Below are 1,105,783 nucleotides of genomic sequence, written 5' to 3' on the forward strand. Positions count from 1 at the left end.
AATCCTGTGGGACTACCTACTCCCGAACATAGATATCATATAACTACATTTTGACGCAAAGGTAGACTGTCGTGCTAGTTGGATAAATATGCGTCCTTGCCAAGGATAGTTCCTCTAATTTGAACGTGGGTTTTTGCCAGACCTCGGCATTTTTAGGGGACAGAATATCCAAGAAAGAACCAGACATCATTTTCGCTTACTTGTGCAGTCTATGTCGTTGTTTAGGCTGAGCTTGTTTCCGGTTCTTTTTTGCAGCAACTACAGCTTGTGCGTTCGGCTGCAATGAGCCCTGCAGCTGCTTCGGCGTCGTTCGCAGCTTCCTTACAGCAATGGAGGGCACACGTGTGTCGGCTTTCGCTGTACGGCAGAGGCATTCCGGGGAGCACCAGGGAGTGCGACCAGCCCGAGACAAGGTCAGCGTCTGCGCATCTTTGTATCACATGCTGGAAGTCGTCAGCGACATCTCCAGCTGTTCTAGCGGGCCTTCACAAATTGCGTGAAAGTATACATTGCAGCTGAAAGTTGTTAGGTGATCCTCATTTCAAGGATTCGTTCATGCTAGAAGTTTCTTGGGTCCTGCGTGAGTAACTCGTTCATTCCTGCATTTATTCTTCATTTGCATTCTGGGAATTATAGTCCTTATGCTATCCTGTGTTAATCCCAAATACAAGTCCCAGAGTAGAAGGCAAAAGGCTGGACTAGACGAACTACCCACGTGTGGACAGTCCTTTAAATTGGAAAAAAGTGCAGGTACTCACCAAATTGTGCTATGACGGAGGGAGCGTGGATTGGAAGCGGGTTTAGAGGTGGGGCCAGGGTCGGGCTAATCATGGGAAACATTTACTGGGAATCAATATTTTCTTGGCTTGATGATTGATATGTTCTGCAGTCTGTGATTTGAGAAGCTGGTGCGGGAATGACTTTTAGGGTGGGTGTGCTGCAGTTATTGTTACATCTCTGAAGTTATAGGGATTGCGAAAAGTCGAAGCATCACACAAAAAAAAGAAATGGAGCAGATAAGACTTGTCCATCATGAAAGTGGTAGGGGTGTGGTATCTGACTGGTTGCGCATGGTGTGGTAGCACACTGTCATTTAGAGACAGCACATTTTCCTTTTACATGACATGACAGCTAAATTTGAACAGACATGCAGTTTTACTGATAAAACTATACAGCGCACCAATGATAATTTGTGGAATCGGATTCCCAACCAGTGGTGTAGATAGTGTGTCATGGTCCTGAGTTCAAGGAAGGAAACAGGCACATGTTTGATCTGTGAAATACTGAAATAATCTGGGTTCAGGGGTCCCTTCATGCCTCTGTGCCACTGCACCTGCTCCACCAATGGAAGATAGGCACCTGGTTCAAGAGACTATTTATTTTGTGGATCACCCAGTAAAACATCATGCTTTGGTCTGATCCTATTGGTCTTCCATGATCTTTCAGTATTACAAAATAACTGCTTCATTTCTCCTTTCCTACTAATTTTGAAATATTTGTACAGTTGATCGATGGGTTTTACTTTTTGTGGTGTGTTTGCACAAACCATGACATGACATCCTACAGAATTTCAAAAACTCCATGCTAAAAAGAATAAGCAGTAATTTTTCAGACGTATCGCTTGACATTCGACCTCTGTGGGGAGAGAAAAGGACATCACTTAAATGTGTCCTGTTGCTCTTTCACCTTCTTGGTTAGTTTAGGAGTCACCCATTTCTTCATATGCCTTTCCCTGATAGTTAACAACTCAACATAAATGTTAAACAAATTTAAAAAAATGAATAATAAGCCCGACAATAAAATGTGAGAATGTGCTAACTGAGCACCCGCATTGCCTTGTTGAAAGTGGAGAGTCTAACTTACTTTTGAAAATTCCCTGAAGATCTCTGCAGAAGATGCTGGATGGGTGAAGGGTCCAGCAGCTGCAAGAATCCAGTCCTGGGCCTCAATTACACTGCTTGGATGGCGGGCCCAGCTGCAGGAATGTGACTCTTGCTTGCTGGGTTCCGGATGGTGATGGACATAGGAATCTGGCCCAGGGTTCCTGGCTGGCAATGGAGGTAAACTTGCTCAGTAGGTGCTGCTCCTGGCTGCCCACCGACGACTATCCTCACTGCTGTATGGCAAAGCAGGAAGGGAAAGCCATCACAAACACTATTTTCAAAGGGCTTACCATACTTCCTGCCTCACAGCGACCTGTTAGGTGACTCGTCGCTGTCAGGGTAAAATGGTATTCATGTGAGCATACTCAACACAGTAGAAATGCTGTGTATGCTCATATGATCACTTTTTCTTTGGGAAATCCTCACATGCTGCAGGCAGTAGCTGTACTCTCCCTGGGCGTGGAGAAGTCCCGGTAAAAAAGAAGTGTGGCTACTCAGTGTCAGTGGGTGTAGTTCCATTTAAAGCACCGCGTGTGGGTCTAGAAAACTCGAGCGTATTGCACAAAATGTATTGCATGGGCTAGGGTTGCCATCTGGCAGGGACTGGCATGATGAGTATTTTTATGTCTAGGCCGGAAATCAATTTAGGATAATCTCCTTTTGACAGATGCCTAGAAAGCAAATATAAGAAATCCCTTGAATGTATTTAATAGCTATTTGCTTCTTGACTTAATTAAGGTAATTAGCTGCTAAATTGATGTCTAAAAAAATTAATAGAGTTTTTGTTTTTTTACATAAAGAGTTCCTTAATTGATTATGGCTCTTCCAGAATCTGAAAACAACAAATGGGCATCTTTTTCTCTGAGAAAGGTTAATGTCACCTGATTCTTAGGTAAAAAGCAAATGGTTTTTCACAGTGCCTAACATCCCACAATCCCCAGTTTCCCTATAGTTGTAGCAGTAATTGAGAATAAAAGCTTAGTTGTAGCGGTTGAAATGCATAAAAGCAAGATTTGGAACTCTAGGAGTACTGCGGCGGTGGTGTTAATGCAAGGGCACTTAGCTAAAAAAAAAAAAAAAATCTTTTGTTGGCCTTTCAGCTGCAGATAACCTTATAGTGTGCGCACAACGTGACCTTTCCTCCTCCCCAAATTCATTCACCTTACCGCCCAATAACTCTCGGAATCAGGGTCTGTTGTCCATGGCGTAGCCTTTTTATTTACATTACGCTAGTCAATTTACCACAGACCATTACCAAAGAAAGATCTGCTTCTTGTATATAAGAATTATTCACAGCATCACACTTAGCTGCATTACATTTCAACGGCAGTAAGGAAATTAGGTACAAGATCACACTTTAACTCGACCGTACACAGCTTGGCTGTACATTTAAACGTTACACTTTAACTTTTAGATTCGGCCGTACACTAGAACTTGGCCGTACATTTGAACTTGGCCCTCTCGGCCCCCAATGTCCTACTGTGCTGCGCACATTTCGCCGTCAGGCCCCAACGCTCTACAGCTAACTGTTACTTGACATCCAGGGCACTGCATACCGCACCGGCCCACCGGGGTACCTGAACACAGGCCACCTCCCCAAGATACTACTGAGTCCATACGTTGTGGGTTAGGTCAGTAGAGTCCAGGACCACCGTCAGGTCGGTCCCTCCTCCCCACTGACCCACTACACACATGGAATCTACCCCCTCCTGGGGTCCATGGAATGGTTGCACCTCCATTGTTGTGCATCCCTCTTTGTTGTTAACTGTCAGCGCTCCTCCTCCGTGAAGCCAAGCTCTTCTGCCGGGTGGGTGGGTGGTCAACGATGCTCCTGAAGCTCAGGCTGCAGCCTAAGGGGACAAAGAGAATGAAACACCCCAGGGCACAGCCTTAAATACTTGCTAAGTTTCGTTTCTTATAGGTTTCGTTTTCACAATACCTCCCTTCACGAAGACATCACCACTACCCCCCTTCTTTTTGTCCCGGGGCCCGGAGGAGGAGGCTCAGCCCTGTGGCGCAACTAAGGGCGCCCCTCCCCTAGCCGTGGGGGGCGCCTGTTCAGAAACTCTAGTGCACACCTTAACCTCATCACTGCGGCGGAATTCGCGCCACAGTGCTGAACATTCCGATCGCGGGCGTGGTCATGACGGCTCCCGGCCGTCATTAGCACACGCCCACCGTGACTCATGACGGCCGGGAGCTGTCATGAGCGTCGAAGCGGTTAAGTGAAAAACACATGCAAGTTAAACTAATCTGTGGAAATGCATTGTTTTGGTAGGAAAGTTCAGTTGTTCATGCCACCCCTTCAGTTTTTTGTGTTCAACCAAAGGGTCCATGATATGAATCCTGATTGGATTATTCGGGAATAAGGACATATACAGAACTATGAGGACTCAGTTGTGACAAAAAAGTACTGTCAATATGTACGTCATTATTGTAAAAAGCACATTGCACACAGTGTAAGATAAGCTACCATAGTTTTAAAAAGTAATTATGCGCTGTAATATGTAGGTACGCACAGCATAAGATAGGCTGCTGCAAAATGTCCAAAAATATTGAGTAAGTGCTTAGAGTGCTTTCAAACGTTATATTTTTAGTAATGTGCATAAGGGTGGCCTAGGGCAAACATTTTCTGTAGGTTTCCATTTAACCCCTTGCACGCTGATGACGGAACCGCTCCGTCATCTGCTGCGGGTGCGCTGTGCTGATGACGGAGCAGTTCCGTCATGGCCCGCTCGCCGCTCATGCGCGGCGCGAATTCTGCGCCTGCGCTGAGCGTTCTATTGAGCGGGGCGGGCCATGACGGAACCGCTCCGTCACAAGCACAGCCCAACCGCGGCTGGTGACGGAGCGTTTCCGTCACCAGCATGCGGCCGCCCCGCCCCTTAGTACTGCGGCAGAATAGCTGCCGCAGTGAAGGGGTTAAAGAACACTTTCCAGATCACTTAAGAGCCGTAGAGCACCTCTTAAAAAGAATACCTTTGTTACTATGAGGCTTCAAATGGTGCTATACGTTAAAATCTGTGCTGATTTCCAAGCAGCTTTTAGATATACTGATTAACCAATTGCAAACATTTACTTCTCTTCCAGCTAGTAGGGCACCCTGGAGAGAAGGCTTCGTTCTCCTTTGGTTGTCTGTCCCTTCTCTTGCTTCCCAGTGCAGGAGACCACTCCTCACTTCCCTTTCAGCCTGAGGCGACTCAAGGTAGCGTTAACTAGTGAGGAACAGTTGTTTTTAACAAAAAGTATGGGAACTGTTTTGATAAACTTAACAAAGATTGGAAACCACATTTGAAGAGATAACATCCACTTCAACCTCTGCTTGCTTGTAATGACTTTATAAGGGCATGCTCTGCTCTCCCACGGTGAGTGTTCCCTCAAGAGTATAGTGCTGCTTTCTTTCTTGCAGTGGTGCTGCATCTCGTCCTTGTTTTTAATAAACAGTAGTACACTGACATGAAGTTCTGTCTTTAATGCTTAGTACTCACTATTCTACTATCCCTCAAGAAGTCCTGCTGTGTGATTTTTTTCCAGTATGCAGCTCTGCCCATAATTATCAAGAGTTGCTCATTGGCAAATGAAACAAAGCATATATAGAGTCGCTCCAGTGTACATTGTGAGAGATAGACAGGCCTTTTATTTCACCTGCATTTTCCCGATTGGCTGGCATCCTTGGAGGGCGTGTTTGAATCCCAGGACGGATTCTGGTGCCTCTGTCACTTTTACAACCTACCCAAGGTTAACTGCAGCAGACAGGGAGGAGAAAGAGAGGATGAGTGGGACAAGTGGTATGGTGGGAGGAGATGAATGGAGCGGGGATGATTTGAAAATATTTTCCAAGCTGCTTTTGTTTCCCCAGTCCGACCCTGTACACAGTACAGAGTTGCAAAGTATACTCAGCAGCCTCCACACACAGTGCGGCATTTCAACATGCACTTCCACCATAGGCAGGCAGTGGTATTTCACCTAATGTGTTAAAATGCCCATTGCACCCAATGTTTTTTGGGTCTCGACCTACAGCTTTGCTTTAGCAATGCTTGTTTTTTGTCAAGATTATAGTGAGGCTTTCAAAAGTCTACCCAAACTGCTGCGGATTGGGTACAGTTCATGTGAGCCAGGTACGTGCACAAAGCACACCACAAGCCTCGGCATCAGACTTCAAAGGGATCCGTTCCCCTGCATCAGACTTCAAAGGAATGCGCTCCCCAGCCCCCGCCACAGCAATGCTGAGAGCTTCATCACACTCTCCTAACAAGTCTTCCTTCTCCCGCATGTGACCCTACTTGCACCCTCTCAGATCCATCTTCATTCTTTTTTGCTTTTTCCTGTTTCTGCCACTCACTCCACTCCTTCATGTCTCCTTTCTGGCCTCTTTCCTACTTAACTTTTCATTCTTTCTCCTTTAATCCCATTTCCACCTTCTCACAACCCCTTCGAGCACGGTTACCTTAACATTTGTGTTTCTCTCTGTCTTATAATGTCTGCCCTGCCACCATTTACTTCGGACCCTCACACCCTCACTCACCCTCACACCCTCACACACCCTCGCCCCCTCACACACCCTCACTCACCCTCCCTCACAACCCTCTCACCCTCACTCACTCACCCTCACACCCTCACACACCCTCACCCTCACACATCCTCACCCCCCCCTCACACCCCCTCCCCCTCACCCCCCCTCACACCCCCTCCCCCTCACATCCCCCTCCCCCTCACATCCCCTCCCCCTCACATCCCCTCCCCCTCACATCCCCTCCCCCTCACATACCCTCACCCTCTCATCCCCTCACCCTCTCATCCCCTCACCCTCTCACCCTCACATCCCCTCACCCTCACATCCCCTCACCCTCACATCCCCTCACCCTCACATCTCCTCTCACACCCACCCTCTCTCGCCCTCACCCTCTCTCGCCCTCACCCTCACACACCCTCACTCACCCTGACACTCTCACCCTCACAACCCTCTCACCCTCACACACCCTCACCATCACACACCCACCCTCACACACACCCACCCTCAGACCGCCTCCCATCCCCTCACCCCCTCCCATCCCCTCACCCTCCTCCCATCCCCTCACCCTCCTCCCATCCCCTCACCCTCCTCCCATCCCCTCACCCCCTCTCATACCCTTACACCCCTCACCCTTCACACCCTCACTCACCCTCACCCTCTCACACACACTCACTCACCCTCACACCCCCCACCCTCACACCCCCTCACCCCCCCACCCTCACACCCCCTCACCCTCACCCACCCTCACACCCCCTCACCCCCCTCACCTTCACTCCCCTCACCCTCACACCCCCTCACCCTGATATCCCCTCTCCCTCACTCCCCCTCACCTCACAGCCCCACACCCTTGCGCCCTCACACACCCTCACACCCCCTCACCCCCCTCTCACCCTCACAACCCTCTCACTCACCCTCACAACCCTCTCACTCACCCTCGCACATGCTCACACCCCCTCACCCTCACACCCTCACAAACCACCACTCTCACACACCCTCACACCCCCGCACCCTCACACCCTCTCACCTTCACCCCCCTCACCCCCCTCTCACCCTCACACCCCCCTCACCCTCACACACCCTCTCACCCTCACACACCGCCTCACCCCCACACACACAGCCTCACCCCCACACACACGCTCACCCTCACCCAAACCCTCACACACACCCTCACCCACCCCCTCACTCTCACACCCCCTCACTCTCACACCCCCTCACTCTCACACCCCCTCACTCTCACACCCCCTCACCCCCTCACTCTCACACCCCCTCACTCTCACACCCCCTCACTCTCACACCCCCCCTCTCTCACACCCCCTCTCTCACACCCCCTCTCTCACACCCCTTCTCTCACACCCCCCTCTCTCACACCCCCCTCTCTCACCCCCTCTCTCACCCCCCCTCTCTCACCCCCCCTCTCTCACCCCCCCTCTCTCACCCCCCCTCTCTCACACCCCCTCTCTCACACCCCCTCTCTCACACCCCCCTCTCTCACACCCCCCTCTCTCACACACCCCTCTCTCACACACCCCTCTCTCACACCCCCCTCTCTCAAACCCCCCTCTCTCACACCCCCCTCTCTCAAACCCCCCTCTCACAACCCCTCTCTCTCACACCCCCTCACCCTCACACCCCCTCACCCTCACATCCCCTCACATCCCCTCACATCCCCTCACCCCCTCACATCCCCTCACCTCCTCACACACGCCCCCACACCCTCTCACCTTCACCCCCTCACACACACACACCCCCACCCTCACACACCCCCACCCTCGCACCCCTTCACCCTCGCACCCCTTCACCCTCGCACCCCTTCACCCTCGCACCCCTTCACCCTCGCACCCCTTCACCCTCGCACCCCTTCACCCTCGCACCCCTTCACCCTCGCACCCCTTCACCCTCGCACCCCTTCTCCCTCGCACCCCTTCTCCCTCGCACCCCCTCTCCCTCGCACCCCCTCTCCCTCGCACCCCCTCTCCCTCGCACCCCCTCTCCCTCGCACCCCCTCTCCCTCGCACCCCCTCACCCTTGCACCCCCTCACTCACCCTCGCGCCCTCACTCACCCTCGCGCCCTCACTCACCCTCGCGCCCTCACTCACCCTCGCGCCCTCACTCACCCTCGCGCCCTCTCACCCTCGCGCCCTCACTCACCCTCGCGCCCTCACTCACCCTCACCTTCACCCCCCCTCACCCTCACACACCCTCACCTTCACACACCCTCACAACCCTCACTCACACCCCCTCACACCCCCTCACCCTCACACCCCCACACCATCACTCACCCCCACACCATCACTCACCCTCTCACCCTTACACACCCTCGCCCCCTCACCCTCACACACCCTCGCCCCCTCACCCTCACTCACCCTCGCGCCCTCACCCACCTTCACCCCCTCACCCTCACTCACCCTCACAACCCTCTCACACACCCCTACCCTCACACACCCCTACCCTCGCACACCCCTACCCTCACCCACTCTCACACTCCCTCCCCCTCACACCCCCTCGCACACCCACTCACACACCCCCTCACCCTCGCACACCCCCTCACCCTCGCACCCCCCTCACCCTCGCACACCCCCTCACCCTTGCGCACCCCCTCACCCTCACACACCTTCTCACCCTCACACACCTCACCCTCACACACCCTCTCACCCTCACCCCCTCACCTTTATACCCCCTCACCCTCACACCCTCTCACCCGCACACACCCCCTCACCCTCACACACCCCCTCACCTTCACACACCCCCTCAGCCCCCCTCTCCCTCACCCACCCCCTCACCCACCCCCACCCCCTCACCCCCACACCCCCTCACCCCCTCACCCCCACACCCCCTCACCCCCACCCCCTCACCGTCCCCCACCCACTCACCGTCCCCCCTCACCTCCCCACACACCCCCTCACCCCCACCCCCACCCACCCCCTCACCCCCACCCACCCCCTCACCCCCACCCACCCCCTCACCCTCACCCTCACACACACCCTCACCCTCACACACACCTTCTCACACCCCCTCACTCCCCTCACCCCCTCACTCCCCCTCACACACTCTCACACACCCTTACTCTCTCACCCTCACTCACCCTCACTCACCCTCACTCACCCTCTCTCACCCTCTCTCACCCTCTCTCACCCTCTCTCACCCTCTCTCACCCTCTCTCACCCTCTCTCACCCTCTCTCACCCTCTCTCACCCTCTCTCACCCCCTCTCACCCTCTCTCACCCTCACACCCCCGTCTCCCTCACACCCCCGTCTCCTTCACACCCCCGTCTCCTTCACACCCCCGTCTCCTTCACACCCCCGCCTCCCTCACACCCCCGCCTCCCTCACACCCCGCCTCCCTCACACCCCCGCCTCCCTCACACCCCCGCCTCCCTCACACCCCCGCCTCCCTCACACCCCCGTCTCCCTCACACCCCGTCTCCCTCACACCCCCGTCTCCCTCACACCCCCGTCTCCCTCACACCCCCGTCACCCTCTGTTAGAGTTGGGGGTCTCTGGTTGGCGCAGTGCAGCACTGGCGGCAAGCAGGGACCCTCTCCTCTAAGTCAGGGCAAAGGATTACTCACAGAAATAACCCCTGCTCACCCTCTAGGTAATGTGGCGCAAGCAGTCTAGGCTAATCTCTGGAGCACATATGATTAAACAATTGCAGTATCACACACAACAACCACCAACCCACCACACAAAGACACTAGACTGTAGGTTGTGTAAAAATATATCTCCTTCATATATATATATATATATATATATATATATATACATATATACATATATATATATATATATATACACTTTAAGCAGGCATGTCAATACAGGTATAGCAAATCCAGTTACTCTCAATAGGCCATATGTATACTCCTTCAAGCAGTGCCTTGTAAATACAGTCTTTTCACTTTCAAGAAATGGTTCCAGTTACTTGTTTAGAATGCCACAGTTCTTTATAGCAATATTTAGGGCCTTCTGCCCACTTCCCTGAAGGTATGGTGCTCCTTAGGGCCTCTGTGCACTTTATAGCGCTCCTGGCACGTTCCGTACGGCTTTCTGGACGGGCCCTACTAAACCTCACGCTTCTCGCGTGAAACGGCGTACGACGCGAACCCTGAGCTCAGCAGTACGACGCGTACCAGCCTCAGGAGAGCTACAAAGAGGTGCCCAGAGGCGTACCAGCCTCCGGGGAGCCCCAGTACGGTGCAAACAGGTGCCCAGTGCAGCGAGAGGCGTACCAGCCTCCGGGGAGCCCCAGTACGGTGCGCACTGAATGCGAAGCATTCCACGAGGCACTACAGTGAAGCGGGAGGCGTACCAGCCTCCAGCGAACAGGCGTAAGCGGCAAACAGTTTCAAAAGCGCACTATGAGGCGTACCAGCCTCGGGGACACAGCAAAACGCTGCGCATCCGTTCACAGCGCACAATACCTTGGCTGTTGATGTTGCTTCGTTGCGGACGGCTCTAGGCTGTCGTCCTGGAGGGCGGGGTGACGCGGGAGCCACGGGGTCGCTTTCCTTCAGGCTGGCGGTGCTCCGCGGGACACAGGCTCACAAGGACTGAGTCCTGGGGTTGCCTGGAGAGGGGTGAAGCGGATTCCGAGGTGTTCTGCAGGGCTTCTCCTCGGGAGGCGAACCAGTGCTGTTAGTCCGTCTCTTCTTCACTTTCCACGGCGCGGGGGCAGCAGAAGGCGGTGATCGGACCGGACAGGTCCTCTGCTTTGCGTTGTTTCTTCCGCTCGGTGAGCCAGTCACGGTGCTGGGGTCAGACAGCGCTGACCTTTGCGGTGCGAGCTGCGGCTCGGCGGCAGGAATTCACGGTGCTCGGCAGGACCGGGGTTAGCACAGGCTCTTTAGGGCAGCGATGCAGGGTCGACAATCCTCAGCAGTAGTTCCTCTTCCAGGGGGGGGGGTAGCGCCCACTGTTCCTGGGGCGCAGTTCAGGGGGCAAGTTCCACAGCAAGCCCTTGGAGATTGTCAGATGCACAAGTAGAATTTAAAAGTCTCTCAGTCTGTTTCTTCTTCTCTCCTTCTGCAGCAAGGCACCCACCACAGGCCAGTCTCTCAGGATTAGAGACAGTACTTCTCCATGCAGCTTTTCCAGGTCCTTCTCTTCGGGCAGAGTTTCTTCTTGGAGTCAACAGGATCTAGTTTCTTGGGAGCAGGGCTCCTATACTTATACTCAGTTTCTTTTGTTCTTTCAGGCCGGGGGGGCCTTTGCATAGCCTAATTCAGTTTTGAAGCACTCTGTTGTGCTGTTCCTGGCTTTTCCTTTCAGTGTGAGGGGCAGGCACATCAGATGCTCCGCAGGAGGTGGAGCCAGCATTGTGATGACAAGGGCATCCAGAAGTACTCTGTTGAAGGTCCTCCCTCTTCCTGGGCCAGGTGTCGGGCTGAGTCATCAGTCGCTCTCCAGGAGGTGGAGCCAGCATTGTGGTGGCAGAGCACAGCCCTATTCAGAGTCCAGGGGCACTCCCACCTCCCACCAAGGTGTAATCCTTGCATTCACCACCTGTCATCCCACCGCTGCCACCAATGTTAGAAATGGGATCCCTGGCTGGCCAGGGCTTGTGCCAAAGTCAGTCAGAGACCACCACTTCCACGTCAGGGCAAGGGAGTTACACGCCAAGATAATCCCTGCTCACCCCCTTGGTAACGTAGCACGAGCAGTAAGGCTAAACTTGGAGGCAATGTGAGTTAAGTGTTTGCGCACGCACCCCCAGCAACAACACCCAAGGCCCACCCCAAAGGAAACTCCACACAAGGTTATATATAAAAATAGCCTTTGTATTACACCAAAACACATTAGATAAAAACACACACTTTACAATGTGCCAACAGGCATGGGCAGAATTTACAGGGGATATGTACAAGACAGGGCCACCTGGACCACTGTCAGGAATCAGCACTTTTAGAACTAGCACTTGGTAAAGAAATAGCACTTTTAGAACTTAGAATACAATACTTGTAGGCCTAGAACTTAGAACATAGAGCCTATCGGACAGTACCTTCCGTCCTGGTTGCGCGGGATAATGCGAGTGATCTCCTCAATAGGCTTGAGCGGGCGTTCGGCTGGCTACCAGCGTTTGTCTGGGGCGACCAACGTGTGGGGCTCAGATGAGGAGGGGGCAGGGTGCGGGCGGCCCAGCGAAGCGGCCCGGCTCAGAGGAGAGCGGCGCGGCTCGAGGCTTGAGCGGGCGGCCGGGCACGAGCTGCCGAGGGGAGTGAGCGAGGCACACTTCAGGCGAGGCCCCAGTGGCCCAAGGAGATCAGACGAGTCCCAGCAATTTGTCAGGGAAGGCACAATAGAGTCCACTGGTCCTGGGACTCTGGTCAGGGGACGAGCTCAGTATCAAGCCCTTGGAGATAGTTTTAAGCACCAAATAGCAAGTGTAGCACACAACCAGTAATCACTGGTAACCAGTAGTACCACCTACGCAACCCTAACCACCTTAGGAAAGTGTTACGCAGGGAACCAGGACCTCACTAGCACCACCTGTACTAGCAAGAACAACCACCTAAGTATCACAATACCTGTAGGGGTATAAGCACATAACACATGATGCATAACATACATTCAGAGGTGTAGGGAAGGAAAACACATGATGCATAAACATACATTCAGAGGTGTAAGAACAAGGCACATGACGCATTAGAACACATTCAGAGGTGCAGCACAGGAGAACACATGTTGCATAAACAACACATTCAGAGGCGTATCAAAGAACACAATTGCGCAAAAATCACATTAGTCACCACCTGTGACTGTCCCTAGGCCAACTGGACTCTCTAGGGCTAGGACGCCCTGTGTCCCAAATGTCAGGGGCCTAAACGTGGCAGCTGCCCACGAAGTGCTGGGCAGCTGGAAATCTCCTCTGGGCTCCTAAAAGGAAAAATAGCGCAAAAACGATGTGGGAGCCTTGCAGGCTCTGAAACAATTTACTGGGCCCTCAGGAGCCTTGTGGGCTCTGAATAACAATGTGCCCCTTCGTTGGAGCCCCCCTCCTGGGGACTCGGAAAGAACCAACTGCCCCTGCAATCGTTGGAGTCTCTCACGGGAGACTCAACACAATCAACTGCCCCCACGAGCCTCGCAGGCTCTAAGATGGTGTGGCCAGACGTTGGAGTCCCTCTCTGGGGGACTCGAAATCAAAGAGGTGCCCCCTGAGCCTCGTGGGCTCGAACAAATGGGGCCCACAACGCTGGAGTCCCTCACTGGGGGTCTCGAGAAGAACCAAATGCCCCCGGAGCCTCAACAGGCTCTACACACTGAAGGGGGGGGCGGGCACCGGCAATGTGCCCCGACGTCCCCCCTCTCGCTAAGCTGCCTTGGACTCGGAGCTCCCGCCCAGCCGGCTTCACTTACCGGCACTTCTGCAGGCGGGGGCTCCTTCCGGCGGTCGCGGTCCTCTTTGCCGGGGACAGCGGGGCTCTCCTACACCACGGGAGCCTCGCTGCGGTACAGACGGCTCCTTCTTCTCACGCCGCGGCTGCGGGGCTTCCTCCTCTCCTCGTCTCACCGGAGCGCGGGGTGGGCTCCCATCCGCTTCCGGTTTTGAATAGAGCACTTCCGGCTGTCCCACGGTCCCGCCCCCGGCCTGCCTGACTTCCTGCTGTGGGCCGGGCGTCGGCGGGGACAATTTCGCGGGGCAATGCCGGATGGGCACCGGCTTTAAAGATAAATAATGCGCTCCCAAAGCACTAGTGAAAAATAAAGCGCTCCCTGCGCTTAGAGGCAACAAAAAGCGCACCCAGCGCCAGAGGAATATATCATGCGCTTCCAGGCGCTAGAGGGACCAGAAAAGCGCTAGAACAAAATAAAGCGCTCCTAAGCGCTAGGGCACAAAATACAGCGCTTGAAGGGTGAACAAAAAAAAGTCCAGCAACAAGGTCCTTCTTGCAGAGCAAGGCGGGGGGTGGCAAGGCTGGGCCAGGGGCCAGCTCACTGGGCCCTCCAGGCAGGAAGGCAGTCCCAAGTGGCGGTTCCTCCTAGCCTCCAGCAGCAGCAGCAGCCCCCCTCAGATAGGATCCTGGAAGAGAACAAATTGTAAGGGGACACAGCCCCTTCTTATACTGTAAATTCCTTTGTCTGAGGTGCAGGGTGGGGGAGAAACCAGTCGCAGCCTGTTTTGGAGCACCCTTGATGTGCTCAGCCCCTCACTCTATTCACTGTCAGGGCTAGGGTCATAAGACGCACCACAGGGGGCGGAGCCAGCATTGTGTGGGGAAAGCCCAGCCCTATTCAGGAACCAGGTGCAGCCCTCCCTCACATCACTCATGCTAATCTCTCCACTCACCACTGGGCAGACCCATCATGACTCATGGAGCCTGGCATCCCAGCCAGCCCCAGCCAATCACACGCCAGCACTCTACAGCACACGCACAGCCATGTCTGGAAGTGGCACTTCCACACTAGACACATACATGCCGCATACTTCATCTCGCAGCATTCAATCACACGAGTCCGCACATAACAGACTCGAGCCTGTACACCCCACGCATCAGGAACTACCAGGGACACATACATTCCCCATGCATTCCTATGGGAGGGCAGGCCAACCTTACTCCACGCACTCAGAGTGCGCACGCACTTTCCACTGGGACACAGTGAAAGTGCGCAGAAACCAAAAATCACTACTACTGGGTCACCATTAAAAGCAAAAAGTTTAGGGGTGAACCTGCCAGAAGGGGCAAGTCCAACACCCCCGTCACCCCCTCACCCTCACACCCCCTCACCCTCACACACCCCCTCACCCTCACACACCCCCTCACCCTCACACACCCCCTCACCCACCCCCTCACCCACCCCCTCACCCCCGTCACCCTCACCCCCGTCACCCTCACCCCAGTCACCCTCACCCCAGTCACCCTCACCCCAGTCACCCTCACCCCCGTCACCCTCACCCTCACAACCCCTCACCCTCACAACCCCTCACCCTCACAACCCCTCACCCTCACAACCCCTCACCCTAACAACCCCTCACCCTAACAACCCCTCACCCTAACAACCCCTCAAACCTCAAAAATAATTAGGCATTTGAGAACAGCCTGCATGAAAGTGGATTGGTGGCTTCCTTTGTCTTTAGATACAACAAACACAGTTGTGACAACAACGATGATTGTTCTGCCTAAATGTTTATATTGTTTAGCAAATGGAACTTTTAAACTACCAGTTTAATTCTTCTCTCGTTGCAAGGCTATGAATTAATCTCAATTGACAGGCACTTTGGATGGAAGAGACCTATAGGCACTAGAACACAAGGAGGCACAGCTATACCCTATTTGACACTGGATGCTTTTTCCTAAATCCTTACTCTCATGCTCCAGGGCCGCGGCATTCTGGGACTGGAAGTCCTTAAAGTAGTTCCCATGTGGGTTTCTGGAGTCTCAGTGCACAGTGATTTTAAAAACACGGTTCCCAGTCCTTCCACCATCCCAAACCTCCTGCTCCTTAACCCCTTGGCTGCGGGGTGGGGCAGCGTGCGGCGCCGCGGTGCTGTTGACGAGCTCAGCTCGTCATAAGGCACAGCAAAGCTGCCCTCGTGACGAGCGGAGCTCGTCACACCACACCCGTTTTTAGAACGTTCAGCATAGCGGGGAAATTATTCCCGCGTGCGAACGTTCCAACGGCTGTGACGAGCTCAGCTCATCATGAGGGCAGCTCAACCGTCCCTCATGACGAGCTGAGCTCCTCAACATCACACAAGGGGTTAAGCCGCTGTCACTACAACAGTAGCAGATCCGCAGTGGGGCGGTGCATCTCCCGACCTGGACTTGGCCGTAATATTTGAAAGAAAGAGTTGCCCCATGTTTGAGACGCACTCCCAGGAGGTTAACAAGCACAGGGACAGCTTCGTGGTTACCGCTGCTCCGGAGGTTGGGGACGGTGGAAGGACTGGGAACCGTGTTTTTAAAATCACTGTGCACTGAGACTCCAGCAACCCACATGGGAACCACTTTAAGGACTTCCAGTCCCAGAATGCCATAGTACTCACCTGAGCCCGTTTTTTAAATAAATAAAGGGAAGATACTGGGAGCCATGTTTGCTGGTGATTTTTGGTGTAGCACTCCTTTGAAGGGCGTCGGCCCGTAACGCGTATATATATATATATATATATATATATATATATATATATATATATATATATATATATATATATATATATATATATATATATATATACACATATATGATCTTTGTTTTCATTAAAAAGAAGTTCTTTAGGAAAAAACAAATGCCACATTGAGGTTATTGTTATATTTTGAATTGGATCAAAAACTAACTTTTATTAACCAAAATACCACTAAAATTTGTCAATTATAGTTCAGTGAACTAAATGTAACTAACACACATTTCACTGCTTATGACCTCATACATAACATCACTCGTGACATATTAAATTACATCAGTAATGGCATCATCCAACATACTGCTCTTCAGATTACTGAATAAACCCCTAGATCCTTTTAGAAACAATGTTGGTTGGTAAGGATGCACAGACATATACAACATAGATTGAGCATATATACATATGTGCATGTCCAAAATAGAAATTGTTTAGTACTGGAGGCAAGTCTGATTTACTATAGTTAAAGCTATCTGGTGTACAGTTTAACTACCAGTAAACTTTCAAGTGCTTCATTTAAACAAAGTTGAGACCGAGTGCAACTAGTGTGAGTTGCTGACCTATGTTATTAATTGGTTGACCCGTTTTAGCACCTAACCATATCACTTTAACCTTTGTTTATTTTCTGCTTGTAAATTTTGTGACTTATCTTGCACTATTTACACTTTGCATTAAAGAAAATTAAAAAATAAAAACCGCTACCTGATGCGAGTGTGTGTGTGTGTATATATATATATATATATATATATATATATATATAATATATATCAAATTCCGGTAAATCACCAGTCACGCTCATGGGTGGGTCGGAGTAGGGCTCCCGGTCACCCACTATATCCACCAAAGTACTCCATTCAATCGAATAGACGTCTCCGACACTCAGAAGTTGCTGTGTACGCAAATTTAATCAGCTGTCAGTTCCACACAATGACGAAGAGCAGACCCTTCAATAGCTGGTGCATGAAGTGCTTTTTTATTTTATTTCATTAATGCCAGCGCGTCCGCCATGCCGCGTTTCGCCTCGGGAAGAAGCTTGATCACATGACATACTGCTAACCAGGGAGGCAGACTTAAAGTGACCGTGCATGGCAATAGGTGGTAAACCTAGACAAAATACTGTGCAAAGTACGCAAATAAATAAATATTATATCATACGTAAATAAGCCAAATAGCAGCAAAAAATGGGACACAGTGAATATAAAACATCATTATTATATCCATAAATGAGCAATGTGTGGAAGATTAATAAAAGCCATAGTGGCTATTATCGAATTAAAACTTGCATTCCTGCCTACACATTTGTATATATGGGGTCTAAAAAACAATTCATTTTCATGACCTGACCTCTCTTGAATTTATGGGTCCAATTACATAAAGCTGCTGCACAGTTACCGTATCTATGTTAAATTTTATGCATCATGTTGTGGCTGCAAGACACCACTGTCACAGTTGTTTTACAATTGAATATATATATATTATATCCGTAAATCTAGAAAGAGATGCCTCTATAAGAAAAACATCCTACAGAATACACACATGCGAAAAGGGGCTTTTGGTCAGCCTCCTTCTGCCATTGTTCTGTTTGATTGTGATTCGTGTTCTGCTTTAGCATGGAGCAGGGTTTGCCAATCTTTTAATGAGCGCTACTTGTGTTAAAAAAATCATCATGAGCTATTAATAAATTTGATCGGTGTTGTAAAAGTGAACAGATCCGACAAGATAACATTAGTGACACTTTGTGCAGGATTACCAGTAGCGACCTTGGTGCATCAGCACTATTGTAAAAAAAAATTGCTTTGGAATTTAGAATGAATCCATATGAGTAGCACAACAGCCATAGCTGCAGTGCCTGTGGCATCAACTTAATAATATTAAGTCTCCCCAATTCAGCATGATTTATCATTCAAGTACCAACTTTAAAAATATTTTGGAAATTTAGCCATTTTTCTCCTAACATCTGGTAATGAATTCTGAAAAAACGTTCCTTTTTCAAATGTTGCATACATGTATCAATTCGACCAAGCAAAAGCTTCTAATTTAATAAGCTGGGCTGCATAGAGGGGAGCGCATGAGAGGAGCTACTTACTAGTAACTGGAGAGATACCTGTAGTTCACAAGCGTTTTGTTGGAGAAGCCTAGCATAAAGCATGGGGAATGCTTCAGCCTACTTTAGTTATTGGCTTTCTTGCCCTGCGAGTGACGGCATTTTACATGATCACATGCACTTTCATCTCAAAATGTGTGCGCTTCAAAGCTAGGTTAGTGGACCAGTCCTTTAGTTTTACTTTTTCTTCTTGTTTTAGGTCACCTCTTCCTTTCTTTTATTTATTTTGCTTTTAGACCATGCTTAACTTGAGCCAGTGATTTCCGTTACTCCCCACCAGCACTTAATTGTCAACTTCAGTACATATGACAGTCAGACACATGGTGTCTACCTTAGAGACGAGCACAACAGCAGATGTCTATTAATAATTATACATTAAAAACAACTAATACCTGCTGCCCAAGAGATTATTACAGCTTTGGGGGCCTGGAATAGTCTGACTTATCACACTTTTTTGTGGGAGAGTGATGGTTAATAGTTTTGTTTTGGCAGGGGCAATGGGTGTTGCCAGCTCTGGTGGCCTCCTACAAATTTGGCACACATTTTGTGGCGTCCTGCACCTCTCCGCATAGTGCTACCAGGCTGCTTCTTTGCTACTTATTTCATCTGCAGTCTTCAACATCCTGCTAAGCAGCAGCTGCTGAACAGGGCGGCCATTTTTAGAATGGTATTGGCCAAAGTATATCCTTGTTAAAGCATTGTTTCTGGGTTCACATTTAGAAGCATAAGGGCCATCTTGGATGGTAGGGTAAGTGCAAGATGACGATGGTGATGTTTAGGTCGGGGGTGTCTTGGAATGGTGTCCACCATATACCAATGTTTAAGAACCCAAGGATCGACAGCACTTTTTTTTTTTTTTTTACATAATGGCCATTTCCAAACTTTAAAATAATGATAAACTCTGGACAATACAGTTCAAAGATGTCCACCCACTTCTAGTTTTTTTTTATTTTTTTTTATTGCAAGCCATGTTTAAACGGCATGTTTTCATTTTTTTCTTTTTTCTACTTGTTTTAATTGATCCCGCATATGCTTCTTGAGTGTTTGTGTGCTTTTTTGGTAAATAAGTGGGCACATTAATGCAAGTCTGAGTCAGTGGGTGGATGCATGGATGCATGTTTGCAAGGACGAGTCACAAAATGCATGTCTTACGGAGTACCTAAACTCACCAGTGACTGAAAGGGCACCTTTAGTTACAGACCAGACATTGGTTGATTCTGGCAATGCGTGTTTCCACCTGGAAGTATTTGTAAAATTATAAGCAATATAACAAACCTTTCTTGTGTGCTTGCAGGTTGATAACCGTCCATTGTTTTCTATTCAAGGTCAACGGCATTGCCAAACGCAAGGCACGGCAGAGCAGAAGACGAAGAACAAAAAAACTAAAGCTTTTGCTGTCTAAGAAAGAGACTTGCCAAGCACCTGATCTTTTACCACATATTGTTAATGGCCCTGAACTAGAACATTCGGTCGAGGATGAAGTGGAGCAAGTCCCGAAATCCTTCATCGTTCCCTCAACCAGCTTAGCACGCTCATCGAAATCCAACAAGAAAGCAAGAATGAGGCAACTAAATCCTGCCTTATTTAAAAGCATGGAATTAAAGCAAGAGGTGAACGTAACACCTGAAGCTGCAGGCCACAGGTTAAAGGTAATACTACAAACGACATCTTAAAGTGTTCAAAATCTGTCACAGAAATGTTAGTCTGCATCAACCAAACGTAAGACTTGTATTGGGTTGTAAAACCTATTTTTGTGTCTCCAGTAACAAATGTAATTTGGAGTCTGGCATGTGAAAATTCACATTTTAGATATAGATCCCAGTCCCACAGGTTTGTGCAACATCTCCTATTTCAGCTGCCTGCATGTGTGCCCTCTCTGTTTTCCTTCTCCTCAGTTCATTGTCAGTTGCTGTCAGAAGGAGGGAGTTTGACTTACCAGACCTTACGGTCGTTTTGGGTAGTCTTAATAGAACTGGGATGCCAGTGGCTGGTTTAATTCTTTGGCAACGATGTGTTTGTCCAACAGGAAAGATGGTTGAATAGTTCTCAGAAGTCTAGTGTGGAAGAGGTCAGTTTCATGAATTGATGTGAAGTGTTTTGTCCAAGAGCATCAATAAACTCTACTTATTGTGATCTTTCCTAGATTTGTGAATACAATGGGGTACTTGCATGCTAATTAATAAGGTGAACACTTCTTGAAAAAACTGAGCGTGGGATCAAATTAACAATAACTAACTAAAGAGATATCTAATATCACTTTACATTTGCCATTGCAGTTGTTATATGTTCAGCCATAAGAGCAAGCTTTATTATTTAATTCTAAAACAACACCAGGAGGCAAAAATCTAGCCCTTATTGTAGAATTGTTGAGCCTGCGCAATTTGATGGAATTCATGTTACCACTTTCAAACAAGATATTATCTTACATTCTTGCAGAAACCTAGAGAGAGCGTGCAGAAGCATGTTGGTCCTTCCCTGGAAACGGTCTTCCAAGGTCTGGGAGCGATTCAGAACAGCAGAGAGCGTGCTGCTAAGCTCTTTGAGTGGATGATTTCCCCCATTTCACCCAAGGACTTCTTCAGGTAGGGCTCCTTGCGCACCACTAAAGAAAAGATTCAAAGAATCCTATTTACCGAAATCGGATGTATAACATAAAATAAGGTAAAGGGAACACCCTTATTTGTTTTTAACTTCGTTAAATAAGCTCCAGTGTTAAACATTATAGCTTTAAAAAAAGTAGAGGGAATACCCTAATTTTTTCAATTTTTCGTCACAAACGTCCTTTGTCCCATCTGGTTTTGAGCAACTTGCAGTAATTTATTGTTTTTTATAAAGCACCGTCAAGTCTCAAAACATTTTATCAGTTTATAGTATACCTTATGAATCTGTGGGGGTGCTCTTAAACCATATTAATTTAAAACGCTGTACTGTGTTGAAAAATAAGCAAATACAAAATTGCATTAGCGTTTCAGGCATTGGAAAGGGTATGAAAGAGTTCGAATATGATACTTGGCCCTGGCACCCACCAGGATAACAGTTATTTATTGCCCCTCCTTGATTTTTACGATTTAATCTTCACCATATTATTATTATTATTATTAAGGAATTTTATATAGCGCACAGATACCCCAACGGGGTGTCCCGGCGCTTCTGTGAGAACTGATGCTGTGTCTGACTCAGATGGTACTGACAGAAGAGAAAGGTTTTTAAAGCTCTCCGGAAGGGGAGTTCCTCCTGAATGGTCCGGATGGACATAGGTAGCTTGTTCCAGTGGGAAGAGGCACAGACTTGGAATGTTTTTCCCCCAGAACGAACTTTTTTAAATTTGGGGGTGGAAAGAAGATGTTTAGAGCTTGATCGGAGAAGTCTGGTCTTGCTGTATGGACGGAGGCAGGAGGATAAGTATGCAGAACCCTTTCCCTTGACAGCCCGGTGAGCTAGGGTGAGTGCCTTGACTTCCGCCCTTTTGTGAACGGGGAGCCAATGCAGCTTATGCCGGTGGGGAGTAATATGTTCACAAAGGGGGAGGCCACAGACCAGTCGAACTGCAGCATTCTGGACTGTCTGGAGACGCCGTTGGAGGCCCAAGGAGAGACCAAAGTACAGTCCATTAGCGTAATCCAGATGGGAGGTGATCAAGGCCTGCACAATGGTTTTCCTAGTCTGGCTGGGGAGGAAATTGATGAACTTTTTCATCATCCGCATCTTAGAAAAACAGGCCGCGGATACAGTCTGGATTTGTTTTTGAAAAGAGAGGTTGGTATCCCAAATTACCCCGAGATTTTTAACTGAGTCTTTGGGTGAGGGGGGTGTGCTCAATTCTAGAGGCCACCACAAGTTAGAGTCCAGGGGCTGGCGTTAAGCCGGAGGGAGTTGTTATCCATCCAGCTTGCGATGTTGCGAAGGCAGCTTTTCAATGGGTCAAAGGTGGATTGGGATGGGGAATCGTATGAAAACAATAGCTGTATATCATCAGCGTAAGAGGTGGCCTTGATACCGGATTGAGCAATGATCTCGGCCAAGGGGGAAAAATAAACATTGAATAGAAGGGGGCTCAGAGAGGAGCCCTGAGGGACTCCCCACCTGAGAGGGCGACTATCCGAGGTAAATAGGGGTGTGAATACTGCCTGTGTCCGATTGGACAGAAAGGAGGCAAGCCATTCCAAGGCCTTGCCTTGTATGCCTTTTGCCTGCAGACGGTCAAGGAGGACGGGGTGGGAGACGGTGTCGAATGCTGCCGACAAGTCGAGCAACACCAACACCGCTCTAGATCCCTCGTCCACCTTCCATCGGATGGCGTCGGCCATCTCAATGAGGGCGTACTCGGTGCTATATCCGGGCCTAAATCCGTGCTGTGAGTTGTGGAAGGCACCGTTGGTTTCCAAGAAGCTACCCAGTTGCCGTTGTACAAGTTTCTCAAGCACTTCGCTGGTGCCGGGAGCAGGGAGATGGGTCGGTAGTTAGCAGGTTCGGTAGGGTCTGCATTCGCTTTTTTGAGTATGGGAACCAATCTGGCGTGTTTCCAAGAGTCGGGGTAGATTCCTTTCTGGAGGGAATCGTTCCAGATATCATTTAAGATGGGATTTAGCAGGGGGGAAAGGGATTTATACTGTTTTGCCGGCACGGGGGTCCAGGGGGGAACCAGATTTGCATTTACGTAATTCTGCCAGCGAGTGTTCCGGGGTAATCACCACAAAATTAGAAAAAAACATGTGTGGGGTTAGAGCTGACTGTACCAGGGTCGAGATTGTCAGAATTAATCTTGCAGGGAAAGGAATTCTGAATAGTGGCAATCTTGTCTTCAAAGTAATTAGATAGACGGTCGCAAAGGAACTGGGACACCGGAGTTTGACTCTTGAGGGCAAGTGGGTCAGTGAAGGTTCGGACAGTATTGAAGATCTCTTTTGAGGACCCTTGTGCCCGGGATATTTTCTCCTCTAGATGGGTTCTTTTGTGAACTATGGTTTTCTTTCTGTACTCCTTAAGGGCGGCTTTATATATGAGTTTGCTGTTAGGAGAGTAAGATTGTCTCCAAATTCTCTCAAACTGTTTACAGGCCGATTTACATTTGCGGAGTTCATCCGAGTACCTCGGTGCAGAGGGAGTGGCTCTTGAGGATTTAATAGGTCTGATAGGGGCTAGGAGGTCAATAGCGGAGGTGATCCAAAGGTTGAAGTTAGTCAATCTGCTGTCTAGATCTGTGGCTTCCTCGGGGGCGGGTGAGGAGAGATGAGTGGCTACATTCCCAGGGGAGATCATCCTCGAGTTGCGGCCCAATGGATTGGACGGGGGGCTCGATCGATCCTGATGGTAGAAGGAGATGGTGAAAGGGATCACTTAGTGGTCGGACCAGGTTACAGGGATGGGACCACTTGTGGAGATATATGTTAAATTGGTGCAAATAAGGTCCAAAGTGTGTCCTGCCTTATGCGTGGGCCCGGAAATTATTTGGTTTAGCCCACCATCTGATAGAGTGGATAGGAAATTGGCGATGGTGGGGTCTTCACCATTATAAACGTGAAGGTTGAAATCCCCAATGAGGGAGAAATTGGCATAGCGGGAAGAGGCTTGTAAGGCATAATCAAGAAGGGCCGGAAGATGGGTAATTTTAGATTTGTGGGGCGGTAAACTAATAAACCGGAGTATGTACAGTTAGCAGCTAATTTGATACAGAAAGGTAATGCCTCGATACACTCTATTTGGGCATAGGAGAAGGAAGAGATGGACCAGATAGATCTATAGATAATGGCCACACCTCCACCGGGGTGGGTTTTCTGTCCGTTGGCACACACGATCTTGTACTCTGGCGGAATGGCAAGGCAGAGGGCAGGATTGGATTCTTCCCCTAGCCAGGTTTCAGTAAGAAAAAGAAGGTCCCACTGGTTGTCCTCTAACGATTAAGCTACATCTAGGGAGTGTTTCACCAGTGAGCGACAGTTAATCAATCCAGCTTTAATAATAATTTTCTTGGGGGCTGGAGAGTGTCGGGGGCAGACTGTAGGAAAAGGCATGGAGGAAGAGAGTTGTTGTCTCTGTTTTGTACACTACAGGGTTTATAGGGTAGTGACGAGGGGTCGGTAGAGGAGGTATGCGCGTACGAACAAGTTTTTAAGTCGAGATGAAGTAAAGCTTCCCTACTATAGGAGATGGTAGTAGAGGGGCAAAGTGGAACAGAGATCTGGCTCGTCGCGGCCGCGTCCTGGTCGCGGACGGGCGCAGACGGGCAGGACTCTGGCACGACTCCGGCGCGGGTCAGGCGCCCCCGCATTGCGCGTCTGCTGCGCGGAGGCATGGACATCCCCTTTTATGCGCAACTAGAGCGCTGTGAATCCCACCCACACACAAGATGGCCGCCGCTTTTCTATGCCCGGGACCGGCTCCACAGCGTCAATGCTCGGCTGGGAGTGGCCCGGGGCAGCGGGAAAGAGGGGGAACGAAGTGGGAGATTAAAGCTTATTAAATCAAGCTAATTGACTTAGCATTGCAGAGGAGTAAATAAAACGCCGATTTTGCAATTTTAAAACAGGTAAAAACAGAGCAACACTAGATAACACAGCCTCCCGGCTTCCGCCTCAGGAGGTGCTCAAGCAATCACATAATTTTAACTACCAAGAGTGTCATAGTTTTGGGAAGAACAGCTTTACATATAATAGTACACAAAGGGACCCATTATTAGTGGGTCAGAAAATGGTACGGTATCACTCCTGAGCTGTCATCCCCTTAAATATACTCTTACATGCATATCAGAAACTCTGGAAGTTGGCACTAACCCTGAGGAACGCCTAGAAAGTGGAGAATTTTCAGGCATTGAGGAAAACTTAATTTGGGTTGTACATCGGAACAACGCAGGGAAATACTTTGCATGACTTAACCCCACATTATAAATATATATGTCCAGTAACCTTCCCAAAAGAAAGTCTGAGGCCACTTAGGGGGAACACATCGGAGAATCTTTATTGCTGCAAAGCACAATGGCGCGGGCGGGCGTATGCATTTCAGCCATGTGGCCTCCTCAGCGCCCAGGTTGAAATACAGGAGATAAATGCGCCACTCAACAGGTCTGCCCCACCTCGTTCAGGTGAATGCTATGGTTAGCTCCTCCCCCTAGCCGTAATCAGTGTCACCTGCTCGGGTTCTCCATTGTGGTGATATATATATATATATATATATATATATATATATATATATATATATATATATATAGTGAATATATATATATATAGATATACAAACAAAGTCCTGTGAGACTGGCTCACCGCGCGTGTCTCTCCTCCAGGTACAGATCTCTCAACACCAAAATTCAGTGAGATAAAGTGCTTTATTTTCTCCTCACCATCAGCATGACGCGTTTCGGCTGTGAAACCACAGCCTTGATCACATATATAGATATATATATATAGATATATAGATATATATATATTTATATATATATATTAGTAGTTATAGTTAGGATTGATTTCCATAGGGAAATCGCAACATCCTATTGGGAATAACTTTGGCGCCGGTTGACGAATCTGCTTGAATTTTTCAGCAACTTTGCCTCGCGGCGCTCCGGTCCTTCTCTGAAAGTTTGGGGGGGGGGATTCGTCAAGCGGGGGCCGAGATAAAAGGGGGGTCCCAAAACGTGTTTCCCCCATGTTAATTTCCATAGGGCGGTCGGTCGCACTTTTAGCTCCAACGGCTGAATGGATTTTCACCAAACTTGGCAAAATTGTAGGGACTGGTAGCCCGATGTGCCTTTGCTATGTCTCAAGATATGTGCTCCAGAGTATTTTGAGTAATTTAGGTTCAAAAAAATTTATATATCTATAGCCGCGCCCCGGTACGCGCACCGGGGAGCGTTCCGGGCGCGCCACGCGACTTGCGCACGGGAAGCTGATTGGCTCTCGGGTGTCTGTAAACATTCGAAACAGTCCGCAGCGGCCGCCATCTTGTGTCTCGGTAGGATCGAGACACAAGAGGTGGTAAAAAACAAAGGGGGAAATGACCAAAAGGGGGCAGGGTAGACCCCCCTGACCTCCTAGGTTTGATGTGGGGGCCATAAAAGGGTCCCTCGGGTAAAAAAAAAAAAAATCGATTTTTGCGGGGGGAGCGCCCAGTACGCGCACCGGGGAGCGCACTTTGGTGAAAAAACAATAACAGACTTCTTTACAAATGTAGCATTTTTGAATACATTGGAGGTAGTTCTTTTTCATTTTTTTAAGAACACAGCTCTTTGATGAGAATTGGAGGTAGCTCTGAAAAGAACTTTTGTTTTTCTTCTTTTCTTTTAACAAAAACGAAAACAGGGAACTGGAAACAGCTCAACAGGAGCCAAAAAAAAAAAAAAAAATTAGTCCTGGGGATAGCAGCGGTGGTTCTCGAGAGCTCGAACCATGAGTGTGACACTTTGCTCCCCATAGCAAAGAAGATGGTCACATTTTCGGCATTTTAATATAGCCTGATTAAAAGCAGGCTGAATATTTGGTATCATCTTGTGGTAAATATTTTAGTAATTTACCTTGATCTGAATTTCTAGACAATATCAATAAGTTCAAGTATGAAGAGCAGAGTCCGTGGTGGTTCGAATTCAGGGTCTTTATTCAGTAACTCGAGTTAAGGGAGAGCTCCGTCATCTGAGGAGGATCGGAAGAATCTCTAACTTTATTCTCAGAACATACAGTATATATAACAGAAAAAGAGGAAGGAGCTTCCCTTCAATGCATGCCCGGATCGTATGTTGAAATAGAACAGAAGTCATGTAGGCCCGGATCATATGTGGCAATAAAACAGAAGTCATGACCATAAAAGGAGGCAACGTCGTGAAAAGGGGGCACATGGTAGAAGAAATAAGGCTGAGTCATGATTCAGAATGAGGAAGCACAAGAGAGGCAAAGGTGTGAAGAAATAACGCTAGGCTGGTTCCTTAGATAAGAGAGAGAGGGTTGTGACAGGATGTCTGTTTGTCGTGTTTCAGCATTCAGGAGCTCTTCTTCTCGGAATTGGTTGTCGTGGTTTAACAGAACGGGGGCTATTTCTCGGAATAGGTCTGATTATAGGGAAATAGTTACAGATGGGGGGTCTTGTTCTCGGCGTTGGCTTGACCACAGAAATGTACGGTTTAACTGAGAAAACTGGTTCTCGGAATCGCCCTGAGCATAAGGGTGTCATTTTGACCTTTTTGGGGAAGGAGAGTGCGTGTGCAACTTCGTGAGGTGCATGATCAGCGCGTGATCGGTTCGTGCTCGTGTGCTCGTGTTCTCGTGTGTTCGTGTTTTAGCAAGATGGGCTCGGGGACGTGACTGAAGAGGGTGTATGATGGGACATAACTGTACGATAAATAATCATTTTCCACATTCCCTCCTTGTCCCATAATATACCCTTCTAAAACTCTTTGCCTTTTCTAATCCACTTCTATACTCATTAGGCCGTTTACTTGTTCCTGCAACATGATTCTTTCCTTCTTTTTCTTTCTGGACTGGGTTTTTGGAATACAGGCAGTGGCACAGGAACCACAGAGTGCTGGACTGCACTGAATACAGAGGCAGCAGGTAAAGAGAATGGCTAGAGCGAGACCTATGACTGTAAGTGCCTTCCATCCCCATGAGGAAAGGAGGCCCCAGAGCCAACCTGTCCGGGACCAGGCACCAGTGTCTGCATCTAGTTTTCTGGAAAGTATATGAAGGCGGGAAATAGCAGAATACACTGATGGTGCATTGTCTGGGATAAATACACAGCAGCTGGACCCGATCAGTTCACATACACCACCACAGTTAGCCAGTATGATATCTAAGACCATACGGTTCTGTAACGTCATGAGTCTGTCGGCAGCCATCTCAGCAGTGATGTTACTTAATGCACCAGCTGTTACGTTTATGGCTCCCTGGACTACACGAGTCAGTTGTCTTATGTGGCGGCTATTGATCATAGGCCCCCAGAATGGGATGATTCCTTTAAAGAAGTCGCCGGCCTCTTGGTCCGCTGTATCTTCAGCATCTATGGCCCCCCTTCGCCGTCTATTAATCACGGACGGAGGGTCACTGAGATGATAATCTGCTGGGGCGGTGTAGGTAGGGGGAAGGAGAAATGCAATGTAGCATTTTCCGGACCAGCCTTGAGGTAGCCAAGTGCGTGCGTGAGGTCCACAGATAAAGTATGTGTTGGGGGCAGTGGTTATCGTTGGGAAATTAGGATCAGGTAAGGTGTACGTCTTGTTACATTCACTATCTCCCATTTTCTGACCCTTGCCCTTTCCTCTTATACAGAATAAGCCCTTATGGGACACGGCCCATCCTCCCTGGTCTGCCTGTCTCGTCTGGGCTGAGAATGTTTCCCTAAAGGAGGTAGTATCATTAAAGAGGGAATAACTGGTGTTTTCATTATTGTCTGCTCGTCCTCATGTAGTGGTAAGTGTTATCATTCTTCCTACGGCACGTGCTGTCTTTGTCTTTATCTCATTCCAGGTACTAGTGTTCTTGATCTGGGTCTCAGGAATGTTTCTAACAGAGGCGGAGAATATCATAGAGAGTGCATAGGTAGATCCAGCATAGCCGAAAGGGGGAGGAATAAAAGGCATTCCTCCATGTACGGAGTGTGGCATTAGGCCGCAGACCCAACAATTGGTCTTGTTAATTACTAGTTGATGTTGATGGAGTGCGGTGATGAACGTGTTATTGAAGAATTCATTTTGTCTGCTCTTGAGGTGTGGAGGAAGATCTATGTATGAATGCATAGCAGTGTTGTTCAAAGGCGTGGGGGAAGATGGTGGGAAAGCTAGATGAAGGAACCAACCTAGACAAGCCATGATGCAGAAAATGAGAATGAGGATGGAGAGGAGAAAAGAGATCTTGTTTTTAAACAAGTTTGCACAAAGAGTCTTTATCTTCATGATTTTGGCTGCTTAGTCTTTGAGAGGAAAAAATGCACCAGAATCAGGACTCTTCCCAGCAACCGCTTCACCAAGCGTCCGTCTTGGGCTTAAATAGCCACTGGCAGGCCGGATTCAGATGCAATGTCTCAAGTCAGTGGGGTAGGATCGCAGCCGCGATTTGTACTCTTCTTGGGGTAAAAGTTCAGGAAGGGGTAAAACAAAGTTTGTCGTTTCAGTGTCTTTAAAGTCTGTTTTTTCAGTGTCTCTGGTCTCAGGATCAGCAACAGTGTCCGGAGTTGGACCGTAGAAGGGTTTGCAGTGGGAGACGTGGAGCCAGCCTTTTCGTCCCTCGACCTTGATAGCGGTCCTCGTCGTCAGCAGCACCAGCTTGGGGGACGTCCACCTTTTCTCCAGAGGGCTGGTTCGATCAAAATTTCTGACGAGCACCCATTGACCAGGCTGAAGGGAGTGCTCGTCGGAGGTGGTCTTGTCTGGAAAAGCTGCAGCCACCTGTGAACGGCAAGAACGTAGTGCAGACATCAAAGAAGCCTAGTAATCTGTCAGTACATTTGCATCAATGTCAATTATCTTTTTAGGAGATGGTACACCCCAGATATTCGGAGGCCTTCCAAAGGTGACCTCGTAAGGGGACAGGCCTGTCCGGGAATGTGCCACCATTCGCATATAGAAGAGGGCAACCGGAAGGGCTGTTACCCAGTCTATTTACTTGTCAGCACAAATCTTCGCCAACTTCGTTTTTAATGTCTGGTTGTGTCGTTCAACTAAGCCTGCTGCTTGGGGATGCCTAACACAGTGGAACTTCCAAGTGTATCCTAGCAATAAGGAGACAGCCTCCATCAATTTGGAGGAGAATGGTTGTCCGTTGTCAGAGTATATAACTCTTGGCAACCCATATCGAGGGAAAAATTCCCTTACCAATTGCTTGGCAGTCATCTGGGCACCATAGTCTGGGACAGGGTATGCTTCGGTCCATCGGGTTAAGGTACAGACTACTACGAGGACATACTTATATCCCCGACATCTCTCCATCTGTATGTAGTTCATTTGTAGGACTTCGAAGGGGTGATCAGGAGGATGGAACCCTCCTTGTTCAACTGAGATACTTTTCCCTGGATTGAACTGACAGCAAATCATACAGGTTCGCACTTTTTGTTTGGCTGCTGCGCGCAGATGCTTGTTGTGCCATATCAAATTCAGACTGTCTAACATTCCTTTTTCTCCTAGATGGGCGGGACCATGGGCAGTTTCTATCATTACGGGAACCATTAGGTCAGGGAAGAACCATTTGGACTTATCCTTTGTAACCCAACCTTGATCTGTATGTGAACCTCCCTCCTCTTCCCATTTTTTCTTTTCGGTCTCTGTGGCTTGGTTTTGGATGTCCACTACATCTCTGGTGGGGTCGACAACTGGACAGATAGTTCTGGTGGTGGTTTCGGTGTTAAGTGTTTTTGTCTCAGCAGCATGTTTAGCTGTGGCATCTGCTAGAGCATTACCTCTGGTGATAGAATCTGTGACCTTGGTGTGTGCTTTACATTTCAGTATGGCTACTTCTGTGGGTCTGTGTATTGATTCTAGTAGCTGGAGAATAAGATCTCCATGTTGGATTTTTGTTCCATGAGAGGTTAGGAAACCTCTCTCTCTCCATAGGATGCCAAAATTATGAACTACCCCGAACGCATATTGTGAATCGGTGTAGATATTGACTCGTTTTCCTTTGGACCATTCACATGCTTGGGTAAGAGCTATTAGTTCTGCTGCTTGTGCTGAATGTGCAGATATTCTGGCGGCTAAAAGGACTGAATTTTCAGTAGTGACAGCATAGGCTGCTGGAAGTTCGCCTGATTGGAGGCGCATACAGGAACCGTCTACAAACAGTGTGTGTTCTGGTGTACTTAGAGGGACGTCTGTAAGATCAGACCAGGGTTTTGTGACTAGTTCGACTACCTCTAGGCAGTCATGAATCTGATTATCAACTGGGACAGCAGGTAGTAGCGGAGCTGGGTTGAGGATATTGCATCTTTTGATGATGATGTGGGGTTGGAACAGAGTGACTTCATAGCCTGTAAGGCGAGCTATGGTCAAGTGTTGTGCTTGTGTCCTATTCAAGAGTAATTCTACTGCATGGGGGACTTGTACTTCCAGAGAGTGTCCTAGTACTATGGAGTCACTTTGTCGTATTGCTAGAGCTGTAGCTGCGACAGATTTCAAACTGGCAGGCAAACCTTGTCCAACAGGGTGAAAAATAAGCACAGGGACGATGTTTGTTGGCTTGTGTTTGTGTGAGTACTGACAAGGCTGTACCTTCCCGTTCTGTGACAAAGAGGACAAAAGGTTTGGCATAATCAGGTGTAGCTAGGACAGGTGCAGAGCATAATGCTTGTTTGAGGGTGTCAAAAGCAAAAGTATGATCAGGTGTCCATGGCAGTGGGGAAGAGGTTGTGGTTGTTAGCTGTATCAGAGGTTTGGCCAAGTATGCAAACTGGGGAATCCATTGTCTACAGTAGGACGTGAGGCCAATAAAGGCACGGACTTCCTTCTGTGTCTTGGGTACAGGAATGTTAACAAGCATTAGAAATGCAATCGGGCTCGGATTTATTTGAGTTTGAGCTAATGGCATTGTAAATGCCAATGTATTGTTGCTATGTGTTATGGAGTGTGTTCATGTGGTGTGTACTGCCAGTGATCTCCTTGTGAGTGTGAGAATATTGCACCGTTACTGCCTGTGATGTCCTTCTTGTGAGTGTGAGAAGCTTGCACCTCAGCTGCCTGTGGTCTCCTTGTGAGTGTAAGAAGCTTGCACAGCTGCTGCCTGTGAGTATGAGAAGATTGCATTGTGCATCTCTGTGCTGTGCCTGTTCTTTGTAAGGGACTCTTGCTCTGTTGCTGCTGCTGCCTTGGCACAGTACCTGCTGTGAGTGTGTAAGGGAAGCTTGCACCTCTGCTGCCTGTGGTCTCCTTGTGAGTGTAAGAAGCTTGCACTGCTGCTGCCTGTGATGTCGTTCTTGTGAGTGTGAGAAGCTTGCACCACTTGCTGATGTAGACTGCCCCATACCTGTGTGAGTGATGCTTGCAGTGATGCAAACTGCCCTAAACCTGTGTGTGAGATGCTTGCAGTGATGCAGTCTGCTCGGTACCTGTTGTGTGAGAAGCTTGCACCAATGCATTCTGCTCTGTACCTGTGGTGTGTGAAGCTGATGCAGCCTGTCCTGTACCTGTTGTGTGTGAAGCTTGCACTGATGCAGTCTGCTCTGTACCTGTTGTGTGCGAAGCTGGCACTGATGCAGACAGCACTGTACCTGTTGTGTGCGAAGCTTGCTCTGATGCAGCCTGTCCTGTACCTGTTGTGTGTGAAGCTTGCACTGATGCAGCCTGTCCTGTACCTGTTGTGTGTGAAGCTTGCAGTGATGGATACTGCTCTGTACCTGTTGTGTGTGAAGCTTGCACTGATGTAGACTGCCCCATACCTGTGTGAGTGATGCTTGCAGTGATGCATTCTGTTCTGTACCTGTTCTGTGTGACGCTTGCACTGATGCACCCTGTGCTGTACTTGTGCCTGAAGCTTGCACTGATGCAGCCTCTACTGTACCTGTAGTATCTGAAGCTTGCACTGATGCAGTCTGCTCTGTACCTGTGGTATGTGAATCTTGCTCTGATGCAGCCTGTCCTGTACCTGTTGGGTGCGAAGCTTGCACTGATGCAGACTGCACTGTACCTGTTGTGTGCGAACCTTGCACTGATGCAGTCTGCTCTGTGCCTGTGGTATGTGAAGCTTGTACTGATGCAGACTCTGCTGTACCTGTTGTGTGCGAACCTTGCACTGATGCAGACAGCACTGTACCTGTTGTGTGCAAAGCTTGCACTGATGCAGACCACTGTACCTGTTGTGTGTGAAGCTTGCACTGATGCAGACAGCACTGTACCTGTTGTGTGCGAAGCTTGATCTGATGCAGTCTGCTCTGTGCCTGTGGTATGTGAAGCTTGCACTGATGCAGATAGCACTGTACCTGTTGTGTGTGAAGCTTGCACTGATGCAGACAGCACTGTACCTGTTGTGTGTGAAGCTTGCACTGATGCAGACTCTGCTGTACCTGTTGTGTGCGAACCTTGCACTGATGCAGACAGCACTGTACCTGTTGTGTGCGAAGCTTGCACTGATGCAGACAGCACTGTACCTGTTGTGTGCGAAGCTTGCACTGATGCAGTCTGCTCTGTGCCTGTGGTATGCGAAGCTTGCACTGATGCAGCCTGTCCTGTACCTGTTGTGTGCGAAGCTTGCACTGATGCAGACTGCGTCGTACCTGTTCAGTATGCGAGAGTGCGACTTGCGCTGCTGGGCCTCTGCGGTAGCTGTAGGTGTGTGTCAGTTGAATTGCTGCTGCCTGTGCAATACCTCACCTATGTGTGTTTGTATGTAACGTGTGCACTCGTCTCCGCTGCATATGGTGTTGCTCCTAGTTCATGCGAGGAACTATGCAATTCTGCCTGCCCCAGTTGTACCGCACCCCTGCTTTCAAGTGTAGTTGTGCTTAATTTCCTAACCAAGGAATCCTACTGCCGCCGTGTGGCAGGATGAGAAACTGTTTTCAAACAACAAAAGCGGTGTAGTGTTCATTCTGTGCTCCGTCAGCTGTTTGTGAAACCACGACCACGGAAGCCATGTTCTCCAATGTATTATTTGGCCATTCGTGGGCGCACGCGAGGAGCCTCGAGGTTGGGTTCGAAGCGCCTCCCTCCATTATCCGATGGCCTATTGAAAAGATGCGGACATGACATTGTGTTTAGATTGCACTTATATAGCGCTTTCTACCCCTGACGAGGCGTCAGTCACGCTCCCTGACCCGTGCACCATGCTTACACCACTCCGGTATTTTGTGCAGCGCTGTCCAACCAGCGCCAGGCACCCGAGATGCCCTCCCTTGTAACCAGCATTAAAACTGTTGGGATTCTATTTATAAATGTATGCAATGATCCTTATCAGATATAAACCACACATTCATGAGTATGAACTTGTACTTGTCACTGCACAGCATCGAGGCGATGCAGAGACCTACGTTAAAGAATGCATGTTTTTATAAATATTCAGCCCTACAGTGAAACGGACATAAGGGAACAGAAATGTTGCTTTAACGAGCTGTGCGCCACCAGTTCGTTAGTGAGCTGAACACTTTACATATGCCAATTGATAAAAAAAAATCAAACTATGACCGAATCAACAAGAATATTCAGCAAAATTAAGCACACTTCAAGAAAACATTCAACACTTCCTATAAAAAGCAAGAACTACAGTGTGGACGAGCATGTATGAGTCATCTTCTGTGAGCCTCGCCTGCTGCCTCTCGTCATTTAACATTGAACGCGCTCACCGCTGTGAACGCGTTCGCATCATCTGGCTTGCATTACACGGGCACTCTGACAGCTCGTAATTAAGATTAATCACTCTGCCATGCTCGTTCTCGCACACAAAATGCCACATCGGGCACGCGTACATTACTTACAGCCTATCACTTCAAGGCTACTACATACACAGCACAGGGAAGACGAATCACTGACCAGATGCCAGAAAACGCAAAGGAATGTGTGGAATTCCTCTCACCAAGGCCCTAAGGATACTTCTTCTTTTTTTTCTTATAACATTAGGATCTCGAAACTCCTCCCCCAGGGGGAGGAGTCCGAGCCCTAAAAATGAGTTGAATTCTTTTAGGTGTGAGTGCCCTACCCTCCTTTGACAGCAGGTGCCCTAGGTAGGCCACCTGCTGTAAACACAATTGTAATTTTGAGGGTGACACCTTGTGGCCATGCTGTGCAAGGAACATTAGGACAATTCGTGATGCTTGTTCACATTCCGGTTCGGAGCGTGCAGTGATCAGTAGGTCATCGACATATTGTAATAATGTAGTATTGGTGGGCAGAACAATGTCGTCTAACTGTCTTTTAAGTGCCTGACTGTAGATACTGGGGCTTTCTGTATATCCTTGGGGAGCTCTTGTGAAACAGAAGCTACGACCTTGTAAGGAGAATCCGAATAGGTACTGACTGTCTTGGTGGATCGGTACACTGAAGAAAGCATTCTTCAGGTCGATTACAGTGAAATGTGTAGCCTCAGGATCTATGGCTGTTAACAGAGTACTGATGTCTGAGACCACGGGGTATTGTGGTACTACACATTTGTTGAGTTCACGTAAGTCAACCACGAGTCTGTAGACTGGTGGCGCACCGTCATCAGCTTTCTTTCGGACTGGCAGAACTGGCGAGTTACATATGTTGGAAGGTACTTCTCTGACTACTCCTTTTTGTTTCAGGTCATCAATAATTTGGATAAGGGCTTGTTCTGCATCTGGAGGTAATTTGTACTGACAGACACGGGGTAGGACAACGCCTTCTTTCAATGTCACTAGGTGTGGTGTAATATCCATAAATCCTACGTCTGTTGGATCAGTAGCCCACAATGTGACGGGAATGTCTCTTAGTCTTACATCTAGTTCTCTTGTGGTGAAATGGCCTTTAAAATCTCGGAGGAATAGTCGGACTCCTTCCGGGGAACAACATATTATAGCACCTAGTTCTTTTAGTGTCTGAATGCCAAGGAGATTCTTGGGACAGGATTTTGTAAGCACTAAGTCGGTGGAAGTTTTAAGAGGACCAACTTGAAGTGATATTGGTTCAGAAACTTGATTGATGACAGGTGTACCTGAAAAACCCAAGGAAATACTATTTGAGCCAGAGAGGGGTACCTTAGGAACTTCATTGTGTTGCACTGTCGTCCTACTAGCCCCGGTGTCGATCAGAAATGTTGCTTCTTTACCTAGGAGTTTAGCATGTACATAGGAACCCTCTTGGTCAACCGGGACCGGGATCAGTGGACGACTATCGTGTTCCTCCCAGCTGTTTCATGAAATTGTGGGGAATTCAGGACAGGATGACACTGGATACTGATAGAGTTGGGTAGTAGGTTTTGTATCAGTTGGCGGAGCAGAAGGTCGAGGGGGATAGTTACGAGGTTATGTCTTCCCAGTGGCAATATTATGTTGTAATACTGGACAGTCACGCACAAAATGACCTGGCTTTTTGCAATAGTTACAAGTAACTTTTTCCTGCGATACTTGGGGTTGTTTAGGAGTCTGTTGGATCGTATTAGTCTGTGATACCAATACTTTCATTTTAGTATCCTTTGTCCTTTTCTTTTCTTGATCTTGTTCGTCTCTAATTCTATTTTGATGATATTGGAGCATCTGAAGGGCTTGTGAAGGAGAGCTTGCTTGCCAAGTACTCTCTACCTTCAGTACTTTCTAATCGTCGGTAAAGCATTTTCTACAAATTTGGAGACAAATAGTCGACACTAGGCGTCTCCACCTGAGGAGAGACCACTGTTGATTAGAAAACATTTCTCCAATCTGGTATAATAGTCCCCTATATCCTCGTCTGGTTTCTGTTTGCATGCAGAGATAGCGTCCCAATCTTCCTTCTTAGTGGTTAGTAACTGAGATAGTATTTTAGGGAGACAGCGAGGGAGTTCCTGAAATAGGGGTCCTAAGCCTTGTCCAGGATTGCTAGTAATGTCTTCTTTCTCTAATTCCGTCCATGTTACCTTTTTCCCTTCAATCTCCCAGTCCTTTCCCTTTAGTTTGTCATACGTTCCCTGTGGTAATAGGACCTTGAGTAGAATATTGAGGTCCTTGTAAGTAAAGGAACCCATTTGGAGGATATCCTTGAGTTCCCTATGGAAACCCGAGGGATCCTTTTCATGAGAAGGGACCATTTTCTTCATTTCTAGTATCTCTAGTTTTGTCAGAGGGGTGTAAACAAACGTTTGTTGTAACTTTCCTGCGGAGTCTGCTACGGGGTGTACTTCTCGGAGAGGGAACTGTCCTTGGTCATATTGATGGGCATTTATATCATAACTGTCTGTAAAGCACTGAACATATCGCTGTCGTAGGTCAAGGAAAATATTTAGAAACTCTTGTCCCCTGGCCAACCATCTCTCTTCTAAACAGTCCCGTAAGAGAGAGTGTAACTTTTTAGGCGGGCAACCAGTGTCTTCGTACATTGTAATGAGATGTTGAACCATATAGATGCTGGCTAGTCTTTGAGAAGTTAGAGGGATTGATAAAAACATTTGGGCAACTATATCAGGGCCATATATAGAGTATTGAGATACCCAATGTGTGCTTGATCTAGCGAGTTCTTTTTCTTGTGTGGTGAGTGGAGGCTCGTCGTCCATCCAATCATCTAGGGCTTCTTGTGTTCGTTGGAACAACTTATCTGTGGGGGCTGACAATTTCTTAGTTTTAAGTTTGAATTGTCCATTATGTTGAGAACGAGGGATACGGGTACGTACTGCACCGTGAAAAGAAGTTCCTTCTCCCCTGTCTTCGTTTGTACTTTCATTCTCTGTTTCCTGGGTATGGGCATCTTTTTGATGATAATCAGAAACCTTACTCGTGAAGAGAGGAATAAAGAGATCTATTTCTTTTATTTTATTATAATTTCCTGCGACTACTGCTTGATCTAGTTGTAACAAATCATCAGGAACTCCTTTTCCTACGCTAGCTATCATTCTGATAAAACAAGTGATCATGAATCGTGAGAGGCATTCTTTATGTGCTATGGGTCTATTTTTAATAGCTTCCTGTAAGGTTTCTAAGTTTTCTCCTGTTCGGAGAGCCTCGTAAATTTTATTTAGGCAATTTGTGACATTTGGCACTTCTTGTAGACCTTCTAGAGTCTCTCGTAGGCGAAGAGAGATGTTTGCTTGTGACCCTTCCCCTGGGGTTGGGTCATAATCGCACTCTAACATAGGTGGAGTTTCGCTTGAGGTGTCAGGAGTGGGTTCGGTCTGGGCGACTATTTGTCTGGCTATTATCTGATTGGTATAAGCAGGAGGAGGTTCCATTAAGTAAGTAGTAATAAAATCATCGGTACGGGAGAAACCTTAGGACGTGGAGGTGCTGTAGGGACACTAGAATCTGAGCTAACCTCGGACCCTATTTTCGGTGAGAGGACAGGGTATATACCTGTCGCAGAGGCCGAGGCCTCCCTTTTCTTTTGTTCAAAACTAATATCATCGTTCTGATCCTGTAACTTTTTCATCTTACTTTCTTCTGACATTCTCTTTGCTTTCTCAACTTTCCCTTGCTCTTTCTGTTCCCTTCGATGTGCTTCTTTTTGCCATATCTCAACGCTTTCTAACATCGAAGGTCTTGCCTTCTTTTCCCAACACCTTTTTTCAACCGCCATAATACAATTCAAATCCCATGTGCTACTCTTTGGCCATCTGATCGCAACGTCTAAATCTTTAGTATAACCTTCCCAAAGATCCAAATACAAGATGGCACCAATCCCATGTTTAGGATACATAAAGTAACCAGGAGTATCCTTCGGGGGGACTGGTACAGATTGTTCCAGTAACCCCTTCCGGGTACCCAGTTTACACAGTTTAGAGAACAAGGGCATTGTATCAAACACAAACAAAGATTTTATACTTGAAAAAAACTCGATATACTCTGAGTATCAGAGTACAAACATACCGTTTTCTAGAAACCTAGAACCCGTCTTTACCGTGCTCTGAAAAATCAGAACCCATCTTTACCGTGCTCTGAAAACTCAGAACCCGTCTTTACCATGCTCTGAAAACTCAGAACCCGTCTTTACCGTGCTCTGAAAAGATCCGAACCCGTCTTGATACACTCCCAGCAGTACTCACCGAGGTGCAGAGAACTTGAAGATCTGGACACTTGTTTACGCAGCGCTCGTGGACAGGGACTGGTCGGGTTTCAGACGACCTCGGACTCTGCAATCTTCACAGGTTTCGGGCTCTGGGTCGAGACTTCCGCTTTCGTCCTCACCGCCTCGTATGGATGTCTAGGCCGTGGCTCGGTCCCTCTTCGACACGAAGGAGTTCATGCAGGAACACCCTGCAGTGTGCACTTGGAAGTCCGTCGATTTTTTGAAGAGACCGGTCTAGGTCCGCATCACCGGCGTGTGGGGAGAAAGGGAAGTCCCTAATCGGGTGCCAATTTGCTGTGGTAAATATTTTAGTAATTTACCTTGATCTGAATTTCTAGACAATATCAATAAGTTCAAGTATGAAGAGCAGAGTCCGTGGTGGTTCGAATTTAGGGTCTTTATTCAGTAACTGGCGTTAAGGGAGAGCTCCGTCATCTGAGGAGGATCGGAAGAATTTTTAACTTTATTCTCAGAACATACAGTATATATAACAGAAAAAGAGGAAGGAGCTTCCCTTCAATGCATGCCCGGATCGTATGTTGAAATAGAACAGAAGTCATGTAGGCCCGGATCATATGTGGCAATAAAACAGAAGTCATGACCATAAAAGGAGGCAACGTCGTGAAAAGGGGGCACATGGTAGAAGAAATAAGGCTGAGTCATGATTCAGAATGAGGAAGCACAAGAGAGGCAAAGGTGTGAAGAAATAACGCTAGGCTGGTTCCTTAGATAAGAGATGGGGGTCGTGACAGGATGTCTGTTTGTCGTGTTTCAGCATTCGGGAGCTCTTCTTCTCGGAATTGGTTGTCGTGGTTTAACAGAACGGGGGCTATTTCTCGGAATAGGTCTGATTATAGGGAAATAGTTACAGATGGGGGGTCTTGTTCTCGGCGTTGGCTTGACCACAGAAATGTACGGTTTAACTGAGGAAACTGGTTCTCGGAATCGCCCTGAGCATAAGGGTGTAATTTTGACCTTTTTGGGGAAGGAGAGTGCGTGTGCAACTTCGTGAGGTGCATGATCAGCGCGTGATCGGTTCGTGCTCGTGTTCTCGTGTGTTCGTGTTTTAGCAAGATGGGCTCTGGGACGTGACTGAAGAGGGTGTATGATGGGACATAACTGTACGATAAATAATCATTTTCCACAATCTCCTGCTCACGCCGACGCACAGAAGGTGTTGCTCCACCGGTAGAAGTAGAGCCACCATCCCTGGGAGCCTCTCGTGCCAGAGCCCTGACACTCTCCCGTGCATAGTTCTGGGGATGTTTCCTTGACACGTGGCGTATCATCGTCCAGTTCCCGAAGCTGTATTTTTTTCTGGGATTTCCTCTCGATAAGATGGTGTGGCATATTTGACACTCCACCTTTGGAGCATTTACCTTCTTCTCCCCCTCTGGAATTTTGAAAAATTTCCAAATGAAATGTTCCTTCATAGTTCGGTCAGGAACCTCCTCATCAATGAAATCCTCAGTCTCATCACTGCTGCTGGATGGTCTTGCAGCCATGATAACAGAAGTAAATATGACACAGGTGCCAAAAGCAGGTCTTGCACTCACAAAAGTGAAACAAGAAGTGAAGGAAATGGGTGGGGAGTTCAGTCTTTGTAAAAAAAAAAAAAGTTAGGAACCAATGAAAAGTGTTATTTTCAAATCACATGATCTGGGATTTCATCATTTGGAAACCAAAACTGATCTGCACCAATGAAAAGTGTTATTTTCAGATCATATGACCCGACGCGCTTACGCTACGCGCCCCGGGGCGCGCAGCGTAAGCGCGTCAGGACGTTGCGTGATCGTATGCGCTCGCTTGCTTCCGGGTGCGCTTACGCAGTGCGTCATATGACGCATCACGCGTCTACGCCATACGTCACGATGTTGTTTTCGTTCGCGGGAATAGCGCTCCCGGGATGCTCCCCGGTACGCGCCCCGGGGCGTGCCGTAATATTGCGCTTACCCGTGCGTTCACCGGTACGCGCCCCGGGAGCGCCCGGGGTTAAAAATAAAAATAAATAAATAAATAAAATAACATATTTATACAATATAAAATTCGTTTTAAAATTTTTCACTTTCTATACCTATAAAGATTTGCTATTAAAAACCCATTGAAATTCACTGAAAAAACCAAAGGTTTCACACCAGTTATAGTTAGTAATTAGCATTAAAAAAACCTATTAAACTCACTGAAAAAACCATAGGTTTCACACCAGTTATAGTTAGCTGGAAGTTTTACTGGCATAAAACCAATGAAATTCCCACGTTATAGTTAGTTGGACTCACTATAACTTGCGCGTGCAATGCACTGCTGATGACGTCACATATTACATCACTCATGACATGGTCAGTGACATCACTCATGACATCACTGATGACACCATCCTTTTGACAGACTGACAGACCTCCTTTCACTGTAATGTAACCCTTGAAACACATATTCAAAAATAGAAACTAAAATTTAAAAAAAAATGGAGATACCAGTTACAACAACCAATTCAATAATTCCACCATCTATATACACATCCACTCATTCACCAACAGTTCTATATAGTCACTCATACATATACTCAATCATCATATGTACTGATACACCTATACATCCTGTTACACACCGACAGTCATCCAAAAGATACTCTCACACATACTCACACATGCAAATAAACTATTGAACATCCATTTATTTGCATATACAGCTATACACACACTACCACTTTACTTCTAAGGAAACTTACTCATACTTACTCTCTTAAACAATCACTTATAGAAACACATACTAATTTAAACAGGAACTCTTACAATCCCTCACTCTCACATATACTCACTTATATACATCAATATTCAAATATACTAGATTAAAACATATGTAGTTACTGATAAAGACACTAGTGAGACAGTCATTCACTCACTAACACACACATATATACACTCATCCACCCATACAGTCCTGCACATATGCTGTCTTCAAAACACATGCAAAGAGAGAGTCAGTCATTCATGCATCTATGTGCTAAGTAATACCCCCACCAAACCATACAAACACTCATACTGATACTAAGAACAACATCTAATAACCCATATACATACACATGTACCTACTCCCCAACCCATGCAGCCACTTATACACAAAGTGAAACACTAATCCATATATTTAAATATTTAAACATTACTCACTAATATATGTATTCACTAAGATATTCAATAACATATACATATATAACACATATTTATTTTTCAGAAAGACACACATTCACTGGATGGTGTCATCAGTGATGTCATGAGTGATGTCACTGACCATGTCATGAGTGATGTAATATGTGACGTCATCAGCAGTGCATTGCACGCGCAAGTTATAGTGAGTCCAACTAACTATAATGTGGGAATTTCATTGGTTTTATGCCAGTAAAACTTCCAGCTAACTATAACTGGTGTGAAACCTATGGTTTTTTCAGTGAATTTAATAGTTTTTTTTTAATGCTAATTCCTAACTATAACTGGTGTGAAACCTATGGTTTTTCCAGTGAATATATAGATATATATATATATATATATATTTCACTGAAAAACCATAGGTTTCACACCAGTTATAGTTAGCTGAACATTTTACTCATACAAAACCATTGAAATTCCCACGTTATAGTTAGTTGGACTCACTATAACTCGTGCGCCCGCAATCCACTGCTGATGATGTCACATATTACATCATTCATGACATGGTCAGTGACATCACTGATGACATCACTGATGACATCTCAAATCACAGGAAAGCACCCACGTACGTGCCGCGTAAGCACCCCGGAAGCGCTCCGGAGCGCGTAGCGTGAGCGCGTAGCGTAAGCGCGTCAAGCCATGTGACCTTAAAATAACACTTTTCATTGGTTCAGAACATTTTTTTTCCAAATATTGAGAACCCCACCCATTTATCTCACTATTGCTTTGTACTTGGAGAGAGCAAGAGGTGTTCTGTGCATTATCTGCTTCTCAAAGTTTTCTGATCTACAGCAATGGCTGCAAGGGAGTCATCCAGCAGTGATTCTGAAGGTTTTTTGCCCGAGGACCCTCCTCAGCCCAAAGTAAAGGACCACTTCATCTGGAATTTTTTTTCCATCCCTGAAGGAAAAAAAAAAGGTTAATGCTGCTAAGGTAACCTGCAAAATATGTGGCACTACTTTATCCAGAGGCAATCCTAACAGGAAATATAGCTTTGGAAATGCCACTTTAATTAGGCATGTCCAACGAAGACACCCAAATAATTTTGCCAGGGAGAGTGTCGGGGACCTGGCACGGAATGCACCAAGAGATGGCGGCAGCACCTCCACTGGTGCCTTTGCAAATGGTGAGAGGATGCCGGTTTTGTGGGGAACAATGGAAGCAGCGCGGGAGAGCGCCCTGCTGCACAACCCACTGGGGTGTAAATTTGAACATTGGAACTGCTACGTTGAGCACACTGGTGCAATACTGGAACCACGAGTACCATCAGGCCACTGAAGTGGCCACGCCCACATGGGCGGGATTCCATCAGGTGATAAGTGGTTCCAAAAATTAATCGTGCAATTTCCTGACAGTCCTATGCCTATGAGGAAGTGCTCATTGCACGAAACGCGTCAGGCAGGACAGACATTTGGTTGTATGCTGTGTCTTCGCTCACGCTGCTTGCCCCCTGAAATAAATGTGGCTGAATGGAAATCCTTTCGTGAGGCTCACTTCTTACACAGGCAACATTTGTGATATATATATATATATATATATCAAGATTCCTTCGTTTTATTTATTACCGAAGGTCCATAAACGACTGCACAGCTATATGCATGCACTTGTTTCTTTTCCCCTTTGTTAAAACATTACCATCTGATTGCAAAGACAGTGGACATTTCCTCCCGAAAATCAATTACCTCGCATTAAGTGATTCTTCTATCATGATAACTCTCGATGTCTCTGCCCTGTATACTTCGTTTGGCCATGATTTAGGGGTGCGAGCATGTGAGTACTATTTGAAAAAGAGACCAGCATGTTTTCTAGAACACACGGGAGTGCTGTTGTACATGATTCGAGTCTGATTGAAGGATAATATCTTCATATATGACGGAAGGTTGTACAAGCAGACCATGGGAATTGCTTTGGGCAGCTGCTTCACCCCCAGCTGTGCCAATTTGGTCATGGGCTGGTGGGAGAAGCAGGTGGCCTGGGCAGACGAAAATGCCAAATATGTACAACATACACTAGTCTGGACCTGTTATAGCGACGATTTATTTCTGTTTTGGAGCGGTTCCAGACATGAGGCTGAAGAGTATGTGAAGATCCTTAACGAGAACCCCCTACAACTTACATTTTACAGCGTAGATGAGGGTAAGAGAGATATCCTTTTTGGATATCTTGCTACAAGTAAAGGATGGTAAAATCAATACAACAGTATATCGCAAGACAACTGCTGGTAATAGTACTCTGCACTTTAAAAGCCAACATCCAACAAACTTCAAAGCTTACCGCCCCTGTGGGAAACACTAAGGTTTAAAAGAACTTGTAGCTATGAACAGGAATCGAAATTTGCCTAGCAGTTTGTAACTGTAAGTTTCAATTCTATGAAGGACACGGAGGCAAGGATTATGCTTATCCATTCTTCGCTGTTTATTACATAAAGCACACAGCAGCCAAAAAAACAATAACACAAGCCCTACCTCAGAACAAAGGATACGGGCTATAAACAGTAATGAAAAATTTGTTCATAAACTACAAGTCCCATGACAACCATTAGGATAGTCCTTTCTTAGTGTCCGTAGTCCCTAGGTAAGCCGTCCCTCCCATGACCACTTCCTCTTTCTTCGCGCGAGTCACGCCATGAGGTCACTGGTCCTGTTTGACGCCATCGTTTCCTAGGAGAAAAACACCACAGCGTCAGCGGCGATCGGCCAACCACTTCTCGAGCATGCAAATAACACCAGTTCCACAGTGTAAAACCTCTTAGCCACAGAAACTGGAAAACCTGAGTACTTACTGCAGTACAGGCGGGTTTGTCTCTGCAGGTGACCAGGGAGGGATAATCCTCGCCTCCGTGTCCTTAATAGAATTGAAACTTACCGTTACAAACTGCTAGGCAAATTTCGATTCTATGTCAGGACCGGAGGCTTCAGATTATGCTAGTTTAAAGCTTACTCACCACCAAATGTGCAATATCCACCACCGGTTTAAAATAAAACCGCTTGAAGGTGGAATCCGAGGACCAATCTGCAGCACGCATCAAGTCCTCTAACCTGGCTCCCAATGAGTGAGCCTTTGAAGCCATGGCCCCTCTCGCCAAGTGGGCACCGAACTGTTTGGTATCAATACCAGCTTCCTGCATGATCCACGGTACCCATCTGGCAATGGTGGGAGATGAGACAGCCTTGTGCGGCTTCCGCAGCGCAATAAGCAACTGTCGTTTGCCCGGTGGTCGAAGCTCCAGAGTCAAGTCCTCATAGGCCTTTAAACATTGAACCACACACAACTTAGGGGCATCCGCAAAATACGGATAGGAGATTGTCCTCGAGGCGCATTTAGTGCGTCGCCCTAACGTGACGATCACTCCCTCCGGGGAGAAGACCCTCGCCGAGACATCCAACGCACGGACGTCCGACACCCGTCTACAAGATACCAGGCACAAAAGCATTGCCAACTTCGCTGAAAGCTCTTTTAAAGACAGGTACCTGTTTTGTGGCCATGACAAGAAAAGGTTCAGGACTAGATTGTCATCCCAAAGAACCGAGTAACGCGGTTCCAGTGGCAAAGAGAGGCGAATTCCCCTCAAAAGCCGACAGACAAAAGGATGTTCTCCAATTGGCACGCTCGCCACGGTTGGTGGCCCGCCGAAATCGCTGAACGCATCGCGTTGATAGTCCGGTAGGCGAGGCCAGCCGAAGCTGATTCCGCTACGAAATTTAACACCGGAACGACGCTTGCGACCACGGGATCCATGTCCCGTCGAAGACACCAACGGGACCATTTATTCCAGGCGGAGCGATAACGCTTGGTCGTACTATAGGCCCAGGCTTTTGAGAGGAAACTCTCAGCTTGTCTCGAAAGGCCACGGAGCGACCAGCGTCACCCGAAAGCCTCCATGCCATGAGGCGGAGAGAGCCCTGCGTGATCAGATGATGTGGATCCCCGTCCGCGTTGAGAAGAAGACGTGGAAACCGGGGGAGTAGGATTGGAGAATCCCAAGAAAGTTCCAGAAGATCCGGAAACCAGACTTGAGATCTCCACCAGGGAGTCACCATGACCACATCCGTCTGCTGGCGACGAAGGTGGGCCGCCACCCTCACCACCATTCAAAATGGGGGGATAAGCGTACGATCTCTCCTGACTCCAGTCTTGCAGAAAGGCGTCCGTGGCCTCCGTCAGCAGGTCCGGCCTCCAGCTGAAGAAACGTGGGAGCTGATGGTCCAGGCGGAACGCAAAAAGGTCCACCGAGAACGGGCGCCCAGCCACTTGAAAACCTGCGGGTCCAGCTTCCACTGACTGGAGTCCCGCAAGTGTCGGGAGTGCCAGTCCGCCACTTGATTGTCCTGACCCGGAAAATATTCCGCTGTTACCGACACCCGATGTGCCAGGCATTAGTCCCAAAACTCCTTTGCCAGATCCGCTAGGGCTTTGGAACGAGGTCCGCCCAAATGGTTCACGTAACGAACTGCAGAGATGTTGTCCATTCGGAGCAGGACGCAGGAGCGAACAGTGTCCTTGATCCAACAGCGGACTGCGAAGGACCCCGCCAGCAGTTCTAAGCAGTTGATATGCAGACCCTGTTCCTCAGACGACCAGGCGCCGCCTGTGGAGAAATCGCCACAGCGGGCGCCCCAACCTGCCCTGCTGGCGTCGGACTCTATCACCATTCCGGGACTGGCCCAAAAATCGCCCGGCCGTTCCAGGCCTCCATGTGGGTGAGTCACCAGGCCATTTCCTCCTTCACCTCGGCCGACAGAGGGACCACCTGATCGTACGTCAGACCTCGACGGAGGTGGTGCGCTTTGAGACGCTGAAGGGCCCGGTAATGAAGGGGCCCCGGGAAGATCCCCTGGATGGAGGAAGACAGCAGTTCTACCACCCGCGCAATCTGGCGCAGAGACGTATGTAAGATCTCGAGATCATCTGGCGCAAAGTGTGGCGAATTTTCCCCAGTTTCCTGGACGGAAGGCTCAGGGAGCACTTCACTGAATTCACGGTAAAGCCGAGGAAGACTACTGACTGAGAAGGGATGAGAATCGACTTCTTGCTGTTGACCACGTACCCAAGCCCCTGGTGCAAGGATACCGTTTGCTGCAGCTAACGGTTCAACCTCTCGGGACACTGAGCCATCAGCAGGATGTCGTCTAAATAGACGATCATTCGCACCCCTTGACCCCGCAAGAGCTCCACGGCCGGATGTAGCAATTTGGTGAAACACCACGGCGCCGAAGAAAGCCCGAATGGAAGGGCGGTAAACTCGAAAACCTGGTCCCTCCATCTGAACTGTAGAAAACGGCGATGAGGAGGGTGAATAGGTACCACCAAGTACGCATCCTTGAGGTCCAACCGGACCATCCAGTCGTTCGGGAGCAGCACGTCCCGTAAAAGATGGATTCCTTCCATCTTGAAGTGCCGGTAAACCAACCAACGTTGAATTCTTTGAGGTTGATTACCGGACGCTTTCCCCCCATCCGCCTTGTCCACCAAAAAAAGATTGCTCAGAAACCCCGCAGGGTGCCGTGCCGATCGACAAATGGCGCCCTTGCGAAGTAAGTCGGAGACCTCTTGGTCGACTAGACGAGCATCTGCTTGAGAGAAAGCAATAGGGTGCGGCGGCCTGTTCTGACGGGGCTGGTCGTAAAAGTCTATGCGAAAACCTCAGACTGTCTGTAAGACCCAAGCGTCCAACGTGATCGCGGCCCATGCCTCTGGAAACCAGGCTAAACGCCCCCCAACGCGGACCTGGTCCGCCGATATGACACTCACCGTTTGAGCTGTTGCTGGCGGAGTTCTTGAAGCCGCCACGACCTCTGAAGCGCTGGCCTCTGGTAGGATAGAAGGTGTTATAATTTGCTGAGGCGTTGTACTGGCCGCGTCCGGAGCCCTGGTTTCTGTTGGTCGCTCGGCCCCCACCGCGACCGGCCCCCCTCTGGAGAAACGCTGTTGGAAAACTTTCTTAATGCTCGTTTGTGCCCTATCCAGGGACGTAAAGGTCGAGACAAACTTCCCTAATTCTTTGATAAAAGGGTCGCCGAAAAGGCCACCCTGGGCCAAAGCCCCCGCTTCTGAGGAGGCCAGGTCTCCCAGCTTTGGGTCCAACTTTATTAGGAGAGACCGTTGGCGCTCAGTTGACAAGGCGCAATTAGCGTTACCTAGAAAGACTTCCACTAGCTGGGCCCAGTTAGATAGGACCTCGGGGGAAATGGCGGCACCTGACTCTTTCGCCTCCTCAGCCATATCCAGGATCTTGGTTATAGGCCCTATGGCATCCAGGAGCTTGTCTTGGGAGGAGCGCCAAGAGCGGTCAATCCCTTTGCGAGGATCTTTAACGAACTTCGCCAAAAAAGTGGCCATCTTAGGGTCTAGTTCGGGAGTCAGGGCCACTTTGACCTCCAACGTAGGCCTAGGGCATTCCCCGCGCAGACAGCTTCTTGCTTCCTTCTTGAGGGGCTTGCGGAGGCGACCTGCGACTAACTTCGCCACCTTCTCCCCAGGGGTCCAGGCGGCCGACCGCGGATGCATGATTTCATCAGGGTCCAGCATACCCGAACTATCCTGGGGTAGCTCGGCGGCAGAGCCCGAAGGCCACCAAGAACGCACCGACCCGTCCTCATCATCAGTGTCTACCGGGGAAGCCCCGCCCGAGGACGAGGGGATCGTCCCCGTGGGCCCCGGCGCTAGTGGGAGCGCAGGTGTGGGTTCGGTCGCTTTGGCCAGGAATGCGTCACGCAAACGCTCAAAGGCGTCCCTGTCCACACCCTGCGCCACACTAGACACCCCTTCCTTGCAAGCTTTCTTAGGGGCCGGGGGTTCACTCCCTCCTGGCGCTGGCATAGTACTATGGACCCCCAAATGTGCTTGGGTCACCCTCTCGCACTCCTGGGTAATGCGTGCAGAGAGCCGCTCCTCCATAGGCCCTACAATCTCTTGCACACAGCGGTAAATTGAACTATCTACTGCACTATAAAACTCGTCATCAGTTAGATACCCCTGTGACTCCTCCTCTTCGTAATATTCCTCCTGGTTCAACATTATTAAAATGTATGCCCACAGTCACTGCACCCCTGACAGGGAAGGAGGGGGCAACACGGAAGAGCAGGAGGGCAGGCAGTAGCTTGTGCACTTATTTGGGAGCAGGTCAAAGCTGCTAAGATTGTGGCCCGGTAGCACCGTGTAGAGAGCCATCCGGGCTCTCCCAAACAATGTTTCCATCTGAGCATGCATCCACGCATACCCCGGGGCGGGCTCGCACCGGGGTATAAATAAAGAAAGCGGAAGACCGCTCGGGGTCTTTCCGGCAAACCAGTATCTGCAGTGTCCGTGTGAGTGTGCCCTGTAAATTAGCAGCCATGTGTCAGGCCCTGACCTGGCCCTCCACACTGGCGACGAAGCCGGTCTGAGCACACGCGTGCCTGGCTGCCCCCACCCTGCGGTGCCGCAGCGCATGGTTACAGCAGCGGAGCCCACCCGCATTAGCTCCAGTGCCTGGCTCCGGCTTGAGGCCCGCCCACGCGTCTCCCTGTCGGGAGCGCCTTTGGCTGGCGGGGCTCGCCGGGAGCACCTCTCGAGGCCGTCCGGCCGTCAGCTCTCACGGGTGAGTCATACCCAACCTCTACCCCGCCCGTGCAGCCTCGTGCGGCCTACCTGGCCCAGCATGCTCCCTCCGTGGTGCTCTCAGCAGTGAGGAGTCCCGCGAGTGCCGGCAGGGCCCCGCGGCTGAAAAGGAAGGCCCAGTCTGAACACACGCATCCAGCACAAGGGTTGCAAGGCCCGCAGCTTTCAATAAGCCTTGGCAAAGCCCAACAGGCGACACAGACATTACAAGCCCTGTCCTCAACAAGCATTGGTAACGCCAAGGACCAACACGGACATTCCAGGCCCTATCTGCGAAGACACCCAGTACACTACCCCCTCTCTGCCACTCAAATAAGCAGCGGACTGTCAGATAGTCACGGCGAAGGGGAGAAGCGTGCCAGGGCCACTCAAGCAAGTGCCGGACAACATTCACATAGCCTGAGTCATGTCTAATGCTGCGCCAGGAGCGGGCCAAGCTGGGGACGGACAGAATCCACCCCCGTCGCACCGCCACCACCGGGCCAGAACCAAGCCGTGGCTATCGCTCCGATACCACAAAACCACATGCACACAGGCGCAGCGCCGATTCCACCATTTAGCGAGGCGGCAGATCCTGCGACGGCGGCGCCGAGGTGGAAGGCATGGGTTGGAAGGCTAAATCTGTACTTCAAGGGCATCCGGGAGACTGATGGGGCGGTCAAGAGGTCGCTTCTCTTCCTATATGGAGGTCCGGAGATTTATGACCTGTTCGAAACACTCCCCAACACCGGACAAGACAACGACTACAACGCAGCGGTCGCTGCGCTCAACACCCATTTCGACCCCCAACTCAACAAAGACTTTGAAAAATTCAAATTCAAGAGGGCGTGGCAGACCGAGTCTGAATCGATGGATATGTTCTACGCACGGCTGCGCCGGCTGGCCAGCACCTGCCCGTTCAACAACCATCCGAGACCAGATCATAGTGGGATGTCGGCATCTCGTTGGATGAGATATTGGTTTTAGCCCGCTCTCATGAGCTTTCGGATGCAAGGGCAGAAGAAATGGAGGTCGCCCTAAGAACACCGGTGGTCGCACCATCCACAACAAGAACAATGCCGATCAAGGAAGAAAAAGTCGACGCCATCCAGAGGAGACCTCAGACAGTTCGCCCACGGGCCACAACCTCCCGAGGAAACCAATGTGGGTACTGTGGCGAAGACCACCCAGCGACGGCGACATGTGGGGCGAAAGGAAAGACGTGTTTAAAATGTGGCCGGCTAAACCACTTCGCCGCAGTGTGCCGAGGAGGCAAATACAGACCGGCAGGCCCGAGGTCCAGAAACGTGACGCAGCGCATTCGACAAATGTCGTTAGACCAGGAGCTACCTCCCCCCCGATGGCCAGGCCCAAGGAAGACGACCACGGTATGAAGACGATGAAGACGATGAGGTGTATGTCATCTACGTCAGCAGAGTGTCCACCAGGAGGAGGCCGCCACCCATGTGCTCCGTCTCCATAGAAGGCAAAGAGATAAGAGCTCTCATAGACACGGGGGCATCAGTGAATGTCATGGACTCAGACCAGTACGACAAGATGTCCCCCAAGCCCCCTCTTGCACCCTCCAATGCCAGGATTTACACATACGGTGGCACAGATCCGCTGCCGTTGTGAAGAGTGATTCAGCCGACCGTCGTAAATGGGGAATACTCCACAGAGACACGTTTCCACATCACAGAAGGAAAGAAAGGCACTCTGTTGAGCTGCCACACGGCAGAGGACCTAGGACTCGTATCCTTTGCAAACCAGGTACACCAGGCACATGCAGACACCCTCTTGGAGGAGTTTCCTGAACTGTTCCAAGGCCTAGGAAAACTGAAAGGAAAGAAGTTCAAGCTCCATATCGACACATCCGTGAAACCGGTGGCCCTCCGACACAGACGGGTACCGTTTAATCTGAGACCACAGGTGGAAGAAGAGCTCCAGAAGCTGGAGGACCTTGGAGTGATAGGAAAAGTGTCGGGCCCGACACCCTGGGTATCCCCGCTAGTAGTAGCGCCCAAGCCGAAACAACCAGGGGCGATCAGATTGTGCGTGGACATGAGGTTGCCCAACGTAGCCGTCAAAAGGGAGAGGCACATCACCCCTACCATGGACGACATAGTGGCCGACCTCAACGGGGCCAAATGGTTCTCGAAGCTGGACTTCAACTCGGGATACCATCAGCTGGAATTGGAACCCGCGAGTCGGTACATAACTACCTTCTCGACCCACATAGGGCTACGTCGATACCGGCGGCTGAGTTTGGGCGTATCCTCAGCTGCTGAGGTATTCCAAAAATCCAATCGTGAAGTGCTGTCCGGGCTGAGGGGAGTAATCAACCTCGGTGACGATATCTTGGTGTACTCTGCGACCCTTGAGGAACACCATGCACACCTGAGGGCACCCCTACGGAGACTGGTTGACAGTGGACTGACCCTCCACCGCTCGAAGTGCTCTTTTTACCAGGAGTCCATAGACTTCTTTGGATATACTTGCACGAGGGATGGTCTGAAAGTTGACCCCAAGAAGGCGGAAGCGATCAAGGCCGCTAGCACCCCAAGGAACCCCACTGAAGTGCGGAGCTTCCTGGGCATTTCCACATACTGTGGCAGGTTCATCCCTAACCTGGCAGCTCTAGCAGAACCACTAAGAGCCCTCACGCGACTGGACCACAATGGGAATGGACGGTATCGGAGAACAAAGCTTTTCAGGACATAAAAGCAAATCTCCTGGACACGACGGTGATGGCATACTTCCAACCCCGTCGCAAAACAGAGCTGATAGTTGATGCCAGCCCGGTGGGCCTGGGCGCAGTACTCCTGCAGGAGCATGGGCCGGAGGTATGGAAGCCAGTAGCGTACGCCAGCAAAGCCTTAACCGACACAGAAACCAGGTACGCCCAAATTGATTGCGAAGCACTGGCCATAAAGTGGGCGTGCCACCACTTCCACCTCTACCTGTGTGGTCAAGAATTCACGGTGGTGACGGACCATAAGCCACTGCTGCCATTGTTCGCGGGATCTTCCAGGCTGGCACCCCCACGGATAGAACGCTGGGCTGTCCAACTACAAGGGTACAACTTCAAGATTGTCTTCAGACCCGGAGCGCACAACCCGTCCGATTACCTGTCCCGACATCCCGACGTCACCTGTCCAATTCCCCCACAGGAAGACGGAACGGGAGCCGAATCATTCGTCCACATGATTTCGCAAGCAGCATGCCCCGAAACTATGACGCTGAAAGAGATAGGAGAAGCAACTGCGGAGGACGAGACGTTATCCAGAGTCCGCTATGCTCTTGAAGGAAACCGCTGGGCCCACTTCCTGGACGGAACACAAAGCCTTCGGCCGGAAATTAGCCACACGCGCCAACAATTGTGGCAAGTCAGGGGCGAGCTGAGTGTGGGGACGAAGGGGTCATCCTAAGAGGACATCTGATCGTCATACCCGAGAACCTTCAGTCTCGCATACTAGCGCTGGCCCACGTGGGTCATCAGGGGATGGCCAAAACGAAAGCCGCCCTGAGAAGCAAGGTCTGGTTCCCAGCCATGGACAACATGGTTGACGAGATGGTGCGCTCCTGCCATGCCTGTACTATCACCGGAAGTGATCCAGCGCCAGCACCGGTGATAACAGAAGAGGCCCCTCAGACGCCCTGGACAGACCTCAGCATTGATTTCAGGAGCTTCCCGGACGGCCGGCACACACTAGTCCTAGTCGATTCGTTCTCAAAGTTCCCGGTGGTGGAAGTAATGTCCTCGACGGCGTTTCCCCGGGTCAAGAAGGCCCTGAATCGCATCTTCGCCACCATGGGGCTCCCAGAAGAAATCAAGCCAGACAACGGACCACCTTTCCAAGACAGAGAATTTCAGAACTATCTCGAGAGTGTCCAGATGGCACACCGGAAGATTACCCCACTGTGGCCCCAGGCGAATGGAGAGGTCGAAAGACTGATGAGGACCCTCAATCGAGCCCTAAGGATTACTGTAGACAGCAGGAGGATCCTGAAGTTGCCCTCGATCAGTTTCTAGGGGCCTATCGGCAGACGCCACATAGCACCACCAAATGTGCCCCAGCACACATACTATTCAAGAGAGCACCCCGAGACTGCATCCCGACTGCCCACACATGGGTGCCTGAAGACAGAAACGACAAGGCCATTCAAGCTCGGAGGCGAGCCACAAATCGGAAAGCGAGTGAGGCACGACACGCTAAAGAGCCATCGCTGCAAGTAGGAGACACCGTGGTGGTCCGAGATCGACACCCAGGCTGGAAGTTCCGAGCACCCTATGAGTCGGAGGTGTGGATTGTAGACAGAGTTCAAGGGACCATGGTCACCGCCCGGCGAGACGGGCAGGTGGTAACCCGCAATGTATCTTGCTTCAAGAAGACGAGAGAACAGGCGACGGATCAAGAAACGACGGAGGATCAGGAGACGGGAGAAGATGTTGATCTGGACCTTGGGGCACCGTTCTCAGGGTCACCACTGGCAAGGCAAGAGGAAGAACATTCGCCTAGAACGGCGACTCAAGACACCAGAGTCAATTCCAGCAGACCGGGGCTCGATCCCGAGTGGTGCCAGTGCAGAGACAACCCCGGCTGGGGTTGTGGGGTCCCCATTTGCCCAAAGTCAGTGGTACAGGCTACGATCTAATCCAAGACCAAGCCAGAGGTTGAGAGACTTTGCCTGGATGTCTCCCTGAGGTGACGAGAGAGGTTTGAAAGAACGGACTAAATTGAAGGAGGGATGTAGAGAGCCATCCGGGCTCTCCCAAACAATGTTTCCATCTGAGCATGCATCCACGCATACCCCGGGGCGGGCTCGCACCGGGGTATAAATAAAGAAAGCGGAAGACCGCTCGGGGTCTTTCCGGCAAACCAGTATCTGCAGTGTCCGTGTGAGTGTGTCCTGGAAATTAGCAGCCACGTGTCAGGCCCTGACCTGGCCCTCCACACACTGGAATGTAGGGGGCACCCAACCCTTAGCGCGCAGGCCCTCCACAGACCGGGCCGTAGCTGCCTCCCTGCGCGCTAGCAATGGAATTACAATTTGCAGGAAAAACAAAGGTGCCCAAAAGATACGCCCGCAGGCGGCAACGCGGTCAGAGCCGCTGTACGGACCCTACACTGGGCGTTTTTATCAAGTAATGGGGCAAATACTGACTCGGGAGCTCCGAGCATAGAAGGTGAGGCAGTGGGGAAACACAGCGCCGGAACTTTCTCCTCAGCGCGGTCTCCCTGAAGAGAAAACCGCGCCGAGGAGAACGAGATGCTCTGGCTCCCCTAGCGGCCGGAGGAGACCGCAAACAACCAGGGAAATCACCGCGTAAGAGCAACGAGTGCTCCCGCTGCAATACGGGGCTCTGAAAAGCAAAAATACAGAGCACAGTACAATCTTCAATTACATTAACAAAACGGCCCCAAATAAGTCCTCAACAACTGCACAATGTACAAGCAAAGTGAGGAGAGAATAAAGAAACCACTTAACTGGGTGCGAAGCAGCGAAGAAAGAGGAGGTGGTCATAGGAGGGACGGCTTACCAAGGGACTATGGACACTTAGAAAGACTATGTTATGGACTATCCTAATGGTTGTCATGGGACTTGTAGTTTATGAACACATTTTTCATTACTGTTTATAGCCCGTATCCTTTGTTCTGCTTGTGTTATTGTTTTTTTGGCTGCTGTATGCTTTATGTAATAAACAGCGAAGAATGGATAAGCATAATCTGAAGCCTCCGGTCCTGACATAGAATTACAAGGACTGGTAAGAAAAATGAATGAGAGGTTCACTAAACATGGTTATCATTCCTAGATGTTGGCAGAGGCTAAATGCAAGTCAGAGAGTGTCACAAGAAATCAGTTGCTTTATCCGAATGCCAGAGCCTCCAAGGAAGGGACAGCGGCCAGGTTTATCACCTGTTTCAATCAAATATCTCCAAAAATATATCAGATCCTGAGAAGACACTGACAGCTAGTCAAAAGTGATGATGTAATTGGCAAAGTTTTACCTATGGCACCGCCAGTGACATACAGGAAAGGGAGGACATTGGGTGATAATCTGACAAATAGCAATTTTGATGGCATTCGTAAACCAGAGATATGGCTATCAACGATGAAGGGGTCTAGAAGTGTAATTGTAAGGCCTGTAGAATGGGGAAATATGTCCTCACCTTTAAATCCAGTGATGGACATTCAAAAAAGATAAATGGGTTCTACAACTGTAATATTGACCACTGCTTTTATGTACTTAGATGTCCTTGTCCCCGATGTACGTGGGAAGTACTATTTTCCCTTTATAAAAAACGCATGCTAGAACATCAGCGAGCAATTCGGAATCAGGATTTCACATATTCTGTGGCGAAACACTTTTGTGACAAACATGAAAGTAATCCTGGATTACTGATGATCTTTGCTGTTGATAGGGTTTCCCCGAACATCAGATAAAGCAATAGAACCATTCATTTAAGATGTCTGGAATCTATATATATCTTGGATTTGAACACTAAATTTCCAAATGGGTTGAACAGGGATGAGGAATTAGAAGTACATTTGGGGTGAGGGATTTCCCACCCGTCTCCCTGTTCCGCGCACAGTGTTCACCAATATGCCTTGTCTTTGGTAGAGTCCAAATGGGTTATTATACTGATAGGCCTTGCTTTTATCACTGCACTAGAGCACTTTAGATATTTGGACATCTGAGATCCATTGTAGGTGATATTTTGCACTCAGACACTTAATGCACAAAAATAGGTTTTGCACATATATGGTTATTTATTATATTTATAAGAATGATTGGATTGATAGTGTTATTTAGTGCTTTTGATATGGATTGATTTATATAGGATTTATACAATTACATATTTTTTGGGGATTGATCCATTGAGTATCATAACATAGTTGCTATTTATTTGTCTATTTAGTCCTATTCTCTCACTCTTAGCTTTATAATGTATTATGTCTGTAGAACATTTGAAATGATAAAAATACTTTGGTGATGGCAATGCCCAGTATATTGTAATCGTAGGTTTGACTCAAGAGATGAGGCATGATGCTTCCTGCTAAGTGTAGGCACTGGCCCAAGAGTATGCTCCCATGCTGCCTCCCGGATCTAAGTATGAATTATAGGAAATTATAATGTTAAGTTGGCTTGTTTTTATATAAACATTTTTCTTTAAAAATATGAAAAAGAGTATAAAATTAAAAACATAAAAATTATTTGGACATGAATGTATATCTAGCCAGTTTAATAGACAGCATGCATAATGATGAGGACATTTTAACAACCGATGTTGTTTCTTTTATGTCTATATGCACTGTACCTTTAAATTATAAAAAATTGAATGGTTACATGAGTTTGAGAAAGGCTGAGAAAAGCCAAAACGTGTCAGGACAGACTTCGTGCTGTGATAAAATAAATAAACTATTTGTGCCTACCTTTGCTCTTCTTTTGGGAGTTGTTTTGGAATATATATATAGACGAACTAGAAAGTGAAACGCACCAAGCATCGGAGGGCAGTACATCAGAAGACGTGGCGGCCGCCATGCGGCTTGATATCTGTGGGAGCACACGTACATCCTTCAAGCCCAAATCAGTCTTTTTACGGATGATGCAGAGGGACTCTTTGGACATATTCTCTGAAACGGTCATCTTCGAGTACGCACTGACCATGAAGAAAATAAAGGACAGAAAGGACATTGTGGTGCGATGGTCAGATAACGGAATTAACATTGTACTGAGGCACCTAGATATGTATAACAATGAAGCGAACTAACACTTCTGAATACTACATGCTATTGTAAAGTGAGTCCAACAGTCCTGGATAAAATCAAAGCAAAGTTCCATACTGAACTCTATAAATGGTAAGGCAGTGGCCTTTTATCCCAAGATGAACTGAGATATCTAAAAGTCAAACACCCTGTATCACCTATACTATATCTGATCCCCAAGGTGTATAAGTATGCTACTGTACCTCCAGAGCGACCTATCATTTCTGCAATTGGAGGGCTATTTGAGAACACATCAAGGTTCATAGATTTCTTCCTACAAAAACATGTTAAAGCACAAGCCTCATTTATTATGGACACAGGCGACTTTTTACAAAGAATCTATGATGTGATGTGGGATGACTCGTATGTCCTCATTACCATAGCCATCATGGCCTTATATACTAGTATAAGACACCCTGACTGGGTAAAGGGATTGTCATACTATCTAGGAAGGAGACACGTACATCTACACCAGTACACACATGCTAATAAGCATGGTAGAGTGGTGCCTCCATAACAATGCAGACATACAAGCAACTGCAGGGCACAGCTATGGCTACATGCTTCGCCCCAGCTATGCGATTTTGCATATGGGCTGGTGGGAGGAGCATGTACTGGAAGTAGACTTTTTAAAAGAATGGCCAGCAATTATCGTCTTGTGGACGAGATTCATAGACGATCTCTTCATACTGTGGAAAGGCTTACAAGAGTCAGCCAAACAATTTGCACAAAAACTCAGTGTGAATGACTTAAATCTTTCATTCACATATGACATTAGCAAAAGAGAGGTCCATTTCTTAGATCTGATAGTGTATGGGGAAGAGAATAGACTGCACACAAAAACATACAGCAAACCAACGGCTGGCAATTCCGTTCTGCATGCCAGCAGTTTTCATCCTAAAAAACTTAAACAGAGCATTCCCTATGCAGAGAATCTGCGTATGAAACGCAGTTGTAGCGGTGAGAACTCATTGAGAGGTCCAGATAGCTTTGTCCAACCGCATGGCCCAGCGTGGCTATGCAAATAACACACTGAAAACAGCCAGAGACAAAGTTGTCAACAAAAGAAGGGAAGATTTTCCCTTTGGGAGCAATAAGAGAAAGCGTAAAGAAACGGACTCAAGTCAGATACGTCTGATTACTGTTTTTTCGACTTATCATGCCAGACTCCGGAATATCCCTTACACACACAGGCGGCTGATAAAAAGTGATCCCATAATTGGACAGGACATACCAAGTGTGCCTCTCATCTCATACAGCAGGGCTAAATCCAACATAAATTAACTGGTCCAAAGTTCACCTAAGCCCACCAGTGGATCAGATTGGCTGACATACAATAAATACTTTAAGAAAATCTTTCAGGTGTAAAGCCTGTAAACATGGTAATAATTTGAAAACCATTCAAACACCTTTGAGAAACTCACCTGTTACCATCAAAGGCAGATATAATTGCAAAACAGATTTTGCAGTGTACTTATTTGAATGTACATGCCCCAAGCAATATGTAGGTAGTACCATACACATGGTCCACATCAGTATTCTGCAGCACCACAGGGCAATTGCCAACTATGATAAGAGCTACCCAGTAGCCAGACATATCCACGAGCACCACCAAGTTCTTTTCTGTGAAAGATCTGGCATACTATGTGGTTGACGCAATTCCCAAAAATCCCAGAGGAGGTAGTAGAGAGCAGCAATTGAGGCAGCTTGAATCCAGATGCATCATCATGCTTGATAGTAAAATCCCACATGGGTTAAACTCTGACAAAGAGTTAATCTCACACATATAACCCTGCTTAGCTATACACATTTCTTGCAGCCGTCCCAGTGCATTGTGTTGATGTTCTTTTACCTTCTTTGTGTGCCATGGATTAATAGCATTGGGTCGAACTGTGGAATTTGCATTGGGTTTGCAGAACAATGGTTGTGTATGTACGTAGCACATGGGTTTGAGGTTAAGGCCAGTTTGTAAAAGAGTACGTACTAAGTTTTAGACAAATAAGCCCACTAGGGCTGGTGTTGTAGACCTAATTCACTGTATTAACCTTTTAGTCCTCAAGTATTCACCATCGTGTCTGAACTGGGCAAATAAGTACACTATTTCACATATTGTGTATTGTAATATACAAGGAATGCGTAGGGCATCTCTTACCTCACCTGATCTATCTAGCCATGTGACATATAATGATTAACATGAGATGGGTACATGTTTAGAAGGTTGTTTAGTATTGTGCAGCCCGATCTGTAATCATTATTAACATGCCCAGTGCTATACTTTGATTAATGTATCTGTTTTTTTTATATTATTCAATTCTATTTTATTATCTGTTAAGTTTTATTTAATAACAATGTGTGTGACGGGTATTGTGCAGTTAACAGGCCTGCCTTAACAGAATATATGTATGTTCTTTATGTCCACGACATCATCATGTTTCTCATGGCAACGTTTTAAAAGTATTCACTTCATTGGCGCTGACCTGTGTGATCAAGGTGGTCCGTCCACTGAAACGCGTCTCAGAGCCTTTTGTGCAGTACATTCACTGTGATTTCACTTCAGCTTGTAGGTGCCTGTTTCTTTGATCAAGGCCTGGATTGTTGATATATATGACGCACAGAATCCAAAATAGTATGCACACTCGGAAATTACCAAGTAAAGAATTTAATCAGTACAGGTAACTCGTTTCGACAGACTCGCTGTTTTGATCACACAGTGAGTAAAAAGTGAAAGTTCATTATATAGCCTTATGTGAAACGTAGTAAGCAGATTCATCCATATGCATCAGTGATAATCACAAGTAAACATGGCGGCCATTTTGGAGAGATGAAAAAACCAAGACATAGCCACCAATTGTACAGTTGTATGTGAATAATCAAACACAAAGAATTCATTGATGTATATTAAAGTTAATGCTGCGAATACCTGAATTAAAAGGATATCATATGTCCATATCAATGTATATGCTGGACCTACTTATATATGTGCCGGATAGGTGCATAATGCTGTGTGGTCACTCTAAGAGGCATAGTGAGGGAACAAGGCGAATCAATGTCACTTCTTCAAAGTGAACAACTAGTCAATGCAAGAATGCATACATGTAGTGAATGGAGTAGTAGCAGCAGCAGTCAGCACGAATTATTCAGCTACGCAACAGGCCTCAATAAAGAAAGTGCTGTGCCACCAGTCCTGCAGTTACTGACCGACGACCGCAGTACATCGGTGACTTTTTGCACCTCGGACGCTTCGGACTTTAGGACTCACTGCTTGAACTCACCTGCACTGCCCAGCTTTCGTCTACTGTTCGCCGGACCCGCTCCGCGGGTCCCGAAGCACAAGAGCTTCACTAGGGTGTGTGTGGCAGCACTACAGGGCTGCGAGCGTATGGGCAGGGACTTCATCAACCAGGAGCCCCTGCGAGGCCAACAGCTGTCACCTGGCCCGCTCTCCCTGTAAGCCACGCCCTCAGCGAACCGGCCCGGCCAAAAGCAGCCCTCCTTGCCAGACCTGGTGGGATTCTCTTTCCTTTTTGCACCTCGGACGCATCGGACTTTAGGACTCACTGCTTGAACTCACCTGCACTGCCCAGCTTTCGTCTACTGTTCGCTGGACACGCTCCGCGGGTCCCGCAGCACAAGGGCTTCACTAGGGTGTGTGTGGCAGCACTACAGGGCTGCGAGCGTATGGGCAGGGACTTCATCAACCAGGAGCCCCTGCGAGGCCAACAGCTGTCACCTGGCCCGCTCTCCCTGTAAGCCACGCCCTCAGCGAACCGGCCCGGCCAAAAGCAGCCCTCCTTGCCGGACCTGGTGGGATTCTCTTTCCTTTTTGCACCTCGGACGCTTCGGATTTTAGGACTCGCTGCTTGAACTCACCTGCACTGCCCAGCTTTCGTCTACTGTTCGCCACAAGGGCTTCACTAGGGTGTGTGTGGCAGCACTACAGGGCTGCGAGCGTATGGGCAGCGACTTCATCAACCAGGAGCCAATGCGAGGCCAACAGCTGTCACCTGGCCCGCTCTCCCTGTAAGCCACGCCCACAGCGTTCACGTTCATAACCAACCCAACCCCCGCGCACGCGGAACGCGCGCGAAACAAAGCGCGGAGCGAAGCCCGGGCAAAGGGCGGGCCGTCTGTGGCCGTCAGAGGCTGAAGTAGGCTGGGCTGGGCCCCGTCCCTTTTGGTTTTTGTGTTTGATATTTCTTATTGATTTTATTCTCTCTCTAGTTAGAGTTTTATATTACTGCCTTGTATTTTAGTTGCCCCTCCTCTGCAGGATTTTCGTTTGCTTTAAATATGACGGCAAAAAAACTTCGCTCAGGTCGAGTATTAGTGGGGAGGACAGGTTCTAAAACGAAATCTAATCCCCTGCGGAACAAAATTAACTCTACTCTGCAATTGAAAGGTCAATGTCAACTGTTTAATTTATGGGAAAGGGGAAAGGATAAAATCTCATCAGATGCTTCAAACCCTGTCGATCTAAAGGGCGTAGTCTCAGAGGTAGTTCCTCTCCCTACTAAAGATATTATTAATTTGTCTGATCTACCATTATCACTTCATCTTGGCAACACCTCCCTTGAAACAGTGGGGGGTTCCCCCCTGCACAAAGGCAAATGGAGCTTCCTTTCGGGGCTTCTGGTTCTATTAATTTAAAATCCTGTAATGACTTATTTATAAAATCACCTGAGGTAACTGTAATTAATCCAACTCTTCCGATTAGAGAGGAATTAAAAGTCTCTGCTGGCCCTTCTCACTCTAAGTCAATTATGAAGGGTGACTTCACCTTACCTGATATTGACTTACAGGTGCAAAAGAGGTACTCGAAGTCCGCTCATGCTAAAGCCTCGGTCACGACAATCGATAATGAAGCCCCCATTGCCCCTAGGCTCCATCTCTACAGTAGTACCCCTTCTAATAAATCAGATTTCTCTTTAGGTTTAGCCATGGCACTAATCTGAATAACCTCCTTCCTACTTCTCCGATTGGCAATGATAATTTAATTTCTAAAACCATGTCTTCTTTGGAACATTTGTTATCTTCCATTCTCAGTTTATTGGAAAAATTTGTTGGAGGCTCAAATTGCGTCCTAGATACGGTTACCCAAATCCTTAGGGTTTTATTACATAAGAAAGGGGGGTCCATTCTTGAGTCACATCTTGAGTCTGACAACTTATTGTTGAATCCAAATAAAGACAAGAGGTTACTCAAGGAGATGGAAAATTTAGACCTAGCCCAAAAGGACATGAAGCCACTATCTGATGGGCGGATTGGAAATAAGCTAGCAAGTATTCCGGAGGATCTCAGTGTCCACAATGTAATGTCTGCCGGAAGCAATTGTATTGCCATCCTTGATGATGTGATAGAACCTATGGATGATTTAGTTAATACTCAGAATACAGAAATGCCCCCTGTATTTCCTATATTTACTCCACATTTAAAGATGGGAAAAGAGGCACCCATTGAACCTCCAATTAATGATGCCAAGGTAGCCCCTACAATGCAAAAAATAATAGAGCAAAAAAAAGGAAACCTGTTCGAAGATTTTATAAAAAAAGACAGAAGAAACTCAATTTTGAAAATAACTTAGAGACCTCTTTGGAAAATTTTTGCCAGAAAGCGCCATCTCCTAATTCTTTGAATGACTTAACTGGGGTATCCCAAGGGGACCAGGGGAATATTACTATTGCTTCCACAGGTCCTGTGAGAAATTCACAACCTGTTGAATCAAATTTTCCCGTAAATGTTTTACCTCTAATTCTTAATCGGAGCCTGTCCCCTCTTTGTCTACCCAGGAGAAAGAAAGTGTTGATACCGTCTTCTTGGATTTTATTCCTCTTTTTGATTCCGATCTTATTTAAAACAGATCGGCACTTATCAAGTGTTTCCAAGACATCGAAAGTCTAAAACTAATTCAAACCTCCGACTTGGTCTTGGTAACACTCATGAATTCCGCTATGGGGAAAACAGCCAGAGTTAAGTTTCACTCTAAATTGGTATTAAATCACATCCTACACTGGGCAGAGGAATTACAAATTAGAAGGATAGATGTTGCCCCTTTCTTCATGGAGGAACAGGGTAACAAATCGTCCACTAATTTGTTATCCATTCAAGGAGTTAAGTCGTTCACTTCAGACTGGTCTTCAGCTAAGACTAAAGATTTAAAAATTCATGTAGCAAATAACGAACGCCAAGTACTGTACAAAAATCCTCCTCCTCCGAAACCAGTGTTGATGAATGATTTATCTAAATGGAGTTGGTTGCCAGGTGTCCTCTCAAGCAAATCCACTTCTTCTCTCAAACCTCATTTACATTTTTAACATTGATTTGAAGATTATTCCTTGGAACATTGCGGGTTTGAAGAACAGCCCAGATAAAATGTTATTTCTACAATCCTTAGCAGCTGATATTATCTGCCTTCAGGAGACTTGGGTGGTTGGTAAACTGATGATGGAAAAAGACTATTTCGTTTTAGATGGTAGTGCACTGCCCTCCAGGAGAGGCCACGCGAAGGGCGGAATAGCATGTTTACTCTCCAATAAGATTAATTGGAATTTTTCCCATTTCCTAGACCCGAATAAATTGTTCCAGGCAATAACTCTGAAAAATCTGGTTAAAGACGGTTCAAATAAATCGTTTGTTTTGATAAATACCTATATTCCCCCTGATACCTGCTTCAATGTTGGCCTAAAGTCGCTTTTTTCTTTTATTTCTAAACTTATGGATGACCCTTCCCCCTCCTTATGTATTGTTATTAGGTGATTTTAACTGTAAAATTTCCAATTGTGGTCTCGATTTATTCAGGAACAAGTATAAGGAAGAATCTCTCCATATCCCACAAGCGCAATTCCCGGCGAATATTGGGTCCAACAAAAGAGGGAAACTACTTTTGGGAGGTCTTTCTAAGGTGGATTGTATAGTAATAAATGGTAGGCTCCCATCTGACACCCCCGCCGCTTTTACTCATAAATCAAAAAATGGAGAATCGATTATTGATTATGTGGTGGCTGTTGCCTCCTTTTTTCCATTTATGAAGGATGTACTGGTTGTCGACTCTGTATTAAGTTACCACAAGGTACTGTCTCTTACAGTCGATCTCAAACCTCCCCTGTCGGACTCTTGGCATATTGATTCTAATTTAGTGAGTTTTGGAGCTAAGTCAGGGAAAGGCTATTGGAATTGTGGGGTCATTAAGAATCTACTCTAGTCTTTTGGTATCTACTGTGGAGAATTTGTCCCATTGGAACGGGAGGGATCTTCTGGGCTTTTCAGATTTCTTGGATTCAGTAACCTTAACTGCTAGGAAAGTTCCTCCTATTAAAAAACCTTCAGTCCTACCCAAACCACTTCTGCAATTAAACATTGAAATAAATAAATTGATAAGGGGGCAATACTTACTATTTAACAAAGATCGGTATCATAAATTGGTCCTGTTAAAAAGAAGGAGATCGAGGTTGAGGGCTAGGTTAAAAAGAGACAAGGATGATTCTCTATTGATTAAACTCTGGGAATCCTCACATAAGGGCCATGCCAGGACATTCTGGTCTTTAATTGCCGAAGGTTGTGGCTCTAGATCCCGTCCCACGCCAATCTCCATTGAAGAGCAGATTTGGGTTCAATATATTAAGCAATTGTATAGCAGTAATGGCTTTCAACAGGATAATGATCCTTTGTATGAGGATCATCTCCCCTATGATCCCCCGTCCGAAAAGGATATCGAATTAGCTATTAGGGGCATGCGCTCTACTGGCGCGATGGGTCCAGATGAGATCCCGATTTCTGCTCTAAAACAACATTGCGAACTATGGAGTAAAATTCTCTATCCAGTGTTCAAGTTTTGTTTTATTAGCGGTAATGTTCCTACATCTTGGAAGGGGAGCATACTAGTTCCTCTTTTCAAGAAGGGAGCTAGAGATCTCCCTCGGAACTATCGCCAAATTGCACTTTTAGACGCTATTGGTAAGGTTTTTGCTAAATATCTCCTTAATCTAATTAACGATTGGGTGTCTCTGGCTGAAATCTTACCCTATGAACAAACTGGCTTTAGGAAGAGGCATGGTACCCTTGATAATTTGACCGCACTTATAGTTTTAACAGAGAAATATGTCAAGGTTCGTGGAGGGCGAGTTTATGGCGCCTTTGTCAATTTCTCCACAGCTTTTGATAAAGTGGATAGATCAGTACTGTGGGGAAAGCTATTCGATTTGGGGATGCCATCCTCTCTCATTAGATTGGTTTGTGCTTTGCATACGGATACCTGGTGTAGAGTGTTGTTGGGGGGGGAAAGAGGTCTGTCTAAAATTATTGCTACATCCAATGGGTTAAAGCAAGCTTGCTTGCTAGCTCCTTTGCTGTTCTCTTTATATGTAGCCGATTTACCCCAGGCTCTTTCTGCGAGTACCGGTATTGCTCCGAATTTGGGGGGTTCCCCAATTATATGTCTTATGTATGCTGACGACATTTTAATTCTTGATTTAACGCCTAAAGGGTTGTATAATCGACTGCATGCATTACACAAATATGCAGGAAAGCATCACTTGACAATAAACATCGCAAAAAGCAAAGTGATGTGTCTATCGGGCAGGAAAAACCCCAAATATGTGAACTTTCATTGGACTGTAGGGGGCCAAAAATTTTAAACAGTAAAATCTTATACCTTCCTTGGCAAAATTGTTATGAGCAATTTAAGTGAAAAACCCCACATAGCTAATAATATCCGGAAAGCTATTGTCCAAGGAAAGAGCTTGGTGTCCCTATATAAGGCCACAGGCAGAAGACATCTTGCGATATTGTTGGAGGTATTTAGAGCAAAAATACCCGTCTCCTTACTTTATGGAATCGAATTAATTGATATAAAATGTTGGAGTTTCTTAAACTCCTCTGAAGGTAAAATCCTACGTAGCCTTTTCTCTGTCAATACAGCCAGTTCAACAGCTGCTCTTAGACAGGAACTTGGTTTACGTAGCAGCTGGGTTCAAGGTTTAGCGGGGAGTGTTCGCTGGGCTCTTAGCCTGGCTAAGGGTGAACCTGGCACGTTACGATATCTTATTAAAACTGAGCTACGGGGGAATCTTAATGATCACTCCTTGATCCTAAAAAATCTTAGATATGCTGTGAACCATTTACAATTAGATGAAGAAGTTTTATTTTCTTTATCGTCATATCAGTTGAAATTCCTTCTGAAGTCTGCATCTTGGGAATTAGGGTTTAGATTAGACAGAGAGTTTCGCATTCAGAATAAGGGCACCACTCCAGTCATTGATTCCTGTATGATTAGGAAAGCGCAACCTTATGTTCATTGGAATATTCCTCATGGAGTTAGGCGCCTGGTGCTTTTATTAAGGCAGGATTTACTCCCTTTGAAATCACTCTTATCAAAATGGTATGGTTCATCAGCCATATGTGATTTTTGCAATATGAATAATCAGGATTTGCCTCATGTTATGTTTGTCTGCCCAGCTCTAATGTCGCACAGGCGCAAGTGGTTAAGACTGATTTGCCTCCAATTGAATATTTTATCAGCTACTGCTTTCATTGCGGCCATGAATAATCCCCCAAATGAAATGTTTTCTTTTAAATTGTTTAATTTCTTTAAATGTTTCTTGAATTTGTATTATGTTAAAGTTTTGATGTTCAGTTTTATTATGTATATCTTTATATTTTTATTTCCTGATGTATACACAATGTTCCTTTATGAAGCTTTTTTGGAATGTAATATTTTGTCTTTTATGTGAATCTCATGTGAGTTCCCTAATCATATAATAAATAAACTTGAAGCATACATGTAGTCACCTTAGTGGCGGGAAAAGCTACACAAGCCCCCTGGTAATGCCAGATGACTAAATTAATGAAGGTGCTGGTGCGCGTACGTTTAAATAGCCAAGTGGGAAAAGGCAATTGAGTGTAAAAGCCACAAGGGAGAGTTCCTCAGAATAAGGACACTCTACAAAGGGTTGCACTTATTATGTAAGGATATATTCGCCATAGAGGATAGCGAGCCAAGTTGCCGAGTAGAGGCACTGTGAAGTTTGCGTTTGTGGCGTGGCCGCATCACAACAAAGCGCAAGCTGCAAATGACTGATACCAGAGGGCTGTCCCTCCGTTCTAACAGGGTTGCGCGATGTGGGATCTCTATCCAACGTAAGTCTGTAGAAGTCGCTACAATGGTGTGTCACCGTAGTGGTGTGGCGCTTTCGAGGAATCTTGCCAAAAGAGGGTCAAAGCACCTGGCACATTTAAAAGCTGGCAGACCATAAAGAGGATACATTTGGCCTGGTAACACATGATAGCTGTGACAATGTAAGAATGATAAACAAATGGCCTAAGTTGTTAAGAAACACAAGGCAAAATATATAAGAAAACTTAATTCAACTAGAGAAGCAAGTGATACAGTGAAAGCAGTCATATTTCAGTGAAGAGAGCGCGTCATGTTATCAAGGCTCCTCGGGGCTGAAATGCGTAATGGCTACATGCTGCTAAAGAAAAATAAAAAGAACTTTCAGCACTCCATTGGTGTCCGTGCTCCAGTCTTTGTGATTAATCTGCAGAAGTGAGGAGGAGAAACTACCAGCCGACCTACTGCAGGTTATTTAATTGCTTTTAATGTACAGCAAATAAGGAAGCCTACTATAGGTGAAACACTGTAACTTACCTGACTGCAACTGCAAGTACCAGAATGCATGAGTGGCCAACAATGTGAGCCACGCCCACTGTGGTAAATAAATATCGAACTACTAACACAGGTGAGCCTTTCCTTATTGCTGCAAGCAGTCCATGATTAAGAGGCGGGGTCCTCGAAACGCGTCGGACATGACATGGCAATCACTGGAGGCTGCGAGAACGAGTGTCGCCTCGAGGAAAACACTGTAGGGGCATTGGGAGTGCCCGCCTGAGCGCAAGGGCGTTTGTGAGACATATATATATATATATATATATATATATAATCTATGTCCATCCGTCCATCCGTCCTTCCTTCCTACTGGTGGTCCCAGGATGCTTGTTTCCGGTCCAGGGAAGACATGGCTTGGCAGTTCGGGCTGGACTGTTCCCATGAGACACAGGGTCAGACTGATTTGCATATGGCCATGTCTGAACTGGGGTGGTGGAGTGAGCTAAGGAATGGTGATGGATTAAACCCAATCAGTTGACTGGGGGTGAGTGTTTGATTCGCTCAAACGTTCTGTCCATCATCCCCTTTGGTATCGCTTGGTTCAGAAAGCGACTTTTTTTAAAATGGTGTAAATCCGTTAAGTAGTTGCTCCCGACCACGAGCTTCACTGTGATTGGTTGCCAACACTCCCAAGCAGGAAGTGTTGGCAGCCATCTTATGACTCGGTAGAACCGAGTCACAAGAAGGATTAAAAAAGAAGAAAAGGGGGCAGAGTAGAAACACCCTGACCCCCTAGGCCTGCTCATGGGGTCCCACAAGGACCCGCAGGCCCAATAAGAAAAGAAAAAAAAAATTAAAGTCCGAATGCGCGCTGGGTGCGCAAATCAGGATGAATTTCTTTTTTTTATTTAAATGAATCGGGGGTACGCCACTACATTTAAATGAGCCAAAGGGTGGGCCAGGTCCCTGGAACAATCCTATAATTATATTGCAGGGAACTGCGGGGCCCTTGCAGCCCCGGGTACCGCCACCTCCCCGGGGCTTGTTTTTTAATTAGTGGGGGGCCTCCGAGGCCCTCCTAAGCCCCGGGGACCGCCACCCCCCGGGGCTGTAATTAAATATGCAGGGGGGGCCTTGCGGGCAGCCCCCCTCCTGGAGCCCTTGATGGCCCTGGGGACCGCCACCCCCCAGGGCCGGCTAATGCAATGGCCTGGGGTACCCACCCCTGTAAAATTGCTGTTTGGAATGGCAGGGCAGGAGCATGGCTCCCCACCCTGTCATAGCAAACCCTGCTTTGCTTCATTGACTCGAGAGCAGGACCACCCCCCCCCCAACCCCCCTCAACCAAAATTTATCAGCCTCCCCTGAAATTTGGCTCTAGTTGCGCTCCTGACTGGCATCCGCCGGGTCTGCCCACTCCGCTCACGCTTACAGAATTCCGTAGATTCTATCCGGTGTATGTCAATAATCAAGCTGTGGGGCAGGGAATATCTTGCAGACAGGATTCCGGGCCTTTTATTACCAGTGCACCACGGACCCAGCAGCTTGCTTTAGGGGATCCAGTGAAAGGGACTCCGGGAATCCAACAGTCAATTCCTTGATCCAGAGATTAACAACCTGGGAGGGTATCCACTGAATGAGAATGTAGTGTACCACAATGAGAATTCCAAGCTCATGGACTCGGTTTACCAGGCATCCTTGCGGTAGTCCCGCCAGCCAGTGGCCCAGATTTTAGTGGGCGGGAACCCAGGGTACTAGAGCAAAGGCTGTGGGGGATCCCATAGCAAAGAAGACTGGTGCCTCAGGAACTGGTGTGGTGCCTACTCACGCTCTGTGCGTGGCGTCTGCTCTCCGGAGGCTTGGTTTGCAATCCTGACGCTCCGCCGGGGTTGCCACTGGTTGGCATCCAATTAGAGCCAAGCTTGTGATCAGGGGTTAAGCTCCACCAACATATGTACTTATCCAATCACTTCGCCAATACCCATGCACTGATAAATTCACCATACACTCTCCTTGCAGTACTCTAATCATCCAGTTCCTACCCATGTACTCATAGAATGACCCAAAGTTACAAAACCAAGGTCTTCCCCACTGCAAGAGGTAACATGGTTGCATGCGCAGTCAACAGCACAATGTAATGTGGTAGGGCCTAGGGCCATCATGCATACATAATAAACACACGGACACAGTTAGATAGATAGTGGAACTGGCTACGGGCACGTGCTCTTGGACCCTTTTTATTACCAGGGTCACATGTCCAGTGACGTCTGTGCTGGATGCATGTGGGGTGAGTGTAAGCCAGCCCTCATGAAATGGTTGGTGCCGGCAACAACTACAGCAGTGCTCATCGGATCACACACAGATATTCAATCATAAAGGGTCCATGACTTGTGGTGCACTGAGGTAGGGGCACCAGAGGTGAGTGTCCTCATGTGAAGAAATTGTTAATGTTATTCCTGCTGCCTGAGGTGACATTGTTGCGTCCGGTGTCTACAGCACAAAAGTCAGTCATAAAGGGTCCATGAGTTGTGATGCACAGAGTTTTTTGTTTTTTGTTAAATAAAACCCGCCCCCCTCCCACCACCCAGCCTCATGGCAACCCCCAAGAGGCAAACCCAATGAACTACCATAGCATGACATCGTGAAGTGTATAACATCGGTATCATAAATACACAGTGATCAATACGATCAACAAGAACAAAATTCAAGCAATCAAAGGCGTCCGCCATGGGGGGTGGCGACGCCTCGACGGTCGGGCAAACCAACATATTCACCTACGAATGTGCTAGAAAAGCATTGCAAAGATACATAGTCCAACAAAGAGGATTAAGAATTATATAAAAGTCTATCAGCCAGTCACCGGGTCTGTGAACAGGTTTGCACTAGTCTGGGAATCATCATGAACCGGAGATGCCGGGTCAGAATTGCTGACCCTGCCCGACCCCTGTTTCTTGTAGTTCTGACAGAACTCCTGCGCCTCCGCGGGGGTGTCAAAAATGTGGAATCTGTCAGCCACGTCCACCTTTAACCGCGCTGGGTATAGCATACCATATTTGTGGCCCAAGTTTCTGAGCGCAACCTTGTCGCCGTTGTATGTACGTCTCGCCTCCTGCACCATGAGCGTGAAATCTGGAAAAAAGGATAAGGCGCTGCCCTGCCACTGGATCTCTCCTTTCTCTCGCGCCGCTCGGAGAGCTGCATCGCTGTCCCGGAAATTAATAAGCCTTGCAATGATGGGGCGTGAAGGCTGGCCAGGTCAAGGACGTGGGCCCAAAGATCTATGAGCTTGCTCCACTACAAACCCTTGTGTGAAGATTTCTCTGCCGAATAATTCCACGAGCAATTTTCCACGAAGGTATCCATGCCACCAGTCGATGTCGTCTCTGCCACACCAAGGATGCGAATGTTGTTGCGTCGGCTACGTGCCTCAAGGTCCTCCTTTTTAATGGCCACCTCCTTTAGGCTCTTTTCAACATGTTCCAGACGTTTCAGCGATTTCAATGCACCGTCTTCAATGTCAGAGACCCTTGACTCCACCACGTCTAGTCGTCGGTCGTGTGCCTGCACCTTGGTTCCTATGTCAGCTAGTTTTTGCTCAAGGTTGTCGAAGCGGCTGTCTAGCGATTTAAAACCGGCCCTCATCTCGTTCATCATGGTGGTTACCAGAGTCGTGGTGTCTTGACTGCCAGCAGCGCTCCCGTCGCCCATGGAGGAGCCGGGGGGCATCTGAGGGAACAAGGGAAGCCTTCTCAAAGCTGATTTTGCGCTTGTTCAGATCCTTCTTTCCCATGTTGCATAAGGGGGAGCAGCAGGCAGCTGTAGGCGTATACAAATGACAGTGACCGAGGCACCAGTGCTCGCGGCAATAGGTCGGACTCAGTAACCAACACGCCGGTGTCGCAATATTACCAGCAGAGTTAGTTCTAATGCCTGTTGTGATCCGAGGAGCAGAGCGAGAGCACTGGTACTGAGGCCGGAGTTGTTCAACACCGTATTTCAAGCACAATCCGCCATTTGCTTGCTAGCCAGACGCGGTACAAAGACACTGCCGACCCAGTAAGATGGCGTGGTAATGTGGCGGTAGGTTGTCTCTTGGATCCGCGCCGGAGGTTAATGCGCCCCCTCTACGTTCGGTCCAATCGACGAATGACCAGGGTGGGGGACCCAGGGAGCACAGAAGGCAGTGGCCCGCTGCTGGACTCGGGGCTGAAGGGCTCCGGTGGTAGGGTAAGGTGCAGGGCAGCCGAAGTCTGGGCTAGAGCAGCAGTTTCTGCAGGGGCGTCGGAGAATCGGCAGGGCCGCCAGAGGACAGGGGTGATACTCACCCCCGCAGGACCCGCCGTAGCGCCCCGCCGCGGCCCGCGAAGAACCCGCCCCACGCCCCAGGCCCAACTGGGAGGACCGCAAATCCTAATCCCCTGCTCGGTCCGCGCCACAGGCCGCGAATCGCGGGCGCTTCCCCGGAGCCGGGAACCGAGCAACCCAGCCCAGCAAGGGACAAGGGGGGAGAGGGGAGGCCCAACGATCGCCGCGTAGGTGGGCCAGCCGCATGCAGAAGACCCGCAGGCGCAAGACTCACTAGCCGGCCGAAGCGCAGATCGGATCACCAAGGGCGAAGGCCGCGAGGCCCCTAAGCCCCTCTGCCGTTCTCGGGTTACACACCTCCGCCAGACCTCGTTCGAGCGCCGTGGATCAGTCAAACGGACCAGCTGCAGGATGGATTTAAGTTGTTGGGCTTGGAATGGATTAAAGCATGTTTATGTGCATATTAGCAGGCCCGACCGACTGGGCTTCAATCCGATGCGGCCAGCTTGGACGCCTCCGTGGCCACGCCCCCTGTGATGCACAGAGTTGGTGGCACCTGAAGAGCTCAGCGTGTGCGCAGCCCGCGATGATGGCGTGTCCTTGCAAGACAGGATTGGATATGTGTGCGAACTGCTGACCGCAGTGTAGGCCAGAGTCAACAGTCCGCAAGGGCACACAACCACGTGGTGTACTGAGTTAGTGGCAACAGTGGCGCTCAGCGGGTGCGCAGCCAGCGATGATACTTGGTTCGGGCGGGCCACCCTGGGAGCAATGTCTGTTACCTACTGGACTTTGTCATCTGCAATCTGAATTGTGAGCCCTGCTGGCCGCAGTGTAGATGGAAGGCAGAAGTCAGCACAGACATCGAGGAATGCTTTTTGTCACAATCTGCAATTAATAAATCAAGGTTGAATTCAAATTGTGAGCCCTGCTGACCGCAGTGTAGGCGTATGGAACAAAAGATGAAATATGTATGGAATACATTGTTGAAATATGAGGTTTCAGGGCCGTTCTAATTAGTTGCCTACTGGACTCTGAAATGAATTCATCAACACTGAATTTGAATTGTGAGCCCTGCTGACGGCAGTGTAGGCCAGAGGCAGCGATCAGCAAGGGCCCACAGGCATGTGGCATTGAGTTGAGCTGCACAGTTAGTATCACCTGAAGCACTCAGCATGTGCACAGCCAGCGCTGATGTGTGGTCCGGCCGGGCCGCACAGGGAGCAATGTCTTTTGCCTACTGGACTCTGCAATTAATGAATCAAGACTCAATTGTGATTTGAGCTGCACAGATTGGGAGCATTTGGTCCAATTATACTCTCTTACACAATTTGCAATGGCATTAATCTTGAATTGTAAGCCCTGCTGACCGCAGTGTAGGCCGGAGGCAGTGGTCAGCAAGGGCCTACAGACATGTGGCGTTGACTTGAGCTGCACAGTATTAGTGGTACCTGAAGCACTCCGCGTGTGCACTGCCAGCGATGATGCGTGGTCCGGGCAGGCCGCACTGTGAGCAATGTCTTTTGCCTAATGAATTCTGCCTCAATAAGGCTACGTGGCAGTGACTTGTGGTGCACTGAGTTAGTGGCACCTGAAGCACTCGGCGTGTGCACAGCCAGCGGTGATGCGTGGTCTGGGAGGGCCGCACTTGTAGCAATGTCTGTTGCCTAGTGGACTGCATCATGTGCAATCGCGACTCGATCTGAATTGTGAGCCCCGCTACCCGCAGTGTACATCGAAGGCAGTAGTCTGTACAGACATAACTCTGCGGTGCCTTGCCGCTGGGTTCGCAGGGGGCCTGTGTTGAGGAGGCCGGCGGTCCCGGCGGCTGCCTCGTGGCAGGGTCAGGGCCGATACTCTAGCAGACGCGTTGGCCTTCCCAGAAGTGAACCACGCCCTGAGCCCCGGTCTATTTATTCACACTCCTACGCTGATGTGGCGTATGTTGGACAAGCCCACTCCTCTTACGCTTACAGGGGGGACGACACAGCTACATGACCTAGATCTTCCCCACTGCCTGAGGTAACATGGTTGTGTCCACTGTCCACAGCACTACAAGCATCAGCAGTATATGTACACATGCTCTGTGGCTGCTCTGCATAGTGAGATTTGTCCAGCACATCACCATTACACTTGGCATTATGTGCATTGTCATTGATGGGTGACTTGCCATCTTCACACATACTTGGTTCCCACCTCTCCCAACATTCAGCTATTGTGTGGCTGTGAGGCCATGCAGTTTTGGGAAGGTCCGCTGTCCTGTTCTGCGTTGCCTCGGTGGTAGTGGGGGGGCGGGGGTGGTCAGGGAGGGAGGTCCTGGGGGTGGTGGCGGTGGGTGTTGTGGCCTTCTTGGGTTTCGGAGCTGCATGATCAGTAGCTCTGACATGTGTTGGTCTTCAGATGGGGCTCTGGACTGGGCTCCCTTTCATACTGTAGGTAGTCATCCTGTTTTACACCAGTAAAATGCAGATGTTAAATTCTTACTGCTAACTTGGCTTATCGCCTCTTTTTGAATCACATCGCAGATTTGGAAGGTCGTTGAAAATATCAGGAAGTGGTGTTTTCGTGTTTTTTTGCACGGGAACGCCTACTCTGCATATCATTAGCTTTAGTTGTCGCTCTCATTCGTGGCGATGTTTTTTGCGGAAGCTATCGCTGGAAAACTGGCGATATCGGCAGTTTTCACCGGGTTGAGAAAGGGATGATAATTCTTTTGCCACTTTTTCTACGCTAAAGTGCAGATAAGTCGGCGATAAGTCCTTGAGAATACGTCCCATCGTTTTTTTAATTGTTTCGCCCGGATTCGTGCTCCCAGCCACTTTAAAAAAAAAAAACATAGTAATACTTTTTTGTCCCTGGGGGTTTTTGTGGGATCCCTGAGCAGTCCTAGAGGGTCAGGGAGTTTGTACCCTACCCACTTATTGTTTTTTCATCTTTTTTTCTTGTGATTTGCAAGTAGCTACAACAAAGTCTTAATAAACACAGGGGCTCGTTTTAGAGTCACCCTATAACACAACAGTGGGGACTTAACGCTGAGTTATCGGCACTTCAGCGCAGCAAAAGTGGTGAAAGAATATCACCCAATTCTCTAGTTGGTGCACACTGCCACATTGCCCACAGGCTGACTGTTCCAACACAGCGGACAATCAACATCCTTCCGCAGACAAAGCTGCTGGCTGTGCTGCACCTGTTGGCCTCTGGTACCTTCCAACTAACAACTGCGAGAGTCTGAGGAGTCTCACAGCCAGCCCTATTAAACTTCCGCACACGTCTTGGATGCATGTCCACAAAAGCAACCTAGAGCCCCTGTATCCGCACCACCCGCTCGTCCCAATTCATAGTATTCCTGCACAACCAACCCCAACCGTTGCTTGACGCCTCTGTGCTCCAGATCCATGATTGTAGTCTCTGAAATGGGGGTGCGCCAGGTCAGGAAGTCTAGTAGTCAACAATAGGGGAAAAACAGTACTTTATTAGAAAAACATAAATTAACCACATAAAAACATCAAACAACGAGTGACATTCCCAACGGGGAACATCAGCTTGTGGATCGAAATAATTGTAGATCGTCCTGGAAATCCCCAAACTCTGTATTCAGAAACCTGTTGAATAAATGAAGACAATGGTCAAGCGTTAGTATGGTCACAAACGTAATATGGTACAATGTATTGCACTCGGACAAACTGGAATGCTTACAGGTATGATCAATCCTGCACAAAATGACCATAATAGTTGTTTGTGTGGTCGTAACCTTTGCAGGAAAGAAACGAAACGTTACAACCACACAAACCTCTGTTACGGTTTCATTATGCAGGATTTATCATACCTGTAAGCATCACCTGCATGTTCATTCACCCACACTGTGCAGGAACAGCTGGGGACCAAGCAGAGGAACCATGCAATGGCAGGCTTCCTGCACGTGTTGGGGGCAATTGACTGCACACATGTACTACTTATGCCTCTTGCCGACACTGCACACAATCACCGCAACAGAAACCACACACATTCCAACAATGTGCAGGCAAAACTGGACCACTAATGTCATTGCAAACTTCTCAGGCAGTGTTCATGATTCCTACATCTTTCATCAGCATCCCAGCCCTGATCCCAACACCAGTCCGCCGCCCAGCGATGACTGCCAACCCTGCGCACCCAGACCTCAATGCTCACCTGCCGCCACCGGCGTGTCTCCAAGAGGACTCACCACGTGCCGGAGAAACCTACTCAGCCATCGCTGGATTCCGTTTAAGGAGGTACAAGGGGACCCAGTAGGTAGTTAAGGACCTTGGGTAGCAGTTTCAATAACAGTGGTCCTTAAAAAGAACTGTAGGAACATATAGATAACATATAGCCTCCAATGAGTCCTATATTCATTAGTGTCCAGCCTGACACAAATTTAATCAGTTAGGTAAATGTAACAAATAGTCAAAAAGCAAACAAACAATACTGTGGGACACGATCCTGCATTCGATTCACAAGAAAATCACACAAAAGGAAAAAATGTTTAGAGCAAACATAAAGTTTTTCAGGCAACAAGTGGACGGTAGCTTAGGTCAATGGTAATACATAAACAAGCTATCCCCGATAGTTAACACACTGGTAGAACACATTGGTTGACTGTGAGACTATACAAGTGGTCGACGGCGTTTCGATCCCTTAGAGCGTATAATGGGATCATCATCAGGACAGGCCCCCAGAGCATCCTGCTGCACCGTGCGAGGAGTCATGTCTGTACAGTCAGCTGCGTTTGGCGTACACACGGTCCAGCCGAGCTCACAATTCAAATCTGGTCTTGATTGCCAGGATGGTGTATCAAGGTCTACGCATCATTGCAGACTGCACACCTACTCAGCTCTGGTGGCAGTAATTCAGTGCATCTCAAGCCATCGCCACGTGGTGGGAGGCCCTTGTCGGCCAAAATGCCTCGGCTGCCACCAACTCGGTGCACCTCAAGTCATCGCCACGTGGCAGAAGGCCAGTGTGGGGCAAAGTGCTTTGGCTGCCACCAACTCTATGCACCTCAAGTCATCGCCACGTTTCGGGAGTCCCGTGTTGGCCTAAGTGCCTCGGCGGCCACCAACATAATAACCACTGGGATATACCCAGATAGAGAGTGGAAATGGCATCGAGCACGTGCGCCTGGCCCTTTTTATTGGCAGCGTCACATGTCCTGTGACTCCTTTGCTGCATAGGTGTGGTGTGGGTGTAAACCAGCCGTGAGGGAGTGGCTGTGGCATGCTGACAACTAAACCTGTGACCAGCGGGGCGCAAGTTATTGTTAGCTGAACTAACTATAACGGGGGAATTTCTATGGTTTTGTACGAGAGAATTGTCCAACTAACTAGAACGTCCCTGAAACCTAAGGTTTTCAGTGAATTTCCAAGTTTTTTAAAATGCTAATTTCTAACTATAACGTGCTAAAACATATGGTTTTTTCAGTGAGTGAAAAAAAAAGTATATATTTGTGGGGGAGGACCCCTGCAACCTCCCAATTTACCTTAAATGTGTGGTAAAAGCATCCATAGTAAAAAAATGCACGTTTTAAAGACATGCGTGCTTAAAAATGCGTGTTAAAGTCACAATGTGGTAAAAACCTTGTTGTAAAGGCTGTTTACCCTTATTTTGATCTTTGCACTTTTTTCCTATTTTTCTCCAGTTTTTCACCCGGACATTCTGACTACCTTCAGTAGTTGCATTTTCCACGTGTTTAATACCGGGCTCTTGGAGTTACTGTGGATTGTTTAATGCTGATGGAGTAGCAATTCCAGTTACTGTCCACTTTGTGATTGACCTGCGACTCGGATTGAGGCCCCAAGATCTACAGATGGATCCCGACAGATACAAGAAAGACAGTCACCCAGGCCCTCATCAGCAGCAGACTCGACTACGGAAACGCCCTCTACGCAGGAGCCCTGACCAAGCTCATCAAACTACTACAATGCATCCAAAACGCCTCGGCACGACTGATCCTCGACGTACCACGCCACGGCCACATCACCCCCCACCTGAGAAACCTGCACTGGCTCCCCGTCAACAAGAGGATATCCTTCAAGCTCCTCACCCATGCACACAAGGCACTCCACAAGACTGGCCCAACCTACCTCAACAGACGGCTCTCCTTCTACATCCCCAACCGCCAGCTACGCTCCGCCGACCTCTCACTCGCCACCGTCCCGCGCATCCGAAGAGCAACCACTGGTGGGAGATCCTTCTCCCACCTCGCCGCCAAGCAGTGCTTAATTTGTAAAATATGAAGTGCAGGTGCTGAAATGTTTGTCGGAGGCCACACCCACTTTTCCTGGTTCCGTCCACTCTCTCCACTGGCTCCGCCCACTTACTCTATTAGCTCCACCCACATCTTCAAGTGGCACTGCTAAAAGTCAAATATAATACCTGATCTGAATTGCAGAAAGGGAGCCTTTGTAAGATTTTGATAGGAGGTTCCCCGTTAACCATTTTGAAAAAGATTAAAGCAAATGTGCATTTAAAGCACACGTTAGGAATAAATTAGCTAAAACCACTAATGCGTTGAAATGGACAATTTCAGTGCTCTGTGTGCTGATTTGGGGAAAGGACAATACTGGGGGTAGGGCCGTGCAGACAGTGCTAGTGTTATGCAGCACCACTAACTAGGGGAATATACAACAGGGCACAGACATATGATTTGTAGCAAGAGGCAGATTGCACAGAACAAATAGTGTGCGTGCTTTTACAGTCTTTCACATACTCAAGATCACAGGAAAAGATTTGTGAGCTCAGCTGCCACAATTTTTTTACAATTATATTTTATTTATGGTTTAAAATAAACTGCATACACACACTGTACATACTTTGTATACACGGCAAACATGCACAGTTAGGTTTCAAAGAACAGGGTTACTCATACAGTCATAAAAATGAGAAATTACTTTCAGGGCAGAAATCCTAATGCAGAAATAACCTGTTCGATTAAAATATATCGACACATTTAATAACAAGCATTTGCAATGCAATAGGTCTCGCATTTACGCGAGTTTAAGCTATTTGCATTGTAAAGCCTTTTATTTAGGTTTTAAAAACAAAAATAAAAGGCATTGTCATTTGCAATGTCAATAGCTCAAACTCATATAAATGGGAGACCTATTGCATTGCAAATTCTTGTTTTTTGTATAGCTGCTTCCACCATGTTGACAGACCTCATGCATCATGTCCATATGGGTAAACCACAAACAACACCCTTTAAACCATGCACTACAAGGGGGGGGGCGGGACTATGCCTGATGCAAATTAAGGTACTTCACAACCTCCCTCAGGTTATGAAGAGCAATATAAATATTACATGTGAACCACGCAGAAAGCACTTCATCACAATACTTATGCATTGCATTCACCAATGGTTGTTACACTTTATATAAAGACGTATATTGAACATCTTCTGCCATCTTGTATACACCCTTGCTGGGAGTTTATAGACTTTCTACATAAGCGTTATTGCCTCGAATGCCTTTTTTTATAATGCCCCCTTGTGATCTTTATTCAGTAATACCGTCTAGTTCAGTTTGTTATTTTACCATTTGTTTCGCATTTACACAAAATCTTAGTAATACTTATTGAAATTAAAAAAGATACCAGTCAAACCTCAGGAGCTCCGCGGGAAGAAAGCGCTCTACAAATACTGTTCAACTAAGTTGTTGTGCAGTCACAGTGTCCTCCTGGGGCTTGGAACGGCAGGGCCCTGCGCTCCATATCTGTAAATAATGTAATTGGGATTAATTCTATATTGTAGTAGAAGCAAGCGAGCCTTAGAAAAAGGGACAATCGTGAGTGAGAAGAGGGGAGGAGGAGACAGTGTAAACTTATGGGATGACAATCAGGGAAAGAGCGCAAGAGGAGTAAAGTCATAAGGAAGGAGGGGCAAGAGCTTAAGAGCCCCACTCGTCCTCAACTGTAGTCAGTCCCGATCGGAGAGAGCCACAGCCACTGTGTATGGTGAAGGAAGCAGCTGAGCAGCGCTGCGTCTGTGGTTGCACGGGAAAGGTTCTGAGTCAGACTCTGACTGTGCATTTCTGATAGATATATATCATACAAGGCCTGCTGTGGAGGTTTAATAAAATTAGGTTTAATAAAAATGCATTTCCTGGGGGACTGTTTATAAAAGAGATACTGCTTTCATAGAGACTCAGTGCAGCTTTGAGGCATAGCCCTGCTTGGTGCATACACCGGTGGCCGCGTAACGCAAAAGGATTCCCCCCCCCCATCAATGTGGGTGTGCGGCGTGCTCGCAGCAGATTCATAGACCCGGCCCTGATATTTAAGTGCCGGTGCTAAGCACCGGCACAAATTAAGCACTGCCGCCAAGACATGGAACACCCTCCCACTGAGCCTACGACAGACCCAGGACCTACTGACCTTCAGGAGGATACTCAAGACCTAGCTGTTCGATCAGTTGCGCCTCCCCCTCAGCGCCTTGAGACCCTCGCGGGTATGTAGTGCGCTTTACAAATGATTGATTGATTGATTGATTGAAAGTGTATGAAAAACCTTCATCACATGGTCTTCAATACCAGTGTGAAAGATGGCTAATGACTTCAATTACCTTTAAGCAATTATTCTAGTTTATACTTGATGGTAGTGCAGGCAGCAACATGGGAAAACAGCACAAGGAGCAGGGTCAGATCTGATCTTCTTAAAGCAGAGCTCTATCTAGACTGGGTTGGTGTGCGAAAGAAAATGGGTTGGAATTCTACCCATAGCGCCTGCCTGTGGTTTAGGCCAGTTGCAATAATTTCTCCTATCACCTTTTGTGTCTTTGAAGTAACTCTCTAAGTTGCATGGGTATGCACAGAAGTAGGTCCCTTGCATGCTGTGTCACAGGATTCAGGCCGGTACCTCATTGGCTAGCTCTAATAAGGCAGAAACTGGTCAGGGATTGCTTGCATTTCTTTCTGAAGGATCCCTTGCCTGGCAGTTCGAGTTGGACTGTTCTGACGAAGCACATGTGCATATCTGATTTGTATAAGGCAGGTTTCTGTCTGGAGTGGCACAGTTGGTGAAAAACAATGGGTTAGACTGCTACAGAGAGCAATTCCCATTTGTTTAGACTATTTGCAGGCATTGCTCTCATCACCTTTTATGTTTTGGGCTTTTGATGTGAGCCAGTATGTCAAAATTATGTACTTTACATGTATGTGCCCTTGCAGTGTCTTAGTGAAAAACGGCATTGCACTCTTTAATGAAACATCCACTTGCTTTAAAAAATATCTATACAGAATGAGGCTTTTTCAGACTTTATGATGATATAGCTTAGATTAAAAGTCTACCAGATTCATAAATAGGGAGTTCTGTGGAGTGCTGGAATAAATGCACAGGTAAAAGTGGAGTAGTGGAGAATTAGAGCGAAATCAGAAATTCTTTTGGGAGAAATAACGTCTGCTCGTTCTGTGCTGAGGGAACCTTGTGACCATTGCAGTTCACGTGGACGTAATGGTATCTCATCCAAATTTGCCTGACATTAGCCATGTCCATCACGTGTTACCAGTCGTGTCAGCATACATCTGGAAATGTTGTAAACCTTCATCCTGAAAATGTTACTGCTGTTGGTACTAAATAATTGTGTCTAATATAATGTGTGCATGCAAGTACTGGTATAATTGGAAGTGCTTACATTATCAATGTCAGGAAGAGCTACCAAAAAAGCATCCTGCTCTATTCCCTGGTGGAAGTATGTCAGCTCGGACCTGGATTGGAATGATGTTTGGAGAAGGATGGCGTAAAGTGACTGGAGACGAATGACTGAACGTGCCTGGTGCGGCTAAGTAGGATAGAGTTCTCCTCCCTTTTGCCCCACTTTCTCCTGTTCACACTACTCCTGGGAGTAAAGTACTTGGCAGTTGCCTCCACATCATGCTCAGTTTGATTGCTGCCCACAGGAAGCAACAAAAAAGAACAGATGTGGGATGTCAGGGCAAAGAAATTGCAGCGGAAGGTCAGGCTCTGATCTTAGACTAAGCACATGAGTGTCTTCGTAAACCTCTACAGTCTTTGGGTTTCAGGAGGAATTTCGCCCAAGGCAACCTGGGTGGCTACAGTATTCATTTAAAAGGCATATCACTATTTGGGTTACATCACAAACGTAACAAAGTGGCATCACACAATCTTGTTGCATTTTAATTTTTGCAATTTTCTTCTTTTTTTTCTGTAGTGACATATGGGAGAAAAGAACTTCACTTATCCGTAGGCATAACCCAGATTACTACAAAGGCTTGTTTTCGACTGCTGAATTTGACAGAATTCTCAAAGAGGTAGGATGCTTTTTATTCAAATAAGTACGTTTTCTAGGTTCAGAAGGCATCATTTTTGGTGTTTGATTTATCTTTTGTGTTATAAAAATGGACATTTCATTGAAATATTTTAAGAACTTAATTTGAAGCGCAGAACTAGCAACCTCTATTTCGTGTCCTAAATTCTGAATTAAAGAATTTGCTTATTACATATGTCATATATGTTGTTGTTGTAATACTTTATTCGATAGACATTTATCATAAAAGTACAAACATACAAATATATAAAAACAATCCATCCAAAGTACTACAATTACATCCAGAACAGCAAATAGCAAAAAACATCAGTAAAAACAATCTAAAAACCGTTAAAAGGTAATTATACATGATCCAACAATCTAGAGCGTATTATCCAAGCACCCCCCCAGATATTTTGCCACCCCACAGATGATATACATTGAAACAGTGTTAGTTGTAATAATACGGAGAGCTGACCTATGATCTTTTACACCCAACTCTCTACATACAGGTTTCAACCATTTAGTCCTAGCAGATTTGTAAGCCGGACAGGCAAGCAAAAAATGGCCAAGGGTTTCTTCTGGGTATTGGCAACCAGGGCATTTTAATTCAATCGCCCCCTTAGACTTCCACTTTTTCAAAAAGTTTTTAAGGGGCAGTGTGCCATACCTTAATTTCAAGAACAAGGTTCTATCTCTTGCTACTTGTATAAAATCCATAAATGGTTCTAACTTCATAGAGGGTTTATGATTAAGAAAGTTCGTCGTTAAAGTCCCCAGATTTGAGTTGCAGTTGATCTTGGACTCAACCCAATCCCAATATAATTTCTTTACAATTTGCTTTGGAGGGGGGGCTTGTGACGCCCAAGACTCCCCCAAACCTATTGATTTTACTAACTTTTTAAGGTTGTTAAGCCACTTTATTTGGTGAGAAACATTAAGGTTTATTAGCTCGTCCAACACTCGGGCATACCCAGCTAGTTCCTCGGTTCTTCTAAGGCGTACCCAGAATAACAGTGGCCTTAGTTGAACTTTGTCCGAAATCGATTTTTTGCCCAAATAAAAAAATAAGGGTAGCAAAGGGGTAGAGGCTGAAAGTGAGACTAAATCTCTGAGAAACTTATTTTCCGCAATTGCCAGTGCGTTAGTGTTTTCAGCACCCCATAATTCGGAGCCATAAACTGCCGAGGTCAGGGCCTTCCCTTCATAGACTACCAAGGCAGGGGCCACCGGTCTACTAATCGAGAGGCGCTGGTTCTTCAATATTGCACCGGACACCTTTTTAAGATTTAGAACCATTTTTGAGATATGCGAATCCCAACTCATATTATTTGAAAGCCTCACCCCTAGATAATCAAATTCGTTAACAACCTCTAAAGGGGATCCACACAAAGTAAGATGAACCTTCCTAACCTTTCTGTTTGGGGTTAAAACCATTAGCTTTGTCTTCAGAGTGTTAACTGTTAGCCCACGATCGTTACAAAAGAGAGAAAAGCGGTCAAGCAATTTTTGGAGACCCTTAGGGGTCTTGGACATCAAGAGGGTATCGTCAGCAAAGAGAAGTGTCGGGGTTTTCTCACCGGCAAGGAGGGGGGCATCTGCCGGGTCCTACCTCAAAAGGGAGAACAATGTCGGCGCCATCACACATCCTTGCCGAACCCCCCTGCTGACTGGTACCCTCTCTGTCAATTGACCCTGGCGCCCCCATCGTATCCTAGCATAGTTATCCTCATGCAATTTGATAACCAGTTGCAACAAGGAGCTGGGGAACCCCATAGCTTGTAAAATCTCCCATAACTTGGCACGTGGGATAACGTCAAACGCGGTTTTCAGGTCAATGAAAGCCAGATACAAGCAGCCCTTGGTAATTGATACTGACTTCCAGTAGACCGCACAAAACCGGAAGACTTGGTCCATTGCCCCAACATTCCGCCTAAAACCCGCCTGGAAGTGGGTGAGAATATCATTATTCATTAGCCATGTCTCAACACGATTTATAATGACCCTGCCAACTACCTTTTGGATAGTATCAATTAAACTAATTGGTCTGTAGTTGGCAGGGTCCTCTCTATTGCCTTTTTTAAAAATCGTGATCACCTCCGCCCCTTTCCAAGATTCCGGGACGGGGTGGCCTAACTGGACAAGAGTCATTAAGTTTGCTATATACTCTGCCCAGATTATGGGATCATGTAATAAAAGATCACCGGCCAGACCATCTGGGCCGGCCGCTTTGCCTGGAAGTATATTTAAAATAGCGGCCTTAACTTCTTGGTGGGAAAATATCATTTCATTGCCTGACATCTCCATTTCATTGCCAGACAACTTCAAATCTAGATTGCTATTGCTACACTCTTTTGGGGGAAGCAGGGGAGTTTGATCGGTAACATCGCTATACAATTTTAAAAAATGAGCATGCCATTGTTGTTCTGTAATATGATTTAAAATAGGATCGGTACCTCTCCGATCTAACTTATTGATCAATTTCCAGAAAATAGTGGGATTCTTCCCACTGGCAGCAATTTTAAGCTGCTGCCGATGCTCTTCCTCCCAATTTTTCTTTGCTAGGGCAATAGAACCACGATACTCCTTTCTAGCTAACCTTACTGCCGTCCGGTCCTTTAGTTTTATCGCTGCACCAATGGCCTGTCTTTTGGCTCTGCATTCGGCTGTATACCACAAGTTCGCCCTCGGCGGTCTATTGGCCACCGATGAGTTCCTTGGGGTGTTTTTAAGGAAATACTCTCCTATTTTTTCTGTGAGTTTTTTATATTGTTTCAATAATATGTGCCCCACAGAAGAAACCTCTCCCCAATCCACCGCTGCGAGACTTGAGATTTCTACTTTAACTAAATCCCTAATATTATTGAGTTTCTCCTCTTCACATTTTACCACCTCGCACCTCAATTTCCGGTTACAATTGGAGGGGATAACTTCCTTCGTGACCATCTCTAAGCCCCCATTGTTACTAAACCCTTGTGCCCAATTAATTTCCATGCATAATGGGTTATGATCACTGTCTGAGGACTGCCTAACCTCCATATCTTTTAAACTAGCCCAAGAATGAATATCTAAAAATATATAATCAATTCGCGAAGGACAGCTTATTCTGTTATAGGTCATTGCCCCTTCCCGATCAGAGATAGTCCGCCCATTTAGTGCCTGTAAATTATGTTCCAAGGCTAATGCATTCAGCTGTATTGCTCTGGCAGTCCACTTTTTAATAGGGGCCAGCGCTAATGGGGGTATAGCCTGTCTCCAGTCTTCAGAATTCAAGCCCAAAACATCCTCATCATCTAGGGGCTCAAATGTACAATTAAAATCACCTCCCAGTAGGATTTTAGACCTAGGTGGGAGCTCTGACAGTTTTGTATCTAACAGCTCAATAGTTTCTGATCTTAAACCACCCTGAACCCCTCTTGCATAAACACAGAACACATGGACAATTTCCCCATTTCGGTTTTTCATAGAAATATGCAAAATGTCATTGGACTGTGTATTATGTGTGGTGACGATATAGTTCAGGTTTAACCTTACCCAAATGAGCAGGCCACCTGAAGGTCGGCCTTTTCCTATAGAAACTGCTGGGACAAAATATGTGGAATATCCGTTTTTATATTGAGGGGACAAACTCCAGGTTTCCTGGAACAAGCATATATGAAAAGGATCAATAAAGTCGTGCCAATCCGGATTGTCAAGATTTTTCCTTAATCCCGCAATATTCCATGAGATGATCTTAATTGGAGAAGGAGCAACATTTGTTACAGTAATTATAGATGATAACGGACAGTCCAATTCAGACTTTCTAGTGGTCACATTGACCTCAGGCACTTCAATCTTTCCTCCTGATGTGGATATATCCTGTGGAGGCCTTATCTCCTCCATCAAACCCTTTTGTCCGGAGGCATAGATTAAATGTCAATCAACTGCTTCCAGAGCACTAAAACGATTAAAACAGGGTAGTGAAGGAGGATTGTACTGGTGTCCGAACCATTCCCTCTGGGACTGGTTAAACCCAAAGGGGGGCCTACCTACTCTTGTTTGTACTGTACTCCATACTCTCTCCTCACCCCCATCCCAACAGTTCGCAATGTGATCCTGAGAAGGCTCTTCTCTCGACCCCCTTCTTATGTAATTAGAGGGCCTTAACCAACTCCACCTATTACTGTGGTGATCTGCAAGCATATAAAAATAGGAGAGGGGTTTGACTAGAATGGGTGAATTGATGTCACATGAAGGTCTAGCACAAATATACTCCACCGTACGTGGGTCCTCAAATGTGACGACTATACAGTCCCCCTGGACATTTTTGGGATTCTCACCCACCCAAGGTGCTCTCTCCAACATAAGTAGATTACTACGAATGTTGGGCGGGAGTGGGTAGTTTCTGTCTAACCAGTGGCAGACTTTGTTTTTAAGAGCCCAATACGATTCTGATGAAGAGGGGGGAAGCTCAGGGACTCCAATTAGGACAATTACATATGGATGGGCATCGGGGGGCAAATTAATATTCCGGCATAGTTTGTTATTCACTGGATGGGATGGGGGTGGTTTGGGCCCAGGAGTGGTGGGTGGTGTGGGGACAGCAGTAATGGGGCCATTTACTTTCTGGGGTACACTTGGCACAGTAGAGAGCAATGTATTGCTACTATTTGTATTAACCTTGATTGGTAGTTTTTTGGACGAGCACACTTTTGGGATAGGATTTTTCCCTACTGCTTGTATATTAGACAATGGTGGTCTAGCATCAACCGGTGGCAGTCCACCAGTTGTCTTTTTCCCAGGAACATTTGGTCTGGCTTTTAATTCCTGATTTAAGGCCTGCAATTTATCTTCAATACCTTGTAGTCTAGATTCCAAGGGGGATAATAAGGATTTAATCAGCTCAGCTATAGAGCTCATAAAAATACCTTTACTGTTTTCAGGCTCTTCAAAAGATTCATCGTGGCTACTCTCTTCAAGAAGGTCTGCCATGCTTGGGGTTGAGATTGTATCTTCAGGGATGCCCAATGGTAGGGGGTGTGAAACACGGCGACCATCTGTTTTGCCTTCACTATTTTCCAAAATGACCACAATTTCCCTCTCCACCTCCAATCCACCCGGTGTACTAATTGGGTTATTAGAACTTCCGATCCCGTCAACTATAACTATAGGATCTGCACTAACCTTGCTTGATGTTTGGGAACTTTTAGGGATAGCACCCTCCCTCAAGCCTTTTTGTGCGAGTGTTGTGACCTGATCATTTGTAGCGGTCGGAATAACCATTAAAGAAGTTGGCGGTGTTACTTGAGGGGGCATCACGGAAGTAGAATCCCTGGATACAGGTTGAGTAGTAGAAATAGAATGCGTTACAAGTGAAGGCTGAATAGAATCCAGTGTAGGGATACATTGAACTCTGATTGGTGTGTGGGCAGAAGCTATAAGGCCTAAGGATGATCTCCTCGCTGCAGCAAGATCCTGTGACACTCTTCTTTCCATGAGGGCTATTCCCTCATCGATTAGATTGTTTGTGCGCACAATAAAGTTATCTAAAGTGCCCGTTAGTTTAGAAGCACTAGCCGCAGCTTTACTACGGGTTTCCCGAGTGCACATCCCTGTATCAAGGGATCAAAATCCAACTAGTGCAAAATATACTATACGACAGTAATAGTCAAAACAGAACAGCCGATGATAATATATGGAAGTAGAAGAAAATTACTCACTAATTTAAACCCAAATAACTAAAATGAGAGCAGGTTTCAAATCCAAATACAGAGTCAAGAGTTGTGGCCGAGACCAGACTCTACAGGCCTCGGAGGGCCACAGAGGGCCCGGGCTTCTCCCGGGATGCTCCCGCGCGCTCCCGCGCCGCGGGAAGTAACGCTTGTAGATATAGGTGGGCAGTTAGGCTGTTGGTGGGGCGGGGCGAGCAGGGAGAGCGGCCAGGTCACAGGTGGCTCGGGTTACCGGGACTCCTGGGAGATGAAGTCCGGGTCCCGACGCTCGCAGCCCTGCGCGCGCACACACACCCACAGATGCAGTCCCGAGCCCAGGGAAGGCTGACACGGCGCTGCGGGACCCGCGGAGCGGGTTCCGTGAGTTGTGAAGGTGAGAGCTAGGTGAGCCAGCAACAGGAGCCGCAACAAGGTCCAATGGTGTAATATATGACATTTGGCATTGAACAGCAGAATACTTTTCCTGGTATGCCTTTACAAAATGTGTTTCAACTTTACAATGGTGGAAACAGAAGTGATGTTCCATTGATCTTTTCTGTTCTCATTTCATTGCATTTGTCTGCTCTGTGCTATTTGTTAAATTTGACTTTCGCACTGCTTGCTAATAATGCTCTTTTCCTTTTCTGTCAAAAAAAGAGGGTGATGTTATAGTCACAAGTTGTCCTTGTTTCTTTAAGGACAACTTGTCAGTTCCGCGCGCCTGCCCTCGTGCGCTATTGTTATTTGCTATGTCACTCATCCTGGAGTTCTCGTTCGAACCCTGCTGCTCTGTTGGTTTGGCAGTTACAGCGGGGATACCAGGATGAGCGGTTGTGGGTTGTGCTACATATCACGTATATAACTAATAAAGGTTTTCAAACTAAACCTTGCTTAAGAACCATCATTTCCACACAAGAACCCTCTTTCTACACCCACTCATCTCAACTGTTTGACTTTGGAAGATAATGGTTTTTGTCCATACAACCGTTCCCTTTCCCCCAGAAAAGATACCTACCAAGGGCCTGTCTGCCACACCCAGATGTTCCAGTCTCTGTAGCAAGATGCTGTGGTCCAACGTGTCAAATGCTGCTGACCGGTCCAACAGCACCAGTGCCACATTGAAACCAGCTTCCAAACTCAACTTAATAACTTCAGCGATTTCTAGCAGTACTGTCGCTGTGCTGTGTCTGGTCGGAAAGTCAGACTGGGAAGGGTGCAGCTTAATAACGACAAGAAATGTATTGAGCTGGTGGTTAATGCATTTTTCTAAGATTTTGGCAGCCGGAGGGAGCAATGAGACGGGAGGAAAATTAGCTGGTACTCATGTAACTGTATTAGCATTTTTGAAGAGTGGAACCACATTTGCTCTCTTCCAAGAATCTGGAATAGCTTCTGACTGGACTGAAACAGAAAACCAGTCCCGATAAGTTGGGGCAATATTATAAATGTGGGGAGGAAATGGGTCTTCAGGTGAACCTGACTTGCACATTGCCAACTTCTTCTTCAAGTTTTCTATTGTAGGAGGTACAGTGTCAGCTTATTTTTTGCAGTGGGTTAAATGATGTTATTGGGTGATGTGTCTCAGTCCAGGGAATTAGAACTCCCAATATGGGCTTCATTGTGAGGATCTTGTCGTCTAAGAAGTACCTTAATCTTGTGCAAATAGCTTGATTAGACACTGGGAAAGGTGCTTTTGTTTTAGGGTCCACAAAACTGAAGCCAATCTTAAAAAATCTCCTTGCCATCATTGTCGACCTCTCTAATGCATTGAGTGTAGAAAGAGCTACACTTTTTTTAATATTCTACCTGGGTAAATTGATGGCCAGTTTATAACAAAGGTTATCCTCCTCTAAGCAGTAGCCTCACCACCCTCTCTCTTTGGAACTTTTTACACGCAGTCTTCTCAAAAACCACTTCCTCCTTTGCCAGGTGATTTGTCAAGAAGCTGTGTTTCATTTCTTTCAGAGATTATTCCAGCACAGAATTGTTCTAATTTAAAGGGGGGTAGATTAGCTGTGTAAATGGATATATAAAAATGTTTGCAATTTTTTCCCATTCTGTACCCAGAATTCTGTACAGTTTGGAGTGAATCTGGATGTCACAAGCTACAGTGATGGAAAGCGGGAAACCCACAGTCCTCCTGGCCGAGCTCTGCCACTTGTCGTTTGGGACTACTTTAAGGTAAATAGGATGTTTTACACTTTGTGTTGTGACTCGGTTCTTGTTTTCTTCATCACAGGTATGTGGGTTCTTTTACATTTGCTGCGATTCAACATGGTCAAGGGGTTGCTCGATTGAGTGCCTGTTCTAGCTCCGGTGATCATGTGCTGTGCCACAGTTTGTCTAAAGAAAAATGCTTAGTTTCCTTTCATGCTCTTTTAAAGCCTGTATGACTTTGACAGTAGGACTAACATAGGATTCTTGGCTCCATTTACCTTGTGATTCAATAAGGTTTAGTTGTATAATACAAGCACTAAGACAAATCACAAGGAAGACTTCACATGACGCATTAAACCTTTTGTGAAATGCCTGTATTTATATTTAGATTTTTCACAGCAATGCAAATTGAATCATTCAAACTCTTGGCCCAAATACGTAATCAATTTTTCTTTTTCCATTTCAATATGTTGACAACAGACGTGAAAGTGTTCAATGGCAATTCATTATGAATGTGGAATGTATGTCAGATTATTTTATCCTTGACCTTTGACATAAATGTCAACATTTACACAAGTATTGTCCCATTTGATGTAGACTTACTATTATTAAACCCAGTGTGGTGATATTGTTTACATGATATTTGGGGCACAATATTTGCTAGATGATATGCTGATGGCATTGTGGTACCATCCTGAGTGTGCAGTAGTGTCTGTTACCTCTGTATGTTTAATTATATAATTGTGAGTGAAAAGTGAAGACATTGACAGTGCTAATTAGAGGGTAGTCTGTCCCTCAGTGGTGAGGCTAGTCCATTTAGCTATGAGAGTGTCTTGCTGACATACTGACAAATGTAAATTTGACAAATAAAGGATGTCAAAATGCTAACAGGAGGTGAAAAAAATGGTATGTCATTGAATTGTCAAGTGGACAAAAATGTTCTTTTTTATATCAAGTAAAGTAATTCTGTTAGAAGGAGGTCTCAGTATATTACTCTATTTTCCAGCTCACCATCTATCCATCCCAGCAGTTTGGTAAGTGCCAGTGGCGGCAATCAAGACCCAAAAGAAAATCTTCTTAGAATAAGATTGCTTTGAGAACCTTGTACCTCCTCCGTTGCAAGCCTCCCCTCCACTCGCAAACAATGCCCCTGTAATAGTGCCTCACCAACAGCCACATCGAGTTCTTGATCCCATATATCTAGCAGGATGCTGATATTGGCATCTTTGGTGGTCTCTTTTGAGAGAGTCACTCTGTTTTTCACAAATCGCCATCCCCTCCTTAAAATAATATTTTATCTTGCATTGAATTGTGAAGAAATTGATTTCCCCTGCATGGATAGCATTTACAAGGTGTTTAAAGAGATGCAGTGGGAGGAGAGTGGCCAAGATGGCGGCAGTGTAGCCCCGTTTTACCTGGGGCTCCGCTCACCAAGGCCGATATAAAGCATCCATTGGCAGTTTCGAGACCCAAGTGGGGCCCAAATGTGACCCCAAGCTGCACAGTGACGAGGAACAAGGCGGGCTGGTGAGCAGCGCCCGTCTCCTGCAGAATCTGGCTGCAACAGCTCAGACGCGGTGATTGGCCGCGTGGAAGGCGACAGTGCGGGGCTCGCCCTTTAGGACCCGGCGTGGTGGAGAAGGACCCGGTGGCTGTGACTCCTGCCGCACTCTGAGCTGGCGGAGCCCTGACTGCATTATGGAGTGAGGCGGCACGGGCGGTGACATTGAGGAGCCCGCTGCCTCCTGCGGAGCATTGTGAGAGCCCGTCTGAGGTCTGGGATTGGCGACCGCGAGACGGCCATATTTAGTGAGGCCTGGGGTTGAGGACGGGAGTCGACGGCGCGGCCCTCCCCTGGAGCTCCTAACTGCAGGACACTGACTGTTGTGGCCCTCTTGGCTCTGCGGGGCAGGAAAGAGACAGCGGCTAGGGTGCAGTCCCAAAGGACGGCGCCACACGTTGTAGCCCCATTGGGTGAGTGCACAGCCTGAACCGCGCGACGCAGCAAGTGCCAATCGGCGGTGTATGAGAATGCTGGAGGGTGAGGAACGGCAATGGGACATCAGTGGTGCCAGAGTGAGCGGCGGAGGCCCAACGCGACATAGACTGGTGTAGGCCCCTAGCTTTGCTTGACAGTGGCGTGAATTTGAGGGCCGGTCAGTGTACATGCTGAGATTTTGAGAGAAGGCCTGGATCCAGCCTCCGCTTTCTCCCTCAAGGGCGGTGGGGCCATACCTATGACTGCACCTGGGTCATTTTGGGATTAGAGAATGGGCCCTTTTTCATCCCTCTGTTGCTGGAGGCCCCGGCTGGGATATGGTCCCTCCGCTGTGACGGGCCAACCGAGGGGCTAACGACTGAGCACCGGCACCACTCAACTGCAATTGGGCCCACCTCACGGCTGGAGCTGGGGGTGCTCGGCGGCGGCGACTGTCGGTGGCCTGGGTAGTTTGTGGTGAGGCATCACAAGTAATGTCACACGCTTGGTGGAGAGGCGCTTACTTGCCACGACTGGGCCCTGCTCTTGCATCAATAACAATACTACAGCGAGGTGAGGCAAGGCGTGTGCTTGAGAAGAGCTTACACTACAGGTCCGGAGCTTATCGACATCCACGAACGGAACGACCAGCTGTACCTCAAACTGGAAGACCTAGAAAACCGCTCAAGGTGCTCTAATATTCGAATTAAGGGCGTGCCACTTCTGGAAGACGGTGGCAAGCTGGAAGAAAGGGTTCTTCACCTCTTTAAAGATATACCCCTGGAGTTGCGAGACATGGAGGGCATGTTGGATTGCACTCATCGGGCCGGGCGGCCCGATAACAGGCCCCGGCCATCCGCAGGACATCTGACTTGCCTGCATTCCTACCGGCAGAAGGAGATCATCATGGCTGCCACACTGGACTGACAGACGGTGGAATTCGAGGGCCTCCGGTGGGACTCTTTCAGGATCTCTCGCCCCTCACCCTGCAAAGTGCCGGGAACTGCGACCAGTCACATCCCTCCTTCGTGTGCAGGGGATCCGGTACCGGTGGGGCCCCCATTCAGCCTGTCCTTTGTCTGGAACAATGAAACTCATGGGGTGCGGACTGTACAGGAGGTGAAGGCCATACTGGGTGGCGGTCTCGGAGGACTCAGAGGCGGCCGAGGGAGGTCCACCAACCGGGAAGCTGCCGAGAGCAGGTAGGAGTCGGGGCCCTAGGAGAGGTGCCCAGACGAAGACGTCGGAGGAGGAGTGTCAGCAGGAACGGAACGCCCTGCTCGGTCAGCTGCAAAGCCGGGAGTGCTCCTGGGACTGAGACCACTGATGGTTCCTGGTGATGGATATCCTGAGTCCTGCTGTTTCCACGAAGGGTCCGAGACCAGTGACTTCTGACATCGGTCTTGGTGGGGAAGCCCCACCTTCTGGATGGTGATGACCGACCGCCAGTTACATGGACGCCTGCACGGTTGTGCGGTTTGTTCCTGTTGGAGGACGTCATTGATGTCTTTCAGTGATCTTCCTGTTTTCTCTCTGCTTCTTTCTTTCTTTTCTCGCTTTCCTTTTCCACCCACAAGGTTTTTGCAGCTTTTTCACGGCCAGGTATGGTGCATCTCCAACTTTGGTGGCCAGGGGAGGCCGGAACACCTGGGAGGGGGGTGGGGTGGTTGGGCTCATGGAAGGTGTGCTGCCTGTGTGTCTTTCCGGCGCTTTCCCATCCCTGGTGGCTAGATGATCTGCCAGATGACCTGGTCTACACACAGGGCAGGCCCCACCAGACTTGATGATATAGCGCTGCGAAGGGAGACGGGGGTGCTCGGCTGGAAGCCCGCTGGTGGGGGAGGGGGGAAGGGGGGGGGGGGGTCGGGGGAGGGGAGGCAGGGGGGTGTGAGCACCCAGCCATCCTTGTTTTTTTTTTCTTTTTCTTTTCTTGTTACAGACTGGGTTTGTGCACCGAATACACTTTGCTCCCCACCAAACAGCGCTACTAGGAGGGGGGGGACAAGGCGGGGAGACTCCTGGCGCACGCTCTTTGGGCTGAGACTACAGCACACCGAGTTGCGTTATTTACGAATGCCCAGGGTGAGACCCTGCGGGGGGACGCGGACATTGCGTCCGAGTTTGAGGCCTTGTATAATGCGTTATACTCCGCTGAAAGCCTGAATCCCACTACAGCTGAGGAGTACACGCAAGCGGCGCCAGTGACTCCGCTTCTGGATTTCATTGCGACTAATTTGGAGGCGGACATCGCCCGAGAAAGTCTTACGGGCTATTCAGGGACTTGCGGTGGGCAAGGCTCCAGGCAAAGACTGCTTCCCACTCGATTTTTATAAAGTTTTTGCATCAGATCTCGCGCCCCTCCTGGTGTGCCTATTCAACACTTTCAGCGGGACTGGGACACTTGCCCCGTCGATGTCCATGGCAGAGGTAGTGGTCATCCACAAACCTGGGAAGGACCCTTGGGAGTGCGCCTCATACCGCCCAATCTCCCTGCTCAACGTGGACCTGAAGATTTTTACCAGCATCTTGGCGGCCTGACTTGGCCCTCATATGCAAGGTCTGGTGGACCCGGACTAGTCGGGTTTTATTCCAGACCGCAATTGTGGAGATGGGACCCGGCGACTGTGGCACCTTTTGGATAAGACGCAACACACCCAGACCCCGGTGATACTCCTGTTGGTGGATGCCGAGAAGGCATTTGATCGGGTCCACTAGCCCTACCTGCAACAGGTCCGAAGCCGATTCGGAGAAATGGGTGAACTGTGTTTACCAAGGGCCGCAAGCCCGCATTCGGGTCAATGGAGTGGTCTCCCGGTTCTTCCAGATCGGGCGTGGCACGAGGCAGGGGTGTACGCTCTCCCTTCTCATTTTCACGCTCTACATGGAGCCGAAAGAGTCCGCCAACTCCCCGCGGTCACTGGGATCTGGATGGGAGATGGGGAGCACAAGGTTTCGTTGTACGCGGATGACGTGGTCCTTTTCCTGTCGCGTCCGTTGCTATCTCTTCCCTTCGTTGCTGGCGGAGATTGCCGCCTTTAGTGCGGTGTCAGGATTCAAAATTAACTTGAAGAAAACCCAGGAGCTGACTCTTACGATTCCAGCAGCGGACCGCCTCCAACTGTCGCAGCTCTTCCCATTCTCTTGGGCTGTCAGTGATAGCACATATTTGGGGCTTTGGGTCTTCTCAACTACCGCAAGAACAGCTCAGGTGAACTTCGCGGAGATGTTGACCAAGGTCCGCGAAGAGCTGAACACCTGGAAGAACATGTTCTTTCATGGGTGGGCAAGATAGCTGTTGTTAAAATGACGATTTTGCCACGTCTGCTTTACATAACGCAGACGCTCCCCTTATGTCTGCCGCCTACGATACTGGCCCAAATGCAGCAACTAATTAATGGCTTCATTTTTTGGGGGGGGGGGGGGGGGGGAACCGTGCATGGCTCGGCACCTCACGTGTTTGCGACAGGAAGACTGAGGCCTTGGGGTCCCCCACCTTCGCCGCTACTATGAGGCGGCGCAACTGCGCTCGATGGTGTAATGGTATCAACTAGAGTCTGAAAAGCACTGGTGCTTCATGGACAGGAGCGTGGCGGGGATTCATATTTGGAAGGTTCCCTGGTTCCCCCAGCGTCATCGCCCACCGGGCGTGTACCTCTCTCCGGTCCTGCGCGCTACCATGAAAGTATGGGACAAGGTCCAGGAGAAAGGCCAGCTGTCTACGGTTATGTCCCTCCTGACCCCCTTCATTGGGAACCCGGACCCCCCCCCCCCCCTTTCGCTCACAGGGAATGCCTACTTGAAATGGCAATAAGCAAACTGTAAACTTATTGGCGACATGTTTGCTGTACAGGGAATTATGGATTTTCCCCAATTGGTGACTCACTAAGGGATCCCCAAGAAGGCAAACTGACAGTACTTAGCATTGCGCCATTGGGTCACACAGCCCCAGGTCCGTAAACATGCAGGTCGGCTCCTTACAAAATTTGAGATCTGGTACATAACTCGCACTTGAAACAAGCGTCTCTTGTCAGACATTTATAACTTTCTCAACAAGGCTAAGAATCAAATTAAGTTCCCAACACAGCGAAGGTGAGAATCGGAGTTGAGTCGGGAATTATTCCGAAAGGAGTGGACGGACATTATCCACAGGGCCCGGGCATCATCGTGCTGCACTTCAGGGAAGTAGATGCTCCTAAAAATTGCGCCCTATTGATATTATAACCCCGCACGTGTTGCCAAGTGGAGGCCCCACAGCAGCGATCTTTGTTGGCGCCAATGCGCCAGGTGGGCACATTGTCCCACATTCTTTGGCTCTGCCCCAAGATACAGCCATTTTGGGACTCCATATTATCCTTAGTTGACCACCTATACCAGACAGAACTTCCCAGATTCCCTAGCTATATCTTGGTGAGACTCCCTAGCCCCCTCACATACCCTCTCCGCTCCTGTACCGGTAGGGCAATCACCCTAGCGCTGGGAGCACCTAAGCAGGTCCTCCATGCAAAATGGGGCACGGATGTCATCCCAACCAAACTAGACTGGCTGCACAGATTGTGGGAGGTGGTCGGAATGGAAAGTATATCTGCTGGGATTGAACCGCACATTGCCCAAGTTTGATAAGACCTGGGGGTCCACTGTGACATACCTATCCTCCGAGTTCATTGAGCTTACCTTTCCCCGCATCCCCACCTGCGCCCCCCCTCCTCTCCGAATAGGGCTCAGCCCTAGTTCCCTACCAGGCCCTATCTTGAGCAGTGGGTGGTTTTCTGTCTCTCTCTTCTCTCTTACTGATTTCATTCTCATCTTCGCTTTACTCTACTCTTCTTGGACTCTATCCTTTGTTTTCTTCTATTGTCTTAGTTTGTGTTTGAATAAGTAAAACTTGTATTTGACGGCAAAGTTCCCTGACGGCCAGGGGTTGTAGGTGGGTGTAACGTTCTCGTTTACAGCAATATCCAATTAAACGATTTAAACCATAAAGAGATGCAGTGTATGTGACTAGCACTTTTCGCCTGCTGATGGTCACAAGGCCCACTTCTCATGTTTGGGTATCCGACATCCATTTCCTTCTTATGTTTTCTGCACTGGAATTCATTTAAAGATGCTGAGAAGCGTTATGTTGATATCTGCAGAGGGCTTCTGATTTGAAAGGAAGATTAAAAAGAGAGGAAGTGTAGTGTTCATCATACTGATAGACTCTTGTATAAGTCATATTCTGATGTCATAATGTACTATTGAATTTTAGTTGGAATTTGTCTGGGAAATGATCTGTTGGTGTTGATGTTTAAGAGGTGAAGTCCCCATTCAGGGTGGAGGAATACATTTATCTTAAGGTCCGATTCTTGTGTGAGACTGATTATTCCTCGATCGGACAGGCAGATTGGCTATTGAAAAAGAGTAAATAATCTGTACCTAGATTGGTACCTGTGGTATCTTCTGCTGTAGAGGAACCCTGTTCTGTCCATGCACCCTATCCCCTGCTTCTTTTGTTATTGGTTTGTTCCACTATGACAGGCTGTACAATGTCAGTGGGGGAACGTTCTATGTTGAGCTCCCTGCGAGGAGCTGTTGACCGAGAGTTCGGACAACAGCTGTGGCTGGGGTCTTTCTGCCGCACATGAAGAAATAAACACATTCTTTTGTACTACTGCGTGTCCTGTTATCTTCAGAGAGAACTTTAATCTTAATTTCACACCGGCGACGGAGGATGGGATAAGAAGTTACCGGCTCATGTGGCAGGATCGGACCTCAACACCCTACTTAACAAAGCTTATGGTCTTCTGTGCTGTATCGTGAGTAACCCCATAGGGAAGAGGTGTGGCGCCGCGGCCAGGGCGACTGACTCCGGAATATGGGGATCACGGTTCGATCCCCGGCACCGGCGGCAGATTAGCCCAGCACCATGTGACTCTGGGTAATAGCTTGCTTAATCTTCCCGACGGCCCCCAGCGCCTAGAGACCCTAACGGGTGATTGTGCGCTTTACAAATGTGGATATTATTATTATTATTATTATTATTATTATTATTATTATTATTATTATTATTATTATGGAGTTTTCCGTTGATCGCTAAAGAACACTATTCCTTTTGTAAGCGCTGCGCGCAGACCTGTCACTGGAGCGGGCACTGCTTCTCTTCTCAAATAAGTTGGAGCTGTGTCCCACGCGTTCACCTGGTGACTTTATTTGGTGCTCTCTCCCAACCTCTCCTCACCGTTCCAGTGAGCGTTACAGATTAGGAAATGACCGGTTGCTCCCATCGGCTGCCTCTCTCTGATGTCCTCCTTCATGGAACTCTGTCAGCTGAGAGTACAGGTTTCCCTCAGTTTAGGAGAGCTTAGAGGCAAAGTGCATTTCCAGTCACGTTGACTGACACAGCTCGGGAGCAAGTTTTGTGTAAAGGACATTTGCGGGGAGGGAAACCGGCAGGAGACGTTCTGTGAGACTCGACGTGTCTCAGGGTTGTGCTTAGCGAGTGGTCACACTTGCGCTTATTTGGCACAGCTGTGGGAAATTCTGAGAGGAAGGAGACCGTCACATGCAAACCCCTGACGCGTGGGTCTAACCTACGTAATACTTGCCACTTGAGCACTTTTCGCCTCAGATCGCTTACTGGCAGTGTGGAGATTTTGCTAGTTAAAGGGGACCCAGCCAGTCACACCGACTGGCACAGCTTCACCATATTGAACATGGACATCGGGTATTTTTGTCCTGGGGTTATGCCAGGGAAAAGTAGCCAGTCACGCTGACTGGCACAGCTCGTAGCACACATACCTGTCAGAATTCCGAGCCTCTGTTTCGATATTTGATTAGTAGCGCAGTGGTAGAGTGCCGATCCCCTCACTCTTCAGTTTCACTAGCTGGTGTGTTCGGTGCAGAGTGACACAGCTGCTCAAGGAGGGCAGTTCCGGTTGGAGATCATCACATGTGTGTGCTGCTGAGGGGATACGAGTAGACCCACTTGAAGAGCAGACTGCGGGAGGACCTGTGCTTCCGTGGTGAACTGATCTCTGGACACACAGCGCCACTGTGAGAAAGTGCCATCTTTCTTACATGGTATGCCCCCACTTTTTTTATGAATTGATGATTTACTTTGACTGAGTGTCCCCTGGGCTCCTGACAATCAGATACCCAGGGCCTGTGTTCCTTCCCTAAAGCTGTATTGAAACTGAAACCCAATTGGCATCTCTGGCCACAGGGAAGCCCCTGGTAAATGTTATTTGGTGTTTAACTTGTGTTGCCTGTTGCAAAAACTGTATCTCTTGCTTTAAAAAAAGTCTATTGCTATTTGAAAGTATGAAATTGTAACATCTCATTCTGAGAAAGTATTTATGATACCTACCGTGGTTCTAAAATATAGTAACTATGTATTTTTATATACAAAACTATTGGCTTAGAGTTCAGTTCTTGAGTATGTGAGACCATTTGCTGAGTGTGTACAACAAATGCTTTACACTGTCCTCTGATACTGCCTCACTGCTCAACCAAGCTACCACTATAGACAGTAAGGTTATATCTAACTTTAGCCTCTGCCAAACGTCTGGGGACTGTGGACTCTGTGCACACTGTACCTTACTTTGGTCCAGTATATACAGAGCCACTTTTACAGCCGCCTAGTGGATTTTGATCACCTCTTTGTCTTTCAACTTTTCTCTCTGCTCTCATACCCGAGTTGAATACGACCTCTAATCCTACACTTTCCACTTTTTTTTCTTTGTTTTGGCAATATATATATATTCTCTGTTAGCCAACATGCAGAACTTCACTCCGCCACCGTTTTTTATGGATATTCCAGGAGAGCCAGTTTTAAAATGGAACAAATGGAAAAAGGTTTTCCAAAACTACACCGTGGTATGTGGTCCAAATTTGGGCCTCGTAAGAAAAGTGGCGTTACTGTTGCAATATCTGGGGGCGGAAGGGCAAGAGATCCTAGAACACCTTCCTGATTTAAACGCAAACGACGCAAGGGGTTTGAATGAATATGAAATGAGTCTGAAGAAATTAGATGTCCACTTCTTGCCCAAAATTAGCACAATTATGGAGCGATAGCATTTTGGAAAGAGAGGTCCGAAGGAGGGTGAGATAGTGGAAGGATTTGTCTCTGAGTTGCGCAAGTTAACAGCCTCATGCAAGTTTGGGGGAACTTGTGAGGAGCGGATACGTGATCAATTTCTATTAACGTGTAAGAATTAACGGATACGTAAGGAGTTGTGGTTGAAGGATGACCCCCCCCCCCCCCCTTGGAGATGTCCTGATTGTGGCCAAACAGGTAGAGCACATGATGCAATGTGTGAGCGAAATCAAACATGATTGCGAAGTAAAGGCCAAATTAAGTGAAGTCTCTGAGAGTGTGCTTGCAGTCAAAGTTACAAAAATGGATCATAAGGAAGTAAAAAGCAATTGGAGTTTTAAGGGTAGTTGTTACAGGTGTGGCAAACCAGACATTTAGCAAATAACAGGGAGTGCCCCGCTTTTAAACCTACATGCAATAAATGTGGCAGGAAAGGTAATTTTGAACAGTGTTGCAGAAGCAACTCTTATTACAAAAATAACAAGAGAGATGACCCCACACGTGTCTGCGTTCAAATAGTGTTGCGGATTGAAGAAGAGACTAAAAGTGATCCCAAGGACTTCATAGTTGTTGATGAGACAAGGATTGGGGCACTGTTTGATTCATATTCCAAACCCACAATTGTATCTGCAGAAGATTTTGGTAAAGTATCTAAGGCTACGGTGGGCAACCTATACAGATGAAGGGTTACTTCTGGGGCACTGTAGGCTACAAAGACAGACTTGCGTCACCAAGATATACGTGTCCAACAATGGGGACAACATATTAGGTTGGCAAGCGCAAAAGGACTTGGGGATTTACCTCAATCCAAACAAGAATCCCCAAATATTAGTACAAGAGGTAGGGAAAACACTGGAGGCGATAGAAGCAGAATTCATGGATGTATTCACCGATCATTTAGGCTGCTTCAGACATTATTCCCACAAGATTAAACTCAAAGAGAATTCCGAGCCAGTCACAGCCAAGGTGAGGAACCTACCAATTTCAATACAAGAGGCAGTGAGGGAGGATTTAGAAAAGTTGTGCAGGTTGGAAGTTATTGAACCAGTAGAGGCTGCCGAGTGGTTGGCACCCATCGTGGCAGCCAAGAAATGAGATGGCACGGTGCGCTTATGCATTGATCTGAGAGCGCTAAATAGGGAAATCATAGTCGACAAGTACCCTCTGCCCAACATTTCACAATTGATGAGCAGGGTAGTGGGGACGAAGGTATTCTCTACGCTTGATCTAACCTCTGCCTACTACAAAGTCAGGCTCCACCCTGATTCACAAGAACTCACAGCGTTCATCACACCCATGGGGGCTTACAAGTTCAGGCATATGCCTTTTGGCTTGGTGTCCGCTGCCGCGGTCTTTCAGAGGATCATGAGTAACCTCCTTAAGGGCATACCTGGGGTGCAGTGCTACCAGGACGATGTGTTAATCTTTGGGGAGGACATTTCTTAACACAACCTCCTTCTCAGGCAGGTGCTGAGGAGATTCCAAGAACAAGGACTCACGGTAAAGAAAAGTGCAAGATCGGGTGTGCTGAGATACAGTTCCTGGGACACAAGGTGACAACGGAGGGCATTTCCCCAAAAGCAGATCTGCAAAATACTATTCTTAACCTCACTCCACCCAAGAGTAAAGATGAAATCAAATCCTTTATGGGGATGATGGAATTCTACGGCAAATTTTTTCAGAACTTTGCTAAACGCACTTACACCATCCGAAACCTGCTAAGGAAAGGGGTAATATTCGACTGGTGTGAGACGTGCCAGAAGGAGTTTGAAAACACCATGAAGGCTTTAGCTGAAGCACCCAACCTCAAATCCTTCATACCTGGCCGGAAGACCGTGATAACTACTGATGCCAGCTCTAAAGGATTAGGAGCAGTTCTGATGCAGGTAGAAGAAGGAAGAGCGGAAACAATAGCGTTGGCATCACGCTCGCTATGCAAAGCAGAGTTCACCTACTCCGTGATCAAGAAAGAAGCCTTAGCGGCATATTGGGCCATCAACAAATTCAGAGACTTTGTATGGGGAATGAAGTTCAACCTGAGGACCGACCACAAGCCTCTTATCAAAGTCTTCACAAAGAAAGGGTTAGACTCCATTTCAAGTAGAATCCGGCTGTGGGTTGTGAGTCTTCAAGAGTACATGTTTGATGATGAATACGTACCTGGAGCGAAGAACCTTGCAGCCGACTGGCTCTCTCGCCTGGTGAGGGAGGAGCGTGATGAAGAGGTAGACGGAGAGGGAGAAACAGAGGTAGATAAGGAGATACAGGCAGAGAACGTGTGTGTCATCACCCAAGGAGCAGTAGAAGAAGAATGTTGGAAGGTGGCTTAGAGATGACATGCTATTACAGAGGGTGTGTGAGAAGATTAAATGTCATTGGATGAACCAAGACAAGCAGGAAGAGACTCTTAAACCATTCTGGATGCTCAGAGATGAACTATCCTTTACTGATGATTGCCTTTTCAGGGGTACGAGGCTGGTCCCTCCAGAGACTCTGAGAGAGAATCTGGTCAAGTTGGCTCACGAGGGGCACCTGGGGATCACCAAAACCAAACAGAGGTTGCTACTTGACTATTGGTGGCCCAGTATGGACCTCGAAATCGAGAGGAAGATAAGGGAATGTGTACCATGTTCCACCAGTGACAAGGTGCTAAAACAACACATGCCTCCCATGCATTGCAGGGCACCCTCCGTCGGCCCGTGGGCAGATGTGGCTTTTGACATAGTGGGTCCCCTGACAGGGGAACAAAGCACACCTTACATACTAATACTCCTAGATCTTTATTCCAGGTGGCCCCAAATAAAATGTGTGTCTGAAATCGTAACAAGAACAGTCCTAGACTTCCTACTAGAAGTATTTTTTAGGGAAAGTTTGCCGAACAGCTTACTGACATATAATAGAGTGCAACTCTGCTCAAGAGAAATTAAGGAATTTCTAGAGTGCAATGGGATAAAACACAAGCTATGTGCACTCTATCACCCAGAGACCAATGGGATGGGTGAACGATTCAACAAGACCATCAAAGAGGGTATCCAGCTAGCAAGGGCAGAGGGGCTGTGCTGGAAAGATGAGGTTGGTAAGCGCCTAGAAGCTTACAGACTTACCCCACATCAAACCACAGGCATTACACCTTTTGAATTGCTGAAAGTGAGAAAACCCAACTCTAGACTTGTACCAGGGTAGATGAAGTGGTACAAAGGATGGACAGGTCACTCTAAAGAGGCACAGTGGCTGGATACAGAACGTAAGGCCATGACAGATAGGAAAAGTAGGTTGACAGATTACACGCAGTCAAGGACATGGGTTTCCAAATGGGGGATGTGATCAAAGTCAAAGCACCTTCAGGTAAAGCGAATTGGTCTGAGTTTACTGATCCTACTAGAATTGTAAAGGTGTTCAGAAATGCTGTATAGACACAATAAGGAAAGATTTGGAACGTGGGGAGGGTGGTGAAGTACACAGCTCCAAATGTGGACACCTGCAACCCTTTGGACAAAGAGGGTGAAGCCCATAATGGTGCCAGAACCAGGGGGTTTCGGTCAAGCCGACCTTTTTCCCTGGAAAAGTTGCAGGAAGGTTTGCCGCCCAAAGTATTTAGAACTCTATGTTGGCAAATAGATTGTATCAATATTTCACCTTCACCTTATGTACGGCTTCCTTTTCCAAATGTGTAAAGGGGGGGATGTGTGGTATCTTCCGCTGTAGAGGAACCCTGTTTTGTCCAAGCACCCACTCCCCATCTTTTGTTATTGGTTTGTTCCACTATGACAGGCTGTAGAATGTCACAGTGGGGAACGTTCTAAGTTGATCTCCCTACGAGGAGCGGTTGACAGAGAGTTCGGACAACAGCTGTGGCTGGGGTTTTTCTGCCGCACATCAAGAAATAAACACATCTTTTTGTACTACTGCGTCTCCTGTGATCTTCAGAAAGTTTACTCTTAATTCCACAGTACCCATTTTTTGCATCCTCCTTGCTGTACTCGCAGTTGGGGTTCCTGAAGACCTTCTACTGCAGACTGTAAGCCAGCAAATAAAAACAATGTATCGCACCTCGTCACATGGCAGTAGGATTTCTAAAATGTAAGCTACATGGTAAGATGGGAGAGACCCCACAGCTTGGGCCGTAATGCTTGCGTTCTCCCTTAGGGCCGAATTCAAACAGAACATGGATACACAAGCATGTAACATGCGACACCAATTACACTAGATGTGACAAAGCCACAATGTAGGTACAGGAGAAGGCGAAGAGTCCCAGTTAAGTGAGCGTGTTGAATCGGAAGAAAGAAAGCACAAAGATGATGATGAATCATTCTTTAATTGAAGGGAGCCCACACACCCAGCGTGGGCCAGGTAAGCAGCTGTATCTCCAACTCCCACGGAACTCCTCAAATGAACAGTAAACAGTAGTGGAACATAGAACACAGAATACAGTGACTACATGTGGACACAAAGGCATCGAAGCGCATGTGGCAAACATAAATGCGTATTATTACATCGAGTGATCAGATCTTCATTCCCACAGACTACTATTCACCAGTAGCCTTTATTATGGGTGAAGGTTTGCTTGGGGTATGCTTCTCCTTTATTGTCAAACAGAGTCTTGTGCACTACATGGAGTAACAAAAAAAACATGGACTACCGTCAGAGGACTCGGAGATCGTGTAGTTAAAATAAAAACTGTGCAAGATGTCAATCCACTGTGGAGACTTTCATTCTTGACAGTTTGTAGGGACACATTCGCATTTCTGCTTGGACACTTTGTTTTGCATACACATTCATTATATATGCTGGTGTTGTGCAACACACCTTTCAATCTGCTGTGACAATTACATATATATATTATAAATGTATTGGAAAGCCAGAGCTGCCGACTTTAGAGCAGGGGAACCAGGTTAGAGGTCCCATTCCAGCTCAATATCCTGTGATTCTGGGCAAATCACCTAAACTCTCCATGCCTAAAAAAAATGGATATGATCTTGTGTAATGTAACGTGTTAAACATGTGAGAGTGCTTTATTGCCCTGGGGCCAAATTCGTGTTATAAAAACTGGCCCAAAAATTATATAATTAATAGATATGTATATATATTTTACTATTTTTAATTTTCCAGTTTTCCAGAACTCTAATTTGAATTTGTTGTTGGCTAATTATAAATGACTGAATTTTTTGTTTGTTTTTTCTTATTGATTATTTTTCACAGAATGGCTGTTCCTTAAGGATGTTGAACCCTCAGGCCTTCTCGGTTGCTTTGTGGAATTTTTTGTCTGTCCTGCAGGAGAATTTTGGGAGTATGTGTGGTGCCAACACGTAAGTGTTACTTAGTCCTGCCCAGTATACCGGTTATAAAACATTGACACCAAGACTTAAATAAATGTTTTGATTGGGTTCTGCAACAAGCTTCTGGGTCACATTTGGCTCTCCTTATGGTGGCCGTTTATAATTCAGAGGAACAAGTTGTAGCATAGTTACTATGTCTGTCTTCCTTTTTGAATGTCTGTCTTTATAGATTTGTTTAATGTTGTCTCGGATTTTTTTTATAACTGAATTAGCCAAAGCATTTTCTTTTTAATAAAAGTGTGTCTACTGTATTATACATACATACTTACAGGGGGTTTCAGTCACCATCTTCATCCCTTGGTCTGCTGTAGTGCCATTCACATTTTACTCACGCCCACCATAGCATTTAGCATGTGGGGCAGAGGATCAGTCCACTTCAGCCATTGACTTGCCGGACTGTGAGTGACAACATTCCGCTGTTCACAATGTACAGGTTATCACAAAAAGCAGTCCCTTTCAGTGCCAAGGTCTACTGGTGCTTTTACAGAAATAAAATAGATTGCGGCATTTAGACAATGCTTGTTTTCAAGAAATGTGTGCCTTATTCACAAAGTAAGTATTGGCAAAGCCAAATGGTCAGTAGCAAGTCCCAGCGCTATTGGCTTTGCCAGTGCTGGTTAGGATTTGTATTTTTGTTTCTTTGACTTTCGTTGGGGTATCTTACGCATATCTTAAAGGAAAAATAATGTAAAACAAATGAGGAAGGAGTAAGGGATTGTGGCGTGCACATGGAATTATAAAACAAAGATTTTAATTGTGCAGAATTCCATTCATATTAATAAATGTTATTGTGAAAGGGGAGCATGTTTTTTTTAATTGTATTTTTTTAGAGCTATGACATTTTGTCTTTGCCCTGCAAGGGCCTCTAAAGAAACTGGTGACAATTTCAAATTGTATTTTTCTATGTAACAGGTATTTAACCCCCGCTGGCACTCAGGGGTTTGCCCCTCATTATGACGACATTGAAGCCTTTGTAATCCAGCTCGAAGGGAAGAAGCACTGGCGGGTTTATGAGCCAAGGTATGTAAGAGCAGTAGTTCTTATGACAGCATTGTAAAGTCTTACTAATTTCCTCTTCAAATGAATGCATTTGATGTCCCCTCCCAGTAACTGTCAGTCAGTGCTGGTCCTATGAAATTAGCCCGGAGATTTGTATGTAAACCACAGCTTCAATACCTTAGCTAACATTAATGCATGCTAGGCGGGATCATCATGCCCCCCCACACCCAAACCACTCTGTTACTTTTAGATTGTTATACATTTTCTAATTAGGCATTTTATGGTATCTATATAGTAATTAATACAATGAATAAATAGTAGTAAACAGATACATTCTATGGCCGTTTGACATGCTTATAAATACAGGTTGTACAAGTGTGTAGATAAATCATTGAAACAACTGAGTTAACTATAAATTAAACAAGCATTTACAATGCAATGGTCTCTGCATCATTAAAGGTAGAGCTATTGGCATTGCTCATGACATTTCTTTAAATCATAAATAAATGGCATTGTCATTTACATTGCCAATAGATTAATCGTTAAATAAATGGCATTGTCATTTACAATGGGCAACTGCAAGACTTGGTTTGTAATGTAAGCCATGCTTTCGCAGTACTGTTGAATTTCATTATCCTCGCCTAGTGCTATTTTTCAGCAGTATATAGCGTGAGTTTTGTGGAGGTTCACCCTGCACGCTCACACACTGCTCACCCTACACACTCACACACTGCTCACCCTGCGTAATGCGAAAAGACCTAGCTCTGCCCTTTGGCCTGTGTTGTAATCGTGCAGTAGGTTGTGAGTAGCTGCGCTTGATTGGTTGAGGCATCCCCTCCTTGCTGCTCCCTTCACAGGGGGCCGGCTGCCTCAATGAAGCTCCCACGTGTTCAGCTGTTCTTTGTTTTAGCTCCTGTGTGTCAGTGCACCGTGTAAGCGCACAAGCATACCCTGCTCTCTCTGGAACAGGCACTCTGCACTCACCACTCTGCACTCACCACTCTGCACTCACCTCTCTGCACTCACCTCTCTGCACTCTGCACACTCACTCTACACACTCACTCTGCACACTCACTCTACACACTCACTCTGCACTGTGCACTCACTACTCTGCACTCACTACTCTGCACTCACTATTCTGCACTCACTACTCTGCACTCACTACTCTGCACTCACTACTCTGCACTCACTACTCTGCACTCACTACTCTGCACTCACACTCTGCACTCACTACCCTGGTTGAGCTCTAATATTGAATCTCTCCCCCAACCACTAGGAATTCGGCGCTCTAGAAACTCCCCTTCCTCTCCCTGGTATACGGAGCATTTAAAAATTTTAAAACTTGGCTGCAAGTCCAAGGAACGGGCCTGGCGACGGGACTATTGTCCCTTAGCCAAGATGGAACTCCGAGCAGCACAAAAAGAGTATTATGCTGCCATCAAGTCTGCCAAAGGTGATTTCTTTGCGGCTAGAATCTCCAAGGCTAAGAATAATAGCAGAGAAATCTTTGCAAGAGTATGGAGCTTTACATCCCCAGTGGCAGAAACCGCCTCGGCACCTTCTTCTCCTGGCTGGTGTGAAAAGTTGTCCACTTTCTTTATAGAAAAAATTTAAAACATTCAGGCCAGCCTTAAGCGACCCGCCCGGGCTTGGTCTTCTCCCACTCCTGCGGTCCAGGACTGCAATAACCCTTCCCAATTCCTAAACACCTTTGATCCAGTTGAGACGAAAGATATGCTGGCTATCTTAAAATCATTAAAATCTGGATCCCCTGGGGATCCCTGCCCAGCAAGGGTCCTTAGTGGAGTGGCGGAAGTTATTGCTCCTAAGGTGGCGGCCTTGGTCAACGATTCATTGCAATCAGGTGTGATGCCCCACCAATGGGAACAGGCTAAGCTCCTCCCCTTGATTAAGAAACCCTCGGCTCACCCGCTTCTCCCCTCCAATTACCGTCCTATTTCCTTGCTCCCAGCTCTGGCTAAGGTCTGCGAGAAGGCAGTTTTCAGACAGCTGGAGAAGTTCGTGGAGGGGGGCGTTACATCCCGCCCAATCTGGCTTCCGAACTTCGTTTAGCATGGAGACTGCACTTGTGGAAGTTACCGAGGCCATAAGGGTATGTCTGGATGGGGGCGGCAGGGCGACTCTAATTTTATTAGACCTCTCTGCCGCGTTCGACACGGTACCCCACAGACAGCTACTCTCGAGGCTGTCTGATATTGGCATCTCGGGCATGGCTTTATGCTGGGTTAAGTCATTTCTTATGGACCGCTTCCAGCAAGTATGGATGCCTCCTCACCACTCTTCAAACGTTTTAGTGGAAACAGGTGTCCCGCAGGGGTCGACTTTGTGCCCTCTGCTTTTTAATGTTTACATGACCCCACTTATCTATCTGGCAGAAGGTTTGGGTGCCAAAATAATGGCCTATGCCAATGACACCCAACTTCTCTTCACCTGGGAAGGCAGCGACTTTGGTACGGTCGGAGCCCAACAGTGCCTGTCCGCTGTCTTTGCCTGGCTGGCTCAGGCCAGCCTTAAGTACAACGAGGATAAGTACGAGATTCTCTTGTACGGACAATTCCCGGTGGACTTTAAGGATTCACTCTGGCCTAAAGATACACCTTGTCCTAAGGGAGATTGCGGGATAGCAAAAAACCTGGGGATCTGGTTTGGTGCGGATCTGTGCTTTCGCGACCAAATCATGAGGTTGGCGGGAACATGCTTTGACACACTGGCGACCCTCAGGAAGTTTTTTCCCCTTCTTCCCCAAGTTGCTAAGGAGGCAGTAGCCAGGGCACTTATTCTCTCACGCCCGGACTATTCAAATTCCCTATACATTGGCGCCCCTGACTTTCTGATACACAAACTGCAAGTAGTTCAGAACGCGGCAGTGAGACTCCTCTTTGATATACCTAGGAGGTTAAGTGTTCGTAAACAGCTGCGTGAGCTTCACTGGCTCTCCGTGGCCCAAAGAGTGCGTTTTAAGGCTCTGGTACTGACTCACAAAGCCTTACATGGCCCCTGTCCATCCTACCTGAGGGCCAGATTCACATTCTACCAGCCAACTCGTGAGCTTCGTTCAGCTACGCTCCGACGTCTAGTGGTCCCCAGATTTAAGAGTGTGCGCCTCGGGGGTCATTCACTGGCGGTTAGAGTGGCCACCATGTGGAATGATTTACCTGACCTACTCAGATACACTACAAACTTGAATAGGTTAAAAAAATTACTCAAAACGCATCTGTTTGAGGCATGTGGGCTGCTGAATTCACATCTTATGCATAGATCGCCGCCTAGTGTTGGGTCCGGATGATTGCACATTGTTGTCCTGAAAGAGTCTTCGAAGTATCACGAGATAGGTGGCTCCTCCCCTGGACTACAGTGCGCATGGGCATCCTTTCCATCCTCAGATTGTTTTTTTCCGCCATTGGGTTCGGATGTACTTTTCTTTACTCAAGTTCGGAAACTTTTCTACAAGGCCAAAAGGCCTTCGGGGTCGTCGGTATTGTTATTTCGATCGGTGCCGAGTTCTTGTTCCAGTTCTTTCGAAGCAGGACGTCGAAGAGAGCCGCGTGGCCTTTTCGACACCAGAGGCCTGATCGTCGATGGAACGGAGCCCGTTCAAACGATGCCCCCTTTGTAACTCTAAATACCCGCACATCGATGTACACCCGGTGTGCAACAAGTGCTTATCACCAGACCACAACGAGGACAACTGTCTAGCTTGTGCTCGATTCCGGTCGAAGAAGGCGCTTAGGCTCCGACGTGCAGCAAGACAAGCAATGACGAAGCCAGCGCCCGACCCGGTGAATATCTTCGATGAAGACGACGATGAGGTCGTCGAGACTGAGGATCCGGGACAGACGTCGGATCCAGGTTCGGAGCTCGACTCCAACTACTATGAAGACGACGAAGAACGCGTTGATGAAGAAGAAAACGTCGAAGAGGTAAGGGACGACGTGTCCCTCATCGGAGCCGTCGATGACGACTCGAGTGATGAACCAGGCCCAACAGTGTGTACTGGGCCCCAAAAGGACACTCAAAAAATTTCAAAGGCTCAGGTCGAGGCATCGCCAAAAGGCCTTAGCCAAGATCTTACCAAACATTCTATAGCCCCGCGTCTCGGCCCGGCTAAGAATACATCACACGAGCCATCGGTCGCCCTACAGAAAGCGAAACTGAAAGCTATCGAGGAAAAAACGAAACCGAAACTGCTGAAGACAGTCCTCGGATCGAAGAGTGCGACCACATCTGATTCGACGTCGAGGAAAAGTGTCGACGACCCTGCGGGGTCGACCACAAAGGGTGACGAGCCAAAGATTGGTGCGCTAAAGGCCATAGCTAAAGCCAAGTACGTCGAACCGACGAGGTCGGCGTCGACGGACAGAGACACAAACAAAGGACTCGAGTCTCGGAAGGCCCTCGAACCGAGGCACCGAGTCGAAAAACAGCTCGTCAAAGCCCTCGAGCCAAAAACAAAAGGCGCCTCGAAGGAGCAAGTCGATTCGAATAAAAAGAGCGCGCCTCCAACGCAACAAGCACAGAAGTCGACGCAAGGCCAAAAGCACGACGACCGGGCGAAGTCCGTCGGTCCGATATTGACGCCGGCCCCAAAGCCGCCGATAAAATTCGGACTGCCCCCGACAGCACGGCCTAAGGCAATCGATCCAACAACAAGGATCGAACCACCCAAAACTGTGTCACTTGGAAAAAGGAGTCATCCTCTAGAAGAGGACGTTATGTACCAGGAGCTCCATATAGACGCCAACACAGGCAAACTTACTGTTTATCACAGAAAGATCAGGTCAGAAAATCCGCTGGAATCATATAAAATCCCACTAAAGAAGAAAAGGGATTCTTCAACATCGCCTGTCCATTTTGAACCTGTAAGGTACCATGGCCAGGACACTTCTGCAGGCTCACCCACACGCTCACCCACAGGCTCTAATGAGGATATGGGGTATGACTATGATGAACAATATAGTTACCCTGCAGGAGATGATCAAGATGACCAGACTCAAGCCTGGACAGACACTATCAACCAGGGGGAGTCACAAACTATCCCTGATACTCCTTCTTATCCTGTAAAAACTTCGCCAACAGAGGATACAGCGGCGTTTAACGCATTAATAGAGAGGGCAGCACATAATCATGATGTGGACATGCATGCTTACCCAATTGAGGAGGATTTCTTGTTTGACACTTTCTCCACTTCTTTAAGGAAACCACAAGAGCAAGGGTTGTTAACCCCAGAATTGAAAGAAAATACAGACCGGCGCCTGTGGACCCTACATACAGTCGGGGACAGTTGCCGTTGGACTCTTTGGTGGTATCCAATGCTCGTAAACGTGCCAACTCCCAAACTACTGGTGATGCTCCTCCTCCAGACAAAGAGTATAAAGTATTAGAAGCTTCTGGAAAAAGGGTGGCTGCTCAAGCAGCTAACATCTGGAGAATTTCCAACACACAGGCCCTATTAGCCAGATACGATAGGGCACATTATGACACATTAGAGCAACTGCTACAACATTTGCCTGATGTCTACAAGGAAGGAGCAGAAACACTAATACAAGAAGGGAAACTGATATCCAACGCATCCATTAAATGTGCGCTAGATGTAGCAGACACTGCAGCCAGGGCCATCAACACAAGTGTCATGCTCAGAAGGCATGCTTGGTTGCGCATCTCAGGGTTCAAACAAGAGATTCAAACCACATTTTTAAATCAGCCTGTAAACCCTGATTTTTTTATTTGGTCCTGATGTGGACACAATCTTAGAAAAGATTAAAAAAGACACGGAGACAGCCAAATCTATGGGGGCCTTGCAGTCCCAACAATTCAGAGGAGGTTCCTTTCGTCGCTCCAGTAACAGAGGGGCTACTAGAGGCCAGGCGTCCCAGCAAACTCAATACAATAAAGGGAACACTCAAACCACCTATAATAAAACAAGCAGAGGTTGATGCCGTGGCAACAGCAGTAAAGGCAGAGGAAGAGAGAATAACAACACCAGATCCTCCGCCAATACTAAACAGTGACGCCTTGTCGCTGCCCCCGGACCATGTAACACCGGTCGGGGGCAGATTACAACAGTTCGTACCAGTCTGGGAAGGCATTACCACAGACAGGTGAGTGAGACAACTTATTCAGTACGGTTATTGTCTAGAGCTAACCTCAACTCCACCCAACATACCCGGAAAACACCGTCCTATGTCCGCAGAGCACAGACTTATTGCAGCAAGAAGTTATCAGCATGCTGCAAAAAGGGGCCATGGAACTCGTCCCTATGCAGGAACAGGGTACAGGGGTGTACTCTCTGTACTTCTTAATCCCCAAAAAGGACGGGTCTCTCAGGCCAATACTAGACCTCAGGCCCCTAAACCAATACATCTTGTCAGAACACTTTCACATGCTCACTTTACAGCAAGTCCTACCATTAGTCAGTCAGGGAGATTTCCTCGCAACACTAGACCTAAAGGATACGTATTTCCACATACCATTTGCAAACGCCGAGTGTGCTCACCGGCTGTTTGTCGGACCTTTGGGCGTTCGCACATCACTCCCTGGTATCGCTCTAGGGACTCGCTCTACCAGGAGTCCCTGCTCTCCCAGCAGACCTGACGCGTGCTGTCCTGCTGCCCCGCCCACAAGCCGCTTCACGGCGTTTAAATCGACGCCTCCTTCCGCTGTGCGGGAGCACGCCGGGAGAAGCCCGGGACAAGGGCGGGGCCATCTGTGGCCATCAGGGGCCATAAGAGGCCGGGACGGGCCACCCCTCTTGGTCGCAGGGACAAGGTTCCCTCTGTTGTATTGACCATGGCTTCAGGTACGCGATCGACCAAATCACGTAAAGTTAAAGGGGATTCAGTGACAGGAACTATGGAACAATATATCACTCGGGCGTTATCTATTGTGGAAAAGGAGATCGCCATTACAGATCACAGACTATCTAGAAACTCATTAGGCTTGCCAGAAAAACGTTCCTCTATGGGCAGCCTGGCTCTGGCCCCTTCTCCTGCCCACTCATCAATTCCTGTGCTCGTAGAAGAAGTACCACTTGATGATGAGATTGATGAGCGGGTCTCGAGGATCAGGGCTAGTCTTGATAGATTGTCGCCCACTGCTGCTGTTAATGATAAAACTCCACCACCTATTCCTGCCCCCCTGTTTTTTTGTAGCATAGCGCCCTCTACCCCTAGCAATATTAATGGGGTTGGTGTAGACTCCGTGGCAAATATAGGGACTGCGGTCAGGGTTGGTACTAATCTTGATACTAATCCTGACACTACTTTCCAGGACGTGGCAGTTTTTGGGAGATCCCCCTTTACAAATCCGTACAAAAGGAAACGTCCTCCTAGTCCACGAAAGGGCAATACTTCCAAACCCTGTTGTAAATTCAGAAGGAAAGCTGTAGCCAAGGGGGGCTTTTGTAACACTGCTAATAAACTAGGGAAAGATCTTTTTAAATCTCAGGTGGCAAGGGGGAAGAGTTTTTGTGCCCAGGATTTCACCTTTGGTTCCTCACAGAACACAGTGCCTCAGACCCCTCTGGGTGATCCCTCACCTTTGAACAGTATTGAGTGTTTACTCAAATCCCTGGTTTCACCTATTATGGATAAGATAGAGGGGCTCTCTAGACGGGTAGATTCCATAGAGCAAAATATGTTAGATGGCTTCTTTTCCATAAAATCACTGATTAAGCTCCACTCGAAACTCAGTGTAGAAGATAGGGCAGGAATGGAAGGAAGTGGCGCCATCCACAAGCCAGCAACCTCCACCCAGGTGCCCGTTGTAATCTTGGGCCGTCAAGATCATTCCCCTGGCTCCTTGCCTTCAATCTCTCCAGGCACTGGGAATCATGTGATTACAGCAGCTATAATCCACTCGCACCCTCAGACTGCGAGCCCTCTTGTCCGATCTCCCGGGAAGGCTGTATCTGGCAATAATCTCTCAACCCCCCCCCCCTCCGATTGTATCTAATAACCAGTCTGTGTTACCCAGTCCTCTAGCAGTTCCCCTAGTAGTAGCTCCCTCTGTAGTTGCGCCTACGGCGATTCCTGCAGTCAGGCCCCTAGCCCAGACACAAGTACGGAAAAACAAGCAGGTTCCCCCAGCAAGCCTCCCTCCGGGGTGTCAGCCATTTGTTGTTGTCTTAACAGGGGTCCCAGTTCTCAAAACAGGGGAAAATGAGTCTTTTGAGAATCTAAAAAATAAAACTTCCTTCTGGCTCAGGCAAAATAGACCCCTCTCAGACTATATTGATGGGAGGATCATTAATGTCAGACGGGTGGGGTGGGTTGGAAATAGGCACAAAAATCTCAAGGATGACTGTGTATTGGTGAATTTTAGGGACCCCAGAGCTGCAGGGCTGATTAACAGGCAAGCTAACCATTATGATTCCAATGGCATACAGACAAGGGACTTGGGATATTTGTATCGTCCCTCGACAACTATGTGGCCAAATCAGCTACCTATAGAAGGGGGAAGAGGGGTGTGGCACCCACGACACGCAACTCTAGGCACTGACAGAATGGCAGGGAACCACCCTCAAACCTTTAGTCCATATGGGTCAGGATATTGACTTACCAATCCAGTCTCTTTGGATTCCTTCCCCCATTCTCCTGTTCTAGCATACAATTGTTGCGATCCTGTGGGACCAGCAACTGCTGCAGGGGCCAATGTGGGAGCCCCTAATAGCCCCTTGAGTCTTGGCTTGGATGAACAAAGTAATGAAGTACCCTTGAGCAGAGGCATAGGTATCCATGATCCACAAACCCCTGTCTTGAAAATAGTAAGCTGGAATATTGCGGGACTGAGCCGCAACCTTGACCTTCCCGACTGGATCTCTTTCATGGAAGCCTTTTCTATCTGTGCATTCCAAGAAACGTGGTCATTAACCCCTCAGTATAGAGTAGGCTCTACCTCTCACTTTATACCTGCAAGTATCTCTGAATCAGGCAGAGACCGGCCATCGGGCGGGCTACTGATCTGGGTAGATATTGCGCTGGGTCTCCAAATCAAGGTCCATTGTCCGAAATCCCCCGATCTGCAGAGGCTTTCACTTAAGAGTTTAGGGAGTGGCATTAGCTTAGAGCTCTTTAATATCTATACCAGAGGGGTCTCAGGTAGTGCCATTTCCCCTACATTGCTTGTCCTAGAGTCAGAGCTAAGGGATTGCCCTGCCAACTCTCCCATTCTTTTAATGGGGGACTTCAACTGCACCTATGAGCCTCTGTCACGTGAGGATATCTTAGACCTCAGTGAGGAAGACTCTAGGAAAGGTATTCCCTCTCTTAACCTATCCCCCGTAAAAAGGTGGACACCAAGAGTAGTACAACTAAACGCCCTGGCACTTGAATTTGGGTTGAGAGCCAGCAATGGGAGAACAACCTCAGATCCCAATGGGGCTCACACTTTCAATAGGGTGGGATCCACCTCAAGAATTGACTACATACTTCTCAGTCTAAATTTATGGGCCCATCTTGTTGACATGAAAGTTGCTGCAACAACTGACAGCGACCATAATCCCCTGTGCCTGTCCCTTACCCCCGTATGGAAATCTAGGGGATGCCCTGCGAGAGTGTTTACTTCTTCAGCTGTGAGGGAAACCAATGAGGTAATCCCTGCTAATTCCCTGAGGCGCCTAAAGTGGGATAGTGTAGCGCTTGATCCCCTCAAGATTACTAACATTGGGGAGATTATGTCAAATGCCATCTTAGAGCTTGGACATGGCACACTAAACCCAGGGGATATCTCAACCCTATTCTGCAAAACCACTAGTCTAATAGGGGATTTGTTTACTGTAACTGGGAAAGTGAGACAGGCGAATGGGCAATCCCGTACAGCAAACAAAGAGGGCTGGTTTACACCGGCCTGTCGGGCGGCCAAAAAGCTGTTATTATTGCGGTCAAACTGGGGGAAGGGGTTACTATAACCTCAAAGCGGAAACTATATAAAGCAGCGTTAATTAAGGCGCGTAGGGATTGGGAGGATGCTTTCTGGGCCAAGTTAAAAATAGCTAGCGGGGAAAAGAATGCCAGAGGCTTTTGGCCCCTCATAAGGGAGAAATCGAGACCCACTGATTCCCTTATTACCTGTAACATTCCTGAAGAAGCCTGGTTTAGCCACTTCTCCAAGTTGTATAATGCCGAGGAAGGGCTTGAACCAGACACTGCAGGTAATGACTCCTCCCCTGACACAACCCAATGTGGCGAGACCCCTTTCACGCCCAGGGAAGTAGAAAGGGCTGTGACCAGTTTAGTCCCCTTTAAAGCCGCAGGTCCTGATGGCATACCGGGAGACTTGCTCCGGAAGAATCCTGTCGAATGGGGAATCCTAATCCTGCTTAATGCCTCTGCTGAAGGTGCCCCCTTACCTGACTCCTGGATGGGCACCGAGGTTGTCCCGATTTATAAAAAAGGTAGTCGAAGACCCTGCGAACTACCGGCCTATTAGTCTCATCGATTGCTCTCAAAGAGTGGCTGGAAAAGTCGTATTGGGCCGACTCCTGGACTGGATTGACGACAATAATATCCTGTCTGTCTTCCAAGCCGGGTTTAGGGCAGGCACAGGAACAATCGAACAGTCACTGCGCCTATTGATGTTGTATTGGAAGGTGGTAGTGCTAGGGAAGGGAAGCTTGTACCTAGCCTTCATTGACCTGCGCACTGCGTTCGATTTAGTTCCACGCCAGCAACTCTGGAGGGTATTACAAGAGCTGGGTATGCCTCACTACCTTCTGTCCCTTATAGTCAGGCTCCATACGTTCAATTTTGCACAGGTGCGTTGGGGGACACAGGGCCAGAGGACCGGGCGTATTGAGGTTGGCAGAGGAGTCCGCCAGGGTTGCGTACTTGCTCCCACTCTTTTCTCCCTCTATGTAAACGGGGTAGTTGACCATCTGCTGTCAGCTCCTGCTGACGCTCCCCGTTTAGCTGGGCAGCTTGTACCCACCCTTCTATTCGCGGACGCCACTCTGCTGATCTCAAAGTCACCCGTTGGTCTTCAGCGCTTGTTGTCTTATTCTTATTCTTATTATTCTTATTAAAATATTTCTAGAGCGCACTGTCACCGATTGGTTGCTTGTCCAGCTTTGAGCTTTTCTGTAACTTGAGGGGACTCAAAATAAACACTGATAAGACCAAATATCTCATCTCATCTTAAATCCCCCCAAAAAACTGGGTACACCACCATTGCTGGATAACGTCCCTCTGGAACGTACTAGGGAGGTTGACTATTTGGGGATTCGTCTGGTCGACTCCATGAAGTGGGATAGCCATTTAAACAAAATGCTCCTTAATCATAAGAGAATCGCTGGAACATTGCTGAAAGAGCAGAGGGCATCCTCAATGAAGCCTATAGGTACGGTCCTTGAGATTTATGCTGCAAGAGGGGTTAGCTCGGCGCTTTATGGTGCTGAACTTTGGGGAGCATTGAACATGAGTCAGCTCACCCTGTCAGAAAACAACTTCTTCAGAAATCTCATGAGCCTCCAAGCATCTGCCCCTACTATTCCGCTCCAATTGGACTTGGGTTGTCGTTCCATTGAGGACCAGGCAAGGCTTCGCCCCCTTCTTTTGTGGGCCCGCATCTGGAGGGTGAAGGCTCTCACCGGTTATGCAGAGGGCCTACGGGAAATTCTGGACTCACCGAGTTGGGCCAAAGTCAGGTGGCTCAGAGACATTAAAGCTCTCCTTTTGAACCTAGGATTGGGCGAGTCATGGGAACAGAGGTCCGCCCCACCCAAGTCAACACTTAAGAAAATGTACTGGTCCTGGATTACTGAGAAAAGGAACAGCAAAACAAACTTGTGTAGAGCTACCAGGTCCTTCTTGTTAATCAAGGATGTCCCACTACGCGAGATTTATCTGGACATTATTCTAATTCCCTGGGACAGAGCGTTATTTTTCAAATTTAGAACTGGTTCTTTGCCAACCAGGGAATTGACCTCCCGCTGGAAGCCGCCATACCAAACTGTTTTGTCTTGCCCTTTTTGCCCCACCAGGCCAGAATCCATTGGACATATGTTCTTCGAATGCCCCGCCTATAAATTGCCTCGTCGTAAATGGATCAAGCCAGTATGCTCGATACTGGGGGCTAGGCGGTGTGCTGATGCACTAAGGATTCTCCAGACTGATACCTGTGTTTTAAATGTTAGTGCTGTAGCCAAGTTACTAGGGTGGACTTGGCGCATACGGTCAAAGTGGCTTAAGCAAATTGTTTAATTGGGTCTCGTTGCAGAGACTGTCTTAGTTAACTTATTACCCAACCGTTAGGTAGCGTTTCTTTCAGATAAACATGCTCACGGGGGGGGTTTCTTAACTTCTTAACTTTTTAGCTTCTTATTATTCTAAACTGCAAGCTGTTTTAGATAAATGTCATTGCTTTTTTTACTCTGTCTGCTTTTAAAGATATAACTATATCGAAATAAAGCTCCTTTGACTTGACTTGACTTGTATTTCCACATACCAATACATCCAGCACACAGGAAGTATCTCAGGTTTACCATCCAAAATCAGCACTACCAGTTCAAGGTACTGCCTTTCGGGGTGACAACAGCCCCCAGGGTGTTTACCAAGTGCTTAGCGACAGTGGCTGCGCACCTACGGAGAAACCATATTCACGTCTACCCCTATCTGGACAACTGGCTCATCCAAGCAAAGTCAGCCCAGCAATGTGCCAGCCATGTGTCCCGCACTATTCACCTCCTACACAGCCTAGGATTCTCATTAAACTACCCAAAGTCTCATCTTCAGCCCGCCCATGTACAACAGTACCTGGGAGCAACAATAGACACTTTGGCGGCAAAGGCGCAGCCAAACTCAGCAAGAATCAACAGCATTCTGTTACTCATTCAAAAATTCACACCCCAACACTCGCTCCCAGCAAGAGTGTTTATGCAGTTGATAGGCATGATGGCCTCCTGCGTCTTCATAGTCCCTCACGCAAGACTACACATGCGTCCGCTTCAGGAGTGCTTAGCACGGCAGTGGAACCAGGCTCAGGGACAATTGAAAGACCTAGTGTTGGTAACCGGTCGCGCATACAGCTCTCTGCATTGGTGGAACCCACAAAACCTTTGCAGGGGACGACCGTTCCAGGAACCTGTACCACAAATAGTGCTAACGACGGACGCATCTCTCCTAGGATGGGGAGCGCATGTCCTCCATTACACAGTGCAAGGACTATGGACGACACAGAAAAGGATGCACATCAACCTGCTGGAACTGATGGCAATCTTTATGGCAATGAAAGCGTTCAAGGTACATTTGTGCAACAAGGTTGTGTTAATCCGGACGGACAACATGACTGCCATGTACTACATACAGAAGCAGGGGGGGACACACTCTCCACAGTTGTCCCATCTAGCGCAAAGCATGTGGAAGTGGGCCATTCAGAGAAACATCTTCCTCATGGCGGAACACCTCCCAGGCAAGGACAACCAGATGGCGGACCTGCTCAGCAGACACAGCCACCAGATGCACGAGTGGGAGACACATCCCTCAGTGTTGCAACCGTACTTCCAGCGGTGGGGTCACACAGAAATAGACCTGTTCGCCACAAGGGAAAACGCAAAATGCCAAAGCTTCGCCGCCAGGTTTCCTCATCCACAGTCTCAGGGCAATGCGATATGGATGAACTGGTCAGGCAAGTTTGCGTACGCTTTTCCCCCAGCCCCGCTCATACCACTAGTGGCACGCAAACTGCGATAACACTCAATGACACTGATCCTAGTTACTCCAACATGGGCGCGGCAACCATGGTACACCACGTTCCTAGAACTTTCCGTGGTTCCTCATCAAAGGCTGCGATTAACACCCAGTCTTTTAACGCAGAGCCATGGCGACATTCAGCACCCAGATCCGCAACAGTTGAACCTTGCGATCTGGCTCCTGAGGTCATATAGTTTGGTTACCTAAACTTGCCTCCCATCTGTATGAATATTATCAAGGAGGCAAGGAGGCCTACAACCAGAGCATGCTATGCGGCAAAGTGGAAATGATTTGTCATCTATTGTAACAATAATGACATAAATCCGCTAGATGCATCTACTCAAAACATCATATGTTACCTCTTACATTTACACAGATGCAATCTGGCTTACAGTTCCATACGGGTACATTTAGCTGCGGTGGCAGCTTATCTTCAGAACAGGCAGCACCTTTCACTCTTCAGAGTGCCTGCTATTAAAGCTTTCCTGGAGGGAATCAAACGAATCATTCCTCCAAGACACCCACCTTCCCCTGTCTGGAACCTCAACGTGGTTTTAACCAGACTAATGGGACCACCTTTTGAACCTCTACATTCCTGTGAGATACAATTCCTAACGTGGAAGGTGGCTTTTCTAGTGGCTATTACATCACTCAGAAGAGTTAGTGAGCTGCAAGCCCTAACTATTCAGGAGCCATTCATACAAATTCACGCTAATAGGGTAGGGCTGCGAACTAACCCTAAATTTATGCCAAAGGTGGTGTCCCAGTTTCACATCAATCAAGCTATAGAACTGCCAGTATTCTTCCCTAATCCAGATTCCGTGGCAGAAAGAGCTCTACATACCCTAGATATTGAAAGAGCTCTCCTGTACTACATAGACAGAACAAAACTTTTCAGAAAAACTAAGCAACTGTTTGTTGCCTTTTCACCACAGCACAAAGGCAACACCATTTCCAAATCAGGTATAGCCAGATGGATTGTTAAGTGCATACAAATCTGTTATCAAAAAGCTAAACGCACATTAACAGTTCCCCCAAGAGCGCATTCAACACACAAGTTAGGGGCATCCATGGCTTTCCTAGGAAACATTCCTCTAGAAGACATATGTAAGGCAGCCACATGGACTACCATACATACATTTACCAAACACTACTGCGTAGATGTACACTCCAAACAGCAAGCAGCTGTAGGGCAGGCTGTACTCAAAACTCTTTTTCAGGCTGCTGCAGCTGGCACGGGCAACCGCCGCTAGGAGGAAACTGCTATACATTCTATGCATAAGATGTGAATTCAGCAGCCCACATGCCTCGAACGGAATATGCTACTTACCAGTATGCATCTGTTCTTGGCATGTAGGGCTGCTGATATTCACATCGCCCTCCCTCCTCCCCGGTGCCTGTCGCAGCTGTAGCACTCAGAATTAATCTCTAGCATGGACATCACTTACTGTATCATACTCCATCCTTGCCACAATGGCGAAAAACAATCTTAGGATGGAAAGGATGCCCATGCGCACTGTAGTCCAGGGGAGGAGCCACCTATCTCGTGATACTTCGAAGACTCTTCCAGGACAACAATGTGCAATCATCCGGACCCAACACTAGACGGCGATCTATGCATAAGATGTGAATATCAGCAGCCCTACATGCCAAGAACAGATGCATACTGGTAAGTAGCATATTCCTTTCCAACAAGCGGCCTAGCTACCTTGTCTGTCTTACACGCATGTTGTTCCCCTACGCGCCAGGACAGTCTTGACTAACAGTGCGCGATACAAATCTAAATATAACATAACTCTGCACTCACTACTCTGCACTCACTACTCTGCACTCACTACTCTGCACTCACTACTCTGCACTCACTACTCTGCACTCACTACTCTGCACTCACTACTCTGCACTCACTACTCTGCACTCACTACTCTGCACTCACTACTCTGCACGCGCACTCGCACTCTGCACTCGCACTCTGCACTCGCACTCTGCACTCGCACTCTGCACACTCACTCTGCACACTCACTCTGCACTCACTCTGCACTCACTGCTCTACTCACTACTCTGCACTCATTACTCTGCACGCTGCACTCACAGTCTGCACTCAGTCTGCACTCAGTCTGCACTCAGTCTGCACTCAGTCTGCACTCAGTCTGCACTCACTACTCTGCACTCACTTCTCTGCACTCACTACTCTGCACTCACTACTCTGCACACTCACTGCTCTACTCACTACTCTGCACTCACTACTCTGCACTCACTACTCTGCACTCACTACTCTGCACACTCACTCTGCACACTCACTACTCTGCACTCACTACTCTGCACTCACTACTCTGCATTCACTACTCTGCACTCACTACTCTGCACTCACTACTCTGCACTCACTACTCTGCACTCACTACTCTGCACTCACTACTCTGCACTCACTACTCTGCACTCACTACTCTGCACTCACTACTCTGCACTCACTACTCTGCACTCACTACTCTGCACACTCACTCTGCACACTCACTACTCTGCACACTCACTCTGCACACTCTGCACACTCACTCTGCACACTCACTCTGCACACTCTGCACACTCACTCTGCACACTCACTCTGCACACTCACTCTGCACACTCACTCTGCACACTCACTCTGCACACTCACTCTGCACACTCACTCCTCTGCACACTCACTCTGCACACTCACTCCTCTGCACACTCACTCCTCTGCACACTCACTCCTCTGCACACTCACTACTCTGCACTCACTACTCTGCACTCACTACTCTGCACTCGTACTCACACTCTGCACTCACACTCTGCACTCACGCTCTGCAAAAATTCACAACAGTGGAACATTCAATTCGACGAAAAGTCCGCTATACTGAGGATATGATATGCAGTGTGAAATGCAGTTTCATGCAGTGAGACAATGCACTGCCATAGCTATCACTAGTGCTCACGCTACCTCTACACAGTGCCCCTCAGCCTATCATCACGTCAACCAGTGTGAAGACTTGTGTGGGCAAAGCATTCCACTACGACATGAAACGCTCGAAATCAGCCATCGTGGGAAATTTCGCGCTTGGACCAGATTTACGCGGCGTTTCGCGATCGCGGCCCCTTTGTGGTTTGTCAAATCGAGGAAGTTTGGTGATCATTTTTGCGTTTCATTCTTTTTAGGTGGCTCGTTTCATGGTATACCGTTGACAGTTTTTTAGTTTTCATCCCTGTTTCGCGAAACCGCAGCCCTTTGGTGAAAGTGTTCCTCGAAACAGAATAGTAGTTCTCCTAAGCCTAGCAATGAGCAGATGCATGACTGGGTATACACACTTGTTTTTTTAAGTCCTACACTGGATAGAAGGTGCCGTTGGTTCTCGTATTTGGCATCACTGGCAGTGGCCGGAAGTAGGGCAAGCAGCAGTGGCCTCCTCAGAAATATCTTGGGCCCTGGCACTTATTATGGCACAAATTAAGCACTGCTAACAAGTGATTTTACTTTCTAGCAACCACGTCACTGCCTCATTATTTACTGCTCTGTTTTCACTTATGTTCATGGACACATCATTGTTTTGTGCTTCCGCGCCAGTGGCGCTTTCCGTTAATGTACTTGCACGCAAACCGCAACCTGTTGCATAACTTGCAGATTTCAACAAAAAACATATTGTGCCTGACCCGGCAGACTCCCGAGCAGCCTTCGAGGCACGCACCTCTGCCGAGCCGAGGCCCAGGAGGAGAGGCTGGAGTGCACGCCATGGCTAAAGCAATTGTTGCTGAGGTATCAGTCCGCAAGATTCTTTCAACTTCACTTGCCCTTCTTGTGCCCAGGAGCTTGCAAATTGGTAACAGCCAGATAGGACGCGGGATAGCATACCCACCACAAACAAAGAGAAGGTGAGCCAAAGATTCCTTGCTAGACTTGCAAACTGGGCATACATCAGCAGTAGACTTATTCCATCTAGCAGTGAATGCACTTACTGGCAGTGTGCCTACCCTAAATTGGAAATAAAGTTTTCGATCTAGCGGTTTCGTAATGTGGTCCCAGAATGGCTTCAGCTTCGGGATGACTTTATGTTCCAGGAACAGGCAGGTTTGGGAAGATGGCTCGCTCAGTATAAGTGTTATACTGAGACCATTCCCAGTATTTGTCCTTCAGGATCTCCTTTGTGGGGAACTTAGAATTTACAGGATCGATCCATAGTGAAGTCATACCAATGCTCGACAAAGTGTCTCTAACCGCCCTCACCATTTTATACAATGCGAGGTATCAGCCTTTATTATAATGTAGGAAACCTGACACATAGCATGCGAGCTCCGGTGTAGTCCAAAGTCTCCGCCAATAAAGGAGGGGTCGAAGTTTGGCTATGGCTGCAATGGGTTTTCTCCCAAGGTCATATAGTAACAGGCACATTGGAGTACTTTGTGGAAGCCTAGTGATTTTCCTCAGCAACCTATTTTCTGATGTTGTAAGGGTAGATAAATTCTCACATCCCCAAAGTTCGGAACCGTATAGGGCCGAGCTGATGACTTTTTTACCATAAGTTTCTAGGGCAAGGCTAATGGGCTTAGTGTATGAGGAGCTATGTTCCGTTTGTCACACCCTGACAGTTGCCTATGTTTAAGGGATGCTAGTTCAATCTGGTGGACCCATTTCATGGTTTCCTGGAAGTGAACCCCCAAGTAGGAGAACTCCTTGACCTGTTCTAGAGGCCTGTTGTACATTTGGATGTCCCCCTTATAGCCCCTGTGCGAGTTAAATGCCATCAATTTTGTCTTTGACACATTGACCTCCAAGCCCCGCAGTAAGCAGAACTCCTCAAAGGTTTTTAAGGCTTCTGGAGTCCGCTTGGGGTCTTGGATATAATCGTGTCATCGGCAAACATTAGTCTTGGCATTTTCTCGCCTGCTAGTACTGGGGCATCCGAAGGGGTAGAACTCATGTAGTCTACTATTCCATTAATTTATAATGAGAATAGCATAGGGGCCATCACGCAGCCTTGGAGTACGCCTCTCAATGGGAAACGATTCGGTAACTTCCCCTTGTCCACACCATCTAATTTTTGCACTATTATCTTCATGTAGTCTGATGATGAGAGCGCGCAAGCAAGGTTGTACACAGTTCCCCTGGGGTAAAACAGGTAATAAGGTCTCTCTCCTGGTTAGCTGACAGTCAGCTAGAGGGTGTGGAATGCCAGATAATCAGCAAGTTCCTTAGCGGAACTAAGGAAGCCTCACACAACTGATGAGCTGGATGACATGTCTCATTCAGCCTACTTGAGATGTTGTTTATATCATCGGCTTCCTGCTCCTGCGACGGGCCGGCGCTGCAATGCCCGACGGGTAACAACGAGTGTCACTCTTTTGCGGAGGTCTTTTGTTCCTTGCCGTGATAAGTAGAAACTTGTGAGGCTTAAAAAAGTGGGGTAGTGAGCAAAAAGTGGATAATTTAAAAAAAGTTGGATAGTCCACGGGGAAGTCTTTATTCAGGTGGCTAGCCACTTTATTAAAAAGTGAAAGGAGGGGTACTGAGGACCAACGTAACTATTGGTGTGGCCTCATATCGACCCTCCACTTGGTCAACATGTTTCATGCCCAGCAGGGCAATTCTTCAGGACCGAAAAAAGTGCTCATATAAACCTAATGTGCCCAAAAGGTGAGCTACAGGCTATTGTTGATACAACTTGACAGGTATAGGTCTAAGGCTGGCGAGGGCCACTGCATCACCGTCAGACCTAGGGATACAGTAAACATAACAATTGCTACATTGTCATCATTGATTACACTGTTGTCAGTCTAGGCTGTGACTTCACCCCAAAAGTCAATCAAGCACCCAAGTATACATGTTATGCTAGGTGTCTATAAAAGGGGCAAGTGGAGTGCAACGTGGTGAGGGGAGAGAGACCATTATTACATGTATCCGAACATCGCCCCGCGGGTAGTCAGGGCGTGTGTGAGTACTACTCGTAGTAAGGGTGGTCAGTTGTGTGTTTTAACAATACAGCCACTAGAAATAAGAAGCAATATTCATAACATTTTGAATTAGAACACCACTCAGCCACATGGAGGGGGACAGGCACACTGAGGGATGGTTGTGGTATCATGTGTGTAACATACCATTGGGAGCCAATTGGCAGTCTGCGCGGCTAGTTCCTGTGGGGACTGCGCTAGGGATATAGCCCTAGGGGAGAAAAAGGGGGGAGAAAGCATATCAGCTTAGGGTCAGCACAGGAGATTGTGGTCAGGAATGTAGACCCGGTAATGTATGGGGCCAGCGGTCGCCCCGCCTCGCCGGGCTATCAAGTGCCAAGGATGCCGTGTGGGGCGAGCGGTCTGAGTGAACCCGCTCACGGACAACAGAGGAGATACCAATAGTTAAAAGCTGGCAGGCGGTGTAGCTTAAGAGGCAGCTAAATATTAGCTGGAGAAATAGCCAAAACAGCCCGGCGCCCTACGTGAGCCCTGTCCTGGGTGCCGTCATCATGGAGCGGCGGCCAGCGGAAAATCAGAATTGCAGGCTTACCTTAGCGGCGGGAGATTCACGCCGATAACACCTACCCCCACACCGTCGGCATGTGTTACACGCGGAACTGCCGGTCAAGAGTGAGGAGCACAGCCGCCATTAAGAGCGGGGCGTGCGAGTGCTGGGGGGAGGGGCCATGATGACAGGGAAGCTAGGGCGCCAATCAGAGGCCACTACGGGGTACTCATGGGAAGTGTAGTTTGTTTACCTAGTCAAAGGAGGCGCTAGGATGGGCGTGTAGGGGGGAGGGAAGGGAGGGATGACGGCGTGCAAAGGGGGAGGGAGGGAGGGAGGGATGACGCCATATCGCTCAAATGGTGCAGCGCGACTGCGCTGGAGCAGGTCCGCCAGGTGAGAAGCCGAATGCTCACATGTAAACAGTAAGACTACTGTCATAGTTCGTTACCAGGCACCAAGTGAAAAAGTCAATTAGTGGGCGGAACCACCCGTGTCAGGTGCGCCTGTGCAGTAGGGACTGCTAGCTGACTCAGACGCAAATGACCCAAGTGTTCAAAGGTAAACAGTGTGTATACTGTCAAAGTTCGTTAGCAGACACCATGTACAATAGTCAATTAGTGAGCGGAACCACCCGGGTGAGGTCCGCCTGTACAGTAGGGACTGCTGACTGACTCAGACGGACAATGGCCCAGCTGATAGTGTGACGAGGCTGGGGAGGATAGAGTGCCCCCAAACTGGTGCCTCAAAACTGGGCGGGGAAGGGGATGGCTCTGGGATTGGATGATATAGCAGTGTGCATGAAACTAGTGAACCTATGGATTAGGTAAATAGTCTAATAGCCATGCTTGAGTTAGGAACAGGGCCAAGTGGCGCAGGGTTACCCCGGGCGGTGTAGCTCAGGGGTGGGGGGTACCACGGACCCCCTGGTACTTAGAAACACCACGGGTTAGAAAATGCCCCTACAGCCGTGGGACTGGTGCGACGCTTAGGTGTGTGAGTGTTCACGAGGGAGGATTACCAGTCTCTACAGCACTAGGTGAATTTGTGGTGATCAGGAACCGGAATCATCTTGTTAGTTGGTTCCACGGGATGGAATCGTTCAAACCACAAGTGTCCAATTGAAGACGGTGCACCCATCTCTGTTCCAGTCTATATAGTGCTTTTTGGTTGATGGAAGGATGACATTCCAAAACTGTCCATTGAAGGTTGTCTGCTCTGTGTCCCGCTTCTTTACAGTGTTCATAGAGCCTGGTGTGGGTCTTAGTACAACGAATGTTACTGTTATGCTCAATGATCCGGGTTTTCACAGTCCGCATAGTCATGCCTATATATTTCAGCCCACAGGGGCATATAAGCATGTATATGCAGCGGCTACTGTTGCAATTGGTGTGTTTGTTCATGTGCCAGGTGAACGTTGCTGTCAGCTTGATCTCTTTGCTTTGTATAGTTTGTGGACAGGCGATGCAGCTGCCACACCTGTAGTGCCCAACCACTGGTGGCAGGTCCCACAAGGGATTCTCATGGTGGGTGCTTGACTTCTTGGGTCGGGTGTGGGTCAGGGTGTCCTTAAGGTTAGCAGTTCTTTTAAAAGCAAAGCGTGGGCGGGGAATATCCAGCCCAGCGGAGTTCAGAGTGCCCCAGTGTGAGTTGATTGTTTTCTTGATAAAAGTGGAGTTCCTGGTATAGGTTGTTACACAGGTAATGACATCAGTTGTGGGCTTGGGGTTTGACTCCAGCAAAGCTTCTCTGTTGTTGTTGCGTGCCCTTTTAAAGGATAGATTCAGAAGTCTGGTTGGATAGCCCTTATCCTGGAGTTTATGTTGGAGGGTAGAGGATTCACGTGCAAAATCGGTCAGTGATGTACAGTTTCTTCGTATTCGGAGAAATTGTCCGAAGGGGAGATTATCCCTCAGGGCTCGAGTGTGGTGGCTCTGGTAAGGGAGGAGACTGTTCCTGTCGGTTTCTTTCCTATAGAGAGTCGTAGTAATCTCTGAAGGATCCAGCCTGATAGTGAGATCAAGGAAGGGGAGAGAAATGGCGGAGATTGTACCCGTAAATTTTAGGTACGGGTTCTGCAGGTTAATCCAGGAGCAAAAAGCCTCACAGCTCGTCCTGTCCCCTTTCCAAAGGATCAAGATGTCGTCGATATAGCGACGCCAGAGGGAGAGATGTTCGAGAAAGGGATTGGTTGTAGCAGGGTAGATGACCTGTTCCTCAAAAGAGGCCATGTAAAGGCAAGCCAGGCTCGGCGCAAAGGTAGAACCCATGGATGCACCACGGATCTGATGGTATAATTGCGATTCATACCTGAAGAAATTTTCCGTCAGGGCTATGCTCGCAAGGGCCATGATGAAAGAGATGGGGGTGCTGGATGTCCACTCCTCAGATCTCAAGGCATTCTCCACTGCTTCCAAGGTTGCTTGTTGGGGGATGTTAGTGTAGAGTGCCTCTACGTCCAGGGTCACTATTAGGTCGACGTTCTCCCTCCCATCCATATCTTCAATAAGACGTAGGACATCTCTGGTATCTTGGAGGAAGGAAGGGATTTTCTTCACCAATGGCTGAAGAAATACGTCGCAGAATTGAGACAGGGGTTCCAAAAGGGATCCTATGCCTGACACGATGGGCCTTCCTGGTACAGGTGTGACCCCCTTGTGTATTTTGGGGAGGGTATAGAAGTAGGGCGTGACTGGTTCGGAGGTAATAAGAAAATCTGCTTCCTTGTTTGACAGCCATTCATTGGTTTCACCCTCTATCACGAGACTCATGATCGTGGTTGACAAGCGTTTGGTAGGATCTATAGTGAGGGGTCTGTAGTGGGAGCTGTTAGAAAGATGACGTCTACATTCCAGGTCATATGCTTCATAGTCTTGGATGACTGTAGCGCCCCCCTTGTCTGCTTGTTTAATAACAATCGTGTTATTATTCCCCAGGGCCTGGCAAGCCTGCTTCTCCAAGCTGGTTAAATTGTTGAATTGTTTGCATGGTGGTTTGTTATTGAGGGTGTTGAGGACTGCTCTCTCAAAGGTCAGAATTTCAGGGGGAACCATCCCATCTGTGGGTGTAAAGGTGGAAGGTTTCCGTAGACCTGAATCAGAATTATCCGGTTCTGGTTTGTCTAGGAAGAAAGCTTTCAAGCGTATCTTCCTGAACAGTTGTTTGAGCTCAATCATTTCTTGAAATGTATCAGGGATTGGTGTGGGGACAAAACCCAGTCTTTTTTCTAGGACTTGAGTCTCAATAGGGGTCAGAACCTTCTTCGATAGATTTACCGTCAAACTCTTCTCCCCCTGGTGGTGCTCCTGGTTTCCACCGATGTCTGTGGTGTTGGTTGGTCCTGCCACTGTACTCCTTTCTGTCCACCTCGCTTTCGCCCTCTTCCTCTGCCCCAGCCTCTGCCTTGAAAAGGTGGCGGATTTGAGGGGAAGAATTGTGGCGGACCCTGTTGATAGAAGGGGTATTGCCATGGGGGTGCCATATGCGGAGGGCCATGAAAGACCGGTCCTTGATGGTAACCTGATTGCCAATTAGGATGTTGTGGAGCCCGGTTGTTCCTGGAGTTGTACCCTCCACTGGAGTCACTACTAGTGGAGCCTCGCCGGCTGTTATCCGTATTTTCATCGGAGGAGTAGGATGTCTTCTTATTCTTGAAGCCATCCTTGAGGTAAGGGTAGACTTTCTCCTTCTCGAACTTGGCAATGTCTTTCTGTAATTTGGCAGTTTTTTGATTAAGGAGATATTCATGGTGATCAGCCATTTCTTGGTTGATCTCCGCTAGTTTGTTGGTAAAATTGGCCTTGGTGTTCTTATTGACCGTGCTTCTCATTGTGGCCTCTATGGCTGAGATTTTCTCTTGTAGGGCCTCTGCTAATCGTTTGGATGTTTGTACAATGAGGAAGAGCAGGTCTTTAGTGCATTTCCAGGAGACTTGTACCCACTCGACCTTGAACTGTTTATCTTCGAGAAAGAGTCTTGGTATAATATTCACGATGAGGCCCAATGGGGCAATTTTATTTCTCAGGTACTCGGTCATCATTATACCATGCATGGTGATCCTAATGAGTTCTTTCTTTAGGGCGGTGAGTATAGTCCAGTCATCATTTGTAGCACTCGAGGTAGCGTCTGATGATGAGAGGCAGTAGTTCGGATGGCATCCCTAGCTCTTGTAAGGTGGACCATAGCTTAGTGCAGTGGACAAGGTCGAATGCCGACTTAAGGTCTACAAAGGCGGCGTATAGGCTACTGCTGTCCAGTGTCACTATCTTCCAATAGATCAAAACAACCCTGAACGCTTGATCGTACTAGTGAAAGCTCGAAACCCAGCTTGCAGTGGGGACAGAACCATAAACTCCTAATTGCATTCTTGTACTCTATTAAGCATCAGCCTCCCCGTTATCTTTTGTAGACAGTCAATTAGGCTTATTGGCCCATAGTTACCTGGGCAAGATTTGTCCCCTTTCTTAAAAACAGGAATAATTTCTGGTCAACCATCCAATTATGATAGAATGGATTTCTTGTTTTGGATATCCCAGCCAAGTCACTGAGCTGAGTAGAATCCTTTGTCTCTAAGAAATGTCTTCTTCTCCCTCTCTTTCTTATTGACTTTAAGCCCTTTGGGTGTTGTGTGCATCCAGGTAACCCACCTGAGGGCTGCCTCCTTCAGTGTGTATGTTGCTGTCCTCATCAGGTATGAGCAAAAAGAGCAATTGATAAGCGGAATGCTGAAAAATGTCAAGCATTCACCCCAGTAGAGATCTGACCCTAAATTCATCGTTTTTTGTGCCCACCGTACCATTCTACTTTACACCCAGCCATATGCAAATCCGTCTTGACCTTGCTCCCCATGGGAACAGTCCAGCCCGAACTGCCAAGCCAGGTCCTCCTTTTACTGAAAACCAGCATCCTGGGACTGGTTTTGGGGTATTACCGCACATCAGCCAGGCTAGCTTGAATCCAGTGGTATGGTGAGCACGGGACCCAAGTTCTGGACATGCCCGTTCCACTTGGGCTGACTAATGCAAAAAGAACAATTGATGGACGGAATGCTGAACAATGTCAAGCATTCACCCCATTACAGTGATCTGGGCCTAAAGCTATTGATTTTTTTGCCCATTCCACTCCAGTTTAAACCCAGCCATATGCAAATCAATCTTGACCCTGCTCCCCATGGGAACAGTCTAGCCCGAACTGCCAAGCCAGGTCCTCCCTGGATGGGAAACATGCATCCTGGGACCGGTTGTTCTGGTCTGGTTCTGGGGATGAATATTTGATTTGTTCTGCATTCCTTCCATCATTTGTCTTGTGCCTGCTCATCAGGTATGAGGCTTACTTTTATGCAGATGACAGTTTTTTACATGATTAGATGGCCTCTCCTCCAGTATTCCAACTACTTTTAATTCCTGCCTTATATCAGTGGCACAATACATGCCACCTAATAATATATTGTTAAAATCAGTAAAACTGAAGTCTTGGTGTCTGGTGGCAAACTCCCATTCTGGACTTGTAGGTGTTGGCAGGGCAAGTGTGGCACTCCTTTGACACCGGAGTGCTCACAATTTGGGAGAGACTTTTTATTATTTGGGATTCTTTTACAGACCAGCAGACTACACCTCACATCTCAGTCAGAGGCAGGCCTAGGTCGCTTGACTATGATTTGGGACACACAGCAGGGCGCTTCTAGTGATATGGTGCTTTCTAACAGATTTGCCCTATTATCTTCTATTGACTGGTTGGGGATAATCATTAGATCGCGCAGGGGATGCTTCTCCAGCCCAGAGTTCTTCAGATGCTTTGGTTGTTTGATCTAAGGACTCTGAGGAGTGTAAAGCAATCAGTTGGAATATCAGTGGACTTTCTGGCAAGTTTTCTGACCCCAAGTGGAAGTGTTTTATCAAAGTCTGTGATGTGATCTGACTTCAGGAGTCTTGGGCCACCCATGACTGTTTCTTCTTGGATGGTTATAAGACTTTTTTTTATATCTGCCACCCCTTAATTGGGGCGGAGGGGAGTGTTGGTTATTTTTTGTATCCTTCGCTATCACATGTAGTTTCATTATTCATCCAACAGAAGTGCCCACCCTGCCAACTCTTGTATTTTCTACAGGCTCTAATAAGTTGCTTTTGTTGAATTTTTATAACCCTATCTCCTCCCCTCCGGGCATTAGTAATATTGATGTTTTGGCTCCTATTTAAGGAACTTGAAAGGTTTGAACTTGTCCACCACGAATGTAAAGGTGTCTGGTGATTTTAATGTCCATCTATGTGGGGACCCGAGGGTTGGAGGTGTAGAATCCCTAGGATGTTCCCTTATGACTAGAACGCACTTGGAACACACCTATCAGGGTACTTGTCTTAATGCCATATTGAATGAGTTTGATCTGGTTTCATCCATGGGAAAGCTGTCCCCTATGAGGAAGGACATTAACCCCACCTTTATAGGGCTAGGCATTCGTCAACTTTATTTTTGTTAACCATTTCTTTCTCCCTATATTTCTGATGTTATGATACCTTTGAGCCCTTTTAGTGGACATAACCCGGTTGATGTAACTTTGTTATTGGTCCAAGTTGGCTCAAATCCCTATGGTGGGTATAAAAGGAGTCACCAAGGCCACTGACTGGGGCAGGATGATTACGTGGTCACAGATAATTCCAGACTCGCTTTATAATTCTCTTTAAACCCAATGTAAGCAGGATTTTAAATTTTATATCTCCCAACTGAGTAGTCCAGTGTGAATTCTGGAGGTTTTTTCTGAGATTTTGGATACTATTTTAACCCTCATGAAAGCACCCGCATAATGGCAACAGGTTTTGTTGCCGGGTGGTTTGATTCAGGATGCTCTCGGGCATTGAAAAATGTCAAGTGTGCACTGTGTGTTAAACCCAGGGATTCTTCCTTAGTAAAGAATAGCCGTAGATTGTATAAACAAGAACTGACCAGACGCAAGACCATCTTAAAGTAGGAGCCCTGGTCAGATCGGAACAAGGCTAGTACTTTGCAAAGTAGTTCTACATTTTGGAATATCATCAGGAGCCCCTTTTTTGCAACTAAGGCTGCTTCCTCAATGAAGGCTCACAGCTCTGAAGAGAGTTGGATGGCCCACTTGAAGAAATCTACAACCCCCCATCACCCACATGGGGTGGGGGTGTGGGTGTGGTAGGAGAGAAAGCTGCTCTCATATTTTCTGTTAAGGAGGTTAGGAAGGGTATTCTGGGACTGTGTATGAATTAAGCCCCTGGCCCAGATTGGATACCACCCGACCTCTTTGTGCAAGACGTGGAGGTTTGGACTAGAATCTTGACCGGTCTTATCAATGTGGCAGTGATTGTTGGTCCCGCACTCCTCTTGGGCAACGTCCATCATTGTCCCTGTTTTTAAGTAGGGGGATAGGGACAGCACCCACTGTTACAGGCCCATCTTGTTGATTTATTCTGTGGTCAAGGTGGTGGGGCGTATTGTCTTGGAAAGGCTTTCTAACTGGACACTATTTAATCCTGTCCTGTGGTCAACAGTACATCTGTGTCTGAACGTATACCTAGTCCTTAGTAAATACACCATTGCTGTCCTGGTTCAATTTATTTCGCATTTATGGAACTTTCATCTGCGTTTGATCGCATCCTTTAGTTATAAGCTCTGGCAGATCATGCAATCTATGGGGGTGGATCGGGACATTGTTTTATTTTTGAGAGATCTTCATAAAAATACTGTGGCTGAGGTACGTTATTTTATAGATTTAAAGGTTACACAAAGTTTAAAAATCCAAAGAGGGTGCGCCCCCTTTCTTTTTAACCTATATATTAACAAACTAGGGCAAGTTTTAGTGGATCTTAAGGTCGATTGCCCACAGGTGGAGAAGCATTGTCTACCAGTCTTATTATACACAGACAATGTGGTTCTGATGGCAAGAACTGCTAGGTGTCCTCAGTCCTTGTTAAATTCCTTTGTCCACTTCATGGAGGAGTTAGATCTTTCAGAGAATGCTAAAAAAAAATCATACACAATGGTTTTTGGCCCGCTTTCTACTAATTCGTCTACATTTAAAGTTGGGTTGTCTCCTGTGCCACAGACTAGTGTGTTCTCTTATCTGGGCATGTTGTTCGATTCTGCCTCTGGTTGGCGCCCTTCCGGTTGGAAGAGGGTTTTTTTTAGGGCAAATGCTGCTGTTTTCAACTTTGCAGCACGGCCGGGCAGCAGACCCACTGGGGCTCTTGTACAGATTTATAGGGCTAAGTGTATCTCTAAAGCAGTATATGGGAGCGAGATCTGAGGATACATTCACCTGGATGAGCTGCAAATGGTTGGATGCCTTTTTTACCCCTTCGACGCTCATGACGAGCTGAGCTCGTCATGAGTTACGCTTCTCGTACAATAATGACGAGCTCAGCTCGTCATGTAAAGCGGGTTTTTAAAAACCGTCGCGCACTGCGGGAAAACCGCTAGCGCGCATGCGGTTAAGACACTATTTATCTGACTTCTGGTGGATATTTGGTCCCGACCTGGAATACACTTGAGCAAGGATATTATAAAAGATTGCCTGTCTCTTTACTACTTCCTTCATATCCCTTGGTTTAAATATATTCAAAACTCCTTATTGAGTCCAGGAATGGTGGAACTATTTAGTAATCCAGACGGGATCTGTAAAAAGGACTATAACCTGGTGAAAGACCCTGTCCTTAAATGGAGATAATCGGTTAGGGAGGAGGGCTTTTTTTTTGAAGCCCAGTGTTCGATATATCATGTTGAAAACTGTGCCCTGCACTGAGCCCTGCTTTTTGTTTATTAAAAGCCGGTATGACCGGTTTTTATGACCTATTGCCTTTTTTGTTAGCCTACCTTCGCTGTGAGAATTGGGGTTAAAAGCTTTTGTCCTGCAGCTGCAACAATAGGTCTCCGCAGGACACTTTACATTTTACTATGTTTTGTAGTTTTTACTCTGTTCCCAAGAATTTATATTTTCTCCCGGTATTGAAAAGGGCAAATTTTACTCCAGTTCGACCTGCCCTTATTTATGTGCAGATGTTTACAGGAGACATCATACTTAATGTTCCTAGTTTTTTTTAAAGTTGTTGGACATTTGAGGAAAAGCTGTAATTACATGTTTTGTATGGGATTGTTTGTAATGATTGTGGCCTCTATAAGCATTTTTGTATCTAGTATGTCTTTAGCTGGATTTTGTTGGATGTGCTATTTTATAGCTGTACTGCTTATATGTTTTTTTATTCTTAAAACCGAATAAAGCTTATATTGATAGACTTTTTATGCATCCCAGTCTTTTGCTCCCCTTCAAAAATATTCCTTCTACATAGTTTCTTCTACTTGGGACTCTTTAACCCACTTCGGCGCTGATGACAAAGCCAGCTCGTCATCAGCGTTACCTGCGCTGCGCGGATGACGAGCTGGCTTTGTCACAAACAAGCCATTTCTTTTTCAGCGCACAGCAGGAAAACGCGGTAGGGGTTAAGGAAAATGATTCACAGCTCAACACTTATAGTGGTTTACCTTCGGGCCTAGCTGAATATCTGCTACGTCGCTTTAAAGTCACCTAGAATGTACAGCACACCTTTTTAGAAACATATACTAATCTAACAATATCTCTTTTCACCTGTTTAAACTCAACTGACCTCCAATCAGAAAACATTTTATTTCAAGTCTCTCTTTATTGTACATTGTGTCCTGCAGAGAACAGATACTATGTTCCTTTGCAAGAGATTTTCTATTTATCCAGGAAAGTTTAGCTACTAGCAAATTTTCTAGTATCTCTGTTCTAGTGTTGTCTGTCTTGGTGGTCACTTCTATTCTTATGATGCAGAAGTTCCCTTGAAAAACACTGCTGTTCATATTCATCTCCTGCCTAACTCTGTGCCAATTCTACAAGGCTAGGAAAACATACCTATTCACAATGTAACTTATCAGAAGCACTTAGTGTCAAGCACCATAACATCTGTGGGTAGCAACCATGACCTATCCAATGGTTTGAATGAATCATTTTTAAGGGTGTCTGAATCATAGTGATAGGGTTTGAGATCCCCTTATAAAAAAAAAACTTCGAAACCTCCTGTGAACTTTGTCCATGGGGCACCATCAGTAGACCAGTATCAACCTTCCTAGCCTATCCGAAAAGGGTGCATTGCCACAGGGCCTGACTTCACCATAGCTCCTGGTATGTTCTCTGCTCAACTTCATAGTCCGTCGATGTCGAGGCCGCTTTAGAGGGAGCTGTTCTGAAAGAGCCAGGTTTTCTCTGCTTTCTGAAAAGGGAGTTCCTTTTGGACAGATCACAGAGAAAGAGGGATGCTGTTCCAAAATCTAACTGCATTATAGACAAAGGAGCGCCCTTCATATTTGACTTTTGAATCCGAGAAACTGTGGCCGAATGTGCATTAGAAGAGCGTAGAGTTCTGCTGGAAAGGTATGGCAATCCATGGAGCTAGATATCATGATTTCTTCATCAAGGATTGCCCTATGGATGATACACAATGGTTTAAATGTAATTCTCTCAGCCACCAGGAGCTAATGGAGGGTGCTCAAGGCTAGAAGGGGATTGGTGTCTCGGGAGGTTGTAGAGAATCCAAGCAGCAGAATTCTGTACCACATGCAGCTTCCTTATTGTAGCTTTTGGTGCTCCAAGATAGAGAGTTGCCGTAGTCCAGGCAGGAAAAGATGAGAACGTGGACCACCAGCCTCTTTGAAATGGAGGGAAGAAGAGGGAGAATATTTCGTAACATTCTAAGCATACCATAGCAGACAGCTGCTAGTTTTACTGCTTGAGCATCAAAGTTCAAAGTGTTGTCCAGCCACATTTCCAGACTCTTTATGGCTGTTTTTGGAGCAGGAAGATGACCCAAATAGCTTGGCCAACCAAACCTTATAGAGGAGTTAGGATTATTGCCAAGGATCATAAGCTCTGTTTTTCCTCCATTTAGCTTAAGGCAGGAGTTACTCATCCAATAAGCAGCATTCTCAAGGCAAGGAGCTAGCGACAAGGAGTGGAAGTTTTAAATCTGAGTGAGGGAGAAGACAAATTGAGTATCGTCTGCATAGGAAATCATTGAAATCCCGAAGGGCTGGATGATTTCAGTCTGTGGTCTCATATATACGTTAGAAAGGGTAGGGCCCTATCAGCAAGGAGAGACTGTAGCCAGTAAAGAGCGATACCCGAAATTCCCAAACTCTGATTTCTTTCAGTTATAATATCATGGTTTACTGTGTCAAAGCAAGAGCTGATATCCAGGAGAATAATGGCAGCGGATCCTCCCCAGTCTGTTACTGTTTGAGTACTTCATAATTACTTTATATGTTGTCTGTAAATTAAGCCTGTCAGCTTTGTGCCTTGGCTACCAGTGGGTTGAGCTCAAGTTAATTTAGTGGTTCACCCTGACAAGGGTTGTGGCTATTATTTTAGACTGGTTCTCACCCCCTTCAACAAACAACGCAATTACATGCTTCTATTACTCAGACTTTTCATTAGCCCTGCTATCTTTAATAATAATCTGAACTGAGCTATATTCCTTTGTGCCCCAATTTTTTTGAGCGAAAGTAATACATTGTGTATGGGCTATGTATTAAGATACGATTTTGAAGTTATGACATATCATTGCGAATTTAATTGATACTGTTCTATTTCATCGCAGTTTTCTAAAATTAAGTATATGGTTTAAAAAAAACACATGTTGATGTTCTAACACTATTGAGATATGACTTGTGATATTTGTTCATTGAGCTACTGTCAAGTATTGCCTTTTAGGAGCTGCTACACTTCAATTAGAGGAGTTAAGGGTACAACGTGGGTAACCCTAGTTTGCAATATTTGCCTATGGGTGTCTCCTCTTAGTTAGGTTCTGGAGTACTGGATTTTGAATTTCCTTGTTAATGTTTTTTACTTATTTACTTACAGGAAAAGCACAGAATTATTACCACAGTATTCAAGTAGTGAGTATTACTCTGAATCTTCATTTAGGTGATTTGTAAGTGTTCAAAGCAAGAGATGTCTGTCTTCATCTTTAAGAAAACTTCATTTACAGCCTCATGTGTCTTGTTGTCTTTTCAAGTCTATTTTCACATATATTAGAACTGTGGCAGGCAAAATGTTTTACTTTTTTTTTTTTTTTAAACTTGCATCTAGAATGTATTTTACAAAGCCATTGCACAATGTAGTTCACTTGTCTAAAACACATGTTAGTCCAATAGTGCTACCAGGTTGTCTAAAGAAATGAGCATGAATTCCTTTAAAATAAAAAATAGAGTGGCAATATGCCCCCTTTATTGTGAAATGTGAAAGCCAACATGTGTTTCATGATGTCTTAAATCCCTTCTTCAGGGCTACAACTCAGTACATACCATAGCTGACATCAAAAGGCAGCACTGCAAACAAATATTATTATTAATTCATAAAATGTAGCTTATTGTTCTTTTGGATAATGTGTTCTCGAAATCTGTACTCTATAGTATACCTTCAAAAATACTATTCAATATCAAACCTTCTGGTAGTGCAATGATGTTGTTACATCTCCATAGCTTCTTAATGTTTTGACCCGTCAAACGATCTAGGCCTGGGAACGGCCTGCGGAAGGAACTGGGAACTCCAATTTCAGCCTTTTAGAACCAGATTGGGCCCCAACAAGTGAGCAAGAGCAGCAGCAGGAACATTTGCAAGAGGAAAAGGACTTCTCCTTCCTGTGGAGTTTTTGTGGGAGGATCTCTTAGTGGATTGCTGCAGTCCTTGTTCTTACAGAAAATGCAGGAAAGACCCCATTTAATGATATGTAATTTTCTCCTCACAACCTCCTTCGGTCGCTAGATGTGGCAGTGTGTGCTCATCGTGTGCCCACAGTGATTCGTCACCAACATGCATTGGGTAGTTTTGCTAGCTGAATAAACTGCACTTCATAACACTATTACTGTGTACACCTTTCCTGTATACTGTGAGAAGCTGTTGATGGCATCACATCTGCCACTATAGCAAGCCTTCATTTTAGTTTTGGAGCAAATTCATTTGAATCCATATTAAGAGCCATTCCTGTTTGATCAGTATTCATCCTTTTCGTTTTTGTTCAGCAAATTTCAGCCAAGAAGAAATTGGAGAGCCCATTCTGGATACAGTACTTGAAGCTGGAGACTTGCTCTACTTTCCCCGAGGATTTATCCACCAAGGAGACTGTTTTCCTGATGCCCACTCTCTTCACATAACTGTTTCTTCTTACCAGAAGAACTCCTGGGGAGACCTCCTTGAAAAGGTATATTTTCTTTTTATATGTAGATCATCAGTGATCCATTGTCACAGCAATCAATTGTTTGTAGTGTAGACAATACAATACAGTGCGGACAAGAAGACACCTATTTACGGCTGCCTGCAGCATGTCTTTGTAACTGGCTCACCAAATGGAAGCCTGTCTGCACGCCAGCCATGCTGTTCGTATTGCAATTGACTTCAAGTCACATCTTGGAGAATGTAAAAATTGACATCTTGTTTATTCTTGCCGACATCAGTGAGTCATGAGTAGGCTCTGACCCTTTTCCCAAGCACCAACCCATCTCTGCAGTGATGAAAAAGCTACACTGGCTCACAATCCCCAACCGCATTAAATTCAAGGCACTATGCACAGCCTACAAAGCAATCCATCACTCAGGTCCTATCTATCTAAGGAGAGCCCTGTCCACCCACACCCCTTGCAGAAATCTACGATCTTCTTCTGCCAATCTCCTGACTGTCCCCCGAACATACAAGGTCTCTTGGAGAGACAAAAGATTCACTGATGCCACGGCAAAACTATGGAATTCCCTTCCCCCACAAATCAAAGCTTGCCCTATGTTGCTCTCTTTCAGGAATCTACTAAAGACCTGGCTATTCACTCAATCTGCAATCTGCGTTAATACCTTTATCCACGTCCTCAGCGCCAAGACACCCACGGGTATTTGTTGCGCTCTACAAATTGCTTAAATAAATGCTGTTGGTATTGCAATTGACTTCAAGTCCCATCTTGGAGAACGTAAAAATGGACATCTTGTTTATTCTTGTAAAACACTTAGTAAATATCAGTGAGTCATGAGTAGGCTCTGACCCTTTAAGTGATGCATGTTTTGGCTTGGGTAAACCACTGTGAGGTCAATATTGAGGAGTTAATCATCCACCCTCATTTGTACCATATTGCCCAGCCATCAGTGAAGCAGGGAACCAGCTTGTCTTGTGCTTTAAGTGTGCATTCTATAGTCAAGCAAAGGGTAGAAATATGAGGTGATTTTCATACATAAATAAATATGCTTTTTTGTTACTGAATGTTGGACTTTGCAGGATTCTGCACCTGATTTAGTTTTACAAACAAAGAGATCACAGACACAAGTTATACTACAATGAAGCACTGGCTTGTGGAATTTTGAACATCTGTAGATTCTTTTCTTTATTACTGAGTGTATCCAACAAACAGTTCGCAGCCAACGTGTTTCACCTACAAAGGGATCATCAGGGCACAGAAACTTTGATCCACTGAAAGTCACATGGATCTTCAAAATATAAGGCAATTTAAAGAGACGGGAACGTGACCACAATAGGCTTGGAAATCAGACCCTCAAAGTAGTCCGTGTAGTCTAATGCGTACAAAGAAAGTGAATTTGTCTTAGTCCAGAGTTCATGTCAAGATTGTATAGTACTAGCAGATTGGTATCCACTAATAGTATAGTTCAAGGTCCGAGACCCATCGATAAGTTACAAGAAGCATCCCGCTCCAAAGCTGATCGCGATCCAATGTGTGACATGTTAGGCACCTAAACGGTGTTAACATTCGTCCAGCATGTTTAGCTGCTGCCTGTCCCGATGGCTACAGTATTTTTAATTTACCCCTGCTCATTAGGAGTGGTGTAGGGCTAACTATTATCGTTAATGACAGTTTGAAAGTTCAGCCTCTAAAACATGTCTCTTTTCCCTTGGCAGAACTTCTGAAGTTTTCTATTTGGCTTTCCCACACAGCATCCACTGGTTGTATCTTTTGTTTTCAACCCCCTGGGGAATGTACTGGTTTTGCAGATGCAGGTGTGGACTTCCTAGCCCTATTATTAGTTATCCATATTGTTTTTTTCCTATTTGGTGATTTTAATGTGTGGGTTGAGATCCCTAATGCCATGATCATGCATTTTGTTTTGTTCTTTGTTAATTGACCTAGTAAGTGGTACCCTGGGTACCTAGGGCCTGGAGGCTGAAGAAGGACCCCTGGGACCATCTCACTAGGACCAGGCCACTCCCCCTGCTGCTGTCATAACCGTGTGAGGTGAAATAATAACCAAGTCTACATGGCACACTGCCTGTGTGACATGCCAGGTAGCACTGCCTAAGATATTGGTAAGTCAGCCCCCTAGCAGGACTTACGAGCCCTAAAGCAAGGTGCACTATATGCCAGGTGTGGGCATATCTTCATGAGCAGATATGCACTTACATGTAAGGGTCTATTCCTTAATATTGTATATGCCAGGGAAGCCATAGAGAGTACATGGGCTGGGAACTTGACAACTCGAGTTTCACAGCATCATGATGACTTCACTAAACCCAGGAGTGTTTGGTACCAAACAGCTCCTTGTAATAAAGCCACACTGGTGCCAGTGTGAGATTTATTAAAACTTACTCAAAGGGCACTTCAGAGGTGCCCCCTGAAAACCTACCAACCTAGGTGTGGTCTCTGACCGGCTGTAGGCAGCCAGACACCAACAGGCATGTTTCTGAACCCTGGGGTAGAGAGCCCCTGCTCTCTGGGACCAGAAGCAATGCACATCCTTGCCAGTGGTATCGTGCCTCCTCCCCAGAATGAGCCAGTGCACAAAGAGGGAAGCTTCAAAGGCGTGTCGCCTTCGTAATGCAACCCTCAGCCTCTGCTTCTAGCAACAGATGGCAGTCCCTGGTTTACACCCCCACTTTGAGCAGGAAAAGCAGCGGTAACATTAAAAAAGCTAGGAGGTGTGCTTGCCTCCGCCAACCCCACCCCTAAGATGGGGGGAAGCTTGTTAAAGCACTTTTTTAAGTGCCCGCCATCTTGAGGATGGGGGGACCCCTCCAATCGGGGCTAGAAAGGACTGGACTTTTTAACAGTACCAGCGGTGCCAGGGAACAACACCTATAACCTTCATGGGATACCTGTTTCGGCGCACAAACTACAGAGACACGGGACACTTCCTTCGGCGTCAAAGATTCAAGGTTTATTTACTGCAGGGAACACAGAAGTCACAACAAGTACAACACGTGCAACTTGGGGAGACTGCTTCAAATTGGTTCTGTGGATCGCTCCTTTTATACAAAATTAACTCATAGGACAACATGGTACACAAAAGTTTACAACCTGGTTCCCATAATTATCCCTCAGAGGGGTCGCTTTGGTCACTTTGGTACACATAAGGTCCGGAACATAAGTGCGGAAACATTTGGCGGTTCCCAACTGTAAAAACCCATCTTCCCAACATTAGTGAATTCCAATCGGCAGTAAAACAGATCGAAATAGGGACAAAGACAGGTGCAGAGGGAGATGGAGACAGTGGGGAAATCGAAAAGGGTGTAAAAGGGGAGGTATCGGGAAACACGAGATACAGGCATCAAAGGGACGTGCCTAATGAGATGCACGGCTGAGACAATAAACCGGACGGCAAGATGAGCCTCGAGCGGGGCCATCTGCCTTACAGTATCATCCCCCTCATCGTAAAAGATATTTACAAAGTACATGTGTCTTCCACAAATATCCTGAGAGTCCCAAGGTGACGAAGCGGACAGTGTCCGTTCGCTGGCTACTTGAGGGCAAGAGACAAAATGGATGCCGTATCTAAGATGGAACCCGTGGGTACAGATGAAAAACCCACATATCAAACGAACGGTTTAAGTTAGCACAGCGAAACTGCGCACACTTACTAAACTCGTCATTTGCGGTTCTTAGATACCAGACTCGACCATATTCGTGCGAGTCGAAAACATCACTTAAAATTGTCACGGAACCTCAGACGCTCCTTTTGCCCTCATGTAGGCAAGCACTAGTCGGAATCATATTCGATATTCATCAGACCCTCGAGATGTTGCTGTAGCATAGCTCTGTCCAACCGAGACCCTTTGGTAACAGGTGGCTGTCTCATACACGTTGTAGCACAGAGGCCACATAAGGCAGGACCGCACTGCACGCAAAGGCAACACGTGAACAGGAACACTACAACGACTCCAATGATCGTCAGAATTTTCCAACCCCAAGTCGACATCAGGCCCCAAAACCATCCAAGTAGCGTCCAATCCCCTACATCCACGTGTATGGATTCGGAGATCTTATGCAACTTCGAGATGGCTTGATAGACAGTCGGAGCGTTATCAGGAATGAAAATACAGCAGCTCGAATGGATCACCTTACATACCCCACCTCGATCTGCTAAGATCACATCTAAAACCATACGGTTTTGTAACGTCATAAGTCTATCCGCCTGAAGTTCTGTGGTGATATTACCAAGGGCACTGGCAGTAATATTAGCTGTCGATTCTACCACTCGAGTCAACTGTCTCAGGTTCCTACTATTAACCATAGGTCCCCAAAATGGGAGGAAACCCTTGAAAAAGTCTCCTGCCTCTTGACCGGCAGTATCCTCTTCGCTAATTACGCCTCTCACAACTCTAATTTTGTGATAATCTGCATCTACAGTAAATGTCGGAGGCAACAAGTTTGCGATAAAACATGAGCCCATGAAGTCAGAGGGCAACCATGCATACGCACGATCATGACAAATAAAGTATGTACCCTTGGCAGCCAAAAACACAGGGGACGAGACCATTGGCAAAATATAATTTTCAGTGCAAGCACTCTCTCCAAGTCGGGCTTTCGATCTACGGCCGCGACCTATTAAACAAAAATTGCCAGTGTGGGGTACGACCCATATCGGAGGCGAGCTTTTAAGCTGTTTTTCACCAGTGAACACACTATATTCGCCTCTACTTAGGACCCTATAGGCTTGTACCTCTTCTTCAGGGATAAGCGAGGGATCATAGATATCGCTATCTAAATCCTCTATTGCTATAGACAAAGATTTTTGGTACGAAGTAGGACCAGAGTAGGGGGAACGTGGTTCTCGAATGGGGTGGAAACCCAGTGCGCTTCGAAACATTGTTTGAAATGCTCGAGCAGACCCTTGGGAGCTATACGGTAACACCAGATATGGAATTCCCTTATCCGTAGTATGTGGCATCAACCCACACACCCAACAATTAGTAGTGTTAACCACTAACTGATGCTGATGAAGGAGCTGAATAAAGGAATTGTTGCGGAATTCTGCACGTCTAGCCTGCTCGTGTTCAGGTAAGATGTGAAAAGAATGAGGAGAAACAGTGGAGGTGAGTTTAAAGTCAGGGGTAGGAGTAGGTATGATAGAGGGCAAGAAGTAAGACATTGTGTAATACACTCCACCCGCCAATAACGCAGAAACAGTCACAAACAGTACGAATATTTGGAACACACAACATTTGGTACGACTGAGTTGCTGCAGCTTGAATCTCTGTGCTTGAGCTCTTTCCAAGTCCATCAGCTTCGAAAATGCCATTCCCTATGACCGTCCGCAACGTTTCTTGACGCACTTCGTTCTGTGTAGCAATAGTCAATTCCTAGGAGTTCCCAGGAACCGACGGTCTTTAACCTAGCGTCAAGACCTGCTAACCAGGAGGAAGTACACGCGCGGCCCTACGGCCTTTATTTCACAAATATATATATATATATATATAAAAGCAAATGTCTCTCAGCTGTGGAAACAAAAATGTAAGGAGCGAAGCTCAATGAATATATACAAAATAATTACAATAGTATGAGTGTTCAAACTGATCATGGAAAACGGGATAATGCACTTGTCAAGGGACAGAACGGGGTTTTTTTATTAGTCTTTAGTGCTGGATCTTAAAAAATATCGGGTTTTCCCAGGACGTGTCTGTTCGTTAAACAAAAGATCCGTTGAAGGGACAACGCCCTGTTGATCAGCTGAATGTTCTGGTCTTGAGTCTTCTGATGACAAGTGTTCAATAATGCCTTTTTGCTGCACTGAGGATTCTCCGACAGGTTGTGCGTCGCTGAAAGGTACAAACGCCGGCAATCCTTCGGTTTCAGTTGATGCAATGCCTTTCCTTACCCATAAGTCTGCTGGCAACGGAATGGGGACTTTCTTGGTATGGGTGGCATGCACCCAATTTTTCCGCCCCTCAAGACGAACTGCAGTTCTCGTGGCAAGGAGGACCTGATAGGGTCCAGTGAACCTGGGATCCAAATTGTTCTTGCGTGAAAAATTTCGCGTTACCACCCAATCTCCGGGCTGGAGCTGGTGGCCTGGACCCTCCGTCTGTGTCGGCAATGCTTCGTGAACCTGTTGGTGAATTAACCTCAGTTTAGCAGTCAAGTCATGAAGATAATCGATCAACATTGGATACTCAAGATCACAAAAGGCACCCGGTCTAGGGACCCCCCAAACATTGGCAGGACGACCGAACACTATTTCATAGGGACTGAGCCCTACTCGGGAGTGTACAGTTGCCCTTGTTGACAGTAATGCTAAGGGTAAAGCGTCAGGCCACGAAAGACCTGTCGTAGCCTGAATCTTTGCTAGTTTTAGTTTAAGGGTGCCATTGTACCCTTCAACCAAACCGGCTGACTGAGGATGATTGGCACTATGAAATTTCTGAACAATCCCTAACCCGCGACACACACTCTTCATCACGCTCCCAACAAACTCACTTCCGTTGTCTGACCACACAACCCGAGGCATTCCGTAGCGGGAAAAATACTCTTTGAGTAAAATTTTTGCCGTGGATAAAGCCGTATTATCCTTAAGGGGGTAGGCCTCGATCCACCTAGAAAATGCACACACCACAACCAGCACATACTTCAAATTATTACATCTCTCCATGTGGATAAAGTCCAACTGGATAACTTCGAAAGGGTACGCAGGAGGGGCAAAATGGCCAGGTGGAGTGGGAGTGCCCTTACCAGGATTGTGCATCAAACACACCATACAATTCTTAACCAAGCGTTCAGCACATTTCGTAATACCATCATTCTTCCACACAGGAAACAGCAATTTACAGATACCTTTCGCGCTAATATGTGCTAACCCATGTGTCATAGTCACAACAGCCAGCACATATGCATCAGGCAACATCCATATTTTCTGTTCCGATAAGTCAGTCCAACAACCATTCGCATCCAACTTTCCCGTACTTTCTTTCCACTTCGCCTTTTCAGTCTCGGTGGCCTCATTCTGAATTGCTTTCACACTTTCGATAGTGTTCTCACACATACTTGATTCTGCAGGCCACCTAACCGAACTCGTCACATACATTCGAGTGCTAAGGTTCCGGGCAGTCTCCTTAGCAGTCTCATCCGCAAACGCATTACCACGACCAACATCATCCGTCACCTTACGATGCGCACTACATTTAACAATTGCCACTTGCTTAGGCAACGTAAGTGCATCCAAAAGATCATTTACAAGCTGTCCATGTTGAATCTTCGTACCATGTGACGTAAGGAATCCTCTCTCTCTCCACAGTCGTCCAAAACTATGTGCCACACCAAACGCATACTGGCTATCTGTAAACACATTCACCCGTTTATCCTTAGACAACACACACGCTCTCGTCAAAGCAATTAACTCAGCAGCCTGAGCCGAATTCTGACTTAATCTTGCACTTTCCACAATTGTTCTCAATGTAACTACAGCATACGCAGTCGTCACATCACCGTTCGGTAATTTGAAACAAGAACCATCCACATACAAAGTACCATCGGGATCTGTCAATGGAGTATCTTTTAGGTCAATGCGACCCTTAGTTTCCTCTTCAGTTTTGAGATAGCAGTCATGTACTGCTTCACCACTTGATTCTGCGTCGATCGGCAGCAATGTTGCTGGATTCAACACATTACATCGTTTTATCCGTATATGACTGGCCAGCAACGTCAACTCATATCCAGACAATCTTGCGCTCGTCAGATGTTGAGTTTTCGTTCGGTTCAATAGAGTGTCGACTGCATGCGGAACCATTACCGTGAGCATATTATCCATGACTAGACCTGCGGACTGTCGAATGGACGCCGCAGCTGCCGCTGTTGCCCTTAAGCAACTTGGCAAAGCTCTTGCTACTGGGTCTAAAGTCGAAGAAAAATAGGCACATGGCGTTGCTTACCACCAAAAGACTGTGTCAAAACACTCAACGCGCAACCATCCCTCTCGTGAACGTATAGTGTAAACGGCTTACTGTAGTCAGGGGTACCCAACACAGGAGCCGAACACAACGCATCACGCAATTCCGAAAAACTTTTCTGACATTCTTCAGACCAGGGTACTGGGAATGAAACATCTTTACATGTAAGGGCTATCAATGGTTTCGCCAACAATGAAAAATTTGGAATCCATTGTCTGCAGTAGGACGTAATACCTAAAAAGGCACGAACATCTCTTTGGGTTTTTGGCACAGTCATTCGGGAAATCGCTGCAATTCTCTCTGGGGTCAACCTTCTCCCTTCTTTTGACAATAAGTGACCTAGATAGGTAACTTCTTGACAACAATACTGTAGCTTTGAAGGCGATACCTTGTGGTGCAAGTCATGTAGATAGTGCAATAATGATACTGTAGCCGTTTTGCAAATGGCCTCCGTATCAGCTGCCACTAAAAGATCGTCAACGTATTGAATCAAAGCTGCACCTTTAGGCAATACAAAGGCATCAAGCTGACCTTTAAGTGCTTGGCTGTAGATTGACGGACTCTCACAGTAGCCCTGTGGAGCGCGTTTTAGCCTAAAACTGCGACCTCCTAATGAGAATCCGAACAGGTCTCTGCTTTCCTCTGCAATCGGGATGCTAAAGAAAGCATTTTTTAGATCGATCACTGTGAACCAGGAGGCAGATGCTGGAATCATTGTTAATAAGGCTGTAATGTCAGGGACCACAGGAAATTGCGGAACCACTATTTTGTTTACCTCTCTCAAATCTATTACAAAACGATACACAGGAGGTTTAGTTGGGTCAGTTCGTTTCAGAATTGGTAATACAGGGCTATTGCACACGTTTCCACGCGTTTCTTCAACAACACCTTTTCCAATGAGATCATGAACGATTGCTAACAGCGCTCGTTCGCCCTCAAGAGAAATACGATATTGAGGTAAACGCGGTAATCGCGCATTTTGTTTCAATTGAATCTCATAGGGTGGAATGTCTAACAGGCCCACGTCATTGGGACCTGTGGCCCATAGAGACGCAGGGAGGGAACTCAATTCCGATGGGAATTTATCAACCGATAAATACATGGGAGAGATCACTCTCCGTCCCAATGTAAGTTCCACTCCTTCGGGGGAACAATACAATGTTGCATATAATCGTTTCAACAAATCCAGACCCAAAAGATTTTCACCACAACCTGTAGAGAGAATCAGTGGAGCGGTTAGCTCACGAGGTCCAATCATAAGAGGCAAAGGATTAGAGACTGGGTTACTAACAGGGGCGCCAGAGAATCCAACGGAAACATTCGTTAAGCCAGACAAAGGTGCGCCAGGGAGTTTTGAATGCATGATGGAACTTTTCGTCGCACCAGTGTCTAACAGAAAAGGCTCAACTACACCCGATGTAGTCACTGCAACGTAAGGCCCACTCTGGTCGACCGGAACTGACACTACTCCCTCTCTTTGTCGTTGGCTGTCCTAGTAGTGGTCATTTACAACAGTCTCGTGGTTTACATAATAATCATCCACATTATACTGTGCAGATCGAACTGACCCCGCATTTCGTTGGTCAAAGTAATTATTTGCATCTGATTGATTTTGATAACGATCACTCTGATTGTGGAATGAACCACGACCTCTACCACGTGGTGCCTGTTGAGGACCACCACCACGGTTTCCACGTGTCGACACACCATTCAGGCGGTCCCGTAAGGCAAGACAATCATATTTTAGGTGTCCCTCTTTCCTACAATATGCGCACTGATTATACCCAAGTGAAGATCTGGAATCAAAGTTGTCAGAGCGCGGCTGTGTCCTATCGGGCTGTGCTCGTGGTCGATACTGCTGTTGCGAATCATTTTGGTTTGATCGTGGAGGGTATGCTTGCTGCAACAAAACCTTTGTTTTGAGTTCTTTCGTTTTCTTTTCTACACGATCACTTTCTTCCTTTTCCCTATTCTCATAATACTGAGCCGTTGCTAGTATTTGCGCAGGGGTTGAAACTGCCCACGCACTTTCTGAATTCTTCAATTTGTTGCTTAGTTCAGGCAGCAAATTTGACACAAATTTGTCAACGAATAACCGCTGACCTCCCTCAGCGCCCATGTCCTGGCCGCTGTGGTCGACAAATGCTTCCTCAAACCTTGTAAAGAAATCCGAGACACTCTCGTCTTTCTTTTGCTTACAAGCTGATAACTTATCCCAGTTCACCTTCATCGCTGGCATGAGAGTTTTCATGAACGTAATGATTTTCTGAGGTAAATCCAAGATCAACTGTTCAGGTTTGGCCCCACCAACTTGTAATGCATCAGCTGCTAGTAGTGCAGCCCAATCACCCCCTAATTCAGCTGCGTGATTGGCTTGACGAATTTTAGCCCAAACTGGTTGCGGTACAACATTGCCAAACAACATGTCGATGTCGGCAATATTCATAATAGAAGCTTCTATCAGTTGTGATAACTCCTTATAATAACCAGCCGGATTTTTACGCGGATCGGGTAAGGATTGCTTCACTTGCAAAACTTCCGATCGTTTCCATGGAAGATGTATCCACACCCTTCGAAAATGTGGTAAAACCGCGGGGTTAGCTTGCGGATCTCCAGGCACCCACAGTGGCGGGACTTCTCTCATGGGATACTGACCAGGAACCGCTTTCCAGTTCTCAGTGGTATCATCTAATGTCACCCGAGAATGTGCTGTGGATCTGAATGCTAATAAGCGTTCCACTGCACGTCGTACATCGTCTCCTATAATCATACCGTTCGAAAAGTGACTTTGAAGTTCAATTATGTCGGACGGTACATCATCTACATCATTATTGTACCATTCTTCCCTCAAAAAGTTACACATTTCCTCGAATACGAATCTCTGTGTAGGCTCATTAAACTGAGTAAACGTATCAAAGACTACCCGCGGAGTGTAATTAGCAGGATGTCTTATCCACCTATGTGCCATTGTTACTAACGTCTCTTTCTCCCTACCACTAGGGATCTGACTCCGTCTCTGAGGAGTTTCAGAGGAATCAGATGAAAATAACGGACCAGAAAGAGGAGAATAAAGAGTAGCCACAGAGTTAGGAACACGCTTACGAACAGAAGGAGAAAGAAAAACAGGGGCAACAACACTAGAGGTGAAGGAAGGCATAGTAGGAACGGACAAGGTAGTTGTAGTAGCAGAAACAACAGTCTGCAAAGGTACAGGTACGGGAGCAGTAGGAACGAGGACAGGTGGTGGAACAAACGTAGGGTTAACAGCGGGCTGGCCCGCAGCCGCTGGAGCAACAAGAGGAACAACAGGAGGAGCTATAGGAGGAACTACAGGAGCAGTAGCACCCTGTACATAAGGAGGTGGTGATTTCATCAAGTATGATAACAAGGAATCCTCCTTCAAATCTTCTTCTTTCTTTTCTAGATTATTCGGTAAAACTGGGTAACATTTATCTATTTTCATGTGATGCAATCTAGTAGCGATTTCCATATCTTTTTCTTCTTTGTCTTGTCTACATTCTTTTATAGCTTGCATTACAGGAACGAACTCTTGCTTTTTATCTTTTTTAAGTTGTTTGATTTCTTTCTGTTTGGCCTCTTTACGCCATATCCGAAAGGAATCAAACATAGCTGGCCTAGCTTTCTTTAAAAATAATTTAGCCTCAAGATTATCTAAAATCGAAAGTTCAAAAGTTCCGTGTGGTGGCCATCTAAGGTCACTGTCTTTCTTTGTATAGCGGATCCAGTAATCATTATATATTATAGGACCCACCCCATGTCGACTATAAAGATCATGTATCGGAGTTCCAACTGGAGGTATCGGACATGAGTCCTCCAACCGGGAATCCATTGCGCAACATTTGAAAATACGAAACAAATCACTATGGCTAGGCATCGTGCACACTAACCTAGTATCAAACTTCATGGATTACCGAAGCAATAAAACCTCGTGTAAGTCAAAACCCTCGGTTTTTGGCAATTGCAACTGTCAAATAATACTAAGGACCAATACTAAGAACCACAAATGCAATGGAACCATGCAACACCACAAAGCCTTAAGGCTATTACAAAGCTCGGAGAGCTAACCACAAAGCCCGAGGAGGCTATTACAAAGCTCAGTGAGCTATTACCACAAAGCCTTAAAGGCTAACCACAAAGCTTTCAAAAAAGCTAGAACAACCACTAAGGACTGGGAGCGACCCACAAATACTTAACTCAGAACTTCAATGGCGTCACCAGGAAGGCCCGTCTATCGTCTCGCTTGTACATAAGGTCTACGCCGGGCGTCGAAGACAGGTCGACAGTCAGGGCATCGGTCCGTTGCAGCCGTCAGGAGGCGGGAATCTTCGCAGGGAAAAACTTCGGGCCACTTATTTCGACAACAGGATCGATGAAGCGGGGTGCACCTTCCCTCGGAGATTTCACACGAAGTTCCTCACGATCATCAGGCTTTGGACCGGACCGGTACCGCTGAAGTCGCCCCACGTTGGGCGCCAACTGAAGGACTGGACTTTTTAACAGTACCAGCGGTGCCAGGGAACAACACCTATAACCTTCATGGGATACCTGTTTCGGCGCACAAACTACAGAGACACGGGACACTTCCTTCGGCGTCAAAGATTCAAGGTTTATTTACTGCAGGGAACACAGAAGTCACAACAAGTACAACACGTGCAACTTGGGGAGACTGCTTCAAATTGGTTCTGTGGATCGCTCCTTTTATACAAAATTAACTCATAGGACAACATGGTACACAAAAGTTTACAACCTGGTTCCCATAATTATCCCTCAGAGGGGTCGCTTTGGTCACTTTGGTACACATAAGGTCCGGAACATAAGTGCGGAAACATTTGGCGGTTCCCAACTGTAAAAACCCATCTTCCCAACATTAGTGAATTCCAATCGGCAGTAAAACAGATCGAAATAGGGACAAAGACAGGTGCAGAGGGAGATGGAGACAGTGGGGAAATCGAAAAGGGTGTAAAAGGGGAGGTATCGGGAAACACGAGATACAGGCATCAAAGGGACGTGCCTAATGAGATGCACGGCTGAGACAATAAACCGGACGGCAAGATGAGCCTCGAGCGGGGCCATCTGCCTTACAGTATCATCCCCCTCATCGTAAAAGATATTTACAAAGTACATGTGTCTTCCACAAATATCCTGAGAGTCCCAAGGTGACGAAGCGGACAGTGTCCGTTCGCTGGCTACTTGAGGGCAAGAGACAAAATGGATGCCGTATCTAAGATGGAACCCGTGGGTACAGATGAAAAACCCACATATCAAACGAACGGTTTAAGTTAGCACAGCGAAACTGCGCACACTTACTAAACTCGTCATTTGCGGTTCTTAGATACCAGACTCGACCATATTCGTGCGAGTCGAAAACATCACTTAAAATTGTCACGGAACCTCACTAGGTCTATGCCCCTTCCCACAGGAGGGTGGCATAATAGAGGGTGTAGTCACCCCAGGTGGGGTGCCCATTGGCCCTATCTGGTATCCCCTCTAAAACTCCCCCTAAATTTAGTATTTAGGTGGCTCCCCAGACCTGGACCCCAGATCTTCGACGACCCAAGAAGAAAAGACACCCTGCAGCAGAAGGCAGAATACAACTGCCTTGGCCCCAGCCCTACCAGCCTGTCTCCAGTTTCGATGAAACCTACGACCGGTCTTGCACACGATTCTAAAACCCCTGGGAGGACTATTGCCTTCAATAAAGCGTACCTGCCCAGAAGAAATCGATTCCAAAGACTCCAAATTCCAGTAGATCCGCATCTCCAGCCCACTCTGCACTCATCGCCGATGCCTGATTCTGAGTGGCTCACCTGTGCAGTGAAGTCTCCCCAGTAATCCTGACCTCGTGTCCGGCGTTGACTGACCGCTCCTGCCCTTCACGCCGACGCCTGCATTATGAATTCAGGAGTTCCCCCCCACCATGACTGGCCTCGGTGAGAAGAGTCCGACGTCCAAAGGCGTCCCTGCACCCGAAGCCCCTGGTCCTTGGTGAGCTGAACCGATGGTGCCCCTACGACCACCTACATCCCAACTTACCTCTTTTGTCATTCGTCTTGCTCCTCCAGTCTCCAGCGCCACGCCTGCAGCCTCTTTGCCGTCAGAAAAATCCTCCTTGAAAAGCATTTGTCACCAGACATCGAATGTCCACCATGCACCAGGCCGTTCTTGTGCCGCTGGTAGTGTATGCTTGGTGCTGCTTTGTGGCCCCCCTGTGTTTGTGCTAACCCCCAAAGCTGGGGCTCGGTAACCAATGTACTTACCTGTAAGCAGTGTGGGTCCAGCCACCCCCTATCTTCATTGAAAAGCCTTGGGTCGAACTCAGGTTTTGTCCTCTGCACCCGGCCGCCCAGTGCTGCTAGTGATGCAGTCTTTGCACTTCCCTGATCCCTGGCCCTTGCTCACTTTTGGCTCCTAAGACTGAAATTGTACGTTTGATACTCATCTGGTTAACCGCAATATTGTTTCCCCCATAGGATAAGTTGGACAGTGTGAAACAGTTTCTAAGTGTCGATTTTTTTTTTTTTTGTTGATTTTTTTTTAAGTGAAAAGTATTTTTTATTAAAACGTACGCCTTATTATGAAGACCTAGGGCCAGATGTAGGTAAGTCTAATTTACCGATTCATAAATACCGAATTTTACCGATTCGGTATTTATGAATCGGTAAATTAGATGTAGATACAAAATCGGTCATTTTTACCGATTCGGTATTTACCGATTCTGTAATTACAGCATCTGTATTTGCCATTGATTCCTATGGGCCTTGAAGCCCATAGGATTCAATAGCAAATACCGATTCTGTAATTACAGAATCTGTAAAAATACCGAATTGCCAAGGGGGACAGGGTGTCACTTTGACACCCTGTTGCACCCCTGTAACTGGCTTGTGCGCCATGTGGCACACAGACATGCCCTTAGGGCATGTCTGTGTGCCACATGGCACAGGTGTACATGCACAGATGTGCATGTACACAGGGATTCGGTATTTACCATGCAATTCTATTCCATGGTAAATACCGAATCCTGAAAGGCCTGAAGCACTGTTCAAAGTGCTACCTACATCTGAAAATACAGATTCGGTAATTTTACCGAGTGGTAAATTTACCGAATCTGTAAAATTTACAGAATCGGTAAATTGACCGATTCTGTAATTTTACCGATTCAGTAAAATTACCGATTCAGTAAAATTACCGAATCTGTATGTTTTTTGAGCCCCTACATCTCCATAGCCCAATACCGGTCGGACACGGCCGAAAATCGGTATTTTCGGCCGTTTCCGACCGTTATTGGGCTACCTACATCTGGCCCCTAGGTCTTAAAATAAATTGTTGTATCCATCTGTAAAAATACCCAGCCACCAATAAAAAGATTTAGGGACTGCATGATAGCAGTCAGCTCATGGGTGATATTCCACTGCCTTAAGTTGAATTCAGGGAAGACCGAGGTAATACAGTTCGGTAATTACTCTACCTCCTGGTCTCAGATTTGGTGGTCGGATGTCCTGGTAACAGCACTGATCCCGGTCATAAAGCCAAAAATCTGTGTGTGATGATGGATACGAGACTGGACTTTGAAGCTCAAGTCAAGGCAGGTTTATCATCCAGCTTCTTTTATTCTCAAAGCGATTAAGAAAATCCTACCTCTGATTCCAACAGAAAGCAAGAAAACTGTAGTTACATCTGTATTCCTTTCCAAACTGGATTATTGCAATGGGCTATATCTCGGTATGCACATGAAGCAACTACACAGGCTTCAGATGATCCAAAATGCGACTGCAAGGCTCCTCTTAGGGATTCCAAATTTCAGTTAGTGGGAAAGCACCTTCAAAATCTGCATTGGCTACCGATCAAAAGTCGTATTAAGCTCAAGATCCCCGTGCATTAGATATAAGACACTACTCGGTACCGGTCCTCAGTTCCTGAAGCGGTCACTGTACTGGTACTCTCCAAACAGATGCCTTTCGTCACATGGGGCAAAATGTATACTTTCTCAGAGATTTTTTAAATCCAACTGGGACGGTAGAAGTTTTGTGGTGGAAGCTATGAGGCTCTGGAACACCCTCCCTCTTACCATCAGAAATGTTCCCTCCTTGACATTGTTCAGGGAAGCCATTAAGACCTTGTTGTTCGCTGAATAGTGCTCCAGCTCGCTTCTTGATTGCTAGCGCCAAGACACCCTTTGGTATTCGTGCGCTGTATAAATTTATAACATAACAAAGTACAACCACAGTATCATTTTATAAAATTCGTCTGGATCTCCTTCTTGAGTCGTGTGTCCTTTATTGATCATGTGCGCAATAAATGTCTTGCACTCTTTTGTATTAGGCCTAAGGCTGCTCGCCCACACTACCACGGAGTTTTGCATTGAGCCCTAGACACTTATGGGGAACCCCTCGACTGCACGAAATTACCAACTAGTGGCAATATCATAAACCAAGCCAGCTTCCTACTCAGATTTATGAGAATGCGCAGCAGCTGTACAACTTTAAAGATAAATGTTCTGAGCTCTTTTATAGTCTGGTAGCCCTGCCTAATGGCTACTGTTGTGTGGTCAGTACAATTAGCTTTGACATAGTGTCTTGTTTACATTATGAAGCAGAAATGCCTATATTGTCCAGGTAACCTATGAGTTGTTAATGGATTTGGCAATTTCAGTCCCATCCCGATCACCTCTGGAGCCGGTTCCCCCGTGGTTTGGAAAGTGGAGCTCCCTGTCTGGGAAGTCTTTTCCTAAACATCTGTAATTAATCCATCTCAGTGCAACAGTCCCAGAGGAATGAAAAACAGCCTTGCTTGTGCCACTGTTAAAGGAGGCCAATGATGAACCTGCCAGCTTAAGCAATTTATGCCCCATATTGCCAATGCCTTTTCCTGTATACATTTTAAGGACGTTCGTAAATGGGTAGATTTCTTGGTTTGTGGAACAGCATAACATCTTAGACCAGGTACAATTAGACTTTCGCCCTGTGCATGGGACAAACAAATCTTGTGTTTTTTCCCTTTCTCCATACAACACTTGGTCGTCCATTGGCCATTTTCAGTTCCCTGGATTATTGTATTTCTCCTCTGTTACTTCCCCACCTCTCCTATCATGATCTTTGCCATATGTTCTTTTTTAATAAATTGGGGTCTCGGTTACTGCAATTTCCTACAGGACGGTTCCTTTTATTTACAGCTCTGATTGGCTTCTGCCACCTTGGAATTGTAAATAAAAAAAATGTACATACTGGCTCCATCATGCCAAACAAGTGTGAGTGCATACATGATGATACCTGTGAGTGTGCCAGTCATCACGCTGGGCTGCTGTAGCATGATTCATGCACATCACCTTTTTCTTTTTCTTTTTTTTTTTTTTTGCAGGTGCTGAACAGCAGTATCAAAATGCATTTTTTCTCTTTTTGGCAATTCTCAATAGAATAGGTAAACAAAACAGTGGAAAACCAATAGGGCTACATTGACAGAAAAACATAGGACCTTCTTGGCTTTGCAGGTGCTTGGTAATTACACTAGCTTCATTATGCGCCTCCATTTCTCTGTTGTGTGTGCTACAGAGGAAGGCAGTTTTAAGAGGGTTTCTCTGTTCAGTCACAGAATAATTTAACTTCATATTGGTATTGGTATTAGATTTTTGCTTTCTCCCCCAACCCTCTTACAATTTGGCTTTGAGCTTATAATCCTGTAATGTGGTCTTCATAGATCTAATATCTTTTTAGAACTATTCCTTATTTCCTTATACATATTGACATTACATTTTAGGCAGGCTTTATTTCTTGCTTCCAGAGTGGCGCTAGGAGAAGTGTCAAAAGACATGGAACTTTTATAGTTTTGCAACAATTTCAGATAGTAATGGCTTTTTCATTTGTAAAATATACGCCTTACATTGAGAAGCATGTCTCCTTTTCAGACTTTTTATTGGCACATAGGAAAAAGAAGGTTCTGATTTTCCTTATGCTGGATTTTGTTTGCACTCCTGTTCATATTACTGCCTCTCATCCTAGGTCTTTAGGAGTGGTGACCACTGTACCTCCTCCCATCTTTTTGCCTCTCCTGGCACTCTTTGGAAGTCTGAATGCTTTAGATAGTCCCAGGAGGAAACTGGTTCCTAGAACTCTCTTCTCCAATGTAATGGTCGGTGTAGGAGAGTAGCCCTTTTTTAGGGCTCGCCTGAGCCAGCGCATGCGCTGCTCTCCGAGACATTTAGTAAGCGGCGTTTTCAGTGTGCTACCCCACGCTTTTGCTGGCCTAGCGCTTCAGTGCGTGCACGGGCGCAGCTACCAGCTTGCAGCGCCCAAGGTGCCTTCTGGAGCGCGAACTTCTGCACTTTCACGTTCTCACGCGCGCGCACTCAACTCACAGTCGCGTCTGCATGTTTTGCGACCAATGCTTGTTAAGAGCAAGCCGCACCGGCGTAACTCAGGTCACCGGGCAGCCTAGTGCACTTACTGCCTGTGCCTGCATGGCAGACCAGCAGTCGCCATTTCTTGGAATAATTATGCTTCACCAAGAATTCCATGGGCTTCAGTTGACCACAGTGCTGTATAAAGCTCAGCTGTCACTCCACGACATGTACCACCCCTCGGGTTCATTCCGCATGAGTGCCTCAATTTTCTGCTCCTGTTGCTGCCCTACTTGCATTACTTAGGCTGCGGCAGATCAGCAGCTTTCGGCCTACTGCAGCTCCTGGATTACAGCACGGAGCAAGCCATTATTTCTGCTGCCAGCCACAGCACAGCGTCCCTCGGCCTTCAAGCCACAACCCGTAAGCCGCTGAAGTGCACACAGCTCGTCCGTTCGTCTTCTATGTGACTGCACATCGCATCACTTCTGGTACCTCCAGGTAAGATTTCCCCTTATTTATTATGCAGCCACAAAGACACAGTTGAAACATCATTCAGGAAATCACCCAGCAAGCGTGAGCGCTGTCTGTTAGTTTGCTACAGTCACGATCGCAAGGCCTACTTAAAGCACCCCAAGGCATACCTGAATTGGGGACAACCAGTTGCTGAGCTGCATGTCACGCCTCCTGCTTTTGGAGTGGGTTAGTTGGGCCTGGTCTACTCTCTCTGGTTTCCCTTGTGAGAGTGCATGCGGCCACGGCATTTGGCTATGGTCAGTGTTCAGTGGGCACAGGAGCAGACCTTTGGTCAGTCCATGCATCCTCTCGATATTCCTTCTACTAGTGTCTTCATTTGGCGTTTGGTAAAGCCCCCAGAAGATGCTAAGAAGATTCTAGACAAAAGGTCTGGACTTTTTCCTTCCCTGTGGTAACTGCTAATCTCACATAGCATGCTGAGCACAGCCTTTGGCACTCAGCTTTAAACACCTGGATGACTTTGCCAAGCATGCATCCAGAATCAAGGTTGTAATCACACTGCCAATCTGTTGACTTGTAAATGAACAATCTGTTGTAGCTTCTATGATGTCATTAATGTTACTTGCAAGGTGATGTCATCTATGTTTTGGTGTGGTTGTTAGTCTGTGCATTGGAGGATATGGCAGCATAACTCACCAGCGCTAGTGAATTTCATTTTTTTGTATGTTGCATTATAACCATAGTATAATTTTAACTGATGCTCATTAGAGGAAGTTGTATTTTCTTTTTCTAACTTATGTAGGTATTGGATTTGAATAAATGACCCCTTTAATCAAGTTTCTATCCTATGAATTTCTTTGGTCGTGCAATTTTACCCTTGTGCAAAGTATCCAGTGGGTGTGTGCACAGACCTTGGGTCATTGCCTCTAACTGGTTGCTCTACCCTTACAGAAGGACCGCAGTCTTTTAACTTTTTAGGTCGAGCCTTGCTCAACTTTTAGTAAGGGGTAAAAAAAAGTGCTACCAGATGCTGCCATGGCAGGCCTAGAGCTTGAGTACATGTGCGCGGGTGAGCGCTTTGCGTGCCTCTCTGCGCTTCAATTCCCTCCCCCACCACAGATATCGTCACTCTGCTTGCCTCATTAAGTGCATTCCGATCACTTTTGCTTGAGCTCACATCTCCGGGGCTTCTCTTGCGTTTCTTCCTCCGCTGTTCTTCCTATAATTCCGGCTTCTGCGTCAGCTCTTGTTTTATCTTTCCTACCATTCCCCGTACTTCTCTTCACCTACTGCTTCTCCCTCTCACCATGCGTCTCTTTCACTGCTGGTTTCTCTCGTCCTATACTGTTGCTCTTCCCCGCTATTACTAAGGTAATAGGTGCCTCTCTGTCTTGCTTGCCCCCCCACCACCACAGAACGTGTTTCACGGCCGCCACTTTCGCGTGTTTTTTTTTTTATTTCCCACTCCTGGGCTTGTTTAAACTTCTGTGCAGACTAATGCGAAGTTGCCTCCGGTTTCGCATCCTCTTACTGACAATGAAAGTTTGAAAGCGTCGCTGATTGCTTTTTGAGTGTTTGCTTGAAGGAATAATCTTCCCACCGCCTATGCAGTAAGCTCAGAGGGGTCTCCTAAATCCTCCCTCGGCGGTGTGCGGGCTGAACTTCCGAAGGTGTAAACATTGATGGAATTTCATTTATGATGGTGAAGGGAATGGAAACGCTCGACCCATAGACTCTCTCCTGGCTGTGCTGGCGGAATCAATTAGAGGCAGATGGAAGGGGTTGTATGTGTTTAGTTTTAAATGATAAAATAAAAACAAGCCTTTGACAGACAGCTCGTCTCTTTATTTAAAAGCAATGCAGCCTCCCTGGTTAGCTAATGTTTTTTTGCTGATGCCGTTTGCGCATTGGCAAAAATAAAAATCCTTGCTTTCCGATGTTGAAATGCATCGGCAAAGAAAGAAATAAAAAAACGCAGTGATGTGTATGCATTCACATGCGTCACCAAGCATGCATGCAGTTATTTCACGAGGCATCCACCATTTTGTTTTTTATTTAAACTGCTGCTCAAAGATAACCGGTGTTCATATTGTTTTTCTCTTCCTGTCAGTTACTTCTTTTACACTATTTATTCAACTTGCTGTATGGATCAGAAATAAGCTATCTAGTCTAGAACCAAATGCCAAGCACAGTTTTATTCTTTTTTTTTGCTTGCAGAGAACACTGGTTTTCTTTTCTACAAAAGAAGACTCGGTCTATGCTGCAGTAAACTAGCCACCGAAGGTAAGGTTACACCCTGAAAATCAACTGACAGCCAACTTTAGGATCTTGGTTACAAAAAATACACCTATGCCACATTTTATCATGTGAGAAAATGTGTACCTTTTGATCTTGCATGTGCCAAAAACATTCAGCAAGACATGTACCTGACGGCTGAGGCACGGGTGTTATCAAAACACTTCGAGGAGAGTTAGGCCACAACCAGGACATGTTTCCGGGCCTCCACTACTGCAGTGAAGTTGCCTTTATAACCTAGTTTGACTGGCCGACCTAGTCTGATTCCAGCTGCCCCTTTTTAGGTTTCGCCTGGCGTCCGCTGCGCAGCAGCGTTCGCGCAGGCAAAATCTTTTGAGAAGCAGTATGGGGCTTTGTCCCGCCTGTGTCTTCCATTGGCTAGCTCCATAAATGGAGGCTAGCCATTGGAAGAGATGGTTGTCAATCACTCTTTCCCCCGTCACAACGCGATTCGGGGGCGTTTCCGTGTCTTTTTTTAAGTCCCGCCCCTTTTTTCGTCACGGCATTCGGTGGGCCTTTTTAGGGATTGATTTCGCGTCTTAGAGGTAAGCCATTTTGACTCTGCTTTTAATGTGTGTGTTTATTAATTATTTTTTTATTAACTTCACTTTTTATGCTTATCCCGTGTCCTGTTGTGCCTGGCTGTCGTGGTTAGTAGCGGGCCGCTGGGGAGGCTGGGGCCTGGGGGTCAATAGCCGAGTCTCTGCCTGAGGGCCCGCAGAGGGCTGTACCGGCTGGGGACTGCGGGGCGGGCTCTGGCCTATCGCGAAGGTAGTGGCTGGCATCACTCGCTCTGCTCGCTCCCCCCTCCCTCCCCCTTTTCAGGAGCGACGGGGGTACTGGCTGACTTAGTTAATGCAAAGGGGGGGGTCAATTTAGTCAAGCAGGCGTGTAACCCCCCCCCCCCCGATGCTGATGGCTGCAGAGGCGGGTATGGTAGTAGACGGCACGCCTGCGCCCGGGTGGGCTACAATTCGCATTGTATTTCTCGGGGGTAGGAGCATGTGGCGTACGCTGTTTGTTAACCCCCCACAACCGCCTCCCTCACTGCCGCCATTGGAGGACAAGTCCGGAGTGCGGGCCAGCGTTACAGCCATGGGCACGAAAGGGGCGCGGGCTGGGACAGGGGGCGCTCGAGCAGCATGCTCGCCCGGTGCCCGGTGTGTGGAGGTTTGCTCACTGCGCCCTACGGAAGCCCCAGGGCGTCCCCTGTGTTGACCGCCCATCCCGACCACGTTTAGAGCCTTTGCGTGGCAGCACAGCTGTCCGCCGCCCCCCCCCCCCACCCCCCTCTCCCCCACTCGTAAACCTAATGGCCCTCAGCAAGCATTGCCCTGTGGGAGACATTGCAGAATCGGTCGCGGGAGCACATGGTTAGCTCGGTGAGGCGCCGCAGGTGAGAGCAGACCACTAGTGCCTAAGGGGCGGGGCTACATGTGTGGAGGTCTCCGGCTGCCACGATAGGAAATCCATGCCCGATGTCAGGCATTCCCGTTATATTTCAGCTGTATCTCAAGCCGGGGACGGCTGGCCATGGTTACGGCGGGGATCATTTGCACTTGCACGGGGTCTCCAGGGGTGAGGCGAGAGCCGAGGCGGCAGTGGGGCGGTAGAATGGTTTCTGCCCGCATTAGTTTTGCGTCCCTGTCCGTCGCTTCGTTGTTCCCAATTAGTGCAAAGTGGACTTATGCAACTTTGACGCCAGGGCAAAGTCAGGCATGCCCCGGGTCACAGCGCAATCGTACCTGAGTGAGGCAGGGGCTACAGAAGGACAGAACTGGCACTTGGTACTGCTGCCCAAGATGAGGTAAAGGGCAACTGTCTCCATACAAAAGACGAGTAGAGAAGTGCACAGTGTTGGTAGGCATGCCCGGCTGCGCGGCAGGGGGGCCCCTGGGGCTCGATCATTTCCTGACATACTTACAGGTGGAATACAAAAGGGAGGTGTGCGCTTGGTTGGCACGGCTGCTTGGCATTTAGGGCTCCGAGCTCGACCCCCACGTGACTGAGCCGCTCCTTTTGCCATCCAGTGCACTTCAATTGTGTGTGGGCACATGCGGCGCTGAACGGGGCCTGGCCGACCTGTGGCCTAGTCCGTGCGAGCTTTGCGCCCCCCCAATGTGAGAGAGGTGGGGGTCTCGGGCCGACTGTCGCAACTGGCGGCGGGTCTTGGGTCCGATGCACGTGGTCGCATTCCCAGGGTGGCGTTAGGATGTCGCCTACCCCTCCGTGCCTGGGTTGGACACTACATTACCGTCGGTAGTGGTCATTGGCATCCTTTGCAGGCGCGCCCTTGGCTGCCTTGAGTGGTTTGGCGGGCTCCCAGTCTCCACATGGGGGATGGGCATGCATGCCGACGCGGTCCGCTTTCGGGGCTGGTGGGGGGCGGTATAGCACGTGGCTCCTGCCACCTCCGCGCATTCCCCCCCCTGCTGCCGCCGATGTCGTTACCTTTAAGGGAGCATAGCGCCAGTCTCCGGCAGCAGTTCACACGAAAAGCCTCCTCATAGGCTCAGCCTCACCAGCCATACGGGTGCACTGAGCAGTGGCCTTGGAGTTTTAGAAGTGCGACTTGGGTCGAGAAAGTGTTTTGATAAGGGCAACGGGAAGGGCTCTCTCGTAATTTTGATTGCATGCGGGGTTGTCACCCGCTAGCATGAGCATGTTATGCTTTTGAATGATTCTTAAACACGTTGCCAGGACTGCCAGGCCAGGAACCGTGAAATAATAGGTAAGGGAGTTACGAAAGTAACGACCTTTAGTAAACGTGCTCATAACAGCTGTACATATGCTCAAAGCGGTTCCGTAATACACACATGTTCATATAGGTGCCCTGATTTACCTGATTTAGCCTGCCCCTTATTTAGGAGAATGTTCTAGGCTCCTACAAGGAGTTGCACATTAAGTCAGTCATTTCCCTGTGCCTGGAAAATCAAGACTTGTAATTTCACTGTAATGACAGAATGAGTTCAAATTCCTGCCATCGGTTGCATAGTTAATGCGCTTTTGGATTAAGCTACTGTACCAGTAAATTTCGTGACCTATTTCTGAGAGAGAGAAAATCCGCCGTTACGCGTGCCCGCGGGGGGTGGAGGGATCTCTCGTCTAACCGTCAGAGGGGATGATCCTCTGTTCGTCACTGACCCGTGTGATCCTGCGCACTGCGATACCTCCTCTCTGGACAGACACGGGATCCGCAGCATCTGACCACCGCTCCAGAGAGCTGCGCATGCGCAGTGCCGCGCAGTGGCCTGTTGAATAATGCAAGGTGTAATTCAGAGGGGAGCGGAGCTGCAGTACAGCCTCATTACACCACATTTTATGAGCACTTCATTGAAACATTACCCGAAAGCATACACCGATAAAAACGGCAATAGAAACGGAATTAAAAACGACGTCAATACAGAATTCCTGCATGCGAGAATGGAATGTTCTCCAATAACTCGATAATAGATGTAACTGACTTCTGAATAGGCCAACTATATAATTAAGGCGTTTTGAAGAGCATTATAAAATAAATCATTGTCACGACCAGATTGATGACCCACGCTGACCAGCTACATTATATTTTTCAGTGAAGTATGCTGCTTTCCCCGTAATTTGTTTACTTGAACCCTATGGATTTAACGTATTACTCGGATGAAGAGCTATGTGACATGCCACAGCTCTTAAGTCAGCAATCGTTCACGATAACACCTTTTACTATAGCGCTTGCTCTTTGAGTTTCTGCTGTTTCGCAGCACTGTACACAGATGGGGTTGGCGTTATCGAGATAAACAATAGTTAGTTGACCTAACCAGGATGAAGGGTTATGTTTGCTATATTGGGATTAGCAATTGTGAGCGAGAGACCACAACACGTGTCCGCAAGAAAGTTACCTTTCATTTATTCCCCTACCTAGTGGCGTCCGTCATTTCAAGTTTGGCTCATGGTAACACCGTCGAAGACGTATGCTTCCTGGAGTCCCTTATAATGCAGGCCCATTGAAAATATCAGTAAGTGGAAAAGGATTTCTTATAGGGAACCCCTGGTGACGCATTGAGAAATCTCTTTGATACAACTATATCCTGGCGTACATTGGGATGAAGAACCCCTCTGGGTTTAGCTGCTGGGCACGCCTCTGCTGGGGGTGATAAGCAGACTCAAGGAGATGATGGACGGAGGGCTGAAACTTTTCAGACACTCACCCCCAGGCACAGATGTGGGATGAATCCATCATCCTTCTTTAGCTCACTTTGCCACCTCAGTTTAGACCCAGCTATATGCAAATCAGTCTTGACCCTGTGCCTCATGGGAACAGTCCAGCCCGAACTGCCAAGCCAGGTCTTCCCTGAACCGGAAACGAGCATCCTGGGACCGGTTTCTGGGTAACAGGGCACTAGTCCTATAAAAAGAAGTGGGTGGACTTACCAAGTTTGGCAGTATGAAAGTGACACCATGACACTTGCAAACACAGCACATGACTTCTTGACGCGTGGCATCCCACATGGCATCTCAGGAAGTGACCTCACTAGAAGACTCTGCATTAGGATGAGAAGTGCTATTAAAGAAATAAAATGGTCTATTTGTATTGTTATTTGTCTAAATACTGGGACAGACCATCTCATCTTACATTCTTACAGTGCATGCACTTATATACAGGGACTGAAAAAAGTAAAAAGCATGCATTTCTTAAGTATCTGTGAAGAGATAACCAGCTGTTTGCTTTTGTTTCCTCTTCTGTCGGGCCGCCTCCCATCCGATACTTGATCAAAATGAGGCCTGATGGCCCCTTAACTTCTACCTTTATCTTTCGGACAGCTGGAGGTGTAAAAAAAGCCCCCTAACTGCCTGCACGTTGCAGCTGAGAATGAAAAGCAGACAACGTCCAAGAACTGCTGAATGTGCCCTAATGTCTGAAAATGACACTGGGACAAGTTCAACATATTTCTGTGGGACCCAACTTCTTGGAAGGGGGACGACGTCCACCCTGTGAAAATATTGGGTGAACGCCGTGTACCTGCATGGACTCCCGACTCGTGCCTGGTGATAAGCACCCGATTTGTGTCATGCCCGGCCTATGTTCTGATGGAAGGCCAGCTTGTGGCAGCTGCTGCCCACGGTGCCTCAATGCCAGTGAACAGTGAGACAGTAGTACATTAGCCACTTGTATCCAGAAAAGATTTTTCTAATACTACAGATTTTGACAATGTAAGTGCGCATTGAACATTTCTTTGGGTGGCTCCACATACATGTTGTAAATGGGTGCTGGAAATAATATGTAGAAACAAACAAACGTGACTGTCAGCGGTCTGTAGAGTGAAGAAACTGTGTCTGAAATGACAAAGGTGTCACTGTGTACAGGAAATGAATCCCATCAGCCCACCCAAATGGCGGAACATCATCATCTGGGACTTTTGTGGATACTCGTACGGATAGGGAGACACACCTGTTGAAATAGTGTGTTATTCTCCACTTCACCGAGACCACCAGCGATGGATCCAACCATAAAATGACAAAGGAGGGATAGAATGGTGTGGGATATTTAGTTGCAGTGAGAAAATGTGTAAACAAAAGTGTATAATTTAAAATTGGCTACCATGACGGCAAGGGGTAATTTTAATAGGGAACAATCATGGTGTCAATATTAAAATAAAGTGTATGACAGTTTGACAAAATAACTGCCAGAGATAGATGGTATAGTGGTCAACATGTTTCTGCCATTTTCCAGGGATATTCCCCTCTGTCTTTCATCAGGACCTAGTAATACAGTACTGCAAAAAGAAGAAAAACAGTGCAAAACAAAGTATCTGAAAGAAACAGGTTAGTATTAGATTCCTTACCTTAGAATATCCCCAGGCGTCAGTCTGGATCCGGAAACTTTTGCGTAGCAGTACCCCTGCGCGTCGGTAGGCGTCGTCTGCAGGCGTCCCCTGCGGCTCCGCGTCGTCGGCGTCGTGCGCCGTGATGACGTCGCTGGAGTATATAGACGCCGCCTCCGCGCGCTGACGTCAGTTCTTCTTTTTTCCGCGCCAGTTAGCGCAGATCCGAAGAGCAGTACTCCGGTCTTTGACCAAGTGTTGTAAAACTTAAATCTTTCTACGGTGCCGGTAGGATGCCTGGGTTTAAGAGCTGCGACGAGTGCGACCGCATGATGTCGGTCACCGACCACCATCGACTCTGCCTCCGGTGTCTGGGCGCGGACCACGACGTGGAGTCCTGCGTCGACTGTCGGGCCTTGACTGGAAAAGCTAGGCGGGAGCGGTCCCGCAAGCTTCTCGAGCTCCGGGTGTCGGCCCCGCGTCGAGAGCGGTCCCGGTCCGGTCGGAGGTCGAGGGAGCGGTCGAGGGAACGATCGCGGAGCCGCCATGGGCGCTCCGGGAGTCGCCACCATTCCTCCGGCTCGTCAGGTAAGCACAAGAAGTCGGGGCGTCGCCATCGCACCCCCGACTCCCCCCGACGCCCGCGTACTGCGGCCGGGGGCTCGGGTGACCCCACCCCGCGGCCCCGCGTGGGTCGCCGACGCCGTCTACCCCATACCCGTCGGTCCCTGGGGAAGGCGCGTCGCGTGAGGAGATCGAGGCCTTCCTCATTGCTATGATGGCGAGGTCTTCTCCGGCGGGGCCTTCGGCGCCTGCGGGCCCGTCGGTCCCGTCTGGGGGCCCGAGCGGTTCGGGTGCTCCTGCCCCGGCGCCGCCGGCGGCTCCGGCCCCGGCGCCGCTGGTTCCCTCTGGTTCGTCGCCGGCTGGTCTCCCGGCCTCTCCGGCGTCGGTTCCTGTGGGCCAACCCGTGGTACCGCCCCCGCGTGGTGCGGCGAGCCGACGGCGGGTCCCCGGCACCGACGCCGCGCGGCGCCACCCCCCTTTCCTCCCCGACTCCGGACGCGGAGTCGGACCGGCGTCGGCCGACGCCGGATTCGACGCCGATGGGGCCCGTTGACCCCGACGTCTATATCGTCGACCCAGAATATGGGTATGATGACGATGAGTATGGAGAGGGTTGGGAGGGGTCTGAGGACCCTCTATCCCGTGCCTGCCAGTATGATGTGGACTGGGTAGGTGATCTGGGTGATGCCAGTGGCCTGGACGAGTCGCCCAACCCTGGGTTTGTCTCTCCGTCCCCTGTGGCGTCTGAGGCAGGTGCTGCCTATTCGGTGGTCCTGATGAGGGCTGCCAAGGCCTTGCACCTTGAGCTCCCCGTCGCGAAGGTCAAGCCGAACATTCTGACCGAAGTGTTTAAACCGCAGTCATGCCCCCAGGAGCCTCTGCTGCCGTTTAATGAGGCCCTGTCGGATGTCCTTTTGGGCACCTGGTCCAGGCCCGCTTCTGGTGCGCCGGTTGACCGGAATGTCGCGAGGCGTCACCGTCCATGCTCGGACGACCCTGCCTTTTTATCCACCCATCCCTCCCCGGAGAGTCTGGTGATCCAGGCCTCCACTTCGCAGTCCGCATTTCCGTCGGCTCCGCCCGATAGGGAATCAAAGCGGTATGACCAGTTTGGTAAAAAGGTCTTTTCCTCTTTGAGCGCTGGACTGCGGTCTTGTAATACCGCGTGCCTCTTGGGCCGCTACACCCACTCCCTGTGGGATACGGTCGAGGAGTGTCTGCCGCAATGTCCCCAGGAGGTGCGGGACAAGCTCACACGGGCCTTAGTTGAAGGCCGGGATGCGGCGCGGTACTCGATCCGTTGTGGTCTCGACACGACCGACTCACTGGGACGGGCGATGTCCACAACGGTGGCGATTCGTCGCCATGCTTGGCTGAGATCTGCCAACTTCTCGCCAGACGTCCAAAATTCACTCATGGACATGCCATTTGATGGCAGTCGCCTGTTTGGTGACAAAGCGGACCACGCGCTGGAGCGCTTCAAGGACTCCAGGGTCACGGCCAAGTCCTTGGGTCTTTCGACCCAGCGCCAGCAGACGGGTTCGTTTCGGCCCTTTCGTGGCCAAGGGAGGGGAGGTCCCACACGTGCTGCCAGCCACGCGACGCAGAACGCTCCCCAGCGCGGTGGCGGCCGTGGTTTCCGCCGCGGTGGCGGTAGAGGCCAGCGGCGTGGTCAGTCCACGCCTCCCTCCGCTGCTGCATCCAAGCCTTCCTAGTCCGAGCTTTCGGGCTCACGTGACGCCAGTGGGTGGCAGGGTTCGCCATCACCACTCCCGCTGGCGCGCGATAACATCGGACAGGTGGGTGCTGCAGCTTGTCCGAAGGGGCTATGCCCTCCCCTTCGAGTCCACTCCTCCAGCCATGCCACCGCAGAACCACCGTGTGTCGGGGGACCACTTGACACTTCTGCAGGAGGAAGTTACGGCCCTCTTGGCCAAGGGGGCCATCGAGCGCGTTCCTGGGCCAGAAGTAGGGTGTGGTTGCTACTCCCACTACTTTCTGGTACCCAAGAAGGACAAGGGAGGCCTGCGTCCTATCTTGGATCTACGGAACGTCAACGGCTTCCTCCGGAAGGAGAAGTTCAAGATGTTGACTTTGGCTCAGGTCTTGGCTGCTCTAGACCCACAAGACTGGATGGTAGCGTTGGACTTGCAGGATGCGTATTTTCACATCCCCGTCCTGCCGGCCCACCGGCGTTACCTGCGGTTCACGGTAGGCCACGAGCACTTTCAGTTTATCGTGCTCCCTTTCGGCCTTACCAGCGCCCCACGGGTGTTCACGAAAGTGATGGCGGTGGTCGCAGCTCATCTGCGCCGGTTAGGGGTTTCAGTCTTCCCCTACCTCGACGACTGGCTGTTGAAGGCGGGCTCGCCTCAGACAGTCGTCCACCACCTTCAGATGACGGCAGACCTCCTGCACGAGCTGGGGTTTTCCATCAATGTGCCGAAATCACACCTGTGTCCCTCTCAAAAGCTCCTTTTCATCGGAGCGGTTCTCGACTCGGCGCAGTTTCGGGTTTATCCTCCGGAACGGCGGGTCCGGGATATTCAGGCTCTGATTCCCATCTTTCAGCCGTTATCCCGGGTTTCGGTCAGGTTGACGCTGCGGCTTCTGGGGCTGATGGCCTCCTGCATCCTTCTGGTGCATCACGCCAGGTGGCGGATGCGGGCTCTGCAGTGGGACCTGAAGTTTCAGTGGGCCCAGCATCAGGGCAACCTATCCGACCATGTCCTGATCTCGGAGGGCACTGCGAGACAGTTGCAGTGGTGGCTTACGGACCGCGATTGGGTCAGGGGCAGATCCCTCTCCCTTCCCCAACCGGAGCACGTGGTTGTGACGGACGCGTCCCTCCAAGGCTGGGGTGGCCACTTGGGAGAGGCGGAGATCAGAGGCCTCTGGTCTCCGGCGGAATCCCGGCTCCATATCAACATGTTGGAGCTGCGGGCGATTCGCCTGGCACTGAAGGCATTCCTCCCCTTTGTCAACGGGAGTGTGGTGCAGGTGTTCACGGACAACACCACCGCCATGTGGTACTGCAACAAACAGGGCGGTGTGGGGTCGTGGACCCTTTGCCAGGAGGCTCTGCGCCTCTGGCAATGGCTGGAACGTCAGGGCGTGACTCTGACGGTTCAACACCTGGCAGGTTCTCTGAACGCCAGGGCGGACGAACTCAGCCGTCGGTGCTCGGTGGATCACGAATGGCGTCTGAACTCGGATGTGGCGAGAGGCCTCTTTCAGCAATGGGGAGAGCCTTGGTTAGATCTATTCGCCACAGAAGAGAACGCGCAATGTCATCAGTTCTGCGCATTGGAGTTTCCAAGACGGCACTCGCTCGGCGACGCCTTTCGGCGCGAGTGGAGTTGCGGTCTGTTGTACGCCTTTCCGCCTATACCACTTCTGCCCAGAGTGCTGAAGAAGATCAGGCGCGACCGGGCCCAAGTTATCCTTGTGGCTCCGGACTGGGCTCGAAGGTACTGGTATCCCGAGCTACTCAGCATGACAGTCGGTCCCTCGATCCGCCTGCCCCTTCAGGAGGACCTTCTGTCGCAGCAGCAGGGGACGGTCCTCCACCCGAACCTGTCCAGTCTCCACCTCCATGCGTGGAGATTGAGCGGCGACAGTTGAGGCCATTTGACTTGCCTCCTGAAGTCTGTGATGTCATTCTGGCAGCCAGGCGTCCCTCCACAAAGTCGGTATACGCCTGCCGGTGGAACAGATTTGTGGCATGGTGCACAGCAAAGGCTGTGGATCCCCTTTCTGCCCCTCTGTCTGAGGTTCTCCTCTTCCTCCTTTCCCTTGCCCAGCAGGGCTCTGCTCTGGGCACTATCAAGGGCTATCTTTCTGCCCTTTCCGCCTTCTTGAGGCTACCTGATCAGCCATCTTTGTTCAAGTCCCCTATTGTGTTAAGATTCTTGAAGGGCATCACGCACATGTATCCTCCAACTCCGTTCGTGATGCCTCAGTGGGACTTGAACCTGGTTTTGACTTTCCTGATGTGCGCTCCCTTTGAGCCCCTTCATTCCTGTCCTCTCCGTCTTCTCACCTTAAAGACGGCCTTCCTGGTAGCCATCACCTCTGCCAGGAGAGTGAGTGAGCTCCAGGCTCTTTCTATTCAACCTCCTTTCTTGTCTGTTCATCCTGATAAGGTGGTTCTTCGGACTAGACCTTCTTTCCTGCCCAAGGTAGTCTCTGCTTTTCACATTGGGCAGTCCATCACCTTGCCCTCCTTCTTCCCGCCTCCGCATCCTTCAAAGGATGAAGAGCGGCTCCATCGTCTGGACCCAAAACGTGCGCTTTCATTCTATATGGATCGCACACGCCAGTTCCGGGTGGATGACCAACTGTTTGTTGGCTACGTGGGTGAGAAGAAGGGAAGGGCGGTACAGAAACGGACCATCTCTCGGTGGGTCGTCCTGTGCATCAAAGCATGCTACTCTTTGGCTCGGAAGGAGCCTCCTGTTGGGCTGAGGGCCCATTCCACTCGGGCCACGGCGGCTACTACTGCCCTGGGCCGGGGAGTCCCTTTGCGGGACATTTGCCAGGCGGCCACGTGGGCCTCGCTGCACACCTTTGCGAGGCACTACTGCCTGGACAGTCAAGTCCGGAGGGATGGCTTCTTTGGCCGTTCGGTCCTCCAGGACTTTCTGGTGTAGGTTGTATTGGTTCGCAGACCCACCACCGGGGTTGGTATTGCTGGGGTATCTATTCTAAGGTAAGGAATCTAATACTAACCTGTTTCTTTCAGATGAACAAGTTACTTACCTTCGGTAACGATACATCTGTAAGAAACAGTAGTTAGTATTAGATTCCTTACCGCCCCTCCCATCCTCCCCGTTCTGCGAACTGATACCTAGGGTTAAGGACATCCCTTTCAGGGCCCTAGTTTTCAAATGGCACCAGTGTCGGTTCTCACATGGCTCTGCGTGTTCTGGCGCGGAAAAGCTGTGTGCAAAGAACTGACGTCAGCGCGCGGAGGCGGCGTCTATATACTCCAGCGATGTCATCACGACGCCGACGACGCGGAGCCGCAGGGGACGCCTGCAGACGACGCCTACCGACGCGCAGGGGTACTGCTACGCAAAAGTTTCCGGATCCAGACTGACGCCTGGGGATATTCTAAGGTAAGGAATCTAATACTAACTACTGTTTCTTACAGATATATCGTTACCGAAGGTAAGTAACTTGTTCATTTACACCAAAACAAATGATACCGGGTATAATGTTGAGCGAGGACGGTCTCCTACGTCTCTTTATCCGGTTCAAAATCCTATTGGATTCTTTCCTGAAAGATTTACAAGCAAAGAAAAATTTACATATAACAGACACATAGAATAAATCTTTCTAACCTACTGTCAGATGTTATTCTTAAATCTAACTTCAAAAGATAATTTCAAATTCATAATGAACTTTGTCACTCACCCAATAATCCTTGGGAGTAAACCCCACCTCTCGTGGCCACTGCTCAGGAAATGGAGGCCCGCTCTAAATCAGTGAAAAATTAATTAAAGTAACAATTTAATGGCAGTATTGGTTCTGTCTCTGAGTAATACCAAAACCCATTTATTCAATGTATTTACAAACAAGTGTAGTAGAACCTTGGTATCTAAGTTCTGAAACAGTACATACGGCTTTTTTCACTAAGCCCACACATAACGACGACATTGTATGTAGGTGTTGTTTAAATAATTCAACAAAATTGCACCAGAACTACCAAAATGAACTGATGAATATCGGTCCTGATGTATTGAGGGTTATGACAGAATAGTACTTCAGTGCAAAACCCTTTAGGAAAATTAGGTTCGCTCTATACATGAGAAGAACAAAGAAACGCTATGTTAAGCAGAGCGCCTAATTTTCCGCCGTCCCTTACCTCTCCGTCGGTACCTCTGGCCTCGTCCTAAGCCACGGGGGGAGGTACCGACTGAGCGAGGCAGTGTCCATTTTCTACGGTATATTGGCCAATCATGGTTTATTGAATGATCATGTGTTCATGCGGACCAGAGAGGGTGCCACACCCTGTAGGTTACACCACGGTCCGCAACCTATCATAGACATCAAGCTAATGGCGGGCGTTTTATGACCATCTGCTTGGAATCCTTCGTACCGGAAGTAAAGCCTCATTGACACCCAAAATAAAGCTTTTGCAATATGGATAAAATCGCAGCAAGCGTCCTAAAAACCATGTTCTGGTTGCGTCTAGTGTGAGGATACTAGAACTTTGCCGTTACGCTGCTAAGTAAAATATAAACAAGCCCGCGTCCGCTGATTGGGCAGTTGTGTAACCAATGGCGGAAGGCGGCTCAGACTAGCAACGTTTAGTAACAGTCGGCTTAGAATCCGCTGTACTGAAAGTAAAGCCTCGTCGACACCCAAAATAAAAGCTTTTGCAATATAGAGAAAATCGCAGCAAGCGTCTTCCGAACAATGTTCTGGTTACGTCTGGTGCGAGGATCCTAGAACTGTGCCGCTACGTTGCTAAGTAAACAAGCCCGCACCCGCTAATTGGGCAGTTGTGTAACCAATGGCGGAAGGCGGCTCAGACCAACAACGATGTTACAGGCGGCGTTTAACAAGTAATTATCGTTGTAACGAAGAATTTCAAAAAGCATTCTTATGGATCGTACATATCTAAAGATCTTTAAATCTTTAGTTAGTCATGTTATTATGATTCGAGCACCTAAGCCTTCAATATAGAGTCATAGGTACACGCACTGATCCGGATATCGAGACTGTATCACCTAGATAGAAGTACCAACATCGCAAACCATGCTCTATGGACAGGAGCATGGCCAAAAACAGGGAGTAACTCGTCCGAATTATTATCTATGGCATATGACTTCTAGTTGTCAGAGTTGGAAGATGGGCAGAAGCCAAATAATCTGCAATGGTAATTTATACGTACAACTGTGTCATTGTCAAAATTGTACATCAGCCACATCACCGTACTCAGACCCTTAGTTTTACTATAGTAACCATCAACCCATCATCGATGAGGCCCATATACATGTAACCCGCTATGCAGGGGAACAGCTAGTAGCTGTAATACTGATTTTTACTGTCTGACTGCTACCTTGCAACCCAGTCCAACACGTCCCAAAAAGAGGCAGATTAAATGGACGGTCTGGAACAGGATGTAGCTACTAATAATTAGCAATTTACTTTATTGAAAATTAGCAATCTACTTTATGACTTTTTGACTTTTTATGATTTTTAATGACACACAGACTCCGATCATAGATAGTCTCTAGAACTGATAACATCCCTTAGATAGATACCCACGGTATTTCATCATTCAGTCCCTGTGTGTCACTTTTAAGTCTATAGATCCATTTCTGTTCTCTAATGAAGAGAAATCTCGAGATATCTTTGATGTGTGGTGATACCCAAGGTTTTTCCAGAACTGTCCAATTAATTTCTTCCAGAGTATGTTTCATTTGGATGAAATGAGTGGTTAGTCTGGTCGCCTGGTTGTTGCACCGAATGGTGCTCTTGTGTTCGTTTGTCCTCAGTTTAATTCTCCTGGTAGTCATCCCCACGTACCGCAGGGAGCAGGGACATGTAATCAAGTATATCAGTTTTTCTGAGTTACAATTAGTGTGACTTATATGGTCCCATGGTCTCTGAGTCCCTATATCAATGGTTAGGGTCTTTTTTGTTTGAGGGCAGACAGTACATTGTCCGCACGGATAATGGCCCTGTACGGGTGGTAAGTTCCATAAAGTATTCACAGGTGCTAACTCTGTCCCTTGTGATCTAGGCCTAGTGTGTACTAGGCTGTCCCTTATACTAGGGCCTCTTTTGAATGAAAAGAGTGGAGCCTGAATAACGGAACCTGCTGTATTCAAGATCCTCCAGTTCTTTCTCACTGTTTTCTGTACTTTAGTAGACAAGATATTGAATGTTGTCACAAAAGTGAGTCTTTCCACAGGTGGTTTGATTGTTGGAGGATCCAACAAAGCCTCTCGATGGTTATTACGAGCTCACTTCTGTGCTTTTTTTATCAGGCGCCTTGGATAGTCACGTTCCTGTAGCTTCAAAGCTAAATCCTTCGCATAGATGTTGTAGTCAGATATATCTGAACAATTCCTGCGAATCCTCAGGAATTGTCCGACAGGTAGATTTTCTCTCAATGACCTGGGTTGATGACTAGAAAAGGTCAGCAAAGAATTACGCCCCATCGGTTTCCGATAAAGCTTGCTACCAAGTCGACCTTCCACAGGGAAGATAGTGATGTCCAAGAAAGGGAATTCATTTTTGCTGTATTCGACTGTAAACCTCATTGTTCAGCCATGTTTGGAACTCAATGATAGTTTCCTGAGATCCCCACCACACCGCAAAAACGTCGTCTATATATCGTTTCCACACCAACACCTGATGAAAAAACGGGATGGTGTGGTTGAGGACACTGTTCTCCTCTAACAGATGGACGTACAGGTTGGCTAATGAAGGAGCGAAAACGCTCCCCAACGAGGTACCCGATATTTGTAAATAAAGATGGTCTTCAAATGCAAAAAAGTTCTCAGTCATGGCCATACGGGCACACTCCATTATGAAACTGACTGGTGTGATTGTATCCATATCCAAGTTATCCAAAAGGCCTCTGACTGCTTGTAATGTATCCAGCTGTGGTATACAGGTATAAAGTGATTCTACATCGAAACTGACCAAATAGTCAGTCTCGTTGTTGAACTCTGTTTCGGGTAGAAGTCGCAAGACATCCTTAGTGTCTTGTAAGAACGTCGGTATTCTCTTCACAAGTGGTCTTAAGAAAACATCCACGAAGGTAGATAAAGGCTCAAGTAATGAGCCAATGCCCGAAATGATCGGACGTCCCGGTGGTGGTCTCTGCACTTTATGTATTTTCATCAGGATGTAAAAATATGGGGTAACCGGGTGTGCTGTAATCAAAAATTGGGCTTCTGATGCCGTGATCCATCCCTCAGCAACTGCTTCCTCAACCATAGTCTGAATTTCGGTTGTGAGACGTGAGGTAGGGTCCTGTGTAAGGAGACGATAGTATCTGGTATCACTAAGTTGCCTAAGGCATTCTTCTCGATAGGTAGTTAGATCCATCACCACTGTGGCACCCCCCTTATCCGCCGGTTTTATTATGATTGTGGCGTACTTAGATAGTGTTGTTATGGCTGATCTCTCTGTACGAGACAAGTTCGAAAAGGATTGTCCTTCTTGGGAGGTGATCATAGAAAGATCATGTAGAACAGCCTTCTCAAAGGCTCCAACCTGAGGAGGGACCTGGTGTAACAGTGGTGTGAATGTTGATGGCTTCTTTAGTCCTGTGTTAATAGAGTGATCCTCCGTCTCATTTGTTTTGTCTCTAAAGAAAAAATGCAGCCGCACTTTTCTAAAAAACTTTTCAATCTCACATCGTAGCTGGAAAGGATCAGTTACATTTGTAGGTACAAAACCTAGGCCTCTATTTAGGACCTGTTCCTCGGAGGAGGTAAGGGTACGGGAACTGAGATTCACAATCAGACTCTCTCCGTGCTTGACCCCGCCTGCTGCTGTTGTGGTGGTTGCAGTAGGCCCTTCTTGCTCCTGGTGTTGTGGGAGGGTGTTTCGTCCTCCCATTGTACCTGCGGTTGTCCTCTGCTTCTGCCATGGCCTCGTCCGCGGCCCTGGAATAAAAAAGACTGGTCATCATACCATTGTGGTGGTGGTTGAAAGTTGGGCATCGCTTGGGGAAACTGTGGTTGTTGAAAACCCCATGGGGCAGGAGGCCACCATGGTCCTGCTTGATAGTATTGGTTCCCTTGCCTGTTACCTCTGCGGTTAGGTCTATTATATTGGCCTCTGTTTTGTCTCATAGGTATATTACTATTAGATGAGTCTGAGTCACTTGAACCCGGATCTGAGGAAGAAGTTGCGTAATTTGACCCATATTTCTTCCCTCTTTTGTTATATTCGAGAGGGTTATATGACTCACTGGTAAACCTTCTCCATTGAGAATTTAGCAAGATCTTTGCGAAATTCCTCAATTTTGGCAAACAGGATGGGTTCCTTGTATTCTTTATTCGCCGTATTGTTGTCATCAAGCTGCTTTTTAAAGACTGTGTTGGTCAGGGTTGTCTTTATTTTGCCTTCCAGGACTTGAATTTCTACTAGAATGGCATCAGCTACTCTTTTTGCTGTCGTAATAATGAGGATGAGCCAATCGCGGGTACATCGCCACGCGATTAGCGACCAATCCTTCATGAAGGTCTTGTCTGTAAGGAAAAGACGAGGGGCATAATAGTCTATTATATGTTAGATATGTTAGTCAGTTATTTTGATTGAGAAGGACATCGGAGAGATAGTAGAGGGGAAAACGGTTTACATTTATGTAGCACTTGCTACCCCAGATGAGGTGTTGAAGAGCTTTTTCGGCGAGTAGCACACTACTCCGGAACCCATAATGGATTAGTGGTGAATTAGTATAGTGAAATATGAAGCGTTGTGTAAGGGTTTATTGCAGTGCACTATGTGCTTGCCTATGTGGCATGGTAATATGCTGCACAAAGGCTTAGTGTGCATGTTTCTATCGGAGACAGTGTGATACAAGTGTACAGTGGAATTGCACTGCATTTGTGTAAGAATTGAAGAGTGTAATGCATGTGGACACTAAATGAGGTCCTGTACAGCATGTGTACATTGTAGGGATTGAAGTACACTACATTCAGTCATCTGAAGAGAATGTCTATATCTACCCTGTATTTGGTAGGATTTTAGGATTCTGCGTGTTACTTGTAAACCAGGAAAGGCTTTTTTCACTCCATGTAACATCGTTGTGGGGCTGTATGAGGCAAGAGTGTTTAGAAGTGCAATGTGTTCATACTAGAGAAATGTGTTCTATATGCCTGTATGGAAGAAACTGCTTTCATGCATGACACCTGGCTGTGTTCTGTTTATGATTATTGAACTTCCATGTGTTCGCAAAGACCGCTATGTGCTAAATCCTTATGTAGAAGGTGGTAGTGTGCTGCTGGACGCATTGTAGGTCGAGGCTTACTTGTGCATATGTAAGGAAGAAGTTGCTTGTTGTGCCTCTGTGCCCTGCTTCTGATCCGGTTTTTGTGCCTCCGTGCCCCCCTGCCCCCTCGTTGCTTGTTGTGCCTTGCTTGTGATCCGGTTTTTGTGCCCTGCTTGTGCCTCGGTGCCCTGCTTGTGCCTCTGTTCCCTGCTTGTGACCCGGTTTCTGTGCCCTGCTTGTGATCCGGTTTTTGTGTTGCTCTTCTGCCCCTGCCCCCTCGTTGGTTGGGCTTGCTCTCCTGACCCCCCCCCCCCCCACCCTAGTTGCTTGTGCTTGCTGTCCTGCCCCCACCCCCCCTCGTTGGTTGTGCTTGCTTTCCTGCCCCTGCCCCCTCGTTGGTTGTGCTTGCTCTCCTGACCCCCCCACCCTCGTTGGTTGTGCTTGCTGTCCTGCCTCCCCCACCCCCCACTGGTTGATTGTGCTTGCTTGTGATCCGGTTTTTGTGCCTCTGTGCCCTGCTTGTGCCTCTGTGCCCTGCTTGTGATCCAGTTTTTTGTGCATTTGTTCCCTAGGGCGTTACTGGGCAGAGAGGTGTGTGTGTGGCTCTGTGTGTGTGTGTGTGTGTGTGTGTGTGTGTGGTTCTCTGTGTGTGTGGCTGTGTGTGTGTGTGTGTGTGTGTGGCTCTCTGTGTGTGTGTGTGGCTCTGTGTGTGTGTGTGTGTGTGTGTGTGTGTGTGTGTGTGTGGCTCTGTGTGTGTGTGTGGCTCTGTGTGTGTGTGTGGCTCTGTGTGTGTGTGTGGCTCTCTGTGTGTGTGTGTGGCTCTGTGTGTGTGTGTGTGTGTGGCTCTCTGTGTATGGCTCTGTGTGTGTGTGTGGCTCTCTGTGTGTGTGTGGCTCTCTGTGTGTGTGTGTGTGTGGCTCTCTGTGTGTGTGTGGCTCTCTGTGTGTGTGTGTGGCTCTCTGTGTGTGTGTGGCTCTGTGTGTGTGTGTGGCTCTCTGTGTGTGTGTGGCTCTCTGTGTGTGTGTGTGTGTGTGTGTGGCTCTGTGTGTGGCTCTGTGTGTGTGTGTGGCTCTGTGTGTGCGTGTGGCTCTGTGTGCGTGTGGCTCTGTGTGTGCGTGTGGCTCTGTGTGTGCGTGTGGCTCTGTGTGTGCGTGTGGCTCTGTGTGTGCGTGTGGCTCTGTGTGTGCGTGTGGCTCTGTGTGTGCGTGTGGCTCTGTGTGTGCGTGTGGCTCTCTGTGCGTGTGGCTCTCTGTGCGTGTGGCTCTGTGTGTGTGTGTGTGGGTGGCTCTGTGTAGGTGGCTCTGTGTGGGTGCAAATGCAATAGGTCTCACATTTGCGAGCGATTAAGCTATTGGCATTGTAAATGAAAATGCATTTATTTATGTTTTAAAAACAAAAACATAAATAAAAATACTGTCATGAGCAATGCCAATAGCTCTAACTTTAACAATGCCGAGACCATTGCATTGTAAATGCTTGTTTTCCTCTGGCTCAAAGTTAAAGCATTCAAAGTTAAAAGATTTTTTAAAAGTGAACTATCTGATAGTCTTTTTCGGGTTCAGGGAGTGTGAAAAGAAATGTTGGTGGATGTTAGTTTTTTTTTTTAATACAAAACAGAATTGAATTACCTTTAAATGAACTGTAGAAACATTTTGAAATGTATTAGCAGTTCGGAAAGCGCAAATGAAGCACACTTTTTGTCGTTCTGAAATGTAATGGAAACCAAGGTTTTAATCGGATCAAACCAAATAAAGACACTTTAGTTGCTGATGTCCTTTTACCGAAACCCAATGTCCACACATTATTCGGGTACTATATGGTTTTATCAGTAAATCTCCGTCAGCGCTAATTTTGTGGCAACTGCAATGGAAAGTGGGATACCTGTAAAGGCCTGGGCGCTTCCACTCCAGGCTAGTTTATATATACATATATATGGCACGGTGAGCTTTAAAATGCACCACCAGCTGCACGTCACCACACCGTTACCACTGCCATGTTGAATGTTCGCGGCTCATTTGCTACACGTGTGCTTTGTGTGATGCACGGATTGTTGACAGTCCCTGTCGCTTCAGTGATGTAACCTTGACGGCAGCCCCCCCACTCTGATGATGGGCCCAGCAGCCCCCTAAGGTCACTGTCTACAGTGTGCTTAATAGGGGTAATGCAAAACAAATAAAAACACAAAAACTGCCCTCTCCTGGGACCACGTAAAGCCTATAACTATAACTCTATACTACTCATTCTACTGCTCACTACCATACTCACTAATACTCTCTACTACTCTCTACTACTCACTCCTACTCACTCTTTACTACTTGCTCATACTAACTCTTTACTACTCACGCATTACAAATGATACTTAACTACTCACACTTTACTACTCAATCTTTACTACTCGCACTTTACTGCACACACTTTAATACTCACACTTTGCTACACACACTTAAATATTACCACTATAATACTCTCTATACTACTCTCGTACTCTACTAAGTACTCCACAAACATTTAGTAATCCAAACACGCACTTCTAGTCACTCTCTACTACTTACTCTATTAACAGATTTTTACAACTCTATACTTACAATATACTTATCGCTCTCTACAATATAATACTATTTACAACTCTTAACTCAATACTACTCACTCTAATACTCCCTACTACTAAACTCACTAATACTCTCTATTACTCACTCCACTAATCACTACTCACTCCTTACTACACGTTCATCACTCGCTACTCACATTACACTATTCACAATACACAGTAATCACTATACTACTACACAACTCACTAATAATATCTACTAATCACTTTTTATTAAGAACTCTTTTACTCTAGTACTACATATAATTATCTACAACACACTACTACTCTACTACGCTCTCTAAAAATAACTATACTACGCACTTTCTAACAATAACTCTACTACTCACTATTACTCACTAATACTTAATCAAATAATCACTTTCTAATACTCTACTCACACTAAACTAATCACTCTATACTATCAACAAATAATAACTATACTACTCCCTCTACTCAACGCTACTCTCTACTACTGTACTACTCATTCTCTAATACTCTCTGCTATCCAACTCAAAAATAACTATACTACTCGCTCTCTACTACTAACACTACAACTCTTCAATACTCACAATTGCAACACATTAAGCTATTGTTATTATAAATAACAATGCCATTTACTCATCACTTTTCAAACATATACAAAAAAAATTGTCATAAACAATGCCAATAGCTCTAACTTTTACAAAGGCGAAACCTTTGCATTGTAAATGCTTGTTTTTCCTTTCCTTCTCTAGACCCTTAAACCCCAGAACGCCTCTGCTGCTGTTCATGAATGTCTCTTTCAACTGCCTGCTGAAAGCCCCCACTGAAAGACTGATCTGCCTGATAAGGTGATATTTATTTTATCTAGCTATGTCAGACTCCCCATTTTCTTGCCCCTCCCCTTCGAGGCCTCTCAATCAGTGTCCCTGATCAGCACCTTCCTGGCATTGCGTGTGTTTATTCAAGGCAGCTGTAGAGGGAGCAGCTGGTGATAAGGCATAGGTAGGGGAGAACTCCACCACACAAGTCACCCCTTAAGCCCGACCCAAATCCTAGCAAGAATCTGATCCCCATTGGTGTGGACATTTAATTCACTGTCCTTGCACACAGTGGCGTTGCCACAGCCGCACTATTGATTTTCTGCTCCATGCTGCTGAGGGGGGGCAATGTTGTGTTTCAGGGGGGCTATGTTGTATTTCAGGCTTGTATAGTTAGGGTCTTGGCTGGAGTTTGCAACAGCACCCAAGTTCTTGATCATGCTACCAGTTGGACTATAAGGCTGAAAGTTTGTAGGCTATAAAAAATGTGCCCCGCATTTACTATACTTTGCGTGGGCGCTCACACGTCCTATATACCCAGTCATTGAAATTGATAAGTAGATGATGCTGTCTTTTGCATCACGCCAGTGCCTGTTCAAATCTTTGGAAAATGTGGGGTACAATGTTTCCCAGAGGGTATTGGGATCAGCTAGTACAACTGGCATTGATCAACTAATATTTTTAGGTCTCGCGACCTATCAATGCGCATGCGCATTGAGCGGAGCGAGAATTCAAGTGCTCAAAATACTCGTGAAACCACGGGTTTTTCCATGCGGTTTTCTTCGAGTTCACGTGCCTGTGCACGCGCTTTTGGGCCATAAACTTTCCCCCTCCCCAGCCAGCTTCCCCCAGGCCGTAGCAGCACTCCTCCCACACCTTTGAAGTGAAGCTTAGCTTCACTTCATAGGCCCCTGCTGCTTCACACCCTCATCCCGCTCTCCCCGCTCGGCCCCCTCCCCTGCCCACCGTGTCGCATTTCTTGTTTTTATTGTTCTTCTCAGCCGTGTTTTTTTTTAATTGTATTTTATTACTAAAGTTTTAATTATTCTTGTTTGTGACCTGTAATTTTGATGTTTTTGCTCAGTGAAATACACAAGCCTTCTAATGCTGTTCTTTTTTTATACGTAGGATGACAGATGTCATTACCCACTAATGTAGTCTCTTTGAAAACGATTTAAAAAATTTGGCAAACACACTTGTTACTTTTATTGCTGCGCTTCACTAACTGCATTATTTCCTGTCAAACACACACATTCATGTGAATTTTTTTTTTTTTTTTTTTACAATAAGTACATGTTGATGCTGAACCCCGCCCATGCCCTGTCATCACTGCCTAATGCCCAGGCATAGCAGCCAGAGCAGGGCTGGCATTTTTTTGTAGACATGGGGAGATCCGACGCCGAGATTCAAACCCAGTTCCTCAGTCACAAAGTTGGCAGCTCTGTAGGTTACGCCACATCTTCTCAGACCGCTAAGAAGTACTTTATTTACAGGCTGTGGGTGCTAAACACAGCGTTGTGATTCGGAATGGATGGGAGATTTCTCCTAAGTTGTTCATGGGTTGTAGCAGTAGGCGCCTAAACGGGGTTCATGCCTACTTTCCTCTTTCCTTGATTTCTGCCCCAAAACTTTCACGCAGATGATGATCTTAGTGCAGTGCTTTTTAACTCCAGGTCTTATTGGTGTTTGGGTCTGTTTACCATTTCTGTTATACCTCTTGCATTAGATCACATGAATGCACAAGCTTAAAACATATAGTGGTTTCGGTGTTCAGGCACCGTCACTCCCTTTGGTGGTTCGGTACAGAGGGTTCGTGAACGCTTCAGTGCTGACAGATACGTGCGCAGCTGTCAGCGCCCGGTCTGGCGCCATCTGGCTATCCTTTATGGCTTTCCTTTGCTGCAGGCTCACCTCTTGCCCCCCCCTCTTAGTTAACAGCCCCTCCCCGGCCACAGAGCTCGTCTCGCGGCCGCGCATCTTGTTTTAGTCCCAAGGACACAACCTTAGAGTGTGTCATGTCTGCGAAGTTTCATAAGCCGTAACACAGTCTTCTTTTATGTCTGACTAGCTTATATTGGACACAGACGCTCTTTTGTTCTTATTTTTTCCATAAATGTAAGTGTTTATATGTACCCCAGTAATGCTGAAGTGCCCCAGAATGGGCTCAGGCATTTTTTACCTGTTGTTTCATGATGTCACAATATCGACCCCCTTAATTAGTGATATATTTCGTGAACATAATACTAACTTGTGTCAAACGTTACTGCAGATTTATTATTAACTCCGTCTTGACAATGTTTCGGCAGTCTGTATAATAGTATTGATGTAGGTTGGTATTTCGAACTCATTGTGGGACAACACCACGCAGCCCCAGCCTGATCTAGTGAGAGGCTCTTTATGGACATTGATGGTATTGGTGGTAACTAAAACAGGAAGCTGTAAAGATCGCCCTTTCTTCGGCCTGAAAAGTCGCTAGAGTGCTTACTATTCGCACTTCTCCAGTGCTAGTGTTATGGTCTCGCACCACACCAACTTTTCTTTAGTTCAAACGATGAAGCGACAGCCGCCGGTCCAGACAAGTATAAATAACGATCTCACAGATTTTAGAGCTAGTTCTTTTTTTGGTGCAACTGGCATAGCGCTCAATTGGCCATAAGACAGGCATCTCTGCGCTTTTGTTTGTTCGCCCCCCCACCCCTATCCGACTTGTTTCATTTTGCTAATGCTTGTTTTAAAAAAAAATGCTCAATTGACATAGATGCAGCTACGTGCTTCCGTCAGTGCGGTGTTCTCCCCCACCATTACCTCATGTGTGATTGCGTTTGCCATGCACTACTTATATCTTGTTGATCTGGAGTCAAAGCACTCCTCTCTCGGTCCATCAGGCGGTTCAATAGGGACCTTTACTGACAAAACAAGCAACCACCAAGAGACATCACTGACGGGGCGGGGTGAGCTCGTTAGCCTGCAGACTGCGGAGATGCGTGCTGCCTTTCTTATGCAGCGTTTCTGTAATCTGTGATCTGTTTAGGATGGACTAGGATGAATACATTATTCTATGAGAGTTCTCTCAGGCAAATGCCCCTCGCCCTTCCCCAGCACAGAGCGTGCATCGCTTGTCTGTTTTTATGGCGTGTTCCTTCTTTGATTTTTTCCCCTTCCTTATTTTCCTCTCGTCCCTTTGCATTTTCCTTTTGTTTGTTTCCCATTCTCCTTTTGCTCTAATTTCTTCTCCATTCCTTCTTTCATCTTTACCGATTTTGCTTTTATCTTTGGTGCCAATCGTGTGTATCAGATGTGTGGAAAATCGCTATTTTTAGGTCTCGCGACCTATCGGGCCTCTACCCCCGCCCCCGCCCCCAACCGCCACTCGACCGACCCGCCCCATTTCTCATGTGTTCATTCACTCCTAACAAGCTGCTCGGCAGCCCCCCACTTGAAGAAAATTCCTCAAAAAGGACATTTATATTCCAGGTTTGCCGTGTATTTATGTGCATAAGCGCAAGTACCCCCACCTTGAGACGACTCCGAGGGGCCTAATTAATTTGTGCGCACATATCTCCTACCGACTGCCTACGGCGCATGATTGAGACTTGCACTTACAGGGGCCAGTAAACAACATGCACGTTGGCTAGCAGATTATAGCTGTAGTTCTGCATATATTTCAGGCCCGGGACATGGGCCGTATTCTAGTAATGCTCTTTGCTTTTATTGGAAGGTTGGGGTGTGGAGGTGAGGTGCTCTGACAGGCGTCTTTCCTGAACAACAGGGAACTCATACCCACATCCACCACCACCACATCCACCACCACCGCATCCACCACCACCACCGCATCCACCACCACACCCACCACCCCCACCACCACTACATCCACCACCACCGCATCCACCATCACCACATCCACCGCATCCACCACCCCGCATCCACTGCATCCACCACCACATCCACCATCCCCACCACATCCACCATCACATCCACCACCACCTCCACATCCACCATGACATCCACCACCACCGCATCCACCACCACCGCATCCACCACCACCACAACCACCACCACTACATCCACCACCACATCCACTACAACCACCTCCCCATCCACCACTACCACCACCACCACATCCACCACCGCATCCACCGCATCCACCACCACCACCACCACCACATCCACCACCACATCCACCACCACATCCACCACCACATCCACATCCACCATGACATCCACCGCCACATCCACCGCCACATCCACCACCACATCCACCACCACCACATCCACCACCATCACATCCACCACCATCACATCCACCACCGCCACATCCACCACCGCCACATCCACCACCACCACCACATCCACCACCACTTCCACCACCACCGCATCCACCACCACCACATCCACCGCATCCACCACCACCACATCCCCCACCACCACCACATCCACCACCACATCCACCACCACCGCCACATCCACCGCCACATCCACCACCACATCCACCACCACCACATCCACCACCATCACATCCACCACCATCACATCCACCACCGCCACATCCACCACCGCCACATCCACCACCACCGCCACATCCACCACCACCACCACATCCACCACCACCACATCCACCACCACTTCCACCACCACCGCATCCACCACCACCACATCCACCACCACTTCCACCACCACCGCATCCACCACCACCACATCCACCACCACCACCACATCCACCACCACCACATCCACCACCACTTCCACCACCACTGCATCCACCACCACCACATCCACCGCATCCACCACCACCACATCCACCGCATCCACCACCACCACATCCCCCACCACCACCACATCCACCACCACCGCCACATCCACCGCCACATCCACCACCACATCCACCACCATCACATCCACCACCGCCACATCCACCACCACCACATCCACCACCACCGCCACATCCACCACCACCACCACATCCACCACCACCGCATCCACCACCACCGCATCCACCACCACCGCATCCACCACCACCGCATCCACCACCACCACATCCACCACCACCACCACATCCACCACCACCACATCCACCACCACTTCCACCACCACCGCATCCACCACCACCACATCCACCGCATCCACCACCGCCACATCCACCACCACCACCACATCCACCACCACCACATCCACCACCACTTCCACCACCACCGCATCCACCACCACCACATCCACCACCACTTCCACCACCACCGCATCCACCACCACCACATCCACCACCACCACCACATCCACCACCACCACATCCACCACCACTTCCACCACCACTGCATCCACCACCACCACATCCACCGCATCCACCACCACCACATCCACCGCATCCACCACCACCACATCCCCCACCACCACCACATCCACCACCACCGCCACATCCACCGCCACATCCACCACCACATCCACCACCATCACATCCACCACCGCCACATCCACCACCACCACATCCACCACCACCGCCACATCCACCACCACCACCACATCCACCACCACCGCATCCACCACCACCGCATCCACCACCACCGCATCCACCACCACCGCATCCACCACCACCGCATCCACCACCACCGCATCCACCACCACCACATCCACCACCACCACCACATCCACCACCACCACATCCACCACCACTTCCACCACCACCGCATCCACCACCACCACATCCACCGCATCCACCACCACCACATCCCCCACCACCACCACATCCCCCACATCCCCCACATCCACCACCACATCCACCACCATCACATCCACCACCGCCACATCCACCACCGCCACATCCACCACCACCGCCACATCCACCACCACCACCACATCCACCACCACCACTTCCACCACCACCACTTCCACCACCACCGCATCCACCACCACCACATCCACCACCACTTCCACCACCACCGCATCCACCACCACCACATCCACCACCACCACCACATCCACCACATCCACCACCACCACCACATCCACCACCACATCCACCACCACATCCACCACACCCACCACCACTACATCCACCACCACATCCACCACAACCAACACCCCATCCACCACCACCACCGCATCCACCATCACCACATCCACTGAACATAATCTTCACAAAAGTTATTTACAAACGTGTAAGCTATTGCCATTATAAATTACAATAACTTTTATTTAAGTATTAATTATTTACAAAATTAAAAGCCATTGTTATTTGTAATATCAATACATCTAAGTCACGTAAATACAACACACATTGCATTACAAATGCTATAGGTGTCACATTTGCGAAAGTTAAAACTATTGACATTGTAACTGACAAAGCTATTAATTTTGCTATTTTCAAAACCAACACATAAATTAAAAAAGTGTCATTTACAATACCAATCGCTCAAACTTTCCTAATGCGAAAAGTTAAAAGTATGGGCATTGTAAATCACAAAACAAAAAAATAAAATGTCATTTAGAAAACCAATAGCTCAAACTTTCCTACTGCGAGACCTATTGGCAACGCCAGTGCTTGTTATTTTTGGATGGCTTATTTCTATGGTCTTTCTCCCTTTGCGACAGCTATGCATCTGGGCCTGCTTTCTGATCTTCTCAAATTATTTGAAGGTATATAAATCATGTGCAGTGGTTTCAACATGCCAAGTGATTAAGTGTCAGTTTCAAGTATGGTATGGGTCTTTATATAGCGCTTGCTACTGCTGAGGAGGCGCTGAAGTGCTTTGCAGACCGGTACCACGCTACGCTGTTGGGTTCAAGTGTTGGTGATTAGTTTGTGCCGCGTGATTACAGTTTGTCATGCGGTTTATCCTGAGGCTGCCGTGCAGTTTTCAGCTTTATCCCACTCTATCATGCAATTCCTTATGTAAGCTGATTATATATTGTCATGTGCTTGAGTAATGGATGCTGCACTTGACCTCAGCGTGGCTTCTGCAACTGTCATGCAGTTTGCTACCTAAGGGTTCTATTATCAAGTGTCTTGTGCCTGTCACTAAGTCTGCACAATCGATTCAGTATAATCATCACTCGGCACCACCACAGCATCACTCAGGGCCAGCACATGATCACTCACCTTCACCACAGCATCACTCAGGAACACCACAGCATCACTCAGTACCACCAAAGCATCACTATGTGCTACCACAGCATCACTCTGCAGCGCAACAGCATCAATCAGCATCACCAAAGGCATCAATCAGCACCACAGCAGCATCACTCAGGGTCACCACAGCATCACTCAGGTCCAGCACATCACACAACGCCACCGCTGCATAACTCAGAGCCAGCACAGCATCACTTAACAACACCACAGCTTACCCTCAGTGCTTCTTACACTTTTGAATTGCAACTTCTCAGCATGCTGCACAGCAGCCACACTTCTCTACAGAACAGCTAAAAAACATTGGAAAAGTCAATAGCTCTACCTAAAAACTTATAAGGCCCCCCAAAGCATAGCCAATAGGTCTCGCCTTTGGAACATTAAAAGTGTTTGGCTATCCAGCACAATATCCTTCATTAAACAACATCAAGTGTTGCATGGCTAATCACTTATAAGGTCCCAAAAGCGAGACCTATTGGCTATGCCAATGCTTGTTGACTTGGTCACCCCCACGTTTTGCCTGGTATTTGATCTTATTTCGACTGGAAGTGCACTGGGTTCCTGCTTATCAGGACCCCAGGGGCCTGATCTCTGTCACAAAACTTTACAATTGTACCCCAATTGGCAATACCTTTGGCACTTCCTGGAAGTCCTTAATAGATGGTACCTAGGGCAAGAAGGCCAAAGAGCGTCCTTAAGGGCTGCAGCCTGAATTATGATGCCCTAAAGGACACCTCACCTAACACAAACAGACTACCACTGCAGGCTGCTTGTCTTAGTGCACACAAAAGTGAACACATCCCGGTGTGCCATGCCCACAGACCCTGCATGGAGTATAGATAAGACACCTCTACTTCAGCCTTTACAGCCTCTAAAGTGTGAAAACATAACATAGCACACATGATGTAAGTCACCCCTACAGCAGGCCTTACAATCCTAAGGCATGGTGCATTATATTACATGTGAGGACATACCTGCATGAGCAGAAATGCCCCTGTGCCTGCCAGTTTAATTACTGACAGTGCAAGTGAACAGGGAAGACATCTTAAGGTATGTACTGGGCACTGATCAAAACAAGTTTCCCAGCTACATTATGGCTTCACTGAAACCTATGGTGTTTGGTATCAAACACCTCATATTAATAAACCCACACTTATTCCAGGGATTTATTTATAAATACATGCACTCACAGGGTACCTTAGAGGTACCCCCTGAAAACCTACCGACCTCTAGTGTATTGGCTGATTGGTCTTGCCCATCCTGCCACCACAGACATGTTTCTAGCCCCTGGAGGTGAGATCCAACGCTCTCTGAGGTCAGAGAAAATGCCTGCTCTGGCAGGAAATGTTATCACCTCCTTCAACAGGATGACTAGTAATCAGCATATCGAGGCAAGAGGCTTCAAAGGCCTTCACACCTTTGATATGCGACCCTGGCTTCACCCAGACAGGCAAAATATCACCCAGGGCCCATTTGGCACCAGGACACGTGGGAAAATTAGCTAGCCATGAGGTGTGTTCACCCTCAGACTGGTACCGCTCCTAAGATGGGCTACCTGAAGTGAACATGTCTAGGAAAATTCCACCATCTTGGTTCTTGGTGGAATTAGGTGCTCTGGGTTAGAGTGGTGCCCACTCCCCACAGGAACATTAGCAGCCACAGGGCCAGCCCAAAACACCTGTACCAGGGGCAATCCGTGTCTGATCCTAACAAGGGTCCAAGAAGCAATTAACAAATTGCAGTATTCACAAAAAATTATAAACCATGCAAAGAGCAATAAATGAATCCATGTCTGAATAACAAGGAGAAATAGTGCAAAAAGGAAAAGTGTAGAGAGACCCATATACAATGACACTTTCTGGAAAAATATAGTAAATGTATTCCTTTTTATAAATATTAAAACAGTTGAAACAGTGGTTCTCAAGACAATGTGCTGGTAAAAAGACAGTGTATATTACAAACCAGACAAGTGGCAGACAAAAGTTACATGTCACATAGAAGGAACAACATAGAACAGAATAATGTGTGATTCATGAATTTTATGGCCACAATGCGTCTACGGCGTTTCAACCTCTGTAGAATTACACGGTCATCATCAGAACTGGAATTCAATTGAGCGTCCAAGGATTCTATTCAAAATAGCAGTCCAACCCTGAATTTGCTTGCATAGGTTGGCATAGGATTCCAAAATTCATTAAAATATATGATGTGCAGGCATGAAATTTATCCGTCCAATAATATAGAGAAATTTCAAGAAGGCTGCATCTGTCCATACAAGTCAACAGATCATGCCAGGTTAAAGGTGATGAAATCACCAAGATGCTGCAATGCCACAACATCAGGAAGCTGGTGCTGCTATTATCGGGTTGAGGTCTGCCCATTGTGGTATTGCAGCATCTGCACCACTGCACCTGAGCCCCATAGCCCAAGGAGTAGTGGACCAACAGTGTCCCAACATGCCCGAGCATCTCCTGGACCGAGCCCCCCTATGGATTCACACAAACTGGCCCCTCAGTCCTAGTTTGCAGTCTCTTTTCGACTGGACCGTTCCCTTTTGAAGTGAACTGGGCCCCCGATTATGAAATATACCTCTGCACAAGGCTGCCCGAGGTGACCTGTTGGTGTTTCCTTGGACCTTGCCCCATACTCCGCTTAAGTCCATGAGAAGGTTCCCATAAGTCACTGATCAGTGCCTGAATACACTATATGTGTTCCCCCCCCCCCCATAGGATAACTTTACCGCTGCAGAACTTGCACTGTGTGAACTTTTGAAACCTGTTAAAATTCATATCTCGAAAAGTACTTAACAAATTCTAAGGATCTTGGTATCTAAATAATATAAAAATGTGTGTTATTTTTATAAATTGGTGTCAGATTGCCTTATTGTGTGTTTCACTTATTGCCTATGTGTGTGCAATAAATGCTTAGCACTACCCTCAGATAAGCCTAACTGCTCGCCCACACTACCACAACAGAGAGCAATTTGGTTATTTGTGCCTCTGTAAACCAATTGTGGTTTGACTGGACTCTTTATACACTATATAAAAAGCCAGCTTGCTGTAACATCTACTGTCCAAGATTCTGGCCCTGCCCGCTCCACCTCCCCCAGATTACTAGTATCCATTTTCTTCGCACTGCAAATTTAACATTAACTTCTGGTACTTTTGGCTGTCAAGATGTACTATTCATATGCTATTGTAATGGAAAATATAAACCATTAACAGATTAAATTATATTGTGATTTATTATTCAGGAATTCTTTCTGATTTATTATATATTTTTCAGTGTATACTATGCTTACAACTGAGCAGTAGGCATTGGTTATAGGGGTATTGCTGTATAGACTGTTCAGCTAAATTTGTTTCTGGTTCATATTTTATTTAAATGAATAGAATATTTCTTAAGGAATCTTTTAATAAAATGTGTTCCGTGTGTGCTTGGTTTTCCAGCTTCTTCCTGCAGCTTTGCAGGTTGCACTTGAAGAGGATGTGGAATACCGTCGGGGTCTGCCACTGGACTATTTGGACTATATGGGGGTGCAGAATTCAGACCTGGTGCGTGTTTTGTACAGAAGATCAGCCTCTTCAAGGCAACAAAATCACATTTATCTATGTTATAATTTTGGCACTTAGCCCTTAGGGATATCCATGTTAGCTGTTTACATTTTGAGGCTGAAGTTCCTTAGACAGCCTTTCTGCTGGACTATCTGTTAATCGTGATATGTTTTGGTGTTTTCGGTTGGTGGATGTACAAAATTGGAGTATTAGTTGATTTGGGTTGTGAACAAACCTCCACTAATAAACACAATCCTTGTGAGGGTTAAATACTGAAGTCACTAATTAAACCAGTGCTCAACCCTCTGGTAGTTTGGCGACAGCAGTAAGGCTTAACGTAGAGGAAATGTTTAAAGTGTTTATGCAGCACTCAAACTGTAATAACGTGAAAGCACAACACAAGAAAAATGACAAACCAAGTTATACAGATAGAGACTATTTTATTAAATAAAATTACACCAAAATGACAAAAATCCAGAAACCGAGATAAACATGTTTAAAGTTTGAATTTAAAATGACACTAAAAAGCACATAGTGGCAAATGCTATTATCGGGTCTTTCTAGCCCATGTCAAAGACCAAAGTTGAGGCCGTTGGATCAGGGGTTGGATATAAGGACAGGGTTCATCCTTCTGGAAAGTTTACTCTAGACTTTGAAACGTTTGTGGAGAAGGAGCAGTGATCGATGAGTCTTCAGTGGGGCAAACTGGACCTTAAATGGGTCTCGAGGACTGCAGGTTGCTGAAAAGAGGGGTCGGCCTCTGGTTTGTTGATGAAGGCCAGAAAGCACCGAGCGGGTGAAGCCCATGCCTGGGAAGGCCTCAACATCGATCAGATGCTGCTCAGCGTCGATCTTAATTAAGTTTGGACTTAAAAACGTTTTGGGAAATCAGGTCTCCTTCAAATGAGCAAGCTGAGGCCACCAGCGATTTGATGTTGACTGCTACGGTTTAAATTGTAATTCCAGTCTTTGTCTGTTCTCCAGGCAGAAAGTTGGCAAAAAAGTTTCTAGTCTTCCTTCATACAGTACCGGGAACTGTAGGAGAACACTCTAACATCAGCCAAGAGTCCAGATTCTGAGACTCGCCACTTGGCAGTTTAGGACTCACTCCAACAGAGGCCAACAGCAGGGTCCAGGAAGGTCCAGTTGGTACTGGTCAGCTGGGTCTTTCCAGAGATGGACCTTTGGGAGCTTGTTGTGTCCCTGTAGCTTAATCAGGTCAGCCAACTGACCCTTGGAGTCAATTCTGGGGCCCTGGGTTCAAGGCAAGGAGGTCTAGTCTTCCTCAAGGTTCTCCAGACAGCAGGGTAGTCCTTGTTCTGATTCTTCACAGGTCCAGGAGTGTTTGTTAGACAACAGGGCAGTTTTTCTCATTTTTCTCAAGTTCAAGTGTGTTCTGAGGACAGTAGGTGACGCTACCTACCTTTGCAGCACTTCCTTTGTGGTTTACTGTAAACTGTCCCACAGTAACTCTTCCCCTAAATCTAACATGGCAGAATCTTTCTTCCCCCGATCAGACCTTCCTATGCCCACCCAGATGTGTGGCTATTATAATAAGCAAACCCTCACTTGTGATCACTCCAAACCATTTCTGGGGCAGCACGCCTTTCTCCTGGGTTTGGGGCCAAGTTGTCTAGGAAGGCAAAGGAGAGGCTGACCTAGGTGAGAGATACTTCTGCCAGTTGCAGGGTAGGCATTCTTTGAAGCATAGGAAGGGGCCAGACACATCCATAGGCCATCTTGCTCAAGTAAGAAAAACATTTTCCCACACCCAATCCCCTTCTCCACCACGTTAGAAATTAGGTCTCTATTTGGCAGAGGTTTGAACCCTGTCCAAGTAGGGACTACAATCCTAGTTGGAGTAAGCTAGAAACATACTTTAAATTAGCCTGTGCTCACCCTCTGGTAGCTTGGTACAGACTTGACAGTCTTAATTTAAGATGAAATGTGTGAAGTATTTGTGCAACACACACAGTAACACAATGAAACCGCCACAAAAAGACTACACACAGGTTTAGAGACCAAAACATGATTTTTTAAATAATAAAATGCAAAAATAGTGCTTTGAAGTCAATAGCGCTAAAAGGTTACTTGAGGTTGTGAGAGACCGGGGTAAATCCAAAGTTCAGGCCGACCGCGATGGAGAGTATGCCAGCCATGAGACTTGCGCAGGTCCCGCTGAAAAAAGTACCTTGGATGAAGCAAAGCTTCGACGCTGGGGGCACAATGCATTAATCTGTTGTCGAACAGCCTCTACGCCGGCGCCGAAGGGCGATGCATCTGTTTCAATTGGCATAATGGTCAAGTTGTTGGTTTTGTAGCAAACCAGCTGCAGAATCCCCTTCTGAGGCCCAAGACTGAAGGGGGAAAACAGGCAGGGGTCGGACTCACAGGTGGCAGAGTCCAGAAGCACCAGCAGCATTGCAGGAAGTCTTCTGTTTCCCTGAAACTTCACACTACAGGAGGCAAGTCAGCAAGGCCATGGAGTCACTCAGGGTTCAAGTGAGATAGGTCCAGTTCTCGTCCTCAGCAGGGCAGCTCAGCAAAGCAGAGAGGCAGCTCTTCAGAACAGTCGGTCAAGGCAAAGTGGCAATCCTTACAGCACAGCATTCTTTACTCCAACATAGATCTACCCAGGTAGTAGTGTATGGATTTTGTTGGGTCAGAGCCCCAGTGCTGATACTCCAATGTGCTTTTAAAGAGGGGGTGACTACAAAGCAGCTTCTTGACGTGCAAAGGTCCCCTATCATCCCCTGTCTGCCAGGGTGTGAAATCAGTACTTTGTGTGAAGACAGGACACCGCCTATTCAGATGTACATGTCAGCACTCTTTCCCCCTTCCTACTCAGGAAGGCCATCAAAACGCCAATGAGCCTTCTGTCACACCCGCCCTTCTTTTGTTTGTGGCTGTCTAGAGGGAATGCACAAAATGTGGCTGTCACCCAGCCCAAACGTGTATTGGAGACAGGCTATCGCCGTACAGAGCAAAGTTAAGGGAAGAGAAATGTCCACTAAAATATTAATGTCAAATCCAGCTTTACCACTAAATAGGATTTATCAGAAAGTTGCATGAGTGGAATAAGAATTTGAACTGACATTGTTTTGAGTTAATTTAAATTTAAATTAAACAAAATGTGGACTTCCTAAGCCCTCTGTGTTTATGTATATTTAAACATTATTTACCTTTTACTTTCTAATCAGGAATTACAGCTTGAAAGGGTTTTAAGCAATTCCCTGTGGGGTTACTTTTAATTATTGAAAATAAATGTCTGGGCCTGTCAAAAGGTTTGTGTCGAGATAGCAGCTTAAAACTACACTACATGCTGTGGAGGCAGGTCAGAGACATGTTTTTAAAAAGAAGGAAAAAACATACAAACGCTCCTTCTCAGGAATGGCACCCAGGATCTGGAATGCACTCCCTCCTGAAACCAGGCTTATCTCCTCCACTGCATTCTTCAAGAAAGAGGTGAAAACCATCCTTATGGCCAAGTTCACCTGAACTTTATAGGTGTTGGATCAGAGACTCTGCATCGTTTGGTATTTTTGATCTCCTGACAGTTTCTTGGCACTATATTTTTATTTGATTGTGACACTATTATGCTACTCTCCTACTACCGACCACTATATGATACACTTTAGTTTGCTGAATCACCCGCCTGATGCCCCCACCCCTTGCTCTCTCTATCCTTAGAATTTGGTATAAGCCATCCCTACATCCAAAGTTTACCTGAACTCTATTGTAACGGGATCAATGACTTTGCGCCGTCTTATATTACTTGTTACCTGATTGTATATTGGTATGTTTTCTGTACACTACTGTTTTCCTATTATGTTATTGACTATTATACTGCTCCCATTAGTTCTGTTCAGTCTTGTTGCCCCTACCCCTGTCTCTGTGAAGCGCTCTGATATCTGTAAAGATCTTGTTCGCGCTATATAAAACTTTGAATAAATAAATAAATAAAGAAATAAATAAAAAGCTACTTTAGGCGGTGGCACAATGAGTGCTGAAGGCCCAATAGGAGCTTTTAATTTACAGGCCCTGCGTACATGTGGTACCATTTACTAGGGACAGTCACTTAAGTTTAATGTGGCATTTAGGCTTTTGCCGATTCTAACATATTTAGAGAGGAGAGCACACGCAATTTACCTCTTGCTGGATGGATAAAGTGCATAGAGCCCTATGGACAGCAAAAACTGGTTCAGCAAAAGAAATAACAAATCTGACGGAATACCAGGCATAAGCATCGAGCTTAAAAAAATAAGCGCTTTACCAGAAAATTTAACTTACTGTGAATCCTTATTATCTGCGTAATTTCTTCGAGCTCCCATTATTTCAGAGTTGATGCGTTATCCTAGACAGTTATGTTGAGGCACTTTCAGGTCTTGCAATCATTGTTTCTTTTGCAATTGAGTGACTTTCACAATTCTCCAGCAATGAATCTTTCAGAGATTCACATGCTTGATTTCTATCATATTGCTAAGTGTTATTCTCGGATAGTAGAGATAAATAAGCAGTATAATAAATTACAGAGCATATCCACCTCATTGGTTAAAAGCTAGGTAGGCAATGAGGTGGATGACACTGAACTCCTTAGACCTACAGTCTTTGATGGTAAGGTGCAAAGGGAATCTTCATAGAGCCCGATTTATTTTCTTCTCATTTTAGGATTCAACATTTGGACAAAATATTGCCGCAGCTGTAGAGACACCTTTTGCTCTTTGATATTTTATGTTACATGTTTGCTTTCTCCCTTTGGAGTTTTATCTTTATCGCTCCAGATTGTCAATTGCAAATTTCGATGGGAAGAATGTTTTCTAGATGGCTTTCTGAATCTGGTCCACCCTGATCTGATGTATAACAGGGCAGCCAGCATGCTCTCCTCTTTGGAAATCTGAAAGCCTCTATCTTCAGTGAAGTGCTAACAGGAGTACTGGATCAGTGCATGTGCTCAAGAGGGAGTGAAGGAAAAGGTCAAGGAGCCCAAGGCTAGCAAACCACCAACACCAAAAAAAAGACACCGCCCACGCTCAATACCGAACAAAGAGCACTTGAGATCGAGCGCAAAAAACGAAGACTTGAGGTCGAAATGGCTGCCTTCCTTCAAAGAAAAATAAGTTTGACTCCTTAAAGGAATTTTGCACCCCAGCAAGACCTTCAGGAACTTCAGAGATGGAGAACAAGCTGACAAACATTGAAGTGCCCTTGAGCCTTAATCAGGGGAAGGAAGCCTTTAGAGAGCCAGCCATGGCAAGGGCAATAACACCATGTGTGAAGAAAAAGTGCAAACATTTCACACAGGGCCCCCAGTACATAAAGGGGAACGTCCTTGAAGACTCCATCATTGTGGGGACCACAAGAAGGAGGAACAATACCTTGCCTTTAGCGGGGCCACCACCAGAGAAGGATAGTAAGAGATTGGATCTGGTGGACAGGAAGATGGAGAGAGAGGTGGCCACACAATGGAGGTTATGTATTTATTTATAGAGCGCAACATTTATCCCAGAGGATATCACGGCGCAGAGGATTACGGTGATGGGTAGGGTCCGCGAGATTGATGTGTCAGAGATCAGTCTTTGGGGAATAGGTGTGTTTTAAGTTTTCTCCTGAAGATGTTGTAATCTTTGGTCAGCCTAAGGTTACCCAACTCCTATGCCCTCCTCAACCGCTAAGGCCAACCACAATGGGACTAGATTGAGAGGCTAATGCAGCACCTCCCAGAGTGTCATGGCCATTGTCCAGGAAGTAAGAAACAACACCGCTCCCAGGGATGTGGAATTCCTATAGCCCGACGCCCGGGACATATTGCTTGGGGTCCAGGGCAACACGTTTTTATGTGAATTTTGTTCTTGGGGCAAGTAGGCCCAACCCACTACAGAACAAACCCTTTGGCTTCCAGTTTACAGTACCACATTATGGATACGGGAAAGGCATTGCCTGCAGTTAAGGTAATAGTTGTGTCTGTGCTAATGCTGATCATACTTGTATGTATGTTTCATTAATGTAAAGCTTTTTTTATTAGGGTGAGCGCTCCAAGTAAACATTGTAAGCTAAGACTGCACCACTACTGACAGTAGTTCCAGTGTAAAAATGTGTACACACGTTTTTAATATTTAGCAATATGAGGCTATGTATAATGCTCCTAGAATGCTTTCTGATTAGATGCAAATATTTGCAGAAGCTTGAAACCAAGTTGGGTGATTCTTTGCTTTCAAAATAAAATGTTCACAAAAAAATGCAAAAATATTGAGCTAAACTACTGTAAAATGTCAGGTACCATTTCTCAGCAGCATTATTTAGTAACATGTGTTGATGTATGCAAGTATTTCCCAAAAATATTCATAATGTACAATCAGTGTAACCAGTTTGAATAAGGTTATGGGAAACATAACAATAAACAAGCATTGGTAAAGCCAATAGGTCTGAAATTGTTAGGCAGCCTTTTGGTTTGTCAAGTGCGTGACTTGTTCTGGCATGGTTTCTGTAAAACCATATTGGTGTGGGAGCTGCCTGGCCCTCACAATTATAACAAACATTTGAAAAAGCAAAAATAGTTTTGGTCTTAAAATGAAAACATTTCCACGGTAATTCCTGGCACTGAACAAAACGACTGTCATTAAGCTCCTTGTGAAAGATCAAAATGCTACCACTCACAGTGAAGCTAACCGATAGACTGAGAGAGAAACAAAATTTTAATAAACACAAAAGGTAGTGGTTAGCACCAGACCTAATTAGGGGCCCAATTATTAAACAAAGTCTCAAAAAGTGCACTCATGTTCTTGCAGTAAATGCAGATATACAGCTTTCATAAAATTCACAAGACTTTGCAGAAGTAGGCCAAGAAATAGTACTGAACTGCATTTTAGCATGAGCAAATATGCATGTGTAGATTTGCCCATGCGAAAGTATGAGTGTTTGCAAGTTCACTTTCCCTCCAACCACTTTTTCCCCAACCCTGGAAGAAGTTTTATGTCTGCCATTGTCAGCAGTAAATTTCCAACCTTTCTCAGTACAAGTTAGTAGGCTTGCACAGACTCAAAAGGGCATTCCAACCCAGAAACTTTTGCTTACCATTACCTTCAGCCCCAGTATGTAGAGCTGCGGAAACGTGGCAACATAAAGGAATTGCTAGTATTCAAACCATACTAGGGAAGGAGCCCTGACATAATCAAAGAGGCTATTTCAGAGCTCTTATATAAGGAGATTGCTGTCATAATTGTCATCTCATTACATGGCACAAAAGGGACAAGTTGATTTTGTTACAGGACAAGTAGATTTATGAAGCAACCTGCCCCATGGACAAGTAGACAAGTAGATATTTTATTGAATTCCACACCCCTGCGCTCCTGCCTTAAGTCTGCTCTTGTTGCTGCAGACACAGCTAGCAGACAGATATTCACAGGTACCACACTCAGGAGGCACGTCTGACTGAGAGCCTCAGGCTTCAAACCGGAGGTGCAGGTATCAGTCATCCATATGCCTTTCACAGGCAAGGCCCTCTTTGGATGGACAGTGGACGAAGCGCTGCAACAAATCAAAAAATTATAATGACAGTGCAAAAGCAATGGGGACACTGCACTTCAGAAAATCCTTAACAAAGGAGGGATGACTGTCTGGAGAGCAAAGGGCAGGGCGAGCTTTCCAACATCCAACCAGCACCACTAGCAACAGAGTGATGCAGCAGGCAGCACACAAGCAGTGGAAACACCCAGAAAGGCAGATTTTTTGAGGGAAGACAAGAGGAAGAGGACAGCCTCCAAGAGGAGAGGGATCAACAAACAAGCGGCTCCCTTGTCCCGCAGCCACACCAGAGAACACCAGTGGGAAGATTACTCCAGGAGTGGAGATCAATGTTCTCATACAATTGGATGTTACACATAATAAGACACAATTACTGCATAGACCTCACCGCACCACCGCCACATGTTTATCCAAGAGCAAGAACCTTTCGGGAACATGAACTCGCACAGTTGCGAGTAGAGGTCAAAGAACTTATCCAAAAACTAGCCATAGAGAAGATCCCTCCAAGGGAGGCAGGTCTTTCTGTCTACTCAGCGTACTTCCTAGTAACAAAGACTTGACACTGAGCCGATCCTAGGTCTCTGATAGCTAAACCAGTTCATACAAAATGAACACTTCAAAAGAACAACGCTACAAAGAGTAATCCCACTCCTAAGGAAGTGCGATTACATGGGCACATTAGACCTAAAGGGCGCCTCCCTGCACAAACCAATGAACAAGCGCTACCTCAGATTCATCCTCGATAAGGTACACTACCAATTTAGAGCACTATCCTTTGGCATAAAATCCGCACCAATGGTGTTAGAGATGCCTGTAAACCATGAGAAATCAATACATACGGAGTTGGTGAAGGCATTCCCGGGAGCCACCCTGAATTCAAGAACCCAGGCCTCAAAGAGTGACCGCAATAGCAGAGCAAGCTTGCCTTTACCAGAAGGGGTAGTCTCTGACGGGGAGGACTGTCATGAAATTGATGGGCATGCATCCCCTTCATACCAAATGCAAGATTGCATATGCAACCCATATAGGAATTAATCTGCAATGGATGCTCACTATCGTGGTAAGCTAGAAGGATCTAGTAGTTGTCACAGCAAGGATGCAAATGGAAATTGAATGATGGAACCCGACAAATGTGAGGATAGGGAGACCTTTCAAACTACCAGCTCCCATGGTGACCATATTGACGGATGCATCCTACAAGGGTGGAGGAGTGCACATGGATAGTCTGAAGGTGAGAGGACTTGGGATTCCTGCGGACTCCGTGAAGCACGTACACTACCTGGAACTAAAGACTCTTCCTGGTACTGAAAGCATTCCAGGCACACACAAGGGGGCAGGCAGTGCTCATCCAATTGAACAAAACAACGACTGTGTTCGACCGCAACAAGCAGGGAGAAACTAAGTCCTTTTAGATGTTAAAACTAGCGCAGGAGATATGGAAATGGGCGGCCCCTACTAACAATACATCTCCTGGGAAAATGGAACACAGAGACAGACAGATTGAGCAGACAAGAAAACACCTCCCACAAATGCAAGATAAAGCAGGAAGTACTGTACAGCGTATTTAAATGCCCAGGCTTACCAAGCATAGACCTATTCACAAGTCCTGAAAACGCAAAATGCCAAAACTTTGCATCCAGGTCCCGCACCACCAATCCGAGGGGTATGCCCTGTCAATTGACTGGTCGTGGGTTATTTGCATTCGCCTTTCCACTGATTTCCCTGATCCAAAGAATACAGACAAAGCTAGACAACCGGGAATGCTGCTCATACTCACCACCCCGCAGTAGGCCTGACAGATTGGGTGTTCAGACCTACTAGAGATGCCCAGAGGACGGATCATTCCAATCAAAAAGCAACACAGGGCCTGTTAACTATGCAAAATGGAAGAGTGCTCCACCTAGAACCAGCCATACTCATCCTAGTAGTGTGACTCCTGAATACCTGTTATGTTATAAAGGTATTTATATCGCGCACTGCTACTCAAGAGTGTCCTGGGACGTGGAGAAAGACGTTTCATTTCATCCGCCGAGCGCGCCACATTCATCATCCTCCAAGCTGCCGTTTCAACCACGACGATACATCCGGCGTTACGTGGCTCAGTTTAAAACATCTTACGAAACCGAGCGGTGATCGCACCACGAGTTAAGGAGATGCACTCTTTGTACTATCCTCCCTTTAGAAGGCTCACGTGGCACAGCTTAAAATACCTGTCAACATCTAGCGCCGGCTACAGAACGAATTAAGGATCGAAATTCCTTTGCAAAATTAGCCTCTAGAAGATATTACAAGATTTTAGTTCTATAAATTATAAAACTACCAGTGGCTGCCTTGAGATTAATTTATGATCTAGATTTTCTGCAGCAACAATTCTATCAAGCAACGGGCCTGATACTCAAACTACGTAGAACGTCATTTCAAACAGGAGAATAGTCGATGCCCTCTCTCCTTTTCTTCCTCTACTGATATGCATCCTGTCATTTCAGTGCAATATGACGGTGACCTGATGAAGGCGATAACGCCGAAACACGCGTAGTCTTTCTACCGCCATTGTCTCCATCAATTGTCTCGGTTCCTATTGTTCTGTGTTTTATGAACTGTTTTCTAATGTATATAATTTTGAGAAATATACTAAAAATAGAAAAAAATCTTTGACCAGTTAAGTTAATAATAATAAAGACTTTTGAAAAGATACCTAATCCATGTGGAATGTATATCCTTCATGTATAACTAACTGCATATGGGATGATAGAACTATCCATAGGATGACCTGTCCTTAGTTTTTCTTGTCAATTTTAAGACCGACTGAGCTATACAACTTGTCATATTGCGTGGAGAAACAGTAACATGGGAGGCAACAAGGGCTAGATAGATTGTTTAAACAGATGAGTTTTTAGCCTCTTTTTGAAAGTAGACAGTTCCTTAGTATGCCGAAGGTCGTCTGGGAGCACATTCCATAGAGTGGTGGCCTTGACCGTAAAGGACTGCCCCCCCATGACGAGCTCTCCGAAATCTGGGGATCACCAGCCGTCTTTGCAAAGCTGACCGAAGGGGGCGGCTGGGAGTGTAAAGAGAGAACCTGGAACTGATATAGGCAGGGCCCAAACCGTGAAGTGCCTTGTGTGTCATGGTCAGTGCTTTAAAATGCACACGCTGTGCAACAGGCAACCAATGCAGGTTGCTCAGCTGCTTGTGGACGCTTAGGCATCTCGGGATGTTAAATAAGAGCCTAACTGCAGCATTCTGGATGACCTGCAGCTTTCCCAGGCGGTACCCTGGGATGCCAAGGTAAAGGGCGTTGGCATAATCCAGGCGTGCCAATATAAGCGCCCTGGCAACCGTCTCCCTAGCAGAGCGGGGAAGCAGGGGAAAGAATCTCCTCAGGGCTTTAAGTGTGCCAAAGCACACCCCCGACAGTCGCTTGATCTGCTCATGGAAGCCTAAATCGCCCCCAATTAAATTCCCAGATTCTTAGCCACACCGCAATCCCCTGAGGGACAAGGAAATCCAGGAGGCCAGAGAGACTCTCTAAAAGCAGGGGGGAAATTACCATGAAGGAGCACCTCCGATTTCTCTTCATTGCATTTCAGGCTAGCCTGGGCTAACCACGAAAAAACTGATGAGAGACACTGATGGGCCACCTCAGTCTGAAGATCATCACCCCTCCATGTGAAGAGCAGCTGGGTGTCATCGGCGTAAGCCATAATTTTGGCACCCAGCTTCTCCGCCAAATAGATCAGGGGGGTAAGGTAGACATTGAACAAAAGGGGGCTAAATGTAGACCCTTGAGGAACACCGGTGGCCACTATACTATCCGATGAAGAGAAGGGGGGCATCCATACCTGTTGGGAGCAGTTGTCCAAGTAGGATTTAACCCATTCCCAAGCCGTACCAGTAATGCCGATGTCAGACAGGCGGGAGAGGAGCTGGAGGTAGGGTACCGTATCAGAGTTTGAATACCTACAGCAGCCCTCCAGGACAATGAAAATGCCGAAGGAGGATAGAAATCCAAGCCAAGCACTAGAGATGTGGGTTAAGCACATCCACTAGTACAGGGACAATAAGAAACCAGGTCAGATCAAAGTATGGTACTAAAATACTTCACTTACCTACTGGAAAGCTGCTTAACCTAAAGGTCCACCTGGCCGCTACAGTCACATACATTAGAGGAGTAACAGGGAACAACCTCTTAACATTAGCGGTAGTGAAAAGAATCCTGGAAGGATCATTGAGAGTGGCACTACCAAGAAGAGCAACTCCACATTGTGGAACCTGAACACAGTCCTCACAGAGCTGATGATAGAGCCATTTGAGCCAAAGCACAAAACCGAGCTGAAGTTTTTATCCCTAAAGACAGCCTTCCTAACAGCAATCACATCCCTTTGCAGAGTCTGTGACCTACAAGCACTCGCGGTACAAAACTCATACCTTCAAACCACAAGGTTGTCCTGCGAACAAACTCACAATTTCTACCAAAGGTGGTATCGCAATTCCACATCAACCAAAGCATCCAACTACCGGCCTTTTGCCAGGATCCAAAGTCACAGGCGAAAAGGGTGCAGCACACATTGGGTGTGCGGAGAGCATTCATATACTACCTTCAAGAGACAAAGGGAACTTTGGAAAGGGAACCAACTCTTTGCCTCATTCGCCAGGGTAAGCACTGCCACATCGTTAACTAAGGGGATGATCACACAATGAATAGTGGAAACTATCCAAACCTGCTACACAAAGGCAGGAAACATTTTACCCACATGCCCCAGGGCACACTCGAACAGTAAGAAGGGTGCAACACTAGCATTCCTAGCAAAGGTACTCATTGGTGACATCTGTATTGCTTCAACTGGGTTATCCCCAGTCACCTTCACAAAAATGTATTGTGGACATCCTTATAAACAAGGTAGCACAGGTGGGACAGAGAGTGCTCCAACACTCATTTGCCAACTCATCCACATTTCAACCCCACCTACCCACGGAGCCAAACACTACTACGTAATCAGATGCACAGCATGTAAATCCAGAAAAGAATTTGTGCTGCAAAACACAATGGTTACTTGCCAGTAGGAGTAGTTTGGAGCCTGAAAAGTTTTCTAGATTCACATGCGACCCACCGCTTCCCTGAAAATGAAGGTAAAAACAAACCAGCACAGTGATCAACACTTCAGAACAAGGAAGTTCCAAAATGGGCAGACGCCAGGAGAAAAATGAATCTGAAGATGATGACCACGCACAAGATCTTGAGAGGCGCCGTCTGACAAAACACAGGGTATGGACATAGCACTACATAGTGGTCAACAGCGCCCACACACACAAAAAACAATACGATTCTGGACCAACCACTAAATGGTGGAATAGATGCACAGAATGTGAAGCCAGAAAACTCTTCATGCAGCAAAACTACTACTGGTAAGTAACCATTTTGGTATAGTGGATTACCCTAGGCCCGCAATAAAAGCCACAGTCATTAACAAGTTGCCTTCAACAATCTGCCTATTATTGGAGCAAGCTCTTTGCCTTTCTCTCGGCCCTCCATGACAACTTGTGAGCCATTATCAGCAATGCCCACACAATCGCTTAACAGTAAAACTGATGCCTGCTCATTCAAAACCTCCTTGTTAACAGGACATTGTTGGTAGCTGATTACCCTGTTGACTAGCAGAAAACCCCAAGCCCATAATGGCTATTGACAGGACACATGAGCAGCTGCCGCACTTTCACAAGCCATGGGTTCATGCCCTACTCCCTGTTCTATGCATATGGTTACAAAGGTCAAAGCTGTGTAGATTCTGGCAAACCGTTTGCCCAGTTACTGGAATAGGATTCTTCTGAGGATGAGAAACACTATTAAAAATCTGATTCAGAGGAGCAAGAAAAGAATTACATTTATGAAGGGACATCCATTGCCTGACTGGTAAGCATTCTTTTTACAGTGAATGATAGTGAATGTGATTGTTTGACAAAAGAGCTGGGACATTTTTACGTACAATAACCATCATTCCAGTATTCTAATTAACATCACAATGGGCAACGGCGTAGGTCTCATGATCAGGGGCTGACCTTTTTAAGTATTGATCAAACAGTTTCTTATCTCTGGGCTGCATGAAAAAGTCCAACTAGTTGTGATACCACTCCCTCTAGACCAGAGGTCTTCAAACATGTTTACTCTGAGCCCCCCTTTAAGCAAAATGTTTTGAGGGCGGGCCCCCCTCCAAAACTTTATGGCAAGGATTGGGGGAGCGGGAGGGACATGGTTGAGTGCAGGAAGCGGGGCTTATGATTTCAGGAATACTTTTTCTATAGCTTATGAACCGCGCTAAATATGAGACTTTTAAAATAGCAAATGTATTAAAAAACATATATTATCCCAAACAAACTGCTCCCCATAATTGGGGTGTTGGGGGGCCCTCATACTCTTTGACCCCAATGCAACTACACCTGCTGCACTAATAATTACTGCAGTCCTGAGTAGCAGGCTATCTCCTCTGCACATTTTACCTCTTCCTCATCATAAGGGATCATCACCTCAGTCCTAATGCTTGAAAGGAAAATAAGCTCTGATGCCCCTTTTTTAAAGGTAGGCAGTCATAACTGTGAAGCCGCCCCTGAATAGTTAATACGGACTTTGAGGTGCCTTTGCCTGAAAGCGAACGGTGTGGTGGTAGTGCAGAAAGTTAAAAAAGAAACCATCCTTCTTACCAGCCATTAATTGATTGAGTCACTTAAAGCCAGGGCTTGATTCTAGCTCAAATGGAACAAACGTTACTTAAAGTTTGACAAAGTGTTACGGAGCAGTGGAATGCCCTTTGCAAAGATTGACTGGTAAACTTGTAGTTGTTTTTTTTTTTATATATCTTTATTGTTTTTTTTGTTTTTATTGTTCCTTACAAAAATTGCTTTCCTTCACTTTACAATTTCCATGATAATACACAATAATTAACACAGTAAACAACAAGGAATTCTACGTAAATCAGTCATGCTGCCTCCTTGTGTAGATTATTGCTTCGCATTGTACAGGACTAGGTATTGCATGTCGCAACACTCACATCTTAAATACAGCAGATTGCAGATTTTTACATCATGTTCTCCTGTTCAATATGTTACAGCATTGTTACTAACGAGCAGTAGTGGTCGCTAGCATCATGTTTCAGCATTGTTGATCATATATATAGTGAGTCTATGTATATCCTTCATGCCGTCAGGAGACATATTGGAAATCCTTGCATAGTCGGTTAGGTCCCCTTCGATAATACTCCGCAATAATAAGGAACGAAAGATTGTGGGGTTACACCAATAAGACATTTGTTTTCCCGTAAACATCTCCTAACAACTTACTTAAAACAAAGAAAAGATAAGGGATGTAATTGAGTTAGAATTGTAATAATCTTCGCTGGGCCGCATATAGGGCTGCACGATACTGCAGTGGGGGAGTTCCCCAGAGCGAGACTCAGGCTTGTGAAGATATCTGAGGGACAGTAGAGTGCTGGTGTGTGTTCTGACAGGCAAGGGGGGCATGTGGTCCACCGCATCAGAGGACAACTATGTCACAGCTCTCGACAGGTGGGAAGTCTCTCCCGCTAATATCGCAACTCCCACGAACTGTGGCCATGTGTATTATGTGGTTACTTGGTGCGTGTCATCCTCGGCGTCCGTGTTAGCACCGTTTAGTGTGGAAAGTATGGTGTCCCAATGCTGCACAATGGGAAATCTGCGTAGCCCTGCCGTTTCTTCCCCATGTAGTGCCGTGCTCTCTGCTTGGGCCCAGTTTGGTACAGATCGTTTCCAGCTGATCAGCGCAGGAGGGTCTGAATGCTTCTACCGCTTCGTAAGCAGGCGCTTCGCAACTATCAAACCCAAGTCCTTAAACCGTGATGTAACTTTCTGGTAGTCTTGTAGTTGCTTACTGCTGTATGTGGGTGTTAAACTGGTACTAATGAGGTGAAAATTTCCCCTGACAGTGTTACCTTGCGTTAAAGAGACAAAATAATGAAGTAATGCTAACCACATAATTTACCATTTCTTGCTGCTTAATTTAGTGAAACCTACCACATAATGTGGTCCTCTTCTGCTGAATAATTCCAGTGGCTCTGCTTAAAGCTTCATGGTGGCAAAGATGTATTCTTTTTGAGATGTAATGTAAGGGTGTAATCAGCTGAGATCTGGAATAGTGGAGACACTTATAAAAATGTCTGCATTAAATACAGTTTGGTTAGTTATTACTAAAAAGTATATTTTATAAGAACTTGTTTTCTCAATCACTGCATCATTTTACAGCAGCCTAGCTTAGAGTATATAAACACTGTTTTAAAATAAAAATTTACATATTCACAGTGCTTTCTGCCAAGGCTGGGACCTCATAGCACTATAAACAGGGCCAGTTGAATTATGCGGCAGGAGAAGGCTAAATTATGTGTCCGGGTTAACTAAATCCTGCAGCAAGCAAAGGTGAATTATGCTGCATAATGCTGCATATTTTGTGATAGCATTACTGCATTATTTTGCAATTTTTACACTTGTTAACACTGTCCTGGCTTTTATTGCTCCTCATAAGTACCATATTAGCACCCACATACAGCAATAAGCATCAGAAAGGTGACCAGTCAACCTTTAGAAAGGGCCTTCCACTGCGAGGCAACATGTGTTGCTGCATTTTTAGTAACATTTGAACCGTTTGAGCTAGAACAGGGATGTGGAATTCCTATAGCCCAACGCCCAGGACATATTGTTTGGGGACAAGGGCAACAAGTTCTATTGTGTATTTTGTCCTTGGGACAAGTAGGCCCAACCCCTTGCAGCACAAACCCTTTGTCTGCCAGTGTACAGTACCACATTAAGGGTCAGGGAAGGGCACTGCTTGCAGTTATGTTAATGATTGATTGATTTTTGAGCTTGTATAGCGCGTACTGTCACCCTACGGGTATCCTGGCGCTTCAGACTAATATGGTATGACCAGAGTGGAAGCAGGTCGCAGCAGAGAGAAAACAGAAGGACAGGAGCTTAGGCCTTGGGATAGAGCCAGGTTGTTAGGTTCCTGCGAAACTCTAACAGGGAGTTGACTTGTCTGAGGCTCTGAGGGAGTTCATTCCACAAACGGGCGCCAACCACGCTGAAAGCCCTTCCTCCTAACCTAGACCGTTTAAATCTGGGAATCGGCAATAGGCCAGCACTAGAGGAGCGGAGCTGCCTTGTAATGTTTGTGTGCATATGTTAATGTTGTTCAAAATTGTATTTATGGTTCATTAATTCAAAGCCTTTATTATTAGGGTGAGCGCTTTAAGTAAATGTAAGTTCTGACTGCACTACTGACAGTGGTTCTAGTATAAAAATGTGTACACATGGTTTCAAAGTTTAGCAATATGAGGCTATGCATAATGCTCCCAGAATGCTCTGATTAGATGCGCATATTAGCAGAAGCTTGAAAGCAACATTAATGATGCTTTGCTTTCAATATAAAATGTTCCTAACAAAATGAAAGTAGGGAAAAACCATTTAGCTAAACTACTGCAATATTTCAGGTACCCTTTCTTTGCAGAATCATTTAGCAAAATGTGCTGATGCATGGTAGTATTTCGCATAAATATTCATATTGCAAAATCAGTGTGACCAGTTTCAATAAGGTTATGGGAAACATAAAATTAAACAAGCATTGGCAAAGCCAGTAGGTCTGAAATTGGTGGTCGGCCTTTTAGTTTTGGCAATGCGTGACTTGGCATGGTTTTTGTAAAACCTTATTGATGTGAGAGCTTCCAGACCCTCACCATTATAACAAACATTGGCAAAAGCAAAAAATAGTTTTTGTTCTCAAAAAAGCACACACTGCCACATTAGTTATTGGCACTGAACAAAACTACTCTGTGTGCCGATATGCTCCTTGTAAAAGACCAAATGCTGTCACCACAGTGAAGCGAGCCGATACAGAGAGAGAGAGAATTTTAATAAACACAAACGGTCATGGTTAACGCCAGACCAAATTAGCGGCCCAATTATTAAAGAAAGTCTCAAAAGTGCACCCTTGCATTAAGTGCAGCTACATGTCTTTCATGAATTCACAAGAATTTACAGAAGCAGGGCAAGAAATTGTACTCATAGAAAATATTTGTGAACTGCATTTTAGCATGAGCAAATATGCATGAATAGAGTTGCCAATGCGAAAACCTGAGTGTTTGCAAGTTCATTTTCCCTCCAACCACTTTTTTCCCAACTCTGGAAGAAGGTTTACCCCTGCCATTGTCAGGAGTAAATTTCCAACATTTCTCAGTATGGGAAAATATTAGAGAAGAGTTGTTGAAAACCCTTAAAACATACAAGTTAGTAGGTTTGCACAGACTCAAAAGGGCATTCCAACCCTGGATCTATTGCTTGCCACTACCTTCAGTCCCAGTATGTATATCTGTGGAAACGTGGCAAGATATAGGGATTGCTAGTATTCAAACACTACTATGGTATGAGCCCTGCATAATCAGAGAGGCTATATAAGAGCTCCAACATAATGAGATTGGTGCCATAATGTGTTGCTGGCACTTCATGGCACCAGAGGGACTAGTGGATTTTGTTACAGGGCAAGTAGATTCATGAAGCAACCTGCCCCATGGACAAGTAGATACTTTAATAAATTCCACACCCCTGGCTAGAAACAAGTTGTATTTTTAAAATATGCAAAGTATGCAGCAGATGATGGATTATGTGGTAAATGCTGGAAATCCATAACTATGCGCTGTGAGTGCAGGATGAGTGTGAAAGTGAAGGGTGAGAATGAGGAGTGAGTTGTCTGAATGTAGAGTGCATTCCCAGACACTTGAAGTAACTCGCCATGTTATTGACGGCTGCGTAGGGTTTCAGATATAAGTTAAAGTATTGCTATTGTGGCATTAATCGGGGATCAAGGGTGGACGAAAGAAATAACGTGCTAATCCTGCAACAAACTTCCAGTCTTATGATTAGGGTTGCCAGCTCATTATTTTGATGTCGCAGACGGTACAAAAATAAACAGTCACCTAAAGCCTTGTTTTATGCACTTATCTATGCATACTTCGAACTGCAAATATAAATAGAAAACACTTTTAATTGTGTTCTAGGGCGGCCTGAATGATTGGTTGACTGATAATTAAAGGGAACAAAGACAGAAAAGTCACATTACAAATTAATACATACTTTTTTTTTATTTATAACCCTATTTAGTGTCAAGACGAGGTCTTTGCAGGCCCTTTAAACAACACATGGCTGACATTTATTTTTTGGGCAACCCAACTTTATATTTCTTTTCATGAAATGCATTCTCGGACTAGTAGATGTAAAATACAAATATAAGGAATAGGCGGGGTGGGGGCCCAAGCGGTAATGGAACCATAAAAAACTAAGCCTCAGTAACAAGTTTACAAAGGTATTTAAATATGCAAATGGTCTTTAAAGACATCAAAAACTGGGGCGTGCCGGAGATAAGACTCCAGGAACTTCCCAGCCAAGCTCACAGCAGCACACTCACTGACCTCCGGCCCCATGGCTCTCTGGTCTCACTTCAAGGGCTTCGGAGTAAATGAAGACAGCCTTGAAATGCAGCAAATAAACATTGCCGCACTTCCAGGCCATCTTCATTTCCATATACTTGCAGAAGGATTTGCGTCCCGCTAGGAGCCCATCACCCCACCCCAGGGGGGCGCACCCCACAGTTTGAAGTCCTCTGCCCTAGACCCTCAAAAGCTCTCACTGTCAAATCCGGGTAGATTCAAGACTCCAGCCTATGAGCCAGTAAGCCACAAGGGTATGGCAGAAGGAGTGAATTAGCCTTCCCAATGCCAAGTATTTTTTTCCAGATAGGTGTTTCCCCAGATTGCTCTTTGTGCTACTTGAATTCCTGTACATATGGCACATTGAGCTATTTAACCTCCCAGTTTGAATAATTGGCAAGTGACTGGTTTTTTTCTAACTACAGATCAGTATAAATTTTTTCAAACATCAGTACTGAGTTGTAATAAGAAAATGCATGTCAGTACAATGGCAAATGAAAATTCCGTATAATGTATTTACTTGCTATAAGAGACAATCTCTGTATAAAATCTTGTATATGTCTTATTTATAACAGCATAGGTGTGGCATCTGTATTTGTCTGTAATGAGAAAATAAAAACAGTGCAGGCACATTCATTGCAGTATAGTTTACTTCTGTGACAATCAGCAGACAGTGCTATAGGCAGCATTCATGCAGATATCAACTGCCTCTTGAGCAGTTGAAGTATGAACGTATTCAGCATCCCTTCTTTCAAGTTTTCTATCCTTAAAATCTGGTGACAACTCGATCACAAAATGTTTATTGCACAGCTTATGGTCAGTAAACACTCTAAAGGGTTAAAATAGTTTTAACAATACCTTTAATAAAAAAAACACATAAAATATGTGTTGAACGAATAACAAGTCTCATCTTTGTGTGCTTATTTTCATAGTGAAGAGTCCACATCTGTTCTACACTTTCTGCGGCTACAATTAATTTTAGGATAGGAGTGTAAGACCATAGATTTAAAAGTTTGGAAGAAAGTGAAGGTGTGCCCTTCTGTAAGAAATGAAATACACCCTATCCTATGTAAAACGTTCATTACATTTCAGTGTGTGGTGCATTATAAAGGAAATCACCCTTTGATCTAGTTCCTGTATTTCATCACAAACTTTGTTGTCTGGTGGCATTGTTATGAGTTATGGTTGGAGATACTATATAACACACAAGATGATAGACGGAATGTTGCACAATGGCAAAACATTCACCCCCAGTCACTGGGGGTGAATGTTTTGCCGTTGTGCAACATTCCGTCCATCATCTCGTGTGTTTTGCTGTTCACCCTATGTGGGAAGGGTATGCCCAGACGTGGGTCCCGTGCTCACTACACCACTAGAGTCAAGTTATCCTGGCTGAAGACTGCTGATAGCCAGAAACCGGTCCGAGGATGCTTGATTCCGGTTACAGGAAAGACATGGCTTGGCAGTTTGGGCTGGACTGTTCCCATGAGGCACAGGGTCAAGGCTGATTTGCATATGGCCATGTCTGAACTGGGGTGGCTTGGTGAGCACAATAACGATGGATTAAACCCAGATATGTGACTGGGGGTGAATGTTTTGCCCTTGTGCAACATTCCGTCCATCATCTCGTGTGTTTTGGAGATACTATATCCCATCGATTTTACATGCTATGTGTAGATGGTGGTGATTGTACTGATCTTTATTCCATTTATAAACTGTTTTGAATGTGATGTTTATTTAGCAGATGTGTATTTCATGTTTTTGCATTTCTCTTCAAAGGATGATCCTCGCAGAGTAGAATTTTTGCAGAAGGTGCGAAAGTTGATTAAAAAGTTGGCAGACCATGCTCCTGTGGATGCTGGAGTTGATCAAAAAGCTAAGGATTTCATGCATGACTGCCTGCCTCCGGTGCTCACAGAAGGTAAAGTGGCCTGCTGGGTGTTGGGTAAAACTAGGGAGATAAAGGGAAACATCCCTTAGCTGAAATTGTGCTGTTAGCAAGACAAAACTGTTTGACGTACCGCCACATTTTACTTACACAATTGCGGGAGTCATGATCTGTTCCACATCGCTCTCTACATGCTTCCTTTACAGTGCACTCCAGGTCGCAGCGTCATGGGAAATGTAATCAAGTTTTAAAAATTGTACAAGCAGAACATTGTGATTTAAAACACATGTCTACAGATGGATTTGTTATTTAAATAATTTCGTCTACCCTCATTTGGAAACAGAAACCTAAATATTAGGCATTGTGGTGGTTAGGCTAGATGTCTTCTGGACCAAACGGTCTATCGCTGGCACCAAAATCTAAAACTTTGTTTTTACTAACTAAATTTAAGGACACAACTATATGTATTGCGACTTATATAGCGCACGTATCACCCGAAGGTATCAAGGCGCTTGCTTAGGGAACCCGTCCTGGTATTCCCCTGTGAGATACCCTGGCAGGGTATCCACAAGGTGAAAGCCAGGCATCCCACCGCGAGAGGCTGTAGTGGAGATTAAGCAAGCTATTGCCCAGAGTTGCAGAGTGTGACCCCGTGAGTCGAGTAGGCACCGGAGCGAGAATTGTCGAGTCTGTGGAATTTTGAGCCCGAGACCCGCCGAGGCGGGGAATCGAACCCTGGTCCACGGCCGATCTCAGCTTTCGGGTCTGCCGCCTCTAACCACTGAGCCACGCTTCTCCACTATATGGCAGAGAAATGCACAGAATGTGCTTTTAGAACACTTTCAAGCAGCAAAACTATTGTCACAGATAAATAGCTATTATCTTCATTGTCCACTTGCAAGATATATGGAAATCTTAAATAAAACCACCGCCATGAGCTGGTTATCCTAAGATTTTAGTGTCTTCGCCACACATGCTGATTAAAGATTTTAATTCAACTCCTAATTTTTTTATCAGCCTTGCTTTTCATTACTTAAAGGTCTTTCCCCCACAAGAGTGTGCTGTTGCTGGACTAGTAGTTACGTGTGAAGGGCATTCCCTCACCTGTGACAAGTTGGCTTGCTAAAAGGTCCGTCGGTCTATTTGCTTGTGTTCGAGCAGCATGAAGATACTGCAAATCAGGTCTTAATTCTAGACAAATGGAAGATAAAACATTTTGGTATTTTTTGTTTTTATATTTTATTCTCTTTTTAAATAACGTAAAGAAACATAAAAGTAAACCTCTATGGCTGTCCAGTAATGCTCATCAGCACTACTGTAAATGTACCAATCAGTAAATATTGCATTTAATCCCCCACAACTTATTAGTTGTCAAACTTTTACCTACGATTCAAATACACAGTGTTATTCAGAGAAATCTTAAAGATGCCATTTCATCTGAAAGATATGCAAGAGTATCTAAGAAACCGCCCGACAATGTATATTTAGTTTCATATGTGCTTCTTCCATAATGGATAACTGAAAGCCCCTTTAACCCACTGATGACTTTGCCAGGTCCCTTAGCACTTAACGAAATTACCCAAAACTAACTGGTTTCCATTCAAGAAAGGTTTGCACAGTATGTGATTGCAATGCATAGGTGCTTTATCTATGTAGGCAATTACATCCTGCACGACACTCTGCTCAAAACACCCTCACTGAAACTGTAATTAGTTAAAGAGGTTTTCCCAGAAGGACTTTGTACAGCACCAGGACACTGAGGAAACCAATCCATGTATCGCAGGCATTTTGTAATTGGAGTCAGTGCCATTAGTAGCCCTGGAACAGCAGTACCCAAACAAGGTAGTGCCCCAGCATCCACTCATTTGCCAAGGACACTGAGAAAAGGCCTCTTGACCACTCATGTTGAAGAGCTAACACTGCATCCTACAAGTCTACAATCAATTACCAAGAACCAGGTGAAATCAGAACATTTAACAATTCTTTCAAAGTAATCTAGGAAACACGCCAATAGGGCAGGAAGGATGATACAAACAGTTAAGAACTGAAAGATTCTTCAATTTTAAATCGAAAGAAATCTGCTTCAGAGTGATTATATGTTTTGCAGCTGTCACAGAATGCCTCATTACTTCTATACAAGTTGGTGGATGTCTATTCATTGTGTATGACCCCCGGCCAGGACCCAAGATTTCCTTTCCAAATTGGCACCATAATTGTTCATACCCCTTTGTTCTTTAGTTATTTACACCCCTGTGCCTTCAATCCTTTTCTGTATCACAATCATTTCTGAAATCGGTTTTTCTCTCTGTACATATTCACAGACGATTAAGACATTGTGCACTGAGCCACTTGTGCATTCACTGTGCAACTAATCCAGCCACTATAAAACCAACTCAGTAGTAGGGCCTGCTAGTATTTTCAGTCTAATTAGGATGGTCTTTTCTCCACAAATTAATTGAAATTCCTTGGGGAGATCAAAACCGATGCCGTGAAGACCTGTAGCAGTTTAGGAAAAAGAATCATGTATGTATAGGTCTGCGTGTTTGTAAAACTTGATCCTGGCAGTTGAGCTCTGAACATTCAGAATCATTTAAAAAGAGGCAGACTTTTTGCTGGAGGCGATACCTATTGGGTGACGCCTCAATGTTCTCCGAACAGACGAGTTTGCAGCAATACGGATATTGACATAGAATTTGTAGTATAGATGGAGAAAGCATGTGTTCCATTTTTCTCTCTGTTAGCGTGCGCTAAAAATCTGCACAGCATATCACCCAGGAGCGTATCCTGGCACTGAGGATGTGTGAGTCTAGGCACACCCAGGGCCTAGTGGGACTACTTGAAAAGCTAGGTCTTCAGCTTCTTGCAGAATTTAAAAAGTGAGAAAGAGGCTCTTATGTGTAGTGGCGAGTTATTGCATGCTTTAGGAAATCAATGTAGGAAAAGGCTCAACCTCTATATCTGGTCCTCCATATGAATTGGATTTGCGCACATAGAAGTCCAGATGAGCGGTGGTGTCTGGAAGGTTTGTGAAAGCTGATGCGACTGTTGAAATATGCCGGGCCAGTATTGCATAGTGCCTTTAAAGGGTTGCTGAGGATTTCGAATTGTGATTGTTTGTGAATTGGGAGCCATTAGAACGTCTTCAGGTGTGGTATGTTGTGGTTTAAGTGCGGCGTGGGAGTTTGAGTGATTCTGCCCACCGTGCTATCAATGGTCTTGGTGGGGTTTTAAAAAAAAATATTATATCACAGCATAGTGGGTTTTCCCATAGTCCTGTATTCATGTGACCAGGGCCTACTTGACGGTCTTCCGGGTTCTGATTGTGAACCACTTGAAAATCTTCCTCCGCATCTTCAAGGTATGGAATCATGAAGTAATGACCGCATTGACTTGGGTGGTCATGTTGAGTTTGCTGTTGATGAGGATCCTGAAGTTCTTGGCGTGGGTGCTGAATGTTGGTCCTAACTCTGTTGGCCACCAGGTGAAGTCCCACTAATAGTGTGCTCTTCCTCTAGATCACAATTTCGATTTTGACTGTGTTGCGTTGGTCTTAATCCAGTGGGTGATTGCAGTAATGCAGGATTTGAACGTGATCAGTGTACTGGGCGTCTTTTCCATGAGGGAGAGAATGAAGTGAGTGTTTTTGGCATAGGAGAGGATGTTGAAATCAGGAGAGGGGATGATGCTAGCTTGTGGGATTATGTATGCATTGAAGAGGTTCCAATTTAGGGAGGATCCTTGTGAACTCCCCAGATGAGGTATCGCAGACATCCAAGGTGGACAGTGCCAAGCTGACCGACCGGGTCCTTCCAGTCAGAAAGGAGCAGAGCCATCGGAGTATGTGTCCCTGGATTCCGATGCCATGTAGGGGTAGGATGAGGATGAGGTGAGAGACTGTAAAATACTGCAGAGAGATCCAGGATGGTGAGTTCCACAGTGTCCCTCTGTCCAGAGTTATACAAATGTTATCCATGGTGGTGACGAGGGCTGTTCCTGTGCCGTGGTTGGGTCAGAAACCAGGCTGAGTGGTGTTTAGTAGTTGGTTGTCGTCGAGGTATTCGGTGAGGTGTCTGTTCAGCTTGACCAGCAATGGTAGCAGGTAGATTGATCTGTAGTTGGCGAGCGTTGAAAGGATTGCAGAGGGTTTCTTAAGCAATGGTAGGACAGTTGCATGTTTCCAATCATCAGGGAAGGTCGCGGAAGAGGTGTAGGCATTCAGAATAGGTGTGAGCCATGCACAGATGGGCTGCAGTCCTCTGGGTCTTCGTAGACATGGTGGGGGCAGCGGCCCAAAAAGACCCGAGTGGATGGAGTGCATGGTGGCTGTGGTTCGCCTGGGATGATTTTGAGCCACATGGTTAGCATTGGTTCTTTGGATAAGATCGGAAGGCATTTGGTGAAGTCTTTTGGGTCCACTTGCTGTCTTAAGGTGCTGTTAATGAAGGTGATTTTTTTTCTTTTGCTGAAGTATTAAAAGAGACTGTTGCAGAGTTCCTAGGTAATGGTGATCGAATTGAAGGCGTCCGATGGTGAGGTGAAATCTTTCACAGTGGCAAAGATTTTTTACTTCTGTTGGTGCTGGCATTAATGTGATTGGTCAGAATAGTGCATTTGGTGGTAGCATCTTCGGGCAAATTTGGACATGCTCCTTTTTCCTCGCTCATTCTCCATTCAAGCTCCAGTTGTTTGCAGTGGCGTTTCATCAGTCTCAGTTCCTCCTTTTACCAACTGGCCTGTGGTCTGGAACTTGTTATATTGTTGTGTTTGAGAGGGACTAGCAAGTCCGCACAGGAGGTGATCCAATTGTTGAAATTCTTGATGGCTTTGGGGAGGCTGTTGCTGTGTTCATGTTGGTGGGTGTTGAGAGTGGCTTTCCAGTCCTTGTCAGTGATCCGGTTCCAGTTTAAGTGGGCTGGTCTTGCAGTGGTGCATGTCTGTTGGACCGAGACTGGAATGCTGAACCTGATATGGGTGTGGTCTGTCCAGGGAAATGGTATGGGCTTGTTGACTCTTATGTTGCTGAAGTTGGTGAAAATAGGGTCCAGGAGGTGTCTGGCTATGTTGGTAGGCTACTCATTGGGTGAGGCCCAGGCTTCTAAGGTTTTCTGTGAATGGAAAGGGTGTGATCCGCAGGTTGCGAGGGTCCTAAGTATGGGACCACGTAGTGGAGCCAAGTGTGTGCTTCACTCAAGACACAGCAAGTGCGCTGTCTGTCATCGACGATCACAATGTATTGGACTGGTTCCGGTCCCATATCTTGTGATCGTCGATGATAGACAGTGCACTTGCTGTGTCAGATTTGCCTATATTGGCTTTATCGGAGGTCTCTAATCTGGATCTTTTGTCAAGGTATGAATTTTTCAGCTCCCATAAACAGCCGGGACGGAAGTATAACCGCTCTTGAGTGAAGCACACACTTGGCTCCAACACGTGGTCCCATACTTAGGACCCTCGCAACCTGCGTATCACACCCATTCCCTTCAACAAGCCGGCACGGAAGTACAACCAGCTGAGAGAATCAGGATACCCTCTAGTCCAGGGGGACTTCCCCAGACGAAACATGTGTTGGCTGGGCAACCGTTCGGCAATAAAAGAAGAACACAATACTCTTCATTTTGTCTTTATTTTATCGACTGTACAGTGATTGTTGTATTATTAACTCTTGAGAGAAGAAATACTTACTCTGCATTTTACTTTGTCGTGTGCACAAACCTACAGCAATTCTGTGTGACCTCTGGTCTAGATTTCAGGGGGTTCAGGGTGGTTCCCCTTCCTGTTAGCACCGTCTCACACACCTCAAATCCTAATAAACCCGTACTCCCATTGTAGGCGCCCTCTCCAAACCACATATGCTCAAAACCCTGCCCTTTGTCTGCCTTTTGAATACATATGGCAAAGAACTGGGACCTAACAATGGTATCATGCCGACGATACCCAGCTTGTGATCACTCTAGCTGAGGGGCCATCTACATCGGCCACTAGGTTCAGAGACGGGCTGACAGCTGTGGCCCAATGGATGGCAGATAATTGCCTTCAGCTTAATGCGACCAAGACTGAGGTCCTGCTGTTGGGGGAAAAACACCACCCTCTGGAATGCGCATTGGTGGCCGGACTCCTTAGGGATTATGCCTATACCTAAGACCTTGGTTAAGAACTTAGGAGTTTGGATGGACTCCTCGCTTAGCTTTCAGATCCACACTAAGCGAGTGGCTGCCACTTGTATGGGCTTGTTAAGAGGCCTTAATCCTCTTTTGAAGTTCTTTGAACCAGCAGTGCGACAGCTTATTGTTCAATCTACTATCTTGTCTCGATTGGACTACGCTAGTGTGCTACTCCTAGGGGCCAATAAAGCTGAGATTCAACGACTCCAAAATCTGGCAGCAAGAATTTTGGTGGGACTTCCCCGCCGATGTTCGGTCAGATCTACCATCAGGGGATTACATTGGCTTCCAATTTTTGCCCGGGTTCAGTTTAAAGCTCTGTGTCTGGTGTTTAAGATTGTCAAACTTGGGAGCCCAGAACTTCTATGTACCCTTCTGACCTCATATGTCCCTCATCGTAACCTTCGCTCACTCGGACAACACCTGGTGACGGTACCACGGATTAAACTCTGCCGCATCGGTGGTCGTTCATTTAGATATATGGCGGCCAAGTTATGGAACTCCTTGCCGGCTCATATCCGGGGTATGGAGGATGTCTTCAGGAAAGCAATTAAAACCCTACTCTTCCCTTCAACATAGCTTTTGAATGTTGTTTGGTGAGCTCTCAGGGGATTCTGTTCCAGTTAGATTTGTCAGCGCCGGGACGCCTCTTTGCTGGGGCAGCTGTGCGCTTTAAAAAACATGTAACATAACATAACATAATTTGGATTTCTTGTGTCTATTCATCTATGGGGAAAGATGCTCTAGAGTGAATTAATTCAAATTCATGACTGATCTTTACGTTATATGCACCATCCTCAAAAGTTGCTTGAAAGGTTTGTGGGCTTGTTCACCTAATTTCCAGGCTCTGGTTGGGAAGGTGGCTAAGTCTGCACTTTCCAGGGCCATTGGATTTCTAAACCTGGGCATCATTTGATGATAGGCATTAAAAATCTGATCACCTTGACCGAGACATTGATGATGTACAGACCTCAGTGTTCAGCTCTGCAGTGACATGAGTGCTCTGCCAAATTCCTGAAAGAAAGATCACGCCTATTTACCCAACCTTTTGCCTATACCAATAGTTATACTTTGGGACTCGTAGAGGGTGAGTTACATAATGAGCAATCAAATGCACCCTCTCAATGTTGCCTACAAATGTAAATACCTCAGTTGAATAAAATATTCAAATACATGATTAACATTTGGGTCCATTCAATCTATTCTTTTTATGTGCAGTCAAAACTTGACTGAGCTACAAGAATGAAATATCCTACCCGATCAAGTATTACGCATTTCTGTCCCTGTCCATTACAGGTCTACTCTTATTTGTCACATCTGACTACTATATTGTCTTACCACCAATGTATTTACATCATCGCATGAATGGAGTCCACTCGTATTGTGTACAGCCTGCCAATTTAACAGTGCTATACTAACTCTTTACCTACACTGAAAATGGCCAGCCAGCAACAATCTATCAAAAGTGTCTGTAAGTAATAATCATGTGAGTCAATTGTTGAGCAAATTTCACCTACCGGTCTTCTAGATTTATTTTTATAGATCAACATTTAGAGGAACTTTGCAGCCAAATGAAGCTCCTATATATTTCTTTACATTTGGGTTCAAACATTACACATTGCTGTTTGATCAATGTCTTTTTTAGGCAGTTAGAAAGAGCATCTATAAATATTTCCTAAATAGCTTGTATTACATTTAATAGAATCTATTCTTCCTGTTTGAGCCTTTAGAGACATACAAGGAGTGATGACTCGCCAACACTAGCTTCTTAGCAGATTCAAAAGTTAGCACCATACATATGAAGAAGTATGCCTTATTTAATGGCACTGAATTCAGTTTAACCTGGAACATTAGTATGTGTACTACCACTTCCCATAAACTCTGCACACTATACCAGCTTGAGAGTAACTGTTCATGTTGGCCAAATAGTCATGAAAAACATGTTGATTTTATCAGTGACAATTGTATAATTGTTCTCATCCTAGTGTCTGTTCTCAAAGAATTAGAAAACGTTTGAATGCTGGGAAACAAAAATGACCAACCTGTCTGGTAATTTTGTCACTATTAGTCCAGCTGCCCCTAATCCGGACCTCTGAATGACAGGTCTGAACATCCTAAATATTTGCTAAGTTACATATGGAATCACTTGGCTTACAGCTGTGGGCAATGCAGTTTTACCTAATCTACATCTGCTGGACCTAAACTGCAGGTGTCTTGGTGCTCACGTTAGTCAAAGTAGCGTGTGGAGCGGGCTACGTCAAAAAGCCAAGTGGATGACCAAAGATATTTGTAATACATCGGAAGTGTTTCATTAGTTCTAGCATAAGCTGTTGCAAATCTGTGGAGATAATTAGTGCCTTTTTGCACAGCTTACATTAATGTTTATATATCAGTACAGATGGCCCTTTTTTATTATTCTACATGAAGATTGTAATATTTGGCACTAAGTTGATGCATTCTTTTATCTACTTTCGATAAACAGCTGAAAAATCTTGTAGTGTTCATGGAGCTCAAGTGAGATGGGAAAATGGAACCATTCAAGATGCAGAAGTGCTCATAAGTGGAGGAACCCTTATACGGCTTCTACGGAATGGCATTGTAAGGTCTGTATAATATTAGAAAATAACTCTGTTACACAGCGACCAAAACACTCCACTTTGGAATAGTCCATTTTTTTAAGCAAGTTCATTTGTCCAGTCCAGATATAGAAAGACTGCAGTCCTTTGAGGTTCTAGTTTGAAAAGCTTCATAGTATGAAAATATTGAAATACAGAAACTCTACTATATAATCTACTCCAGCTGGGTTTGGATGTGGGTGATGTGATCATATTTCTATAGGCCCTAGATGAGATGTGCTGTGGCCCGTAGAATGCCCTTAAGGTGTACCTGTGTGGTGTGTGGAAGTCCATTCAGTAGGGAATTTCCACCATCCAGGTACAAAGGCTTGAACAGCAGTGCTAAAATTGTTTTCTGAAAAAAATGGTTTAACATTCTTAAGAAGAAATGAGCTGGTACCGGCAGCCTTTGTGTGTTTTGGGCAATGTATTCCTTGTGGGTGAGGTTACCTATCCAGGGTAAATCCAAGTGAATTCACAATTGGTGAGAGTTGGAGTTCAATGCCGTGGAGGTTTTCATGCCATTGAGCCATGTTTGTAGTGTATTTTGTTTGTTGTTCATGGCAATTCATAGGCTTCTGTATGGTGATCAGCTTTCCCACAAGCTGCGTAAATCATTGGTGTCTTGTCTGTTCATTACAGGCCAGAATAAATGCAGAATCTGTATTGTGAAATTAAACACAGATAATAGTAGAATCAGTTTAATGTAAGCCATGTCAAAAAATATATATTTGATCTGGTGTGTGTAAAACATGCAAACATTCTGTCTTTCATGCAATGATGTGTATATAAAAATAGAAAACATAAATATGTCGCACTAAATATCTTCCTTCTGCTTTAGAAAAAGATACTGGAAACAAAAGCTTGTTCCTGTTTTCTTAAATTTAAACTTTGGCTGTAATTATGCACTGTGATCTGCCGTTTCTCCCTGGACAATGGTTCTGATTGAATCAACTGTGACTGTAGAACTCAAATGTAATAGCTAATAGTTGAGTAGCTATATCTGTTCTTTATTGCAGGTGGATAGGGATGTCACAGGACTCCAGCAATAAAGACAGTAGAGACTGGCTATTATAAGGGGATTGTAGGCTACCATCTATTATGTTGTTTAAATGTTGCCTCATGCAAACCTTGGTCGGTTTCTAAGCCAAATTAAGTTTGCTCAGTTACCAGGCTTAAAGGATCAAAGGTTGAGTAGCCTTGCCTGCGTACATTCTTATGGCCTCATCAGCAAGCGTGTTACTCACTGAGCCATCTTTTGTATTGTGTGTGCTAAATGGATTAAGTCAACTTAATCATTCTCCCCAATAAACATTGACAGTACCAATAGGTCTTATGAACGAAAGTGCGTTTTGTGTAACTGATGGGTGTAGACACTCTGTCATCATACATAAACGCTGTTACTCATCTTTGCACTTATACATCTTACTCATGCTTCCATTCACTCTCTGTCACAACCGCAATAAAACAAACACAAATGCAGTAACATATGCAAGATCGATTAAAAAAAAATAGTGGAAAAAAGTATGCTGCACTCTAAACCCAATGGACAAATATTTGGAATAATAAAACTAAACACAGCAGCGGGTGTTAGTCTTGCAAAGGTATTGTAAATATTCTATTGTTGTTTTAAAGTTTAAGCATGGCCGTGTTGGAGATCTTGGAATGGTAAAACAATAATAAACTACAGACAACAGCATTCTTAATGGTCTCCTAATCTAGAGGAAGTGGCAACATGTAATGTCGCACTGCAGGTAAAATGAGCGGCAAGCAACAACCCATTAGCACTGCCTGGAAATTTGTTGCATCCTCTTAAGAAGCAACAAAAAAAAAGGGGGAAGCGAAGAAATTAAAGGAGAACTATAAAAGGAGAAAATTCAAAACTAAAGGACTCACTAACCAACCCTGGTACGGAAGGTTACTCACTTTCAGGTGGATGCACACATGATCAGAAACTGCCATAGTGTACGTGGCAAAATAGTCAATGACTGCAGACTGAGGCATTATCCCATGCATTTCACACAGATGAAAGCAGAGTATAAATGACATTCACAAAGGCCAGTGGCAGAACAGAGTGGACTGAAAGGCCCTCTATGTATCTATAGGGATGTATACCTATGTAGATGTATGTGTACTTGAGGCAATGCCATGCACACATTGCCTACCACATAACATAACATAACATCTGGTGGCTTGTAGATCCGGTCATGAGGTACTATTCACACTATTCAGTATTAAACAATGTGCACACTAGAATCAACATGATCTATTGTAACACAGAGGTAGTTGCAAAGGTGAAAGGTCTCGAATACCTGGGACGCCGGTTCTGTGACCACAACTCCCTCCTGTTAAATGTTGACTGGGGGGGGGATCAGGGAGGTGGGGGCAGTCACTCAACGATATCATCAGCAATCCCAACTGAGCCACTCTGAGACCCAATGTTTCGCTCAGCACTAGCCGATGGGGTGAAAAATTATTTATGTAAAAACACAGATACTGCCTCTGATGTCAGAGTGGGAGGTTTTTCTAGTAGTACTCATGAGCCTCATGAGTGGCTATTAAGTTGACCAAGGGTGGTAATATAGCGCTGAACAGGGAACTCTCATCATTGGAATTCAAGGTCGGTGCATTAGAAATAAGCTCTATCTCGAATCACACTGCCATCACCCAATTAGCCCGAAGCCAAACTAGACAACAGGGCCACCCTGGATAGACTAAGTGCACTGGATTACAAAAAGTAGAATGCATGCCAACATATGAAAGGAGAGGAGACAGTGAGACTACTGTCCTGGTTGCTATGTTCAGAAGCCAGAACCCCCATAGCAGCTATAAACAATTTGCAGGTCAGTGTGGTGAATACGCGAGCCAAGATCAATCCAAGACGGCTGTACCCCTAGTGCACCTAGAAGTCAATTTATTTTTCATTAATGCTGGCATTATTTTACACCAGCAGCTTAATCTCTTGAGATATTGGCATGGATATCCAATTTATGGCCTCATTTAAATTTGTCACAGATCAAATGGCTAGTAACCTATAAACTCAACAGTCAAGACATACTATAGCACGCAATATGCTGACCCAGACGAAGTTGATACACAATATATTGATACTTGCTCATACAGCTTATATCTGCCAGCTCCTAACCTGCTACAGCGTTGTGAGTTAGATTCCCCATTGGTGATTGAGGAGGTACACTTTGCTGTCACACATATGGCACGGAGTAAGACACCTGCCACAAATGGCTTCTCCATAGAAGTTTATGCCTCATGCACTTCACAATTAGCCCTCAGTTTGCTACAGGTGTATGAGGTGGCGCAAAGAGGTGGGCATCTTCCAACTATTATGATGGAGAAGGTTGTCATGATTTTCCCTAAACCAGTTGTAGAGGCCCACTGTTACTGGGATCTTACAGCACCAAACACTTTCTGAACCCAGATTATAAGATCCTAGGAAAATACTAGCTAATAGACTAGAGCTGATAAGGCAAGCAGTAGTTAATCCTGATTAAAATGGTTCATCCCAGGACGAAATGCCTTCCTAAATCTGCGTCTGTTTTTTATAATAATAGTCTAGGCACGCGCTCTGCTGAAATCTGCCAGTGGATTGCATCATTAGATATAGAGAAGGCCTTCAACACCTTACAGTGCTTTCTAGGCTGGTGCTGGGGCATGGGATCCTAGCATGGATAAACCAGTGGGCCCTATGGTCCAAGTAAAAATAGGCAAAATAATCTCAAATTCAATACATATTGAGTGTGGCCGTCGCCGGGGATGCTCATTGCCCTTCTTTATATTTGTGCAGGCCATGGAACCCTTGGCTTGCATGCTGCATGTGAGGTGCCCAAACTGGTGTGTGCAAGGAGATGGCATATTATATCTATACGTGGATGGCGATCTGATATACCTTTGTGACCACTGAGACACTACAGATCCTTTCATTGCACTGCCTGAAAAGTTTGGTAAGGTATCTAGCCTTTTGATTAACTGGAACAAATTATGTCTCTCCTCCCTGATGCCGATCCGACAGCCGCAGCATCTAACACTGCCTGCCACTCCTCTCTCCCCCAGGTCTTAAATAACATTAAATATCGGGCGAGGGGTGTATTTATCACTCTGAGGGCGACTTGATATCTGGCAACCAGGGGAGAGTGATGCCGGATATGATGTCTTCTACCCCAGTGCTTCTTAACCTGTTGTCTATGGATTCTTGGGGGACACCTATGCCTACTCAGGAGGGTCTGCGACAGCTTATAAAATTAAATAATATTAACCGATTAATAGGGTGTAAATAAATAAAAGAAACAAAATAGAAATGTAAAAAAATTGTAAATGTGAATTTAGAGGCTGAAAATTAAGTTGGTATCCTCATATCCATTAGTGGAAGCAGAGCAAGTCTGAAACAGCATTTAGTATGGATGGTGAGCAGCCTCAATTGAATTTAGAAAGCTCCAACCTTTCCAAGTAAATTATATTACATTTTTAATGTGTATATTTGTTTTTGAAGTAAGTGAAATATTTCATTCATTTGTATATTTGTTTGATGAATGCTTGTTTCCATATTTTTATGTATTGTTTTGTGCTTCAGATCATTGAAATTGCTTATGCTACGGTCCCCGGATTCCAATAATAATTTAGTGGTGGTCCCTGAACTCCAGTAATGATTAATTGGGGGTCCAGAGCAGTCACAATGTTAGGACCATTACTGTACCCCATTTCGGTATGGACTACTGTTACCACCCATGGGGTGGATAGCTATCAAAGATTCTGGTACTCCACGCCTTGCTTTATGCATATGCCGTTTTTTGACCATCAGCAATATCATCCTGCTCTGCATAATCCAGAATGATGAAGGTATTGGCTTAATCTCCCTCACCTTTATTTTCATTTGTTGTCATGAAATCAAGTTGGGGCTTTCAAAGACGGCTGTACCCCTAGTGCACCTACAAGTCCATTTATTTTTAATTAATGCTGGAATTATTTTACCCCAGCAGCTTAATCTCTTGAGATATTGGCATGGATATCCAAGTTATGGCTTAATTTAAATTTGTCACAGATCAAATGGCTAGTCACCTATAAACTCAACAGCCCAGACAGCAGCCTACCACACTCATCGTCATGTTTTCCACCAACTTGAAACACGAAAGTGACCAGAGTTGAATTGCAGAGGAAGATGGCCGCTTCCCAAAGCGGTTCCTGTTGCCCACCGCACTAATCCCCTGACATCTGGTAAAAACATCTGTTAGTGTTCATCAAAGAAAGTTGTTGAGTGTACCTGAGACGCTGGGGATACTGACTGTGTCTTTCAGAGCAGTCCTCTGACACTCTGATTCTGTGACCAGCAGTAGGGCCTGTACGGCGTGGTGAGGCCCGCTTGGAGTAACCCTAGGTTGCGGGGTGGGAAGACGCTAGGAGACGGTAGAGAGATAATATAGCGAAGTGTAACCGGGCAGTGTGCACAGCAGATGGGGACAGAGGAGGAGCCTTCATACGGGCACGAGGCATAGAGAGCAGCGCCTGGGGAAAGTGCCTGGTGAGTTGGGAGCCTAAGGCTTAAATTGGGCCAGCTGCTGTGTGGTGACTGCAGCTGCGACCGGCTCCATGCACTGCATTACCGGGGGCACGAGCTCACTTAAAGGCCCCCAATAGATTACAAGGTGGGCACAACAAGGCACGCGCCGCCCCTCATCTCAGGTGACTGTGGCGTTGAATAGGTCTCTCGTGCAGGGCCACAGCGGGTGCCACCCGGCCTCGCTGCATGACTCGGTGGCTGCTGTGATTCCTCCCTGCACACCACAGGGGACACGCTGGCTGATCGCGAGTGACTCAGTGGTCCCCCGACGGTAGCACCTTCCATAAAGTCCTAGAGGACAAGTGAGGATAACTATTGAGGGGCAGTTCTGGTCTGGGCCCCCTAATCTAAATATTGACACTTTCTGCTTGGGAGCAGGTTGCCAGGTGAGGTGTCCTGGCTGAGGTGTTCCTGCATTGAGGTGCTCCTGCATTGAGGTGTTGATGCTTCGCCCCTGGTCTCTGCTGAGTGACGCGTTGGTACTGCTGCCATGCACGAGAGGTGGTCACCCCAAGTTTGTTGGAGCACGACTGGCGGTGAGGGTCCTTTGAGTACCCCATAAGAAGAGACAATACCTGAGGATGCTGGCGATGCGTTGCAGCAGGAGAAGCTACCTAGGGGTTCATGGGGCGGCAAAAGGAAACCCGACAAACCCCAAGTGATTATCCAATCTCTGGCAGCAACTACTGAGGTGGCTTCCACACCTCTGCCCCGCTCCCTGGGTCTCCAGCATATCAAGGCCAGACAAGTGGCTATCCAGGTTGAAAAGACAGTAATGACCGGCAGCAGTGAGGCCCGCACTGCTCATCACAACGGGATGGACAAGTTTACGCAGCCAAAATCTTCCACAACTGCCTTGATGACGGAGGGTCAGCAACTTCCTTCCAAGACTGCTTTCAGACTAAGTAGACCCCTACCCTTAAGGATGTAATGGCAGCGATACAGGGCATTCGGACAGCTCTAAAGGGCAAAATAGGCTCTGTCCCCACCAAAGTCACATTGATGCACTCTGACCTACACACCATGGGTTCGCATGCTCGCTTTCCTCTTTATCTCTGCACTGGTGTTGGAGCCGATGGCGCTCTGGATAAGAGGTGAACCTTTGTTTAGGGGTTTGAAAAGGTCTGCAGGTAAAGAGGACAGCATTTCCCTCTATGCAGATGACATCCTGCTATATGTCGCTGACTCAAATTCTACTCTGGACAGAATATTATACATCTTTATGTTGTAGATATTCTGGATACACCATCAACTGTAACAAATTGCTGATCTATGTCCTGCATGGGGCTACACCGCAATCCCTAGAGAGTGCAGAGCATGGTTGGTGTTTCAATTGGGGTCTCTAGTTGGCAAAGGTATGCACCTTGCCCAAGTAGGGGCACTTGCTTCTAGTCAGGATGATGGAGTTACCCACTCTAGATCACCCCTGCTCATCCCCTTGGTAGCTTGGCACAAGCGACAGGTTTAGCCCAAAGGCAATGTGAAAAGTATTTTCACCCAATGCACAGTAACACAGTGAAAACACCACAGAAGCGACACCACACCAGTTTAGAAAAATAAGTAATATGTTATCTAAATTACGACAAGATCAAAAATGACAAAAAATCCAACATACGTTTTATCAAAATATCACTCTTTTAAATAGGAAATGTCAGTGCAAAGAGGGGACCCATTCATGAAAGAGAGAGCAGAGAAATATTCACTCCGATCGCTGTTATGTGGTTCAAGGGCCGTTCCACGGCAGCCCTACAGTTCTTGTTGCAACCCCTCCTTGCTGCGCCACAAGAGCTCCTCTTGTTAACTAGAGCAGGGCCCTGGATAGGGTTACGGGAGCAGATGCATGTCCGGCTTCACTCTGCTCGAGCACCAGGCAATGACTGGGCCTCTGAAGGCCCTCGGTCGCAGCAGTGCTCCGTCCGGGTGCAAGGCTGTCGTCCCTCACAGCGGCAGTCAATGACGCTGTATGTCCTTTTCAGCACTGGAGCAGGCAGGGTGGGGCTGGGCTCCATCCGCAGCCTGCACGGTGCATGCTTCGGCAACAACGGGACGCACTCCGGTTCTTCCAGACTTTAAGCACCCTCTTGAGCCCTGCACGGCGGTTGCTCCTGCAACACGGGGACTCCCTCAGGGTTCTTTCCTCCCTGTCCAAGCACAGACCATGCAAGCAGCTGTCACCCGGCTATGCTGGGGAAGCCCACTTGAAGTTTCCGTAGCTCGAGCACGGCCCACACCAGCAAGGTGCTTTCAACACCACACACGCTGGTGCAGTGGCCCAACTTCCGGCACAACACATGCTTGTACAGTGGCTCCGCACACCCTTCCTCAGTGCCGATGGGGCTGCAGTGGTAAATCTGCAAGTTGACCTCGGGGAAGACTTAGTTGTTCCCGAGTCTTCCACAACAGGAGGCAAGCACACACAAGTCCTTGGAGATCTTCTCAAGCAGGATACCACAGCAAGGTAAAAAGATTCAGGCTTTGCCCACAGATTGAAACTACAACTGCAGGTCAACCCACCCCTCACACAGAATAGGTAGTGCTCCTCACACAGCTCTTCTGCATTTCTTCTTGAAAGGGGTTTCCTGTTTCCAGAAGATATCTAAAGTTCTGGGGTTTTAGCTCTTATATTTATGCCCCCATTTTCTCCTTGTAGTCTTTGTTTCATTAGTCTTTGAGCTCAGTAAAATCAGTTCTGTCCTCCCTGGTCCAGCTTCATTACAGGAGGTGGAGACAGCATTGTGCAGAGCGCACACAGTCGTTTCAGGTGCTAGTGAAAACTCTGCCCACCACTCTAAATGTAGTTTGGCTATTAGTCACCTAGGAAAGGCAGGACACACCTCACCTCCCTTGTGTATGTCTACAGTGAATGCACACCCCCTGCTCCTGTCTTTCAAAACCAGATGGTGAATATACAAACAGGCAGAGGCACACAATAGTTAAACAAGAAAATTCTCACTTTCTGAAAGTGGTATTTTCAAACAACTAATTTCAAAACCACCTTTACTAAAAGGGGTTTTATTAAAATCTAAGTTCAGAGAGCCTAAACTCAATCCCTCCATCTTTTCCCAATGGAAACTTGCACTTGTAAGATGGCACAAGGTAGCCCCCATGTTAACCTATTGGACAGCCAGCCTTTCAATAGTGAAAATGAAATACACAGTATTTCACTTTGAGGAAATGTAAAACACACCAGCACTTGTCCTACCTTTCACATACACTGCACCCGGCCCATGGGGTCCCTTGGGCCGGGCGCAGTGTATGTGAAAGGTAGGACAAGTGCTGGTGTGTTTTACATTTCCTCAAAGTGAAATACTGTGTATTTCATTTTCACTATTGAAAGGCTGGCTGTCCAAGAAATGGGAAGGTTAGAGCCTGGCATATGGGTGCACTTGGCCGGTCAACATGCGAGTTTAAAAACTGTGTGTGCAGACACTACAGTGGCAGGTCTGGGGCACATGTACAGGGCTACACAGGTGGATGGCACAACCAGTGCTGCAAGCCCACTCATAGCATTTGTTCTTCATGCCCTGGCACACTTAGTGCACTTTTCTAGGGACTTACCAGTAAATCAAATATGTCAATCATTGATAACCAATAATAATCACAGTTTAACCAGTGAGCACTTGTACTTTGACACTGATAAGCAGTAGCAAAGTGCCCAAAGCGTCTAAGCCAGCAAAAACGAAATCCAGCACACAATCCAAAAATACAGGCGGAGAGACAAAGGGAAACCACGCCAAGGATGCCAAGTCTAACAGGTGGTCATGGAGGGATTCCGCTATCTGTGAATCTATATCACCAGAGACCCCGATGCCTTTTACGAGTTTAATCTTTAGCCCCCACCTGCGTCTGCTAAGTGATATCCAGCACTGGAGAACTCTGCCCCTATTGTTGTTAGGAAAAGCATCTCTCTTTAAAATGATGGATCTGCTCCACTTTCTTTACGTACTCCAAAATACACCATACCCAGACTGGCCATCATACTTTCAAGCAGTGGACACTGTAACGCTCGCACAACTCGGGGATGGGGACTCCCCTAGAATATCCTTTCTGAAACTGACATGGGGCTTGTAACACAGCGGGATAGCACTCCTAGCTCCTCAGAAATATTATTGGGCGGACCAACTCATTACCGTCAATCATTGAGTTCATCTTGCAGAGAAAGAGAAAGCTTACAAAATAGATAGGCACAATGTGCAGCCTGTGGACTACCTTGGAAGAATCTATGAGAGGGAGGCGTACGACTCATTCCCAACTCCGACTTCTGTTACACTTCAAGTAAAGCACACTGCACTGATAGTGCTGGGTTGGTGGGGTAGGATCACCCGCGCTACCCCGCCTTGGGATACAGAGAAATTGGACACCCTGGCCAAACAATATGGCTTTGACAAATGGGACTTAATTGGCCTGTCAACAGTGGGGGACTTGTGGGCACATGTGGAGACAATATCCTTTACAGACCTTCAGAGGGATTAACAGTTAGCATAAATAGAGGCATATCGCTACCTGCAGATCAACTACGCCATACACAAAGCATTACCAAAGGGAGAGGATCTCCCTGAATCCTCCCCACTGGAAGATAGGCTATTGGATGAATACATGGGGAGAAAAGCAATTTCACTAACTTACGGCAAACTGTTAAATAACTCCCCAGATTTTTTGACCAAACTCAGAGAAAGCTGGCAGTGCGACCTAGGGAGTCTGGAAGATGATGAATGGCCGGAGGCAATTGCATCCCCAAGGGAGATGGCTATACGCTCACTATTCCGACCAGTGCACTTAAAATGTTACACAGGTCTTACTATGCCTGCATAACAAGGGTTAAAATGAGCAGGGCTGATTCTGTGCTGTGCCCCAGGGAATGAGGTCGGGAGGGAGCACTCTTTAATGTGGTATGGGACTGTTTGGCACTCCAGAATTATTGGGGCGTAGTGACAGCCTAGCTCATGAGGGTTTACGGGGGTGACATGTCGCCATCAGCAAAGAGGTGCCTCTTAAATATTTGGGATATAACAGACCTGAATAGTAGAGAACACTTCTAAGTGACGCTGGGTTTTATTTTGGCCAAATGTAACATATCCCGGATGTGGAGGGCTACATCAACTCCGACCCTGAAGGAGTTGAAAAAAAGACTTCAATTGGTGTATGCACACGGAAAAGGTGGTTTATGAAAGCAGAGGTTGCCCACATAAATGGAACAAAATCGGGGGGGGGAATGGAATGAATTTAGGGGAATGTTGTGTGCTCCTATTGAACGAGTTATTCCTATTGCGCTGTATTAAAAGTTCCTGGATCATATGGCTGAGGTGTTCAATGTTGTTGGGGAGGCGGGGAAACTGAGTACCTGAAGACCTGGGGTACTTGCTCATCGTTGTACTGTGTCTCAGTGCCTAGTAATAGGATACTTACTTTCATCGCAATGTTGTTTTCTCTACTTAAAGGATTTTTAAAGTGACCAGAGTCTTTCCTGCCACAGATTATTTTTGGTTGGTGGTAAATACTATCAGGCTTTTCATAACAGCATATAGTGTTTGTCATTCAGGCTCTCTGCAGCTTTACCTGGCTGCCCTTGGCATGGATGATGAAGGTCCTTTTAGTGTTGAACTTAATTTTTGTTGGTGCTATAAAGGAGAGGAAGCTTTGGCCTCTTCCCTTTTATTTTGTCTGACAAGAGATCATGAATACTTTCAGCGACAAACCAAAGTCTTTGGAAGCCGTTATCCTCGATTGTTCAGTGCTCTTAAGACCTTGAACCTTAGAAATGCCATTATAGACCACGGCACGTGAAGCCTGTACAGTTACCACTGTGTTCAGTTCAGCTGTCTCCTGATGTGTCCTGATGTTAGGTTGCCGAATCACTTATGAACTTAGATTTTATTTATTTTTTTATTTTATTTTTGAGGCTTATAAAGCGCACGGCTACCCCCAGTGGGGGTGTCCCGGCGCTGTAGACTGCACGCTAGAAAGGAAAGGCATACTTATGCAGCGGAGAATAACCAGGTCTTCAGTCGGCTGCGAAAAAGTGATTCAGACGGAGTGAACCTCAGGTCTAGAGGAAAGTTGTTCCAGAGTTTGGCCGTCATAACTGTAAAAGCTCTGCCGCTCATTCTGGAGCGACGGAACCGAGGAACTATAATACGACGTAGATTGTTAGACCGTAGGGATCTGACAGATTGGGAGAGTACAAGTCTCTTTCGTAGGTATCCTGGTCCTGACCCATTAAGGGCCCGAAAGGCCAGAGTCAGCATCTTAAACTGGATGCGACTGGAGATAGGGAGCCAGTGTAGCTCTTTGCGGTAGGATGCAACCGACTGACGGTAGGGGATATTGCCAATCAGCCTCGCCGCCGCGTTCTGAACGATCTGTAGTCGTTCAATTTGATACAGAGGGGCCCCAGCGTAGAGACTGTTGCCATAATCCAAGTGAGATGTTATTAAAGCATGAGTAACCGTTCTGCGGGCATCCACGGGCAGAAATGGGAAAATCTTTCTCATCATGCGTAGTTTCCAAAAACAGGATGCCTGAAAACCTTGTTTATTTGGGTTTTACACGAGAGGGCATCGTCAAACTGAAAGCCCAAATTGCGAACAGTTTGAACAGGAATAGGAGGGGGATTGAGCAGAGTCGGCCACCACAAAGTAGGAGGTATTGAGATTTTTTGATTAAAAAACAAGACCTCAGTCTTATCGGTGTTGAGCCTAAGATGGTTAGCAGTCATCCAGGAGCATATTTCGCCAAGACAGTGTTGAAAGCTGACGAAGCTGGAGTCAGAGTGATCTCTGAAAGAAAACATTAGCTGTGTATCATCAGCATAAGAGATCACTCTGACCCCCCACGACTCAACCACCTTAGCCAAAGGGGCCAAATAGACATTGAAAAACAATGGGCTCAACGCAGAGCCCTGCGGAACTCCACAGACCAGGGGCTTACTCTCAGATTGAAATGGTCTAAGGAGTACCCTCTGCGTTCGTCCTTTAAGAAAGGAGCTGATCCACGACAAAGCGGGACCACCCAATCCAATCTGCTCTAAGCGATCCAATAGTATCTTATGGGACACCGTATCGAAAGCGGCAGATAGGTCGAGGAGGACCAACATGGCCTCCTCGCCCCTATCCACACACTCTCGAATGGTCTCGGAGACCTCCAGGAGCGCCGTCTCAGTACTGAAACCAGTTCTGAAACCCGACTGGGAATCGTGTAGTAAAGAATTGGTCTCCAAGTAGTCCGCAAGTTGTAATTGTACGGCCTTTTCCAAGACCTTCGCTGGTTTAGGAAGGAGGGAGATAGGGCGGTAGTTACAAAATTGCGCCGGGTCCGCATCCATCTTCTTCAAGATGGGGACTAGCATGGCCTCCTTCCAAGCCGTTGGAAATTGGCCCAAATGTAGTGCGGAGTTCCAGATAGAAATGAGAGGTTCGATCAGAAGGGGAGCTAGGCTACCCATGACCTTGGGCGGGACCGTGTCTAAAGGGGAACCAGATTTGCACTGAGTGAGCAATTTAAGTGCAGACTCAGTGGTGAGATCCTTAAAAGCTACCAATGATGGTGAGGTATAATCCTTGTTCTTAACAGTAAAAGGGGATAGTACAGATGTTAGGGCAGATGGGAAGGAGGAAGTGATTTTCTCAATTTTGTCTTGGAAGTAATCAGACAAACCATTACATAAGGTCTGGCTAGAGAGGTTCTGGGGTGTCATAGCGGGAGGTTTGACAAAGTCTTTTACAATATTAAAAAGAGTTTTAGCAGAATTTTCTGCGTTTTTAATTTGTAAGGCAAAAAATTCTCTCATTGTGGACTTTTTTAGTTTGATAAAATTCTTTAAAGCAGCTTTGTAAATACTTTTTGCTTCTGGATCATAGAAGAGTCGCCAGCTGCGTTCTAATTTTTTACAGCGGCTTTTTTCCTCACGCAAGACTGGAGAAAACCACGGGGCGGAAGGGCGAGATCTTGCAGAGGAGATTGGCAGTAAAGGGGCAGTGGCCTCAATGGCAGATAATAAGGCTGAGTTGAACTGGGCAACACTTGCATCAATGTCATCTGTAAGTGAATCCAAGGGGCACGAGAAAACAGGCTTTAAAGCAGTGCAGTTGACTTTATGCCATTTTCTCCTGTAATCCCTACCATGTTCCACCGGGCTCGGTACAGGCGGAAACATGATATCGAACGGGAGAAGGTAATGGTCGGACCAGGTAAGGGGAAGAGAAGGGTGAACTATGGTACCGGGGAGGTTTGAAAAAATTAAATCTAGAGTGTGGCCCGCAATATGCGTTGGGCCCTGAATCAATTGAGACAACCTCAGGCTCTGCAGGGTGTCTAATAGTTGAGTAGCCTGGGAGCACGAGGGATCTTCAGCGTGCAGGTTGAAATCATCTAGTACTATCAAGTGCGGTTGTTTAAGGGACAGGTCCGCTATAAGATGTACAAGCTGCGTTAATGAGGAGGCTGAAGCACTGGGGGGATTATACACTAGAATGCCGGTCAAAAAGACAGCAGCTGAGTCTGAAATGGTGAAATACATGGCTTCAATCAGCCCAATATTAGAAAGTCTTTTTATAGTCAGTCGCAAATGAGATTTCAAAATGATGGCAAAGCCCCCCTCCGCCCCCCCGTTTTTCCTTCTCGGTTAATACCCATGAAAAGGTAATCAGGGGGGGTGGCTAAATGGATGTCCGGATTAGAGGTATCTTTTATCCAAGATTTTGTGAGGAACAGTATATCCCATCCATGAGAGACCAGTAAAGTCCAGATTTCGCTCGCATGGCGTGGGAGCGTGCGACAGTTGACCAATCCTGCCCTCAGTATTAATGGGGAACGTGTGCGGTTGATTGAGGTGGCAGATGAAAGAACATATACACCCCAAGGAGGAATAGTCAGACCACAGTGTGGGCAATTAAAAGTGCGACCCTCCAGAAAACTCGGTGGGCAACGAGCAAGCGGTGAGCAGGTGCCATAACTTAATTGTACAAGCTGTTCTCTGGTCCAGCTAATAGAGCCCGTGTTGATAAAATGGGCAGGGAGACTGGCCCTGGGCCCGGGACGGGCGCAGACGGGCTTGCCTGCGCGCCATCGGCGCGTCCGCTGCGCGGACGGGTAGTCAGTCAATTTTTACACATAGCGAGGAGGGTGGGAGTCGTCCAAGAGCTGGACCGCTACCCTGCCTTCCCGTAATATGGCGGCGGCTATTCTCTGAGTACCGGCGTCAGCACCTCAATTCGGCTGCGCCGGTAAGCAATGTAGTGAGGGAGACCCTGGAGGCGACGTGAATCTCACCTTCAAAGGTCGTATTGCCACAAAATTAAAATTGCACCGGGTAAAATATTTACACTTTTTAAAATAATGTCAGCAAAAATCAAGTACTCTGATTATTAAAGGAGGGAAAGAGAAGATCGCCCCCGGCTTCCGCCTCAGGGGAAAGAAAGCTGTAGTCTGCAAGCAGACCGGAGAATCAGCCTTTAAGTAATGCGGGAGGGCGGGAGTCGTCCAAGAGCTGGACCGCTACCCTGCCTTCCCGTAATATGGCAGCGGCTATTCTCTGCGTACCGGCGTCAGCACCTCAATTCGGCTGCGCCATTAGATGAACATAAAAAAAACTCATAGCTTAAAAGAATGAAGAGCCATCTTTGAAGTTCTTTTTTTTAAGGTTTGTGTGTATATGGTCAGTTATCTGCAAAATAAAGTAAGAGTAGTTGCAGGTTTATGAGCAGCTAAGGTTAGTAATTTGTTTTTATCCAGGTTCTTTCTTATTCCTTCTCCAATTGCTCTGGAGCTATATTTTAACTGTAATATCACAGCTGTACTTACTAACGGTTGTATTTATATAGTGAACCATGGATCAGTTGCACTAGTGCCATTAGCAAACCAGGAATGTGTATTTTGTACACCAACTGCAGTGCGACCTAAAGGCATTATCAAATGATATTCCTTGATTGACCACAAATGCAGGGTTGGAGCTCATCAAAGTACTGCAGACATCCGTATCTGCATTCCCTTTCCCAAATGAGAAATATATTTGTATTTCAAGAAAAATATATATATATTTTAAACAGCAGGTATCCAATAGAAGCTCAGGTGATAGTCCTCTGGACCTCAGCCTGCCCCTCCGGAGGAGGTTAACCCGATTTCCAAAAGGGAAGCTACCTTAATGAAACTTCAACTTTGCAAATCAGGATCACTTCAACTCTGGGGTGGATAACTGGTAACTGATCAGCGCAGCGGCAATTGCAGCCACAAACATCCCTTACAACTTTCAAAAAGAAGGGGAAGTCGCATTTCATGTCCTCTCTTATTTGCAATTCAGTATGGTTGCAAAACACTTTTGGGAGTCAGAAATATTTCCCAACATTCACATGGACTCTTGTATGTTGTGAAAACCATGTCATTTTACCAATTGCAGAGTTTGCTACTGAAAAACAGCTTTGTATATCTGGCCCCGTATTATTGAGAATTTCTAGTTTTTTGGTTGTTTTTAGGTCTCGTGACCTATCAATGCGCATGAGCATTGAGCGGAGCGAGAATTCAAGTGCTCAAAATACTCGTCAAACCAAGGGTTTTTTGGTGCGGTTTTCTTCGAGTTCACGTGACCAAACAAGCACGCGCATCAGCCTCCCTCCCTTCCTCCTAATTGCATTTTTTCACGGCCGCCACCACATCAAAGGGCTTCTCCCAGCGTGCGCTCTGCGGCTTCTCCTCCCCTAATTATTCATGGCTGGCCGGCCGTACTTTCAGTTTCCCGCCCGCTCATCTTCTCGCTTGCTCCCTTTACTAACAAGCATTTACTAACAAAGTCTTGAAAGTCTGCTTTAACAGCGTGCGCATCAAATACGGCTTTATTTGTGTTTTTTTACTAACAAAGTCTAAAGTCTGCTTTAACAGCGTGCGCATCAAATACGGCTTTATTTGTGTTTTTTTACTAACAAAGTCTTGAAAGTTTGCTTTAACAGCGTGCGCATCAAATACGGCTTTATTTGTGTTTTCTTTTACCAAGTGTCAAGAGACAAGAAATAAAAGTCTTGAAAGTCTGCTTTAACAGCGTGCGCATCAAATACGGCTTTATTTGTGTTTTCTTTTACCAAGTGTCAAGAGACAAGAAATAAAAGTCTTGAAAGTCTGCTTTAACAGCGTGCGCATCAAATACGGCTTTATTTGTGTTTTCTTTTACCAAGTGTCAAGAGACAAAATAAAAAGTGGCGTCTTTCTGGTGCCATAGCTGAGTAAGCAACGTGTGCACGGAGCAATGCCATTTCAGAAATGGAAGTGTGCTTTAAGGGAGTGTGCTTCAAATACAGCTTTAGTTCATTTTTTTTTTTACTAGGTTTCAGAGCAGCATTCCCAATTTGTCAAACGCAGTCTACTCGCTCATAGGCAATGTCCACTAATTCTCTCCATTCTCTTTTTGTGGGTCACACACAATTGTTCCCTGCGCTTGCTTTTTGCCATGCGTACTTTTAACACTCCCCCCTCCCAACACATCTTAATACAGTCCGCAATCAGTGCATACTGCACACACTCAGTGCACACAGACATAACTCACAGTGCACACAGCACTCACTCAGTGCACACAGCTCTCACTCACCCTGCACACAGGCCTCACTCACACAGCAAACAGGCGTTACTCAATGCAAGCAGCCCTCACTCAGTGCACACAGCCCTCACTCACAGTGCACACAGCCCTCACTCACAGTGCACACAGCACTCACTCACAATCCACACAGGCCTCACTCAGTGCACTCAGCCTTCTATCACACTGCATACAGTCCGCACTCAGTGCATACTGTACACACTCATTGCATACTGCACACACTTAGTGCACACTGCCCTAACTCACAGTGCACACAGCACTCACTCAGTGCACACAGCACGCACTCACTGCACACAACACTCACTCGCACTGCACACAGGGATCACTCACACTGCTAACAGGCGTTACTCAGTGCAAGCAGCCCTCAATCAGTGCACACAGCACTCACTCACACTGCACACAGGCCTCACTCACACTGCACACACCGATAAGGCTGCAAGGAGAGGTTGTTACCGAAAGTATAATAAAACAAGCATTTGCAATGCAATAGGTCTCGCATTTGCGAGAGTTGGAGCTATTGGCATTGTACATGACACTGCCTTTTATTCATTTGTTTTGAAAACCTTGATAAACACACACTTTGTACGTATAGTCCTTGCTTACGAGAAGCAAAGCTTGCAGTAAAGGAGACTACCCGCCTTGCTACTCATAAGCAAGGACTACAAGTACAAAGTGCTTGTTTAGGCACAGCTTGCAGGTTTTCAAACGCATAAATAAAAGGCATTGTCATTTACAATGCCAATAGCTCAAACTCTCGCAAATGCGAGACCTATTGCATTGCAAATGCTTGTTTTACAGACTATTAGCCAGTAGACTTGATTTCGTTTTGTCGACCCCATCCATGTATCTGTGACGGGTGCAAAACTGTCTCACCTGCATTGCGGTTATGATGTGAAGTTGATTCTCAAAATATTTTCTTTGCACTGTTATAACTTAGTCAAGATTTGTTTTACAGTTTGCACGGTAAATGAATTATAACATTGTCTTTTTACTTTTTAGGTTATGCAGTGAAGCTGATTATTGTAGGTTGTATTACACTACCGACAACTCAAGGGTATACCACCAGGAGGAGCCAAAGTACATTGAAGTAGACCTACAGGTATTGTACAGTTGACTGGATTTGTTTTTGCTGGTTCTGTGTTGCATTACTGTATGTTTGCTTTCTAGGAGACCCTGTCTTTGATAAAAGAGCGGGATGAGGTAAATTCTACTGATTATAATTCAGAAATACTGAAACATGTTAACTATAGCATCTCAACATCTAGTAGTGAAGGTTTGGCCGCAGACAGATGGCAATTCCATAGAAAACTAGATCGCTGTTAGTTGCAGATTAATTTGGCACAATAGTTGACATTTAGAAAGTCAGTACAGACAAGGCAGTGTATATCCCAGCTTACCTGGCTACATAGAAAACCAGGATTGAAGTGGCGATCCCAGACGTATGGTCTGTTGAAGTATTGAAATGACAGGCAAACTGATTGGAAAAGCATTCAGGATTTAAATGTCTTTTTCCACTGCTCTTGTCAGTAAATGAAAAATCCGATGTAAGTATCTCGTAGCTTTCCATGGAGTCTGTCCTTTGGTAGCTGAGCTGAACATCAGTTATTGTAGTGTGCCTTTCAGTGGGATCAGAATAACGCAAGACTGTAGTTGCATGCATCTCAAGTCTTGTTAGTAGGCAGTCCCACGCAGTTGGGCAAATCACAAACCCTGGACTGGGTGAGGTAGCTTTGGCTCTTGAAAAGTGCACACACTCTGAGAATCAAAGAGTGTATGTTGTTCACTATACAAGAGTTACTCATCCATCTATATTTTAACCAACACCAAAATAAGTGCAGACAGTTGTCTGCAGTGCTTTGAAGAATAGCTAATAAAGAAACTCTGAATTTATTGAGAAAGTCACTGGCAATATGCTACATATGTTTGTAGATCGTATGTTATGTTAATGATTATTTAATGAAGCACAAGGTCATCAAAGGTGTCATGGCGCTGTATACTGAGAGGAAACAAACTGCTAAGTTGCTGAGGCTGAGCAGAAACGATTCCTTGAGGGCCTGCCTAAAGAGCCAGATTTTCAGGTATTTTCTAAATTTAGAAACATTAATATCCAAGCGGAAGTACAGTGGAAGGGAGTTCCACAGTACAGGGGCCATAACCGAGAAAGTTCGACTTCCCATTCTTCCCCTTCTATTATTAGAAGTAAGTAGGAGATTCAAGACCAGCAAACCTGAATAAAGATCTTGACAATTATTTACCTATTTTATTGTTAAGAAATGACGGAGCCAGATTGTAGAAGACTTTAAATGTTAAGCAATATACCTTGAACTATACCCTCTGTTTAATGGGCAGCCAATGTAGCTTTATTTTTAAAAAAAGGGAACACATGAGACCTACTTGTGACTCACCTAATTTTAAATTACCTGAAGTCTGAGCCGTCTAAGCCGGAAGCCCTAGGTTAACAGACTTAACAAAATCCAAACTAGACAGAATAGTAGCCACCATTACTGACTTTAGGTGTTCTTGAGAAAGCAAGATTGTAACATTCCTAATAGATTTCAAAAAGAAGACCCAGCTAGAAGTAACAGCCCTTACTTGGGCTTCCAGAGTTAGATGGCTGTTCATCACAACACACGGACTTTTAGTTGATACGTTAGGAGTGGGGGTTTACCCAATTCAGGTGGCCAGTACAGGCTGACCCAACGAACCTGACAAGCTGGTTAAGAGTTGAGTCTTCTGCTTAGTTATATAAGCAGCAGAATTTCCTGGACAGCTAACTAATGAGGGGCCTAATGTATATATTAAACAAATGATGTGACAGTGCAGAGCCCTGAGCTACTCCGCACATGAGCTCAGAAGATACTGACGGAAAAGGACTGACTTGTACCACCCAGGGCCATTCCTCATGAAATTAGGATTTCATCCAACTCAGGGCTGTGTCCTTTTAAACCTTGCCACTCTCAGTCGATCCAACAAGTTTGGAGTCCTCTCTGGTCTCTTTGGGTGACGGCAGGATGCAGAGAATCAGCTGCGCTGCTCCACTGGAGTTCTTGGTTCCTGGGTGAAGTGCTGGCAGGATTCCCAGGCTTTGGAGCCACAGCAGCTGCAGGACAAGTTGTCTTTTGGTTCCATTGTTGAAGTCAGCAGACAGAAGGCAGGGTTGGCACTAAGTCAGATGCTGTAGCTTCAGCTCTTGCTCTTTGCGACTCTTTTCATCCATCTTCTTTCAGGTCGGCAAGATCTGCTTCTCTAGCATACCATAAATACTGGATTTATGGGAGTCTAGGGTAGTAGTCAATGGCCTACTTACTCGTAGGGTCATTATGCCCTGTATATGACCACTTTCTGTGGGTAGTGGACATTACCCTGTCCCTGAATTCCCAAGTTTGCCATCACAATGATGGCTAACTCCTGAAAAGTCATGCCCACTTCAGTTAGCCCACCTTAGGGGTGGTACTAGCCTGGGGGTAGGCACGACTTGACTGACTAATTTTCTTGCTTGTCCAGGTGCCAAAGGGCTTTAGACAGAGGGTGTCTGCTTCCTCTCCTGTGAGGGGAGCCAGATTCACATTTTGAAGGCAGTGGCTTCAATCAGCAGTCCATCCTGCAGGCTTTGTTTCTGACTTCCTGAGAACTAAGGCCCTCACCCTGGGAGGTCTCGAACCTCGCTTGGTGGCAGAGACCAGTCAGCCAACACACCAGAGGCTGGTAGGTTTCCAGGAGGCACCTCTAAGGTGCCCTCTGTGTGCATGTATGCACAGATTTACAACTGGAATCAGGGTGAGTTTGTGAACACAAGATGTTTGATACCAAACATCCCTATTTTCACTGAAGCCATCATGTAGCTGGGGAACTTGTTTTCACCAGTGTCAGCACATGTTAAAATTGCTTCCCTTATCACTTGTGCTGGCAGCAATGGAACTGACCAGCACAGGGGCACATCTGTTCATGCATATATGTCCTCACAGGTAATACAAGACAACCTTCCTCAGAGTTGTAAGGTCTGCTATATGGGGGATTTACAAACATTACATGCAGTATTCGGGGACATGGCACACAGGGATGTCTGTCATGTCGTGTTTTCACTTTGGTCTGCACCAAAACACACAGCCCGCGATGGCAGCCCTGCATGAGTTTGGTTAGGGAGTCCCTTAAGGTGGCACAATTCATGCTGCAGCCCTTAGGGGACCCCTTTAGTACCTCAGGCCCCTGATATTAGGGGTACCATTTAGTAGGGACATATAGAGAGTGCAAAAGGTATTGCCAGTTGGGGAAACAATTGTACAGTTTTTGGGAAAGAGATCTGGCACTGGGGACCTGGTTAGCAGGAATGCAGTGCACTACCAGTCAAAATCACATCATATACCTGGTAAAGAGTGAGTGTGACCATGTCAAAAATGTGCACTTTCCTGCAAATAGGAATTGCCTGTTTTGACAGGCAGAACTAGATGAAGTGTGTTCAAGAAATGTTGAGCATTATAAAGAGTTTAGGGTTTGTGAAGATCTTCTGGGCTGCACTTTTATTATTACTACTGCAGCAAGATCATCAGCAGTGAAGGAAATATATTTGTAAATTTAAAAGTTTTGGAAACTAAAGCTACAATTTTAAATAAGCCCCAACATTCACCAAATGCCAGGTGACTTGAATACACCCTAGACACAAACATCACCCTCAAGGAAAACATTGCCAAAAAAAAAGAAAGCCTAGTTCCAGCTCTCTCGCCTAAAGATTGAGAAAGCATTTCTTCATAAAAGCAACTTCAGGGCTGCTTTTCAGGACCTCATATTCTCACATCTAGATTGTGGTAACTCCCTGCTCCATGGCCTCCTGGACTCCACACTGACACCCATTAAGGGCATCCTTCAAGCCGCAGTGTGTTTCATCCTGGACCTGAAAAAGTAGGATTACGTCACTCCTATCCTAATGGAAGTCCATTTGCTTCCCTTACTGGCCCACACCATCTTCAAAGCCTAGTGCATCATTTACTGAGCTGTCACAACTAGTTCACTAAACATCGAACAAGCCCCCCTTAGCATTTTTCCTACACCAGGAGTAACAAACTGATTAGACATTGACTCATACATAAAATGCTATTGCAAATGTACACCCAAACTGAAAAAAACTTTTTCTCTGCTCATCAGCTTAATTTAGTGAGGTAGTTGTAGAAGCTGGTTGTTCTTCTTGGTAACATAAGATGGACGCTGACATTTTTGAGAACTGTTGTGTGATGCCTAAAAAAAGAGAAACCCTTTGGGCCACTCGCCACAACGATTAACTTCTTTTAGCGAGACCAAGTACAGAGCCACTAGTCAATGGACAAAGTTCTTAGCAAGGTCGTCTACCAGTTTAGGTATTTAGATCTTTGACCCATAACGACATAGATAGCTCTCTTTCATCTTTCAATAGATGTATTTAGAGCAGTGAGTGATGTTTGCTTAATTTTGCTTGAGATTGTCCCTAGGAATATGTAGTTGAACTTCACCTGCATGCATTTGTCAGTGTATTGGGTTTTGGCAATCAGCTGTGCCAGTGTATCATATGTATGTTAAATATTAGGAGTGATGTGGGAGATCCCGTTGATATCCCTGCATTATATGGTTTTCACGTATGATAACTTTTATTTGGTGGCTTCAATTTGACAAGAAGGACTGGCCCGTTGAAGGGCATTTCAGAGATCATGGTCCTGCTTACAAATTGTATTTTATTGCTTTATCCATACACTACATCACAGTTAAGGAATGTAATCTTGTGTTAATGCTCAAAGAGCGCCTCATGTATGCGAATTATTCAATGCTTCCCTAGTGCCAGCTGTTCCCCAGAGTAGTGGGCAGTCACTTAACTAGAATCTAGCTTTGTGTGTAGTGCATGAGAAAGTTAAACCTATGATGCACAATACCATAGATGGTTTTATGGTGCACTGGTCATGTGGGTCCTTTTTCAAAAGCTTTAAAAAATATATACATTAGTCAAAACACCTTAAGAGTGTAGAGGCTCGGTAGACATTGCTGCTGGACAGAGAACATTCTTGTTTATTTGTGCATGTTCAGCTTTCCCAGAATTATTCCTTTTTTTTCAAATTGTTTAAATAGGATGCAGATGCAGTAGAGTTTCTCATTCATTCCTACCCAAAATATGTACCTGTGAACAGTCTTCCATGTGAAACCCTGCATGAAAAGGTAGGTTGAGTTTGCCTCTATAGAAAAGGTGCAACTGTGCTCTTTCTACCTATATTTGTTAGCTTTAAATTAAATCTACCTAAAGTTTGGTTTGGTTTTTAACTGTATGTATATAATGATTGTTTAAACTGATTTAGCAAAGGGCTAGGATGTCTTCTGCCAAACAGGGTGCTTCTCGAGGATGACAGGGATGTGTATTTTTTGTGCGAAGGAACCATGACAGGCAACGATGTTGGGATGTTTTTTTGGGCAGCCCGCACTGCCAAATGGGCCCGTTTGAAAGGACAAGTGTTTGGTCCATTTTTGTTTGTTCCCATCACGGCTCACAGGACCAAGCTCACACACTGGCCCTGAACCTAAGGTACCCTTTTTAAAACTAATTAGAGCAGATACAGCCGCTTGAGAACTTTATTATGTTCTCTTATGTTTTCCAATAAGTGTCTTTTCCAGCATCTCTTTCATGAGGAGCATTTCTGGCATTATAATCCATGCCCCTTGTAAATTCAATCCTTAAGACACTGGCCCAACTGGTCCTTATCCATGACTTGTACCTTTCTTATTCCTAAAATGTGAAAGGACAGGGTAGGTCACCTTGGAGGATCTACATCTTACAAAAAAATTACAGAACCACCATTTCGATCACTTGTGCTTGGATTGTTGGTAGGAGTACTGTTTACATAAAGGCTCTGCCCTGATACTGATGGGTCCATTCACAGTGCCAAAACACTGCAGGATGCTTTGCAAGGTCTGAGGCTGATGGATTCTTTATCACATTCTCCACATCAGCATACTTTACTCAGAATGTCACAGGAGTTTTTTAGTTTCTCCTTCAAACTACTTAACCTTTCTTTTGTAGCGGGTACCATTTCATTAGTTTACTAGTTTGACATATTGAGGCCACAAAGTACTTTGATTTTATCTTAACTCAATCACCATTGTTTTTACAACTATGTTGTCATTGAACATCTCATGAGTGATGTAATATGTGAGGTCATAAGCAGTGCATGGAGGTGGTTCAAGCTGTAGTTTTTATATTATTGCAAGGCCTAACTATAACATCACTTTAACCTTTGGGAATTTTTTTCAGTGACTTTTTAAAAAAAAAATGTAAGGTAGTATGTTAGTGCATTTCATAAGCGTAATTTCACTTTAATCTTTGCTTTTTTTCAGAACATTTCTAAGACTTTTTTTTAGCATAAAGTAGGATTTTATTACCGTATCTAACTATACCATCACTTTTACCTTTGGTTTCTCAGTGAATTTCTGTGGGTTTTTGATCATTTTTACCCAACGGAGCATACCTTTTAACTGTGTAGTAGTGGAGTTAGATGCAAGGCGTACACCTAGACTCAGGACCCCCTGTAACACCACTTGCGTTAACGCGAATCCCCACGAACATTCACCCCACAAAATCCAGACTATGACGAAGTCCTAGGGCAGTCCCGAGGAACCACATAGAGGGTTCCGCGGGATGTCACAGGAGGCCTCACTAAATCATACAGTTCTAACACTGGACTGACGTATGGAAACCTTTTTAACACCTTGAATGCTATGGGGATTTTTCCCCTGTGCTGGAATTTGACAGATACCACTTTACATGACGAGCTGGGCTCGTCATGAGCGTGCGAGGAGGCTACTGCATGACGAGCCCAGCTCGTCATGAGCGTCGAAGGGGTTACTTTATTATTTTGACCTTGGAGGTATACCTCTGGGACCATCCCCCTGACATGAGCCAGGTGGTCAGGACTCCCCTACCGTACCCCCTTATGTATGTTTTTTAAAACAAACTCAGGACACGTGGACTGAGTCCTTCTCTCTTGAAGTGGCCACTGCCACATTTCTTTTGAATTTGAGGCCAGCCAATCAGATCACTTGGTCCCGCAGGACCGAGGCACCTGACACGACAAAAGGCCCTCTCTGCCAATCAGAACGCTCTATTTTTTAGTTTGTGGTCCAGCGGAATTCCCACTCGATCGATTTCCAGTATATCGCGAACTTGTGAACCTCAATTTCTCAAAAGTCTGAGTGGTTTTACATAATATCACAAAATGCACGCTTTCTGATTAAAGATGTAGTTTATTGCCAAATTTGCTGTAATTCTGTTCAGCTGCTTTTTCCTCATCACTCTCTAAAATTCCTATGGGAAATTGCAGAAGACGTGGTTTAGAACATCTCTCCCTCCTTTTTCGTAGCCCCGCTTAAATGATCATGCCAAAATCATCCAGGAAGGAGCTGAGGTGGATGAACGTATTTTTGGGAAAGTTTCTTGAAGATTGGTCAAACAGTGGCAAAGTTATTAGCAAAACAGCTCTTCGGTTCGAAACTCTGGGCTAACTATAACATCAAAATGGCGATTGCTGTTGTGCACTACATCTTTATATGATGAAAAAAGCAAGGAGAATAACGAGATTTATGACGTGCAGCACTACATTTGTGGTCTACTGCTTGATTTGCCCGTTCAACCTGCGATATGTGGATAGCACTATCAACCAAGCAAAGATGAGGATCCTAGAGTATCAAAGGGCCATTGCCAGCAATGATACCAACGACCCGGTTGCATGACATTTTGTGAGCCCCCACACGAGCGATAGGGCACTCTTGCAATATTTTGGCCTCAATCATGTACCCAGGGATGTTAGAGGAGGTGATAGAGAGAAAAGATTAGAAGGTTAGAGTCCAGGTTCATCATAGACCTCCAATGTAAATCTCCAGGGGGTCTAAACAGTGGAGAGGAACTTGCCGTTCACTTAGGAACCTGATAATGCTTTTTGTACAGGATGGGCCTATTAGGGACATGAGAAGCGACATGCAACAGCTTATGAGCAGGCCAGAGCATGTGCCCATTCAGGGCAGGATAAGGCACGACACAGCCTAAGACTAGTTCAATCACTGTAGCGCGCTCACTCATCGAAATGGGGAATATCACATAAAGGATATATAGCCCATATGGGGCATTAACCATGAGGCCGCACTAGGTTTATAGCCCATTCAGGACAATATAAGCTTTGAAATAAATGTAGTTGTCTGGATATACCGTTTGAAGAAGCACCTAAGTGATACACCCCCTTTCTAGCTTAGACCTATTGACTACCGCGCCCAGCGGTGAGATTTTATATAATACGTGTGCTGTGTGCATATACTGTATATAGAGAATGACTATCCCGCTTTGTTTCTGAGGGCACCCTGTTACCGGAGCTGCTGCTGCCCCAGGAGGGGCTATGTCCTCGGGTGTCGTGCTGTCCAGGGGCTGCAGAGGTGGAAGGGCGGTTATCAGCGCCGCACGTCGCACGGGACTCCAGTGTCCAGGAGTCCGTGCGCCCCACCAGCTGAGCTGCGGCCTGCCCACCCACTAGCTGACGCCCCTTAAAACATCATCATCGACCGCTGCGCGAGACGCGCCGGACGAGTCCGGGGCAGGAGGGGGCTGAGCTGGGCCCCGGACCTTGTGTGCTGATTCAAGGAGTTAGACTACCCAGGTTGTCGTAACAAGACCCTATTCACCCAAGTGAGACATTAATATTTTGATATTCACTGGAAAGGCAACAGCGAAAGAGGGGAAGGGGGACTGTGTTACATGCCACTGTTGTCCAGGATTTTTGTTATTCCAGTCTGTCGAACCAGGTTATAAGCCCACCAAGGTCAACTGGTTCTATTTACAATGTCCAAAGCCAAAAATGCTCCAGTGACAGCCACTTTGGACAATTACCTTGTTAAGATGGTGGACAAAATTAATCAAGAACGACGAAAGTCCTTGGGTCGAGGGGGTCCCCCTGATTCAACTCCTCCTTTACCCAATCCACCTATTCCCCTGTCTACCCCTCATCAGGATGTTAGCTATAACCCTAACCATCTGGATAGTCCAATCTTGGCGGCGCCCACAGACCCAGACCGCTCTGATAGTTTAATCTCGGTGGCTCTCATAGATCCAGAATCTAGTCAGGCTGTCCCTCAAGATTCCCCGGCACAATGCCCGATGGCCCCAAGATCTCAGAGAGTACTGCGTTCATGTAGGAATAACAGTAGGAATATCCAATTAAAACGGGGGGGGTCGCTTAAACAAGAGAGCAGATCCACCTTCAATTAGTGCTGTCTGTGACCCTAAATTAGCACCGGATAGCACCTCGGTCATAATTGATACCGAGCAAATAGACCTCCTAATCAGAACCATAGACGCTAAGTTTGATCTGATTGTCAAACCTTTATATATCAAACTTGACATGATCACTGCCGAAGTAGTCAGATTGGGAGGTCTTTTGGGATCACAAATTAACACAAGTATAAGTCCCCAAGTTAAGGATAAGGGTCCCGGAGGTAGCAATGTAACTCCTAATACCTCTAGCAAGGCGACACCTACAACCTCTAACCCCCAAGTTAATGAAAAGTGCCCCGGAGGTAGTAAATTAACTTCTAAGATCTCTAGTAAGGTGATACCTACGGCTACGTCCAAGACATCTAAGCCATCTTCTGGGGGTCTTTGCGAGATGGTATCTACTGCATCTAACCCCCCGCAGACATCTGGTCGAAAACCTTTACCCAACACAGCCCCAGGGATTCAGGCAGGACCTAGTGCAGGGAATACCAAAAGTTTTTTTAACTCACAGTTTGATTTACCACCAGACTGTGCACCTTTTGTGGCAGTCTTAACAAACGGCCCACCAGTTAGAGGGTCTGGGCACAATAACAATCACAGAGAATCTCGTGACTCCCTGAAGAACAAGACTGTGGCTTGGCTTCACCGGGAGTGTGGTTTACCAGTAGCTTTAGCAGATGAGATCCTAAGTACTAGGAACCAACTGGATAGGCAGCTCACGCAAGAATTTTAGTGGTGACTATATCGTAGTAAATTTTTGAAATCCACATCTCGCCTCCACTGCCTTGCTAAGAGCTACTTCAATTCACTATCGAGATCAAGGGATCTCTCTTCGTCCCTTAGGTTATTTCTATAGGCACCTAAACAATCAGTCTAATGCTGATCATACAGGGGGGGGAGGGGTAGAGGTTTGAATCTGTCCACTGGTTTTAAAATTGCCACTTCTAACAGATTCCAATCTTTGAGTGGTCTTGACTCCAATGATTGACTGGAATCTGCCCTGCCGAAATCCCCTCTTGGGGAAGTGGCTGTTTTCCCTGGAGGTGGGGGGGGGGGGTGTAACATCGGTGTACCCAGCTAGTGCGGGTACAAGTGGCAACTGCAGTTCTAAGGTTAATCTCAATAATGACTCTAGAGGTTGTAGAGATGTGAGGCTGGTCATTGATGGCCAGGGTGTGGACCCCTCCCCTAAGAACGTATCCCATGGACACAGTAGACCAAACTCTTTGATCAATATGCCCATTGAAAGCTTTAACCCCTGGACTTGTTCAATCGTTAGCTGAAACGTTGCAGGATTATCGTCTAAGGATGCCTGCCTGGGCTGGCCTGAGTTTATCAATGCTTTTAATATTATTTGTTTCCAAGAAACATGGTGTAAGGACCCAATTAATTACAATGGCTTTGTTTAATACCAATCACCAGCTGTGGCCTCCCCTTCGTGTAGGGCTAAGGGAGGGCTTCTGGTATTGATATCTGTGGAACTCCCTATCACTGTTAAAAAACATGTATTGGTTGGGGTCCACTCCCAGATTTTATGGCTTTATCAGGAGCTAGGTAGAAATATTCTTTTAATTAACTTTTATAATAATATCTTTGACAGCACTAGGCATCAGGTAGTGTCTGCACTCGAGACCGCTTTGGCCGACATTATAATGGGGTCTGATGTTGTTTTTAACCTTATTTGGGTGGGGGATTTTAATATTGCAGCGTGTTCCCTTTCCGACCAAAGGGTCTGTGGAGTTACTAATAGTTTTGGGGATGCTGATTTTCATTTCCCCCACAATCTCTATGGGGACTCGTTGAATAAGATGTTGGCCACCTATGATTTGGAAATCTTGGTAAATGCGAAAAACGCCTCTAGAGAAATCATTCCCACGTTCACGGGAAGGAATGCAAACACTGTAATAGATTTTATTTGCATGTCCTCTAGCCTCAGCCCGTGGTGTAAGGCCCCTGTGGTCGTGGATAATCTGCTTAGTGATCACAATTGTATCACTATTGAGGCCATACTTTGGAAGGAGAAACATGTACCTAAAATTTGTACCATTGCTAACATAGAGCCACACAGACCAAACGGAACCAGAATTAGATGGAAAGGGGGCAAAGCGGAAGTGATGTCAAATACTATTGTTAAAAGCTGCTTAACTGAAATCATTACCATCCTAGAGAGTGAGGAGGTTACTGTTGAAACTGTGTGTAATTTTGTTAACATCAATCTCACAATTGACAGTAAATTCACCAAACTTGGTAAGGGCAAGTTACATCATCAAAAGGGGTGGATTGATCGCGCGAGTACTACCGCGCTTAAGGGGCTTGAAGCGGCATTGGCAGCCAAACCAAGAGATAATAGTGTGGTTAGGGAGCTTAGATTCACCTACCAGGCTGCAGTTAAACATAGGAAGACCGAACTACGGCAAGAGGCCTGGGATAATTTAGACCAGGCAGCCGCAACTTCGGACTCCTCTTTATTTTGGGCCACAGTTAACTGTCCGTTTCTTAAGGACGACAAGGTGCCCGAATTGACGGCTAACGTCAGTGTGGAAAATTGGGTTACGCACTTTTCTTTAATCTTTGATTCGGATAGACCGATGGGTGTCCATGAGGACTGCTGGCCTATCGTTCCGCTGGACATTTCCACCGTTGAAGTTCTGGTAAGTATCACCTCCAGTAATGGTGGGAAGGCCCAGGGGCCCAATGGGGTGCCCATCGACGTGTACAAACTAGAACCGGAGTTGTGGGGTCCGTTGTTAACTAACGTTTTTAATGACGCTGTATGTAAGGGTGTCCCACCAACCTGGGAGGAATCCATCAGTATTCCAATCTACAAGAAGGGAGATAGTTCTTCACATCCCCCCTATCGCCCAATTTCCTTGCTTGATTCCTCAGTGAAAATAATGAGCAGGGTGCTTTTGGTCAGGCTGGAAGAATGGGCCGAATCCAAATGCATTATGCCCAATTGCCAATAGGGCTTTAGAAAGGGTCGAGGGACTATTGAACAATGCCTTAATCTTGAACTCTTAATTGGGAAATATACGCTGGCTAAGAAAGGCTCTCTCTATCTCTGCTTTGCAGATTTGAGTAGTGCCTTCAACATGGTGGATCATAACATCCTTTGGGCTAAATTGTTAGAAATGGGGGCACCTGAGGGCATTGTCTATTTTCTGGTCCGACTCTATGCCAACCTAAGCACCAGTGTCCGTTATGGACCTGGCGGTGAGCGCACCCCAAAGTTTAAGATCAGGCGTGGCATCAGACAAGGGTGTGTTCTCGCCCCCCTACTCTTTACCCTTTTCATCAACGAAGTTGACTCTGTCTTAAAGACGATTGCGGCAGATGCCCCAAAAATCAATGATCTTAACGTCCCTGTATTACTATACGCGGACGATGCCGTGATCTTGTCCAGGACCCCTATAGGTTTACAACGCCTGATGGACAGGTTCTCGCTGTTCATCAAGGATAGAAAGTTGTTAATCAATAAATCCAAAACCTACATTATGGAATGTGGAACAGGGCGAGGGAAACCCCATTCCTATTTTATTGATGGGCACAAGGTGCAAACGGTGGATACCTTTAGCTATCTTGGCACCACATTTTCTAAGAACTGTAGCTGGACTAGTGAGCTTACCAATGTTCGGGCCAAGATGGCGAAATGTGCCCAGGGGGTGTTCAAGTTTGCTTCCAAATTAGGGGACAAACGGATTAAAGACATGCTAAAAATCTACCAATTGAAATGCCTTTCCATTGCCCTCTATGGTGCTGGGTTTGGGGACATGTCACGGCAGGGAGCCTACAAGTGGAGGAAAATCTCTTTCTAAAGAGACTCCTGTGTTTGCCCAAATCAGCCTCCAACGACCTGGTGCACAGAGAGCTTGGGATCCAACATCTTTTAGATCTGATTGCCTTAAGACCATTAATGTTATGGCGTGCAATTTGGTTGAAGGAGGAGACTTCCCTAAATAGAGCCATTATAAGAGACTGTCTCTCTGCCGATAACCATTTAAAGATTCCTTGGATTACATTTGTCATCAATAGTTTTTCAGAGATTTATGGTCTCGATATAAGAGAGGACAGCTATGTCGCTTCTAGTCTGTCCAAATCCGAGATGAAGACTGTCTTAATGAGCTATAAGTCAGAGAGGCGGGGGAGGGACAGTGGCAATCTCTCCACTTGTGTGCTCTATGGAAGATATTGCGAGAATGTGGGCTACCAACCGTATTTGAGTCATGTCACCAGAGCTTCCCACCAGTTTGTCTTAACAAGACTAAGGTTCGGGATTGTGCACCACCTGGTGGCCTTCCCCTGCAACAAAAAACATCCGACTGCTCCGTGCCCATGTGACAATACTTCAGCACAAAGCACCATTCACTTTCTATTGCTATGTAAACTTTACGGTAATTTTCGTTCAGCCTTTTTAAAACCCATTTTTATCAAGTTTGGAGTTAGAAATGTATATGATACCATGAAGTTGCTTTTTAACATGCCCCACCCTGACGTTTGTTTTTTTACCGCTACTTTCCTTCTTCATGCTATTAAGGCAAGGACTAGTATGATTTTTTAACTGTTTTTAACCATGTATTCTGTACTGTATTTTCTACCATGGTTTTATTATAATTGTTTATGTAATGTAAATGTATGTGGTTTTATGGACATTGTCTTTATGCTCCGTATAAAGCCTTATGAAATGAAAATGACTATAATTCAATTGATTGATGAATTTTCTTGATACATGATGTGTTTATGATGTAATACGCAATGATTGTTTATAGAACTAGTAATGAATTTCAGGATCCCAGACATGTTTCAATATGGCGCTCGCAGTAATGCATTTATTTTGTTAGTCCTTCTTCGATGCGAAGGTTGAATCATGTGTTTAAAAATTGCCATTATAACAGCGCCCGCCGACATTGGCAAAGGCAGGATTGCTGAAATGCGTTAGTTCTGAATTTTGTTCGCAAATAAATTTCCATTCTACTTTGTGTGGGGATCTGGATATATATATTATTAGTACACTTTTTTACATTATTTGTTCTTGCACTTTGCACATTGCACTTGGCACTTTAACCAGCTAGGGAGACAAGAACTAGTAATAGGGCCACTGGGCCTGAATTCAATTGTAAAACATCTGTGACAGTGGTGTCTTGCAGTCATAATATGATGCAACAAAAATATAACATAGATACGGTATCTGTGCAGCAGCTTTATGTAATTGGACCTATAAATTCAAGAGAGGTCAGGTCATGAATATGAATTATTGTTTTGACCCCATGTATAATAATATGTGGGAAGGAATGCAAGTTTTAATTTGGCAATAGCCACTATGGCTTTTATCAATTTCCCACACATTGCTCTTTTATGGATATAATAATGATGTTTTATATTCACTGTGTCCCATTATTGCTGCTATAGGGCTTATTTACGTATGAAACAATATTTATTTATTTATTTGCGTAATTTGCACAGTATTTTGTCTGTTTACCGTCTATTGCCATGCACTGTCACTTTAAAAGTCTGCCTTCCTGGTTAGCAGTATGTCATGTGATCAAGCTTCTTCCCGAGGCGAAACGCGTCATGGCGGACGTGCTGGCATTAATGAAATAAAAAGCACTTTATGCACCAGCTATTGAAGGGTCTGCTCTTCGTCATTGTGTGGAACTAACAGCGCGAGCTGTGTGACGATCTTCAGGATATCTTTGTACCAAAGGCTTCCACGGTACGAGTTAGACCCCTCCCCAGCAAGGCAACGCGGCAGGAAGCAACTGATCCGGATCCTTTCCGGGTTTCAGAGTGATATGGTCTCCGGTGAGGAGTAAGCCGATACGAGCCCCTGAGAAGCCGTGTATTGCCTGCCTGGGGGAAAGAAGTCAGAGTGTCCCACCCCGGGGCCACGGAGCGGGTTCCTGGTAGTCGGTCCCAGGTAGGAATTTCAGAATTGTCAGTGAGGAGTGAGCGCGGTACCGGGCAGGATATTTTTTAAAGTCCCGGAGCCGTTTCATCAAGGTGCAGCAAAAGACATTGCCATTTAATTAAAGTGCATTAAATCATGTCCGCCGACGTACTGCACAGCCGAGCAGAGGCAGCAGATTGCATGTTTCTTGATTCCCCGGCCGGGGGATCGGTGAGTATACCAGCAAGCCACAGCACCGGGAGCCCCACCACGAGGGACTTGTTCAGGAAATTGGAGCGGTTAATGCGCTCAGACAGTCTGAGTGGTGGGAGCACCGGTCTCTCTCACGTTACCTACAAGTCGGACGTGTGCCCAGGGGGCTCCGAATCACCATAGCCCCGAGTTATGACAACCTGGACCCAGCAATGCTGTCAGAGTGGGCAGAGGCTAATTTAGAGTCATCTAGCAAATTATTGCATATATTGGTTAAATATGCAGAAAGTGACCGCATCAAATTACAGGGGGAGATCGAGGCTTTGGAGCATGAATTAACCAAACTGGAAACAACAGACCAGATTACAAAAATGAGGAAAAGCCTTCAAATTTGAAAGAGACCGCATTGACTATCAAAACGGGCAAGTCTTTACATTTGCGCGACGGTATGAGGCTGTGAAGGCTAGGGCAAAAGGAAATAGAGCAGCCCAGCGTATAACCAGTGAAACAACGGTTACATCGATTTCAGCCTCTGACCTCAGTTCAGCGGCCGAGAGTGATCCGAAGGTGGGCCCAGCAAGAGACCCAAATTTGGGGTTTATGAAATTATCCCTGGCACAAGAAGTCAACACTCTGTGCCAGGATCAGCGAGAAACACTGAGGCCACGAATTCCCACTGGTGCAAAAAACAAAGGGCAAATATCAAGCGGAGCGAGCGCAGGAAATGCCATGCCCGCAAACGAAAGTGGAGGCAAGCAGGTGAAACGAGGTCACTGGAACCGGTTCCAGAAGAAGAATGTGAACCAACAGAATCAAGATCAGTAATAAATCTGACTGACCTCAAGCTTACTGCAGGAGAGACCGCTGTCCTTAACTTAGGACTATCGTACTGTCCGCCTTGCAACATGAACTATGCGGACACTAGAATGGACATTCATAGGTTCACGTGTAAGCTAAAACTCAGCAAATTTTTCCTGCTTCAGCCCAGAAATGGAAATTAGCCAGAAATAGCACATAGCCCCCAGATGGTGGACATTGAAGACCAGAATTCTTTGGAGGAGATTTGGGCACTACAAAACGAGCAGCAGGTACCCATGCAATTCGGGGAATGTGCCGTTAATGAACCCCTAGGCCAGTGCAATACAACCTTTAAACCGAAATCTACATTCCAGCCAGTCATGGTCCACGACAATTTAGACTCCTACCAGGAGATTGTTGTGCAGGACTTAAAGACATTGTATACCGCCACCAACAAAAGGAGATTCCGCATCAGCAAACAAAACAGATGCTATAATCAACTTATCAGTAAATTGGCATCAAACCACGATATTATAGTGAAACAAGCTGATGAGGGCAGTAATGTGGTCCTGTGGCCTCGACAGATGTATCTAAGAGAGGCAGAGGTCCAACTGGGGGACTCTTCATGCTACCGAAGAAGTAATATTCAAAATCTTAAGGCGGCATGGGTGGACCAGCATTCAAAATTGCAGGCCTGGAGGAGCACTGGTCTTTTATCAGAGGACGAGTTCCGCTATTTGAAAAAAGAGCATCCGGTGGTCGCGTCCTTTTACCTGATCCCTAAGATCCACAAGGGAGCCGACAGACCACCTGGTCGGCCCATCATTTCGGCTATTGACAGCTCGACAGAAAATGTGTCCAAATATATTGACTTCTTTCTTCAAGATGCAGTCAAATCATTGTGCTCCTATGTAAAGGACTCCTTCGATTTCTTACGAAAGGTGGAGCGGTTCCCTTGGGGACCCGATTTGTTGCTAATGACTCTTGATTTCTCAGCGTTATACACTTCTATAAGACATTGTGATAGAATGCAAGCCATGGAATACTACCTCAACAAACGCCCTACGAATTTGGCTACCCACAACAAGATGCTATTGAACATGACACAGATGTGCCTGGAACAGAATTTTTTCTTTTTTAACAATGCCATTTATCAACAGGTCAGGGGTGTGGCTATGGGGGCCTGCTTCTCCCCCAGCTACGCGTGCTTGCACATGGGGCTGTGGGAGGAGCGGGTCCTCTATGGCCAACATCTGGAGATTGCCACCAACAACATCTTACTTTATTTACGTTATATAGATGATTTATTTTTCATCTGGAGAGGCACTCAAGATAGTGCCATAGCATTTGTTGAAGAATTGAACAAGAACAGTATTAATCTGAATTTTACATCCAATACCAGTTACAGTTCACTATGTTTCTTGGATGTGGATTACGACTTAACCGCAGTAAGTCCCTGATCTTCCCGTTGGCGGGACTGGCCTCAGTGCCCCTGGAGGACCTCCCGGACCTCAGGCTGCTTTGGGAACGGACAGGGTTCTGGTACCTTGGGATACGGGTGGCCCGACGGACGCACAGGCGGCAGCCCAGAATGTTGACCGTACAATCGCTTCATTGCAGCAGTCGGTGTCCTTCTGGAATACCCTGCCACTTTCCTTGACGGGCAGGTAGCCATTCTAAGATGGTGATGCTCCCTAGGACGCTGTACGTACTCCAGAACTCCCTATGTCCACGGTCTCCACGAGTCTTCAAAACTCTTAATACATTACTTGCGTCTCTGCTTTGGGCGGGCCGACGTAGTAGGGTAGCTCTCAGTACTATTGTTCGTAGTAATGAATAGGCGATCTGGAGGCTCCACGCTTCGACTTGTACTATTACGCTGCAGAGCTACAACCTGCGGCACGTTGGTTTTCAGACGGGGACAATTGGGAGAAGCGTCTCGTTTCCGGCAGGGTGGACACTCCGACGCTGCAGGAAACACTGATGCAGGGCACGGGGTGGGACACGTCTCTTCCTTATATTGTACGGCATACAGTTAGTATATGGCAGCGTTTTGTTGAGAAGGTCTTAACTAGGGTGCCCTTTCACATGGAGCTCCCGATCTGGATTCTGTCTACCTTCGTAGATATGGGGAAATACATGTCTTTTCAATCTTGGAGGGAGGGGGTGTGTGAAGTTCTTGCTGATCTCTTTCCCAACTAGACCTTGATTACTTACAAGCAGGCAAAGGAGAATTTTTGCCTCAGTACCCGGACATCCCGCCACTGACGCACACATTAGATATCATACTTTCCTGTGGTAATGGCGGCAAATTGATTTCACTCCTGTACAAAGTGATGAAGCAGGACTCAGCCCCTCTGGTACTGCCGTCTCAGGCGGCCTGGAAAGGGACCTTGCAATCCAGCTAGATGATGGGCACGCATAGGCTCTCTCACATGCTCAGTGTCATGCAACGCCAGGTTTAAGTTAACGCATTTCAACTTCCTACACCAAACCTATTTAACCCCGGTGTCCCTGAAACGCATCTCTGGGGACAGGGGAGATAGCTGCCCTAGATGTGCAGCGAATAAGGCTGGGCTCCTACACTTGGCATGGGGTTGTCCAATGGTTCGACAGTTCTGGTTGGAGGTGGTGGGAAGGGTTGTAGCAGCCACTGGCCTTCAAATGACGCCAGAACCCTTGTATTGTTTGCTAGCACTGGTCCAGAAGCCTAAGAAAAAGAAATTCCCATATAAGGTCTTACAATTAATGCTGCTGCTCGCTACGCGCAGGGTAGCTATATCTTGGATGGTGCAGAGGGCTCCAGAGGTGCCCATCTGGCTCAACGACTTTCGTGAGTGGTCCCTTGCTGAGGAGGTCCACATGAAACGTACCAGAAGGGATGAGAAGCTCCAGGAAGATTTATTAATTTGGCGTGACATGTGTAACTCTGGGTTGGCTTAGGGGGATCCCCTCCGCAAGATGTAACTGACAGCGAGGGGAGTGATTTGGATCTAGCCGGTGGGTCCAATCATGACGGGGAACGGGAGAGTTGCCCCTAGTAATGTAAGCATCAGACCTCCGTGCTGTGCCCGGATTCCTCCCTCACTGTGATATGATTGTATATGATTCTCTCTTTTTCCCCACTGTACATTTTCCTCCGGATGTCACAGTTTGCCCTATACGTCATTACTAATGTCAATGATGTGCCTACGTGTACTGATTGGATGCCTAATGCTTTCTTTTTTGTATTTGCAATTGTAAATTGAAAAATAAAGTTAAAAAAAGAAAAACTCTGCTCAGGTTATGTCTGCCCTCAACCTTGGAGACTGGATGGTAGCGTTGGACCTGTCTGACGCATATTTCAACATTCCTTTCCTGCCAGGCCACAGGCGTTACCTGCAGTTCTTGGTAGGCCACGAGCACCTTCAGTTTACCGTGCTCCCCTATGTCCTCCCCAGCACCCCTCGGGTGTTCACGAGAGTAATGGCGGTGGTCGCAGCTCATCTGCGCAGATCAGGGGTTCCACTCTTCTCCCATCTTGACGACTGGCTGTTGGAGGCGGGCTCGCCCCAGACTGTCGTTTCCCACCTCCAGACTACGGCCGACCTCCTGCATCGGCTGGGGTTCTCCATCAACGTGCCGAAGTCACACCTGACCCCCTCTCAGAAGCTCCTCTTCATCGGAGCGGTTTTGGACACAACGCAGTTTCGGGTTTATCCTCCCAAACAGCGAGTCCGTCCGGGATATTCGAGCTATGATTTCGATCTTTCAGCCCTTATCCCGGGTTTTGGTCAGGATGGCCCTGAGACTGCTGGGCCTCAAGGCCTCCCCTATCCTGCTGGTCAATCATGCCAGGTGGCATATGCGGGCTCTGCAGTGGGACCTGAAGTTCCAGCGGGCGTAGCATCAGGGGAATCTGTCCGATTACGTCCAGATCTTGGAGGGCACTGCCCAACAATTGCAGTGATGGCTCACGAACCAGGATTGGGTCTACGGTAGATCCCTCTCCCTTCCCCAACCAGAACACACAGTGGTGACACACATCCCTTCTGGGATAGGGCAGCCACATGGTAGAGGCAGAGATCAGAGACCTTTGGTCTCCGGCGGAGTCCGGGCTCCACATCAACCTTCTGGAGCTTCGGGTGATTCGTCTTGCACACAAGGCATTCCTTCCCTCTGTCTGGGGAATAGTAGTGCAGGGGTTCAGACACCACCACCGCCATGTGGTACTGCAAAAAAACAAGTTTGGGTGGGGTCGGAGATCCGTTGTCAGGAGGCTCTCCGCCTCTGGATATGGCTGGAATATCAGGGCATATTCCTGGTTGTTCAACACCTGGCAGGTTCTCTGAACCCCAGGGCCGACAGACTCAGCTGCAGGTGCATGATGGATCACGAATGGCGTCTTCACTCGGAGGTGGTGCAAGGTCTCTTTCAGTTGTGGGGAGAGCTTTGGTTAGATCTATTTGCCACTGAAGAGAATGCGCAATGTCAGCAGTTCTGCGTGTTGGAATTTCCAAGGCAGCACTCGCTAGGCGACGCTTTTCGGCGCGAGTGGAGTTGTGGTCTTCTATACGCCTTTCTGCCTATACGACTTCTGCTCAGAATGCTGAAGAAGATCAAGCGCAACCGGGCCGAAGTCATGCTTGTGGCTCCAGATTAGGCACGAAGAGTCTGGCATCCCGAGCTGCTCAACATGGCCATCGATCCTCCGATCAGACTGCCTCTTCGGGAGAATCTTCTGTTGCAGCAGCAGGTAACAGTCCTCCACCCGTACCTGTCAAGCCTCCACCTCCTTGCGTGGAGATTGGGTGGTGGCAGTTGATGTAGTTTGACCTGCCTCCCGAAGTCTGCGGTGTTATCTTGGCAGTCAGGCATCCCTCCACTAAGACGGTATACGCCTGCAGATGGAACAAATTTGTGGCATGGTGCACAGCAGAGGCTGAGGATCCCCTTTCCGCCCCTCCTTCTGAGGTACTCTTGTTCCTCCTTTCTTTGGCCCAGCAGGGCTCTGCTCTGGACACTCTCAAAGGCTACCTCTCGGCTATTTCTGCCTTCCTTAGGCTTCCTGATCAGCCTTCTCTTTCCAAGTCTCCTCTTGTAAATAGATTTCTTAAGGGCATTACTCATCTCTTTCCTCCTGTTCCCTTCATAAAGCCCCAGTGGGACTTGAACCTGGTGCTTACGTATCTTATGTGCTCTCCCTTTGAGCTGCTGCATAACTGCCCTCTCAGGCTTACTTTGAAAACTGCCTTTCTGGTGGCCATCACCTCTGCACGCAGGTTGAGTGAGCTACAAGCTCTTTCTGCCAAGCCTCCCTTTATAGCTGTCCATCCGGATAAGGTTGTCCTTAGAACTAGACCTTCCTTTCTATCCAAAGTGGCTACTTCTTTCCACATTGGCCAAACCATCACCTTGCCCATCTTCTTTCTGCCTCCGCATCCTTCAAAGGAGGAAGAGAGGCTCCACTGGCTGGATCCAAAAGGTGTGATTTCCTTCTACGTGGATCACACAAAACAATTCTGGGTGGACGACCAGCTCTTTATTGGTTACGTGGTCACTAAGAAAGGTTGGGCTGTGCATAAACGAACCATCTCCACGTGGGGCATTCTGTGCATCGAAGCCTGCTACACTTTCACAAAGAAGGAGCCTCCAGTGGGGCTGCGCGCCCATCCACCATGGCGACGGCAGCTACTACTGCTTTGGGACGAGGAGTCCCCCTGAATTACATCTGGTAGGCAGCTACATGAGCATTGCTGCACGCGTTCACCAAAGACTACTGCCTGGACAGCCAAGTCCGGAGAGACGGTTTCTTTGACCGTTCTGTTCTCCAGGACTTTCTGGTGTGAACTTGGTTTGCAGACCCACCTCCGGTTTGGTATTGCTGGGGTATCTATTCTAAGGTAAGGAATTTATAACTAACTGTTTCTTTCAGATAATTACGGGTAACTGCCTTCGGTAACGATATATCTGTAAGAAACATAGGTTAGTTATAGATTCCTTCCCGCCCCACCCATCCTCCCCATTCTGCGAATTGACTTCTAGGGTTTAGGTCATCCTTTCAAGGCCCTAGTTTTGTGCACCAGTGGTCAGTGTCTTGCATGGCTTTGCGCGTCTTGCATGGAAAGGCATGAACAGAACTGACGTCAGCACGCGAGGGTGATCGTATATGTAGCTACCGCAACATCATCCTGGCAACCACAACGTCAACGACGAACGCGATGTCAACTGACGCCACCTTCCGACACGCAGGGGTACTGCTGCCGAAAAACTTTTCGGATCCAGTCTGACACCTGAGGGAGATTCTAAAGAGTATCTATTTTAAGGTAAGGAATCTATAACTAACCTATGTTTCTTACAGATATATCGTTACCGAAGGTAAGTAACTTGTTCTTCGAGGGCACCCTTATTAACAGGAAGGGCAAGAGGAGTTGATGGATAACCCCTACTTTTTCTATTTTTATACCTGCATTGTCTGAAAATGAATGGAATGACTGTATGGAATAAGATATCAATCTTGGTCAATTAAAATAATTAATTAGAAAGGAGTGGCCGGCCAAGTGCAGTGAGCTCAAGGAAGAGTTAAGAGACTATTGGGAGGTGAGATATGGGTTACACATTCGAGAAGGTACAATGCGTCAGAATGGGAAAATTATTCCACCTGAAGATTTGAAAGGGAAAACTGTTGACCTAGCACATGAGGGTCACCTAGGCCAGAGTAGAACTAAAATAAAGTACGAAGCAAATGTTGGTTCCCCAGAATGGACTCTATTGTGGAACAAAAGGTAAAAGATTGTGTAAGTTGTGCTTGCAGTGACAGGAGCAAAAGCACACACCAAGAAACTTGGTCTTTAGCAGAGATATCTAGTACACTGTGTAGTATGTTAGCCATAGATTTTATTAGACCAATGGAAGGTATAGGAGTTTTTTTTTAAAATGATGTTAGTCTTAATTGACTATACTTCACATTGGATATTTACAAAATTAGTACATCTCACCACCACTTTGCTTTTGATAAAATTCTTGAACGATTCATTCAGTAGGGAGGGAATACCTGCCACTGTCATTACTGAAAATGGTGTCCAGTTCACATCACAAAAAATTATGACATTTCTAAATACCCTGAATATTGAACATGAGGGAATTGCCCTGAACTGTCCCAAAGCTAATGGCCTAATCGCATGATAAAAGAACGTGTATAGTTAGCTATAGTTAATGGTAAAGATGTTGAGAAATCTCTGCGTTATTGCTTTTGGTCATACCACACCTCACCTAACTTTGTTACGGGAGTAGCAGTTAAAACTAGACAACCCAGTACCAAAAGGATTACTAATTGTCTAGGAGGAGTCAAATGTGTGAAGGTAGACTCTGTCAAGGCCCTGGGAAACATACAGCAGCACCAAACAAAATACAAGATATGGTATGACGATAAACCTAGTGTAAAGGATCAGAATTGGGAATTTGGTGATTGGGTACAGGTAATAAGGAATACCAAAGATCATCATCAGAGCAAATACTATCCTCCCTATCAAGTAATCAAAACATATCGCTATGTTGTACAGTTGAGCAATGGACAAATGTTGAATAAGGGCAAATTAGCCAGACACAACCCGGATATAAAATAGTAGACAATGGTTTTTTCACCTCAGGTAATCTCCATTTGAATTATAGGCTTAGTATTTAAGTGATGTATTTATATTTTACGGGTTTTATGGGAGGGAGATGTTATAATTTAGCGTTGTCATGATGAGTTATCATTAACAAATGTACTTCTGAATATAAATGTTCTGTGCATATATATTTCTGCACCATTTAGAATGTTCCCACTCACCCCTAGCAATTGCTAATTGGCATCTTCCAAATGAAGCTTGTCTTAGAATGTCCATGTTAGTGACAGTTTGTACTACATGAATTGGACATTTTATACCATGCCACTGTGTAAAGTGTTACTGTGCCACTTTCCTAACGCTTCTAAAAGGGAAGTTTCTTCCTGTCTGTGCTGTGGTCCACAAGTGAAAACCCCACAGATGATGGACGGAATGCAGAGCAAATCAAACATTCACCCCTAGTCAAAAGATCTGGGTCAAATGTATTGTTTCACCATGCCATCACAGTTTAGACCCAGCCATATGCAAATAAGTCTGGACTCTGTGGCTCATGGGAACAGTCCAGCCCGAACTGCCAGGCCAGGTTCTCCCTGAACCGGAAACCAGCATCCTGGGACTGGTTTCGGGGCATCACCCCTCATCAGCCAGGCTAGCTTGAATCCAGTGATACCATGAGCCCCAGACCCATGTCGGGGCATACCTGGCACACTTAGGGCGAGAAAGCAAAAGACACACATATGATGGACGGAATGCAAAACAAATCAAACATTCCCCCCACCCCCCCCCGAGTCAAATAATCTTGGTTAAATTCATTGTTCTTTTGCTCACCATGCCATCCCAGTTTAGTCCCAGCCATATGCAAATCAGTCTTTAACCTGTGCATCATGGGAACAGTCAAGCCCGAACTGCCAAGCCAGGTCCTCCCTGGACCAGAAACAAGCACAAGTGAGCGCCTCTATGCACCAGCCCAGAGGCCAGCTTTTCCAGGGAGCTGAACGCTCCACGGTACTGCAGTATCATTGCGATATGTGGACGATTCTGACGTAGATGCGTTAAGCCAAAATGCACAGACAGTAGCTTGACCACATTGACTCCACAGCCAGGCACAAAAATGAAATATCTGAATTTGTAGTTCATCTCATACTGAACAGAATTACATCATTTGTTGAGTAAAATTAAATTGTCTTAAAATGGTCTCCTTATCAATTCTTCTATAAATGATTTAGCACCAGGTGCCCATGAATTTGGAGTGTACTAAGGGTGATGGATGCAGAAGTAAATTCTCAATAATACTTTGTGATTTGAAATTCTAACCAGTACCAATGCTATTCTTATCGAGCAGTCTTCACTGATCTGTCCGCTACTGTTTTGTAGACTACCTCTAAATGGAAAGAATGAGTTATATAATTTGAAATCCAAATCACCCTACAGAAATTGCTGCTGGAGGTTTTGAAAGGAGTGTGGTTGTATCGTAAAACAAAGAATGCTTGATACTTCTGGCCAAATGAGATTTTAGTAGTTTGGTTTGCCTCTCAGAAACTGCTAATCTGTATGGGATGTTTCTACTGTGGCCTACTTAACTAGGTGTTGACCAAGCAGTGTAAATTTAGCACTTAGAACCTTGTACATCGCTGATCTTGCAAAATGGTGTTGGCATTTGTTGTTAAGGACACATTTGTCTTCTGTTTGCTAAAGTACGTTTAACGGTGTTCGGTTCTTGTTCCATGCAGACTAGGAACACTTAATTCTCAAATTGCTTGAAACAGCTTACGTTGTGCAGTGCAGATTACTTTTTTTTATAATGTTTTATTACTGAAAGAGTTTTGCTGCTTTCTTCTACACACTCTTTTACAGATTGCATTATCCACTGTGCTGTTTGAGAAGGGCCTCCTCACCACAAAGAAGCCTCTGCGTGTGTCCTGATTTCAACTAAATGATTGCCTTTTGGGCATAATCAAGTAATTTGTATACTTGTACATCCGGAGAAAGTCTCATCTACCAAGCCTCAGGGAATACAATCACTAACGAGGAAAGAAAGGATCGGATCTTGTACACACAATGGAAGACTCTCACAAATATGTATGTTTTAAAAGTGCCTTTCTGAAAGCTGGCAGTTTATGAATTCCACTGATGTCGAAGGAGCTGCTTTTCCACAAAAGAGAATTACATACCATCAACAAACAAACTATGAATGATGTACTCTTAAAACTAGGGACAGAAAAAAGGGTTTTTCCAGTTTGCTGTGTGGTCTTTTAATGAACACTGGTCTTTTACCAGAACTTCCTGGAGTGCATCCAGCAATGGTTTAAAATGCTGCCATCTCTATGCTACGGAGCAGATGGATCATTGCATGCTGTAGCATCTTTCAGTGGGTTCTTGCTAATACTGTAGACGAGAATTTACAGTAATATCTGAAATCAGAATGCCACAAACAAAGGTTTTCTCTCTGGCTCAACTTCCCTGACATTGCAGTAAGTAGCACCTTAATGACATTGTCAACTTTGTTTTCTTCTAATATTGGTACAGTGATTGAGCATAGTCCCCCAGATTTTTGACACAAGATGGGTTTAAGACATCTGGTCCTAAATAAGCCTGCTAGAATGATCCACTTGCCAAAGGTTGCGAAATAGAGCCAGTCTTAGCAAAATGGCACTGGTACAAATATTTTGCAATATTCTCAATTCTGGAAAGACATTTTTTTTCATCTCAGCTAATGGGTGTATTCTGATGGTAAAAGATATCAATTGTATTTGTTATTTTGAATTTTCTGGAATTCTGTGTAAAATATTCATTTCAGTACATCAGACGGAAAAGACAGAGTTACCCCAGATGGGTTACTTGAAGTCTAGCGTAGTTTTCTGAAGATGGGTCTCAGTCACGTGTTCTTGCCAAGAGGGATACTCTACAATAAAGGTATTACGATGCATGCTATGGAATTGTTGCTTATGGAATCGTTTCTCTTGACTGATTTTCTGCCCAGTCTGGCTGTCCTCTTTATTAAATCTAGCAATATGCTGGAGTCTCAAGTTTTAGATTTAGCTATATACGAACATGGTTTATTTCGGTTAATAATGCAAGAGTCAACCTGTAAACGTTTAAAAATTCAGTGTTGCCTATGTATTTTCTTTAAATGCGTCAACTGAAATGTATTGTGTTTTGTGTGAAAATCCTATTGTCAACCACGAGAACCTTTTCGACTAGGTCTGCCTGTGAACTGAGCTTATGTGATCAGCCTTTGATGCACTTTTAAGCTGTTTGTTGTTGATTTGTTCACATTTTCCGACAAAGGTGTTTTTCTCAACTTGATAATAGGGAAACCTTTGACCTATAGCATTCAGTTTAAGCGTTGCATAAATTAAATGTACAGCCATAGTTGATATGCAGCCAATTGACCAGCATTAATTCAGGAAGGGGGCAGAGTAGGGATCGGGGAACCATCCCTCACAGATTCATAAAAAGAAATTAGAAGCATGAATGTTTTGTATTTTAATTATTCCTGTATCCCTTTGCAACACACATCTTTTTATCGTTTGATGTGATAGGAATTTAATAATTTCGTTTTTTATTAAGTCCATTTTAGGGTGTACTGCTCAATAAATTTAAGAACCGATTTCTTTATTACACCACAGTAGCTTATTAATGCACTATTAGATTTTCACTAAACAGATGTTAATACAGGTAATTGTGCTGAGTGATTCCAGGATGGCTGTATTAAATGAATGAATAACTTGGAATATTTTCAGTGTCTCCCTCTCCAGCTTCAAAAATATCAGTTGTTAAAATCCTTTTTGCACATGTATATTTCAATTATCCTGTTGTGTTAGTATTTTCCTTTTGATCTGTCATTTTATCAGCATATTTGGACCGTCTAATGGTGTGATAGGAGTGTCAGAACTAGGGACATCTAGTGACAGTCAAACTGAGAAAATGCATATTATTGTATTTAGTGAAATGGTTGTCGCCTGAAGGAGAGTGTTTTTGTTGAACAAATGAATAATGAAAAGTTAAAATCCGACCTTTTCAAGATTTCTATATTATTAGAGCGTTTTTTTTAACATTACTCTTTACATCTGTAACATTCAATGTTATCCTACGCCCGCTTTGGTTTGTTAAAATAAACCAAGAGTAATGTCATGTTTTCTTGGTCCATTTGTTCATTATTTTACAATTATAGTTATGAAGGAATCATTATAATTATAATTAACGGCACTTGTAGTGCGCACAGCCACTCCAAGGAGTGTCCCGGCGCATCACCTACAGAACAGTTAGGCAGAAGCAAGCACAGTTTAATTAAAAAGCAATGTTTTCAGTTTCTTTCTAAATAGACCACGCTCACTTACGGCTCGTAAGTCAATCGGAGCTGATTCCAGGCCACTGCACCCAGAAGGGTCCCTGATCTGCCGCCAGCTCTGTCTGAGGATCCTAGGTGTACAAACTAACAGCTTATTCGAGGACGAGAGTTGCAGAGATGCAGTGTAGAAGCTGAATCTGGATCTCAAATAGGCAGTTCCTTTGCCGTATAAGGTGTTATATACCAACATTAGAGTCTTGAACTTCACTCTTTCTTTTACACGCAACCAGTGGAGATGCAGCTTGACATTAGCCCTCTTAAGGAGGTTGAGTAGCAACCAGGCCACTGCATTCTGGATTACCTGGAGTTTGTTGAGGAGATATCCAGAGAAGCCAGCATATAATGCATTGCCATAGTCCATTATACTGATAGAGCGCGCAGGGACCAACTAGCTAAGTTTTACCATACTCACCTGGGGCCCATACAACATTCACACATTGAACTAGTAGTCCTGCCTAACCAATGTATTCATTTATTCACATCAGTTTGCCCAGAGGTCCGATGTAGGACTTATACCAATCTCGTGACCATAAATTTTACAAGCAAAAATATAACCAGCAGGACATAAAGTTTGTAAGAAATCACAGCAACACCTTTAGACATAGGTACCTGGGAATGGTGGAAAAGTGAAATCGCACAAGGACATCTCACATTGATTATATTTACCTAGAGTGGTGCAATGACCAATCCTGGCCACGGCCTGGGGCAAAATCCGGACCAGGACCAGGCTCCTGACTAATCAGGTGCCCACGGGAAAAGACAGGTGCAGATCAGGACAGGTGACCTCAGCTAAGTGCAATGCCCGCGTCACATCCCTCTCTCAAGGAAAAGCCAATTAATACCCAGATTGGGTAATCGATTCTTCTGACAGAGTGCTCCGCCAGCACCTCTGCTCTCAATCGCCTATTGAGTGCGTTGGGTCAGTGACAGGTCAGCTATTCGGACAATTTCTCTATCTGAGCCTACCTTAGTTATACCATTTCAAGGGCGATGTATCACCCCTAAATTTTGCAAATCTATGTGTCCCCTTCAGTGATTGGTTGGAAAGACGAGGAGAGGTCATCACACCATACTAAGATGATGTAATTTCAATTCAAATCATATTGATTGAATCCCCACCCACAATTTACTTTTCCCATGATTTTATTCTGCCCATCAATATTGGCATACAAATCATATAAATCGTATTTATTTGAGTCTTCTTGCTTACTCTTTAGAGGTCGGTAGAGGAGGTTCCCAGGAACATCGTATGCAAGAAGGGTGTTGGCAATCATTCAATGGCAATGTTTCAGCAATTTCAGAGTCTGTGTGCTTGTGCGGCATCGTTCAAGATGAAAAATAGGGCAATGTAAGAAATAAGCTGCTTGGCTACATGGGCCTGACTCAGGAATAGAACACGAGCACAGGTTGAAATGGAAAATATTAAGTACACGTTTTTAACCCTCTTGGATTATCTATTTCCTGTTTAGAAAATCATGTACTCTGCCTCTGAAAATCAAATAAATTCTGGATTTGGATTGCCATTGCTATACATTGTCTTCATCCCTGCCTGCTTATTCTTGTTTGTCCAAAACCTTTTTACATGTTATTTCTATTTAGCTCCACCACTCCTACTAGTAGTCCCATGAATGAATTCAGAAATTCTTTAAGCAAGAACCTATTTCTGCTGGTAACGCGTTACATAAAATGTCCATTGAAATTATCTTATTGTGGCATTTATGAAAGTTCCATAGGCTTACGTTGTAGGTTAGTTTATCTCGATAAACTATTGCCAAATATTTTTTTTTAAATTGTATGGCTGCTTAATATTCTGCTGCATAAAGGTGTTCTATGCTAGTAGATGTAGTTTGAATAGAATAGTTAATAAAGAACTGTGGGTAACCTGCCGTTTTTTCGAAAGTCTGATTTGGGATAATGCACTTTTGTCGTTTTTACGTCAACTTATTTCAAACCTTTAAATTTGTTGTTTTTTAACTGTATTTCCTGTTTGTTTGTGCGGGTTCACTTAACACTGCATTCATCATATCTGGGAATTGCTTTGCTGCTACGGGCGAGCCACCAGATTACAATCAAACTATTGTTAGGGATGGTTGTATGTGATTTCATAGGGAAACGATTTCATGGAATACCATTACTGACAAACCATTTCATCTCAACTGTTTAGTGGACATTTTCTGAATGAATAGCATTTGCCTTCGCATAGAAACCAATTTGTAGAATGGCTTTCTGGTCGAAATTGGCTTTTGAATCCTTATTTTTTAAGTGTAAATGTAATGGTTGCAGGTCTAACTTTTAGAACCAGTTTTTTTGGAGATCTTTATTTCAGTGCTTTACGTCAGAGGACATTATTTCTTATTTATATCCATTACATTGTCAAATAGTTACTTTGTGCAGGTGTAAGTGGTCTTCCGGACTTGGGGAGAGGTACTCTAGCATGTCCTATGATGGTAAGTGCGTAAGGCCAGGCAGCCTTGTTCTTCTTAGACCAGAATACGGTCCCACATGGGAAGTAAGACTAAAGGGCTGCATAGTTTAGATCTTCATACAGCAGCCTGCTTTTCTATGTTGAGGGGCACACTCCGCTCAACCATTGAGTCCAAGCAGTTTTTCACTGCTCTCGTTAAATTTGCGGGCAGAGGGCTTCCTAGGTCCAGGATTATCAATGGAATCACAAAACTCCTGCAGGCTTAGACTGTTATAACTTCTCTTTTGTATGTTAGGGAGTATTTAAGCCGCCAGAGTTAGAAGAGAGGGCAAGTACTGCTTAGGGGACATAGATTACTTACATTGGAGAAAAATATCCTATGTGGTGGAATAACAACGGTCAGAATGCACTGTTGCTTGACCTGCTAACTCTTCCATTTTAATAACGTTGGTTTCACACCTGGTCTACGTCCAAACAGTAGCTTAGGATTCTGCCCCAATGATAGCTGGCTTGGGCAGTTAGAAATAAAAAGAAGATGTGCAGTGTCTTGATTGATTTTAGGTCCTTGAATGAAGGGCTTGTTTGAATCAATAATTCTCACCTGTGATTGTGCCATGTCTATTTAAGCTATATTGCCTGAGCATGCAAAAAATATTACCTATTATTACTCACTGCCTCAAAGTTTAACAAATAAAACAGCTGTTGTTGCCCTGCAGGCAGGGGAGATAATGTTACCAGTATTTCATGATTAAAGTGAAGAATTGCCATCTTATCAAAAGCAATGACGAGAAGTGTGGATCTTGAACACAGAGGAGCATATTTGTCATTATGTGACGCAATGCAGCAAGCCACCATACTGCCCTGCGTGACAGGGAAATGGCAGGAATGTGTAATATTTGACATAATACTGCGCATTCCTGCCTTTTCCCAGGGCTGGCGCACAATGTGCTGCCTAGCAACAACACAGGCACTCTTGCACCATGGGGCAAGGGTGCATTGCATTGTAGGGACACCTTCCTGCACTAAAACAATCCACTGAGTCATTTTCTTCTTTATGTGTGTGCTGCAGAAGGCACCACACATATAAAAAGAACACACGAGGAGATATTAACATATTTCTCCTCTTTACGCCTCCCCTGGGAAGGCAGGCATAGAATTTTGGCACATCCCAGGTCTACCAGTAATGGCAAATCTGTGAATCCGTCAAATTCCAGGGGTATTGCACAGGAACACCCACTCACCACCCATGGAATGCCTGCCTGTGGCAGAGTAACGCAGCGGTTTGCGCTGCGTTACTCCAGATTTGCCAAGCTACTCAGGGCTGGGCTTCATAAATCACATTTAGTAGTTGTGTACCTTTTGCACCACGCTACAGGGTGAATGCGCAACACAACTACATAATAAGTCTGGCCTAGAGTTTTTTTTTCTTCAGTCCGCTTCGCCACTCCTGCTTTCTATAGCTCAATAAAAGCTGATTTTGCTGCACTTCTATGAAATGCTGGTTCGATCCCTTGCTTACTTTAGCACAGAAACAAACCAGATTGAGCACAGAAGTGTATTTTTTCTCAGTGTATGTGGTTAATCTGGCTTGCTTTCTCCGCCAGCAAGGCACGGTTTCAAGTCAGCATCCACTAGCAGGCAGTGAGAGCAACGTTTCATTCAAATGTGGCACTGGGGGAGCTCTTTGCTTTAGATCCACTCCTGTCTTTGCTGAGGTGGCGAAATAGGGCAATATGTGAAAAAAGTACAAAAGCGACAGGGATGGGGGTTCAGAGCCCCATGTTACAAGGCATATCTAGGGGTCAGGGAGCTAGACCTATAGCAATAGCTAGTGGCAACAAATATATTTGGAATGTCTGCCCAGCTCCCAGTGTTCCACCCCTGGGTGGAAGTTCCACGAAAAGATATTAAGGGACTATACCCTCGCAGGGCCTGCAGCATTCACCCAGTAAGGCACATATAATTTGCATTTCTGGGTGGGACGCTGAGAAGGATGGCACAAAGGATGAATGCATCCATTACAGGAGTCTGTGTTTGACCTCTTGTCAATCAGGCACAGCGAGTCCATTCATTCATCCCTTGAGGTCAATGGAATGAGTAACTTTGAGAAACATGTTATGCCGCGCCAAGAATCCCAGAGACACAAATTTGCATGAAAGAAGGTTTACAATTTAATGTCCAATACTATTAACACAAAATGATGAACGTATTTCAAAACAAGACATTATGCCGAAGAAACTGAATGCATTCTAATATTCCTCAATGTGGGGCTCGATTTCAAAATGGCCGGTGCTTCTTGTTAGCTATCTTTTCATCAAGTATTTATTTTGTCATTGTCTGACCCTGTGCAAAAGCGATTTATGCACATGCAACTTGGTAAACATGTAAACAGTATTTTGAGCCATAATGTCACAGAATTATATTTATTTCCGTTTAGTTCTGTTGCACAATGTTACACGGAGAATGAATTTTACTTAGGCCTCACCTATTGGGACTGTGGTATTATTCTTCATGAGATCTTGTCATTGTTTTTTAAGTAATCATACGTGTATTAACAATGTTGGTGTCTAAAGGGCACCTGGGATAGGAACTGTATTATATGAATCTGTGAAGCTGTTGAGAATGTGAGTTCAGATACCATATCTCTGTAATGTGATTGGTTAAAACCGTGTGACTCTTCAACAATTGTATAAATGTATGGCTTCCATTCTGTAACACATTATAAAAGAAAATCCTTCTTCGGGGTGATGGCCTCATTCTTTTAGGAGCCAACACTATGCTGGTCTGACCTCTAAGTTGTTGAACAGATCCAGTCAACGAGCAATAAAATCCTTAGGGGATTAACACAAATCCCGGTCTGTTAGAAGACCTTTACATTTACATTTAGGGGGAAAAGCGCTATCACACGTTATGTTAAAACTTTGTGAAATTTCAAATAAACTTTTAAATTAAACACGTGCAAGACCACACTAAATAAGTTTGTTTCTAAGTGTATTAAAAAAAGTCAAAAACAATTAACAAGGAACACTATCATTGTATAGACGTAAAACATTTATAACCTGTGGGATTTCGATAAACAGCAGGTATATTTAATTATCATTGAGGAATGCGTTAAAGCCACATTAGGCATCTTAATTTTTTGGGCCTTTCTTGTCCTTGGCGGTTTTATCCAGGATGGTGGTGGGACTTGCTATTCTCTTTTGAGAATGCATGTATTCTATGTAAGACAGGAATCCATCTTTATTGAGGTCGTCCTTCTCCAGAACTTCATCTGTCATATCTGTGCACAAACGGAAATAACATTTGCATGAATTGCCAGGCACATTGGATCTTTGAAAAAAAAACGACATAAAAGAATACTTAACCGATGAAATCAATTTGATTCATGGGCAAGGTGATGAAATATCAAATATGTCATTTTAAATTGTGAACTGGCAAATTATAACTCTGTGACCAAATAGAAAACTCTAATCTCGGGTCCACAAGTAAAAGAAAAAAGCTGCAACAATTACTAAAATGTTATCAATTGAAAATAGAAACACAAAAAGAAGGAGATTGTGATTATAAAGAAAAATGGGTTGCACAGGTACCTCATTCATGGTTTCCATCAACAGGACAGGAAGTAGGAACAGAGGAAGAGGACAAGGGATAGTGGAAGAGGAAGAGAAACAGATGGGGGGGGGGGGGGCAAAACAGGAGTAAAACCTAGAAGCTAGACAGAATGTGGGGGACTGGAAAAGATAAGATAAGAGAAGAGGGGGACTAGAAAAGATGAGAGATGGAGAAGATGGGGTCTGGAAAAGGAGAACAAAGGCTGAAGGGGAAAAAGGAAGATTTGCAGCTTCAAACCAGTAAAATCCGACTAAGCGGACTTGTCAGTGCAAAACACAATTTTCTTGAGGTCAGGGTAGGCAGTAAAGCTTCTATTAGTCAACCTTATAAGGCTGTTTGTAGTATTCTTTGTTTCTGTCTGTGTTCGTTATGAAGATGTGAGCGTGACTTTGTGAAAAAACTCTAACCACATTATATGGCGTTTCATTTGTCATAGCAATTGTCTTCTGCATTTTTTGGTTTGATGATCTGCTATACACCATTTAGTTAAACATCAGACTATGCAAATGTTTATTTTAGAGTCCGTTATGTACATGTTCCTAATTTATACCATAGCTTCCCAGCCATGTAGCCCCAGTGTTATTTTGAGGTCCTCTGAATACATTATAAAAATGTAAAACGTTTCTAATGCTCCTTTGGGCTAGGTTAAACAGTGATGTGAATTTTCTTTAAAAAAAACATACTCTCTGCAAAATGGGTTCCATTTTTGTAGCTGGGGTTCTGCAGAATGCAGCACACATGGAAAGAGGAAAAACAAGGAGAAATAAACATATTTCTCTTTGTTACTCCTCACCTAGGAAGGCGTAGCATTTTGACGCATTCCCAGGTTTACTAGTCTTAGTTTAGCACAAAGCTTTCTATTGGGAATTTAAGCCATCTAAACGTCACATGATAGTTAAAACATAACAAAATGAAATTGCAGATACATACCATTAAAACGATTAGATTTACAAAAATAGCATTCTTCTAAGTCGAAATAAAAGAGCAACCTTCGTTACAGTATCCTAATTTAGTGAGACAGCCTCTCAATTGCGTAATGGTTTGCACATGTAAACAAAGTGTTACAGTGCAAGGTGAAAAATGCGTAATTGTGAGACTTAGACCTCAGTAGGCAACAATTGGTCAACAGTCTCAGCACAAACAGTGAGATAAGGCCTTTTTAATCCAGGAAGCTTCATACAATTAATTAAAGTGCAAAATGCAAAGTATAAAGTGAATGATATAACGCACTGGATCCACAAGTAGCCAACAATTTGGGTAATAATCCCCAGCACGACTCATACATCAGCAACATGGTGCAGTATTCAGAGAATTCAATAGTACCTATACCATCATACTTGTGCTTCAAGTTTCTGGAATCTACCAAGTGACAAATAAAGAGGCACAAAATGTACAGTGCAAGATAAAAAATGCATGATTGTGGATATATGAGCAACAGTTCGCAAACAGTCTCAGCACATCTAGTAAAGTAGGACATTTCTAATACAATATAGTTAATACACTTAAATATAGTGCCAAATGCAGAGTATGAAGTGCATTATATAAAATGATACATTACTCATAACCAACAATTTGAGCATTAATCCCAGCAAAACTCTTAGCATAGTGCAGGATTCACAGTAGTCAATAATACCTAAACCATCATACCAGTGCTCTGAGTTTCTGGGATCTACCAGGGAACAGGAAAGAGAGGCACAATGTGGACCAACAAAATCCCAACCCTACAAAAGCTTCTAAAGGGTCTGCTATGAGCGTTTGAAATAATTATCCCCCATCTAGATGGATTTGTAAATATGACGGCAGGGAATAGTCCTACACTAGATCCTAAAGTGTTTGCATGTGTGATAGATGTTGGGAAAATGACGCTATAAATTTACGTCTCAGTGATCAAGCCTTGCCCAAAAATGTTGCTACCCCACAGACAAAGAGTAGGGTGGGTTCAGTCCTCAGGATCCTGAGTGCTTCAACATGTCTCGCTGTGCCCCTCCGAGAGCAGACTAGTCTGAACTAAAGCCGCCTTAGTCTTTCATATGCCGTGAATTGATTGATTGATTGATTTAAGACCTATATAGCGCGTACTGTCACCCCACGGGTATCCTGGCGCTTCAGACTAAAAAAAGACCATGGTGAAAACAGGTCACAGCAGAAAGAACCGAAAGAGGGGACTAGGGCTAAACCTTGAGGAAGAGCCAGGTTTTTAGGTGCCTGCAAAACTCTAGTAAAGAACTGAGCTGTCTGAGGCTCTGGGGGAGTTTATTCCACAAACGAGCATCAGCCACGCTAAATGCCCTACCTCCTAACCTAGACCGTTTAAATCTAGGTACCGTCAGTAGACCGGCACTAGAGGAGCGGAGCTGCCTTGTGGGATGATACCAAGAAAACCTTTCCTGCATAGGAACAGGACCTAACTCGTGCACTGCTTTGAAGACCAGGCACAGGGATTTAAAATGAACCCTTTCCATTATAGGCAGCCAATGTAGCTCCCTCAAAGCCAAAGTTGTAGAGGAGCCACGTTGCCTGCCAAGGGTCAATTTGGCTGCTGCCGACTGGATTCTTTACAGCCCCTGGAGAATGTAAAGTGGGGCCCCCAAATACAGGGAGTTACAATAATCCAGCCTGCTTCCCACTGTGCAGCTTACCACCAGTGATCGTGACTCTTAAGGTATTAAAGGGCGTATTTTACGCAATATACGTATTAAGGCAAAACAAACACTAGCGGTCTTGCTTGCCTGTGATTCCATCTGGAGGTCCTCATCAATCAGCACCCCCAGATTACGTACCTTGCTGACCGGGATTAGTGGTTCCTCCTCTGGGGTGAGCCTAAATTCAGATGGAAATTGTCTGGCCATCGTACCAGAGGAGCAGTATACCACCCCGGTCTTTCCACCGTTGAATTGTAAAGAGTTCCTTCTAAGCCAGTCAGTTGTCCGCCGCATGCATTGCTGGAACAAGTCCATGGATAAAGCATGGTCACCTTCTAGAGAAAAAGCCAATTGTGTGTCATCGGCATAATTGACTAGGCAGACTCCGGAGGACTTTATGATGGGGAGCAAGGGCTGCAGATAGACATTAAATTAAATGGGACTAATCGCAGAGCCCTGCGGCACCCTATGGATGACTGGTGACTTACTAGAAGAGAACGGTGCTAGTGTTACCACCTGATGTCGTCCTGCTAGGTAATATTGTAACCATTGCAGTGCCCGGCCTTTCACTCCTATCTTCTTGAGTCTTTCCAATAGGATAATGTGGTTCACCGTGTCGAATGCGGCCGACATATCGAGAAGCACTAGAACAGTAGCATTCCCGTTGTCGGCACGCATGCGCAGGTTATCCAGCATTGTGACCAGAGCCGTCTCCGTCCCATGACCTGGGCGGAAACCAAATTGGCCTTTGTCAAGCAGGGAGTTCTCCTCCAGAAGGCACGACAGTTCCCTACTGACCGTTTTTTCTAAGATTTTCACCGGGTAGGGTAGGAGAGAGATGGGCCTAAAATGTGCCGGTACTAATGGGTCCAGTTAAGGCTTTTTGATCAGTGGAGTCACCACCGCCAATTTCCAGCCTTCCGGGACCACTCCTTCTTCCAAGGACTGGTTGCAAATTTGCCTCAGCCAAGGAAGAGTGTTTCGGCACGATGACTTCCATATTTTGGAGGGAAAGGGATCAAGCGGGGAACCTGAAGAGACGCTATCCACCAAGCTGTCAAATGCAGCTTTTGTTAAAAGTTGGAAGTTGTCCAGGAATATCAACTGTTTCTGATCCTCAGCTCCCCTTTGTCCAGGATTAGGTTGTTGAACCTTATTGTTAACATGGAGAGTATCCACGATCTTTGCGATCTTATCCTGGAAATGTAGCGCAATCTCGTTGCATAATTTTTGAGATGCTGCCACTTTATTATCCATGCATGTAGGGGCGGACAGTGTCTTAATGATTTTAAAAAGCACTTTTGTCCCATTTGATGCTTGTACGATTGAGTTGGCATAGAAATCTGCCTTAGCCTTTAGGACGCTCTCTTTATAAAATAGTTGTTTCAACCTTAGATCTTTTTTATCTTCCTCCCAGTATCCCTTTCTCCATTTCCTCTCCGCCTTCTTGCCGAGCATACGGAGCCGTTTCAGCTCCTCATCAAACCAGGGAGCCGTGGCCTTCCTCCTATTTTTTAGCCTCTTCATAGGGATTGTCTGATCTAAAGTGTCAGTTATATAGTTGTTATAGACTATGTAGTTCTCTTCTACAGTCATCGTGGGGACAAAACATGTGGCATCTGGGTCAAATGCAATAGTTCTAGTCTTGTCCAGTTTCGCCCATTCCCTGCCTATCCGGTAGGACCTTTGCTGACCCTCATTGTCCCTCGGATACACCATCCTAATACTAAAATGGACTAGATAGTGGTCCGACCAGTTCTGGGGCACTACGTTTAAAACCCTAGTTGTGGCCTGGTTAGAGAATAGCAGATCAAGAACATGCCCCCCCTTGATGTGTCGAGCTTTCCACCATCTGGGTAAGATCCAGGTTCAAACAAGTATGCCTCAGATCTCTTAATTGGCTATTAGCCTTTCCGTCTTCCCAGAGATTGAAATCTCCTAAAATAATCATTCTAGAGTGTGCCAACGTAAGATTAGTAATAATATCAAAGAAATTCTGATAATGTGTCGTACCCCCCGGCGGCCGGTAGCATAACAATCCAGTAAGTAGATTTCCATTTGAAGAGTGTAGTGAGAACCCCATCATTTCTATCCCCTCTACTTCATCAGTCTGTAGGAGTCTGAAGTCCAGCTCCTCTTTAAAAATAACCCCCACTCCTCCTCCTCTGCCCGTGGCTCTAGGCTTATGAAGAATTTTATAGCCACTAGGGCAGGCAAATCCCACTTCAACAGTAGACTCTGCATTCGTCCAGGTTTCTGTTAGAAACAGTACATCAAGCCCCATGTCCTCAACCAGGTCTGAGACCTCTGTGGAGTGTTTAACAAGTGACCGGCTATCAATCAGCCCACCCATAAGGGTCTTTCCATCAGTTCTCAAGGGAGCCGTGGCAGAGGTGACTTTACATTCTAGCTTACCCAGCTTCAGGAGTTGTTCTCTACCATAGGTTATTCGCCCTTTGCGAACTTCCAAACTGGCAGCATTGCCGCCTCCGGGGCGCGAACGGGCGCAGACGGGCTTGCATTCCCCCACTTAAGTATGCTGGGCTGTGGGATCTGCCGAGCATCTAACAAGAAGGCAAGCAAGAAATGGGAAATAGATTACCTCGAGGTCTTGAAAACTGGGCTGGTTGAGATTGACATAGTGGGAGACAACCATTTTGCTGTAATATTGTAGGTGGTAGGATTCTGAACCTGAATTGAACACAAAGCTTTCTATCAGTCGGATCAGTGATAAGATCTAGATAAGGCTCCTATATGCTAGATGACTACGGTGGCGGTCAGGACTAACCTCCTGACAGAGGTGCTTCAACCGGCAGCGAGCTCTTCAGGGCTCCCTGCTACCATTTAATGAAGCCCTGACAGACCTTCTTTTGGGTACCTGGTCCAGGCCCAACACAGGGGCTCCTGTGGATAGGCTGATAGCCCGACGCCACCGCCCAGCCCCGGGCGACCCCACTTTCCTCTCCCAACACCCCACCCCTAAGAGCTTGGTGGTCCAAGCCTCCACCTCCAAAGGCTCATTCCCTAATGCTCCACCAGATAGGGAATCCAAAAAGCTGGACCATCTTGGGAAGAAGATGTTTTCTTCCTCCAGCTTGGGACTGCAGTCTGTAAACACCACATGTCTGTTGGGCCGTTACACCCACTCCATGTGGGATACAGTTGTGCAAGTGCTGCCTCAGTGCCCGGAGGAGGCCTGGGCCATACTCTTCCAGGTAGTTGCTGAAGGGAGAGACACAGAAAAGTTTACCATTCACTGTGGTCTGGATACCGCCGACTCACTAAGCAGGACCATTTCCACATCGGTAGCCGTTCGACCCTAGGCCTGGTTGAGGTCGACTGGTTTTTCAGGGGATGTCCAATCCACTCTTATGGACATGCCCTTTGATTGCCGTCGCCTATTCAGCAACAAGGCAGAGAATGCGCTGAAGCGCTTTAAGGACTCTCGGGCTACGGCCAGGTGCTTGGGCCTCTCCACCACCTGCCCTGCGCAGTCTGTCATTTGCCCCTTTCGTGGCTACGGAAGGGCTGCCCCGCCATGTCCGGCCTAGAGCCACAGGCTGGCGGAAGCTGTTCAGCCTCAGCGCGGGGGGGGGAGAACCACTGCCGTGGTTCTGGGAGCCAGCGGGCGGGCCAGTCCATCACCGCTCCCTCTGCAGCAGCCTACAAACCTTCCTAATCCGACCTTTCAGGGCCACCAAACACCAGTGGGCGGCAGGATTCACCATCACCTCCCCCACTGGTGCAGCATCACGTCGGACAGGGGGGTTTTGCAAATAGTCCGAAGGGGCTACTCCCTCCCCATTAATACCACCCCTTCCGCCATGCCACCTCAGTACTATTTCATGTCGAAGAATCATCTGGCCCGTCTCCAACAGGAAGTTTCGGCATTCTAGGCCAAGGGAACCATCCAGTGAATTCCTGTCCCAGAAGTAGGTTGCGATTGCTATTACCACTTCTTTCTAGTGCCAAAGAAGGACAAAGGCCTGTATCCTATCTTGGATCTCAGGAACGTTAATCGCTTCCTCTGGAAAGAGAAGTTCAAAATGTTGGCGCTAGCTCAGATCGTGTCTGCCCTAGACCCTGGAGACTGAATGGTAGTGTTGGACTTGCAGGATGCTTATTTCCACATCCCTGTCCTGCCGGCCCACCGGCGTTACCTGCGGTTCACAGTAGGCCATGAGCACTTTCAGTACATGTGCTTCCCTTTGGCCTTACGAGCGCCCCTTGGGTGTTCATGAAAGTGATGGTGGTGGTCGCAGCTCATCTGCGCAGATCAGGGGTTCCAGCCTTCCCCTATCTCGACGACTGGCTGTTGAAGGCGGGCTTGCCCCAGGCTGTCATCTTCCACCTCCAGGCTACGTCCGACCTCCTGCATTTGCTGGGGTTCTCTGTCAACGTGCCAAAGTCACACCTGACTCCCTCTCAGAAGCTCCTTTCCATCGGAGCGGTTCTGGACACAATGCAGTTTCAGGTCTATCCTCTTGAACAGCGAGTCTGGGATATTCGGGCTATGATTCCGATCTTTCATCCTCTATCCCGGGTTTTGGTCAGAATGACCCCGAGGCTGCCGGCCTCATGGCCTCCTGCATCCTGCTGGTGGATCGTGCCAGGTGGCATATGCAGGCTCTGCAGGTGGACCTGAAGTTCCAGTGGGCACAGCATCATGGGAATCTGTCCGATTACGTCAAGATCTCGGAGAGCACTAAACGACAAATGCAGTGGTGGCTAATGAACCCTGATTGGGATCCCTCTCCCTTTTCCAACCGGAGTTCACAGTAGTGACAGATGCAGCAGTGCTGGGATGGGGGCGGCCACATGGGAGAGGTGGAGATCAGAGGCCTCTTGTCTCCGGCGGAGTCTGAGCTCCTCATCAACCTTCTGGAGCCTCGGGCGATCTGTCTTGCACTAAAGGCATTCCTTTCCTCTGTCCGGGGAAGATTGGTGCAGGTGTTCACGGACAGCACCGCTGCCATGTGGTACTACAACAAACAGGGCAGGGTGGGCTCGTGGACCCTGTGTCAAGATGCTCTCCGTCTCTGGACATGGCTAGAACATCAGGGCATTTCCCGGGTGGTTCAACATCTGGCAGGTTTGCTGAACACCAGGGCGGACAAACTCAGCCCCAGGTGCATGATGGATCACGAACGGCCTCTTAACTCGGAGGTGGCGCAAGGTCTCTTTCAGCAGTGGGGAGAGCCTTGGTTAGATCTATTAGCCAATCCAATGGCGAACTTCTGAATCAGTGACTACAAGGGGGTGCCAGGAAACTCTAACTCCCCACTAGGGGGCGAAGCTGGTCCAAGTAGGCTTAGTTGTATATGCAGGTCCGCAAAGATTGACTAGCCTAAAATGGCCGCCGCATTTGTTTCCAGTATCACGTGGTTTTACGTGATGGGCGGAGTTCCGCCGGTATCCACTTATGTTTTCTCCCCTTTTTGTATTCGAGACGGGCCGTCCGCCGGCACGGCCGAGGAAAGGTGCCTTCCTGGCACGTCAGGGTGAGGAGACGCGAGCTTTCCACTCGGAAGGGAAGTACTTTTTGGTTTTGAGAGAGAGAGTGTGGTATGCGCTACAGCGCGACTAAGAATTTCGTACTGGTTGGGTTTGCCTTGGGCGTTAAGCATGAGTGTGTGAATATTGGTATCGCTCTGATGGCAGCAAGAACAGCATGCAATTGGGGCATGTACCATGCACAGCGCCCATGGGACACCGTACGGCATAGGGGTGTGTCCCCCTTGACAGTGACACGATGGTTACTAGGGGCTGCACGGGAGGTCGGCAGGCTAGTAGCTTGCCGAGTTTGGCTCCGGCTGGGTCAATTTGGTTTTTAAATAAATGCAGCTGCAGTGTGGCAGATGGAAAGTCAGTATAACTACGCCCTTGTTAATACCCTCTGTATTTCCCACGCTCTTAACAGACAACCGATTTTTAAGAAAGTACCAAGGGACATACTTACGTTTGAAGTGTGTGGTGACCTTGATGAAACAGGAGCGGCCGGTACGAGTGGCGTGGCTGTTCTCTGGTAATAGCACATGTAGTGTGCCATCGGCGCATTCTTTGCCCCCGTGCGATCTACAGGTTTTTAACTCTGTTTGTCCACCTGTTCTCTCTTGGCAGCACACAATAGAACGAGTGTCCAAATAAAGCGAAGTGGCAGCATTTGAGTGCAGCCCTGAGGAAACTGCTTTAACGCTACATAGCAGTGAAACATGTCGGCACTGGCAGCAGGTTATGGTAGGCATGATTAGCTACCAGCCTTTTTAATACAGCACACATTCACCGCCCTATGAATAAAATTGGGTAAGGGACTGGTGTGTGTGTTTTTATGCACTCAGTTAGTATTATTTGTATGTGGGTTTGTCACTAGCAGAAATTTCTGCAATTCACTATTTGTCACTTTATATGTTGTTTGTTTTGGACACTACTTTCCTTTCTCCTTATTTTTCTTTGAGAAGCAAGTGATCACCGATGATGGGACAGGGGCCTGTCTGGAAATTGTATACCAGTTACCCCGATGGTGGTGTTTCCGTGAGGGGTCACTTGCTTCTCGCACATTTTTTGGCTCTATGATGAGCGGTGTCCAATGTTGGGAGTGGACGAGTGCGTGACTAAGTACATTTTGGTGCACCTTGTTTTGGTGTTCTTGTGTGTTGCTTGGGAGAACAGGTTCTTAAATTAGGCGGAGGACAGTGCAGTGGTCTCCTTAGAAAGTGGATAAGAGACTAGTGGGGAGTTAGAGTTTCCTGGCACCCCCTTGCAGTCACTGATTCAGAAGTTCGCCATTGGATTGGGTCATATTTTGTATTGTTGATTTTGAGTGGAGGGCGACCCTTTCTGTTTTCCCTCTTAGCTCCTTCATTGTTTGAATAGATCTATTAGCCACCAAAGATAACGCGTAATGTCAGCAATTCTCCACGTTGGATTTTCCAAGGCGGCACTCACTAGGTAACGCTTTTCTTCGCAAGTGGAGTGGAGGTCTTCTTTACGCCTTTACTCCTATACCACTTCTGTCCAGAGTGCTGAAGGTCATGCGCGACCGGGCCCGTCATCCTTGTGGCTCCGGATTGGGCACGAAGAGTCTGGTATCCTGAGCTATTGCACATGGCCATCAATCCTCCGCTCTGACTGCCTCTTCGTGAGGATCTTCTGTCACAGCAGCAGGGGACAGTCTTCCACCCGAACCTGTCCTGCATCCACCTCCTAGCGTGGAGATTGAGCGGCGACAGTTGACCGCTTTTGACCGCCTCCCGAAGTCTGTGATGTTATCTTGTTATCTTGGCAGCCAGGCTTCCCTCCACTAAGACGTTATACACCTGCAGATAGAACAAATTGTGGCATGGTGCACAGCAAAGGCTATGGATCCTCTTTCTGCCCTTCTTTCTGAAGTACTCTTGTTCCTTCTTTGTTTGGCCCAGCAGGGCTCTGCTCAATCTTAAAGGCTACCTCTCAACCATTTTTGCCTTCCTTAGGCTTCCTGATCAGCCTTCTCTTTTCAAGTCCTCTGTTGTATATCGTTTCCTTAAGGGCATTACTCACCTTTTTCCTCATGTTCCCTTCAGAATGCCTCAGTGGGACTTGAACTTGGTTCTTACATATCCTAGGTTGCGCTCTCTTTGAGTTGCTACATGACTGTTCTCTCAGGCTTCTAACTTTGAAAACTGCCTTTCTGGTGGCCATCACCTCTGCGTGCATGGTGAGTGAGCTACAAGCTCTTTCTTCCAAGCCTTCCTTTCTGGATGTTCATCCAGACAAGGTCATCCTCAGAACTAGACCTTCCCTTCTTCCCAGGGTGGTTGCTTCTTTCCACATTGACCAAACCATCGCTTTGCCCACCTTTTTTCCGCATCCTTCAAAGGAGGAAGAGAGACTCCACCTTCTGGATCCATAACGTGCGCTTTCCTTTTACTTGAATCACAGCAAACTATTCCGGGTGGACGACCAGCTCTTACATGGGCGCTAAGAAAGGTCGGGCGGTGCACAAACGGACCATCTCTAGGTGGGTCGTTCTGTGCATCAAAGCCTGCTATTCTTTGGCAAAGAAGGACCTTCCAGTGGGACTGTGTGCCCACTCCACCAGGGCGACGGCAGGTACCACTGCTTTGAGACGAGGAGTCCCCCTTAATGACATCTATCAGGCAGCTACGTGGGCATCGCTGCACAAGTTCACCAAACACTACTGTCTGGACAGCCTAGTCTGGAGAGACGGCTTCTTTGGCCGTTGTGTTCTCCAGGACTTTCTGGTGTGAACTTAGTTTGCAGATCCACCTCCAGGGTTGGTATTGCCGGGGTATCTATTCTAAGGTAAGGAATCTATAACTAACTGTTTCTTTCAGATGAACAAGTTAATTACCTTAGGTAATAATATATCTGTAAAAAACATAGGGTAGTTATAGATTCCTTACCACCCCACCCATCCTCCCCGTTCTGCGAACTGACTTCTAGGGTAAAGGTCTTCCTTTCAGGGCCCTTGTTTTGTGCACCAGTGGTCAGTGTCTTGCATGGCTCTACACTTCTGGCGTGGAAAGTGGTGTACAGAACTGACGTCAGCAAGCGAGGGCGACGTCTAATTAGCTGCGGCGACGTCATCCTGGCGACCACAACGCCAACGACGAACGCAGAGTCAACCGATGCCACCTTTCGACGCGCAGGGGTACTGCTGACAAAAATTCTCCGGAACCAGTCTGACGCCTGGGGGTGATTCTAAGGTAAGAAATCTATAACTAACCTATGTTTCTTACAGATATATCGTTACCAAAGGTAAGTAACTTGTTTGTCAATACTATTAGCACGGTCCAATGGCTCTGAAAATGATAGAACCAAGCAGTCCGGGGGACATGGTTAGCCAATTGTTGGGATGTTCCATGACCTCCCCAAAACACAAATGTCCAACATTTGCAATAATCTTTCCCTGCACATGAAGTGAGCATTTCACCCCATCCCAACTGCCTTTTCGCTTGTCTACAGGCTTTGTTAAACCAACCACAAGCTTGATTACTCTCACTAGCTTGTCTAGAGATCTGGGGCAGGGAAACTAAAAAAACATGGTCGAGATTAATTTGAAAAAACATGCATATATGCTTCTTGCCTCCTCGATGTTGGCATTTGTGGCTAGAGTAGAATCGAGTTCTATTTGCAAGTCCTTTGCAAGGTCCGGAATGATATTAGACACTATGTAGCCACTGGCTACAACCTGATGCCATTTGAGATTGCGCCGATTATTGGTTGCTGGAGTTCTGGACAAATGAACCACTGGGATTACGCTCACACTCTAATCTTAGTGTTACTACCATGTCAACTATTTTGTGCCAGAGCCTTAAGTCGACAAGTATATTATTGATGTGACTCTTGATTGGGCTTGTTGTAAGTGTTGGCCCCTTTGCTGTCTGGTTTTGACCTCTCAGTGGCGGCCCTAAATCGAAGTTCCAGTGAAAAGGACTTCAACTGGAGAGCCGCTTGCGTCAATGTTTTTACAGTGGTAGGTAGAGTTGGGGAACACCCTATGTCGTATCCTCCCCCTAAGAAAGATCCATGTCATTATTATCTAAAGGCTCCAAGGTCGTATTAAAGTCCACAGCAAGCACAACCCCATTAGCATTTGATAGATTTGATACATTTTCCAGATGGCTTACCAGAATATCTAGGGTTTCATACCTGTTGCCACCTCTCATCCTTCTGACGTATACAATATAAAGATATTCTAAGCCATATGAGCAGGCCTCCATAGGGTCTGCCACAGTGCTTTGTTTTGGCCAGGATCTACTGGTTGGCGTAACCTGTTCCAATTACCGGATCCAAGTCTCCTAGAATAGGCAGATATCAAAGCCTTTGATTAAGTCATTCCAAATGGGTAATGCTAGCTTGGATTTCACGCCTGACACATTCCAGGAGACTAGTGTTAAATGGCACCTAGGGGCATTTCCTGGTGGTTGTTGCCCATAAATTAGTTTGAAAGGTATCAAAGTAGAGCTTGAAGATGATAAATGTTCCTCAGGTTTGGATACTATAAGGTGTGAATGAGTTTCTTTAGTCAATCTACATTGCCCCCAATGAAAATGATATTATTCGGGCGATTTAGAGTTAGTCTTGATGTTGGGATCTGTACATCAAGTTGAGGGAGATTTGGTGGTGTGGGACCTGGGCATGGTTTTGCCTATGAGATGTCTGGTCAGGAGTATTTAAATTAAATATGTGGCCTCATGGAGGCCACATATCCAGAGCCACCAAGTATCAATTGAAAAAGATCGACGCCAGTTACTTGACTGGTTTATCTCCTTGCAGAAATGATATCTTCTCCAATGATGGATCCAGTGAATAGCTTTGTTGGTCAGGTAGTCCTCGCTTTCATGACTAGATGAAGGGGAGAGCTTTGGAACATTTGTCAGATACATCTTACCAGGTCGTGTCGAGTTGGAATAGTGACGCACTTCCTCATTGTCTGGGGCACATGTTCAGATACAGCAGGCAGTGGCTTATCAGGGAATCCCCTTTTTCCGTTGAATGGCCATGGACTAAAGCCTGAATAAGGCAGAGCTACGTTCCCCCCGGACAGCCGCCTCTAGATTCCTGTAGATTGTGTAAGTTTGGACGATACCAAGGCTTCAGATGAGAATTGAACTGCTCAGGAAATGCCATGTTCGTGTTGCCTGTGATGTTTATGGTGATCTGTAGTTACCTGTGGTTTTGTCCTATATTTAAAGAGTTATGCCTCCCATCATCATTGGGCGCATTAATTCTATTGGGAATAATCCCCTGTGCTCCCCTTCCATATGAACATGGGCATCCCCCTTCCTTTTTCAGTTCTGTATCAGCTTGCGTTAAATGATTCATTATAATCAGAATCTTTGAGCGTATAGCCTTAATTTCCCCTGCCTCCTCTCTCAAACTCTTAGGGAGTTTTTGGTAATCGTTGGACACTATTTCTACCAGCCCTGCTGTTTCCCCCAAGCTATTAGGCTCAGGGGCCACTCCAGGGTCATCAGTGTCATCTACAGTGATGGCAAGAGCCTGCGAAGATTGAATACAAATTTTATAAACTATGGCTGGCCCTAAGGGGATATCATGTGATGGAGCTAATCAGGTAGAAGACTCTGTGTTGGATGCCAGTGATGTGTTCTTTGTTGTAGTAGTTTCCGTAACGGGGAGGGGGCATACCCCTGGGCTTTCTTCTTAAACATAACAGGTAAAGTGTTCTTGATGTGTTTTCATTTCTTTTTTGATGTTGGCCCCAAATGCCCCTTAGGAAGATTGTTGCTCCCAACAATACGATGGAGCAGATTTCATCTGGAGTCAGGCACTGTTTATTTTTGTGCTTCAGACAGACTGCGTTTAAAATTGACATGCACGGGGCGTGGCCAAGATGGCGACCTGATCGGACGCAGGTCTCAGTGGCTCCCTCCCCCGATCTCTCCTGGAGCCCCTTACAGTGCAGCCTGACCCCCCCCCCGAGCACCACGTACCTCGGCTGCCCAGTGACTGAGATCGACTGTTGCCCCCGGGGTGTTGTCGCTAGGTCTGTGCGGCCCCCGGAACTGCTCTGAAGACAAGAGGCTGCTCAGCCGCGACTTCCGAAATGGCGGCCGTCCCGGAGCGGTGACCTGCTTTGCACCGGCCTCCAATCATCGACGGGGCCGGTCTGCTGCCTGTGGAGCCTGCAAAGAAGCCCTACTGTCCGCGGCCCTGGGTCCAGGGCCGACGCAGAGCACTGGTCGCCACCATTGCGATTAGGCCGGCGATGTGAGGAGGGGCCGGCCGGGAGTCGCGAAAATCGAGGCCCCGGTCCCGGGCCTATCCAGGTAGCACAGCCGAAGCCCGCACCACAGCCTTGCCTGATTGTCCCCAGTGGGGGGGGAAGCGGCGCCCGGAGCACATCCTGCACATCGCGATACCCCTGACGTCCTGAGGCGGGCCGGCCAGGAGTCGCGAAACTGGAGACCCCGGCTTCGGGCCTGGGCGACTGTCGAGACAGGAAGGACAGCAGCGCTAGGCACAGGGCGGCTCTTGAGGAGGCTGTAGTAGGAGCCGGCCGCCACGACCGCCCGGCGAAGTGCGGCGGAGCCGGCCCGAAGGAGCAGCAGGCGTAGCCGGGGGGCCGGAGCCGAGACTGCGGGTGGCCTGGGCACACTCGAGAACGACGGGCTGCAACAAACCGGCGGACAGAGGTGAGGAAAGCGACGGAGGGTTACTTAAGAGGAGGCTCGGGGGCATAATCGAGCTCCCGGTGTGGGGACCGGCTGGGCCCGGGGGCCGCGCTGCACCGGCGAGGTGGTGGTGGGGCCACGCGCTCTCCTGTTGCGCCGTCGGACACTGAGGCCCCGTCCACTGCTTGCCCTACGCACATTTAGACACCCGGGGGGCGTCTGAGGACAAGTGTTGATACTTGGTTGGTGAGGCCTACCCCGGTGCACGAGCCTGTCTGGCCGCTCCCGCCCGCTGGCTGGTGATCATCGGAGGCAGGAGGCGAGACACCGGGGATCCCTGAAGAGGCCACCCACTGACTTGCTGCCCCTTGGTGCCCCCGGAGCCGTAGTTTCGGGGCCTCGGCCTCTCGGCCGCGCTAACACACGCAGCGACGCGGACCGTGGATGCGCTCTTGCACCACAAACTTTCTCGGTTCTCCCCAAACTCCCTGTTCGCCACCGAGAGGGACTGGATAGAAGACTAAAGCGACATAACGAGCCTCAGTAAGAAAGGGACTCGGACACTCCCCGAAAGGCTAGCAATGACCCAACCATGAGAGGCAAGGTGCGGGCCATCCCTGACGCGGCGGCCGGCCCCCTCGCTCCCCGTCGAGGATCCCCGAGACAGCAGTGGCGGAGCCATTCTCCCTGTAGCACAGATTGCAGTCACCCTTGTAATTTCCAAGCCTCTACATTTATTCCCAACCCCCTGAAGGCCAACAGGTGGGACCGCTCCAGCGGCTGGACACGACATGGCGAGCCTCAGGGGGAAAAAAGTGACTCAGACTTTCCCAGAGATGCTGGCAAAAACCCAACACAAGACTGGCAAAGAACCACCCTCCCCTGAGGCCGCAAGAACACCGCCGGAGCCATCTGGGGACCACGTGCCCATCACCAGGTCCTTTCTGGAGACCTTGTTCAACTCCCTCAGGAATGACTTCAAGTCCCTGAAGCAGGAAGTGGCCGGAGAGGTTCGGGAACTCAGGAGAGACGTGGAGGGTCTTGGGGAACGAGTGGTCACCATCGAAGAGGCTGACCAGACTAGGAGCAGCGAAATCGAACAGCTCCAGCAGGAAGTCCAGAGACTTACGGATCAACAGCTAGACATCCAGGCCCATGCAGAGGACCTTGAAAATCGCTCCCGTCGCAACAACATACGGGTCCGGGGGGCCCCTCAGAAAGCAGAAGGGGCGGATGTCACTGGCTACCTACAGGACCTTTTCCGGAACATCTTAGGGGAATCTGCCGACTTTGTCATCCGGAGCGACAGGGCACATAGAGTGGGGCTTTCCAGGCGTGCTGCCGCCCCGCCGCCGGACATCTTAGCCTTTCTCCCTGACTTCCCGCTCAAGGAGAGGATTCTTCGGGAGGCCAGGCGAGCGCAACCTCTTCAATTTAAAGGTCACCCTGTCGCCCTGTACCAGGACCTTTCGCCCATCACACTACAAAAACTGAAAACATTTAAAGTGGTGACGGATTTTTTGCGGCGTCCATATTCTTGGGGCCACCCGTTCCGGCTGATATTTAAATGGAATGGGGCCCTACACCAAATGCGTTCGCTCAAAGACACTTGTGCTCTACTGGGACTTGACTTGGAGGAGGACACACCACTGGTGAGAGCATTTCAGGGGCCTTCTAGAGGAGACTGGCAAATAGTGGGATGGAGACGATCCCCGTTGCGACGCTTGAAGCCAGAGGCCCACATCATTACGCAGGAGAGGGCGACATCCGTGGCAGAGGTGGCCAGGGAAACATCACCCTCTAAATGATTTCTACACCCGGTGGGGGGGGTTGATCATAGCACATACCATGCTCATGGGCTGGGGGGGTGCTGGGCGGGGGGCCACGATGGTCGCCGCTGGACATGACCCTTGTAAGTAACTTTACCACGGCCCTGTGTGGACTGACAGGACTGGGACTATGCATTCTTATGGTTTGGGGGTTGGGGAGTGGGCGGTGGGTGGGGGGGTTGAGCATTCGGGTCTGGGAATTGGGGTTCACGTTTCGAGCTCCCGGGGTTGGAATGGGGATGGGGAGGGCGGGGCATGGTTTCAGTTGGGGTTGGTTTGGGACAACGGGTGGGACTGCGGGTGGGAACCAGTGTGCCAAAGGGGAATTGCCAGAGATGGAATTGCTATACTCCACATTTGTCTCCTGTTGCCTTGCTTGCTTCTTCAGCTAGCGCCTTCTCTTCGCCCACCTCTCGATGTGTCTTTATCCACACACGACGCTTCATGTACATTTCTTTTCGAGACCAGGGTGCCAAGGGGTCTTCCTGTGCTGACTCGCTCACTACATCTCCATTTGCCACAGATGCGTGTTTCTGATCTTGCGACATTCCACTCACCCTCCTTACTATGGCTGACTCCAGTTTGAAGGTGCTGACCCTCAATGTGAAGGGGTTGAACAATCCTATCAAGAGGAGGGCTGTGATTTCATACCTAGAGATCTCGGGGGCCGAGATTTGTTTATTACAAGAAACTCACCTTTTGCCCAAGGACTGGCACAGGATGCGCTCCCGTGCCTTCCCCCAGCAGTTCTTTTCCTCTCTCCCAAAGAAGAGGGCTGGGGTGGCCGTTCTAGTATCTAGGCACTTCCGGGGAAAGGTGGGAGACAAGGCGGGGGAAATCAAGGGTCGTCTCTTGGCTTACACCTTTCTAATAGGAGACCAACGCCTGACGATAGGTTCCATCTACGCCCCGAATACGGGACAGGAGGCTTTTTTAAAAGGCGCAGTTTCGGAGTCACTTCAACCCTCTACTTCACTCTTACTCATGGGGGGGACCTCAATTTGGTTATGGACACGAATAAAGACAGGTCAGGGCATCGCTATAGGGACTCAGGCGCTATCACAGCCACCGGAACAGAATGGTTACGGGAGAGGGCCCTGGTGGACCTCTGGAGGACCAAACACGCTAACACGACGCAATACACCTTCTATTCCCACGTGCACCGCACATATGCCAGGTTAGACCATTACTTGGGCTCCTCTGAGCTACTTGCGCCCCTCGGCGATGTTTGCATAGTGCCTGCGGCACTCTCAGACCTCGACGCGGTGGAGCTATCGCTCAAGATCCCTGCGCCCCTCCGCCCCATGGGTCATGGCGACTACGTGAAACCCTCCTGCAGCGACTGGATGTCACCAAGCAGCTTCATAAATGTATCGTTGACTACTTAGCCATTAATGATACTTCGTAGACATCGGTGTCAGCTCTGTGGGGAGCCCTGAAATCGGTGGCCCGCGGTGAACTCATTGCGATAGCCGCGGCAGAGGCCAAGGTCCGTAGGGCGAAGAGAGACGACCTCACCGCTCGGGTTTCTGAACTGGAGAGGGTTCATAGCCGCTGGAGGCAATTGAAGGCAGCCAGGGCCCAGTTAGCCAGCCTAGACACTGACAGGGCGGAATTCGCTGCTCTCCGTCTCCGCCATACGTATTATGTTGGGGGTAACAAAACTGTCCGCTTACTTGCTAGCGCCCTGAAAGCTAAAACCCAACGTTCAAAAATCTCCGGCCTTACAGACGACTCGGGCGTAGTCCTCACTGTGGAGACTCAGGTTGCGTAGGCGTTTCGGACCTACTACGCCTCATTATACGGGGCCGACGCGGTGTCCTCGAGGAGGTCGATGCTTATTTGGACTCGGCGGAGCTGTCTCAGGCAAACGCAGACGCTCTAGACGCCCCCATTCGTCTAGATGAGGTGCTGGCCGCTATATCCCGTCTTCGCCCGCTTAAATCCCCGGGACCGGACGGCTTCTCGGCCGGTTTTTACAAAACCTATAGTTAGTGCTAGCTCCTGTCCTCACCCGGCTTTTTAACTCCTTTGAAGGCCCAAGCTCCATCCCCCGGATATGCTGGCGGCCGAAATAGTGGTGCTGCCTAAACCGGGTAAGAAACCTACGCACTGCTCCGCGTTCCGCCCTATTTCGTTACTCAACCTGGACCTGAAACTCTTTATCAGAATTTTGGCTGCACGTCTTGGTCCGTGCCTGCCTGGGATCTTGGAGGCTGACCAGTCGGGCTTTGTTCGTAACCGCCAATGCAGCGATAACACCAAACGGGTACTCCATTTGGTAGACAAGGCCCATTTCCAGGACTCGGACTCTGCACTGTTGGCCATTGACGCTGAAAAGGCTTTCGATCGAGTCGACTGGACCTACTTACAGCGAGTCTTGACGCGCTTCCGGCTGGGAGACCGCTTTCAGTCCTGGATTGCCTGCTGTTACCACCGCCCCCAAGCTCGGGTCCGCTTGGGTGGCCTCCGATCGAACCTGTTTGAAATCCAGTGCGGCACAAGACAGGGGTGTCCCCTCTCCCCCTCCTGTTCGCCCTGTACATAGAGCCCCTGGCGCAGAAGATCCGGGATAACCCTGCTATCCGTGGCATTACCTTCGGCCTTGAACCTCACACGATCGGCCTTTATGCCGACGACATAATAGCCGCTCTCGACCATCCAGACTGCTCTGTACCCGCTATTTTGGAAGAATTGGACTCTGTTGGTGCTGTCTCAGGCTTCAGAATCAATAGGGGGAAATCCCTGATACTACCTCTGGACAAAAATGCCCACTCTGGCGGGTCTACCTCCGCATACGGGGGCGACTTACAGTTAACCACACAACTCCCATACCTGGGTGTCACTCTCACTTCCTCGACGATAGCACTTAACTACAAAACCCTCACTTCCCAGATCCGGACTGACCTCACGCGTTGGTCCGAGCAACCCCTCTCCCTACTGGGGCGAGTCGCAGCGGTAAAGATGTCAGTTCTACCTAAGATCTTATATCTCTTTCAAACCCTCCCGGGCACACCCCCCACTGGCGTCCTTGCAGACCTACAAGCCGCTCTCCACCATTTCATCTGGGAGGGGAAACTGTCGCGCTTACATAAACAGCTGGCATACATGAGCATGGATGAGGGGGGTCTTGGAGTCCCCAACCTTTTGCAATATTTCCAGGCCTCTCAGCTCCGCTATTTGGTGGAGTGGTATAGGCCGGAATCCGAGAAACGGTGGCTGTTCCAGGACAGGGCAATGGCCCAGACGCCCCTTTGGAGGGTTCCTTTCCTCATCCGCAGGACCGGCCGCGATACCTCCTGAAGCCACCTATCCCTCGCACCATCATGCGGGTTTGAGACACGGTCGCTGTTAAAAGAGGTTTGACAACCTTCCCCTCCCCGCTAACCCCCATCCTGGACAACCCGGAGTTCCCGCCGGGCACCGATTCCCACGCCTTCTCGCAATGGCGTGGCACCAACTGCCGTTCTGCCGGCGACCTTTTCGATTTACAGGGCTTTCTTCCCCTCTCGGACATCAGGCAGGGCTACGACATAACAAATCCTCACCTTTTCCAATACTTCCAACTCCGGCACTGGCTCACCAACCCGGTCTACGCCACTCTAGTGGGTCGAACGATGACGGTCTTTGAGAAATGGCTGGTGACAAAAGACACGGATAGACATCTTATTTTGGACATCTACAAAATGCTCACGCCCCCAACCACCCCAGGCAAAACAGCGGGTCAGAAACGTTGGGAGGCTGAACTTGGTAGGGCACTGACACCTAGAGAATGGAGCTATATATACTACAGGGCCTCACACACCACACGCAACACTGCAGGCAGGGAAACTGCGGTGAAACTGGCCATGTATTGGCATCTCACTCCGGCCCGGCTTCATAAGGGGAACCCGACCCGTAGCGCATTGTGCTGGAGGGGATGTGGGGAACGGGGCACCTTGGCCCATCTCCTCTGGGACTGCTGTGAAGTTCGGGGCTATTTGGAGGCGGTCCTGGACGACATTGACTCCACCTTTGACACCGAACTCCCGAGATTTCCAGCCTACACCGTCTTGGGCCTACCTAAAGCACTCACTTTTCCCTTGAAATCTACCCGGGGTCGCCAAATGGGGATCGCCATGCAAGCGGCTACGCAACATGTCCTATCGCTCTGGGGTTCAACCACCAGGCCCACACACACGGGATGGCTGCACAAACTCTGGTTCACTTTGAGGATGGAACGCATCCAGGCTACACTTACACACACCACAGCTGCATTTTGGAAGGTTTGGCTTCCGCTGCTATCCCTCTTGTCCAAAGAGTTTAACGAGATCACATGCCCCAGATAATTCCGCATTCTACGACTTACCGAAGCTACGCATGACCCTCCGTGATCTCATGTATTATCGCAATATCCACTACCTGATTGCTTCTGAGATTGTTTCTCGCGCATGGCACACTGGTTGGGGTGGGGGGGGGAAGGGGTTGGTTGGGGGCGGGGGTGGGTTCCTGGTTTCTGTTCTTACAATTTTGCTCTCTTACAATGCCTATCATTCGTTGCCTTGGCATCATACCTCTGCTCCGGCATATGTACCTCGCCTACTGTTCGATTTACAGAGAAGACGTGCCTGTCTGTCTCGCTCGCAATATATGCCTAATGCCTTTCCATCGTAATGTGATACCTGTTTCTGCTCTTAAAATCAATAAAACACATTTGAAATTAAAATTGACATGCACATTTTGGTGCAAGTTAAAAAAACATGGCACATGAAAAATATGAAAGTGAGGCCTAGGCAGTCTGAAATGCTTGTGCTGAATTAACATGTGTTTTTTTGCAGTGTAGAGAAAAGTGGTATTTTTAGCTTTGAAGATTAATAGAATGTGTTCTCTCTTCCCAGTTCATCCCTTGTAATCTAAATTCACTATTCCTGTCTTAAAAAACTTTAGCTTGTTGCGTATTTTGATAAACATTTTTAGTTTAAAACACCTCTATTTATAATGTGTGTGAATTAACAAATGCACCAAACACTACACATGGGGCTAAATGCTTTTTTGCATGAAAAGCTATCTAAAACATTAAAGCATGTTGCTGTGTGTGCTGTATTAACTGTGTGCGCTTTTAAAATTTACACTAATGCATAATAATGTTATGTTATACATTGCACATTTTTGCATGTTGTACATAACTAATCATAAAAGCTGCTTTAAACTAATAACTTGGCTAGGTAAACATGTATAAGGGGTATTAGTATGAGGGAGGGAAACATAATGGCTGATTTACATGAAATTAATATTCTCTTTTGTGCTTGTTTTGTTTTGGGCCTACAATTAAATGGCTGCCTGTGAATACAGCAAGGCTATGACTTGCATTAAAGAGAAGAGAGCAGGTGCAGACTGTGCCAGCATGCCTCACGAAATGAAGGAGTCAAGGCCACTGTGAACTCTACATTCCTGTGATTGTGCCAATGTACCAGTGTTAGTTCAAATATCCGTCCTGCTGTGATGTGACAGGAAGGAGGAATTGGAATGAAACATTTTTCCTAGCAAATGTTGCAAACTTATCAAATGTATTTACTCATTTATGCTTCTTTTGTTAAAACTGGAATGCTCTAGAATTTTCAATGAGTCAGGATAGTGAGACCTCATGCCATCATTCACTGACCAATCAAGTACAAGCTTTTCAGAACAGGAAACATTTTTGTGTAGTCTGCCAAGAATTAGAGTATAAATAATGACCTCTTTGGAGGCGTGGTTGGCTTCTAGGCTCATTTGGCTTTAGGCTCCTAAGCTTTAGGGGGCGTGTGAGCTCTTGAGAGAAGGAACAGATTAGACCAGACATTCTATGGGTTAGGTACGAGATTGTCACTGGTGCAGCCTTGGGTGGGTGTCCAAGGAGAGTCAGGTGGGGAATTGCCTGCTCATTTTTCCCAAAAGTCCTGGCACGTTTTTGGCACGGCAGGCCACATTCCTTTGAGGTCTTGTGAAGGGCGGTCTGTTTTGCTCTTTAGACACAGACTGGAGCAGATAGTGCAGCTGATTAGGATAGAATTAGATGCTAAACTTTAAGTTTATGCTTTGACTAATTAATTAGGTCTGAAAAGATGTATTTGTCTTATGCATTTATTTCTCTTTATGGGAGATTGTTGCCAACTATTTAATTATTGATTAGCTTTGCAAGACTCTTTTTCTTAGAAACTCTTTAAGAGTTTTGACTGACATTTTGCGCCACATTTTCTTTTCTACATGTGATGCTTATATGCAGACTGTAATATGTTCTGTATTAATGCTATTTTTCCTGTTTTCCAAATTCTGTATCCTGATTGATATTTTTCTAATGAATAAAGGGTCAGAGAAAAACTTAACTTTTGACTAGAAAATAAAACCCTTTAAAATACTCAACAACTCTCTACTTTGGCTTAAATAATAATAATTGCATTTTTGACTGTTCATGTTTATTTAAAATCTCCTGAAGGTAATACATGGTGTCAAGGGCCCAACACCTTTTTCAGCGGTAAATAGAGGTAGCATGAGGGTTTTGCATTGAGAAATTACCGCTGGATCAAATAGATTTGACCTCTTCTATCAGGAGGTCAATCTCAGTCAATGTACAATTTCTAGGTTTCCTAATTGATGCAGATTATTTCGGCTCTGTTGCTTTACGCTTACCCAGATTTGATCCTGGTCAGAGTATTTACCCTAATGGATCCTGCTAAGCTGATCAAGATCTCCCAATATTAATAAAATAAGATCAACCTAACAGCCCTTTGTAAATCCTAGTTTGTGAAAGGAAAATAGAGGACTGCAGTCAGAGTCCACAACAGCAAAATAACAGTCAATTCAGAAAGAGTGACTTGGTAGGGTGAGGAAGCAGGACAGTACCTTGTTTGTCCATAGGCCCAGAGGGATGAGCCAGCCTAGCCTCATCCGGCCGCAGACGGGCCCGGGCATGTCTCTCACAGCAGGAGAGTCTGGCCCTTTTTAACCGCCTTTGTTGTGAGTGGCCCTGCCCCTCCTGTGATGGGTCCTTGCTACGCCTTCTGGCACTGTTACTTCTAGGCAGTATAGTCCTTCCGCCTGGGATGTTAGGGCACATATGGGCAAGGATCTAACCTGCTCACCGAGTTAATTTTGCATCATGCGCAGTACGAGTACCTTTTTTAACGCCTCTGTTGTGGATGTTCCCGCCCGCTCCTGTAATGGCTTATTTCAGCGTCTCCTGGCGCTGTTATTCCCGCGAAGTGTAGTCCTTCTGTCCGGGATGTTAGAGCACATATGGACAAGGATCCAAACCACTCACCAAGTTAATTCAGCGGCCCATGCAGCAGGAGAGCTTGTTCCTTTTTTAACTCCTCTGTAGTGGGCGACTAGCCCGCTCATGCGACGACTCATTGCTGCCCCTCCTGGCGCTGTTACTTCTGGGCAGTGTAGTTCTTCTGCCCGGGATGTTAGGGCACATATGGGCGAGAATCCAACTCGATGACCAAGTTAGTCTGTAGGTACAAAAAAACATGGTTGAATGCATGGGAATACCCACGCTCCACCCATGGAATGCCTTCCCAGGGCAGAGTAAAGAAAGGTACTGACTTGCGAATTTGACAATGGGAAACCGCCCATTTTGGATGACAGTAGTGAGCCGTGATTCACTATATAAATGCTAAGGGCTGTATACTCTGTACGGTTAGCTGTTCGTTGTGCAAACTGGAAGTTCATTGCATAACACCTATGAAGCGTTCTGGGAAAAGTTGTATTACACAATAGGAAAGATATTTTTAGCACTTGCATACGACATATATCAGAACTCCTTTCAGAGGGTCACAGGACACACAAGGGCCACTGGACTCAACTGAGTTGGTTCAGGCATTTCCTCCTGATGTCCCGGGGTCTGACCTACTATGGATCTTGAGCAACTGGGCCAAATATCCCTTCTGCACTTGACTCTCAGTGGTAGCTGTGGACGAGCAGTCAAATGCTCCCTTGGGGGAAGAGGGTAGATACAGGTAAGTGAACACTTCTCTTAACTCAAAGTACACACAGTGCAAACAATAAAGCAATGTTTAGTCTAATACTCACTTTTATAAGAAAGAGAAGTATATTATTTTTAGCTCTACACATGTAAAGGAATTACAAGACTCGTATGCAATAAAACACTGCCCTTGAGGTCTGGGCTCGTGAGTTGTCCCGCCCTCTACCTTGTAATGTGTTCAGGATTATTCTCCATTCACTGGTGGCTGTATCCAGGGAATGCCTACTAGTAGGCTGTATTCAAGAGTTCCCCATTGACTCCTTAGTTATTAGTCAAAAGTGTCAAAGGTGCAGCAGCACCATTGGTAGCGAGTCTTCTGGGCCCCGTAGGCTCAGTTCGGTGCTTACACACACTGGAAGTATGGAAGTGTTCAGTGGTGCCACAAGTGCCATCTCTTTGGGTATCCCTGAATCCAGATCCTGTTCAGCGAAGATTGGCCATGCGCAGTTCATGCAGTAGCACCCAGCAAGGGCAAACTCCTTCCTCCAAGCAACTCTGCTGGCTCGTCCAGCGAACAGAGCTCCGTCCACTCGGCCACACAAGGTTAGTCACTCTTCCCTGACTGGGAGGGGGGTGCCCAGGATTTGCCCAACTCCCAACTGAATCTCCAGCAAGGGTACGACATCTTCGACTGTGTCCTTGCTATCCTTAAAGAATTAGTCCGGTGCAGTTGACGGGCTTGACCCGCCGGTCGTCACAGTTATTCTCTCAACTGGTCCACAATGCGAACACTTGGCCATAGTGGTACTGGCTGCCCCTCTTGGCGTATTGGGTTGCTGCATTTCTCACAATCCGGCGCAGACCCTTCCTGTGTGATCGCCCTCACTGTGGCGACCCCTCCTAGCATACGGGGTCACCACTCCCTGCAAACTCAAGTCTCAAGCCCCCTCTGGTATAAGGGCTCACTGCGCCGCAGCAGTGCGGGCCTGGAGGTTGCTACGCCGTGCTTCTCACATGGCTTAGATCAAGGCAGCCTCTCCTGGCGTACGGGTGTTACCTGCTCATTCATGCACATGGCTACACCCGATCAGTACACAGCCACTCTCCTCACACCTTGCTCAGGGAGTCTGCTCTATGGGCTCCCCATTGGACCTTGCTCCCTCCAACTCTCTCCTCTTCCACATAGGGTGAACTGGTCTTGACTGTAGGCAAACTCGGGTGCTTCAGGGCCTGGCATCTTGGTCCCCCTTGGATGATATTCCCTCACCCAGCAAGGAGACTAGCAGTCCTTGGCCTCCGGTCCCGGTCACCTGCAACATAATTCTCTGTAGTGTCCAGAGTTCACACCTGGATGTCAGCCACAGTGATATGTGCATCAAAAGGGCAATCTCGGGCTCCCAGCCCTACTCTTTTTGATTCCCTAATCAGCCCCATCTCCTTTCTTCAGAAGTGTAAAGGGAGGGTCTCTACCTCCCTTCGCCCAGTGTGTCCCACCCAGCTCACAAGAATGCAGCAATACACCAATCAGTGTGGTAGGATTAATTTATTGCTTGTATCTTCACAAGCAGGGACTGTGCTTCCCAAAATGAAACCCAGGATCCTCCATATGATGTACCAATGCAGGCACACTCAAGTGGTGTACTTCCACAGCACACTTACTATCAAGGACTATTACCTCTGTGCATCGGACCATAAAGACTACACATACATTGAGTACACACATTCAGTCTCCACGCACTGTTCAGCACTGAAGCTTTTCTATACTGTACCAAGGTGTGCTATTTGCAAGCGCACACACACACTCACCATGTGCACTGCACACTTCACCTCTTATGTAGTGTACTTCACGCAAGCACACTTAACCCTAGTACATGCTTTCATTGTGCATGCACTGCACAGCACTACATCTCTCATGTAATGTATTCTCAGCAGGCCTACATACATATACTGCATATCATTGCTCTATCCCTGTACTGTGCCCTTTCCCGGCACCCATACATCCAGCGCAGTCACTACTCCTGCACTACGCAATACTTCACATCTACCCAATGTTGTCCTATGGTCAGTTAAGCACATAGTAGTGGAACATTTAAAAAGGTCAGTGAGCCTGTAGGCCTCACTCCAGTAACACAGGGTAAAAAGGTCCTGTTCACTACTGCTGATCACTCCATGGTATGCTGCCACTACTGTGCTGCTTAAGTATTGGTGAAAGTGGTAGCATTCCATCACTGTGAGAGTAGCGCTTTGGTCACTCCAGGTCCAAAAAGACTGCCCTCCGTGTGACAAGCCTATGTCATGGCACACACGAATGATCAGTGTTCACCTATGACAAAAAAATCTGTATTAGGGATTCAGACAGTTGTGCACTCAGGGTGGGATGCATGTTTTTAGGTTTCGCCTGGCGTCGGAGCTCCTAGCTCCGCCCAGGAGAAATCTTATGTCCCTACAGTGTAGGGCTTAGTCCCACCCTCTGTTCCATTGGCTAGCTCCATAAATGGAGGCTAGCCATTGGAACAGAGATCTGTCCGTTATGGCCGGACCAGATTCGTGGGCGTTCCCGAGATGTTTCGCTCTCCGCCTCTGCGATGTCGTCATCGCGGCGGTGGGCGGAGTTTCGTTTTTTTTTTTAATGGGGTTGTTTTTGTCATTCCATGCCGACCACGGCCCCCGGAGGAAGTACAGGTGAGTGCTTTGGTTTTTTTGCCTTCCCGCCTCCCCCCCCCCCCCTGTCCTTGTGCCCGTTCCCGCCCCCTCCCGCTGTCCGTGTCCCACTTGTAAATGCTTGTTTATGTTGCAGCTGAAAAGGAGCACATTCTGCATGAAAAGTCACCCTCGGTCATTGGAATGTGTCTGCTACACGAAAATCCTCCGGGGAGCAGGGAGTGTGGGAACTGAGTGACTTCTTTGCCTAAACTTGAAAGTTTAACAAAGGGGTAGAGAGGAGACAGCCCGACCCCCAGACTTACTGCGTTCCCCCGCCCCCCCGGATCCAGGCAGAAGTTTACTTCTCTGAAGGGCAGCAGCGGCCCCTTTAAGAGCCGGAAGAGCTCTGAGATTGACAGGCTGGAGGAACTTGAATGAGGGGGAAGCAGGAGCCGGAGACGGGCTGAGCCGGGACAGGGACGCAGAGCAGCGACGGCCGAGGCTACCCCCTGCGCCCCAGCTCAAAGGGGTAGATCGGGGCGGCTTTCGCCGGGGCTCCCTCAGTCCCAGAGGCAGAGGGGGGGTACGCTTGTACCCGGGGCTGCCCCCAACCTATTGTCCCCCCCCCCCCGGTCTGCGGGGCGCAGTCAAGGACGGCCTGAGCCATTGTCCCCCCAGGACTGGGGGAGCAGTGAGTCAAGGGCAGCCTTCGCATTGCACCCCCCTGGACTTGGGGGCACAGTGAACCTAGGGCGGCCAAGGGGCACACGGCGAGTCAGAGGCGGCGCCGGCACTTTACGCCACACTGGACGGACAGACCGCCGGGTTCCTGGGCTGGATCCGGCCCCACGGTGATGTAGGGGGCTGGCGCCCTCTCGATGGGCTGCTGCCGGGCTCCGGAGACCCCTCCGCCGCGCCTCGAGCCCCCCACTTCTCGCCGTGCCTGCTTTGTAAATGTATAACTTGATGGGTCTGAACAGCACAGCCGCTGCCATTCAGCCCAATGTCTCCTGCACATGCAACTGCAAGCGCTCGCTGTTCCAGAGGATGGAGATCTGTGAGTACCGATCAATGTCTGTCTGTCCCCTGTGTGTCTGTCTGTTCGGATGCCCTCCCTCTGGGACCCGGGGATCGGGGGGGGGGGGGAGATCTCTTCTAAGAAGCGGGGAAGGCTGTACTGCTCCACGTCTTCTTGGCTTCTGGCCCTGGAAAAACTTTCCGACTTATTAAAATGTTCCTCGAGCAGTTTCTTAGGCAGCCGTGTGTGTTAGGTGGATAAGTGCAGGGCTTGACTGAGGAACCAAAAGAAGCCCTGGGAAACACACTAAAAACCATCCTCGCTCGATATTTATCTTTCCAAACATCCATTCAATCTCTTCCCTTCTCTTTACTCTCGTCTCCCTCTCTCCACCGCTCTCGCTTCAAGCCTCGGTGCCTGCTGCAGTTAACCCACAGGAGCTTGTGAAAGTGCCAGATAGACCAGTAGCGGCCCTGCTCTTCAAAGCCTTCACATGGTTGAGCCCAAAGTGGGGGGAGGAGGGAGGGAGGGAGGGAATGCCTAGTGTAATTAAAGGCCAGTCCGGCCCTGGATAAATGTAAATATCGTGAAGTTCAGTGAGTTGCAAAAACCTGCTTCTCCCCTGAAGGGCTTCAGAGCATGATGTTTCCCACTTGCCCTTCTCCCATAGTGTGAAACGCCCCTCAAGGCCAGGGTGTAGCAAAGAAGTCGTTCCTGCTTGGGTAGGACCTTTCTGTTGGCTTTTTCGACACAGGTGCACTGCCTCGTGAACCCGTACCAAGAGAGAGCGCTGGTATTCACGAGTCTCCAAAGGTGCTGGAACCTAACCCGTTCCTTTACAAGCGCTCAGTTACGACATCAGTCCTGGTAATTCATGGCTTAGATCAGCTCTGACCTTTGCTCTGGGAGCGCCCTGGGCAGAATCAGTTTGGCGTCCTCACTGCTGATCGTGGGTGAAATGGGGCACGAGGGAGCCCTTTTGTGTTCCCAGGTCAGTCGTGACTGGTTATCTCTGCAGTGACTGACCTCTGAACATAAGCATCTCTGCCTCTCCCCACCTCACCCGTTTCACCCACAGTGCAGATGCTTCAAGCTGGTCAAGCTGGTGCCAAGTTGTCGGTGAGGGGTGGGTAGGATTTGTCTTTATGTGCAGCAAGGGTTGAGAAGGAGATGGGGCGGGGGGGGGGTCTGAGGGAGAGTTAAACTGTGTCTTGTGCACGCAAGAGCCTCACGCAGGCAGCTCCATGACCTTGTAGGCGCCCTGGGTGTGGGCCTTGCTCGCCCATCCCTGACTAAGATGCTTTCAGAACCTTATCCAACCCTGGAAGTCAGAGCTGTGCATCACGCTCATTCTGCCCTACACTAAGCTATCTTTCATAAACCGTGGTAAGCTGAAATGTCAGATCAAAAAGTGATCTAATTACTTACAATTGCATAGATTCCCTCCCCCCACGACAACCCCTTGTTAGAGTTGCTACATTTATTGTTGTTCACAAAGTAGAGACATGTTTACACAATCTTTTTTTATTTTAACGATCTAATAAAAAATACTGCGCCTCTGTCAAAAGTATCTACCATGCAATATTTTGCTATGTATGCCTTTTTAAGTTCACCACTTAAAATGCCGATTTCATCTTTTTACTCGATCCATATCGCTCTTCTTTTAGAGTGTAGCATAACTATGCTAATGCAGGCTGATCAGCGAAGGGTCCTGCTCCCAGATTTCCTATTTCCATATTGTTGTAGCCCAAGATGTTGTTTTGCTCTGGTACTTTATTTTAAAGACCGCTTGAGGTCACACACGCATTCGCCAAAATATTACCAAACACTTCCCTCAACGAAGAGGCAGCCCTATTGGCTTTGCAAATACTAGTTTCAATAGTGCTTCAATTTCAGGCCACTCCACAGTGGATGGCAAGTCTTGTTTGTTGTTGACAGACATTTTAGGGCATTATAGACAGAAGTAGTACAGCCTGTTTATTGTATAATATGTGTGCATAATTTTATGCACCAAGATCGTATCACACTTTGACAATTCATTTCCTGTCGGTATCACTCTCTTCATACTTGCCATGTGCTGTTTTACAGCTGGGTGTGCGGGTGTGTGTGTGGCTCTAGGTGTGTATGTGTGGCTCTGGGTGGGTGGGTGTGTGGCTCTGGGTGTGTGTTTGGGTGTGTGGCTCTGGGTGTGTGTGGCTCTAGGTGTGTGTGTGGTTGTAATTGCTGTCTGCAGAGCTCGTCCGTAAGGTACAATAAGTCTCACATTTGCAAGAGATTAAGCTAATGGCAATGTAAATAACAATGCCATTTATTTATCTATTTTCAAAACCAACACATAAATAACATTTTTGTCATATACAATGCCAATAGCTCAAACTTTTCCAAAGGCGAAACCATTGCATTGTAAATGCTTGTTTAACCATGTAGAGGAGTTTTCCGCCCCAACAACTTAGCTTCTTCTTTACCAAAGAAAACATGGTGCAGTGTTCATGAACCTCCGGAAGTAGATTGTAGTGCTGTAGTTCATAAAATACTTGGTGATATTTTTATTGGTCGAAACAAGACCTATGGTTTGACATTTGTTCAGTTGGCAGCCTCAGCACTAACCTGTGTAATATTTCATCTGTTCCTCTTGGGTGAACACTGAGCCGACATGATGAAGCAGAGACTCTCTCAGGGCTGCCAGAATTTCAAGTCCATCCAGCATTTGGTTCTGGTCAAAGTCATGAAGACTTCAAGTACAAATGAAAGAAAACATAAGACATTTTGTAAAATTCATAAAGCCTTGTGATATCCCTTTACAGACACCAACTCCCACCACTCAGTGACTAAGGCAACCATCAAACTGACACGTACAAAAACACAATCCATGTGACATGTCATCACAAACCAAAACAGATTTCAACTTGTAACGGAAGGAAACCTTGGCGCCTTTTGAAGAGTCACCTAGGGCAGGTTATTAGGAAACTAAGGGGCATATATACAAGAAAATACTGGAGCGCTGTGTTAAGCCAAATTTGGTAACGCTATGCTCTGATATTTTAAAAACGCACAGATGCGCCATATTTACAAAAATAAGGTGCACCCTTGTGTTTCCCCTAGCGCTGGCTCTAAAAAAGCTGCCTAGTGCCAGTGCAGGCACACTGCCGCTTTGTTGCAAGGGTGCCTGCGCTGCAGGGACGATTGTTTATGGGCAGGAAGGGACACCTTACTGCACATAAACAATCAATAAGGGCAATTTGCTCTTTGTGTGTGTGCTGTAGCACAAATAGAAAGAGCAAACAAGCATTTACAATGCAATGGTTTTGCCTTTGTTAAAGTTTGAGCTATTGGCATTGCTCTTGACAATATTTTTATTTATGTTTTTTTAACATAAATAAATAGCATTGTCATTTACAATGCCACTAGCTTGATCTCTCGCAAATGACGCACACAAACACCCACAGAGAGCCCCCCCAATACACACTCAGAGGCCTCCCCACACACACCCACACAGAGCCCCCCCCACACACACACCCACTGCAAGCCCCCAACACACTGCAAGCCCTCACACACTGCGAGCCCCCCCACACACTGCGAGCCCCCCAACACACTGCAAGCCCCCCCACACACTGCAAGCCCCCCCACACACTGCAAGCCCCCCCCACACACTGCAAGCCCCCCCCCACACACTGCGAGCCCCCCCACACACTGCGAGCCCCCCCAACACACTGCAAGCCCCCAACACACTGTAAGCCCCCACACACACTGCAAGCCCCCACACACACTGCAAGCCCCCACACACACTGCAAGCCCCCACACACACTGCAAGCCCCCCCCACACATTCAAGATGGCAGAAGGGAGTGTCCCTCTCATGTGTTCTGAGTTCCCTCCCAGATCCAACTATATCGAATGAGGAACTACCCCCTCTTCCTGTTCTGCACACAGTTTCCCCTCCTGTGAGTTGAGATGATTGCTCGAGAATTTCTTCTGTATGAAAGCCTCTGTCACCTGGCTCCCCCTTTGTGATCTTTGTATGAAAAGGAAGACCACAACAGTCTTGCTGTCTCCAGATGTGGGTGTATTGCTTCGTGGAAGCACAACTCTTCACAACAAATTATTATGCTAAAAATAGTTACTGGGGAAAGGGTGTCCAGCAGATCATACTTAGTTTGTTTTGGCTTTCAGGCAGCTTAAGAGCACTTTTAAGTTTGGCTTGGTAGCATAGCTGTCATCAAACCATGCCTGACGAATAGAAAAAGAGATTTAGGAAGCACTACTGAGAGTTAGGCTTTGGCCACAACCAAATGTTGATTTCCTTGATTACAGATTTTGATTGGGCAGAAGATGAATGTTTCCACTGAAAAAGTGCCTGCAGAACTGCCGACAGGAATCATGGCCGCAGGGTAGCCGAGCTTCGCTGCGCCACTCCCGAAAACATCAGTCTAACTTCATCCGCCCAAATCTTCTGAGGGTACTACGGCATCTCATGGTGTGTGGTCTTGCTGCAGGCGAAGTTTGAGCACTTTCGTAGAAGGCAGATAGAAGCTACATCCAGTGCCGGACCGCTGGGGCCGAGCCGAAGGAAAGTGGCGCTTCCAGGCACAAGCAACTCACACGAAGCCGTGGCTGCGGCCTGGGTCGCATTAACCCTGCAAGTGAGCGCGGGTGGCGCAGCTGACCCTGAAGGTGTGTTGATAGAGAGCTGTTGAGAGCTGCTACTGAATGACATCAAAGGGGATAAACATTTGATGAGAACCAGATTAAAAATGTATTTTCTGTATCAATTAAGGGTCCTCTCAAAATAACACGTCCTCTTGGAGCCATCCAAACCAGGAGAGCGGGAGGGGGGAGAGCGGGAGGGGGGACGGCGGCGGGAGGAGGGACACGGACAACCTGAAAACTCACCGGACTGCTCCCAGGAGGCGGCGGGGGCGCTTGCGGTGTCCTTCCTCTGCCGGGGCCTGGGCTCTCTTCTCGGGTGCCGCGGGCGGGGCTCTCCTGCACCGGGGCCTCGCTGGCAGCCGCACTCCTTTCTCCTGGCATAGAAAGACCGGCGCCGACTTCCGGCTTGAGGGGGGAGAGCGGGAGGGGGGACGGCGGCGGGAGGAGGGACACGGACAACCTGAAAACTCACCGGACTGCTCCCAGGAGGCGGCGGGGGCGCTTGCGGTGTCCTTCCTCTGCCGGGGCCTGGGCTCTCTTCTCGGGTGCCGCGGGCGGGGCTCTCCTGCACCGGGGCCTCGCTGGCAGCTGCACTCCTTTCTCCTGGCATAGAAAGACCGGCGCCGACTTCCGGCTTGCCTGCGGCCCGGCCGGACCAGATTCGGGGGCGTTCCCGGCTTTCGGCTGACGTCGCGTGACGTCGGCAAAAGCCAAAGAATCTCGGGAACGCCCCCGAATCTGGTCCGGCATTGACGGACAGGCCCCTCGTCCAATGGCTAGGCTCCATTTATGGAGCCAGCCAATAAATGACGAGGGCCGACCCAAACCCCACTACAGTTCTCATCAGGTTTTCGCCTGCGCGAAAAAGATGCGCAGAGCGCATCTTTTCGCCAGGCAAAACCTAAAAACGAGGAGAAATTATTAAGAATTTCTCCTTGTGTCGCCATTTTAGGTTTCCCTGGCCTTAGTTTTTTGCACTGCCCCAGCCTTGGAAATCTATGGCAGGGTCAAAAAGTAATGGGTGTTGCAGTGGAACGCCCATTGCAACACCCATTGCACGCCCTTTTGAAGCAGAGTGCTGCATCAGAAAGGGGCATATTTACAAGGTGACGTTAAGCAAGTGGTTTGTGCTATCTTGTAAATTTGGGCAATGCTGCTATACCTCCAGAGCGTCAGAAAAAGTGACGCTCTGGTGACAATAGGGGTTGTAAATATGCTCCTAAGTGCTAAATGAATGGCAATAACATAGAAACTTTGTATTTCTCAATATTATTTTGTGCAGTTGCGCAGTTTCACCACTTTGATAATAGCTCAGCATGCATCATTGGCCAAGTGTGAGTTGGTTTTCAGGAACCTGCAGCCTGCGAGAACCCAGGTCTAAACTTGGTAACTGTTGCACAGCTTCCGGAGAGAATACAATCAGGGAGTGGGTAGTGCACTCACAGATACAGTGGCCCAGCAGAGAGAAGGCATTCTTTGATCAGGGGCGCAGCATACACCGCCGGGGCTCGGGCCAGAAAGATAGCAAGTGGGTACCAGGCTATTGCAGTAGTCTGGGAAGAACGGGGGTCGAAGGCCATTAATCGAGTCCGAGAACTCTGCACTCGAACATGCTTGCTCTAATCGAGTGTCTGTCATGCGACAGACTAAGTATCTAAATTCCAATTTCACGGACTTTGCCGCCACTCTGCTCCACCGCAAGAGACACCAGGTCCCACCAACCACCTCAGCAAGGGAGGAGCCAGCTTCGCGCTGATAAGCGCGCTACAGCACCCGCGACACGGGAAGCGTGCGGGCAGCGCCCTGGCCCGTCAGAGGCCAGAGGAGGCTGGGCTGGGCCTCCCCTCTAACTTTCTAGCCCCGGATCTGTAAACAAGGTACTGGGGCCGTGTCCCCCAGATTGTTTGTATTGGAATGGTTTCTCCCTTTACTGGCACACAGTGAACACAGCAAAATGACTCTATGCTGAGAATAATCTTGGAACATTTATTCCGCACTCACTTTTCCATGTGTTTGTTTGAGTTGCACCGACTCTCTTCTTTTTTATCTTTGTAATTTTGTGTCTGTAGAATTTGGTACTCTAATCGAGCTGGCCCCAGATAGTGCCTCCCATTTGTGGCCTCTCCAATAGGTATCCGAGTAGTTGTGCATACCCATAGAGCCTTGTAGGGGAGTTTTGTAACATTAAGCTCCTGTGCCCACTCTAAATTTAAACCCTTTAACCAACGCTAGTGTCTAACTCGGAGATACTGTAGAATGGGGAGATGAACTGGCGTTGAAAAAAACAGGCCCTGGCTATGCCCAAACCTAACACCAAGCCAACCTCTATTGATAGGATGTTGGAAAAGGCTTTAGGAGCTGTGGCCACCGAAATAGAGCGGACCGAGAGTCGACTGTCCTTGACCCCAAATCTAGAAATCGCAATGACTGACCCTAGCACCTCACAAATTATAGGGGTTTCGATAACTGATTCTCCCAGTGACCAAACATCAATAACTGAAGCGGTCAACCCCGAGAAACCTAGGGCTGCCATATCTAATCAATCGGTAAAAAAGGTAAACCAAAGCCCAAAGCGAAAGCAGCAGTAAAACGGAAGAAGCCCGCAGGAGCTATTCCTGATAATGGGAAATCTGGGATTGGTGACTCAGAAGACAGCACAGAAACCGCAAGTGATCAGCCAGTGTGGGTCACAAAGCTAGTGGTGGATCTACAGATCCAAATGAGGGATATAGTTGAGGACAAACTCAGACCTTTACAGGAGAAGGTTGACAGTACTTTTTAATGACTGGACAAGCACTAGGGGGGCAAGCCATTGTAATGCCGGTCCTGTAAGCAGAACACAAGATCAGACCACTGCAAGTATTACACTGGCCAATCCAGGCCCCAAACCCAGTGAGCAAGCTCCGTTACCAACATTAAATAGGGAGATACATACATCGGAGGCTACTAGAGATAGTATTTTAAGGCCCTCATCGGCTACTTCTAATTTAGCCAATTGTCCACCTTCACTCCATAAATCTAGAGGGCAATTACAAACAAAAATTCAGCAGGTAGGGCGAGGCGCCCCCATAAGTACAGAAGCTACCAATGACTTCTTCCCCCCTCCAGTCATTAACTTATCCCCTGCATCAACCCCTAATGTCCTTATCCTTGCAGGCATCCCTGAACTTAGAAAGGCTCAATACGAATCGCATCAAGAATTAAAGAATAAATGTAGCCACTGGCTTGCAGACCACAGGCCTTTTAGTTATGAGCATGTGGAAGAGATTTTAACCACACGCAGCGTGGCCTGGATAGGTAGGCGACATAAGGATTTACATGGAGACTGTATAGTAATTAATTTTAGAAACCCATTGATGGCTCAACATTTTTTACCTAGAGAGGATGGGAGAAAATCGGGCGGTACCCAAGTGCTTCCATTGGGTTATTTTTACACCCCCAACAGGCCTCACCATGATATTAGGCACCATGAGCGGGGTTGGAGAAACGGCCCCAATAATTGCTAGTTACCGCCCCTGTACCAGCACTGACAAAGGCAATTTATTTTTAATATTCCCACAGCAAATGGGTATAGCAGCTTACATGGAGTAGATTGACTAAAGTATCATCCCCCTACATTAAAGACCAAATACGTCTGCCCCCAATAGCAATTGATGCCCAGGCTAGTGATATAGGACCTTCCACGCCGCGTTGGGAGGGTAAAGCCTGCGGGAGCTTGAGCGGCTCCCCTGGCTGCACCCACGATGGCTGTGACACGGTACTGAGGGATAATCTAAAACTTTCACCAACCAGAGGGTCTGATTTGAAGGACGATAGTGTGAAGAGAAAGGCCCACCGCAACCATCTCCTTCAGTGGCTTACAAACTGAACTGCCCCAATTGCCCAAAGACAAGGGTTCTATCGTGGAATATTGCGGGTCTAAATAACAAGTTAGATGACCCAAACTGGGGTCTCTTTATTAGCTTACCCGTCGCGCGTTGCTGCGATCTCAGAAGAAAGGCAATTCAAGGAAACTTGTTATGATAACATTAAATTTACATTGTGTCATTGTTATTGAAACATATTAATTTTATTTTTTAAAACATTTCTAAGTGTGGCTTGAGCAGTGCGTCCTCGATTGGCTTCCAATCTTGATTCTGGTTGCTCTCCTGTTTCATTCGAGCGTGCTTCAGCAGTGCGTAATTGATCGTTTTCCAATCTTGATTCTCGTTGCTCTCCTGTTTCATTCGAGCGGGCTTGAGCAGTGCGTAATCGATCTGTTTCCAATCTTGATTCGCGTTGCTTGTTCGTTTGGGAAGAACGGGCTAGAGCAGTGCGTACTCGATCGGCTTCCAATCTTGTTTCTCTTTGCTCGTTCGTTTGAGAATTACGGGCTTTGTGGAAAAGTAAATTTTGCCATGTTCTGTGTCCCTACGTGTCATCCATCATATGTTATGTGTGCATGATTAAATATGCATATGCATTCCCCATGTCCGATTAATGACGCAATTACAGTTGTGTCCACCTCTAGTATGCCAGTTTCCAGTCCTCGTGAATAATACGAATATCAGGCCTATGTAAAGCTACGTTGCCACGTTTCTCAGTGTGCACGTTATTTTATTATAAAGTCCCCGTTTCTAGGCCTCAAAAGGGCCTGGACATCAGATTCAGCTCCTGTCTCCTGAAGCCTCGCTGAGGAGCGATACAGCCCCCACCTGTATCCTCGACCCTTCACTTACTTCCTGCCTCGCAGTGCCCGGTTCAGCCTGGCTCAGCCTCTGAGTCTGCCAAAAGTATGTTATAGTTCCAGTTATCAGTTCAGTCCTCCTTCTCTGCATTCCTAAGCTACTGAACCGCATCAATAGTTTCCGTCATTGTCTAGCCTTTCCGGCTCCACGTTAGAGAAATACTGCATTTAATGGTCATTTAATATTCTTCATCACGCATTACATGTAGAATAATGCATGGTCCAGTCTTAGAATCAAGTCAGCCTTTCCCCTCCTAACTTCTAGTTTATATCAACATGTTCCCTAAACATCAGATACTAGAAAGGGTTTAGGTACATGTCGCTCCGACCCTCCAGACTTCAGTCTCTGCTCCTAGCACAGAGTTCATAGCCCCCAGCTTCTCCTAGTAATACGTCATTGCCAGTTTGCGCGCACCATTAGGTTAGAGGTCCCGGCTCCTTAGGTAGCCCCCTCCATGGTTTCCGCCCCATTCATGACATATTCTGTTACGTTTGCATCACATGTCTATGTATACGCCCAGTTACACCTTCTTTTCACCCTTATCTTTCGCGACTGCTACGCGTCACACCTTCTGCTCCACCCACTGCTACGCCTACTGCAATGTAATGCTATGTGTTTGCGTTATGTATATATGCTCATGTATTGTTATTGAAAGTCAGCGCGCTCATCCCAGATCCAGCCCCAGCAGCTGCTGGGCCCTGTCAGCCTATTCCTATGCAGGTTGTCCTGTTCCTGTCCTTATGCTGTATTAAACCTGCAAAACTCCTACTACCTCGAATCTTGACTCTTATTTATTGAGCTATCTGTTATGATATATGTCTAGTCAAAAATAGGGTATTATTTATTTATTTACCACATAATGGCGCCCGAACAGGGACTTGCCCTTTCCCCACGCGTCGGTGAAGCCACGCCGACCCCCTGACCCTCTGCAGTCGTGACGGAACTCTTCTGCGCAGTGGCAGATATTTCTGCTCAAGTATCCCTCAGGCCCACGGAGGAGACGGAGGAGGCGGTCCAGCATCCAGACGAGACGGTGGAGGAACGCGGCGAGTCCCGACCAGAGCCCAAGCCAAGAGTCCAAGGTCCGAGGTATCCGGAGGTCCACCTGTAACTGAAGTCCGAAGTCCGAAGTTCGTCGTCCGTCGTCGTAGCAGTCCAGTCCAGTCTGAGGCCTTCCGTTCTTGCTGCCCGGTGAGTACCGTTACTGGGGTGGTATCTAGACAGGGTCAATTTAATTGACTCTGGTCTGTGGGTTGGTGGTACACAGTCCCACAAACGAAGTGTCCACTTCGGTGGATGCGGGTCCTGACGTGTCTCTTTATGAGACCGGTAAGTTTCGTACTGTTTCAGCAGTGCATCTAGTTTCTGTTCTAGTCAGTTTCTGTTCTCGAGAAAATTTATGTGTTCTGTTCTCAATATTTCCAGGTAGTATTCTGTTCGAACTGTTATTTTAAATGTTTTTTTATGTATTTTAATGTCGTGGTATGAATGGGGGAATAAGTATCGTGTTCATTGTGTATTGTATTGTGTCTAGATTACAGTTCAGTCATGCCCATATTTTCCAAGTTACGTCAGTTAAAAACTAGAAAGGGTCTGCTGGAAGCAGCAGTTCCCGTCCCGCCCAGGGACAGTCCAGGTCACTTTATGTATCAGAAACATGGCATAAGTGCCATATTGTATCTAGATTTATGGGTAGAGTATACCAAACAGTTAGAAGAAAAGTATAGATGGCCCGTATCGGGTACATGGGATGCCGAATGCATCATGCGAGTAGAAGAAGCATTATGGAAAAAGAAAGCCAGACAGTCACAGAAAGATGCCATCGAGTTATGGCGTAAAGAAGCTCATAAAAGAACTGAAAAAGAAATCAGAAAGTCAGAATTAAGTAGAGAATCCTTAGAGCGAGCCCAGGAAAAAGAATTAATCGAGATAGGTGAACAAGTCAAAACCGAACAGTCAGACAGACAGAGGAATGCCCTTATTAAGGGTATGTATCCTCTTCTTGCCGAGGGCTTGCCAAAAGCGACCCCGGAGGCATCCAGTAATTTTCCGTCACCATTAGTTCCGACCAAGCTACGTCACAAACCGACCGCAGCTGATATTTTTATTTCGTCCTATCTGGACGACACAGTCCCTGAATATGCAAATCCTGTTCGCGCTCCGCCAGTCCCTGTAAATCAGGCACATCCTGCTCCTCCAGACACCGGGGCACCCCATGCAGTACCTGCTACGGTACCCCCGGTCCAGCCAGCATTTCAATTTCCCGCTCCGCCACGAAGAATATCAGTCGACGATTCTAGTCTAGGGGCCGCAGGAGGAGGTCCTCCTCAAACCCCGCCGCCACGCAAGCGTTTATCAGCACTCGAATTACATGCTCAAGCATCACAGCGTACTCCCAAGAGTAATAAGTCTGTTGCAGAAATCAGGCAAGCCCTTGGCGAATGTGCCTATGATCCAGTCCCAGGCGAGAATAATATGGTTTTATATTCGGTACGCGTAAGGAGGGTGACCGAGTATCTAGTCACCCTACCAAACATGAAAGAAGATCTAGACAGAATATATCGTTTCATCCGTACAGGGGATGATCCAGAAAGTATTAGTGATGCCATGTCTCAAAGGAAAGCTGAGATCCAGCGTATGATATTAAAGTTTTTAATTAACTGTCTAATAAGAGAACAAGATTACCCGTCTAAAGATCAGGCCGAAATGAAAATCCTGACAAAGTGGAGTGATAATATAGCCGAGGGTAAGCACAATACCATTAGTGCCATGGAGAGTATGTACAAGAAAATCCGTAGAGAAATAATAAAGATACACGAACAACGTAAAGCAGCACAAGTAAGCGAGAAAGAAAGTAACTCTGATCCTGAAGAGGAAGACGACGAGAATACCGCCAGGATAGCGTATGTAGGAAAATCTAGATTTCCAGATCGCCATTTACGCCTAGAACACAAGTCAATTTTCCATCATTCAGCACCAGAACAAGGTTCCCTAGAACAAGTATTTCAAGCTACCGATCACATTCTGAAATCACGAATCGGTTACAGTGAATTAAGTACCATGCATGAACAAGAACTAGCCCGATCAGCAGTCCGATGGATTACTGATTCTACCACTTTTCCAGACGAAATAGTGGCACAAATGTTTCTGAAATTGCCCCCAGCCGAGCAGCGACTGGTGGGTATGTATATGATCCAGCACCTCATTACTCTGTATGAGGGTCAGCACTCTGATCCAGGTCCGTTACATGATATCCTGAACGAGTTACTCCAGTATAGATGGAGAGGTTTAGGTACCGATTTAATTAGTGGCATTCTAGAACAGCGTCACAAATATAGAACGTTTCTGAACCCGCATTTTGTTCATGTCTCACCTCCAGAAAGTAAACCATTTTACATAGAAAGACAGAACCCGTTACGAGAAGTGCATCCAGTTAAGACAGAGGACGGTGAAATGCAACGAGTGTTTGTATACACCCCGATTACAAAGATGGAACTCCTCGAAATGAAGAAATTAATTCCCTGTCATGACAAAGATCCAGCAGGGTTCCATAGAGAATTAAAAGACATGCTCCGTATGGGAGAATACACTTACCCAGATATCATTAAAATGTTAAAGGTCCTGTTGCCCGCAGGGGTGTATGAAAAGCTAAAGGAAAAAGAATGGGAGGTGGGAGAGAAAAAGATCGATTGGGCAGTTCTAGAAGCTGAAGACAAGGCACGAGTACCAGGTACCGGTCTAGGAGAGAAATGTAAAGAATTACCAGAATTATTAATACAAGTTTTACCCAGATTATTGACAACTAGAAAAGAAGACTGGGATGCAATCTCAGCCTGTAAACAGAAGCAAGACGAGGATATTAGTGATTTTTATTCTAGATTTGAAAAATGTTTCAGTATCAACAGTGGCCTCAAGACAAGTAGCGAGTCATACCCTCATCTCTTTGTTACTAAATTAGTCGAGAATTCAAGTCCACAAGTTAAAAATCGAGTTCTGAAAGTCGAAAGCACCTGGCAAGCTAATACTCCGTCCCAGATGCTCCAGATGCTCCAGTACCACCAGAATAGAATCAGGGAAGAGCAAGAACACGAGAGAAAACGTATGAAAGACACGAAAATGAAAGTATTAGTTGCACAATCTGTTCCTCAAGACAGTCAGAAGAGGGGTCCGAATCAAGCCAGTCATCCTGCAGCTCCCGTTAAAGGGAATTGCAATTATTGTAAACAGCCAGGTCATTTTATAAATGAGTGTGCAGTTCTGAAACACAACATAGCTACTGGTAAGACTAAAGAAAGACCACGTCCGCCTAGACAAGAGCAAGTTTCACAGACTCCTCAGCCACAGAATGCACAACAGACAGTTACAGTACCGCAGCCTATTGCTGCAACACAGCATGTCACACAGCAGATGTACCAGTATGCACAGTCTGAGTATCCAGAGTATCAGCAGTATTCATGAAACAGCCTAGAGAGGGAGGTAGGCTTGCCTCTCATCGAGATACCTGTAGATCAAGAGGGTCCCTATGTTCACAGTCAAGTATTAGGGAAAGACAGAAAGTTTTTGATTGATACAGGGGCAAGTAGGACCACAATTAGTCACGCCGAAGTTCCAGGGGCTCCGCTCTCAGGCTCAAGAAATGTTTCCCTTGGATTTTCAGGAAAACCTATCGTAAATGAGATTTCAAAGCCAGTTACTCTAGAAGTAGGTCCATTGTCCCGTACTACTGATCTGTTACTTACTAAGTCATGTCCAGAAAACCTATTGGGCATTAAAACACTGAAAGAGTTAGGTGCAGTTATATGTTGTTCACCAGAGGGAATACGTCTGTTCCTACGTGACTTTAAGGGTCACTATGTTTTACGTGATTTTGATCCAAGATTGTCTAATGTTCCACAGCATCTATGGGCGCAAGGTCCAACTGATGTAGGGTACATGCAAATCACACCCCATCGTGTGACTCTCAAACCAGGTGTAGTGTTACCACGAATCAGACAGTACAGATTGCCACCCGAGGCTGTAGCAGCCTTATCCAAAATTATTGACGAGCTCATCGCTCAAGGGGTAGTTGTAGAAACTGACTCCAACGTATGCAATTCTCCGATCATTCCAGTCATGAAACGTACTGATCCAAATGCACCCCCAGTATATCGATTAGTGATCGACCTACGAGAGCTTAATAAATGTATTATTCCGCAGTACCCAGTTGTCCCAGACATCTCTTCCCTATTGACAGCCATTGATTCCGAAGCCATGTTCTTTACAGTAATCGACCTCAAGAACGCATTTTTTAGTGTTCCAATTCATCCAGACAGCCAGTTTCTTTTCGGATTCTGTTTGAATGGAAGGAGCTATATGTTTACACGAGCTCCTCAAGGTTTCACAGAAAGTCCTAGTATTTACAGTCAAGCACTCAAGAGACAACTAGACAACATTCACATGCCAACTGACACTGCCCTGCTCCAGTATGTCGATGATCTACTGATCACAGCCCGTTCTGAACGTGCTTGCGAGCAAGCATCCCTTACAGTCTTGTATTTCCTAGCCGAGATGGGGCACAAGGTTTCCCCTTCTAAACTTCAATTCTGTGTCCAGCAAGTGGTCTACTTAGGACACTTACTGTCCAAGAGGGGTAGGCAGTTGACACCAGACCGTATCCAGTTAATAGCGAGTCTTCCTCAGCCCAAGACCCAGAAGGAGGTACGTGCCTTTATCGGCCTTACTTCTTATTGTAGACAATGGATTCCTCAGTATGCATTTCTAGCCAAGCCACTGATACAGTTAACGACACAGGAGGCAGCCGCATCGACTGTCCTCCCTTGGACATCTGAACATACATTTAGTTTCAACGAGTTAAAGAAAGCCCTATGTCAAGCTCCAGTTCTAGCCACACCGAACTACAGTAAGCCTTTTACACTTTTCGTCACAGAACGTGAAGGTACAGCATTATCTGTTCTCACACAAGATCAAGCAGGACAATACAAGCCATGTGCTTATTTTTCGAGCACATTAGATCCTGTAGCCCAGGCTCTGCCTGCGTGCCTCAAGTCAGTTGCAGCCACAGCACTAGCTATCAGACAAAGTGATTCCATAGTTTTAGGACACTCCCTGACAGTACAGGTTCCACACTCCGTAGAAGTTCTTTTAAACCGAACACAAACTCAGCACTTGACGATTGCACGTTTAACAGGTTATGAATTGACACTGTTCCAGCCACACATAGAAATCAGACGCTGCAACGTTTTAAATCCTGCTACACTGTTACCATCAGTTAATTCAAATCCAGCCACACATGACTGTGTGGAAGTAGTTAACATTACGACAAAGCCAAGACAAGATCTGACAGATACTCCGTTACCAGACCCCGACCTGACACTTTATGTGGATGGTTCATGTATGAGAACTAGTACAGGAGATCTAGTCGCCGCGTATGCAGTGACTACTGACACCGAAGTTATCAAGACACACCGTATTGACACTCTGTCCGCTCAAGCAGCAGAGCTAGTTGCTCTGACACAAGCCTGCATACACGCCAAGAACCTGAAAGTTAATGTTTACACAGATTCACGCTACGCATTTGGAGTCGTACACGACTTTGGAGTGCTCTGGCAGGAGAGAGGTTTCATGACTTCTCATGGAACCAAGATTCAGCATGGTCTCCTTATCCAAGCTCTATTAGATGCAATACATTTACCGACATCCATTGCCATCATGAAATGCAAGGCACACACGAAAGTCACTGACATTATTTCCCAGGGTAACGATCTAGCAGATCGCACAGCCAAGCTTACAGCCCAGACTCCAGACATTCCAGTTAACATGACACATACTCCAGATCCGACTACATGTATGACAGTTAAGGACCCTACTCAAGATGTCATAGATATCCAGTTACATGCTACTCCCGAAGAAATCAAGAAATGGTCCGAACAGGGAGGGGTCCAGACAGATCAAGGATGGTTAACAAAGGGTAGAGCCACATGGTTTCTCCCCGACTCTATGGTTCAAGTCATTATCAATACCGCACATAGTCCAGCACATTTAGGAGAAAAAGCTATGTTAGATAGTATCCAGAACATTTGGTTCAACAAGCATTTACGAGCTGCAGCCAAGCAGAAAGTCCGTACCTGTATGATATGTTGTCAGTTTAATCCAGGTAAAAGTGTCCCGGTGGAACAAGGTGGATTCCAGCCCCCTGACCACCCTTTTGAAGTCCTCCAGATGGATTATATTCAGATGGAGCGATGTCGAGGTTTCAAGTATGTCCTTGTAGTTGTATGCGCTTTGTCCAGGTGGACAGAAGCATATCCAGTCCCAGATTACACAGCCGCGACCACTGCCAAGCAGTTGGTTCGTGAATTCTTCCCTCGTTATGGACTCCCTAGAGTCGTATATTCTGATAACGGCCAGCCATTCTCCTCAGAGTTAATGAAGCATATTTCCCTTTTGTTAGGGTACCAGTGGAAGTTCCATTGTGTACGCCATCCTGAAGCAGCCGGTCTCGTTGAGAGACATAATCAAACCCTGAAAATCCGCATCGCCAAAGTCTGTCAAGAAAAAGGTGTGGACTGGCTAGTAGCTCTGCCAGTTGCTCTATTTTTCATGCGCATGGTCGCACATTCCAGATCAGGTCTGTCCCCGTATGAGGTCGTTTTCGGCCGCCCCCCAAATATGTGGGGTACTCCTAGACCCCGAAGTATTACCGATGTTTCAAGTAATATGCTGACAGATTACCTAGCTTCCTTGATGTCTGCCCTCAACTCATGTCGTTCACAGGTTGCCGCCGCATTTCCAGACAATACCGAGGTGGCACCGCATGAAATCGTTCCAGGATCCATGGTGATGGTCCGCAACTTTGACAGATCAAGTCCGCTGGAGCCCCGCTGGAAGGAGCCCCGACAGGTCCTCCTCACCACCCGTACAGCCGTGAAGTTGGAAGGACGCAAAGGCTGGGTGCACCTTTCTCATATTAAACTTTTTAATGGACTGAAACCCGTCTTAAGGAACATTTCCCAGGATTTGAAGGATTGCCAAAGCATTGTTCTCAAGGACTGTCCCGCAAAAGACATTGCTACAACCCCTCCCCTGTTAGAGAAACCTCCGCAGCAGGAGTATAAGTTAAAACTACGGTCTAGTAAATTAAGTCAGTCAGTTTGATTGTCTAAGTCCTCCCCTAGGTGAAACGGTTAGACTGTTTCTGACATGTATAAAATAGACCCCCATAGTGAGAGAGTTAGTCAAAACTCAATCCGATGTATCGTTTTTCTATGTTTCATATTGTTTTCCAGCCTTATGATTTCCTGCACCAGTTATGCATTTTACCTATGTTTCCCAGTTTCACATGTAAATAAGTCTGCTAATGCTACAGTAGAGCACACGTTTAGTGATCTGCCCCCTCACGAGCTGTCCTACCGCCTCGCTATGCGTAATAACTCATTTATCCGCATGTTACATTACTCACACCAGACCAGCAATGCCACTAATTGTTGGGTGTGTAGTCGACTCCCCCCTTTCCAGATGCCGAAGGGAGTTCTGCCACTCTTTCCTTATCCTTTTTCACATAATGGTTCGTGTGGAGCATGGTCCACGTTAACGTCATCCTCAACAGATATGTCTTTTCTTAACAGTACATGTTTCCCAGACAAGCAAGGTCTCCCCCACAGAACAGGTTTAGATCTAGAAAATGAAGTGTATAATTTAGGTAATTATTCTTCGAATTTCATGGTCCTGAATGTTCAGTCTGATACTACTCCAGACTTACCTGCTATTTCAGTACTACCAGTCAAAGGCGAATTATGTGTCCGAAATAAGGGTTCTGTACATGTAGGACATAGTGATTGTACTACTATTGTCAAGTATAGTGACAGTGGGAAATCTATTTTCAAAGCTTCACGTCATTCATATTTTATTTGTGGTCAAACCGCATATATTCGTCTGCCCCTCGATTGGGAGGGAACCTGTTACATTGCCTTCCTACTGCCACCAGTTTTCCTAGCCCCACCTGATTATCATAGAAATACACATCTAGTACACGTTAGACATAGAAGGGAGTCCCCAATTGTCGATTATACTGAAACTGCTCTAGAACAGTATACAGATTTCAATAGAGGTTTCTTCTTCTTTATAGGACCTGTCCAGAATAGTAAGTTAATCCGTAGACTAACCAGAACCCTTGAAGCTGTAGTAAATGAGACTGCCTCTGCTCTAGGTAACTTAACTGAAGAGCAATCTGCTATGAGATTTGTCGTTTTGCAAAATCGTCTCGTCCTTGACGTCATACTGGCCGATAGGGGCGGGGCCTGTAGAGTCATCGGATCTAGTTGCTGCATTTTCATTCCAAATAACGCGCCGTCTGTTTATTCAGCTATAACCAGACTCCATAAAATTGCCCATCTGATACACCAAGATCCAGGCACCTGGACATGGTCCGGTTGGTTCTGGAATATAATTTCCGCATGGGGATGGAAAATATTGTCCTTTGTAGGTATTGCAGTAGCGATCATATTCAGCTGCTGCCTCTGTATACAATGTGGCCCTGCGATTTGCGGCATTTGTGCTACCTCTTGTATTCCTAGTCCCAAGCCCCGTTCTAAATCCCGTTCCAGGATAATTCAAGACGAGCAAATGATACTGTATGAAATGATAGATGGTATCATGAATATTGATGTTTCCTGATGGAAACGTAGTGACAAGGAGGGAATGTGGAAAAGTAAATTTTGCCATGTTCTGTGTCCCTACGTGTCATCCATCATATGTTATGTGTGCATGATTAAATATGCATATGCATTCCCCATGTCCGATTAATGACGCAATTACAGTTGTGTCCACCTCTAGTATGCCAGTTTCCAGTCCTCGTGAATAATACGAATATCAGGCCTATGTAAAGCTACGTTGCCACGTTTCTCAGTGTGCACATTATTTTATTATAAAGTCCCCGTTTCTAGGCCTCAAAAGGGCCTGGACATCAGATTCAGCTCCTGTCTCCTGAAGCCTCGCTGAGGAGCGATACAGCCCCCACCTGTATCCTCGACCCTTCACTTACTTCCTGCCTCGCAGTGCCCGGTTCAGCCTGGCTCAGCCTCTGAGTCTGCCAAAAGTATGTTATAGTTCCAGTTATCAGTTCAGTCCTCCTTCTCTGCATTCCTAAGCTACTGAACCGCATCAATAGTTTCCGTCATTGTCTAGCCTTTCCGGCTCCACGTTAGAGAAATACTGCATTTAATGGTCATTTAATATTCTTCATCACGCATTACATGTAGAATAATGCATGGTCCAGTCTTAGAATCAAGTCAGCCTTTCCCCTCCTAACTTCTAGTTTATATCAACATGTTCCCTAAACATCAGATACTAGATAGGGTTTAGGTACATGTCGCTCCGACCCTCCAGACTTCAGTCTCTGCTCCTAGCACAGAGTTCATAGCCCCCAGCTTCTCCTAGTAATACGTCATTGCCAGTTTGCGCGCACCATTAGGTTAGAGGTCCCGGCTCCTTAGGTAGCCCCCTCCATGGTTTCCGCCCCATTCATGACATATTCTGTTACGTTTGCATCACATGTCTATGTATACGCCCAGTTACACCTTCTTTTCACCCTTATCTTTCGCGACTGCTACGCGTCACACCTTCTGCTCCACCCACTGCTACGCCTACTGCAATGTAATGCTATGTGTTTGCGTTATGTATATATGCTCATGTATTGTTATTGAAAGTCAGCGCGCTCATCCCAGATCCAGCCCCAGCAGCTGCTGGGCCCTGTCAGCCTATTCCTATGCAGGTTGTCCTGTTCCTGTCCTTATGCTGTATTAAACCTGCAAAACTCCTACTACCTCGAATCTTGACTCTTATTTATTGAGCTATCTGTTATGATATATGTCTAGTCAAAAATAGGGTATTATTTATTTATTTACCACAGCTTAAGCAGTTTGTATTCGAACAGCATTACGGGCTTGAGCAGTTTGTATTCGAACAGCTTCTAATATTTGCTTCCCGTTGCTCGTCTGTTTCTGAAGCTCGTAATGCCTTTTTCTTTCGTGCTTCTGATGTAGATTGACCAATCGATTTCCGTTTGGGGGTCATAACTGTTGACGATGCTCGCAAATTCGCTGTCTATTTCAGTATTCGAAAGATTATGAGGGCCCTGGGGGGCCGATTTAAAAAAAAATAAAAAATAAAAATGACAGAAACCTTCGCGGGAGTGTACTCAACAACTTCCCAAAGTTTCATGGCGATCGTATGAATGGTGTAGTAATGCCTAAAGGACAAACAGACAGACAGACGGATATACTTTCGTTTTTATATATATATATAGATACGAGACTTGCATGTTCCAGGAGACATGGGCCAGAGGGGATGTTCCCAAATTGGGTTTTGCCACTTTCAGTATTCCCGCAACATCAGGGGGTGAAGGGAGACCATCGGGAGGCCTTAGCACATGAGTGGGAGTTCACTTAGGTTGTACGACCAAGCAGATTGACACAGGATCCAACGATATTTTATGTGTTATACTGCAGTTTCCATCAAAGATTTCCATAGCTCTTTTAAACGTGTACTCCAGACCAACTACCCAGGGAAAGGAGTCTAAAACGCTGGAGGAACTAACTACGTTCTTAGCTATCATTGCAGACAACCATATGGTGATCCTAGGAGAGGATTTCAATTGTCAGTTTGAGCCACTAGAGGGAATGCTCCAGGATAGCCTATATGATGAGGATACATTTTGGGCAATCCCGGAAACCAGGTGCCCAGCAGTTAGAAAATGGTGCCCCTGGTGATCCAGATGAACTGCCTTGCTTTGAAACACTCCCTAAGAGCTTGCAATGGTAGAACTTTGTCTGATGCATCGAGAAGTTACACCTTCCATAGAAATGAGCGTGGTTCTGTATTAGACTATATTTTAATTGACTCCAAATCCTGGGACAGGCTAATTGATTTTAACGTTATTCCACGGCTAGACAGTGATCATTATACGCTAGTACTTGAATTAAAAGAGCTCAATCCTGGGAGTGTCCTTAATATGGATAATCCAACTGATGCTAGGTTGACACTTTCAAATTTTAGGAGAAGAGTGCGATGGTCTGACATAAGACAGTCACAAGATAAACTCGGCACTTTATATGAAGCCCTAATCCCGGTGCTTCTGACAGCATCTAACTCAACTCACCACAGGGATAGTATAGACTCCGAGATGGTTATAATGAACCATGGCAGGTTAGGAGAGGTCACATTAGACTTCTTCTATCCCAAAAAAACAAATCGGCCAAGTTGGAAACCCCCCCCCCACCCTTGGTATAATGATCATTGCCGTAATGCCAAAAGATCGCTGGTACTGTCCATCAAGGCCAATGATCGCCTGTTAATTAAAACTGCTAGGATGACCTATAAGGTATAAGGTGGCCATTACTGAAGCCAAAAAAGGGTGGAAAATGGATAAGTGGGATGTTTTGAGAAGCTCCTTGGGAGCTAGCGATATGAGGACCTTCTGGAAAGTTGTCAACACCGTTAGCTCTGGTGCTAAATCACCGGTAGAGCCGAATTTGGAAGAAGAGGTCTGGTGGGACCATTTTGTATCTCTCTACTCTAAGGGAGATACCCTGAACGATGAGATAAGTGAGGGACGCCCTGCGGGGACTGACTATTCGGCCAACATAGGGGAAACCAATGAACACTGACGATAGCTTTAGTACAAGTATAAGTTTAAATGAGATTAAGGAAGCCCTCGCTAAAATAGCTCCAATTAAAGCACCTGGACTAGATAAAATTCCTGGGGATCTTTTTCGCAGTGAACCATCTGTATGGGCACCATACCTCTGGGTGTTATTTAATGCCATATTTCAAGGCATGCAGATTCCCCCCAGTTGGGCCGGAGCTGAAATAATCCCCATTTACAAAAAAGGTTCACCGCTATTACCAACGAATTATAGGCCGATCAGCCTCATAGACATCATGGAAAAAAAAATGCGCGTGTACTACTGCTTAGGTTACAAACTTGGATGGAGGAACAGAAGATGCTTACCCCCCCTACAGGCAGGGTTTAGAGAAAAACTGTCTACTTTGGACTAAATACTCAGGCTACAACTATTACACTGGAAGATCGTGTGTCTAGAGAGTGGCCGCCTCTACTTAATATTTGTAGACCTGAGGTCAGCTTTTGATTTGGTCCCAAGGGAAAAATTGCGGGCAGTTCTCCACGAGATGGGGGTTCCAGCATATCTATCCCAACTCATTAAGCGGCTGCATGAAGAAAACTTTGCCCAAATCAGGTTTGGTAAGGATGGAAAGCTAACTGCACCCATCCCGATCCAACGCGGTGTTCGACAGGGCTGTGTGCTTGCCCCTACTCTCTTTAGTCTATACATACATGGTCTAATAGAATGTTTACTTGTAGAGAAAGACCTTGATGCACCCAAGCTAGCCTCCCATATAATCCCAGCAATGATGTTTGCCGATGACACTCTATTAGTATCTAAATCACCCATGGGGATTCAGAGGGTACTCAATAGATTTGAAGCATTCTGTAGTGAAAGAGGATTAGAAATTAACCTACAGAAAACCAAATTTATGGCGTTTAACAGCCCTAAAAGCACATGAGCAAACTCTTCACTAAATGGTAAACCCCTCGAGAGAGTTTCCTCTTTCAATTATCTCGGCATTACAATCACAGAGACCATGAATTGGGGGGCATAGATTAAAAAATCATCACTAAAATTGTCACAATCGTCAGGTGGTATCATGAAGTTTTTTGTAAGTCCAGCCAGAAACCAGTGAGTCCTGCCATTGAAATTTATAATGTTCAAGCCCGGGGGGGGGGGGGGGGGCGCTATATGGCGCAGAACTATGGGGCCACTCTAGTTCTGAGAACCTAACGCAGGCTGAGAACAACTTTCTTAGTCAGTTGTTAAATCTTCCACGGAGCACCCCGCTAACTCTGCTCCGATTAGATCTGGGTGTTAGGGCAATCACCAATGTATCTAACCATAGACCTTTATTGTATTGGCGCCGCCTGTGGGTTACTCCAGAACTTCTATCACACAGGGAGGAATTAAAAGAAGTGATGAACCTGCGGGGGGCAGCCAAACTGCTGTGGCTTGCATATATCAAGCACATGCTAGCCAGCATGGGGTTGGGGGAACTCTGGGCTGACCCTGCGCTCGCTTGCACCTCACTCCCCAAGAAATTGTTAAAGGCCCATTATGGGGAGTATAAAATGGCACAGCTTCATAGTAGCCCTCGAGTAGGCAGGTTAACCTCAGCCTTTTCAGAAATCAAAGATAGGTACAGCTTTGAGCCGGCCCTGGATGACATCAAGCCTGCAGCTGCTAGAAAGCTTTTTCTTCAGTTTAGGCATGGGGTTTGCCTCTCCGCTTTTTAAGCACAAGTGGGGGGGGTCCGCAAGTCCTGAAGTGCCCGGCATGTGACTGCCCTGCAGAGTCAGTACTCCATGTGTTTTTTAGTTGTCCTGGCTACCATAAGGCAAGAAAACGATGGCTGGTGCAGATTTGTAGAAACATTGGAACTAGGCACTGCTCTGAGGCTTTCAGGATACTGAAACACGATTGTAGTATCCCGATTGTTTACTCAGTTGCAGATTTGTGTTTTCTATGTGGTGTATCCGCAGGATATTTTTAAAAGCATCCTTAAATAGTTAAGATGATGATTCTGAAGGAAATGAAATAATCCTATCATCAATTACCAGGAAACATACATTTATTTATGGTCACCTTTGCCAGTTTTAAAACTAGGTCTTGCTTTTATCATTTTATCCGAGCTATGTATGTAGGTCTTCCAAATATGTCACAGGAAAATTGTTTTTCTACTTCATATGTTTTTAAAGCATGTATATTTTTTGTATACTCAATGTTTAAAAAAAATCTGTAGTATTGTTTCCTGTCCCCGAGCAGTTTACTAGTCTACTACCACAATTGTTGTGAAAACCTCATGCAGAAGCAGCCTGCATCGTGGGGCTCCCAGTGGTAGGCCACGCCAACTGCTGCATTAAACTAGTGGTAATAATCGCGGTCATCTTTTTATGAACATTGTTTTTATTTCAATTATTTATTTATTCGCACTATGCACTTTCCAAAAAGGAATCCTTGTCCCCTGCTTTGAACAAGCCCCCGTTTTAAAATTGAGTGTGGAAATGATTTACTTCATATGTGTGCCAGCAATGTCCACTACTGTTTTTATTATTTGCTTCTCACTACATGCAATTGATTTTCTATGCAGTTCCAAATGTATTTGTATGTATTGTGTCTGTACTTCTAAGGTCATATTGACCGAAATAACGTTTATTGAAGAAGGTAGTTTTCAGCAACTAGTGCGGTGCAGAAATTTTCAAAAGGGCTATATCATTATGTACATAGATGTATTCAGATACATATGTAGTTGGTTATAATCCTGACACAGAGCTGGTACTGTGCCCACTGAGGAAGACATTCATGCCCTTCAGGACTTGTTTTATGCGTGCTGTCCGGGGTCACAAACGCTCTTCCGGAGAGAAAAATTTAATTTAACATTAGTTGGATGTCACAGCTGGAGAAGCTGTTAAGTCAAATTGGAATCGTTTCGAATAGTGTCGACAAGATGGAAACTTAAAAAGGTAATTTAGAAATAGCAAAATTAAGTTCTCTCTGGAAGACAATTTAAAAATATGTGAGTGCCTGCATTCCAGATTTAAAATCCTGTATCTGATATATTTTTAGTTGACTTCTGACAGCTCTAATGACCTGAAATAACGAAATGATATATAGCTTCTCACTTGGAATAAGTTTATCACAGGAAAAGTGTAACGTCAAGTTAAACAAGGAAAGAAAGTACTGGCTTTTCGTTCTGTTCAAGATCCTTTCTGCTGATCATGAACAGTTAACAGCAAAAATGAAATATTTATTTAAACGTGTAATTTTTGCATGCTTTAGGTCATTAAAGGAAATAAATAGCCTGTACATGTTTCTACATATTCTGAGCTATGGCCCTTTCTAATCTTATCTACATTTTTACAGCAATGCAAATTATTGCCAGATGTTTAGTGTGCTTAATATTGCACTACAGTATTGCTTTTATTCTTCATGTCTGCACCCATAAAATCTCTTGCATATGAAAGAGCAACATTCCAGGGATTTAAGTCATTTGTGGAAGGGTGATGGTGTGACCATGTATTACAAGGAATAAAATACCCTCTGCTTTACGTGAACAGGAAATTGCAAGTCACCTTGCAGTTTCATGATCTAACAAAGTGACTTCTCAGTGACTTGCAATAATGTTTTAATGCATGGTAGAGGGTACTTTATCCCATATGTAATAAGCTACCTAAAAAAATTAAAGGTAACTAATTCTTTATATTTACCGCCTCTGTGCTGCAAAGGCATCCATTTGCAATTTTTCAGCCCATATCTGAAAGGGACAATGGAGGAGACGGGAGCAATAAACACCACAGGCCTCATTTAGAATGAAGTGGCATAGGGCATCGCAACAAGTCTTTTTGCTGTGCTGACCTACGCCAATTCAAAAAAGCAGAATGCACTGTAACTACAAGATACAGTACATTCCTGTCTTTTCTATCTGCGCCGGCGCACAATTTGGTGCCTAGTGCCAATGCAGGCACCCTTGCACCATGGTGCAAGCATGTCTGCGTTGTTGGAAGGATTGTGTTTGTGCTGGGAGGGACACCTTCCTGCTCAAAAACAATCCATGGACGCTTTTTCCTGTATGTGTGCTGCAGGATGCAGAACACAGAAAAAGTAAGGGACTCCTTCCTGCACAAAAACAATCCATGGAGGCTTTTTCCTCTTTCTATGTGTGCTGCATGATGCAGAACATATAGAAAGAGGAAATATTAGAGATTTTTCTCCTTGATACACCTCCCCTGGGGAGGCCTACAGTTTTGACGCATTCCCAGGTTTACTGATCCTTGTAAATCTGGGACTGTATCAAACCCATGCATTTTGCATGGGAAAACCCACCGCAATGCCCATGGAACGACCTCTAATGCAGGGTAAGGCAATGCAGGGGTTTGCACTGCATTACCTTATACCATATCTATATGGCCGTGAAAAGCCACGCAAAAGTGATGCACCAGCAGCTCAAGGGGCTTGTAAATACGCTGCTATGTTTACTACCTTTGTATCTAAGAAGTTGTGGTTTCTCAGGGATGCACATATTATGCATTTGGAAGCGAGGCGAGAAGTAGGGACTAGAAGGGTGCTGGTTGGACAGCACAAAGTTTAGGCAATCTTGTCCCCACAGGAAGAAAGCCTTCCACCTCAATACAGTTCCCCCAGGGGAGGGGTAGATGCGTTCAAACTGTTTGGTCTGCAAGTTGGATTTCAGACCTGTGTTACGGTAGAGTGGTAATGGAAATCCTTCAATTTCTGGAGGAAGTGTTAAACAAAAAGAAGAGTCCTACAGTGCTACTTTCCAACATACCATCCCTTAGGTGGCAACATTCCACCAGCTAATATGCCTCCAGACAAAGCACATCCTACAGAAATCAGAGGCTTGTCCCATTACTTGTCCTGTAAATCAGGCCCTGCGTTTTGGGTGGAAGTCTGGGTAATGCCCAAGTGTGACTAAGGGCTTCTTTATGAATGGGCCGCAATTTGCCATTGAAATATGAATACCGCGGGGTACAGTATTTACCAAGAGGCACAAACTTTAACCTTATAGCAATTAACTCACTTCAGAATGGGGAATAACTTGAAATTAGCCATTCCACACTGCTCATACTTGCAATACAAACTTTTTGCCTGCATGGCTTGCATGACCTTTTAACAGGTGGAAAATATTGGGCAAAAACACCCAGGATGAACCGTTTCTTCCTAGGATAGACTCCGGATTCATGAGCAAACAGGAGATTGTGCACGGATCTGGATTAAGACCCAACAGAGAATAATAAGATCAGCACGTTCATTGTGTTGCTGTCCTCTGGTCCTGCTGTCTATTAATAAATAATTTTCAACTTACCTGCGATTTGTGTCCTAAAGTAACATTCATTCAAGATTCGTTTTCTGTGATACTGATGTGTATTTATGAGTAAAGGGCCTCATTTATGGAGTTTTGGCATAGGGCAGGACAGCCCTACGTAAAAAAGCAGGAATGCACCGTATTTATATAATACAGTGCGTTCCGGTCATTTACCCCAGTGGTGGCGCTGTTTCGGCAGCATAGCACCAATGCAGGAACCCTTGCACCATTGTGGAAGGTTGCCTGTGTTGTCTGCAGGATTGTTTTCGTGCAGGAAGGGGCACCTTCCTGTACAAAATCAATCCTGGGAGGCTTTTTCCTCTTTCTAGTGTGCTGATGAGTGCAGCACACATGGGAAGAGTTAAAAACGAGCTCTTGGTGCATCTGGAGGTTTACATTGTTTTGTAAATCTGGGGAAGCATTAAAATTAATGGGTGTTGTGTGAGAACACCCACCACAATGCCCATGAAATGCTACCCCAGTGCAGAGTAAGTCAACGTATCAATTTGCATTGCCTAACTCCACATCTATGAGGCAATTCAAAGACACGCAAAGTGACTTTGCGTGGCTTCATAGATATGATTTCATGGTTTGCCCTGCTGGAGCATCACAAACAGTGATGTTAAGGTGGGGCAAGTGACTCATAAATATGGCCCATAGTCTTGAAAGTCACTCTGAAATATTCCTAAAATAGGTCTGTGAAATTAGAATTGAAAACATGTCACTGGAAGTGTGCCTACTCCGCGACCATTCACAAAATAACAATCAACATCATAAGCTGTAATATACGTATTCTTTAAACGGACGCTGCACTTCTTTCTCTTTCCAACTGCTCCATGCTAGAGATTTAAGGGCAAATTTATGAGAGCTTTATGTCATGCTTGCACTATGCAACGTGGTACATCTGTGACGCAAACCTCTAAGTCAGATTTCTGAAGCCATGCAAAGCCACTTTGTCTGGCTTAAAAAATCGTAAGTAAGGCAACGCGGCTCAAATCACTGTGTCGCCTTACGCAAGGGAGGCGTTCCATAGACATTACGGTGGGTGTTCTCACGCAACTCGCATGTTTTTTAACACATTCCTAGATTAACAAGGACTTGAAAAGCTGGAAATGCTCCAAAATCTTACACCTCCCCATGTGGCCATTTGGTGTGTAACAACGAGAAATATCTTTGTTTCCTCATTTCTTCCTTCTTCCTGTGTGCTGCAGAATGCAGCACACATAGAAAGAGGAAAAACCCTCGAAGGAATGTTCTTGTGTAGTAAGGTGCCCATTCCTGCACAAAAACAATCCTGCCTAGAACACAGGCACCCTTGCATCAAGGGTGCCTGCGTTGGCGCTAGGCTGCCAAAATGGCGCCAGAGCAAGAAAAAAATGCAGCAATGCGCCAGATTCTTTTAAATACGGCACATTCCTACCCTTTCCCTGTGACACAGGGCAGGGCAGCGCAGCAAGGTGATTAGCTGGGGTGCCCTGTGCCACCAGTGTTGTAAATATAACGCTTAATGTTGAAAAATATGCGATGTGTAATAATAGTTGTGACAATGAGTGTCGTCTGTGCCTAATATGTATGGGATGTGTGAAACGTGTTTCATAACATTTTGAAAGCATATTTACGTGAAGTAGTAAAATTCAAGTTCTTCTTCCGATAATTTTTCCAGGTCAGTCTCGCCAATTTGATGCTTCAGATCTTCTTCTAGGTGGCTAGGGGACAGACAAGTACCGATCAGTGTTATTATAAATGCTGGTTGTATATCTGACTTACAAGAACATCATTGCATGGTCATCATCCGTGCTATTGCATTACAGAGGCATTCGGGAAAGTATAGAGAGGGTGCATATTACAGGATTTAATCAGGATTTAAGCATGCTGAGTAGAGGAGTGACCACTGGGGGAAATGACAAGTCATACACCTGAGTAGAGGGAAGTTTAAATTCGGCCTTTAAGTCATAATCAGCTTACTTTTTTATTTTTTAGCTATATTGAACTTCTACACATGATAGTTGAAACTTCAGTTGCCATGAACCCTATCTTTTTTCAGGGAAGGATACGTTTTAGGCTTTGGAATGAGGAAGGTTTTAATCCCAGCTAAACTAAATTGTGAAATCATGAGGACATCTTTTTTTTAATTTTTTTTTTACTTTATTTGAAAATCTTTTACTCTATTTAGAACAATAGTGGGTTTGAAAGGTAACCACTCAGTACTTGCCTTTATTTCAGAATAAGGCAAGTACATTTTGGATTACTAGGCAAACGTCAACAAGGTTTCATGGTGTTTTCTTGGTGCAGGCGTAGCTGATCAAGTGCAATTCTATATACTTTTTCAGTTTTGTATAGCACATACTTGGCCCAAAGCAACAAGAGCACTTTTACATGGGCAACAGATTATACGACATGTTTTTCTTTCTTTAACAGATTTGCCCACAATTCCAGAATGTTGAGCCGAGTCCATGGCTTAAACCTGGTTCCTTCACTACTTAAATCCGCACAAGTAAAAGAAATATGGAGTCTCAGGCAAAATTATATTTTACTGCTTCGGAGCTCCCTTTCTCATAGCAGTTAGGTAATTGTTGAACCAATTTCTTGCAGTCTGGTGCTCTTATAGCTATTTGGACTTGCCCTTATAGCAGCTGTCTTCATTGGATATAATGCAAAACCATTCACGACTGGTGATGGATTTCTGGGCTCATCTGTCATTTGTTTACAGCAACTAAACCACTTTGTTAACACATTAGATCACGCACTGTGAGTTCTATAATTAACATTCAGTAGTGATTTAGTAATAGATCAATATTTGAGGCCCACTTCACTTTTGACTGTTTGGACGGTCGTCGTCGCACCATAAACTTTCGAAAAAGGTACATCCAGTAAAAATGTTTAGACTACCCTTTAACTTTTTCATCACGTTTTATATTTTCTGATCAACCCGGAAACACTAGTGTTTAGGCCCTTGTCGAGTTCACTGTATCTACACCCCTATTGGTATTATGTTTTCATCAAATGTTGCCATTCTCAATCAAAGGGGAAAGCTTTAAGGAACTAACAATTGCATTGGGCCAAATTGATAATAATTATAAAAAGAGCAATGTATGCCCCTTTTACTCTACAGTTCATAAGTTCATAGAGCAACATTAATTAAAAAAGGTGTTTTACTACTACATTAAGTTAGCAGAACCGGGCACTTGGGCAAAACATTCCAGCAAAAACGTGTAACAGGCGAAAAACGCTCATAGAAACAATTTCATGGAAGGAACGGATTTGCCACTTTATGAAAATCTATTCCTCTAGGCAAATTTCAACTAATTCTGCTGTTTTTTGTTGAATGTGGGGGGCTTTCTGCCATCCCCACACACACTGAACTGTCAAATCATTGCGAAGCAAGAATTCATGACTTTTCAAAGAAAAGAGTGGTTTTCATATTTTTTCAGTTCCGTGGAAAAAAGAAAATCGCCCAGGCAAGAATGAAAGGACAGAAATGTCAACATTGACTATGGTGGTATCACTTAATTTGATGGTGTAGCAGAACCAATTTCCAACTATTGCTGCCTGTGACTGAAACTAGGCACCAGGCTGCCCTCCCGCCAAAAAAAAGATTAAAACCAATATTTTCTTTCAAGTCCAATCCAAACATTAAAGCTAAGAGCACATCTTCAAAACTCGTAGGTACCTCGGCTCCAGTACTGTACAAACAATGCGCCCAATATTGGATAGTACATGTCTTGTCATAAGAGTCTAACTTCTACCTGTTGCTTAACTTGTGCCGGTGGTTGCAAGTGGTGGGCACCGCCACTGAAGTTTGGGGACCGAGGCTTATTTGTTATCATCAGACTTGACCTAGTTCAAGAGAGAAAGAGGCAGAAAAGGCAGAAAGAAGGAGTAAGAGAAAGACAGTGACAAGGGAGACAACTGGGATGAAGAAGAACCAGCAAGAAAAAGTATGAAAAAGTGAGATAAAGTGACAGGGGGATGCGGGTGGTAGAAGAAAGGAAGTTCAATCTAAGCTCGCTGCTTTGGTATTCTGCGTGCCTGGCATTAAGCAACGCCTGTGGTGGGCACCTAGAGAAAACTTGGCACCCTGCTCTTACCTGCTTATTTATTTGCACATTAAGCACTGCGTGTACCATCGTCAGAAATAATAGTATTGGGATTCCAAGGTTCCACTCGGATGACAGAACCATTGATAATAGTTTTAGTGTTACAGTAAAAATATAATAGAACACAATCCTATTTATAACACCCCATAAAAAATGATAAACTTACCAGGTTTGCTAAAATCAGTTTAACAGTTTCACTTTCAAAGCAACTGCCCACAAACAAGAAATGCTAAACAAAAGATACATTTAGATTAATTTACATTTAGATTAAAAATTATTCTAAATTACATTTAGATTAAAAAAAGTACCTCAGATTATGAAACACGGCCTAGTACGGTGGTCATTTTGCAGTACATTTTTTAAGCCTGGGCCATCGAGATGTTACTTACTGGTGATCCATGATGATGGATTTGTTGTGGAAGGCGTCGCCAGGCATGGCGCGTGGAGATCCACCATCCACCTTGTTGTCATCTGCAGATGCGAGTGACACAAAATGAAAGACTAGAACCAGCAGGCACCAGAGCCGAAGCAGGCTGGCCCTCCGTGCTGCCTCCATGTTGTCGGTGTGAAGTGGCTGGGCTCAGCACTGCAGGGGCGGTCGCCCCCCCCTCTGACACATGTTCTGTTTCTCAGGCTTTTCTCTCTTTCACCTTGGAATAGGATTTGCTCTACCAGATAACTGTGTTTACCCTACTTTCTGAGCTCACACCTGGGGCTACTGCGACCAGAGAGCTGCAGGAAAGAGCAAGCATTGGCAAAGCCAATGTATCTCAACTTTAGGCTCTTGCCAATGCAGAAAAGGCTTTGTTTGCCAGGGCACTTTCTCAGATGCTCTACTGCAGCGGCTGGAAGAAAAAAGAATGGCTATTGCTGATGTTGAACAGCATCGGCAAAAGAAAGAAAAAGCGTGATGATCTGTATCCTCATGTGTCATCACACAAGCTCCACTATGCATCATGTGGCTACAGCAGCCGCAGTTTGGTGACGTATATATGCACTTGCATCACCATGCCCATCATGGGGCCAGATTTATCAAAGTGTTGCACTGCCCTGGCGCCACACAAAGAAACGCAAGGGCAAAGCACCACTAAAATCAGATTTACCAAGCCACGCGAGACCCCCTTACGTTGCCCGAGGTGCTTGGTAAATCTGGAGTGATGCAAGATCGCACAAGTTGCTGCCTCGCATTACTCTGCTCCAGTGTGTGAATTGTGGGTGTTCCCACCCATCCACCCATGGATTTTGGCACATTCCCCCCCCACTCAGTGGAACTCTGCTCTCATGAGCACAAGATGGCAGAGTGCTCCTCGGCAGCGCTTGCCGTTTAACGGTGGCTCCGGCTTCCCTCCTCGTTCATGGATTTTGGCCTGAATTCGTCACTGTTCCCAGCGGGGCAGGCAACGTGTGGGACACTCTTCTATTTCGGTCTCTGTGGTTCCTACCTATTCTGAGGCTCGCTCCAGTTCTCGGCTCCCCTTGTTGCACGGGTCGTCAGCCTGATGCCCTTGTGGGGCAGCAGACATTCTACTGCCCTCCCTTGATGCTGTGACTGCGTCCCCCCTCTGACCCCACTTAATAGAACTCTGCTCTCATGGTTTTTGGGTCCTGACCTAGTTGCATCTTGCCATTTGAGATGGTTTCCATTGATGCCCACGATCCGGGTCCACCATTTTGTGAATTCTTGTCCTTTCCTTTGGTCCATTGGAATCCATTTTTATTTCTCTTTTCACTCTGTAAATCTGTGATATATACTTGTCCAAGCCGAATCGCTGGTAAAATGGAATCCTGAGAAAATCTACTATTTGTATCTATATATATATATATATATATATAGAGATAACTGTAACCACTAGTATATGTAGTAGACCTTTGTGCTCACTACCATTCCTATGTGATTCTTAGAGTTTATCCATTTGTATCTCTTCCTTGAGTGACTTTACAACTTGTACATTTGCAATTTTTTCTATTTATATCTCTTCCCTGTGTGACTTTACAACTTGTACATTTGCAATTTTTTTCTTGTTTGAATCTTTTATGTAACTCATGTAATCCTAAATCCATATGTATCGCAACTGGTTCTTTTGTAAAGCGCTCTGACACATTCGGGTAATATTCGCGTGTAGAAAATTGCATTAAATAAATAAATAAATACCATGAGTGGCTGACTTGGAAATGTGTGAAAATGTTACGCCTTCCCAGGTGAGTAGTAACACAGAGAAATATCTTTATATGTCCTTGTTTTTTCCTCTATGTGTGCTGCAGGTAGAAAGATCAAAAAAATTCAAATTATTGTTTTTGTGCAGGAAGGTGTCCCTTCCCGCACAAAGACTATTCTGCCAGCAACACTGCCTCCCTTGCACCATGACTCAAAGGTGCCTGGCTTGGCGCTAAGAAGTTAAAAGTGCGCCATCGCAAGGAGGGTATAGGAATGTGCCATCTACTGTTAAATATGGTGCATTCCTGCGCTCTCTCATTCACGCTGCACAGCAAGGTGTCTTGCTGTGTTGCGTTGTGTGAAACACTGATCACTTGCCGCTTATTGGGCTGCTGCCAACTGAAACTCTACCAGTTTTAAAAACTGTGACCTGAAGGTGCTCGATCTTTTGTGGCTTTTCAAAAGTTTACTTATTTTTCCACTAGCACTTTAAAGTTTAGGAGTTAAATTGCTTTGGTACTACAGAGTAGGCTGTAACTAATAAATACTTACTGTCAACACCAAGAATAAAGAGAGCACGAAGTGGTGGCCGCCTCTTTTCTTATAATGTGGCTAAAATCTGGAACAGTATGCCTTTGCAGATCCGAGCCCAACCTAACTACCTCACCTTCCGGAGACAGATTAAGACCTTACTTTTCCCTAAATGAGTGGGCCACAGTCAGCGTGTAATCAGGCTATAGCCCGGGGATGCCTATGGGTAACCAGGTGCTCTATAAATCCTGTTTCAATTCAACTATTGTTGGAGACTAGGGCTTCAACCTTTGATTCAACAGGAGACGCCATAGATTACTACACCTACAAAGGCCGCCCAGCATTAACCTACTCCTTCAAGGTACCAGTGCTGACGTGGACGTTCATGCTTATTGGAATGCTATTAACTAAAGGCATTACATGTATTTTTTTTCCATTTCAAAATATTTTTTTGAAAAAATAGAATACAACATATACAAGGTCAGTTTTACATATACATGGTTGAGAAAAGTAATTTACACCAAAATATGGAAAACACATGAATACAGAGTGTGTACAGATTGATGATAGGTTCTTTTATTGTTTTTTTTTTTTTTTTTTTGACCAGGTGCCGCGAGCGTGAGGGGTAGGTGTTACCAGCGTCCCAGCGCCCGAACTAAGGCATAACCGCCAAACAGCGCTGGCCTCACGGGAGCAGACTGCGAGGCCCTCCTAATCGCCCTTAGAGTCGCATAATTAGAGAAGGACTTTAGGCCCTCTACTCAACCGACCCAGTGAGGTTGTATTTGATGTTTTTCACTTTATGTTTGAAGCCCCTTTTCACGTGTAGTACTCTGTCCTGGTCCTGACGAATCGCCGGATGGCGAGAAACATGTTGACCACACTAGGGGGTAGAGTTAGGTCCTGATACTCACCACAGTCTCTAACTCCCCTCTGACCACACTAGGGGGTAGAGTTAGATCCTGATACTCACCACAGTCTCTAACTCCCCTCTCACCCCCTTTTAATCAGGGAAGCAGCCACATCAATAAATCCTATTGTGGACTGGTTACCCTTTTTAAACATTCACATACTCCACACTGACTACACCACTTCCTTCTGACCCACACACACCATCGGCAAGGAATAAAAGACCTCCGTCAAAAGGGTGCCTCCAAGCACCCCGTCAGACATTGCAGCGCCGGTCTGACGAGGAGCAGTGAGCCAATGATGACACTGGACACCCTACGGTCAAGGTGCATTACACACCTAAACGCCCTGGGTGTGTGAGGCTCTCTAATTCCGATATAGGAACCCCTTAGTTCCTTGTTGAGACACTCTCTTTGATACTCTCTCCACCTAAGTAAAACCCCTTCCCCTCTACCCCCGGGGAACTTTGTATCCTTCTGTGCGCTATAGGTTCTTTTATTGCCCATAAACTAAGTTGGAGAGACAGTAGAGGGAGAGAAAAAGTGAGAGGGCATGTAGATTAGTTTGAAAACCATGCATGATGTGCAGAAGTGTGATCATGAGAGTAGAGTTCTACACATTTCCGCGATCTAAGGAGGATTTTTTTAAAGGTTTTGATTAGAGGTTTTGGTGTTTATGGGGGCTTAATTTTGTCGAGGTACATGTCCAGTATCTTCCATATTGATGTTTATGAACTGACACTAAATTTACTATTCTGAAAATTATTACCGGCATTTCTAATGAAACCCAGGTCCACTAAGTATGGTAGGAACTGTTATTAGTGTTTTCCAATCTGAGAGTATAGTTTTAATGCCTCCAGTCAGTATTACATTTGGCAAGTAAGAGTCCAACATGTTGAATTGAATTGTCCAGGATTATAGTCAGTGGGCCAAAGGTGACAATGATGTGGTTAAGAGTAATAATGGTATTGAAGCGCCCATTTATTGTTGATTAAATTTTCCCTCAGTATGCTTGGATATCTTTACAATAAAAAAGTAAATGATCTAGAAGATTGCAGCGGGTGCATAATGCTGCGGCACGTTTTCTTTTAAAGGTGCCCAGAAGATCGTACATCCAACTGCATTTGAGAGATCTGTATTGTGCATTAGATCCCCATCAAGGAGCGGGTGAGGTTCAAAGGACTCATTATGACCATAAAGCCTTTTATAACCCTGGACCCCAATACGTATCTAATAGAACCATTTCCTATCTTCCACCTAGATCCCCCCGCTCTTCTAATTCTCATCTAGTGGTGATCTCCAAGTTCGAAAGGAAACAGGGTAGTAGTTCCTATTCTCACCTTGCTGCCAAAGACTGGAAAGCTCTTCCACAGCACTTGTGGGCTGCTTAGGATATTTCTATTTTCAACAGATTATTCAAAATTGGCTTTTCAGTTCTGCATTTTAACTCCACAAATCCAGGGATATGTGCCAACTATAACGCCAGGACACACTATGAGTTACCGTTGCGCTCTATAAATCGCCCAAAGATCAACATAGATCACCAAGAGGCTCCCCACAATGCCGGTTGAGGTCAAAATCTCCTAGACCTAGTTTATGTAATTTTCCTGGGGTCCAAATAGATCTGTAGATTGTCCAGAACTTGCACTGATAGAGTAGTAGAGATATATTGTACAAAAAGTGTGAGTCCAGATTCATTAATGGGGGTTAAATGTTTAAGGGTGCAAAGAGTCAATCCGTTTTCTCCGAAGATGTGAGTAGTTTGGGATGATATGCTTGTCTAATATTTTATAAATGAAGGATGCAGTGTGACCTTTATTTTAAATAAACTCAAAGAAATGTGATGCAGTCAGGTGTATGTGTTTCCCAATATCTTCGAAGTACAACTTTAATCTTCCAACAATTAGTCCTTGTCAAGAAGAATGCACCATGATACCCAATTCTCCAAAAACATCATACATGAGTCTATCTTGATGAATAGATTAAACCACTTTTGTGATATATCAGATCTCATCAGTTTGTTTTTAAAATATTTGTAAAGAGCTTTAAAGGCTGTTGGTGTGTCCATAATAATTTAGAAGGTATGGGAAACCTTTAAATGTTTCAAAATGGGTGTACTCACTAAAGAGAGAGGTTTGACAAGATCCGCAATCCGGGGCGGGGGGGGGGGGTTGGGAGGTGACCGGTTAGCTCTGTAGTTAACTACCAAATGGAATGACTAGCAAAAAATCCTGTCTGGTAGTTGGTCAAGTTTGGTAATCTCATGCTCCCTTTAAAATTGTTTATTTTAAGTTTTTGGACGGAGATCTTAGCTCTCTTGTTTTTCAAAATAAGTTAGAAAATAGAGTGCTTATGGATTTGTGGACATTTTCAGAAAGGTGTTTTGGGAACATCACAAGAATAAAGTTAACTTGGAGACCTACCATCACATGTACAGTATGTGTCCCCACCATGTGATATATTTGGGTGACCAGACCTCTGGTACATGTCTAATTTTATTAATGAAAGCATTTTCATTACGGTATCTTGTTTCTGCAAGATTACGCTTAAAATCTATTCCTAAATATTTTAAGCAGGATTGTTGTCATTTTCGTTTTTTCTGAAGAGCCATGCAATGAAGGCAAAGTAAATTTAGAGGAACATTTTCCTTTCTTTCTCTATTTTATAAGTTGATGGATACTTTTGCATAGTGGTTAATTATATTAAGAATTATCACAACTTCTGTGTCACTTGAGAATATCAGCAGGTCATTGGCATCGCCAGACAGGTTTTAGTTACTGAGGGAAAAGGAATGCCTGGTATAAGGGAGTTGCTCGGGGACAAGGGGCAGCCCTGTCTGGTTCCTTGGCCGAGATAAAATACTTTAGAGATCCGACACTGAACGTTGTAATGGCCAGGACATCTTGTCAAAAGGCCTTCTCCTCATCCAATGCCATAGCCATGGAGGGAAAGTGCAATAACTTGGCTTTTTCAGTAACATGACTGAAAAGCCATATATTGCCTGGGGCTAGCCTACCCTTCACAAAACCTGCTTGAGTTGGAATTATCAAGGATGGGAGAATTTTTTCTAGTCTAAGAGCTAAACGTTTGGCATATATTTTGTAACCTGTATTTAACAGTGAGATCTCTTTATACATTTTCATGAGAGCTTTACCCTCATTGTGGATAGCTACAAATTGGAGGCCCAAGGCATCACCTACAATGTTTGCCTGATATTTCAAAACATTCAAATAATTCAGTAAGACAAGGTAGTAAAGCGTCTTGATAGGCATTGTAGAAAGCTGCAAAAAAAAGCCGTCAGGACCTGGGACCTTTCTCCATTTAAGGGAATGAATGACTCTTAATATTTCTGATTTTTTTATTCTACTTCTGTTAGAACTGACCTCATTGGCATGGTGTTCCCCCTAACTTTTTGCCTTCAACCCTCTTGTTTTGCTGACTTTGTTTTTGCTGGCATTAAGACTGTGCACACTTTACCACTGCTAACCAGTGCTAACATGCTTATGTTCTCTCCTTATACATGAAAGGATTGGCTTATACCCTATTGGCATATTTAAATATTTGTATGTTCCTAGTAAAGTGCTATTGCATGTGCGCAGGGCCTGTAAATTAAACTACTGGTGTGCCTGCAGCATGGATTGTGCCACCCACTTGAGTAGTTAAACATGTCTCAAGACAGCTATTGCAGCCTGTGGGTGCAGTTCAAACTGCCATGTCGACTTAGCAATACAAACCTTCTGCCAGGCCCAAACCTTCCTTTTTGATACGTATAAGTTACCCCTATGGTAGGTCCTGGAAAGCCCCAAGGGCAGGGTGCAGTGTATTTAAAAAGTAAAACGTACTTTTAAGTTCTACATGTCCTGGTTGTGAAAAACTCTTAAATACGTTTTTTACTACTGCAAGGACTATCTCTCCCATTGGATAACATGAGATTTACCTTATTATATTTAATAAATGTTCATTTACAAACGAGGGAAGGTTGTCAGTTCATGTTTGTTGTCTTTGGAATTGTAATGAAAAATCCGCTCTCGTGGAGAAGTTAGATTTTAAATAAAAATTTGAAAATGCAGCTTTTAGAAAGTTCAAACACAAAAAAGCACTTAACCCTGTTCTACTTTCAGCTCTTCAATTTAATGAGCTACAAACAGACAACCATTATATCTATTTGAATGGACTATTTATTTATCCACTTCCATTTGATTTGTTTTCTAAAAAAAAATTGTATCACAAATTCAATGTACAGAAAAGAAAATGCTTCAATTTCAAATGACAAACATCAAAACATATCTCATGAACCGTCCAACAAATTTTTATAAACACAAATTACATTAAGACAAACATGAATTCACAAACCACTTTCACTCATTCACATCATCCACCCTACAACTAATCCTAATATATCAAACGTCAACCACTTGCTCTATCTCACAGGGGGAAATGTTCTTCAGTACAGCTGGGGGATACAACTCATCACAATCCCTCTCAGAGTACACAAATAAATTACTATTTTTGGTTCCTCCGTGGCCATCTTGCCAACGCGTTTCGAGACCCAGGCTACAGCTGCTGGGACTCTCCTCAGGGCTGCCTCTTAGTGGATATCAACGTTTTCTGGAAAACTGCCTTGTGTTCCTAATCAGTTGTGAATTAAACACGATCAGGACTCACTTCCATGTAAACTTTTTCGAAGCTGTTCCTCAATCACGCTCTGCACCGGGCACACAGCCGTACTTTTATTACTTGACTGTACGCCACTGCCCGTCTGGTCAGCGCGTGTGCGCCACAGCACAAGCTTGCACCCTATGCTCTTTACCGTACCGCGTATATTATCAAATTGAATCGCTTTTCAATCGGCGCCAACTGCGCTCTTGACGTAAACTTCTGTCTGGAAGTGGTTCCACCCTGAGCATTACAAATGCAATTTATGATACCAAGGGTTGGTGGCCATTGGCCAGCCAGGGATAATAAAAATAACTGGGGTTAAGTGAAGAAGGATTATGTTAAGTACCTTGGTCCGTGGGGGCAGACAAGGAAGCATCAGTCCAACTGGGCGCTATTTATATCAGAAGAAACAGTAAGTGTAATGTGATAAAAGAAAGAGAAGTGAAGAAAAAACAAAATGAGGCAGCCTTTTTATTCGGCCTCACCAGCTTTCAGCAGCACCAGCAAGGTCCTAAGAAAAACCAGGGCTGCTGCAATTATGTATAAATTAAGTACTTTTTTCTGGTCTCAAAACACTCAAAGAAAGACACTTTTTTAAATACTATTGAGCAACCACCCCAGCACTTTGGCCTGCCTGGGACATATCGGTCAAATTTTTGACGCAATGAGAATCAGGACAGCAGAATATGGATGTTACAAAAACAGTTAATGTCATATCGAGCCACAGACGACATATATTGTCTGGGGAAGATTTATCAGTAGTTTATGAAAAACAATGCAGCAAGACAACTCCCTACGCTGCTTGAATGGTACATGGCAGGCATGAGGCATGTAAACCAATATAAGGCACATTCCTGCTTTATACCAGCGCTGGTGTACAATCTACGCATATCGCCAAAGCAGGTACCCTTGCATCATGGTGCAAGGGTGCCTGCTTTACAGGCAAGATTGTTATTGTGCAGGAAGGGACAGCTTCCTGCACAATAACAATCCTGTGAGGTTTGTCCCTCTTTCTAAGAGTGCTGCAAAATGCAACTCAAGTAGAAAGAGAAAATAACGAGAAATAAAGATATTTCTTCTCATTGCGCCCCCCCCTTGTAAGGCGTAGCATTTTGACGCATTCCCAGGTTTAAATATGGTAGTAAATCTGTTTAAGAACCTGCCTCTTTATATAGTGGGCCAAAACGTGGTAAACTGTGTAAAGCATCCAGACAAACCCCAATATGTTTACAGAAGCACAAAAACCCAAATGCTTTCTTTTGTGGTAGTGTGGGCAAGCAGTTAGGCTTATAAGAGGATAGTGGTAAGCATTTATTGCACAAACAAAGGCAGTAAGTGATAGACACACTCAATAAAGAAATTAGATATAAAAAATCATCGGAACCAGGTAATTACTTTTCAAGTATGATATTAGCGGTATGAGGTTTCAAAAGTTGACAGTGCAATTTCTGGAGCGGTAATGTACTGCATTTGGACACTTGTCAGCAGCTTATGGGACTCTTCTCCTGGACTTAAGGTGTGTATGGGGCAAGGTCCAAGGCAACACCAAAAGGTCAACTCAAGCGGCTCTGGGGCATCTGGGTGCAGAGGTGCTTTTGAGCTTCAGGTGTCCTAATCACTTCAATGGAGAATGGTTCAGTAGAAAAGAGGCTGCAAGCTGGGACATTGGGGCCAGTCTGGTTGAACCTACAGGGGAACTCGGTCCTTGAGATGCTCAGACACATAGTGACACAGTTGGTCCACTTCTCCTCGGGCTGTGGGGCTCGGTGCGGTGGCATCTTTAGGCGTCGGGTCTGTGATGCAGGTAACACTCACAGTTGAGGGGGCCTGCACAAAGAGACGACGACTGAGACCCCAGACAAATCCAAGGGTGGCCTCAGCCTTTGAGGGTCTCAGTAGCCCATCTGCACCATCACCTCCCTCGGACGCAGGCTGTGGGGCCCAGGTGCAGATGTACTTTGAGGTGTTGGTTGGCTGTGGTTGGGGGCTCCCTCTTTATCTTTGGTTCTGCAGGGAATGGCAAACCGGACAGCTGGGCCACTCTCGGTGTGGGTCCCACTGTTCCTGAAGTCCCTTGACAGGCAGGTCAGTTTTCCTCAATGTTAGTGTCCAGGCTGGACACAACAAGCCTTGGTTGCTGCAAGGAGTCTGGTACCCTGGGTATTGGTACTATGCTGCTTCAGTCTGTCATGTCATTCCCACACTTTGAGTGAGGATGGAACTGTAAAACACAAACAATTGAAGAAGGGTCTGAGGGAAATTTAAAGACCTGCCCAGTTCGTATCCCCCTAACTGTAATCCTAACAACAAAAGAACCGGGGGTCTATAACGGAGCTTCAAGTACTCCGAGCTGCTGCAAAACTCCTACATAAGTGAGTTAGGCGCTAATAGAGCTACATAAGTCTCTATATCAGAATGTGTGCCAGGACAAACCTGTCGAAGGACCTACTGAGATTGTTGGTAAGACCCGTACAGAGATGTGTTGGATTCCCATCAAATAGGTATGTAGATCAAGTGTTCTCATTTGGTCATCCAAAAATGGGGTGGTATGTCTCTTGATCAATGAGACCCATCCATCGCCCTTACTCAATTGGGTCGCACCATCAATCGCTAAGGTACCCATGAACAAATGATAAAGATGGGATCGAGTGCAGTGCAAAAATCAAAAGATGTGTAAGTTAAAAACAAGGGGTAAAAGGATCAATAGGCGAAAAACTCTAATGTAATTTGTCCTTTCCCTCAAACAAACAAGAACAATGCAGAGGAAGCAGTCTAAACATATAACTGCATTTACAAGGCCAACATGTTTCAGCCGGTAGGGACAAGATCCCATGGCTTTCTTCAGGGCCAGAGCTCTAAGCATTAGCTACTGCATACATAAAGTGAACGTAACGACAATCTGTAAAGGATATACATAAATAGTCCAAAATCGTGTTCCTCTGTACCAAACTGTGTCTCTTATATCTGTTAACAAGAAACAAGAAATAAATTGTAGTAAGTCCTATCAAAACAGGAAAGACCTGGCACTGGCTTCTACTAATTAAGCCAATTTATTTTACTAATGTTACTCACCTGAATAGTACAGGGAGTGTACCTCACCTCTCCTGGAACCCAGCTCAGGAAAAAGGAGGCCCCGCTCTGTGAAAGCAAGGAAGGGGTAATGAACGGAAGGGTGGACAGTACTACTCTATCTCTCCCTCCAGTACATAATATAGCCCCTATAACAGTCAAGCTTCACAGAGCCACAGAAAATCCTAAGGGTGGAATAAGTCACAGAGCCCATAAAAGTCCCAGGTTCCCAAGATCCATCACTTAATGTAAAAAGCTTTCCTCTAAATATGAGTGTCCTAAATAGGATGGAGATTATCTTTGGTTCTGCAGGGAATGGCAAACCGGACAGCTGGGCCACTCTCGGTGTGGGTCCCACTGTTCCTGAAGTCCCTTGACAGGCAGGTCAGTTTTCCTCAATGTTAGTGTCCAGGCTGGACACAACAAGCCTTGGTTGCTGCAAGGAGTCTGGTACCCTGGGTATTGGTACTATGCTGCTTCAGTCTGTCATGTCATTCCCACACTTTGAGTGAGGATGGAACTGACCTGGGGAGCATGGCCATCTCTTCCTGGGTGGCTGCTATGTTGGTAATCCTGGTTAGCAGCATAACGGAGAACCAGACCTTTCTTCTGTGGTGCCTGCCGTTGCTGGGGAGTAGCTCCTCTACTCCAAGGTAGATACGCTGGAGATTTGTGAAGCACTATCATCCCTCCAGGTTTCTTGACGGCATGGTTGGCGCCAAGTCAGTAGTTCTTCCTTTGTTCTCATGTCAACAATCTTCTTCTTCCACTCCTTGTTTGTGTCCTTCGAATCTGAGGTCCTGGCATCAGGGGTGCCATCTGAATACTTTGTTGAGGGGTGTTACAGGGAGTGGCAGATAGTAGCCAATGGGCTCCCTAACTTTGGGTGACTACACCCTCTCTAGGACCATTTCCTGTGGGAAGTGGACATAGCCCTGACCCAGAGGACCTAATTCCACCAAAAACCAAGGTAGTGGAATTTTCCTTTCGTGTACACTTCAGGTAGGTACTAGCCTGTGGGTGAAAACACCTCCAGTCCAGCTAATTGTCCCACCAAATGGGCCATGGGCAGAGGGTTGCATTTCCCCTGCCTGGGGGAAGCCAGCATCGCATAACAAAGGTGGTGGAGGTCTTTGAAGCCTCCTACGTTGATATGCTGATTACTAGTCATCCTGCTTGGAGGAGGTGACAGCACCTCCTGCCAGGGTAGGCATTGTTTCCAACCTCAGAGAGCATGGACTCTCCCCTCCAGCAGGTCAGAAATGCATCTGTGGTGGCCGTCTGGGCAGGACCAGTCAGTCAAGGCACAAGAGGTTGGTAGGTTTTCAGGGGGTACCTCTGTGGTACCCTCTGGATGCATGTATTAATAAATCCATTACTGGAATCTGTGTGGCTTTATTTTTACAGGTGTTTGATTCCAAACACCATAGATTTCAGTGAAGCCATTATGTAGTCATTTTGACAAGTGCCCAGTACATACCTTAAGATGGCTTTCCCGGTCACTTGTACTGTCAGTAATTGAACTGGCCAGCACAGGGGCATATCTAATCATGTAGATATGCCCTAACATGTAATATAATGCACCCTGACTTAGGGCTGTAAGACCTCCAATACGTATTGGAGGGTGTGTGCCATGTCATGTTTTTACTTTTAAGAGCCCATTGTCACGCAGCCTGCAGTGGCAGTCTGCATGAGTTTCGTGCTGGGTACCATAGAGTCACATACATTATGGTCAAAGCCATTCTTATAACTTTGGGGGCCAGGCATAGTCAGAACTGTTACACTTGTAGGAGCATGAGGGTTAGTAGTTGTGTTGCAACTGGAATAGGAAGAGCTGACTGAGGCAATGAGCACTGCAAGTGGAAGTGGACTCCTGACAGGGCCCTGGCACTTACTTTTTTTTACAAAGTAAGTACTGACTCCATTATATTGAGATTACCTACAAAATGTCAAGATTGTCGTCAAGGAACAAAACTATTTACAAGCTCTGCATAATCACTGACTTGTCATAAAGTCTGTTCTCCCTACAAAGAACCTGATGCAAACTGGGTAACAAATCCTCCGGGAAACAGTTGGAACACCGCAGTCTTAACCACGAGTGTTCCGACTCCGCAACCTAAACCACGCTTGCCTTAACCTCGCATATACCTTAACCACACATTTGCGTGGTTAAGGCAATGCGTGGTCTAGCTGCTGACTGTTGGGGACAGAAGCCGAAAAACCTCGCAGGAAGAGATCCGTGGTGAGGTAAGTGGGGCTGGGCTGTAGATTTCTGGGCTGCGGTTTGTGGTAGTTTCTGGGCTGGGGTAGTTTTCTGTGCTGGGTTGGGTCGGTAGTTTTCTGGGCTGCGGGTGGGTCAGGGTAGTTTTCAGGGCTGGTGGATTGGGTAGTTTTCTGGGCTGGGGAGGCCGGGGTAGTTTTCTGGGCTGGGGGTAGGTCTGAGGTAGTTTTCTGGGCTGGGGGATCAGGGGTAGTTTTTTGGGCTGGGGGTCAGGGGTAGTTTTTTGGGCTGGGGTAGTTTTCTGGGCTGGGGCTGGGTTGGGGTAGTTTTATGGGCTGGGTCATGGGTAGTTTGCTGGGCTGGGGTGTGGCAGGGTAGTTTTCTGGGCTGGTGAGGCCGGGGTAGTTTTCTGGGCTGGGCGTGGGTCAGGGTAATTTTCTGATCTGGGACGGTGTGAGGGTAGTTTTCTGAGCTGGGGTGGCCGGGGGCAGTTTTCTGGGCTGAGGGTTGGGTCTGGGGTAATTTTCTGGGCTAGGAGGTCAGGTAGTTTTTTGAGGTGGAGGGTAGTTTTCTGGGCTGGGTATTTTCTAGGGCTGGGTCATGGGTAGTTTTCTGGGCTGGGTCGAGGTAGTTTTCTGGGCTGGACGATCGGGGTCGTTTTTAGGGCTGGGGGTCAGGGGTAGTTTTCAGGGTTGTGGGGGTCTGAGTCGTTTTTAGGGCTGAGAGGGGTCTGGGTAGTTTTGTTTTATTAGGGGGTAGGGTAATAGGCCTCAGGGCAGGGGAATGGGTAGTTGGGGTCATTTTTAGGTCTGAAGGGAGGGCAAGGTAGTTTTAGGGGCTGGGTCAAGGCTGGACTGGGTCAGGTTATGGCACAGGATTTTAAGCCTCAGGGCAGGGGGGTATAGGTAGTCGCGGTAGTTTTTAGGGCTTGGGGAGGGCGGGTCGTTTTATAAAATAGGGTTTGCCTAAGGGCAGTGGAAGGCGTTGGGGTAGTTGTGGTGACAGCGCAAGGGGGTGGAGATAGCGTTTAACGGTTAGGGACAGCGTGGGGAGTGAGAGGGGGTAGGAGTATTTGGCCCTCAGGCTGGGGAGTTTGTAGCTTAGGGTGGGGGAGTGGAGTCACGATCTTAGCCACACATAACCAATACCATTCATGCCTTTACCACAAAATTATGTGGTAAAGGCATGCGTGGTAAAAGAGTGCATGGTTAAGACGCATTCATTTCGGCTGCATGGTTTAGGCTGCGTGGTAGAGGTACGGGTGGTTTATCCAGTCGTGCCTCTATCATACAACCCTACCCTCCATTTTGCTGCATCTTCTTAGACTTAACTGCAGTAGGGAAATGATGGCTTGTGAACTAGATTGAAACTTTAGGCGCCATAAAGCATCCCATAAAAACGAATTTATGGTAAACAATTTCAGGCTGGGGGGGGCGGAGGTTCCCCTTGAGGGAAGGGGTGGAGGGCAGGGGGATTAGCTTGGAGCGATGAGGAGGGGGACGGGGAGGATGTGGAATAATGGGTTCACCTCAGCGCGGTGGGTAGGGCATTGGCAGCTAGTACGTTGGGGGAAGGTGTGTGGCGGAGTGTTTCAGGTAGGGGGTTGAGTTTGGCGGAGGCGGAGCGACGCGGGGCTCCAGACTTGGCAGGGCTGGGAACGGCCTATTTGCGCCAAGGAGAAGGGAGGGTTGAGCCTCGGGCGGCATTTCCTGTACCGGCAGGGGATCCCGACGAGCCTGGCAAAAGGAGGCCCACAGCGGGCTCGCTGGCACTTACACCCACGGGGCCGTTACGGCCTGGGGACCCACATCGGAGGAGGAGCGACGGGAAAGTTGTTTTTAATGTTGCTAAGAGGGTGCAGTCGGGGCCGCCGGATGGGAGAACTGGTTGTTCTAAGGATGTTGATTTGGCTTATGATGAAACTAGTATGGAGGAAGGGGAGTTGAGAGACGGAGAGGGTGAGTTGGGGCGAGTAATGTTGTCACTAGTGCATTGCAGGTGTCACAGCATCAGGAGGAGTTCACGGGTCGGACATCGTGCTGGCAGGACAGGGCGGCCCCCCTGGAGGGGAGGAGAAGACATCGGCGTGCGGCGTCCGTAGCCCCAGGTAAACGGTCGGCCGGTGCGGCCCCTTTTATGGTGTTGGTGGGGAGGGTGGAGGGGTGGGAGACTTGGGGGGTAGGTTACGGAAGGGGACGTAAGTGGCTGTTGTGGGGGTAGGAACTGACAAAGCACTGGATGGTGCGGGCCTGGGTAAGGGGACGCGGAGAAGATTGTTGGAGACAAGGACGACACAGGTGCAGGACCGGCAAAGGGGCCAGGAGACGCAGCGAGTAAGGGGGCGGGGGGAGACGCACCAGGACGGAGGAATCAGGTGTGAAGGTGGAGAATAAGGAATTGAAGATAAAACGCTTGCCATATATGGGTGTCACAAAGCTGTTGGGGGCGCATCTGATGTTGGTTACTAGGAAACGTATATGGAAGGGGGAGTATGCAGAGCTATTGAAACTCCTGCATCGGGTAGTTAGATGGAAGGAAGGTTGAAAGAAGGAGGAGTATGAGCTACAAAAGAGGCCGAAGGTGCCGCTGACCAGAGAATTGGACGGCGGCTTTCCTCATTTATGCTAGTGTATATTGTGAGAAATTCCCTGAGCGATCAGTAGCCATGTTTAAACACATGGATGTCATTCGGAAGGCCCAGATTACGGGTGGGGGCTATGCCTGGGCCCAATATGATGAAGAGTTCAGGGCTCGTATGGTATGGGACCCTGAGGCCAAATGGGGTGAGCTAGACACGGACTTGTGGCAGCACACCATGGGGTTAGCGGGTTTTGGGAAAACCATATTTACGGCCAGCGGGCTTCCCATAGTGTATCAGCCCTTTCAAGGCCACCCCACCCGTGGAAGGGTGTGGGGCGTGGGTAGGGGCAGACAGGATCCAAAAGGACCTGTTGGGATCACAATAAGGGGTTGTGCACCCGAGAATTCTACAGGTTCCGCCATGAGTGTTCGGGCTGTGGGAAGAGTGGGCATGCCCTGGTTAAGTGCTGGGGAGCTCAGGGTCAGCAGCAGGGGAACTAGCAGGGACAGCTGGGAGGGTTTCGGAACACGAACCAGCAGCAGCCCTTGGGTGGGAGAGGGGCCAAGGTGCCTGGGCCAAAGGGCTCGTACACCGGTTAGGGTTGACAGATTGGCCGCAGTCCTGCGGGAATATCCAGACAGGGGGGCTGCAGAGCGGCTGCGGGTGGGGTTTCTGGAAGGGTTTAGACTAGGTTACGTTGGACAGAGGAGGAGGCGTTGAGCTGACAATTTGAAGTCGGCAAAGGAGCACCCGGAGGTGGTGCAGGAAAAGCTAGACAAGGAGGTTGATGAGGGCCGAATGGTCGGACCCTTTGAGGATTGGCCCATGGTTGATTTGATAGTGTCCCCCAATGGGGTAGTGCCAAAAAAGGAGAGGGGGCAGTTTCGCCTCATACAACATATGTTGTGGCCTGAAGGTGGCTCTGCAAACGATTTTATTGATGAGCGAGAGACCACAGTGTCATATTCATCAGTTGACGCAGCCATGTCCCTGGTGGTGACCGCGGGCGCAACAGCGTTGATTGGAAAGTGTGACATCAAGTCGGCTTTCCTGCTGCTTCCAGTCCACCTGGACAATTAGGGCTTACTGGGGATCCAGTTTAACGGCCACTGGTACGTGGACAAAGCACTGCCGATGGGCTGCTCAATGTCTTGTGCACTGTTCGAATGTTTCAGTACGTTCCTACAATGGTTTTCACGGAACGGACAGGTCACCAAGGTGTAACGCACTACCTGGATGACTTTTTCTTTGTGGGCACCCCTGGTTCCACGGACTGCCAGGACGCGCTGGACAGGTTCCAAGAGATCATGGGCGATTTGGGTGTGCCACTGGCACCGGAGAAGACAGTGGGGCCATGTGAGGCACTGTCATTCTTAGGAATTGAACTGGACTCGGGGAAGATGGAAGCCTGTTTGCCAGAGGATAAGCAGCAGCAGATGTTTGAGCTGCTAGAGAATAAGTTGGTACGACACAAAGTCACAATGTTGGACATACAGGGGCTGTTGGGTCACCTGAATTTTGCTTGCAGAGTGGTGCGAATGGGACAGACTTTCTGTAGGCGACTGGGCAGGGCATTGGTGGGGCGAAAGCCACCACATCATCACATGCGGCTGTCAGCAGGACTGCGGGAAGACTTGAGGATGTGGCAGTTCTTTCTGAAAAAGGTCAATGGGGTCCCAATGATGCGGGGCGACGATGGTCTGGGATGTGCAGATCTTTTCGGACGCAGCTGGGAGTGAGGGCTTTGGACTGTACTGGCAGGGCAAATGGTGTGCAGAAAGGTGGCCCCCCGAATGGGTGGGGGTGGTCGGAGCATTGCGTTCCTGGAATTTTTCTAGCTGGTGGCGGCGATCTCGCTTTTGGGGGACTTGCTGGCACACAGGAGGGTGACTTTCAGGATTGATAACATGTTGGTGGTGGAAGTGGTGAATCGGCAGTCTACAAGGGACGCGCAAGTGCTGAAGTTACTGCGAGTTTTTGTGCTGGGTTGCTTGCGACATGATACTGCTTTTCGCGCAGTGCATGTGCCAGGGGTGGACAATGACATAGCCGATGCTTTGTCTCATTCACAGTGGGGGAGATTCTGTGGGTTAGCCAAGGACGCGGACCAGAACCCGACCAGCATGCCGCCGCATTTGTGGTACGTAGGCAACTCAGGATGTTGCAGCTGGTTTTAGGGTCCCTGGCGCACTCTACTAAGGTGACTTAAACGGCAGCATGGGAGGAGTTTGTGGCGTCAGGGGCGAGGCGGCGGGTTTCGTAGGCAGGGCGGCAGGAGGATGTAATTCAGTTTATCCTGTCTTGTCACAATAGCGGGTAAATTGGCAGGGATTGCCTTCATGGGTAAGCTCCTGTGGGGTTATGCGCAGTCGGCTGGGGAACTCTGTTCACGCATGTTGGAAGGGTGGGCCCGGGAGTGTGGATGGGCGACTCGGGTCAGGAACCCCTTGGCGTGGGACCTTCTAGAGCGAGTGCTGTGGAGCTTGCCATGGGTATGCAGGGACGACTGGGAGCTTTGCCTGTTTTCCACCCTGATGTCGTGGATGTTTGTAGGGGCTTTCCGGGTGTCGGAACTGATGGGATCCAAAGGAGGCGACGGTTTGTTGTGGTCCAAGGTTTTTCTCAGGGGGAACAGGGTTTGTCTGTGGCTGCGTAAATCGAAAACGGACCAGAGGAGTGGGGGACTATGGGTCTCTTTACAGGCAGCCGATTCGGCATTGATCTGTCCTTTTGGGTGGGGGTTGAGGTTGAGAGCTTTAGCACCAGGCACAATGGGGGTGGTGTTTCGGCACGCGGATGGCCGGGCGGCAAAAGGGTTGTAGCTCTTGGCCGTATTGAGGAAGGCCTTGTCCTTTCTGGAATTGGATGGCAAACGTTATGGCATCTTTTCGGATTGGCGCAGCGTCAGAGGCGAACAATCGGGGTTGGGGGCGAGGGGACATCATGAGATTGGGCAGGTGGTCGTCTGACTGTTATCAGCATTATGTGTGCAGCGCTCCCAGCCATTTGTAGCACGGTTGTGTATTTTTGCCCTGTCCTCTTTCATGTTTCTCGTTTCAGGTTCGGTGATGGGTCCCCTCGCCAGGGATATGTCCATATGATTTGTGGTACAAAAGGGGGTGGTGATGGACGGAGCACCTGAACCAATCAAACACTCACACCCAGTCAACAGATCTGGGTTTAATCAATCACCATTCTGTAGCCCACTCTGCCACCCCAGTTCAGACATGGCCATATGCAAATCAGTCTGACCCTGTGCCTCATGGGAACAGTCCAGCCCTGAATGGTGATGGATTAAACCCAGATCTGTTGACTGGGTGTGAGTGTTTGATTGGTTCAGATGATCCGTCCATCACCACCCCCTTTTGTACCATATGATTTGTGGGCCATTTGTTTGTTAAATGGGCCCAGGTTCAGGCCCGTTCCAGCTATTTTGGGGAGAACCTACCTTGGTTTTTAACAAAGAACGGTTTAATGTTTGCTGGAAAGGAAAGGGGGGTATGCTCTGGAGAGAGCTGTTGGAAGTACTGAACAGGATGTTGGTGGCTGGTAAGTGCCCGGATGTCCTGGTTATCAACTTGGAGGAAAACGACATGGTCAAGGAGACGGGTCTAGCACTGATGAGGTGCATGAAGCGGGACTTGGAGGTAATTAAGCGGCAATGATCAGGGTGCGCAGTTGTATGGACAGAGTTTGATCTGCGTAGGGTCTGGAGGGGTGCAGTGAACCCCGGTGCGGTGGACAAGGCCAGGAGAAAGGTGAACGTGGAGATGTTGCGGTTTTGCCGCCATTTGGGTTTTTCCAGGATCAGGCATAAAGATATACGTAATGACACGCCAGAATTTTTCAGGGGCGACGGAGTTCATCTTTCACAGCTCGGTATGGACTTGTACTTGTTGGAGTTGAGGGAAGTGCTGGCCAGGATGCTGGGTGTGTGCAGAGGCTGAGCAGGGCATTTTCGGGGGGTCTGTGAGGGGGCTAGGTTAGGCAGGGGTGCCTGAGAAGCAGGGAGTTAGGGCTACGGGGCAAGGGGGGGCAGAAAAAGGTGGAGGCGGCATATACGCCTACCCTCCCGCCTTTTCCTGGGTGGAGGGGTTGTTTCAAAGTTGGCCAAGGCTGGAGTTTTGTAGTTTATAGTTAAGTTTGGGGAGTTTGGGCAAGGTTAAGCAGGGTGGAGGTTTACCTTAGAGGTTCGTTAGTTACAGTTGCAGGAAGGCAGGTAGGATTGTAGGTCATGGGAGGGTAGGAGTTGTAAATGCTATATTATAAGATTGTGTAATATTATTGTTATTGAAAGATATTTATTGTATGTTGCAGGGTGGGGGTTTATGATGTGGGGATCGTAAGGGTGGGGGGGAGGAAAGACACGGGGTCAGGTAATTTGATGTATAGAGAGGTTTTAGTTTTGTAAGGTAAAGTGCCAGTGTTAATAAAATTGTGATACGCACCTGTTTCAATAAAGCTGCCTTTTACACACACAAATGGTTGTCGGTGTGGCTTGCCCCCCTCCCTCCCAATGACTTCCCCAGTCAGCAGCCAGCCACCGGAAACGATAAAAAACTGGAGTCGGAATTGGTCCAAACTCTCCACTGAGTCTTGTGCACTACTTCTTGATAACACCAGACCCTTGTTGGAGGGCAACCCGGAAATTGCCAATAACAAGCTTAACAACTGGCTTTTTTTGGGGGGGCAGTGCAGCACGCTTTGGCAATAGGGCCATGTGCTTTTCTTTTTGTCTCCGTAAGCAGCCAATGGCGGCCGTGCTCTTTTATTTTTAAAGTGCACGCCTCGCCCCACTCCAGCAAAAGGCACGGTTCGGCTAACTCTATTTTAAATATTTTATGCTTTTAGAATGCGGCGTGGCACAACCGGCATGCTGTGTTGCTTACTAAAAGCCTAAAATATTGAACAATTAGAGTTTGGTGAGCAACACCTTTCTTTTCTTCGGCATCGGTCGTCAAACTCTGTGTGTGATTTCTGCAGTCTCCTAGCGATGCGATAGAAGCTTTACTATGCACACTTTCACTTTAATTTCGCCAGTAGCCCTTGACCCCTGCGCTTCAGCATTTGTTAAAGTTTGACTGCCTTCTTGTAAAATTCCCTGCTCTTGCATTGAAGTCTGCAGGGACACCCACACGTAGAGTGCATATATCTCCCCAATTCAAGGTGAATACCAGACTAACTAGAGTGAACATAGACTACTCGCTTGTATTTTCAGTACCTGTTGCCCGAAATTCGCCATTGCTTTTCTGGCGTGTTTCCTCTTTGACATTTTGAGCACTCATTGAATGCGGATTGAAGTGCTTACTGTAGTACTAGTTTTGTTGGTTCCCCATGCCCCGGTGTTCCCAGCCATACCGACCCCACACCACCCTCGGCCGCCACTCTGCAGGAGGCCCTAGAAAGCAGCAGGCGCATTATCAAAAGACATGTGCAGAAGGAACACACGTCCCCCAACTGACAGAGATACTGCAAGTTCCCTCAGTAGTGGGATTGGGGAGGGCAAGTTGTGAATAGCATTTTACTCACTACTGTGTATGGTGTGATGCCAGTATTTGACATAGTTTCGGTTGCCTTGGCTATTACTATTATTAATGTAATACTTGGTGCTGTTGTTGTGCCTACCGGTGTCCACTCCGCTGTCCCTGTTGTTGTTAGCTGCTGCAGTGTCTGCCAGTGTTCTCACCGCTGTCCCTGTTGGTATCACCTGCTGCAGTGCCTGCCGGTGTCCACTCCGCTGTCCCTGTTGTTGTCAGCTGTTGCAGTGTCTGCTCGTGTCCTCTCCGCTGTCCCTGTTGTTGTCAGCTGCTGCAGTGTCTACTACTTTATTTATATTCATCTGACAACGCAGATTTCTACCTGTAATGAGGTACCTAGGATCGTTGGCGGTAGAAGTGTTTTTTATAGATTTCTTGTTAAACCCGCCTTTCGTCAGTGTCCGTTTACTGCATTGCATGTTATGTACTTAGCTGAGTGAAGTATTTGTTACTGTGCTCACATTGGCACAAATACATTACTTCAGCATTTGTTAAAGTTTGAGCTGTTGGCGTTGAAAATGACAATTTTTTTACTGTTGTTTTTTTTATTTTTATTTGCAGTTCAGTATGTATATTTGCATAGCGTTATTGTCATTGGTATAACAAGCCAAAAGTAAAAGACATTGTAATTTTGAACACCAACCTCTCTAACTTCAACAAATGCGAGACCTATTGCATTGCAAATACTTGTTCTAAGATGTAGTCGTTTTCTCTCATTTTTGTGATTTTATCCGATTTGCAGTTTATGGTGGTTCAGGTGCAAAAACCCATGGGTGATTTGAAAAGCTTTACATTTCTGAAAAGAAGGCAACTTCTTTAATTCAGAAGGGAAAATTTTCTAGAGAACACTCCAGGTTTTTCTGAAGAAATAACCATCAAGCTAAAAAAAAAAAAGAAAATAAGTAGGAAAAAATTGCCTTTTGTGACAACATTTTCACCTTTAACTTCTTGTCATACTGGCTGATTTACACAGTTATGTCCAATAGACCCTTCTGGTCACAGGGATAGAGGGGCTATGTAGGTTCTCAAACAAAGCAAAACTGAAAACCAACAATGATTTTCATTGTGTACTGTGTATATAGCAATTCAAATTGTAAAATGTAACAAGTGAAAAAAATTAATATGAATAAAACCTATGAATTCCTAAAATGTACCTAATATACTGAGTTTAGGAACATTCATTATTTATACTCTCCTGTATTTGTGGGTATACGTACTATCATGTGATCCAGAGGGCATTTTGCAAAAATTTCTTGTTTCTTCCACAGTGGCTTCCATTTTAAAGAAATGTAGAGAAATTCAACTAATTATAACAAATGTTTTACTATCATCATCAAGTCAATTTATTTCGGTTCTTGAAAAAATGTAAGAGGACATACAAAATATGTAAAAATATAAAATATCAAAATAATCCACTGTAAAGTACATCAGTTGAGATAGAAAAAACACATAGTGCACCGTAATAGTCCAATACATAATACACCTAGCTGGAGTTGGAATAGGACATAACAGAACTGATAACCTGCTAAGCTCAAGCAACTACCCCCTTAATCAAGCACTTCCCAGTACGGCAAAAACCCTCAAAAGGAGTTCTAAGGAATGGGCTTGAATGGGGTCCACTTTGCCAGCTGGGAATTTTAGAACACAAAGCTCTAAAAGTAACTCCAAGAACTCTAAATCTCCTAGCCAAGTTTAAAGTGCATTGTGCTGTATGAGAAATTTAAAAAACGGCCCGAGCCGAGGCTGTGTATTTCTCCCCACTGTTCCTATAAACCATATTGAGCTTAGATGGATTGCAATCAACTAAGGAATGCCAAGTCTAGCAGCTGGCTTGCAGGTTGGACTTCCAAGCAAATTGAGGTACACCAAGTAACGTATCTAAATGAAAGTGCTTAATGCAATATAAAGTAAAAACAGCAGGGACACATCCATTTAAGTGTTAATTTCTTCCCACTTTTCTTGCTCTGATGTGCCAGAAAGAGCTAATGTAGCTTGTAACTGGGTACACAATACAGCGACTGGTATCAGTCTTGCATACGCTCAGGGAATTGCGTCTATCATCAAGCCCAAGAGGCGCCAGAGAGGAGTAAACCAGCGAGCACGCTGTTTTGCATAAGCACCACAGAAAAACAATAGATGTACCTCATTCTCCACCACTGCCTGGCACTCCATGAGCCCCAGGTTGGTGGAGTTGGTGTTACTATTCCATGAGGAAGAAAAAGAAGCAATAGGTAGTATCCCTAGCCTAAATTAGATGAAAATAGACCTTAAAGATGACACATTAATATAATGCATAACTTCTTCGAGCTGGGTGCTCCATTTAAAGGACAGAAACAGGTCTGTAAGGCTACCCGAAGAGGTTGCAGACATTTTAGAGCAAAAAACAGCCTTCCAGTAGCAATGCTTGACAGATTTAGGAGCGCTACTTGGGATTGCAGTAGGAGGTAGCCAAAAAGCAGTCAGTCCTAACATAACCAGCCAGTTTTTGACATGGGATACCAAGGGGATTTTAGGTGCCAATTGATGGGGCAGTATTTCTCAGAGGTACTCCCTATAGGGAACAAGTGGTTCTCATGTCCAAAGCCTAACCCAGTATGAGATAGGCTTTACACAAGCTATATATGTGATATGTCTTATGTTAAGATCAAACCTTAGGGGGAGTAATGGGGTACGTTTTGGGAGTCTCAACAACGACCTAAGGAAAGAGTTTTCACCTCTGTCTAATGGGCCAAGATTGCAGTATCCCCAAAGTTCAGTCCCGTACAAAACTGCTCCACATACTTGTGCCCTGTATATATCCCACGTCGGTGAAATAGGATACAAGATGCTCTGTTCGCAAAACTGACAATAGACCCAACACTGTGTTCAGAATCAGTGTGCTCTTTTCTATCGGAGTGGACCATCTTTTGGAATCATTTAATCTCACCCCTAAATAATCGAATTCTAAGACGCTTTCTAGTCTGACTCCATTCAAAACCACATTCGCTCTAAAGTTTTTCTTATGGCTAAATACCATGTACTTGGTTTTAGAGTTGTTTATTGCTAAACCAAGTCTTGGCAAAATAGGCTAAACCTTCCCAAGAGAGTATTTAAGCTGTGGACTTTTTTTTGATAAAAGAAGAGCATCGTCTGCAAAGAGCAACATGGCACCTTGGGCCCAACAAGATGAGGGGCGTCATTCGCAAAATCCTCTAGAAAAGGAATACATTCATTAATGATCAATAAAAATAAGGTTGGGGCAAGAATGCAGCCCTGGTGGACGTCATGCCGGATTGGGATATTCACTGTGGTCTCGCCCCCCCCCCCCCCAGTCACTCCTCTCCCCACCCAACTGGGTCCCATCTAACCCTGGCAAAATTATCTGTATACAAATTCTTGATCAGCAGCAGTAGCCCTGTAGGTACCCAAATTTTTCCAAGAACGTCCCTGAGTTTTGCCCTGGGAACACAATCAAAAGCTGCAAGAAGATCTATAAATGCGACATACAATGCCCCCCAGTCCAAATGGATGGTTTTCCATTTGCCATAAAATGAAAGATCTGCTCCACGGTGAGTGCGCTGTTGCTAAAGCCTGCTTGTAAGTGCGAGAAGATGCTGTTGCAGTGGATCCATTTCCAGAGTTTTGTCAGGAGTTGTTTACGTAGATTTTTGGACGTTGTTAAGGCTTATGAGGCTGGAATTGCCTGGTTCTTGCCTTGAGCCCTTTTTAAAAGTGGGGATAATTTCTGCCCCTTTCCATGAGACAGGTATGGGGCACCATCTGCAATTGCATTTCACAGAATTTCGATATACAAACCCCAGATCGGAGGTGCTTAGCAATACAATTCCAAAGGAATTCTGTCAAGCCCTGGTGCTTTCCCCACTTTGTGTTCATTCAATGTGTTAAGGGTTTCGTCAAAAGTAAAGGAAACATTCTCTTCGCCCAGGATTCTACTAGTAGATGGAGACCCAGGTTTGCAAGTACCGATCACGACAGTGGCTCTGCAAAAAGGGATGTGAAATCATTGAGCCTTTCCCACTTGGAAATATGACATTCTGGGTGAGCTTGGTCCTTTCGCCCACAGCCAGATGCCAGAACGTCCTAACATCCTTCCTCTTCACTGCTTCCATCAACTCCTCCCAAACCTTAGTTTTCCACTGAGCTCTGCAGGACTTAATTATTTTAGTATAATTTCATCTAGCCTGTGTGATATCCAACCTCACATTTTTTAGATCTATATTCAAATCTGTTTTCACAACTCTACAATTTGTATCAAACCATTTATGGCATTTATCAGTACCTCTGCAAACTATTACCTCTTTCACAAAGAACGATTTCAGATTTGCAAACAAGATATTGTGGGTGACCATTATCTGGGAAGAAGTACATGACTGATCATTTAGCGTCAGTAGTACACTATGAACTGTGTCATAAATCTCCCGTAAAGTATCCTCAGTATTTGAGATTTTCGCCCATCTAACATTAGGCCTATTGTTGGTCTGGTCTATTGCATTTGAGACTGGTGATTCATGGTTGAGGTGTCCTTAATCTGTCCGCTTTTATTTGAAGCACAAGGTGAAAATGATTACTTTTGTGGCGAACCATGACTTCCATATCAATCAACTCATGCCAGATCCTCACGTCAAGGAGTATATAGTCAATGCTAATAATATAATCCCCCTCTTAAAAGTTAGGTTGGCTTTAGAATCCAGGGCAGAGTTACCATTATATGTCTTTAAGCCGTAAGATACTATTAAATCTGCTACTGGAAGGGCAGAGAAGTTCATCCTAAGATTCTTCTTGAGAGAAAGGTATTGGGTATTCCCCAGCATTCGTCTTCTAGCAGAGTCAGCTCTAACAAAGGTTGGTAAAGCTTAAAACTGCAGTTAAAATGGCCTGAAATAACCATACAGAGTCCAGTCCCAAAGACTTCTAGGAGCCCATTTAGATTTCCAGGGTGATGGTTTATTCAAGGGAGAGGACCTGTTGTAGATATTCACCAGAATATAAGAGGTCAGTTGCTTGAGGTTAGTTTAAGGGCAAGCAAATCGAGAGAGTCAGTAGCAATGACCTTCACTATACAATTAAGGGATGTTTTTATCCATATGTTTTACTATTCTTTGTTCCCATATGTGTTCTAATAAAATCAGAACTCCATTTGCATGGCTGGGTTTAGTGTCCACAACAAGAAACTTCCCAAAACAAGACCTGGAGAGATCACATTCCACTCATCAAAATCAATGCTTTTTTCCACATTTGGATGGGTGTGGATTTTGGGCCTTAACTCAGCCAGCATCCAGGGTACATCGAACAAACGAGACTATTTCTGAAAAATAAGACACCCAGGGAATTTAAAGGTGGTGTGATGTAATGATTACATAAGGTTTTCTTACCCAGAAGTACTTGCAAACCTCAAACACACATTTTCCTCACATTTCTGAGGAAACGTTCTGGAATCTGCAGGGATCTACAAATTTCCTACCACCCAGAATTCTCACATATCTCCCAATAAAAATGGTACCCCAATCTGCCCACCTGGCAAAGAACACAAAGACTGTAGTGCCCTTTTTGTTGGGGGTGGAGTTATGGCCCTGTACATCATGTGCCACCCCGCCTCTTTGTTTTATTTTTTCAGTTCGGTTTCTAGTGCGCTTTCTGCCACCCTACCAGAGAGGCTGATTAGGTGCAAACCTCTAGTTGCCCCCCTCCCACAGAGGCGGCACGAAGACTAGTGGGCCCTCATTTGTGGTGGGGCATGTCCCCGCTCAGTGTGGTCTGCCCCAACCCTTTGTTTTTTTAAATATTAATCCCTGTGTCGAGAGGGCTAATTGCCCCCCACCCCCCGTGGAGCAGATTGTGGGGTTATGTTCCCCATCTGCCCATGGGGAGACAGAAGGACTGCAGTGCCATTCTTTGGGTTGGCGTATGGCCCTGGACGTGATGAGTCAACCCACCCCTTAATTTTATTATTCATTTTATTATTATTACTCATGGCTAGTGGGCTTTCTTCACCAGTGTTAGGGTAGATTTGGGGCAAACCCCATCGTATGCCCCCTGTGGGGGGGGGTGTCAGAAGGACTGCAGTGGCCTTTTTGGGGTGTGGCTTGGTCCTCTGTGCATGGTGGGCCACTCAATTGTTTTATTTATTTTTCTCTATCCCAGGTGGCTAGTGGGCACATGTCCCCTGGGTGGTAGATCTAAGGTAATCATCCTACCTGCTCCCTCCCTGGGTGAGGGCAGAAAGACTAATGTTGGTTGGGGTGGAGAAGTACGGGCCCTTGTCCAGGTTACTGCTCCCCTGGTGCTTTCAGGGAAAGGAGATAGTGTTTGAAAGCTGTATCTCTGCTTCCAAACAACACCTCCCTCTCATAATTCCCTGGAAACGTCGAGAACAGAGCTGTTTTGAGCTAGTCTGCGCTCACAACAAAACTAGGCGGTGATTTCCTGAGTGCCAGTCTGCCAATGACATGATGGAGTCACTGACACAATTGCGTTATTGGCAAGAGAGTGACCCCTCCTCTGTGTCAAACGAGAGAGTCTCTCACTCTGCCCCATGTGGGTGTCCCCTGTTGGGGAAACCAGAGTAAATGACACACAGATGATGGACGGAATGCAGAACAAATCAAACATTCAGCCCCAAGCCAATAGATCTGGGTTAAATCCATAGTTCATTTGCTCACCATGCCACCCCAGTATAGACCCAGCCATATGCAAATTAGTCTTTGATTTTCTCAACATTCCGTCCATCATCTGTGTGGCTTTTGCTTTCTCACCTTAAGTGCGCCTGGTATGCACAGACGTGGATCCCGGGCTCACCGTGCCACTGGATTCCAGCTAGCCTGGCTGATGAGGGGTGATACCTCGAAACCGGTCCCAGGATGCTTGTTTCCGGTGAGGGAGGATTTGGCTTGGCAGTTTGGGCTTGACTGTTCCCATGAGGCACAGACAGACTGATTTACATATGACTGGGTCTAAACTGGGGTGGCATGATGAGCACAATAATGATGGATTTAACCAAGATCTCTTGACTGGAGGTGTATGTTTGATTTGCGCTGCATTCCGTGCATCATCTGTGTGTCTTTTGCTTTCTCCCCCTAAGTACTCCGGGTATGCCCAGACGTGGGTCCTGGGCTCACTGACCAACTGGATTCAAGCTAGCCAGGCTAATGGGGGTGATGCTGCAAAGCTGGTCCCAGGATGCTTGTTTACGGTCCAGGGAGGACCTGGCTTGGTAGTTTGGGTTGGACTGTTACCATGAAGCACAGGGTCAAGATTGATTTGCATATGGCTGGGTCTAACTTGGGGTGGCATGGTAAGCAAAAGAATGATGGATTCAACCCAGATCTCTTGACTGGGGGTGAATGTTTGATTTGCTCTGCATTCCGTCCATCATCTGTGTGTCTTTTGCTTTCTCTCCGTAGGTGCACCACAGCAGCAGACAGCAGTTACTGGTCTGGTGATGGGTCTATGGACATGACCACCACTTCAATAGTGCTTGACTGGAAGCGCTGTGGACGTCATGTCCATAGCACAAAGGGATGTCAATATACAGGGCAGGCTTTCTTTGACACTTGCAATAAATGTTGCAGCATAAGCATGAACATGACAAAGAAATATGAGGTATGAGCAGTGCTTTAAATGGACAGATACTGTAAGGTACCAAGTACTTGCACGTCTTGAATTTGAAAGTGAGAATATCAGCACTTCTCAGCTCTGCTGCAATATGTTTAATGGGAGATGATCAGCATTTCCTATAGTAAAACCGGAACTGCCGATAGAGAACCCTAGCACTTTTGCATTTCCATTTACAGCACTGGATATAGAATATAATATCATTTCTGTCCCTCGCTCTGATGGTCCTGTGTTGGAAATTTGCCCTTCCTAAAGGTTCAGCCCAAATTTTTGCCATCTGCGCACCTTACTCCTGTTAACCAGTGGTAAAGTGCTTTTGCTCTCCATTTTAAACAAGATAAAATAGGCATATACCCAAGTGGCACACTTAATTTACTTATGAGTTTCTAGTGTATGGTACTACATCCACATAGGGCCTGTAAAGTACATGCTACAAATGGGCTTTAGCACTCAATGTGCCACCCATTAAGGTAGCACTGTAAAACATGACTGCAGTCCTGCCCTTTTGCTGGGTATAAACCTTCTTTTTTAATGACACTAAGTCACCCTGAAGATAGGCCCTAAGGGTAGGCCTTAAATGCCCACAGGGCAGAGTGCACAGTATTTAAAAAAAGAACATAAATCATTTAAGTTTTATATGTCCTGGCAGTGAAAAACCGCCAAAGTCATTTATCTTGTACAATAGTACTGGGCTATAATATACCACCTTATGTTTATCCTCAGCTTGGAAATAGCTAGAAACTTGAATCAATTACTCATTTTAATAGTAATTTAAAATCCAACTTAATGGGAAAGATGGAAAAGTTGTAATTTTTGTGCCCAAGCCAAATGTGCCTTTCTGCCAGCGTCTCCTGACTGGTGAATGGCTCCAGACAGTGGACAAAAGGCTTGGGTGTGTCGAGGGGTTTTTCCTCCTTCAGCAAGGTGTCCCGAGGGGCTGTGCCCATCCTCTTCCTGCATTTCAAATGATCCCCTGGTGACTGTACCTAGCCCTTTCCTGAGTTCAAAGGACGCCTACTCTCTCACTGGCAGATGCATATCACATCTTGGCCTGCCTGTCCTTTGTCTCTTTATTCAGGAAGGCAGCAAACACATTTGGGGTAGAGGAACTAACCAAAACTGGTTTAGGGGTGGACAGAAATCCCTCCACCCACAGGACTGTCATTGGGTATAAAAGAGGAGCCCACATACCTCCTCTTAGAACACTACTTAACCGGTAAAGATCAGAAGGACTACCCTGCTGTCTGAATCTTGAAGGGAGGATGGACCTGCTTAACTTGAACCCAGGACCCCAGATGTGACTCCAAGATTCAGTTGGCGGATCTCCTGGTTGAGCTACAGGGACACAAGTTTCCAGAGGCCTTTCCTGGCAACTGTCCAGCTAATCAGTTCCAACTGGACCTGCCAGGGACCCTGCTTCTGGCCTATGTTGGAGTGAGTCCTAACCCCCGCCTCTCAGGCCCTGAACCCTTGGCTGGTGTTAGAGTGTAGTCATCATGTCCAAACTGCAAAAGCTGGGACTTGGAAACTTGTTTCCAATGTCTCCTCCATAGAACCATCAGCAGACTAGTAACACCGTCAAGCTGAAGCCATCAACACGCTAGTCAGACTCAACTTTGCTGGTTTGCCTTGCTGAACGAGACCTGCTTCTAGAAAGTTTCTAAGTCTTAACATAGAGGGCTTCATCAGGACGAAGGCAGACTAGCTAACCATCAGAGTCATGACAATGCCGGGACCACACATTTCAGCAATTCATCATCATTGAGCTCTGCATTTGTCGTGCCTGCAGAGTTGGTTGGCAAGATACGAGTCCCCAGGTGGTTGGCAACATGGCAGCTAATGCAATAAGCGCATGTGCGAAGGTTGGCGCATGCGCATAGACACACCTGGCCGCATTTAGATCCTCCCCGCGGCTCCGTGAACGCTTCGCATTCTTCCGCTTCTGGGTATTGCTGGTTTTGGCATGGACACGGTGGTGGCGTTTATGCAGGTGCGTCGGGATTTCGGCGGGCGACGGTACGTGACTTGCTCTGAATATTGTGGCCGCCTCTTTCACCAGATGTGAGAATTCTGTCTCGTATTTTCTTGCCACCGGTTTCTTTATTGACCTTTGAACAGTGTATGGTTTGGTTCCTCATAGCCCACATAGAGTTCCCTCTCATTTTCCCTTGAGTGTTTAAAGACAGAGTTTTTGCACGGCTGTGCACTCCGTGGTATTTTGTTTTCACTTATAAGCATGGTCTATAGTGGACTTGTGAAATAGGTGGTTTTAAATGGTGATTGTCTTTGTAGATTCTAATAGAAGAGTCGTTGTGTAACTCTTCTTCAGAATAACGATACTTGTTACTCCACTTAATATTATTTGGCAGTAGACCAAACATTGTGTTCCCTTTTGGGTTTCCCTGCTGAAATCTACAGGTAACGTTTAGGTGGGAGTAGGTTATACAAGCGCCCACTCTCTTCACATTGGAGGTAATCTTTGTTCTTTATATTACAGAGCTGGGATATATTAACACAGAGTTGGTTCCAGAGTGTGTTATGGTATTCGTTCCTGGTAAAGCATTCAGGTAGAAGACCGTTTTTGAGTGATTTAAAAATAAGCCCTTCTTTATCCACATTATAGCTAATTCCTATTCCTTACACATAGAACAAGGATTCCATATATGGTTCCAGATACATTTTATTTCACAAAGAAAATATTCAGACCCTATGCAATTAAAGACCGGTATTTAGTCTGAAGTTTAACAGGTTTTTTCTTATCCCTCAAGCATAAAGAACACCATATGATTACGTTCTTATATTTTGATTACAGTGACCACTAACCAAGACCTTCCGGTTCTCTGGATCATCACCATCTTATCTTCAGAGAAGAAGAAACTCTATTTTTCCCCCCACCTTCCCTTGTTTTGTTACACTGTTTCCCCTTTCGGGCATCATCATGTGCTTCCAGGTGTTTTAATATTCCTGGCATATGGTGAACCTGGGAGGAGAAGTTGTGGGTCAAGCTTCAACTCCGTGATACTCCCGAGGCAACGTCTGAAACCACGACAGCATTGCATCCTGCTTGCCATCTAACAACCACTTCTCTCCATTACAAGTCTGAAGGTAAACTTTCCACCGGGCCAAACATGGCACATGTACCTAACCCATGCTACACGGCGTTCCACCTTAACTTTTTACTTTTAACCGGTCTAGCGCACCCAGATAATTGAGTTTTGCGCTTTGTGCCTTTTAGAGCTATTTTTATTTTTTTACAAATTAAATCATATCTGTGGTGTTACTGATGGTATTTTTGTTGTTTTGGAGCAAGTTTATTTATTAAAATAGTCTCTATTTTTTTAGCTGGTTTGTTAATTTTTTTGGGGCTCTAGTTTCATTTTATTACAGTTTGAGTGCTGCATAAATACTTTACACATTGCCTGCAAGTTAAGCCTGACTGCTACCAGAGGATTAAGCACAGGTTTAATTACTGACTTTAGTGGTTCACCCTGACAAGGATTGTGATTATTTGAGGTGGGTTCTCACCCCCGCAACTAATACTCAATTTCTTACACCCTTGGAGTTATCAGAACGGAATTCAAGGTGCTACCAGCCACATGCCAGTTTGGTATGTGCGACTATCGGATCTTAATTATTTTAGGACTTTAAAATAGCCTAAACATAAAATCATGGAACATTGGAGAGTTATCTCAATGATTCTGATGTAAGTTAAAGGCATAATAATTAAAAAATAAAAGACAAACTGGGACCATGTGGTAGTGTTACACTGAACTGAACACAGGTGGGAGGGGAGGGGGTGGTCTTTTTACGTTCCAAACCAATCATAGTTTGTTTGTTTGATGGTTAAGAGGCAATGATTTGAGTGACTAAAATGGCATTTGAAATAACTCATGACACTACAGATGTGATGATTGCCCATTTCAGGATGTTGTTATTCATGAACCATGATGGAACATGGAAAACCTGGCTCTATGTTTTACAGTACACTATTCTGTGTTAATGTACTATGCTTTCAAAATGCCAATAAAGAAATATAAAAGACAAACATACACTTAGTTACGATTGTAATCTACGATTGTAATCTAGTAAAGTGAGCTAAATTGCCACCAAAGAGCTGCATGCAAATTGCATGGTACAGGTTAGAAAGATATGTTTTTCCCAATCTTTCATTATGCTAATGTTGAGAAAAGGGTTTATCTGGGTAGAAATAAATTCTTGTTGGTAACGCCTACCCTAACCACTATGCTATGTTCCGAATCCTGAGTTTGTTCTTCTCCAAACCAAGCACTCTTAAAAAATGCCTACCAGTATGGAGGACATGAATCCTACACCCTTTGTCTTATGTAACATTTTTTATATGCTGATTTACACATGTATGATTCATTGGCTCTGTATGTGTGTGTGATGTAAAGTGCTCTGACACCCTAAACTGGTATGAAAGGCACTCAAAAACAAACTAAATACATGTGAGAAAGAGCTATGGATAGATGAGTCACTGTTGGAGGGTAATACTGAGGAAATCATTGAAGAGCCCCAAGACTGTTGTATCCTGATGCACTGTAAGGTTATCATTTACCATGCTTTCAAAAACAAGTTATTAGATCATGGAAAAAAATCGGGGGGGGGGGGGGTGATTTCGACACAACTCCTTCAGGTCCGAATCTTAGGGTCTGCTCAACACTCTGTGATTTTGGGCAAATTATTTATTCTCACTGTCCCAACAGAAAAAAATCCAAACTTGCGTTGTGTAATCTGGTGCTTGTGTAAAGTGCACTAATACCCTTGAGCCAAGTTATATAAAACAGCAAAAAAAGAGAAAACAAGCTTAGGCAAAGCCAATAGGTCTAGCCTTTAGCACCTATTGGCAATGGATTTTAGCCATGCATCCCTAATTAAAAAAGAAAAAAACTTTTCACAAAGATGCCTGTGTAGTTTTTCAGGCACTTGGACCACACAGGCATGCGCCTCCGAAATAACACGGGGAAGGTGTTGAAGCAAAAGAAACTCAGAGATGTAACTATTGCAAATACTTCATGGGTTGTAAAGGTTATTTAATGTAATTTTATATGATTTTAAACTGGAATCTAACTTTAACATTTTTCCTTTAGTTCAAAATGTTGTAAGATTTTAAATAATCATCACAATAAACTACCTTTGTACCTTTGTACCTTTATGTTGAAGCAAAATGGGGAATATAGGCGAGCAGAATAGCAAAACGAGATGCTGCAGGGGAAGCCAGATAGGAACGGAAACGACACAGAAGATGAGAAGAACACGTTTTAACAAAGTAACATAGGAGGGACGGAGTAGCCCATGGCAAGATAGAGCAATACGTAGATGGGCAGAACACAGAAGCACACGGCATGACAGAGTAATATGGAGACTGGAGATGAGGGCCAGAAAAGCATACTGCGAGCCAGAGCAAAACAGACGCAGGGGACACAGAAGCACACGGTGAGATTCAGCAACATGGAGAGATGGGGGCAGTGGCAGCCTGCATGTCTCGAGGATGGTGTGAGGGGGGCATGTAACAAAATAAAAAATAAAAGGCACTTACCTTTCCCCCCCCCCCCGAGCGCAATGTCTTCCTTTATCCTTCTCTCCTCGAGGCAGGCAGGCTTCCAAGTCCCAAGCAAATCCTGGCGCTGCTCTCATGCAGCATTAGAGCAGCGCTATGATTGGTGGAAGCGGCCTCTATCAGCACTCAGAAGAGCACTGGAGGCCTTTGCTTTCCCTAACCCAGCTGTCTTAAGACAGCTGGGTTAGAGAGGTTTAAAATGCTCATGCCTGGCTGCCAGTAGCTAGAATGTGGGACAAATAAACATGCACATTTTAAACTCTAGAGTACAAAGCACCCTGCTGCTTCTCCTGGTGTTCAATTTAGGATGGGTCGGTGTTGGAAATGGCCCTTTTTGCAGGACTATCCCCAAACCTTTTGCTTCTTCCTCCCTTGGTTTGCCTGACCTGTGGTTGTTGGCAGTAGGACTCTGGGCACTTTACCATTACTGATCAGTGCTAAAGTGCATATGCTCTTTGTGTAAAGTGTTATTGTCATTGGTTATCCATGATTGCTATATTTGTTTTACCAGGAAGTCCCTAGTAGAGTGCACTGAGTGTGCCAGGTCTGGTGATTCAAATGCTACTAGTGGGCCTGCAGCACTGATTGTGCCACCCACATGAGTAGCCCTAAAATGGTGTCTCAGGCCTGCCACCGCAGGCCCTGTGTGCAGTCTGTGAACTGCCATGTCAACCTGGCCAGTGTCCCCACTGACCAGGACTAACCCTTCCCTGTCTGTACACATTTGGTCACCCCTATGGAAGGCCCAAGGTACCCCCCTGGGCAGGGTGTAGTGTATGTGAAAGATAGAGCATGTACTAGTGCAGGTGACATGCTCTGGTAGTGAATTACAGCCATTTTCATTTTTCACTATTGTAAGGTTATCTTGCCCATATACTATAATGGGGAATGCTGTGTACAGTGGTTACTTGCATATCTTCCCAAAGGAGCAAGATAGGAAATAAAAGTATCCCTGAACTCAGAATTTAATAACATCTTTTAGAAAAGGTGGTTTTTAAATCCTGTGTTTGAGAACAGCACTTTAGAAAGTGGCTGTTCTCTTGTCTGACCTTTCTGTGTGCTTTGGCTGTTTGTGAATTGACTGTCTGGGTTGACAGGGCTGGGAGATTCCAGGAGACAGAATGAGTCCGCCCAGTGGTGAATAGAGAGATCTGCATCTAGATGGGAGGGAGGAGTTGCACCTGGGACCTGAATAGGACTGTGCCTGTCCCCCACAGTGCTGGCTCCACCTCCTGTGGTGCGTCTGAGGTCTCTGCCCTGCACTGTGAAAGGAGAGAAGGAATCCAGTCAACAAAGTGCTCCAGGGCTGTGATTTCCCTCCACATTGCTGGCTCCACCTCCTGCTGGGCGGCTGACAACCCTGCCCCTCTCTCTGAAAGGAAAGGAGAGGCACGAAAACAAAGTGCTCAAGGAACACCCAGACCTGGTTCAGACCGGGCTCAGAGCCCTCTTGCACAAAGGGAACAAAGACTTTTAGGGGTATAAGTACAGGACCCCTGACTACAGAAAATTAGATCATCCTGGAATCAAGAAGGAACCTCTGCCAAGGAGAAAGCTGAAACTGAAGAAGGAAGACTGTCCTGCTGTTGCTCTGCTGGACTGACCTGCTGTTGCTTTGCTGCCAAGGAGAGGGGAAGGACTTTGCTTTGTGCTGCGTCCCCTTGCTTGAAGGAATCTCCAAGGGCCTGAAGAAGAGCTGGCTCCCTGTTAAGAAGTCCCAGGAACAAAAGGACTTCACCACCAGCTTCCCTGAACTCTGCTGAGAGAGTTCTGTCCTTCCTAGAGTGCTTGGCCCATGTGTGGTGCCTCTGGGAGTTGTACCTGTGTTGGGAAGCTGGAAACCAAGATTTAAAGAACTTTCTGCAAAGTTTATCGCATCGCCCGCTTGCCGAGCGCATCCCCGTCAGTGCGAGGAAATTCCCGCCGCTACGAAGGCCAAGATCATCGCAGCGCCTGTTGCCGCTGCCAGAGCCGTTGCATCCTTAGTTTGCAGGACACACCAGACCGGTGCAGGAAGAGTATCACCGCTGCAAGCCTCGTCGCAGAGCCTGTCGTCACTGGTTGAGATCGTCGCACCGCTTGCTTGCGGACCGCATCATGTCTCTGCGAGAATCGTCGCAGAGCCATCGCAGGAGGGGCCGCGAGAGTAGAAGAGAACAGATGAGCCGCGCATAGTCGCCGCACCGGAGATCGTCGCTGCCCCAAAGATCGTCGCATCGTCCCTTTTGTAAACCGCTTCCATGAAACCTGTGCACCGGAATCCACGCAAGGTATCGCATCCCTCCCCATACAGACCTGAGTCACCGCAACACATCCGCTACGTCCAGCGGGGTTGTCGCATCGCCTCCCCAGGGTCTCAGGAGTGACGCATCGCTTGCTTTTCAACGCCACTGCTTTCACTTGGAACTTTTGTCGCATCTAAAGGTACTGTTGGCGAAAACGTGACGCAACTGTGGATTATTTTAACACAACCTTAAGAACACTTTTGAAACCATTCTTAACTGTGTATGTTGGATTTTTGTGGTTTTGGTCTTGTGTAGTGTAGATTAAATACCTTTATTTTTCTAAACTGTTTTGGAATCAGTTTGTGGTGTTTTCACTGTGTTATTGTGAGTGTTGGTACAAATACTTTACACATTGCGTTTGATGAGCCTGACTGCTCGTGCCAAGCTACCAAGGGGGTGAGCAGGGGTTATCTAAAGAGTGTATCCTACTTACTCTGACTAGAAGCAAGGGTCCCTATTTGGACAATGGTACCTACCTCTGCCAACTAGAGACCCCCAGTTCTAACATTGTTGGTCAGCGGTGGGATTTGAACTTGTATTTGTACTAGACCTACAGTGACTGGTGTACATCACTAGTGAGTGCAGACCACTACGCCACCACATACTACGGTTCAGTTTTTTTATTGGTTCTATTTTTGATCGTAACCCTGAAAGAATCCAAGCATCGTGTCTCTGAATGGTAAACCAGCAAGTGAGGTTGCAGAACTGGAGTTTGATATTGAAATGTTAAGTGATTACAAAGTAGGTCAACTCAAGCAGTTCTGCAGGAGCTTTGGATGCCCCATGAAGCGCCGCTCCAAGAAAGAGGAGCAACAGAAGGCCTTAAGGGCCTGGTGGGAGACCAAAGAGGCTGGGGAGACAGATGGTGCAGAAGTGGAGGAGGATACAGAAAGAGATGGTTTCAGGTCACAGGATCTGCTTGTGTCCAGAGCAGCCTCCAGGGCTGGCAGCAACCATTCAGCTGAAAGTTTTCCCCCAGAGGAGTTGGAGGAAAACCAAAGGGCTAGAGATCATAAGTTAGAAATGTTGAGGCTTAAATTGAAGATGAAGCAAATGAAGGAAGAGAGAGAAAGGGCGGCGGAGGAGAGCAAAAATGCCCGTGCCCTGGAGGAATTGAAATTGACCTTGGCCCATGAATTGAGAATGAGGGAGCCTCATTTGGAGCTCGACAGGCTTGAGGCCATGAGTGTCTCAGCTGAAATAAAAACATGGGCAGCTCTAGAGGCGAGCTTTGCTGAGTTGGAGGTGGAGTCCAGCTCAGATGGTGGCAGCAAGATTATAGTTTCCAGTGCTGATAGAAAGGTACAAACATCCAGAGATGTGGCAGCTGACTTGAGGGAGGGGGTTGGCATACACCAGGGGGGTTCAGGTTTATGATGCAGTTCCAGTGGAGTACAGTGTCCCTGAAGTAGATTGGCCGACTGGCACAGGGGACCATATTCCTAGTGGTGGGAGGGACACTCTACTGACTTTAGATGAGAGGTACGGGGAGAGGGGTTCCCCCCCTGGTAGAAACCTTGGTGTATGAGTGTGAAGACCAGCCAGAAGAGTGAGGGTTGTGTGACAGAGACACTAGTACACTGTCTCAGGAGAGTGGTGTGGGGTACTTGTGTGAGGCACTGGAGGGTGAGACAAAGGGTAGCTTGGTTAACAACTGTGGGGGGCTGTGTGATTCATTTGTTGGAGAGCATATGTTAAGTCCCTGTTTTCCAGAGCTGTGCCAGCACCCGGTAGAGTGTGAGTTCTCTGATCCCTGACAGCTTGCGTTGGAGGTAGACCTCCTGGTGGATTCCAGAGAGTCTGAGGAGGCATTGGGGGTTGATCCCAAAAGGAGTGGCACTGATATCTTCCAGACCTGTGAGGTGGAAGAGGTCCGGTCTCAGTGGAGAAGGAGTGAGTGTGGGACGGTGTGTCTCATGGTGCCCGAAACCCAGTCTCAGGGGCTGGAGGGTTCCTTAAGGGAACACCAGGTTGGGGGTCTTGAAGGTGCTAGTAGGCCAATTGAGGAGGATCTTCTAGTGCCAGGAGAACCTGGAGCCTCGGTAAACAGAGCTCCGGTGGTTCTGGTGTCTGGCGGTGCTGCTTTATTTGGGAGGGTACAGAAATCCAGACTGAGGGGTGAGAGGGGGAAGGAGTCCCCAGTGGGAGAACCAGTGGGTCAGGGGCTAGTCAGAAGGACTGAGTCTCTCTTTGGCATCAGACACCCTCCGGGTCCAGGCGCTGTGCTGCTGGAGACTTTGTAATGTTAGAGACTATGATATAGCCAAGTCTTCAGCAGTGACAGAGCACTGATCTTAAGCATATTTTGTGGTGGGTAAATTTTTTGCCCACCGCAAAAATACCATGAATTTTTAGGTGTTGGCCCGCAAATGTAGCTTTTTTTGGCTGTGAAATGTGCCACCCAAAGCCGCAAAATCCTGGGGAGTCTTCCAAATGTCTCGCAACTGACAGTGCATGTGTGCTGCCTTAGGCGAGACCTAAAAAGGGGCAGATCGATACAACTTAATTTTAAGAAAAAAGTCACGAGGTGGCAGCATTCCATTTTTTATCGCATTTCAAACTGATTTCATATACTATGAACTGCCACAGGAAGAGGAGTTAATGCAGTCTTCGGGAAGTTCACAAAGAAGCCGTTACAGGAGTAATGCCTCAATTATTTACCGGTAATTGCATTACTCTGAGTCCTACTCCCTCGCTTCCATTCAAGACAACCAAAGAAGGTATGCACAAAACGGGTTTATTAAAAAACACAGACAACAAGGAAATCCCACTATTCAGGAACCATAGATGAAAGAACCTTGTACCCAAAAACATCAGAACGGTCAACCTCCCGGCCAATCCTGTAATGAGAAGCAAAGGTCAACGGCGAAGCCCAGGTGGCAGCCCAGTAAATCTCAGAAATGGAAGCCCCTTGGGCCTCCGCACAAGACGCCGCCATGGACCGAGTAGAACAACCCTGAACCCCCAAAGGAGAAAGGTGCCCTGCCACCACGTAAGCCAAAGAAATCAGAGACCTAACCCAAAGACTCAAAGAAGGAGTGGAAGGATGCAAACCCCAATTCACCAGGCCCAAAATTCACAAAAAGGGAATCAGAAAGACGGAAGGGAGCAACCCGCTCCAAATAGACCAGGAGAGCCCTCCGGACATCCAAAGAGTGCAGCTACACTCCAAGCACATCCTGGCCAGAACATCCCGCTGCAACACAGGGAACACCAAAGGGGACAGAGATAGAGGCAGAGGCAGGAACCACGCCACCTCTGACCTCATCTCCACCAGGAGAGGAAACCAGGAGGCATGAGGCCAAGCCGGAGCCACTAGAACCACCAGCGCCCCTAAGGAACGGACCATCAGAAGGAATCGGAGAAGAAGGGGAAAAGGAGGAAAGGCACACAGAAGCCCACAAGGCCAAGGGCTTGAGAGAGCGTCCACCGCCCAGGCCGAACACGCTCGACTGCGGGAGACAAACTGGGCCACCTTGGCATTGCCCACACTCGCAAAGAGGTCCACCATCGGAACACCCCATTGCACCGACAGATACACAAACAACTCCTGACGGAGGCAGAAATCCACTCAGGACGGGATGGCCCTGCTGAGAGCATCCGCCAGGAAATTGGACACCCCCAAATATGAATCGCCGAGAGCGCCACCAGATGGGATTCAACGCAACCTGTTCATATAAGCCATTGCAGTGACATTGTCTGTCCTGACTAGGACAACAGAACCCCGCAGAAACCGGGAGAAGGCCCTCACAGCTAAATGTATCACCTCCAACTCCCTAAATTTTATGACCTCCTGCTCTGCGAAGGGGACCAGAAGCCCCTGGTCTGAAGAACCCCAGGTAGGCCCCCCCACCCCGAGAGGCTGGCGTCTGTGGCGACCACCAAGGGTGCCGGAGGAGAGAGAGAGACCTCCTTCAGTAGGTGACACCGAACCAGCCACCAACCCAGAGCCTCCCTGATCTGAGGGGACACCGGAACATGAGCCAACAGCGTGTGTAAATGAAAGCGGGTCCACGGAACCAGAAAATCCATAGCAGCCATATCACCCTGCACCTGGAGCCAACGAGCAGCCACCTGAACCGGGCTAGACAGAAGAGACAGAACGTGAGATTGTATATTGTCCACCCCCAAATCTATACGAAATCGAGCGCCAATAAAGAGACTATCTTGGGACGGAACAAGGAAGGGCTTCCCCACATTGATAAGAAAGCTGTGTCCCCTCAAAACGGCCAGAACCACCTTCGTGTGACCGAGAGCCAACTGGAACGTGGGAGCATTAACCAACCAACCATCCCAGTAAAGATGGAGAAATATCCCCTGACTGTGAACCAAGGCCACCAATGGAACAGAAGTTTGGTGAAGACCAGAAGAGCGGACTTCATCCCGAAGTGCAAAACCGCAAACTGGAAGTGGCAGTCGCCTATCGCAAAAAAGTAGAAAAATCTGATACACTTGAGCTACTGAAACATGCAGATAGGCTTCCTGCAGGTCGATAGACCTCATGAAGTCCCGTACCCCTACCAATGGAATGATAGCCTGCAAAGTCACCATCTTAAAGTGAATGGTCTGAACCCAACCATTTACCCTCTTGAGGTCCAGAACCAGCCGGAACCCCCCCCCCCCTCCCCGGACAGCTTCTGGACCAGGAAAAAAAAATGGAATAGCAACCTTGTCCCTGTTGCGCCAGGGGGACCGGCACGATCGCCTTCTTCACCAGAAGATCCCAAACCCCCTCCAGAATTGCCTTCTGTTTCGCCAGGGCCTCAGGGACAGGAGTACCGATGGTGCCCCAGCCGGGAGGAAGAACGACAAAGTTGATAGGATAACCGCTCCTGATAATACTCAAAGCCCAGCGAGCCCTCACATCCAAACTCCAAGCCTCTTGAAAAAACAACAGCCTCCCGTCCACAGGTCTTGAGGCCGCCTCGCCATCGTTGTCAGGACTTCCTCTTGAAGGCATCCGACTGACCCTTGGGACCCGCAATGGCAGGCGCCTTCTTGGGCTGGAACTTGCACCTACGGTCCGAAAAGAGTTTTGAGGACTGCCGGGAAGACTGGAAAGAAGAAGCGGAGGAAGGAGACGGATTCCAGAAGCAACAAGAGTGAGAAGCCAACGCCTTGCCCTTGTAAGGCAGAGCATGTTCACGTTCTTTGAAGGCCTTCGTGATCATACCGTCCAGCTGCTCACCAAACAGCATCTTGCCATCAAAGGGGATCTTAAGGAGAGAAGACTTCTCCAAAGAATCTGCATTCCAGCCAGGCATCGACAGATTCCTAAGAGCCAGGACTAAGGAACCAGAAGCCATGGCAGAAGACCAAAGCACATCCGAAAAGACGTCAGCCAAGAGCTTGGCCTACTGCTCCATGTGGACAAGTAAGCCAGAGCAATCCGTCTCCTCCTGAATAGCCGTGGCAAGCTTCTCAAAGTCTGACACCAACGACTGCGATGCATAGGCAGAGTAAATGCCAACACGCAATGACAAGTTACCAGCAGCGAAGGCCTTCTTCAGCACCCCATCCACCTTCTTATCAGTTGCATCAGTAGGAGAACACTCCTCCGGATTGATCGCTGTACGACCAATCAGAGTGGCCAACATGGTATCCACTTTGACAGAGTGAAGAAGAGAGACATCCCCCTCCTCCAGGGAGTACAACTTTTGCAAAAATCGAGGAACCGATGAGCGCTCCAGATCACACCATTCCCCAGAAATCAAGTCCTTGATGCGACCATGAATAGGCATAGCGAGCACAGGGGGCTTAACATACTGTGGAAATATGTCATCCGACCCCTCAGGAGCAGAGAACGGCGAAAACCCCAAGTTCTACCTAACGTGCTGGAAAATCACAAACATCTCTCTACAAACAAACTTCCCTGAAGAGGTAGAAGGCCGGGCGGCCCCAGAAACAGAGGAGTCCTCAGAGGGAGAGTCCACTGGACCCACCGAAGAACGAGAAACCGTGCTTTTGGCCGGAACTCTGGCAGCCAGAGCTGGATCCACAGCAGCCTCAATCATGACCTGCCCCTCAGAAGCCGACAGCAGGGTAGAAGAATCCCTCCGATCCATGGACCTACTTCGGCGAGCCAGAATCGGCACATCATCTTCAGAAGAGGAGGACAACACATTTCTGCGCTTGGCAGCACGCTTCGCCATAATGACACATCTAAATAGGGAGGCGCCACAACCATGGACCAACCAAATAGGGCAAATGTGGTGAAGTGGAGAGAAAAAACACAACCCAATCAGCAACGAACATGAGAGGAACAGAAATGATAAAAAAACGGCCTCACACGAGGCTCTTACTGAAAGAAGGACCAGAAACGGCCAGCCGAGGAATCCTGGCGTCCCCACTGCTGCCGCTTCCCCTTTCGGCCTCCAACCCGGAAAGACAGCCCCAGCCACACAGGACTGGCGACTCCGTCAGCCGGACCCCGCCTGCTCTGCCGGCCGTCAAGAGTGCACCGCGACTCCAGACTCAGTGAGGGAAAGTACCGCGCAGGCGGAAAACAACAGGGGAGAATACTCCCCCACGAAGACATCTGGCGATGAAAAAAAATCGATCAAGAAGAAGACCGCAGCAACGCAAACGGCCAGCGTGTGGTACACGCGTCTCAACAGATGAGACAAAGAAAAAACAGGAGGTTAGGAGGGGGGGGGGCTACTTATAGTCCCCGTGTGAAGAATCACGTGATATGGGTGTCTGGTGAGGCAGGGATGCCTCATAGTGTAAGGAATGGAAGTGAGGGAGGGACGAGGAGGTAATGTATATCGTTTCTGCTTCCTTATAACAGTTGCTCTTCAAATGTACAAGTACCCCTGAAAAAGCCCAATCAAGACTGTTTTCTGGGGCCGCGGAGTAATGCTTGTGATTTGGCAGCAGAAACTGATGCCATTGACAATAGCAGTAATTACTTCCGCCTGATACGACACACATGCCAATGTCGACCAAGCCATTAGAAACACAGATTTTTATTGTAAATACTGGATATAGAGTGAACCCAGCCCAATACCTCAGCGGAACGTTTTACAAAGTACATTTTTATTCAAGATGTGATGTACATAGAAAAGTGTGTTGGTTGAGACAGTTCAAAGAAACCACAAAGTGATGGAAGAGGGGGGAGGGAGCATGTAACCAAATAATGAACACCACATTGTTGTATTGGGTTTCACACAATCAAACTATATTTAACTATAAATACAGGAGGAACAGCAGAGATAAACATCAGTGTAAAATGTGGGGTTCTGTACTACACCTGTATTATGTCTGGATTTCCTCTGACATCTTGCAGCTTCACTTGAATATTACAAGAAGATATGCATCAAAAAGTCCAGCCTAAAGAGACAGCAGTTCAAACAGTGCCTGGGAACTTACTAGCTCAAGAACATTATCACAATACGGAGTATTTCATTGGTTTTCTTTTCCCCACGATCCAGAGACGTGTATGAGTTATGATCATTTCGGGCCTGCTCGAGTCTTGGTTGTCATCCTCCCCAACCATGGCACCACATACATCGAAAGGGTGCAAGGATTTTCAGCGCTACAGGCAAAATAGCATTTTGCCACTGGAGCACTCCCTCACAACTTCCCATTTTTTAATGTAATCTGCTGCTACCTCCGGGTTGCACACTAGGGTTTCTATCACCACACTTTCTGGACTCTCAAGGGCTGCAGACACAATTTTCCCACACGTGACATATTTTTTAAGACTGGATACAGGTTGGGTGCCGCCTTTCACAACTCTCAACCCAAATGGAGGGAGATGCGCATTACACTCACCATCACACATCACTTCAGGAAATTTACTAAACAAACTCTTATTTGCCAGCAATAATAGCAACGGGAAGCAAGAGTGTGTTAAATCAACATTTATTTTGGTTTCGTCAGAGGGTTCAGTATGAAAGTAAATTAGGTCCATGGTTTTAATACCAGTTACAAAATAGAAACACAAATTGTAGTAATAAATAAGAAAGGCAGATTATACAAGGACACATTAAAAATTAGCATTAAACAATTGCTTTATGTACACATGCCCAGAGGTTGCTCTTCGGTATCTAATATATGCACGTTAAGCTCAAGCTGGGACTTTCCATCATCCTCCGAAAAGACATCATATTACTTGGTGGTGCTGTGCCTTTCTGGGAGAACATGTGCAGGTGAATGTTATTTTTATAGATAAACGGGCAGCTAAAGCATTCGACTGCTATATCGGAGGTGTCCACTGTAATTCCAGGAGAGTTGGATCCATCGCAGACATATTCATAACAATAAGTGAATAATTTAATTTAATTTATTTAAAGGAGTTTGTAAAGCGCATGGTGACGCCTCCCGGCGTGTCCCCGCGCTGTGGAGCGAGCATATTAGAAGGACAGAGAGAGCACAATCACAAAGTAAAGAGGCAAGTTTTCAACTTCTTTCTAAAAGAGGACTCATTAATCTCTAGCCTGATATCCAGAGGCAGGAGGTTCCAGTGCCTAGCCGCTAAAGTGCGGAATGATCTACCTCCCATTCTAGCTTTTTTAGGGCAGGCAGTTCTGAGCAGACCCATTCCTTTGGATCTGAGTGGTCTATTGGGTTCATACAAGGATGCCAGATCCAACATATAGGCCGGTGCTCTGTGATGGATTATCCTATGGCACCATAGCATAGCTTTAAAAACAATCCTCTTACTAATAGGTAGCCAATGGAGGGCTGCCAGAGAGGGTCGTGAGGGGGCTCTGCGGGGAAGCCTTAACACCAGGCGTGCTGCCGAATTTTGTAGAACCTGTAGTTTCTTGATGTTTTTCTCCGATGTACCCAGGAGCAGTACATTCCCGTAATCAATGCGGGAAGTTATTAATGCCTGCACCATGGTACGTCTGGAGTTAAGAGGTAACAGGTCAAGGGTGCGATTGAGCGTTTTCATCACCCCAAAGCATTTGCCTACAGTTCTCTTTATATGGCTGTCAAAGGACAGCTTGTTGTCAACCCAGACGCCTAGATTCTTAGCCTCTCGGTTAGGAGGAGGCAGAGGACCCAAGCAACTGGGCCACCATTCAGCTGTCCATTTGGCCTCATTGCCTCCAATGATGAGGACCTCCGTTTTTGTACCGTTCAGTTTTAAGCAATGCTCTGTCATCCAAGTGGCCAGCTTAGTCATGCAGGCATTAAAGTTATCAGCTTCCATGGACGGGGCTTGGGTCAGAGATATAAAAAGTTGCGTATCGTCGGCGTAAGAGACAAGCTCCACGCCGAACGATTGCACCACCTCTGCCAGGGGGGCCATGTACAGATTGAACAGGGTGGGACTCAGGGCCGAGCCCTGAGGTACCCCCTGTTCAAGCAGCACCCTGTCTGAATATGTAAACGAGCTCAATTAAGATTTAGTGTATGGAAATTAATCTTAGGTGAACATCATCATTCTTCTTCAACCTACGATGGACACACCTGCTCTAGGAAAAATTGAAGTTCCTGATGGAAGAAAAGGGCAAGATCCCAAATTAAGTAACGTAGGGCCCCACCACTCGCGTGATAGGCAGGTGTCCCAGAGCTTCCGGAGTCCAGGATGTCACATGATCTCAATTGTGACACTTCAGTGCACAGGTAAAAGAGTACAACTCTTAGGTCATAATACATACAAACTGTGCAGTTCCCAGGGTGCACCGGTGCTACGTCGAATTAAAAAAGCTGTGATATCAACGAAAGCAACCAAGGAATTTGATTAAAGTTCTGCAACTGTAAATCTCAGAACACAAACAGTTCCAAAACATAGCAGTAATTTTTATTAAATAGAATTAGAAAGACGAGTGGATTAAAACAACTCAAAAGCTTGCGTCTCAACAGCAGTTAATTTAGGCTTTGCATATGCTTATATTGCTATAATAGTGTTAACTTACTCTTAGCTCAAACCGCATTACAATATAACCATTGCACCAAGAAGCATTTGTATACAAGCGGCAAAGGAGGGGAAAAAACTCTTATGAGAACTTTTGTTGTTAATTAACTTTCTATAGGCCGAAATTTACAAGCAATGGTTTTTCGTACATTTTCATTATTTGATAAAAAAAAATACAGTGTTTGCAACCAAACATATTACAGACAGTTTTATTGTTGCCTCCCAAAAATGAAACACTGGTTTAAGCACCATGCCTGCAGACTACTTACTGTCCACTGTTCAGCCTCCTGTCTGCAAATGACCGACAAGCAAATCTGGGATAAAGACTCAAAACAGTTTCCCTCCTACAACAGGTTGCCATAGCACAGCACAAGAATTGTACAACTCGTTGCTAGCATGCACTAGTTTACACTGTATATAAATGACATAGCACATTCACACTAGTACGAGGTTCAGCAAGAGTAACACTAAAATGTTGCTTTTAAAAAAGACTGAATTGTTGCAAGACTGAGATAAACTTGCAAAGTTTCGGCGTTTTAGCTCTCATGAAAAAAAGTCTTTGCAAATCCATGCTCAGTTTAATCTTGTAGCTGTTTATTATATTCTATGCTGCATCTGAACTTGTCTGTCGCAAAAATGAAGGGATGACGTAGTGAGCACCAACCACTGTCTGGGTTCGGATGTAGTTCTTTTTGCCAGAAAACGGCCGTCTTTACAGGGGGCATTGACTGTAGGTTTGTTCAGACGAGCAAGGAAGGCTGTAGAGGCAAAAGTAGCCCAAGTGCAGTAGATTTCAGACATCCCCAAGCTTTGTTTTATAGGCAGCTAATGTACTCTAGGGTGACGTAGTATATATATATTATAGGGGGGAAAGGGAATTGCCACGGGAGTTCGGCTGAATATACACATTGGCTGCATGCAGGTAAGGTATATTGGAAGTAAAATAAAATCTGTGCTCGAGGCAAAATATAATTTTGGTGCGGGAGTACTCCAAAGCTACAATTTCAGCCACTTTCGTTCACTTGGTGCCACCTGTTGTCTGGGCCTTACAGTTTGACCTTGCTTTAAGGAGGGGTGGCTTTTTTCACGACTACATGTCCCCCCAAAACTTATTTACATAGACAAGATCCTAGAATGTTTAGCTATGTTATTCCCTCACTGTTGAAATCTGTATGTAACGGTTTGTAATGGGACTGACCCTGGCAATGCACCAGGGGATATATAATAACTGGTTTTGACACTCATGGAACAAAGGGAGATATCTGGAAATAAAGACCCCAGGAACACTGCTGCCAATTCCACAGATATGACCCGGTGTTGTCACTGATACCTGGTAGTTGTGTTTTAAACTGCCGCTCGTAACGAAATTGTTTTGCATTATATGTGTGCACTAACTAGAACGGAAACAACGCAAGTACTACTACATTACCTCACAAAGGTTTATTTCAGATCGACCTTTTTTGCCTAAGGATTAACAGAGAGATCTCATTCGCGTGGGCTATCTCAGCATTCCAGAAAGCCGCACTCTATTGTGCAACCTATTTTCTGCCGTGTTTTAATTCCTAAAATAGCCAGAAGGTGGCAGCCTTGTATTAAAAATCATCAAAGAAAGACTACTCGATGCACGTAAACAGAGCCAGCACAATTGGTTGACAAATGCTGGTTTATATTAGATATTCATAATTACCGAAGTAAGAATAATGAGAATGACTGAAAAAATAACTTTCAAATAAATGATTATAGGTGGAGTTGCACTGACTGACTGGCTTTCCGGGTTTCGGACTTGCGACGACATTGAGCGCCCTGCCTACGATTATTTTGCCTCGATTCAGAGCTAATGAACACGTTAAAAATTACCCTTCCTATTGGTGGGGTGTTCGGACATCTTACTATGCGTCGGAAGGCGAGGCGTGGCTGCTGCGAGGTAATATCCTCTTAAAGCATTATACAGATGGCGCGCATTTTAAAGCTGCAGGAGATGAGAAGAAAAATGTTTTCAGGGTTTAAAAAAAAAAGATGAATATATTTTTCAATAATTGTTCACAGTGCATAACTCAATAAAACGAAGCAAATTTACCAGATTACTTGACTAGCTTTTTCTCAGTTCATGGTCTTTACCTGCTCGAGTGATCAAGAATCACGATCTGAAATACAGTCATCAGGCAAAATATACCCTTCGTATGAGGGAAATCCTCCAAGTATTGACTTTATCTTGGGATTCGAGTTAGCAAGTACCATATTCTGGAGAATCACCTTTCTGACTGAAAAATACAACTCTGGCTGCATTGAAGTTCACCAAACTGTGAACAATTCGGGCCATGGTTCGTACTGCGGGACTTAGCAGGGTGTTCTTGCTGTAGTTGGCGGCCGTAAACGTGTGGTGATGTGAAATTCCATTTCCATTACAACTGTGCATTACAACTTCGACTAAAAAGGGTTTAACATAGTTGCATTATTCACAGGGCACTGCAGGGAATTGCAGATGTGTTGGCATTGTAGCCAATTGTCACTGGCGCCTAGAATGTAAATGTATGTGTGCTCTAAAACAATTTGTGGTTTCTAGAGGTCTCTGCGTCTCTACAGTATCTTGGTTTGGTATGACCACCAGCCGAAAGTTATTTATATAAGAGAAACCTTGATATAAAATCACATTACAGCTCTAGATTTGCTTTTAACAGGAGATACCAACCATCTTTGCGTTCTGTCTATATTGTGAGCTTAGTAAATATCTTTGAATATATATCAAAGTTAAATTATTTTTCTTTTCCACCACCTGACAAGTGTGTAGCTTCTAGTGATACAAGGAGCATCTGCTCTTTCCGTAGTCTTTATATTTCTTAAACCTTAGAGTTCAGCAAAAGCAGAGAGGAAAAACAATAGTTCAGATCTATGTGTGTGTGTGTGTGTGTATATATATATATACACACACACACACACACACACACATTGCTGAAATCTAAACTATTCGGACTTTTCGAATGAAAGGAAATTTGGTATCTAGTGGGATTAAACTGGAAGAATTAAATTGCTGTTAAATGTAAGCAGCCCAGTGCCTTGAAAAGTGTGGGTTAATAATCTCTCTGTGGGACCCTAACACATCCTGGTTGCATGGGCCTCGGTAATGCAGTACACTGAATCGTACTCCTTACTGTTCAACAATGCCAGGTGGCCAGGGTCGGACTGGGACAAAAATAGCCCCGAGCGCCAACATAAAAGAGTCTCTCTTAGTAAATCAGTTAGCTAAAAACGTGACCCATGTTTGCAAATTGGGGAGGTTTTTAAATTTTAAAGACTTGCTTAGAAGTTTTTTGCAATGTAGGGGACACTACATGGATTTGAGCTTTCTGCCCCTTGATGTCGGTTTTAATATCAGGGAAATAACAGTAAAAGCAGGTTCTCTAGACCATAAAACATGCTTAAAACACCCCCAATGAACGGCCCACACCCTGATCTGCCAGACCAGCCCACCAGGCACTGCCTGAAAGGCGAGTCTGACCCTGTAGGTGGCAAACATACATTATTTAAATACAGTCCAAATGTCGGTCTACTTACCAAGATCTGCGGGGGAGGTGTTCCAGATAAAGGCACTCACTTCATTTTGATCAAGGAAAACGTATTCAAGCTTTTCTCCAGAGAATAGCATATAATTAGGGGTTTTAAACAAGGGTTTTTAAAATGTATGGTGTGTAGGGCAGAAGCTATCCAATACAGGCGGTCTTTTAAGGTTACCTGTGGATCTGGATAAGAAGGAGCATTATCGAGTCCAGAAGAGGAGTACATGAGTCTCTTCTCATGGGAGCCAGAAAAATGTCACTCTTTCTCCTTCGCCTCCTGGTGGAGGATCCCGGTTAGATGAAATATATTATTATTATCAAATCGATTCTTGGTATAGCGCATGGCTACCCATAGGCATCCCAGAGCTGGTTGCGACGGCACCACATGTTCCTGTTTTACTGCAGCTTCTGGAAAAGCCATGTTTTTAATTGTTTCCTGAAAGAGTGGTGCTGTGATGTGGATCTAAGTTGTAGGGGAAGTGCGTTGTACGAAAACATACGTACCCCCGTTCTTACCCTCCTAATCTTTGGAACTTTGGCTAGGAACAGTTTGGCAGATCTCAGATTGCGCCGGGGCGGTGGAAGGAGACAAGGGTGGAATTAATTTTTGGGCCTGTGTCCCAAAAGGTCTTGTGTGCAATGCAAAGTGATTTAAACCTAACACGCTCTGAAATGGGGAGCCAGTGCAGTGTTCTCAGTGCTGGCTTGGCTGATTGTTTTCTGGGGATGTTGTATAGTAGTCTGGCTGCGCAGTTCTGTACCACATGGAGTTTTTGTATTACGGCGTTAGGGGTGCCCAGGTAAAGTGCATTGCAGTAGTCCAACCGGGGGAGTATAAGGGGTTGCACCATCGTTCTGCATGCGTTATCTGGGAGATGTGGTAGTATTTTCCTAAGTTGCCTTAGGATGCCAAAGCAAGTGGCTGCCACTTGTACCGCTTGATGGTCTAGTTTAAGTGACTTATCCAGCCAGATTCCAAGGCTCTTTATTCTTTCCTTGGGTTCGGGGATTGGTCCGAGGCATGCTGGCCATCTTAAGTCATTGGGGCTACTGGCTGTATTACCGAGGATCAGGACTTCAGTCTTATCTCAGTTAAGCTTCAGGTGACTGGTCCATCCAGATAGCCACCTTAGTCAGACACTCTTACCAAGTCAATTGTGCTGCCATCAGGATGGTTGAGGGCTACCACCAGTTGGGTGTCGTCGGCGTATGTTACTATCTGGGCTCCAAATGGGGTGACTAGATCGGCAAGGGGTCTCACGTACACGTTGAATAGGGTGGGGCTCAGTGAGGACCCCTGAGGCACCCCACAGTTGAGTGGGATCTTCCTTGAGGTATGATTGCCTTCAAACACTTGGAATGTTCTGTCCGTTAGGAAGGACTTGAGCCAGGAAAAAGCATTTCCTGTCACTCCCACCTCCTTGAGTCTGTCTAGTAAAGTGCCATGATGTACTGTGTCAAATGCGGCTCTCAGATCCAATAGGATGAGTGCCACTGTGACCCCCAAGTAGAGGACTTTCCTTGATTCCTCAGTCACTGTTACCAGGGCTATCTCTGTGCCGTGTTTGGGACGAAACCCTGTCTGGGAGGTGTCTAAAATGTTATGGGCTTCAAGGTAGTTTGAGAGGGAGGTGTTTACGTGTTTTTCCAGAATCTTACTGACCAGGGGGAGCAGAGATACTGGACGGTAGTTGCTCCATATTTCTGGATTTAAGTTGGGCTTCTTCAAGAGTGCTCTGACCATGGCATATAAAATCTACAATAGAACGTTACACCCTCGTGGGGTAAAAGGAGCATCAAAGCCACAGAACGTGGTGCAAATTCAAGCAGGGGTCAACATTATTAATAACAGGATTTTTGGTACAGAGTGCGGCAATTTGTACGGACAACTGAAATCTGTTCCCGAACAGTCATCTGGTATCAATCACAGAGAATACTTTAGGCTGATATGTTATACTTGCATTGAGGAATGAACGCTGGGACGGACTGCTGTCGAGCTGTAGAGATCAGCCACTGTATTTTCTGAGCCATTCATCATTCAGAAAATAACAAGGCGAGGGCTTCCTAATGATGATGATGTGATCCAAGGCAAGCACACTTTTTGTTTGTTAATCTAAATCTCTTGGGGGTAGTGGGGTTAAAGTTCACTTTGTGGTTGTATTTATAAGAGAAGGCTGTCGTAGAGAAAGAACTGAACTCTACTAGAGGATGAGCAAACGAACAACGATTGCACAGAACAGGTCATGGAGAGGAACATATTAAAATAGACCAAACAATGTACTGGTATCCTGTGATTGAGGGGGACATTCTTCAACCATTGAACTGAGAGGCCTTTAACTGTATATTCAGACTTCGCAGCTTAAACATTTTCCATACTAAGATTTGTGGTTTGGCTCCTCTCCCACAAAAGTAAAAAATGCACAGAGAGCAAAAAAAAATCCATCTATTTAACCAAAATATTACTTAATCTCCGAATTGTTTTTTTTATAAAAGCGATTTCTCACATGAAAACTAAAACATTGGCTATACTTGGAATAATTAAAAAGCAGTTTTTACTTCTCAAGACATATATTATTTTGATTTACTATATCAAAGGTAGCTTTATGTTGCTTTATGTTGCATTTCTTTCCAGATCAGGAAAACCCAATGAGTTAGCTTTGGAAGAAAATGGTTTACAAATTAGAGTTAATGAAGAGGTCAAATGTACTTTCTTAAGTCTAACAATGCAATTTTTGAGGCAAATATTTGTAATCTGGCCACTTGATACAATTCCACCTTTCTTATGGTTAATGGAACGCATGTGTTAAGTGAGTCTACAACATGCATTTATTCTGTGATAGAACTCTTCCAGGCGTTTAATCTGCGAGACAGAATATCAAAGAATGATGCTAATTTGTCTCCTATCACAGCGTAAACCTTAACGGCAACCGTAATAAGCAGCAGAACAAGATCTACAATATTTTCACAGTAAACATATTTTTCGAGTTTTTGCTTTATGTCAGGAAAATACTTTTGTGTTCTTTGAATGAACTTCTTCAGTGCAGTGTAGTGTTAGATACCTTTAAAATATTAACAGAAAGAATAAATACAAAATCTGGCAGCTCAACTGCATGCTACTTAAAACCATAGGTTTCTTATTTACATTCTTTAAATGTGTTTCCTTTACCCTTCCAGGGAAAGGAAGGGGGTAAACATTTAGTAACTGTAAAAATAGATTATTTTCCAGCTGAAACAATACTTGTGGTTAAAACTGTACAATCCTTCCATTTTGTTCTACGCTCAAGGACTTTACAATAGCAATCTTAGCACAGACGACCACTGAAGGACAGGGGGCAATGAAGGAGCTCCTTCAACATGCGGAAAAGAAGAATCACATCTCAGACATAGATGGGAACCAAAGCACACACCGCTCTGGCCACAGAGCCAAAGGGGTGATTCTCATGATGTTCAAAGTGGCAATGAGTCTGGCCACCAGAAGGAACAAATGTTTTCTCGTCTGAAAGCGTGAAGCGTTGACGCTCTTCGCACAAATCCATCCATATTATGTAGGACACAAAACTGAAAAACAAAAATCAAAATGATTAACGTCAGTACACTAGTTCGTACAATTTATAAATGGGACAACTTTCTTATGCAAAAGCTACGAGTGTTCATTTAAAGCCTAAAAGCTAAATGGCATCAAGGCAACGCAGACTACTCTTAGCAGGCTAGAGACGGCAACAAATGGGAGAATCCCTTGCGCGAATTCCAGTTGACCAGTTACAGATAGGCTGTACTGGATCGAGTCTTGGCATGTGCTCTTTGGGCTTTCGACTACATATTTCAAGCAGAAAAAAAAATAAAGGAAGTCTGCTGGATAAATACGAATACCTAATTAAAACTAAGACACTATCAGAAACTGATAATCAGTTCCAATAGTGTATTGGAATCAAATGGAATTTTGTCCAGAGCGGTTCAGTAGATGTTGAAAAACCACACAAGCCAGTAGCTGGGTCCAGTATGAACCATTTTCTGCAGGAATTTCCACAAAGGCCACAAATGAAAAATGTGAGGAGTGTTTTAGAGAGCAGCAGCCATCGGGAATTTTGCACACAGCTATCAGAGCCGATCAATTACTTTGTATAACATTCAGATGAGGCAAGAGGAAGGAACAGCAGTTTTACAACTAAGCTTTTTATTTTCCTTTGGCTGCTGATTTCTTTCTCTGATACTGCTGAATCTTCTGCCAAAATTCTGAGTGGGACTTAAATTTATTCTGCACAGTTTCAGGCAAGTTATAGAGGGCGCCTTTCCATCAAATTCTAAAATGTGTTGATTTACATTTGGGCACAAAATGGCAAAAAACTGAGAATATAATGGAATACATTCATATTTTTGATAGCCAACATCTTAAGAAATTCGATTTTCTAAGAACTATGGAAGTCATTTCAAAAGCGATAAAAATAAAAGACTACACTAAATTCGGGAATGCTAATCCCGCACTGCGCACCGTTTCAAAAGTTCACTTGATAATTGCTGCTCGGTTTAGATCGAGTTTCAATTGGCCAATTATAGAAACTCCATTTAGTCGTTCTCCCAGCCTTGTATCACGTGACACCAACTTCATTTGTGCTCGTTGAGATGTCATCAATAAAGCGAAAGGTCACAACAATCTGGGATCGGGAAGGCTCGGGTCATTCCGTTTCCCTCTTAACACCAGCTTCCGTCCAAACGGAACAGGAAGAAACAAATCCCTTCACTTTTGGGACAAGACCATTAATATTCGAGTGTGAACTTCAAAACGGTGAGCGGTGCACAGAAAGCGGGGCTTTTACAGTGAAGGGGACCAGAACACGTGACGTCACATAAGGCGCGCTCACATTCACGGACATACGTACTACTAGGATTAACACAGAAATGAGCTGACCAAAAGGCATGTTTACAATTTGTTTTACATGTTGTGCAATAGCGTTGTGTGCGGAGGTCTGCTGCTGCCAGCTACTGCTTTACTCATCACTTGACGTACATGTATGTTCTACATAGACTCAACCAAGCTAGCTGTAAAAAACATAGGCAACAAAAATATAGTAGTATACTATGACAAAAATGGATCATGTCAAAACGGAATATAAAATAGGGATTGACAGGGCTTTAAGTGAAATGAAAAACGTGGCGGGTCATTATAAGGGGTGCGGTCTATATAATTAAGGGTGTGGCTTAAACCTGTACACTAAACTTCACATAGCGTACCACCATACCCCAACAACTGCAACATCATGACCATTGCTCTATGAGCTGGGCAGAGGTGCCAAGAGCAGGGATCCTGAAAACCTTTTGAATCCATTGACAGTATTCACAGCACCAGCCGTAGGCTTTTAATTCTAACTGTGGGCCCGGCAGTTACTGTATTACAGATTAAGCACTGAGCATGTGAAATATCAATAGGAATGACATGGATTGCTTTTTGTTTTTTGCAGTCTTTTTGACTATTTTTGACAGTAAAATAAGCAATGGCGGAGGAGGGTCGCCCCACTGGCTCAGAGCCAGCACCTAACAAATAAAACAATATTTCATTATTTTATTTTTGCAGCAGCTGGCTCAGCCAGCAAGTGTAGGGAGGGAAAGGGCGGGGCTGGGCCATGGGAGGGGGGAGTAGGAGTGGAGTGCACTCCCTAAGTGTGCATGTGTGTTTGGCCGGCCATCTCCGGCCGGCCAAACACACATGCGCACTTAGGTGTCTCTAACCCAGCTGTATTCAGCAACCATGTTGGAGAAACAGCACAGACTCCCTGTTCCTGAGAAAGCGTCTTATGAGCCTGCTCAGGCCAATCTACGCGCCGCTCTCATAGAATGAGAGCTATGTGGGGATTATACAGGGAGTCTGTGAGCATGTCCCAGTGTCTGCTGGGACCAGGAAGAAGAACGCAACGAGGCACGATGCTGGAGGCCGGCGGCAGTTTAAGGTAAGTCTTCAGGTTTTGTTTTGTATTACTAAACTCCTCCCCAGCACTCCCTCTCCTGCGCACCCCCACCACTTTTCGTATATGGCGGACGCCACTGAAAATAAGGACATGAATCAACAGGCCCCGAAAGGGACCTGTTTCAAAGTCCGTTTTTAATTACTACTGGGTCTAAAACCCGGACAGACCCGGCCCAATTAAAGCCTGGGGTGGGGGGGGACATGCATTGCATTCCTCGAACATAAGCCGTTAACTGCTGTGGTACTTTATTTTATTTTAATTGCATTTATATAGCACTTACACTCCTTGATGAGGCTTTTTAGAGCTTTATGACCGGTTGTTGCACTACTGCAACCCAAAGTTAGCGGTTAAATCAGCGGATATTAGTTATTGTTGTATATTGTTGGTTAGTATTTATCGTGTTCAATGATGAGTTAATTCCTTTGCTAACAGAGCATTAACATGCCTTTGTCTAACAGCATCTGATTACTGAGGACGGAGCGGTAGAGTCAACGTAGGGAGGGAAGAGGGAGCAATTTTGATTATTCTCAGAAGCATGGGGGCCTGTGAGGGAACATTCTAACTCATCATGTGATCTGCTGCAGAAAGATGGAAAAGATAAAGCTGGGAATCTCACCCTACATCAGATGGCAAATGCTTAAGAACCATCAGCAATCCAGGATCTCCCCTAGTCCTTTATAGCATGTGCCACTAGCCAGTGGCGGATTCTCCGCTAAGGCTGAGGAGCGTCGTCCAACTGCTTTCCAGCAGTGTAAAAAAATAAATTGATCATTTTATTTTTCCCTGCTGAGGCAGTTTTGCAGAGCCAGCTGGGCTGCTCTGCTCAAAGCAGTGGGCGGAGTGGTGGGCACTCTGTAAGTGTGCATTGTGGTTTGGCCAGCTTTTTCTTGGGCAGTTATGCGCACTTAGCATGTTCTCCACTAGGCTGTATTACAGGCTGGGTGACAGGCATGCACAGGCTCATAGCCCCCATCTGAGCAGCGAACCACGTCGCTCAGACCAATTACGATGCTGCTGGCAGCAGCGTCATGAGTTGTTTTTGGGGACCTATTTGCTTCCCACTTCCATTCGAGCCGGACGCGGAGAGATGATGGAGCAGAGACGCGGTGATGAGGTAAGTTTATTTGTATTTTCCTACACCCCGACATCCCTGATCTGTGCCAGAGGCAATTGGCCACTTCTGGTTCTTTACCTAAAGATTCAGGAGCTTTGCCCAGCCAAGATTACTGCACCACACAATCATTTTCAATTCAGATCTTCCTTTAATTGGTTTAAAGCCAGGAAAGTGGGATGTCTTTTGGCATATTTGACAGGTTTGCGATGGGAAGAAATTCAGCAAGCTGGTAAGTGAAGGCAAGTTCTTCAAAATACAGAGCAACAACCCCGCCCCAGTCTCCCCGGCTCCTCCCAACCGCCTTCCATGAACTTCAAACCCTGTAACATTCCGGGCTCACATTCCAGCACCCCATAAACATTCCACACACATCACTAAGCCCCTTTTCCATAGTTTATCATTTTTCTGGGTCCAGGACTTTTTATAAATTGAAATATTTTCAATGTTTCTCCTCTAAGATATGTGCAGAGGCTAATCATGAAGTGTAAGCCCGCGAAGATCATGAAAGAGGCAGTTGCCACAATTTCAGGTATAAGAAGTGTTGCTCACAGTTCAGCATTAGTATGTCAGTCACTGCTTCCACAAAACGAGGATCAAATTACAGAGCTTTGTGGGAGTGGATACAAAGGGTTTTGGCTTTAGTAAAACAAAACTGTGCCTCTAGAAAGAAGCCCTGAGAACTGGTACCAGAAGCGCTAACTCAAAGGAGGCGAGCATAATACCTGCTTGTACCCCACTGAAGCATAGACAGGTTTGAGCTGATGGGGGAGGAGGCAGTGTGCCGCCTTCTTGTATGCACCACGGTATTTATCTAGATGTAGGCACCTCTATATGGAGCAGAACTAAACACACCTACTTGCTTCAGTGTAAACCCTCTGCAGGACAATGTAGGAATGCAGATGATGTGCAGTTCCTATGCCCTTTAGCTTGAGGTATAGGGAATAAAAAAAGAGGCCTACGCAGACGTAAATTGGGTAACAGACAAAAAGAAATTAAATTCCACCATGATTCAATAGAGAAATGGAGCTAATCGTTCATATACTGGGATCTATCTCATTATATCCTGATCTGCTTTCCAGACTTGAATGTTTAAACTTGAAATAAACCATGTTTATGTGCTTGGCTTTGCACAACCAGGATGGAAGACATCACTTTGCTTTTGAAACCAACAATCAGGCTCCACTGAAACATTGCCCTTTGGAGAGAGGTACAAAAACTGGATAGCTTGGAGACTGCATAGCTCTGGCAGTTGAAGAATTGCTGAACAATTTTATGTATTGCTATAAAACTTAACACCCCTTCCTGTTCAAGACACACCCTATTTCGTTTTTGGGGTTGTGACTGGTATCAAGTTATTAGTCGTGCATGTTTAGGATCCAAACGCCAATTTGCAGTCCAATTTCTGTTTCCTTGGTGCCTGTTGAGGTTTGCTATTTTTGTCAGCCCTCACACTGTTCAACCCCCAAAAATATAGTATGCAGTGATACATTAGAAGCAGTAGAGGTGCCCTTAGCAAACCGCCACAGCAAGTAGTTAATAATGGGTGATGCAAGGCATTTGCTAATTCTAATACTAAGTCTGGGCATGACAGAGGCTGTCTGAGAAGCATCCCCAGATCATGAAAGCTGTCCAAAAATGTTTTACTGCTGGATGCAGAGACTATGGGGACTACGCCTGGTTTAGCAAATTGTCATGTTAAATTCAGATGTCTCACCTGGTGATACAAAACTGCTGGCACCAGTGACACAACTCTGAAGGAAAAACTGCAGGGCCTTTTCATTGTAAAACTGAAGGAATCCAATGTATCAAATAAATCAATTCTTTACTGTGTCAGTTGGTTTTACTGTGTCATTTGCAGTGGTCACACAAATCCTTGCTCATTCTAAAGTGCTTCAGTGTCATTAAAATCGAAGCAATAAGATTGCATTTGTGATAACTGCAAAGTACCAATGTAAACACATTTAAAAATACCAGTCAATGATTCATGATACTCCAAGTACATTTTAGCTAAGTGGCCATCAGGAGATATTATGCAGACAATGATCATCACAGGGAGCTGTGTTGTTCCTCAGACCTTATTGCTTTTTCATAAAATGTCAAACATTTGATAATTTTACAACTGAGCTGAGCGTCTATTGGGTCAAGATTCTTGATTATGGCTGATCTGCAAGAGCGAATTTCCCCATTATAAGCTTTTTTCAATATTAAAACCAGAGTAGATTTTTAAAAGATACATAAATAGATCAAATAAATAATGTCTTGCACTGCTGCACCACATAAGCTGCATGTTCTGGGACCACTATATTTCCAGATTGTTTGTTCAGCCAAGGTTGGCATCAAGCCAAACCGAGTGGCCATTAGATTTAAAGAATATGTTGTGTTCAGGTATGCAGTTGTCTCGCTGTAGTATAGCAACCATCCAGACATACGACCGATTGGCTAGTTTGCGTTTTTCCTACAGTAGTGAGGGCATTTTGCCTGTTTTGATTACCAACCATCGAAAAATTGGGAAAGAAAGTTTGTGAGCTGAAAGTTCTATTATGTTTGTTGACTGAAGTGCTGTTTTTAGCTATATGGGAAAGTAGAGGTATAAGCACACCGAGGTAGAACAGAATTGGAACAGTAATAATGTTATGCGTGCAGCCTGGGTATCGCTGACTGATCCACCAGCGTATGCGTTCTGATGGAACCGCATACAGAAACTTTCCGCACTCGTCACATTGATCGTCTTTGAAAGTGGCGATGTAATGTCCCTGACAAAGGGCTTGCCCGAAATGCATCGGGCCTAGTAGATTTGGACTCGCCAAGATAATGACGATGTGATATTCTGAAGGAAACCATTTGCGTTTATAACTTCTTTACGCTAAAATACAATTAAAAACTATCATACATTTATCATAACCTTGTTGATCAATCTTCGGATCAAACTCCCCTTGGGAGTCCAGCAGTGCAACCGGGGGACGTTTCCCTGGAGTATAAAGCTCTTTGTTTTTAGATATATGCCATAGATAGAATGGGGATCCAAAATGTGTACAACTTTTTAATTGTAGCATATCTTCTCCCATGTATCTCACATCTCACAATGGGAGACAAAAGTAGTAAGCTGTTCCCAGTTTTCAGCACATGACATGAGTTACATGGAAATCACCTCTTGAAATATTCTAAGTGGACAATACTAATTCAGCGCATTAAGATTCCACAACACTCTTATTCCACTTTAGCTTGATGAAATTCAAAGACTAGAACCTCAAGTCCCTTTGGGGACAATGTCAAGGTCATTGATTCACATGAGTTTCGGGTTTCCTAAATAGCACCCCAAAACTACTCCTGAAGCAGATGAGGGGGCTGCATGAAGGTCTAATAAAAACTGAAGTTTAAAATCATCCTTGCTAAAGGTGTTTACCCGAGTAAGATGGAGGAACAAGATCAACATATTGGAAAAGAAAAAAAACAAAAGAGGCCCTGACTCCAACAGAGGTGGCGTCCTACTTGAATAATAGGTCCCTCGGTGGTGCAAAACTACCCCAGAATCAGAGGCGTCCATGAGAACAATGTTGATTCTGATCAGCATTCTTGACTGAAAATATAGGGTTCAAAACTTAAGACATTCAATCTCTATGGGTACAGTGTAGCCATAAATTACTGTAAGAACGAAACCCGTTATACCTCTCACCCTACAATGGTCCAGAATCGAGAAGAGTCTGCTTTCAAGAGAAGTTTGGAGACTTTATTCTGTGCATCCTAACTGAGGTGCAAGGACTTCATTCCCAGCTGCCTGATATCTCAAGGGCAGTGTAATCATTACTGACTGATTTGGAAACTAGGCAGAGGCACAGGCAGTAGATTCCACATTCATCTGTAATTTGTACTCTTTTTTTGCACTTTACAGGAATTAAGTTGGGCTTCAATGGTATCTTCCATGACTAGTAAATAATAAAATCGTTATGGATAGAGCCAGCCTTTTCTAAATCCCTTTGGCCATAAGACGGTACATCAGAGATCAATATGTAAAGCCATCCTTATGACTGAGAAGGCTAAATGAGATAAAAAAAAGTTGCTGCCTCCACGTCAGTCAAAAGAGCCTCAAGTTGCTGCTGTTGTAATAAGCCGAGGCTGCACTTGGGCCACTAAGTCAGGGTGCTTAAAAAGTAACTTCACCAACTGGTTGTTGAACCAAAGGGTTGTTGAACAGGTCTGCCAGTGAGGTCAAGCTAGACTACAAAGGGGCATGGAACATATAGGATGTATGTATTGTCATTGTTGGGACTCTGCAGGGTCATCCTCAAGTTTTTTGCCTTCACACGCCTGTTTTCTAAACCCATTTTCTGATGGCTTTTAGGCCTAAGTGCCCTTTACCATTGCTAACGAGTGCTAAAGTGCTTGTGCTATCTCCTTTCAACATGGTAAAATTGGTTAACAGCCAATTGCACATTTAATTTACATGTAAGTCCCTAGTAAGTGGTGCTAAGTGTACTCCAGCAAAAAGAAGAGATGATGGATGGAACACTAAATTAATCAAACATTCACCCCCAGTCACAGATCTGGGTTAAATCCATCATTTTTTTGCACGCCACACTACTCCGGTTTACAACCAGCCATATGCAAATCAGCATTGACTGCTCCCCATGGGAACTGACCAGCCCCGAACTTCCAGGGCAGGTCTTCTCTGGAACAGAAACAAGCATCCTGGGACTGGTTTCGAGGTAACACCCCTAATCAGCCAGGCCTGTAGATTAAATGCTACTAGTGGGCCTGTAGCACTTATTGTGTCACCCACTTAAGTTGCCTTGTAAACATGTCTCAGGCCTATCATTGCAACTTGAGTATGCAGCTTTAAACTGTCATTTCGACCTAGCAGAAAAAACCTTTTGCCAGGTCTAAACCATCCTTTTTAATGCATATCAATCACCTTTATGGTAGGCCCTAACCAGCCCAGATGGTAGTGAAAAACTCCTAAATTCGTTTTTCACTACTGCAAGGCTTACCTCTCCCATAGGATAACATTAGGTTACACACATTTAGTAAGTGAATTATAATTTAAACCTTTTTAATGATAAAGATGTATTTTAAGTCAAAATTCTGAAAATGCCACTTTTAGGAAATTGCCTGCAGCCTGTTTCTGGGGCATATGACTGGGTGTAATTGGCAGCTGAACTTTGTTTATTGCTCCCAGACAGCCGTACAATAGAGGGATTAGCTGTGCCTGGATAAGCCATCAACTGGCAGGATGGGGGAGGAGGCAAATCAGGGCACAGCCCCTCTTGCAACTGAATAGGCTGTGCCCTGCCTTCACACAAAGGACATGTCACCACTGCATTGTTCATGCAGCTAGCTTGGAGTTAGGGGATGTAGGAAACATCAAGGACTTCAAAGCAAATTCTCTAGAATTGTCCCTTAGTTTAATGTGGGCATCAGGTATAAATATTGGGCCCTCAGACCAAACTCTTCAGTACACCTCTGGCTCTGTGGAAAACTGAGAAAGACTGCGAAGCTGCTCTGCAAGGACTGCTACTCTGTTGCCCTGCTACCTTAGTGAAAGGACTTGACCTGCACCCTGAAGCCAGGGCCAACAGAGTGAGGGCTAGTAGCCTCAGGGTCAGAAAAGGCTCCAACTACTTTGAATCTAACACCATGACTGTCTGCTGTGAGTCATATTCCCACACCGCCCCCAAGTGGTGTCAGCTCAGTCCTGGACCCTCAGAAGTGGGCATGAAGGTGCTCTGGCAGCCCACCTGTGGTGCTGTGCATCTCCTCACAGCCACATTGGAACTGCCACAGTGCACCGCATCACTGATTCTGAAACTAACATTGCAGCTTGAAGAATCCACAAACCGCCGCTGTGTGACACAGGCCTTCACATCGCAAGCCCCTCACCAATGGCATCCTCAATAACGATGCCGGACTCTGCATAGCAGCTCCACAGCTCTTTGAAACCGCTGGTATCCAACTCATCTTTGGTGCAGGAATTTAAACTGCAAGCCCCACATCGACGGCATCCTCAACAATGATGTAAGACTCTGCATCGCAGCCCCACTGCTCGTCGGAACCACCAATGTCAGACGCATTCATGACGCAGGATCTCGCAACATTCAGCAAACCAGGATATAAGGTACTTTTGTTCAGCGAGCCTAACTTGGTCCCTGTATCCGGCCTGCACTCCATCGTAGTTGGCCTGAACTTGTGACTTTGTCCCAGTTTGGTGCAACCAGATAATCACAGTGTCACTTTGTGCTCATAGGCAGTATTTTTACGTAAAACTTTCATAATTGCTTATCTCCAGTTGTACCAATTGGATTTTCATTTTGGTGTCAAATAATTTATTACATTTTACTGTATTTTCTAAATTGGGGATAAGCTACCGAAGAGTTAAGCACAGGTTATTTGGGGTTACTTGTGGCTTCACTCTGACAGATTTTAGTTGAGAATGGATTAGGGCTTCACCCCCTGTTAGACTTGGCATCTTTAGGCGTGTTTCCCGTGAGTTTTTGCTTTCTGACCTCCCGGTTTTGACTCCGTTTTTGCTGGCGTAGTGTTTCTGCGCACTTTTCTCCCTGCTGATCAGTGGTAAAGTGCAAGTGTTCCTGTGGAAAATTGCGTTATGGATGGGAGTTTCCATGATTGGATATTTGATTTACTGGTTAGTCCCTATTAAAGTGCACTGAGTGTGCCAGGGCCTGTGAATAAAATGCTACTAGTGGGCCTGCAGCACTAATTGTGCCACCCACGTGAGTAGCCCTGAAAAGGTAACTCAGACCCGCCATTGCGGAGTCTGCGCGCAGTTTGTAACTGCCAAGTCGACTTGGCCAGTGCACACACTGGCCAGTCCCTCACCTTCCCTTTTCTTACATGTTAGCCACCCCTAAGGAAGACCCAAGGTACCCTTGTGGGCCGGGTGGAGTGTATGTGAAAGGTAGGACATGATCTGGTGTGTGTGGCATGTCCCCATAGCGAATTACGGCCAATTTCGTTATTCGCTATTGCAAGGCTACCTGTTCCCCATAGGACAGAATGGGTAATTTGTTTATAACATCTTATAAACATAACTGGCCCGGGGAATTAGGTCGGAAAATGAAGTTTAGTATGCTTGAACTCAGAATCTAAAGATGCATCTTTTAGAGAAGGGGATTTTTACATTCTGTATTTGAAAATACCACTTTAAGAAAGTAGGTATATTTTTGCTCAGTCATCCTGTGTGCCTCTGCTGGAATGTGAATTGCCTGTCTGGGTTTTGGATGACATAAGGCTGGGGAGCAGGAGTGGCTCCAGATAGTCTAGGTGGGTCAGGAAAGGGCTGAATAGACCTGGGCTGCAATTGGGGAAGTGGGAGATTTCCTTGCACCTCAAAGGGCCTGGTCTGCCCTTGACCATGCCGTCTCCACCTCCTGCCAGGAAATCACACCAGAGAAGGCAGAACTGGTTCAGGTTGGACACGGACACTCTCTGCTAAGAAGATCAAAGGATTTTGGGATATAAATATTGGGGCCCAGACCCCTGAACTTTAGAACTCTTTTGGACCAAGAAGACTGCCAAGAAGAAGAGCTGGAGAAGCTATGAGGAAGAACTACCACTTTGCTCCATGTCCTGGCGGCACCGCAGAGGGCACCGCCGCAACACGACCCTGGTCTCACCGATGACGCCTACTGACGCCGCCACCGAGCCGCTGCTCGCACCGCGACCTGTGGGCACCGCACTCTGCATCGCCTCGCTTCACGACGACGCCTTGGTATCCCCGACAATGTCGCCTCACGCCAAAATCTACGGCAGTGCTTTCACCGTGGTTCGAGGGCACCACTCGTAAAGTTACACAACGCGCCGCTCTCATTCTGCACTGCAGCCTTGGCATACCGACGCCAGTGCCATCGACTTCAGTTCGTCAGCCGACGACAACACTGCTTGCACCTCAACCTGCCAGCACCACAAAGAGCACCGCATTCACTTAGCACTGCGACCCTGGTCTCACGACGACACCATCTGATGCCACCACCAAGCCGCTGCTCACACCGCGACCTGAGGACACCGCACGCTGCACCGCTGCACCGCAGAACCAGACACCTGCCGACGGCAGCGCTCCTGACTTCAACAGAGAGGAGTTCGATCTGCAACGCGTGTGACTTAGAGGACCTCACCGACTCCTGCACCGACCTCCTGCGGACGCCGTGCTTTCGGAAGCTCAACGTGAGGTCTCCGACGCCCTGCATTTCTAAAAAGGTACTATTTGCGGGTCTTCCTGACACCGTAGCTGGACCCCAACACCGCTGTCAGCCAGAACTGTTTGGATTTGTTTGCTCACGACGCCGTGATAGCCCAGGACGGAGCTATTGACATCAAGGAACTATTTTTAAGCATATTTTGATGATCGAATATTTTTAAGTACTGTATTGTGGATTTTTATCATTTTTGGTCTTGTCTTCAGTATATTTTTTCTAAACTGGTGTGGTGTCCTTTTGTAGTGCTTACACTGTATTACTGTTGGTTATGTGCAAATGTTTTACACACTGCCTCTACAATAAGCCTGACAGCTCGTGCCAAGCTACCAATGGGATGAGCAGGGGTTAATTTTAGGAGTGTAACTCCCTTATCCTGACTAGTGTGGTGGTTTCTGCCTGGCTTTGGCACATGCCCTAGCCTACAAAAAATCCCATTTCTAACACCCCCCTAAACCAGTAACCCAATTTCCAACAGTAATTTCCTGATCACATCTCAAAGAGTGAATTGTAGTGCAGATGACAACAATAACATGTTCAAGGGCTTTGATCCTTCTTGAGAGCAAGAGACAACCACCACACAAAGTCTCAAAATGTATCTGTGTTTTATTCAGGGGGATACTTCTACCGTGTAGACTACCATCAAATCAAATTAAATCAATAATGGGGGGCGCTAGGTGGCGCCAAACCAAGATGGCCGCACTGTAGTGAGGCTCTCGTCAGATCGAGCCGTTAGTCCATCCTTCAGACCTTCCTGACCGGAAAAACTTGCCCAGACACCTCGGAACCGGGATCGTTGTGGCCCCCTGATCTCAGCGGTGGTACACACGTACGAAACGCCTGAGCGGGAGAGGAGATACCGACCCATCTTCTGGGACCGGACTGCGGCGCTGGACTGTGACCTGCTGGCTGGGCGGCTGGGTGAGCCAGGAAACTCCAGGGCTCTGAGGCCTGGTCGAGGCGGCATTCCCTGCGCTTTGCGGAGGCTACTGGCGCAGCTGGACATCCTGGGGAGACGACGGCGGAGCTGGCAGACCCCTGCGTGACCGAGGTGAGCCCTGCCTGTGCGGAAGCGGCAACTTTGCAGCGCGTCTTTTGAATCCCTTGGCGGGAACGGCTGCGGGGCCTGTCCAGCCCGGCAACGAGACTGCATACCGGCCGACGCCCTACCGCGTAGCGGACTGCACTGCCTGCCTAACAGTTCCCAAGCACCCCAGAGACTTGCGCCTTGGTGCTGGCCCTCCCGCTGCTGGATCACGGCCCCCCCGCGACTCGCTGCCCTCCCCGCGGCTCGCTGCCCTCGTGAGGAGGCCGGCGCATCACCCAACGGACAGCGGAGCCTACCTGCCCATCAGCTGCGGCCTTCCCGCCTCTCGGTGTTTGCGGACGAGGAGACTACACCCGTGAGGTAGGAGGCGCAAGTAAAACCTATCTGGACGAGTGTTGCGGGGGGGCGCCCGCAGGACGAGAACAGCTGGTGCACTGGCCCCTAGCCGCCTGAAGAGTTACCGGGTGGTCGCTGGGACCGGGGACTGCAGGTGACTGCGACGACCGGCGGCCTTGCTTCTCTCCCCAATTAGACTCCGCCACAAGCCAGTTGTGTCACTACCTTCTCCTCTGGAACCATTGGCTGCTGCAGCCCGCACCCTACCTTCACTCACAGCGCACAGTGTCATCACGCGCCATATTTTGGACCACGGCCTTTCCCTGCCTGGGTTACTGGTGACGAGGAGGACTAAGCTGCTCTGCGCTCACTGCCGCTGCCACGGTCAGACTCACGATCCGTCTTCGGGGCCACGCGCAGAATAGGCCCGCGCTCACCCTCGCGGGACACACAGAGGCCGCTACACCACCCAGCTCCAATAACTTTAAGGCCAGCGGCCCAGCAGCTTCCTCCAGACGCCCGGGCCCCAGCCGCCACGTCGACCTCACGGACACCAAGACGCGACATGGGGCGCAACGACGCCAAACAATCCAAGATACCTTTTGAGGCTAAAAGACCCTCCAAAAACACACAAGACCCCGAGGGCAGTCCTGGGGCCTGTGGCCCCCCAGACGAAGACTGGAAAGCCTTGCTGATTAGCATGCAACAGAGTCTGTCCAAGATTGACTCCAAGATTGACAACATCAACACCCGCATGGATAGCGTGGTCTCAAAATTGGAAAGCCACGACTCCAGACTCAACGAAGCGGAGGAAAGGATCTCTGTGCTGGAGGATGGGGCCACTTCGGCGGGCAGACATATGTCCCAAATGGACAAGCTCCTGAAAATCATTGCTGAGAAGAATGAGGATTTAGAAGCGAGGTCCCGCCGAAACAACGTTCGCATCACGGGCCTGGCGGAGACCACAAACACAGGAAGAATGGAGGTATTTATCGAGAATCTGGTTACTGAACTCTTTGGTAAGGAGTCGTTCTCCCCGCACCTAATAGTTGAGCGAGCCCACAGGTCCCTGGCCGCGCGCCCTCCAACGGGGGCCCCTCCACGCCCCATCATCGCGAGATTCCTAAACTATAGGGACCGGGATGCGGTGCTAAGACGGGCAAGAGAGATCGGCACTGTGGGATACTGCAATACCACGCTCTCCTTCTTCCCAGACTTCACCCCGGCAGTACAGGAGGCTAGAAAGAAGTTCGCGGGAGTGAAGAAAAAACTTCTGGAACAAGAGATGCCATACGCTATGCTTTACCCGGCGAAACTAAAAATCTCCTACCAAGGCAAACAACTCTTTTTTCACAATCCTCAGCAGGTGGAAGATTTCCTCAAGCAGCACAAAAAAGACAAGGATAAGAGAAGTGCTGAAAAACAACGCTCCAGATCCGCATCGCCTATGAACCACCAAGACTGAACTGTTGCAGTGGCGTCTACCACATCCGAGATGAGTATGAACGAACAAGACTTCAGTAACCTGGTGAGGTACACTTTCAGGCAATTACATGACCCGGTTTAAACAACTTTTGGTGCTCGATCACCCACCTCCGTCCCACGTAGTGAGCCCGGGGGCATGCCTGGCTCCGTGTGGGTGCAAGTAGGGAGGTGGAGGACAGGTTGGGCGCCCCCTAGAGTAGATCCCCGATGGGCGAACCCCCAAATACCCCTTCTGCTTGCAGACTAGGGGAGACTTTGTCTTTACTTTTGTTTCCAAGTTGGGGAGAGGGAGGGATGTCTATGGGGGGAGGGATTCTGTATACCCGGCGGGTTGGGGATGCCGGTGTGGGTGGGATAATGTTTCAACATGTTGCATACTTGAGCGTGCTAATTGACAGTCATTCTCGATGTTGGGCATGTCACGGTAGAAGTTCGGGATCGTATCACACACTCGTTGCCGTACGTTATACACACATGGATGTTGTAGACCCTAGGTATTTATATTTTCTGATTGTACCATGGGGGATTTAACTGAAACGCAACCAGCCACACAGTTCAATGTGGTCTCCTGGAACATACGTGGACTGAATAACCCGAGGAAGAAAAGACAGATTCTGGGGTATTTGGACAGACATGGGATTGCCATTGCCATGCTACAAGAGACACATCTACTCCCGCAAGGTTCCCCTTCATTCGCCTCAAAATGGTCCTCGTGCAAGGTGTTTTCATCCTATTCTAACTATGCAAGAGGGGTGGCAGTTCTGGTTCGGAGGGGGACTAATTTCACTCTTGCCGGGACTGAGATAGATTCTGAGGGTCGTTACTGTATGATATGGGGGAAACTTCACGCACATACGATATTGATTGCATGTTATTATGGTCCTAACATTGATGATCCTAATGTTCTTCTCACGATGTGGGGGAAAATACAGGCCCTGGGGATTGATCATGTGATGCTAGGAGGCGACTTCAATACTGCCTTAATTCCTGGGATGGATAGGTCATGTCCGCAGGCCTCTCATTACACGAATACCCAACGTTCACTGTTGGGAATAGTGAAGGACCACCGCTTGGTAGACGGGTGGCGACACCTGCACCCCTCTGCCAGGCAAGGTACTCATCACTCAGCTTTCCACTCCACATGGGCCCGATTGGACTATATATTCTTGTCAGTAGGACTGGCCCCATGGTTAATCAGAGCACAACACCTGGCGAGAACATTTTCGGACCACTCGCCGGTCCTTCTCTCCCTGCAGGTGCCCATCACTGTAGCCCCTTACCTAAACTGGCGCCTTAACCCCGCACACCTCACTGATACTGCCTTTGCTGCTGAACTAGAGCAAGAGGTCACTGAGTTCTTCGAACGTAATATCGACTCAGTCTCTAGTCTCACTACTGTTTGGGAGGCCTTTAAGGTAACGATCAGGGGGACCTGCATAGCCAAAGGGGGGGGAGTTCTAAAGACACTGCGACAAGACATACGCACACTGGAAACTGATATTAAACTGCTAGAACGGGAATTAGCGCAGGGGGATAGAGATGGCACTACCCAGGCTCAGCTTAGGGAAAAACTGAATGAATACTCAGAGGCGGCAGAGAAAGAATGTAAATTCCTGGGGAGGCCCTTCACTGCTAGGATCTTTGGGGAAGGAGACAGACCTGGCAAAGCGCTGGCGGCTGCGACTAGAACCCCTCGGTACCAAAACTATGTCCCCTCGTTACTAGACAGGCATGACATACCGCAAAGAGACCTCCCGGACCAGCTCCGAGTGTTAACTGACCACTACACATCGCTCTACACCTCACACAGCACTGGCACGATTAACCTTCAGGATTACCTAGAGGATACCGCCATTGCCTGGTTAGGGCCATCCCAACAAAAATTCCTCCACCATGAGCTTGAACTCGATGAGATTAAGGATGCGATCATGGCCATGAAGTCTGGTAAGGCGCCCGGATCAGATGGCCTGCCGATCGAATTTTATAAACACTTCCTACACATACTAGCGCCCATACTGAAACAAGTCTTCTATGCAGCACTGGAGGAAGGCTCACTCCCGCACACAATGCGGGAAGCATTAATAACATCACTGCTGAAACCGGGCAAACCATCAGAACACTGCGATTCCTACAGGCCCCTCTCCCTGTTGAACACAGATTGTAAGATCTTAGCAAAAATACTCGCGACGCGTCTCAATCTCCTAATGGAAATGCTCGTGCTACCAGATCAGGCAGGATTCGTCCCTAACCGTTCCACATCACATAACTTACGCACCCTCCAAGCAGTGTTGCAGGATATCAGCCCCCGTTGCGAGGCAGCTGCCGTATTCCTAGACGCCACAAAGGCGTTCGACTCCCTGGAATGGGATTACCTTTTTGCACTACTCGCACGGATGGGAGTCCCTTTTAACTTTATTGACTGGATTCGGTTATTGTATCATAAACCCCAAGCAACGGTGCTCCTTAATGGGGCCCGTTCTGCTCCATTTGAAATTCGTAGGGGAACCAGGCAAGGCTGCCCCTTGTCCCCAATACTTTTTGCGATTGCCATCGAACCCCTGGCTGCTAAACTCCGTCAGCATCACAATCATCGCTCCCTTATTTACCCGACACGACAACTGCTGGTTGCGTTATACGCAGATGACATAACCCTTTATGTCAACAAACCTCAGGAAAATCTAAATCCCTTGCTTCGGGAGATAACTAAGTTTGGGGCAATAGCAGGAGTGCAAATAAACTGGGCGAAATCGGCCCTATTCCCCTTGACTGACAAGACTATGAAATTTCCCCTAGACTACCCTCTGGTGTGGGAATCCGAAGAAGTTAAATACTTAGGAATCACCATCTCCCGAAACCGCGAGGCTCTTATCAGGGCCAATTATGGAACTACCTTAGATAAACTGACAGATTCCATAACTAAATGGATACACCTCCCGCTGTCCATGGCGGGCCGCATTTCCCTGATTAAAATGGTGGTACTCCCCAAATTATTGTACCTCTTCACCAACATACCCTATCACCCTGGCTCATGTTTTTTCCGCGCCCTCGACTCACAACTGTCTCGCCTCATCTGGGGCGGCAAACAGCCCAGACTCAGTTTGAAGACGCTGATGCTACCCTACCACCAAGGGGGATTCGAGGTCCCCGACCTCCGCAAATACTATGACTGTGCCCAGGGGCACTTTGCTTCATATTGGTTCCACCCCCCACCATTCATGGCCCACCTGGCGGTTGAAGACGGTTACATGAGACCGGATCAGCCTGCAGGATACCTTTACACGACTGTCAGTAATGGAGAAAAAGACCCCACTACTGTAGACCGCACTGTCATGGCCTGGAATCGTATAGCAAAACATATGGAAGTACACTTCTTCTACTCACCATTGATGGCACTAGCGAACGATCCCCGAGTGAGTGTTGCACAGGAAGAAATAGGGCGCAAGCTCCTAGCGAAACTAGCTATCCATACCTGGGGAGAACTGTACCTCCAGGGCACCTTTCGCACTGCACAGCAGTTCTTTGGAGTTCACACCCCTGCAATAATGGACACCTTCCTGTATGTTCGGCAAAACATTAAATCCATTACACCCAACTTTCCGGACGAACCAGAGACCATGGCCCCACTTCATTCCCTACTTCAGACGGATGCCCCAAAGCATGTGGTCTCTATGCTATATAAACATGTTCAAGTAGCTCCATCCCCTCCTCCGCTCAGGGCTAGAAGAGACTGGGATGAGGATCTTGATTGCTCCATGACAGACGAACAATGGGAGCTGAGCTGCTCTCATACCCAAGCAGTGACAGGAAACGCTCGTCTTCGGTTAGTACACTATAAATTCCTGCATAGATTCTACTTCACGCCTGCTAAGCTGCACCGACTGGGGCTCAGAGACAATGATCGCTGTCTCAGATGTGGTAGACCTTGTGCGGACTTCATGCACTTAGCGTGGAGGTGCCGAGCTGTGGCCCTATACTGGATAGAGGTGTTTGAAGCTGTTTCTGCGATGATCGGCATGCCCACAGACCCTTGTCCCAAATTAGCTCTGCTAGGACACACTATCCCAACATTAAAAACACATCAACTATTTTTCGCACTGAGCCTCCTGTTGGCTAAACGGCAGGTGGCATGTCGATGGGGTAGGGGGAGAGCTCCTAAATTTAAGGACTGGCTACATAGCATGAGCACGTGGCAGGAACAACTCCGGTACTACGCTGAGCTGCTACCACGTAACTCGCGTCCCAAGGACCTGTGGGGCCCCCTTGTTGCGTATCTACTCCACACACGAAACACCGATGAATCCGAGGAGGAGTGTGACGGCGGAACAAGTGATAAAGTCCGCGCCGTCACCCCCCCCCCGGTCGCGCTTCCCTGCGTAATGCGGTAGACTAACCCCAGCGCATACCCGCTAACCTGTCCCCCCCTCCTAAACACTGCGAGCCTCACCACCCCCCATGGCTGAGCACATAGCACACCTTTCATGATACCCATGCACTAAGGCCAGAACCTACAAGGGAGACATGGACCGCGGTGCTCCCAGACACCCCCCAGTTCTGTTGCTCCACATCCTGTATGACTACATGACATACTACCTACAACATACCTATGGCACGACGCGACATTGAACTCTTCGGACGGCAAAGATTACACGTTCCCTGAGAATACACAACATCTATGGAGTGCGCCTCTATACCATTAAGAGAACTTAGCACTCTATACTGCTGCATTATACTTTACTGGTACTCCATACTGTATGATCCATCACACCACATACTGTGTATGGTGGGCCTATCAGGGGAAGTTAATGTGACTTAGATGTTATGAAGTTGAAAGTTAAGTGAAAAAGTAACCTCAAGATTCTATTGCCTACACTACTGCAATGTATTTATGCTGATTAAATAAGGACTCCCAGATAGACCACGGTTAGATGCAACGCGGCCGGCCCGAACGGGTTGTAGGCGGCATGCTGTGTTAACTGTTCACCCCCTGCTAGATACGCATAAGCATCATTATTTGATATGACACTGCTTCTGGCCTCGCAGAGGAGGATGGGAGTAGTAGGCAATGTACTTTATAATAATGACCAATAAAGGTTTTAAAAAAAAAAAAAAAAAAAAAAATTAAATCAATAATGGATTGCTTCTACCTTAAGGCCATACAAATAGCACGAGACAATAAAACTAGAAAGTGTCTAAAAAATATAGATCAAGGCAAAAGTGCCAAAATGCAAGTTAAAAGAAGTGCAATGCGTGAATTTCAATTATTGTTTATCACACTGGCAAAGTCTTTAAATACTTGAAAATTAGGGATGCGTTTCAGATTCGACAGTTTCCATACTTAAATACACTAAGCAGTGCACATATTTGAAAGTGCATTCTAGACAGCGAACCATGAGGATTACAATTAAAGTCCTTGGTGCTGTCATATTCTTTGTATACTTAAGAGTTAACACGGTCGGATTGCTCAAGAAAATGTTCATGCCCAACTAATGTAAAGGACAACCTTCCAAGGCAGGAGTTCTATATCCGTTTGAAGGCAGAGAGACAAAGCCTCTCTGCAACTCCTGGTGTAGTGAGTTAGAAACAGCTGCCTTCTTATCTCCAACGTGCAAGCATATTAAAGCATAAAATGTAGGACAGTCTCTTGACCACCCAGCTTACAAATGCATTGGCCTGCTTTGGTCGAGCCATGAGTACCATTGCTGGTAAGATACCCAGTTGTAATTTCGAGTCCAGATTGCCTCGCCACTGAACCAGGGTGCTTAGATGTGGTTGGTACACTAATGGCGGTTTGAGATCCATGTACACCTTTACTAAACTGCCTCCCTTTAGCACCCATTGACCTCTGGTGTATTTCAGGTGTATTCTCTTTAATGTTCTGAGACAATGCGCTAGAGTTGGAATCATGGCAGCCTTTATTTTTTATGGGGGAAGAAATAGGGTACAACCACAGCAGGTTAGTAGAACCTTTAACAGAGATGGTATCCAGAAGGGCACTTTGTAGATTGTTGCCTTCTTGTTGGTCCACAGTCTAAATCCAATATCAGATAGGGTTGATGGAAACTAAAGATTCTGTCCCAGCGAATCCCAGCTCTGCCACTGGTGTTCCATATATTAACTGGCGTAAATATTTGCTTCCTGCCACTTACAGCCTCTAGCAGAGCTTACACCACCATGGTTCCGCCCCCTAAGGAGCGGTCGGCAAGGCTTTGGGTTTGTAAATGCTAATGACTGATTCAGGAACTTTCCTTCAATCTTCTTAGTGGAGTGTAAAATGGCACACCTGCATTGGTTCATCGTGGTTTTACTCTGGGTAACCTGGACCCGCAAGGATAGATTTTCATCAAATGATATTTCCAGGTGGTCAGAATATTTGACCATCACCAGGTTTGCTCCATATATTCAGAAAGTCGCTCTTAATTTGTTACTAGTTTTCATGGCCATTAATTTAGTTTTGTCAATCTTAATCAGCAATATTTTATTAGTACAATACTAGTCAGCAACCAGGAGTAATTGATGCATTCATTGTTTTGTCTGTGATTAAATGCGTCATCGGCAAACAGTAGTATTGGCAGTCTGACACCTCCAATTTTCAAGACATCGAGCTCCAAACCTGTAAGGATTTTGCCCATATCTGTTTAGTCTACCATCACACACGTGGTCTATGCCATTGATGTCAAAACTGTAAATTGGAATATTTAAGCCACAGCTAGGGTAGAAATAGCAAACTCTGACCTGATAATTCCAATGAAAAATCGGTTGAACCCCCTTTTCAGAGTTATAACATGCCGACCTTTATTGCCAGCATTGGGCTCTAACAGATCAAAATACTCTAACACCCTTTTCACGTTCTCTGTTTCCACCATGGGATTTACTATAAACGAGAAATATTTCGGAATTGTCCATTACCAGAACAGCAACCAATACTGTTTAATCAGCTTGGCTAAGAGACAGCGCCACAGTACTGGTTTCAACTCTTGCCACTGTGTTTCTATCACTGCCCTTTATTAATGAAAAAGGGAAGAAATCTCTGGGAACAAGCGGAACTGAGCCACACTAACTATTCAGAGTTTAGGACTGGCACAGGTAGCTTTATGGATGATGGGCACGTTAGTGGTATTAGGCTCCGTGAAGGACTCTGTGGGATGTTATTGAAACAAGCCAACAATCTAGGAACTAGAAGGTTCACTGATGCCATAACACCCAGGTATTAAGGAAAATACCAAGCAAGCAAATTACCCTTTCTAAGATAAGCAACTGCAGAGAAAGACAAAGATGAAGACTGGTTCACTTCACTATCCAATCAAAACACTCCTTCAAGTCATGTGATACACAAAAAGATGCTCTTATGCACTATGCGTCCATGTCTGATACCAAATAAACCTTCCCACAGAAAATTCTAACTTTTGAGAATCAAGTACATGATCTCCACGGAACATCCCCATAACAAGAGATGACCCATCTTCGTGATTTTTTTTGTACCATCAAAATAACCAGAACTAAAAGATGCCAACCACAAAACAAAACTGAATACCTTTACATTTGATTTTTGTGCACTTATCAGCATTTTAGGTAGCAAAAAAGAACGGTTAGCCCAAAACTAGGCCTTGGCACCAGTCCCTAATGGTATTACAGAAAAAAATGGAGGTTTGAAAGGTGCACAGTACCAAAGGATGCAGGATGAACTCACTATGCATCCTGAAATCACACATTTCTAAAGTTTGGAGGGACAGTTTCTGGTAGGGCCATGACATTGGGGAAAACGACCCCAGTAGTTGGGAGTGGAAATGAAATGCCCCAAAGGGTAATTTCAACGTTAAACTAGTACTGTAATTTCATTCAAGTGATCAAAGTAGCATAAAGACCACAGAAAATTTCACTGTGTTAGGTTTTTCAATACCAACGGATTTGGGCTGAAAAGTCAATCTCTGGCCACCCTTGGGTTCCTAAAGAAATACGACATCATCCTCTTACAGGAAACCTGGCCAGTAGAGAGCATCCCCATAGAAGGCTAGCTGGAATTCACGTCATTCACCTTGAGACAATCAAAGTTTGGCAGGCCGAGGGGTGGCCTTTCGATATATGTATCAACAAAACTATCCCAACGCATCACACAGGTACAACTTGAGGAAAACTGGCTCTCCGGCATAGTGTTAGGAAGTTCACCAATTGATAGGCAGCTGCTTCTCCTTAATGTCTACATTTCTCCATCTACCATTGATAAAAAATCCAAAATGGACAATCTAACCAATATAGTCTGCAATCTTCTAAGTAAGCACGGCAGCATACCAACTATAATATCAGGTGACTTTAACACCAATCTCCACTGCAACTCTTTAGTGGACATTGGGATCGATCCCCCAACGGTTCCCACACATTTTGCTCCACATTCGACTCCCAGTGGAAACAGACCATCGAAACTGGGGGGGGGGGGGGTGGGGAGTACGCGGTCATACAGTTGAGCAGTGTAGGATTCACTGTGTTGAATGGGCTTCTTCATACGGACATTCCCCCTGCATGGACCCGTTCAGACGGTCGGGCACATTCCTTTCTGGACTTTACTTTAGGGAGCTCAGAGGTACTTCCTTTGATTGATAGTTACTACATCGCACCACAAGCTGAGAGCGATCACCGACCACAAATCATAAAATTATCAGCTACCACCCCACGACACCTTGAACTTGCCCACACCCACTCAGACTGTCAAATAGATAACTTAAGGCGAATAAAATGGACGGATGCCACGGCTCTCCATTTGATGGTAAAATGCAAAGCTCTATTACACCTATCACAGGAAGCAGACACTCCGGTTATTATCAGCTGGGCTAGCATCATAAACCAACAATTTGAAGAATCTCCATCAACGTGGATTAAAAGGCAACAAGCATTTCAATTCCGTATCTACCCCGTAACAAAGCAATTAAAAGCCAAAAGAAACCATGCACTACGCCAGTCGAGGAAGAGCCCAGGCGACAAAACCACATTTTTAACCTACAAGCAAGCCCAGGCAGCCTTCAAGGTCGCACTACGCAAGGAAAAACAAGCGGCTTCGGATCAATTTTGGCTGAAGCTCATCCACGAAAGCAAGAACCCCAACTCAAAACTTTTCTGGTCTCTTGTTAACCGGGGGCTACGCGGCAGAAGTGGAGTCGGTAACGCAAACATCTGCGCAGACGATTGGAGTACATTTTTATCAACGCACATTAAAGATCAGAACATAAAGGATGACCACTCTGAACCCTACAGCTCAGCCAGCCCAGTCAACTAGGCGACTCCACATTTAGAACCAAGGAGTCCAAGATGACTTAGGCGCAGTTACTCACTTACTATGCTGCCTGAAGTGCCAACAATCAAGGGCCCGGAAATCAACAACGATTTCCCATCGGAGTCCATCAGGACATCGGATGAGTTAAAAAACAGGATTTCATGTTTCATAAGGAAAGCCAGGACCGAAGGATCTCCAGGGCCAGACGGCCTTCCCCAGGCCATGTTCAAACTCGACGTGGATTTATGGTCAACTCATCTAACCCCTCTGTTTCTCCATTGCTGGCTATACAATACCGTTCCTGAGTCTTGGCCAGGTGCTATCATTCATCCAATCCACAAAGGCGGGAAGAGAAACGACCCCAACAATTATCGAATTATAGCACTCCTAGACGTTGAGTCCAAACATTATGCCAGAATTTTATTAGAAGATTTGCAGGCCTGGGCCGATCTAACAAAGCACCTCCCTTTTAACCAGACCGGATTTGTGGCTCACTCTGGCACAACAACTAATTTATTCACCTTGACAGTCCTGACGGAGAAAGCGGCAATGCAACAAACACAGCTGCACTGCTGTTTCGTTGATTTTAAAGCAGCTTTTGACCGCGAACCCCGGGCCTTATTGTGGAAAAAATTAGAGTCCTGGGGCATACCCCAGACCCTGTTAAATGCAATCGTTCAACTCCATTCAGAAACATGGATAAGAATTAAGCTGGGCGAAGGTTCCCACATGTCCGGAAAAATCAGAACCAATTCTGGCGTAAAACAGGATGTGTGCTGGCTCCACTTCTTTTTAACTTTTTCATATCAGATCTGTTAGACCTGTCAGTCCTTTGGATGGTCCCTCCTAGTATTTATTTATTTTTGTTCCCTTTTTGCCCCTTAATATTTTTATTTTTGATGTCCGCTGGAATTTTTCAGGTGCTGACTTGGGGGTTAGGTGCTCCTTGCCCTTGTAGATTTTTTTTTCCCTGCCTTAGGTGCCTTTCCTGACTAAAACTACAGGAACCACAAAATGGTGGCTTCCAACTGCCACCTAACTGGCTACCTCAGGATTCAGGTCCATATGACAACATGAGGGTTTCCAGACCCTTCTGGACTCCTCTGGTCATTCTGGGGCCAGCCTATATAAGGCGGAATGTTGGGCAGCCATTTTGGTTGTTGTAAGGATGGGAATCCAGACAGGAGCATAGGCAACTGAGAAGGGAGATTGGTGCGCAAAGCGAAGGTTTGACTGTCCTTAGGGGTTGCTTCCTTTCGCTACCGATGCCATCCTCTATGAGCTGACCTAGCCCTGCCCCCCACTCGGTCATCACCCCCCCATGGTGACTGTGTTGGGACCTTAACTGAGGTGAGAGATCATCCGACTGGCAGATAGAGGGGTGTCACTTCCTCCAGGAAGGGACTACGAATTCTGCCATTGCACTCTCACCCTTGTTGTGAGGCCCGACTTCTGGCTGTCCCGACAGAAACCCCCAGAGACTGCCCCATCAGTACAGGCCCTGAGGCATCACTAAAGACCCTGGTTTTACCGGCGCATCTGGCGCAGGCTTACCTTGCTGTCCTGAACCCCTGCAACGTGTGAGGCAAGCGCCGCTTCCGCAGTCCGCCGACTGCAGGGTCCGCTGAAGAGCACCTGAAGGGGGCCGGCGTGTGAGGCAAGTGCCGCTTCCGCAGTCCGCCGACTGCAGGGTCCGCTGACGAGCACCTGAAGGGGGCCGGCGTGTGAGGCAAGTGCCGCTTCCGCCGACATCGAGGAAATCGAAGGTGAGGCCAAAGTGTAGTCCAGCCCCAGCGCTGGCAGGAGGGAGCAGCCAGGAGGAAAGGGGCGGAATCGAAGGCGGCCAACCCTGAGTGAGATTCCCCGCCCCGAGGGAGGTTCTCTTCACTCCGACGCTGAGGTGAGGGACGCGCAAGAGGGAGAGACTGACCGGCGTGGGCGAGAGGTTCCCTTTCAGGAAGTTTAGCGACTAGGGCTCCACCTTCCCTGGGCAGTGTGGGAAGCAAAGACTGTGATCCGTAGATTTCCAGAGACGCTGTCAACGCCTCAGGCCACGAAGTAAGCTGGGAGTTGGGATGTTGGACTAGTGTAAGCAGGAGGACTCTGCAGGGCCCATTTCTTTAACGATCTTGCTGTGATTCATCGGGAGAGATTGTGTTGAGGCTCTGAGTGCTGGAGTCAGCAGAATTATACCGCGGGTGGAGTCAGAGTCCGACAGGACAAAGGAAACAAGAACCTACTTGGTCTGACTGAAGCTAATTTGAGATTGGGGCGTGGCAGATTAATCGAATGGGTCATGTTAACCAGCTCATGCTGAAGTGTTGCCATAACTTCTTAAAAGTATCTGCCTCCCTATGATGTTAAATTGAATTTAAAATCTGTCTACTTAATGTGAGTGTTTTAATCAGCAGCTTTCTGCCTGTTTGGATTGTCCTTTTTGATCTCGCTGGTTAAAAGAAGGTGGAATGTACTCACTGTATAAATGACCTTTTGCTTTGACCTGCAGGTAGCATCCTAGGCTAACAACTGCTTAATTCCTCTTTCAAGATACCCTTGCTGCAGAATTATTATTGGAGCTTGATTTTTACAAAAAGGGGTAATGTTATGAATGCCTGTTTAGAACTAACTCACTCTTCCTGATATATTTTGAGAGCTGAAAGGATTCACCTATGAAACGTAACTTGGTATTGTAAAGTGTGTTTTATCTATGCAGGTGTTTCAGAAGTAACGACTATTATGTGAATTATTGTCGAATATATGTAACTGATAAACTAACTGAAGGGAAGATAAAGCTTTTCTACTTTTATAAATACGGTGTAGTGTCATTTTTGAGTGGGTGATCGCTGAGTTACTTTAAGGGTGCTACGCAAGCTTAACACTTATTGCCTTTTGGACTGATCTGCCTACTCCGCGCCAAGCTACCCTATGTAGTCTGGAGATCCCAGGTCTAACAAGATCTATCTCCGTCACTAGACAGTGTTAACTGCCATCCTCCTCAATTAGATGGAACCCTCCATCAGCAACCTGCTCCATGCCGACGACTTGGTGTTACTAAGTCATACCAAAGTGGGTCTACAAAGGCTTCTTGACGAACTGCTTCCCTACACAATAAGAAACTCCTTGGAATTGAACCTGTCCGAAACTAAAACAATATCTTTTGGAAAGCAAAAAAGGCCACGTGGCTGGTGGTTTTTTAACAAAACAAAAATCGAACCAACATCTCACTATAAATATTTGGGTATTTTTTTGGACCCCAGATGCTCTTTCGTCAAACAAAAAGAAACGCTAAGGACCAAAGCCCTGTCACTAGAGGCTGCTGCAGTGAAATTATCACAACAACTACTTGGCCCAAGTCTAACTCCCATGCTGAAAGTAATGAAGGCGAGGATAATCAACTCTCTGTCATATGGGCAAGAGATCATGAAGGGGACAACGAGTTCATTATTAAACAAATTAACAACCAAAATCTTTAAACGTGCCTTCCGCCTACCAAAATTGAGTTCACCATCGCAGGTTCGTCTTGAACTGGGACTATTGGATCATCACGGCATCAAGGCCGGAGCATTTATAAAGTTCTGTAATAGACTGCGCCATTCAAGGGAGGGCTCCCTGGAGGCAAAACTTTGGCGAGAAATAGCAAAAAGCCAGTCCAGCCTGAATCATTGTCATCACCTGGATCACAGTTTAAAACTGCTAGGAGTCAAAGAATTCTGGGAAACAAACCCTTCCCAGCAGGTGCTTAGGGCTGTTATTAAGAAGAGCGTCCGACTGTGGTCATTTCATTCAGACAGGGAAATTCTGTCGAAAAGGAATCACGCCTGGGCAGTAATCACAAATTTCAAACCAGGAGTCGAGTCACCTCACTTATCCAGCTCTTTTTCATTTTACTTGAAACAAAAGTTCTTAGCTCTAAGGATGGGTAACTGGCCATTCTTAAAGAACCTGCCCGACTGGCGTCGTCCAGTTAACAACATCGAATGCAGGTTGTGTGGCTATCACTCTGAGACACTGGAACACATAGTTTGCACATGCCCCGCTATGCTCACAGACAGACGGCTAATACTGCGAGGCGAATGGATCAGGCTAGGAGTTCGAACCTGCCGTCAGGCTATAATAGCAGCCCTCAATCCTGAAAACTCCAAGCTGAACATTGGGCTCACTAAATTAGTCCACAAAGCGTCAAAGCAGCTGGAAGAAATTAGCGCTGCCAAATCCGAGAGCCAGCCTGCCGGATTAACAACAGAATCTCAAATTGCTAACATCAGCTGTACTGTTCCCGATCCTCCAGGCGAAGACAATCTGCCCACAATGCATTCAAACGTTTTAAATAACTTATAACTTCTGCATTCTATTTTAGAAAAAGAAAAAAAAACTTTATATGTTGACTATCATTTATTGACAATGCTCTAGTGGGTTTCTACTCAGCGGTCCTTTTTACAATGAACTGATCAAGTTTTAATTTGTAATGGTTTTAACCAAACAATAAAGAATACAACAAATCAATACCAACCTGTTAATTAAAAAAAAAAACGTATTGATTTGCACCTATGTTTGGAATACCTTTTTCTAATGTCTATGTTTTCTAAAAGCTTCCAAGAGCTGCAACTGTCGCAGATCTACAGTCAAATTCCTGGAAAAAGTCTGTAAATTCCCACTTACGTCAATGCAAAACCCTTTCTGCAAGCATATTTGTACAGCTGTGCAGTGCATGCAAAGGTGGCTTTGAGTTTGAGTAACTACAGTTTTATCTTTTCCCTTCAAGGCGTTATTATAGTTCTGCGTGGAGAAGTCACCAGTTTTCGGGATGTTCCTTTCCCATACTCGCCTCAGAAGTGGATTTACTCCTACCCTTGACAAACAAAAATTTCCAGAATGGAAATGGGTCGTGAAGATTCACTACTGTGCGAGATTAAACCATACCAGAGTAGTTTTAAGCAGGACTAAATATTTTAACATTTTTATAAGCTCCTTTGGTGACAATAAAATGATTTCGCACTCATTAAAAGGGCTGTTTGTGCACTAATCTGCAAATACACGTGCAAACAACTTTGTGAATCGGGCGCTATGAGATTTCATTGAAGGAGTGTTCATAGAGTGCTTTCAAATACACTTTGTACGAAAAAAAACAGAGATGCAGAAATAACGTAGAGTGAAAGAGGACTAACTCACAGATCTCAGCAGCATTGTCACTTTAAGAAAACGCTACTGGCTATCAATACACTTGCCTAACAGGGATGTGGAATTCCTATAGCCCGACGCCCAGGACATATTGTTTGAGGTCAAGGGCAACAAGTTTTAATGTGTATTTTGTCCTTGGGGCAAGTAGGCCCAACAGTAGGCCCCTGCAGCACAAACCCTTTGGCTGCCAGTTTTCAGTGCCACATTAAGGTTCAGGGAAGGGCACTGCCTGCAGTTAATATTTGTGTACATATGTTAATGCTGTTCAAACTTGTACTTATAGTTCATTAATTTAAAGCCTTTATTATTAGGGTGAGTGCTCTAAGTAAATGTAAATTCTGACTGCACTCTTGATAGGGGTTCCAGTATAAAAATGTGTACACACGGTTTCAATGTTTAGAAGTATGAAGCTCTGCATAATGCTCCCAGAATGCCTTCTGATTAGATGCAAATATTTGCAAAGCTTGAAATCAAGAATAATGATTCTTTGCTTTCAATATAAAATGTTCCTAAAAAAGTAAGTAGGGGAAAAAAAAACATTTAGCTAAATTACTGTAAAATTTCAGGTACCATTTCATTGCAGCATCATTTAGTAAAATGTGTTGATGCATGCCAGTATTTCCCCGAAATATTCATATTGGAAAATCAGTGTAACCAGTTTCAATAAGATCATGGGAAACATAAAAATAAACAAGCTTTGGCAAAGCCAGTAGGTCTGAAATTGTTGGTCAGCTTTTTAGTTTTGGCAAGGTGTGACTTGTTTTCGCATGGTTTTTGTAAAACCTTATTGATGTGAGAGCTGCCGTGCCCTCACCATTATAACAAACATTGGCAAAAGCAAAAATAGTTTTTGGTCTCAATAAAGCACACACTGCCACATTAGTTATTGGCACTGAACAAAACTACTTTCTGTGCCGCTATGCTCCTTGTGAAAGAGCAGAATGCTGTCACTCACAGTGAAGCCAGCTGTTACCGAGAGAGAGAGAGAGAGAGAGAGAGAGAGAGAGAGAGAGAGAGAGAGAGAGAGAGAGAGAGAGAGAGAGAGAGAGAGAGAGAGAGAGAGAGAGAGAGAGAGAGAGAGAGAGAGAGAGAGAGAGAGAGAGAGAGAGAGAGAGAGAGAGAGAGAGAGAGAGAGAGAGAGAGAGAGAGAGAGAGAGAGAGAGAGAGAGAGAGAGAGAGAGAGAGAGAGAGAGAGAGAGAGAGAGAGAGAGAGAATTTTAATAAACACAAAAGGTCATGGTTAACGCCAGACCAAATTAGGGGCCCAATAATTAAAGAAAGTCTCAAAAGTGCACCCTTGGTATATGTCCTTGCATTAAGCACAGCTTTATGGCTTTCCCGATTTCACAAGAATTGGCAGAAGTAGGGCAAGAAATTGTACTCCTAGAAAATGTTTGTGAACTGCATTTTAGCATGAGCAAATATGCATGTGTAGATTTGCTCACGTGAAAACCTAAGTGTTTGGAAGTTCATTTTACCTCCAACCACTTTTCCCCCAACTCTGGAAGAAGGTTTACGTTTGCCATTATCAAGAGTACATTTCCAACATTTCTCAGTATGGGAAAATATTAGAGAAGAGTTGTTGAAAACCCTTAAAACATGCAAGATAGTAGGTTTACTCCGACTCAAAAGGGCATTCCAACACTGGAACTATTGCTTACCACTACCTTCAGTCTCAGTATGTAGATCTGCTGAAACGTGACAACATAAAGTGATTGCTAGTATTCAAACACTACTATGGTATGAGCCCTGTCATAATCAGAGACGCTATATAAGAGCTCTTATATAATGAGATTGCTGCCCTAATTTGTCACAGCACTACATGGCACCAAAGGGACAAGTGGATTTATTTTGTTACAGGACAAGTAGATTAATGAAGCAACTTGCCCCATGGACAAGTAGATATTTTAATAAATTCCACACCCCTGTGCCTAAGGTGGTGCCGTGGGAGGGAATTGGTGTCTACATGTAAACAGCTGTTAAAAACATGACCTTAGTATGGTTCTCATTCCTGTCTCGCATGAAGACACAAACCTCATGTAATCCAGCGTTCACACCAAGGCTGGCAAAGCACAAAGGCAAAGAAAGAAGTCAGATGCACTTGGAAATAACAAAAAAGGAATCCAGGGGAGACAAAAAGACAAAACATGTGATATTCATAAACATTTATACAGTAGGGCCATTCTATGAGAGCAGACATTCCCAAACCAAACACATTATACATTTGAACTGTGCCGAACAATTAACAGTGCATGGAAGTGAAAAAAAGCAATTAATTGTCAAATTGTTCTTTCACATATCATTCATTATGCAAGGATGCTGGGCAACACTGGGGAACGAAATGGATGCCATTCCGTCCTCCCTTGAACAGTTGTGCTCGAGTTGAATGTTTCACCACAGAGGGTGGTTATGAAGGCCCCGATTACGAAGGTGGCAGTAACTATGGGGGCAGAAAAATTGTCTTGCAATGTGGTTATCAGGAAATGTTCTACATACTCCATTATTCAACTATCCCTGGTATTAATATGAATGCAGTGGCAGAGGCATATTCTCCATTAGGGATCGGGGATTGCGCCCCAATGAAATTATTTCCATCACATTCCTGTACAAATATTAAATAGATTGATTTATTTAGAGATCTGATCATATCTCTAATCAAATAATTGAATTTAAGTGTGGGCTTTCTGTCCCAGGCTTTCAAGCAGTAAACAAACTTTCTGAACGGTGAGGCACAATGCAGGGCTTACTGTTTTGAAGCCCTTCATAATGAATCAATGGCATTTTAGTCTATGGCAGTATCTACTATAGGCCAGTGATGGTTTCAGCGTCATGGTTTCGGGCGCGGGAGTTTCCATCTCTGCATTAGAGCAACTGTCCATCATTACCATTTGTCACACATAGGAGTGAATTTAAGCACATGTTCTGGTGCCTTGTCCTCTGTAATGGTAAGTGTTAGAAAGCTAATCTTCTGTTGTGTATATTGTTACGAGACCCATCACCACCCTAACGTCCCCGACTCTGACACCCCAGGTCCTGGCTGCACATCGCAGGCCGGTAAGAAGTGGAGCTGCTGCATTTGTTCCCTCCACGAAATGGATCCAAAAGACGAGCAGGTCAGTGATCTTGTTGTTCCCTTGTGAAGTTGATCCAAATATCAGAGTGATGCACAAAGCAAGAGATATGTGCTTACAGTAGACAGTTATCCACTGTATGACATTAAAACTGGCCCTATCTTCATGCCCTTAACAACATTAATGCCAAAAAATAGATTGATTTACAAACAATGAGTGTTAAAAACGTTAAGGCAATGCAGGCCAGTGATTTAGTTCCTCTCTTGTTTCAAGTTTTACTTAATCTTGCCTTCCTCTAGCTATTGAATCATTTTGTGTTTCTTTCTGCATTTTTTTTCTGTGCATACTTTGAGCTGTCCCGGTGTTTATGAGGGTCTTTGATTGAGAGCTCGGATGGTGAAGCCAAATCCAAGTGCCTGGAAGCGTGTTGGCCTCTTTCCAGAGCACACAGAAAAATGGTCATGTATTCCAGTTGTAATTGCAATTTTGTGAAAATGTGTGTGAAGGGGGTGCACAGATGGCAAAATATTTACAGGGCAAAAGGAATAGTTAATAAATTGCTTAAATGTGAATGAGTGCAGTGTATCTTTGGAAGTGGTGAAGTGAGGGAGATCCAAGGAAGTGCATTTGAGGAAAATTGAAAAGAGCATACTGAAGAAGAAACAGAGGTGGTTGAAGATCTGACGATCTTTTTTCAAATTTTTTTCTCTGGAGGACGGTCAAACCTCTTTGAAGTTACATCAAAGGCAGTGAAAGGCGGTACTGCTGCAGAGTTAAGATGTATTTTTTTCATCGTCAATGTGAGAGCAATAGGGACCAGTCTCAGCACCTGTGTTTTAGAACTGCCTGCGATCAGCACCAGCAAGACCCGGCCCACTTAAAGTCCTGGCCAAGCACCTCCTAGTAATTATCATGGATGCCTCCACCAGTTTTTTTTAATGCACGAGAAAGCAAAATGTTGCTGCTGTTTAGCAACCAAATAACCGTCAGACAACAGAAAACAATGTGGAGGGGGATGCTGGTATTTACCCACTCAACCCTTTATACTGGTCCCTAGCCTGGTTTAGAATCGTGGCCTTAGTTTGCACTTAGCACTACGTATATAACAATCACCATAAAATGTAGATCTACTACACGCACTTGAGACTGGCTTAAGCCACGCAGGTGTAAGTATTGTGATCAAACATGCCTATCTTACGCGCTATCCAGTACCACAAGGAGGTAAGTAATCCTTTGGTGCAGCTGTGGAGACGTTTTGAAATTACAGCTGAACACTTCTACAACAAAGAGGAAGATGCCCGAAAGTTTTAACATATGGATCTGCAGAAAAAAATGGAATTTTGATGGCAATAAAAGGGACTCGAGGGAAAATTAACTTTGGTGACTAGCTGATGATACTTCGGCTCAACGGAATGGCTTCACCAAATCTTGTTAAACGGCAGAAATGTAATTCTATTTGAATTCACACCAATGATGCGAGTATGTTTGTAACTTTTGGAGGTTGACAAACATCCCAGGTGGAATTCATGGAAATCTAGAAAAGTCATAGATTCCCAAGTGTACTTCTGCATCAAACCCCTTTTCCTGTGGATTATCGACTGTACATCGAGTGAATTGGTATACTCGAACATCATTTTTTTTATCTTCAGCACCATTCTTTTTTCTTTCTCTACACCCATTACTTTATTACAGTATCCCGGTCTCTTTCCCATGCTAAAAACACACTTCCTCCTAGATTTGTTTTTTAATTCACGTGTTTACAGGGCAGTAATAGTCATCGAAACGTTTGGTATATAGACACACAGATGGAACTTTATGAATGTTAATTTGTAAAAAAAAATCCCATAGTAAATAATTTTTCCGTGTCAGGATCTGGATCAGTGGAGATTTATTTTACACCCGTAGATGGAATTTCTGTTGACCAGGATGTGGGAGATTATAACAGCAGGCAATTCTTTTTGAGCACTTAAATTAACCTTGGGTGCACAGTAAAGTATTTTACCAGGGTTATCATTTAGCAAACCTAAAAAAGATACAACAGTCCGGCCTAACATCCAGAGGTAGATTCACCACAGTGAAACATTCCATGAAAAACACACAGAAGGTTTATAAGTACTGTGCAATCCTACATGCATTTTTTCCCATTCCCTACGCACAGGAACACTGCCATCTACTAGGCACTACGAGAATATACACCAGACCTAAATAGGCGTGAATCGATGGATGGGTGCATGGTCATCCCAGACACTTCAAGTTCTATTCTGCAAGCGCCCTTGATGTGAATTACCTGGCAACTCAATTTTTTAAAACGTACCTAGGCTAACTTTGTCACAGTATGCCGTTTTCATAGGGACTGTGTGGTTAAATGCATTTTGAATTCGTTTTAAAGACATTCAGGCAGCCTTTGTTGTTTTTAGTACTGCATATGCAACTCCTTTCTGTGCTTTACCTAGGCAGCTCGTTGGCTGCAAGTACTTGCTTCAAGCACCTTTACGTCATCATACCTTTGCTTTGTCTACTGTACTTTGCATACCTATCCATAACACTGAAATGACCTTGAGTTAGTCCCCTTTACTTTTTTTATTAATTGATATTGTAAATTACTTTTCCTAACAGAAATCATAACCCTAAACTGATTTACATTAATTCAAATTATTGTTTATTATAAATACTAAGCCTAACAGTAGCATTGGTTTTTAATTGTTATAATTATATTATAACATTATAAATATTATGTTATAATCAACAACGATCTCACCATGAAAAATCAAATTGGAGCTGTGGTCTCTACTTGCTGGTTCCAGTTAAGAAAAATAAGGAAAATCAGCAGATTCCTTAGTCAGAAAGCAAAAAAACAGGCAGTTCTCGCTATGGTAATATCTTACATTGACTACGCCAACTCCCTGTACTTTGGCATTCCGGCCTACCTCACTAATTTCCTTCAAATGGTTCAAAACCAGGCGGCCAGGCTGATCCTTCAAGCGAATAGGCGGCAACAAATTACCCCTCTGCTGAAGAATTCACACTGGCTCCCAACAACCCAGAGATGCGCCTTCAAGGTGGGATGTATCATCTTCAAATCCCTGAATAACAAAAACCCAAAATTCATCGACAGCTTGATCACCCCCGCCCGTAACCTGCGATCTGCCCACTTGCACCTCCTGATCACACCTCCTTTCAGGCTAAAACGCTCTGGGGGGGACAAGGTTCGCCACTTTAGGCCCCAAATGCTGGAACTCCCTGCCTTTGGAGATCAGAGCCTGCACAGACTTCATGAGATTCCGCAAACTCCTGAAAACATGGCTATTCAAACAGGCATATAATAACACCGTAGTCTAACACCTTCAGAGCAGTGCAAATAAAGCTTAACATAACATATTAAAAAAATGAATAACCTCAAACTAATAACATACACTGATGGTCTTTCAGGCGCATCCTTGCCCCTTTCAAGATTCTTGCCCATCCCCGCCCCGAGATCTGCTACGCAGTACCCGGTGGCGATTGCCACTGTACAATTAAAGTTAAGTTAGAGTTTCTACAGGAAGACAGTTTTTTGTTTTGTTAATAACTTTGGAGCAATTTGACAAATCTGCACAAAACATTCCATTTCAGCTCCTGCCTAGGTGGTTTCGGGATAATTCATCAAGTTGGTGCCAATAAGAAGGGGGGTTCAAAACATTGATTTCCCATGGAAAACATCTGTCACAGATGTGAAAAAAACAACTCAACACAATTGCATCAAATTTGACATAAAGTCAGAACTTTATTCTGGAAGTTTGCTTTCTGTGAGTTGCTGTAAATCTAGTGAACCGTTTAAGAAATTTGAGTTAAAAGATGTGCTCTGCGTGGCCAAGAAGGGTCTAAATTAATAGGTATAACCAGACTGTTGGCTAGATATGCTCTGACTGGCTACTTTAAGGGGGGGTTAGTCATTGATGACTGACTTGTCACAACATAAATCAATATTTTCTGGAAGCTGATAAAGGGCTGAGGAAGGTATCCCTAGTGTTTTGAAAATGAATGAAAAAACATAAGGAGGGTGGGTAAGCACACACTGACGCCCAGGGGCATGGAGGATGGACCCAAAGGGACTGGCTGGCTACAACTTGTTGTGGCAGCCATTACTGGATGCTGGGGGTCATGGTCCTCACCGAAATGCATTGAAGCAAATGGCAGGTTTTGAGGGTCATAAAAAGGAGCACAAATAAAGAGTGATACAGAATACAATCATGTGTTGGTGCCGTTCTATTTATTTAGGAATTCTGGCGAGTTCTCACATGATTTTACCATGTGAAAATTGCTTACTCCTTTTCAAGTACATATAGGGGTATTTTATTCCTTTCGAAAAAAGTATTAGGAAGATGAAATAGTATTGGGTAAAAGAAACCAGGTATTTTGTGATAAGACGTGAGTCCCTTGCTCACTTTGCCACTGGATTCAAGCAAGCCTGGCTGAAGACGGCTGTAATGCCAGAAACCGGTCCTAGGAAGCTTGAATCCGGTCCAGGGAAGGCATGACTTGGCAGTTCGGGCTGGACTGTTCCCATGAGGCACAGGGTCAGACTGATTTGCATATAGCCATGTCTGAACTGGGGTGGCCGAGTGAGCTAAAGAATGGTGATGGATTAAACCCAGATCAGTTGTCTGGGGGTGAGTGTTTGATTTGCTCAAACGCTCCGTCCATCATCCCCTTTTGTATCGCTTTGTTCGCCCTAAGTGTGGCAGGGTATGCTCAGACGTGAGTCCCTTGCTCACTTGGCCACTGGATTCAAGATAGCCTGGCTGATGAGGATTATGAATCCGAAACCGGTTCCAGGATGCTTGTTTCCGGTCCAGGGAAGACATGGCTTGGCAGTTCGGGCTGGACTGTTCCCATGAGGCACAGGGTCAGACTGATTTGCATATAGCCATGTCTGAACTGGGGTGGCCGAGTGAGCTAAAGAATGGTGATGGATTAAACCCAGATCAGTTGACTGGGGGTGAGTGTTTGATTTGCTCAAACGCTCCGTCCATCATCCCCTTTTGTATCGCTTTGTTCGCCCTAAGTGTGGCAGGGTATGCTCAGACGTGAGTCCCTTGCTCACTTGGCCACTGGATTCAAGATAGCCTGGCTGATGAGGATTATGAATCCGAAACCGGTCCCAGGATGCTTGTTTCCGGTCCAGGGAAGACATGGCTTGGCAGTTCGGGCTGGACTGTTCCCATGAGGCACAGGGTCAGACTGATTTGCATATAGCCATGTCTGAACTGGGGTGGCCGAGTGAGCTAAAGAATGGTGATGGATTAAACCCAGATCAGTTGACTGGGGGTGAGTGTTTGATTTGCTCAAACGCTCCTTCCATCATCCCCTTTTGTATCGCTAAATATCTATTGATGAAATTAAACATTATGGCCCGTTTTACTCATTTGTTGTTGCACAGGTTTTTGTAAATTAGGCTCTTGGTGCAGGTTTTTCAGAGAACAAATACACTTGACAGAGTCTGTCTAAATAAGTTCTGTACATTAATCTCACACAGCTGTAAGGCGAGTGAGTACCAAGAGGTAGAACCGTGGTAGCAACAAGATTTGCCCACCTCTTCAGACCTACTTAATCCAACACTTATCAATAGGGTGTAAATGTCTAAAGTTTATGGTGAGAGCACGGATAGTTTATGAAGTATGATGGAGCCAGGTTGTGAATACATTTGGAAAACTACACATGCTAACTTGAACTGAATCCTCGCAAACAAGCAACGATCTCCTGGCAGCTACCACGTGGCCACGTTTCCAAAGGCCCAAGATCAGGCAGACTACTGTATTCTCTCCCCTTTCCAAAACACAATCTGGGCAACAGGCACACCAGAACTGTGTGTGTTACAATAATCCAGGTGTTAAAAGCAGCTCCAACCACATTAGCCCTGTTGAGGATGGAGTTCATCCGGAAAAGCAACTTATTCCTACAGTGCCGATCTGATGGTCAAGGTGTATTTTGACCTCAAACGTCACAACCAGATTTTCCACCTTTTCTTCAGAAGAGATGTAGTGCCCAGAAAGCTCTGGGTGAGATCAAACTCACAGGTTGGACCTTTGCCCAAAATATAAGCAGCTCTGTTTTAGAGTTGTTCTACTGCAGGCTACTTTGGCTCATTCATCATCTCACCTCCTCAAGAACTCTCTGAAGTGCTTTTGTTGCTTCAGAGTTTTTAGAAAATGTAACAAACATGAAAGACATTTGCATAGGACTCTATATGCAGTGACTGATCTTGGAATGTGTTGAACAGGGCGACAGGAGGCGGCTGATACATTTCATGTTTGACCTTCTGTCAACTGTAAGAAGGCATTTTAGGGGTAACAAGCGGTATATAAATGCAAACATTTTTCCATCTTCTATCACTCCGCTACCCTTCTCACTCCAAATAACTGACTAACTCTCAAATTACTGTCATATTTCACTATACTAATTTTCAACACTAATCCTTTATGGGTTACGGGTAGTAGGCTCGCCCCAAAAAAGCGCTTTAACACCCCATCGGGGGTAACAAGCGCTATAAAAATACAAACCTTTTTTTCCCCTTTTTAATCCTTCCGCCATCCTTCTGAATCCAAATAACTGACTAACCTATCCACCACTCAAATTACTTTCATATTTCACTATACTAATTCAACACTAATCCTTTATGGGTTCTGGAGTAGCGCACTAATCGCCGAACATACGCTTCGACGCCTCATCAGGGGTAGTAAGTGCTATATAAATACAATTACAACACAATGCTGCCCTGAAGATTTGCAGCAGTTCAAACAAGACTTCTGCTTCAGAGAAGTTTTCCCGAGCTCAAACTCAGCAAGGAACCATGTTATGATGACACGGTAGCCCCATATGTGCGCCATAAGTAGGAGAGCTACTTGTGTTGCACACACAAACTGCATTGGTGTCTACCTCCCCGTCCTCTCAATGTTTGCGGAAAGGCAGGCAGCTTGTCCACCATGTGGTAGTGTTTGCTATGGGGAAATCGTACATTGTTTGCTGCCGGCATATATTTAATGTGCCAAGAGTTGTATTAGAGATGCAGTATCTACTACAGACATATATAACAAAATATAAGGCAGGTTTTAAAAATGAAATAAAACACTTTTATGATGAGCAAACTGCAATGGACAAAACGGGAATACAAACAACTGAAGTTCTGCTACTTTCAATATCGATCATTATTCTATGTAGACTCCACTCCCCGAAGAGGACCAACAGAGTCAGAGGAATGCAAAAGAATTCCTCTTTGGAGACATTTACAGAGCATGACAGAAAGGAGACTTTGTTTTTATGGTCAAAAATGAATATATGGGTGGAAAGTAGCGAGAGCAAAAACCAAAACATGCCAAAAGGAAGATGGCTTTGGTTGTAAAACTTTACAGGCTGGCAGTGCCCTGCGGCTAACTTCACACTTCATAAATAAATGCAAGAAATAGAAGGTATTCCTCCAGGACCGTCTAGGGTCGCTAGCATGGGTGTCATACTGAATATATCCTTATAAACATATATATGGCATTTTCATGATATTCAAACAAATGGAAGTTGAGTACAATAGCGATGTAGGAGATCCCAGTAAAAAAGGGGTCATTTAAAAGATGCCTCAAAGACTATATCCAGATATGTATTTAGGCCTCAAGCCGTACATAGTACAGCTAACAGTCCGCTTTCCCAGCTGAACCATTTTGCCTTGCTGCAATGAGGGGAACCTATTCTTTCAAGTCTAAACTAACGCCATTTTGTTTCAAACTAACAGCAAGAGTGACTTCCAGCTCGAAGGATAGCTCAGAGAAAGGGCATTATGATAAGCAAAGAGCATGGGCGATGGACCAAAACGAGATGCTTTGCTCTAATATGCATGTTTGTGGGAACATTTTGATTCTAGACATGTACGCGTTGGATTGAGATCAAGCAATATATTTTGTGTGCATCTTTTCGGCAAAATTATGTTTCTAGATTCTCAATGTACCATGACAGTCCTCAACGAAGCAATAAACCACGAAAAACCAGGCAGGAAAGCAGAAATCAGCATTTATGACAACAGTTTAACGAAACAGCGGGGGGGAACACTTTTGGCAAGTAAAATTAAGCAAAGGAAGGAAATCTCAATAAAAAAAGAATTGTAGGTAAACTAGTTAACCCGCTAATGTGATTTGTATGGCTTTGATAATATTTGTAGCACCATGCAATTCACTAAACACATGAAGCAAATATTTTTACAGCATTTTTTAAATGTGAAGAATACTGATTTTTGTGAGGAAAGATCATCTTTACTTCACATCTTGCATACAGAAAATCATATTGCTCCATTTTGCCACTGCACTTAACAGTATGAAATATGTATGAGATGAACCATGAGGATCTTCACATACACATACTAAATGCTAAAGCTTGTGAAAATATTAATGATGTAAAACGCAACATTAATGTTAACATACAAACTCACCCTTCAAAATGTAGTCTGTTAACAAAGTTGGCACTTTCTCGCTGTCCTCCTTCATAGCGTGAAGTACTAGAAAGCGAAAAGAAACGTATGGATCACTGCTACTTAGTCATATATTTTGTAAATAGCTAAATCCATAGGACTCGTATCACTAATCATTGTAGTAGGTACTCTACGACCATCCAGAATGCCTAGTAGAATTACAGTCGCAAATGGACCACTGTTCGACACTCCCGGTCTCATCTCCACAGACATGGTTCTCAAGTAGGTTACATTCTAAACAGCCAGTGTCACACATAGGAGGAAGGAAACAGTCCTACACATAGGAAACTTAAGGGCCCCTTTCTCTTAGCATTGTCGGGCTAGCAGCTTGTTGATGGACTTCAAAGAGGACAACCAACACTTTGCAGCTGAGGTAGCACCTAAATCAAAAGATGCACGAGCAAAGCGGAAAGGTTTGGCATTGACTGCATCCATTTGGCTCTTGTCAATGCTTGTTTTCTAATGATTTTTGCATAACTTCGTGGTTGGGGTAAGTTGCCATAGCCTCGTCAATATATTAAAACACATTGGCGAAAATCAACAATTATTTTGTTGATCTCAGAAAGCACACATCAACATATTAGTTCCTTCGTGGCAGTGAAGGGAGCTATTGCGTGTGTGCTTGTGTGGGCATAATGCGGTCACTCGCAGTTAAATTAGCAAATGGATGTTGCATGCTGTATGCTGCAGTGGGGGGAAAAAATGTATATGACACACTAATATACCAAAGACGGATCGCCGAAAGCCCCTACAAGTAAGTGTATTATCCATAAAGGAGGTGCAGCCGAATTCACATGGATGTCAGTACTAGGCCTACGCTAACATGCCTAATGTTAAACCGCTTTGAATGAACTTGTACAGCTGTGCACCACTCTCGATAACCCCAGGTGTCAACAAAAATCCCAATTTAAAAGTTTAGGAGCCAGCACTGGTTTTCTGAATTATTCGTTCAGCTTTCTTCGAGCTACATCAGAAAGGAACGCGATTTAATTCAAATGGATGTGCTATTGCGTGAGCTGATTACTCACATAATTGTTGTAGTTTATTAAACAGTGGCATCATTATCACGTCAATTTCAAATTTATCGAAAAAGCTTGCGATAAGGCTCAGGACGACGACACATGTTGATTGCTGCACGTTCCATATTACATTTGTAATTGATTTGATCAGTGTTCCGTTGTGCGATTGAGACCTTTACGGCAATTCTGGATTACTGAATAGGCAAAGTAGGCACCGGCCTGTGAGCCCCACTTCAACGGATCAAAATAATATTGATTTGATCTTGAAGGACAATTACAATGAAGCTTTCTTAAATATTGTTTCCAAAAGACAGAAAAAAATGAATCAACTCAAAGAAATGAAAACTTTCCATTAGAGACCCTATAGAAAAAATACTGCAATAATGTAATGTACCCATTAGCAATTTAAAGTACATAAGCCAGAGACATCGGTTTCACCTAACAGTTTTCGTTTTAAAAGCTAATCTCTGGCAGCTGTCAGTAGGTAAAAAATAAAATCCGGGCACCGAAATTTTGACTGCCTAGGGGCCTCCACATTAATCCAGCACTGCAATACTGTCATTAAGAAGCAAAAATATTCAGCATCTTTCTGAGAAAGCCATACTTAGGCTGGTTCTAAGCAGTTAACAATTGTGGCTGTTTGTAATAGTTTGCGTCAGTGAATGAAAAAACGGATCAATGCTTCAGGAGGGAGGGTCAAAAAGTTCCTAAAAGAAAACTCAATATCTATTTCAGAAAACTATTTGTACTTCCGAAATTTATTTTGGGACATTTAATCGCACACCAGTACAAAATAGGTGTTTCGCGTGGACGGCGCTTATCACGGCGTTTTCCCATAAATGTCGTAAAAAAAAGGCAAGATGCTCCATAGAGAATCTGAAGCAAGCCAATCACGCACATTCTTGCCCATGTAATTGACCAATAATTTGCGCTTGGTCACTGACTCACTTTCACAACTTCTGTCTCATACACACATTTTAAATTGGATGGGAATACATTTCAGTACTTTTTTAAAACTTAAGTTAAACTAAGAGGACCCTTTCCCACTTAAGCATATTCAGGCAACAATGACATGACAAACATGAATAGATTACCAATCTTAAATCAGACCACGCTGCTCGCCAATAAAAGACTATATTAGTATCTACATAAAACGCATTATGTACAACTTTATTACATTAACAAATTGCATTACGAAACGTCAAATTCAGAATGACTCCCACTTGCATTATTCTTTTGCCAAGTTCCCCTTCTTACTTTTTGTTAATATTTGGAGATCTTCAACAGATGGCGGCCCATTCTTCTTCTCATAAGGTATAACTGTTGTCAAATACTGTAAAATAAAAAGAATACACAAACATTGACATTTGTTTTACTTTCTCCCAAGACACAACCGTTTTCTGTCAAAAAGAGGAAGCTTTTATTCTAGTAGTTTATTCCATTTCATTATGGTTAGGACATAAATTAAACAATTATCCAAATGTATTATAAAGACAAATTATCCATAGCAGATACATTTGCCTTACACAGGGCTTAGTGCATTGCCACTTTTGTATAACCCCCAGAGTCTTGATTACAGATGAGTAAGTATCTCCTGCCAGTCAGCCATTGAAAACACGATCTCCCCTTACCAGGAACCACACCCTGTAAGTCTACTTCGGTAACAAGATATCCACCATCTACAGAAACTTCAAACCACAACCCACCAGCCTCCACAACCTCACCAGACCAGTGGATGCCACCCACGATCACCCGCTCACCGCATGGGACCAGCTCGTCACTGAGAGCACTACAGCCATCATGAACTCCATCCACTTGGATGCATCCATGGACCCCTTGTCCCCACTACTTCTTAAACCTCAGGAGCAAGAACATCAGCTGCAAACTCACCTCAATTCTCAACACCTCTATCACTACGGCGGTCCTCCTCTACGAATGGAAACACACAGAGGTCAGTCCCTTCCGCAAGATAATGTCCGCCAATCCCAGCAAACTCAAGAACTACCGCCCCATCTCTCTGCTCCCCATCGTCGGCAGAGTCCTCGAGAAGGCCATCAACCGCCAGCTCACCAAACGCCTAGAGAGAAACAACCTGTTGGACACCTCCCAATCCAGGTTCCCAGCCAACAACAGCACAGAGACCGCCCTGATAGCTGCCAATGAGAACATCAGCATCCTCCTTGACCAGGGAGAAACAGCAGCCCTAATCCTCCTCGACCTCTGAGTAGCGCTCAATACCATATCCCACCACACCCATATAAAGAAAATTCACCTCATCGGGATCCAGGGTGATACCCTCAAATGGATCATATCCTTCCTCACAGGACAGACCCAGACAAGCACCCTACAAGTCGGAACCCAAGAGCATCATCTTTGGCATCCCTCAAGGTTCATCCCTCAACCCCACCCTGTTCAACACCTATATGACGCCCCCTAGTCAACATAGTCAGAATCAATAGCCTCAACATCATATCCTACACAGTCGACATCCCGCTCAGCCTCTCGCACTCATAAGACCCAGCCACAACCAGGATCCACTTCCACAACTGCATGATGAGTGTCATAATTGGATGAAAACCAACTGCCTGAAACTCATCACAGACAAGAACGAAGTGCGGATTTTTGAGAAAACCACCTCCTCATGGAAAGATACCTTGTGACCCTCCGAACTCGGACCCCCACCCACCCTGACAGACCACACCCACAACTTAGCATCATCCTAGAAAGCAAACTCACTATGAAACCCCAGATAAATGCAGTCTCCTATGCCTGCTTCCACGTCCTTCGCATATGAGAGATCTTTAGGTGGCTTCCCGTCACCACAAAGAAAACTGTCAGTAAAGCCCTAATCACCAGCCTGCTGGACTACGGCAATACACTTTACACAGGAGCCAATACCCAGTTCCTGAAGAAACTCCAGACAATACAGATTTCAGCTAGCAGACTCATCCTCCCCAAACTGACCCACCTAGGAAACCTCTACTGGCTCCCCATCCTGAAAAGATGGCAATTCAAGATGCTGACCCATGCCTAAAAGGCCCTGCATGACCTAGGACCTGCATACATCAATCGCCACCTTAATTTCCACCAACCTGCCAAACATCTATGCTCCTTCGCCCTTGACCACACTACGCAAATCCGCCAAAGGTAGGCTGGAGGATGCTCCTTCTCCTACCTCGGCGCCAAGTCCTGGAACGACCTTCCTCTGCAGCTCCAAATATCTTCTCACCGGAATTCAGAAAGGGATTTAAGACCTGGCTATTCAAATGAGCCCAGCAAGAACCTTGCGCCTGGATAACCTCGAGAGTGATTAGCCACGCTTTACACATCTGAGTTGATTGAAGTCAGGATGTTTCCCATGAAGGGTTCCACTGACACCATTGACAGTGACAGCAAAGGTCGAATTGCTTATGAAGTTTCTACAAACCCTGTACATGGTTGCAGATGAGGGCAGGTGGAAACATCTTAGTGGCACTTGCCCTCCACCACTTCCCACAGGTCTATATACACCTAAGGGAGGTAGGGGAGGAAAAGGAGATTGCAGTTCAACATCCACCATTACACTCCCCCTCATGGATCTTTGGAGAACCATTGTAAAGACAGATCACTTCCAACCCTTCCACCACAACACACTGTCTCTGGACACTATGGTCATTTAGACGAAGAACAGAGAAGTGTCAGCTTCCATGCAATGAAATCAGAGTAAGACTTGTTTTTCACTGTTCTGATATTATCGTTGTTTCAGACCAACAGTTTCTAATAAAACCAATACTCAAAATGGATATATAATAATCTAATTGTGGAGTACTTTGCTACCTCTTTATATTTACCACTGTAACATTCACTATTTAGAAAGATGAAGATAACCTATATATCCACTGATTATTTACTGTACAAACACCTCAGGGTAATCCCCCCCCCATATGGTACCATTTTTATAGGTGCTATGACGGTATATAGCATATACATGTTACACGGTAATTTTAAGACTCACTGTATGGTACCTATTGACCTTCGGGTGGAAGCTAATAAACTTTCACCAGATCCTTCAAGCAACATCTAAATTCTCCACATTTATGGGGATACCTCTAACGACATAACATACCGTATTGCACCTATATTCTGTGTATCTGGCACCTCTTGGGTAGATTCACAAATTGTGCCTAGTGTTAACATTTCTCGATAAATTAAGGGGATATTAGTTGTGAAACTCCATTTTGCAAATACCTTTTTATTGTATGCACTTGGCACCTCTCTGACCTAAATACAATCTTTTCCACCAATGTTTTCTAAAAGTGCCACCCTTGAAACTGTATGGGATATAAGATATAACATACAGAATATTTCTGTTTTTGGTAAATCTCTCAATCAAACCATCTTTGCAATGGATATTTTCGCACGTTACGTGCTTCTCGCAAAGTCAGCTTTCATTAACATCCTCCTAGAACTAGGTCACACCCAGAGAGTTAGCGCTCTATTCCTATTACACGTTACTTCGCGGTGATGTTGCCACGTCCCACGACTACGTCATCCAGCGTAATCACACCCACACGTTTACCGGCACTTGCTTTAAATCAGGAAACAAACGGAGGTCGGCATCGGCGAGCTCCTCTTGAAGCCCCAAGTAGGTTTGCACACAGGAGGTTCTACTTGACGAAGTAAGTGCTTAAGCGTGCCTCAGTTAGCAGTAGATCCTTACCTACATTTAATGGCGTACTATAGCGCTCCGTGCCAAATTATGCTTTGTAGTGTTTGACTACAAGAGCCCCCCCCCCTTCTGGGATCCGTTTGATCACGTTTTGTAACGAAAAATGTAACAGATTAATTATATATCTTTAGCATCCTGAATTCTGCCCATGTTTATCAATTTCCTGTGCAACCAGTACTCCTATTGCAAGCCTGGCTATACTAGCGCTTACAAGTCGTTTTAAGCGCTCAGCCATCTATTACATTATGCCTACAAACCATACTAATAAGTACTGTTTTGTAGATGCATTTTTCATAAATTAGTATATCTTAGTTAGCATAACAGCAATCAATATGTGGCAGTGAAATTTCACCTAGTTCACATGTTTTTCACTAATGCGCATACTTGTGACTACGCACGGTACTTATGCACCAATTGTCTTGCATGCTGCCACTACACCATGCACGAAATCGGGCCTTCATGAGTGTCCACAGTACATCTGTAAACTACGACGTTCTATTGAGACACCCACATTCCGAGCACGTATGCATACAAGAGTGCTTCTGTGAGCACAGGACGTACGTATGAATCGTAGAGCCAAGCAATTGGTATGGCATCCCTCTCTATTTGTTATGTATGTCGATTTATGTTGTATGTCCATTTTTTCCTTACAGATTGTTACCATCTTGTTGGTCAGTAAGTACGGTCATTTCACAACATGCACAACACACCTTAGCGAGTGTGCTGAATATCAACCATTCACTCATGTGGCATCAAAATGTTTTTTTAAGCCACAGCACTGTTCTTACTATCACGGTCCTGAAGAAAGCCTCCCTAAACAATCCAGAGGCTGAAAAATGTCGACCCATTTTTAGACAGATATAGGAAATCATTTTCATCTTCATAATATCTCACTTTGGTTTTAATGTGTCCTAAGGCCCTACAATTAAATTATTACCCGCTTGGGCACCTTAGAAGCATTTTTAACTACACACTTTTTCCACATTCACAAAATCCGCTCCGCTGTAATCAGGCATTGTAGCACAGCTGGGTTGCATTCGGCAGGCCAGCTGGGAACCCTATGATGAAGCATGCCATCAACCAGGTTGGTGGATGAGGGTTCTTCTAATAACCTTAATGGTTTTTCTGCACTCTAGTAATTCATACTAAATAGGAAGTTTCTAAGGACCTACGGGCCCGTCCGTGTTGTTGTATTAATTCCTAATGTAGGGAAAAGGACGCACTCCCTTATCTTCCTTGCTCTCGCCCATGTTCATAGTATTTTAGTTATTGGCAGTTTACAATACCAGTCATGCATTTGCTCATGCCAACATGAGAATCAAGGATAGAACTCAATGACCGTCGGCCACAAAATGGCACACCATGCATCATTAACATACAGCACGACAAAGCCTTCATTTTATTCATTTTGTTTATATGTTTTATTTATTGCTCCATGCTGGCACACACAACCTGGAAAAGTAAATACATTCGAAAAAATTAAATGTGGACAAAAAGTGCTTTTAAAAAAAGAAGCTGCCCAGCACCGAATGGCAGCTACCAAGACCTGAAAAAGATTTAAGAAAAAAACTTTAACGAACATTATAAGAGGGGTGAAGAAGGAAATGGGGAGAAGACACTGCGGGGAGGGGAACAACATAGAGCAGGCAGAGGAGTGATTGAAGAGCATGAGGCGGGAGGAGGAAATAAAATAAATACAAACATATCTAGTGTGCAGGAAGCAATGGATGAGCTTGGGGTGGGGAAGGAGAAGCAACACGAGCACACGGTGGTGGCAGGAATTTGAGGGGGAGAAGAACCACACCAGGGAATGGAAAGAAAGCATCTGAAAGTACTGGAACAAAAAGAAAAAAGATGTTCCCTGAAAGTGAACAGCGATGGATGCTAATCATTCAGTATAAATGATCGTAAAGAGACTATACTCCAGAGGTGAGAAAAACACAACCATGCCTAATACCCACTGTAAATTTAGGTATGGTCCATACGAGCTGTTATCAACATCCACTTAAATGTGTCTGTAGGCTAAATCTAAAAACTTTACAGGCCAGCAACGGAAGTCAGGTCTTCATGGGCAAAAAACAATGGTTACCAGAATTCAGAAGAAACTCCCCAGATAGTGGTTAAGAGGAGTCATTCCTAATGAAGAATAACTTTTGACACCACTGTTTACCAAGCCTCATGAAGACTCTTATCAATCAGATTCAAGTTAAAAACAAACCTTTTGTGAACATAACATAGACTGTTAGCTCAAGTTAAAGATCCCCCGAATACCAATGGTGTTCGATCCAAATTTACAAGGGATTATTCTTTGAGTATTGCACGAACCCTCAAACTAATGCATACTGTTATGCCTTTAAATCCATGCTATGGATTTCCTTACTGAATTTAGAAAACCGATCCCAGAATTGAGAGCTTCTTAATTTTCAGGCATTTTTTTTTTTAAATAACTGAAAAGTATAGAACAAGGAGTAGGTTTTATAAGTAAACAAAAACCACAGTAGTGACTACATGGGCATAGGGGGAAACAGAAATGGACAAGAAACGTAAAATATGTGCTGCGTGTATATATCATAATTCAAGGCATATATAAGCCATAGAAAAAAACTATTTACTTGCTTTGACTATATCAGTGATAAATCGCTCCAAAATCACTACACTTGTCCACCAACTGCTGCTTTTTGCAACCATCTTTGGTATGTTTGTTAGACCAGGAGACCAAGGTCTAAGAATTTCAGGGATACAAAAACGAAAAAATGCATGCACTCACCTGCACAACAAAATGGTATGCTTCTTTCTAAGCTGGTAAATGTCTGTGCATAGATCAAAGTGCTCTGCACCACACAACCATGTTATATGACAAAAGCAGGCCAAAAGAAAAGGGAGATGAGAAGGAGGAAATAAGGAGGAGCATAAGGAGTTCAAAATGCCTTCTTCATTTTGAGACTATGTGACACGCTCCACTTGAAAAAGCTCTCCCATTCTCTCTGCCAACTAGTTGCTCCTGGAGGATTGTATCCCGTTGTGGCAGAAAGAGCAGTGTCACATCCTGTTGAAGTAGCATTGCCTCTAGGCTGCAAGAGAGAACAAGAATTGGCAAAGCCCATAAGTCCCGGCAATCTGAGAGCTATTGGAGTTGTCAATGTTATTGTCTTTTATCCATGTGTTATTGAGTGGCATACCTATTGGCTTTGCTTGCAAAGACATATACAAAAACTTTAACAGTACTGACCAAAGCAAGCAGATAGCAAGACAAGAGAGGCCTCAGGCAGAATATAACCATGTGCTGTCATTGCAGCCCAGATAGAGCTGCCGGCTTCAAGAGATGGTTGCTGTGAATGTTTATACACCCGGATGTTGCTTTCTAACAGAATCCGGGGCAGCTTCTGGGTGTGGACGATGCCTTAATCAATGAATGAATCATACCTAAGTCTGGCGCATATAGAAGATGCTTGTGCCCTACGCTAATAAGTCCACTAGTGCATTAGTCTTCTGTAGCTGGTACAATTACGGAGCGGGGAGGGGAGAAAGAGCATATGGTGTACAAGTTAGTTTTTTTTAACATGAGGACAAAAAATAAAGAGAAAGGAGAAAAAGCTAAGAAAAATAGAGACAGTACAAAATGGACAGAGGATGAAAAAAGTAAAGGAGATTAAAAGAGTTCAAGAGGAACAATAGGAGCAAGGAGACAGAAAAGAAGAGAAAGGGGAAAAGGGCATGATGAGATAGACAAAGGTGGAAATAAGTAATGTTCAGATGAAAGGAAACAGTGACTACAGAACAAAAGGAACACGGAGAAATAGAGCAAAAAGAATGGAGAGTAAGAAAAGGAATAAGAAGGTAGAATCAACAAAAAAGGAGAGAAAAATAATGCGTGCATAATATCTGTGAGCGAGGCACCATAGACTAAAGCAATGGCTAATGCCTCACAGGGAGCCCATTTGGTCCATCTTTCAGCAGCCTATCAAGTAATAATATCAGGAAGGTTGTGCCTCACACAGTGATGACTTTTCTTTCCAGCGACGGGCAAGCAACACTGGGTCCTTAATAAAACAAGCAGTGAAGCGGAAGAGGGTTGGGGCACGAAACAGGCGCCCTCTGAAAACAGAGTCTGACATTTGATCTCAGTCTTTGAATGATCCGCAATGTGACGACCTAAGAACAAGATTTACAGGGCTGTTGGAGCGACTGAAAACACGAGAGCATGTGTTAAGTGCTCAAAACAAAAAACAATCTAAAATGGAAGCAGTGGATGGATAATAGTAATTGGTCCACGTTCTCGGGGAGGGCTGAACACAGGAAGAGGCAAAACGCATGCTTGCAATGGACAAATGGGGAGAAAGACCAGGAGAGCTACGATGGAGCCAGCAAATAGGAAACTTATGGGTGGAGTGAAGCCCACAAAGTATCTACAACACGTCTCTTCGAGACAGCACATGCGCAGTCTAGAGCCGAGATCTAAAAAGATGAGGTGACTCTGGGTCCCGCCCAGTCTGTACCACTAGAGATGATGTTACAGTGGAATGCCTGTACTGGCACTGGAGCACTCCAAGCAGACAGAGAATGATGAGCCTGTTGGCACACAACATAGCACAATCCTGAGCAAATGAGGACCATGCAGTTCCTTCAGATGAACTAGAGGAGTGGGCAAGGGCCAAAATATGAACAGTGACACCTAGAGTTCCCAGAGTGTGAAAAATACATTTCATTAGGTGTTAGGCATGCCGCAAGGTGGTGGCAACCTTAGCACCTGCAAATAAAAGTAGACACAAGTGTTCCCATTGATTATTTTTTAGAGCTGAAAAGAGGAATTACTTCTTCAGAATAACACGTGGAACAGGTTCAGACATAGCATAAAGTAAAGTTAAAACAAATGGGACCATGATTACGTTCTGCTTCGTTTCCAGGTAACCAATCTAAAGGCAGAGGATCGGGGGCACTGGAAGACTATCAAATGACGACTAGATTCGGAAACTTTACACTGCACTTACAAGGAAGGCAAATGCTCCACAGGCTAGGCTGATATTTATGAAGGAAATATGAAAGCCTTAACGTTGCACCTAGTGAGGAATGAGATATGTTGTATTTTTTGAGGCAAAGCTATTCACAGCTCTTTCTAAATTCTCGGAATACCTAGCCACTAATCTTTCAACCAGAAGGTAAACTGGAGCATTTGGCAAACATGGCCAGGGCGGGAAATCTAAGAATTCTCAGTCTTGAGAGAAACTAGAAGAGCTTTGTCAAACAATAATCAAAATTATCCTTCAAATGGCTGACCCGAACACAACGGTCAAAATTGAAAAAAAGCCATGCAGGCTCAAAAAGAGACACAAGGAAGCTCGAGGAGATAAGGAGTTAGCTCTGGTTGCCATGAGCAAGCCTTACTCAAATAAAATGCCACTTCAGTTCACAAAATAATATGGTTAAAATAGCAGCAGGGAAATCATTTACTTTTCTGCAGGCAACAGCAGGGACAGTTTTTGAAGCAAGAACAACTCCTCCTGAAGGACAGCATAACACAGAATAAGTATGGAAATAATCTACTTAATGAGATAAATATGTTTTAATTAGAGCTCAGTCAAAATCAGATGGCAGCTAAAAGTTTGAAATTTGCCTTACAGAAAATACTTCTGGAGTACATCAGGTTAGTTTGGTAAGATCACTGTGACCCAATTACGTTTTGCTTGAAATGAATAATATTTGTAAAGCCAGCTTCATAGAAATATTGTAAATAGACCTTGTAAAATAATTCTTGGGCCAGAGCACCCTTGATTGATAATCTCTTATCAATCTCACTACGTCTAATTTTCTAAATCCCTTCTCCTTTCTACCCAACACTTGGGAGTTTTATCCCCACTCACAACCCTTGAGCACTATTTTCTTTGCACGTTCGTTCAAGGCAACATGTGTGTTGAAAATGTTGTTTTGTGTTTACTTTTCAAAAAAGAAAATAACCTTTAATACTATGGAATAAATCTATGAATTTCAGTTCTAAATATTTGTCTGGTGCACATTATTTGAAATGTCTTTTCCTTTTGGTTTGATTTCCAGCAGCTTGAAACTTAATCAGCTCTAAACTGTAAACAATATTATTGAGTATTATTATTTGTAAGTATTGGTTAAGGACCATTGTCTCTGGCATCAAGATGGCGCCGGGTCGAGACAAATAGAGCAGAAATGAATATGTTACTTACCAGTATGCATCTGTTCTTGGCATGTAGGGCTGCTAACATTCATATCTATAGCATAGATCGCCGCCTAGTGTTGGGTCCGGATGATTGCACATTGTTGTCCTGGAAGAGTCTTCGAAGTATCACGAGATAGGTGGCTCCTCCCCTGGACTACAGTGCGCATGGGCATCGACTCCATCCCCAGATTGTTTTTAGCCATTGTGGCAAAGATGGAGTGTAATAGTGTAAACGATGGCCATGCGTGAGATTGAATGCAAGAAAGGTCTGCAGCCGCTACGGGCGCCGGGGAGGAGGGCGGGCGATATGAATGTTAGCAGCCCTACATGCCAAGAACAGATGCATACTGGTAAGTAGCATATTCAGTTCGAGGCATGTGGGCTGCTAAATTCATATCTATAGCATAGAATACATAGCAGTCCCTCCATTAACGGCGGCCGCCCGTGCCAGCTGCAGAAGTTTGAAAAAGTGTCTTAAGAACAGCCTGTCCTACAGCTGCCTGCTGTTTGGAATGCACATCTACACAGTAATGTTTGGTAAACGTATGTGGTGTAGACCATGTGGCTGCTCTACAAATGTCTTCCAAAGGAATGTTACCTAGGAATGCCATGGAGGCACCCAACTTGCGTGTGGAGTGTGCCCTGGGGGGGGACCGTTAAAGTGCGCTTAGCTTTCTGATAGCAAATGTGAATACACTTAACGATCCACCTGGCTATTCCTGCTTTGGAAATGGGGTTGCCTTTGTGTTGGGCTGAGAAGGCAACAAAAAGTTGTTGTGTTTTCCTAAAATGTTGTGTTCTGTCAATATAGTACATTAACGCTCTTTTGACATCAAGCGTATGGAGCATTCTTTCCGCAACTGTTTCTGGGTTAGGAAAGAATGCGGGCAGTTCGATGGTTTGATTGACATGAAACTGCGACACCACCTTCGGAAGAAATTTGGGGTTAGTGCGCAGCACCACCCTGTTCGAATGAATTTGTATAAATGGCTCTTGTATTGTGAGCGCTTGTAGCTCACTAACACGTCTCAGAGACGTGATGGCAATGAGAAAAGCCACTTTCCATGTGAGGAACTGAATCTCACATGAATGCAGAGGCTCAAACGGGGGACCCATCAATCTGGTGAGTACCACATTGAGGTTCCACACAGGAGCTGGCGGGGTCCTGGGAGGGATGACCCGCTTCAGCCCTTCTAGGAACGCTTTAATGGCAGGCACCCTGAAGACAGAGAGATGCTGCCTGTTTTGGAGGTAAGCCGCTATGGCGGATAAGTGTATCCGAATGGAAGTATATGCTAGATTGCATTTGTAAAGATGTAACAAATAGCAGATGATATTAGGAATGGATGCATCCAGCGGGTTGATATTGCGTTCTGTACAGTAAATGACAAACCGCTTCCATTTCGCTGCATAGCAAGCTCTGGTAGTGGGCTTTCTTGCCTCCCGGATGATGTCCATGCATTCCGGGGGCAAATTAAGGTAGCCAAACTCTAAGACCTCAGGAGCCAGATCGCCAGATTGAGCTGTTGCGGATCTGGATGCTGAATGTCGCCATGGTTCTGCGTCAAGAGCCGCGGGCGTGAGGTGTAGCCTTTGATGCGGTACCACGGACAGTTCTAGAAACGTGGTGTACCATGGTTGGCGTGCCCACGTTGGAGCAACCAGGATGAGTGTCATCGAGTGTTGCTTTAGCTTTCTTGCCACCAGCGGGATGAGAGGTGCTGGGGGAAAAGCTTACGCAAATTTGCCTGACCAGTTCATCCATATCGCATTGCCCTGCGACTGTGGGTGAGGGAACCTGGCGGCAAAGCTTTGGCATTTTGCGTTTTCCCTTGTGGCAAAGAGGTCTATCTCTGGATGACCCCACTGCTGGAAGTACGGGCGGAGTACTGATGGATGTAACTCCCACTCGTGCATCTGGTGGCTGTACCTGCTGAGCAGATCCGCCATCTGATTGTCCGTGCCCGGGAGGTGTTCGGCCATGAGGAAGATGTTTCTCTGAATGGCCCACTTCCACATGCTCTGAGCCAGATGAGACAACTGTGGAGAGTGTGTACCTCCCTGCTTTTGGATGTAGTACATGGCTGTCATGTTGTCCGTCCGGATCAACACGACCTTGTTGCACAGATGTACTTTGAAGGACTTTAGCGCCATGAAGATTGCCATCAGTTCTAGATAGTTGAAGTGCATCTTCTTTTGCTGCGTCGTCCATAGTCCCTGCACCCTGTAGTGGAGCACATGAGCTCCCCATCCCTGGAGAGATGCGTCCGTTGTCAGGATAATCTGTGGCACAGGCTCTTGGAACGGTCGGCCCTTGCAAAGGTTGTGTGGATTCCACCAATGCAGAGAGTTGTATGCCCGACCGGTCACCAACACTAGGTCTTTCAACTGTCCTTGAGCCTGAGTCCACTGATGTGCCAAGCATTCCTGGAGCGGACGTATATGCACCCGTGCGTGCTATGAAGATGCAGTAGGCCATCATGCCTATCAACTGCATGAACACTCTCGCTGGAAGGGAGTGTTGCGGTCTGAACCTCTGGATGAGCGACTGTATGCTGTCGATTCTCGCTGGGTTCGGTTGAGCCGTGGCAGCCAGAGTATTTATCGTCGCGCCCAAATACTGCCGCACGTGGGCTGGCTGAAGGTGCGACTTTGGATAGTTGAGAGAAAATCCCAGACTGTGAAGGAGGTGAATGGTGTGGGACATGTCCGCGGCGCACTGCTGGGCCGACTTGGCTTGAACCAGCCAGTCGTCCAGATAAGGGTAGACATGTATGCTTTGTCTCCTGAGGTGCGCCGCAACTGTCGCCAGACATTTTGTGAACACTCTGGGAGCAGTGGTCACTCCGAAGGGGAGGACCTTGAACTGGTAATGCCTGTTTTGGATGGTGAACCTGAGGTATTTCCTGTGGGATGGGTGGAGTGGTATGTGAAAGTAAGCATCCTTGAGGTCCAAGGTTGCGAGGAAGTCTCCCTGTTTTAACAATGGAAGAACCTGCTGCAGTGTCAACATGTGGAAGTGTTCTGATAGAATGTACTGGTTCAGGGGGCGTAGGTCTAGAATCGGTCTGAGTGAGCCGTCCATCTTTGGGATTAAGAAGTACAGGGAATAAACCCCTGTGCCTTCTTCCTCCACTGGCACGAGCTCTATTGCGCCTTTTTGCAGCATCACCGGAACCTCCTGCTGCAATAAGTGCAAGTGCTCTGCTGACATAGGACGTTGTCGTGGGGGTATGTTTGGTGGAGTGGAGGTCAGCTCTAAACAATAGCCGAACTGGATAAGTTGCCTGACCCACTTGTCTGTGGTGATGGACTTCCAGACTGGCAGGAACTGTTGGAGTCTACCCCCGACAGGTGTTTGATGGTCAGGGGGCAGTGACAGGAAGTCACTGTTTGTTGGCGGCAGAGGAACGGGAACTGTTGTTGCCTCTGCCTCTACCTTTGCCACTGTTTCCTCTGTAACCACCTCTGCTCTGCTTGGGGTACGAGGATTGCGCACCACCTTTATTGAATGGCGCCTGCTGCGACATGTGCCCTCTGTTAACACCTCGACTGCCTGAGCGACGAAAAGTGTTTCCTCTAAATTGCTGTGACTGGAGAGCCCCCATGGACTTTGCAGTCTCTGTATCTTTCTTGATCTTTTCCAGGGTGGCGTCCACCTCTGGTCCAAATAACCTATCTGGGTTAACGGGCTGGTTGAGGATAGTAGTCTGTATCTCTGGCTTGAACCCTGAGATGCGGAGCCATGCTTGACGCCTCAACATCACACTAGTGTTGATTGCCCTCGCTGCCGTGTCCGCAACGTCCAGCGCACACTTGATAGCAGCGTTGGAGATGAGCTTTCCCTCCTGGATAAGCATTTCAGCTCCCTCTTTGAACTGGTCCGGAAGGTGTTGCAACAGCTGCTCTAGGGTGTCGTAGTGAGCCCTATCGTATCTGGCCAACAGAGCCTGCGTGTTTGAGATGCGCCATATGTTGGCCGCCTGAGCCGCAACCCTCTTCCCCGATGCCTCTAACACTTTCGACTCTTTGTCTGGGGGAGGAGCTTCACCCGTGGTTTGGGAGTTCGCCCTCTTGCGGGCATTAGAGACCACCAAAGAGTCCAAAGGCAACTGGCCCTTGATGTAGGTTGGATCGCCAGGTGCCGGCCGGTATTTCTTCTCTATTCTAGGGTTGACAACCCTTGATCTCGTGGGCTCTTTGAAAATGTCTGCCGCATGTTTAAGGACCCCTTTTAGCATTGGGAGAGTCTTGACTGTTTTTTCTGCAGTGGAGAAAGTGTCAAACAGGAAGTCAACCTCCACAGGGTCAGTATGCATTTCCACTTTATGATTGAAGCTGCCCTTTCAATTAAGGCATTAAATGCCGCAGAATCTTCAGTGGGAGACGTCCTCACGTTATAAATCTGAGGATCATGGACTGCTTGCTGGTCCCCTTGATCACCTGTGTCCATCCATGAGTCTTGTTGCTCATCAGGCTCTGTGTTTGCAGGAAAGTTGTACTCCTCATCTTGCTCTCCTTCATCCCCACCAGAGTAAGTGGGAGAAGGTGTTGCACTCCTCCTAGGCTGTGTAAGGATCTGTTCAACCAGAACTGGTGTTTCTGGTGCAGGCCTCTTGCGTTTCAGAGGAATAGTATACGACCCCAAAGGCTGTGATGTTATTTTCCTCTTGTAGAGCGTGAGTTTCCCGGTGTCGGCATCGATGTAACGTTCCGACCGCTCTTCAATTAAAGGTTGTCGATGACTTAAACCCCCAGCTGGGGGAGTTGACTCCGACACCGAGTCAGTGGGCACCGACCGCGGTGCAAAGGCCTTCGGCGCCACCTTAGGCGGTAACGTGTAGAGGATCGGCTTCGAGGTCTTTTTTGGTAGGTCAGCCGGCTTCGGTGCGAAGGAGTCTTCGGTTCCGATGCCAGTGCCTTGTCCTTAATGCGCTTGAGGGAGTCCGAGACCTGCTTCGTAAAGGAAGCGGATGGTTTCGTTGACCCGACCGATGCCCTCGGTACGCCTCCAGGGGAAGACCCGAGCGTCGATGACTTTTGCTTGTCTGCGCGAGGCGCAGAAGCACCCTGGACTGGTGCGCTTCGATCACTGTCCACGGCCGCGGACGTTGACGCCGACGGCGTTGGAGCAGTATCCTTTGCTTTTGGCGTCGGGACCCCAGACTTCGGCTCGGCGCCCTTGGCTGACTTCGTCTCGACGGCCCCCTTGTTCTTTGGGTCGACAGACTTCCCCGAAGCAGGCTCGACAGCCTTTTTGGATTTCGGCTCGACCGCTTTGCTTGAGACCGGCTCGACGGCCTTCTTCGAGCTTGGCTCCTTTACCAACTTCGGCACCTTTGCCTGGTCGACAGCTTTCTTTGGCTTCGAGGCCTCCGAAGACGACGGCGTCGATGGTGGAGCAGGCGTCTTCGGTTTCGATGGCGCCTCGGCCATCTTAGTTATCGTCGACACCGATGGTTTCGGTTTCGATATCGATAATGGCGGCTCCGCTGAGGTGTCCGTAGCCGGGCCTGAAGGCGGGGCCGTGGATAGAGGTGTAAGGTCTTGGGTAAGGCCGAGTGGCGATCCCGCGACCTGAGCCTTTGTAAGAGTACGAACGGGGCATAGCTCATCCTCCAAGCTATCTTCCATGGCCCCATATGCTTCCTCGTCGTCTCCTACCTCATCGACGATTTCCTCTAGGTCTTGGCCTTCGACGTCCGCTTCGTAGTCGGACTCGACCTCCACCGGTGCACGTGAAATTTGCAACTGAAGCTCTTGCTCATCTGCGTCGAAGATGTCCACCGGTGCTGGAGCCGATCGCTGGGCCTCGAGGCGCGCCAAGCGCCAAAGCTTAATCGTTTTCTTTGATCGAAATCTGGAACAGGCCATACAGTTGGCCTCGTCGTGGTCCGGCGACAGGCACTTGTTGCACACAGGATGGACGTCGATGTGTGGGTACTTGGATCCACACACGGGACATTTCTTGAAAGGACTCCGCTCCATGTCGTCGAAGTCTTGCTGCGTCTACTGGGCCTCGATCACCGAAGAGTAACACGACTCCCCGGATATCCGACTCGACGAGTTGGAAGTTAAACGGGACCGAACGCGAACAATACCGACGTATAAGGAAGGCCTTTTGGCCTTGAAAAAGTTTTGTAACGACTCCGAACAGGAGACGTCGAAATCACATCCGAACCCAATGGCGGAAAAAAACAATCTGGGGATGGAGTCGATGCCCATGCGCACTGTAGTCCAGGGGAGGAGCCACCTATCTCGTGATACTTCGAAGACTCTTCCAGGACAACAATGTGCAATCATCCGGACCCAACACTAGGCGGCGATCTATGCTATAGATATGAATTTAGCAGCCCACATGCCTCGAACACCGACAATGGGAGCAAACGGGCAGCTAAGTTTGATCATCAATCACTACGCACCTTATTAATCAGAGGGACTGCGCAGAGTGGCAAACATGGGCGCACTGAAGATTTTGGGACACTGAACCTTCCAGACATGGTGGAAAGTTCCAGCATGTAGACGGCCGGGGCCCTCAGCATTCCTTAAGCGGACCCGGGGAGATAAGCCAGGGACGTTCAAAGCAGGAAACACCCAGATTGTGATACAAGGTAGCCATACTGCATTTTTAGCAAGATAGGCCCCACTTTAGCGCAACTGGAGATAATGGCCAGATATTAGCCGGCGGGGGTCCAGCCAAACGGAAAGCGCCAAAGGACAGCGAGTCCCTATCTGGCAGAATGGCGCTCTGAAACTACGCCCCCAGCTAGGGGAAGTTGGTGCGCAGACGGTGCCAGGTCTGCGCATCACCGCTTCACCATCAGGTCTCCCCTATGCCACCGAAGAAGTTCCAGCAAAACAGGGTGTCCAGCTTCTTTTCACCGGTGGAGGTCCGCCAAGAAACAACCCCGGAAGCCACCATGGCCCTAACCCAGGAGGACCTACAGGACTTCAAGAAGCAATTAAGAAAAGAACTGAGAACATACTTAACAGCATCCATCGAAAGCTTGAGAGCCGATATCAACTGACATATACTGTCTCTCCAAAATGATGTGACTCCTTGGGTACCAGGACATTGGTTTTGGAAGCCAAAGCGCAAGACCTGGAGCAACAAGCGCACATAATGGCAGAAGCATCTCATCTCATGGACCACAGCTCCAGTCGGCCATCCTTAAGTGTGAAGTCCTTAAAAACAGGTCTAGTAGAGACAATATTTGTGTATGGAATTTGGCGGAATCAATGGAAAGCCCAACTCTGGATGCGTTTCTATCAGGGATCTTCGCGGAGCTGCTAAACGATGCGTCACTGACTGTTACAATTGAACGTGTACACCACATGGGTCCACAGCAGGAAGGCCCTCACAAGCGCCCCAGAGACGTTCTGGTCAAACTCCACTCTTTTAAGGTGAAGGAGCCGATACTGCAAGCGGCACTCAAGGCAGACAACGTCACCTTCCAGGTAGATTTGTGGGCACTCTTTCAGGACATTGCTCCAGCCACATTGTCCAGGCACTTACAAGTCAGACCGGCAATGGATAAGCTGCAGCAAGAAAAAATTAGATAACGGTGGACTTACCGTTTGGTTTAGCAATTGAGGTACACAACAAATCATACCATGTTACCACCCTTGAAGAAGCAGCAAAAGTATTAGGGATCTCCCAAGAAGAAGAACAGGCATCAACCTCCAATCTCGAAGAGTTTCCCGGAGCAGCTAAACCAGCCAGAGAAAAGCATCAGTGGAACACGCAGAAACACACAAAGCAAAAAAAGAAAGCGGCAGAAGGGTGTGATAGCTAGAAGGCAATGAATATCTGATCTGTACAAGAATCGCTCCGGACACATGAATACACTAACTTCCCAAGGGGCATCCACAAAGATAAGCTAAAAGGGGATCGTCAGGCTCTCAGAGGGGCGGGTTTATAAACGGGACGCTATGGAACTATATATTGACCTAAGGGGTAGCAACTCATACAGACTCATTCCTCTGGAATTGTTTTACTGTGTTTCGTCGATGCATATCCCGTGGTTCATGGAAGAACTATAAATATGCTAAAGCAGACTAGACCACGTCCTGACTAGTAAAGTAGTTATGATACAATGATGAAACAATTAATTTATGTTGTAATGTTTGGTTAAACATTAAAAGTTCCCATTGGTATATGGAACATCCGAAGGGAGGGTCAGGGTGGAGTCAAGAGGGAGGGATCACTCCCGCCTTACAGGAGAGGTGTGGGGACAGGGAGAAACAACAATATAACCGGGTCAACAATAATGGGCAACACGACACTGAGTAGGAATATGGTGATCACTATGTCAACTTGGAATGTGAAGGGCCTGAATTCCCCCGCTAAACGCCAAAAAATATGGAAATATATTACAGATAGGAGGAATGACACAGTGTCCCCCTCAGGAAACGCACCTGAAGAAGACAGAAGACCTTAGATTGCGCCACAGAGTCTACCCCCTAATTTACAGGTCATCTACAACATCCGAACACAAAAGGGTAGCGTTAATGTTCCACAAATCGTTGCAGTTCTCCCCGTCGGGCTGTAAAGCAGACAAGGAAGGACGGTCAGTAATGGTTAAAGACCAGCTGAGAGGCCATCTATGCACCTTCGCTACAAAATACGCCCCAAACACCAATCAAATCCCCTTCATACAGTCCTTCTTAGATAAGTTCGCAGAAGGGGACATTATTCTTATGGGAGACTTTAACCTGATATGGGACCCCAATCTAGATAGCACACATCCTACTACACATGGCATGGGCAGCTTCTCCAAACCACTGAGGGAGAGGTTTGAGGACCTGGGGCTAGTGGACTCATGGCGAATACGGCACCCGCAGGGCGGGGACTACACCTTTTTCCCTGACTTGCTTAGAAGTTATTCACTTATAGACAACATTTTTGTGAGCAACACCCTGGTACAGACCATTCACACAGCCTCCATACATCCCATTACACTATCGGATCACGCACTTCTGGAAACTACCCTGAACTTGGCAGTCCCCCCCCCAAAAAAAAAGTAGACACAGGTACTTCCCCAACTCGCTGACGCAAGAAAGATTACTGAGGGATGAACTGCACACCTTAATACAGGATTAGTTCTTTCACAACAAAACAGGGGATACATCTCCTTCTACTACCTGGGACGCATTCAAAGCGGTGATACGGGGTCATTGTATTGCCCTAAACTCTAACCTGAATAAACAGAGCCGCTGAACAATGGTTACTTGAGGCTGAACTTTCTACAGCTGAAAAGGTACCCTGACTCTAGCCCACACACACACGGTGACAGCATTAAGGGAGAAACTAAACGCCATATGATCCAACCAGGCGGAACTTACTCTCCTGAGACTGCAGCAGATAGGTACTGATCAGGGCAACAAAGTAGCCTCTCATCAAGTGCAACAATTGCAAGTCAAAAGGGAGAAAGAATACATTGGGGAGCTTGAGGATGGCTAGGGAGGGACCACAGGGTCAAACACTGACAAGGCACATATCTTTGGGAGTTTCTACCAAACACTATACGCAGCAGAATACAACAGCACAGGCCCAGCAGGCGTACTTGGCTGACGACAACCTACCCCAAATAACGAAAACACAAAATGAGTGGGTGGGAAGTCCAATCATAGAGGAGGAGATCCGGGCGGCATTGAGGACTTTGAAACCTCACAAAGTTCCGGGCCGGAAGGGCTGACGGTCAATTTTACAAGACATATGGATCAAAGTTACTTCCTCATCTGTTGACCTTGTTTAACCATATAGCGGTGACACCCACGATGACTGAAGCAATAATCTCAGTCCTGCCCAAACCAGGCAGAAACCCCAAACAGTGCGGCTCGAATAGACCCTTTGCTCTTTTAAATCTTGATAGCAAACTCTATTAGAATATTTTGGCTACACGACTAGACACCATACTTCTAGATCTAATACACCCAGACCAATCGGGGTTTATCAAAGGTCGCCAACCACATCACAACATTAGGAGGGTGGTACACTTAACAGAAAAGACAGGGGAAAAAGGGTTTCCAGCGATCTTAGTAGGTCTAGATGCGGAACAAGTCTTTGACCAGGTGTATTGGACCTTTCATTTGCCTACGCTCCGGAGGTTTGGCTTTGGAGAGCAAATCCTACAGATGGTCAGAGCGAACTACGCAACACCAAGGGCAAGGGTACTGGTCAAAGGGGTGAGCTTCAAACTTTTTTCCTTAGGGCGGGTAACAAGGCAGGGGTGCCCACTGTCACCTCTCCTATTTGCACTGAGCATTGAACCTTTAGCCGCTGAAATATGCTTCACACAAGAAATAAAGGTGTCCATTTTGGTGCCACTAAGCATAAAATATCTCTATTTGTGGATGATGTCCTGCTTGCTTTGACTCCCCCCGCACATCGCTGCACCCTCTAATGGAAAAATTGAGGCGTCTTGAAGGGTCTTTCACATCAACTTAACAAAATCTTGTATACTCAATTTAAATCTGTCCCAGGCTGACAAGGAATCGCTAGAGGCACACACCCCTTTTCAGTGGGCTAAGAAGGACATAAATTATCTGGGCTTAAAAATAACCCCCGTAAATCGAGGGCTATTTAAAGCTTACTATCCTCTGTTGATACAACAACTGAAAACGGATAGGAAAACATGGGCACCAGTGTACCTGTCGTGGTTGGGACGCATACAGGCTGTGAAAAGGATGGTATTGCTTAGGCTTCTCTACTTGGTTCAGGGCCTGCCTATCACACTGGACAGGGGACACTTCGCTAACCTCCGCTCCATGGTGACAAGGTTTATCTGGCAGGGACAACAAGCTCAACTTCCATATAAGGTTTTGCCCACAGCCAAGACAGCAGAGGGCTTAGCACTACCAGACTTTTTCCTTTATTATAATGCAGCCCAGCTCAGGGTGTTACCAGAGTGGTCGGTAAGAGAATAAGACAAGCATTGGTTACACATGGACAGGGAGGTGGCAGGGAAATACATCTCAGACTTATTTGGAAACCCAAAGATGACCACCCGCCCAACGTGTACTTGAGCACGTACACACGGACCACATTGCGAGTTTGGGATGACATAACTAGGCAGAAGGGTTGAACCACATTCCCTTCCCCTTACCCTCCCATCTATTTCAACCCGGAGTCCCCTGCGGCACAGCGATTGGGCCCAGACTAGGCTTGGCGACAGGGCGATTGCCTAACAATCTCCGATTTGTTTTAATTTGGGAATATTAAAATGTTGATTGGTGAAAACACGACTTTAAACTGCCGGATACGGAACTATTTAGATTCTCCCAACTTAAACATTGGGTCATGTGGACGACCATGAAGGAGGCTGCCACCAGAGATCTGACTACCCTGGGACACTTTGTTAAGAGGGGCAGTGGGGCCAAGTACTGCAGCTCCTTTTTATGTGCACAGTTACTCTCCACGCTGACACCGGTCAGGCCACGCCATGTAACGAATTGGGAGCATACACTGGGTGAACCCCTTTATGACCAGGATTGGTCTCGGCTGTGGCGAGACATCTTGAGGTGTAATCACTCTATGGGATTGAGGGAAGCACACTATAAATTCATGTACGACTGGTACTTATACCCCCACTAAGCTCAAGAACATTTTTCCCTACTCTTCGGACCTAAGTTGGAGAGGATGTGGCCTGCTGGGGAACTATAAACAAATATGGTGGGACTACTCCAACATTCGCCCCTTCTGAGCTGCGATACTGGCCCGAATGAAAACTATATTGGGATACCCAATACCAAATGACGCCAAGATGATCCTGCTGGGGATGATCCACAACAGTCCTCGCTACCAAACAAACAATGACAAGGCGGTGATGTGGCTGTGTTTAGGGGCGGATGAAGATGGCGGTGGCGGCAGCATAGAAGTGCACATCCGCACCCTCGCTGACGCAATGGCACGCCAGATTGTGGCAAGCAATCATGATGGAGCGTATGGGAGATATAGCATCTGACTCCCATAAAAAGTTTGAGTATGTATGGGGGCCCGTAGTGGGTTACCTCTTCACGGGATTGCCACTTTTTGCATGCTCCACACGCACCAGCAGCATGCACCGGTTTCAATTATAAATCGAAGTTGCACCCTGCACCGGTTTCAATTATAAATCGAAGTTATGTAGAGGAAGACCGACTGACGCGGGAGAGAGCACCATGGCCCTATGCCTAAACAACCTACATGAGGCCTCCACAGGGCACTCTAGAATTTATGGAAAAGATTATATCCATGTACCAAAGTTAGATTACGGGGGTGGTGTAGGAGGAGTATTCAGGAAAATTTGGAGACAACTGATTGTACAATATGGCACTTTTATACAGCACACTGTAAAAAGTATTAGCTCTGTAACTATGGTCAGCCTGTTATATTGTACTGGGTATGTTTAAATACTCATCTGCAAACAAACAGCAATAAACAGTTTTGACAAAAAAAAGTAATGATTATTAAAACATGTATGAAACAAGTTAAGTATTGTACAAAGGGCTTTGTTAAACTTACGTGAATGCAATATTTAATATATATTATAAACCAAGTGTTTTTAACATCACAGATCGAGTTGGAGATTGGTTCTACAGCAGAAATCTTAAATGCCAACTTTAAATAACCCACAAGAGACACATACCTAGCACCCTTGCACTAAACACGGAGGGCCCCAAAGTGGAACAAAGGGTGAAATTGGGATTATGAATTAGGATAAGGAGAAAACAGCAAAATGTGCGTATTCAGCAGTTCAACAGTAGGCTGCAAGCCATAAACCACATAACTGCTGCAATTCAACCACAAAGAATTATAACACATAAGACATACAAGCAAAAGAAACAACAATAAATCCCCAGCCAATTCATGTCCCACACCATCACCAATGAACAGCACAGAGAAGGGAGCACATGCCTATTCACAATTTAAACAAATGTACTTGCAAAACAAAAGGGAAAATCAAAAACAATTATACCTCAGTTTGAAATTTGCCCTTTCAGCAGACTTATCCTGGATTGTTTTACCTTTCTACTTAACTCTATTTTTGATGGCCATAGTACTCTACTCAATTCACTCCTGCTAACCAGTTGTACAGTGCTTGTGCCCCCCCCCATCACTTTAGCATGTTGAAAGTGGTATACAACTGGTTGGCATATTGAACTAACCTAAACAGCCGTAGTATATGGTACAGAGTTTACACGGGGCCTATAAATTAAATGCCACTAGTAGGCTGCAGCACCTATTGTGTCAACCCACTGCAGTGACCCAGCAAACTGTCTCCAGGCCTACCTTTGTAACCTGGCTGTGCAGTTTTAAACTCCCAATTCGAACTGTCAAAATAAGTCCTTTTTGACAGGTCAAAACCTTCCTTTTCAATTGATAGGTCCCCTGTTTACTGTTGCACATGACCTCACAGTGAAAGCCAAACACTATTTTCGATGTAGTAAGGCTGGCTGCTCCACAGGAAAACACTGGATTAAATTATTATATCTAATAATGCTAATTACAGTTTGCAAGCAGCTGGAAAATGATAACTAACACCCAGGCCTTCACCCTTCTTTAGTCCCCAAATCCACACCAGGCCCAATCACAGTGGCCTCTTGTTGAGATCAGTGTCAAATTCTGCTGGAGTGTCGAGGCCTGCTGGGGTTTTACATAGCAATCCTGGGGAACTCTTCAAAGGGTGAGAGGTGGATTCCACAACAATTCCAGTGTATCAGCTGCCTGGTTGCTGATAAACTCTGCTTTGTTCTACCAGACTTTTGCCTCTGAGTATCTTGAGGGTACAGGGACTGCCTCAAACCGGATATTGGTGCTCAATGAGGGAGGACACAATATTTACCATTGTACATTTACCATACACACTCACAACCCTGAGAGCCCAAGTTTAGTGTGGCCGAAGACTGCCGCCATCTTGAAAATGCCCAAAGTAAGTAGGGATAGTCCCAGAAACTGTTACCCCATTGGTTAGGGTGTGCTCAAGTCATTTCCACCCACTAGCTTGTGCGGCGCATAAATGTAGCATGTCCAGGCATCCATTTCAGATCACTCCTGGACCTGAGGAAGCGCATAAGTGGGCTAAACCTGCTGTCTGCAACCTGAAAAGAGGACTGCACTGGTTATGTCTTGCATCCAGGTCAAAGAGTGGGCTTCAAAGGTCATAAGGCTGACCTCTTGTTAAAGCTACAGAGACAACAAGCTACAAGGCCTTTTCACCAGCTGTTCAGCGGATCAGAGGCTAATGAACCTAGACTAGACTCTTCCTGATGCCAAGTGATTCTCCAAGTGCCTCCCCCCAAGGTCCTGGGTGGCTTTAAAAGTGTACTCTTGTGGCGGATTAGGAAGGTAAAATCTTTGATAAGGGCAAACCTAGTTAGTGTCGACACACACTCCATCGAGGTCGGCGTAAAATTGAATCTAGGTCCTGCTCAGCAAAGACCATTCACCATCATTGGCACTGTGTGCTTCTTGGCGTTATTTCTACTTAAAACGTTAAAAAACTCATATCTCTGGTTCTCCTTATTTGATTTTTGTCATTTTTATGTCATTTTGCTTATTAATGTTTACTCTATTTTTCTAATTCAGTGTGAGATTTTTATTGTCTTGCATTTTACCTTTTTTACTATTTTGATTCTGCCTAAATATTTTACACCTTTCCTCTGAGCTAAGCCGATCTCCTCTGTGCCATAGCAACGAGGTGATTGAGCTCAGGTTTATTTAGTGACTTTGGTAGTTCACCCTGACATGGGTTCTGATTATTGTTACTTGAGGTGGGTACTTGTTTCTCTCAAACTAAAAACCCTATTTCTTATACCAGCTCTTTCATCTACAAATTAAGCACCAGTGTCTAAAGTTGGTGATCATCCCCGAATTAATAATCAGGAAAAACACATCTGGAGATCCCAATAATCATTTGACAGCTCCTTTCAGACAAAGACTCACCCCAACCAAGGCGCCACATTAATTCATAAACATTTTAGATAGGGCTTCAATTCTTCTCCAGTTCCTTCAAATCAATGTAAATTTCAGACTGCAAGTCCAAGACTCTGGGGTGGCAGGTGTTCAACCACTTCTAGATCTAATACACCCAGACCAATCGGGGTTTATCAAAGGTCGCCAACCACATCACAACATTAGGAGGGTGGTACACTTAACAGAAAAGACAGGGGAAAAAGGGTTTCCAGCGATCTTAGTAGGTCTAGATGCGGAACAAGTCTTTGACCAGGTGTATTGGACCTTTCATTTGCCTACGCTCCGGAGGTTTGGCTTTGGAGAGCAAATCCTACAGATGGTCAGAGCGAACTACGCAACACCAAGGGCAAGGGTACTGGTCAAAGGGGTGAGCTTCAAACTTTTTTCCTTAGGGCGGGTAACAAGGCAGGGGTGCCCACTGTCACCTCTCCTATTTGCACTGAGCATTGAACCTTTAGCCGCTGAAATATGCTTCACACAAGAAATAAAGGTGTCCATTTTGGTGCCACTAAGCATAAAATATCTCTATTTGTGGATGATGTCCTGCTTGCTTTGACTCCCCCCGCACATCGCTGCACCCTCTAATGGAAAAATTGAGGCGTCTTGAAGGGTCTTTCACATCAACTTAACAAAATCTTGTATACTCAATTTAAATCTGTCCCAGGCTGACAAGGAATCGCTAGAGGCACACACCCCTTTTCAGTGGGCTAAGAAGGACATAAATTATCTGGGCTTAAAAATAACCCCCGTAAATCGAGGGCTATTTAAAGCTTACTATCCTCTGTTGATACAACAACTGAAAACGGATAGGAAAACATGGGCACCAGTGTACCTGTCGTGGTTGGGACGCATACAGGCTGTGAAAAGGATGGTATTGCTTAGGCTTCTCTACTTGGTTCAGGGCCTGCCTATCACACTGGACAGGGGACACTTCGCTAACCTCCGCTCCATGGTGACAAGGTTTATCTGGCAGGGACAACAAGCTCAACTTCCATATAAGGTTTTGCCCACAGCCAAGACAGCAGAGGGCTTAGCACTACCAGACTTTTTCCTTTATTATAATGCAGCCCAGCTCAGGGTGTTACCAGAGTGGTCGGTAAGAGAATAAGACAAGCATTGGTTACACATGGACAGGGAGGTGGCAGGGAAATACATCTCAGACTTATTTGGAAACCCAAAGATGACCACCCGCCCAACGTGTACTTGAGCACGTACACACGGACCACATTGCGAGTTTGGGATGACATAACTAGGCAGAAGGGTTGAACCACATTCCCTTCCCCTTACCCTCCCATCTATTTCAACCCGGAGTCCCCTGCGGCACAGCGATTGGGCCCAGACTAGGCTTGGCGACAGGGCGATTGCCTAACAATCTCCGATTTGTTTTAATTTGGGAATATTAAAATGTTGATTGGTGAAAACACGACTTTAAACTGCCGGATACGGAACTATTTAGATTCTCCCAACTTAAACATTGGGTCATGTGGACGACCATGAAGGAGGCTGCCACCAGAGATCTGACTACCCTGGGACACTTTGTTAAGAGGGGCAGTGGGGCCAAGTACTGCAGCTCCTTTTTATGTGCACAGTTACTCTCCACGCTGACACCGGTCAGGCCACGCCATGTAACGAATTGGGAGCATACACTGGGTGAACCCCTTTATGACCAGGATTGGTCTCGGCTGTGGCGAGACATCTTGAGGTGTAATCACTCTATGGGATTGAGGGAAGCACACTATAAATTCATGTACGACTGGTACTTATACCCCCACTAAGCTCAAGAACATTTTTCCCTACTCTTCGGACCTAAGTTGGAGAGGATGTGGCCTGCTGGGGAACTATAAACAAATATGGTGGGACTACTCCAACATTCGCCCCTTCTGAGCTGCGATACTGGCCCGAATGAAAACTATATTGGGATACCCAATACCAAATGACGCCAAGATGATCCTGCTGGGGATGATCCACAACAGTCCTCGCTACCAAACAAACAATGACAAGGCGGTGATGTGGCTGTGTTTAGGGGCGGATGAAGATGGCGGTGGCGGCAGCATAGAAGTGCACATCCGCACCCTCGCTGACGCAATGGCACGCCAGATTGTGGCAAGCAATCATGATGGAGCGTATGGGAGATATAGCATCTGACTCCCATAAAAAGTTTGAGTATGTATGGGGGCCCGTAGTGGGTTACCTCTTCACGGGATTGCCACTTTTTGCATGCTCCACACGCACCAGCAGCATGCACCGGTTTCAATTATAAATCGAAGTTGCACCCTGCACCGGTTTCAATTATAAATCGAAGTTATGTAGAGGAAGACCGACTGACGCGGGAGAGAGCACCATGGCCCTATGCCTAAACAACCTACATGAGGCCTCCACAGGGCACTCTAGAATTTATGGAAAAGATTATATCCATGTACCAAAGTTAGATTACGGGGGTGGTGTAGGAGGAGTATTCAGGAAAATTTGGAGACAACTGATTGTACAATATGGCACTTTTATACAGCACACTGTAAAAAGTATTAGCTCTGTAACTATGGTCAGCCTGTTATATTGTACTGGGTATGTTTAAATACTCATCTGCAAACAAACAGCAATAAACAGTTTTGACAAAAAAAAGTAATGATTATTAAAACATGTATGAAACAAGTTAAGTATTGTACAAAGGGCTTTGTTAAACTTACGTGAATGCAATATTTAATATATATTATAAACCAAGTGTTTTTAACATCACAGATCGAGTTGGAGATTGGTTCTACAGCAGAAATCTTAAATGCCAACTTTAAATAACCCACAAGAGACACATACCTAGCACCCTTGCACTAAACACGGAGGGCCCCAAAGTGGAACAAAGGGTGAAATTGGGATTATGAATTAGGATAAGGAGAAAACAGCAAAATGTGCGTATTCAGCAGTTCAACAGTAGGCTGCAAGCCATAAACCACATAACTGCTGCAATTCAACCACAAAGAATTATAACACATAAGACATACAAGCAAAAGAAACAACAATAAATCCCCAGCCAATTCATGTCCCACACCATCACCAATGAACAGCACAGAGAAGGGAGCACATGCCTATTCACAATTTAAACAAATGTACTTGCAAAACAAAAGGGAAAATCAAAAACAATTATACCTCAGTTTGAAATTTGCCCTTTCAGCAGACTTATCCTGGATTGTTTTACCTTTCTACTTAACTCTATTTTTGATGGCCATAGTACTCTACTCAATTCACTCCTGCTAACCAGTTGTACAGTGCTTGTGCCCCCCCCCATCACTTTAGCATGTTGAAAGTGGTATACAACTGGTTGGCATATTGAACTAACCTAAACAGCCGTAGTATATGGTACAGAGTTTACACGGGGCCTATAAATTAAATGCCACTAGTAGGCTGCAGCACCTATTGTGTCAACCCACTGCAGTGACCCAGCAAACTGTCTCCAGGCCTACCTTTGTAACCTGGCTGTGCAGTTTTAAACTCCCAATTCGAACTGTCAAAATAAGTCCTTTTTGACAGGTCAAAACCTTCCTTTTCAATTGATAGGTCCCCTGTTTACTGTTGCACATGACCTCACAGTGAAAGCCAAACACTATTTTCGATGTAGTAAGGCTGGCTGCTCCACAGGAAAACACTGGATTAAATTATTATATCTAATAATGCTAATTACAGTTTGCAAGCAGCTGGAAAATGATAACTAACACCCAGGCCTTCACCCTTCTTTAGTCCCCAAATCCACACCAGGCCCAATCACAGTGGCCTCTTGTTGAGATCAGTGTCAAATTCTGCTGGAGTGTCGAGGCCTGCTGGGGTTTTACATAGCAATCCTGGGGAACTCTTCAAAGGGTGAGAGGTGGATTCCACAACAATTCCAGTGTATCAGCTGCCTGGTTGCTGATAAACTCTGCTTTGTTCTACCAGACTTTTGCCTCTGAGTATCTTGAGGGTACAGGGACTGCCTCAAACCGGATATTGGTGCTCAATGAGGGAGGACACAATATTTACCATTGTACATTTACCATACACACTCACAACCCTGAGAGCCCAAGTTTAGTGTGGCCGAAGACTGCCGCCATCTTGAAAATGCCCAAAGTAAGTAGGGATAGTCCCAGAAACTGTTACCCCATTGGTTAGGGTGTGCTCAAGTCATTTCCACCCACTAGCTTGTGCGGCGCATAAATGTAGCATGTCCAGGCATCCATTTCAGATCACTCCTGGACCTGAGGAAGCGCATAAGTGGGCTAAACCTGCTGTCTGCAACCTGAAAAGAGGACTGCACTGGTTATGTCTTGCATCCAGGTCAAAGAGTGGGCTTCAAAGGTCATAAGGCTGACCTCTTGTTAAAGCTACAGAGACAACAAGCTACAAGGCCTTTTCACCAGCTGTTCAGCGGATCAGAGGCTAATGAACCTAGACTAGACTCTTCCTGATGCCAAGTGATTCTCCAAGTGCCTCCCCCCAAGGTCCTGGGTGGCTTTAAAAGTGTACTCTTGTGGCGGATTAGGAAGGTAAAATCTTTGATAAGGGCAAACCTAGTTAGTGTCGACACACACTCCATCGAGGTCGGCGTAAAATTGAATCTAGGTCCTGCTCAGCAAAGACCATTCACCATCATTGGCACTGTGTGCTTCTTGGCGTTATTTCTACTTAAAACGTTAAAAAACTCATATCTCTGGTTCTCCTTATTTGATTTTTGTCATTTTTATGTCATTTTGCTTATTAATGTTTACTCTATTTTTCTAATTCAGTGTGAGATTTTTATTGTCTTGCATTTTACCTTTTTTACTATTTTGATTCTGCCTAAATATTTTACACCTTTCCTCTGAGCTAAGCCGATCTCCTCTGTGCCATAGCAACGAGGTGATTGAGCTCAGGTTTATTTAGTGACTTTGGTAGTTCACCCTGACATGGGTTCTGATTATTGTTACTTGAGGTGGGTACTTGTTTCTCTCAAACTAAAAACCCTATTTCTTATACCAGCTCTTTCATCTACAAATTAAGCACCAGTGTCTAAAGTTGGTGATCATCCCCGAATTAATAATCAGGAAAAACACATCTGGAGATCCCAATAATCATTTGACAGCTCCTTTCAGACAAAGACTCACCCCAACCAAGGCGCCACATTAATTCATAAACATTTTAGATAGGGCTTCAATTCTTCTCCAGTTCCTTCAAATCAATGTAAATTTCAGACTGCAAGTCCAAGACTCTGGGGTGGCAGGTGTTCAACCAAAGGTAGGGATAGACTCCTCTCTGATATTTCTCACTCGTTACTACCATCTATGGTCTGGCAATGCTCGATGACCCAGACTAGGTCTCAGTCACTGACCATTTTTCATCATAATCAGAGCTAGCCAGTATAAGCTACCTTGTGAGGAGAACTCCACATCCAATAACAAAGTAGTCATCCTGAGATGAGGAGCAAATGGCCGGCCTGTTGGAGTCAGGATGCAGACATTACAACCGCACAATGTTATACCCACTACACTTCTCGTAACTAAGATCACTCTTTGTCTCACGCCCAACTCCAGCAAAAATCCCCATTTGCCCTCTCCACCGTAATCTTTCCTCCTGCTCTCTTGCATTTATACTCTTCCCTAACCCCATCTTCCTGTATATATATTTGTATTTCTTACTCTCCAATCGATTTCTATCCCCTAAGTTACCAACTCCGTCTACCCCATTCTTTCTCCTTTTTAAATAATCCAGTTTGTTACCCCTCACTTTTACTTTTCAAAACATTTCCCCCACATGTCTCCCAAATATTTTCACCTCTTCTTCTCTCCTTCCTCCCCACCTCCTGTTTCTCCTCTACATTCACCTCATTGCACCCCTCGTTAACACAAACAACCCTGTCCATCTTCCTCATCTAGGCACCAGATTACTCCTCACTTCACCCAATAGTCTATTGTATCCCTCTCCAGCCTTCCTTCCTGTCCCCCACCTCATTCACCTTCGGTCGCTCTCCTACCCCCTCGCTGCATTATCGGGTCACCTCACCCTCCCTGGGGCTGCACCTCGCCCATAGCCTTCTTCTCATTCCCTGCGCCACTACCTTGCCATACCTTCCCTTCACCAGCACTGCTCGCCTCCATCCCCTGCCAGGCCTAAACACTGACGAAGACTGTGATGTCAATGACATTCCTGCTGCAGTGCGAAGGCTGGTCTACAGGCTCTTTGCACATGACGTACTACCCTTATATAACACGATGCAAGCATAACCTTACATAACGTACTGATATAGTGGCTCGCTGAGATACATGCACATTAAAACCTTGGTAGAGCTCACATAATTGTAAATGACGCAGAGAAAGAAAATGACACCAAACATTGTACGTGAGGAGTGGAAATATGAAATAGCACACACAGAGGAGCGACAGAGTACACGAAAAGTAAAGAAGAAAATCCAAGCACCTGCTTATCGCCACCTGAGTGCCCAAACGTGTAGCGGAAACCATTCTGAATGACATTTGAGAGTCCTTCCATGCTGAAGCGCTGGAGGTGGCAGAACGGTGCAAAGAGAGACAGAAAGAAAAAGACAGCCCAAGGCAATTAGTAAGCAGCCGACGAGAAGACAGGTTAAGGTGAGCAGACAAAACGCAGCAGTGTGTACAAAAAAACAGCTGACTTGAGAAGTAACCTATGACATTTGCCGGCAATTTTGCACTGGCGTTTCCTCCTAATAATTGCAAATGAAAGATCTCTAAAGATTGTCTCGCAAATCTATTTGTTTCAAATGGGGTGCATTTAAAAACAGACTAAGAATATAACTAACTATTTTCATTAAAAATTGCGCCTAACAAACATGGCATCGTAGAAAATAACTAATTTCCAGAATAGAGAACTGTAAGAGGACAGTAGTAAATTCACTGAGTGTGTAACTTGTATGCAATGCCGTGTATTGGGCTCAAACGCAATTTCCTTTTGGGTGCAAATACAAATCACACCTGCAAATAAAAAAAGTGGGCTAATAAGAGCAAGACAAGTCAAATGAAAACGAAAGTGTTAATTCTTAAATATTTTAGGCACATAGAATGTGGTTAGAGAAGCAAAAAAATTGTGGAAATGCACAAATCTGACCCCAAAAAAGATTGAGGTAAGTGTATTTACTTACAGGATGCTAAAGGAAGCGTACGCCTCCAAAATTTAACATGGAGGCAAGACAGGTTGCATCTACAATGCAAAATATGTTTTCTGGTAGTCAAAAGTAAGTTTGATTTGTATATGTACAAATCAACTATAGTTACTTTTGTAGACTATATGCTCAGCTAATAGTTCAGAGGCTCAAGCATGGAGCAGAGAACAGCAGTCCAGCAAATCTACCACTTGCACCAATTTGCCATGACTTTTACAAAGGGTTTTTATAACAACAAGCCGGAAGAACAAGTTACTTACCTCCGGTAACACCTTATCTAGTAGAGACAATCTAACTACAGATTCCTTACCTTAGAATTATCCCCAGGCATCAGACTTGATCTGGAAAATTTTCGTGGGCTGTACTCCTGCGCGTCAGTAGGTGGTATCGCTCATCCTTGTGTGGCCTCATGAGCCATGCCACACGTGACATGCGCAGTGCCTACATAGGCACCAACGAGCCAGCAGACATCAGTTCCTTTTTGTGACTTGGATGCCAGGAGTGCGGAGCCACGAGAACACCGACCACTGGGTTGGAAAACTGGGGTCCTGAAAGGAGATCAGCATGTCCATAAAAATCAGTTCGCAGAACGAGAAGGATTGGTGGGTTGGTAAGGAATCTGCAGCTAGATAGTCTCTACCAGATAAGACATTACCAAAGGCAAGTAATTTGTACATCTGCTAGAGACTTCTACTGAAGAATCCTAATCTTAAAATAGATATGCAAGTAATATATTTCTGGAGGTAGGTCTTCAAAACTGTTTCTCACTAGAAAGTCCTGCAGGACCGAATGAGCAAAGTGCTCATACAGACGGACCTGACTGTCCAGACAGTAATGCTTCATGAACATGTGTAGAGAAGCCCCCGTTGCTGCCTGGCAGATATTCAGGGCCAGAACTCCACTTGCTAACACAGTGGTCGTAGTATTCACTCTGGTGAAATCAGCATACAAACCCTAATGGGATTGCTTCTTAGCCGAAGCATAGCAGATCTTAATGCAAAGCACGATCCATCAGGAGATGGTCTGTTTTTGCACAGCCTTTCCCTTATTCACTCCAACATACTCCACGAAGAGTTTGTCGTCCAATGGAACTCTTTTGTGCGGTCATGGTAGAACAATGCTCTTTTTGGGTCCAATTGGTGAATTTGCTCCTCTGCCTTAGAGGGATATGGCAGACCGTAAGAGGTAGGCAGGGTGATGTACTGGCCTAGCTTAAAAACAAGTTACACATTTTGGCAGAAAGGAAGCTCTAGTGCGAAGAACCAGCTTGTCTGGGTGGATGTTCATGTATGGAGGCTTTGATGACAAAGCTTGAAGCTCACTGACTCGCCTCGTACAGATGTCATTGCCACTAGGAAGGCCGTCTTGATGGTAAGGAGCCTGAGATTACAGTTGTGCAGTGGCTAATAGGGACAGCACATCACAAATGTAAGGACAAGATTGAGGTCCCACTGAAGCATAATGAAGGGCAAAGATGGAAACGTGTTGCAAACCTTTGAAAAACCTATTCACCACAGGGAATTTAATGGAGGATGGCTGATCTGGCATCCACAGAAAGGCTGAGATGGCAGAAAGATAGCTCTTTAAGGTGTCCAAAGCAGAGCCCTGCTGGGCAAGAGAAAGGATAAAGAGAAGGGCCTGAGAGAGGGTAGCAAAAAGAGGGTCAACCCATTTCTCTGCAGACCATGCCACAAACTTGCCCCAATGGCAGGCATATACAGTCTTGGTAGAGGTATGCCTGGATGCCAAGATAACTTTTTCAAAACTTGGGCTGTAAGGTCGAAAGCTGTCACCGGTCGCCAGTCAATCTCCATACCTGAAGGCAGAGCGTCGACAGGTTCAGGTGGGGAATCCTCCCCTGCTGCTGAAACAGAAGATCCTCTCGTAGGGGGAATCCTGATCAGCGGACCGTTGGCCATGCTCAACAGCTCAGGATCCAAACTCTTCAAGTCCAGACCAGTGCCACAAAGATGACTTGGGACCAGCCATTCCTGATCTTCTCGAGAACTCTGGGTAGGAGTGGTATTGACAGAAAGGTGTACAGGAGGACTGAGCTCCACTCGAGGTGAAGCGTCTCTGAGCAAGAGCCGCCTTGGAAACTCCAGTATGCAAAACCACTGATATTGCACAACCTCTTCGGTGGCACACAGAACTAGCCAAGGCTCTTCCCACTGCCTAAAGACATTGTACCACCTCCGAATGGAGACACCACTTGCGATCTGCTAGGCATCTTCGGTTGAGTTTGTCTGCACAGGCATTCACAGAGCCCGCCAGGTGCTGACCCACCAGTGATGTGCCCTGATGTTCCAGAGATGTTCCATGTCCAGAGACGCAGAGCTTCTTGACAAAGGGTCCATGACCCCACTCTTCCTGGTTTGCAGCAGTACCACATGTTTTGGTGTTGCCCGTGAACACCTGCACTAGCCTTCCCTATGGGAGGGCAGAAAGGCTTTTAATGCCAGGCGAATTGACCTAAGCTCCAGTAGGTTGATGTGGAGTCCAGATTCTGCTGGAGACTATAGGCCTATGATCTCTACCTCTCCCAGATGGCCGCTCCATCCCACGATTGACGCATCAGTCACCACTGTCAGATCTGGTTGGGGAAAGGAGAGGTGTCTGCTGCGGACCCAATCACGGTTCATTTACCACCACTGCAGATCTTTTGCAGTTCCCTCTGAGATATGAACCATGTCGGAGAGATTCCCCTGATGCACCCACTGGAACTTCAGGTCCCACTGCAGAGCATGCATATGCCAGCGTGCAAGTGTCTCAAGCAGGATGAAGGCCTCGAGGCCCAGCAGCCCCAGTCAGTCTCACTGAAACCCAGGCTAGAGGCTGAGACATCATAATAATAGTTTGAATATCCAGGACTCACCACTCGGAAGGATCGGCCCGAAACTGCACCATGGACTGAGTAGGTGTGAATTCTTATAGTTACAACCCATTGTCAATATTGATTTCTTTATCTATGCTAAGTTACAGTACCCGTCGCAATTCGTTTGTTCTACTCCCCATATTTGTGCAAATTTCCAAATGGCCCCTATTCTGAGTGAATAAAGTTTTTCTATTTCTTTAGTGTTTCTCATTTTGATTGTCCATTGTGCATGTTTTGATGGATCCGATGATTTCCAATTTTGTAAGTTCAATGACCTAGCTGTTTATTTATTTATTTATTTGCTTATATAGCGCTAGAATCGACCCCAGAATGGGTATCTCTGCGCTTAAACGGAACATGGGGGTAATGTGTGGCTCCAGCAAGTTAACAGGTGCGGAAAAGAGTGGTTTTAAGCAGCTTCCTGAATTGTAGATGGTCTAGACACTGTCTCAGAGGTAGAGGCAGCTCATTTCAGTAGCGGGGGCCAAGATGAGAGAGAGAGAGCCCTTCCTCCTAGTCTTGCTCTTCTTACTTGCGGCACCACCAACAGATGTTTTGTACTCGAGCGGAGAGATCTTGAGGGAGCATAAGAAGGCTGTCTGGTTTTAGGTTTAAACCTATAATAACTGATTAAACCCCACTGAAAGAGAAATAGCCCTCACCAGTGAAAACATATAAACACTGAAAAAACACCTGCACAACCACAAACGAAATGCCATTCCAAGTAAGCAAACAGTGAGTGAAAAAGTCATTGTTTTCCTTCCTGAAGGGGCCAATACAATGAAAATTTGTTATACAAGCTAGCAGTAAGAAAGTCTGGGCTAATAATTTCTGCTTGAATTTTGTTGTTTAGGGATTCCACTAAAATATTGTTGTTTCTTCCTTTTGTTTTTTTTCAGTTCTGTGGTCTTAGGTCTAAAGATGCTGAGTTAAAAAACATGTTTTAGGTCTTGTTTAATTATCAGGAGAATCAGGAAATATCAAAATCATATATGATTTTTTCACTGATAGGTAAAATAAGAATCTTTCCTAATATGTGTTATCACATTTACCCACAGAGAATGGGTAAAAAGCGTTAATACATCTGCCCCCAGTTTCCAGTGAGTCAGTTTTGATAATAGGTGAATTGCCAACACCTCAGGCTTTAAACATTCAATGCAAGGTATAGTGACAAGCATATGTGAAAAGAGCGCTATCACCAAGCATCTGGGATAGTGGTTAAAACATGACACTACACTTTTGGAAAACATGAAACGCAGTGTCACTTGGAATGCTCTGCAAAAAAGCAAAGCAATGATGAAGAGCAATTCATGAACTTTTATTTTACAATGTATGAGAAATGGCTTGCAATGGTGCATAGAAATGTCTCTTCACCACCAATGGCATTTGGTACTCTGTTCTAGATCCCTTCTGTAATGGGAAATTTCCTCAGTAGTTTCAAAAGTGCTGTTTAATTTTTGACTGCTTCAATAACTCTGAGGCAAAAACAACAATTGATGGATAGAATGCAGATCAATGTCATACATTCACCCCAGTGCAGAGATCTGGGCCTAAATCCATCGTTTTTTGCACTCCACACCACCCCAGCTCAGACATGGCCATAGGCAAATCAGCCTTGACCCTGTGCCTCATGGGAACAGTCCAGCCCGAACTGCCAAGCCATGTCTTCCCTGGACCGGAATCAAGCATCCTAGGACCGGCTTCTGGCTATCAGCCGTCTCCAGCCAGGATAGCTCGACTCCAGTGGTGTGGAGAGCACGGGACTCACGTCTGAGCATACCCGTTCCACTCGGAGTGTCAAATGCAAAAACAACAATTGATGGATAGAATGCAGAACAATGTCATACATTCAACCCAGTGCAGAGATCTGGGCCTAAATCCATCATTGTTTGCACTCCACACCACCCCAGCTCAGACATGGCCATATGCAAATCAGCCTTGACCCTGTGCCTCATTGGAACAGTCCAGCCCGAACTGCCAAGCCATGTCTTCCCTGGACCGGAATCAAGCATCCTAGTACCGGGTTCTGGCTATCAGCCGTCTCCAGCCAGGATAGCTCGACTCCAGCGGTGTGGAGAGCACGGGACTCACGTCTGAGCATACCCGTCCCACTCGGGGTGTCAAATGCAAAAACAACAATTGATGGATAGAATGCAGAACAATGTCATACATTCACCCCAGTCAGCGCAAATGCTGCAGAAACTGCCCTGAGAATGGCAATCTTCAAGTGAACTAGTATTGGTGTGGAAAGCTATGTCAGTGGCCGAAGTTAACAAATTGTGCACTGGCTGTTTAGGTGTTGCCCATCTCAAGTGCCAATGTTGAGAGGACCTTTTCACAGAAGTTTACATGGGAAGGAAAGAGGGAGCACACATGACGGAAGACTCACTGAAGAAGTATTGTATGGTGTACTACAATAAGGTTAATTTGCAAAAATCTATTTGGACCTCATATACACTATACTTACACTGTCTATATACCATGTGCTATCAGTGCAGAAAGCAAGCAATAAAAGCGAAACATTCCATAAACACTGGAAAAACACTGTTTCTGTCGTTTTTAATGGCGCAAAAATGGGTAACCACTGATAACCACTGTTTTTTAAGATATTGAAATCACTTGAAAACACTGGGAAAAAAACACCAGAATTGACCAAAAATAGAAACTGAAAACAGGAAAGCCTAAGCATAAGGCATGAACCTCTCGGAAAGGTAAGAAGGGCCCGGGTTAAGCAATGCCTTATGGATGGTGCAGCAGATTTTAAACTTGACCCTTTGACGAATGGGGAGCCAATGCAGTTTCATTAGAAGAGGGCGGGAGGGAGTCCTAGAGGGAACATTAAGGACCATCCGTGCCGCCGTGTTCTGAACTACCTGTAATCTGGCAAATGAGGCATCATTGGCGGAAACTAACAGGCCGTTACAATAGTCAAGGCGACTTAGTACAAGCGCCTGGACGTGGGTTTTCCGGGAGGAGTCAGGAAGCAAAGGGAAAACTCAGCGGAGTAGGCCCATTACATGGAAACAAGACCCAGCAGTCTGAGCAGCATGCTCCTTCAGAGTAAGTGCCTGATCCAGCCGGATCCCAAAATTTTTGACTGACAGCTTGGGAGCAGAATGGGGACCTAGATCTGTCGGCCACCAGTCGGGTGGCCATAGGAGGGGTGCCTCTCCAAAGAGCATGATTTCTGTTTTTCCCACATTAAACTGGAGGAAATTATTCCTCATCCAGTGTGATATTAGTCTCATCCCATTGGAGAAGGACGCCGTACTGCTGAGGTGAACTTGTTGAATGGGAAAAGTAATTGGGTTTCATCGGCATATGATATGGGGATGAACCCATGGGACCTCAAGAGATTGGCCAAGGGAGCAATATAGATGTTAAATAATGTAGGGCTCAAACATGAGCCCTGAGGTACTCCCTTTGACAATTTTTTGGGGGCCGAGCGGTACAGGCCTAGGTTGACAATCTGAGAGCGATCAGATAGGAAGCTCCTCAGCCATTGCAAGGCCGTTTTTCTTAGCCCAACCTCTTCCAATCTTTTAGTCAAGATATTATGGAAGACTGTGTATAACGCTGTGGATAGGTCCAACAGCACCAGAATCATAGAATGGCCATTGTCTAGGGTCATCCTGATGTTATCTGTGACCGCTAGTAATGCTGATTCGGTTCTGTATTTGGGCCTGAAACCGGACTGGGAAGGATCTAGACATCCAGTTTGTTCGACAAAGTTGGATAGGTGGGTATTTAAATGTTTTTCCATTAGTTTGCTTGTAAACGGAAGGAGCGAGATAGGGCGGAGGTTGGAAAGATCCGTCCATGAGAGTTTAGCATTCTTACGGATTAGCCTAACCTGAGCAACTTTCCACTCTAGCGGTACATGTCCATCTTTTAGTGAGAGATTGATGAGAGATTGCATAGAAGGAGACAGATTTTTTGCCAAGGATGGAAGAATTTTTGCAGGAATGTAATCAGCAGGGGAACCAGACTTAATTTTATTAATCAATAATTCAACCTCCATTAACGAAATTGCAGGGAAGTTCTCTAATCTGAGGATCAGTAAGATTAAGCTGATCTGGAACCATCTGGGTCTGCGACGTACATCCTGCTCCAGTGATTTTTTCATAAGTAAGCTCTATCTTTTGAGCGAAGTAATTGAACACAAATAGTTTTTGTCGCACCGTTAAAATGTGTTGGGGATCCCAAACAGAATTGCCATAGGATTAGGGTCAATGCTGCATTCAAGTTGTTGGCTAAGCGAGTGAAAAACCCTAGCCCAATAGACAGTTAATTACGGGCAGGAGCAGCACATATGCAGGCAGTCACCTTTTGAGTGATTACATCTCGGGCAATCTGATGACGTTTCTGGGGACAATTTGTGCACCTTGGCGGGGGTATAGTATAGTTGCCATGTAGAAAAAAATGCCATTTGCTTATAATTGGCCCCTCTAACTTACATTGCATTAAGGAGCTGTAGGAGGACCTTTGTCACAACATCTTTCTGGCATCTGCTCTTCTCACATTGGAAATATGCAATAGGGGCAGTTGCAGAAATGGCAACATAAGAATTCCTTTACTGACTTTAACCACAAAGTACCCCTTGCAAAGTGGCAGCCAGCTATAAGGTGCTGCTGCATTCTCCTGCTGACACTGGAAGAAAAGATGATGTTGGTCTCCAGTAGATCGCTGCCAGCTTTAAAGATACACAAATCCTCTCTAGTAACTATATTATTTGGGGGCATAAAAATCACACCACTGTAACCACATTTATTCTCACAGCTGCTACAGTGAGATTGGTTTATATTGCTTCACCACTAGTTACAGCTAGCCTCACTTCCAAAAAGAAAACTGGTTGTCCATTCTGAAAACAATAAATTAAGGTATCAGACATACAGTAGAAAAAGGAGGTGCAGAAGGTAAAAGACAAGAATAGCCCAAATGGCATCAACTATATTAACTAAGCAGTTGAAGAAGCTATTTTTAGGGACTAAGAAGACTGTGACTGTAAACATATCTCCAAGCTGCACAAACTCGCACTTCTACCCAGACAGCTTTTCTCACCGTTCCAGGCATGTGACTTCTTTCCTGGCGGCCACTGACTGGACTTGCATTTTTCAGCTTCTTTTTCTTCTTTGCAGACTCCTTATGCTCCTTTTGCTTGTTCTGTACTTCTATGAGAACAGAAATAAAGCTGTTCTTCACCTCCTTCTCATACTCCAGCTCATCCCGTAGGGCTAACTGCTGGACCAATTCCTCAGAGTAGTCCTTTATGGTGGTCTCAATTTCTTCAAGAAGCTCGTTTAATTCTGCAACGGACAGTCGCTTCACCTCTTTAATGCAAAGAGAAGAAAAGAACATACAAATAAAAATAAAAATGTGATAATTCGTTTTACACAATGTTTGACTAAGTCCTTCACATGTTGCAGCTCAGTGTAAGAAGGCAAGGTAATATATGGCACACCAGCGCTTTTGATTATGCAAGCAGTAAACTTTCTACAGATCACATTTCATTTAAAATTTAAATTCATAAGCCATTTCTTCATCATTCCTTCTCCTGCAGTTTACTTACCTTCTGCATGTTTCTAACACAGATATCAATCTGTCATTTGGAAGCAAAGTGTCCAGTCTAATGCTCTGTTGGTGAAGTGGTATTTGAAAAATATAAGGCATTACGGGTAAGTAGGTTTGTCCTCAGGGGTATTACTTTCCTGTATATGCCTAGATTCAACTACACACGAAGGCACGTTTGAATATGGAAGAGATCACACTAACTACATTTGTGAATATGCATTCCTCACAAGTAGCCATTACAGTGAACTTTACATATGGTTGTGTGTACTCACACAAGTAATAGGTTTTGGCCTAAGTGGATATGACTCCAGTGCCTACTGATGTGTTAATCATTACGATATTAGAAGATAGTCCAGGTTCATGTACCCATTACAGCTTTGAAGGATTGCTTTACTAGTAACAGCCCTGATGAAGTCATTGTTTAATTACATATGACGAAACGTGTAGACCAGACCATGACTGAGAAATGTGTACATTGTGTCAATAGAGAAGAATCACCAAAATTATGCTTTCAAAACATTCATCAGATCCTTGTTAAACAAAATCAGCTCTGACTTAGACCCCTGTTCAATTTTCAGCCATAAAATTACTTCATATACAATATAATATGGTTCAAGTCCGTCCACTCTGAACACAGATTATTAGGCCAGTAACATCTATTATCAGTAATCTCATCAATGGTGTGCCCCTCAAAATTATGCAGTTACATTTACACTCTTTTTTTCCAGAGTGACACAGAGTGAAACTGGCATTTACTTAAATCAAACTAGTTTATTGAAGATAACAACCGTGCCTTCTGGTAATCATGGAATATACGTAGGATATCATGTTTTAAGTTTAAACCTATAATAATTGATAAAAACCCACCAAAAGGGAAACGGGCTTCATCGGGTGTAAATATAAAGACATTGATATAAATGTGCACAACCACAAACTAAAATGTCATTTAAACAAAGGAAAGTGAGAGAAAGGGAGTAATTTTTACATCTTTCTGAAGGGCCAACATAATGTAACATTGTTTTTCAAGGTAGCAGCACAAAAGACTGTTTTAAGATTAATTCATTGGCGTTTTGTTGTTTAGGGATGTCACTAAAATATTGTTTCTCTCCTCTTTCGCTTGCTTCGGTTTAGTGTGCTTAGATTAAAGGTGCAGTGTTTAGAAGCCTGTTTTTGGTCTTATCTAATTATTTTACACTGTAGAGAATTTGGGAACATTAAAATCATATTTGACCATTTGGCAGTGTTTAATTCTTTCACTGGTTGGTGAAATGACTAGTTCATAAGAATCTTGGCCAATATCAACTATCACATTTTCTTACAGTCACAGAATGGGTAAAACCCTTCGATACATCAGTCTCTTTATTGATAGTAGGTCACCTGCCAAACAGCCAGGCTGTAAACATTCAATGCGGGATAGTGACAGACACCTATGAAATAAGTGCTGTCCCCATGCACAAGAGATACTGGAGAAAACCTGACATAAGATTTTCCACATACCACCAAAAGTCATAGCTGCAAGGTGTCTCATTGTTATGTGTAATACTTTCAGCTAATCCTGGCTTTTTCCCCAACTGCACTTTACTACTGGGCTTTTCGAGCCCAGTTACATGGTTAAGAGCAAGATTTCAACCTCCAGAATACAATGTGATGTCTGTTTAAAGGTGAGAGCTGACTTAAAGTAAGACATTTGCAATGGGGACACTTGACAGCTAAGAACATCCACACAAAGGCAGCAATACCTTAATGTCAAAATGCCGAAAAGCAGAGGCGAGCATGCTTAAACCCGCAAGTTTCTGGTGCCCTGGAATGCAGGGGTAGAAATGTATCTGGTGTAAATCTAAATTTTGAAAGTTTCACAAAGTCTCTTGATGGCCAGCTAATCTGGGATCCCCTCCCACCCGACGGACCACGCATGCAACCTCTGCATCATACTGGACTCATCACTCACAATGAACTGCAAAATCCATGCAGTTTCCTCAGCCTGCTACCACACGCTCCGTCTGCTTCGAAAGACATTCAGATGGATCCCCACAGAATCCAGAAAGATGGTCACAAACACACATCACCAGCAGGCACAACTACAGCAAAGCACTCTACGCCGACGTCACCCAGAAACAGCTCGAAAAACTACAGAACGTCCAATATGCTGAGGCCAGACTAGTCCTCGTCATCCCCGTTGTAGCCACATCACGCAACACCTCCGACAACTCCACTGGCTCCCAATTAAGAAGAGAATCACCTTCAAGCTCCTTACACATGCCTACAAAGCTCTCCATGACAAAGGACCAGCATACCTGAACCAGCGCCTCACATTCCACGTACCCATTGTGAGAAGTGTCGAAAGGAAGCCCCTGAATGCCAAAGGTATGACCAACCTCCTGGAACCACCAGGCTTGGGGTCTCTACTCTCTGAATACAGGCGTCCTTCATCCCAATAAACTTTATGGGTGCCACTAGCATTCCCTGCAGCCTCAGCAGCAGCTTGCTGTCTGAGGGGTTCAAGAGAAGGGCAGTCCAACTGCCTCTGCCTCAGATCTGCCCTGGAAGGGCCCCCAGTCCCAAGAAACTCAACCTGATCAGGTTCAAGTTCTTCTAGGACAGTTCCTTCTTCAGGCTCACAATCAGCTTCCTCAGAAGGCTGATCCTCACTCTGAGGCAGAGGGGAAGGCACTGTCTTCACTACTGATCCTTTTCCTGGGAGGCAACTGGTCCATTAAACCAGAATCCAGTGCCTGTTCAGTGTTAGACTTTTTGACCTGTGACCTAGTCACTGCAAGGACACGTGCTGAGATTCCTAACATTTCTGGATGAGTCCAGAACTCCACTTCAGACCAGGCTAAAATCTCTAGGTCATTGCCAAGCAAACATTCTACAGGGAGTTCTGAACTAACAACAACCTTCTTAAGCCAGTCACCCCTCCCCAGGAGAAATTAACAACTGCCATACTATGTGTGGTAGTGACATTGCTAGCATTGGTCACTTGGTAGGTTTCACCAAGTATGTACTGTCCAGGGTCCACAAAGTCAGGTATCACCATTGTGCCACTGGTTAAGAGCAAGTCCCTGTAGACCTGAGCCTTTTTCTCATTGACTAAAGGAGTTTGTCTGTACTTGTCCAGGTTACTGGGACTCACAGAGGAGGACATATCCATGCCTCCAGCACAGATCAAAACAGCTTGAGTTGGTATTCTGACTAGGCCAGAATCCATCTCAGTTCCCAGGGTTAACCCTACTACACCCTTCTGCTGAGAACCACCACTTGGAGCTGAACTAGGGGGAACAGTTGCCTTAGGGGCAATGGTGGCTGGAGCGGTCTCCTTTTTGGTGCACTCACTGGTCCAGTGAGTATTATTTTTACAAACTTGGCACCATGGTTTTCTAGGACCTTCTTTCTTTTTCGATTGGGGACCCCCACCATTAGAAGCTTTTTGGGGACCTTGTGAAGACTTATGGTCTTAAGTTTTCCCCCCACCCTTTTGGTCTTGCTTCTTCTTGTCACCACCGTGGTTCTATAACTTCTGCTTCACCCTGGTTCTGACCCATTTGTCTGCCTTCTTTCCCAATTCTTGGGGAGAGGTCAGATCAGAGTCAACAACGTCCTGATGCAACAACTGGTTCTCACAATTATTAAGCATTTTGTTCTCTCATGATTAGATTATACAATCCTGTATGGTCACTCACTTTACTGCCCAGTAACCAGTCCACCAGAGCCTTAGTAGCACAACCTACAAAGTCAGTCCAGGTCCGAGTCTGTGTCTTCTGGGTATCTCTGAACTGCAACCTATACTGTTCAGTGGTTAGGCCAAACCCATCTATTAGAGCACCTTTCAGGACTTTGTAATCATCAGCATCCTCTTCTCTGACAGTGAGGAGCTTATCTCTACCTTTGTCTGCAAAGGAGAGCCACAAGATTGCTGCCACTGCTCCTGGGGTACCTTCTGTACTTTGCAGGCCCTTTCCTGTGCAGTGATCCATTTGTGGATGTCATCCCCAGTCTGATAAAGAGGGACAATCTTTTTTAGGTTTCTATGGTCATAAGACCTATCCCTACCACTAGGTATATTGCTGCCACCAGGGGATTCTATCCCCATCTTCTTTTTCTCTCTTTCAAGAGCTAGGGTCTCTTTCTCCAAGGCAATCTCTTGTCTCTTAATCCCAAGCTTGACTTCTCTCATTCTAGCTTCATGTTCCCTCTTCTCAGGAGAAGTTCTTCTCCTATGAGATGAGGCAGAGGACCCTATTGATGACCCAGAATGGTTAGATTCCACTGAAGGTGATCTTGGCCTTCTAGGTACACCATTAGGCATACGTGGGGGGATGGAGAGAGGCCCATTTTGGCCCACTTCATCTCCAGGTAGCCCTGTTTCTCCCAGGTTGGGTCCATTGACCACATCCTGGTGTGCATCCTCATCTTCCTCAGAGTCCTGGTGGGGTATTCTACTGGGATCCTCTTCAGTTGATTATTGCACCCCATACCCATTACCTAGTCTATCTGGGTCTGATGCTTTTTCTAAGTCATCTGCCACTAAGATATCTATCAGGTGTTGGGTGGTGGGACTTTGTCCTTGCTTTAATTTTCTTATGGCAAACAAACCCCTTAACTCCTGGAAAGAGAATGTGTCATATTTAGATGTCTGCACTTGGCTGACATCTGGCAGAGATGCACTAGCACCTACCAACACTACTTGGTTTCCTACTAGAACCTCTCTAGGAGTTATAGTCAGGGTGTGCTAAGCCCTTAACACCTACAACTTAAGTTCAGTAGAACTTATGTATTATAAGCTTCATTTATACGTACCTACTGGTAGCTTAATGTGATTTTGCAAATGATATTCTCAAGATTATTTGGTAAAACAATTCAAGCTCTAATCCCACATGCTGCACACCAATGTGAGAAACTGGCCTGGTATATGATGTCCACTATTCTAGTGGGCACCTTGCACCAGTCCAAACGACCCTTATTGATGGTAGGTTGTAAAGTCAACCTTATAAAAAGCTATCCTACTGGTAGCTGTGGAGAGCAGCCTTCAGGCTAAGACTTAGAGGCGAGTTAAGCTAGTTGTTTTACCAATATTAATCTCTGGAATGATCAAATGAAAGCACACCAAACAAGGTATATACCAAATATATAGGTATTTTTTCTAAACACAACCCCGCTGGACTCTTTATGAGGTCAGAGGTAAAAGTACAATACAAGGAACTTAATTAGCATACGATAAGTTGCACAGTATACGTTATGCCCTAGGGGCCTCACAAACCATATACTAAAATAGTGGTATAAGAACCATGTGAGAGTTAGAAAGCAGGCCTAGGGCCTGTAGAACCGCTGGGGCTACCTATAACCACCTAAGGTTAGAATGCAGGAGGCCCACGGGGGACGCGTGCAGTGTCTAAACACAGTCGCGGATCACCATGGTCTTTCTATGGGGAACAAACAAGTTACAATTTTAAAGATTAAGGGCACTTCTAGGTGAACTACGATGGAACCCTTTTAGACTAGGACACTTCGAGAGTCAAGACCCACGGGAGCACCGGAGCACTCGTGTTACCTCACCCAGGGAAGCCGGGTGCATAGGTGTCTTTTGGTGTCGGGTTTCATCGTCGATTCCTATGGAGAGCTGCTAAGAAATGCTGCAGGCGACCAGAGGAAAAGTGTCCGGGTGGAACGGAGATGTGAAGAACCTGAGAGCAGAGGAGACAGATTCTGGGTCACTAGCCAGGTGACCAGGATGGCTAGGAGAAGATGCCAGCCGATGTCGGGTGATTTCAGGTGAAAGAGGTGAAGCTTGACTCTTCAGCCAAGAGGACCAGGAGGCGTCGACGATGACCAGGAGCTGAATTCGAGCTGTCCCACGAAGGATCTAGTTGACTGCAGTATCGGAATCTTGATTGGACCCAACAAGCCTTGGCAACAGCAATCCACGCAAGATGACAAGATTGGCTTCGGTGGAGACCAGCAAGGTCCGAGGGACTCCTCCTTTGGAGAGGAGTGGGAGCATGTCTGGAGCAACCAGGAAAGCTCACTAAATCAAAGATGGCCCTTCGTGGGGGCTCGCTAGCCAACGGACTAGGAACTGCGAAGGGGCCTCGAGCGTAAATGCACAAAGCGGGCCCACGGAACACTCGTGGAGTGTAGGCCTCTGAGCTTCGGTGCAAAAGTTGCTCGGTGCAGGGGCTTCAAATACCCCAATGCACAACTTCGGGATACCTCGGGAAGTAGGTGCAGTTGCAAAAATGCAGGATGTCCAGGAGTTCCGGTCCCACGTCTCTCATGTCCGCTACAGGTCTCAGCTTTGCTAGGAGCGCAGGTCAGTGTCAGAGATGTCTGGAAGTCCGTGTCCTTTGTCACAGATTCTTCGGGATCCGGCGGGAGCCTCAAAAATGAAGACCGGCAAAGATGCCGTTGGTGCCTGTTTGAACAGGGTGGTCACTCCTTGACCACAAGGGAGATTTCTTCCGTCTTCCAGTCGATATGGAATGTTGAAGGTCCAAGATATATGTTGCAGAGTTTCGTCCAGGATAATCTAAAGTCTTATGGACTGGGGTTCTATACTTCTAGTAAGTTTAGGGGTTGGACTAACTCGAAGGTCCCTCCTATGGGTGGACCTGGGGAGTGGGTGGTTACACCCCTTCCCCTTTGTCCAGTTTCGCGCCAGTTGCGGTTTCAAACCAGCAACCGGTTTGAACTGGGAAATGCATGGAGCACCTTGTGTGCCCCAGGCAGTGTCTGAAAAGCATTCACTGAATGCAACCCCCCCGGCCCCAATACACTAAAGCCTGTCTGGGGAGGTGCCAGCACCTCCCTGGACAGGAAACCTATTGTCCAGGCCTCCCCTGCCAGAGTTTCGTCCAGCAGCAGGAGGGCAGACTCGTGTCTGTGGCAGCAGCATCGATTTTGTGATGCTGGGGCTCTGTTTAACTTTAACCAGGTTTACAAGTAACTGCATGTCTTCTCCCTCTAGAAGGGTGGAATGGTACCCCCGCCGCCAGAACTGGCGGGTTGGGGGGTAGTATTCCAAAGTGTTTGACACCTTACTCAACATGCTTTGATAAAGCGAAACGAAAGTTAGCATTAACCACGAGGATTATAATGCACTTAAGAGTATATGGTATGGTTAATCATAGAACAGCTATAAGGAGATGGTTCCAAAAGCTGCAGAGGGGTTCAGCTCATGCTAGGGCACCCTCTCACACAAAACCAAGCACTCTGCCTCCAGGATTGTCAAGGACTGCCATAGGAGTGACTTATAGGTTAATATGTGTGTATAGATATAGATATATATATATATATATATATATATATATATATAGTTGTTTCCAATATGTTGCTTAGTTGATAAAGGGTTGTTAGGATATACAATCCCACAATCTAATAGCAACAGAATAGCTAAGAGCAAATGTATATATAATTTTTTTTTTTTTTTTTTTTTTTTTCAAAAACCTTTATTGTGCTTGAGAAGGAGAACAAATACGGGCCTACAACCAGCAGGCCGGCCACGATACTGTAGGCACAGATGTAAGCAATGCAATTCCCCAGCGGCATCAGACAATACAGCATCAATTAGCAGCAGTTACACTATACGGGAGCAGGTCGCCAAGGATAGGAGCAATGAGGTTTAAGTTTTTTAAATATGATCTAAATAGTAGTCAGTGAAGAATAGATTCAAGAAGAGCTGAGTCCGTACAGTAGCTTCACAACACGGGTAGGCAGCATAATTAGGATCAACAATAGAGATAAACACCCCATGGTATGGCAGTACAATGCAAACAACAGGAGTATCAGTACACATGTATGCACCACCTACAGCGCCACCCACTCCCCACTAATCCCATGTCAGACCCAGAGCAGAAAAAGAACAAGAAAGCGCAGAAACGATAGAAAAACAAGGCCCATAGAAACTAAAAAGAAAAACTAAATCCATCCCCCCACCCTACAACAATCCGGAGGCTACGGCCTACCCCCCCCCGGTAAAGTGCCTGTCGCCCTATAAAGAACCCGAAATATAGAGAAGAGAAAGAAAGAAACGAAAAGAAATAAAGATTCTCACTCATGAAGAGGAGAAAAGGTAAAGAAAAAACTCTCACAAGTGATAAAGGGAGCAAGGAAGGACAGTCCCAGAACTCCCATTAAAGAAGGGGGGGGAGGAGCCAATACAACAACAGAACTCCCGGACACCCAGCCAAAAAGGACCCATACGCCAGTAGAATCGAAAAAGGACAAAGGCCGAAAAACAAGGGGGTTACAAATGCGGTACACAAGAGCACAGACCGGACCCATGAAACACCACCCCAAGTGTAGAGTAGACAACAGGACATGAGCCGCTCCAAACCACAGTCGAGGTGTCAGGATAGACAAGAAGCAAATTAAATGTGAGGAGCTGAAGCGTTGATACGCGCCAAAAAGGCGCCACAGTTATGAACCACAGAAAATAGGCCATTGCAAGTGAACAGTCGGAACCCCCTAGCTCTACATCAGTCGCAAACGATAACTACATCATGGTACCCGCCCGAAACCCGCCCCAGCCAGAACAAAGATTAAGATGGCCGCCCCAGGCAGGGCAGAGACAAAAAGAAATAAAATGGACGCCACCCTGTACAGGCAATCCCCCGTCCCACGGAACATTGCTGGCAAGTCAGGCACCCAAAATTATTTCAACAGAGCCGACGGCTCGCTAGGTACAGGATAGCCTGTTGTAGTGCCGACTACGCCGCAGACAAGAGTGCTATGGTAGAATGGATGCACTGCGAGCGAGAGCTGAGCCATAAACAATAACATCCAACCAGCTGGAAAATCAAGTCGCACTCTGCGTGTGGTCACACAGCCCCCCTTACAACATCTCAAACCCAACCCCCATCAGGTAAGAGAACAGTACAGCAAAGAGACCGTCTAACCCTGGCCCGACTTCAGACGCCCTCCAGTACATAACCCTCCATGAGTGTCGATCCCCTCCACAACAAAGGAATAAGATGGAAACAAAAAGGAGGGGGTAGACTCACGAATACAAAATGGAAGGCGCCACACATCCACGAATGTATCGGTCACAATAAAAGGAGTCACAAAAGTACTCAGAGAAAGCAAATACAACAGGGGGAAAGGCGGAGGCTCTGAAGAGATAGTTTTCAAGGGGGCCAGGAGTAGAATAGACAGCAGTCCCATCTCCGGTAATAGCAGCGAAGGTGATGAAACCGCAGCAGACTGTGGGAACAATGTATCAAAGGCAGAGTCGATGTGCGATCGTCCGCAAACGCCAGTCACGGCAGAACTAAACTCAGTCCAACTGGAAACACTCGGCAACACAGTGTCATTAGCAGGAATCATCAAGGGAGCGATCAGTGATTGACGAGAGCAGCCCCTCCGAATCTGCGCCAGGTCCAAGGCAATGTCGTCGAGCGTGTCACTTAACCCCTGGGAGCCTCGCAGTAGCGTCGCCCGCAGGTCACACAGGGCCGACAGGATATCTCCATAAGACAGAGTAGGCAGCACGCCCCCACTGCCCACAACACCGGTTGAAGCAGGCAAGGCGATCCCCGGCACAGCCACGATATTACGAGCAAGGGGCAATGGCGGACGGCCATCCCCGTCCCACAAGTCAGCGGGGACATACATGGCGCCCACAAGCCAGTAGCAGGAGCCTGGGGGGTGCGACACGGGGCAGCAATTACTCCGTCTCCCACCGCTGCGAGTTAAAATATAGCGTCGCCAATGAGGAGCCCCCGTCAGCAGATTCAGGCAGTTAGGGCAAACGGGCGGTCAGCCAGATTCGGGAGAGTCCCGCAATGGATTCGAGTCATCCCCTCTCAGCACGAAACAAAGGAGCCGGAGTGCCGTGCGGTCATCCCTGTAGTGCTTGTCGATCACAATGTGTGGCACTCTGCGGCATCCGAAACGCTGTCGACCACGTTCCAGGGAGAGCTGCCTCTGTCAGGATGCGGGCGCTCTGCAGACAGGTTTCTCGTCCCCACCACGCCGAGGTCCGGTAGTGAGCGGCGAGGAGCGCTGGGGCAATGGCGTCGGGACGGGCACCCGGCTATCTAAGCCTTCCGGACGAGCTGAGAGTCCGGCGGAACACGGGCGATTGCAGCACTTCGCCCCCGTCAAAGCAGTCGACGGGTCGGGCAGGATAGTAGGCAGGATAGCTTGACGGGGCTCAAGGGCTGGCGGAGCCGGGAGCCTACGCGTCCGCTCCGGTCGCCATCTTGGCTCCTCCCCTATATATAATTTTTTAACAACATTAAGGTAATTATTTATTGAATTTTAAAGTCTATATATTTATTTATGGTCTTTTTATTCTATATGCTGCTAATATGTAAACATCGTTATATATATATACTTGATGCTCTGATTTTGTATTGTACAGTAATTTATTCTGTTTGTATTGGAATTTCCAAGTGCCCGCGATTTAGAAAGACAACAGTATGTCTTCTATGTTTACTATCAATTAGTGTTTTTTTTTCGGCATACGTTTGCTTTAAATTTGCACTCCTTCTCAGAAGTGTCATGTGATCAAGGCCCTTCTCGGGCTGAAACGCGTCATGGCGGTTGTTGGTGTCGGGCATCAATAAAACTACAAAACTGCACCAAATTTGGGTTTGCCTCGTCTTGTTTCAAGTGGCTAAAAAGAAGACGTTTTGTACCTTATATATATATATAATCAATTAGAAGCTGAAAAATTCTTAACCGAGATTAACAACAATTCTATGAATTTGACTTTTATCTCACACATTCATAAAACACAGATCGGATTTCTGGATGTGAGGCTTCATGTCAGAGATGGTAAGCTTGAAACCACACTTTTTAGAAAGCCTACGGCTGGAAACATTACGTTACACGCCAATAGTTCCCACCCTAAGCATCTTATAGCAAGCATACCATATGGGGACATTTTGAGACTGAAGCGTATCTGTAGCAACGATGAGGATTTTTTAAGGTGCCAGGAAGACATGCGAGCACGGTTGGGCACAAGAGGCTATAGTGAAAAAATCATTGGCGCAGCTATTAAGAAAGCCAATGATCGTCCCAGAAATACCCTCTTTCAGAATGATAACAATAAGAAGGTTAGTGATGGTGGCACAAATGACAATCCTAGGCTCATCACCACTTTCTCCAAACAAGAAAGAAAGATTAGATCTATTGTTCAAAAACACTGGCCCATAGTTTTGACAGATAGCACTTTACAACAACGGCTGGCTTCCTCGCCCACGATAACCTTTAGAAAGGGTAGATCGATGGGGATGGATTTGGATTAAAACTCTCCTGAAACCAGAAAAACAATTTCTTGGTTGCAACCAACCAAAGGTTTCAGAAGATGTACTACTTGCCGTGCTTGCAAATTTGGCTGTAATAAAACATCCTACTGTACCCCCTTTGATGCATCTCATGTCCCTATCAAGGGAAGTTACAACTGCAAAACGGAATATGCCGTTTATGTTCTGACGTGCACCTGTGGCCTTAACTACGTGGGTAGTATGAAGCTGCAGGTGCACGTCAGAATATTGCAGCATATAAGAGCCATCCTGAACAATGACCCGTTGTACCCTGTGGCTCGCCATTTTTCTAGATGTCACAATAAGGACATCAACTGCCTTTCCTACTATGTTATCGGTGCCATACCCAAATCCATAAGGGGAGGCAACAGGGAGCGACAGTTGTGACAGTTGGAAACTAAGTTAATTATTGACTTCGATAGTAAGTGGCCACAGGGGCTTAACAATACTGAGGATATGCACACTTTTTTATAAATGTGCTAGATGCAGAATGCCAAAGATGCAGTTGTAGATAATTTGTTGCTTGATGATGATGTATTTTTGAATTATGAAGATCTCCTTGTCTTAATGAATTGTTCTTGAAGAATCTTTCTATGACCGGTTGTTAATATTGTTGACTGTTTTTAGCAAACTTTTTCAATCAATCTTTTATCCAATTTTTTATAATGGTATTTTTTCCGGCTGGAGAATTTTACTATTAATAAGATAGAATGCATGTTTGCTATATGATATAATGATATTAACTCTGGTCTTTTTGTATTTATCACTGCACTTTATTTTCTCTTTTTATATAAAAAAAAAGATTATGCTGGTTTTTGCACAAATTGTATTGCACTTTAATTAGGTATTTGCACTGATAAGATTGTTAGCACTTAGGCACTTTATTTGAAAATTGCATTCGGGATTCATCCTAACATATAATGTGCTATTTAAAGCACACATTATGAAATGTCATCAATAGGTAGAATTATAATGAAATGATTTCATACATGGATTTATCCGTTAACAACTAAAAAACATTGAGAAATGCTCTAGTTATTTATTCTTTGTATTTATACATTAATATCTGTGTTTGTGTAGTTTTGTTGAAAATGCACTGAGATTTTAACAAGCAACTATACATGCATTACGTACAGCAAAATATTTAGGCCATACGTTAACAGGAATGAAGTCTTTCTTTTATGCCTATGGTCAGGTGATCGAAACGAATGCGTAGGGGTGTTCACGTAAAATCCATTTATAAAAGAAACTAGGCGCAGTAAAAAAGCTGAATGTGATCAAGGGCTTTGATAGCCCGAAACGCGTCGTTGCAGGCTGCAATTTAATAAAAGAAACTTCGCCTGAAAAGCTGTGGTGGTCTGAGCCTCCTTCTTCGCCAGCGCGCCAGTGTGGGTTGGAAGTGGTCGGAGTTTCCTGTTGGAGATATATATATATATATATATATATATATATATATATAGATAGATATAGAAATACTATATCTAAGTACGGGGTGATTACACCACCTTACCCAGGCTGTAAGTACAGACCTGAGGTGTTAGTTTGGAACGCTAACCAGGGGTGGCCCCTGGTAGGCCTCTGGGGTCCCTATGCTCTGGGTACCTAAGGTACCATATAAAGGGAGTCACAAGGGTGCCTCAGTAACCAATCTGGTATGTACCTAAAGTACATGGTATCAATTTAGAGAGAGAACAGCTAGGCTGTGGACCTGATTAGGAGGGCCACAGCCATACTAAAGTCGAAAAACCAGTGAATCACAGCAAAAAGTGGGGGTAACCATAGGAAGCAGACCCTACTCTCCTACACCCGTCTGACAACTCCGTTCCACCCAACTCACTCTAGCCTCTGTTCCCAGAATCCATAAGACCAGATCCTTCTCCTGCCTCACTGCCACCAAGATGTGGAACTCCCTGCCCCTCCACTTCAGGCAATCCGCGTTGCTGACCCTATTCAAGAAGGACCTTAAGACCAGGCTCTTCAAATGATCCTAATCCCACAAGGACCAGCAACCCCATCCCCCACCCCCAGCACCTTGAGACCCTCACGGGTGAGTAGCTGCGCTATACAAGCCCCTGATTAATTGATTGATTAATTGACAGCCTAGCTATAGGAACCTTTCTATAAGAAATGCTAAAAAAATATGCTTTTGTTAGCCATTTTTGTAGTTCTGGGGGGAGTGGTAGTGCAGGGCTCTTTATATATCAGCAAAGAGCAACTACAATGCTATCTTTAACATATTTTGGGAAAACGTAGCATAAGTATTAGGGTCACATCTTAGCTGAAGTGTAGTCATAAGTCAACACACTTAGTTGAGGTCACTGAGCCACACTTTAGGGAGTGCCATGGCAATGAGACTGGGGTGATTTTGTTGAGTATGTACCTTTCTTGGGAAAATACAGCTGCTGCATCTTCAGCTTTGACATAACTGTCAACTGCAGTACTGTAAACACTATGGGAAAAATCAACAGAGAAATATTGGCTAATAAATCAGATGCTCACAAATAATCCGATTTAGAGTTAAAGGGGAAATGAGCATGGGTAACTGATTGTGCCGCCTCTCCATGTTAATTCTGTTCACAGTGATGAATTTTTCTATTCAGTTAGGGTGGGAATCATACCACTAACCCCTTCCTTTCATAAGATTCCTACTTAACGGTATTACTGGTCTCCATCTCACACAATGGAAACCCTCACCAACTCATCACACTTCTCCACAGTTACTCAAAGAAGACGACACTGCTTTCAGCTGTATATTCCCTGGGGGCGGTCCCTGTGAGACTCTAGGCCTGGCATGGTGTCAAAGGACTCTCAGTTGCTAAAGTAGAAGTTTTTTTTTAAACTGTGCACAGCACCTTTCAGAAGTGTTTCTGCAGTCAATCAATCTATCAGGATTTATAAAGCGCGGCTAATCACCCAATAGGGTATCCAGGATCTTGCAGGCCCCGTAGGTTTATTCGAACAGCCAGGTCTTGAGGGCCATTGGGAATTCCCTTTTCTTTAATGGCTGTTCTTACATTTTGAAAACTTTATTTGACACAGAATGTAACATAAGGCAATCTCCCTCACACTGCATAAAAATGCAGGCTATACTAACAGAGACTTCAGCGTTGGTACGAAAGCCACTGTGAATTCTCCGGTCAGAATTCATTCAAAAACAGACCAGTAAGTATCAAGAAATTAAGACTAGAAGCAAGTTAGGTTTCAATAACTTTTTTGGCATTTTAAAATTAAACCACTTTCAACAGGCATGCCCGTTGTTGACCCAGCTAACATCAACTTTCCTCCTTTAGCTAACCAACCACCTTCTGACCACCATCTTGAAAAACAGTCCAATGGGATTGGACTTCCCCATCCTCACTTTGACTAGGCTTACAGCCTAGTTAGCATATCTTTCTTAGTCTAGTTGGACAGTAAAGCCTCTATTATAACTAGGGCTCCCGGTTTTATGGTATTTATTTTTCTACCATTTCCGTCTGTATTTATCCATATTTATTTTTATGTCATTTTATCTGTATATATCTGTATTTATTTTTGTCGCAAGCAAAAAAAGACATTCCAGCTAGTATTTTTCCACATTTATTTAAATAGATAGTGTACCTGGTTGTTAAGGGTTTAGCTATCTGCTTTAATGTAACTATTAAATTAAAACAGTGTTTTAAATGGATTTTTTTTTTTTAAATGAAGCACTGCTCTCGTTTTAGATGCCTTGAATAACGCCATGCACAGGCATCTTTAAAAAAAAAATCCTCCTGACAACAATCCTGATGTCTGTCTGGTTGTGCCTAAGGTGGCAAGCGCTGCATCTCCTGTTCTGCGGAATGTAGAGCCAATTGTACATTCAAGGCTGTGGCTCCAGACGCCAAATCATGCAGGATCGTAGCCATAGCTGCCAAGGTCCTGGTTTGTTTATAGGTTATAATTACAGGTTTACTGTGGACATTCCAAAGTATTATGTCTTACACTTTGAATGACACTTTTTTACCAGGATAACAAAGTTTGAATGTCATTAATTACCCATTTCCCCAAAAAATATTAGTGATCTTTTAAATTCTGGGAGAATTGAAAGACAAACAATTACAAAAAGGTTTGCACTTTCAAACTCGAGATTATCTGGATTATTCTGGCCACTTCATCTCCCTTGCTCTTTAAAAACTATATTCTTCACTTAAAGTCTACCGAACACATGTGGTGTCTTATTGTCCTGTAAAGCGATATGAGCCTGTTGTTTGGGGCAGTCTTGTGGGCAGTCTCCTCGGCGCGTTCTTGATTCAGGAGTATCAAATCACTGATGGGGAAGGCAACATAGAGTTTGCCCAGCACACGAGGTTGCCAACAAATTAATTTAGTGCAAGCAAAGGGGAGTCGCTGGTCCAATGCCATCCAGTGGTCAGGAGAGTCTGTCGGATTCATCCCAGGTGTAAAAAAAAATACCTCAGCCTGCCACTTGCATGAGGCAGAAGAAAGGGCTTTACCGGGAGAGTTTTATTAGCTCAGTTTAGCCCTGCCAAGTTGACAATGTACAGCCCTTGCGGGGATGTGCATTTTTCACTAATATGCGTTAGTTAGAGACTAACTACTGTAATACCACACAGTGTAGCTGTGCCCACAGTTCTTCCTCGCACAGTGCAAAAAAAACAAAAAACGATTTAACTTGAAAAAGGGATGTCTCTTTCTCAGGAATGTTTTGTTGCTTCCTGCAGCACGGAGGAAATTTTCAATTTAAGGTCTGAATGTATATGAAAACTAATGCGGCCTAATTTCCCTAATGTGTTTATAAAGCCGGTCTTTCTGACCTTTTTGGGTTACACATTTCTGCCGGTCTTACATTAGGGCCAAGTACTCGCGCTATGAACCACGTCCCCGCCACCCCAAATGTGTACAGCTGTAGTGGTGCGAATAGCAAAATACAAGTCCACCCCCACCCTTACCTGTGACCTAAAAATGAATTTGGTGCCTGCGCAGTGCTCACTAGATAGCCAGCGCTCCGGAGATGTCGAAGGAACAGCTGATTGCTGGGCAGGCGGCAAGTCCGAGGGGTGAAAGCAAGTGACATCAGTCGTTCTGCAAATGGATTTCCTCAAGCAGGGTGAGCCAATGGGGGTCGTAGCGTCATCAGGGCTATGGTGGGCAGGTCACAGGTCAATGGAAGGAATTTCCCGCGCCAACGAGAGATTAATGGCCCAGCAGGTGTTAATGTGACCAGGCCAACACCGCAATCAGGAAGAGGGTGTGGCAGGCAACCCTGGGCTGGAGCACAGATTGTCGAACAACTCTCGGAATCATAGAATCCAATTTAGTTGTAGAGAAGGGGGGCTTGGGGGAGGGAGCTGACCGAAGGGAGGTCTCCTCCCCCGGGCATTTTGGGAGGGCTGCGAGGGGTTAAACAATTAGGTAGAACATTCTAGAATTGGGCTGGTCTAGTAGGTTTTGCCAGCCCAATTATAAACCCAGGTGTCTCCTCCCCCTAGCCACCATTTTAGGTTTGGTGACCTGGTGGCTAGGAGGACAGTTAGCGTTTTTTGTCTGAGATTAATTATAGAGTTGTTAGGGTAGCTTTCTTTAGTGTTTCTTGTTGCTGTTTTTTTATCGCTTCCATGGAGGATTATCGCGTGCTAGAATCGATGAGGCTTCTGTCTGTAGCAGGTCGCATGGACCTGTTGGTGGGAGGGGGGCCGGCGCGCCCTCAGCGCCAGGCCTCCTCTGGTGTGGCTGCCGCGGTTCTGGCGTGCTCCTCGCCGAAGAAGAGACGCTCCGGGCAGGTAAGTGAGCGGGGCCGGTCCCGTACGAGGAAAGCGGCCCCTCCTTTACAAGCGCGAGTGGCGGTAGAGGCGGGGGCAGCTCCGGCGGTGGCTGGCGCTGCGTGTGGGTTTACAAGTGAGGCGCAAACGGCCCCTCGGTTTCAGCGCGAGTAGCGGTAGGGGTGGGGGGTGCTCAGGCGGTGTTTAGTGATCCTGCTGGGCTCCTACGTGAGGCGGGAAGCGATTTGACAGGCGCGTCTGTCCTGCAGGCGGGCGAGGCTCTTCTGAGGCAGGGCCTCGGCTCGGCAGCACCAGCGGCTGTGAAGACGGCCGGCGCGAGGGGGGGTGGAGAGCGAGTGCGAAGCGCTCCGCCTCTGACCCGGTTTGAGAGAGGAATTCGGAGCCTGTGAGGGGGCGGGCAGTGCGTGGTGCGAGGAGAGGCTCCCTTCAGTTTGAATCTCGGGAGTCATTGCAGTCTAGGGGGGAATTGGTACGGCAGACATTAACCCCTTCAGGACATATTGTTTTAGAGACACAAGGTTTAGTTGCAATGAGGAGGGGGTATTGTTAACACCTTCAAGGAATTTTGTGCCAGGGATGCATATTGCTGAAAGGACTACTACAGGCAGGTTTTCTTCGGGGGGTTTAGAGGGTTTTGAGGGTTTGGACCAGCAGGTGGTTCGGGTGTTCTCTGGTGTTAATACAGGTAGGGTTATGAATGAGATGGAGGATAATGTAGGGAGTCCTTTGTTGTTTTCTACGCCTGGCTCATCTGTGGGGGCTGCATTGTCAGTTGGGGGGGGGTTCCAGGGGAGAGGGGGAGTGGGCTCAAATGGGGGAAGGGGGTTCAGTTTCTGGCGCTGCTTTGGATTTGGAGGTTTCTCGGCCTGGGGCTGCTGGGTCTTTTGGTTTTTTGAATGAAGATGACCGTTTTCAGAGGGGGGGTAGGAGTGTGTCGCAGGTGGGGCATGGAGCATTTTCTTGTAATGTCAATGTCGCAGGTCATGTGGCTGGGGCAGGGAGTTTGGGGCTTGAAGGGGTAGTGCTGGGTGATTCTGCAGGGGTGTCACATCCTGTTGTAAGGAATGTAGGGGGTGTTGGCTTTACTGGCACAGCGTTCCGGCATGACGGGGGTTTGCGGCAGGTAAGTGGTTGGCCTGTACAGGGGCCTATGGATGCGGTTCCATATTGGTCTGGGGGCGCAGGAGGCCCTTATTTGATGTTTGTCTCTCCTGGGTGGGAACATTTTGGTGCTGCTGGTTTGGCGCAGCGTGCTTTACAAAAAGATGGTGAAGGTCAAGTTGGGGGTGCAGGGGCTCCTCTTCGAGTTGGTTCAGCGGTGGCGGTTGATAATTTGGATTGTAGTGCAGATGAAGAAGTGGTAGGCGACTCTCCGGTCAGGGAGGTGCCGGTGAGGAGTAGTATTAGAGGGCGTTCTTTGGATAGGTTGCAAGGGAAGGTTGTGGGTGCTAATAGGCAGGGGGTAAGGTCTGCGTCAGGTGTTGTAGTCAGGGATCCTAGTACACCAGTCCAAACTTTTTCTTTTCAGGACAGGGTTAGGTGCGCCGGTCCAGACTTGGTAGGGCGTGGTCCAGTCCAATTTCGCCAAGGTGAAGTGAGGAGTATGCCTAGCGCGGCCCTCTCTGTTCCACCGAGGGACCCCGCCGTGGGCAGCACACGAGGGTCCGGCGTGACCCCGCTGACCCCAACGAATAGCAGGTCTAGGTGGTCCACCTTACAGTCGGCTATGGAGCCACAGAGTCAGCGCAAGGGGAGGTACGGGCGTGTACAGTCTGCTCCCCCTCCTGGAGTTTCTCTACAACAATTAAAATGTAATGTTGCTGATGCCGGGTTAGGTAAGACCCGTAGTGTGGTGTTTCCTGCTGAACTTGATTCAGTGGTCCTGGATTATGATGAAGATAGTCCCGAGGAAGGAGAGTTACGGGACGTGGAGGGGGGGGTACCCTCTCATGTATCTAGTAGTGTTTTTCAGGCTCAAGCGGTGCAAAGACAAGTAAAGGAGAGACAAGAACACGGCCCGTCAGTCAGGGCGCCTCCAAGACGGGATACATTGGTATCGGCACCACGGGCTGAGCCTGCGAGAGTGGTCTTTGTTACCAGGTGAGCAGTTAGCTACACAGGCCAAACCAACTATGGTGTCTGTGGGCACAGGTGGAGACGGGCTGTTGGGGTTGGTGAAGGGCGGTTGCTGAAGGGACGTTATGTTAAGAACACTGCTGTGGGCACTGACGATGTCCTGGACATTACAGGTAAAGTGGAGAGTAGTACTGGCACTGAGGCTTCAAGTGGTGTAAAAGAGCCATTGGCTAGCAAGGAATTGAAAATTAAAAAATTGCCTTATATGGGAGTCACGAAGCCTTTGGGTGCCCATTTAATGTTGAGTACAAAAGAGAGAATTCGGAAGGGTGAATATGTTGAACTTCTTAAGTTGCTACACCGAGAAGTCCGGTCCAAAGAAGAAGAATTTGAGCTTGCAAAAAGACCTAGAGTTCCGTTAACCATTGAGAATTGGACGGCTGCATTCCTTATATATGCGAGTGTGTATTGTGAAAAATTCCCAGAGCGCAGCGCGTCCCTTTTTAAATACATGGATGTTATACGTAAGGCGCAGCTTACTGGGGGGGGGGCTTTGCTTGGTCCCAATATGATGAGGAGTTCAGGGCCAGGATGGCTTGGGATCCGGAGGCCAAGTGGGGGGAGCTGGACACTGAATTATGGCAGCACACTATGGGTTCTGCATCGGGGGGTAAGACGATTTTTACAGCTAGTGGTCTCCCCTTAATTTACCGGCCCTTTCAGGGCAAGCCCACCAGGGGAGGGGTGGGAAGTAGCTCAAACACACAATCTGGAGTTGGCACGTGCTGGGAGTTTAACAAAGGGTCCTGTAGTAGAGAGTATTGTAAGTTCAGACATGAATGCTCCGGTTGTGGTAAGCAGCACCCCTTGGCTAGATGCTGGGATAACAAGCCAGCAGGAGGTCAACAGGGGAAACAGTCAGGTGCAGGTGGTTCAGGGCCGTCCCAACAGTTTTCAGGGGGTAGGGGATCTAGAGGTAATCAGGGTGTTGGGCCCAAGGGCTCATACACCGGTTAAGTTGGAAAAGTTGCGCCTTGCACTTCGGGAGTATGATGATGAAGCTGTGAAATGGAAATTGTTGGAAGGTTTTGAATTTGGATTTCGTTTGGGTTACATGGGTTCCAGACAAAGGAGATGGTCTGCTAATTTGAAATCAGCGTCTGAGCATGGCGCAGTGGTACAAGACAAATTAAACAAAGAAGTACGTGAAGGAAGGATGGCTGGCCCTTTTCATGATTGGCCGATACATAATTTGATCATATCACCGGTTGGAGTAGTCCCTAAAAAAGATCCGGGACAATTCAGGCTTATTCAGCACTTGTCATGGCCGGAAGGGTCGTCTGTGAACGATTTTATTGACCCTGATTCTACTTCGGTCTCTTATTCCTCAGTTGACGTGGCCATGTCACTTGTTGTGACCGCGGGCGCAGCTGCTGAGATGTCTAAGTGTGACATTAAGTCTGCTTTCCGGCTGCTGCCTGTCCATCCAGATGACTGGTGTCTGCTGGGCATACAATTTTCAGGAAAATGGTATGTGGATAAGGCATTGCCGATGGGTTGCTCCATCTACTGTGCTCTTTTTGAGTGTTTCAGCACTTTTCTACAATGGTACTTTACTCATCAGTCTGGTCACTCATTGGTAACGCACTACCTAGATGACTTTTTCTTTGTCGGGACACCGGGCTCCACGGAGTGCCAGTCTGCTCTGGACACCTTCCAAGGGCTTATGGAGGATCTGGGAGTTCCTTTAGCTCCCGAGAAAACTGTGGGTCCTGCTACTGTCTTGTCCTTTTTGGGAATTTAAATTGATTCGGTGGCAATGCGGGCTCGCTTGCCAGGGGACAAGAAAGTAAAGATGCTGGAGTTGCTTGAAAACATGTTGTCAAAACGGAAAGTGATGGTGAGAGATATTCAGGTGTTGCTAGGTCACCTCAATTTTGCGTGCAGGGTGGTGAGAGCAGGGAGAACTTTTTGTCGCAAATTGGGCAGGGCTCTTGCAGCCAGCATTTGCCTCACCACCGTGTTCGCTTGTCTGCTGGTGTCAAGGAGGATTTGAGAATGTGGAAATGTTTTCTCTCTTCTTTTAATGGTGTACCTTTGGTTCGGGATGTTGACTTCCAGTGGGATGTGCAAATGTTTTCTAATGCAGCAGGCAGTGAGGGATTTGGCTTGTATTGGAATGGGAGATGGTGTGCAGAACGATGGCCGGATGAGTGGTTGAATGGTGGTCGCAGCATAACCTTTTTGGAGCTTTTCCCTTTACTGGTGGCTTTGACCCTGTGGGGGGAGGTCTTGGTACACAAGAAGGTGCTTTTTCATGTGGACAACATGGCTGTGGTGGAGATTGTTAATCGACAGTCTGCCAGGGATGAACAGGTTTTGAAGCCCATGAGAGTCTTTGTGCTGGGCTGTTTGAAACACGACATTCACTTTCGTGCTTTGCACATTCCTGGTGTGGACAATGACATTGCGGATGCTTTGTCTCGTTCACAGTGGGGGAGATTCCGTGGACTGGCCAGGGAGGCGGACAGATCACCAACCCCGATGCCGATTCATCTGTGGCACGTAGGCAACGTCAGGTCTTACAATTGGTGGTAGGTTCTTTATCTTTGTCTACGCGTTCAGCATATTCTCTAGCTTGGAGGGAGTTTCGGAGTCCGGCGCTGGCAGGCGTGAGGAGGTTTGGCGTCGTTCTGAAGACGTGGTGAAATTCATTTTAGATCTCATGGATAAAGGTCTGACTAGAGTAACTATTGCTGGAAAACTGGCAGGAATAGCTTTCATGGGTAAGTTGGTTTGGGGTTATTCTCCTTCAGCAGGTGAGATTTGCAGGAGAATGCTTGAGGGCTGGGCTAGAGAACAAGGCCATTCTAGTAGATTACGGGCCCCGTTATCCTGGCAGATGCTGGCTCGGTTGATAGCTATTTTGCCTTCGGTTTGTTCAGATGACTGAGTCTTGCTTGTTTGCAATGTTAATGGCATTTATGTTTTTTGGGGCTTTCAGGGTATCGGAGTTGTTGGGTTCCAAATGTAAGTGTGGCGTGATGTTTTTTGTTCGGATGAAGGGGTACATGTTTGGTTAGCTAGTTCCAAAACTGATCAGAGACAGTTGGGGAAAGGAGTGTGGTTGGAAGCGCGATCTCCTAAAATTACTTGCCCTTTATTGTTGGCCCGGCGCTGGCGTTCTTTATCGGGGGGTGGTGATGATGCTCTAGTCTTCCAGCATATTAATAACACCCCGGTTACAGCACACCAATTTCACATGGTTTTGCGCAAGGCGTTACAACACTTGGGTCTGGATGGGAATTTATATGGTACACATTCTTTTCGGATTGGTGCTGCAACTGAAGCCTTTAATAGAGGATGGACGCAAAGGGATATCATGAGGTTGGGGCGTTGGTCTTCTAACTGCTTTCAGCGTTACGTGAGAAGCCAGGCGGAGGAGGCGCATGCGTCATCTTCCTTTCCATAAGCTTTAACTATGTTTTCTTTTATAGGATCTGTCGCTGGGCCCCGTTCTCCAGTGGTGACGGTCTGGATAGTTAGGCATTCCTTCGTGAAATGGGCCCGAGTCCAGGCGGCGCAGAGTTACTTCGGAGAGCTTTTGGGTTTTAATGCTCACATGTTTAACATTGTTTGGAAGGGGAAAGGTGGTATGCTATGGAAAGAGTTAATTCCATGTCTCAACAACAGTATGGTGGGTGGGCTCTGTCCTGACATTCTGGTGATTCATTTGGGGGAGAACGATCTCTGTACCACGAAGGGTGTTGTATTGTTGCGAGCTATCAAAAAAGATTTGAGTCTCATTAAAGAGTTTTGGGCTGGTTGCCATGTTTTCTGGACTGAACTAGTTCCGCGTAGGATTTGGAGAGGAGCGGTAAACCCCAGAGCGGTAGACAGAGCCAGGAAAAAGGTGAATTCCGAGGTTTCTAGGTGTTGCCGGTTGATTGGTTTCAGCAGGATTTCCCATAGAGAGATACGCTTCGAGACAGTGGAGTTTTTCCAGGGACGATGGGGTTCATCTTTCCAGATTAGGGATGGACCTATATTTGTTGGAGCTGCGTGAGGTTTTGGCACGATCACTGTCGATGCAGCGTTGAATTTTGTTAGTTTCTGCTTCTATTTTCCTAGTTGGGGGGCAGAAAGGGGGGTGGTGTAGTTCTCCTCCCCCCCCCTGCCTTTCTGGGTGGCGGGGTTTTTGTTGTTTTGGTGCTGTTTATTGTAAAGTTTTTGGTGAGTATTGGTCTGATTCATTGATTGACAGGTAAAGGGGAAGTTGGTCATGGCTTGACCGTTCGGGTTTTGGGGGGTCTTGACAGGGGTTAAGGGTCAGGCAGGCTTTTGGTTATAGAGGGCCTGGTTTTCATTATGTGATGGGGATTGTTGATGACGTAATGTGTTAAGTGATGACGTAATGATTTAATGGATGATGTAATGCTTTATTGATGATGTTATGTTTATAATGTTATTGTAATGTTTTAATGCTGTATTGTTGGGTGGGGGAGGGGCCAAAGAACTTTAGGGGAGGGGGTGGGGCGGGGTTTGAAGTTATTTATTTATTTAGTGAGGTCTAGTTTTGTCAGGCTTTGCCAGGTTTTACATATTGTAATGTGCACCTGTTTCCTAATAAAGCTGCCTTTTTCACACTCAAATACTTTGGTCTACTTTCCTCCCTCACCCCTCGCCCTCCCTCCCAAGGGGGGCTTGGGGGAGGGAGCTGACCGAAGGGAGGTCTCCTCCCCCGGGCATTTTGGGAGGGCTGCGAGGGGTTAAACAATTAGGTAGAACATTCTAGAATTGGGCTGGTCTAGTAGGTTTTGCCAGCCCAATTATAAACCCAGGTGTCTCCTCCCCCTAGCCACCATTTTAGGTTTGGTGACCTGGTGGCTAGGAGGACAGTTAGCGTTTTTTGTCCCTCCCTCCCTCCTAAAAAAATTTCTATTGGCTCTTGGTGAATGTTTCTCCCCTCCTTAATTTTTGTTGATTTTTTAAAATTTTCTTACTTTTTATAGTTTCCGTTTTTGTGTCCAAAGGCTGTTTTCTTGTTAACAGGTGTACAAGGGGTTTTTGATTTGTATTGTCGCTAGGAACAGGTGCGGGGTTTTTGTTGTTTCGGTGCTGTTTATTGTAAAGTTTTTGGTGAGTATTGGTCTGATTCATTGATTGACAGGTAAAGGGGAAGTTGGTCATGGCTTGACCGTTCAGGTTTTGGGGGTCTTGACAGGGGTGAAGGGCCAGGCAGGCTTTTGGTTATAGAGGGCCTGGTTTTCATTATGTGATGGGGATTGTTGATGACGTAATGTGTTAAGTGATGACGTAATGATTTAATGGATGATGTAATGCTTTATTGATGATGTTATGTTTATAATGTTATTGTAATGTTTTAATGCTGTATTGTTGGGTGGGGGAGGGGCCAAAGAACTTTAGGGGAGGGGGTGGGGGCGGGGTTTGAAGTTATTTATTTATTTAGTGAGGTCTAGTTTTGTCAGGCTTTGCCAGGTTTTACATATTGTAATGTGCACCTGTTTCCTAATAAAGCGGCCTTTTTCACACTCAAATACTTTGGTCTACTTTCCTCCCTCACCCCTCGCCCTCCCTCCCAATCCAATTTAGTTGTATTTTTCCGCTTCTATTTATAAATACAGACGGAAGAAAAATATTTTTCCGTCTGTATTTATATGTAAAAATCCGTTTAAACGGAAAACCGGGAGCCTTAATTATAACCTAATCAAATATTTTAGAACTGGGTGCCACACTATTAAATTACGGTGACTACCCTTTTAGCTTGTAAACTACCTTTTCATATGCAAGATGAGCCACAATTTTGGTGCTGGCATCAATCTGCTGCCCCATAAGCCCATTATTGTTTTCTTGGCCGCTAGTAGTGAGACACGCAATTTCCTTTTTTAATGGCATACAATGGGTAGGCTTTCCCAACTGAAGAACGTTTATGTATGCAGGGTCACTACCCACAGCCCCATCTTCTACCTGAGCTATGATGTTTTATACGATTCCACAGAAATCTTCAAGCTTCAGGGTGGTATGCAAAGTTATATGTCTGTGTAAAAATGTCATGGATAGTCAGTGCGTATATTGGGTTGTCTGAAGCAAAATACGAAATGCTGGTCCTGAAATCCATTTATCCTGTCAAGAGCCACAAACACATTAAAACCTTTGAACTTATTTTGAAGATCTTAATAAGGTCCATGTAAAGAAGACCCTTGGTGATTGTAAGGTATGCTAAGTAAATCATGGCCTGTCAAGCTAACTCTAGAATGACTTCAATGCACTTCCAATTTCATTCATTATAAATTATTTTGCTTTCTAACCTTTGGTTTAATAGGTTTTGAAGTAAAGGTAGAGATTACCTCCAGCTTGGACTAAGCCAACATTACAAACTTTAGGATGGCCAAATACTTAATTAGAATGCAGCAAAGTTTTTTATTTTCAAATGTTTGCTCACTATTTTCAGTGTATGATTTTATTTAATGGTATCCATTTAAAAGGAAACTTTCACTTAGTGTTCTTTCTGAGTTACTCTACTCAGTCGGTCTTTTGTGAATATTCTTTTGTTCTTAATCTCTAAATTCATTAGCACTGTACAGTGCAACACACATTTTATTATTTGAGGCCGGTAATTGTCACTGAGACTGTCCTAGTCTGAGATCATCGAAGTTTGAAATCCACGAAAGGGCAAATCTTTCCAAAGGGGGTTTAAAAACAGGAATGGAAATCACACATCCTAAAGGGGAACATAGTAGGATCATGCTCGCCACAGGAGCTGAAGGAAGCTGAATTTAATTAAACCCATCATCTATTTGCCAACTATTTTACAATACGTGCCACATAATTTCAGACTTAGGAATGCCTCCAAAAAGGAGCCAGGAGGGAGGCAAGTAAAGAAATTGTTTTTTTTTAAATATGCCAAGTGTAACACCCTGGTGACAAAACAAGGACTATGATGGGAACAATAAGAATATGGGTCCTGAAAAAACACTAAAGGAAAGCAATAACTTTTAGACTCAAAACTAATAAACCATTCATGGGCTTTGAAAAGGGCAAGCTTCTGTACAAGAAGGTCCCTCCAGAACCCCAGTCACAAAGATAATACACTCAGCCCAAAATATCAGCCAGAAACTAAGGTTTCACATTTCAAACATCAAAATGCTTTCTAGCACTTCTCAGCAGTATGGAATTGTCCTTTTCATTCTCAGAACTAAGAAAAAGATTTAGAAATTACACTTATCAAATGTAATAAGGTAACTCCAATGTAATCCTATGAGAGAGGTAGGCCTTGCAGTAGTGGAAAACTAATTTAAGAGTTGCTCACTGCCAGGACATGTAAAACTTAAAAGTACATTTCCTCCTTTTAAAAACATTGCACCCGGCTCTCGAGTTGTCAAGGGCCTACCCTCGGGGTGACTTTCATGTACTAAAAAAAGAAATGTTTAAGCCTGGCAAAAAGTTTATTTTGCTAGGCCGAAATGACACTTCAAGAACTACATACAGAGGCTGCAATGGCAGGCCAGAGACATGTTTAAAGTTATACTTAAGTCGGTGACACAATCTGTGCTGCAGGCTCACAAGTAGCATTTAATTTACAGGCCTTGGGCACAGGTAGTGCCACCTTACTAAGGACTTACAAGTAAATTATATATGCTGGGTAGAAGCCTATTTACCTATTTTAAGGGGAGAGCACAAGCGCTTTAGCACTGGTTAGCTGTGGTAAATGCGCAGAATACCAAGGCCAGAAAAAATGTCAGCAAAAACAGGAGGTCTGAAGGCAAAACGTTCGGGGTAAACCACGCCAAGGATGCAAGGTGTAACAAAACACCAAGCACTGAGAAAGCCAATAGGTCTAGCTTGTATTTTTAAAACTGATTAAACACTTTAAAAGCCTAAAGCACTAAAAAAAAAAAAACTAGGCATGATTGCTTTCTGTATACATCTATGAGATGGATAAAAGTAATGGAGAAAGCAATGAACCAGCAACTCGCTAAACACCTGGAACACCACCAACTCCTGGACAGCTCACCAACCAGTTTTTGAAGCAACCACAGCACCGAAGCAGCCCCCATTGCAGCCACAGTCAATATCGGTGTCATACTTAACTGAGGTGAGACAGCAGTACTCCTCCTCCTCAACCTCTCCAGGGCTTTCAACACCATCTCACACCACACGCTCGTCACCTGACCCCATCGTATCGGAATCCAGGGCTCAGTGGATCACATCCTTCCTCGCAGGAAGACCCTAGTACGCCACCCGCCTTTCACTTACAAACCCAAGGAAATCATCTTCGGAGTCCCTCAAGGGTCGTCACTAAGCCCCACCTTATTCAACATTTACAATGACATCGCTGGCCAGCATCCCCTCTCCCTCTTAGAAGATCCCACTAACACCAGGAACTGCCACAAATGCATGATCAGCGTCACTGACTGAATGAATGAAGGAGAACTGCCTAAAGCTCAACACTGACAAGATGGAGGTGCTGATCATTTTAGGCAAGAACTTTCCTTGGGACTCCTTCTAGTGGCCTTCAGCACCAACCACAATTGAGCAGGCCAGCAACCTCAGAGTCTTCCTGGCTAGCCAACTTACTATGGCCTCTGAAATCAACAACGCCACATCCTCCTGCTTCTTCATCTTGCGCATCCTATGCAAGATCTTCAAATGACTTCTCCGGGACTCAAGGCGCACCATCACCCAGGCCTTCGTCATAAGCAGATTGGATTATGGCAACGCGCTTTACGCAGAATACCAGCCCCCCTCATCCAGAGACTACAGACCATACAGAACTCCGCCACCAGACTAATCCTCGACCTCCCTAGATGCACCCACATCACTCCCCACCTCAGACAGCTGCACTGGCTCCCAGTCCAAAAACGTTGCCAATTCAATCTCCTCACACACACACATTCAAGGCACTGCACAACACAGGACCCTCCTATCTCTACCACTGCCTCCACTTCTATCAAACTGCCAGAAGCCTTCGCTCTGCCTCTCTCTCACCCACACACCTCATATATGCAGAAGCAGAGCTGGAGGCCCATCCTTCTTCCACCTCCCAGCGAAGTACTGGAAAGACCTCCCCCTCCACATCAGGACCTCCACTTCGCTGCTGGAATCCTGAAAGAAGCTGAAGGCCTGGCTCTTCGACAAGCACGTGAATCCTTGCATCGACTGCAGCCAGACTCCGATATCACCTGCTAATAGCCAGGATACCCTCGCGGTTGATAAACTGCGCTCTGGAAATCCACAAACATACCCATAATTTAATGTGTAATGATTCCATGTACATTTGAAATGCGTAACAGTCCCTGAACCAATGCAATTACAGCATTCCATAGAAGATCAAATGATACATTAAAAGTGAATCGTATGTGGTGAGAGTTATAATTCGTTGGGCCTAAACCGTCACTGTATATTTTAAAGCATTGCAACCAATAGGGAGACAAACGTAGTGTCGAGCCAAATATAAAACGAACAAATTCATGAAATACCAAATCTACAATTTTTAAAATATCTCTCGTTTGCTTTTGCCTTTTAAATTAATTGACAGACAGTAAAATCTATTTAGACCTCTGCATTACGTACGTACAGCTAGCTAGCTACCCGTCTGTCTGACCTGGTACTGGTAAATTCCTTTAGAACCTCGCGAGGCAGTGTTTTCGTCGAGCAGCCACCTCATATCACTATGAAGCAATATTAGACAGCTGTTTTTGCACAAACAATTTTGCCAACTCACTCACGACCTTTGGTACTGAAAGGCAAGTTAAACATGAAGTAGCAGCGTCTACGATTACAAACCCGGTTATGTACTACCCCACTGCCACCTCCAGATTGGGATATTAAGGATCTAATCTTTACAGTACAATCTTCTTCGCGCCTTCCAGTGTGTTAATACAATTAACGGCCAAAGACCCACGTGTCTCAGACTCCGACAGATAATTCCCAGAGGCTTACCGATTCGAAAGAAATACTGGGGGTCTATGTTGCGCAGCCAGTAGCGCCACAGAAAGAATTAAGGCGCTTACCCGCTGCAAAAGTGCTTGCTTCCAAAGATCCAGACATTCGGTAATCTCTTTCTACAAAGCTGCTATGAATACTACAAATGTTCCACACTAATCACAGCACAACGTAGTTTAAACATCTTGTAATAATCCGGAAGACACATTTTAAAAAAACTGACCAGGATTTATGTTATATACCTTTATATTTGCAATGTAGGACGTATAACTATTTTACATTTTGATTTGTTAAGTGGTTCTTCATTTGATATATGCCACATCCTTTCATCATAAATGAAACATGAAATGGCAAAGACCATAAATCTGGCCTTACCACACTTTTGTGACTTTTTTCATTCATTTTCTATTGCAAGTAAAACGCACAATAGAAGAAAACATATCCTGCTGTTTAAACGAAGAAGCCACAAACACGTGCAGTACAAATGTTTACATGAAATAAAGAAATAACCTATGCATATAATTTTAACCTAACAATAAAGGTGGTTCCTTCCCTGCAGGCGAGTGTACTTATAACAGGTACAGAAATACTTTATAGATTTAATACACCTTCCAGCAGTGGCTTCTTCGGTATGGCGGAGGAGCGTCACCGTCCCCTACCAGCCACCTCAAAAATGTGAAAAATAAAATGATAATAAAACGGGTTTTAAACCAGTTTTATTATCGTTTTAATTTTCTTCTAAGTGTGCTGACTTGAGTCTTGGGGGCGGGACCAAGGGGCGACAGTGGTAGGTGCATTGCCTTCCGTACGCATGTGGGTTTGGCAGGCCGTCTCAATATGCATTGAAGCGTTTCCAACCCCAAACTCCCTGGGAGCGCAAATCGAGGGTGCTCAGGCCAATCAGGGTCAGGATTGGCCGCAGCGGAGTCTGGGAGCCTGTCTGCAGAGGAGCAGAAAAGCGAGATGCAACTAAAGGTAAGGTCTAATTTTTTTAATATATTTTTTCTCATCCTTCTCCCGTCCCGCCAAACTGCCCTGCTATCTGCCACTGCATCTTACAAAAAACCTGTAGTGATGGAACAACGTTCAGAGTGGTAGTGCTGCTCTCAGTGTACGTCACTGAAAAATCTAAGTATACCACAAGGAACAAGCATAGCAAATGAGCCACGCCCACTTAGCAGGAGAGTGTTAGGTGTGCAATATGTAATCGCTGGTGCATTTTGCAATAATATATTAGTAAAGCATTGTGTGGTAGCCCACTGTCACTAACAAACAGTCCGTTTTCCACTGAAATGGCCACTAAATTTGCTCAGACGTGTCTTTTTACAGATAATCCTATACAGTGAACAAATGATAATGTGTGAAAATTTAAACAACTGAAAACACCAACAGTAGACTCGAGTAACCGCAATCCCCATAAAGTTCCAATCAATTTTGACCCGGTGCACTTCTTTTTCCGGGACCCGCCATTGCCCAGCAGAAATTGAATTCAAAACAAAGTGGAATGGTGCACCCAGAAATGTAGTAGTCTACAAATTCTCAGTAGTATTTCAAATATTTTTTATTCTTCCTTTATTCATATTAAATAATCTTAGAAAAAGTTCATGAATAAAAATTAAAGGCAAAATAAATAATATTTGAAATACAACTGAGAATTTGTGGACGACTACATTTCTGGGTGCACCATTCCACTTTCTTATAAATGTGTGAGAATCTGCATTCCGTGAATGTTTATCATTTGTGCATCACCTAGTAGTGTGTCTTGATTTTTCTTTATCCTAATAATCTTATTGTTGCCATCACACTGCAGAATTTCAAAAGAAAGTGCTTCATTTGTGGTTTCATCACTACGGATATAGTTTTAAATATTTGTACACTTCAAGTTTTGTTGTGTTGTGTTAGAAAAAATAACATCTTACAGCCTTTCCTTTCACATCTAGCAAGATTGTCACATAGTTCACATGATAGAATCCTCTCACTATGCAGTCAGAAAATGATAAGTAAACACTAATCTCCATATTAAAAGAATACGCAGAAATTTGTAATAAGATTGAGCCTGACTTGGACCTCTATGCCCATGCCCATGCTTTACTGCTCATTCACCCTCTAAACTGCAGCGTGGTTATTTTGGGGATGCTGCAGGTCCCGACACCCCTACTTTCAGTGCCTATGCTGAAAAATAAGATTTTACTGGTAATTAGAAATAGTACTATTGGCTTTGATGTATTGCAGACTGACCATATTGTAGAAAATTAACTTTTATTAACATTTTACAAATACACATACTACCCACCTACAATTCTCTGGCCAGAGAGGGATTAAAAAAATACAAACCCCTATCAACTCCCCCTCACATGGCTGAGCATTGCAGTTTTGCCCAGCTGTTTGCCCTGTATTTTTTCCAAAGTTTAAGAACGCTTCCCAGCTATGTTTGAATGATCAGAGGGGATTCCAGAAAACCTCTGACTCAATATCAGTCAGAAGTCAATTAAATTCTGACAGAATAACCCATAGTACTTTTAAATAGAGTGGACATGTAAGGTCTCTGTTCGACAGGTGTGTCTGAAAAGGGAATCAGGGCGCGTCAAAATTGCAAGCGACGTGTACAATAGTTGATGTGATTTGTTCTAATGCTAGGAAGTCCCAGACCCAATGGAGCCAGTTCCTCTCACCACCACTCTAATTGGGGAAGTCAATTCTGGACAACACCTCCTCCTTTCAGTGGCGGCTGCCACAAACAAAAGGTGGTGAAGGAGGTGCGGGAGTCGTGGGAGGAGGAGCGCGCAGGGGGATATTAAAAAAAAGAAAAGGACTTACCTTAAGCTGCCGGCCGCCTCGCTCTTCCTCTGCCTCCTGGTCCCAGCAGACACTGCCTGTGCAATCCCTGTGGTGCTCTAGAGCAGCGGGGAGATTGGCCAGAGCGGGCTGGATTGACGCTCGTCCAGGCACAGGGAGTCTGTGCTGTTTCTCCAACCCCGCTGTGCAATACAGCTGGGTTGGAGAAACCGAACTGCGCATGCGTGTTTGGCCGACCACACAAAAAGGTGCACCTAAAAGTGCACTTCACTCCTACCCCCCCGTCTAATGGCCCGGCCCGCCCCTCCAACAGCAGCGGCCGGCACAAGAAAACGCCATGGGGTGGCAGCAGGGGGGAAGCCAACAGACGACTGAATAGGTGGTCTTTATTTATTTAACATACCTATTATGTCGTCTGTCAACTTCCCCCCACTCCCTGCCCACCCCACTGCGTTTACCTGTGCCGGCGGCCACTGCCCTCCCCTCCCTACAGGTTTTATTTTTCAGCTGCTGGCTCTGAGCCAGTGGAGTGACGCTCCTCTCCCATTGCGCAGGAGCCGCCCCAGCCTCCATTCCACATGCCCGCCCACAGCGATCTACTCTCTCAGTTTCTGCACTGAGGCTGTGGGTGTGGTGCTTGTGCCTGTGCTTGAGTTTCCCACATAAAGTTTCATTGGGAACACGTTTTTAGACCGCAAACTGTTTCAGCTTATCTCTCCTGCTGAAAGGCGCCACTTCCTGCTGCTCGTTTTGCCCTCAGGGCTGCTTAACGCAGAGCCTCACTCACCCCTATGCCACTTTGTCAGCCTCCCTGGGAAACCAGGGTGGGTTGGAGAAGCAACAGGGCAAGGGTGTTGGTACGAGTATCTGTTTCATTGTTGTGTCTGGCTGAACTTCAGGATTGTAATTGGGACACTTCTTTTGACGGCATATAGGCACGGCTACTGTTCTAAGGCAGCTGGTCTTGATCTGCCAGTCACTCATTCCTGTTTGCAAATGAATGAGAACTGAAGAATGGACCAAAATAGTGTTAATAGAATTATTTAATTAACTCTGTGGGAGGAGGTGCAGCTTACATAACAAAGAGAGAAGGAGGCACGTTTTTAATAGGTCTTGCCTAGGCAGCGCTCGGCAAGACATGCTGTATTTTGGATATGGACTTTAACCGCTACTGCGAATTCCCGCTGTACGCGGGAATTTAAAAAATGGCTTGTTTATGACAAAGCCAGCTCGTCATCCGCCTAGCGCAGGTAACGCCCATGACGAGCTGGCTTTGTCATTAGCGCGGAAGGGGTTAAAAGCTCCGCCCATTTTCAAGAACTGCACCCGTTACATGTGTTGTTAATCATAGCTTGTGAGCACTATTTCTTTCTTTAAGCTGTAGCACTTGTGACCAGTGCTCATGGTTCAATGAGCCCTGTTGTAAACGTCTGTAAATCTTGCTCTTAATCTTGCCACATTTGCTGTGCATTTAAAGACCGAGGTCTGTTCTGGCTGCATCTGCCTCCTCCTTCCTCCTGCTATTGAAACGCATGGCCAGGGGTCACGGTCTCTGCCTTTCTATGGCTGCTGCCGCTTCCATCTCAGAGCTCAACAAGCATTTGCAATGCAATAGGTCTTGTATATGCGAGAGTTTGAGCTATTGGCATTGTAAATGACAATGCCTTCGATGTATGTGTTTTGAAAACCTGCAAACAGTGCGTAAACATGCACTTTGTACTTATAGTTGCTGCTTATGAGAAGCGAGACTGGCAGTAACTGCACCTCTTTTACTGCCAGCCTTGCTTCTTGTAAACGTTGACTATAATTACAAAGTGTATGTTTACGCACCGCTTGCAGATTTTCAAAACACATAAATAAAAGGCATTGTCATTTACAATGCCAATAGCTCAAACTCTCACAAATGCGAGACCTATTGCTTTGCGGATGCATGTTTTAGAATGGCAATTCTTCAAATTTTCGGAGTTCAATTCAAGTCTTCAGTTTTGGACCTTCTGAGTGAAGAGATAATCCATTTAAGTACATTTGAATGATCTGTGTGTACTCAAGTGGAAAGGCATGTGAATAATTTACCAGCTTTGGGTGTTCGGGGCTATCTACAGTAATTGTTAGCAATCTCCATGCTGTACATATGTTGAGGAGTTGTATTTTTTCAATTGATTAAGTTTGATTTATATGTTTAATGCTTGGTGGCTAATCCACTCGACAGTGATGCACTCTAAAAGGAAAATGGCAGTTCTTGGTATGCAAAGATCGCCCTGTCAATTCACAGAGCTACATGATGCTAAATTTTGCCAAGGGCCATCAATTTCGCCTGTAGACTCCAATACAGATAAGGGAGACGGTGTGAAGAGTGTGAACTTTGCAAATCCCTCAAAACCTTCTCTACTCATAAAATCAATAAAAGACTTTACAAGAAAACACTTTAAACTGAGGAGAAATCAAGTCACTCCTTTGCGTCCAACTGTGAAGAATAAGAACATGACGGATTCACCAGCTCTGCTGGATTCGATTTTCTCTCAGCCTATTTTAGAGCCTGTTGCTAGTTTTCTTCAACTAGACAGTCGACATCTTGCTGGCACCATTTTCAATGGTAACTTGCTGGAGCATGGTCCAGGCCCTGGAACTTTCTCAGGAAGCGATTTACTTAATTTAAGCCACCGTTGTTAATGGGCGACTCAGTTACAGAAAATTAGTTATTGACCAGTTTGGTAACGTTGACATCTTCATCATCATCAATGTTGGACGTTATGTTATTAATGCAGAAAACGCTTCAAGGCATATTGAGGCTCTAGCACAAACCATGACAAACTAAAGTCTCAAACTTGGCACTTAAAGCCAATAGCTACAGAGATACATCTCCCCTTGTACGGTCAATTGATCATACCTCAGTAAGTAGTTCGCAAAATGAAGCAGTTATTAGACAATTAAAAGAATAAAGAAAGTGCACAGGAAAGGAACAGTGCTACGGCAAAGAATTTCTACCTCCAGCGTAAAAATACATGCAATAATACGAATCCAAACTGATAGTTCGCACTCATCAGTCAAGGTCTGTTCCTATTAATAACCAAAGTAAGGGTGTTTACCTCTCTGTCTTTTCCTACACAAGTTTGTTGCTAAATCCGTGGGTTTGGGGAAGGGGGTGGGGTTGGGGGGAGAAAGAGGTTGTTTATCTATTTGTTCATGTTGTTTGCACTAGACCTAGCACAGACACTTATCTACCTTGGGAGACACATGTTTAAAGGAGGGGGCGCATGGATAGGGCCGCCTCTCTGCTATTGCGAGACTCATGTTCCCACACATAGAAGTCCAAACTGTCTCTGTCCTAACCTGGAATGTTAATGGCCTGAAAGACAGGATCAAACGCAGGTTGGTCACCCAATACATAAAGTGCCTACGCCCAGACGTAGTTTTACTACAAGAAACACATCTAATGGGTACATAATGCAAGTTCCTTGGGAGGGCACAATAGACGGTCATAGCACATGCCAGCTTTACATCTGGGTCAAGGGGAGTTGCTATTTTGATTAAAAAAAATCGCCCCCCTTTGAAGTGACACGTTAAATGGATCGACCCAAATGGCAGATTCGTTGGAGTAACGGGAACTTGGGGCAGATGCAATATAACTTTTCTGTGCATACTCACCGCATCAATTGCAATACCCTGTACTCCTTAAAATCGCAGACATCCTCCTTGAAACTCCCATGTCCCTCCATATTATAGGTGGGGACTTCAACGATGTCTCCAATATGGGGATAGACCGGTCCAGAGGGAAACACCAACACTACCCCCTTGTACCGCTTTGCAGACTCCCATCTGCTCCTCCCTACCACCTCCCCTTAAAATGGCAGCTGCAATGCGGGCGCGCGCAGCGGGCGCGTCAAAGGAGCGCTAAGGCAAGCCCGTCAGCGCCCATCTGCGCGTGTACCGCGCCCAGCACCAGAACCCCTGGCCCCCGCACCAGCCATGAGGACCGCCTCCGATACAAAGCTAGCGCCCTCATCGCTCTCAACCCAGGACCACCCCCCACCTGCTGCAGGGCCACCCCGAGGTGCACCCACGGTCCCTTCGCCTGCCAGAACTGCAGCTTCTCCTGCATCGAAGACGCAGAGACTCCCGCCACGACAGAAACACAACCAGCTCCGATGCATCCTGATCAACACCCGCTCCGCACGCAAACACGCCGTTGAGCTCTGGGACCTATTCGACACCACATCACCAGACGTCGCCTTCCTGACCGAGACCTGGATGAACAAAGTCTCTTCCCCAGACATCGCCATAGCCATCCCCGACGGATACAAGATCGCCCGCAGAGACTGCACCACCGGAGTCGGAGGAGGAATCGCCATCGTCCACAAGAAGACCATCAGGGTCTCAGCAAACACCGACCACACTATCAGCACCGTGGATCACATGCACTTCCAGATCCACATGAACCCCAAGACCACCCGAAGAGGCACCCTCGTATACAGACCACCGGACCCCGATCACAACTCTGCGACGCCATCACCGACTTAATCAGCACGCACGCATTGACCTCCACCAACTACATCCTCCTCGGAGACCTGAACTTCCATCTGGAGAACAACTACAGAAACTCCTCCACCCTGATAAGACAGCCTCGCCAACCTCCGACTGGAACAGCTCGTCACGATGCCGACCCACATCGCCGGACACACTGTCAACGCCATCTTCTCCTCAAGCCCCCACGTCTCCTTCAGCCACCTCTCCGAGCCCACCTGGACCGACCACCACTGCCTCCACTTCATCTTTCGGAAACCCATCGCACATCACCGCACCCTATAGATCCCCCGTCGCTACTGGGGCAAAATCACCAAAGTACAACTACAGACAAACCTCGCACTTAACTCACCGACCACCCCCCAACCCAAACGATGGTGCGCGCACACTCAGACGATGGATGGACGACTGAGCCAACACCTTAGCCCCGCTGAAAAAACAAACCCTCAAAGACACCAGCAAGAGAGCCAAATGGTTCCCCCGGAACTCCTAGCGTCAAAGCGCAACTGCCGGAAGTTGGAGAACATATAGCACAGCGAGAAGTCGCCGAGCAGCCGCGCAGCCCACAAAGACGCCATCTGCAACCACCACCACCTCATCGGGACTGCCAAGAGAACCTCCTTCAAAGACCGCCTCCACAACAACGCACACAACAGCAAGGAGCTCTTCAACATCGTGAAGGAACTCTCCAACCCCAGCTCCAACACCAACGACATCCCGCCGTCGCAAGTATTGTGCGACTCCCTCGCCAGCTTCTTCCACCGCAAGATCACCAACATCCACAACAGCTTCAACCCCCTGACAACCTTAACAGGCCCCAACACACTGGACCCACCACACCCCACCGACCACGACCCCGAGACAACCTGGGCCAACGGGAGCATCAAGGACACAATCAAGACCATGGGCACAATCCATTCCGGCTCGCCGTCTGACCCTTTTCCACACCACATCTTCAACAAAGCCAGCAGCTCCATCGCACCCCACCTGCGCAACATCATCAACCGCTCCTTCGAGACCGCGACCTTCCCTGAGAGCTGGAAACACGCCGAGATCAACGCCCTACTGAAGAAACCATAAGCGGACCCGAGTGAACTCAAAAACTTCCGGCCCATCTCCCAGCTTCCGTTCCCAGCTAAGGTCATCGAGAAGATAGTCAACATCCAGCTCACCCGCTACCTCAAAGAGAACAGCCTCCTGGACCCCTCCCAGTCAGGATTCCGCAGCAACCACAGCACCGAGACCGCCCTCATTGCCGTCACAGACTACATCAGGATCCTACTGGACAACAGCGAGATGGCAGCCCTCATCCTTCTGGACCTCTCCGCCGCCTTCGACACAGTCTGCCACCGCACCCTACGCACGCGTCTCCACGACGCTGGGGTCCGAGACAAGGCCCTTAACTGGACCTCCTCCTTCCTCTCCGGCAGAACCCAGAGTCCGCCTCCCCTGTTCCGATCCAAAGCCTCCGAGATCATCTGCGGCGTCCCGCAGGGATCCTCCCTCAGCCCGACACTGTTCAACGTCTACATGGCGCCCCTCGCACGCATCGCCCGACATCACAACCTCAACATAATCTCCTACGCCGACGACGCGCAACTGATCCTCTCCCTCACCAAGGACCCCCTCACCGCCAAATCCAACCTCCAACAGGGAATGAAGGCAGTCGCCGAATGGATGGAGGATAGCCACCTTAAGCTGAACACAGACAAGACTGAGATCCTCATCCTTGGGCCCAACCCCTCAGCATGGGACGACTCCTGGTGGTCCGCATCACTAGGGAGACCCCCCGCACACACCAACCACGCACGCAACCTGGGAATCATCCTCGACTCGAAACTCACCATGACCAAACAAGTCAGCGCGGTCTCCTCTGCCTACTTTAACATCCTCCGTATGCCCTGCAAGATCTACAGATGGATCCCGACAGACACAAGGAAAACAGTCACCCAGGCCCTAGTCAGAAGCAGTCTCGACTACGGAAATGCCCTCTACGCCGGCGCCCGACCAAGCTCATCAACAGACTGCAAAGAATCCAGAATGCCTCTGCACGCCTGATCCTCGACGTCCCGCGCTGCGATCACATCACCCCCCACCTGAGGAACCTGCACTGGCTCCCTGTCGACAAAAGAATCTCCTTCAAGCTCCTGATCCACGCACACAAGGCACTCCACAAGACCGGCCCAACCTACCTCAACAGTCGACTCTCCTTCTACGTACCCAACAGGAAACTCCGCTCCGCAGACCTCTCTCTGGCTACCGTCCCACGCATCCGTAGAACCCTAGTCGGAGGCAGATCCTTCTCCCACCGCACCGCCAAGACCTGGAACACCCTCCCCCTTATCCTACGACAAACCGAAGACCTTCTAACCTTCAGATGACAACTCAAGACCTGGCTGTTCAACCAGTAGCAACAGCACCCCCCCTGTCCCCTCCCTCAACGCCTTGGAACCCTTGCGGGTATGTAGTGTGCTCTACAAATTATCTGACTGATTGGTTTAGCTGGGGCAACAGATCTGAACCCCCAGCCACACCTGAAGGCTTCATGCATTGGACTACACAAGGAAGTAATTCTAAAGGGGTTTCTGAATGACACTGAAATTTTTTTTCGAGAAAATTTGGGCACATTTAACTCGGGGTCACAGTTTGGGAGGCATGTAAAACAGGAGGGCCAATTATTAACCCTTGAGAGGAAAGTCCTAGATACGCCTGACCCAATTACTGCCCGACAAATAGAAGTACTAAGGGTCGAGTACCGCAAACTGGCCCAAGAGGCAGCCAGGAAGCAAAGGTCAGCAATACTGCAGCGTTTATATAAGGTAGGTGATAAGGCCCGGGAAGTTACTGGCCTGGCTGAGCAAAAAGGAAACTGATGCTAGATGGGTTGATTTCATTGTAGATGACAAGGGGACGATATACAACACTGACGAACAGATACTGTCCGCATTTGCCCAACATTACGCTGACTTCTATGACATGAAAAAACACACTTAGCACCACTGTAGAGATTACTAATGACCTCATAGATGTCACCACCCCTAGGCTCGAAGAAGACGATGTACAGTTACTAGAGGACGATATAACACTGAAAGGTTTGGGGATGCAAAAAGTAGGTTACGATCTGGTAAAACTCCTGAACCGAATGGACAAAAACCAGAGACCTCCTCGGCCCTCACCTCTTGGCCCTATATAGGGATGCGTACACAGAGGGGATTCGCTCAGTCGATCTTCATACCGCCACAATTGTGGCAATCCATAAAAAGGGCAAACCCAGGGACACATGTGAATCATACCGCCCAATCTTCCTCCTGAATATGGAGGTTAAAATCCTCACGACAATTTTAGCCACGCGGCCACTGAAAGTCGTAACAACCTTTATCCAGTCCGTGCTAAATTGGGCATCGGCCCGAAGTTTAGGAAATGGGTGGCACTTTTATATACGGACTCAAGGGCAAAAGTAAGTGTCAACAGTAGTCTTTCACCGGCGTTCCCAATCTCCAGTGGGACTGGACAGGGATACCCCTTGTCACCACTGCTATTCGCACTGGTGATAGAACCCCTAGCATGCGTAATCAGACTACACCCGCAAATAACAGGTTTCCAGACTACATCAGACGATCGGGCAGAAGAAAGAAATCGCTATATGCAGATGATATCCTTCTGTTCATTACGAACATAGCTACCACAATCCCTACTGTGCTCTTGATCCTTGAGGAATATGGTCGGTTCTCAGGATATAATATTAACTACCATAAATCCATACTATACAGCCCAATGCAAGATATGGATTGCCCACAGATACCCGTAGACCTACGTATAGCTAGAGAGGGATTTAAATATCTTGGGATTTTTCTCACCCCCAACCCTGTAACATGTTGTAACTGTAATATACATCGGGTCCTCTCAAACTTTAAGCAAGATGCGGATAGATGGAGAGAATTGCCACTTACCATAATGGGCAGTGTAGCAATGTACAAAATGATCTCATTACCTCAATTTCTATATGTGCAGCAAAACACATACCACCCCCTTCCTCGATCAATATTCAGGGAAGTTTATTCTGAACTTAGCACACTTCTTTGGTTGAAGGATCACCCCAGAATTGCATTAAAGTCTCTACAGTGTAACCCCTACAACGGGGGACTCGTGGTCCCAGACTTGAGGCTTACTATTGGACAACCCACCTTACCCCTAGAAACGACTGGATACACACACCCCACTTATAGACTGGAAAGGGAAACGCTTACCCATAAATCATTCACACACTATTTATACGGCGGGAAAGGGACCCACAGACTGCTACCGGCAACTAGTGTCACTATAGAGGTGTGGAACAGAAATAAAAAGACACTGGGCTGGGCACACAAAATATCTAGGTCCACCCCTCTGTGGAATGGAAATTGGTTAAAAGAACTGAATAATCTCCAGGGATTTGAGGCCTGGGACCTGCTTGGTATCCCTATGGTGGGAGATATCATGGCCAATGGCAACCTTAAACCCATCCCGGCCCTTCAGGCAGAAGTCCAACTCCATACCTCCAAATTTTTGAAATACGACCAGGTGCGCCATGCTTGAAGTGCAGAAGGAATAGAGGCTTCCGATCTCCCTGAGTTGGCACCACTGGAAGGGAGATTACTCTAGGAAGAACTAAGGCAGTTTTGATCACGTATAAAACAATAAACACCAAAATGCCCTGCACCTTGGTTAAACTTAGGGGGCATGGGAGGGAGAGCGGAGGGAAATGGAGGATATAGACTGGGAGGCAGCCCAGATGCACCTAAGGGAGGTCGCAATCAAAGCCAGGCTTGGCCTCATTCAATTTAAAATTATCCACCGGGCCTACTATGACAGAGACAAACTACACAAAGTGTGACACGCTGAGCCGTCTCAGTGCCTGCGCTGTCGGACTGCCACAGGAAATGTTATCCATATGCTCTGGGAGTGTCCACAAATAGGGATTTATTGGCAGACAATAATAGCCAAGTTGAACGCAATACAGGGAATCTCCCTCCCAGTGGACCATAGATTTGCCGTGTTAGAGATCCCAGGCGATGTAGATGTCCCCCGACCCCATCTTCTCTTCAGCGCAATGGGCCTGGTGGTGGCCATGCGTGATATCGCTCATCGCTGGGGTGCACAAGAAACCCCTAACTTACAAGAATGAAAAGGGGGTATGGATGTATACATGGCAGCAGAGAGCGTGATATACAAAATTAGAGGCTGCCCCAGAAAGTTCAAGAAAATATGGGGTAGTTGGATTAGACATTATGGTCTGAATCCTGGTGACGGAGACAACCAATCTACCGCAGCTGGGTTATCGGCCCATTAGTACCTTGCCAGACCTGGGTAGGGGGAATGGGGTATGGGGGTATGGGTTGCGAGAGGCTCAGCTGCCTGCCGCATTTGTGTTGTGAAACATGTTTAGTTAGCAAGTAAACAAAGCTGCTGACGCTTTACATCATGTCTGCAGGGGCTCTAGGGATATCGGTAAGAGAACAGCGTCAACTTGACTATATAGAGAAAGCGGCCAAAAATGTTAGAAGCCGTGGAACTGCTGACAATAGGCGCACAGACGCCATTGTTATAGCTCTGCATTTTGCCTCTTTTGAAAAGGGAAAAAAAAGGATTTTTAAAAGTTGATTTATGCAAGAAGCGCAGCACCAAAGACAGGCACACAGCTACCATGTTAAGTCTGCAGCGGTGTGGCGCTTTAAAAATATATATATTTAAAGTAAAAATGCGACGTCGCAGCACTTAAAAAACAAAACAGACATTTGTTAAGGCACGCGGCCTTGAAGCAGCGCTAGTTAAAAAAAAAAAAATACGCTGGTGCGAGACAGTATGTTGTCATGCCTGCAACAGCAGCCAGGAGTAAGTCATTAAAAAAATAGTGCTCACAGACAGTAAATAAAACATACTGAGTAACAACATAGTAAGAGGGCCAGTCCTTATGGGAGGTTTCAAAAGGAGGAGAAGCAGTACTAAGGAGGGATTACTAAGCCTATTCATGAATCAAAAGCAACTATTTAGAAAGGACAGTAACATGAGCCCATTGAAAAGAGGGGCGAAAATTGGGCAGAGGTTCATGTTCATACCTGAATAGAGCATGTCTCAAAGAGACAGCACAAGCGCTGCCTAGGTGAAACCTAATAAAAGAGAAACAGAACCACTTCCATGTCTCACTAGTAAAAACAATAGAAAGAAGAACTCTGGTGTAGAGCATGTAAAGTAAGGAAGTGGATTAAAGGATATATGGAAGACATTTGTTGTGTGTCTTGCCACACACTATTTCAAACTGTGGAAGAAGATTCAAATTCCACAACAAGCGGAAACTAGGTTCCAAACAGTTGGGATTGGAGATATATATAAAAGCACAAGATATGCTTTCATAGTATTCTTTGTCTTAATATTAAAATACACACTAAAGGATGTGCATTTGAGGAATATCCGGCAAGGTCAGTTTTTATGCTGTGAATTTAAAAGACGTCATAGTAACTGCATGCCTGGGCACGAGTAGTGAATGTGTGTGCTGGGACTGTCTAAAGTGTGGACAATTACATCGAGAATTCTCCGAGTCTATTGTAACAGCTGTGGACAGCAGAGCTTGTAAACGTACTTCAGAGCTGTGAGGTCAACAGTTGATGCACTAACTTGGGAAAATTCTGCATTAAGTTAAGGCGTGTTCAATAGTACAATGTCTCAAAGACATTATACAATCCCTTAGGCTGTAATAAACAAAGTGCCACAAGGGCACAAAAGTGTTTGCACCCACTTTTGCATCTCAAGGGTGTATGGTATTAGAAGTGATTGTGCGGATTCTTCTGTAATACGGATTATGCAGGCACACATTTTCTGTCGGCCCATCCTGAGGAGGTGTGCCCTAATTTTCTCTTAGCGGTACAAAAGGGGGTGGTGATGGACAGAGCATCTGAACCAATCAAACACTCACACCCAGTCAAAAGATCTGGGTTTAATCCATCACCGTTCTAATTTGCCCTTAGACATAGCCCCATGCTAAAGACTGCCCCTGCAACGTGACAGAGTAGGTAGAGGGTAACAAAGCTGTTAAGAGGCATACTAAGTGCCACATACGATGTGGCGCAGAGATAATGCCCCCACGCAAGTGCTTCTTGAAAGAGGGACAACAGGGTCCAGGGACCACCGAATAGCCACTCCCCCACTTGCAGGTGCAGTCAGTCACTTTCCCTGCCTGCAGGGTAGCTGCCTCTCCCCACTTGAAACTGTAGCTAGGTATCCAAGCTGCAGTAAAAGGCAGACTATTTCGCTTTTCACAAAGGTACTGGTCTCAGTGCATGCATGAGTTCAGACCCACACTGTAAACCGCATAATTTATATAATCAGGCACATAGTCCCTGTATGTGTCGAGTGCATCTAATAACAAGTGCACGGCAGTGAACATATGGAATGTGCACTTGATATGTAGTAGAGATCAAGGATGCATACAAAGGCAGATGCAACCTTGGGGACAACTTAGGTAATTAAATGCAGATGTCTTCACAGATAAAACTTTAGGAGGAAATGAGGCTAACAAAATTCACTTGAACTAGAAGTTTAACACAGGGATTCACTTGGTTTCCGTGGTCAATAAAAAAGTTGCTTGGATTTTGTGTTAGTTACTTATTTTGCCTTGAAGATTAGTGGTATCAGGGCTAACGCAAGAGGTTAAACTTGGCCATATCAGACTTAAGAAAAACACAAAGACACGGAGAGCTTCATTATCCTTTGGCAATAAGCTTCATATGGCAAAATACGACCAGCAGCAATATGGAGTCCTATCACACAACCATAGAGAGTAGGTACAGTAGTAAACTATTGTTGAGCTCCTACATCCTGTCCTGCAACATGGTTATTTCTACTGAAGGACATTGGCTTAACGTTAGCAATATTCCTCAAATGGATTTTCAAGTCCAAGTAATCAGCAGCAAAGAAAGAAAACAACAAATTGCCATTGTCAATGGTTAGGGGTCATCATACAGCACAGTGCTCGGGGTGGTCTTTGCGTTCTGCTAAGGGCTAAACCCAGATTAGCCACTTACATTCCTTCCTGTTGATCAATGGATCAATGAAGATTATCTCAAATGTACTTGCAACACCTATACCAGAATTCAGAGCTGATTCATGGGCTTCAGAGCTCTCCCAAAACCATGCCATGGCGAGAGGAGTGTGTCAAACTCCTCTGTAGGGATTAATTAAAAGCTAATACATCATGGATTTACACCCACTCCCCCCATTCCTGGTAACCCTGTGCTTACTCTTTGACCCAGCTTTCTTCAAAAAGTGTATCTTTTGTCATTGCCCAGACACTGGTCCAACCATTGCTGAACCAATAGCGGACTATCATGGTCTAGACCATCTAATGCCTAGAAATGGTCTCTCTCCTTTCGACTTACAGGTGTTGCATTTAACCAGAATTGAAGTGCTCTTATAATCATGGTGTTACACTGGACCTTATCTTTCAATTGAGCATTACAGGCTATTCTGGTACTCACAAAGAGCTTCTCAGACTATTGTTCAGAACTTTTTTTACCCTCACTGCACCTTTGGACTAATTGCAGACACAAAACCCATTTAAGCCACAGGGAAAAAAGGGCACAGCAATATCTGCAACCGCACACCCTGTAAAGGTGTGACAAGTTGTGGTGCAATTGAGGGTACCACCTTTAGTGCTCAACTGGCTTACCTCTAGGCTTACTTGAGCCACTGATATTCTTGCCATCTCGAAAAATTAATTGTTTCTATTCAAAAGTTAAATATGTCCATTAGTTAATCTCCCGACTATGCCAGTAGAGCATAAGAAGCTGCAAACTGGAAATAGCTTGGAGAAGAAAATTTACCCTGAAGCTAATTGCTGACTTTACAAAGAGAACTTTACTGTAAAAAATACAAAACAATTAACTATTGCAAGTCAAAAGTGGGTTCTGTCACATTACCCTCACTACCTTATAACTTAACTTTTGTGTGGGAATTTGATATGTTTTCCACTCCAAAGTCTCAGTCGTAGGCCGCCCACTAGAAGATAACCATTCCTACTATTCTTGATGCTACCGAACCAACAAACTCCAGACCAAGCTGCAAACTCAAGTTTGGCCCAAGTTCACTGAACATTTATCAAGAGCAAGCCCACAACTACTCACATGGAATCCTCATCCACGTAGTCAACTGTCTCTCGCACCTCTCTAGGATGATCTACGATGAGCCTAAAGTTAGCATATTAGTTCTATTCGAACTACTAACAGCTTTCGCCACAGTTAATCATGAGCACCTCTTGAGCCGGCAGCAGCCTGGTACTGATGTTGCTGTCCTATTTCCCATCAGCCCATTCACAACCAATTTTTCGACCCCTTTCCATCTACAGCGTCAGACCAGTGGTTTGCGGACTTCTTCTGGGTCCATTATTCCCCCTCTGCTCTTCAAACATTACCTACAACCGAACACTTTGCTAACCAGATTTTTGTTTGTACTTGGCTCCCGTTCTCTCACACACTGAATCTGCAAGCTGTAGCCAATAATTGACAAATAAATGGGTCAAATAAACCTCCCCAGGTCTGAAATGTACTGAAGGAATTAATGTTGCCTCTGGCCACAACCTTGTATCCTCAGTCGCTACCCAAAATCAGCCGACTAGATCAGGAGCAATGCATTGCTGGTGGAGGGCTTCCTGATGCAAAACGTCACCTCAGTGGTTCATACTTGATGTTTTTTATACTAAGAAATATCCCTCCTTACACTGCCTTCATGATCAAGACAATATTGTCCAACCTGTTTCCTCATTCATGTCAAACTATGGAAAAACCTCCACCTGTTTCTCACTCGTCTTCAAGGACAACTTACAAGTCTTAAGTGCTGCTCTGTGCCTCTTGGTGAGAAGGCGCACATTTCTGCCTGTTATGGCCTTATATTGGAGTGCAACTTCTGAACAAATCCATTTCAAGGCCCATAGCATTAACCACATATTGCACTCTTTCTAGAATCCACATTGCTTTTCTTCCAACTGTGCTCATCAAATCTGAAACAACCTACTTTACTATGATCCGCCTTCTGAAAAAAGCACCAGAGTCCAGGCTCTTCATCTGTGCTCTGAGGACAACTATGGAAATCTCTTCCTATCAACCCTATGCCCCATCTAGTCTTCCTAACTGCCTACAAGCCTACAAATGCTAAAGGCCACCCTCTGACATGTGTTGTGGGATACACGCGCACAGCGTGCAAACTAAAATTTTAATAAACTCCATAAATCTACTTTAATATACTAACAGCAAATGACGAAAACCTCTTATTAGGATTTAGATGGGACATTGATTGTAAGTTCAAGAAAAAAATGCAAATTTATATGTTCCAAATCTAAATCTTACTTTCTTCATAGCTGTTGCTTGCACTGGTTCGCTTCAACGTGTGGACTTCCTGAGAGAGAATAGAGAGTCGATCTGTTTGAGTTGGTGTTTCATCTTCTTCTGGGTCAGGGGATTCCTGCATCATTTCCTCAATTTCTTCAATCACCTGCAAGAAAGCAAAGTGTATGAGCCAATTTACAAGTTTATCATACAGGTGGTGCAACAACGTGTCTGATCTGTAGTTCCCTCTTTGGGGCAACAAACTGAACACTTGTCCTCCAGGTGTTGGAGGGAGTGAGGTGCATCAGTACACTCTGAATAGTATTTCTTTAACTGTGGTGAGTGTGGAGTACTCATTCCCTGCCCGGCAAGCAAGTCCATACCAATATGCTTGTTACCTGCTTCAGACGTTTACATTTTTCTACCTGAAAGTAAAGGATTACTTGCACCATGAGCCCGAAAGGATTGGGGAATATTTTAAAGTAAAAAAAACACAGAAATGCATCAGCTACAGGTAGCAGCCCTAACTATAACTTGTGCCCTCACCATGCACTGCTTATGACCTCACATATGACATAACTCATGACATGTTCTATGTCATCATTTATGACATCATTGATGAACTCACTGATGACATTATCCAATGAGTGGTTAAGTGCTTTTATAGTTTACAAAGTGGCCAGTAACTACCATATTAATTCTACAGAATTTTGTATAGCTGGGGTGCAGCTCAGGGGTGAAGTATTTACAAAAACGCATGTGCTCCTAATGCACCATAGCTGTGGAGAGGTATTGAAAATGTTGTTTGGCTAAACATTCACAGTATAACATAAAAAACAAAAGGGCCGGAACTAAGGCTTGAGTTAACTTTTTGTGGATACTATTCTTCCATTTATTGCCATTTACTTTCAAAATCGATAACATTATGCTTGTTGGTTATGACCCAAGTAATATTTTCTCTCTCAAGTGGGGGTGCTAAATAACACGGTTTGAGTTCTAATCAAACTGATGGTTAAACGTTTCTGTACTAAATATTTCTCCAAGGCATGAAGGACATTCTGCAATTTTACATTTTTCTGGTTTCATATAACAGGTCATCTGCTTAATAGAGCACCATCTCGGATCTAGTTCGGTTTAGGTGTAAAATATCAACCTTGGGACCTACAACTCTAAATCATAAAGGTAGACGGTTAATAGGAGGTGGGCCAAAACACATCCCTGAAGTGGTTCATGTGCTTCTTCAATGCTGTTCTAGCCACTCTCACATAGAATTCCAGAATCTTATTAAGGTTTGCTGGTTTGAGTAATCAAAGCTTTAGGAGCGCTCCCAAGTCAATACAGTGCCACACAAGTTGCTTCTGTTAAAGCTGTTGAAATCTGTTAACAAGTACGAAAATAAACAATGGAACAGCACTGCTCTTCCTACCCAAACTGCTTTGTCATTAGTAAGAGCAGCCATGTTGTGTATCTCCCATTGAAAAGCATATTGAAAGAGTGGGCTAGAATGGGTCTCTTCAGCCTATTTTAGCATATCCTCGCAGAAAACCTGCCTACAGGTTTTAAAAGGGGACGCAACAAGGACAAACTACCCCTAGGTCACGTAGGATCACTTTTTAAGTCTGGCTGAGGCAAGACCTTTAATTTTACTAAGATCACATGTATAATATACTGACTTAAAGGGGCCTTCAGTTAGCCCTTTTCTCTAGTGATCTGTTGCTGTGTCATTCACAATTGTCTTCCGCCTACTACAACATACTGAATGCGGCAATGGCTCAGCCCACTTCAACCATTGGCTATCTTTACTGCGAGTGATGGCACTCTCTATTGTATTGTACTCCAGCATTTATATAGTGTTTGATACCTGTATGGAGAGAATTTAAGTGCTTACCTACATTTGCAGCATGCTACACCAAGTAAAGTGTGTTTTTGGAAGGGTGTTGTCTATTTGTTTGATCCTGTTACATGCACCGGACCGAGCACAACGTAACGAACAACCAACAGCATTATTATCGCAGAGCAACCATGTCCCTCCATGATGAACTACATCTCCCATCATGCTTTGCGCAGCACGCACAACGCCGTAGAACTTCCTCGCTAGGACGCCCGTACCCGGAAACCATGTAGGAAATTCTTTGTACCAAGTTGGGTTCCAAAGGAACAGGAGTGCTTTTGCCCCAGTTCTTCGTGGTCCTGTCCCGACCTATTGGCAGTTACTCCTTTGTTGATGAGTGCTTTCTTGCGATTCATGCGAAGGAGAAATCCGCCTGATCCCTTTCGAACGGCATTTTCGGACGTTAGTTCCTGATTGTCCTCCGTTGGTGAGCCTGCGCCTGTCCTCCGTTGGTGAGCCTGCGCCTTGCAGCTTGTGCGGAGTACGGTTTCTTTTGCCTCAAGCCAAATCCCTGGTGGGAGTACAATCCCACAGGAGGATATCGAATGGCATTTTCGGCCGTTGTGACCCTGTGTGTCCTCCGTTGGAGAGCTTGCAGATCGCAGCTCATGCGGAGGACAATTTTGGTGTTAATCTCATTACCGCTCGGCATTGTCGGCCGAGTACTGCCCTCTGTTGGTGAGCTGTGAGGATTCCGCTCGTGCAGAGGACGGTTGAGTGACCGTAGCTGAACTCGCCCGGTATTGTCGGCCAGGAAGGCTCAATAGATGTACTGTCTTGCTCTCATATTTGGGATGGTTCTTATGGGTGACGTAACCCTACATAATTTCCCAAAATCCATCACCACAGTAGTTCTTCTAAAACTGCATCACGCTGGCATATCATGTGGGCTATTCTACCTCTACACAACAGCGTTGCATGAGGTGCAACCTGGCTTGTTTTAAAGCTGTTAGGATCCAATGAAGGGTATGTCTCAGCATCCATGTAATTCCGGTACCTATGATAACATTGCATGTTTACAGGGTTCATTCGTTTGCATTGTGCTTTCTTTTGCCGGATATAGTCCATGACATTGCCACCCAGAAGACACGTTATATAAGAAAATAATTATCTTATCTCATTGTTGTTCTTTATTCCTTTACAGGTATAGAATAGAACCTGTCTTAGTAATTTAGTTTGGTATACTAGAGAGCAAGGCTACATGACTTCTTGTTTATCAATTCGATCTCCCTCCCTGCTGTTCCTTTCCTTACCTTCCCTCGCTTGATCCTTCCACTGACCTATGCTATGCTATTACAGCAATCTAGGCTTGGTTAGGTCAAGAGGTGGACCCCTCTGAGCATCACCCCGATCCTGAGGACCGCATAGACTAACAGAATTTCTGACCCACTAAATTGTGTCCTCCCGGTCGGGTGGTGTTGAGAATGGCTACTCTTGATGACGTGCTAGCAGCACTAGCCAAAGTAAAGGTAGACATAGCTGCGTCTAGGCAGGAAGCAGTGGATTTAAGATCCAGATTAGATGGAATTCAGAGGAATCCCTTTAGCGCAGGGACTTCGGCTGCAACCCCGTCTAATACAGTGGTTGTTGAAATGCCGGTTTCTATACCCTGGGTACACACGAGCTGTTTTCTGGGGATTCCAGCACCGTACAGGTGTTTCTCTCGCAGGTCATGTTGCACTTTTTGTGTAAACAGAGTTCCTTTCCCACTAACCAGGCTAGAGTAGCTTTTCTTATCTCATACCTGGCAGGAGATGCAGCGCAATGGGCAGTACCGCTGGTACACCGAGACGATACCCTCATACATGATTGGGAAGCCTTTCGTGCCGAGTTCATAAAGGTATTTGACAGAAGAGCTGAATCTTACGCTGCAGATAGGGAATTGTTGGAACTTAGTCAGGGCAACCAGGACCTGCTAACCTATTTTAATTCCTTTAGGCGGCTTGTCACAGAAACCAAGTCGCCTGAGGCCAAACAAGCTGCCCTTTTTCATCAAGGATTACATGATGATCTAAAGGACATCATTGCTCAGATCGACCCCCAGCCGGCAACCTGCTAAGATCTGATCAATTTGGTATTACGCTTGGACCACAGGTTGTGCGAGCGTACAGGCGACCATAAAAGAAAGGAGAGACACATTCCTTCTTATGGGCATTAAAAGTCCTCAGACTCCAGCCATGCATCAGGCTTTGAACCTATGGAAATAGGAACCATTAGGGCAGCTTAACCAGTGCTGAAAAAGATCTCCGCCGCAAGCAAGGACTCTGCTTATATTGCGGCAAAAAAGGACATTTTGTTTGGGAATGTCCGGTAAAGCCCAAGATGAGTCGGTTTCGTACTAACAGAATGACGACCCCTGCCCTAGACAAAGTCTCTGAAAACTAGATGACTCTAAGAATGGCGAAGGGGTTCCTTGGAGTCATGTTTATATCCCTTCTTTGTTGAACAAGGATTCGGCTGGGACCAGCCATTTGTTCATAGATGTTATGATGTTGATACAGGCTGAATAGATACCCATGCATGCCATGGTGGATTCAGGAGCCACTGGCATGTTTATGGATCTGGGTGAAGCTAAAAGCATCGGTGTCTGTCTTGTACCTAAAGACACACCCGAAGAAGTCTACGCAGTCGATGGGAGGAAACTGGTCACAGGTCCCATTGGATACAATACCGATGAAGTCGAAGTGTTATACGGAACACCCACAGGGAAAAAATCAAGTTCAACATTATCCATGCCCCTCAATATGGGATCATATTGGGGTTACCATGGCTGCAAAGACAGAATCCAGAAATCAACTGGGGTACAAGAACAGTCATAAGGAACTCTCCTTATTGCTGGAAAATTGTTACGGGATTCCTGAACGCCCAGCTTCAGCGTTAGCTTGTGGAAAGTGTATTGCCACAGCGGCAAAGAAGGAGGTACAGTTGCCCACTGTATACCAGAAATATGAGGAGGTATTCAACGAAGTACAGGCTGAAGAGCTTCCTCCCCATAGGCAGTATGACTGCCAAATAGACCTTGATCCTGGTGCAGTAGTGCCAAGTGGACGCCTTTACGCCTTGACGGAACGAGAGAATCTCCATCTTAGATCCTATTTAGACAAGCTCCTGGAGTTAGGTTTTATTCGCCCCTCCAAATCTCCGGCTGCCTCCCCACTTTTTTTCATACCAAAGGCCAATGGCGAATTGAGAGCATGTGTGGATTTTATAGCCCTGAATGCAATAACTGTTAAAAACCGATACCCCTTGCCGCTGATCAATGTGTTGCTTGAGCAGGTCAAGAAGGCAAACATCTATACTAAGCTGGACTTAAAAGGGATCTACCACCTGGTTCGCATGAGGAATGGCAACGAATGGAAGACAGCTTTCGAGACCCGATATGATCTGTTTGAGTATTTGGTGATGCCGTTCGGGCTCTGCAATGCCCCTGCGGCGTTCCAATACTTTCTCAATGATGTGCTGCGGGAGATACTATGTGGTAGTATATATAGACGACATTCTCATTTATTCCGAGACCGAAGAGATGCATACCAAACATGTGGAATTCGTACTTCAAATTCTACACCATTTGTTCTGCAAAATGAGCAAATGTGACTTTCATGTGACTACAGTGGAATTCTTTGGGGTCATGCTTAGTCCATCCGGCCAAGAGATGGCGGAACGCAAGATCATGGCTGTTCGGGATTGCCCCCCCCCCCCCCCACTGAACGTGAGAGATGTACAGTGTTTCATTGGCTTCGCCAATTTCTACAGGCGGTTTATCAACCCATTTTCCAAGTTAGTTGCTCCAATACCTCAACTATTGAGAAAATCACAGACATTTGTATGGAATCCTGTGACCCATGAAGCATTCCTAGTCTTGAAAGCAGCCTTTGTGTCAGCCCCTGTATTGTCTCACCCAGATCCGGAAAAGCCCTATGTGGTGGAAGCAGATGCCTCTGAAGTAGCGCTGGATGCTATACTGTCCCAAAGACACGGGACAACTGCATCCGGTGGCCTATATGTCGAGGAAGCTGAATGACGCTGAACGCAACTACCACATTGCGGAAAAGGAACTTTTGGCCATTAAGGATGCCCTCATCGAGTGGAGACATTGTTTAATGGGTGCCAGATATGTGGTTACGGTCTATACTGATCATAGGAACCTGCAGTTCATGACCGCTGCGAGACATCTTACACCACGTCAGCTTCGGTGGATGCTTTTCTTTTCAGGGTTTCATTTCATCATTACCTTTCGGCCAGGGGCGAAGATTAAGAAAGCTCACGCTCTCACTCGTCAGTCCTCTACCGGGGATCCTGTCACCACTGAGGATAATGCCATCATAGACCCTGCCAGGGTGCTATGTGTGATACAACCCGACGCCTTCTTTAAAGGAATACTGAAAGGAGTTAGCACATTCACTTAGAAGACCTGGCTCCAGAGGCAAAGGGAATGGCAAATCAAGGACGGATTCCCGATGAACAACCGTCATTTGTTGGTCCCTACGATCCCGTTGAGGAAACAGGTGTTCAGATGGGGTCATGATTCTCCTAGTGCCGGACACTTAGGGGTGGAGAAAACTGTGGAACGCATCAACCGACAGTGCTGGTTGCCCTCTCTAAGGGTGGATGTCAAGGAGTGGGTGTCTTCATGCGAGGTTTGTGCAACAGAGAAATCGGATCACCGTCGCCCGCAGGGTTTGCTACAACCTCTCCATACCCCTTCCTGCCCGAGGGAAAATATCTCACTGGACTTCATCGTGGAGCTGCCATTGGATCAAGGTTGTACAACGATCCTAGTGGTCATTGATTATCTGACAAAGATGGGACATTTCATAGCCTGCCATCAGGTACCTACCCAGAGGTGTGGAATTTAATAAAATATCTACTTGTCCATGGGGCAACTTGCTTCATAAACCTACTTGTCCTGTAACAAAATCCACTTGTCCCTCTACTGCCATGTAGAATAGCGACAAATTATGGCAGCAAACTCATTATATAACAGCTCTGATATAGCCTTTCTGATTATGCCCGGTTTCATACCATAGTAGTGTTTCAATACTTGCAATCCCCTTATGTTGCCACGTTTCCACAGATCTACATGCTGAAGGTAGTGGTAAGCAATAGGTCCAGGGTTAGAAAGCCTTTTTGAGTCTGTACAAACCTACTAACTTTCATGTTTTAAGGGTTTTCTGCAATTCTTGAAAAATGTTGGAAATGTACTCCTGACAATGGCAGACTTAAACCTTCTTCCAGAGTTGGGAAAAAAGTGGTTGGAGGGAAAGTGAACTTGCAAACACTCAGAGTTTTGCATGAGCAAATCGCCACATGCATATTTGCTCATGCTAAAATGCAATTCACAAATATTTTCTAGGAGTACTGTTTCTGGTCTTACTGTAAATTCTTGGGACTTCACGAAAGCTGTATAGCTGCACTTCATGCAAGGACATATACCATGGGTGTACTTCTGAGACTTTCATTAATAATTGAGCCCCTAATTTGGTCTGGCTTTGACCGAGACCTTTTGTGTTCATTAAAATTCTGTCTGTCTCTCTCTCTCTCTCTCTCTCTCTCTCTCTCTCGGCTCGCTTCACTGTGACAGCAATCTGCTGTTTCACATGGAGCATATCTGCGCACAAAGTAGTTTTGTTCAGTGCCAGTAACTACTGTGGCAGTGTGTGCTTTTTGAGACCAATAACAATTTTTGCTTTTGCCAATGTTTGTTATAATGGTGAGGGTATGGCAGCTCCCACACAAATAAGGTTTTACAAAAAACATGCCAAACCAATTCACACAGACAAAACTAAACAGCTGACCACCAATTCAGACCTACTGGCTTTGCCAATGCTAGTTTAGTTTTGCTTCCCATAATCTTATTGAAACTGGTTACACTGTTTTTCATTATGAATATTTTTGGGAAATACTAGCATGCATGACCACATGCTACTAAATGATGCTGCAAAGAAATGGTACCTGAACGTTTGCAGTAGTTTAGTTAAATGTGTTTTTCCTGCTTTCATTTTTATATTGAACATTTTATTTTGAAAACCAAGAATCCTGAATCTTGCTTTCAAGCTTCTGCAAATATTTGCATCAAATCACAGAGCAATCTGGGAGCATTGTATATAGCCTCATATTGCTAAACTTTTAAAACGTGTGCACTCATTTTTATACTGGAAGCACTGTCAGTAGTGCAGTCAGAGCTTACAACATTTACTTAGAGCACTCACCCTAATAATAAAGGCTTTCAATTACTGAACCATAAATACAAGTTTCAGCATTAACATATGGACAAAAATATTACCTTAACTGCAGACCGTGCCCTTCCCTGAACCATAATGTGGAACTGCAAATTGGCAGCCAAAGGGTTTGTGCTGCAGGGGGTTGGGCCTACTTGTCCCAAGGAGAAAATACACATGAAAACTTGTTGCCCTTGACCCCAAACAATATGTCCTGGGCGTCGGGCTATAGGAATTCCACACCCCTGTACCTACCACTGGGCAACTGGCACGTTTGTTGATGTTGCATGTGGTGCGTCTACACGGGTTGCCAAGTATTATGGAGTCCGACAACGGCTCCCAATTCACGGCCAAGTTTTGGAAGACTTGGTGTTCTTCTCTACATATGATTAAACAAAATAGAATCCACTCTGGGAGGTGGTAGTGATCCCTAAAGTGATGGGGAGCACACAGTGTTGTTTAAATGCCCCTCACACACCAAAAGGCCCCTTGGTGTCATGCTTCATCATCGGGGCCTTCGCACCCCTCTACGGAGTGCGGCGTGCTACGACTAACGGCTACGTAGGAGCACTTGATAGTGAGCTATGTGTAGGTATGTGTTAAGGGAAGCAAAATGAGTTAGTGAGGTGAAAAAAGTGGAGTTAAAAAAAATACCTGGCTCGTAGGAAAGTTAATATTTATAATGTCCTCGGCTGGTATTGTTAAAAAGGTGCAAAGTGGGGTTGATAATATACGTGTTAGGGTATATCAACCAGGAAGTGTCAACATGTTTCGGAGTACAGCGACTCCTTCTTCAGGACAAGGATATGCACGTTATCCTCACCTTACTCACATGGGATGTCAAAGTGTATTCTACAAAAAAATCTCTTAAATAAACTAGGTGAAATGTACCTATCAATGTTATTTAGTGGACATGCTCAGTTGCGCCCAATTGGCGTTGAGGAGAACCTGTGGAATGAGAACCTGTGGAATGAAAAGACATAATCAGCATCGTTGTCGGAGGTCCAGGAACTCAGGAAAGGGCATTACTTTCAAATGAGTTAAGGGTACAAAGGGAACCAAAAATGAGGTTCAGAGACCCTGTAAAAAAAGACATAGAAAAAAGACACACAGAAACATAGAGACACAACTACATTGTGAATTTCGTGCCCCCTAGTATGGTGGTGAAGGAGAGGGCTTACTTATAGTTCAAGGTTGGGAGACCTCATGAGCCTTAGCGTGATATTGGGGGATTCCTTCCTCACTGCTTAGTTTAAGCAACCTACAGTATATTAAAATAGGTTGTTTTAGTTGTAAGTTCAGTGTAATGAAAAGAGTACAAACGCACACAACATTCATTCTCACCCGTCTGACACAACTCACGGTTAAATCCCGGTAGAATCGCCTGCCTCCCCTCAACGCTGCTCCAATGAAGTGAGGAGTGAGGTTGGCGGTTGTCTATTTATACTACCGTGCTGCTAATTAGGTTGAGTAAATTGGATAATGAAGTACGGAAGTGAGCCCAAATAAGGGTGTACTAAGCACCCGGATCCGCTGTTGCGCCGTGGGTAGGGATGCGGAACAATAGGGATGGATGCGCACGCATTAGAAGCTATTGTGGAAATACTTGCGTAGGCGTGGCACCCGGGATACCAACGGGATGCGCATGCGCTAGAGATAAGCGCGGATGTGTCCCTTCTTTTAGTTCCGTACTTCATTATCCAATTTACTCAACCTAATTAGCAGCACGGTAGTATAAATAGACAACCGCCAACCTCACTCCTCACTTCATCGGAGCAGCGTTGAGGGGAGGCAGGCGATTCTACCGGGATTTAACCGTGAGTTGTGTCAGACGGGTGAGAATGAATGTTGTGTGCGTTTGTACTCTTTTCATTACACTGAACTTACAACTAAAACAACCTATTTTAATATCCTGTAGGTTGCTTAAACTAAGCAGTGAGGAAGGAATCCCCCAATATCACGCTAAGGCTCATGAGGTCTCCAAACCTTGAAAGATAAGTAAGCCCTCTCCTTCACCACCATACTAGGGGGCACGAAATTCACAATGTAGTTGTGTGTCTATGTTTCTGTGTGTCTTTTTTCTATGTCTTTTTTTACAGGGTCTCTGAACCTCATTTTTGGTTCCCTTTGTACCCTTAACTCATTTGAAAGTAATGCCCTTTCCTGAGTTCCTGGACCTCCGACAACGATGCTGATTATGTCTTTTCATTCCACAGGTTCTCCTCAACGCCAATTGGGCGCAACTGAGCATGTCCACTAAATAACATTGATAGGTACATTTCACCTAGTTTATTTAAGAGATTTTTTTGTAGAATACACTTTGACATCCCATGTGAGTAAGGTGAGGATAACGTGCATATCCTTGTCCTGAAGAAGGAGTCGCTGTACTCCGAAACATGTTGACACTTCCTGGTTGATATACCCTAACACGTATATTATCAACCCCACTTTGCACCTTTTTAACAATACCAGCCGAGGACATAATAAATATTAACTTTCCTACGAGCCAGGTATTTTTTTAAACTCCACTTTTTTCACCTCACCTCACTCACTTATTTTGCTTCCCTTAATACATACCTACACATAGCTCACTATCAAGTGCTCCTACGTAGCCGTTAGTCGTAGCACGCCGCACTCCGTAGAGGGGTGCGAAGGCCCCGATGATGAAGCATGACACCAAGGGGCCTTTTGGTGTGTGAGGGGCATTTAAACAACACTGTGTGCTCCCCATCACTTTAGGGATCACTACCACCTCCCAGAGTGGATTCTATTTTGTTTAATTATATTGCCTAGGGAGATCGAATCCACTTGTGTCTCTCTCTCTCCCCTCTTTGTTGTATCTTACTTCTCTACATATGACCACAGCCTTGTCTACCAATTTTCACCCCCAGACAGAAGGACAGACTGAACGTCTCAACCAAACACTGAAACAGTATCTGAGGTGTTATGTCGATCACAGCAAGGAAGAATGGGTGGATTATCTGTGGCTTGCGGAAGTCACATATAACAATACTACTCATAGTTCTACATGAGTGTCCCCGTTTTACTGTAACCACGGTCGACATCCGTGGTTTCTTCCTTTTTTCCATGCCGTCAAGGAAAACAACGTACCTGAGGCCGCCAAGAGAGTCTCTCACATCAAGGACACGCTTTTGATGGCCCAGGAGAATCTGAGGGCAACAAAGATTGCTTACAAATCCACAGCAGATAAGCACAGACGTCCTGGACCTTTGTATCAGAAAGGGGACTCTGTCTGATTATCTACCAGAAACATACGTTTTTGGAAACACAGTGTGTTTAACCCTCGTTACATAGGGCCACACCCAATCGAGAAATGCATCAGCCCGGGGGCTATGAGACTTAAACTGCCTTTGCATCTACGGATCCATCCGAAATTTCACGTATCTCTGTTGAAGCCTTCGTTGTCCACGGTGAGGAGACTCCCTCCACCTCTCTTGGTCAATGAGGAGATGGAATATGAAGTAAAGGGTATACGTGAGTTAAGATGGCGTGGGCGCAAGTTATGGTACTTGGTGGCATGGAAAGGGTATGGCCCGGAGGAAAACTCATGGAGCCTGCGTCAGGGGTTCATGCACCTAGACTGGTATCCTTGTTCCACAGGAAATTCCCTCTAAAACCCCATTGTTGCACATTTGGTAAGAGGGGATGTACTGTTACATGCCCGGACTCGAGCGCAACATAACGAACAACCAACTGCATTATTATCGCAGAGCAACCGTGTCCCTCAGAGATGAACTACATCTCCCATCATGCTTTGCGCGGCACGCACGACGCCGTAGGAACTTCCTACATAGGACGCCCGTACCCGGAAACCATGTCGCAAATTCTTTGTACCAAGCTGGGTTCCAAAGGAAGAGGAGTGCTTTTGCCCCAGTTCTTCGTATTCCTGTCCCGACCTCTTGGCGGTTACTCCTACGTTGGCGAGCGCTTTCTTGCAACTCATGGAAAGGAGAAACCCGCCTGATCCCTATTGAATTGCATTTTCGGCCGTTAGTTCCTTGATTGTCCTCTGTTGGTGAGCCTGCGTCTTGCAGCTCGTGCGGAGGACGGTTTCTTTTGCCTCAAGCCAAATCCTTGGTAGGAGTACAATCCCACAGGAGGATATCGAACGGCATTTTCGGCCGTTGTGACCCTGTGTGTCCTCTGTTGGGGAGCTTGCAGATTGCAGCTCATGCGGAGGACGATTTTGGTGTTAATCTCATTACCACTCGGCATTGTCGGCCAAGTACTGCCCTCTGTTGGTGAGCTGTCAGGATTCCGCTTGTGCAGAGGACGGTTGAGTGGCCACAGCTGGACTCGCCCGGTATTGTCGGCAAGGAAGGCTCAATAGAGGTACTGTCTTGCTCTCATATTTGGGATGATTCTTATGGGTGGCGTAACCCTTTATAATTTCCCAAAATCCATCACCACAGTAGTTCTTCTAAAACTGCATTACGCTGGCATATCATGTGGGCTATTCTACCTCTACAAAACAGGGTTGCATGAGGTGCAACCTGGCTTGTTTAGAAGCTGTAAGGATCCAATGAAGGGTATGTCTCTGCATCCATGTCATTCCGGTACCTATGATAACATTGCATGTTTACAGGGTTCATTCTTTTGCATTGTTCTTTCTTTTGCTACAGCCGGATATAGTCCATGACATCGCCACCCAGAAGACACGTAATATAAGAAAATAATTATCTTATCTCATTGCTGTTCTTTATTCCTTTATTCCTTTACAGGTATAGAATATAACCTGTCTTAGTAATTTAGTGTGGTGTACTAGAGAGCAAGGCTACATGACTTCTTGTTTGTCATTTCAGAACTCCCTCCCTGCTGTTCCTTTCCTTACATTCCCTCGCTTGATCCTTCCACTGACCTATGCTATTACAGCAATCTAGGCTTGGTTAGATCAAGAGGTGGACCCATCTGAGCATCACCCCGATGCTGAGGACCGCATAGACTAACAGATCCTAAGTTGGAAGTATTTTTGTGTTGTGCGTCATGACCACAGAAGTGCAGTTATTGTGTTATGTGATGCGGCCAAGGAGTGAGGGGCAAAAGTGTAGCTTATGTTTTTAAGTAAGCTGGCAGCTTTAAGCAGTTCTGCTGGTCCGTTTATGGTATATCTTATGATCACAGTGTACTTAGCTGGTTGCTGCACGGAGATGTCCAACCTGCTAATTTATTTAAGGTTTTCCAGTCCTTTCTCAGGGAGCACATCTCCACACAACGTATTTACATATAGTACCAGGGATCACTATGGCAAAGTATACTTTTAGAGACCCAAAAATATTTTTCCCTTTTAGTCACGGTTATTATTTTTCAGATTGATGACAGTCAGGCAGATTTCAACAATAAAGTTTTACATAAAGAACATTTTCAAGACAAAAGCAGTACTGACAAAGCCAAAAGGTTTGCAACACACCAGTCCTATTAGTGTTGTCAAAGCGTGTTTAGGAAAACAACCAGGAATGAACACTACCACCTTACTGGTATTTTACCAGCAGATGAAAAAGCACTAAGCACAATACATAAACGTGAAGTCCACTGTTGCAGCTTCGGTTCACCTCAGGGCCACTTGTAGTTTGGTTGTGAATGAAAAACACAGAATGGGTGAAGTTCAACTGTCATAGCGGGTATTTAAATTAGACCAATACCAATCTATGTCAACCGTTAAAGGGGCATGTGAAAAGGCAGTTTCTGCTAATTGGTCACATTCAAGACACAAAAACATGTTAGAAAGTTATACTAACTGCCTGACAGATCTAACACAACACCATCTCCTGGCCCCAGGTCAGAAGTTAAGTGTTGAAAAATATATATAAATGTCCATATAAATTCTTATGTATACACTTTAAAGATATCATGCTTAGATATATGACACTAACATGAGGCCCGGAGTTCCAAAGGGCTTCCTATCTGACCTTGACTGGACACGCTTCAACATCTATTCTGAAACACCTTAGAGGTCACTTCGCTTGCCCTGACTTCATGTTAGTTTCATTATCTGGAGCACTATATTTGGCACAGTGCCGAGCCAGCCTTTCATGGTCTGCCCATATCTAGCTGTTTATAATTGGCATGGTGCAGATCTCGCACATCCCTTCTAGCCATATTTGGATTCATGCCTTATTCTAGTTCACCTGAAATGGCATTACTAAAATGTATCTAACATCCAGAAACCAGTCACTCTGGAAAGAAGCAGGTTGAGAGCCCCTAAGGCAGGAGACCTGACTTCTTCCTTGCTGATCAGCAATGATGGATGCATGGGTACCAATAAATACATTTCTCTCTGTTTCTCAGCAACCTGATGTGTCTGGTGAGTTTCATTCATTTGCTCCTGGGAGGGTGGACAGTATTTCCCCAACAGTAAGATTATGATTGTGAACTTCTGATAAATGGTGTTTTTACAAACATATCAAAATCGATATACAATTATATTATGACATCCAAAATTCCAAAAGACAAGGGTTATACATTTTTGCATCTTTATCGACTGAAAAACATAGCACCAGCTTATCCGGACCCTTCAATCATTCAAAGTCATTTGTACAGCGCGCGGCTACCTCAACTGAGGCGTACTGGCGCTCAAAGCAAGACTGAAGAATAAACTGGCCAGCACAATCTAAGCTTGACCACCGACTGTGGAGCCATATTTTTAAATCTTTCATGAACCCCTGTTCCGTCTCGGCCGTGAGTATGTGGGTGGGCTGGGAATTCCAGAGCGTAGCCGTCCGTACCGAGAATGCCCTGCCACCTCGTTACGCTTTTGCAAAACTCGGAATGCGAAGGAGTTGCAGGTGGTTAGTTCTCAAGACAGGCTCCTGATGGTACATACTGAGCCAATTCCTGAGATAGTTAGCCCCAATGCCCCTTAAGGCTCTGAAGGCAAAAGTCAGGGCTTTAAACTCAACCCTCTAGGCAATCGGAAGGCAATGAAGTTGCCTCAAGGGACCCGACATATGAGACTAGCCAGCACATTCTATGTTATTTGTAATCTACGGATCAGAAAAACTGGAAGCCGCAGATATACGCTATTAGCATAATCCAAATGCGAGGTCACCAATGCATAGACAATGATCTTGATCTTTCGGGGCTCCTCTATGCGAAAACACAATAGCTTTCCAACAGATCTCAACTTAGCAAAACAGGATGAAGAAATATGCCAGACTTGCGCCACATCACCACCCCCTTTTGTACCACAAAAGAGAGATCGGCATCAAACCTAATTCCTAGATTTCTAGCAGACGCAACCGGTGTTGGTGGGAGATTCAATTCAGAAGGCCACCAAAGGCTAGATAGAGGGGACGCCGACTGACTAAAAAAGAGCAACACCGTCTTGTCTGCGTTTAGTTACAGAAAGTTGCGATCATCCACTTTGAAATATCTTTTAAGCACTCTTTGAAATTAGGAAAGGCTGCTGCAGAGTGTTCTTTGAACGAATACACAAACTGCGTGTCATCTGCATAACGAGACGACTTTCACTCCCCAGGATTCGATAAGAGTGGCCAAAGGGGCTAAATATAGATTGAAAAGCAGCGTGCTAAGAGCAGAGCCCTGTGGTACCACACAAACCAACAGTTTGGGCGAAGATGAAAATGGGTGCAGGAAGACCCATCGGGATCAATCTTCTAAAAAAGATCGCAACTAAGATAACAACATGCCTTGAAAGACAAAATGGCTTGATCTCTTCAACAGGGTAGAATTAACTACTGCGCCGAACGCTGCCGAGAGGTTAAGCAGTACTGCCATAGTGGGAGCACCAATGTCCGGTGCCTCTCTGACCATTTCAGACACTTACAGTAGAGCGGTACCTGTGCTATAACCTGCACGGAAGCAGGATTGCGTGTCAGGCAGCAAATCATTGGCTTCTACAAAGGAGGATAATTGGAGCTGCACCATCTGTTCAAAACAGTTTGCGGGTGCCAATAGCAATGAGATGGGTCTAAAATTGCTAAGCACCCCAGGTCCACGTTGGGCTGTTTGAGCAGGGCAGCAGAAATGCCTATTTCGATACGCCAGAGAATATGCCAGACTTAAAAGAGGCATTCCAGATTAAATTCAAAAATGGATTTACACAAAGAAACATTCCGAGAAATTGAGGTGGGCAGGTATCCTCTGGGTAGCCAAAGCTTCTCCAGTCAACCCTTTTCAGAAATTATAAAAAATGTGTCTGAGTGTGTTTTGTTTCAATATTCAAGGGGCAGAGCTTTACCAACAGAGGCAGCAGCATTAGTACCACCTCGGTAGCCACCGTTGTCACCATTTTTATTTTTTTTTAATTTTTTTTAAAAGACCTTTATTACACACTCTTGTAGAAAACACAGCAAAAGGCCTACAGCCCCAGGGGGCCGGCCGCGACATCTGTAGTTGCTTGTCAAGACTTGTATATTAAAACACAGCCCTTTAGCCGACAACCCTGGGGACCGGCGGCGCAGGCCACCGTTGTCACCATGGCTCTGAAAACATTATCCAACAGAAGTCAAATGTAAGTCAACAATAAGGAAGTGTTGGCATTTTACAAAAGGAAACCATTTTAAGCAGTGGTGTAGCTTTCGATAGTGCAGCAATTCCAGTGGCACTTGAGTCTAGGGGTCTCGGAAGCCCTCTTCACCGGGTTAGTGCCTGTTTTTTATTGTTACTAGCAAACCAGGGAGTGAGGGACCACAATACTTGTTCACATTCGGGTTCATGGCACCTTTACTGCTCCAACGATTTTGAGGGCAGACTTTATAATGTTTTCCTCATGAAACATTACGTAATTGCATGTACCTCAGTGAGACAGATCCTGTCCTCGTGATCTGCTTTTACATCAAAATAAAATGAACTCGTACCTGTTCAGCAGTAAAGAGCGGCTCGTCATTTATGCAGGAGACGATAATGGAATGCATGTCCAGCTGTTCTCTCAACTCTTCGTCATCGGACAAGTCCAAGTTTAAATTGTTGTTCACCTAAAAGAAATGCAGGGAGATGCGGAGAGGGAGAAAAACGATCAGACCACAAATGCCAAGCTTGAAACATTAAACAGATATTAGGGCCGGCAGGCAATATGCGCACAATAAAGACATTAGCTAATTCCATCTAGTAAAATCTGGCACTTATTGAAGATAATGATTATATACATGTTTGTTAACATAAAATCTTAACATCGAAGAAACCAGTATTTACCCGAGCAAGTGAGCATTCCTGGAATGGGGCGGGTGGTGTTGCAGAATAGGGAAAGGACTAGGTGCAGTCATCTGTTCGTTAAACAGTATTTTACCCACCGAGGGTGTTTCAACAACAGCATTATTAACTTTTCCTTGTAGTTTGTATGTAACTTGAGTGGGTTTTGGGCGACTGATGAAGTTAGACCCTACAGTCAAGAAGAGACCAGCACTCGTGGTACGACTACTGGGCCATTCGAGGTATCTTTACTGTACTAACCTTCAGATGGTAGTAGTAATGGATGTAGTCATATTCGCTTCCTTAAAAGGTCCACCCTCAACCTGCAAAATATTTCCCTCTTGGGAACACCAATCCAGAGGCATTCTCCTTTTTTTTTTTTTTTTTTTTTTAGGGTTATACCCAATTCTGATTCCCACTCATCATCTGGCCAACACCTATTTTCTTAGTCGCTCCCAGTCCAAGATCCCAGCCAATTACCCAGCATTATCCAGTGGCTTCCCTATTTGAGGAGGAGGGAATCTACCTGGCCAATAGAAATGGATTTTCAACACTAAAATAATTGGAAGTGAGCTTCCTTCCTAGACTTATAATTGTGCTTAACAATTTATTAATAACAAAAGGTCAGTGCTTCTGCTGTAGATCTTGATGAGTCACTGCACAGATTTTTGGTTTGTTAAGGTACCATCAACACTAGGCAGAACACAACACAACACAACAAACCAACATGAATTTCGTTTTATATGAAACCCTATTTTATTGAGAATACCATACAAGTATTCCAGATGATAAAATAAGGTCATTGAGTATATTTTTGAGATCATATAGACAAATCTTAATAACTGAATGTTTTTTATAAGTTTATTTTAAACTTAATAGGTCCAGATCAGAGACCTCCAAAGGGTAACACACACAACCAGGGTGAAACATGCCACCTCTAACCTTTGTCCTTCCATCCATGTTAATCATACCTGATCCCCCACCAGCTCAGTGACCACCTAGGCTCTCCACACTTCTCTAGTATGCGGCACTTGTTGCTTACATCTCAACCTGCCTGAGGTGCCAGGGTTTATCAAGTGCTAGCTGGCACTGCTTGGTATTACTTTTAACAAACAATGAACTTCGGGACACGCAAATCCCTACTTGGGAACAAGGGCCTACCTGTACCTGGGAGGCATCTAACGCATACCTGGTCCTACGATGGCACTATCAGAACAATCAAAGGCAGCACCTGGTAATGTGAGACTGTGCCAGGCCAGGTGGGACAGTGCATGAGAGGCGATGGTGCTACCTGAGTATGGCTGTGTTAGCAACCGATCAATTTATAAAAAGGTACCCCTTTAGGAGTCCAACAAATCCAGCACACCACAGAGCACCTTTTGCATGTGGTACCCAAATTCACAATAAACAACTCGGAGTGACCCATTATCAGATCAACGTAACCCAGCTACCCTCTGTCCACCCCAAGCACTTCCCATCAAGGAAACACCAGATATGGAACAAGCCTCAACTACATCTGTAAAATTGCAGCAATAAATCACATATGGCCCCAGGATATAATACCTATAGAAACAAGGGGAGAGGAGTTGGCCTTACGGCTAGGGCGGTCGACCTTGAATCTGGGGAACGGAGTTTGAGTCTCGGCAATGACCCTGAACATCCTGTGATTCTGGGCAAATCACTTTATCTCCCCGTGCCTAACAAAAAAAAAAATGAATGTGGGCTCATGAAATGCAACTGGTGCTATGTTAAGCACTCTGATACCCGATTGGGGTCAAGTCCACACTATATTAAACTCTGGAAAAAAAAAAGTCAGATGCACACACTCAAACACAAATAAATGCATCACAAAAGGCCTGCATTGAGCTCAAGGACATGATACCAGAACAGTCAGTCAGTTGCATTAATCAGATAAGGCTCAAACAATGCCCAATAGTAAGCATCATCCTAGATAACCCACACAACACACCCAGCCACCTGGACCACCTCAGAACGTGACCTTCAGCTGGTATTTATGGCCCCTTCCATCAGAATGGGAGCATGCATCTAAACATGCAATTTATTGCCCACTGTACGAGTATTTCCTGACCAAATGCAAGCTTCTCTTTATTGCACCCGCTGTACAGTATAAAGCATGCTATGTACCTAATGCAAGTTGAATTTCCGCATACAACTGTAGGAGATGTAGATACTATTCTTGGTCGTTACTGTTTAAATACATTTAAACTGTTCCTGATTACCAAGCCTTGCTGTTCTCCTTATTGATAGTCAGAACCTGCTTCAATATTTGTCGAGCCAGCATAGGAGCTGATCACAGCAGATACTCAGATACAGCCGCCAGAGTCAACTCTACGCGCATTGTTGAAGAAAGAGGTGCGGCAGGCACCTTTCATTACTGCAAGCCTGCTGACTGGTGGCAGGCTGGATCCGTCCACTGGTGGCCATCGGAAAGGGTATGACACCTCAACTCACTTTTTCTTTCCTAAATAATACAAACAGCATAGCGTGACAAACGGAAGTGGCAAGCGTAGAAATAGAATCACCCAGCACTCACAGGTAACAGTGGCCAAGAGGTACTTATTTATTATTATTATTTATTGTGGACTATTCACCCAACACTCCTGATCAGAGTTGCCTGGAGGTACTTTTAAGCGTAAAAATGGTTTTACCCAGTACTCCTGCTCAGAATGGCCTGGAGGAAAGCTAGCCTCAACCTCATATTTTTAGTTAACCACAAGCTTAGTGCAGGCAGGTTTCCTAGCACCCCCTTTATCTGAAAGGAGTGTTGAGAGATGTTAGATCTGGGGGTCTTTAGTTGGCAATGGTATTCACCTTTGGCCAAATAGGGACCCTTACTTCTAAGTCAGGATAAGGGGATTACACTCCTAAATAACCCCTGCTCAGCCCCTTGGTAGCTTGGCATGAGCAGACAGCCTTATCTCAGAGGCAGTGTGTTAAGCATTTGTAAATATACACAGCAACACAGTGAAAACACTACAGATGGTCACAAACCAGGTTTTATAAAAATAAGTATTATTTATATAGACTTAACACAAGACCGCAAAGGACAAAAATCCACAATACTATACTTAAAGTTGACTTAAAGATGATAAATGTTGCTTAGTTCAAATTGATGATAAATGCGACAAAGTTCTCAACAAAAATTTCCTGGATGCGTAACGCAAAGGAAACAAAAGGCTTGCAAAAGGGGAGGTGCGTCGGTTCCATGACCCGGGGGAAATGATGCGTTATGCCTCAATGCCTGCGCAGAGTAGGGGATACGTTGTGATCCTTATCAGTGCTGGGTTGATGCGTAGATTCTCGGCCTGCGGGCCCGTTGCGTTGCGCAAGATGGCGCCTTGATGCAAAGCGATAATCCGGTTGCGATGCGAGAAGATGGCGCCCTTGAAGCGACGATGCGATGACGATGCGTAGACACCCTGGCAGCCTTGTGAGGACTCTGTACTTTGGAGCCGCTACAGGCTCTGCGACACGCTTCTCCGGTGATGCGACAGCAGGCAGCTTTGATGAAGACACGCTTCCAGGGAGATGTTGCGAAGGCTCACTTCTCCGGTGATGTGACGATTTCAGCTGCGGCGGCGACACGCTTCCCCTTTATGCGTCGCGCTTCCAGCTCCCAGCGACACGCAAATGTCTGTAGATAGAATTCCCAGCAAGGAAATTCAGAGGGGAGCTGGAAGTGAAGTCTTTTGTCCCCGAGACTTCACCAGGAGGCAGGCACAGTTCAAGTCCTTGGAGAATATCCTGTATATAATGAGTCCTTAAAAAGTTCCTTCTCCTTTCCTTGGCAATGAAGCAACCACTGCAGGCCAACCCAGCAAACAGCACACTGGCAGAGGGGCAGTCAAACTCCTGCAGCTTCCTTGGTTCTTCTCCTTGGCAAAAGGTTTCTTGTTCCAGAAGTGATCTAAATTCTTGGGATCGGGGTCCCAATATTCATACCCCAAAATCCTTTGTTCTCTGAAGGCAGAGAGGCCTCTGCCTAGTCCAAACCAGTTCCTAAGCACTCTGTTTACATGAATCCTTCCTTCCTTTCACTGTGCAGGGCAGAGACATCAGCCCCCCCACAGGAGGTGGAGCCAGCACAGGGGAGGGAAGGCACAGCTCTGGAGCCCTTTGTTGACATGATTCTTTCTCTCCTTTCACAGTGCAGGGCAGAGACATCAGACACACCACAGGAGGTGGAGCCAGCATTGTACAGGGAAGGCCCAGCCCTATTCAGGTCCCAGGTGCAACCCCTCCCTCCCATCTAGATGCAGATCTCTCTATTCACCACTGGGCTGCCCCAGCCTGTCTCCTGGAATCCCCCAGCCTCGTCACTCACAATCTCCAGACAAGAAACACACAACCTAGCAGAGGCAGACCTGGACAGTTAGCCAAGAAAATACCTACTTTCTAAAAGTGGTATTTTCAAACACAGAATGCTAAAACCAACTTTACTAAAATATGTATTTTATCATTCTGAGTTCAGGCATACTAAATTTTAATGTCTACCATGTTCCCCGAGTCATTTAAGATTATAAGAATGTAATAAGCTAACTGCCCATTCTAGCCTATGGAGAACAGGTAGCCTTGCAATAGTGAAACACGAAAATGGCTGTAATTCGCTATTAGGACATGCCACACACACCAGGGCATGTTCTACCTTATACTTACAATGCACCCTGCCCTTGGGCCTACCAGAGGGGTTTCTGATATGAAGAAAAGGGAAGGTTTAGGGACTGGCAAGTGGGTGCACTTGCCAAGTCGACATCGCAGTCACATACTGCACACAGGCCTTGCAATGGCAGGCCTGAGACACTTTACAAGCTGCTTCTGTGGGTGGCACAACCAGTGCTGCAAGCCCACCAGCAGCATTTGATTCACAAGCCCTGGGCACACATGGTGCACTGTACTAGGGTCTGACAAATAAATCAAATAACCCAATCAAAGAATCACTAATTAGTACATCAATTTAACATAGGGAGCACTTGCACTGTGGAACTAAATAGCAGTGGCACAGTGCCCAAAGCATATAACCACAAAAACATATCAAAACAGAGGAGGCAATCAGTAAAAAAATGGAAAGGAGACTCACGCCAATGATGCCAGGTCTAACAAGAGAGGAAGAAAATACAGAATAAACTGTTTTCAATTCGGACCTGGGGCAGTGTACCTAGGAGACTAGAGCTAACTCTAGACAAGCCCAGGAGAGGCTGTACAACAAGTGTTCCCTGGAGTTAAGGAAATTAGGTACATGGATGCTGTAGGAACAAAGGATGAGTGCTGCCTGAATGAGAGCAGCCTGTGCTGCAGGAACGCATTGATATTGTTTGTGCCGTTGTTGTCTGACTGAGAGAAGCCCACGCTGCTGAAGAGCATTCTCATTGTTTGCATTAGAGTAGTCTATGAGCATGAAGAGCCTGCCTAACAGGATTGCATTGTTGTTGTGCAGGCCCGGACTGGCCGTTGCAGGCACCGGGCAATCCCCCGGTCGGCCGCGAGCCGGTTTTGGGCCCCAGGGGGCCGATTTTGTTACAGGGTCGTTTTTTGCAGCATAGCTGCAAAAACGGCACTGTAACAAAATCGGCCGAAAACCGGCCCTAGCATAGAGCGCGGTCGCACCCCCCAACCCCCCGGGGGGGAGAGGGGGGGCTGGCCGAGCACTTTGCCAGGGCCGGTTTCGGTTCCCAGTCCGGCCCTGTTGTTGTGCCCCGCCTTTAAGTGTTATCTTGATCAATTGTTTACATTGCTGCACACACCCGATTAGTACAAACCCACCCTTTGTAGACTGCATTTTATGTGCCAGCTGTTGTCCAAGCCCTTGCATGCAATCTTATAGGGCGCACCCCAGCTGAAATAAACACTCTACTAACAGTTACTCAGTGCACATTTTTGAGTTTTGGGGATACTTCATATGTGAATTCAGGTCGTACGTGCACTCTGTTTTCTTGCGCGTATTGGCTACCTGCTCATAATTTGATTGTTGTTCCACTGTTTACCCCGCTCTCAAAAAGCAAATTTTCTAGTGTGCGCATTATTATTTGGAGGTACTTCATATGTGGATTCTGGTCATACGTGCACTCTCTTTTTTCGTGTGAGTATTGATGCCATGTTCCGAATTTAATTTCCATCTCACGAGTTCACCCTGTGATTTCAAGACGCCACTGTCTTGTGTGCTCGTTGAGGGTCCTTCTAATATGCACACACTATGTTCTCGTGTGCACCTTATCTCGTTATATCCTCACCTCTCTGTGCTGTCACTAGCCTCTGTCCACTGTTATTACTAATATAAAGCAAAGGAAGATTTTATTGTCTTCAAAATGTTTATGATTTTATGCATGTAAAAAGTACTTTTCGATTGCTGTTGTATTGCCTCCAGTTGAAAAGTTAACTTTTTTTTCCACACAAGTTTTAGCCGCTAGCTCTTGACAAAATACGCCGCAGTGGAATGCCTACTCCCAGCCCTACTCAATCAGACCACCAGGGCACCAACCTCACACCCCTCGCATGGTCCCTAAAACCACAAAAGTGTGTACTCCCCTGGAGCATATGCAGGCAACCTTCCCCAATAAAAGACAAAAGTTAGTAAACATTGCAAAGAGTGGCCCTTGCAAACCAAAGCACACACGTACCTGCGGCCTAAGGAGGGAATGTTCAATTCCAAAATTATTGAGCATACCAAAACACACATAATTACCAAACATAAAGAACATAAGAGGGAGGCAACCCTTCAGCTCTGGGCATTGTTTGAAGAAAGAGCAATAAAAGGACCCCACGGCTCAGCCCACTGTCAAGGTTTCAACACCACCCCTTCATACAATGGTATGTGTGTGGCTACACCCTCAACACCAGCATTGGTGTACTGTAATCCCCCACAGTAGAAGCAGAGGAACCACCCACAAAAAAGGGATCCCGCTTATGTGGAGTTGACACCCAGATCAGGAGGAAAGTTCCTCTGATCCTCACTGAACCTAAATGTTCCAAAAATAAGATACTGATAGCGCAGAGACGTACCCCCTCCTCAGAAAGAGCAACCACTGGCACAGCGCAGACCCTTAGGAAGGGTAACCACGCCTCAAAGGAAATAATTGCACTGAGGGAAGATGAATTTTACGTTAACCCATTTGGTAGTTTGCTGGCCCAATAGACTAAGGGAGAGAGCAAGAATGCTTGGCCATGGACACGAGAAGGGTCTTTTGAGCCAGTAGACATGGCCATGGCAGAGGATTGCATTCAGCATGAGGGGGGAAACTCAGACTTGGAATTCTTCTAAATACAGCAATGTCTTGCGAAGTGGGAAAAATGATTCGAGGGCAAGCCCAACATCCTTTCAGCAGTAAGGCAATTTCCATTGCTTCATCAGGGGCCAGAGGGACTGTTTATGTCCTTTGGGGCCCAGATGGACAAGGAAGGACTAAGCTTCCATCCCGATTGGAAGGGGCAGGGAAGTGATTACCCCTGCTTTAAATAGAACACAGGAGGCATCACACGCGCTATAGGGGACATTAAAAGCCTACAAAGTAGTCAGACAGGCAGACAGGCTAACGCTGTGTTTGCCCTAGCTCGCTTACCAGCTATAACTCTGACCAATACCCAACACAATGGGGCAGTGTTTAACACATATACACTTCAGATCTGGACAGCTCTGAGAGAAATGTTCCCTGACCGCCCAAACACAGGGGGACTGATGGCTGAGACAATAAAGCCTGACGAAGCGGTCAAAACAATAACCTCAGCAGAATGAAGGAAAAATGGGACCAGGAGACAAGACAGCATATGTTAATGCAGGCCCGCAGCTCACCTTTTTCTTCAATATCCTCAAAAAGTGACTGCCCACCGAAATACAAAACTAACTAGACAACATTATTGGGTTGGACACAAAACCATGGCTAGAGATATAGGCCCATATCATACATTACTACAAGAAGCAAACAGAAAAAAACAGACATGCTGGACCAAGAACAGAGGGACACAGCCAAGTTGGTACAGCAGAAATGGAAATACGCAATGTTGGATGGAGCAGTTGTAGCCACAGCCACATAGAATGGCCGCGGTCACCATGAGAAAAGGCACATAGAACTTCTTCCAGAGATTCCAAACCGATGATCGAAGAGCAAGAGGAGGTTTCAACGAAAGAGAAAGAGAAGGCCCAATGAAAGACAATAGAAATGTTTCTACTTCCATAAGATGGAACACATTGCAGGAGATTGCAGGACCAAAATGTATCACGAGCAACAGATCCAGGTGGGAGGCAAAGAACACATACAACACCCAGCCCCACCCCAATGAGGGCAACCAGAGCCCCCTCCTCACAACAAACACTGGTGGACGGGCCACACACATTGCAGGATCCGGAAAAAGCAGGGAACACATTGCAAGCATTAGCAAATGGCCCTGGGTTCCACGCTGTATAAAGAGAAGCAACAGTATGGGGAGGGAGAGCACTATTCCAGCCCAGAACACGTACAGGTCCAATGAAGTTACCCAAGAAACTCAATGTGCCCTGTATTGTCAGTGATGCACAAGTCAGATGAGGAACCCACTGTGATGGTGGCTATCAATGACATACCTTACACCTTCCTAGTGGACACTGGGGCCACAAGATCTTGCCTCAAGAAAGGGAATGTTTCCCTAACGCAGAACACTATGGACACAGGGGTTTTCAGGGAGGGTGAAAGAGGTTTTCAGGGAGGGTGAAAGGGGTTCCCTTCATGAAAATACTTGACTTGGAGATAGGTGGAAACCAACTCCAAGGTCAACAACTATATCATACTTCATCCAACTTATTGGGAGACATCTAATGGCCAAACTAACCATGACCATCCACTTTTCAGAAGATGGAACCGTGACTTGCTCCACCCCTGGTGTATACCCTACGACTTATAACCTTAAGACCTAACTTTGGTAAGGGTGACACAGTCTGGGCCTCACCAACAGACCAGGCTGCATTCTCCAAGGCAGTCCTGACCTTTATCGCCAGCTTGTCCCAGATTGGAGAGAGGCTTGCTCACTGGTCACCCTCTACATGTCCTCCTAGATCAAACCCGGAAAAGATCTTTCCACACTGCATCACCAACCCATGAGCTAAAGCAATGCGCTTCTACACCAAGTATGCAAAAGAAGATCAGCCGAGTACTTTGGTTGGGACAGATTCAAGGGCATTCCTGAAGAGTGCAAGCTCTTCACCAATGCACAAAAAGGTATAGGAGATTCAATCTCCTTCCTCACCATACAAACCAAGGCCAACGCTCAGCGGCTACGGGTCACCAGGTGGGAACTACTGAAAATGATGAACAGCACCGAAGATGGCGTCAAAGCAATCAAAGAAGAAATGCGCACCATCCGCCTCATGGTAATGCAGCATCGGTATGTGTTGAATTTAATGCCCGTATGGATAGGGGCATATGCACCAAGATAGGTACAGCGGGCTGTACCTTCATCCCCGTGAACGACCTGGACAATGGCACACGGTCAAACGACATCCAAGCACTGCACAACCTATTGCAGGTCATGAATTATGAAGGTGGGGCCCCAAACAGAATGGTTCACAGGTGTGTTTACATGGGTACCAGGGTGGATCGCAGGCATATACAAGGTCTTGTTACCAGTGGTTGTAATCTTGCTCTTGCTGCGCTGCACCCTACAACTGATATGTGCACTTATGAAAAAGGCTACTCTGAAAATGAGGGGGAATACATCAGTTTAGGACACCCAAAGGAGAAATGCACACCACAAGTACAAAACAGAAAAACCCCATACGGAAGACCAGGACACAGGCAGGGCAGTGGTTGATAAGCCAACTAGAGGTGGGAATGTCAGCATCAGATCGATTTATAAAAAGGTCCCACTTTTAGGGTCAAGCACACCTCAGAGCAACTGTTACCTGTGCTACCCAAACTCACAATAAAACACTTGTTACAGTTTCAGAGTGCCTTTTTATCAGATCAACATAACCCAGCTGCTCTCTGTCCACCCCTAGAGCTTCCCATCATAGAAACACCAGATATGGAACAAGCCTCAAACACATCTGAAAGATTGCAGCAATAAATCACATATGGCCCCAAGATGTGATACCTAAAGAAAGGAGTCAGATGTACACACTCAAATAAATGCACAACAGAGGTCCTGCATTCGACCCAGGGACGCGATACCAGAACAGCCAATCAGTTGCATTTATTTGATAAGGCCCAAACAATGCCCAACAGTTAGCATCACCCTAGATAACCCACACAACACACCCTGCCACCTGGACCAGCACAGAATGTGATCACCAGTTGGTATTTATGGCCCCTTCAATCAGAGTGGGATCATGCATCTAAACATGCAATTTATGACCTCCTATACCAGTATTTCCTGCCCAAAGGGGGGCAAGCTTCTCTTTATTGCACCCGCTGTACAGTACAGAGTATGCCATGTACCTAATGCAAGTTGAATTCCAGCACACAACTGTAAGAGCTATGGCTGCTATAGTTTATTTTAACTTAAATTGTTCCTGATTGACAAGCCTCCCTGTTCTCCCTTTTGATAGTCAGAACCTGCTTTAACAGCTGGCTGTACTGAAGCATAAGAGGGGGCACCAAGATATATATATATATATATATATATATATATATATATATATATATATATATATATATATATATTAGGCCAGTGTTTCCTAAACGTTTTAGAACCACAAGATTGTCACATAATTCCCTTTACTTTTCTTTCTCTGTCTGCAAAGCGAGAGAGAAGTTTGTAATTACCAGTCCCCATGTTAAAACCTAATACGCAGCAGAAGACCTAGCCTGACATCTGACCTCTGTCTTTGAACTGCAGAAAATGTGACATGATAAATACAGAATTTAAAGGCATCTTTATTTATTGCTCAGACTTTCGTGACCCATCAAACAGAGGCTCAAGACCCACAGTTTGGGAAACACTGTTTAGGCTGTACCTCTATGAAGAATGCTTCTTCTGGACCTGAGGAACAAGTTACTTACCTTCGGTAACGCTTTTTCTGGTAGATACTATATCTGCCTGTGGATTCCTCACCTTGTGAATATCCCCCTTGCGTCAGCAACATTCGGAAATTCTTTTTTCGTAGCCTCGCGCCGACGTGGACTCTGACGTCATAGAGACATGACCTCGCTGACGTCACCGACGCCTACAATAGGCCCACGCCGGCGTGATGACATCAGTTCCGCCCTTTTTTCCGTGCCATCGAGGCACACGGACGGACCAATGACAGTAGAAATATGCAAAGCATACACAGTACACAATACTCAAGGCAAAACACACAGTGTTAAGCAAATGCAGGAAAGCAATTGAAACATTATCCTGACAACATAATATATACACATTACATTACAGTAACTCTGGTACAGAAGAGTGGACAACGGGGAGGCGGGTGGGTCAGTGAGGAATCCACAGGCAGATATAGTATCTACCAGAAAAAGCGTTACCGAAGGTAAGTAACTTGTTCTTCTGATAGATACATCTGCCGTGTGGATTCCTCACCTTGTGAATAGAGTCCCACAGCAGTCCCCACTCCCGGAGGAGGGTGTCCACTCTTCTAGACCAGGAAATCCTGAAGGACAGAGCGCGCAAAGTGACCGTCCCTCCTCACTTCGGAGTCTAAGCAGTAATGCTTCGCGAATGTGTGGAGGGAAGACCAAGTCGCCGCTCTACAAATATCTTCTACAGGCACACCTCTGGCCAATGCTGAGGTAGAAGACTTAGCCCTTGTAGAATGAGCCCTTATACCCTCTGGTGGTTCCTTACCGGCCAAAGAGTAGCAGATCTTTATGCAGAGGACGATCCATCTCGACAAAGTTCTCTTATGGACCGCTCTTCCTTTCTTGCAGCCAGCAAATCCAACGAAGAGCTGGTCTTCCAAACGAAAGTCCTTGGATCTGTCCAAGTAAAAGGACACCGCCCTCTTAGGGTCCAGACGGTGCAGTCTCTCTTCATCCTTAGAAGGGTGAGGGGGAGGATAGAAGGAAGGTAAAGTAATGGACTGCCCTAGGTGGAAGGGAGTTACCACATTGGGCAGAAAAGCAGCCCTGGTCCTGAGAACCATTCGATCAGCATGTATGGACAAGAAAGGGGGCTTGTGACTAAGAGCTTGAAGCTCACTTACCCTCCTTGCCGAGGTTATTGCAACGAGGAAGACTGTTTTAAGGGTAAGAAGCCTCAAGGGACATTTGTGGAGAGGCTCGAAAGGAGCACCCATCAAAAAGGTCAAGACCAGATTCAAGTCCCACTGAGGCACAATAAAAGGGGCAGGAGGAAACTTATTTGTAAGGCCCTTTAAAAACCTTAAAACCACAGGTGACTTAAAAAGAGAAGGCTGGTCAGGCAAACAGAGAAAAGCTGACAGCGCAGAAAGATAACCTTTCACCGTGGCAACAGCAAGACCCTGCTGAGCCAGAGAAAGGGCAAACTGGAGAACGTCAGACAAATGGGCACCCAAGGGGTCAATAGACTTTCCCCCACACCACGAGACAAATTTCGCCCATCTATAAGAATAGATGGACTTAGTGGAGTCACGCCTGGCTGACAAGATGACATCCACAACGTCAGGTGGGAGGGAAAAGGAAATCAGGTTGCCCCGCTCAATCTCCAGGCATGAAGGTGCAATGTCTGGAGGTGGGGGTGTAGAACCTGCCCCTCCATCTGAGAGAGGAGGTCTGCCCTGGGAGGGAGACGGAGCGGCGGGTGAGAGGAGAGGTGGAGAAGATCTGTATACCACACCCTTCTTGGCCAATCCGGGGCGATCAATATGACTTGGGCCCGGTCCTGGCGAATCTTCCTCAGAACCCGAGAAATCAAGGGTATGGGGGGAAACACGTAAAGGAGTTGACCTCTCCAACTCAACTGAAACGCATCCCCCAAGGCTCCTTGCATCGGATACTGGAGACTGCAGAATGACAGGCAGTGAGCATTCTCGCGAGTGGCGAACAGGTCCACCCGAGGAGTCCCCCACATCTGAAAGATGTTGTGAACCACCTCCGGGTGAAGCCTCCACTCGTGGTCGGCAGAGAACTGCCGACAGACTGTCTGCACGAACGTTCAACACCCCGGCCAGATGATTTGCCATCAGACAAATCTAATGGTCCTGAACCCAGGACCAGAGACGCAGAGCCTCTCTGCAGAGACACTGCGACCCCACTCCTCCCTGCTTGTTGATGTACCACATCGCAGTCGTGTTGTCCGTCAGGACTTGGACTGACCGACCGCAAAGGGAAGGGAGGAAGGCCTTGAGCGCCAAACGTATCGCCCGCAATTCTAAAAGGTTGATGTGAAGCAACCTTTCCTCTGGAGACCAAAGGCCCTTGACCTCCAGATCCCCCAGATGAGCACCCCACCCGAGAGTGGATGCATCCGTTATCACTGAGGCCACTGATGGAGGCAGATGAAAAGGCTTTCCTTGAGACAGATTGCCTTCCACGCCCCACCAAGACAGATCCGCTGCAGCTTCTCTGGAGATCCTCACTGACTCCCTGAGATCTCCGTTGTGTTGATACCACTGCCTGCGGAGGCACCACTGGAGTGCCCTCATGTGCCAGCGTGCATGACTGACCAACAGAATGCAAGAAGCCATCAGACCGAGCAGGCGGAGGACCTTCAGGACTGGAACAACCGCTCCATTGAAGAATAAAGGAATCATCTCCTGTATGTCGCGAATCCTTTGAGGGGGAGGGAATGCACGACATACAGTTGTGTCCAGTACAGCACCTATGAACAGGTTGCGCTGGGAGGGCACCAGGTGAGACTTGGGTACGTTTATCGAAAAACCCAACCTGAACAACAACTGTGTTGTCTCCTGCAGATGATGAAGCACTCTCTCTGACGACTCCGCTTTGATCAGCCAGTCGTCCAGATACGGGAATACAGGAATCCCCGATCTTCTGAGATGCGCCGCCACCACTGCCATCACCTTGGTGAAAACTCGAGGTGCAGTAGTAAGTCCAAACGGAAGGACCGCAAACTGGTAGTGCTGCGACCCCACCGTAAAACGGAGATACCTCCTGTGCGACTTCAGGATCGGAATATGAAAATACGCATCCTGCAAGTCGAGCGACACCATCCAGTCTTCTTCCAGCAGAGCCTGAAGAACCTGAGCAAGGGTGAGCATCTTGAATTTCTCCTGCTTCAGATAAAAATTCAAGATCCTGAGATCCAGGATTGGACGAAGCCTGCCTTCCTTCTTGGGAATCAGGAAATACCGGGAGTAGCATCCCTGGCCCCTTTCCTGCTCTGGAACCACCTCTATCGCACCTTTTCCCAATAGGGTTTGGACTTCCTCCTGGAGGAGTAACAGATGTTCCTCTGAGCAATACCCCTGGCAAGGAGTGTAATTGGGAGGGAATTCCCGAAAGGGAAGGGCATACCCATTTTCTACGAGATTGAGAACCCAAAGATCTGATGTAACCGATTCCCAATCTCGTAGAAAGTGGCTAAGCCGACCCCCCACTGGGCCTACATGATCCTGAATGGCGGATCTAGGGCTGCTTTTCTGCGGCTGGGGGGTTGGAGGAGGTGGAGGAGGAAGAGGCTTGACGCCCTCGAGGACGTGCCCTCTGCTTTCCTCTGTAAGACCTATATAAGGTATTCTGCTGTTGCTGCTGTTGCTGCTGCTGCTGGCCTTGTCTATACGACCGAAAGGAAGAGCGGCCAAATCCTCTAAATTTCCTGGTTGTTGCGCCCCTGACCTGAAGGCCAAGAGACCTAGCAGTTGCCCTGCTGTCCTTGAATCTCTCCCAGTCCGTGTCTGCTTTCTTTCCAAAAAGCCCCACACCATCGAAGGGCAAATCCAATAATGCAGACTGCACATCAGTTGAAAAATCAGAAGACTTCAACCAGGCTGAACGCCTTGTGGCAACTGCCGTACCCATGATCCTTGCCACAGAATCCGTAGTATCAAGTCCACTTTGGATGACCTGACGAGCCGCCGCCTGAGAGTCAGACAAAGCTTCTTCAAAGTCTTTTCTACTATCCTCAGGAACTTTAGGGACCAATGAACGCATAGAGTCCATAAGAGCAGGAATGTATCTTCCCTAAGGCAAGTGGTGTTAGAAGACTTCAAAGCCATACTGGCCGAAGAAAAAACCTTTTTCGCCACTTGATCCTGCTTCTTGGCCTCTTTGTCGGCAGGTACCTGCTGAAAAGCCCCAACAGACTTCTTAGAGCAAGCGGCCTGAATTACCAAACTCTCAGGGGAAGGATGAGAAGATAAGAAAGCAGGATCCTCAGGAGCCACTCTATACCTCCTTGCCACACTTTTCGAAACTGCAGGAGCAGAAAAGGGCTTCTTCCAAACCTCCATTATGGGATCCTTTAAAGCGTCATTAAATGGTAGCAAAGGTTCCACCGACGAGCTTGGAGAATGGAGGACCTCTGTTAACACGTTCGACTTAAACTCGACAGAAGGCAAAATCAAACCCAAAAGTCCTGCTGCCTTCTTCATGACAACATGATAAGGTTGAACATCCCTGGAGGGAGCATCAGGTCCTGAAGGCAAAGACCACTCTGGAGAAAACTCGAGACCACTAGCATCCGCCAGGTCTTTAAAACAACTCCCCTCCAGCTCACCTTCCTCCACTTCAGAAGATGATTCATCAACCCTCTGTTCATCCAGAAGACGTTGAGCTTCTCTACGAGATCTCATCTTCACTCGAAGTGCAGTCGAATTCGACGGCGCCGGAGCCGACTTCGGAACCGAATCAGAGGGCTTGGAAGGCCGCCCCATAGAATCCAAAGGAGCAGGTGATGCCGGGACCGGAGTCGTCGACTTCGGCCGAGCCGGCGTCGACACCGTCGTCGACCTCGGTGGAGCTTGGTACTGCCACAGCGGAGTCGGAGCCGGCATATACGGCAGGAAGGGTGCCGGAGCATATGAGTGTGGAACACCCAAATTAAAAGCCATTGGACCCATGGGACCCGAAGGTGCTCCAGAGGGGTACCACGACCTCGAGAAGACACCATACATCGCGTTTAAAAACGCAGAGGGGTCCTGACCTGGAGCCGGGAATGGTGGATGCTCAGGCTGACCTCGAGGCACGTTTGAATCTGTCTCCTCAACAGGATTCGAAGCCTCCTCCTCAACAGGAACTCCAACTGTGTCCTCCAGAGCCGGAGACGGAGCCGGGGACGGAGCCGGGGACGGAGCCGGGGACGGATCCGCAACTGGAGTCGGAGACTGGACCACCGACTCCGAAGGCGAAGCCTCACCTTCTCGATCCGACACCTGAAGAGGAATCACCTTCGACCTCATCCTCTTGGGAGACTTCGATCTAGAATGATGATGGGAACCATGCCTCCTTTTCTTGTGCTTCTTGTGAGAACCAGAGGCGTGACCGGACAAAGACTTCGAAGCCGACGCCTCCCGAGACCTCGACCTGGATCTCGACCTCGACCTCTTCGAGTGCTTCGATGATCTTTTCACCTTACTCGCCTTAAGCTTGGCCACAAGAAGCTTGGATTCTCTTTCACGGAGAGCCTTCGGATTCATCTTCTGACACGATGAACATCCATCGACGTCATGATCCGAACTTAAACACCAGATGCAGTCTTGGTGAGGGTCCGTAACGGACATCATCTTCCCACATTCTCTGCAGGGCTTAAACCCGGTCTTCTTTGTCGACATGACAACAGAACACAAATATCCGAGAATGGAGAATCGAGGAAATAAAGGAACACTGTACTAAGGCTACAGAGTATCCCGAAACCGTTAGCGTCGACAACGCGGAAAAAAGGGAACTGATGTCATCACGCCGGCGTGGGCCTATTGTAGGCGTCGGTGACGTCAGCGGAGTCGCGAGCGAGGTCGTGTCTCTATGACGTCAGAGTCCACGTCGGCGCGAGGCTACGAAAAAAGAATTTCCGAATGTTGCTGACGCAAGGGGGATATTCACAAGGTGAGGAATCCACACGGCAGATGTATCTATCAGAAGGACTATGCCTGCATATTTTTTTTTGTTAGCGGGCATATAGGGTAACGCCGGACAAAGAGAAGCTAGACCGATCTGCATTGTGAATGATTTCTTATTAACTGATCATCTTTATGCCAAATATATTGTGCACTGAAAGTGTAGCTCTTTTTCAGGCTTGTGCGCGCTGCCAGCAAAGTCTATTGCTAACAAAAATAAAGCTGAAAAATGTCTCAGAGCCTGTACCTTACTACCTATTACTTACCATTAATTGGCTTCCACAGCATTCGCGTTTCCTCTCTTTTGATTGGTCAGCACATATTGCTCCTTCCTGCTTCCTCCAGGCCTTCTAGAATCGGTCCCTGCCTGGAGCATGGAACTACAGCTTCCGGTATGTCTGCGGCTAGTGTCCTTCCACTGGCCACAGGCCTCTGCAGGTACGTTTTCTTTGTTTACTTTTTGACATGCGCTGTACAAGAGTGTATATATGCAGTCCATCTCCTCCCCTCCCTTATTACACCTATTACGCGGCCAACACTGGCCGCCGCATCAGAGCGCTCATTTTCACTGACTTAAAGCCATGTTGCGCAGCATATCTCGCTACTGTGCAACGTGTCTGAAGAAAAAACACTGACAAGGCCAATAGTTGTCACATAGGCGGAACCTATTTGATTTGTCAGCGCTTGTTGATGTATTACATCAGTGTAAAAGGACTCGTTTAAAAAAAAATAGAAACTAATTTGTACCTAAAATGTAAACTGATAAAAGATTTTTAGAATATATACATTTTGCAACTGATTAGAAACCATTCACACGGCTAAGTGTGTATTTACATGCACCTTAACAACGACGTGCACACAAAAATTATGAGGTTAGCCGCCTTATGCTCTGCTACTGAAAATATCTAATTCTCGGAACGCGTGCATAGAGATTGCATGTCCAATCTATTTTCTAACTACAATCTGAGCATTCATCAAAGCCAGGAAAATTCTGACTTCACCAGGCCTTCTGAATGCCAAGTCAAGGGGGCATTGAATTCCTCATCAACCATTCTCTTCAGCTCTCTAGAGGCAGCTGGCGCAGAAGAATGCAGGCCTATCCGTATCTAAGCAACAATGTGACGTAATGCAGGATTCATTTAGTGCCCCCTAGCCCCTCCTTCAAACAGCAGTCCAACACGGACTGACAGGCACACAGCTGGTATAGCTGCTCCCTAAATGGCAGAAAAAAACAAGAGCTCATTAGATTAAATATTCCAAGCCATGAGAGCAGTAAAACAAGCATTGGCATTGACAATAGGTCTCGCCTTTGGGACCTTCTAAGTGTTTTGCCAGAGCTATTGGTTTTGTCAATGTGTTTAAGCTATGTTGTAGAGCAGTGTGGCTGCTGTGCAGCATGTTGAAACGTAATAATAAAGTGTTATAACCATTTTTATTACTTTATATATAACCAAGTAAACCTTATGTACAAACGAACGACCCTATTAAAAAAAAAACACATATACAATGTCTTCCAGTTTGTCTAGCCTGGTGCTAAGGTACTGCTGTGTTGATGCTCAGGTGATGCTGAGTTATACTGATATGGTGCTGAGGTGGTGGTGTGCTTGTGCCGAGGTGGTGCTGCATGATGCTGAGTTGGTGTTGCACTAATGCTGAAGTGATGCTGCATTGGTGCTGAGGTGGTGCTGTGCTGATGCTGTGAAGGGGCTGTGCTGGTGCTGAGTTAGTGCTTTGCTGGTGGTGGTGCACTGATGCATAGGTGGTGCTGTGCTGATACGGAGGTGGTGCTGTGGTGGTGTTGACTAATGTCGAGGAAATTCTGCGCTAGTGCTGATGTGGTGCTGAGTGATGCTGTGGCGGCACTGAGTGATGCTGTGCTGGTGATACTCTGATGCCGAGGTAGTGCTGCACTGGTGCTGTGCTGGTGCTGAGGTGGTACTGCACTGGTGCTCAGATCATGCTGATTTAAACTGAAGTAGTGCTAAGGTGGTGGTGTGCTTGTGCGGAGGTGGTGCTAAGTGATACTGAGGTGTTGTTCAATGATGCTGAGGTGGTGCTGAGTGGTGCTTTGGTGGTGCTTTGGTAGTGCTGTGATGGTGCTCAGGTGGTGGAGAGTGATGCTGAGGTGGTACTGTGGTGGTGTTGAGTGATGCTGAGGAGACTGTGGAGCTAAGTGATGCTGTGCTGGTGCTGAAGTGGCGATGCTGCACTAACGATGAGGTTGTGCTGTGTCAGTAGTCAGGTGGTGCTGCAATGATGTTGTGTTAGTGCTGAGGTAGTGGTGTTGCTGCGCTGCGGCGGAATAATGTTGAGGTGGTGTTGTGCTGATGATTGTGGTAGTGCTCAAGTGCTGCTGAGTGATGAACTGGTGGCGCTGCGGCGGTGGTGCTGAAGTGGTGCTGCGCTGAAGCTGACATGGTTCTGAGATAGTGCTGCACTGATGCATTGGTGTTACGGTGGTGCTAAATTGGTGCTGTCCTGCTGCTGAGTGATACTGAGGTGGTACTGTGCTGGGGTGGTGCTGCGCTGGGGCCGAGTGACGCTGAGCTGGTGCTGTGGTTGTGATGGTGCTCAGAGAAGCTCAGGTGGTGCTGGGATGATGCAGAGGTAGTGGTGATGATTGACGCTGACCCGTGCTGAAGTGGTGCTGTGCAGATGCTGGGGAGGTGCTGCAATAGTGTTGCACTGATGCGGAGGTGATGCTGTGATGCTAAAAGGGTGCTTTGCTGGTGCTAAGTGATGCTGAGGTGGTGCTGTGCTGATGCTGTGGTGCTAAAGTGGTGCGGAGTCTTGCTGAGGTGGTAGTGCTGTGCTGGTGGATGTATGACGTTACAACGCATGCTTTTACCACGCATGCTGTTACAACGCAAGTATTACAACGCAAACCTTTACAACGCATATCGCTTTGGGATGCTGGATAGTGAATAGTTTAATTTACTATTCCAATTCTAGTCCCCGTGGACACTAGGGAAGGTGTTGGATAGTAAATTAAATCTATTCCCTATCCTAGAGCGCCCCCAGCGCAATGCGTTGTAATGGTTTTCGTTGTAAAACCTGCGTTGTAAAAGCACTGCGTTGTAAAAGTTTCGTTGTAAAGAATGTTTCCCATGCTGGTCTATGACATTTATGATATTCCGCCTGCTTACAGTGCTTAAACCCTCTGAAGAGGAGAAAGTGCAACATGTTGGCAGTCAAAACAATGAAATAAACATACATATAAATCAACTTAAAGACAACACCCTCATTAATTTATAGTAAATACAATTTTAGAGCTTAAAATAACTACGGGGAGCGGAGCAAAGAGAAAGAGCTGCAAAAAAGAAGGTTTTTTAACACTTAGACAAAAAGAGAAGTTCCTCGTCTAACCCCATGCGTGCGGTGCATTTTCCCACTGTGCGCTGAAGTTTTTAAAAACCCGCGGTTCATGACGAGCTCAGCTCGTCATGAGCGTACGAGAGGTGTAACTCATGACGAGCTGAGCTCGTCTTAAGCGTCGAAGGGGTTAAAGTCAACAGCACTATAACATTCTGTGTGGTGCAACAGTAATAGTATTGAATAACAGCCTAGGAAAACAAATACAAATGTGGACTGTTGAGATCTGGTTACATTGATACCAACATGGAGTGTTTGCAGAGCTGGCTGGAGAGGTTAGTCTGCCCCAGCTCTCACGTTCTGTTTATCTCCCAGAAAGCAGATTAATGAGGGAGGTAATAAACAGCAAGAACCTTAGCCTGCTGTTAGCAGCTGTGTGTGGAGGAGGGAACAGATATTTGACCCAAACCTGTGGTTGTTTCAGATCTTCGATCCCTGGCATGCATAACCCCATAAGATTAAAATCTGTGACTGGATTGGTGCGGATGGAGGAAGGCGAGCATTAATAGCAAGGAGAGAGCACTAACAGGACGAACAGCGGGACAGTGACAGTCAACAAAAACAAGAGACAGCAAGAGGAGGCCGGGAGGGGGCATCAAGACAAACCATTTAAATATTGTTTTGTCTTAAAATGTGAAGTCAGGCTATTGTTTTGTATTTAAATCCTGCCTCCTTATTCTTTTGCTTGTGATAACAGTCCAGTGCCAGTACTGTTATTACGGGAAGCGCACAAACATGTGCAAACTACTGTTCAAAACAACAAACCAAAGCAGACAGAAAAAAGCATTAAAAATGCAATAGGTCTCGCCTTTCATTAAGTTCAAGCCATTTGCTTTGCTATACAATAACATTAGCAAAGCAAATGGCTTTAACTTAATCAAAGGCGAGCCCTTTTGGATTTTCAATGCTTGTTTAGGACTTGTGCCCTGCCTGCAACTCAGGGCGATGATTTTGCAGGGGTCAGGCCATAGACTTGCACACAGCTTGAACCAAGCAGACGCACAGAGGACATAGGATAGTTCCAAAATTAAACTTAGAATTTCCACAGTTTTAATTCGGTTCGCAAGCCACTAGATTTCCGCATAACTCTATCCTTAAAGGAGTAATAAGGAATAGCGCTAACTTTGTGAACGTTTTTATTATGTATGAGAGTATTTCATTAGTATTTGCGCCTAATAATAATTCTGACAAGCGCTTTGAAGCAAATGTTGGAGATTTCTGAATAAACAACGGGGGTTGCCCTGCGCTTCAACTCTCTGACAATCAGACAACAGTGACTGACACGCCACTTCGGACAGGTTGCTCTGACAACAGTGACTGACACGCCACTTCGGACAGGTTGCTCTGAACCAAAATGTTGGCAGTCTCCATTTTTGCAGCATAATTTAGACACGTCCCTTCTGAACCGAAAGGAGCAGTGGATGCTGGGGACACACTGTGCTTGAAGAGACACCTTGCAAAGACGATGACAGACACACCGCAGTTCTGTATTGGGATTTTCTAACGTTAAGTAATTTGCGGTTGCCAGTAAGCAAGCCACATGACCATTCATTGCAGAATAGGTTTTTGAGTTATTGCTTGCTATGAGACGATCCCAGTTCAGCATCCGTGGTAAGACTACCTATAATACCCCCAGGTAGCTTTTTCTTTACCCATGGAGGCAAATGCACGGCCTGCCGCTGTAGTATCTATAATTGATGCATGCAAATAATGGCAGAATAAATCACAGCGTATTACTGTATAACCCCTGAGGTGCCCACAGAACTTTTTTTTGTCACTCCGCCTTCAAACACACATACTATTATTTATTCAGCGAGGAGTGCGCGCGCCACTCAGGGACACTTTCATCCCACAGCTGTGCTGACGGAATGCAGAGAGAGCCGAAACTCAGAACAAGCACGCGCGTGAAAGCTCATTAGAAAGAAAACCAGCATTTCTACTCATTTGTTCACAAAGGTATACACTGAGCTCTATCTAAAGCCCTCAACGAATTTGGCACAGGCAGTGAACCGAGCTGTGGCAAGACATTTCGTCTTCTTGCCTCTCCAGCTTAAAAAAAAATGCAAGTCACTAAAATTCACTTTTGTTCAAAATTACATTAGCACACGTTCTCTGCCAGTTTGAAACATTTGTATAAGAGGCTCAAGGTGGGCGTGGTTAAAAATTCAGTGATTCATTTGTAATGGCGATTCCGCGTTATCTCCACCTCTGCATTAGCCATATTTCCTTAGGGATTATTGTGTGAGATCGGTTTACGTTTTCTGTATTAGAGCATTTGCACTTTCAAGCTGGTAGAACAATGCAAGTGAAAAAGAACCAGTCAGCCGAGTAAGAAAGGCAACATGCACAGTGTGTGTTCCGAGTTGCAGTGAGCAAGTGTCGGCGCGATGAACCAGGAAAGCCATTTAAGCAGGCGGTCCAGACACATAGAAAGCTGCAGAGACCAGGCGAAGCATTTACACGGACAATTTCCTCACGTTATCGCTTTTCGAAAAACACAGGCTCTTTACTGACTTTGAGACTAAAAAAGGTAAATCTGCACTTGAAGCATGTGAAAGCCTTTAAACTAGTCTAATAAATGCCAATGAAGAGGACATTTCTGCGCCGAAAACAGGACACTAAAGGATCTTCCCGTGACCAGCCTGTTTTACTGTAGTCACACTGCAGAGTTCTCAAAGCCCCTCCCTGAAGTATGTGCTTTCTCTCCTTTCCCCTTCGCAAACAACGGGACGAGACAATGGTGCCAGCCAGGAGGGGGCGCTGCCATGCCAGCAGCAGGGTGACGCTGAAGAAAAAGTGAAAGCAACAGTGAATTGGAAACATGATCCTCCACAACCAATGGAACCCTGCGCGCAGCTGCTCACTCCCGCAAGGTGGATGCCTGGTGTGCACAAGCTGCTGAAAGGTGCAGACCGATTCCTAAAGGTCTTTTCCCAGAGCAGCGCATGCGCACAGCCTAGGCAAGACCTTAACAACCTGGTTTGCACAAGCATGCACCTGGGTTTACGCAGGATCAACCCCTTTTAGCGGACTACCCGTAAAAACAGACTTAGACCCAGGCATGCAGAAAAGGAGCAGTTTGGTACAGTTTGGTCGCTGCTGCTTGTGGGTCTAAAAACTATTCCTGGTGCTCTCTATGACATTTTATTTTTCGGTTCATACGTGGTGCACAGCAGAGACGATATGAAGATGAATGTTTTATTCAATTAAATCATCTTCCGAGGGTCACCCTGCACGTCCTAGCCAACCAGGGCAGCCTCCAACAGAAAAAAACAAGCATTGGCATATCCAATAGGTCTCAGTTATCCATCACAATATCTTTGGTGCAACAACATCCAGTGTTGCATGGCTAAACACTTATAAGGACCCAAAGGCGAGAACTTTTGGCTATGCCAATGCTTGTTTTGAGTGAGTGGCTCGTGCAAGTAGGCCACTGTGAGGTAGAGATGCTGCGAGTGCTTTTACAAGAACCCCTGTGACATTGCGCCTCTTCAAAATCTATCTTGGGTCTGGTGTAATACTTCTAGCCTCTATTCCAGCACCCAATGCATCCTTAAATGTCCCATGTACAGCCTGGGTTGACACTCCTATTACTCCAGCCCTCCAGTGACACTTTACCCGTCACAGGTGGTGGTAGACGTGGATGTGGTGGTGGTGGACGTGGTAGTGGTGGACGTGGTGGTGGTGGACGTGGTAGTGGTGGACGTGGTGGTGGTGGACATGGTGGTGGTGGACGTGGTGGTGGTGGACGTGGTGGTGGACGTGGTGGTGGACGTGGTGGTGGTGGACGTGGTGGTGGTGGACGTGGTGGTGGTGGACATGGTGGTGGTGGACATGGTGGTGGTGGACATGGTGGTGGTGGACATGGTGGTGGTGGACATGGTGGTGGTGGACATGGTGGTGGTGGACATGGTGGTGGTGGACATGGTGGTGGTGGACATGGTGGTGGTGGACATGGTGGTGGTGGTGGACATGGTGGTGGTGGACATGGTGGTGGTGGACATGGTGGTGGTGGACATGGTGGTGGTGGACGTGGTGGTGGTGGACATGGTGGTGGTGGACGTGGTGGTGGTGGACGTGGTGGACGTGGTGGTGGTGGACGTGGTGGTGGACGTGGTGGTGGACGTGGTGGTGGACGCGGCGGTGGACGCGGCGGTGGTGGTGGACGCGGCGGTGGTGGTGGACGTGGTGGCTGACGGGGTGGTAGACGTGGTGGTGCAGGTGGTGGTAGACGTGGTGGTGGTGGGGGACGTGGTGGTGGTGGACATGGTGGTGGTGGACATGGTGGTGGTGGTGGACATGGTGGTGGTGGTGGACATGGTGGTGGACATGGTGGTGGTGGACGTGGTGGTGGAGTGGTGGTGATGGACGTGGCGGTGGTGGACGTGGCGGTGGTGGACGTGGCGGTGGTGGACGTGGCGGTGGTGGACGTGGCGGTGGTAGACGTGGCGGTGGTAGACGTGGCGGTGGTAGACGTGGCGGTGGTAGACGTGGCGGTGGTAGACGTGGCGGTGGTAGACGTGGCGGTGGTAGATGTGGCGGTGGTAGACGTGGCGGTGGTAGACGTGGCGTGGTGGTGGTCGGCGTGGCAGTGGACGTGGCGGTGGACGTGGTGGACATGGTGGTGGTGATGGTGGACGTGGTGGTGATGGACGCTGAGGTGGTGGTGGACGTGGTGGTGATGGACGCTGAGGTGGAGGTGGATGTGGTGGTGGACATGGTGGTGGACGTGGTAGTGGTGGTGGACGTGGCGGTGGACATGGTGGTGGTGGAGGTGGTGGACATGGTGGACCTGGTGGTCGTGGTGGTGGACATGGTAGTGGATGTGGTGGTGGTGGACATGGTAGTGGATGTGGTGGTGGTGGACATGGTAGTGGATGTGGTGGTAGTGGATGTGGTGGTGGTGGACATGGTGGCGAGGTGTACGTGGTGGTGGATGTTGTGGTGGTGGACGTGGTGGTGGTGGTGGACGTGGTGGTGGACGTGGTGATGGTGGACGTGGTGGTGGACGTGGTGCTGGTGGACGTGGTGCTGGTGGACGTGGTGCTGGTGGACGTGAAGGTGGTGGACGTGAAGGTGGTGGACGTGAAGGTGGTGGACGTGAAGGTGGTGGTGGTGGACGTGGTGGTGGACGTGGTGGTGGTGGACGTGGTGGTGGACGTGGTGGTGGTGGATGTGTTGGTGGACGTGGCGATGGTGGGGGACGTGGCGATGGTGGGGGACGTGGCGATGGTGGGGGACGTGGCGATGGTGGGGGACGTGGCGATGGTGGGGGACGTGGCGATGGTGGGGGACGTGGCGATGGTGGGGGACGTGGCGATGGTGGGGGACGTGGCGATGGTGGGGGACGTGGCGATGGTGGGGGACGTGGCGATGGTGGGGGACATGGCGATGGTGGGGGACATGGCGATGGTGGGGGACGTGGTGGTGGTGGGGGACGTGGTGGTGGTGGAGTGGTGGTGGTGGACGTGGTGATGGACGTGAAAGTGGTGGTGGAAGTGTTGGTGGTGGACTTGGTGGTGGACGTGGTGGTGGACGTGGTGGTGGTGGATGTTGTGGTGGACGTGGTGGTGGTGGATGTTGTGGTGGTGGATGTGGTGGTGGTGGATGTTGTGGTGGTGGATGTGGTGGTGGTGGATGTGGTGGTGGTGGATGTGGTGGTGGTGGATGTGGTGGTGGTGGATGTGGTGGTGGTGGATGTGGTGGTGGTGGATGTGGTGGTGGTGGATGTGGTGGTGGTGGATGTGGTGGTGGTGGACGTGGTGGACATGGTGGTGGTGGACGTGCTGGTAGTGGACATAGTGGAGGTGGTGGACGTGGTGATGGATGTGTTGGTGGACGAGGTGGTGGAAGTGGTGATGGATGTGTTGGTGGTGATGGATGTGTTGGTGGTGGACGTGGTGGTGGATGTTGTGGTGGTGGATGTGGTGGTGGCGGACGTGGTGGTGGCGGACGTGGTGGTGGCGGACGTGGTGGTGGCGGACGTGGTGGTGGCGGACGTGGTGGTGGCGGACGTGGTGGTGGCGGACGTGGTGGTGGCGGACATGGTGGTGGTGGACATGGTGGTGGTGGACATGGTGGAGGGGGACATGGTGGAGGGGGACATGGTGGAGGTGGTGGGCGTGGTGATGGATGTGTTGGTGGACGTGTTGGTGGACATGTTGGTGGAAGTGGTGGACGTGGTGATGGATGTGTTGGTGGTGGTGGTGGTGGTGGTGGATGTTGTGGTGGTGGACGTGGTGGTGGTGGTGGACGTGGTGGTGGACGTGGTGCTGGTGGACGTGGGGGTGGTGGACGTGGGGGTGGTGGACGTGGGGGTGGTGGACGTGGGGGTGGTGGACGTGGGGGTGGTGGACGTGGGGGTGGTGGACGTGGTGGACGTGGGGTTGGTGGACGTGGTGCTGGTGGACGTGGTGCTGGTGGACGTGGTGCTGGTGGTGGTCGTGGTGCTGGTGGTGGTCGTGGTGCTGGTGGTGGTCGTGGTGCTGGTGGTGGTGCTGGTGGTGGTCGTGGTGCTGGTGGTGGTCGTGGTGCTGGTGGTGGTCGTGGTGCTGGTGGTGGTCGTGGTGCTGGTGGTGGTCGTGGTGCTGGTGGTGGTCTTGGTGCTGGTGGTGGTCATGGTGCTGGTGGTGGACGTGGTGCTGGTGGTGGTCGTGGTGGACGTGGTAGTGGTGGACATGGTGGTGGAGGACGTGGTAGTGGTTGTCGTGGTGGTAGTGGACATGGTGGTGGATGTGGTGGTGGTGGATATGGTGGTGTATGTGGTTGTCGTGGACGTGGTGGTGGTGGACGTGGTGGTGGTGGACGTGGTGGTGGTGGACGTGGTGGACATGGTGGTGGACGTAGTGGACATGGTGGTGGACATGGTGGTGGACATGGTGGTGGTGGTGGACGTGGTGGTGGACGTGGTGGTGGACGTGGGGGTGGTGGACGTGGGGGTGGTGGACGTGGGGGTGGTGGACGTGGGGGTGGTGGACGTGGGGGTGGTGGAGGTGGGGGTGGTGGAGGTGGGGGTGGTGGAGGTGGGGGTGGTGGAGGTGGGGGTGGTGGACGTGGGGGTGGTGGACGTGGGGCTGGTGGACGTGGGGCTGGTGGACGTGGGGCTGGTGGACGTGGTGCTGGTGGTGGTCATGGTGCTGGTCATGGTGCTGGTGGTGGAAGTGGTAGTGGTTGTCGTGGTGGTGGTGGATATGGGGGTGGTGATTATGGTGGTGGATGTGGTGGTGGAGGTGGACGTGATGGTGGTTAAGGTGGTGGACGTGGTGGTGGACGTGTTGGTGGTGGTGGTTGTGGTGGTGGTGGACGTAGTGGTGGTGGTGGACGTGATGGTGGTTAAGGTGGTGGACGTGTTGGTGGTGGTGGTGGTTGTGGTGGTGGTGGATATGGTGGTGGATGTGGTGGTGGAGGTGGACGTGGTGGTGGTGGACGTGATGGTGGTTAAGGTGGTGAACGTGGTGGTGGACGTGGTGGTGGGCATGGTTGTGGTGGACGTAGTGGTGGATGTGGTGGACATCGTGGTGATGGACGTGGTGATGGTGATGGGCGTGGTGGTAGTGGGCGCGGTGGTGGTGGTGGTGAACGTGGTGGTGGTGAACGTGGTGGTGGACGTTGTGGTGGTGGTGGACGGGGTAGTGGATGTGGTGGTGGTGGTGGACATGGGGGTGGTGGCAGATGTGGTGGTGGACGTGGTGGTGGTGGACATGGTGGTGGTGGACATGGTGGACGTTGTGGTGGTGGACATGGTGGTCGCTGACATGGTGGTGGTGGTGGTAGACGTGGTGGTGGTGGTGGACGTGGTGATAGTGGTGGTGGTGGACGACTACTAGTTAGGAGGGTGCTGGCAGAATGCGGGAAGAGAGGAGGATCACAAAGGGGGCACATGGGAGAGCAGAAAGAGGCCGAATATTAGAAACAAACAAGGCTGAAGAAAAGCTCACGGCTGCCATTGTCCACTAATCGGCTCAGCAAGTGCAGCTGTCGCGCTGGTTTAATAAACCTTAAAAAGCAGCGATGGAAGAGAGGTAGTGCTTCACGATGTGAACAAGCGGTCTTCACTGTCTTCACCTTTCAAGCACTCGCACTCGTGCTTGTGGGGGCATCCACCCTGCGGGAGCTAGCAGCGGCCATATGTTTGTAATTAGCATGGCCATGCCGCTGCTCGCTCCTGCAAGGTGGATGTTGCCACAAGTGCGAGTGCTTGAAAAGTGAAGACCGACGGCTAAAGGCCCTCCTAGTGTAGCGCAAGCGAGCTGCCTAGGCGAGACCTAAAAAAAAAACGAACCCAAACCTTCCATTCGGGAATAAGCGTTTACTACTTAACATTGTAACCTGACAAACCATGCGGCTGGCCTTTGAAAGTAGGGGCAATTCCCCTTAAACAAAAAAAAATGGTGAGAACGAAAAAATAATATTCTTAGAAAAGTACATTCATATTGAGTTAAAGGCAATATACAACAAGAAAGGAGAAGAATAACATCTTAAAGAAAATATATATCATTATCGTAAAAAGAATATTTCGGGTTCGAGTGCTTCGGCGAACAGGAGCTAGTACACATGTTATATGAAATAAATGGGACTATTAAGAGGACGTAAAATCTGCGAATGGGAACTTGGTTGAGCAAGAGGAATAAGAAAGCTGAGTTTACTTCAGAGACACACAGACTAGTAAATGGACGGGAACCAGCACACTTCGCCATCACAAGGGAATCAGAAGAGGCATATCCTGCAATCTCATCAACTCCAACCCCACGAGGTTTAATCACTCTATGCATTCTACCCGCGGTGACCACTGACAGCGCCACCTCAGGCGTTGTTAACCCCCAGAGGATCACCAAATGTAGGAATTTAAAAAAAATCTTTATTGTGTAATTTAGGTACAAAACTCAACATACAGCTCAGATTCCAAGTCAGAGATGTGCCAAAACGATTGTCACATTAAATGTTAATCAACTCCAGAACAGGGTGGTACGGAGCAAGAGTGGTTACAAACATTCGTGGCAGTGAGTCTGAGGAATACATAAACACTGATGGAAAAGAAACATTTGTACAACAGTTGTTACAGCTAGCCCACAATTGTCTCATGGACCAGAATTAACTGCGCAACATCAGAGTTTGAAGGACAATATTCGTGGGACTGAGAGAGCGAACTGTATAAACCCTAATATGGTGGATCTATGCCAATGGTGCGGTAACCTAGCAGAAGGCAGACACAGACTACTATTAAGGGGGCGGTCAGCATCCCTCACTTAACGCGCTACTCCGCCAGGAGGGACTCCCAGCTGGCCATTATAGAGCCTTAGGGCAGGCCCTTAGTGTCCTCGCTATGCAATGTGCCCGACTCAGCCTGAGCCGAGGCATCCATGGAGTGTGCCCAGCCAGAGAGAGCAGGAGGGTTGGGTGACTTCCACCTATGGGTGGTCTGGTACTTGGCAAGCAGGAGAGCCAGGTCTAAAACCTGTTTCACTGCTTTGTTCTCCTTGGTTTGGCGTATCAGACCCAACAGGCACATCTCCCACATCTGTGAAGCGGTGTGTTCCGTGAGGCGGGTTAGGTAAGTTGTAATTCTTAGCCAGTACTGGGAGAGTGGTGGGCACGTCCAGAACATGTGTAGGAAGTCGGTGTCAGGTGTATGACAGCGGGGACAGTCAGCGTCAGTGAAGTGGAAACAGAGGTTGATTTGGAGTGGGGGTGGGGGGTGTGAGGTAAGCCCTATGCAGTAAATAATACTGTATAAGCTGGAAACGGGTGTTGCGTGATAACACCGCAGGGTATGACAGGATATTCTGCCATTCTCTGTACAGGGGCAGCTGAGTTCGGTGCCCCAGTGTTGTAGAAGTGTAGCAAGTGGTGCTGCAGCATGTGTGCGTAAGGATTCGGCTATCCATCGCAGGTGACAGTCCCCCCACATTACATGTGCTACCCATATCATGGGAGACTAGGGCAGCCACACCCTGGAGTGCAGATGGATCCAGTGTAGTATGCCATGTAGGTCCCATAAGGGAAGAGGCAGCCGTGGTGTCCTCCAGTTGGCAGTCCGCTAGCCATAGGGCCACCCATTGTAGCTGGGAGGCCAGGTAATAGTGCTCTAAATTTAAATTTGGCACTCCAAGGTCGGTTGGGAGGTAGAGTTTATCAAGGGCTACCGCAAGACGCATAGCATGCCATATAAAGTGACTGGTCAATCGTTCAAGGGCGTGGAAGATGGGTTGGTCAGATATAGGCGGTAGGTTGGCCAAGTAGTACAGGAGGCAGCATTACCATTTTGTTGAGGGCTATGTGGCCTGCCACTGATGCAGCAGGGTCTGCCAAAACACCATTAGTGCTTGCAAGGAGGTTAGAGCACAGAGGAATTTTCCATCTAGGAGGTCTGCTGGGGTGTGGTAGATTCAGATGCTCAGATAATGGAATGCAGCGGGTTACCACAGTAGGGAAATTCTATTGAACTAAAGGGCAGGGTCTGGCATAGTGGGGACGAATGGAAATAGACACAATTCAGCCCAACTGACCCTTAGAATGGAAGCATCTGCAAATATATTAAGTGTATGCACTACAGTATAGCAGAACCATCATTTTCCATGGTAGTCCAGAATAAGGGCTATCCTTGGTCCCCTCTGACTCCATCCTCCAATTCAAAACTACGATGCTTCACATACAGAGCTGGATGAATTTAAATCACTTGAAACTTAACCCGGGCAAGACTGAATTAATCTTGCCTGGGAAGAGGGTACTTTCTTGGGGCCCTCACTATTGGCCGGCAGAACTGGGCCTCTCTCCAGTCCCCTCTTCATCGGTAAAAAGTCTTGGGGTCATCATTAATGCCGATCTCTCTCTCAGAGGCCAAGTGGGGGCAGTGGTCTCATCCTGCCTGTTTCAGCTACGCAGGATTAGGAAGATCGCCCACTTGCTTACCCACTCCGCTCTGATACAGGTCGTGATTGCCCTGGTCCTGTCGCGGTTGGATTTTTCAAACTATCTATCTTGGCCTTCCTCTGGGCTTACTTAAACACCTCCAACTGGTACAAAACCAGGCTGCCAGGCTAATTCACAAGCAACCCAGATGGCTATCCGCTAGACCTCAGTTAGACAAACTTCATTGGCTTCCTATCTCCCAACACATCGCCTTCAAGTCAGGGTGTATAATTTTCAAAGCCCTGCATGGCAGTAGTCCCAAATTCATCAGCTGCCGACTAGTTAGGCATGTACCTCTTCGCAACCTACGGTCTGCTCACCTCCAGTTCTTGCCTATTCCTACTTTCAAACTCAGACGCCAGGGAGGGTGTAGGTTCTCTTACCTCGCCCCTAAATTCTGGAACTCCCTGCCTTTGGCAATCCGGACAATTACCAATCTCCTAGCATTCAGAGGAAAGCTTAAAACCTGGCTGTATGAGCAAGCTCTCGTGTAACCTTCCTTCGACGTGACATCTGCTTGATTAGCGCCATGAAAGCTCTGGGTGACCGTGCGCTTTATACATTCCTATTAAGATAAGATAAGATGGCAAATCAATTATTTATAGAACAGCGTTAATGGGAGAATGTATCAAGCAGACTTAAAAATAACTTAAAAATAACTCTAAAATATAATAAACCCGCAGTGAGAACAGTAGGTTTCAATTGTGTATGTGGATATGGTTCGGTGTGTGGATTGGGAACAAGATGATGAGCAATAGGATGTTAGGATAGGCGGAACACCATGGAAAATGATGGTTTGTTCAGCTTCTTTCCTTTTTAGAAAAGTGCCTCTGTTACCCTGAGCTGTTGTCAGGTGGGGTGAGGTAGTCTCCTCAAATACTCGAGGTAAGAGGGAATGACGGATACACAAAAATGGAGTATGATAGCTTGCAACGTTACTATCACTATGTCTACAGTATAGAGAACACGTTATCTTCTTTTGATTTCTTTAGGTTGTAATCTTTCCTATTTTTTCAGCTATCTCAAGATATACGAGTATCTTTGAGGAAGGATTGTACACGCCACAAACCAGGTGACCGGTTGTATGGTTTCCAACCGTTTCAAGTGTACTTCCACACTTTATCTTCACTTTATGCAGTAGCAAAATAATTTGGCTTTATAGGTCCTGACGAAGGCACAGGGCAGATTGTTGTCCGCATGTGCTGAAACATGTTGACCACTTAATTATTATAGACAGCTATCTGTTGAAACGGTCTTTTGCACTGTTTTTAGTTTGGGTTACGGTGGACAAAAAATAAATACTAGGTCTACCGTGGTTCAATTTTAATCTCACATATCACTGTTGCACTGCATAAATTTCCCATACACTCCACTGCTCAAATCTGGTAAATTAGACAGTTATCTTCCCTTTGAAATGAAAACATCCTCGGGCTCCTCCACCATTATGATGGAGTTGTAGCCCTTAGAGTCACTAGGTTGACTTTCAGAGGAGACCCAGATGATGAAGCAGGTCACCATGTTGGTGAGTGATTGGAATCCGGAAATGTAATGAATATTTCTTCCTGTTTCGGTATGTGTATATGGCGGTAGTGCTTTTCAAGAGAAGTATTTATTTATTTTTATTTATTTTAGAGGTTTTATAGAGCGCGTACAAGATCCTTGCGGATATCAGAGCGCTTTAAAATGAACAAACATGATTATAACAAATGAATAGCAAGACACAATATAGACAACAAGCATGGGATAAATAAAATAAAATAAAACACACCGAAAGAATCGTAAAAATACTAAAGCATGGGATCATAGTTGTTCCAAGAACATATAAAGCGAGTCTCGGATGAAAAGGTTCAGGGCCGGGAAGAGTGGTTCTCTATTATCTCTTAGACCCAGGGATATTTCTGGTTTGTTTAGTTTGCTATTTTGGGGCAAGATATCCCAGTAGGTCTTTAAACATTGCCTACTTAAAGTTTTGTTTTATATAAGGGAGGTGGCAACACCCACATTAGTTTAAAAATATTCAGATATACAGCTGACAAACAAAGCCCTAAATGGTGAGTCTACCACTACTGCAGCTTGTAGGCCCAATAAGGGGATGGGAGGCGGGCGGTAATGCCAGCGTGAGCGCAAATGTGGCGGATTACGGTCTGTGTGCGCACTGCCCAGGTAGTCAATGTGCGCAATGTGAGGGATTATGATAATGTACTAACTAGGTGGGGGAGAAATTGTGTATGGTATGTGGGTGCACTGATTCCTTAACTTCTAGCTATTATGCAAGCCCCCGTACTTCCAGCTGCCCTTGTGTGGGTATGTGAAGTAGGAGGTACCAGCCGGGTAGCAGACCGTATGGGTGGTTGCGTCCGTTGATGTTGCAGCCAAAGGCAGGGGCATGCGGTATAGGCCAGCATCAAATCCTCAGTTGACAGGCGCAGCTGCAGGGGCTAGCCCAGAGGTAGGCCGCACCCAGGTGATATCACACTGGTCCCTGAGTTTGTCGCAGTTATGTAGCAAGACAACAGTGTGACTAGTGAGTAGGTGAAGCCACCATTCGTACTCAGTCATGGCATGTGGCCACTGTGAGCATGTTTCATCGTACTTTCTCCCTCTCCTGGTGTCACAATTATAAAGTAAGCATAAGTTCTAGTATATGAGGGGTAGTGCTTTATGTCCTAACAGCGGCTCACACTACCCAGAGGATGGTACTGCAGTCCCTGCAAAGAAAAAAGTGCATGGTTAATTGCAACAGCGGGACCTGGTTAGAGGTCTGTGTATGTAGGTTGCATCGTTAAAGTCAGTCAAAGGATATCATCTGGGGTTTGCAGTGTTTCAATACCCAACATGCCGAAGCCCAGAGGGAGGAGGACTGACGACATGGATCCATTATCGCTGATGGACTTGGTGTCCTCTTCGTCAGGGTCTGAGGGTGGAGCATAATCCTGGAACGCCGCAGCCACCTGCAACGCCCTCCTCCTCAAATGTATAACCTGCTCCAGGTCAGGGGCAGGGGACGTTTCGGAGGTGATCTGCGCATTCGCTGGTGTCCGCCAAAGGATCATGATTTAGCAGTCAGCATCTGGTACAAGATGGACTCTGTACCGCCATAACCCTCCACCCATTCCCATCCCTCTTTGGAGTCTGTGAAGTAGTTTAACTGACTGTCCGCCTGGATCCAGTGGCGGGCCGGGAACAGGAGCGAGTGCCTGAGGTTGGATTCACGCAGTCTGCGCTTAACCGCAAGGAAAGTGTGCTTCTGACGTTGGACTGTCAGTGTGTAATCTGGGAAGATCAACACTTTCATGCGGTCTATTACTGTCCTGCCTCTGGGCTTCAAGTAGGTTGAGGTCACGGTCCTCGTAATGCAGGAGGCGAACCACAATTGGTCTGGGAGAGGAACCTGGAGGGGGCTGCTGCGCTGGCACCCGGAACCATGACTCGAGGTAAGCATTAGGTTCTGTCCCTCACCATCTTCATTGACTCCCACTACTCTAACATTGTTTCTGTGGAAGTGCCCTTCAGCATCCTCTGCTCTCAGCTTCAATGTGCAAACCGGTTTTGCAGAGCGCGTATTTGGGACTGTACCTCTTGGGCCTGTTGTAAGAGGGTCAACTTTGACTGCTCCACTGTGCAGACCCTTTCAGTGAGCTTGCGGTGGTCATCTCTCAATAGGGTGAGATCCGTAGCAACTGTGTCTATTTCATTCTTCAGAGATAACCAGACCTCTCTATGGCTGCTAGAAATATGTTCAGTTTGTCCTTTTCTGTGGTGGGCCCAATAAGAGACACCATGGAGTCAGCCTCCTGTGAGACCGGTGTTTGCAGTGTCAGGAGGTGTGCCACTGCAGGCTGGGTTCCAGAGCGAAGAAGCCCTCTCGCAGCACGAGCAGCCTAGTACTTCAAGCAGTCTGTGTGGGACGACCCAGTACCACAAAGGACTCGGTGGCAGATGTGGGGCAGCACGCTCGCAGCCCAATCTCCATTTTTATCCAGTAGGTGAAATTAATCAGTCTCAGGTAATGGGCCTGCTAGGGAGTGTCAGGCAGCGTAGATTTGTGTCTCAGCATGAGCAGCCTAGCTGTTCAGGCAATCTGTATGGAGGCGATTCAATGCCACAAAGGATGCTCTGATGGCCGCAGGGATGGTTGTCGCCTTCCAGGGGTGCAGATGCAGTCCAGTTCTCACACTCTGTTATTGCGTTTCAAGCCCGGTGTGTGCTGGCCCGGTTCACTCTGCAGTCCAACCAGCAAACATATATCCTTAGTTGGCATCTTAGTATTTGCACTCAGTCCTACGTGTGGTCTGAGGTCTCCCAGTGTACCCAGCTCCCAAAGCGACGTGGGGCCATGATGACTCCCGCTTTATCAGGTGTATTTGTCTAATTTTGCTTTTTGGGCTGTCTGACCACCCTCTGCATGCAGGTGGTACATATGGTCCTATCTCAAGGCGCTGTCACTGGTTACCTGCCTATCTTGTACCTTGATACAGACGCCCCACCACTAGGTACAAATGAGCGTTCTCTGAGATGGAGCTTCTCTGCCCTTGGCCTGTCTGGTTTTGTAGATCCCTCAGGGGGAATATCTTTTCAGTGTTGCATTTATTTGTAGGCCACAATTTTCTGCAGCTGCAGGCCTGGAACAGGGCAGCCTCAGCCCTTCTCCCAAGAACCACGCAGCAGGGAATTCCGCTCTGTGCCATGAGCTTTCGTCGTATATATGGGATCAGGCCCTTTGCTTGGAGGCTGCTTGTGGTTATTCCTCTGCGTTCCCTGCCGGTTCCATTAGTAAGGGGACCCCCTCTGCCTCACCCAAAACGTGAGGCAGAGGACGGCACCACCTCCAGCCCAAGCCCTGTGGACACACCCAGTCGCAGCGAAGGCAGTCTAATAAGCCTCACACCGGAAACCCTACAGCATCTCACTCAGGGTAGTGGTCGGCTGCCGCAGTCAGACAAAGCTCTGCAGAATCCCCAGGCATCACTCCCACTAGTCTTCCAAGGCCCTCGCCAGTAATCCCCATCCTCCATTATTCAGCACGGGTGGAGGGTGTGGGGGGGGTCAGCAATCCCGGTTAGCAGCCCATACCGCGGCACCCAGGAGGAGGCCGCAGGGCTTTGCATGGCTGGCAGATTCAGGCTGAGGAATGAGCCCTTATTCCAGCTGATCGACCCCAGATTCCAAGCTTCTCAGCAGCGCTGTCATTCTCGGCATCGCCTCCGAGCAAAAAGAGTGGTTGACGGCGGCTGGGTACGGCGCATTAAGGACGGATGCTGGGATCAGCTTATGGATCTCCGCTAGTAAGCATCCATCATCTTGGCAGTCGTAGCCACCCACTCTTTAGGATTACCCTTGATGATGTGACCAGATTTCTTGATGCGCACTACATCCCCCACTTGAAAATGCATGACTTTGGTACATTTTCCCTGATCAAACTCTTGTATCCGTTTGACCTGAGCAGCTTCAACCCTGAATCTCACAACTAAATCTCCAACTGGAGCCTCCTCACGATAACACAACTATTTCTTCATTTATGCAGAACATAACTTGGAAACTGGCTTCCTACCCATTCAGAGCTGAAAGAAGAGATTCCTGTGACATAGTGTGATGTACTGTGATAAAACCAAAGCATAGTTCTGACTGCCCCCTGCACATCACACTGGTTAGCAAGAACCTATTACAAACCCCACACACGAGTAGGGTGGTTTGAGAATTAAGGTATATGGATGTGCTCCACTTCCAATTGCTTCAATGCACAACACCAAAAGAGAGAGACCTCATATTGCTAATTAGTCTAGCCTCAGTGTAAAGGGTTAGTTGAGGATGCCCCTTTTTTAGGTCTCGGCCTGCATGCGCTGCTCTCGCCATGCGAGGGCTCCTTGGAATCATACAGATTCCATTTTTATGCACGTTGTTTGACTTCACAAATTATGCTAAAGGCAGTGCAATGATTGCACCGGGGGCATGTCAATCACTCCTGGTTGCCACCCTGTCCCATTTTTTGGCCCCGCCCACCGGGATTGGATCTTTTACTGGCAGCAGTACACAGGCTGTTTTTTATTGCTTTTAAATAGTGCGCTCTCGTCATCTCCCTCCGTGTCAGTACTACACCACTCCGATTGCGTTGACTCCCTTGGGAATAATGTCCCCTCAACGCACTCTGAAAATTGCTTTTTTACCAAAAAGCAATTTTCAGAGTGCATTGGGGGGACGTTATTCCCAAGGGTGTCAACGCAATCAGATTTTCATATCCCCAGCCCAGGGGGATTCACCTCGAGCGCACCACATACCCACGAACCCCTGAACTAAACTCAGAGTGCGATTTCCAATATCCGCTTATTGGCTTTCATCAGTACTACACCACTATCACAAGCAGCTGGCTGAGATCAAGCTTCGTACCATGACAGGGGCACCCACAGCTAGCTACCTCACTGACACAAAACCCAGCGACCAAATTAAAACATTTTGAACAAAAGAGAACACGAAGTGCTTACTTCAAAGATCTCAAAATACCTTCAGGTGAGTTTTCGCTATATAAAATTGCAACAACACAAAAAATATCCTGCATCACAAGGCTAAGATCAACACAAACTGTGCACAACCCTACAAACATAGGCTAGGAAACACACACAGTATGTGCGTGAACACTTTTAGGGATACTGTGGAACCGGGAAACTTGAGTTCAAAACCAGACATCCCCAGGTTGTTTCTACGATTAGAGACTGAAAGTGGAAGGTTGTGTGCAATCGGCACTGGTGGCCCTCTGCCTCCTCTCACAGTCATGATGTGGGAAGAGGGATCCTGCCCACCTCCAAATGGCCAATTGTGCACGCAGCGCATCATACTGATTTACAGTTGGCTTCTAGGCACTTTGGGTGTGTGGTGACGAAGTCCAGCAGCATTAAAGTCACTTGCGCAGGATCACAGTGTCAAGGTTTCAGACGGATGAACCCAAGTTTAGAGACAGCTCGGTAGCAGGGCAGTGGTAATGCAAGGAAGAGCTGTGTGAGGGGCCGCCGTTTTTAAAGTGAACACGAACACAAAATACTTCAAGCCACATGTTTTTGCAAATGGCCAATGGTGCACATAGCACATCATACTGATTTACAGTTGGCTTCTAGGCACTTCGGGTGTGTGGTGACCAAGAACATAGGCATTAACGTCAGTTGCGCAGGATCATAGTAGTTGCATCGGTACCCTTGCCCCGCAACCCGTCACCCAAATAATACACAGACAAGTATGTTTGGGAATAAAAAGTTGCAGGTTTATTTGTGATACAAATAACAAAGCGGGTTAACTGATAGGCGACCCCTCCACCCCGCAACCCCTTGTTGCAGGGTGCCTGAATTCGAGCCAAAGAAGCAGACACTAGTGGCCCCTGGCCACGTGTCGACCGGGGAGGCAAGCCTCCCCCCGGTGGACCTACCGTCCACCTGCCCCGCCCACCCCTGAACAAGGGAGAGTCAACTCACACCCTGCCCAGCTAGGAGGGGCGTTATTAGCAAACCCCCGGTTGCTCAGGTTACAACCGCCCTAAGGACTAACGGGGTGCCGTTGAACCAAGTCCCCAAGAAGGGCCCCTTAGTTATGTATGACTCAGTTTGGTGCCTCTCGCACTGCGGCTTCAGGTCCTGTTCCTGCGCCTGTCCTGTATGGGGGCCGCCATGTAACTCCTCCTGCAACCTGGAAAACAAGAACAACATTACTATTGCCCCCTCCCCACTTCCCCCCTTCCATCGGGTGAGCGGTAGGGAGGGGAGAGAACTTGCGGGCCTCGCGTCCGGCGTTGTGGGGGGGGAAGTGGGGTAGCGGAGGGGGCTCAGGGGTAGCGGCTGGGCTGGCGAGGGCAGCCGGGAGTGACCAGAGGGGACAAGGGGGCAGCAGCAAAGAGGGCGCCAAGGGGCGAGCGCGCCCCATATAGTCAGACCGGAAGGGGGTGTGGCCAGAATGTCTGTCCCCGCCCACCCACCCTCCCCAAGGCGGGCCCGCGGCTCCCTGCGCACTACTACGGGGTTTGCCCTCCTATGGGGTCCCCTGCAGGGACCGCGGGCCTCCCGCACAGTAGTGTCAAGGTATCAGATGGATGAACCAGAGTTTAGGGACAGCTCGATACTGACTGGAAAAACATAGTGCATACAGAGTTACAAAGTAAACTGGCCTCGGCCGATGCGTCACGGTCTGAACGTCCTGCTCAGTTGGTTCATGACCTGAGCTCTATGCTGTGTGCTTCCAACTGGAAGAATATTTCAAGTCAAAGCGCCAATTGTGCACGTAGCGCATCATACTGATTTACAGTTCTGCACAAGTTGCATTGGGGTACCCCCTAGAATAGACCTCAGACCCAGTAAAATACCAGGGAGTCTGGATACATAGAGACCCACAGGTCGACATCTGTACTAATTATGGTACAGCAATATTCCGACTTCAGGAGCAAGTATCCCGTTGGATTAGATTGCCACTGACGTTTGCAGACAGGGTGGCACTAATTAAAATGGTAGTGCTGCCGAAATTTTTATATTGGTTTGTGAATGTTCCTATTCATCTGACGCAACATTTGTTCATTACACTGCGGGCCTTACTGATTACGCTAACCTGGGGTGGCAAAAAAATGAGGGTCAAGTGGGAGACACTGACGCGACCGTATGGAATGGGTGGATTCACAGTGCCCGATATGCAATTGTATTACTTGTGTGCACAAGCACAATATGCACAATATGCCTTTTATTAGAAAAATGCGCCGCCATTCACACCACATGTTGCAGTTGAAGCGGGGGCGTACCGGTACACCTAATCCCACTCAAGGGGATGATTGTCAACAAAACTACTGTCTTCGAACGGGATGAAGTAGACACGGTGCAATGCACGTCTCGGGCTTGGCAGGAACTGGGAAGGCATGCTCGGAGACTTCCACTATATGCGCTGGCCATTCCCCTGGTTCATCACACGGCTATCTCTGTAACAGGCGAGACGGGATCCCTCAAAGCAATGCATAATGTTGGGGCATGAACAATGGGTGACATATATCCCAATGGGAAGTTTATTAATCTGCAGGACTTTGTGAGGACAAGGAGGGAACTGCTATGTTGACATTCATTTATAGTAGACTGAGAGCTCTGGTGCGGACATTATACCCATTTCCTGAATGAACCACCAGCACTGGGGGCCTTGCAACTTATATACACCACACAAACTCTAAATAAATTAGTTTCACGTTTGTATGCGGCCTCCCAGTTCGATGAAGCGGCTATTGTAGTGGGCCCTATGGGCAAATGGAATGCTATTTTGCCTCAACCACTAACAGAGGAGGAGTGGGAGGTGTGTTGTAAATTAATGGGTCAATTTGCTGCTAACGGAAATCTTAAACTTATACATTATAAGTATGTCCACCAGATGTACTACACACCAGCACAACTCTGCAAGTATGGTCTGAGAGACTCACGCTGCTGTAGGAGGTGTGGGGCTGATAATGCAGATTTTCAACAATTGGCATGGACATGTCCAAAAGTGGCCAATTTCTGGGAAAAAGTCACGGTATCATTAACAAAAATGGTGGATGAAACGATAGAATGTGCCAAGAAAATCTGTTTACTAGGAAATATACTGAATATTAAGGCTAACAATCGAAAGTTTGTGGCAATAGCGTTACAACTAGCAAAAGGCAGGGTCTCACTCCATTGGGATGGTAGACCTGCGCCTAAACTAGTACACTGGTTACAGGATATAGCCTACTGTCGTGATCAACTTACCTGCTATGCGGAAGAGCTGCTCAGTGCTTCAAGACCTCTTGACGTCTGGGGCCCATTCACTGCATATATGCTGACCAACACTGCTGACTGATGGCATTCAGTATGTAGATAATGAACATTTTGTCTGCTTTAAGGTAAATTTATGTTCCAATATTACATTGAACTTTCATAATGCTCTGACTACTTGCTGCTATGTATTCTGTACAAATGTGAACATGATGTACTGTACTGTTTGATGGTTATATTATGAAAACTCAAATAAAAAAATACTGATTTACAGTTGGCTTCTAGGCACTTCAGGTGCGTGTTGACTAAGTACATCGGCGTTAAAGTCATTTGCGCAGGATCCTAGAAGTGTCAAGGTGTCAGAGGGATGAACCCGAGTTTAGGGACAGCTCGATAGCAGGGCAGTGGTAGTGCAAGGAAGAACTGGGTGAGTGGCCGTCTTTTTAAAGTGAACACAAACACAAAATACTTAAAGCCACGTGTTTTTGCAAACGGCCAATTGTGCACGTAACGCATCATACAGATTTATAGTTGGCTTCTAGGCACTTCGGGTGTGTGGTGACGAAGTAAAAAAACCTAAATCTTTGTCATTCCATGGCTTGGATTGATTGCATCAATTAAAGTCCGAACCAGCTCCCAACACCCTTTACACTTGCAGATTAACTAACAGCGCACATTTGCATTTCATTCAGGCAAGCAGGTATCCTGGCATGAAGGCTTTTCACATACAAGACACTCAATTGATGAAACTTCATCTGTTAACGATCTAAATTAGCCATCAAAGGAAAACAAACATTTTCAATTGTAGGAACAAGTGAAGCTTGGGAATACGGGACCCCCTTCCCAGGACTCCACCACTCCCCTGGGGGCTGCGCCCCACAGATTAAAGACCTCGGTTTTAAGTAAAGAGGGAATCACTCCACTAACCTCTTTCGGGGAGGCTAGATTAATTAGCAATAGGAGCTCTCTCTTTTGGTGTTGTGTAAATAACCCCCTGCAAACAATCCCCTACCACATAGTTCATAAACTCAACTAACCAATCAGTTTGAGGGGAATAAAATTACCTTTTCGGTGCTTGACCCAATGGTTTTAAGACATCCCTCCACTTTTCACACAAACTGTACACCATTGTCTTTGACTAATTATTCAGGAAAGACCTCTCTGGAAAACACATCCTTCAAAAGTTGGACTACTTTTATGACACTGGGGGCATGACAAAAACGTGGCCTCTGGCCACCTTGTGTAGTAGTTTAATACTAAAGCTACAGCATAACAATGGGTTAGGGATAACAACTTATGAGGCCCTAGCAAAACAATACCAGGTTTTATCCAAGAGCCTGATGGCAACTCAGTAGGCTTAAGAAGGGAGGAACATGGGCTCAATTTTTCCCTGCCTCAAGAACACACCACACAACCTTTCACTAACTCCTCCACGTTTGTCATTTTCAGCCCACCCAAAACAGACACAACTCCTATGCTTGGTTAAAGTAAAATCCACGTCTCCCTCATGTTTCTTTTTAAAATGATATATGATCCCAAATTCACTGGAGGAATTAGCTTGTCCACATCAGTCACCCATCTTTCAGTAAATCCAGAGATTTTGACAAAAGGCTAGATTCCAACACAGACTCCTATACCTGGGCCAACCATTGCTAACGCAGATGTCCTCCTGCAGTGTTATCAGCACCTGTGTGCCACTCACTTTAAGCAATCTCATTAGACTTCTCAATGGCTACAGCACCAATGAAGCAGTTCTCAACATCCTCACTTTCCTCAACTTCTCCAACATCCTGAAGAGGAAAAATGTGTGCTCTGTTGGTCTTTCCACTAGCAATATGGTGGATCTAAAAGTACTACATTATACATTAAGCTTCCAGGATCTATAGTAAAGTTCAAGCTGCCTGGTGTCTGTGGTCAAACAGTCCCAAAATAAAGATTTTCTTTTTGCAACTGGATCTAGATATTATGTCTTTCAACAATATTTTATGTGGATCTGAGTATCTAACAAGCCTGTTCTTCCCACTGTAGAAAATTCACTTTAAAGGAGACTTGGGCATAGTGGTTTAGGGCATAGCAATGAAATAAGACCTATGCACATACTGCTAGAGACTATAGTGTTAACTGCTTTAAATTCATTAAAAAAGTAAACCCTTGTTCACAACTAGCAATCTCACTGAAACAGTGGAAATCAACGTAATGTCCCAAGAATTTTTAACAAGTTAAATTTGAGTTTCTGGGTGCGTGGCTTGGCGAGCCGAGATGGTTGACGCACCCTGAGAGTGCTCCCGGACCCCTCCGCCATCCGCCCGCAATCCGCCCATCTAGTTAGCCATCCAACCCTGATACCCGTTACCGCTTCAGCGCCGCATCGCTAGCTGAGGCCTTGGCTGTAAAAACAAGCATTTACAATGCAATGGTCTCGGCATTATTAAAGGTAGAGCTATTGGCATTGCTCATGACTTTTTTTTTTTAATCATAAATAAATGGCATTGTCATTCACATTGCCAATAGCTTAAATCGCTCGCAAATGCATGACCTATTGCATTTACAGCCCCACACACAAAGCCACCTACACACACATAGAGCCACCCACACAGAGCCGCCCAGATAGAGCAACCTACACAGAGCCACCCTCACACAGACAGAGCCACCCACACATAGAGCCACCTACAAAAGAACCTTCCTTAACAGTCTCAGGGTGCCGTAACAACTGGCAGCAAGTTTTTTTGTTTGGTGGTTCAGCTACATCCCAAGACTCTCTATCAAGCTTTGTGAGGAAGGCAACTTACTGTAGAGGGCTAGTGAGATTTCTGCAGAAGTTGTTGCCCAGCTGCATAACTTCAGTTTTGTTCTCGTTGAGTTCACACCCAGCCATCCAGCTGGCTACTTGCTAAAGGCAGGGGATAAGAGATAAGTGACTAGAGCTGGGGTAAGGGGAAATTGACATAACTGAAAATATGGTTCGACTTTCTGAGATGATTGTCCTGATAGCGTGATTTAGTGAAGCCCCTTAGCTGACGCTGAGCCCTTTCTGTTCGATGTACAGCCACCCTGCAGCACGTTTCCCACCAATAAGCGCGGGTTCATGGTTTGCACCCCCATCCAAACCCTGCAACAGGTTTGTACTTGTGGCAAATTTGGCAGGCAAGAAATGCTTTTCGACTTTTAAAACTTTTTTTTACTTTAATCAAAGGGGGAGCATTTTTTTACATCCTATTCAAATGACTTTTACAGAAGCGTGTAACAGAATACTTATTACTTTAAAATGCTACCATCTGGGTAAGTTACTCGTAAAAAGTAATTTCAGCTGGACATGAGCAGAATGAGAATTTGTTCCAGAGCAGTGCCAGGAGCGCCAGTGTGACAAATATCTAGGTTTAGGAATTTGTCTCAAGGGGTGGAGCAGCACTAGTTAGCAGATTACACAGTGCCTTGTGCACTTGTGTGCAATTTTCATTTTTCTTCAGGAAATACGGAGAAAGATGCATCTGTTTGGCATGGCAATCTAATATTATGTTAGCTTTTGAATTACAGCATGTTTCACTTTGACATAACAGTCAATCACGTCTGGGAGGTGTGCAAAGCTAAAAAAACAATTCCCTTATGACTTTTACATAATTTTTGCAAATACTAGGATTGCTATAGGTGTGCTGCGCAATATTTTAGTCATGTGGATTTTCACGTTGAATTCAAGACTTTGTAAAACCTGGCATTGAGAAAGCCAGGAGGTTTGGCTGCAAAGGGAGTGTGACAATTTAGTTTTCTCACTCATCTGATCTGGTAGAATCGTACCACTGCTCTCCCCTCTTGTCTCGTTTCTGCTTTAGCGCCATGATGCCCACACGGTGTGATAGTTGCGCTCTATAAATCTCATCATTCATTCATAAGGGAGTGAATTGAAAATCGAGTCAATGGATGAATGCATGAATTCAAGAGTTCAAGAGTTCAAGGTCGAATGAGAGAGCATGCATAATGAGTTACTGAGTGTTGAAATTAAGAGCTTCTTTCATTTATAGGCCAGAGCCATTGGCTTAAGCAATGCTCATTTAGGAAGGTAACTCAATTCAGCGTTATGATAAAAAACAATTTGGAGGTGGATTATTGTGGTTACTGTATAAGTGGTTTCCGCTTTCCGGTGTGCAGTGCTTAATTTGTAAAATATGAAGTGCAGGTGCTCACATTTTTTTAGGAGGCCACATCCACTTCCCCGGCTCCGTCCACAACCTCCAGTGGCTCCACCCACTTCCTTTTTTGACCTCCACCCACATCCACAAGCCTAAACACATTAGAGCTACCTCCTCACTTGAGTTTCACAAGGAGCTGAAGACCTAGTTCTTCACATAAGCACATCAAAGACCTCACCTGATTAGTGCGCTCTGCGAATCAATATAACATATTGTAACATTTGAGAAGTCTATGGCAACAACTTTAAAGTGAACTCAAATTAGAAAATGTGTGTAAACGCAAACTTTACCATTAGTAGGGTCATTTGAGGGCCTGAGGCAGCTTTATAAACTATAGAGAATGTGCTTGTACTGTGCTATTTAAAAGAAAGAAAGGTATAAAGGAAGGAATACATCAAAGAAGACAGCAACAAATTCAGGCAGGAAGGTGAGTAATGGAATGAGGAATTAAATGAGTAATGGATAAAGAAGGAGGAAATAAGAAAAGAATGTGAAAGGAAGAAATGAAGGGATAGAAGAAGGAATGAGGGAGAAAGGAAGTGGATGATGGATGAATAGAAAGAAGAAAGGAAATGAGGAAGGAAAGCAGAAGGAAGGGTTGAAGGTAAGAAAAGAAGAAATTAAAGAAGGGATGAAGGAAGGACCAGGAAAAAAAGAAAGTATGGAATGAAAGGAGGAAGAAGGAAGAAATGCACCAAGGAATGGGAGGATGGGGAAATGGATGAGGGTGTAAGAAAGCAAGAATAGAAAGAGGAAAGGAGGCATGGCTGGAGGTGCTTCAGAGACACCTGAAGGTGGGCTGACGTTATTTGAGAGGCAGACAGACAGTGGAAACTAGAGACGACCGTTTACAGACACTTAGAGACCAACAGCTCAGTCAGGCACTGAGTATAGTCAGACACAGACAGACCGAGGTAAGTAACTAGACCGTTTACTGACACTCCGAGACTCACGGGACAGTCATACAGTTAGACACTGTCAGTTTACTCACACTCAGAGACCCACAGCACTGTCAGACACCGACAGACAGAGGTAAGTAGACCGGGTCCACTCAGCATTTCATCCTTCTGAGGACGATAAAATGAGACTCATTGAGTTGGGTAACAATAAACATCTGTTATTCAGCGCCAAGATACCCAAGGGTGAACGTGTGCTTAACAAATACCCATGTCATGTTAGGTTACGTTATGTTAATTGTGTAGGGTTATGTTGTGTTTGCAGGGTGCTTTAGCTCGAGGCACAGAATGGTAAATAAGACCGCGAGACAGGGGGCGCCCGAGGTAGTGAGACACACAGAGAAGCCCACGGGGTGTAGAGACAGAGCGAGGAGCAGAGAGTTTCCAACAGAGACATGAGAAGAGAGGGGGGCCCGAAGCACGATGTTTGATTGATGGGAGGTAAAGATAGAGAGGTGACTGGAAGAGATAAGGCGAAGGACACACGTACAGAGCTCAAGACAGACTGACAAAGGCTCCGACAGCTGCTCAAAAATCATGTCTCACAGAGCCCAGAGATGCTACTGGCTGCGTGCCGCACACTCTGTGTACCTCGCTGGACAGTGTACGTACCTCACCCGCTATACCCTTTGTACCTCAAAGTGCTGCCCCTGTAAACGACCCTGCTGCTCACAGCGCTGCTCCTGCTCGCCTCTCGGCGCTATCCTCTGAGTGTTAACAACCATACCTCTCAGTGCTGCATCATGTGTGTCACAGCACAGGCTCCCTGTGCGTAGCCCACAGGACTACTGCATATACCTCACATCTGCGCTGTACCTCACACAGCGTGCTACTGCTGCGCTTCTCGGCTCTATCTTCTGCGTAATTCGTCTTTACACAACTCGGCCTCTATCATACACCTCCCTGGAGGTTGCCTTGTTACCACCTCTACCTCACGGTGCTACTCATTTTTCACGCTCTGTGTGAGCCACAAGCTGTACCTACTTCACAGGACAGCTACCTGGACCTGGCCCTGCTGCTCCCGCTGTATTTCACAGCACTCCTGCAGCACCTATCAGCGTTGTCCTCGGAGTACACCGTCCATGTGAAACTCTACCTCAAGCCTGCGCCTCACTGGAGGCCACCGTGCTACCCACGTACCTCTCAGAGCTGCACCATGTATGACACAGGCTTCCTGTGCTACCTCACAGGTGTATTGCAGGTACCGCGCACCCGTGTTCCCGCTGCCTGTACCTCACATTGCGCTACAGCTGCGCCTCTCGGAGCTATCCTCTGGGCGCTTCTTCGAGGTATATCTGACATTTGCTGAAGGGTTTGATGCTTTTTCTGTACCTCACAGTGCAGCACCATCTACGCCACAGGCTGCTCTATGTACGTACCTCACAGGACTGTTACTTGCACCTGGCGCTGCTGCTCCCTCTGTGCCTCCCAGCGCTATACTCTGGGCGCCTCCTCCATGAACCAGTTTGACTCCCACTGGAAGGTGCGCTCCTCTCTCTGTAACTCACAGCACTGCTCACTGTGACACTGACAGAGATGCTCCCGTACCTCAGATGACCACTGCCAGTAGGTACAGAGCGGTACAGAGCGGCTTGCGCTGCCTCGTAGCGCTATCCTCCCAGCTCCTCCTACATATACAAATCTCACACAGCAGAGGAGCTTAATTTCTTTCTCTTCCTCACAGTGCTCCTCCGCCTGCCTCGCATCGCTATCCTCTGAGTACCTCCCTCAGATGAAACCCTATCCCTCACCGGGGGCAGCAGTGTTTTCTCTGTACCTCACAGTGAGGTTTCCTGTGCTTGAATGTTTACAAATGATTCATTCTGCCCACCCCTACAATAGACCCGGCCCTGAGAAAAAAGTGCCGGTGCTTAGCACCGGCACAAATTAGGCACTGCCAGTGTGGCGACCGAGACACTCTAGCCGGGCAGCCCGATAGCGTTTGCGGCATTAGAGGGTTGCAGAAGATTCGGCCTGCTTTGCTGCCACTGAGTCCTGACGGTAACAGCGAGAGGGAGAAGGAAAGGAAAAACCAACGCCCCATCCTGAGCCTCGGAGGACTGAGCCTGCTGCGGCCACGGCAGAAGGAAGTGCTGCGCCCCCTCCCCTCCCCTCCCCCCGGGGACCCAGGAGCCGCGAGTGCAACAGTGGGCTGCTGGGGCAGGCCCGGCCCGCCTACGGAAAAGTGCTGAGGAGCCCCATGCTACTCGGGGATGTGCCCTAGCTGATTCATTGCAAAGACAAAGAGAACCCCTGTGGTGCGGCAGCCAGGAGCTTGTAGCTCTAGCAAACTGACCAGAGTGAAAGCGCACCAATAACGTACCCAAGGTTCACTATTGAGGAGGTCGGAAGGGCCCTGCCTGAGGCTCACCGCCATTTTGAGACCAGTTGTGACTGGGAGTGCTGCTGCACGTTTCAAGCCTCGGTGGGTCCTGCGGAGTATTGCGCCCCCCCCCCCCCCCCCCTGCGTCTGACGCACAGACTGGTATATGGAAATCTCGTGCCCTGGGCTGTGGTGGAGAGGCCTGCTGTGCTGGGGTGCCCATTATCTCCTGGCGGAAAAGACGGCAGTATACTCACCCACTCAGACTCACGAGACAGGCAATAAAAAAAAATACACCGTGTTCAAATAATAACGCGTTGTATGTGAACATAGCGCTATAAAGTTGCCTCCGGGCTTTATATCGGCGCTACGGAAAACGATACTACGATGCTGCAGAGTCTGACTTGTCTCATGTCGGAAACGACTCCAGCTCCACACAATAAGTTAAAACACAAAGAGGGTCGACCTCCTGACCGAGGGGGTGAAGTGGGGTGGGGTGGGGTGGCACTTACCATCTGCACCACTTTGAGCATCGCCTGCATGGTCCGGAGATGGCCCCATCGACAGGGGCTGGAGTCCTGGGACACCGTCACGGTGCTGGCGCTGGTCCGGACAACGTGCACACTCATGGCTGGTCCGGGAGTGTCCGGTGTCGCAGCCCCTACCCTGTCACTACAGCTCTCACTACAACAGCTGCTGAACCCTCCGGTACCTCCACACCCTCACTCACTCACTTAAGCAATCAATCAAGCCCTGGGCGCCCTCTCTCCACACTTCTGCAGCCCCTGACGTCCCTCCCCGGCCCTCTCAGCCTTTCCTGCCTTCCTCTGCCGGTACCCATAGCCCACTTCCCCTTTTAATGCTCTCCGGCGCTGCCCTCCACTTCTTTAGCACTCACTGATAGCATCACCCCACCCATCTGCCTACGTCGGGTATCTCCTTGTACTCCGTACACCTCAGGGTCTCTCTGTTGTAGTGAAGAAGTTACTCGGAGTTCAGCATCTGTGAGCTCTCGCCCATCATTAGTTCAAAGTTCAGCTTTGTCCAAAAACAGGCAAGTTTCGGAGGACCCGGTCTCTCGACTCTCAAAGTCGAAAGAGCGCACGCCATATGCAGCGCGTGATTCTTAAAGTGCCCTTCCTTTATCAGATGCCCCGCGCCGACGTTTTACCACGGCAGCCTCTTTCCTGGCGGGTACCCTCATATGCATCCCTCCTCTCTCTTGGAAGCCCTTCCCCCGTGCGTTCCTCAGCTCTGTGTTTTCGTGCCCACCTCCTTCGCAGCACTTTCTCCTCTTTCCTGCGGTCTGTGTTGCCAGGCCCGCCCACTACACTTCCTCTGTTGCTATTACGACCATCCCCCCGCACGTGTTGTCGCTACCCTGTCGCCCCAGGACTCCCTTGCTTTGCCCCAGTTTCCTGCTCTCTCTTTCTTGTTATGTCCACCGCTGCACCCAAACTTCCTCCCTGCTTCCTCTACCCTAGTTTTCCCTTCCACAGACCGGGTGCTCCCCCTGCCTGGCGCAGGCCTCCGGTACCAGGCCCCCGGTCCTGCCCGCCGCAGGATGCTGGCTGTTGCTGCTGGGATGAGACGCCCCTTCAGGCCTCGGTCCCTGCCTCTTGCCCACACGTACATGCCCAGCAGAACAGGGAGGGGCCCGGGGGGGCGAAAAACTTCCTGGCTGAAACAGACACCACATTCAGTGTAGTCCTGATCGAGCGGGACTGCGCGTCCTCCCGCACAAGCACACTTTACACAGCACTCGATTCTAAAGTCAGCATCCGACACCCTGCAGCACGGCCGGGGCTAAACTGACCACACCCGCTTAACATCGGAGCTGGTTCTCACAACAACAAGGGGGGGGGGGGTGGGATACAAAAACACGGACAGCAGGAGGGGGGCGGGATACAAAAACACGGACAGCGGGAGGGGGCGGGATACAACGGGAACAAAAAGATACGGACGGCGGGAAAAAAGACGGCGAGAACGAGGAAAGAGCAGCGTACCTCAACTTTACCAGCAGGAAAATGGCGGCTTCAAGCTTCAGATATTTTTCGGATTTGGGGGCGTGGTTTTGCTGTCCTGAGTGACAGACTACGTCATGAGCTAAAGAACAGCAAAAATGACGCCCCCAAATCCGAAAAAGACGGAGCCTATTCAGAGGGACGGCTCTCTCCTCCAATGGCTGGCCTCTGTTGAGGAAGCCAGCCAATGGGAGAGAGCCAAAATTAGAGGCGGGATAAAGAGCCCCTCTAAGAAACATAAGATCTCTCTACTTCCGGTTCTGCCGAACCGGATAGTACCGAGACCTAAAAAACCATGCCTTGCTTGCGGCCTCCGTACTTCGCCGCCTGGTCTCCTCGCCGGGTATTTGGAGGAGCACCCAAGGGGTCGGAAGTTCCGGAGCTGTGCCGCCAGGTCTGAGGTGCTGCCCGTGTCCTTCTCCCCACATCGCCTGCTGTGCTCGGCGCGGGCAGCAGCAGGAGCTAGATTCTGTCCGCCGGTGCTGGGGAAGACACTGACCTGCCTTTCAGCCTGTACTCCCCGAAAACATCTGTCACCGTTCCCTGGTGCCCAGCGATATTGGCTGCCACTTCGGGCGGCGGGGGCTGGGGACTGACGGCAGACAGCTCCTGATTGCCGTGGAGTGGCATGTCTGCCTGAGGCCTCGGAGACCGGCGGCTCTAGCGTCTGGTGAGTCCGGCGGCAGTGGGGATCCTGGGTCAGCTGGGAGGCACACCGCGCGTGCCGGCGGCTCGTCGTGGTGCGGAGCCGGGCCCCGGGTGCTGCTGTTCGTTACCTGCATGCTGTGCCCCCTCATCCTCTGTGCCCTGTGACTCTCGCTCCAGTCCCCCTGAGCCCTGGCTGGGCGGACTGTTGCTGTGCTGAGGTGAATTCTGGACTCCGGGTTGGGGAGGCCTGGAGGGGTGGTGTCGGCTGCGTCCTTCCTGCAGTGAGAAGACCCTAGTGGAGACCTTTCCAGCCCGCCTCTGCCTTGCCTAGAGAGATCCCAGGGATTGCCGGTGTGGTGACCCCCCAAACTGGTCTTAATGACCCGGCCCCTGCAGTTTAACCTCCGGGGGCGGCGGTACCAGGAAGGGGGCGTTCGGCCGTTTCCATCGACTGGCGTGTAGAGCTGACTGACGGTCCCACCTTAATGACCCCCATCGCCTGCATTTGAGATGCCTACTAAGAACCGGGGTCCCATTCACACGGCGGCCTACTACAGTCCTTGGACCTGCCCCTATCGCGCGGCCCCTGGTTGGGGAGAGGGCCCCAGGGAGGTGGAACCGGCCGCAGACACCGAGCGGCGAGAGGCCTAGAGAGACGCCTCCTTCACCGGCTCCCCCGGCTTCTACCCCGCCCACGTGCCGCCCGGTGTGGACCTTGGGCTCTGACAGCAGAGGTCCCACTACTGCCTTGGGAACAGATCATCGCGCCACCCCCTTCAGGGCACTGTCTCGCCCCGTGTGTGGAACTGGCCGCGCACATCGAGTGGTGGAGGGCCTCGGGGAGGCCTCCTCCACCACCAGCTGCCGTTCTGTTCTTGTGCTTTCTGGGATAGTCCCTTGGCCCCCTGGCTCCGTCCCCCATTGCGACACCTCTCGAGGCCCCCACCACGGCTGGAAGGCACCATGGGCCGAGACAAACCGGACAAACCAGACAAACTAGCCAAGATCCCAGTCACCTAGACCAAAATGGACAGTTTCACCACTGCAGAGGCTGGGGCGACCCGGGGATACACGGACAGGGATACCCCGCCGGTGGCAGATCTGTCCACCATCCTTCAGGCCATCCACACCTCGCAGGCTTCAGTGGAAGGCAAGATCGCAGAAGTTCGGGTGGACATGACCTTCATCCAGCAGGATCTTTGAAACACCACAGCCCGGATCAAAGAGACTGAATCCCGTTTTTCCACCGTGGAGGATGAGGTCCATCAACTTAAAGGCCTAGTCACGTGTGTCCAGTCGCACACCCAGGAACTGCACCGGCGGGCCAAAGACGCAGAAAACAGATCCCGCCACAGCAACCTTCGCTTGGTGGGCTTTCCAGAGGGGACAGAGCAGGGCCGCGCCGTAGACGTTGTGGAGAAATGATTACGATCCTGGATCCTTGACGGCTCCCTCTCTCCGTGGTTCACGATCGAACAGGCCCACCGCTCCCTGGCGACGAAACCACCAAAGGGCGCAGCACCCAGACCGATCATAATGTGGATTCTCAACTTCAAAGACCACGATTCTATTCTGGTCGAAGCCCGCAAACGGCAGAGTCTCAGATATGATAATCAGACAATTATGATTTTTTCGGATTACACTTGTGAGGTCCAGGGTCAGCGACGCTCGTTTGGCGAAGTCAAGTAAAAGCTGCGTGCCCTGAACACACAATATAGGCTCCTCTTCCCGGCACGCCTACGAGTGGTGTTCTCCAACAAGACCCTATTCTTTGACTCTCCTGAGGAGGCTTGGACTTGGGCTACAGAGGAGCATCCCCTTCGGACCAACAGCTGGAATCCAACACCGGGTGACGCGAATGGTGGTCCCGCCCGCCAAGAGAGTCCTGCACCCCAGGCTCAGTGCAACCGCTCTTGTCGGCGCCGTGGCCAGCGGTGATCCAGCTCAGACTCCCCACTGGGCTCCTCGCTGCAGGCTACGCTGTCCCCTGGCAAACCTCTGCCTGTGAGGCGTTCTGGCTCCTCTGGCCATCTGAACTCTGGGGATGCTTCACCATCCCCTTCATTGCTGGATCTCCCAGACACAGACCTTTCACGTAAACCGACACTTCTCTGCCTGCCGGACTTAGCTCAGCTGCCGGAGGCAGCGTACCTGTTCACCATTGTTCTCACCCGCAATGGACTTGATTAAGTACATCCAGCAACAAGGAGGGGTCCTCTACACTTTCCCCATTCCCAAGCGTTCTAGTTTGGTCTTTTGTTAACTTTTCCTATTAGGACGACAGATGATTCTGTTCCTGAGGTATAGGGTGGGGGTAGTGGGAGGGTTAGGAGGGGGGGACCGTTGTCCTGATTTCCTTTTTTTGTTATTTGTTTTTTTTTTGTTTTGTCGTACCAGCACTCACATGACGCCCTGCTCTATTCTCGATGGGACACAATGATTCTTATCTGGACACCCTGCCTTGCCTCCAGGCGACCCAGCCTTTGGTTGAGCTTCCCTGTGGGACTTTACCACACCACCGAGACCGACTGCAACTATGTCTGATACACGGCTCCTACAAGCTTTCCTGCGCGTCATGTTTGGAATGTTAATGGCCTCCTGGACTGCTTCAAGCACATGGCTGTACTGCGATACGGGCAACACTTTTGGGTGGGGGTCCTACTGTTACAGGAACCACATTTGATGGGTAATCACTACCCCTTTTTAGCACGCTACGGGTAAGACAGGGATTGGCACTCAGGTTTCACCAGGGGTTCTCGTGGGGGGGGGAGATCTTGGTGAAACGCTCCCTTCTTTTTGTGATGATGCGAGTCATCCACGACGTCCAGGGCTCCTTTGTGGCCCTGTCCGGCTCCTTGAATGGTGTTCCCCTCAATTTGGTGTCCCTCTATTCCCCTCCATCGATGTTGACAGTGACCCTAACTAACTCTGCAGCCCTCCTGGTCTCTCTGCCACTGGGCTCTACTTTCCTTGGGGGCGACTTCAATGCGGTGTCCTCCCCTGACTTAGACAGCACAGGCACCCCCTTCCCACAATAGGCTTGCGCAGGCGAGACAGTTGAAGACTTGGTCTGAATCACTGGATCTGTGCAACATGTGGTGCACCTGGCATCCACGCTCCAAGCAATTCACACATACCTCAGCAGCAAACCACACGCAGGCGCGTATCGACACGATTTTTGTTCCCTCGACCGACTGTCTCAGGATCAAAGATGTTTCCATCCTCCCTCGAGGTATATCTGATCACTCCCCAGTGTTCCATAATACGGGCTCCCCTCCAGCCTCAATGCGTCCGACATGGAGGTTAAACGCTTGGTTCATTCAGGACAGGGAGTTCCAGAAGGTGGTGAGGCGGGAACTAAAATATTATTTTCAGACTAATGAGGGGTCTGTATCCCCACCGGGCACCATGTGGGAGGCTAGCAAGGCCACGATTAGGGGAGTCGCCAAGGGCCAGCTCAAACTCCTGCGGCAAACGCAGTTGGAGCAAATTACCTTGAGAGAGTCACAGCCTCTACACCTTGAACAATCCTCCGCTCAAAATCAAGATGCCCCGAAGTAAGGCTCCTTGCTCATATTCGGGCAGAGCTTTAACAGCTTTCAGTGGACGCGGCTAAGCTCCTCTGGCACTCACACATTGCCAGGGTGTATGGTTGGGGTGATAAAAACGGTTCTCTTTTCCACGGACTGGCCACCGACCCCAGGGCGAACCGCATAATCCCCGAAATCATAACTCCAGAGGGTTCGGTGTGCCACTTCCCAGCGGCGATGGCTCGTGGCTTTGCCTTTCTATCACCAACTGTATGCTGCCAAAGCTCCCTCCCTCTCTCGGGCTTGGGAACGACTGCCTACCTTGCCTGGACTCCACTGTTCGGAAGGACCTGGACCGTCCCATTACCCAAGAAGAAATTGGGGAGGCGATCACCCTCACCTCCTCTGACAAGACGCCGGGCCCGGACAGCCTCCCCCAGGAATACTATGCGCTGTTAGGGATACCATTGTTCCCCACCTTGCAGGTCTGTTCCGGGAGGCGGTGGAGAAGGGTTCCTTCCCTTCTGAGATGGATATGGCCACCAATGTGGTCCTTCCCAAATCCCAGCCACCCTTGCTTCTGTATACGGACTACCGCCCCATCTCCCTTATCAATAAGGAAATGAAACTGTTTGCGACGGTCCTCGCACAGCGGCTCAAACTCCATTTATCCATGTTGGTTCACTCAGACCAATGTGGGTTTATGCCTTCGCGTGGTACCCGGCACTGTCTCCAGAGGCTGTATTTAGCCCTGACCCATCGTCATTTGATTATCCCCTACTTAGCGATCTTCCTTGTCGACTTAGAGAAAGCCTTCGACTCGGTGGACTGGGTGTTTCTGGAAGATGTCCTGTCCGCGATGGGCTTTGGACCCCACTTTTGGGGTCTAGTCCGCATTCTGTATGCTCGCCCAAGGGCACGGGTTCTGATGAATGGGGCCCTATTGGAACCCTTCTCAATCTGCAGGGGAACAAGGCAGGGATGTCCCCTTTCCCTCCTGCTCTTTGCTCTGGTGATGGCGGCCCTGATACGCTCTAGTGGCCATGTGTGGGGTTGGGAGAGGCCTAACACAGAGACGGGCAAGATACCCCTTTACAAGGACGATGTCCTCATTTACTTAACAGACCCCGTGCAATCAGGCCCTCATTGTCTCCGTATCCTGCATTCCTTTGAGCAGGCCCCTGGCCTCCGGCTGAACCCTGACAAGTCGGCCTTGGTCCCTCTCCACATGTCTTAGGAGTGTTTTGATTGGCAGTCCAGCATACCACTCCGCCACCAATCGTTCAAATATCTGGGTATATGGGTGACTCTACTCCCCGAACTTAGCTGGGCCCTCAATGTTACTCCCCTGGTGAAGAAGGCCAAGGCAGACCTCCAGAAGTGGCAAGCGCTGCCCCGGAAACCCATGGGGAGAGTCGCTCTATTTAAAATGATGATTCTTCCCAGGTTCTTTTACGTTCTTCAGAACACCCCCCTCAGCTTTCCGAGGGCCTGGTTTCCGGACCTAGATACCATGGTTTCTACGTTCCTCTGGGGGAAAGGGAGGGCCCGCCTAGCTCTGAGTGTTTGTAGGATCCCGACCTTCGACGGGGGCATGGGGATGTCCCACCTATATCTATATTACTTAGTCATGAGTCTGCTATCTATACACGACTGGTTCAATGGGGGCTGGTCTGACCCGGCATGCAGGCTGGAATTGAACGAGTTGGGTTTGACCACAGTTCAGTCGATGCTATACGGGGAACCTATTCCGTCCCGATTGCCTGAGGTGACGCGCTTCACACTGCTGGCCTGGCGAACAGCATTTCAACACACTAAGTGGACATATACACTGACCCAATGCACGCCCCTGTGGCAGGGTACCTGGCTCAGGGAGGTCAACGGACTGAGGGGTTTCCGATCCTGGGATCTTATAGGGATTTCACAATTGAGTGACGTATGGGTAGGTGACCACATGCATTCCTTCAAGGACCTTCAAACCAGGCACTCACTGCACCAGTCGCAGTTTTACAGGTACCTGCAGCTGCGCCATGCTCTTTAAGTACACCTCACGATGGGTACACGGCTTCCTGACCATAGCCCGCCTGAGGCACAGATTATGTTTGGGGATCTGGGGAAGGGGGGCATTTCTCGCATAGACTGATCATTAATCAATAACACCCCAACATCTCTAGATCGGTTACGTGTCCAATAGGAGGACTGGGTGGGCACTCTGGAGGAGGAGGATTGGTGTGAAACCTTTATGGCCCCCAGGACAGTCACCGCCTCTGCCAAATTGCGTATGGTACACCTATTCTACCTACATGCAGCCTACCTGACCCCTGTGCAACTACATCGAGCAGGACTTTGCCCGACCCCCACCTGCGCTATAATACTGAGAGGCATCAATAGGAGAGGTTGAGATATGATGTACTAAGATAGGTGAAGTAAGGAGAAACATTAGGTAAAGAGAAAGGTAAAGTAGGCAAAAAGAAAGAAAGCTACAAAGAGGCAGGTGGAGAACAAAAAGGAGAACTACGTAAGTTTGTAGAGCGATGTAGAGAGAGCTAAAGAAAGGGTGAAAGGAATTTGAAGAATGAAAGTTAATTGGTACATAAAGGGGTGAGGAAGAGACAGATGTAAGGTGGAAAAGTATACACACCATTTTTAGAGAGCCTGGATATCCCCAAGCTTGGACACGAAGCAGCTGAAGCCCTAGATGCTCACATAGAATTAGAAGAGCTTAGGGCGGTGGTTAGAAAGCTCCCGCGGGCTAAGGCACAAGGCGGCGATGCCTTCCCACCCAAATTCTATAAGGCGTTCTCGGCCACGTTAACGCAGGGCCTCCTGGAAGCCTTACTAGAGGCACAGGATGAAGGGACATTGCCACCAACCATGAGGGAGGGGAGATATACATGATCCTTAAACTAGATGGGGGGGAAGCTGTGACTTAGCCAATGCCGCGGCATACAGTCACCTCACAATGATTAACTCAGACATGAAGGTGCTTCGTTAATTGCTTGGAACATGAAGACTGGTGGGGCCTCATACCCGGTAGGAGCACCAGCTGAACCGTAGGTGATTAGCCCCTGTTCTTCACAAGGCTGAACACCGAGATGAGGAACTGGCTTTGGTTGATGTCAACCCTTGAAAAAGCATTTGATATAGTAGACTGGGGTTACCTGCTCGAGGTGCTGAGAGTCATGGGCTTTGGTCCTCAGTTTTGTGGGCAGGTCCGGCTGCTTCGCAATGAACCGAGCGCCAGGGTGCACGTGTGGCATTGTCGTTCAGAAGCATGGACCGTGGGTCATGGGTCACGTGAGGGCTGACCACTCTCACTGCTCCTGTTTGCACTCACAATAGAGCCCTTCGCTCTATTCGGAAAGGCGGGAGATGCAGGACTGGGGAATATGACTGGAAGATGTCCCTCATGTTATTTCACTCTATTTAGACAATGTCCTGTTTTATCTTTCCTCTCCCCGAGTTGTATTGCCAATACTGTTGCAACTGCTAGATGAGTTTAGGAACCTTTGAGGTCTCCAGCTTAACCGTGAAAAGTCACAGCTGTTTCCTCTTGCAGCACTAGTCGGAACATCGGTGGACCGTTTAGCGAACATGGGAATGCACTGGGAATGGACACAATTTTGATACTTCGGGATCAAGGTGGCACACATCATAACACTGCAACAGTGCTTTAATATGGCCAGGGTTCTGGATGAGTTAAAGTCATCCGTGTTCTTCTGGAACAAGTTGCCCCTCTCCTTGGTGGGCAGATTGGCCATTGCCAAGATGGCGTAGCTGCTCAGATGCCTCCAGGCACCGCAGAGCTCACTCTACCTTATCACAAAAAAGGTATTTGAACAGTTAGACTCAATTCTCATTTCAGGCCTGTGGATGGGCCGGCGTAGTAGGATGGCCTTCATGACACAGACCAGACAGTATGAGGAGGGTGGTATAGAAGTCCACGGCTCAACTTGTACTACTATGCCACACATCAGCACGTGGCTCAATAGTTAGACCCAGGCAACAACTGGGAAAAACTCCTACCGACTGGTAGGGTAACCACAAAATGACTCCCAAAACTCTATGAAGGGTGCAGGGATCTCAAAAGACTTCCCATACATAGTTCGACAAACAGCCATAATTTTGCAATGTTTTGCTCAGACAGTACTGAAGCAGGTCCAATTTCATCAGGAACCTCGGTTGGGACGCGGAAGCCTGTCAGACAGATCATGGACAATATGTCCTTCTAGGTGTGGCGGGAGGGCAGGTGTCTCCACCTTGGGGATTTATACCCCAGAGAGACTTTCATCTCCTTTGTAGAGGCCTGTCAGGAGTTCGCCCACAGACCTGGAAATGTCTTACACCACGCTGGCATGGCTGAAATGGCCAGGATGACCTGGCCCTCCTGGCCCACTGCACCTACACACACTTTCGGGATCCTCCTATGCAGATGCTGCGGGGACCCCTCCACAGGCACGTACGGTCTGGTATGTTGACCTGGACAACACGGACTGGACTTGAGTCAACAAACGTACACACACTGTCTTCTGTTGTGCCCACTTTAAGCTGGTACATTACAACTTCCTCCATTGGACCTACCTTACCACTAGAGACCTGCACCATATGTTACCCTCTCACTCAGACAGTTGTCCTCGTTTCGGAGCCAGTGGGGCTGACTTTTTACATTTGGCATGGCAGTGTCGGGCGGTGCCGACCTACTGGTCCTGGTTGGTCGAAGCCATAAAAAGAACTATGCACCTGAACACTGACCTCACACCACAGTGGATTAAAAGACCATAGGGTAAAGAGATGTTATACACCTTTTTCCAACTGGTACTAGTGTTAGACATTCGTAGAGTCACCATCTCTTGGGTGGGACAAAGGGCACCCAATAGTTGACCACTGGCATAGGGAAGTGCAGGAATGGTCCCAAGTGGAGGAGATCCACAAGTAGCAAAAGAAAGGTAGTGAGAAAGAAGAGTAATGAGAGAGATGAGGCACACGAAAAGTAGCAGAGAGAGGGGTGAGTAGATGAGTAAGCAAATAAATTATGAGGCATATTGAGAGGTTAGATTGTGACAGAAAGAAAGGAAGGATAGAGATTAGGTAGTGAAAGTGTTAGGTTCAGAGTGAAAGATGTATAATGAGAAGAGAGATAGTGAGTGGGGAGTTAGAAAGAGGGATGAGCATTATTTGATTGAGGGCAAAAGGAAACATAAGCCGTGCTCTCTTATTTTTTTGTCCATAAGAGTTTAATCACAGTGCGCACTAAGGAGAAGTAAATCCTGTGTTTAACTGTGAACATTTAATGAGGAGAAGCCAGACATGTTCTAAACAGTGATCTTACACAGCAGGTATTTTAAACTTACTACTACCCAACTGTAGTATTGTTTAGGGCCTCCTTTTGCGTGCAGGTTATGTTAGCATGGCTTATTAGAAGTTTAAATGCCATTTTACCTTTTGCTGCTTTTTGCCCACGACACTGCTTAGCTGTTTTTGCAAGTTAGCTTTCACGAAGGTCTATACATGAGAAAAGGTTTGTTTTGCGACATCTCTAGACATATATCGTGCCCTCAGTCTGTACAGTGAAGTGCTGAGCCGTCGAGGTTATCATAACATGTGAGCCTGTTTATTGGCATGTCCGTGTAACACATTCTAGACACATTTTGGCAGCTGCGAGCCAAGCAAGATTCTGGCACCTTTATCATAGCACACTTGCCATCATTTCACACACTTGGAAGATTCCAGGGATGCAGAGAGACTTGCTGATCCAGATGTAATTTACATTTACTGAGCGGAAAGGTAATGGTGTCCCCCCAAAACAAGCTCAAGAGACCTTCTTTAGTTTATAATACATAGTTCCTATAAAGGGAGGGTGTTAAAACTAGGCGCTATATCACCTGTTTGCACTATCATTGTAATATGATTCCTCCTTTTGTATTTTATGGAGTTGTAACCATGCTGACCATATTATTTTTAATCATATGTCTGCTTATGTTGACTAAAATACTGCGTATGAGATCACATTGTTAAAATAAATATTATAACCTTAACCTTTTCCATGCTCATGACGAGCTGAGCTCGTCATGAGGCACGGTGCTCCGGTGCTCATGACGAGCTCAGCACGTTATGAGCCGTGGAACGCTCAGGTGCGGGGAGAATTCCCCTGCTGTGCTGAGCGTTCCACGGGAGCCGGTGCACCTGTGACAAGCTCAGCTCGTCGTGAGCACAGGAGCGCCTTGGCTCATGACGAGCTGAGCTTGTCATGAGCATGCGAGCGCTGTGCGTGCCCCCCTCCCCCCAGCACAGCGGGGGAATTACCCCCGCAGCAAAGGGGTTAACGTGTCTCCTTTTTACTCCTGTTATGGACTGGTATGAGAGTAGAACAAAAGAGTGTTCTCACTTCCCACTATTCCTGAGATGGTCCTAAGTTGCATGTTCCAGGTTGTCTAATCATTGGTTTCTTTGCTATAGGAGGAAGAGCTAATGTGACACTGATTGATAGCTGGTTGGGGGTTCTAGGTATTGAGGTGAGTTTCTGGTACACCACAATTCACTAATGTCCTAGGTCTCTGTGCACAGTTCTGTGTATGAGCAGAATTCCTTGCAACAAAACTCTAGCAATCGTCTGATAAATGTCATATTATATTGCTTTAAATTATTCAAGACATAGTTTGCAATTTCATTAGTAAAACAACTGGTAGCAAAACAAGTTTGGTGTAAATGTTTGTAGGGTGCATTTGCAGTGTTTTGTTTGTATGATAGATAAATAACAAAACAATTAAATGCAGGGCCAAAAGTTTTTCTAAGAAGCCGCCACCTGCACTGAAGAATGCTGATGTTGTGGAAAACCAAAGCAGCCTACTTTTGAATCCACTAATGAACCACCCTGCACTTCCAGTCTGATTAGCTCACACTTGCATGCCTTTAGGTCTAAGCCTACCAGACAGTGCAGCCATGTGGTTTACTGACGACTTCTTGGGGACGTTCTGAATGTTTCCCTGAAATGTTATTCTACCCATTACTTACCATTGGCTTGGTGTTTTGTAAATCACATTAGTTTTCTTTCTATTTGCTGGCTTTATACTGTTCACCTTGAGTTAGTCTCTCGCATGGACCATGGCCGACTTCTGTATTATTCCATAGTGCTATCTTTCTGTAATCAGGCCTTTAAATCTTGTTCTTATCTTGTCACATGTGTTGTGCATTGAAAGACAGAGGTCAAGTGTTGGGTTTTAGATTCCGAGGGAGCTGGGTGTTTACATTTCTTTCTCTGACTTCAACAGGCTTTATCAGAAAACGCTTTTTTCTAACCCACAACAGAATTTAAATTTCTGTAAATTAACTGTGCAGATATTTCAGAACATATTAGATAAGCACAAAACACATTTTTTTGGTAATTCTGAAGTGTGGGGGATACAAATATTTTAATACGATCAAGCAGATCAATACACTAGGTGAGGATATTTCTACACATTAACGTTTGTGCGCTGTATTCTTTTATCTGTGCTAATGTAAGGGTCCTTTCAATTGAAAATGTGATGTCTGCAAACCTGCATACTTCACACTAAGCCATCCACTTTACAACACTCTACTCCACTCTGTGCCACTCTACGGCATGCCACTCCACTTCACTCTATGACACGACACTCTCCAGCATGCTACTCTATGACATGCCACTCCTCTCCACTCGGACAGTCCACTCTATGCCACTCGACACCCCTCTATAGGTCGCCAGTCCATGCACTAAACGACACCACTCAACAAGAGACAACTCTGAAATGTTCTATGCTACTCTGCTCAACGACAACTATCTATGACATGACACTCTACTCCAGAATACTCCACTCCTCTCCATGAAACTTTACTGAACTCTACGCTACTTCACCTCAATCTATGGCACTCCACGACACTATGCCATTCACCTCTACTCCACTCTATGCAACTCACTCTATGCCACTTCACTCTACAACACACTACTCTACTCCACTCTGCCAGTCCACTCTACAACACTCTACAATCCTCAACTCCACTCTATGCCACTCTACGACACGCCACACCCTTCTACGACACGCAGGACCCTTCTACAATACTCCACACCACTCCATTCCAAGACACGCCACTCCAAGACACGAGACTTCACACTACACCACTCAACTCTACTCCACTTTATGCCACTCTAAGAAAGTCTAAGCAACTCCTTCAATGCCACTTTAGGCCAGTTTACTACGCTCTACTCTATGACACACAGCTCCACTATTCTACTTCACTCTACGCCACTCTATACCACTCTGTGCAACTTCACTCTACAAACACTCTATGCCCTCCACTCTTTACTACTCTATTCCACACAACTCCATTCTATGACACTTCACTCCACGCCACTCCATGACATACCACTACACTCTACTACAAGCCACTCCACAACATTCTACACCTTCCCAATCTATGCCACTCCACTGTACACCCCTTAACTCAATGACATGCCACTCCATATCTCTCTATCGACTCTACACCCCTCTACGATACTCCAGTCTACAACACTCTATTCCATTCTAGAACACTTCACTCCACTGTATGCTATCTCACCCCAGTTTATGACTCTTTTACTCCACTCTCCTTGCCTCTACAACACTCTATACCCTTCCATTCCGGGACATGCCACTCCAATCTATTCCACTCCATAACATTCCACTCAACCCTCTACACTCTACGACATGTCACTCCATGACACATCACTTCAATCTACACCACTCTACTCCACTCCTCTCTGACACTTTACTTCACTCTACGGAACTCTGACATCTTCTTCCACTCTACACTGCGCCATGCCATAACACTATCCTCCACGCCACTCCACAACACTTAACTCCACTCAATGCAACTCCCTCTACACCACTTACTTCACTCTACTCTGACACACTACTCCACCCTGCTCCACTCCACTCTACACCACTCTATATCACTTCACTCTACGACACACCACTCTTCTCTAAGCCACTCCATCCTACTGTAATCTACTCCACTCTACAACATTCTATGACCCTTCACTCTACGACACCCAACTCTATTCCACTCCACGACAAGCCTCTCTGCTCCACGACATGCCAATCAACTCCACGACATGCCAATCCACAACACACTACTCTACTGCACGGCTCTCCCATCTGTGCCATTTTACTCCACTCTACACCACATTTTACTCCATGCCATTAAACAGCATGCTACCCCACCCCATGCCACTCCACTCTCTAACACTCTAATCCACTCTGTGCCACTCTAAACAACTCCTTCTATGCCGCTCTACGCTACTCCACCCTGCACCACTCCTCAACACTCCACGCCACTCCCTTGTACGACACTCCACTCTACGGAAATCTACTCCACTCTACGCAACTCCCTCTACGCCACTTTACTCCACTCTACGATACTTTACTCCACTCTACTTCCTCCACGCCATTGTACACCACTCCAAGACACACCACTCCAAGACACTCCACTTCGTGACACTCTACTACACTGTATGCCACCTCACTCTATGACAACCTACTCCACCCTATGCCACCACACTCTACGGCAACATGCACTCCACTCCCTCCACGCCACTCCAAGAAATTTAATTCCACTCTATGCCACTCCATGACACCCTACGCCACTCCAATTTACGCCACTCTACACCCCTTGAATCTACACTACTCCGTCCACGCCACTACACCATTCCATGACACTCCACCACACTCTACACTAGACCATGGAACTCTCCTCTACGCTGCTAACTTTTATTTAGCCATGCTGAACATCAGCCATGCTGCTGTCCAACATGGCTAAAATACATCGGCAAAGACAATAGCTCTTGCATTTGCGGGATCTATTGGCTTTGCCAATGCTTGTATCACGACTTCTATCTCCCACGGTCATCATTTTCCTATCTTTCTCTTTAATTATCTTTCTCACGCTCAGTTCTCTTGCTGTGTCTGATGATCAAAAAATACCTGTTCTCTACATAGAAGTGTCAGTGTCCACTATCTGCAACCACGGCACAAATTAAGCACCAAACACAGGATAGGAGAAACGCACTGAACCAGATTCATAGGTGCCAATATCACGCGGAAAAAAGTTAAAAATTACATACGCCTATTCAACATTCAATTCACAAATGCATAAACTTGCAAACATGTTTTCTTTTTCTGCATACATTAAGAATACGCATGATGCGTACAATTTGGCAGAACGTTCACCACATAAATTAATGTAATATAACATCATTTTTATGTGAATGTTTAAATGTGTGTTCTTCGGGGGGCGTGTCAGGCGAAGCCTCGCAATGCAGGATTAATAAACACACATGAAGTAGCACTTTTGAAGGTAATTACAAAACTTCAGACAATGAATTCGCTACCCTTATCTGAGCAACTACACCCGAATGACGCATGCACGAATGACGCAGACGGTGCATTAAAGTCACCCAATGTGTACAAGTTTCGCAATGCGTGTCTGAGAAAGTTTTGAAGGGCATGTCTGAGAAAGGGTGCCGCACTTGAAAAAATAGAACGTGGAAATAAAAATATTTGAGAATGCACTCCCCCCCCCCCCCTAAAAGACCACAATGTATTCAATGTATTCATTGAATACACTACATGTAAATGTTTGAAAAAAGTTTGAAAAATGGCATAATTCGCTTTTCCACGTGAATACCATGCACGTATGCATGGATGCTAGGGTATGAGTAGTTACACACGGGCTGGACGTAAATATCTGAAAACCTAAACAGTTCTGATATAAGCACACTAGCACATGCGTAACTACGAGCAAAGTGCCACACAACCAGCTGAGCAAAATGGGAGAAAACGTGCACACGGACATTTCGGAATTAACTTGACTGCATTCACAGGAACATGCATGTTTTAGCACTCCAATGATGCTTTGAACTAAACCTAGTGTTTCTGAACGTGAGTTTGCAAATCAGCCCAACCAGGATGACACTGCGCTTCAATTCATTTATATAATATAAAATAAAAAAGCACCCTTTCATATTAAGTTGATCAATGCAAAATAAGTGGAAGGGAAATTTCAGTCTTAATTTTGGTAACTGCAATCATTTCTCCTCAAGCGGCAAGGAAAATATATTACGCATGCACGTCTGCTCCATCTGTCTTCAATGGGGACAGATGACCTCGTGCCCAACGAGCCATGCACTAATTCTGTGTAACAACATCGATAGGAACATGCCCAGAGTTAAGCGTCCCCTACGTGCTTTACCTCAGAAGACCTCAATCGTGCGGGCAGCAATGACATTTTACAAGCACTGCAAATCGCAGCTCTGTAACGATAACATCCGACAGAAATAAACACTTACAGAGAAACGAAAAAAGATGTTAGAATTGGAAAGGGGCAAAAGTACATTTTCACAAACGTAATTAAATATATTACATTTGTAAAATGTTATTAGACAACATGCACCTAACAACGTTTTATTATAGATTACAGTTATTTGATCCACTTTATAGTTGTTTCCGGACACCATTTAATTTCTCTTCAGTGGGCTTGAAAGCAGGCAATAATATATATGATAAATTTAACAGAAACCAGCACTGGTAAATGCATTAGGTTTCGCCTATCCCTATGTGGTTATTTATAAGCGGTTTTGGGTTGTAAGTTGTAGTTTGCTGAGTAGTTGTACAGTATAAGTTACAGAAAGTCTGTTAAAGTGTTATGACTTGTTTATGTTAAAAAAGTCAATATATTGTGCTGTTACTAGTGGTATAGTGTGGGTAAGGAATAGCAACATTTTGAAAAATAAAAGAGGGAAATATTAGAATTAATTGATGTAATAGCAATATTACGTGTTTAGAGGAGTTCTGACAAACTCGTGGACCCGGTGCCACTGCACCTGCTGCACAATTCAAATCACAACCCAATTGCCTGTAAGTTACCTGCACTTGTGACTGCCTGTTTAGCAGTAAAATATTGCAATATTTGGTGTTTAGAGCTGTTCCTAGACCTTTGGGCCCGGTGTCACTGCAACAGCTGCACCATTGAAATCATGGTCATAGTGCCTGATAGATAACTGCACTTGTGACTGTCTGTTTAGTAGTAAAACAAGCATTAAAAATGCAATAGGTCTCGCCTTTAATTAAGTTAAAACCATTTGCTTTGCTCTACAATACCATTAGCAAAGAAAATGGCTTTAACTTAATACAAAGCGAAACCAATTATTGCATTTTCAAGGCTGGTTTCATGTACTTGCTCGGGGTTTTTAAGTTTAATGACAATCCTGAAATCTCTGCTCACTTTGGGAACAAGGAAAACAAATAAACTTTCTCTACGTTCTGAACGTGAAGCGCTGGAACAATTGCTCTCTTCCACATCAGTAATGAAATGACTTCTTTTAATGACATGTTCTCCTCTGCTGTCCAAGGGTATGGCGTAGGAATGATCCCCAAAACCGTTAGGAGGGCCTACTGTATGGTGAAAATCACTTGGTGTGTATTGCTGCTGTATCCCTGTGGACATATACGAATGTACTGTATAACTACTTTCATGTTGATTGTATAATGTAAGCTAAAACCCAATAAACAAATATAAACAAAAAAAATCCATTAGGAGGGAGGTGAATCCTGTTTCATAACCATGTTTCACGATCTTCAAAACCCATGCATCTGTGGTGGAGCTTGGGAAATTTCCAGAAAATTATATATTCTTCCTCCTGTTTCCAGGTTTCACCATTATTTTCCTGAGAATCAGCATTGTCAGGAATATTTATCTTTGCTGTTCCCATCCTGACCCTGATTTTAGGGCATTGCTCATTGCTGCATAAACAGTTTTCTTTCATAATTCTGTCTGCAGCACGGCAGTCCAAAGGATGGCTTGTACGAAAAAGATGAATCAGGATTCTTAGATCGATGTTTTCTGAAGAATGCTTTTTCTCTTTTTGAATATTTTATTAAACTTCTTTTCTGGCTAGCCCAAACATTTTTTTTCCCTTCAAAAGACATTCTTAAGATAGTTAACTTTTGCACTGAATCTGTATGCCAAGCCTTCAAAAACAGGTTGCACCAGAGGCACCAGAGTAGGGCTGAAACTCTTACTATATTAAATGAAAAATCAGACAAGAATTCCACCTGACATTTCACTTCCCCCAACCAATGTGTGTTATCCTGACCCTTCTGAATGGCTCTAAAGGGGCTTTTAAACTCAGACAACAGAAGCTGGAAGGAGTAAGCACTGTAAGCGCCAGTCTTCAATGCTAAATGTGCGCAAGCATACACCTTTCGGGCTGCATCCAGTTTTTTCCTCTGGATCATTTAAAAGTTTTCTTCTGCTAGGGAAGACTGACTAGCCAGATTTCCCATTTACAGATTCAGTGAACATTTCCCCCATGGGGTACGATTTTGTCACATACCTGGCGAGATTAATTTTATCAGCATATTTTCATTCATTTAAATATGACCTCAATTCTATATGAATAGCCACTCCTTCAAAAGCAATTTCATGGCTAGTGAGGTAATCGGTTCAGGCCCTGCCCCGTCTTTGGGTTCAGACTCTCCAACTGTTCTCGCCTCAATCTGTGGGGTTTTGTTGGGAAGTTGGCTGGTCTGTAGCACTCAACAGAGGGTGGGTGAGGTTCGTTAGTAGCATTCCTGTTTTCGTTCCTGTCCTTCGGTGATTACTGGGACCTCATAAAGTGATGACTGGGACGAGCAGCGCTTTAAATGGAAATATGTAAGTGCGGGCACTCACCATTTACAGTGCCAGTATGCTTCTCAGATGGGCTTGTACTCTCCCATTAAATGTATTGAAGGCTTACATTCATCAGGGAGCAAAAAGACATTATTAGCAAAAGAGGAGGTTAATTAAGCAGGAAGGGGCGCTCACCATTTGTGCACACTAAATATTAGAATAGTGCGCAAACTGATTCCGTTTGGAGCCCTGCCACTTAGCCCCTTGCTGTGTTGTAGGATACCTTAGAGCATGGGTACTCACAAACTTTCTCTCGGGGCCAAATTTACAGTGTGGTTTGTGTCCGAGGGCCGCACCGGTGGGGGCGGGGTCAGTGGGGGAGGGGGCGGGCTAGATCAACAAAAAAACCTGTGACCATGAGGTTGAACACAGGTCCCTGCAGCGGACGCCTTCGTCCACTGAGCCACCAGCCCCGGCATACACACATCTCTCTCCCCCTCTATCTCCCTTCTCTCTCCCTCTGTCTCACTCACTGTCTGACTCCCTCTCACTCCCTCTCTCTCTCTCCCTCTCTGTCTCCCTCTCTCTCCTTCCCTCTCCCTCCCTCTCTCGCCTTCCCTCTCCCTCTGTCGCCCTCCTCACTCTGTTGCCCTCCTCACTCGGTCGCCCTCCTCCCTCCCTCTGTCTGTCGCCCTCCCCCTCCCTCTTCCCTCTGTCTGTCACCCTCCCCCTCCCTCCTCCCTCTGTCTGTCATCCTCCTCCCTCCCTCTGTCATCCTCCTCCCTCCCTCTGTCACCCTCCTCCCTCCCTCCTCTCTCTGTCATCCTCGGTCTCCCTCCCTCTCCCTTTCTCTGTCTCCCTCCCTCTCTCCCTCCCTCTCCTTTTCTCAGTCTCCCTCCCTCTCCTTTTCTCAGTCTCCCTCCCTCTCCTTTTCTCAGTCTCCCTCCCTCTCCTTTTCTCAGTCTCCCTCCCTCTCCTTTTCACAGTCTCCCTCCCTCTCCTTTTCACAGTCTCCCTCCCTCTCCTTTTCACAGTCTCCCTCCCTCTCCTTTTCTCAGTCTCACTCCCTCTCCCTTTCTCCTGGTCTCCCTCCCTCTGTCTGTCTCCCTCTGTCTGTCTCCCTCTGTCTGTCTCCCTCTGTCTGTCTCCCTCTGTCTGTCTCCCTCTGTCTGTCTCCCTCTGTCTGTCTCCCTTCCTCTGTATCCCTCCTCCCTCTGCCTCCCTCCTCCCTCTGCCTCCCTTCTCCCTCTGCCTCCCTTCTCCCTCTGCCTCCCTTCTCCCTCTGCCTCCCTTCTCCCTCTGCCTCCCTTCTCCCTCTGCCTCCCTTCTCCCTCTGGCTGTCGCCCTCTCTCTGTCTCCCTCTGCCTCCCACCTCCCTCTGTCTGTCTCCCTCTCTCTCCTTCCCTCTCCCTCCCTCTCTCTCCTTCCCTCTCCCTCTGTCGCCCTCCTCACTCTGTTGCCCTCCTCACTCTGTCGCCCTCCTCCCTCCCTCTGTCGCCCTCCCCCTCCCTCTTCCCTCTGTCTGTCACCCTCCCCCTCCCTCTTCCCTCTGTCTGTCTCCCTCCCTCCCTCCCTCTGTCTGTCTGTCTGTCTGTCTGTCTGCGTCTGTCTCCCTCCGTCTCCCTCCCTCTCCCTTTCTCTATCTCTCTCTCTCGGTCTCCCTCTCTCTGTCTCCCTTCCCGCCCTCCCTCGCTCTCCCTGTCTGCCTCCCTTTTCCTCCCTCCTTTCCTTCCTTTCCTCACACTTCCTCTGTCTGCCTCCTTTTCCCTCCCTCGCTCGCTCTCCCTCTGTCTGCCTCCCTTTCTCGCTCTCCCGCTCTCTGCCTCCCTTTCCCTCCCTCCCTCCCTCTCCCTCTCTGCCTCCCTTCCCCTCCCTCCCTCGCTCTCCCTCCTTTTCTCTCCCTCTCCCTCTCTGCCTCCCTTTCCCTCCCTCGCTCTCCCTCTGTCTGCGTCCCTTTCCCTCCCTCCCTCTCCCTCTCTCTGCTTCCCTTTCCCTCCCTTCCTCGCTCGCCCTCCCTCCTTTTCCCTCCCTTCCTCGCTCTCCCTGTCTGACTCCCTTTCCCTCTCTCCCTCTCTCTTCCTCTCTGCCTCCCTTTCCCTCCCTCCCTCGCTCTCCCTCTGTCTGCATCCCTTTTCCTCCCTCACCCTCTCTATGCCTCCCTTTCCCTCCCTCCCTCTAACTGCCTCCTTTTCCCTCCCTCTCCCTCTGCCTTCCTTTCCCTCCCTTCCTCGCTCTGCCTCTCTCTGCCTCCCTTTTCCTCCCTCCGTCGCTCTCCCTCCCTCTCCCTCCTTTTCCCTCCCTCCTTCGCTCTCCCTCTGTCTTCCTCCCTTTCTCTCACTCCCTCTGTCTTCCTCCCTCTACCTCCCTCTGTCACCCTCTTCATCTGTCCCTGCCTGTCTGTGCTCGGGCTGAGACAGCTGCAGGGCACACACACACACACACACACACACACACACACACACACACAGAGCCGCACGAGCCCTTCACAGGTCTTTAAAAGACCATTTGTATGTTAATGAGGCTTTTGTCTTTCATCTCTTAGCGCCCCTGCCCCTGAAGCTCCACTCTGACTATCACGGAATGCCCGAGCCCCCACAGTGCAGCAGAGTATCGGCCCCCAGTGTTTGCAGACACTGTATTTTTTTTTTTAACACCGGTAAATTGTCTGCAAGGTCCGCGGGCCGCCAGGGAAGGCTTGCCGGGCCGCTGATTGCCCGCGGGCCGTACTATGAGTACCCATGCCTTAGAGAGTATTCGCTTTACAACCAGAACCACTACGCACGCTAGGATTCCGAGGCCATTATGACCATGTTAAAAACAAAGTACCAAATACCAGGAACTGGAGAAGCCAGCCTGCTAAAGGGGTGACGCGCAACAAGCCTGGTTTCTTTAGAATACTGTGATGCATTAGTTGATATTTTGGTAAGTGGAGTGACCCGCCCTATATTCTCAGTTTCTGTCACAGTCACCCTCCCGCCTCCCCCTCCCAAACGCTCGGCCGGCCGGCCAGCCTACTCTCCACTCCCAGAGAGGACCTCTCAAATGCCCCACGCACAGCGTCCCTCAGATTCCTTCTTAGAGCGTTTCATGCATCGTTTAATTCTTGTTTACTGAAAGTCTCCTATGCCAGCCCTGGGATTGTCGCCAAAGTTCACAGGCGTCCCTGGGCTACCCACATCGGCCCTCACCACTAACACCACACCATACCTCTCACAGACAGCGGCTCTCCTCTCAGTGACTCCAAAACCCCGCCCACAAGACATACCAATTGGTTTCTCAGCCCAAGCTACCAGCCCCGCGCAGTTCTTTGATTTGTAAGTATCCAAGACTTTCTCTTTTGAAAAAAACAGTGCTTCCGTTTTACCTCTAGCCCCCTGGGATATGTAGCTCCTGGTGTAGACCAGATCAGAGGATCGACTGGTTCTGGGGGGGTTGAACATTTGCCATTGAATATTGTGATGGTAACATATGACCATGTGCCCGCCTACCAACCAATCAGACTTTTAAAACTGTGCATGATATGCAGAAGTGTATCAGCTGTCTGCCATTCAGGCATTTTGTAGTTTAGACAGCGATTGTGTAATGATAGTAACAGGTCTGCAGCCATATAAGCATGGTGTAGAAAATCCATCAATTACTAGACAAGCGCTCACCAGGCAGCCGCGCTTTACTTATAACATTAAAAGTAAAGCGAGGGTGCCGCTTTTATACCAAAAGTGAAGAAATAGATGTTTTTTCCATTTCTTTACTTTTGTTATAATCGCGGCACCCGCGCTTTACTTATAAATTTAAAGTAAAGCGCAGGTGCCGCGATTATACCCAAAGTAGCTCGCCACGACGTAGACTTTTCTGTTTTTTTGTCCGTCCCACTTGGAGGACCTCAGCCTGCTATCCTTCAGCTGCAAAAGGTTTATTATCTTTATGGGGCCATCTGTTTGGCCCCTCATAAAGATAACAAACCTTTTGCAGCAGAAGGAAAGCAGGCCAGTCCGCCCAAGTGGGACGGACGAAAAAGAGAAAAGAATACGTCACCATGACCTCTTTCCCAATGGCTGGCCACCGTTTAGCTTAAACGGTGACGCCGGCCAATGGGAAAAAGTGGGCGGGGCTTAAAGCCCGCTAGTGAAACATACCCTAAATTATTACAACTAGCCAGCGAAACTGCGCATGTGCGCAGTCTTACGCTGGGCTCGACCTAAAAAAATAGCAATATTAGGTGTTTAGTGGGGTGCCTTGAGCTTTTGGTCCGTGTTCTACTGCACCTGCTGCACCATTCTAATCATTACCCTATTGCCTACTAGATAAATGCACTTGTGACTGTCTTGTTTAGTAGTAAAATTGAGCAATAATCTGGGTTAGTGGTTTTTCCTAGAGCTTTTGGCCTCAGTGCCACTGCACCTGCTTCAACATTCAAATAATGACCCTGTTGCCTGCAAGATAACAGCACTTGTGACTACCTGTTTAGTAGTAAAATATAGCAATATTTGGTGTTAAGTGGAGTTATGAGAACTTTTGGCCGCGGAGCCACTACACCTGCTGCACCATTTAAATGATGCCCCTTTCAACTGAAAGGTAACTGCACTTTTGACTGTCTGTTTGGTTGTGAAATATAGCAAAATTATGTGTTTTGAGGAGTTCTGCCAACTTTTTGGCCCGGTGCCACTGCACCTGCTACACCATTCAAATCAAGACCCTAGTGCCTAAAAGATAATTGAACTTGTGGCTGCCAGTTTAGTTGTAAAATATAGCAATAATCTGTGTTTAGAGGGGTGCCTCGAGCGTTTGGTCCCCGTGAGACTACACCCGCTGCACTATTAAAATCATGACCCTAGCGCGGTCACGTAGTCCATGAGGCAATTGTCGTTTTCCCTAAATTAGAATGAGCCCAAGCCAGAATGTTCTCTGCTTTGCGCGCTCTACTATATGAACATATTTCGCTTTGTGCCACACTGAAACTTTCATACAGAAACCTACTGTTGTTGTTACATTCTATTCTTTCTTGGGATTTAGTCTGAACACTGCAGACAAGGTTGACCAACAATACCCCTTGTTATTCTGTTCTGGTCATGCCCAAGCACCTAGACATAACATGCAGATGCAGCTATTGTTTGGGAACATGTACTTAGGTCATATAGTTCTACACGGGTTGGCAACACACAGTTGGAGAGGAATCTTTCCAGAGAAGGGAGAGTGACAGCACCTGTGATATAAATCTTCCAACAATAGACTGAGGTACAGGGTCTGCTGCTAAACACCTAGAGATCTTCTAATATATAATCAGGGGAGGGGGGTTAGGTCTCACTGTCTTATATAATGACAGCACTTTTTATGAATTACTGACTAATTTCTATGCTGAACATATTTGTGTTAGGCATTTTCTACTTGTTGTGGCATGTATATTGCACACTAGATCACCTGAGTTAAAATAAACATTTTAAACTTTTCTCCTGTCTCTGTCTAATCTTATTGTGGATTGGTATGAGAGTGAGAGCGAAAGGGCATGTCCTGTAACCGCGATTCCTGAGAGGGTTGGGAGTGTTGTGTTCGAGTGTCCAACCACTTTTTCCTCTGTGAGTGAGTAGGAGGGCAAGTGAGACACTATAGTTAGTCGGTCCCCGGGCTCATGGACACTCAGGTGGTAGGATGATTCAGTTCCTGCATCCTAAGGTTTCATGAGCCCAACCATAGTTCGGTGACTCAGCAGATTACCTGCAACAGCGCTTGCTAGATAACTGCACTTGTGACATCCTGTTTAGTTGTAAAATATGGCAATATTAGGTGGTTAGAGGAGTTCCAATAACGTTTGGGCCCGGTGCCACTGCACCTGCTCCACATTTCATATCATGTCCCTTTTAACTGCAAGGTAATTGCAATAGTGACTGCCTGTTTAGTAGTCAAATGTAGCAAATGTATGTGTTTAGAGGAGTTCGGACGACTTTTGGGCCCGGTGCTACTGAACCTGCTGCACCATTCAAATCATAACCCTGTGTCTGCAAGATAACTGCACTTGTGCATACTGGCTTAGTAGTGAAATATATAGCATAGCTCTTGTATACTAACTTTTTTTTTGTAAAGTGCAATGTTTTTTACAACATTTAGAATTTGATCATAATGACCAAATAGATGAAGCTTAAACAAATCAATCCGATAATGCCTACAAAGGGCTAAGAAAGGTACTGAGGCAGGAATAGGAAATGCCACAAACGTTCTAAGGCTAAAGCATCTGCTTTACATAACTAAGTATTAAAAAAGCAAGCATTCTAGCATACTTTTAGAAGCTGTCCACCTTTTCTGTGGGAAGAGATCTGACCTGGATAGTGAGTGGGGCTTTAACAGTGTGAACAGCTTTAGTAGAAGTATTGGTAAATGCGTGCAGCCAGGGGAACCGAACAAAAAAAGTTCCACACAAAAGCGAATGACCACAGTAACTTGGCAATGGGAACGGATAAGAACCCCCTTTTAAGTTATATTAAATCCGAGAGATTTCACAATGACATCGCAAGTGAAGTGCAGGCAAACCCTAAACAATGGGAACTCCTATATATGCTTCCTGAGAATCTTAAGAGTTTTTTTTATTTTTGCATGCAGCTATGCTGCCCTGAAGGCAGCACAGTTGTATGATCTATACTATTACGTCCCTGTGGATCTGAAGTCTGGGAGCCCCAAGTGCACTCCTGACCTTTGCATGTGGCCCCCCTGTTCAAAACGGGCAAGCATTTATTTACAAGTTAATATGCTTGAAAGAAGGCAAGAAAATATTTATTTTTTAAAGACATTCTGCAACAAACGTGAAAAATATAAATAAATCTCTCCACACGTTTCACAAATGTATTTTATTCATATGCAGACCGGTTTTATCTTAGTAATACATCACACTAAATCAGTAAAGTATTTTTTTTAAGGAATACATTCAAATATGAATTTTGAAACATTGATGGTTCTTCCTACCCTGACATGCCAATAGTGAACTAAGAGGCAAGTCAGTAATGTGCACCCCTTGGATGGCCAAGGCTGCTATTCTACACGGACAACGTTTCAGTAAAATCAAGTGTTGGAGACATTTTCATACAGCGCACATCCTGAAGGTATGTATTTCAGGATCGTATTATATGTAATATTAAGAAAAAGCCTATGCAAAATCTATTGTCTTTGCCAAAGGTTGCGATAAATTGAAGTGATAAGCTCTCCACTAAGTAGGTCCATTCTATGTTTGACAGCCATTACCTCATGGACTACATAGTTAGAAATAAAGCCAAGATTGCAATTTAATAATAAAGCCATGTCTTTTTTGTCCTAGTGTGAGAATATTTTTCTTTATTCATCAATGTTAGTTCTAGTGTGATAGTTTGTCTTACACCTTCCAAATGCTGGTAGGCCACATTTCTGAAGACCTACTAGTGTTTCCTGGTTCTGGATAGACATCACCGATAATAGATGAGTAGGTTGTGAAGTTTTAAAATCTTTAAACTTTTGCAGCAACTTAATAAAGTTTTGCCCATTCTAGATTTTGTGGCGACACCTTGTGAGTGGTACATGGGCCACAAATATATTTCTCTAGGGGAGCAGTTGTTAGAAGAGATGTGGATTCTTCGGTTAGGTGAGATTATCTTGTTCTGAATTCAGCCCAAGGGTTTTCCTGGTGCAGAGATGGTTACTAAGAGGACAACGTTTTGCATATTTTGACTTTTTGTGGTAGAGTTGACCCTAAGGGAACCAACTGTAGTTACTGGGGTTTTATCTTTGGTTTGATCAGAGAGATCTGATCATATTTTCATAATTGTCGAAATTCCTTCCAACATATTTTTTTGTTCTGGGATTTTGACTATTGTGTATGGTGTAGATAAACTGCTCCTGATTGTGTTTGGAGTTTTGGTTTCAGGAGCGTCAGGAATGTTTAGCTCAAAAGCAGTTGTAGGAGTCAAAAGTGTGCGAGCTGGTTCTTCCGCGAGGATGGATGTCATTTTGTTGAGGTGGTTGTTTTTATCTTGATATTCAAATATAGAACTAAATTGTGTGGATTTTTTTTTATGTAATCAAGTTGGTTTTGGACTGTGGTTTTCTATTTAATTTTCTTAACTTCTCCCGCCTCCTTTTACTTATGCAAGGTTGAAAATCTTCTGGTACTTATGATGTGTTCATGTCTGTGATTCTGGCCAATGACTCCGTTAAACCGTCCATAAAATTAGGCATTCGATTAGGTACAGTTGCTGGGGTACCTGTGGTGTTAAAATGGTCCATCAGTGATTTATGTTTAGCTTCTAAAATTGTTCCAGCTATGGGTGAGGTTATGATGGAATTAGAGGAAACGGCAATACCATTGTTCCCGTAGATGTTGCTGTAAATTAATGTTGTTAATGTTCTTGAAGAGGTCACAGTTAGGGTTTTGACTGGAAGCTCACTCGTCTGATATTTGAGCCTTAAGGTTATCCACTGTGGCATAAACTGTAGGAGGACAATAAAGTCATCAATACGGAGAAAATTCTGGATCTTAATTTGGCCAGATTATTTGCCTGAATTGTTTTAGCACGTACCTTCATGTCTCTTGACTTAGCACTCAAGACAGAAGCTTGATTAGCTATTATTGCTGTTTGATTATATAAAGCATGCAAAATCTTATAGTGTTACTATTTGCTCCAATGGGTGCTAGGACTGAAATGTAGGAGGCGAGTCCTGTGTGTCTTGTTGGTCAGTCTTTATCAATCGAATTTTTTAGTATGCTTCCTCTATCTTTCCCAATCATTATAGACATTTTTAGATCTAGTTCCACCAGAAATAATCAATCCTCAAAAATGTTGTGCAATCTAAGAGTAGAATTGGTGGCATGCTTATTTTCCTCCTTACTGTATATTGACTCGTGGCGAGTAATAGCAAACAGCAGGCAACAGCTGTCTCGGTCTCAGCCGTAATGCACTTTGAGCCGCTGAAGCTCCGAGAGTCCAAGTCTAGGGAGGAGCCTCTTGTGGGAAGCAGAACCGGTTCAGAAAACTGCAACGCTGCAGTAAACTCAACCTATGGTCCTCAATTGGTCTCCCCACCTTGTAGGGTCAAGGCCACTAGTAATAATAGTGTAGTAAAGTCTAGGCTGGTGACGGCATATTCTAGCTTTTGGGTGCAGCTGCCTACAAGCTTCCCTGTCTAAATGAAGTCTATAGAACTGATACAGATAAGGTACCTTCATCTTCATTTTTTTTAATGTTTTTGAGATTTCTTTCTCACATACAGTTCATATGCCTCATCCAAAGCCGATTCACTCCGGCCATAGAGAAATGTGATAGAAGCGTTGATAGTGACTGGTTAAGCTGCCTTGCAATAAATATAATCTGATATGCCTACCTCAGTTCACTCACTTCTCCACTCAATGCTAGTTTTTCCTCTCTGAATTTGTGAAACTTTAACAAAGTTGTTAAAAAAAGGATTGACAGTTGGAAACTGAATGATGGAGGATGCCCACAAAGGACAACTTCACCCTCACTTCTATATGTGCTGGTTCTTTATTTCAAGGGCTGTGTGGAAGAACTACATATGGTTTCACACCAGTGAAGTAACTTGGAAGATGTACATGCTAATCCGCATGTAGGCCGCAATCACTGCAAAGCTCTCAGAAGCATCTAGGAGGCAAACCTTTTCTCAGCCTTACAGGCTGGACCCTTTGAATATGGAGGTCACACTGACTCTCTTGGAGGCGGTGGGGCCACTTTAACAAGTCACTGCACCTGCAAGCACAGTAAATAGTGTGCTTGGGTAGGGGCCATGATTTTTCTTACTACAATACGTAGCATTGCCAGCTTATTCCGTATAATAGTAGTGCTCTTGGAGGGGCTTGGCTATGGGCCCTAGTTCTACTACTACACTGTTGCACTACCAGCTTATTTGGTATTATGTACAGAATGTATAATTTCTACATTTTCAATTTCCATTTGATTGTAAATACTTATGTAAATCTCAAGTTACTGTAAGTGTTGTGCATGCATCTCTGGCTATACAAGCACATCACTGTTGTAACTGTAATACTTGAGTTTCGCTGCACTTGCACTCACTGTAGACTACCTCATTTGAGCTAGGCCTTGACTATCCATATAGATTGAGTATCCTGTGCCTTGGTTAGACGGGACAAGATGCACTCTCACCCTAAGTGATTGTTGGCTTTCATGACTGAGCACAACAGAGAAAAATCTTGACCAGAAGACATAATGGGCTAAATGTTTTCATAATAAGACATTGTTCTGTTTTTGGTGCTTTATACTGCATATTTGCAATTTCTAAACACGGTATGCAGAAAATGTTATCATTATCCAGTTTATGGAACTTAAGTTACCAAGGCTGAAAGGTCTAGTCTGTCTTGCCTGGATTCAGACTTCTCTACTTCAAACTTTGCATTTGACATGGCGAACATTCAGCACATTCAGCTGATGTTTCTGTTAAACTCCAAAGAAAAAAAGTTATTCTCAACCACAGGATACAAGCCAAAATCGTGGGTCATTCTCAGAACACACAAATCCTAGGCTCCTGGTTCATGGGGTAATCAGGAAAAAAATATACCGAAGATTCCATAGACATAGGCACATATTTACGAGTACTTACAACAATCATAAACACAGAAGGTGATAACATTCTGGATCACTACTGGATACTGAACCTGCACTAAGGTGATAGCTACACTCTGCAGTGAACTGCAAGCAGGCTAGAGCTGTGCAACTCAAAGGAGGAAGAGTCTAGGGCAATCCCACTGCACACTGGGATTTTGGACAAAAGATGGTATGTGTCAGGAATATCTGACCCAACGTCCTCTACCACAGCCAGATACAAGGGCCTCTCAAAGACATCTCATCATCCTGTGATCCCCTAGTGAGTGATGGAAGGCTCAGGAAAGCGGTCTAGCCTCATGTAAAGGGACAGTAAATGTAAAAGCTACTAAAGTATAGTGTGCAATTTCCTGTTTACGGTGGATGTAACACAAAATGAAAGAGCGCCTTGCAAAGGCAGGGAGGTGCCCCTCAGGCTCCCATATATTAGAGACATCCATAGGTCTGGGGCTGAAATGGTGCCCCCTAAAGGTTGGAGCCACCAGCAGGGGTGCAGCTACCATCGGTGAACAGGTTGAGTGGCACTGGGGCAAGAGGCTTGAGGGGCCCACTAAACCCTGATTATTGCTGTATGTTATAATTCAAACAGCAGCCAGGGCCTACTTCCTTCCTTAAATGAGGGCCCATGATCACTGGTTATGCTACTGTCCTCCCAACCCCCGAATCGACATTTACTGAAGTGCCAGCAATACTTAGTAAGGCTGAGAAACACTTTAATCTCATTATTTTGTGAATTAGCCCTTAGCAAAGATATTCTCTCCCGCTAAGGATCTTTGGTTATTACAGTTAATGCTATTACCACCACGCTTCAATGCAGCAATGTACTCGCGGAAAAAGTACTTTAAGTAGAAGCCTGACGATGAATACATCAAATTCCGCCAGAGCTGAGCAAGGTAAGTGGATTTACTGAATTGCTCCAGAGTCATGGACCAGATTTCACATGCCAGAGATTAACAAAATGTGAACCGTATCCGAGACTGCAAATAGATTTAATGACAAAAGGCGACCTTACTTGACACTACGGTTAATTCTTTGAGGTTTAGAAACAGTATAAGTTAGCATTTGCATTTTTCTGAACACGCTGGCTGAGCCTCTGCCATGCTCAGAACTGAAAGCAGGTCTGAGCTTCACATGCTAAAAATCTTCAAGAAAGGAGGTTGAGGGATAGGATAGAGCTTTACGGCTAGAACGGTCGACCTCGAAGACTAGAAAGTGTTCTGAATTTACTCAAGCAAGACAGTAAAGGATAAACTCACCTCATTCAAGCCACCCCAATCCAATCAATAGTAGATATGTAATATATTATCGCCAAGTAGAGTGGGTTATATAGGCCAGACATATGTTACAGAATCCGTAGATACTGCACCACATCAGGTGCCAAACATCTTCTTTGCCTTCAAGCTTTCCCGCATTGGTCAGAAGTACTTCCATACATTGTGGTTAGGCGCACTTAGAATGCTTGTTGATAGGAGTCATAAGAGATACAATCTGTCCAGAACTTACCCACCAGTGACGTAACAAAACTTGAGGGGGCCCTCTGCAAAGTACATGTAAAGGACCCCTCCGATCACACTCAGGTGCTCTCCTGCTAGTGTACGGAGCTAGCCCCCTGGAGCTCGGGCCCCCCCCAGCTCCGCAGGGGCATCCGTTATGCCATCATTACCCACAGTTTGAACATAAAGCAAGCCTCTTCAGGAGCTCTTAATAAGCAGTACCTGAAGACACTGCTAAGTGCGTAATAGTACGTGAGAGGGAGGGGTCACGTGGAACCCCACAGCTCCTCTCACATAGAAAATCTGGTGGAGGGGAGGGAGAAGTCGACCCTGCTGCGTGTGGGGTGTGATGATGCAGGTGTGTGAGCGTAGGGAGCTCTATCTGTGCCCCGCCCCTTTCCCCTACCACACTAAACCCCGTCCAGCTACTTCCTCTGTAAAGGTGTGTGAGCGTAGGGAGCTCTATCTGTGCCCCGCCCCTTTCCCCTACCACACTACACCCCGTCCAGCTACTTCCTCTGTAAATCCAGTACAGTACTTGTCATGCAGGCTTATCGAATCCTGGAATGTGACTACTTTTTAGGTCAAGCCTGCATAGGCTGCGCTTGCGCAGTCTAGCAGGGGAGATCTTATGTTTTGGAGTGTGGGGGCCTGAACCCGCCCCTCTTCTCCATTGGCTGGCTTCCTAAACGGAGGCCAGCCATTGGAGGAGAGGGGCATCACTCCGTTTAAGCCCCGTCTTTTTGGGATTCGGGGGTGTGTTTTTTACTTTTTCTCTCCTCGTCCCATTGGCTGGAATTTTACCTTCCAGCCAATAGGAAGGGGAGAGCACGAAAAACACGCCCCCGAATCTCAAAATGACAGTGCGTTTCTCCGAGGCATTTCTGCTTGGCCTCAGAGAAACGTGGTGGTGTTTCCGGAGCTGCCCGGCTGCGCTCGCCTCCCCCCCTACCCTCTGCCCGCAGCCCTCCTCCGTCCCGCTCTCGCCTCCCCCCTTCCCTCTGCCATACTTTGGGACGAGTTCGCGCTGCCGACTCTTGTGCTCCGCCCCTCCCTTTGCAGCTGCCCCAAGTTTCTACCTCCGCACGCTGCTGTAGGTCGAACCCGCAGAAAATCAAGGGTCTAAGATGGTGGTTCGGTGGGGAGCGCGGGCGAGGAAACTAAGTATCAGCACCATGGACCTCTTTACATTTGGAAGTCCAAGCCAGGTAGGCCGGAACTTGCGCCTGAGCGTGTCCTTGTATGCCAGGCATGGCGGCTGTCGGCCCGCCATTTTTGTTCATGTCTGCGCCGGGAAGCCGGTGACACGTGGATGGGCGCCGCGACCGCCTGCTGCACCACTCAGTTGAAAGGGGCCGGTGTGGCTACCTGCACGTCGCCTGCGTCTACGGGAGAAGTTGCCCTTCTCAGTGGCCTCCTAGCACAGTCTCCGCCTAAACAAGACCCCGTGCCGGCAGACCAGGAAGTCTGAGGCCGGCCCATGGAGATGACACGTGGAGTTTACAGCACATGCAGGAGCTGGGCTGTGAGAAGGAGCGGTGGGGAAGGGACGTGTTCCTGTGGCCTTCGGGCGCAGAACCAGCCTAAATGACACATGCAGAAGGGCCATGCTGGACAGGGGCTGTTTGTTGCTACTGCACTCCCAAGCTCTGTCTGCTCTTACAGTTGTGAATGAGTTGCAATGTGAATAGTTTAGTGTATAATAAGAAACCGCACGCTTTGTGCCTATGGGTAAACAGGTCAAAGTCTTGTAAATATCATTGGCCCGCTCATATGTATAGAAACTCAAAGATGTGGAGGCTCCTTTTAAAACGACTATGCACTATCATCTACGTGTGGTGGGATGGTGAAAGGTTTCAATGCGAATAGGCTCTCTTCTTTCTGAGTGACATAACACTGGACAGTCAGGTTTGAATATCAGAAGGAAACGAAGTGTCCGATATTTGTAAAAGAAAAAACGTTCTGTACTGAAATCATGTAATTCTATGATGGATTGTTTTTGACTCTTGCGCTAATGCAAGGGGATGAATTGCCCGCTTTTAAATTGTTTTGGGTTATTTTGGAGAAGCGTGGTTGTTTGTCTGAGGCAGTAACGAGACACCGGGATTTCCTTGTAAGCAGCTGACATGGGGAGTTTGACCCCATTGGAGTAGATAAATTGCAGTTTACCACTGCAGAGACTTTGCACCTGGTGTAACACATAGACGTTTTGCCACAGTATCGACACAGCTGCATTACATGGCAAACAGTTATACGAAGTATTAAACTTTCTTCACTTCAATAACGCAGTTTTAAGGGTGGAGACGTCAGTCGAGACTATTTGTCATGAATGACCTGTGTTATTGTTAATGTCAGTGCAAACCACACAAACTGCTTTTGTTGCCAGATATTGCCATGACTCTAAAGTTAGGGTAGCTGACGACCTTTATATATATTAGTGATTTGGGGCGTCACCAGGTAGCAAGGTGTCAAAGTGTGGTTCTGTGTGTGGTTCTGTCTGTGTGTGTGGTTCTGTCTGTGTGTGTGGTTCTGTGTGCGTGTGTGGTTCTGTGTGTGTGTGTGGTTCTGTGTGTGTGTGTGTGTGTGTGGCTCTGTGTGTGTGTGTGTGTGGCTCTGTGTGTGTGTGTGTGTGTGGCTCTGTGTGTGTGTGTGTGTGGCTCTGTGTGTGTGTGTGTGTGTGTGGCTCTGTGTGTGGCTCTGTGTGTGTGTGTGTGGCTCTGTGTGTGTGTGTGTGTGTGGCTCTGTGTGTGTGTGTGTGTGTGGCTCTGTGTGTGTGTGTGTGTGTGTGTGGCTCTGTGTGTGTGTGTGGCTCTGTGTGTGTGTGTGTGTGGCTCTGTGTGTGTGTGTGTGGCTCTATGTGTGTGTGAGTGTGTGGCTCTGTGTGTGTGTGGCTCTGTGTGTGTGTGGCTCTGTGTGTGTGTGTGTGTGTGTGTGTGTGTGTGTGTGTGTGTTGCTCTGTGAATGCAAATGCAATAGGTCTCGCATTTGCGAGAGATTAAGCTATTGGCATTGTAAAAGACAATGCCATTTATTTATCTGTTTTCAAAACCAACACATAAATAAAAATGTTATAATTTACAATGCCAATAGCTCTAACTTTTGCAGAGGCGAGACCGTTGCATTGTAAATGCTTGTTTTGATGTTGATTGATTAATTGCTGCAGTGTTACATTGGTTAGTCATGTCAAAGTTATACTGTTGGCACGTTTTTGCCGTAAATGTTTGTAAGTTGTAAAAAATCTTTAAAACATTTTTTTCAAAATCTAGTACTCTGACTCAAGGCTTGGTTTCTTATAATGGGACAGTTCCAATATTTTCTATAGACTCGCGAGAGAAGCCTTGTGGCTAACCGGACAGATTCATCCAAGGAAAGGGTCCATGACTCCTACAACCTAACTTTCAACAATAATTCCGCAACAGACCACTCGGCTCACGACTAGCCCCTCTGCTAGGAATCCCCGCCTACAAGAAGACCATTGGTAGAACATTAATTTCAGTGCGGGAGGCACAACTTTAGAACTTCTTACCAAAAGTAAGAACAAGCTGTGCAGTATTTAGGGTAGGCAGAGGATGTAGAGGGCAATTACCAAGCAACGTAATTTATTGTACAATTACTGGGCAGAAAAGCTGGTATAGCTTTATTGAAATAGGAGACTTGGAGGTTTTTTCAAACTGTTTTATCGGCGCACAAAGATAAATGCAGAAACGGTGCAAACAATATGGCATTATCTGCAATAGGATGCATTATTTTTAATATATGAAACTTTGAACACCACTACACTGCTTCAAAATGTTACAGTCAACAATAGGGCATCAGTAGTTGAGGTTCAGGACGAGGCAGGTGCATAGAAATGTTGCAGGGGCTAACGGGGTGACTTTTAGGACCAGAACGCCATCCAATGACTGAGTCCAACGCACCAATGACAAGCCCAAAAGACAGCTGCTTCTTCGCAGCACTGGGCATTCTTGAAGGAGACTGGAAGCACCTAATTAGTCCAACGTCATTGAGCTGGCAATCTGTGGAAACTAAATTGATAGCGGACCTGCAAGGTGGTCGACTCCCAATAACTGGATGAGGACAAAATCTAACTGCGTAATTAACACAGACCCCACTAAGAAGATCTCATAGGGTGAGGGTTGTCCACTAGACTCGCATGATAAAAACTATCAAGATGAGACAATAGTAGGATTATGCATATGTTCTAGGAAATAAGAATTTTGGTATAGTATGCTTACTGCTAGAGAGTTTTGACTGTATGGTAAACATTTTTTATCAAGGCTCAAATTAGAATCAAGGGCCAGGGTGTGCCTCTGCTCCATCCAAAACCTGTGTGTAACATACCTACACACACTGAAGACCCAAGTGTTAGCAACGTAGGTCCTGAAGAGGGCGTGACCAGTAACGTTGCCTAGCAGTCTATGCATAATGGCTATACATTATAACCTCCTGCTATTAACCTCATCCAACAGACTTGTGTTCTAAGGGAGACCCTATTCAGGCGGGGATGTGGAAATGGTTGGGTAGTTACCAGTTTCTTAAGTCTCATCACCAGGTTCTGTTGTGGTTTGTGGTGCCCCCCTCAATAAACCACTCGTTCTTTTATTGATCAATGTTCCATGTCTAACGAGTGGCCTCAGAGAAAATTGTCCATTTTTAACAAACAAGGTATTCCACCAGCTCCAGTGTGGTACCCTAGAAAATAAACTCCATGACTGAAGAAAGGCCAGCATGCCCTATGGTATGGTTCCTTTCTGAAAACTATTGAAGGAGATTGGTTATTATTGCCCTAAATATCATGGAAATGGCAGCATGTGTGTTAGCACAGGCAGGTCTAATTGATTCATGGAAAGCAAAACATCTCTAGTGCCCTATGTGTTGCTGGTGGCCATGCCCAGGTGACTAAAGTTTCTGGTCATCTCCAGCCAACAAAACTGAAACCGGACTCTAGTCCCTCTGGGGATGAAGAAGGGGAACAGAGCAAAGAGCTGGAGCCTGGGCAGGTTAACGCGTATTGAAATCTGAATGTGATGGAGCAATTCCTCATCACAGATGAAGCTCATGATGCTTCTGGCTTATTTCGAGGCAGTAGGACTGGTGCGGCCTCTGGCTCCTGGGCATTCTTAGGAAAAGGGGGATTAAGAGAGTTTCACCAAGAGCAGGAGAAGGTTAAGAACTGTAATGAGTTAGAAGGCTATGAAGAGTGTACATGTGTACTGAAACATTTGAGATGGGCATCACCAGCACAACATAATGGAGAAAAGCATTTTGTGCAGCACACACCGTCCAAATGGGCCCCACCATTCGCTAGGTCACGTGTAATCCACAATGACATACGTTTTTTATACTTGTCCGAGACACGATGAAGGAAAGGGATTTAAAGTATGGGAACTTTATGTAATTAACTAGGGAAAGCCAATACGTATCACCCTCACCCAAACTGGGGTACAGGTAGTAAGTCTGGCCATGCGCTAAAATTATGCTACCACACCGGATTGTTACTTCATACCCTGAGTGAAGGGGGCCGTTCCCACCCTTACTAGGAAAGGGAGAGCAATTTAGGCATATGCCTGACAGCACTGCATAACTTTTATGTTGACAAAGCCAAAAAGCAACACTGAACACCTACAACGGCTTTCATGATGGTTGAGTTGACAGGAGGAAAACCACAGTACTTATCACAAAAACACTAAGGGCAAAGATGAACAGCATTCATAAGCCAGTTAGAGTGATTTTGGCCCAAAAGATTTTTCTATATAGCAGACTAGGCCTACAGGCGAATGTGTTTTGGTATTCCGCATGCATTTAGCACGCATGCCTCCTGAACACCATCATTAGAATGAACGCGTCTTCAGCACGCATTCGTTCAGCACGCAAGGCGTTATAACGACTTGCCTTAGAGGGGCACTGGATTTTGGAACACTTTTATATACTATTCCAACTCCAGTCTGTGCAACATAAGTGAAGGTATTGGACTTTAAATCCAACACCATCACACCAATACGCCCCCCTAAAGCAAGTCGTCGTAACTACTTGCATGCTGAAAGAATGCGTGCTACAGACACGTTAGTTCTATTGCTGGCGCTGTGAAGGCACATCGTCAATCTGGCTTCGTCCTAAAGGACGTTTCCCCCACAGGCATCAGAGGGCTTTGCAATAAACAAGGGAAAATAAGCCCAAAATATATTTACATAGAGGAGGTTTTTGTTTATTGGTTAAGATGCCATCTTTAGAACTTGGGGACCTGGGTAAAAATTGTGGCACCTGAGTGCAAATCATGAGAAGATGAGCAAACCGCTTAACCTTCCAATGCCAAAAATGTTAACGTGATCCGCCAGAAGCATATCTCCACTCAGGAGCTGGTCCACTCACTATCTACTTTACGTTCACACCACACTCATCCAAAAGTCACTCTCAGTCCAGTACCACAAAACTGTTATACGGGTGCACCACTGACGTACCCTGTGTTCCAAGGCACAACTTGGTAAAAAGTGCTCAGCTAGGAGCTCCAAGAAGTGACAAAATTTTGTACCCACAAAAAGATCACCCAATATCGACACCCCGGCTACCATTCATGTGCGGGGCCCAACCATCGCTCTGAGTGCTCCCAATGCCGGGCAGCCAGCAACAGGTGCTCACATGTGCAAGGCGTTGCGGTATGCGTCCACTGTTTTGCTCCCACACAAACAAAGCATAGCATCTATATAAAGTTAATCATATTCCTCACGCTAAAGCCAGGTGTCAGCATCATCAAAACACTAGCTAACGGCTCCCTAGATGGTGACCCCCCCACACTCATCACAAGTGCCTGCGCCTTCCCACAGATAGATCTCTAGCGAGCCACCCACTGAAGCTGTGCTGCTAAGTAAGAAAGCTCTAGATCAGGAGCCCCTAGGCCATCCTTTGTCATCTCCAAGCACAAGTTACAGAGTGCTACACAGCATTGTGTAGTGCCTCAGTACAACGTCAATCATATGCAATCAAGTTCCCAAAAGAACTTATGGGGCAGTTTCAGTGGAAGGGCAGTGTTCCAGTCATGTACATTTACATTTAACCCACAGAAAAAAGGGACGAGAGATTGAGCCTTCCCTCGTTCTCCCATAAACTATACAACTCACTGTTCAAGAAGGACTTTTAACTAAGGGTGATAACTTATAAACCAATTTTTCTATGTGTATGTGTCACAATTTGAGAATGGGGTGCCGCTCGCAGTGGTTTCTTTGACATACACTGAGGAAACCTGTTCCCTACTCTCACGACGAAGACTGCTCCGTTTTGAGGAACTTTGTTTGGATTCAAGAGCTCGTGTGCTCCATTCCTGCTTTTGCGAGGCTGCTGAGGGAGAGGGACGCAGAATCGACCAGCGGGAGCGGGACTGCGAGGCCCAGAGGTGCTTGCGCCTGGACATCGCGCGCACCTGGTGCCTCTTCCCGCCCCCTCCTCCCTGAAGGCTTCATTACGTCTCGCGGCCCCCGCTACGCGGGAGCCGCTCGCAGTGGTTTCTTTGACCTACACTGAGGAAACCTGTTCCCTACTCTCACGACGAAAACTGCTCCGTTTTGAGGAACTTTGTTTGGATTCAAGAGCTCGTGTGCTCCATTCCTGCTTTTGCGAGGCTGCTGAGGGAGAGGGACGCAGAATCGACCAGCGGGAGCGGGACTGCGAGGCCCAGAGGTGCTTGCGCCTGGACATCGCGCGCACCTGGTGCCTCTTCCCGCCCCCTCCTTCTCCTACTTAGCTCCGCCCCTAGACGGGGACGCGCGCGGACAGAAGCGCGGACGAAGACCGGACAAAGAGCGGGCCCTCTGTGGCCCTCAGTGCCAGAAGTAGGCCGGGCTGGGCCCATTTATTAACTTTTTATTACTAGCCATTATTTCAAATTGGTATCCATTCAAGCCTTATAGATTTTGTCTACCGCCGCAATACTTGTGACTCAATTGACGCGCGTCATCTGCTCTGCCTTTTATTTCATATTAATCATTGACTATATTTGAATTTGATTATTGGCATTGTATATAGTTTTACCTTTCATTATTGTCATAGTTTGCAATATGACCGCAAAAAAGCTCAGATCTGGGAGACTGTTGGGGGGAAGATCGTCGGCTAAGACTAGATCCAACCCTCTCCGAAACAAGAATGCCTCAACTATTCAATTGAAGGGCCAAAACCAGATATTTCAGTTATGGGAGAAAACGGTAGATAAGGTGCCCCCGGAAATGACTGTTTTTAATAAAGGTACCGGTTCAACTCCCTTGCATAACCCACTGCCTAATCAGGTACAGAAGGAGATGGAATTGGGAAATTTAAATGTAAGTTTATACTCTAGTCTGGGTGTTCTATCGTCTCCTCCTATATTCTCTGAGAATGACAAGTGTTCAGCCTCTAATCTGGATAACCCTCATAAATCTAAGGTTCCATTAACACCTGAAAATGTTACTCCCAATGACTCATCAGGCCACTAAGTTGAGGGAGGTTACTAACGAGGATTTACGCCTTTGGATATTGACTTAGAGTTGTGTGAACGCTATTTGGTAAATGAGTCTAGGAAACTATTAGATGTTATAAAGACCCCAATTGGCGCTACCCCCTCTGGTCTACATCTATATAGTAGTACTCCTTCCCTCAATTCCCAAGATTTATCTTTTCAGACTAATATGTCAAAGAGTCCGATGCTCAATATAACGGGGATTGAGGTTATTAATGATCCTAGCTCAAAATCATCAGAGAAACCTATATCAGAATTTCTGATCTCTTTGGAACATTTGTTATCTTCAATTCTAACGCTATTGAGTAAATTTGTGGGTAGTTCAGATTGTGTATTGGAATCTGTTACTCAAATCTTAAAGGTTTTATTATTGAAAACCTCAGAAAAGAGCTGCGGTTTAGATCCCTGTACTATACCACTTCCCGAAAAAATACTAGCTAATGCACCTTGTTTGTCAACTGAGAATATACCAGTTGCCCCTGTGATGAAGGAATTATGCCCTGTTTTCAAAACGTCTGCTCATAATTGTATAAGTGATTTTGAACCAGGTATTCTTATAGAGGAAAAAAGTGTTGTATTGTCAGATGCCAATGCCGAAAAGGTACTATTTCCCGTTTTTGACCCAGATTTTAAGGGGGTGGAGCTAGAGGAGAAAGTGGGAAAACAAAAAAAAGAGTAAAGGAAAAAAGAGGAAGCCTCTCCGTAGATTTAAAAAGAGGAGGCAGAGACAAATATTCTTCGAGGACTCCCAAGCCTGCCATAATTCCTCCCCTGCTAAGGCTGAGATCGATAACGGCATCTCGAGGCATGATTCAAATATTTTGTCATCCGAAACTGTAGTGCCTTCTGTTAAAATCGATGAAATTACTACCAGTTGCTCTAATCCAATTTCGGGAGAACTGGGTGTAGAAAAAGAAAGGCCCATGGTCCACTATCCTGTAGCGGAAATAAGAAATCCTGTTCCTGTGGTATCAACCATTCTTAACCCTACTGCCCCTCCTTTCCATACACTGGCAGATGGGGTAGTTTCTGGTCAAAACTTTTCTATTAAGATGATGGAAACCCATACAGATTCACTGATTTTGGATTTTGTCCCACTATTTGACCTCGATTTGGTATTGAATAGATCTTTTTTGTTGAAATGTTGTAAGGACATAAAGGGTCTGAAACTAATCAAATCAAATGATATTGATTTAGTAACAATACTAGGAACAGGGTCCATGTCTTTTATTAGGGTAAGGTTCTATTCCAACCTGATAGTGAATCTTATTCTAAATAAAGCAGACACTTTCCAGAGTCAGGGGATTGATGTGGTACCATTTATAGCTACATGTGTTAATAACCACTATGAGAACGGCCATCATCGGGGCCTGGGTCAAGTCTGCTCTTCGCAGCCCTTCGAAGATTTAAAGATTCGTGTCTCAAAAACGAATAGGCTAGTTTCACATGTTATCCCCGCCCCAATAACAATAAATAGGGGTATAACTGAGAATGAACAGCAATGGAACTGGTTACCTGGTGCCTTGTCGTCCAAGGTGACAGACAACCCAAAACTGTTTTCTCACCTTTAGCAGCTCCTTCACTCTTATTTCCTGGAATGCCGCCGGCATTAACAATAACCCTGAAAAATTATTGTACCTCTCTTCCTTGAATGCCAGTGTAATTTGCATCCAGGAAACTTGGTGCATTGATAAATTGAATATAGGGAGAGATTACTTTGTGTTGGAGGCGGCAGCTACCCCTTCTAGTAGGGGACATGCAAAAGGGGGAATTGCGTGCCTATTGACCAATAGAATAAAGTGGTGTTTTTCCCACTACGTAGACCCCAGTAATCTTTTCCAGGTGGTGACTCTTTCCAATCTAGATAATATGGGAGAAAGATATCCCTTTGTGATAATAAATGCCTATATACCGCCAGACGACCATTTTAATATTCTATTAAAACAAGTTTTTACTTTTATTAAACAAATTAAGGAGACAGTTCCTTCTTCCAATTTTTTGTTAGTTGGTGATTTAAATTGCAAAGTCTCCAATTACAGTCTAGAGCTTTTTAGAAATAAAGCAAAAGAGGAGGCTCTGTTGATTCCCCAAGCCCTTTTTCCAGTTAATATAAGAACAAATAAATGGGGTAAATTGCTGTTGGAGGAATTGTACATTACGGAGGGGCTTATAGCCAATGGTAGGCTGCCGTCCGATGTCCCCACAAACTATACACATAGTTCCTCCAACAGTAAATCAATTCTGGACTATATAATTGTTGATCACTGTACTTTCACTCTTTTAAGGGATTTGGTTGTTGTAGAAACAACCCTCAGTGATCACAATGTTATTATGTTAACTCTCTCAGTGGATCCCCCTAATTCTGACCCTTGGTCGCTTAACGGCGACGTGGTCACTTTTGAAAAAACAGGAAGATGTTTCTGGGATTTTAAAGCCATGAAGGGTTTGGAGCCTATCCTTGAAAAAACTTTATCCAACCTAAATAATTGGCGGGGGTCGGAACTGTCCTCTTTTGAGGCCTTTATGAAGGAGATCATTTCTGCTGTAAAAAAAATCTAATTTAATCGGGAAAAAAACACCCTCCCTAAAGCAGTCGTTTCCCTTAATAAGGAAATAAACAAATTGGTGAGGGAACAATATATATATGGAGCAGCAGAGAGATCTCAGAAAATATCTCTCCTTAAAAGAAGGAGAAGTAGGATAAAGAAAAAAATGAAAAAAGAACATGAGGATTTGTTATGGATTGGTTTGCGGGAGGCTGCTGTCCAAGGGAATTTTAGACAGTTCTGGACTCTCATTGGGGAGGGTTGTGGCTCAAGAGTGCGTCCCCTTCCAATTCCTATTTCGGAACAAAACTGGGTAGACTATATTTTAAGTTTGTATGCCAAGAATGCCCTGCAAGTGGAACTTAGGGGAATTGGGGAAGATATTAATTCCACAATTGAATCCCCCTCAGAATTATCCATAGAACTGGCCATTAGGGATATGCGTCCATCAGGAGCTATGGGACCGGATGAACTCCCGATATCAGTCCTGAAACAAGATCCAGTATCCTGGAGTAACATTTTATTCCCTCTATTCAGGATCAGTTACATTAAAAAATCTATCCCATCTTCTTGGAAGGGGAGCATTTTGGTGCCCATGTTTAAAAAGGGTGATAGAAACCTTCCCAATAACTATCGTCAAATAGCCCTCTTAGACGCAATTGGGAAGGTTTTCTCTAAATGCTTATTGTCCCTAATTAACGATTGGGTGGTTCTAAAACAAATTTTACCACTAGAACAAGTAGGCTTTCGCAAGGGGCATGGAACCCTGGATAATCTTTCCGCCCTCCAGATTATTACTGATAAATACATAAGGGTACGTGGCGGAAGAGTGTACGTGGCCTTTATAGACTTCTCCACAGCATTCGATAAGGTTGATCGCCCGCTGCTGTGGAGAAAGCTATCCGCTTTGGGAATGCCACCTCAATTGCTAGATATGATCCAAGCGCTACATACAGACACATGGTGTCAGGTTCTGCAAGGAGGAGATAGGGGACTATCCAAGATTATCCCTTCAGTTAATGGCCTTAAGCAAGGTGGTCTCCTTGCCCCACTGCTTTTTTCATTATATATTGCAGATTTACCCGCCTCACTTTCCTCTTGCGATGGTATAGCTCCAGTCTTGGGCGGAAAGCATATCTCATGTCTGTTATATGCGGATGATATTTTAATAATGGATCTTATGCCTAAAGGTCTCGCTAAACGCCTCCATGCTCTACATCAGTATGCAGAAATTCATTACTTAAAAATCAATGCATCTAAGAGTAAAATTATGTGCATCTCAGGCCGAAAAAAACATAAGTTTGCGAGCTTTATCTGGTCTGTGGGAGGTGATAAACTTGAGGTGGTAAAGAGCTACGTTTTCCTAGGAAAATTAATCTCAGACACCTTAAGTGATAAACCCCATACCGATAACAATGCCCGGAAAGCCTTATCCCGAGGGAGAAGCTTAAGTGCATTATATTCGGCAATGGGAAGAAGGCATTTTTCACATTTATTGGAGGTCTTCAGGGCAAAAGTTCCCCCTACCCTTTTGTACGGATTGGAACTAATCGACATAAAGCATTGGGATTTTTTAAATGTGGTTGAGGGAAAATTGTTAAGAAGCGTAATTTCCATTAATTCCGCCTGCACAGTGGCTGCTTGCAGACTTGAGTTTGGCCTGCGCAGCAGTTGGGTGCAGGGCCTGGCAGCTGTAGTACGTTGGGTCGCAAGCATAGCCAGAGGAGAAGAGGGGACTATGAGATCCCTCTTAAAGGCAGAATTATTAGGAAGCTTAAGTGAACATTTCTTAATTGTTAATAACTTTAGAAAGGCTGTATCGCTTCTGCAGTTGGAAGAGAGTACTCTCTTTTCCTTATCCGCATCCCAGTTAAAGTCTGTCTTGAAAGAGGCCTCCTGGGACCTTAGCTATAGATTAGACAGCGCCTCAATCCTTGCTAAGAAAGGTGTTAATCCCCTTACTGACTCATTTGCAAGAAAATGTGTGCAACCTTACGTTACTTGGAATTTGCCCCATGGCGTCCGGAGATTCTGGTTACTCCTGAGGCAGGACTTGTTACCTCTAAATAATCTTTTGTTTAAATGGTACGGAGTCCCTGCAATTTGCAATCTTTGTCAACTGTCTATTCAAGATCGAATGCATGTACTCTTTATATGTCAAGTGTTGCGTCCATATAGTTGTAAATGGTTAAGGCAAATTTGTTTGCAAATGGGTATTTTAAATGTTAACTCTTTTATGTTTAGCCTTATATAACCCCCCAAATGAGAGATTCTGTTTTAATATTTTTAATTTTTTCAAATGCTTCTTAGATATTTACTGAAGGATGGCGTATGTATCTATGAGTTACTTTGTATTGCAGTAATGGTTGTAATTTGTTTTTTTTTCTTTTTCTTCTTTTTTGTAATGAATGGAGTTTTGTATTGTGTGTTTCCTTTATGTGGACCTCTATGGAGTTCCAAAACATAATAAAGAAATTGAATTGAATTGAGAATGAACATATTTTTACAGACCAAAAGCCTTACTGCAGTTCCATAAGGGTATGGCGTCGTTATATCGACGATGTGATTGTCATCTGGCATGGAGATGTACAGGGAGAAAAGGAGTTTTTAGGTTAGCTAAATAGCTATTACCCATTCTTGTTTTTTACTTCTACTATCACCACGACGGCATTACGATTTTTGGACCTTGTTATAAAACCTCTAAATGGTAAACTAAGCATGAAGTATTCCACAAACCCACGGATAAGAACAATTTGTTATCCTTCGAAAGCTGTCACCCTAAATCACTTAGAAATTGTCCATATGGGAGGTTTTCCCTATGTCTGAGTAGAAATTGCTCAGACATTAGAGACTTTGAAAAGGAGGCAAAATATTAGAGTATTACATTACAGGAACGCAGTTACCATGAACATGCTAGAAGAGCAAAAAACGAGCAAGAAACAACAACAGAGAATCACTTCTGGAGACGGTAGAAAAACCGAAAGAGGTTAGGAATGTGTGTGTGACTACCTTCAACACAGCATCAAATTGTATAAAAAGATCATAATGAAAAATTGGCGTACTTTGAATACCAATGGCCTTAATCTGAAGAGCCCATTTTTCTCCTACTTTAAAAGGGCTAGCATAAGGAAATGTGCTACTCCACACAACACCACAACAAGAAAGAGAAAGGGAACATAGGATCTTGAGAGAAGGTACCCTGACCCGGGTGACTGAACATTACGACTGTGGTTCCTGTAAAGCATGTCCATTTTTCATGAACACAAAATCAGTTGACTTGGGACGGAGATATCCATGGGAACTGAGGAACCACACAACATGTAACACAGACAATGTAATTTACTTGATCATGTGCCCATGCAACTTACAATATGTAGGGATAACTATGACTACAAGGCAGACCAAAATCAGAATACTCGAACATATGAGCAATATTAGATGTGGAAAGCCAATGACAAAACCTACAACACACTATGCGGAGATGAAGCATACTGAGAAAGACTTAAAATGGGTAGTCATAGGCAAACCATTCATGCCAGCTACAGCAAGGGATAAAACCAGAGTGCTCTTTCTACGAGGACAGAGATGGATATAGAAACGTGGCAGTGCTGATAATGGATAGAATTATGCTATTCCCTGGTACCATCTACTCGGTATGAGGGGAGATATTACAAGCCTAGATACAAAAACTTTGCTGGTATAATCACTGACAGCACATCCAGTCCGAGACTATCTGAAAGTCTGAGAGAGATGCACTCTTTATCTTCTATGGCAGACAACCACTACAGAGGGCATTTAGCAATCCATGTATTCCTCTTAATGGACTACAAATATATCCCTGTATCTAATATGATCAAATATGAGGACACCAATTTACTCGTAGGTGCCAAAATACAGACACACTGATGGAACACAAGTAATATGTGGGATATACCTAGATATATGTTTTATAATACCACCGCATATTGGGAATTAGGAGAAGATTGTTTTCATATAAAATACCAATAGAACAGCCCTATTGGGTGGGTGCCTATGACAATATGGCTGCCACCTTTCCACCAACTCCAGACCATTATATTGGGACCCCAGTACTTATGGTCTTAATAGTAATGGCATAAATGATGAAGGTATCTGCATAGTAGCACTACTCCATTTATCAATAAATTGGTGATTTTGTCGTTATCAAGGTGATGATTGAACACAAATACTATCTTTCCTGGTGAGCGTAGACTCCTTCAAAGATGGCCGCCTTGTATCTATAGAGAGGGCGGAGCTAATAGAGACGTGAGTCAGGAAAAGCCAACAGCATTTAGGCGATTGCTGTTTAGACCGCAGGCCCCTTCAGAGGGATCAGGGTGGCCTAATAGGAGACTCACGTTCCTTGATGTAGTAAGTAGGGATGCTTAATTATGTGGATGGACAATAGCACATGATGCCCTGTGCCGCTATAGAATACCCCAGTCGGAAGGAATGAGTCTAAACATGGGTGTGAGAGGAAATGCAAGTAGCTTCAACAAGTTACAAACATACACAGCATCCTCAAAATTTGTGGACGCGCATGGGATATTACTACAATGTAGTCACAGTCTCTTAATATACATATTAAGATCGATTGGCACCCCACGGGGCCTACGATAAATAATACAGAGGTGACAGATTATTCAACAAAGTCCCTGACAGCCCGGGCACATGACTGCCCAAAGTCAGATTATCAGTTAGAACGAGGGGTATGTCTAACTAGCACTTTTTTGAAAGTACTATGATTTATATACTTTGACCGGAGGAGTTTCCCAATTGGGAAGTGTTGATTTAATTTCTGTTTGCTTTTTCGTTGGCACGGACGTACTTTATCTCAGTCAGCCTGTTGAACTTCTTGTGTTGAATTTCAAGAGTGAGTGCTCACACTGTGCGTTAAAAAAGAGGAAGACTCCAGGATTGGGTCACCTAGAATGTATGGCAGGGAAGAATGAGATGTTGGCAACATACAACCATGATAAAGTGACTATGCTTTATTTCAGAGTGTGACTACAGGATGGCGTTCCCACTCTGTCCCGGAGTTAAGAACATCATTGATGAAACTCAGGTAAGTAGTTTTTACCGGGTAGCATACGACACATGTGAACAGATGGGGCCACTAGTAGGGGGGTCTCAAATTCACTTTTGTTAACTTGAGTCGTGTGGAGAGAGAGATATATATCAACAGAGGTTTGTATATATACACATGTAGATATTTCTTACATATAATAGGAACACACATAAGGAGGCATACCATATCAACCTAGAGAGGTATGAGGGTTTAGCCACAACTGGAGGGAGGTTAGGAGCTGACATGTTAACATTTGCTAACTAATGTCTACTATTCCCTGATAGGTACAGAGATGGTGTGTCTACACAAAAAAGGGTAATTAAAGCCCCATAAGAGTTCCCTACCATAGAGTGATAAAGCTAGGAGGGTACGTATATGTATCCTGATGAATGCCAACAATTCAGAAGGGTGATAACCTGTGGCTGAAACAGGTTGATACAGCAGATAGGGTAATGGTGTCGTTGCTTGCCCTTATACCCTGATTTTGAACTTGTAATCCTGCCAGGTGGGATCCATAATAAAGATAGCAATACCCACTTATACAGTTTCAATATTTTTCTCTGTGTGAGTGATCCCTACTGTATGGTTTCTTTCTTTTCTATATTCTGTTTTTTCTCAGCCCTCATCTCTGAATGTTGGCTTTTACCAGAGAGTCGCAGCTGCACTATGAAGTAGCATGCCACACATTGAGAGGGCGAGGGCAGTATTTGCACCCTTCTGGGATACCCAGATTGGGTCATTCATTTTCCAACTCTTACTTCTCTCATTTGTGTAGGTGAAAAATGGTTGTCCTACATTTTTATATGAATAAATATTTGTTGGAGCAGGATGGGACTGGTTGACCCACGTCCTAGAGGGTAATACACACAGAAAAATTGGATCATGAGTTATCACCCTTAGTTACAAGTCCTTCTCGAGCAGTGAGTAGTATCTACAGCTACATGACTAGAAACCTAATTTCCTACTTACAAGATTGTATCTTCATTTAAAAAATAGTCCTTCATGAGTGTGTTGAACTAGTCTTTTAAAAACAGTTATTGATTAAAGTGAAACCCTGAGCTGTTTCCTTCTTTACATGGAAAATTTCCATCAACGCAAGCTTAAATGATCATAGACTGGCCCACGCTTAGGGATGTAATTCTGTTAGCCCACCAACATTGCTGATATGTACTTTACATAGACAAAGTTGATTTATTCCACATTAATAGACAATCTGGTGCTATATAGGGTAAGGAGCTGGATGCTGCTGCAAATCATGAGCCTTTTCTCCATCCACCTAGTCCCCCCCTCACCCTCCTAAACTCTGAAACCTGCCTCTCTTGTGTAACAACTTGAAACAGCCAATGGAGCAGTCTGGTACCTTGTCACTTTAGCCAGCCCATCGAGTTCTCAAAGGCAGCCGGATCCTCCTTCACCACTAATAGGCCACTGAGCCTCTCCACCAGCAAACACATTTTCTCTCCGACACTGAGGTGTGCTAGTTCAGTATCTCTGCCAAGCCAGAACCCAGACTGTCTGTCTCTCCAGTAAATTGCATTGTTCGAGATGTTGGGGAGAGCGATAGAGTTGTAACATTCTTTTTACTATTTTTTAGAAATATAGCTCCAACACTGGGTGGTAGCCATCGGAATCTGCCAGATATAGAGGTATTATTTATTTGTCAGCAAAGTGATCCACGATTACTTAAATGTTTAGAGATCGTTTTCCACAAAATAAATATTCATGATTTTAGCTATGATCAGAAAAAAAACGACTGGCCTCGGCCCAATGTAATGCATGAGAGGCACGAGTCACCCACACTGAGAGTGGTATTCATATCCTCTGTGATTGATTCAATGTCTGATTGAGAAATAACAGTTGCTGATAAGATGGTTGATTTCAACAATGGTGTCTATAGTTGGGAAACAGACAAACGTTAAGCTTCATTAGATGAAACTTGTACAAAGACAAACTTAATCTCCAAAAGTTTCTGCATCTTAACCAGTGTCTCCAGAGAGCAATTTGAAAAATTGATTAACGTCAACTCTACTAACTTTCTTTTAGGTTCTGAAGATTTCTTTTGCTGTTCCTTACAGCTGCTATCCTCTTAGATAAGTACTGATTTTCGTCTCTGTAGTGGCAACTCCAGATATAGATTTAAGCAGACTGGCTGAAATGTATGGCCCTGAATTCTTCCATTTGTGGCAAAACTCCATGTGGGGACAATCGCCTTCCTGTGAAAGGAAGATCTAATCAATGTGTAGTAGGCGTTAAAGAGGAGAAATGTTACATTTCTCCACAATGAAAATGCTCTGACAGAATGGAGGTGGTCACCCTACATGAAAGACTCAGTTGAGTTTCAAGCAGTAACCAGCACACGCATTTAGAGTTGCCCGTGACCATAACGAGAAAAGGTAATGTGCTGCTCTAGGTTCAGCCCAACTAACTCTTTGAACTGAAGCACGAAAGTGCTAAAAACCTTGGTGCCATATCCGAGGAAAGAGGTGTACAGGTTCTGGCAGAGTGAATGAGGTTATCAAAAGCACTGAAAATGACTGAGTGAATTCTCTCTATCGCACTGTATAGCATGATCTTGCATTAAAGCAATAATAACTTTAGGGTTGTACGTTTTCAAGAATTGTGGAGGAAAGTAATACATATAACTCAAATTAAGTGCATGTAGCTAGCTGGTAACTCATTCGACTCCATGAAGAAAGAGAGGAATGCTTAATCAGCCAATGTACCGATGAGATGAAAGTTGTAGATTGTTTGAACTGGTTTTGTTTCTTTTTAAGTAATAACAAGCAATAGTATATTTGGCTACTAGAACTTCAATTCTGTCTTTGATAGAAATACATTTCTCCATAGGTTAACCTTAACAAAGTAAAACAAAGGAGTCAAGGACAATGTGCACCTACAACAGTATTTGTACTCGAAATTCTGATTTGTCACGCACGTTCATTTGTCACTGGAAATTAATTGTAGCTTTCCCTGTCAAAGGGCTTATGTTGCCTATTCTCATTTCAGTAAGGGAGCTAGACTGCCCCCTGTGCCTTTTCTCAGACAGAACCACGTGCATTGAGCGTAGCGACTACATACTAGACTCTGCTAGACTACTGAGGCACAGGCGGGAGATTTTATTTTAAAAACGAACTTTGCACTTTAAATGATCTTGCTGCTACTTTTATGCTTTTGAATCTAGCTGGGAATTGAGGGCTTACAATTTTGGCGGGCGGACTGACCGGTGACGGTGTGATTGAGGGCACTACCGGTCACGGTCTTCTTGTTCCAAGCATAGCGGGACCGCCATCTTGGTGATTCTCGGGAGGCAGTGCTCTAGTTGCTGGTCCGGAAACACATAAAAGAGGCTGGACACAAGCGCGCAGTCTCTGCTAGACTCCTGAGGCACAGCCGGGAGATTTTATTTTAAAAACAAACTTTGCACTTTAAATTATCTTGCTGCTACTTGTATGCTTTTAAATCTAGCTGGGAATTGAGGGCTTACCATTTGGGCGGGCGGACTGACCGGTGACGGTGGGATTGAGGGCACTGCCAGTCACGGTCTTCTTGTTCCAGGCATAGCGGGACCGCTATCTTGGTGATTCTCGGGAGGCAGCGCTCTAGTTGCTGGCCCGGAAACACATAATAGAGCAATGACCCGGGCGCGCGCAGAGGGCACGCCGATGGCGCGCCGAAGGCGCACCAATGGCAAGCCCGTCTGCGCCCGTCCGCGTCTAGCCCGTGCCGAGTGCCAGGAACCCTGCCAATTTCGTATCAGGTAATCAACCTATACTTGCCTACTCAAGAAGTAGGCTGGTCCAATTAAACAATTCAGGCATGAGCCTAGAATGTCCATGCCTTTCCCTATATGAAGGACTAACTGAAAATCCGACATTTTGTCCTCACTGTAATATTAACCTCCCGGTGCCCCCATTTAGTAAAGTAATTAAAAGGCCATCGGGGGAGGCAGGTGCTCTGAGGAATAATACACAGAGCCTAAAAGGACTCCTCCTCAACGCTCGGTCACTAGTTAAGCATAGTACCAAATGCGCCACCCTTATAGAAGATCTGGGAGTCAAAGTGGCTTTTATTACTGAAGCATGGACGGAGCCTCAGGACCAGACATAGTAGAGGCATCACCACCTGGCTTCCTACGTCATACTGTGAATAGGCAGGGCAAGAAAGGAGGGGGGTAGGCAGTCATCTATCATGATTCCATTAAAGCTATTTTTAAAACAATTACAAATGTGGGGTGTGAAGGCTTGAGCTTCCCCCTCTTTCTCCCACATAAGGAGAATTTTAGAGGGGTCCTCTTATACAGGCCCCCAGGAGTGAGGAGGTCGTTTATTGAACTAGTTAGCAACTTAATGGAGGAAGGTATAAGTGATAGATCTTTTACCATAATGGGCGATTTTAACTTCCATTTGGAAGATACTGCAGATTTAGACACTTTGCAATTATTAGATTTTATGAATGGATTGAATCTAATACAATTGGTTAAAGGGGCTACCCACACGGCTGGACACACGCTGGATGGGATTTTCTCAAACTATGTACAGTTATCCGTCCTAGAGGTGCGGCCTGTAGTATGGTCCGATCATGCGGCCATTTTATTTGAGATTGTCTGCCTAGGCAAACAGAAGAGGAACAAAGCCTCAATCAAGCCCAGATATATACGAGCTTGGAAAGGGATTGAAGGCAAAGATCTGTCAGATCTCCTGGAATCTACCCTGCCTTCTTCAGTTGGAGAGGTGGATGATGCCATTACCAGATTTAATGACTGGGTCAATGATGCATGCGATAAACTTGCTCCAAAAAAACGTTCTTAGCCAAGAAGGATCCATCCCTCTGCCCCCTGGTACACTCCTGATTTAAAAGCCCAGAAATGTATTTGTAAGCATTTTGAACGAGAATGGAGGATGGGATATAGAGCGGAGGATAAAATCAAACAAAGAAAGCATTCGGGTCTATAAGCAACTATTGCTCACGACCAAGCAAGAATACTTTGCTAATCAAATTGAACTAGCGGAAAACTCAGCAAAAGAATTATTTAAGATCGTTTGTAAACTGGCCAACCCACAAACACCACAAGTGGCAGAGAGCCAGGAATTATGTGATAAAATTGCCAGTTACTTTCTAGACAAAGTGGAAGATATTTTTTCAACCTTCAATAGTGAGAATAATGGACTCTCATGTGATCTTGGTATTGATCGAAATATTGTCCCTCAAACTCAGAATTCATTGACTGAATTCCCCCTTTTAGCTGATACAGACACCGCCAAACTTCTGCAAAATATGAAATCAGGATCTCCTTACGACCCGTGTCCTATCAAAATAGCCAAATTGATCCCTCAAATATTTGTTGCAGCTCTTACCCCTCTTTTTAATATGGTACTGGGAGTAGGCAGGTTCCCTGCCCACTGGAAAATTGCCTCTGATTCCTTTGCTAAAAAAATCTAATTTGGACTCAAAAGATGTTCGCAATTTCAGACCTATCTCTCGCCTCCCTTTTCCGGCCACAATGTTGGAAAAATGGATCAACAGTCACTTGAGCAGTTATCTTCAAGATGCTGAGGTACTGGACTGCACCCAATATGGCTTTCGGGAGGGCCATAGCACAGAAACCGCCCTTTTAAAATCTACCGACGAGATTAGGCAAACTTTGGATCAGGGTGGTAAAGCAGCAATGATTATGCTGGACCTCTCCGCAGCATTTGACACGGTCCATCATGATCTTTTGATGGACCGTTTGTCAGCCTGCGGAGTACGGAATGCCGCCTGAAGGATTATAAAATCTTTCCTTACTGATCGTCGGCAGATAGTTGCCCTGGATGAGTTCTGCTCTGCCCCTTTCCAACTTCCTTGTGGGGTCCCTCAGGGCTCATCTTTAAGTCCCACTTTATTTAATGTCTATGTATCGTCCTTGCCCCATTGATTAGATCTTTTGGTTGCCATCTTACCTCTTATGCGGACGATACGCAGATAGTGGTATCACTTTTCCAGGATCTGAAGGGACTGTGAGCCACAAGCTACATGATTGTATGGAAGCGGTTGTATCCTGGATGTCCAGTAATTGCCTTAAATTGAACTCAGGCAAGACTGAGGTCATTTTATTTGGGAATGATGTTTACCTGTGGACACCTGAATGTTGGCCTGAAGCTCTGGGATCCCTGCCCTCACCCTCTACACAAGTGAAAAATCTGGGAGTGTACCTGAATGATAGATTGGATATGAAAAGGCAGGTCAATGCCATTGTGTCATCAACTATGTTCACCCTTAGGACCACTAAGAAAATCCTTCCTTTTTTGCCTAAGGAGAGTCGGCAGACGGTGGTTACGGCATTGATTATGTCACGACTGGACTATTGCAACAGCCTCTATCTAAACATTCAAGAGAGACTGTTGCATAGACTCCAGATGCTGCAGAACACTGCTGCTAGACTGATATCTGGCATACCAAAATTTTCTCCCATCTCCAGTGAAATCCGCTGACTTCATTGGCTGCCAGTGAGGCAGCGAGTATATTTTAAGTCCCTGTGTCTAGTTTTTAAGTCACTCCAGAATCAGGGACCACGCTACTTACAGGATCAACTACAATGGTACCAACCAGCTAGGCCCTTACGCTCATCAGCTCAGAAATTGGTGCGAGTCCCACCAGTGAAAAAAGCTCGCTGGGGTGGGAAAAGCTTTGTGGTAGGCGCTGCAAAGTTATGGAACCAGCTTCCTCTTTACCTGAGGAACTGCACGGATTTCTTACCATTTAGGAGAATGCTGAAAACTTAGCTGTTCTAGACTCATAGTTTTAATCTTTCCCCTTCTCAGGATAGCAGATAGCGCCAGGACACCCAAGGGTAACAGACGCGCTTAATAAAACAAATAACATAACATAACACATAACATACTAAAATGCATTTTGTACAAGGATGGCTGCAGCCAGATTTCTAAGGGAACGGGTGGTTACATGTATTACAAAGAGGTGGTGTAGTAAGTCTTAACCAGCACTTACCCCTTTTTCAGAGAGGTTCAATGTTGGCAAGTGCAATGTTCTGGTATGTGAAGTCTTCCAATCGACAGGCATCACATTTCCATAATTGTCTGTCAAAGCATTCCAGATCCTAGAAGAAGAGGAGAGAAATATAAGACTAAGAACAGCAAACTGTGATCAATGTACATCACACTCAGGCACTTTGATAGCACTGTAAATGCTTTTGGCTAACAACCTTTCGAGACATTTATTGAGAGAATCCACGGTCATCTTCCAGCACAGGGGGGGGAGCAAAAATGAGATGCCACTGCAGAAGCAAAACGTCTCTTAGATAACAAGATAATGTGTGTTGTTTTTCTCTGGCAGATGCACAGATTGTGGAAGGGCAGTCATTAACCTACATGGATTTCTAGGTCTGGCTTAACTGTGCAACAGTCCCCTGACTTTTTAACCTACATCAATATTATGCTACAGTTCGTCCCTTCCAAACAAATATATATCCATTACTTGTGATGCTTCACATTACCATACAATAGCTGCAGCTCCTCCGCAATGGCGGAGAAGCGTCGCCCCACTGGCTCAGAGCCAGCAGCTGAAAAATAAAACAATCTTACTATTTTTTTTAGCAGCTGGCTCTGAGCCAACATGTGCAGGGAGGAGAAGGCCGGGGTATGGGGGGGGGGGGGAAATAGTGGTATGTGCACTCATAAGTGCAGATGTCAGTTTGGCCAGCTGTCTCAGGCCGCCCAAACTGACATGGGCACTCCGGTTTCCCCAACCCAGCTGTATAGTACAGACCGGTTGGAGAACCAGAACCTACTCCCTGAGCAGGCGTTGCTCCAGCCAGATCAGGCCAATCCCCACGCTACTCTAATGTTTGAGAGCAGCACTGGGATTGGGTGGGCATCGAGATGCTGTCCCAGGGACTGCTAGGACCAGGAACTGATGCAGAGGAGCACATGCCTTTAAAACCAGACATTTGTAATGATAAACGAATAAGGATCTCATATAAACTTCTTAGGAAACCTGATACATTAGGTGGATGGAACCTCCCGAATTAGAACCTTTACCAAACGGCCTTCCTAGCGTCTCAAGGGGCTGTTTGGTTTACTCCAGACTCACTTATCTCTCTCCCATGGTTACATATTGAACGTAATCTTTGCTACCCCTATAATTTGTCATCTTTCATCTCAATTTCAAAATGTGTTACGTCACACTCCCATTGTATTCTTTCTGATACTGTCGGTGCTTTAAAAATCTTTGATAAGTGACTCGAAGTTCGCTTTTCTAATTTCAGAAGAGCATCACTTTGGTTCAATCCAAAGCTTACCTTTGATCTTGAACCTCACCTTGCTACAGTGTGGGTCTCTAAATTTATTAGGACTATTCAATATCTTTATGATGTTAATTGAGATCCGCTTCCATTTTCAGCCCTCGCTAAGAAATACGATCTCACTAATCTGGACTTTTATAGTTTCCTGAAGATTGAAGCCAACTCGATAAATTTCAATGTTCTAAACTTTGATACACACCAGCACATGTTCTTTGGGTGTAAACTCTTAGCAGAATATTGGGCCTTTATTCAGAGACACTTATTGGTTATCTTTAAAGTCCCCATAATCATGTCCTTTTCCATGGTAATATTGGGACCTTGGGCCTCAACATCCCCTCCAGCCTAGGATAAGACTGGCAAGTCACTTCTGGACTTACTCTTAACCATTACACTTAAAGTGATACTTACAGAGTGGAAGTCATTTCAACACCTATCATTTCATACAAGGTGGGCTTGGGTATCTTATCTTCGTATGCCCATACGCTGCATACTGATCGATACTCCGCACAATAATTTCAAGCACAGTATCGTGTTTCCTGGACAACTACATTAATCTCTGCACTCAGGAGCTCTTACTAATACTGTTCCTGCTCCTTAAACCTATTTTATTGTTTATATGAAGTAGCTGTCCCAGCTCCCAATCTCCCTCCTCTTCCTTTCCGTTCTTTTCTTTACCTCCCCCCTTTCTCCTTTGATTAGTAAGTGTTGTGATATTTGTGAGACAAATGCTTTTCTCACTTCTCACTACAAATTATTGGTTATCTCTGGGCTTTATAGGCTCTTTTTTTTCTTATGTACCGTTTAGCAGTTTACTGTATTGTTATGATATTGCTTTGTACAGATGTATGCCTTACTATTTTATCCCTCTTTCTTGTCATTTTATGTATATGTCACAGCCTACCAATGTATTACTTATATGCCACACACGTACTGATCTTTAGCATGTATCGCTTATTTTATTCACTAGTTTGTACTACTCTTCTGCTCAAACTAATAAAATATTTTGAACACAAAAAACCCAGACCTGGCTACGCAAGCGGAGATGGCGGTCGCAGCTTGCTAGAGCTCCCGCCAGCCCGCCATTAATCCGACTATTTATCCTGGTCCCTGACCCTGAAACCCACAACCAAAGCGGGGCGATTGTGGCCAGGAGCGCCGGGGACCCTCCGGTGTGCCCAGCGGTGGTCCCGCGTTCCAGAACCGGACTGGGCTGCGAGGCGAGAGGTGCGGCCTGGAGGGCTGAGGAGCAGCCGGGGCCTCGATTTTGGAGCTCCCCGGCCGGGGAGCCGTGCAGTGAGTCGCCTGGCCTAGTGGCGGCCGATACGTTCAGCAATCCGGGGCACCGAGGACGCGAAAGGATTGCACAGGATTCCTCTTCCAGGGCCCAGCTGCTTCGGGAGGAGACACAGGGGCGGCGGACGACCAGAGGCAGCCGAGACGGCCTGGCGGCCCAGGCGCAGCCGGGACCTCGATTTTCGCGGCCCCGCGTCTACCAGGGGCCTGCGGTCTCGGAGGGGGTCGGACGCCTTGGTGATCCCGCCCGGCGGTGGATGACCCGGGACACAATTGATCGGCGACTGGCGGCAACAGTGAGTAGTGGCCCTCCCCATACCCCCCCCCGGACCAGGGGAGGCACCGGCGCTGTGGCGCGGGATACACTTGGACTATCCACCTTTCAAGGGGAGGGTTGCTGGTCGTGAGAGACCCTGCTTATTGGCGATCATTGAGGCCTGCCCCGCTCTAGACTTGATATTGGGCCGTACCAGAGTGAACCCTTCAAGACCCACCCGGGGGCCAGAGCCAGGCCGTTGCTTTCTCTCCCCCCCCCCCCCCCTCCCATTATATTGGATAGACTTCAACGGGGGCGGTCGGAGTCCCACACATTCAGTTTCATCTTGGGGCCCTTATAACCTCGGCAGTCATGACCAGAGGAGGCGGCGGCCCCACCAAGCAAGTGACAATCGATAAATTTACGGGGCCCGGTGGGGGCCCTGGACCGTCGGGGGGTGCTCCACCTGGAGGGGGGCCGGACAATGCAGCCCTTATGGCGGCCATCACCCAGTCAAGGGACATGCTAGACGCCAAGATTGGGGCAGTTGGCGCGGATGTGACCCTGTTGCGCCAGGACCTGAGAAATGCCGTGGCGCGAATCACCGAGACCGAATCCAGGGTATCAGTGGTGGAGGACGACGTGAATACCCTTAAAAAGAAAATGGCGGAGATGGAATCTGCGCAACGAAACACAGCGCTCCGTGTGGAAGATGCCGAAGGGCGGGCACGCCGCAATAACCTCCGCTTTATTGGCTTTCCGGAGCGCTGTGACAAAGGCAACATGGAACAATTCCTCACACAGTGGCTGGAGTCCTGGATGCCCCCAGGGACGCTATCTGCTTGCTTCATTATTGAAAGAGCGCACCGCGCCTTGACGCAAAGGCCACCTGAGGGCGAGCGGCCTAGGGCGGTAATCGCTAGACTGCTGAATTACCACGACAGGGACGCCATACTGAGGGAAGCTAGAACCAAAGAAGCCCTCCTTTATGAAAACAGTAAGATCATGATTTTCCCTGATTATACTAAACTTGTGCAACAGCAGCGTCGTTCTTTCTTGGCCGCCAAGGCAAAGTTGAGAGGCCTTAAGCTCCAATATTCCCTGTTGTACCCGGCGCGCCTGAGGGTGATCTTCCAATCACAGATACTGTTCTTTGATACGCCGGAGGACCTTTTCAAATGGACAGATGAAACGGTGCGGCTCAGGCCGAATTCTCAACCAGGGCTCAATCCAGGCTCTCCTGAGGGGTCACCACGAGCGCAGAGACACCGGATGACGAAGAATGGTCGTAACAAACGCTCCAACTCGCGCAGGCGCGCGGCCTCGGTCGATGGCACACAGAACAGTGGTAGAACCGAGGATTCGGAACAATCTGGGACAGATCACTGAGGACTCCGGGGCCTCGGCTCCCCTGTTCTGCTGTTACTGCTGTGAATTCTGGTTGGGCTCACCGGGTCGCCTGAGACCCATTGATTACCTGGCTGTGTTGCTGCCCTGGGACAGTACTGCTTCTGTCTCCTGATCGTGGATAGAGTTGTGGGGTGGGGGGTCGGGGACTACGTGATAGGGGCTACCACTCTCCCATTAGAGAGAGGGACACTGAGGGAGGGGGGTGACTTTACTGTTCTTTTTTGGGGATGTTGGGATCCATTGGTATGGGTGGGCCCGGGCCCTATGTTTTGGTCTCGAGACCACCCATGCCGCGACAGGTACTTCATAGTTCATTGAGGTATAGGGCGGGGGGAGGCGGGATGTGGGCGGTCGGGGATGTGGCCGCTGAGTTGGGGTTGGGGACTGTTTGGGGTTGTGGGACTGAGGGGTTGGTGGGCTTCTTCTTTTTTGGGGTAGACAGTAGTATGCATGTGTGTGTCGCAATAATGTTCCATGTGGTGTGCGGTGGGTGGCGCGGGAATGGAGGGCTCATATGGTGGATCTTAATGGACCATGGCTGAATCGACTCATCGCCGCCCTGAAGACTCTATGCGGGTGGTTACGTGGAATGTCAGGGGTTTATTAGACAAAATTAAACGCGGGGCTGTGTTACGCTGGGGGAAGAAAGAAGCTGCAGATGTGCTTTTGCTTCAAGAAACTCACATGATGGGCACAAAGACTCTGGGCCTGCAGAGGTTTGGTTATCAACAGGTTTTCCATGCGGGATTTTCTAGGGGGTCCAGGGGGGTGGCCATATTGATTCACCACAGGGTGGCATACGTCCATGAGAAGCAGTGGGTGGATCCACAGGGTCGCTACCTGTTTGTTAAGGGCATGGTGGGCACGGAATCTGTGGTATTTGGCAGTGTTTACGCCCCCCCCCCTACAATGGGCCCTGGCCGAGAGGTTGTTTGCAGTGTGGGAGGACATTTCCAGATCACTGGCAGTGATTGGGGGTGATTGGAATGATGTGATGGATGTATGTGTAGATCGCCGAAGGCGCCTAGAGGAGACCGCGATCCCCCCCCCTTCCCCTCCACCCACCAGATTGCATGCATTGAGTGAGGGGTTGGGCTGGGTAGATACTTGGCGACATATACACCCTGCAGCCCGAGAATATACTTATGTTTCAGCTGTCCACGGCTCGTTCTCGAGGCTTGATTGTGTGTTTGTGCCTAGGGAATGTTTGTATAGGGTGAAGGGCGCTGACATCTTGCCGAGGGGCCTATCTGACCACTCCCCCGTCTCAGTTAGAGTGGAACTCCTCCGGAGAAGACAGCCGTTTAGATGGAGGATGTCCTCGTGGCATCTCCTACAACCGGCCTATACTAAGCACCTGCGAGAAACCATTGACCATTACAGGCGAGAAAACCTGGTGGAGGGTGCTGATGGAGGAGTGGTGTGGGAGGCTATGAAGCCTACCATACGGGGGGTGGATATCGCATGGTGCTCGGCGGCCCGTCAGAGGCGTCGAGAACAGACTACCGAGGCGGCTGCGCGAGTGGCGACCCTGGAGCGGGAAAGCCGCGAGCGAGGTGGTGAAGTCGGGATGCGGCTGCTTCTGCAGGCACAGCAATCATATGCGTCCCTCTTGATGGATGAAGCCAAACAGGCATGGCTGGCCACCAGGAGTCGGGTGTACCAATGGGGGGACAAATCATGTTCAATGCTCCATAGACTGTGCCAACACAACTTCCAACCCCTCATACTGCCAGGTCTCACGAATGGCGATGGGGAGGTCCTGACCGACCCAAACGAATTGGCGGCGAGCTTCGCCACATACTATACAGCCCAATACGCTCCTCGCGACCAGTTGTCTGAAGGCGACTTAGCTCGTTTTCTCGCAGAATTGCCGCCTGTGCCGGTTTCAGACGAGACCAAGACGGCCCTGGATGCCCCCCTCACAGCCGAAGAGCTGGGAGACGCACTGGGGCAACTCAATGCCGGTAAGGCCCCTGGCCCAAATGGCTACCCGTGCGAATTTTTCAAAAAATTTCATGTGCAGCTCGGATCTCATTATCGCCAGGTGCTTGAGGAGGCACGTGCACGGAGGATATTGCCCCCGGACTGGCGCCATGCGGAAATAGTGGTCTTTTTGAAGCCGGGCAGACCCCCAGATAGCCATGACTCGTATAGACCCATATCATTAATTAATGTTGAAGCCAAGGTTTTGGCCAAGGCCCTGGCGAACCGCCTGGCTCCGCATATTTCGGACTTGGTCCATTCGGACCAAGCAGGTTTTATGCCCCACAGGGCAACGCGACATAATATCCGACGCGCACAGGCGGCGATCGACGCGGTTGGGGTCTTGGGGGACCAGGCGGCGTTGTTGCTGGCCGACATCAACAAGGCCTTCGACTCTGTTAGCTGGTCGTACCTATTTGCATTACTGCGCTGTCTTAACCTAGGCCCAGTCTTCTTGTCATACATCGAACTCCTTTATACTGACATCACAGCCTCGGTGCGGGTCGCCGGGGCGGTGTCGGAAATGTTCCCCATTGGCCGTGGGACCAGACAGGGATGCCCTCTCTCCCCCTATTTATTTGCACTGGCCATGGAACCTCTAGCTGCCAGAGTGCGCCAAGATGCGCTGATTCGGGGCTTTCAGTGGAATGCCACCCTGTCGGATAGGATTGCGTTATACGCGGACGATGTCCTCTTCTTCCTTACCGACTTGCAGCGCTCGGGCCCGCGTGTCCTAGAGGTTATGCAACTATTTGGGGAGGCTTCAGGCTTATATCTGAACCTACATAAATCCACGTTGTGGGTACTGGAAGGGGGCACGGTGACGGATCCCTGGACTTCGGGGTTGCGAGTGGCTACGACCGGTCTGAAGTACCTTGGAGTATTTCTTTCGGACTCGGCGGACACTGCCAGGGAACGTAATCTAATGCCCGTCTGGGAGCGGGTACAGACGGATGTCAAGACTTGGTCTCGGATGCCCCTGTCAATCTTTGGCCGATCCGCTATTTTCAAGATGGTGGCGCTACCGCGCCTGCTATACCAACTACAGAATCATCCGTATCCTATCCCGCCTCAATGGTTTAAGCAGGTCAACTCAGTGTTGGGCCGCTTTCTTTGGGCTGGGGGTGCCGCCAGAGTGGCACTGCGTACGTGTTTTTTGTCCACCTATTGTGGGGGCTTAGCCACATCAGATTTACAGTCGTATTATCAAGCCGCGCATCTTCTCATTCTGAATGAATGGTGGTATGGTGACGGTGGAGATCCAGCCTATGCCCTGGAACGTGCTTTGATGGGCGATAACTCGCTCCACACCATCCTCTACTCACCCCGACTGCGTCGCTCGCTGCCGAGGGTTACTCGACTTGTCTTTGCAGTGTGGCGACAGGCCTTACGTCGCATGGGCTGGTGGGGCAGACTGACCGCGGAAACGCCCTTGTGGCATAACGGCATGCTGCCCGAACTGTCTAAGTTATCAGGCTTCGATGGCTGGGACGCAATCGGTATCTCGCAGCTGGGCCATGTGATGTCCGGAACGGCGCTCAAGTCTTTCCAGGCTCTTAGTACTGAATTCGATATGCCCCAATCTCAGTTTTTCCGATATCTACAATTCCGGCATGCACTGATGCCCAGTCTTGCCAACCTTGACTCACTCCCAGAATTTAGCCCAATTGAGGCGAAGGTCTTTATGGGTGACCTTGGGGATAAAAAAGTTTCACGCATCTACCAGACAATGGTCACCCATTGCTCCTCCACCCTTCTTCCACTGAAGACGGCCTGGGAGGCTGATATCGGTCAACTAGATGAAGATGATTGGCGAGAGGCCTTGGAATCCCCGAGGGGAGCAGCTATTGCAATACGGTTTCGACTCATACAATTTAAAATTCTTCATAGAGCCTACTATACACGTGAGCGCCTGTGGAAGGCAGGACTGATTGAGTCCCCGGAGTGTCTGCGATGTGGGGTGGAGATGGGTACGTTGCTCCACACAGTATGGTCGTGCCCCAGACTGATTGGCTTCTGGAGGGGTGTGTGGGGCTGCTTGTCGGAGGTGCTGGGCTGGACCCTCCCCCGTACTCACCGTCTGGGCCTACTGCACATATTGGAGGGGGTTGGTGGCAATGTCTACAAGAGACACCTGCTCCTTCTGGGGCTAGTGGTAGCCAAAAGAGACCTAGCCCGAGCATGGAAAGATGTGAGGCCCCCCCCCTGAGTGCGTGGAAGGCTGGCATGGACTTCTGCATGGGTCTGGAGAGACCGATCTTTGAAGCACGGGGTTGCCCCCGTAAGCATTTTAAGGTATGGAGGAGGTGGGCGGACTACAGGGGCTTGACACTGGACCCCCCAGCGGAACAGGAGGAAGACCTTTAGCCCCATGTGGCCCGGTGACCCCGTTTCCCACACACGCAATTGCCACATCAGGACTTTGCATTGGCGCAGTACGTACACACATGCATGGGGTTAGGGTGGGTTCCAGGGAGGGTTCTGGGAGTTGGGTGAGTAAGTAACCGAAAAGATAAAGAAGGGGAAAATGTTTATTTGTATCCTTGAGTTACACTGGTTCCTCGACTGGACACTCAGTCCTATTTCATGATTGTATCGGTATGTTGGTGGTACCATCCTGACTGTGGGGTACCACTCTATTTCATATGCTCATCTTTATCAATAAAATTGTTGTGGAAAAAAAAAACCCAGACCTGTCGGCATTGCAAATGATTGTTTGTCCAGCATGGCACTTCTGAGAGGAACCAGTGATATGCAAATCGGCCTCTGTTCTGACACCAACAAGAACTATCCAACTCAAACTGCCAAGCTAGTTCCACCACACACAGGAACACCAGCAACACCAGACTGGTTTTAGCCTATTCGAGAGTTGGGCCGCATGCTGGCACAGAAAGCACAGACCTAAATCCGGGCATACTTGTAGCACTGAGGAAAATAAATAAGTGATGGCTGGATTGATTGAATTTATCTCAGCCATTAATAATTATCCTGGGCCGCAATTCGGTTCATCGCTTGTTGCCCACCGTACAATCTACAGATACTATCCATATGCAAATCATCCGCGGCCTTGCTCAAGTAGAAACAATTCAGCACGAACTACCAGGCCAGATTCGTCTGAATGGCAACACATCACTCAGATCGATTTTAGCCTAGTCAGACTTCGCAATTAAGGTTTTGTTCGAATCCGGTGGCACAGCGGGCATGGGAAGGTACTTTAGAGTGTACACAGTGACATTTACACATGAATACTTATTTACACATTGAAGTCATTGGGCATTTACATAATGTGGGAACTTGTTTTACTGAGATATGTTGGAATTGACCCTTTCCATCTCTATATAACTGCTCCCCCTCAAGTACGTAGAGGGCATATGCAGGACACTGTCAGTAGCTATTCATCTTTAGCTGGAGTGCGCAGTGTGGTCAGCGGTTTCTCCTTTGCTGCAACATCTGAGATGGCCACCATGGAAGGCACTCAAGTACTTAGGCAACAAACAAAGGCATACATGCGACACAGTCAAGCAATATGAAATACCTCTGTACACAAAGTTATATGTATGCTACGCTGAGTGTTGGGTTGGTGGATTAATGTATTCATGAGTATGAATCGATGGATGAGAATGGCTGCATTCATGGGCAGATGAATGGGGTGGATAGATGCAGCGGCGTAGCTAGACTTTTGGCGACCCCATGGCAGCCATATGTAAAGAGGAGGATGCTGGTGACTTCTTAGTTTTCCGCCACAGGTAAGAGAAGGGGCAGTGGGGAAGGGGGGGGGGGGTAGAATGCTTGCTGTGCCACGGGATGGATGAAAAATAAAAAACATATTTGGATACAATGATGTATATATATAATGTAACAATTTATTAATGCAAGTGGGTTTAGTTTTCTTTGTGTTCACACATTATGCTACATATTGCATTGAAACGGTGGTTTCCGACTACAGCCAAACTTGTGTCTGCATAATTTTGGACAAACGTGTCAGAAGAATAGAAGCAGGTTTCTAAGTTTCAAACAGCTGGGGAACATTCAACAGTAAAAACATTAATTTATGAGATAGGTCCATTGAGGACAGCCAGTGTTTAAGGAACGACTTAATTGTCAATCTAAAGAGGTCTTGGACAAGAAAAATCTGCTGTACTTTTGGAAACAAAAAAAATATAGACAGATCTTCTTTTAGGTGCATACTGTTGTGAAATGCAAAAAAGCAATTATAACAAATCCCTCTCCCACAAGGCAACTCTAAAAACAGGAACTTAATTAACATTCTGTACCAATGAAGCAAGGACATTCCATGCTAATGGTTTAACAGCTAAAACCCAGGTGCCATAATACAGTCCTTATTTTCGAGCTACCAAATATAAAACAAAGTCACATTCTGACTTCCTTTTTCCAACAAATCCCATAAATATGACATAAATAGTGCTAAATAGGTGTAAGATAATAGATTTCACGCGAATGTGGCTGCCTGCGTCATATGCAGTGAGACAATTTGGGCAGGCAGAAGCTTACTGCAGCATTCCCCCTGTCATGTATTCCTATCGGTTCTGAATCGATCCCCCTATTCCTGACCCTATTCTAGTTAAACAAACCAACAAGTTAACTAGCAGTCAGCCCATGAGGCAGAAATTCCCCATGATGCAGATACCGTTATCTGACGCAGTCACACTACGGCACAGGAACGTGTTATCTGATTAGGTCATAACGCTTGCGATCTAATTAGACAAGCGATATTCCTCCAGCCCCTGAGAAGGCATACGGAGTTCTCATAACAAATCAAACCTATGACAACCTGGGCAAAACCCTGCGGCCATTGTTTTGATTTCACAGAGAACTTTAGTAAAAGAATGTGCTAACGAGCAAGTCGTATGACATCTTTATTGACGTATCTATGTCCATCCTTACGTCAATCTCGGCACCTTAAAGGTATAAATATTACCGATCTTGCCATATGCAAAACACACGCGTGGTGACGAGACGGAGCAGCCATACTTGCCGAAGCCCAGAGCAGAGCAGACCCCGCTGGCGCAGCCCCGCCTTCCTGACGCGCTGAGAGACGCGCTGCTTTCTCCTGCCGAGAAATCCAGCCCCGGCGTTTCTGGGTAGCCCTCGCAGGCAGCCTGGAATATCGAGACCAGAGAGAGAGATACCATTCCTCATTCATCCTAACTTCCAGGTACAGAACTGAATAACCCCTTGCAGAGAATTCTTTAGTTATTCACTTGGCAAAAACAAACTTAACTTAAACTGTAACTTTCTATTCCCGCCCACGTATTAGACTTAGGTCAGGTACACGGGGTAGGCGTATCTAGAAACACCAGTTGAGTACGTTTAGTCAAATGTATATGTGTATGTAATATATTTTATTCATTTTAAAACATCATATGGCTTAGAAACCATATCAATGTTTTTACAGTATTACTTTATACTATTGCTTTTAATGTATGCACTTTACTTAACTATAAGTATTGCAATAATATCGATCCATTTTTCTTGTACGAGAAAAGAGACTGATCAATAAATAACACCCTTTTATTGAACACGCCCGTCTCTTCCTTTTCTCTACATTCTGATGAGACTAAGAATGCACGTACTGACTGAGTAAAATAAATTGCCTTTTGTTCACACGACTCTCGAGATTGACTCTTGATTAGGGGAGAGCAAAGTTGTCATGTTCTATGGTTGTCAGAAACTAAATCCCTTCTTGTCTAATCAGGGAAGTTAAGTCCTCCTTGAACATTCGAGAAAGTTTCTAGCGAACTCTGAGCTACGCTGGCAAACCCAAAACTTTAAGTCTAGTATCGACAGTAGTAGACCTAGTTAACGTCTGGCCTAGGCCTTTACTGCTGTAGGTATTATTCCAATGCGCAGAGCCTATTGGGAAGATAGGAACTACACTACACCCCAACCGACTGCACAACCCTTCATCCACTTTATCCCTTTCATGGGATGGGCGTGGTGGGGTCACTTCGAGAGAAAAAGACCAAACCCTTTCAGTAAAGTCACTTCCCGAGTAGGGGTCCGTTTTCGGGGACGGCCTCTTTGTTCGATTCGGTATTACTAAACCTACCCAATCACTTATCCTTACTGACATGCTTGTAATTACTTATCTATGGCAAGTGTTGGGATGTTTCAATTGTCTTTTGTTCTGCATTGAAGGCAGAGTAATAGGGTGATCCAAAGGACTTTGGTGCAAAAAGCAACCAAAGGAAAGAGCCCCTAGGGGGCTACATGCCAATACCTCAGGAGTCCTTACAGCAGGGCACCCAGATGAAAGGGACAGTGACCCGTTATTCCCACAGGCAGTTGAAAGCCTGAACAAAAGGGGGTTTGCCGGATAACGCTACGTCTGTGGGTGGGAGTTATTTTTTCAGACTATGCAGTCCAAATGTGGAGTAATCCCCCAAAGATTAGGCACCAGATGATGTCGTAATTGGCTAATCAGACGGGAAGCCAGCTTCGGTCATACCCTCACTGACTGCCCTTGGATCGCCCATAAATTAACCCATTACCTTATCAAATGAGCCTGCAACATAACTTTCTCCAAAATCAAAACTGGTGTGGTCTCATTCATTCATTTGTAGACTGTTCCTTTGCATGTATTTATTGATGGGGGTGGGCCTGTGTGTGTGTGTGTGTGTCTGTCTATGTAGTGGAAGGTGTGCATGTGCGCACCTGGAGCTATGGCAATTTAACGCAGTAACACAATGTTGAAGGTACTGCTTGTTTCCAGCCCAGGAAGGACCTGGGCTGGCAGTTCGAGCTGGACTGTTCCCACTGGGCACAGGGTCAAGACTGATTTGCATATGGCTGGGTTCAAACTGGAATGGCAAGGTGAGCAAAAAACGACGGATTTAGGCCCAGATCTCTGCACTGGGGTGAATGCATGACATTGTTCTGCATTCTGTCCATCAACTGTAGTTTTTTCATTTGTCACCCCGAGTGGGATGGGTATGCCCAGACGTGGGTCCCGTGCTCTCCATACCACTAGAGTCGAGCTATCCTGGCTGATGAGGAGTGAATTCCCGAAACCGGTCCTAGGATGCTTGTTTCCAGTTCAGGGAGGACCTGACCTGGCAGTTTGGGCTGGACTGTTCCAATTGGGCACAGGTCAAGACTGATTTGCATATGGCTGGGTTCAAACTGGAATGGCATGGTGAGCAAAAAAACTATGGATTTAAGCCCAGATCTCTGTACTGGGGTGAATGTATGACATTGTTCTGCATTCTCTCCATCAATTGTTGTTTTTGCAGCTCTCAAATACCTACAGAGAATAACAAACATTACCTACCAGCACACCCACTCTGCTTCAACCAAGCTATTCCCTAGGTATTTCCACAAGCAAGAGGGAAATAATCCTACACAGTAGTAACCAGGCCTGTAGTACAGCCTTCCCTAAACTACCGCAAAGCCTCTGCCTCACACCCATCCATGACCCTATTATGGCCACAGACACCAAAACCCTTCACAGTGCAAGATTGATGTATTACATTTACCCACTGTAGACCATGATAATCAATGAACTGTTGGATTGTAATGCAAGGTCATGCCACAGATTATAGCATGAGCGCACTGCTAGAACCCGTCATATAGCATAGACCACAGGAAACTTATAGAATCATCAGAAAACACAGCAGAAGCGGCTCCTCCGTAATACCGGAGGAGCATCACCACATGGTCGAAGTCAGTCGCATAATAATAAAATGAGATTAAAATAATATCATTTTATTTTTCTGTGAGGGATTCTGGCTGACGGTGCTTGCATGCAGGCATGGGCTGGGCCATAACAGGCAGGAATGGTGGGCACCTCGAAGTGCTTCTGTACATTTGGCTAGCCTTCTCCAGCCGGACATACAGACATGCGCACTTCTATTTCTCCAACCCAGCTGCGTTCACAGTCGGGCCTGGTTGGAGAAAAGCTACAGACTCGTAGGCAGTGTCTTAGCGGCAGAATAGGCTGCTAAAACCAATCCTGGCACTGTTCTTTTAGCATGAGAGCAGTGTCTGGATTGGGTGAGGAGCCTGTGAATTCACAGAGACTGCTAGGAGTCTAGCACTGAGGAGGCAGTTGGGGCAGCGGAAAGGTAACTTTTTTTGTTCGTATTTTTTCTCTCAATTTCCTCCCCCCCCCCCCCGTCCTTCTCCCACCCCTTACTTTCATTGTGCGGCAGCCGCCACTGAAACACAGTGAAAATCCGTAACGCTCATAAGCGCCATGAAGCAATTAAGTTGTGCAGTGTGCGCTGTGCAAACAAAATAAACATTAAAGACTAACTATAAACAAGAAGCATTCCATACACCTTGGAAGTTCTTACGGTGAGCTTTAAGTTTACAAGACTCGCGCATTGCCACAAAATCTAAAAACCAACACATAACTACAGCAGAGTTGATGCTCTCGCTAAGAAGTTTTCTAGCTTTGACAAAAATACGCCTTTCTTTTACAGCCTAAAATCTTGCGTCTCATCACACTAAGGAAAATTACATATTTAGTTCGAAAATGAGAGATCCAAGAATCCTGAGAAAGTCTTAGAAATCGAAACTACCCACATTGGCCTCTCCTCTAAGCAAGTGGATAAAAAAAGAAACATCTACAGATTTAATGAAACTTGCCTGTGAATAACCATGACAAATGCACTGTGCAAGAGTGAAAACGAAGCTTTTTTCCTCATGGGACCCCCACATTACACTTGGCAGAACACGAAACAGCAGGCTTTGGCACAACTAGGAATTAACACAAAGGGGATCTAAGCAATTCAGCCGTGTCTTGGGATTCAGAAACTTTGATGCTCGAGAAAGCGACCTGACCTAAATAGTCATACACAGAAGTATAGAAAAGATCCGAAAGGATATAACCAATGCATCCTAAAAGTGAGGACAGGATGAATGCTGTGAACTGAGTCGAACAATTAAGGCTGCCATCACACTGGGCTCATTATACTGGGAGGTAATACCACACCCATAAACACAAACGCTGCAAGGCACAATATTCATGGTTGAGCAATGTTTATTTGTTTTTGATCAACTGTAGACAATAGCAATGATAGCAGGATGAGACAATAATAAAGTATCGACTGTAGACGATACCAATTGTAGCAGGATGGGACATTACCAAATTACAGGACTGAATTGCAGTGGCTTACACTGAAGGATGAGGGGGACCCAATGAATGATTGGGCAGGGTTTCAAAATTTGGAAAAAGGTACTAGGGGATGCACAATCAAAAATGCTGCTAAACAGAATTTGAGCGGTTCGTGGAGTGGTTGTGAAATCGGATGTACTGTGAGGGAGAGTGAGGATGACCTGATGCCTATAAAATTAACAATGTGAAGTAGGGGTATTCTCTTCAGTCAGTTCCTTATACTCTATAAGCATAGTGTCCAAGGCAGACGATAGGACACCAGCGTATATAGTGGGCTTCCTTCCAATGCAGCGCAGAGCTTACTGCTTCTCCCCATCTAAGTAGTACCTTATGCCATAGGGAGGGAGCCAGGGGTGTTGGGCCTTCCAGTGCATAGTCAGTCGCCGCTTGGCCAACAGGAGGGCGAGATTGGCAAATTGAACCCGAACCCTGTGATTTTTTTGTCTTTGGAAAATACCTAAATCAGTGTCCCTTGTGTGGTGATCTGTGACTGTGCTCAATGAAGCACGTAGTGCATGTCAAAAACTTGCTAATCTAGGGCATTTTTTTAAGGCACAACATTCACAGTGAGCTGTTTAACCCCAAGCCCCCTTTTACGAGTTGTTCACTTTAGAACTGGGGATAACCCAGCAATAGTACACTCTGTGCCAAGTTCCAAATTACAATAAATGTGAGTCTTTCCCATGACCAAACTTCCAACTCATGTTTGTGCCAGAATCTAGATTACCAGCAAAACACATTCTGTCCATCAACTGTTGTTTTTGCATTTGTCACCCCAAGTGGGAAGGGTATGCTCAGACGGGAGTCCCGTGCTCTCCACGCCACTGGAGTCAAGCTATCCTGGCTGAAGACGGCTGATAGCCAGAATGCTTGATTCCGGTCCAGGGAAGACTTGGCTTGGCAGTTCGGGCTGGACTGTTCCCATGAGGCGCAGGATCAAGGCTGATTTGCATATGGCCATGTCTGAACTGGGGTGGTGTGGTGAGCAAAAAAACAATGGATTTAGGCCCAGATCTCTGTACTGGGGTGAATGTATGACATTGTTCTGCATTCTGTCCATCAACTGTTGTTTTTGCAAGAATCTTGATTACCAGCCTTAATGAAGAAGGTTCTTAGTGTTTAAAAATGTGCATATATTAGTGTCTCTCCCCTTTTCGTTGTATCCCAATTCCTCCTGTTATTCCTCTCTCTGTGTTAAAAACCCGGTAGGGTGAAGTACTGAAATAAAACCAATAGGGTGATTCACTAAATCTTCACTAATAAGTAAGGAGCAAAGTTAAAAGTGCAAACTCCTGATAATACATTTACAGTAACGAAGACGCCAGTTCTAGGGCTTGCAGATGATTACCTTTCCTAGCAGAGATAATGCTTGTACACTACTTAGGCTTTTCCGTTTAACTTAGTACGGGCTGCTTTGTCAGCGACATTGGTTAGTTTACTGATTAGGGACTACACTTTACGGATTTTAATTGCTTAAGTGTCTGTATGACATATTGTGTGCCGCTGTACAGAATATTCAAGTTGAGGCCATAGCTTAAGGTCCTGTGATGCCTTCAGCGAATGTTGGTGTTCAGGTGAAAATGAAGTAAGCTTGGGTTTGACATCTGGAGCATTCGAAATAAAGAGATGACAAGAAAAGGGTTGGAAGCAAGGTGCCACAGCTTTGATACAAGTAACTCTCATAGGAAACACTGGGGTTGCTAATATTTGGAGCATTACATGGGGGCTATTTCGCATATGCCGCAAGAGGGTCCAGCGTATGGGGGACAGAAATGAATTGAATGGCAAGTGAATCCAGAGTTAAATAGCATATGGAAAGGTGAACTGACAGCACTGTACATTTCTAGGCAGCTGTTTCCATTTTAGGCCACGCTTAAGACCGTGCATGGGTGGTCGCTGGTTTTGGGACCCTCGGTAGAGCAAAAGACAGGCAGCGGTTGATCGGCCTGTATTGGGAGGTTAACAACAAAATTACATGCACCCGTAGGGAGCGATGGCCCTTGAGCATATCCAGCCTCTGCCACACCGGCGAGGAGCAGCACACCACAGAATATGACCCACAGATAATACGAACTGGGAGTAGAATAACCTGCTATAAATACCTTTTGGTCCTGTGTAGTGGTTGTGCACACTGGACTTAAAGGAGATATCCTGTGCAACCAATGGAGATGGTTGTGACAGCTTGAACCGGAGCCTCTCGAAATTCTGCTGTGAGATTTAATGCATCCCCATACAAGTAAAAAGACACAAGTGGAGCAGGCCGGAGACACTTACCCATCCTCTTCACCCCCTCCCCACAGATCTTTGATACACACATATGCACTTCCCTGGAACAAACTGGGCTTTGGGATGACACTCAACTGGCGACGGGGAACGAGTACACAGGGCTTCTCTTGGCAAGCAGCGAAGAGTAACTCCTGCTCCCTGAGGCAAAGGGGGGGGGGGAGGCAATATTCTGGCAGACTGGACTGATGGATGCCCCCGCCCTCCAGGATACAAATAAATACCCCTGTGACATGAGAGGAAATCAGTGAAGTATTCATCATGGGGAGAGACAAGGTGGTAAAGAAGTTATGGCACAACAAAGTGGATCATTATGTCTTTGTGTGGGGCCAAAACAGAGGAGGAACCAAGAGGTGAACATAAACAGAAAAGCAGACCCTAAAGAATGTGATGCTGGCCATCAAAAATACAAAAAGTACCCTAGAGTCTAAGATCTGTTCTGTTACGATATTGTAATTCTTTTCTGCACAAACTTTAGAAGAATCAAAGGCAATTTCATTGATCAATGTGGACTGTAAAACATATGCAAAAATCCTAGCCACAAGACTGAATTAGGTTCTTCCCAAATTAATCAGTAATTCGCAGGTTGGGTTCCTCAAATTTCGGATGTCTAATGATAACACTAGGCTATTGTGCCATATTCTTGAGCAAGCAAAGATGACGTCTGTCTCTTCTATCGCCATCACCCTAGACGCAGAAAAAGCGTTTGACAGGGTATTGTGGTCATTCTTGAGACACTGCATGTTATCCTTTAATCTAGGTGGTTCATACATAGACATGGTTATGGCGTATTATTCAGACCCTAGCGCCCGCATAGCGATCAATGGAACCCACTCGGATGCCTTCACTCTAGAGCAAGGAACCAGGCAGGGCTGCCCTCTTCCCCCTCACTATTTCTCCTAGCTTTGGAACCACTAATTCAAGATATTAAACGCAACAATGAAATAAAAGGAGTAGAGTTTGGAGACTCTCAAGTGAAATTAGCCGCGTATGCAGATGATATTCTCATTGTCACGGAGGACCCGAGCTTGTCCATCAAGGCCCAGATGCATACCATAGAAATTTACTCCACGCACTCGGGATATAAGCTAAATCGAGATAAGTCCGAGGTCAAGCCTCAGAACATCCACTGCACCCGGGAAGTACTGGGAGAATCTGGCCTTACATGGCAGCCGGGATATATCAAATATCTGGGGATAGAATTCGGTAGCACTATATTAGAGTCACTCCAACGAAATGAAGCTAACACCCTGGAGAAAATCAAAACTCTCCTTGATGCATGGTCCCAACGATTTATCACATGGTGGGGTAGGATTGAGACAATCAAGATGATGATTACGTCACTAGTGAACTTTTTAATAACTATGCTCCCCCTAATTCTGTCAGAGGACTTCCACCACAAGTTGGACAACCTGCTCTCAAATTTTGTATGACAAGGGAAAAGAGCCAGCATTGGTCTGAAAAAACTCAGATTAGACAAATCCATGGGAGACAGCATTCCTGGCAAAACAGGGTTTGTATTGGCTCGTACCACCGAAGGAATATACCCCAGTATGGCTAGAAATTGAAAAATCATTACTTTAAAATCTTGCCCCAGCAGCCCTTCTAACAGCAAACTGCACCAAAGTTACTTGCTCAAAACCCATATTTAAAAACACGAAGTCTGCACTACTGAAAGTGGATAAACTATTAGATACCAGCATTAGACAGTCTAACCTCGAGTCCCTTTGGGATAACCATAAAATCTTATATAGAGGGAATATTCTACATAATGAAACCTGGATTGATAGTGGTATTTTTTTCCCTTACCAATTGCTCGACGCAGCTTACCCATTAACTTTCAAAGAACTACAGGTTAGATATAACCTAGACCCCCTAGAGTTTTACAACTTTTTAAAAATAAAGGCAGCACTGACAAAAGCAAAATTCCTTTCATTTGTATTATTGTGTGTTTTGCTTTTTCTGAAAACAACCAATAAAAAATGTTTTGGAAAAAAAAAGGCTGAGTGAAAGTGGTGAAATCCATGCTCCAGATATTACGGGATGAAGTGGCAATCATGCGTTCAACTGTAACAACTCTGATGAAGGATAATGCTGAAGCCCAAGCACAGCTGGAAGATTTCGGCAAAATAAGATCTGCTTGATGGGGGTACCAGAAAAAGCGGAGGGCCCAAGTGGTAAATAATTTGATGAAGACTGGTTTCTGAATCCCCTCAATCCCACTGCAACCTAGACAACATGTAAGTACTATAATCTCAAGAATGTTTGACTAACGAGATTGAGATGCTATCCTACAAGTAGCCGGAGAAAAGAAATCTTCAATTGGAAACCTCTTCCATCGGAATATTTACAGACTTTACTCTAGCAAACCAAAACAAGACGCTCCAATAAAATAAAACAACATCTTTGTGAGCGTAAAATCAAATATACGATATTCTTCCCAGCAGAACTGCAAAATATTGCAGAAACCTGGAACTTCCTAACAAAAGAGAAAGCTTGGCACTGGTTGGAGGGCTGGCAACCAGTTAGACGTCGAACCCCTGAGGTGACACAGAGAGGTGAGGATTGTTTTAAAAAGAACAGATGGCAGGAGGAGGGGAGGGGGAGTTTTGTAAAGAATTGACGGGCGGTAAGAGGAGGTGTGATTAACAAGAACAGTCAGCGGGAGGATGGCGAGGGTCGGTCAAACAAAACTGATGGGGGAAACAGAATAACGACAGGAGGAGGGGGAAACATAAGGACAGCAGGTGGGGGGAACAGCAGGATGAGTGTGGGGTGAAGGAGAAGGACTATAGAGACACGCACTCTATAAGAGTGCAAGTCAAAAAGTAGAAAAGAATATCAGTGGCGGTTCACCCATAGGGGTCGCAGAGGCAGTGAGCCACCAACAAATGGCCAAAGCCTGCCTCGTCTCCAATTACCTGTTGACCTGATGTTACAGTTTTACTGGAAAATTAGTGCCTTTTTTCAAATTAAGCATAAGACACACAATTGATGGACGGAATGCAGAACAAATCAAAACATTCACCCCCGTCAAGAGATCTTGGTTAAATCCATCATTCTTTTGCTCACCGTACCACCCCAGTTTAGACCTGGCCATATGCAAATCAGTCTTGACCCTGTGCCTCATGGGAATAGTCCAGCCCGAACTCCCAAGCCAGGTCCTCACTGGATGGGAAACAAGCATCCTAGGACCGGTTTCAGGGTTTCACCTCTCATCAGCCAGGATAGCTTGATTCCAGTGGCACAGTGAGCCAAGGACCAACGTCTGGCCATACCTGGCGAACTTAGGGCGAGAAAGCAAAGGACACATAATTGATGGCCGGAATGCATAACAAATCAAAACATTCACCTCCAGTCAAGAGATCTGGATTAAATCCATCATTCTTTTGCCCACCATGCCTCATGGGAACAGTCCAGACCGAACTGTTAAGCCAGGTCCTCAATGGACTGGAAACAAGCATCATGGGACCGGTTTCACCCCTCATCAGCCAGAATAGCTTGACCCCGGCGGCATGGAGAGCACGGGACCCATGTTTGGGCATACACGTCCCACTCGGGGTGACAAATGCAAAAAGAACAATGTCATACATTGCCCCAGTACAAAGATCTGGCCCTAAATACATTGTTCTCTCTTTGTGGTAGTGTGGTCGAGCAGTAAGGCAGTATCAGACGACAGTTTGTTGTACACACTCAGTCAGCAAATGAAATCACACACTCAAAGACTGAAAAATTGTTTTTGTAAAAAAATATTCATTTGGCTATTTTATTTCTAGAACCAAGCAAGCATGGCACAGGTAAGCAATAAATAATTTACAGTAGTAAATGCAGATTGTAATACAGTTCAACTGCAATTGTAAATGTACCATAGTTTGACTTACAGTATTGTTTTAGAGAAATGCAATCACTTGTAAATACAGTACATAGACGTGAATGGCATTTTCAGTAAAATAGCAGGAAAGTTACTTTTGGATTACTTGTATTACTCAGTGCTGTATGCATGGATGCAGCACTGGGACATTTCCTGTAAACAGATGAGTAATAGATTTTCTTTAGGTACCAAAACTCCACACTTAGAAAGGAAAAAGTGTCAATGTTATCCTATGGAGGAAAATATGGTGATCAGTTTTTAGGTAAGTAATCGGTCTTTCGAGTTGAGGTTCTGGGGTTAGAACAAGGGTTCTCCCAGGGTCAAGGATGCACTCTTTTTTTTAATTTTTTTTTTAAACCTTTATTGTGCATCAAAAAGGAACAAATACGGGCCCATAACCAACCGGCCGGCCACGGATACATTCAAAGCACCAACGCATGCAACATGGCGACACAGTAACATCTTGTCACGAAAAGCAAATATTCGAAAGTTACACTGTAGATCATGGCGTTACTGCGTCTCAGGATTAATAAAGGTTTGTTTTATATTTTCTGGCGGTTAGGAAGGTCGACAATCGCCATTTTAGCATAAACAAAGAAATCAAAAGAGCAGAGTCCGTGCAGGCATAACGTAATAGTAACCACAATACTATCATGCAATCATGAAACCCAGAAGTAATTCACATAGGCGGAAGAGCAGCTCTGAAATTGTACGCAGGATTATAACAGTCAACGTCATAAACAGTGCCCATCACCCCCCACCCACCAACTATCCCAAACACGGACCCAAGAGAAAATAAAGAAAGGAAAACGAAGGCAAAAAGAAAGAAAGCAAAAACAAGGCACCATAGAAACCGAAACCAAACTCAAAACCCATCCCCCAACCCCCACCCTACACGCATGCAGAGGCTACGGCCTACCCCCCCCCAGCAGTGTGTCTGTCGCCCAACAAACCCGAAATATAGAATTAGAAGAGAAAAGAAAAGGAAAGAATATAGATGACTTCTAAGATATAGGGAGTAAGAAAAGAGCAATCTAATCTATAACTCCCAGTAAAGAAGAAAAGAGGGGGAGGAGCCAACCGGATACTAAGTCTCTCGGACACCCCAACCATGCATCCTCTCCTACCCTATACACCGTAACAAGAATAGAGACTATACAGCACAAAGGAAGGTAGGGAGAGCACAAGTGTCATATCAGTACAAACTTAAGTGACGTCCCCTCCCGAATCCCCACCCGTCAATCCAACCCAAGTAGCCATATCCCCTCATGTGTACCAGCAAAAGCAGTGAGCTACGAGCATAACACAAAGCAAAGAGCGTCACATTAGCACATTGTAAAGAAGCGCTTCAGTCCGAGACCTCGCCAGCCAGGAATGTACCATCCACCAAGGGAATCCGCTAACCCTGGCCAGTCCGCACACGTCTCCCCGGCCAGAACCCTCGTGGGGCAACCCCCACCAGCAGAACAAAGGAACAAGATGGCCGCTCTCTGCAGGGAGTTGTTGTTCCGAGACAAAATGGACGGGTCCATTCCCGACCAGATCCATGAACCCCACTGAACAGTGCCAACAGGTGCCCCCAATGGTGCAAAATAATCAGAGTCAGACGCGGGGCCAACTGAGCGCGGGCAGTCAGGCGAAGTAGATGCTGCGCCTGCGGCGCCAATCCCGAAGGAGGCATAACCATGGCAGAAAGCATGAGCTCCGATAGAGGTGGAAACAGTGTAGCGCTGGCGAAGAAAGCGGGCATCAAACCGCGGTCATCAACACTGCCGAAGAGATGAAGTGAGGAGCACTCATGCGGCAACAATGTAGCCCGACCACGAGTCAGGATAGGCAAAGCGTTACAATGAGAAAAGCAAGGCAGCGGTGTACGAATCACCCCGGGCGCAACAGCCTCAAGTCTCTCGCACAGCGACAGAAAGCCTTCACGCATTTCTGCCCGCAAGTCGTCGATGGCATCGAGAATAGAGCCACAAGTTAGAGCGGCCGGGGGTTTCATCTTTTCCACCGTCACAGGCGCGGCCACCAAGACAGTACAGTGCCCAGGGTCCCGCAGCACAGTCCAGTTGTTATCCGGGGCAACGTTGGCAATCAGTGCAGCCGGACCAGCCATCCTAGCCGCCCCACCGGGGAATACACAGGGGCGCGTGGGCGCAAATATCCCGAAGCAACAAGGACTCAGGTCGTAATAGAAGCCGCACGCAGGCAAGACGGAGCAGGAGCAGGCTTGTGGGGGGGCTACGGTAGTCAGACGTCGGCCACCATAGGGAAGGCTCGGCGCCCCTCACCTGTAGATCCCAGCAGCAGAGGCACCAGCGAGAACCCCCGGTCGGCAGGCACACAGTTCAGGGCAGGCGTAGACCCCTAGCAGACAGCAGCGTCAATCAGGGCGCCAGGTTCGCTCCGCATTCATAACCCCTCGCAGCTCCGGCAGTCGCCATGTCTGGATCCCAGCCTGGGCTTCGGTAACGGGGGCAGAAACGAAATCCGCAATCGCTCGAAAATACATCGGGTTCTGAGGCAGGCAGGGACATCGGGGGAGCAACAGGCAATTCAGCGCTCTTACGCCGTCCTCCCGCTAGTATGCCATGGCAGGAGAAAGATCAGGATATCGTCGCGAGGAACAAAGGATCAAGGAGCCGAGGGACTACACGTCCGTCCTCATCGCCATCTTGGCTCCTCCCCCAAGGATGCACTCTTGCTACACCCTCAGCGGCACTACAGTGGCCAGGTGCAGAGTGCTGAGGCCCAATGTTATCCAACGGGGGATAGGGGGCCTCCGGTTGGTGGATACTGACAAGCAGGCCACTGGGTTGTGGAAGCAAAGCTCCTGGAATTTAGCTCAGGGCAAGTGGAGAAACAAATTGGCACCAAAGGTGCACCCTCAGTGGCACTAGGGTGGCCGGGTGCAGGGTGCTGTTTCGACATCGGATGCCCTGTTTCCAATGCAAAACCTCCAGTTTGCAAAAGCACTGCAGGCAGGGAGAGGAAGGACTTCTGGGTGCCACCACCACTTCGAGAGGTAAGCTGGGAAGTTAGGGGTTGGTTAGGCACCGTTGGTTTGGACACACAAGGCTGTGGGGCGTCGGGGTGCAGGGGTGCCTTTTGGGGTCGGTTCGTCTTATCAGATACTGGTCGTGGTTAGAGGGGCCTTCTGGATTTAGACTGCAGGGTTCGGCTGGAGGCTTGAGGCAGGTCAGGGGTTGCTGGATGTCGGTTCAGGATCGCCGGGGAGACCTCCTTGTGGTGTTTGCCCACTCAAGCTCGGGCCGTGGACAGCGGGTGCAGAGTGGGGCGGATTCGCGGTTCCCAGCTGCTGCCAGAGGTTGCAGTTGAACAAATCCGGTGTTCACAGGAGAATCAGTCTTTGGAAGTGAAGGCAGGCAGGTCCTTCGGGGTTTTTGAGGTTGCTGGCTGCAGGACTGTTAGACTTGGCATCTTTTGGCGTGTTTCCCCCAAGTTTTTGCTTTCTGCCCTCCCGGTTTTGACTCTGTTTTTGCTGGTAAAACACTTCTGCACGCTTTTTGCACTGCTGATCAGTGGTAAAGTGCTGGTGCTCCTCTTGTAAATTGTGTTATGATTGGATGTGTGTCTTACTTATCTGTCCCCAGTAAAGGGCACTGTGTGTGCCGGGGCTTGCGAGTCAACCGCTACTCGTGGGCCAGCAGCACGGATTGTGCCAACCACGTACGTAGCCTGAAAAAGGTATAAGTGAATGAAGTTTGGTATGCCTGAACTCAGCGTCTAAAAACGCAGCTATTAGCGAGGGTGCCCTTTTCATTCTGAGTTCATAAAGGCCACTTTTAGAAAGTGGGTATTATTTTGCTCGGTCATCCCGTGTGTCTCTGCTGGAATGTGGATTGCCTGTCTGGTTTTTGACAGACAGATGGCTAGGAAGCAGGGTGGCTCCCGATAGTCTAGGTAGGTCAGGAAAGGGCTAAATAGACCTGGGTTACGATGGGGGAAGAGAGAGGAGATTTCCTTGCACCTCAAAGGGCCTGGTCTGCCTCTGACAAAGCCATCTCCACCTCATTCCAAGAAATCATGCCAGAGAAGGCCCAACGGGTTCTGGACGGACAACGACACCCTCTGCCTGGAAGAGCAAAGGATTTTTGTGTACAAATACTGGGTCCCAGACCCCTGAACATTAGAACTCATCTGGATCAAGAAGACTGCACAGAAGAAGAGCCGGAGAAGCTGCTAAAAGGAACGACAGCCTTGCTGCGTGCTTTGCTGGGCTGACCTGCAGTGGCTGCTTCTGTCTTGGGCAGTGTAAGGCCTGGACTGGATTTCTGCAACCGAATTGGTGAGACTCTACAAGGGCTTGCGGTAGAGCTTACCCCCTGTTCACAAAGTCTCAGGAACAGCAAAGACTTCAGGTTCTTCGACCCGCAGCACTGGGAACTGTGTGTTTTGTGCCGCAACCTAAAGAACGCCACTCGTCGACGTCTACGACGACCCTGCCGAACATTTGTCCTGAAGGCACCATAGAGGGCACCGCCGCAACGCGACCCTGGTCTCAATGATGACGCCTGCTGACGCCATCACCGAGCCGCTGCTCGCACGGCAATGTGTGGGCACCGCACTCCGCACGGCCTTGCTTCATGCCGAAGCTTTGGCACCGCCGCCACACAACCCTGGTCTCACCGACGACGCCTGCTACTATACTATACATATATATTCATATTGTCTAAATGGGATTACCTACTACAAATTAGATTCAAATATACATGTTATTTAATGTAGACTTTTGCATTTTTTAGGTAAATTCAGTTAATTTGAATTATGAAGGAATTCGCTGGGTCAGTAACTTATGTAAGGTGCTGAAAATGTACAAAACTGTAACTGAAATTTTAGTCTACACACTATATAGTATTCAGGTCCTTGTGCACTGCTTTTAAGCAGGTTTATAACTGGTGTTTGAGTTCTTTCTCTCGCTCTGAAACTATCATGGTTAAGTCGGAGGTATACAATACAACTATAACTAGATACTGCCAATACAAATCAAAATTGTTTATCTTTAATGATTCGCCCACTGACCACTATCAAACAAACTGCTACTAAAATATATTTGAAGAGGAAAGCTGGAAGAAATCGAGATACATTCAACAAGGAAAATGGTCGCTCACTGATAGATAACCTACAGATGCAGGGACAGGGGGCAAAAACAAGTCACAGAAAGACTGCCACCACAGATAAGTATTGGTTCTGAATGTGGTTTAGGTCTCGGAGTATCTAGTTCATCAAAATGTACCCAAAACCTCTACATTATATGAATAGAAAAACACCCCTAAGTACTCTGAACCTATGATAAGTAACCATGTATTTTGCACACAATGGCCACCATAATTCTGTGTGGGAAATCTGATATTTATACTCTTAGCTCTACAGTTCACAGGCCTGTGGCATTTGTCTTAAATGAATGAATATAAAAGGTCAGTGAGTGGTAGGTGCAGAATGGGATGGATGAACTTGAGCATGCTGACCCTCATGAAACCTGTGTGTGCGCACCACATGGGTTTACGCCCTCTATCCTCCGAATTCATGGAAACAGTTTTATAAGAGTACACATGAGTGAGGGTATGGAAGTGCTTGCTATAGGTCTGTCTTTTAACTGTCTTGTTGGAGGGCAACACAAAGAGGCTGCACTCGAGGTTTTTGGCCCACTACTCTCTACAGATGAAAAGGACATGCAGTAATGCCCTATGAGCTTAACTCGTTCTGTTAGCAGTTGTCTTAGCAGGTACAGCGTTGTCCAACGTTTTTACTTTATACAACTGAACACTTTTATCTCGAGTTGGTTAATTGAGATGACATGGTTTTGGCAGTTCTGATTACACCATTTTGGAGGCAGAGAAACAACCACGCTCAAACCAAAAAAGGTAGCACTATAATCTACTGCTGCTAGTCGATGGGTTTTTGCATGGTTACGAACAATTTTGATTATCCCAACATTTTGGTAAGCACAAGAAAGCCAATTATATGAATTTCGCACACCCCTATTTACAATGCTGCGTAGAGGAACTGAAGAAAGAAGCTGAATGATATTCAAATTTCTGGATTTAGTAAAACAAATATCCAAACGTGAAAAAATTACTGCAGAATCTGTGGCTCAGTAATTCACCTCAAATCTCATACTTATGAAGAAACTCCGAGCTGAGGGTAAACGAAAAGGGCAGAAAAAAGAAATAAGTAAAATGTGATTGTTTGAGTGATTGATTTAACAGGGAATATTAATAAGTACTCTTCAAAGAGTCCGCCAACACATCCAAAAGCACGGAATGACTTAATATGGCTACTGAGAGATTTTCATAATTCCTTTGATTTTCAAGGTGAAGGTTTTGATCACACTGAGTTATGCAACTTTCTATGCGAAGAAATGCCAGCGAGCGAGCTATAGACCTCGAAACGCCACATTCCTACCTTTCTGCAATGGAATGACGCAGGAGCTCCCGATTCAAGGGGACTAGAAGTCTGCTTTCAGGCAGCTTCTGTCCAAATGATTTTATGAAAAATAGAGCAATGTCAGACTCAATTTCCCTGAATCCATCAAGGCAAGAAGGGGCTTCAAATTACTGCTCTCCCCTGCAGGAAGTACACCATAATAGATGTTCAAATGAGGCTCAAGTAGGACATAAAATAACCTTTAAGCTGAAAAGCAAAAGAAAGGATTTACATACCTAAAATCGACCTTTCGTGCATCAATATACAATTATATCTTTTTAATATCAAATACTCATTCGGCTACATATTTAGAGGTTTAATTGAATAGATTTTGAGCATATTGGAAAATGCAATTAGCACAACATATTATGCCAGTGCATGACAGCACTTAAAACAACAAGGTGATATGCAAACAATATCGGTACCCAGTCTAACATTTTTGGAAAATTCGGTTCCGTTCATCTGTACAAATGCATACACTTACATGTAACAGTAATTCAGCTGTGCAGCATAAAATAGCACAAATACAAGCATCAAAGTCAGATTTTCAGGGAGTACCTTTATGGAACCAACGTTTTACTCCTTGATTTGCCAATCTTATTTTAGAGATGAAACCTTTGGGGTCGCGTGTTACAATCACAGATAGAGGGCAAAGTGGTGTAGCTAAAGAGGATTTACAGTTATACATAGTAAGGTAGGGATGTGTATCCTCAGGAGTCTGATGTACATAGTTAGGACTGGCTGTTGTAGTCTCATATAGTGGGTTGGTCATTGCAGCCTTACAAGTAGTCTGTGATATCAGGATGGATGGATGTTGTGCTCTCAGTTGAAGGTGGAGAGCTGTAGTGCCAGTGTCAGACATACAACATGATTGCTGGGAGCTGCAGTCCAACAGCGAATGAATTGAAAATGAATTGAATTGAAAATAGATTTCTATAGCGCTACTAAGCCCAATGGGCGTCAAGGCGCGTTGTGTGTTGAACCCTCAGATGGAGTATGCTGTATGTCACAAAGTGCTGAGCACTGTGCTTTCAGGTGGAGTGTTGAGTATTGAAGCCTCTAGAGCACTTGGTCAAATATCATGACTGGTTTGTTGTTGTCGTCCCAGGTGGAAGTTTGGGTATTGGAGACTCAGTCAGTCTGAAAATACACCATGAGGTTCTTTCTGCAGATCGGTTTATGCCAAGCATTCTTCATGTGAAGGTATAAACAAAGGTATTACCAGGACACAAGTGATTGAATCCGTGCAGCAAGAAAAAAATAGATACATTGACTTGGGCTTGGGTGTACTGGCAATGTCGTTTCACGTTGAAACGTCAATGGAACGAGCAATCTGTTAGGCCAGTGGTTCCCAAACTTTTGACTCCTGAGGACCCCTATTGAGTCACCACTGAAAGCCGGGGACCCCCAAGCAATTTGTAGGAGTTAACACACAAAACAAATACTCAAGTACTAAGGATTTTGGGGCCAGATGTACGACCATTTCATTTAGCGCCTCGCAATTGGCGACACAAGGCAAGTGGCAAATTGCGAATGAGCCTCTCGCAATTTGGGAGCCCATTGGAAATGCACGCCCTTCCAGGGATGGTGGCCTGCTGGGCTCAGCAGGCCACCATGTCTGGGACTGCTTTTAAATATAGCAGTTTTTTTTAAAAATGCAGCCATTTACCATGCATTTGAAAAAAAAAAAGAAAATGAAACGTTTTAGTTTCATTTTGCAGAGGTCCCTGTGACCTCTGCCTGCCCTTAAAAAATAATTTTGCATCCAATTTGCAAATGCATTACCATCTACTTGAAGTAGGTGGTAATTGCAAGTGTTTTGCGACCGAAAAGAATTTGTACATGGTTTTGAGACTCGCTATTTGGAAGGGAATGCCCCTTCCAAATAGCAAGTTGTAAAACCTATTTAGCGAGTCACAAACAAATTGCGACTCGCGAAATAGGCTATGTACATGGTCCAATAGGTTTTTGCATGCGCAAATGGGTTCACGAACCCATTCGCGCATATAAAAACGGATCGTACATCTGGCCCTTAGTATTTTATATTGAAGGATATCTGTCATTGAATCTGTCACATGGATTTCATTTGTTTTAAAGCATCTCTCATACCATTGTAGGATGTCAGAGCACTTTACATCACACACATATAGAGACATTGAATCATACATGTAAATCAGTGTGTATATAAAATGTTACATACGGTAAAGGGGACTACAAGGATTACATGTCATTCATACTGGTAGGCATTTTTAAAGAGTGCTTGGTCTGGAAAAGCACAAACTCAGGATTCAGAACATAACACAGTGGATACTAACATTAAAAATGTATTTCCGCCCAAATAAATCTTTTTAGCAGCATCAGGATAACGAATAACTGGGAAAAACATACGTTACTAACTGGTTCCATGCAGTTTGCAAGCAGCTCTTTGATGACAGTTTATAGGCCCCTCTGCTAGATTACGATTGCCACTTATGAAATGCACAGTAATAAAATAATCTCTGTGACAAAAGCAGTAACCACAAACCTATGCACATAACATACTGCTTTTCTTCTTTTAATCTTTGTATGTGTTTTTATGATATCTTGTGCATATCGAAATAAAGCTTTAAGATGTTGGCTTTTCTAAAATGCATGTTACACATTGTTTGCAGTAGGCACATTAACCCTCTGTGCTACATTAGTTACGTCAAAGCTACCACCGAGCAAAACTTGCCTCGCTCTCCAGCAGGTACATTAATCACTGGCATTATCTTGATACTTTTATTGTTGCTGGAAAGCTGCTAATTATACAAGAAACTTTTCTGTGCTTTTAAAACTGCTGCCTACGGACCCCCTGGGAATGTGTCACGGACCCCTGGGGGTCCGAGGGCCACAGTTTGGGAAACACTGTGTTAGGCAATAACCAGCTTTTCTTCTCCCATTAGTTTGGGCTATACAGTGGACATTACATGAGTCTGATCATTGAATATGGGTAATAGATACGGTAATGTATATTCAGCAAGATTTACTAGGAAATCACTCTAAAAAAAATCTCCGGCGTAATGCTTCAGTCAAGAAAAAAAGGTGCAGCCTAATTATGCAAGCTGGTCAATGAAAGTGTAGATAATTGCAAATCAATAGATGGACCTGCAATATTTTTATCAGGTTAAGCACTATTCTACTATAATGAAGAAACATTGCATCCAATGGCCACTCTGAAAAGCCCGATCGATCACTCCAATAGCTTCACATGTGTTGCAGTTTGGAAAAAAACGTTCGAGTTGGCAGCGCTGCATGGGCTCTGTGGCGCCCATGCAGCAGTTACTGCAGAAGAAAAACAGACCGTGAAACCCCAAGTCACGGTAATATCTCGTGGTAGCACTAATTTAGAAGAAATTACTGATTAACCAAAAGTGTTACGGTCCAATTTTAAATTTAGATGGGGTGAGAACATTCTACAGAGTATACAGTGTGGGTAAAATCATCAACCCATGACCTGAGCAGAAAGGATCAATCTTCTTCGAATAATAAGGCATGGTTTTGAAAAAGACATAGCGTAGTAGACCGCTAAATGGTTCCAATGACTATACATGAAAAGTTTGTTCACACTAAAAAGTTTGCTTTACACAGCCTTACTTGATTACCCAAATGCTTTTAGTACAGTCGGCAGATGCAAGTTTTGTACAAAGATAAATCATATACCACGTTGTTAACCAGGCTTGACCCATGTCATTTCTACTTCCACAATAGATAATTAATGTAACCTAATGACGTGTTAATTAGAGAAACTTTACTAATAAGCAACTGCACAAAAAATTTACACATTTGCCAGCCGCACTGTGTAGTTCTGTTTCAGGACAGCTTTCCATTGAAAGGCCTTTTGTGATGTGCCTATAACCGGCCCTCACAGATGGATCTGCACAAAATGTGGTAAGTTTGTTGGCGTAGAGAATGGTCCGACAATTTTCATGCCGATTTTGTGGAATGGGAAAAAGTTAAGGGGAAGTGATCAAAGGGGTGTTTTTAATTTTAGCTCCCATAGGAAATTTTGCTTCCTCCTAAAGGCAAAACCTTCAGAACCGATTTTCTTACAACCTGAAAGCGTAACTTTACTCATAAAGCGCGCTTTTGTTGGTTTAATATAAATACGATCTGCGAATTTTCAGATACAAGACATAGGTCTTGTGCTCACTGTGTCACTTGAATCAAGCTACACCGACCAAGAATGCTCAAATAATCTGAAAACAGCCTGGGGTTGTTTGTGTTCCAGTTCAGACAGGAATTAGCCTGGCAGTTCGGCTTGACTGTTCCTGTTGGAGCAGGACCAATGTTGATTTACATATTCCTGTGTCCTATCCCAGGTGGCAAAGTGGGCAAAAATAAAATCAACTAAAATGTGGCCCAAGCAATTACCAGTGGCTGAGATTAATTCAAGCATTCACACCATTCCACTTTCTTATATCACTCTGGGTATCGTGTATGCGTGGGTCGCTTGCTCATTGTGCCACTGGAATCAAGTTGCAACATACTGAAAATGCCTAACTAGGCTGAAACCGATCCTGCCCTAATGATGTTCCAGTTCAGATAGGATCTGGCCTAGCAGTTCGTGCCCCAATGCCCCTATTGAGTATAACTAAGACTGATTTGCAATTGGATGGGTCCGGTATGAGATGGCATGGCAGGGCAAAAAAATATGAACTCTGATTTGGCCTGAGTAAATAACAGTGGTTGAGATTAATTCAAGCATATCACTCATCCGTGAAATTTAAAACAAGCTTTTAAAAAACACAATAGGCCTTGCATTGACTGCCAGTCTTTTGGCTTTCTCAGTGCGTGTTTGCTTTTATCAAGGATTTTGCAAAACTATATTATTGAGGAAGCTGCCGGGTTCATGCCAATCTGAAATAGAAACAGTGGCTATTAACAAATATGTATTTTTGTCTCAAAGAACTCATATTGCTATTGTAGTTGGAGGCAGAGAAGGAAATGACTTCGCAAATGGATGTTCTCCCTGTGAAAGAGCAGAATGTAGTCATTCACAGTGAAGATAAGCAATGGCCAAACTGAGTTGACCCATAGCCCCATGTTAAATGATAGAATGGGCAGAAGAAAAATGTGCATGCCAGAACAATAGACCTATGAAGGGATCTGCCTGGAAGCCCATACAAGTACATGTGAGAAAGTGGATTATTTATTGAGGTGGATGGTACTCCACTGCTAGTAATAATATCACTGTTCTTGTTAGGTCCAGTAAAGGTTTCGATAATTTTAAGCTGAGCTCAACCCCTGTTAGCTATGGCACAAAACAGTTTTTTTAAACATTGAAACACAACACAGTAAAAATCCGACTCCAATTTGCAAAACTAGAGAATTTTATGAAAAAAATTACACAAAATCCAAGAAGGGAAAGAGGAAAAATTAATTTGTAAAGTTTAAATTTAAAATTAGCACAAAAAAGCATTAATCGCCAATGATGGTCATCTGTTTGCACTTAACTGGGACCTAGGTGCGATTTAAGGCTCAAAAACGAGGGCGGGTCTGCGGGTCTGATACAGAGAACAGATTGGCCAGTCATAGATACATTCTGGCTTAGTCTTTGTAATGAAAATCAAACCTCCTCAGTAGAGCTGGACAGATTGCTGTGTCTAAGATGAGCTTCCCAAGTTGGAAAGGGATTGGACAAAGTCTCGGTGACGAACTTGACTCTTCGGGGTAGCTTAGAGTGGGAGAAATTCAAAATTGGCACCCAGGAAAGGTACCTTGCCGTCCGCATACAATTGGTGCCTTCACACAGTGAAGATTTTTACTTTCGGAATTAGTCACTTTTGTGGACCTCTGATTCCTCTAGCAGGGCAAGGCTTAAAGTTATAGCCAAACAAGACTCCACAAGGCTGAATACCCGATTTGTGACGTCCAGCCAAAATTGATTTTCTATGGCAGAAAAGCTCCAAGCAGGAGCAACCTGAGTCTTTGGCCCAGAGGCAACGCAACTTTATCTGATTGACTTGCAGGAGCAACCTGAGTCTTTGGCCCAGAGGCAACGCAACTTTATCTGATTGACTTGCAAGGTTTGTCCCGGTCCTTCAGAGGTCTTTGAAATCATAAAGTTTTTAAGTCCCAGGTTTTTCAGGTCATTATGAGTAGTACACTTTGACACAGCCAAGGGTCCTAGGACCTCAGAAACAGCACTTGCGGGTCAAGACTCACTCCAGCAGAAGTTACCAGCATGGGCCAGGCAGGTCCATTTGTAACTGGTAAGATGGGGACTTCAGGAAAAGGGCTTCTAACCGCTTGGTATGCCCCAATAGCTCAACAGGTCAGCCAACTCACTCTTGGAGTCCTCTTTTTTCCCCTTTTTTCCTGGGTATAAGAGAGAGTAGGTCCAGCTTTTCAGGACTCATGTCTCCTCTCTAACCAGCAGAGTAAAAGTTCCCAGGGTAACCCTACCCACATTTACAGCAGTTCCTGTGAACCTTACTGCCAACACTCCTAGAGTGCTCTTCTCTACCTAAATCCTTTATTCACCTGTGCACAGCTCCCGTGGTGGCATAAAGGTGTGGCCAAGGAAATGAACAACCCCTGCTTGGTGGTCACTCAAAACCGACTCTTGGACACCTCATCTTTAACTAGGATTGGTGCTTGGCAGATGTGAAGATCAAAGGAGGCGGTAGACCCAAGTGTTAGCTACATTTGCCAGTGACTGGATAGGCCTCCTGATTAGGTTAAGTTCCTGAGCTTTGCCCAGATGGTCATCCTGTCAAAGGAACCTAACACCTCTACACTACTGAGGCCTTTATCTAAGCACCTGGGAGAAAGTCACACATCATCAAAGGGGCTATTCAGTTCCAGAATGATAGTTGGAAGCTCATGCAAATGGGCTTCTAGAGGCTTTAGGCAGGTAACGGGTATATTTTTAAATATGCATTTTGTAAAATATTTAGTACAAATCCAACTTTAGCAGTGAATTGGGCTTGTAAAATACTATGCACCCTGCCTTACGGGCATTAAGGCCTAGTTAATAACATTTAAAAGGAGAGTTTTAGGCCAGTCAACAGGGGTTATTTTGACAGGTCAAAATTAAAGTTTTTAAACTGCAAAGACAAGCTACATTGGTAGGCCTACAGTCATGCTTTGCACAGTCACTCTAGTGGAGGCACAATGTGTGCTGTAGTACCCTAGTGACATTTAACCTGCAGGCCCGGGGTAACCTTTGTACAATATACTAGGGACTTACAGGTAAATTAAATAAGCCAATTAGGAGTGTATGTAATTTGTACATGTTTTAGGGGTCAGAGCACATGCAATGGGAACTAAACACCAGTGTCCCAGTGTGCAGAGTCTAATGACCAGCTAAATGTTCTAGCAAAAAGTGGGGGTCACCAAGCAAAAAGTTGAAATTTTTGTAAAATCATAAGGTGTTGGCTAACACTGGACCTAAAACAGCAATCGATCCCTGTTTTTGCACTATTTTTATTAACAGAAGTAAAAGATCCAGGGATAAATAGGATTATGATGTCCTGTTTCAGCTACATCCACGTATACCCCTTTACTGTGTTCAAAAGGAACAAAGCTTATACCTACCTACTAGTTCATCATCCACTTTCAGGTTTTGTATGACCACAATTTATCTGAAATTCAACTTCAGTTGTTAAGAATACCAGTGTGCAACTTAAAAAGCTAAGAAGAGTGCTATCTATACTTCAACAGAACCATAAGATAAATCTCATAAGAGCTTAAGTAATATCACACTTACACTAAAAACGGAGAGCTGGAAACTCCATCGAATACAAAACCAATCTGCGAGATTTTGCCTAAACCTAAGGAAATAAGATCAAATGAATCAAGAACTGAAAGAAGACTGCATTGCATTCCACGAGCAGGGAGTTACATTCAAATATATATTGTGTTTAACTGATTTTTTCATATTGTGATAATGTTTATTAATCAATACAAGATCACTAACTTTAAGTGTAGGATTTCACATGATATTCTAATAATATCACATTCTCAGGCGGTGAGTGTGTGTAAATGCTTTTTTAAAATAATTATAAACAAAATAAATTAAATAAATTTAATTTAATAAATAAATAAATAATACCTCTATTTTTGAATGGATAAATGAATAACAGATAGCTCAATAAATAAGAGTCAAGATTCGAGGTAGTAGGAGTTTGCAGGTTTAATACAGCATAAAGGACAGGAACAGGACAACCTGCACAGGAATAGGATGACAGGGCCCGGCAGCTGCCGGGGCTGGATATGGGATGAGCGCGCTAACTTTAATAACAGTACACAAGCATATATACTAAAACAGTTGCAATTGCAATACATACAATAGGCGGAGCAGTGGGTGTGGTCAATAGCAGTCGCGAAAGATAAGAGTGAAAGTGGGTGTAACAAGAGGCGTGTACATAGACATGTGATGTAAACGTAACAGAATATGTCATAAATGGGGCGGAAACATGGAGGGGGCTACCTAAGGAGCCGGGACCTCTGACCTAATGGTGCGCGCAAACTGACAATGACGTGTTACTAGGAGAAGCTGGGGGCTATGAACTCTGTGCTAGGAGCAGAGACTGAAGTCTGGAGAGTCAGGGCGACACGTACCTAAACCCTATCTAGTATCTAATGTTTAGAGGACATGTTGATATAAACTAAGAGTCAGGAGGGGAGAGGCTAACAGACTCTAAGACTGGAGCATGCATTATTCTACATGTAGTGCGTGATGAAGAATATTAAATGACCATTAATACAGTATTTCTCTTACATGGAGACGTAAAGGCTAGACAATGACGGAAACTATTGATGTGATTCAGTAGCTTAGGAATGCAGAGAAGGAGGGCTGGACTGATAACTAGAATCATAACATACTCTTGGCAGACTCAGAGGCAGAGCCAGGCCGAGCCGGGCACTGTGAGGCAGGAAGTAAGTAAAGGGTCGAGGATACAGGTGGGGGCTGTATCGCTCCTCAGCGAGGGTTCAGGAGACAGAAGCTGAATCTGGTGTCCGGGCCCTTTTGAGGCCTAGAAACGGGGACTTTACAATGAAATAACGTGCACACTGGGAAACGTGGCAACGTAGCTTTACATAGGCCTAATATTCGTAGTATTCACGAGAACTGGAAACTGGCATACTAGAGATGGACACAACTATAATTGCATCTTAAATCGAACAGGGGGAATACATATGCATATTAATCATGCACACATAACATAAGATGGAGGACACGTAGGGACACAGAACATGGCAAAATTTACTTTTCCACATTCCCTCCTTGTCACTACGTTTCCATCAGGAAACATCAATATTCATGATACCATCTATCATTTCATACAGTATCATTTGCTCGTCTCGAATTTTCTTGGAACGGGGTTTAGAACGGGACTTAGGACTAGGAATACAAGAGGTAGCACAAATGCCGCAAATCGCAGGGCCACATTGTATACAGAGGCAGCAACTGAATATGATCGCTACTGCAATACCCAGAAATGACAATACTTTCCATCCCCAGGCGGAAATTATATTCCAGAACCAACCGGACCATGTCCAGGTGCCTGGATCTTGGTGTAATATATGGGCAATTTTATGGAGTCTGGTTATGGCTGAATAAACAGACGGCGCGTTATTAGGAATGAAAATGCAGCAACTAGATCCGATGACTCTACATGCCCCGCCCCTATCGGCCAGTATGACGTCAAGGACGAGACGATTCTGGAGCACGACAATTCTCATAAAGGATTGCTCTTCGGTCAAGTTACCTAGAGCAGAAGTAGTCTCAGTCACTACTGCTTCGAGGGTTCTGGTTAATCTACGTATCAGTTTACTATTTACAACAGTGCCTAAGTAGGGGAAGACACCTTTATTGATATCTATGTATTGTTCTAGAGCAGTTTCAGTATAATCGACAATCGGGAGGTCTCTTTTGTGTCTAGTATGTACTAGGTGGGAATTCCTATGGTAGTCAGGTGGGGCTAGAAAAACTGGTGGCAGTAGGAAGGCAATGTAACAGGTTCCCTCCCAATCGAGGGGCAAACGAACATATGCGGTCTGACCACAAACAAAATAAGAATGACGTGAAGCTTTGAAAATAGATTTCCTACTGTCACTATACTTGACAATAGTAGTACAATCACTATGTCCTACATGTACGGAACCATTATTTCGGACACATAATTCACCTTTAACTGGTAGTACTGACATAGCAGGTAGGTCTGGAGTAGAATCAGACTGAACATTCAGGACCATGAAATTCGAAGAATAATTACCTAAATTATAAACTTCATTTTCTAGATCTAACCCTATTCTGTGGGGAAGACCTTGCTTGTCTGGAAAACATGTACTGTTAAGAAAAAACATATCTGTTGAGGATGACGTTAACGTGGACCATGCTCCACACGAACCATTATGTGAAAATGGATAAGGAAAGAGTGGCAGAACTCCCTTCGGTGTCTGGAAAGGGGGGAGTCGACCACACACCCAACAATTAGTGGCATTGCTGGTCTGGTGTGAATAATGTAACATGCGGATAAAAGAATTATTTCGCATAGCGAGACGATATGAGAGTTCATGAGGAGGCAGATCACTAAACGTGTGTTCTACTGTAGCAATAGAAGACTTATTTACATGAGAAACTGGAAAATACAAATAAAATGCATAACTGGTGCAGGTAGTCATAAGGCTGAAAAACAATATGAAACTTAGAAAAACGATACATCGGATTGAGTTTTGACTAACTCTCTCACTATGGGGGTCTATTTTATACATGTCAGAAACCGGTCTAACCGTTTCACCTAGGGGAGGACTTAGACAATCAAACTGGCTGACTTATTTTACTAGACCTTAATTTGAGCTTATACTCCTGTTGCGGAGTTTTCTCTAACAGGGAGGGTTCAGTATCATTGTCTTTTGCGGGACAGTCCTTAAGAATAGTACTTTGGCAGTCTTTAAGATCCTCGGAAATGTTCTTTGAAACAGGCTTTAGTCCAAAAAATCTTTTCACATGTGACAGGTGGACCCAGCCCTTCCTGCCTTCCAGCTTGACGGCAGTACGGGTGGCCAGGAGGACCTGTCGGGGTTCCTTCCAGCGAGGCTCCAGCGGACTTGAACGATCAAAATTCCGGACAAGAACCATGCATCCGGGAACGATTTCATGCGGTGCCACCTCGGTATTGTCTGGAAATGCGGCAGCAACCTGTGAACGACAAGAGTTGAGGGCAGATATCAAGGAAGCTAGGTAATCTGTCAGCATATTACTTGAAACATCTGTAATACTTCGAGGTCTAGGTGTACCCCACATGTTAGGGGGGCGGCCGAATACGACCTCATACGGGGACAGACCTGATCTGGAATGTGCGACCATGCGCATATAAAATAAAGCGACTGGCAGAGCTACTAGCCAGTCCACACCTTTCTCTTTACAAATCTTGGCAATACGGATTTTCAGGGTCTGGTTATGTCTCTCTACTAGACCAGCTGTTTCAGGATGGCGTACACAATGGAACTTCCACTGGTACCCTAACAACAGGGAAATGTGTTTCATCAACTCGGATGAGAATGGCTGGCCGTTATCAGAATATACGACTCTAGGGAGTCCGTAGCGGGGGAAGAATTCACGAACCAACTGCTTGGCAGTGGTCGCGGCTGTGTAATCTGGGACTGGATATGCCTCTGTCCACCTGGACAAAGCGCATACAACTACAAGGACATACTTGAAACCTCGACATCGCTCCATCTGAATATAATCCATTTGGAGGACTTCAAAAGGGTGGTCAGGGGGCTGGAATCCACCTTGTTCCACCGGGACACTTTTACCTGGATTAAACTGACAACATATCATACAGGTACGGACTTTCTGTTTGGCTGCAGCCCGTAAATGCTTGTTGAACCAAATGTTCTGGATACTGTCTAACATAGCTTTTTCTCCTAAATGTGCTGGACTATGTGCGGTATTGATAATGACTTGAACCATTGAGTCGGGGAGAAACCATGTGGCTCTACCCTTCGTTACCCATCCCTGATCTGTCTGGACCCCTCCTTGTTCGGACCATTTCTTGATTTCATCGGGAGTAGCATGTAACTGAATATCTATGACATCTTGAGTGGGGTCCTTAACTGTCATACAAGTAGTCGGATCTGGAGTATGTGTCTGTGTCGGATTAACTGGAATGTCTGGAGTCTGTGCTGTAAGCTTGGCTGTGCGATCTGCTAGATCGTTACCTTGAGAAATAGTGTCAGTAACTTTCGTATGTGCTTTGCACTTCATGATAGCAATAGATGTCGGTAAATGTATGGCATCTAACAGAGCCTGAATAAGGAGACCATGCTGAATCTTGGTTCCATGAGAAGTCATGAAACCTCTCTCCTGCCAGAGCACTCCAAAGTCGTGTACGACTCCAAATGCGTAACGTGAATCTGTGTAAACATTAACTTTCAGGTTCTTAGCGTGTATGCAGGCTTGGGTCAGAGCAACTAGCTCTGCTGCTTGAGCGGACAGGGTGTCAATACGGTGTGTTTCTATAACTTCAGTGTCTGTAGTCACTGCATACGCGGCTACTAGTTCTCCTGTACTTGTTCTCATACATGAACCATCCACATAAAGTGTCAGGTCGGGATCTGGTAATGGAATATCTGTCAGATCTTGTCTTGGCTTAGTCATAATGTTAACTACTTCCACACAGTCGTGTGTGGCAGGATTTGAATTAACTGATGGTAACAGTGTAGCAGGATTTAGAACGTTGCAGCGTCTGATTTCTATGTGTGGCTGGAACAGTGTCAATTCATAACCTGTTAAACGTGCAATTGTCAAGTGCTGAGTCTGTGTTCGGTTTAAAAGAACTTCCACAGAGTGTGGAACTTGTACTGTCAAGGAGTGTCCTAACACTATGGAATCACTTTGTCTGATAGCTAGTGCTGTGGCTGCAACTGACTTGAGGCACGCAGGCAGAGCCTGGGCTACAGGATCTAGTGTGCTCGAAAAATAAGCACAAGGCTTGTACTGTCCTGCTTGATCTTGTGTGAGAACAGATAATGCTGTACCTTCACGTTCAGTGACGAAAAGTGTAAAAGGCTTACTGTAGTTCGGTGTAGCTAGAACAGGAGCTTGGCATAAGGCTTTCTTTAACTCATTAAAACTAAGTGTATGTTCAGATGTCCAAGGGAGGACAGTCGATACGGCTGCCTCCTGTGTCGTTAACTGTATCAGTGGCTTGGCTAGAAATGCATACTGAGGAATCCATTGTCTGCAGTAAGAAGTAAGGCCGATAAAAGCACGTACCTCCTTCTGGGTCTTGGGCTGAGGAAGACTCGCTATTAACTGGATACGGTCTGGTGTCAACTGCCTACCCCACTTGGACAGCAAGTGGCCTAAGTAGATCACTTGCTGGACACAGAATTGAAGCTTCGAAGGGGACACCTTGTGCCCCATCTCGGCAAGGAAATACAAGACTGTAAGGGATGCTCGCTCGCAAGCACGTTCAGAACGGGCTGTGATTAGTAGATCATCGACATACTGGAGCAGGGCAGTGTCAGTTGGCATGTGAATGTTGTCTAGTTGTCTCTTAAGTGCTTGACTGTAAATACTAGGACTTTCTGTGAAACCTTGAGGAGCTCGTGTGAACATATAGCTCCTTCCATTTAAACAAAATCCGAAAAGAAACTGGCTGTCTGGATGAATGGGGACACTGAAAAACGCGTTCTTGAGGTCTATGACTGTAAAAAATGAGGCTTCGGAATCAATGGCTGTCAATAGGGAAGAGATATCTGGGACAACTGGGTACTGGGGAATAATACATTTATTAAGTTCTCGAAGGTCAATCACTAATCGATATACTGGGGGTGCATTTGGATCAGTACGTTTCATGACTGGAATGATCGGAGAATTACATACATTGGAGTCAGTTTCTACAACTACTCCTTGAGCGATGAGCTCGTCAATAATTTTGGATAAGGCTGCTACAGCCTCAGGTGGCAATCTGTACTGTCTGATTCGTGGCAGGACTACACCTGGCTTGAGAGTCACACGATGGGGTGTGATTTGCATATAACCAACATCAGTTGGACCTTGCGCCCATAGATGCTGCGGGACATTAGACAATCTCGGATCAAAATCTCGTAACACATAGTGACCCTTGAAGTCACGTAGAAACAGTCGTATTCCCTCGGGGGAACAGCAAATAACTGCACCTAATTCTTTCAGTGTTTTAATACCCAACAGATTTTCTGGACATGACTTCGTAAGTAATAGATCAGTAGTGCGGGACAATGGACCTACTTCTAGAGTAACTGGCTTAGATATCTCGTTTACAATAGGCTTTCCTGAAAATCCAAGGGAAACATTTCTAGAGCCTGAGAGCGGAGCCCCTGGAACTTCGGCGTGGCTGATGGTGGTCCTACTTGCCCCTGTATCAATCAGAAACTTTCTGTCTTTCCCTAATACTTGACTATGAACATAGGGACCCTCTTGATCTACAGGTATCTCGATGAGAGGCAAGCCTACCTCCCTCTCTAGGCTGTTTCATGAATATGGCTGATACTCTGGATACTCGGACTGTGCATACTGGTACATCTGCTGTGTAACATGCTGTGTTGCAGCAATAGGCTGCGGTGCTGGAACTGTCTGTTGTGCATTCTGTGGCTGAGAAGTCTGTGAAACTTGTTCTTGTCTAGGCGGACGTGGTCTTTCTTTAGTCTTACCAGTAGCTATATTGTGTTTCAGAACTGCACACTCGTTTATATAATGACCTAGCTGTTTACAATAATTGCATGTCCCTTTAACAGGAACTGCAGGATGACTGGCTTGATTCGGACCCCTCTTCTGACTGTCTTGAGGAACAGATTGTGCAACTAGTACTTTCATTTTCGTGTCTTTCATACGTTTTCTTTCATGATCTTGCTCTTCTCTGATTCTATTCTGGTGGTACTGGAGCATCTGTAACATCTGGGACGGAGTATTAGCTTGCCAAGTACTTTCGACTTTCAAAACTCGATTCTTAACTTGTGGACTTGAATTCTCGACTAATTTAGTAACAAAAAGATGAGGGTATGACTCACTACTTGTCTTGAGGCCACTGTTTATGATAAAGCATTTTTCAAATCTAGAATAAAAATCACTAGTGTCTTCGTCTTGTTTCTGTTTACAGGCTGAGATTGCATCCCAGTCTTCCTTTTTAGTGGCTAATAATCTAGGCAAAACTTGTATTAACAGTTCTGGTAATTCTTTACATTTCTCTCCTAGACCGGTACCTGGTACTCGTATCTTATCTTCAGCTTCGAGAACTGCCCAATCGATCTTTTTCTCTCCCACCTCCCAATCTTTTTCCTTGAGTTTCTCGTATACCCCTGCGGGCAACAGGACCTTTAACATTTTAATTATATCTGGATACGTGTATTCTCCCATACGGAGCATGTCTTTTAATTCTCGGTGGAACCCTGCTGGATCTTTGTCATGACAAGGAATTAATTTCTTCATCTCTAAGAGTTCCATCTTTGTAATCGGGGTGTAAACAAACACTCGTTGCATTTCACCATCTGTTGTCCTGACTGGGTGTACTTCTCGTAACGGGTTCTGTCTATCTATGTAAAAGGGTTTACTTTCTGGGGGTGAGACATGAACAAAATGCGGGTTCAAAAACGTTCTATATTTGTGGCGCTGTTCTAGAATGACGCTAATTAAATCGGTACCTAGACCTTTCCATCTATACTGGAGTAACTCGTTCAGGACATCGTGTAACGGACCTGGATCAGAGTGTTGACCCTCATACAGAGTAATGAGGTGCTGGATCATATACATACCCACCAGTCGTTGCTCGGCTGGGGGCAGTTTCAGAAACATTTGTGCCACTATTTCGTCTGGAAAAGTGGTAGAATCAGTAATCCATCGGACTGCTGATCGGACTAGTTCTTGTTCATGCATAGTACTTAATTCACTATAACCGATTCGTAACTTCAAAATGTGATCGGTAGCTTGAAATACTTGTTCTAGAGAACCTTGTTCTGGTGCTGGATGATGAAAAACTGTCTTGTGTTCTAGGCATAAATGGCGATCTGGAAATCTAGATTTTCCTACATACGCTATTCTAGTGGGATTCTCGTCGTCTACCTCTTCGGTAGAGTCATTTTCTTTCTCGCTTACTTGTGCTGCTTTACGTTGTTCGTGTAACTTTAGTATTTCTTTACGAATTTTCTTGTACATACTCTCTATACTACTGATAGTCTTGTGCTTACCCTCGGCTATATTATCACTCCACCTTGTCAGGATTCTCATTTCGGCCGGATCTTTAGTCGGGTAGTCTTGTTCTCTTATTAGACAATTAATCAGAAACTTTAATATCATGAGCTGGATCTCAGCTTTCCTTTGAGACATGGCTTCGCCAATACTTTCTGGATCATCCCCTGTACGGATGAAACGATATATTCTGTCTAGATCTCCTTTCATATCTGGTAGGGTGTCTAAATACCCGGTCACCCGTCTTACACGGATGGAATATATTACTGTACTATCATCACCTGCAACCGGATCATAGCGGCATTCAGTAAGAGCTCGTCGGATATCTGCAACGGACTTAAATTTGGGCGTACGTTGTAACGCACATTCATGTAACTCGGCCAACGTTCTACGTTGGTGTGGTGGCAGGGTACCAGGAGGACCTCCTCCTGCGGCCCCTAAACTGGAATCGTCGACTGATACTCGTCGTACCGGTGCGGTGGGAAATTGTAATGTAGGCTGGACCGGGGGTACCGTAGCGGGTACTGCAAAGGGTGCCCCGGTGTCTGGGGGAGCAGGAATTGCCTGATTTACAGGGACTGGCGGAACAGGATTTGCATATTCCGGGACTGTGTCGTCCAAATAGGACGAGATGAAAATATCAGCTGCGGTCGGTTTGTGACGTAGCTTAGTCGGAACTAATGGTGGCGGAAAATTACTGGATGCCTCCGGGGTCGCTTTTGGCAAGCCCTCGGCAAGAAGAGGATACATACCCTTAATAAGGGCATGCCTCTGTCTGTCTGACTGTTCGGTTTTGACTCGTTCACCTATCTCGATTAATTCCCTTTCTTGGGCTCGTTCTAAAGATTCTCTACTAAATTCTGACTTTCTGATTTCTTTTTCGGTTCTCTTATGAGATTCTTTGCGCCATAACTCGATGGCATCTTTCTGTGACTGTCTGGCTTTCTTTTTCCATAATGCTTCTTCTACTCGCATGATGCACTCGGCATCCCATGTGCCTGATACAGGCCATCTATACTTTTCCTCTAACTGTTTGGTATACTCTACCCATAAATCTAGATATAATATGGCACTTATGCCATGCTTTTGATACATAAAATGACCTGGACTGTCCCTAGGCGGGACAGGAACTGCTGCTTCTAGCAGACCTTTTCTGGTTTTTAACTGACGTAGTTTAGAAAATAAGGGCATGACTGAACTGTAACCTAGACACAATACGCAATTACAATACACAATGAACACGATAAATACTCCACATTCATACCACGACATTACAATACATGAAAAACATTTAAAATAACAGTTCGAACAGAATACTACCTGGAATACTGGAAACAGAATACATGAATTTTCTCGAGAAACAGAACTGACTAGAACAGAAACTAGATGTACTGCTAAAACAGTACGAAACTCACCGGTCTCATAAAGAGACACGTTAGGACCCGCATCCACCAAAGTGGACACTTCGTTTTGGGTCTGTGTACCACCAACCCACGGACCAGAGTCAATTTAGATTGACCCTGTCTAGATACTACCCCAGCAATGGTACTCCCCGGGCAGCAAGAACGGAAGGCCTCGGACTGGACTGGACTGCTTCGACGCCGGACGGACGAACTTCGGACTTCTGTTACGGGTGGGCCTCCGGATACCTCGGACCTTGGACTCTCGGCTTGGGCTCTGGTCGGGACTCGCCGCGTTCCTCCACCGCCTCGTCTGGATGCTGGACCGCCACCTCCGTCTCCTCCGTGGGCCTGAGGGATACTTGAAGCAGAAATATCTGCCGGTGCGCAGAAGAGTTCCGTCACGGCTACAGAGGGTCAGGGGGCCGGTGTGGCTTCGCCGGCGCGTGGGGAAAGGGCAAGTCCCTGTTCGGGCGCCATTATGTGGTAAATAAATAAATAATACCTCTATTTTTGAATGGATAAATGAATAACAGATAGCTCAATAAATAAGAGTCAAGATTCGAGGTAGTAGGAGTTTGCAGGTTTAATACAGCATAAAGGACAGGAACAGGACAACCTGCACAGGAATAGGATGACAGGGCCCGGCAGCTGCCGGGGCTGGATATGGGATGAGCGCGCTAACTTTAATAACAGTACACAAGCATATATACTAAAACAGTTGCAATTGCAATACATACAATAGGCGGAGCAGTGGGTGTGGTCAATAGCAGTCGCGAAAGATAAGAGTGAAAGTGGGTGTAACAAGAGGCGTGTACATAGACATGTGATGTAAACGTAACAGAATATGTCATAAATGGGGCGGAAACATGGAGGGGGCTACCTAAGGAGCCGGGACCTCTGACCTAATGGTGCGCGCAAACTGACAATGACGTGTTACTAGGAGAAGCTGGGGGCTATGAACTCTGTGCTAGGAGCAGAGACTGAAGTCTGGAGAGTCAGGGCGACACGTACCTAAACCCTATCTAGTATCTAATGTTTAGAGGACATGTTGATATAAACTAAGAGTCAGGAGGGGAGAGGCTAACAGACTCTAAGACTGGAGCATGCATTATTCTACATGTAGTGCGTGATGAAGAATATTAAATGACCATTAATACAGTATTTCTCTTACATGGAGACGTAAAGGCTAGACAATGACGGAAACTATTGATGCGATTCAGTAGCTTAGGAATGCAGAGAAGGAGGGCTGGACTGATAACTAGAATCATAACATACTCTTGGCATACTCAGAGGCAGAGCCAGGCCGAGCCGGGCACTGTGAGGCAGGAAGTAAGTGAAGGGTCGAGGATACAGGTGGGGGCTGTATCGCTCCTCAGCGAGGGTTCAGGAGACAGAAGCTGAATCTGGTGTCCGGGCCCTTTTGAGGCCTAGAAACGGGGACTTTACAATGAAATAACGTGCACACTGGGAAACGTGGCAACGTAGCTTTACATAGGCCTAATATTCGTAGTATTCACGAGAACTGGAAACTGGCATACTAGAGATGGACACAACTATAATTGCATCTTAAATCGAACAGGGGGAATACATATGCATATTAATCATGCACACATAACATAAGATGGAGGACACGTAGGGACACAGAACATGGCAAAATTTACTTTTCCACAGATTCTAAAAAATAAAACATATAATGCCCAACACACAAACCCATAAAATCCTAAAAAAACGAAGATCCTGTTAAGTCAATATTGAGATTCTTTAAAGACAATTATATTTCATAGTCCAGGTGTGCATTAACCTTCAATTAACAATAGAAACTGAGCCTTTGGGTGGACAGCATATGCAGAATTCTAACATTTTATTTGATAGCAGCAAAACCACAGTAAATTCTAGAACAGAGTTTTAGGCTGAAGCACAGACCGCAGTGGGTAGTGTCAAGTTAAGTATATAAAAAAGCACTTTGTGGGTGTGTTACACCACAGAAACTAATAATCTACATGAAGATCAATTTAAATAAAGGTGACCAGGAGAAAAGCTAGAGATGTATTTCAATTTGAGATTACTATAGAAGATGACAAGGATCTTAGGACTAGATCTTAAAATGTTATCATGGGTTAAAATCCTGGTTGGCTATATCCTTAAATAAACTTTCAATTAAACAAGCAAAAAAGCAAAATAAATTAAAACCTATTGTTACAGGAGGTCAGAAAAAATGGATAAGCTAGAAACACAGATGAAGTTACTGATGTCTCCAAATGCTGTACAAGAAGGAAGAAATATTACAAAATATTTCAGTTAATGTCATCTGCAAGATCAGTGGTGAGGAGGTCTATTTTTCTAAGAGTACATGTGAAGACAGATTTAGGACCACCACTGGATGCTATGAAATGGATTACCTATAACCGATAAGCAAGTCCTTTAAATTTTGATGGAAAATAGTTTGACTATATTACGAGTTTTAGAGCCTAGTAAACAATAGTCTAATTCTACAGAATTCAAGACTAAGAACTGGGGTAAACATACTCAAATATAGTCCACTGGGAGGATATTCAAACTGGTGATGCAAGAACCTTATAACGCTTTGTTAAAAAGTAACTTCAAGTTTACGCAAGCCTAAAAACCATGGGCTAATTGTAAATCAGAGTTCGCATCCATGACAACTGACTTTGATTACAGAGGCACTATTTCCAGTGGTAGCACAGCAATCAAGCACTTTGTACGATGACACACTAAGTTTGACTTATTCACATATTAATAGCACTAGGACACTCCGCTATTTTTTTACTCACTCTGAAAACTTGCCAATGCAGAAACCACATACTAATTCACAAAGTTAATCATTTGCTGTGCTTATTATGCGTGGAAAACTACAAATGACTCATACATCCAGCATTTGCCAAATTTCAGAGATCCACACCGTTAAGTTGTGGTGACTACTACGGTGAACTTCAACAAGTATTTAGCTGAAGAAATAACTCTGCAATGTCAAACTGATAAGTTACTTTTCATTAAGCTCTTCCTGAAGCATCACTCAATCAATCAGGATTTATATAGTGCTGCTAATCACCCGATAGGGTATACAGGTTCTTGCAGGTCCTGGAAGGCTCATTCGAACAGCCATGTCTTGAGGGCCCTTCGGAATCACAGAGTAAGGATATTTAAGAAAGGAGAAATGGGTACAGTTTGCTAAGATTGGTCTCATATGTAGTAGAAAAAACTACACAATTTCCTAGTATTTCAGTTTTTTTTAAAGGCTGCACATGGAGCATTCTAGCCACTGCACCACATTGTATTATACATCAGCTCATTAATGTGTTCATACCCCTGAGACAGTATACGGTATCCTAGCAAACAAGATGGATCAGTGAGTTGACTCTAGGCATTCACATATACAGTGAAATGAGGGAGTTCAAATCCCAAGAAGGCAGATTAAGCTTTCAATCTAAGATCAGCAAATTGAGTACCATTACAATTGGGTAACTGTAACACTCCTTGTTTACAGCACTTATCTGCAAAATATATCAAAACAAACTATTAGTAGTCATATTTAGGGTGAACATTGCAAAGTAAAAAAATTTTTAAAAGGTCAGGTCAGCTCAGCTTGTAGAACAAGTACTGCTGTTTCTGCAAAAACGTTTGCCATTTTTCAACAAAGGTTAGTAGATATTGATGGGAACAGCGGGGATGTGGTACTTGGAAGTGTCTCTTTATCTATTTAAGTACTGCATGGACACAATTCCACAATACATTAAGGTAGCGGCTCCTAGCCTTTTGATTTCTGAGGACTCCACTGAATCACTATACGAAGTCAGGGACACCACCCTAAGCAAAGTTCTACAATTGGAACCTCGAAATAATACAGACATCTTCAGAAACAAGTATATAGTAAACAAATATACAAATTATGAAATAGTTTATTTAATTTGTTAGATTCATGTAAGAAAATGCCCTTTTTGCGTGGTCACCTTGGCTGGATTTTACTATTGCGGTCTGCACTCTGAACACAGTGGTGCTGCTGTGCAGGGCCCAGTGTGTGTGCTCTGAACCCTAAAAACATGTAGAATTGGCTAATCACTGTTTGGCATATTTAATTACCTGTAAGTCGATAATACATGATACGCAGTGTACCCAGTGCCTGTACTTTGAATTTCACTAGTGGACTGATGCATCTATTGTGCCACTGCTAAAGTGATAAGGCAAAGCATGTCTTCTGGCCTGTCCCTGCAGCCTGAGTGTGTAGTTAAAAACTGCAAATTTGACCTGTTAAGATAAACATTTGACCAGGCCCAGACCTTCCTTTTTAATACTGATAAGTTACCCCTAGTTAAGGTAGGCCCTCAGCACCCGCAGAGCGCATACTATTTAAAATGTCGGAAATGTGTTCTTAAATTTTACATGTCCTGTCCATGTAAAACCTGCAACGTCGTTTTTCACTGCGCGCATAAAAAAGCACTGGGTTGCATTATAACACCTTATCTATACAAATATAATAAAGAGAGCCCAAACCTTTGAGGCGGGTAATCTCAGGAACCACAGCACCAATCACAACACCCAATACAGCGTTGGAAAGGGCAGTTGTAGCAGAAGGACATAGGCTATGCAGACGCCCAGCATATACATTTAAAAGGTAAAAGAACCGTGCCAGCAAAGTAGTCCCTTGTGGGCGTGTCTGCGTTGTGCTGGGGGCTGACAAACGCTGGGGGCATGTGGTTCGTTCCGCCCTTCATGCCATGTCTCATATCGTGTGCTGTGGGCGTGTGCTGGGGGCGTGGGCATGTGCGGGGCGCGGCATTACGGGGAAAAAAAGGGAGCGTTGTGCCCAATATATCATTGTTTTTTCTTCCCAGGTTCTGTACATTCCAGCTCCGGGTGTCCACCCTGCTCCCTTTAAATACCCCTGGACCCCATAATCATAACCAACCCTTACTCCTTAAAATACCCCAACACCCTTAAACACTAACCCATCTTAACCCTATAAATATACCCTGTACCCCAAAACCCAAACTTATCCCTAAACCCTAAAAATACCCCTGTACCCCAAAGCCCAAACCTAGCCCTGAACCATAAAAATACCCCTGTACCCCCAAAATACAAACCTAGCCCTGAACCCTAAAAATACCCCTGTACCCCAAAACCTAAACCTACCCCTGAACCCTTAAAATACCCCTGTACCCCAAAACCCAAACCTACCCCTGAACCCTAAAAATACCCCTGTACCCCAAACCTAGCCCTGAACCCTAAAAATACCCCTGTACCCCAAACCCCATACCTATCCCTAAACCCTAAAACTACCCCAGTACTCCATAACCCAAAACTATATCTGAACCCTTAAAATACCTAAACACCCCAAAACATATACCTCAGTACCCCAGAACATATACCCCTATACCCATACTTACCTTATCCAAACATTAAAAAAAAACATGCTTTTACCATTCATGCATTTACAACGAATTTCGTTGTAAATGTATGCGTGGTAAAAGCATATAAAATGTAATGCCATGCGTATTAATGGCATTGCGGAGTCATGGTACTTTCGTAATGAAAGTATGCGGAGTGATGGTATGCGGAAAGAAAGTTGTGGAATAATGGGGGTTTACCCTCCCCCGGTAAGTACATTGGTGGCATGGCGGCCCACATCTCCAGCAACATACTCATATTTTTTCACCACCGATTTGAAAAATGCAGAGGTCTCTCTCATTGATGGCCAGCACCGACATACACTTTTAGACACACCTCCCGCCACAAGTTCTAGAATTGCGAACTTTAGAGCTCAACATCCTGTGATTCCAGGCAAATCGCTTTGTCTCCCCGTGCCTACCACAAATGAATGTGTTCTTCTGTAATGTAAATTGTGCTCATGCCATGTTGTCGAGTTTGTGCTATATAATATTGCAAGGAAAAATAAAGTAGGGAAACTCGAGTTCACACACTACTGAACGCGCACTCTTAAGTGCATCAGCAGTGCACTGTGAATCGGAGCGTTTCCCAGGGCTGTCACAGATAAGAAATGCTATCAAAACGAAATCCTACAAAACAATATACTACTGGCCGGCAGCAATTCATACCCGGACAACGTCGGGACGGGCTGCTAGTAATATATAACTTTGGTTTGGGAATAGCTAGGCCCATTAATCAAGGACTCTATTTAATAGGAATTTTAAATCTAATCTGTTGGTAAAGTCAGATTTTAAATTTCTATTCCCACTTTTAGAAAGTTGGCAATTTTTTTTTTCCTAAAGCCTTCAGTGGACGTTTGTGAGATAATCCCAAACAGGAACCTGCAGCCTGCTGAGGGGTGTGAATTAATCTCAGGGAAGAAAAAAAGGGGCCTTAGCTGGGTTGAGGAGTTATCTCCTCCTGAAAGGATGCTCGGAGGGATGTGTCCACCAACTGCAGAAGCTTCAAAGTGACAGCCCCTGTCACAGGCAGATGTAACTCAAGCCTAGGACTGCCCTGCCATCGTTCAAGTAGCCAGAGTGGCGCCAATCTTGTTGGCGGTGGTGATATTTGTGGTGGCGGAGGAGGAAGTGGTAGTGGGAGGGCCTGTCCAAAACCTGGTTTTGCATATGGAGTTCCTCATTTCCCTAAACACAGCTCAAGAGTGTGACCAGACCTCTGACCAAGGGAATATATATTCAGTCATGTTTGGTTTCGTGAGAGCAGAGTACTTTGGAATTGTTTAGTGCTAAACCCCAAGAAAAGACTTCAAAGTGAGTAGGGTTGCTACTGCGAACTTCTTCCTTATTGGTTAGGAAGTCAACCCACCCATAAGCAAGTGCCAGTCATAAAAATGGCACCCCTGCCTACTTTAGTCAGAACAACTCCGGACCTGTTGAAGACAGAAGAAAATGCACCAGCTGAGCCCTGACTTCAGAAAGAGGACAGCACCTAGTCTAACCTGTGGAGAGTGAACCCAAGGGCTGCATCTGCTCTCACGTGTACCCAGGACTTTAAAGTGATCTTCAAAAGCTAATTGGCTAGCCTAAAGTTAAACTCCAGGAACACAAAAGCTAAAAGAAGATGAACACTCAGATGAACCCCGCTGACCAGTTCCAACTGGATTAGCCCTGGACCCTGCTGGTGTCTTCTGGGAGATTGAGTCTTAAACTTCAAGTGGTGCCCACAAGGTCCTGGACTCTTGGCTGGTGTTTAGAGTGTATTATTTTCCCCGAACGACTTTAAACAGCCCTTATTCCAACAACATGGTGATCTGGAGTGCATTGCTTTCATCGTGAATACAAAATCTGAGCATAGCAGTTGACCATTAAAATACATTTGGGAGAAAAGTTTTCTTCCAAAAATGGTTCATCAAAACCCAGCAGAGGAAGAACCTTTTTCACAAAGTGAAATCACCTTAGAAACTCATCATAATTCCTAAAATCAGTATGGCATTATCAATAAAATATTTATATTGGGACTAAAATCTGTTACCACCCTTTGTACAAGCTCCTTTTTTTGAGACCCTCCTAATCAGATATTCACTAGAAAGCATGTCTATTGTAAAAAATGGAGGAGAATTATCACAAAAAAATCCTAGAGCTATGCTTATTGTAACATTCCTCCTAAATAGTGCCATGAAAAACATACCACCAACAAAACGTTTTGGGGGTTTCACCACATGTTTTAAGGGTTTTGGTATGCACTTTCATTCTCAACATCATGTGACTCTAGATAAGGGGTCTGTAAACCCTGGACATGAGGAAAAGGTTTGCTACAGGGCACTGGAACCAAGAGTGGAGCTTCCGGGAGGAGCATAAATATGCACAAAATAATCCGTTCAGACATTCCTTGCAAATGTACTCCACTGGGTGAAACCAACGATCTGGGGTCCTCTATTCCAGATGAGGCAATAAATGTCTATCTTATTTTCCAACCTCGGTGCAAGCGCCACACATTGCTGGAAAAGTGTGGTAAGTACAGAGGTGGAACTGCATGACCCTGGCCTATTAATTGTTCTATTCATCACCATGCATGACTCACATGGGACATTCCAAACACTAGGTTGGCCAATTGCTATAAACTGATGGTTTATCACTAGGCACTAGCGCCCCTGGTTTAAATGACACACACTATTCATGAGAGTTAAAAAAATAATTCGCAATGGCTGTAGTATCAACTGTAGGAATGGAGAAGGGCTGGGAAATGGCGGTCTTTCACCATCCTTGGTTTGAAATCTGGTATAAGGGTGATGAACACGCTTTACCTAAATTACACTTTAGTCCTGGAGGGCAACATATATAATAACAGTTGACTTGCAACTTGCACCTCAATTATACAATACATTTATTTTACCAAGAAGAATAGCAGCATTCATTCATGATCAGCCATATTCCCCCCCCAAAAAAGAACTACTGTTTAGGAGCATAGGATGAAGAGGATATTATGCAACTGTTATTCTCTTGCCCAAAAGCCCATGATTATAAATCTAAGTTGGTATAGCCAAGGTATGCGATTGAGAAAGCAGGTTGCTTTATTTGATCCAATCACCAGAGAATCACTCACATACATTAATTCCTCTAAACTCTCATATGTTCAAGAAACACAGAATGTGCAAATGTGCAGTCTGTGTGCACAAACTGGAGTATGTTTCTATTATCTGTTTGATGATCCAGTGAGCAATTAAAGAGACATTGTGCAATATGATTTTTTTTTTAAGGCTTATGTATTGGAGGTCCCATTATGTGTTCTGACAGTAATTAAATAGTTGATCAAGTTATTGAGTCATTGATAGAAGGAAAACAGGGCAGCCTACGAAATCTGACAAGCCGAACCTAGCAAAAGTGTGAATACACACAATTAAAGGAACATGCCAACATTGTACATGCATGAATGTTTCAGAGCAAGCAGGAAAATCGCTACTTAATAACCTACGTAAGTTGTTTCCAATAATAATCAGAACCCTTGTCAGCGTTATCCCTCCAATCACTAATTAACCTGAGCTCAGCCCCCTGATAGCTATGGCATGGAGTAGACAAGCTTAACTTAATTCAATGTGTAAAGTATTTATGCAATACCAAAACAGTAATTAGGTCAAATTACAAAACAATAAAAATCCCAAACCAGATTAGGAAAATATGCCAAAACCTAGGCACAATTTAAGGCCGACGGTAATGGAACGCGGGTCAGCTACACCAACCAACCTCATCCTGGTCAGAGGTTTTACCTTCTGACTTGGTCTTTTATGTCTCAACCAACCACCAGAGTACACTTCTAAGGACCCCTGGATCTCAGGAAAGGCATTTAAAGACTTACTGGTTTTCATGAGTGGCCAACAGCAGGGACCCATCCAGATTAAGTTACCACAGTTCACTTCCAGGAAAATGCCTCTTGCAGCTTGTTGTCTTCCTGTAGCCACACAGGAGGTTAGCATATTGACCTTTGGAGCCCACTTCTTTGTCTTGAACACTAGAAGGAGAAAGTCTAGTAAGGGCCCTCTCAGGTTAAAGACACCATGTCCAGTCCTCTTTTGAAGACCCAGAAAGTATTCTGAAGAGGGTGCCTGGGGATGCCACATGTATGCCTTTCTCCAGCTAGTGGGTGTGGGGGACTCCCAGGGCCAACCCTATCCCTTATTTCAGTAGTTCCTGTTTTCCCTTTCACAAACAAGCTCAAAATGCTATGACTCTGGGCATTTTCAGAGTGGCGAATCTCTTCGGCCACAATAAACTTGGGGTTTTTAGGCTGGGGGTTTACGTGGGATGGTAACCCTACTGTCCTCCCACATCTAATACTGAAATCCAGTTTGAAGCAGACACTGTACACGCAACATCCTCAGAGACTCTGGTATGACAAAAGCAAGGTCTTTCAGCGCCGAGACAGAATCCACAAGAATGGTCTTGGCATCCTTCTCTCCCTCTTTTAAAGCATGCCCCAACTGTTACTTGTGATGCAAAAGACCCGTCAAGCAGGATTAGACACTGTGTTGTCAAAAGGAGGCCCACACCCTGCATATTCTGTTGAGTTCAGAGGATCATCACTGTCCATTTAGGTCAGCCCATTGTTTCACAACTATTAAAGGTTGAGCACAGACTGAGAGGTGGCAGAGGCTTATGCTGGTCAGCCTCTGACAGTTCAGGCAGATAAAAGGAAACTTACTAAAAGTTACTTATCCTTAATATTAATTAAAAATCTACCTTCACCACTGAAATGGATTTTTAATAAATATTAAATATAGTAGGGTCATTATTTTTCTATCTGATCCCTTTCCCCAAGTTACCACGATTAAAATTTTAGTAAGCACTCTGGGTTTCTACATTGGACAGTTAAGGCTGCCCCAATGAAAATAGTTGTTTAGGCCCGTCACTGTAGGGACATGAGAACATTAACTTCCAAACACACAACAGATGATAGATTGAACACTTTCAATAAGTCTAACCACTGGTGATCGCTCTGAGTAGCATTCCAACCCATTGTTATTTTGCCCACCATACCACCTCAGTTTGCACACAGTCATATGTAAATCAGTATTGAACCTGCTAGGACCAGTCCAGCCCAAACTGCAAGACCAGGTCCTCCCTGAAATTAAACAAGCAACCCACCACTGCTTGCTCTGCGATTGTGGCTAGCCAGTAGTTTGGTTCAAGTGGCACAGAGAGCAAGGGATCCATGTCTGGGCATACCCTTGCCACTTAGGGTGGAACATCAAACACAAAGAGAAATGGGAGAAATCTTTGAAATACATCTAAGCACGGTCAATCGCTCAGGTAGCATTCCAACCCATCGTTCTTTTTCCCCATATGCCACCTCAGTTTGTACCCGGCGACATACAAATCAATCTCGGCCCTGCTCCAGTATGAACAGACCAGTCAGTACTGCATTCTTTTTCTAAATGTCCCCCTTTTAAATACCATGCACCCTACCTTGTGGGTTGCAAGGCCTAATAGCTGTGACTTATTAATATTTAAAAGGAAAGCTTTTTTCCTGTCAGCTGCATTTTGACAGGTCGCACTGCAGGATTTAACGTCCACAAGCTATTCCTGAAGTCATATTTGCCCTATCACTGTAGTGTTAAAGGCCACCCAACAAGAGACACCTGAAGCCAAAATTATTCAGGATCTTCAACGAAGAGTAGAGACGGTACCAAAGTCTTTCTGCACAACAAGAAAATAAGGACCCAAAATGTTGCCTTACCACAAAGTATTAAGTGTGAGTTACGCAAGGGGGTCATAATCTGTAGGATATTAAATTACTTTATTTAAAATGTTTAGGAAGAGTTGGAAAACTGCGGAGAAGCAGCATCAATGGCATTGTTGTTAGTGATAGTGCGACCCAGACCTCAGAAGGCAAATTAATTCTTAATGTTAACTCAAAGCATAATGAAAAAACCTAATTGTCATGCTTCAAAATTCAAGTAATGTTCAAAAACTACCGCATTTAAACTCGGGACTAAAAGGGCACTTTTTATCTTTTTTCCTGATTTGAGTGCCACGGGTTTCACATGTTGATGACTGTTTCTGAGAAGAGACAGAGCCAAAGTCTATTTAAGAATTCAAAACCAGATCAAGGGAAAACATGAAACGGATGCGAAATTCAATTATAAGAGTAATGGAGACAAAGAAGTGGCAATATCGGTTCTGGCAAATGAGATAAAAACTCCTTGAGACAAAAATACACCGTTCACATTGTATGAAAACTGACCACAATGATGTGCATCCCGAAAAACGCAAAGATTATCAGCTTGTAGTGGGAAGCCTCCGCCGGTATGATTTCTACAACATTTTAGACACATTAGACAGCCCAAGTGTGGCTGACTCAATTATTCTTGCTTACTTTGTAAGCTGCAAAACATGTCTGCAAAAATTAGACGACAGGAAATGTGCAGGAGTGTGCAGATTTAGCTCGGCTACGACTTTCGTGTTTGCATTTAATCTGGAAAGGTGCCATTAGGGCCGATGTGTAGAAGATATGATTGAGCTGTGCCGAATGTGCCAAGAAGCACTGTCAACACTGGACCTACACATTTTATTCCTCATTTGCCATAACCAGCAAAAACAGCTCAATTACTTCAGTATCTATTTTCCTCAGGAAGACTATCACAGCCAAACACAGCTCAGCCCTCCACAATTGATTAACAGGCCACCTCAAGCAATCCGCCTGTCATATTTAATTATTCCTGGTGCTTTCCAATCCCGAATTTTAAAGAGCCAGTGGATCAGAACCGTTCATGCCTACCACGCTCATCAGACAATTAATTGTTTTTTTGACATACTATGACAAGTTGAAAGGCGGCCAAAGACTGCGCCGGTTTATGCAAACCGTAACAAAAGAATATCCAAATGATGCACTACCCTATAGCAAACACTGCCTTTTATGGGCAGGGGTTTATCATCCAAGGAAGGGTTGGATATAGCCTAGAGGGGAGAGTGGTCGACCTGGAAGATGGGGAACCAGGTTCGATTCTCGGTGTTGGCTCAACATCCTGTCATTCTGGGCAAATCACTTAATCTCCTGGTGCATAAAAACTGGTGCTCATGTAAAGTGCTGATACCTTCGGGTCACGTTCGCGCTATATAAAACTCCTAAAAAAAAAATAATATTTTTTAATTGATCATGGCGCATTAACTACTGGACTGCTAAGCTTTCTTTTACATCCAAGCGCCTACCCCCATTTTTAGGTCCGAGTTTTGACAGTGAAACCAGAATTAGAGACCTATTGCTAACAATGTCCACAGAGTGGGCTTGAGGTTCGCCCATTTCAACCATTGGCTTTCTTCCACCAGACTCTTTCAGCCATTTGTTTGAGTCTTAGTCAAACACCTCTTGGCACCACTCAACTGAGTATTTCTTCCTTTCCTACTGCTACTGGCTGTGTTGGTGTATCCTCCTCCACTCGAGTGCTTCCCTTGAACTGCATGATATTCACAATAATAACTATAGCCCTATGTGTACATCTTTACTGACTCCACTCCTCCCTCCCTGATGGCTCGTTCTAATTTTCAACGCTGTACGAGTTAGCACCATAAACCCAGACCTATTGGCTTTGCAAATGTTTGCTGGTATTTGGACATGTTCACGTTTAAGCTTCCATAATCTTTGTCTGCAAGAGATATCCAAGCCAAATGGGTTTCCTTTTCCAACTTATTAGGGATTATTAAGATATGAATAATTAATGAATTATTTAAAAGTCCACTGAGAAAATATGTTGTTTAAAAAGAAAATCAAATAAATGCTGTATAACACAGCATAAATACTTCAGAGTTAAAACAGGTTGAGTAGGTGACAAAATCCATCATTATCTCATCATTATCTCATCATTATCTCATCATTTTCTACATGTGTACATTTCAAGAAAATTTGAACTTAGCAAAAGGATTTATTTGTGTTGTCTGTTACGATGAAATCAGTAAAAAAAAATGGAAATAATTTGGAAAAATAGATAAAACTGGTGACAAGGAATGCATCTGTAGCAGTTCTAATTAAGTCGAATCTATAAGACTAATAGCCTCTGTTCCCAAGCATGCCAAAACCATGCGTGGCTTAACAACGCAGTAAGTACCACGACTGCGTTGTTACAACAAATTCCATTACAAAGAAAGTCAATACAACTACTTGCTTTAGGGAAGCGCTGGACTTTGGAATAGTTTAAATTACTATTCCAACTCTAGTAGGTGTATATGTAAGGGAGGTGTTGGACTTGAAATCCAACACCAGTCCAACACTGTGGTCTAGCGGCTAGGGAGGTCGACCTCAAATCTAGGAAACCGGCTTCGAATCTCCGCAATGACGCTCAACATCCTGTTATTCTGAGCAAATCACTTAACCTCCCCATGAATGTGTCCTTGGGTAACACAACTGGTGCTAATGTAAAGTGTTCTTGTTGGACTTGGCCCTTTTTGCAGGGTCATCCCTGAACTTTCTGACTTCCTCCTAGCCTTTTTTCTGACATGGTGTTTGTGGTTTTAGGACTGGGCACATTAGCACTGCTGTCCAATGTAAAGTGTGTGTGCTCTCTGTGGTAAGTATGGTAAAGAATGGTCTACACCTGATTGGCATATTTAATTTACCTGTCAGTCCCTTGCAAAGTGGTATCTCATATACCCAGGGCTGGTAACTTAAAAGCTACTGGTGGGCTTGCAGCGCTGATTGTGCTACCTACCAAAGTAACCTTTCAAACCTATCCCAGGCCTCTGCCATTGCAGGACATGTGTGCGCAGTGTTACTGCCGCTGTGACATAGCACCTAAAGTGTGTGCCACGTCTGTGACCCCCCTTTTACTACATGTCAGTCACCCCCAATGTAGGCCCTGGATAGCCCTATGGGCAGGGTGCCTTGTAGGTAAAAGGTAGGACTTGTACCTGAAGTTGGTGACATGTCCTGGTAGTAACAAATCACCATTTTGCTGTGAGGCTGTCCTCTCATAGGAATGCATTGGGGATTCCCTGATAAGTGTTTCAGCGGTAATTCCTGATATGAGAGGAGCAGCGTGGCCAAGTCTGGTATGGTTGGAACAGTAATAATAAATGCTGCACAATGGTGTGCACAGATTTATTATCACCATTTTAGAACTGCCTCTTCTAGAAGTTGGCATTTCTGTGTGCTATGTGTCTGCCTGTCTGATATGGAGTGCATGTCTGGCTTTGGAGTGACAGGGGCTGATGAGGTGTGTGTGTGGCTCCAAGGAGGGCAGGGTGAGTCAGCGCTAAGCTGAATGGGAGATCTGCATTTGGAGTAGTGGGAGGAGTAGTTCCCTGACCCTGAATAGGTTTGTGCCTGACTAGGTGAATGCTGGCTTCGCCCCCTGTGGTGTGTCTGATCACCGAGCCCCCACCTGACAAAGGGGAAGAGGAGCCTTGTCTACAAAGTGCTCCGAAACCCCCCAAAACCAGTTCAGGCTGGTTCCCTCAAGCCCTGTGCCGGGGCAGATAAAGCAAATGGTGTATAAATATTGGGGCTGTGACCCCATGAAAATGTTGTACTGTTCCTGTGCCTACATGGACGTGCTGCTGCTGGGCCACAGAAGGAACGGCCACGAGGGACTGCCTCCCTGCTGGAGGGCCCCGTGTGCTGGCCTGCCTGGGCCCAGCTGTGCCCCTTGAACCTTTAAGGACTGTAGCGCCTCAGGAGCGCTATATCTTTATTTCTGGAGCCCCATGGAGGGGGGCTCCAGCCTCCAGAGTGGCTGCAAGAAGAGTGGGAGCCTACCTCGCATTGTGTGGGAAGCAGGAGCCCACACCTCGTTTGCAAATACTAAGGAGCCAGAGCCCACCCTGCGTTGGTGCTCCCGTAACGGGAGCCAACTCCACATGTGGCCATCTCCTGCGTCATTTGTTGTTGAGCGGGAGCCCAACCTGCGTTGGTGCCTCGCAAGGAGGGAGAGAGCCGCTGCAATGCGACCCAGAAGCCAGGCATCTGCTGCCTGACTCTGGGCGGGGTCGAGACCAGGAAGATGACTGGCAGCCAGTCAGGGGAGAGGCGGAGCAACGCGGCAACCCATCCATCCGTGTGTGGATGAGAGTGGGGCCCCCCTGTGCTGGTGGGAGCCCTGTGTGTTGTCCTGCTGCCCGGAAGCCTTGCCAGGGTGGCCGGCGTCCGGCGTGCCAGCGGAGAGGACCGGAGAGAGGAGATGGGCCGGTCAAGGCACATTGTCGGTGCTGCCATACAAAACCCACAATTAAGCTTTGGCTCACAATAATTTTCAATAAGTACCGACAGACCACATGTCATTTGAAAGCTCCACTCTGCGCAACACTCTTTACGCCACTCTACTCTGCTCTACACCACTCCACAACACTCTATGCCACTCCACTCTATGAAACTCTAGTCCACTCAGCTTTACTCAACTCTACTTCCTCCATGACACGCCACAATACTATTGAACGCCACTCAACTCTACACCACTCCACACCAGTCTGTAACACTGCACTCCACTCCACTCCACTTTATGACACTCCACTCTGTTTTACCCCACTAACCTTTAGCCATGCTGAACAGCAGCCATGCTAGTGTACAGCATGGCTAAAACATATTGGCAAAGCCAATAGCTCTTGCATAGGCGAGATCTATTGACTTTGCCAATGTCTGTTACCCTGTGTTACTGGAGTGAGGCCTACATGCTCATTTACTATTTTAAAAGTTCTGCAGCTGCGCGCTTTACTCTCTCTTGGCCTATATCAGGTAGACTTGGAGAGCTGTGTAGCGCAGCAGTAGTGACTGTGTTGGATGTATGTGTGCCTGGGAATGGAAATGTCCTGGGACAGAGCAGTGCTGTGCAGTATATGAGTGTGTGGTTATGGCATGTACTGAGAGCATGTATGCCTGCTGGGGATACATTACATGAGAGATGTAGTGCTGTGCAGTGTGCGTGCAATGAAAGCATGTGTTGGGTGCATATGTGCTTGCATGAAGTACAATACATGAAGGGTGAAGTGCAGCGCACAACTGGTGAATGTGTGTGCAGGTAGTGTGTGTGCGTTTGTAAATAGCACACCCTAGTACAAAACAGAAAAGCTACAGTCTTAATGTGTGTGCTGAATGAATATGTGACTATAGTGGCACAATGCATGAAGATAACAGTACTGGACAGCAAGTCTTCTGTGAATGTACACTGAATAAGTTGGAACATTACATGGAGGACTCTGGGTTCCATTATGGGAGGCCCAGGCCTGCCTGGTGAAAACATGAGGAGAGGAATTCCCTCAGATGTGTGTATTGCTGCATTCCTGTGAGCATCTTGAGACACTGGAGGAAGAGATTCTCCATTTGTACGAAAAAGACTGCTCTTAGATTAAGCGATCGATCACAAGTAAGGGGCCTGAATACAACTCAGGAAGAAGATGGGGACTAATAAGGGAAACAAAGTGTAGGGCAGGGAGCCTAGGATTAACCTTTTCATGCACATACCACTGCGGCTGACATTCAGGTGTGAACTCTGGTCAATCCCATGAATTGCTTTGTGGGTCAATCAGCTTTGAAGTCTTTTATGTTTTGACAGACATCCTTTCAAGGGAAAAGAAGAAAAAGCGAAGTGGACACTTCCAAAGAAGCAGAACCTCAACATACAACTTCAAAGACTCAGACCCAAAACACATTTTTGTTATATCCTAAGGTTTACATTCATATGTAAATCAGCCTAGGTCCTCCTAGCTGCTCAGCCAGAGTGAGAGATGGTGACAGCATGTTGGTGTGACTGTGATGAATGGAATGCCTGGCTGCCTGTGTGGATGAGTGGTGACAGTTGGAGATGGGCTGTGCAGCTAGGCAGGCTGCTCCTGGTGGTGCTGGTGTAGGAGCTGGTACATGGCTGATCCTTGATTGATACCACTGGACATTGATTTAATAAAGAAGATTTAGAAACTTACAACATGGCTACCAGTGTCTTCATGTACAGACCACAACATCTTTTAGGGGACAAGGATGGGATTGGGTGTCGCGTGTTCACTTTTCAGAGACGTTCTGCTCTCTGATATGTCTTCGGGCGTTTTGGTGCATTGTTGGGCCATGAACCACCCGCCGCACGTCAAAAAACACCTGCCGCCATCTTAGGTTTGTTTGCTCTGCAATCTTCATTTGATTAGAGGTGATTGTTTTTCTGCCAACCATGATGCTTCAGTGTCCGGGCTCAAAGCGCAATGCAGTGTTTCTTTTAGTGGAAGGTCTTCAAGGATCGTCGTCGTCATTGCATTCAAGTACGTGGGATAAGGCATTTTCTGGACCTCCTCATCAGATTCATTCTTAACATTTTCTGGATGCCTCTTACAGCCACTGGATAGGTGAAAGGTGAGGAACCATTTACTTGTGTACACAAATGTTATGATTTCATCTGTTATACTATGGATTTCGGTATGCCCTGTGACGTTTACCTATTACTCATGGTGTATTTTGTTTGATATTGTTCTGGGGCTCCCGGCTTCAACTTCTAAGATTGTGTTTTTATACATCACAACATGCCCAACTTTCTTTTGTGTTTATTATGCAACATGTAACTCTTTGGTTTTAGGTGGTGTGCACAAGTTTAATACATTTGCAGAGTAGTTGTATTCGGGTGAGTAAATCGCTCACCTGGGTGGGGCACAGTTCACTAGCTCTAGTGTTGCTGGTTCCGTGTTAGTATTATTACTGTTATTGGATTTGCGTTAGTATTAATACTATGCTACAGTTTCATATGTCATGATGCCACAATTTTTACGCTGTTTTATAGCTTGGGACATCCTAGTCTCCTGTGAGTGGACATCACATGTTATTTCCTCTTGATGGTGGTTCTGGTCTCGGTGGGGGGTTTCCATCTTCTTGTGTTGTGTTGGTAAGTCGCCTTGCGCTGTACGTCTTATATGTTTGTATGTGTGTAAGTCGCCCTGCGCCTCACATGTTGTCCTGTGTAAGTCGCCCTGCGCTTCAGGTGTAGTTGTGTGTAAGTCACCCTGTGCGTCACATGTTGTACTGTGTAAGTCACCCCGCGCTTCAGTTGTTGTCGTGTGTAAGTCGTGTCGCCCTGCGCCTCGCTGTGTGTACTCTCTATGTGGTCCATATTGTGGTATACGTGTCTTTGTAATGTTGGTTCGGCCTTGTTGTCTGTTTCTGGCCTCGGGTGTTTGTCGTGGGGTGTGTGCACCCTTCACTACAATATTTTCTTTTGTGTTTTGGGGAGAGGATGGGGTTATTGCTAGTTGGAAATGTAATATTGCTGGACATTGTTTTTTACTTCCCAATTTGACATTGCTTGATGGTTTAAAATCTTAACAATTTTCATGAGGGAGGATGGGGGATTTTGATGCATGTTTTAATATGTGGTATTCTGTCCATCTTTTCTTGTTTGCTTTGTTCACCTTTGGTGATGTTTTCAATTTATTTTCATCCCTTAGTTATGAACATTATAGCCTTTTGTGTATAGTTCTTTTCTTTAAAATTGTAACTTTTGTTTTAATTTTAAAAGGAAAGGGATAATGTTATATCCTAAGGTTTACATTCAAGTGTAAATCAGCCTAGGTCCTCCTAGCTGCTCAGCCAGAGAGAGAGATGGTGATGGAATGTTGGTGTGACTGTGATGAATGGAAAGCCTGGGTGCCTGGGTGGATGAGTGCTGACAGTTGGAGATGGGCTGAGCAGCTAGGCAGGCTGCTCCTGGTGGTGCTGGTGTAGGAGCTGGAACATGGCTGATCCTTGATTGATACCACTGGACATGGATTTAATAAAGAAGATTTAGAAACTTACAACAAGGCTACCAGTGTCTTCATGTACAGACCACAAAAATGTTGGTGTCTGGAAATGGACTGTAAGAAGGAAAGGTTGACACATAAACTCTGTCATCTGGCAAGCAGCCAGGTAGGCTGTGTGAGAAGGGGGACGCACTGCAAGACTTCTGCTTGTGACCAGGATAGGGGACAAAGGCCTTCTAGTCAACCTGCTGGGTGAGCAGACATCGCCCAGGAAAACCAAGTCACCTGTCCTGGAGTCTGGAGCACCAGCGTCTGCCTACTTGCCACGAACCAGTGTGCCATGTGAGGAAGAGGAGAGTACTGGAGGGAGCTTTACTTTACTTTAACGTTATTCTGTGGTTACGATAATCAGAGTGCAAGTGCATATATTACAGAGGTTCAGTTGATACCAATGTAGCCGTTATACACTCAAAATCAGAATTTGTATATCGTCCTAAAACCAACATAGTATAGGTATTTAATACAATGATAAAAAATAGATAAAACCAAGAATAAGTCTTGTAATAATATAAAAACAAACCCACACAGGATTTCGAATAAAGTGCAAAGCAGTACAAAGGTACAGTGCAGCCAGAGTAAGGACAATTCGTTCATAATGGCAGCTTTGAGTTGGTTAACAGTTCCCCATCATTTACTAAACAGGTAAAAAACAATTAAATAGGACTACAAGATAAAAAAGTGTTAGGATATGATAAAAAAAAAGTAACAGGAAGATCAGGGGGTATGCTTTGTCTCTTTTTTTATTGCATAGCGTCTAATGATCCACATTTTCCCTAAGAATTTTGCCACTGCACAGACTGTTAATGGTCTAGGATCTGTTTTTAAGATACAAAATGGTTCTTGGTGGCACTGGGTTCCCATCAGCCTAGTCACAGGTGGTAGCCATTTAAGTTTTGGTGTAATATAGAATGGACACGCAAAAAAGACATGTTTAACTGTTTCAAGAGAACTGTTGCCACCAGGGCAATGCTGTACAGCCTCGGAAGATCGTTGCAAAGCCACTTTGAAGTTCGTCTCTGCTGGGTAGGAGGCTAGGATCAGAAACATCCCACTGGGTACCCAGGTCTATCACAGAGAGCAGTGCTTTAACTTTAGTAAACCAGCCTATTTTTTTTAAACAATCAAGTTTGTAAAGATCTTCAAAGGCTATATCGTAGTGACTGAGCTCAGGCGTTTCAGTCGTAGCCAAAAGAGAAGGGGACGGAGCCTAGCTTTATCCACAAAAGTGGACCTACCCATATCCAGTCTCAGTGGAATAAGCTGGGTACTCTGGGGAAGAGAGCATAAAGATCTAAAACACGTATTTTCAGTGTGTAGAAGGCCCACAAGATAGTCAAATCCCAGATTTCGGCCCCATACAGGGCAGTTGTTACTACCTTCTGATCGTAAATCTGAAGTGGGGCTGCTTTTGGTCTAGATGGAGAGGTCCTATACTCTTTCAACAATGCCTAGAGGTTTTCTTCTGCTGATTCCTTTTGGTGATGTGGTGCTTCCATGCCATTGTCTCTGAAAGTGTCAAGCTCAAGTAATCAAAAGTAGACACTTTCTCCAAAGGAGTCCCTCCCAGGGTCAGTTTACCTTTGAACAATTTATGAGGGTTCATTGTACTGGAGGGAGCGAGGTCCAATGCGGAGCCCTACCATAAGGGCTCCTGTGCAAGGTGTGAGGATTCGGCTGTGCACCAATTGGGCTGTAGACTGGGTGCAGGAGTGTCGGTTCGGTACCCCCGTATGCCAGGAGAGGACTACCATGGATTGAGCCATGAAATCACCAAACAGGACTTGCCCCTCCCACCCACCCCCTTCAAGAACTACCAAGGAAGCCACAGACAATGTCAAAACCCCGCTGGGCTTCAGACGGAAGCTGAAGAAAGGATTCTCGGGTAACTGGAAGATTCCAGCAGCACTGTTCAAGAGAGCAAGCCTGTGCCCCTGGATGCTGCCACGTGGATCACAAGCAGCCAGACTTCTCCAAGCAGGATCACAACTTATAGAAACCTGACGGAGAACACTCGCTATCCTGCTGAACACGTTCATGCTGCGGGAGCGGGCACAACTTGATCTGGGACTGTTAGTCCCCAGGGGACTCACTGCTAACGGTGCTGCGGCACCATAGACACTTTTGACTAAAACCGGAAGAGTCAAAGGAGAACTTGTTAAATATAAACACTAGTGAATGGGGAATAACCCCAACCAGAACATAAGGAGGAGGATGGGGCAGAGATTTGCCCAACAACTAATACCCTAACATTGAGGGGGTTGTGCAATTGCTCATGAATATCATTATCCATTTGCATACGTAGAGTTAGAAATAAAATACTTTTCTTCTTATGAAAGCAAGTATTTGACTGAACATTTATTTATTGTTCATACTGTTTGCACTTTGAGTTGATTCATGTTCGCTTAGCTGTATCCCCCACTCACCCGAAGGAGCCTTTGACTACTTGTCCACAGCTACCACAGAGAATCTAATGCAGAAGGGGTACTTGGCCCAGTTGCTAAGGATCCATAGTAAGTCCGGCCCAGAGACATCAGCAATAAAAGGCCTCAATCACCATGGTTGGGCCCAGTAACCCCTGCATTTCTCGTGGCCCTCTGAAAGGGGTTCTGACAAGCACCTCACACAAGAAATAGCCCAAAAATGCTGCAATATAATTTTTTCCTCAAAGGTTTGGTAAATGTGTGTAAGTTCCTGGTTGTATACAAGCATGCCCAAAACCCAGGAAAACTTTGAATCCTACACGTGTGAAAACTAGAAACTGAGAGGAACTGAGGGGGGGGGGGGGGGGATTTGCACTTCTAGCACTAGTTTTCATATACAGAATGCCCTTCAATTTTCAAACTACAGCAAAAAACGTAATTTCCTTAAATTGAAGCTGCCAATAGCTACATTCTGTCATTCTGTGTGCTCATAATAGATTAGCATGTCATAAAAAGGTGAAACAGCCTGAATTAGCAAACATTCCAATTGCAACTGAAGGGTCTTTCCTGAACAGAACGTTAGCGTATGCACAACAGGGCTCTTAGCACCTTTCTGCTCCCAGGTCGCCAGGCAACTAGGAAAGTCTACTAACCAAAACAAGTTTAAGTCTTGCCTAAAACCAGGCTTTGGGTCAGCTCATCGCCTGTCACTGGTTCTCGTCAATCTCTCTTGCCTATTACTTCATGGCCTTTGTTCCTCTTCTTGTGTTTGTCCTTCCCCTGGGACACACTTCTTTACCATTCTTTTGATTGGACGACTTGGATCCTTCTATGGCTAACATATCAAGTAGGTATCTTTTTTCTTTCAGCACTTCAAAGAAGTGCAGGTCTTTTGCTGCTTTATGGTCTGTGTGCTCCATCCCACTACACATCCCCACCCCTCTGTACTCCTTAATGTTCCATTCGCATACTGATTTCCCAAACTCTTCCAGCCCCGCTCAGAGGTATTTTCTGCTCTTCTTCTACCACACAGCTACTCTGTTGCTTTCCATACCTCTACCCGTTGCTCTATTCCATTTTTTTTCCAGAGGGCACAACAGCTGCAATTTGCTGCAAGGCTACTCCATTCTCTATAATTAGCTTCCGCTCAATTTAGACTTTTTTTTAATTTACTGCTCCTAGATGGGTGTCTGCCATCTTGGTACAATAAATTAAAAGCAAAAAACAAAATGGCGCCAGTGCATCATGGCTCTTGTGCTTCCTTGATGACGTATGGCAGGCATATATGTCATTAAACTGGAGGGACCATTTTTGCTTGTTAAAATGTTATTTTTTTAATCTTTTTTGTTTTTGACAATGCTGTCCAACATTGGCAACAAGCACTATCAAAGCCAAAAGGTGGATTAATGCCTTACAAAGTTTAGACATGTTGACTTTGCCAGTGCTTGCTGAAAACTGGAGTCTCAGAAGAATCTAGGGAAGGCATGGCCACTGGAAGTCACCCTGCCTATCTTACTTAGAATGCCATGCAATTTGCAAACTCCTACTTTCTCAAATTATGTGGTGTAAATATTCAACTCTGCTTCCTGTGGCATAATTACTCCGAACCTGCTGATAAAAACGGCATGCACATGAATGGATTGGTATATCGTGTGCCAGAGGATCAAGCCCAAAAAATTCAAAAAAGGGAGGACACGTCGCTTAACAGAATCCTTAAACAAGCATTTGCAATGCAATAGGTCTCGCATTAGGAAAGTTTGAGCCATTGGTATTGCGAATTACATTTTTTTTATTTATGTGTTGGTTGTGAACATAGCTATAGTAATAGCTAAAGTAATAGATTTGTCATTTACAATGCCAATAGTTTTAACTTTCACAAATGTGACACCTATAGCATTTGCAATGCAATATGTGTTGTATTTTCACGAAAATCCATGAACAGAAGTGAAATATTAACATTTTTTTGTGACATTTATAAGACAGACGTTATTGTTGTTCGAGTACTTTACGCTGGTGTTTGGATTCCTGTAAATCCCCAGTGTTGCAGGGTGCTTAAGAATTTTGTGATCACAGTGGTACTGTATTCCGGGCTACCTTTGATACTTGCACAAGTGCCACCTTGCCCATGTAGCGCTTGTTCCTGAGCCTGAGTGTCTAGCACTTATTGCAGGACTATACCTCTAATCATACTCTGTTTTCTCTTATAACTGCACACGTGTCACTTTCATTTCCTCTGGTGCACTTTTGACTACCTCATGTATTTTGTTTGCTCACAATTGTCACTATTACCTTATGTAAGTAACGTATGTTTTTGCAACCTGTTCTTTTGTAATGTTTCTCATTATGTTTCATTTCTGTTCCTGTTGTGAAGCCTCCGACGCCTTCGGGTAAAGTCCGCGCTTTATAAAAATGCATAAATACATGAATAAATAAATACCGCCTTCGGGTAAAGTCCGCGCTATATAAAAATGCATAAATATATGAATAAATAAATACCGCCTTCGGGTAAAGTCTGCGCTATATAAAAATGCATAATTAAATAAAAAATAAATACCGCAAAACATCCTCGTTACTCTGCCGGCCTGCGACCAGGAAGTCAGGCAGGCCGGCGCGACAACAGGAAACAGGAAGTAGGAGGGCGGGAGCCTACCCCGCCTCCCACGGAAGAGCCGCGATTGGAGCCGTGCACCGGAGCAGGCAGGAGCCTACCCTGCGCCCCAGTGCCTAACGAGGGAAGAAGAGTCCTGCTGGCGGGCCCTGCAGCTGAGGAGAGCCGGTGAGTGCATTGCTGAGCTGCGGGCGGGGGGGGGGGGGGGGGGGGGGGGGGGAAGCATGTACGCGCGCGCGCGCGCGGGGGGGGGCGGCCTGTGTATGTGTGTGTATGTGTGTGTGTGTGTGTGTGTGTGTGTGTGTGTGTGTGTGTGCGTGTGTGTGTGTGTATGTGTCTTGGAGTGCGTGTGTGTGACTGTGGGGGAGGGGGTGTGTGTGTGAGCGAGTGTGTCTGCGATGTGTACGGCGCGGGACGCGGACGCGACGTGCGCGCACACGAATCCAGGAGAGAAAATGCTCATGCACCCTCTGGTCCGTCATTCCTCCCACAGTGATCGCTACTGGTCTCCAGCTGGATGCATCCTTACGGATGCTTTTCCAGCGAGACCCAAAAACGATACACCCAGCAGTAAATATGCTTTAATGATTACCCCCTAAAGAAACTGTGCACGTGCCAGTTATAACTGGATAAGTAATTATTCGGAGTTAACCATTGCCCTACTAGTGACTGTGCAGTAAATTACTATCCCAAGCGGGCTGTCTAGTAACAATTTCTAAATAAACAATTATTGCAAAGCAGAATTTTATCGCATCCGGAGCCTAAATCCTGCACATCAAAACTTCTCCATTTCGGTATCAGAACCGGAGGCTTCAGATTATGCTTTCCGCTCTTCATTTTATTTAGCTCAGCAGCCTAACCATTCAAAATAATCAAAACAATGCAAGGAGTCCCATGAGTCCAAGCAAATTTGAAATTCCACCAATTAGATGGCACAGTATTGCCATAAGGCCCTCTTCAAGGAACACACTTCCCCTTTCTTCACTGCTCAGCAGCCAGATAAGTGAAATGAAATGAATAGGACACTTATAAAGCGCGAACATTCACCCGAAGGTATCAAGCCACTAAAAAGTGCTTTCCTTGAAATGGGTTTAGGGACTGTGCACTGTGCAAATTATTATTAATGGCTTCATAGATATCCTACTGCGTTTACTTTGGTCCACGTCCATTACAGTGTGGTGGGTTCCCCGAGGAGGCTTCTGACGCGTTAGGCTCCTAGAGGCTGTCCTCTGCTTCCGGTTTCTGGTCCCATTGTTGGGTCGCCGAATCTTGCCTCCATTCAGTGGACGTGTTTGCCACATTACGGAGGTCTACGCCAGCTGGCACATTCATCTTGGGCTTGGCGGCGCACAGCTTCCTTGACCGGCAAGCGAAGCTGGGATGTTGTGCTTCCGCAAAATCTAACCTGGCAGTCCACCCTACACAGTGTTGCAGTATAACGCTAGGGGGAGCTACAACGGCAGAGGCGCTCAATCTCCTCGCTATATGTCAGCGTTATGTGAGACGGAAAGTGAGAGTGGCGGCCACTGGGCACATGGTGCACATTTCTTTGTTTTTTAACAAATTAATCAATTAGTGAGCATTTTTCTAAAAAGGCATTATGTGTGGTGGTGCTGGGTCTCTGTGGGGATTCCCCTTTAGCATAATTTGTTTGGCCCTGATCACCTCTGGAAGGTGCCAGGGAGGGGAGCTTTTATTGGGGTTGGTAAGAGCAATTTCCCCTGGATGACGAATTTGTTGACGCAGTAGATGCTACCCTGCAGAGGGCTATGTCCCTTGCCCTGAAGCCCTTGAGCAGACAAATCCTACTAGTGGCTGTTTAACACACCAAGTACCCCCTCTGGGGGAGAAGTTGATTGATTGATTTAGATATTTGTAAAGTGCAGCTGTCGCTCTGGAGGGAGCATCCTGGCGATATTAGTTATGGCTCCTTAGAGGCCTTTAGAGTCTCATGAGGCTGCTAGGCCAACTAAGGTGCGCAAGATTTTTGGCAAAGCAAAGCTAAGGCAAACCCCCCAGTGTCCCCTCAACCAGATGCCTTTGAAAAGCTCAGACAAGTGTTGTTGAAACACCAACCCTCTACACCCCAGACACCAGGAGATCTAGAGCAATCTGGGCTTACCCCCATCAATGACCAAGGACTTACCCCTGATGGCAAGGCAGATGACAGGGAAGATTCGGGATGACACGGACCAAAACAATGACTCAGATACTGATCCCAGGCCTAGCAGAAACTGAAGCCCAGAAGGAGGTCTTATGCATCCTAGGTTGAACAGCCTCAACAGTGGGGCACCGGGGCTGGTGACACAGATGGCATGTTAGACCCATATGATATTTACCAACCACTTTCGGCAGATTAGGTTCCGGTCCCTAGAGTGGCATAATATGTGGCGAACCGCATAAGAAAGCCTTTAGATAAGGTGGTAAGGGGTTGCCTTAGGGTGGAATTACCTCTCCCATGTCTAGAGGGGAAAAAGTCTCTGTTAAAAATGGGATTTCTGGTTGGCTAGGGCATGCGTCTAAGCCATGCAGAAACCACCACTCTAGTCAGGGCAAGGGAGTTCCACGCTGAAGATAAGCCATGCTTGCCCCCTTGGTAGCTTGACACGAGCAGTCAGGATTATCCCAGAGGCAATGTGTAAAGCGTTTCGCAACACACTCACACAGCAGCAACACACTAGTGACACCATAAAAGAAACTCCACACAAGGTTATATCCAAAATAGCCTTTGTATTATCCAAAACACATTAGAATCATAATCACACATATACACTGCGCCAACCGGCACCAGGTAGAAATTTACAAGGGATTATATACATGATAGGGCAATCGCGCCACTGTCAGAACCATCACAAGCATAAGTAGTAAAAATAAAACACAACCAGTAACTACTGGTAAAATAATGAACTCCGCATTATCACGAGCATAAACACACTATGCAATCCCATTAGGCCTAAACATCATAGCATACCATTTGCATTAGGCATCAAATTAAGCATAAACACATTATGCATAAATCGTCAGTGCATCACAGTAACCCTAACGCCAGGTGCATACATCAACCTAGGGCCTTGCGCTCGGTCAGTACACACAGGAACTCCAAAATACCCCAGGCCAACTGGCCTTCTCTGGGGCTCAAATGCCCTCTGTCCCAAATGTCAGGGCGCAAAGATAGGGCTTCTCAAGTAGCCCTCTGGCTGCCAAAGCAGCAAAAGCAATGTGCGCAATGAGCTGGGGCTGAGGAGTGTATCTCACTCCTTCCTCATGCAGAAATCAGAAATGCCCCCCTCGATGCAACTGCCCGCTCTCTCTCGCGGTGCAGCTGTGGCAAAATTGGCTCTGGCACGGTGCCTGGGGGAAGCCCCACTCTGGGACTCTCAAAAATATTAGGGCTCCACGTTGCAGCTGCCCACTCTCTCGCGGTGTAGCTGAGAAGAAATGAACAAGCACTGGCACTACTAGTGCCTTGTGAGCACCCCCTTTATCGGGGTTTCTCTGGTGCCTCCTCTGGCAGGTGAAGGCACTGACAATGCACCAATTAGCCCCACTCGCCGGACTCTTCTAACTGCAGGGGGAAGGCACTGACAATGTGCCTCGGCAGTCCCCCCCCCCCACAGACTTACATTTCATGCACCGACAATGGGCCTTGAAAGGGGCCCCACTCACAGAGCTCTTTCCTTGCCCCCTCCGGTCTCAGGCCCTCAGGCACCGGCAATGTGCCTTGGTCGGACCGCCCCCCCGGGGCCTCTCCTGACTTCTCCGGCCTCCTCTGGTGCCACTTCCGGCACCCATAAGGCTTCGTGGAGCCCCACTTCACCTTGGCTCCTCTGGACTCCTCGCTGCTGGGACAGGCACAGACAATGTGCAGCGGCTGGTCCCAGACTCGCTTTTCTTGGCCAACACTGCCGGGCTCTCCCCAGCTCACGGGAACCCTGCTCAGGCGCACACAGCCTTCAGGACTCCGCAGCAGGCCCCGCTCATAGTCAGGCAGGACGCCTGACTTCCTGGTCGGCCGCACTCGTCCCCGGGTCGCTGCTTTCGAAGCGGTGGCCAACACAGCAGTGCACAAACGTGGGGTAGGCTCCCCCTCCTCTGGACCTCCACAATGCGGGTGGGCTTCCGCTTCTTAATGAGCCCAAATGCGGGGTAGGCTCCCGATTGACTCCACAGCAACTTGGTGAAGTCATGATCACGCAGCACAGTGCTGCCGGCCCCACGATCCCCGGGGCGCTCTTCGCGCCGAGTGCGTCTCCCAGGATGCCCAGGCCAAAATCATCAGGGGCAGAGCTGGGCACAACAGGCCAGCACGCAGGGACCCCCAGGAAGCTGTAGATGGGTCCCGTGGTGGTTCCTTCTAGCCCAGCAGTCCTGCTCCAGATAAGCACATCACATGGGGTCACAGCCCCTATATTTATATCACATTTCTTCTTTGTCTGCCCTGGCACAGGGCTTCGGGGGAACCACTCAACTGGTTCTGGGGGGTATTGGAGCATTTTGTGTACAGTACACACACCCTCCGTTGAAAGATGGGGGCTCTGCCATCAGACACCACAGGGGGGCGGAGCCAGCATTCGCCTAGGCAGGCACAGACCTATTCAGGGTCAGGAGACTACTCCTCCCACTACTCCAAATGCAGATCTCCCATTCAGCCTAGCGCTGACTCACCCTGCCCTCCCCGGAGCCACACACACCTCACCCAGCCCCTGTCACTCCACAGTCAGACATGCAATACACGTCAGGCAGGCAGACACATAGCACACGGAAATGCCAACTTCTAAAAGTGGCATTTCTAAAATAGTTATAATAAATCTGAGCACACCATTGCGCAGCATTTATTATTAATATTCCAACCATACCTGACTTGACCACGCTGCTTCTCTCATATCAGGAATTACCACTGAAACACTTATCAGGGAATCCCCAATGCAATCCTATGAGAGGGCAGCCTCACAGCAGTGAGAAACAAAAATGGCTGTTTGTCACTACCAGGACATGTCACACACTTACGGTACATGTCCTACCTTTTACCTACAATGCACCCTGCCCGTAGGACTAGCTAGGGCCTACCTTAGGGGTGACTGACATGCAGTAAAAGAGGTTTCACAGACAGGGCACAAACTTTAGATGCCACATCACAGCGGCAGTAACATGCGTGCACAGGCCCTGCAATTGCAAAGGCCTGAGACCGGTTTGAAAGGCCACTTTGGTGGGTGGCGCAATCAGCGCTGCAAGCCCATCAGTAGCATTTAATTTACTAGCCCCGGGTAGATGAGATACCACTTTACAAGGGACTGACAGGAAAATTAAATATGCCAAACGGGTGTAAACCAACGTTACCATGTTTATCACAGAGAGCACACGCACTTTACACTGGACAGCAGTGCTAAAGTGCCCAGAGACCTAGAACCACCAACACCATGTCAGAACAAGCATTTACAATGCAATAGGTCTCGGGATAATTAAGTTTGAGCTATTGGCATTGCTAAATATTGCAACACCACTGCAAAAAAAGTCTATAAATTGTAGGCCAAAAAAATGTGTATTTATTTTTGTAGCAATGGTGGCATGCTGCGCTTTAGATGAATATGTTTAAAAGTAAAGTGCCTTCTTACCTCGAGTGAACTCACACTCGACCACTGTGCACTGTTGCTGGAAAAACTTTCCAATTTTATTTTACAAACCAAAATCTATTTTTCTCTTCATCTTTTTTTAAAACAATCCTAAATACAAAATTCAAACTTAGTATAATGCCTTGTTCAAATGTACATTTTACATTGATACTTTACTCATTGTTACAATTGTCATAAACAATTATCAAACGACAATTAAATTCCCACAGTGATGAAATTCATAATCATGAACATTAAATCCAGATTCCATTGGATGCCCAATGCATTTCTGGCCAAAAGGGGCCCTTCTTCAGGGGTCTGAAATCTAAACAAACGAAAAAACATATATAAACACTGTTAGACCTGTCTGGCTTTTTGCGTAGTCCCTCCAATTTATTATTTATTTTGTCCCCTTTTTGCCCTCATACCTTTAATAATTTTTGTCTGCTAACTTTTTCTAGGTGTTGGTCAAAGGGATAGGTGTTCTTTCCCCCCCCTCGTGGTTTTTCCCCTCACTGCCCTGAGGCCTGTTCTGACAGGAATAGTTGGAGTCACAAAATGGTGGCTACCAACTGCCCTAACTGATACACCAGGAACCTGTCCCATAGAGAAGTATAGGGCGTTCCAGAACCTTCTGGTCCCTTCTGGACTCCTGAGGGTCAGCCTACAAAAGGCGGAATGCTGGACAGCCATTTTGTCTGTCAGTGAGGAGCAGCTAGAGTGAAGGCTGAGGTCTGGTAGGGGTAGGATCCTGAAGGGTGGATTGCTCTACAAGGGTAGCCCTCTGTCAAGGTTTTCCCACCTCCCATTTCCTGTTGTCCTAGCCAAGTTAGTTCATCCTGCTGATCCTGAACAGATAGGGGAAGGGGTTAATTCCAGTAGTCTTGGGAACTGAGAAGGACCCTGCCCTGGGAGCAGAACTAAGAGTTCCCTGGTGCCCCTAAGTCTGTTCAGTAAGGAGGGATAGGGGATTAGTGCTGAAGAAGAGCTCTGTGGCTCTACTCTGAAGGAGCCCCCCTTTTACCCCCCCCTCCTCTCTATAGTGTGGAAAGGAAGCACTTCCTTAGTATACAACAAGCTTTTCTTACCACTGACTGATCCTGTGGGGTGTGGCAAGCCTGTCAGCCTGTTAGGTGAAAAGTGAGGGGCTAGGAACTCGTTCCCTTCATCGAATTAGGAGCGGGACCCCTGGGGCACCGATCGCGCTCCAGTCGCGTTGCTGTGCAGCGCCCCGGTAGACAGGAGAAAGTGAGGGCGAGACACTGTCCAAAAGGCGCCTTCGCGCATGCCCAAGTGTTGCAGTTATTCCTGGCACAGGAGGGGCCTAGGATCGAGCAGGCCCGGGAGTGAAGCGTCCTTCCTTTGAGCGGGCGCAGTGGGAGGCGGCACCAGCGCGAGCGCTACCGCGCATGTCCGCTGGAGAAGTGTTCTCGTCGACCAGCGCTGAGGAGGTGCGCCGGTTGCTTCCTCAGCTTGTGCCCGTGATCTGCCTTTTCCTCCTGCTCGAGCGCCACACCAAGGAGCTGGCCCGAGCAGGGAGGGAGAGTTGAGAGGCCCGGTAGGAGCCAGGAGGGCATCGTGGTTCCTGCCTTTGTTCCTTCCGCTCGAGCGCCTCACAGAGGAGTCGGCCCGAGCGGGATAAGGGAGCACAGAGGCGAGAGAGCCTTTCCAGCCCTCGGTTCCTTGGCCATATCACCCAGTTTTCCCCCTTGTTTCTGGCGCATGAAGGTTCCAGCTTCAACCTTAACACAAGTAAGGAGATATTCACGTTGGGGAAGTGACCTTCACAACCAGGGTAAGACTAGTGCCCGTGATTGAGCACTGACAAGTAACTGAACAGAGAATCTGTCCCCAGGAGTGCAGTGCCCCTAAGGAATCCCTGTCGGGACTTCATTGATTGCTGTGTTAATTGGTTATAACTAGTTAATCTTTGGTTCATAGTAAAGGGGAATTGTAGGGGTACCAAATGTAATGGATATAGCATATCTGACTAAGTATAAGTACTGATCTTGCCTCTTCTGAAGTAATGCTGTAATGAAAGGTTTGGAGAGCCAAACCAGCAGAGTTTAATGTAATGTACTAGTGATGTCAATTGATGAATTAATTTAGCAATTCTGCAGGGATTGTATCAATTTTAGAACTAAGCTGTATTGAGCTGTGACCTCTAATAGGAAAACTGCTTAAAATGTTGACTTAGTAACTTTGTTGTTTGTAAAGCTTTTATTCGACACTTTTGCCATAAAGCCAACACATATAAAATACATATAAACATGATTCTTAAAACAAAAAACAAAAGTACAAATATTTTAAAAATACAAGTTGGACAAATATACAATCCCCAGATCAAACAGGACATTCATAATTCATACTAATTTTTGTACATTCAGGTGCAGCGAAATGCATTTTCACCTTTGCATAGTATTATCACCTTAAGGAGTTATTCAGACCTAATATAAAAACAGCTATATACAATCTATAAATAATTAAAAAGCCAGTATTTAAAAATAAACTTTATATCTATGTTTTAAGACCATACTTTTTTCTAAGCAAGCAGATACTGTAGAGGAATTTACTGACTCCAAAAATTAATAGGCGAGTAGACAAGGATCTAAGTAGTCTTTCTGCCTCTTTGTATGAGCGTATGCCCAGGTTTTTACAAAGGGGTTTGATCCATTTTGTACGCTGAAATCTGTACGATGGGCAAAAGAAAAGGATATGGGCTTCATCCTCCTTTTGATTTAGATCACATAGCTTACAATATGAATCGTGCCTACTAGGATTCGAATTTCCCCACCTACAGGTATTAGCATTTATTTGTAGTACCCCATACCTATATTGGAGAAACAATGTTTTAGCCAGTGGTGGTTCTACCTCATCCATGAATTCCTCAAATAAAGGGGTATCCTTGAATTCCAAAAACCTGTTTGTAAGTGAACCAGTGGCCCGTTCGTAGATATTAGTATTCATATAGTACCAGAACGCAAGTTTCAATTGATTTTTACAGTTTGGTTGTATAGAAGTTGGGTTTTTCCAGAAGTGTGTAAGGCCTATTTTAGTAAACCATACAGATATATGTCTCAGCCACTTAATGGCATTATATGTATCTAATTCCATAACTTCCATCAGACCCATTCTGTAGTCTACAAGTTCCGGAGTAGACCATAATCTTACCCAATAGATCAGTGGTCTCAGCCAACACAAATAGTCAGTGCGTTTTAGGTTAATGTCCAAAAAGACTGGGATTAAGGGGGTTCTTTTTGGCAACCTTAACAGACGCCTACAGAATACGTTTTCCTCTAATTGGAATGTTTGGTTTGAGTAAGGCCCCCAAATCTCGGCACCGTATAGAGCCGCTGATTGGGCTTTAGCTTTATACACTTCAAGCGCAGGTGTTATTGCTTTTGAGGTGCACCCTCCATGAATTTTTAATATTGGAAGGGAATTATGCTTAAGTATCAATCTGCTTTTTTCAAGCTGGTGTAGCCAAGACAATTTATTATCAAACCTAATACCTAAATAATCAAAGTGTTCTACATACTCCAGTTTAGTATTATTTAGAACCAAATTTTTCCTAAAGGATTTTGGGGGATTGACAGCCATATATTTAGTTTTAGTTGAGTTTATTTCTAGCCCCTTGTTTTTACAATAACTGTCAAATTGATTAACTAAATTTTGTAGCCCTTTAGGTGTTTGGGATATAAGAATGGTGTCGTCTGCGAATAATAGCGCTGTAATTACTTCATTGCATAATTTAGGGGAATCATGGTTACATTGAGCCAGATAGGGGGGGATATCATTTACGAATAAGGAAAAAAGGGTCGGGGCCAACACACACCCTTGCCTTACCCCCCGTCTTACCGGAATTGCTTGAGTAAGTTCACCATTTCTTCCCCATCTTATTTTTGCAAAGTTATCAGTATGAACTTTGTTAGACTAAGTGTTTTGACGGGATTTAATGTTCCATACTGAGCTGTGATTTTAAAAAGTATAAAGCAGAGTATATTATTTTTATAAACAAGCTCTTATTTTTCCATACTTTGGTGTAGTGTCCTTTTTGAGTGCTATTGCGTGGATTTACTGCTGGGTGGTTTGCAACCTTCACACTTGTGCCTTTAGAAATGCATGTCTTACCCTAGGCCAGGCTACCCTAGGTGACCTGACATCCCAGGTTCCAACAAACACTTATTCAATTACATGCCAAATGTTACAAACATACATGGGACCATTGTTTCTTTACAAGCAATGTTGCACCTCATTTAGCACCTCTATAAATGTAAAAATGATGGAAATAATAAAAAGATGTGAATAGGACACCAAACTTCCTTCACCAAATCAAGAATACCCGTGCTCAACAATCAACAGAGCTTACCCTGCTTCCTATTGATTCTAATGCCACTCAGAATCTGCAAAAAATATATTAAACTGCTGTAAATCTCATGTGGAAGGGTTTGAGGAATATATGATTATACCACGCTTACAATTACCACGCATGGCTTTACCACGCATATTTTACTTCGCAAGTGGCTTTACCACGCTGGAATTTACAATGAAGGATTATACCACGTGTAGAAACGTCTTACCTGACACCTGCACGTCTTTCACCAGCAGCCCTTACTTCCATCCACCATGGAAACAAGCGTCAAAACAAGTCTACCAAAATTAAAAAAGGACTGCTATTTTGACGTACACGACACGTCTTTGGGGGAGGCTCTTTCCCTTTACTTCAAAAATACTAAAGAGCGTTTTTTTTTATTCAAGTAAACCGCTCCTTAATTTTTGTTATTTTTTTGGGGGGGGGGGGGGAGATCCCCCCCAGCCCCCCAAGCCCACGCAGAACTACTGGAAGGAATACCACGTCTCCCCCCCAACCCACGCAGAACGTACTTGCGTGGTAAAGACGGTCGTGGAAGGCACCCGCGGTGTAAAAACGTTATGCGTGGTAAGTGTGCCGTCGTGGTAAACGTTATGCGTGGTGAACCGTGATGCCTTCGTAGTAAATGATGTTTCCCGGTTTGAGCACATCTTAATGCAAGCCTTTTGAGCACATTTTTAGCACAAGTGGAAAAGAGTCCAAATCTCTATTAAATTCAAGACATGTATGATTGTAAAATTGTAGAGGACAACTGCGTTCACCACGAAAAGCACAGGTCTGCAATCCGATTGCAGAAATCCATTAAGGATGAACAGCGAGGACTGGCTGCGGCCGCTGCTCTAGATTTTTTCCATTATGTAGATAGAAAGCTATGAAGCACACAGCGCCACGGAAAGTAATAAATGAATGCATTATTGAATTAAGGAGTATGAGAGGAAAGAACAGCAGTAAATGGACGGCTCCGCGCAGGAGGAATCGGTCACGAACTCTGCATCCTGCCAGGAGTTTTTTCTCTATTTATCAACGAAAACACGCACTATAAAATGCAAATCCGTTACCATTATTACCAGTCTGATTGCTGCTTACTGTTCCGAATTCAACCTTTTTGAAAAAGAGGAATATTACGGCACGCCAGAGATCAGAGCAGAAATGACATTATAAAATACCCTGGATTTGGGAATTAACCGCTCGCAGCAAAGTCAACCCCGGGCAAACATAGTCTCCTTAAAATGACGCAGATTGGCTGCACACTTTATTCTCACCTCTCTTTAGATCCGCTCTTGCAGACTCTGCAGGCGAGCCTTTTTTTGCAGGGATGTTTACAGAAATGTCTCCCGTCACCCTTGACCGTAGTACCGTGCTGCTTTGCTTGAAAATAAAAATGTCAAAGCCACCTGTTGACCTATGCAATCAACTAAAAGAACAAAAACACGGACGATCAACACGAACACTAAAATATCTAGACAGAAAAGATTGGAAAGATAGGGGTGGAAGGGGCTTCTAAGGGGGGGGGGGGGGTGATGCTAATCTACAGGGATCAGTGACTTGCTAATGATCACACAGTGCGAAGCAACATGGACAAACAAAAAACGCAATCCAACATCAATAAAAACTGCGAACCACCATCCTTCCTCTACGTGCCAAATCGCCCACGCCTTATGACTGAAGGTTTGCCTAGTCAAAGAGATACTGCACCTAGTATCAACTCCTGACATAAATTAATTTAACGTCCAACTACAATTAATATTATTCATTCTTTATTGTTTGATTAATAAATATCATTCCAATGATGGACATACAACGATAAAAAAAGTATAAAAAAGTATATCAGTCAATTGCTACAATATTTACAGGTGTGAGACAATAAAGAAGAACATTACGTTTCTGTGTCTTTGCTTACATTATTGCCTCACTCTCTCTTAAAATCAAGTCTGGATACAGCCCTATAATCCATTAATAATGTTACATAGAAGCAGCGGGTAATGGAGAAATATAATATTGAACAATTGTTTAAAACCTAATCAACACCCTTAAGAATTACATAACCTCACTGGGTTCAGGCTGCTTAAATATGGACTGCAATTATTTCAGGGGTCGTTCTGGTTAAGACACAGTTAAGACAATAATAATACATTTTGGTTTTAACGTCATGCTAAAAAAACAAGCATTTGTAATGCAATCGGCCTTGCCTTTGGGATCTTATATGTATTTAGCTATGCAGCACACTAGCCTGGGTGCTGAAACATCTACTGTTCTTTAACATGAAGGGAAAGTAAATACCAAACTGCGCGACACGCCAGGTATGGGAACACATGGAGAGAAATACTGCTTTTCAGCTGGAAATGGTATAGTACAAACCTCTGTTTTTAATATAAAATGAGGGCATTCAGTGGTCATATCACTAAAAATACAAGATTAAAAAAATATATTATTGTCTATGGGTGCTCGTGTGCTCGTGGAAGGCAAACTTTTTATGGACTGGAATCTAGAGAATGCTAAAGTAATTCTGGTATTTTACTGACTTCTGCTGGTCGTTTTCTATCAAGAAAGTTAAATAGAAGCAGTTTCCAGAAAAATTAAAAAAAGAAAGTCCCTCAGCAGAAAGCAACTTTGGTATTTTACGGACCTTTATTGGTCGTTTTTTATTAAGACAGTTAAATAGAGGCAGTTGAACAGAAAAAAAGTCCCAAAGCGGAAGCAGACAAGTCCTTTGGCTGATCTCCAGAGCCCACAAAGTACATACACATATAAGTATATACTAATATAGAAGTATAGACTAAAGTATATACAAGAGGTCTCGAATGTTCAACCTTATAAGTATATACTAATATTTAAGTATATATTAAAGTATATACAAAAGGTCTTGAATACTCGCCCTAAAAAGGGAGCAGGCACTACATTCCATCATACAATCAGATGTAGGTGACATTTTGATATGTGCTGAATGCAACACAGTGTGAAAATGGCACTGTTGCAATGGAAGCTTCCTCCTAATAGCCTTTGTTTACCTTGCTGTCTCAGATCACAGTTTTATTGCATCAATAGTTGGTGATTGTACTCCGAAATTCCAAAGAGGTGGATCATATGCATCACGTGGTACTGAGTTCTCACTGAACGTTCTCTTCCTGTTTGCTGGGGCACAGCAATTGACAAGGAGGGAAGGCCTTCTTATTCCACCCAGTTGGTACGTGAAACAAATGCAAAAGGGGAACAGGAATGGTAACTTTGTGCCAACATCTATTTGCCTACATGTCAACATTTTAGAAGAGGACAGTAGATTAAAATATATATATATGCTTTATACATTCCTAATTATATATATATTACCTACTGGCGGTCGCCAGTAGGTATATATAGTTAGGATTTTTTCTCTATGGGATTTTTGAAAATTCTATGTCTAATAACTTTGGCGTTTATGGACGGAATTGGCTGAAATTTTCAGGAAAATGGAACATTTTGTTTCTGAATAGCCCCTGAAAATTTGGGGGGGTTTCGTCAAGGGGGGGCCGAGAAAAAAGGGGGGTCACAAAACGTGTTTTTAACATTGAGTTTTCCATAGGGCGGTTGGCCTCACTTTTAGCCCGAACGGCTGAATGGATTTGCACGAAACTTGGCAAAATTGTAGGGACTGGTAGCCCGATGTGCCTTTGCTAGGTCTCAATATATGTGCTCCAGTGGATTTTGAGAAATTAACGTTCAAAAAAAGATATATATCTGTAACAGCGGACCGGGCAGCGCTCCAGTTCGCGTACTTTTCCCGTTATGGAGCTTTGTGAAGAGAAGCTGATTGGTTCTCCGGCGTCTGTAAACATTCCAAACAGTCCGTAGCGGCCGCCATCTTGTCTCTCGGTAGGATCGAGAGACAAGAGGCCAAAGCGAAGGGGAACATGACCATAAGGGGGCATAGTAGATCCTCCCTGACCCCCTAGGTTTGATGTGGAGGTTTTAAAAGGGCCCCGCGGGGCAAAAAAATAAATAAATAATAATAATCGAACGGCTGAATGGATTTGCACGAAACTTGGCAAAATTGTAGGGACTGGTAGCCCGATGTGCCTTTGCTAGGTCTCAATATATGTGCTCCAGTGGATTTTGAGAAATTAACGTTCAAAAAAAGATATATATCTGTTACAGCGGAACGGGCAGCGCTCTAGTTCGCGTACTTTTCGCGTTACGGAGCTTTGTGAAGCGAAGCTGATTGGTTCTCCGGCGTCTGTAAACATTCCAAACAGTCCGTAGCGGCCGCCATCTTGTCTCTCGGAAGGATCGAGAGACAAGAGGAGGCCAAAGCGAAGGGGCAAATGACCATAAGGGGGCATAGTAGATCCTCCCTGACCCCATAGGTTTGATGTGGAGGCTTTAAAAGGGCTCCGCGTTTTTTTGGTGGGGTGCGCCCGGTTAGCGTAACGGGAAGCGGACTGGGGAGCGTACTACAAGGAATGAAGAATGATTGACTTTTAACTTATTGTATGTTTATAGACTTTTTTTTTTACTTTTTTTTCTGCTGAGTGACGTCTCGGCCTATCTTCACGGGATGCAGTCCCTACCATCTCGGCGTTTAAGCCCAGGGGGACCGGTAGTGTGGGAGAGATAACGGGGCATATTATCAAGGGGGTTTATCTCCGCTTTTTTGGCTTTAAAAGCCAAGAAAGCGGAGATAAAATTATCTCCGTATTACCTAGCTGTCGCTAACACCAGTTAGCGACCGCTAGTAGGAGATAGCGAGTATCTTGGGCCCCACTTTGCATGTCAGTGATATTTATCACTAATGACATGCAAAGTGGGCATGCCAAGATGTTAGCGACTGGAAACAGTCGCTAACATCGCTATCTCCTATTACCAACTTTTGGAGATATTCGCGCTAAGCGCGAATATCTCCAAAAAGTAACACCTGCCCTGAGCAGTTCTTAGCCATGTTATCCAATGGGAGGTGGATAACATGGCTAAGAGCATTAGCTCGGTAATGCATGAATATCGCTGACTTTTCAGCGATATTAATGCATTGCGGCCGTTTTTTATCGCATTTGCGATAAACCTTGATAATAGCAAGGTTTATCTGCGATAATTTCTGACGATGCTTAGCGGTAAAAAATTCGTTGCTAAGCATCGTTAGGGTAAATATCGCTTAACTTTGGTAATATGCCCCAACGTCTGTTAACGTTCGATTCGAAGGAAATCAGGAAGTGTTGAAAAACATTGTCTGCGCCATCTTGCCTTTTTTCAAATGCCACACTTTTGTCGTGCACGGCAGCCATTTTAGATGACTTGACCAGACCCACTCTCTGCACGCTGTCGATCCTTAGCATGGCTCCCCACCCTCGCAAGCATCTCCCCCAGGCACTGGTCACCCCCGCTCTCTGTCTTATGCATGGGCAATAAACCTCCCCCCATCTGCGCTGCTCTTCCCTGAGAATCACACCCTGTGCCCGCCCAACACCTCCCTTTCGCCCTATTCACTACCGCACCCTCTGACACTCCTCTTCCTCTGTGTCCGATTGTCCAGGCCGGTTCCAGGCTATCAGCTAGCCCTGCAGATGTAGTTTATGGCCCCAGCTGTAAAGAATTACCCCTCTTCAAAGGAGTTATAGTAGATCAAGGCCCACACCCGATGAGATCCGTCACATAACACGCGTTCCTACTATCTGAAAACCATCCTGTATTGTGATTGGGGAGGGGACCGAGCCTGAAGCGGAAGATTCCAGGGATGACTCTTTGTACATCAAAGTTTTTACAATTATGTGTCACATTAAAAATATATAGCACTCCAACAAAGTAGTAGGATTATAAAACTTTAATAACTTATAAATATATACAACAAAACAAAAACAGTAAAAACATTTAAACATTTTTAGGGAAAAAGAAGGAACAATGGTCAGTAGCGGTCGGTTGTGCGAATAGTCCCAAGGCAGCACAACGTCCAGATTTCTGGACGGCACCCAGGTGATGTTGCCTGGGTGCCGCACTGATTTGGGTATCCGGCGTGGGGCGTCCCGGGGGGTGGGTCGTCTGTAGCGGTCTGTTGTGCGAATAGTTCCAAGGCAGCAGAACGATGGCACCAAGGTGATGTCCAGTAAGTTGCCGCCCTCCGAATAACGGCGTGGGGCGCCCCGGGGGGGGGGGGGGGGAGGGGGAGGCGGCTTGAACGGGCCTCCCCAGGTGGAGCCTCGTCTGCTGTAGTGGGGTGCCCCTTTACCGTTTCAGTTGCCATTCCGTCCGCTTTTGGTCCACTGTGTCAAAATCCGCAATTCAGCTGAGTTGCCGCCCTCCGAATAACGGCGTGGGGCGCCCCGGGGGGCGGGGGGGGAGGCGGCGTGAACGGGCCTCCCCAGGTGGAGCCTCGTCTGCTGTAGTGGGGCGCCCCTTTACCGTTTCACTTGCCATTCCGTCCGCTTTTGGTCCACTGTGTCAAAATCCGCAATTCAGCTGAGTTGCGCCCACTCTTGCGGTGCAGCGATAGGCGGCTGTCACAGGACTCTCAAAATGGCGGCAGGCTCTTTCCTTTTTGGGCCTGGTCCACAGAAATGGCCCTGGGACACCTTGGAAATCGGACGCTTGTCTGCTAGGTCTTGGACCCCATTCTCGAAAGCGTCCCCTCCGCCTTGAGGATTCTACAAAAGTCTTGGGGGCCCCCCCGACTCCTGTAGGCTTCCGGTGGGGAGCGGCTGCCATGATTGCTCGCGGAATGACCACGACGGAGCCACGAGATGGTGGTGCTTTCATGCTGACGCCAGCTTCAGTCTGAAACATCCAGAAACAAGGTGGGGCTTTCATCGTTTGGGAAAAAAAAAATAGTTTTCATCCAATGAAAAGTGTTATTTTTAGGTCATATGATCAAGCCTTCCATCATTAGGAAACCAAAAGTAAAATGAACCAATGAAAAGTTTTATAAACAAGTCACATGACCTGTTATGCGGCATAGGGTATAAAAAGCGTAGAAAATCCGTTGGCACGTGAGGCAGCGTCAGTAGCGGACCGATGTGCGAATAGGCCGAAGGCAGCACAACGCGCCAAGATCCGGATGGCACCGAGGTGGTGTCCAGCAAGTTGTCGCACTGGTGTGGCCATCCTACAATGCTGAAAGTCGGCGTGGGGCGCCCCGGTGGCCTGTGAGATGGCGGCAGTAGCGGACCGATGTGCGAATGGGGCCAAAGGCAGCGCAACAATATTTTCTGAATAGAAGACACCACAAGGCGCTGAGATGCCAAGATCCGGATGGCACCGAGGTGGTGTCCAGCAAGTTGTCGCACTGGTGTGGCCATCCTACAATGCTGAAAGTCGGCGTGGGGCGCCCCGTTGGCCTGTGAGATGGCGGCAGTAGCGGACCGATGTGCGAATGGGGCCAAAGGCAGCGCAACAATATTTTCTGAATAGAAGACACCACAAGGCGCTGAGATGCCAAGATCCGGATGGCACCGAGGTGGTGTCTAGTAAGGTGCACTGGTGTGGCCATCCTACAATGCTGAAAGTCGGCGTGGGGCGCCCCGTTGGCCTGTGAGATGGCGTCAGTAGCGGACCGATGTGCGAATGGGGCCAAAGGCAGCGCAACAATATTTTCTGAATAGAAGACACCACAAGGCGCTGAGATTCGGTTAGCACCGAGGTGGTGTCTAGCAAGCTATGCAGCTGAGTTGCGTGCGCACTTGCGGCGAATAGGTCGAAGGCAGCACAACAATGTTTTCTGAATAGAAGACACCACAAGGCGCTGAGATTCGGTAGGCACCGAGGTGGTGTCTAGCAAGTTGCCGTACTGGTGTGGCCATCCTACAATCCTGCTCTGAATAACGGCGTGGGGTGCCCGAAGGGGGGGGGGGGGGGAGGCGGCGTGAACGGGCCTTCCTAGGTGGAGGCTCGTCTGCTGTAGTGGGGCGCCCCTTTACCGTTTCAGTTGCCATTCAGCTGAGTTTCGGCCGCTCTTGATGCTACAGCGACAGGCGGCTGCAAGAGGACTCTCAAAATGGCGGCCTGTTCTTTGGATTTGGGCCTGGTCCACTAAAATGGCCCTGGGACACCTTAGAACTCGGACGCTCAAATTTTTTTCCTTTCCTCTACATGCAAAAAAAGGTAAATGCCCGGTACGTTACACGCTTCATCTGCCACGATGTACTCTCCAGAGGAACCGAAAAAAAATATAGTTATGGTAACTATACCATGCATCGTCATATGGAGAGGTGGCACCGATTAATTATAGTGCTGCATAAAAGAGAGATTTGGAGGAGAACCCCCGACCTGCCAGTACATTCATCAAAGAAGTGGCACTGACAGCATCAGAGGCAAGGGAAACGGTCCCAAATATTTAGAAGAACTTTGGAAAGATTAAAATGACATGTTTAGATTGTGGCAAATTAATTTCATGTGGACAGATGAGTGTTACTCTAATAAATACAGCATATGAACATCATCATAGTCGATGGTTGGTAGAGACATTTTGACTATATCCTGGACCTGCCCGTCCTCGCCCAAAATGGCGCCGGAATAAATGGGACTCGTAACTCCTTGTTGTGTACTGGTTGCACAACCTTGATATCACGAGATACGTATGCAGTTTTGAAGCACATGGCGGGCGGGGACGAGAATAGATTGAATATTTCGATATCCCTATTGATATTAAGTTCTGATGTGTTATTGATTACTGTACTATTGAAAGTTCGAATTAACGTCACCCATGGTACTTGCCCGCAAATGTATATCTAGATAATTTTATTGTAAGTGGCCCTGTCGTATTTTAATTATAAAATGTACGTCCACCGATTCCGTAACTGTTAGACACCTTAGTTCTTGCAACCTAATGGCCCGCCCGTTACGTTCCTCTACAGTGTAAATGTCTACTCATCATATACGATTACAGTTTGCTCCGTGGCCGGCCCACGTGGTTATAGGCCCGTATTTGTATAATGACATTTTCACAATAAAGGTTTTTAAAAGAAAACATGGTAGTAGTATATACATTGGTAAAGTTTTTAATAATAGTCACTGTTTTCGAATCAGTAAAAGGCAAGTGAAATAAAGCAGTCCAATTACATGAAGGGTAAAAGGTATAATACGCAGGAACGCAGTAAAGATAAATGGTCAAGGGCTGTTGTGTTTTCTACTCCTGCAACATAAAGTGATCGATAAGAATCTGATATTCAGGCGTATCGGCGACTAAGACAGCAGGCCGACCCTCTTTTGCTCAACGGCTCCGTCATGGGACGAAGAAACGCCCTTTTTCTCGAAAAAGGAATATATTTTACTTGCAGGACAGTTGTAAATTTTCCGGGAAAGTACATTAGCCTGGAACATTATAACATATATTTAAGAAAAAATAATGTTCGAAAGCATCATTAGAATAAGAAAAGTAAAATGAACCAATGAAAAGTTTTATTAACAAGTCATATGACCTGTTATGCTTACGTTACGCGCTGCGCGTCGCGCCCCGGATCACTTCCGGATGCGCTAACGCGGCGCATCATATGACGCATTACGCGACAACGCAGGTCTAGAATATAGTCAAAATGTCTCCACCAACCAGCGGTCGGAACACAACCCCTTTCAGCAGGCTAAATAGTTCTGTTAAATGACAACAGAAGGGACAGGCAACAAGAACCATCAGTCAAAGAGGGGAGGGCTAGTTCTTCTCTACCGGGTCACGTTGGGGCGCTACCGGAACTGATCGAATTGGTAGTCTACAGTGTTTCTGGATGTTTCAGACTGAAGCTGGCGTTAGCATGAGAGCACCACCATTTCGTAGCTCCGTCGTGGCCATTCGACGAGCAATAATGCTAGCCGCTCTCCACCAGAAGCCTGCGGGAGTCGGGGGCCCCCAAGACTTTTGTAGAATCTTCAAGGCTGAGGGGACGCTTTCGAGAATGGAGCCCAATCTCTAGCAGACAAGCGTCCGAGTTCCAAGGTGTCGCAGGGCAATTTTAGTGGACCACGCCCAAATCTGAAGAGCCGGCCGCCATTTTGAGAGTACTGTGGCAGCCGGCTATCGCTGCACCGCAAGAGCGGGAGCAACTCAACTACATGGTGAGCGAGACGCTGTAGTCGAAAGAGCGGGCGGTAAACAGCTGAATAGCGGAAGAGGCACAGTGTAACAAAAGCGGGCGGAATGGCAACTGAAATGGTAAAGGGGCGCCCCACTACAGCGTGTCTTTAGGTGAAACGGATTGTGGGACAAGGTCAAGAATGGAAGAGTTACCAAAAGGCAAAAAGTTCCGCTTGATCCCGGGAGCCGGCCACCTATGTCGGGGGCGATCTCAGGCTACACCAGGAGAACACGACTTGGGGAGGGAGCCAAGCGCCCCCTCCGAGTCCGCGCCATCACACCGTCCCTCGGGGGCCTCCGTCAAGCGGTTCAGGGTGGCACCGCATTACATTGTTCACAAATGCAGTCACGTCCTCAAACAGTCCCCACTTTACTTTGACAATAGTGAAGCTGAAGCAAGTGTAAATAGGCTTCAGACAGTGTTACAAGCACTCCTCAAAACTTTGAACCATCAGAGTGCATGAGTTTCATGCTCGATCGATTGAGCTAGCCGGATCGGGCAACAAAAAGTATAAAATAGTTATGTAAATAGTTGTTTAATAAAATGTTTTACCCTGTTACTTTGCTGGTGTGTTGTATATATTTGTAATATTTGCATAGAGTTTATCGTTATTTTGGGCGGGGTGGGTGGCGGAGCCGAGCTGTATTGCAGCCATCATGGTGTGGAGTTCAGTTCATCTCAATAGTTTCGTGTTTGCCATGAGGGGTTGTTCCTAATGTTTCTATTTTAGCGAGGTCAAAAAGAGATCCCATTAGTGGCCTACTGATTTTGCTCGATTCCTTTTGTTTTTTACACGATTTTTCGCTATCTGCAAAGACTAAACAGAGTATTGCGACTCTGTGCTTGTTTGTAAATAGAGAATGAACCAAAGAGAACCAATTCTAAAACAGTAAATGCTTGGATAACAATCAATCAAATGGAGAGAGAAGCAGGCACGACGGATTACAACGGGGGCAAAGGCCTGCGTTAACTACCCTTTACTATCTGTAAAGAGAGAGTACTCCTAATAGAAATGAGGTGGAGGGGGGGGCAGCATTCAAAGCAGATCAGTGTGCATAAACACGAAAATGTTTTTACTTACCACGTAGTTGACATTCGACAGCTTATGATATGTGCTATTAAAAAACCATTGAAATTCACTGAAAAAACCATAGGTTAGAGACCATATATAGTTAGGAATTAGCATTTAAAAAACCTTGAAAATTCACTGAAAAAACCATAGGTTATAGACCATATATAGTTAGGGCTTAGCATTTAAAAAACCTTATTTTACTCACACAAAACCATTGAAATTCCATATATAGTTAGTTGCACTAACTATATATCGCGCACCCGCAATCCACTGCTGATGATGTCACATATTACATCATTCATGACATGGTCAGTGACATCACTGATGACATCACTGATGACATCTCAAATGACATCACTGATGACATCTCAAATGACATCACTGATGACATCATCTAGTGTCTGTGTGTTTTTGTAAAGTTTAAATATGTTTTACATATTGAAGAATGAGTGGATGTATGGAAGACTGAGTGTGTGTGTGGCTGGCTGGGAGGTGTGTGACTCTGTGCATATCAATGTGTACTTGTATCAGTGATTGTATAAGAGAGTAAGTATGTGTTAGTATATGTGTGAAAAGTATGGTGTTCTGTGTTTAACTGTATAGATGAGGAAATCGAAGTGTGATTGATTCTTCACAGGACTGACTAGGTGTATGAGTGCATATGATAGTGTTGTAATAATGAGTGACTGTATGTATGAGTGATTGTATGGGTGAATAAGTGAATGTGTGTGTAGACGTAGGAATCAGTGAGTGCGTATGTAGTAACTGGTATTGGTGTGTCATGATGTCATCAGTGATGTCATTTGAGATGTCATCAGTGATGTCATTTGAGATGTCATCAGTGATGTCATCAGTGATGTCACTGAAGTATGGTGTTCTGTGTTTAACTGTATAGATGAGGAAATGGAAGTGTGATTGATTCTTTACAAGACTGACTAGGTGTGTGAGTAACTCCATGGATGAGTGGCAGTGTGTGAGTGTCTGCATAGGTGTATGAGTGCATATGATAGTGTTGTAATAATGAGTGACTGTATGTATGAGTGATTGTATGGGTGAATGAGTGAATGTGTGTGTAGACTTAGGAATCAGTGAGTGCGTATGTAGTAACTGGTATTGGTGTGTCATGATGTCATCAGTGATGTCATTTGAGATGTCATCAGTGATGTCATCAGTGATGTCATTTGAGATGTCATCAGTGATGTCATCAGTGATGTCACTGACCATGTCATGAATGATGTAATATGTGACATCATCAGCAGTGGATTGCGGGTGCGCGATATATAGTTAGTGCAACTAACTATATATGGAATTTCAATGGTTTTGTGTGAGTAAAATAAGGTTTTTTAAATGCTAAGCCCTAACTATATATGGTCTATAACCTATGGTTTTTTCAGTGAATATACATATATATATATATATATAAATATAAATATATTTTCAAACAGAGCCCTGGCGCTCAGGCGGGCACACGACGCTGTCCTGCACCCAAACAGTGTTCTCTGCCTCGTCACCGCTCGTTATCCGTCCTCCTTCATTTGTACATGCTCGACGCGTTTCGAGGCAATCGCGCCTCTTCTTCGTGAGCCAGACATCCAGGCACTGCATTAGCATCACCTATTTATTCATTGTTACAATTGGAACCGCCATTAGTGGGCGTGACTTGGTTGTTTCCTGTCATATTGCATGCTGGTTCTTGCAGTTCGTTAAATATATATATATATATATATATATATATATATATATATATATATATATATATATATATATATATATATCTCTCTATATCCTTCTTCTTTCATCTTTATTTCGGCCAATTTGACCATCAAAGATATACAATAAAACACAAAAGATACAGTCTAAAACGATCAAGGGTATACAGTACAACACATATAATTTAATATTAAACCTTTCCACCATAAAAGATAAGTACCTCTTAAGTAAAAGCAGATAAAAGGCCATACATTAAAATTCATATTCTTGTAGTTAGGTGGTCAACTGCGACTTTAAAATACGGGTGCGAGTATGCCAGACATTTGTAAGGAATTTGGCTAGTACAAACACCGTTGGTCCCGAAACAACAGTTTTTAAAATTCTATACATCGGGAGATATTCCCTACAACCAGAGTTTCTAATAAGGGGTAAAAGCCAATATTTCCTAGCGGCCTTGTAAGTTGGACAAAACAAGACCACGTGTAGGTCGCTTTCCTCAGCACAGGTACATGCCGGGCATTGCTTGGTAGAGGGCGGTGTAGACCAGGAGCTGGTATATGACCGCAGAGGCAATGTGCCATATCTCCATTGGAGAAATAGCTTCCTGGCCAGCACGGGAATAATATAATATATATATATTACCTACTGGCGATAGCCAGTAGGTATATTTAGTTAGGATTGTTTTCCATAGGGCAATCGCAACATTCTATTGGGAATAACTTTGGCGCCGGTTGAGGAATCTTCCTGAAATTTTCCTTAACTTTGCCTCGCAGCGCTCCGCTCCTTCCCTGAAAGTTTGGGGGGGCAATAAGTTTGGTTGACCAATCCTGAAATTTAACTGGTTGAACATTTATCCTGGACAATATCATGTATATATAAGGACTAGCCCACTTGGGCAATATTTTGAACTACAATACGATTATCTGACTATGGTTGTCGAAAAAGAAATCATTAATTTGGTTTTGCCCACTGGGGCATTATTTTTGAGGGGATCAACAGTGAGAGTGTATATGATATCTTTAATATTTCACCCATTTAACATGGTCAATCACATAGCTCAATAGACAAAGAGATAAGGTGAGCACGGACATGTGAAGTCTTTTGAGACCAGAGGTTCGATCCTGGTAGTTGCATTGCTTAGTTTACAGTACAATTTTTTTTTAAAACTTTGTGCAACTGTTATTATTGGAATTTTGTGTAACCGTCAATTTATAATTTATGTATACTTAATTTGTGAAATGCGTGGCAATTGCGGAATAACAAGCGTTGTCTTGTCATGAGTAACGTATAACGCATGTGTTTCGGTGATTCGGTCTAAACCTTGTCTTAATTTTATCAAATGAATTACAACATTGCTTTTGCCATCATCTTGTATAAAATCGTGGCATACATTACATTTACGAAGATACTCACGTAAATCACCTATTTCAAATCAATTGCAGGCGAAGTATTTTGTTTATGTTTTTATCACGTGACATTTACTTTACTTTATTAACTACACTGAAATGCACAAACTTTGCCCGTGATGAAGGAGTAGTTGACTCCGAAAGGCGTAGGACGTTGTGTCTGAATTAAATTGCACCACGAACAGAGGCCACGGCTCCTGTGTTGTTCTTTTCTGGGATCGCAGGGAGGAACACGCTGGTTGAGTGTGTAGATGTTGAAGGGGGTGGCTACCCCTGCCGTGAGCCCGCCGATACAGAGGCTAGGGACCAGCTAAAATTTAGTGTTCCTGTGTTCCAAAACCCTTGCCCACACGAAAACGCCACTTGAACTGAGAAAGCTGAGGAGGCCGTAATCGGAGCACGAGTCAAGTAATGAGGAGGAGGACCAGGGAGCTGCGAATACCTAACTCTGACCTTGCCGGTGAGCCGTTACAAAACGCCGCGGGAGCTTTATTCAAGTGAGTGAATTAGATCGTGGTAATCGGATCAGCGCGGAAGTGAGTAATAACTAATCGCGCTAAGTGCATGTGCAGTCCCGAACAACAACGGGTTTTTACGAGTTTATATTAAACCGTAAAAACGACTATGTCAGACACAAGAAACACCAAGCGGAAGGCAGCGGCAACTAAACTTTTTGACAAGACTGCCCACATTGACAATGGCAATGACACGATCACAATGGCTACCAATAGCGTGAATGACAAACGTAAGCTTTGGGATACCCTATGGAAAGTGCTTAAAAAGGAACAATCCAAATGGTGGGAAGCCACCGCACTACAGCACTATGTAGAATGCAATAGAATACCGCGGGGTTTACGCATTTTTATAACCCCCACGCTGCAACAACCCGATCCTGAACTAATATCAGATTGGATGGAAAACAATCATAATTGTTCCATGAACATGTTAAAATTACTGATCAAGACTGCTGAAAAAGAGAGCGTGAAATTGACACAAGAAAGCGAAGAGCTAATTTCGAAGCTGAAGGAATTACTCAGTGATGAGGAATTCAACACTGAGATGGATAAAATGAATTAGCGGTTGGAAAAACTTGAAGATGAAATTAAAATGAAGAAGCTATCAAAATTTCAAAGAGACGAAATTGATTATAAAAATGGCCAAATCTTAACTTTTGGAAAAAAGTTTGACAAATTAAGACAGGAACAAACCACTCAGATAAAATCTAACAAAGGAGTGTCACAAGGAACAATAGGGGCAGATGAACCGTCAGCCTCTACTAGCAGGATTTCCAAATTAACGGAACAAATTATACAATGTGATCCTGAATCAACACGTGATTTACAAGAAAATGAAGCAGAAACACTAAAAGCACGTTTTTTAAGGGAGTACGAGCTACTGGCAAAAGAAAGGTCAAATACAATGGCCAGCAGCGACAGCCCGGCAAGAGGACGTGGAAGAGGAGGCAAAAAGCAAAATTATTCTATGCCAACAGACAGCCCAGTGGGAACAAGAACGAGGGGCAAATTCGCGAAGAAACCATGAAGATCAAGACTGTGGTAAATCTTTCTAATTAAAAACTGAATGATAATGAATTGGAGGTTCTAATGTTAGGTTTATCCTTTTGTCCAACTTCCAATTTTAACTACACCGAAACGAGAATTGATCTGTTCCATTATATACAGAAATTGAAATTGAGAAAGTGGTTTTCCCATAAATCGAACAAACAAGTTGGGGAACAGGCCAGTGATGTTATAAAGTTACAAATAGGTGACATTGAGACACTACATACTGTGCATGAACTGGCAGGAGTGGATGGGATAATTGATGACCCTGTCCTCAATGCAGCCAGTAGTGATTTGACGCTAGATCTGAGGGCGGGAACTACATTCAAACCAAAATCGTTTTTTTTACCCCAAGTGAACTGCGAAGCAATTAATTGTTTTGAAAAGGGAATGATTAATGAGCTGAAAAGACTCAAATCGCACAGAATGTCTACTATATACAATTTGACTGAAAATCAACGTAAGGCCTTGAATGATCTAGAGGCTAATCGTGAATTTGTTATCAAACAAAGTGACAAAGGGGGTAATGTTGTTATCTGGCCTCTTGATATGTACAAACAAGAGGGGCACACACAGTTAGCAGACACGAACAGATATTGCTTAACAACCAGAACTGTTTATGAACAAGCAATGCTGGCAGTAGCTAACCAAATCACTAAATGGAAAGATGATTGTTTATTGAGTAGTGATGAATTTTCCTATATGGCATGTAAATACCCAAAACTGCCTGTGTTATATTTGCTCCCCAAGTTACATAAAAATGCCCAAAGACCACCAGGGAGACCGATAGTTTCCTCATGTGGCAGCGCTCTTGAGAACACTTCTAAATATGTTGATCATTTTTTGCAGCCTCTGGTACAATCCCTTCCATCATTTGTTCTAGACACTAGTGATTTTTTACGCAAGATCTGTGACATTGAGTGGTCTTCCAATTATTTGATGTTAGGCTTAGATGTCTGTAGCCTTTATACTAGTATCCCGCAAACCCTGGGACTAGAAGCCTGCAGACAGTTTTTCAAGAACCGACCGCTATGTTTCCTTCAACATACTGAGATGTTGCTCAGGATGATTGAGTTATGCTTGAGCAACAATTTTTTTCTCTTCGACAATAACATTTACAGGCAGATCCAGGGGACGGCGATGGGGACCTGCTTCGCCCCCAGCTTTGCAGGTATCTACCTGGGTTGGTGGGAGGAGCAGGTAGTCCACAACATCGGACTATTCAAAGACCACGCCGTCCTCTGGTTACGCTACATAGACGATATTTTTTGTGTATGGAGTGGTACTGAGACACAAGCTACTGAATTTGTGCAATAACTAAATAATAACCAACTGAATCTCCAATTCACACACCAGATCAGTAAAGACACCATGGAGTTTCTAGACCTCAAATTGGAGGTCGAAAACAATACTATTAAGAGCTCACTGTTTAGAAAAGCTACAGCTGGCAACAGCCTACTTCATGCGGGCAGTTGCCACCCCCGGAATTTAATACACAGCATACCATTTGGGGAACTGCTACGAGCACGCAGAAATTGCAGTACTGTTGATAAATTTGAACAGGAGAAAGTGACAATGAGGGACAGATTCCTGACACGAGGGTATACTTCTAAAACTGTAAAAGAGGCCATTACCAGAGTAGAGGCTCTTAACCGTCACGACCTATTATTCCCCAAAACTGATGAGGTTCAGACCAAACCAAAAGAAGAGATAAGATTCATTACCACCTATAACACACAGGCGTGGGAAGTGAAGAAAAGCCTCAATACATTTTGGGAGGTTTTGAAAACTGATAATGATTTGAAAGATTGTATAGGAGATCATCCATCCTTAACCTTTCGGAAACCTAGGTCACTGCGTGACCAATTGTGCAGTAACATAATTCCGAGCCCTACAAAAATCAATGCTGTTAAAGACTTTTTTACTTGTAACCAATGCAAAGCCTGCAAATTTAGCAGCAGCATCAAATCACTTAAATTTAACAGTACCGAGGCTCCATGGGTCATTCAGAAACATTTAAACTGCAATACTGAATATGCAATTTATACGTTAAAATGCCCATGTTCAAAATACTATATTGGTAGTACCATCCACAAAGGTAAGAAGCGGGTACTTGAACATGTGAGAGCTATTGGAAAAAATGATAAGACCTATCCGGTTGCTCGACACTTTCACGAGCACCATAAAAGCAATGCCAATCTTGTCAAATTTGCAGTCATTGACAGTGTGCCCTTAAATAAACGAGGTGGAAACAGACTACTTGAACTTAGGAAATTGGAGTCCAAATTTATCATTAGATTCAACACCATGGTGCCCCATGGGTTGAATATGGACGAAGAACTGTCTGTGCATCTATACTAAATTGCAAATAGAATTGTGTCAATAATATTGCCGCTAATAACCTTCTGCTAGTTGTTTTTAGATTTGTGTGTTTTCTTCATAAAACGTTTTTTTGGATTATGAAGATTTTAATAGGACTTTGCCTTTATTATTGTTTTAGGTGTTACCGATGTGCATGCCAAATTAAATGATGATGGACGAGGCTGACAATCAAGAATGCAATAGCCCACTATGGCAATAAGTTTGGTTGACCAATCCTGAAATTTAACTGGATGAACATTTATCCTGGACAATATCATGTATATATAAGGACTAGCCCACTTGGGCAATATTTTGAACTACAATACGATTATCTGACTATGGTTGTCGAAAAAGAAATCAATAATTTAGTTTTGCCCACTGGGGCATTATTTTTGAGGGGATCAACAGTGAGAGTGAATATGATATCTTTAATATTTCACCCATTTAACATGGTCAATCACATAGCTCAATAGACAAAGAGATAAGGTGAGCACGGACATGTGCTGTCTTTTGAGACCAGAGGTTCGATCCTGGTAGTTGCATTGCTTAGTTTACAGTACAATTTAAAAAAAAAAACTTTGTGCAACTGTTATTATTGGAATTTTGTGCAACCGTCAATTTATAATTTATGTATACTTAATTTGTGAAATGCGTGGCAATTGCGGAATAACAAGCGTTGCCTTGTCATGAGTAACGTATAACGCATGTGTTTCGGTGATTCGGTCTAAACCTTGTCTTAATTTTATCAAATGAATTACAACATTGCTTTTGCCATCATCTTGTATAAAATCGTGGCATACATTACATTTACGAAGATACTCACGTAAATCACCTATTTCAAATCAATTGCAGGCGAAGTATTTTGTTTATGTTTTTATCACGTGACATTTACTTTACTTTATTAACTACACTGAAATGCACAAACTTTGCCCGTGATGAAGGAGTAGTTGACTCCGAAACGCGTAGGACGTTGTGTCTGAATTAAATTGCACCACGAACAGAGGCCACGGCTCCTGTGTTGTTCTTTTCTGGGATCGCAGGGAGGAACACGCTGGTTGAGTGTGTAGATATATATATATATATCCTACTGGCGATAGCCAGTAGGTATATATAGTTAGGATTGTTTTCCATAGGGAAATCGCAACATTCTATTGGGAATAACTTTGGCGCCGGTTGAGGAATCTTCCTGAAATTTTCCTTAACTTTGCCTCGCGGCGCTCCGCTCCTTCCCTGAAAGTTTGGGGGGGATTCGTCAAGCGGGGGACGAGATAAAAGGGGGGTCCCAAAACGTGTTTTCCCCATGTTAATTTCCATAGGGCGGTTGGACTCACTTTTAGCCCGAACGGCTGAATGGTTTCCCACCAAACTTGGCAAAATTGTAGGGACTGGTAGCCCGATGTGCCTTTGCTATGTCTCAAGATATGTGCTCCAGTGGTTTTTACGAAAATTAACTTTGAAAAAATATATATTGGGCTACATTGGGCTATATATATGTTAGAGCCCAAATGTAGCCCAATGTAGCCCAAAGATGGCCACCAGAGACAAAAAAAAAAACAAATGTAGCCCAAATATCAGCCAGATGTAGCCCAACTATAGCCCAATGACAGAATGTCCCAGAGTGTTCTAAAGAACAACTAGAACGCTAACAGTCTTACTTATGACAAAAGTATGGCACACCTGAAGTCATCTTGATTGGAATAAAGTGGTACCACTTAATACATTTAATTTGAAAAGGAACAAAATGAGGGGTTTCATTTTGCCATAGAAATTTTATATATATTCACTGAAAAAACCATAGGTTACACACCAGTTATAGTTAGGAATTAGCATTTAAAAAACCTTTGAAATTAACTGAAAAAAACATAGGTTTCACACCAGTTATAGTGAGCTGGAAATTTTACTCGCATAAAACCATTGAAATTCCCACGTTATAGTTAGTTGGACTCACTATAACTTGCACGTCTGCAATGCACTGCTGATGACGTCACATATTACATCACTCATGCATATATTTAAATATTTAAACATTACTCGCTAATATATGTATTCACTAAGATACACTTAATAAGCCAGTTAACCAATCAATTTTTTTTTTAAAAACACTGAAAAAACCATAGGTTTCAGGCCTTATATAGTTAGGAATCAGCATTTAAAAAACCTTTGAAATTCACTGAAAAAACCATAGGTTTCAGGCCTTATATAGTTCGGAATTAGCATTTAAAAAAACCTTTGAAATTCACTGAAAAAACCATAGGTTTCAGGAGTTATATAGTTAGGAATTCGTTTTTAAAAAACCTTTGAAATTCACTCAAAAAACTATAAGTTTTAGTGGTGTTATAGTTAGCTGGACATTTTACTCATACAAAACCAATGAAATTGCTCCTATATAGTTAGTTGTACTAACTATATTTCGCGCACCCGCAATCCACTGCTGATGATGTCACATATTAGATCATTCATGACATGGTCAGTGACATCACTGATGACATCTCAAATGACATCACTGATGACATCACTGATTTATTTTTAATAAAGAATTGTTTCAACAACTCAGAGGTGTGGCAATGGGGGCGTGCTTCTCTCCCAGTTACGCGTGCTTGCACGTGGGCTGGTGGGAGGAGCACATCCTCACACAATCTCATAAGAATGATTTCTCTAAACACGTTATCAAATGGTGGCGGTTTATTGACGACGTGTTTGTCATATGGAATGGCACAAAAGAGGATTTTGTCAGAAAGATCAATGACAACTCCCTAAATTTGGAATTTACAGCACAAGTAAGTGATTCAAAGGTAGATTTTTTAGATGTGGAGGTTTTTGTTGATCATATGAACATTTGCACCAAACTACATCGCAAAGTAACTGCTGGAAATTCCATTCTTCATGGCAGTAGTGCTCACCCTAGGCACCTCATAAAAAGTATTCCTTACGGTGAGTTTTTACGCATCCAGAGGATTTGCAATAGGAAAGAGGATCTAGACACCTGTTTGAACGAATCTAGGGAAAGATTTTTAAAGCAAGGATATAAGGCTAAAGATTTGCAATGGGCACTTGATAAACTGAATATAGGTGTTCCATTAGAGACTAATGAAGTAACTGATGTGAATCCTGTTGAACTAACCGTTCCACCTCCGGTAAGGCTAATCACTACCTTTTGTAGTCAAGAGCAGGCCATCAGAAAAATTGTCAGTAAACATTGGTCTATCTTACATACTGACATTACTTTATCTCCGGAACTTCTCAATCAACCCACTATCACTTTCAGACGAGCACCATCGATGCGTGATGCATTAGTGAAGGCCAATCCTGAAGTGATCAATAAAAGTAATTGGTTGACTGAGAAGAGGGGTTTTGTAAAATGCTACTCTTGTAGTGCATGTAAGTTTGGTTTAAACAAACAGTCTTTTTTGGATCCTTTTTCAGGTTCTATTAATAAGATCAAGGGACATTTCACCTGCAAAACTGATTGTGCGGTATATGTTTTAGAATGTACATGTCGTCTTTTATATATTGGCAGTACCAAACTCCCAGTATTCAATAGGATCCACCAGCACTTGCGGGCAATCGTGAATTCTGATCCATCTTATCCGGTTGCCCGCCATTTCAAACTTGTGCACCAAAATAAATTGGAAGACCTTAAGTACTATGTAATTGACTGTACCAAAATGAATAAGGGGTGGTGACAGAGAGAAGAAACTCCGCCAGCTAGAGAGTCATTACATAGTTAGACTTAATACGAAGATACCCAATGGGCTGAATACAGGGGAAGATTTGGTCCATTTTCTATGAATATACCTGCAATATGTGACTTTGAACTGTCCATATTTCTGATGTTGGGCTCAACATCAGACCTCTATCCTCTTTGTCTTAACCAACCTTCAGGTGTTGTTTATCATTGATGAAATCATGGTCTTCTAATGCAAATCGAATGTATATGTGTGTATATATATGAATTTAGGTTTTATATTATGGGTATTCTATTTATTGATAATAATGAATTTTAACATGAGTTTCATTTATGTGAAACTTTGGTCTCTTAATTTGACCAAATGACGATCTGGCAGAGGATTTCTAGTTTCTATTTTTCCTTGTAAATACCAGTTATATTCAGGTATTCAATAATGATCCCACTAAGAAAGCCGTGTTTTAGAATATATTCATATGTGTGAGTATATGTGTGTTTATGCATTTGGAGAACTATGTGAACTGATCCTTTTCTACCATTGCTATATGTGATTCAGGATATGAACTTTTGTATCTTTTTCTTTACGTTTATAAGACTTGCTTAATAATTGCATCCCCACTATCGTCTGATTTTAACTAATAATAATGTATGGCTAAAAGTAGTCACATTTCACGATCTGCACACTGGGTATTTTTACCATGATCAATTGTTGGTTGTCATTTTGTGCAATATTGGTAATCCTTCATGTGGATTAGAATTTGGGCACTTGCCCCTGATTTTTTCTTGATTAAGATTACAACATAAATGTAATCTTTTGGTCCAATTAATTTTAACAAGATTTTAACTTTTGCATAATCAATGTTTAATAAGTATTATTTGACCATTGTTTGTTCAAAAAGAAATTTATTGGACGTTTGTTTGCACATATTGCATTATGCACTTTATATATGACTGAGTCTGTTTTCCCTCTCTATGTGAAAGATGGGAGGGTCTAAATTGTTTCATGGTATTTATGGGTGAAATTTTTCCTAAACACGTCATGTGATCAAGGCCGGGGAAACTCGGTTGAAACGCGTCATGTTGTGTGAAGGCTGGAATAAAATGCACTCTGAAAACTTCAAAAACCTTGTGGTGGTCCGTTCCTGGTATAGCAGTTTGCCGTAAGGTGAACCAAGGTGAATATACTGTTTTACTGTGGAGCAAGCAGCCGTTTTTATGCAAGTACTATACTACCAGTAGAACTCCAACTACCAGCATGCAAACTGCAGCCACGCCCCTGGGCGGGGTAGAAAATTTATTAGCTGGAGGAACGGCATTCTGCCCTCCACTTTGCCAGAGTCCTGTGATCAAGGGCGCAGGGACGCCCGAAACGCGTAAGGAGAAACTCACCGGCATGATAAACATTTGTGCTTTTACAGTGTTCGAGCTTTGTTGCCTTATTGGAGTAAAGAGCCCTACCAAGTGCGTGGCCTCCCAAGTCTGGTCTCTTCTTTGTCATATTGAATTGCGGCCTGCCAGGGTTGCGGGAGGCCCTCCCGCGCACACAGCGGTGCCCAGCGCCTCACCTTACAGCGCAGCATGGAGCTTGGCTGGATCCCTCTTGCCTCCGGGATTACGAACATTGCCACAACTGCAGAATTAACAAATACCTACCAAGGTGAATATACTGTTTTACTGTGGAGCAAGCAGCCGTTTTTATGCAAGTACTATACTACCAGTAGAACTCCAACTACCAGCATGCAAACTGCAGCCACGCCCCTGGGCGGGGTAGAAAATTTATTAGCTGGAGGAACGGCATTCTGCCCTCCACTTTGCCAGAGTCCTGTGATCAAGGGCGCAGGGACGCCCGAAACGCGTAAGGAGAAACTCACCGGCATGATAAACATTTGTGCTTTTACAGTGTTCGAGCTTTGTTGCCTTATTGGAGTAAAGAGCCCTACCAAGTGCGTGGCCTCCCAAGTCTGGTCTCTTCTTTGTCATATTGAATTGCGGCCTGCCAGGGTCGCGGGAGGCCCCCCCCCCGCGCACACAGCGGTGTCCAGCGCCTCACCTTACAGCGCAGCATGGAGCTTGGCTGGATCCCTCTTGCCTCCGGGATTACGAACATTGCCACAACTGCAGAATTAACAAATACCTACCAAGGTGAATATACTGTTTTACTGTGGAGCAAGCAGCCGTTTTTATGCAAGTACTATACTACCAGTAGAACTCCAACTACCAGCATGCAAACTGCAGCCACGCCCCTGGGCGGGGTAGAAAATTTATTAGCTGGAGGAACGGCATTCTGCCCTCCACTTTGCCAGAGTCCTGTGATCAAGGGCGCAGGGACGCCCGAAACGCGTAAGGAGAAACTCACCGGCATGATAAACATTTGTGCTTTTACAGTGTTCGAGCTTTGTTGCCTTATTGGAGTAAAGAGCCCTACCAAGTGCGTGGCCTCCCAAGTCTGGTCTCTTCTTTGTCATATTAAATTGCGGCCTGCCAGGGTCGCGGGAGGCCCCCCCGCGCACACAGCGGTGTCCAGCGCCTCACCTTACAGCGCAGCATGGAGCTTGGCTGGATCCCTCTTACCTCCGGGATTACGAACATTGCCACAACTGCAGAATTAACAAATACCTACCAGGGTGAATATACTGTTTTACTGTGGAGCAAGCAGCCGTTTTTATGCAAGTACTATACTACCAGTAGAACTCCAACTACCAGCATGCAAACTGCAGCCACGCCCCTGGGCGGGGTAGAAAATTTATTAGCTGGAGGAACGGCATTCTGCCCTCCACTTTGCCAGAGTCCTGTGATCAAGGGCGCAGGGACGCCCGAAACGCGTAAGGAGAAACTCACCGGCATGATAAACATTTGTGCTTTTACAGTGTTCGAGCTTTGTTGCCTTATTGGAGTAAAGAGCCCTACCAAGTGCGTGGCCTCCCAAGTCTGGTCTCTTCTTTGTCATATTGAATTGCGGCCTGCCAGGGTCGCGGGAGGCCCCCCCGCGCACACAGCGGTGTCCAGCGCCTCACCTTACAGCGCAGCATGGAGCTTGGCTGGATCCCTCTTGCCTCCGGGATTACGAACATTGCCACAACTGCAGAATTAACAAATACCTACCAAGGTGAATATACTGTTTTACTGTGGAGCAAGCAGCCGTTTTTATGCAAGTACTATACTACCAGTAGAACTCCAACTACCAGCATGCAAACTGCAGCCACGCCCCTGGGCGGGGTAGAAAATGTATTAGCTGGAGGAACGGCATTCTGCCCTCCACTTTGCCAGAGTCCTGTGATCAAGGGCGCAGGGACGCCCGAAACGCGTAAGGAGAAACTCACCGGCATGATAAACATTTGTGCTTTTACAGTGTTCGAGCTTTGTTGCCTTATTGGAGTAAAGAGCCCTACCAAGTGCGTGGCCTCCCAAGTCTGGTCTCTTCTTTGTCATATTGAATTGCGGCCTGCCAGGGTCGCGGGAGGCCCCCCCGCGCACACAGCGGTGTCCAGCGCCTCACCTTACAGCGCAGCATGGAGCTTGGCTGGATCCCTCTTGCCTCCGGGATTACGAACATTGCCACAACTGCAGAATTAACAAATACCTACCAAGGTGAATATACTGTTTTACTGTGGAGCAAGCAGCCGTTTTTATGCAAGTACTATACTACCAGTAGAACTCCAACTACCAGCATGCAAACTGCAGCCACGCCCCTGGGCGGGGTAGAAAATTTATTAGCTGGAGGAACGGCATTCTGCCCTCCACTTTGCCAGAGTCCTGTGATCAAGGGCGCAGGGACGCCCGAAACGCGTAAGGAGAAACTCACCGGCATGATAAACATTTGTGCTTTTACAGTGTTCGAGCTTTGTTGCCTTATTGGAGTAAAGAGCCCTACCAAGTGCGTGGCCTCCCAAGTCTGGTCTCTTCTTTGTCATATTGAATTGCGGCCTGCCAGGGTCGCGGGAGGCCCCCCCGCGCACACAGCGGTGTCCAGCGCCTCACCTTACAGCGCAGCATGGAGCTTGGCTGGATCCCTCTTGCCTCCGGGATTACGAACATTGCCACAACTGCAGAATTAACAAATACCTACCAAGGTGAATATACTGTTTTACTGTGGAGCAAGCAGCCGTTTTTATGCAAGTACTATACTACCAGTAGAACTCCAACTACCAGCATGCAAACTGCAGCCACGCCCCTGGGCGGGGTAGAAAATTTATTAGCTGGAGGAACGGCATTCTGCCCTCCACTTTGCCAGAGTCCTGTGATCAAGGGCGCAGGGACGCCCGAAACGCGTAAGGAGAAACTCACCGGCATGATAAACATTTGTGCTTTTACAGTGTTCGAGCTTTGTTGCCTTATTGGAGTAAAGAGCCCTACCAAGTGCGTGGCCTCCCAAGTCTGGTCTCTTCTTTGTCATATTGAATTGCGGCCTGCCAGGGTCGCGGGAGGCCCCCCCGCGCACACAGCGGTGTCCAGCGCCTCACCTTACAGCGCAGCATGGAGCTTGGCTGGATCCCTCTTGCCTCCGGGATTACGAACATTGCCACAACTGCAGAATTAACAAATACCTACCAAGGTGAATATACTGTTTTACTGTGGAGCAAGCAGCCGTTTTTATGCAAGTACTATACTACCAGTAGAACTCCAACTACCAGCATGCAAACTGCAGCCACGCCCCTGGGCGGGGTAGAAAATTTATTAGCTGGAGGAACGGCATTCTGCCCTCCACTTTGCCAGAGTCCTGTGATCAAGGGCGCAGGGACGCCCGAAACGCGTAAGGAGAAACTCACCGGCATGATAAACATTTGTGCTTTTACAGTGTTCGAGCTTTGTTGCCTTATTGGAGTAAAGAGCCCTACCAAGTGCGTGGCCTCCCAAGTCTGAGATAGATAGATATAGATATAGATATAGATATAGATATAGATATATATATATATATATATATATATATATATATATATATATCCTACACCAGTCCAAACTTTAGTTACAAAGAAGGCCCTGACTCCGTGATTAAATTCCAAAGTAAGATTTCTTTTATTCCGATTTACCAGCCCAGACGCGTTTCGGCGGTATACAACTGCCTTGCTCACTACATCTGGTTTTCACCAAATCCACTACTATATACTTGTAAGTTTGACAGGTTACAACTGGTTTAGTTTGTCATGGCAACCATGTCATGTCACTCCTAACAACATAGAAGAGTTATCAAATGGATTACATCACTGAATGAAGTCTTTCGCAAATTGCATGAAAACATTATACATAGCTAAACCCAATGTTACTTCACATTTACCCATTCAGTGATTTCAAAAATATGTGTGCAATAAAACTTATGTACACAAATAGAACATAAAATTAAAACATGCAGTTCAACACTTCCGTGAGTCAGCGCGTTCACTCATTCCACCACAATTGGCAGTATCACTAGGTGCAAACCGTTTATGTGTGTGCCGCATGAGTAGTTATACGATTGGAAGAGCACAGTCCCTCTTGGATAAACCCATGATTGTGGGATGTGTTTGTTATGTGACCCTCACATAGGTATGTTACTGGCAAAGTTGTTTGCAGATCTTGAAACAACAATGCTGCATGCGCCAGTCATAATACGCTCTCGTCATGAACGTACCTTGAGTCGTTCTCATGTGTCTAGCTGTCATATGGCGCACATGTGTGGCTATGCCAAAGTTGCTTACAAAATACTTGCCATGACTGGTTGCTTGGGTCGCTCATACGAAATCTGACCACTCAATCCTACCCAAGTGGGTGTAGGGGCCGACTCCTCTTATGGCTGCGGTATGCAAACACTAGTGATTGATATTTGAGCGTGAACTAAGGTGAATTGTGACCGCATTGACTACTTGTGTAGTGAATTACTTTGTGTTGTAACATGTTGTTTGAAAATAAATACATATCGTGTGTGATGTGCCAAATGAAAATATTTCTAATAAAGTAGGTGAGTTTCAGATGTTTACGGAGTGGTTAAAGAATAACAGGCCAAGCAGCTGAAGAATAGAGGTGCACATTAAGAGCCTCATCCGCGTTCAACCCATTGGGGATTTTTGAGTCTACCAAGATTATGTATCTAGACTTGAGTCGTCTCAATGCCAGTTGTCGATTACCACCCCTGATGTTTTTGGGTACGCTGTCAATTACAAAATACGTTAAATCTTGTAAGTTTCCTGCATGATGTGAATTTATGTGTCTTGCCACAGGGTATGCCTGGTCGTCATTTGTGATTGCCCTGAGGTGCTGCAGTATTCTAACGTGTGCGTGATGTATAGTGCTGCCCACATACCTTTTTTCACATGTACATTCTAGCACGTAGACTGCAAATTCTGTCTTGCAAGTGAAGCTCCCTCTGATGGTATACGGTGTATGTCTGAAGGGTAGCCTGACTGTGTTGATGTTAATTCCACGTTTACAGGCCTTGCATTTTGCGCACTTCCTGAATCCCTTTTGGGCTTGAAGCCACGTGGTACGTGGTTCCTTTGATGTTTGTAGGGGCGTTGCACACTAGCTGGTTCCTCATTGATTTTGCCTTTCTAAAAGTGACTGAGGGTGATTTGTCATTATATATATATATATATATATATATATATATATATATATATATATATATATATATATATATATATATATATATATATACACACACACACACACACATACACACACACACATATATATTTACCCTATTGACTTCTAATGAGGCAGAGGCAATTCCAGACGGGAGACAACTAAAATAAAGCCATCTTTTAGCATTAAAGATCCTGAGTCTCCCACCTGAATCGTGTCTATCTGCATGTATGCTTATTTTCATAAGGAGATGGAGCCAGTTCAAATCGAAACTGGAAGCATGCCCACAGCGATCCCCTACTTAGATATTTTGATGTAGCAAGAGTGATAAGGTCTCCTGTACTACGAGGCTACACATTCTTTAGCAGTATTAACCTATTTTGTCATATTAACACACATTATTACTGTCTGAACCAAACTTGCACAAATTAGCACCAGTTTACATCTGAATGCAACTATAAGGTGATCATTTACCCTTCACGAGCAGTACGTCTCAGAGGCACTATCTGTTACATCATTTTAGTAACGTTGGAGTTATCCTTTTTTTCATGAAATCTGCAAATCCATCAGCAGATGACGGTTTAGTTTGCAATCCATAGGTATGCAGAAAACGCTAAGGCCACAGAATTGCATAATTCAATTGTCCTTAGTTGCAGGTTATGGAAATATCCTTGGAGTAAACAACCAAAAGGATCATACTGTAACATTGGGAGCCAGCGCAACAATAGCAGTTAAGGTACACACAGTCACCTTCAATTAATCAGAAAGGGAAAAGTGCCCTTACTCCGCTGTGGTAAGTGGGCCATCTTGGGTCGGTTATTTTAAGCAACAGCGGTCCCTAGGGAAATAGGTACATATGTACATAAATGAAATTAGACCCAATCAGTACTATATTGGTGTACTATATTGGTTAAACTTGTCCAGCCGGACAGAGATCTAATATTTAATATTTAGCGATTCTTTGAAATGTGTACAAACGAAAATACAGACAGTGGGACACAAGTCTGCATCCTTACTATAGAGACAGAAACAAACTTTTAGGAAACACTTAAGATGGCTCACCCAGGTGAGCCGCAAAAGGAGCCTGTTAACAACACATAACGGAGGGCTACAATACTGGACGCATTATTAAATATATGCCCCCTTCCTTCCAGTTAGGAGAGAGGTTTGGCTTTCAACGCCTGTGAGCAGCTATGTAGAACAACCGTCGGGGGCACAATTAACTGCTACGCCGACAGGTAAGCAATGAGAGAATAGCGCCATGACTAATGCGTGTTCCTGAATTTTTCTTAAAAGACACGCACTAATTAGGCTCCTTTTTGTATCAGAACAGATTAATACAGTTCAACCTCCACCTTAAACCCGGCTGGGTTTGCAAGAAGGTGAGGGATTTTACTAACACAGGCAATTGAGGCCTATAGTCACTTTCAGAATCCATTCCACAAAGCCATCTCCCTTAAATCACTTAGGCTGTCCACTATCCCACACAGTCCTGAAGAATACCCGCTTTGACGCCCCATGTGCGCTTTCAGAGGGTCGAAACGTCGACGAATAAGATAGTGGATCTGTTGCATCAAAATCCTGTATCCAATACTGACAAGCGCAGTGTACAGTTGTATATTTGAAAGAGCATAGGCCACGCTAAACTATTGTTGGTATCCCCCCTTGTATATTATACGTGTATAGTTTATTTGTCACTCTTGCGCCGTAAGCACTGAGCACTACAAGTCACCATCTGCACTGTTTGTTCACTTTTGTACAGCCTATTTTGCAATTTATATATGTTGGAAGTATTTATGAATGACTACAATTTATAAAACGGTACATAAATACACAGATGGTTTAGGATTCTGAGTTTTGCTTTGTTTTAAACACTACATAATTTATGAGAAAGTAAAAGAAATATTGGGCACCCGAATGAACCAATTGTTGATAATATTGATTAATTGCCCAGGTTCATTGGGATACGGGGTTGACCCCATTGGACATTTAACTCACCCTTTAGCAGTGCCACGCAGCAGAGCCCAGCAAGCTTTCCTGGAACTTGGTCCCTCACATGGACCCTACAAGTAAGGGTTTCTGACAGTATTACCTTGGACAATTGCACTCCCCCTCAAAGATTATGACGCTCACTAGCTTGTCATATGTAGCCACGGCATCTACAGAGCCACTCATTTTCTGCTACTACGTGTAGATATACTCCCCGCTATCCTTCTAACGTATTCCTAGCTGTTTTAACCCCCTTGCAATTCCCTCATCACTGCGCCGATGTGCACCATGACTACCTTACCAGGCACAGAGGTAGAATTCCATGATGCAGTATGGTTTGAATATCTCACTGTATCACAGGACGCCACTCAAGATCACGGCGTTCACAAGCTTGTCATGTATGTCCACGGCATACACACAGCCACACATGTTCCACCACTTTGTATATATACTCACTGCTATCCTCCTACCGTATTCTTAGCTCATTCTCTTGTCACTGCGCCGATGTGCACCATGACCAGTATACTAGCATCACCTGGCACACATGTAGAAATCCTTGTTGCAGCATGGTTTAAATAGCTCACTGGATCACAGGGCGCCAATATGCACTCCGAGCAGTTTGTTATCGTCTAAAGTGCTCATTTTAGATAGGTGTATCTGTCTCTTGTGACCACCACGTCACTGCGCCGAAACTTGTCCGCACTCTTATACCACCTTGATTGATTCTAATAGTACAAATTCGAAGAACATGTTGACTGCATGGTGAGCCAATAGTTTGCTCTGACCAGTTTGTCATATTGTTGTGTTTAAGTAACCCTTACATACCTGCTCTAACTCCATGTTTCAGAATTTTCTCCCCCAACCTTTCTTCCCCCAATTGTAATTGATTACAGTTATCTATGGCAATAATACACAGGCAAGCTTAATTAAATGTCCTAATGATGATCCACGCATTGTTCACATGGATCAAAACCATTCATTGCGAATATTTACTGTAACAAACTGTGAGCGTTGCTTGAGCCCTCTTAAGTGTTTCCTAAATGTTTGTTTCTGTGTCCCACTGTCTGTATTTTCGTTTGTACACATTTCAAAGAATCGCTAAATATTAAATATTAGACCTCTGTCCGGATGGACAAGTTTAACCAATTTAGTACTGGATTAGGTCTATATTGATTTATGTACATATATCCCTATTTCCCTAGGGACCGCTGTTGCTTATTAATTGAATCCCGAGGTCCCTGGATGACTACTTGGGGCCACTTTGTTGTCAAAATATCTTGGATCAGTAACAAACGGAACTACTCGCTGCAATACATGGAATATGCAAGATCAATTGACTTTGTCAGTTATTATTGTATCCATGTTGTACAGCAGCTGAATGTAAAAAAATAAATTTAAAAAAAGCACTAACTCGTGGTTAACAACACTGGCTGTGTCATAGCAGCCAGTGATATTAACCACGATTTAGTGCTTTTTTTAAATTATTTTTTTTACATTCAGCTGCTGTACAACATGGATACAATAATAACTGACAAAGTCAATTGATCTTGCATAGGCGAGAACTATTGGCTTGGTCAAGGCTTGTTATTTACCGTAAGCCATCTCTCAAAACATTAATAAAGCCAAATAGCTAGCACATAGCTATTTGGCTTTGTTAATTATTTTTCATTTTTTAAAGATGCACAACAAGCAGCATGAGCTACTTGCTGTTCATAATTGCTTAAAGTAAATAACAAGCATTTGCAATGCAATAGATCTCGCATTTGCAAGAGTTTGTACCATTGGCATTTGTAAATGACACTGCCTTTTATTTATGTGTTTTGAAAAACCGCAAGCCGCGCGTAAACACGCACTTTGTACTTATAGTTGTTAATTAAGAGAAGCAAGGCTGGCAGTAACTGCGCCTCTTTTACTGCCAGCCGTGCTTCTTGTAAGCAAGGACTATAAGTACAAAGTGCATGTTTATGCGCCATTTGCAGGTTTTCTAAACATATTATTAAGATGCATTAACAATGCCAATAGCTCAAACGATTGCAAATGCGAGACCTATTGTATTTCAATATGCACCAGTATGTGCATTTTGCATTCTTAGGTGTACACACTTATAGAAGCAGGGAATTCTTGCATAAATATGATGGTATCAGAGGAAGCGCAAATTACACAATAAGAGGATGTGTTATTCTCACAACTTGCGATTGATCTTGCCATATTCAGGAACTATTTTGCTGTTTTTTTACCTAGAAGTAACTGCATATAACATGTAAGGCACATGTATTAAATAACAAATAAATGTGAGTTACGCTTATGTGTTGGAAATACATTGCTCTACTAGAAAAGCTTAATTGGTAAGGCACTGATTTGAATCCTGGTTGGCAGGTTGAGGAATAGTAATATGCATTTATTTATAGTGCTATGAGCGTCCAGCCCAAAATAGAAAGCACTGTGAATATATGTCGGGATTTCAAATAGTATTAAACAAGGGCTACCAAAGTTTAGAAAATAAAATGTATTACACACAGCAGAAGACAAGCTGCATGCAGTATAAGAAAGGCTGCCACAAAATGTGCAAAATGCTTCAGTGTGTAAATGCTTACATGGCCTTGCAAAGTTGAATAACAAAGTTCAACGAGCATGGCAACGGCAGAGAAGTGTGACAACAGGGGAGTGAGAGGATAATGGCAGAGGGACGCGAGATGGAAGGAAGGGTCATGGAAGAGGAAGTGGTGACATTAAAAAAAAACTGTTGACAGAGCGAATAACAGGAGAATGGTAGCAGAGAAGGGAATACCAGAGCAGGCAGTTGACAGATATGAAGCGTCTTGAGAAGTGATAATGCAAAATTCACCACCCTACCTTTTACTTATTAATAATCCACAAGTTTATGTGCTCGGTACAAAAGCAACATTTATAATAAAGCGCTGAACGTAGTGAACCACCAATATACATCCTATAGGAAACAGAAAAAGGAAAAATAAACATATGGATTTTACAAATAGCTTATGAAAGGTATGTGCTGTCAAGCAAACCCCCTTAGATGGATGAAGCTAAAAGTATAGCGGTGGCGGCATAGAGCTCAATTGCACCAGACACCTGGGCAACGATACTGCATGCACCCGGATTCCTGCTGCACCCAAGTGCTGCACCCTGCACACCAATTCAAGGGCACTTGGTGCAATGCACGGATCCTGTAGGCTGGTGCCCCCGCCTCGCTGGAGACGGGGCTGGCCCTCTTAGCGTCAGCAGCCAAGGGTAGAGTTAGCGCGCGGGCTCGGGCCAGCAGGACATTAAAATTAATAAACCCCACCTTCATTAAAAGAAGTGAAAAGAAACCCACGACAATCATACGGCGATGTTAATTAAGGCGCACAGTGAGAACTGGTTGATTCTATCATAGGTGGGAAGGGTGTACTTTAGAGGCAATGGAAAACAAGAAACAAAGGCACCGTAAATAAATAATTAAAGCCGCACAATGAGCCTTCTCCACGCAGTTTCGGAGGTGAAAAGAGTGTGCTTTGCAAAAAAACCTGTTGCCTGAAGTGAAAATATAATGTGCTCATCCAGCAGTGTTAAGCATTGCTCTATAGGGGCTTGTCCTGTGATTGTGTTTTTTCCTGTGGGGAATATGTTTTGCCATGACTGGATAGCAAGTATTTTAGGTTAAACGGGGGTACTTGTGGCAGCCTTTGAAGATGGTAAGAGGGCTGGGTGGAAACGTTTCGTTGGAGGTGTGGGGGGATGGGGGTCAATGCAAGCTGCGCTGGAGGGAGGGGGAGAGAAGCGGAATACATGGGTCTGTGTAGGGAATCCACGAGACGGAATGCCGCGTGGGTTGGAGGGGGAGAAGCGGAACACATGGGTCTAATATGTCAGGAGTCCCCTAGTACGTAAAATGTCTTTAATTGTTTAAATGACTGTTTGTAGCGCATACCTCTGCAGTGCTGCGGTGCGGTTTGGAGCGTCCACCTCCTTAATGCAGGTCAGGGCGGTGGGCTGTGGGCCTTGACTGCTTCTTCCGCTCTGTACTGCCCCTGGAGCCTTTTGCTTAGTGCCGAATGTAGGGCAAGCCTATATATTTTGTTTATACTACGGCCGCCATGCTCAACAGGTCCGAGGTACCATCACTTCCGGCGCAACCTTCCTGCAATGGAAGAGCTTTCTGTATGGGGTTCGAGTACAACCGCTGGTGGCGCGGCATGCCAAAGTCTATTTTATAAATTATTTTAATCTTATGGTATGCAGCACACCACACCATGTGTGCCGCGCTGCTTACTAAAAGCTTACAATATTGAACATGGTGCAGTCGGACAAGAAATTGCAGCTCTTGTGCTCAAAATAAAACCAGCATCGCCTCTCCCCTACCTCCTCCACCGCCCAGCACAGGAATGACGGCACAAACGAAACAAAAAAAACAAGCACAACGAGAAGGGGGGGGGCGGGCGGGCAGCACAACCTTTCTCCAGCGGCGGTCGGGGGAAATGGCAAAACAAAAGGGCCGGCAAAAAAAAAAGAAGTAAACGCCCACCTCCGAATGACGCCGAAAAAGGGGCGGGACTTAAAAAAAGAGGCAGAAACGCCCACGGATCGCATCAAGGCGGGGAAAATAGTAATTGACACACATCTCTTCCAATGGCTAGCCTCTATTTACGAAGCTAGCCAATGGAAGAGAGAGGTGAAATAAAGCCCCACTGATGAAATCATTAAATCTTCGGCTCCGCCCCAGCTTCGCTGAGGGACGGTAGCCTCGACCTAAAAACAAAGCATTATAGTGCGACCAAGCTGGCTGTGCTATAGTGTCTTTTAGTTTACTTTATGCTCACGCTGCTGTGCAACATTTTTAAAACAATGACAACGCCAATAGGTCTCATTGGCAAACGCACTGCCTAAGCAGGAGGAAAGGTTAGAAACAAAAGTTGACGCATAGGCCACGTTTCATTTAAAAGTTTAGGAGCTTGAATAATGAAAAGCAAATCCTGGAAGAGGTAGAAAGAGATGCCCATGAGTTGGTTGCAATGGAAGGAGAAGAGAGGGCGAATATGTAAGAACGAAGGAAGGAATACAGGGAATAGGACGCCAGCATAGTTTGGCTAAGGAAGTCAAAAGAAGATAGATGATGCCAATTGCTAAATGAAGAAACACCGACAGATCTAAAGAGTGCGCTTGGAGCCCTAAGCAGAAGAAATTGCTCTTGTGGAGCTGTAGTGTTGTGTTTAAAGACCAGTAGCACTACAGCTATAGTATTTTAGTTGAAGTGTTAGTGGTGCTGCAGTGCTATGCTGCAGTAGTTCCACTACTGGAATATTTTAATTGCCGGAAGTGTAGGAGGCTGTGGTGCTTTTGGTGGTGGTGGCAGTGCTGCTGCTGCTTGCAGGGGTATTTATAGTGGTGCTTGTGGTAGCTGTGTCTGTGATGGAAGTGCTTGAGGGGGTAATGATTGTGTTGGTGGTTTAAGTATTAATATTGGTATTGGTTAGCAGGGCTGCTTTGGTGGTGGTGGTGGTGGTGGTGGTGGTGGTTGCACTGCCAACCGTGAAGGGTCTGCTTCTCTCTGGTTTTGGTGGTGGTGGGGCACGTGTTGCTGCTAATTCTTGTGATGATGGTGGTGGTAATGACTGTGATATTTTTGGTGGTTATGAAAACCCCACCCCTGAATCATCTAGCAATCTTACAAAAAGTTATGAAAACATTTGTGCTGCATCAATTAAAAAAGTTATTCTGCCTGAATCAGCTTGGGTGCAATTTATTTACTTTCTTGGACTTCAAGAGAGCAGACATGCTGCAGAGTGTCACTAATTACAGCTGAGGGGAAAGGGCTAGACTAAGATATGTCAGGGCTGTATCATGTAATGTCATCTGTCGTGTAAAAAAATCACATGTAACACTTGTCAACCTGACAGTTCCCCGGGGCAGGAGATGCTTTACGCACAAGGTAGCAGCTTTAATTAAAATGGGGAATAAAATTCAAGCGCAAAATAGCACAGTTAATCCAAAGGAGGCTGAAATGTGTGACATCAGCACGTAGAAAGAGCTGTGTTTATTCTTGTCATTCTCCTACTGTACATGAATATTGACAGCGAAGACAGCTCGTTGCAGACTGGAACGCACTATAGCCCTGAACTGAGAGTTGCGGCTAATTAGGCCACAGTCATCTCTAGACTACAAAGACAGAAGATGGCAGCCTCACTCCTCGTAGTCTTCTTCTCTCCTAAAGACTAAACGAAAGAACAAAAGCAACATTTGTGCTTCGAAACGAATGATAGTACAGACCTCTGAAGAATATATGTCTATACAACACAAAGCAAAACAACGCATGCTTTTACAACGTTGTTTTTAGTACGCAAGTACCACTACAACGCAATTTATTAGTACGCATAGCTTTAGTTCACAAGTGTATTGAAATGTATTCAAAATGACATTACAACGGACCCAGATACCAAGCTTACTTTTACAATGCTTTTGTTTAATTAAAAAAACAACAACAACACTACGCTAAATCCAAATACACTACCCTACACAACACAAACTCCACAACACTACCCTAAACCCTCTAACAGTATCCCCAATCCGATCCCTACACTCTAACCCTACCATGCACGACCCCCGACACTACCCTAAACCCTAAAACACTACCCTACACTAGTGTGGAGAAGTGTGGCTCAATGGTTAGAGCGGTACAAAAGGGGGTGGTGATGGACGGAGCATCTGAATTAATCAAACACTCACACCCAGTCAAAAGAACTGGGTTTGATCCATCACCGTTCTTTAGCCCACTCTGCCACCCCAGTTCAGACATGGCTATATGCAAATCAGTCGGACCCTGTGCCTCATGGGAACAGTCCAGCCCGAACTGCCAAGCCATGCCTTCCCTGGACCGGAAACAAGCTTCCGAGGACCGGTTTCTGGCATTCCAGCCGTCTTCAACCCGGCTTGCTTGAATCCAGTGGCAAAGTGAGCAAGGGACTCACGTCTGAGCATACCCTGCCACACTTATGGCAGCCAAAAGCGGTACAAAAGGGGGTGGTGATGGGCGGAGCATCAGAACCAATCAAACACTCACACCCAGTCAAAAGATCTGGGTTTGATCAGTCACCGTTCTTTAGCCCACTCTGCCACCCCAGTTCAGACATGGCTATATGCAAATCAGTCTGACCCTGTGCCTCATGGGAACAGTCCAGCCCGAACTGTCGGGCTGGACTGTTCCCATGAGGCACAGGGTCAGACTGATTTGCATATAGCCATGTCTGGACTGGGGTGGCAGAGTGGGCTAAAGAACGGTGATGGATTAAACCCAGATCTTTTGACTGGGTGTGAGTGTTTGATTGATTCAGATGCTCCGTCCATCACCACCCCCTTTTGTACCGCATTTGGCCGCCATAAGTGTGGCAGGGTATGCTCAGACGTGAGTCCCTTGCTCACTTTGCCACTGGATTCAAGCAAGCCGGGCTGAAGACGGCTGGAATGCCAGAAACCGGTCCTCGGAAGCTTGTTTCCGGTCCAGGGAAGGCATGGCTTGGCAGTTCGGGCTGGACTGTTCCCATGAGGCACAGGGTCAGACTGATTTGCATATAGCCATGTCTGAACCGGGATGGCAGAGTGGGCTAAAGAACGGTGATGGATCAAACCCAGATCTTTTGACTGGGTGTGAGTGTTTGATTCAGATGCTCCGTCCATCACCACCCCCTTTTGTACCGTCAATGGTTAGAGCGGCAGACCCTGATGCAGAGGTCTGGCCCGGGACCAGGGTTTAATTACCGCCTCGGCAGGTCTTGGGCTCAATTCCCTAGAACCTGATAATTCTCGCCTGGGTGCCTATTCTAATCATGGGTCCCACTCTGCAACTCTGGGCAATAGCTTGCTTAATCTCCACAACGGCCTCACCAGCGATGGGATGCCTGGCTTCACCTTGGGGGTGCCCAGGAGTGGGCATTTCACAGGGAAAAGCCAGGAAGGGTTCCACAGCGGTATGCGTACAGCGCCAAGACGCCTCAGGGTATAAGTGCGCTATACAAGTACGAATTCATTTAATTTCACCCTACACAATACAAACACCACAACACTACCCTAAACCCTAAAACACTAGTTGTAGCGCATGCGATGTAATGACTTGCTTAGTAACAGCCTCGTTGTAATGGCTGTTTACCACCTCAAACTGTCACGTTAGACAGTGACTCAATGTTCAACAGTGATTCAATGTTCCAGGCCTGTTTTTTGCACTTCGGTATTTGTAGGCTGCAGTTATATTTGAAAGAGTATATCTTACAAGTACCAGAAAGCAAAGCAATAATTGAACAATTTATACTTGAACTAGAACAGACAATAAGCATAGTTTTTACGAGTTGATAGGGCGATATTAAGCCTATGAAATTAACTACAATTATATACAACATAAAACGGCCGAACTTGTATGCATTCCAGCAGCTGGTAATCACTAAAGAAATGGCTCAGGATAATCTAAAATTCTCTATTTTTAGGTCTGGCTTTATCCAAAGCCTTTTGATTTTACTAAAATTAGATGCATAATATACTAATTTATAGGGGCTTTAAGCCAGCCCTCTCTTCACCCACTGATCAATTGAAGCGGTATTCACAATTAGTTTCCACACGTTACAGCATATAGCATGTGACCGTGGGCCAAAATGCTCTTTTACCAGGAGCACGTTCACACATAGTAGTTCCCTTAAATGCCAGTGTCCACTGTAGCAATGTGTGCATTGTGAGACCCAAAAAGATATATTTGCTTTTAGTCAATTTTTTAAAAACATTTTTTTTTGTTATTGAGGCTCCTGCAATTCTTCCCAACAATTACTATTTTGCAATACCTACAACAAAAACAAAACAAGCATTGACAAAGTAATGGCTGACAGCCAATGTCAGACCTACTGGCACTGACATTGCTTGTTTTTTAAAGCTTAAAGATCTACGGAGGTCAAACAATGAGTATGGTGCTCCAAATTCTTAGGACAAAAGATGAGGTGCTCTGCTTCTTAAATTCAACAGAGAACCTCTTGGTTCAAAGAAGCGGCTGGTGTTAGTAGAAAGCAAGCATCTGTAGCTGACCTGGACTCAGATTTTGGCAGCGAGGTAGGCTTAAGTTATATGCAGGGTTTTTTTTCCCTTCATTTTTTCATTTGCAGTTCAAGAAAAAGGACTGCGTAGAGTTATTTGCAGCAATACATCAGTAACAGCATACAATTAGGTCATCGCATGTACATGTGGACCACAAATTACTGAACAGTGTTTTTGCCGCCTATCATATATCTACATGCATACGTGCACTGGCTCTTTCCACAGTCAACAGATGTACATAATGAAAAACAAATCGTTCATTATTCGAGGATAATTGACTTTGCGTAAACATTCGCAAACAGTTAGTACATCTGAAATCTAGGTGGGCTACAAATTACCTATCCCAATTCCGATCTTGTGTCCAATATATACCACAGTGTTACACACTGATTGGTTTGGTTTAGTCTATAAATGCTCATAGTCATAACAAACCTTCTGTAAGGGCAACAGAAACTACGAAAAGAACCCCCTCCCGCCAATCCAACCCAACCCCAAATAAGATTCCGCATGGACATCAACCGCAGTAATTACAACAGAAATATAAGCTGTATGGTTCTCCAGCAAAGTCTTGTATCTTGGAGGATAAACTCCCAATTAATCGCTATGATATGGAACCAGTGGGGTCAGGGTATATATCGTGGCCAATCTCACCCACTGTAGCGCACGTCTTACTCAGTAATGAAAGAGGGACCTCAAATCAGTATCATCCTCCCCAGATGGTGGTGTTAGTGTCGGAGTCATCATCCCCCATGAGAGTAAGTCGGCCGCCAAACTCTCACCCTCTTTGATCTCCACATGTGAGCCTCCTAAGCACCAGCTCACTCCAACGGATCCCTTCTCGAGTTCTGTATCAAAGGAGGTGTGGACTGAGCCACTGTATTGCTATACACCTCTTGACCACTACTAGGCCCAGAATCGCAAAACATCTACTCAGTTTCTTTTTGGAGTTTTCTTGGATCAGCCCCAGTATACAATGTTTGATAGATCCGGAGACCGCCCATCCCACTGCAGACTTAATATGGGACAACACTTCTGTCTAATATATTGTAATCAAAAATATCAACTAGAGAGTCAGGGTTTTAGGCAGTCACTCCTGTACCCCTATCAATTATTATTTTTTTATTTTTTTTAAGATGCAAGATTTTATTGAAGTTCAAACACCATACATTTTTACGCCTACAACCCTGAGGCCGGCTGTCATTGTCACACGGTTCTCGGATTCTGCGGGTGTATACAAGCATCAGGCTGTGGATCAGTTTATGACATACATACGTTAACATCTTGCTTTTCTCTTTTATAGTAACAACAACTCAACTTGTGGCTCAGAGAAAGGTCACACGTCTGACTATGTATCATATATCTTACATTTTAGCCTGCTATGCCTCTCATTAATGTGAGATACGGGGACCCTTCCCTCACCCGGGTAGTCCACAATCCTAGTCTAAACAGTAGTCAAGGTATCGTAAGGTTTTAACAATATCCCCGGTAAGGTACGGGAATTAATCAGTTCTCCTCCATCGCATCCTCAGAGCTATCCACCTCATCCTCTGATAATGGGTAACAAATGTCCCCCCTGTAAGTGTTCCAGGGCTGCCAGACTTTATTCCACTTACGTGGGTTAGCTCTTGCTTTGTACACCGCCCTTTCTGTTACCATAAGTGTGTCTACATTTCTGCACCATTGCGCCAAAGTAGGGAGTTCCGCCGCCCCCCACTTCTGCGCGATGTCACGCTTGGCAGTCATGAGGCCGATCGTAGACCACAGTCGTCCGTGGTATGATATATCAGTAGGCCCCCATATGTTCAGCAAGCATGCTCGGGGCTCAGGGGTCAGTGAGACCTCCAGAGTCTGTGAAATGGTGCGCATCACCTGCTGCCAGTAACCCTCGATGGCTGGGCAACCCCAAAGTGTATGTATGAATGTACCCTGTTCTCCGCATCCCCTTAGACAGTGTGGATGGTCTGCCCTCTGTAGTTTGTGCAGAATGGTTCGTGTGTAATATATCCTATGTAGGATTTTCAATTTTATTAGACGGAACCGAGCCGACACTCCAGCCTCTCGTGGCGACGCTAATGCTGCATTCCACTCGGTATCATCCAAGGCTCCCACGTCCTCCACCCACTTCTCTCGCAACTTCTCTAACGAATCGGGCAAATTATTCAGTAGCTTTCGGTATGTGAGGGAAGTCGCGCCCTCCTGCATAACGTCCGTAAGTAGGCGATCCTCAAGTGGCGAGGATTCCGGGATGCGCGTCCCTGGCGGGATAGCTGCATGCAGAGCGTGTGTGATTTGGATGTATCTAAATATTTCTGTCGGTCCCATCTCGTAATGTTGTTGGAGATACGTAAATGGGACTACCCTTCCATCCGACCACATGTCCCCGACTGTCGAAATCCCTATATCGTCCCAGTGGGTGAAGCCTTTAGTGCGCCTAAGGTGTCCCAGTGCTTTCGCATCCCATAATGGGGTCATTTTCGTTATGACTCCTCCCCACTTAAGTCTCGCCTGTGCCTTATACCACAGTGTCACTACATGTTTGGTGGGCCCTATCAGTTTTCCCGCAGCTCCCTTGTGATATAACGGTGTCAGTAGGGTATGCACCCCTAGTTGTGCCCTGTCAGCCATGAATGCCGGGTCAGTCTGTGGGGCGTGGAGCCATTGATTAATGATTTTAAGCTGTGCCGCCCAGTAATACAATTGCATATTTGGTAGCGCAATCCCGCCCTCATACCAACCCCTATTCAGTTTTATATGTGCTATGCGTGCTGGGCGATCACCCCACAGTAGAACCGTCATCACCGCCGTCACTTTTTGAAAGTAGCTCTGAGGTATTGGAAGCGGTGCGTTTTCGAGTATGTAGAGGAAACGAGGCAGCGCCATCATTTTGAACAGGGCTGCCCTGCCAAGTAGAGTCAGTGGAAGCCCCTTCCAATGTTTCACGTCGTTGCGGAATCGTGTGAGGGGAGGCAGCAGGTCGGACTCGTAGAAGACCGCAGAGTCCAGTGTGATGTAGACACCTAGGTATTTGAAGGCCGTGGTGGCCACTGCCAGAGGGCAGGTGTCAGGAAGCACAGGGGGGGAGCCCTTCAGCACATAAATTATCGACTTCGCCCAGTTGATAGTGTAGCCCGATGCTTGACCGTGCGTATCACATACTGCAAGAAGATTCGGGATACTTCTCTCCAGATCTGTCACATATATCAGCATATCATCTGCATATAAAGAGACCCTGTCCTCCCAGTCGTTGTTCCAGCGTATTCCCTTGAGCAGTGGCGTCGACCTGATGGTAATCGCCAGCGGCTCTAGTACTAGCGCGAACAAGATAGGCGACAGCGGGCATCCCTGCCTTGTCCCCCTTGCCAGGCGGATCTCGCGTGATATGTGCCCGTTCGCCACCACTCGCGCCATGGGGTCAGTGTATAATAATTTCACCCAAGAAATATAATTGGGACCGAACCCCATGCGAGTCAGTACCGCAAACAGGTAGTTCCATTCCACCATATCGAATGCCATTTTGGCACCAAGTGACAGTATTGCCGCCGGTGTCTCTAAGGACGGTGCTTTCGCCAGCACCCCATGTACCCTCCGGAGGTTCAGCGCCATACTTCTATGTGGCATAAAGCCCGACTGATCCGGATGTATCAGCTGTTCCAGGTATGGCAGCAGCCTGTTCGCCAACAACTTCGCAAGGATTTTCGCTTCCGGATTGAGGAGCGATATGGGCCGGTAGGACGTACATTCGTTAGGTGGTTTGCCTGGCTTCGGTATAGCCACAATGGTCGCCATCCGTTGGTCAAGGGGCAGTATTCCTTTCTCCCTACTTTCCGTGTACATCCGTAGAAGAGGCGCACTCAGGGATTCATACATCGTTTTGAACCATTCAATGGGTATCCCATTCGGGCCCAAAGCTTTCCCCAATCGAGTAGAGTTGATGGCCAACTGAATCTCTTCAATCGACAAATCAGCGTCAAGGTCATCTACTGCCTCGGCCGTCAGTGTTGGTGTGCGTATGTCACGGAGGGATGCCAAAGCTGTAGCTTCAGTCACCTCTATATTCGGGGTGTAGACGTCCCGAAAGTGATCGAGCAGTATGTCCACTATCTCCTCAGGTCGTGTGTGCGACTCTCCGTGTACATCATTTAAACTTAGTATACATCTGCTGCCCCCCTTCTTCCTGTCTAGCAAGGCCAAGAGTCTACTTGCCTTATCCCCTATGTCATATATCCTATGTGTGGTTGCTGCAATGTCCGCCATCGTTTGGTGTCGCAAGTGGTCATCGTGAAGGCGCTGACATAATTGTAAGGAGTGTAGTGTGTCGTTTGTGGGGTCCGCCATGTGTGACGCGTTTGCCCTACCGAGCTCCAGTTCAAGCTCCACCAATTCTCTCCTCTGAGCACGTTTGTATTCTGTTATCGCGGAAATGGCCTGTCCCCGGAGGACTGTTTTGTAGGCTTCCCAGAGGATTGAGGGGGAGTCCACCGAAGCAAGATTTTCCTCAAAGTAATGACGGGTAGCCTTCTTCAGGTCTTTACCAACGGACGGTACCTTTAAATACCCCGGATATATCGGATACACCCTTCTGCGGGTCTTCTCATGACTGGATAAGGATAGAAGTAGAGGTGAATGATCCGAGACGCCCCTCGGCTTTATCTGAACATCGTCTACAGTGAGCAAACCATTGCCTAGTGTGAGGAAATCAATTCTGGACAGGCTATTGTGCGTAGCGGAGTAATAGGTGTACTGCTGCTCTTCCTGGTGTGTCTGACGCCAGATATCGACCAAGCCCTGTGCCTCCAGAAAGCCACCGAATCTATTAACGCCAGTTACTTGCGGACGTGCGGGGAACCGGTCACGTGTGTTGTGTACGACCGCGTTGAAATCTCCCCCTACAATCAAATCGCCTTCCGGAAGGTCCAGTAGGAACCTGCCGAGGTCCGGCAATGCCACGGCATGTAGCGCTGGGCGGACATAAACCGATACCACGTTTAGCGGCCTACCCTCCCATTGTCCGTGTATAGCAGCAAAGCGGCCCTGATCATCTATCTTGGTGGACTGAAGTATAAATTGTGAGGATGTCCGTAACAAAATACCCGTTCCGCGTGAGCCGGAGGTGAACTCTGCGTGTGCTACCATTTGATATCCCCATCTATCTAACGCCCGTCGAGCACTGCCCGCTAGGTGTGTCTCTTGAAGAAGTACCAGGGCCGGGCCCAGTCTCTTAATGCCCTGAAGGACCAGTCCTCTCTTTATTTTGTCCCCCAAACCTCTGACGTTCCAAGACATTATCTGGAGCGGCACCACCTGGGCCACTTGTTCTACTTCGCCTAGTGTGTTATTTCGTCGCGGGGCCATAATTATGCCATTTGAATGAGTGTAGCCTTCCCTCCGTGAGTGACCCTCCCGGGGGGTAAACCCATGTCTGTTCGCCTGGACTGAGGCATCCCACCCGTAGTGCGTTAGTTGTCCGTGATGTATACGTGTTTACGTGTGTCAGTTTTACCCGCTTGGGAACCCTCTCAGTGATAGTCTTGTGGTGTGTCGTAATGTCATGAGCCAAACAGTTAACCTCGCTAGTAGAACTACTTAAAAGGTTGAAAACACCCCGTCCCTGAACTCCCCCCCTCCCTGCCTCCCTGCTATACGGACTTAGAACTGCCCGCCCCCCCAACTTAGCAGAGTGCTTGACCCATCCCCAATACATTGTACTTGCGCGTTGGGGTAAAGGAATCTCCGGAATCGGCGGCCTCTCGTCATCTCCTTGGAGGCCTTCTACCCAGAGTCCAATGGCAGTCCGACGGGGCAAGCCGTGCATTAAGGTCGTAGTGCCCGAGTTGGCAAGTTATTGTTCCTCGACCTCTTTATCTCCCTCAACTTCTCTCAGTGGTGAGTTTTCCCCCATCTCGCCTCCTGAGGCTTGGGAACTCGGATGGTGGCCATTGTCCCGGTGTTTCTGTGTCCTGTTGGATCTGCGCGGTGGATTAGCCGGTCTCCACCCTTCCAGCCAGTCCTGCGCAAGCTCCGGTGTGTCAAAGAACCATGTCCTATTATCCGCCACAATACGTAGTCTGGCCGGAAAGAGCATCGAGTATGGAATCTCCCTTGACCTGAGCACTTTCTTCACTTCGAAGAACGTTCTTCTTCTACGTGCAACTTCCGCCGTATAATCCGGGAAGAAAGCCAGAGTGGCGTTCTGTATTTTGACTGGAGGAGATGTTTGCGCTGCCTGAAGGATCGCATCCCTATCACGGAAGTTGAACAGTCGAGCAATAATAGGTCGCGGAGCAGCTCCCGGCTTTGGTTGTCCTCCCGGAACACGGTGTGCCCTTTCTACGGAGAAGAATGTGGACAGACCTTTCGGTTTCAGTTCGTTTTTAATCAGTTCCTCCACATAGAGGTCCATAGCCCTCGTCCCTTCCGACTCCGGCACTCCAAGGATGCGGACGTTGTTACGTCTGGAGCGTCCTTCTTGATCATCCAGATGTTCTTTCAGCGCCTTATTCTCAGCAGACATCCGTTCCATCGCCGTCTGTAGTTCAGAGACATCCTCCACTAACGATTTAGTCACAATCTCCATCACATTGACCTTTTCCGACATTTTATGAAAGTCTGCCCTGATCAGCGTGATTTCAGTGGAGATCGATCCCACAGTTGCCTGTACTTGCGCTAATGCCCTCATTACGTCGTCCAGCGTCGCCCCTTTGCTGCCCGTTCCATCTCCGGATTTGCCGGCCTGCGATTTCCCATCCTTCGGGGAGGACGTGGTCTTATCACACGCATATCTGTCGATGCGGGTTTGCGTGGTACCACTCTTGGGGCCCCTTCCCGCCATTGTCATAGGGTCTTCTGCAGGCACCTGCGGGCACTAGAAATGTCTTGTAGCGAGTTGGCGCTGCGTCGGTGCGTTGTCGGACACCCTTGCACACTACTATTCAGTCACCTTCTTCCAGCCCACCAAGTATCGAGGGTGTAGTCAGACCTCACAGGCGCAGAGCGAGGGGCGCCGTTTCAGGCTAGTTCTGGGGTAGGAGGCTGCGTTTTCCCCACTCGGTTGCGGTGACGTGTTGCTAGTGATGTTATCGCTCCTGGCCCGTGTTTGTGTCTGTAGGTTCCGCCGTGGTCGTCTGTGCAGAGGATACTCGTGGGGCTACCGGGGCCTGTGAGGCTGCAGGTGAGTCTTGTTGCCAGTAGGGGCCTATCATGCGTTTGGTGCCTGTGGCTTCAGAAGCGGGACCGAAGCGGCCTGTCGAGTGCTGATCGTTCTTCCGTAGGAGCCGGGCGGGGGTCCGCCGTCTCCTCCACTGCTTAACGCGCCTGTTCCGTGCGCCGTGTATCTGATCCCCGTCGTCGGCGTATTGTGGGACTTCTGTTGTTCTGAAATGCGGGCAGTGTGCAGCCCCGTGCCTCCAAGAACACCTTTCCCGGAGGGCCTGAGTAATCGGAGTCAGTGGCTGTCTTGGCCCTCTGCCATCATCGGATAAATACCCAGGATCACTTCCCCGGGGCCAGCTGTATCACGCTGTCTCCGTAAGTCCGTGTAGTTTTTCCAGTGCTGTTGCCCCGGTCTAGTCTTCCGATGGTCTCGAGGGGCACTCAGGATGGCTGATGGCCGCAGGGGGGTTGGGACGGCGGGGTCCGTGTCACGTTGCGGGTTCGGGTTCCAGGCACCCACGGCCGCCACCCACATCCACCGTTCCCCCCTGCGCCGGTGATCGATTTGGCTCTTTCAGCCGGCGCTTGGCTCCAGTTACGCCCCACTCCGTCACGTACCGGGCAGTATGGCGGCCGTCTTCTCAACCTCGGCAGCTTCCGCCGCTCTCGATAGACGCGTCTTTCAGCTGGGGCCTGTCCGCTGCAGTGCATCCGCCGCCTCTCACTCGGGTTTGCGCCTCAACAGCTCCGGGTGACTCCTCCATGTTCGCGATCCCGGCACCGTTCGGCCACTTCCAGTGCAGTGTCGCCGGATCCGTGCCACTTCCTGTCGCGCTCTCCCGCGAGGACACTCCCCGGTCTCTTTTCCCCTCGCAGGCCGCTGCAGGATGCTGCCAAAACTTGCCTTCCCAGTGCCGGATTTTTCTCCAGGTAGTTGCCTCGTGGACCGCCCGGTCTCAGGGTTCGGGTCTCAATCCAAGAGTCCTGAATTTCATCGGATGATTGGTCGGATAGCCGGAGAGGTCGCCTCACTCACGGAGCCTGTCCCTTATGCGGCCGCCATAATCGGCTGCTAGCCACGCCCCACCCCTATCAATTATTGTTAAACAACTAAAGAGTGAAAAAGGTGAAAAAGAATATTTTTAGTTTGTGAAAGAACAAGGATCAGCTAACATTGGTACGTTGATCCCCATCTAATTATGACCCCCTAAAAAAGGCAAAGAAGAGTTAGTGATACTCCCAAAAAAAGGGCAAACCTAGCCCTTGTGCATACACAGAAAAGAGAAAGGAAAATCGTTCTCTTTATAAAAGAACCCTCACTCACCACTAATTGGTGACATGCTTCAGAACCCTGGATAGTCCGTTTTGCGCTGTTTTTAACTTATTTTTGGTTGAAGTTTATTAAAAAAAATTATAGGTTACAACCATGTAATTTTTAAAGTCACTCACAGTTTAAATTCACTTATTAGTTGTAGCACTGTTGCACACATCACCAACCAGCTCCGCTGTAACACAGGCGTTGTAGCACGCTGGGGAGACATTCGATCACCCCAGCGGGAACCCTATGATGAAGCATGTCACCAATTAGTGGTTCTTTTATAGACGTCGGCACAGGGGCTGGATTATATGGGATAGTGGTTCAGGGACATTGTTGCCCCTCATCAACAACACACTTAATTGGTGTCCTTTGTGCGCCTGCTAGTAGTGTTCGTTCCCGGTTCTCCGTCATTAAACCAGTCAACATTGTGTCGAAGATGGGCTGCCAAGTACTACAGTTCCAGGTCAGGGACCTTCATGTATCCCTTTCCACATTCCCACTTAAGGGTATCCAAGCCTATTATGCAGCGCTTCCTCGCCCAGAAGAGCTGTATCAAGAGCTCGTCCAATTCCTTAAAGATCCAGTGTGGGACATAATACATTGCACCTTGTAGAGTGTATAGATTTCGGGGTAGCACTACCATTTTGAGAAGGGTTATCTTTCTATGAAGGTTTCTGTGGGGTACGTTATGTTATCATTTTAGTTTGGATGCAATGAGTGGCAGAAATTTAATTGGAAAGTTCGAGCATGGAAGATCAGGTGTCCCTTTTCTTTTTTACCAGTAGTGAAGACGGTGTGTGGCTTGTTTGCATAAATTAGTGAAAACATTGTTGCAATACTCTCATTCATCTCACTAGCATGCTCCTGTTAGGTTTACAGGCATACCTTTCAAGGAACTGCTTTATGGTGCTTGAGAGAAAACAGTGCTGAATTAGTAGTTTAACTCAAAATTTAGACTAGGAATCTCTAAGAAGGGCTGGATCAATGACACAATGTCAAGCTATCCATATAAGATTCATAGCATACAATAGATCATTTACAAACACCAAACTATGCAAAAATCATTTATAGAAAAACTTTACATACAATTTAAATTATTAGAGGGCAGGACCCACGTGAAGCTCATAACTTCACACTTACACACCACTTTGGCTGCCTGTTGTTGAAAACCTATTGTTCTTAAAAAATTTAAATATATATACACAAAGGAAATTAATCATCTCCTGCAGTTGTTTGGATGGCTGATGGCTTTTATTTCAAAAGTTTTATATTGCGCTGGCTAGACCCGGAGGTATCAGAGCGCTTTACATGAGCATCAGATCATAGTTACAGGTTACATCATTACAAAGGTTGCATAGTTCGTAGAGCATGGCCACATAGTTACTTGTAAGGTCAAGATAAACAATAAGCACAAATATTTAAGGGGAAATGCAGGCAAGGTGAGAGATTCAGGGGAGGGGGGGTTGGAGCAGAGGAAGTAGACATAATGAAGGCGGGAAAGAGGAGGGTAGGATGAGAGACACAGCATGGGAAGAGGAGGGGGAAGGGTGACGGGACACAAACCGGTAGACGATTCAAGGCAAACGTCCAAAGTCCAGTAAGCTGTGATCCCAGGGGAAGTGGTACCACTTCCCTATCTCTGTTGCCAGAGGCTCCCTTTGCACAGTGGACTCTCTCAGAGGGGTCTCTGAGACTCCAAGGCCTACATACTGGAACCTTCCCCAGAAAGGGGAGAGGGAGTGCTTTGGCAAGGGGTGCCATACCAAACCTCAAGTGTGAGTGGCTCTCTTGGCGCAGTGGACTCACTCAGCGGGTTCGCTGAGACTCCAGTGTATAAATATTGGATCTTTCCCCAACAAGGGGAGAAGGAGTGCTTAGTCAAAGGGCACAAAGGACAGGGGGGTAGGCAGAGTAGCAGGCAAGGGGAGAGATTCGGGGCAGAGGGGATAGGAGCTAGGGACGAGACAATAAGGAGAGACGAAAAGAAGTCTGACTAAAGACCGACTGGGTAGGTGACGACCAAGGAGGGAATCCACGGCCCATCTCCCCTACAGCTAAACCAAGTAGCTCCATCGGGCATCAGACAAAATAATTCAGTCTCAATACATTGAGAGAGGAGGGAAGGAGAGACATACATAGAGGGTGGATGCGGTAGGAGACTGCAGAAGAGACGAAAGGAAGTCGATCTCATCTCTCATGTTCTTATTTGAAGTAGGTCCTCTATATAGTTTTCTCCCAAGTTTGAGATTATATATATATATATATATATCTATATATATATATATATATATGTTTTCAGATGACATGCTGATGCATCAAGATGTTACAGTATAATCATGATAGATATGATTGTACAGTAACATCTTGGTGCATCAGCATGACATCTGAAAACATCTTCGGATACAGTCTCTCTAATTGGCACTGTTGCATGCCACTTTCAAATGTAGTACTTCACTGTAACTTACATGCACAAGGTCAATAGATTGAAATGAAAGAAAGCAATTATGTTTTTTATCAACAACTCAATCAAATCTCTGTCAAATAGTCTGCTTACCAAAGCTGTAAAAAGAATAAAAAACCAAACATACTTCACGACTAAGAAATGTAAATAGAAATGCTTTAAAATGGTGGACGATAACACAACGGCTGCTTGTTAAGAATGTTTATTGTCTAGTTGCTGTCTGTAATTACAATGAACAATAGACTTTGGTGTTGTGGCACTTTAAAAGGACATTCTAGATGGTGGGGCTATATGGTCCTGTGGAAGGCAAACGCCGAAACGTGTCAACTGTCCTCTTTTTTTACACTGTCGGTAAAAGAATCATAAAAAGATTCTCCATCATTGTGGTGTCGCTCTATTTCTGACTTGGTGAAAGAAAATAGAGAAGCTGCAGGTGTTTGTGCTGCTTATGCACTGCTTGTGACTTATTACATCACTCATGACATGATCAGTGATATCACTGATAACATCGTCCAGTAGGTGTAAGTATTTTTTAAGTTTATGATTGTTAAACATATACTAAGCTTCTACAAAGTTAAATTAGTACACTAGGTATACTACGGAGTGGTGCTACTTCTAACAAATTATGCGAGTGACTGTGTGTATTTGTGTGTGTGTCTGAGTGGCTAAATTAGGGAGTAATTGGGTGTGGCTGTGGGGGCGAGTGAGTAGCTGTGTGAATGTCTGTGTGGGTAGGTGGGTGTGTGTGTGTCTGTATGTATGTATATATGTATGGGAGAGTGGGTGTGTGAGTGACTGGGTATGTGAATGGGTATCTGAATGGCTTAGGAGTGAGTGATTGGGTGTGTAAGTGGCTGCATGGATGAGTGAGTGGCTGTTTGAGTGGGTGTTTGGTTAAGTGAGCTGGTGTGTGAGTTTCTATATTGGAGAGTGAGCAGATATTGGAGTGCCTGCATGGAGGTGTGAAAGGCATTTTAAGTGGGCGTTAGTGACTGGCTGTGTTGAGAGGCTTTTTGGGTTAGTGAGTGGGTGTGTTAGCGGCTGAATAGGTGAATAAGTGGGTGTGTGAGTAGCTGCATAGGTGAGTGTGGCTGTGAGTGGCTGTATGGGCGAGTTACTGGTTATAGGAGTAGCTGTATGGGTTGTGGATGAATGAGTGGCTGAATGAGTGAATGGGTGTGCTCTATGGATGAGCAAGTAGATTTGTGAGTACTCATATGGGTCTGTGAATGGGTATGTGAGTGGCTATGTGGGTGGGTGTATGAGAGGCTATATAGGGTAGTGTGTGAGTGGTTCCGTGGATGAGGTCATCAATGTTGTCATTTGAGAGGTCATTATTAATGTCACTGACCATGGCATGAGTGATGTAATATGTGAGGTCATTAGCAGTGCATTGCAGGGGCATACATTATAGTTAGCTCAGGTAACTAGAACTGCTGAATTTCAATGGTTTTACATGAGTGAAATCTGAGCCTAACTATAACATCCCCATAACCTTTTTTTTTCAGTGAATTTCTAAGTTTATTTTTTTTATTGCTAACTGTAACCTTTTAGAGTGATTGTGAGTGAGTGCATGAGTGTATCAGTGTGTGCAGGTGTGTCAGCGAGTGCGTGAATGCTGCAATAGGAGTGAGTGGTTGTATAAGTGCCTGAGTGAGTGTCTGAGTGGACCTGTGAGTGGTTGTGTTGGTGTGAGTATGTCTAAGTGGGTTTGGGAGTCCCTCCACGAGTGTGCGAGTCATCTGTGAAGGAGTGCATGAGTGTCTGAGTGGGTGTGTGAGTCTCTGAGTGGGTTGTTTGAGTCGATGCCTGAGGGTGTGGGAGAGTAACAGTGGTTCTGTATGTGGGAGCATGAGTGTATAAGTGGGTTTGCGAGTGGGTGAGAGTGTCTGAGTAGGTCTGTGAGTGGGTATGTGAGTGGGTATGTGTGGGTGTGTCAGTAGCTGTGTCAGTGACTTGGCCACTAGGGAACCGCACCTGCTCCTTTATCCAAAAAGAGTCCAAAGTTTTCCACGAAATATCTACCTATCTAGTGGAGTATTTTTTACTGGCTAATTACTAAGTTCTACCTCCTTGGGAAAATGTCCAGTACGTATTCTACACTACAGCCGCATAATGGAGCACAAGGAAATGTCACCAGTGACCTTGTGTACCTTTTGGCAATGTGATTGTTTCTCTTGTGTCTTTATATAGAAATCAGTGATAACATGAATCTTCCTATAGAGACGACAACGAGAGTACAAATAGCTAAATCACCACTAAACAAGGATCCTTCCTCAACTGTATAAAGTAAGAGATTCTTGGTTTTTGTATGAATGTCCCCATATTCTTCAGCATCAAGAACGTGTCACAAAAACTGACGGGTAGGGCACCGGGGGGGGGGGGGTACTTTGGTAAGTTGTTGCCTAACATCCTGGCAAAGGGTGGGAAGACCATTGCATATGACTAAGGTGGATAGGGAGAGGCTAAACTGGCGGAGGGTCGAGTGAATTTGCACATTCATAGTCATTTAAAGGGAGAACCATGGACTCTTCTCTTACCAGATAATAAAAAGAAAGAACCCACTCATCCCAGTCACTACACACTGCGCTCCAATAAGTCAATGATGCATTGAGCTCCATAAAGCATTTCAGATCGACTTTCAATGTGGAATTTCAGAGAAAACACACTTGCTTTGCCAAGCCCAGGATCATTTGTCCTTTACAGAAGTCAAGCTTCAATTGGGGCACCTGCTATGTTCATAAAGGTGTTTCCCGTTGAGATTTAATTTCTGTTAAAAATTAAGTTTGCCCTCGTGCTAGCTCACCCTGTGAAGGGTCTCCTGCCCAGTTTGCCCACAGTCCACCCCCATCTGTTGCCTGTCTATCTGCTGCCCTCCGTGTATGCTTCCTCTGCTCATTTTTCGCTGTTTGGCTTTTCTGCCCTCTGTTTTGCCTCTTCTGCTAATTTGTCTGCCCTCCATTTTAGTTTTTCTCCCATCTTGCCTTTTCTGCTTGTTTTTCTGCCCTGTTTTGCCTTTCTGCTTGCTTTTCTGCCCTCTTTTCCCCCCTCTTCTGCTCGGTTTGACCTTTCCTGCTCGTTTTTGTACCCTCTGTTTTACCTTTTTGTGATCGGTTTTTGCCCTCTATTTTGACATCTTCTGCTCATTTTCTAACCCCTGTTATGCCTTCCTGTTCATTTTTCTGCCCTCTGTTTTGCCTTTCTGCTCGCTTTTCTGCCTTCGTCTGCTATTTTGCATTTTCTGCTTTATTTTTCTGCCCTCTGTATTGCCTTTCTGCTCGTTTTTCTGCCCTGTTATACCCTTTCTGCTCCTTTTTCTGCCTTATTATGTTCGATTTTCTTGCCTCTGTTTTGCTGTTTTCTGCTAGTTTTCCTGCACTCTGTTCTGCCTTTTCTGCTCGCTTTTCTGCCCTCTGTTTTGCCCTCTTCTTCTCAGTTTTGTTGTCTTCTGCTCGGTTTTGCCTTTTCTGCAAATTTTTCTGACCTCCGTTTTGCTTTTTCTGCTCGTTTATCAGACCTCTGTTTTGCCTTTTCAGCAATGCAGTAGGGGCCCCCTTCCCGGGGCCCGGCAATAGCTACCTTGGTGCTCTGGCCTCACCCAAGGCACCCAGTGTGCTTTGATAGGGACCATAGGGGGAGCCTGAATGCCCATGCGTTCCTAGCCTGTTCCCTCCCTCCAGGAGGAGCCGACATAGCTCCCACATGCAGGGAGCTACTAAATATTCAGCTCCCTTCGTGGGGGAGTAATCTTTCATCTGTTTTCCTGCCCGCATTACAGAGGGCAGGGAAAAAGATGAAAAATCTGCTTCCAGCAAACAAGAGCAGTTTGACAGCTCCCACTCCAAGAGGAGTTAGTGATCGCTCTCGCTTGGTGGCAGCGGTCACACCTCCCACCACACAAAAGCAAATTGCTATCTCCCGAGGGTGAGTAACTTGGGAGATAGCAGAGGCCGGCCATGGCAGTGTCCAAGGCCATTAATGGCTCCCCCTTCTTTAGTATGCACGGCCAGCCCAGGGGAGGTGGTGGTCCCAGAGTCCATACATGGCCCGGGAAGGGGGTCGGGGAATGCCTCCCTAGCATTCTCCAATATGTATTTGGCCCCAGGGAGGTGATGGTCCACAGGGGATTGGGGGTCCTATGCCCCCCTCACATTAGTATTTATTTAGCCACGGGAAGGTGGTGGTCCCAGGGGCATATCCAAGTCCCATGATGCGGGGGCCATGTACTGCCCCCCCTAGTTTGTTTTAAATGAGGCCCCCGGGAGGTGGTGGTCCCCCGGGCTCATGAGAGCCTCAGGAGGGAGGCCCACTCCTTTATTTTCTTTCTTTTATATGGGCATGCCCCCAGGACTTGCCCTACCCATGGACTTTTCTAAAAAGAAGCGCTGGAGCCTGCACTACTTTTATTTCTTATTTTTGCGGCAACGTTTTTTTTTAATGCTTTGTGCCCTGGCGAGCACCAGAACTAGGGTGTCAGGGAATTACTATTCTGTCCCTTTTTAAGTCTCGCCCAGGCAGCGCTTGCGCTGTATCTTCAAGACATGCTGTATTCAGGATATGGGAATAAAGCTCCGCCAACTTTTCGCCCAGCTTTTTAATTGGCTCCTGTCCCTGTCCTTTGTAAACAATGATTTTCATTGGTCATTAGGCTTAGTAGTCCCTCATGAGGACCGTCTGGTCTCTTCTTGTACCTCCCATGAGGACATCCTCTGTTACATGTGTTATTACGACCTAGGTTTTAATTGAAGCCTCAAGGCACTATTTTCTTAAAGGCCTTCAGACAGGACACTCACTTGGTCCTAAACTAGGTTGGCAGTGGTTACTTTACTCGCCAGCACATTTATATTAGACCTTCTATAAATTTCCCTTCATCAGCTCTACATAGAGTACAACCTAATCCGGAATTAAAATAGTAATTGTTTGGTCACATTTCAAAGCTACTAATTGTATATAAGAACATGGCTATTTGAATGTACGTGTGGTACTGTCGTGCATGCATTGCATTATGGGTAGGGTGGATTTACCATATCTTCTGCAGGATGCAGCACCATATGTAACCAAACGTTTATGATGCTCACTAGGGACCTCTAGTAGCCGCTTGTGGTACTGCACCTTGACAAACAGTGCTGTTGCCTTGCTCACTAGGGACCTCTAGGAGAAGCTTGCGGTACTGCACCTAAACATGCAGTGCTTGTGCCTTGCTCACTAGGGACCTCTAGGAGCAGCTTGCGGTTCTGCATCTAGAAAAGCAGAGCTGGTGCCTTGCTCACTAGGGACCCCTAGGAACAGCTTGCGGTACTCCACCTAGACATGTAGTGCTGGTGCCTTGCTCACTATGGACCTCTAGGAGCAGATTGTGGTACTGCACCTAGACATGCAGTGCTGGTGTGTTGCAAACTAGGGACCTCTAGGAGCAGCTTGCGGTACTGCACCTAGACATGCAGTGCTGGTGTGTTGCAAACTAGGGACCTCTAGGAGCAGCTTGCGGTACTGCACCTAGACATGCAGAGCTGGTGCCTTGTTCACTAGAGACCTCTAGAAGCACCTTACGGTACTGCACTGAGACATACAATGCTGGTTCCTGGCTCACTACGCAAGCATTTGCAATGCACTGGGTCTCGTATTACTGAAAGTATGAGCTATTGGGTTGCATTTTTATTTTCAACACCAATACCTCAAACTATCAGTAATGCAAGACTTCTTGTATTGCAAATGCTTGTTCTTTTCTTTTTTTCATTTTGTTTTGGGACTCGGCTGTAGCAGAGTCCTTAAATGGCTGCCAACACTTCCTGGTTGAAGTGTTAGGAGCCAATCAGATCTCTGCACGAGATCGGGAGAGTTTGCGTCCTTAGATATACAAATTTGGATAACTTCTGAACAGATTTATACCAAATAAAAAAACAGGTCCTTCTTGACCAAGAGCTACTTTTCTGCCAAATTTGTTGCAATTCCGTCCAGCGTTTCGGGTTGTAGTAATGTTCAAAATCCCTCCCTTTTTAGGTTTTGCCTGGCGTCCGCTGCGCAGCAGCGTTCGCGCAGGCGAAATCTTTTGAGAAGCAGTACGGGGGCTTTGTCCCGCCTGCTCTTCCATTGGCTAGCTCCATAAATGGAGGCTAGCCATTGGAAGAGAGATGTGTCACTCTTTCTGGGAGCAGATTCGTGGGCGTTCCGCTGTTTTTTAGCTCCGCCCCTTTTCTCCGTCATGCAGAGGTGGGCGTTTGTTTATTTATTTATTTATTCCAAGGTATGTTTTTGTCATTCCTCCGAAGATGGCGCCGGGGCCGGTCGACTTCTCGCATCTCTTACTGACCTCCTCTTTCGACTGGTTTTTTACAAGCATTTATTCAGACCGGAGTTTCCGTGTACATTGTGAGACATTATTGTTGCTGACATGTGAGCCGCTTTTATAGCGTTTGTTAGTTTTACGGTCCCAATGCTTAATTTAAGATAAAACAAGTGATGGGACTGTCCCTTTCTCTGTATCCTTCTGGGTCCTATTTCTTCTTCCTTGTTTTTAGTTTCATATAGCGCGTACATGAGCAGCAGTTCCGTTACAGACGGGACACATGCATTGTTAGGCACGGGCGGGGGTATTAAGTGATTTGCCCAGAATCACAGGAGACTCGAGACCCAGTTCCCCAGCTCCGAGGTCAACCACTCTATCCGTTAGGCCACATGAAAGAGCTATGCATTATAAAACGTAAAATATGGAGAAATACCATAAACAATTAATGTTGGTCAGAGTAGAGATCAGGCGGTGGCGAGATATTAAGAGGCGGCTTTGGAATGCATTTTTCGCGTGACCTCTATGAGTCGGTTCCTTCCCCCACGGCTGCCTTCCCCCGGGATTGGCGTGAGATTGCGGCATCATCCGGCTGTCTCAAGCTGTTAGTGGGGGCGCCGTGGCATGACCAGCCCTTGAACAGAACGGCCTGCTCTGCAGCGCTTGGCACAACATGTGGGACTGGGATGTCCTCCTACAACCAGGGCAACTTAGTTTAAAAAACAAAAACTCAGCCCCAGACTGCAGCACGCCGCTGCTCTGCATGAGGATCTTTTCTGAATGCCGCCCTCCCTTCACCACCAAGACGAACCTACAAGGAGAGCAGTGACAGAGACATAGCCCCCACCCCTCCTGAATAGCTTTGAGGATAAACACAGCCCTGTGTGCCTGCTAGTTTGAGCACGCTAAGCTGTTAAGACTGAAAACAGTCTACAGGTTCTCACAATCAGTGGAAATGCGAATCAGATCAGGGACCGTAAGATCGATGTTTGTTTTCGGTGTTTGCCTGGAACTTGCTTAAAGGTCATTTCATTGTGGATGTGCCTGTGGTAGGACTTGATCCCATTCCGTCTTTAAATGTCCTCCACACCTCTCAACCCACCTTGTTCCCCAAACCTCAGTGCGCTGCCCTTCCTCCTACAACTCTCCTCCAAACCTCGCCACCTTCTCTTTCTTCCCTCTTCACACCAACTTACCCACCACACATTATTTCTCCAATCTAGTTTTTTCTTTGCTTTTAAGCACTTTAAGACCTGAATTTTGTGGTATAGTAAAAAAGAATTACAATTTACAGAAGGCAAAGAAAAATCCTGCACTGGTTGCACATAGGATCTTTAAATTTGAGAGCTCTGCTTAAATCATTTTAAATGAAAAACAGAAATGTTAACTAAAAAGCCTAGCCTGGAGAGCACGCCACAGACTTCCCAGCCTGTCCACACCACACTCCCTGGTTTCACCAACGACGCCCTGGCCAGAATGACTCCAGTTAAGGGTAGTCAGATCGCCCCTAGGCCTAGGTGCCTATGCAATATGCAAAGCACGGAGGTGGGTGGGGCACAGTTTTGCTTCACCAGTGCGAGTCGGAAAACGACCATTGAACAGTTCCACTGGTGAAAGGGAGAGGAGTGTCAAAAAAGAGCTCTCTGTCGTGTGTGTCACTGTGAGAGGGAATAGTGAACGTCCATGTGAGGAACAACGAGAAGGAGGGCATTAAAGGGAGGAGAAAGATTGTAAGGGGGTAACGGTGTGTGAGAAGGGTAAAGAGGAGGGCATTGCCATCAAACGTTGCGACAGCAGGTCGGGCAGAGAGTGGCAGCGGTAGGGGCTGTGAGCATTGATACCAGGGCTCGGAGAGCGTCAGAGTGGCAGCAGGACTCGGAGTGACTGCAGGACTGACTGGATGTCACAGTGACAGCAACAGGAGTTCTTACAGTGACAGCAGGATTCCAAGGGATCGCTGCAGGATGGCAGAATATGATAACAGCAGGAGTCCCTACAGGGGCAGCAGAACTCTAGGGGGGGCTGTGGCAGGACTTGCAGGATATGACATCGGCAGGAGTTCTTACAGTGACAGCAGGACTCTGAGTGACTGTAGCAGGACTGACAGGATATGACAGCAGCAGTAGATGCATGTAGTAAGGCTTGCAGTAAAATTGGCAGAGAATAGCATGTTGTGTGAGCAATGAAAGTTTGCACTGCTGTTGCCGCTGGGTATTTGTTTTGCAAACTGGGTACACGTTCACTACGGCCGTCTTGTGAGAGTCACAAGCTTGTTTTGCTGCACACGGGGCCTGTTCTGCAAGAAAGTAAGAAACTCTTTCTTCATTTTAGCAGTGCATCCTGATCGATTCTCAATGTTCATTTAGAACAGTTCACGGTTTATTGAGTCACTCTCTCAGTGTTGTTACATTTCACTTTTATTAAGTTCTTGCCATATGATGTGCACATGAACTGTTTCTCTTTCGCACTAGGACATTTATTTTCTCACTTCACTTGCTACTTGCATTTACTGTGTGCAGAGACAACCCTGTCCTGGGAGGCTTGGGCTAAAGTGACAGAGGAAAACAAGCATTAAAAATGCAATAGGTCTCGCCTTTCATTAAGTTAAAGCCATTTGCTTTGCTATACAATACCATTAGCAAAGCAAATGGCTTTATTTAATCAAAGGCGAGACCTATTGCATTTTCAATGTGTGTGTGGGTCTGTGTGTTTGTGCGGGAGGGTCTGTGTGTGTGTGTGGATCTCTGTGTGTGTGTGGGTCTGTGTGTGTGTGGGTCTGTGTGTGTGTGTGTGTGGGGGGGGTCTGTGTGTGTGTGGGGGGGGTCTGTGTGTGTGTGGGGGGGTCTGTGTGTGTGTGGGGGGTCTGTGTGTGTGTGGGGGGGTCTGTGTGTGGGGGTCTGTGTGTGTGTGGGGGGGTCTGTGTGTGTGTGGGTGGTCTGTGTGTGTGTGCCTGTGTGTGTGTGTGTGTGTGGCTTTGTGTGTGTGTGGGTGTAGGTCTGTGTCTTTCTGTGTGGCATTTGCGAGAGATTAAGCTATTGTCATTGTAAATGACAATGCCATTTACTTCTCTGTTTTCAAAACCAACACATAAATAAAAATGTTGTCATTTAAAATGCCAATAGCTCTAACTTTTGCAAAGGCGAGACCGTTGCATTGTAAATGCTTGTTTTCCATGGCCCCCGCTTGACGAACCACCCAAAACTTTCCATGCACCACTGGAATAACTGGCGCACTTTATTTGGGAAATTGTGTGAAGATTTGTCAACTGGTGCTAAATATCAAGGCAAGTCAAAAAACGCTTATCCTATGGAAATTAGGTCCCAACTATAACTACCCACTGGCCACCGCCAGTAGAATGATATATCTATCTATATATCTATATATATATATATATATACACACACACACACACACACACACACACACACACACACACACACACACACACACACACACACACACACACACACACACACACACACACACACACACACACACACACACACACACACACACACACACACACACACACACACACACACACACACACACACACACACACACACACACACACACACACACACACACACACACACACACACACACACACACACACACACACACACACACACACACACACACACACACACACACACACACACACACACACACACACACACACACACACACACACACACACACACACACACACACACACACACACACACACACACACACACACACACACACACACACACACACACACACACACACACACACACACACACACACACACACACACACACACACACACACACACACACACACACACACACACACACACACACACACACACACACACACACACACACACACACACACACACACACACACACACACACACACACACACACACACACACACACACACACACACACACACACACACACACACACACACACACACACACACACACACACACACACACACACACACACACACACACACACACACACACACACACACACACACACACACACACACACACACACACACACACACACACACACACACACACACACACACACACACACACACACACACACACACACACACACACACACACACACACACACACACACACACACACACACACACACACACACACTCTGTCAACTTCCAACAAGAATGCTGTGCACTCTGGGCTATGAATTCAAAAAATCCTTTATCTGCGTGCAACCAAAAAGGTAACTGACAAACGTGTTTCGGCCTCCTGACCTTTATCAATGTCACTGAAGGATTTTCTGAATTGAGAGCCTAGAGTGTGCAGTATTCTTGTTGGAAGGGAGATATATATATATATATATATATATATCTCCATAAAAGTCCACAATCCTCTCACTGTGGCTCATTCACAGATTCCTTGGCGTAGAAAAAGAAGAGTGCACTCCAAACGTATTCTATGCTCCCACGTGTCTACCGGTAAAAACGGTACCTCACTTGTGTGGGTAGGCCTAGTGCCTGCAACGGGACATGGCCCAAAAAGCAACATGGATGCATCACATTTTTACACTGAAAACTGACCTTTTTTTTTTTTACCTATGTGGGTAGCTGTGGATTTTGGTCCTTAGTTCAGTCAACACTGAGGGACACCTAGCAAGCCTACACATTTTTTTTTTAACAGATACCTCAGGGAATCAAGGGTGAGGTGGTCTGCATGGTTCTCAACAGGTATTGTTTTACCCATAACCCCTTGCAAACCTCTGTGTTCTGTAAATTGTTAAAATGGTTTTGAAGACCAGAGGGGCATATCATCTGGAAAAGGAGGTTTCCAAAATATTTTACTAACTACTCTGTGACACACCTCCACCATGATGCAAATGAGGCACAGCGAATTTTTAGGGATTCCGTTTCCATCATAAATGCCTCCAGAAGGGTGTATGGAGGTGGCCAAAGGGGAATTCTCCCAGTTGGGGTACTCAAACTAGCTCACAGCATGTTGGAGCTGGGTGTCTGCATGATTCAGGAACAGATCTGGCAGACCCAACCCTCCATCAGCCCACAGGAGCTTCAGAACGTCAGATTTTACTCAACTTCATTTACCAGCCCACACTAGGGTGCACAGCGACCATCTTGGTAAATGTAGAGCTCAGGATGGGGGACATCATGTCTTGCAGCACATACAGGCCACGCAGCAGGAACACCATTTTAGCCAGGTATATCCAGCCCATCTTAGAGTGTGGCAGCATTGTCCAAGCATCCAATAATATCCCCACGTTTGAGTCATACTGAACCACAGCACAGTCAATCACACACATTTCTGGGTTCCAGAAGCTGTCAGTCTCCAAGCCACTTATGGAGGGCAGCATTCATAAGTCTCAGTCGCCCAGGGAGAACAGTTTAAATTTGCCTCTATTAGTATGGAGGCCTGACATCAGAGCACAGTCCCTTAGTTCATCCAAGCATTGCGTCTCACAGACACCAGGGTGTCCTCTGCGTATATATAGACACCGCAAGGCACGTCTCTATAAGTCTAATACCCTAGGGCCCAAGTCCAGTCTACAGGCTAATGGTTCCACCACAAGTTGAAAAAGCATTGGACACAGGGTCACCCATGCCCAGTGCCCCTGTACAGATTCCAGGAATCTGCGACAGTTGCCAAAACACGCACTCTAGCCACCTGGACAGCATACAGTAATTTCACCGACCAAATGAAATCAGGGCCAAACCCCATTGCACGCAGGACCACCCACATGTATTGTAAGCCAATAACATTGAAGGTGTGCTCCAGGTCCAAAAGTCCTCATCTGCAGTCTCTAGCGCATGGAGGACATGGTTCAGATGATGAAAATTATGCATTGTGCTCCTCTAAGAGGGAAAAAACAGTCTGTTCCGGGTGCACCAAGGCATCTATTACTTTTAACAATCTGGAGGCCAGCGCCTTGCACATCATAGTATAACTGTATTTCAGTTACAAATATAGAACTATAAAAGTACATTCATACAATCACATATAAAGTATCCACAAACAAGACACAGAAATAACAACGCTAAGAAAGTGCCTTTTTAAAAAGTAATCCATACACATTTGATTATTAAATAGACCAATTAAGATTAAAAAGTTCACATTCTCAGATTTGCATTAATGATCTAAAGTGTCATATGCCATGGCCAATTGATACTATACGTCACTGTAAGGCCCAGCTTTAAACTTTAACCTAATTGACGGTCATAAAGATGATTGCACTAACATGTAATTTTTGTTCATAAAAAGTCCAGACATCATATGGTAGTTAATGCACATTATTAATAATACATTAAAAAGTGCTCATAATAAAACCTTTGGGACAACAAGTTAGAGAAAGCCTACTTGGGTACTATATCAATTTGAGGTTTACAATAAAAGATAAAAGACATTAATTTATAAAACATAACTGCTTAAATAGTAACAAGCTCCACATCTGTACAATTAGTCAAACTGTTAGGTATTAGTGAGGCAGCTTGCGCTTAAATACCAAGGCCAATTTAAATATCTTGAAAAGGCAAACACTATTTGTTCACGAGTACCAGATCTAAACACTCGCTGGGCCACAGTACAATGAGTAGATCCCAGAATACAACAAATCGGAATAATCCGCTTTGAGTGGGGTAAGACCTATTTTGGGCAAAAAAAATAAAAAAAGTGGGCCTCAGTTTCCTTAACTGAGAGACAGAAAGTACACTCATCCACGGGCCCATTTTCCCCTTACCATTTTCTAGTCAGTGACTTAAAAGTAAGAGTACAGATTCTAAAACAAAATATAACATCTTACCTTTATGGGGTAATCTTATTCAAGTAGGGCTCATATTATGCCTTTCGGTTGAGCACCCCGCCAGACTTCCGTTACAACATGCTCCCAGTAGTTACTCCTGATCTGAGCAGCCATATTACGGTCCAGATTTTCAGGGTTTTCCCACATTTCAAACATATGTAACCCACTGCAAAGATCCTTTACCGCCTTTAACCATGGCGTGGAACAATTTGTGTCTAATGCGATCAATTTTTTCAGCACCAACCTGTATGAAGCCAATTCAGCGGGGGACCAAACTCTGATCCAATATTTTACAATCTTTAGGTGGACGTGTGATCAACCCTCTGTAAATTCAAGTCCCACCTCAACTGAGTCATTGGTGTAGTGCGTGGTAAATTGAGCAGGGATCTTAAAAAAGTATTTTCCATGCGATGTAGGGGGCTAATATCACCAAGACCCCAAAGTCAGGCCCCATACGAAGCAGAGCCCTGCACGGTAATTTAATGTCTATATTGAACATAAACAAGAGCCTATAAGAGGCCAGTTCGTCTGACCTTTACCCTCCTTAGAAATTAGGACCATCACCGCCTTCCTCAAGAACAGCGGGAGGACACCTGGTTGCGGTGTATCCAGAAAGACTTCCAGCAGTCTCGGTTATGTTACGTTAATTGAATTTATATATCGCGAACAAATCACCCCCCAGAGGGTCTCTTGGTGCTATAGCACATCAACAGGTAAAGAGATCAAGAGGAGTCAAAAGAGGCAGGTTTTGAGAAGTTTTTCAAACAGGGTTAGGTCAGGGCAGGAGCATATGTGCAAGAGTAGTCTTTTCCAGTGATAGGGAGGCAATTATGAAAATGATCTTCCCCCAGATCTGGCCATCCTTTTTTCGGTGGGAGCATACCAGAGCTTGCCCACTGGACCAGAGGTCGCGTGTTGGCAGGTAGAGCTGCAGCTTGTTTTGCAGGTAAAGGGAGCCATTTCCAGATAGAGATCTGTATGCTAGGCAGAGAACGCTTTCTCATTGGAAGCCAGTGCAGAGACTTGAGAGTGGATTCAGAGTGCGTGGTGGAAGGTTAAAAGCAAGGCGGGCAGCAGTATTGGATATGAGAGCCTGCTGTTATGCAGGCCAGCTGCAATGGCTGTCGCATTGGCTCGTAGGCCGCAACCTCGAAGAAATTAATATGACCCTCCGGGAATGGGAAAGTGGGGAATTACACGCACTGTTTCCAGTTGGCAAAATCCCTACGCAGGCGCCAACACTACGGGTGGCCTTGCTATACTGGAAGAGGGCAACACGGTACACTAAGACACTGGCACCATAGGCACCCAATATACCTCTCCTGGGAATTACTCTCCCATCAGGAACAGTGACTAGTAGACATATTGCAACATGGGAGGAGGCTGGGGTGACTACGATAAGCACGTTTTTTAACAACGGTATCTTAATGGATCATGTGGCAGGTGTGCCAACTAGATTACTCTTACTCCATGCACGTATATCTCACTACATACGACAGATATGGGCTCTAGAAAGAGAGAAGCCGGCAACACACATGCAATATTTAATGGGCAACGGTAGCCATCTGATGAAATGGTTATACTGGGGAATTCGAGTGTCACTCCAGGTCACCCAAAACAAATGAGACATGGATCTTGGCCGGGCACTCACAGATAGGGAGTGGGAGACAATACTGGAACACCTACGAAAGGTCTCCAGAAATCCAAAATTTAAGTTTATCCAGCTTATGATAGTTCACAGAGCGTATTTGACTCCACACAAACTAAGCTTAATGTTTTCGAACGTGCCGGACAGTTGCCCCTGATGTCACTCCTCAAATGCTGGATTTCTGCACATGATATGGGACTGCCCGAGATTGACCCATTACTGGATGGTAGTGCACAAAATAGCTAACGATGTAGCTCCGACACGGAATATCAAGACGCTGGACTATAGTTTACTATGTCTAGGGCCGAAAGGGAAAAAGGGTAGCCCTGCTACCAAATTAGCACTGATATTAGCTAAAAGGAATGTCACTATGAGATGGAAGGCAGCGAGTCCGCCCGCCACCTTAGATTGGTAAAACGAAGTGGTCAGATGGGGCAGGGCGGAGGGAGCTGAGCTTCAACGGGAAGAACAAAGGGGGATGCGCAAGATACCCATTTCGCTAGAATGGCATGCAATGTTGGAAGAATTTACAAGCATAGATTTGCAGGTCCCAATGATGTGGGCTGTGTGGTATGGGAGGATACAAGTTCTATGTAATGCTCATGTATTGAAACGTTCGTCTGCTATTGTAAATAACTGCCTGATATTACATTGTACTGTAGACCACTAAGCAAGTGCGCAATGTAAGATTGAGTCTGGGGTGGGATGGGGGGGGGGGGAGGGAGGGCAGTTGGACAATCTTATAGTTCTTGATTTTGTCATTAGATGTATCTTACAATGTATAAGACGAAAACCGTGGATTATAAGAACTGTAATGTTACAAAAAACAATAAAATTATGTATACATTTTCTTTTTTTTTAAAAAGGGAGGCTTAGGTATTTTTTCTATCTGAAGTTTAGCTGGAAGGGTTTCATTTACCGCTACCATGAGAGCATTGCTATAGTCCAGGCGAATCACAATGAGTGCTTGAGGGAGGGATTTTCCGGTCTGAAGGGGCAGCCATTGGAAGGTCTTCTTAAGTAGTTGCGAAATCCTGAAAAAGGTGCCATAGGCAGAATTTTCCTGCTCTTTAAAAAAAAGGTTGTCATATTTCAAGATGGCCAAATTTCTAACTACCTTTTTAGGGTGGGGGTTGGTCCCAGGTCTTGGGGCCACCAGTCCTCTGACCAAAAGGTGTGGTCCTTGACGAAAAGCAGGATCTCTGTCTTTCCACTGTCCAATTGCCTACTATTGAACAACATCCACATCTCAACTTTTTTCATGCATTCACTGAATCTGGTTTTAGTGGATTTAGGATATAGCCCCATGGAAGATGATTAGTTGTGCGTCGTCCACGTAGGAGATTACTTCAAACTCAAAGGATTTAACCATTGAGCCAAAGGGGCCACATAAATATTATATAGCATGGGAATCAAGGATGAGGCCTGCAGCACCTGCTTGTCTAGGGCCATTGTTCGGGAACTGAAAGTCTCTTTAATCTGAACCCTAGCCACAATATCTAGGTCTTCATCCTTGTATAGAGTCAGTATATGCGTTTGCAGTTTGTCCCTTTTTAACAGCCATGCCAGCATTCACACAGATTTGCCCCAGACGTAACAGATGTTGCCTGTACTGTGTGCAAGTAAATTTCTCCAACCTGGCCCAGGTATCTCCTATGTGCCATTTCACCTCAGTGTCCTTATGCAAACTATTTTGGCTGCGGATCAATCCGCTTGTCCAGGAGAGCCTGCCTACACTCTGAATAAGTTAGTGTCTGTTACAACTGGGAGTGATCGGATAAGATATGCAGAATGCTTATAAAAGTTGATATCTTCTCTGCGACAAAATAGATAATCTAGCCTACTATCGTTCCCACGAACAGGAGAACAAAAGGAGTATGTTTAATCCCCTGCGTGTTGGTGGCGACAGATATCCAGCAAGCGCAGGTCAGCTATCACCGCCTTCGACTTTGATTCCATATTAGGCTAGTGCCTAGCCTTGGTGGATGTTTGTCTAATTGCTAGAGCGGACGCAATTAAAATAACTTGCCCAAATGAGCTTCCTGTCCACATAAGGTACAATTGATCTCATGAGGTCATGGAAGAAAAGGCGATCATCTACATTTGGAGCATAAGTATTCCCAAGGCAGGTATCAAATTGATCAAGTATGCCAGTCACAATCACAAATCTGCCCATGCAATCCGTCACCACATCAGCTCTAAAAAAACGGAACCCTGGTAGCAATCCACGTCACATCGCATGACTAGTTACAGGACTGTGGAGCAGGTTAATTCTAATCTGCTAGTGCAGGGTCACCACTCTTGCCACAGGTTCTTATCAAGATAGGAGGAGTTGACACTGGAGCGAAGTCCAACCATAGGTCATTTATTAATCATCCATGAATGGGTCGCCATCCAACGAGCACCATGGAGATACTCAAAAAATGTACAGGAAAAAAATGTACAGGAATTTATATAGCGCAAATCACCAAGCGGTTTCTAAGCGCTTGCTTAGGGAACCCGTCCTGGTATTCCCCTGTGAGATAACCCCGGCAGGGTATCCGCAAGGTGAAAGCCAGGCATCCCGCCGCGAGGGGCCGTTGTGGAGCAAGCTATTGCCCAGAGTCGCCGAGTGTGAACCCATGAATCGAGTAGGCACCGGAGCGAGAATTGTCGAGTCCATGGACATTTTTTAGGACTCAAGACCCCGCCGAGCCGGGAATTGAACCCTGGTCCCAGGCTGACCTCTGCTTCCAGGTCTGCCTCCTCTAACCAGTGAGCCACACTTCTCCACACTTCTCTACTCAAGGAGAGAGCACTCTTGAACAATGGTTGCATGGGTTTTTATAGGGAAGATCACAGACAAGAAACGCCCAGAGGTAAATAGAGCTCTGGGAAAAACACACAACTGGGACAATCCGTAAGAATCAACAACCTTGGTGCCTTGTGTAACTGTTGCGTCCTGAAGCTGCATGACAAGTTAGGCTATCTGAGAAAACTTTATCTAAGGCTTTACCATTGTTTAAAAAGCCACAGTGCAGACATCAGCTGTACTTTTGTGCTGACTTTGCATGTTTCCGCAGCCTACAATGTCTCAATTTAGATTTGTTACCTAATGTTTATGCAGGTGTGGTGTCAAGGATAGAGCCAGGCTGAAAACAGGACAAAGGTGAGCATGGATGAGGCACAGCTGTATTAAAAAACGAGAGATTCAGATCCTAAAATGAGAGCTTCAGATTTTAAAGTTTCATAGTATGTGGCAACATACATATACTACTACCCAATTATGTGGGCCCTGCTTTGAACAAGTGAGCATCCTTCTGTATTGCTGTCTGTACCTTATATCTGTGCAAATAGGAATAAACTCTACAACTCTTGTAGCAGCTGTTAAGCCCCCAAACATTCTAGGTTATTAATGATCTACCCACGGTTAACAACTACACTCAAAGAGAGTAATGCAGTTTTTTGCTCACTCCCAACCTTGAGGAAACCCTACTCACTAGGACGTCCTCAGTGTATGGGTCTTTCAACATGTCTAACTACAGGCTATACGGCCTCCTACAAAACTTCAACCTCAACAAATACTATACCTCAACAAAGGTCCAGCACTCCTCACCTCAACCCCACAAGCAGAAACCAGACCCATCCCAACCACTGGTCCTCCCAAGTGTAACATTAATTTGTTCATATTTATGCACGAACGTGCACTTAACTCCCTCCTTCATCCTCTCTACCAACTTAAATCTCCCCGTAAACTGTAAAAACTTGAATGAGAAGGATAAAAATGTACAAACTTAAGGGAAGCTATAGGCCAGCCTGGGTGGACATCAGGTTGGGTATCTAGACCCTGCATAAATTACCAGTGGGGATTTCACATCAGCATCCCATCGTTGAGGGACAGGGGGTTTGAAAGTTGGGAAGTCTGGGAAGCCATTCGCTCTTCAGTCCCCAGTCATTAGCTGGACATTAACCAGTTTAATATACAGATGCTATCCTTCACGCAATCTCCTGGAACCAGGTGCACACCACTCAATAGAGGGCATGGCTACGGTGTAAATGGCATACAGCTGTGTCAAGTAGCTCACTTTGGGTGGTCAGCCCCACAATGGTACCTTCATCCGCTCCCAACATGGGTCTGGGCAGTCGGGGCGGGGGGGGAGGGTGTCCCCAGGATACTCCAATGAGGATTCATCTGCTCAGCCCATTGTGCCATACATATAGATTATTATGTGAGCAGCCACTGGGAACTGGTTCCTCAGCCCCAGGCCTCCAACTCCGCTTCCAGACATCCTCCCATGCAAGGCCTCTTAACTGAACTGAAAACAGGATGAACCCACGTGCAAAGGACCTGCCTTGTCCACATTTCCAATCAGGTCCACGGTGAATCTTGGCCGTTCAAAGAAGTGGCTCTTCCCCTGGGCTATAACTTTCAAGCATGCAGGGAAAAGATGCATGTAACAGAAGTCCAGCGCCAGTGGAGACCAGTAACACCATTCTGGCGGCTATGAGGATTCAGTCCCTCCCTATCTTTAAGGTGCGATAACCTGGCAATCAGGATCCTCTGGATTATATTGGGTGGGGTGGTGTCACCCCCCCCCCCCCCCCCCCTGGCCCTGTGTGCCGGCTCCATTGCGAAAAGTAGAGACTAAGCCAACAAGCATTTGCAATGCAATAGGTCTCGCATTAGGAAAGTTTGAGCTATTGGTATTGTAAATGGCAAATTTAGTATTTATGTGTTGGTTTTGAAAATAGCTAAATTAATAGCTTTGTTATTTACAATTCCAATGGTTATAAATTTGGCAAATGTGACACCTATAGCATTTGTAATGCAATATGTGTTGTATTTACGTGACTTAGATGTATTGATATTACAAATAACAATGGCTATTATTTTTTTTATTAATTAATCCTTAAATAAAAGTTATTGTAATTAATAAATGGCAATAGCTTAAACTTTTGTAAATAACTTTTGTGAAGATTATGTTCAGTGTTATTTTATTGTGACAAAAATCCAAGAACAGAAGTGAAATATTAACATCTTTTTGTGACATTTGTAATAAAGCTTGAAACATTGAGACAACATATTTGAACCAGTTGTTGTCGAATGGTTGCACAGATTGATGCTGTGGTGGCGCTGAGTGATGTTGTGTTGGCCCTGAGTGATGTTGTGTTGGCCCTGAGTGATGTTGTGGTGGCCCTGAGTGATGTTGTGGTGGCCCTGAGTGATGCTGTGGTGATGCGATAGATAGAGTGAGGGAGGGCAATAGACAGACAGATAGATGGGGTGATGGTGATAGATAGGGCGGTGGATAGAGGGAGGGAGGTGGATAGAGTGAGGGTGATAGGGCGGTGGATAGAGTGAGGGTGATACATAGGGCGGTGGATAGAGTGAGGGCGGTGGATAGAGTGAGGGTGATAGATAGGGCGGTGGATAGAGTGAGGGCGGTGGATACCTTCCCCTAAATCATTTATGTTTTTGAAATATTTATTCTTTAAAAATGTTTCTCTGTGTGATTAAAAAGAGCCTCCATATTGCACTGCAGCTCAATTGGGGTAAATCAAATATAACAACGTTATCAGCATACATTAAAAGGCAAGGCGGTGTAAAGCAGCCAAACATGTCATAGCAGACCAAGAATACAATCACTTTGAAATAACCCATAAACTGTCTGCACTCTTTCTTGCTAGAAAAACAGTTTGTGAATATATATATATACATATATGTGTATATATATATATATATAAAATCACAGTTAGTCTAGCAATAAAGAGTGTGCACATATGTGCACACTCTTTATTGCTAGACTAACTGTGATTATATATATATATATATATATATATATATATAATGGGGGGAAAGAAAGGGGCGACGAAATGAATTAATTAAGATGCTAAGAGCTAGAAACTTCAAAACGCCTGAGTGGAGATGTGGTTTTGTGACTAACATTTCTAGCTGTGTTTCCGGATTTACCACACTGTGTGATCCTGGGCATACGGATTCACCCTTCTTCATTTCCTTTGTCTGATAAACTGGCCAAATTAAGAACGCCTGGAAACGGGTTTAAAGCCACAGTTAAGCTATATATAGGTGGACATCTGCATCTGAAAAGAGCATCTTCGTCTCCCGGGGAGGCCCTTGGCGGCTGTGCATTCAGTTATTTGACGGAATCAAAATGAGAATTGCCTTTTTGTTCGAGAGGTGGGCCCCGCCGCCATTTTAAAAGATTAGCAGCTGATAAAGCTGCCAGAAGGTACTTAGTATAAAGCCAACAGTGTGTGTCCTTTGATTTTATAACGCCTGCACAACTCTCGATACCCATTCCGGCTAACACACGTGCCAAGGTGGGTGTGATGCCAACGTAGACACAGAGCTGCCTGCCAGCGATGTCACGCATTGTTAAAGAGGTGCGCCGGGGGTAACAGAAGGAGTGTGAAGGCCTCGCTCTGCCCTGGGCCACTGGGCACACGCCCCTGTTTATAAGTGGCACACAGCTATTATGAATCACGGTTTTGTGTAGCGCTTAAACGCAAGCGCAGCGATCATTTAACGATATTCAATCAACTACAGCAAAATAAAATGCTACATGTGGGCCCCTTGAACCAAGTCACACGTGTCTTTGCAGCAGGCACACCAACCTACCATCTCATCAGTAGTGAAAATAAATCACTTGACAGTATAGACTTACGAAGATTCACACATTCAGTAAAATACTCTTCATTGGTTGAGTTTAAGGTGACGAAAGGGCAACTCCAAGCGCCCGTCGGCCTCCAGCACTGCTGCAAAGTATACAGAGAGATCTCTCGGGACAAAGTCACAGCCACAAGAGTGCTTTAAATGAGAGTATGGGTGCGCGCTGTATACAGCTTAAAACACCCTGGCTCTGGCTGCCTATCTAGTTCAAGCATCGGCGACCCAGCACCAACGCCGCCGAACGCGTCGGGGCACACTTCACTCCAAGGAACCGCACAGCCTCTCCCTTAGGGTCAAAGACGGACAAATCCCTTCAAACTCCAGGTCAGGGCCCCGCCTGACCCCAAACGTCCGTGCAAAATCCGCACATCCCAGTCTAACGGCAACAACCAGGGCCGCTCCTCTTCACGTCCCCAGACCACCAACTGCCGGCACCCTCTAAAATACACGCATCACTCACTTGTATACCTTTGCATTTTATAATACGACAAGTTTTCGAAATGTGCGAGGTGATCCTCCCGGCAAACATTCCCAGACATCTGTTTTTGGCTTCAGTAATGTAATCTGTTAAAGCGATGATATAATTCAAGCTCAATTATACAGGGAATTTCGGGTGCACGGAGAGGTCACCTGCCCATTAAAGGTAAATACTCCTGTTGCGTTTTTTTAAAATAAAACATTAAAAAGGTACTGTACCTCCGCTTGGGGTCCGATGGAGGAATCCGTTTCAGCATACACCACGCACTCTCGCCTGTCCGCGAGCGCGAAGGTCTGCAGATGAAGCCCCCCGCGGCCGGGTCCCTAGTGGGTGAGGGGGGGGGGGGGGGAGAAGGGGCGCGCGGCAGCCCAGCCCCCAGAGTATCACAGATGGCGGCGAGGCCAGGCGGCTGCACCACGCTGCCGCTACTAATGCTACCGCGGGCGGGACTCCTCTCCGTGCAGCGGGTGCTGCTGCTTCTCATGCCGGGGGCCGAAAACTCGACAGAAAATGCGACAACGAAATGAAAGGAAATACCTAAAATGGGCAAGCCACTATTTAAGGGAACACAAAAACAGAAGCATGCGGATTTATTGACTCTGTGATTGGATTTACAAAACAAGCATTACCCCTTCCTCCGCCTCCGTTGCTGCTCGCTGTGGCACAACAGACCGCACCGCTGCGGGGAATGTCCCCCAGGGGACCCAGGCAGTGGGGCGCACCTCCTGCTTTTGGGGGACTGGGACTGGGGGCTAAGCAGGGCCTCGAACTCCATGGACCGCTTCAGAGTGGCACCGCACGCCATGCTGCCTCCGTGAAGCCGGCCAGGAAGAGAGCAGTTATGGGCACGGCGGAGACGCTGGCGCCGTGAGCATGCGCGCGACCAAATCTGCGCGTGGCCAGCTCTTGTCGCTCCCTCTCCCATTCGCAATGATGCGCGCCTGCACAGCTCTTGTCTCGTTTTGTCGGATTTTGTCGGCTGAAACGATCGCTATAGTTCTCTGGCGAGAACACGCTTCGCGCGTTTCTAGCCGAGACCTAAAAAGGCCTTGGCATAAGTAACATGCGCCTGTGCCGGAAATCTCTTGGAAGTGCAAATTATTTCGGTAGGAAATCTCTTGCACTATCCCCATCTTAGATTATATATATTATGTACAAGGAGTAGTATCAAAATACTGATAAAAATATTCATTAAAAAAGGTGCACACTCACAGTCAAGGATGATGTATTGATAAGGAGGGCGAGAGGACGTAACTCCAAAAAGTCAAAGAGTCACTGAGGGAAGGTACGGACAATAGAACGTATTGGCCTCTGTCAGAATATGCATTAAAACAGCAGCAGATGGGTTTTATTACCTATACCTTTGTTTACCTACTTGGTCGTGACTGGAAGGATGTACTAGAAAACCCTCTTATTCCTCCTACACCCCTCCTTAAGTAAGGGATTAAGGCTTGCAATTCTTCCTGGAACCCCTGTCCTAAAATGGCAGAATTCTTATGGTTGTAAATATGTGTCCTTTTGTCTAAAACACACTCTGGTTATGCTAAAATAGGGCACCAGATCAAAGTTAGTAGACTGAATTACCGTCATAAAGAGGAACATTAATACAGTTATGTGTCCTAGTCGGATAAAGGAGGTATGAAAACGAACGAATAACGTCAATGGTTTAAAAGTCTTCAGACTATACATTAAAATCATACCTAAAAAGCATCATGTCACTTGAGAACTTGTGTATTGATGCTGATCTCTGATTAGGGTCTTAATATGCATTGGGTTTGGTGTTCAATAGAACCCCAACCTTTAGACCTAAAGACAAAATCACCTTTTTTCGGTACATTTTATCTCAAACATCGTACACCTCATCTTAAATAAAAACGTTTCAGACAATTAACATGCACAATTTCGTTTTTAAAAATGATTAAACGTTGCATTCTATTTATTTGGCAATCAAATCAGTTATTCCCAACCCACAGAACTTAGGTTGCTACATGTTCTCCTCTATGGAGAAGCAACCGTCATTTTAAAGACGAGGTGCTAGCAAAGAGTTTGTCTCCTCTTTTAGCATGTCTCTGGCCTGCATTAGTTTGGACGCAGGGTCGAAATAGGTCTTAATGCCTACGTTTGAAAATTTACAGAATATTATACAATACTTTCTAATGTTGGATCTATAGTTCTAAAAGGTTAATATCCAGGTATGATGCAGCACAAAAGGAAATCACTAAACAAGCCTTCTCCCTATATTAGGATTAATAGAGACGGTGCACTCGCAGAATGTTGCTGACACAAGACCATCTGGAATAAGTACTGTGTACTAAATATTATTTACAAAACTATTGCCCCTTTGAACTCAATAATTGAAAATCTACACCGGATTGGGAAACATTTTGTGAATATTTAGGACACACTATTTATATAAAAAAGGTATTTCTGCATACAATATTCATACATACAGCCGTATAGAGTTGGGAAGAGAGTGGATCCTTACAGTGCATTCTTGCCTGCATTAAAAACCGGCTGTGTTGTGTACCTATTAGACCTCGAAGTTCATGAATGCAAGCGGCTCTGCGTCTAGTGTTTTTTAATTATTTTTTTTTAAAATAAGTTATTACATCCTCTGGGTCAAATATTTTTCCAGGAGTCGAAGAGATTACAAAAAAATATCCATCCACCAAATGCCTCCCATCAATTGTGTGAGTGCCACTGACTCGCTTAGCAATACTTCTGCAACTGCCTTTAATTCCAAGACAACCGAGAAACGTTTATGCGTAACTGTGCTTTGGAAAACAACCACATTACGTTCACCTATATACGGTCACTGAATAGAAGGCGCAAGTACTACACAGGAACCCAAATTCAGCTCAATTAATAGCACATGGCATTCCCTCAGCCACAAACAAGGGTGCCCAACAGTCGCTGATATTTCCAAAAATAAGTAAAACCCTTGATGCTCCGAAACTTAATAACATCCTCCAACTCTGGAACCCATCTATTCTTGTGGAAGTACTAAAAAGGTAGGATCTCTAAAAAATACAGCCTACAAAAACCCCCTCTGTAGTTGCCAGTTTGATTATTGCCCAATCCACAATACCAATACCAGCTCCCAAAGTGTCTGAGATGAAGAGCTGTCTAACTTCGACATTGGCGATGTGGCATCGCTGGACCACTCCAGTGGATCTGACACCACCGACTGTCTAGAGGCCAAAATTGGCCATGGTTGAGCAGAACTGAAATAGGTAGGTCCTTACTGGATCACAGAATTTAGGGAGCAAAAAGCCATTATTTAATCAGAATACTAAGATCTTCTATTTTTGTATTAGTCCCAAAGTCGTGTGCGCCTATCTCCTCTGCTCGTCAATATTAATGTCTGCAAGCCAAGAAGATACTCTTAAATGGAAGCCTTAGCCCTGAGCACATACACACAAGTGTTGTAGGGTAAATTTGAACCTGAAGACAAAACACATGTTAGATGGTGTGAGGCTGATGTGACTGATGTGCCGCTCGCCTTGGAGGTTGCTGTTTCCAGTGTTTCCAGCGTTTTAAAAGCCCTATTTGCCATCGCTGCAGGAGCAGCTTTCATCTGTCAAGCACATTGGGACCCTGAGTGAGGAGACGCGAGGCCGCAGAGGAGGTGAGAGGCGCGGCCCCGGGACTGCGAGGGACAGCGTCAGTAACATCAGCTGTTCCCTCTTCCCGCATGAGCCGCGCCCCCTCCCAGTGCCCCGCCCCCTCCCTACACTTACTTAAACAGGACTCATAACGCGCATCGCGGGACGCGCGCGGGTCGACGCCCGGGCGGGCCCGTTGTTGCCCGTTAGTGCTCGATAGAGACCGGACCGGGCTAACTCTCTTTTACCACTGAACCACTGAACCATCAACAAGTTGATAACATGCCACCAAAAACAAGGAGCGCCTCTAAGTCAAAATCTAAACATGCGCAGGAGGTAGCACAAGTGACAGGCCCCATCGACTTATTCATCTCGCGGATCCACGAGACAATAAACCAGAGTATAGCCCTGATGGAGAAGAGAGTATCATTAGATCTCATGAGTGCTAATGCGAAGCGTTCGTCATTAGGCGCTATAGCAAATGCCACCTCTCCCATCAATCTCAATACACAAAACTGTTCTCTTCCAGTGACTCTGTCAGTACCAGATTCAAATACAGTCCCGTCGGTAGTAGACCTGTCAGTTACACAGTCTGAGTCAGACCTCTCCATAACATTTGATGACTTGGAAACAACCCCTGATCTAGTTGCTTGTCAAACTCAGGGAGTCGCCCAATCAAACGAAAACCTGCTCCAGCAAGGTGAGAGGGAAGGAGCAATTCCAAAAACGCACCCAGCAAACAATGAAGAATTAACCAGTGTATCGTGTTCAGAACACGCAACAACTCATTCAAATTCTACAACGCCCCATAGCTCACTACTTCTCCCAGTAACAAACCTACCACACAAGGCAATTTCAAATGACCATACTGTAAACCAATGTAAAACTTGCAGAATCACCTCGCAAGTTCTTACCACAACAAAAGATTTGTTATACCAATACTTAAAGCCCATCCAACTCAGCATTAGGAATCTCGAAGCCCAACTAACCATAATTTCGGCCACCCTCCTAGATACAAACACCCGTATAGAAACAAAGGGGCAGCGTAACATCTCGCAGCCACCTAAAAAACAGAATCACGCACACGTGCAGAAAACAGCCAATCACACAAACCTAACGTCTCTAGCACAGAAAAACCTCAATCAAAACATCACACTCCCTAAATCTGTAGCTAAATCGTCCCAACCCCAGAAACAGAAACCTCCTGCTATAACCATTCAGCAAACAGTAAACACAGATTCAGTCATGACAGACACTCCAGGCCCAGCGACAAATACAGACACCAGTAGAGCCTGTCCAGAAAAAAAGCCCGAAACTTTGTCATCGAAACCACTGCCTCCTCAAATGACTACTAAAAATACATCCAATAAACCATCATCAACTAGACGTCCTGCCCATTTGCCTCCGGAAGCCACTCCCTGCACAATAGTTCTCACAGGAGTACCAGAGCTAACCGACGATACACCAGAAACTGCATGGTCCCTTAAAAACAAAGCCATGCAGTGGTTAAGCATCAACAGACCCCTCGAACCCCACCTATCGGGAGGGATCACTACAGCCCGTAGGGTAGCCTGGATAGGCAAAACGACAAAAACAATCCGCGGAGACTGCATCATCGTAACATGCAGAGATCCCTCAACAGTAGACTATATCTGTGCCTGGCCTCAGCTTGACAAAAAAGGGGGGATCGATGCTCGACATCTTTCCTTCTTTTATCCCCCAGCTAAACAACAGCGTAATCCCCCACCCTGGTCATGGCACCAGCTTCCCAAAGACCCATGGAACCAGGAGTCATGGTACCAAGTGCCATGGAAACAGATGGAATATCCATACGACTATATAGGTAGGGGTGGACCGAGAGAAAGGCCCAGAGAACGCCAGAGGCCCTATTGGCAAGACAGACCCTATCAAACCTATGAAGGATGGCAGGGCCTTTCAACCCAAAACCGTTATGATTGTCTCGAAATGGTCGACTGACCATTCCGGGACAAACCTAACCATTATAAACCCGATACTATACCACAAACAGTAAATGCTAAGCAGCATACAATATCTCCAGAGTTTACACATGTTAGACACGAAATCACATTGCAGGAATCGTTTAATATCCACAACACCAAACCCGAAAAACCCTTCCATACCTCCCAGGTACTATCTAAACCCCTAAGAAAGACTCCGCCTATTATCCCTCCTGCAGAAGCTGGCATCAACTCGGAAAAGTGCCATCAACAAGCCGCAGCCACTACCAACATCCCGACAACATCTGTAACCGCGAAGGAATTATCAACCCTGAGTTTGGAAATTGCATACTGGAACGTTGCAGGTTTAACTACAAAAATAACCTGTCCCTCATGGCTCGACACAGCAAAAAGTCAGCAAATGCTGTGCCTGCAAGAGACCTGGTGTACAACTCCACTTCATTTAGCGGGCTACAAAACATTTTTCACCAAAGCAGTACCCAGTAGTATGGGTAGACCAAAAGGCGGACTTATGACCTACTTTTCCAATACCCTTCCTCTCACTGTGAAACTGCTAAAGGAAACACCAATCTTTCAAATCATACAAGTCACACAGTTAACAGTATCGAGACGAAACTTACATATATTCATAAATTATTACAACAACTCCGGCACTCTGGAATGCTGCTCATACCTAGATGAAATAGCTGCATACTTATCCTCACTTCAAAAAGCTAATAATAATTCCACAATCCACCTCATCTGGGGAGGCGATTTTAATTTCCCATTGTGCCCAAACTACAAAAATGGGAACTGCGGGCTCCAGAATGAACTTGGAAATCCCATCCCCCACTTTGTGCACACGTTGGGTGGTAACAAACTAAACAAAATCCTCTTCAACCTAGACCTTGACTTTGTCAACGAACTAGTCAATCCGGAGCAGGACTTTCTACCCACCTTTCACGGGCGAGGCTGTCTGTCAACCATCGACTACATTTTAGCCTCAAACTCTTATAAAGGGCAACTAAGCAACTACAAAATAGGGTCTAATCCAATCAGCGACCATTATCCTCTTAGTGTGGAAATCCTCTTGAAGCAAGCTGGGACACTCCCTCCAAAAGCTAGTTCCCTTGACCAACAATCGCTGGCCATGAAGAAACTGAACGGGTACGCAATTAAATGGACAAAGATTGACCCGGAAGAGATAACACAGAGGGTTCTTGAAAAAAAACACCCCTGGTTAACGAACTGTCTGTCCTCCGAGGCATCCCCAGAATTAATTGTCACCTCTTTTTACAACATCCAGGAAGTAATAAGGGATGAGCTATTCATTAACACAAAAAATAAGCGCAGACTTCTTACAACGAGATGGTTCGATACTGCCTGTCGAAAGGCTCTTACATCCCTTAAAGAAGCCCTAAGACAGCAACCGAGAGTCCCTCAAATAATTTCACAATGGAGGAAAACTTACAATACCGCTCGGAAAAACCGTAAAAAACAGATAAAGCAAGAACTATGGCTTCGACTACACGACAGTGCTTCAAGGAAAGATAGCACTGCTTTCTGGCAGACCGTAAGATCACCTTTCCTGGCCAACATTAGCGACCCAGACCACCTCGATGTGGCAATAACTGAGGATGACTGGGTCTCCCACTTTTCAATAATCTTCGGAATACCATCGGATGTCGCTCCAACAATCCAAATACAGGAATCTGAACCAGCTAAGAGTAAGATCTATCCAATCAAGCTACGCTTTACCCTCAACGAGGTCAGAAAGGCAATTAAGGCCTCAAAAACAGGCAAGGCCCCCGGCCCAGACGGGGTCCCCATGGACCTGTTCCTACATAACGTCGACTATTGGTCAAGAATAATTACACGGGTCATGGCTGCAGTCGCCTCAACCGGCCTCTACCACTCATGGTCAACATCTACACTATTGCCCATCTTCAAAAAAGGGGACCGAAACGACCCTGCGTGCTACAGACCGATCTCCCTTCTGGACTCCACGGGCAAGATTGCAGGTCGAATACTCCTGGACCGACTACAATCTTGGGCCCGGGAGAATAACATCATCACCGACCTGCAATATGGTTTCCAGAAGGGACTCGGAACGGTGGAACAGGCACTAAACCTCGTTCTCCTGGCTGGAAAGTACGCACGCGCTAAAGGAGGTAACATCTTCCTGGTCTATGTAGACTTAAGCGCGGCATTCGATTGCGTACAGCATCCAAAGCTTTGGCAGATCCTGGCACACCTCGGAGTGGACCCACCCATACTAGCCTTCTTGAGAGAGTTATACACCAATGCAGAAGGTCGAGTTCGTTTTGGCACCGGAGGTGAACTATCACGTCCCTTTAAAATATCAAGAGGAGTAAGGCAGGGATGTGTACTGGCTCCCTTCCTGTTCAACCTATACACAAACGGGCTTGAACAGGCTATGCTGGAAGGGAGCCAGGACCTTCCACAGATAGATCACCGCCCGATACCCATTCTCCTATACGCCGACGACTCTGTCATCCTGGCACGGACTCCTAATCAACTCCAGCGACAGCTAAATAAATATGTGACTTTTATGGACTCACTAGGCCTAAAAGTTAATATCAAAAAAACTTTTACAATGACCATCGGACCAAGGCCAGGAGTCTCCAAGCCCATACTCATCAACAACAGCAGACTAGAAAAAACATCGGTGTACCCATACTTGGGCATTCTAGTGGATGACACAATGACTTGGCGCAAGGCAGTGGAAGCCAGAAATCTTAACTTTCGCCGTGCTGTATCAGCATTAAGTGTTTTTTCAAGGAAACTAGGCAAACCAGCCCCAGCGGAACTGTTAACGATATACTACGCAAAATGCCACAGTGTGGCCACCTACGGAGCAGGCATTTGGGGCTATGGGTGTATCGATCAACTCCAGGTTACCGAGAACGCCTTTATTAAATACATCCTAGCTCTCCCCCAAAGCTCCCCGATTCTAGCCTCGCATCGGGAGCTTGGTATGGAATATATCTTTGACACCATACGATGCCAGCCCATCCTACTGTGGCAGCGTATATGGTGTAACCCTGAAAGTCACATCACCCGTTCCCTCATTACTGACTGTCTTTGCCTAGCGTACTGGAGGAAAATACCGTGGCTTAATTACATCCACAAATTCTTTCTAGATCTTGACTGTGAGCACTACTTCCTCGAACCCCCCTCAATTGAAGACATTTCGAAAAAACAGCTGAAGGAATTATGTATGGGCCATTTAAGGGAACTCCGCAATCAAGCTGAGATTACCAAAACACAAAATGAAAAAACTTGTATATTGCAGACAGGGAAACTCATTCAGCCGTACCTGACATATTTCCTGTCAAACTACGAAAAGTTTTTAATTACAAGACTCCGGTTTGATCTCTTTTTCCGTCTGGTCTCATTCCCAGAAACGAAGAACTGGTCCCGAAATCTGACGAGCGGTCCTTGCGATGGAGTTTCTGTACAATCCACGATACATGTCGTCCTTTTTTGCAAATACTACAGACTAGCAAGAAAAACATGGATTTTTCCCATCCTCCGATCAAACGGTCTTAGACAATCATATCCAGCACTCTCCCATTTACAATCCCCGAAATCCCCGTATGAAGCCAAATTGATAGCGACTTTTCTTAAAATAGTAATATCAATCCGTCGTAAAGTTTCCTCCTAAACCTGTATCCATTCCAAAATGTAGAAACAGCACCCCATTTTTGAAATTCCTTTTCTTGTACAGAGTTGCAAGTTCTCTGATATAATGCTTACTGATTTTTATCCTTCTGAATTATGTTTAACTTCTCTTTTTAAGATGTACTTTTTATGATTATATAAACCTATAATCGAATAAAAGTTGATGAAATGAAATGAAATGACTACATGAATAAAAATGAAGTCTGGCTGAAAGAAAGAATACAAGCATTTACAATGGAATAGGTCTCGCATTGACGCGAGTTTGAGTTATAAATAATAAATAAAAGGCATTGTAATTTACAATGCCAATAGCTTAAACTCGCGTCACTGCGAGACCTATTGCATTACAAATGCTTGTTTAACTTTGCATAGGTGCTATAATATAAAGCAGGCAGTCTAGTAGTGCGTACTGGAAGGGCAAACTTCCAGGACAAACCCTGTTAGACCCATGGCCCAACCTTATATTATAGTCTGGGAAGGTGGGGTATACGCCCGGGAGAGCGCAGCGAGAGAGGCTGCTCCGGGAAGCGCGCGCTCCATGTGCTTTAGTCTGCGACTGCCGGAAGGTGGAGGCTGCGGGCTGACACTCTGCGTGCACATCGCTGGGGCGGAGTAGGGGTCAGGGGCTCCTGGCTGCAGTGAACGTGCACACCACAGGGAGGGGGAGGGAGGCCTTCGGGCTGCCAATGAGGATGCACACCACTGGGATGAGGAGGGGGGCACAGGGCTGTGTGCAAACCAGCGCACGGCTGGGGCGAGGGGGGGGTGAGGCGGGTTCACACAGGTGCGTGCACACCGCTGGGTGGGGGTGGGGGCAGAGGCTCCGGGTTGCACTGAACGTGCACACTACTGGGGGCGAGAGGGAGACCGAGGGCTGCGGACTTGACTGAGCATGCACACCGCTGGGGCGGGGGAGGGCGGCAGAGGGCTGCGACTAAGCGTGCACTCCGCTGAGGGGGGGCAGAGGCTACAGGCTGCCACTGAGCATGCACGCTGCGTGGGGGGCAGAGGCTGCGGGCTAGCACCGAGTGTGCACACCACTGGGAGGGGTGGCAGAGCCTGCAGGCTACCACTGAGCGTGCACACCATTGGGAGAGGGGACAGAGGACTGCGGCAGCACTGAGCGTGCACACCACTGGAGTAGAGGGGGCAGAGAGCTGCGGGCTGTCACGGCATTGCACGTGCACACCACTGGGGAAGGAGGGCTGCAGGCTGGCACTGAACGTGCAGTTTGCTGGGGGCAGAGGGTTGCGGGTAGCACTGAAAGTGCACACCGCTAGGGGCAGTGGGCTGCAGGCTGGCACTGAACGTGCACACTGCTGGGTGTGGGCGGCGGAGAGGGTTGCAGGCTGCCAATGAGCTTCCACGCTGCTGTGGGACAGAGGGCTGCAGGCTGGCATTGAATGTGCACACCACTGGGGTAGGAGGGCTGCAGGCTGGCACCGAACGTGCATGCTGGTGGGCGCAGAGCGTTGCGGACTGGCACTGAACATGCACACTGCTGGGGGAGCGGGGAGGGTGGAGGGGCAGAGGGTTGCAGGTAGGATTCTACCTATGAGAGCATACCACACTGGAAGTGGGGGATGGTAGTGAGAGGGGGTCAGGGTGTAAACGGTATAACATCATAGGTGGCCGGGTCTACAAGTTAATAGAGGGAGCCAGAGCCGAGCGTTGAAAAGTCTGGCTTGCCTCAGAGAGTCCGTGCACCAAATGAACATTGAAAATATTTGGCATGTAAATCACGCAAACGAGGTCATGTAAATAAAAGCCAGAGTCTGTTCAGAATTCAAAAACAGTCTGTTTATTAACGCGAGGAATCGTTTCACCTTAGTACTGCAGATTATACCAAGGCATTGAGAAGCACTGTTTTTTAACATCAATTTAGAAACACTGATGCCCTCCATCCACCATGACGACATCACCAGTGATTTGAGTCAGTTAGCATGGTACCCTATCTATGGCATAGCTTTGTATTATGTATAATGCAGCATTATAGTCTTTAACCAAATGCAAGAGGTGTTTGTACAACGGACACCTGAATTCGTGAATTTGACGGTGTCTCATGAGATAATGAAGACAAGCGCCGTCCCGAAAGCGAAAGGGGATCGCGCCGGATCATGGGGATCTCTTGTCTTTATGGGGCCATGTGTTTAAAACATATGGCCCTATAAAGATAAGAAAGTGCTTCACTACAGCCGTGAAACAGGCGAGCTAGTCCGGCTTGCTGGGGAAAGGGTGGCAACCAAAAATCCTCATTTCCAATGGCAGGCCACACGCCAGCCAATGGAAATGAGGGGCGGGGCTTAAAGCCCTCTTATGAAAGTCCTTCTAAGCAATAAACCTCGCCGTGCGAGCTACGCATGTGCGCAGCAACGCTAGGCGAGACCTAAAAAAGAGGAGATAATTTTGGATACATCAACATTTTGGACACTTGTGTGTATGTACTCAGAGCAAAGGTTTCAGTCACCACAAAGTTGTCATTGGCTGGTTACTGACAGAGTTACACTGTAATTTGGCTGACCTGTGGCAGAGCCCTGCTGGGATTGGGTGTTGCTTGCTAGCTTATTCTGTGTGATTTTCAGATTGTTTTGAGAAAAAATATTGAGTGCTATATTGAAAAAGCCTGATGCTCCTGGTGTACCTTCTACTGAAGGTAAAAAATTACCTGCTAAGGGAACGCCTACCTAGGACATGATGGACATTGGGTTCTATATGTGTACCTGGATTTCTCAATAGCATTAATATACGGCTTCTAACAAAAACGTGTAGTTTAATTTGAGTACTGTTAACATTAGAAAGTTAGATTTCCTGAGACAAACCATGAATGATAGAAAGCTGTTAGCTAGCCCTTAAGAGTTTAAGACATTGAACAAATGGGCTCGGACAGCTACAGAAAAGGAGAGAAAGAAAATGGTAAAGCAGATGAAGGGTCCTTTTAAGCAATGGCTGGAAAGCAAGTGGGATCGACAGGAAAGGTGCCAGGTGGAGGATATGAAGGAGGGAATAAGAGTTCCTTCAGCAACAGACAAAGAGAACAGGAAACAAATTATTAGTAAGAGTAACAGACAGAAGATCCAGATGAGGAGGATACCATTTATATGATCTTTTGAATTTCAGTCCTCCTCCTTATACAGTTGGAGCACAGATATGGATCTGGTCTTACTGTAGTATCAGATACTGGTGCAGTGGGAGATAGGCTAGGTGTGGAAGCACAGGGACCAAATGCGCCTGTGAGTACGATAGCTGGTGCCCCATCTGAAATAGCAATGACAGCATTGCTGAGTGCTAGAAGTAATACAGCTGTTTCTCTAGTTCAAATTGATCAACATGTGACTACAGCGGTTAGTGAAGAACTGGCTAAGGAGAGAGTTAACAACATTGGGCTCTTAAAGATTGAATTTGGGGAAATTTTACAAGCAACAATTGAACTAAACAGATTACTCAGATATAATATTGATAAATTGAGGCACATAATCAAATAAGGAGCAATGACGTGCAAATGAGACACAAATATAACTCGAAGAATTGGCTGATGAATGTGAGGTAGACATCAGTAAAATTAATAAGGTCAGGAGAAATTACAAAATGAATTGGACTAATGATGAAAAATGAAAAAAAAAAAAAAGAATTGGGTTTAATGACATTACGGGTTTGTTTGAAAGACAAAAGATTAAAGTGACAAAGAAATACAGAGAAAAGTGATAGAGATAAGAGAGCACATGCACAAGAGAGGATGTTTATGCTTTTACATCAAATTATACAAAAGGGCAAGAAGAACCTGAAAAGTGATACAAGGAGATTCATCGGCTGACCACTATTTTGAGAATGCTCTGGACAATTCAAAATGTGCTGTTTGAGATTGTAATTCTGAGTGATTTGTGGTCAGAGTGTCAGGTGCTGTTACTTTGTCAATTGGAGAACCAACTAGGGCTGCATCAATATTGCTCCTGTTGATATAGTTGATGACAAATACAAGGATGTGAGGACACATTTGAAAAAGGTGCCAGAGAAAGACACTAATTGAGCAAAGATTTAGAGATCCTCACAAGAACTGAATGGGTCAGTTTGGGCCTACTATAAGAGACGTATGCAAATTTCCAAGAAGCACAGTGGAGTCGAATATCCCAATAAAAATGGTGCTAGTGGTTTGGTTTCGTCTATTGTTATGGGTTTACGTTCTGAGCTTAGTTCTCATATTCAGCGAAGTGTAATGTGCTGGCAGACAGAGTACAGATGACATTTCCCAAATACTGCATTGATTGGTTCGATGCAAAGCAGAAAAGATAAAAGAAAGCAGATGGTTGCCCAAACAAAGTCATTTGAATGAAATGGCAGAATCAGTTAATGGATTATGATTTAGAATATGTGCAATCTGACGATGCTGAAATGAATGGAATGTCCTCAATGCAACGTGTGAAAATGGAAAAATGGGTTGCTGCAAATGTATGATCATAGATTTGGTGATTGTGAACAATTCTGGAATAAATGCAAATGTTGACATGCTGAAGAGCACTACTTGTCATTTCGTTAGAAAATTCAAGCACTAGAATGCCAGGAAAACTTTTTCTCCCCTTTTTCTAGATGGTGTGGATGATCGTTCCTGCTTTTCACAATCCTCTATTTGGTATAATCCCCTTATTAGAATCAAAAATAAAACTCTTTTTTGGAAGGATTGGCACATCCTTGGAATTTCTTGGGTGCATCAACTTTTTCGTGATAATGTTTGTATTCCCTTCCCTTTACTTCAATCTCAATTTTCCCTCCCATCCTCTTTTCTGCCTAAATATACATTGCTTTGCTCAGTTGCACAACATAGTTACGATGCTCTTCTATCTTCTTCTCGGGCTGAAATCTCCCCTCTTACAATCTCCTTTTTGCATTCCTCCTCTTCTGCATCTCAAATTTATAAAGCCCTACGTGAGGTTTCTGATACTCGCAGTAAGTCTGCCACTGAACTTGCTTGGGAGTTGGAACTAAATGAGTCCTTTTCCACTTTAATTTGGCACACAATTTGGTCTAAGATAAGGAAATCTTTTAGAGCAGCAAACACAACTCGGACCCTATTTTTTATTTATAACAGACTTTTGAGTACCCCAGTCAAATTACATAAAATTGACCCCTCCATATCCTCAGCCTGTTGGTCATGCTCTGCTGAGGTTTCAGATCTTAAACATATGTTATTTACCTGCCCTTTAGTCCTTTCTTTCTGGTCCAAGGTTTGGCATCAGATCAATAGAATTTTTTCCTCTCATTTCCCCTTCACTTGGCCACATATTTTTCTGGCAAGTATCGCTGATATATGGTCTCAATCCACTGATAATTCTAGTATTGTTGATTTACTCATAGCTGTTGCATTTCAGCAAATCACCAAATCCTGGTAAGATACCTCCAAAATTTCCTTTCAAGCCTGGTGGTATGGAGTTTGTTACAATCACAGATTAGACAGAGTTTAGGTTTACCCTGTTACTCTTGCAATTATAAGAGATTTATTATGGTTGCCTGTTACAAACTTTTTGGACCAATCTGCCCAATCTCTCCCATTACATTCCCCAAGTAATACTGAAGTTCCTAAACCGCCGTGAATATGCATTTTTTGTTATTTGTTGTATTATATATTTTTATGCTGATATACGCTTTTACAATTGTTTTTAAGAGACTTTATACATGTAACTATTTTTATCACGTTTAATTGCTTCTTTCACTTCCTCCTTTTTTCCCTTGTTTTTTCTTGTTTCTCTCCCCACTTCTACCCTGCTCTCTTTCCTTTTCTCCCCATTATCTATATACGATACATTGTTTAACAGCATTTTTGATATTGTACTTTATTTGCCTATTCGGTTATGCTCTTTTATTGCTTAATAAAAATTCTTCTTTAAACTTAAAGAAAATTCAAGCACTGGAAGTGGGAAGGTCAACAAAATCCAGATCAAAGAATGTTTTTTTTTCCCCAGAAGCAGAGAAATATAAATTAGACACAGATACAGTCATTAGTCCCAGCCCAAACAGCTCATGTACAGAACATGCATGATCAGAGACAGTTTCACAGGAATATGCCAACAGCTGCAGTGTTGCACCAATATATAAAAAACGAAATGCAACATATTTCAGGGTATCAACAGAATTCACTGATTTTGAGTAATGATTTTCATCCGTTTTCTCCAGAGTATAATTCACAAAACCGGTGATTTTGGGGAGATGGGAGGGGCAAGGGGGGGGCGATTGCTTACTTTGAGAAGTCCTGGAGCAAGTAAGGAATGGCCCATATGTTGATGGTGAAGTCAAAGGCCACCCTGTTTCTTTCTTGATCGATAAATAGATACAGGAGCTACCTGCTTTAAAGTTTGTTCTGTGGAGGTTCCACCTACCCATCTTGGGGAAAAGAAGTTCAAGTTATATTAATAAGTAATAAACAGGTTGTTAATCAAGGCACAGCTGATCTCCGTGTTAAACTAGGGTCAATGAAGAATAATCATCAGTTCATTCTGTGTGATTCAAGGCTTGTAAACTTGTTGGGTAGAGACTTGCTTTGCAAAATGAACCGTGTGATTTATTGCACACCAGAAGTTGTTGCAATTGAAACCCAAGATGAAGATTCTGCATTTAAGATTAAATCACGACTCAAGAGTCCAGTTATTCCCAGTCCTAACCAAAGATGTTTTACCGCACATTTAGGACATGCTGTTAAATAAGAGATCTGGGATTTCTGTAGTACAGTGTAATCAAGAGGGAGGGACTGAGGGCTTGGAAGGTCCAGCATACGTGCCCTATTTAAAGTACAAAACAAAGAGTATGAAGTTCCTGAGGAGGAGGAGAGAGAAGAGGAAGATAAAAAATGAGGACTGTGTGATCCTAAAGTGCCAAACGAGAGGGAGGACGCGGAATCCTTCCTTTCGGAATGAGGGCCCTCACACATGAAGCACGCTGGGTGTCATGCTTCATCATAGAGCATGCTCCTCGTCGGGTCGGCTCTGCAATACCCGACGGGCACCCTATGCAGGGGCTCTTTGGCGGAGATCTTTTATTCCTTGCCGTTTGGTGCAGTGGGGTATGGGGCCTGGAGAGTGAAGAAGTGCAGAAGTGTAGGTGAAGAAGAACTTGTGAGTTAAAACAGGGAATTGGAAGAATCAGGAGGAGTAATTTTAATGACCCTGCCTGCCACCCTGATTAAAAGAGGTGAAGTGGCGACTCTCTGCAATAATGTTACAGATTGTTGCGCTCAATTATATACGGTCAATATGTTTCTTGCCGGTTAGTTGGTGGATCTGGCGGCAATTCTTCAGGACCTAGTGATTGTATGGGTCTACACTAAAAAAGAAGGTCGGACTGTGGTGTATTAGCCTAGTTTTACCATCAAGATGCACCTGAGTGGTGTAATATCAGTTGATGCAGCGGCCAATCTAGAGGACAAATGAGAGAATTATTGCATTCGTGCAAGTATCTAGGATCTCAACCTCATGCTCCCCTAAAAAACCATTGTGCATACACTCGTCGCTGTGTGTGTAGTTACTGTGCAGCTATGGTGCTTGGTGCAGCCTTTATTTCTAGGTGCAGTGGGTAACTGACATTTGTAATCAATTAAAAATGTGGTAGCAGAGTGGTGAGAAACGACTCGCCTATAAAATATTGATCTCACTGCATGGAATGGACAAGTGAAAGTAACTAGTGTCCTAGGGAGGGGGACAAAGATCATAGAGACGGTCAAGATGGGAAATTAAAAGTGAAAGCCAGAGTTTACAATGGAGAGGTAGAGCGAACGACCCAGCGTCTGGCTAAGCAATGGAGACCAAAGTGGCCTCTGTTCAGAACTCGACCGCATGGTCTGAGACACACAGTCTGGGTGGCGTCAGGCCCACATCCCCCGAGGTACAGGTCCCATGGTGGCCCCATGAGGCCAAGCACAATGTCCCGTCTGCCAGAGGACATGCCGGCGTGACGCCAACCCGAAAGACAACTTGTTGTAAACGTGCCCTGGGGTAGAGCGCTGCTGATACAGAGAGGTGGTATCAGGGCCTGGGACTTCGAAATGCTCACTCTGGATAGTCAAGGAACCAGGGTCATCCTAGGAGTAAAGACAGCAGGTACTTATGTTTGTGTTGCGCTTGGCAAGCGGAAGGCCTGCCCCACAAAGCCTGATCCAGGAGGTGACTGCTAGCCCAGTTCTGGTAGCAGAAATACTCCCAGAAATAGCGCGAAGCGTGATGCAATTCCGTGTGCTGCTCACAGCTAGAAAGTAGCCTGCCTAGATGCAGGAGGCAAAAAGACGGCGGCCATCATGGAGGTGCAAACTAGAACGGGCAACCGGAGTGGGCGCCATTGTAGAGTGGTTTCAGTAGAAGAGGAAACTCAGCTCAATCCCACAGATAAGCGCAGCGACACCGCAATGGTCCAAAGATATTGGCCCCAATAAAGCACACATGGCGGCAGGGGTGCACGCATATACTAAAATACCCACAAAAAAAACAACACTGCTAATCAGGACACAGCACACAGAGTACACGCAGTGATAATGTGCCCCTCATGTCGGACGTCTGGACATGCTTCCCACTGGCCCCCAAAGTGGCTACGCAAGGTCGAGGTCCACCTGCATTTGTTATCAAGGGCCTTATGTCAAGTCCTGCTTTCTTTACCATAAAAGGATCGACTGAAACACTTTATGATACCCAAAGAAATGTATAAAACCTTGCTCAGATTGATTGTACTTTGAGACAGTCCTCAGATCCGCTTATGTAACTGTACTCCCAGCCAAAGTGTTTAATTAAACTAACTGTTCCTGTTTTTCCAAACGCCTCTTGTCTTTTGTTTTCTCACAGTAAATTCATATTGGAGCAACTAGATGAAAAAAGATTGTAAACTTGGCAAAATTATGCAATATTAGAACAAGGAGGTGGTTTATCAACAACCAAATAGATTGCTGTAGTCAAGTGTGCTCCCCATAATGCTGGAAAAGATATGGTCACTCTTAGAAATAAATATGAATATCTGCTGGCCAGATATGCATTTCAGAATGAAACAGTACCCCAAGGATCTGAACAAGACGAAGCAACAGTGAATGAAAAATGTTCTAGCTATCGTTAAGGAAAGCTTCGAATCTAGGACTCAGAGGCGAGGGTTGTGCTTCCTTTCTTCATTTTTATTGCTCAGCAACCATTTCAGTTTAACATTAACACCATTAACACCAGAACAAACTTCATTTCCTATAACCCTTTGGGAAACAATGAAGTCACAACAGATAAACAGTCCACATCCAATCAGGCGTCAGCACGGAGTATAATCCTCCAAGTCCCCTGTCAGTTGCACTCGTTCTTCCTGCGATCAAGCAGCCTATGGAAGTTGTTCACTCCTGTTTCGAAGAGTTTGATCCTACAATATAAAAGAGAGGGTGCTGATCAATCAGGGAAACCATTTCCTATCATGACAGGTGGAAATGGCATGCAACATAAGTCGTGGTCATGCATGGATAGGACCTTTAATACAAACAACAGAGGAAAGCGCTTTACTTACTCTCATACAGCAGTTCCCCAACCTGCGTGGGTTATCAGTCATGAGAGGGTGAGTTAATCTTGGCCTCCGAGTCCTTAATAGAATTCAAACTTTCCTTTACGATAGCTAGGAAATTTTTAATTTTATGTCAGGACCCGGAGGCAAGGATTATGTTAGTTCAAAGCTTGTCCACCACTAGGGCCGCAATGGAGCAGATTGCTTTGAAGTAACTTTTTAAAGGTCGAATCTAAAGACCAGTCTGCAGCATTTAGAATATCCTCCAAGCGGGCACCCAATGTAAAAGCTTTGGAGGCCTCCTGCATGATCCACCTTACCTATTTTGCGATGGCCGGCGAGGAGACTACCCGGAAGGGTTTCCTTAATGCAATCAAAAATTGCCTCTCCTTGTGAAGATGTAACTCCGGCGTCATCGCCTCATAGGCTTCGATGTACAGAACATGCACAGCTTGGGGACCCTCTGGGAAGGCCGGATAGATAATCACCAAGGACTGAGTCTTAGTCCGTCTGGAAACATGGGCGGTAAACGACCTCCCGGTAATATCCAGAGCTCTAACATCCGAGACCCTTCTGCATGAGATCAAGCACAACAGAGTGGCTAGTTTGTATGGTAACTGTTTCCAGGAAAGGTATCGATTGCCTGGCCACGAAGATAAGAGGCTGAGAACGTTGTTCATGTCCCAGAGGGCGGAGTACCTGGATTCCGGGGGGTAAGGATAACCTGACAGGCTGGAGCAATTTCCTGACCAGTGGAAGTTCCCCCAACGAGAAGCCCCCAATCGCTCAACGGCCCACAGAGATTGCAGATCTAAAAGTATTGATCTGTAGGCCATTCCCTCAGTCACTAAGGAGACTAAGAAGTTCAGGATGTGCACAATGTCGATCCCCACGGGATCCAGACTCCGTTGCAGACACCAACCCACCCATTGAGACCAGACCGAGCGTAGCTCTTGACGGTGCCATCAGCCCAGGCTCGAGAGAGGAGGTTTGCAGCAGGTCTCGATAGGCCAGGCACCTGCTATTGTGTCCTGTAATCCTCCAAGACATTAACTGGAGGTTGCAGTTCGTCACCAGGTGATGAGGGTTACCCGCCGTATTGCTCAGAAGATGAGGAAACTGGGGTAGATGGGTTGGAGAAGCCCAAGAAAGTTCTGTCAGAACTGGAAACCATGCTTGCGCTTATGTATCAAGGTGATTAGCACCACATCCGCCTTCTGCTTGCGCACCCAAGCCATCAAACGCATGATCATCGCAAATGGGGAAAAGGCATGTCCCTGCTCCAGGGACCAATCCTATAAAAACATGTTGGTCGCAACTGCCCCCGGGTCCGGCCTCCAATTGAAATACCGGGAAAGCTTATGGTGCATGCTGGATGCGAAATAGGTCGATTGTGAAGTTCCCAAGAGAGAGGATATTGACCAAAAGACCACAGAGAATAACTTCCAGAGACTTGCATCTCAGGGGTGATGGAAGTGCCAATAAGCCACTTGATTGGCCGATCCGGGGAGGGGCTCCACCATCACCAAAACATGGTATTCAAGTCAGTACTCCCAAAAGTTCTTGGCCAGTTCCGAGAGGGCTTTGGAACATGTGCCCCCCAAGTGATTGATATAGCGGACCGACGCCACGTTGTCCATATTCAGCAGCATGCAGGACTGAACATGGTACCTGGTCCAGCACTTGACCGGAAAGGAACCTGCCATCAATTCCAAGCAGCTGAAGTGTAGGGATTGCTCAGCTGCAGACGACACGCAGCCTGTGGCAAATTGACCACAAAGAGCTCCCCAGCCCGAGCTGCTGGCATCGGATTAGATTACCAAAACCAGAAAGGACACAAATATGGCATACCCTTTCCACGCTTCCATCTGAGAGAGCCACCACTGGATTTCATCCCTGGCCTCATCCAGGAGGTGGACGCATTGGGAATATGTAAGGCCACAACGAAGGTGCTATGCCTAAAGACGATGTAGAGCTCGGAAGTGGAGAGGACCAGGAAAGAGGGCCTGAACTGAAGAGGACAGCAGACCCACTACTCTTGCATTCTGATGGAGAGATGTCCTTTCCATCGCCAATGTTTTCCTCACCTTGTGTCGGATCTGGGATAGCTTCCTCGGTGTAAGGCTCAGTGTGGCTATCCTCGACTCGATCGCAAAACCCAGGAAGGTTGTTATGCGCGAAGGGCTTAAACTCTACTTTGCTTAGCTGATTACGAAGCCATGAGACTGCAAGAGATGGACTGCCAGGTAAAGGTGGCGTGATAGGGTCCTTGGGCACTAATCCATTAAGAGCATGCCATCTAGGTAGACCATCATCACTATACCCAATGGTCTCAGGTGCTCAATCACTGGCTTTAGAACCTTGGTGAAGCACCAAGGAGCCGACAACAGGCCAAAGGGTAGAGAGGTGAACTTGAAAGACTGGCCATGCCATTGGAATTAGAGGCAACAGCGATATGGGGAATAAATAGGTACTGCGAGAAAAGGGTCTTTGAGGTCCAGCCATTACTATCTAATCATCGGGTCGGATAAGATCATGAAGGAGGTGTATGCCCTCCATCATGAAGTGGCAGTAAACAAACCACTCGTTGAACTCCTGTAGATTGATCACTGGGTGCTGACCAACATCCTGTTTCTGGACCAGGAACAGGTGGCTCAGAAAACCTGTGGGGTGGTGGATGGTAGGACAAATTGCCCCCTTTGCCAGAAGCTCTTGAATCTCCCACTGAACGCCTCCTGCCCAGAGAAGGGGATGGTTTGGGGAGAATGGCGATTGGGAAGGGGAGCCATAGAACTCTAAGTGGAACGCCTAAATGGTTTGGAGCACCCTGGCGTCAGCCACGTGAGCGTGCGCCAATTGTCTGCGAATAGTGCCAGGTGACCCCCAATTGAGCACAAGAAGTGAAGGAAAGACTCACCATGAGAATTGGAGGCGGTCCCTCCACCGCAGGGTCCATTACGATGGCCTCTGGGGCGCGATCGCTTTTTGGTAGGGTACAACCCACCGAAGCAGGAAGAGACTTGCCACTGTCCACACTGTGAAGGCTGTCCTCTGCTGGAGGAGTACTAGGAACGGTCAGCCGAGCGCCCTCTACCCCGGCCGGCCCCACAGAAAACATGCGCGTTGAAAATGCACTTAACCCTTGATTGCGCTTTATCCAACTAGTTAAGGTAGAGACAAATTCACTAAGTTCATCAAAGAGCCCTCCTTGCACTACCTGGCCCGCTTCTGAGGTGGCTAACTCCCACATGCTTGGGATCTATCTTAATTAGCAGGGACCTGCGCCTTTCGGTCAAAATGGCCCAGTTAGCGTTACCAAGAAATGGGATGGTCCGCTGGGCCCAGCTATAGTGCACATCATGAGGAATTAAGGCTCCGGAAGCCTTGGTGTACTCCGCCTTATCAAAAATGTTTACCAACGAGCCAGTGACATCCAGGAGTTTATCCTGGCATGTGCGACAAGAGTAGTCAATACCCTTTTTAGGGTCCTTTATATATTTTGCCAGGTATGTGGCCATCGGTGCATAATATCTGGCGTGAAGGCCACCTTCCCGTCCAAAGCCAGGCGGGGGCATTCCACCCGAAGGCAGTTCCGTACCTCCAGGTCAAGAGGTTTCCTCAGTCTACTGGCTACATACTTGGCCACCTTGTTACAGGGTGTCCACTCAGAGGAGTTGGGTGCATTAGGTATTCAGGGTTCTAGAGGTCCAATGGAGGGTCTGATGTTACCCTAGTAGGAGACAACAGGTAAGGAGTGGGGTTGGAAGGTCTCAAGGACGGGTCATGGTCTGAATCGCCCTCTTAAGTTGTGGGGGACTCATCCAGATGACCTGGGTGACGACCCAATGTATTGCAAAGGTTTGAAGGGATTGGGCAACTCCAGGGGAGCAGGGGGTTTGCGCCCAGAAAAGCTTTCTTCAATCTGGCAAAAGCATCATAGTCCAACCCTGCATCGTGGGGAGACTTGCGGGTAGTCTCAGTGGCGGGAGAAGGGGGTAATCTCTAGAGGTTCTGGGGGTGAAAGCCCGGGACGGTCCTTCCTAGGAGTGAGGGGTTGAAGGCATCTCTGTGCCACTTCTCTAGAGGTGTCAATGCATCTGAGACTGCTTTAAAAAGGGAGGTGTCAACCGCGTCACATAACTCATCTGTGACCGGGAAGTACTCAACACCTTCCTCCTCCTCGTATTATCCCCATATTCCTCTATGGGGTAACAATCATAGGGGTAGGTAATGGGCTGTGTAGAAGTATCAGGGATAGCCACCAGGTAAGAGGGAGGTCATTGTAATGGGGAGCACCCACTGATTCACACAAAGTCTGTAGCCACCAGGGTACTCAGAAGGGAAGAAATCACTTAACATGTTGATGGGAAGCAGGCTTCCACATGTAAACATCTGCCTCACAGCGCATATGAATGGAGCTGAAAACAATTTCCCTAGGTCCTCCGCTGTGGGAGGGACATACCGGAAGACAAAATAAATAAATAAATAATATCGCCCTGGACCTAATAATCGGGCTTATGGAGTGCAGCCTGGGCGGTCTGCCAATTAACAGGAGGCTCCGCTCCCGAAGCGTTCTTACCCCAAGGGGTGTTATGGCTCCATGCTGGCAGAGCCAGAATTAGACTTTAACGTTGCGGGCAGAGGCACTCAGCAGGCAGCATTCCCACTCATCGACGCGCGCTCTGCTCCGCGAGCATTGAGGCAGATAGAGCATCTGTCTAGAGACGCGTAGAGAGCGCACACCCTCACGTGGCTGAAGGACCACCGCACGATCAGGCCCCACAACCCTACGAAGAGGGGAAACAAACACTTGCACACAGAAGCGGTAGTGAAAGGATCATCAGGGCGTTCCTGCGGCCGCTAAGGAAGATGAGGTGTGCGCACCTCGCTACGAAGGAAAAAACAATTAGCACAATCGCATACCGTCACACACAATCAGGTAAAGGGAAAAGGACTGAAGCCCCATACTTAACTTGCACGGCTGTGAGCAGTGAAGAACGACGGCAACTGACAGGGGACTAAGAGGATTATATTCCGTGCTGACACCTGATTGGAAGTGGACTGTTTATCTGTTGTGACTTCATTGTTTCCAAAGGGTTATGGGAAATTAAGTTTGTTCTGGTGTTAATGTTAAACTGACATGGCTGCTGAGCAATAAAAATGAAGAAAGGAAGCATAATCCTCGCCTCCAGGTCCAGACATAGAATTCCGTAAAAAGCACAAAAGATGTGAGTTGTTTCTTGTTAAACCCGGTCTAGACTTCTTTAAGTGAACTGAGAGAGCTCCTGAAAATGAGAAAAGAAAATGGGAAATGCTGGGTTATAAGAAAAATTAGCAAGACCAATATGTCACTCCTGACAGTAAATATGTTTTGCCTGACTCAATGTTACCTCCTATGGTAAAGTATTTGCATAACCAATGACATTCAGGAATAGATTCCATGGTGAGGACTTAATAAGTATTGGGCAAACATAAACTATAGAAATTTGCAGAGGATTTGTGTAGTCATTGTTTGACATTTCAAAATAACAAATAAGGACGTAGGACTAGTGTTCTTATGAGTCATCCTGGAAAAATCAAAGGGCCCATTAACAACACTACAAGCAGATTGTATTGAAATGTCAGTATAAAATGTCCCTAAATACATTCTTGCGATTGGTTGCCTAGTTTCTAAATTGATCGAGGCCTATCCCACCCGGCGATCAAACAGGCTGACAGTTATCACACTTTTGTTGAGGGGTTTAATACAAAGATTGGGCCTGCCACAACTATTGAGACAGATGATACCAAACATTTTAAAAATTAGATTTTACGATTGATGTGTACAGCTCACCAAATTGATCAGTGGATCTGTTGTAATTATAGGCCTAAATCTTCTGGAGTAGTTGAGAGAATAAATAGAACCATAAACCTCTAACTGGCCAAAGTATGTGCTTCCACTCAATTGAAATGGCCAAACGCTCATTCTCTCGTTTTAAGGAGTATCAAAGCACTCCTGACAAAGAGATTGGTCTCTCCCTACATAAAGGACTACTGGGCAGAGCAATTAAATTGACTTATACTCCTTCATCAACGCCTGTTTCACTCTAGATCACTGCAAAGGTCTAGCCTAGCTGATATGGCAAATATTGTTTCTCATCAGGTAAACTTGGCCACAGAACTGGCAAAAGAAATTCAATGTCACTTGTTAATCCCAGGCGATTGGGTAGCGGTCAGAAGACATGTTCAGGAAAACTGCCTTGATGAACGGTGGAGTGTCCCTTATCAAGTTATATTGGTGACTAACACTGCTGTGAAATGTGCTGGAATTCCGCAGTGGATTCATCTCGCTCGCACGAAAAGTGAGAGGGCAATGGATGAAGAAGTAGAGAAAACAACCCGTGATTCACAGAGTCAAGCTCAAGTTCACTGCGTGGACCTGGTTGGGGGTGGGGGTTATAAACTTTTAAAGTGAAACTTGTAAAGTGAATGAAGTTCTTGTTCATTTGAGTGAAGATCTTGGTGAAGGTACCAGTAGTGGTTTCCAGTTAATAAGCGATAGGTCAAGAGCTGTTACAAGGTCAAAATCAAAGGCATGAGTGGCAGCACGACGATGCAGTCTAAGATTCAAACAGTAAAAGATTCCAGTAAAAAAATGAGCCACAAGAACCCCCAGAGGAGGAGAAAAGTTCAAAGTGAATTGTACTACCGATGCTGATTAGAGTTCAAGTCTATCAGTAAGGGGAGAAGAATCTGCAGTAGTTACCAGTCAAGATACAAGGGCTGAGGCAACTAAGCCACTGAAAAGAACCTGTAAAATAAAGCAGTGGCAGAATGAGGGATTAAAGTCAATCAATAACAAATCCTAAATAACGGACGTTGACTAAGAGAATTACGAATGTGAATCACAGCTGCTAAAAGAGCAGAGAGAATAAGAACTCGAAACAGAAAGTATGTCTCATCTGAATGGGCATTGACATCTGAACAAAAAGAAGAATCAGAACCAGAGATATACACTCCAATAAACAGATGCCAATACACTTTTGAATGTAAACCTGAATGTGAACTTGAAGAAGAACCACTGTGACAAATCTTGAGAATGTCAAAGACTAAATCAAACTGAAGGAGAATTAAAAAACAAAATCTAGAAAAGAAGAATAATCTTTTGAGAGCATGAATTCAATGTACTAAACTTGAAAAACATTTTTGTTTTTATTTGAAAATGTTCAAAATATTTTTCTTAGTTTCAATTGAAAATGGCATATAGCAGATGCTGCAAAATGATTAGCCTGATTAGCTTATTAATGATACTAATGACCTGAGTTGGCCTGTTGTGTCTACGGTCTCCGGGGGGGATACGAGGATAAATTCATGACAATACATAATGAAGTTAAACATACTACACGGACAGGCAGGGATAGCTTAGTTAGTGGATTTAAGGATAACATTTATAGCAAAATGTTGAATGAGTACGTTGAAATTATGGAACGTTAAAAACTGCTATGTGTTTACCTTTTTCCCTCTTCTGTAAGGGAAGGCACTACCTACTTACAACTATCAATAGCTGATGGTGTATCCTGGAAGGAATTGGTTAGTATATTTAACAAAACTGAATGTTTGTCTCCTTATTTGTCGGATCTCAAAGTTTTACTGGAAGGTCTACTCATCTCTGAAGATGCTAATAAGTATTTTAAATATGGTCCACTTATAAAATACAATTGCACAAATTAAGCTTAAAACTAAAAGTACTAACTGGGAGTATGAGTGTAGTATCTGTATTAAGGAGTGTGAGTTTGTTAAAGAATATAATGAAAATATAGTTTAAATTGTGAGAGATTGGAAAGATGAAAGGAAAATAAGAGAGCACATTAAATCTGAAGAATAACTTCGTTTTAGAATTTTTATCCAAGGTTGGGAATGGAACATGATAGAAAGGATGAGATGTGTATGGTGCGTCGTGGTCCGTAAAAAATTAGGACAATTAAATTAGTGGGAGAAAGTGAGTGTGAAAAGAGTTATGGTGATTGTCTGATTGGTGAAGAGACAATTCTAAAAGGAATCTATTAGGTGTGTCTGCGTGTGTGCAAGACTGCTTATTTCAATATGCCGCATAATTGGATTGGCTCATGTTATCTTGCTTTAGTTTTTCCTAGAGTTGATCACAAGAGTGGACTGAATGATGCAGTTGGTTTGAAGAGAGTGAAACATGGATTCGGAAAAATAGTATTAGATATTGAGAGCCCTTATTCCATCTATAAATGTGGCTATGAATGGAATGGGTGTTTTATGCTTTTCTACGCTTTTGGGATGGCTTGCTTCTAATACAACAGGACCCTTAACCCAAATTAATTCAGAGTTGATAGAAATGCGAGCAATGATTAGGCAAAACCAATTAGCGCTAGATATCCTTCCCGCAAAGGAAGGAAGTGTTGAAGGTACTAAAGGTCAGAGAGTACCTTTATACCCGATATTTACTTGGTTATTAACGCATGTGTCCAAAACATTATTAACATTTCTCATAAAGTCAAAGCTTTAGAAGACTAAGGTGTATAGAAAAGAATAGGTTTCACCTAACCTAATATGTTAGGTGACATACGAAAGGGTTATAGCGAGATTGGTGATTGGTTTGATAGTTTGGTAAAGGGAACATTAAGACAAATCCTAACGTTTGCTATAACTGTAATGATTTGTGCAACTGTCCTGTTTCTCTTGTTTACATTTTCTGGGTGTCGGATTGTAAATCGTGGGTGTAAGAATAAAAAAAAAAAGAATTAAAGCGAGAGAGACAAGAAGAGCTTGGGATAAAAAATGTCAAACATAGTGTTGACCACCAGCTAACGCTGATGGGGAAGTCTACCAGAATGAAGCAGAAAGTGATGAAGACTGTGTTCGAATTGCCGATTAAATTAACCACATTAATTGAGTGTTTTAGTAATTATAAAATATTTAGGGGGGGGGGGGGGGGATTGTGAAAGATTTTTTATGTGTTTATATTTTCGGGCAGAATTAACAATGTGAAGAATGCATTTTCACACTATTTTACATGTATTCACTGATATATTGCTACTCCTTTTAAAACACGCTTCCTATGATGTGCAGAAGGGAATTTTATTATGTATTTGAGCTAGGCCACAAATTAAACATGAATACCATCTTGTCCAGGGTGGAAGCCTCCCTTTTCACTCATGTTTTTTCTCCCCTGCCTACCTTCTCTCCTTGCAAACCTCTGCAGCACACAGTCAAGCTGAAATATACTAGTTTATTTCTACTGGTATTGTTATTCTGCTCTTGATGACCTTTCAGTCACAACTTGGAACATTTACCAAGGCCCTTCTGCTGGTTCAATGTGCCTATTCATTCATAGAACACGTTGTTCTTGTATCTAGATTTGTTCCAGCATCTCTGGACGACATTAGCTTAGAGGGTGCTGAATAATTATTCATGTAGTCTGATATTGCTTAGGTGTTAAGGCAATATGAAATTAATTTTTCATGTGCTATGATTTGCTGAATGAAATGATACAGAGCGTCTGCAGATTCTATAATTTCATATGCAAAAATGTATAAAAACACTGGTTTGGGGGTGAGTCTTAAAAGGACTTTCCAATCCCACCGGGGATGCTGTCCGTTACTCTCTTGATTTTGCTTCCCACTTGGGACTTAGAATAATTTCTGATCTTTGCACTCTCTCACCGATCCCGTAAATGTGAGAACTCAGAGGTTAATTTTGGGGTGTCTAAAATGTTGGGGTACCCTTTCTTCACCTACAACGTAGACGGTCATGTGAAGTCTTGCAAGAGCCTTTGGTTCTCAACGGCATTCGAAGTCTACCTGCAAACCACCAAGGATCAGTAGCAGCAGCGGTGCGTCCATAGGGGCGTAGGGGCGTAGCCCCACCAGCCACCATGGACACGCATCGCGGCGTATATCTTCTAATTATCAGCCCTGCTAATTATAAAAAACCGCCGGCGAGAATTGCGCAGGGGGGGTGGCCTGCTGCAGCATGAGTGACAGTCCACACTCAGGCTGCAGCAGACCCGACTGTAGTGCGCAGTGACAGTCCCGCTGGGGAACTTACAGTGCGCATGCTTGGGAAAGTGGGCAACTTTCTCAAGCATGCGCACTGTAAATTCCCCAGCGGGACCCAGGGGTGCTTGTGTGCTGCCACAGCCGGGTTTCCAAAGGGAAACAGGGCGAGCAGCAAATGTGACCCCCCAGCCAATCCTGGCGCTCCATGCAGGGCCAGGATTGGCTGGTCCATCGCGCAGCATCCATCATTGGATGCCGCGCGTGGGGGTGGGATATCCTGGGCTGATCCTGTCAAGGAAGGAAGATAATCGCGTGAAGGGCCTCTTCGAAAATATTTGTTTACGTGCGACTTACTAATGAGGCGGTTTATAATCATTGCTCACCAACTTCTGGGCCTGGTCGCGGGGATGGCCGAGCAGGAGAGCCTGGAGTTTGGGAAGGCGGATTTCGTCCTTCTCGACCGAGTGACCATGGAGGACTTCATGAATAACATGAGACTCAGGTAAGTGCCTGCGAGAGGTATGTTACAGGCAGGGCCGCTGGAAAGGTGCAATTCTGCGGGCACGGTGGTATCCTCGTGAGTATGGATTTGTTGCTTTTGCCATATAATCCATCAATATATTTTTTACTTGTGATCACAAAAACATAGTTTCTACCTCGAACGGATCAAAAGTTACTAAAACTGCTACCACGGACGTTGCAGCGAAGTGGCAGGCCTTTTGTTGCACAGAGGCAGACCACAATATTTCAGGTGCTAATTGCTGAATCTAGATGTTAAACGAATAATTCTGCCGCATACCCATCCCCCTCCCCCCAACCCCACTATCTGCCGCTTCATTCCTTTGCCCATAGCAATGGGGTTTCTTAAAAGATGCCCTATAATTCCGTGCCACTGAACAAAGCGCTGTGAAAAGAAAGGGCAGAACGGTAGGATTGTGTCCATAGGGACATGGAGTCATCACCTGGCACCTCTAAACGCCTTGCCACTTTATGCATAGGCCTTGCCACCACCACTGCTATTAGCTTTGTGCACAGTTGGCACACGCCTTGTGCTGTATACATGACCTGACTTGCCCCTTTGCACAGATAACTGCTGATGTGAAACTGATGCGAAACCGACCACACTACTAGTAGAACTGTTCTTGCCTCTTAATGCCTGGCGCAAACATTACCCATCTCAATACTACTCATTCTAGGGACATCAGTCGGATGAAAGCCTGTGTTGTCTCTTCCAGGGTCTGAACCAGTAACTTGTATTTTACCCATTGAGCTCAGCAGCAGGCGCACAACCCCCTATATTGTCTTGTTCCTTCCCACTTTAACAGAATGTGCGCTTTGAGAACCCCACGATTAAAAAGCAGAACCAACAAAGGGTAAGACAACGAGTGTTTACCAAATAGGACAACAATCCCACTGTGGAGCTGTACTTTATGTGGACATTTAATGACCAGCTGTTTATTACGTTTATTAAAGGGGCCATAAGACATGCCCCTAAATTAGTGTAGTGTTTTTAATGACGTCTGCTTTTCTACTTGGTCCCTTAACTGGAAGCATAGTTCCATCTGATTTGAGATAGATTCTTACAAATTGTACATTTATTTATGTAGCTCTTAGTACCCTGATGAGGCGTAAAAGCGCTGTCATGTTAACTACATTTGCAGTTCAATACATACATATACCAATATGCATGCAGAAACATCACACTGCCCAAATTTACAATATATAATATCAGTTTTAGAAAGCGTTTCCTGAAATAAATACCATAGGACTAAAAATGGCTATTAACAACCAAGTGTACATCTGAGGTCATGAAAACGTAAGTATATTGTGGAGCTCAGTACAGAAGCTACAAAGTCTCTAAAACAAGATCCCAGTTCTGCACTTTGTGACCTTGCTGTATTGTTTCCTAAAATCAAATTACACTTCCTCATGGTTGTCTATTCTTGTCTTACTGGTTATGCTTGTTATCACAGTCATCTTCCATCTATCTGGCTATGTGAATGCTGGGAGTTCATGGGAAGTATCCCAGATTGACACTATGAAGGACAGTAAGCTGTATTGTTACCAAAAAACAAATTACACTTCCCCATGGTTGTCTATTCTTGTCTTACTGGTTATGCTTGTTATCACAGTAATCTTCCATCTACCTGGCTATGTGAAATCTGGGAGTTCATGGGAAGTGTCCCAGATTGACACTATGAAGGACAGTAAGCTGTATTGTTTCCTAAAATCAAATTACACTTCCCCATGGTTGTCTATTCTGGTTTTACTGGTTATGCTTGTTATCACAGTAATCTTCCATTTATCTGGCTTTGTGAAAGCTGGGAGTTCATGGCAAGTGTCCTAGATTGACAATATGAAAGACAGTAAAAACAATTCAAATTAAGAGATTACTGAATTTTAAAAAAAGTTGATGGTCATTGGTTATCATATTATAAAGTTATACATGTATTTATTTATTTATTTAGATAAAATATAATTTCGAGGTGAAATGTATCCTAGAGTAGTATCGGCAGTATGTGAATAGACGGGATAGGGGTTGACAAGGACCAGCCTGAGTGAAATGACTGTGAATAATAAGTGTGGTGGGGAAACAGCTAAAACAGATGACCCATAAGAATTATTAGATGGTATCACTTCAGAATGGGAACTGAGGTGCAGCAAGGTTACTGAAATCTATTCCAGCAGACTGAGTTCAGCATCAGAGAAGCAAAGAGTCCTCGAAGGAAGAGGAGGTGTAACAAGGCGCACTGTGGGAGTTGAGCCAACACATACAATAAGAGGGGAAGTGGGTCCAGGTGGTAACAGTAGTCCCAGTGGGGTCTTCCATTTGGAAAAAGAAGCATAGAAGAACCTTTGTGTTTTAGTTCTGCTATAGAGTACCAGTTCCATACAGTAGTTGTTGTGTTATGTTATTGGCACCTGTCTAGTGCATCTCAGTGGTTTGCCCGTTTGGCCAGATTTCCTGTGGAGGGTACATACATGGGACCCAGTGCTCCCCACATGAAAGGGAACTTGTCACTGTGACTCTATCAGAATTTCCCTGTGAGAGAGGGGAACTCACTTCCCTGGTACCTGGAACTAACAATATCGGTAGGGAGGTACTACTTAACCAGGCCAGCACTAGTTCAGGCATAACAGAAAGGGAACTTGTCACTGACTCTTTCAGATTTTCCCTGTGAGAGAGGGGAACTCACTTCCCTGGGACCTGGAACTAACAATATCGGTAGGGAGGTACTACTTAACCAGGCCAGCACTAGTTCAGGTATAACAGAAAGGGAACTTGTCACTGTGACTCTATCAAAAGATCTATCTTCATCTCTTTCACCAATTAAGATCTTGTCCTGGAACATAGCAGGTCTCAAAAAAAATCTTGATAATCCTGCTTGGAACGATTTTTTAAATGACTTCCACATTTGTATGTTCCAAGAAACCTGGTGTGTCCGGCCAGAATATAAAAATGGATACTCAACATTCTTTATTCCTGCCGTTTCATTGGGGAAAGGACGCCCATCGGGCGGTTTACTCATTTGGGTTAGGACAGATCTGAACTGTGTCACTATTGTTCATAATATTTCTTCAAATGATATTCTGCACATTACCGTTAAAAGTTCATCTGGGAATAACGTTTTAGAACTTTTTTGTGTTTATGCCAGAGGCTTACCGGGTGGTCAAACCTCACCCATATTGGAGTTGTTAGATAACAGGTTATCTTCCCTCCCCGCTAAATCCAAAATATTTGTGGGGGGTGATTTTAACTGTACCTTCGAGCCCCTGGATGAGGAAGATTTTTTGGGTTTGTACAATGAGGTTGGGAACCAGCTTATACCATCCTTAGCCCTGACTCCAATCAAGAAGTGGTCTGCACGAGCAATCCAGTTAAATGCCCTGGTTTTAGATCATGATTTACGGGCCCTAAATGGTCGCACTATATCAGATCGTGAGGGAGCAATGACGTTTAATCGAATTGGCAGCCCATCACGGATCGACTACATCCTCCTGGATACCCAGTCGTGGGTCAACCTAGTGGATATGAAGGTCAGACAAAGGACAGAGAGCGACCACAATCCTCTATGTATGGAAATTTATTGGGGAGACAAGTTTAGTAATAGTGGTCCCAAAGAGATGATCACCAAAGAAGTAGTTCCCTCTAACTGCAATCGCAGGCTTAAGTGGAATGCAGTTAGGTGTGATGAAGGGAAACTAGATAACATCAAGGATCTAGTTATGGCCGCGCTGAGTGACCTGACATCGGATACTCCAACTGTCTCCCATACCCAGGGGCCTAATACAGCAGCCAAGTATAAGAATTTAATAGGAAAGATTGGTATGTTTTTTATTAAAAAATCTAAGGGGCAGAAACAGGCTAAGCATACTCAAAGTAAGGGCAATCTCTGGTACACAGCTAATTGTAGGGACAAAAGGAAAGTAATTTCCTTGGCCATAAAAAGTAAGGATCCAATAGCTGTAAGAATTGCAAGACATGACTACTGCAAAAGTATTGCAATAGCCAAGAAGACATGGGAAGAGGACCATTGGCAGGCGCTTAAGGATGCAGCATATGGAAGTCAATGGTCGGTGTTGTAATTAATCTTGTGTGGATATCTAGAGATTGAGAAATGTCTTGGGATACTGGATGCACCTCAAAAGGCCCAGGGATACCATGGGGGTATCAAGGATTGCCTAACAGTCACAATGCAACTAAGTGAGGGATAAGGTCTGGGGTGGATTTTGCAGTAAAGTGAGACGGTTTCTAAGTGATGTTTGTGTGTGTTTTAGTTTTGGCTAGTATTTTTCTTTACCTGTTAGCATTTTCTGTGTTTTTCCCTGCCACCCACCTAGGCCCAGTTTATAAATAGATGTCCAAGGTCTCCAATGCCGTAACAGAAGCACTACATACCTTTTGGTAAATTGTCAACTAGGGTTCTCACTAAATTTTGCATTTCAGATCACCTGTTCCACTTTGAGAACAGTTAGGAGAACAAAAACAGGAACATTCTCCTTGCATTTGATTTTAGAAGGTGTAGACAAATACAGAGGGCTACCTTGGGCTTGGGCAAAAGTACTGGCAGAAAGTGGATATTTTTCCAGATTTAAGATCCCGGGCTAAGCTTCTAAATGCTATCAAAATCACACAGAGGTCTGGTAGCCTGAAAATGAGGGTAGTGGTAAGTGCATGTTTTTGGTATTGATACATTGGACAGGGCAACATTTCTCATTTCATGTGACTAACAAACACAAATATGTTAAAACTTTATTATTTCCATTATTTACTTTAAATGTGGTAAAGGTAAGGCATGGTTCCCAATGCTTTGTGAAGGCTGTTTCCCAACTGCTGTGCAACTTCTTCTACTCTTAGAGCTGAGATTTCCATGAAAGTCTTATAGTCTGAATTCAACACCTGAGCATAATAGGACGGAATGTATGAAGCTCTGTGGTTATACTGAATAAGCAGCTACCTATGTTATGCCATCTATTAATGTAATAACTGCACTTTCACAATTGCTTTATTAACCTTTCTGCTTTCTCAAATTTGCTTGAAAATGCACGATTTTTCTTCCTTTTTTTCAAAATTTTCTTGGGGGGGATTATCCCCCCAAACCCCCCTTTTGGGGTTCGGGCTCGCTCGCTAGGCTCGCTAGCTACGGTGCAGTAGGCAAATCACTTTCCGCCCCACCACTTTCAAATGTCACCCACCGCCCCTGATCAGTAGACAATGAGCTTCGGACTATGTGCCCAAAACCCTGTTAGCTTCTGTTTTAGGCTCCCAAGTTGCAGTTTTGTGGGAAGAAGCTGTACACTAGTACCTGACAAGGCACCTCTTGGCAGCTAAAACCTGATCTCACAGGCTACACAAGTGGAGCAAGGGGCAACTCCAGTGGCTACTGGTCAGCTGGGCACTTTGCAGGTGAAGGCTTCTTTAGCTTTTGTGTCACTTAAGCTTAACAAGACACTAACCAAGTAGCTCAGAGTCCACTTACAGGTCCTGGGCACAAGTGGGAGCAGGTCAAGTCCTTGGGATCGCACGCCACAAAGTCGACTGTAGGAGCAGCCATTTTCTTTCATAAGTCTTGTCTTGGTTTAGCAAGTGCAGCCTTCCTTGCTGCAGCTTTCCTTTCAGAGGTCTACAGGTTCAGCAGGTGCAGTCCCTTTGCTGTTCTTTCTGACTTCAGCAGTGTTCTGAGGCTGGAAGCCAGAGGTGTGCCACTTATGACAATTTGGAGTTCAGGGGTGGGGAGTATTCTCGCGATATAGCCAATGGGAGTACATTTCCCATTGGACAACCCTATCCCTTCTTATATCATTTCCTTGAGAGGTGTCACAAAAAAAATCCCACAGTGCATTTCTCTGCTCAAATCCAAAATGTTGGGATCTTCTTTCCTGGGTCAGAGAAGTGGGCATACACCTCAGGTGTGTCCAGTATAATTATTCCCTCCTCATGGAAAACGGGTTCTACGATGGGTTTTGCCCCTCTGAAGGAGATGACAACCTACCCACACAAAGGAAGAAGCAAGCAGTGTGACCTACGTTTGCTTCTCAGAGGTGGTAGCCGCTTTGAGCCTGTGCCATCTTTGGCCGCGGTCATCTGTCCATCCTGCAGGAGGTCACATCTCCTCCCATCAATAGTCCTTTTTGTTCTTTCCTGAGATTGCTTCACACATCCTTGCAGGATGGAAGCAGGGTGTCTCAGGTGAGGATATAGGATGTTCTTCACAGGTCAAACAATGGAAGAAGGCCTCTATTCTGCCTCTCTTGAAAAACCTAATCTGGACAACAGTAATCCCAACAACTATAGACCAATTTCACGCCTACCTTTCCCCACAAAGATGGTGGAGAAAGCCATTAACACTGAGCTGACACTCTTTATTCAGAAAAACATGCTCTTAGATCCCACCCAATTTGGCTTCAGAAGCCATCACAGTACAAAACTAGCGCTGGTAACTGCCTCAGAAGAGATCAGCAAACCCTGGATGCCGGAGGAAATGCTGCCCTTCTTTTAATAGATCTTTCTACAGCATTTGATATGGTGTACCATAGTCTTCACATTGATCCTCTTCGCTCTTTGGGAATGGAGGGTCTGGCCCTCAAGCCCCTTAAGTCTTTTCTTGCTGACAGAGAACAGTTTGTAAAACTGAACGGGAATAAATCTTCCTCTTTCGCCTTCCCCTGTGGGGTTCCTCCGGGCTCTGCCATGAGTCCTACCCTTTTCAACTTGTATGTCACCCCCCTGGCTAAATTGATCAAATCCTTTGGCTTCGCAGTGGTGTCATACGCGGACGATAATGTGGATGTAGATTGCAAGGAACTGTGACAGAGTTGCCGCCCACTTTCATGATTGCATGCTTGAAGTCGCAAGATGGATGGCAAGTAATTGTCTAAAACTAAACTCAGACAAAACTGAGGTCTTGCTATTCAGGAATATTACCTCTTTTTGGACCCCGTAAATGGTGGCCTCAGGAACGAGGGCTGCTTCCAACACCAGTTACCAAAGTCAAAAAATTAGGAATCTACTTTGATAAACTATCATTTGAAAAGTAGGTGAAACTCAATCTCCTCCTTCTGTTTTTTTATGTAGAAATGCTTAGACTTTTTTTTCAGGTTATCCCCCTGGATCTAAGGAAATTGATTATCAAGGCTCTCATCTTTTCCAAATTAGACAACTGCAGTGCACTATTTGTTAGCCTTCAGAAAAAATCTTTACACAAACCGCAGAATATACAAAATGTGGCAGCCCAGCTTCTTCGAGGAATTCCTAAGTATCAACCGGTCTCCCATGTCCTCCCGGCACTCCATTGGCACCAGGTAAAAAAAAAAAAAAAACGGATAGAGTTTAAATCCTTATGCATTGCTTTTAAAGGCACTGCATAGTGACTGTCTTGATTCTATGAAGCAGTACTTTCAATGGTACATCTCAAAAAGATCTTTACAATCTGCCTCCTCAGCTAACCTTGTAATCCCTAAGGTCAGAAGAGCCACATGGGGTGGCAGAAGTTTGTTTGCTAGTACAGCTAGGCTTTGGAATAGTTTGCCATTAGCCTTACAGAAGGAACCAAATCTGCTCTGCTAGCTTTCTGGAAAGCGCTAAAAACCTGGTTGTTTAACAAATAGTCCCACAAACTATGCGATTCCATATGCCCTCCGTTATAGTCTCGGTCATCTTTTTCTCTCTCCTCTTCAAATATTAGCACCTAGACACCCTCCGGTAGTAGTGCGCTGTACAAATCTCAATTTCATTTTAAGTGCTTTAGGTAATCCAAAACCGCTACTAGAACTTTGGAGCAAGAAAGAGGTGGCTTTCTAAAGTTTCTTTGAATTAAAAAGTTAGTTTAAATCTAACTCCAGCATTAAATTAGGTTTAATGTATCAATCAATGTGATACTTTGGAGCACTATCTTTGGTGGTTCACAAATAGAGGTTAGCACTTAATGCGTGGATTAGTGTAACTTCATATTAGCCAATGGGACTACCAGCCTTTCTACACTGAAATGGCAATTTCAAGTTTCCAATGTCAGAACGTGACAAGCATGAAAGGAACAGGTCATTTTTTTTTAGTATTTGGCACCCTGCCTTGTGGGTAACTAAGGCCTTCGCTATGGATGACTTATAAATATTAAAAAGCTACGTTTTGATATGACAAAAGGGTTTATTTGCCATGTTGGGCAAGCAATTTAAAAGCTGCCAGGTTAGACTCCAGAGGCTGTCCTGGAGGCATGTTTTCACCTTGTCACTGTAGTGATGTCATAATTAGTGCTGCAGCCTACTAGTGACCTTTAACTAAGTAGCCCTGGGGGCATTCTTTACCATTTACTAGGGACTTATAGATAAGTTCAATATGCCATTCAGGGATCACCCAATACCACATATACTATCGAGGGGTCAGATGACATGCACTTGGGACTTGTGCACTGGGCCCTGCTGACAGAGTTGAACAAGCATTGAAAATAAAATTGGTCTTGCCTTTTATTAAGTTAAAGCCATTTGCTCTGCTAATGGTATTGTATAGTATATTTGTAATATATATATATATATATATATATATATATATATATATATATATATATATATATATATATATATATGCATATATGTAGGTATATACAGCTGTATCTGTATATATATATATATATATATATACACACACACACACACACATACACACATATATATATCCTGGTAGATATGTATGTTGATAAGCATGTACACACACACACATATATATATATACACACCTGCATATATGTGTTTAGATATAATTTTATATACACGTATAGTTATATGCATATATATGTATTGTATTTATGCTTTTATATGTAATTGCATTATTTGTGTGTGTGTGTGTGTGTATATATATTTACACACAACTCCGAGGCACTGTGCCTAAAACAGGAGAGCTGCAAAGCGATGTGCCGAGGAGGGCTGAGAGGCGCTGTGCCGAAGAGAGGAGGGCTGCGAGGCGCTGTGCATGCAAGGGACGCTGCGGCTCCTGCACTCACACATTGCTTCTTAGCGCTAGACACAGCACAAGGCTCACGGCTGCACTCAGGGGGTGTGCAAAGCAGGGCTTTGTAGTAAAAAAAACAAGCATTGGAAATGCAATAGGTCTCGCATTAGAAAAGTTGGAGCTTTGGTTTTGTAAATGACAACTTTTTTTATGTGTTGGTCTTGAAAATAGCAAAATTAATTGCTTTGTCATTTACAATGTTTCAAAACAATGAGAGGAGTATCCCCTATGAAGTTGAAGTACAGACGTATCTGGAGGGCAGGTTTTTGGCAAGAAGGAGGATATTCATCCTTTTGTTTAAAACCCCTCACTCACCAACCTAGTGGTGACATGCTTCATCATCGGGGTCCACCTTGGCGTCCTAGCGACACCAAGGTGTGCTACGACACCTGTACTACAGTGGAGCGGGTTGTGACTGTGGGTGTGAAAAAAATGTTAAAAAATTGTCCTGGTTGTACTCAAAAATATAGTTTTAATTATAGAGCAACTGAACAATGTTTAAAAATTACGAGGGCGAGATCTTGGTAGGGGAGTTACGATCAGAGGATCTCTATATGTGTTGAGTGGTCAACATGTTTCTACCTTAAGGGCAGTTGCCCGGTATTCATCAGGACCAGAAAAACAGGTGGACAGGGGGTGTGTGCTCCCTAAAAAGCACACCCGTGCCTTGATCCCCTGTGTACCTACTGGCAAAACGGCCAGTGGTATATACTGCTCAGTAAAATAATTGGGCAGATGAAAGAGTGAAAATGAGACTCAATTATGAGCTCTCTGGGCTTCAACGGGCAGGGCGTAGGTTCAATGCCTTAAGCGTAACATATTAGTTACTGGCAGGAAAGATCAAATCCGACCTACTCCTAACGTCCTCTGCTCGGCTAGCCGTCTGTACTTCAACTTCATAGGGGATACTCCTCTCATTGTTTTGAAACATTTCCTCCCAGGGGAATAGGAGAGATCTCTAGTTCACTTCTGAGTGAACAAACTCCCTTACTCTCTCCTTTTGATTGTAACATTGTCATTTACAATGCCAATACTTTTAACTTTTTCAAATGTGACACCTATAGCATTTGTAATGCCACATGTTTTGTATGTACGTGACTTACATGTATTCATATCACAAATACAAAAGGCTTTTAAATTTTTTAAATAATTAATAGTTAAATAAAAGTTCTTGTAATTTATAATAGCATAGCTTAAACTATTGTAAATAACTTTTGGGAAGAATATGTGCAGTGTATTTTATTGTGACGAAAATGCAGCCACGTCAAAACATGCAAACAAGTCCCCTAAAAAAACAAGGATGGAGGGGACACAGTGGCATAGGGGTGAAGTACTGATGAAAAAGAACATACAAACAAGAACAAACAAGGTATTGCAGTAGTTAACAATAAAGCCTTGAGACTAGCTCCTGTTCTGCACTCGTCAATAAAAGTCACTCATAACCAAAGTCTTAACCAATGTGTTGGCTGATTTAATGTTAATGAATAACCATTGAATAGCAACATACATTTCCGATACATGATAATGTTCCCCATCATACAGCTAGCTGTGTGTCATGCTAGGCATGTGGATTATGAATGGCAGAAAAATAAACAAAATTAGTCAACTTGTCAGCTTCTAACTTGCATGTCTCCAGGCATCGGAAACAAACTAAAAGATAGATTAAAAAAAGTATTTCTTTAATGCTTGTTGCGTGTTTCCAGCTTTTGCCGAGATTCCAGAGCTTAGAAATTCTCTAGCAGTCACTCGGCACAGGGGAGGCAGGGGCGGGTGCAGGCGCCATAGGCTTAAAGGGTAGGGCGGTTGGATGTTAAGCGCCAAATGGCAGAGAATGAAGAAGAAAGAGAAACAAGCTGGAGTTAGCCAATTGTCGAGACACAGCCCACTGAGAACATCACAGCTGTGAGAAGCTGTCTGAAGAGAAGGAAACGAAGCTGTAATTGAAGGCAGAGTGAAAACCTGGTGTAAAATAGCAGCAGGGAAGGAGGCGGAGAGGAGGCGCTGAAGGAGAGCTGGAACACGCTTTAAAAAGCCTCAGTAATAATAAAAATAATGCAATGCTGGAGCCTATTTCAGATGAATGGGACAGGCATTGTAGTATAGTTGTTCAAATTGCTGGCACTGGAATCCGGCATGCTCTCTCGATTAGGGGCACCACGGTCACTGGCATTTGAGAAGTGTACAGTGTTACATGTCACAGAGCCCCCCTAGCAAAAAAAAAATCACAAAGATCAGCTGAGCAGCCATCATCTGGATGTCGGAGTGCGCTCAGAATTACGGTAAACTGTGCCGCATTAGTGGAGGCAGTGGGGAGAGAGGAGAGCAGAAATGTCCTGCAGATCGGGACACGGAGAACGCTTGAGGTGTTGTGGCATCAAGAATAATGGATCAGCTGAGCGAAAGGGAGGCTTCCGCTGAAAATGTATTCAGCACAAAGAAGGTGCCTGATGACACAGGCAACCAAGCCTCACGGAGAAGGAGTGATCAGCTCGCTGAGGCTAAAGATTCAATGAGACAGTTGGAAAAGCTACAGAGGAAAGAAATATCCAAAAGGTGGGAAATGGAAACTGCTATGAAAGCACGGCTGATGAAGTAAGGGCAGACGATTTTTTAATGTCGGACCTAAATATCTGGTGATGCAGATATTGTGACTCTCCACTATATAAGAACAGAAGTAATCGATGTTCGTGTGTAAATGAAACACGGAAAGAAAGAGACACTTACACATGCCACAAAGTTACTTTACGTACAGCAATGTAAGCATCTAAGGGAAACAAGGAGAAACACGAGAGACCGCCTGCGGCCGTCAAAGTGAAAGTACGGCCGGCGGAGGGCATTGCTGTGGGGAGGGGGGAGGAGAAATGCGACACGGCGGGCAGGGGAGGGGCGGAGCGGGGAGAGCGGCATGAGGGTGTGAAGCAGCAGGGGCCTTTGAAGTGAAGCTAAAGCTTCACTTCAAAGGTGTGGGAGGAGTGCTGCTGGTGATTGACTGGCGATTTGATGATGTGCACGCGCATTTTAGGTCAATGCGCTTGCGCATTGACCTAAAAGCGCTCTGGCACAGCATCAAATCGCCAGTGGAATCGCCAGTTAGGTAAACTCTCGATAAGCCCCTATATATCTCGCTCCCGCTCAATGCGCATGCGCATTGAGATAGGTCGCTCGACCTAAAAAAGGGCACTCACTCTATTGTGCAGAGCAATGCACTGCAGTTGTTAAGAAGCAGTGCACATCTGTACATTGTTTTCTAGTTAAGGGCAGCGCAGTATTGTGAGTGCAACACAAGGCCTTTTTGTTTGTAAGAAGCATCACCTTGTGTTTGTGCCTCTGTGTGAGCTTTTTATGGTTAATGAGCAGCATATGTAGGAGGCGAAAAAAACATAGCGTCGTTGCCAAGACTCTGCCCCCCCGGTCCTCCAGATATGAAGTCCACCGCCCTAACCGTTAAGCTACATCCTCTTCCAGATTTATCACGAGATATGGTCTCTTTCCTTTAAGGGTTTTTGAAGGCAGTGTTGCGTTTTTTTGTTCAAAGGCAATGATACACGATGCATTGGCCTTGGTTTAAAACTAGAGAAAAGGAGTAAATCTGATTTGTAACAGAATTACAGACTTTGTGGCCAAGAACTATAGGTGCAGGGAGAGCTGCGAGGCGCTGTGCCGAGAAGGGCTGCGAGGCGCTGTGCGCGCAAGGCTGCGGCTCCTGCACTCACACATTGCTTCACAGCGCTAGGCACAGCACAAGGCTCACGGCTGCACTCACGGGGTGTGCACAGCAGGGCTTTGTAGGCAAGAACACGGGCACTCACTCGATTGTGCACAGCAATGCATTGCAGTTGTTAAGAAGCAGTGCACATCTGTGTGTGTACATTGTTTTCTGGTTAAGGGCAGCGCAGTATTGTGAGTGCACCACAAGGCCTTTTTTGTTTGTAAGAAGCAGCACATAGTGTTTGTGCCTCTGTGTGTGTGCATGTGCATCAAAGCTTTTAGGGTAAATGAGCAGCTTAAAGTATGTGGGTCTGCAAGTGTGTCTATGCACGTTCATCTCCTTGCGTGTGCAGGGTTTTATATTTCTTAGGGAGAAGCACTTAGTGGCGTTTGTACAATTCTTTTGAGTTAAGGCGCAAACACTATTGTTTGTACAACTATCTCTTTTCATTTGTTAAGAAGCGCAATATCCTGTGTGCGCATCTGTTCATCTGTGTGTACAATAGTGGGTAATGAGCAGCACAACCTATGTGTATGTGTGTCTGTGTATCTTTTTGGGCGGCTCTGTCTCTGTGCGCATGCTAGACTGAGTTGTTAAGAGGCACCCAGTTGTGTGTGCACGGAATACAACAAGGCATTGCACTCCTTACAGAACATAATATGCTGGGTCTGTTGACAACACAGCCCTGCAGTTGTTGAGAAGGAGCAGTGCTTTAAATGGGAAAAAAGAAGTGCAGGTACTCATTAAAATGATCTAGAGGTGTGGCAAGTGTGTGTGGCTAGGGGCGGGGCTAAGGCCAATATATGATGATACATAATGACTTTTATACCATTTGCAGCACATATCAAAACACAACAGAAATGCATTTCTGTTAACAAAACAGGTTAAATCATTACACAAAATGAAAGGCAAACAGGATAATATGTTAAAAAATGCCCTTGTTTTGTAATATTTGCAACGTCTTAATGTCATACCGTTCTTTGTTGTTGTTTGGGACAATGCTATATATCCTCAAGTGTGTAAATTGATACTTGTATAGCGCACTACTCACCCGCAAGGGTCTCAAGGCGCTTGTACGAATACCGCTGTGGAACCCATCCTGGCTTTCCCTGTGAGGTGTCCACTCCTGGGCACCCCCAAGGTGGAGGCCAGGCATCCTTAGCATTGTGGGGCCATTGTGGAGATTAAGCAAGCTATTGCCCAGAGTTGCAGAGTGGGACTCCATGATTGGAATAGGCACCGAGGCGAGAATTATCAGGTCCGTGGAATTTTGAGCCCAAGACCCGCCTAGGCGGGGAATTGAACCCTGGTCCCAGGCTAGACCTCTGCATCAGGGTCTGCCGCTCTAACCATTGAAGGAAGAGGGGTCCCAGACAGCCAGACACTTATTCATACATTGATATATTATTCAAAAAGAAAAATTTTCAACATATAAGTCAGTGGTTACGTTGAATTTATTTCACAATGTAACCCATAGAATCAATAAATGGTTCAAGCAAATAGCGAAAAATTCATTTGCAATTCATAAGCATTTGCGTGCCCACATAGAAAAGGGGGTAGGAAGTGAGGTGAGGGATAAAAGTGAAAGTAGTGACAAAATTACTTCAATACTCAATTGTACATCATTGAATAAAGGTTCCTTAACATATATATATACACCGGTCTCCTAATTTTGGAGCCACGTACAAAGGAGCGTATCACAATCCAAAGTCAGAGAAACAGTATCTCCTATATAGGGCTGTATGATTCATATATAACCAAAGGAGTACATATCATGAAAAAACGTCTACGTTTCGACCCTGAGCGGTAGGTTGAATGGCCCTTACAGGCGGGTCTTCATCAGGACATTGGAGAGGTGGGCAGACCTCCTAGGGTGAAGAGAAAATAAAATAAAAGTACTTAATAGGGTGGTAATTCCCCGAATACCTCTGCGTGTGTGGTCCGCAGGGCAAAACATTAAAAATACAGTGATCTTAGGAGGACTATCAAAAATACAAAAGCTATTACCTTAAGAAGGGGAGGTTCGAAACAGTGGCCTTCACCATAGGTCGTTACCACCGCCAAGTATTCTAAACGAAAGAAAGGGGGGGGCGAACCCCAGGATTTATTACCAGGCATTACAAGAAGATTCAATCAGGGCATTGTATGCTTCAACGGGCGGGGGGGGGAAGGAGAGGCGAGGGGAGGGGGAGGGGGGGGGGAGGTTTAATCATACCTTCAGTCCCTTGTAAATCGTCACGTGCGATGTCAAATAGGGTTAATCCGAATCACTAGAGACAATAAGTATAAAAACTCAGTAAGAGACCAGTGGCCTCAGTAGGCATTCACACAGATTAGTCCAATTGGCATTAAGTGTTGAAATACCCAAGGTGGAGGCGTTAGTTTACCTTGTCAATATAAATTACAGGCGTGGTCTCTAAGCAGTCAATTGCGAAGGACTCGTGTTTCCAAACTTATTCGGCGTTACTAGAAAAAATGAATGAGAGCGTGGCCTCAGTGTTCAGTCACACAGATTGGAAAAAATTCCAAATTCAATTTCATAATAAAGGGCTCAGGTTGAAGGGGTTCGTTTACCTAGTCGGTCAAAATCCTGGCGTGGTCTCGAGGCACTCACTCCAAACGACTCGCGTAACCAGGAAGTGGCTGCGAGGGGGCGGGGTTACGTTTATAACGTCGAGTGCAGACACAGTAAAAGGACTGTGTAGTTGCTAGGCACTGAAGGACGCTAAAGAAAAAATCCGCGATGACTCGGTCGCAGAGTATATCAACCCGTACTGATTACGAGCAGAGAGACTTGAAAAGGAATGAACAAAATATTGAAAAACTTAATTAATGAGAAAGGTTGAAAAAGGTTAAAAAAGGTTAAAAAACCCAGACTAGCAGGAGGCTTCTAGAGAGAGGGGCGCTCATCCAATGGTGTACATGAACTCATCCCAGACACGGGGCTTCTCACATATAATTGTACGTTTTTACATCGGTGTGTCTGCACCTACCCCAGCGCGTTGCAAAACACTCGGCTATCATTTGTACATCTGAAACCACTTTGGAAAAAGGCATATGATGCTATTCAAGAGAAAATGGCAGGGTGAAAAAACACACTTGGTCGCTTTCAGAGTGTATGCATACGGAAGCTGATACCATATGAATATATCTATTTACAATTACACATGAGTACCTGAGTATACACGCTATGTGTGCTGGAGGCACAGACCACAAACATGCATGGATATGGTACAAATCATGGAAAACAGTGAATGAAAACATGCCAGATGCGTGCATGTACCTACCACGCAGGGTGGTAAAAATGCAATTGCGATTAGATAAATACAAATGAGGGGCAATATTCAAGGGGTATTAACAGGCTAATCATAAGATCGCTAATTGCGCGAAACTGCTATCAGATTCGTTCAGGCCGTTTCGTACTGAATCAAAGGTGTGCATCCATTTTAGTTCTCTCAGGTTTAGTATTGGAGCAATATTACCACCCCTGGGTCCCAATTTCACCTGTTCCAAAATGACCCATCTCAGGCTTTCCGGTACATGATTGTTTTTGAGACAGTGTTCCACAAGGGGAGCCCCTTCCACCGCACATCGTATTCTACTGCAATGTTGTAAGAAGCGCGATTTCATGCGCTGTTGTGTTTGGCCCACGTATATCAAATTGCATGGACAGGTGATGCAATATATTACATCCTCCGTGTTGCAATTCGTGTGTGATTTGAGTTTCACACGGTGGTGCTTGAAGGTGAACTCCTTGGTTTGGATAGTTGATGGGCAGGCCTTGCAATTGCCACACTTGAAATGTCCCAAGATTGGAGGGAGGTTCCAGAGGGACGTGATGGTCGGATTAGGGGTGGTACCCAACAGTGAGCATACCACATGGTCACGTATATTCTTGCCTTTCCTGAAGGAGTGTAGAGGTAGATCTTGGCAACCCAGGTCATTAGTTATCATTGGCCAATGGCTGTTGACCACCTTTTTAATCTCATTGCTCTTCGTGGAAAAAGTTGTAACGCAAATGAGTTTTTGATCATTGTTATTCGTACGTTCATTGGATTGGAGTAGCATCTCTCGTGGGTTAAACCATGCTCTCTTACGAGCCTTTTTAGTAAGTCTTTTGGGGTAGCCTCGTTCGATTAACCGATCCATCAATTTCTGTGACTCCTCCATATAATTTTCCTTCCTGCTACAGTTGCGTCGAATTCTGAGAAATTGCCCAAAGGGCAAGTTGTCCCTCAGGCTCCTCGGGTGGTGGCTCGTATATTGCAGCAAGGAGTTTCGTTCTGTTGGTTTTCGAAACAGATTGGTATGCAGTGCGAATACGCCGAATAAGTTTGGAAACACGAGTCCTTCGCAATTGACTGCTTAGAGACCACGCCTGTAATTTATATTGACAAGGTAAACTAACGCCTCCACCTTGGGTATTTCAACACTTAATGCCAATTGGACTAATCTGTGTGAATGCCTACTGAGGCCACTGGTCTCTTACTGAGTTTTTATACTTATTGTCTCTAGTGATTCGGATTAACCCTATTTGACATCGCACGTGACGATTTACAAGGGACTGAAGGTATGATTAAACCTCCCCCCCCCCCCTCCCCTCGCCTCTCCTTCCCCCCCCCGCCCGTTGAAGCATACAATGCCCTGATTGAATCTTCTTGTAATGCCTGGTAATAAATCCTGGGGTTCGCCCCCCCCCTTTCTTTCGTTTAGAATACTTGGCGGTGGTAACGACCTATGGTGAAGGCCACTGTTTCGAACCTCCCCTTCTTAAGGTAATAGCTTTTGTATTTTTGATAGTCCTCCTAAGATCACTGTATTTTTAATGTTTTGCCCTGCGGACCACACACGCAGAGGTATTCGGGGAATTACCACCCTATTAAGTACTTTTATTTTATTTTCTCTTCACCCTAGGAGGTCTGCCCACCTCTCCAATGTCCTGATGAAGACCCGCCTGTAAGGGCCATTCAACCTACCGCTCAGGGTCGAAACGTAGACGTTTTTTCATGATATGTACTCCTTTGGTTATATATGAATCATACAGCCCTATATAGGAGATACTGTTTCTCTGACTTTGGATTGTGATACGCTCCTTTGTACGTGGCTCCAAAATTAGGAGACCGGTGTATATATATATGTTAAGGAACCTTTATTCAATGATGTACAATTGAGTATTGAAGTAATTTTGTCACTACTTTCACTTTTATCCCTCACCTCACTTCCTACCCCCTTTTCTATGTGGGCACGCAAATGCTTATGAATTGCAAATGAATTTTTCGCTATTTGCTTGAACCATTTATTGATTCTATGGGTTACATTGTGAAATAAATTCAACGTAACCACTGACTTATATGTTGAAAATTTTTTTCTTTTTGAATAATATATCAATGTATGAATAAGTGTCTGGCTGTCTGGGACCCCTCTTCCTTCATAATAACGTACTACCCAGGTCCCGATGACTATATGGGTTTGACCCTGTTTTGTGCTAACGTACTTCGTGCAAGCGGTGCTTGCGAGGTCCCCCTTCCCTCTTTTTTCTAAATATATCACTGTAAATATTTTGGCTATTTTTTATGCTAACACAGAATGGTAGACAAGGACATTTTGTCTTTTTCTGAGGACTACATACAACAGCTTCTCAATGATCCAGCTAATACCTTTTTATCACCCAGTATACCGCAGATTGATTTTTCTTTGAATGACAAAATTAGTAAACTGGAACGGCTTGAAAAAAAGTTAATCAGAACAAAACTACACGGACATTTCTTGGCTCAATGTCTACAGTCCAATATCATTCCAACAGGCCTACAAGTGAAGGTAGAACCGGCAATATTCGTGGACGTCCCCAAGTTTCGTGAAGGGTTTAGTTGCGTTGCCAATAACTGCTCCAGACATTGGATGGTGCTAGGTATAGAGACGGCAGCGGAACAAATTCAAGCATTGACCAAAGAGATTCTGGAGCTCAAAGCCGAAATTAATGGGGATACGACACTCACGAACTCCAAAGACGCCCTATCCAAATTGGTTGCAACACTCCAAGATTTTGAGACCGTAACTATTAAAAAGAAGCTAGAAAAGCTGGCTAGGGACGTTCGTCTATACGACAAAAAGAAGACATACCCGTACCTCCAAGTGGACTACTACCGCCAAGACCCCCAAGGACGTTTCGCCAATCGTGGCCGTGGTGGCTATAGGGGTAGACGAAATTATTCGACTTTTCGGATTCCTCCTATAGCTCAGGTGAGGATTCCGCTCAGTCTGATCCGAGTGGCACCTACGGTTACCAGGATACATACGGCCCTACCTACCCCCAACCTTTTTTAGGACGGGGAGGATGGAGACCCCCACGAGGACGGGGCAACAACTGGGCCAGGGGTACCGGCAGAGGCCAACAAATGGTGGACCCCACTTGGAACAACGACAGAGGACGCGGCACGAAGCAGGTCCACTTCCAACAGGAGGACCATGGAGAGAGATCCACCCGCCGGAAGACCTACAGGTGGTAAGGCAGCCTAGCAACCCTGTTATAAATATTTCGTCACAGAATCTCAACAACGAAGAGGTCAAAGTACTGAGTCGGGGTTTGTCTTTCGTGCCAACCTCTCTACCCAATGAGTTCAATACCATCAGGGAACTCCATAATTTCTTCAGAAAAATCCGACTGAGATACTTTTTTAAGGACAAACCGCATATGATCACAGGAACAACAACTGGCCTTCGAATACCATCTACTTTTGTGCCTCCTACCTATGCAATGACCAGCACTATTTTGGCTTATGAGAGCCTGGTTCTCCGGGATGTTAATCGAATCCTGAAAGAGCCCAGGTATATCAAATTTAACATCAGCAAAGCTGAACGCATGGCTCTATCATCCATCAGGGACAATAAGGACATCATAGTCAAACCAGCAGACAAGGGCGGGGCCATCATTGTCCAGAATGTATGCAACTACAGAGATGAAATCATGAGACAACTATCAGACGGGGTTAGTTATAAGAAACTACCGGGCGATCCTTCAAAGGATTTGGCTGCTGAAATACAAAGAGTCACCAAGGAAGGGAGAGATGAGGGTTTCCTGTCAGAACAAGAGTACCAGTATCTTAATCAAAGCAACCCTAGGATACCAACTATCTACACCTTGCCCAAAGTCCACAAAGACCTACAAAATCCGCCAGGCCGACCGATAGTGTCAGGGTGTGGATCAATATTGGAACCACTGTGCCGGTACATAGACTTCTTTTTAAAACCACTGGCTGAACAGACGGAAACCTACCTGCGGGACACCACACACACTATTAACATTGTTGACGGACGCCTTTTTGACCACAGTAAGGAACTACTGGCCACGTGCGATATCGTGTCCTTGTACACGAGTATCCCGCAGGACGAAGCACTTGCTGTGGCTGCTCGAGCATTGGATAAACGGGCAGCTCCTGTACAGGTTCCCACTAGATTCATTGTCCTATTACTAAGATAGCGATGATGCGCAACTTCTTTATTTTCCAAAATTCGTTCTACTTACAGACCAAGGGTGTGGCGATGGGGGCAGCCTATGCTCCGGACCTTGCGATTATCTTCATGTCCGCATTTGAAACTACTTTCGTCTTGAATGATATCAATCCCTTCCGGTCAGGAATTAAATTATGGATGAGATATATAGACGACATCCTCCTCATTTGGTCTGGTAATGATGACGACTTAAACCATTTCTTCAGCTGGCTCAACAACAGATCATGCGACATACAATTCACGATCGAATTCGACAAACACAAGGTCAATTTTCTCGACCTGGAAATAATTGCAGAAGAGGGTGCACTGCATACCAATCTGTTTCGAAAACCAACAGAACGAAACTCCTTGCTGCAATATACGAGCCACCACCCGAGGAGCCTGAGGGACAACTTGCCCTTTGGGCAATTTCTCAGAATTCGACGCAACTGTAGCAGGAAGGAAAATTATATGGAGGAGTCACAGAAATTGATGGATCGGTTAATCGAACGAGGCTACCCCAAAAGACTTACTAAAAAGGCTCGTAAGAGAGCATGGTTTAACCCACGAGAGATGCTACTCCAATCCAATGAACGTACGAATAACAATGATCAAAAACTCATTTGCGTTACAACTTTTTCCACGAAGAGCAATGAGATTAAAAAGGTGGTCAACAGCCATTGGCCAATGATAACTAATGACCTGGGTTGCCAAGATCTACCTCTACACTCCTTCAGGAAAGGCAAGAATATACGTGACCATGTGGTATGCTCACTGTTGGGTACCACCCCTAATCCGACCATCACGTCCCTCTGGAACCTCCCTCCAATCTTGGGACATTTCAAGTGTGGCAATTGCAAGGCCTGCCCATCAACTATCCAAACCAAGGAGTTCACCTTCAAGCACCACCGTGTGAAACTCAAATCACACACGAATTGCAACACGGAGGATGTAATATATTGCATCACCTGTCCATGCAATTTGATATACGTGGGCCAAACACAACAGCGCATGAAATCGCGCTTCTTACAACATTGCAGTAGAATACGATGTGCGGTGGAAGGGGCTCCCCTTGTGGAACACTGTCTCAAAAACAATCATGTACCGGAAAGCCTGAGATGGGTCATTTTGGAACAGGTGAAATTGGGACCCAGGGGTGGTAATATTGCTCCAATACTAAACCTGAGAGAACTAAAATGGATGCACACCTTTGATTCAGTACGAAACGGCCTGAACGAATCTGATAGCAGTTTCGCGCAATTAGCGATCTTATGATTAGCCTGTTAATACCCCTTGAATATTGCCCCTCATTTGTATTTATCTAATCGCAATTGCATTTTTACCACCCTGCGTGGTAGGTACATGCACGCATCTGGCATGTTTTCATTCACTGTTTTCCATGATTTGTACCATATCCATGCATGTTTGTGGTCTGTGCCTCCAGCACACATAGCGTGTATACTCAGGTACTCATGTGTAATTGTAAATAGATATATTCATATGGTATCAGCTTCCGTATGCATACACTCTGAAAGCGACCAAGTGTGTTTTTTCACCCTGCCATTTTCTCTTGAATAGCATCATATGCCTTTTTCCAAAGTGGTTTCAGATGTACAAATGATAGCCGAGTGTTTTGCAACGCGCTGGGGTAGGTGCAGACACACCGATGTAAAAACGTACAATTATATGTGAGAAGCCCCGTGTCTGGGATGAGTTCATGTACACCATTGGATGAGCGCCCCTCTCTCTAGAAGCCTCCTGCTAGTCTGGGTTTTTTAACCTTTTTTAACCTTTTTCAACCTTTCTCATTAATTAAGTTTTTCAATATTTTGTTCATTCCTTTTCAAGTCTCTCTGCTCGTAATCAGTACGGGTTGATATACTCTGCGACCGAGTCATCGCGGATTTTTTCTTTAGCGTCCTTCAGTGCCTAGCAACTACACAGTCCTTTTACTGTGTCTGCACTCGACGTTATAAACGTAACCCCGCCCCCTCGCAGCCACTTCCTGGTTACGCGAGTCGTTTGGAGTGAGTGCCTCGAGACCACGCCAGGATTTTGACCGACTAGGTAAACGAACCCCTTCAACCTGAGCCCTTTATTATGAAATTGAATTTGGAATTTTTTCCAATCTGTGTGACTGAACACTGAGGCCACGCTCTCATTCATTTTTTCTAGTAACGCCGAATAAGTTTGGAAACACGAGTCCTTCGCAATTGACTGCTTAGAGACCACGCCTGTAATTTATATTGACAAGGTAAACTAACGCCTCCACCTTGGGTATTTCAACACTTAATGCCAATTGGACTAATCTGTGTGAATGCCTACTGAGGCCACTGGTCTCTTACTGAGTTTTTATACTTATTGTCTCTAGTGATTCGGATTAACCCTATTTGACATCGCACGTGACGATTTACAAGGGACTGAAGGTATGATTAAACCTCCCCCCCCTCCCCCTCCCCTCGCCTCTCCTTCCCCCCCCGCCCGTTGAAGCATACAATGCCCTGATTGAATCTTCTTGTAATGCCTGGTAATAAATCCTGGGGTTCGCCCCCCCCCTTTCTTTCGTTTAGAATACTTGGCGGTGGTAACGACCTATGGTGAAGGCCACTGTTTCGAACCTCCCCTTCTTAAGGTAATAGCTTTTGTATTTTTGATAGTCCTCCTAAGATCACTGTATTTTTAATGTTTTGCCCTGCGGACCACACACGCAGAGGTATTCGGGGAATTACCACCCTATTAAGTACTTTTATTTTATTTTCTCTTCACCCTAGGAGGTCTGCCCACCTCTCCAATGTCCTGATGAAGACCCGCCTGTAAGGGCCATTCAACCTACCGCTCAGGGTCGAAACGTAGACGTTTTTTCATGATATGTACTCCTTTGGTTATATATGAATCATACAGCCCTATATAGGAGATACTGTTTCTCTGACTTTGGATTGTGATACGCTCCTTTGTACGTGGCTCCAAAATTAGGAGACCGGTGTATATATATATATGTTAAGGAACCTTTATTCAATGATGTACAATTGAGTATTGAAGTAATTTTGTCACTACTTTCACTTTTATCCCTCACCTCACTTCCTACCCCCTTTTCTATGTGGGCACGCAAATGCTTATGAATTGCAAATGAATTTTTCGCTATTTGCTTGAACCATTTATTGATTCTATGGGTTACATTGTGAAATGAATTCAACGTAACCACTGACTTATATGTTGAAAATTTTTCTTTTTGAATAATATATCAATGTATGAATAAGTGTCTGGCTGTCTGGGACCCCTCTTCCTTCATAATAACGTACTACCCAGGTCCCGATGACTATATGGGTTTGACCCTGTTTTGTGCTAACGCTCTAACCATTGAGCCATACTTCTCCACACACAAAGAAATAAGCAGACGTACACAAAAGCGGCTGAGCTAAGGTCTACAGAAGCGCCTTGGCTGTCAGACAGCTTCTTCTCGGACAGCCTGGTGCCCACCAGCACTAGCAGCCAACGAGCTTACCTTTCATGAGTACTGGTACTCTCCTAGGCAATGGCGAAGGGCCGGTATTAACAGTGATAAAAATAAGAAATGCCAGTACCGGCCCATTTAAAGCACTGCTCCAGCCCTTTTCCCCACGGCCTGGCTCTTCCTGTCCATTTCTGGTTCAGTGTCTTTACATCCACATCTACTCTCCATTCACGATTAACCTCTCTTTCTACCCAGCCTCTAACCTTCTCTCCCTGGTTCTGCCCTCTTACTGCCACCTCTCACTTACTTTCGCCACAAGTCTCTTACATTTTGTCCGTTTTTTTCCCCACTTGCCTCCTCTTCTCCCCTCCATGATGTACCCATACTCTAAATTTGCCACCTGTCCTGTAATTTGTTGTCCTATATTTCATTGTTTGTGTTGATAGAGCACACTTACTGTTGAGGCATGTATTTTTAAATATGTTTTCCAGTAAATAAAAGCGTAAATCATTTATTGACTTCAAACGTACAAAACTATTTCCAAGCTGTGAAAGTGTGTGTGCGCGCGCTTGTATGCGTGTGCATGTGACTCTGTACATGTGTGTGTGACTGTGTGCGTGCATGCTCCGCCGCGCCCTGTAAATTCTGCAGGGCAGTGTTTTAAACTGAATCTCAGGCATGTGGTTCATCAATAGCTAAACCAATTACTTCAAGAAATACAGCAGATTTGAATTTGTATTAAAATACAATTCCTAATCACCCATTTCAAAACTAAACCAATATCTGGTATTGTTTTATGAAAAAAGTGGCAATTCTAACTTAAGCTGTCACCTCACTTTTTAACAATCCTCCCTCCCCCTTCCTTCTATGTTCATCTCAGGTGTCACGGGAGCTCATTTCTCTAGTGTTGCAGCGTTCCCTGCTATTTATTGCAGGGCTGCCTTCACATCTTTGGGCAGGGCTGCCTTCACATCACACCTAGGGATTCCTCGCTGATATCATGTAAATTCGGCCACACAAAGGAAAGCAGTTCCTGTGCTAAAAAAAAAAAAAAAAAACATAAGAAAACCGGCTTTGGGAAAGATGGACTGGCTTACTGACCAGCAGCCCCAGGCCAGGCTATTTTACACACCTAACAGAGGGGGACGAGGGGAGCGGATGGGCTAAAGCACTTTAGGCATAATGATCGTTTCACTCCCAATCAACAGTGCAGGGTCTGCCTAGGCCCTGCACTGTTATTCACGGTGTTAAGCAAGCCCTCCCCAACCCCTGCAGTGTGGGGAAATTCTAATGGGCACTACTGAAAGTTAGCAGCATCTCTGCAAAAGGCTCCTTCAGGGGCTTGGTGCGACAGCAAGATCCAAAAGCAGCGCGGCATTTGTCCCGCATTGGAGGCGATACCAAACTTTATCCTGCCATGCCATCTGCCAGGGTACCGGTACTCAACGTTGACTAAAAAAAAGTGCCGGTACTAATAGCTAGAAAATTCGGAAGTGCCGTTACTCAGTAACGGTGAGTACCGGCCCATTTAAAGCACTGAGAAGCAGCACTCCAGGTGTCACGTACCGGGTGATACGACCGCTGTCCACTCCTCGTAGATGCTGCAGCGAGGGGAGTTCTGGAGGCGGGTCGCCGATATATTTTAGAGGGTGCGGGAGGGCTGGCGAAAAGGAAGACCCGGTCACTTATATGCCTCTCAGAGCAAACCAACTACACTATGCGCCGCACAGGAAATTACACGGTTAACCTCCCGGCAGGCTATGTAAACCGGAGAGGAAGTAGGAAATGCCGCAGATTATCCGGTTAGAACTCGGCAGTGCCTGGACGAAGGAATCCAGAAGTTTGCAGTACCCGGTGGGGTAAGGGTGTCGTTGACACCGCTGTTCCAATTTCCTTTTTGCCAAAACATTGGTGGCTATAAGCCGCTGTCAGAGTCTTTCTGTTCAACGACTCCGTTGCGATCAATGGTGCAGAAACCTATTCTTGATTCAGGCTTGTGTAACGCTCAGAACTAAGAGCCATGGAGAAATGAGATACACGAGGCATTTTGCTCATCATATATACCAGGTGGTATATCATCCTCCATTACAAAACCTCAACTTATTGATTTGTACTTTACTACACCAGTTGTTATGGTGTGTTGCATACTAACATTGCAAGGGGAAAACTACCCTGGTTAAACTGCTCGCAGTCATATGTATGTTAAATGTTGTGTGTGTTTTTTGTTCATCTTCTAGCAGGGGGACAGTGAGAGGTTGCGGACTTAACCCTACCCTTCCTCCCTTGCAAAGCTCAAACATGCATCATTATTGGTGGGTAATAGGACTGGCAAACAAGAGTGTCTCTGGGTTAGAGGTATTAGTTAAGACTTTGTATAACAGTATGTTTCTATTCCACAGTTCTATGACTGAGCTATGAGTATAGGCCAATCCTGAGCACTAGAGGTCTTTGATAATTACCCAATCGTCTTTCTAAAGAGCTATTGCAGATGCTTGTTTCTTATGTTAATGTACCGGAAATGTTTAGTGCAGTGTTTCTATAACTAGTCTTTTTCTCCACAGGTCTCCTTCCCCGCTGTTCCCATCATTTCCTTCCCCCGATTGACCCCCTTAATCTTCTGTGCTATTATCGCAAGTCGGAACTGAGGATATCAATAGGTGGACCCATTAGAGCAACAAACCGATCCGGAGAGACTTTTGAGGGACTCGTGACACCCGGGGTGTGTTGACAGCAGTTGTTTGCAGATGTTGTTAAGGAAAAGTACACCCGGGTGTACACAATGCTGTGCAGTTTTTCAGTGAACACCACCACACAGCGGTGTATATAGAGCACTTTGCTGCTGCTAAGAAACAGCACACACCGGGTGTGCACGAGGCTTGTCACTGGTGTATGTGTCCCAAGACTTGGCAGTTGCAAGGAGCATCCTGCACAGCGTGTGTACATGACTATATGTGAAAGATCAGGATACATGTGTGAACAGCACACGCCGGATGTGCACGAGGCTTGTCACTGGTGTATGTGCCCCAAGACTTGGCAGTTGCAAGGAGCATCCTACACAGCGTGTGTACATGACTGTATATGTGAAGGATCTGGACACACGTGTACACAGCAACGAGTTTGACTTGTCAGCGCACAGGCATCCCTCTGTGTGTTTACACACTGCTCTGGATTTGTGTAAAGTAGCAGCCTTGCACTTCTTGGAGTGCAACATACATACACTCATATGCACTCCGATACCCCAGCACAAGACACACTTGTCATCAAACGTTGAGAAAGACACAACCGTCCCGTTTCAAAAGCGATGCCATCACTGATAACAATTCCGGAGTGTGCGTGAATACATGAAACAAGCGCAGCCAAAGCGGACCATGCTCAAAATGAAAATAAAAGAGTGCTTACGGCCTTTAAAAGGAGAGTGTGTGAAGCCGCAAGTAAACAATCCAGTCCGGGTGGGTGAGGAAAAAAGTAGACAGGGTGGTAACCAGGAAGGACAAAAAAAGCTCAGGGACAATCATAACACCACGTTTACCATAATTGGTGACGCAAAATGACGCGCACCAATAGAAATTATGGGCGGTGCAAAAAGCAAATTTCTGGAACTGTATTGATTCCAAGAAGCCCTCGCATGGCGAGAGCAGCAGTGCATGCGCTACTAATGCCAGGCGAGGCGAGACCTAAAAAGGAGACACTTTCTTACATCTGAATATACCGAACAGAGTATTGATGCCTCCACACAATAAATAATTAACCTAAAAAAGGTTTCTTGTTTAATTGCCACTCGTCCTGATGTGAAATCCTGAGTTATCAGGTGACTGCAGTTTATTTTCTAGGCAAAATGTACTACTGCCAAAAATATCAACTTAAGACACCATTCACATGTACCGCAATCTTCAGTATAGTACTTAAACCCGAACTGCCCCCAAGCGCTGTGTAAAGACTGACGTTTCTACTGCTGGGCTAATTAGAGCAATTTGGTCCAGCGATCATCTCCAAGATACGATCAATTGCAGTTCTCGAGCCCCTCAGTTGCCACTGACAGGCACACGCAAACACACGCACACGAAAACACACACTGAGAAAGAAAACCAAGTGATGTAAGCCCTTTTGCAGAATTGTGATCAATTCCTGGAATTCTTCAGTCAGTGTGGGGGGGGCAGCTTCTGTTATTAGACGCAGGCAGCAAAGCAAGCACTGCAGCATGCAATTCAAAAGGCGACCTGCTGATGGCTGTGTAAACAAAGCATAATGGAGCTCAAAATAAACCAGGTGAATACGGATGACTGCTTCCAGTTCACCACAAACTGTACGGGATGCCGACATTTAAAAATGTTTTAAGCATTCTGGAAACGGCACACAGTGTAAAGATGGTGAGCTATACATGCCACTTAATACAGAAGACGACGACACATGCTTATTGGATGCAGATTCTGCACAATCTCTCCTTTTCCATTCATCTGCTCTCTCCTCCTCTGTCTCTTATCCCTCTCTGATCGCTTTCTTCCTACATCCCCCATCCTCTTCTCTTTCTCTTGAGGCCACTGTGCCTGCTGCAATTACCCAGATCGAGCTGGGCAAAGTGATAGAGGCCAGAAAAATAACAACCCGCACACCATTCTAAATAATGCATCAAATGCACAAATTGAAAATAACAGATGATTATAATGAAGAGCAGAGCTTTAAGTGGAATGGAAAAGGTGGGAAGGGCTCTCTAAAAGGGATGTGACCAATGTAATTTTGGGGTGGCTTGAACACAAACTAGATTTCGGTTCTTCCCATAGTGTGCCACCCAACCAGTATTTGGTGCTTCTCTGTTATTGCATTCTGATGTATAACATGCACAAAACAAATCTAAAATAACATTGTGTAAATAGTTACCAACCTGAAGGAATATAAGATTAAGCAAAATAAGTGAAATATAAACAGGAACCATACTGCTGCTGATATGGATTACCTTCACCTTTTTACATTCAGCGTTCAAAAATCGATCCCTGTTTTTGCCAGTAAGGCAAGGGCGTGAATATAGTATCCAACCGGGACCCGTTTCAATGTATGTTTTTATTAACTGCTGGCCCACTTAAAGCCATGATGAAGAGTCAAGAATATTATTTTTATACAAGAATTTATAACAAATATTATTTTCCTCAATCAGCTAGGGTTAAAGACAGGGAACACAGCATAATAATAGTCGTAGTTTAAAAAGGAAACGTGCTTCTCCTTCATTTCTCTGAAACAGAAAAGGTGCTCAACAGGAAGACATATGTATGAGAACATGTTTTTTACATGCTATAGTTCTGTTAGGAAGTAGAAAATAGCAGGATGTCTCTAGACAAGATGGGGCACTGCATCTTTTAACCTGACATATTAACCTGGCTTATCTTTTTTTGCAAAAAATCATAAATTCTTTTTACTCTGCTAAATCTCTCATTGCAGATTCCGCTTCATTGTTGTCGACAGTGAACAGAAAAGAACAAAACACTATAAATGTAATCAGTTTATGGGAAGAGTAATGGTGTAATACATTACCCTCTGCCATACATTAAAAGGATATTGCAAGCCACCTTGATGTATCATGGTCGTATAAAGGACCTCTGGCTTCTGCCTCGTTTCTCTATTTAGTCACAGAAGCCTTTGGTGACTTGCAATATCCTTAGAATATATGACTCAGGGCACTTTATCCTATATATTACTGTTCAACTTTTATATCGGATTACTGGCAAGATCTACTACACAGCACCTAATACAAGTTTCTGAGGAATAACAAGTGGGCTTTGGTGCTGGTATGGTAAATACCATGCACAAACTTTTCCCCAGTTAAATTCCAGCAGGTTTGACCTGCCGCAATTTAAGAAAGTTGAGATCTTTGAAGCACTAGTGTATTACCAGATGCAGTAAGTACCACCAAATTCATAATTCTAGCCACTGTGCAAAAAGTTTACGCAGGGGTCAGAAAACACCGCCCCACTAGTTAGTAGGGCCATTGATGTGGCTTTGGCTCTAATCATATGAGTAATTCTCTCACTTCATGCAACTGGCTGATGTATCATTTCACCTCCCATGAAGTGTCTGCATTGCAATGCATGACGGAATATATTACATCTCAAGAGTATACAAAATAAACACACATTACATTCTTTAACTCATTGATACACTGTATAGGGGAAACGTTTTTGTTGCATTTGGCTTTTTCACTGTAGAAGTTGGTTTGTGTTTTGTGTGGACCCATAGTGTAACCCAGATTTATTGGTTTAGTCAGAGTTGGAAACTCTGCAGGTAATGCACAATTTGAGTCGGGTGTATCAGTAGGGGTCACTGGCACTCGTTTTTGGACACCGGCACTTATTTTTCCTAATTGGAAATTTCCCAAGAGCTTGAGGAGAAAAAGAACGAGGAAAACTGTTCAAAGGCATAAATCAGAAACCTGCACAAGTGAGATAAAGGGGCAGGAAGTGTCTGGTGGAAATTAAATAGTCATGAGGTTGATTATAGACTACCCAGCCTTACTGTTCGTTAGACCTCCACAGACTTCTGAGCAGATCTTTTGGCACTAACACTCATTCTTTTACAAATTAAGCACTGCGCAGGCAACAAGACACGACGAAAACGTTACATAACTAATCTGAACCTTCCTTTTAAATCATATGTTTTAGTCAGATGTAGATTGGTGCCTTCCCGACCATGAAGTGTTTTTAAGGGAGCTGGGCTGGTTTGAGCTTTAGCTAGCCATTTCTTATTCTCATTGTCGATATCAATTTAGGGGAGTTTAAGGGTAATATTTCACAGATCCCACACCTGGAGGGGGTTTTCAAGAAGAGAACAATAACTTTTACCGATAAAAATTATCTGTCTGTGGAATCTGATCTTTTCTGGTTACTTTTTCAGAGCACTTCGAAAGTCCTCACTCCAAACTGCCCAAAGAACTGTGAACCGACAACATTTTAAAGCGGCCTAGAGCAACATCATCAAGCTATGAAGTTCCATAGGAAGCGAGTTATTCCAACACCAAAGGTCTTGCTAAGCAGTAGCTGAACCAAAAAGAGGCTTTTAAAATGTAATTAACACTTATAAGCCTATTTCTTGATCAAGATGTTTACCAATGGTTTATACAGGATTCAGATGAAGCAGATGTGTTTTGGTAGGTGCAATACGTATGAATAATGGAAAAACACAATGACAACTCTACTGATTAAATATAAATACCAACGAGACACAATTGACAGCCTTATGTACCAAAACGTAACTGGAATGAAGATGTTCTTAATATAAGTTAAGTTACCGGCTAGCAACCAATATTTTAAAGCATATGTATCTATTTAACTAGAATATCAGCCAGGGAGACGATATGGCATGTGGAGTATCTAACTGATAATTACATTTATATTTTAACAGTATAGTCCAAACATATGTTTTCGTATGTTATTAATGTCTCCAGCCACAAGCTGCCTCTTATATACTATTTTTCAAACCCTGGTGAGGTAAAAAAAAAAAACGATGAGATGAAAAAAATACTGTACCTCATCTCTTCAAATATGGACTTTTTAAGCTAACAAACTAACCCAGGAGGGGCAGCAATCTGACCTATAAATCTAACAACGTTGAGAGACCCCAAGCAAGTGCCCTGGAATTATAAAGCAGGTTCTGGGAAGCAACACCACAATATAAACAGCAAACACCAGTGCCGACCCATACACAATAACACCACCAGGCTCTCGCTCATGGACAGAAAAGGAGCGTCACTCATAGTGAAGGGCTGGAGCTTGGCGTCTTAAATCACCATTGCCACTCAAAACACTTTGCCACCTTGGCAATACTACTTTGGAAGAACTAGATTCATTCGGTGCCAAAGTCTAAGCATGAGCCAAAAAAAGACGAGTACGCAGCGTATAAATGTAAAAGAAACAGTCCATGGGAAAATCATTATAAAGCACATTTTCTAGGAAATCTTTTTCTTTAATGTTTGAGGGCTGCACGCTCATGGATTATATACTAGATAATCACATGGCGGCAGTAAATATTAACCATCATTCGGAAACGCGCCATGTGCTTTTGCTACACTCATGAACTGTGCAACCAACTGAATGGTTACAACTTAAGGGGCTGCCAGAGCAAAGAAAAGGGTAGTAGTTGCTGAGAAGCGCCCAGATAGGGGGGAAAGCATAGAGTGGAAATAAGAAGGGGCTGCCACTCCTACTTTCTGTTCTGGCAAGGAGGGCTGAGTGAGGAAGAACGAGATCTCAGAATGGTCGGGTATTGAGCGTGTCCACTGCCAGTGTAAGGGACATACTAAAATGATAACGATTGGGCTCTGTGTAGACAGAGGTTGGCTTTTTCAGTACAAAGCTTTCGGAGGCGAGTGGGTACAATTCTGGGGATTCTCAGGTGGCTGTGGTACAGAGAAGGACAGAGTAGGACCGGTTTTATTGTGGGAAGAAATGAAAGGATGCTAACCTGGGAGAGGGCTCACTGTAGTGGGAGCTCTTCGGCGGATAACGCCATGGTGAAAACGGGATGTATAAGGAGGAAGAGATCGATTCTAGATGTATAGAGCAGTATCATCCGATGGCAGTGGGTGAGTGATGGGTAGGTTATAGAGAGAAGGGTCTCTAGTGGGATGCATATCCGCACGCAGAGGGATAACCGGTTTGTGGTGGGGACTCGCAGAAAGGTAATCGGTAGCTGAAGTGCAGGCGAGACCTTGGTGGCTCGATGCCCGAGAGTAGAGGTACACATAAAGGTACCCAGTAGGGAGGGCCACAAGGTCATGCTAGGCAACAGCAGAAGTGCACAGTGTAGAGGACGTAAAGGAAGGTTGTTAGGGAGTGAATTAAGGTGTGCCATGCATTGATAATGCCCGGTGGGTGAACAGGGCAGTGCGGTGCCCTCCGGTGGACCATGCTATCACTCACTCGTCATCCTTCATGGGGGTCTCCTCGGTGATGGGTCTGATGGGCGCGATGCTCTCGGTGGCCGTGCTGTAGTTGCGGAAGCAGACGGTCAGCTGCTCGTCAAAGCCGCTCACCAGGTCCTCCATGGACTGGAAGGTGCCCATCTCACCCCCCGAGAAGCTGTTATCCAGCTCCGAGAAGTCCTCCAGCCCCAGCGAGGGCACCGTGACCTGGGGGTCGGCGGGCTCCGGCGGCTGCTGCTGTGAACACGGGGGGCTCGGGGTGTTGGAGTTCACCTGGTCCAGGGCGGAGGCGGTGGGTTTGAACTCGTAGAAGTCCTGCCAGTCCTCGTCGAACTGGGCCAGCGGAGCGGCCATGGCTGCGGTGCCAGGCTCCCTGTCTGCAACCCTGCTGCCGCAGCGCCCAGGCCACCCTTCAGCACTACTGTCAGTGCCGAGCAGGGAGCGAAACAACCCGCAACAAGCCCTGCCCACAAACAGACGGCGATGGGCTAAAAAGGAATGTTTCACAGACCTGAATGCCCGAATTTATGAGTGCAACGGACTTGGCCTTTATGGCAATAGACAGTTTGTAGCGTGCGAAGAATCTTTTTTTTATCACTGTCTTGTAGGTAAGTTGTTCTGTAAAAAAATGTAGTTTTACCACCCAACTCAACAGTACTCTGTAAATCTTAAAAACGTGACAAGCTGAGTTGGCTGCATCGAAATTTGAAGAAGCTTTCTCCAAGTTGCCTATAGACTTCCTCAATTACAGCACGAATACACTATTCTGTTTTAAATATATTTGTAGGTCTGTGGTATCAGCAGTATTTGAAATGAAAAAAATAGAAGTGCAGGTGCCCTGTACCAGAGTGCCTGCTTGTTTCTGAGAAGTGCTGTAATTCTCCAGTTAAAAGTATTACATCACTCTTGAAAAGTGGAGGTACTCTCCCTCGCTAAATAAAAAAGTTCTGGTACTCAGTGCCGGACAGTACTGACTATTTAAAGCACTGGGTACTGTAAGGGTCAGGCCCTAGGCCCCTGTGCAGTCAGAGTAAGCACACAGACACACTGGTATACTATCTGGAACTGTCCCAGGGCACGTGTGCCCGGCCTCTTTTATTAGCAGGGTCACCTGACCGGTGACACTTGTGATGAATGGGTGTTGGGTGAGTGTGGAAGCCAGCCCTCTAGGAGTGGCTGGTGGGAACTCATTACTTAGAAACACTAGAACATGACCAGCCGTTCGATACATGCCTCCCGAACTTTATTAAAAATGGGACAACAAGTCCAACCTGAGGGACAGACCAAAATGGCAAAAACAAAAACTCCATTGAGTCCATTCAGGTGGCTTGCAGGACAGGATAAGAGGACAGGTACAGCCGGAGCCCCAGGCATCACAGCACTCCTCCGTTGTTTCAACCAGACTACTCTGGGCACAAATGGCAGTGTAAATGAAGTCCGGATTTCTCATTCGACAGTTCAAGCTATCACAGTCTACCCGGACACTGTGGGTCCTGTCCCACCTGGTCTCACTGCGTTGAAGTCTATTTACAATGTACGCTGTGAGGTGCATTTGGAAAAATAATGAAATCTTTTGCTGATACATCTTCAATGGCACCATGGATAGCAAGCCTGCAAAGACAGAGGACCTCAAGGTGACTGTTAAAGAGTCTTCCTCGGATACTACAGTGCTTCCAGCTACCCCAATGGTGGAGCAACTTCAGGCTTCCATCTCTCACAAGGATTCCCCTCTCTTACCAGGATTCCACTCTGACAGGAGTCCCCTGAAGTCCTCTTCACAGGGATTCCACAGGAATGTGTGGACTGCACAGTTTACCTCCCATGCCATACCATAGGGCCATGGAGGACCCCAGTGCTTAATTTGAACTGGTGTTTTCTGGTGCTCAGCACCAGCACTTAATTATCAACACCAGTGCTTTTCATGAGCACCAGTTAATGACATTTATGGGAGGCACAAGGAGATTAAGTGTTGAGAAAAGAGTGAACGGTGCAAAACCAACAGTTGATGGACAGAATGCAGAACAATGTCATACATTCACCCCAGTAGAGCGATCTGGGCCTAAATCCATCGTTTTTTTGCACTCCACCCCACCCCAGTTCAGACATGGCCATATGCAAATCAGCCTTGACCCTGTGCCCCATGGGAACAGTCCAGCCCAAACTGCCAAGCCATGTCTTTCCTGGACTGGAATCAAGCATCCTAGGACTGGTTTCTGGCTATCAGCCATCTTCAGCCAGGACAGCTTGACTCCAGTGGTGTGGAGAGCATGGGACTCACGCCTGAGCATACCCATCCCTCTTGGGGTGACAAATGCAAAACCAACAGTTGATGGACAGAATGCAGAACAATGTCATACATTCACCCTAGTACAGAGATGTGGGCCTAAATCCATCGTTTTTTGCACTCCACACCACCCCAGTTCAGACATGGCCATATGCAAATCAGCCTTGACCCTGTGCCCCATGTGAACAGTCCAGCCCAAACTGCCAAGCCATGTCTTTCCAGGACCGTAATCAAGCATCCTAGGACCAGTTTCTGGCTATCAGCCGTCTTCAGCCAAGATAGCTTGACTCCAGTGGTCTGGAGAGCATGGGACTCACGTCTGAGCATACCCATCCCACTTGGGGTGACAAATGCAAAACCAACAGTTGATGGACAGAATGCAGAACAATGTCATACATTCACCCCAGTACAGAGATCTGGGCCTAAATCCATCGTTTTTTTGCACTCCACACCACCCCAGTTCAGACATGGCCATATGCAGCCTTGAATCATCAGTTGAGGAAAGGGTTGTGAGCAGGTGTTCCTCTTTTAACAAAAATATTATTGTTAGAGGGTAATTCCACACAGACAAATCTCTGAAATATAAGCCTGTTCATAGAAATTTTAGTTCACGTTAGGCTCACTCCCCTTTCCCTTACAATGTTAGGTAAAAATGATTTTAAAAAATCCCTTGACTTCAAGCACTTCTTGGATTTAACTCCTACACTTCACACACAACACTTCCCCTCTCTCTCTATCCAGCACTTCGCACATTCGGATGGTGTTCCCCCCTCTTTTCCTGGGGAAACTTTACGCCTGACTATTGACACTCTCTTTGTCTCCTCTTCAATGCAGCCTTGAGAAAGCCCGGGCTCTACCAGCCCTACAGGGCGAAACACGTGTCGTCTGTTCACTTTCCCTAAAAATGTGCTTTACGAAAAACCAAAATGAGTGAAATGAATACAATAATGTGGCGAATAAAAAAGAACTACTTTCACTCAAATCAACCTGAATCAACAAGTGTTACTTGGACAGGGAATTACCCTCTAACAATAATATTTTTTTAAAAAGAGGAACACCTGCTCACAACCCTTTCCTCAACAGGGAGATTAAGTGATTTGCCCTGAATCACAGAATGTTGAGCCAGCGCCAAGACTTGAACCTGGTTCTGCAGCTCCGAATTCAGCAGCACAGTTGGTAATGTTTTAGGCAGCGCTAACAGGAGAAATGGACTGGTGCAAGCTGACTCCTGACGAGAGCCCCGGCACTTATTGTTTTACAAATTAACCACTGGGGGAACCACCATCAGTCCCACCTTCAAGTCACTTGCTCTACCTCTAGAGTGATTGTTTCAGGGTCAGTGTACTCCTGCCATCTGAACTCTGGTACACAGGCATCTACAGGACAGTCTTTGGGGTGACCCAGTGTCCATGCTGACTTTCGTTGCTTCCTGATACCCACCGTGGAGCGCTGCAGACACATCTCTCTTGGCAGGACTCCCCTTTCACGAGAATCCCTCAAGGCCCTTGTCCCTGGATTGCCACGGACTGAATGGGCTGCGCAGGCCTTTCTTAGGCATCATGAAGGGGTCACTAAAGAACTCCCAACAGGGCCACATCGAAGCCTCATGTGCAATCCCAAGGGTGGATGTTCCAAAGGTCGAGATTTCTCTCACCAGCAGGCGTCACGTTCACCTGTGCACACAGCTGGTCCCTGGGCGGCCAGCCTCCGACGGTGCCAAATAGCCTCATTGACCTCAGGGTGTTTTATATGAACAGGGCACCACTCTAGCTGTCTAGTGCTCCTTGGATGTTCTTAGGGATGCACTTGATTGCGATAACACTCACAGTTCTTATACAGTACTTTCAGGTGTGCCAGGAGTCTATTACACTCCATTCTCTCCTTTTTCTTCGCGCTTTAATGCTGTCCTCATGCCACACTTTTCCTCTCCTCTTCCATCTTCTTGTCTTCCCTTCTGCCTCCTGACCAGGCCTCTCCATATGACGTACACTTGACTTGGACCTTCCTGTTCACTTCCTACCCCCGACTGACTCTCTTCTCTTCTTTCTTCCCTGACCAGGCCTTTCGCTGTGATCTTATTTTCACATGGACCTCCCTGGTTGTGCCCTGTCCTCTCTGTAGGATTTGACTCTTTCCTTGGACCTCTCACAGATCTTCCCTCCGTGGACCTCTCACAGGACTCCTCTTCGTGGACTTCTCACAGGTCTCCTCTTCATGGACCTCTCACAGGTCTCCTCTTTGTGGTCCTCTCACAGGTCTCCTCTTCGTGGACTTCTCACAGGTTTCCTCTTTATGGACCTCTCCTCTCACAGGTCTCCTCTTCATGGACCTCTCACAGGTCTCCTCTTCATCAACCTACCACAAGTTTCCTCTTCGTCGACCTCGCACAGGTTTCCTCTTCATCGACCTACCACAGGTTTCCTCTTCGTCGATCTCGCACAGGTCTCCTCTTCATGGACCTCTCACAGGTCTCCTCTTCGTCGACCTCCCACAGGTTTCCTCTTCGTCGACCTCCCACAGGTTTCTTCTTCATGGACCTCTCACACGTCTCCTCTTCACTTGCAGATGCACTCCTTGCGCCTCAAGGCTACTTTGTCACAGCGCTTGCTTCTGCCTCCATTCAGGCAGGCTTCACAGGGTCTGTCACACCCTTTGACAGCATTGGTACTCTAAATCGCAGGGCTCTCACTCCCGGGCTCATGCCTGTGCTGTCCGATCTCCAGACGCAGCCCTTTGTACACCTCTGCTTCTTGGGCGTTCTGCACTGCGTCTTGCGCACCCTGTCCTTTCTCCTGCGTGGATGACCTTCCTCACTAGGGACGCAATTGCTGGGAAATATGCAACCTTCACATCTCACCCGGTGTGGCGTATGGCACCCGTGCCCCGTCTCCATAATAGTTCCAAAACTCCTGGGGGCGGTCACCTCTTCAGTTCAGGTCCACAGTACCCCTCTTCATGCTGCTAGTTTTTCCTCTTCACAGGGGTACTTGACTGTTGCAGTGAACACCCATGGCCAATAGATGTCACCACAGCATCTTTCTATACTTCTGCATCTTTTCCCTTTGAGGTCTATTCAGCTTACTCACTGAGAAGGGGTGCAGCCCTTCCTACAAACATAGCATGACAGGGTCTTGGCGGGGCTGCCACTTCACTTTATGCAGGTGCACTTCCCCCATTAACCTTGGTCCGCAGCAGCCGTGCCTGTCCTGCTGTCCGTTTCCATGTGCACTGTTCCTTAAAAAAAAAAAAACATCTCTTCGGAACTATCCCAAGGCCCTTGGGCCGGACTTCCATTATAGTCACTTGCGAGGCCTTGATGCAGTTTGCAGTTTACGGAGCTACTGTAGATGGCACTGCAGTCTTCCACTGGCTCCACGCTCTCTATCTCCTTGCTGGGCTTTCCGCCTCATCGTGAGCTAGGCCCGCTGCTGCAGGAACATCGCAGCATGGGCACAACCAGGTTTCTCCTTCGCTGGCCGCATCTCCACTACTGAGTGCTGGATCCATCCAGGGCTGCCGCCTCAATCCTGCTTGCCACGCGCTCTCTACACCCATAGGTGGGGTACTGTCTCCGAAAGCCACCACTTGAATACACGCATCAGGAGATCTCCTGAAGGCAGCAGCATCTCCTATAGGGTAAGGCTCTTCATTTCAAAATGATGGCTGCCGAAATCTGCTTCACACTTTTGGGGTCAGGAGAAGATTGGTTTTGTCCAGCTCTCACGCGACTGGGATTCCGTCATAACTCTAATTACTCTCTGGGTCCTGGGGCACATCCTTCTGCAGGAGCTGCCCCTACTTTATTGCGCTGCGCTTTCTCCTGTAAATGGGCATTCATTTGGTGTGTTGGTGGGCAGAGTGCAGGCGCCTCTACCACAGTACCTGCTACAACACTTAGGTGAATTTCCTTGCCGCAGAGCTCACATAATGCCCAGCGATCCACTACTATATACCAGGGGCACAGCAGGTACTTGGCAGCATCACATGGGGACTGGACACCGTCCCCCCTGCTCATGGCCATGATGCTGGCAGCGGGGGTGCTTCATGTTCTCAGGCTACAACTCCCCCCCACCAGGAACTGTGAGGCGGCTGCTACCTCACACACGGGGCAGGTCCCGCTCATCGCCAATGTATGGGTTGGTCCCTAGGCACCCCGCAGTCAGAATAAGCACACAGACATAGTGGTATACTATCTGGAACTGGCCCAAGGCACGTGCGCCGTGCCCATTTTATTAGCAGGGTTACCTGACCGGGGACACCTGAGATGGATGGGTATGGGGTGAGTGTGGAAGCCAGCCCTCTAGGAGTGGCAGGAGGAAACACATTACTTAGAAACACTAGAATGTGGCCAGCAGGTCACTACAGGTATCTGCCAGTAGGAGTGCAGTTGGTTAAGGCAACCATAGCTGAGATGGGGAATTCGGGGGGCAGCCGACCATAGGGAGGTCTGCCTCCTGGGCAGATTGGGAGGGTGGTGCAGCCCATGAGCTGCCATTTTGTGTTGGGCTACTTTCATAGCTCAAAGTATAAGTAGTGTCACATTGGGCTCTCTGTCACTATTTTAGGTTCAGGTGATCTGGTGGCTGGTGACAAGGAGCAGTTAGGCGTTTTTATTGCTTGTTTAAATTGATATAGGTAATTGTCGCTAGTGCTTACTCCAAAAGAAAATGTCTGGCATCAAGGGCAAAGTGGAGCAAGCGATGCAGCTTTTGAAAGAAGCTGGGCTCCTCGACCTTGTGGTTGGAGACGTAAATGTCAGTGGCCCACCGAGCGCAGCAGGCGTTGGTCGTGTAGCCGCAGTGGTGGTGGCATGAGGCAGCATCCCCAGTGAGGGTAAGTTTATGGGGCCACTCTGTGTCCAGGAGAGTGGCCCTTCATAGGGTGGTGTGTAATCAGACCTGTACTGCTGGCAGGGCAGCTGCGGGCCGGGCTGTAGTGCCCGAGAATGCAGCAGCGGTGGTGGGGCGGGGAAGAAGTGCGACACAGAGGCCGCAATGTCAGGGAGAGGCAGGAAAGGAGTGAAATGAGGCAGAGGCTCCTCCGCCCATCGTACATGTGTTTGGGGCCGTGAGAAAAAGGCGACTGGGGAAGCAAGCAGCATCTTCGGAGCCATCTGTGATTGACAACATAAATGGCATATGGGGCCAAGCCAGAAAGAGTGCATCATCTCTAGCATCGCTCCTGAAAGCTGAATAAAATGTGGAGACATCAGCAGGACAGCAGAGGGGTTGCATTAATCCTGATGATGATTGCTGAGGCCTGTGGAAGGTGGAATGCCCATGGTGATTTAGATGCAGAAGGCATGGGGGGATGACAGGGTGTCGATGAGAAGCCCGGGGAGTGGTGCTGAGCACAGAGGGAATGTAAGGGAGAGGGCATATGGTCAAACCTCCAGCAAAGAGGGGCTCTCATGGGCTGAGCTAGGTACTAAAGGGAGAGACATGGTGTCACAGCGGGATAAGTACCTGAGATGGGGGTGGAGAGGGCCTCACATGGGGCTCAGATAAGTGGGGAGCTGGGGGTTCTTGGGGGGTGGGTGGACAGGGAGAAAACATGGGCCCTGGTTTGGGGCATGGATTTGAGCAGGGTAGGCAGTACGGTGCGGCAGGTGAGTAGGGGTCCAGTGAAGGGCCCCGCTTATGCTTTAGTTGTGGCCATGTTCGAATGGAGTGTGGAAGAAGGTGATGGAATGGAGGGCCATAGAAGGTGATGGAATGGAGGGCCTGGGGAGGCACTGTTTAAATATGTGTGGTTTTGTGCTTTGGTAGTCTTAGCCCCAGCCCACGTCCATCACAGCTGTGCACCATATGCACTTTAAGTGGGATGAAAAATGTAGGGGATCTCAAAAAGGCACGTGGCCAAAGTAGTAAAGGGGGTTGCTTAAACATGTAAGCTACATTTTTGTGATTCACATAGTGTGTCACCCAACCAGTATATTGGTTCCTCGCAGTGCTTTCTGTTAGTGCATCCAGATATATAACGCAACAATTGAGATGCACTTTAAACCAGCCAGGACTATTGTTTTTTGCCAATGGTTGTTAGCTGTTTAAGATAAATGAGTAACATGAAATAATTAAAATGTAATTGTGAGACTGTAAATTAAATATTACTAAGGCATGTGGAAGGTGTAGTCGTTTACAGAGAGTATCAATCGCTCCTGTTATGTTCCCCCTTATATTAGACATGCACACCCTTTTTCTCTCCTCATTTCCACCATCTGCATACTACACACCTCATCTTTCAACTCCCTCTTTTCACTTTCTCCTGCACACACTTCCTTGCATCTTCTCACTTCACCAAATTCAAACACACAACATACTCTTTCACCTGCAAGCATCACACTTTTTTACTTTTGCCGTGTAAATATTTTGACAACTGTGTACCTCCTGCCCACATTTGTTCAGAATCACAATTTCATCTGGAATATGTAACTATTCTACTAAGTACCTTGCAGAGAGGCCTAAGATTTGATGTGCATGTATTCGGAACACCTTTTTGATCCACTGACAGGCCCAATGAGAAGCTCGCATAGTATTCAGCCTCAACTCCACAGCGCTCAGTCGTGGCCTGTTACAAATACATGGCGGCATCTCAGTTGAAAGTATGCACTCACTATACAAGTGTAATATTCTGAACAAAAAATCAAGAAACACATTATCGAAATAGCTAACAGTATTAGGGAATGCAATAATAAGTAAAACATGAACTATAAACAGAAAACAAAATCTCTGATATTGATTACTTAAACATTTTTACATTCATTGTTCAAAAATCGATTAATGTTTTTTGTCATTAAGGTTAAATAGATGAATACATGGCCCGATAGGAACCCCTTCCAATATCTGTTCATAATTACTATCGGGTTTGAGACCCAGCCCACTTAAAGCCCTGAGCTCTCTACTTTCTAAGTACTTTCATTTCAGTTCTTTGCCCTCTGACGTGTGTGCTCTAGCTTCCTGTGCTCTTAGCCCGGGAAACATCGCAACTATTACAACGCATGTCATTACAACGCATAGCGCTGGGGGCGCTCTAGGATAGGGAATAGATTTAATTTACTATCCAACACCTTCCCTACTATCCACGGGGACTGGAGTTGGAATAGTAAATTAAACTATTCACTATCCAGCACCCCTAAGCACTATACGTTGTAAAGGCATGCGTTGTAAAAACTGCGTTGTAAAGGCATGCGTGGTAAAAGCATGCGTTGTAATGTCATACATCCTCTTAGCCCACTTTTCACTTTCTATGTTCCTTCTACCTCTGAACCTTCTGTCCAGTTTACTCTGTGACATCTTTTCTCTGTCTAGCCCATGTGCTCATTGCCCTGTCTTTTCTTCAATGTGCTGTAACCCTGTCCTACAATGCTTAATGTGTGCAGGTGGTAGGCCCTAGCACTTAATGTTTGGCGACCAGGGCGTATGGTTTTTTGTTTAACACACTTTAATCCAGAGCAAGATAGAGAAAAGGCAGAAATGGGAGAAAGAAAGCGGGAGAAAAAACCGATAAACTGGGCCAAAGAGGGGAAAAAAGGGATGAAAACCCCAGTGAGAGTAAGAAAGATAGTCAGGAATAGTAGAGTGCAGGGCTTTAAGTGGGCCGGGTCTCACCTGTGCTGAGCACCAGCAGTTTTTAAAGGCAGCCTCGAAATGTGTCTCTATCTGACTCTGTTTTGTGCCCTGGCACTGGCGGTCCGTTTTTTTTCCAGCTGCAGTGACAGCAGGCACATCAATGTGTGCGTTCTCACACTGCTTACTTCTCAATAGCGGAGAAGCTACGGAATGATGTGAGCGTTGTAGGAGAAGGGAAATCCTTTAAAGAGAGTAATTTTCTCTCTCGATTTCCCTTCTCTTTTTGAAACTTAGGAGCAGCAACATTGTTGTGGTGTCACCAGGGCACTAAGTGGAAGCTTTTTCAATATTATATACAAACCATAGTTGCTGCTTATATATCTTATGCAACTATACTAAAAGGGTCAATTAAGCACTATCCTGAAAGCAATGTTAGAAATTACCTGTTAGTCACAACAATTTTTTCACCCTAACAATAATAATGTCCCAGAGCACAACTCTCAGTTGCCGTTGGAGGAGGATACCTCTTAGCAGTAAACGATTATAGTAATTATGGAGCAACTCTCAGATGCCGCTGGAGGAAGATACCTCTTGGCAGTGGCCGAATATAGTAATCACGATGTATCTCTAGAAGGCAAATGTAAGTCTTAAAATATCTATATCTAATATTGTATTGTATTGAACCAAACATGACTGGCGATCTAAATAAGTGTATAATGCCCGCCTGGTTCAATATTAGGCAGGCCTATTATTCAGGGCTACAGTTCGATTTGCTATGCAATACATCTTTCCATTGTCCTAACCCGTATGTCATGAGAACCGTAGTTTATATAGTATTGTTAATACTCACTATTGCACCGTTAATTAAAACCTATATCTTCCTTTCGGGGTTTTCTTCTCTTCTCACATGTAATTGCTCTTTTTCACACTCTCTGGTGAATTCCTTCTTAAATTGGATCTCTTCTGAAAGTCACTTGATTATGATATTGTTTAACATGATCGAATGTCCTATAGGGGTCATCATATTTGTTTATATTTATGTATTGTTTTTATGTCTACAGCCTTGAGAAAGTCTTGGAACGGACTTTGTACGGACGAAACACGTGTTGGCTGGCTGTTTCTTTGATGTTTGTGAATAAAAAGAAAATCATATGCAAAAAGACCTCGGCTTGATCATCTTGTCTCAAGAAGAATATCTTTGATGAAGCACGCATATATTATGACTGTTTTGGTGAAAAAATTGTTGTGACTAACAGATCATTTCTAAGATTGCTTTCAGGATAGTGCTTAATTGACCCTTTTTGTATAGTTGCATAAGACAAATAAGCAATAACTATGGTTGTATATGGGGGCGTGGCTTAGCACGCAATGGTGGAGGACGTGCTCGGGTAGAGCTCCTGCTTGAGCTCCCCTGCCCCGGGCCATTTCTCCGTCAAAATTTGCCCTGCCTGGCCTGCCACTGCTGGCGGGTCTGCCCGCGAACCTTGGCAACATCTGGGCCGAGTTTGGTGAAATTCGGCAGCGGAGCTCCGCACCGTGACCGACAGAGAAATTGCGGCCGACCTGCCTGCGACACGGCCGGATACCAAACTACGAGAGGCCGCGGCTTCTCAGGGCCTACTGGGACTCGCCCTGCTACCCGCCGGAAGCGACCCGGCCACTGCTGAGGGCGGACGAGGACGGATGCGGTGGCCCCCCCGCGGGGACGCAGCTGACGGCCCCCGCACACCGGGCCCTGGTGACTGAGAGAGAAGAGGCGGGCGAGCCGGGGGCGGCCGGAGCCCGACGCGGGTCGGGGCGGCGATGTGGAGCTGCGGAGAAGTGGGGGCGAGCGCCTGCCTGCTGCTGCAGTGACTTGGGCTGCGGCGCGAAAGCTACGCGGAGACACTGACGGATGAGTGGGGCCTCCCTTCGGCCCTTCTGCTGCTGCGTGCCGCCCTGCGCTGACGCCTCGGACAGCGGGCCCCGGAGCTGGTGGGCCCACGTGGCGACACAGTGAGTACCCTCCCCCCCACCACGGAAGGGACTGACGGCGGAGGGCTGCGGAGCCACTGCCGGGACACACTCGCCCACGGCGGATACCTGGGCCCCCGCGCCGCCCGGTGAGGCCCGGCTGACGTTAGGCGCTGTTCGCTGGGGCGACCTTCTCCCTCCTGCCCCTCCGGCGCTGCACTCTGCCCCACGTTGGCGCCACGGGCTGGGACCTGGGAACTAGCTGGCCCTTCCGACGACGCAGCAGATACCTGGGCGGGGGACTCCCTCTCCCCCTCACCATAGCAGAGGCCACGAGTGGAAGGCCACAGAGGGACACCACCAAGACGCGACCACCCGCGGGGGCTGACGGCGCCCCCCACGCGCCTGCAGCGCCATTATTCCGGAAGACGCCCCAGCAAAGCTGCTTACCCTGGTGGGACCCGCCTGAGGCTTGAAGACGGCGAGAGTCCCCCGCTCTCCGAGACTGGACTGGCGCTCCGTCCTCCAGCGAGCTAAGATTAGCTGCACTGCAGGCCCCCAGGCGCCGACTAGGATACACGCCACGATACCACGGTGTGGGAACTAGGGGAGTGGGTGCACCCACGAGGCTTCCACACCATACCGAAGACAGGAGGCGTTCAGGGTTTGATGAGACGACGTCGCTGGCCTGCGCAACCTGACGCACCTTGGACACGACTTGCGAACTTGCCCCCCCCCCTCGGACCTCACGACCGCAAGCAAGAATCGCCCCTGCTGCTGCCTACACATGCAACCTGCCCCATGTCTGGTGGGGTGAAGACGCGCACCGGAACGGGAGGCATGTCGGTAAAGGGGAAGACGGCGCAGACACCCTCCAAAATGGACGCCGACCATGTGGCGTCGAAACTGGACTCTGTCTTGGCAGCCATGGAAAGGATGGAGGAATCCCTTCAGCAGACACGCACCTCTCTGGAAACCAGGATAGACGGTGTGGCGATAGATCTAACTCATCTCAGAGCTGATCATAAGAAATTACAAGAACGTACCACTGCGCTGGAAGGCGCGGTGGCAACCGTGGAACCGAAGGTGTCGCAATCGGACAAGCACATACAGGACCTCCTTAACAGGGTGGAATTCCTGGAGGATCGCGCGGAGGATGCAGAAGAAAAGGCAAGAAGGAACAATATCCGCTTGGTGGGCATTCCGGAGAAATGGGAAGGGATGGACCCCACGCAGAGAGTGGAAGACTGGCTCCGTGAACTGCTACCGGAGGGAGTGCTGTCACCCCACTTTGTGGTGGAACGTGCCCACCGAGTACCCACGAAACCCCTAGCCACTGGCATGAACCCCAGACCGATAATCCTCCGAGTCCTTAACTACAGAGACCGCGACACGATCTTGCGGGAAGCCAGGAAACTAGGCGAGATCAGGATCGACAACACCACGGTGATGTTCTTTCCAGACTATACTGTGCAGGTCCAAAGGCAAAGACACTCCTTCCTGGAAGTGAAAAGGCGATTGCGGCTAGCTGGACTTAAATACTTGCTTCTCTTCCCAGCCAAGCTACGGGTGGTAGCGAAAGACAAAACGCACTTTTTCACGGACTCTGACGAGGTCGAGGCCTGGCTAGATGAGAACATGCCGGATGTGCCTAGACGGGCGCATGGAACTGCTACTGCGGAACGCACGCGTGGGGCGCGGAGACGCCGCAGACGAAGAGCTCCCACACCTCCCAGAACAAGGGAACCACCAACTCACTCCCCAACTGCGAGCGAGATGATGCAGGAATAACGAGCCGCCCTCCGCAGGGTGGTGGAAATCAGCAGCTCCCCAGCCCCATCCCCTGCCCCGGACACAACTCCAACGCCTCTCCCGAGCGACGATGATGCAATATATGGCCTACAGGACTCCCAGCACACCGAAGACCTTCCGGACATTACGCCGCAAACTGCAGACTTGTTTGGCTAAGGGGCCCATGCAGAATCTAGCTACCTCGTGATGGGTACGATGACGCTGTGCGGACGCTACGCAAACCTACATTGTGAGGGGAGAATTACGCAGCTCTACTTTGCTGAATCCTGTTCGCCTAGAGACGCTGAACTCCGAGCAGGTACTGTGCTTGTTATGTACACTCATGACCCAGTCGCTTACTGCTGAGTGCTGATCACCTGATAGACAGCTACACACGAGCTGACCAGAGACAGCCAGACTGTTTGGGGAGAGAGCTCGTCCCCCCCCTGAGAGCCCTGCTCTTCCAGCTCGATGCCAGACAAACCGCTGTAGCCACGCGGAAGGATGAGACCTGGGCAACCGCCAGACGGTAATGGCCTCTAGACCCTGCCCGGGAGGGATGCTGCATCCACTATGGACAATATTGTTAATTGTACTGTTATAGCTTAAGCCACAGAGCACCCCTTAGAACTGTATAGTTTACGAGCTCATACGAGCGTTTGGACGGCCACATGTTTAGTAGCCGACCTTTTGTCATTTTAGGTTATGTAGCCATGTTGAGGCCACGTGTTACCATCCCTTTCCCTACCCATTTCCTTCCTCGGAGATCACCACGCACAACGCTGACACTTTGGGGCGCATTTGTGTTGGAGAAGTGGTTCTGGACTAAGCGGAGAGCATTTCTTGGGTGTGTGGGGGTGGGAGGGGTGGGGGGGACACACAAACAGCAACACAATGACTGAGACAAGAATTTGCACTTGGAACATCAGGGGAATGCACACACCAGCCCGGCGCTACCAGATTTACTCATACTTGAAGCGACACAAGATAGGCATAGCACTGCTACAGGAGACACACTTGAACGAGGCAGAAGTCCAGGCACTACGCCGCAAATGGCGCGGACAGCTTTACGCCACGTCCTATTCCTCATACGCCCGTGGCGCCCTGATATGGGTCCGCCCTGGGATCCCCTGGACGGCTACAGACACCACGATAGATCGGGAGGGTAGGTTTGTTGCGGTACAGGGCAGACTTGATGGGCACCAGATGGCGCTGGTGTCACTGTACGCTCCAAACACTGATCAAGGTGGCTTCCTAGCGCGCCTCTCTACCATACTGGCACCCTGGCATGGGACCCCCTGGCTGCTGGGTGGAGATTACAATTGCACGCTAGACACTGTGCTGGATCGCTCCTCCCCGCCCCCTGTTGGTGCTCCGACACGCGGGGCCACGAAGGCACTGCTGGAGTGGGCCGAGCAGTGGGACCTCCATGATGTTTGGAGGACACACAACCCTGGAACGCGAATCTACTCCTACTATTCAGGCGCCCACGACTTACATGTCCGCCTGGACCGATTCATGTCCACTGCTGACCTCTTACCCCTTGTGACTGACGCACTATACACGGGCCGCACGCACTCTGACCACAACCCACATTTCCTGACCATGGCCTGGGACCGACCACACCCTCCTGTCCCCACCTGGAGACTACAACCGGCACTGCTGCTAGATGCGGAATTTCGCGACTCCCTCCTCACATGCACTGCTCAATATTTCGAGGACAACACGGGCACGGCGTCCTCCCCACAAGTAGAGTGGGACGCCTTCAAGGTAGTGATCCGGGGCCACTGCTTGAGGACGCAGGGACACATACGACAACAACTAGAGAACGAGCTCACCAAATTAGAAACTACTCTACTCGAGAGGGAGGGGGAGGCCGCCGAGGGTAGCACTGACTTGCTACAAGAGGCGCACGCAGTTCACGCAGGCCTCATGGAGCGCCTTCGGGACATTAACTACGCAGCACACTCGGCAAGGACACATCACATGAGTGACAGACCTGGCAAGCTACTGGCCTGGCTGATATCGCAAGAGACGCGCTCGACCCCAGTGGCAGCGATACAGGTGGAGGGGAGAGGCTTACTATACTCGCAGAGTCAGATTCACGACGCATTCACCACACATTACACCGCGCTGTATCGCTCACGGCTGCCTCACCCGCGCCCCGACATCGCTGGCTACCTTGCCCCACTACCAATGCCGCAACTGACTGCTGCGCAACAGGACGAACTGGAAGCCCGGCTCGACCCTGACGAGGTTCGCAACGCAATATTTAACTTGTCTAATAGCAAATCCCCGGGCCCGGATGGGCTTCCAGCCGAATTTTACAAAGCAGGCTCGGCCATACTCATCCCTGAACTTCTGAGGATGTATGCTGCGGCCCTAGAGGACGCAGCCTTGCCCCCGACGCTAAATGAGCCGACCCTGATCTCCATCCCCAAACCGGACAAAGACCACACACAAGTGGGCTCTTATCGCCCGCTGGCGCTGCTCAATACAGACTACAAAATACTGGCCTCCACTCTGGCTCGACGATTGGCCCCCTATGTGCCCCAACTGCACCAGGATCAAAATGGCTTTGTCCCAACGCGCCACACCTCCCACAACATCCGACGCCTTTTCCGGGTGCAGGAGTATGCCACCCAGCGGTGGCCTAGAGCAGGGTGCTTGATATTGGACCTGGAAAAGGCTTTCGATTCGGTGGAGTGGCCGTACCTGGGAGCGGTATTGGAAAAATTCCAATTGGGTGGCGGATACGAAGCTATGGTGGAATTGCTTTATGGCAAGCCGACGGTTCGGGTGCGCACGGGTGCGCTGCTCTCGGACGCACTACGAGTCTGTAGGGGCACTAGACAGGGCTGCCCCCTGTCGCCTCTGCTGTTCTCTCTAGCCATGGAGCCCCTGGCCACGATACTTAGGGCACGGGGAGCCGACTGGGGCATCCCACTGGCGGACGGTCTCCACGCAGTGTCGCTGTACGCAGATGATTTACTGTTGTACGTCAGAGATATAACCAACATCCCGGACTCGCTGGCCAACGTCTTCCGAACTTTCGAGGAGATGTCGGGACTGCGAGTCAACTGGTCCAAATCGGGGGCTTACTCCTTCCACCCGGATACGCCCGAATGTGATGTGCGACTGGGCGGCGGCAGGCTGCAGTGGTATCCCACCACTCTCCGATATCTGGGGATACGGATCTATCGGACTCCGCTGGATGTCCTGGAGGGGAACCTCCTGAGAGCGGTTGCCTCGATCCGGGCGCAGATCGCGTTCTGGAACACCCTACCTCTTAATGTCCCAAGTCGGATAGCACTTATCAAAATGATAGTACTGCCTAGACTCCTGTACTATTTCGCTAATGTACCGACTTACGTACCGAACAAAATTTTCCGAGACCTGGAGACCCTGCTGAGGAGCCTCATCTGGAACAAGGGCCGACCCAGGGTGGCGTTGACTAAGCTCTACATGCCAACGGAGCTGGGAGGCCTGGCAGTTCCCAACATGGAACTGTACAACCTCTCGGCGCAAATGCAGTGGGTGTCGGAGTGGCTGAGCGGCAGACACCTTGAGGATACTGCCTCGGGCGCGGCTGCCTGGACGCAAACCCAAATCAATACCCTGTTCCACCCGTTATCCCGAACCCCCGCCCCCCTCAGATACACTTAGCAGTGGCACGAAAATGTTTCCTACGCTGTATGAAGCTCACCCGGGCTGTGACCCCATACGCCCCGACCATGCCCATTCTAGGTACTCCGAGCCCTACAGGAGCACTGACTGCGACTTGTCTGACCAGTTGGACACAAGCCGGGGTGGATACCCTGGGCGACCTGTATGCTGAGGGAGCACTGCTCACCTTTGAGGACCTGGCTGCCGCCACGGAGCTCCCAGCTGGACAGTTCCTGCTGCATGCGTCCCTTTTGCGCACACTTACTACCTACTGGGGGGATGTGACGGAGGAACTACCGATGCATTGCTTTATGCAGTACCTCCATGTCATGGGAACTGGCTCGCACATCATCCACTGGCTGGCGCAGGCTCTGCAGGCACACTCGCAGCCGTCTGCGCTGCGGTTACGCGATGGGTGGGCGGCGGACAGGGGGCGGGCCTGGACAGACAAAGAATGGGCGATAATATTAGCCGGACCGACATATATCCCACGCAGCCCCCGTTTTAAGATCATACAATTCTATATCCTACACCGCGCTTACCTAACGCCCGACAAGATAAATAGGTACTTTGCTACCACGGATGCTGCCTGCCCGCGCTGCTCCCAGGCTGGGGCTGACCTCTTGCATATGCTGTGGCATTGCCCTGAAGTGAGCGCCTACTGGAGTGAGGTCGTGACGCTCCTCACACGCAGCGCTGATGAGCAGATGCCACACACGTGGGAGGCATGCATCTTGGGATTGCATAAACGCACGAAGTTCAATAAAGTGCGGACCCGCTTCTGGGACATGGGGCTTATAACAGCTAAACACCTGATCACCAATCGCTGGAAGGCGGCGGCCTCCCCCCATGTTCGACATTGGCGCGCTTCCTTCACTAACTGGGCACGAGCGGAGGGCACGGTTCTTCTCCGGGAAGAAACGGCGGGACTCCGCAAATTCCCCATCGCCCAGCTCTGGAACGACCTCCTAAAGGCATTCCACCACGCCTGCCAGGAGCGGGGAGTTACATGAGAAGACAGATAACATAGCCATGGTGATGCTGGCTGGCAAGCGGCCCTGGGCGGAGGTGCTACCGCCTCCCCACCACGCATAGGACGCCTTTGAGACACTGCATGCGCGCCGTTACCCTGGCCCTGGCACGCCCGAGACGACAGCAGACATCGCCACCGAAAGAAGAGCCGCCCCCCCCCCGCCCGCCCGCCTGTTCTCCGACAGGAGACGGATCGCCCCACAGCTGGCTTGCGCTACTGCCCCGCACACTGCCGACTTACGCCCTGACCCCGCACTGCGGATACTGCCCACACGCACTTGAATGAGATAGGGACCTTGAGCCCCTCCCCTCGCCACACTCCCCCCCCCCTCCTCGACTGTCCCCATACTTTACATGTAGCCTCGCTGGGCCCCACCTCACAACAGATGCCCCGCATTGGAACCAGCAACGATCCCCCCCCTCCCCTGCCTCTTACACTCTTCCCCACCCCCCCGGTTTTCCCAGCCAATATATAGGCGCAGGGAACAGTTTGTTTACTGGTCAAGTTCAAGGACTAGACACATTTTCCTGGTTTTTAATGAAGATACAAGAGATAATATGTTACCACCAAGAGACGATCCCTTGGGACCTCATGCTACCTGTGAGGTGCAGAGACGTGACACCATTCACATACCACAAGAGGCACACACGGACAACTGGCCATAAACGTGTTACACGTAGACAGGACGTACTGCTTATTGGTTGCTGCCATGTCCCTAGCGCCCTCTCAGTGATGTAACTGGGAGCATAAGCAAATACTCTACTGCTGAGTACTCTGGCCCCAACCCAACATGGCTGCGGACTAACCCTACTGACCACATCTGCGCACTCCTATGCCTCAGTGAGCTATACCAAAGCACACATCGCCAATACAAGAACGGCAACACTGACTCAGCACTGAGAACGCACACATAATTGATTCCCCTCCCCCCCTTCTGACTGCCCACAGCTGATTTATACACGACCTATGGGACTTTGGGGAGATACATTCAGGAAACACATGCTGAGTGATCATTGCGATATGAATCTTGAGGATAAAATGTAAAACCATGAGATCTACCATTAAAGTCGCTAGTCAACGACTAATCATACAAATTAACACATGGAACTCGCCGCCGGACCCCCGGGTTGTCGGCTAAATGGCTGTGTCATCCTGTTCAGTAGCTGGCAAACTCATGTCTACTCACGCAGTCTTTGTAAAGATGTGGATTGTGAACTGTATGATACCAGCATATTGTATAATAAAGGTCTTCTTAAAAATTAAAAAAAATTAAAAACTATGGTTTGTATATAATATTGAAAAAGCTTTCACTTAATTACACTGGCAATGCCCCTTTGAGAGACCCCCTCAGTTTTTTCATCCCACTTAAAGCCTTGGTAGAGTGGTTGGAGAAAGAAGAATCAGAAAACATTAAAGATTCATCAAGCCGAAAACGGCTCGCAAAGGGCCAGATTCTGAGAATCTGGCCCTTTGCGAGTGCAATTTTTGCATTTGGGATTCATCATCCCAAATGCAAAAATCGCTAATTGCGAAATCGCATATTTGCGAGGAATTGCATTTAAGGAATCTCTATTTGAGATTCCTTAAATGCAATTCATTAACCATTTTCTAATAGCGAATTCGCTATTTCTGGCCGCTATTTACCACAAAGTCAGACTTCGTGGTAAAGAGCGAAAACTCAGAAAAATGCACTTTAGTGCATTTTTCTGAGTGGTATGTTACACACACACACGTCCTTTGGACATGTGTGTGTGCAACATCTGACTACATTTGCTTTTCAGGGGTGCTACAGGGTGTCCTTTGGACACCCCTGGCACCCTTGAAATCGCATCCTTATTTGCGATTAGCAATTTGCTAATCGCAAATAAGGAAGATATAGGAATCGCAATATTTTTTGCAATTCCTACATGAATCCCGTTTTGCAAGTCCTTAATAGCGATTCCTTATGAATCGCTATTACAGACTCGCAAAACGGGACTTTGATGAATCTGGCCACATGCATCATTGTAGGAATTTGCGATTCCTAAATTGCGAAAATTAAGGAATCGCAATTTAGGAATTGCAAAATCCTATGCATCAAGAAATTGCAAAAGTTTTTGCGATTCCTTAATTTTCTTTATTTGCGATTCCTTAATTGCGAATCGCAATTAAGGAATCGCATTACATTGATTCCTATGGGCCTAGAGGCCCATAGGAATCAATGGGAAGGCATTCTCATTTTGCGAATTCGCAAATAAGGAATCGCAAAATGAGAATGCAATTTCAAGGGTGCAGGGGGGTCCAAAGGACCCCCCCCGCACCCCTGAAATGTCACGTAAGTACATTTTACTCACACACATGTCCCAAGGGCATGTGTGTGTGTAAAATATAAGTTTCAAAAATGCACTTTTGTGCATTTTTAAAACGTTTCCCAATTACCATGAAGGTTTACTTCATGGTAATTTTCCCCTTCCTAATTGCGAAATCGCAATTAAAAAAAAATCATGCATAGCATTTAAGAAATCGCAAAATTTGCAATTTCTCAAATGCTATAGCAATTTAAGAAATCGCAAAAAATTGCGATTTCTTAAATTGCGAAAAATGAAAAAAAAATTATGCATCCCAAAAATGGTTTTTGCATTCGCAAACGGCCGAATTTTGCGATTCGCACCGTTTGCGAATGCAAAAACCAATGATGCATGTGCCCCAGGTGATAGTCTATACAGCCTTGGAATTCAACATACCCAGCATTGAGCCCTGCCACTGGCGGGCTCCTAAGAAAAACAAGCATTTGCAATGCAATAGGTCTCGTATTTGCAAGAGTTTGAGCTATTGGCATTGTAAATGACAATGCCTTTTATTTATGTGTTTTGAAAACATACAAGGGGTGTGTGCATTTTGTACTTATTGTCCTTGCTTAGGAGAAGCAAGGCTGTCAGTAAAAGAGGCGCAGTTACTGCCAGCTTTGCTTCTTGTAAGCAATGGCTATAAGTGAAAAGTACTTGTTTACACATTGCTTTCAGGTTTTCTAAACACATAAATAAAAGGCATTGTCATTTAGAATGCTTTTAGCTCAAAGTACCGCAAATGCGAGACCTATTGCATTGCAAATGCCTATTGAGCATATTAATCTGAAACTGCTATTGTAGAGGCCTTTGGAAAGGGAGGGGAGGTGTGGGCTAAATATGCGGCTCCAGGCTTGTATTGTGCACAGTTCATGAAGGAGTTTATAAAGCCGTATTAGAGTACAGTTGCTTGTAAGTGTGGCAATTAATTAATAAGGGCAAAATGAAATATGAAGAATCAGATTAAATGTCGGTAGTAATAGTGAGTGGGCGAATGCTTATTGAGGGATAGCAGCTTACAACTGCTACAGCGTTTGTTTATTGCTATACGATCTTTTGATTAGCAGTAGAACATGTCAAAGGAGGGCCAACACGGGGGAATGTTAAAAGCAAGTAAATGGCGAAAAGGGCTGGAGGGCAGGTGTTGAGGCCGACTTTTTATTCTTTTGTTGGTGTGTGACTAACAGCAATTGAATGGAGGGGGGAGGGGCTGGGCCGAGGAGAGAAAGTGTGTGCAGAAAGGGATACAAACATTGTGGGTGGTGGGGGGGGGGTAAAACTCTAAAAATATACAGAGATGTAAGGGAAAACAAGTAAATTGTTAAACTACACATAGACAGGGGGCAAGGGGCAGACAGGGGAGAGCGATCTGCAGAGCGGAGCTCACATTTTTTTTTTTTTGCAGAGTTTTATATAGCGCGAACTAGACCCGGACCGAATCAGGTATCAGAGCGCTTTACATATTTTTCCAGTTACATTTCAACCCTCTCAGCTACAGAACGTGGAAGACAAGCTTAAGTCGGTGAACAGATCAACATATAACATATAAGAATAAACAGTGATTTGATGAATACTGAAACTTTGTGATGCGACCATATGCTAAGAGTTTGGTCTTGCAGTTTCGCCTGAAGCCCTTGCCACTTAAACAACTTACTGGTACAACAGGGTATGAGGGCCTCAAGCACCCTGTATCACAAGACACCATGCACTCCTTTTCACTTTTCATAAAATGTCCAAAAAATCGTTATTCTTTGTTGGATAATTTGTTTTATTGATAGCGAAGATTTTTCAAAATTTTCATATTTTTCAAGAATATTTTTCCGTCATATTCCAAAATAATTATATTGCCCAATGCATTTCAAGCATATAGCCCTTCTTCAGGGCACTTCCATTACATCTCGGTTGGTAGAATACAGCGTAGCAAATGTGCAAGTGAATAATTACATCGGTAACTCTCTCCTCGCTATCCTCAGCGTGGGGCAACATAATTATTTTGGAATATGACAGAAAAATATTCTTGAAAAATATGAAAATTTTGAAAAATCTTCGCTATCAATAAAACAAATTATCCAACAAAGAATAACGATTTTTTGGATATTTTATGAAAAGTGAAAAGGAGTGCATGGATGGCATGTGTCTTGTGATACAGGATTCATATCTTCATTCATTTACGTCTCAATCTTGGCAGCCCAGCAAGATTACCATCTTATGCACCAACGACATTAACAGAATATAAAGAAAGGACCGTTACTTTATTCACATTGGAGTGCAGAACCTAACACTATTTATCTGGCCTCAAGCACCCGCCATGCAGTGGAGGAATAATGAAAGGGGCATGGCCTTCGGAAGGGGCCACCATGGTGTGCTCAGCAGGCGTCAGCCTTGTCCCAACGTCATCCAGTTGGAGACTGGGGAAGGGGGTCTCTTTTGAGGAAGTGAGAGGAAAAGAAATCAAAAGCATAGAAATTGCACACACATTTTTTTTCTCTGAATACTGCGAAAAGAAATGCTTAATTGATGGGTGCACATTTAAGTTGGAAACAAATCTTTTTGTTTTCATGTACGTCTAAAAACGCATTGATATTACACGAGGTTGTTCAAGTGGCTAGCTGGGTTGTTGGGTAGGGGGATTGTAGTTTGCTCTACACAAACCCATTTGGCTGCGGCTTCCGATGCTGGTCTGACAGAATGTGCTATGTTTATCGCCTTGCAACTTAGAGTGCCGCAATAGAGTCCTAGGGGAAAACAGCAGCAACCAAGCTGTTCGTGAACACGTACAGGATTGGGTAAGACAGTAAGTGTATAGGAAATAAGCGTAAATGTACAGTAAATACCGACAGCAGAAATGCACACAAAAATAAAATCCCAAACGCGGTAAAAGTATAAGAGAAATAATAAATTTAAAAGTCGCACTGTAGTTGCTTAGATGCACGACACCGTAAAGGCAAAAGGAAGACTAACACTAACAAAGAAAACAAATTAAAGACAAGGAAGAGGGAAAGAAAGGATGGAGGCTGACGGGCCAAAAGAAGGAAAGGAAAGAACGAAGGAAGAAAGGGAGCAGGGTGAACAACAGAAGGAAGGACATTGAGGAGAAACGTAGCCGCAGACTCTTTGGACATTAGGAAAAGGCACGCTGAAGGGCGAGGGAGGCGAGAGAGGGAGGAGAAATGCGAGAAACGTGTGAAGCAGGGGCGGGGGTAGCGGATACCTTTGAAGTGAAGCTAAGCTTCAGTTCAAAGGCTTGTTGGCACAGCGCATGCTGGGGGATGACTGTGGGAGGGAGGCTGGTGTCTGTGCACGCGCTTTTTATGGCAATGCACATGCGCATTGAGCAAGCTTTTCACGGGCACTGCATGGAATCGCCCAATCTCGGTAAGCTCTGTTTAAGCCACTTTATATCTCGCTCCGCTCAATGCGCATGCGCATTGATAGGTCGCGAGACCTAAAAACACTGGGCTTCCTCTCCTTTCCTCACTACCTAAAATGTGGTATCCCTTGCTGTCAACAGGCGGTCTTTCTAGGATTGATGGTTATGGTCTTTCATTGCGCTCATTATAAACCTCATTGAGTTATATTCCCTGAGATGTCCGCCAGAGGGCGCCCAAGCAACACTACACCTCTCCACAAAACTCAGGACTTCTAAAGTCTTTGTAGATTACGAGGTTTTAGAAAGCGGTTCCAATCTCCTGCATTTGTAAATGTGTGTTTGAGATAAATGGGTGAGACAGGGTCATTTAGTTGTAGTTATCAAGGCGATCTTAGATTTTTAAATGTTTTTGTATACATGTGCAGAATTGGTTATGTGTTATTTAAATTAAAATGTTGATATGGTTTGTATAATCTCTAAATAAGCTATTGAGTAAAGAAGCAATAAGGGTCTAAAGGGCAGATGAAGGTAGCTGGTGTATACATTTCCTCAAATCAACTGTACAAACCGAATCACCATTGTTATTAAAACGCTTATAAATACGCTGGAAAACACTACCACCTAGTGGCGGCCTTGTTGCAAACTGGCTTTGTGCATCCTAGAGTAAATTAACAATGGCGCCGCAATAGAATCAAGGTCGATAGCAGATCGCTTTATGTCACAATAGAGATATAGGTTTATATCCGACAACAGCATCTATAACATTTTGACCGATATGTGGCAATTCCTGTTGAAAGGTGGATGCTTAAATGCACATAAACACTCGCAGGCAGAAACTGAAATAATGTACTATGGGACCATTGCTGGATTTGGAAAAATGTATTCAGAAGAACACCGGCCGGGAACCAATAAATAAATCAAGATGTGGCAGAAGAAAGGGGGTGGAGGTACGAGGCTAAGAGCGTGAAAAGCAGTCAATGTATGCACTTATTTAAAAAAAAGTATCTGCTCAACACTCAATGTATGCACTTATTTAAACAAAATTATCTGCTGCAAAGAAAATGGCAAGAAGGACAAATGTGACAGTAAATCTGTTCTAGCTTATTTAATTGGCAACAAAGAAAAAAAAAATATTCTTGAAAAATATGAAAATTTTGAAAAATCTTCGCTATCAATAAAACAAATTATCCAACAAAGAATAACGATTTTTTGGATATTTTATGAAAAGTGAAAAGGAGTGCATGGATGGCATGTGTCTTGTGATACAGGATTCATATCTTCATTCATTTACGTCTCAATCTTGGCAGCCCAGCAAGATTACCATCTTATGCACCAACGACATTAACAGAATATAAAGAAAGGACCGTTACTTTATTCACATTGGAGTGCAGAACCTAACACTATTTATCTGGCCTCAAGCACCCGCCATGCAGTGGAGGAATAATGAAAGGGGCATGGCCTTCGGAAGGGGCCACCATGGTGTGCTCAGCAGGCGTCAGCCTTGTCCCAACGTCATCCAGTTGGAGACTGGGGAAGGGGGTCTCTTTTGAGGAAGTGAGAGGAAAAGAAATCAAAAGCATAGAAATTGCACACACATTTTTTTTCTCTGAATACTGCGAAAAGAAATGCTTAATTGATGGGTGCACATTTAAGTTGGAAACAAATCTTTTTGTTTTCATGTACGTCTAAAAACGCATTGATATTACACGAGGTTGTTCAAGTGGCTAGCTGGGTTGTTGGGTAGGGGGATTGTAGTTTGCTCTACACAAACCCATTTGGCTGCGGCTTCCGATGCTGGTCTGACAGAATGTGCTATGTTTATCGCCTTGCAACTTAGAGTGCCGCAATAGAGTCCTAGGGGAAAACAGCAGCAACCAAGCTGTTCGTGAACACGTACAGGATTGGGTAAGACAGTAAGTGTATAGGAAATAAGCGTAAATGTACAGTAAATACCGACAGCAGAAATGCACACAAAAATAAAATCCCAAACGCGGTAAAAGTATAAGAGAAATAATAAATTTAAAAGTCGCACTGTAGTTGCTCAGATGCACGACACCGTAAAGGCAAAAGGAAGACTAACACTAACAAAGAAAACAAATTAAAGACAAGGAAGAGGGAAAGAAAGGATGGAGGCTGACGGGCCAAAAGAAGGAAAGGAAAGAACGAAGGAAGAAAGGGAGCAGGGTGAACAACAGAAGGAAGGACATTGAGGAGAAACGTAGCCGCAGACTCTTTGGACATTAGGAAAAGGCACGCTGAAGGGCGAGGGAGGCGAGAGAGGGAGGAGAAATGCGAGAAACGTGTGAAGCAGGGGCGGGGGTAGCGGATACCTTTGAAGTGAAGCTAAGCTTCACTTCAAAGGCTTGTTGGCACAGCGCATGCTGGGGGATGACTGTGGGAGGGAGGCTGGTGTCTGTGCACGCGCTTTTTATGGCAATGCACATGCGCATTGAGCGAGCTTTTCACGGGCACTGCATGGAATCGCCCAATCTCGGTAAGCTCTGTTTAAGCCACTTTATATCTCGCTCCGCTCAATGCGCATGCGCATTGATAGGTCGCGAGACCTAAAAACACTGGGCTTCCTCTCCTTTCCTCACTACCTAAAATGTGGTATCCCTTGCTGTCAACAGGCGGTCTTTCTAGGATTGATGGTTATGGTCTTTCATTGCGCTCATTATAAACCTCATTGAGTTATATTCCCTGAGATGTCCGCCAGAGGGCGCCCAAGCAACACTACACCTCTCCACAAAACTCAGGACTTCTAAAGTCTTTGTAGATTACGAGGTTTTAGAAAGCGGTTCCAATCTCCTGCATTTGTAAATGTGTGTTTGAGATAAATGGGTGAGACAGGGTCATTTAGTTGTAGTTATCAAGGCGATCTTAGATTTTTAAATGTTTTTGTATACATGTGCAGAATTGGTTATGTGTTATTTAAATTAAAATGTTGATATGGTTTGTATAATCTCTAAATAAGCTATTGAGTAAAGAAGCAATAAGGGTCTAAAGGGCAGATGAAGGTAGCTGGTGTATACATTTCCTCAAATCAACTGTACAAACCGAATCACCATTGTTATTAAAACGCTTATAAATACGCTGGAAAACACTACCACCTAGTGGCGGCCTTGTTGCAAACTGGCTTTGTGCATCCTAGAGTAAATTAACAATGGTGCCGCAATAGAATCAAGGTCGATAGCAGATCGCTTTATGTCACAATAGAGATATAGGTTTATATCCGACAACAGCATCTATAACATTTTGACCGATATGTGGCAATTCCTGTTGAAAGGTGGATGCTTAAATGCACATAAACACTCGCAGGCAGAAACTGAAATAATGTACTATGGGACCATTGCTGGATTTGGAAAAATGTATTCAGAAGAACACCGGCCGGGAACCAATAAATAAATCAAGATGTGGCAGAAGAAAGGGGGTGGAGGTACGAGGCTCAGAGCGTGAAAAGCAGTCAATGTATGCACTTATTTAAAAAAAAGTATCTGCTCAACACTCAATGTATGCACTTATTTAAACAAAATTATCTGCTGCAAAGAAAATGGCAAGAAGGACAAATGTGACAGTAAATCTGTTCTAGCTTATTTAATTGGCAACAAAGAGACAACATCTTAGAATATCTTTGTGCGTCCAGCAATTTTGAGGGGGTTATAATAGCATTAGGATAACTCTGTTGGTTAATGCAGTTGTGGGCGAGTTCTGTGTTTTTTCCAGTCACAGTTTTGCCTCGCAAAGTAGCATAAACGGTTCATCTTCTCATTTCCAATAAGCAAAAGTATTTAACTAAAAAAAAAGAAGTAGACAGTAACATAAAGGGTTAATGTACCTGCTGCAAAGCAAATTTTGTAAAATGCAGATCACAGAATTATATTTTATGTAGATAGGTAAGCGATCTATGCTTTTGTTACTTCCAGTTCAGTCAGTCACATATCTTTCTATCGCTGACTTGCAGCTATAAAAGAATACATCATAAAAATATATTTTTAAAAAATATATTTTTTTTTAAACGATACAGACAATGTATGGTACACTTCTTGACAGTGGTAATTCATAATCAGAGTGTAACAGAGGTGATTCATAAAGTTAATATTTCTACCAATGTAATGAACTTTGCGATAAGCCCCTGTCCCATGGACCTTAAAATCCAAAAGTAATTCGTTAAAAACCAAGTAAAAGGAATCATTTCCCAACAACATTACGTTAGCTAACAGCTGTAGAGATATATCTCTAGACCATTAGACAAATAAATTCATCATTTAGAAGTTTGAGGTGATATAGAGCATGCTGACACTTCCTGATATTTAACACTTTTAAAAGGGGAATAATAAAATCACGCCTAGGCTTGGCTTGGAGTGCACTGTGTAGATTTAGAATCACAAGGGCTTTACAAGGTTAAGAAACCAGAAAGTGCGAGATGCCAAACCTGCATCTAATAAGATAAAACAATTTAGTGAGGCAGAAGTAAAAAGAGAGATAAGGGTCAAGACCTGGAGAATGTACTAGATCCAAGTGTTCAGAGACTCTCTTTTTCACATCTCTCGGCGCTCACTAGACATCTTTAAACAGGTCAATAAGTCCTTTTTCAATTAGATTCTTAGGATCTTTGCAATATGCACTGGGTTGTGAAAACAGTCTGCCAGCCCCACTGTCTCCAACTGTTTTTTTATGTAGCCAAACCAGGGTACCTTCAACATGTGATCAAGTTTAAAACAGTCTAAGATAATTGCACAATTAAGGGCTAGCTCCTCCTTTGCCCAAATTGAATGCCACAAAGATTGGTGCAGTTTGAATGCGAAAGGACAAATGGGTTAAAACAAGTTCACTGTGACAGATGGTCACGGGGAGACTACTGGAGACGGTCAACAAGCGTCTCATAAAATTGTTCTCAGCGGCTTGGAGGTGAGCCGGATTGCAGAAGCCCTATAGTCCAGCCCCATATAAGATAACAGAACACGAGCGAGCCTTATAAATATTAAATATTGAATTAATCGGTCTTGAGCCCAGCTTCTAATCTTCGTGAACCTGAATACCGCCTCCAGGGTTTGACTAAAACTACTGACCCTTGTTTTAACTAGATGGTGACAAGTGCTTTTCTGATCAAACAGGATTCCCAAGTATGAAAAAGGTGGGACATAGGACAGCCTTTCATTATTAATAAAACATGATTTTTTTCAAATCAAATCAAAAACTGCTTTATTCGATTTTGATTATTAAAACCATAAAAGCACAAAAGACATTGTCATGGTTTACCTAAATCTAGAAAAAACAAAAAAGGTAAGAATAAAAATACGTTAAAAATAATTTACAGTAACTTGGAAGATTATTTTAAATCAGTTCATTGAAGTCCTGTATCTAATAATAGTTTTTAAAAACAAAGACACAGAATGCATTGTCAGTTCATCTTCCAGCATTTGTAATCCTAAGAGAGCTATTCTACATTGTCTCAAACCCCATTTTCGCATCATAGGAATTAAAAATCTTTTCCTCGGCAAGGTATAGAACTTACAAAGAAGTATGCAATCTAACATGGATTGAACAGAAGTATCATCACAGGGACATAATGTCAAATTTTCAGACCAGCAATTTACTTCTGGAAATGTGACCAGTCTAAAGAAGGCCCCCCCCCCCCCGAAATCGTGTGAGTAGCATACTAGAATAACCGCTTTGTATCTGAATCAGATAAGGCTGAACCCCCTGTCCTTGGAGAATCAGGTGATTCTCCATGACTGAGGTCTTATATTTCTCTACCAACCAACGTTTACTCTCTAAAAAGAGCAAGCAGATTTCTTTAAGCTTCTTCCTTGAGACGGTATCTAGGCTACTCGGGGAATCAAAGTATTCAGGGTGTCCAATGTCAATGGATAGTATTTTAAGATACATAATCCAGGGGATTCTTGAGGCCCCCTGGAGATTAAGACAGTCCGTGATTATATCTCTGTTTAAGCCTGTCTCATCAGTAGACCATACCTTGTGCCATAAAAGAAGGGGATTAACTTTGATAAGGTCTGAAATATAATGTAAACCTAATTCCTTGTGACACACATAAGTAGAAGTGGACCCTGGGGCGGCTAATAAATAGCGAAGAAAAGCATTCTCGCAAAGCTGTATGTTGTGGGGTTCTGTTATTCCCCATATGCCTGCCCTGTATGTCGCAGTGGAAAAACATTTAGATTTATATATGTCCACTAACACCGGCACAGGGCGTCCCCCCAATTTATTTGCAAAATTTCGAACTGCCCCAATTGCTCGTGAGAAAGCCAGTTTTCTGGCTTGGGCCGCCGAGGAGCAGGTCCCTTTTTTATCAAAGTTGATACCCAGATACGAAAAAGTGTCAGTTGTATCTATTTTTGTGTTTGAGAGAAAGATTTTACATCTAGAGGTTCTTTTGGTAGTGCAGCACATAGTGAATGTCTTACTTATGTTTATTTTTAGGCCTCTATCGGTCATATACTTGGAGAAATTGGCAAGGGATCTTTGAAGGCCGACTTGGGTCCGTGCCATAATTACTGCATCGTCTGCATATAATAAAATGGGGACTGGGGTATTCTTAACTTGGGGGTAATCCTGCTTGTCTGTCTTGAATAAGATGGGAAGCTACACTATTTATATATAAGTTAAATAGGAGTGGTGCGAGTATACAACCCTGTCTGACTCCTTTTTTTATGTCAAACTTAGAGGTGCACTCGCCCTGATTCCCAAACCGTACCCTCGCCCCAGCCCCCCGATATAACTCCTTAATGAAAATCAGCAGATTTGGTTCTATGCCCATTTGTAGTAATATGGACCAAAGTTTACCATGATTTAGACAGTCAAAGGCCGAACTTAGGTCGATGAATGTTAAAAACAAATTTTTCTTGTTGGCCGCTACATACTTGGCTATAATGAACGCTAAGTTCCGGCCTTGCTCAGTTGTACCAAGTCCAGCCCGTAACCCGTATTGGAACTGGGACAATATGCCTTTATCCTCCACCCAAAGTTGTAATTTATTGAGTATGACCCTCCCGGCAACCTTCATGAGTGAATTCAATAAGGATATTGGACGATAGCATTTTGGTTCATTGCGGTCGCCTTTCTTGAAGATAGGGACCACAATAGCCTCTTGCCATGTGAGAAAAAAACCCGTTTTTGTTACAACTGTTTAGGACATTAGTTAAAAGTGGGGCCCATAACTCGATGTTAGATTTATATATGTCTACTAGCACCCCATCCGTTCCTGGGGCTTTCCCTGAGGCACTATCATTAATGGCAGTTTGAACTAACACCGATGAGAATTTGATGTTAATTGGGAATGCTTCCTGGGGCACGGTTTCATCTCCTCCAGTTTCATCTGATCTCACGTTCTCAGCTGGGCCATCTACCTCATAGAGTTCTTTAAAATAATTGACCCAACTGTCTTCAGTGATTGCCACTTCTATTGTGTCAGTTACCCTATCTGCAAAAAAGGGGCATTTACAGCCTTCCAAAAACCAATATTATCTTTAATTAGGCAGGCTTGACGTAACGCCTGCCAGGCTTCCTGTTTCAGTTGGCTCTTACGGTTTTTAACTGCACGTTGGTATGCAGTTCTGGCAAGTCTTACTTCAACCATGTTTCTCGGTTCACTTTTTAACATCATCAATAAGTGAGCGTGGGCCTTACTGCAGTCCGAGTTAAACCATCCCAGCATTTTAGCTTTACCCTGTTTCAGTGGCTTTGTGAGAAGTTTACGTATTTCTTCCGCAATTTTAAGGAAGGCCTCGCTGACTAGAGCATATTCACCAGTCACAGTTAAACAAGTCTCGAATTCCTTATATTTGTTTGTAATAAGGGTTTCAAAAAAGGCCACAGGCTCTACTTTATTCCACTTTATAGCATAACCATTCGTCCTTGCAAGGCTTAGTTGCTCTCGCGCTTCACTGGCAGCAGCGCCCTCATTTGTAGCGCTTGTTATTTTAAAATACCCGTTTTATCTTTTCCTTGGTAAAATTATTTTTGGGCACTTATCCCCTGATTTTAAATACTTGGCCACGCACACCCCCACCTCTGACAGCTCACCTGCAACATAATCGAAAACTCACCGCATTTTGCGGGTCCTTGCCCACAGTCTCGACGGCGGCCATACTGGTGAGGGGCAGATTTCGCGCGTCCCAGTCCGCTTTCTGTGTCTAAAGGCGAGTACATAGGCAGCCATGTCTGCGCGCAGCGGTAACGCGCAGCGGGTACGCCTGACTGACGCCGGAGTTACGCCAGAGTTCAGCCCGTCTGCGCCCGTCCGCGCTGAGTACGGGCTGCAGGTCGGGCTGGACTCTGTTCTTACTTCTTCCCCTCCTGATACGATAACCAGGCTATATTCAAGATCAGAAATTCTTGCATTTAGACCTGTATCCCAGCCCTGTCTACATCGTTATTCGCCTGAGGGGATCCTGCACTATTATAGGTGCAGGGCCTGCATGGCCCCTTTTGATTTTTCCTATAATGGATGTGTAACATCTTCTCTCCCGCCCAAACAACCTGATGCGCCCTCCAGATCGGGTTTTCTGATTAATGCCCGTTCGCTTATCAAGCACAACGTCGCCTTTCACGATTTCGTGGACGAGCGATAGCCGGATTGGGTGTTTATTTCGGAGACCTGGGCCTCCGATACCTCAGGACATGACCTGATTTTGGCCATTCCTGATGGTTATTCTCTTTATAGACAGGACAGATCCCTGCGCAGAGGAGGTGGCATTGCCATTCTTCTTAAATCCTCCCTTTCTTGTTTTACTAAATCTCTATCGATGACGTCAGATTGGTTTGAAGCGCTATACTTCTGTATTACCCTCTCTCCATCAGCCTCTTTCACTGGGATTCTGATTTATAGGCCCCCCGGTCCCAGAGCTAGTTTCCCTTCAGAACTATTGACACTCTTGGAACCCTACTTTGGGAAAGCGGCTTTTACTATTTTGGGTGATTTTAATTTTCATTTGGATGAGGCCAACTCAAAGGATACTATATCGCTGGTTGATTCATTAGGCGCATGTGACCTCGCCCAACTTGTGAATAGTCCCACCCATAAGGCCGGGCACATACTCGACGGATTATTCTCTAACGACGTCAGGATTTCTACTGGCCCTCCATTACCACTGGTCTGGTCTGATCATTGTGCCGTGCCAGTGGAACTTTTTCTTCCTGCTCTAGGGGTTACTAATATGGGAACTTCCCCATTTATCCTTAGGAGAAATCTTAGGAAGATATCGGATGAGGCCCTTATCCCGCTTGTCTCCACCCCTGAATCTCTATCATCTAAAGACGTAGCTGTGGCAGCTCAACACCTGATGGATTCTATATCTATGGCAGTGGAACAACTTGCCCCTCCGTCTCTGCGCTATGTTGCACGTCGAAAGCCTACGTCACCTTGGTTTTCTGATCAGCTGCGACTCCTGAGGCAGAGAGTTAGGAGTAGTGAGAGAAACTGGAGGAAATCCTGGGACACTAATGATCGGGAGGCTCACAAGTCCGCACTGCGGGAATATAAACGGAGAGTAGTGATAGTGAAGCAGGACTATTTCTCCAACCTCACCAGCTCACTCTCCTCCTCCAGGGAGCTCTTTAAAATTGCTGACACCTTATGCTCTCTGCAACTCCCAGATCCCGTAGTCAGTTCGCAAGAACTCTGCGACAACATCTCCGACTTCTTCCACAATAAAATTCTTGGCATTCACGTATCCTTGGAAGCTCACTGTCATGCCTTGGATCAAAGTGTATTGTCTGCTATTTCTAGCCTTGATTCCTTAGGTACAGTTCCCTCCTGTTTTCTTATGGCCTTTCCATCTTTATCCCTGGAAGGACTGAACCTGTTGCTTGACAGGACTAAATCTGCTTCCCCCCTGGACCCCCTACCTCTGAAAAAACTTAAAGAGTGTAGGAATAGCCTTCTTCCTCCTATGCTTGAGGTAATGAACATGGCTATTACCCAGGGTTCCTTTCCTGCTGTGTGGAAGAAGGCGATCGTAAAACCTCTCCTCAAGAAGTCGTCCCTAGATCCGGCCTTATTGAAGAACTTTAGGCCCATCTCTCTCCTCCCTGCCCCTGCTAAGATGCTTGAGGCGCATCTGAACTTTCATCTGTCCTCCTTCCTTGAATCATCTGAATACCTTGACAACACGCAACACGGCTTCAGAAAGCACCACAGAACTGAGTCTGCTCTCACTTGTGTGGTCAATAACATCCGACTTAAAGTGGACTCAGGCCAAACCACGGTCCTGGTTTTGTTGGACCTCACGGCCGCGTTCGACACCCTCTCCCCGGCCATTCTTACATCTCGGCCTAGGGAAGCTGGTGTCAGGGGACCGGCCTTGAGTCTCCTCAACTCCTTTTTGTTGGAAAGGGAGCAGAGAGTGATGCTGGGGAACCACCTCTCCCCCGCCAAGTCATTGCAGTGTGGGGTGCCACAAGGGTCGGCTTTAAGTCCAACCCTGTTCAACATCTATGTGGCTCCCCTGGCAAGACTAGTAAGATCGCAGGGGATGGAGGTGGTGTCCTATGCAGATGACACCCAGATCATGGTGTCACTGGCTCACTCTTCTGTTAGGACATCTGCCGCTTGTTTCAGGGTATGCATGCAGTATGTGGCAGACTGGATGACTATAAATTCCCTGAAACTGAACGGCGAAAAGACGGAGGTGTTGATCTTTGGGAAGGACCAAGATGCTTGGTCTAGTGAGTGGTGGCCATCTTCTCTTGGCATCTGCCCCACCCCCTCCCAATCTGCCAGAAACCTTGGCGTAATTTTCGACACCTCGCTTTCCCTTTCCCTCCAAGTTAACAGGACCGTGGCTACTTGCTGGGGTGTGATTAGGATACTCAATAAAATACGTGGGTATCTTTCCCTTCAGGCTCGTAAGCAGGTTGCAGTTGCCTTGGTAGGATCGAGATTAGACTATTGTAATTCCCTTTATACGGAAGTCAATAAAAGCCTTTTGCATCGATTGCAGGTTGTGCAGAATGCTGCAGCTCGTTTTGTCTTGGCCCTTCCTAAAACCTTCTCTGCTACTGCAGCCAGGAAAGAACTCCACTGGCTACCTGTGCAGCACAGAATCTCTTTTAAAATTCTGTGCTTAGCTTACAGAGCGGTGACAGAAGGTTCCTCCAGTGCCATTGGCTCTCTTCTTACGCGCTACGTTCCTACAAGAGGCCTTCGTTCTGCGGGACTCTGTCAATTGGTTGTTCCGCGTTTCAAACTAGCCAGATGGGGAGCCAGAGCGTTTTCCGTGGTTGCCCCTCAGCTCTGGAATTCTACCCCTCTTGATATCAAAACCCTTCCCACAATTGAGCTATTTAAAAAAGCTCTCAAAACCTTCTTCTTTAAGAGGGCCTATCAATGAGAGTACGCTGCTGAGTGTATTGTAGAGGGCTTAGCTGTTATATTTGATTTAGGCGCCTTGACGCCCTTTGGGCTAAGTTTTGCGCAAGATAAGATCCGTTTCATTCATAGTTTGTGGCTATATAGTGTTTCAGTTATGTTAGTTATTTTTTTGTTACGTCCTGCAAAAGAGAGGTATAGGCTATTCGGGAAATGATCGCTCATTGCCATATCACAGGTTTTATAGGTAAGGACATGGCAAGAGTACCGGTTAGATATCAGGGCAAAGTCTATTACGGAGTTACATCCCCTTCCTATGAATGTGGCCTCGAAAGGGACCGAGGGAGAACACAATTCGTTAGCAAAACCCAAATCTAATTGGAAGATAAGATCATTAAGGTAATTGCAAGGGTTGTGTGGGAAAAGTGTGTGCATGGGTCATCTCTGCCTTTACCCAGACCACAAATGCCCAGGTGACTATGTGGGCATAAAAAGCAATTGAAGTCATACACCCATATGACACATGTGTCCCCACGCTGTTTTATTTCTATGTTCTTAAGCTTTTGGCATATCCTCTAGAATCTTACTTACTTTTACTCTCGGGATGTTATTGTAGAAGTTTATTAAAGTATTTTTTTACTACCCTCAACGGTCATCTGGAGTATCTGGTAATATTCGGACTCTGTATCGGATTTTACAATCAAATCATTTAAACGATTTGACACATAGATGCAAAGTCCCCCTTTATTCCTTCCCCTTAACGACCGTGTAGCACGAGTGTAAAAGGTGCGGTAGCCATTGATATGTATGGCCTCCAATACCCAACATTCCTGTAGGCAAATAATTGAGAAATCCTGCATAAAGGATATATAGCCAGGGTCCCTTGTCCTAGCAGACAGCCCCGCGATGTTCCAGGACATCAATTTGATGCTATTATCCAAGTCTATATTATTGATGTTTACACTGTCAGTTATCTGTGGGGGGACAACTTCCAGTAGGCTTCCGCTTTTAATATGCCGTGCCGGTGGGTACAGGTTATTTACTCTATCTTGTTGATTATTTTCCAGAGATTCTTCCCTTGCTATTGTTTTTGGGAATATATGCTTCTTATAAGGAAAGTTATCCTTCTTTAGTGTATGTTGGATATTTTCTATGACAACATTGAGGCAAATCACTTTTTCCATGGCACCATCAGGGCTCTGAGCAGAGTAAATTACAGACCCTCCTAAATCCGTATTAAAAGATTTATTTTTTTCACAATGGTGGTTTATAGCGTCTTCTTCCCTGACCATAAACCGGGTGCTCTTAGAGGTGGAAATGTTCGGTGTGAGTCAATCCACCATATCAAGTACGCTGTACCTGTTACTGGTTGGGAAGCCCAGTTCTAGGCCGTAGCCCTCGAATTCAGGTCCATTTCTGGCGTGGTTTACTCCAGGATTCCCTCCTAAAGTACTTCCCTGTGAGGCATAATTTGCTCTGTATGTTTGGGGATTGTAAAAATGGGTAAGATCAAGAGGTTGATTCTTGATTTCGACATATAAGGCCACTTGTCACAGATATGTCGGACTGTTTGCGTTTCTTTGAAATTTATAATAATACAGTCCCCTGGTATATTTTTCCTGCTCCTACCCACCCAGCTAACTCTACGTAGGAACAGAATTTTACTGTGCATATGTGGAGGTAGGGGTCTATTGGCATTAAACCAATGAGTGGTTTTATTTTTCAGTTCTACAAACAATTCCACATTTCCCTTCCCTAGTGCGGGGACCCCTGTCAGGACAACAACATAGGGGATGGCTTCTGGTGGCAAGTCTATAAATGGTAGGGGACACCCATGATCATTGTTTACACTGGTTCCATTCCTGCTCCCCTGACGGGCTTCAATAAGACCATCTCCCATCTGACTTAGTGCAATGTTTCCCTTTGATGTGTCCATTTTTTCTTGAGTACTTGCAGCATTTTTGGGGCCCAGCCCGCCTTCGACACTTTTCCTTTCGTGAAGTCAGGTGCCGATGTTTGGGACGTAGAAGCCGGGGCCAGAACATTTCTTGTGACATTTTGTGGAAGAAGTTTATCTTGAATCACCATTAGAGCTAATAGGTGTTTCTTCTTGTTAAGCTCGAGATTGGACAGAGTCAATTGCTCGACTTTCTTTAGTCTCTCTTCGATGAATTTTAGTCTGTCCATAATGGGCTGCATAGAGGACGTTAAAATTCCGCCAACATTTACCCAAAACCCCTCATTCAATATAACCGAGGTGCCAGCAGACATATTTGCAGGTGGAGTGCTTAATCTCGGTGTGTCTAGTTCAGGAGTAATTTGTACAGCGGATGTCAAAGTGTCACTGTTTTTAGCTTTAGCTATCTCTTGCTGTTTTCCCTTTTTGGCAACCCTCCCATTCTTCCTTTTTGGTATTGCTCCCGATATGTGGTCTGCTGAGGGTGGTATAGCCCCGGTTGCAGCCAACGTTGATGCACGGGTAGATACCCCTTCACACAATCTGATCGCTATGTTAGTGCTAGTGTTAGTGATCTGCTTGTTGGGGAGCCCATCAGCCATGCTATGCGTTATATCCGCAGTTGTTATATCGCTGTTCAGGCTTATTGTTGCTGCTAAATTGTCTGAAGTATTTATATTTGTATGTCGGTCAGGGGTAACAGACAGTACAATATTGCCCAAAGAGGACCGTTTTTTGAAGGCCGGATCTAGGGAGAGGCGTCACTCGGTCAGGTCTATTTCACGGGCTAAAATTGATGTGGCTCTTACGATTAATTGGTCTAATGTTCCGACCACGGAGCCTCCATGAGTAGCCTTCTTCCCCCTTCCTGGGCGACCAGCCATGACAGGGTAAATGCAGTTGCTAAAACGCGCCAGATACGGAGAGTATAAGTGACAAAAATAAAAACGTATGCACTTATTATCTCTATCCGATCTCTGACGTTAGAGGGGAAGCTCAGCCCAGCCTTTCCAGCCTCGAATGGGCTCAAACGGGCCCGCCCTGGGCCCGGGCTTCGACCGGCGCCCGTCCCGCGATTTGCGGGGTGTGGCCTGAGTTTATAGGCTGTGGGCAGGTAGAGGAGCAGCCCAGGTGCTTGTGGGCTGAGGGCACTTGGTCGTTGGAAGTCCTCAGCTCGGCTTGGTGATCCCAAAGTCAATTCAGCATCCGCTGCGAGCGGCTCCCGCGAAGCGGGGGCCGCGAGCGGTTATATCACGGCAGGTAGAGGAGGAGCCCAGGTGCTTTTGGGCTGAGGGCACTTGGTCGTTGAAGTCCTCAGCTCGGCTTAGTGATCCCAAAGTCAATTCAGCATCCGCTGCGAGCGGCTCCCGCGAAGCGGGGGCCGCGAGAGGTTTTATCACGGCAGGTAGAGGAGGAGCCCAGGTGCTTGTGGGCTGAGGGCACTTGGTTGTTGAAGTCCTCAGCTCGGCTTGGTGATCCCAAAGTCAATTCAGCATCCGATGCGAGCGGCACCACATGATTTTAAAATGGAGGGAGATTTACCTGCCACCATGGTGTATGACTTTGCTGTGTTAGTCTTTAGGCCCAGTTCGGTCATACACTCATTAAATCTAGTTACAAGCTTCTGTAGGCCCAAACTGGTTCTGGACATTAGAACTCAGTCAACTGCATAAAGCAATGCCAAAATATTTCTAGTACCTATCTTAGGAACATCCACATTCCCTTGAATAATGTAACTTTCTAGGTCATAGAGACAAAAAAAAAAGGGGGCAAGGACACACCCTTGACGAACCCCATGGTTCCTTTTGATGAGAGCTGTAAGTTCCCCACCCGGTCCGCACCTGACCCTCCCATTCACCTCCTGGTGCATCCAGGTGCATCTGAGCTTAAAAATGGACTAAAGATGGATCAATGCCCAGATCCAGCATTTTTCCCATATTCTCCCTCTCTGCACCCAGTCAAAAGTTGATGTAAGCGGGCGTGGCTTGCAGCCGAGCAAGATGGCCGCAGCCTAGGTGATCTCTGAGACCGAGGGAGCCTCCGTATTAAATCCGCAAACTAATTTTGCAGACAGACAGCTCAAATGAGGAGCGCTGAGAGTGGAAAGCTGACAGTGCAGATTGCGATGCTCAGAAACTATCTGGGATGAGAGGCCGCTGAGATATCTGCAGAGGAGTAGGAGGGCCTTCCAGCCGAGCTGAAGCCGGGACCTCGAGTGTGCCAGCTCCCCGCAACCTCGGTGCGGCGCCTGGCGAGAAGACACACTGCCGGCGGATGAAACTGGAGTCCAAGGGCCGCCAAGTTCCTCGGACTCGTGAATAGACCGGAACCCCACCAGTTGACACATCAGATTACAGGGTGAGCCTTGCGGCATTCGCGCTACTGCTTTGTTGGGGGCCAACGTGCGGAGGAGAGCTTTCTGGTGAATCTACATGGGGAGCAGACAGGGGCACGTTTGCAGCGCCAAATAGTGACAGACCATTGGGAGCCCTGGGGTCACCAGGCAGCAAGCACGACTTCCCCAGCCCTATAAGGACGGCACCACGTGGCCCACAACAGCACCAGATGGGGAGTGCAGAGGGTGCTCACCGCGCCGTTGGACGTGGGCTGCTGGGGCCTGACTCCCCCCCCCCCCCCCCCCCAAGACCTTTCCCACTTGAAATAAGGACGTCTTCACGTTGGGGATCCATGGCCTGTGTCAGCCACACTGATCTTTGATGACGGCGAGAACTCCAAGTACAGCCCTGATAACCAACAAGCCCCAACCGCAGCACTATCATTAGACTCCATCTAGAAAGCCCCAACCCTCATTCACATGGACCTCTGGCTGGGACATCGGACACTGCTCGCCGGACAGCGTAACCTGCCTGCATACCGGGGGCTTCATAGCACCAACAATTATGGAGAAATATTGTATGCCATCACCCAGCAATACCAGTGGAGTCAGAGGACATGAAACCCGAAAGGCCGCGCGTTGCGACATATAACGCGGCAGGCAGCGGCGAATACTGCCCACACTCCTTGAAGATAGTGGAACAACTGAAAGTCGGGCCAAGATGGTGGTCCATGGTCTGTGAGGAATGCCTGCTGGAAAGTTGGAGAAATTTGCTTACAATAAAGACCAGGTCGAAAAGCAGAAAGTCAATCTGGCCCAAATAGAGGCTCCCACACAGCAAGCCTCTGATTCAGTCACTCTAGTAGACATCATGGCCACGCTACAGCATGTCCAGTTATCTATAGGCACGATCTCAACGGCCATATCTCTGATGCAGGCCGATTTTTCCAAGTTGTCAGAAAGACTAACTGAGGTCGAGTCCACAACAACGGTACTATCCATGGAAAACGGCAGCGTTGCAACGCCAGGTGCGCCAATTGGAGACAGACAATAAGCTCATCCTCTCCAAACTGGATGAGCAAGGAGGCCACTCACGGCACAACAATGTCCGCATTATTGTACCAGAAAATGTGGGTGGGCCGGCCCTGGACCTCTTTATTGATGACCTCATCAAAAGCCAGCGGCAACCGCGAGGATTGTCGAGTTTCTTTTCAGTGGAAAGAGCGCATTGTGTACCTGGTGGAAGGCCCATGCCGGGTGCTCCCCCCAGACCGATTCTAGCACTTATCTTCAATTTTCGAGACAGTGATGATATTTTGCATGCAGCAAGAATAGCCCCAACAATCCGTCTGGAGAACCATGTGATCATGATATACCCGGACTATACAGCTGCGGTAACCAAACAATGAGGTTTTTTGGAAGTTAAAAAAGAATTGAGAGACAGAGAACTCAAATATCCAATGCTCTGCCCGGCGAAACTACGAGTAGAGGCGGAAGGGAAAAATGGTTCTTTGCCACACCAGAGGAAAGCCACGACTGGCTGGACGGGTGGCGCCCAGCGACGAGGCCCGTGAAACCTAGGACCCAGCAACAAAACCGACACCAGGAGTCACAAGGACCAAGATCCCCCGAATCCAGCGACAAGGGGGAATGAGTTACCTCGGACTGTTGCTTGAGCCTTTCTGTCACTGTAAACTCATCTACTGTCCGCCCTTTCCGAAAAGCGCACTGACTCTTCCACTCACCCGGGTCCTACACACGTAGATCAAGTATTGCGATAACCAAGTTTCAACGGGCGAGAACTATACCTCTAGATAAGATGTGAGTCGTTGGTGTAGTATCATATCGAGGGGGCCTCCAAAGCTCTTGGACAGACTCTCACCCCCCACGCAAGTACTTGTTATTAGGATAAAGCACTCTGTTCAGTTGGGGTGGCGGGTAGTTTGGGGTCCGCTGGCCAGCGAGGGGGGAGGGAAAAAAGGGGCAGTTCTTGGTTCTAAGTTTGTTTTGGTTCAGTTTATCAGACGACATTCACATCAACAGACTACGGTTGACATCGCAAAAAGCTCCGCACCCCTCCACGATTACAAGCGCAGATGGCACACACCAACCTACTGAGAGATACCCCGGTTAACCTATCCCAAAACCCAGAGGGAACGCCCCCTCATGGAACGTGAACGGACTGGGAGAGAAAATTAAAAGGGATCTGGTCCTTCAATACATAAAGCTCAAAGGTCCAGCAATAGCTCTTATGCAAGAAACACACCTGACAGGTTCAGCCACCAAAGCCTTGGACAGATGGGGATACAAGATGGCAATCCACTCGGAATTTACCTCCGGCTCTCGTGTGGTGGGAATTCTGATCAACAAACGCTTCCCACTAATACTCATAGGATCCAAAACGGATGATCAAGGGCATTTTGCAGCACTGACGTGCCAATGGTGAGGGCGGTCACATAACCTGCTCTCTGTATGTATCCCACCAGTGTTGCACCAAACGGCCCTCCCAACATTAGGTAAATTTTTATTGTCCCTGCCAGCAGGAGACATCATCTTGGAGGGGGAATTCAATGCCATAATAGACGTATCTCTTGATAAACAACCTCCCAGGGACCCCGGTAGTACAAATCTCAAATTGACAGACTTCATTAATGCCATCGGTTTAATTGACGTTTGGAGAACTAAACACCTGTAAGATAGACAAAACACACACCACTCAGGAGTCCACAATAGCCTCTCTAGAACTGATTACATATTCACAATAGCCACTGGATTGGATCGGGTTACAGTAAGTAGTAATTTAGTAGTAAGTAGTAATTTATTTAGCATAGTTACTTAAAACCATTGCAGTACAAAACAGATTAAAAGTAAATTTTGGTAAAACTACATGTTCAGTAAAATCAGCATATCACACTCACGTTTCCTCGGTGCAGTTATACACAGGATGTATTCCTGGTGCGGTTAGTTTTTTGTTTTTTTTAAAAGTTTGATTCTGTTTTCTGTTATAAAATGTTTTTGCTATCCCGGCATCCTCATGTTCTTATGAAGTCAGCAATGACAGTGGATGATGTAATGTTTAGTCAAATCACGCCCCTTGGAGATTATTTTTTTTGGCATCTTCTTTTCCTCTGCCTTCATAAATTTTACAAAACTGCAGTTCAGCTGAGGATCTTGGGATGAGAAGCAGGCGAGAACTGCGTTCCTTCGTGTGCGTATCTCTCGTTGGTTGAAGTGATGTTTCAGCAGATATTTCCGTTCGTACAGCAGTTTCTCGCAGGAGCAAATCAAGTGCAGCATGTCCTCTTGCGCTGAGCCGCATAACCGACAAAGGGGACCAACTTTGGTTTTTATCCAGCGTGGGAAGTTTTGAATGCAGGGTAGCAAGCCTAACCTATACTTTAGGAAGCACATTTTGACTGATTTTGCGTAACCCACGCCAAAGTAGCTCTGTGGTGCTTTCGTTGAGTAAGAGTTCAGGGTCATCCAGCCATGCGTTCTCTTTGAAAGGGCTGCCTTATCTTGGACCCATGATAGTTGTTTGATCGATTTCTTGACCAGCTTTTTTAGTGTTGTATGGTTTACTGGGGTATCCCAGAGCTGCTTCAATCCCGTGTTCAACAGGCTGCCTGTGAGGAACTTGGCTGCTGGTGAGGACGGATGTTGCGTTAGCTCCGTCCATAAATGCTCGTTTAATGTTCCATGTTTAGATTTCCTCACTTTGTCCCAGGCTGAGATATAGGCTCCCTTTCTTGCCAAGAGCTGTTGTTCAATGCCGATTTCTAGCCTGATTTGTGCTGGTGAAGTTCGCTTGGGCAGGCTAAAATTAATTCTGTAAGCAGCTGTAATTGTGTTATTGAGGATCTTGGCATCCCTTCCTCTGAGTACCTCACTCCCATAGGTGATTGTTGGAAGGAGTTTGGCGCGTTTCACTTGCGCCAGAGGAAGAAGAGAAGGACCAGAAAAGTTTGCTGTTTAATGTTTTCAGTGAGATTTCCAAAGATAGCCTTTTCCTTGTATGCTTGTTCTCGGAGTAGAGAACTGCCCGCCGTTGTCGATCTTCACTCCTAAGTATTCGTATATTGGGGTATCTCCAATTCTTGTGTTGTTCCAGTACCATGATGTTAGTTTTCTTTTATTCTTACTGATGGTCATTGTCTGCGTTTTCTCCAGATTTATTGACAGCTCATTTTCGTTTGAAAAGCTGTATGTTGCGTTCAGGAGATGTTGGAGCCCTACCCTAAGACAATGTCGTCTTCATATAGTAGGCAGGGTAATTGGAGTCCTCCTAGCTTAGGAGCGTGGGAGTTGCAGCTGTTTAGAATTGGAACAAGGTCGCCTAAAAACAGGTTGAATAAAGTGGGGGCCAAGACACAGCCCTGTTTCAGGCCCTTGTTGGTCGGTATGCGCCTGGACAAAACTGATCCATCCCCCACCTTAATCTGTACCCAGGTCTCTGTATGAAGGTTGATCAGTAGATCCAACAGAGGTCTCGATATCCCCCAACCGTTCAGTTTAGACCATAGAATGTTCCGGTTTATGTGATCAAAGGCAGCCTTATAGTCTATAAAGCAGAAATGGATGGGCATTTTGGTTGATTCTGCCTTGTCTATGAGCATGCCCATGGTCAAAATATTGGTCATTGTACTTACTGATTTGGCAAAGCCTGTCTGGTTAACCGGGATTAAGGATCTCTCTGTGGCCCATGACAGCAATTCTTCTAGGAGGATGCCTGCAAAATATTTTGCCTCATTATCGATTAAAGCCACCAATCGATAATTTTGAGGGGAAGCCTTATCTCCTGCCTTATGGATTGGAGAAATGATGGAGCCCTTCCAGGAGCTTGGCAGGGTGTTGTAGCATCTTATCTCCAGAAAAAGTGGTTCGAGAGCTGCTGCCCAGCCTTCCGCGTCTTGTTTATAAAAAATTGGCGGGATGCCGTTTGGTCCCGGAGCTCCCTCACTTCTTTCTTTCTTGATTTGGCGCCGGATAATATTTTGTAATTTCGGCAGATCATCATTTAGAGTCGAGTTATGGCATTCTTTGAGGCTGTTGACCCTGTTAGGTGATAGTTTTTTATGAGTATCCCTCTCGCGGTCCGATGTTAACACATGGTTTTTTCCCGTTGCATGGTTAAAATGGGTTCCGGGGAAGTTTGCCCATGACTCCTCTGTGATGTTGGATGAGACCCCATGGTGCGTAGGTCTTATGAACGAGTTTATCGATTATCAGAACCTTGCCCCGTCGCTTCGTTTGATGTCAGAGTGAAGTCTTGCCCAAAGATTATCCTCCAAGGATTTATTTGCTTCCCACTTTAGTTTTTTCAATGTTGATTTTAATTTCCCTAGATGGTCCTGCTTTACTGTATCCATGGGTTTCTGTTGGAGTTCTCTCATTGTGCGGTAAATCGATGTTTTTGTGCCTTTGATTTTTACTTTGTGCTCTTGAGTGAATTGCTCGATCTATCATAGCTTGATTTTGCGTGTGGCGTGGGCCTTGTAGCGTAATTAGACATAGTGTTTGTAAATTGTTCCCATTTGGCAGTTTCGCTTGATCCAGTGCGGGCCCCAAAATGCTGTTTTGCCCTTTCAACTAGGGTTTCATCCGTTGCTGCTGAGTATTTGATTTTTTTAAAGTTAACAGTGTGGGCTGACTCTTTTGATTCTTTGGACGGCTCAAAGTTTGGCTTTACAGTTTCAAGGGTGGTTTCTTTGGGACAGTGATCACTATCTCCGCTTCTGCCTATCCGATAAGACCTTATGTGTTGAAATAATGGTAGTGAGATGAAGGTATAATCTAGAATGCTGCTATATCTTGTTGAGTGAAATGTTGAGGCCGGAGGGTTGTCTCCGGAAGTCCTTCCATTTAGGGCCCTGATGTTAAAATGTTCCAGTTCTTCTAGGGTCTTGTTACCTGTTTAGTTTGTTTGGATATTTGTGACTTCCCTTGTGATGGAATATCCCAAATTGAGTTTTGGGTTAGGAGCTCATCTTCTTGCGTGATGCCCATGAGGTTGAGATTGAAGTCTCCAGTAAACATAACGTTAGTTGTGGGTCTTTCTCTTATGCATTCCTCCATGTAGTTGCATAGGTCTTTGACAGCTTTTCTCTTTTTTCTCGGATGAACATAGACGTTGATTAGAGTGAAATCGGTATCAGCGATGCCTGTTTTTGGTTGCGCCAGGGGAAAGTTTACTGCCCGCGAGGCTGTAGAGGAAGGTCCAACTTCTTTTGCCGTCAGGATGCTTGTGACTGATACATAAGTTGCTAGGCCACCTTGAAGGTGCCCGTATTTAGCTGTCCTTTTTGCGCCGGTGTAAAAGCGCAAGTATCCCTGAAGGTGCGGGAGATCTGCAAGCCATGTCTCTTGAAATGCCACGACGTCAAAAGTTCTAATGTAATGCAAGAATTCTGAGTCAGTTATTTTAGAGGCTAAGCCGTTGTTGTTCCACGAACATATTCTTAATAAGTCATAAAAGCCCTCACTTGTCTTAGGGCCGGTTTGTCAATTGTTGTTATTTAGAGTTCTGGCTATCCATCTTAGCTCAGACAATCCAGCTGTTCGTGTTTTTTCCTCTCTGGTCCGTCCGGAGGTACCGGTATGTTGGTCGTTATTTGTTTCAACTGGCCCTACCGCTCCTCTCAGAACTGAAGTTCTGGGGCTTTTACAATAGCTTCATCTGCCGCCTTTTCCACCGGGATTAGTATTTCTGGGTATCTTGGCTTTAAGTGTGGTTTTATTGTGATCCCCCAGTTTTTAAAAGCCTCTGCTTCGGCTTGTATTTTCTGAGAAATTGCCAAAGATGTCCAAGTTGCTTTCGTTTTTTCTTTGCCTGTGCCATCTTCGTCTATGAATTCGATGGATACCAGGTCAGAGCTTTTTACTTCTTCCAGAGAGGGAATATGGGATAGCAGCCGTAGGATGTTGCCTCTGTTGAGTATGTCGTATCTTCCTTGCGAAGTGTAGTCTGGGTTAAACCATGTGGCGCCTGTTGCGTTTCTTTGTTCATTTGTGAACCCACTCTCTATATTAAATTGGCTTGGTGGCATATGCTCTACTAGTCGTGTTGCAGTTGAAATGGTCTGATTAATATTAGCTGCAGTGACTCTTAGCTCTCGGCCAGGTGTATGCTGATTTGGTGCAGGCGGCTTGGCCGGTTGGTAGTTCTCACCGGGCCAATTGCGGTGGCGCGTTAGATCCGCTGTCACTATGATTGCTGGTTCTTCTTCTGTCTGTGCGATCAGGATCGCTTGAGTAATTATAGATAGTTGACTGTCTAACGACCCTTTGACATTCCTCATATACTTTGGTCTCTGGTTCTACGCAGACTTTTTGACCGAAGGATCGGGTTACAGAGATTCAACACTTACCCCAGGGAATATCAGATCACTCACCTTTGTACATGACATACGAATACCATAACGTAATACGGCGGAGGGTGTTCCCAATACATCCGGGTTACCTTAAAAACCACACAATAAACAAGGGACTACGTGCAGCCACGAAGCACTATTTCACCGAGAATGAACACTCAGTATCCTCCCCTGTAACACTCTGGGAAGCCTATAAAACGGTACCGCGCGGTCATGCGATTTCACTGATAGCTGGACACAAGAAATTGCAGAGACAAGAGTTGGAAGACCTTGAACAGGGGGTGGCTGAAGTTGAGGCAAACCACGCGCTTGCTATTACTGATGATACATCACATACGCTCAGTCTGGCACAGCAGGAATATAAAACTTTGTGTGGGAGGAGGCAAAAGCAAAGCTTACAGCTACAAAGCACACTATTTACGAGTTGAGTGATAAGGCAGGCAAGCTTCTCGCCTGGCTGGACAAAAAAGACAGCGCCAGCAGGTGGATAGCCCAACTTTGGAAAGCGTAGAGGTAACCGCGGACCCACAACGAATAGTAGACACGCTTGCCTCATACTATATGGGGGTAAACACGCCAAAGGCAACCAATACAATTGACGATAACCTTGCCTTCCTCAAAGATATTCACATGCCCACACTGCCACATGACGCAGCCTCGGTGCTTGACGCCAATCTAACGCAGTCAAACTCACCTTAGCAATTGGGGAGCTCCAAACCGGGAAAGCACTAGGGTCCAATGGCATCCCGGTAGATCTCTACAAAAAAATGGCGACCCAACTTACGCCACACCTCCTCAATATGTATAAGGCTAGTCTAGAAGTGGGAGAACTCCCCAGGGACCAGCGCCTAGTGACCATAGTCGTGATTCAGAAGGCGGGCAGGCCACCGCAAGAATGCGCGTCCTACAGACCAATCTCCCTCATAAACGCTGAAGCAAAAATTTTGGTCAAGGCACTGGCAGTGCGACTTCAACCATACCTAACCACGCTGATCCATCTGGACCAATCGCGCTTCATGCCCCACCGTAATACAGCCCTGAATCTCGGCAGGCTCCAGGGTATCATAGCTCGAAAGTCCACTATTGCAGAAGATGCAGTCATTCTCTCATTAGACGCCCGCATGGCTTTTGACATGGTAGAATGACCCTTCCTCTTTGCAGTACTCCAGCACATGGGATTTGGGCCCAAATTCTGTGACTGGATACACCAACTTTACAACAAGCCCATAGCACATGTTGTAGCGAACGGTCAAACTTCGAAGGACTTCCCTCTTGGTAAGGGAACGAGACAGGGTTGCCCACTCTCCCCACTCTTGTTCACGGTAGTGCTGGAACCACTGGCGGCTTCGATCCGTCACGATCTGGTTATCAGGGGGCTTAAATGGAATATGGAGTGGGAAGATCGCATATCATTATATGCAGACAATATATTACTATATATGACATCCACATCTCGATTAATTAACTGTCTCTTAGACATCTGTGCAGCTTATTGCAAAGCTGCAGGCTACACTATTAATTGGTCAAAATCATTGCTCTACATTCTTTGTGGCCCCTCCCCAAAATTGCAGCGAAACTGTGAAATCCAGATTGCGGATCGGGGTTTCAAGTACCTCGGCATATATATCACTCCTCAAGTCATGCACTTCACAGAACAAAACCTTATGAAGCTCATGGCTCGCTTCGGCTGTGATGTGAAGCACTGGCGTTCTCTATCTCTTACTCTACTGGGAAGAGCGTCCCTCTTCAAAAAGATGGCATTACCCAGATTTTTATATGTCCTACAAAATACCCACTTTCAGATCCCCCTCCTTTTTTACACTGATCAATACTGAAGTAACTAAACTCCTGTGTGATGGTGGGTCAGCCCGTATCGCCATGAAAAAACTGGTTAAGGAGTGGTACGATGGAGGATTGCCCTCCACATATACAAACGTATTATTGGGCATCGCAACTTACTGTAATAAACCAGTGGCTTCATGCATTGCAGGAAGATCTGGAATTCCGTATGGACCGCCATCTCCTTGACACCGAGGGGGTAATGGGGGCGCTCTATAATAACATTAAGAAACTACATTATACGGGCCCCACGACCATACACTACAAATTTGGCATGCAGTGCAGCGGGCTCTGGGCTGGGAGGGGACACTTACGCAAGCTACTCCACTGTGGGACACCTGAAAACTAGGGAAACTAAGAAACACCAAGGGATTCCTACAATGGGATCTAATAGGCATCTCCAGGGTGGGGGACCTGTTGTCGTGCCATTCAATCAACTGCAAGACACCTACAAACTAGCGCAGACAGAAACGTACAGGTACGCCCAGATCCAAAATGCACTACTAGCAGTGATTCCGACCGACACACAATTACCAGAGGCCTCCCCACTAGAGGACAGACTACTCACAGAACACCTCATGAAAAAAGCCATCTCCCTAACTTATCGTAAAATAATAAATAATCAACAAGATCCCACGGCGGCCCTGAAGGAGAGATGGGAGGCAGATCTAGGGGACCTAGACGAGGAGGACTGGCAAGCAGCCCTGGAGTCCCCGAGGGAAGTGGCAATACCATCTACATTAAAGTTACTACAACTAAAAATCCTACATCGCATCTATTACACGAGAACCCTGCTACACAAGCTAGGCAGGACAGATACTCCTTTCTGCCTTCCACAATGCGGTGCTGAAGGCACTTTCTGGCACACAATCTGGGACTGCCCAATAATCACTCGCTTCTAGGACCCAGTCCTATGCATATTATCACAAGTTACCAGAGAAGTGGTCCCACTGAACCCAAAGAAATGCTTACTTAACATCTGGGAGCCCACGTATTTGAATTATACAGACTGGGTAACACTAGGAACAACATTAGCCAAACGTAATATAGCACAGCACTGGGGTTCGGGGCAGTCCCCCTCACATCAACAGTGGTGCTGCGATATGGACCACTCGATGGTGACAGAGAAATCAGTATACGTTCACCTTGGCTGTCCCAAAAAATGGACGCGGATATGGGGAAAATGTAATCATTTTCGGGGCGACATCTGTGAACCTCCCCCAGCAGAGCAGGTATCAGACGATAGCGACTAATCAAGGATGAATGACGAGACAAGACTAATACCACAACGCATTTCACATAAGGGCCACTGAGGGGTATATGACACTTATATATATTGATTCACAAGATGTGCCACTGTTGAAGGAATTTGGATTACAGTTGATGTACACCAGTGAATACTTCACCGCTGTACTGTTCGAATGTTGATGTATACTTAAATGACATTAAAACTTTAAAAAAAAAAGCTGATGTAATATCCATGAACCCGAGATAAAAGGATCCGGTCTTGGCTATTGTGTACTTGCATATGACCAGGTGCAGATTAAGGCCCTGTTTAACAGTTCCCAGTCCCAGCCTGAAGCCATATTGTACGTCCGAAAACTTCCTACTTTCGGATACCCAGGTCTCCAGACGATCTAGTATGACCCTGCCCATCAGTTTACAAGTAAAATCAATTAATGAAATTGGGTGGTAGCATTTTGGGTCCGGCCTGTCCCCTTTTTAAAAAAATGGGAACTTAAATCACGGTGCCCCATGATTTGGGTGGGCCCTGGGAAGCTATACAGCTTAAAATGTTGGTCAACAGGGGAAGTCATAGGGTAGGATTGGCCAAAAACAAATCGGGAGGCACGCTATCAGGGCCAGATGCCTTGTTCTTTACGGTTTGATTTAATGCCCTTTCAACTTCATTGAGCGTTGAATATGCCAGCTCTGAGGTCCCATAATTTAAGGTGGGACAGTACTCACCATTAGCACTATATAGGCAGGAGAAGTGTTGTACCCAAGCATCTGGCATAATTGTGGCAACAACCCTACAGTTATGGGAACTTTGGAAACAAATTAAATTAACACTTTTCCAGAAGAGTCTAGGATCTTTATTTTGACATGCTTCATGCAATTGTTCCCAAGCCTCTTTTCTTATATCCAGTTTACGTTTTTCCAGAGCCCATTTATATTTATTTCAGAGATGTTTTACCAATAATTTATCCTGCGTTTTCTGTTTGCAATGCCTTCATAAGATTATTATGAGATTGTGAGCAGTCACTGCTGAACCATTTACATACCTTCTATGGTCTTGGTCTATTGTCACATCGTAGAGCAGCCTTAATGATCTCAACTATTGCAGCAAAAGCCTTTAACATGGATGGGGGATTTTTACTACATTCCAGGCACTCCAAAATTTGTCTCATGTTGGTGGCCAGAATCCATTGAAGAACGGAATCTGGATCTACAGTAGACCACTTGCGAAACAGACCTTTATTTTTGTTATAAGATATGGGATGTAGATTTGTTTTCTGAGAGAGATAGCCAGTTTGGGTCTCTAAATTGATGTCCAGAGGAAAGTTGTTACTTACCAGTTCATAAGTTGCAGTCCTTGTAATATAGAACAGTGATCTATTTCCTGCAACCAAGGAGCTGCCTGCAAAATGTAAGTCATCTGTTAAGATTCTTATTGTTTTTTTCTCAATCTGTTGTTATTCTAAGATTGCAAAGAAGGGTTCCTTTGAGAAGTAATAATGTCTTCTTAGTAGAAACAACCCCAATCACCGAGTCATGTTTTATATCCAGACTTTGTGTTTCTCCGACCATTCATTCTTAACATATAATCTCTACAGGTATGGACAATATGTGTTTCCTATATCTTATTGTGTCAGTTTGTGAAGTAAAGTGCGTACACTGGGATGAATAGCACTATAAAAGAATTAAAAACAAATAAGGGCCATTTAAATAATTATTTGTGTATATGCACACAGATACAACTGGTATCCTCAGAGTGCATGCAAATCTTTACACGGGGGGATGAACAAAAGTAAAAACCTGCCTCCAGTAGTTTCTCTTAAGAACATGTGAAGTGACAACAAGGTGGGTGCCTTTGTTTCTTTCTATTGCATTGGTGTCCAGATGTTAGGCTTGAGTAGGATCCCAGCCAGGAAGATACTCCAACAAAAGAAAGGCTGATGGCCCTTTAAATTGGGCCTTTGTTTTGGGACTAGCTGAGAGTAAAAAAACTGAAAATACCCACACCACCTGCAGGTTGTTGCTCCAAAACAATGGAAAGCCTAAAACGTGCGGGCGCTGATGAGTTGTATCCTATTGTCCGAAAACGACATCAGGACAAACTCACCATATTTCCCTTGGTCAGCCAGATTTGGCCCAAAAATTGCTGCCAAACCCGGGATCCTCCAGGTTCCACTACTTTCCTGCACTGCGTGGGACATCAAATAAAACAAGCATTTAAAATATTAACTGGTTTTGCATTTCTGTTTCTTGATTTTTGAACATATGAATGAATAAACAAAGAAAGAGCTATTGTGCATTTCTACAAACTTCACAACCCCTCGGACTTCCTGGTAGTAATAGACCAGAGGATTTAATATGCCATCTTGATGCATGTTTTTAGTAACTGCAGCATAGAATAATGAAAACTACAATATTTATAATCCCCTGAGGGAGAAGGGGAAAAACAAACCCCAACTAGGTCTTACAATTGTCTATAACAAGGTGGTTTTCAATTGAATCCAATCTCTTTTTTTGCTTCTTTCAAGTCACAGCTATGTCCACACTAATTTCTAAAAGATATATGTTTCTTTGCTATTGGTAAACTTTCAGTGCAAGCGGATTTCCTGGATTACCTGTATGCGTTGCGTACTTCCTCCCTTGACCTGCTCATTTGCTAGGGGTGGGGATAGGGTGCTTGAGTCTGGAGACTGTGTTGCACTTGCTTCCTGCCCTGTGTGTTCTGTTTAGCTAATTGTCTTTGTGCTTCTCAGCCGCGGCCCGTGGAGGGAGTTATGGTGGGGCAAGGAGGTGGGAAGGGGGAGGGGCAGGGTGGAGGGTGCTAAAAACTGGCATATGGATAATTGCAGGTAAGTAAACAATGTAATTAATAAAACGAATTTCGTAGCGTGCCCTGCATTGCAAAATATTGTTTCGTTAAGAGAAATCTGTATACTTTGTAGGATATTCTGTATCTAAACCCAATGAGAGGGCAATTTGTTCTTCCCTCAAAACTGTAGTTTCAGACTTTGGATCCTCAGTTGCATAAGCAATATCAGAATATTTGGCCCGGTCTACCAGTAATTGACTGAACAAACTGTTCAGTAATATCGCACAGGTTTCGCAGGAGAATGTATTAATTAACAAGCATTGGCATAGCCAATAGGTCTCGCTTTTGGGACCATATAAGTGTTTAGCCATGCAACAGTTGATGTTATTGAACAAAGGATATTGTGCTGCATCACTAAATACCTATAAGGTCCCAAAAGCGAGACCTATTGGCTATGCCAATGCTTTTTTTTTTATTTTTACGGAGTTTTATATAGTGCAAACTTGACCCGAATCGGGTATCAGAGTGATTTAGATAGCACCAGTTGTGTTACATGAGGACACACTCATTTTTTTTTTTTTAGGCACGGGGAGATTAAGTGATTTGCCCAGAATCACAGGATGTTCAGCGTTGTTGCCGAGACTCAAACCCACTTCCTCAGATTCGATGATGACTGCACTAGCCATTAGGCCAACTCCTTTCCCCATGACCAAGTAACCAACTAGTATGGGCATTAGAGTAGCCCATGAATCATTCATTATTCAAAACATCCAGGAAGGCCGCCGAAGTCCTTATGGTTGCTTGTGATCCACATATGGTGAGGTCCTCACAAAATATTCTTAAGTCCACATGAATCATTCATTATTCAAAACATCCAGGAAGGCCGCCGAAGTCCTTATGGTCGCTTGTGATACACATATGGTGAGGTCCTCACAAAAGATTCTTAAGTCCACAATGCCACAAAAATGCCAAGGAGTCCTCAGCAGAATCCCAGCAAAGCATAAAAATCTCCATTTGAATTTTCCACAGCCACAATGATGACCATTCTAATATTCAAGGGTAAAAAATGCGAATAGAAACCCACTGTGGTGCACATAGCTCCTAACTACTCCACCTTATTCATGCTTCTGAAATGCAAGATAAGTTCCATATCTACGTCATTAATAGAAGAAAACTTCTCTATGCCCCAGTCCTCTTTGACTACCAAATCAGTGCTTTATTTGGGCTGGAGCTTGCAGAGGGGTGGAGGTGGGGCATCAACACTTATTTTTTCTCAATAACCTTTGATCTAGAATGTGAAAGAAAAACCCCAAAAAGATGGAAAAATAGTGACAAAGGGAAACGTCAGGGATGAAACTGAACCCGCAAGAGTGAGATAAAGGGGCAAGGAGTTTTTGTTGGTGCATTAAGGAGGAATGAGGTGGCGTCACAACTACGCAACCTTGGTTTTTGACACCCCAATCTTTAATAGCGCCAGCCGTGGGCACCAGCACATGATTTTACAAATTAAGCAATGTACCAAATCTTCTCTTACATAACACAAGAGCATGAATCTGCAATAAGCCAACATATCCTTGTGCTAAAATATGGTACTTCAATATAAAATTGCATAATTCAGGTAATAGCGCATCATGAGCCAGTATGCTGATTGAACTGCGAATCTCTACCGTATAGGGCAACTTACTAGTGTAATTAAGAGAACACTACAATAATCAGACACCTACACACAAACCTTACAGCAGCTTACATACCCACCAGGAATGAAAACACACTGGATACTACAGTAAAAGAGGCCAGCACATCTTAATGCACTAAGGGTGGTAAAATCATGCAAACTGGGTGCTGAGGGGTGGTTTTATACAAATGTGTACATATTTAACATAAAGGAATGACATTTTGTAGTAGAGACTGTGAATGCATCAAATTATGGTAAGTCACAAATATTTTTCGAAGGGGTCTATGATACTGGTAGAGATCAGAAGGGTTGAGGTTGTGGGCACTATGACTGAAGCAGGACTATCGATGGATATTACTAGGCCCAATATGGGAAGCAACAACAACAAATGAATACTGACGTGTGTAGCGGCAAACAATTCTCTGCTTCAACTATGGAGACTACTGCACCCTTAGAGTAGGGTACATACATTTTTTTCATAGGTCTACAGCACCTGCACAACGACTAACCATTGTGAACTAAAATGATAACATGATACTTTAAAAGGGGCATTTATGATATCTCCTGACAAAATATTCGATGCTGAAATAGAAACTCGGTATACAAAGTGAAACCCAATAGAAATATCCAGGAGTACACATTGGTGGTAAAAACGTTTGGTGGAGTCAAAAAGATATTTGCAGTGGTAAACAGAATAGAAAACGTGCTGACTCTCAGAATCGGAAATGTGTATACCTGAGACATTGCCTAGTAGGTGAGGTGCATTGCTTCACGTAGGGGAGGATAAATCAAAGCTTCACATTTTTTAGGCTTATGGGGAGACCATGAGAACTTGTTGCATTTTTTTCAGGACCTTATGACAATGTACTGTAGATCTATACTCGGTACAGACCTCTGTAGATCAGCACAACAAAAGGCGAAATCAAACCCCGGAGACACCTGGAATCACAGCCCGATGACTCCTGGCAAGTTCCTCAGGGAAGAAGGACTGGAGTACAGTGCCTTCAAAATGCAACTAAATTGGCAATGCACCCGTCAGCGTCTTTATTAGGCAAAACTGCACAGACACTCTTGAGCAGTAGTAACGTAGGCATGATGACAGAGATGTTGTCGATGTATTTTGGTCTTATGAAAAAATAAAAGAAATCATCAGATATCTTGGTTATAATTAACTCAAATTCTGTCTACAAGTTAAAGAGTGCTCCAGGCTGGCAATACTGCACAAATCCTGGAAATAACAAGCAGGATGGAGCACGCCACGGCGTGCATAAGAATAGAATAGAATAGAATAGAATAAAATGTATATAGCGCTGAAAGTCAGGTTGGAATAGTGACACTAAACCCAAAAAGGTTATCAAGGCGCTAAAAACCTGAGAGATGACAAGAGCAAGAAATAATAATAGCCAGTTCGTAGGGTTAGAGGAGAATAGCAGAGCCAAATTCCCTAGGAACTAACACGACGAGGGAAACAGCCACGTTTTCAGCCATTTGCGAAAGATGGACAGTGATGGTTGGGTGGCCAGTTCCGGCGGGAGCGAATTCCAAAGCCTAGGAACAAGCCAAGAAAAAGCTCTACCGCCCCATCTCGCTTTGCTAATTCTCGGCACCTGCAGCGTGTTCTTTGAGGCAGATCGAAGAGATCTGTTTGGGGTATAGGTCTTCAACAGGCCTTTGACCCCTTCTGGACCGGATCCAAAGAAAACACCATGAGCAAGGCACAGAATTTTAAATGAAATTCTTGCTTGGACAGGCAACCAATGAAGTTCTTTCCTTGCTTCCGTCGCTGATGAACGTCTCGGGAGATTCAAGACTAATCGCGCGGCAGCGTTTTGGATAACCTGGAGTTTGTATATCTCCTTCTGGTTAATCCCACAGTAGAGGGCGTTACAGTAATCAATCCTGGATAGCACCAGGGCGACCATCGATTGTTTACGCGCTTCGGGAGATAAAAACGGGGCTATCTTCCTCAGAGTACGGATAATAAAACAGCAGGTGCTGACCGTTCTATTTACCTGTCGGTCAAAAGATAAGGTGGAATCAATAATGACACCCAAATTATTTACGAATTTTGCCGGCCGAGGACATTCGCCCAGAGCTGTGGGCCACCATTCCTCGTTCCACAGATCCAGATTCTTACCTATTACCAATACCTCCGTTTTCTCACCGTTAAGCTTAAGATAGTTTCTTACCATCCAGGATGCGACCCTCTCCATACAGGCCTTAAATTTTACCGCGCCGTCTTTCCCTGACTGATTTGCCGAGACAATAATCTGTGTGTCATCAGCGTACGATAACACCTGATAGCCAAAGTCCCTTATAATTTTGGCTAGGGGGGTCACGTAAACGTTGAACAGCACTGGACTTAGCGCTGAGCCCTGTGGAACTCCACATTGTACTGCCGTAGTGGGGGACATAAATTCACACAGCTTCACTTTTTGTTTTCTCGAATGCAAAAAGGAGGAGAAAAGAAAGGTGGTGTGTTCGCGGCAGCACCAGCTAAAGATGGAGAAGCAGTTGGTGAAGAGAAGTACGGGGAATGGTAGGAAAGAGAAAACAAGAGCTGACGCAGAAGCCGGATATAAAGGAAGAACAGTCGGGGAAGAAACGCAAGAGAAGCCCGGGAGTTGTGTGCGAAAGTGAAAGTGATCGCGATGCACTTAATGAGGCCAGCAGAGTGACGAGATCTGTGGTGGGGAAGGGGGAGGGAATTGAAGCGCGAAGAGAGGCACGCAAAGCGCGCACCCTTGCACATGCATTCAAGCTCTAGGCAGGCCATGGCAGCATTTTTTGAAGCCCCTTACAAAAAGTCTCGCTAAACCAGCGCATGCACTGGGTCAGGCGAGACCTAAAAAGGGTAGTGATTCAGTGTCTAGCAGTGATAATGGCACTGCTAAATCCAAATAGTGCCTTCTTTCAAATGAGCTGGGGATTATTGGTTCACAACCATATACTGAGATGGGCTCATGTCGACATACACAGCCCGTAGCCTGGATGTACAGTATAAGGCAAGAAATCACCCTAATTTGATTTAAAGAAAAATAACATTTAGTTGATAAAGATGTTGATGATAATTTTACTTATGAGGATTCTGAGTCATATGATGCTATGATCCTGATTGTGGTTTGACAACCCTAAAAAACAGAAAATATTGAGAATTCACTTTGAAAACAATGAAAATGGGAAGTTACCAATGGTAGACCTAGATACTAATGGCCAGCCTATGTTTGAGCCAGTCGTCAAACAACAATGTAACTCCCCTGGCTGAATGACACATGATCATGTTGCTGTACATATTACAGATAATTTGAGACAGCCCTTGAACAAGATTATTAGATCAAAAATAAAATCCGAGTGCCCGAAGCCCATTATTCCAGACAAGGGGGAAGCTAGTTCTGTTTTGGTCTAGAAAATAATTAAGTATTTATTTAGAGGTGGCCATGACCCTTGGAGAGATATCAGTAGGACAAAGGCTTGGTTGGTTGGACAAATGTCAGGTTAGATTGTTAGCTGTAATCGGGCCACTCATGCTGAATAAGCCTAAGAGTCTGGAAATCACATTGATCCAGAGATGGTATCTGTAGGAAAGTTCTCCTTTTGGCATGGTTACCCCAACCTTATGCCTGACTCTGAATGCAACTTTGACTGAATAGGCACTTGGTCCGTGCGAGTTAGGTTCCCAGTGCCTATGTTCTTTTCCAAACTTGTACCTTTGTTTCCAGAATTAGCACACCTCTGGCTCACGTATAAGCCCTTTGCAAAAGGTTCCAGTGGTACCAAGCGCATTGTGACCAGAGAGGGTCTCTAAGGGCTGCAGCATGTATTATGCTGGCCTAAGACACCCCTCACCAAACACATGTACACTGCCACTGCAGAATGCGTGTTTTGGTGCAACTAAAAGTGAAGAGTCAACCTGGCACACATGTTATGTTATGTTAATTTCATTTATAATACGCTTGAATCACACCGAGGGGTATCTCAGCTCAACCAGGAGAAAGAGCAGCAGCTGCAGCTAGCTCAGAACAAAATTGTGTTAAGTAATTTCCAATAACAAGAATGATCCACACAGATCCTAATATAGCGTGGCAGTTTGTTCCAATAAAAAGGAGCTGGATAGGAAAAGGACTTGCCGCCAGAACGGGCTCTCTTGACAAGAGGAATGATTAACAGTGCTTTATCACTCGATCTCAAAAAACTTGGTGGGCAGTGTGTCTAAGTTTGGTACCTAAGTAAGCAGGGCCGGTTTCAGTTAGGGATATATGTTTAAGATAAAACATTTTTTAAATGATTCTCTTGAGGGCGTGGCCAAGATGGAGGTGTGAGCGGACGTGTTTTGCTCACGCTCCATCGCCGCCGGGCCTACCGCATTTGAATAGCACCCTCGGCCCCGCAATTCACCACCGGAGACCACCCCTCCCCCCAACCACGGTGCGCTGCTGCTGCCTCTGTGCCCCATTGGAGGAGGACCGTCTGAGATCGGGAACGAGGAGCCACATGCTCTGGTCCTTCCCTTGGGCCAATGATGCTGCCCTGCCTCGAGCAGGGGACCCTTCGCAGCTGGTCTGGATCAATCAATCAATCAATCATAGACATTTATAGAGCGCTCTACTTACCCGGAGGGTCTCAAGGCGCTAGGGGGGGGTGCTGCTACTGCCCGAACAGCCAGGTCTTGAGCTTCTTCCTGAAGGCGAGGTGGTCTTGGGTCAGGCGCAGGTCGGTCGGGAGGGAGTTCCAGGTCTTGGCAGCCAGGTAGGAGAAGGACCTTCCTCCTGTTGTCGTTCTTCGGATGCGGGGGACGGCGGCGAGGGCGTGACTGGCTGATCGGAGGTGTCGTTTGGGAGCGTGGAAGTTGATGCGGTTGTTGAGGTAGCTCGGGCCTTGATCGTGTAGGGCTTTGTGTGCGTGGGTGAGGAGACGGAAGGTGATTCTCTTGTTGACCGGGAGCCAGTGCAGGTCTCTTAGGTGTCCGGAGATGTGGCTGTGTCGTGGGATGTCGAGGATGAGTCTGGCTGAGGCGTTCTGGATCCGTTGGAGTCTCTTCTGGAGCTTGGCGGTGGTTCCGGCGTAGAGGGCGTTGCCGTAGTCCAGTCGGCTGGTGACGAGGGCCTGGGTGACAGTCTTCCTGGTCTCGGTGGGGATCCACCGGAAGATTTTCCGTAGCATGCGCAGGATGTTGAAGCACGACGAGGAGACTGCGTTGACTTGCTTGGTCATGGAGAGGGAGGAGTCCAGGATGAAGCCCAGGTTGCGTGCGTGGTCTGTCGGTTTGGGTGCAGTTCCCAGGGCGGGGGGCCACCAGGAGTCGTCCCAGGCGGAGGGCGAGGATCCCAGGATGAGGACTTCCGTCTTGTCCGAGTTCAGCTTCAGGCGGCTGGTCGACATCCACTGGGCTACTTCTTTCATTCCTTCGTGGAGGTTGGCTCTGGCGGCGGCGGGGTCGTTGGTAAGGGAGAGGATCAGCTGGGTATCGTCGGCGTAGGAGATGATGTTCAGGTTGTGTTGGCGTGCGATGGCCGCGAGGGGGCTCATGTAGACGTTGAAGAGGGTTGGGCTCAGCGAGGATCCTTGGGGTACGCCGCAGATGACTTCGGTGGCCTTTGATTTGTACGGAGGTAGGCGGACTCTCTGGGTTCTTCCGTCGAGGAAGGAGATGATCCATTCCAGTGCCTTCTCCTGGATTCCGACGTCGTAGAGGCGCTGCACTAGGGTGCGGTGGCAGACGGTGTCGAAGGCCGCGGAGAGGTCTAGGAGGATGAGCGCCGCTGTTTCTCCGTTATCCATCAGGGTTCGGATGTCATCGGTGGCAGCGATGAGGGCGGTCTCGGTGCTGTGGTTGGCTCGGAAGCCAGACTGTGAGGGGTCGAGGGATCCGTTCGTCTCAAGGAAGGCGGCCAGCTGCTTGTTGACGGTCTTCTCGATGACTTTGGCTGGAAACGGGAGGAGCGAGATGGGGCGGTAATTCTTCAGTTCGGTGGGGTCCGCTGTTGGTTTCTTGAGTAGCGCGCTGAGTTCGGCGTGCTTTCAGCTCTCAGGGAAGGTGGCGGTGTCGAATGAGGTGTTGATGATGTCCCGCAGGTGGGGTGCGATGACAGCGTCGGCCTTGTTGAAGACGTGGTGAGGGCAAGGGTCGGTCGGAGATCCGGAGTGGATGGAGTTCATCGTGCGGACGGTGTCTTCGGTGCTGATAGGAGTCCAGGCGCGGAGGGTGGTGGTGGGGTGCGGTGGTTCGGTTGAGTCGGGCGTGGCGTTCGTCGGTTGGGTGTTGAAGCTGTTGTGTATGTCCACGATCTTGTTGTGGAAGTGGGAGGCGAGGGAGTTGCAGAGTTCTTGCGATGGGGTGATGTCGTTGTTTCCGGCGTTGGGGTTGGAGAGCTCTTTCACGATGTTGAAGAGTTCCTTGCAGTTGTGTGCGTTGTTGTCCAGTCGGTCCTTGAATGCAGTTTTCTTGGTGTCGCGGATCAGCTGGTGGTGCTTCCGGGTGGCAAGCTTGAGGGTGGTCATGTTGTCCGGTGTTGGCTCCCTTCTCCAGGCTTTCTCGAGGGCTCGGCAGTTCTTCTTGGAGCTCTTGAGTTCGTCGGTGAACCATGGGGCCTTCTTGCTGCCGGGTCTGCTGGGCGGGGTCTTCAGTGGGGCGAGTACGTCCGCGCAGTTGCTGATCCACTTCGTGAGGTTGTCGGCGGCCTGGCTGGGGTTCGCTGAGCTGGCGGGAGGGTGCTGGCTCAGGGCAGCGGCGAGCTGGTCGGCTGTGATCTTGCTCCAGCTTCTTCGGGCAACCTGTTGCTGGTGGTGGTGGGTCGTCGTTCTTCTGAAGGTGAAGTGGACGCAGCTGTGGTCCGTCCAGTGGAGTCCAGTGGCGTGGCTGAAGGTGATGTCTTTGCTGGATGAGAAGACGGCGTCGAGTGTGTGTCCGGCGAGGTGGGTGGGGGTGGTCACCAGCTGCTTGAGTCCGAGGTTGGCGAGGTTGTCCAGCAGGGTGGTGGTGTTGCGGTCGTTGTTGTTCTCCAGGTGGAAGTTGATGTCCCCCAGGAGGATGTAGTCAGCGGAGGGGAGGGCATGCGGGCTGACGAAGTCGGCGATGTCCTCGCTGAATCGTGTGCGTGGTCCAGGGGGTCGGTAGATCAGGGTGCCTCTGAGGGTGGTCTTCGGGTCGGTGTGGATCTGGAAGTGTAGGTGTTCGGCGGTGGTCAGGATGTCGTCTGTGCTGGTCGTGATGCGGATGGTGTCCCTGTGGATGATGGCGATGCCTCCTCCTATCTGGTTGGCAGTGCGGTCCCTCCGGGTGATCTTGTAGCCCTCTGGGATGGCGATGGCGATGTCGGGAGCTGAAGAGGCGTTCATCCAGGTCTCCGTGAGGAAGGCAACGTCTGGTGCTGTGGTGTCGATGAGGTTCCAGAGTTCGATGGCGTGTCTGTGGACTGAGCGGGTGTTGAGCAGGATGCACTTCAGGTGGTTGGTGCTGGTGTTCGTCTTGGCGGGTGCTGGTGCGAGGCAGGTCCGGATGCAGGTGAACTTGCAGGACTGGCAGATGAAGGGTCCGTGGGTGCGTCTCGGGGTGGCACTGTAGCATCCCGGGGCTCGTCCGTCGTTGAGTGCGATGAGGGTGGCGGCGTCGTACGTCCGGCGGGTGGGCTGGGGTCTGCGGAGGCCAGGGGTCCTGGCGCTGGGCGCGGGCCAGGCGCGGACGGGCGCAGACGGGCTTACCTTTGGCGCACCTTCGGCGCTCAGTCGGTGCTCCCGCTGCGCGCGTCCGCTGCGCGGTCGCTGAGGGGGCGTCATAAGAAGGGATCCTGGAGGGCGGGTCAGGCGGGAGGCGGGGAGCGCGTGGGCCTATCGGTAGGCGGGGGGGCGGGGTCGCGTCAAAACCGGCGCGAAATCCAGGCGGCCGGCCCTGCGGCGGCTGGGGCGCCGGGCTGGATCGGCGATCAGGCGGGCGGCCCTGCGGCGGCTGGGGCGCCGGGATGGATCGGCAGCAGGCAGCAGGTAAGTGGCAGGCAGCAGGCGGGGAGCGAGGGGGCAACCAGGCCGAGGGCACAGTGGTCGCTGCAAGAGTGGGGTCGGGGTCCCCTTAAGAAGGGACCCTGGAGGGCGGGTCAGGCGGGAGGCGGGGAGCGCGTGGGCCTATCGGTAGGCGGGGGGGCGGGGTCGCGTCAAAACCGGCGCGAAATCCAGGCGGCCGGCCCTGCGGCGGCTGGGGCGCCGGGCTGGATCGGCGATCAGGCGGGCGGCCCTGCGGCGGCTGGGGCGCCGGGATGGATCGGCAGCAGGCAGCAGGTAAGTGGCAGGCAGCAGGCGGGGAGCGAGGGGGCAACCAGGCCGAGGGCGGATCCCCGCCCGAGTCTGCCTGCCCTGGTGTCTGGGACTTAAAATCGACCGCACCACCAGGGCATCCCCGCCTAAGACTGTGGAGCTGGAGCCACGCGATTCACGGGCCCGGTAGTGGTGAAGAGGGCCTGGGCCCGGGTCGCCCATTTTGCGCAATAGGGGTGTGACTGAGCCCACCTGGAGGAAGCAACAAGAGCTCCAATGCTCCGCGGGATATCTTTTGTGTTTAGAGCTGCGACTGAAGGGGCAGCTGATTCCCTTGCCACGGATTGGGGGTGTGAGCCTCGCTGGGCCCCAAGGTATGGATTTCTTTAAGCCTACTTTGAGGGCTCGTTTGATGGCTATTTTTTAGCTACATAGACCTTTAAAGACAATCATATCTGTTATCTAAGACTCTAGTATGTACCTCTTGTATCTCTTATAGATTTTCCAAGAGGTCCGAGGAATGTTAACTGTGAGAAGAATGGTTCACAGTGTATCCTTTACGTTGTTTATTATTTGAGTTTATATTACTTTTTACACTCTGCAGTAGCATTCAATGTCTATGAGGTCCTGATGAAAGCACTAGGTGCAGCTTTACCTTGGAGTGCTGAAACATGTTGACCGTTGTTTACGAGTGGACGGCTATCTATTTAAACTGTCCCATTGCACTGTTTTTAACCTTTGTTCGTATCAGACATGAATAAAGTTTGAGTCTGATTACGCTTCAATTTTAGATTTCACATCACATTTTTTGCACTGCACCCTTTTTTTGTCCCATACACTCGACAAATAATACCTGCTCACATTTGTATCCATAACTTTGAAAACATCCTTGGGCTCCTCCATCACTAGGGTGGAGTGTTAGCCCTGTTAAAGGAGACCCAGATGATGAAGCATGTCACCTGGACTGGTGAGTGATGGGAATCCATACAAATTTTGTGTATTTTCATAGAGTCTCGGTCAGTTCGGATATTCGTTGTTCTTTTACATTTAGACCTCGCGATTTAAATTGTGTTTTGACTAAAGTACTTCATACACCTGATCCTGCAGTAGTGCTGGGCGAGATTTAAATTTGGTGATGGACTCGGCGATGGACCACTCTGGCTAAAGGACTGGGGGTGCAGGGAGTTATCTCTGTTGGGTAGGGAGTGGCTGGCGGACTGTGGGCCTAAAGATGTCTGGCGAGGCATGCAGCCTAGTGACCGGGATTACACATATTACTCTGCAGCTCACAACTCCTACGCCCACTTGGACCACTTTCTTATCACTTCTTCAGTTTGGGAACGTATTCAGGCCTCCTATATTGAAGCTCGATCACTTTCAGATCATGCACACATTACTCTGACGATGCAGAAGTCCTCTCCGGCCCCTTCTCCACCACAGTGGTGCTTGAGGGACTCTTTGCTGTCATCTCGGACAGTTGTTAATGCGATACGAACTACATTGATGGACTATATCACACTTAATGATGGCCGTTCCACTGCACTATTCTCTGTTTGGGAGGCACTTAAATTGGTTGTCCGCGGGGCCTTAATTGCTAAAGCTGCACATGAAAATAAAATTCATAGGGATAAAAGGGAAGAGCTGGAATTGGAAGTGAAGGAGCTAGAGGTCATTCCAAGCGCTCCGGCGCACCCTGGTGTTTAGATTTGGACAGAGCTGAATACGCTGAGGTGCGATTGAAGCACTAGTATTTTGTGGGGACGAATAGAGGGGGTCTAATGCTAGCGCATTGCCTGCACAGCAAACAACATGCACATGCAGTAAAATCGGTGCCGGGAGTACACAGGTTGGAGATCTCTGAGGATTCTGGCATAGCATAAGCCTTTCAACCCCTTTACTCAGAACTATACTCTGCTGAGTCCCTTTCCCCCTCGGATCCATATGCCTATGTAACGGGGCATTAGTTAACACTTGACAATTTACTGAGGCGGAAACTCTCGATGCTCCCATACATATTGAGGAATTAATCGCTGCTATTGCTCGATTGAAGTCCCTGAAGGCTCCAGGTCCTGATGGGTTTAGCGTGGTCTTTTATAAGACTGTTTGCACTGAGGTGGCTCCCCAGCTCACTCGTTTGTTCAACTTGTACGCTGACACCGGGACACTTACTGAATCGATGCTCCAAGCCTCGGTTATCGTAATACGCAAGCCCGGTAAGGATCCCACGTACTGCAGTTCATACTGTCTGATCTCTTTGTTGAAGGTCGAGGCAAAGTTATTTTCTAGTATCCTTGCCCAGCGTTTGAACCCCCTGGGGCCTGGCCTAGTAGACCCTGACCAGGCAGGTACCGCAAGCCCGAGAAGTGGCCTTGTTATTAGCGGTCAATGCCGAAAAGGCCTTTGACCATGTATACTGGCCTTACTTGTTCACTGTTACACACAAGTTGGGCTGCTCCCAGAAAAGTGACCTTTGGTGATCAAAATTAAATTGTGAGTGTAGACATCTCACAAAAAGTGAAGGACTGGCCTCACACACCACCTGGTGTCAAGCATCATCATCAGAAGTCCTCGCCCTCTAAAAACTTGGTTTGATAGAGGGCGGGCATACACCTGACAACTGGGATGCACTTCTAAACTAAATGGGGGCCAGTGAATAGTGAGTGTGATTTAAAAACCATTACAGTTGTCAAATTAATTTTAACAAGGTGGGCAACTGTATGGTATTAAAAGAGTGAATGGTGACCTGGGGAAATTATTGTCCCCTCACTGTGATATATAGGGTCAACATGTTTCTTCCTGGTGTCCCATTGGGGTATGCGGCATTCTTCACAACCTGTTCTAAAGCGGGCTTAGTCCTTACCAACCTTGTGATAAGGGAAAACCACTCGGTGGGGTGACCTTTGTCACTCCACTCGTTGAAAGGGCTACAAGTTAGCCTTTGGAAAAAAAAATTGAAAAAGCACAGCAGGAATTTGAAAGTTTTCCTTGATCACTTACATTAAACTCATTTGAAACCACAGTGCTTAACGTTGGTGGTTAAAAGTGTGTGACATGTGTCAATCGTGTGCACACACAGTTGAAAATTAGAGAAGTCCTCTCTCACATCTTACCCAAGGGTCTTAGCCTGCGTTCTCCATGGAAGGAGGAATGGAGGGAAGGCCCATTTAGTCACACTCTAAGGGGTAAAGACAACATCAACAGAAGATTTTTATGGTAAAACACATAGAATTTACAAAGTCTATTTTTGTTTGTTAGCGCATCTACCTTCACACCACACGTCCCATTCACACTCTTACTGTATCAAGGTGCACCTTCCGCTGTGGTACCTATCTGTGTCCGTCTCTCCTCCCCATTGATAAATTAACTGGAAGTTCGCTGGGTTTATATAGTGTTCCAAATTGGATAAGTGCTAATCAAGCTGCCTTAATTGCGTTCACACTTGTGGGATCCGGTGTCCCTAACAGAGCCACTCATTAGGTATGCCTGATCGTCTGGCTTTATTAACAAATAGGAAGGAGAGGCCCTAATCAGGCAGTCCCGTAAAACGGCCGTCTGCAGAACAGGCAATTGCCTGTTTCGAGGCGTGGGTAGGGGTGGGTTCGGGGCCAAGGAACAGACTTGAACGTCGCATCGCGTGTGTAGCCCCACCCATGTTGGTCAGGCAATGCCTGGTCCCATTCAAATACTGTGGCTCTGTGAGTTCATGTTAGTTACGGTGTGCTTAAATGACAAAAGAGTTTTGTGGCAATGCGTGCTTTCTATATTTCTAATGAAAATGTAGAAAAAGAAATAGAAAATTTAGAAGGTTTTGACCTGCAGAGAGGTGTCACCAGCATTGTCTATTTCAGGTCATACACAACAGTTATGGTTTAAGTAGTGATCATCAATGTTCCAGTTCACGGTGCCCAAAAGGTATTATTAGGGCAATGCCAGCGTGCATTTGGATTTGTACAAGGCAAACAGGATAATGCCTGTTACAACAACAATCCTCCCTGAGACCCTGTCAGCCATAATGCCAACGTGTGGTACCTAGTGAATACTGGTCTAGGCGTTATACTTGTCACCATGTCTCCTATAAATATACTAGATGGCTCAAAAGTAATGCAGAGATAGATTTTTGATCTCCGACGTAGCAATGGTGTCTGTAAATAGTATTTCACCCTGTGTTGGGATCACAGTGATTGCTAGACCTTGTGGTGAAGGCTGGGGTATCTAGTGGTATATTCTATCATCCTATCTGCAGCTATGGGATTTCATCATTCAAACCAGTATCCCATGTGCGGAGTCGGAATACCCATTGTTGTTTCCTGATATATACGTTTTTTGTGATATCCGTATTCTGTTCCTCATTACTTCCAGAACCAGCCATTTTATGTCAGAGTCTGTATGGTTTTGTTCCAAAAAGTGTTTCGTTAGTTTGGTGTTCGATTTTTTACATTTAATAGTGCTCTGGTGTTCGTAATACGGGTCTTCACTTTCCTCGTGGTCATTCCCATGTACATGAGGTTGCAAGGGCATTTTAATAAATAAACCACATTCTCTGTATTACAATTGCTGAAATCCTTCAGCTTCTATGGGTTATTTGTACCTATGTTTACTTCTTTGGTTTGGTGGTGTATGTGAGTGAGTAGGCCACACAACTTCCACATGGGTAATGTCCTGTAGGTCTTTGTTGGTTCCAAAGTGTGGTTTGTTCTACTCCTTCCTGGGTCTGTGTTTTTGAATGGACCAGGTCAACATGCAGGTTTCTGCTCCTTTTGAACGCGAAGAGAGGTGGTTCCCACTGTTTTTGCACACTGTTCAGGATATGCCATTTCTTTCTTACAATGCTTTGGACTTTACTTGATACTGGGGTGTAGTGGTTACACATACCACTCTCTCCGTTTTCTCTTGTGGGAAAGTTTCCAACAAGGATTCTCGGTTATTGTTCCTAGCCCTTATATTAGCCCTCTTGATCATTCTCTTTGGGTAGTGTTGTTCCAGGAGCTTACCTTCTAGTTGTTCTGCTTGCGCATCGAATGCTTCTATGCTAGAGCAGTTCCTCCGTACTCTGAGGAATTGCCCTACAGGTAGGTTCTGCCGCAGGGCCCTTGGGTGGTAATTCTAATACAGAAGTAAACTGTTTTTATCAGTTGGTTTGTTATGTACCCTAGTGCAGATGCCTTTGTTGGTCATTGTAATGTCAAGGTCCAGGAAGATAGCGTGATTTTTGCTAATAGAGTGGGTGAATCTGAGGTGTTCGTCCTTTGTGTTAACCCACTGGATAAATGCTGTAGCATCTTCTGGTGTCCTATGCCACCCGATCAAAATGTCATCTATATAGCGCGTCCAGGTTTTTCTTTTTTTTTATAACTCTTTTTATTAAACACATAGAAATAATACGCTTACAGTAAATGCACTGAGTCGCCAATCTGCACAATAAATCTGTGAACATCCTCCTAAGACATGAAAAGAATCAACTATAATTGCGACATTTGGGTTCAAGGACCTTCCAACACTTCTGAATCATCCGTTGACGTCGGGGGAGTAAATATGTCGCCCCTATAGGCATTCCAGGGCCCCCAGATCTTTCCCCATTTCTTGGGTCTACCCCTTGCCACATACACAGCCCGCTCTCTCAACATGCACCAATACAAATCATCCATCCATTTCCCAACCGTCGGTGGCTGAACCGCCCCCCACAGCTAACCTATATTACGCTTCGCAATACTACATGCCAGCGTTACCCACTCCTTTCCATGAGACGTAAGATCGGTCGGATCCCAAACATTCAGGATACATCGCCTCGCTTCCAACTCAAATCCCACTCCCCACACCTCCCGAACCTTGGCATGAACAGCTGACCAATACCCTTGAACATGGGCGCACTCCCACAAAACATGAAAGAAGGTTCCCATCTCAACACACCCTCTCCTGCACTCTCCACTCACAGCCAATCCCATTCGCACCAACCAAGGACCAGTCACATAACAGCGGTGTAGAATCTTTAATTGAACCAGGCGAAGCCTCATCTGAACGGCTACGACCCGCGGTGAGGCCACCGCCTCCCTCCAATCCTCATCGTCAAATAACAAACCGTCGGCCGTCCACTGATCCCTCAGGGCCACCAGTGGATCCTCCGCATGGTTGACTAGTTTCTTATAAATCAAGGAAATCGCTTTCGTCGGGAGATGACCATCGAGTAACCTATTCTCCAGCGGGGAGGCCTCCGGGGGCACCCTGCCAACGGGGATGTTGGCCAGCAGTGCATGTCTAACCTGAAGATAACGGAACCGCTCGCTCCCATGCATCTGATACCTCTCCTGCAGGGTCTCGAAGGGGAGGATACCATCCTTCCTCCACAAATCCCCAACCCGGGAGATCCCAATGAGATCGCATTTGTCAAATCCTTTAGATTTCCACAGGCTGCCCAAGCGTTCTGAGTTCCAAAGGGGTATTGCCAATGTAATCTTCCCCTCCCATCCAAGGGAACGGTTTGCCTCGTGCCAGACCCCAATAGCCACCGCTCCAGGTCCCACCAGCGGAAAGCGCCCCCGCCTAGCATATAGTGCCCTAGTGAGTTCCCCCCGGGAGCCTGACCACGGTCCATAACATAGCCGGGGTCAAGCGGTGAGCCATAAATAGCTTGATTAACCGCCGCCATCTGCGACGCCCAATAATACCTCTTGATGTTAGGCAAGCCGATCCCGCCGTCGTGCCACGGTAGTGTCAATTTCGCGTACGCTATATGGGGTCTCCCTTCCCAGAGAAGTTGCCTCTAAAGAGACTCGATCTCCTTGAAATACGACAGCGGAACCGGGTCCATAGAGTTCTGGAGCGCATACAAGAAACGCGGGAGAGCCATCATTTTGAACAAAACGGCCCGGCCAAGAAGGGAAAGGGGAAGCGCCCTCCAGCGATCGACATCCCGCCGAAGCCGAACCAACGGAGGCAGCAAATTATTGGAATATCTACTCCGGGGGTCTAGTGATATAAAGATGCCTAAATATTTAAAGCCCACGGTTTCCAACCTGACCGGGCAGTGCGGGGGGACCTCCGGGGGGTCTTCACTCAAAATGAACAAGACCGACTTAGTCCAATTAATAGCAAAGCCGGAATACCTACTGAACACCTCCAAAACGTCCAAAAATGCCATAAGCGATATCCGGGGGGAGGACAGATACAACAGAATGTCATCTGCATAAGGAGATATCTTATCCTCCCAATCAAACGTCCACCGTATACCCCTAATCGACCTATCCTACCGAACCCAGGCCGCAAGCGGCTCAAGAGCCAAAGCAAAGAGCAGAGGGGAAAGAGGACAGCCCTGCCTGGTGCCCCTCCCCAGCACAAAATCCGCCGACCTGTGATTATTTACGACTACTCGGGCTAGAGGGCCAGAATACAGGAGGCGAACCCAAGAAATAAATTCCGGGCCCACCCCCATCTTACCCAGGGCAGCAAAAAGATAGGGCCACTCCACCCTGTCAAAAGCCATGGTGGCGTCCAGGGAGAGCAGTATCGTCGGCTCGTGTATCTGCGACGCCCCACCCACGACCCCATGCAGTCTGCGCAAATTAAGAGCCGTGTTCCGGCGGGGCATAAAGCCCGATTGGTCCGGATGCACCAGTGTGGTAATCACCTTGACCAGGCGGTTTGCCAACAGTTTCGCCAAGATTTTGAGTTCGGCATTCAACAAAGAAATCGGCCGATAGGATGAACACTCAGTTTTTGGTTTACTCTCCTTGTGAAGGACAATAATATTAGCCACTCGCTGGTCATAGGGAACCCGACCCCTCTCCCTACTTTCCAAAAACATACCCTGCGCGTCCAGGTTTTTAGTTGCGCTGCATAGGGGTTATTTTGATTAAAGGGGCGAATGTGCTGCCCATTGACCGCCTCAAATTCAAAGTAATTTTCGGTTAATGCCACCTCTGCACATTCAATAATAAAATGTCTTTAAATCACGAACTCCCAGTCCAGGTCTAATAGGATCTGTTCAACCACAGCTAGGGTGCATCTCTGGGGGATACTCGTGTAGAGCGCCTCAATGTCAATTGTTATAAAAAGATCACCGGTTGTGTTAATTTCCCTGTCTCATAAATGACACAGGACATCTTTCGTGTCTCTTAGGTACGAAGGTGACTTCTGTACAATTGGTCTCAGGAACCAGTCGCAGAAATGCAAGAGAGGTTCCAAGATGGAAACGATGCCTGAGACTATCAGTCTTCCTGGAGGAGGCATCTTATTCTTGTGTATTTTGGGGTTGGATGTAAAACCTTGATGTCCTAGGGTTGTCGGGTAATCCAGTCATTCGTAAGTCCCTCCTCGATCATGCTTCTTATCTTACTCATGATCCGGGGAGTAGGGTCACTCCGGTGCAGCTCATAGCTGGTTGTGTCAGACAGCAATCGGATGCATTCTTCCTGGTACATCGTCTGGTTCATTAGAACGATGGCCCGCCTTTATCCACCAGTTTGACAACTAAATCAGTATTGGTCTTGAGTTTCTGGAGTGCTGTTCTTGCTCATTTCGTAATGTTTTGAAACTCCTTGGTATTATTGAAGTCAATGTCCTTGTTTTCTTTAAGGACTGCCTGTTCAAAGGCTAATATATGGCATGGGATGTTCTGGGTTGGTGGTGAGTAGGTACATTTTTTTCTGAGGCCCGTGTTTGTATTTCCTTCGTGGTCTTTTTGGGCATCGCCGAAGAAGTTCCTCAGTTTGATTTATCTAAAGTACTGAGCTAGTTCTGCATTTAGGGTGAAGGTATCCTTGTAATGTGTAGGGACAAACCCAAGTCCTTTGGAAAGGACAGATTCATCATCCTTATCGATTACGTAGTCGCTAAGATCCACAATGTTTGTTAGTCTTTGCTCATTGATGGGCTGTTGCCGTTCCCTTTGCTCCGTGTTACCACACCCCCTGTGTTGGGGGTTTCGTCCTTCCATTGCACTCTGGTTTTTCGGCTTTGTTTTTGTCTGCCTCTTCCTCTGCCCCTGCCTCTGAATAAAAAAGGCTTTGGGCCTTGTTGGAATCCGAATACCGGCGGGTAGTATTGTTGTGGCCAGAAGACTACCTTAGAAATTCGGGTTGGGCATACGTTTCCACAATTGGATTACAAGCATATATAGTTCCCCTGGCGCCTCGGTCAAGGTGAATGGAGTACGATCCGGGGGTTTTGCAGTCGGGAAGGGGACAAGGCAAAGCTGTCCCCTCTCTCCTTGGCTTTTTGCTCTCTATATGGAGCCTTTCGTCCTTTCGTACAGAGACTTCAAGACAACCCCAATGCGCAGGCCATTCCATTTGGAGCTCCCTGACATTTGACCAGCCTCTATGGCGACAACGTTATATTTTCCATTGTTCATCCCCTGACTTCTCTTCCAGCTATAGTCCCGGACTTGCAAGCCTTTGGTCGGGCTTCAGGTTTTAAAATCAATCTGCAGAAGTCACAAATATTGAATCCAACTTGTAAACAGTCGATTGTAAATACTTTACGGGCACAGTTTGACTTTGAATGGGTATCTGAGGAGATAACCAACCTGGGGCTTGCCCTTAACAAAAATCTAGCAAAAACGTCCAACGTCAACTATTCTAATCAGCTCGCACAAAAACACTTGGCACAATGTCAGCGGCTGCCGCTGTCGTGGTTGGGCAGGATTGCTGCAGTTAAAATGAATGTTCTACTAAGGACGCTATACGTTTTCTAGACTCTTTCCCTTCTCCCGCCCCCAGGGGTGATTCTCAAAATCTAAAGAGAGATTGAGTGCTTCATCTGTGGCCTGATCTCCCATAGGTTGCAGAAGACTATGTTGCAGCGCCCCAAAAAGGACGGCGGCCTTGATTGACTGAATATCAACTGCTACTTTCAGGCATCAATACTACGATACCTGGTTGAATGGAGCGGTCTGATGATGGAGAAACACTGGGTATTTATGGATCAGACAGTAGCTGGACGGCATATTTGGAAGGAGGCGTGGTTGCCAGGGGCCTCCCGTGCCTGGGGATATACTCTTCTCCAATTACGCAGCAGACATTGCAGGTCTGGGATAGGGTGTCCCAGTCTGCGAAGTTCACAATGTTTCTGTCGCCTATGTGCCCAGTATGCTCCAATACTGACTTCCAGCCTGCTATGTCCAAGGGGGTAGACACGCTGGGTGAGGAGAGGATGCAAGAGACAAGGCTGCCTTTTTTACAATAATAGCGTTATCCTTTTTACACAACTCGCGGTTGTCTATGGCCTTGCTCTGTCGGACCACTTTCTCCATACACAAATGTTACACTGGATGCTGGGCGCCTCCACCCGTCTTCTAGAAGGCAGACCAATGCTTCAATTCGAAAAATGGTAATTTCTTAAGAAAGATTACCAAAACTAATTTCTGAAATATATTCGCTTCTTTTCCAGGGCATCTGCAGGATCAGAACTGCTGGATAGTGGCGGTGGGAGACTGAAATTGGCAGGACACTTTCAGACAAGGAGTGGGAGGACATTTATTATAGGGCCCACCACACTGCACACTCCATGGGACATACCGAAACGTCATAAAAGATTATTTCTTATTGGTATTATACTCCCTCCAGATTAACGTAATGGAACTCCCAATGTGATGGTCTATGCTGGCGGGATTGTGGGAGCCCTGGCACTCTCCTTGACTTGCTGTGGAACTTCCCAAAACTCACCAGATATTGGGAGAACATTCTGGATGATAAACAGGGCCTTTGACACTTCTATCCCTAGATTCCCAGCTTATACTATACTGGGCCTGCCATACACTCTGACCTTTCCCTCATGCTCACTCAAGGGTAGACAGATGGCCCTCGCACTTAATGCCTCCCACCGTGTGCTATTAGCTTGTTGAAAGACTGATAGAATCCCGGAGCATACGCAGTGGCTCCATCAATTGTGGTCTCTCTTAGGTATCGAAGATTGTGTATGGCTACCCAGGGGGATAAATCCGACTATGCAAAGATCTGGACCCCCCTTTATAACTATGCATTCTTTGGAGTTCCGAGAACTAACTTGCCATGTTTATCTACGCATTTTGAAATTGATACCGGACCAGGAGGGAGAGACTGGGACCGTGGTTTCTGGGTAGGATCCTTCGGGGGAGGGTTGGTCTGTGGTCCCCTTGTATGACTGTAACAATACTTCTGTTATTGCACTTAGACTCACTTGGAGAGGGGTTGAGAGGGGTGGGTGGGTGTTTGATTTCTTTCTTTTGGGTCCCTCTAGTGCGGACCCGAAAGTCTTCCTTTTGTTGTATTTTTGTTATTTGGTAAGGGAATAGCAGATTTTTCAATCCAGTACCTGCTGCATCTGATTCAGGTCTTATTATTGGGGCATGTTACATTGGCCGATGTAAGTCGCAAAAGTATTGAAGTGTATATGCTCTTGGCACTATCTTGACCTTCTATTCTCTTTGTTGACCTGGCCGACCCTGGATGGGTTTGTAGGCAACTTGCTGTGTATTTCATTTGCAAACAGAATGCCATTGCAACTGCTCTTTTGGTTTTTAAATGATGACCCTTAATGCAGCCGGCCCACTGGGTTGTAGGCAATGATGCAGTGTAATGTTTTAATATATGTTCTGCTAATAAAATTTGATTTAATCCTAAAATGATTCTCCTCCGAACTGGGAGCCAATGCGCGGTCTGCAGAAGGGGGGCAGAGGCGGCCCCAGATGGCAAATTGCAAATGAGGTGAGCTGAAGTGTTCTGTACCAAGTGCAATTTTGACAGCAACGTCTCGTTTGCAGGAGCCCACAACACGCTGCAGTAATCCAGGAGACTAATTATAAGAGCCTGGACCGCCATTTTCCTTGCTGAAAGTGGAAGGAAGGGGATGGCTCTCTCAACAAGCGCATGATATGGAAAAAGGAACCTGACATAGACATCACCTGCTCTTTTATGGTAGGAGGTTGGTCAAGGCAAACTCCCAAGTTCTTAACCACTTGCTTGGGTGTGGGAGTAAGCCCAAGTTCTGCTGGCCACCAGTTAACTGTCTCTATTTGTTGCGCCTTGCCAAACAGCATAATCCCTGTGTGCCAGGCCTGCCAGAGACATAGGTAAGTCACTCCTGCACCAGGCCTTACAGCCCTGAGGCAGGGTGCCCTACACCTCTGGTGAGATAGTGTCTACGTCTATTCTCAGGCATTATAAGTGCATGGTGAAGCCATACTGAGTACATGGGCCGGGAGGTTGTCAATACGAGTTCCACAGCTCTATGATGGCTTCACTGAATCCCAAGATGTTTGATACCAAACATCTAAGAATAATGATCCCACACTGATGCCAGTGTTTGATTCATTATAAATGCACTCAAAGAGCACCTCAGAGGTGTCCTTTAAAAACCAACCCAACCGCTAGTGTGTAGCTCACTGGTATGTGCCAGCCTGCCACTTCCAAACATGTTTCTGACCCCTGAGGTGGGAGCCCTGTGCTCTCATGGGTCAGAATCAAAGTCTTCTCTGGGTGGAGGTGCTTCACACCTACCCCCAAGCAAGAACAGCATTCAAGGGGGGGCGAGCGTCAAAGGGTTCATTCCCTTTTTTATGCTAGCCAGGACATCTCCAGCTAGTGGAGATGCCCACCCCACTGACCAAGCCCCACTTTTGGTGACAAGGTCAGCGGGTAAATTAGTAAGCAGGATAAGAATGTCCCCTCTCAGCCAGGACCACTCCTAAAGTGTCCTGAGCTGAAGAGACCCTCCTTTGGAAATCCTCCATATTGGTTGTGAAGATTTTAGCCAATGGGATTAGGGGAATGCTCCCTCCCCAAAGGGAGTGGACATGCAAAGGGTGTAATCACCCTAAAGGTAAGTAGCCCATTGGTTACTACCTGCCAGTACCAGTAATGCCTGCATCTTTAGGGAATATTTGTTGGCAAGAAATTGATAAATCTACTTAGAAGGCTAAATGGAGAGCTTATATTTTAACTTCCCTACGAGATATCGGCCTGCAAATTGAATTGCCAGCGCTGAAAATGCCCAACTATAAATTAATTTTAAAAAAAGCATATTAAAGCTTAATCGTTTAAATTGGATAAAAACTAAGCATGGTACGTGATCAATTCATACCAATCCCCGCGAGTTCAGCCGTATTAAAATGTTTTCTTTTCTGTAAAGTTTTAAAAAAATGTTTAAGGCTTCTTATGGGTATAAACCCAACAAAGGAGGGCACTAGATCTTGGATCAAACAGTAGCCGGATTCTAATTGTAGATTTTGCGGATGGCCACAGGAAACTCTTGTACATATAATATGTGTATGCCCGAAGCTGATTACTATTAGACGATTAGTTTTGAGACCTTATTTTCTGATGAGTGGCGTGAGATCTGCCCCAGGCATTAATCATGTTATTGTCTTGTGAATCGGTTCCATTACCATGTCAACTGGTAAAAAATTTAATGTCAGTTGCAAAAAGTCTAATATAGGGCAGATCCCCTCTATTGTTATGGCCCTGATGCTATTAGTTTTAATGGCTTATAAATTCTATTATTTAATCATTTTTGTTGCAACAGTATTAATTTGAAATGTAACAAAAGCTGGGTTATCATTGCAGCGAATTGATGCATTTTTTGTATATTAGCACTTTGAAAGGAAGGGGAAATTAATGATTATTTGTTAGAATATTTCTCTGTTATATCTATGGAAACAGTATTTAATGCACACCGTCACTTTAAAATGTATAATGTGCAATAATATTCTGTGATTAGCGATGTAAGGTGGCTAGATTTGGGCTTATCGATAAGTTTAATTGTATTGACAGTTTTTTATATTATGTGATGAGAAGATGTTTTGTTTGTAATGTAAATGTGTTTTTCTTGGAGATATAAGATGTTGTGATTGCAATTATTTTAATTGATCAAGCAATAAAGATTATATATGTATATATACGGATGCAGATTGGTATACTGTCAAGCATTCTGCTCCATTCTTCTTCGTGACAGCAGTCAATATTTATATGCGTTCCAGTTCCCAAATAAAGTTCTCATTTGGTGTAGAATTCTACAAGGTTTCACTGAAAGTCCTTCAATTGTTTGTCGCATTCTAAATAAATATTGTAAAAATTGTCAGTTGACCTGCAACTCAGTCCTGGTGCAATATATAGTTGACCTATTGGTGGCATCTAAGACAAAAGAAGATTTTAATTTTAAAAGAATTATCCTACTGAACAGCTTCGCTGACAATGCTCACAAGGTTTCCCCTACAAAGATGCCGTATAGTAGAAAATAAGTAATCTATCAGGCTCACCATATTGAGAAAGTGCAAGGAAAGTCTCAAAAGAACATGATTCTGCAATTCTGAAAATGAACCTTCATACCAATCCAGAGGGAGATGAAGGTATTCTTGGGAATTGCGGACTACTAACGCCAGTGGATTTCAAACTTTTCCTTCATTGCAAAGCCTTCATTAAAGTTGACCCAGTGATATCAGCGATCCCGTACCATATGATGTCAAATGCTTAGAGGCTCTCAGGGAATTGAGGGAAAATTTAAGTAATGCATCTGCCCTCAGAATGCTGGACTAAGAGAAAGAGTTTTTTCTATTTTGTGATGAGAGTTGCAGGTGAGCTCTGTCAGCATTGGCCCAAAAAACACATGGTGGGACTATGAGACTTATAGCCTACCTAGCAACTGTGATGAGTCCAGTAGCTGTAAGGCATCCTGGTTGTTTGAAATCTGCTGCAGCTGTTTGCCTGACAATTAAGCAAAGTAGGGGGATAGTGATATGGCATACATTGATTGTGTTTGTTCCACATTTAGTTGAGAGTTTTTGACTCATACATGGACCCAGCATTTGACAAACAATTGGATGAAAATATTTTCAACACTGACAGCAGAAAAAGGATCAGTTAAGAGGTGTAATTTCTTAAATCTTTGAATATGAACACGAAAACAGGAGTCATGATGGTTAACCTGAGCATGATTGGATCATCACCACAGAGTTTAGTACCCAAACAAAACCAGACATTAAGGACATTCCTCTTATAATGGCAGACCTGATTCTGTTTGTTGATGGTTCTAGTTTGATAGACCAATGTGGAGCACTGAAGGCTGTAAATGTAAATGTAAATGTGTTGGACTTGTAAAGCGCACAGCTGCCCGTAAGCGTCCCGGCGCTGGAGACCGCTGGGGAACCCGTCCTGGCTTTTCCTGTGAGATGGTCCCTTCTGGATATCTCCAAGGTGAAACCAGGCATCCCGGGCATCTGTGGTGGGCCGTTGTAGAGATGAGGCAAGCTTAATGCCCAGAGTTGCCGAGTGTGATCCCTGGTTAGAGTAGGCACCAAGGCGAGAATTGTCGAGTCCGCTGACCCTGGTCCACGACCCTGCCGCGTCGGGAATTGAACCCTGGTCCCGGGCCGCTCTCTGCTTCCGGGTCTGCCGCCTCTAACCAGTGAGCCACACCACTCCACTTTCTAGGCAGTATGTTCCATTTCTGAAATTCTTGAATCATTGTATCTGCCAAATGTAATTGAATTCCAAGTGGCAGAGTTTGTTATCCTAACTAGAGTGTGTTGCCTACCTGAAAAGTTAAATGTAGCAATTTACATAGACAGCCAGTATGATTTTGGAAGGGACTTTGATCAGTTATGGTCACAAAGAGGTTTTATGACATGCTGTGGAACTCTCATCAAGAACAGCTCTCATATTCTTGATTTGGTAGAGGCCAGTCAGCAGCCAAGAAAATATTGCTGTGGTCAAGTGACCTGCACATAATCATGGAAAAGATATGATCACACTTGGAAACAAACATGCAGATTAAGTGGGCAGTTATGGTGAACTTGATAATGAAATAGTGATTAAAAAACAGAACAAAGTGAATAACATACACACCTGTTGAAAATGAAGAACATTTTAATTGTTTCTTGTTGATTCCAATGCAGACATCCTTAACTGAATTGAGAGAACTCCAGAGGGAAGCGCAAGAAAATGAGAAAAACAAATGAGAAATGCTGGATTACAAGAAACATTATCAGTGCATATACATCGTCCTGAGTATAGCTATGTCTTGCCTGATACAATAATTAATTGCATGGATAGATATTTACATAATCGGTCACATGCAGAGAGAGATTGCATGCTACTTACATTTAACAAATATTGGCAAATATTAAATTCAGATATGTTGCAGAATATTTGTGCTACTGTTTTTTGACATCTGTGAGACGGACCCCAGAGTAACTAAAAGCCTTACCGAAGTAACCCCGGGAGGGACTACGCATCACGACCCTAATACCGGACTACAGCACCCATCACCCTCTGCTGTTTCTCCCCAGGAACGCGATGACGGGAGGTACCCGGAAGTGATCCGGACCGAACCAGGAAGTGGTAGGGACGAGTCAATGAAAGGCGACTTCCTTCAAGCGGCGGGAGCGAAGAGAGTGGGCGCGCAAGACGAAGGCGAGAGGAGGAAGCAGGAAACAGGAGAAGAAGACGCGGGACCAGTGAAAGAAGACGCGGGACCCAAGAAGAAGACGCGGGACCCGTGGAGGAAGACGCGGGACCCGAGACTCCAGTAAACCCGGACGTGGAAGAAGACAGCTGGTACGAGGACTGGTGGTGTCCGGAGGAGGCTGGAGAGCGCCTGGCGACTCGGGAGGAGAGTTGCGGCGGGGCCGGTTAGTGACTCGGCCTGAGGGATTTGGGAAGCGGGGAAGAGGGAGGGAGAGTAGGGTGGGGCCTGTAATACCTCGGTGGGGTCTAGCTTTGCCTGACTGCCCGTTGTTTTCTAGGTTCTATGGTTGATTGCTTGTTTGCTTTAAGAAACCACTCGTGTTTTGTTATTGTGCACTTGACCTTGGAGCAACCTGTTTCCCCGTCCTAGGCACGTAACGGAAAACCAAACCCCCCCCCCTTCTCCATGAAACTATATCAGCACCACGACGTTCTTTCTATTTTTTGTCACCTGTTCACGGACATTCAAACACCTAAGGTGTGGTGAAGGGTAACTTAGTCCATAGTTCGTTTTGGCCACAATTCTCACGGTTCCTTCTGTACTCTCTTCCCTCTCCTATGAGCCTCCGGGGAGACTGCCAGGGTCCTGAGGATAAGGAGAAGACAACACCACTACCCACTTCCCCATCCAGCTCATCACCGGAGACATCAGAAGAAGAATCTACCGAGGGACAATCCGACAAATCCATAACACCTTCATTTGTTTTCAATAAACCACCATCTATTAAACCACTACTCCAGCCTCCACGCCTGTTTATAAAACCCGCCCTCCCACAGGTGGTATCAGAAGTGGGATCCCAAGGCAAAATGGAGGCTGCATTAGCAAAGATGGCCGAGAATCAAGAACACCTTGGTAAAATTATGGAACGATTTCTGAACGTTGTAGAGGAAGATCGTGACAAAATGCAGAAAGTCCTTACGGGACAAGGACAATCTCATGGAGCAGCTATGGACAAACTCGCTGAAGCCCTGGGTCAACAAAGAGGCCCTACCACTTTGCCATCTGTAGTGTTGCAACGATATGTGGCGGGAGAGGACCCTGATTTTTTCCTTAACAATTTTGAGAGAATGGCAACAGCCGCATCATGGCCTGCAGAAAAATGGGGGCAATATCTGGGACCCCTGTTATCGGGTGACCTACAAGCAGCCTACCAGGCCGCGACCCTTCAAGGAGCCGTCCCTTATGCTGATATAAAGAAATGTATCCTGGAAAGATTGGGGATAGATGACGAAACGTACAGAGTAAAGTTAAGGCAAATGAGGGAAGGACCTCAAGAGACTCCGCATGCCTTATACTTTAGAGTAAAGGATATGGCAGATCGTTGGCTTAAACCTGCAACTACTTATAAGGACAGGGTCATGGCCAAGATCTATCTAGAACAATATCTTACGTCTCTCGACCCTCCGATACAACGCTGGGTCCGACAACAGGCCAACCTTACCTTGGAAACAGCTGTGTAGATAGCCAGTGCATACAATAGAGCACATGATTTGCAAAAAGGAAAAGAAGATTCAACAGGGAAGATAGGGGGACATGCGACTCAGAGACCTCCCCGTCCTCCATTAGTTAAGAAACCTGAACCTCTTGCTTTCCTACCCAGCACACCCTCCCCTAGTGTTCCTCTTATTCGCCCACCCCCTATAGGACCACAGTGTTTCCAGTGTGGGGGGATGGGACATATCGCCAGGTTCTGTCCACAAAAAGAGGAACCAATGGAGATAGGGATGGTCCGTAATTATTACTGTTCACCCACAGAAAGAAAGCCACCCCCATATAGGTGCACTATTTCTGTCAATGGCCAACCCGTAACCACTTTAGCTGACACAGGATGTTTACATAGTGTAGTCAGACCCCAAGACCTCGGTAACAACCTGGGACCCATAGACGGAGTGGTAGCCATTAAGTGTGTGCATGGGGATACCAAACCCTACCCCACCGCACAGGTACATATCCAACATCCTCAAGACACTGGAACATCCTTAACGGTAGGCCTCATACCCCGATTGCCTGAACAAGCAATCTTAGGAAACGACTATCCCAAGTTAACCCAGTTGTTACAGAAGGTACCGGTAGCTGAAGATGAATGGCTAGCTACCGCTCCTTTTTCAAGTGACACAGGAAAAGAATGGCCATCTTCCAAACTCCGTAAGAGTCGAAGGCAAAGAAGGGCGGAGAAAGGGAGAAAACCCATGGTGATGCCCATTATACCTGAAGAGGACACATGGGAAACAGACAGGAATTTTCATGCCGCCCAACGGGAGGACCCCCTCCTTCAAGAAGCATGGAACAAGGCACTTGAGGATGAAGATCCTAATCATGTAGGTCCTTATTTCTTTGTCAACCATGGTTTATTATATAGGAAAGGCAGTCAGAATCAGAAAGCCCAGTTGCTCGTCCCCGAGTCGTTCAGAGAAAAGGTGTTATACCATAGCCCATAGTCATTTATTAGGGGGACATTTTGGGGCTGATAAAACAGAGAAAAACATCCTGGAGAAATTTTACTGGCCAGGGATCTACCATCAGGTGAAACGATACTGTAGGGAATGCCCCATCTGCCAGAGACACAGCCGTTATCAACCCCCAAAGGTACCCTTGCTTCCCCTCCCCATCATTGATGAACCGTTCGGCCGAGTTGGTATGGACATCATAGGACCCTTATTACCATCACGAAGTGGGTGTCGTTATGTCCTTGTGATTGTAGACTATGTGACACGGTTCCCCGAAGCGATACCTCTACGCCGTCCAGACACTATCAATATTGCCAAAGCCATGATTGGGGTATTCTCAAGGGTAGGATTCCCGAAATAAATATTGACAGATCAAGGGACACCTTTTGTTTCTAAAATGATGAGAGACATCTGAACTCAATTAGGGGTGAAACAAATAAAAACAGCAGCGTATCACCCGCAAACGGATGGGCTGGTTGAAAGGTATAATGCCACTATTAAAACCACCCTAAAAAAACTACTGGCCTTAGAAGCAAGGAAATGGGAGGATATGCTCCTGTTGGCACTATTTGCCATTAGATGCAAGGAGCAGAAAAGTACCGGGTATTCCCCGTTTGAATTGTTGTATGGCCATAAACCCCGTACTTTACTTGACATGGCCCAAGATCTATGGGAAAGAGAGCCAGACAATACGAAACCGCTCCTGGAATATGTCTCAAACTGAAAGACCCATTTGAGACAAATCAGGGATATTGTTCGTAATAACCTGGAAAATGCTTAGACTGCCCAAAAGGGTCAATATGACAAAGGGACTAGGAAAAGATCTTTTCAGGTAGGGGACCTCGTATTGCTTATGATGGCCTCCTCAGACCAAATGCTTTTGGGACAGTGGCAGGGACCCTACAAAGTCATCGCCCAGGTGACCCCGGTATCATATCGCATTGAAACCGATGCCACTAAGCATACATCCCAGATTTACCACATTAATTTGCTTAAAAAGTGGGAGGGTCCTTTACCTGTGACAGTGAATTTGACAGAACCCCTGACCCCTCTGTTCCACGAGAGCATTGATATGGAGTTACCGACTTCCCGGGAAACTGAATTGATCGCGACTTTGCAACCATGGTCTCATATCTTTTCCACTTCTCCCGGGAGAGTGTCTGTCATTGAACATACCATTAAAACTCCCCCAGGTAAACGGGTCAGGTTAAGACCATATTGTATACCCGAATCCCGCTGTCAGGTAATAAGAGAAGAAATACACAAGATGCTCCAAATGGACATCATTGAACCATCAAGGAGCGAATGGAATTCGCCCATTGTGCTTGTGCCAAAGCCGGATTGCTCAGTCAGATTTTGTATTGACTTTCGCGAGGTAAACAAAATATCCGAATTTGACACCAACCCCCTTCCAAGGGTGGATGAAATGGTGGAGAGGATAGGGAGAGCGAAGTATATCAGTACCCTGGATCTCTGTAAGGGATACTGGCAAATACCCCTAAAAGAAGAAGACAGAGAAAAGACAGCTTTCTCCACCCTTGATGGATTATACCACTTTAAGATGATGCCGTTTGGCTTACATGGGGCCCCGGCAACCTTTCAGAGAGCCATGAACATGATTCTGAGAGCACATGATGACTATGCAGGGGCTTATATTTATGATATCGTGATATATAGTGACACCTGGGACCAACATCTCTCACACCTTTTCCAAGTAATTCAGACGTTAGGATCATACAGGTTGCAAATAAATCCGACCAAAAGTCACTTGGCTGCTCAGACAGTCAAATACTTAGGTTACCTACTAGGGGAAGGAGTTATAAGACCCCAATCATCCAAAGTGACCGCCATATCTCAGATTCCACTACCCAGAACAAAAAAAGACTTAAGGGCTTTTCTTGGGTTATTGGGTTACTATAGACGGTTCATACCTATGTTTTCCCAATTGGCAGCTCCGCTAACCGACCTCTTACAAAAAAATAGCTGAACAGAAGAGATCTTGCGGTTTCCTCCGGCTGAGGTATTACACTCCTTTGAAGCCCTAAAAAACTCCCTGACGTCAGACGCTGTGCTGATTAGCCCAGATTATGACCACCCCTTCATTTTACAAACAGATGCCTCCGATCAGGGCCTCGGAGCAGTTTTATCTCAGGAAACCCCCCAAGGTGAGAAACCTATACTCTACATTAGTCGCAAACTCTTTCCATGAGAAAAGAATTATGCGGAAGGGGAACCAGACAGGGGTGCCCCCTGTCCCCCCTCCTGTTCGCACTAGCGGTGGAGCCCCTGGCTGTCCGATTACAGGTTCTATGGTTGATTGCTTGTTTGCTTTAAGAAACCACTTGTGTTTTGTTATTGTGCACTTGACCTTGGAGCACCCTGTTTCCCTGTCCTAGGCACGTAACGGAAAACCAACCTCCCCCCCCCTTCTCCATGAAACTATATCAGCACCTCAACGTTCTTTCTATTTTTTGTCACCTGTTCACGGACATTCCAACACCTAAGGTGTGGTGAAGGGTAACTTAGTCCATAGTTCGTTTTGGCCACAATTCTCACGGTTCCTTCTGTACTCTCTTCACTCTCCTATGAGCCTCCGGGGAGACCGCCAGGGTCCTGAGGATAAGGTGAAGAGAACACCACTACCCACTTCCCCATCCAGCTCATCACCGGAGACATCAGAAGAAGAATCTACCGAGGGACAATCCGCCAAATCCATAACACCTTCATTTGTTTTCAATAAACCACCATCTATTAAACCACTACTCCAGCCTCCACACCTGTTTATAAAACCCGCCCTCCCACAACATCTTAAAGATATAACCAGGGTAGAACAACTGCAGTTCTTATGAACCACATTTTCAAATAGGAGTGCCTATTTACTGACTTCATTGAGATGAAAGTTTACAATAGCCTTAAGTACATTCTTATGATAGTTTGCTTATTTTCTAAATGGAGCAAAGCATACCCCACACAAAGATCGGATAGCCAATCGGATAGCCAATAGGATAGTTGCAAACGTTTGATGAGGGAATTAATACCTTGGTTTGGCCTAACAGATGAATGGTGGCTCCCATCTCAAAAAACAAGATATTGAAACTGATATGTTCAGCTCTCCAAATTGATCAAAAGTTCCATTCTAATGATCATCTGCAATCATGTGGTGTTGTGGAAAAATGAACTGAACTATCAAACATATATTGGCCAAGGTGTGTACTTCCACTAGTTTGAAACTGCAGGACATCTTCCCTCTCGTTTTGATAATTATCATAAGTACCCCAGACAAAAAGACTGGTCTCGCCCCATGAAGTGTTGATAGGCAGAGGAATGAGATTGGTTTTTACTGCTTCATCAACACTTGTTTCAATAACTGATGACATTGTATTAGATTACTGAAAAGGTCTGGCTGATGCGGTGGGATATGTTTCTCGTCAGGTGAATTTAGCAACAGCATTGACCAAAAAAATTCAATACCACCCACTGAATCCAGGTGACTGGGTGGTCATCAAGTGGTGGATGAAGACATAGTGAAAACAACCACTGATTCACTGAGTCAAGCTTAAGTTTACAGTGATAATCCAGATGGGAATATAAAATGTAAAAATTCTGAAACTGTTGAAGTTGGTGAAGCTGCTGATGAGAGAGATGATACTAGTTCAGGTACCATACACAGTGGCCAGTTTCAAAGTAACGAGCGGCAGCAAGAGAAAGTAGTCTCTGATACAACCAGTGACAAGCTCCAGTTGAAAATCAGAGTCTCAAAAACCACAAAAGTAAGAAGCAGTTCACAGTGAATCCAGTTGCTGATATTGCTCAGAGAACAAGTCCGTAGGTTAGTGAAGAAGATTCCGCAGTTATCACAAGTGAAGGTGCAAGAAGAAAATCACCCTGACACAGCTGGAGGCGCGACCCAGCCCATTCAGCACGGGCTCTCTGGACTTGACGCAAATTCTTGCTGAGCGCCAGAGGGCCCTTCGGGCGGTGGCCACCTTGGGCTCCGCGGGCGGAGGATCTGATGTGGAGGAGAGTCCCAATCTGTTCAACTCCGAAGACGAAGGCAGTGATGCACCCGTGTCCCGAGAAGGCTCGATGACGCCCCCCGAGATGACCCCCAGACAGCTGACAAATTGTTATGATGAACCGCTGACAAATTGGGCCAACTGGTGTTACCAAAAGGGATCGGAGGCCGAACTGTACATCACGGCGGAACTTTACTGCTCACCGGGACCCACAGTTTGGTATTCAGTGAACTATCCAATTGGGTTCACATCGATCGCAAACGCCTACGCTCCGCCACACCTATGATGGCCTGAGGCGGCGAGAGTGGACCTATCTCAACAGTAATCACAGGCCGCGGGGCCGTGCCGGCAGTGGCCGGAGAGATGTTCATCCACAACGCCCGTGATAACGAACTAAAGTTATTCCTCTATGCAATCCAGTTTGGACGCACTGCCCCCAGCAGTGGGTACCCAATGTTGGGAACATATCCCAGAGTTACAGTTTGTTATCCCCCCCCTTTTCTTTCCTACCTCTTCTATTTCATCCTGGGCGGACGGGGAGGGAGCAGAGTACATAGTGTGGGCTTCTCGGCTGGGGACAGACGGGGTGGGCCGGACGGGAGGGACTGTGCACAGAGGGGGTACTTAGTGGAAGAGACACACAGACCACGTGGGTGAAGCATGACCTGTAACATGTCTACCACAGACTACAAGTTCCTCACACTGAACGTCAGGGGTATGCACACGGCCAGGAAGCGATACTCGGTGTACGCTTATATTAAATGACAACAAGCCCAGGTGGCTCTCCTACAGGAGACACACTTGACGACGCAGGAGGTGGACCGGTTACACAGGAAATGGCGGGGTGTGATATGCGCCACGGGATACTCAGCCTTTGCTAGGGGCACACTCATATGGGTCAGACCGGGGGTTCCCTTTAAGGAACATGCCAGTCTCATTGACAGGCAGGGACGATATGCCATTCTGACAGGCCTGCTAGAGGGCCAGCCGATACTAGTGGGATGTGTGTACGCCCCCAATACAGACCAGGACCAATATTGGACTACTCTCACAGGGGTGCTGGCCCGACATGTAGGGATACCATGGCTCATAGGAGGGGACTACAATACTGCTCTGGATTTGCACCTAGACAGGTCTCATCCCCCGCCAGCACACAAACAAACAGAGCGACTTCGCCGATGGCTAGATCACTGGTCCCTAGTGGACGCATGGAGAGCACTACATCCAACAGATAGACTATACTCCTTTCACTCAGTTCCGCACGACCTGCGTATCCGCCTGGACAGGTTCGTATGCTCCACAGACCTGCTACCTAAGGTACAGTACGCGGATTCCCTGGGGCGAGTCATATCAGATCACGACACCCACGTGGTGGTCCTCCGGTGGAGGCCGCCCCACCCCCCAGTCCCAACGTGGAAACTACCCCAGGAGTGCCTTACAGATCAAGCGTTCCGTCAAACTCATGGGGACTACATCAGGGAACACTTCCTGCGCAATGCTGGCACAGCCTCCTCCAGGGCAATCGAGTGGGAAGCGTATAAAGTTAGTGCTAGGGGTCATTGCATCCAGCAGGTGGTGGGGGTGCGGCGCACACTAGAACTGGCACTGGGCGGGGCAGAGAAAGCGCTAGCGGAACTCTCGCGTGGCGCAGACCAGGGAACGGCCACGCTCGCGCAACTGTCGGCAGCGAAACTTGCGCATGCGGAGGCCATGAGAGACTTTCGCAAATATAACTTTCGCGCCTACGCTGCTAGAGTACATAAGGAGGGCAACAGAACAGGTGCGCTTCTAGCCTGGCTGACCAAACAAGACACGATATCCCGCCCCATAACAGAACTCGTGGATGCACACGGACAGATTAAGCACTCCCAACTCGACATCCTACACATATTTCGTGACCACTACGCTGCGGTATACCGTGCCCCGACACTGGCGACACCCCACGCCCTCACTCACTTTTTAGGCCCGTCACACTTGCCGGCGATATCCCAGGCAGACAGAAAGGAACTGGATGGCAAAATTACACCCTCCGGCATCAAACATGCCGTAGGCTCGCTAGCCAGGAAAAAAGCGCTGGGAATGGACGGGTTCCCCCTGGAGTGCTACGGGACCTTCCTGGCCGAAACGGCACCCCAATTAGCGCTAGTGTTCGAAGAGGCCCTGACCGCGGGCGTACTGCCAGACTCGTTCCGTGAGTCGATAGTCGTGACGTTCCCGAAGCCGCACAGGGACCCCACACTCCCGGCCTCTTATCGACCGATCACACTGCTGAATGCAGATTGTAAAATTCTAGGGAAGATACTGGCAGACTGCTACAGTCAAATTCTCCTGGCCCTGGTACACCCGGACCAGTGCGGGTGACACTGTCGCGGACCGGTTGCCGCGGGCGGCCTGCCTAATATTTGATTTAGAGAAGGCGTTCAACACCCTAGCCTGGTCCCACCTCTTCGCAGTCCTACAGGCAATACGAATAGGCCCCACACTGACGGCGTACACCCAGCTCCTCTACAGAGAGCTCACCTCCAGGGTGCGGGTCGGGAAACAGGTCTCAGCCCCGTTTCCAGTGGAAAGGGGAACCAGACAGGGGTGCCCCCTGTCCCCCCTCCTGTTCGCACTAGCGGTGGAGCCCCTGGCTGTCCGATTACAGGGGGAGGGAAAGGACTGGGGCATTCCGATAGCAGACTGACTCCATTGCGTCTCCCTCTACGCGGACGACTTGCTTGTTTACATCTGGGATGCGACGGGTGATCTCACCTCACTCTGGTGTACACTAAAGGAGTTTGGAGCCCTGTCAGGACTCAATGTTGATTGGGAAAAATCGGTAATCTACCCACTTGGCCCTGATGTGGCACCCCACGACATGCAAGTGGGTGCGCACACCCTGAAATGGAGCGAAGCGGCCCCCAGGTACCTCGGAGTGCGCCTATACCGAACACCTGAAGATTTATACGAAGGAAATCATCGAAAGGTGTTGGCAGGCCTTTGCTCTGCGATCGGTTTTTGGAAGACACTTCCACTGGCTCCTATAGGACGGGTAGCCGTAGCTAAATGATAATGGTACCTAGACTACTGTACCACTTCACCAATCTACCGGCGATCCCGCCCCGGTCCTTCTTTCGCAAACTGGACATGCTTCTCATAACACTGATCTGGGGGGAGGGGCGACATAGAATAGCCCTGCGCACTCTGCAGTTACCCACAACTGAGGGAGGCCTGGCCACCCCGTCATTTGAATCATATTTCCTGGCTGCGCAACTCCAATGGTTGTTTCACTGGGCAGCCGAGAAACACTTGGGCGAGACGATCACTGATGGAGGGAGGCTGCCTCTACCTGCCATTAGACGATTACTCATGCCAGGCTCCAAACCGATTGGCACACATCCGATACAGGTCACTGTAGCTCGCAAGTGCATGTTGCAGATTCACCGACTGTCGAAGGGACAGCCGTTATATTCCCCTCTGCTCCCCTTGGTAGGTTTTCCTCGGAAAGAGGGATACTATACAGAAGGAAGTCTGCGGGCGTGGACAGATAGTGGAGTAACGGAGATGGAAGCTTTGTTTCACGAAGGGCAGCTAAAAACATATGACCAACTAATCGAGTGGTATGACCTCCCGCGGGGGCAATTCCTGATGCACAGGCAACTAATAGACAGTGGCCGAGCTTACTGGGATCTGAGAAATGGGGAACCCCCTACACACCCAGTACTACACACAATACTACGGATGGGGACAGGTAGGCACTTAGTGACATGGCACTATAAAGCCATACGGGAGCTGACTAAAGTTCCCTTAGACAGACTACGCCACACCTGGGAAGACGACGTAGGCCGAGTGTTCCACGACAAGGAATGGGCACGAGCGCTAGAGTATCCAAAAAAAGTCTCCCGCGACTCCCGTTTAAAAAATATACAATTTAACATCCTACACAGCGCTTACCTTACACCAGAAAAGCTGCAGAAATTCTACCCAGACACAGAATTGAAATGCCCCCGTTGTCAGACAGCAAACGCGAACTTCAGACACATGTTCTGGGACTGTCTGTCCCTGCAACCGTACTGGACCAGAGTACATCACACCTTACAGACGTTCGTACACCTGCAATACGTTGACACATGGGAGGTATGCGCCCTAGGGGTCTATAAGAAAAAGAAATTGGAGAAACTAAAATGGCGGTTTGCATCCCTAATCTTCCTCCTAGCAAAACGAAATATAGCCATGCATTGGAGGTCCCCTACGGGACCCCTGGAGGCGGCCTGGATAGGGGCGGTAAATAAGTGGGGAGCCGCAGAAGAAGAGACCCTGAGGGAGGAAGAGGCAAAAGGCACACGCAAACACTCAATATCTATGGAATGGGCGCATCTCCTCATAAAATTCAAGCTGGAGACAGCCGTGGAGGACGCCCCGGAGTCGACACAGCCCACACCCAGCGACCCGGAGCGGGGCCCCGACCCACGACCCCACGCTGCCACATGAGTAGAGAGGCAGACATACGATAAATGGCGGTTTCTGCGACTGCATCAAACGTCCACCGATAGTGTGGGACCAGTGGTCCCTCCCCTCTTTCCCCCCCCTGGGCCATGCACGTCGACCCCCCCGCCGCCTGACAGCCAGCCCGCACACTGACCACATGGGCCACTTGCCCTCATCCACCGCACTTCTTCCCCCCCTGCCGCCCCCCTTCATTCTCTTCACCGGTTATTGTTTGGGAGGTACCCCCCTCCATCGTTACTAGCCTAGTTTCAGTTGGCAGTTCAAAGACCGACTCAGTTACTCAAACATAATCACTCATGCACCTACACAAGGGTACCTCGCTATCAGTAGGGTTAATAGTTTCACCCCGACCCGGCCACCACACCGTGAGAGAGGTCAGACTTACGCAAGATTGACACGCAGCGATTGGACAACTCGACAGCAAACTCGGGGGACAGATCCTAGTTCCCTTTCCTTATCACACCTGTTTCATCCCAGAGGCTGGAATCCTTATGCTGTTGACAAGCCATAATAACTAACGGAGAACACTGTTTACGTATATGCTGACAAAATTGTGATTTGTTGTATGTCCTGCAAGGGATTTTGCTTGAAAATGGAAAACCCTAATAAAAAGATTTAAACAAAAAAAAAGTGAAGGTGCAAGAATCGAGACAAAAAAAATACTAAACAAAACCTGCAAAACAAAACTCTGGCAGAATATAATACAAAAGTCGATCAAGGAGGAAATTGAAGTAATTGAAATTGATTCAGAGAATAGTAAAAATGAGTCATCAGTAACCAAAAGACCAGCAAGAAAAAGAACTCAGACCAGAAAATATGCTTCAACCTGAATGGGCACATCTAGCAAGAAAAAGAGTCAGATACAGAGAACTAAAGTCCAAGAAACTGTTGCCAATTCATTTTCAAGAGTGAACTGGAAGATGAAGAATCACCTTGAATACTGAAAAGACTGAAAGTGTTGAAACTAATGTTGAACATTGCAAGAGAATCCAGATGAAGAAAAGAGTTTGAGTATGAGCTGTATAAATTGAACTAAGTAAAAGAAAACTGTTAAAAAAACTAATATTTTGAGTTTATTTTCTATTATCATTACTTTTAAAGAAATAGAAGAAAAAAAATCTATTATTGTTTAATTGGTAATTTATGAAGTTTTACATTCCTTTTTGTTTGTAGACTCATTAGAAAATGGCCTATAACACATGCTACAACGTTTTTGGTCTAATCGCCTTAATAATACCATTAATAATCTTAGTTGTTTTATCGTTGTATTCACTTTCTCCGGTGGGATATAATTCAACCTAAATAAAATTAACTACAGTACAAGACAATGCTAAATCTAATACAGTGATACATAGGGAAATCTTAGTTAGTGGATTTCATTATGTTTATACTAGAATGCTGGGTGAATATGCAGACATTATTGTGGTAAAATTGTTTTGTATGCACTTTTCTTTCCTCTTCTGCAGGGGAAGGAGCTACGTGCCTACAGCTTCCTCTATCTTATGGTATTTCATGTAACGTGTTTGCTAGTTTTTTTAACATGGATTTTTATCGCCTTTACTATCAGATTTGAATGTTTTGCTTAAAGATCTGTCTGTCTCCAAAATGCTAAAAATGAGTTAAAATCTAGTAAATTTCTGAGCACAACTGCACAAGCTAACCATGATACTATGATGTTGAACAGGAGTTAGTGTTTAGTCTAAGTTAAGAGGACAATGAGTTTGTTAGATAATAAAATGAAAAAAGAGAGATGATTGTGAGAGACTCGAAAGATGAGAAGACGAAAAGGGTGCAGACTAAGGCCGAAGAGTAATTTAGACTGACCAGCTTGCATCCAAGAATGAGAATGGAGCATGAATAAAATGGTGAATTGTGTATGATTCATTGTGAATTTACAGGTGTTAGGTGGATTGAATATGTGGGCAAGAACAAGTTTGAAAGGAGTTATGTCGTCAGTAGTGATTTCCTTGTTAGTGAAGAACTAATTTTGAGAGGAATTTATTATGAGTGTGGTGGTAAGGCTGCTTGTTTCAACATGCCTCGTAACTGGGTAGGTTCTTGCTATTTTGCTATAGTGTCTCCAAGAGTTTATTTATGAGTGGGAAAAATTATGCTGCTGTTAGTTTGAAGAGAGTAAAATGTGGTTTAGGGCAAAAAGTGTTAGATATATTAGGTGCCATGATTCCATCTATAGGTTTGGTTATGAATTTTGTAACAATGATATGTTTGTCTACTGTTATTGTCCAAGTTAGGCCTATTATGAAACATTGCTATGTGTACATGCACATGGATCTTTCCTAAAGTTGCCTTCCGTTTCCACATCCACTTTTGACACACATTTCCATTTGTGACACTTTGGGTTCATTTCTTGGAAACACCGACCTTGCTTACACTAATCAAGAACGCTATCATATTGCCTTGGCATTGTGTGCAAGGCTTTTACGTACGTTGTGCAAATGTGTTTGTTGTTTACATCCATATGGCGATACAGCTATCTGTAGAACACAAACAATGGCAGCTTGATTACAATCTCGGCCCAAGGCAAGGAATACCTTTTTCTGTATATAAACATCTGTTTCTGGGTGTAGTCTGAGGAGGCACGTCTGCTGACTTCAAGAGGTCCCTGCGGGCTAAAGCTGTCACCAAGCAGCCGACTGACATCTCTGCGAGGGGTGTCCAGTTTGTGACCAAGATGAGATCCTACATTTTTACCCCCCAGATTGCATCATCCAGTAGGTTTTTTTTGGCAGAACATTCACATACACCCAAGGCACATCGGTTAGGGTCTGCATACTAGGAGTACACCAGATAGTTATATTATTTTAGATGCTTGCATATATAGCTGTCACAGCACAATGGTGGAACCCTTCGTTCTGTTCACTGTCTTGAAGCTTATCTTAACCGTCATCTGTTTCTATCTATTGATCATTGCAGCAAATATATTCTAAACAAGAGTCATTTTGGTTCAATAAACATTGAAAATTTCCCTTTTTGTACTCTCTGTATATTTCTCCGAGCAAAAGAGAGCACGAGTACATAAGCAAAAGCTTCTAGGTCTGCCACCAAGGTTTTTGAGGGAACAAGTTTTTTCGCGTTCAGTGGTTACCAGCACTGTTCGCTCTCTGTCTAGATTTAGGGTGCTTATGGTGGCACTGAGAGCTAGCTGGGCTAAGGGACAACATATCCTGAGGGGGTGCACAGAATCAGTCTGGCACCACCTAAATTTTTATGTTGTCCACAAACACGCTTTTCCTACTGATTATTGGAAACTACACGACATGGCGCCCAATGTTATTTTGTTCCTTTTTTTGTATGGCTCAACTGAGTAGTTAAATCGTCACTTGTCAGATATCCATATGCACCTTTTAACAAGAGATGTCCATGGTGGTAGGGAATATACTCTTCAGCTGAGTATTTTTTGACTGTTGGTAATTCAAGCTTGAGAGGATCTAATTCCCACTGTATTAGTCTACTCAGTACTTCATTTGAGCATACATGGAACAAAACATCTCTGATAACTGCAGATATGTAGTCACTCACAAACTACTATTAAATGGTCTCATACTAGATGGTGGAGACGTTACCTTTGTGGTAGAGGCCCACAAAGCATATAGAACAGAGGACGGAATACCAGATGCATACACTCCATATGAGATAATTGAAGTTCATCTCACTTACCAAGAACATGTTAATTGGTTCAAAAGCACCCTCCCACACACCATCAAAAATGTTAGACTTCACCCCAACTAGTGGTTATTAACTATTTGGTGTATGGTTCCCAGACAGAACCAGCATATCAGATGGATAGACTCCAAACGGGGGAGGAAGGACACAATGGGGACCGATATTCAAATCCAAAAAAGGCCGCTACACTGGCCCTACAGCCCTAACTATTGACATCTGGCACCAGTCAAACAAAGCACTTGGATGGCAAGGAATAATAACCCAAGTTATGCCACTTTGGTCAGCCCACCGGTTGGACACATTTGGCACACTCGATAAGTGGATCCCATCGGCATGTCCGCTGTAGGTGTCCTGTGGAAAAAAGGGAAAATTCTCAGTTTCTCAGTGTTGAAAAAGGAAAATGAACTAGCTCAACAGTAAATGTTTCAAAATATGCAAAAGCACACGCCCTTATCAGAATCATCCCTGCACAGGGGGAGGTACTGGAGGCATCCCCAATAGAAGATCGGCTATTGTCCGAACCCATGAACAAGAAAGTCATATCCATGACCTATCCAAACTTTGTAATAACCTACCTGACCCACTCACATGACTCTGTGACCACTGGCGGGAAGAAATCGGGCTGCTCGAAGATGATGAGTAGCAAACTGCGTTAATGTACCCCACGAGGAAGCCATACAACTCAGGATCCGTCTCATCCAGCTCAATATTTTACATAGAACATACTTAACCTGGGGCACTCTAACTAAATTAGGATGTAGCAAAAACGCATATTGTCTCTGGCACTGTATGGAGGAGGCAACATTCCATCATGTGCTATGGAGCTGCCCCAACATATCATCATTCTGGAAAAATGTCACACGACAACTGCAAAATGCAATAGGGAAAGGAATCACAAAAACACACAAACTGGGACCCCTTAATGTATGGGATGCCCCAGATCTCTCTTTTATAGAAAAAACAATGGGTCACATTGGGGTTCACATTAGTCAAACATATTATAGCTCTGCGATGGGGGGCCGGTGATGCACCAACTACGAAGGGATGGGCGAACAATATAGAAAAATGCATGATTACAGAAAAAGAGGTTTTTAAAAGCAGAGGCTGCCCCAAAAAAGTAGATTTAAAATGGGGAAAATTGAACTAATAAAGAGGAGAGATCAGCATCTCTCCATCAATCAAACTGGTAGGGAGGGCGCAAGAACAGGAAACAACTGTTACAAGAAGATGTACCTTAATAATAATGCTGTCACTGGTGTCTTTGTTATGATGTGAAGCAACTCTTGCTTCTAATATGGAAAGTTATTGTGACCTGTACTGTACTATAAACCAACCGAAATTAATAAAAAGAATGTTAAAAATAAATGTTAGACTTGGTCCACTCAGCAATGAGCGTGGGACATGGCCAGTTCTAGCCGGATACACACTGCATCCTGGTATCAATAATTTGACCGCAGCCCAGCTACGGGGATTATATATTACTCTAGTAACAATACACAGATGACTTACTCAATTCTTGATGCAAACACTAACACTTTCCCCTGCACGGGCTGTTAAAGCTGCACCACCACAATTGGCCACATCAGGCACAAGCTCACAAACACTGAATGCAGTTTTGGGAAAGGTTCCCACCACGAGGGAAGAAATTCCATTTTGGATTGCACAAAAAACGAATCAGCTTGAAGCAGTGTTTCCCCATACGGGCCTGCAAAACACAGAATATTGACAATTTGGGGGTTGGCTTACCCTATAGAGGACTATGCAACTTGGGGTACAGACTTTGCTGCAGTAAATAGAAAAAAACATGGCACCCCTTCTCTGGCTGTTCTACCTAAAGTATTGAAACAGGTCCAGAATGAGCACCGGGCAGCACCTGCCCTGGACTTAGGAATAAAACTGTGCGGCAACTTTGCCACAGTATCTACCATAATGTTGAGCAACATAAAAGGGGAAACAGCAGCGTTAGCTATACGTCAAGACTCCCGCACAGCAGGAGCATGAATTACCTAAAATTATCAAAGAAACCTATGCTACACTGCGTAGAGATAATTTGGCGGCCAGACCTGGGAAACCACAATTAAAGAGTAATTCTGAAAAGGATAAAACTAAGCAAGCACATGACTCTTCGACAAAGTGGAAGTGGGACAATAAGAAAAACAAGGATAAAACAAAATCACAGGGCGAGTCTCATGCACAGGAAGCCGCTAAGAAACGTTATAATTTCCGAAACTATGATAATGTTAAACTGCCTGACAGGTATCAGGATACCGATATACGTTCCTCTTGTTCCTTCCAGGATTTAGCTGAAAAACCTTCAGAGAAAGGTGGACAGTCAGAGCACAGATTAGGTATAGCACATGAATCTAAGGAAGGGTTCCCAACACTCATCTGACTACACTATTCAGTAAGAAGAAAAGCCTGAAACATTTAAACCTCAATTCAAAAAGAAGAAGGTAGCCGAACTTAAGGCCAGGCATGCCCCGGATATTGAGGCCTCTTCTTCTGAACAGGAAGTGGGCATTGACAATGCTGGATGGTGTGGCAGAAGTCACGATAGTTCACCAGAACCTGATTGTCTGGTGGGTGTAACGTTGAGTGAGTACATCCCGGTGGAAACACCAGACACCAGGGTAAGCATCCCGCATAGTTTAGATGAAATTCAGCTACGGTTAGAGCGGCATATACCCAGGCTTATTAATGTCCTCTTTTGGGAGGAGGTTACTCAAGGATCCAATATTCTGCTGGTCGAAAAGGATTGGCCACCTGATTCAGTAATGGATTTCCAAACGAAGAAACTATGATTTTACCAGCCTTTTCCGACCTCATTCCAGAATCAGATAAACATTCATATGCCAAGGAGTGGGCTCTAGTCCTAGCTCCTGCGTTATACTGCAACCATGTGGGGTGAGATGATGGTTCACCTTATCATGACATTCCATAGAGGACAACCCCAACAACCTTATCAATATCCAATTACAAAATGAAGCCAAACAACAAGTTAGGGAAATCCTAGAACAACTTAAATAGCACGACGTAATAGAAAGCTGCATCTCTTCAATGATTAATGCTTTGTTTCCATAAATGAAACCAGATCATTCATATTTTCTAGTATTAGATTAAAGAAATTTGAAAACAGCTACTAGCACATTTGCAGTACAAAACGCACACAGTGCCACAATAATGAATAACATTGTGTGGAAAAAATACAAACCAACACTAGATATCTCAAATTGAGTTTTCTGCCAAAATATAGCACTTGGAGACAGATATTTGACATCCTTCAGCATGCTAGGTTCTCACAAACAGTTCTGCTGTTTAACCCAGGGTTATAAAAATAGCCCGGGGCTGTTCTCAGCCACAGAGACAGAACTACTTGAAAAATTGTGATGGTGAGGCATTGTCCTATTTCGTTTACATATATATGATGTATGATGACCTTATGGAACACTTGACCATAGTAGACCACATAATCCTGGGGTTTGCTCACATGGGCTATAAATTAAATATCTAAAAATATCAAAAATTGCCCAGCTGTATCGTATTTTTGGGATATGAGCTGTCAAGTGAAGGCAAAAGCCTGGTGACCCATTTTTGGGAAAAATTTGCGTTTCTTCAACCTCCAAATATTACAGTCCATATTAGGAATTTTCAACTTGTCAGAAAATACATTCCAGATTATGCAGAATGGGTAAAACCATTCTAAGAGTTGATACATCCAGACTTTTCAAGCATAGGCTTCACACAGGAACATACAGAAAAGTTGTGTTCGATTCAAGCTGATGTTAACTTTAACACACGTGTAAACAGACCAGGTGAACCTGTAATCGTGGTTACATATATGTAACGTTCAATAAAGGTGACACAGTATCAATAGCATATATATCTATATTACAGTCAAAGTGTGAAATCCCGGATTCTATAGAATGCCTAGGTAATGTATAGAATGTCTGAAAATCGAACGTCAAAGTATGAAATTATTGATATTTTATACATTGCCTAGGCATTGCATACTTTGCCGGATTGTCTGCCGGCAAAGTATATATTACACCTAATCCCAGAGACAGCACAAGTTATCAGCAAGCGAGGGCAGAGAAGCAAGATCTAACAAGCCAAAAAAGTCCCTGGGTGTTGGGACTCCCTATAAGATACTGTTTCAATCAATCAAATAATCAGAGTACTTGTAAAGCGCGCTACTCACCCGTGAGGGTCTCAAGGCGCTGAGGGGAGGGGGGTGCCGCTACTGCTCGAAGAGCCAGGTCTTGAGGAGTCTTCTGAAGGCGAGTAGGTCTTGCGTCTGCCGTAGGTGTGTAGGGAGGGTGTTCCAGGTCTTGGCGGTGAGGTAGGAGAAGGATCTACCGCTGGAGATCATTTGTTGGATGCGGGGGACAGCGGCAAGAGCAAGGCTGGCGGAGCGGAGCTGGCGGGTGGGGGTTTAGAAGCTGAGTCTGCTGTTCAGGTAGGCTGGTCCGGCGTTGTGGAGTGCTTTGTGTGCATGGGTGAGGAGCTTGAAGGTGATCCTCTTGTCGATGGGGAGCCAGTGTAGGTCTCTCAGGTAGGGGGTGATGTGGCTGCGGCGGGGGACGTTGACGATCAGTCGGGCGGAGGCGTTTTGGGTGTGTTGCAGTAGTCCAGTCTGCTGCTGACGAGGGCCTGTGTCACCGTTCTTCTGGTCTCAGTCTGGATCCACTTGTAGATCCTGCGGAGCGTGCGGAGGGTGTTGTAGCAGAAGGAGGAGACGGTGTTGACCTGCTTAGACATGGAGAGGGAAGAGTCGAGGATGAATCCTAGCTTGCGTGCATTGTCGGTGGGTGTTGGTGCTGTTCCCAGTGTGGTCGGCCACCAGGAGTCGTCCCAGGCTGAGGGGGTGGGTCCGAAGATGAGGACCTCCGTCTTGTCCGAGTTCAGTTTCAGACGGCTGCTCCTCATCCAGTCGGCGACGGCCTTCATTCCCTCATGGAAGTTTGTTTTGGCAGCGTGTGGGTCCTTGGTGAGGGAGAGGATGAGCTGGGTGTCGTCAGCGTAGAAGATGATGTTGAGGTCGTGATGGCGGGCAACTTGTGCGAGGGGGGCCATGTAGACATTGAACAGCGTCGGGCTGAGAGATGAGCCCTGGGGGACGCTGCAGATGATGTTGGTGGCTTCGGATCGGAAGGGTGGGAGGCAGACGTTCTGTATTCTGCCGGAGAGGAAGGACGTGGTCCAGTCAAGGGCCTTCTCTTGGATTCCGGCTTCTTAGAGGCGTGTCTTTAAAGTGCAATGGCAGACGGTGTCGAAGGCGGCTGACAGGTACAGGAGGATGAGGGCTGATGTTTCGCCGTTGTCTAGTTGGTGCTTGATGTCGGCTGTATTGGCGATGAGGGCTGTCTCGGTGCTGTGGTTTCATCTGAATCCGGACTGGCACGGGTCCAAGATGTTGTTGTCTTCGAGGTGGCGGGCCAATTGCATGTTGACGATTTTCTCGATGACCTTTGCCGGGAACGAGAGCAGGGAGATGGGCCGGAAGTTCTTGAGGTCCTTGGGGTGAGCCTTGGGCTTCTTGAGGAGGGCGTTGATTTCGGCGTGCTTCCAGCTTTCCGGGAATGTTGATGTTTCGAAGGAGATGTTGATGACCTTCCGTAGTTGGGGTGTACGATGGCTGCGTCTGCTTTGTTGAATATGTGGTGTGGGCACGGGTCTGACAGAGATCCTGAGTGGATGGAGTTTATGACCTTGCGTGTCTCGTTGTCGTTGACGTTGGACCAGGAGGTCAGGCGGTTGGCACTGGTGGTGTTCGCAGGGGAGGTGGAGTCTGGCATAGTCGGGGCGGTCGTGGTGTTGAAGCCGTCGTGGATGTCAGCGATCTTGCGGTGAAAGAAGATGGCCAGTGAGTCGCACAGTACTTGTGAGGGCGGGATGTCGTTGGCGCTGGGGTTGGAGAGTTCTTTTACGATGCTGAAGAGCTCTTTGCTGTCGTGCGCGTTGTTATCCAGGCGGTCTTTGAAGGAGGATCTCTTGGCTAATCTGATTAGGTGGTGATGTCTGCAGGTGGCATCCTTGTGGGCTGCTTGGTTGTCCGGTGTGCGTTCGTGGAGCCATTTCTTCTCCAGTTTCCGGCATGCGCATTTGGAGGTCTGGAGCTCGTCGGTAAACCAGGTGGCTCTCTTGCTGGCGTGGCTGTTGGGGGGTTTCTTGAGTGGGGTGAGGGTATTGGTGCAGTCGTCGATCCACTGTCTGAGGTTGCGGGCTGCGGCGTCTGGGTTTGTGGGGTCGGTGGGTGTGTTCTGGGCGAGGGCGGTGATCAGCTGGTCTTCGGTGACTTTGCTCCAGCAGCGGCGAGGCAGCTGTTGGGTGCGGTGGTGCGTGGTTGGTTTCTTGAAGGTGAAATGGATGCAGTGGTGGTCAGTCCAGTGGAGTTCAGTGGTGTGGTCGAAGGCGACGTGGGTGCTTGTGGAGAAGATGGGCCAATTGCATGTTGACGATTTTCACGATGACGTTCACCGGGAACGGGAGCAGGGAGATGGGCCGGAAGTTGTTGAGGTCCTTGGGGTCCGCCTTGGGCTTCTTGAGGAAGGCGTTGATTTCGGCGTGCTTCCAGCTTTCCGGGAATGTTGATGTTTCGAAGGAGATGTTGATGACCTTCCGTAGTTGGGGTGTACGATGGCTGCGTCTGCTTTGTTGAATATGTTGTGTGGGCACGGGTCTGACAGAGATCCTGAGTGGATGGAGTTGATGACCTTGCGTGTCTCGTTGTCGTTGACCCTCACTGATGAAGTGAAGGTAGTTCTGGCAAGGCCCGGCTGGATCCCGAAAGTCAGGGATCTGGTCAGAGATAAGATTGCGGACAAAAAGGAGTTTGGGCCATCATACAGAGTGCCTGTCCTTGCTGTTGAAGGTACACACTTTACTTCTTCCGCTCCTTGCCATCCGTCAAGACAAACTGTCTCCATTGATCTGATCAAACCACATTATGTGGTTGTTTCTAAACAGTAAGCTACATGGCCTGCTGGGTAGCTGCCAGTCTCTGTCGCTACCATACAGGAGGTTCAGATGTAATTTTTAATTATGAATTAAGCCTGCTCTCTTCAACAGGAGACAACACTAAACAACATCAAAGTATGTCTTCTTCATGTTGCAAAACCATGACAACTGTACAGTCAACAAGTACGGAAACATAGATTTCAGTTCGGAGCCCTGAAAAAAAGGTCTACATTAACGTACTACAGATCAAGTCTTCATCAAGTTCAACCCAACCTCCTGAGCTGTCAAAGACACACTGGGCACTTTCTAGCCACTTCTACAACTTTGATCACTTCTCCTCCGACAAATTGGAGCAACCTCCGCCCCTCCGCACCTCCGCCCCTCCGCCCTTGCCTTTAGAGCTAAAGGTACATGTCCTCCATCTTTGGTTGAAAAGATAATACTTTTTATCTCCTTGGTTACACTTTTGGATTACAATTGCATTAGTTTTCCTGATCCTTTGTATTGGTTTTGTGACAGTGTTCTGCCAGCTTCTGAACAGACATTATTCCCCAGAACGCTCTGCAGTACACATGGTAAATTTGGTTCTAAAACCACACACATCATCACACAGAGATTTGTCCCTCATGAACACTTTAGCTGTTCCAGTTCCAGTGGGATTGTATGGGATAAGGTATCATTTGATGTGCCTGCCATACTGAACGTTTGCAAATTCCACACTTGCTTAAAGTTTCTTTAAATGACATTATCACCCCAGTACTGTTTTTGATGACTGGGACATTGATGCAGTGTATAAAGTGCTAGAAGATCTAGAAAATTAAACTGTTTTCTTCTGATAAGTTATATGATGGTACAGCTAACTTTGATGAGAGGTTGTGTTTTCAACATTACGGACATTCTTTTCTACACAAAGCTTGTATTATTTGTGATGTTTTCAACTTTACACAATGGAAACAGTGCCCTACACCACCAAGGGGTAGTTCAAAAACATTTGCACAGAATTTGGTTATTTTTCTCGGTATGACATCTCTCGCCCAGCCTCTTTTTATTATAGGCTTGCACCATGACCTGCAAAGAAAAATATGTTAACAGACACTAATCATATTTACTCCGCTTCTTTCCTTTCCCAACTCTTTGAACAAGGTTTTGACTTTTAGAGGGGCACAATAGCTGTGAAATCTATTTGGGGGACTAAGGATTGGGAGGTTCAGGGAAATGAGGCTTTATTCAGAGCCTGTTTAATACCATAACAAATGAGTTTCCTGATCAAATCTGTACAACAGACAACATGTCTTGGCCTACAAAAGATAAAAGATTTGAACACACCACGGGTTCCCACTCTTACGCAATTTAAGAAATGGCAGCAGTTAATACAGTACTTTGAGGATACCAAAGACAGCATGCTTTGTAAGAGTAAGTATAACTCATCAGACCCCAATTGGAAGGGATGGTTAGTCTGGCCATTAGACACAAAGAAATGTCAGGGTTGATTCCTAGGTAACAGAAAGGGATTTACTGCAAATAACCCAGCATGTGGCAAAAACCACGTATAAAAACACTTTCTTTATGCCGTCTATAATGAGAATATTTCAAGAGGAGGCTGATGAAAGCCTGCACGAGATTGCGATGGCCAACTTAGAACAGGCTCTTGGAGTAGTGGACAACGGTATGACTACCTTATCCTCCAGGATATATTCCTTGGGTAACATTGTATCATCCACAATAGACTAAATACATCAAGACATGTGGGCATTACAACACAGAAGTCTGAACTTAGGTCTATCCTATTGTTTTGCTGGACAATACAGATACTAAGTTCTGGCTACATAAAGTAACAACACATTAACATCACACCTCTGTTTTCACCTTACCACCTTTCAAAACAACAGATAGCTATGGCACGGAAGGGTGCAAAATACACTATGTTACAAAGAGTGGGGAAATTACCTTTTACAGTTGCTGAAATAGGATCCTCAGATTGGATAATTCATTGGTACATTATACTACCAATCCCGACATTCCACCTTCCGTTCTGTCTGCAACACCATCAGGTGGGCAGACATGAAGCATTAGGTGAAGAGTTTATATCTGGATATTGGGAGCGTCCTTTAAAATTCCAGTGTCGGAATAAGGATACTGACGTTTTTATCAAAGGTTCAGACTGCAAGAATACATTGAGTGGGTCCATTGTATGCAAAGATGTTTAGTTGTGTGGAGCATGTAATGCGTCTGGAGCACACTTGTCTTGATAACTGAAAGGCTCTCCAGCAGCCGTGATACATTCGCCTTTCAGATTACTCTCAAATGGGAGTTACCTAATGTTGAACAGTAAAAGTTCCTCCCAACGAGGCAGAGCGAGGGGTAGGTTCCCGGCACCTGTTTTACAGGAAAGCTCATGACGTTAACTTTTGTAATGATCATTGCTCTGCCTAACTATTGATGAGGCGTGACTTGAACCCGAATTGGGTTTGTCCCATGATTTGTATTATTAAGGTATCTCATTGAAAGGTCATCAGAGTGATTGGTTCACTTTTCCATAACCAACCACAAGCCTAGATAGTGCATCAAGATAGGTCCTGAAGAATTGCAGAGTGATTTACACAGGCAAGAAACATGTTGACCATGACTACACACATATTAACACCTCCGTCTATTATAACCGGCGTCATCCCTATTCTGGTTTCAATTGAGACGATTAAAATTCATTTTCATTTTGGAGCACCACTTCGCCTCTTTTTATTTCTCCTCACATCACCTCAAATCTACACCACTAGGCCCCTCACACGCACCTATACAGCTTGGGAAAAAGATCTCTGACAAAGAGCCCCCAAAGGGTGCCCGTCAGGACAAGGAGCAAGCCATATGATGAAGCATGACACCCAAATGGGTGTGTGAGGGCCCCACTTCCCACACTCCACTACTGAGTAGGTGTGTTGATTAACCTATCCTCCTTCTCTTCTTTCCCCACCCTACAGGAACTGCATACCCCTTCGGTGCCTCTAACCTTTTGATGCACATATCACTGTTTGCCATCCCAGTTTGGACCCAGCCATATGCAAATCAGTCTTGACCCTGCTCCTCATGGGAACAGTCCAGCCCGAACTGGCAAGCCAGGTACTCCCTGGACCGGAAACAAGCATCCTGGTACCCGTTACAGGGTATTACCCCTCATCAGGCAGGCTAGCTTGAATCCAGTGGCACAGCGAGCAAGGGACCACGTCTGAGGAGCAGGGTCAAGATTGATTTGCAAATGGCTAGGTCCAACCTGGGGTGGCATAGTGAGCACAAGAATGATGAATTAAGCCCAGGTCTGTGACTGGGGGTGAGTGATTAAAAAGTTTCAGCACTCCGTCAATCATTTTTTTGTGTTTGCTATGTTCGCCCTAAGTGGCCAAGGCCATGCCCAGAAATGGTTCCCCCACTCGCTGTGCCTCTGGATTCAAGCTAGCCTTGGTGATGAGGGGTGAAACCCCAAAACCCATCCCAGGATGGTTGTTTGAGGTCCAGGGAGGACCTGGCCTGGCAGTTCGGGCCCATGAGGAGAAGGATTAAGAATTATTTGCAAATGGCTGGGTCCAAAATGGGGTAGCGTAGTGAGCAAAAGACCAATGGATTAAACCCAGATCTATGGTTGGGGGTAAGTGGTTGAAAAGTTTCAGCACTCTGTCCATCATTTTGTAATGTTTGCTATGTTCAAACGAATCCCAACTCCTTTAACAATTCTATTGATTTATGGAATTGTCCTTATTTTCTTATTCAAATTTGTCTTGTATCTAAAATATGGGTGTAAGTAGAAAGAAGAATCATTAAAAAGAAAAGGAAAATATTTCGAAGAGGAGGATGCCAAAGATTGTGTTTGCAATCAGCTTACATTAATGAAAGAATCAACTCGAAAAAGCAGAAAGGGATGCCGGCTTGGTTATTATTGTTGACTAATTTGATTGTGTTTTTAGTGATTATAAAATAATCAAGAGGGGATTTAGTGAGAGAATTGTTTTATGCATTTGTGTTTTCGTGTATCATTAACAATGTACAAAAATGTGGTCTCACTTGATTCTACATGTACAAACTGATATTGTGTAATTTCTTTAAAACAAGTTTTTTATTAATCTAAAAAGCTGTATTTTCCTGACCTTTGTTATAGGCCTCAATTAGCGTCTGATAGCCATTTCATTTAAGATGAATTACCCTTTGTCTCTTTCACCACCTGTCCAGGTCTCTCCTTGCAATTTGTGCAGCACATAGTCAATCTACGATGTACTTGTTTATTTAAACTGTCATTGTTTATGCTGGCCACAGTAAACTTTCCATGGCTCTGTTAAAAACTGCAACTATAATCTCAAGGCCCTAGTGCTGGCTCACTGCGCTGTATTCATTCAAAGAACATGTTATTGTTCATGTATCTAGTTTTCTCTGTTAAAGATTGCAGTGATCTGTTAGCATGAGCAGAAAGCCATTTTGTACTTGGCAGCCATTTTAGTTAGCCATGTGCTCGCCATGTGCTTTTTCACTCCTCTAGAGCCTTGCACATGCTCAGAGAGGCACAGCTAGTAGAATGCACCTGCTCCTAGTAAAGAACTGACAGGCTATTCTTACTAATGTGCTCAGTTTGGACTCTCCTCCCACTTTGTTGAGCAAGCAAATCTTGTATACCCTTATTAGTCATTTTGCATGCTGGTACATGCCATGACCTCCCCTTGGTTTTATGCTGACTAATGTAACCTACGCATATATAAGGCCCCTGTTTTCTGTACTCCTTAGAATGCCGCCTACAGTTCCTGAGGGTACTCTGTGACGTTGTCTCCCTCATCTGAGGTGAATAAAAGATGTCTTTTATATTACAGCTTCTGTGCCAATCTCTTATTTGTTGGTTTAAAGAACCTGGTGTATCAGTGAGACCCCTGAGAAGGTTTCTATTTTCTATAAATGGCGCCTCAACGTGGACCTCATCAGAAGCGGCTATTTAAGGGAGTGGTCTTGACAGGAGACAGGAATCTACTGAGGAGGACAGGACAAGAATCTACTAAGGAGGTACCTTGCGAATTGAGATTCTCTGCCTCAGCAGCTCAGTATATTTCTGGTATTCCTGATTTTGATCCTCCAAATGTTTAACGCTCCTGACTGAGAACATTTTTGCCATGAGTATTCTAAAAACGAACATTAGGTCATTCAGAACTTGCCAGTGAGAGAAGTACGCTGGCTGCAAAGAGAGAGTTTAAAGTGAGATTTAAAGTGATATAAAGTGAGATTTAAAGTGATGTAAAGTGAGATAAAAAAAAAGTGATATAGAGCAATATAAAGTGATACAAAGTGATACAGTGATATTTACTTTGACTTTGACTTTGATATGAAAATGGACATTGGCCAAAATTATGGAATATGGAAATATATGAATTGCAATTCGTGTAGGCAGGTAATGAGGAGACTTTTCTCTACTTTTTATAAAATATGTAAGGGCCCACTTTGTGTTAAGTGCAACTGGGGTATAGTATTGTATATCTTACAATATTCTTGGGCATGCCTGTTTCAATCACACATCAAAGAATGTGTTGCTTTTTGAAGGTACCATAATGTGATGTGAATAGAATTAGCTGGCTCTCCTAGAGGGGATACATACTTAAAAAGGTTTAGGTATAAAAAACGTATTTGTTCCTTGGTGATAAAGTACCCCATGGATTTAAATATGTACAGGATCCTATGTTGCGCACTTTTATAAATAGAGATATGCAGAGCGTTTTTTTTGGTGTTCTGCCAGCCCAAACTAGGGAATTTGGGGCCATATGTATCAAGATACCCATTTGCGATACCCAAATAGCGATTTTTAAGAAATCGCTATTTGAGAATCACAAATAGGTATGCATGTACAAAATCGCATTTTTTTAGAATTCCTTATTTGCGATTAGCAAATTTCGAATCACAATTAAGGAATACTTTCCCATTCATTGCTATGGGCCGGGAGGCCCATAGGAATGAATGGGAAGTTATTCTCAATTTGCGATACGCAATTTGCTAATCGCAAATTGAGAATAATTTCAAGGGTGCAGGGGTGTCCAAAGGACACCCTGTTGCACCCCTGAAATATGCATGGGTGCACATGTGGCGCACATACATGCCCTAAGGGCATGTATGTGCGTCACATGGCACTTTGAAAAATGCAAAAAAGTGCATTTTTCAAGGCATTCGCAACTTATCACCAACTAGAAGTTCGTGGTAATTTGCGATTCTTTAAGGGCATTTTGCAATTTTTTTTGTTTCATACATTGCATTTAAGGAATCGCAAAATTTGCGATTCCTTAAATGCAATTGCAAAATAAGGAATCGCAAATTTTGCGATTCCTTATTTTGCACCAGATTTTGCTTAATACATACCATTTAGCAAATTCGCATCCGCAAAGGCCGAAATTCTGCAACTTTCGGCCTTTGCGAATGCAAATTTGCTTGATACATATGGCCCTTGGTGTATTTTGGCTTCTTCAAAATGGAACAATCTTTGGGCTGTTTTTGTGCAGTCTTTTGGAATACTATTGACAAGCCCTTCTTGAAAATATGACTTACAACTAGTATTTACAAATGGTTTAGTTTAAGTACAGTCTGTGGGCTGTCCTTTGTTTCTGTCCTAAGTGTTGATCTGTGGGTTAAATGTGTGTTCAAATGTCTATGTGGTTTGTGATTTGACATTGATGGTACTTGTGTGAGTAAATAGCGATTGCGCTGTTTGTGTAAGAATGGCTAGCCTTAAGGGTGCAGAGTCTAAATATCGATTCCTAAATTTCGACTTACATTAATATCGAGTTGGAAATATCGAAGGTGGAGAATATCGAGGTCAAGAATATCGTTGGACAGAATATCGACCTTAAGGTAAGTAATATCGATTTTTTTTTATATCGATGTAAGTAATATCGAAGTTATTAATATCAATATCAAATATATTGATGTTACTAATTTCGATGTTACTAATATCGATATTTGTTTATTGTTATGTATTTTAATATGTATTTTATATGTATGTGTTATATGTTTTTTGTTAAGTATTTTATTTGTTTTAAATTACATGTGTACTATTTTTTATAGATTGATAATGTTAATTTTAAGTTAATTTTATGTTTTAGTACTGGAGCGGGTTGTGGGTCTATAGGGGAATAGGGTGGGAAGTAATTTAATTATAGTAAATTAATTATGATTTTTTAGTAATTGTAAATTAATTGTAATCAAGCAATGTTTTTTTATTGGAATTGATTTTTATTTTATTTTTAATTAATGATTAATTGGTAATTAATTATTTTAATTGGTAATTACTTTTTTAATTGGTAATGAATGTTTGTAATTGGTAAAAAAATGTAATTGGCAATTAATTTTTTTAATTGGTAATTAATTATTTTCATTGGTAATTCAGATTTTTAATTGTTAATTACTTTTTATTTATTGAAAATACATTTTTATGAATTGGTAATTATTGTTTCATTTAAAATATTTTTTGATTTAAAAATAAATGTATTGTTTACTATATTTCAATTGTTAATTAATTTGTAATTATTAATATGTTTTTTTGTTTTGAAAAATATTTTAGTGTTCAATATTTATTATTTGGTAACTAATATTTATTAATTAATATTTATTGGTATATATTGTTAATTTATTGTTAATTAATTATTTAATTGTAATTATGTTTTTAATAATTATTAATGGGTATTTGCAAATGATGTAGTTATAAGAATGTTATATTTAACTTCTACGCTATCCAACAATTTCCCTACTGTTGCACTCTCTTGAGTTGGAATAGTAATTTTTACCCCTACGCTATTCAACGCTTTCCCTACTGTTGCACTCTCTGGAGTTAGAATAGTAATTTTTACTCCTACGCTATCCAACGCTTTCCCTACTGTTGCACTCTCTGGAGTGGGAATAGTAATTTTTACCCCTACGCTATCCAACGCTTTCCCTACTGTTGCACTCTCTGGAGTGGGAATAGTAATTTTTACCCCTACGCTATCCAACGTTTTCCCTACTGTTGCACTCTCTGGAGTGGAAATAGTAATTTTTACCCTTACGCTATCCAACACTTTCCCTACTGTTGCACTCTCTGGAGTTAGAATAGTAATTTTTTTCCCCTACGCTATCCAACGCTTTCCCTCCTATTGCACTCTCTGGAGTGGGAATTGTAATTTTTACCCCTACGCTACCCAACGCTTTCCCTACTGTTGCACTCTCTGGAGTGGGAATAGTAATTTTTACTCCTACGCTATCCAACGTTTTCCCTACTGTTGCACTCTCTGGAGTTGGAATAGTAATTTTTACCCCTACGCTATCCAACGCTTTCCCTACTGTTGCCCTCTCTGGAGTGGGAATAGTCATTTTTACCCCTACGCTATCCAATGCTATCCCTACTGTTGCACTCTCTGGAGTGGGAATAGTCATTTTTACCCCTACGCTATCCAACGCTTTCCCTACTGTTGCACTTTTTGGAGTTGGAATAGTAATGTTTACCCCTACGCTAACCAACGCTTTCCCTACTGTTGCAGTCTCTGGAGTTGGAATAGTAATTTTTACCCCTATGCTATCCAAAGCTTTCCCTACTGTTGCACTCTCTGGAGTTGGAATAGTAATTTGAACTCTACGATATCCAATGGTTTCTCCACTGTTGCGCTCTCTTTAGTGGGAATGGTCATTTTAAGTTCTATGCTATACAACGTTTTTATTACTGTATTTTTTTTTGTTATCGGTTTTGAATAGTATTTTTATTTATTTAGCTATTTGATATTTTTTGTATAATTTTAGATAATGTAGTATATAATTAATTTGTAAAATATTAAAAGTATTTTTAATTATTTTAGTGTATTAATAATTATTTACTTTTTATTTATGTTTTTGTTTTATGTTTGTAAATGTATTTGTAATTTATAATATTTGTTAATTTATCAATTAAAATAAGTATTAAAACTTATTGTTAAGTGTATATTATATATTGTTTGTATATGTTTAATTAATGTATTATTATTATTATATATGTATTATTTATTAATTTTCAAGATTATTAGATATTTTTAACTATATTTATTTTATTTATTAGTGTTATTTACTTTATTTTACATTTATATTTTTACAGAAAAAAACGATATTTTTAACATCGATATTTATAACATCTATATATTTTGTTAGATATTTTTGTACTTACCATGTTGTAGATGGGATGTCGATATTCTTGCCTTTGATATTTCAGCACTGATGTTCCAGTAGGTCGATATTTTGAAGGTCGATATTTTGTCAGTGATCCGCCTTAAGCGCGCTGTATTGTGTGTTCTGAGTGTATGACCCCCTTCTGTAAATGTCTGGAATGAGCTCAATGTTTTTTTTTTGCTGGCATCAGTCTGTTATGCAAAATGTCATTTAATTAATATTAAATAAAAAATCCAGAAACAAATTATATAACATATGCTACATAGCTACATGTTACTATTAAATTGACAAAGTCAGAAACTATACATGTGCAAATTGCCACAATGATAAAGATAAAATTTACATTCAATAGGAATAAAATAGGCCTCAAAAAACGAAATAGGGTATTTTGTAATATTTATTATTAACATACAAAATGCTACAGGATTTTCCTTAGATACATTGAATTAGATATTTAAAGGCATTCACATCATAGGAGTGAATTTTGTTGTTGCTGAACTAAACACACATTATAGAACAATAGATTTGACTGCATTGAAATGCCTCAGTTTTAAATAGACTGTCACCGTGCTTACATTTCAACACTAAACAAGCATTTACAATGCAATGGTTTCGGCTTTGGAAAAGTTAGAGCTATTGGCATTGTAAATGACAAAATGTGTATTTATGTGTTGGTTTTGAAAACAGATAAATAAATGGCATTGTCATTTACATTGCCATTAGCCTCTGCAGTCACTCTGCAGTCCCTAGCACTCCATAGCACTCCCTAGTCACTCTGCACTCCCTAGCACTCCCTAGTCACTCTGCACTCCCTAGCACTCTGCACTCCCTAGCACTCTGCACTCCCTAGTCACTCTGCACTCCCTAGCACTCCCTAGTCACTCTGCACTCCCTCGCACTCCCTCGCACTCCCTTGCACTCTGCACTCCCTTGCACTCTGCACTCCCTAGCAGTCCCTAGTCACTCTGCACTTCCTTGCACTCTGCACTCCCTAGCACTCCCTTGCACTCTGCACTCCCTAGTCACTCTGCACTCCCTAGTCACTCTGCACTCCCTAGCACTCCCTAGTATTCTGCAGTCACTCTCTGAACTATGCGCTTAAATCGCTCCTTGTGTATTTTTTAATGTCATGGCTTCTTTCTAGTCCCCCCCTGGACAATAGTTTTGACAACCCGCAGTTTTAAATGATGGTAAATATTTAATAAACATGTGCATGGTTTGTTTTACAGAAGAGGGCACGTTTCACAATGGGCAGTTATCGTTGACGCTTCCAAATTTTGCAGTGTTTTTAAATGGGCCAAAAATAATAGAACATTATTGCAATGTATGCCATCCCACATTCCAAGCGAAACAGCACCAATATTGAGAGGTACAGAAATGCTAAGCCCCCTGCCTCTCCTCACTCTGCAAGGCCTCCGTGAATGTATTTGTTCCCCTTGTCAAACCGGTAATGCTGTGTTAAATGCACGTAAAATGTGGCACAAGTGCCCTTGTGTTCACGTGACACAGATTCCGTTCTGCGCCCCCTCCTACAAGAAGCTTCACATGCAAGGACATTGAATCACCGCCACCTGCCAGGAAGCGGATACCTGGCACTGCCTCAACACACAAGCACAGCCTGCAGATTTCTGAACGAGCCAGAATCAGCCGAGCGGCACCCTGCAGCGACCCAGAAGAAAGGCGGTCAACCTTTTATAATGAGGAAGCAGCTAGCGGCACGAAGCTGGACGCAGGCAGAGCCGGCGGAACGACAGACAGACAGCAGCGGGCAATATGGAACCCTCGATACATTCTTAAACATTCTTTGTGTGAACATTCAACAAAGTGTAAAAGCTCAGAAATCCCGTCAACTGTATTTAGATGTGGACCTCACATAATAAAAATAATCAGCGATTATTTGCAAGACGTATTTCAACTAAGTTGTGCTCAACCATAGTTTAACCTTCGGCTGGCGAGTACCCAATGGTTGCAAATCCTCGGTTCATAAATGGAGCAGATCAAATCCAGTGGTGTGTGTGGCTGATGATACTGCCTACTTGTGCTTTGCTTTTACATACTATGTCATTCCTGCTCTGAACACGCCTTTCAAAATGGACACCGCTATAAGCTACTCACTCAACCTTACTACCGGCAAACATTGTTAATCTCTGCCAGGGATGTGGTGCTTAGTTTTACAGTCTCATCTGTTTCTAGGTAAGAAAACTATCAATGCCCTTTTGGCATACGCTCTTCGAAGTGAACTACAAACAGAAAAGCTCTTACTGCTGCAAACCCAAAGCCATCAAGTCCCAGGACACGACTGGTGTGTTCACATTAGTGCACCTCTGGCCTGCTTCTCCTTTAGTCTCTTAGTTACCAAAATCTATGCAAGTTAGCAAACAGCAACATTTTGCATATTCATTTTAGAAGACAGGGGTCGGGGTTTAAATGACATGCTCTATCAGTAATAGTATATGTGCGTCTACCACAGTCTCTGCTGAATTTGGGAAGACTTGTGACATTTTCATTACTTCTAAGAACATTTCTGATATTTAATCGCATTTAGTCAGATTAGGGACCGTAAACCGAGTGACAGCGGGAGGGGGGCGGGAAAGGCACGGACAGTGGGTGGGGGGACGGGAAAGGCACGGACAGCGGGAGGGGGGTCAGGAAAGGCACGGACAGCGGGAGGGGGGCAGGAAAGGCACGGACAGCGGGAGGGGGGCGGGAAAGGCACGGACAGCGGGAGGGGGGACGGAAACGGCAAGAAAGGCAAAGCAGAAGGTAGCACTCACCTGGACTTCTTCCGGCGGCGGTAGGCCTGCAATGACCAAAACAAACCTTCCCCCCCCCCCCAAAAAATAGGAACCGCCCACCACCGCAATGACATTGTGAAAGGGGCAGGATGAGTAAAAATGTCCGGAACGCCCACGAATCTGCTCCGGCCATGACGGACAGATCTCTGTTCCAATGGCTAGCCTCCATTTATGGAGCTAGCCAATGGAACAGAGGGTGGATTCCCAAGCCACATACTGTAAACATTAGATTTCGCCTGCGCCGAAAAGCTGCGCGGCGCAGCTTTCGACGAGGCGAAACCTAAAAAGAAGCTTTCCAACAGCTGTGTTTTAACTGTCACTGCTAAGAAGCTGTCTATTTAACTGTAGGCCACAGAAAGCAAGGGATGCTGACTCAGCTAGGATTTTAAGTCAGTGTCAAACTGGTATAGAGGCTTGCATGCTTTTAAAAAGCTACAAAAAATCCTGTTCATTATTTTGGATAACAGGAAAACATTCAAAGTAAGGATTTCCTTTCTTAATGCCTTTTTACATAAGCACATTCGTGGTTCTGATGTTAAATAATGACTGTCCTTTAAAAAGTGGCGCAGATTTTTCATGTTTCAGGTTCGGCTTCTGTTCTTGGGGTTAGAAATGAATGCGTCTAAATATGAAAGGCAAGGGATGAAGCTTGCTTTTGATATGTTAAATTATCAAAATGATTGGTTTTATTAAAAAAAATGTTTTAATTATATGAAAAAAATATTATTGAAAATAAGTACTTTTAAACTTGTTTAATATTTATAAAGCCTAATAAATATACTGTGAACTCCTAGCATTAAAATTGAATTTAAACAGCGCTGTACCGCAATATGAGGAAACTTAAATGTGAAATGTCACTCTGCGCAGGCGTACAAAACTCATTTTTATAAGGGTATACATTAGATATTTCTGATGCCCCATCTCTGGAATGTGTAGGGAACATTCTGGGGATGACTATTATGCAAAGACATTGTAGGATATTCATTTTTAAGTGCCCCAAACATCAAAGTCGAAATTTGGTAAAATTCACTATTTAAGAGCAGTTCTGCCATTTAGAGCAGCTTTTAAACTGCTCGCAGGTTTCAGTGAATGCACACATTTAGGTATAACACAAATATCTGACCTCTATAGTGCTAGAAAAGTATACCGCACACTGCTTACAATTGAAAATATGTATCAAAACCAGCAGAAGTTAATAAGCTTACCTCTGAATTGCTGGCAGATAAGAATGGAGTGGGTCTGCTTGTTCAACTATCAGTCTCCAGGATCACTTTGAATTGGGAAAAAGCTGCATGGAAAGACTTGCAGACAAAATTGGACAGCTGGTACAGGGTTAAAGGTGGAGTTCTACATTTAGAAGCCTACCAGGGCCCAGAGCAAGGTTTGCCTTTGACATGTTGACCTCTGAAACGTTTGGAAAGACAAGATGGCAGCGCAGGGAAAGAAGGAGAAGTTTTGCTTACTTTTTTTGTTGGCAAAAGCAAGTTCTTATGCACTCATATAAATAAACGGCAATATAATTGTATTTGTGAGCTTTGATTAACAGATAGCTTTTGCCATATATACAGCACTAATGCTTTTAGTTTGAAGATTACTGTACAAGGGCTGAGGCAATGGGATTTAGTTTGACTTCATGTGCCCTCATGTTATAACTAGTATACTTGCTAAGGGGATTGGTGGTTGGTTATTCATGTTCTTTAGCTCGTTCAATGTGCTATTTAATTCCTCAGAGTTCTTTTTTTTTAAAAACATATTTTATTGATTTTAAGCCACAGACAAACCACAGCATCATCTATTCCTCATAGCATTATCAAGTACATGTTCAATGTTACTCCCAACTAAACCCGGATCCCTCCCCCCCATTCGGCAATTGGTGTGGGCAATACCAGACATTTACATAACTTAACAGCGGCTATAGGGACAGTCAGATGTAACACAACGCACTTTGCCTGCATAGCACATGGACGTTCTATATTGTTCAATCCTCAGCCCCCTCCTGGTGGTCCCGTAAAGCCTGCACCAGTGCCACCCATGCCCTGGCGAGCTCTAGCGCCTTGTCGTTATTCATGCGCTTGGACTGTCTAATTCTAATGGAACCTTCACTATCCCCCCACTTACAGAGCTCCGACCTCCACCTCCTATACAGTGGCCCTTCCTTCGATTTCCAATGCCAAGTAATCTCCCTTTCCGCTAGAAGTAGGCCCAGGTCTATGAATTGACTAGTAATTTTAGTCTTGGCTGTGTGTGGAAGCCAATGTAGCAGGCACACTGCCATATCAAAATTCAGACGCCTGTCCGTGATATCTGTAAGAAGGTCCCCCACCTCCGCCCAATAGATGCCCAAGGCCGGGCAGCTCCAGAGCATGTGGTCCAAGTCAGCACCCAGCTCAAGGCACCGGGGGCATGCTGCGTCCTGGACCCGGAAATATTTGGTAATCTTTCCTGGAGTCAGATATGCATGGTGCAGTATAAAGAATTGCACTTGTTGAAAGCGTGCATTTCTACTACCATTCCACGCCCTCCGCATAATGTGTCCCCACACTGTGTCAGGTATCTGCTTAGCTATGCTCACCTCCCACTTCTATTTGAGGCCAACAAGTGGGTTGAGTCCCTCATGCAACATCCTAGAATAAAGACAGGTCACCGCTTTAAAGGTTCCTGCTGCCATCACCACATATTGACAAGCCTTGGTAGTCACCGGCTCAGTTCGTCCTCCCTTCCAGTGTTGTCGGAGTGCTGCCAGGACAGCCGTATGGAGCAGAAAACTACCATCTGGTAAACCATATCTGTCGTGCAAGGCCGGAAATGGGATCAATTCCCCATCTTCATATAAGTCTCCTACTACTTGGATCCCTAGCTGCTCCCACTCCATAAGGGGAGACCAATCCCCACCATGCGGCACAGCCGTCAGCATCCCCAATGGGATTTCCGGAGCATAATGGTGCACCACCCCAGCCCTGCGCTGGGTCATACCCCAGCAAAGTTTAAGAGTTCTTTCCTCCAGCGTCAAGTCTCGTAAGTTAATTTTTTGTTGCAGGACTATGTAGGAAAGGACATGTCTCTGAATCCCCGCCCCACGCAGCTGCTCTGGGCCTCTAAACTCTAACGCCACATGTTGTGTAAGTACCTGCAGTTGGGCGGCCAAGTAATAGAGCTCGAAGTCAGGAATCGCCATCCCGCCCTCAGCTTTGGGGCGCATCAGTGTTGTCAGTGCTACTCTCCTTCTCCCATTGCCCCACAGAAAGCCTATGAGCATCGAGCGCAGGTCCCTGAACATGCGTGGGGGGACCCAGATTGGCAGAGTCCTGAAATAGTAAAGCAGTCTGGGTAAGGCCACCATCTTGATGAGGGCCACCCTCCCTACAACTGACAGAGGAAGCGTTGACCAGAATGCCATGCTCCCTTTCAGTGCACCAATACAGCGCCTTATATTACCGTCCAGCATGTCCATGGCATCGTGATAGATTCGAACCCCCAAATACGTGAGGCACGTTCGTTCCCACGTCATCGCGCCCAACAGTAGCGGAGGCTGCGCACACGGTCGCAACGGGAAGAGGCACGTCTTACGCCCGTTTACTTTTAGGCCCGACAAGGCCCCAAACTGAGACAGCAGGGACACCGCGTCCTGCAGCGCCTCGTCCGCATTGTCCAAGAACAAGAGCAGGTAATCTGCATATAAGGATATAAAGTGATGTGTATCTTGTAACCATAGCCCCCGATAGGCCAGTCCCGATCTAGCTCGTACCGCAAGGGGCTCTATTGCAAGGGCAAACAATAAGGGAGAAAGCGAGCATCCCTGCCTCGTCCCCCTCAGGACCGGATTTTGGGCTGATATCACCGCCCCCAGTCGTACCCTAGCTCTCGCCGAGGAATATAGCACTTTCGTCCAAGTCCCAAAGTGGTGCCCCACACCAAACCTCTCCAGCATTCTTTAGAGGAAGGGCCATTCCAAACTATCAAACGCCTTCTCTATATCCACCGACAGAGCAGCGGGCAACCGCGCCTCAAAGTGGTCCCCTCCCATAATCCTGATCATCCTCCGAATATTCGACGATGTATTGCGGGTTTATATATAGCGCTAGGAATCGACTCCCGGAGGAGTATCTCCACGCTTCGACCGCTGGGGAACCCGTCCTGGCTCACCCTGAGAGATGGTCCCTGATGGGTATCTCTAAGGTGCGACCAAGCATCCCCGGCGGTCTGGGGGGGCCGTTGTGAAGATGAGGCAAGCTGATGCCCAGAGTTGCCGAGTGTGGTTTCTGACTAGAGTAGGCACCGAGGCGAGAATTATCGAGTCCGCTGACCCTGGTCCACGACCCTGCCGCGTCGGGAATCGAACCCTGGTCCCGGGCCGTTCTCTGCTTACGGGTCTGCCGCCTCTAACCAGTGAGCCACACTTCTCCATTCCTGGTCGGTATAAATCCCGCCTGGTCCGAGTGTACTAACGTGGTCATATAGGGTAATGATCGGGTCGCTAAGATCCGACTCAGGATTTTATAGTCTACTGTCAGCATAGACAGCGGCCTATAGGAGGTCACATCTGTTGCACTCCTGCCGGGTTTCAAAAGCGGAATGACCAACGCCTCACGCATTGATGTGGGCAAGTGACCCACCGCCTTTGCCTCTTGATAGACCTCCAGCAGACGGGGTGCCAAGATGTTCACATATTGTGAATAAAATTCAATGGGGAGCCCGTCCGCACCAGGCGTCTTATTTCGGGCCATGCTTTTGATCGCGCAGCGGATCTCCGACAGAGTCACATCAGCCCCCAGCAGCTTCGCCTGTTCCTCGTCCAGTGTCGGGAGGGGAATCTCGGCTAAGTAGTCGTCTATCTCTGCCTCCTCTCCATCGAGCTGGCTCTGATGTAGTGTTTCGTAGTACGCCAGGAACCGCGACGACACCTCCCTTTGGGTGTAAACCATGATCCCCGTTCCAGTCTCTATAAGCATGATTGGAGCTCCCTTCTGCACAGGGTCGGCCAATCGTGCTAACAATGCGCCCACTTTATCACACTCCGCATGGGGTTTTATCATATAGTTTTTGGAGTCAAAGCAGCGGAGGTGCTCTACTGCAGCCGCCGCCGCCGCTTCCTTTGCTTCCACAAGCCTGTCCTGAAGAGTGGGCTGTTCCGGTCTCAGCCTCTCCACCTCCCTCAATTGTTCTTCTGCTTTGGTCACATCGTTCATAATCACTTTCCGCACTCCTGAGTATTTGCTAATACAGAGCCCCCTTATCACCACCTTGAAGGCGTCCCATTCCCCTGCACGAGTGGAGGTCGTACCCTGATTCTACTCAAAATGTTGTTCAATGCCCTCCCTAACCGCTGCTTGGAAGGCGGAGTCTTCCAGGGTGTCGGGCTGGAGCCGCCACGTAGGTATGGCTGATCTCTCCTGTTGCCAATGGAAGGACAATAACAGCGGGTTGTGATCAGAAATGGTCCTAGCTAGGTACTCGGAATGAGCTACCAGTTGGGCCACCGACCGGGAACATAGTATAACATCTAACCGAACGTGCAAGTCATGTAGAGCCAAAAAAAAGGAGTAATCCCTGTCATGAGGGTGGTGTGTACGCCACACATCCACTAGGCCCCAGTTATTCTGCCAGTCCGAGCGTTTCCCTGCCACTCTCCTAATTTGGGAATCAAGCCGTGGCTGATGCGATCGATCCAGGGTCACGTCCGTTATGGAATTAAAGTTCCCGCCTACAATCGCCGGCCCAGCCAATTAACGTGCTAGTGTCCCTGAGAAGCCATCGAAGAAGCGTGCCTGATCTACATTGGGAGCATAAATACAACAAAGTATAACATCTCTTCCAAATAACCTCCCTTCCACCGCTACGTATCGTCCCTCTGGGTCTAAGACATGGCTCGTGGCCTGAAACGGAACACCCGCCCGCACCCAAATAAGCGCCCCCCTGGCAAACGCTGAGTACGACGTGCTAAAGACCTGATCTCTCCACCTACGCTGCAACGCCCGACCCTCCGCCTCAGTAAGATGGGTTTCCAGAAGCAAAGCTATGTGGACTCCTCTCCGCACTAGATAGGCATGGACCTTATATCTTTTAGTCATTGAATTCAAACCACGAACATTCCACGTGATACAACGCAGCTCAGGAAACACTCCCATCCCGCCTGTTCCACCACCTCCAAGTGTCCCGCAGTCGTCCACCCACACCAGAATTGCCGCCCCAAACAACAACTACCCTTTCAACAACCCCCCTCCCCCCCAGAACAGGACCTAATACAAAAATATCAGCCCCCATCCAAACTAAACCCTCACACTCACACCTACACCCTGTAGTAGCCACTACAGGTTGCCTTATGGGCAATTGGGGGCAGCTCAGCCCCGACAGGCAGCAGCGCCAGCTACACACTCCACTACCCGATACTCCCACATCGTGTACACAGGATCAAGTGCTCCCCTCTCTCCAATAGTCAGAATTGTGTGGCCCCGACTGGCCAAGGCCATATGCCCGCCTCCATTTGCCCCTCATTCCGCTACTCATCCAGAATTCCGTCTGCTGTCCCGGGCGTGTCGTCCGGGCCCTTAGTACTTCCTGTGTCCGAGTGTTCTGCTTCCGATCGCTGCCGTTCTTCCTCAGTGTCCGTTCCTGCCACCGAATCAGGTTTCTGGGAGCCAGTGATCGCCGCTGCAGCCTCCAGCGCCCCTTGTCTTTCCGCCGCCACCTGTGATAACAGCCGCGCTTGCAAATTCCTGTTCCGCTTCCGCAGCCTCTGGGATTGGCAGACCTGTGGCACTTTAGATAGCTCTGATCGCCGGTGTTCCCTACGATCTGTTCCCGCTCTGTATGTTTCGAGCCATGTCCATGCGTCCTCCGGCATGTGAAAAAACAGCGTCAGGCCATCCACAATAATTCTCAGCTTCGCAGGGAATATCAATGAATATTGGATCCCCTCCTCCCTGAGCTCTTTTTTAACTGTCAGGAACGACGCGCGGCGCCTCTGGACGTCCTGCGTATAATCTGGAAAGATCGTCACCTTACTATTCTCCACCGCAAATGGGCCAGCTGAGCGGGCTCTTTGGATCAGCAAGTCCCTGTCCTTGTAATGAAGCAACCTCGCAACCACCGGCCTGGGGGGACGGCCCGGCAACGGAGGCTGTGCTGGTACCCTATGCGCCCTTTCAAGCGTGAAGAAGGTAGACAATCCCTCCGGCGCCACCGGCGTTCCGAGCCAGTTCTCCAAATATGCCACCATGTCCGTCCCTTCAATTTGTTCAGGAAGGCCAACCACGCGTACATTATTGCGCCTGTCCCGGCTCTCGGCATCTTCTGCCCGCTGCTCCAATGCCCCTATGCGATCCAGCGTGTCCTCCAACTTTGTTGTCAGAGCCGACTGCGCCGGTGCTAAGTCTCGGAGGGTATCTTCATTGATCTTGACTCTGTCTACTAGTTTCGCAAGGTTCGGCCTCAAGAGTCCCAGACCAGTAGCTACTTGCGCAATGTCTTGTTGGAGGGCGTCCTTAGAGGCTGCTATGGCTTCTAAGATCCTGTCGAACTGTTGCTGGAGCCCCGGGTCGGGCCCCCCTCCCCCGTCCTACATTCCGCGGTGGCAGCACCACTCGGGTCCACAGTTTCATCCTTCTTGCCTTTGGGCTTCATCGTGGCTATTAAATTCCCTACCGGACCGCAGAAGGAATGTGTCACCTCTATGGCCTCACCGCCACTCCTTCACCTCCTCCGCACTCCCAGTGCCGTCAATACCACGTAACTTGGGGCTGATAGATCGCTGATGTCCAACCCGGCATAAGACACAGTTCCAAGCCGCCACTAACTCACCCCCAATCGGACCGCAGCACCAAAAAAACCCCGGCCAGTTGAAGGACTGTGCTAATTAAGGCCCAGCGGTGCCAGGGAACAACACCTATAACCTTCGTGGGATACCTGATTCGGCGCACAAGTGACAGAGACACGGGAGACTTCCTTCGGCGTCAAAGATCAGAGTTTATTACTGCAGGGAGGCAAAAGTCGCTAGAAGTACAACAGCGTGTAGGTTCTACGAGTCTGCTTCCATTGCATATGTGAGTCGCTCTCTTTTATATAAGATTTCGCCATTGCACAACATGTGAACAAACGGTTACAACCCAGTTCCCACAATAAACTAATAAAAGGGTCGCTTTCATGCTTTCAGAACCCCGGAACATAATCACAGTAACCTTACCAGTTCCCAACTGTAAAGGCACATTTTCCCATCGTGAGGCACATTCCACTTGAGTTGTAAATGAGCAAGAATAAAGAGACAAGAACAGCTGCTAGGAAGTCAGGCACACCTAAAGAAAAGAGTGTGGGGGTAATATTGGAAACATGATCATAGGATCAAAGAGCTTGATCCCAGCACATGCACGGCTGAAACAATAGGCCGGTACGGCAAGATTACCCTCAAGCTGAGCCATTTGCCTCTGCAGTGTCATTCCTCCGGTCATAAAGACGCATGAAAGGAATATGCGTCTTCCGTATGGCTTGGGAACTAACAGGTCACGATGCGGACAGTTGCCTGTTCACTGACTACGTGAGGGCAAGAAACAAAATGGATGCCGTATCTAAAATGGAACCCAAGGGTTCAGATGTAGAAACACGGAGATAAGGCGAACCAAGTCAGGTAGTGTAGTGAAAACGCGTACATTTACCGAACTCGCCATTTACGGTTCATAGATACCAAACTCGTCCATATTCGGCAATGCCCAAAACACCGTAACGATTTTCACGGAACCTCACAGTCCTCCAGCAACCGCGGTAGGCACGTAGTGCTGCCCCTCCAGACGCAGTGCAGCCGCCAGGTTATGTACCGGTACCAGGAGAGTCTTTCAGGAAGGCCCGTCCCTATCAAGCTCCAGGCGTCCCCCTCTCGGCGCTCCCAGGTGGGCCCCTCGCTAAGTCCAGGAGAGCGTCCGGCGAGGCACCATAAGATCACCACACTGAGGACAAGTCGTGAGCCCCCAGATACTGTGCCATTACCAGGAGAAGCTCAAGAAGTGGTTATCCCCCCCCTGTTCAGAGCACCAAGGGTCCACGGAGTGCCTCAGTCCACTGCCACAACTGATCATGGCGTACCCCTGCAGGCCCAGCCTCAGTCTCTGCTCTGCTCAGGTCATTCACCGCTCTTTATGTGCAGGTCCTGCGCCACTCTATCGGCCCCCACTCCCTCAGTAAGCACAGCGCTGCACGCCTGAAGCCCGCCCCACCTCCGTAGCGCGGAGCACAGGCACCCAGCACCGCACTCACCTCGGGATCGCCTCCTGGGCCGCACCTCCGCCGTTCCTCTTGTCCGGTGTGTGGCGTTGGGCTCCACTCCACTCTGCTACGCTCTCGACGTTTCCTGCTACAATCACCGCATCCAGATCTCCCACTGAACACCTCCCCAGGCCTCCAGGGGCGCGAGCCAGCTCCTTCCAATGCTCTTCCGCCGTTGGCAGTTGCCGATGCTGGCCTAGGGTGTTCCCTCCGCCGCAGTCCTCCGTCGGGACTCAGTGCTCAGCCACCACACAGTAAAGCGCTCGCCCCAGCCGGGCTCGAGCCCCACCTCCACCTCCACCTCCACCAAAATCGGAGCGCGGAGTGTCGGTGTAGGCAATTCGTCAAGCCACGGCGCCAGGGAGCGAAAACAAACTCCCGACGGCTCTCGACGCGTTTCAGGGTCTGCTGTGAGCCTTTTTCATTGTCCGGCACTGGGAGCGTCCTCTGCTCCGGTGTGCAACCGCCATCTTGCCTTTGTTCGGCCACGTAGGGCCGCTCAGGTCTTCACGCTCCTGAACACACAGGAGAGTTCCTTAGCTCCGCTGTTCGCTACCTATGTGCTGCGGGCTAACTGGGGACCCAGCGCCAGTCGATGTCTCGTGGAGAGAAGGGCTCAGTCATGATAATTGCCGGGATCAGGCGCGGAGCTCCGAGCTCACGCCGCCATTCCCATCAGCGCCCAAGCCACGCCCTCCTTCCTCAGAGTTTGTTTATGTCCAGTTGCTACAATTAGGGGTTGATAGTGTTGACAGAATGAAACCTGTTTCAGGTTTCCTACTGTCAAAATGGGGGCAGGCGGCTAGCTCCTCTACAAATTAAGGGTGGGCAAATTTATGTTTTCTCTCTCTTTTTCTCAATTTGTTTTACCCTGTCTAAGTTGTCTGTGAAATAGCCATGAGAGATTTAATTGGCTATTCAGTAATAGTTTTAAACATTGTTAGCATTAATAAAATGAATATATAAATATGCTATGTAACTGCCCATCCTGTTTGATGACATTATGAAAGGATGTGTAGTCTAGATTGCTGTTCCCTTATTTGATCTTTAAGGGGAACTAGATGTGGGTAGTTTTTGTTCTACAATTCTTAGGTGATAACAACATTATTGTACGTTATTCTCATGCTACGTAGTTTTGCAAGGGCATTGCTCGTTTTTTATTAGCTAGTCTGTGTAAATAAACTAACAGTCCATATTAGAGTTGATGTTGCATAGTTTGGATTGTGAAAAATAGAATGCAGGGAAGATGCCCATGTGATCCTAAGCAAACATTTTTGAAGGAAATATGGTTTTATAGGTGTTTTGTTTCACAACATGTTCTGCTGGAGAAAATGTAATCCCTGTTAAATTAGCAGTTTTAGATTTTCCTGTTGCACCTATAACATGAGAGCATGGTCCTAAGCATACAATGAAGGTGCTTTTTATTAAGAGAAATCATTCTAGAAGTGTCTGCAGTCCTGTACAAGTAATATAAAATCTATGATTAAAGAGTAGAACATTTCCTTTTTTCTTGAGGGTCTTCAGATTAGGAATACACAGATGTAAGGATTTAGGGTATGTCTGTGTTGTTTTTCTCTTTTCCCTCAGAATTTAGTAAATGAACACAGACTTCCTTGGCTGCTTGGGATTGGGTGATGTATTACTCTTGTCAGTTCACCAAAGAGTTCCTTTTATACTTGCCAATAGATCAAGGATGGTGTTTTTTTTACAAGATCAAACATCAGCTGAAGTACCAACTACCAGCAGAACACCAGACATCAATCCTTTTTTAGAACAAGGTCAAGCCCAAAAAGGAGACCCAGGAGAGGCAAAAGAAAAGGACAAAGAAAGAGATCCTCCAACCACTCAGAGTACGACAGCAACAACCAAAGACAAGGAGAAGGAGAAGAGACCCAAAAAGAATCTACCATAGAACAATTAGTTATCAACATCAGTGACCAAAACTTTAGTACCTATGAATTGGGATTACTTCAGAAGGGAACCTCCTTCGTTCCTACTACTTCCACAGACCATCTAGAACTGGAAGTGAGCTTCTTCAAGTTAATGCGAAAACTCAGACTAAGACACTTCTTCGATAACGTTGTACCGGAGTGTCCACAACAAGAGAAAGATCAACTGTTGGGACTACGTCCCCAGAGCTCTTTTCAAGCACCAATAAGCCACAAGACATTGGATTTATTTGAAACTATAGTCAAACAAGATCTCAGTAAGATCAAACACACCAAACCAAAATCAAGGAATATGACACAAAAGGACCTTGATACATTGCATAAATTGGCAGCTAATAACCGAACAACATTCACCAAAGCGGACAAGGGCGGAGCGATTGTGATCATGAACACCACTATGTATGAGAACAAATTGATGGAACACGTCACAGACATTAACACTTACTGTAAACTGGATCACAACCCGACAGTAGAGTATTCGAAAACATTACAGATCATTATCAATGGAGCTCATAACCAGGGTGTCATTACCGAGAGAACAAAAAACTTTCTAACAACCTCCAACCCAAGAAGCCCGTCATTGCGAATGGTGCCGAAAATTCACAAAAACATCAGGGACCCACCAATGAGGCCAATCGTCTCCACGCGAGGAAGCCTACACGAACCAATAGGACAGTTGATTGATAAATATTTACAACCTACAGTACAATCTATGCAAACCTACATCAAGGACACCTCACAATTCTTATTGAAATTACAACAACTACCATGGAATCCAGACGAAAAAGTGATCTTATGCACTGCAGACGTGTGTAGCCTGTACACGAGCATACCCCATGACATGGGGATTGAAGCTATGGAAGCAGCACTCTTGAACTCTGAATTGGACCAAGACTTACAGATGTTTCTAATGGAACTCATGTGTTTCACTTTATACCACAGCTATTTTAAAGTTAAAGAAAATTGGTATCAACAACTCACCGGGATGGCCATGGGCAATTCGGCCGCACCCGTGTATGCGAACATTTTTATGCAGTGGTACGAAAACCAACATATTCTCACGAAAACAGCATGGACCAACAACTTGAGAATGATAATCTGATACATTGATGATTTTTTCATCATTTGGAATAACACGGAGGAGACACTACGAACTGAACTTACAAAGTTCAATGAAATAGATGAACGAATCCAACTAACCTGGGATATATCAGACATCTCTGTCAATTTCTTGGATGTGAAAATATCTTTAACCCAACATGGTTTCAGAACGGAACTCTATGTCAAACCAACAGACAGAAACAACATGCTACTACACGCGAGCTTTCATTAACCAAATCTGATAAGGAATCTACCACTCTCACAGATGTCCAGAGTAAAAAGGATTACCTAGTTGAAGAAACCAAAGCAAGGATCACCAATATCGATAGGTCTAAGCTCTTAACTCCCAAAGCAAAACCTGATCAAACACGAACTGTGGTGGTTTCTAAATATTCAACCGTCAGCAAGAAATATAAACAAGTTATATTGAAACACTGGCCAATATTAAACATTGAACCCAATTTCAAACAGTCATTTAGACAACCACCCTTATTCGCTTTCACTAGGGCAAAGAACTTGGGAGAAATCCTACAGAATAAACCTACTGAGACCATAGTATATTCTGGAACAAAACCTTGCCTTAACTGCGGCAATTGCAACAGTATAATCAGAGGGAACATTATCCATCACCCCATGAAAGGTAACGCTATCAAACTAAGAGTCAATGCCACCTGTGACACCAGCAATCTGATCTATGGGATAAGATGCCCATGTGGCAAGATGTATGTCGGTAAGACAGAACGACGCATCAAGGTGCGTCTCACTGAACATAAGTCTAACATCCGACTTAAAAATCTGAAGTCAGCACTATCTTCACATTACGTTGAAGAACATCACAATGTTTCGCAAATCAAATACATCATCCTTGAAATTGTTCAAAAATTGGAGGGGATTGATAACAACAAACATCTCCTAAGAAGAGAGAACTTCTGGATTCAGAAATTGTCGACTCAAAAACCGATGGGTCTGAATGAAAGAATTGAACTGTCCTGTTACCTGTAAACATTTGCTCCATTGACTGTAACTTGTGACCACTGTGTTTGTTCATGATTAACACTGACACTTTTACTCCCCACTAGCACCCAACCCCTCAATTTTCATCCAGTTTTTTCACACAATCGACACTAGCCACAGCGCTAGCAACAGACTCATTTTTATCCCATACTCCCACAGTTCGATCCTAGACCCGTGCATGTATATAACATTTTTTCTTTTAATAATGTTGTTCGTCTATATTCCATTCAGCCGTTATTCTCTAACATTTTATTAATTTGCACTCAGTCTGCATTACTGACTAGCCCGTCATCCATTCTTTTCTCACGACCTTTCCATATTTCACTCGATGACACGATAGACTCCTATAGTCTTTTCACTATGTCAGACACGTGACGTGTCACATGATCGGCTAATTTCAAAATATCTAAACGCGGCCAGAACCCTCTGTGCCGGCGTTTCTGGAGACGAATAAACGGACCGTAATACTTCTCAACCTCATTTCAGGTTAGTCACCGACACACGATAGATTTAACTCCTGAGCACTTCACCGAAGCACCTAATTATCATGCGCTGACCGCATCTTTATCGTTTCTTTACAGAATTGATCAACTTCCCCAGACAGGCATGTAAGTGACACGCCGCCCTTACATTCACATTTTGTTTACTCCAAACCGCTCCCACACGTGTAGGACCATGCCCACCATTATGTACCACCACTTAATCATGTTATTTTCATCCGTATGTGCATAGCACGATATTGGGGTTAATACGATTATGTTTAGGAATACGTTTGTTTGTTTATTTACACATATGTTGACATTGATAGTAGTTACATTAATAGCTATTCATATTATTGTTTCACAGTGTCGATTCCCTGATGAAGGGCATGATGTTAATGCCCGAAATGCATTGGACACGTTTTAAAAGACATTGCCTGAAGTAAACATTGTCCACAATGATTTTGATGACATAAGAACTAATTTTGAAATACTGAAGTTAAAAACGCAATGAAACATAAAGACATTTAAAGAAAACTTATCGAGTGGAAGTCTTTTTATCACTAGAAAAGACAATAACATGTGTGCCTGCCAAGGGATGAAACTAGAGATCCTCTAGTTTCACTTCTTCAACGCATATCGACCGACGCCGTTGGGCACTCGACGTCACCTTGCGGAGCACCACAAAATTACCATAACATCATCTAAATAGGGTGATCATCTTTCAAATTGCTGTGCATCCATCCGATCCCATTTACGTTTTTTTTACTCTCACATAGATAAATTAAGTGGTTCTTGGATGCTTTGCTAATATATGGGGCGTCCCAAGACTAGGAAGTATTCTGAGACTATCCTCCCTGTTGATAGATTCTTTCTGTGCCTTGTCTAAAGACCTTTTGTTCTATCCACCAATAGATATTTGCTTCCTTACAACCATTGCCAGAGGGGCACCGACATCAGATCCAGCTTGGGGAGTCAGCACCAGTCCAGCTTGAAGTCAAAGTGAAGGTAACCAGCACAGGCGTTGCTGGCAACTAGGACCTCAGGGAAGCCCTGGGATAAATTGTGTATACCTGCCACTGTCTATGGCGAAAGAAGGGGTCACAAATCAGAAAGGAGAAATCGTGGATCAAGTTTTTGATGCCCAGCTGAGAGAGTCACAGACCGACCAGAATGTCAAGGAGGCTTTGCTTGAGGTGAACCCTTTTCAAACAAGGGTTGCATCAGAGATCCTAGCATCAGGCCTCTGAATCCTGGTCCCAAAATGAATGCAAGTTTGCACCTTTGTTTGTTGGTCAAGAGATACCCGGGCACACTGGATGGAATGTGTGGCCCTAACAAAGAGCAGTGCGCCAACAAAGTGATATAGGAGTTAGGGAAGGACTTGAGTTTAGGGTACAGGTGCTGTGTCTCTGGTACCCGTTAGATTGAAGTGAAGAAAACTGGTGCACTGCCTAAGACACTTGACAGGATCGCTGGGAGCATTTGCCCTGGTGGGTGATTGCCCTATTCTGAAAGAAGAAACTTTTCCCTTGAAAGTGTGCCATGATTCTTGAGTTGCGAGCTGTGCAGCTCCACCGTGGAAACAACAAGAGCCTGCCTGTGAGGCTCAAATGGACACAGGGAGAAGACTCCCCTCTGGCTGGTTGTACTGTAGCTTCAATTTCCCCAAGGACTTCTTTTTCGTCAATAATGTACCCCTTTGGAAGTCCCATTTTTGAGGAGGAGCAGTCCTTTGCGGCTCCTCGTCCTAATTCCTGTGACCCTGTGTGGTCCTCCTGGTCCCTTGGAGCCAGGATTGTTTTTGTAATAATATGTTTGACTGCTTTAATATTTGCATTAGTTATATATATTCTGCACGAAAAACGTTTTTCTGAGCAATTGAGAAATGTGACTTTGCCTTTTCCTTGAATGTATTAATGAAAATGTTTTTATTAGAAATGTGTTGTTGGCTATTCTGAAATTTAAATGGATGGTCACTAAAATGCATAGGAGCCCTGAAAATGTTTTTACTAGATGGTTCTAGGATTTGCTTTTCGCTAGGGTTGTGAAAAATGATCATTCTGTTTGTGAATATAATCATTACTCTCTCCTACTACAATCTGTATGTTAATTATGACCCAATGTTTTGTTCCCTTTGTTCTCCTACTTATACCTTATATGAACCCGCTTAATGAAATGTTTAGAATGAAAAATGTCCACCTAGCAAAGAATTAGGATTGATACATTTATAAAAATAAATGTGCAAATATTTTCTATGTTCCAACTGGATCATAGGAATGTCTTTAGCTCATGCTAAAAGGACTATCTGTTAAAGATTGCAGGGATCTGTTCGCATGAGCTTAAAGCCATTATGTACTTGGCAGCCATTTTAGTTAGCCATGTGCGCGCCATGTGCTTTTTCCCTCTTCCAGAGTCTTGCACATGCTCAGAGGGGCGTAGCTAGTAGAATGCACCTGTTCCTAGTATAGAGCTGTCAGGCTATTCTTACTAATGTGCTCAGTTTGGACTCTCCTTCCACTTTGTTGAGCACGCAAATCTTGTATACCCATATTAGTCATTTTGCATGGTGGTACATGCCAGGACCTCCCCTTGGTTTTATGCTGACTAATGTAACCTAGGCATATATAAGGCCCCTGTTTTCTGTACTCTTTACAATGCCTCCTACAGTTCTTGAGGGTACTGTGTGACGTAGTCTCCCTCATCTGAAGTGAATAAAAGAGGTCTTTTATATTCCAGCTTCTGCGCCAATCTCTTCTTTGTTTGTTTAAAGAACCAGGTGTATCAGTGAGACCCCTGAGAAGGTTTCTATTTTCTACAGCTCTACCATCTCCAGATGGAATTAGCATAGAAGGAGGAGAATTCATGGAGTGGGATAGTGTTTGGGTGCTAGGGTAATAAGTGTATTCCTAATTATGCTCTGAATTGCAGAAGAAGTAACCTTTTTCATCACACCACAGTGATTCTACAGCTCTGTCAATGTAATATGCACAAATAATTTATAAAAATCCAAAATTTTGAGGGTGAGTCAGAGATCTTTCCTATGCTACTAGGGATCCTGTCCAATTTTCTCTTGATTTTGCTGCTCACTAAGGACTTAGAATAATTATGACTTTATACTTGTCTCCAATGCTCTCTATTTGCTGAGAGCTTTTGTGGGACTGATTCTGTACTGCTTATTTTTGAATCTTTGTAGTAAATACCTCTAACTGTCTCACTGACCTAGAATTCAGTTTTTGACCCTGGGCCCTTTTATTTAATTGAAGGTATTCCGGATTTGATACGTTGGGAGGTGCCTTCGATGGCTTTGGAAGTATATTCCTATGGTGGATTGTGACTTAAAGACTAAAGACAGAAAGTTAAATCTTTTACCAAGACGAACCTCATTAGCGTATCTGACTCACACTTCATAGTAGTAAGCCTCAAATTGAATATATATTTCCTTTTCTACTGCAACCATTGACTATCATTGGAACTTAATGCTTCCACTTAAAACTTTAAAAATGCATATGTCTGGTTCCCCATATTGTTTTTTGTAATTGTGTCATTTTGTTTATTGAATTATTCTTTAGTTCTTCTTTGTTTTGGTGTTTTATCTTTTTGCATTTCAACTATATTACTGTTTTAGTATTGCAGAAATATTTTACACATTGCCTCTAAGTTAAGCCTGTCTGCTCTATGCGATAGCTACCAGGGTGTTGGACTCAGGTTTACTTAGTGGCACTGGTAGTTCACGATGACAAGGACTGTGATTGTTACTTGTAGTGGGTTCTTATACCCCTCTACTAATAACAGAATTTCTTACACAGACACAATAACTCAGGATCACTTCCTCTTCCTCCTACTTATTTACATGCAGGCCTGTGGCACACGTGTTAGCTTCCCCTTATTCACACAGAACAGCTGGGCATATTTAGGCATGGGAGAAATGACTGCTGCACACACACTGTGCCAGTCATTCCATCTCCTTCTCACACCAAGCCTTAGAAAGAGTAGGCAGTTACCTTGTGGGTGAGACCTTTTCTTACCCTGAACACTAACAAAAATTCTGTGTTTTGCAGTTGATGCCTGCCTCGTATAGTCTGAATAAGCAAGTATCTGAGAAATTGAAGGCATCGCACTTTCATACAGAGTGAGAGACAGAGGAAGAGAAGGCGAAAGAGCTAAAATGGGGAGTAAGAAAAGGAGGAAGAAAGGGAGAGGGGAGCAAAGAAAGAAAAGGTAGAGAAAGAAATTGGAATGATCAGAAATTGAAGATGAAGAGGCGAAGTGGAAGAGTGGATAGAGAGGAGGAGGAGAAAAGAGGCACAAGGACAAAAGAGATATTGATACTACTATGTTATCTAGTTTCTCCAGGCTCCGTGTCATCTGATTTTTCTTATCAAAAGATCTATCCCAGGCCTTGAAATGCCCACTTGCAATTCCAAGTCAGGTTGATGTTGAGCTCTTTTTAGCACCTTCTAGTCCCATCTGCCATAAACCTAGGCTGGAAAGGAACAGGTGTTCTGTTCATTCAGAACATGAATGAGCAATAAGGATGCCATTAAATCTTGTTTTTATCTTGACACATTTGCTGTCTATTCAAGGGAAGAGGTTAAATGTCAGTTTGTCTTTTAACTAATTGCTGCTTGGAAAATTAGGTTTATTTTCCTCTCTCTTACTGGAGTTAGAGTTTTTTGTCAAGTGAGCTGTCTGAAGATGTCAGTTATTTTTCTATAACACATAACATTATTTAAATAGCCAGTAAATTACTATTATAAATATATGTCAGGAATTACAAAAGCAAATTGTTTTTAAATTAAGAAGTGTGATGCAAACGAAGAGTTGAATGTGAGCAAAACAAACCAGAACACTTTACTTGGTGATGTCCAAATGACACATATTTGCAGAATCTCTACTTTCAAACATTATTGTTTGTACACTATATTGTTTTATAAGTAAAACCATGTCAGTGGGAACGTTTGTGGACAATTCAATGTTAAATCTGCTGTTTAAAAATGACAGTGTGCTACCACTTCATTCTTTAGTTATGTATTTTTTACAAGTGATAGATTTTAAACATGATTGGAGAAACATTCCTGCCCCTGCGCGGATGACAATGCTGTTAATGAACTAAGAGGCACATCAAGGGTCATGTGTATCCTATATGAGACTAGATTTGTATTACATATGGAAACAAGTTTAGTCTATTAACCGCTGACGGAACCGTTCCGTCATCAGCACAGCTCAGCCGTGACTGATGACGGAACGGTACCGTCACAAGCATCGACGGGGTTAAATCAAGCAAAAGAGTTTTTTGTGCAGCAAACATGCTTAACTTTCACATTTTAAGGAACTTTCATATGTGATAATGAAGAAAATGGGGGCTCAATGAATTAAAATATTTGCCCACGATCACATCATTTGAAAACAGTTTATGGATCAAGAGCATTACAAATAAGTCGAGTAGATTATTTAAAACACTAGACCTGCAGGTCTAATAACATTTTATAAGATTTTTCAAGGCCTGCATCTTTTTTTTTATTCGCGAAGTTGTGTACAAAGCACCTAAGCCTTTTGTGGAGGTAAACAGATCTACTTCTAGATGTAAAAAACACATACAGAGAAATCTATCATTCCACAATCAACCAGCAGTAGGCCCCAAACTCAGCGGTCAGAGATCCTTAAAATGCTGTTATTCAATCCACTTTGACATTAATTCACTCAGCAGATAGAACCAAACATGAAATGCACCACAGAATCTCAAGTAGAATTCTCTAGAAAGAACCAATACTATTCCCAAAATCCTGCCAAGTGTGACCACGGACTACAGTGCGGCAGAGTGAGAGGGCAGATAACTTTGTAAGAAAACAACTGTAGAGTTCTTGGACTCCTTTGCTGAAATCTTTCATAACATTTAAAAGAGGACCCAGTAACTACTGTGTAAAAACTGTATAAAAAGGAGAAGGGGTTAAAAGAAATTGGAGCCTCTAGAGGTGTGGGGTGTGCTGGTATGCTGACATGCCAACCAACAGACTCAATGAGCCTGGGTAAGCAAAAAAACGTAGGGTGCCCTCTGCTAGGACCCATAATTCTTTCTTCCAGTTTGTTTAAGAGCCCTGAGGAACACACTTTTCACAGCCCACGAGATAATAACCCAAGGGAAAATAGTAATGAGCACTTTAAAAGCATGATCTGACATCAACTATCAACAAGCATTTACAATGCAACGGTCTCGCCTTTGATAAAGTTAGAGCTATTGGCATTGTAAATGACAACATTTTTATGTATGTGTTGGTTTTGAAAACAGATAAATAAATGGCACTGTCATTTACAATGCCAATAGCTTAATCTCTCGCAAATGCCACACACAAACACACAGCCACACACAGAGTCCCACACACATACATACCTACAGAGCCACACACAGAGCCACACACACACATACACAGAGCCATATACACAGACACACACACAGGCCCCCACCCCTCCCCCCGTCGGGATGCACCCTCCAGGGCCAGCATGGACGGGAAGTCCTTGCAGTTGGAGATGCCGGTGGAGTCGGTGATGCAGGCCTTCCACAAGTTGGACCAGAAGGTGGCCGTGGTGATGACCGTGCCATCGATGCTCGACACCTTCCAGTAGTCGGTGAGCAGCGTGGAGCAGACCAGCACCCAGCCCGACAGGGCCAGCAGGAAGGCCTCGATCTCCCCCGCCATGCTGGCCATGGTCACCGGCGAGGGTCACAGGGCACAGGAGTCAGAGCTGAGGGCACGGGTGAGGGCAGAGGGCACGGGTGAGGGCAGAGGGCACAGGGGTAAGAGCTGAGGGCAGAGGGGTGAGAGCTGAGGGCACAGGGGTAAGAGCTGAGGGCACAGGTAAGAGCTGAGGGCACAGGTAAGAGCTAAGGGCACAGGAGTCAGAAGCGAGGGCCTAGGAAGAGCTAAGGGCACAGGGCAGGGTAAGAACTGAGGGCAGAGGGGTAAGAGCTGAGGGCACAGGTAAGAGCTGGGGGCACAGGTAAGAGCTGAGGGCACGGGTAAGAGCTGAGGGCACAGGTAAGAGCTGAGGGCACAGGGGTAAGAGCTGAGGGCACGGGTAAGAGCGGAGGGCACGGGTAAGAGCTGCAGGCACAGGGGTAAGAAGTGAGTGAGGGCCCGGGGTGAGATCAGATGGCTGAGGGCACCTGCGAGGGCGGAGAGCAACGCGGCTCGCAACTTTAAGGAATGCCTGGAACGTTGGAGTCCCGCTCGGGGGACTCTGAATCAGAAACTGCCCAAGAGCCTCTCACGGGCTCTAAAAGAATAATGCCCTAGGATGCTGTGGCGGAACGATTGAGCGGCCCTCTGCCCTGGAAGGGAGAAAGGAGGGATGGAAGGGTGAAAGGAGGGATGGAAGGGTGAAAGGAGGGGTCGAAGGGTGAAATGATCAATCAGTGAAAGGATGGACCGATAGAATGGATCGATTGATGGGAGGGTGAACGGACGGCTGGGTACATGGAGAGAAGGAATGATGAAAGGGTGAGGGCACAGCTTCCAGTGAGGCCTGGGCCAGCTCGGTGTCACTTCAGGAAAGATTGAAAGGAGGGTTCTTCGTGGCTCTGCGTTCAGAACAATCGCAATCATGCTCGTCAAAGGCAGGAACGACATTTAATAATGATATCGTTTAATAGATGAGTGTGAGGTACACACATACATAACAAAGAGGCTGACAAAACGCACACCTCTGGCAGAAGCAGGGCCGTCGGGCGGTGCCACCCTTGAAGGGTTCATTTTAAAACGTGTCACAGCGTCACACTGTCACGCTGCGAGGCAGGTGAACACGGCACACTGCCACAACATTCCTTTGGGGGTCTAGGCTGGTACCGGGGCCTCTGTGGTAAAAGGAGGCATGACTCTGAAAGTGCGCTCCTCACACCGTGGGCAGGAGGCGCTAGACTGGTGCATGAGGCGCTATGGGAATCCGAGCAAACCCAAGAGCACTGGGGGCGCAAACAATGGAGGGGAGTGGTGGGGTGCCGTGGCATGCACGGACGGCCCAAGAGGCGCTTCGCTTGGATCGACGGGGTTCATTCCTTCATTCATTCACTCAATTGTCTATTCAAAGATTGATCTATTGGTCCCTCACACCCGAGGGAGGGAGGGCTGGGGCTGGGGCTGGCACACACATATGCGGTACAATCTCCTCGCCTGCCCTCTCCCTTCCCACACCCCACGTGGGTGCAATGCACCATCACCCCGCACCCTTGGCCCCTGCGCTGGGAGCAGCGCTGCTGGAAGTCTTCAAGGCGCGGTCGGCGACCACAACCTAAGAATTAGTTACTACTATCAGCCGCCGCCCCCGCCGGCTGTGATAGGGGGGCTGCTGACTGCAGGATGCAGGGATGCAGGAGAGCTGACGGGGCAGGATCGGGGGCCTGTCAGGCTCCATCCGAAATACTATATACGAGGAGGGCGGGAAAAACACCCAGCGCTGCCGCCGGAAAACTGTTCTCCGTGTATTTTGTACCTGTGAGCACATACGCTAGACAGACCGTGGCGCACACCCACATCCGGCACATGGCACCTGTATGTAGCGTCATGTATATGTGGTGGTGGCTCAGAGACTCATAGCGCGTGTATCCCTGCCTGTCAATAAGGCGGCCAATTATACATGTAAGCAGCACAGTACAGTTTGTGAGTATTGGGGCCAAAAACACAATGCCCAGAAACACAATGCACATGTAAATAGCATGGCCTGCCCAACTGTGTAAAACAAGAGCCCCTCTCTCAGCAAAAGTACCAGGAACAACTACATCAGGTAGAAACTCAAACACCATGAAACTTCCAGCACCAGGAAAGGGGGCAGGGCACATTGTTTACTATTGACAAGGCAGGCACCAGAGAAGAGGCAATCAGTAAGCGACCTACTGTGGCCGAGGGCTGAGGGGCACTCACCTGCAGCCGGCACCACTGGAAGGATGTCCTGACCTCATGGCAGGTGGGAGACTTGGCCCCGCCCACATCGGGCAACATCAGCATCAGAAGGAGAGGTGTCCCAGACCTTAAAAGCAGCGCCAGCGGGCGACGAGGTCCAGGGGGCACCCTCCTTGGAACTCCAACCATAGCACCCGTCAGCTGGGCGTGCGGCGGGCACCAATGCCGGAGAACCATCTTCAATTGAGGGAGGGGTAATTATGGAAAGGAGAGGCGAGCAAGCAGGTGCAGGGGTAAAGTTGGAACAGGGTTTAAGTGAGACGGTGACACCTAGAGCAGGGGTGCAGGTGAAAGTACACTTGAGACGGGAAAGAGTGGGCAAGATCTTGACCCCGGGTAAGGGAAGAAACAGGGGGGCACTCTAGGGTCGGAAAGGTCAGATAAAAAAAAGTGTCAGAGAAATAGGGACTGGCAGGGAGTACCCCTGAGTGATGTATCCCTGGGACTGGGAGAGCAGGGGAGGGCTAGTATTGGGGTCATAGGACAGGGGCGGGGGACTCTTCTTAAGCTACGAAGGAAACGGGACTCCTGGGAAGGGTGTGGAGCGCACAATGCGGATTGTATCCTGGGAAAAGAGGTCACGTCAGAGGCGAGGTAGTCATGACAGGGAGGGGAGGAGGGAAATCGCCAGAGGACCAGGGGGTTGGGAAATGTGAGATCCCCAGGACAGAAAAACAAAAAAAAACAAAGAAGAAATAAATCCAGGCAACCAAGAACAGATCCGTTTGAGGAGATCACATCCAGAGAAGACGACCCGATCCAACAGCGAACGCACAGCCCAGTCACCGCAAAACGCAGTGAAGTCTGCGGCTCGGACAGAACTTCTCCGCGGCGCTGCCGGCTCCGGGTGTGGGATCGGAGCCCCCTCCTCCCCACGCCCTTCTGCTCCAGCCCCTCCTCAGAGCAGCGCACTGTGGGTCACAGCGCTCCTGCCTGCGCCACGCTGATCTTAGACACTATCTGCCCCTCGCCGGCTCCCCTCCAGTAGGGGGAGACAGGGGCAGCCCTCATTGACCCCATACAAAGTACCCGTGGTCTGAGAGCAGCAGGCTCCTATGAACCTACGCACTTACTTGCATAGTTTGGAAAGAAAAAGTGAAATAATGATAAAGAAGGACATGCAACAGGACACATGGTAGAACTACAAAATCACAAAAACAGAAGACGGAAAGAAGCCACAGACAACGGAACACGGAGACAACAGGAAACAAAGCGCAGCCCACTCCTGCAAAAAGACACGTTCAAAATGGCCAAAACATGCCGAGAAAAAAAAACATCCGCCCACCGCCGCATGACGTTCTAAAAGGGGCGGAATGATAAAAAATCTACGGAACGCCCACGAATCTGGTCAGAGAATAATGGACAGATCTCTCTTCCAATGGCTAGCCTCCATTTATGGAGCTAGCCAATGGAAGAGACAGGTGGGACAAAGCCCCGTACTGCTAAACAAAAGATTTCGCCTGCGCGAACACTGCTGCGCAGTGGATGCCAGGCGAAACCTAAAAACTATCTGTTAGCCTTAGTAAAGGACCAGTGCGAGGTGAATGAAGGATTAAAAGGGAGCACAGTGTAAGAACTACATTTAACTTTAATTTCAAGGCTAATGGCCTTTGCCATCTCCAGTCCAAACAGGCCTCCTTCCACAGTCCACGACCTGCGAATAAATGAATTCAATTGGAGCCCTGCATGAAAAACACCTCATCCCCAGTACACGGATTGGTATCTAACTCACAAGAGTAACACTGGAAAAACTACATATCAAAATGACTGATGCCCATGAAAACCAAAGCTGAGGAAAATTAGGACAACTGTAATACACAGAATGATACAGCATTCATTTTTTCCATTTCTCTACAACTATGAAGAGTAGCTAATGGAGGAGGTAGAGTTGTACTGAATGCTAACAAGGTGCTTACTTCCTGTCATGTTCCAGTAACAAACTGTGGCTCTTTTGATGTAATGGTGTAGCACTATATTTCACCCCAAGCACCCATTAATAATGGCATTTTTTTAGGTTTGCATTTATATAGCGTTTGCTACGCCTGATTAAGGGGCCTATTATGATTGCGGAATTTCCGCATCCTCCGGGCCGGCGGAAGCCACCGCCGGCCCGGAGGATGCGGAAAAACCGCAGCGGACCCACCAAAGACCCACCGCCACATTAGGATGGCTGGTGGGTCCTGGTTTCCGTCCGCCGCTTTTCCGCCGCGGTTGGCTTACAACCGCGGCGGAAAAGCTCTAATATGGTGGCGGTGTCTCTCAGACACCGTCCGCCATATTAGGATTGCTGCCAAGATATGCTTTTCCGCGGCGGGTTTACCGCCGTTGAAAAGCATACGGATCTTCACTGCAGGGGCCCGTTACGGGCCCCCTAGGTGAAGGGGGGGTGGGGGGTGCACATGGGGGGTACCTATGGTACCCCCCTGTATTTGTATGCAGAAAGCAGCAGGCACCGCGCGGTGCCTGCCACTTTCTACATACAAATGCAATGCGTGCATTTTTAACATTGCTGCGGGTGCAGCTTGAAGCTGCACCCGCCGCAATGTTAAAAATAGAGACTGTGACCACCAGGGTGGCGGTCACATCCTAATAGCACAGGAGGGAACGCCGCAGCCCATGCGGACGTTCCCTCATCCTCGGTGATCATAATCGGCCCCTAAGTGTTAAAGTGCTTTTCAGCAAGTCGCAAGCTACCTCGGAACCTAAAAAGGATTTGTGGCGAATTAGTGTAGGAAAATATCAAATTAATTTGATTTGAGCAGTGGGCATGTTGGTCTGTTATTTGGATTGTAAAACGGTAGTGAAGGGATAGAAGAGGGAAGGGTTTGTATTGTGTTATCATACTACTTGGAGGAAATATCTCGAAGCTACTCTGAAAGTGTCTTGTACCAAAATTTCACCTAACGCTTTCTTAATGGAATCAAAATGTGTTTCCAGTACACAAGTTGATTTTTAAAAATAGAATAGAGGGGAATACTTTAAAATCTTCAGATACAGCCACATAAAGCCTGCTGAGTGCTTATGCGCAAGCTTTACGACCTCTATCTGATGTGGTCACATATTAGTCAGTTAAAAAATACTATTTGACTAGAGGTGAACAAGCTATGTTTTAGACTGGATAAAATCATTCTTCTCGATTGCTATGCATGCATATTGTCTTGTCACTGACCATACAGTACTAAAATAAATGCACTCTTCTTTATAAAAACATATTAGAAATGTCAATATTAAGGCTCATTTTGAACCATCGGACTGATGAGTCACATTTGCGGATTTCGCTGCATCTTAAGATTGAGTAACAGTGAAGAAACTTTTTCTGAGCACAAGGATAGGCACGTGACCTCTCAGTAGCCAGTAATCCAAACTCTCTCAGATGAGAACGTTCTTTCGTGTACACCATTCTGACAGTTACTCAAACCCCATGGTAAGGCGGACTGTCGAAACCCTACCCTGACCGTATACTGAGCAACCCCGCAGGATAAGTACAGGCATTGACCCGTATAGGTTAACGCCCTCCTCACCGGCTCTGTCCCCACTGCTTCAAGCTCCAGGTGGAACCTCTTCAGACTGTAAATACTGTGGAACTCTGCAGTAAAACCAGTGCTAATGTGTCTAACCAATGATATATTCATTTTGTGCATTTACGTTTTATATTCTCCATTTGATTATTCATTTATGCGTGTCACATTATTCAGTTTTCTTAGCTTAGCCTGTGTGCCACCATTTTGGAGTGCTTCTCTCCGCTTGCGAGTCGCACTCGCTCACCCCTCCCGTAGGAATAGAAAAACCCTGAACACAGCAGTTTTCGTTTCTTGGCTAACTGTGATCGAAACTATAACAAATTCCTAATCTGTGCTGTTCCCATGTGCTGGAGACGCTGAGGCCTGGCTCCGCGGCCTTGGGCCGAGATAAGTAATGTTGCCATTGCAGGTGTAGATGCTTCTTGTGTGAGGCCATTGTTCGCTCTTTCAGGGGTTCAGTACTTTTCCAGTATGGGCGTGTTTTATCCTACTGTATCCTGTTATAATGTATTGCTGTGATGAGATGAGGCAGTCCTCTCGGCGCACTCTTAGGGGTGAGGTCGGACAGAGCCCTCTCATATGGGAGTTTGTGGCCTAATAAAATATCCTGTTTATCCTTCTCCACTGTCCGGCTGACTTATTACTTGGTAATTATAGGTGAGTGCGGTAAGTCACTCGGGTGGATTTGAACCACGCTTATCAATGCTACTTGGAGGAAATATCTCGAAGCTACTCTGAAAGTGTCTTGTACTAAAATTTCCCCTAACGCTTTCTTAATGGAATCAAAATGTGTTTCCAGTACACAAGTTGATTTTTAAAAATAGAATAGAGGGGAATACTTTATAATCTTCAGATACAGCCACATAATGCCTGCCGAGTGCTTATGCGCAAGCTTTACGACCTCTATCTGATGTAACTTTTATGTAAAGCACAAAGCCCCCATCACTGCAAGACAATTGGGAAAGTGTGAATGGGGGTGCCCGTCACTCGCATAGTTCTAGAAAAAAAATCTGGAATTAATGCACAAAATCATGAACGGTGAATAGCTTGACTTTCCGAGGTGGTCACATATTAGTCAGTTAAAAATACTATTTGACTAGAGGTGAACAAGCTATGTTTTAGACTGGATAAAATCATTCTTCGCCATTGCTATGCATGCATATTTTCTTGTCACTGACCATACAGTTCTAAAATAAATGCACTCTTCTTTATAAAAACATATTAGAAATGTCAATATTAAGGCTCGTTTTGAACCATCGGACTGATGAGTCACATTTGCGGATTTCGTTGCATCTTAAGATTGAGTAACAGTGAAGAAACTTTTTCTGAGCACAAGGATAGGCACGTGACCTCTCAGTAACCAGTAATCCAAGCTCTCTCAGATGAGAACGTTCTTTCGTGTACACCATTCTGACAGTTACTCAAACCCCATGGTAAGGCGGACTGTCGAAACCCTACCCTGACCTTATGCTGAGCAACCCCGCAGGATAAGTACAGGCATTGACCCGTATAGGTTAACGCCCTCCTCACCGGCTCTGTCCCCACCGCTTCAAGCTCCAGGTGGAACCTCTCCAAACTGTAAATACTGTGGAACTCTGCAGTAAAACCAGTGCTGTGCAGAGCTCCCCGTGGAAGTTGCGCTGTTCCTGCAGTCACCCGCCACAGTCTTAAAGAGGACCGTAACAACGTCCTCAAATAATGAAAATGTCACACATAGCAATCTGAAGGTTTTACAGATATGCATGCATTAACATAAACAATACTCTAGCCACAAAGAAAAAAACTAGGGGGAAAAAACAAGGGAGCACACTCAACTCCCTCCTCCACCCATTATCTGTGTTGCGTGGACACATCTGTAGGATCTAAGAAAAGTGGAGCGTAATTGAAAAAGAAGTGGTGTGGCACTAGTTCAGATTGGTGGGTGGAACGGGTAGCCTTTGTACGTTGTAAAATTTGAAAGGCATGGCACCCACACTCTATTGACATGCTCCAACATTAAACTAGTATCGCAAACACAGAAGCACAAAGCAGAAAAAAACAGCTGAACTACAGGTGCAGCAGGGGAAGGGCTCCGAAGAGCATTTCACACTAAAGTTTGATGTGTGATGTAAATTGCTCTGACACCCTGCATTGGAATGAGTAGTGTTATAAAAGAAATAAAATTAGATAGTGTTATTTAAAATATTAATTGTGTAAATTCTGGGACTGACCAACACATCTAACATTCCTCAGTGCATGCATATCTCTTGACTCTAGGAACTGAACAAAGTCAAAAGCATCCCTCTCCTAAAGAGAGTGAAGTGATTATCTTTATGCATTTGTTTCTCCATTTCTTTTAGGTGTGCATCTTGTAGCCCATCTCCTCCCCCCTCATAGCTACCAGGCAGTATACTTAAACAAAAGGAGGCCTAATGGCCGTTAACATTGACCTTTATTTTAGACTCAGCTGAAATCCGATAAGCCCTTTCCTCGCCTGCACTGGGACAGGCTTGTCTTCTCGAAGACCGCAACAAAGTTAAACATATTTATTTATAGTCATTTGTCCGTTTCTATTTATAAATACAGACAAAGGAAAAATATTTTTCCGTCTGTATTTATATGTATGAATCCGTTGCAACGGAAAACCAGGAGCCTTAATCTTAAAACAGTATATTCTGCTACAATGTATTTAATCATGTCAATGTCTACCAGTATTGTCTGGGCCAAGTTGCACCTCATGTGTACCAGTTTAACACCTGAATGTCCTGCACCTGCAATAAAGAAGAAAAAAATACCACTAGTGTGGCTTTTTCCGAGTGGACACTCCTTTTTTAATTGTATGTACGGTCTGTCCGGCCGTGGAATCTGCCCGCCGCACAGCAGCGGATCCGCTGACAGAACTTTCGAGTCAGCAAGGACGTTGTGTTTTTTTCTGCTGCAATGGTTGTATTGGCAACATCATTTGGATAAACAGAGGTTACCAACCCACGAGGGTAAGATTGCAACATACATTGGCAAGTTACACGAAAACCCACTGGGGGAAAACAACTCGGCACTGCATATACCATGATGCACAGCAGCTCTGTAATGGGGCGGAGCATCGTTTTAAACAAGATAAAGTGACTCCAGAACATTGACTGTTTCATTTGCCTCTTACCAGCCTGTGACCAAGGGCGCTGTACGCCTGAAACACGTTAGGCTTTAAATGAAGGTTCCCTGTGTTTTGTCGATGAAGCTGCACCTGCAATAAAGAAGAAAAAATACCACTAGTGTGGCTTTTTCCGAGTGGACACTCCTTTTTGAATTGTATTTACGGTCCGTCCGGCCGAGGAATCTGCCCGCGGCACAGCAGCGGATCCGCTGACAGAACTTTCGAGTCAGCAAGGACTTTGTGTTTTTTTCTGCTGCAAGGGTTGTATTGGCAACATCATTGGCATAAACAAAGGTTTCCAACCCACGAGGGTAAGATTGCAACATACATTGGCAAGTTACACGAAAACCCACGGGGGCAAACAACTCGGCACTGCATATACCATGATGCACAGCAGCTCTGTAATGGGGCGGAGCAACGTTTTAAACAAGATAAAGTGACTCGAGAACATTGACTGTTTCATTTGCCTGTTACCAGCCTGTGACCAAGGGCGCTGTACGCCCGAAACGCGTTAGGCTTTAAATAAAGGTTCCTTGTGTTTTGCCGATGAAGCTGCACCTGCAATAAAGTAGAAAGAAATACCACTAGTGTGGCTTTTTCCGAGTGGACACTCCATTTTGAATTGTATTTACGGTCCGTCCAGCCGTGGAATCTGCCCGCCGCACAGCAGCGGATCCGCTGACAGAACTTTCGAGTCAGCAAGGACTTTGTAGTTTTTTCTGCTGCAAGGGTTGTATTGGCAACATCATTGGCATAAACAAAGGTTACCAACCCACGGGGGTAAGATTGCAACATACATTGGCAAGTTACACAAAAACCCACTGGGGGAAAACAACTCGGCACTGCATTTACCATGATGCACAGCAGCTCTGTGATGGGGCGGAGCATAGTTTTAAACAAGATAAAGTGACTCGAGAACATTGACTGTTTCATTTGCCTGTTACCAGCCTGTGACCAAGGGCGCTGTACGCCCGAAACGCGTTAGGCTTTAAATGAAGGTTCCTTGTGTTTTGCCGATGAAGCTGCACCTGCAATAAAGAAGAAAAAAATACCACTAGTGTGGCTTTTTCCGAGTGGACACTCCTTTTTTTTGTTCAAATCTGTTTTTATTGTGAACACAGCGGTAAGCCTACAACCCCTCGTCGGGGCCGGCCGCGCAGACAGTAACCAATAATAGGAGTAGGTAGCCACGTGGGGTGGAATTCTTAAACACAGCGCCTTGCCCACAACCCCCAAGGGGCCGGCCGCGTGGCCTAAGGGAGTATAAAGCAAGAGGTGGCCATGTGCTGGCAGTGTGCCTTAGTACGGGGGAGGCGCGTATGGAAAGGAGAGCAGCGGTGTCACATTAACAAAGGCCCAACAGGGGCCAAACTGCCCCAAAAAGGGGGGACTAAAGCCAGAGTGGCAAGACAAGGAGAAAGAGAAAGTCGGAAGAGGAAGAGCAGGGGAGAGGTGGAGAGGGGTCAGGGAGGTGTATCTGCGGTCGCCCACAAGAGGCAGAAGACGGGGAAGTGACTATGAGCCTAGTCTACCTGGGTCGGCGGGGAGGAGGGCATCCTCGAACAATTGCAAAGCGCGAAGCCTGGGAGGCATGCAGCGGGCATATCTTATGGAGCACAGGTGGCGCACGAGGGGTTCCCACACTGCCTTGAATCGCACCCCCCTTGATTGTATCCGTGCCGTGAGCAGCTCCATGGTCAGGACCTGCCAGAGGCGCACAAACCAGGAGGCTATCGGCGGTGCTTCAGTCCGCTTCCAATATAGTGCAATGAGTTGTTTGGCAGCGCCTAGCATGTGGAGGGTGAGGATCCAGTCGCTGCGCGTGAGTGCTTTAAGTGTGGGGGGTCGTATACCCAGCAATAGTGTGCAAACCTCCTCAGGGAGGGGAAAACCCAACACCTCTTTAATGTGACTGAGGACCTCCTTCCAAAAGACAGCCAGGGCAGGACACGACCACCAGATGTGTATGAAATCGCCAGTCGCAGTGCCGCACCTCCAGCACAGTGGTGAGGAGGCAGGGAACATTTTGCTCAGACGCAGGGGGGTGTAGTACCATTGTGTTAACATCTTGTATGCATTTTCCCTCTGCGGGATGCTGCGGTAGGATTTGGGGATGTCATTCCAGAGCCTAGACCACTGAGATGGCGTGATCACAGTGCCAGTTGCCGTCTGCCACTGCCTTTGGTAGGGATGCGCAGGCGGAGTGGTGGGATGCTGCAAGATGTTGTAGATTTGGGAGATGAGTCGTTTCAGTCCCCCGAGGGAGCGTGCCAACTTTTCAAATGGAGTGTGCGCCCTGGAGGCGGCCTGATGCATGCCATCTCCCGAAGTCCAGTGGCGCAGCTGCGCGTACTGCAGGCTAGCAGTCGAGGGGAGGTTAAACTCCTCTTTGCAGTCCAGCCACGATTTAGGCGACCCGCAAAGAAAAAGATCCCCTGCAACTCTGCAGTCTCCTAGAGTCCAGCTCTCGAACGCCCGGGTCTGAGCAGCAGGGGGAAAGTGCGGATTGCCGGCAATGGGGGTATGCGGAGAGGGGAACGTGGTCAGCCCTTTGGACACTGCCACTCTGTCCCATACTTCGAGAACCGTCCTCGTGGGGACCGCCATGTACGCACTTCTGGAGCGCGCCACCCGCGGCAACCAGGGCAGGTCCCATATGGTGCGCCCCGTAACCATTCGGTCCATGTGGAACCAGTGCTTGTCGCTTTCGCGTGCACCCCATTCTATCACGAACCGGAGATGCGCCGCCCAGTAGTAGTGGAGGAGATTCGGGCAGGCTAGGCCGCCTCTGTCCCTCGGCTCCATGAGGACTTTTTGTGAGAACCGGGGTCGTTTGCCTCCCCATATGAAAGACGTGAGGTCGCGTTGGAGGGTCTTAATGCAGTGAGTCGGTATCGGGGTGGGGAGGCACTGGAAGACATATAGAATGCGGGGGAGGATCGACATTTTGACCGCGTTTAGCCGCCCTAACCAGGAGACCATCAAGGGTTTCCATTTCCGCAGGTCCGCCAGGACATCCTTCCGGCAAGCAGCCCAGTTCTTTGAGGACCACGAGTCGAGGCGAGGTGTGAGGTCCAGACCCAGATATTTGATGTGGTCATCCGCCCAACGGTAAGGCGTGTCCTCCCTCAGCAGGCAGACCTCTTCCTCGGGGATGGTGAGGTTAAGTGCCCAAGATTTGGTGTGGTTAATTTTAAGGCCAGACGCCCGCTCGAACAGCGCGAGGGCGTCGTGTACCGCTGGGAGCGAGACTCGAGGGTTCGTGAGAGTGAGGATCAGGTCGTCCGCAAACAGCGCTACTTTGTTAGCACGCCCCCCGTGGGGGATGCCATGGATGTCAGGGGTACGCCTAATCAACTCCGCCAGCGGCTCGACCGCCAGGGCGAACAGGAGCGGCGAGAGCGGGCATCCCTGCCTCGTACCCCTGTGGATCGAGAGCGGTGGTGACAGTTGGCCGTTGACCCGGATTCTAGCTTGCGGTCCAATGTAAGGGGCCATGCACCTGGAGATCATGGTAGGACCAAGGCCCAGCTTCTCAAGGACCGCCCTCAGGAAGGTCCAGTCGACCCGGTCGAAGGCCTTTTCCGCGTCTAGCGAGAGGAGGCAGGCCGGGATTTTCCAATGGTGGACCTTTCCTACCAAGTGTGCCAACCTGCGAACATTATCGGCCCCCTGGCGGTCTCGTATAAAACCCACCTGGTCCGGGTTCACCAGGCCCGGCATATGTGGATCCAGCCGCTTGGCCAGGATCTTAGTATAAATCTTAAGATCAGTGTTAAGGAGGGCGATGGGGCGATAAGAAGCACACAAGTCGGGGTCCTTCCCAGGTTTGGGGATCAAGGCTATTTCCGCCATGCCCATATCGGGGGACGGGCCGGTAGCATCAGAGAAGGATCCATAAAGGCGCAATAAATGTGGGCGGAGCTGAGTCAGGAACAGGCGATAGAAGGCCAACGGCAGGCCATCCGGCCCCGGGGTTTTCCCCACGGGGAGGTCCCCTATGGCCTCAGTCACTTCCTCTTCCCGCAGGGGGTCCTCCATCGTGGCTGCACACGCCGGGGACAGTGGGGAACCCTCGAAGTCCGCGAGCACGGCCTCCCGCGCCTCCGCAGAAGTGGGTGCCTCGGCGTAGAGCGAGGAGTAATACTCAAGGAACGCGTCCTGTTTGGCCCTCTCAGAGGTGACACAAGTGCCATCCTGCCGCCTGACATTAGCGATGTGGGCCCTAGCGGCTCGCGCCCGCAGTCTGCCTGCCAGCAGGCGACCCACTTTGTCCCCACCCTCATAGTACCGTTGCTTGAGCGCCAGCAAGGAGAATTCCGCCTTGTTAGTGCGCAGTGCACGAAGTTGTCCCCTAAGGTTGGCAAGGGCTCTCTTAGTCGCCCGAGTGGGGGCGTCTCGATCCTGGGCCTCCGCCAGCTTGATCTCGCTGGCCAGGTCTGTTTCCAACTTGAACACCTCTTTCCTCCGTGCCGCCGCCAAGGAAGTGATGTGGCCCCGAATGGTGGCCTTGAAGGCGTCCCACACTGTGTGGAAGGGCATGTCGGGGGTGTCGTTAACGGCGAAATACGAGTCTATGGCGTCACGGATGCTGGCAACGTCGTCCGGGTCTCGAAGGACTCCCGGCGGGAGCACCCACCTTCGTTCGCGAGCGGCCCGAGCCTGGGGGTCCTGCAGCAACAGCTCCACGTGGGCGTGGTCCGACAGGGAGATGTCGGATATAGCAGCTGCTAAGGAGTCTCGGGTCAGTTCAAGAGAGGTAAACAGATAGTCGATACGGGAGTACGTCCGGTGGGAATGCGAGTAAAAGGAGTAATCCCGGGACCCCGGGTTATGGTAGCGCCATATGTCCACAAGGCCCAGGTCCAGAAGCTGCGTCTTGAGGGTAGAAGACATCGCTCCCGCGCCGTTAAAGGGGGCGCCCGCGCGGTCCAGCTCGGGGTCCCAAACAAGATTGAAATCCCCGCCCAGTATCGTATTAGCGGCGCCCAGTGGGAAGTGTTCCCGCAATAATGTCTGGAGGTACTTGTCCTGCGACTGGTTGGGCGCGTACACACACCCCAGAGTGAACTGTGTACAGCCTATCTGTACCGTGGTTCGGAGGAAGCGCCCATCAGTGCTTTTAAAGGGTTTCACGGGTCCCCGCCTAATGCCAGCCCTACAGAGGATCGCCACCCCCGCTGTCTTGGTGTCAGAGGATGCCCAGAACTGTGTGGGGTACCTAGGGTGTGTCATGCGTTTGACGTCTCCCCTGAGGAGGTGTGTCTCCTGGAGGAGAACAATGTCGGGGGAGTGGTGCAGGAGGTAGCGCCATACCTGACTTCGCTTGTTGGGAGAGTTGAGCCCCTTGACGTTAAGGGAAAGGACCTTCAAGGGCGCAGGGATGTTAGCTGTCATAGTGCTAAGGGGGTTTGGAGTCGCACAGATCCCGGCCTAGTAGACCTCCCCTCGAGCGGGACAGCAGAAGCGGCAACCCGTCGCAAGCGCGGCAACTCCCGCAGGACCCACCCTGCCACCCCTCCGCAAGCGCGGGGAAGGAACAGGAAGAGGGGGATGTATAAGGGGGAAGTAGGAAGAGAGGAGAGGAAGAAAGAAGAAAAGGTGCAGAGGGGGAAGAGAACCAAATCAGGCCAACGGGCCCAGTGTACAGTGTCCCAGGTATCGGACATCCTCCACCCGAGGGTTAGGATGAACTCAGGAATGTCACTTCCTACGGGACAAAGGGAGGGAGCGGAGATCTGGGAAGGTAGTGTTCAAACAAGACGTCCCAGAGCCCGCCTACCCCGCTGCTTCAAGGTAGTTCGGGGGATTGCGCCGGGTCGTGGGGTCCATTCGGCCCGGTCAGGCACCCACAGGGCGCTGGAGCTCGGCGATGCGGTGCTCGGCCTGGAAAAAGCAAAAGGTGGTGTCCATGTCTAGGGCAATGGGGTCAGGCCACCATGATGGAGGAGGGTGAGACCAAGCGCCCAGTCGGCAAGCAAACGCCCAGGATAGCACGGGACACAACAGCAGCGATCAGCAGCCATCCGGCGTTGAGGGGCGATCTCCACCCTCCGAGCCAGAAGCGAGGAGCTGGGAGGCCTGCCCCTCGCGGTCGCCCTCAAGGGAGCGGATGTGGGCGATGATGTCCTGCTTGGCCTGCGAGACAGTGAGTGCATCCACCGGAGGAGGTCGTCGACTTCTGCGCACCGTGGACCATTCCGGGCGTGGAGGTGTCTTCCCCGAGCGGGGAGGACGAGCCGGGCTGTGGTCCGGGGATTCCGGCATGCCTAATAGTTGTGCCGCCTCTCGGTAGGACCGGAGGGCCCTGCGCTTGCCCTCCCATTTGAAGATGAGCGCGAAGGGGTGGCCCCACTGGTACGAAATGTTCAGGGACCGGAGCTTCTCTGTGATCGGACGGAAGACCCTCCGCCTGTGGAGCGTGGTGGGGGCCAGGTCCTGGTAGATCTGGATCTTGTGACCCTCGTACTGCAAGTCAGGGTTGTCTCTAGCCGCCTTCAGGATGGCCTCTTTTTCAGTAAAATAATGCAGTCTAGTGACGATGTCGGGGAGGAGGCCCGCTTTCCCTCCCGCTCCAAAGACTCGGTGCGCGCGGTCAAGGCGCGGCGGGGGGGCGTCCTCTTCGCCCCACACCTCTTGCAGGAGTAGGGCCACATAGGCCATGGTATTAGTCCCTTCTTCTCCGAGTGGCACGCCCCGAATGCGGAGGTTGTTGCGGCGTCCTCTGTTCTCCAAGTCCTCCTGCTTAATCTGGAGCTGGATGTGCTGCTCTTCAAGGGTCGCCACTCTCTGCCAGATCTGCTCCAGGTCCTCGGTGCGGGAATCCACTGTTCGTTCCAGGCCGTCGACCCGGTCGCCAAGATCGGTGACTTCTCTGCGTAGCTCTGTGACGCACGTATGGACCTCCGTCCTGAGGGATCCAATCTCGGTTTTCAGATCGGCCATGAAGGAGGACATGAAGGCCTGCGTCACCGGGGGGGAGTCAGCCTGCGTTGGGGGTTTCCCCTCGGATGTCGGCGGGGGGCCCCCTGAGGAGGATGGCGAGCCCGCCTTGCCCCACATGGAGGCCACCGACGCCCTCCTGGTCGTCGTGGATGGGGGGTCCGGTCTGTTCCCCTTACCGCGGGTCATGGTCTACTCAGGGCGTCGAAGGGCAGCGGGGGCCCGCCTCTGCCGCTGTGTACAACTCCTGGTCAGCGGCGCGGGATAGTGCAGGGGGGGGTGTGCTGGCGCCTCGGTGATCAAGCCCAGGTTCCACGGTCAGTAGCACAAGATCCCAGGGCTGGGGTCGGCGGTGCGTTTTCCGACAGGGCACGAGGTGCGTGTAGGCAATTGTTGTCCAGCAGAGATCCGGGCCGTGATGAGGCTGAGCCCGGGAGACAAGGTGGCGCGTAGGCCGGGGAAGCGTCAAGGAGGTGACGGTCGCGGGTGCTCCACGGCAGGTCTGGAAGAGATCCCACAGGCGGAGGCCCGGCACAGTCTCGTGGTCCCGCCGGGGCTAGGATCCACCCCCCGCGCGATGTCCAGGGGGCCGCGGCCAGGCGAGTCCCCCCGAGTCGTCCAGCAGCGAAGAGCCCAGGGCCAGGGGGGGCAGAAGGCGGGAGCCCCTAGTGTCCTCGCCGGCGCTCAGTAGGATCTCCTGGACTGGGGTGGCAGGTCGGCCAGGGGATGCGTCCAACAAAGTTCAGGCCCCCAGGGTACTGGACTGACCCACACGCAGCTTCAGGGTCACTCCCCAGGCCTCCGCCCGCACGCCCCAGGCTGCAGGGAGCGCTCAAGCGGCGGCCGCCAAAGCGCGGAAAGCCGCCCCCCACCAGAAGAGCAAAATGGCGGGCCGGTCAGTAGGCAGGCCCCGCAGGCGTCGGGCCCCCGCAGAGAGGCGGCAGGGCGGCCAGGGGATGCGTCCAACAAAGTTCAGGCCCCCAGGGTACCGGGCTGACCCACACGCAGCTTCAGGGCCACTCCCCGGGTCTCCGCCCGCGTGCCCCAGGCTGCAGGGAGCGCTCAAGCGGCGGCCGCCAAAGCGCGGTAAGCTGCCCCCCACCAGAAGGGCAAAATGGCGGGCCGGTCAGTAGGCAGGCCCCGCAGGCGCTGGGCCCCCGCAGAGAGGCGGCAGGGGAGGGGGGGCGTCTCACCTCGGCACACCAGGGCGTCCAGCGGTGGGCGGAGGAGTCGTGGCCCAGGCTCGCGGGCAGGGGGTCCTCAGTAACCCCTCCGGTCGGGGGCCCGTCGTCGCCTCCAAAGCCGGGGACTCGCGTAGGGGCAGCACCCAGGCCGCTGATGATCGCCCAACCTCAGCAGTTCCGGCACGGCCCCGCCGACGTCAACCGGGCTCCGCAGATGTGGTGCAGCCGCCGGAGGGGTAGCAGCGATGTGGCGCCTCGCCCAGCCCGCTGCAGCGGTCCCTCTCGTGGCTGGCAGGCAGGTCAGGCAGGCAGATCAGGCAGCGCGGCCGAGGGCCCGGCACCAAGATGGCGGCCAACAGCCGAGCACAGAAGCCCCGGAGCTCAGGGCAGGGGCCTCGGGCGCGCCTGCAGTCGCAGTCCGCCGATGGAGTGCAGCCGCCGGAGGGAGAGGAGCGACGAAGAGCCTCTCTCAGCCCGCAGCAGTGGTCCCCCTCTCGGCGGGCAGTTCAGGCGGCGCGGCAGAGGATCCTGCCAGAAGATGGCGGCCAGCAGTTGAGCCCGGGAGCCCCGGAGCCTGGAACAGGGGCCGCGGGCGTGCTCACAGCCGTGGATCGCCGCTTAAGAGAGCACCAGCAGGGTCAGGATAGCAGGGGGGTCCCCAGGAGCAGATGCCCCCCAAGAACTACGCTGTAACAAGCCGATCAATGCAGCGGGGCGACGGAGCTCACTCAGGACACGTCAGGTCACATCGCTGTCTCGGCCACGCCCCCGGACACTCCTTTTTGAATTGTATTTACGGTCCGTCCGGCCGTGGAATCTGCCCACCGCACAGCAGCGGATCCGCTGACAGTACCTTCGATTCAGCAAGGACTTTGTGGTTTATTCTGCTGCAAAGGTTGTATTGGCAACATCATTGGCATAAACAAAGGTTACCAACCCACGAGGGTAAGATTGCAACATACATTGGTAAGTTACACGAAAACCCACTGGGGGAAAACAACTCGGCACTGCATATACCATGATGCACAGCAGCTCTGTAATGGGGCGGAGCATCGTTTTAAACAAGATAAAGTGACTCGAGAACATTGACTGTTTCATTTGCCTGTTACCAGCCTGTGACCAAGGGCGCTGTACGCCCAAAACGCGTTAGGCTTTAAATGAAGGTTCCTTGTGTTTTGCCGATGAAGCTGCACCTGCAATAAAGAAGAAAAAAATACCACTAGTGTGGCTTTTTCCGAGTAGACACTCCTTTTTGAATTGTATTTACGGTCCGTCCGGCCGTGGAATCTGCCCACCACACAGCAGCAGATCTGCTAACAGAACTTTCGAGTCAGCAAGGAGTTTGTGGTTTTTTCTGCTGCAAGGGTTGTATTGGCAATATCATTGGCATAAACAAAGGTTACCAACCCACGAGGGTAAGATTACAACATACATTGGCAAGTTACACGAAAACCCACTGGGGAAAACAACTCGGCACTGCATATACCATGATGCACAGCAGCTCTGTAATGGGGCGGAGCATCGTTTTAAACAAGATAAAGTGACTCGAGAACATTGACTGTTTCATTTGCCTGTTACCAACCTGTTACCAAGGGCGCTGTACGCCCGAAACACGTTAGGCTTTAAATGAACGTTCCTTGTGTTTTGCCGATGAAGCTGCACCTGCAATAAAGTAGAAAGAAATACCACTAGTGTGGCTTTTTCCGAGTGGACACTCCATTTTGAATTGTATTTACGGTCCGTCGAGCCGTGGAATCTGCCCGCCGCACAGCAGCGGATCCGCTGACAGAACTTTCGAGTCAGCAAGGACTTTGTAGTTTTTTCTGCTGCAAGGGCTGTATTGGCAACATCATTGGCATAAACAAAGGTTACCAACCCACGGGGGTAAGATTGCAACATACATTGGCAAGTTAAACTAAAACCCACTGGGGGAAAACAACTCGGCACTGCATTTACCATGATGCACAGCAGCTCTGTAATGGGGCGGAGCATCGTTTTAAACAAGATAAAGTGACTCGAGTACATTGACTGTTTCATTTGCCTGTTACCAGCCTGTGACCAAGGGCGCTGTATGCCCGAAATGCGTTAGGCTTTAAATGAAGGTTCCTTGTGTTTTGCCGATGAAGCTGCACCTGCAATAAAGAAGAAAAAAATACCACTAGTGTGGCTTTTTCCGAGTGGACACTCCTTTTTGAATTGTATTTACGGTCCGTCCGGCCGTGGAATCTGCCCACCACACAGCAGCAGATCCGCTAACAGAACTTTCGAGTCAGCAAGGAGTTTGTGGTTTTTTCTGCTGCAAGGGTTGTATTGGCAACATCATTGGCATAAACAAAGGTTACCAACCCACGAGGGTAAGATTACAACATACATTGGCAAGTTACACGAAAACCCACTGGGGAAAATAACTCCGCACTGCATATACCATGATGCACAGCAGCTCTGTAATGGGGCGGAGCATCGTTTTAAACAAGATAAAGTGACTCGAGAACATTGACTGTTTCATTTGCCTGTTACCAGCCTGTGACCAAGGGCGCTGTACGCCCGAAACACGTTAGGCTTTAAATGAAGGTTCCTTGTGTTTTGCCGATGAAGCTGCACCTGCAATAAAGAAGAAAAAAATACCACTAGTGTGGCTTTTTCCGAGTAGACACTCCTTTTTGAATTGTATTTACGGTCCGTCCGGCCGTGGAATCTGCCCATCACACAGCAGCAGATCCGCTAACAGAACTTTCGAGTCAGCAAGGAGTTTGTGGTTTTTTCTGCTGCAAGGGTTGTATTGGCAACATCATTGGCATAAACAAAGGTTACCAACCCACGAGGGTAAGATTACAACATACATTGGCAAGTTACACGAAAACCCACTGGGGAAAACAACTCGGCACTGCATATACCATGATGCACAGCAGCTCTGTAATGGGGCGGAGCATCGTTTTAAACAAGATAAAGTGACTCGAGAACATTGACTGTTTCATTTGCCTGTTACCAGCCTGTGACCAAGGGCGCTGTACGCCCGAAACACGTTAGGCTTTAAATGAAGGTTCCTTTTGTTTTGCCGAAGAAGCTGCACCTCCAATAAAGAAGAAAAAAATACCACTAGTGTGGCTTTTTCCGAGTGGACACTCCTTTTTGAATTATATATATATATATATATATATATATATATATATCCAGGGAAAAACCTCCGATCAGGGAGCCCCCGACCCTTCAGGGCGGCCTCTTCAAACTGGGCACGGAGAGACCCAGCAATTTCCACACTCAGAAACACCAAACAAGAGGCCCACTTCAGTGAACAGAAAGCCTTTAATGGAGCTTGCAGCACAGCTTTTCTTAACGTCCCAACTAGTTTCGGCACCCTTTGGCCTTGATCACGGGTAAGAATTGCACCAATAGCGTCTGTGCCTCCAAATTTAAAACGGTTCCGGTCACCTGACTGATTATTGCATACATCTTCCAGAATGCACCATGTCATTTGGGTAAGTGATGGCAAATCCTTCGTGCTTTTTTGTCAGCAGAATGCGCTGTTTATACACCCTTGTGCATTGCAATAGTGAAAGTTAATACAGTCCCAGTGGTAATCAGGCAGGGTTCCTTGTGACAGCCCAATGCTGAAATAAACGCCTTGCTCACACTTCACGCATCTGTAAACTGAACGATTGGCAGGGGCGTCATCCCCAACCAAATCCCTTCCAGCGCTGCCAGCAATTTTACCTCATTGGCATTTCCTTTGTAGGACTGGCGGCAGCGTGTGGGTCATGCTCCCTCTTAAACATCCAGGGAAAAACCTCCGATCAGGGAGCCCCCGACCCTTCAGGGCGGCCTCTTCAAACTGGGCACGGAGAGACCCAGCAATTTCCACACTCAGAAACACCAAACAAGAGGCCCACTTCAGTGAACAGAAAGCCTTTAATGGAGCTTGCAGCACAGCTTTTCTTAACGTTTATATATATATAAAACTACTGCATGACTATTTGGAATCACAAGGGACAATGTTCCACATTCACACAGATATTACAAAGCTGGCGCACCATCTGGGTGGAGAGTATAAACTGTACTCTTCCTCCAAACTCTATTCATGCAAGAGATAGTTGATGTTGGTGGATTCCAGGGTGATTATGAAAAAACGAAGTGTATTGCATAAGATTTCAAAAGTGGGTCAAATGAAATTCAAATCTGAAAGGTTAAAACATAGGTGGTTGCATTATGACATGAAAATGACTAATGGCTACGAAAGGTCGATAGAAAAGTGAGCAACAAGGCCGCATGACAAATGGGCACACCAGGAATTGAGTTGCTTGGGAGATTCTTCCCTGAAAAGATGCAAAATTACACCCATCCACCCATGTGGCATGCTTCATCATTGGACCCCACTCCACACTGCATGAAGCCAGATGTTCATAAGCTATGTATACTCCACTCGTGAGATTCTGGTGTTGTTGTTAATATTCATAATGCCTAACAAGTGTTTCAGCTATAAAGAAGTTACCTCAGATCTTCCGCAAAAAGAGAACATGCCAACGAGCCTTCTCTGGCGCTGCACCAAAAAGTTGGAACTCTCTTCCACCGGAAATTCGTATTATCGCCTCCAAGATTGCTTTCAAAGTGGAAGCAAAACGATTCCTCATGAATAGGTTCTTACCTTTACACGATGGACCCTAATCACTCTGTAAATATTACAGCATTGGTTAATAATTCTGTTTGTTACAATTGTATTCGCCCCCTTACATCATTATGTATCATCAGTCCCTTGATGTCATCTTATGATTGACTAGCCCACTCTGCGTTAACCCTGAATTAGATAGGATCTGTTATGTTTGCACCACATGATTCTAAGCATATTAGTTTCACCATTTTAGTCTTGTTGTGATCTTTTTCCTTCCTCTCCCTCTTAACTGTAAAGCGCTCCGATATCGTTCAGGATCAAGTTCGCGCTATAAAAAAGTTTATAAATAAATAAATAAAATAAATAAATACCGCAGTATTGTTACATTTAGGCAGTTGTATCAGATATGTTATGATCCAGTGCCCCTATAGAAAAACTGTCTCATCAACGCTACCCAACACCATAATACTCACCATTATTCATAAATCACTCACAAGGCCCATTAACAACCGAGACAATTTTTGGGCAACTGAATCATGTGACCTAATTAATCAGAACCTATTCACAAACTATTTACACATTTATATACATCTGCAGTTTATCATCTCTTACCATGATTTTTATGCAAATAACATTTTAATTAAGTCACTAAGGTAAATGGATCAGCTAATGGTAACTAGATCATGAATAAACAAGACCAGCTTGGCGTTCCAAAAATCTAATTTATTAATTTTATTCTTCAAAGAAAAAGCATTTTCAGTAAGCATGTTTAAGTCTAATTAACAGTTTTTAATCCCTCAAGCTATTTCCCTAATTATTCTTTGCTCCACCTGTAAGGGAAAAATCATTTGGGCCTATTATCCTTACGTGCGCCAAGAGTCCAGCACGACACGCCCTTCTGGAATCGGAAAGCGAGAAGCGCCCTCCTGTCAAAGGGGCCAAGTTTTATACCTTTTCTGACTAGCTAATCTCACTAAAATGTATTCTTTCTTTTGCCATCCAGGGTTCTTATTGGCTGACAGATGTCAGTCCATGTCAGCTCATCACGTTTTCAACCCAAAACCGAGCCTTTTCTTTGGCTCCATTGTCCGACTAAATACATGTCTTTAGCTTCCTCGGAAATGAAACATTCTTCAAGTAACAGACCGTTACTTCCTCAGCTTGGCAGATTTGCTGCATCCTGTCCTTGATTTTGTCACACTTCCTGCACAAAAGTCATTCATCAGTATTTCTTTGACAACTGTTGATGTGGTAAAAGTTTCCACTTCAGAATACATGCAAGGCTCCACTCTGGACAGGATTCTAAACACCATCTTTAAACGCTAGGCCTTAAGCCTTTCCCTTGGTAACTAGTATTCAAACAAACACAAGACATTAATTAATTAGAGAATTGAGACCCATTCTGTTTCCCACCCCCTTTGCTAATTATTAACCCATTAATTAATGTTACCTAGCTTAAGCACAAGCCACAGAATTGTCCACAAACTTATGCCACATAAAAGACGTAAAGACATAACATAAGCAGACAAATAAGCATATACCATTAATTAAACAGCCGCATTTAATACTGACAAAGACAATAGACAAGGTTAGTTTATTATTTCCAACGCACTTGGTTAATAATTTCACCACAAATCAGTTAATACGGTTATTTATCATGGAAGTTTAACTTTGCAAGCCAGAACAAAATATTATTCTGAACCTCGATCCATCAACTCCCTCATCTGGTGATTTCAAAATCACCAAACTACACCCAAAATTTAGCAAAATTTTAACCCTTGAACATGTTTTGACTTCCACTGTATTAGTATTTCTAAAGTTTTGTTTCTGCTGTCTGCTTGTAACTCTCATATTGTGATTACGAAACTCTTCTAGTTCTATTTCCTTATCTTGTTCTTCTCTGAGCTTATAAATCCTCTACTTTTCCCTTAGATACTTCTTTCTTTTGTGTAGCATACAACTAATTTTCAACAAAAGTATCACAAAAACTATAACTAATAAAGGAGTCAGTATTTTGCCTAAAATTGAACTACCTATCTCTTGAAACTAGGTTTTGATTGCTGCAAATCTTTTGCTCAAACGTTCTGAAAAATCTTCATCTTCTAAAGGTACAATTTCTGAATGTAACTCTGTAATGTTTTTAATATACATTTCAATATTCTGACTTTTATCTGGGATATAAGTACAGCAATGCTGGACATGTAAAATTCCACAAACTCCTCCCTCTTTTGCTAGCAGAATGTCTTAAGCAAGATGGTTCTGCATAACCATAGATCTCATAGCAATGATTTCAGTATCCACTAGCTGGAAACCACCGGCAGTATCAGTAGACAATCTGTCAACAATTGTGGACAATTTTCTGATTTTGACTGCATTCAGGGTTATACCCACGAAAGGTATTACTGCACCAAAAATATCTCCCAAAATTTCTGAAAAACTTTCTCTTTTGAATCTATTCAGATGATTGCTAATTACAAATGAACCTTTTGTATTTCTATCTACATGAAAAATCTTTGGGGAAACTAAACCAACATAACAGGTCCCATACCACTGGTCTGGGAGATTGTAGTAAGCTTTGTCCCCACATACAAAATAAATTCCAGGAAAAATTGGATCTTTGCCACCTTTGAATCCCCATCCACCCAAGATTTGATAAGTATCCTCGCATTGACTTGCACCCACAAAGTAATTGTCAAAAAGCGTATTGTCTCTCCTAATACAAAGCTTTCCACTAACAGGTTTATCTATGTGAATAGCAACATTTTCTGATGATCTACCATTAAACTTTTCATCCTCAATTTGCCAAAACTTAGATTTGGCTTGTTTCAGCATCTCATTTCTTTTATAAATTGCTCTTCTCTCTTCAACTAAGTTTAAGAAAGACTTCTCTTCAGCTCTCAATTTACAAGTTAAGTTGTTTCTAAAAGCATACTCATAGGTAAGTTCGTTAGTTACAATGAAAAATTCCCTCATCTGTTTAGCATGTTTATGTTTATTCAAGCTTTTGTCAACCTTTAAATTTGCAAAAATCTCGTCATAGTTAGAATAATAGTACTCTAAACGACCCGTTTGATAAAACAGACTAGCTATTACGCTGCAAGTAATGCCATAAGTAAGAGGAAGCATGTTATATGTTACCCCCTCCGAAACAGAAGCAGGTAGTTTCACACAAATGTAGCAATCCTTAACATCCATGACCTTAACATATTCAGATAAAAGTCTTGAAAAAGTATTACTAGAAAAATCACCAACAGATCTATCTTGGTGGATCTCTGGTTTATGATCAATAACTCTGTTAGACTTATCTACAACTCCATTGTTATCTTGTTTAGCCACAGCTTTACTTGTCATGTTAGTCTTGTACTCTTCTTTGTCAATGCCAAAAGGAAAAACAACAGCTAAAATTAACCAGACCAAAACTAGTAAAATCACACAAATAGAAGACATTTTCCAACATCTCCTTAAGATGGAACACCTTGAATTATTGTTAACATAAGGTATCTTTTACTCAGAACAAGAGCCTTACACCAAAAACAAAAATCAAAAATTTCGAAATATACACCCCCCCCTGTTTTTACTCTTTTTTTTTTTTAAAGAAAACCCTACTTTCTAACAGCTTTTCTTCGACCTTGCGTCATGCATCAATGTGTTTTTCCAGCTAACACAATTTCTTCGACCTTGTGTCACCTAACACAATTTCTTCAGCCTTATGCCAAGTACAAATTTCAACTCTATATGAAAACAAAATCAATCATTGTCACTGGTGTCATCAATATCTTCCAGACTACTGCTATTCACTTCCACTACTGGTGGAATTATTATATAAGTTCACTCAGGGGACTTGTATTTCTGGTTAGGTTTTACTACTCTCTTTGCTCTACTGCTAATCAATTCTATTTTCTTTGCTGTTTGAGTTTTCTTATCAGAATCTCCTTTCTGACTCGAGATTTCATTAACCTGCTCTTTTGATCTGTTTACCAATTTGAATTTCAGACCTTCTTTTTCAATTGGAGTTGGCCAATTATCTCCTTTTCTCAATATTTTCTTGTTTTGTTCAGATTGATTACACTCTGCTCTCCAAGCTCTTTTTCTAAAATTTCTTATTTCAGAATCTTCATCACTTTCATCTGATTCAGTATCTGAGATTTCAAATCGAAATCTAGGCTCTTCTTTACTCAGCAGTTTCACTCTGTTAGGAACATCATCCTTATAGCTGGTACTTGGAATTTCGTCTTCTTCTTCTTCTTCTTCAATCACTTCCAACTTCCCAGTTTCAGAATTTTTGTTCCTGCTTTCAGATCTTCCAATCTGCTTTTCAATACTCTCTTGATCTTGAATCACCACTTGATCAGACTCTTTTTCTGCTTCTTTTTCTAGAAGATCTTCATCATCTTCAGAGTCTTGTATCACAACTTCTTCAATTTCTTCATTAAATGCCTCATTCGCATTTGAATCTTCCAGATGTCGACTTTCCTATCGATCTTCAGTATCTGGATCTTTTTCAGGTTCTTCTTCAGAATCTGAATCAGCTGTAGTATCACCTTCGTCAGGATTTTCAGGTGGAGTTACACGAATGGTGTGAGTTGCATGAATCCACCTCTTCAATCCTTTGCACTTTACTGCATTAGTTGTAACAAGTGTCACCTGTCTTGCCTTTTGCCACCTGGGTACTAGGCAGTTTCTTCTTTGATGTACTTTTGTCCTCACCCAGTCACATGGTAACAGATCATGAGCTTGTTACTTTTCTCTTGTTAACACTTCAGTTCCCACCTGATGGAACACAGAAGTCACGAAGTCAGAGAGGTTTTTGCAATAATCCAAAATGACGCTATCATTAATGCTCATTATTTTGCAAACTGGTACAAAAGCTTGTCTCATGACTCTGCCCATGATTATTTCATGAGGGCTTAAACCTGTCTTTTTATCTGGAGTACTTCTCAGTGACATCAAAACAAGTGGTAGTGCATCTGTCCACTTCATTCCTGTAGCTAGACACATTTTGGCCAATCTATTTTTAATTGTGCCATTCACTTGCTCAACAACACCTGATGCTTCCTGGTCTGTATGCACAATGCAACTTTTGCTTAATATTCAGGGCTTCACAAACCATTTGTTCAGTGGCGGCTGGTGACATTTGAAACTGGGGGGGGGCGTAAAATTAGTGGTGGAGCACACTGCGGCGAGAGAGCGTTGCAAGCAAGCCTGAACGACCTAAGGAGGGCTCGGAGGTTCTCCCCATGAGAAAATTTTGAAAAATGAGTGGGCAAATGGTGTAATTTCAAGCAAATTTTAGAACACATGCACTTTAATCTTCCCAGTCAAAAACGAGGTGAGGGTTGGCCTAAGCAAATTAATAATTAGCCTAGACCAACCCTCACCTCCTTTTCGACTGTGAAGAGTACAGTGCATGTGGTTATGTAGATGCCTAATTAGGGCCACCATGAAACTATATGTCACCAAAAACACAGTGCTCAGATCATGGGCTTTTATTTACAAACCACAGTAATCTGGTATTTCAGTAGCAGTGATGAGATAGAAGACTACACTCTTGAATGTATTCAGTTGTTAAATGAAAGCTGAGGTTTACAACACTGTCACTGGTGACATGGGGTCTACTTATATTCCTACAACTTGTACATTTTTATTCAAATTGTTTTCTGCAGCTTTCTAAATAAGTAAATGCAAATATCAGAATTAATCTTTCTTGTACTATGTGCACAATTATATCATTGTGATAATGACTCAATAAGTGGAAAGTATGATACTACTGGAAAGTAGCTTAGATGATGCTATTGGATAGGCGACAAACCTTGACCACTGTCATAATATTCTCAGTTACCTATCTGCACTGGATATGTGGTGGAATAAACAGTTAGCGTGCTAAAGGTATACGCAAGAGTGAGTTTGTGGAAAAATAACGGAGCTCTCAAGTTGTAGCAAAATAGAGCTCTACTAAGTGCCACGTATCTTGAGTCAGAGTAAAGGACAATAGTACATTTTTTGCACCACTGCATTGATAGAGGTTAATCGCACAAGTATGCTAAGTTCAGCTTAATGAGTGCATTCAGCGATTTTGCATACTTGTAACTCAGAGATTGTATGGCCATCATTAACTACAAGAGGTCCATCAGGATACTGATAAAGACAGCCAGGCTTGAGCTCCATTTTGAATGAAAGCCTCTCAATCATGAAATTCTCTTTTCACCCTGATCTTTCAGTCTAGGACTGCACACATGCAGCCAAAGAAGTTTGCTTGGACAGCATTTACTTTACTTTTCCACCTAACTGCTCACCTGCCTTTAGACTGACAGCTGACCTCCCAGTCCCCCAAACAATAGATTGCAAGTTTTAGAAATACAAGATTGTGCCCCAGCAAAGTCTAGAACTGCAGGGCAAGGCCCAAAAGAGGAAATACACTGTCTTGAGCGTATTCATCTGTCTGCTGCAGATTGCATCCTGTAAGCAGCAAGTCATTTATTCATTTTGATGACAGCCTGTCTGATGGGTGGTGAATGTGGGAAGGCTAATAAAGCATTAATAAACAGTTATAGTAAGTCATTATCTCATGAAGCCCACACACCTTCTAAATTTCGGGATGTATATGTTCTCCAAAGAAGTGGCTGGAATTATGCTACTTTTTGTTGGGTGGTAAACAAAAAATTACAAAAAATGTGCAAAACGTTTTTTGGAGAGTACACTGCAAATCACAAAACAAAAACTTTCCGAAATTGCAAGATTATTTATGCAATGCTACTACGATTTATTCTTAAAGTGAGGCATATATATATACCTCCAGCTCCGAGATGCTGTCTTCGGTTCCAGGAAAGAGGAACATTTGAAACTAGCTTCCGATAATGGCCTAGTAGCATACCATGAGTGTGATTGCACCCATTTTTGTGTAATTATGAGGAAGGAGTTTCCTACAAATCTGTGAGTAAAAAAAAAACCTCTATAGTCTCAAATAATAATACACAGGGTTGGACTTGGAAAGAAAATAAGCCGGAACTAAAATAATAGCGGCCCACATTTAGCGCCTACCATTGCACTTTTGAAAAGTATTTATTCACAGCTTTAACATCAGTATGTAAAGCAATCTCACACATTAAACGCGCACACACTGAATGAATCAAATATTTCAGTGAGTTCATTTTTTTCGCTCTTTTGTCTGCTACTGTAACCCTTCGCACGTCAGTCCGTTTTTAGCCAAAGAATGATTAATAAATTAAAGCACTCCCCATCCGATCTTCGTTTCCATTCTTTGTCCTTGCTTTCACCTGCAGCTGCCCGCGCGCCGTAGCCTTTAACCCGCTGCTGCATCGATCACTCTCGTCCCTCCCCATGCCTCAATCCCCATTCATTGAGTTTCGTGCTATCCCTATGGTCGAATATCTGATGGCCAGAAACTGCATATTTGTTTCAAGGCAGGGTACAGGCCAGGATCGAAAATGTCTTTTAATTAACGCCCGCTTGGGCCTTACTTGCGCTGCCTGGTCAATTCACTCACTCCTGACTAGCTGCACTGCTGTCGTTAGGTTTTAAAATAGCAATGAGTGTAATCTTGGAAATCAACGCATCAAGGTTGCATTCTCAGACAAGTAAGGATAAAAAACATATTCTCTTCACTTCAGAGCAATATTAGGGCTGACCTACTTCTACAGCCTGGAGCTGGACTGTCTCGGCTCGGAACTCGAGTCAGAGTCATCTCTGCAGTCCGTGCCCGTCTAGCTCTTGCTGGAGTTGATGACTGTGTAAATGACTTCCTTTGCTTCTTTCAGAGAGTTACGCCACAGAGTGCAAACACACAACGTGGGAAGCAGTGTGATGTCGAGTCTGCGCAGACTGGAATCCTCTGCTTCCCGCCTGCCACACCCCTTTCCCAACTCGTCACAGGGTGGGTCCCACCACGCCCTGTAATGAGTTGGGAAAGGGGTGGGTGACAGTCTACACTCCCTGATTGACGTGGAGGGTGAGCGATCCCGGGCTTGGAGTTGAAACGCCCGGGGCTAACTCTACCTTCACGCCTTCAGGGGGTGGAGACTGGACCTTGAAGCTCAGTCTTTGCCGAGCTGATGACATCACAGCCTTCAGGGCTGAGAGGTTCTCAGCCAGCAAACACTGCAAGGAGCGTCAGTCACCTCACGTGACATCCAGACTTCACTACGCCCACTGTCACGGCGCGGGTAATACGGTGAGGGGCTTCTGGGGCAGACAGTGCCCTGTCTGTGTTCACTGTAATGATTATATTATATTGAAAGAGGACATAAAAACACGGGTATTTTTTTTAATTAATTGCAATTTGAGCAGTGAGCACTTTTTTCAATGTAACGGGGGCGGAGCCCCGACGCCCTTGGTGAGAAACCGCCACTGCATTTGTTACAATCTGTTTTCAAAATGTGTTCCACGATCAGTCTCGACCGTCACTGGAAAACCGTACCTTGGTATGATTTCCCTTAAAAGAAATTTAGCCACAGTAACTGAATCATTGTGATGTGTTGGGAACGCTTCTACCCATCTTGAAAACAGACAGATAATCACTAGGACGTATCTCAATCCATTGTGGCGTGGCATGTCAATGAATTCCATTTGCAATCTGGTAAAAGGACCACCCTCCCGTCCTATTGTTCCCATGCTCACAACTGTTTTTCTGTTTGGGTTGATCTGCTGGCAGATCAAGCATCTCTGACAAAAAGATTCTGCAATTAGTCTGAACTTTGGATTGTACCATGTCTGCCTAAACAACCTAATCATAGAGTCTCTTCCAATGTGTCCTTGACCATGATACATTCTAGCCAAGTCAGCAATCATGCTATCTGGCATAACTGGTCTGTCATCTTTGTAAACCCAAATTTCATCTTCCTCCCTCTGTCTGCAACCTGCTTTCAACCATCTGTCTTTTTCCTCATCATCTGCCTCATCTTGTAAATCTTTTACTCCTTGCCATGTCTCACCTACAGATGTTAGCATAAGTGAGTTCAAAACATCATTGTTTTTCTCCCGATTGGTTGACATATTATTTTTCGCACAGAACTTTGCTATCTCGTCAACATAAACATTTCCCTTCGTAATATAGTCCTCGCCTCTTTTATGTGCTGTACATTTCACGACAGCAATTTTCTTTGGTAACTGAATTCCGTCAATTAACCTTTTAATCAAATCAGCGTTTCTTATTGGATTTCCCGCAGAAGTTAAATAACCTCTTTGAGACCAGAGCTGACCTTAATCATGGACTACGCCATATCCATACTGACTATCAGTCACTATGCTAACTTTTAAGTTTTGACCTCTTTCACATACACGAATCAAAGCAATCAATTCTGCTACTTGAGCTGAACGAATTCCTTCGAGACAAGAGGCTTCAACTACATCTGCAACTGTGCAGACAGAATATGCTGCTCTCAGAACACCTTCATCTGTTCTCAAGCATGAACCATCAACAAAATAAACAAAATCTGATTCTGCTAACGGGACATCTTTAATATCCTGTCTGGGTTTAGTACAATATTCTAAAACATCTAAGCACTCATGATCAATGTCATTCTCATTTCTGATTTCTGTTACAGTACCATCAGGCAATAATGTGGAAGGATTTAAATTTACACATCTTGCAATCGAGGTGTTATCTGATCCCAGAATAATTTTCTCATATTTGGTTAACCTGTTACTTGTCAAATGCTGTGTTTTACTTCTGGTAAGGAGAATTTTAACTGAATGGGGTACATACACTTTTACAGGGTATCCCATTATTATTCCCTCGCTCTGTTCAAGGCTTACACTTGTTGCAGCTACTGCTTTTAACAGCCTGGTAATGCTTTTGCACCAGGATCAAGAACTGCTGAGAAATTAGCTATTGGCTTTCTCAGTTTTCCATGTCTTTAAATAAGAACTGACAATCCACATCCTTCTCTTTCACTGCAATACAGCTCAAAATCTTTTTCATAGTCTGGCATACCTAAAGCAGGTGCTTCACACAGACCTCTTTTTAGCTGTTCAAAAGCTTCTAGCTCAGTTTCTGTTAAGATGATCGGGTCTTTTATGTCTGCTTTTGTCAGTCTCTGCAGTGGTTTTGCAATTACTGAAAATCCACTAATCCATTGACGACAATAACCAACCATTCCTAGAAACATTCTGACCTGTCTCTGTGTTCTTGGAGGTTGCATTCCCTGAATCATTTTAGTTCTCTCAGTTGTCACTTGCCTAATTCCTTTTGCAATTCTGTGACCAAGGTATTTTACTTCGTGTTTGCAAAACTGTAATTTTGCAGGAGACACTATATGTCCTTCATCTGCCAAATGATTTAAAAGAGTAATAGTATCTGTTACACAGTTATCTCTTGTTTTTGCAGCCACAAGGAGGTCATCTATGTACTGCACTAATGTCGATTTTCCAGGTAAGTCTAGATTTTCCAAAGATTTCTTTAGCAACTGATTAAAAATAGATGGACTCTCTGTATACCCCTGTGGGATACGACACCATGCTAAGATACGGTCCTGGAACCTGAACGCAAAAATTTGTTGGCTTTCTGGATGCAATGGAACAGTAAAGAATGCATTGCAGAGGTCTATGACTGTATACCATTCTGCATCATGCAAAATCTGATAAAGAATTACCGCTGAGTTTGGAACAACTGGACAACAAGGAACAACTATCTGATTAACCTTTCTCAGGTCTTGAACAATCCTGTAAGTTCCGTTTGGCTTTTTGAAACCCATAATCGGTGAGTTACATGGACTACTCTCAATTTCTTTTAGAACGCCTTGTTTTATGAATTTCTCAATTACGGGTATAACACCTTCAATAGTTTCTGCCTTCATTTTATACTGAGGAATGTTTGGAAAATCTACTCCTTGTTTCACTGTAATTTTATTATTATTTTTTTTTTTGTAAAACCTTTTTTTAATGTAAGCAGAGCAATACAAGCGCAGGCCTACAACCACAGGGGCCGGCCGCAAAATCAGGAGATAAAAAACAGAGCAGTTTAGACGTGTACGATAAAAAAATTAAGTTAAGTACATTATAGCCGTAAGATGTGGTCGTAACACAGGAAAGCACAAGGATAAAAGAGGTTTCATTTTTATAATATTAAGAGGAGGCAGCGGCTATATCAACAAAGGCGTCATACAACACAATCAGATAAAAAGAGACGGGAGGGGTATATCCCTCCATGCAATCAGAAAGCAATAATAAGTAACGGGGCCAAATACACCCTACGCCCGCCAAAGGTGGGCCAGAAGTAAAGGCCAAACAATAGCAAGCAATTTAGCAAGATGTCGTGTAGAAAGCCCACCCGTACCAGACAGTAAGAAAGGCAAGTGCAGACACCAGCTAAGTAAAGGAGAGAAAAAGAGACATAGCCAACCCCCTTGAAAAGGGAGAAAAAGGGACCATAGAACAAAACAAATTAAAATAACAAACCCCCCCCCATCACCCGCCACCCTACATCACCGTAATGGCTATGGCCTACCCCACTAACAGCGTGTCTGTCGCCCCAGAGTCACCCGAAAGAAAGGAAAGAAAAGAAAAAGAAGAGAAATGTATCGAAAAGGAAAATGAGGAGAGGAGCCGGCAATGTAAACACCTGGTCCCCCCCATCCCCGCAGCAAAAAGCTTAAAGATCGAGGCCAGAAAGAATACAGAGAAAAGCCAACGCACAGGATGCAATCAATAACAGTCCACAAGACGTGTCCCGGATTCGCCATTAACTAAGAGGAAGTCCCGCCAGGACCTAAGCAAGGTCACCCCTGGCCACTTCTGTGAATAGTAGAACTGCCAAACATCCGTGCAGTCAGGAGACAGTACGATACAAAAAGTCCATACCAGTCAGGTGAGGCAGGCGGCATCTTCGCGCAACACTGTCCCAGCCACCAAGAAGTAGCCAACGATACATGGCGGCAGCCAGAATGCAACAGTACGCCAATCACCAAAGCGGCCAAGTCCAAAAACAGGTCTGCCCAGCACGGATTGGAGAACACAAGATGTGGGAAACATTGCAGCACAGGCGCCAGATCCATTTGTTCCCTCGAAATCGTAGATTCATCCGGGGACCCCGGCTCAGCAACCGGAGGAGATTTAACGGCACCAACTCGGGGAGAAGGCACTACGCCATAAAATGGCGGATCGACAATGGCAGCGATCCGTAACTCCAAGTCCCGGGACTTCCTGAGCAGATCGATCCGCAAAGTAACCAGTGCAAACAGCACATGACTACGTGTAAGCGCCGCCCCATGTAACCGAGGTCCGGGGGTCTCAAATGCAACAGTGTCTCCGTCTCCGGGAGGGATACACTCCAAGGGGTCATCCGCCATCTTGAGCACTTCGTTCGCCGCCATTATCCCCTCCACCTCCAAGTCCATTACGACCGCCAGAGGCAAAGGGACTCACAGCCGATCAGCGGCGGTCGGTGCCCGGCGAGGAAAGGAGAGTCACCAGAAGGCCGGGTGTGCTCCCAGCAGCTCTCCGGGAGCCAGGCACCGGTTCCCAGACGGGACTAGTAACATGATTGGGCGTCACACCCAAGGGGACCCGGACAACACGGCTTCTCTCCGGCTCACCAACTGCTCGGGCATACGGGGTGACCCACTATTGGGAGTGGGTCAGCTCCATCTCTCCCGGCTCGCGGCTCCCAGGCTCCCACCAACAGGCTTCTCATCCGGACCAGGGCCACCAACACTCCGAACACCGCCGGGCAGGCGCTGCACTCGAGGCCCCGGCGTCAGGGCCGGGAAGGCCAGCAAGCAGACAAGGGCAGATCGCAGGAACCACTGCACGTTGGAGCCCCAAAATCAGACGGTAAGTGAGCGAATTTCTCTAACAGCAGAAATCAGAAAGCCTCGATCAGGATTATCGACAGGATAGGCAAGCGGGGAGGAAGGGACCTCAGAGCGAAGCGTTCATGCGACTGTTCCGATCGCCATCTTGGCTCCTCCCCCCCGTTTCACTGTAATTTTAACTGGATCTACATATTTCATCAAACCCACTTCACTTCCTGTAAAAATCCCAAATTTTAGCATTAACTGTTTCTTTTAATTCTTCAGGAAGATTGTTTTTATCAAATGCAGGAAATAATTTACTTTCCTCTGCTTCAACCATTAACATTGTTAACCTGTAAAGCCCATCTTCTTCTCGAGTTTGGAGCTCTATACCATCCGGTGAGCAATATATTTTACAATTCATCTTGCATAAAATGTCCCTCCCTAACAAGTTTACAGGACTGCTGTTACAAACTACAAATCTATGTTTGTCTTTAAATTGACCAATTTCAACTTTGACAGGTTCTGTTAAATCTGTTTTAATTTGTTGATTAGCTACACCAACTACTTGGATGGTATCACCAGCACTGTTCCCAGGAGCGTGCGCGCCTGGGTGCCCGCGCACCTTCCTTCCCCCGAGCGAGCAGTGCTGTGTGTGAAGCGCGCACACACAGCATATTCCGGGAAAGCATTCCGCCGCTCGCATTTAAAAGCGGCGTCACAAAAAATGCTAATTTCCTTTTTGGTGCTTGCCTGTGCAAGCAGTTGCTCTTCCTGCAAGTGCTGCATTCATTTCTTAATGGAGCGCAGCCAGAAGCTGTTGGTGAGCTTTTGTGAAAATATTTGTTAATTACAGCACCATCATGCGCTGCAATTAACAAATATTTTCACAATGGCCCACAATCGGCCCCCAGCCGCGCTCCTTTAAGATAAGAAATGCAGCTTTCAAGTCGGCGTCACTACAAGAGCGGGATAGGACGCTCTTCTCTCTCATCCAGGCATTACCTGCAGCCAGCCAGCCACAAAAAAGTGAGAGGATATTTTATTTACTTCCAACTTTTATCGGAAAATTATTGTTCTGACAACACCTGGCAGGGTCTTTATAAATAGTGCCGCAAACATGTTGAGCTGGACTGCCCTTAATGAATCATCCATCACCCTCTTCAATTTATTGTCCGTGTAATAAAAGAATCTGACTGCGAAAGCGCAGCAGAAGCTTTCAATCACACGTTTATGTACCAATTTCCATTTGCTAAATGTTCGAGTGTCTGAAGGCACAAAAATATCGGGCAAAGTATTGTTGTTATTCAGCCATTAGCAACACCTGCTTCAGTTATGAGTGGCCCCATTTCGTCTGTTGTGAACGAACTTATTGAAATAAAATGATTTTTATATAAGGCTGTGTCTGTGTTTTCGACCTTGTCCTACAGTTTGAGATTGAAGCAATCACTGGTAATTTCTAAAAGGCATAGAATGGAAATTCACCATATTTTCCACCATCCTCAAAAAGATGGGATAGGCAGTGACAAGGCCACAACCACAGGAAGGGAGTAATTACACAGGGCCGTGGGTAAGAAGCAGGCAGAAGTGTACAGGGGCTGAGTGACTGTTCACAGCAGGGGTCATGGGAGGGAAGCAGGCAGTTATCTGTACGGGAGGAGTGACTCTTCACCATAGCTGCGAAGGTTTCAGATCGCTATGTGTGACATTTTTATAATGTCAGTGTAATTATGAGTGACATTTTATCAACTATGAGTGACACTTTCTTGGTAGCAAAATCAAGCAATGAGACTCGGCAAACATATAAACATCATTAATTACACCCATTTTTGCAAAGATAAACTCTAAAAAGTTCTTAGAATTGCTGTAAAGCACCAGAAATGGAAGGGCATTTTTGGAACCTGGAGATCCAGCAACTGCTAACTGAGGATGCCAGTCACCCTACAGGAGTCTCGGGGGTTTGCAAGTCACAGTCTAAAAAGGAGGCCGGGAAATGATCAATGCCTCTGAGCTTATATAGGAGAGTCACTTCATTTCCATTTCTTAATATGTCATTTGAGGTGACCAAACTCTGCATTAACAAAATGTGAAAGCCCGCAATGCCTCCTAGGGAGGGAGACATATGTGGCACCCTGGCACTAGCCTGACTAATTTTGGATTTCTCAGCCTCCAGAAGGAGTTAAAACCATTTTATTGTTTTTCTCAGCCTTTAATTTAGGCTCATTGTTATACAAAAACTGTTAGCCTGGGTAAAGCCGCACCTTGAGCACTGATGTAAACTGACTTTTTCAGAGTACATTAAAATTTGGCATACTCCTCCCCTGGCGATGGCGAGATTTGCATGTGGTAGCGCTTTGCGCGGCTGGATTGTGGCTAAGCTCACGCTCTTGGGAGGGCTGCTAAGCGGACACATGACATTTGCAAAGAGCAGTTTGCCTGCTCGAGTGCCAGGGCAAGCAGGGCAAAATTCCGTGCTTCAAATTTCATCACAAACGTCAGGAATATTGCAAATTACACCACCAAATTAACTGTAGATAGATGATTATTTGATTGACATCTGGAAGGCTGTCACAGGCTGAGCAGCCCATAACAGGAACATTTACTGAGTGCAAAGGCAGCTTTCAAGTGCATCACTTTTTGTCCAGAGGAGCCCAGCCAGATTATAAATGCCTGTCCTTCCCTTCATTGCAAATTCCCTATCACCGTTACCAGCAGTGTCTCATTTAAAAGGGAAGGTTGTTTTCCAAATATTCGCAGCACCACCTGTTAACTCGTCACCTTCCTCCTTGCAGCTTTTTGCTGGTCGGTGTTGCTAGCGTGTCACTCTTATTTTATTCTTCTCTCTGGCTCTTTTTCTGCTTTTGTGGCCAAATGAGTTGCTGCTGGTTTTCTCTTTTTTTCAACACTGTGACCCTCACTGTAACCATCAATTTTCTTCTGATATTGACCCTTTTTAAAGTATGTCCCACAAATTGAAATATATCCTGCTTTACAAATAGTAGATCTTACAACTCAAGTAGTTGTTACTCCTTTCATTTAATTCATAAGGATGAAAGGTTGAGTAGGTAAGGATGAGAAATTTTTCTCAATTGCTCAGGTTTCAATGGGCTGCGATTTGACCCAAGGTGGGGTTTTTGCCAGAAGATTGAGGGAAAGTAGACTGAAACAGTTAATTTCTTTTTTTACTTCTTTACTGTATTTCAACATGTGAATCCACCTCTTTTGGTGGTGAGTAGGTTCTGTGAATTCCCGCGTTATGTTTACTTTGTGGGCTTCAGATATTTTTTCTGGAGATCTCATCAGGCAAACCTAATTAGATGAGGTGATTTCGAGCTAGTCAAAACATGACATCATATCAAAAGTTATACCATTACTTTGCATTTCTCTTTATTTAGCTTGTCCTTATTCGTTCAGAATGGGAACATAGATATTTACAATTTCTGGAGTCCCCTCAGCTAGTAATGAGTACAGCTGTTAAAAAGAAATGGTCTTGATGTTTCTGTTGAACCTTTACCCACCATTTTGGTAAGGATTTGAACAACTCATCCAGCAAAAGGTTAGGTCCAAGGACTTCATTATTCCAAAATTGCTTTTTGTCCTCACCATCTCTTTCCTCTTACTGAAATGCCATACAGGGCTTTATATTCTTGCTTTTACTTATTGAATAACCTAAAGACAAATATTTGAATCTGTACAAATTCCCTTAATAATAGACCACTACTGCCCTTCCTTTAAGAGCCTCCGTCAGATAAGCCTCTGTCCTTGCAAAGCTGACAGTCCTGATTAAATATGGCAGAAGCTACTAAATTTGGCTTCAAACAAAAAGTGTAGGGCTCACTTAACTCCAACATCATCATTCTAAGATGGTTGGTAACAACAGTTGGCAATACTGGGCCAGCAGTTACTGATGCAAGTTGGTATCAGTACCTCAATTAATAGCCCCTATGAGCTTTTCACTCTGAAAAATGGAATAGCTGGTGGGTCCTGGAATTGCGGGCCACTTTACTGCAGAGAGTTTTAATTATTCAGGGTCCTTTCCCCCTCACATTTCCCACTTGCTTTTAGCTAGTGAAAAATGTGGGCAGAAAATAATTTAGTAGTACTGAATGCAGGTCCACGCAAAGTAAAGCTTAGAGTTGTCTGGGGTAGTAATTCAGCAATTAGCATGTGGAATTGCCACTCTACACAACTTAGACCGAGGACCAAGAGTTCATCTGCCTTGGTACCTGCATCACATCCCCAATTTGTGATAATTTGCCATGAAATTTCATCATTGGCTTACTTACACTCCAGTATGCTAAACAAGTTCAAATTGAACAGTTCTAAACTCTTTACAAGGAATGTCCTATACTATACTAATGTACCATCAGACTGTCCAGACTCGCATGGAATCCCTGAGTTTTTGGCGGAAGTAAATGTCGTCCCAGAGAGGAAATACTCATGTGAGGGTTGACGGAACACTTCCCTTGATTGCCACCAAAGCATAAAATCATTGTACACCCATATATGAAGGAGTGAGGTCAATGAAGTATCAGTAATATCTTACTGACCCTACCCCTCAAAACTTGTCTCCTAAGTCGGCAGCTCGAGCATTAAGCCACAACCGCTACCACAAGAGCGGAAGCATTTTCAATATTATATACAACTTTATCCCACTGGAAAAAACAATAGTCCTGGCTTCTTGTAGGTGTAATGTTACTTCTATTAAATTTCTGGATGCAATGACAGAAGAAGCAAAATATCAGTCGGGTGGAACACCATGCTAAGCACTGATTTGTAGCTTAATTGCTTTTAAGCAACGCCCTTTATTGCCTCGGCCACGCCGCGTTGAGAGACCCCCTTGTGTTTTTCATCTCAATTAAAGCCCTGGTCTACACGTGCTGTCGGTTTCTTGGGCGCACATAGCCTTGGCTCCAGCGCACAGAGACCTTACTCTGCCGCACACAAAGGAAAACAATTAGAGGGAACATTGATCACCAGAGAGAAGCAGGTTTTCTATTTCCACTGATCTAACAGTAGGACGGGTAGCACCTGTGTCCACAAGAAAAGTGATATCTACATCATTCACTTTACCATTAACAAATGGACCTGATTGGTCTACCTCAAGAGTGGCTCCAAGCACACACTCTTCCCCCTCTCTCAGGCACCGTCATAAGTAATCATCTGAATCACTCCCCCCATTTTCATTCAACAAATACTGTTGAGAAACATTTTGCACATTCACTCTTTGCGAGCTGTTTACCTGCTCACCTCCGCAGAATCCTGTTTCTGTATTATATCTCTGCACATTTACACAATTTGGAAGTGGTGGTTGTGGAATCTGACTCTGCTGATTCACTACCTGTCGCTGTAGCTGTTGCTGTAGCTGTTGCTGCAGATTTATCTCATTCTGCATCTGCGGATTTAATGATGCATTTTTAAAATTTCTGGGCGGATTTTTACATTCGCGCTTCCAGTGTCCAATTTCGACGCAATTAAAACATGGGAGTTTTTGCTTTAACTCTTCAATATTACCCATCAATCTAGGCTTATTACCCTTAAATTTTCCTTGATTCTGATTTACATTTTTGTTTTCCAGAGTTGCTATTTGCTGTTCAGCTACCTTCGCCTGTGCCCACATTGCCTTTTCTTTCAGCTTCTTTTGCTTTGTGTCTATCTCATCACTACAATATTTTGCTTTTCTCAAAATGTCATCAGCTTCCAATGGCTGCCAGGGTGCAATTCAAGGCTTTGTGCATTTTGCACAAATCCTTTTATCGTGCAGGCCCAGCGATTTTGCATTCTCTGGTTACGCCCTATGTTCCAGCCCGCTCCCTCCGTTCTGGCACCCTGCAGCTGGCTACCTCTTTCAAAATCAATAGAGCCCGCTGGGGCGGCCGCTCCTTTTCCCACTCGGCGGTCAGACTCTGGAACGCCCTTCCTTTCACCATCCGAGGAAACAGCAACCTCCTGTCCTTCAGAAAGGCCTTGAAAACGCATTTGTTTGCTAAATCCTGCTGATCTACCCTGAGCCTGCGCTAAGCCAATTAATCTTCAAGCGCTGCGAGGCCTCAGGGTAGTTATGCGCTATACAAATGCAATTTTTCATTTCATTTCATTTCAACTGATAATGATTGCCAACCAACAATTCCGTTCCTAATCATATCACCCATTTCAGGTCTTAAGCCATAAACAAACCTGTATATAAAGTGGCTCATATCCTTTTCACTTAATATTTCATAGCCACTGTATTGTTTAAAAACCAACAGTAACCTTTCATAAAATGAATGTACTGATTCTTTTGCCTCTTGATTTGTTCTGTCTATTTTAACCCAATCAACTTCTTTTGGGGCAATCTTGTTTTTCAACCACACAATTACTTTGTCATAAAGATCCATAACATCTGCTGATGGAGCACCTGTTATTCTATCTCGAGCAGGTTCTTCTTTGGGCCAACTTACAGAAATCTTACATTCTGTCCAAAGATCCGATGGGACAACAATGTCAAAGAATCCATCAAGTTCAATCCACAGAACTTTTGAAAACTTAATAAATCTATCCACCTGTCGATACCATTCCACAGGCTTTTCTCTCAGCCGAGGAAAATCATTGTGAACAATAAAATGTCCTGCCTTGTCCAAGGAACATGCACATACCCACCACCAGCAATTTCTCTCATTGGAAACTGACCAGCTACTTCTCCTCTTTCTCTCCTTTCTTCCTCTCTTTTCTTTGTCCATTTCACTCTCCATTTACTTAATTCACCCAATCTTTTTAGGAACACAATTCATTCTTTTATGTGAATAATTCTTCCAGTGGTATTCGTGCTCTCAATGTCTTTTTCAGAAAAAAACACTCTGTAACTTTTTCCCTAATTTTTCTGTCTACTCAAATCAATTTCTAATTCAGCAGCTAATTCCTCTAATTGATCATACTTTGTTTTCGTTTTCCTTTGTATGCTTTTGCAAATAAACAATAATTCATCATCCTGATATTGCTTTAAATTGTCAGGTCCAGTTGTGGCAATAATTAATTCCTCCAAATCTGCTTTTAATTTTGCAACATCAAGTAATTTAATTTCTGGAGTCTTTGGGGTATGCGTTAAATCTATTTTATTTATGCTCGTTTCTGGCGAATCAGCATCAGATTCTGCACCAGTTGGTGTTCTACATAACGGACTTTGATTAAAAGTTAAATCTGGCATCATTGTTTTTTCTCGGTGAATTTCTGATAAATCTGAATAACATTTTTCTGCCACTTTCTGGATTTCTGCATTTAATGGAATAGTCAGAGCTGAGTGTCTAATTTCTCTTTGATCAAACACTGGTTGAACAGGTCCAATTGTTACTGATACCGTTACTGCTTCCATGCTTTTAGTTAACTGCTGTATTAATTCATCTTTTGATCGGAAATATTCTGAAGTGTTTGGGATTTCCTCACATCTTTCTGTTCTCATTACATTTCTTGGGATATAATTTCTGCGAACTGGAGCATAATTTCTGATTTCTCCAGATATACTGGAGCTAGATCTTGTTTCTACTCTTTCAGGAGTTTTTGCATTATTCAAGTATAATCAAGGTGATGCCTCATCAATAATTTCTCTAGGAGGTGCACTTGGAGTAGTTCCTGGAGGAACTCTCGGAGAAGAAAATGAACAAACTGGTTGATAAGGAGACTGTCTCTGTTTAGTAATATAAATTTCTTCTAAGACTGGATCTTCTAATTCACTTTCTTCAGCATTATTATTTTTCTTTCGGACACTGTTTTGAGTAGTTTCCTCACCAAATCTTGCCGGATACAGACCATCACATGCACTACGTCTCCATCGACGCATTCTATCCTCATGAGTTTCCCTATTTATGTCTAATCTGGTACCTCTTGTTATGCCTTTTTTCTCTCGTTCCAATTCAAACATCTCATCCTCCCATTCAGCTAAAGCCTCAAATTGTGTAGGTCTAGGCTTTGGTTCAAGTGTCATCATCTTGTCTCTTAAATTTTTCATAACCTTAATGTTAAAGGAACCATCTTCCGGCCATGCTAAAACACCATCATTCTTGGTATAATCCATCCGATTTTCAAACCATAGGCAAGTATGATAACCATATTCCCCTTCCATATAAGCTGCAGGTGTTTTATACTTATGAAGTAACTTTCCACCTCGCGTTTCAATTTTCTTGTCAGATTTCAATTTATTTTTCAATTTCTGAAACCATGAAAGTTTCTTTTTCTGCTTAATATAATAATAATCCATGTTTTTAAACGATTCCGCTTACTTTAGAATAGATCGTAAATGTTTCCTGGTTGTTCCGCAAAACCAACCAATCCGTGTGCGAAACACACCAACAAGCCAATCAGGTTAAGCTACGTCACCACCTTGCTCAACCAATAGAATTACTGCTTTCAGGATGAACCAACCAGCTGTCAGCTCGTCTTAGTCACGTGAGCCAATCAGTGCGCTTGCTGTGACGTATGCTAGCCAATCACAGCGTGAACCCTGTGACGTATACTGCCGCTGCAGCTTCTCGTCTCTCGCTCCTTGAGCTCACCCCTCCATCACAAAATATTTTCACAGTGCCATTTTAACAAAACTTTTCAATGGAATTCAGTTAGTAACTCCAGAAAAACAAACCATTTGTCTGATTCGCTGAAATAAAGTGATAGCTTTTACAGTCACTCAGATATTCTTTTGCGTGGAATAGACAATGCTATTCTCACAGAATATTTAAATTCGTTGATAAAGTAAGTAGCCTTACTCTACCCTTCTAGGTAATATCAAACTCGTTTCCCTCCGAATGCACATAAAGTGACAATTCAAAGTTTGACTCAATCATATTACACAATCATTTACACACATTCAAACTGAAAAGATCCTTAACCATGTATACATGTATCTTGGGAACATCTTTACCGGCCCGGGAGTTTTTGTTACCTGTTTCCCGCATCTCCAGGTCTCCAGCCACCACCGCTTGCCCCCGCCGCCGCAGACCATCCGCGGCCGCCGAGAGGGGCAGGGCAGGATAAACCACAACTCCGAGCATCTCCTGCTTCGCGGGGATGCCGCCTGACAGCTGGGGCTTCCGCCCGGAGGCGTACATCAGACAGCCCTTCCTCCGGTGGAGCGGGGAACATCTTTACCGGCCCGGGGGTTTTTGTTACCTGTTTTCCGCATCTCCAGGTCTCCAGCCACCACTGCTTGCCCCCGCCGCCGCAGACCATCCGCAGCCGCCGAGAGGGGCAGGGCAGGATAAACCACAACTCCCAGCGTCCCCTGCTTCGAGGGGACGCCGCCTGACAGCTGGGGCTTCCGCCCGGAGGCGTACATCAGAAAGCCCTTCCTCCCGCGTCGCGGGACGCGCGCGGACTGAGCCCAGGCAGAGGGCAGGCCGTCTGGGCCTTATCCTTAACATCTTCAGCCACAAATGGGTAAGCGTAAGAATGTTTCGATTATGGAGGAGGGCGGGAAAAATGCCAAAGTCCCAAGACACTCTAAATCCATCATGACCTACCTTTCCTCGGCAGTGGGGGCTCTGACGATGGAGATAGCTAACGCAGAGTACGAACTGGGCTTGTAAATCCCTCCGCCTACAGATATCATTCCATCTACCCCCACGGACCTGGGTGACATTGTGCCCACTGATAATCCTCCGCTACCTCTGGAATCAGTGGTGACTATTGTAAATCCTCCCCCCCATGCCCCACAACCAAGGACATTATCCCTAATTCGCCAGCTAGACATACTAAGCAGAGCCACCAGCTAATCACTCACCCAGCAAGGCGAAAGAAGGAGAAAAACGTCAACAGGGTGAGCACATCAAGCATTCCAACTGACCCCCTGGGAGATAAACTGGAGGCACTCTTTGTTGCCAGGATTGAACCCTTGCTTGTTGGGATTACGAAGGACATTGTGGACACATTAAATACCTGTCTAGAAGGACTCCTAAAGAAATGTGCTCTAATAGATAGACTCGTTGATACCCACTCCCCTTGCTTAGATACATGTGATAGAGGGTTGTTCACTGAGGGAGAAGGGAGCATGGAGGTGTCCGGTAAGGGGGCAATGGTACAGGCTCCCTGTGGGGTGTCGCAAATTGAGAACAGAGGGACCAGCGCAGGGGCTATTAAAACACCACCCCTTGTTAAGGAGGCAATTTCTTTAAACATGGAGTCTCAGCCACGCCCTCTGTACCAGTCACATACACCTGTTCTCAGGAAGGCAATCCCTAGCGAATAGAATCTCAACCTACCACCAGTAGCGTCCCCATTAGTTGCTGTCTTTATAGGGGTTCCACCACTCATGGAAGGCGAGGTGGAATCTACCCCGTACCTCATGGTTAAGGCTAACAGGTGGTGCTCGGACACATGCTGTGGGGAGAACATTGCGGACATGATTATCTATGCAAGGAGGGTGGGATGGATTGGTAATCAGCAGAAAACTACTCATGGGGACTGCGTGGTTATTAATTTTAGAAGGGCTAACCTGGCGGATAGACTGTTCTGGGATGGCTCTGCTATTTCATTAAGGGACCATTTGAGACCTGTCCCCTTGGGCTTTTTCTACCCACCCCCAGTCCGCACCATCCAAACTAGACGCTTTCTAGGGAGAAGGTTGGGTGGGAGGCCACCTCAAGGAGAGGGCAGCCCCCTTGGGCACACATCCTTACAACTCTCAAGGCGACCAACTACTTCGTCAGCATGCCACTCCTGTGATTACCAGAGTGCCACCGAGGGCTGTGGGTTGGTCACGAGTAACCGTTTCGCCTCCCTGTCAGGTCTAGAGGATATAGACTGACTATCAATCGATCCACCCCCCCCCCCCGACAGAGGGGGGAGGCAACACAAATGATGAGGTAGGAATGTGAAAAATTCTTAGCTGGAACGTGGCAGGAATTAGTTCCAAAAGAAAAGATAGGGACTGGACCAGTTTGGTCTCTGGGCACAATGTTATTGCCCTACAAGAAACATGTATCTTGGCAGGACTTTAACCAACACAAGAAAAACCCCATACGCCTGTGAGATAGACGACGCTTCTTACTCTTTACTCAAGCTTGGATAAATCTACTACTCTTTTCACAGAGAATTTTAAAACAGGCACCGAGTCCCTATACTCAAAGCTAGAATTTCATAAACAATCCTCACTATACATTCTACCGTACACACCTAGAATCCCTAAGCTTGTGCTGTACGACCACAACACTAGTGATATATGACAATACCACTATTTGAAACAGAACAAATGCACTGTGTAACTTTACCTGTTACACTACTCTTGCCGGCACAACCAGGAATTTTCACACTGCTAGAAAAAACCTTTCGACTACATATAACAACTGAACAAACTCAACATATGTTAAACATCGATCGTATGTAATTACCATGTAGCATGACAGTTACCATAGCAACCGTAACTCTGCTACCAAGGAATTGATCCAGCGCCCCTATAGAAAAACTGTCTCATCAACTCTACCCAACACCATAATACTCACCATTATTCATAAATCACTCACAAGGCCCATTATCAACCGAGACAATTTTTGGGCAACTGAATCATGTGACCTAATTAATCAGAACCTATTCACAAACTACTTACACATTTATATACATCTGCAGTTTATCATCTCTTACCATGGTTTTTATGCAAATAACATTTTAATTAAGTCACTAAGGTAAATGGATCAGCTAATGGTAACTAGATCATGAATAAACAAGACCAGCTTGTTGTTCCAAAAATCTAATTTATTAATTTTATTCTTCAAAGAAAAAGCATTTTCTTAATAAATCATTATTTTATTAGCAATTAAGCAGCATTTAATGAGGAAGGAACAATTAATCTGTCATTTCAAAGCAAATCAGTAAGCATGTTTAAGGCTAATTAACAGTTTTTAATCCCTCAAGCTATTTCCCTAACTATTCTTTGCTCCACCTGTAAGGGAAAAATCATTTGGGCCTATTATCCTTACGTGCGCCAAGAGTCAAGCACGACACGCCCTTCTGGAATCGGAAAGCGAGAAGCGCCCTCCTGTCAAAGGGGCCAAGTTTTATACCTTTTCTGACTAGCTAATCTCACTAAAATGTATTCTTTCTTTTGCCATCCAGAGTTCTTATTGGCTGACAGATGTCAGTCCATGTCAGCTCATCACGTTTTCAACCCAAAACCGAGCCTTTTCTTTGGCTCCATTGTCCGACTAAATACATGTCTTTAGCTTCCTCGGTAATGCAACATTCTTCAAGTAACAGACCGTTACTTCCTCAGCTTGGCAGATTTGCCGCATCCTGTCCTTGATTTTGTCACACTCAGAGCACGTCCTGCACAAAAGTCATTCATCAGTATTTCTTTGACAACTGTCGATGTGGTAAAAGTTTCCACTTCAGAATACGGGCAGGGCTCCACTCTGGACAGGATTCTAAACACCATCTTTAAACGCTAGGCCTTAAGCCTTTCCCTTGGTAACTAGTATTCAAACAAACACAAGACATTAATTAATTAGAGAATTGAGACCCATTCTGTTTCCCACCCCCTTTGCTAATTATTAACCCATTAATTAATGTTACCTAGCTTACGCACAAGCCACAGAATTTTCCACAAACTTATGCCACATAAAAGACGTAAAGACATAACATAAGCACACAAATAAGCACATACCAATAATTAAACAGCTGCATTTAATACTGACAAATACAATAGACAAGGTTAGTTTATTATTTCCAACGCACTTACAAGTGCAACATAGAGCACATAAATTAGTCCCTTGTGTCATGTAAATGCATTTTAATCTAGGTTGGTTAATAATTTCACCACAAATCAGTTAATACGGTTATTTATTATGGAAGTTTAACTTTTCAAGCCAGAACAAAATATTATTCTGAAACTCGCTCCATCAGTTATTATTACATTTTACTTTTCTAATGCATTAGTGTGATTCTTTGTATTTTTCGGATGGTGGAATTTTGCTTCCAATCATAATGGAGGACCTACCAGACCTTGCAAAATAGATTGTACCCTTTTTCTATGTGGGATTATCCCATTGTGTGAGGTGAACAGAATGTTCGTAGAAGATACATTCTGGTATCCAGGATAGTAGTTAAAGTGACAGCAAAATATCTGTGTTGAACTGACAAAATGTAATGACCTTGAACTTTGTCTCTACCAGTAGTTAATAACAAATTGGTCCTGTTTACATCTAAAGGGTGTGATGCTTTTGCATGCATGCCTCCACCATGGCGGACCTCCAAATATTGGAACCAGCGGTTATGATTGAGCTGGATTCAGGACCTAAGAGGGCCATCAGCAAATGTTCCACTGCTTTGTGCAAACATGAGGCGTATGCTGCTATGCTTACAGGGGGTAAGGGAGAGCTCTTCAACTCAAATTTCCAGCTTGGTGCTTTTCAAGGGCAGTCAGCAGCAACCTTTGCTTGACAAGGATGGGAGGAGCTGGATGTGGAAAAGGATTCCAGCTGGTACTTAACAGCTTGATGCCGAAATCAGACAGATAGCGGCCAATCAGAGCAAAGAAATTCATCATGTCACTTTACAAATTCCTAAAACAGATTTGGAAGTGGTTCTTGTCACTCTCAAGCTCTTTACTTAAGAGGTTTATTTTTATCTATTCCATGTAACACTGCCACGTATATGTGTTATATGAGAATATTAGCATTTATTGTAGCTTTTAGGCCTTAAACCCAGAGTTTTCAGAGGGCAGGTCCAGCCAGAGCTCTGCCACGTTAAAAAACAAAAAGAGACTTTGAGACAAGTCCCTTTGGGGCTCTCCTTTACTGTCCGCACCTTAAAAATATGAAAGCCACTAAAAGAAAACATGAATAACAGTCTTTGCAGTAGTACTTGGTAGACTTAAGGAAAAACAGGCGCAGGAGGAGGATCTCTAGCAAGAGGACCAGGCTTAAAAACTGAACTACAACCACCTGGGGGACCAAGAAAAGAGGACAAGTAGGACCAAGTTAATGAGGATCACCAGATTCACGGCCAGGATGATTACAGCCAAGAGGACCAAGAGTTTGAAAATCAAGAAGACTAAAGGGACCACTATCAGAACAAGGGTGTGGGGACTAAGGACAGAAAGACCAAGAATGGGAGGACAAGAACCAGGGGACCAATACGATGAAAACGAGGTGGCCAAAGGCCAGACTGATCAATGCCAAGAGGAATATGATTAGGACTGGGGGAAAGGGTGTTATGGGAATGTAATGGAATGTTTGAAATGGAATGCGGAACTTGTGTTGGGATATCGCCAGGGACATTTGGGCAAGGTGTTCTGGTGTAGACGGTTAGTCTCCACTGGAGGAGCTGCTGGAATAGCCGTTTGCAGTCCACTGGAATGAACGCAAACTTTTCCCTTAAAAACATCAGTCTTTATGTTCTTCACAACACGTTTAGGCACCGAGCAGCTAGAACCCCGTGTCATTGGACAGCACCTGTACTGCCACATTTATCTGTTCATGTGAGCCAACAACGGATGGGCAAGTTGCCGGTACTCGGTGTTTATGAATACTGAAGCTGCTTTGGAAGTGCCTGGCAGCGTGTTGTGCTGATCGCCACCAGTTAGGCCCTCAAGCTAGTTCCACGCGGGAGTTCCCATGTCAACGTGAGCTCCGCATGAGTTCCTTTGTCAACAGGGGCTTGCAGTCTCCTTTACATCATGCTACTCGCGTGCGTACACACAAGCGAAAAAAAGATTAACTGGCAGCACGTAAGCTACGCAAGGAGGATATATTTTGAGACAATATTTCCCATTTCCATGTCTGTTGTGGCAACAAGCATGCCTCACAGTTTTGTTAACCTGTCTTCGGAGATAGGCACACCATATTTTCAATTTCAGCAAGTGGTTCCTTATGGCCAAAAGACGTACAAACATTTCCAGATTGTGGTGACTGGCACGCCTTATCTGTTTTGCGGTTGGCTTGTTTCAGCATCGGCGATGGGCACGCGTTCTTGCCTTCAGTAAAGGAATCACAAATGGAAGCACACTGAAGATCAGTGGATTTTACTCAATTGGTCATATATTTCTAGCACCAATCTTTTAATCTGTGTTTGACATACTTTATGATTTGTGTTTTATTCATTTGAACTTTATTGTAAATTATAAACTAGTTCTTCTGTTTTTACACTACGCGATTATGGGTGACACAGTTGAGGTATTCTTTTATTTGCCTCACATTGTATGTTTTGAATGTTTAGTCATGTAATATATTTACCTACATTAGCATATATTTTGGTGTTTTATTTACCAGGAGATGTGCAAGATGCAAAATGACAATATTCCTCCGCCACTCTTAGCGGAAGCTAAAGTTCAAAAGTACAAGTGCATTCGATGGTGTAAAACCTTTGAGAGCTACTTAGCCATAGATGGGGACAAACTTAATGTGAGAAGGAAGTTGTCTCTACTTTACAATTGTTTAGGTGCTGACTTTACAATTGTTTAGGTGCTGAAGGGCAATGCATATTTGACCATTTACCCACGGCTGTTCGCCCTCCTGACATAGAATGGGATACATACACTGCGGCGATTACCAGACTTAAAAATCATTTTAAGGATGTGTTACATTCTCTATTACCTGTATATATTTTCTCTATGTACCTGTTTATCATTATTCTGTACCTTTAATTGTCATGTAGTTCTTGTTATGGTTTGAGTTCCATTTAGAACTATACTGGCTGCTAGGCATCTGGTCAGTTGACTGTCCTTGCCTGCAGAGTAGCTGTCTTCACCTGTTGCTGTGCTGCTTTTAATAAATCTACTAGAAGTCATCCTACAGTTCCTGTGTGATTTGTAACACAATTTGGCGACGAGGGAGAAGAAGAACCATTTAAGTGGCACAGGCGTGGAGTTTGTTTTATTTTATTTTAATTCCAACTTTTCTTGAATTACCAGGAAGGGTAAACAGACTATACTATCGTTTTAAGAAGATTCTAGGATCTGTGGACTGGAATTCCCTTCTCTACAACTCTAACCAACAGTGAATGGCTGATTTTGAAGCATTTTAGGGTAATATGATCGCTGTTTACTTTCAAGTTATCCTCACCGGCAGCTTGAGCGAGAGCATTCTTCTATGACCAGTGGTTCCTCCGTGACAAGGTGCAAGCGCGTTTGGAGTTTACTGCTGTGTGACGGCGAAGTCGGAGCCAGCTCGGAGTTTCCTGGTCTATGACGTCGAAACAACGTGAGTTCTGGGCTAAATTAGACTTCCTTCATTGCTGCATCATCACGTTGCTACGTGACGGCCATTTTGTTTATTCTGGTTGTCATAGTGATCATTACTGAGTTAAAGCATCTGCTTCAAATCGTTTTTTGTTTTGTTGAGAAAATCGGAATTTGGAGGCAACGTAATATTGTTGTTTTAGTGCCATTATTGAAGTAAGTGACATCCTGTTTCCCACTCTTTGAACATCATTTTGTTTTTGGGACAGCATTTAAAAAAAAAAAAATTGGGATCGTATCTCGTTTTTGGGAATCGTTTCGGTTTGTGACTTTATTACATCGCTTCAGCAATTGTTCTGTTGTTTACAGTGGAGCAAGAAAACGATCTACATTATCTTATAGGAATTTACAGGGAACAAGCACGTTTTTTTTTGTTTTGTGTGTGTCTGCTTGGAGTACCATCTCATTTTAAATTTATGACTTTCCATTGAACTACATCATTTCTTCTAATTGAATTTGACGGTTTTGTCAACCCATTGTCAAGTTTTAAAGGAAAAAATGCAGTTTGATCCGCCAGAGAAATTCCTTCAAAATAAAGGAGACCCACCAATTCCATGGACACGATGGAAGGAGGAATTCTTCAATTACATGAAGGCTATTGACGGTAAACGTATGGGTGCCGAGCAAAAGAAAAGCATCCTATTACATTGCTTGGGGTCAGAGGGTCAAATGGTATTTAGGGCTTTACCACCAATTCCACCTGCGGATGGTGAAATGGATGGTTCTAACGTTTATAAGGAAGCGTTACTTAGGATAGAGAAGAGATTCAAACCTGTTTCTAACATTGCTTTAAACAGGTATAAGTTTTACACATGTGCACAACACGACATGGAATCGTTCGATGATTTTATTACTGCTCTAAGGTCCTTATCAATACATTGCAATTTTGGAAGTATGTGTGATGAAATGTTGAGACCAAATTATTGTTCATGTTAAGAATAAGAAAACGCAGGAATGTCTTTGGGAGTTGGGGGATCCAAAACTGTCTGAGGCCATTGCCATTGCTAAATTATTAGAGCAATCTGAAAAGTGGATGTTTACAGTTGAAAAACACAGTGAGCATAAATCTGATTCTGCTGATGAAGTTTGTTTGCTTAAACATACAGATGGTCAAGCGAGTGAAAATCCACATTCTGGTCAAAGTTCTACTAGATTTAATAATTCGGGGAACTATAGAAAATTTGACAAATCTATTACGTGTTTTAAATGTGGTACTAGGGGGCATGTGGCGTCATATGCTGGATGTCCTGCAATAAATAAAGAGTGCAGGAAGTGTGGAAGATTGGGACATTTTTCCACAGTTTGTAGAGATGTCAGGCAATTTGTTCAAAATCCCAGAAGCAAAATAGCTTATGTAACTGAAGAGACACCCAAGGTATGTAAATGCACTTGTGTTAGTGGTATTGAGTGTAATGAGGAAAAGAAAGGATTTGTGGTTTTTCTGACTGAAGGTATTTCCAATGTTAATGACTCTTTGGAGGTTGATTCCATTAAGAAACCCATATGTGAGATGTTTGTTTTGGGGGACAAACTTGATCTCATGGCTGATTCAGGCTCACCCTGGACGATCATTTCTAAAGAATATTTTGATGAGCGCTTAGGAGCTGTATTGAATTTTGTAAATATTTTACCATCTGACATTTGTCCTGTGAGTCATAATGGTTCAAAAATTGACATTTTTATTTTTTTTGGTCGACATCACTTTTAGAACTAGGTGTTTTAATGTCAAATTATATGTAGCAGTTAAGGGTATTAATGTCATAGGTTGGAAGGATCAGTGGAAAGTTGAAATCATGCTTAATCCCCGTGCTAAAGATCCTGTTTTGTTAGATGAAACAGTTGTTGTTGAAAATATTTCTTCTATTATAACTGAAGAGAAAACTGAGTGTATCAGATCTGAGTTCAAAGATGTTTTTTCTGATAAGTTGGGCATGATTCAGAATTATTCTCACAAGATAAAGCTTAAATCTGGTGTGATTCCGGTCAAACAGAGATTATGGGGGGTGCCAATCAACGTTAGAGAAGAACTCAAGGAAAATTTGGATGGATTAGTTTTAGAGGGGATCATTGAACCCATAGATTCTGCGGAGTGGGTTTCTCCCATTGTTTTGGTGAAGAAACCGGAAAAAAGTTTGAGAATGTGTGTCGATCTCAGGGCTTTAAATTCTGCCATTATTGTGGACTGTCATCCTCTTCCAAATATAAATGAAGTGGTTTCTATGTTGGAGGGAGCTAAAGTTTTTTCAACTCTCGATCTCAGGTCGGCCTATCATCAAATTCCCCTGACAGATGATTCTAAATGTCTCACAGCATTTATCACTCCCCAAGGCTTGTATCAATATACGAGAATGCCGTTTGGCTTAGCGTCTGCTGCTTCTGTATTTCAAAGGGTTATGTTTAACATTTTTAGGGACGTAGACCAATTTGTCAAGTGTTTTCAGGATGATATCCTGGTCTATTCAAATACCAGTGAGGAACATCTCTTACACTTGCGCTGTGTATGTGAGAAGTTGAGGAAAAGTGGTTTGACTTTAAAGTCAAACAAGTGTAAATTGTTTCAAAACTCAGTAGAGTGTCTTGGTCATACATTATCTGGTGATGGCGTTGTACCTAAAAAGTCTAATGTAGAAGGTATAAGTGGTGCTCCCTCTATTTCCAACAAAGAACAGTTACTTTCTTTCACAGGGATGTGCGAATATTATAGTAAATTTGTAAATAATTTTGCAGCTAAAATGGAACCTCTTAGGAAAATCCTCAGACACGGAAATTCTTTTGAATGGGGAGAAGAGCAACAGTCTGCTTTTGAGCTTATTAAATCAGAGATATTACATGCTCCAACACTCAAGCCTTTCTGTTTAAATAAGACATGTATAATTACTGTTGATGCCAGCATGTATGGTATTGGTTCAGTTTTATCTCAGACATCTGGCAGAGAAGAATGGAATGTGTGCTTTGCATCATGTACTTTAAATGAAACCAAACACAGATATGCAGTTATAGAAAAATAACTTTTGGCTTGTGTTTGGGCGATTGAACACTTCAGGAACTACATTTGGGGCAGTAAATTTGGTTTGAGAACGGATCATAAACCGTTAGTCAACATCCTTTCTCCAGGTGGGGGTTGGAATTCAACTGCACCTATTGCCAGACTGACGTCCAGATTACAAGAGTATTGTTTCACGCCTGAATTTGTTCCAGGAAAGAAAAATGTGGTTGCAGATTTCATGTCTCGCCTTCCTTGTCAAACCTTTAGCAACAGATTATCGGATGATACTGATGTGGTCACATGTTTACAAGATGTTTTATTAGGTTCTTTTGAAGATATTTCTGAGGAATCTTGGACTCTTGCAGATAATCAAGATCTTTCTTTGCAGACTATAAAAAATATATTTTGGAGGGTTGGCCTGATAAGAACAATTTAATGGAAAACTTGATGCCAATGTTTAAAGTTTATAATGAGTTGGAATTAGAAAGTAATTTGATTTTCAAATCTGGAAAATGTGTACCACCTTTTGCTATGCAAAATGTTATTTTGGATATAGCCCATAAAACGCATCAAGGAATGTCTGCAATGAAACGGTTAGTAAGGAATTATTTTTGGTGGCCAGGTTTAGATCGGATGGTTGATCGCAAAGTCAGGGACTGTGAAGTTTGTATGGGAAGTGAGAAAATGTTAAAGGTGAATGTTCCCCCGTTAAAAAATACAGCCTGGCCCATTGATCCGTGGAAAAAATTAGCATTTGATATTTCTGGTCCATTTATGTGTCTTCCCAATGATTCCCGTTATGCATTTGTTCTTATCGACTACCACTCTAAATGGCCTGAGGTCAAATTTGTTTCTTCTGCATCTACCAATATGGTTATTGAATTCTTTAAAGAAGTGTTTTCAAGAGAAGGGTGTCCTTCAACTCTTGTTACCGATAATGGGGTTCAGCTGACTTCATTGGAAATGGAAGATTTTCTTAAACGACAAAATATTAAACATCATACTGTTTCTGTATATGAACCCCATGAAAATGGTTTAGTAGAACGCTTCAACAGGGTTTTGAAAGGATTTGTGTCAGATTTGGTCAAGTCTGGTTCCAATTGGAAAAATCTATTGCGAGAAAAAATTTGGCTTTATCCTATAACACCACACTCGACTACTGAGGTTAGTCTGTTTCGCCTTCTTAAAGGGCGAGATCCTGCCTCTAATATTTGTCCTTGGTGGTTCAGGGATAAATGTTCAAATAGTTCCTTTTCAAAGGAGCTGGTTAAAGATATTTCCCATAAAGTTGAATATAAACAATCTAAAACAAAAGAGTGGTATGATAATAGATGGCATGTTAAGACTCCAAATTTCTCTGTGGGTGATTGGGTTTGAATTAGGAGACCAGGTTTTCTTACTAAATGTTCAGACAAATTTGGTAAACCTATGAAACTAGTTAGGGTTTTTAAAACAGTGTTATCACTCAAGATGGTAAGTTGTGGAACATCAAACGAGTTGCTAAATGTCCTGATGTTCATGATTCCAAGTTTTCTGATCTACAACACAGAACAATGGAGTCTGTTGCATCTAGGGTTAAGACATCTTTCCGACCAAGGTCTGCTCCCAGGAAATTTGCTGACTATGTTTCGTGATCACCTGTATTTCCACATTACCTTAATTTTTAGGGCTCGCTGGTGTTGGAGCGCAAAGCGCTCCCGCCAGCAAAATGTATTGTCACCGTGACGGCTTGCAAGGGAGTACAGACCGGGCCACGCGCAGATTGTGGTCTGTGAACGCGCAGATTGTCAGCGTGCGCGTGCTCCCTTCCTGGCTCCGAACGCGTGCTGCTGCTGGCGCAGGGGCTGCAATTCCACAGCCGGCCACTGGGGACAGGTCCGAGACCGTCAGGGGGAAGCTGCGTCTGAGGTAGGAGCGAGGCATCGCCGCAGAGGAGGAACCAGGCCGGCTGCTGGGCACTGAGCAGTGAAAAACCCCGGAGCAGCAAGGCCCCACCTCCCCCCACACCTCCGGAGTCCGGTTCGTTTCATTCTTGTTACTAGGAACAGTTTTTTTGTTTTTCTTTAGCACTCATCTGAGTGCATGAGTTTTCTAGCTCTCTTGTGCGCTACCTCCTCCCCAGGTAGCCCCCTTGGTGCTCCTTGTTTCCAACCCCAAATTGGTAGTTGCTTCCCCCACTACTCACTGACATTTTTTGTTATATTTTTTTACACCCCCCCCCCCCTTCAAGTCCTGCATTAATTCTCCCCTACCGCTTCCTGGTCTACCCCTTTACACCCCTGTGTTGGCCTATCCCTTGAGCATTTCTCTGTTGCTAACTCGCTACCCCTGTGGTGTTCTTTAAAAAGATATACGTAAATAAGACATTTATTTTTTAAGCATTTATATGGTCTGGTAGCTGCCATTTGCTGGTGGACTGCTTCTGTTGTGGATATTTAAATTGTTTTATTTTTGTGATGCAAGATTGGCTTCTGCCATCTTCGAATGGTAAAAAAAAAAAAGGCTTCTGCATCAATGTGTATACACACATGGGTCATGAGACATACATGCTCATAATTCAATTCATCTTGTTGGCCACAATATCGTGGTGCTTGAACACGGTCAAAACATTGCACTTTGTTCATGTTTTTCTTCATCCTGTGCTGCACAGCATTGACGAAAAGCTTTTTTTTTTTTTGCCGATGCTCAACAGCCTCGACAAAGCCAATCTATTTAAAAGGTGAGACATATTGGCTTTGCCTAAGCTCCGTTAAATAAGGTAGGGAGCGTTGCTTATAGTGGAGTGCTGCTAGCGAACAGCCTTATGTTTTGACATGGTTTCTAGACCCCCCATTAGGTTGCAAGGTACACTCCGATTTGAGGAGGAATTAAACATTTTCTAGCTCCTTGAACGGAAAGTTTCAAGTCTATTAAGGACGTGGAGGTGAGAATTGTGTTCAACTTTCTTGTTTTATTACTTTCAGCAGACTTCAACTTTAAACATAAACAACCTTTCTCTGAATACCCAGGGGACAGGAATACAAACAAGTTAATGTCCTTCCATAACCTTATGCCTCCTCTAGACCACTTTCTCTTTCATGAGTGTGGCAGAAGAGACTTCGAACTTTACTTTTACTCTCCTTTGGCGCAATCATTACCTATGGAAGAAATATATACAGACCATAACTGTGGTGTCCTAGAACTGGTTCACCATTAGTTCACTGTAAAAATAACGTGCACATTCGAATCAACACCAATAATTTGCGTAAGAGAAAATTTTACATTGAGCTTGTACTGATTACAGTAATCACATGAGAAAACTTCCAATATATATAAAACATTCAATCCAAACATACATATACCTCACTAAGGGCCAGATGTAGGTAAATTTTATTTTACCACCTCTTAAATACCGCATCATACCGACTCGGTATTTAAGAAGTGGTAAAATAAAAGTACCGAGATGTAGGTAAATACAGATGTGCATTTACCGATTCGGAAACAAACGGTATTTACCGATGCGGTAAATACCGACCGGTAAATGCCCATGCATTCCTATGGGCTTTGAAGCCCATAGGAATGATTGGGCATTTACCGGTCGGTATTTACCGCATCGGTAAATACCGATTGACACAAGGGTGCAGGGGGTGTCACTTTGACACCCTCTGGCACCCCCAAAAGAGGCTCGGGTGCCATGTGGCAGGCATACCTGCCCTAAGGGCAGGTCTGCCTGTCATATGGCATAGGTGTGCATGCACACATGTGCAAGCACACCAGAATCGGTATTTTACCATCAAATAGTATTTGATGGTAAAATACCGATTTTTTTAATGCTTGTGGGACTCAGAAGAGTCCCACCTACATATCAATTTTTCCTATTCCGTAAAAATACAGACTCTGTATTTTACATAATCGGTAAATTTACCTATCGGTAAATTTACCGAGTCTGTAAAATACAGGGCCCTACATCTCAAATTGCATTTACCGGTCGGTAACGGCCGAATTCGGCCGTTACCGACCGGTAAATGCCTACCTACATCTGGCCCTAAGTATTTCATGAGAGGTTCTAGTGTAAGGGATTCCTTTGAATTATGTAGGGTAGGGACAAAGGTTCATAGAAACCTTAGAGAGAATAATCCTCGCCTCCATGCACTTAATAGAATTGGAACTTTCTGTTATGAGAGCTAGGGAATTTTTCATTCTCTGTCAGGACTGAGGCAAGGATTATATTCGTTTAAACATTATCCACCACAAGAGAGGCAATGTCTACCACTGGTTTGAAGTAAAACTATTTTAACATGGAGTCCAAAGACGAGTAAGCAGCATTGATTATGTCCTCTAGTCTCGCCCGTAGTGAAAAGGCTTTGGAGGCCATGGCTCCTCTGACCGAATGTTCCCCAAATTATGACAGATTAATGCCTGCCTTTCGCATGACCCAGCGGGCAATGGTGGAGGAAGACACTGCCTTGAAAGGTTTCACTAGAGAAATTACCAATTGTCTCTCGCTTTGGGGGCGAATGTCCTCCGTCATATTCTCGTATGCTTTAGACATCTGACCACACACAGCTTACGGGAATCTGTCAAAAGCTGGGTAGGAAATCGGTTTTGAGTTGTACTTTGTTCTCCTAGAAATATGGAAGGTGATACCTTGTGGGGTAAAGAGTCTGCCTGTGACTTCCAGAGCACTCACATCCGACTTTCTGCGACAAGATACAAGACAACGCAGCATTGCAGGTTTTCATGACAAATACTCGTTCCTTTGCAAATAACGATAGAGGTTTAATACCACATTGACACCCCAAAGTCTGGAATACCTCTGTTCTGGCAGTAAGGCAAAATGATTCCCTATCATGATCATACAAACCATCAAGTGTTCGACCACTGGGAACCACCAGTCGGTAAGTGACCTTCCAAAATAGCAGACCGATATGAATTGATTGGCCTGTAGGCCAGTTCTTACGGAGCGAAAGCGGCCAAGAAGTTCATTATTGGGACAACTTTGCACCCCATGGGATCCTCACTGTGTTGAAAACATCAACAAACCCATTGTGACCAAGCATATCTGTAAAATTTTATTGTCCCAGCTACCCATGCTGATGCCAAGAGTGTCTCAGCTTCTCCTGAAAGACTGGAGACTCTCCATCTCACCCGGTAATCCTCCATGCCATTAGGGACATCTTCTGTTGCAGGATTAATGGGTGAAACTTGCCCAGAGGATTCTGAAGGAGATCTGGAGCGTGAGGTAGACAGATTGGAAAATTCCTAGAAAGTTCCAGACGAACCGGAAACTATACTCGAGACCTTCTGAATGGCGTGATCAAGACCTCCTTCGCCTACTTTCTCTGCACTTGTGCAGACAATCTCATGATCATCCCAAAGGGAGGAAACGCTAAGCCCTAATCCCATGACCAGTCCTGTAGGAAAGCATCCTTCACTGTAGCTAATGGATCCTACTTCCAACTGAAGTATCTGGCCACTTACTTTTCCAGACGAAAGGCAAAAGAGGTCAAGCAAAAAGGGGACCCACCGATCACTCAATGTCTGGAAAACCTGAGGGTCCAGTTTCCACAGGTTCATGTCTGGCCATTCCATCGAGCACCAATCCGCTATTTCACTGTGACTGATACGTTATTGCTCAGGAAATCGGTCCAAAAGTCTTTGACCAGGTCCTCCAAGACTTTGGGTGTGGTGTCCCCAAATGATTTATGTATTAGATCGCCTAGATGTAGTTCTTTTTAGGTCTCGCCCTGGCGAAAGCGCGTTCTCGCCGCGAGGACCTATAGCTGTCAACTCGGCTTTGAAGGAGCCAAGAGGAGACAACAGATGTGAATGCGCAGCATGCCGGGATCAGGTCGCGCGCGTGAACACGCGCTCCGATTACTGCGTGCTCTTCACACACACAATGGATCTTGACGCGCGCACACACGCAGACACACGCACACACGCAGACACACACGTGGACACACACACACACACACGCAGACACACACGCGCACACACACACACATGCAGACACACACACGCGCAAACACACACGCCCCCCCACTCACGGGCGCACACACAGCCACGCACCCCCCCTCACCACTTCAATAGACCCGATAACACACACACACACACGCACCCCCCCACCACTTCAGTAGACAGCGAGCTTGCCCTCCACTGCTGCCGGTCCTGTGCTTTAATCTGACTCCTGACCGCATCCTCACTTCATGCCTCTCAATCTCGCCCCACGCCGCTCCCTGGCCACACACCAAGCAAGGTGTCTCCGCTCTCGCGGGCCGTGAGTTCACCCAACGCTGTGATAATGGACCAGGAGTCTCATACCTAGTGGCGCGCTCCTGCTCCCACCGCAGCTTGTAATTTTCTCTTTCTGCCGCTGCTCTCGCTTTTCTTGCCCTCCCCGCCCTACACGTAAGCCCGGCCCCCGGGCACCTCCCTCCCCTGGGCTTTCACTTGTTTTCCTCAGCAGCTGCACGTTTGTTTATCCCTCTCTGCTAGGCGACCCTGCACACTTCAGCTTCCGCATCTCCCAGAAGGTGCTGTTGCGGGAGTCCCTCTCGTGTGAGATTCTGGCCGACATTAGCGAGCATGGCATTGTCCCACTCCCACCTGCCTGGCCTTATCACCTTTTATGTGCCGAGAAATGCGTGCAGCCTAGACTTCCACTTAGCAGACTGCACATTTGCACCCCAATCTGCCCGCCTTTCTTATCCATGGTTTCCCCTAAATCCTTAAGTATTTCTAACACTAGAGGTAGGTAACGTTTGTTCTTGTGTTTGAGTGTCCTCCATATATTGCAGTATTATACCTCTATGTTTACTTTGTATGCTTTTGTAACCTGAACACATGTCACTTTTCCTCCTGTAATGCACCGTTTGCTACCTCTGTCACTTTTTCCACATTTAATGTAACGTTTGCTTTTGTAATTTGTTCACTTGTAATGTTCTCATGTATCAGTTCTGTTCCTATTGTGAAGCGCTCTGACACCTTCGGGTAAAGCCCGCGCTATACAAAAACGCATAAAATAAATAAAGGTACAAATAAAGAGGATTGAGTGGGGTGCCGACTACCGCGATGCAAAATACTTCCACTGTTGTTTAAGACACGTGTCTGTGTGCTTTCGTGGTGGCGGTTGCCGAGGTCGTGTGTGTGAAGGAGAACCTGGGTGCCTCATGGAATCTCATCTGTATGTGTATGCGACACTTACCCAGAACCATAACTCACGTCCCCACAGCATCTGGCCACGCCCGCAACCATACACACCTTCAGTGACTGCACACATTCCACAGGTAACTGCTGTCACGCCCATGGACGGCATCTAGCAAAGAGCGGGCCGGTAGAAACCAGTAACACCAGGGTACATCTTCAGCACCAGTCCCTAAGCAGCACTCTGTCTGTGGGCCATTGACCTAAATGGATTTTTAGACCTGGCTTGATGGTGCAACTGTGACCTGACCATGTAACCTACACCAAAGGTATTCTGCAGTCCTTTGCTTCACACAAATGAATATCCATGCCCATGCGTTCGTCTCGCAAATCCATTTGAACGGGGGTAGCATGTCATCATTTCACACCATCATGAAAGAAACGGAGATACCTCTAGCAGAACAGCCGTATAACTTGAAACGTTGAGCTCTCCTCTGTGCATCTCACCAGAGAAAAGGCTGTCCTTTCATAGTTTCAAACAGTGGCACAGGAATATTGGCTTCCTCTAACAGAGCCGCGATCTCTTTTCTCTGCATATCACCCGAGAAAAAGCTGGCATTTCAAAATATCATTGAGCTTTCTTGAGGGTCATCCAGCTAAACAGCCTTTCTAGCAGACACTGTCATATCCCCTCTGCGGAAATCAGAGAAGACGCAGCATTTTGTCATTTCAAAGAGTCATGCGGGTATCTTCCTTTCCAATGTCAGTGAAGCCATTTAATACAGAGTACAACTCTCCTCTCCTCACATCTTCGGAGAAGGGATGGCATTTCGTCATGTAAATAGTCACGTGGTAGCTGCGGTTCCTGTACAGAGCAGCTTGACAAGGTCTCCTAAACACTTCCGAATTTCATCAAAGGATAACTAATGAGCAACTCTGTGGGCACTGGGCATGCAAATAACATTGGCTCCCTTGTGGTAATTTTAGGAGGACACAAGACTGAGCTGTCATGCTGGAATTGGAAACCTCAGACAGCAGAGCTACGTGGCCATTAGAGGAAAAAGTAGGTTCAAACAATGTTTGCTCAGGGTTTTGTTTAAGACATCGACAGGAGTCCTCTGAAATGCAACATTTTACTCTGTATATAGTGCAACTATAGCTTCAGAGCGCAGATGTGTGCATTCAGTTCTTGCATATGTCCACAGCACCCCATATCTCCAAATATCTACACAGATCACTAAGTTGGATTTATTTTGCGTTTTTATACACTGCGGACATTACCCAAAGGTGTTACAGGTTTTAGAATAGAACACATTTCATTACAAGAGATACAACGTTACAAACATCATTACAAAAAGCACAAAGTGGGGGGTAGAAACTTAGGGTTATCGACTCGCTTCTAGGTGCTTCTCTGCGGAACTATCGCCCTCACTCCATCTATCTATCTGTCTATCTATCTATCGCCCTCCCTCTATCTATCTATCACCCTCCCTCTATCTATCTATCGCACACACTCTATCGCATCACCACAGCATCACTCAGCACCACCACAGCATCATTCAGGGGCACCACAGCATCACTATGCGCTACCACAGCATCACTGAACGCCACAGCATCACTCGTCACCACCACAACATCATGCAGCGCCACCACAGCATCAATCTGTGCAGCTATTCAACAACAACTGGTTCAAATATGTTCTCTCAATGTTTCAAGCTTTATTACAAATGTCACAAAAAATGTTAATATTTCACTTCTGTTCTTGGATTTTCGTCACAATAAAATACACTGAACATAATCTTCACAAAAGTTATTTACAAAAGTTTAAGCTATTGCCATTATAAATTACAATAACTTTTATTTAAGTATTCATTATTTAAAAAAAATTAAAAGCCATTGTTATTTGTAATATCAATACATCTAAGTCACGTAAATACAACACATATTGCATTACAAATGCTATAGGTGTCACATTTGCGAAAGTTAAAACTATTGGCATTGTAAATGACAAAGCTATTAATTTAGCTATTTTCAAAACCAACACATAAATAAAAAATGTGTCATTTACAATACCAATAGCTCAAACTTTCCTAATGCGAGACCTATTGCATTGCAAATGCTTGTTGTATTTAGTCTTTACTTTGTTTTTAATTAAGAGAGATGTGTTACATTCTCTATTACCTGTATATATTTTCTCTATGCAGCTGTTTATTATTATTCTGTACCTTTAATTGTCTTGTAGTTCTTGTTATGGTTTGAGTTCCATTTAGAACTATACTGGCTGCTAGGCATCTGGTCAGTTGACTGTCCTTGCCTGCAGAGTAGCTGTCTTCACCTGTTGCTGTGCCGCTTTTAATAAATCTACTTTAAGTCATCCTACAGTTCCTGTGTGATTTGTAACAGGATGACACCAGCATTATAGTGGAAAGGCATGAGGGTTTGATGGTAACCTGGATATTTATTTCAGGAATCAAGTTGTGGCTAATTGTTCTGACAAGCGTATCCAGCAGAAATTGTTATGCTGCCACAATCCAAATCTCTAGGAAACACAAGAGATAGCTAGAGGAATTGAAAGATTGACCCACGCTTTGAAGGAGTTAAACAATGGCAAGGAAGAAATAGCTACAAAACAGGTGCATGCGATTTTCTCAAAGCCAAATCACATAAATTCCTTGATAAAGACTCAAGGAAGGGAGGTAGGTATGGCGGAAATTCCAACACATGCTTCAGATCTGGATCTAGAAACCACCTAGCCAATGCCAAAAATTCCCCTGAGGCCAATAAATTGTGTTTGAAATATAAGAAATTGGGGCATTTTGCAAAACTGTGCAGGAGTGCATAAAAAGTGGGTTTGCAAGGGAAGAGGATTCTTTCGAAGAGTTGGCAGAAGAATTAGACGTATGAAACACAAACTGAAAACTCTTGGGTCCATGAACATTTTCAGCCCAGCTGTAAAACTAACAGTCATGGAGTGTCCCTTTTAAAGGGAGGTTTTCCTCACCCACCGCCTGCACCCGTCCACGCTCAGATGCACCAGGGCCCACCCTGTGATGGTTTTACGCCTCAGATCAGTTCACATAGAAATTACACCTGCAAGGAATTGCTCGACCTGAACCCAGGTGAGAATGCTGATTGTATCTTGTTGGACCTGGCCAGCAATAGAGATAACCCGAATACCTGCCAAGTCTGTAAATTGACTTGCCTTAACCACAAAATTGAGGAGGTAAGGATTCTAGGTAAGAGTTCTGAAAGCGAGAATGTGAGATGTTCCTTGTCAATGAGAGGTCACTCGTTAACAAGCTTTCAAGGTTGCTGAGTTGATAGAGAGCCAACGGCTTGACTTGCTTTTTATTACAGAGACGTGGGCGGACCAAACTTCTGGTCCGGACACGGTCACAGCTACGCCAACCGGCTATACCATGTTTAGGCACAATAGGCAACATAAAAAAGAGGAGGTCTGGCGGTGACTTGCTGCTCATCATTTACAGCTTCCTTCTCCCCTTTAAATAGTAATGTTTGTGAGGCTCTGGCCTTCGGCATAGAACTTACTAAAACAAGATCTTTTAATGGCTTTCTTATATACCGTCCTCCAAGACCAAGAGCAAACTTTAATAATGATAAATGGGCTCTCCTGGCAAGTTTTGCTCTAAAGTCAGATTTCACCATTAAAGGTGATTTTAATTTTCCCTTAGAAAACGAACTAGACAGGGGCACTGAGCTACTGTTGCAATCTATGGCCAGTTTTGGCCTCTTGCAGCAATCTATACGACCCACCAACATTGCAGGGCATAACCTAGATGGTATTTTTTACCAATAATGTCCATCTGGCTGATACAGAGACTAGTGAACTGATTTGCACCGACCATAAAGCCTTAAGTTTTGAGTTAGGACCCAAAGATATCATTCCCACTAGAAATTTCCAGGGCAATTCGCAGAGGAGCCATACCTGGCACAAAATGAGCGTCTTAGTTCTCAAAGATAACTTAGAGAAAATCAAGCCTAGAAACCATAGTGACCCAGAATGACTAAGCCGAGGAGTATGAAAAGTTGGATTCAGTCTGCTGTAGAGACTCTAGCTCCAGCAATAAAGTCAAGTCAAGTCAAGTAAAACAAGCATTGGCATAGCCAATAGGTCTCGCCTTTGGGACCTTATAAGTGTTTAGTTATCCAGCACAATATCCTTGGTGCAACAACATCAAGTGTTGCATGGCTAAACACTTATAAGGCCCCAAAGGCGAGACCTATTGGCTATGCCAATGCATGTTTTGAGTGAGTGGCTCATGCAGGTATGCCACTGTGAGGTAGAGATGCAGTGTGTGCTCTTACAGGAGCCCCTGTGACATTGTGCCTCTCCAAAAATGTATATTGGATCTGGTGTAATACTTATAGTCCCTATTCCTGTACCCAATCCATCCTTAAATGTCCCATGTACAGCCGGGGTTGACACTCCTATTACCCCTGCCCTCCAGTGACACTTTACCCGTCACGGGTGGTGGATGTGGTGGTGGACGTGGTGGTGGTGGATGTGATGGTGCTGGATGTGGTGGTGGTGGTGTTGGTGGTGGACGTGGAGGTGGTGGACATGGTGGTGGTGGACATAGTGGTGGTGGACGTGGTGGTGGTGGACGTGGTGGTGGATGAGGTGGTGGTGGACGTGATGGTGGTGGACGTGGTGGTGAACGTGGATGTGGTGGACATGTTGGTGGACATGGTGGTGATGTTGGACGTGGTGGTGGTGGACATGGTGCTGGTGGATGTGGTGGTGGTGGACGTGGTTGTGGACATGGTGTTGGTGGACGTGGTGGACGTGGTGGTGGTGGACGTGGTGGTGGTGGACGTGGTGGTGGTGGACATGGTGGTGGTGGTGGACATGGTGTTGGTGGATGTGGATGCGATTTTCTCAAAGCCAAATCACATAAATTCCTTGATAAAGACTCAAGGAAGGGAGGTAGGTATGGCGGAAATTCCAACACATGCTTCAGATCTGGATCTAGAAACCACCTAGCCAATGCCAAAAATTCCCCTGAGGCCAATAAATTGTGTTTGAAATATAAAAAATTGGGGCATTTTGCAAAACTGTGCAGGAGTGCATAAAAAGTGGGTTTGCAAGGGAAGAGGATTCTTTCGAAGAGTTGGCAGAAGAATTAGACGTATGAAACACAAACTGAAAACTCTTGGGTCCATGAACATTTTCAGCCCAGCTGTAAAACTAACAGTCATGGAGGGACCCTTTTAAAGGGAGGTTTCCCTCACCCACCGCCTGCACCCGTCCACGCTCAGATGCACCAGGGCCCACCCTGTGACGGATTTACGCCTCAGATCAGTTCACATAGAAATTACACCTGCAAGGAATTGCTCGACCTGAACCCAGGTGAGAATGCTGATTGTATCTTGTTGGACCTGGCCAGCAATAGAGATAACCCCAATACCTGCCAAGTCTGTAAATTGACTTGCCTTAACCACAAAATTGAGGAGGTAAGGATTCTAGGTAAGAGTTCTGAAAGTGAGAATGTGAGATGTTCCTTGTCAATGAGAGGTCACTCGTTAACAAGCTTTCAAGGTTGCTGAGTTGATAGAGAGCCAACGGCTTGACTTGCTTTTTATTACAGAGACGTGGGCGGACCAAACTTCTGGTCCGGACAGGGTCACAGCTACGCCAACCGGCTATACCATGTTTAGGCACAATAGGCAGCATAAAAAAGAGGAGGTCTGGCGGTGATTTGCTGCTCATCATTTACAGCTTCCTTCTCCCCTTTAAATAGTAATGTTTGTGAGGCTCTGGCCTTCGGCATAGAACTTACTAAAACAAGATCTTTTAATGGCTTTCTTATATACCGTCCTCCAAGACCAAGAGCAAACTTTAATAATGATAAATGGGCTCTCCTGGCAAGTTTTGCTCTGTAGTCAGATTTCACCATTAAAGGTGATTTTAATTTTCCCTTAGAAAACGAACTAGACAGGGGCACTGAGCTACTGTTGCAATCTATGGCCAGTTTTGGCCTCTTGCAGCAATCTATACGACCCACCAACATTGCAGGGCATAATCTAGATGGTATTTTTTACCAATAATGTCCATCTGGCTGATACAGAGACTAGTGAACTGATTTGCACCGACCATAAAGCCTTAAGTTTTGAGTTAGGACCCAAAGATATCATTCCCACTAGAAATTTCCAGGGCAATTCGCAGAGGAGCCATACCTGGCACAAAATGAGCGTCTTAGTTCTAAAAGATAACTTAGAGAAAATCAAGCCTAGAAACCATAGTGACCCAGAATGACTAAGCCGAGGAGTATGAAAAGTTGGATTCAGTCTGCTGTAGAGACTCTAGCTCCAGCAATAAAGTCAAGTCAAGTCAAGTAAAACAAGCATTGGCATAGCCAATAGGTCTCGCCTTTGGGACCTTATAAGTGTTTAGTTATCCAGCACAATATCCTTGGTGCAACAACATCAAGTGTTGCATGGCTAAACACTTATAAGGCCCCAAAGGCGAGACCTATTGGCTATGCCAATGCATGTTTTGAGTGAGTGGCTCATGCAGGTATGCCACTGTGAGGTAGAGATGCAGTGTGTGCTCTTACAGGAGCCCCTGTGACATTGTGCCTCTCCAAAAATGTATATTGGATCTGGTGTAATACTTATAGTCCCTATTCCTGTACCCAATCCATCCTTAAATGTCCCATGTACAGCCGGGGTTGACACTCCTATTACCCCTGCCCTCCAGTGACACTTTACCCGTCACGGGTGGTGGATGTGGTGGTGGACGTGGTGGTGGTGGATGTGATGGTGCTGGATGTGGTGGTGGTGGTGTTGGTGGTGGACGTGGAGGTGGTGGACATGGTGGTGGTGGACATAGTGGTGGTGGACGTGGTGGTGGTGGACGTGGTGGTGGATGAGGTGGTGGTGGACGTGATGGTGGTGGACGTGGTGGTGAACGTGGATGTGGTGGACATGTTGGTGGACATGGTGGTGATGTTGGACGTGGTGGTGGTGGACATGGTGCTGGTGGATGTGGTGGTGGTGGACGTGGTTGTGGACATGGTGTTGGTGGACGTGGTGGACGTGGTGGTGGTGGACGTGGTGGTGGTGGACGTGGTGGTGGTGGACATGGTGGTGGTGGTGGACATGGTGTTGGTGGATGTGGATGCGATTTTCTCAAAGCCAAATCACATAAATTCCTTGATAAAGACTCAAGGAAGGGAGGTAGGTATGGCGGAAATTCCAACACATGCTTCAGATCTGGATCTAGAAACCACCTAGCCAATGCCAAAAATTCCCCTGAGGCCAATAAATTGTGTTTGAAATATAAAAAATTGGGGCATTTTGCAAAACTGTGCAGGAGTGCATAAAAAGTGGGTTTGCAAGGGAAGAGGATTCTTTCGAAGAGTTGGCAGAAGAATTAGACGTATGAAACACAAACTGAAAACTCTTGGGTCCATGAACATTTTCAGCCCAGCTGTAAAACTAACAGTCATGGAGGGACCCTTTTAAAGGGAGGTTTCCCTCACCCACCGCCTGCACCCGTCCACGCTCAGATGCACCAGGGCCCACCCTGTGACGGATTTACGCCTCAGATCAGTTCACATAGAAATTACACCTGCAAGGAATTGCTCGACCTGAACCCAGGTGAGAATGCTGATTGTATCTTGTTGGACCTGGCCAGCAATAGAGATAACCCCAATACCTGCCAAGTCTGTAAATTGACTTGCCTTAACCACAAAATTGAGGAGGTAAGGATTCTAGGTAAGAGTTCTGAAAGTGAGAATGTGAGATGTTCCTTGTCAATGAGAGGTCACTCGTTAACAAGCTTTCAAGGTTGCTGAGTTGATAGAGAGCCAACGGCTTGACTTGCTTTTTATTACAGAGACGTGGGCGGACCAAACTTCTGGTCCGGACAGGGTCACAGCTACGCCAACCGGCTATACCATGTTTAGGCACAATAGGCAGCATAAAAAAGAGGAGGTCTGGCGGTGATTTGCTGCTCATCATTTACAGCTTCCTTCTCCCCTTTAAATAGTAATGTTTGTGAGGCTCTGGCCTTCGGCATAGAACTTACTAAAACAAGATCTTTTAATGGCTTTCTTATATACCGTCCTCCAAGACCAAGAGCAAACTTTAATAATGATAAATGGGCTCTCCTGGCAAGTTTTGCTCTGTAGTCAGATTTCACCATTAAAGGTGATTTTAATTTTCCCTTAGAAAACGAACTAGACAGGGGCACTGAGCTACTGTTGCAATCTATGGCCAGTTTTGGCCTCTTGCAGCAATCTATACGACCCACCAACATTGCAGGGCATAATCTAGATGGTATTTTTTACCAATAATGTCCATCTGGCTGATACAGAGACTAGTGAACTGATTTGCACCGACCATAAAGCCTTAAGTTTTGAGTTAGGACCCAAAGATATCATTCCCACTAGAAATTTCCAGGGCAATTCGCAGAGGAGCCATACCTGGCACAAAATGAGCGTCTTAGTTCTAAAAGATAACTTAGAGAAAATCAAGCCTAGAAACCATAGTGACCCAGAATGACTAAGCCGAGGAGTATGAAAAGTTGGATTCAGTCTGCTGTAGAGACTCTAGCTCCAGCAATAAAGTCAAGTCAAGTCAAGTAAAACAAGCATTGGCATAGCCAATAGGTCTCGCCTTTGGGACCTTATAAGTGTTTAGTTATCCAGCACAATATCCTTGGTGCAACAACATCAAGTGTTGCATGGCTAAACACTTATAAGGCCCCAAAGGCGAGACCTATTGGCTATGCCAATGCATGTTTTGAGTGAGTGGCTCATGCAGGTATGCCACTGTGAGGTAGAGATGCAGTGTGTGCTCTTACAGGAGCCCCTGTGACATTGTACCTCTCCAAAAATGTATATTGGATCTGGTGTAATACTTATAGTCCCTATTCCTGTACCCAATCCATCTTTAAATGTCCCATGTACAGCCGGGGTTGACACTCCTATTACCCCTGCCCTCAAGTGACACTTTACCCGTCACGGGTGGTGGATGTGGTGGTGGACGTGGTGGTGGTGGATGTGATGGTGCTGGATGTGGTGGTGGTGGTGTTGGTGGTGGACGTGGAGGTGGTGGACATGGTGGTGGTGGACATAGTGGTGGTGGACGTGGTGGTGGTGGATGAGGTGGTGGTGGACGTGATGGTGGTGGAAGTGGTGGTGGACGTGGATGTGGTGGACATGTTGGTGGACATGGTGGTGATGTTGGACGTGGTGGTGGACATGGTGCTGGTGGATGTGGTGGTGGTGGACGTGGTTGTGGACATGGTGTTGGTGGACGTGGTGGTGGTGGACGTGGTGGTGGTGGACGTGGTGGTGGACATGGTGGTGGTGGTGGACATGGTGTTGGTGGATGTGGTGGTGGATGTGGACATCGTGGACATGGTAGTGGTGGATGTGGTGGTGGTGGACATGGTGATGGACGTGGTGGATGTGGTGGTGGTGGTGGTGGACATGGTGGTGGTGGATGTGGTGGTGGAGGTGGTGGTGGTGGACATGGTGGTGGTGGATGTGTTGGTGGTGGTGGATGTGGTGGTGGTGGTGGATGTGGATGTGGTGGTGGAAGCGGTGGTGGTGGACATGGTGGTGGTGGACGTGGTGGTGGACATGGTGTTGGTGGATGTGGTGTTGGTGGATGTGGTGGTGGTGGACATGGTGATGGACGTGATGGTGGACCTGGTGGTGGAGGACGTGGTGGTGGTGGACGTGGTGGTGGTGGATGTGGTGGATTTGGTGGTGGTGGACGTGGTGGTGGACATGGTGTTGGTGGATGTGGTGGTGGTGGAGGTGGTGGTGGACTTCGTGGACATGGGGGGGGTGGATGCGGTGGTGGTGGACATGGTGATGGACGTGGTGGTGGACCTGGTGGTGGACGTGGTGGTGGTGAACTTGGGGGTGGTGGACGTGGTGGTGGTGGACGTGGTGGTGGTGGATTTGGTGGTGGTGGATTTGGTGGTGGTGGACGTGGTGGTGAACATGGCTTTCATATATACCGTCCTCCGGGACCAAGAGCAAACTTTAATTATGATAAATGGGCTCTCCTGGCAAGTTTTGCCCTGAAGTCAGATTTCACTATTAAAGGCGATTTTAGTTTTCCCTTGGAAAACGAACTAGACAGGGACACTGAGCTACTGTTGGAATCTATGGCCACTTTTGAACTCTTGCAGCTATCTTTAGGACCCACCCTCATTGCAGGGCATAACCTAGATGGTATTTTTACCAATAATGTCCATCTGGCTGATATAGAGACTAGTGAACTGATTTGAACTGACCATAAAGCCTTAAGTTTTGAGTTAGGACCAAAAGATATCAGTCCCACTAGAAATGTCCAGGGCAATTCGCAGAGGAGCCATACCTAGCACAAAATTAGCGCCTTACCTCTAAAAGATAACTTAGAGAAAATCAAGCCTAGAAACCATAATGACCCAGAATGACAAAGCCGAGGAGAATGAAAAGTTGGATTCAGTCTGCTGTAGAGACTCTAGCTCCAGCAATAAAGTCAAGACAAGTCAAGTAAAACAAGCATTGGCATAGCCAAAAGGTCTCGCCTTTGGGACCTTATAAGTGTTTAGTTATCCAGCACAATATCCTTGGTGCAACAACATCAAGTGTTGCATGGCTAAACACTTATAATGCCCCAAAGGCGCGACCTATTGGCTATGCCAATGCTTGTTTTCAGTGAGCGGCTCATGCAGGTATGCCACTGTGAGGTAGAGATGATGCGTGTGCTTTTACAGGAGCACCTGTGACATTGTGCCTCTCAAAAAATTTATATTGGGTCTGGTGTAATACTTCTAGCCCCTATTCCTGCACCCAATCCATCCTTAAATGTCCCATATGCAGCCGGGGTTGACACTCCTATTACCCCTGCCCTCCAGTGACACTTTACCCGTCACCGGTGGTGGTGGTGGACGTGGTGGTGGATGTGGAAGTGGTGGTGGTGGATGTGGTGGTGCTGGATGTGGTGGTGGTGGTGTTGGTGGTGGACGTGGAGGTGGTGGACATGGTGGTGGTGGACATGGTGGTGGTGGACATGGTGATGGTGGACATGGTGGTGGACGTGATGGTGGTGGACGAGGATGTGGTGGACATGTTGGTGGACATGGTGGTGATTTTGGACGTGGTGGACATGGTGGTGGTGGACGTGATGGTGGTGGACGTGGTTGTGGACATGGTATTGGTGGTGGTGGACGTGGTGGTGGTGGACGTGGTGGTGGATGTGGTGGTGGACGTGGTGGTGGATGTGGTGGACGTGGTGGTAGACTTGGTGGACATGGTAGTGGTGGATGTGGTGGTGGTGGACATGGTGATGGACGTGGTGGATGTGGGCGTGGTGATGGTGGACATGGTGGTGGTGGACATGGTGGACGTGGTGGAAGTGGTGGTGGACGTGGTGATGGTGGTGGAGGTGGTGGTGGTGGATGTGTTGGTGGTGGTGGATGGGGTGGTGGTGGATGTGGTGGTGGTGGTCGTGGTGGACATGGTGGTGGTGGACATGTTGGTGGGTGTTGGTGGTGGTGGATGTGGTGGTGGTGGACGTGGTGGTGGGTGTGATGGTGATGGACTTGGTGGTGGTGGTGGACTTCGTGGACATGGTGGTGGTGGATTTGGTGGTGATGGACGTGGTGGTGGGCGTGGTGGTGCTGGACGTGGTGGTGGTGGATGTGGTGGTGGTGGACATGGTGGTGGTGGACGTGGTGGTGGTGGATGTAGTGGTGGACTTGGTGGTGGTGGACGTGGTGATGGTGGTGGATGTGGTGGAGGTGGTGGTGGACGTGGTGGTGGTTGGCAGTGGCAAAGGACATTCAATCCACAGCTGACATATTTAACAACTGCATGAGGGAGGTCAGCCAGTGGATGAGTAAGAATTGCCTTAAGTTAAATTCCACTAAAACAGAGGACATTTTCAGGTGATTTGTTGGTTTCCTGACACGCTGCGCCCCTCGCAGGTCCTAGTGCAGTTAGCCTTGGATCTTTCCGACCTGGTGTAAGTTTCCACTTTGCAATTTGCTTGTGTGTTTGGGCAGCTAACCGTTGTCAGTCCGCTCTTGGGACTAGGAGTTGTTATGATGGGGTTTGTTGTTTTATGCCAGGAGGGTGGTTTTTGTGTGGATGGGGGATGGGGTTTTTGGGGGGGTTTGCTAGCCGATAAGATGGCTGAATCTGCGGGTAGCCCTGAAGGGATTAAGTTTATGACCTGGAATATTAGGGGTATGGGGTCGCCATCTAAGCGGTATAATGTTCTGAATTATATCAAAAGACGGGGGGGCGCAAGTGGTTGTACTGCAGGAGACCCATCTTACTGAAGGGGAGGTTTCTCACCTGAGGCGCAGATGGCGGAGTCAACTCTTTGCAACTACATACTCGGCCTTCTCTCGGTGCTGATATGGATTAGGCCAGGAGTGCCCTTCCAGCTTACTTGGAAAGTGTTAGATCCTGAGAGGAGAGATATGTGGTGATCATAGGCACTTTGAAGGGCAGGGAGATCACATTGGGCAGTGTGTATGGCCCTAACAGAGACCAGCTCCCCTTCTTGGACTGGCTGTTTGGTGTCTTGGCGGGGTTCCCCCATGAGACCTTGCAATTGGGAGGTGATTTTAATTGTGTTTATGATTTACAGTGGAATAGATCTACTCCTGCGCTGCGGGGTACCATGGCAGCTGCCACCACTAAGGGCCTGGGCCACAGGTTGGGACCTACACGAGGTTTGGTGACTACATAACAATAGGTGCAGAGAATATTCCTATTATTCACATCTTTATGACCTGTACACACGCCTGGACATGTTCTTTTGTTCGGCCACTTTGTCACCCATGATATGCAGCGCTGAATATCTCGGCAGTTCCTTTCTGACCATTGCCCTTTACTTCTGGGGTTTGTCCGGGTCCTGGAGAGAGCCCCGATCCCACGTTGGCAGCTGGACCCGTCGCTGCTAGAAGATGATGGGTTCCGTCAGGGTGTTTCCGAGGCCTTAACTGATTACTTTTCCATCAATCAGGGAACTGCCATCTCCCCGCTAGTAGAATTGGAGCCATTTAAGGTGGTAGCACAGGGGCATTGTCTGGGCAAGACTGGAGGCACTTGACGACTGGCCACACAAGAATTGATAGATTTAGAGGCTCAAATCCTGACTTTAGATATGGAAACCACGGAAAAGGTCCAGAATCAGAAGAAATTATCGGACGTGAAAAGCCTTTACAGTGCCACCTGGGACAGACTGAGAGCTCTAGATTTTAAAACGTACCAGGCCACGCAGCATAGGCAAGGGTGCAGGGCGGAGAGATTGCTGGCTTGGTTAATTAGACCTAATAGCAGAGCTTCACCCATAGTGAGAGTCACGGATTTTCAGGGTCAAGTTCTCTCCTCCTCGAGGGCTATCACTGATGCATTCAGGGAATATTATGAGTTCCTGTATGGACCACCAGGGCTGTCACAGGGGGAAGCATTGAAGACATACTTAGTCAAGCAACGACTGGTACAATTGGACCAAGATGTCCAGGACCAGGTAGCCTCACCTATCAAGGCAGGCGAGATCAGGGCCGCTATTAGGGAAATGGCTAGAGGGAAAAACCCTGGGCCTGAATTTTATAGTATGTATATGGACATTCTGGCTCAACAGTTGGAACTTATGTATGATGCCGCGCTCCGCGACACGCGCCTACCGCACTCGCTCCGGGATGCGTAGGTGATCCCACTGCCCAAATCTAAATTGGCCCGTCCCAGATTAACTGAATTTAGGCCATTATCCATGTTAAATATTGACCTCAAAATTTTAAGTATGACACTAGCCCTGAGACTCCTCCCGCACATGTGCAGACTGGTGCATGCGGATTAGAGTGGTTTTATCTCCTCACGTTTCACGTCCAGTAACCTTAGGAGATTATACCATGTCATGTTTCATCCGGCCCTGCGAGATTACCCAAATGCAGTGGTAGTGGTAATAGATTTTGAAAAAGCCTTCGACACCTTACGTTGGGATTTTTTATTTGCGGTAATAGGGGTTCTGCAGATGGGAGATGGGTGGTTGCAATGGGTCTGTCTGCTTTATGGAAACCCTACGGCTCATGTGCGAACAGGGACCACGGTCTTGTCATCCTATCCCATCTTCAGAGGGACCCAGTAGGGGTGCCCCTTGTCGCTGCTGATTTTCTCTCTTGCCATGGAACCTCTGGCGGTGAGAATGCGGAGGGAGGGCGAGGGATTGGGGGTGACTCTCGACGGGATTCACCATATCATGTTGCTCTATACAGATGATGTTCTGATTTATTTGCGGGACTGGGCTTCGGGAGTCCGTCAGGTCCTGGACATTCTGGACGAGTTTGCGGCTCTATCTGGCCTACAGGTGAATGGGAAAAAAACATTTGTGTTCCAATTACATCACGCCATGCCCAAGCCCCTGAGTCTACCGGTTACCCTGGCATGGGCACTTGTGTCCGTTAAATATCTGGGAATTCAGATTTATCATACACAGGCAGATTTGTTCGATGGAAACCTTGGAGGATCCCTGAGGGCATTGCGATCCCAGGTAGCTTTCTGGCGTGCTCTCAAGTTGCCACTTATGGCTCGGCAGCCATTGTCGAAAATGATTGTTCTCCCCCGCCTATTGTCTTATTTTGTTAATCTTCCAGTATTGATACCGAAATAGTGGGTTTAGGACATTGGGTGGACTTTTTAGAGTTCTCAAATGGGATGGCAGCCGCAATAGAGTGCCGCTACAGGCCCTACACCTCCCACTTACGGATGGAGGATTAGGGGCCCCAGATTTCGATGGGTACTATTTGGCGGCCCAACTCCAATGGGTGGCCAGATGGCAGAGATTATTATGTTATGTTATGTTAATAACATTTCTATAGCGCACAGATGCCAAGGGGCGTCCCGGCGCTTCTGGTAAGATACCCAAACACAACACAGCAGAACGATGGAGGAGGCACACAGATGAGGATCCTAAGAGAGATGAGGAAACAAATGCGTTTTGATGGCTTTCCTGAATTTCAACAGCTCATCAATTTCTCGAATGTGGGAAGGTAGAGAATTCCACAACTTCGCAGCCAAGACTCGGAAGGAACGTCCTCCCGCTCTACACAGTCTGAATCGTGGGACCACAGCCAGATTTTGGCCCAAGGATCTCAGAGGGCGCGACGGAACATAAGGCTTCAGAAGATTGTCAAGAATCGGAGGGGAGGCCATCCTGAGGATCTTGAACGACAGACACAGGGTCTTAAAATAGATCCTCTGTGTCACCGGTAGCCAGTGTAGCGAGCGGATAGTACTCTCAGCAGAACAGAACCTCGGAAGCCCTACCAGGGTTCTGGCTGCTGCATTCTGGATACGTTGCATCCGCGCGATTTCAGCCTGGTTGGCCCCCAGCAGTAGTGAGCTGGCATAATCAAGCCGTGATAATATAGATGCTTGAATAACCAGCTGCCTGGTTGAGGCATCGAAGAACCTCAAGATAGGTCTCAGCCTCCGTAGAATACCAAAGCAGGTGGCCGCTACTTTTTTCGTATGGCCACAGAAGCTGAGGGCAGGGTCAAGCCAAACCCCCAGGTTCTTAACCTCTGTCACTGGAATAGGGGTTACACCCAACTCAGGGGGCCACCACGTATCACCCCAGAGATCCGCTCGCTTACCCACTATCATGACCTCCGTTTTTTTGGCATTAAGCTGGAGACAGTTGGTATTCATCCAGCTGGCCACTGCCAGGAGTCCTTCCCGAAATCTGGGGGCATTACGGTCTGAGTCCCCACTCAAGGTGACCGCCAGCTGCGTGTCGTCAGCGTAGGAGGCCATGGTCAGACCCCAATGTTTGACGACAGCAGCCAGCGGCCTCACATAAAGATTGAATAATGTGGGGCTCAATGACGAACCCTGAGGCACACCCAGATCAAGGGGATGGAGTTTGGACTCAAACGGAGGAGTGGCAACCTTGAAGGTCCGATCAGATAGGAAGGAGCGGAACCAATCGAGTGCAGTGCCCTCAGCACCTGCCTCTCGTAGACGTTGAAGTAAGATTCTGTGCGAAACCGTGTCAAACGCGGCACTGAGATCAAGAAGTATCAGTGCCGCAGTCTGACCGGAGTCGAGCACAGAACGAAGATGTTCCGTCATAGAGAGCAGGGCGGTTTCCGTGCTGTGGCCCGCACGTAACCCATTCTGGGAAGAATCCAGAATACATTCCCTCGCAAGATGTTCAGTCAGCACCTCATTCACATGGGCTTCCGCAATTTTCGCAGCCCAGGGAAGGAGGGAGATAGGGCGATAGCTCTCAAGTTTGAGGGGGTCTAGGGTAGCCTTCTTGAGAATGGGTGTCACAACAGCCTGTTTCCATTTTAACGGGACGATGCCCGAAGTGAGAGAGATTAATGAGATGGCTTACTGGAGGGAGGCAGACAGCAGCAGATTCTCTGAACTGGACAGGCTTCAAAGGGTCCTCTGGTGAGCCTGATTTAATTTTAAAGGCCGGTTTGTAAAATACCTCCATCGGTAAACTAGGTAGTGAGGATAAAACCTCACCTATAGTAAATATGGGACTAGAAGGCTCATCTCCCTGATTAATGATAGGAAAGGCACGATAAATAGCTAGAACCTTTTCCCTGAAAAAAGCAGCCAGATTTTCACACTGGTACACAGAGCAGACTTCTGCTTCAGTGGCTCTTTTGGCCATCAGGTCCTTAAGGTCTTTAAAAACTAGCTTAGACGGATTGGGGCTATTTCTGAATTCCTGGGCATAATAGGCCGCACGAGCTCTGCATACCGCTCTATGATATAGTTTGATTTTAGAGAGATAGGCAGTTTTTTTCCCAGCTTCATAAGATTTTCGCCATTCCCTTTCTGCCTGTTTACAGGCTTTTTTTAACAGAACCAGGGAACTGTCGTACCATGGGCTGGGTGCTCTAGAACGGCATTTAGTCCAGGCAGCAGGGATCAGAGCGTCTAAAGCACGGGAAACCCAATCACAAAAGGCGTCATACCCAGCTTCAAAACTAAGGTGAGAGCCTAATGGGTTGACCTCCAGGAGATGATGGAAATCCTCCAGTTTGAGTTTCTTCCAGTGACGTTTCATCACTACTCTATCTTGGGGCTTAAACGGATGCTCTTTAATCATAAGAGAGATTTTCACCAAAAAATGGTCAGTTCAAGCTACAGTACTGGGCCTGGTTACCTTGACCCCAGTTAAGTTAGTAAAAAAAGGATCAAGAATGTGGCCCCCCAGATGAGTGGGGGAGGTGACCAGTTGATTGAGCTGAAGTGCCTCCAAATCAGCCAAGGCACTGCTGATAGTGGGCATATGGGTGCAGTCAAAATGAAGATTAAGGTCTCCAAGAATGCAGAAGTTAGCACATCCCAATGCCAGAGAACTGACACAGTCAGGGAGAGCCTTTCGAAAAGCAGTGTCACATCCAGGAGGGCGATAGATTAGGAGACCGGACAGAGTGAACTGATGGCTAATAGAAATCCTAAAAAAAGCACTTTCACACCCCACTAGGTCCACTACCCTCCATTCACATGGATAACAAGGTTTTACTACTACAGCAATGCCACCACCCTGAGATAGCCGATTATGTGTAAAAATGGAATAATCAGAGGGGAGTGCAAGATTGATAGCAGCCATATCAGCATCTTGAAGCCATGTTTCCGTCATAAAAAATACGTCTGGCAGTTCTTCACTAATAAGATCATTGAGTTCTGCATAATGCTTCGGAAGGGATCTAATGTTCAGATTCCAAACCGTAATGTCTCGAGGGACCAGAGGCCTACTGGCGGGGGGCTTAACCGGGACAAGCTCTCTAAAGGCACGAATCGGAGCGGGGGCGATAAGGGACCATGTCCCACAACTACAGGTATGCGGGCCACAGAGAGGATTGATCGGCTCATGATGGCAGCGAAGAATGGAATGGCTAATGCCGAGCAAGTCGGCCCGGGAATAAACATACCTTGGCAGCATTTACAGATGGAACCCTCAGGCAGAGTGCCGCCACGCCTGATGCCGCCTTAGCGCGGACGGGCAGGACTCTGGCACGACTCAGGCGCAGCGAAGGCACGCCCGCTGCGCGCTCGAGAACTGGCTAAAGTAGGGCTACCACGTGTAGGCAGCACCACTAGACCGCATCAGATGGCGCGCTAAAGCGTCACCACCCCTCCCAAGATGGCGGCCGATTTACTACAATTTACCAAGCCCACAGAACCGGACCCGCTAAAACAGCGGTGGAACATCAATTATATGCAGGTAAGAGGGAGAATGCCCTACGTTAAAAACAGGGAATAATAGAAAAAAAAGTAACAGAAATACAAAACAGGTATTAAAATGAGGAGCGCGTCTGCAACACAGCGCTAGCATGCGCGAGTCCGTAATGCAGTAAAAGTAAGTGTACCTTGTCCAGGCAGAGCCAGAGAACGAACCGCCTTAAGTAGGGCTACCACATGTAGGCAGCACCACTAGACCGCACCAGATGGCGCGCTAAAGCGTCACCACTCCTCCCAAGATGGCGGCCGATTTACAACAATTTACCAAGCCCCCAGAACCGGACCCGCTAAAACAGCAGTGGAACATCAATTATATGCAGGTAAGAGGGAGAATTGAATACGTTCTCACTTTACGCCAGGGCATTGTGTACTAGATTACTTCCCAGGATCCTTAACCGTCGTCAGAATATACACCATATGGGGATGTTACTTTCGCTATCGGTGAAGTGTTGGGACAGGTGTGTGGCCCGTTCACGGGAGAGAATGCTTTACGCCCCGAGCCTTCCACTCGCGGGCATTACCCAGGCGGGGCTGGTACCTCCCCTTATGCAGCGCCAATTGATGGGTTGGGGGAGAGGCGGGAGTACAGAAGGCGGGTGACTGCTACAGAGATAAAGAGTGGCTCCCCTTGCCAGATTTTCTCGAATACCATGAACTTCCCCTGAGTCAATTCTTGAATTATCACAAGCTCCGAGGAGCAGTGTCAGAGCTATGGGGTGCTGTCACAAGCGAATCGGATACTCACCCGGCCCTGGAAGCTGTGGTGACTCTGGGCTCCGCGGGACACCTGATATGCTGGCTTTACCTAGCCATAATGGAGCTGGCGCCTAAGACGTTGCCGGGCTTGCGGGAGAGATGGGAAAGATTGTTGACGAGACCTTTGACGGATAAAGAATGGCAGAAAGTCCTAGCAAGCCCGAAAAAGGTCTCGAGTAATACGGCCTTTAAGGCCCTTCAATTTAACATTCTCCATAGAACTTACCTCACACCGCACCGGTTGAATGTGGTTTACAAAAGAGATGATCAGTCCTGTGCTAGGTGTTTATTGGGGAACGCAGACTTTGACCATATGATTTGGTCTTGTCCGTTGTTCTCTAAATATTGGAGCAAAATAGTAGCCCTGGTCAATAGAGTGTTGTCTCGTACTTTGCTGTGCAGCCCTGAGGCCTGTCTCTTGGGCCTCTTTCCGAGACCCAAATACCGCAAGTTGGGGCACAGATTCATAGATCTGGCCTTCCTCCTGGCCAAGAGGAGGACTGCGCTCCACTGGAACGCAAAGACTCCACCTCTGGTAACCGCATGGGAAGCAGATGTTGTCCGAGCAGAAGAACGGGTACTAATTTCAGAAGATAAGATTACTAAGCGGCGTAAGCTGTATGCTGAGCCATGGAGTGATATTGCCCGGTTGTGGGAAGCACGTCATGTACAGGACCAGGACCCTCAGAGCGACGTGTCTGAGACTGAAGAGTGGATAGGCACACGGAGGCTGCCCCAAATGCTATGCCCCACTCGCTCTGTTCTATGGACGAGTCTGGTCCCCCTTACATTGTAGACACTTAGGGCCATATGTAGGTGGCCAAATACCGGTCGGTAACACCGAAAATGGGTCATTTTTGGCGTTACCGACCGGTATTTGGCCATATGCGATGTACGTAATACCGAATTGAATCGGTAATAACGAATCGGTAAATAATTACCGATTGGAGAATACTGAAACAATGAATACCGATTCGGAAAGAACGATTCGGTAAAAACACCAAAAATGCGATGTAGCAAACCTCATTATTACCGATTTTGGCCAAAATCGGTAATAACGATTCGGTATTTACCACTTTTCTAGAGCAGGTGGTAATCAGGTGCAGTGCATAAAAACAGGCCCAAAATGCATCTGTGTGAACACAATGGCGGCCCTCTACCACATAGCAAGGCGGCTACGCCTGAGAGCTGCAGGAGTGAGGATCTGGAGACGGGAAGAGCAGGTGTACAGACTACGCATCACTATTGTTCCAACTGACTGAACCTGAGATCCATGAGAGATACAGACTGCACCCAGATACCATCCTTGACCTAATACGGGACCTAAAACCCTATCTAGAGCATCAGACACCAAGGGCCCACGCTATCCCCACCCATGTCCAGGTACTCTGTTGCCTGCACTTCCTTGCATCAGGAAGTTTCCAGGGTGTGATAGCTGCAGTGGGATGTGTGTGTCACAGAGCTGTCTATCCCGTTTCTTCAACACCTTCCTGGATGCCATGATGGACAGAATGGAACATTACATCACCTTCCCCAGTACACAGGCGGAGCTGAAGAGGACCAAGCTGGAGTTCTACCAACTTGCGCAGTTCCCACACGTAATTGGCTGAATCGATGAGACCCATATACCCATCTGCCCACCTACAACCAGTGAAAACATCTACAGAAACCGCAAATCCACCCACTCCATCAATGTGCAGGTGATATGTAATGCCAAGTACATTATTACTGACATCGTGGCCAAATTCCCCAGGAGTAGCCACGACTCGTACATCTTCCGGAACAGTGGCATCCATACACGTCTTGAGGAAAATGATATTTTGCCTGACCAAAAATGTCCACTACATATACCCTATGTTACATATATGTGCATGTCATCCATGCATATTCCTTGTAGTGGCCTGAATCACTAGGCCTCTGCAAACATGTTCTGCATTAGAAATGCCAGTCATCAAGTCTCCCAAACATTAAGTTAGCATAAGGCCCATGTATTTGCATTGCATTGTGCACTTTTAAATAAATATTGTAATGAACCCATTTTGTGGCGCAGCCCGAGCCACATTTCTGAAATAAGGGTGTTTCATGACTCCTGACACTCTGAAGCTGCAGTTACGTCCCTCTGACCTCGCATACTTCTAGCTCAGCCGAGAGAAGCCCAGCAAGAGGCCTGCCAAGACTGTATTATATATAACTGTTATCCGAGGGAGATAGGGCCTAGCCATTCTGACTCCATTTAAGTAAATCACGGTGCTTGCAACCATAGAAGAGCTCACAGCCCTCATGCAATGAACGAATAAATATGCCCTCTCTGTCTTTTAGTGACGAACAACCTTTTCTTCAGATAAAACATCCCCTGACTCTAGATATCAGTTGTACTAGACGTGCTCAAGTCGCCTTGACATAAGAGATCTCTCTGCTAGGTTGAAAGTCAGCCTCCTCCCAGTTACACGTCAATTGCACGTCATGCTCAAATTGCACAATTAGGGCACAGTTCGAGCTGGTCATGCCAACTCCTCCTCTAAGTACCCACCCACCTATGACACCTACCTATCACACACCTATGACTCATCAAGTGTACACCCACATGTTCTTATCTCATTTTCTGTCTTGCTCTGCCTCGAGCTCCCTATGTACAAGGAGTAAAAAGTATATATATGATGTTTTGTTATTGAATGATTAGAAGACTCTTCCTGAACCTCTGTGGTGATGGAACTAATTCTCCCTTTGACTCGAGTTATTGGAATAAAGCCCATTTTAACTCAGATACCACGGACTCTGCTTCTCACTTGATGCATGCTAATTGTTAATGCCTAGAAATTCAGCCAGGGTAATATTTTATTTACCACATAATTTGGCGCCCTTACAGGGACATATCCCTTTCCCCACTCGCCGGAGTTGTCGGTCTAGTCTTTGCCCCCTTCTACAGCCGTGACGGACTTCAAAGCGCACCAGCAGTACTTCCTGCCACTCCCTCAGGCCCACGGAGGAGGACGGACTGCGACCAGGCATCCATGTGAGGCGGTGAGAATCGCGGATTGTCTCAACCAGAGGCCCAGCCCGTGAGAGAGCAAGGTCCGAGGTCTCCAGAGGTCCACCTGTTCCAAGGCGCAAGCGTAGTCAAGTCAAGTTTCCGAGGCCTTCAAGTTTCAAGTTCTGCTTTCCCGGTGAGTACCACTATGGGGAATGTATCTAGTTTCAAGACGGGCTCATTTTAGATGAGAACGGTCAAGACGTGTCCACAGTAAAACGTGGGCCCGGTAAAGACGTGTCTCAATTTTTGGGACCGGTATGGTTGTACTGTATTTTCAGTGCACAAAAATGTTTTTCAAGTACATGTTTAACTCTCTGTATCAGTTTAGGTTGTATCTGTTTTAGTGTTTCAATGTTATGTTGTTTTAGTGTGAATGATTGTTGATTGTTACAGTCTATTTTTGTGTATTGTGTTTCCATTGTATTGGTTTCTGTTTTCAAAATTACGTCAGATAGGGACCAGAAGAGGTTTACTAGAATAGACAGTTAATATCCGGCCTAGAGACACACCTGGTCATTTTATGTATAATAAGCATGGGCTAAACGCTATTTGGAGAAAGAAGTCAAGACCCTCTCAGAAAGATGCCATTGAGTTATGGCGCAAAGAGTGACATAGGAGAACAGAGAAAGAATTCAATAAAGCAGAGAGAGCTAAACAAGCCAAGAAATGCCGTTGTTAACTGGTATTTATCCCGTTCTGTCAGAAAAACTAGCTAAAGTGACCACCTCAGAAAGACCCAGTAGGTAGAGAACGCCACCACCTGTACCCTTAGAGTATGTAGAATTAAAGCCGACAGCATCTGAAGCGTTCATTTCCTTGTATCTAGACAAGTCCCTTCTGGACTGCGCAAGTGCCTTGTGAGTAACTAGTTGGTTTATTTGTGAATTGCGCTTTGTGCTTAAGACTTGTGAATAGTTTGTTACATCCATGTGTGTATCGCCTTGTGAATGGCTTGTAGTTGCTTGTGAATAGCGACTTGTGATTAAGACTTGTGAGTAGTTTGTTGAATTTTCTTAAGTATAGCTCCTTGTAAATATGCCTTGTGAATAGCGTGTCATTTTTGTGACTTGTTGAGTTTCTTGTAAATATGGCTTGTGAATAGCGCCATGTAGTTATGGCTTGTGCAGAGCATGTTATCATCAGGTCCCTAGCCGTTACGTTAGTCAGGAGAGAGCTGGATCTCTTTCAAGTGCTTAGAGAAAATGTTTTGAAGATGTGCGTATGTGTTATGTGATAACGTGGAGAGATGAGGTCATGACTTTCCCATGTACTGCAGTCATTGGGGAAAGATTGTGCTTCAGCTGCCAAAGAGTTAATATCTTGTACTGAGTAGGCAGTATTTGTTTTAACAAGCTGTGTAACAAGGTGTTGAGGAATTTTAGCGTTTTTTTGTGTTTGCGGGGGGGGCGTGTTTTTGAGCGGAAATTCGTACCCGTTCCAGTGGAGGGATTTGGTTGCTTTTTGGTGAGGATTTAGGGAATAGTTTGGACTACTGTGATGTAAAATTTGAAAAGGATCTGAGCTGTGAAAGTGGTGGAAAAAGCATGTTTTGTGTGGAGGTGCGATTTGCCATGTTATCCAATGGGCGTATTTCTGGAAATGGAGAGTAAAGAAGTGTGTTTGTAAAAGGTTTGCCTTGGAACACTTGATTTAATGTGTTTGGCTCAGAGGTCAGTATAGTTGTAAATAGACCAGTCGAATTGAGATAAGGGTTTGCACCACGAAGAGTGCTTTAATGTTTTCACGGTTGGAAAGAAAATATGAAACAGACCCATCTTAGAATGTGCTTTTAAATTAGTGTAATGCAACAGTGTTTTTTGTTTAAATAGGGATGTTTCTACAAAATATGAATTATTATTTTTCCCAATGCAAGCTGCCCTTTAGCGTGTGACAGTTATCCCACTCACTTAGGAAAGTGGCTATTTGTGAAATTAATGAACGTGGCCCTTTTTGATAGCTACAATACACTACCATGTTAGTGCATTGCTAAGAGTCCCCTACATTAGTTTAGTTTGCATTCATTTAATTTCAAGGCTCACCTATGTACTTTGACAGGCTGCTGATAGAATGGTGATATATTGCACGGTAAAAGCAGTGTTCATTAAACAAGACTTGGAAAATAGGATTTATTATGTCTGATTCAGGGCTACAATACTTACACAGATGGTTTCAGATCAACATTAAGTGGAGAAGGCTCCATTGATATATGCAGAGAACAGTCCCAACGCAACAGTCCATGATAATTCGTTTTTTTTTTGCTCTCAACTGCAAAGTGCTTAGCGTTGTGTGCAGAAGCAAACTGTCCCTTTTTGTGTGGTAATTTGCATGCTAAACAAATGCCCATGTTTCAAATGTCTTGCCTTCTAGCTGAATTAGTTAGACAAAAGTGTTTTTTTAGAAAGTGGAGCTTTTTAGTAGCAGTACAGAATGATTTTAAAATGCTAGCATGTCACTCAGTTACAGAAAAATATGTCTTTATTAATTTACTTTTTACCACGTTTTAAATTTTGCTTCAGTTAAAGTTAGAAAAGCTCTGGCCTGGGAACAGATATGTTTTGAAGTACAAGGAATGTGTTTTTGTTGACCTTGAGACACAGTCCGTCCGAGATGGCCTGGTTCCCAGTAAATGATGTTTATGTAAAGGGAGGGCTTTTTCTCTCTTGGAGTGCCTGTCTTGTTGATACTGGCCATCCTCCAATTCCTTTCCGCGGACGATTATTGGCTGTTCTCCAGCTAAGTCAGGCTTCCTTCGCGAACAGAATAAAAATACTTGACGAGCCATGGAGACAATGTTTATGTAAAGGGGGGCCAAGTTGCTCCTCTGAAACGGTCAACATTGAGAGCTTCATTGACTTCACATAAGTCACGCTTGCAAATGTATAAGTTTGTCCCTCAGTAGTGTAAACAGAATAATTGGCAGGAGTCTTGCTCTTGCAATGAGTTCAGCATCTGGCAGTCATTCAATTGTAGATCTCAGTGTAGCCCGGCTTGGAGTTGATTCAAAACTCCGAGCTCGAACATAATTCTAGAGGGAGGGGCTGTTTCTCACAGAGGCTCCAGCCTTCTGTCTATGACAAGAATACTTTGGTTTTATTCAAATACATTTAGAGAACATATTGTAGGTAGTATGGTCATACTGTTCCCAAGATCTAGAGTAGGATTTTTTTTTTTTTTGTAAACTGCAGAGCTTTTGAATTGAAAATTCATTTTTCTTTATTTATTTATTTCTATGTCATTTATTTTTGCTAGATTGATGACAGTGAGCCCTAGCATTTACAGTCAGACACTAAAGACAGCTAGACAGTGTTTACATGCCTACCAACACAGCACTGATACAGTACATAAACGACATTCTAATTACAGCAAGATCAGAACCAGACTGTGACATTGCATCTCTGACAGTCTTGTACTTTCTGTGTAAAGCAAGTGGTGTACAACACTTGCTTTCCAAGGAGGGTACACCAGGTATACAGCTAACACGGTAGACAGCTAACACAAGAATCATACAGCTCATTACTAACCTTTCATAGCCCAGGACACAAAAGGAAGTACGTGCCTTTATTGGCCTCACTTCTTACTGTAGGCAATGGATTCCCCAGTATGCATATCTAGCCAAACCGCTCATACAGTTAACTACACAGAAGGCAGCCATTTTGACTGTTCTCCCTAGGACACAAGAACACACCTTGGCATTTGAGGAATTAAAAATAGCATTATGTCAAGCGCCAGTTTTAAGCGACTCCATGTTACAGTAAACATTTTATGCTTTTTTATTTTTATTTATTTTTACATTTGACTGTAGCGAGACTGACAGGATATGAACTGACATTATTTCAACCACACATAGAGATCAGACGTTGTAATATTCTGAATCCTGCAACGCTTTTGCCCTCAAGTACAGTAAATGCATCACCACATGACTGTGTGGAAGTAATGAACAAACCAAGACAAGACCTGACAGATATTGCACTTCTAAACCCAGACCTGACACTCTATGTAGATGGATCATGCATGAGAACAAGTACAGGAGACTTAGTAGCAGCGTATGCCGTGACCACAGAAGTCATAGAGACACAGAAAATAGACACACTGTCTGCTCAAGCAGCAGAGCTCATTGCTCTGACACAAGCCTGCATAAGAGCAAAGCACTTGAAAGTAAACATTTATACTGACTCACAATACGCTTTTGACGTTGGTTATGATTTCGGGGTTCTGAGGAGAAAGAGAGAGGTTTCTTGAGACCTCCCATGGGACCATGATTCAGCATGGCCAGCTTATTCAGGCCCTGTTAGAGGCCATACATTTACCTACAGCCATTTCTATCCTGAAATGCAAAGCTCACACCAAAGTTACAGATACCATTTCCCAGGGTAATGACCTGGCAGACCGAACAGCTCAGACAGCCCAGACACCAACAGACACGACAAGGACAGAGGTACCATTACTGATATAAAGTATGACAGTCAGGGACCCTACACAAGATGTACTTGACATACAGACACATGCCACAACAGATGAGATAAAGAATTGGACTGAACAAGGAGGGGTCCAGACTAACCAAGGTTAGATGACTAGGGGAAAAGGTACATTGTTTTCTTCTCAGCACATAGTCCAACACACTTGGGAGAGAAGGCAATGCTAGACAGCTTACAGAACATTTGGTTTAACAAGCAGCGAACATGTATGATCTATTGCCAGTTCAATCCAGGTAAAGGCATTCCGGTGGAACAAGGCGGATTTCATCTTCCTGACCACCCTTTTGAAGTTCTCCAGATGGATTATATCCAAATGGACAGATGTAGAGGTTTAACAAGTATGTCCTAGTAGTTGTGTGTGCACTGTCTAGATGGACAGAAGCATATCCAGTTCCAGATTATACTGCTGTTACAACAGCCAGACAATTAGTGTGCAGTACTTCCCCAGCTATGAATCACCTCATGTGATCTACCTCATGTGATCTATTCAGATAACGATCAGCCATTCTCCTCTGAATTAATGAAACAAGTGTCCCTTCTGTTAGGTTATACATGGAAATTCCATTGTGTCAGGCACCCAGAAGCCGCAGGCCTTGTAGAAAGACAGAATCAGACAATTAAGACATAGTTGCTGAGATCTGTACAGACAAAGGCGTGGATTGGATGGTGGCCTTGCCGGTTGCCCTCTTTTACATGCGTATGGTAGCTCATTCCAGAACAGGCCTATCTCCTTATGAACTATATTTTATTTACCACATAATTATGTGGTGATATATGTGGGGTACGCCTATGCCAAAGAAAATTACTGATGTTGACAGTAACATGCTGACAGATTACCTGGCTTCCTTGATTTCTGCACTACTCTCTTTTCATTCACAGGTTGCTGCCGCCTTCCCTGACAACACCCAGGTCAAGGAACATGCCATAGCACCAGAGGATTCTATACTTGTGTCCGGATTTTTGATCATTCAAGTCCCCTTGAGCCACGTTGGAAGACGCCGAAGTTGGTGGAAGGACGTAAAGGCCGAACTCACCTTCATCACTACAAAAGACACTTTGGAACTTTGGAACTTTGAAACTTTTAATAAAGAACACTGACCTTTGCTAGAAAATACCCCTCAGCAAGAGTATAGGTCTAGATTAAGAACTAGTAAGTCAGACGTAGTTTAATTGTTTAAGCCCACCCGGTGGTGAATCGGTTAGACTCGATTCTGACATGCATAAGATCACATATGAGAATAGCAAGAAGAGAGATAAGAAGGAAAAGTACTGCAAGGTATTACGCAGTAGATGTATAGTTACTTTGATCATCCTTTTTATTCTGTGCATTGTTATAATTGGTGTCAGTTTATTGCTACGTTTTCTTTCCCATTTCCTCACATATACACTCTTCCAGTAACAGTACCAAAGAGCATACATTTAGTGACCTGCCTCCCCATGAATTGTCATATCGACTTGCACTACGTAACAATACATTTATTCGAATGTTACACCATTCTCATCAGACCAGCAATGCGACTGACTGCTGGGTATGTGGCCAAATGCCACCTTATCAAGAGACGAAGGGAGTCTTGCCCTTCTACCCTTTACCGTTCTCACACAATGGTTTGTGTGGAGCATGGTTTGCTCTAATGACATCAATAGATAGAAGGTACATAGCTTATCCAGGTGGCTGGATATATGGAAACCTGAATAAAGTAATGAATGAAGCATGCTTTCCAGACAAAGACGGATTCCCCCAAAGAAAGGGAACCGATTTAGAGAATGAAGAGTACGAACAGGGAAATGCATCTGTTAATTTTATAATGTTAAACGTTCAGCCCAAGCAAAACACAGGTCCACCGTTTATTTCAGTCCTGCCAGCAAAAGGTGATTTATGTGTTAGTAAGAAAGGCTCAGTACATATGGGACACAGCAAGTGTAACACTGTAGTAGAGTTTGATGATAACGGACTTTCTTCTTTCAAAACATCACGCCATACCTATTTCATTTGTGGTCAGACAGCCTATGTACATCTGCCCCTAGACTGGGGTGGGACTTGTTATATAGCATTCTTATTGCCACCCGTTTTTCTAGCCCCATCAAATTATCATAGAGATTCACGACTAGAACATGTTAGACAAAAGAGAGAGACAGATTCTGCAGGGATCGATCAGACTGAAACAGCTTGGGAGCAATATACAGATTTCAACAGAGGATTCTTTTTCTTCATAGGTCCCGTCCAAAACAGTAAACTGATACGCAGGTTAACAAGGACTCTTGAAACAGTTGTAAATGTAACTGCATCTGCCCTGGCGAACTTGACCCAGGAACAGTCTGCTATTAGACTTGTCGTTCTTCAAAACCGCCTCGTTCTAGACGTCATCTTGGCGGATAGGGGCGGAGCTTGTAGAGTCATCCGATCTAGTTGTTGCATTTTCATCCCAGATAATGCACCATCTGTGTACGAAGCAATAACAAGGCTCCACAAGATTGCTCATGCCATACATCAAGATCCAGGCACATGGACTTGGTCCAGTTGGTTCTGGGGTGTAATATCTGCATGGGGATGGAAAGTTATGTCCTTCCTAGGAATGGCCCTACTTATGGTATTTGGTTGCTGTCTCTGTCTGCAGTGTGGCCCGGCCATTTGCGGCCTGTGTGCTACTGCCTGTATTCCACATCCACGTAAACAAAGGATAAAAGATGAAGAAATGATGCTGTATGATCAACTATACGGTCTCATGAATATAGATGTATCCTGAAGGGTTATGTAGGTGACAAGGAGGGAATGAGGAAAATGATATTTTGCCTGACCAAAAATGTCCACTACATATACCCTATGTTACATATATGTGCATGTCATCCATGCATATTCCTTGTAGTGGCCTGAATCACTAGGCCTCTGCAAACATGTTCTGCATTAGAAATGCCAGTCATCAAGTCTCCCAAACATTAAGTTAGCATAAGGCCCATGTATTTGCATTGCATTGTGCACTTTTAAATAAATATTGTAATGAACCCATTTTGTGGCGCAGCCCGAGCCACATTTCTGAAATAAGGGTGTTTCATGACTCCTGACACTCTGAAGCTGCAGTTACGTCCCTCTGACCTCGCATACTTCTAGCTCAGCCGAGAGAAGCCCAGCAAGAGGCCTGCCAAGACTGTATTATGTATAACTGTTATCCGAGGGAGATAGGGCCTAGCCATTCTGACTCCATTTAAGTAAATCACGGTGCTTGCAACCATAGAAGAGCTCACAGCCCTCATGCAATGAACGAATAAATATGCCCTCTCTGTCTTTTAGTGACGAACAACCTTTTCTTCAGATAATACATCCCCTGACTCTAGATATCAGTTGTACTAGACGTGCTCAAGTCGCCTTGACATAAGAGATCTCTCTGCTAGGTTGAAAGTCAGCCTCCTCCCAGTTACACGTCAATTGCACGTCATGCTCAAATTGCACAATTAGGGAACAGTTCGAGCTGGTCATGCCAACTCCTCCTCTAAGTACCCACCCACCTATGACACCTACCTATCACACACCTATGACTCATCAAGTGTACACCCACATGTTCTTATCTCATTTTCTGTCTTGCTCTGCCTCGAGCTCCCTATGTACAAGGAGTAAAAAGTATATATATGATGTTTTGTTATTGAATGATTAGAAGACTCTTCCTGAACCTCTGTGGTGATGGAACTAATTCTCCCTTTGACTCGAGTTATTGGAATAAAGCCCATTTTAACTCAGATACCACGGACTCTGCTTCTCACTTGATGCATGCTAATTGTTAATGCCTAGAAATTCAGCCAGGGTAATATTTTATTTACCACAGTCTGCTTGCTGGTGAGTTTGGAGACGGATACCTACTAGGTAAGTCAATGTGACACACCCTGATGTACACCCTGGCTCAAGCTGTTGGTCACACAAATTAATGCCACTTTCATCTGTACATAGGTGACAGCGCATATGCCCTCCGGCCTTATCTACTCACACCATATCTCAACCCAACCAACCCAAGGGAGAGGAGATACAATGTGGCACATAGGAGCACACGCAACGTGGTGGAGCGCACATTTGGATTGCTCAAAAGCAGATTCCGTTGCCTCCACAAAACTGGAGGTGCACGTCTGTACAGCCCCATCAAATGTTGCAAGATAATTGCTACATGTGCAATGCTACACAATCTGGCCAAAAAAAAAGGAACAGCAGTGGAACTAACAGACTCAGAGGACGAGGACAACCCTCAGCCAGAGCCCTGCGCAGCTGGTGTTGCAATTGAACATGATGGGAGACAGAGACGGGTGGAGATTACAACAAACTATTTCTAAGTGAGTAACGAGACAGAGCCAGTAACAGTTACATGTTAAGGTGTTTATTAAGCACACCTCCAGTATTGTGATCAATGTCCAATTGGACATGGGTTACTTCACCCATCTCATGTATGGCAACAGCCATACGTCTCTACTTTCTGCGTCCACGTGCTGCACGTGCACGTTCCCTATCGACACTGTCTGGTGTGTTGGACTGTTCCTGTGCAGCCCCGTGGCGTTCACTACGCCTTCTGCACTCGGTGGGTGAGGGCGTAATGCTACCACGGCTGGTAGCCTCCTCACTGTCCCCCCCTTCCATTGTGGCCACCTTAGCATTTTGCAGGAGCTCTAAAGCTGAGGTCATAGACACCATCCCCCTGGCCACATCCCTGCTGCAATGCGCCATCTCCTCCTGCATGGCGATGGACCTGCGACACATCAGTGATGTTGCAGTGGCCAGCCGGTTCACGGACTTGGTATAGGCCTGGAGCCTCTGCCTCTCCCTGCGCCTGCCAAGACGGTCCTGCTCCAGCTGGCTGCAGAGGTTGTCCACAGAGTTAGCTACTCTCTCTATTCCCGCACACAAGTTCGCTCCCATAGCACGGATGCCCTTCTCAATCCTGTGCATATGCTTGTTGATGTGTGCCACCTCCCTGTGCATTGACTTCATCTCCCTCCATTGCAGGCGCTGGACCTTCAGCATGTTGCCTTCCAGTCCAGCAAACACACTTTCACCCTGCTCGGATGCTTCTGGACTGTCCGGCCTTGCCCTGCGGCGTCTAGATGGAATGTGGGCGCCCTCGGATGGAGTACCAGCCCTCTCCCTGTTTATTTTTTTATTTTTATTTTGCAGAGTTTTATATAGCGCGAACTAGACCCGAACCGAATCTGGTATCAGAGCGCTTTACATAGCACCAGTTACGTTACATGAGGACGGACACACATTTATTTTAGGCACGGGGAGATTAAGTGATTTACCCAGAATCACAGGTTTTTTGGCGTCATTACCGAGGCTCAAACCCAGATCCCCAGGTCCGAGGTCGAGCGCCCTAGCCATTAGGCCAACTCCTCTCCCCCTGTTGGATCTCTCATGTATAGGAATTTGTTCGCCCACTGTGCCCTCCTCCTCCGACTCCTCCATCTGCTGGAGGGTGGCCACGGCATGCTGCCTGACTGTGGTGGTGGTGGTGGTGTTGGTGATCGTCTCAGTGGGGACTGGGTGAGAGGGGATTGCGGCCTTTCCTGGCGCTGTGGTGATGGCTGTGGTGGAGGATTTGCAGGCCGTGATGGCGCCGTGCTTGTGGTCCCTGCAGGCATGCTGTCATCTTCATTTTGCCTCCCCTCTGGCCTGGCTGACTTAGCTCTGCTGCCCTCTGCTGCACTGCTAGATGACTCGCCTGTAATGACACAAATGTAGATATACTCACTGCTCTGTCTGCAATGGATTTACATTAAACATCATGCCTACAGAGCACAGTGATTGTCCTGACGTAGCCAATTACTTTACCATGCAATTGTGTTAGCTAGCCTGACTGTCCTCTACATCAGTTCCCTCTGACTACATCACCCACAATGCATTGCAGGTAATCAGTAAGACGTGGAGTGGGAGCCCCTATGCCACTATGGGGATTGGGGTTAGGGAGGGGGTTGCACAGCATGCTGGGCATGCTTCTTACCTTGTTTTCTTGCTGCTCTGGCGGAGCTGTCTGCGTCTCCCACGCCACTCACACTCTCCGGCTGGATGGTGGACTCCACCATCAGTTCCAGTGGTGTTGGTGCTGAGGCTCGGTTTTTACCTCCACCTGTTTTGCCAGCCTGCCTCTGTCTCTCTGCCATCCTTAGTTTTGCCGTCTTCCTGAGGTCGTACCACCTCTTCCTGATGTCCTCTATGGTGGCCTGGGTCACACCTATGGTATTGATTTTGTCCCGAATGCCACTCCAGATTTGCCTCTTCTGTGACTCGGGCACTTGGTGGGACTGGGCTCCAAAAAGCTTGTGGTGGTCTTGGCTGACATCCTGGATCAGTACCTCCAGATCCTTGTCACTGAACTTCAGTTTTCTTTTCCTGTCACCTCCCTCCTTCTCCCTGTCCTGGCTTGCCATTTCAATGCTTGTTATGTTGTTTTTCTGTCTTGCTAGTAGCTGTGTGGCTCTGTTGCTGCTGGATCCTCAGCTCGCCTGCCTGCCTCACAGTGAGCTCCAGGTCCTGTGCACCTGGCTGGGTGTGGCCACTTCCTGTTTGGGAGGTAATTGGGTGATACAGGATTGCCTGAGTCAACAAATTACGAATTTTTGAATTACCGAATCGGTATTTACCGATTCGTTAATGGATTCTGTAACACCGATTCGGTATTTGACTTTAGTTTTTTTTTTTTTTTTTACCGATTCGTTCACATTCGGTATTTAATACCAAATTTTAACGAATTGGTAATGTTTAACGAATTTTTATCTACTCCGCGTTTACCGAATTCTTAATACCGATTCGGTAAAATTCGGTATTAAGGATTCGGTATTCTTGATTTACCTACATATGGCCCTTAGCTCTTTCTCACAGTCGAACCACACAGACTCCTGGCAATTGCTGGGTTTATTAGAGGTTTTGGTTAAGTTTCCTTTCATTTTAAGCAAGCACAGTGAATCTTCGGGAATGGAGTATGCCTTTTCTTTCTTTTGTTTGTTCCTTCAACAATTACAACATATGGCCTATTGCACTAGAGAGGGCCAGTGGGGCTGCTCTTACTTTGCAGCCTGTGGGGTCAACTAGAAGTCCCACTTGGCTGGTTATTGTAACCTATGCCTGGGTCCGTGTTTGCTCTCTAAATTTGATGTAGAAATTAGTGATCATGTATTGTACGGAGAGTTGGAGTGGCAAGGTAAATGTCTATGTGTGTTGTTGATGGATATGGCCATAGATCGCACAAATTGTGAAAGACACTCACCGAAACACTTAGCAGGGCAGCACCCCGTCCCTTGGGTGCAGAAAAAAAGAAAATACCTTTGCATTATATTATACTTCTATGTGCATAAGCATGGTGGTGACTTCCTTATGACGAAAATGTATTTGTATAAATGGTATCCGCTAACATGTTTTCAAAAAATTAATAAACAGATTTTCAACAAAAAAAAAACTCTGACCGGGTGATCTATGTCTCCAGATATTTATGAGGCCCTCTGCGTGCATTATATCTTGTATGGCTACTGCAGCAGCTGCTGGACGCCTAAGCGGGCCATGGGATCTGTCTATGTTTGGATCTAATATGCAATTGAAATTGCCTCCCCATACTTGCGGGACACCTTTCCACTGTACTAATTTGGCTGCCAGAGAGGTATAGAAATAGGAATCATGATAGTTTGGGCCATACACTCCCACCAGGAGGAACCTCAAGTCACCCCGTTTGCAAAGGGCAACCAAAAACCTACCCTGCGGATCCCGAAGCAAGCTTGTCATCTCTACCCCGCTTTCCTGTCTATCCATATCAGAACCCCTCTAGCATGGGAAGTGTAGTCTGCAGAGTAACATATTCCCTGTAATTTTCGATGTACTTTCCCACTGCGCTCTGGGGTGAGATATGTCTCCTGCAGAATTGCGATAGCCACAGAGTGTCTTTTTTAAATAGGCACACACTCTTCTAACCTTTCTGTTATCATTTAAACCACGCACATTCCAGGTCATGAGTTGAAGGACCTGCGCAGTCTCACCCACCGCAGCCATTTGATATAATGGACCATGTCTGTGAACAAAACCCCCTTGCCAGTACTATGTACTGTGTGTAACTGTTGTATTTTTACTGCAATGCACGCACCCCTTCTGATATAACAAACAATCCCTCACATGCCGTGAGAACCCCAACAATCGTGGCTATCTGATCTGCCCCCCCAATCCCTGGAAACAAAAAAGAACCCCAAAAGAAATAGTGCTAATGGTGGATAGACTTGGGGGCAGATGTTGCCATCCTGCCTAACTCCCTACACCACCCTTGCGTCCAGTGAGCCCATGATTATATCAAGCAGTCCGATATGTTACTGTCTAGTATTTCCCTAGGCCTCCCCAGCTCATGCATTCAAGTCGCGGCTGAGCCCCCGAGAGTCCCCCATCTCCATGTTATTGTATACCCATGTTACCCTCAAAGTCTCTTTCTGTACCTTATGTCATCCATCTCGGTTCTACTCAGACAAATATTCTTCCGAATCTTGCTCTTCCAGAACCCTCGAGGAGCCCTCCATATGTTATTGAGAGGAGCCTGGTGAACCTTGGCGTTTCAAGCGCTGTACTTTGTCTTTGATTAAGCGTAGCACAGCTTTAGGGTCAGTGAAGAACAGCATTTTACCGTCTATTTTGACCCTCAACTTTGCAGGGTACAGCATGCTGTACTCCAGATTTAAGTCCCTAAGTTTCTTCTTCGCTGGAATTAAGAGCCGTTGCGCTTATTGCACTTGCATGGTGAAGTCGGGAAACAGGGATATTTCCGTACCCTCGTAGCAAAGTGTTCCCAGTTCTCGAGCCTTTCGCAAAGCCGCATCCCGATCCCTGTAATTTAATAATCACGCTATTATAGGCCGGGGGGCAGTTCCTGGTATCGGCCTGGGCGTCAAGGAACGATGCGCACATTCCACTACAAGTATGTCTGAGAAGGTGTTCCTTCCCAGTAATTCGACAAGTAGCTTCTCTACATACTGCTTCATATTGCCGATATTGGACGATTCAGCAACTCCCAAAATGCGGACGTTGTTCCATCTAGTTCTGGCTTCGAGATCTTCAACCTTGGCTGGTAGAGCTCGCAAGATTTTGTCCCTCTATTTGTCTTTCTCCGTGTTGGCTCGGATAACTACCTCCCTGTCTGATATGTGCTGTTCCGCCGCGTCGAGCCTGCTGCCATGCTTGTCCAGCCTCTCTGACATCCTGTTCATGTGGAACGAGAGTGCATCAATTTTGCTGTCTATCTTGGAGAGGCTTTGTTGAATAGTATGAAATGCTTGTTTCATGTCTATATCTGCTCCTGCTTCCGGATCCTCCGAGGTGGAATCATGTTCAACAGGCGTGGACTCTTTCAACCTAGGGGTTTTGCATGGGTCGAATTGCAGCTTGGGCCGGAGCTTGTCTGTTTTACCCATGATGTTGGGGTTGTTGCGGTGTAAGTGCGCCTGCCATGGTGCCTCACTAATGCTAATCAGTGTTTGCCCGGAGGCCTAGCACTGCCAGGAGATCAGAAGCAGGCCAGGTCTCAGGAGTCACCCTTTGCACTCTCTTATTGCCACCCTCCGAATGTCTCCAATGTTCATCAGTCGGGGGGGGGGGGGAGGGAGGGGGTTAGCTCCTCGCTTCTTTTAGTTGCCCACACTGCAACCCTCTCCCACACTCGAGGGAGTGTTGAGCACACAGGACCTCGAAGAACTATTCTGCTTTTACCCTACTGCTTCTCCCGGGAGTGTTCTCTGGGTTACCTGAGGTTCAAGTTGTGCCCCACGTTAGTTTCCGCTCTTTCAGGTGCCCAAAACAGCAGTACCCATTGCAGCGCTCTATTGTACACATGCCTGCGTCAGCTCCAGACTCAATAACAGGTGTTCCACAAAGCCGTCTGAGCCTACTTTCCCAATGACCTCAGGGGCACCCTCCGGCTCTGTGCTGCTGGAAAGTCTTTCCTTCTGCGGTCCTGTAATTATCAGGAGCGGGCTGCTTACGGAGCGATCCGTGCCCTTTGCCCTGCAATTTCGCTTACCGCAGTCGCTGTAGTAGGTGCATGAGCTCCCGGTCCAGGCACCTAATTCCTGCCGGGACCTCTCTACTCCAGGCTTGTTTCCCTTGATACGGCAGCGTGCAGCTATGTCGCGTCAGCCTCACCTCCTCCAGTCCTCGTTGGGTTCTTCACGCTGAACTGTGGGACCACTCACTCAGTGCTCACGCATCCAGCTGGGGCGTGGTAGTCCTCCGCGTAGCCGGAGGGCCTCGCTCAGCAACAATATAATTGCCCTACACAGTATCAGCGTTTTAAGGATTTGCACAAGGATTATGAAGGATTATTGGTGGCGATCCGAGAGCTGCCCTAGATTGTGGCCATCTCGAAGACAGGCAAGCTCCGCCCCACGAATGTCCCGGATCCTTAGTGGAACTGTTGTGCAACCCCAAAAGACAACAAGGTTACGTGTAGATCATAAATCTCAACATCAAATTTTAATAAAATACTTGAGAATCTTAATGCTCTTTTTGTTGAGCTCCTTGGCCTTGTGAAGGTATTCAAGCGAGAGATTCTCTTAAAAAGGATGCTGTGCCAGTTTTGCATGAACTTAGAAATGTTCCATTGAGTGTTAGGTGTCAATTGAGGGAACATCTAGGTAAATTATGTTCAGCCAAAGTCATTGAGCCAGTTGATTCCTCAGCGCGGGTTTCCCCCATTGTGGTAGCCAAAAAGAATGGTGAGATGAAACTCTGTGAGCACCTCAGATCTATCAACAAGAACAGTGTAGTGGATTGTTTTGCCCTCCCTAAAATTCAAGACATGCTAGCGCAATTAGGTGATGTCAATGAGTTTCCACCATTTACCTGAGAACAGTGTACCACCAGATAGATTTGTGTTCCAATTCCAGAGCCTTAACTACTTTTAATACACCTTTTGGTTCGTACAGGTTCCTGCAATTCCCTTTCGGCATTGCGTCAGCTGCCTCAGTCTTTCAGAAACTAATGTTCAAACTATTTGGTGACAACAAACAGGTTTTGGAGTACCAAGTCGATATCCTAAAATTCTCAACCAATAAGGAGGAAAAAAAGACATGCCCTTACTGTAAAGAAAGACAATATTGCTTCATGTCTCCAAAAGTGGAGTATTTGGGGTACATTTTATCATGTTCTTGCTTAGTATTGTGTGAATATTATTCCAGATTCATACAGAACTTTGCTTTACAAACTGAACCCCTTTGAAGAATTTTGTGCAAAGGAGTTAAATATGCTTAGGGGTCTGAAGAATGTGAAGCATTCAAAGAATTAAAACAGTTGATTGTTGATGCTCCTGTCTTATTACTATTCAAAAATGCTGCTATGTCAAGTGGTTCAGATTCCGACTTGGATAGACCCTCCACCAGCCATCAGGGTAACCAGGGCCCTCGTATTTTAGGGGAAGGCTACCGCCAGTCCAACAGGGGAGGAGGGAAGCCGCAGAACTGGGAAAGACCGATGGGTTGGAACAAAGGCAGGAACACACAGCAAGGAACATCACGTGTCTGCTTTTACCAACCAGAAACGCTTGGGGAGATCTCAACACACAGGCAAACATACAGATGGTAGACAACCACAAAGAGAGCAGTAGTACCACCCAGCTATCAAGTGAACATACCTTAGCCACTATTATCTTCACTACCAGCAATATGCCTGTGATGGCCAACCTTACACAGCACCAACACTGAAGCACCACGAAATCAGATGGAGGGGGTACGCCAGAGCAATAAAACTGATCGGACAGACCCGATAATCAATTTGTCAGACCACACTATGTCCCACGCTGAGAGAGAGGTTCTTTCGAAAGGACTTTCATTTGTGCCGACTGTGATACCTGATTCATTTCAAGTAAAACTTGAGCTTCAGCGATTCTTCCGCAAGATTAGACTGAAATATTACTTCAGTAAGAGTACCTACAACCCGATGGCGGCAGCCACAAGTTTCAGACCTGACTCTACTTTCACACCAGGGACATATCTGATGAGTGAGAAGATACTGGCCTATGAGAAGATTGTTCTCCAAGAAACCATGCAACTCTTGGATGGAAGAAAATACATAAAATATAACATCAGTAAGGAAGAAATATTTGCGTTACGCTCCCTGGGTAACAATAATTCCATCGTTATCAAAGCAGCGGATAAGGGCGGCGCTGTGGTACTACAGAACACAAGTGACTATGTGGAGGAGATAGAACTACAACTGGGGGTTTTGGAGAGCAATCAGCCTACCCCAGGAGACCCGACTTCTCATCTTAAATCCTTGATAGAGCAGCTAACTAATGATGGAATGGCGGAGGGATTCCTGAGCCAACCAGAATATGACTTCCTCAACAAAAAAGAACCAAGGATCCCAACAATATACACACTACCCAAGCTGCACAAGTGGACAGAGAAGCCGCCTGGCAGACCGATTGCCTCGGGATGTGGCTCTATTCTGGAACCACTGAACCAGTTTATTGACCACTTCTTACAACCTTGGGTCCCCAGAACGAAATCCTTTGTGAGAGACAGCATGCACATCATACAACTACTTGAGGGTCAGGCATTTGATGTACAGACACAACTACTTGTAGCACTCAATGTGTCCTCACTTTACACATCAATTTCCCAATACAAAGCACTGTACATTATCAGAACCACACTAGACACATGACCGAAACCACACTGGGTTCCAACTGACTTTCTGATTTCACTACTGGAGATTGCTATGAAAAAGAATTATTTCATCTTCAAAAGAAATTTTTACTATCAGTGCAAGGGAGTGGCGATGGGGGCTACCTACGCACCCAGTCTGGCTACCATCTTCAATGGACCACTACGAAGAAGAGCACCTGTATAACCATGATAATCCGTACCTCAACCAGATTGAGGTATGGAAACGATACATTGATAACGTCATAATGGTGTGGTCAGGCATAGTCAGTGAACTGAATGAATTCCAGAATTGGCTCAATACCAGGACGAGTGACATTCAATTCACAATGACAAGCAACAAGGAGTCAATATATTTCTTGGATCTCATTTTTCGAGTAGAGGAGGGTTTGCTGTACTGTGATCTCTACCGAAAACCAATGGAAAGAAACACACTGCTGATGTATGAGTCACATCATCCTCGAAGATTGAAGGGACATTTTGCCTTCTAGGCAATACCTCAGGCTTAGGAGAAACTGTACCAGGAGGACGAACTTCTTCAAAGAATCTGAAACCCTCAAGAGCCGTCTAAACGAAAGAAGATACCCGACCGGACTTCTGAAATGGGCAAAGAAACGCACCTGGTTCTGCCCCCGTGACCAGCTTTTGGAGGTCAAGGAGAAACCCAGGGAGTCAGACAATATCGTTTGCGTGACAACATTCAATACCAAGAGCAACGACATAAAGAAGATCGTGAAGAAATATTGGAATCTGGTTGCGAGTGAGCTACAGACTAACCGAGACCATATCTTCACCTTCAAGAGAGGCAGCAATATGAAGGCCATTGTCGTCAGGGCATATTTGGAATCCCCCAGACCACTAGACCTTAGAAACCACCTGGGCCTCCCACCAGTGACTGGACATCACAAATGCGGACAATGCAAAGTGTGCGACCTATGCTATGAGGGAACCACATTTTCACATAACAACAAAACATCTAAGCTACCACACTTTACCAACTGCAATAGCTCTAACGTGATATACGCAATCCGTTGCCCCTGTGGTCTAATATATGTTGGCCAAACCACTCAGAAAGCTAAAGCTAGAATTCTGCAGCACATGAGCAGGGTAAGATGCAAGGTACAGGGTGCACCTATGGTTGAACATTTTGTGACACACAACCATACTCCTGACACCATAAGATGGTGGGTCAAGGAAAAGATCAATCCAGATGCCAGAGGCGGTTGTTTTACAAGGGTTCTGAATTACAAGGAGTATAGATGGATCCACTCACTCAACTCTGTACAAAAGGGGTTGAACGAGATGGAGGAGACTACAAGATGTAGTATTCCTCTCTTCTGTTCCATTAGAATTGTTATGGTTATTTCTTACTTCTACATTCTATATGTGGGAGTTGGGCTGTGTAAGTCTCCTGAAGATTGTGGATGTAAAAGCTGTTCTTCTTCATTAAACCTCATATCAACTATCACTTCTGTTTCCTGGATTACATCATAATTTTGGCGACGTTTTGGGATCTGTTTTAAGAACACCATCTTTTGGACTTTTTTTTTTTTTTTTTTAAAGAAGTGAAAACTTGGAGGAAGCGTTGAAAACAGCGTTCACACACACTTGAAGGTATTTATTTATTTTAAGTGTATATTGATTGCACCTGCGTCTGGTTTTCGTTAATGGATGTGCTTTGATTGCACCAGCGGGCGATATTTATCTTTCCTGGAACTTACTTATTGGAACTTTATAAATTTTAATGGCTGTTACATTTTGCGTTATAAAAGTTGCCTGCTATTATCTACATCGTTTCTATAGCGAATACTGAAGGAAGTTCCAGCAATTCCTGCCCTGTGTAGAAATTCTGCTATTTAACTTCCTAATTTGACTTCACCTGATCGTCGAGTACAGTTACTGCTGAGCTGTGTTTGTATTTGAATCTCCTTGGGCCTCGCGTGTGGCCTGCACGCGCAGAATTTCCATTCCAGCATCAGTGATCGGATCGGTGAGGTCAACGCGGAGAAATTTGACCTGTGTTCCTGTCATTACGCATCACGCAGCGTCCCGCGTCATTGCGTTTTCGGCCATTTTTGCATCTCCTTGACAACGCTCTTCAACGCTGATGCGCACGGCAGCGCTTTTGTGAACTTTCCTGTTTGATATTTATACTTACCATCTTTTCCAATGCCAATGCGCACAGCAGTGCATCTGTGGATTTGATCTTTTTGAAGCTGGTTTACCATATCAGCACGCTTCATTTCCTCAAATAGACATCGGTGACTACCTCTTTTATTTCAGTTTTTTTTTTTGTTTTGTTCATATGCGTGTAATGTAGTTACCTTAAGCCTCTTTTATTCGTACTCTACACATTTTGTGTCGGATTATTTATTTAAACACTGATATTGTACAGTAGTTTCTACTATGTCTAACAATATTGCTTCTCCTGCACATTTTCTACCTGTAGCTGGTGATCCCAAAATGGAATGGGATCTATGGTTTCCTACATTCTTGGCTTATGTTGATGTAGTAGAGGAGGACGGATGTTCTCCTAAAAGGAAATTAGCGTTATTAAAAAATTGTTTGGGTGGTGCTGGACTTAAAGAATTGGAAAATTTACCTCCTATTAAGGGTGCAGGTGATATAAATGTATTCGATGTTGTAGTCAAACAATTGAATGCTAGATTTGGAAGGAAGATAAATACTGTAATGGAACGTTTTAAATTCTATTCGCGTGCACAAAAGAAGATGAGTCAATTGAGAACTATGTAGCTGCTTTGCGAACTTTAGCTGGTTCCTGTGCCTTTGAGACGATTAATTTTGAACAGGTTCTCAGAGATCAAATTATGATGAGAACTAAGAGTAAGAAAATACAGGAACGTTTGTGGATGGGAACTGAAACTACTCTTAAGGCTGTGTTAAATATTGCAAAAGGTATCAAACAATCTGAATTATTTGTAAGTGAAATCAGAGGTCAGGAAGGTAAAAATAAAGTGGTGATTCCTGAAGTATCGATAGTGAAGGAATCTCCCAATTTTAAAAAAACGCAATTTGTTCCTAATAAACCGCAGTTTGTTCCTAACAAAAAAGAAAGTTTTAGAAGGGATGTTAAACCTTTTGTAAGAAGAAACCAGGTAGTTTGTTACAGGTGTGGAAGTGTCGATCATGTAGGGAGCTACAGAGGTTGTCCTGCTTGGAACAAAATATGCATTAAATGAAAACGACCTGGTCATTTTAATAAAATGTGCAGGTCTTCTCAAAAAGTGAATTTACTGACTGATGAAGAATCAGATCTTGCTGATGGTCTTGGAATCAATAGTCTGTTGTGTGTTGGTGACAACAAATGTAAAGGTTTTCCAAAAGATATAATTTTGATTAATGGCAAAGAAATGTCCATGCTTATTGATTCCTGTGCATGGTACAGTATTATAGGCATGGACATTTTTAACAAATTTTGGGGTTCTTTGAAATAATCACCACCAGATGTACAACCCGGTGGTTACACTGGTCATAACATTGATTTGCTTGGTTTTATGTGGGCTGACATCACATTTAAAGGCAGGAGCATTAAGGGTAAAATGTATGTTGCTACTAATGGTGCATCGATTCTTAGTTGGCCTCACCAGCATGAATTAGGTATTAAGCTTGACCCCAATGCATCACAACCTGTGTATGTTATATCTCCTGAGGTTGATGAGTTTACCAATCTAATAAAAAACAAATTTCCTGCTATTTTCACCAACTAGGCAAATTTGAAAATTTTAAACATCGCATTAATCTCAAGGAAGGAGCTATTCATGTACGACACAAAGTTAGAAATGTGCCACTAGCATATCGTGATAAACTAAAAGTAATTCTGTCTGATCTTGTAGCCAGGAAGATAGTGGAACCTGTTGAATCTTCTCCTTGGGTTTTGCCATTGGTTTTATCTATTAAAAGCAACGGCGAACTTCGGTTATGTGTGGACCTTCGGAGTTTAAACCAAGAGATTTGGGTTGATAGGCACCCTTTACCCAATATACATGAGTTGATTTCCACTCTCTCAGGTGCTTGTGTATTTTCCACTGTAGACTTGGCAAGTGCTTACCATCAAGTACTATTGCATGAAGAGTCTAAGTTTTTGACTACTTTTATAACACCAGAAGGTATGTTCCAGTTTTGTCGCATGCCTTTTGGCTTAGCCAGTGCAGCATCGGTCTTTGAAAGACTCATGAAAGAAGTCCTAGAGGGTTGCGTGGGAGCCATAGCTTTTCAGGATGATATTTTAATTTTTGGGAAAATTTTTGAAGATCATGACAGAAACTTAGACACTGTACTAAAACGTGTTCAAGACAAAGGTTTAACTTTTAAATTTTCAAAGTGCAAATTCAGACAGAGTAAAGTGGAATATCTTGGACACGAAATTTCTTCCCAAGGTATTAAACCAAAAGTTAATCATATCCAAAGTATACTCAAGGATCCTGCACCTTCTAGTAAAGAACAACCTGTGTCTTTCTTAGGACTCACAGAATTCTACAGTAAATTCGTACAAGATTACTCATCAAAAGTACATCCGTTAAGATCACTGTTGAAAAAAGATGCCAAGTTTTTATGGAATATTGAACAACAGTTTGCTTTTGATTTGCTGAAAAAGGAGATTCTTAATGCTCCATTTTTATGACCTTTTGAAATGGGTACAGAATGTATTGTATGTGTGGATGCGAGCAATGTGGGTTTAGGTTCTGTGTTAATGCAAAGGAATAGAGGTGAAGAGTATGTAGTTTCCTATGCCTCGAGGACTCTCCGTGGTGCCGAATACAATTATTCCACCATTGAGAAAGAGTTGTTGGCTTGCACTTGGGCTGTTGAACATTTCAGACAATTTCTTTGGGGAACAAAATTCGGTTTACGAACCGACCACAAGCCCCTAATCAACATGTTAGCAGCTGGTGGTGGTAGGACGTTGACGGCGCGTTTAGCTGCGAAGCTGCAAAAATTCCAGTGTGTAGTGGAATATGTTCCTGGTCGCTTGAATGTACATGCCGACTGCATGTCTAGATTGCCTTTACATGATGATTTGCAGGTTTCCAGTGTCTATGGTGATTTTGATGTTGTGTTTTCTATTGAGGAAGTTAATGGTGAAAGTAACAAATTGTCTGGTACTATTTCAGAAACTGAATGGAGAGAGGCGATGTACAAAGACTCTGGTTTATCAAATTTAGTGACTTACATACAACACGGTTGGCCTGAGGAACGCAAATTGTCTGGTGATGTTTTGTCATTTTATAAGATAAAAGATGAAATCATGTTTGACCAGGGTTTTATAACTAGAGGTGATAAAATAGTTCCTCCTTTTGATTTGAGGAAGAAAATTATCTCAATGGCTCACGAAGGTCACATGTCTAGTACCAAAAGGCGTATTCGTGAATTCTACTGGTGGGCAGGCATTGATAGCATGGTCGATAAATGGGTCAGTTCTTGTTCTTTGAGTGACAAGTCTGTTAAGCCATTAGCTGTTGGTGTTTCACCTATTGAATTTGTCACGTCTCCTTGGAAAAAGTTAGGAGTGGATATTATTGGCCCACTTGATTTGTCACCTAACAAAGATGTTTTTATTTTGGTTTTGATTGATTACTTCTCGAAATGGCCAGAATTAAAAGTAGTGAATAAAATAGGTTCAGCTCAAGTTGTGGAATTCTTGGATGAAGTATTTTGTAGAGAAGGCATTCCTGCTGAAATCGTTTCAGATAATGGTCCACAATTTATTAGCAGAGAATTTACTTCATTCCTTGAAAGATGTGGCATTGTACACAAAAAAGTGTCAAATTATAATCCACAGGCCAATGGTCAAACAGAACGTTATAATAGAGTAATTAAAGAGTCCATCCAACTTGCTGTTAAAAGCAATCTAAACTGGAGAGAAGCACTACGTGCTTCTTTATTGTCTTATCGTGTTTCTCCCAATTCTGTTACAGGTTTGTCTCCATTTGAGATGTTAAGAGGTGGGAAACCAGGCTCAAAACTGCTACCGTGGTGGATGAAAAATAAAATTCCTTGTGAGTATTCATTTGATCTTTTTAAAGTCAAGGACAAGGTGTTGGCAGATCAGGAAAGGATGAAGAGAAACTGTTTTGGTCCAGTCATTCACACTCGGAAAATTAAAGTGGGTGATTTTGTGCGAGTAAAATGTGGTAGAACATTTGGCAATAAGTGGAATAAATGGTCTGATCCGTGCAAGGTTGCTGAGGTTTTTACTAAGGCTGTAAGAGTTGAAGGTGGTAAGATCTGGAATTTTAGAAGGATTTCTCTTTGTAAAGCTATGGATTCTAAGGTAATTTCGCAATTAAGCTCCAATGCTGAAGATGATGTAACTTTTTCAGCCATGTTAGACACTTTTGGGTGTGAGCCACAAACTGAGAATGTTGAGTCACAAATTGGAAATGTTAACTTACCCATTAATGATTGTAGTACTCAAAATAATACTTCTGATGTAAATGTTGATAATGAAGTTGCTGGGCATGTTATAACAATCTGTCGATGCTGGGCATGTTATTGAACAATCTGTCGATGCTGCATTAAGGAGAAGTTTTCGTGTTAAACATTCTCCTATCAAACTGTGTGATTATATTCACTAATTTGTTTTTTTTAATATTATTTTATTGTACTTTTTTTTTCTTTTCAAAAGGGGGAAGATGTGTAGTATTCCTCTCTTCTGTTCCATTAGAATTGTTATGGTTCTTTTTTTTTTTTTTTTGGTTGTAAGACTTTATTAGCATTTGTCAAACGTACATTACATTCCTGTACAACCCGGAGGTCAATCGTCTTTCACACATTAGTCCACTTTCATTGTTACACAGCTCTTCAGCCGACAACCTTCCGGTCCGGCAGCAACGTATCGACAATGTACTTAAAGCAGTGTGACATAATGTGAATAATCTGAACCGTCTTACTTTTATACTCTTTTTTTTAAATTTTATTTTTTATATTAAACACAACTTTAGACTCAGTAAGAATAGTTATCTGTTTGTATCGGTATCGATGTGTATTCAGTAACTCACGTTAGTGGGTGTTCCCGGCCTCTGTCCTATCTCCCTTTGCCCCTATGTCCTAAAGGCAACCGGACACATTCATAACCCAAACCCCCTCCCGACCCTTGTCAATGACCTCTAAGTGCATCACTCGTTCGGCTCTTCCTCGTCCCCTGAACTATCAATATCTTCCTCAGGAAGAGGTTCACACAGGTCCCCCCTATAACTATTCCAGGGCTGCCAGATCTTATTCCATTTGCGAGGGTTGGCTCTCATCTTGTACACTGCTCGCTCAACCACCATAAGCCTGTCCATATTCCTGCACCACTGTGCCAAAGTCGGTATTTCCACCACTCCCCATTTCTGCGCTATATCCCGTTTGGCAACCATGACCCCCACCGTTACCCATTGCTGTCCCTGACGCGTCAGATCATTCTGTCCCCACACATGCAACAGGCACACACGTGGGTCTGGTGTCAGTGACATCTCTAGAGTTTGGGAAATGGTGCGCATAATCTGTCGCCAATAGTCGATGATAATCGGGCAGTCCCAAAGTGTGTGTAGCAGTGTCCCCTCTTCTCCACAGCCCCGGAGGCAGTTTGGGTGGTCTGCCCTATGTATTTTGTGCAGGGTAGTCCTAGTGTAGTAAACCCTGTGCAGTATCTTAAACTGCACCAGTCGAAAACGGGCCAAAACGCCAGCCTCCCGTGGGGATGCCATTGCAGCGTTCCAATCCGTCTCATCCATCGCACCTAGCTCCTCCTCCCATTTCTCTTTTAATCTAACCAGAGGGTCCGGCAAGTTGTTTAGTAATTTTCGGTAAGTAAGGGACGTGGCGCCTGTTTGCATAAAGTCAGTGAGCAGACGGTCTTCTAGCGGCGAGGACTCCGGGACCGTGGATCCCCGCCATCAATGCATGTCTTATTTGTATGTATCGGTAGGCTTCGTTGGGGCTCAGTTCGTACTGCTGTTGTAGGTGCGAGAACGAGACCATTCCGTTGCTGGTCCATAGGTCTCCCACCGTGGAGATCCCAATGTTGTCCCATTGAGTAAAACCCTTGCTAAATCTCAAGCATCCTAACTGTTTGGTGTCCCACAAAGGTGTAAGTTTCGTTAGAACCCCTCTCCATTTGAGTCTTGTCTGTGCCCTGTGCCATAGTGTCACTGTGTGTTTGGTTGGGCCTATTAGCTTTGCCGTGAGACCTCGGTTGTACAACGGGGCCAGTAGGCTGTGCATGCCTAGTTGCGCTCTGTCTGCTAGAAATGCCGGGTCGTCTTGTGGGGCGTGGATCCACTGATATATTACCTTGAGCTGCGAAGCCCAGTAATACAATTGAATATTCGGCAGGGCTATCCCACCGTCGTACCAACCACGATTGAGTTTCACATGCGCTACCCGGGCTGGGCGTTCTCCCCACAACAGACCTGTCACTACCGTCGTCACTTTCTGGAAATAGAGGGTGGTACCAAAGTCGGAGTATTTTCTAATACATATAGTAGACGTGGTAGCGCCATCATTTTAAACAGTGCCGCTCGTCCCAGCATTGTCAAAGGGAGGGCTTTCCAATGTCTCACGTCTGCTTTTAAGCGAGTGAGTGGCGGTAGCAAGTTCTGCTCCTAAAATACCGCGGTGTCACGAGTGACATAGAGCCCCAGATATTTAAACGAGATATCTGCTATCATCAAGGGACAGTCGCCCGGAAGGGTCGGAGTAGGTCCCCTCAGCACATAGATGACCGACTTTGCCCAGTTGATCGTGTAGCCCGAATTTGCGCCATGTGTGTCACAAAGCTCCAGCAACACCGGGATGCTAGTCTCCGGGTCAGCCAGATAGACCAGCATGTCATCAGCGTATAGGGAAACTCTATCTTCCCAGTCGTCTCCCCATTGCACTCCTTTTAACAACGGGGTATTTCTAATGACAGTGGCTAGGGGCTCTAGAACCAAGGCGAACAGTAGGGGGGAGAGCAGCGGGCAACCCTGCCGTATTCCCCTAGCTAATAGAATTTCCCGGGAGATATGGCCATTTGCTGCTACGTGCGCAACAGGATTCGTATAGAGAAGTCTTATCCAGGAAATAAATTTAGGGCCGAAGCCCATATGGGCTAACACCGCGAAGAGATACTGCCATTCCCCCATATCAAACGCCATCCTGGCATCTAACGACAGTATAGCTGCCGGTCCCGTCAGCAAGGGGGCTCGTGCTATCGCTCCGTGTACACGACAAAGGTTCATTGCTGTGCTTCTATGTGGCATGAAGCCCGATTGATCCAGGTGAATCACGCATGAGAGATGGGGCATCAGTCTGTTGGCCAGTATCTTTGCCAGAATTTTTGCTTCGGCATTAAGAAGAGAAATCGGACGGTATGATGTACACTCAGTGGGTGGCTTGCTCGGTTTTGGTATGGCCACAATAGTCGCCACTCGCTGATCGTGGGGCAAGGTTCCCTCAACTCGACTCTCCATAAACATGGCTAGTAAGGGCTTGCTCAGTACGCCTGCCATAATCTGAAACCATTCGACCGGGATCCCGTTAGGGCCCAGTGCTTTACCCGTGCGAAGCGCTGTAATTGCCGATTGTATCTCTTCTACCGATAGGTCTGCCTCTAGCTCGTCCACTGCATCTTGTGGCAAAGTCTTGGTCTGCACAGAGTGGAGCGCTAACATTGCTGCTTCTGCCGTGACTTCTACTTCCGGGGTGTATACCCCTTGGAAGTGATCGGCTAGGACCTCTATTATTTCCGAGGGACGCGAGTGTAGTATCCCCTCTGAATCTCTCAACTGTAGTATGTTTTTGCAACTGTCCTTTTTTTTATCCAGCCAGGCCAGGAGTTTGCTGGCTTTGTCCCCTATATCGTACACCCTGTGCGCTGTCGCGTCTATGTTCTCAACTGTCCATCGTCTAAGATGGTCGTCATGCAGTCGTTGGTAGAGGTTAAGCGCGTGTAGTGTATCCTCCGTTGGGCTCGCCATATGGGCCGCATTTGCAGTGTCTAATTGTAGCTCTAAGTCCCGCAGTTCCCTTTCTTGCTGGCGCTTGTGTCCCGCTATTGTCGTAATCGCCTGACCTCTTAACACTGTTTTATAGGCCTCCCATAAGGTCGTGGGGGACGATACAGAATCTGTGTTTTCTACGAAGTAATATCGGGTTGGCTTTTTCAATTCCTTACAGATGTGTGGTACCTTGAGATACCCTGGGTGAATTGGATAGACTCTTTTGCGGACCCTTTCAGAGCATGACAGGCTCAGTGTTAGAGGAGAGTGATCTGAAATTCCCCTAGGCCTAATCTGCATGTCATGTATTGTAAGGTGGCCCCCTCCCAGTGTGAGGAAGTAGTCAATGCGAGAGAGGCTGTTATGGGTTGCAGAGTATTAGGTGTAGTGTTGGCCTTCAGGGTTAAGATGTCGCCATATGTCCAGTAGCCCCTGCGCCTCCAGGAACTCACCAAAGCGGGACGGGCCAGGAGTCTGCATCCGGACCGGAAACCGATCCTGTATATTATGAGCCACTGCATTAAAATCGCCCCCCACCACAAGGTCTCCCTCCGGGAGTTCCAGTAGGAATTTCCCCAATTCAGGAAGGGCAGCCACATGCAGCGCCGGTGGAATGTAAACCGACACTACGTTAAGCGATTGTCCCTCCCATTGTCCACACGCCGCTGCAAAGCGGCCGTGGTCATCAGATTTAGTGGTCTGTAGTATGAACCGGGATGTATTCCTCATTAAAATGCCCGTTCCCCGGGATCCTGAAGTGAAGTCTGAATGTACTATCATGCGGTAACCCCGTCTGTCCAGTGCCTTGCTGGCTGTGCCCACTAGGTGTGTTTCCTGAAGAAGGATCTCCTGATACCCTGCAAAACCAGTCCCCTCTTTATCTTGTCTCCCAGTCCTCGCACATTCCAGGACATCAACTGTAATGGGTTTACCGGCCCTGAGTGAGGATTTCCATCTAGAGTATCGGTCTGTGTATCTTGTGCCATTTCTTGGCCTTAAGGACGGACACGTTCGTCAAAATTATTAGTGTCATTGTTCCCGGTCTATACCCATTTGTGTAGGTGCGATTCCGAGTCTGTATTAACAGGTGCGCTCGTATGTTGGGCTGGTTCCATTGCGCTCGGCCTGTACCCACCAATACGTCAGTACTTTTGCAACTTACACTATCCCGCTGAGTCAAACAATTCAAACAAATAGACACTCCCATCTCCCCTCTCCCCTGAATTCCCCCCCTCCCTGCCCCCCTGCTACACGGACTTTGAACTATCCGCCACCCCAACTTAGCAGAGTGCTTGACCCACCCCACATTGAAACACAAAGTTACTTGCTCGTTGGGGGAGAAGAATACTCCGGAGTCAGCGACCCCCCTTACCCTCCTCGGAGGTCCTCAGCCCAGTGTCCATGGCAGCCTACGCACTTCCGGTCGGCTGCTCCAGCTGCTGGAGTCTCCGGTCTTTGGTCAGTCTTCGAGCCGTTGGTGTACTCGACTGTAATTCTGCCGTCCGGTTCCTGATTTTTACCGGAGTTCCTGCCGCCAGCACTACCCGGTCCCGGGTCTCCGGTCCCTCCTCCAGAGTTTGTGATTAGCCACGGATTCTTGTACGGATCACTAGAGAGGCCGCCTCTCTCTCGGAGCTAGTCTTCTAGGCTGCCGCCATGCTCGGCTGCTGTTATGGTTCTTTCTTACTTCTACATTCTATATGTGGGAGTTGGGCTGTGTAAGTCTGTCTCTTGAAGATTGTGGATGTACAAGCTGTTCTTCTTCATTAATCCTCATATCAACTATCACTTCTGTTTCCTGGATTACATCACAAGACAAATGGGGCAACTCTAACTACATAGGGTCACCAGTCAATCTGAGCGTAATATTTGAGAGCTTACTATGAATACATGTGCATTCTAACTGATATGATAATTGAGAAGTCTATCACACTGTATATACATGCACACTTTGGGTAATTGTGTACATTATGCCTAACTTGTGTTTTCACTCTCACATGTTATTAAACACACACGTAAAACGTGACCTTGTCGCACTTTGTAGGCTTTATTAAGTTACCATGTGTCGATGGATCCAAACATATGTAAATATAATGTATATAGAAAATGTAAATCCACTGTAGGCATCCGTATTGCCAGTTTGCCCAATCCAAAAATGTATAACTACTGCACACTGGTTTGAGTTTCAACAATGAACAGATATGTGTCACAAATATGCATGACCATTGCGCACGCATGAAATTGATCTGTAACTCATATACAAGTAATGGTCTCTTTGATCTTAAAATACATTCCTGTCTGTCACATGAAAGGGTCTCACTCCTGAATATGTTTTTAACCACACACATGGTGCAAGACTTTGTCGCACTTTTTGGGATTTATTATGTTACCATGGATTGAATATATGTAAAGATACAATATCCACTGCAGGGATTCTTGTTGCCAGCTTGCCTATTCAAAAGATGTATAATGACTACGCACTATTGTGAGATACAAGACTGAATAGTTACATGCTAAAATATGCATGACCACTGCGTACACATTAAACTGATCGACAATTTAGATATGAGTGAAGCTCTCATTGAACACAGCCCTATCTGTCACAACAAATACTGTGGTTATGCACGATGCTGGTCGTACTTACACCAGCTTGGATGCCTTTCAAAGGTTGCCTAGCAACAGAACTGCCCTCAAGCTCATGACGCAGACCCACGTGACTCTTTGTATGTTACCTAGCAACCAGTGTCATATGCGGCTGCCTTGCAAATGCGCGACGTACACGCGCACGTCAAACACGCCCTGACCGACATATTAGCAGCCACACAAGGAAAGTTAGCTGTTGATATGGACCGGCGAACCAGGACTCACGCCTGAGCTTGCTTCAAGAATAACTGGAGGCTCCACTGATTCAATCAAGAAGGTGAGCCAACTATGAGGGGATTAGGACAATGCATTTATGTCCGTTAAAACTCGATGCAGTTTAGAAGTGGCTAATAGTCCCTACTCATGCTTCCCCACAGAGCTTTACCTACCGCTAAAAAGCCACCAACTGTGATCGCCCACACTACCTAATACTGGGTGAGTCATCGTAATATGCATTTGAACCGGATTAAGATAATAACCTGTTTTTTAAGGTGATGAGTCTAATTTCCATACACATTTCCTTTTACCCTCATCTAGAAATCTTTACAAGGGAGGCCACACACTGTGGAGAAACTAAGGCTCTCCTATTGGCACCAGAAACAAGGAGGCACAAAGGTTACTGCGCTCTGCCAGCCCAACTGGGCATCCTTAGGAGAGCCTTAGGTCAGTCATCCATCACCATGTATGCCCTGATTAGCTTGAGCATACACTGATTGGAACACACCTGACCCATGCATCTTACTACTTACAGGCTGTCACTTCCCTGTCCCTGTCCTGATGAACACCCGCACTGACTATACAGTAGTGCAGATCCTGGGTTGAAACGTCAACACTATCCCCATGCCCAGTCCAAAGACTCAGCGAAAAGACTTATTTATTCAGTTAGCAGAATTATTTAAATATCTAGTGTCTGGCCTTCCAATTCTTTGAATACTTTTTAGTCACTTTGTACATATTACGCACCATCACTGAGCACCACATGTCACCTTGTCACAGATTATATTTCACGATGTGTCTTGACAGTCTTATCAATTTAATTTGGGTATTTATAAATGACGCAATTTATAAAATTCTTGATACCCCGTATGGTCTATGCGTGTGCTCCTTTGACTAACTGTTTTCTATGAGTAAACCAATGATTTGTTCAAATGCTTAAGAAATAATTTTCACCCGACAGAACCAACTGTTGTTTTTGCATACGATTGCCAGATTCTGAGGGATACTGGGTTACCCCATTGTTACTAAACTTGCTATGTCAGTTGTGACTGTGATCCCAGCAGGATTGGTTTGGGAGCAGTACAGTCACAATTGGCAGAAGGGAAAGAATGTTCCGTAGCTTTTGCCTCCAGATGTTTGTCCATGGCTGAGCGTAACTTCAGTACGATAGAACGCGAGGCACTGGTTTGTGTGTGGGCGACTAGACATTTTTCCACCTATCTGTAGGTACACAAGTTCTCTCTCATCACAGATCACAAGCTGTTAGTGTTTTTGATTTCTGAAAAGTTTGAGTACAGCAAGTCCCTAGTTAGTGAGGCTGCTTGCAAGGATGTATGAATTCAATGTTGATGTAAAACACATTCCTGGAAGAAAGAATGCAAGGGCAAACTTTTTATCTAGGTGTCCAATTCAGAATGATGATGAAGAGGCCATGGTTGATGAAGTTAAGTGTGTTGTGTGGAAAGAGAATTGTGTAGCAATTGGCAGCAAAACCTTCGCATTTGGAATGGAAGGAGTGCGCTGAGAAAGACAGTTATCAAGTTAAGAAAGTTCATTACAAATGGTTGGCCACAGGAAACGAACATGAGTGAGGATATAAGACCATTTTACAAAGTCAAAGACAAGCTGTTTGTAGAAAATGCTGAGTGGGAACAGGCTCAATTCCCGCAAGTTTCTTACAGAAGCAATTAGTTAATCTTGCACATCAAGGTTATGTGAGCAGGACAGGCACAAAAAAAAGACTATGTGACTTTTATTGGTGGGCGAGAATGGACAAGGAGGTAGAAATGTGGGTGGGCCAATGCAATAGTTAAGCTGACAAATCCTTGCGGATATAATAAACTCCTCTGTGCCCAGCTGAGTATCCCAAGGGCCCATGGGTGAAGTTGGGTATGGATTTTGAAGGTCCCATGCTTGATTTACCAGTCTGTAGGAGATATGCCTTGTTAATTGTGGATTCGCTACTCTAAGTGGTTGAAGTGTACGTTTTCTGAAGAACCCAATAAGGAGGTAGTGGTAAGGTTTTTGTTGTCCATGTTTGAGAGGGAAGGTTATCCCCAGGTTATTGTTACTGACAAAATGGAGCAGCTCTTCCAATGCCATGCTGCAATCCTTCAATGCCCATTATATCAAACATCTTACTGTTGCTTTGTATAGCCCACAGGGCAACTGGATGGTAGAAAGAGTTAACCACATGTTGAAGGAAACTGGCCAGTTAGTGTTGGTGGCTGGTGTAGAGGTATCAAGGGCTGTCCAAGATAGGCAGTAGGGCTGCTGTAATAACCCACATTCCTACATAGGAGTTTCTCCTTTTATGTTGTTGAGCAGTAGATATTTGTCTTGTGATTTGTCTCCTGTGAGGGCTTTGGATAAGACTGAAGCGAGCAAGAGATTTCCCAGGAGTGAGGTGGCATGAAGCAAGGTGAGAGAAGAGCAAGAAAGATCCAAGATGAGGTATGACCCTTTTTGCAATGTTAAGGAGTTTACTTTCTAAGTTGGTGATTTGAAGAAGATAAAAAGACCTCACAAACTAAACAGGCATTTGCAATGGAACAGGTCTCGCATTTGCGAGAGTTTAAGCTATTGGCATAGTAAATGACAATGCCTTTTATTTATTTGTTTCGCAAACCAACACACATAAAAGGCATTGTCATTTTTAATGCCAATAGCTCAAACTCTTGCAAATGCGACACTACTTCAATGGTGGTCGCGACCTTTTTTAGGCAATGCTCGCTGTATTCAGGTTACAGCGAGCCACGCCTAAAGAAAGGGGTGCGGCCACCAATAAAGTGAAAGAACGGAATGGGGAGCTTTTACTGGGAAAAAATAAACAGCTAACATAGCGTAGCCGCTAAAGTTAAAGCGGACTGCGCTGACAAATACAATAATTAAAGAAGCACAGCTGCTATAGTTACAGCAGACCGCACTGGCAAGTTAAATATAGAAGTACGGCTGCTATAGTTAAAGTGGACCGTTATTACTAATTAAATATAAAAGCGGGTGGCGTGCTGCATTGTAGGAAGCACGCTGTGGGGAAATCCATTGAAAAAAGTAATGCTCACAGACTAGATAAAGCAGACCGTGTAACAATTAAAAAGTCTAGTTCTCATGGGAGGTTACAAATGCAGAGAAGGCGGTACCAAGGAGGAACTACTAAGCCTATTAATGAATAAAATGCAACGATTTAGAAAGGACAATAACAGGAGCCAATTGAAAAGATGGGCGGGGCTTCAACTTCCTACCTGAATACAGCATGCCTCGCAGCACAGCGCTGCCCAGGATCGACCTAAAAAGTAACAACATCCTGGAAACAGCAAACACTCATAGGGAATGGAAGATGAAGTAAAGCATGTGAAATGTACGCAGGAATAACAGTTACATTAACGTTTTTACACTTATTGAGAAATCATGGAGTGTTTTTTGCATGAAAAGTTAATAGGACTAGATGGCTGAAAGAGACCTGTTTCAATGTCCGTTGCTTTTAGCCTTACAAAACATAAACGGTATGGTTTAAAAAGACCACTTTCCTGAACAAAGAGCAGCGGTACACATTTTATAAAGTAAAATAAAGAAAACCATTAATTAATCTTGCTAAAGAGCAGAAAGCCGAACACAAGATATATCACTAATGTACTCTACATTAACAGCAGTGCCTTGACAATAGACGCATTAAAATATTCATGGACACATTAAAATATTCACTGCGCATTCCAGAGCACAGTGCTTATATACAGGCACGCCAATATTCTCCACCGTGCACACATAGATGAGGCAATAAAGGCAAACCTGTTCAAATACCAAAATGTCTGCTTTCAAGCTTATAGCAGTACCTTTGTTGCATCATTCATTCAGAATATTAAAAACACCATAAACTTTTGCCGGACTGAAGAGATATCTTCAAAGGCATCTAATGTACCATGCGTTTCGTGGCCTGCTTTATCAAACTAAGTAGGTTTAGGCAATGTTGGTGAAAACAGATGTGGCCCAATGATATTGATTATTTGGAACATGTGTATTCATGCAATGGTACCAGGTGGACCCGAGTTTTAAGCGGTCTACGCTTTCAAAACCGGAGGGCTGCGAGATATCAGCACCTACGCATATCCCTGAGCAGGTGATATGTGTCTGATGGGGCAAACAAATGGCACGTAACTGAATAAACGTCAAACAGCAGTCACCAGAGTGGTGACAAATCAGGGACCCTGTCGCCTTCTAGGCCTGTGCACTCACTGAAGCACTGTTGTGCACTTGGTCAGCGTGTTCTGAACAAATATGCATTCACCAAGCCCACTGCTAGTTTATTCCTCAAGGCTCCTCATGCTGCACAGAAAATGTTAATAATAATTGTGGCTTACAAGAGATTTGCATCTGAGGCTATCTAACGGGCTACTGAATATGTAAATAAATACCTGTATGAGTGAGCTGCAAGTCCGCTTCCGCCCCGGCGTCTTCAAATGCCTGTGCCCGACAAATGGCGCAGCAGGCAAGGCACAAGAGTTGTTTTTTTGGATCCACTTCACAAGAGAACAAATCACGGAGAGGAAAGAGGGGGTAAGACCTGCTGGTTAAAGTAATGGCTCTCAGCAAGTGAGAAGGAGCGAGAGTCAACAAGAGCTTGTTATTGGTTAGGTTTGGCATGTCCCAAGCAAGCAAGCGCCAAACCTCGAACTCCCCCCCCCCGCCAAACTCAACCAAAATCCACAGACTAATTATGGTCCCTCCCCTAGCAGTCTATTGACCCGACAGCAGCCCAGGATAACGCATGGCGTCTGCATCCTGCGACAACATTGTCTGGAATAAAGTCCCCTGTTAGCGCAGCCTCTGCTTGACACGGGCCAGCCTGGCCTCTTGTTTATTTCTGGGTGACATTTCCCGGGCTTGGTATGTCTGCCAGTGGTATTTTTTATATTTTTAACGGTGCATTATATGTTTCGGTGTTTTTTGCAGTTTCTGTGCAGAATAGAGTTGAGTTTCAAATATTTATATGTTCCTAAAGTTATGTTCAACATAGTGTTCAGAGAAACAACAGGCTGTGAGATCACTCCAGGAACCGGATGCTGCGACCTCATTCGGATGCTGCGACCTCATTCTAGAACAAGCATATAGGTACAATCAAAGGACGCGCCCCAGGGAATGTGAGGGAAAGAGGCTCAGCTATCATGGAAGCCCCGTAGCCCGATCCTCGGCCACCGATCTATCAGCACGGTGACACCCTGAGAGCCGTTCTTAAGAACCGCACCACTCACCTCTTACCCGGTGTCGTAGCAAGTCTGTGTAGAGGGTCGCATCACCACCCCTAGCTTCGCTGAGCTGAGAACTGCGGAGACCTAGGAGGGGCGAGGGCTGGCCGCGCATGCGCGGTAAATGTTACATTTCGCATGCGCTGTGGCTCGAGCGTGCGAATGGTGTATGCAGCGCCTGTCCCCTTCCGGGGCTCCCGTGATGAAGAGGGAGCGCCGGCACCAAAGTGGAAGAAGATAGCAGTGCGGGGCTCCTATGCCTAAGGAGGAAGCCCCGCATCGTGCTGCTAGAAATTTGGAGGAGCTGGAGATTGACAGCAGCCAGCCGCCACACCGGGTGAGTTTGCACGTTTCTTCTTTTGGGAGGGGGGGGCTTGGTCGGGCGGGGAGCCGGTCTTAGTGGCACGAGGAAAACGCAATTGTGCTGGTGTGAAAGGAGCACTTCTGTGCGCGGTGATGGGCCGTGGAGCCGATAGGTCTCGCGGAGTGAAGGAGCCTGTAGCAGAAAGAGCCCGGTGAGTGGGGGTGGGGTGGGAGGGGGTGTGTGCGTGTGTGTGTGTGTCTGTGTGCGTGTGTGCGCATGTGTCTGTGTGCGCGCGTGTGTCTGTGTGTGTGTGTACGCCCAAGAGATTCTGCACACGTTATGAAAGCCTGCCAGCAGAAGCGCGAAAGCGAGACACGGAAGTCATTAGGCGCGCTCACAACACCAGCAGCGCCCAAGAGATTCTGCACACGTGATGAAAGCCCGCCAGCAGAAGCGCGTTCTAGAGATGAAATCGCCTAGGGAAAGCGCGTACCCTTCCCCTGTCCAACATTCCCGGCAAGTGAACAACATAAGGTCTTTCGCTGGATGCAGCGCTTTGCGCTGCTAACACCAGTGAGACCTCAAAAGGATGGGTTCCAATTTTGTCTCTACTACACGCGTGGCTAATGTTTCCAATCATGCTATATTGGTGGGAAATGGGAAATGGAGGATCAGGAATAAAGCGGCGCTAGTCAGAATAGAACATGAGTGGTACTGGTGTGGGTGACCAGCAACTAGTGAATTTTCAGAAACAGTGGCTGTATGGTTGTTGGAGGATGAATTGAGTAGAATTGATCAGATGGGGTTGCTGGGGTCAACGCTGGGTTTACTAATGAGGGAACTGAAGATTCCCATTCCGTTCAAGAATTTGTGTCTTCCTTTAGTCCAGTGAGTGAGATAATTTATTTTATTTGATTAATTAAAACCATTACAAAAGTACCTGCTAAAAATACATACTTATTATGACAAGATGAGTACTTTTCTAAAAGCTTAAAAGTCTCTGTTGTGAAAGTGCCATGCTCGGCTTCTTCTCAAGGAGTTCAAATGTCTGTGCTAAAAGTTTCCAATTGAGTAAGTTAAAGCTTCCTTATGCGGGTTTTGCATTTGAATGAGGCACAGCACTCCCTTGTGAGGATTCTACTAGTGACAGGAATTTCACTAGCCTCCCATTAGCTGTGGGTCCTTGGAGTCGAAGCATGCAATCACGGCATGTCTCCGAGT

The 1,105,783-nt window shown here is 46.0% G+C and overlaps 3 protein-coding genes across 4 annotated transcripts; 1 reads left to right on the forward strand and 2 right to left on the reverse strand.

Annotated features, from left to right (window-relative positions):
- Positions 1-273: 273 nt before the first annotated feature.
- Positions 274-268,735, forward strand: RIOX1 (ribosomal oxygenase 1). Its single transcript, XM_078649274.1, has 15 exons — positions 274-413; positions 19,941-20,264; positions 21,052-21,197; positions 82,845-82,944; positions 90,698-90,811; positions 106,036-106,142; positions 107,085-107,192; positions 139,225-139,259; positions 140,385-140,563; positions 192,920-193,024; positions 213,826-213,967; positions 222,578-222,698; positions 240,854-240,953; positions 245,942-246,028; positions 266,454-268,735. The coding sequence occupies exons 1-15, from the start codon at positions 330-332 to the stop codon at positions 266,520-266,522; spliced, it is 1,821 nt and encodes a 606-aa protein (XP_078505400.1). The 5' UTR covers positions 274-329; the 3' UTR covers positions 266,523-268,735.
- Positions 268,736-273,522: 4,787 nt separating this feature from the next.
- LOC144761795 (multiple coagulation factor deficiency protein 2 homolog) lies at positions 273,523-335,175 on the reverse strand. Its single transcript, XM_078647043.1, has 4 exons — positions 335,009-335,175; positions 332,142-332,228; positions 305,809-305,933; positions 273,523-274,655 (listed from the first exon to the last, which is right to left on the reverse strand). The coding sequence occupies exons 1-4, from the start codon at positions 335,173-335,175 to the stop codon at positions 274,507-274,509; spliced, it is 528 nt and encodes a 175-aa protein (XP_078503169.1). The 3' UTR covers positions 273,523-274,506.
- A 44,429-nt stretch (positions 335,176-379,604) lies between these two features.
- Positions 379,605-853,485, reverse strand: FEZ2 (fasciculation and elongation protein zeta 2). 2 transcript variants are annotated; one of them, XM_078649275.1, is made up of 9 exons: positions 853,052-853,485; positions 639,218-639,326; positions 535,454-535,570; positions 518,529-518,673; positions 471,264-471,532; positions 462,607-462,687; positions 431,602-431,677; positions 429,287-429,352; positions 379,605-388,737 (listed from the first exon to the last, which is right to left on the reverse strand). In XM_078649275.1, exons 1-9 carry the CDS (start codon positions 853,405-853,407, stop codon positions 388,721-388,723), a joined length of 1,236 nt encoding a protein of 411 aa, XP_078505401.1. In that variant the 5' UTR covers positions 853,408-853,485; the 3' UTR covers positions 379,605-388,720. The 2 variants fall into 2 exon arrangements, with proteins under 2 accessions (XP_078505401.1, XP_078505402.1); XM_078649276.1 differs by lacking the exon at positions 462,607-462,687.
- Between the last annotated feature and the right edge of the window lie 252,298 nt (positions 853,486-1,105,783).

This window comes from Lissotriton helveticus, chromosome 6, assembly GCF_964261635.1.
Source record: "Lissotriton helveticus chromosome 6, aLisHel1.1, whole genome shotgun sequence".
In the NCBI taxonomy this organism is placed as follows: Eukaryota; Metazoa; Chordata; class Amphibia; order Caudata; family Salamandridae; genus Lissotriton; species Lissotriton helveticus.

Bases quoted from the DNA above. Each gene is read 5' to 3' on its own strand.
- RIOX1 (XM_078649274.1), top strand. From the start codon at position 330: ATGGAGGGCACACGTGTGTCGGCTTTCGCTGTACGGCAGAGGCATTCC. The intron at 20,265-21,051 runs GTAATACTACAA...ACATTCTTGCAG, and splicing joins CTGCAGGCCACAGGTTAAAG to AAACCTAGAGAGAGCGTGCA. The intron at 106,143-107,084 runs GTAAGTGTTACT...TCTATGTAACAG, and splicing joins AGTATGTGTGGTGCCAACAC to GTATTTAACCCCCGCTGGCA.
- LOC144761795 (XM_078647043.1), bottom strand. From the start codon at position 335,175: ATGGAGGCAGCACGGAGGGCCAGCCTGCTTCGGCTCTGGTGCCTGCTG. The intron at 332,229-335,008 runs GTAAGTAACATC...TCTGTCCCCTAG, and splicing joins TCCATCATCATGGATCACCA to CCACCTAGAAGAAGATCTGA. The intron at 305,934-332,141 runs GTAAATATGCTT...TTGTACTTGAAG, and splicing joins CTTGAATTTTACTACTTCAC to TCTTCATGACTTTGACCAGA.
- FEZ2 (XM_078649275.1), bottom strand. From the start codon at position 853,407: ATGGCCGCTCCGCTGGCCCAGTTCGACGAGGACTGGCAGGACTTCTAC. The intron at 518,674-535,453 runs GTACGAGTTCAT...GCTTTCTTGCAG, and splicing joins CGCTCTTTACTGCTGAACAG to GTGATTGAAGAAATTGAGGA. The intron at 429,353-431,601 runs GTAAGAAGGGGA...TTCGCTTTCTAG, and splicing joins TCTCCAAATATTAACAAAAA to TACTTCACGCTATGAAGGAG.